At 34.2% G+C, this 1,123,165-nt stretch overlaps 3 long non-coding RNA genes across 5 annotated transcripts; 1 reads left to right on the top strand and 2 right to left on the bottom strand.

Annotated features, from left to right (window-relative positions):
• Positions 176,519-1,088,082, top strand: LOC110260236. Its single transcript, XR_002343153.1, has 6 exons — positions 176,519-177,345; positions 358,028-358,102; positions 562,491-562,533; positions 963,881-963,981; positions 1,023,377-1,023,433; positions 1,086,127-1,088,082. It is a non-coding gene; the product is annotated as an uncharacterized LOC110260236 (long non-coding RNA).
• LOC102168185 lies at positions 729,465-818,660 on the bottom strand. 2 transcript variants are annotated; one of them, XR_002343150.1, is made up of 4 exons: positions 817,384-818,660; positions 735,443-735,518; positions 731,748-732,635; positions 729,465-730,016 (listed from the first exon to the last, which is right to left on the bottom strand). It is a non-coding gene; the product is annotated as an uncharacterized LOC102168185 (long non-coding RNA). The 2 variants fall into 2 exon arrangements; XR_002343149.1 differs by having other exon boundaries at positions 729,465-732,635; positions 817,384-818,659.
• Positions 911,025-973,662, bottom strand: LOC110260235. 2 transcript variants are annotated; one of them, XR_002343152.1, is made up of 4 exons: positions 973,341-973,662; positions 961,016-961,183; positions 917,138-917,255; positions 911,025-911,883 (listed from the first exon to the last, which is right to left on the bottom strand). It is a non-coding gene; the product is annotated as an uncharacterized LOC110260235 (long non-coding RNA). The 2 variants fall into 2 exon arrangements; XR_002343151.1 differs by having other exon boundaries at positions 911,026-911,883; positions 917,142-917,255; positions 973,341-973,657.

Below are 1,123,165 nucleotides of genomic sequence, written 5' to 3'. Positions count from 1 at the left end.
ATGTATTTGTGTGTATAGATATAATAAATGAATACAAATTGAGTTGCTAGTTGGGGTCATTTATCTGATTTTTATCATCTTTGTAATTCACACTTTGTTGACAGATGGTCACTTCTCATTTCTGTCCCTTCAAGCTGTCTGTCTGTACAACTATCTGGAACAGTTTCTCACCTTCTTCTTTGTTTACTTCTTTATTATGTAGGTGCTTGGAAACCACATAACTAAATTGTGTAATATTATTTCGGTATAATAAGAAATAGGATCCCAGAGAGAAAATGAGAACCACTACTGTGAATACTGTGTGAATTTCAGTGTGTGTAATTTGGAATATTATATCATTACCAAGAACTCTTTTAGGCTCGCTTGCTGACTCCTGTGTCTGTGTTCTCTATTAATGGAATGAATTTGAAAATAGTAGGTTAGTTTACTATCTTACGTTTGTTATTTATACCAAATCTGTGAGGTGATCAAGATGGATATTATTTTCAGGGAGTTTAAATTGCTTGACAAAAGTCACAAAGTAAACTCAATAGACACCTAAAATAAATGAAATTGGAGTTCCTGTTGTTGGTCAGTGATTAATGAACCTGACTAGTATCCATGAGGACAAGGGTTTGATCCCTGGTCTCTCTCAGTGGGTTAAGGAGCCAGCGTTGCTGTGAGTTGTGGTGTAGGTTGCAGACATGGCTCAGATCCCACGTTGCTGTGGCGTGGGCTGGCATCTACAGCTCCAATTCGACCCCTAGCCTACAAACCTCCATATGCCGTGGGTGTAGCCCTAAAAAGCCAAAAAAAAAAAAAAAATGAAATTGTTGCCCTGGCCAGATCTTTTTTTTCTCACAGTCTGCGAGGTTTGCTGTTTAAGGACTATTTGCACCTGCACCCTTCTTGAAAGGACTGTCTTTGGGCATGTCTATTGGACATCTGAAGCCCTTGGGAGTCTGTTCCACCTTCTCCTGGAGGTCCCTTATTGCCAATGCTTTGCTGGTATGGGAGGATAAAATCCCAAATCCGTTGCCTCAAGATGAACAAACTTTAATTTCTCCAGCTATCTCTCAGTGTCCATGAGGTACTGGTTTTAGGACTCACCAGTGGACAACAAATTATGAGGATACTCACGTTGCTAACACGAAATGGTATAGTACAGTTGGTCCCTCTGGATCCACAGGGTTATGTTCAATGGTGGTTTTTGGAAGCCATGAATAGGGAACATTGGATACAGAGGGCTGACTGTAATTTGTATTCCAGTTTCTCTCAAGGGATTAGGCTGAGTTTGGGACTCTCAAGTTGTACCTTGCTTAGCTTTTTTTCTTTCCTTGTTGTATCATGTTGACCCAGCTGGAACTGGAGGCAAAAGGAAGAATATGTACCTATATGTATATTTACCATGATATGTCTCCCATATTTCAAACCAAGTGGAATTAGCTACTATATGTTGAATGATTAAATATAAAGTCCTGTGTTGTTGAATCTCTTTGCATGCTATTGTCAGGATGCTTACTTGGCAGGAGAGCTGGGCCCTCTAGGCTGATTGAAAATGGCTGTTACTATTGTGCAAGAGCCCAGGGTTATAAAACAGAGAGCAGCCCAGCAGCCTGTCTCTGTTTTTAAATAAACATTTTGTTCATCATGTATTTTTTTGATATTAATCTTGATTTATCTATAATATTGCATTAAAATATAATATTTTCAATTACTGAGTTTTCTAGCACCTGAGACTAGTGCCTCACTTGCCTCACCCTCATACAGAGCTTGCTTTCCTGTCCTGCTTCCTCATACCCTTTGCTGGTTTCCAGTGGGAACAGTCCCATTATAACACATTTGATTCCTGAATCTGTGTTCTCTATTTTTTTTCATGTGTGTGTGTGCTTTTTAGGGCAGCACCCATGGCACATGGAAGTTCCCAGGCTAAGGGTCCAATCAGAGCTGTAGCCGCAGGCCTACACCACAGCCACAGCAATGTCAGATCTGAACTGCATCTGTGACCTACACCACAGCTCATGGCAACACTGGATCCTTAAGCCACTGAGTGAGCCCAGGGATAGAACCTGCAACCTCCTGGTTACTAGTCAGATTCGTTTCCAATCTGACATGACGGGAAATCCTATGTTCTCTGTTAATGGACATAGGATATACTTGTCGATTAGTGGACATGGGATATACTTGTCTTGTCTCAAGGTCTATTCTGGGAGGACCTGATCTGAATAACCACAACTTGGATTAAATCAGATTGTGGACTTTTGCCCAGTATTTCTTCTATGACACTATGCCTTGTTAAATACTTCTGCTGTTAATAGTTCCTTAAAAGTATATATCTGATTAAATCTTACAAGAAATAAATTCATCTTTTTGTTCAATTTGCATTAACTGCATTTGCTTCCAGAAAATTCAGTACTTACATTTCTGTCCCCATGAACACCATGTGTTGTACACAGTTGAACGCATGATTGCTTTACATTTTATTGCTAATATTTCTAGATCAGTCATTTCACTGAAAATAAACATTTGCTATTGTATAATCCTAACCATATTAGACAGTATTAGAAACAAAACTGAGCAAATATTATGACCAGTTAAATTATGATACTTTATTTTAGTGTACAAATCAAGGTATGTTTAAAAAACAAATTCATTTATCCTAGCTAAATAAAAATGAAACCCACCATCTCAAAACAAGAGATAGTGTAGTATAGATTTTGTGCCACTTAATAGGAACAAACAAAAACACCAACTCCAGAAGAAATTTGAGATACTTTCCAAGGACTATATCTATTCCTATAATGAGTTGGAGAGAATGAAGTAAAACATGAGTAAGGTATTTTAATTTTGTGGTCATATGACATCAAATAATCAGTGTATATGAAATTTTAATATTTTGTGGGGATGAAATACTGGAGTAAGTTATACACTTTAAATTCAAAAGATCCCATGAGGTTTTCATATCATTTACTCCATACCCAAATGGGAGGACTGCAGTTTTCAGGTGTCCAGAAGGCAGCCAAAGGACCCAGCTTGCCAAGTGCAGGGTGCTTCACCAAGCCCACTAGGGGGAGTTTCAGTATTTGAATGTGGTACCACGGGGCTTGTCATATGCTGAACCGGACCAGCCAGGAAATCTTTACTGGAAATTGTCTGAATCCTCTAAGGCTTGCTCTACTACTACTACTATTATTATTATTATTATTGTACCATTAACTAAGGCTTTTAGTAATTTCTTACTCTTGGAAACTTAATTTACTAATCTCTTTCAAATTAGTTCAGTTGTCTTTTATTTATTAATCTAATACTGAGCCACAACTGATTACTCAATCTTGTTAATCATTTATTTACTCACTTATTAAAGGTTTATTGCATGACTTCTGTGGTTAGACATTGTACTATTACCTGAGAGACTAGCAAATAAATGTTTTTAAGCAAAGATTTTGCCTTCAGAGAATTTACAATTCTGTGGAAGAAAAACAGAAAGAATGAAATGAAATCCAGAAGATTTCAATGGACCATTATTATTGCTATGATAAAAGAGTATAGGGTTCAATGTGGCATATTCCAGAGCATTTTATTCATTTCTCAAAGTCAGAAAAATATCATTAATCTGATACTTAAGTGTGAATGGAATTTAACCATGTAAGTTGGGTGGGTGAATGGGGGGAAGGGTAACATTTGATGAAAGTGAAAATTCTCCATGGTTGGAGCATAGGAATATTTGGAAGGGAAAATGGAGATATCTGTGCATTTTATTTTTTGACGTACTGGTGTCACTCACAGTGTTCATTCAAGCAATCATTGAATTGTTCAGATATTATCTTCAATAATAATTAGATTGCTGAAATAACTCCCTAATCTCCTTAAATTCTGAACAAACAATGGAATTGTAGGTATTGGCAAATACAGATTTGAGATGAAAATCTACAAAATTGGATGGGAAAGGAAAGTCAAGGATAGGGAGGACAATGAAAACAGATAATGAGACAGAAAGCTTTACTATGTCACATAAAAATATGTAACATATTGGGATAAAATAATTGGAGAACTAAGATGGTTGAACTAGATGAAAGAGTTCAATGGATGACGACAACATCTAATGTGTGGCTGTGGAAGCAGTTAGTGGAAGTGGAAAGAAAATAAAGGCTTTTCCTAGTAATGAAGTGACAGAGAAACCAGTTGTTGGAAGGATTGTCCACATAGACTTGGAGTCATTCAGAAATATGGAGAACCTGGAGTAGAGAAGATGGTTTTTATTTTTAAAAAAGGAAAAGGAAGATCGGAGTTGAGAGTGGTATAACAAATGTAAAAATAGAGATGGTATTTGCCAGTGATGCACAGCATCCACAGAAGGGCAGGGCTTTTTATGGGAGCTTGGCAAGATAATGAACATTATGGAAGATATTTTGAAATTAGGAGATCTGATCATGGCTGCATTCTGAAGTACTGATTTATACTGAAGTACCATCTATGGGGAAGCTGCAGTGGAGGAAATGCTTTCAATCTGGGAAGGATTCATAAACTTATCATGACGTACTTTCATATTTTAATTATGTGATTGTATTAAGCTTTAGAAGTATGATTTGATTTTAATACATCCAATCCAAGTATTTGAGGTTTTTAAATTATTGTTTTAGTCAGCAAATACAATTTGATGTGTACCACTTGATAAGACTATTAGGAGTGACTTAATTGTTCATGTGGATTGGAAATATAAAGTTCTTACTGGCAAGTTTTTCATGATGATTAGGTTGGGTAATGAAATTTAAAAAGCATAGCATAATGGATAATTTTGGACAGTACTGATCAGAAAACATGATTTGCTTTATTGATGGAAGGGAATGTATCATGATTGTTAATAGACAACGTATTAAACCACTACATTGAGAACAAATATATAATGTGGTGAAATCATTATGGGTGCTATAGACTGAATGTTTATAACCCCCTCCCCCCCCAGTTCCTGTGTTAAAACTTACTTTCCAGTGTGATGGTATTTGGAGGTAGGTCTCTGGGAAATTGTTAAGTTATGAGGACACCCTCACAAATGAAATTAGTACCCTTATAAAAGAGACCCCAGAGAGATTCCCTCCCTCCTGCAGTGTGTGGTTACCACTAAAACATAGCAGCCTATGAAACAGAAAACAAGCTCGCATCAGATACGAAATCTGTCAGCACCTTGATCTTGGACCTCCCCGCCTCCCCAAACTGCGAGAAACACATTTCTATTGTCCATAGCCACCTAGTTCATGGTAGCTTTGTTCTAGCAACCCAAATGGACTAAGACAATGGGTAAACAGATAAGAAAAGAAGGTAAAATTGTGGTATTTTATAAATTTAAATATATACTATTTGAAATGTAAATATCAAAAGAAATAATTAGAAGGATTTTGAATTGTTGCTTCTGGAAAGGGAAATTTTAAGTGACGAGAGGGAAGCCACACCTGTTAGAATAGCTGTCATCAAAAAGATAAGAGACAGCAAGTGTTGTTGGGATTGTAGAATAAAGAGAACCTTTGTGCACTGATGTGGAAATGTAAACTGGTGCAGCCTTTATGGAAAACAATATGGAGGATCCTCAAAAAATAAAACATCAAACTATCATAAAATCCAACAATCATACTTCTGAGTATAAATCCAAAGGAAAGGGAAACAGGATGTTGAAGAGCTATTTGCACTCCCATATTCATTGCAGCATTATTCAATAGCCAAGGTATGGAAACCACGTAAGTGCTCACCAACAAATGAATGGATAAAGAAAATGTGCATATTTCATTATATATATACATATGAAATTGTATATACAATTAGATATTATTCAACCACTATACATAAGAAAATCCTAACACTTGTGACAACATGGATGGACCGTGAAGGCATTATACTAAGGGAAATAAGTCAGACAGAGAAAAAAAAATACTGTATGTATCACTTACAGGTGGAATAAAAAAAAGTCAAGTCATGGTATAGTCATAGTAAGAGAGTAGAAAACTGGTTGGAGAGAAGGGGACATAAAGGTTGGTAAAAGGGTACAAACTTTCAGCCTTAAGATAAATAAGGCCTGAGAATCTAATGTAAAACATAGTGACTAAAGATAACACTGTATTGTATAGTTGAAATTTGCTAAGAGAATAGAATTTGTGTGTGTTCTCAGATACACACACAAAAAGATAACTATGTGATGTGAAAGATGGGTTAATTAACCAGATGGGGAAAATCCTTTCACAGTACCTATCAGGTCACCATTATGTACACTTTATATATCTTACACTTTAAATATCAATTATACCCTCATAAAGCTAGAATTAAAAACAAACTTGGATATTTTGAAATACATATATTTATATGTGTGTGTATATATATAATTGATAAAAATTTAGTCAGTAACTATATAATATCTTTGTATGTTGACAGATTGTAACTAAAATTATCATGGCAATCATTTTGATATGTACAGAAATATCAAATCACTGTGTTGTGTAACAGGAACTAACAGTATTGGCAGGCCAATTATACATCAAAAACATTCATGAAAAAAATAGATCAGATTTGTGGTTACCAGAGATGGAGTGAGGGAGGAGGAACTGGATAAAGTCAGCAAAAGATGCAAACTTTCCGTTATAAGATAAATAAGTACTAGGGATGTGACACGCCGCATGATAAATAAAATTAGCATTCTCTAAGTTATATATAAAACGGTTGGACTTCCCATTGTGGCTCAGTGGAATTGAATCTGACTAGTAACCATAAGGTTGTGGGTTCAATCCCTGGCCTTGCTCAGTGGGTTAAGGATTCCACTTAATGAGGCGTTGCAGTGAGCTGTGGTGTAGGTCGCAGACAGGCTCAGATCAAGCGTTGCTGTGGCTGTGGCGTAGGCTGGCAGCTGTAGTTCCGATTAGAACCCTAGCCTGGGACCCTCCATATGCTGCAGGTGTGACCCTAAAAAAAAAGCAAAAAAAAAAATATATATATGTATTTATATAAAAGTGGTTAAGAGTAAATCCTAAGGGATCTCATCATAAGGAAAAAAACTTCTATTTCTTTAATTGTCTGTCTATATGAGATGATGAATGCCTACTAAATTTAGTGTGATTGTTATTTCATGATGTATGCAAGTCAAATAATTTGTTATACACCTTATACTTACATAGTGCCACATGTCAATCAGAGTTCAATAAAGTTGGAAGAAAAAATCCTCAATCAACAAGTAATCAGCATTAAAATTACTGTAAAAATATATCAAATAATTATGATAAAAATCAAATGAGGGAATTAGGTCATTCCCAGTATACTGGTTCACATATTTCTAGAAAAAAAATCAAAAAGTTTTTTTTGCAAGATGATAGAAAGTGTATTTAAAATAATAATTCTGTTTTAATATGATAGTTGTGTTTTAAGCATATACGCTGTTAATCTAGGAATTTCAATCATATTTTCTAGTTAAATTCCCTATCTGATGAAAGAAATAACCCCAAAATAACTATCAAATGTAGGTAAACCTCGTTCATCTATTAAGATTTGATTTTAAATTTTTCACTTATTTTGAGAAAAATAATATAGGGAAAAATAAACTTATTTTTTCTACAGTGCTGATTATACACACATGCCTGGTTAAAAAAAATGAGAAAAATGAATTTACATGTTTCTTTAAATTCAATTAGCAGAACTTAAATTCAAAAGCTGTATGTGTGATAAATTAAATATAAAATAAATGAAAAGATTGTCATAAGCTAGAAAGAATATAATGCTGTAATATATGGGAAAACTTATCTGATTCTGTGAGGAAAAGTATTCTAAACAAAAAGAATATAGGAGACATAAATATGTAGATAAATTCAACTAAATTAAAATAAGAAAATTCTCATATGTCAAAAATATCAGAAGCTAAGCTAAAAGTGACTACAAAAAATCTTTACAGCAAATTTGATAGGAAAATAATTATCATCTTTATTTATATGTAAAGTAGTCCTATAAATCAATAAAAAATGAGTAGAGAGCCAATAAAGAATGAAAAAAGTTTAATCTTTTGCACAAAAAATTGCCAACTTAAAAATAAAGGAAAATTTTGGGAAAAAAAAGCCAGATTACATAATCACTGATATATCTTTTATTTATTTATTTGTTTTACTTTTTGTTTTTCAAATTTTTTTGGAAGAATATTTTATTTTTGGACAAGACTGTCATAAAATGAAAAGTTATTTCATTCACAAAAATTGAAACATCAATTGAGATCTCTGAAGGATGATTTAGTTAGTAAATACCAAGGATCCTACATTGTTTATCTACTTTTTAATTAATGTTCAATTCCAGAATTATATCTTATTGAAACAGAAAAGCACACACTCATTTATATATCATTTATGTATCTAGATGTTTGTTGTAAACATTTTTAATTTAGATAAAAAGGGAAATTAAATATCCTTTACTAGAGGTCTATGAAATGAATTGTGGTCATTTACATAGCTCATAATACAACTATTAAAATAAATTTTAGAGAATAGTGACATGATAGAATGAATACAATTTGATAAATAAAAATATATATGATACTGAGTATATAATGATATTTCAAAATTAGATTGAAGGTTAACACATTTTTGAAATATTCACAGTGTGAATTAAAATTTAGCAATGATATTTACATTTGTGTGACTAAGCTTGAAATATCTACTTATTTCAAATTGTATACAGAACTTCAAATATAAAGATGAGAATATTGGATAAATGTTAGGTAATTTAAAAAATACTATTTGGATAATTAGCCTCTCCTATGGAATTTGTTTTTAAAGTTCCATATTTGTTAAAAGCCCAGCAATAGGGCAGTGAAAATGCTATTATGATGCCATAATAATGGATATATGTCATTATGTTTGCCCAAATCCATAGAATATACAACACCAAGAGTGAACCGTAATGTAAACTATGGATTTTTGGTGATTGTGTTGCATTAATGCTGGTTCATCAATTGCAGCAAGTGTACCACTCTGATGGGAGATGTTGATAAGGGGGCAATCTATATGTGTGTGTGTGAGTAAGAAGTAAATAGGAAATTTTGGTAGCATTCTCTTAATTTTGCTATGAATTTAAGATTGTTCTGAAAAAATAGTTATGAATTTTTTTAAAAAGTCAGCAGCAAGCTAAAGAACAATATTTTTTAACTAGAAAATATAAGCTATCCACTGAAATCCGTGTTCCTCTTCTATAGCACAGAGTTGGTTCTAGCCTGGGAGAATATTTCCTAGCCTTCTTTTCATCCTCTGTTCCCATGAGAATAGTTCTAGTGAATGAAATATTAGCGGAGGTACCTCACGTCTATTCAGGAGTTTTAAGAAGCAGGTCAGGCTCTGTTATTCTAGCTTCATCCATTTGAAGGCTGGATAAAGGGGACTTTGAAGACCCTGGGGAGGTCAGTCCCGAGGTGGAAGAGACTCTGATCAATGAAGAATCATTTATCAACATGGAACATGCATATTATATGAGTTACATAGCATGCAAGTAACAATTAAGCTGCTATGTAAGTGATAGATACATTTCTGTTTTACAAATTCCCCAGGATTTGGAGGCTTGTTTCAACAGTGTTAAGTGTACAAATATATTTCCTATGAAAACAAAAGAGGGATATTTTAATATTATCAGAAAATACATATAAAGCTATTTAAATAAACAGAATGTGAACAGACAGTTCATTAAAAACACTATAAATACCTCTTAACCACCATAGATGCACAAATTTAAAAGGGGCTTCTTTACTTTTGCCCCCAGTGTACTGGCAAAAGTTTGTTAATAATGAGCATTGGTAATAGTGTGAGGAAAGCTGGGATTCTTGTACAGCATTAGTGAAATGGTAATTGCTACACATTGTTTTGTTAGACAATTTTGTAGAATTTAGCAAGAAATATAAATACTCATAAAATTTATGTGGTAATTTCCTTTCTAGTATCTGTGCCTAGAGATTTCTCCCTCTAATATATTGCATCCAGAAAAACATATTCAGTGAAAATTTGAAATCATGAAACATTGAGAACAACCAAGAATTTATTATTATTAAATGATCAGATAAAGTATGCCAAATTTTTACAATGGCATACTATGTCATAATTAAAAAAGAATAGGTAGAAGTCTATAAATGGATATGAAGAGATTGCCAAGACACATGATTAGGTAAAATAAGAATATATAAATTATAATGCTTTTATGCAAATCAAATCTATTTCTAAATGCATAGGAAAGTGATAGAGACATATTTGTTAAACAATTACAAGTGTTTGACTCACAGTAAGTTTTCACTTTTTGAAGAATATAATTCCCTATTGTATGAAAAATTTACAACATACTCTTGTATCAGATATTCCAATGTAAGGCTCTTAGAGTCGTAAACTTAATGTTAGAACACATTTTTTAAAAACTTCCCTCTCCAACATATTAGTTCCTTTAACTGATATACTGGAAGTTCCCATTTGTGGCTCAGCAGGTTAAGAACCTGACTACTATCCACGAGGATCCCTGGCCTTGCTCGGCAGTTTAAATATCTGGTATTGCTACAAACTATATAGGTCACAGGTGGCTCAGATCCAGTGTTGCTGTGGCGTAGGCTGGCAGAGGCAGCTCCAATTTGACCCCTAGCCTGGGGATTTCCATATGCTGCAGGTGGGCCCTGAAAAGCAAAAAAAAAAAAAAAAAAAAAAAAAAAAAAAGACCAATATACCTAATTAAGTTGTGGTGAAGATGCTGTGAATAGGATAAGAAAAATCATCACTAAGATGAAATTCAGGCCTGAAAATTTATTATTTAACTTGAGCACTTGACTTGGCCTTTGGAGTGAGAACAAAGGTGTGTGTATATCTCACATGCCATGAGCAAGGCTTAGGATATTAACCTGTTAATGTCTCATCCATTTACCTGAACTCACCCAAATAAATGGAAGGTAGGTAAAAAAATTGTTTATTCTTGTTTGGGAGAATAAAATACAGTACATAAAGAACTAAGTTCTCAATTATTTTTCATATTATTCTGATTAAGCAAATCTCCTGCTTATTTCATTAAAGAAACATAAAATTACCTCGTGTTAATCTAGTTTCCTTTTTATATGCACACATTCTTACAATCTCCTAGATATTTGCAGTTCTGGTTATCACTTTTGTGGATTGCTCCTATAGTTACAGCATTCTAATTAACTGCTCTTCCCCTAGCTAAGTTCTTTTCTACTTTTTGACTATTTGAATGTTAGCAGAAATCATAAATTTAGCATGCTTGGTATGAGTTACCAGCTTGTGCTAAACACATTTTTTCCACGTGCTTCACTTTGTTCATGGTATTACCATCTTTTCAATAATTCCGACTTGACTACCAGTATGTTTGTTATTTGTACCGTCCATCTTAGGCATTCAACCAATAACACATAGTGAATGGCTTTCATGTTCCCAGCACTGCCAGATGTCATGACTTATCAACTACATTCTGTCATTTTCAGTCTATGAGGAAAGAGAGATAATTGAAGTCATAGTCCTGTAAAATAATACTATAAATATCCAAGGGCAATTTGATAGCATATTCCAGAAACTCCTAATTGATGTTGGAGGAAATGAGGAGAGGTAAGAAAAGACTGGGCAGTAATCAGAGAAGGTTTCCTGGGCCAAGTACTGGAAATCATATCTTTGGAAGATTCCTTGTCTCTGTTATGCATTTCACCATTTAAACAAAACTATTCTAATTAAGACTCTCATTACATGTAGAATATACTGTTGCAAAAGTGTTCACCAAAAGCTTCTTTCCTGGTGTCTGTTTTACTCTTGTCTACACTTTCACAAGGGAATCATTTGTTGGTCATCCTGGTGTCTTCTCTATTTTTGCCCTTGATATTCTCCTACCAGAAAACTGGAGATGTTTCCTTTTGCTCACTAGTCTATTACTTTCAATCCACAAACTGGATTCAACCTTATTTGTCACGTTTCACCCACTCTAAGGTTGCTCTGTCCAATATGATATTCACCAGATGCATGTGACTTTTGAAAATTCAAATTAATTACAGTAAAATAGATTTATAATTTTTTTTTTTTGTCTTCTGTTGTTGTTATTTCTTGGGCCTCTCCCACAGCATATGGAGGTTCCCAGGCTAGGGGTCCAATCGGAGCTGTAGCCACCAGCCTACGCCAGAGCCAGAGCAACGTGGGATCCGAGCCGCGTCTGCAACCTACACCACAGCTCACGGCAACGCCGGATCGTTAACCCACTGAGGAAGGGCAGGGACCGAACCCTCAACCTCATGGTTCCTAGTCGGATTCGTTAACCACTGTGCCACGACGGGAACTCCAGATTTATAAATTTAATTCCTTAGTCACACTAGCTACATTTCAAGTGCTCAGTAACCACATGTGGCTAGTTGCTATTTTATTGCATAGCATGTATAACAGATAGTTTCACTCCCAGAAAGTTTTATTATATGGGGCTGCTCTAATTTCTCGCAAAATTGAGATAAATGTTTTCCTCTACATAGATCAGTCCTCACCTATATGATTTTGTTCTCTATGAATTTTCTTCCTAGAAAGGCTTTTCTTCCATTTCTCTTTGCTTATATCATTTGTCTTTCAAATCCATATTGCAATCTTTCTCCTCCATAAAATTTTCCCTGATCACAGAAGCAATGTTTTAATTACTTTAATTACTTTACATAATGTATCAATCTAGCTTTAACATATACACTTTATATCTTGCATTATAATTATTTCTGTACATATCTTATTTATCCACCTAGGGTATAGGCTCTCTAGCCACCATATTTGCATTTTCTGCAATACCTATCACATCTGTCACGTATTATTGAGGGCTTATTAAATGATTTGATTTTAGTTGAGTTTAATTCTTAAAGATGTGATATTCATATACATGCATTTTTAATCTTGAGGAAAAGATTTGGAAAGAGTATACTTGTAGGCCTAATTTAAAATATCTGGAGGATTGTAATATTATTACTTTTTTGTGTTAGAAGACAAAGGGCTTAAAAATATAATTAACCCATTATCTCTCAATTAAAGAATATATAATTACCTCAGTCTATGAAAGGTTTAGGAAAAATTCCCATTTGCAGAAATTAGAAGCGTTAAAAAAAAAAAAAAAATCAGTCAAGAGGAGTTCCAAAATGGAGCTTCTACAGTGCCGTGACACAGGTTCCATTCCTACCCAGCACAATGGGTTAAAGGATCTAGTGTTGCCACGGCTGAGGCATGGGTCGCTATTGCAGCTCAGATCTGATTACTGGCCTGGGAACTCCATGTGCCACACGGTGCAAAAAAAAAAAAAAAAAAAAAAAAAAAAAAAATCAGTCAAAAATAGTTTTAGGCAATTTTTTTATTTTGACCTGATATTTATTTTCAAAGCACTGATAATCCAGGTGCTTTCAATCCTAATATCCATTTAAACCATTTCTTGCCTCACAGATGGTTTTTATCAGGTAGTTTATGTTTTCAGTATCTTTTTCTTTTTTCTTTTTTATTCATTTTTGGCTACACACGGCATATGAAAATTCATGGGCCAGGGACTGAATCTGCATCGCATTTGTGACCTATGCCACAGCTCCAGCCATGCTGGATCCTTAACCCACTGCACTGGGCTGGGAATTGAACTGGCAGGGCCTCAGAGACAAGCAGGATCCCTAACCCAATGCACGACAACGGGAACTCCTCAACTTATTTTTAAACACATTAGTGTGTGTTCCTTTTAGATAACTTCCAACAAATTCCTAAAAATAAAGATTTCAATATGCTAAATTGTTTCTTAGAACATATGAATCTCAGTCTAGAAACTCAGGTGTATAAGAAATGTAATTTTATTTTCTATAACTAAACCACATAAAGTATGAGTCCTTCATCTACCACATATATTCATAATCACAATCAGTTCAGGATTCTCTTGCTTTCCTGAGGCTTTGTGTAAGTTCTGGAGGACTTAGGAAGTCCAAAAGCATGGCTGGAGAGAGAAATGGTGGCTCTTCTTTCCTGAGCATTATGATTCTCACCTATGTTCCTACCTTCCTATTTGACATCAGAATATTTATCCATTTTAGTTGCTTCTGTGCCATTCTTGACTCTTAACCAAAAGTTTCTCCTTATTTGCTTCACTCTCTCCTTCATGTATGTCCCTCGCAGGGGCAGGGAAAACATTCTACTTTTAGGTTCACCTGTGTGGCCAGGGTTCAAAGCCCTTCACCATAATATGCCATTGTTGGTGACAGACTAAAAGTTTTAATCATCGTGATCCTGGCTGAGTCATGGGAATTCTGAGACCATGTCAGAATTTTACCTAGGGGAGAACAGTTCTTAGCACTTTCATGCTATTGATTCTGTTGTAAGCTAGTTACAAACAACCCTGAGTTCTTGCCACACTTGGGGTTTTCCTGGAAATAGGAGCATTGGTGAATCCCTGCTCCTGAAGGCTGAAAATCGGGGTGGAGCTTTACATCCTTATTGCACACAAATCTGGGACTTCAAATGGGCTTCATGTGAAAGACATGGTTAAGGACCACCTGTATTTCATTTAAGTATTTTTTCCCTTCAATTTGGAGACTAGCCTGGCCCCACAGCTATTCCACTTGTTTTTCTAAATTTTCCTCTAAGGAAAGCTTTTTTTGAACTTTTTAAAAGAGAAGGATTGATTTCTACATTTTGCTCTATGTTGGTTTGCAAACTAGCGTCCATACATAGAGGACAGAAGAGACCAAAGAGAGAAGCAGACCACTCCCAACTTCTAGCTAGCAGTTTTAATAAGAGAACATTTATTCATGGCTTGTCTTGAGTGGCAGAAAGGCAAATTGATCTCTGCACCTGCCAGAGTCTTAAAAGTTTACGTAGAGGTTTTAATTGCGTTCAATCAGACCATCCAGATGGTCTCTACAACGCATTGCTCTCTCAAGGCTGCATCACTGAAAATGACTCTCACTTTGGTTTGGTGGGAAGAGTATGCAGTCCAAGGACAGGGAAGCAGGCAAGGAGCCCCGAATTGCCCGGTCCAGCTCAGCGGTCAGTCTGTGGTCACGTCTTCTCCATGACCTCCTCCAGTACCAGATCATCTCTCTTCTAAGGTAAAGCATGTTGAAAACTCAGATGTTCATCAAATGGGAAGAAGTGAAGTAGTGTGAGGAAGAAAGGAAAATAGGGCTAATTGTAAATATCTGGCAAAGAGTCAGCATCAGCTAATCCATTAAAAGCACTATCCTATTAAATATAGAGTAAGCTAGCATTTTTATTCAAAACCAATTTTGAGCTAGGCTCTCTGCTGAGAACTTTCCAACATATATTTTAAATTTCAAAATAATATATTGACAGCAGACATCTGATGCTTCATTTGAGGCTCCTAGAGTAAACCATTTGCTCAAGATCCTGTAGCTAGTGAGTGAAAGGTAAGACTTGAATCCAGATGTCTTCTCTCCAATTCAGGAAATATAACTCATATTGACCCATTCTGGCTATACTGACTGCATTAACCATTCGCTAAATAATAGTTACATCCCTGTATTTCTTATGTATAAATGCCATCGATTAAAAAAAATTCTTAAGTATTCCCAATATAGAATGTAAATAAGAATAAAGCAAAACCTTCTGTATATTTTATTTACATAAAAAATCATGTGGTTTGATTCCTATCTAGTTTGCTGCTCAAAAGTATCCATTTGCATTTTATTACTATAATAATCTAGAAAGGAATATGTATTTTCTCTGCTTTAATTTTTCTCATGGTAATAGAATGTTACCTCCACTTTATGGTGGGTTCCAAATTTTTATGGCCATTTCTTAGTTCTTCAAAATGATGAAATGAATTCCAACAAGATACTTTGCTTTATGATATAAAGAAATCTTCTCAATTAACCCTTAAACATTAAGTCCTATCATGGATAAGTACCCCCTTAAGTAAACTTCAGTGTAATGGAAAATTTCAAGAGGGTAAAATGTACATTATAACTAACATCCTGGGAAAATAAGTCATATAAGAATTATTTTACCTCTGGTACATATAGTGAAATCAACTCATAGGAAATAACATTAAAAGCAGCATTAGAACTAATGTAAAACCATTTTAAGTTAAATGTAATTCTCTAAAAACTGACAAGTTGACAGCTTAAAGAGCCTCAAGCTCCATCCTGCCAATGTTCATTTCTCTTCCACTTTTTCACATGAAGATGCTTCTAAAAGATGGGGACCATCAAAGGTATTCCTGGAAATGCTAAGTACATCAAAAAGGTAAAGAGTTTTCCTCATTTCCAAATTTGGTCGGGTATAGAATGTTGATTTTTAAATTTATCTTTAAATATTTACAAATATTCTTCTAAATATCTATGTCACTGGAAGGCATATTCAAATTTTGTGACTATGTCACCACTTCTCAAAATGTCCTATTTAACATTATTGAACACATTTAACTATTTTGAGAGAGAAAAATCTTTCAATGAATAAAGAATAATCATAGAACCAAAAAGTACATATGTCTAGGATAAGTTAAATATATATGCAAAATAGGAAATGTGAAAATGTATGTTTATCTTATATGTGAATTTATAAGGCAGAAACCATTTTTATTAAAATTACTAGTCCCCCTGAAGTAATTATTAAATTGAATTAATATACTTAGTAAATTATACTAGCATATTATAGTTGCAATATATACTTCAACACTTTTGGATAATCTGGAGAAACCTTTCCTCCATTATACATGAATGAGCAGATGCTTTGTCCTTGACTCTAAAGAGAAATTATGACAATGACAGAAATTTAGAAAAGGTCAGTGATCTTATATCATATATTTCTAGTCTTCCCCTTGGTGGCTTGAAATGGATATTGTACAAAAGTGGAGTTCTATCTGCTTCTTCAAGTGAAATCTACCTCTAAATTGACAGTGTTGAATACTGAGCATTTTTTTTTTAATGTTACTAAAGACCTGTCTTTTAAAAAATCTCATGGTGTGGTGGCAGAAACTTAAATGTAACATATAATTATGGTCAAGTGTAATCTTTGTAATTGTGGTATGAACACAGTGCTATAAAAACACAGACCACATTGGCGGCTGTGTTGCCCAGAAGAGTCAGGTGAAGTGACATTGAAACTTCTTGTGGAATAATGAAAATTAGACATTTTTGCTATTGCAGGAGTGAGGAAGGATATCACATGCAGGAGACAGTATGTAGAAATGAAAAGTAGTGGAATGTCACTTTGGATTTTGTCTTCCTTAGAAAAGAAATATGTGTCAAAGAGGGATTGAATATTTTATTACTGGAGTTTGTTTCTTTCTTTTGATTTAAACAATTTCAAAGAAGACATGAATTTTTAAGCACATTTGTTGAACTATAACTCACATACAATAAAATATGCTCATTTAAAATGTACAACACAGTGATTTTCGCGTATTCAAAATATGTACAACCATCACCACTAGTCAATGTTAGAACATTTTCTTCACCTGAAGAACTCCTATATCCTTTAGCTGTTACCACCCTATTTCCCTGCCCTATCCTCCCAGCCGTAAGCCACCACTGATGTACTTTCCATCTATACAGATTTTCATATGAGTGGAAATCATAGGCTTTAATATGAATGGAATCACACATGCTGTGTGATCTTTTATTACTGGCTCCTTTTACTTAGCATAATGTTTTCAAGGTTCATACAGGTTGTAGCATGTGTTTGTATTTCATTCCTTTTGTGACCAAATAATATCCCATTGTATGTATAAACCAGATTTTATCGATTCATCCATTGCTGAACATTTTGGTTGTTTCTACATTTTGGCTATTATGAATAGCGATGCTATAAACATTTGTGTACCATCTTTTATATGATGTATGTTTTTATTTTTCTTGTGTATATGCCTAGGTGTGGGACTGCAGGGTCATATTATAACTCTGTTTAGTCTTTTGAAGAACTGCCAGACTATTTTCCAAAGTGGCTGACTCATTTTATCATCTCACCAGCAATGAATAAGTTTCTAGTTTCTCCACATCCTCAGCACTCATTGTATTTGATTTTTAAACTTTACCTATTCTAATGAGTGTGAAATGATATCTCATTGTGGTTTTGATTTGCATTTAACTATTTGTTATTTTAAATTCTATTTTTCTAATATTAGTATAATTACTTTAGCTTTCCTGGGGTTGCTATTTGAATGATATATTTTTTCCATTCTTTTATTTTCAACCCATTTGTGTCTGGAATCTAAACTGTTTTTCCTGTATGCAATATATAGTTCAGTTATTTTTTAATCCAATCTAACAATCTCTGCCTTTTGATTGGATTGTATATCCATTCACATTTAATGATATTGATGCAGTTAGATCTATGTTTGCAAATTTATATTTTGTTTTCTATATGTATCTTGTCTTTTTTGTTCCTCTCTTTCTCCTTTATTTCTTTCTTTCACATTAAGTAAATATCTTTAATGTAGTATTTTAATACCATAGATATTATGATGGTTAATATTATGTCACCTTCACTGGGCCACTGGGTGACCAGAGATTTAGTTAAGCATTCTTCTGAGTATATATGTGAAAGTGTTACTGGATGTGCTTAACATTTGAACTGGTAGACTGAGTAAAGCGGTTTACCTTCCCCAGTGTCAGTGGGCCTCATCCAGTTGGTTGAAGATCTCAATATAACAAACAGGTTGAGTAAGGGCAAATTTGCTATTTTTTTTTTTTTTTTTTGACTTTTCTAGGGCCACTTCTGCAGCATGTGGAGATTCCCAGGCTAGGGGTCGAATTGGAGCTGTAACCACCGGCCTGCGCCAGAGCCACATCAACACGGGATCCTAGCCGCGTGTGCAACCTACAGCACAGCTCACGGCAACGCTGGATCGTTAACCCACTGAGCAAGGGCAGGGACCGAACCCGCAACCTCACGGTTCCTAGTCGGATTCGTTAACCACTGCGCCACAACGGGAACTCCAATACTGACTCTTTATCAGTATTTTCTAGACTCTTTATCTCTAGAGAGATAGATAGGTGTAGAATATAGGATATGGATATAAACATAGATAAAACAATAGATGATAGATATATCTTTATATATATATATATATATATATATCCAACTTTATCTTTCTAGCTAGATAGCTAGCTAATAATCAAAGCCATCTTTCAGAAATGAAGGTGATATATAGGCTTTCCTAGATAAACAAAAACTGAGACTTTATTTAGCAGACCCACCTTACAAGAAATACTAAAGGAATTTCTTCAGGCTGAAAGCTGGTGACCTCAGATATATCTGAATCCATGCAAACAAGGAGCAAAAGTAATGGTAATTATGTAATTATAACAGGCACTATTAATGCACATTTTCTTCATTTCTTCTCTTATCTGACAAAGAATAATTGCAATTGGGTAAGTGGGCCTATAAAATATGGTAATTAATACAGCACAAAGGAGGTGGATGGGATAAGTGGGTGGGGTAAGGAAATTGTGACAGAAGGTTATACCATAATTATGTAAGCGTACTATTGGGTGTATAAGATTAGCAGACATACTGTATATTATATAATGACGCAAAATTTGGAAAAAATAAATAGAGCTATTTAGGAGGAACATTTCTGTATACTGCTGGAATTAAGCTAGTATGAAGCTAAAGCTGATTCTGATAAGTTAATATGAATATGGTAAACCTAAACAAATATCATATATTAGATGACAAAATTCTCCAAAGAAACAGAACCAATAAGAGGTATATAGGTATACCTAGATTTAGATCTATCTATTTACCAATTTATCATAATGAATAGGGATAGATTTATTTATCAATCATCTATTACCTATTGTATTCAGTATTACAAACATATTTATAAAATATTTAGACAGGTCTTTGTAGTATTGCTTTTTACTAACACTTTATATTTACTCCTTAAAAAAAGACAGACATTTTGGGTTTTATATTTTTTGTGTGTAACCATTTGTTTTTTGCATATCGAAAATACTATATGCAAATATCAAATGAATATTTATTTATTTATAAATGTTTTGGCTGTACTTGCAGCATGTGGTAGTTTCCAGGCCAAGGACTGAATCTGAGTCACAGTTCTGACCTAAGCCAGCCAATGTGGCAATGCCAGATCCTTAACCCCCTGTGCTAGGCTGGGGATCAAACCCTTGCCTCAGCAGCGAGTGACCTGAGCTGCTGCAGCGACAACATCAGATCCTTAACCTGCTGCACCAAAGGAAGAACTCCTCGAGTTTATTTTCTAAATTATAAATACTTAAATAATATAAATGGAAAATAAGAGATTACATCAGATGCAAGAAAATTAAGAAAAACTAAATGACTTCGTATGTGGGATGGAAAAGACTAAAGAGATATTATTTCTAGTGTTAATTAGATTAATATAGGTTATAGTATCTTTAAGCCTAATAGGAGTTACTTGTAAAATTAGAAAAAGAAACTCAACAACAAAAAAATGTATTAAGTTAACAAAAAAAAGGAAAGTAAATTTCTACAAGGAAAATGGCATAAAACATGACAAAGTTTAGATTAAAATGTTATGAAAATACATATAAATGGCTTAAATTTGCTTTTCATTTTAAAAGTTTTATTGAATTATAGTTGATTTATAAAGTCGTGAAAGTTCCTGCTGTAAAACAAACTGATTCAGGTACACACACACACACACACACACACACACACACACACACACACGTATGAATATGTGTATGTAGATATATATGCGCAATCCATTCTTTTTCAGATTCTTTTCCCATATAGATTATCCCAGAATATTGGGTAGAGTTCCCTGTGATATATAGCAGCTGATGCCCATTAGCAAGTCATTCCATATATCACAGTTTGCATTTTAAAATACATGCTCGGGAGTTCCCGTCGTGGCTCAGTGGTTAACAAACCCGGCTAGTAACCAAGAGGTTGCGGTTCGATCCCTGGCCTTGCTCAGTGTCTCAGTGGGTTAAGGATCTGGCGTTGCCGTGATCTGTGGTGTAGGTCGCAGACGTGACTCAGATCCTGCGTTGCTGTGGCTCTGGCATAGGCCAGCGGCTACAGCTCTGATTCGACCCCTAGCCTGGGAACCTCCATGTGCCATGGGTGCAGCCCTAAAAAAAAGACAAAAAAAATAAATAAATAAATATAAAAAAATACATGCTCATGATGAATAAAACACACACGCTCCCCCATACACACACACTACAATTCATTTCTTGTTCCATTAAACAGAGAATTTAAAAAAGTTATTTGGAAATATTCATGACAAAAAATGAGTAAGTAATATCAGGAAAAAATGCTGCTACCATAAGCTAAGATTTTAATGTGACTATTAAAATTCAGAATTCCCACTGTGATGCGGTGGGTTAAGGATCTGACTGCAATGTCTCAGGTCACTGTGAGGCATGGGTTCAATTTCCAACACTATGTACCGTTGCCACAGCTGTGGTATAAATTGCATCTGCAGCTTGGATTTGATCCTTGGCTGGGGACTTCCATTTGCCACAGAGGCTGCCAAGGGAGGAAAAAAAAGTTCAAGGAAAAAATCTATTTTGGACCAAGAAAATTCTTTTTTTTTTTTTTTTTTTCTTTGTAGGAGACCATTTCCAATCTAGATATAATAAACATGAACTCCTAACCTCTCTCCTCCAAATACAAATGTAAAATGAGAAATGGCTGAAGAAATGTAAAATGGCTGAAATGGCTGAAGAAATGTAAAATGAGAAAAATCTCTTCCTCAGCTAAAAACCAGGAAGTAATACCGTCAGCCACAACCTTGGAGTATATGTATGAGATATAGGCCAGAAAGACAAGATTGCTGTTGAAGGCTGATAAGGAACTCCCAATCTTATAAGAGCAAAATGATAGCAGCATAAGTAAATAAACAATAAACAAGATATAGTCAAACACTATAAACATCATTGATTCTTTTCAGTTGTGAGCTGGAGATGAGAGTGGACCAAGTTCAAATCAGTAGAGTCCCCCTAGAAAATCTTTTCATCAGTTGGAAGCAATATTCTATTCTATGGTAAAATTTATACTTGCTTGTGAGAATGGCTTTCCTAGGATTTTTCCCCTATCATGTGGGCATATAAGAGACCAATTAATCTTCATTTTGTGACCATTCGAATTTCTTTTACTATTATTATTAGTTTTATGAGTGTTCTGAGTTTTTCTTGGTGGATGACATCATCTATAACAATTTAATGTTGAATTCTTCTTACAACTATGTATTCATCATTTTTCCTTCTTGAATCATTGCATTAGCTAGAATATCCAAGTAATAGAGTCCATCTGTGTTTTGTTCACAATCTCAAGACATACACTTCTGATGTATCACCATTTACTTGAAACAAATTCATTATCAGTAAAGAAAATAACTTTTGTAAATGTGAATATTTTATCATGTCCTCAAATGATATTACAGAATTTAATAAGTTTACATTTTTTTCTTATTTCAATAAAATATTAAATCATACAAATGAAAAATTCTAATATCAAACTATACTTTTCCAATAAAAATACATTTTAGTCATGGTTTTAATGAATTTCTAGATTTCTTTAATAATATGTTAACTATTTAAATTCATGTTTACCTAAGGTTGCTATTTGGTATTTGAGAAAATGTTACCAAGCTAATCTATTTTGATACGAAGGTAAATGTGATTTGAAATATTAATTTGGGCACATTTTTATATTATACATGTATAATAACACATTTAACATGAGATTTATAAATTTTTTTTGTAATTTGAAAGCCAAATCTATTAAACCACCTTGGTCCATATTGATTTTGAAATTCCTTCCTCATACAACTTTTCTTAATTTTATCTTTCTTGATTTGGTTAGGGGATAAACTGCATTTTTGAATGAGCCAAATTTGAAATGCAGTTACTAGAAAAACAGATCTGTGGATTTTCTACAAATTCAGTGGCCTTTCATCATCTTATTATACCAATTTTTCATTACCACTTTTATTCTTATTTTTTTTTAAAAAAACTATATGCTTTATTCATTATCATTCTTTCTCTGATTATTAAAAGAAACATTTAAATGAGACCATTCTCTGACTATAACTTTGATTGTATTTAATGAGTTAATGGAATGAGCTTTTGCATTTCATCCTATTTTATATTGCAGTGTCAACTCCCACTTGAGCCAAGAATTTTTGAAAATTGTTTGCAAGTTCTAGGAATTTTAGAATTTCATTTAATAGTTTATGCTATTTTTATTTTTTCAAATAATTACTTAATTTCATTTAGTTGATTTAATTAATTCATTATACATAATGTGACCTTATGTTGGGTGGATTAGTTTGCTAGGACTGTCATTATCAAGTTCCACAGACTGTATGTCCTAAGCATAAGAAATTTGTTATCTTACAATTCTAGAGTCAAGAAGTCAAGGTTTCAGCAGGATTGGTTTCCTCTGAGGTCTCCATGGCTTAAATGTGAATGTCTTCCTATATCATCATGTGTCTTCTCTCTGTAAGAGTCTGTCCAAATTTCCTATACTTTTTCAATTTTTCTTCAAATTTTCTATTCTTATATGGACATCCATCATTTTGTATTTTAAGTGAGTTATTTTTACTGCGTGTTATTAGGTCTTAGCATTTTTGATATACTTTAGTGAGGGGGGGAATAATACCAGTAATACTGTTTTTCTGATTATGCCTTTACTTTTAAAAAATTAACATTAACATTGATACTTTACTCTTCTAATCTGAGAATGGAATCAGTGCCATTATTCTGTCAATACTGAAATGAATGAATATGTGTGTACAGTTAAAAATATTTTGTCATACATAACTCTTCTCTTTAATATGATTTGACAGTAAATAGATTGCAATAGCACTTTTTCAACATTTCCAATATTAAAAAATACACTACAATCTCAAAAAAATCTTGGTATAGATCTATTTTTGTAGACTGATATTTTTAAATGTCCATTTTCTACTTAGATTAATGCATACTTTAAAATTATATAAATAAAATATTAGATTACATATTAAATTCAAATCAACATATAAAGACATTTTTCTCTCTATAATCATTCATAATTACTATGCTCTATGGGAAAACTAGTTAATACTTGAACCTAGCTAAAATGATTTCATAAAACAAGTAAATTTTATTTGACTTTTAAAATGATCATTTTTAGCATTAGTATCTAAGTAAGTGTGCTGAAATAAAAAAAAATCTAAACTGGTATAATTCTGTTTAAAATTTTAATGCAGTTTTCTTTGGGGAATTTTTTCTCAGATTTAGCAGAAGAACCATCGAAAAGGCAATGTGATGAGACTGTTTAAATGAATTTTATAAGACCAAAAAATCTGTAGAACAGATAGACACACACCTTTGCTATACAACCAACAATTTAAAAATTGGGAGTTCCCGTCGTGGCGCAGTGGTTAACGAATCCGACTAGGAACCATGAAGTTGTGGGTTCGGTCCCTGCCCTTGCTCAGTGGGTTAAGGATCCAGCGTTGCCATGAGCTGTGGTGTAGGTTGCAGACGCGGCTCGGATCCCGCGTTGCCGTGGCTCTGGCGTAGACTGGAGGCTATGGCTCCGATTCAACCCCTAGCCGGGGAAACTCCATATGCCGCGGAAGCGGCCCAAGAAATAGCTAAATAAATAAATAAATAAATAAATAAATAAAAATTGAGCTATCATTATAGTCAATATTTATGTTTTCTAAAAAAAATTGTTCATAAGCTAGTATCTTTATGAAATGAAGGATACAAAGTGATGAGTTTTACGGAGTCTGGATTATATAAAATTAAGATCTGGGCTGGACTTTCTGAACTGTTTAGTATTCAATGGCATATGTAATAAGAAGACAGAAACTACGTTTGGTTTGTGTATTTTGCAGTTCCTAAGGGAATTTCAGGATATACAGTCTACCACACAGCTGGAAGTGGAAGTCTACTGTATTCTGAGTAAAGAAATTACATTAATCAAACAATATTTTAATTAATGCCTAGCATAGTGTTAGTAAAATGTCAGTAAAATGAAGGAAACTTATAATCATTAGGTGAGTGTATGGGGTGATCATGATGCAAACATGATTAAAGTTTACCACAAAATAAGTAACCGAGTGTCTATTTCATGCCTCCTTCCATTCCCATTCATTATGCTCCATATTCACTGTCAAATGAATAAAGCTTCTATAATATGCAGTATATCTAGAATTCCATGTAGGGCAGATTGTTATTACTTATCATGTACATTAACTGTGTCTGAAAAATGTTTCGTGGAGTAATAAAATAGCTTTTTAAAAAGCTGATCTATTCTATTTTTAAAATACATTTTTAATTTTTAGAACATTTGTTTATGGGAAAAATCACAAAGGTAGTGCACGAGAGTTTCCCCATGTTGTTCAGGATATTGGATTAATATGATACGTTTGTGCCAGTTAAGGAAGCAGTATCAATGCATCATTATTTATTAAAGTCCACATTCATTCAGATTCTTAGTTTTTGCTAAATGTATGTTCCTTTTATGTTTAGTATTTCAGCAAGGATACCAGATAACATTTAGTCATTGTGTTTCCAATGAGATCCTATGGCTATGATGGTTTCTCAGGCTGCCTCTGTTTTAATCTTGACAATATGGAGTAGTTATCAGATATCATGCAGAATATACCTCAACTGATATTTTGTCTGTTTTTCTTGTGATTAGACTGGGGACATGGCTTTGATGGAAAGGCCACAGAAATAAATTGCCATTTTCATCATATTATATCAAAGGTACTTACTGTTAGCATGACATCATTTTTATGATGACCTTGGTAATACGTTTCTATACTATAAAATTAGTGCTCTTTCCTCCTCTTTCCAAATTGTGTATTTTGGAAGGAATCACTATGTGCATTCCACACCTAAATAATGGAGAGTTAATGCTCCATCCCTTTGAGAGCAGTATCGACATAAATTATTCGATATTCTCCTGTGGGTAGATTTGTCTATTCTTCCTTATTTACTTATGTATTTTTTACTTATTCAATCATTTATTTATGTCAGTATGGGCTCATGGATATTTATTTCAGACTTTAGGTTATAAATCCAATGTTTATTTATTTATTTTGTTGCTGAAATTGTTCCAGGTTTGGCCTCTTGGAGTTCTTTAAATTGGCTCCCATGTCTCCTTGAAATACTGTCCTCATTGTACTTTTTTAAAAATATTTTTTAAGCAACTTCCTTACTTTCTGACACTACAACATGTTCTAAACTCATATATTTCTTTCCCCAGTTTTAAAATCAGCTATTTCTTCAAGAGCGCTGGCTATTTTGTATATTTGTAATAGAGTTCTATTGCTTTGTAAAATTTTGCATTCCATCCTGATTTTCCTGATTTCCTAAATGATTTTCTAAATGATTTTCTTCTTTTGTATTCATTAAGGTTCACTCTGTGCTATAAAGTTCTAAGGGTTTTGACAGATGCACAGTGTCATTACTATATTGCGCAGAAGAGTTTCACCTCCTGAAAATCCCCATGCTTCTCCTAGCCCCTGTTCCCCAGGCTCTGGAATATGCAAAACTTTTTACCACCATTATAGTCTTGCCTTTTCTAAAATGACATCTAATTGGTAATTATATAGTTTGTAGCCTTTTCAGACTGGCTTCTTTCACTTAGCTACATGTATTAAAGCTTCAATAGGAGCTCCCGCTGTGGCGCAACAGGATTAGCAGTGTCTTTGGAGCCACTGGATGAGGGTTTGATCCCCATCTGGCACAGTGGGTTAGGTATCCAGTGTTGCCATAGCTGCGGCTTAGGTCACGACTATGGCTCTGATCCCCGGCCCTGGTCCAGGAGCTCCATATGCCACAAGACTATCAAAAAAAATTTTTTTTTCACTAATTTTTAATAGTTTGATAGCTCATTTATTATTATGGTTTAATAATATTCCAATGTATACATATAAATGTTCCATGGTTTGTTTATTCATTCATCTACTGAATTATGTCTTAAGCTTTCAGATTTTATTAATTTTGAATAAAGCTGCTATGAAGATACCATTGCAGGTTTTTATGGGGACATAAGTTTTCAAATCAGTTAAGTTTATATCTAGTAGCACAATTACTGAATCATTATGGTAAGACTACGTTTAGCTTTGTAACAAGATGATCTCCCAAAATTGCTATATAATATCACTTATATGTGGAATTTAAATATGGCACAAATTAACCTATTTACAAAACAGTAACACACTCACAGACATAGAGAACATACTTGTGGTGGCCGAGGGGTCGGGGGAAAGAGGGGGATGGATGGGGAGTTTGGGGTTAGTAGCTGAAAACTATTACATTTACGATGGATACACAATGAGGTCCTACTAATAACACAGGAAGTTATATCCAGTCTCCTGGGATAGAACATGATGGAAGATAATATGAGAAAATTAATGAATGTATATATTCACTTTACTGTGTCATTTTACAGTATAGCAGAAATTGGCACATTGTAAAACAACTATATTTTAATAAAAAACTAACAAAAAACAAAAAAAAAAACCCAAATAGTTTTGCATTCCTAAAATCATGAATGAGAGTTCCATATTCTCTACCAGCAATTGGTATTGTTAGTTTTTAGAATTTTAGCCATTTATCCTAGGTGTGAAGTAGCATTTGCTGTTTTAATTTTCAGTTCCATAATGATATATAATGCTGAACATATATTTTTTTTGTTTTTGTTTTTGGTCTTTTTGTCTTTTTCTAGGGCCACACCTGTGGCATATGGAGGTTCCCAGGCTAGGGGTCCAATCAGAGCTGTAGCCGCCAGCCTCCGCCAGAGCCATAGCAACGTGGGATCCAAGCCGCATCTGCAAACTACACCACAGCTCGCAGCAACGCTGGATCTTTAACCCACTGAGTGAGGCCAGGGATGGAACCCACAACCTCATGGTTCCTAGTCAGGTTCGTTAACCACTGAGCCACGACAAGAACTCCTAAACATATTTTTATCGGCTTATTCATCATCTGTACATTTCCTAGGGCGAAGTCTTTTTGATCCTTTGTTCAGATTATTAATTGGATTGTTTCCTATTTTGAAATTTAAGTGTTTCTTTTATATTTGGATACAAATCCTTTATCATATATGTGTTTTGCAAATATTTTCTCTGAGCCTTTGACTTGTGTTTCTTTCCTTCAATAGGTTCTTTAACAGAAGTTTTAAATTTTAATATGGTAAACAACATATTTTTAATTCATGGATTGTGCTTTTGGCATTGGATCTAAAAGTCATCAAAGCCAAGGTTATTTAAATTTCCTCCTATGTTATCTTCTAGAAGTTTTATCATTTCGTGTTTACCTGTAGGTCCATGATCAATTCTGAATTAATTTTCATGAAAGGCGTATGGTTTGTGAATTGGCTTAATTTTTGGCACACGAAATCCAATTGTTCTAGTAGCATTTGTTGTAAGGACTATCTTTTTAAAATCAAGTTTCCTCTTCTACTTTGTAAAAAATCCATTTACAAAATTTGTGAGAATCTATTTCTGGGCGCTATATTCTATTGCACTCATCTATGTGTCTCTTTCCATCATATGCTCTCCTGATTACTGTTGTTTTCTAGTAAGTACTAGAATTGAGTAATGTGATTTTTCTAGCTTTGTTCTTTTTATTTATATTTTATTGGCTATTCTGGATCTTCTGCCTTTCATGTAAACTTTAGAATAATTTTGTTGATATCTTCAAAAGAGCTTGCTGGAATTTTGATTGAGATTGTGTTGAGTCTACAGATCAAGGTTGGAACAACTGACATCTTACCAATAATTGAATCTTGCAATCCAAGATATATATACCATATATATATATGTGTGTGTTTGTATATGTCTTTAAAAATATACATATATATATATATATATATAGGAACTTAAATTACAAGCACTGTTAATTCAATAAGTATTTGAACTACTCAGTTATGGTTTAAAAAAGAACAGAGTGGCACAGAGTTAAAAGTCCTAAAGTGACAGAATAGAAAAGTGACCTTTTTTAGAAGATTATGTATTCACATCAATAATTTTCAATTTAAGACTTCTAAATACATAATTTTTAGTATTTCAATTAGAATCACCTATAGTTAATAAATAACAGCCAGGAAAAGGGACAATAAACTAAATAAAAACCTTTGAAGCCAGGTCTAATCCTTTCTTTTCTTCTTTTCTTTTTTTTTTCATTTTCACTTGTGTCTTACTCAATTTTTATCACAGATAGCATTAATTATATGTGTGTGTGTGTATTTCTTGTCTTTTTCTAACTAAAAAAAATAGAATTCTAGAAAGTGCAATTAATAGCTAGGAACCTCAAAGATTTTTAAAACAATATTCCAAAATTTAAATAGAATAATGGCTTAAATCTACATTTTATAATACTATAATGTTTCATAAGATTTAATTCATAAAGGACACTAATAAGTTTGTCTCTTGTTTGTTATATTTACATATCTCTCAAAGTCTTTATATGTAACTTTATCTCTCACTTTAGATTCATATTAGAGGTTTTAATATACAAATAAAAACATTATATTCAGCAAATTATTTTTATGGAAGATCAATTGCAAATGTTCAACATTTTGCATGAACTAAGGCATACCATCTCCGCATGCTTGATTCCACATTCTGAGGGAGCCAGTTGCATGGCTTCAATAGAGAAAGAACACACAATCACTTTATCTGGGTAGATTGGTAGAGAGAAGGTAGTTAGGCTTTTGCCAAATTTCAGGAGTCATTGGTTGCCTTATTTTACTCTTGGTGTGGACAGAGTAACTGTATGGGTTTATCATGAATGTACACTGACAAAAACCTCCCATGATTTACCTACTTCACATTCATTATCTGCCTGATGGCTTATAATACCAAAGTTTTTGTTTTACTTATCAAATTAGTATCTGCAGCCTTGCAGGAAACTTACTATACCAGCATTTTTGTTGCTATGGAAGTGAAAATGGAGTCACTTGCATTAAATTGAATGAGCTTCTAGCGTAGAAGGCACCCTTGAGCTGCACTGGGAATGAAACTCACTGATGACCTCTTTCAAGGGCTCAGCATTTGTAGCAAGTCTGCATCTTCTCTCACATCACTCTTGAGTTCTCTTCACCTGAGGTCTGCAGAGAGATTTTCACTTTTGTCAGCTCCCACTTGGTTAATCTCATTTTTGATGCATTTCACCTAAATTTGAACCATCTTTTATTGAAAGAAGGTATATGTAATTACCCACACTGACCCACTATAGAAGCAGTGGTTTTAAATCACAATTTTTTAAATCTAAAGAAACAAGGGGAAAAAAAAACTTTTAAAATTAAGGCTTGTCACCTGGGAAAGGATTCGTATGCACTGTTGTTCTTCCCCTACTCCCCACTGTACCCCCTTATTTCAATTAGCTTCAGCCCAGAGAAGTCATTTTTCCCCTCACCAAAATTATGTCAGAAATACATATAAGCATGGTCACAAGACCATACTAACTCCATATATTAGGAATCTTGAATAGATAAAGATTTTTCAGTGTGTATTTATTAAATCCACATTTAGGTGGAACACCCTTAGCTTTTTTTTTTCCTTCGGTTATGTGGAAGTGCTTTTGCTCAATGACTCTAGTCTCAAAGATAATGTCCTTTTCCTTCGGCAAGCAGTAGGCAGAAACCCTAATTGTCCTCTAATGTGTGCAATGGTTCTGAAGAATAATCAAATATAGTACTTAGAAAGGCAACAATGCCAAAGTTGAAAAACACCTTATTCCTGGCCAGGTTCTATACGTATTATGCACTGTATTTTAATCAGAACTTTTTAAAAGAAATAGCTTTGCCTACTCTTACCAATTAGTTTTGTCTCAGTTAAGTACTTTTACATTTGCACATGGAAGCCACCTGTTCTAATTAGAAAATCATTTCTAATACTCAGTCTTCTGAATAACAGTATTTGTAACCCAATTAGCTTGCACAAATCGCAATGCTCCAAGGTCACTGCTCTCATTTCAGCCTGTCTGTAAAAGCAGCAAGATTAACTCGCACATCTGAAACAGAGGTACAATTAAAAGTGATTCCAAAAGTTTAACTTATTTTGTCTTCTTTCTGTGATCTGACCCCGCCATCTTTTTTTTTTTCTTCAGTTAGGACTGCCTCAATATAAGGGAAAGCACTTCTCAGCTTCTTCCTTACCCTTTCCCAATATCGAATACCTCAGCGGTTTGCAAAAGCACGCCCTGAAAGTTGCTGTCAGTCAGCCTGGGGCTTGCAAAGCCCACAGGACCTCAGCCCTTCACAGCAGCACCATTAGAGCTGTCTTCCTGCCAGCCAGGGGACCACAGTTTTAGTATCTGCTTCCTTGCCAGCCAGACACCTAATCTCGTGGTTTCTTGTTTCTTTCTCTTTTGTAAAACCTCAGGTGCTTCTTCTATTGAGCCAATAGAAGCCACAGGGAAATGATACACTTTGCTTACTTCAGATTCTAGGTTTTTTTGTGTGTTTTTTTTTTTTTTAAACCAGTTGGCCAACGTGCCAAAGAGCCTGGAGTCAAAAGGGAAGAGAATATCCTTTTGCAATTGTTCTTCCCAGCTCTCTAGCCATACAGCTTTGTAGTCTGGTACAAGGATGGTTAAAAATATGATCTTGCTTGTTTTTTTCCTGAGATCCTGTCTTTCCAGTGTTTTTTGTTGGTTTGTTTGTTTGTTTTAATATTCAGTAAACCAGAATGTGGTGTTTTATATTAAACTTATTTTAGGAATCAGCCTGAAGGACTTCTAATATGGGGATGGTGACAGTAAGATGGCCAAAGACTCAGGTATAGTCCATGGTATTTATTGTAGGATTAGATGAAACAGAATTTCTCAGGTGTACCCTCTCTTTTTTATTCAGGCTGTAGGCTTTACTGAAGTTTTTTCCTGTAGAGAATTAATTCCAATTTCTAACTACCCTTGAAAAGAAGTTTCTACAATAATTATATTCATCATATCATTGATTGCTGTTAGAAGATTATTACCAAAATAAAAATGATTACTTCTAAGTAATAGAGCACATAAACGTTATGCTGGATATTATGCTCCTTGAAATTAGATGTTCCACAGAAGCATTTGTGAGGTTTCTGATAAGTTAGAGAGAAATTGGTAGTGCATACTTTGAACAAGAGTCCGACCAAATGGGTCTGTGGGAAAAACAGCATCTACAATTCATCTATAGTTTAGGACTCCTGGGTTTCAAGTAACTATGAGTCAAGTGCCAGGCTGGATTCAAATGGCCTTCTTAAGGAAAATTCTAGCTGTACCTGCCAATATCTTTGGAGGTCTGCCTCTTCTTGAAAATTGAGGTTTTCTTTCTGGTTGAACAGAATTGGCCTTGCCTAGGTTTGTCATGCCCATGTATTTAGTTGGGGCCAGGCTGGGCTGAAAGGTCCACTGCAGCTGCTTCACTGATTACAGCTTTGGCCTCTGTCTAGCCTTCTCTCTCTTAGGGAAGTTGTATTAAAATGCCCAATTATAATTCTATAACCCCACCTCTGGATTGCATCAAATATAGAGCAAAGTCTTCCTTCCTTAGACCTGCCCCAAAGTTACCTAACATAGGACTAACGCCTATAATAAATTCTTTCTTACACCCTTTTACTGTTTTTCCCTATGATGGGTGCTTTTCCTGGCTGCCATGACTTATAAAAGCATGTTAACTTAGTTTATTATCTATCATTTATTATTAACCTTATTTCTTTATTGTCTCTCATAAAGTATCAGTGCCTCTTAGCCAAAGACCAGCAGGGACATACCTGGTGTTCAATAAGAACAGAAGATCATGAATACCTAGTATGTATCTGGGTAATGCGAGACCATCTCTAATCTCAAGAAATTTAATGTTGCTTAGGAGGGACAATAATAAAGAAAATGAGCAATTTTGCTGCAGTATGATAAAAGCCTTAATAAAAGCACTTAGGAAAAATTTCTATATTGCCTATCAAGTGATACTAAGAAAATTACAAGGCTAAACAAAAACACTGAAGTACTAAATTCAGATATTATTTTTTTAATTTTATTTATTTACTTACTTATTTGCTTATATATTTGCTTTTTTTTAGGGCTGTACCCACCATATATGGAAGTTCCCAGGCTAGGGGTCAAATTGGAGCTACAGCTGCTGACCTACACCACAGCCACAGCAACACGGGATCCAAGCCACGTCTGTGACCTACACCACAGCTCTCATCAGAGCAGGATCTCTGAGCCACTGAGCAAGGCCAGGGATTGAACCCACATCTTCATGGATACTAGTTGGATTCATTTCTGCTGTGCCACAATGGGAACTCCCTACATTTAGTTTTTAAACACGCAGTTGTTTTCCTCTTCCCATCAGTATCCTCACCAATTCAACCTTGGCATGCCAAGGGAGTAGACTGTGATTAGTGATGTGGAGACGTCTCATATTTCCCTTCATAAAGATACATCTGTTTGGTACACTGTGTCTGAGAATTTTCTCCTCTCACAATGAGGGTTTACTTTACAAAATGTTGTTTATTTTGTTCTCCTTGAGTATGTTTGACAATAGAATAATTCGTCTTAATGTTTGATGCTAGCTTATTGTTTCAATAGTTTCTTCTGAATCATTTTTATTGTTTTTGAATTAATCAAGATTTATAAAGCCTGAGTAGATTTTAGACTGTCAGTCCTAGTATTATGTTGTTGTTGATGTTGTTGTTTCCTTAGTACTGTGTCATATTTTTTTCCTTTTAAAAAAGATGATGATTTGTACTGATTGATTTTTCTTGCTGATGTTAGTTAGCATTCAATATTAAAAAAGACAAAACTCCCTTAACTAAATTTCCATTTCATTGCTCATTTCCAATTTTTTTTTTGGTCTTTTAGGGCCACACTGGCAGCAGCATATGGAGGTTCCCAGGCTAGGGGTCCAATCAGAGCTGTAGCCGCCAGCCTATGCTACAGACACAGCAACACAAGATCTCAGCCGTGTCTACAAGCTTCACCACAGCTCAGGGCAACGCCAGATCCTTAACCCACTGAGCGAGGCCAGGGATTGAAACCACGTCCTCATGGATGCTAGTCGGGTTTGTTAACCACTGAGCCATGACAGAAACTCCTCATTTCCAAATTTTTAAGGCGTGTGTGTGTGTGTGTGTGTGTGTGTGTGTGTGTGTGTGTGTGTGTGTGTGTGTGCATGTGTCCCCAGTGGTAAATGAAGTACCATTTACTTCTTTGAAACTTACACCTGGAGTAATTTAGACTTTTGAATTCTCTTAAGAAAATGGTGAGAAGAAAACTCAGTACAGTTTAAAATTCCTTATTCACATATATTGGAATTTTAAAAGTTCTGCTAATCAGAGGTAACCATTCATTGGCATGCTAATTTGCATTAACAGTGCAATTTTATATTTCCACATTTTTCTTGTTTAATCTTGATTTCTCTTAATAAGAAAACTAAATATCCTGAATAGTAGATCTACAGACAGGTGTTCATACATGCATATGTGTTTTCAGTGGAAACAATAAGAATAAATTCCCTCTTAGAACAAGATGTAAAATCTTGGAATTTTTTTTTTTTTCCTTTTTAAATAGAGATAAGAAGTTTGATCATTGGAGAGTAACTTACTAAATAAACTTATCCACTGAAAACATGTTATGGATGAGATAATAGAATTAAATTTCATGATTTCTTTATTAATTACTTTCTGTATTGATTTATTCAAATTTGTCAACAATTAATTCTGTTACCACTCATTGTTGTAAATGAATCAGGACTTCTTTCTTTCTAGGAGCTCAAAATTAAATAGAGAAGACAAAATAGAGATGAATGATCATATAATTCATAAAAGAAAAAATCATGGTGTAGAGAATTGGATGAGAAAATCAGTTTGGAAACATTGAATTTATGCTATGGAATATCTCCTAGAGAAGATCTAGTGGGGAGTTAGAAATGTTTGCCTGAACTTCAGCAAAAAGGTCTTGTGTTAGACGTATAACTTGCCAAAAGACAGAGTTGAGACAGAACCCAACTCTATGTCTCTCAACTCTCACTGTCCAATTCCTTTCCTACACTGGATTTATTGGCTCTCATTTCTGTTTTTTGCCTTCATAGAAATAGGTATTCTAGTCTTAAAGTGTCCCTTTACTTTCATTAAACTGTTACGGTTTTTCATTGTTATTTGTTTGTTTTGATCACAGAAACAGTTTAAGAGGGTTAGACAAACAGTAGACACTCAATAAATATGTGTTAAATTCCCTCTGATCTCTTCCTCTCAGTATCCATACCAGCCTCTCTTTCTTCATTTTTTACTTTCCCTTTTCTCTTTCCTTCTTTTCATCCTTGCTCTCTCCATTTTCCTGCCTTTTTTTCTTCCCTTCTCTCCCTTCTTCCCTCCTTCCCTCAGTATTACTTTTGTAGATATTTACCAATGTCTATTACATGACAGTGTTAGCTGGCTATATAGTGCTCAACATCACAGACAAAATCCTTGGGTGGGTGGGTGGGTGTGTGTGTGTGTGTGTGTGTGTGTGTGTGTGTGTGTGTGTGTGTCTTTTTAGGGCCGCACATGCAGCATACAGAAGTTCCCAGGCTAGGAGTTCCCGTCGTGGCGCAGTGGTTAAGGAATCCGACTAGGAACCATGAGGTTGCGGGTTCGGTCCCTGCCCTTGCTCAGTGGGTTAACGATCTGGCATTGCCGTGAGCTGTGGTGTAGGTTGCAGATGCGGCTCGGATCCCGCGTTGTGGCTCTGGCATAGGCTGGTGGCTACAGCTCCGATTCGACCCCTAGCCTGGGAACCTCCCTCCATATGCCGCGGGAGCAGCCCAAGAAATAGCAAAAAAAAAGACAAAAAAAAAAAAAAAAAAAAAAAGAAGAAGTTCCCAGGCTAGGGGTCAAAGCAGAGCTGTAGCCACTGACCTACACCACAGCCACAGGAATGTGGGATCTGAGCCTCCTCTGGGAATTACAACACTACACCACAGCTCACCACAATGCTGGATCCTTGACCCACTGTGGGAGGCCAAGGATTGAACCTAGGCCTTCACAGACACTAGTTGGGTTCATTACAACTGAGCCACAATGGGAAATCTAGTCCTTGATTTTTAATCTAAGTTGCTATAAATTCTGTGAAGGAAATTAAAAGGATAAAGACTTTATACACAATATTTTTGACTGTATTAATGTTTCCACTCAAGAATTTCTGGCACTTAGTAAGCATTTAATAAATAAGTATTGAAGGAATGAAAACTAAATTCATTGAGAATAATAAGCAAATAACTAGAACCTGGATCTTCTGACTCTTAGTTTAATAAGGTTCCAATTATAGATTGAATTATATAATAACAAGAAAAAAATCTTACTTTTTATACTCTGAAGTCTAGTCTAACTTGAAAAGTTATATCAGTACTAGGAATGCAATATTTCATTGAAATTGCTCTTAAAATTTCATTTCAAATTTTATTTTTTGTATAGTATATATGCCTCACATCATCTTCTGCCATGTAAGATATTTTTTAGATTGAAATCATCTAAGTAGCCTATGCAAGTAACTTCCTCTCATTTAATTTTATTTACTTTCTTCATGTAATTTCTCACTAATTGACATGTTCTTAATCATTAATTTTTTTTCTCTATTTCAATTTTATCCCAACTATAATGCAAACTTCAGAAGAATAGGACATTTATATATCTTTTAGCTCCTGGATTGCTAGCTTGTAGAATTCTAAATAAATTATAGTTGAATGAATGAATAAATGATTATGAATCATAATTTAAAATTCTCTATAAATGTTTTAGAGGTTTTTAAATTAACAACAACAACACAGAAAACCTTATCTGTGCTGTATTGTTTTACTACCAGATAATTTCTTGCAGTTTTCAAATCATGATTCCTTTCAAGGATGTAAATTTATGCCATGTTGACGGCACTCTAGTATTGTGTTAGAGTGGCAGATTCAGGGATAAAACTATAAATTCCTTTATGGATGCTTTTATTTATATATAAATATTTTATTTTTTCAAGGTCTCACTTTGGTACCTGACTGAATGGTGTAGGCACATTTTAAGTTTGAAAACTACAATTAATATTTGATGTTCCTCAGGCAGTATTTCTTTACAATAAAAATATATTCATGATCCAGCTCTTTTTTCTTTGTTTTATTTCTCTTAAAACAGAGCATCTAGGGCTGCAGTTTTATTTTCACAAGGTAATGTTTTCAAACAACATTTTTCTTTTCCCAAATTCTTTTCCTCGCAGAAAACTTTCTTCTGAAGACCCTTATTCAGAATTCTCTAGGATCTTTTTTAGTCACAAATCATGTATTTAGCTCAAATCTGAGATCCTTGATTTGTTTTAAAAATAGGCTTAAAAATCTCCTGGCCAAATACATATTTGGAATCTATAGACACTTTCTGCTTTTTAGAAGTTTTCAAATATTTTGTTAGCTCACAATAATATCTTTAACTGCTTTCCATATTGGTGTACTACCTATCTATAAGGATTACTAATTATATTCTTTTGCAAGCTTTGGATGTTAAAAATCATAGGAAGTTCTTAGTAGGATGATGAGTGTATACTTATTCTGCTTGAGTCAGCTCTGAGTGCTCGGGGCTTTTGTGTAAATTAGAAAGGCCAGCCAAGGGTCTGGAAAAATTGCAAAGTTTATTTTATCATCGTAGTTTCAATCATTTTTGAATATTATATTAAGTTTTCTTCTTTAATAATTAATTCCAAATTCTCTCCTCTCCCAATTCACTAATAAAAATTTTCCAAATTACTTTGTGCTATTCACTTTATGTCTTCTAACTAATGTAATTTCTCCGTAGAATATTTTTCAGAGAAACAATTTCTAATAGCTACTAATGGTACTAATATTCATTGGCAGCCAATTTCATGCATTAATTCTAGTAGCAAAATGAAAGCGTGAGGTCACAATTTCTTCTTTCTTTTTTAAAATACTTTTTGATATCAGACTGCTGAATGTATTAGGAAATGTCTCCCAGGCCATCTTCTGATTTTACTAGAGCAGGGTTTTTACTGAAGCTTTGTGATGATTTTAGATATTGACTATGGAAAAAATGGAAATTCATTTAATGTCCATTCATCATAATTAGATAGACAATTGTTGAAAGGGGAAAGGATTAATATAACCGGGGCCATACACACACACACACACACACACACATACACACACGTGTGTGTATATATATATATGTATATTCTATACATATATTTCTGCCTACCTTTGTGTCCCTTCCAAGCATCTTAGCGATAATAAATCGACTCCTGGAGTAAATCTTCCAGCACTTAACCAGCAAGAAAAAAATCAGGCCAAATTAAATTAATAAGGCAGAATCAACTAGTGCAAGTTTAAAAGTTATACAGCCTTCAGTGGTGGGGATGTCTGGCTCATGCAGAACTGAGTTGTTGGAAACTGAGTGACTTGTTCAAGGTGGAAAATCTGGGGAAGGGAGTGGGGATTTTATCAGCATTTTCAATTTCCTCCTGACCCACTGTTAAGAGTGATAAAATTAAGCAACCATTTTGCTAGACTTTTGAGAAATAGGATTTTTTTTTTTTTTTTTTTTTTTGTCTTTTTAGGGCCACACCCATGGCATGTGGAGGTTCCCAGGCTAGGGATCAAATCAGAAAGGTAGCTGCTGGCCTACACCACAGCCACAGCAATGCCAGATCCAAGCCATGTCTGACCTACAACACAGCTCATGGCAATGCTGGATCCTTAACCCACTGAGCAAGGCCAGGGATCGAACCTATCTCATGGATGCTAGTCAGATTCATTTCCATTGAGCCACGACAGGAACTCCTGAGGAATAGGATATTTATTGGGGATAAAGTGAAAAAAATAGCACCTTAGCAAACTAACAGCCTACACCCCAATTATTTCATCCTGATTTTCAAGGTATGGTGTTCCAATTGGATGCCAGGTTGGTAGCAAATGTAGTAGTGATGGGATGTTACTTCTTAGACTAGGACTTGTGTGCTGCCAAGTCCCACTTTATTCATTTCTTCCTGACCACTAGGGGAGTCAGATATGTTTTCACAGCATCATCTGATTAAGCAGGTTGAATATTTTGACCTGTCAATTTCAGTTTTGTTTTTTTTTTTTCTGCTTTTTTTTGTTTTTGTTTTTGTTTGTTTGCTTGCTTGCTTTTTTTGGCCGCACTGGAGGCATATGGGGATTCCCAGGCTAGGAGTCAAATCTGAGCTACAGTTGATGGCCTACACCACAGCCACAGCAACACCAGATCTGAGCTGCGTCTGCGACCTACACCACAACTCAGCAAAGTCAGATCCTTAACCCACTGAGTGAGGCCAGGGGTCAAGCCCACGACCTCATGGTTCCTAGTCGGATTCGTTTCTGCTGTACCGTGACGGGCACTCCAATTTCACTATTTTAATAGTGTTTTACCTTGACCCAGTATCAGGAGTTGAGCCTGCCTTCCAAGGGTACATCATCAGATCAAGTGCGTGTGTTCCTTGGGACCACCTGATTGCTGAGGTACCACAACAAAATGACTTCTCATTGGTTAAACTGTTTCTATTGTTTAGTACATCGTATCATGAAACATAGCTGTTATTTTTATCTATTTCTCTTCCCAGCTCCTCTATATTCCCATGATGTCCCAGCTGTGGGTAATGCTCACTGAATTTTTTAAAGATAAGCCGCTTACACAATATCCCCTGGTAGGAACAGGCAGCACATGCTGTCCCACTAAATTTTAACTACCACAATGAATTTTCAAAAGCCAAGAGAGCTGAAAGTTCAGCTACAATATCATATAGTATTTAATCTAAATCTTCTAATGAAACAAAGTTAAAATAAATAAATTTACCATAGATTCTTCAATATACTGACCTTAAAAACTTTATTTCAGTTGCCTCATTGTGTGAAATTGTTGAAGAACAGGTAGTAATTTCAAGAAAAGCACAATTAAATTATTTGCTTAGAATGTGTTTTAATGCAGACTTCCTTATTGAACAATCAGCTACTCATTTTTCATAATAGGAACTCATGCTTGGCTCATTATAGCTGTTAAATGTGTTTATTTTAATACACAAATCAGTGAAAAAACTGACTTTTGATTAAAAAACTAGAGATTATCAGAATATTATAATTTCTATTGCTATTGTGTGCACCTAAAAAATTGTAGTGCACGCATAATATAATTTTTATAATCATTTATTTGGATGGAATGCAAGAAGAGTAGATTCAGTTCTCGTTCAATAAAAAATTAAAAAATAAGATTTTAATGCTCAAAAAGCTAAGATTTACTATGTGATATATCATCTAAAAATAGGAATGGAAAGGAGGTTAAAATTTAAAGCAATCATGAACATATCAAGTATAATACACTAGAGACAAGATGATTTACACTTTAATGATGACATTAAAGGTGATAAAACTATTTTAACCCACTTAAACAGTAATTTCTTAAAAACTAAATAATTGAGATAACTCATACCTATGATAAGGCAAGAATTTTATATGTGAAATCACATACAATATGTATAAAATTATGCAAAATTCTCTCACATCAAATAAGCAAAATTATCATTAAAATGTTGCCATTTTGATGTAAACTTTATGGAAAATAAGTGATATGGTTAATCAAATCAATCCATAAATAATTAGAGAGAAAGATACTATTACTTGAAGACAATGATGATATCAAAAGGTAGAAGTAATGGTGATTTTGAATCAATTTTTAATTGTATAGTTTCCTTTATTCCCAATAAGTTTGTAAATTCCTGAAGAAAGTGATCCTATCTCTTCTATAACATAGTATCTATTTTGGAGTTTAACTGACAATCTATGTTTGAAATACTTTTTGGACATGGTGAGCATAGAGAATAGTTCAAGCAATCTCATCTCCACTCCTTACCCCCTCTTCCTCTGCTGCATTACTTTGCTTACCTAGCTAAAAGTATATTTGGACTTACTGCGATTTGATTGAACATAATCCTTCTGTTTTCTGTAAAATGCCTCTCTTAGGTCCATTTTGGTTATGAGATTGTATGTTTCCCTCATCACTCCTTCTCTTCAACTGAAATGTCCTATACTACTGCTTTAAAAATAATGGAGATCATGAATGCCCATACATTAAAAAATCTTGAGAGAACAGATATTAAGAAGGATTGGTTTTCTGAATTTGCCAACTCATGAAGCCTTTTAGGATAACTACCTTCTTCTAAAAATTCTCTCTCTCTGGAGCTGCATGGATATTTTATGGGGCTGAGCTTTTTTTTTTTTTTTTTTTTGTCTTTTTGCCATTTCTAGGGCCGCTCCCATGGCATATGGAGGTTCCCAGGCTAGGGGTCAAACTGGAGCTGTAGCCTCTGGCCTATGCCAGAGCACAGAAACTCGGGATCCGAGCCACGTCAGCGACCTACACCACAGCTCACGGCAACGCCAGATCCTTAACCCACTGAGCAAGGGCAGGGATCGAACCCGCAACCTCATGGTTCCTAGTCGGATTCGTTAACCACTGAACCACGACAGGAACTCCAGGGCTGAGCTATTTTTAAATGTGTTGTGGTAGACGGTAATGTTGAGAGTAGTTGAATTCCTTCATAATTTGGTACAGATAATAGACATTTAAAATTAAACTATAGCATAAATGTTGTTTCAACATGGTGTTATCTTACTATGCTAGGTAGTATTTTAAAATTTATACTGCCTTGTCTTAACTCTGTGTATCTTAATAAAAACATATAACCTTAATAAAACATTATTCTGTGTATGCAATATACAAAATAGGATGCCTAAATACCCACAGCTTTTGAAAGAGGTTAAATCCATCAACTACATTAGTAAAAGTTATTAAGCTGAAAAAAATCAGAATTAGAAAATCCTAGGATTTGCTTGTATTGATATACCTTGAAAGTAGAAAAGAATAGATTCAATTTTGGTTATGATCCTATGATAGAGAAACGATCAAAACTATGTTCAGTAGAAAATGATAGTTTTATCTCCAACATTTATGTTACCTCAACAACAACTGGTAATTAAAGACCATTCATCCAAAGCTCAGTTCAAATGGAATCTTGCAAGATCTCATATCAGTGAGATGAAAAAATCTCCAGGCGAACAAAGATAGAGGGCCATGAAAAAAAGGAATCTTTGTGATATGGGTGTATGAAAAGAATAAAGGATCATCTTTTAAACTGTCAAAAATTCAAAACTGGAGGCAAAAAAGGAAAATAAATTATTATATAATGGAAAAGATTCTGAGGCATATTTAATAAAATATCATGAGATTGTTGAAAGCAAAGCAGCACTCTTGACATTAGGTGAACACCTGCTCTGTGAGCATTTGGACCATCCCATTTAGGCAAATTTTCTCTCATACCTTCTCATTTTCTCTGTCTCTCGGTTTTTCTCTTTCTCTTCTATTCCTTGCTGTGTGTGCTCCTTTTAACCTACAGTGGTTGTCTGATCTTTGATAATTTCAAACTATTACCTGTAGAAAGTTCTTCTTTGTGGGAAGTATGATTCAAATAAATCAAAATAGGAGAAAGAAAAACCAGATATTTTAAGAATCTATTAACTGAATACATTCTAGGGTAGGGCATCTCTTAAGGCTGATGAAAGAAGCTCTCTGTATTTGCTTTCATTTGAGATGTTAGAGGTGAACATAGAGTAATATGAGAACAGAGAAGCGGTATGTACCTGGACATCAAGACATCAAGAAGTTCTACAGAGTTGTCACTTGAGCTGAGAATTAAAAAATGATACATGTTTAAAGTAATATAATTAAACTCTATCATCATTTATACAATATTTAAATGTCATAAATGAATTTTAAATTTAACAAGACTAAAATACACCTAAATTTCTCTCTAAGAATATGTTCATTCCCTCTACAGTTGCTTTGGCAACTCATGCAAACATAAATACTGTTTTTCTCATTCCTGACATGCTCCACCATCACATCCCAAAGAAAATCTTATCGCTTCGGTCTCCAAAATATATCTCCAATTCAACTGTTTCCATCATCTTAACAGACATATGCTCAGCATGGCATGATCCTGACCTGAGCAACCACAGTATTTCTGCTGAACGATCTGATTCTACTCTTCATCTTTTAAATTTATTCTCTACTTGCCAGCCAGCCGTAGTATTTATAAAGCAAAAATCAAAGCATACCATTTCTGTTATCACAATTAGAGAAATATTTAAACTCTTCACCTTTCCTATAAGAAGCTGGACCCACTACCTCTCTGAGCACATCTTATTCTACTTTTGTCCTTGTTCACAGGACTGTGGTCACTTTGACCTTTCTATGACTCAGGCATACTAGGGCTGACCAATTTGTCGTATTATTTTAGATCTGTAAAATTCATTCCTTCTTTATTGATTATTATTGTGAGTATATCATTCTGCATATTTGGCAAAACCTGTAACTGTACACATCAATTTTTACTGTACCTAAATTATACATGCATATATGCATACCTATCAATATATATAAAGTACTATTTAAAATCTTTGGAGTGTTTTCATTAAAGGGCTGACCTATCCTTTATTTCATGATTATTTGGAAATTAGATGGAAAATGGGGACAAGGTGGGCATGGTGGCAGAACTAAGGAGGAGGAGATCAGTTGAGAGGCTATTTAAACAGTGGAGGCAGAGAAGTTCTGGATTTGGATTGGCGTTAGTCCATGAAAAGTAGGGAAATGAACTGGTACAGGGTAGGTTTTTGAAGTTGAGTGCTAGGACATGTTGATGAATAAAACATGTGTGAGGGATTATATAAAAAAGAATCAAGTGCCCATCTTTTTTGTTCCAACTATTGCATTTTTCAATATTGCTTGTTATGTCTTTTCCCAAGAGATTACAGCTCTTGGCAAGGAGAGAAAGGAAGGGTAAGAATAGTGAGCCCTTCCATAGTGGTTGCTTTTTTTTTTACTGTATATGTCCAACCAATAGACAGACATATCTAATTTTCCTCTTCTTTTTGAGAACTCATTCCCATGTATTTCACTTTGAAGGCACTATGGCCAATTAACTGAATACTTAACAGCTTTCTTGTCTTTTATTGTCTAAAGTGAGAGTGGGTCTTATGGTTACTTATGATTAATGAATCTAAATTATTTTTAACTTTGCTCCCATGCTCATTTTATTTAAAAAATTTTTATTATAGTTGATATTAAGTTATCTTTAGTTTGAAGTTTGTATTGATTTTTTGAATTAGAAAATTCTACCAGTAGTGCTTTGCAATATTTTGAAATCATCCATATTCTCACTATGCTTTTGCTTATAGCACTTGGTTTGATAAGTGAAATAATGGCCATTGTGTAATTTATAGTGTCTACCTTCTCTTTGTTTGATTTCGCTCTAACAACATTTTTTGTGTGTGTGAATTTTAGTGCTATAACAGAGATTGCTTGTTCCAGGTAATGTTTTATACCTCCACAAGGGCATATATATATATATATATATATTTTTTTTTTGAGGCAGCATATCAAAGGCATTTGACACATTTTTTCCTATAACATTTTGAAATTTGTAAAAAAAAGAGAAGTTTAAATTATAATGACATTTAGGGATAAGAACCAGTCCATTAGATTAGCAAATGGTTTGTGCTTTTGATTGAATCTTTCTTGCTCTCTCTCTGCAATGACAGATTGCTTACTCTTCAGCCTCATAGCTCATGTCCCATGTTAGGAAATAGCAGCTGTAGGAGAGAGGAGTGCTATGCAATGGTGTTAAGGCAAAAGGAACTGAAGTCTAAAGTTTAAGGAAACCTAGATATTATTCTGCACTCTTATCCACGCCTTCCTTTCCTTGAATGCCAGCTCTTTCTTGATCTGAAACTTCAAGATGGGTGTATCCCTCTAAGTCTTCGTTTCTTCTGATATAATATGTGCAATTGCATCCCAGATCTTTCAAAAGCTGGAGACGTTCATATTTAGAGATATGTATCAATACAATACCAAAAAATTTTATAAATGTCATTTTTTATAGGTCTCATATTTTTAAAAACTAAGATATAGATTCTTTTAGACTAGTATTTATTCATAATTTTGGGCAAAAAGACAAAGAAAAAGAGGATATTATTTAACCTTATGAGACTTGGAGCTTGATGAGATTGGTAAAGATTTTCATTTTTATCCCAATTATGAAAGCAGGTCTCTTGCCTCATAACTATAATCCCCTTAAACTCCCTCTGTATGCACATAAAAAATGACCTTAAATTTTATTTGGCCTATATTAACATCAAAATAATTTCACAATATTGTACAGGAGAAATTACATCTCACATCTGGTACTTATATGGGTCGAAAATGTCTGCTGTCACTATCAATATCTCAAATTTAATTTTGCCGAATATTTTCTTGTGTCCATTTCTTATTTTACTACTGTTGATCTGGACTAATACATATTGGCTTTGTTATCTTTCTCCTGCTCCAAAATTCTAGAAGAATAAAATGCATTATGCTTATTCTTCCAAGTGAGTATATTTCTCATCATATTTGTTCAGAAAATGCTTTATCTTGTTCATACTGTTTTTTCTTTCCACCCTTCATTCTCTCTGCCTAATAACTTCACCTCTCACTTCTGTACCTTCTTAAGCCCCCATTTCTTCTAAAAATTCCTGCACAAATATGGCCTCTGAAAACACCATTATCTCTATGCCACTGGTGTGCATTTGTTTCACTTAAAACTCCCATCCCTTTACACTGAGCAATGATTTGTTTACTTATCTAAATCTCCTACTAGATGGAAGGCAGAGCTGAGATGATTTCAGCTCTCACAGAGCAGTGCCCTTAACCTCCAAAAAAAATACTTTAAAAGATTGTAAGAAAGAATAAATTGCTAAAAAAAAATAATAATTTCTTTTAAAGAATTAAGGATGAGAAACAGTCAACCACAAAAGACAACAGTTTGTTGTTCTATGGGCTGTTTAAATTAAATGCCTATACTTTTGAGGAGAAAGAAAACTACAAGGTAGTGAAACACAAACTTTAGGCTCACCAACCTGAAAGTGTGCTTTGGGTGGGCATATTCTGGGGCTCTTCTGTGATCACGTTGTCAACATGATCTTAAGGAAGGAAACCACACAGATTGGTTAAGGTTTTCTCTGACCCTTTTATATCTAGCTGAGACCACACCAATAGTTCCCAGCCTAACGAAAAAAGAAATCAAATCACCCCTAAAATTCTATCCTAATATTCAAGTTCATTAATGACAGGCAGGAATAATTGCCTACCTTTCAAAGGATTATGTGATCAATCCGAAACAGCATGCACAAGAAGAGATTCACTTACAAAGAAAATTGTCATTAGAGAGTTGTTAGAAATGGATGCTCTGGGTCATCTAAAGTACAAACTTCCATTTCTTCAAACTTTTAGCTTTCATGAAGTTTAGAAGTTTAATTAATCTTTTCTCATTAATACTTCTGATTTTTTTCCCTCCCTATTTCATTTTCAACCTATAAATCGAGGAAGAGAAGTTATACCATAGGTTAGGTAGGTAGGTTTTTTGGTTTGTTTTTATTTCCTTTGAGCTATGGAAAATTCACCTGGGGTGGTGAATCATACATGCTGGCGTATTCAACTATCTATCAATTTGTAGAGTCATCACTCTACTCAATATCACTTTCTCTCCATGAACTGAATCCTCCCACATTCCCACCAGAACTCAACAAACATCTATTGAACATATATTACATGAAAATCACTGGGCTATACCATGGATCATTGGCAATGTTTTAGGCAGAAGTTGTTGAAAACCCAAATATCTGATTTAAAGAAAAACGTGTGTTGTTAATAAGTCATTTCACCAATTCATGGGATTTAGAATACCATAGAGAACTAATCAATTAAAGTATAAGAAGATAGTTTTCATCTTAGAAACAGGAAGCCTGAAATGCAGAATAAAAATTTAAAGTGAAACCAAAGGGAAGGGGGAAGAAAAAAAAATAGTGAAATATTTTGATATTTGTTGAAGTATTTTTAAAAAATAATTAAAAATGCAAGTTCCCATTGTGGTTCAGCAATAACAAGCTCTACTAGTATCATGAGGATGCAGGTTCCATACCTGGCCTCCCTCAGTGAGTCGGGGATCCTGTGTTGCCATGAGCTGTTAGTGTAGGTCACAGACGTGGCTGGAATCCTGCGTTGCTGTGGCTATGGTGTAGGCCGGCAGCTGTATCTCCAATTCAACCCCTAGCCTGGGAATTTCCATATTCCGCAGGTGCAGCCCTAAAAAGAAAACAACAAATTAAAAATGAATTTCTACTAATGAAAACATACTATAGATCAAATGTTGAAAAACTAGAAATAGTTATGTTTCTATACATACATTGATGTTTCATATTTCTAGTCTGACCTATCTACAGAGATAGACTTTTAGGTGATAGATGATAGATAGATAGATAGATAGATAGATAGATTGTATAACTAGGCCGGTATGCATTTGGAATTATTTTGATGAACCATCAGAATTATATGAAGGTTAATTTGTTTTATCCATTACTGATTTCCATTGAACTATCTGCAATCTCCTTTCTAATGCCTCTTAGGTATCTGTGTAAAGATTTTACATGAGGGCTGATATTTAATATTAAATGATACATTATTGGATTAGAACAAATCTAATTATCTTTTGGAGTGATGTCACCCTGGACTTTGACTTCATTATCCATGTGTTCAGTCATCCAGAGCACAATTTTTGGGAAAGACACATGGATTAGTGATATTTAATTCAAAACTGAGTTTTGAAATTTACTAGCAGTCGGGAGTTCCTGTCGTGGCTCGGTGGTTAACAAATCCGACTAGGAACCATGAGGTTGCGGGTTCAATCCCTGGCTTTGCTCAGTGGGTTGAGGATCCGGTGTTGCCATGAGCTGTGGTGTAAGTCACAGACGTGGCTCAGATGTGGCGTAGGCCAGTGGCTACAGCTCCAATTTGACCTCTAGCCTGGGAACCTCCATATGCCACAGGAGTGGCCCAGGAAAATGCCAAAAAAACAAACAAGAAAAAAGAAATTTACTAGCAGTAAAACTTACAGAATAATCTGAAGATTTCTATTTCTTTATAAATAAATTAATGTGGTAAGAATGAAATATCACAAATGATATGAGAATTATATAAAATATGTTCAAGCACGTCAGACATTGTAAAGAATTATTTATATCTGTTATTAGCTATATGATTTATGCTTATAGGTTTTTCATTTTTACTCTTTCAGCAGAAATAGTTTCATGCATTGTTATGAATGTAGGTATTAGATGGATGCTTAGAAATCAAGATTTCAAATGCATTTTTAAATTCAAATATATCAAAGTTCTATGAAAATGGGATATTCAAGTATAAATATTAGTATAACATTTTAAAACTCCTAAAATTATTTATTTTTGATCAACTTTGCAAATATTTGCCTCATTCAACACAAATGATTATATATTTTTGGCCACTCACACCAACAAGTAAGCATGGATCATGGTATTTTACTGCTGTCATAACTAGAAGTTGAAGGAGACCATCAAGCCTGGGAAACATCCAATTCTTCTTAAGTCTAATAATTAACTGGAATTAAGTATCATCGATGATGTTGTTTTTCCCCTAGGCATTAAAACTAATCTTTGTACTTTCTCAGGAGAAAATAATTGTTAATGCAAAAGAGTTACATTCTTTTCTTTCACATGCAAAAGGGATGACTAGGACTCTATGCTGGGAGTTTGCCAATACTTGGAAAGACTCATGCTGGTGGGATAAGGGGGATTCAGGTTTGAAACAAAGTGGATAGTAAAAAGGTTCAAGCTTTCACACATCATCAATGAAGCAGTTATTGTGTATGTTTCCACAATTCTTTTCTCCCCAAGTCTCCAGCTATTTGGGGCTAATAACTATTCACTGAAGATCTCAGGGTTTTTGAAATTGTCTATGTACTTCTCTTCCATTTATATTTCCACCTTGTTAATTTTTGGGGTTTTTTTTTTTTTGTTCTAATTTCAATATTTTTATTTACATAATTGTAGGCATTGCATATATAAAATATTTCTTATAAAGTTTTGTCAATAAGACTCCATATGTTTTCATTCTTATCCTTCCAAATATTCTATCATGATGCTTAGCATTTAGAAGATGATACATAAAATTTTTCTAGTACAAATAAATTGTTTATTAATTAATGCTATTTAAGATACTAGATTTCCATGGGTTCCTTGTTTATGAGTAATATATAACATTTTAAATGTATCCTGTATGTAAATTCTAATTGGAGGGGTAGGTAATCTTTGTACCATTTCTGGTATTACAGTTTTGTCTCTAGGTCCACACCTGGGGCATATGGAAGTTCCCAGGCTAGGGGTCTAATCAGAGCTATAAATGCCGGCCTATGCCACAGCCACAGCAATGGAGGATGTAACCTACACCGCAGCTCACAGAAATTCTGGATCTTTAACCCACCCGTGTCCTCATGAATACTAGTCAGTTTCGTTACTGCTGAGCCACGATGGGAATTCCTACTGGTATTACAAATTTTATCCCACTTTAAAACTATCCATCAGGTTTTAACTCCTCACTTTTTAAATCATATATATATATATATGTAATAGTATATATATATATAGTCTTTTTAGGGCCACACCCATGGCATATAGAAGTTCTCAGGGTAGGGGTCGAATTAGAGCTGTAGCCACCAGCCTACACCACAGCCACAGCAATGCAGAATCCAAGCTGCATCTGTGAACTATACCACAGTGCACAGCAAGGCTGGATCCTTAACCCACTGAGGGGGCCAGGGATCTAACCTGTGTCCTCATGGACACTAGTCAGATTAGTTTTTGCTGAATCATGACAGGAACTCCTAAATAAAAATATTTTATCTAAGTAATCACGAATTTATTTTACCAAGTTTTCAGAAAGTCAGGATTGTAGAAAATAGGTAAAACTATTTACCTTAATTGTGCCTGACTGTTGGATTGTGAAATTTTCAATTCATAAAAATAATTAATGCAAATTTTACCATTCAATATGTATGAATTCTTCAGACTATGAAATTCTTATTCACAACACTCTGCTTTCGTACACCAAATATTACCAGCTTTTGCTAGAGAGTTTCACTTGTTTTCTAGGTATTAATTTTTCCCTTCACTAGCACTCACTCAATTTATGCCAAAAACGTAATACTTTAAAATCAATGTATTAAGATATGGAGGTAAAATTTAAACTTTCTCATCATTTTAATTGTCTATTTACCATTTTTGCAATAAAATAAAAAGTTTCACCTGAGAACATTTACCGGAAGTGTAAAGGGAATAAATACAATAGAAAAATGCAGAAAGAATAATAGTACATCAATAAATTGCTCACAAAGAATACTGCAAGTGGCAGTGATGGAAACAATAATAGTGCCAGTTTGCATAGTAAAAAGGAAAAGCACTGAGAAGGTCAAGAACACAGCTTGCTTTCACTCTCGGCGGGTAATTTTCCATTAGTCTCACCATTGCCTTCATCATACTTAGGAGCTGGATTATTCAAGGTATTGTAGCTGGTCACACATTCTGAATAAAACTGCTGTGCTTTGAATAAGGCAATTGATTGCCCTTTGGCTGTTAGGGCAAACTTTCTGATCATGTTCACCTATTCATTTGACACATACTTATGTGCCTACTCTTTGCTAAGGACATAACCATGAACCACATGGTTCCCATCCTCAAGGAGATTTCTGCAATGGGATGATTGCTTTTACTGTTGCTTTTTAAATCTTACTCTTAGAGCCAACGCCAGCATTAATGAGATGGCTCTCTGGCCAGATGATGGGATCCTCTGTTTCAACCAACCTGATCAGTCTAACGGGACTTAGATCTTGGAGTCCTGAAAGCTTTTCTTATTGGGAGAGGCTTTGCTTTGTTTATTTGTTTTCGTATTTGTGAAACTGCACAGGAGTACTTGTCAAACTTTAGTGGCTTGGATAATCACATAGGAAACATTAAAAATGCAAATTTCTAAGAGCCACCTTCAGTGATTTTGATTTAGTAAATCAAGACTGATGCTAGGAAACCTGGACCTTTAACTAGCATCTCAAGTATAATCCATACTTTAGAAAAAAAAAATCTTAATTTAAGATTATGGATTTGGTATAGGTTTTAAAAATATATGTGTGTTTAAGGAGTTTCCGTTTGTTTTCTCCCTTTATAGGTTTTGGGACATTTCTATCTTGTGGTAATTTCTTGCCTGGGAAGGGGATGTTTCTGTACAAATTTAATTTTCTCTCTCTCTCTTCTCACATGGATTGTTTTAAAGCTCAACAAAAATTGTCTGAAAGAGAAGTTGAACATATACTATTTTGATCATATAAAATATACTGTCGTGATAACTGAAAAAGGGTAAAAGTGAGAAAAAATTAGAGAGAAAAATCTCTGTCTTACAGTTTCAAGTAGGGCAGTGATAAAAGCCAAAAAAGTTTATTTCTTTTTTTTTTTTTTCCTAACTCGGAACCTGCAAAATCTTGTCAAGTGCAATGGATTTGGAATGTCAGCACCCTGATTAACCCAGGTTGTCTGAATTGTAATCTCTTAAGTTACTTTTCCCTTTCTGTTGAAGTTCTGCTTTGTTTTTTATGGATAAAATGTTCCAAGTTTGGTGTGACCTGGCTAATTTTTCTCTATAGTTCTACGTAGATTCAGGTCAACTACAGGTACTATGGGAATCTCTAGATTTATGCAGAGTATAACATATCATTTCTCTCAGAGACAGATCTCTGGGTCCATCTGTGGGATTTCTTCCAAAGACAAAGGTTTCTCATTGTTTCTCTAACCTTGATCAGAAGTCACACAAGTAAAACTACTGATCAAACCATGGAGTGCTAATAATGTGAGATATGTGAATATTGGCTATATTCCCCATGTTGTATATGATATCATTTTAAAAATAAAAATTCAAAATATGTAGAACTCTATACATAGACTTCTACATATTCTGGAATTTCTGGATATATGCCTGCACATTTTCCTCTTTCTGTTTTTAATGTAATGAGAGCATTTGCCTATGTTTACTTAAGGCATTGATCACATGAAACCAAGAAAAAGTAAATTTACCAATTCCACTACTTAATAATTTTACAGATTATTTCAGTGAAATATATTTGTTGTTGGTAATTCACTATATTTAACCCAATTTGAGTTACTCAAATTGCTGTGTTTTTAGAATGTTCTCTTCTAAGATACAGTAATCTGGGAAACAGTTCAATTTGTTTCCATCTCTAAATCAGCTCTATCTCAGCAGTTCTCTATTTAAACTGAGAAAAAAAACAAGAAGTAATAGACTTAACTGAAGCATGGATGATACAGGTTAGATAAGAAGAAATTCCTGACAATAGGATTTTAAAACATTGTAATGAGTTACAGAGGGAAGTTGTACAATCCCTCTTCAACTGAGTTCTTAAAATATATATAATTTATTTGTTTTAGTGATGGATCTAGGGTTTTCTTTACTGAATAGAGATGTTCTTAAATATACCCCCCCAAGAGCTATCAGACTCTAAAGTTTTTATAAAGTCATGCCTTGCATTTAAGAGAAATTGAATTTGCCCTATTAGTTTTTCTAATTCATTCTTCTCATATATGGATTGATAGGTATTACTGAGTTCACGAATTAACAGAATTTAAACTGTAAAACATTTAATGTTATTTCTGACATACTCCATTTGGGTAACAATTTTTATTTTTCAAAAAAAACCACTTAAAGGTGAGCATGACTTAAGATTTATAACTCAACGATACCATTGGTATTTTTCTTTTCTTTCTTTTCTTTCTTTCTTTCTTTCTTTCTTTCTTTCTTTCTTTCTTTCTTTCTTTCTTTCTTTCCTTCCTTCCTTCCTTCCTTCCTTCCTTCCTTCCTTCCTTCCTTCTTTCCTTCTTTCCTTCTTTCTTCTTTTTAGGCCTGCACCTGTGGCACGTGGAATTTCCCAGGCTAGGAGTCCAATCAGAGCTACAACTGCTGGCCTACGCCACAGCTCATGGCAACATGGGATCTGAGCCGCATCTGCCACCTATACCCCAGCTCACATCGATGTCAGATCCTTAACCCACTGAGTGAGGCCAGGGATCAAACCCATATCCTCATGGTTACTAGTTGGGTTTATTACTGCTGAGCCATAATAAAAACTACTGTATTTTTTTTCTTAAATTCAATTGACACAGGGAGAAATGCTCTATTTTGATTCTTCTGAACTATGCTGGGAATAAATATCTTATAGGATTCTATTTAATAATTACTTTAGTATCCTATTTAGAATTTTAAATAACCATAGTAGAAATGTGTAATCAAGACATTTCCTCTGCTAGCATATGTTTGTTTTAAAGAATTGTCAGCTTTCTGTGATTCAAAAATTTACAAAACAAGGGTGCTAGACAAGATGATCTCTAAAGCCCATTTAAGCTCTGTGCTACTGTGATTATTTAAAAGTACTGGCAGAGTCAGGAACTATGTGAAGGGAATTGAAAATGTCTTATTCCCCTCTTCATTCCCTCAATGAGTACGAGCCTTCACATTTGCATCTTAAAGACAGAAATAAGAAGGCTAACTTAAAAGTAGACATTAATTTCTTATTCTGTTCACTACAGAATACCATATCCTTGAGTTTATTGTTTGTAATTTAGAAATCATAGAACATAACATTATTTAATCAAATCATTACTTGTTAATTATTCAATGTGATACTTGTTTTTTTAAGAATATTCAGACACTTAGAATTTTCCCAAAGTGTATTACTTAATGAGCAGCTAAAATGCCCTAAATGGAATAATGAATTAAGTGATGCATCATTTAATAGAAACTGCATGCCATCTTTATATAGTTTTCCATGTGCAAGCATAAAATTTTTTAAAATGTTAATGAAATATATCCATAGACTGTCTATATTGTTATATTATCGTTATTGTTTAGTTAGTCATATGGGAGAATGGGAGGATGGATCAAACACACACACTCTCACACTCATACTACATTTAGCAGAAGAGTATAAAGTGTTGCTATCAATTGAATTCTTAGAATAATCATAAGCATCTTATTTTTCATAAACTCCAACTTTTTTTTTTTTTTGCCATTTCTTGGGCCACTCCCCACAGCATGTGGAGGTTCCCAGGCTAGGGGTCTAATCGGAGCTGTAGCCACCGGCCTATGTCAGAGCCACAGCAACGTGGGATCCGAGCTGTGTCTGCAACCTACACCACAGCTCACGGCAACGCCGGATCCTCAACCCACTGAGCAAGGGCAGGGATCGAACCCACAACCTCATGGTTCCTAGTTGGATTCGTTAATCACTGAGCCACAACGGGAACTCCCAATAAATTCCAACTTTTGAATCATTTATGTTTCAATGCTTTTTTTTATAAATGAGTTTTCATATTTTAGGAATATATTTTTTAGCAGAGTAACACTATAGTGCTAAGCTACCAGATCAACCCACAAAAACCTAATTAATTCAATTTTGGATATAATTGCATTACTGGAACAAAAAGACAAGGCTGCAGAGATTTTTAATTGAAATGTACTACTTGTGAAAAGAATGGTAAATTAAGAAAACAAAATTAATTTGGGTAATATTTAATGAGCAAGGCCTTATAGAAATGATAAAAAAAAGTGGTTAAGAAACAGGGCCCAAAAAAGAGCTGGCGGATAAACTGTCCCCTCTATCTGGATGTTCAGAGGGAGAGCATTGTAGGGTATTGGGTAAACTCTCCTGTGTAAGATAAGGTGTGATGTAAATTGTGGGATAGTGTTGGCATTATGTTTTCATCAGAAATGATGTATTTTTTCTTCCCACTATATTTAGAGTTACCTTCCCTCTGTGTTTGTGTCTGTGTATGTGTGTGTGCACGTGTGAGAGAGGGAGAGAGTTTCCTTTTCAGTAGCCTGCCTTCCTATCAGACAGATAAAAAAAATCATTGGAAGTTGAGAGAATATAAATTCATTGAGACCTGAGATGCTGAAGTATTTATGTTTTATCATCTTGCTCTTCAGGGGAACCAAGTAGAGGTTTGTTAGATTTGTTCAGAAAACTGGAATATTCTTGCATCCATAACAATTCATTTTTATTTATTTGATTTTTTTTTTTTTTTTTTTTTTTTTTTGTCTTTTTGCCATTTCTTGGGCCGCTCCCGTGGCATATGGAGGTTCCCAGGCTAGGGTCTAATCGGAGCTGTAGCCACCGGCCTACGCCAGAGCCACAGCAAGGCGGGATCCCAGCCGCGTCTGCAACCTACACCACAGCTCACGGCAACGCCGGATCCTCAACCCACTGAGCAAGGGCAGGGACCGAACCCGCAACCTCATGGTTCCTAGTCAGATTCGTTAACCACTGCACCACGACGGGAACTCCTTTTTTTTTTTTTTTTTTTTGGTCTTTTTAGGGCCGCACCCATGGTATACGGAGTTTCCCAGGCTAGAGGCTGAATTGGAGTTGTAGCTACTGGCGTACACCACAGCCACAGCAATGCCAGATCTGAGCTGTGACTTATACTACAGCTCATGGCAACGCCGGATGCTTAACCCAATGAGCAAGGCCAGGGCTTGAACCTGCAACCTCATGGTTCCTAGTTGGATTCATTTCCGCTGTGCCACGATGGGAACTCCACATCCATAACAATTCAAATGGAAGCTTGAGCAAATCACTAAACCTATTTTTGTTAGCCCGTATACCAGCCTGACACAAACTGTTGCTTTTGGTGAAACTTTGGACCACTTAAATCACTGTGGCAGCTGGAGAGCATCCTTAGATGTAGACAGCCCTTTCTTGTTTGACAGGGAGATTCCCCAGAAAGACTTTTTCTTCCCCTAAGGAAGAAAAAAGAAACAAATCAAGCAAAACATTGTTCTCTTATTTATAATGCTACTTTAAATGTCAACATTCGAGCATTTGTTTTCAACCATAGAGGTATTACACAGATGCCTCAAGGACCTGGGAGAGAAAATAAAATGCACGGGTTTCAATGTTTCCTGTGAACTCTGTAAATACTTCATCCTGTGTAATGTTTAATACATGCATATATAAATTAACTTCTTGGAGTTTTTATGTAGCCTAGGTATGAGTCCTGTGTTAGACATAAGCTGCAAATACTTTTGCCCAGTCTGTGGCTCACCTATTTATTTTCTCATTAATGTCTTTTGATATGCTGCAATTTTTAAATATGGTGAAGACAAGTTAATACATTTTTCTTTTATGGTCAGTGAAATGCAAATTAGGTCACAATGAGTTATCACTTCATACTTATTAGAATGAATATTAAGCAAGAAGAAAATATATCAAGTGTTGGTGAATATGTGGAAAATTTGAGCCCTTGTATACCATTGGTGGGAAAGTAAGATAGTACAGCCCTTTTGGAAAGCAGAATGCAGTTTCCTTAAAAAAAATAAAAATGGAACTACCATATGATCCAGCAATCCTATTTCTGTGTTTTTATCCAAAAGAATTGAAATCAGGATCCTGAAGAGATATTTGCTTCTATGTTCATGATAGCATTATTCATAATAGCGAGGATGTGGAAACAACCTAAATATTCACCTATTGATGAATGAATAAAGAGAATCTGGTATATACAAACAATGGTATAATGGAATGCTTCATGGAACAAGTCCATCACACAAAGACAAATGCTGCATGAATCTACTACTCTGAGCTATCTACAACAGTCATACTCACAGAAGCAGACAGAATGGTGGTTTCCAGAGGCTTGGGAGGAGGGAAAAATGGGTGGTTGCTACTAGACAAGTATAAAGTTTCAGTTATGGAAGTTAAATAAATTCTAGAGATATGATGTATAGTATTATGCTTATAGCTAATAATACTCTATTGTACACTTAAAATTTTAAGATAGTAAATCTTATGTTGAATGTTTCTAACAGTTTTAAAAATTATAGCATAATTTGATAAATCTTTTTTTTTTTTTTTTTTTTTTTTGGCCATAGCCATGGCATGGAAAAGTTCCTAAGCTAAACCTACACTACGGCAGTGACCTGAGCCACAGCAGTGACAATGCTGGATCCTTAACCTGCTGGGCCATCAGGAACTCCTAATAAATCTGTTATTACAAAGATAGCCATTTGATAAATTTTATAATTCAAAAGCAGAAAGAAATCTAAAAGTATGTGAATAAGAGAATAGAATAGTAATTCAGTTATATTAATATAATCAAATAATACATAGTCATTTTAAATGAACTATTTATTTGAAAAATATCCAATCTAGTTATAAAATCAAATGGAAGAAACATATGGACTATATTATGCCATTTATTTGCATAATATATATACATATATAGTTCATTTATAACTTAGTAAAAAATTATACATCCATGTATGTTTGGGTCTATTTCTAGATTCTAGCAGTATTATTGCTTAGTTTAGCTTTATCCCAAGCTACCAAGTCTTGATTATGACTGCAGTATTTCCAAAAAGAAGTTCTACTACCCGTCATAAACGTATAGACAGATGGTCAACAATTTTTGCCATCTGAAAAATGTATATGAAAATCATAATAATATATTATGATATACCCACTAGAACAGCTAAAATAAAGGGTCTAGCAATACAAAATATGGGACAGGATGAGGGGACAAGTGGAACTTGGTACATTGCTAAGGAGGAGGGTGTCTAATAGTCAAATCACTGTGCAAAACTCTTTGTCAGTTTCATGTAAAGTTAAACATACACCTGCCTTTTGAATCAGCAGTTCTGGTCATAAGTATTTGAAGAAAAGAAGTGGAAACATATGTCCACAGGATACATTTTAACAACTGTTCATTTTAGCTTCATTCAATATTAGCAAAGTATTGGAAGAAAAAAAATTTTCATCACTAGAATAGATAAACAAATTTGTCAATTTATACAATGGAATTCTACTTAGAAATTAGATGGAAAAAAACTGGTAATAACTCGTAATATATGCCAAAACAGATGAATCTCAAAAACATTACGTTCAGCAAAGAAGCCAGACCTAAAAGTACAGACAATGTTTTTCTATCTTAATGAAGTTCAAAGAACTGTGTAGAGGCCACGAGAGGAAGCTGGTTAAGGAAGACAGGAGGGGACCTTCTAGGATAATGGTTATACTCCATATTTTCACTGGGGTTTGGTTACAAGGGTGTAAACGTTTGTGCAAATACTTTGTGCTTTACCTTTAAGATATGTGCTTTTACTTTATTATATAACAATACAATATATGCATACAATAGTTTCCAGACTAAAAACTATGTTAAATACTCTTTAATATACAAATTCTCAAGGAATATATTTTTGGAGATAGATTTTATAAATTAAACCCCCTTGAATTTCCTAAAAACCTGAGTGAACTGACATGAAAATTATATAAGAACTCTAGTTTTATTGTCCAGTTCAGTCTTCGCTATACCACAGTATACCTCGGGCTAAATTCCACAATCTGGACTATTAGAGAACAGTTCTCTGGATACAGCAGAACGGAGTCAATAAGAACATAGGCTCTGAAGTCACACTGCCTTAGCTCAAACCCCAGCTACATCACTTATTAGCTGTGATCTTGGGCAAGTTATTTAGGCTTTCAAATCCTTGGTTTGTTCCCTTATAAAAAAAAGGAATAATCATAAATTTATCATTTAATTGCTGTTAGGATAAAAGAGGTTACTGGCTAAAAAAAAAATTTTGTTACCAGGATAAAAAAGGCTACTGGTAAAAATCACTAACTGCCATATAATAAGTATTTGTTAATGTTTCTGAATGCCATCATCATAATCATCATCATTTATAATAATTATTGTATCACGAAATTAATTATATATTCACATAACAATAACATCTATTATATAATTGATGTAGGCAATGGGAGACAGGGTAGCTAAATCACTTCCTAGGAAGTCCAAATGAGATGGGAACTAAATGGCATCCCTGTGCAACATTAGGATACAACTCTGGGAACAACATGAGAAAGTAGCAACTGTATAAGAGGATTTTATTTAGTGTTCATATGTTCATGTGACCATCAAAGTACAGTTCTTTCACCAGATAGGCATACTTGTCAGTATTTCTGAGGGAACACATACTATTCTGTCATTGTCACAAAAAGCAGCACTTCATTGTCCTGATGAGAGATGGCAATGGTAAGATTAGACAGTAGTAAAAGGAGCTAGATGACACCAAGGGCATTGAAACAGGGCATGGAAGTGTTTACGATGATGCAGTTCACTTTTTAGCTTTCACTTTTTAGCTTGGGTGACCTATTTTAATGAATAATGGAATTCCGCCAAGGCTGTATTACATCCAACTTTATAATTCATCATTTTCAATAATGGATTAAATAATAGATTTTATTTTTAGAACAAATTTAGATTTATAGAAAAGTTGAGCAGATAGTACAGGGTTCAAATATATTTCTTTCCAATCTCATAATGTCCCCTAGTATTTACATTTTGCATTAGTGTGGTACCTTTATTATAATTAGTGACCTGATATGGATACATTATTAGCAAAAGCCTGTAGTTTACATTAAAGCTTACTCTTGTTGTTATATAGTTCTATGAGTTTTGACAAAGGTATAATGTAATGTAGTGACCAGTCCAGTATCGTACAAAATAGTTTCACTTCTTCTCTTATTCAAAACCATCATTGCTAAATCCTGCCAAACACTTGTCTCTTTACAGTCTCTATAATTTTGCCTTTCCCAGAAAGTCATATAGTTGGAATCAAATAGAAGCTAGTCTTTCCAGGAAGGCTTCTTTCACCCAGAAGTATGCTTGTAAGTTCCCTTTATGTCTTTTCATGCCTTAATTGCTCATTTCTTTTTATTGCTGAATAATATTCCATTGTATGGACTTACCACAGTTTATATTTTCACCTATCAAAGGACACAGTGTAAGCTGCCAGTCTTGGCACTTATGAATAAAGTTGCTATAAACATTTATGTACAGGTGTTTCTGTGGCCTTAAGTTTTCAATTCAATTGGGTACATACCTAGTAGTGTAATTGGTGAATTTTATGCTAAGACTGTACCTAGTTTTATAAGAAATTGCCAGACTGTCCTCTAAAATAACTGTACAATTTTTCGTTCCCACAAACAATGAATGAGAGGTCCTATTGCCCCACATTCTTGCAACCATTTAGTACTGCCATTTTATTGAATTTTTGCAATTCTAATAGATAATCAGTGGAATTTCATTGTTTTCATTTGCAGTATCCTTATTGATATCTGTTCAGTGTATTTTCATATGTTTATTTTCTATCTATGTATCTTCTTTGGAGAGGATATGTTTAGATCTTTTGCTCATATTTAAATTGTATGGCTTCTTTTGGTTGAGTTTTAAGGTTTCTTTGTATATTTTAGATACAAGTCCTTTATCAGATATGTGATTTCCAAATATTTTCTCCCAGTCTATTATTTTTTAAAAATTCTCTTCATAGTGTCTTTTGCTTACTAATAAGCAATAAAGTCCAACTTACTAATTATTTTCTTTCCTCAATCATGTTTTTGTTCCTGTATTCAAAAACTCATTGTCAGAGTTCTTCTTGTGGCTCAGTGGTAACAAACCCGACTACTATCCATAAGGACACAGGTTTGATCCCTGGCCTCACTCAGTGGATTAAAGGATCCAGCATTGCTATAAGCTGCGTTGTAGGTTGCAGATGTGGCTCAGATCTGGCATTACTACACATCTGGCTGTGATATAGGCCAGTAGCTGCAGCTCCCATTTGACCCCTAGCCTGGGAACTTCCATATGCTGTGGGTGGGGCCCTAAAAAGACAAATAAATAGATCTTCTTCTATACTCCAAATTTTTTATAGTTTGTGTTTTACATTTATGTATGTGATTTGCTTTAGTTAATTATTTTGAAAGTAAAAGGCCTGCAGAGTATGTTCATTATTTTTTGTTGTTTTTGCATTCATTGTTCCAGTACCATGTGTTTCAGATGCACTTTCTCCATTGAATTGCTTTTGTGGCTTGGTGAAATATCAGTTGACTGTATTTTGTAGATCTATTTTTATGCTCTCTGCTCTGTTTCATTGATGTATTTGTCTCTTTTATTAATACCTTTCAGACTTGAATGCTGTATCCTTTACAGTAAGTCTCAGGATTGTGCAGTGTTAGTCTTCCAAATTTATTCTCTTTCAGTGACATGTTGGCTATAATGAATCTTTTGCTTTTGTATATCACCGTAAGAATCAGTTTGTTGATGTTAACAAAATAAGTTGCTGGGACTTTATTGGAAATATATTGAATCTATAGATCATGCAGGAAATAATTGACATCTTACCAATCTTGTCTTAATACTGATCATGGAACATGTTTATTTATTACTTTATTTATTTCTTCATAGTTGTGTAGTTTTCTTCACATAGGCCATGTACATATATTGTTAAACTTATTCTGTATTTCATTTTATGTATGAAATGAAATGTATGTATGTATGTATAATTTGATTTTATACAATATTATTATCGATTCAAATGATACCAAAAATAGGATTCAGAAGATTGAAAGATTCAGGTGAAATGTAGAGAAGTAATATCAACACATTTCTGTGGATGCTTTCTTTCTTCATTTAAATAGTGCTCTGGTCCAGAGTTTATGTTTGAGTTTCTAGCTTGTTCTTGCAGGTCATCACTTGGCCACTGGTGTCGCGAGACATGTTTCTACAGTGTTTTCTTAGCCTCTTTGCTGAAAACTCCATCTTGTCCTGCTTTACTTTACCCCATCTTCCTGCTTGAAAAACAGTTGCAGTGCTGGTACATGACTTAATCTTAAGAACAAAGACCTAAAGGCATTAAGTTATTCATAGGATCAGCTGAATGAGGACATAATGCATTGGTCTAGGCATGGCCGGATCTATGCATATAGGCACACTGTTTGCACAAGCATATGTCCTCTAAAGAATAAAAGAAAGAGGAACCTCATGGCCCCAAGTGGTTTATGAGCGGTCATTAGCAGAATATGCATTAGCAAAGAGAACCAAGGTGCAAACCTAAGCACGCCCACTGCTCCCCACATGGTTGCCTTAGATAGGCATGCCATTTGCAGAAGCACAGGGATGATTCTCTGGAATGCTCTGCATCGATAGCTAATGCTAAGCTTCCTCAAATGCTAATGATTATTAAATGCCTAAAGGTCAGAGTAAAACCTTAACCATCTACCAGCTCCATGACTTTTAAAATAATAATAAACTTATAGGAGTTCCCGTTGTGGCGCAGTGGTTAAAGAATCCGACTAGGAACCATGAGGTTGCGGGTTCGCTACCTGCCCTTGCTCAGTGGGTTAATGATCCGGCGTTGCCATGAGCTGTGGTGTAGGTTGCAGACGCGGCTCTGATCCTGTGTTGCTGTGGCTGTGGCGCAGGCCGGTGGCTACAGCTCCGATTTGACCCCTGGCCTGGGAACCTCCCTCCATATGCCGCGGGAGTGGCCCAAGAAATAGCTAAAAATAAATAAATAAAATAAATAAAAATAATAATAAACTTATAAAATAATAAAAAAACTATATTTTGCTCCTATAGCCCCCTTCTCACTTGACATAATCCTAAAAAGCACAGTAAAAGCAGTGTGGTTTCTTGAGGCAGAGTTCTTGGTCCCTGAGACCTTGAGACCCCTGGTTCCCACCTTTACCTAAGATAAATGTCTGTGTGTCTTGTTTTATGTTAACTTTTTTTCCTTAAGTTTCACAGCACCCATTCTTCAGCCCCAACCTGCTGAGCTGGTCTCAGCACTTTGGAAACTATTTAGATCATAAAAGATCAATTTTCTACTCTAATGATTATTTTGGAGTATAAGATGTTCTGAACATTTTCCAGAATTCCATGCTAACATATTCACAAATTCCAAGATTGTTTACTATAAACAACCTAGATACCAGGAAAGTCATTCTAAAAGTATTCCATGGTAAGGGCTTCTTTTTACCTTCTGTTGGTAATTTTATCAGGAGGAGATTTGACCTTGTTTTTTTTTTTAATCTTTCTTGCCTGAGGGGAGGGAGTTTGAATTTCAAACCAGTTTCTTCCTTCATTGAGTTTTGTAAATGAGAACTTTGGAGATTGGGGGAATGGAGAAGGTATCATGAGCTTCCGAGAAATTTTAAATATTTCAACAAATATGAGCATTCCTTAGTGTTAAGAATTTACATTGATCACCCACATTTTATTTGTATATTATTTTCCCAGAAGAGATACTATATTTTTCTACATTTTATAAGTTGATGTTACTGACCACTTTTTAATAATACAGCAGACCCCTTTTATTTTTCCAGGACTATTGATTGATCACTGCATAATGAATGAATTACGGGTTTTGGATTAAGAGAAGTCTGCCCCTACTGCTTTCTAAAAGCTTTGTGGATCTGGTACTTTCTGACCGTAAAAATCTAACCTAGACAATTTTTTGTTATTTCACCTACAAAGTGGACATTGTAATGCTCTCCTTGCAGGATTGTTTCAGAAATTAGAGATGTTAAAAATAGAACAAGGCTGACACATGTCAGATGTGACTATTATTATAATTATCCATCCCACCTTCTCCATTATCTGAATGGAATGCAATAAATTTGAGTTCTTCTTGTTTAAAACCGTGTAATGGTACAATCCGGCTAACTTTACTAAGTAATTCCCTAAAAGTTACCCTCCCCATAGTTATTCTGTCTTTAAAAAGAAAAAAAAATATATATATAGAAAACTAGATCAGTGTAACATTAGAACAGACAGATCAGAGGATAAAAATATTAAATTATGGACTCTGTTCAATAATTTGTAATTGTAGGGGTTATGCTCTTATTTGCAAGTTTCAATAACAGTGGCCTAATAGCTGCATAATAGCAATGGAGAATTATTTTGCTCAGATAGAAAATAAATTGGAATAAAACATTTGCCCCTCTTGAGGATCAGATTGAGTGAACTCTGAAACAAACAAAAAAAACAGTCAATATAAGATTTTGTTGTGCAATGGTATAAATAGCCACTAATTAGTGAGATCAGTATTCAGTTCTGTCAACATAGAAGTTAAAGGTTAGGATATCTGAGGCTCACATTTATTTCTATGGATTGAATCTTTTATTGATAATTATCAAGCTTTTATGGTGATGGTTCTCAGCTGTGAATATGCATTAGCATCACTTGGGGGAACTTGTAAAAATATGATTTCTAGGTCTCTAATCAAACAAATTAAAATCTTTGCAAGTAGAACTAATCTTGACAAATTTTTTTTTTTCTTTTTGGGCCATACCCATAGCATATGGAAGTTCTCAGGCTAGGGGTCTAATAGAAGCTGCAGCTATGGCCTAAGCTACAGCCACAGCAACACTGGATCTGAGCCACATCTGCAGCCTACACTGCAGCTTGCAGCAATGCCAGTTTCTTAACCCCCTGAGCAAGGCCAGGGATCAAATCACATCCTCACAGAGGCAACCTTGTGTCTTTCACCTGTTGTGCCACAATGGAAACTCTGAGAAATTTGAGCATCATTTTCTAAAACATTTTTTTCATTCCAAAACTTGTTAGGCCATGCTAGTAGAAATACGAGGATGCTTTCTAATGGAAATACTCTTAAACTTCAGTTCCATGGTCCATGGAGCTCTGACTCCATACAGTGATAGTACACATCACATTAACCAAGGCACACAATTTTGGGAAGGACAATCACAATATTTATTTTACTGGGTAAAAACAATAGACTCCAATGTGGGTTAAAATCATGATTATGATACTCTAAACAACAGAAGTAGTGAGCCAAAACTAAAAAAGGAAAAGATGACTACGAAAATGAAGAATTTTCTTCAAAAGGTTGTGTGACCTTGAAATGTACTTTTTTAAAGAAAATTGTTTTATCATTTGAATTACAAATGAAGTTTTGACAAAATTGGACTAATGAAGGTAATTATTATAATCTCAAGGTTGAAAAAAATTGCTTAATTTCATACTAAAGAGGGAAAGTACCAGCTGAAAAGTGTAATATATGGCGGAATCTTGCACCTATACCCAAATATGAATAGGTGAAAATATGAAAAACTCTGTGCCGAGATCTCCTGATTCCCATTATTTTTGTATTATTAACAGTTGTCTTCAAGGAATTTAAAATATTTGGAAAACATTTAGAAACAAGTTGATGGAAATCCAAAATGTGTTACCATATATAATGCACATAGCAATATATTAATATTCACAAGCCAATATTTATGCAACTACTGACGGAAGGAATTTAATAAATTTATATTTAGTGTATTGCAAACTGGTATCCTTTATTGTGAAGATTTGCTTCTGAAAAATAATGTTCTAATTACGTTTTAATATTTATTTTTACTTTTACCTTTTTTACAAGTCGATCCCTGAATATTACTACTGTTTTACCTAAATGTTAAAAGTTTGCTTTAAGAAAGTATGAGAATTTGACAATACGTTAACGAATTAATTTAAAAATTACCATAGGAGGTGGAGTTCCCGTCGTGGCGCAGTGGTCAACGAATCCGACTAGGAACCATGAGGTTGCGGGTTCAGTCCCTGCCCTTGCTCAGTGGGTTAACGATCCGGCGTTGCCGTGAGCTGTGGTGTAGGTTGCAGACACGGCTCGGATCCCGCGTTGCTGTGGCTCTGGCGTAGGCCGGTGGCTACAGCTCGGATTCAACCCTAGCCTGGGAACCTCCATATGCCGTGGGAGCGGCCCAAGAAATAGCAACAACAACAACAACAAAAAGACAAAAGACAAAAAAAAATAAATAAAATAAAATAAAAATTACCATAGGAGGAGCATACTTTTATAATTCCTACGAGTAAGCCACAATATTATACAAATTTGGAGGATAAAAGTAATGAAAATTAACCGTTATTCCCTTACAGAGAAGGGAATTTTGTAAAGGAAAGATATTAAATATTTGTAGAACAGGATGTAGGCTGGATATATATAGTGTGTATTTTATATATATATAAATATATATATATATATGCCAAATTTGCTACTGTGAAAGTTTTCCTTAATACCTAGCCTACCTGAGGAGGCAGAGCACCAGACTTCTTTTATGTGTGTATGCATTTATTTTAACATTTTCTTAAAAAAAAAGAAAAGCAATTTTCCTGAAGCTTTAAGTTAAGCCTAGAAGTGAAAGAGTAATTTGTATTAACATAGGTCTCACACATCATAACAATTGTGTACTAAGAACATCCATATGCTCATCATAGGTGAGCATTGCTGAAATTGAAGCCTGTATGAAATGAGGGCTGTGTTCTCACCGAGCTCCTGATCAGGTAGGATTATAAGTATCTACTGAGCTAAGAATCCAATTATCCTAGTTTCTAAACCGATGCTCTTTTTCAGTTGAAATATTGAGAGCACATTTGATTTCCAATATCCATTATAATGTGTCAAGTAGAATACTTACATTTTTTTGCAAGTCATAAATGCTGTAGACAGGCCATGTGAGGATAATAGAAAATGGAAACTTGGATCATTTTAATCTTGGAATATTTCATTTGGTTCCATATTTGCTGAGTTATCCCCATCCTATTTGTTTTGGGAAGCCCTTTCAAAAAGCTGTTATCTTAACTTCATTGGTAATTTTCAAAGCCTGGTGTTTTATTGCATGGTATATGATAAAATACATATTTTTAATGTTAGAAATAATGTCAGTTATGATTTTTATGACTAGGCATCATAATTCATTTTAATACAATATGTAATTGTATTTTTATATGTAAGACACCTTTGGTTGCTTTCTCAAAAGCCATTCTTCTTCTTTTCTTGCTAACAGAGCTCCAATAGGATTTATAGTAAAGTATGTAGCCCAGGGGTTGGATTATTTGGGGTTTAATTCTGTAATGACATTCCAATTTTCCTTTTCCAATGATTGTCCCAGAGACTGGCATATGACAAAGTTCTGGCTAATGAGACAGAGGGAATATCTGTTTAAAGCTTATGGGCATCATTTTCTTCCCTGATAAAAGAGAGGGGATTAAGAACTGCCATTTTTTGGTGTATTGTCTCCTGCAAGTTTGTAATGCTTAAGCTGCTACAATATGCTACACTAGTTTGAGGCCATGAGGAAAAGCCAAGAGATACTCATAACAGTCCCTGCTGCTAGACTTCTTAAATGTGAAGCAAATACCAGATTAAGTTGTGTCAAAAACAACTGTCACAGTCACAAACAATTCTGATGCTCAAGAATTAAAAAAAAAATGGTTTCTTTTCCATTTCAGAAGTGATAAAGTTTATCTTAAATTATATAAGGAAAAATACATTTTTTTGATTAAAATTTTAAATTATTTGTAACATCATTTTTTTTAATTTGAACTAAACAGGAGTCTTTAAATGATTGAAAAGTATCTTGGAGTTATACCAAAAATGAAACAAATGCTAAAAACTGGTACAATTTTTATTGTATTTATTGATGTAGAGGGTTCCTAGGATGCTCTTCGCAAGCATTTATTCACAAAGTACATTATTTTGGGGTTCATTTTACTTCAAATGCATTTTAAAAATCTTTTTTTTTTTTGTCTTTTGTCCTTATAGGGCCACACCCACGGCATATGGAGGTTCCCAGGCTAGAGGTCTAATCAGAGTTGTAGCCGCCAGCCTACACTAGAGACACAGCAACCTGGGATCCTAGCCGTGTGTGCAACCTACACCACAGCTCACGGCAATGCTGGATCCTTAACCCACTGAGCAAGGAAAGGGATCAAACCCACAACCTCATGATTCCTAGTCAGATTCATTAACCGCTGATCCAGGACAGGAACACCACATTTTAAAAATCTTAATGATTATCTTTACAATTTAAATTACATGTTTAGGAGTTCCTGTGTTGGCTCAGTGGGCTAAGAACACAACATAGTGTCCGTGAGAATGCAGGTTGGATCCCTGGCCTTACTCAGGAGGTTATGAATCTGGGATTGCTGCAAGCTACAGCATAGGTTGTAGATGTGGCTTGGATCTGGTGTTGCTGTGGCTGTGGAGTAGGCTGGCAGCTGCAGCTCCAATTCAACCCCTAGCCTGGGAACTTCTCCCATATGCCTCAGGTGCAGCCGTAAAAAGAAAAAAAAATTACATGTTATAATTTTCTTTTTACCATTGTTTTTGACTTACTAGAACACTGCAATACTTGATATATTTCAAAATTATAACAATTAGAGAAAGAAGCAGCGAAACTAGTCATGTACGCTAATCTTTAATGGTGTGTAAAAACTCTCAAATTGTATTTCATTTTCTTTATAAAAATAAGCAATATCAACACAAAGCATGAATATCCAACTCAACAAATGCTTTAATCTTTCCCCCCCTCCAGAAATTTGACCAAACTCTTTTGAATTCCCAAAAAATAATTTTATGGGATTTAAGAAAATATTCTTTTGAGTGACATCAGTGTCATGGAAGCATGACATTTATATTTTGTCTCCCTTCGATTTTCTTTTTTCTTTTTTTCTTTTTTTTGTGCTCTTTAGAGCCACACATGTGGCATATGGAGGTTCTCAGGCTAGGGATCTAATCAGAACTACAGCTGCTGGCCTACCCCACAGCCACAGCAACTCGGGATCTGAGCAGCGTCTGCGACCTACACCACAGCTCATGGCAACGCCAGATCCTTAACCCACTGAGCAAGGCCAGGGATCGAACTGGCAACCTCACAGTTCCTAGTCGGATTTGTTTCCACTGCGCCATGAAGGGAACTCCATCCCCTTCAATTTTCAATAGGACATCCATAAAAACACAACAACAACAAAAGCAGACAGTTCCTGCTGTGGTGCAGTGAATTAAGAATCTGACTGCAGCAACTTGGGTTGCTGCTAGGGTGAGGGTTCAATCCCTGGCCCAGGAACTTCCAGATGCCATGGGTGTAACCAAAAAAGAAAAAAAACCCTCAAACCACAAAACAACAAAACACCTCTGCACAGAAACCCAGGACACCCAAAAGATCTCATTTGTGCCTTTCAAAGTGTACCTTGGACCATGGAGAAGGCTGCTAAGCATAGGAGGTAGTGGAACTGGAAGTAAAGAGGTGGCAGTAACAGAGAAGGCAGTGGCAGGTCTAGCACTGGGACAGTGTGACAATTCTGGCAGAGGGTCTGCAGCAGGAAGGACCCACTGTTCTCTCTAAGAGACCACGGTGACTGGGAGAAGGAAAAAGAAAAAGACTTTTGTAGACCAAGAGAATGGAAATGTCTCCTGTGGTCTGCTCCAGGAGTTTGGCATGAGGACTGCCCACAGACCTCTGAGACTCCTCACTTCTAGAAGCCCCAGACAGAGCCCTGGGCATACCATTATCCCAAGTGCTAAGTATACACCTTATTCTGGAGCCGATGAACTTCATAAATAAGATGAAGAATGCATCAAATAGTGACTTGCAAAATAAGAATCTAGAAATGATTCAGGTATAGGAGAGAGTGTACTAAGATTTTTAAAAATGTGAAGAACCCTATGAGAGCTATGAGACTCCATTAGAGAAGCCAATGTTTTATGTAAACTTTGTGGTAAGCTCAAAACAAAAATCTAGAGCAGAGACAAAGCATAAAAAAAAGGGGCGGCGGGGGGCAGGGGGGACACTGAGCAACTCACCATAGCAAACCATCAACTTACAAAGGTGGACAGAATCAGAAAAAAAAAGAAATCATTAAAAGGTCAGCATTGGAAAATTTGATGCAACTATTCTAGAGAAGCCACAATATCATGTGTTTGCTGAATCCATATGCACAATTTAAATCTCTGAGCAACAAATGTTAACTCCTGTTAGGAAATATCCATGCAATCATATCATAGGTCATCATATGAAACCCAGAGTTCAGCCAATTTCAATGTTTTTAATAGTATTCACCAGAATAAATGCCTGCTTAAAAAATTAGTTTAGTAAACAGAACCCCACTCTTTTTTCAAATACGGTGTGCTAGATAATATGAAAAATAGAGTTGTAAAATAAAGAAAACTCTCTCATAGATTCATATTTCCTTAATACTCTTGTATTTTTAAGCTAGTTTCCGTGAAACTGTGCTAAGGAAATTTCCCCCTATTATTTGTTATTTTGAGTATGAGGAGAGCCTTTTATGACCATGGAACACTTTTATTTTATAAACTGCCTATTGACATCTTCTCAGAATGCAGGAACTGTGTTCTACTGAATACAGTTTGTAAAATGCTCTTGTAATTCTTATTCCCTAAAAGATACTACTAAGGAGTGATACTACTACTAGTGTATTTCAAACAATCTTATTAATCTCAGTGTTGTCCTGTGTTTGGCATAAAAATCATTCTGCTTTAGGAACTCATACTCTATAGAATATATAAATATTATCAACTTTGTACACATAGACATAAAATAGTCATGAGTATCCCACTGCCTACACCAAAACAAAGTTAAGACATGTAAAACTGAATTCTTAACAGAAAAAAAAGCTTTAGTTCACTGAGTTATTTTGAAATTTTCCTCGTTATTTGTTAACATCAATATCATTATGGCTAAAATTCATAGCTGATAGTAGGTCTCAGGCATTAGATTGGTTATTTGAAGATTATTGTGTGAAGGAGTTCCTGTGTGGCACAGTGGAAATGAATCTGACTAGGAACCATGAGGTTTCAGGTTCAATCCCTGGCCTCGCTCAGTGGGTTAAGGATCCAGCATTGCCTTAAGCTGTAGTGTAGATCACAGACACAGCTCGGATCTGGTGTTGCTTTGGCTGTGGCATAGGCCAGCAGCTGTAGCTCTGATTCGACCTCTAGCCTGGGAACTTCCATATGCTGCATGTGCAGCCCTAAAAAAGACAAAAAAAAAAAAACAAGACAAAAAAAAAAGATTATTGTGTGAAGAGGCAATAATTGATTAATAAGCAATATTTTCAACCATAAATCATATACAAAATATTGATAAAGATAGCATTGTATGAAGCTATCATCAATGAAATTAAAAACATTCTCCATTCTACTACTTATTTATATTTTTCAGCTCCTCAATATGGTTTGCACATGTAAAAATATTTCAGTTCTTTAATATATTTCAGTTCAGATATATTACTACTCAGTAAAATTAGATAGATTTTTCTGACTTTTAGAAGTATTCTGATATAATCCATAGCATACAAAATTAACCTTAAAGAAAGTTCCCTTGTGGTGTAGTAGGTTAAGGATCTGGCATTGCCTCAGCTGTGGCTCAGGCTCCAACTGTGATGCAGGTCAGTCCCTCACCTGGGAACTTCCACATGCCATGGGTGCTGCCAAAAGAAAAAAAAAAAAAAAGGAAAAAAAAAGGAATTAACCTTCAAAATCTGAGAAGTGAATGTTTTATTTTTTTTTAACTGGAAACATAAAATATTTTGAGATTTTATGGAAAAAAACACTTAAATAAAATGGAAGGATCATAGTCAAATTATATCATCTTCATAATATTTGTAACCTAAAACTGTTTCACTTCTTAACCCCAAGGTATTCTGAAAGATAGAGACTTAGAAATCTTTTGTAACTCTAGTTTCAGTCAATCCAGTAATTCTTTTGCAATGAGGCACAAATGGCCAACATTATCTCTCAATTTATTAGCTGTTGAGTGTCATACAATTTAAAAATCAGGTATTTGCTTTTGTTATTTTGAGCATTGGCTATCAACTTTACCTTTCATTGCAGAAGTGTATTTCTTTATAATGTCTTAAAAAGTACATATAAATGCAAAGTATCATTGACTTCTTTTTTTCAAAAAATCTTTAAGGTCCTATTACAAAGAATCTGTGATGCCCATTTAATATTTATAAACAAAAATATAACACTGATTACAGTGTTATAGTCTATCTATCTATCTATCTATCTATCTATCTATCTATCATCTATCAGTCATCTATCTATATACCTATTGTATCTATGATGTATATATCAATCCAACATATATTTGAGTTCTAATTATGTGCCAGGAACTGTTCTGATGATAAAATACTGGACCACACAAATCCCTAGTTTCATAAAACACAAATCCCTACTTTCATTCTAGTGTGGGAGACAGATAAGAAATAAATGACACTGGGTAATGATAATATGGGGGCCATATACAAAATTATGAAAACTAATTAAAATTGAAAGTTCAGTCCCTGCACCATACTGGTCATACTTAGAATGTTCAGTCCACGTATGTGACAATAATTGACTATTCTCTTGGATAGAATGGATATAAAATATTTTGTCATCATAAAAGCAATTGGCAAGTTCTGTAAAAATTAAAAAAAACAAGATTAAGGCATGGAGTCAGGATAGAGAGCTAAGAAAAAAATGGGATCATGTTTTGTTAGGTGTTGGTAGTGGTGAGGCAGTTCAGAGACTTCTCTCAGGAGATGACCTTTGAAAAAATAATTGATTTAATTGAGAGAGTGAGTCATGTGAGTATTTGGAGGAAGGGCTGTCCAGTCAAAAAATTCTCACTACATATTTCTTAGTAATTATGAATATTAAAATAGTTATCATCAATCATTTAAACCACTTCCTAAAAATTTCTTGGAGACATTATAATATTTTCAACTTCAAAAATGATTGAATTGCAATGTGGATATTTTCTTTTAAGTTAATATTCCAGTTTAGAAATTTTAATACTCATGAAAGATGTATCAGAACAAATCAAATTTATAAATCCTAAGTATGTAGTGAAACTAATCAGAAGTACAAGTGGTTACAAATTTCTCATATTTTTCATTGTGTGGCTTTATATTTACAGTGATGCATTTCTTTTACTCATTTTAAGAGATTAATTTATGACAAGAATTTCAGATATATTTGGGACCATCCCACCTAACTTCATAAATTATTCTAGGGGAATTTTAACAGAAACAGAGGAAAAGATGTTTAACTATCAAGGTGTGTATCAGAAGAAGAGTCAGGGATAATGACAAGTTAAATTTGTTTTTTAAATCTCTATTTTATGTATTTCCTCTCTGATCTTTAAGATTTCCTTCCTTCTGCTGACTTTATGTTTTGTCTGTTCTTTTTCTAATCCTTTTAGATGGTAGGTTAGGTTGCTGATTTGATATTTTTCTTGTTTATTGAAGAAGACCTGTATCACTATGAATTTGCCTCTAAGAACTGCTTTTGCATCATTCCATCGATCTTTTGTTGGTGTGTTTTCTTTTTTTTTTTTTTAATATTTTTTTTTTATTTTCCCACTGTACAGCAAGGGGGTAAGGTTATCCTTACATGTATACATTACAATTACATTTTTTCCCCCACCCTTTCTTCTGTTGCAACATGAGTATCTAGACATAGTTCTCAATGCTATTCAGCAGGATCTCCTTGTAAATCTATTCTAAGTTGTGTCTGATAAGCCCAAGCTCCCAATCCCTCCCACTCCCTCCCCCTCCCATCAGGCAGCCACAAGTCTCTTCTCCAAGTCCATGATTTTCTTTTCTGAGGAGATGTTCATTTGTGCTGGATATTAGATTCCAGTTATAAGTGATATCATATGGTATTTGTCTTTGTCTTTCTGGCTCATTTCACTCAGTATGAGATTCTCTAGTTCCATCCATGTTGCTGCAAATGGCATTATGTCATTCTTTTTTATGGCTGAGTAGTATTCCATTGTGTATATATTGTTGGTGTGTTTTCATTGTCATTTATCTGATCGTATTTTTTAATTTCTTCATTGACTCGTTTTTTTTTTAGTATGTTGTTTAGTCTCCATGTAGTCAATTTTTTCTAATTTTTTTTTCCTGTGGTTTCATGCCATTGTGGTCAGAGAAGATATTTGAAATCAATATATTAATAACTATAGCATGGCATTTTTGTATTAATGTAGATTCATGCTTTTAGTTCTACAGTGCAGTCTTCCACTCTGGAAGTTGGATAAAGAAAAATGACTTATTTTTTTATTTTGTTTTTTTATTGAAGTATAATTGATTTACAGTATTACATTAATTTCAGGTGTATGACATAATGATTCAATATTTTTATGTGTCATACTCCATTTAAAGTGATTACAAAATAGTGGCTGTATTTCCCTGTGCTGTACAATATAGCCTCTTGCTTATTTATTTTATACATAGTAGTAGTTTGTGTTTCTTAATCCCATAACCCTACATCCCTATATTGCCCTTTCTCTGTTCCCTCTCTGACCTGGTAACACTAGTTTTTACTCTGCATTTGTGAGCATCTTTGTTTTGTTGTATATTACTTTGTTTTTCAAGATTCTTCATATTAAGTGCTATTTATTATACAGTACTTGTCTTTGACATATTTCATTAAGCTTAATACTCACTAGGTCTAGCCATGCTTTTGTTTTTTTTTTTTTTTAAATGGCTGAGTATATTTACATATAATTCGTCCTAGAGGAGACCAGTGCTGGAGTAAGAGGGGCTTGTGTGGGTATCTTGAGAGTTGGGACATGGTTTTTAGAGATCTGGTCTGCCTCTGATTTCCACCTGTGTAATTGCCAGTAATGGCTGCCCCACTGTGTTCTGATGCTGCATAGATTGAGTTCCCACAGCCTCTCAAGGATGATTTTTCCATGGTCATGGCAGATGTCTCTCCAGTGCAAAGCTTCAATGCAAAACAAAAAGGTGCCAGAGCATTTGCTCCACTCAGGCTAGGGCTTGTATTGGGGCGTTTTGGGAAACCAGTCAGCCAGCTGGAGATTCAATTGCCATTTCTGCCCTTCTTCAAGAGCAAGCCAGTGTTTGTATACTATTCACAAGCAGAATCCAGGCTCCCCCAGGTTTCCTATTAGTCCCATCAACCCTTTGTTGGCCCGCAGGGCTGGGGCAACCAACATGTGGGTCTAATTCCTCATTCCCCAGGGAGGGTCTCTTTTAAGTAATATCACTTTTTTTTTTTTTTTCCTTTGAGTCCCCTCCCAGGTGAATAGACCTGATAATTCCACATGTATCTTTCTTACAGGCTTTGTTGTACAAAGTCTTGCCGCTAGTCTTCAGTTAGTTTACAGTACGGATTGTCCCACAAATAGATGTATTTGTGATGTGTTCATGCAAGCAGAGGAGTTCTGCTTCCTTCCTCTTTGCTGTCTTGATTCGGGTCCTCCAGATGACTTGTTTTTGGCTTTTTACTAGATTCTAAGTTTCAGTGGTTCCCTTATATAAATTTCATGATCTCTGAATGCCACAACTTATCTGGTAAGATGACAATGATGGAAAACCAGGACAGCAGTGTGAGACACTGATTACTACCTTAACCTACAGCCATAGCTTCTGACTTTTTTGGTATATACCTGGTTACATTTTTTTCTTTCTTTTTTTTTTTTTGCTATCCTACCCTTATACATGACCACAAAGAATTCCTAGTTTAATTACCTGTTCACTCTGTTACTGACAGAATTGAGTTTATTTACTGCTTTTTGTGAACTTTCTTGGGAATGGCATCTACCCTGGTACAAAAGAGAGGTTTTTTTTTTTTTTTTTAATTATTCCAGACTTAACAAAAGTAAAATTATAAAGCCATATTCATTAAAGTGGATACATTGGGTTAGGATCCAATTGGATTATCTGCATATGTTATGTTTTATAATGCTCTTTTCACTCCTTTGAGTGTCTCTTTATGTACAGTGATCCATCAGGAGTGGGCATAGCCTTGAGCCAGTCCAGTTATAAGAAACCTTATGACTATTGCTAAAGCTTCAGGAAGAGGCTCTCTCTAGTGTACCTGAAGTTTTGAAGGGATAGATTGTTTCTACTATAGGAACTGTGTCTCATAAGGAGATGATATTAGATTTTGGAATAAATTTAGAGGAAGGCAGACTCAGAATAGGGAAAGTAGAGAAGTCTGGGGGCTTGAAATTATTTGAGTCCCTGTAGAAGTTTACCTTTCAGGTCAGCCTACCAGAGCCTGTTTAGTTTGATGAATGAAAACGTCTTCTCTATTCTTAAGTCATTTTTGTTTTGTTTGTAAAAAGTTTGGAACAGATCGATAAAAATAGTAAGTCTGGAATTCTCACCTACCATAGGTTATCTGACCACTAATTCCGTGCTCAATACCTTACCCTACACTTCCAATTTCAGTATCCTTGTTGCTGATGCTCTATATCTGATGCCAAGTTGCTTTCTTCCATTTATAAACTCTGTTTCTCTTGCATACAAGAGATACATAATCCCCACCACCACCTTCCAAATGCCTTCCTATTTTTCCCATTTATGCTTTGTTGTGTGTGTATGTGTAGAAATTTTCTGCTCAATTTATGACCTAAAATTTCTTTTTTCCACATTGAAATTTGAGTATCTCAAAGCCTTTGTTTGATTATGCTCCCTGGTATGATTTGACTGCCTTTCTAGTGTCTCCCACTGCCATTCTTCAAATATTAACTCCTGTGTATTCCTATTGCCTTTGGGTTTCCAAACATTTGACTCGGTATCGGATTAAGTAAGTCATGTGATATTATACTAATACATCAGTTTGATTACCATTCCCATAAAATTCTGTTTACCCTCAGTTTCATGATACTGCTGTAGCATCAACTATAATTTCCATCATTGTGATCAAGTCAGCTCACACAGGGTCCTTTGTGTCTCTGACACTTTGTTATCTAAGTTATTGAGCTCAAATCAAACAATTCTTCTTTAAATCAACAATCCAATTGACCCTATAGTTCATCCTCCAGCTGGAGAAAAATATCATCAAGTTGTCTGTTGAGCTTCCTGGTGTCAAGGTGGTCAATTAGGACAATAAGCCAAACTGAAAGCAACAATCAAACTTTTTATACTTAGTGTGATTGTGCAGGCAAGAGGCCAAAGATAGAGGCACTATCTCCCCAGTGTTCCATTTCCCCTCATGGAATGGCACCAGGTAAGGGTCAGATGAATACAGTGTAGAAGGGAAGGACTTTGCTGCTAAAGATCCCAAACAAAAGCTCCTGATTATTATGGACTCAGGGGATAGATGAGAGGCAGGAGAAAGAGCTAGGAGTGAAACAATACAGAGAGTGGAGATAAGTGCTTCATCTGAGTCTTCCTATGGGGGATGTGCCTGGGCTGGGAATACAGACACAGATACAAATTTAGCTAGCCTGGTGGAGGCTAAATCCTTGATTGCAGCTCCATCTAGAAAACTGCAAGGCACCGACTATGCAATCTATTAATCTAGTGTGAGGAAGGGTTGTTTCCCTCACTGAGGCATGCTAGGCAAAGATATATAATTACTTGGGCTTGAGTCTCTATGATAATACATAGGATTTCAGTCTGGAACTGCACTGGAGAACTAGTATTTATGGTGGATAAATAAACTTCAAGAAAGTTTATTTGAAAATCCCTTATTTCCCAAAGAGCTCATGTGTATATTCTTTCATTAAAAAAGATGACCAAAACTGCATATTTTCTACCCCTGCTAGAATGCTTGCTTAAAAGTTATTATAAGGCACATAAACAATTTTCATTGATTAGTGCTACAACTTAGAAAAAAATTATTGTGAAATCTTCTTTGCATTTGATTCTATGGATGTTGGTGAAGATGGAGATACTATCTGCTACAATGTAAAAGCTTAAAGTAAACCTACATTAGGAAAATTCAGAAATATTAGTAACATAGTTCCTAAAGCTAAAGATGAGTGGGATTTCATTCCATGAAGTGATATTTCCATCCAAATATAGTACTTTGTATTTTCATTTAAACTTCGTGGAAGCTCGTAGTTAAATCTGAAAATTTGCTCTAATGAAAATACCATATAGTTTATATAAATACCCTTTTATCCTATTAAAGTGGCCTTCCAGTTTTGAAATTTCCCTGGTGTTTACTTGTTATTTATTTATTTGGCCTCACCCATGGCATGTGTAAGTTCCCAGGCCAGTGACTGAGTGAACCTGTGCCACAGCAGTGACCCAAAGCACAGCAGTGCTAACATCAGATCTTTAACCCTCTGCACTACCAGAGAACTCCTCCTTGATATTTATGAATCGTACTTGAGTATTTTATTGTATGTGTCTTTGATGGGTATCTCAAATATGTAGAAGGGGGTGAAATACGATACATATGTTTTAAAGTTGGAAAATAAAAAACTTGTTTAAAAATATCATATAGGAGTTGCCATCGTGGTTCAGTGGTTAACGTATCTCTTGCTGGTTCCATCCCTGGCCTTGCTCAGTGGGTTAAGGATCCGAGCATTGCTGTGAGCTGTGGTGTAGGTTGCAGACATGGCTCAGATCCCGAGTTGCTGTGGCTCTGGCGTAGGCTGGTGGCTACAGCTCCGATTATACCCCTAGCCTGGGAATCTCCATATGCCGTGGCAGCGGCCCAAGAAATGGCAAAAGACAAAAAATAAATAAATAAATAAACAAAAATAAAAACATCATATAAAGAACTTTAATAACATGACCGATATCATGGAAAGAAATTTATTCGATAGTACATAAAGCCTGACTATAGGTCAGGTATTGAATGAAAGAACATGAAATCCTTAATAGTTCTACTCATACCCAATGAGTATGTATAAAATCCCAGTCCTATATACATATATATAGTATATATGTTATATATTTGTAGAATAAGGCATTCCAAAATATGATTGCAAAGTTCATAAATATTCAATCAGTTTTTGAAATTAATTTTCTCTAATAATCCCTGAAAATATAAACCCCATAATAACTTATCTTTATGTGTCAACTCCTAGAATATTAAAAGCATAATAACATTATTATTTTTTAGAAGAGAACTAGGAAATATATCTAATGCTTGACAAGTGAGTTCATTATTTTAAAGCCATGGGACAGACAATTTTGAAAAGCTCATTATTCTAATTAGTCATCATGTATCTATGGAAACAATGATTTATTAGTACTCAAAATAAAGAATGAGGTGCACAATTATCTATTCAGAATCAGCCCAAAGGTAAGCCTAAATCTACATATACACAATGACTCATACTGTGAATACGTGGTCAGTGCTGCCTTTAAGGGAAAGAACAGAATGTGAATTTCATTTGGATACCCAAGGCTTAATTATAATTTTAGAAATGGGAAGCATTACTTTTAAGTACTCATATTTGCCATTCTCAGATTATTTGAATATTTGGAATTTATATGTGTAATGTAGGATCCTAATAAGTTTTCTTGTAAATTCTCACTTTCTATTGTAGCTGCCTATTATTTAATAGTTGATACAGGGCCATGTAAATAATAATAATTACCATGGCAAAAAATGATAATAATACTATCTGCGGTCCACTTCATGCAGATCAGCTCTCTAAGACTCAGAAAGCAAAAAGTCTGCATTATTACAGATAAATATATGAAAAGAAGTATATGAATTTCAGAATATTACAACGATGGTAATTGATACATTGGAGATCCACATTGGGTTTCTGTTACTCTAAATTATTTCTTTAGAGTTATATCAAATAAATAGTGGTGTACTGGATATGTTAGATTTTATCATTAGTCATAAAACCTGAAGATATTTGCCCAAATATGAGGAGAACATATAAAGCATAAAAATGGTAATGATATCATGAGAATATAGCTTTTAAAAATCATTATGGATGAACAAAAACCATGACAACTTTACTTAAATTTGTGTAAACAAACACCCTTAAATTTGCCTTAATAGGGGTTCCCCTATGGCTCAGCAGAAATGAATCTGAGTAGTATCCATGAGAACACAGGTTCAATCCCTGGCCTCGATCAGTGGGTTAAGGATCCGGCGTTTCTGTGAGCTGTGTTGTAGGTCACAGACATGGATGTCTTGGATCCTGCATTGCTGTGGCTGTGGCATAGGCCAGCAGCTACAGCTCCTATTTGACATATAGCCTGGGAACTTCCACATGTCTCGGGTGCAGCCCTAAAAAGACCAAAAAAATTTCCTTAATAGAAATGCTTATTTGATGAGTATAACTGCTGAGTATGACAGCAGTTATTAAAGAGAAAAAGTACACAAATATTTCAATAAACATGAAAAGAAATTTGATAAAATTTGACAAATTCACATTACAACTCTTAGTAAATTAGGAAAAGAAGAGACTGCTAAAGCCATTTAAAAGTATAAATTACAATTATTAAAGACAGACAGGATCCTAAATGGGAAATATTAGAAACACTTTTTTTTTTAAATCAGAAATAATATAAAGATCCTGCCATATCTACTTTTATTGAACATCTATTTAAGATCCTAGCCAGCACAATGTGATAAGATACTAGTGATTTAAATTGTGAAAGAGAAATATATTATTATTTTACAGACAATGTATGTTTATGTAAATACATATAAAACAAAATTATAAGAAAATTTATCAGAAAATTATTATATATGTATTAGAAAACATAGAACTTAAAATGACAACTGGATATGATTAATATACAAATACCAACAATTACAGATATGTAAAAAAGGTAATTGAAAAGAAATAATTTACAATAGAATTAAAAGTCTCGCAATCAATATAACAAAAAATAGGTAAGATCTTTACAGAAAAAAACATAAAACATTGTTAAGTAAATTAAAGAAAATTAAATAAATGGAAAAATAGAAAAGCTGAATATCATAAAGTTGTCTAATCTTTCTAAATTAATATAAAGATTCAAAAATATCTAATGAGGAGTTCCACTTGTGGCTCAGTGAGTTAAGAACCCAACTAGCATCCATAAAGATGCAGGTTTGATGCCTGGCCTCGCTCAGTGGGTTAAGTGCCCAGCGTTGCTGCAGGCTGCAGTGTAGGTTGCAGATGCCAGATATCATCTGGTGTTGCTGTGGCTGTGGCATAGACTGGCAGCTGCAGCTCTGATTCAACCCCTAGCCCAGGGACTTCCATATGCTGCAGGTGTGGCCATAAAAAGAAAAAAAAAGAACCAAATTTAATTTAAATACATCTTTATATACTTGTATTTACTTATTATAAACACACACACACATATATATATATACATACACACACACAAATTAGAGATAGAACTATCTGAAAGAAAAGTGAGACAATAACAAAAGTTTGAGGGGCATAGTTAGTTTAGATGGAGGAGGCAGAAGCATGGAATGGGGGATGATCAAATGGCTAGATGAAATTATTGTCAAAGTGTTAGCCTCTGGAGAGGGTGGTAATTTCATGGAACATATTGCTTTATTATGAAGAAGGGAGAGAACGAGGAAGGGAATATAAACAAACAATCAAATAAGTAATCAAATAAGTGTATGTCCATGTTAAAAATATATCATACTGCTAAGATCATGATTACTCTGTTTACTTGAAGGTTTTATATATATATTTTTTTCAAGGTTTTATATATATACTCGAGTGAGAAATATATATATATTCAAGTGCGTAATAAACTTTTACGAATAGTTGACATACTTGCAAAGAAATGTTGAAATATTTGAGAATTTCCAAAGGAATAGGGAGCATATTTTACTCATTCTCTGAATGAATATTTAATGAGAGTCTATGCTATAAGCCAGGCACCATGCTAAGAACTGAAGAAAGAGCCTTGAATAGTTTAATTATGATCCTTCCCTTTATAAAATGTTCTCACACTTTCTATATCTTTAAAAATATACTATGGGGAATTTAGAGATCACTTTCATTTTCCAGTTGAGACTCAAGGGGTGAGGAACTATGCGTCTCTTGGGCTTAGGTGAATTCCACAAATATACTTAGCATCATTTTAGTTTTCTTCCCCCAAACTTAAACAAATAGTTTTTCATCTCTTTCTGCAATAGAAATTGATTTAAAAAGGTAATTCACCGTCCACCAAATTAGATAGAATGATCTAATGGAATTAGAACTCTGGGACATTTTATAGTAAATTATTATTAATGAATATCTGATAAAATTCATGAATGCTATTGTTTAATGGAGTGTTACTTCTTTTCATTTTCAAGTGGTTTATAATTTATAGTAACAAGCAGTAGGATTGTATATTTGACTCTCATTTATATTTTACATGTATTGATTGCTATTTACTTTTTAATATTTGTATCTTACACACTTGGGAGACACTGTTCTGTGTGTGTGTGTGTGTATAATGTAAGTGGATCAATAAACCAAGTTCTCTCTTTTCCCAGGACTATGTTGCAAAAAATAATCAACATACCGTGGGCAATGTTACCATAGAATTTCTGAATGTCAAATAGGACTGGAATGTCGTATGTGCTTTCATTATACAAATTTTATAACTTTGCAGTATTTTCAGGTACCAAGGAAATGGTAAGTTTTTTTAGCATATACACAATTTCAATAAAATGGCATGCAATTAAAAGGTAAATGCAGTCATCACATTTCCTCAATGCTAATTATGAAAGAATCCCTTCCATAGGTCCCCGAAGGAAAACAGCCCAGAATCCCTTTCACTTTTTGCCATAGAAACAGCTGTTGGATGACTGTTCAGCTTAGTTTAGAATATTTCATGATTTTTTTTTTTTCTTCCAGAGATTAACAGAAAACAGATGCTTCATTTGACTCTTCTTTAGGGTAAACCTTTCATGAGGAAATGTCTGTGTTAATCTCAGATGCTCTCAAAAGTCTCGGCTTTTGATCTTTAGTCAGATCCCTGTGTTTGGTTACATCACATTAATTTAAAAATTAATTTAGACTGGACGTTCCCTCACGGTGCAGTGGGTTAAGTATATAACATTGTCACTGTGGCAGCTTGGGTCATTGCTGTGGGGCAGGTTTGATTTGGCTTGGCAACTTCCACATGCCACAGACATAGCCAAAAAAAAAAAAAAAAAAAAGAAAATCAATTAGACTGATTAGCATGGGACTTTTGATGTGTTATGTGGTAAACAGTTCCTTTTCTCCACTGATTTTTTTTTTCCCCTTTTTTTCCTTCATGTCTGTACCTGTGGCATATGAAAGTTCCAGGGCTAGAGGTCGAGTTGAAGCTGCAGCTGCAGTCCTATACCATAGTCACGGCAACACCTGATCCAATCTGCATCTGCAACCTAAGCCACAGCAAATCCTTAACCCCTTGGGCAAGGCCAGGGATTGAACCCACATCCTCACAGAGGAAACTTAAGATCTTTAACCCTCTGAACCACAATGGAACTCCTCCTATTTGTTTTTAATAATACTGTACTTTGGATGGTACATATTAAAGTAGTAAAAAATTGTGTATAGATGTAGATATATGTAGATATCTCATTTTTCATATGTAGCCAACAGTAAATATATTTAAAAAGAAATTGTCGTGGCAGGTTTTTACATTGCCTGGGGCTCCCAATTTATCTGTAAAAATGTTCAGTGATATTCATAGCATCCACAACTCTCTTATGGGTTATCTTCTATATAATTTATTTTAAATTTTGTTTATATTCTCTCCCTACAAACGCAGAAAATATGGAGAATCAGTTTCAATGATGGGAACAAGAGCTTTTGCCTGTCTTACCTTTTTCCAGTGATAGCTACCTGAATATACCTCACTTAAAATTTCTCAACGAGTATCTGTTAAATACATGAATAAGTGAGGTTATCAGTATGGCAAGATAACGTATCGATATATTCATTTGTATTTTTCTTACTAGTGTAGCCCTACTGATTATCTATCTATCTATCTATATATGACGTATTTGTCTATAAATAGACAATGTTATATTGATTGGGTTTTTCTCTTCTCTGTGGCAAAGACTTTTAATATTTTCTCTTTCCTTTTCTTTTTTTTTCTCTCTTTTTGTCTTTTTAGGGCCGCACCAGAGGCAAATGGACGTTTCCAGGGTAGGGGCCTTGTTGCAGCTGTGGCCGCCAGCCTTTGCCACAGATACAGCAACACCTGATCCTAGCTGCATCTGCAGCCTACACCACAGTTTGCAGCAATGCTGGATCCTTAACCCACTGAGCAAGGCCAGGGATTGAACCAGCGACCTTATGGTTCCTAGTTGGATTCATTTCTGCTGCGCCCTGACAGGAACTTCTTCTTCTTTGGTTTTTTTTTTTTGACATTTAATTTTTTTTCAACTGAGTCTGCCTTCTAAGTCTAGAAGAATGTTTTGTGTTGTTCAGGTTGTAATTTAACATGACAAAATAACAACCCAGGTATTTGTTTCGAGAATGTACTGGCAGAATAAGTGTGTTCAGTGATAAACCTGGAAGAGGTAGCTTTTGCCCTGCCCAAGAAGATTTAAGAAAGGGTTTCTTAGGATTGGGCAAGAGTGACAGATTCTGCAAGTGTAGTGAACATTGTGAACTGCACCTCTGCACGTGTACCTCTGCAGAGGTAAGACCTCTGAAGCTATATTGCAGTGGACCTGTGGAGCTTGAAGAGTCACAGCAAATGCTCTTTGACAGTGTTTAGCAGAGGGGGACTGGTGCTGTCCCACTCAGACGACCATATAGTCTTGGGATAATATTCCAGTAATGACCACTCTTGGGCTACAGACCGAAAGCATTTTTCTATCTTCCAGGCTACTCATTAAATACCATACCCTGAGAATTTTTTTTATAATTTTAGGAAGCAGGAAGGACCACCCTTACTCCACATAATACAGAAGCACTTCCCCACTATCTTTTGTGGGGTGAAGCTGTGTCACATTTATCAACTTGAGAGTCAATAGAATAAGTGAAGCTTCTTAAATCTAAATGCTATTTAGCATACTCTCACTATTGCACAAAAATCTGTCTGACATCCTGGCATTAGAAGAAAATTTGGAAGACCATATTTGAGCTGTCATCATATAGCAGCAATGATCTATATCTTAACAGCTGAATCATAGGCTTGGATTGATCATTTTCATGTGCATTCATTAGGAAGGATGGCAAAGCCTGGCTTAGCATCCATTAGTGTCTAGTTTACTTCTAAAAATCATTATTTTTTTCTAGGTGATGAATCTCAGATCAGATTCTTCCTATAATTAAGATCCAGTGTGAAGGGAAAGATACCTACATACAAAGATACATATAGTAAAATAAGGAAAACATTCCTTATGATCTTCAGAAATTATCCTTTCTTAGGACAGAAGTAGTACATGTTTAAATTTTATGTTTATTAAAGATAATATAAATAATTATATAAGACAATATATGTGGAGTTAGTTTAGGAAAAACACTTTGAAATGAAAATTTACTGAGTTTCCTACTGTATGATTTTATTCTAAGTAGGTCTCCATTCATTCATTCTTTTGTTGAGCTCTTGATAATTGGGTGTCCCTTTGATGGTACTTCCTTCCTCAATTGAATGGTTACTTGATGTCTCATAGCAGTGAAATTCAAGATTCATTTATATGATGATAGATTCATTGACATAAGATAAAAGGAAGAAAATACAGAGAATCTTTAGCCTTTGTAAGACATTTTTGAACAACTTACATTGCTATTGGCAATTTAATCTCTATCTTTATTTACTTACATTTGGATTGTGGCCACAGAATTTCTTCATGTTGAAGACTTAGCCAAATGATACGAAGGACCAGGTGAGTCTGGAACAACCTGGTCTGGTAGGTCAGAAATAAGTGTGTCTTTCTGGCTGCACAAAGGCCTTTGGGATTTGGGGAGCAGTAGAGAGATTATCATACTTTTTCTTTTAGCACCTGGCTTTGGGGTAGGGAAGTGGCAACTTGACAAAGCCTGTGAGGGCCCATGGCATAGCAGGAGGTATGTGAACACTAGCACAAAAACTGCCATGTTGACAGAGACAGCGATGGTGAAAGAAATAGTTGTTGGCAGAAGCAGAGGAGGAAACAAGGCCAGCTTTGTTCTGGTCTCTGACCTAGGAGGGCACCTGAGAGGGTCTGGCCCAGTACTTAGCTCAGGACTGGCAGAAAAATTAACCTCCCCAGAAAGTGCTAGGCAGGTGTAGCTTCAGTGACATCCTTGAGGGTGATGTCATGGCAAGACCACCTCAGGGCAGGTGGGACAACTCTAGCAGCATAAACCAGTGTAGTCAGTGCATTCAGGTGCTGAATCAGAGTTGCTACATGGAGATCACTAAAGTTGATGCTACTGACTAGGCACAGTGAAATTCTTTTCTAAATGCCTTCTGGAATATTTCTAGAGATAAACAAAACAGAGAGAACCAGATTTCAACAGACAGAAAGGTATCACTAAATAATGTTATTGCTGCTAAGAAATTACCTACAGTCCCCTTTCTTAGACTGGTGTTTAAAAAAGATCGTGTTACATGTGGAGACAACCTGGACCCCTTGCTTCGAGGCCTTAAACATTGTTCATCACTGTCAAAACCACAGTGGCTTTGGAGATGCTGCTGCAACCTTTAAAACCTCTAAGCTTTGAAAGTTGTGGCACAGTGGAAACGAATTTGACCAGTATCCATGAGGATGTGGGTTTGATCCCTGGCCTCGTTCAGTGAGTCAGGGATATGGCATTGCCATGAGCTGTGGTGTAGGTAGCAGACTCGCCTTGGATCTGGCATTGCTATGACTGTGGCATAGGCTGGATCCCTAGCCTGGGAACTTCCATATGCCGCAGGTGTGGCTCTAAAAAGCAGTTACATGTGACGTCATCCTCCCGCCTCCCCATTTGTAGGTACCAAGCTCTCTAGTCAACCTGATCCTCAAGGTGATCTTTGAGAAGGCAAAATGTCAGATTCTGCACTGTGGTATATAATGAAGGAAGGGCAGTTCCTGCTTCCAAAGCATGTCAGGCTGCATCACATTTGCCACACACACACACACACACACACACACACACACACACACACACGTTTTTCTTCTTACAACTACTGACATTCAGATCAAGTATCACCTACTCTTCAATGAAAAGTAGACGTACATATTTTCACAGAACTATCAGTAAGCAGCTGTCCCAAATACTTTTGTGAGTGTAGTGAATTGCTTTCTGACTTCCTTCTTTCCTCGTCTGTTGGATGTTTTACATTTCTCTTTGCACTTCAGCTTGAAGAAGAATCCTGACAAGTTCTCAGCAGTATGATTGTAACTTGCTCTCTTCCAGCTCCTTCTGAAAGCCCTTCTCTAACACAGTGGCTCCATTCTTCTTCCTATTTTCAGTGAAAAATCTTGGAATAACATTTGATGTCCAATATTCTTTTCTATTTCTTTCCTGTATTTCTAGACTGACGCTACATCGTAAGAACAGGTTTTTATTTTCACTTGGCTTGAAAATAACAGAATGCTTTATGATCTAGCTCAGAATTGGCTTTGGAATGTCAGTTCTTATTCCCTAAGAAAAGGAAGAGGAACAGGGCAAGCTTTGTCCTAGTGTCTCTATTATCCTTTGAGATTTCTGGTAATCCCCCTCCCACCACCGCCTTGACTTTCATTCTCCTGCACCCTGGAGGGAGGTGTAACACAACTCGCAGCTGGAGGGAGACCTTACCTATTGTAAAGGCCACTGCTTTAGTACACAGCTATATTATGAGAATCAAACAGTCCATTATGTCTAAAACATCTGTGTCCTATTTTCTATGGATGTATTTGTTCTGTCCTCTAAACAGTTCTTTGGAATATTGTCTTTACTCAGGTTGAGCACTGTTTCAGAATTTCTTGAAGATGGGTGGTTTGGGCGTCTATTTTTTAAAATCTCCTTTTCCAGCTTATCATTGCTCATTTCACTTCACCAAACAGCAGGTGTTTGGATTCTCTGCTGCCATGTAGGCTCACATGTTCTGCCCAGCTGAGTGGTTTTTCAGCAAGTGCTCCTAAGCATCAGTCAGAGCTTTCCTGGGTCAGCTATCAAATAACAAAGCCAACCACGAGCTCCCAGAGCCTTCTGTCACTGAGGTCTCAATGTGGTATCTTTGAGGATCCCTTTGTTACATGTCAGGTAGGAGAAAAGCAAAGAGATGCACATTGGGACCCCAACTCCACATTAATCTACCCTATAGATACTTGATGTTGTTCTTTGTCAGTTATTGAACAAAGTGAATTTTCATAGAAATGATGTTGAAAGTGTATTTTTTCATGTGGCTAATCAATCACATGTCAGCAGGAATTCAAAATGAATGCAGTTTCATGTTGGGGAGAAGATAAGAACGGAAGAAAAAATGATATAATATTAAGGAAGATGTTAACCTTTATCAAATGCAAATTATATCAAAATGTGATGCATTTTCAAGAGTTATTCTCCTGAGAATTCACCACAAATAGAGACATCCCTAGGCAAGATTTGCCTGCAGCAGATGTGTTTGTATTAGGAAAAAGAGAACAGTGGAAACTTAGAAGAGAAAAGGGAGGTAAAGTGGGTAGCATAAAAGAAAAAAAAAAAATTTCTTAGATTCAGTCTTAGGAGAAAGAAAACTGAGTCAAAACAAGAAAGCTGAGTCAAAATCTCCAGAGCCTCAAATGTTTTCTTATCTTTAGTGAAAGAACTAATATGAATTGTAACTTTTTTTTTTTTTTTTTTTTTGCCAATTTAGGACTTCTTCTCAGAAATATTGGTGTATCTGTTGGTTATACCTACATTTGTTTTAAGAGATTCCAGTCAAAATGTAAAGCACATTGTGGAGGGTGTTATGTTCAGTTTTCTCAGTGTAATTGCAAGGAGCAAAACACAACTCAAATTAACTATATGTTTTCCTTAAAAACATAAAATGAATAATTGTGATTCTCCTTAGCCATCTCACTTTTAGCATTTCTTCTGTTCTTCCTATTCCACCCAATGCCATGCTATGTTTTGATTTATTTAAAATAGAACTATTGCAATTAATTTATTTACTAAAAAAAAACTAACCCTGATATAAGCCCATATAGATATATAAACTAGGTAGTTATCTTTTGTTTATTCTAAAAATCAGATTCTTAAATTCTTATAATTTACCTGGGAGTTTATGGTGTAGTAGGAATAAGAACAGAGCATTTGAGCCCTTGGTTCATACTACTGTATTTGTGCATTATTGAAGTTCTTTGTTGAAGGGTCAATTTCCTCTTTATAAAATGAATTTTATAAATTCAATTTCACTCCTCCAGCTTTCCTTCCTTTGTGCGTTAACAGTCAATGTCAGTCCTAACCTATCACTCTCCAATATCTGGGAGTCAACCAGGAATGCTATTCTTTCCACCTGAGGTGTTTGGAAGAAAACATTGTATCAAGTGTAGCATATAAATAGATTTAACTGTACTTTGCTGATACACTGACTTAAAGTTTCTAGCAAAGAGACCAGACATCTTATTACATTCATTGCTATGATTCTAGACCCACTTATTTAACTAACAGTTGCAAGGAAATTTTTAGTATTTCACAGGTACATCTGCCTCAAGGGCATCTCCTGTCCAAACCTGCCAGATGGTCAAACATCAGAGGTCTCTCTGTACCTGTGAAATGACTGTACATTTATAAACACTCTATTTATTATGCAGGTAATTTTTAAACTTTTGATTTATTTATGGTAGTGTTTACTTGGTACCTGAATGCTGCGCATACATATTTTATATTGTTGATATGTCTTAACAGGTACTGTCATTCATAAAGTTTGGAAAATACAATAATCATGTCAAAAAAGCATGTTTTTTTGTCCTTGCATCAACATTTTCAAGTGAATATTTCATTTCATCACTTCTTTGGTTGAAATGATTAAAAGGCATTGGGTTTATATTATATTTAACAGGATATTATAAGTTTCACAATAAGGCGTAGAATGTACAGCCTTAGGTATGGCAAGTTTTTCTTGATTATTAAAGTCATTAGAGGTCCATGTTAGTCAATAGGGCACAGAGTGAACTTGTGTGTCCCCCAGAACAAACAATGCAAACTTGAGCTCTATCTGTTTCTAAGATCTCTAAAGTGGTCAAATCTTGGCATGAACTTTAGGGATTTGTTTTACCATTTTTTTATTAGGCTGAGGATTTGGATCAAAACCAATCCATAGATACAAAATAGACTAGCAAAAATGGAAAATACGCTTATCTTTTTTATTACAAAAAATTATCCTGGAAAAAATTACCCTAAAATATACCAAAAGAGTGGGGATTGGGAAAGGATCAAGGTAGGAAGAGAATTTTCATGTTATATAGTATGGACCCGTGTTTAATAATTTTCAAAGAGGATTTGTAGATTTGTAGGTTAAGATAATACCAATGCCAGTGGTTGGGTGGTAATTACAATCTAGAAATTCAGAAATTCTAGAAATTCAGGAATGCTTTACTTAGAAATCATTAAATTTGACCTTAGATGGAAAAAATTTTTTCCACTTAAATACTTCCATTGGTCTATAAGAGTTAGTCACTAACAGACACGTTCTCTGGGAATGTGGGCTTGGTGAGAATGTGTCACAAAATACTTTGTACATAAGCAGAAGAGAACATACCTTAGGATAAATATGATGGTTAATCGATTTAGTAAGCTTCATTTATTCCTGGAAGAATTCAATTGACTAGTTCTTTATAAATCTGGACGATGTTCAAAGAAAAAAAAAACTCTTCATAAAAAATTTCTAGGTCTCCTAAACTTAACTCTGTGAGCTATTACCAGGAACACATCATTGATCTTACCTACGCTGGAGGAGAGTACTGATTGCTCATGACTCATGCTCTTTATGTTTGAGGTTGATGCTTATTATGGTGTTGTTACTGAATGTGGATGAGCATGACTAAAAAAAGCTGATGCAATTAGCAGTCTTTACAAGAAAGCCTTCACATAATGATCTTTCTTTCTGTGGGTATTTGTAATCACTATTTACCACACTGCCCCTTACACTCACACTCATGTTTCTCAAAATGACTCATTTCATTTTAAATTTTACTTGAAAAGGTGTTTTCTGTTAGTATCTTTTCAGGGCACTAATTGAGGCTTTTTTTTTTTTTTCCCAATATGTCCATGAAACTTTTTACACTCCAGCTCTTCATTGTCCCAGGTTACCTGGTCTTTCAGTCTCCAAAGTCTCTAGCTGTTATGCATGTGTTCTGACTGTATAGCCCTGAAGATTTATGTGGAGCCATCACCACTCGAATATTTATTAGTCTGACCTATTGGGCTGCATCTTACTATTGATTCTGTGTTAACATCATTAAACTTGCTGAACAGGTTGTGAAGAAAAGTACATACATTTTCAGTTTCATGAATATCATCATTTAAACAAACTGGATAGCATTCATTCCTTCATTCAGTCATTTGGCCAATGAAATAACAGGACTTCTCTATGCCAGACATGATTCTAAGTACCCAGAGACAGATGTAAACATAATGGGCAAAGTTTCTTTTCCAATAGAACTTAGGCACCAGTAGTGGTAATCTAAAAAGAAATAAAATAAATAAATGAAATAATTTAATTAATTTATTTATCTTTTTAGGGCTGTACCCCACAGCCTATGGAAGTTCCCAGCCTACAGGTCAAATAGGAGCTACATCTGCTGGCCTCTGCTATAGCCATAGCAACACAGGGTCCAGGTTTTGTTTGCAAACTATGCCACAGCTCATGGTAACACCAGATCCTTCACCCATTGAGTGAGGCCGAGGATCGAACCCACATCCTCAAGGATTCTAGTTAGGTTCGTTACCTCTGAGCCACAGCAGGAACTCCAGTAAATGAAAGAATTTAAAATATGAACAGAAAATGTAGTTAAGTCTTTGTTGAAAGTCAGATAATTTGGATGTGAGACTTTCCTTACACTAACTTTGTAAGGGACATATTAAAACATCTGAAGGCCATAGATAATTACCAAGAGACCCAAGAGGAAGTAAATAATCAGTAGTAGAACCTTAATTTGAATCCAGGCATCAAATTATAATATGCCATAATGCATATTGTTTACCATCTCTATTGTTAGAAATTCACTTTGGTCTAAAACTGAATGCCACAAGCATCTTCCACATCATCAATCTTAATTCTCAGAAAATTGGTTTTATTACACATTATTAGGTGAGCCTTAAAAAGTAATATTTTATTTTAATATCATGGGATAAACTATAGATGTTTAAAAATTTATAATCATAACAATAGTTAGTTAATATAACTTTATTTTCTAAAATATGCCAGATCACTGTCTACTAAGTATTGCATATTCACTCTCACCTTCAATTCTCACAACAGCTCTAAATCACAAGTTATTTATTATTCTCTTTGAATAATAAATTAAGCTATGTCTGAGAGAGATTATATAAATTGTCTTCTTTCTATCCCTTGGATGATCCAAAATCTTTCCTACCTCTGAGTTTTGGAAATTGCCTGGAAATTTCCTCTTCTCTCCCCACCCTCCAACCTCTATCCTTCCCTAATCGTCAATGACTCTCTCCTTCGCATCAGTTTGAGCTCAACTCAAATATCATCAGTCTACAGAGCACCTCAAACAATGCCTAATTTTGTAGGATATGGCAAATTTTAAGATTGAAAAATATATTAACTAACCACTACTATGATTATAACTTCTCCATCACCTATAGTTTAGTGTGGCATTTAGAAAACACTCAAATAATTAGTAGAGTACAAATAGAATTGACATAAAACCTGACAAAGATAGGGTAGATATGTTCTTGTAGTTACTCTTTGATAAGAATTTCATAAATACCCTTATAAGGAAAAATCTGAAGTTAGCAATGAATCCCCACTATATCTATATGTATTATATTAGTAAAAAGTAATATGTTTGTGTGTGTGTGTATATATATATACACACACATCCTAGTAACATTGGCCTTAAATTCAACTGACCTGTGAGATATACTACAACTTTCAGCAATGCTGTCCTTTACCCACTGAGCTAGGCCAGGGATCAAACCCGTGTCCTCACAGACACTATGTCGGGTTCTTAACACACTGAGCCACAATAGGTTCTATCTGTTTTACATGAAGCACAGTAATGGTTTGTATCACTATCTGCCATGATCTCTTTCAATATCTGTGTGGGTTTGTTTCTATCAGATGTCTTCTAAGAGAAAGTGAATCTAGGACAATTGGAAAACACAATGATAGGCACATCACACTTCAGAGAATACTTTTAAAAAATTTTTTTTGTTAATTTTTATTCCCCCAATACAATTTTTTTTCTACTGTACAGCATGGTGACCCAGTTACACATACATATATACATTCTTTTTTTCTTCCATTATCATGCTTCACCGTAAGTGACTAAACATAGTTTCCAGTGCTACACAGCAGGATCTCATTGCTAATCCATTTCAAAGGCAATAATCTGCATCTGTTAACCCTAAGCTCCCAATCCATCCCACTCCCTCTCCCTTAGCAACCACAAGTCTATTCTCCAAGTCCATGATTTTCTTTTCTATGGAAAGTTTCATTTGTGCCATATATTAGATTCCAGATATAAGAGATATCATATGGTATTTGTCTTTCTCTTTCTGACTTACTTCACTCAGTATGAGAGTCTCTAGTTTCATCCATGTTGCTGCAAATGGCATTATGTCATTCTTTTTTATGGCTGAGGAGTATTCCATTGTGTATATATACCACATCTTCCTAATCCAGTCATCTGTCAATGGACATTAGGGTTGTTTCCAACTCTTGGCTATTTTGAGTAGTGCTGCAGTGAACATGCAAGTGCATGTGTCTTTTTTAAGGAAAGTTTTGTCCAGATATATCCCCAAGAGTGGGGTTGCTAGGTCGTATGGTAGTTCTATGTATAGTTTTCTAAGGTACCTCCACACTGTTCTCCATAGTGGTTGTACCAGCTTACATTCCCACCAGCAGTGCAGGAGGGTTCCCCTCCAGCAATTGTTATTTGTGGACTTGTTAATGATTCTGACTGGTGTGAGGTGGTATCTCATGGTAGTTTTGATTTGCATTTCTCTAATAATCAGGGATGTTGAGCATTTTTTCATGTGCTTGTTGGTAATCACACTTCAGAGAATTCTTAAACAAAGATGCTGAATGGTTGGCAAACCTCATAATTGAGGAAATAAAAAAGAAATAATTGGAGGATAGAGTAGCAATAGGTGGGCTAAACTCACCTCCTCGAAAAATTCTCTTTAAATTGTTTTGCCTTTCCCCTTTCTTTTATTCAATTTCTATTATTCTAATCCCATCTATTTATATACTACCAGGCATTGTCAAACTTCTGATCCACTGGTAGTCTTGTCCCTTTGTTAAAGTTTTATTATTTATTTATATGTGTTGTGACATTTTAATGGCATTTTAAAGAGAATAGGAAATAAATATGTTTACTCCATCCATCTTTTATTAGAACTATCAATCAATCTAATTTAACTTGCTGTCAAAGAATGCTTTATAAATGATGATAATAGTACAGAGACTAGTGATGGAAATACGTATTTTATTTTCATTCACTAGATCAAAATTCAGAATGCTGAGTTAGAAAATCAATCAAGCAAAAACATACAAAAATTATAATCAAAAAGTAATACATTCCCCTTAAAAAATCATTTTCTCCTTTTTTAAGAATAAGAATCAGTTTTCATTTAAAGACTGCCCCGGAGTTCCTATGTGGCTCATCTAGGTAAGAAACCAACATAGTCTTCATGAGGATGCCGGTTCCATTCCTGGCCTTGCTTAGTGGGTTAAGGATCCCAAGTTGCCTCAAGCTGTGGTGAAGTTCTCAGATGCAACTCAGATCTGGCATGGCTGTGGCTGTGACATACACTGGCAGCTGCAGCTCTGATTTGACCCCTAGCCTGGGAACTTCTATATGCCACAGGTGTGGCTATTAAATAAATTAAAAAATTGAAAAATAAGGACTTCCTGAATTTGTGTGTAAAATTGTCAGGAATTTTTAATACTAAGCTAGATGGAAGAATGTTTCTACTTAGCATGTGACATGCAGTGTAGCCAGAAAGAGAACTCCCTCATAGTTTTCCAGTATGTTTATGGAAAGAAATCATTCACACTGAGCTAGCCAGGACCAGTTTTTCTTTTAAAGTAATAGATTCATCATGCTCACCAATGCACTGACAAGCTACAAGAGGTAATGTTAAAAAGGCTTCTATCAATCTCTCTAGGTATTCCCATATTTATATAATTTCCATATGTGTATTTTTATTAAAAAAATGAGTACGAAACTGATATGAGCAAATCTATTTACGGCATTATTGTTGAATTTTTCTTTTTTACTTTTCCTTTTGTTTTACTTTATCTCTGGTATATTTTTCCTTACTACCTTTGTAAAACTTTGCTATAACTATTAGACATATCTGAGATTGTCATGAGTAAATAATTTTGCTATAAATCATATGCCAGTTTTCTTTTTTTAAAAAATCCATTTGTCAATATTTTACTTATACTTCATTTTTTCTTGAATTGTAAAAATATTGGGCTAAGTTGTATTTCTGAAGTCTCCTAATGAATGATGCCTAATGATTGACAATGAATTTTAAAATATTGAATTGAAAAAAGCAATGTTAAACTGAAACAATTAACTGGGTGTTAATATTTATACATTGTTATATGGATCGTATGAGCAAAACCACTCAATTTGATCATCATTGACATATATAAAATAATGAAAATCAGAGCAAAACCACTCAATTTGATTCATCATTGACATACATAAAATAATGAAAATCACCTTTCTTTTTAGGCTGATTTAATGTATATTATGCTTCAACAATGATATAGAATTTTCTAATTGTTCTCTTTTGGGATGACGTGATGAAAGTCAGAGTTCCTTACACTTCACTGTAGTTGAGGAATTCCAAAATTATGAATCTGGGAACTTATAAACACTAATCCTAGAGTAGTGTGAGTGAGCAATCTACTGGCTACACCCAACAATTGATTGCATGAGCCAATTCCTATATATAAAACCTACCATTGATTCACTTTTTCTGTAGTACTTCGACTAATACAGAATGCTTCCATCTAAATTATCTTGAACATTCATATAAATTGTAGACTCGAAGTTGGGTAAAGAGAAATATGGCAAGATGGGGCAGGGATAGATTGTGATAACACAGTAAGATCAAAGGGTTGCCCTCTGAGGAAGAGCTATGGTAGAATGAAAGTTTTGTCAGATTTCCAAAACATTGGCTGCTGCGTTTTAAGAGATTAAAGTAAAAGCTTTTCAGACAAAAAAGGAAATTGATTTGGATTGTGAGACATAAATTGTGATATATAACTAATATTCTGGTTGATGATTTACGAATTGGACGGCCTGGGTTTCTAGTATTGATAGAAATAAACAGGCATATGGAGAATAATGGAATTAGCCTTGACAGAATCTTAGAATAGTGTGAGTGATCAATCCAGGTTGTTTTCTGTGCATTTCACTGGAAGTTATAGAGACCCTAGGCAACTCCTGTCTCCTGTGGGATGGCTGTTCCTGTTGGAGTAATAACAACAACAATAATGATAATACCAGTAATAATAATGACAAGAAGAACAAGAGAAGGCAAAGAACAGCTAATATTCCTATAGTATGTACTATTTCTGAGGCACAGTTCAAAGCACTTGCCATGTATTACTTGTTTAACCTACTAATTGAAACTATTAATTAGTTGAAGTAATTATATGTAACTTTTTCAAGGTGACACAGATAAAATGACTTTGGACAAAAATTCCTAGTTATCTGCCTCTTTTTTATCCCTTATATTAGGGAGATAATTAAGTAGCACGATAGTCTAGATGAACTCACAGAGCTAACGACTCCTAATGTAGATTTATCACGGTAACTGACCTGACTAGAGCTCACATCCAGCATTAGAGAAATAAGAATCAGTATGGACTGAGAAGGGATGTGTGTCATATATAATATAGCTACCAAATGGGATCCTGTCTAGATTGCACAAGCTCTGCTGTGTAACATGCATATATTCCCTGCTGGCATCAGGCCTGGTCCTTGGAGGCCATAAATGATGTACATAAATGAAGTAATTGAAAATAATTAAGGAAACCACAATTATTTACAAGTTGCTGGCAGAGTTAAGAGAAACAAATGAGAGAGTGAAGCATTCTTCCAAGCAACAGCGTAGAGCTATTATCACCCCAAGGCCTGAAGAAGAAAAGTGAGGGAGCAATGGTCAGAATACAGAGTAGCTCTCAGAGGGAACCAGTCTGCAGGCCTTGGGGGGAGGGAAGCAGTGAACCTGACCATTCCCTTCTCCCACCCTGCAGTCTTCCTCCAGTTACTCCCATTGATAGAATCAAAAAGAAAGACCGAGCAAGGGAAACCTTGGATGCATCCCCCCAAAATCAGCTTTCCTGGAGCACAGAGGCTGGGAGGAAATGAGAAGGTTGGAGAAACCAACAGGGTATCTGTTGCATATAAAAACTCCACCCCAAATCCATACTGCAAATACCTGTGGACAAAGGAATTACATGTAAGACACTTTTAATTCCCCCATCACGTATAGTAGAAAAAGGTCAGAATATCTCGAAGGATAAAACATTCTCTGGCAAAGCAATAGCAAAATATGTGATCCTGCTTCTCTTTGTTAACATTATTATAACGTTTATCTTATGCCTTAAGAATTGTATCATCTATACACACTTTACACAAAAAGAATATGAAACTAAGTCTAAGAGAAGTTAGAGATTATAGTTAGTAGTTATAAAGTGACTGAGAGAGGCTGCAAGTTCTCTCTAAAGGCAAAGATATTTCCATCACCATCCAGCTTCCACCAGAATAATTGTTAGTGACCCCTGCTCCTACCTATCTTTGGCTTCTTACCGTGAGTTACTCTCACCTGAGGCACTTGCATTTTCATTTCTATAAAAATATCTTCTAATCCCCTTCTTCTCTACATCTTCTCTCTTTACTGCATATCTTATTTTTTTTAATTTATTTTTTTTTGGCTTTTTCCCCATGTTACTCTCTTGGATCTAATTGAATCTGACTTCTCTTTTATTAATGAGTTTTTTCTGCTAGTAAAAGTGCCCAAGTCCTACTCAAGTAATAACAAACATTTTTTGTCATTATTGTTTTCTTATCTGTGACCTCTTCAAGTTTCTGTGGAGCATTTCAGCGATATCATAAACATTTTGAAAAATTCACAACTAAAATTATTTCTCTCTTATTTCTACAGCCATTTTCAATCTGAATTCTGACCGAACCATTTTATTGAAACTGCTTTGCTGAAAATAACCAGAGACTTAGGAAAAATTGATCCTCCCAATTTTTTTCCCCCACAGTATTCATTTCCTGAAACCTGTCTATAGAATTTGGTTTGTTATCAAGAGAATCATTCTTGAAATCTTTCCTTCTTTGTCCATACTGTTCAAATGCCCTTAATTCTCATTTCAATTTTTCTGTCCTCTTTGATGTGTTCTATTTCTGTTTTCCTCTTAAAAAGGTAAGTTGTTCATGTCTATTGTAGACTCTGTTCAAACTGTACCTTTTCTTCACTCTTCATCACTCTTCACATTCAACTCTCATCTGTATAAATACCTTCAGGTGCTCTCTTTATCCTAATTATGATTCTCCTGTTACAACTTATGGGTAGTTCTATTCCTGTGTTTTCTAAAGTATATTCTTTTGATTACATATTACAGAAAATATGCTGGAAACTGTTTTCTTCAGCCAAACATTTATTCTCCTGTTAGATAACCACAGTGTATGTTGCAGTACTTATGGTGCAGATAAAGCCTGCAGAAGAAATGACTTCGGTCAGGTCTGATGTTCCAGTAGTTTCACCACAGTGTCCTTGTCTCTTTTCTTTCTTATAAAATACCTACTAATTGCCACCAGAAATTTGGCTTCACAGAAGACAATGCTGGATGGTGTTCCAAGCAAAGTCCCAAATTCAACAACTCCCAAACAGAATTCCTCTGGGCATACCTCCTAGTGGCCCTGTGAGGCTCCTATTAACTAAACTATTTTTTTTTTAATCATAGACTTTATTATTTTTTTCTTCTTTTTCAGATGTTTTTTATTACTCAAATGAATTTATCACATCTGTAGCTGTATAATGATCATAGCAATCTGATTTCACAGGATTTCCATCCCACAGCATAAGCACATCCCCCCACCTAAGATATTGAAGTTATCTTTTCTTCTGTTCCCGATAGTCTACATCTAACCACTCAACAAAATTGTTTAATTCTATTTTATTTTATTTATTTATTTTTTAGGGCCACACCCATGGCCTATGGAAGTTCCCAGGTGAGGGTTCCAATCAAAGCTGCAGCCCTTGGTCACAGCAACACCAGAGCTGAACCGCATCAGCAATCTACACCATAGCTCGTGGCAATACTGGATCCTTACCACTGAACAAGGCCAAGGATCAAACCTGCATCCTCATGGATGCTAGTCAGATTCCATTTCCGCTGAGCCTGGAGGGGAACTTTAAAAAGAGGGGAACTTTAAAAAGATCATAAAGTCACCCCCTTCCTTCCTATTTTCATGCATATCAACCTATATTACAGACTGTCTTTATCTCACAAACAGAATTTCAAAACAGAATTTCTATTTTGTTTTCTCACTTTCCTAAGAGTAAACTATGATGCTTTCATTTTCCCACCTAAAGTCTTCAGTGGTGAAATTATTCCAAAGAAACAATTATATCTGTCATTCTGGCATTTAAAATAAACCATCCAAGACAGGACTTTAATCACTTGTGCAGTGAAGGATTTTGTTCTTCATGGGAGTCTTATACTAGATTGCTGTTAGGATGCTTCAAACCATAAAATGTTTTTATTATATTCATTCATTAATTTGTTTATTCAATAAAACTTTGGGGTATTCAGTATATGCCTGGCTTCCTGACCAATGTAAGACAACACAGAGATAAATATATTTGTAACAGGTCATTGTGCTTGTGCACCCGTGTGTGTGTGTGTGTGTGTGTGTGTGTTCTCACCATGTCAAATGACCCTGATTACTCTGGTGGAAATTCTACTCAGTGAAAGCTACCAAAGAATGAAAAAAGGAAAAATACCATGTGACAAAACCCTTCTAGTAAATAAAGCAAATTGTATATAGAGGTCTATGATTATAAAGCTACATAAGACCTGAATTAAGATGTTTATTCAGAATGTTTATTGCTCCCAGTCTCAGAAATAATTCCCTCACTAATGTATCCATCAATTCATTGCCTGGTTAGGTCCTATTTTTTGTTCTACTATTTCATCTCCCTATGTCTGTGTTTGATGAGGTGTTATATATAAAACAGTGGCTTAGATTTCATGATCCAAAATCACACAGCATGGATTCAAGCTCTAATGTTCCCATTTATTAAACTTACTTTAAGTAAAATAAATTTGAAAACATATTTTCCACTAAAAAAAAATGATAGAAAATATTTTTATCCTAAGAGTTGTGAAAAGTAGACGAATATGATTTGGCATACAATAAGTGCTCAGTGTTATCAGTTATTAGTGTTTCATTATCTCATGCTTTTATCACACAGAGATATTGACTTTGTTAACTTAAGTATTTAATGTGTGGCTCTTTCAGCACACAAATTCCTTTAAGCACTGTATTGGTTTTCTATTGCTGCTGTAGCTCATTACTGAAAATTTCTTAGCTTAAAGCAACTTAACTTCTTTATTTGTTAAATGATATAAATTATCATTAAGTTAATAGAATGGTTTTGGAAGTTAGAAGTTCAAAGTGGCTCTGACCACACAGTGTTGTCAAGGTTGCATTCCTTCTGGGAGCTGGAGGGAAGAATCTGCCTTTTCCAGATTCTAGACTGTGATTAGCTCACGGTGACTTACTCTTTTTTTTCAGAGCCAACAGAATAATATTTTCAAATTTCTCTTTCTGACTCTGACTTCTTTCTTCCCTTTAGAAGGATCTTTGTGATTACATTTGGATCAACTATATAATCCAAGATAATCCCATTTCAAAATCCTCAATTTAATCATACCTGAAATGTCCTTTTTACTTTGTAAAATATTCCAGGTTTCAAGGATTAGGAAGAGACATCTTTGGGGGCCACTATTCTTTCTAGCACATGCAGGATCTATGGGTTTTGTTTTATTTTTTGCTTCTACAGTGTTTAGTGTATATCTTCTGCTTCTGAGCGGTACAATAAATGTCTGTTGAGCAAATGAATCAATAATGGAAGAAAGAACAGTGCTAATGGAAAATCTTAGACATACCTGGGTTTCCTACTCTACTGCCATTACTAGTTAATTATTCAAACCAGAACTTCCTGTTCTTCACTAGAGTAGCAACTGACTCATGGAAGATCTATCTTTTTCTGTTTATTAGAAAAAATAAACCTAATTATTATAAACCAGCTTGGGACACAGCTCCAACAAGAGCTGTGCTCTCAGGACAAACTTTCATCATCTCGCTAATTTGACTCTTATCCATAAATGTGCTGTGGTTACAGTGCCAAGAATGTTTTAGATCAGTGACATGTGTAACATATGTTTCTTTGAGGTGCATGCTGAAGGCTTCATCATGAATTGCAGTACTGCTTAGAACATTCTAAATTGCAATTTTACCTCGAGCACCATTTTTCACTTTGCAGAATGTCAAAAGTTTTTCTCTATCGACTAAAGAAAGGCACTTATCCCTAAATTCATGAAGGTTTAATAGAATATGTTTGATAAACTTATCAGCCTAGATGCCAGTTATTTATATAGATTGTACTGCTCATTTTATATCAAAATCCTCCTTTATGCTACAGTGAAAGAGTTTTCATCTGAATGTTTTTATTTGCAGACCGCTCAGAGCTGTTATTCAATATCCAGTTTCTAAGGTTTCACAAAACTCAGTGGAATTTTTGCTCATCCAATTTAAACTTTAATCATGGCAAAACAGTACATAGATAATGATTTATTGCTGCAAAAATAGAACAATGAAATGACATGAAATGTTCATATCTTGATTGAAATATGAACATTTACAAGGGTGTTATATTTAATTCACGTCATGTCAGCAACACCAACAGAGTTTTCAGTGCTCTGTTTCTCTATTTATTTGCATTATGCCTCTCAAACTGAAAGCTGTTGTCTCAATTAGTTGACTGCTGCAGGCAGAAAACTCTGTTTTCCTTTATAGACAAATTTCATATTAAAAAATGTTAGAATCATCTATATTTATTTGTTAAAAGAACCCTCCCTATATCAAGATATCAACTTTAATATTCTCTAAGAGGGCTGAATTAAATAAGAATTATCCTCAGTGGAAGTTTTACCAAATTCAAACCTGTTTATAGGGTGCTTTATTTGAAATGTAGACATTTTGGAAAACATCAAATTTATAATTACACACAAAAATTCTGATAGATATAATCATCCCAATAGATTTTGTTGTTTCTTTAGTTAATGCCTACTGAGAAGAGTAATAGAAGTGCCAAGAATATTTTTAAGCAGACCTGGGACTAATTCTCACTTAAATTCCAAAAACAAAAAGGAAAAAACAAAGTTTATTAGAGAATTGTGGAAAGTACCCCAAGGTGAGATATTCTGGGGACTGATACTAATACAGGATAGGAAAAAACAAACTGAAAATCTAAAAAATATGTGTATATATTTTATTCAGTCCGGAAGGAATTTAATGGAATAACCAAATATCACCGCTTTCTCCTCAAGGACTCAGTTTATACCTGTTACCTTATGTAATTATTAATAGGCCCTCCTGACACTCAAACATTTCCCTGATAGTGTGAGAAATTATATGATCACATAAAACTTAAAGGCCTAATACTTTGGATCCCAAAAGGCCTTTCACTGTTGAGAAGAAAATGGTCCCTAAACGAAGATTGTTAGAATTTGAGCAACTTTTGCTATTCTATTAGAAAAAAAGAGTCATGAAGATTGAAGACCAATCTTTGAGAACTGATCTATTTGATGTATATATTGCTTGGTCTAGTCTGTGACAGTTTCATTAAATTGGTGTAATTTTCTTTGGCAGAAAAGTGATTGTATCTAATTTCAGAGCCAAATCTCTTGAGATCTCTAAGCTAACAATTGCAATATGAGAAGCTTATCAACTATTTAAATTTTATGTTAAGGATTTGTTGCACTTAATGGATTTTTTTTTTTAAGATTTCAAAATTCTAGAGAGTGAAATAGGAAACAATTCCTTATACATTACTATTCTGAGGAAACATTACAAACTCCAACATTAAAATGGTGATATACCTATATTTGCTCACCATTAGCGTTTCTGGCTTTATATGCTTATTATCACTTAGTAATGTGTAGAATTTTTTAAATGAAATGACCTAGCTGAATTAATATTAATGATAATCAAATTAAAACACAAAAATCCACTGGTTTTGTTTGTATCTCTATTATGTTTTAATAGTGCAGTGGACTCTTAAGAAAATAGTGGTATAAGACATGGTTTTTGCCCCTACAGAAATCATTTTGGCATAAAAAACAACAGTTACCATCATCATAATTAATTATAGTACTTATTAGAGTCTTGATAGGGAACAGAAATGGTGCTCAAATTGGGTATTATGAGGAGAGTGTAATAAAGAAGATCTTTTCAAAAGTCATAGAGGAAAGTGCAGTCAGATGTAAAGAAACCATAAAGGATAATGCAACATTTGGAGGCTTGTAACAGAAGGGCTATTATGACCCATAAACCATCAAGAGAGGGAGCCCAGGGAATAATCAATCTTAACTTTTCCTTCTTTTCCCAGTTTACTTCTGGTGCTCCCTATTTGCCAAAGTCACCAGAGTGTGAGAAGTCAAGGGAGATCCTTGATGTAGTCCCTATGGACTTGAGCCTCCCAGGGCAGGGAGCAGGGTAGAAAAGGAGGCAAAACAGCTCTCTAGTAGAAACTATAGAACATCCAGCAAAACCACCATCATCCTCATCAGGACTAACTTCTTTGAACACTTACCAGCTATAGCCCAAGTAGCTTAATCTGTACAACAATGACAGAAGGGTAAAGTTTATGACCTCATGGAGGTGAGGCTAGGCTTTGAAAATGACCTGATATAAATAGCACGTGGATACAAAGGGTATTAAGCATGGCCTGCAGGCCATATTTTGATTTTCAGCAAAACTTGGAGTGTGTATGTGTGTGTGTATATGCCCTGTAGCTGGTAGAGAGGGGTTAGCTAAAACTAAGGCAAGCATTTAGGCAGGGTTTCATATTGTTACAGAGTACTGATAAAGCTCTTAATTTTTAGTGTCATGCATACACAGACAGCTTTAGATAGGTTGGCTCAAATTTAAATCTACATTCAGGGTTAGCGGTAACTACAAAGGGACTAGAAAACTTTGGATTCATGTGGTTTATCCACAGGCTCTTAGACATCACTCTCTATTCCTTGAGACCAAATTGTTTCTGGATTTTTATTTGCATAAACTCTGACCAGAGGTCTTCTATGACTCAACTTGTGGGTTCACCCATAGAAAGTGGTGGGTTCACCCATAGAAAGTGGTGGGTTATAAATAAATACTAGTAAACTGTATATGAAAATCATAAGCCATTTTTATGACTTGAAGTAGAGAAATGACTTAAAGAAATTACTACAAACTAATAAAGCAGCATTCATGTTCTGGGTCTGGCGTACCTTATATTAAGAGCTAGAATTGCTTAAAAATGGAGAAGAAACTGGATGGTTTTGAGAAGAGTGCGTCAATCTAATGGTCAGGATGGAAATAGTATAGGAGTAAAAACAAAATAAATCAGTCTGATTGAATTGGAGGGAGATACTCAAAGGAAGATGTTGAGATCTAATCTGTCTTAGAGGACAGATTAGAAATACCTAAGAGGAAAATGAGATCTTAAAGTTCAGGCTAAACTGATAAACACTGGCATGTAACTACTCTTTAAAAGGCCGTTAAAATAAAGAAGGATTTTAAATGCAATTGAGAAATAGTGACTAATGCCCAAAGAAATTTAACAGGGAATAACAAAATATTCCAGAGAAGATGGAAATGACTCCCACAAAGAGAATCAGTATTCTGGAAACTATTGAGAGATATCTTTGAAAATCAGGGTTAGAAGATCCATAATTAGAAAAACTACCCATTAAAGATTATTAAAAACATACCTAGAGCTTCAAAATTCTAGACAAGAGTTTCCTCTGTGGCTCAGCAGGTTACAGCTCAGTGTTCCCATGAGCTGTGGTGTAGGTCACAGATGTGGCTTGGATTCTGTGTTGCTGTGGCTGTGGTGTAGGCTGGCAGCTGCAGTTCTGATTAGACACCACCCCTCCGCCCCCGGCCTGGGAACTTCCATATGCTGCAGGTCTGGCCCTAAAAAATAAAATAAAATAAAATAAAATAAAATAAAATAAATTTTTGACATGTTTTGAATATTTGAATATATTAGAATATAGCCATTGAAGGTGGAGAGGAAGAGATTACTTGGGGGAACATACCCAAACTAAGGGAAGACATAGCAAAGTTTTCAGTAGAAGTAGAACTGAAGCAAAACTACTTCCCACCTAGACTTATGCCATTAAGGGAAGTAAAGGTAAACTATACTTACTACATGTATTTCGCATTGAAGAATAACTTCTGAATTCCTGAAGGACTGTACCCATTCCAGCGGGAGACCCCAGGGACAGTGACTGAACCCTTGCTCTATCCAGATGCTGAAATACCCTCTGCAACATGTGACTTAGAGAGACTTGGGGCTTATTCTCTAGGTTTTCTCTGCCTCCAATGTTTCATCCAGAAGCTCTCTCCCAAGTTGCCTACCTTACATCATGCTTAAATCAGAACTTTTCAGTGAGACTTAGCCTCACCACTCTACTTAAAATTACCAGCTACAACTCCTACCTCCAAACTCAGTATTGTCCTTGTATATATATTTTTCCTAATAGCACAGTCAAAATTTTAGACAACTTATATAATGTATTCTTTATTTAAGTATTTTTTAAATTTATTTTTTATTAAGGTATAGTTGATATACAATGTTGTGTCAATTTCTGCTGTTTAGAAAAGTGAACCAGTCATATATATATATGACTTTTCTTATATTGTCTTCCATTATGGTCTATCCCAAGACAATGTAGTCTTAATTGAGTATGTCATATTCTCTAGAATATAAGATTCTTGAGACTACAGATATTTGCTATGTTTCATTAACTAATGTATCCTAAGAATTTAAGAAAGTACCTGTCATGTCACACACGTGTCACTCAATACATATTTGTTTAATGAATAAATGTAGTATGTGTGACACTGGAAATAAACTAATACAACTTCTGAGATTCTACTGGGATCATACAATTCCAGAGAGAGAATTTCTAGCTCCTATCAGGCATCAAAACCCCTTCAACCAAAAGTTAACAGATAAAGAATGGTTTTAAGATTTAAATCAAGACTTCAGAGCTTTAATCATTAATTCACAAGGAGAAGAGGATTTTATTTTGAACTTTAATTGAAGTTCATTGCATATTTCACACCATTTCAAGGAGGTTTAATCTTTGAATTTGAATTATCTCCCTAAAAATAGTAGAGAATTTGTGTTACGTTGTGAGGCGTTTCTCTATTTTGACATAGTTTTTGTTGTTGAAATATATTTGTACATCTTTTTACTGAAGTATCTTGATGTTATTTGAGTTCATTGAGTTCATTCCAGATGATATAGAATGATGAATATTATTACTGCAGGAGCTCCTGTTGTTGCACAGCGGAGGAAACAAACCCTACTAGTTTCCATGAGGATGTGGATTCAATCCCTAGCTTCCCTCAATAGGTCAGGAATCAGGTGTCGCTGTGAGCTGGCACAGGCTGGCAGCTACAGCTCTGATTTGACACCTAGTCTGGTAACTTCCATATGCCATGGGTGCGGTTGTAAAAAGCCAAAAAAAAAAAAAAAAAAAAAAGACTGGACTTAATTAAGTATAAAAATGAACAAGTGTGATTGTTTTTTTCCTACTGATAGTATAGAGTGACCTTGGGATTAGTTTAGGGAATATACCGTTTTGATTCATTTCAGAACATTTGGTTGGCAAAATCCATACCAAAGACTGATAGTCTTAGGAAGATACACAAAGAAGCATTTGCAGAAGTTTAGACAGGTGGGCTCGGGAAATGCAAACACAGTACCACTCAGATAGACTGCTAATTACTTTTTTTTGGGGGGGGGGAAACGCCACAAAGTTCTTGAAACTTGGAGGTTCCTTGTTAAGCCCAATATGTCAAGGGGGATACAAAAGAACTAGGGAAGGAGCACTTCTTCCACATGCCTGATATTTTCTTCCTTTAAAGAGAACCCCAGACCTCTCTCCAGCTTTACTAATTCCTCCCTGGGGATGTGTTGTAAATTACCCTGTTGATAGTTTTGAGAAAAACAACTAAATATGCTTAGCTCACTTACCTTCTGTCTCTTTCAGAAGCTAACGAGCACACCAAGAGCATAATACTTCCTGTCCCTCTCAACAGAAGCCGGTCTGGATCCAGTTGACAATGACTGGTTGTATAATTTTGCAAATTTAGTTGGAATGCCCATTTTTTGCTAAACTACCCCCTCCCCTTTAGTCTTCATTAATAACAAAGATGATGTATTAGCCTCTACCTTTACTCCTTGTTATTCAGACCTAGATGGAGAAGAGCTTTGCTATTTATTGCCCTCCTCTTAATGAATTTAGAAAGCATTTTCTTGCTGGTTTCCTGCTTGAGTGAGACTTTCTCATTTTGAGATATCGTGGTGAGGAATAATTCCATCTTCTGGCATGTTATCTATCATGTTCTCCTAGAGCATCTTGGGTCTTAAACTTCTTTTGCCCTCTGGTACAGCCTTTTAACTCCCACCACTCCCAGCATGGTCGGTGCCTCTTCATGAGGGCCAGTAAGAAAGTATGAGACAGGCTGCTTCCATCCTGCCAGGATTATTTCATTGGTACTGAAAGCAGAAGTAAAAGCTTTTTATTTAATGGTTGCACAAATATAAAATGAGATTACAACCCAAGAGAGAAAAGGTTTAAAACTTTGCTTTCTAAAATAATTTCAATATACTCCTTTGTTAAGTCTTTCTTCCCAAGAATCCTCACAATCCCTTAAAAAAGGGCCCCTTTTCTGTGCATTAAAAGGAATATCAATTTCTGAAACTATTTCCTTGCCCTTATGAAATACCATTTTTCTGTATCCATTATTCTGTACTATTATTCATTTCTTGGCCTTCATATAATTCAGTTTACGAGGGGTTTGTACTTCTCTCCTAGAGGCCATTTGAAAACATGGGGGAATAATTTGGTTGTCAAAACGACTAGACAATAGTACTATTATTTTTGGTGGACTGGAGAATCTAATTATACAATAATAGGAAGGACAATCCCATTCAAATGTCAAAAGTATCCAATTAATTAAAATTGAGAAGGTGGTTTCAAGTTTTGTTTATAATGAACAGTGCTGTGATGATCATTGTTGCACATGTCTTTTCCTACCTAGCTGTACAGTAGTGAAACAGCAGGGATATAGGATGTGTCTTTGAGTTTCACTTTTTTAAAGTTTCACTGAAGTATAGTTGATCTACAATGTCGTGATAATTTCTGCCATACGACAAAGTAATTCAGTTTTACATATACACACATCCATTCTTTTTCAGATTCCTTTCCCATATGGATTATCACAGAATACTGGGAAGAGTTCCCTGTGCTATTAAGCAGGTCCCCATTGGCCAGTCATTCCACACACCACAGTGTGCCCCTCCCAACCCCAAACCACCAGTCCATCCCTCCCTCCCACCTGTCCCCTCTGGTAACCATCAGTTTGTTTTCAAAGTCTGCAAGTCTGCTTCTGTTCAGCAAATAAATTCACTGGTATCCTTCTTTTTTTTTTTTTTTTTTTTTGATTCCACATAAAAGTTTTATCATATGATATTTTGATATTTGTCCTTCTGTAACTTCACTTAGGATGATAATCTCTAGGTCCATCCATGTTACTGCCAATGGCATTATTTCATTCTTTTTTATGGTCAAATAATATTTTATTGTATCATATCTTTTATCCATTCTTCTGTCAACCTCTGAAAATGGACATTTGGGTGGCTTCTATGTCACAGTACTAATCCACTTTTTTTTTTAGGGCCACACCCACAGAATATAGACGTTCCCAGGCTAGGGGTCAAATTGGAGCTACAGCTGCCCACCCAAACCCCAGCCACAGAAATATGGGACCAAGCCATGTCTGTGACCTATACTATAGCTCATGGCAATGCCAGATCTTTAACCCACTGAGTGATGCTAGGAATTGAACCTGCATCCTCATGGATCCTAGTTGGGTTTGTTATCACTGAGCCACAATGGGAACTCCCCAATCCATTTTTCTGAGTGGTTGTATAAAACTTTTACTTCCAGGGGCCTGTATGAGTGTCCCCAAATCTTTATAACCTTGTTTCCAAGAATGGTATTACATTTTTTTTAATGTATTTGTCTTTAGGTTTAGCTGTATTATTGGGTATATAGTATTATTCTGACTTGATTTATCTGATGACTACAATGGTGGAGGAAATTTTCACATGTTTTGGGTGATTTGCCCCAAATTGTTTTGAAATTCCTGTTCAAAATTCTTCTCCCACTCACATAGTTTACTTTCTTTATATTTGTGATGAGAATGCTTGACATACTCTATAAGCAAATTTCAAGTATAAAAAATATTTTAACTGTAGTAACCATTCTATATGTTATCACCAGAATTTATTTATCTTATAACCCTTTGACTAGTATTCCCCCCACTTACCCCACACCCAACTCCTGGTGACTCTTCCTTTCTTTGGTTTTGACTTCTTTTAAATATTCCACATCTATGTGAGTTCATACATTATTTGTCTTAATCTGACTTATCATAAAGCCCTCCAGTTTCATCCATGTTGTCATGAAGAGGATGATTTCCTACCTTCTCATGACTGAATAATATTCCCTGTGTCTGTCTGTCTGTCTGCCTATCTATCATCTAGCTATCCAACTAGCTATCTATCTACCTATCATGCTATCTATCTCAAATCTCCCTTTTCCATTCATCCATTAACAAACAGATTGTTTCTATATATTGGCTACTATGACTTCTGCTGCAATAAACATGGGAGTGAAGACATATTTTCAAAATAATGATTTTATTTCATTCAGAAAAGGAATATATATGCATGAGTGGGATTGCTTGAATGTCTGATAGTTCTGTTTTCATTTTTTATTTTTGAGCAATCTCCATAATTTTTCATAGCTGTGTCAGTTTACCTCTATTAAGAGTTTACAGGGGCCCCTTTTCTCCACATTCTTCACAACATTTGCTATTATCTTTTTGATAAATGCCATCCTAACAGGGGCGATGTGAATCTAATTGTAGTTTTGATTTGCATTTCCCTGACAATTAGTGGTACTGAGCAACTTTTTATATACTTGTTTGGAAATATATACCATTTATATATTTTTTTGAAAAACGTCTTTTCAGTACTTTGTCCATTTTTAAATCATATCAATATTATGAATGCTATAGTGTTGTCTATGTTCCTTACGTATTTTGGATATTAACCTCTTATAAAATATGTGGTTTACAATGTTTTCTGCCATTATGTAAGTTGCCTTTTCATTTTGTTGATGGTTTCCTTTGTTGTGCAGAAGATTTTTGGTTGATGTAGATCCACGTATTTATTTTCGCTTTTGTTATTTGTGCGTTTAGTGTTATATAAAAAAAAATCATTGCCAAAATCAATATAAAGTAATTTTCCCCTTGCTTTCCTCTAGGACTTTTATGATTTCAGGTCTTACACTTAAGTGTTTAGTCCATCTTGAGTTAGTTTTTATAACTGATGTAAGAGAAAGGTCCACTTCATTTTTTTTTTTTTTTTTTGCATGTGGATAGCAGTTTTCTACCATTTATTTGAGACTATTCATTGCCTATTTGTATATTCATGACACCCTTGTTAAAGATTAGTTGATCCTATATATATGGATTTATTTCTGGGCTCTTTTTATTTCTGCTCCATTAGTCTAGGTGTTTGGTTTTTTGCTAGTACCGTATTGTTTGGATTGCTTTCTACTGTATTTTGAAATCAGGAAATGTGATACCTCCAGCTTTCTTGTTTCTCAAAATTATTTTTGTTATTCAGGATCTTTTGTAGCTTCATAAAAATTTTAGGCTTGTTTCCTATATCTGTGAAAGATACCATTAGAATTTCAATACAGATTGCATTGAATCAGTATATTGCTTTGGGTAGTATAGACATTTTAACAATATTGATTCTTAAAATTCATGACCATGGGATGTCTTTTATTTGTTTGTGAATCCTTCAATTTCTTTCATCAATGTCCCATGGTTAAATTTGATTAAATTTACTCCTAAATATTTTATTGTGTTAATGCAATTATAAATAATGATTTTCTTAATTTATATTTTGATAGTTTTTGTTATTGTATAGAAATGCACTGATCTTTGTATATTGAATTTTGTATCCTACAAGTTTATGGAATCTGTGTATTAGTTCTAAAATGTTTTAGTGGGATCTTTAGAGTTTTCTACGGATAAGACCATGTTATCTGCAAACAGAATTAATTTTACTTCTTCTTTCCCAATTTGGATGGCTTTCATTTTTATTTCTTGCCTAATTGCCCTGGCTAGGACTTCCAATACTACGTTAAGTAGATGGTGAGAATGGACATCCTGTCTTGTTCCTAATCTTTAAGGAAATGTTTTCAGCTTTTCCCCACTGAGTATGATGTTACCTGTTGTTTTGAGTTATAGATGACTTTTCCTGTTCTTATGTATATTCCTTCTATATCCAATTTTGTTGAGAGTTTTTATTGTGAATATAGGTTAAATTTTGTTATCCTATTGAAATGATCAAAATTCTTTTTATCCATACTATTTTGTTAATTTCTGTATGTTTACTGATTTATGTATATATATTTAAGCATCCTTGCATCCCAGGGATAAATTCCACATGACTGTGGTGGTTATGATCCTTTTTAATGCACCATTTAACACTGTTTGCTAGTATTGTGTTGAGACGTTTTGCGTCTATGTTTATCAGGGATATTGGCCTGTCATTTTTTTTTTTCTTGTATTCTCTTCTGGCTTTGGTATGAGAGTAATGCTGGCCTTGTAAAATGAGTTTAGAAGTATTTCTTTTTCTTTCTTTTTTTTTTTTTTTTTTTTTTTTTTTTGGTCTTTTTGCCATTTCTTGGGCCGCTCCCGCGGCATATGGAGGTTCCCAGGCTAGGGGTCTAATTGGAGTTGTAGCTGCCAGCCTATGCCAGAGCCACAGCAACGCAGGATCCGAGCCGCGTCTGCGACCTACACCACAGCTCACGGCAACGCCGGATCCTTAACCCACTGAGCAAGGGCAGAGATCGAACCCGCAACCTCATGGTTCCTAGTCGGATTCATTAACCACTGTGCCACGACGGGAACTCCTAGAAGTATTTCTTACTTTTCAATTTTTTGGAGGAGTTTGAGAAGGATTTTCATTAATTCTTTAAATATTTTGTAGAATTCACCATGGAAACTATGTGATTTTTAGCTTTTCTTTGTCGGGGCATTTTTTAATCACTGATTCAATAGCCTTACTAATTTTTGTGTTTTCTATTTCATTTATTTTATTCTTCAGCTGCAGAATTTCTGTGTGGTTCTTTCTTATAATCTCATCTCTGTTAAACTTATCAAATTGTTTGGGAATTATTTCCCTGATTTGGTTTCCTTGGCTTTCTGTGTTAACTCATTGTGCTTCCTTAAAACAATTATTTTAAACTTTTTTTCATTTTTTAAAAGTTTTATTTAAGTATAGTTGATGTACAATTTTGCAATAATTTCTGCTGTACATCAGAGTAATTCAGTTATACATGTATACACATTCATTCTTTTTCGGATTCTTTTCATACATAGACTATCACAGAATATTGGGTGGAGTTCCCTATGCTATACAACAGGTCCCCAGTAGCAAATCATTCCATATACCTCACTGTGCATATGCCAATCCCAATCCCTCATTCCAACCCTCCCATCACCCCACCTGTCCCCTTTGGTAACGATAAGTTTGTTTTCAAATTCTTAATCAGACAAATTATAGATCTTTATGTCTTTGTGATCAGTTTCTGGAAAATTATTGTGTCCATGTGGGCATATCAGGTTGTTCTGATTTGCTATATTTTTTGTGTTTCTCTACATCTCGTGTTCCTGTCTTTGCATTTAAAGAAGCAGTAACTTTCTCTAGTCTTTACTGAGAGAAAGAATCCTGGAGAAAAATATTCTCACTTGTCAGCCCTGCTAGGGATCCTAAGGCTATCTCTGACCTTTTCTGCAGATTTACCTCTTCTCCACTTCTTGTTCTCTCCTGTGTATAAATCTTAAACTTGTATGCCTTCTCTTAATCTTACAAACCAGGCTGAGTGTTGACAGTCTCCCATTTGCTTTCTCTAAGGTGATGCTTACTGTTCAGGTTTGTGTGCTTTCTCTCAACATGTGTAGTTGAGCTGGTGCTCTGCATGTGCTCACTAGGTGTCTTCAAAGGCTCGCACGTCCTGCTCGAGTGGCCCACCCAGGGAGCCCATTACAAGGTTGAGAATGTGTGGGTGTGGTGCATGGAATATTGTGGATGCCTGTCAGGGGGTATTTTCAGCATTCTCTGATAGGCTTCTAGATAGAGTCCATGAAGCAAGTTAGTAGGATTCACATCCTTTTGATGAGTTCTGAGCTGTGGCAGCTGGGTCTCTAGTCTCCCTGCCCCTCAGGTTTGCAGACGGCCTTGGTGCTGTGAATGGATTGAGAAAGATGTGAACTTCTTGATAGAATCCACACAGTCAAGAAAGACAGCTCACTTTCCATTGTGGGGAATATCATAAGCCAAGAGGGTTTTTCTTGGTATTGAGCTATGCTACGTGCTTTTTGGAGGGAGTGTGATACAAGTAAAGCAAAATTGTTCCTCTTACTCTCCTCAATACATCCAATCTCAGGGTCTTTGCACCAATAGTGTGCTGGACTCCCAAAATTCCACAGTTATTCTTTCTTGTCCATGGGTGATCAAAGCTGGTGTTCTTTCGTGGGTGATAATCAAAACTGGTGTTCTTTGAGGTAAAATGAGAGAAAACTCCTATTCTACCATCTTGCTGATATCAATCTCCCCTGTTTTAAAATCTTATGGTTGTGGTATCAGAATTTTTGGAATCTTTTATCTGTCCTGTTTCACTGATGTGTTTATTTATCTTTACACTAATACCACACTATCTTAATTATGGCAAACTTCCTAATAAATTTTGACATATGATAATGTAGTGCTACAAAATTTTAAAGCCAATTTAAAATTATCATGGATGTACTTTGTATTTTGAATTGTCATATAAATTTTAGAATCAGTATTTCCATTTAGGAAGGAAACGTACTGCTAATATTTTAAGTGGCATTGCACTGAAACTATTGAAATATTTAGGAGGAATTGACAGCTTTACAATGTTAAGATTCCTAATCCATGAACAGTTATACTTTCCTTAATCCTTCCCCCTGATGATTAACATAAAGACCTTCATTTTTTTTCTTCTTTAATTATTCTTCTCTGTGTTAGGCAATATAACAAATCCATAAAGATGTCCACAAGCTAATCTCTGGAACCCATAGATATGTTCTTAGGTAGCAAGAGGGAACTTTGTAGGTATTTAGATTAAGTTAAAATTTTTGAGATGGAGATTTTCCTAAATTATCTGGGTAGGTTCAATGTAATTGCAAGGATCAGTAAGAAGAAGATGGGAGGGTTTGAGTCAAAGAAAGAGATGTGACAAAGAAGCCGAGGCTGGAGCAATACAGAGCCATGAGCCTACTAGATGGGCAGCCTCTAGAAGCTGGGAAAGGCAAGAAACAGTTCTCCCCGAGGTCTTTCAGAAAGAAGGTAGCTATGCTGACCCACCTTATAACATTCATATACAGAATTATAAGAATTTGAATATGTGCTCTACTAAGTTTGTGGAAATTTTCTATACTAGTAATAGGAAACTAATATGGCCATGATATTTATTATAAAGTTCTTGATCATCTTTCAGTAGTGATTTCTGAGTGTTGATATTTGCAGTTTCTTTAGGAATTTCTATTTATACAATCATGTTATTTACAAATAGCATTTTATGTCTTCTTTCCCTATACTTCTTAATTCTTTGTGTTATGGCATAATTTAGGGTCTGAATAGGGATGAGGTATTAGTAGGAGAGAATACCTCAGGTAAATATAATGTATTACATATTTGAAAGGTATAAGATAAATAATTGTTATAAATGTTATGGAATTACATTTTTCTGAGTATAATTAACACATTAGAAAAATGCAAAGAAAGCCTAAACATGATTAGCCATCTGTCAACATAAGTGTGGAATTTGTTGATCTTCTTGGAAACATATAAAAAGATTCCTGGGAGTTCCTGTTGTGGCTCAGCAGAAATGAATCTGACTAGTATGCATGAAGATGTGGGTTCGATTCCTGGCCTCACTCAGTGGGTCGGGGATCTGGCATTGCCGTGAGCTGAGGTGTAGGTTGCAGACGTGTCTCAGATGTGTAGTTGTGGCTGTGATATAGGTTGACAGCTGTAGCTCTGATTTGACCCCTATCCTGAAAACTTCTATATGCTGCAGAGATATCTCCCCTAGATATTCCTATCTCCTATGGTCAGAGGGTAAAAAAATCTGGAGACAAGACCCAGTACAAAATTATATGAGTAGAATACTTTTCAACAAATAGAACGGGGAAATATTCAAAATAACTAACTTTAACCAATAACTTGTACTTGATTTAGGCAAGGATATCTTAACAGAATTCAAAATCATAAATCATAAATTATAAAAAAGGGTACTTTTAGTTATAGGGATAGAGAAGAATATTTTAATTGGCTCACCAGCCACCTGCCACCTTCCTTTTAACTGAGGCCTTATTAACAATCTAGCCAAGACTCCACATAGAGAATAAAACTTCAGTTGCTATTAGTACTTTTTCATTGTCATTTTTCATAATCCATTTGGTTCTGCAGGGGCCAGACTGGTAATTGTATACAGATATACAGGCACCTCCCTCCTTGTATTCTTTGTGTCTATAAGGTCACTACTAATTCTTTCCATTACTCTCTGGAAGCAATCTGTGTGTGTTGGTGGGGGTTGTTGTATTTGTATTTCTATTTTTATTTATTACCATGTCCAGATGTGGCAGATGTTCAGATTTAGAGAAATCACTCATTAATTATATTACAAACAAGGAAAGCTTAATTGAGCAATAAATTTTCATTGATAAGGCACATAAAGAAAATATTAGCCCAAAAAACATTAACAAGTGATTCATGTTATAATTTTATTGACAGAACCATAAGGAAAAAAAATTCAAACTTCTCTATTTTATCAAAGAAAATGATCATCAGAGTATAAAAGTGTAAATATTGGTATTAAAAATTGAAGTACAGTGTAGGTAAGATTGTGGGAGAAAAACTATTTAACACCTGTACCTGAGTGCTAGCTCTGTCCTTGCTCCATCAGGCTACTAATTGTATTAACATATGTTTACTGAATGCCTACTACCTCTGTAGTATTTTCATTTATTCCCCTTATACTTGTTTACAACTCTTTGAAGTATAATTCCTAGGATAATTGCAAAACTTGAAAACTGAAGTAAGATGAAAAAGCAGTAGGACCACGGGGCCAATCTGATTTCTTAGCTCTTGATTTCTACTGCTCATTGCTGAAAACTGATGAATTACAGTAAGCATGTCGTAGTGGGCCTTGGTGTAAGATGGGCTTTTTATTTATTTATTTATTATTTTTGTTTGTTTTTTTATTTTTTTATTTTTTTCAAGATGGGCTTTTTAAACTCATATTCTACGACTTAGCTATGGTATTTATCTCTCTGGAAGCTCTGGAAGATTAGAAATACTCAAAGACATAATTTTCTTAAATGTGGTTAGTGCCACAATCATGGACAAGTGAATTTCAGTCTAATGTCAAGAAAATTTTGATAAAAAATTTCAAAATGATTACTTATAAGCGTTTAGAAAGGCAGTAAATGACCCATTAAAGCCCATGAGTATTAAAAATCCTCATTTAATTAAAGTTATTTTCTGATAGGCAGGTAGAGGAGAAGGATTCATTCCTCTATTCTATATTTAGACTTTTATTCAGCAAATATTTATTGAGCATGAGGCACTCTTCAAAGAACAGAGGATAGGCTTGTGAATGAAACAAAAAAAAAAGCCCTGCCCTCTTAGTGAGAAATGAAAAAAAAAGATAAAAATATAATTGCTTAATATATATGTACATATATATCTATAAATCTATCTATCTATCTATATATATGCCTATACTTTTTATCTAACTCTATCCATCTGTGCATGATATATGTTATGTAATATGCAATATAAAGTAGTGATAAATACTAGGAAAAAACATAAAATTGTATAAGGAGATAAGAGTGATAGAAGGGGCAGTTTCTTTGAAGCAGAAAAATTAGGAAAGATATCTATTGGGCTATATTTGAGAAGAGCCTATACACTGTGAAGGAGAAAGCCAGACCATATTTAAGGAAAGAACATTTCATGTAAGAAATTTGCAAAATTTCTAAAGAAAGGAAATATTTTAGAGGAAGGGTTGGAGGTAACTAGAGGTCAGCTTGTGTGGAGATTTCTAGGAAAGACATTGATGCATTAGGATCAAGGGTGTAACTTAATCAGATTTGAAAGATTATTTTTGGATTTTGTGCAGAGAACAGTCAGAGGGGGACAGTAAAAGTAGATCAGATATGAAATTCAGAAGAAAAAGTAAAATAATTTTAGTGTGCCTATTGACAATTTTTTTTTCATTTCTGAGAACTTGATGGATAATTCTGAACTTCGAGATAATATGGTTAGCTACACTTAATAACTTCTCAATAAGAACCCCAAGAGGATGTTGATTAATGATTCAATGTCAACTTGGAATGAACTGAGGCATAGGACTTGGTTCTTAATATTATCCTGTTGAGCATCTTTATCTGTGATTTAGTCAGGTACATGGAAAACATGCTAATGAAATTCACAGATGACCTGAAGCTGGCAGTAAGCCACTGAAGCACATAGACAGGCTATAAAATTAGCACAACACAGTAGAAAATATAGTCATATTTTCCAGAGAAACTACGTTATTTCAGAGAAGCAAATCTAGGACACCAGACAAAAATTCCAAACAAAGCCAAGATCACTGACCCAACAAACCCCTAAGTCCCAGGGAAAGTTTAAGCAACATCATAGAGATCAGATCATAGCTACAACAGCAGAGATAAACAAGAGATATGCCATCAATATGTCAAAAATTTTCAGAAATTCCTGTCAGTAAAGAAGATTTTAGTTTCAGATTGTACAGAGAAACAAAACCAGGGAAACCACAGTTCAAATCAATAAAAACAAAAATACATCGTTGATGCAGTAGGAATATTTCAAGGAATATATAAACCAAACTTAATAGAAATATATTGAATCCTCTGGCATTCACCAGAGTTAAGTGGAAAGCTGTAGTACAAGTTGGTTAGCCAGTCTCTTTTAGCACTAAAGAATGAAGGAAATGCTTTAGAGAAGTTATAATGTCTACATAATCCTACTTTTTCCATACATTCAACAGAATTATATACATAGAACAATCACCTATTAAAAAGAATTAACCATTAAAAAATAGAAAAAGCAATCATAAAGAAAACAAATTTCACGAAGGAAAGACACCAAATTTAAACAACAAATATTTAACACTCAAATCTAACAGAACAAAATTTAAAAGTTTTTGGAAAAAATTAATTTGTATTTTAAACATGATTCCAATGAATATTATACCTAAGAAAGATATAAATTAGAATTCTTGGAATTAAACATTTTAATTAACAAAAAAGAACAAATTAGTGAAATGGAGCATAGAAAATATATTCAAAAGCATAGTAAAATAGATAGGGAAGTTATAATAAAAAAAGTTTAAAAACATGAGATATACATCTAGACATTCTAAATTTAATTAATAGGAGAAGAGAAACATCCTTGAGAGGATGGAGGTATACAAATAATTTAAAATATTTAAAATTAAAGAAATTATACATCTGATAAATGAGAAAAACAAATTATTATATATAGGATAGATAGTTTATGCTACAGTAAAAAGCAATTTCCAAATCTCACGTACAAAAGGACTGGGTTTACTACTTGTTCATATTGTGTATCCCTCTTGACTTGGCCTATGGCTCTCGTCAATGTTATCCTCACTCAGGGACCCAGGGCAATGTATTATCCATCATCTCAACAATTGCTCCTTGTTAGGGTTGGGTGAAACAAAGGTGAGATTTTGCTTAGGATGTCTTGAGGGATATTTTTCATGCTCAGATATAGCAAATATTACTGCTGCTCATATCCCATGGCTCAAGCAATTCATAAGGCCAAAAGCTCACTTCATAATAGAAAACAACAACAAAGGATATAAAAAAAGGAATGAGAAAAGATAATCATTGCAGAGACAAACAAGAGTCAAACTACACATAATTGGTATTCAAGAAGCAGAGAATAATGCAAATGGAAATGAGAGACTAGATATAAATATATAAGATAATAAAACAACCTTAAAATAGATTTGAATCTATAGATTGAAAGGGCATAATTCATTACAGGAAAATTTTATGCAAATAATTAACACTAACAAACATTCTGAAGCTGATGAGCATCTAGTCAGAAAAGGAATTTGTATACCATTGGAAACCATACTGGCTTCAAAATATAACAATCATATTGGCTTCAAAATAAAACAAAGTTTTGAGAAAAGGAAGTGCACTGCAATAATTTTTTGGTCAGAAAAAATTCATTCTGCCATAAGTAATGATTGTTCTTATGTCTGAAAAAAATCCTTGAGTATTTATTGAAAAAACTACTAGAAAACTTTTATATGTGGACAGAAAATAAATCTCAAAAAATAAGGAATGAAAGAATTTGGAAAGCTGTAGCTTAAATAAACAATTATTATTATTATTTTGTCTTTTTAGGGCTGCACCCACAGCTTGTGGAAGTTCCCAGGCTATGGGTGGAATCAGAGCTGTAGCCGCCAGCATATGCTACAGCCACAGCAATGCCATACATGAGCTGCCTACCACCTACACCACTGCTCAAGGCTCATAGCAATTTCAGATCCCCACCCAATGAGCAAGGTCAGGGATTGAACCTGCATCTTCATGGATACTGGTCAGGTTCATTACTCCTGAGTAACAATGGGAACTCCCAACAACTGGTATTTTTTATCTAAGTCAAATATAAAACACTGATATGACAGAAAATCATTCTGATTACCAAACCTCTTTTCTGTAATGGGATCTATATTTTTTCATTGGTAACAATTAAAACACTAAAGATTGTTAAATTAATTCAAATTTGATCTGATGTACTGCTTAAAGGAATATATGTCTATTATGTGCTCATTTCCTATTTCTCTTCTTCAAAGTTACTCTGAATCAATAGAATCATTTTCTTATGAATCATACCATGCACTTAATTTCTAGAAAGAGAATATGACTTAGCCATTTATAGGAATTCATAGGTTCAAGCATAAGAGATGTGAAATCCTTTTCAGTATTTTAGAATGTACTTAATTCATGAGCAGTGTGCTTCAATGTGAAATCAAGAATTTTTTTAAACATCAGAAATGAAATGTTATTAGAAATGTCTTCAAGGAATTCCCTCATGGTGCACCAGGTTAGGAAATCCATTGTCACTGCAGTGGCTCAGATAGCCTTGGTGCAGGTCTGATCCCTGGCCCAGGAACAGCGGCAGCAGCACCCCCCGTCTCCCAAAAGTCTTCCAGCATTTTGTCTTGTTTTCTTAAATGCTCCTACTTTCATACGTTTTGTACTTTTCTAGGATTTTTCAGTGTAATAAAGAGTTTCAAATCTTAAAAAAAATTGATAAGGAACTTTGACTATTTGATCTAGAATCAGGACAAACTAATTTTTTAAAATAACATTTTTGGTAAGAGAAAATAAATGTGATATATCTTGACTGTATAAAATGATAATTCACCCACAAAATCAAGTTACAGGAATGAAGATAAAAGGTGGGAAGTAGGATAAGCATGTTAAATTTCTTGTTTTTCAAAGTGAGAGTCAACAAATATAGTCAGTAATATATACTTTTAAAATGTAAATATATATTTTAAATTATTCTAATTATTTTCATATAATGTAATATCAAACATCATTCATAAATTAATACTTTACATGAATATGGTGTTTTTTTAGTAGAGAAAAATGTCTTCACATAAAAGCATTTGGAATATGAGAATTCATACAGGCATGTATCAGTTAAAGATACGTCTACATAAGAATATATCTCAACATATCTTACTTCTATACTCAATTTACTATTACTTGGTCAGTTATATATATTCAGCTGCACTGGAGGGAAGAATGTAGTCTTTCTTCTGGACCGCCATAAAAAAGACAATACGAAAAATATTTGACGAAAAAATAAAGGGCTTTGGCATGGAGAAAAGACATAGTGGACATGAAACTTTTGCTAATATACCCGGCATCTGCCATAATGAAGAATGATGGCCAATAATTTTTTGACTCTGGAGAGCTAAACAGAAATCTATGTTTACAAGATTTTGGGGGGATGTGGCTGAATAAGCCCTAGAGAACATAAGTCATTTGTTGCACATTTATCTGAAAATATGGCTATTCCCAGTGTCCTGTGGGAATTAGTGATGTTCAAGTAGAGATAGCGTCATGTACTGAACTAACTAAGCCCTACAATCCATTTCAGATTTGAGATTCCTATAATAAAATAGAAAATATTTTGTTAATGATATTTTAAATAGCAAAATTAAAGATTAAACATCTAGCAGTTACAAAACATCTCTCTTCTTTGTGTTATTATTCCTTGCATTTATGAGATTAAAAATACAGAAATTTTATTTCTTATGCTGATTAAACTTTTCTATTTTAATACATAAATGTGCCTGAGAACTGTTCAGTTCTAAAGAGTGAACATGGAAATATCACAGGAAGATAAAATAGGAATAGCCAAAATTAAAGAGGGAAATATATGAAGTCCTTTAGCTTAAGTTTAAATCCCATAGGTAATGGATCTTAAATCCTAAAATCCAACAGATCAATTTACAATGAATTTTTTTAGACCCCTATTTATTTTCTTAGGGTTCTTTTACAGGTCTTCTCCACCATACAAGAATGTCCCAAATTCTCTTATTAATTTACTAACTTTATCTATTCAGACTTCTAATCTGATTTAGACAGCTCACATAATTTTTATTATTAACCACTGAGGTAACATTAATAATGGTTAGAAGCACTTCATTCTTTTTTTCCATTGAGTAAACTCTTCAATTTGATTTTGTCTCTTTCAAGTGAAAGCAGAACTTCTCTCTTAAAACTACAGACAAGGAAAATTTCAGAAATTGGAGAAATCCAAGGAGAAACTCTTAATACTTAGTTCTTCAGTGAAAATTTAGAAATTTTTAGAGAGTTAGTCTATGCTTTACTGATGAAATAAGATGTTTCAAAGAGAAAAAAAAAATCTAATAGAGAGGCACACTTGATCTTAAATACTTTTTGAAACCCCCCAGCTCAATTTTCTTCTTTAAAGCCATTCCCCAGATGTTCTGCACATAGTGTTTTGCATGAGCAAAGATTTGCATGTCCTCAGAATGGCAAAAGAGAAGTTAGCTGGCATTGTTAAGAATGTAATATACCCCAGACACTGCACAGAATACAGCATAGACATTATCTCTGAAACAGCATTTCCAGTTAAACTTACACATCAAGTTCATTTAAATATTTTACTTTGTTGTAACACCTTGCAGATTGCCCCTTGAATTTTCTATTGCCTTTATTGTTAAACTTTATAGTTTTCCCCTTTTAATGTCATATTACATTGGGCTGCTAAAAGGGTACAGGACAGATGTGTGGGCATTAAATTAATTTTGATGTGAACGATTCCATATATCAATTAACGTAAGCACACAATCCTTAGGATTTTGAGAAAGTAGGACTAATTCACTGAGTTAATGACTGTTAATTATTTCCTTTTAATATTATCTTTGAACATCATCATTTTTACTAAATATTAATATAAAATCAGCAGAAATTATTAATAATTTTTCAGTACCCATTCACTCCTTCTAAAGAAATTCAGTTCTTAGTTGGTCTTATCATCACCTCTAATACCGAGATTCCACTTTCCTTTGTATTATGGAAGGGCTTTTGAGACTACAATCGGCTAATGGGATGTAAATGGAATCTGTATGTGGCAACGATGGGAATATCCCCAAAGAGATACAAAATAGCACCTTATCCTATAATTTTTGATCCTTTTTTTCACCTTATTACCTTGAGAACAAATGCTACTCTGGAACATAAGAAAAAATTCCAGAGTTTGAACAAAGAATAAACTGAGTTCCTGGAAGTATTTTTTGCCATTATGCCAGTATAATTTTTGAGGGTTTTTCTATTGCTCACAAGAAAGTCTGTATCAGGTGTTCTCTTGTGGTGCAGTAGGTTAAGGATCTGGTGTTGTCACTGCAGAGGCTGAGGTTGTTGTTATAGCATGGGTTTGATCCCTAGTCTGGGAACATTCGTGTGCCATGGGCGCAGCCAAAAATAAATAAATAAATAAAGTCTGTATTTAAATTACATGTATAGTATTCCCCTTAGACATTTTCAGATTTGAACTATTTTTTCTTAATGGAGAAGTACTAGCTTAGTGTAAAAAAGAATGAATCCTTCAAGTTGTTATTAGCCAAGTCAGTAAGAAAATTGCTATTAATATCAGGAAATGATGAGATTCATTTTACTGGGAGCCAATTCTGTCAATTTTCAAGTGTGAGGAATCTATTTTCATCACAGAGATTGGTACTGCAATCCTCCGTCTTCTCCTTCTAAATTACTTTCAAAAGTGATCTTATTCAATGTGATGTACTTTAATAATATTGATATGCTGATGAGTCTCAGAGTTATGGACTCAGCACCTTACTCCCCTGAACTCCAAACATGTATATTTATACTTTTCTACTTCATGCATCCACTTAGATTTCCAATAATTATTGCAAACATAGCATCAAAAAAGAACACTTGATTTCTATACCCACATTCAACTTTCTGCTCCTGAATGCTGTTTTCTTCATGTTTTCACCCTTTTATGTCCAAACTATTGGCATGTTTTAATGAATTTATTTACGGAGCATATCAAAATTCCACTACTACCACATTACATAAATCCATCTATCAGATCTGTTCCAGGATTAATAAAGTAGAATTTTATCCTAACGCTCTTCCTCAAAATCCATGCCTTTTAAATTTATCTTCCATACATTAATTTATTCATTTCCCTTAATTCAACCAGAATGATTTTTATACAGATGCTCAGATCCTGAAGATACCTTGTTTAAACTCTCAATGGAGTCCCATTAATTTAAGAATGTAATCTGAACTTCATATTATATTCCACAAAGTTTGACATTAAACGAAGCCCTATTGGTTGACGTCATTTCCTGAAATCCTCCAACATCCTCACTGACGTCCAATCACGCTGACCTACTTTCTATTTCTGCAAATACCAAATTTCTGCTTCCTCCTTTTGGTCTATTTATATTCCAGATTTTTCCATGCCTGGCTATTTCTTCTCATTTAAATATCATATTGAATATAACTAGAGTAATGCTTTTCCTGGAAATGTAATTGAATATAACCATCCATTTTTTTTATCTCAATTAAACTATTTTACTTTTATTATATAATTTACCACTACTGATCAATCTAATCTTATTTTCGTTATCTATCTCCCTCTAACAGAGTGCAAGATTTATGAAATAGCAATCTTGTCTTCTCATATGAAATTCTGTAGAATCTAGAATAATATTTGACATACAGTGAGTCAATGAATATTTAGAATAAATTAAGGAGTAAATTACTTGGAAACTCATTGTCCTGAAGTCTAGATTATTGAATAAGAATATTGCCTTTATTGTATTACTAATTTTTGCCTCTTTAGTTATAACATAAGCAATGAAAAGGGACATTTATATTTTGTGTTGCTCTTGATTGATGCAAATAGGTACAGAAAAATATCTTCAATTTCAGTAGACATTTTCATTGGATTGATGAATTAGGCAATGACAGGCCTACTCCCTCTTATTTGGTTACAAGACAGATCTTGCTTTGCACTGAGCTGCTATGGGTGAGGCTTAGCATAAAAATCTCAGTTTCTGGTGGTTGTAGTTCCACTTACTAAACCTGCTTTTTGCCCACTTATTTCTAATGCACACCAGACCCAGGGATTTGCTGTGTTCGTCACTTGGTAAGATAACTGGCATCTATCAATAAACTACCCCTTTTGAAGAGGTGAGCATGTTCTAGGACTCAAATCCTGGCTTTGAGTTCTCTACTGTTCCTTTTTTGAAGTTAATTCATTTCAGAATACCTAGCATCAATAGAATTTTAAGCCACCTTTAATGATATTTCTCTAGTCAATTAAAATTCATATTTTGGAGTACCTGCAATGGCTCAGTGGGTTAAGGACCTGACATCGTCTCTTTGAGGATGCAGGATTAATCCCTGGCCTCACTCAGTAGGTAAAGGATCTGGCATTGCCCTAAGCTACAGTGTAGGTTGCAGATGCAGATCAGATCCAGTGCTGCCATGGCTGTGGCATAGGCCTGCAGCTGCAGTTCTGATTCAACTCCTAGACAACTTTCATTTGCCACAAGTATGGCCATAAAAAGAAAAAAATTAATATCTATAAGTAATAAAATAATAACATAATTTTTATTGAATAAAGAATATTTAGCAATGGGCTCAATTATTATTTTCACTATAAAAGTCTATATTTTGAAGTGATTATTGTTTTTATTTTGTATATGTAAAAACTGAGACTCTAAGATTTAGGAAACTCAGACACACAAATGCATATAATTGATTTCATATATCTCACATCTACCCATTATGTTATGGAGGAGCATTCTTTTTCTCAGGAAAAAAAATTACTGTGTTGCTTTGGGTTCCATGAGACCAAAAAATTAATTTGGGCCCTTCTTTAATTTGGGCCATCAAAATCAGAGAGAATCTCACATGTTATATTGTGAAAAAAAAATGCTAACCTAGGTAAGAAGATTAAAAAAAGTTTTAAAAAAGGAGGTAATATGCTATCCCAAATCATGAAAAAGTTTAATTAGAGAAGATATCTTTTTCATTTAAAGATAAAGACACACTTCAGGCAAACTTTATCGAGCTGCTATTTGGTCTGTTTTAGAGCTGACCCACTGTACTCTAAGTGCTGAACAGCAGGATGTAATTGGCAAAGCTTAGCTGGTACTTAGCACGTAGCAAAATACAGGAAATCACAGTAAGCAGGAGTGGCCTCTTCTTTTTATAATATAATCTCTTGAAAAGGAAAGTCCAGGTTAGTTTACTGAGAGATAATCTTTATTCCAAAGATCGCTAACTTTTTTTCACCAGTGATACAGCTGTTAAAGAAATAGAATTAAGTTAATGTTACATTGTCTCATTTAAATGGTATGATTAATCACAAAATCATTCAAATTGATTGTCACCAATTTGAAAGCCAAGAAAGGCAAAGCTTCATAGGTCAAGGTCTCTATCTTCCACTTGTTTTATCCTCTATAACCCCTGGATGATTCTAATGTGTGTACAATTAAAGTGTAAACCTAAAATCTGAGCAAGAGAATTAAAAAATAAATATTTGAACATAATAAAAAGATGAAGTAGAACCAAGAAATTACAGGAAACAAAATATAGATAGGCATGAAGACCATTTTGTAATTATATATTATGTCTCTATAATCATCATTCGATTAGTGGTCCTTATTGGTAAAACTGGCCATTTGAAATATACTCAAAGTTCTATTCAGGAACCTGACAGACTCATTCCAAACACTGATTTATTTGCACAAACAAAAAGTATTATAAAACTGTTGCTTCCTTTCAGTTCACTGTATTCCAGTTACTTAGAACAAAATACTTGAATTTAATTAGCGTCTTAGAAACAAAATATTTGGTCTGACAATAAAAGCAGAAACAAAACCTTGTATTGTATCATGTTGCCTAGCCTGTGAGTATCACAGAGTGGTTTGCAGAGGTGGTTTAAGTCCATTTAGCACAGAAAGGACGTCCAAACACTGAGAAATGACTTCTAATTATCTACTGTCTCATGTACATCATGGTGTGGTTCCATTCAGAGGCTATCAGATCATAATTCAGCCTTGAAGTTAAGTATGTGCTTCATTTATGGGGAAAAATCTTGGAGAAGCTAGTTATGACTATGAAATGCAGAGAAAATCTAGCTCAGCATCAAGTATTTATTATATTCCTGTCCTTAAATAAATAACAGTCTTTATTAGGAAGAGAAAAATATTGGGCCTGAAGAACTATTTATGTTTGTACTTCTCCTAGATAATTGTATAGATTTCCTTACAAAGTTAACTATAACTTTCATCTAAATAATACCAAATTAAATTCAATAAATTTCCCATGTATTATATATTCAAGAGCCACAAGGGCAGCATTTTATTAAAAAGTTACTCATTCTTTCAAAATGGTATAAAACAACCCACAGTCTGTTAAGATACTCCACTCATAGACAGGCTGCCTGCATAGCACTATAAAACTATTTAATTGAAGAAACATTCCTTTTGTTTAATTACAGAAAAAGAGTAATAATTTAACATTGACTCTGTTCTTGCATATAACCCACAAACTATGACTGTGGCCTCTTGAGGCAGTCCTAGTCACTCTGATTTTTTGCCTAAAGCACTTTGTGTCGTATGACCTTGAAGATGATCTTTTACACATTTATAAAATGGGACAAAATTCATTGCCGATCCAACAGGCTAGTTGGGAGACTTAGTTAATAAGGAATATGGATTTCTTACTTTGGAAAATCGGGAAACAAACAGGTCTCTCTTGATTGCGTCCCTCTTTCTCTCAACTTCCCAGGTTCGATGAAGCATCATGCCATCAAGGTAATGGAGCTTCCTTCACAAGGGCAGAGGTTCTGAACATTACAGCCTGGAAGTGCAGGGGAGTTTGTTTACCATGGATGTAAACTTAACCAAAGAGAAATGTCAGACGGGAGATGGCCAGACATAAATTTCTTGCAGTTCTTTAAGAAAAGTATTCCATGCTGAGTAAACACAACTGTTGAGAAATCTGCAGAGTTTGTTCCTAGACATCAGTGAGGAAGGTGCCAGCCGGGTGAAAATCTTGTTGTTTCAAATCTTGCCTTGCCTTATTTCCCTTTTTTTTTCCTCCCTTGTTGTTATGCTAAACTTGTACCCTCCAAATATGCTTTCTAGAGGACACAAGTTAAAACATATGATATCTAGCAAGTCCATTTATGCATATACTTTAGGAATTATTGTTATTATTTGTTTTTTTGAAGTGGGAGAATGGTAGTATAAAGTTATGAATTATAGACTATTTCCCCTTATTACAAAATTAAGCATCATGAAAAAGCAACATTATTAAGGCAATGGTTTAGAAATTACTATGACTTGGAGTTCCTGCTGTGGCCCAGTGGGTCGCAAACCAAACTAGTTACCCATGAGAATGTGGGTTCAGTCCTTGACCTTGCTCAGTGGGTTAGGATGTTAGCAGGTTTTAGCGGTTTTTAGTGGGTTAAGTTTAAAGATTTTAGCAGCCCTAAAGTGCAAAAAAAAAAAAAAAAAATTGTGCAAATGATATGGGATAATTAAGCATTAATTTGAATTTGAATTTTTTGTTTGTGTTTTATTTGTGACAGAGAGGCAATTAAATTCAATGCTAGCTAACCTAAGTATTTCAAACTCAAAGGTAGCAAACAGAGTAAATCCCCTTTAAGGTGTGTGGCATGTGTGAGAGGGGCAGATACAAGGCCGGAAACCTTGAGTATAATAGGACAAATAATTGAAATAAATAAATAACAGAGAAAATTAACAAAGCCAAAAGTTGAAAAACTCTATGCCAAGAAATTCCATAACTTAAAGCAAGTGCATAAATTCTTTGGGAAAACAATTACATTTTTTGACAGAAGAAGTAAAAATTTTAGTCCAATATTTATTAGAAAATTGGACAAATTAAAGATATTGAAGAAATTGAAGATATAATTAAAAACTTGCCTAAAAAGAAACTTCAATCTAAGTTAGATTCAGCAGTGAATACTCCCAATGTGAAAACAAATTTGGAGTTGCCATCGTGGCTCAGCGGTTAATGAACCTGACTCTCATCCATAAGTTCATAGGTTTGATCCCTGGCCTTGCTCAGTGGGTTAAGCACCTGGCATTGCCGTGAGCTATAGTGTAGATCGCAGATGCGGCTCAGATCCTTTATTTCTGTGCTTGTGGTGTAAGCTGTCAGCTACAGCTCAGATTGGACCCTAGTCTGGGAAACTCCATATGCCTAAAAAGACAAGTAAAAAATAAAAAAAATAGGAGTTCCCGTCGTGGCGCAGTGGTTAACGAATCCGACTAGGAACCATGAGGTTGCGGGTTCGGTCCCTGCCCTTGCTCAGTGGGTTAATGATCCGGCGTTGCCATGAGCTGTGGTGTAGGTTGCAGACGCGGCTCGGATCCCGAGTTGCTGTGGCTCTGGCGTAGGCTGGTGGCTGCAGCTCCAATTCGACCCCTAGCCTGGGAACCTCCATATGCCGCGGGAGCGGCCCAGGAAATAGCAACAACAACAACAAAAGACAAAAATAAATAAATAAATAAAAATAAATAAAAAAAATAAAAGTAAATATTTATCTTGAACAAAGTATTCCAAGGAATATGGAGAATATTTCTCAACAATTGTTATAAGACTAACATATCCTTAATGCCAAAAGCTGGCAAGCATATTAAAATAAAATTATAAATCTCTTTAATATCCATAAATTACAGACACTTAATGTACTGGCAGGCTACATCCAGATATGTAGTGTTCTATAATCAAATGTTGACATCTGTATTATTTCTACTTCAAATTAATTTCTTGGTTGAAGGCTTTCTTTTACAATTGAAGTACTTTTTTCCCCTATATTGCCAATGAGTATATGTTGAGATATATATCTTATTAATTATACTGTTTAGTTTAGATCTTCTTTGTTTTTATGTTTTTTTCCCACTTGAAATGTTTCAGATTTAGAGTAATAAATTATATCTCTTATTTCAGGTGGTTTGTCTGCCTCTTTATCTCTTGCTTTATTTTCCCTAGTTTCGACTTTAGAAATTTTGTTGCTGTGTTATTTACAGGTTACAGCTATTATATAACTATTGTGAATTCCAACATTTAATAGTATAAATCAATCTGATATAACATTTGGAAGCTAAATTCTGCCTTATTGACAAACCTCTGTTTTCCTCTTGTTTGCATTTGGCATATGCTTTGTTGATCATTTAATTTTTGTTTCTTTAAAATCAATTTGTTCTAGGTTTATCTCTGTCATAAAGCACATAAATCTAATACAAAGTAAAAATTCAGTGTATATAAAGTTAATTAGAAAAATTAACTAACAAGAACAAAAAGACAATTAAAATCTTTTCTCAGATTACAACGCTTCCCCAAAAAAGTTCAAAATGGAGGCAATCAATATAACACTTGTGATATCAGTATAATATAAAAATATAATTAAGATATTGCTTACATGAAATAAAGGAAGAAATTCAAAACCACAATATAAATGAAGAAAAAAAAAAACAAGGAAATACTAGATTTGAGCTTCCTGAAATAAGAAAAGAAATTGAAGAAATGACAAAGCAATCTCAGAAATAAAGACTAAGTACAAAATATCTAAAAATTGGAGTTCCTGTCGTGGCACAGTGGAAATGAATCTGACATGGAACCACAAGGATTGTGTGTTCGAACCCTGGCCTCGCTCAGTGGGTTAAGGATCTGGCATTGTGTGAGCTGTGGTGTGTGTCACAGATGTGGCTTGGATCTGGCATTGCTGTAACTCTAGTATAGGCTGGCAGCCACAGCTTCAATTAGACCCCTAGCCTGGGATTCTCCATATGCCACAGGTGAGGTCCGAAAAAGACAAAAGACAAGAAAAGGAAAAAAAAGTGTTTAAAGTACATATAGCAAAAGTCATAATAAGAAATATAGAGAGATGTGAACAAAAAGAGCAAATAGAAAACAGTGATAGATGTAGGCAACCGATAAACATATTACAAAATATTAAAACTCTTCAGAAAAACAATGTAATATAATTAAACAATTGAAAATTGCCATTGAAGAAGACATCCTAATTGAACATAATGAAAAGGCACTAGTAAAGATGACTCAGGATTATCAAGCAGGTTCTAAAGAGCCAAAAAAAAAAAAAATTCTCTTTGTAAAGAAAAAAGAAAGAAATTTATCATTGGAAAAATAGTTTTACGTCTCATCTTTTTTAATAAATCTGAAAAAATAAAATATTTTGATTTTTTTCACACAAAGCTTATGTTTTATATTACATGTAAATATATATTAATGTAATATGTATGCACATATATAATATCTATCTATCTATGGCACATTATATATTTATATGTATGAATGATGACCCAGGAGCAACATGAATTTGAACTTCATGGGTCCATTTATACATTATACATGTGTTTTTCTCAATAGCAAATACTATAGTACTACATGATGCATGATTGATTGAATCTGTGGTTGCAGACCTGTGGGTATGAACCATGGATATGGATGAACTGCATATATAAAGGGCCAATTATAAGTTATATGTAGACTTTTAGGGGTGTGGAAAATCAGCATCCTTAACTTAACTCCAGTGTAGACTTTTAAGTGTGTGGAAAATCAGCATCCTTAACTTAACTCCAGTGTTTATTTATAAATATATATGAATGTATGGATGCATATGTATATTTGTACATATATATAAACTTTTTCTTTATCTCTCTTTATATCTGCATACATATATTCTAATACTCTAAAATCAATCAAGGAATTAATAAAAATAATACATGGATGATATGGGTTTGTACTTCTGTAAATCACCTAAATGACTATTTAAACTTAGAGATAGCCAAGTCACATTGTTCACTGAAAAATTTCTTTGAAATGTTACCCTTTAATGGTAGACAGTGAGTATTGTATTTTTTAGTTAAAAAATGATATATGGGGAGTTCCCATTGTGGCTCAGTGGTTAACGAACCTGACTAGTATCCATGAGGATGCAGGTTCAGTCCCTGGCCTTGATCAGTGAGTTAAGGATCTGGCATTGTGTGAGCTGTGGTGTAGGTTGCAGACACAGTTTGTATCCTATGTTGCTGTAGCTATGGCATAGGTGTGTGGCTGCAGCTCCTGTTCGACCCTTAGCCTGGGAACCTCCATATGCTGGAGGTGTGGCCCTCAAAAGACAAAAAGAGAAAAAAAAAAATGGCATATGAAATATATTCTATAGTGTAGGTATTGAGTTAACATTGGGATTAAAATGAATAAAATACCCTGAAAAACCATTAGGATCTAATTCACTTAAATGCTCCCAATTATTTCTATCATATTTATTTCCCAATGTTACTCATTAACTGTTACATAATTTAATCTATTTTAACCACAAATATTTCCTTTTGCGTTAGCAGTACGTATTTATGCAGTTGTTTTTAGGAAAAGATGAATGAGCTAAATAGTAATTCACATATTTAAAAATATTGACTGCTTATATTAAAACCAAGTTTTGAGAAAAAAACTGCCGAGTTCTATTGCTTATCTGAAATGTCAAATGTTTACAAATCTTCTTTGAACTAGGGAACACAACAAAAACACTTAGATCCTGGAGGAATGTGGGTGGTAGGGAGCAGATAATACAAATTATTTGCTTCTAAGGGCAAAAGAAATACATTGGTGACTTTAGAGAAAAACTTTCTAATTGTTTCTCAAGGAATTAGTGGCAAGTTATAGCTACCGATCAGTATTGTTTGTTCCACCTTTGTAAATCAGACCTACTTAAGCATTTGAAATATAAATAAATAAAAAGATAGAAAGAAATAACACTCAGCTTCTAGTTCACATTCTCCAGCTAGTCCCAAATACCTATTTGTGTCTGGCCTACTGGGAGTTAGAATTGGAGCAGAGGAAAGTTTGTTTGGGGAAAGTGAGAGAGAAAATGATGGAGAAAATGTCTTCATATTATTTTTTGTAAGGATATTTTAAATAACCTCCATGTATAGTTGTCTTTGTTTATCTTTAGTATTGTTATATCTTTAGCATTGCAGAGATATGGGGGCTCTTGAGGTAATCTATGAACACTTTTGTAATTTCTATCGTGATAAAACAACTACATTTTCTGAAATATTTTTATTGATGTATAAATATATAGATATATGGAATATCTATGTTGCTGAGTAACGTGAGTTTATGGATAAACTACTTATATATTGTAAATGATCACATTTAGTTAGCCATCTGTTCTTTAAATATTAGAACTTATGCATAGTTTCAACATCTGTGTGTGCACATATATTTTTGTACAGTGCTGGAAAATGCTGACAAAAGTGGAAAACAAAAAAGATAAACCAATGAAACATCAAAGGACTTTGCTTTTTTGAATTTATGTAGATTTATCTCCTGCTTCTAAAGTACGTCTGTTTTTGTCTTTATTCAAATTCCAAAAGTAATCAAAATCCTCTTGAGCACAAAAATGCATTTAAATTAAATTTTAAATGCTTTATAAATTCATAAATTTATTTGTTAACATACATGGTTCAATTAGATTTTGATTATCAGTAAGATGATGTGCCATAAACAATACAACAGCCATCCAGTTACTTAAAAAAAAATACTATTAATTAACCTTAAAAAATTTAGCTGGTCATTTACTATGACTGACTACATTTCTTCAAACCAGGAGAAAAATCTCTTGCACAGAACATCAGTCAGACGAAGGAGAAAATATAATTTCTGAGCTCAGTATTTCTGAAGAGCCTACCAAAGACCTAAATACCTCTCCACAAATAGAGAAAAAGAAAGTTAAAGAAAGGAAGGAAGAAAAATGGAAAGAAGAGAGTGGGAAGGAGAGAAGAAAAGGGAGAAAGTAAAAAGAGAGGAAGGATTATAAAGAATGTTAGAAGAGGGAGAGAAAAAAATAAGTGAAGGGACAGAAAGAAAAAGAATTCACAAGAATGAAATAATCAAATAAATAATTTATATCAGAGAAAAAGCATTCATGATTTTAAAAAATTAGCACTTTAAGTAAAAATATGTATGCCTTAAAAATCTTGGATATGGCCTTATTGCATTGTTTTCTTATATGTAGACACAGCTATTATCTTAGAGCATAGAGAAAAAAAATGTGTTTTTTGAGAGAAAGTTCACATTTAACTTTGAGCCATATGGAGAACAGAATGAATATTATTTAATCTGAGCCAGGTCAGATTATCATATGACCAAAAGAGAATAACAAAGTAGAGGCAGTGAGGATTCAATATGCTTTCAACTGAGACAAAAACAGAGAGAAAAAATATGTGTACTTGAGATTATCGGCCTCATTGTTGTCATTTGAGTTTGCAATATACAACTCCATGAGAGGAAATAAAATCTCAAGTATTTTGGGAAATGTCCTGTACACTATGTATCCCTTAACTGTTTATAATTATGGTGGCAGCTAAGAGACCCTCAAAGTGGACAGTGATATTGCATTTTATAAATAGCAGTTAAACAGCTGTCTTACTCTGAAGAATGCAAAAACCTTTTTTGGGTGTTGGAACTGTCCAGCAAGTTCTTAGTCATTCTCTGTAAGTAAATCGCCATTTCTGTCCTTTAACTAAGTTTGCTGTTAATCACTGATTTCCATATAAGTGTACAGAATTAGCCACCATTTTAACAAGGTGACTTTTTTTTTTTTTTTTTTGTCTTCTTGTGGCATATGGAGGTTCCCAGGCTAGGGATCGAATCAGAGCTGTAGCCACTGGCCTACACCAGAGCCACAGCAGCATGGGATTCGAGCCGCGTCTGCGACCTACACCACAGCTCACGGCAATGCCAGATCCTTAATCCACTGAGAAAGGCCAGGGATCGAACCTGCAACCTCATGGTTCCTAGTCGGATTCGTTAACCACTGAGCCACGATGGGGAACTTCAATGTGACATTTTTTAAGAGGGTGCAAAACTCTATTTGTTACTAGCGTTAGGGGAGGGGAAACTTCCCTCTCTACCTTTCTTGAATTCTTGTGGCTGTACTAACAATGAAATTGGCACAGGACATATTAGCAGGAAAAAAAGAAACAAATTTTAATGTGCGAGTATTGGGGTCTCATAGAAAAAAGAAGTGGCCAAAGCAAGCAGCCTTTATCTTTTTAGGGAAAGAAGTAATAAATATGTGAGAATTGCCAGGATAAAGAAACCATAGGCTTTGAGTCTTTAATTAGTGAAAAATCTAAACAGAGTTTGGATTTGGGGGTAGTAAATTAAAGAAGTAACAAGATTTGTTTATACAGCATTCTTGGCCTGAATTCCCTAGAGATAAGGGAGTTCTACCTCCAGTTTCAGGCGATACACCTTGCACATGGAAGATTTATATCCTGCTTTCAGGGATGCAGAAAGAAGGGTCAAACTGTTCCTCTTATATTGGCCATTTCTTAAGTAACTTTAATTCAAAACAATCAATATGCCATTGAGGTATATTTTGAGATGACCAGCCCTGAACCTGAACATTAGAGAAAACCATCAGGAAATTCCAGAGGCCCTGGAAAGTTGTTCTCAGGATTTAGGGAAAGTCAATTTACTTCTGGGAGAATCATAAAAATTTCTCAAATAGGAACCCTAGCATCAAGACTTGATTTTCTTTATCTGGTAACCTGATTTTAAAAACACCATCCACCAAAGGAAACAAAAACAAATAAAAAACTGAACAAATCTGCTGCAGGTTTTGGATATCCTGCAGGACTGAATAAGAGTGTGTCCACAGAGGTGGGGTCGGGGCTGGGAAGCAAGGTGTTGGATACCTTCTTTCATCCAGACAGTTTCATAAAACAGAGATTTAGGATTCCAAAAGGAAGAGCCAGATGATGTTTTTCCTGTTTCAGTGCTATCTGCTTGTTATTCTTAGAATCAAATATTAGGTTGTCTCTGAGTCTTGTTTTTTTTTTTTTTTTTTTTTTTTTTATTTTTTATTTTCCCACTGTACAGCAAGGGGGTCAGGTTATCCTTACATGTATACATTACAATTACAGTTTTTCCCCCACCCTTTCTTCTGTTGCAACATGAGTATCTAGACATAGTTCTCAATGCTATTCAGTGGGATCTTCTTGTAAATCTATTCTAGGTTGTGTCTGATAAGCCCAAGCTCCCTATCCCTCCCACTCCCTCCCCCTCCCATCAGGCAACCACAAGTCTCTTCTCCAAGTCCATGATTTTCTCTTCTGAGGAGATGTTCATTTGTGCTGGATATTAGATTCCAGTTATAAGTGATATCATATGGTATTTGTCTTTGTCTTTCTGGCTCATTTCACTCAGTATGAGATTCTCTAGTTCCATCCATGTTGCTGCAAATGGCATGATGTCATCCTTTTTTATGGCTGAGTAGTATTCCATTGTGTATATATACCACATCTTCCGAATCCAATCATCTGTCGATGGACATTTGGATTGTATCCATGTCCTGGCTGAAAGACTTAAATATACGACAGGACACCATCAAACTCCTAGAAGAAAACATAGGCAAAACACTCTCTGACATCAACATCATGAATATTTTCTCAGGTCAGTCTCCCAAAGCAATAGAAATTAGAGCAAAAATAAACCCATGGGACCTCATCAAACTGAAAAGCTTTTGCACAGCAAAGGAAACCAAAAAGAAAACAAAAAGACAACTTACAGAATGGGAGAAAATAGTTTCTGAGTCTTGTTTATTCTGATATTTTATGGTTGTGTGAGCCTTTATGTCTTTAGGAGGGCCATATGAGATGTTGCAATAAAAATTGAAAATATCCTCATATAAACCTTGAAATATCTGTGAATATCCTTTCTAATATGGGGGCGGGTTTGATGAAGGGACATGGAGATGATCTCTCTTTATTTTTAAAGTCCTCTAACACAACCTATCTATGACCTTTCCCAAAATCATGAGTGGAAAATGCTTTCTTCTTGTAAATATTTCTGATTTTTTCCTGAGCATCTCAATTTGGTTGCTGTTTGGTTTTGAGACCTAATTTTTATAGACTTAATCAATAAAAAATACAGCTTTTGCTTTCTGTTACAACGTTTTTTTCTTCTCCTGTATTTGTTAGTAACCATAGAGAACATGATTAATTAAGAAAAGTAATTTTTTTTCTTTTCAGATAAAAGCTTGACTTGGTTTTATACATTACCAGGGCTAAAAGTGTCCATTGACTTTCAACAGCATGTGGGAAATAAACTGATCATAGGTTAATATGAAATAGAACGTCTGAGATAAAACTGATGTCAACTGGCAGAATTATCTTTAATATCATTATAACATAAAGGGGCCCTGGAGCAGGCTCTCCTTTTAAACCTAAATACCACATATACTTTGTCATAACTGGTGTATTGTTTTAAAAAGACTTACATGATTATAATTTAACAATGACAAAAATATTATAAATTAAAATTCAATATATTATTACATAAGCTTTTGAGACATTTAAAATCAATTTATTTTTATATGGTGAAATTTTTAAAAAATAATTTTTCACCAACAAAGGGGATTCCCTTCTTAAAAAAAGGATATACCCAGCGTTATTCATACCCATTCAGTAATGTCTTTAAAATTGTTACAATTGATCCTTTTTAAAGTGGCTACTACATCTTTCTATGAACAAGGAGGCAATTTAATGGTACAAACAGAAAAGGAGCTCAAATATTTAATGAATTTCAGAAGTAATAACTATTTTAGAATTTATAGACATCTGACCTAATCTCAGAAGTGGGTATTGGAGGACTTAAAAGGATAGCAAGAAGTTAAGCAAATAGACAAAAATATGGAGCATATGCATGAAAGATAAATTTTTGTGTTGTGCAAATATACTGCCATATATATTTCATAATAGTGAAATGTCAGAGATTAATTCATATAAATGTGTTTAAAGAGTTTTTTAAAAAATCTGTGTGTTTTTTTATCAACTTGATAAGCATAATGATAATGATTTTTCTTCTCCTTATTTGATTTGAATGCCTTTGCCTGAGTACATTCAGTTATAGACATTCCAAACCTATAGGGACGTATAGATAAATGAAAACTAGGAGCTCATAGCAAAAGCAATATGAAAGATTGTGAATATGAATAGATAGACTAATGAGAAGGGATTAAAATGCCTCAAATTTTATGAGCTAGAGTGAACAAAATCTGCCTGAGGGCACAAAACCAAAAACCAAACCAAAACCAAAAAAACCTACCCATAAATATCAAGTACTTGTAAACATGGAATGGGACATAAATTTTAATCCAAGAGTAAAGACAGAAATACTGGATACAAAAATAAGACAAATAAAACGTACTGGGTATTTGAGAAACAACTACTTTGCTTCAGAAAGATAATATGAACATAACTTTTTGATTCTTTTGGAAATAGCTTCATAGAGAACTGGGTGGTATAGAGTCTACATAGTTTAATTCCACTGAGAAATTAGTGAAAAAATACAGGAAGAATTCAGTTGTTTTTTTTTTTATAATTTTTTTTAAATTTTCCCACTGTACAGCAAGGGGGTCAGGTTATCCTTACATGTATACATTACAATTACATTTTTTCCCCCACCCTTTCTTCTGTTGCAACATGAGTATCTAGACAAAGCTCTCAATGCTATTCAGCAGGATCTCCTTGTAAATCTATTCTAAGTTGTGAGAATTCAGTTTTTAAAAGTAGCAGTTTGTTGCACTTTGGCTGACCATAGCCCCAGTTCCTTATATATGGCACACAAGCAAACTGAGAAACATTCTCCTTTAACTCTTTCTGTGGTTATATTAACTCTGTTGTGAGTAGAGAGAGTACTCAGGTTTTGGTTTTCCATGATAGAAAAATGGAGAAATTTAAAGGAACAATTAATTGAATAAAATTAATCTGTAATGTCTACATTTAAAAAATCTAAGAATGCTTTATAAATGTACAGAGTATGCTCGCAACTCTGAGCCTGCAAAGAGGACTGAGAGTAACCATTTAAGATCGATCATTGTACTTTTCCTGATGTTTAGCATCTTGACCTAATGCCTTATCAAGCTCTGATTATCAGCTTTGAGTAATACATTCCAAGTGCCTATCTTCCTCAGTCTCACCTCTCTCAAAATCCTGATTTTGGTGGTTGGACCCTTCATTTTGCATCTTTCTCACCCCATATTGTAATGTAATCCTAACTGCCTATAATTTACACAGATTCTCTCTTTGGCATTTTTACATTTTGCATATGTAGAATTGATTGCCATTATATTCTTGAAACACTATATTAGAAAGATTTTTGATTGTTAAAAAAAAAAATAGGCACGTTTATGGAGTTCCTGTCATGACTCAGTGGTTAATGGATCTGACTAGCATCCATTAGGATGCAGGTTCGATCTCTGGCCTAGCTCAGTGGGTTAAGGATCTGGTGTTGTGGTGAGCTGCTAAACCATGGCTGGCTCTTTCATTTTTTATGAAAAAAATGAAACCACTGAACCACGACGGGAACTCCAGTTCCAGTTTTCTCATCATTTCAAGGAGAGAATTGACCTGGACTATCGATTCTCAATTTCAGATTGTATCTAAATTTAATGTGGATAATTATTTCAATAGTACACACAAGTCCACTGCCCTGGCATAGTTGGGATAGAACATATTAGTTTCATTTTTCATCTGGGTTCAAGTAGAAGGATCCAAGTAGGTTACTTCCTACTTCCTAGGAAGAAAATGGAGTTTAGCTCAGAGATGACACGAAATGGCTTGAAGTGGAACTTATAATTATGATATAGAAGAAGATTTTTGAACCCCCAAGATGGTGGAGAAATGAGGATAAAGACAGTTTGATAGTGTTGAAAAAGTACATTGTATGTGAGTGGGGAAAAAAAAGGATTCCAAAACCAGAAACACATTATACTGTCAGTTAATTTTGACAAAGTCAACAAGATGTTTCTAGGAGGAACGTCTAGAGACATTCACCTCAATTATAAATAAAAATTAACTCAAATTGGATCATAGGCTTAAGGGTAAAACCTAAAAGTCTAAACTTGGAAGAAAAGTAGAAGACCATTTTTCTTTTTTTTTTTATCTTTTTGTCATTTTCTAGGGCTGCTCCCGTGGCCTCTGGAGGTTCCCAGGCTAGGGGTCGAATCTGAACTGTAGCCATCAGCCTGCCTACACCAGAGCCACAGCAACGCGGGATCTGAGCTGCGTTTGCAACCTATACCACAGCTCGCGGCAACACCGGATCCTTAACCCACTGAGCAAGGCCAGGGATCGAACCCGCAACCTTATGGTTCCTAGTCGGATTCATTAACCACTGAGCCAGACGGGAACTCCAAGAAGACCATTTTTCTACATTGGAGTAGACACAGTTTTCCTAGCAAAACACATGAACCATGATTAAAAATTGATACATCACATTCCATGACAAATGTTCTTTTAAAGTTGGGTGTTCAGAATACATCATTTAAAAAAATGAAAGAGCCAGCCATGGTTTAGCAGAATTCATTCAGAACACATTATATTAGGCAATGGATTTGTGGTCAGAATAAGGATAACACATAACTAATAAGGTAAATGGTTCAATAAAAAATGGGCAAAAGTCAACAGATACTTTATGAGGAAAGACATGTATGGCTAGGAGACTCTCAAAATAATTAGTTGTCAAGAAAAGTAAAAATAAACCACTCTGATGGCCTAAACATACAAAAGATATGCCTAAACATACATTAAAGAGGCTAAAATAATAGTAATAGTAATAATAAACAGAAAACAAAAACAATAAACAAAAAAAACTATGTCAAGAATTGGTGAGGATGCAGAGCAATTTATACTCTTCTAGATTACTTGTGGAATTGTAAAATTGTACAAATACTGTGGAAAACAGTTCAACAGTTTCTTTTTCTTTTTTCTTTTTTTGCTTTTTAGGGCTGCACCCATGGCATATGGAAGTTCCCAGGCTAGGGGTAGAATCAGAGCTGCAGCAGCTGGCCTACACCACAGTCACAGCAATGCTAGATTCGAGATGCATCTGCAACCTACAGCACAGCTCACAGCATTGCCAGATCCTTAACCCACTGAGTGAGGCCAGGTATCAAACTGGCATCGGCATCCTCATGGATACTATTCAGATTTGTTTCCGCTGAGCCACAACAGGAACACCTACAGTTTCTTAAACATTTAAATATTCATCTATATGTGACCTAACTTTCCACTGCTAGCCACCTAAAAAAATGAAAATGAGGAGTTCCCATTGTGGCTCATTGTGTTAAGAATCTAATACCCATGAGGATGCTGGTTTGATCCCTGGCTTTTCTCAGTGGGTTAAAGGATCCAGTGTTGCCACAAGATGCAGTGGAGGTCACAGATGCGGCTTGGATCTGGTGTTACTGTAGCTGTGCATAGGCCAGCAGCTGCAACTCCAATTTAGCCTCTAGCCTGGGAATTTCCATATGCCATAGGTGTGGCCCTAAAAAAGAAAAATAAAATAAAGTAAAATAAAATAAAATAAAATAAAATAAAATAAAATAAAATAAAATAAATGAAAGTTAATATCTGTATAAAGACTAGTACATAAACATTTGTAATTTTTACTTTCTATAGCCCAAATCTGGAATCCAACCAAGTGTTTCTAGAAAGTCAATACAGGAGTTCCCTGGCAGCCTAGTGGTTAAGGATCTGGCATTGTCACCACTGTGGAGTGGTTTCCTCACCTGTAACTTCCGCATGATGTGGGAGTGGCAAAAAAAAAAAAAAATGAATGGATAAATTGTGGTTTATCCATATAATTTTATACTACTCAACAATAAAAATAATGAAGCAGCCACTGAAACATTTAAGTACATGAATGAAACAAGGCAAAAATATAGATAATTTTAAAAATCCATATGTTGAGTGAAAGCAACAAGGCAATGAAGAATGGGTACTGAATTTATATTTCTAAAATATGCAATTTAATCTGTAATAACAGACAACAGATCGATGGTTGTCTAAGGATGATGTTCTGGAGCAGAATGAGTTACAGGGTGGTACTAAGAACCTTTAGGGGTGAAGGAAATGTTCATTTTCTCGGTGTGGTGAAAGTTTCTCAAATCTATAAATTTGTCAAAATTCATAATGCACTCAAGATATGTGCAAATTTTTGCATATCCATTTTATCTTGAGAAGGTTTTTTTTTTTTTTAATTCCCTCCGAGCACTCATTAATCCCAATTTAAGTTTTCTCTGCTTAAAGGAATAGAGAAGTAATTGGCTCCATGTTAAAATCTCTTCCTTCTCATGCTGAGTTTAGTTTAAAAAAAAAAAAGCAATAACATTAAAATAGTAAAAGTTACCCACCCATCCCCTATAGGAGTTATGTTATGAGTATACCCCAAGATGACATATTATCCAGGGGGTTTTAAAAATGGGGAAAGTAGAAAAACTTCTTGCTCAAATATTTCATTATTAACCAATAGTGTTAAATCTATCAAATTAAAAAAAAGTGAGAACAAATAGAATTTATCCAATTATTCTGTTTAAAAACATCCAACAAGGAATCCCTGTTGTGACACATTGGGTTAATAATCCGGCTTGTCTCTGTGGAGGGCAGTTTGATCCCCGCCCAGCACTGGGGGTTGAAGATCCAGCATTGCAGCTGTGGTGTAGGTTAGGTCACAGCCCTGGCTTGGATTTGATCCCTGGCCTAGGAACTTCCATATGCTGTGAGTGTGGTCAAAAAAGAAAAAATATTCAGCAAAAGCAAACACTGGCTTATTTATTTACTTCCCTTTAGTCCTTAGCCTTTCAAAGAGTCATTAGAATCTAAAAGAGAAAAGGTTATCTATAGAGCATAAAAAAAATCAAAGGTTATTACCACAACTTAAATCCTTATAGTCAACATGATGTTGAGTCCAGCCTCAGGCAAAAGCGAAAAAGCAAATTATGTAAAGACTTTTAGGAAAAAGAAAACCTATGTATATGGGCAGAAAGAATATTTGTATATGAGTGAATGAGTAGCAATCATATTCGTCTATGCCAAACTGTACAATTAAAGATACTTAAGGTTTCCTTAACACATCGCTTGACAATGTATGTCTTTTAATTTTTATCCTACTTTTACATCTTTTTAAACTTCTAAATGTTGAAATCTCTAGGGATTAGTTCTCAGAATCCTTTTCCTCTTCCCCTATTTACTTTTTTTTAATAATGATTTTTATTTTTTCCATTATAGCTGATTTACAGTGTTCTGTCAATTTTATGCTGCACAGAAAGGTGACCCCATCACACATACATGTATATATTCTTTTTTCTCACATTATCATGCTCCATCACGAGTGACCATAGTCCCCAGTTCTTCCCCTAATTACTTTATATGTGTGCTTTTTCTCTTTAAATAGCACCTATGTGATAATGACTATATGACTCTTTTGAATTCCAGATGTGTGTATCCTAGTGCAGAGTCAACATCTCCACGAGCGTGTCTTAAATCTATCTTAAATTTGACATGCCTAGATCTAAATTTCTTCTCATTCTTCTGCAATCAGTTTCCTGCCCTGTACCTTGTTCTTTGGTAATTGGGCAAGAAAACAATGAGGGCATGGCTGTGATGCTCTGTGTTTGTTGTTGTTGTTTTTAATTTGACACATTTTCTTAGAGCCTTTAGGCATCTTAATTTTATAATTCCCCCTGTATAAGGATATAAATCTATGCATTGCTGGGCATCAGTATCTGTCTGAAACCCCCTCTCAATCTTTTTAACTGTGGCACAACTTTTTTAGTATTTAATATTTTTAATAGTCCAAGGACTATGGACTTTGGGCTTCCAAATCCATGCTGTTGTCATTTTCTACTGTAGTATATTACTTATATTCCTTTAAAGAAATGTATTTAAAGCTTCATATTGTACTGTCAGTAGTTTTAGTCCCTATTGAATAAAAATATTTTTACTTATCTATTATTCCTTTCATAGAGGGATCCAGCCCTAATAGCTTTTGTTCATATTATAAGATCAAGCACTGGGTTTGGTTCCTTCACATTAGAAACTCTTCTCTAGGGTGGGGGCGTACATCATCTCTGTCTACAATATAATTTCTCCTTAATTTGTTATGCTTCAGAAGAAATGCTATCTCAGTTGTGAATATTTAGAACTTTCTTTGTTTTCCTTATATATACCTGGCCTTAGTAAGAAGTCATGGCCCTAGATATAAATTAAAGAGCTTAGAAAACTATTAATATGAAAAAGATCTCCATTCACTCTTAGAAGGGCATTTTGGTTGTGATGTTTGTTTTTTGTTAACAAATCAAAATAAGCATGGCTTTTACTCATATTTCCAACATTTTTCTAAATATATGACTTTAATATGTGTATCTATTATCTGAACTCAAATGTTTTCCTCCTTTGTTCTCTTGTGTCATTATTTTATGTAATCTCAGTGTTCACATAGAGAGAATCCTATTCTCTTTATACATTGTAATTGTCCCTTTGGTAATATCTTAGACAGTCTTTAATCTTCTGCTTGTCTTTGTTATGTTGCCAAATTTTATTTAGAAAATCTTTTCATTCTTAACTTTGGAATGTTCTTTGATTTTTTTTTAAATATCTCCCCCCTCTACAATTTAAAAAATATTTCCCTGCCGTTTTAAAATTTCTTTCACCAGTAATTCTTTTTACTTTCTTATTCTCTTAGAGGTGAATTTTATTCCCCTTAGTTTTACCTTCAGGATTTAAATAATGGCACTTATTATCACTCTGTGTGGGGTTTTGTTTTATTTTTTCAAAATCTTTTGTCAAAATTATTACTTAATACATAACCAATTGAAGAAAGAGCACAAAGGTATCCACATGAATTTCATTCAGTAGCTACCTGAAAAATTACTCACTGCATCCTCTCTTCCAAGAACACCTGAATCTTTTCTGAAATTTTTTTTAAGACTCTGGGGTAAATAATGGGATGGTTACTGTTGGTGTACATGGATTCTGACTAAAGGGTGTGGTTATGCACTTTGCCTGAGAAGCAGAGTCACATTCCTTGTGTCGGCTGAACTCATAGTTATATCCTCACTCTTGGAGACAATGGTACCTGGGGATTTACCATAAAGGACATGGCAGAATACTTTCTCTCTCATCATTTTCACAGGAGAACATATGTTGTTTATGATCATTTTCCATTTTTAAAATCATTGCTCTGTTATTAAAAAAAAAAACTTTGCTATTGACAATGTATTGCTAGAATCCTTGTTTGCAAGAAGTGGAAAAGAAAGGAAGACAGAGTCAAGAAGAGAAGAACCTCTGGTTACTTTAAATAGTACAAGAGTTTAATGGAAGAATGTCAGGGAGCTTGCAGAATTGAGGTATATGAACTCAGTGATGTCAACCGTCTTGTGTATGTGGCTGAAACGTGCCCTCTATACACTGGCACCAGTTAAGACTCAGAGACATTTTGGGTGAAACAGAAAGAACAGCTTTATTGCTTTGCCAGGCAAAGGAGGCCACAGCAGGCTAATGCCTCAGAACTGTGTCCTGCCTTGAGAAAGAATAGCAAGGGATATTATAGGTTGAGTTTGAAAGACAGGGTTATTGTTTAAGGTATCGGCATTTTCTCCCTCCATAGAGCATTTCAGAGTTGTCAAGTCTGGAGTCAGTCAGTGTGGATGATGGTTTCTGGGTGTATTAGGGGTTATTGTTCCTTGACCTTTTCTATGGAAAGAAGATTGCTTATAGGAAAGGGGTGTTAGGGAGTATTTCAATTATAAAAGAAAATGCTAGGTGCACTATAACTCTAAAAAGTAAACAGCCATAAATGAAAGCAATTAAGTAAGAAAGAAACGATTTGTGAAAAGTCAGTTAGAGTAAGTTCCTGGGCCAAGACAGGACATAACATCGTGGTTTTAACTAGTTTTTAGCTGTAACAATAGTTCCTGATCACGAACTCTTGAGTCGGCCTTTTGAGACTAAGGGGAGTCCTGGGAGGATAAAGAAAACGTCTTTTCCTTGAAAACAAAAGGATTCATGGGCTTGTACGCAGTTTCATGTACCAGCTCTTGGGTCCCTTTGACAGAGTAAGCAGAACAGACAACAGTTCTACAAACTAATGCTAGACCAAGAGCTTGCCCAGCAACAGTAATAGGATATTCAGAAGCCCACTTTATTTATTTATTTATTTATTTATTTATTTATTTATTGTCTTTTCTAGTGCCGCTCCTACAGCATATGGAAGTTCCTGGGCTAGGGCTCTAATCGGAGCTGTAGCTGCCAGCCTACGCCACAGCCACAGCAATGTGGGATCCGAGCCACAGCTTCGACCTACAACACAGTTCACAGCAATGCTGGATCCTTAACCCACGGAGCGAGGCCAGGGATCAAACACACAACCTCATGGCTCCTAGTTGGATTTGTTAATCACTGAGCCGCTACAGGAACTCCCAGAAAGCCACTTTAGAATTTAGTTTATTAGTGGATTTTAAGTAATAACATTTTTCCTTTACTTTTAATCCATTTTTGTTACCCTCATTGCTCATGGGTTTTAATCACAAATGTTTGTCTAAATAAATTCTTTTATATGTGTCACTGCAATAGTTGATTTTATCTTTGAGATACAGAGTTCCTGTTGTCGCTAAGCAGGTTACGAACCCAACTAGGATCCATGAGGATGTGGGTTTGATCACTGGCCTTGCTCAGTGGGTTGAGGATCCAGCTTTGCCGTGAGCTACAGTGTAGGTCGCAGGCCTGGCTAGGATCCTGCATTACTGTGGTTATGTCGTAAGCCTGCATCTGCAGCTTCGATTTGACCCTGGCCTGGGAACTTCCATATGCCATAGTTGTGGCTCTAAAAAAATAAAATAAATAATTTAAAAAGCAAAAAATAAATTAATAAATATAATTGATATACTAAGTCTAGTTAATATCCATAACCACAGAGAGTTACAAGTTTTTTCTGGTGGTGATAAGTTTTAAGATATAATTTAACAACTTTCAAATATACAATACATTATTATAACTATAGTCACCACACTACATACTACATCTCCAGGGCATAGTTATTTTATTTATTTTATAATTAGAAGTTTGTACCTTTGGACTGTCTTCACCCATTTGACCTTTTCACCTCCAACCACTAACTTGTTTTTGTATCTATGAGTCTGGTTGGTTTTTTTTTTTTTTAGATTCTACGTGTAAGTGATATCATGTGGTATTTGTCTTTCTTAGTCTGATTTATTTCACTTAGAGCTCTTAATATCAATACATATAATCTGGCCGTGATTTCCTTTGGCTCTTCCATAATATTTCATGATATAAATATCTGAGAGTCTCCTTTGAAATTGTAATCTCAACACATGGTGCCTGTATGATCTAAACCAAATGTATTAATTCTCTTAGTTCCTTCATCTGTAAAATGTTGATAATAATTGTACTTACTTCACAGATTTATCTTCAAGGAATAAATAAATTAACAAATTTAAGTAACTTAGCATTCTCTCTGCCATTTAGCTAGGGATCAATAGTCATATACTATGGGTTCTATTTAACTATTTTTAGCTTTATACATAAATATAATTCCCACATGTAGGTTTTTTTTAGGTGCATTTTGGCATTTTCTGTGTAATTATCTACCCCAGATGATATGGAAATTACAGTAGTAAAGGTCAGTTCTTAATTCTCCACATTCCTGGCACTACTTGATATTAAAAAACTTAGAACAACCACAACAAAAAAAGCTTCAGGTGTGGCCCTGGAAAGACAAAAAAAAAAAAAAAAAAAATTTAGAACAAATCAAATAGTATTTACTAATCAAAAAGTAAAAGTTTAAATCTCATTTTGCTGTAATTTTTATATTCCTAATACTAGTTTTGCTATACATAATTTAATATATGTATCAGCAATTGCATTTCTATTTTTGTGAATTATTTCTTTATTTTCTTTTTTTTTTTTGTCTTTTTTGCTATTTCTTGGGTTGCTCCCATGGCATATGGAGGTTCCCAGGCTAGGGGTCAAATCGGAGCTCTAGCCGCCGCCCTGTGCCAGAGCCACAGCAACACAGGATCCGAGCCACGGCTGCAACCTACACCACAGCTCACGGCAACGCTGGATCGTTAACCCACTGAGCAAGGGCAGGGATCGAACCTGCAACCTCATGGTTCCTAGTCGGATTCATTAACCACTGCGCCACTCTGGGAACTCCTATTTCTTTATTTTCTTAATAAATTTTTCTGCTGCATTAATTGGCTAAAATGTAAGTCTTAGAGTGCTCAAAGAAGTGTTCCATAATTCTGTCCAATTTTTAGTTGTATTCAGTAGGGAAAGGACAGGATAGAGTGTGCTTAATCTTCTTTGGACTGGAATGGAAAAAGCTGATTTTAAAATTGTTTTTGTTTTGTTTTGTTCTTGATTTTTTCCAAGTTCAACTTATATCAAGCCCCATTATATCTCAGAGATGACAACATTTGCAGAGATATTTTTTAGAAACTGTAAGTTATTGGGAAAATATACCATCAATGCCATGGATTATATTTCATAAATTTTAAAGATTTTAATTTTATGCTCTTTTTATAAAATAATAGTTTTTTAATTTATCAGTATTTTAATAAAATATCAATTATATTCCTTACTTTTTATTTATCTTTTAATTATTATTACTTCACATTATTTTTCCTAAAATATATAATTAACTTTCCTTTAAAAATCTACATTTGATGGGAAAGCAAGAGTTTATGCTTATGTATGGCTATTATTGGTGTTTAAACCTAAGCTGTCTTGATTCTAGGGATATGTTTCTCATCCAATGTATAATACACTAATATAGAAAAAACATTGTTTAATCAAATTTGATGCATAAACCAGATTTACTTTGTTGTAACCAAGAGAGCCAAGGACCACCATTAGGTGTAACGTTAAGCAGAGACTGGCGTGCTATATGACAGGGTAAAACTGCTAGGTAAACATATGGGGCACAGGGTAAAAATTAGCCAATGGCAAAATTTATTATATGCACCCTGAAACATTTAAAGAACTTTGTTTCACAATTATAAAAGATCACATCAAGCTGACAAACTGGCTTAGTTTAGTTAATTATGCACACTTAAACATGAACAAGAACACGATATAATTATAGATGATATAAACTTTAAAGAGCACCAAAATTCCAGTATGCAGTAACATTCCATCAATACAAAAAGTGTGTTAACCATCTATTCAAAAATAACTGATTGTGGATTAAAGTAGCCCAAGATATGTCTTAACTTGGTATTGATATTAATTTTGTGGTAGGAACCAGAGAATATCTTTTTCACAATCTCGTTCCAAAGAAAGAAAAGAAATGGCTCATGACAGCACATTATTACAAACATAGGAAGTATTTCAGAACATGTTTTTCTTTTATTATTCTCTGGACCAGGCTGTGAGACACCTAGAAATTTATTCAAGTAAATAAGTGTAAAACAACATAGGCATTTTTCTGTTTTCCATTGTTGCTTATCAAGTAAAAAAAAAAATGTTTCCACACTGTACTTCTGGGAAATTTAACTTACATAATTAGTATCATAATATATAAGGTTTAACCTTTACTTTTAACCTTAAGTCACCAGTTTACGGTTAACTGGAGATTTGTAACTATTATGTAAATAACTGAGCCATTTCCAAATACAATAAGCAATGGAAAATAGACTCTACAGCCTGATGACTAGTGTTTTCAAAATCTACAGACATTTCTAAAATTGCTGTCTCCATTTATAATCATTGAAAATGTTTCAAAATCATATAATGTGTATTCACTTGAAAATGTAATCAGTATCATTTTATTTCATCACTATACCTGCACTATACACTAAAATTTGAATTGCCTTGAAATAATATCACAGCTTTTTCAGATTGGTAGATTTATTATTCAATAAGCAGCCAGGCAGAAAAAACAATGTGAAAGTTTTCCAGTGGCTAATTTGAAAATTAAATTTCTTAGTCTGATTAAAATTATTAATATTATTTTAATTGATTAATAATAGGTGTATTTAAATTTATGTATTTATAAGCCAATGACCTCTTCCTTCTTGATCTCAGGATTGTAAAACGTAAACATTAAACACAGGCCAAATAATTAACTGAATTGAAATTCCATTAGTTACATTACATATTAAGTTAAAACACTTGAGAGATCTGAATCTTGATATAATAAAGACTTACAGTTTTTCCCAACATAAATTTCAAGCTAATGCTGCTGTTGAGAAGTAAAACCCATAGCCAAGGCCTGTTTATTTGTTTGCTTGAGGAGTTCTGCCAAGCCTTTAAATTCTAAGCACTAAATCATTAGTTTAATCATTAAGATAGTATGCAATTACCACAGTTCTACAGTGATAAATAGCTTCTTTGTCCCTCTTATTGCTGGATTCTCTTAAACAAAGATTTTTTTCCTCAACATTCTTCTGTTTCTTTAACTGAAAATATAATTCTATTAAAGGAAATAATTTTATTTCAGAAAACTTTTTATTCAAATTCCAGAAATACCACAGAAACATGACTGCATAAAAATTAATAAATGTTTTTATTATTTAAAAAATAAAATTAGACACAAATAGAAATCACATTAATTTTAATATGTTAAAATTATAATTGGTATTATAATGTAATAGCACTTTGTTAATGATGTTGCTCAAATATTTCCAGCTTTGGCCATGGGCACCTCTGCCCTTTTGAAATATCTATTATTGTGGTAGAAATTTTGTTAGTGTTTTTGGAGGTTTTTCTTATTTTCTGGCACTTTAAGTTAACCCAGTCTTATCTTGTATATTTCCTACCCAGTCTTATAATCAACCATTTCTCCAAAGAACATTAATTTATTGGCAAATGGCTTTAGAAACCAAGATCTTAATGCTAAAAGTACACATTACCGCCAGGCTGTTATTACTTCTAGGCCTCAGCTGAAAAAGCGTAGAGATAGATATTCATATAGTAACCTGGGTATACACGTATATCTACAGATATTTCTATGTGTAGCAACCTGTATTTATATGAAGGTAAATATGAGTTAGTGCTAATGTTTTATCAGCACACTTATTATTCTATTTTCCTCCCTTTGCATATCTGTAACTTTCAACTCGACAGTAAGAAACCTGGTTCCCACCATCCACTACCCATTTACTTTCGTCGACTCTAGAAGACATGTATAGTAGTTTCAGAATTGTTAACCTATATGTCCATGGGAAAAAAACTTTATCCACTAAAGTACAAGTCTTATGTACAGTTTTTTTGCCTTTAGTCTTACAATTCCATGCATTTCCAAGAGTGCTTAGGTCAGCATCTCATTCCTCCAGCCCCTTCAGTGCTTAGGTCAGCATCTCATTCCTCCAGCCCCTTCAGTGAGGTACTACTACAATTGTAGTACACTTATATTATTTTGTTACATTGTATATTCCATTCTGAGGTCATCTGATCTCCTAAATGATTTTTCAAAATTTGCATGCCATAGGTTTTTTTTTTTTTTTTTTTGGTGCTATAAAGTTCTAGAGGTTTTGACAAATGTCTTCTGTCTGGTATTCACCATTGAGATATGAAGAATATCACCTTTCTCTGCACTAACAATAATTTCCAGGAAATTACCTATTCAAAATTTTTATATCAATTGTTTGTTCAGTGAATTTGCTACACACGCTTAATATAGAGAGAAGGGTTTTTTGGTCGATCCTTTGGGATTTTCTGCATAGACAATCTTGTCATTTGCAAATAGAGACAATTTTATTTCTTCATTTCTAATTCATACACCTTTGATTTCCTTTCCTTTTATATCACTGGCAAGGAAATCAGCACAATGGTGAAATGATATTGAAAGAGGACACGCTTGCCCTGATCCTTGGTTAACCCCACTTAGAGACATTTTTTCTCCTAATTTTGAGGTAAAGCATCTACTTTCTTACTATCAAGAATGATGCTACTTGAAGGTTTTGGGGTAAAGATTCCTTATCTTTGAAGAAGTTCTCCTGTATTGTGGAGTTTCTGTATTTTTGTTTTTAAATCATCGATGAATGTTAGTATTTTCCATTTCTTTTCTATGTCAATTCTGTGATCATATAGTTTTTCTCTTTAGGCTATTTATATGATAGATTACAATGATTGATTTTTGCTTGTGAATGTCGAGCCAATCTTATATGCCTGAAATAATTTTTTGAAAGTCTTGTTTAAGAGCAGTTTTAGGTTCACAGGAAAACTGAGAGGAAAGTATAGAGATTTCTCATATACTTCTTGACCCAACGCTTGCACAGCCTCCCCAATTATCAACATGTACTACCAGAGTGGTACATTTATTATAATTGTTAAATTTTATTTTTAAATATGTCCCTACTATTTGTTGTTAATATATAGAAATGTAAATTATTATGCATGCAATTCTTTTTTAATTTTCATTTTTATAGAAGTATAGTTGATTTACTATATTGTGTTTGTTTCAGGTGTATAGGAAAGCAATTCAGTTATACATACACATATATTTATTCTTTCTCAGATGCTTTTCCCTTATAGGTTATTACAGAATATTGAGTAGGGTTTTCTGTGCTATACAGTAGGTCCTTTTTGATTGTCTATTCTGTATATAGTAGTATGGTATATGTTAATCCCAAACTCCTAATTTATCTCCCCTACAACCACCTTCCCCTCTGGAAACCATACATTTGTTTTGGAAGTCTGTGAGTCTGTTTCTGTTTTGTAAATAAGTTCATTTCTATCATTTTTTGGATTTTATATGTAAGTAATATCATATTTGCCTTTGACTTACTTTGCTTAGTACAATAATCTCTAGTTGCATCCATGTTGCTGCAAATGGCATTATTCTGTTCTTTTTTATGGCTGAGTAATATTTCATTGTATATATGTACCATATCTTCTTTATCTATTTCTCTGTTGATGGGCATTTAGGTTGCTTCCATGTCTTGGCTATTGTAAGCAGTGCTGCACTTGGATTAGTGTATCTTTTTGAACTATGATTTCTCCAGTTATATATGCATGCATTTCTTAATGTGCACGGTAGTTTGGGACCATAAACATGAATATTCAAAGTGGAACATTACAAATCAATCTTAATAATCAATGGTAAAAATTAAATTTATAGTATTCTTAGAAAGAACATATCCTTCCTACACCAGAAATAGCCTTTGAAATGCAGCAGGTGGATTCATTTGGATTATCTGGGACACACATCCCTTGAGTTGAAGTTTGGCTGCCTGGAGAGGCAGAGATCATGGTCAGAAATAGGAGACCTACCCTTTGGTAGGAAATAGGAGACCTACCCTTTGGTCATAAAGACAGGTGACAGGTGGTGAGAGTGGTGATATTCCTGCCTGAAGGTCACCAGATCCACTGAAAGTCAAGAACTTACACCACAGAAGGGGCTAGTTGTCTAGTTTCTGCATTATTTGCCTGCAAGCCCCAAGCTACTGTGAATGGATGCAGTGTCCAGGAGAAGGCAGGTCTGTCAGGAATCCTTGGGAGATGCATCCAACTTGCAGTGAGAGACTGGAACAAAAACTGCTTGTAGGAGTTCCTGTTGTGGCTCAGTGGTTAACAAATCTGACTAGGAACCATGAGGTTGTGGGTTTGATCCCTGGCCTTGCTCAGTGGGTTAAAGATCCGGCATTGCCATGAGCTGTGGTGTAGGTCACAGATGCGGCTCAGATTCCAAGTTGCTGTGGCTCTGGCGTAGGCTGGCGGCTATGGCTCCAATTAGACCCCTAGCCTGGGAATCTCCATATGCCACGGGTGCGGCCCTAGAAAAGACAAAATAATAATAATAATAATAATAATAATAATAAAATAAAACAAAAAACAAAAACTGCTTGTAACCAGTAATGAGGTACATTTATTGTTTATCTGGATACAAACCTGTCTGTAAGTTAGTCCACTGGTTCCCTCTCATGTGTCTCTCATCCTTAATGAGCTTTAAGATTAAGGAAAGAGAGCAAAAGATAAAAGAGCTCACCATCCTACAATAGGGGTGCTAAAGCATCCTAAAATTATAGAGAACACCAGGATCTTTGGGGAAAATTTCAGGACAAAAAATTATGTGACAATTCCTGGGAAGATAACTAATTCTCCTCAAAAGCAAGAGCATCCAGTCCTGAAGGAATTGCTAGGTAAATGTTGATTTCCACTTGCAAATGCTGGTAGACAGTTGGATGCGGTTACGTAGGAGCCTCTCTTCTCTCTGAGGCACTGGACCCATCAGAAGGGAGAAAAGGAGAGCCACTGAACTCAGGAAGCAAAAATACTTGCTTGGATCTTGATTCCATTTGGGGGAAGCCTATTGTACTAGAAAAGTCCCCCCTCCTGAATTTTGGGGATGTCTAAGAAATGAATGTCTGCTGGCTCTGGGCCAAGCTCCTGGGAACTTTGCCAGCAACTGAAGCTCTGTGGTTTACACAAAAACCGGAGTGGCTATGAAAGAACTGACAAGGAGAAAATTGTCAGGAGTGGACAGCCTGGGATAATGACAGGAAGCCAAAACAATTCTAAGGGAAGAAACATCTGGAAGATAGAGGAGGAGGGGGAAATACTAAGAAGAAGACATTGTGTGATGAAGATCTGTGTCGGAGGACTACCATCCTTTAGATACCTGGGCTATTCATTCTCATTCTCACAGCACACAGCATTGAAGTTTTCAAACACACCATGAAGGAGGATTTCCCGTCTTGCCTTAAAATTACTTTAAACAACAACAGCCACAACAAAAAAAACCCTCTCCACTATTTTGACTGTCATCTCACTGATGCCAAAAAAATGATACCAGGATCTGGGTTCTTGTTTGCGGCTGTAGAAGAATGAACTCTGCGAACACACAGGCAGCAAGCAAGCGAGGTCTTTATTAAAGGACATAGTTTCCAGGTTTGCTGGGAGGGAGAGAAGAGCCCCCCTCTCTGTTGTCCTACAGGGATTTTTATCTCCTAAAAATGGTGGGGCACCAACGTGGGGTCCAGAAAGATGTGGTTTTCTCCTCTTGCTCTTTCTCAATTACCTATATCAGTCCTTGTCCAAGAGGTAGGGTCTTAGGGGTGGAAATGTCCCATAAATCTCATAGTTTCTTTGTCCTTTTCTTCCCATAAACTGAGTCACAGGGGATTAAGGATTAACATCCCATCTGGGCATAGGTACACTCCCTACAGTAAACAAGGCCTGTGGGGATGTTACTCCCTGGAGCCCTTAAGCTGCAAATGTTAATCAAAAGCCATATCAAAGAATGCATGGGAGCCCATGCTCCTACACTGACTACCTGAATTAATATTCTGCCTTGGGAGTTCCCGTTGTGGCGCAGTGGTTAACGAATCCGACTAGGAACCATGAGGTTGCGGGTTCGATCCTTGCCCTTGCTCAGTGGGTTAAGGATCCAGCGTTGCCGTGAGCTGTGGTGTAGGTTGCAGACGAGGCTCGGATCCAGTGTTGCTGTGGCTCTGGCGTATGCTGGCAGCTACAGCTCTGATTCGACCCCTAGCCTGGGAACTTCCGTATGCCGTGGGAGTGGCCCAAGAAATAGCAAAAAAAAAAAAAGAATATTCTGCCTCATCACCACCAGACTTCTCCAAATTGACTTAGATAAGAGGAGAACAAAGCCTGCAGGACAAGAGTGCATTTCTAGACCATTGCTGGTTGAAAAGAGAGGGTATTTTTAACATCCCTAAGTCAAATAGACACCAAAAACCCCAGAAACTGAATTTTGGCTCACTTGATAGAACTGCCATTCCCTCAACCTCAGCCAAATAAAGCCAGCACCCGTCAGCTTGTTCACAAACAGTGGCTGATGGCTTTCACAGTGATGGATGGATCAAATCAGTGTTTGTTGCAGGCTGGAAAGCTGATGGGAAAGATGTATCTACACAATAATCAGAGCTTTTAACAGGAACTCCAGACTTCCAGGAAGAGAAGAGTGTGGAAATGGAAAGTGACATTGAGCTTCTTCCCCTTTCCTACTTCAACCTCAGCAGATAAATAGACATTTACACCTGGATGAAACAATTTCTGAGACTCTGTGGGAAGACAATAGTATTGTACAGCCTATCTATCTATTTCACTCCTGAGGGAAAATGACCAACCCCAATTACAAATAACTCTACTTTTTATTCTTGTCTCAGATATATGGTATGAGCCCCTGAATCAGGGAGTTGATCCAAAATACAATGAGCAGAATTGTCTGAGGGAGATTCCGGGGGTTCAGAAAATTCAGTATGTAACTAATAGTCTAACAAAGCGTTCTAATTTTTTCTTGAAAAAAAGTGTTCAATCATGCTGTATTAGTGTATCATCCTTGGTGAACCTGATGAACAGAAAAGGTAAGTACGCTAGAAGCTTCGTAAGATGTATGCATGTCAAAGGGAGGGAGATGAAATTCAAAAAGTTTTCAGGGGCCGTCAATATTACTGAGCATTTTCAGTAACCAGTAGTACAGGCATGCTGAGACATCCTTAAAGTCAAACCAGGCTGTTGTTATTTTTCATGCCCTATTAAGAGAACAACTTTATTTTTTTCCAAAATGCAAGTTGGTGAGCTTCTGTGGATTTGGAAGGAGACTCTGTGAAGCCCCAGGATGAGAGTGGGGTAGGTAGAATTCTAAGGTAAACTCAGTGGCTCTCACCCTTGTATAAACAACTCCACTTGAATGTGGAACCTGTGAATTTGACAAACTATCTTTTCAATGATTCTTATATGTCAAAATGTATTTTACTTGAGCAATTTTGCTCCCATAGCAGTTTACCTTAAGATGAGAAAATTGTCCTTGGTGAGCCTGACCCAAACCAATGAGTCCTTAAAAGGAATGAGGTTCTTTCTGGTGAGGCATTCCTTCAAAACGTGAAAGGATTTGATACTATAGAGATTTTCTAGGGTTGGCAGAATACCAGGTAGCAAGAAATTCAGGCAAATACCAGGGGCTGAGAATAAACCTTAGCTAAGAATCATCAAGGAATGAAGACTTCGATACTACAAAAAATTAGATTCTGCCAGCAACACTGCATTCTCATATTACATCTGTGGGGTACTGGACTTAATGCAGGGCTAGGAGGGCTTGACCTGTGCAAGGAGAGGTGGTCTCCATCAGATACTTTTTACATTTCCCTTGAAAAGTTTACCATAGGTGTTTTTGGTCTAGCATTGCAGCACCTTGACACAGATATACAACACATCTCTTGCTTTCTGAATGGTATTTCTTTGCTATAGCAGCATTGGAAAACTCTTGAAGGCTAATCAGCAAGCTGATGAAGGCATACGTGCATAACTGTGGGGCAAACTGCATAAACAAATACCCTCTCTCATGTTTCAGCACTTTATAGTATTCCTCATAAGATCCCTAGTGGGACTGAGTCCCAGTGACCCATAGTGGGGACAGTCATATCATGCTTCTTAAGACAACTCTACCTCTTTCTTTGTTTCAATTTTTCTACTCCTTCCATTTTGGTGCATTAACATCACTTCTAAAAATAAATTCTATATAAACATTCTTGTTTGGGAGTTCCTGTTGTGGGTCAGCACTAACGAACCCAACTAGTACCCATGAGGATAAGGGTTTGATCCCTGGCCTTGCTCAGTGGGTTAAGGATCTGGTGTTGCCATGAGCTGTGGTGTAGGTCACGGATGCAGGTTGGATCCTGTGTTGCTGTGGTTGTGGCGGTCGCGGTGGCTGTGGCTGGCAGCTGTAGCTCCGATTTGACCCCTAGCCTGGGCACTTCTATATGCCACAAGCGTGGGCTTAAAAGCCAAAAAAATGTCCTTGTCTCAAACCCTGCTTTATTGGGAGAACCCACACAATAACAGCAGGCTTCCTGAAATATCCTGTATACGAAGTACCTAATAAATGAAATATCCCCGTTTTTACTATGGGCTTTTGCCTCAAGTTTCTGCCCTGGTTATTCATCGCAGGCAAGCACTAGTCCTGACTGACTATCAGCAGAAATCAGAAAGAAAAACAAAAAACAAAGCCTGAGGGAAATCTTTTCATACCCAAAGCTATGTTTTCCTTGAAGCCTAATAGATTTCAGGGTCAATCTAAGTCTTCAGCTAATATACAAAATCTCTTGCTTTCAGACTCAAGGAGTTTAAAGTCCTTTCTATATATAACTTTCTAGTTCAAAGTGTAATTAACAACATCACATGTGTGGAAATTTATCTGAGTTGCACATTTGACTTCCTTTCTCTGGATGCCAGTCAGAACACTAGAGTAACAGTTTTACTGACATCAGAATTCTAGATGAACTGTTTTTATTATTTTTGGAGTAAGATCTAAAGAACTGGATAGAGAAGACAGTCTAGTGTCCCAACCAATTTCTTTCCCCACTTTCTCAATTGTGTTTTTTATTCTGTATGTTCAAGGCAAAAACATGAAAAGAAGTAACACAGTGACTCCAAGAGCCACTCTATTAATAGGCTCATGCTCTTTTTGCAGGAGAAAAAATAGTAAAGAGAATATTTTAGGATGTCAGAGCCCTTGAAATTTGGGTAAACTCTGACTATAAGAGACTGTATGGGTATACACAGCTATCATAGCAACGCATCTGCCGATGGCTTTTAAGGGATGTAAATGTGGCAGAACATATGGCAACTAATAGATTTCTAGGTTTGTAAAATAAGTTTGTGATGCTGTACTGTTTTCTTTTCAGACATAATGGAAGAAAAATAATGAAGTCCTGATAAACAGGTACTTTGGAGGGAAGTAGGCATAGTCTCAATGATAGCCTCAAAGCAGCCCACAATACTTTAATATCAATATAATAATAACAATCTAGAATCATTTGAATATGAAATCCTTGAAAAGATTTTAGGTGAAGGCAGTAGCTCATGATATACAATTTTCCCCTATGGTATAGTTTTATGTAAGTTTTATATAGATGTTTATGCTGATCATTTCCTTATATAGCGATTTAACTTAATTTTCTATCTGACACTTTGGGCATTTGTTAGAATGAATAGGAGTATTTATATCACTATAATTTAATCTCACTGCCACAGAATATTTTTATTACAGGTAAATCTATACTAATATTTTGGTATAATATCCCATTAGACATTTGGATAGAAGTCACTTTAGCTGTGCTCCATGATATTCAGCAAAGCATAATTTTAATGGAAAATCCAAAATGGTATTTCATCCCCAGAAAGTTAATTAATAGCTTAGAAGCCTTGCCGCTAGTTTACATTGATCATAGAAAGGATATGGATATCACTTAAAATAAAAAAGTGAAACAATCTCATAGTTTCCTCATATTTCCATTTCATTTTACCTATCTCAGATTTTCTTTCATGATCAAATTAATTCATAATTTTGCATACTTTTATACAATTTATAAGATAAATAATGAAAAAGAATTAATTTCAATATTATATTTTGATTTTCTTTTTTCTCTAAAATAATATATTGAGTCTATTTGATCACATATTCAAACATAATAGTTATTCAAATTCTTAACTGTGGGCTTTAGAGTAATAATTGTATATATTCATATTTATGCATTGTGAAAGAGAAGTACACAATGAACTATGAATAAAGTGACTCGTTAACTCATTGATCACAGATAGGAAAGCACAGTAGCCTGGCATACTTTTTAAGAGTCATGTAAAGGACAGCCCTTTTTTGCAAAACTGTGAATAGTGGTGTTGGATGAGGTTGTGCAGAGGACATGACCCGGGGTGATGTGCGGGCTGGAACTTAACATGCCTCCGGTGTTTTTGGAATGTACATTCTGCCATCCCTTCTCTTCCGAATTGCTACTTTGAGGATATTGTCTTAAGAGAGGACTGTGTTATTGAGACCCTCTGGACTGTATATGTGACGGAACTCAAGGCCTCTGTATAAACTCTGGTGGATAAATACAGAAATCTATTCATCTTGCTGCTACAGAAGATAAGCCTTGGATTAAGATTTTTTTTGCTGGTTAACTCAGCCACCTACCACTCACTCTGGAGTGGCCTTTCCTCCATGAGTCCCACTTTGCCCTCTGCATAAAGGGGGACAGTTTCAGATTTCACCCTGGGAGCCTCTGAGGAACTGAGATTTGAACAAGCAAGTGGTGGAGCATTTTGCCTTTCACGGAAAAGAAGACCAGGGAGAATCACGTCCAAAAACGGTAGGTTTATTCTTTCTTTCAGCAGTTGCACCTTGAGGGACAGACACAAAAGTCAGGGGAATGTCTCCTTCAAAATGAAGAATCAGGTTAAATATTTTTCCTTTGTTTTCGTATGATTTTCTGGAGATCAAATTTAGCACTGGTGGAATTCTTGTCGTGGTTCAGTGGTAACGAACCCGACTAGCATCCATGAGGATGTGGGTTGGATCTCTGACCTCCCTCAGTGGGTTAAGGATCCAGCATTGCTGTGAGCAGTGATGTAGTTTGTGGACGCGGCTTGGATCTCCAGTTTCTGTGGCTGTGGTGTAGGCTGGCAGCTGCAGCTCTGATTCAACCCCTGGCCTGGGAACTTCTATATGCCTCAGGTGCAGCCCTAAAAAGACCAAAAAAAAAAAAAAAAAAAAAATTAGCACTGTTGAGATTTCGCTCAAAAATACAATATTATATAAAGCTACTTTCAGTAGAGAAAAACTGAATATAAATGTGAAGGAGATAGTATCTTTTAAATACAGTTAACCCTTGAACAACACAGGTTCAAGTGTATGGGTACACTTATAGGCAGATTTTTTTCAACAGTAAATTTTATAGAACTACACCATCTGAGGTTGAGTAGGAGGAGGCAGGAATAAGGATACAGAGAAGCCCAAGATAGGGAGGACCGGCTATAAAGTTAGTGCAGTTGCCACGGGGTTGGCACCCTTAACCCCAACATTGTTCAGGGATCAACTGTAATATGTAAAGTATATACAGTATAATACATTGAATTATTTTTCCAGTATATTTAATTTTCAATCATATTTCCCATCAAGAGAGATAAAATTAACTTTTATTTTAAAATATTATTGCTGAATTAGACACAAGGCCTCCCTCTTGGAGCCCTAGATGACCAAAGCCCCTAGACTTGGTCAGGGAGTTCTTTCTTGCTGAGATTTGTGTTGGCCATAAGGAAACCGAGTTTGGGAGTTCCCGTTGTGGCTCAGAGGGTTAAGAGCTCAACATAGTGTCTGTGAGGAGGCAGGTTTTGGCCTGGCTCAGTGGGTTAAGATCCTGGTATTGCCGCAAGCTGTGGCTGTAGGTCGCAGATGCAGTTTGGATCTGGCGTTGGTGTGGCTGTGTCGTAAGCCAGCAGCTCCAGCTCTAATTTGATTAAAAAAAGGAAAAGAAACTGAGTTTAATGCAAGCAAGATAAGCTTTTATTCAATGGCCAGAGAATGGGGAAGGGGAGCTAATGCTCTAAAAGCACCTTCTCCCGAGAGGGAGAGGAGTGATGCAGTATAAGGGTTAGGAGGCAGAGGAGTCTTTGGGGCTCCAGGAAAGGGGTGGAAATTTCCAGGGGCAGTGGGGCACAAGTAGTCTTCCACACTCCCTCACATGGGGCAGAAAATGTGCCTAGCAGAGTACAAATCCCTGCTTAGGGCAGAGATTTTACTATGGTAATGAAGTAAATGTAACCCTTAGATTCTTCCAGGTCTCATCTGAGTAGGCAAGTTTTTGTGGTTAAGTCAGAGCTGATCTGGGTGGCTGACCACTGTACATCTCTCAAAGCATATATCTCTCAAAGTACAGCTGCAAAGCATTTCTACTGTACACAGAGTACTTTTGAAACAAATGCAGAGATAAATCAGGACTAGTGTCCTTCAGTGCTCAGCAGTTGGTATGGAAATACAGAAAAATAAAGGCCAGGAAAGTGGTAACCTTTAACCTACTTTGCTGGCTATCTTGGAGTTTCTGTCTGATTTTGCCCTAGGCTGTTGTGGCATCCTGTTGATAAAACACTTCTAGCCTGTATGGTTAAAAACAGTTTTTGCACCTGGGGCCTGGGCTGCACTGCATGGGTGACAATATTATTAATTTCTTATTAATAATCATCACAGTAATTATTTTAATAAATGCTACGTGTTGTCCCACTATCACCTATTAAGACTTCTAGTCACTCCATTTAGCCAAATGGTCTGAGACACTTCTCTGAAAAGTGCAGGCTTGTCAGCTGGAAAGTGATGGTTGTAACTATACATATAGTCTCACCCAGACAAAAGCGTATGGTGGTTAAAAAGCTTGGGCTCTAATTCACACATCTACTGCTCAGTTAAGTGCAAGGTGCTCGTCTTTGAGTTCTCATCTCTTCACCAGTCAAATGAAGACAATACCAATGCCTAATTCAAAAATTGCTAGTGATATTAAATGAGATATTTTATGTGAACACTTCATATTGTGTCTGGATCATATTAAACATCAATACATATTATTTTTATTATTGTTACTTCTAAAAATTTCTTTGGTGAATGCTGGATAATGTCTGTAAAATCAGTTTTTGTATTACTAAATCTATTTAATATTAATTATCATTTTCTTAGTATCCAGACTGAAAAAAAAAAAAAACTTTAGTAGATCGGTTTGGGGTAGTTGATCTCTGTATTTTGTTATATAAAGATAATAGGGCAAGGTCACTCTGTGGTGACATTTTATAATATTTTAATAGATGGGAAACTATCAGATAACTACGTAGTGTTATATAGTTTATTTATGAATTAATGGCATTGAATATCCTGGCTATCTGCTACTTTGGCCCTAAATTTTAAGAGTGGACACACAATGGGATTTTTTTTTTTCCCTTTGTCTTTTTAAGGCTGCAGCCCCGGCATATGGAAGTTTCCAGGCTAAGGGTCAAATCAGGCCTTAGCTCTGTGCCTACACCACAGTCACAGCAACACAGGATCTGAGCCACGTCTGCGACCTATACCATAACTTAAGGCAACGCAGGATCCTTAACCCACTGAGCAAGGCCCAACATCATGTCCTTCCTGTGGCAGCCCACACAGGGCTACTGAGTCAGGTGGAGATAAAAGTCCTGTCATTTCCACAGGTCATGAGATATCCCAGCAGGTAATCCAAACTCCATAGCTCCCTACCATACTGGCTGAGGCTTTGTCAATCCTGAACTGCAGTTTGATTTTTTCCTTTAGCCCAATTCAGCCTTTTCCCTTCACAGGTGTTGATTTCCAATAAAGATCTTGCACCTTAAATTTCATTTCTGTGTCTGCATCTGGAGAGATAACTTGTGACATTAGAACAGAGTAAGCAAAGCCTTTTCTCAGCTAATGATTATGATAGCAAACCAATGTAATTTGTTTTCCTCAAGTCATTTTGAAATATGAATATATATATATATATATATAAAATGATTAAAACAATTTGTTTCCTTTGACAATTTTTGGTAATAAAACCAAAATAAATGATAGGAAATGCAAATAAAGATGAATCAATTATTTTCCTGAGAAAATTAGGAACATGGTACAGAAGCCCTAAATGTCAGTATTACAGCACATTCATTTAATAGAATATTATGCAGTCATTATTTATCATTCGATCATGTTTATTAAGTAGTGGTTTTAATGTCAAATATGTTTTCAATATTTTAGGAGATTAATGGAATTAAAAATTCAATACAATGTTATTTATGCTAAAAGATGTTATGCACAGGATAAAACACCCGATGTTATTTTATTTATGTTAAAAAGCGCAATTCATAGAGGGAGATATGCCAAAATTTAAAAATGTATACTATTATTTCTTAATGGTTGTAATTCTTATTTTCTTCATAGCATAGTTTTGTGTTTGTCTTGCCAAAAATGAACATCTAAATATTAAGGGTTTACTAGTAATTGAACATATTTCTGCTCTTGTACTGCTTATTTTCTAATCAGGGAGAAAGGGCATGTAATAAATTAATGCTACTGTCTCACAAGTTACTCTGGGTATTCTATTTCTAATAATCCATACAAGTTCAGGTCTCATTTGTTATTTTGGCTGCAACATTGTTTCACATTAATTAAATAGTCAATTTAAAGTTTAGTGTTATAAAGCCACAGTTCCTCTATAGACAGTTTATTCAATGAGGTATTTGAAACTAAGGGCAGAATGTATCAGCTATTTCTTTTAAATTTCAACTTTTCGGATTCAGTACCTGTTTCTAATCTATTAAAATGTGTTTATATTCAGATTCTATCTTCCATTCTTCAAAGGCATATGCTATCTGAAAATCAAATCACTTTCCATCAATACCTACTCTAAATTTTTGTCAAAAATGGCTTACTGATTAAGATCCAAAATTTGCCATAAATTTGCCTCAGGTTTACAGTGGCCAGTTAGTACTTTCTGAGTTAGGTTATTCAATTTAGGTATCCATCTAAGTGCAAACTTTCTAGTTTGTAGTTCTTAAACTGGTCCCATAAATATACTGAGAGACTTAATAGAACAAAGAGAGAAAAAGTTTATTGCATGATGAAACTATCTGTCAAGGGGTTAAGACAGGATGAATGGTGATATTGTACCTTGAAGTATGATATATGAGAGACTGATCAGTATTTGCAGTACCTAAATTGTCACATAAACAATGGACCATAAACGGTGGATTGATACATAAATAAACAAATGAAGGAAGGAACTTAATATTCAGGTTGACTAATTGATAAATGATAAATAAATGTAAGAGTACCAAAAATAAAGTTTTTATCTAGAGGACTTTTCCTCCATTTTTTTCAGCTTTGGATTTTGAGTCAGGTTTTTTGGGTTTTACAATCCACATTTTATGTTCATCTATGCAGATGTTTCTTATCTCCTTCTTGGTTATTTCGATTTTTGATTCCTAAATGCTTCCATGCTTTCCAGTCTACAAAATTATGATTACTAAAATCATTTAAGTATTTTCTTTCCTGAATTTAGAAACATGGCCAAATTATTGTTATTCTATGACATCTCCTAACTGTCTGATTTCATTTTAGAGGCAAACACTTTCTCATTTTCAAACTTACTCATAGATATTATGCATGGATAAGCACCAAAGCAACATTATTTTATTGCTCTTATTTGAATTCCTTTTATTTTCCCCTACCTCCTAGGGCTCCTCATGGTCTCTGCTTTTAACATAATTACGGAAGACAGTAGATCTTTTTTTATCTATTGTCTAAAATAATCTTCCCACTGTTCCATACTTATTGATTCTTGTACTTTAAAAATCTCTTAGAAATCAATGTTGTGACCTTGACATATCCTTAATTTGAATATTAAAAATACATTCCTTACTTTAGTTTCATTTTCTTTTGACTTGGTTTGCTTTATTGAACTAAAAGTCATCAAAAAAAAAAAAAAAAAAGCTTTTTCTCTGAAACATTTTTCTTGGAAAGTTTACATTATTCTACTCAAATCATGGCAAAAAAGATTCCACTACAACCTGGGCTTTAGATTACCTGTGTTGAGTTTATTTGGGGGTGGAAGGACACTAAACTCTCAAAATTGTTGTTCTATATTCTTTTTTGTCTTCCTGCCCCATCATTCCCAGTACATACATTCTTGGTCACTCATTCTTATCCCTCCTTATGCTTCCCAATCACAAGGTGGTTCTCGTTCCAACCATGACATCTTTGAACTCCCTTCTCTTCTACTTTGCCCATGCTCTTTCATTCATTGACTTTAAATAATGCTTGAAATCTTTCTTCCACTGCTGCATTTACCGTGGTTAACCATACACATCCCTTTCTAACATCTTATCTTGTATTTAAATCTAATTCCCCATAGTGTGATTTGAATACATTCATATGCATCATTTACTTTCACATTTTTTTGTGTTCTCCTCTGTTTATAATGAAAATCGCCCCTTCTCTGTTATAAAATCAAATGCTATATTTTACAAGTTTTCTTGTTTCCACGGGGCAAGACTAATTATTTGATCTTTGGTGCTACTAAATGACAATTTTATTTTTATTTATTTATTTTTTTGTCTTTTGTCTCTACATGGCCACACCCATGGCATATGGAGGTTCCCAGGCTAGGGGTCTAATCAGAGCTGTAGCTGCCAGCCTGTGCCACAGCCACAGCAATGCCAGGTTCAAGCTGCATCTGCGACCTACACCACAGCTCACGGCAATGCCAGATCCTTAACCCACTGAGCAAGGCCAGGGATCGAACCTGCAATCTCATGGTTCCTAGTCAGATTTGTTTCTGTTGTGCCACATGGGAACTCCCTAAATGACAATTTTATATATATCTTGCATAATAAGAAGCATCCTAAATGCTATTTAATAGTTTAATAGTAAATAATTGATAATTTATCAGTAAGAGATAAATATGTATCTATTAAATTAAAGCCTTTCCTTCACTATTCTTTTACTATAGACTCTAAAACAGGGAAGTGGTTGGAGTTAAGTTATTCATTTAAAATATAAGCTGTGGTCATCTTGAGACTCTTTATTATACTTCCAAAGACTAGTAAATTATCCATCAAATAGTAGTGTTCAATAAATATTTGTTGAATTAGGAGTTCCCGTAGTGGCTCAGCAGTTAACGAACCCAACTAGCATCCGAGGAGGACTCGGATTTTGATCCTTGGTCTCACTCAGTGGGTTAAGGATCCGGTGTTGCCGTGAGCTGTGGTGTAGGTTACAGATGCAGCTTGGATCCCGTGCTGCTGTGGCTGTGGTGTAGGCCGGTGGCTACAGCTCCAATTGGACGCCTAGCCTGGAAACCTCCATATCCCATGGGTGCAGCCCTTAAAAGACAAAAAAAATTTGTTGAATTAATTTTGTCAATTAAAATTTAAATGTCTTTGTTCACCAGAAAGCAGATACAGAAAAAGTGATTTTAAGAAATAGGTAAAATATATGAACATATTCTAAATGGCCAGATTCTAAGAAAATTATAAAATTGAGACGGAGAATTATAACAATTCACTTAAACCAAACATTTTAATTTGCCACAATTTTACTTTTTTTTCTGTTTTGTGTGGTGTTTGTTTCATCTTTCGTCATTTGCTGTGATCATCATTTAGTTACCATTTTGATTAATCTGTATTTTCAAATTTCATTTTCTTGTGGTAAAAGCACTTCACATGGGATCTCTCCTTTCAGAATTTTAAATACATAGTATATTATTGTTGACTATAGGTATAAGTTGGTACAGCAGATCTCTAGAGCTTACTAATCTTGTTTAATTGAAAGTTTATGCCTGTTGGCAAGTAATCCCTCATATTCATGTTCTTTCAGCCTTGGCAACCATGATTCTAAAATTTGACAATTTTAGATACCTTAAAAGGATGGTATCATGTAGTATTTGTCTTTCTGTGACTGGTTTATTTTACTTAGGTTTATTCATGTTGTCGCATATGGTAGAAGCTTTTCAAGTCTGAATAGTACACTAGTGTATGTATATGTCACATTTTCTTTATCCATTCATCTATAGATAGACATGTAAATTGTTTTCACATCTTGGCTATTGTGAATTGATCTTCAATAATATGAGAGTGCTAATATCTCTTTGAGATCCTGATTTTACTTCTTTAGGGTATATAACCAGAAGTGGCATTGTTGGGTCATATGGTCATTCCATTTTTAATTTTTTGAAGAACCTCTATACTCTTTTCCATAGCGACTGTATCATTCTACATCCCTACCCACATTGTGCAAGAAGGCTGGTTTCTCTATATCCTTGCCAACACCTGTCTTTTGTTGTTGTTGCTCTTGTTGTTAACAGCCATCCTTTGCAGTGCGAAGTGATATTCATTGTGGTTTTGATTTGCATTTCCCTCATGATTAGTGATGTTGAGCATCTTTTCGTATACCCGTTGGCCATTTGTTATGTCGTCTTTGGAGAAATGCTTACTCAGATCCTTAACCCAATTTATAGTTCACTTATTAGTTTTTTTTTCTATTAAGTTGTGTGAGTTCCTTATATATATTGGAGATTAACCCCTTATTAGATTTTGGCTAATTAATATTTCCTCCTATTCTGTAGGTTGTCTTTTTCAGTCTGTTGACTGTTTCCTTTGCTGATGAGAGCTTTTTAGTTTGACGTAGTCCCACTTGTTTATTCTTGTTTTTTGTTGCCTTCTTTATCCATATTTTTTATTAATTTTCTTTTTATAAGTTTTTAGTGGTTGCTCTAGTACTAGTAAATACTTTTTGTAAAAGATAAGGTAGTAAATAATATAAGCTCTGTGAGATATGTGGTCACTGTTGCACCTAGTCTGTTCTGCAAGTGTAGCAAAAAACAGTCATAAATGATATATAAATAAATGGCCATAGTTTTACATCAATCACACTTTATGTACAAAAACAGATGGAGGATGGGTTTTAGTCCAAGGGCAGTAGCTTGCCAACCACTGCCATTTTAGAGATCGCAATGTGTATATGTAACTTATAAAAGTCCATTTGTATCATTATTTTATTTTTATTTTTATTTTTTTGTCTTTTTGCCTTTTCTAGGGCCACACCCGTGGCATATGGAGGTTCCCAGGCTAGGGGTTGAATTGGAGCTGTAATCGCCGGCCTACGCCAGAGGTACATGTAAATGGATGAAACCTCTCCAGAAAGAAATGTGAAAATATGTATCAATAGTTTAAAAAATAAATGTTCCATGCTTAGTAATTCTAGAAATTACTAGTGTTATCCTAACATAATTGAAATTGTGGTTAAATTTTTGCATAAAAATGTTTTAAATAAAAATACTATCTGTAGCAGGAAAAAACTCTGAAAATCTATATTCTGCCAATAAACTATAAACCACCCATGTAGTTGTGAACTCTATTTCGCTATGAAAAATGGTGGTTAAGAAGATTGTTAATTTTATGAGAAAAAACACATAAGAGCAACTGGAGATTGACATATATCAAACACACACACATACACACATTCCAAGTTAAAAATAGTCATCTGTGGTCCTTAAATATAAGGAATTAAATATTATTTCCATTTTATTGGTTTCCTTCTTTTGAAAATGTTATATATTGAGCCAACATTACTTTTATAATTCCCCAGAACAATAGTAAATAAAAATTAAATATATGTATGCATGAGTCCATATTCTTTAGGGGGAAAAAAGGTGGGAATTCTAACTACAGATATGACAACTTGTGAAAGTATTGCAAGCTTCTTATTAGAGTGGTATAATGTACCACCTTCCAATGCTGAATTTCTCATTTTATTATATAGAGATGATAAAATCAATTAGAAAACTTTATATCTGATTTATATGAATAGGGTAAAGAGAGAAAGACTCAAGGCTATTAGTTTGTTCCTCTTCATGTTATCATTTATTTTATAAAATTTTAGATAATAGTTAACCAAAATATGAGCAGTCGTGATTATGGCAACTACAGGAAAATGAATAAAATGTAGAACATATGATATTCCACTATTTATAAAAATTATCATCTGAACTTAAGTGAATATATAACCTAGGGTTATTGATTTTGTCTTTGATTGCAAAGAGTATGGATTCTATAAAGCATCTTGTCTTCCTTTTCTTGTTTGGGTCTAGTTGATATGCTTTTACCTATATCTGGATGGATTCTTTTTTTAATGGATAGAATACCACAGATATCAATCTGAAGATAAGGTTTCCCTTGCAGCACTGTCAAATACAGTTTTTGCATGTCTCATGTCTTGAATGATTCATTTTATATTGTATTAATTTTAACCCTTTTTTTGCTTATTCCTGAATACATTCCAAAAAAAACAAAAAACAAAAACAAAAACAGTGTATCTCTTTGTATTTGTTTTTGTTTTATTAGTTTTTTAAATATTAAGAAATCAGGAGTTCCCATCGTGGCTTAGTGGTAACGAATGAGACTAGTATCCATGAGGATGTGAGTTTGATCCCTGGCCTTGCTAGTGGGTTAAGGATCCGGCATTGCCATGCACTGCCATGTAGGTTGCAGATGGCTCAGATCTGGTGTTGCTTTGGCTGTGGCATAGGACAGTGGCTATGGCTCCAATTCAGTCCTTAACCGGGGAGCTTCCATATGGCGTGGGTGTGGCCCTGAAAAAAAATTGAGAACTTAAATTTGGTTATTGTATAATAATTCTGAGCTTGTAGTTAACAAAATAAATTAATTTTAAAACCTATGGTGAAGAAATTAAAGCATATGGATATGAGTGTCTTTGTTTATATGTTTTTGTTTTCTCTCAGTGATTTCAGGGAAATTGAAGTGATACATTAAACTAATATGCAGAAGCATAGTTAGAAGAAGAAAACTATTCAAGTGTAGGCACAAACAGATAGATATATCTGAATTGTTGGGGGCTGGAAATTCTAACTGGAATTCAGGTACATTATTCCAAGGGAAGGAATTCGTGAAGAAGCAAGAGTCTTATATGTAAGGATGTTAATACCATGTGATAAGATATAATCTAAAAGAGATTAAACAGGAGTTCTCACTGTGGTGCAGCAGAAATGAATCCGACTAGGAACCATGAGGTTGCAAGTTCGATCCCTGGCCTCGCCCAGTGGGTTGAGGATCTGATGTTCCTGTAAGCTGTAGTGTAGGTCACAGACATGCTCGGATCTGGCATTGCTGTGGTTGTGGTGTAGGCTGGCAGCTGTAGCTCCAATTAGACCCCTAGCCTTGGAATATCTCTAAGTGTGGCCCTAAAAAGACAAAGACAAAAAATCAAACAAACAAAAGATTAAACAGTGGAAACCATCTTGTTAATTTACTGTATTTTTTATGTTATTAAAAGTCTGACTCTATTAGGGAGATGAAATAATTACCACCTTCAAAATGTAGATAACAACAATGTTAGGGTCAAATGCAGTAGTTATGAAATTCTGGACCTCATTGAATAACTGTTCTGTTCATCAGTGGAATCTGAGGTGGGTTATATGTTTTTGTTTCATGTCTTATTGACAGTTTCATTTTGGTGAAAGTCAAGGCAATCAGAGCAACCAGTTTTTACCTTGTTCTGATGAATAGATTGTGATTCATGAAGTAAAATAATGGGGAACTTAAAAGATTTGTGAAAGCAGGATAAGACTATAAGTGCAATGTGATGGGAAAAGAAGATTATGCAAAGACAAATTTTTAAATTCTCAAGAGTAAAGCGATTTTTGTTTCTCATGATGTGTATTTGAAAAAGAAACAAATGAACACGACTTCATACTTGCACAATGACTCCTGAGACCTTCGATTACATCTTAAAGAGACTCATGTGATTAAGCTGAGGTCCTCTGTCTATTACACATTTCAAAAATATATTTGCAAGTATGAATGAGCAACAGAAAAATTTTATCAGGAATAATATAATAGAGTCACAAGGATAACTAAGCATCCTTAAGAGGGTTAAAGCTAAAAGGCAGATAAAGTTTGTCATTCAAAAAAAAAAAAAAAACAAACAAAAAAAACTATACACAAGAAATTATGAATAACGTAAGATGTGTTGGAATGTGTACTGTTTATGTTTCCTCTTCTGTAAGAAGATTAAGCAAATTATGTATTCCTACTCAGTGTGATGTGAGTTACACTGCCTTCTTGTGAAAGGAATAAATTTCTCCTTCCCAGTGAGAGCAGGGCAGAGCGTGTCATTTCTTTGGCCAGTGGTAAGCAATCAGAAGTGACAGTATGGTGACTCTGAGTTGAAACTTTTAAGAGTCATTACTTTTTCTCCGTCTCTCTTTTTATTTTTCCTCTGGAATGAAAAGAATTTGTTACATGTGCAGAGTGCTCTCTTTCAGTTTGGATCCTGGAATGAGGACAATAGAAGAGAGCCAAACAGAGCTAAAGCTAACCTGCAGTATGAGGAAGATAGAATCTCTGTTTTCATAAAATGTTGGCATTATTGAGTAGCTGTTATCCAGTAATATCGTGTTCTTATATAACTATAACTATATATATATATATAAATAAAACACATATATATGCCTTTTATAATTATGTTTCAAATATATATATACAGATATACACAAATAATAGAAATGAAGAAATCTGTAAAATGCAACATTGTCTTTTATCTGTTTATTACCACAATCTTTAGATTGAGAAAAAATAGATTATATGTCAATATGAAAACAAATAGACCCTTGGAAAGGGAGGAGCTATTTAGAGAACACATAGCCATTACTATTTCCTAGTTTGGGAAGGAGACAGTCATTTTTAAGTTCTGTGGTAAAAGAGAAAAACAATAATGGAATCCAAAAAGCTAGCATTAAAAATATTTTGACTGATTTTGTTTTTTAAAGGAGGTGAGCTATCCTTTAATTAAATATGTTTTATGTAAAGCATATCATGGATGTGTGTGAATATTTAGTAAAGAAATATGTAACAAAAAAAGAGAGAAGGATAAATTCATAGAGAATTATTAAGTCAGACAGAGGACAGTTCTTTTGAGATAGAGCTACTCCATCTGTTCTATCTAAATAATAAACCTGCAATGCCTCTGAATTTCAATAAAGCACATGTTAAAAATTTTAGGTGTGTAAATATACTAAAGTAAAAATTTACTTGGACAATTTAAGTGTAAATTATTTAATGACTTCCTAACCACTGAGTCATTTTACTCTAAAGCTGAGTGGTACATTGGTATATTGTTATTCAGATTTTAGCACTGCCCTCACCATCTCAGAGAGGCCTTCCATAGTCATCCAGTCTAAAATTTCCTTCCTCATTGCTGCGTTACACTGTTTACTTATTTTCTTAGTTTTCTTTTTTAAAATCAGCTTTATTGAGTTATAATCTACATATCATACAATTTATCCATTTAAGCTCTACAACTCAGTTTTTATTAGTATATTCGCATATTTGTGCAATTCTCAACACAGCCAATTTTAGAATATTTCATTGCCTCCCAAAGAAACCCTGTTCTTTAGTTTTAAGTCCTCTTTCCTATCATCTGGGGGGATAAAGAGATAGCTTTATTACTTATTTTCCCATCTAGATGCATTCTTTTTCTTGCCAAATTTTCCTAGTTACAACTTCCATTAAATTCCAATAAATTGTTAATAATAAAAGTAGCAAGAGAAGACATCCTTATCATTACTTTAGGAAAAAGGATCTCTTTTCACTGTTAAGTAATAATGCTATTTGTGAGTTTTTCATAGATACTCTTTATCAAGTTGAGAAAGTTCCCTGCTATTCCTAGTTTTATTTAATTTTTTGGAGTGTTTTTATCAAGAAACAATTTTGTTTTTGATCAAATGCTTTTTCTTGTATCTATTGAGGTAATCATGTGAATAATATGCCATTGTATATACATATACATTTAAGCTGTTTCCATGTCTTGTCTATTGTGAATAGTACTGCAGTTATCATAACAGTGCAGATATCTCTTCAAGATCATGATTTAAATTTTTAAATACCAAGAAGTAGGATTGTTTGATCATATGATTGTTGTATTTTTAAATTTTTGTAGAATTTCCAGGCTGTTTTCTATAGGAGCTGCACCATTTTCCATTCCTACTTTCAATGTACAGATTAATCTCTCCTACACCAGATTAATCTCTCACCAACACCTTTCTTTCTTTCTTTCTTTTTTTTTTTTTCATTGTATTATAGCTATCCTGACAGGTATGAAGTTATATCTGGTCATGGCTTTAATTGCATTTCCTTGAGGATTGGTGATGTTGAACATCTTTTGCATGTGTTCCTTGGTGTGATATCTGTTCAAGTCCATAGCCCATTTTTAATTGGGTTTTGTGGTTTTTGTTTTTTATTAAGTGTTTGAGTTCCTTATATATTTTGGATAATAACCCCTTATCAAATACATGATATGTAAATATTTTCTCCCATTCCATATATTGACTTTTCATTATGTTGACTGTAGAAGCTTTTCAGTGTGATGTAATCTTACTTGACTATTTTTGCTTGTATTTCTTGGGCCTTTGGTATCATTTCCAAGGAATGACTGCCGAGAAAAATATCCTTAAATTTTCCCCCTTTGTTTTCTTCTTAGAATTTTACAGGGCTAGGTCTTATAATTAAATTTTAATCCATTTTTTTAGGGTTTGTGTGTGTTTGTGTGTGTGTGTGTGTGTGTGTGTGTGTATGTGTGGCACAAGGGTCCCATTTCAACTTTTCACATGTGGATATTCAGTTTTCCCTGCACTGTTTCTTAAGAGACTATTCCTTCTCCACTGTGTATTCTTAATACTTTTGTTGAACATCAGGTGGACTGTATATGTTTGAGTTTAATTCTGGGTTTTTGATCCTGTTACATTGGTCTATATGTCTGCCTTTATGCCAGTACTATACTGTTTTTATTGCTATGACTTTGTAATGCATTTTGAAATCAGAAAATGTGATGCTTCCTGCTTCGTTCTTCTTTCTCAAGATTGCTTTGGCTATTTGGGATCTTTTGTGATTCCGTGTAGCATTTAGGATTATTTCCTCTACTTCTGTAATGTTCATGTATTTATTCTGGCCTTTTCATTTCAGTACTTAGCTATAATACTTAGTGATCTTGATTGTCTTCTTTAGCATTTTCATCCTAGTACAGTGCTAGGAAAATAGTGGGTTTCTCAAAAGTACTTATCGAATAGAAGGAAGGGAAACAAAACAGGGAAGAAGGAAGAGAGAGACGGGATCAATATATAGAAAGTCTCTGGCTAGCCTCACTGGTGAAGATGATGAAAATAATGATGAACACAATGGTGAAAAAAGCAACCAACAGTGGTTATTAAATCAACAGTGGAAAATGTTTAGGACCCTTGAGAAGAACTAGAGATGGTTATAAATTCTAGAATGCCAAATCCTAACTTTATCAATCATTTAACAAATGGTATTCTGATTCATTCACATCATTGGTATAATTAATACTTATTGAACATAGTGTATGTGCCAGGTACAGTGATACAGAGGTAAAATTATATGTTAATTGCACTTAGGAGCTTTAGAAAATCAGCCTCTTCCATTCTGGGGGAAGAAATTGGGACGGCTAGAGCCCAGTAACTGAATAAAAATAAGTTTAAATATCGATGATGTGTTTCTAAAGAAAAAACTGAATGATGTGACAATTGTTTATTTAGACTAAGATTCAAAGCATCATCTGTTTTTCTCTAAAGCGTTTGTTAATCATTAAAATAAATTTATATTCTTTTAAACACTAAAGGTGTAGATACCCTACAACATTTTCATTTTCTTAAAAATAGCATTTAATAAGTTTGTACTAAGCTAATTAGCCCATACTCTAAATTACTCAGTGTACTGCATTTGTGGCCTGCTATGTCTAATAGCAAATATTATTTTAATCACTACTATGATAATAATGTTTTGACTGGAGTATGCTATGAAAGTTAAAAAAATATGTTTAAATTTGTTCTAAAAATCACGTTTGCTAATTTTCTTATTCAAAACATCCCATTATGCTCTAAGAATCAAATGAGTGTTCTACATGTACTATTTGGTGTTTAATGCATTTTTACTTTTACTTAATTCCAAATACATGAATACCCCCAGGTATCACTAACCTAGTGTTACAAAAATGTAGGTTTTTCTATATTTCAAATAATAAATGGTTACGTAAGGCAAAACAACTTCAGAGCTTATTGTTTGTATTTTAGAGCCAGCTCTAAATGGAATAGCGAGCACACATGCAAAAAAAAAAAAGCAAAACTCACAATGAGTATAAACATAACCTATTTAGAATAAATACTTCAATCTAAGACATAGGTGCTTTGTCAATGGCTTTAATTGGAAGAAAGGAGGTTTGCAACCACTCAAAGTAAAATATGATGGCTCGTGTCAGAGTGTTATGAAACATATTCTTCTTAAGGGCAGAGGGGGGAAAAGGAATGAAAAACATGATGGACCTTGAATAACAGCTCAACAGTAATGCTGTATAATTGCTTTTCATCCTTTCTATCAGCAGTGAAGCTTTAAAACATTGATCAAAGATGATGACTATCACAAAGTGCTTAGAGTGCAGCACATTGTTAAATTTCCTGAGCTTCTGAAATAATTATAGCATGAGCAAGCATAAAGATGATTCTCCCACCTTCACCCGCCTTCCTCAAATGATTTTCTAGCCAAAGTAGAGGGGATTAAAAGAAATCTGACATGAATGAGCTACATTAGAACATCAATGTCAAAAGATATCACGGGCACCTGCCTCAAAAGGATAAAAATACCGTGAATAATTTCACATTATTTCACACCAGAATTCGGTCACCCTCCTTGCTGACAAACAAGCTGCTCAAGTAAAGGACACAGAGCATACCCAGTGGATAAGAAAGTACAACACAGAAATTAGAAATGCTCCCTGATGATGTCAAAAAGATAGCTCTTGTCTGCTAAGACTATACAGCTAAAGAAATGATGGAGACAAAAAAAAAAAAAAAAAGCTTTTTACCCATTTATGGGAATAATAGATAAAAGACTTTTTTCCAAAAGTTTAGTAGTTTATGTTAGATTAATTCCTTGAACTCATGGTTTCATGAGAGTTTAACTGTATTAATGTATTCATTTAATATATTTAAAATGAATTCTTGAAATCCTCGTAAGAACCAGACATGGTATAGAAACTCAGGTGAGGTGCTGGTTTTTTTTAATTTATTTTTTATTACTCAAATGAATTTATCACATCTGTAGTTGTATAATGATCATAATCTAATTTCACAGGTGAGGTGCTATTGCAATGGTTGCATGTGGGCTCCACACCATACTCTTTCAACCTATCTGATTTCAGCACAAGCACCTCCTTGCCAGTTTCCTACATGAAATGCTCATGCTGGCGACTCTGTGTTATAGAATGTCACTCAATTTGAATTAGAGGAATTAGGAAGTAAGGTGAATTTAATGACTCTCAATGAGTAGTATGAGTGGATAGATGTTTTATCTCCCATGTTCTCTGGAAGGATAAATTAAGATCCATTCAGTGTGGTTTATCAAATGATTCCCTGAGAGTAGTTTAGCTCATGTTGCTCACGACAGTACCAGATGATTGGAACTTAATCACTGGCTTTCTATTTTATCATTCTTAAGAAAAAAGTTTAAAATTGAATAGGTGATTTATAATGTTGTGTTAGTTTCAACTGTACAGCAAAGTGATTCAGTTGTATATATGTATGTGTGTTTGTGTATATATATTTATATATATTTTTCAGGTTCTTTTCCCTTATATAGTACGAATGTTTCCGTGTACTATACAGTAGGCCCTTGTTGGTTATCTGCTTTATACATAGCAGTCTGTATATCTTAATCTCAAATGCCTAATTTATCTGCCCCCACTCCCCTCATGTTTTCCCTTTGGGAACCATAAGTTTGTTTTCAATGTCTGTGGGGCTATTTCTATTTTGTAAGTAAGTTCATTTCTATGTTTCCCCTGGCTTTCTTTTGTATCTCTTCAGTTTTCCCATGTCTCTATTTCATTACTCTCCCCCTCCCCTAAACCTATATGTTTCCTAGTGCTTGTTTTAGGATCCACTTTTAAGAAGGAGCCTAAGCCAAAACAGTTGCTACTGGAAATAGCAATAGAAAGTAGCCTCTTTAGATGGGATTCTGAAATTGGTTTCCTCATGGGTCAAATGGTAACAAGGACCACATTGTTGGTGATAAACGAGGTGCTGAAAACTCCTTGTTTGCTTTATCACCACAGTTTTAAAGACTCAGTAGAGGAGAGCTGAATGAAAATCAAGTGGAAGGAGGCACACAGGTTTATGTAATAGCTTGAAAGCTATTAGGGGAAACCCTTTATAAGGGTTGTGGAGGCAGCTTACCCTTTTCAACCCTTCTGGAAGTCTTGAAGTAGAAGAGTAGCAGTCTCAGTTCAGCCAGCCATCTGCTCAGGACTTGCTAGAAATTTAAGATGGCCTTCTTGCAGTGTTTATTACCTGCAACTGGACGATAGATAAAAACTGAAAAAAGCAGGTCCAGGATTTGATTATAGGGGTTGAACAAATGCAAAATACATGTAATGCTCAACTTCTGGGAGTTTTCTGACATTAGAGTTTTGGTAGTGACCCTGAGAACTTGGATGTCTGGGAAGAACTGACCTGAGAATGTTGGACCTCCAGATTTTCCTAGTATCTCTGGACTTTGAGAACAGCGTCTTTCCTTGACTGAGGATAATATGAAGAAATTGCCTGAGGTGAGTCCCTTGAAATATGTTTTTTTCCTTCCCCCTTAAGATCAGCCACATCTTAAAATTTGACTCAAATCTTAGTATGGTCCAAGGAGGGAAATGTAGTCTCTGCTACTTGTAAAATACCTCATCAGACTAGTGGCACAACTGGGCTAATATGTAAATATGCACAAGCAGAAACTCAGAAACTTATATAGGAATGGATATTGAAAATAGTTTTACTGGATAGGTACATGGTATAAAGCTGGAAAAGTAAGGCTTTGTTTACCTGGAGGCATAATTTAGTGAAATACATTCTGTGTGAACTCCTGGAGCTGGTTTAATGGGAGCTGGTTTAATGTCATACTGGGAGGGTTACTTAAACATTGAATGCAGTTTACAGTAAATGGTGTGGACATGCCAGGATCTCTTCAGCCAAGTACTGTGGAAGAGGTCAAAGTGGTGGGCTTGAGAAAGTTGGTTTATTGCTTGAGACTGGAGTTCCCTTAACCTATGTCCTTTGGAAAACCTAGAGAACAGTAAAGTGGTATGCCATGCACCAGAGAGGGTCATCAATATATTTGAGAAGGTTAATGTTGGATTTTTCTGTGGGCCAGAATTCACAGTGAGTGATGCTTCCATAGAGCTTGGTGTGATAGATTCCTGGCCTATTAGAAGATATATCAGGTGATGATACTTAGAAGAGGCAAGACACACATGATGGTAATAATGAAAATGAAGCAGAAGGGTAGGGTATCTCTACTCAAAGAATTCTAGGGCTATGTCTATTAGACCATGGTGGTTCAAGAGAGGAAAGAGATAGGCAGGAGAACAAGCCACCCATTGACTTATTTAACTGAAATAAGTTGATATCAGTTGTTTCCATTGGAAATTGTGATCTCTTGTTCAATTATCAGATTTAAACCACTTAGACCCAGAGTCCACTTATTAAAGGTAAATGTAGATACTCCTAGGAAGGGCCTCTGAAATGTTACTACATGCCTATGATGTTAATATTTCCCCAATACTTGCATTAAGGACTTGTAGCTATTTGAAAGAGTAATGACACCATGGGGAAAGGAGAATTCCTTTGAATTGTTAAATATAGGATCTGAGCAAATACTGATACCAGGGAGACCTAAATGCAATCACCACCCCTATTTAAAGGTGGGTCTGATGGAAGCCAGGTGCTCTATAGAATTCTAGTCCAAGTCCAAAAAATATACAGACCCAACCTTTTCTTGACTCTTAAGTATATATTTGTGTTGGATATATGTATCAACTGGTATAACTTTTGCATTGATTACCTGGACATAGAATAGAATCAAGATAGAAGGAGGCCTTAAATTTATCCATTCCTGGCTAAAAAAGTAAATCAGAAGCAATATTTAAAAAAAAAAAAAAAACTGAGTAGAATTGCAAATATTAATGCTCCCCTCAAAAACTGAAAGATGTAGTAAACTCTACCCCCCCATTATTTTAATCCCCTTTAAATTAGCCCTTTGGACCCCTCCAAAAATCAGATGAATTCCAGTTGATGACACTGGACCATGTAATTTTAGTGAGTGGTTGCCTCAATTACAGTCATGTTGCTTAATGTGACATCTTTATTAGAAGAAATCAGTGCTGTCCCTGGCATGTTGTATGCTTTATTGGTTTAGAAAATGTACATATAAGTGAATCAAATGTATATAGTTGTTATATGAGTAGAACAGCAGTGGCCTAGAGGGCTACCACTATAGGGGAATTGAAGTGTAGAATCATAAAGTTGATAAAACTATGAATGTCTTCTGGAAATCCACTATCTTCATTTCTATGTATAGTAACATTTTTGGGGAACCCTAGTCAGTGCATTACAGATTGGAAAGAAGTACTAAAACTTCTTTATTCACAGAAAATAAAAAATGTATACATGTAAGATTCTAAGGAATCCACAGAAACATCTCTAAGAACAAATAAGTAGATAGCTAAATCAAGTTCAAAGGACATAGGGATCATATTTAGAAATCCATTGTGTTTTTATATACTAGGCATAAAAAATTTGGGTAATGAAATGAAAAGGCAATATCAATGGCTATAACATCAAAATATTGAATTTATAAGAATACATTTAGCAAAATATGTGAAAGACCAATACAAAGACGGAGTTCCCATCATGGCACAGTGGTTCACAAATCCTACTAGGAACCATGAGGTTGTGGGTTCCATCCCTGGCCTTGCTCAGTGGGTTAAGGATCCAGCATTATCTTGAGCTGTGGCGTAGGTCTCAGACCTGGCTCGGATCCCGCGTTGCTGTGGCTGTGTGGTGTAGGCCCGTGGCTACAGCTCCGATTCAACCACGAGCCTGGGAACCTCCATATGCCCCAGGTGTGGCCCTGAAAAGACAAAAAATGTTTTGTGAAATAATGAAATTATTAAAAATTGGCAAGATATTAAATGGCTATTATTAAAGTCATTATGATACTTGAAATACACTTTTTGTATTAACTATTGTTAACTAGAAAAGTGATTTAGCATTTTCAGATTAAAATCCAAAACCACCCAATCATACTATATGTCTTTACACAAAACTATACCTTTTCTGGTGAATAATATTTTATAAAAACAGAAAAACAATGAAGTAGAAAAAAGGATACCTAAACTTTTAATTGTATTTTTTTTTAAATTGTTAGACATCTTAATGGCTTCAGTAATGACATACTATCACATAACTTCAAAATAATGAAATTGGGAGTTCCTGTTGTGGCTTAGTGGTGATGAACCCAACTAATATCCATGAGGATTTGGGTTCAATCCCTGGCCTTGCCCAGGTAGGTTAAGAATCCAGCATTGCCATGAGTTGTGGTACAGGTCACATAGTTGGCTGAGATCCTACGTTGCTATGGTTGTGGCGTAGGCCAGCAGCTCCAACTTCAATTTGACCCCTGGCCTGGGAACTTCCATGTGCTGCAGGTGTGGCCCTAAAAAGACCAAAAAAAAAAAAAAGAAAGAAAAAAGAAAATAATGAAATTAAAATAAACCTTTACTAATTTACTTTTTTCACAGTATATAAAGTTAATCATTGGTTGGTACAAACCAAAAATTGCATGTAAAATATGTGGTGTCTGAGAGTATGAGAACTTACAAAACTTTAAACCTTGCAAATTGGATGAGACACATTTATAGTGTACATATGCTTTAAAAAGATGAAACATAATACATTATACTATATCTTGTAATAAAGAAAGGTTCTTTAAGGGAGTTCCCATTGTGGCTCAGTGGTAATGAACTAGACTAGTATCCTTGAGGACCTGGGTTCAATCCCCAGCTCTGCTCTGTGGGTTGGCGATCCACCATTGCCATGAGCTGTGTGTGGGTCACTGATGTGGCTCAGATCTGGTGTTGCTGTGGCTGTGGTGCAGGCCAGCAGCTGCAGCCCTGATTCCTTCAGCCCCTATCCTGGGAACCTCCATGTGCCACAGGTGCAGCCCTAAAAAGCCAAAAAAAAAAAAAAAAAAAGTCTATTAATCATTGCAAAGTTGTCAGATTGCAATGTTAAACCCGTGTTGACAATCAGATGATTTCCTCCAGGACAACATGGAACTAGTTAGAGGTCACTTTTATCTATATCTACAGCAGTCAGGTGGACCAGACAAATCCTTTGCTGGGGTTTTTACTGCCTTTCCTTTCAGAGCTTGTTTGGATCCTGCCTGTTTACTAAATCTTAGTTCTGCCAATAAATCTTTTTTTTTTTTTTTTTTTCTTAAGCTGGTTAGATTAACTTTCTGGCAGGTGCACTCGCATATCTCTTTACTAGATAACAGCATCTTTGGGGAGAAGAAAACACAAATTTTTTCATCATCTTATTCCCAGTGATACAGTATAGGCTTAGTGACTGATGCATGACTTAAACTCAATAAATGTTTGATGGATGTACACATGAAGGATTATAAGAAAGGTATGTATAGAACATTTTTGTGAAACTGTAAACTGTGCTGTATGGTTATAGTGTGAGCACATTAAAAGGAATAATGGGATATAGAAATTTAAATTCTTAATAATCATAGTGCTGATGCATTTAAAAGCCAGATTGAAAAGTTTGTGTTTAATTTGATGACCAGGTAGTAATAATAAAATGGTTATTGTTATTTTTAAATAAATCATTATGCATATATATCAGAAAAGTATATAGGATGAACTGAGAGATAGTTTTCACAGGGAAAATAACAGTTTTGGTTACTATTTTTAAATCAGATATCTCATAACAAACTGGTGAGAATGATACATTTCTTAAAAAGAAAAAAGAGGCAAGGATCACACAGTTACTAGGGAATACAGGCTGCTGCCTAAGACTGTTTTCAAGGCATGGAGAAGTAAGGAACATAGAAAAGTAAAAATACCACAACATTTTGGCTCAGCAGGTTAAGAATGTGACTAGTCTCAGTGAAGATGCGGGTTCAATCCCTGGCTTTGCTCAGTGGGTTAAGGATCCAGAGTTGCCATGACTTGTGTCACAGGTTGCAGATGCAGAACCTAGCCTAAGAGCTTCTATATGCTGCAAGTGTTGCCATAAAAAGTTAAATAAATAAATAAATAAAATAGAGTTCCTGTTGTCAGTGGTAATGAACCTGACTAGCATCCATGAGGATATGGGTTCCATTCCAGGCCTTAAGGATCTGGCATTGTCGTGAGCTGTGGTATATGTTGCAGACATGGCTCAGATTTGACTGTGGTATAGGCTGGCAGCTACAGCTCGGATTCACCCCACAGCCTGGGAACTTCCATATGCTGTGGGTGTGGCCCTAAAAAGACAAAAAAAAAAAAAAAAAAGACTTGGTTCCTTTAAAGCACTTATTGATATGTTTGGATTGAAGTCTACAATTTCTTTAGCTATTTTCTATTTATTTGTTTTTTCTTACATATCTTCTTTTTATTCTTCTAGTCTAAGTTAGTATATATTCAGTTTTAATTTTTACGACTAATTTTCAAAAAAATCTGTTTCAGTGCTTGCTTTAAAGTTAATAGTATGCATATAAAAATAATTTCACTATACCTTCAAAAAATGCTATGTTATTTCAAGTGTAGTATAAGGACTTTCTAACAGTATTTTCCTAATTCTTTTCACTTATCCCTGCTACCACTGCTATTACACATTTCATTTTTTTGACCATGCCCACAACATGTGAAAGTTCCCTGGGCCAGGGATGGAACCCATGCTACAACAGTAACCTGAACCATTGCACTGACAATGCTGGATCCTTAACCTGCTGCAGCACAAGGGAACTCCCTCATTTTTGAATATGTAATGAAAACAGTGCATCATCAAATTACTATTTTATGATCCAGCTAATTATTTTTGGAGGGTTTAAGAAAAAAAAATATATTTTTACTATTTTCACTACATATACCTGAGTTTCAGAACTTTCATATTTTTCTTATTGATCATTTCTTGTAGAGTAAATTAACTGGAAATCAACTTTTAATTTGTCTGAGAAAGTCTTTGTTCCTTTTATTATGCATTTTTTTATTTGAGTTCTAATTGAGGTACACTAAATTACATACATTTATAGTGTGCAGTTGTATTAATTTTTTCATATGTCTGTACTTATAAAACCATCACCACACTCTTACGTCCCTTTTTAAATTTACAGCTTTTATTCCCCTCTTTTGCATTTTACCTGCAGTTTATTTATAGAAGAAATCAAGTTTTTTGCTATGTAGAGTTTCCACAGTCTGTCTTATGATAACTGCACTACTGATGTGGCATTTAACATATTCCTTTGTTTTCTGTATTTCCTTTACATTGGTAGTTGAAACTAGATATGCAATTGGATTCGGTCTTGATTGTTTGCAAGGGAGTAGGCAAGGCCACTTACTGATAGATTGCCTTCTGCAGTAGTAGCCCTTAATTTTATGTAGTGAGATTTCACCAGGAGTTGTCATTCTTCTTAGTGTTTCATTGAATGTTTATTCCAAGTATAGACTTCTGGAAGAATAGTATTTTTATTTCAGAATTTTATACTTGTCACTTTATTTTCTATCTGTTTGCTCAAGTTTTGATGAGATAGATGTCTGTCATAATTTTTGCCATTTTTTTTTCTCTATAGGGAATGTATCCATTTTCCTCTCATAGTTTTCAAGATTGTCTTTGTGCTTTTCAGTATGTTGAACATAACACATCTATGCATTCTCACTCTACCATTTTATATAGGGGACTTGAGCATCTGAGGATTTTGGTATATGGGGGAGTACTGAAACCATCCCTTGTGGATCCTGAGGAATGACTGTATACATAGATGCCTTTTTGTTTTTGTTTTGGGGTGTGTGTGTATTTTATACTACTTGGTGTTCTTTAATCGTGGCTCTGTGTTGTGTCCATCAAAAATTTTGAAAAATACTAATTTTTCTTCAAATATTTTTCTTTCTTTTTTTTTTTTTTTTGTCTTTTTAGTGTGTACCCGTGGCATATGGAGGTTCCCAGACTAGGGTTCTAGTCAGAGCTGTTGCTGCAGGCCAGCAACACCAGATCCAAGCCACATCTGCGACCTACACCACAGCTCACTGCAACGCCAGCGAGGCCAGGGAACAAACCCGCAACCTCATGGTTTCTAGTTAGATTCGTTTCCACTGAGCCACGATAGGACCTCCTCTTCAAATATTTCTTTTGCCCTGTTGTCTCTCTCTTCTGTTACATGTATGTTTGAACTTTTATTCTATTTTATTTTATTTTTTTGTCTTTTTGCCTTTTCTAGGGCTGCTTCCACGGCATGTGGAGGTTCCAAGGCTAGGGATGTAATTGGAGCTGTAGCCGCCAGCCTACACCAGAGCCACACACAGCAACATGGGATTTGAGCCTCGTTTGCAACCTACACCACAGCTCACAGCAATGCTGGATCCTTAACCCACTGAGCAAGGCCAGGAATTGAACCCGCAACCTCATGGTTCCTAGTCAGATTTGTTAACCACTGAGCCATGACGGGAACTCCTGTTTGACCTTTTACTATCCCATAGCTGTTAGATGTTCTGTAATGCTTTTATTTTTATTTTTTTTCTCCTTTCATCTCAGTTTGGATAATTTCTATTGACTTCAATTTCACTGACTTGTCTGCATCATGTACTGATTCTTCATCTAATCTTTGTTACTGTGTTTTCTTTGTTTCTAATATTTCCATTTGATTCTTTCTCATGGCTTTTCTCAACTACCTATCTGTTCAGTCATATTATCTAATTTTTTACTAGAAACTTTAATATGTCAAACATATTTAAATACTATTTCCTGTCTAATAGTGACCTCTTTACAATATTTGAAGCTAGTTCCAATGACTGCTTTGTCCCTTGAGACTGTGTTAGATCTTTCTGGGTTCCTTATTTTTGTTGAAAAAAGGGCAGGTTTTGTACGATGTCAGATATTGAGATAAGTGATTTTTGAAATTTGTCTCTTCAAGGTCTTCAATGTGTTGGTTTATATTAATGTCCTCAGATGCTGGGCTGGTGCTGTACTCTCCTTACTTCTATGGCTTTTTCAGTGCACCAGAGGCTTCAAGTAATAACTTTTCTTGCAATAACTTGTGTTTAAGGAATAGTATAAATTGCTAGAGGTTTTTCTGAGGTCTGACAATTTTTGGCTTTGAGTATATCTATCTGTTGGTTCAGGGTCTTTGTTTACTTACTCATCTTATTGGTTTATCTGACATTTGGAAACTTGTGTCTCAGGTAAGCAAATGCCTGGATATTACTGCTCTCTTCAGTCACCTGTTTTTCTTTAGTTTGTGAATTGGTTGTTGACCCAGCAATCTCAGTGTCCTCATGAAAAGTAGTTATAGTTTTCAGCTGTTGTTGTCAGTGTAGAATTGATACTCTCTACTCCCAACACTTCTGAGTAAAATCTAAAAGTCTCCTATAGAACTATTTTGAAAGAAATTTTACAGGAAGCCGTGTGCTAGAATTAAAAATGCTTGTATTCAGAATCCACATAGTTGGCTCAAGTTCCAAAGCTTCCTTTTACTTGTACATGTATCTCTACATAGATAACTTGACTTTTGATCAACACCAAGAGGAAACTGATACCAACCTTGTAGAGAGATTGTGAGACTTAAATGAGTATGTGCAATATGAAGATCCTAGGGCAAAAAAAGGGGATCCATTAAATACTTCTTTCTCTTCTCTTGCTCTGGAAAAGTTTTAACTTCTAATGGTTTGTGTTTCTGGGCCCTAATTAAATTCTGAATTTTCTGAGAGTAGGTACCTTTTCTTGTTTAGATTAGACACATCAAGTTCTTGCTTAGAGCTTGGAATATAATTTTTGCTGAAAAAATATTTTATTCAGATTTGTCTAAAGCTAAGTAGTATGTAGCACTGGGAAAAAATTTATTAAAAGTATTTTAGGTGTTAAAAGCTCCTGCAAAAGGATCATAACATAAATGGTCAGGAAATTCATGCCCAGAAGGGTGAATCATCTCTCAGAAGTCAATTTCCTATCTGGAGAACTTTAGGGAATGATAAGTAGAAAACACAGGTTTTGTTGTTAGATAACCTTGGTTTTTATCTTGATTTCTCTAAGCCTTATGAATTTAGGCATATTAGTTAACCTCCCTATGGTTTCAGTTTTTCTTGTCTATACTTCACAGAATTTTGAGAATTCGAAATAACTTATGTAAAGTTTTTGGCACACAGTAATGCTTAATTAATATGTCACTCTTAGCTTTTACATAAAATCTCATCCTGAGGGAATCATATTCTTTTAGTAGAAAGGATTTTCCATGGTTTATATTTAAAAAAAAAATTCTATGTATAAAAGGAACTTTATTTTCAGAAAGTAGGAAAAGATATCTGTCTTAACTCATAGAAAATTGGTTCTGTGGAGAATGTGAATTCTTTTAAAATCATGTTTCCTGGGCCAATAATCAGGGTGCTAAAACAATTGTGCTGAAAAATTTATAACTGCAAAGGCCAGTTTAGAAAACATAAGCAAATATGACTATTTCTATCTGTAAATTTTAAAGATAAATATTAAACTTATGCTTAATTATAGTAGTTGGAAGAATGTATCAAATGATCACTCCACACTTCCTAGCTAAAGTTCTGCTTGAAAGACATAAAAAATTTTAAACAATTCATTTTTTAAATAGGGGAGTAGGGGGAAGAAGAAATCGGATACTGTGGAATATTTATAGCTACAGACTATGAAGGAGACTCCAGAGGATATTGGGCTGGTTTGTTCTATGCTTCCAGACAGAAAAATTATTAGCATTTCTGAGACAAATGTATTTCCATTATATAGTAAAAGATATAAATTATCCCAGTACCTGTCAGTTAAGGTATTTGTTATTAAAATTTTTGTTGCTTTAATTTGACAATAAATTTCCTTTTGGATCTTTCACAGAGTATCTTATTATTAACATATTTCATTTTTTTAGACTTAGTGTATTGTATCATAAATTCCAAAAATTTCTTCTGGAGTTATATTCAAAATAATTTATTAAAAGCATTAAAAATGGACTTCACATTGTGGCGCAGTGGAAATGAATCTGACTAGGAACCATGAGGTTGCGGGTTCGATCCCTGGCCTGGCTCAGTGGGTTAAGGATCTGGTGTTGCCATGAGCCGTGGTGTAGGTTGCAGACGTGGCTAGGATCCCGCATTGCTGTGGCTCTGGCATAGGCTGACAGCCATAGCTCTAATTAGACCCCTAGCCTGGGAACCTCTATATGCCTTGGGTGTGGCCCTAAGAAAAAAGAAAAGGACAAAAGACAAAAAAAAAAAAAAAAAAAAAAAAGAGGCATTAAAAAAACTTTTAGTCGTGCTTTTTGAATTTCTAGTTTCTAATCAGTTTTTACATGTACAGTAAAACATTTGTTTACATTTGAAAATTCAATAAAAATAGATGTATCTAGACAAGAAGAAAATTAATAAATGTTAATTGCTTAAATATTTATAGATGGCAGAGTACTTTCTCTTTTATTCTAGGTGATTCTCATAGCATTTCTGGGGTTGGAAAATAACTTACACAATATCACATAAACTAAAAAATGGAAGAACCAGGACTCATCCCAAGTGTGGATTCAAATCCAAGATTTACCCACTAAATATATCTGTTGTACCTCCCATAAATGCTTCCATTTTTCCATGTTATCTTTTTTTTATATATAATGATTTTTAGTTTTTTCCATTATAGCTGGTTTACAGTGTTATGTCAATTTTTTACTGTGCGGCATGGAGACCCAGTTAGACATACATTCTTTTTTCTCACACTGTCATGCTCCATTGTAAGTGACTAGACGTATTTCCCAGTGCTACACAGCAGAATCTCATTGCTAATCCATTCCAAAGGCAATAATCTGCATATATTAACCCCAAACTCCCAGTCGATTCTACTCTCTCCCTCTCCACCTTAGCAACCACAAGTCTACTCTCCAAGTCCATGATTTTCTTTTCTGTGGAAAATTTCATTTGTGCCATATATTAGATTCCAGATATAAGTGATATCACATGGTATTTGTCTTTCTCTTTCTGTTCCATGTTATCTTAAAGTTTACAATTTAATCAGCCTTGCCTTGATGGCAAATATTTCACTTTTGGACAATAAGAGTTTTAGTTGCTATAGTTTCTCTTTGCTGCTAATATTGCTACATATTCTTCTACAGTATTATTTTTTTTCCAAATCATCAATGTAATATAAATTAAAACTCTGACCTACAAGATATTTAAACAGAATTTTGTTGACAAAGCACTTGATTTTTTATTAAGCACTGATTCATCATATAAAATATGAATCGCTGTGTTACCAGTTTTAATAGGGATACCCTGGTATGTAAAATTCTTTATCCAATTTTGTATTCTCATAATTTGCTGCCTGTAAGAATAGACATTCCCCTTCCCCTCTTCTTCCTCTCTCTTTATTCTTTTTCTATTCTGTCAAACAACATAATGTTTATGCTTTCTTGCAAAATAACTTGTTTAGAATAGGCAACTAATGAATAAATCACATGTCATATCAGTAGGGAATATGAGTTTCAATCTATGATGAGAAATAAATTTTATGAGAAGAAAATTGTAAATGGAAATTTTTGCATCTTATACAAATACTCATTTTTGAAAGTTGTTTTTACATTTGTAAATATTGCTGAAATTCAATTGATTAGTTTCTGACTTAACTGGAAAAACAATGCATAATGGCTAAATTGATTTTCTTTTGCACAACCAGAGACACTTGTTGCAGTTAAAGAAGGAAAATAGGGAATTCCCACTGTGGTTCAGTTGTTAACAAACCCGACTAGCATCCATTAGGATGTGGGTTTGATCCCTGGCCTCACTCAATGGGTTAAAGATCTGGTGTTGCTGTGAGCTGTGATGTAGGTTGCGGAGATGACTGGGATCTAGTGTTGCTGTGGCTGTGGCATAGGCTGGCAGCTACAGCTCCGATTGGACCCCTATCCTGGGAAACACCACATGTCAGGTGCAGCCCTAAAACACACACACACACACACACACACACACACACACACACACACACACACACAAGAGCATAGGAGTTCCCATTGTGGCTCAGAGGTAATGAACCCAACTAATATCCATGAGGACGCAGGTTCAATCCCTGGCCTCGTTCTGTGGGTCAAGGATCTGGTGTTGCCTCTAGGTCACAAATGCAGTTCAGATCCTGCATTGCTGTGGCTGTGATGTAGGCTGGCAGCTGCAGCTTCAATTTAACCTCCGTATGCTACAGATGTGGCCCTAAAAAACAAAACAAAACAAAACATTGAAAGAACTGTACCACAATGCCACTTATGCAACCTTAATCCCCTCTCCATTTCTTTCCTTTTGTTGAATTACAAGAAAATAGGTGATTTTATTTTAATTGATAATAATGATAACATGTAACATGCATTTTTGTTACAATTCTGTAAGATCTGTAGTTTTACTCTGTATTATTATGTGTAACTCTATTATAGGTTGATCTCAAAAAATATCTGCTATATTCTTGGGGTATTATTTGGAAATCTAATGGCCTTCTCTAATTTTACTCATGAGTGCATTGTTCTAATTCTCAGAAATGAATCTTTAAAAGAAGCATATGTTCAACATTTCTTTTAGTAAAGGATGACAGTTAAATGTCTAAAGGAGGAAAGAGTGGATCAAAGTAGAGAGGAAATAGAGATGGATGTACTTAGTTGTTGAATAAGAGGTTCAGCCATGAAATTTATCTGGATAGCTCTCAAGGATAGAACGTCTAAAGAGGAGTTAATTAAAATAAATGTAAGCATCACTGCCTAATTGTGATCATTTTCCTCCTGTACCTACTTGATCTCACTTTAATCCTCACAGTCTAAATATAAAATAATGGCAAGCTTTAGCAATTATTTTGCCAAAGCTAATCCATCAATGACATTTAGAGAAACCGAGGGATCTAGAAGGGATTTTGTTTTTGTAAAATAGAGATTGCTTATTTACTTTTTAACTTTAAGCATAAATTGGACACTGACCCAACTAATTTTCTAGTTGGGAGGTGAGTTTTCAATCCTTGCAGTGTCACCTAGGATACCAAGCCCTCGCTACATTTAGACACATGCATAATTGCTTTGTGTACATTATACCTGGTCACTTGTGTGGCAAATAAAAGAAAATCCTCTAACCCAGTAAGGTTCTGATTAAATTAAATTGTAAAATGATATTTTGAAAGCATTTATGTTTAAATGCTTTCAAATTACTCAGAAAACTGCCTTTCTTCTGTATAATTTCTGAAATCAGTTTTGCCCTAAATAGTATTTATTGCTTATTGCTTAATCTTATTATCAAAACGCTATGACTGATTTTGTGACTTTTTGCTGTTGTTGATTGTGATGTTGATACTGATGAAAAAACCTAATTTGTTCTAATTTATGTGATGAAGTCACTAGTAATTTTTTAAAAAGGCTTTGAATAAGAATTTAATAGTTATATAATTAAGCAAGTGAACTAAATCTCTAATTTTTTTCTAATTTTAAAAATATATTTTACATCAAAAATAGTCATTGTAAAGCTATTTATTTTTCTAACCTATTTGATCTCCAAGATTCATTTCAGTAAAGCATATCATGATTACATTGAATAGCATCTTCTTACCATCTTCAGGCTGGAGACTTAGGTAAATTTTCAAAGGTGTGTTCTATTTCCTCACTGATCTGGTGGTTGCTGAGTGTATGATAGGTAATGGAATAAATGGATGTCATAATCACTTGCTCATTGATGCACATCCCACTGATGCACATCTTTGGCTTGGTTCTCGTAGAGAGGGATCTTTTGTTAGTGGATCACTAGATAAACCTTAGATGGTGATGTTGGCTATAGGAAAGAAAGGCAAATCCATATCTAGAATAGGTGCCAGTACTAGTCATAATGGAAGGAGTCTACTGCTGAAAGGATTCTATGTAATCATCTTGCCACCAAGTAGCTCATTGGTATCTTTTAGGGATGATACATAGCAGATCTTATGCTTTGGATTCTGTTAGATATTTGGAGACATCAGTAGTTAGATTAACCCTGATAAGAAAGTGTAATTCTACTGCTGTCACCATGGACTCATTTTAACAGCAGTGGTGTTGTCAAAGACAGGAGGCTGATTGACTTGAACCTGTAGAATCAAAGCCTTATCAATAGGGAGATTTCACCTCACTATTGGCTTTCAGGGTCATATATGGGTGTGGCTGTAGCATGGATAGAGCGTATCTTCAGTTGGTTTCTGTACATGAGCTGACCCACTTACAAATCAAAGTCCTTGTTATTCTTTCTCTATCTGTTTTAAGTGCTTCTCCATTGCCAACACCCAGGCACCCATAGGTGTGACCGGATGAAGAGATATTGGGGCAACATTGGAGAACGTGAGGGTCTGGATCACATGTCTGTACAGCTAATTTCTGCCCTCTGGACCTGCCAATACCCTCTACTCCATATCACATTTCTGTCTTGTGATGCATTGCATTTGGGCCTCCTCAGTCTTTTGACTTGGTAACTTGGTACGTGGTCTGACAAAACCTATTCATGATGAACATTCTTTTTTTAATTGAAGAGTAATTGACTTACAACACTATAGTTTCAGGTGTACAATGTAATAATCGACATTTATGTACATTGCAAAGTGATCACCACAGTAAATCTAGTTACTATCTATCGCCATACAAAGTTACAAATTTTTTTCTTGTGATAAACGTTCTTAGAAATTTTAAAATTTGCGGTGTAATATTATCGACTACAGTCATCACACTGTACATTATATCCCCATGACTTACTTTATAACTGGAAGTTGGACCTCTTCATCCCCTTCACCCATTTTGCCCACCCACCCCTGATAGACATTCTTAATTGAAAGTCATTTGATGTCTCTTAATGAAATATTCAATCTTCACAGGTTCACTGTAGAATGCCAGGTCTTGTTTTCACGTGATGGCATGCCTTTCTTCTAGAAAATTAAAGCTTTAAAGGTTGTGCTCCCACTGGGGCCTGACATACATTCTAAAGGGTGTTATTCCTGCAGAGTCATGTGACCCGAGTGAAAGAATCATACCTCATGTCTGCTGCTGATAAGTCTTCTGGCTCTGGGTCCCACCAAAAGCTCTCAGACTTCCAAATCACCTGACAAATGAGCCACAAAACTAATACCCAGTGTGAAATATGCTGCAAGCAGAATACAAAATGTCTCAGTTTCTGTGCTTCCTTTGTAGTTGTAAGTAGGGCTAGATGTAATCTTTTATTCCTTCCTTTTGAGAAAATCATACCCTGGTCCCCTGGACAACTAGAAACTTCCCTGGTGTGATGCAATCTGTAGCTTTTCATTGTTTATCTCCCAACATCTGGGAACATGGATCTCACCAAGTTCTCAAACAAACTTGTTCCTTTTGCTCTGTTGGTTCGTTGATCATGCTATTGATATAGTGGACCAATTGGATAGTCAGCAGACATATGCTAACATTCTGGAATCCTTGAGAGTATTTTATGAGATGGGGGAGAGAGAGAAAGTAGTCCTGAAGCATCCCACATGGACTGATTCTGCTCCTTTTTCACAATAAGTCTTAAGAAGAATACATTAATCAGATCAATTACTACATACCATGTACCCAAGGCCATGTAACTGTGTTCTTGGAGAGATAGCTCTTTTTGTATAGCAATGATGTGAATACAACTTGCTTAAATTTGAGCTAATTGGCTGTCATTTTCTAGGATTCATGTTTTTGTAAGAGCTGTCATGATGAATAAATGAGGCTGTAATAGAGACCACAATCCTAGAATTCTTTAAGTAGTTAAAGGTAGTGCTGACCTCTCCAATTTCCTCTGGTATGTGATAGCATTTTCGTAAGTGCTTGGTGGGGGGTGGGGGTAGGTAGTTCTGCGGACCTTACTACAAAAAGTTATCACTAAATAAGCCAAGGAACCAATCTGGGGATTATTTGACGGAGAAAGATGTTCAGTTAAAAACTTGGGGATTGGGGAAATGAGGACTTAGGTAATAGTGAGTCTGGGAACTTAGTGGAAACTAATATAAGCCAGACCTGGGGCAGTTCTGTACTTACTGTGTAATTCCCACATTCAGCCACTCCAGCAAGAGTTATGATGCTGCAGGTACCATATATCAGTCTCAACTAGGACTTTGTCTATCATCCCTCCACATAGTTATATATTCCTAGTCCTTAGTGAATTATTTCCAGGGTCCTGGATCTTTTGAGGAAGAGGCTAGATGAATTATTATTATTTTTTTAATTTTATTTTCCCACTGTACAGCAAGGGGATCAAGTTATCCTTACATGTGTACATTACAATTACATTTTTTTTCCCCCACCCTTTGTTCTGTTGCAACATGAGTATCTAGACAAAGTTCTCAATGCTACTCAGCAGGACCTGCTTGTAAATCTATTCTAAGTTGTGTCTGATAACCCCAAGCTCCAGATCCCTCCCACTCCCTCCCCCTCCCATCAGGCAGCCACAAGTCTCTTCTCCAAGTCCATGATTTTCTTTTCTGAGGAGATGTTCATTTGTGCTGGATATTAGATTCCAGTTATAAGTGATATCATATGGCATTTGTCGTTGTCTTTCTGGCTCATTTCACTCAGGATGAGAGTCTCTAGTTCCATCCATGTTGCTGCAAATGGCATTATGTCATTCTTTTTTATGGCTGAGTAGTGTTCCATTGTGTATATATACCACATCTTCCGAATCCTTATTAATATTTACACATAATAGCGCTTTTCAGTGTCCTTCCTTCTGGGAACTTGGACCTTCCTTCAGGCAAATAGTTCTGGGCGTGAAAACTGCGTCCAGGACGAGAGAGCAGGCACAGCATCATGAGTTTGTGAGTGGCCAACCCCAGCCTCTCGATCATGCAACCTTAATTCACCTCGATTTTTCAGATTTATGATACAAATTGATCCATCTGTCTTGCCCTAAATGTCTTTCTCCCAAGGATTCCATACGGCATTAAAAATCTCTATGATTGGATTTCACCTCTACTCCCCCTTTACTATGACATTGCTGTTAATTACAATAATTGTACCCACCTTATTTTTCTTTCAGGAAACTCTCATTACCATTCCCACTGCTGTCAGGGAACCAAGTTCTGTAACAGCTTTTCCAGCTGTCAGACCTAAGCTACAGAATCTCACAGAGAAAATCCTGCTTGGTTTTTCACCAGTGCACATTTTATTGACTGGGTAAATGGAGTTCCCTAGGCCTCCTTTAAAATATAGTTCGCTAGTGGGTCCCAGCCTTACATAATAGATATCCATTTTAACATTCCATTTTGCTGAGCTTCTTAATTCCTTTTTATTCCACCTGCCATGGTAGTTATGGCTTTTATTTTTCACTCAGTGGGAGACATTGCCTTCTCTGAGTTTCTTCTGCATTTTACCAGTTAAAACTATCTCCTGTATCCTTGATAGAGTTTTAAATATAGTTTCATGGGAGATTATTCCCAATTATATAAGGTGTCCCTTATCTAACTTTATGTCATGATGCCCTTGACATCAGACTTTCTGCATTCAGTCCCCTACATTTTGGCAAGGCTGTGTAAGCACTTCAGTTATGGTCTTTTCTCTCGCTTAGGAGATCAAGTGCCATCCCAACTGAGTTATGTTGTCACTTAATACTGGTTATTGCCTCCATGGGCAAAACTGGAGAAAAGGCAGAGATTCTGTGAGGGGCACATGTTATGTCTTAAGACAACAACTGGTACATTTTCTTCAAACAAGGTGTATATAAGATTTTAGCATGGTGGTTTCCTGCAGGATTCCAGGAGTATTGATATTCAGGAGATGGAGATTTAGGAAATGCTGCAGGCTGAGAATGCTGAAGAGTACATGGAGATTTCAGATATTTACATGCATTGTCACAGATGTCTCCATCCCAAGTATAAGGGTCCCATTCCCCAATTAGGGCTCCATCAAGGTAATGGAATCATTAGATAGGTGGATTCAATCTTTTCTGGAGCTGCCTTACCATTTCATTACAACTAAGCGTAACCCTGAGCCTCAGTTTTCTACCTTCCAGTTGCAGGAGATAGAAGTTGACATTTCTGTTGTCAAGGAGGCACGATGGCTTTTAAACACATGGTCTTAGGTTGATAATGAATTAACACAGGCTTCTTATGTCTTTTCCCAATTCATTCATCACCCCTAGAACCACCTCTGGAAATTATGTTTCTCACAATTAATACTGCCCTTGAATCTCTCAGATACCTAAGATGTTGATACTGCAGAACCTTCCCTTCACTGTATCCCATTCCAAGTCATCTTTGGTGAGAGTATTAACAATTACACAGCTATCTCTTGCCAGAGGCTTATCAGTACTTCACTCTTCCAGCAATGGGATCAATAAATTGGCCACTGAATAATCTATGTTCAAAATCCTATTTTTATAAACTGTTTTCTCCTCCCAACACCATCTATTAGTCTGGTTCTGGAGAAAACTGAGTTTTAGGAATATTGGGGAATAATTTAGGGAATAATACCTTTAAGAGATTGAAAAAAACAGGATTAGGCAGATGGAAAAAAATTGACTTGCAATGCAGTAGCATCAGAATTATTAGCCAATCCCACAGGTAGCTCTGCAGAGTATTCTGCATTGAATCTGAGGAGAAGTGAGGAGGAGAGGGACTCATATCAAGGAGTCATTGTAAGGATGCCATCCCAGGGGAGGAGGAATGAACTTTGGTCAAGCAATTCTCTTTGCCTAATAATAACTTCTGCAGGAATTTGCTTGTGACGCATTAACAGGTAACACTTTAAGGCCTGGAAGGGATTATCTGAGTGGCGCACTGCAGTATTTTCAGCAGGACCCCATGCTAAAATAATTCTACTCCAAATTTGTCCCATATACACAAATCTATAGTCATTCTTTTTTTCTCTCTGTCTCCCACACGTAAGTCTCTCGCAGAATAAGAGCCTGCCCTTGGAATTTTCCACATAGAGTATTAAAACTTTTGAATTCTCAAGAAAGTTTATTCAAAAGATGAGCGGGAGCTACATTGAGATTTAATCCCCTCATTTTTGCTCCTCATTCACATAGGTCAAAGCTTTCTCATGGAGAGGGAGGAATATGGTATTACCAAGTGGTTAAACATAGTGGAAATAGACTGGAAAAAAATGAGGAAAGGAGAATAGAATTCCATTTTATAGACTGTTTTTGTTCATTTGTCTGATTGTTTGTTTTGCTCTTAACTCAGTGGTTCTCAAATGTAATATGTTAAAATCTTCTCAAGTATATATCACTTACCAGTATCTAGGTCCACCACTGACCAATTAAATTAGAGTCTCTTGAGACTGATTCTGAGACTTTTAAACCTAAATGTTTAGAAAATGATACTAAATGCAGTCAGTATTGCTTAGTGTTATCAATTAAGTTACAGTCAACCACTGTTGTTGCTGTATCCCTGAGAAGAGATCCACAGTTGTACATCCGTATTTATAATTCTACTCTGCCAGTATCAATCATTATTCCTTTTGTGTCTTTCTGGAACCACTGGAAGGTAGTTTTAAAATTTCATCCTTGGCAGGCTGTAACATGGATTAAGGATAGACTGTTCTCTAAGCAGAAGATGTACTATCTACTATCTTGAATGAGTCCCAAGCAGAGGTTATATAATGAGTCTAAATGGCATCATAAATATTCTACAAATATTTAGAGATTATCAATGTTGAAGAATAGTGAAATCATTGAGTCCTTTAAAATATAAAGATCTCTTGAAGCAATGAGGATTCAAGAAATAAAATACCATCTCAGATTCCATCCCTGGCCTGGAAACTTCCATATGCTGTAGGTGCGGCTAAAAAAAAAAAAAAAAAAAAAAAAAAAAAAAAGGAAAAATCTGTCCAAACATGTTAAACAAGGGTTTACATAAATTAAGATCTTAATTTCTTATCCTGTTCAATTTCAGTGAAAAGAATCTCACTGAGTTGCTTTTGTAGAACTGGGGTTTCTTTAGTTTGCAGCTGTAATAAATATAAGCTTTTAAGAGCTCAGAAGATATTCTTATCTCTAAATCTCTAATGTGTTCCACATTTTAAACCCTAAAGGATTTATTAGATAATTTAAAGTTTTGTAGCCTTCAAGTAGAAAGTCTTGAAAGTAGAGAGTCCCAACTCCTTAACGCGGCTAATAATCTTCCCAGGCTCTGCTTTATATTTCTGGTCAGAGACCATGGCATTGAATTAGTTGTCTCAGATGGAATGAGATAGGGAAAGAGAAACAATTCTTGATTTCTGCCTTGTCTGGATGAATACATCTATCTCCACAAGTTGCTCAGAATCCACAATTCATAAATTTAAACTAAGGGAGTTACCTATCAAGAGGTCAATTTAAATGCCATGTATGCAATCTAAAGAAGAAAAATTGCTCAGACTTCCTCACTCTCTCAGTAAATGAGACTTAAACATATTTTTTTCTTAAACAACTTAGAGAAATAGTCTCTAATGATACATAGGCTATTTGAGGTATCTTTTTTTCCCCCATATAAGACATTTACTTTTTCTTATTTAAATGTAGGTTTTGATACAGGAGGTCTGGGCTGTGGTCTGAGATTATCATAGCTAACAAGCACCTAGGTGATGCTGAAGAGGACAGTCTGAGGATCCTTTGACTAACCAGGACTTAGACAGCAGTGAACCCTGAAATACAGCCTTAAGACCAGCAGCATGAACCATGCCTGGGAGTTTGTTAGAATTCAAATTCTCAGGTCCCAGGCCAGACATTTTGTAACAGACACTTTGAGGGTTTGGGCCCCGTAATCTTTTAAGTTCTTCTGATGATTCTGTTGGATGTTAATTTGAAAAAAAATAGTTTATTTTAATTAATTAATTAATTCTTCAGTACCCAAGGCATGTAGAAGGTACCAGGCCAAGGGACTGAACCCGCACTACTGCAGTGACAATGCAATTATCCTTAATCTAGTAGTCCACCAGGGAGCTCAAAAATTACTGCTTTAGAGTAATGGTTTCCTTTTTTCATTTGAACAGCTTTATTTAGGTATAACAGATATAAGAATAAATTAGATATACTTATGAACACAATTTGATTGCTTTTAAAAGTATTAATACATCAAAATAATTAACATATCCATTACACCTCCCCAAGTTTCATACATTCCCTTGGCAATTCCTTCTTTTTCCTCTCCCCAACCTTTATTCTCTTTCCCAAAATAAAGCCTGTCTCACTTTTGGTTAGTAAAATACATATATGTTAACTTTGCACAGACAGAGTTTCATATAAATAGAACCTCAGAGAGTATGTACTTTTGCTTAGTTTTTTTGTTTCATAATTATTTTGAAATTTATTCATGTAATAATATGCATAAATAGTCTGTTTTAAAAATTGTCCTATGGAATATTTATCTATTGAACATGTAGGTTTTTCAGCTTTTGGTTACTATAAGTACAGCCATTACACCATATGTACATGTCTTCCTATGAATATAAGCTTTCTTTTCTCTAAGGTAAAACAGCCATTTACCATCATTTCATGTATGGTAAAAAACCATACATGAAATGATTTGGTCATATGGCAGTTGTATGCTTAGATTTTTAAGGAACTGACAAGGTGTTTTTCAAAATGGCCATATCATCACATTCCCATTGGCAAATCCTCACCTTCTTTACCACTAAAGGTAGTCAGTCCTTTTATTTTTCTCCAACTTTATTGAGGAATGACTGATAAATAAAAATTATGTCTATTTAAGGTATACAATGTGATGTTTTGATACATGTGTAGATATTGTGAAATGATTACCACAACCAAAACTAACATATCCATTACCTCAAGTAATTACCTTTTTTTTTTTTTTCTTCCTTGGCTTCTCTTAGCTATTCTATAATACAGTAGTATTAACTACAGTTACCACATGCACATTAGTTCTCCAGAATTTCCTTACGTAATAACGGAAAGTTTGCCTCCTTTGACTAAGAGCTCCCTTTTCTTCCATCCCCCTGGACCCTGGTAACCAGAATTCTACTCTGTTGCAGTGAATTCAGCTGGGAGTCTGCATTTAAATGAGATCATGCAGTATTTGCCTTTCTGTGTCTGGCTTATTTCCCCCAGCATAGTGTTCACTTTTCATGTTTCAGTTTGGGGATGGGGTTGGGTCTTAAGTTGCTGGAGCAAAAGCCTGAATGTTGAGCATTATATTATGGGAAATGTCTTTGTCTAGAAGATGGAGCTGTAAAAGGCTGGGTAAGAGGTCAGATAGTGAAGGAAAAGGGGGATAATGTTGGGTGAAAGCATCTTAGAATGCCCAGAAGTATAAAGAAGATTCTGTGAAACTATCGGTGAGTACTTGAACCAAAGGCAAAAGAAAAAAGGATTCTGTCTTTCCCCAGCACTAGTGTGTTTTAGTATCTATGATGTACTCCAATATGACAGAAAATGGGGTGATGGCTTTCAAGGCTGGAATGGCCTTGCCATTTACATTCCCAACAATAGGATGCCATTAAGGCATATTCTCATGATTATCACATCCTAATGTAACAATATTGGCAGAGAATTTTAATTTATATGATAATATTGCTGTAATGGCTTGTATTTACTAGCATGAGGTATATAGTTTTCATGCCTTTTATTTTAGATGTGTCTCATAAGAATATTTAAACAATTTTTGTTTTCCTCTGAGAGTCAAACTCATTCTAAATTTATTTGGATTATTGATATGCTTGGAATTACTCTTTCTGACTTTCTATTTTTATTTATTTATTTATTTTTATTATTTTTTTTTGTCTTTTCTAGCGCCGCACCTGCACACATGGAGGTTCCCAGGCTAGGGGTCTAATCAGAGCTACAGCTGTCAGCCTACATCACAGCCACAGCAATGTGGGATCCGAGCCACATCTGTGACCTACACCACATCTCAAGGCAATGCCGGATCCTTAACCCACTGAGCAAGGCCAGGGATGAAACCCGCAACCTTGTGGTTCCTAGTCAGATTCATTAACCACTGGGCCAGGACGGAACTCCCTGACTTTCTATTTTTAGTATATACAATGGTTTCTTTCTCTTCTTTTTTCCATTTAAATCACTTCAGTTTCACTTCTTTGTTTTACCCCCACGTTGATTTCAATCAATTTTCTTTTTTTCTAACTGTATTTTATTAGTTGAGCAGATATATTTACATTTATAGTTTGATCAGTAATCTTTATTATCTCCAGAGTAGACCTGAATGACAGTATTTTTAGATTTTTATATTCAGTAATTTGAATGTAACATAAATCTTAAAATTCAGGACCCTGCCATAGGAATAGAATACTTTTATAATCTATAGGTAATCTTTTGTTTTAATAAGAATAGTTTAGAATAACTCATTACACAGGTATATAATCCTATTTGTCTGAGAAACAATTATTTTACACTGTCATAACTTAAATAGATTAAGGAGATTAATTACCCTAATCTTGTCTCTAAATATATCTTCTGCCTAAAAAGGAAACTTCTCTCCAAAACTTGCATAGTTTTTAAATATTTGCAGAGTTAATGTGCATTATATAAAATTAATACTTTTAAAAATATACTTATAAACTTAAAACAATGAATATAGAGTAATCATTTACATCCAGCTAATGCATCACCCTTGGGTTCATGTTATGACAAGGTACAAAAAACATAGCTTTTTTTCTTTGTGCTAAATAACTGGAAAATAATAATGTCAAGTTACCAACCTAAAAAATTGCATCAAGGAAAACTACTACCACAACACAATCAAAAAGATTATCATGTATTCTTTCTGCGTGGGTGGTCTCTAGGCATGAAATCTGTTCTTGACATTTTGTGCCAGGTAACAGTGCTGTTTTTAAATGTCATCTCCTAGTAATTGAGATAATTGTCTGGTTATTCCCTTTTGATACCTAGTAAATTTTTTTTTGTATTTTCTATATACTTCCATTTTTCTTCTTATAAAGCGCAAGGTGTACAACTCTATTCTGTAGATTCCTCAAATTTTATATTTAAAAGATTAGAAACTAGAATTAGCAAAGAGACTCAGTATCTAAGTGGGTTTTTATGAGGCTGGATACCTTTTAATCTAACCTAACCATTATATCCTCTGAAAAGTAGTGTTATAACATCTTGAAAGCAATGCCAATACAAACAATACAATATTAGCTTTTATATTACATACGTATTTTCTATCCATGAATTCAACAGGATATATTGAGTACCTAGTACATACAATGCACTGTGTAATTGTTTGAGTTCTAAAAACGACCTGTGATTCAAACTTTGATATACAAAAGTACTTGCAAAATATTATTTTGAATATAGTTGCACAGAATCTCAAAAATTTTAAACAGAAAAAAAACAGTATACCATAAAGGGCTACATTAATAGGCAAGAAAATTTTATCAATCAGTAGAATGTATAACTATAGCCTGCATTTAATATCTAAAACTCTATATGCATCAAGCCTAGTGGCAAGATGCTTAAATTCTTGATAAACATTTGGTTGATGTCAATTGCAAAGTTCTTACTAAAAGAACATAACTTCATATATCTAATTAAAGAAATATAATTTAAGACCTGTTGATCTTAAATATTTTCTCTGTTAAAAAACACTAAATATTTATAGAAAGTAGTTTATATTGATGGTTTTCACTTCTATGATTTGTTTAAATTAGATTTTCTGTTAGCATACCAGCCCTGAGTATTAGAAGTCTATTTTTCCCACTTGTAATATTTCAAGTTGTCAATAGCAGTAAGTGTAAAGATAAAAAAGGAAACACACTGAATAGCATTGTTTTGGTTATCCTAAAAAATAATTTGAGTATGAAGTATCCTTTTTTTGATCCGTTGAATTTTTATAAAGTAGTTTTACCTATAGATATATACATAATATGTAATAAATATATTTATTCAATGGTAATTCTACACACTATATATATATATATATATACACATACATATTCAAAAAGATGTATCTTAAAATCTTTTAAAGTCCCTAACCATTTTAAGACTTGTTTTAAAAAAATAAAATTGAAGACTAATACTTACAAATGCAAGCATTAGTAGTTTGCTTATGCTATCATTTTTTGTCATACATTTTGAAAATATTAATATTAGTTTGAAAGAATGTGAGCTAGAACCTCTCTGAATCACTCTCTACTTAGTCATTCGAAGGCTTGTAATTTCACTGTAATTCTTATATTCTTAGTTCGAAATTTTGGAAGAAATTGAATCCATGTTTACCGTGGAATGGGTCAACTGCTGTTTGGTTTTTTGTTTTGCATTTTTAATTTTTTAAGTGTAGGTAACTTAATGCACCAATGAGCTTTTGTTGTTGTTGTTGCTGTTGATTTTAAATCTCTCCTAAAATTAGAAAACAAAGTACACAAACATATACATGTTAAAGAATTATTTCTGAGTCACAATTTTATAGTTTATATACTCTCCCTCAGTGACGTTTATATAAAATATTAAAATTTCCATCTGATATTTTAAAAACATCTTATTTTTATTTTATATTGGAATATAGTTGATTTATAATATTGTGTTAGTTTAAGGTATAAATCAAAGTGATTCAGTTATACACACACATATATCTATTCTGTATTAGATCCTTTACCCACATAGTTTATTACTGAATATTTTGCTATACAGTAGGTCTTTGTTACTTATATATTTTATGTACAGTAGTATATATATGTTAATCCGCAGCTCTTTAATTAGCCTTCCTCCTCACATTTCTCCCTTGATAACCATAAGTTTTGTTTTCGAAGTCTCTAAGTCTGTTTCTGTTTTGTAAATAAGTTCATTTGTATACTCTTTTAGATTCCACATGTAAGTGACAATATATATTTGTCTTTGTCTGTCTGACTTACTTCACTTAGTTTGATCTCTAGATCCACGTGTGTTGCTGCAAATAGCATTTTTCATTATTTTTTATGGCTGAATAATATTCCATTGTATATATGTACCACATCTTTATCCATTTCTCTGTCAATGAACACTCAGGTTTCTTCTGTGTCTTGGCTATTGGACATAGTGCTGCCATGAACATTAGGGTGCACATGTCTTTTTGAATTATGGTTTTATCTGGATACATGCCCAGCAGTGGCATTGCTGGATCATATGGTAGATCTATTTTCAGTTTTTCAATAACCTCCATACTGTTCTCCATAGTGGTTGCACCAATTTGCATTCCCACCAACAGTGTAGGGAGGGTTCCCTTTTCTCCACAGCATCTCCAGAATTCATTGTTTGTAGACTGGTGGTGGCTATGCTGACTGGTGTAAGGCATTACCTGATTGAAGTTTTGCTTTGCATTTCTCTAATAATTAGTGATGTTGAACATCTTTTCATGTGCTTTTTGTATATCTATATTCTTTAGTGAAATGTCTATTTATATCTGTCCATTTTTTTATTATGTGTGTGTTTGTTTTGATATTGAGTTGCATGAACTACTTGTATATTTTGGAGACTAATCCCCTGCAGGCCACTTCATTTGCAAAAGTATTCTCCTATTCTGTGGGTTTTTTGTTTGCTTTATGGTTTCCTTCACTACGCAAAAGCTTTTGAGTTTAATTAGGTCCCATTTGTTTATTTTTGTTTTTATTTGCATTGCTCTAGGAGGCAAATCCAAAATGATATTGCTGTAATTTATGTCAGACTGTTTTGCCTGTGTTTTCCTCTAAGAGTTTTACAGTATTGGTCGTACGTTTAGGTCTTTAATCCATTTTGGCTTTATTTTTGTTTATGGTGTTAGAGAATATTCTATTTAACCTGAAGTTTACTTTTCTTTTATTTGGATATATTATGATTTATATTTATAACAAGTTTTTGTTAAAATCATAAATTTGGTTTTCATAATTTTTCTTCAGTAATTTATTAATGATTAAACAAAAGAATACTAAACATGAATTTGGTTTCTTAATTTATGCTTACTTGTCTAGATAACATTGCATAAGTAATTTAAGCATAAGCATACATATATACTCATATACATATAACTCTTTCATCAGATATATTTACTAAACAACTTTACAGAATTTTGAGGCAGTATCACAGATAGGAAAAAGTTCTAGAGTCAAGGAACCTATGGTTAAGTCTTTATAATATCTTTTGAAGTTATTATTGTTAATAACATTATCGTATCTAAAAGATCCTGTTGGTCCTTGTTTTTAATGGATTAAGTTTTATTTTTATATGTCAGATAAGTTAATATACATGTAATTAGTTGGTAAATGAAACTAGTACTCATTTGTTCTCCATGTTGTTATTACTGTTACTATTATCAAAGAAATATTTCTATCAGTATCACATATTCTGCAGTTACAGAAATGAGGTCTATCTGGAAGTCCAAAGGAGTTTGAGAGTTAAATTAAAATAACTATTTCAAGCAGTTATAAGCATAAAGTATTAAGTGACAGAGGAGGCATGGCAGATGGATCATTCTAGAATTGTAACTTAAAAGGCATAAGCAGTATTTAGTAAAAGAGTAAATGGTAGAAGTAATGAAGAATAAATCTCCTTAAGACCACATGCTTGGATGGGATATCTCTATTGTAGTCAACAAAATATTATTGAAGGACAATTTCACAATGAAATGTAATAAGCATAATTCATGGTTTGATTGGATTAAATCATAGGAAATATGAGTCTTACTTGTAAATTATAAAGAGGCAGATAGATAAATGAAAAGAGGCAGCAACAGCTGAACCAGATACCTTCCATTAAGGCAAATATTAAAGCAAGATGAACCAGACTATTAGTGAGGAGCATTTCAAACAAATTAAGATCTGGCCATGTTAAACAACATTATTTACTTGATTTTTAAAATTTTAGGCTTGTTGTTGCCTTGATCTATGATTTCTTAAAATATTAGTTACGTGCCATCAACTATTTTCATAACTCATAGATCCTCTTATTCTCTAATATAGTACTCTTTTCATGTCCTTTATATTTGCATTTATCTGTTTCTTCTGGCCTATTTTTGCATTTCTAACTAGACTATACAATATAAAGGCAAGGATTATGTCTATAGTGTGAATGCCTAATGTGATGCTTGATACTTTGCAACTATTCACATACTAATTGTGTGAATGAGTTAAACTATTTACTATTGATTCTCTGAATATCACTTGGATATACTCCACCCTTTTAATATGTTACTGCATAATTTATAGGAAATATATGTTTTTACAATGATAAGTTTTGTTCTTCTCTTCTTCACACTAATAAAGAAACCTGACCCCCTTGCTGTACAGTGGGAAAATAAAAAAAAAAAAAGAAACAATGACAAAACTTTCCTTAGCTATATACCCAGAAGTCATCTGACTAAAGATTTAAAAGCTGTAGATATCACTTATATTCTATTTGGTATGCTATTTCATTTTTCCACTCTGCCAAGTATTACTACAGAGATGAATTATTGAAACTAACATCAACTGTAATACTGCAGCTATTTTGGTACATTCTATACCAAATGCCTATAGGTGGGTCCATTAGAAAGGATGGATAGACTTTCACTATAGCATCAGCTAAATGAAATGAGCATCTTTATTATCTTTAATTAGCATAATGTCTATTCATTAATTACACTACATTTAACAACCACTCTTTCTTGAGTTTTTATTCTTATTTTCAGAAAATTAAATGAAAGAAGAAGTTACTCAGTGTGTAGTACTTAAAAACAGTGTTAAACAGAAATAATTTGACTTGTATAAAATGGTGCTTTTAAAGCTAAAAATATTTTCTTAGAAGTTTGAATTTTTAAAAATTATGGTTTTGATGCAAAAACTGTCAATCTGATAATTACTTCTTTTTGTGTGTCTCTTCAGATTTTGATAAACTGATATAGAGTTATTGTTTTAACTATAAATTACCTGTTTTATGGATATGATACTTTTTGCATAGTCTAATGCTAAGCACAAATAAAGAAAATCAAACTGATTTTCACAGTCAGTATTCAGTAAGTATATCTATCAATTAAATCTACATTTTACATCTTCAGAATGAGAGACTGCTCAGATATAGCAATCAGAACTGCTTTATTCATTGCTAAAAATTTACATAAATGTCTGATTTATCTTTTTTTTTTACAATTCTATTGCCTCTAAATTTTCCTTAACATACTCTTTATAGCAGTTTCCTATACTACCCCATTTATACAGGTTGTCATTATCACCTTTTTACTGATAGGCAAGCTAAAAATCAATGTTTTATTTAAGTGATTTACTTAGACTTTGCATAGCGATTCACTAAAAGATGTGAATGGATGCTGAATATTATCCCTGAACCCTTTCCTCTAATGTTTTTCTAGTAAATTAACTTTGGAAGACCTTTAAAAAACTAATTCAACTAGATTTTGGTGGTTTTTTTAAAAATACATTATAGCTGATATGTACAATTGTAAGGCTCTCTAGTTGCCTAATTTGATTGGGAGAACGTGAATGATAAGAGTCAAAAGTGAGGAGTTCTCCTCGTGGCTCAGTGGCTAACAAATCCGACTAGGAACCATGAGGTTGTGGGTTCGATCCCTGGCCTTGCTCAGTGGGTTAAGGATCCAGCGTTGCCATGAGCTGTGGTGTAGGTTGCAGATGCGTCTCAGATTCCGTGTTGCTCTGGCTCTGGCGTAGGCCGGTGGCTACAACTCCGATTAGACACCTAGTCTGGGAAACTCCATGTGCTGTGGCAGCGGCCCTAGAAAAGGCAAAAAGACAAAAGTGAGTAGATCAACTTTGACTTGTAGCAAAAAAGGAAAAGCAAGCACATTGGTGTTTTTTTGTGACATTCTAGGGAATATAATCTTGATCCTAAGTGTCTTGCCAGATGTCTCAACTAAGGTCTAATACACTCGTTATCATTGCCAATACTATGGACAAAGCCATGTGAAAAAGGTATTATTAGAAAATAAACCAAGAGAATGTGTCCAAAACACTTGTCCCAGAACTTGAACTCATGACCACAAAATCACAGAGAACTTGAGGGGTAAACATATGTGAAATGTCTTCGAAATGAGGTAGTGGTAACTCCAAGGTTTTGAGTTGGGTTCCTTTCTTCTTGCTAATCTAGCATCCTTATACTCCAAACTGCCCTGCCTGGCATGCTCTCTTAGGATCAGATGAGACCTCATCTCTTCCAAGAAATTTTTCCTGAACTATAGCATGTTTGGTTCTCTTTTGAGCTTCCCTACCAAATGGTTTCTCTCTAGTATAGCTTACATCACATTATATAGGCCTTTTTTTCCCTTAATAGTAGTAACTGAGACCCATAACAGTTCAGTTTCTAGCTAATGGTAGGCGTTCAATACGTGTTCCCTAAGAGAATGACTAAGCAATTAAATGAATTATTCAGAAGAAAAAAATAATTTTTTAAAATGTGAGAATGAGCTACTTTACTGAATCTATGTTTGGGGAATACATACTTCAATAGGTTTGGAATTAAGAAGTGATCCACTAGCCTCAGACTCTACATGAGAAAATAACTCAGAAATGTCTGGAGACTCTCAAAGACAGAAACTTGATATGACATATTTATGGATGATTCAAATTATGGATGATTTGAATTAGAAATGAAAGAGAGCAGGTATTTAAAGGATATACATGAGGCACAGAGTAGTTAAGAATTCTTATTAAAAAAATCTTGGATGAGGAGTTCCCTGGTGGCTCAGTGGGCTAAGTATCTGATGTCACTACTGAAGCTCAGATTACTGCTATGGTACAGGTTTGAACCCTGGCCTCAAAACTTCTGCATGCTGCAGACCCAGCCCCCCCCCCCACCAAATATCCAAATATCTTTCAAAAAATAAGTGTATCGTTATTTTTTTTTTTTTTTTGGTGTTTTTAGGGCTGCACCTGCAGCATATGGAGGTTCCCAGGCTAGGGGTCAAATTGGAGCTGTATCTGCCGGCCTATGCCGCAGCCACACCAACGTATGATCTAAGCTGTGCAGAGCGAAGCCAGGGATCTAACCCACATCCTCATGAATGCTAGTCAGGTTCATTAACCACTGAGCTACAACGGGAACTCCCAAATATATTGTTATTCTTGAAGAAGAAAAATACCCATTTATGAATTTCTGATATCAAAATTAACCACAAAATTTGTTAGAGTAGGAGAGAAAATCTTTGCAAATTAGAGTACTTTCATGATCACTTCAAAGAATAAATGGAACATGAAAACTAACTAGAGAAAATCTGGAATTCAGATATAGTGATAAGTAAGGGAGACATTTGTAAAGACAATATATCAATATTTTAAATTGCTTCTTTCAGATCAGGGTCAATTTCATACTTGGACTTTCAAAGAAAATTGTTGGGAAGAGCCAAAGCTTCTGAAAATGAGATTAATTCAGAAATATACTTAAATATACACTTGAGGATATATATTTTAATTTTTGCATTATATTTATTATATACTAAATCTTGAAGTGATGTTTATTTTTGTTTTGTTTGTTTCTGTCTATTGTATCAACTTAGCATTAGAAATGCAAAGTGAAGAGTCAAAACTGGTGTGCTCTTTCCTAGAACTGGGGTTAAATATCCAAGGGTTTCTCTAAACCAAATGAAATCATCATTTACATACTACTCATAGCTGGCATGCCAAAGAAACTGCCAAGAATTACCACTGCTATCCTAAAATTTCACTGGAAAATTACTTTAATTAAAGAATGTTTATATAAATCATTACTTCAATTACAAAACAAGTCTAATTTTCAAATTTATTGCAATGTCTAATTTCATATAATTAAAGTTTATACATTTTCACTTATAGTGCATTTTGAAACCTTTTTTTTTTTTTTTTTTTTTTTTTTTTGCTTTTAAGGCAGCATTTGCAGCATATGGAAGTTCTCAGTCTAGGGGTCCAATAGGAGCTGCAGCTGAGAGCCTATAACACAGCCACAGCAATACAGGATCCAAGCCATGTCCGCAATCTACAACATAGCTCACTGCAACATAGGATCCTTAACCCACTTAATGAGGCCAAGGTTCAAACCCACATCCTCATGGATACTGGTTGGTTCTGAAACCCACTGAGCTACAGCAGGAACTCCCAAAACACTTTGGATACAATGGGCTTTGGCTATCGTGGCTTTATTTTCCTCTGAAGTGAGTACTAAACATTGAAAAAATAGCTTTGTTATCAAAAATTATATATTATTTGGTTATAAAATTTAATATTTGAACTGTATTTTCAATCTCCTCTCCAAATACATTTGTGTACGGTATGAGAGAATGTTCTAATTTTGTTCTTTTACATTTAGCTGTCCAGTTTCCTAGTACCACTTATTGAAAAGACTATCTTTGCCATTGTATATTCTTGCTTCTTTTGTCATAGATTAGTATAAGAATGTCACAATTACTTGTGATAAGCTATACATATTAAATGAAGTGGAAAAAACTAAACTAGTTTAGCTAAAGTTATGTAATAGAAGTAAGGCACCAAGCTAGAAAAAATGATACAAAATAAATAAAATGCATTTGGAAAATGGATCTTTGATCAAGTGCTAAAAGCAGTCATTTTAATTTTTCATAGCAAACAACACTGAGTTTAGATAGTTCAGAATGTATTTACCCTAAAATTTATCAGTTAAAATCTTTTGAGGGTAATTCATGGTAGATTCTGTCATCTGCAGCAAAATTACAAGTTTAAGATTTGGCTTTTTCCTGCTTAAACTCTTTCATAGCAATAACTCATTTATGTAGCACTTACTGTCATAGCCTATGGTAGCCTTGTTACACAAATAATACATAATAGGGAGTTCCCATCATGACTCAGCAGTTAATGAACCCGACTAGCATCTATGAGGACGTGGGTTTGATCCCTGGCCTCAGCCAGTGGGTTAAGGATCCATGAGCTATGGTGTAGGTCGCAGACGCAGCTTGGATTCTGCGTTGCTGTGGCTCTGGCATAGGCCAATGGCTATAGCTCTGATTGGACCCCTGGCCTGGAAACATCCATGTGCAGTGGGCGCGGCCCTAAAAAGACAAAAAAAAAAAAAAAGCATAATAGGTGGGCATTGTTATTGCAATTTCATAGGAAGAAAAAAAAAAGGTTAAGTTTCAGAAAAGTTGGGTAACTTTTCCAAGGGAGCATGTTTAATACATTGGAATGTTAAAATTTGAATGTATGAATTTTTGGCTTCAAACTTAAGGCCATTCTCTCCCTACCAAAGTCTATCTGTTCAGTGTCACATCTTACTATTTTTCATTCCCAACTCATTTTCCACTACAACATGATAAAAGTATACCAGTTTTCTGAAAATCCCATTACGTTTCATTCTTTATTCTATAGCTTTCATAGCTTACTGTTTCTCTCTCTCTGCTTTTTAAAAAAATTTATGTTTAAGTTCCTTCTACTTTTAAATACCTGGTAAACTCTATTTTTCTTAAAAAAGTATCATCAAATTACAGATTCCTCCCAAATCCCTTCCTGATCACACCACCATTCTTCTCAAACGGTAATTTGCTGTCTAACCTTTCAGCTTTCTGTGTTTTCTTCACTTAGTATGTATGCATTCATTTTTTTTTATATTTATATGTATACCTAAGTTTTATAGTTATGTGTTGTCTTCTTCAGAGATTATGACATAGTATTCTTGTATCAGAATCCCTAGTGCCTAGAACATGGTTTGGTATCTCATAAGTGCTGAATAAATGCTGAACTGAAATAAAAGGCATTAGTTATATTCACAATCCTATTTATAAAGGCAAGAGGCCAAATCTGAATGGATGATGAGAATATAAGTGTTTTTGACCTGAGATGACTGGAAATAATGAGCAGAAATTTTAAAGTTTGGCTATTTTATAAAAGGATACTAAACTTGAAATCAGAAGATCTAAATAAGTTATTGTTTTTTCATATGCAAGAAATGAGAAATTAGGCATTTCATTTCTCTCTAAGCCTTAATTATTCTCTAAAATGTAGCTTATACAACTCTTTTTATATCACATAATTATTTTGAGGAATCAAATGAAAATGGAATAATGCATATAAAAACACTTGCAAACTGCAAACCATTAAATGTGATGTTCCTTTTATTATTTCAGGGAGAGAAAATGACCTAGAGAAGATTAGCAAAGCATAGTGGAACTGCCAGTCTAGTCATTTAGCAGAGTTAGGTGCCATGGACTGTTTTAACTTAACTCTTGTGTAAGTCTTCCAAACATTCAAAGATGAAATTTGTCTATGAGCTAGGATTAACCTGAGACCTAGTTGTTAGTGGCATGCTATAGACTGAATTTAGTCTTCATCTATGTAGGAGTTACATCTGAAATTAAAATGAAATATACAAATCATGAATGTTCAAGTTGTCATCCCTCCACTTCCAAATTGTTCCACTAAAAAATAATGAATTTTTGAGAAAAGAAAAATAAATAAAATGTAGTGAGAATAATCTAGGATCACTCTATACCATATCCTCTCATGACTATTCAGAATGCATATACTCAAATTAAATATGTGTTCCTTTTTAAGTTTAGTAATTTTCAGAAATGATCAGCTTGATTTTAAGCAATTTCAAGCCAACTTACTGTTTTACAAAAAGCGTTTTGGAAAAAGAGTCTTCCCTAGATATATTTAACAAATTAATAGGGAAGTAAAGGAAGAGGGACCCAAGATTTGAAGATCAAGAGTAACTGAAAATGTGACCCCAGCTAGATATTCAAATCAGGAAGGATGAAATAGTAAGATTCCTACTTAGAATTGTTCCACTGAGGATGCTTCATTTTTTAGAGCAGTAATGAAAGTAGCAAAGTGTTCTGTCAGTCAAGTATATTCAGCAGAGTCATCTCAAGGTCTAGGCAAGCCAAAAGCCATACATTTTGTGACTACATTCTTCTCTTGTTTGCTGCTTTCCTAGTGGAAGAAAACAAGCTGTATTTTGGGATGTGATGGTATCTCAGGTGGTAAGAGAGAGCACTTTATTGCACAGCCAATATATAAGGATATGCCCTTAGGGAATACTTTCGTTACATATTAAATAAAAAGCAGGGACTTTTTTTTTTTTTTTTTTTTTTTTTTTAGGGCTTCACCCATGGCATATGGAGGTTCTCAGGCTAGGGGTTGAATCAGAGCTACAGCTGCTGGCCACAGCCACAGCAATGTGAGATCCAAGCCATGTCTGTGACCTACACCACAGGTCGAGGCAACAGCAGATCCTGGACCCACTGAGCAAGGCTATGGATCAAACCTGCATCCTCATGGATGTTAGTCGGATTCGTTTCTGCTGTGCCATGAAGGGAACACCCAAGCAAGGACTATCTTAATACCTCTTTAAAAACAGAATTAATTCATGATTAGGAAATTATGGAATTCTTATTTGTCACGTACAGGAAAACCCATAAGCAAGCAGTAGTCTTAGACTTGAAAAAAAATGCAGTTGATATTAAAACAAGACAGTTCATTAAATTTCACAAGGGAACCTGCAGTATACAAATGTAGGGCAAAACATAGGGCCTTTAGGTCAAATGTGAAATTATTCTAAAGTAACTCTTGGCACTAAACGAACATGGCTTTTGTCTAGTGATTATTTTTAACTTTCATTAGCAATGGTTCTTGAACTTCAATTTTTAAAATGTGGTACAGCAAGGTTCTTAGTATGCATTTGTAGTAAATTCAGGCTCTCTTCTGGCATTTTAAATCTCCTAACAGGCCTTTTCTGTGAACAATTTCACCAAATGAATGTTAATACTTTTCTTGATTATGGAAAGTAACATTGAAATATCTTTGCCTATTAGTGTCTTTTTAACATAAGTTTAATATTTAAGTAAAACATTCAGATTCTATGCCTTCAATAACATTAGAAGCTTGAAAACTTACTAGACAAGGTAACATGGCCTTGGATACTTTTGTAAAATCCAGTTTGAGAAATATTACACATTTCTATTTTGTGATTTATGTATAAACAGTTTTGTAAGTGAAAACATAATTTGATTTAGACTTTATATTATTCTCTAAAGGCATTAAAAACCTGTTGAAGGATAAAAGAAAATATCTGCAAAAGATGAAAGACTTGTATGTAAACTGCAAAAAATTAATTGATTCTAAGCTTTGAGGAAAGTCCTAGAAGGAATGATTAAAGAAATGCCATCTTGGAAAATAATGGTTATCATTAAACATACATAGGATTTTACCTAAAACTCATTATGGCAATATGACACAATTTCTTTTTTTAAAGTATTATGAATAACAATAATATATACCTTCACTTACAAATATTCTTCGGTGTCTATTATTCCAAGAACTTTCTTCTCTGAACACAAGTATAAAACAAAAATAAACAGATTGAAACCTTTGCCTTAATGGATTTACATTCAAAGGAGGGGGAGTAATTGAAAAATAAGCATGTAAAATGTAAAAATGAAGAAAAATAATGTAGAAGATAGTGAGTGCATTGTGTGCTGGGAGTTAGAAAATTCCCAGGGTTACCATGGAAACCCTTGTTGTAAAAAGGACATTTGAGGGGAGAATTTAAGGGAAAGGGATGAATTGATGGAGATACCTAGGAGACCATTAGAAAGGACTAATACATATATTTTACCTTGATTAGTGATGCTTGTAATAAGGTCTCATAAAGAATTTAGATATTTAATATGATTAAATGGTTAATTATAAATGAAAATTATACTTTCAAAGTGTTAATAAAAAGATGTCAGCGTATAGTAAAGTGCATATCAAAGATTCTGCCCTCTAACCTGTACTCTTCAACATTTTAGTGAATAATTGGAATCAGGATTTAGAAGGCATACTTTTCATATTTGTAGGCAATCAAAAATGTTAAGGTTAATTAATCCCGCATGAATAAATTACACTTCTAAAGAAAATTTGGCTACACTAACAGAAATGAACTTGGCAAACATGAATATTAGGTCTCATATTTAGTAAGAAAAACCAATTTTATAAGTGTAATATTACTGAGACGTGCTAAAGAAAAGCTTTATTTATTTTTTTAATTTTTTTATTTTCCCACTGTACAGCAAGGGGGTCAAGTTTTCCTTACATGTATACATTACAATTACATTTTTTTCCCCCCACCCTTTGTTCTGTTGCAACATGAGTATCTAGACAAAGTTCTCAATGCTATTCAGCAGGATCTCCTTGTATATCTATTCTAAGTTGTGTCTGGTAAATCCAAGCTCCCGATCCCTCCCACTCCCTCCCCCTCCCATCAGGCAGCCACAAGTCTTTTCTCCAAGTCCATGATTTTCTTTTCTGAGGAGATGTTCATTTGTGCTGGATATAAGATTCCAGTTATAAGTGATATCATATGGTATTTGTTTTTGTCTTTCTGGCTCATTTCACTCAGTATGAGATTCTCTAGTTCCATCCATGTTGCTGCAAATGGCATTATGTCATTCTTTTTTATGGCTGAGTAGTATTCCATTGTGTATATATACCACTTCTTCCGAATCCAATCATCTGTCGATGGACATTTGGGTTGTTTCATGTCCTGACTATTGTGAATAGTGCTGCAATGAACATGCGGGTGCATGTGTCTCTTTTAAGTAGAGTTTTGTCCGGATAGATGCCCAAGAGTGGGATTGCGGGGTCATATGGAAGTTCTATGTATAGATTTCTAAGGTATCTCCAAACTGTTCTCCATAGTGGCTGTACCAGTTTACATTCCCACCAGCAGTGCAGGAGGGTTCCCTTTTCTCCACAGCCCCTCCAGCACTTGTTATTTGTGGATTTATTAATGATGGCCATTCTGACTGGTGTGAGGTGATATCTCATGGTAGTTTTGATTTGCATTTCTCTTATAATCAGCGATGTTGAGCATTTTTTCATGTGTTTGTTGGCCATCTGTATATCTTCTTTGGAGAAATGTCTATTCAGGTCTTTTGCCCATTTTTCCATTGATTGATTGGTTTTTTTGCTGTTGGGTTGTATAAGTTGTTTATATATACTAGAGATTAAGCCCTTGTCAGTTGCATCATTTGAAACTATTTTCTCCCATTCTGTAAGTTGTCTTTTTGTTTTCTTTTGGGTTTCCTTTGCTGTGCAAAACTTTTCAGTTTGATGAGGTCCCATGGGTTTATTTTTGCTCTAATTTCTATTGCTTTGGGAGACTGACCTGAGAAAATATTCATGATGTTGATGTCAGAGAGTGTTTTGCCTATGTTTTCTTCTAGGAGTTTGATGGTGTCCTGTCGTATGTTTAAGTCTTTCATCCATTTTGAGTTTATTTTTGTGCATGGTGTGAGGGTGTGTTCTAGTTTCATTGCTTTGCATGCAGCTGTCCAGGTTTCCCAGCAATGCTTGCTGAATAGACTTTCTTTTTCCCATTTTATGTTCTTGCCTCCCTTGTCAAAGATTAATTGACCATAGGTGTCAGGGTTTATTTCCGGATTCTCTATTCTGTTCTATTGGTCTGTCTGTTTTGATACCAGTACCACACTGTTTTGATGACTGTGGCTTTGTAGTATTTCTTGAAGTCTGGGAGAGTTATGCCTCCTGCTTGGTTTTTGTTTCTCAGGATTGCTAGAAAAGATTTATTTAAAATAATTGAAATTTTTGATTGACTGCAGTCTCAATAAACTGTGGTGTTATGTTGGAGTAAACAAATATTTATGTGAAACTAGATTTTGCTATATTGAAAAAAATAATTGTTATTGTTTTATATGCAGTTAATTATGTCAGAGAAAAAATTCAAAGTTAAGATGCTATTTTAAGGAGGCACTAAAATACCAATGTTATTTATGTTATTGTGATGTGGGGGCATTAAAATACTTTCTGGAAAGGAATAGTAATCTTAGAGGAAGATTTAAAACCTTAACTATGGTCTCCCACATACATTTAATATAGTTAACAATCTTGATTTAGAGTCTCAGAAAAGTGTCCATTTCCTCAATGTTGTTAGGCTGGTCAAGAGAGGCCATTCAGCTCTGGATGTTTCTTTTAATTAATAAATTGGGATTTGCTGGACAAGCCCAGTAGGTAAAGGGTTGTGAAAGGTTTTTTCCTACAGTTGAGGCATTGTTCTGGGGAAAGATGTGAATGTAAGAAAAAGATTACTGGAGTTCCCGTCGTGGCGCAGTGGTTAACGAATCTGACTAGGAACCATGAGGTTGCGGGTTCGATCCCTGCCCTTGTTCAGTGGGTTAAGGATCTAGCATTGCTGTGAGCTGTGGTGTGGGTCGCAGATGCGGCTCTGATCCTGAGTTGCTGTGGCTCTGGTGTAGGCCGGTGGCTACAGCTCTGATTCGACCCCTAGCCTGGGAACCTCCATATGCCGCAGGAGCGGCCCAAGAAATTGGCAAAAAGACAAAAAAAAAAAAAAAAAAAAGAAAAAGATCACTAAGATTACTAAGAGAGGGTTTTGAGGTGATAATTCAAAGAAAAATAAGGATTACAAGTAAATCTGGATGGAAATTACATAAGAACATCTTGGAGACTATTAAAAAAATAAAACTAAATATTTAAACTAAATGCGTGGTAAAATAGGAAATTATTATGAAACTTTCCAGGAATGGCATGGAGTCCAGCAGTGAGTAGCAAATGGAAGAAGAAAAAAAGACTCTTGCAGATTTTGAAGAAGTATCATATTCTGAGAGGGCCCGATGGAAAGAAACTATAATCTCTAGGTGCTGAGACTGGTGCATGGCTGATGGCCATCAAGAAAACAGAGACCTCAATCTTAAAATCACAAAGACTGAGTTTGTGAACAACCTGAGGAACCTCAAAGTGAATTATTCTCTGGCCTTGCTTCTAGATTATTGTGACTTGATTTAATTAACATTCATTTGTTACAGTCCTGGGATGCTGGACAAGTGCTGGGTCCACAAAAGACCACAAGGAAACATGATTTAGAGAAGTTTGTTACTCACAGGTCTTGGAGAAGATGCACTGCCCACCTCCCGGGGCTGTGAAGGGAGGCCAAGGCAGAATGCAGGCAGAGAGAACACCTCAGGACCTGGGCACATGCCATGTTAGAGTCTATGGGGTGGAATGCTTTGGGCTTCCCAGGCTAAGGCTGGATTGGTCAATTCAAACTGAAAAGAGTGGGGTTTTGGTAAGCTTTGGTAGTGCTTTATTAAAGGAGTACACAAAGGAAAGGCCTGGAAAATGGTGTAGATTTTTAACCCCTGAGGTTGGAGGAGTCTATCAGATATTTACAATTATTTGGGACTCTGGGGCCTCTTAGCTAAGATATGTGCTCCAGGGAGGGGCTTCTGTCAGTTCAAGGTCCTGACAGGACACCCTGGCTTCAAAAATGGATGCTGAGGTAGCAATATTAGGAAGTAACAGCTAATTTAGCTAACATCTCAACACTGATGATACTGCAACCTGACTAAATCCTTGATTTCAGTCTTGGTCTGGCTTCTGGATTGTTGCAACTTAGCTGAGAAAAGGACCCAGCTAAACTATGCCTTATACTTCTGACTATGGAAACTGTGAGAGAATAATCATGGGTTGTTCTAAGCTTTTAAGTTTGTAGTAATTTGTTATTCAGAAAGGAAAAGAAGTATGAGCCATTTTAACAATTTTAATAGCAGAGTGTGGTGGTGTTTTTAACACCTTGTCCAACCATATAAAAATTCCTTAGCCAGGTAAAAATGATTTTAGAGATGGACACATGAATCATATTGAGTTGACAAAAATTCTCGGACATTTCTGCTAGAACAGAACATTTTCTGATAGCTTTTTATGCCAGTCATCATGCTACCTGGGAATCGGAAAAAAAAAAAAAAGAGAAAATATTGTTGTATTTCCTCTAGCTGTGTGTAACAGCCCCTAATCCACTACACACCTTAGAACTCCATTGTTGCATAAGAAATATGATTTGCCAGTGAAAGAGTGATGCCTAATACAAAGACTAAAGATCGGCTCTATTATCCTGTCTTAGTATAGCCTTTATAACCACTCAATTCTGGCCAAGCGTAACTATGTGCTATTTCCCAACCCATCACTTATGCTCGATTTCTGTAGCTTTGCTCACAATGTTTCTTCCACTGAAATCCATTTTTATGTGTACACTTTTCTGGACTTTTTATATCCAGTTCTTAACCATTCTTCAATGATCTGAGCTGAAGTGGCCTATTATGAGATTGTCTTTGCTTCCAAGATTTAAAATAAATTTCTAGAAAAATTTTACCATGGTCATGCAAGTTAAATCCATTTTCTTTGGAATTTAGCAAAAATGTCTCTGTGGCTTAGTACCTGATCACTTTTTAATAACTCCTTCAAGCTTCTTTGAAATGAAAATATATTCTATTTCTAGGCATTCTTTTTTTTTTCTTTAAAATCACTTTTAACTACTTAAAGAATGATTTAGAGGTTATCAGTTCTGATAAACATATCTATTGTCATTTGAATTTTAAAAATATTTGTAATGAATGTTGATACTTTTTAAGTGTTTAAGTTTGAAACTATATGATTCTATATATACAAGCAAAATGCTATCATCTTGACTTTTGAGTATGAAGAATCTACCATAGGAGTTCCTGTTGTGGCTGAGTGGGTTAAGGACCTGAGATCATCTCTGAGGATGCAAGTTTGGTCCCTGGCCTCATTCAGTAGGTTAAGTATATGGCATTGCTATAAACTGAGACAGGTTGTGGATGTGGCTCGGATCTGGTGTTGCTGTGTCTGTGATGTAGGCCTGCAGCTGCAGCTCCAATTCAATACCTAGCCTAGAAACTTCCATTTGCGTAGGCGTAGCTATTAAAAAAAAAAAAGAAAACTACCATATACTATGCAACTGGAATGGTAGGTAGATAATGTAGTGCTCTCTTCTCACTGGCTACTCATCACACCCTCTTGACTCAGCATATTCTGTGACACTGCTGTTGAACTCTACTTAATGTAATCTTAGAATTCTGAGTAAAACACGGAATTTGAGAGGTTTGATAGGTAGCTAACAATCTATACATCTCATAGTTTTCATTTGTATAAGTTTCTGCTTCCCAGTCATTCTGGGGCAAGGGTATCATCTGATATACCTTGGTATACTTGTTCTCTCGGCTGTGCGCCAGCAATAAGCACTTTGTTTTTATTCAGCACATCTTTGGTACACAAAATAAAAATACACTAAGGAAGCAGTAGTGACAGCTCAGACCTGAAGCCCAGTAAAAATGCTTCCTCTTGGCGGCAGCCTATGGTGCTTACCATGAAGTTAATAATAACAGTGAACTAATCAGCTGAGGAACAGGAGAGAAGAAAAAAATGTGATGACAGCTTTGCAATGCACATGCATACTGATAGTTTTAAATCAAACTTCAAGACCTTACTGACTGACATATTTAACTTTACTAAAAAGTGTGCTCTGTAAAGGTAAGAACTTTGTAAGACAGAGTTCACTCATTTATTCTCAGCATCTATTCTTGGCATATATTAGGCCCTTGATTAATATTGATTAAATGGCTTAATGGGTCAGTTACATCAATGAGTAGAAATATAAATTGGAAGATAATTTGCTAAAAATGTGTTCCTTGTTACATGAATTTCTCAGGTGTTATTTAAAGCAACAGAACTCAATTCGAAGAGCATTAACTTTTACTTGGAAAAAACCTCCAATTTTATATTAAAAGTTCACCCTTCACTCCTGAATTCTGACATTTTTCTATCTACCTGCCTCTTAGTCTTCAAACATAACATGTCCAATCCTAAGATATTCAACTGTTGCTCAAAATAGTTTATCCCTCTTGTCTTCCTCATTCAATTAGAGGCACTACAATTTTTCTAGCCATCAAAACCAGCAAACTTAATTTTCAAATGTCTTCTTGCTCCATCATATCCAATTAATTGTCTTAGACTTTCAGGACATCTGTTAACCACATTTATTTTGATAACAACCCAATTACACATGGTAGAACTCAGTCTACAGATGGGAAGATGGTGAGTCACTTCCCCAAGGAATGTTTAAGTAACCATTATTCAGGCCCAGATTTATTTCCAATTTCCTCCTTAGCTCTTTCTATAGCATTCACTCTCATATTTTACTTTTGTTTTCCTGATATCCAATGACACACATAATGTCTTGTATTTTAATTTTATAAATCCAGTGTTGTAGTTGAATTGTTTCACTTGTGTTTATCATGTTTCCTCAGAGGTACAGTAAGCCCTTTGATGTCTCAGACTAAGGGTTCTCTCTGCCACCACCGAAAGTGAATAACTATAGTATTTCCTTTTATTGAATTTTTTTTCAAGACTCTTCCTTTCAGCCGCCCATGATCATAGAGAGAGCCCTAGTAGGTGTTTACAAGATTCTATTGTAAGTTTTCCCATGCAGTGAATCTGTACATCAGGCATAATTCTTGCTAGACTGAGGTACATTATCATTAATCCCCATGAACTTACAATCAAAGTGAAACACATGCAAGGAAAGAGCAATTTCTAGAGAATCTGATAAATATATGTCAGGGTCCTCTGACACCTGTAAGGAATACCAAAAATGTGAAAAGGTCTTGAAAGACTTTTGGCAGAGAGAAATACTAATTTTTATTGAAATAAGTTCCTGTAACAAAAAATTCACCACCTTAACCATTTTAATTATACAATTCAGGAGTGTGTGGTAAATTCACAATGTCCTGCAAACATCACAACTTTCTAATTCCAGAACGTTTTAATCACCCCTCAAAGAACTCCATACCCAGTAGAGTCTGCTAAGTTCCTCTACCCCTATCCTCTAAGAAACCAGAATCTATTTTTTGTCTCAGTGTATTTGCCTAATACTGAACACTTAATATAAATAGAAACATGAGGTATACTGGTCTTTGTCTGGTAAGCTAATGTTTGAACTTCCTTAGGGACAGTTTTGTATTTATTTTTTCTCTCCTGTGTATGGGTCATAATTACTTGTTTATTTGTATGTATGGTATTTGTTGTTAAAACAGATTATTTTTTTCCCCTTTGATCTTTTTAGGGCTGCACACACGGCATATGGAAGTTCCCAGGCTAGGGATGGAATCAGAGCTGCAACCACCAGCCTACACCACCACAACACTGGGTCCAAGCCACATCTGCGACCTACATTGCAGACCATGGCAATTCCAGATCCTTAACCCACTGGGAAAGGCCAGGGATCAAACCTGCATCTTCATGGATACTAGTCAAGCCACAATGGGACCTCCCCAAACTTTTCATTTTTAATATGATAATGTGGCAACTATGAAAATCATATTATCCCCCTGTCACACTATATTTTTATTTTTAGGACCACATTTATACCCAGAGTTCCTTTTATCACTTATATACACATTTGGCTATAAATATATTTCTGAATAATGCATTTTATTTCATTATTATTATTATTATTTCTGTCTCTTCTAGGGCCGCTCCTGCCACCTATGGAGGTTCCCAGGCTAGGGGTCTAATCGGAGCTGTAGCCACCAGCCTATGCCAGAGCCACAGCAATGCAGGATCTGAGCCATGTCTGCAACCTACACCACAGCTCATGGCAACACCAGATCCTTAACTCACTGAACAAGGCCAGGGATCGAACCCGCAACCTCATGGTTCCTAGTCAGATTCGTTAACCACTGAGCCACGACAGGAACTCCATGAATAATAAATTTTATAACATTTCTATTCTTTCTTATCTCTGGCCACTAATGTCTCTCTTTGATTGGCTTAGTAGTGAGATAAAGTTTGGACAGAGATTTGCTTAAATACCACAAAACAAATTCCCAGTCTTTGCTGATGGCTTCTGTATGTTAGGTATGCCTTCAACACTCAGCCAGGTAGTTTACAACTCTGCCTTATTCTTTACTTCATCCCTGCATAGAGCATCAAGTTCAGTCAGAGTTGAGAGCCCTGTTCTGAGAATTCACATGCCCTTCTAGATTCTCAAGAAAAACTTGGAGCTTTTAAAAACAGCTATTACCTAAAACATCTCATTCCCCTGCCTTTTCTTGCCAGCTATTCAGTAGTCAATGATTTGCTCCAAGTGTCATTCATGTGCCAGACAGCAATGGCTATTACATCTCCCTGTAAAGTTTTTGACAAATGCCCCATCTAGCTGCCTCAGCACTGGATGAACTCCTACTGGGTCAAGAGAAAGGCAAACCTTTGGAGCTTGTTATCTAGGGAGCCACTAAACTGGTCAAAACAAACAACTACAGTTCTTTGTAAATGAGGTCTTTTTGTTCCATCTGGCACTGGTACCGCTACAAGGGTTATCTTCAGAGATATTGGATAACTGGCAAATGTGAAGTAGAAACCCAAGAGCTCTCAGTTTTTACCAAGATTCAGATGGTTTTCATTACTTAAGCATAACCTTCATTGCTGGAAGATTTGAGTGACTTTCTAGAGTTCCAAAAGGGTCAATTCTGACAGTCTTTACAAGTTTTTCATTGCCATTATGAAAGGATGAACTTTTGGATTTCTTTACTCTGCCATTTTCACTCACAAACTGGGAAAAACAAACAACAACAACAACAAAACTTAAGATGATGTTACAACTACGCTGGGTTTGAACCAGCAGGAATTAGATAGGAAAGGTAAGAGAAACAAACCCGGTAAGAGAGAGCGTTGTGTGTTAAAAGGCCCAGAAACACAAGGAGACTGTGAGGCTGAATGATAGGGTGCAGTTAAGAGCAAAAAAGATATGCATTTTAGAGGACAGAAGTTGGAGACTCAAAGCTCCTTATGCTATAATAAAATATTTGGTCTGCATTTGGGCAGTGCGGAATTATTTAATTCAGGTTTATTACATCATTTTTTGTAAACATTGCAGAGGATGGATAGTTCGAGAATAAATTGAGGCAAGGAATATAGACTAACGTAACAATTAAAACCGTAAGTGATGATGAAGGAAACTGAGAATGTGACTGTTCAGATGGAGGGAATACTTACATATTTAGCACTTAGAGACAACAATACTTAGGAGATAAAATTTATAAGCACTGATCTGCAGTTATTTCAGTGAGTGGGGAGAGACATAACAATAAAAGGGGTGGGGAAAATGTCTAGATTAATTCTGGTATTTTTGGTTTCAGAAAAGTGAAAGGACTCTGATATTGTAAACTGACATTAAGAATACTGACCATGAAGTGAATTTGGAGAAGGAAAAGAAAACCAGTTGAAATTTGGATATTATGAAATCAAACTTACAGGGTGATATTCAACAGACATTTAGAGAAACAAGTTTGGTACTCCGAGGAAATTTGGAGCAGCTATTGCAGATTTTGGATAGTGAAAGGTGTATTTAAGTGTTAAATTCTGAATGTAAATTAGGTCCCAAGAAATAAAAATATATTGAGAAAAGATGGTTAAGTCTACCCTAGGACTCTTTAATAGTTTAATAGACAATTTACTTTTAGTTTTCCTAGTCAAATTACATCATACACTAAGAACCAATGAAAAAGATTTTTCACACTAATGATTAAAGATCAAACCATTCTTTCTTAGATGTGTCCCTCAACTTTATTACTAGAGAAATTTTCTTAAGACAATCCAGAAAAATTTTCTTTTTTTTTAAGTGAAATATAGTTGATGAACAACAGTGTGCCAATTTCTTCTGTACAGCAAAATGACCCAGTCATATATATATATATATTCACTCTTTTTTCTCATATTCTCTTCCATCATGGTCTATCCTAAAAGACTGGATATAACTCTGTGTGTTATAGAGTAAGACCTCATTGCTTATCCATTCTAAATGTAATAGTTTTCAACTACTAACCCCAAACTCCCAGTCCATCCCACTCCCTCCCTTGTTGCCTATGGCAACCCCTAAGTCTGTTCTCCATGTCTGTGAGTCTGTTTCTGTTCTGTAGATAGGTTCATTTATGCCATACTTTAGATTCCACATACAAGTGATATGATATGGTATTTGTGTTTCTCTTTCTTACTTCACTTAGTATTAGGATCTCTAGTTGCATACATGTTGCTGCAAATGGGATTATTTTATTTTTTTATGCTTGAATAGTGTTATACTGCATGTATGCACCGCATCTTCCTAATCCCTTCATCTGTGGATGGACATTTAGGTTGTTTCCATGTCTCAGCTATTGTGAATAATGCTGCTATGAACCTAGGGGCTTATGTATCTTTTTAAATTGTAGTTTTGTCTGGATATATACCCAGAAGTGGGATTGCTGCATCATATGGTAATTCTATATTTAGTTTTCTGAGGAGCCTTCATACTGTCTTCCATAGTGGTTGTACCAGTTTACATTCCCAGCAAGAGTATGGCAGGGTTCCCTTTTTTCCACATCCGTTTTAGCATTTGTTATTTGTATATTTGTTAATGATGGACCTCCTGACCAGTATGATGTGATACCTCTTTGTAGTTTTTATTTACATTTCTCTGATAATTAGTGATGTTGAGTATCTTTTCAGGTACCTACTGTCCATCATATGTCTTCTTGATCCAGAAAATTTTCTAACGGAAGAGTAAGTCTGTAGGGATAGCTTTGTTTCAATAGCATAGAATTCAAGGTTATTATTTATAAATTGTAGAACAGTAGCCTATCTGGGGATAAATATTGTTTTTAATCTAGGTCATCAATAGGAATTTTTTTTTTTAACGGTGTCAGCTACAAGAAAATTAAACTCTTCTCAGAAAAAAAAAAAAAAAAAGCCAAAAGAATCCCAAAATGTAATCACAGAAAAAATAAAAGTGCTCTTGGGAAATCTGAGGTATAGAGATATCACCCACTATTAGCGTGATACCCAATCTTAATCTATTCCAGTGTTAGAGATTAAAAAACATAATTACATCCAAAGACATAGTCCATGTTTTGACAAATAAGTAATTAATGATTTCTTTCTATTTAAATACTTGTTATTAGTGGATAGAGACTACTCCTTAGATTTTTTTTTTAAATTGACATCATAGGGTAATTTTATATATATAATATAAAATACTATATATTTGAATACAGAAACATATTATTTGTATTATTTTTAAGAGATTGTAATAACCAGTCACAACCACTGTTCAAAATGGGCAGCATCTAGATTTGTAATTAACAGTTAACTAGGTTATTTAGAAAAGAACTATTTCTTTTTTTTTTTTTTTTTTTTTTTGTCTTTTTGTCTTTTGTCTTTTGTCGTTGTTGTTGTTGCTATTTCTTGGGCCGCTCCCGCGGCATATGGAGGTTCCCAGGCTAGGGGTCGAATCGGAGCTGTAGCCACCGGCCTACGCCAGAGCCACAGCAACGCGGGATCCGAGCCGCGTCTGCAACCTACACCACAAGTCACGGCAACGCCGGATCCTTAACCCACTAAGCAAGGGCAGGGACCGAACCCGCAACCTTATGGTTCCTAGTCGGATTCGTTAACCACTGCGCCACGCCGGGAACTCCGAAAAGAACTATTTCAATATGATGAGAAGTTTTTGGTAAATGTTTCATATATGGATAGATACGGGTAGTATATATTAGTGGCAACAAAGGTTTCTAGAAAGGTACAAATAGCAAATATTTTAGGCTTTTCAGTTCATTAATTTAGATTAAAAAAAATATTTTATCTCAACATGCAAAACAAACCAAAATAGACAAAAAGCCAAATCAGTCATCTGGCCTATAGTTATTCTCACCTCCTGTCAAGATCCCCAAATTGACATGATTATTTCCTCAATCTGTTCTTACATAAGCAGCATACATACAGACAGGCTAAAATCAAGTTTTCTGGACTCTGAAAACTCTAAGCCTGGAATAGTGTAGAATTTTCTCTCTCGTTTTTCTATTTCTCATATTTGACATAGAAAAATATATACTTTTTGGGTTTTATTTATTTCATATGCTCAAAAAGTTTTTTAAAATGACTTGATACACATAGTGATTGAATAAAACACTAATGCCACTTCTATTCTGGCAGGGCACTAGAAAAAAGCAAGAATCAAACGACTCAATTTTCTTTTCTCATCATTTTTATGTAGGCACATTATAAGCGGCCTTTTTTCTTCATTGATATTGACTTAACCTACAATGTGTGAGGATAACCAGTTTTTAAAATTTCATACCCATTTCAATGATCCACAAAAGAGCATTATAACAGAATTTATTAAAGAATAAGTAAAAAATATTATATGTTTACAAATCTTAGGCATTTAAAGACTTGAATGTTTTATAATTATAAAGCATAATTATTTTAAATGTCCTTTAATAGGTATATATAATAACTATATTAATGTTAATTTTTCATGCATAAGTGCTCTAAATATTTCAAAATTTGTTTTCCTTGCATTACATATTTAGTTGTGCTAACATTTCCAGCTATTTAATTCTTCAGCTGGAAACAATTTTTTTTTTTAATAAATCTTGATGTATTATCACATAATGGTTAAGGTCATGGGGTGTCTGCAATTAAACTAATTAACTACAGATTTTAGATCCACTCCTTACTAAGCTGTGACCTTGCACAGTTTACTTGTCTGTGATTTATTTCCCTCTTCTTTGCATGGAGATAAAAATTGCTAACTCGTAGTGTGTTGATATTTAAAAGAGTTACTATGTGCAAATTGCTTATAACTGTTTCTGGCACAGTTATTGACACATATTAAGAACTTAATACATGTGACCTTCTAACGCATGCTTAAATTAGACAATAAAATATTATCATAAGCACTTATTTTTAGTTATCTATTTCATTCTACCCAGAAAGTATAATATGGGAGAAAATAATCTGGAGCCATTAAAGAAGATTCCAGAAAAATTGGTTAATGCCTGAAGAAGAATTTTTTTTTATCATATCAGTGTCTTGCACTGAAAATCAGATCTGGAGGAAATTTCTACTGTTCTACCATAAGAAAGCAGCTAAAGGCACTGTAGAATTTTACCCTAAATCACCAAAAAAAAAAAAAAGATTTCTTTTCCTTTTAGAAGGACTTACTCATATTCATCCATGGGCATGCATTTGTTTGTTATCAAGTTTCTTTTACCTTCAGTAATTTTAAGTTAGAAGGAACATCCGTTTCCTTTTGATGTGAAAAAAAATACTCCCCTTTGGGTTAACACTGCCTCTTCCTTGGCTGCAGAAGCATGTTAATGAGAACATTATTTATAAAAGTATAAATTATATCAATATCACCATACTTAGAATGTGTAGTCATTTCAAAAATAGGTAGATAAGTATATTAAAATGTAAAAATGGAACTGAAGGGGAAAAACATGGACTTTTCATTAGAATTTATTATATCTTTAATTTGTTGATGAAAATTTATTGTAAAGAAATATACAATTTATTTGGAACTGTGGGAAGCCGAGAAGATACAAGAAGCCGAGGAAAGGAGCTTGCCTGAACAGTGCAATGCCCAGGGCAGGCTCCTAATCAGAAAAAGAGGCCTGCCTGAATGGTGCAGTTCCAAGGACAAGCTCCTAATCAGGAAAAGGGGCCTGTCTGAATGGTGCAATTCCGAGGGCAGGTTCCTAAACAAGGGGATGCCTGCCTGCATGGTGCAATTCTGAAGACAGGCCCCAGAAGACAATAAGGCTCGCCTGCTGACATAGGTGGAAAACTAAATTTCCCAGAAAATAATTTCCATTTTGTGTTGCTGAGTGGGGATTGTTCCATGGATAACTTAGTCTTTTCTGTTATTCACTTGCTATTCAGTTTTCCTCAGTCTTTCCTGATTATTTACATTATTATTCTTATTTCCCATTCTTATTTTCCTGTGGTGATTTGTGATTTAACAAAATTACAACAATAATATAATAAGAATTTCATCCTGAAGGACTTTCCCCTATTTTAATCCAATTTAGTTAAAACATAGTGTTTATTAACTAGTTATATAGTAAACTTTAGAGTTAGGATCTTAATGAGGTTCATAAAAGTTAAACATATATTATCCAAAAAACCTAGCTGTGAGTTTTGTCCTTGATTTTAAAAGCTTTTAAGTGATAGCTAGTTTAGTTAAGTTGGTTTATATTTACTTACACTATCTCCCTGCCACAACGCTTTGAAGGTAAGCACCAGTCTACAAACAAGGTTTGTGAATGCCAAATTCTTGTGTCTATGGCCTCTTCAAAGTACTCAGTTAAGATAGAGATCTTAAAACATGATATATAGCTGCTAGACCATGTAATAGTTAACCAATGTACTTTTAACACTGTGATGTAATCTGTAGTGAAAAACTGTCTATATAATCGACCACTGCTGCGAATAAAGTTTGAGCAGTCCAGCACCCTGAAAGAAGGGACAAAGAGGCTGTCTCTGATGCAAAAGCCGACATCCATCCATCTTCTTCGGGAAAGTGTACACTCCCTGGTCGCTGGAGCTGGCCTCCAGCATGGAACCTTCTAGAATATGCTTCTGCATAAAACACAAATAATCCCTGAATACCTTCACATAGAGCTGGATGGGTGTTGTGTTGTTGTTTGACAGTTTGTTGCTGTAGTTGTTGTTGTTTTTAAATGATTATGTTTTAATGTATACAGTGTTTGGTGGTGGCTGGTTTTCAGTGTCTAAGAGACATACTGTAACATCTCCAAAGTAAATCTCTCCTAACATCCTAAATTTGTTTCTATTTTATAATTTTGAGAATGCTGACTCATACGTTCCAAAATTAAAGAATAATTGTTCATCAAAGGCAAAGTTGAATTTTATCAATTAATTACTATTTAATCTCATCAAAAGCATTTTACAAATTATATTTTTAGTGAGAGCATATGCATCCAATTCCCAGCTGCAGAATTCACTTAAAATAGCTGGTCTATACTGAGATGCCTTATGCTTATCACTGTCTTATCACTTGCTTGCCTCTCCCCAGCACCCAAATAACCTTTATTGCTGTTACATTCTTTTCGTATTTTCATTAATTGACATATATAACTGAAATTATTTAGTGCTAGTCATTTTTTGCAACTTCAAAAACTGATACCATTATGTACTTGGTCTTATTTTTTGGTTATTTTAGGTTTAGTAAGTTTTGCTTGTTTCACTTATTTTTATTATTATTTCCAATCACATTCATATTGTTACATGAAAGAGACAAGGGAGAGAATATTATCTACTTTTTCTATTTTTCTTTTAAAAATATTCATTTATTATTTTTGGCCACTTTTGTTAGAGAGTAGAGACAACTCAGCTTGATAGGAGAACATTCAAATAAGATCATGTATGCTTTTCATTTAGAGAGGTATTTTATTTAAAATTTAATTATTAGTTATTAGTATTAGTTATTTTAATATTAATTATAATTACTTACTGTATTAATATTATAATATGGAATTTAATAAGTTTTGCACAAAAGGTTTTAAAATAACACCATTTTTCTCAATTTACTCTTGATAGCCTAGTATAAGATTACTCAGACACAGGGTTCATTTAATCAGGTAGGCTTTTGCCAACACAAGATCAATGTCAGATGTTTATAATAGAATAGTTCTCAAATTTAGGATGCATAAATAAAATCTGAGAGATTATTTTAAAAATAATTGTTCATTGACTTAATTTTCAGGCATTCATTTTCAATAGGTCTGGATTAGAGCTGAGCACTGGACTTGTGAAGGTCAGTCTAGATGCTATTAATGCAGGTTGTACACCCATCCCACTTTGAAAACATTGTGATTAGTCCCTTCTCTTAACTTGTTACAGTCATATCTTTGTTGAAGATTGAAGTATGTACTTCAATACTGCCTCTATTTTCCTTGTAATTAAAAAACATAATGTTATCAATAGTCAGATAAAGGTTTATATTTTTATTCTTCTTTGATGTTAATTAAATGTTATTTTGTAAGAAAATTTTTAAGGAATAACCTAAATGCCACCTGCATATTTCTTAGATATCAAATTAGAATTCTTCATTAATAGCTCATTTTTTCTTGAATTTATTACTTGGTTTTGTCATATATCCACTATTTTTATAAAATCATTCACATTGGTTTTTTAATTAAATAATCACTGAATTCCTACAATATACCATGTATAGCCCCAAGTTGCTGTGATTATAGAAATAAAAAAAAAAAAATCCTCTCCCTTAGCAAACTCCCTGATGATGATCTAGTAGGGAGAAAAAAGAGGATATATATATATATATATATATATATATATATATATATATATATATATATATAAAATCCTAGATACTTGCCCCAGAGGAACAAAAGCAGAAGCCAACAAAAACTTATACCTGAGTTCATAGCAGGATTATTTGTAATAGTCAGAAAAAGAAACCATCCAAATGGCCATCCACGGATGAATGATAAACAAAAGTAGTTAGGTCTATCTAAATGGCATATTATTCTGCAATAAACCATTTAAGTATGGAAACACGGTACCTGATGGCTGGACCTTCAAAACATGCTGAGTGAAAGGGGGAGTCACAGAGGACCACCGTTACAGGATCCCACTCCTACGAAGTGTTGGAAGGGACAAATCCTCAGAGGCAGGAGTTAGATTATTGATGCCAGGGGCTGGGGTGGGGAGTTGGGGGGTGACTGCTAGGGTGTGGAGTGATGAAAATATCCTAAGATTGACTCTGCCATGGTGGGTGCACATATCTGTAAATATGAAGAAACCATTGGCTGGTACATTTTAATACTAAGTGCATATTAGTATGCATTTAGTAGTAATAGGTGTTTTAGGTAAAAATAGAACAAAGTTGGATCATAAATAGTTTAAGGGATAGCTATTTTGCATACTATTATCTGGAAAAGACTCTGTGGAAGTGGTGTTTTGTCAGAGACCTGAAGGAAGTGAAGGCAACTATGGTAGGCATCCGGGGGAAACATTCGGGTCAAAGGAAAAACAATTGATAGCCTCTAAAGCAGAAATGGGCTTAACAATAAGGATAATGAGTGAATATTGTGAAAGTAGCACAGTTAAGGAGGAAAAAAGTGGTCAAAAATTAGACCACTGGCCTCGTGGGTCGTTTAAAAACTTTGGCTTAATGTGTGAGGGGAAGCTACTTGATTGAGTTTCAACAGAAATGTACTATTGCCTGACCTTGCTGGTTACTGGATGGAGAACAGACCATAGGGAACAAGGTGGGAAAAGGACAGAAGTTTGTAAGTTATTGCAATGACCTAAAGAGTTGATGGTATCTTAGACATGTGAGGTTGTGATGATGGTGATGAGAAATAGTTGCATCCTTCATTTCTTTTCTTTTCTTTTTTTTTTTTTTTTTTTTTTTTTTTGTCTTTTTGCTATTTCTTGAGCCGCTCCTGCGGCACATGGAGGTTCCCAGGCTAGGGGTCGAATCGGAGCTGTAGCCACCGGCCTACGCCAGAGCCACAGCAACGCTGGATCCGAGCCGCGTCTGTGACCTACACCACAGCTCACGGCAACGTCGGATCGTTAACCCACTGAGCAAGGGCAGGGACCGAACCCGCAACCTTATGGTACCTAGTCGGATTCGTTAACCACTGCGCCACGACGGGAACTCCCTTCATTTATTTTCAAACTAGATTTCACAGAATTTGCTGATGGAGTGGCTGGGGTATATGAAAGAGATGAGTCAAAATGGCTGAGAAGCTTGGCCTGAGAAACGGAAAGAGCAGATTTCTATTGAATGAGAAGTGTAAGATTGTGATAGAAGCATGTTGAAAGTAAACAGGGAAATCTTGTTACATAGTCAAGTGAATATGATGTGAGAATTTCCTCTGTTCTGTTCATATTATGTTTTATTTAGCACCCAGAGTTTAGTGTCCTCTACAGCTTTGAGTATTTAAATGCATAGTAGCTTTTAACAGCAGTTTGTAAAATCATTAGATACTAAGTCTTAAGCCTGGATTTTGAAGTAATCATCTTTCTGGAAGTCTTTCTTAAAGTATAGTTAATTTACAATGTTGTGCCAATTTGAGGTAAACATCTTTTTGAAGTCTGCATCCAGACAAATCTATATTAAATTCTTCTTATTGTTTCTCAATCTCTATATCAACAAAAGAGCAAAATTTCCACCACTCATTTTTGAGGTAGGAGAAGGGGGTGGGGTCCCTGGGCTGAGAACAGCTGGGACTAGTTAGGCCAAGAAAACTGGGCCTTGTTTCTCTTTGACACCTCAAGGAAAAAGTTAATTGAAGGAGCTGAATTCAACTGGGGTAGAGAGATAAGATTGTTAGCACAGTGGAGAAGAAGAAGGCAGAGGCTGGAGCAATGCAACTGCAAGCATTTTGTCGATCATCAGAGTGGTCGGGAACTCTGAGCAGGTGAGAGTACTTGTTTTTTATAAACAGGGTTTTTTTGTTTTTTTGTTTTTTTTGTTTTTTTTTAACAGGGGTCGTTTTGTGAGCCATGTAGTCTGTGGCCTTGGGGCTGTCTTTGCCTTTGGGAACTCATCCATTACATGGGCCTGTTAGATAAGAAGGAGTCTGTGTCCTTTTAGGCTTTGTTTCATTTTCCACCTAAGAAAGACGACCACTTCAATCACTCCTAGGGACAAGGAGATCTCCCCAACTACACATGTGCAGTAAGACTCGTAGGGGTCAAAAAGGGAGGGGGCACCAGGCCATAATAATTCCTGATACCATCTGGGCATCCTTTGCTTTGGAATCCATCTTTGTCAAAAAGTGTGCATGCTTGTTGGGGAGGGTCCTATGTCTAATCAGGTGTGAGAATAAAAACAAGATATTTGGTTAAAGGTAAACAAAGACCAAGAAGAACTGTCTGTATAAGTGATTTAAATGTGTCTCTGGTGCTCTCCTCATTGAGGGGAAAGCCCACAAACCCACACTCCTCTTAGGGATGTGTATTACTTCTTTACTTCTGACTTAAACTACTACTCTGTGTGCTCTCCCACGTGTTGTACTGTGACTCTAATAAACTTTATACCTGTTTTCATAGTCTTTTCTCCTTGATATAATATTGCAACAGGGGGCGAGTATCAGGGCAATTTGGCTTCTAGCCTCTGGTAAGTCTAGTGGCTAGAATTCCTGGTTTTAAACCAGGCTGTCCAGGTTCAATTCATGAGCAGAGAATTAAAATCCCCCTCCAAGCTATCACTCACTGCTGTCTCTCCAAGATCATTCTTACCCTTTTTCCAGGCCAACTTACTCAAATACACACACACATCAACATACACCCCACACACCCTTCCTCATACCTATTAAAACTGTTTCAACAACAGCATAAGTAGATAATATTTTTAAAAGACTTTTTTACTCCACTAAATATCAATTAACTAAATATATAATTATAGAAAAGAAAACTCCAAACTGTATCTGAATTTATGTATAATTGCCTTTGAAATAAAAAAAAGCAGCTATTAACCTGGAGTTTGAGTTTTTTTCCCTTTAATATAGGTTCATATTTCCCATTCTTATTTTTATAGAAGTGAAATAATTTAGTCTAATGTTTACAGATATAGCACATTTTGTTTTAGTAATAAAGATAGTTCTGTATAAGTCAATGTATTACGGCTAGAGAAGTGTTTTGTGTGCAAGCAGAGCAAAATCTTTTTCAACTAGTAATAGTTAATATTTGCTGATATCTATTACACACTAGGCATTTTGCTAAGGGCTTTATGTGAGTTATTCTATTAAATTCTCACCAAATCTGGTGAGGCTGATGCCATTATCACTCATTTTTTTTATATTATAGTGAAATAGAGGCACTGAGAAGTTAAGAAACTAGAACATGGTAACACACTGTTTATAGGGATAGCCTGAACATGATCCCACTTCTATGTCACTTTTTCTGTTTTTATAAGCATTAATCTATAAAAATTTAAGCCAAAGAAAAAATATCTCTGTGTACGGTTTTGATACAACAGCTATATTTAAGGGAGCCCAATTGACTAACTATATAGATGCTTAACAATGATGTTGGCACCTCTGGGACTATCATTTTGAGGATGGATGAACAGCTGGCATGATTTGCTTTCCAGGGTAATAATATGAGACCCAATTCAGTCCCTCTCTTATTTTACCTTTAGAACAAGGCAAGGCAACTAGCCTAGCCATTCGTTAGGATTGACTGGCAAAAGAAAATAATTTAGTTCCTATTAAAGTTAAAACAACATCCCTCCATCCTGGTTTTCACTCAAACTTACCTACCCACCCAGGTCTTTGTACATGTTCTATTTTCTGCTTGTGCTCTTTCAATTTTTTATTAGCCTTCTAAACTCATATAATCTTGTCAGAGAGGAATTTCCTGACTGCCTGATCAAGAAACTTCCCCTTACATTGTTCATTTTTTATATCATGGTCATGTGTTTATTTCCTTCACAGCACTGTGCATGCCATTTGTAAATTTATTTACTTGTGTACTTGTTGATGTCATGTTTCATTTCCTATAATGTGAGCTTACTTCACTTCTAAGTGTGTTGCCTATCACAGCATCCTGCAGATCACGAATGATCAATAACTACTTATTAAATTAATGAATCAACAGTGCCACTGCTCTTCTGCAACCTTCACAACTACTCCTGATAAGTTAGACTTTGCCTCACTTTTCAGTGCCGGGAGTTAAAGACCACTTACTTTGATTGATAGATGTGGGTCAGAATATATGAAATTAAGGAGGCTTTCTACAAATTAAGTTATCCCAGGAACCATTTGCCACCAACAGGTTTGGAGTTTGTACTGACATTATCCCAATTTGCTAGTTAAAAATCTTTAATAACAGCTTCATCATCCTCTCACACATATAATCATTAAAACAAGACCTGCCATTTGGAACCTAATAGGTTTCTCTACTCAGCAAACCTGCTCTGTCACTCATTTATTGAACTAAAAATCTCAAAACCTAAGGTTTATTTCTGAGTCCTCTTGATTTTTTTGCCCACAAATCCATGTGGTCATGGAAATATTTATCCATTCATTAATCTATAAATTTCATCCTGCAGCACTATGTATAGTGTCCTAGAATATAAGAAAAAATCAAATTTTGTCTCTGAACAATGAACAAGTTTTAACATTTCTGAATTGATATTTATCATATCTGTATAAAGGGAGTGATATTGTCTCATTCTAATAGGTATTATAAAATTCACACAATGATGCAAACTAGAGCCTTGGGAATTGAAAGTGGCCTGCTTTTTTAACTTAAATGTAAGTCTTTAAACAGTATTTCAGCCTATGAACCTGAAATAGGAATAGCATCTAGGGTGAGAGGTGCACTTTATGGCACAAAATAGGCATTAAATAAATAGTATCTACTAGAGAGTTTGGTGACTTTGAAGAGAAAGTTGGACATAAATATGAGTACAATATCAAAATTATATGTAGAATAATAAGAGCCTTGTTTTCATAGAGTGATCATAAAATAAAGGGGTAGCCATTACTTCTGAGAGAGGAATTCTTTACAATTGAACTGAATTTGTAAAGATCAGTAGTTTTTCATCTGATGTATATGACTAGAAATGTATACTATGAAGAAGAGAAAAACAATGAAAGATGGTATAATGAACTTAGACTGAATAGTGGTTTCTCAGCTTGACTTGAATATTGGATGGAAGTGGAGAGGAGGAAGAGAAGAGAAGTGAGGGGGTAAATGTGTTTTTAGACGTAGGTAGGGACCAATCATGAATGACCGTATAAGATATAAGAAATATGATTTTATTTTTACTGAGAAAAATTTGGAGGTTTTTGTCAATGGAATTAGCTAATCTCTGAAAAAAAAAACTTGTAATTTATAATAAGAAATGTTTGGTCTTTATCACCTTTTCTGGTGTATAGCTCCTAAAAACCACTGTAATTTCCTAAGCATTAAGAATGATAAAATCTGTATTACATTAATGAGGTAATTCGGATCCAATATAAGGAAGAAGCCAAGAGAACCAACCATGTAATTAGAGGGTAGGAATTTTCAGTCCTGCCCCACTGATCTCCAGGAAGAGGAGAGGGACTAAAAGTTGAATCAATAGCCAATGATCGGAGTTCCCATCGTGGCACAGTGGTTAACGAATCCGACTAGGAACTATGAGGTCACGGGTTCAATCCCTGCCCTTGCTCAGTGGGTTAACGATCCAGCGTTGCCGTGAGCTGTGGTGTAGGTTGCAGACTCGGCTCGGATCCAGCGTTGCTGTGGCTCTGGCGAAGGCTGGGGACTGCAGCTCCAATTCGACCCCTAGCCTGGGAACCTTCATATGCCGCAGGAGTGGCCCAAAGAAATAGCAAAAAAGACCAAAAAAAAAAAAAAAAAAAAAAAAAGCCAATGATCAATGATTTAACCAATCACCCTTATGAAGCGAAGCCCCTATAAAAACCCAAAGGGACTGGTTTCAAAGAGGTTGCAGGTTGGTAAACATGCAGAGTTTAGAGAGAGTGTCCTTGCTGGAGGGGACGTGAAGACTCTGTGCTGTTTCACTGTACCTTGCCCTACGCATTTCCTCCATCTGGCTGTTGCTGAGTTATATTCTTTTATAATACAAAAATGACCTTTAAAAATAATCTAGTAAGTAAAATGTTCCTCAAAGTTCTATTAGCCACTCTAGCAAATTAATGACATCTAAGGAGAGTGTCATCAGAACATCCAATCTATACCCTTATTGGTCAGAAACATAGGTAGTAACCCGGATTAAACTTTTTATCTAGATTCAGGAGAGGGAAGTCTTGTGAGACTGGCCCTTTGACCTGTGAAATCTGAGACTGTCTTCAGGGAGGTAGCTTCAGATTTGAGGTGAATTGTAGGATACCCAGCTGGTGTCTGAAGTTTGTTGTTGGTGTAGGGAAACCTCCCGTCCATGTAAAAATTGAGTGATTGGAATGTTTAACTGTAAAGCAGCCATGTGTTTTCCCAACTCGCAGTGCAGTGCTCACTACAATTACATGGATATAGGTTCATTACAATTACGTGAATGCAGCTAATGAGAAGACAGTAAACCCAAGTATACAGCAAGTAGCATGAGCTTCATGTTTGCATCACTTCCTTCCCCTTCTGAGTCCCATGTGGGTGAAGCATAGGTGGACCTGAAGGATGTTGTATATGTTGTGTCACAGCTGAGGAATGCTTAGTGTATTCCCAGTCTTACAAAGTGAGCACTAGAAAATTTGCTCATTTTCCCTCCAGAGAGATACATTATTACCATGGAATGTAAGCAAATGTTCCCAGGATAGAGAATTGAGGTCTTTATCTGTGCAATCTTGGTGTATATATTTAGGAAGGGAGACAATCTCTATCTTTACTATCCTGGAATATAAATAATCTTGAATAAATATGCTTTGCATACATAAGCATGTAGAGCTGCGAGAGAGTCACTGAAAATATTTTCTCCAAACTAAGAACTCTTGAGCAGGCACATAAATGTAAGTGAGGAAGTTAGCATCAGAAGACCTAAAAAATATTCCCCAAATTTGAGGACAATGGAGTCACCAAAAAAGGCACACTTAAAGAGCAATGTTATGTTTGACAAAAGCAGAGTATATAAAGAATATGTTGGTAGATGATTAACTCAGGGAGACAGGCTTGGGAAAACTGTATATTACCAGTTTTAATTTGGACTTCATGTTAAGATTCATGAGAAGCTCTTTAAGGGTTTAAGCAATAGAAAGGCAAGATTTAATTTAGATTTTAGCAACTTCACTCTGAATGCTCTACAGTTTTAAAATTTGAAGGAATATGTTTTAAGAAAAATAAAGGTATTATACAACTGAAATAACCATGGCATTTAATACATTGGTTAGATTTGATATGTTTTGAATTCAGAACCAATAGAAGTTGCTGGCAGATAGAGTACAAGCAAACAAAAATAGTCACATGAATAATACCTTATTTTGGACTGAGTGCTTATCTTAATTGACTTGCCATTATTAGCATGGATACAACAAAATTGGGAAGTGGAATCAAGAGGGCTGTTTGGATAGAAGTTCCATGTTATCCAAATAAAGATCCCTTTGAGACTGAATGGGAACTTAAAGTAGTTACACAAAGACAATAAAACTGTAAGTCTAAATGGAGACTGTCTTGGCTAAACTTGGACTCATGGTCATCCCACTTTTAAATGTTTGAGGTGCTTATTAGATACCCAGTTTTAGAAGTCAAGTTGGGAGTTGGATGAGCCCAGGTCTTGATGGGGAGATGAAATGGAAATATAATTTTGGAAGTAATCAGTGAAGAGATGGTATGTAAAATCACGAGAATAAATACTATCACCAAGAGAATTAAGGTAGAAAGAATAAGAAATTCAAGAAAGAGCTCAGAATAAAAATAAGTCCAACTTTGAGAGTTTAAGATGAAAAGGAAATAATATAAAGGATACCAACTGTGCTTGGCAGAGAAAATGAAAGACTGTGAGCTCCACAGAAGCAAAGAATTATGTCTTTTTGATTTATTGATATATTCTAGGCTCCTCAAATATGGTTACCACAAAATAGGCATTCAATATTTGTTGTATTAAATGTTTTATTAAAAAAAACCCTGTTGGCTTCAAATAGATTAATTTGTTGTGAAAACTTGTGAAATGGATAAAATATCAATAAATTCCCTCTTTACAACTTTCTGATAATGTATTATTATCCAAGTTACTTACAGATACATTGGGCACGTTGAAAACAAGACATTAAATCCTTAATATCATGCACCAGGTTTGTACAAGGCCAGCAAAACCAAAATAAATAAGCCCATTTAGTTGGCTGTTTCAGAACTCAGCCATAAAAATTAAATATGACAAGCAAATCTAGTATTTTTTCTTTAATATTAATGGTATAATTTACACATAATAAACAGTTCCTACTTTTTTATTTTAATGGATTGTGAAATTGTGATACCTATTTGCCACCGTTCAAAATCAGATATAAAGTAGTTCCATCAATATGAAAAGTTTCCAATTTTTTTTCTAGTCATTTCCAATTTTTCTCTGGACCCTGATGGAATCACTTTCTGATTTTTTTTACCATGGGTTAATTTGCTTATTTTAAGGATTAATATAAAGTAATTAGTTATGAGTAAAGACGGCTCAAATATGATTTTTTTTGCTTTTTTTTTGGTCTTTTTCTAGGGCTGCAACCCAGGCATATGGAAGTTCCCAGACTAGGAGTCTAATCAGAGATGTAGCCACCAGCTTATGCCAGAGTCACAACAACGCCAGATCTGAGCCGCGTCTGTGACCTACACCACAGCTCATGGCAGCGCTGGATCACTAACCCACTGAGCAAGGCCAGGGATCAAACCTGCAACCCCATGGTTCCTAGTCGGATTTGTTAACCACTGAGCCACGACAGGAACTCCTGAATATGATTTCTTTTGCTCAATCTAATCTTTTTTATATGCTGATTTTTTTTTTTTTTTTTTGTCTTTTTGCCTTTTCTTGGGCCACTCCTGTGGCATATGGAGGTTCCCAGGCTAGGGGTCGAATCAGAGCTGTAGCCACTGGCCTACGCCAGAGCCACAGCAACGCAGGATCCGAGCCGTGTCTGTGACCTACACCACAGCCCACGGCAACGCTGAATCCTTAACCCACTGAACAAGGCCAGGAATCGAACCGGCAACCTCATGGTTCCTAGTCGGATTCATTAACCACTGTGCCACAATGGGAACTCCCATATATATGCTGATATTTTTAAGATTCTCATGAGACAGAAGTATGCTCCTATTTCTAAATTGATGAGTTTTCATTACAAATGCATGATAGATATCATTAAAATTTCTTTTACATTTAATGAGATGATCATATACTTTTCTCCTTTTTATTGTTAAGAGCATAATTGATTTCAAGTGTGAAGTCAGTTTTTCATCACTGAGAATTCTCATTTGATATGTACTTCCTGTATATCATTGGATGCTCTTTGCTAATATTTTAAGGAATTTTGCATGTTTCATGATGAGAAAGTATTCTGTGATTTTATTTTTTTATAATAGTCTCATCAGATTTTCATGTCAGTTTATGTTTTTCTCATGGAATGAGTTAACAATGTTTGATCTGTTGGATTTTCTAAAAACGCTTATATATGATGTTTATTTTTATTAAATGTTTGGGAAAGTTCACCAGTAAAGCCATCTGGGCCTAGAGTTTTTTTCATAGTGTTTTTTTTTTTTTTTTTTTTTTTTTTAATTATGCTTCCAATCCTGTTGATTTATATAAAGCTATTTTTATTTCCTATTTTTTTTAAGGACCAGTTTAGGTAAATACTTTTTCTTGCAAAAACTTTTTGTTTCATTTGAATTTCCAAATTTATCACCATCACATTCATTATTATTTCCTTATTATACATTTAATTACTATAATAACTGTCCTCAATGTCTAAACCTTCATTGATGATATTTTTAAATTGTTTTCTTTCTTCTTGCTTAGTCTTGCAAGCAGTATATTTCCTATTTTTGAAGATAGTACAAACCTGTTGCAATGGTGACTCCTAGAATCATTTTTAAAAAATCAATAGTCTGTGTGTGGTGGAGATGCCTGTCATGCACATGTTAAAATGAAGGAATTCACTAAAACCCACCAGATGATCATCATGTTCCAGGGGAAGATTTAAAAGTCATTCTGTTTACTTAAGTGTAAGGGATATACAGTTGAATGGGGCAAACAACACCATCTTGGCAGTTCACTGGTGTCTTTCCTCTGAAAACTAAAGCTTACTGTGGAAGATTCTGCTACAAAACTGACTCATTGATAGCAATAGGGATTTTAAGCATGAAAAACTACGTAGACCAGGTGTTGGTGTTTACCTGTCAAAAGCTGGGTGTTCAATTATCATAATGGATGACGATGTTAAAATGACAGCCAAAGAGCATTATGGCATATTCAGTATAACACAGTATCATGAGGACAAAATATGTGGACAATCTGTAAGGGTAATTCTAACTTTGTACCATCAAAAGAAATCAGGGATGGATGATCATGAATCTGCAGGCAGTTGTTCATTATATCATCATGATACTTTTTTCAATACTAGACTTAAATTAGTTTTAAAACTCAAAGCAAATTTCCTGGAGTAAAGGGTAGGTAACCAGAAGGAAGGACTCTATATTGAAACTATACACAGTAATATTACCTCAGTTTTTCCCCAAACGACCTGAAAAATAATTACTCTCTGCATTGGTGGCAAGGAGAATAGAGAAAATACTTAAATAAATTGAGGACTGCTCACAAAGTCCAATTTTGAAATGTATATCTGGAGACCTGAAATAGCATCATGAATTTTGGTAGACAACTGTCCATAGTCCTCTCAATTTTTGCATGTCTTTAAATCTGCTTTTGTTATGGAGAATGTATGGCAAACAGCCTTGGAAGATAGTTATAGTGTTCCCTTCCAGGACAGAAGTCAGGTTTGTTTATTAACCATGATAATAAAGATAATGTCTACCTCTGGGAAGAAATTTGATCAAGTTTTCTGATAGCTTCCTTATGACAGATTTGGATTTTGTAAGCTTTTGGTCCTTCAAATGTGGTGCATATTCACTCTTTTGTGCAGTATCCACCTGTATCACTCCTCAGGCACCCCAGTGGGACTTGGAGAGCAGGTAAAACTAATGCAAAGATGAGACAAGTTTCCTCTTGTACCATGAGTGATAAAAATCATTTGCCTATGACTCAAGAGTCTCATGTCTCCTGCTCCCATCCATAAATATGTGGCAAGTTGAGTTGTTAGCTTGTAAATAGAGAAACTTCCAGTAGTTCTTGTCAATTACTCCTTATAGATTTGGTATTATATTGAGTTCAGACCCAGTGGATCCACTGCGAGTCCATGGGCTCACCTGGTGATCATCTCTCTAACCACTAAGAGTATAATCAGAATCGACCTATTTGGCATAATGTGTAAACACTTGGCCCGTGTGGTAGGATCTATTGCAGTTTATAATATATATGGCACCCCTGAAACTGCTCTTTCTCCCCACCCAGGGTTTTAATTTTAAAAAAATCACATCTTTGAGGGAATAGCAAAAATCTATTGCACCTTAAAGAACTAATAGATGTAGAAGTTGTAGTCTCACCATAAATCAATTTAATTCATAAATCCAGACCCTGTGAAAATCAGATAGAATATGGAACATAAAAATGAAGTACTATTATCTTAAGCAAGTGGTAATTTTCAGACACTCCACCAGATGTGATACCTTCAGTAGAGAAAATTAATGTAACCTCAGAAACATGGCATGAAGCCATAGATTTATCAAATTCATTTGTTTACATCTATATGAGGACAGATTGAGCTCACATTCCTTTGGAAGAGATCATGGTATATAGTTACAGTTTACCCAGCACTATGTCAATTCCCTTGCTCCCATTGATATCAACCAAAGAGCTCTAGAGTGTCTAGACATTCTCTATAACATCACTGGTACACTGAATTGGTGATGTCATACAGCCAAGACTGGATGAACAAGAACTGGATGGTGCATTGCAGTTCTTGGTAAGACAAGGACTCCAGAGGGTGGGAACTAAAGATTTTGAAACCTGCAACATTGGTAAACTCCATTCCCAGGTTGAGTGCTTTAATAGCTAATCATTTCATCAATCATGACTATTTAATGAGGCATCCATAACATACCCTGTCTGAAGTGCATCAGGAGAACTTCCAGGTTGGTGAGTGCAGGGAGATGCTGGAAAGGTGGTGTACCTAGAGAAGGCATGGGAAGTCCCTGCGTTTCCCCGTACCTTGCCCCATGCACCTCTTCCATCTGGCGGTTCCTGAGTTACATTCTTTTATAATAAGCCTGTCATACAGTGGTTAAATTATTTTTCCTGAGTTCTGTAAGCTGTTTGTAGCAAATTCTCACACCAAAGGAGAGTTGATATCTTCTTTATCATAACTACTTGGTTAGAAGCACAAGTGACCATCTGGACTCATAATTGGGGTCTGATGTGGAGTGGAGAAATCTTGTGGGGTTGAGCCCTTACCCAGTGGAGTTAGCACTAACTCTAGGGAGATACTGTCAGAATTAAGTTAAACTCTAGAACACTGAGTTGGTGTCAAGAGCCTTGGCGATTGGGATGGTGTGGGTAAAACATCTATACCACTGGTGCCACAGGTGTTGTGGTATTAATGTAGAAGAAACACTTGTGTGTTTTTTTTGTGTGTGTGTTTTTTTTCTTTTTCTTTTCTTTCAATCCCTTTCTGCTAATCTGAGTAATTACTGCTTCTTTATAAATTATGGTTTTATTCTTTCCTTAATCTACCCTCCTGGTAGATAAAATTTATTAAAAATGCAATTATATAGCTCCAAAATGGTATTCCCTTCAAGGCACTGAACATTATATATTAATAATTATTCTTACAATGGGGTTGGTTTAGGTCTTTTGAAGGGCACTATAAAGGGCAAGAACAAAACTTGTTGAGGATACGTGTGTGTATATACACATATTTTTAAAGGTTTCTGCCTTCCTTTATCACCAAGATATCACTGCGTAAAATGATAGAGGTGTTTATTCTTTCTAGATTTTGGCAGTTTTCCTTCAGGCAAATTAGTTAGGTATGTTAAAGTAACTGAAAACTCTGAAGACTTTAGTAAAAAGCATTATTTACATGTGGTCAGTATAGAAAAGTATTCAACACTTGTCCCTGTATCTCATAAAAAAGATAGGTGCTAAGGCCAAACCTATCTTCAGGGAGGTTAACATGAGTATCTTTTACTTTCAGGAGTCTGTTTTAGGCGTAGGGAAGAGAGAAAATGGGAGCAAATCTTGAGCATTTGTTACTTTAATATTTATAATACTTCTCCAGTCATAGACTGATGTTTAAATGTTATAAGAATCATCAATGAAGGCTACACTTTATAATATAATGCAGTAAATGAATTTTATTGTATTATTTTATTGCCTTTATTTTATAGGCTATATATATGCATATCTATATGGATATATGCTAAAGAGCAATAGTGATTTATGATGATGTTACATTTGGATAAATGCTGTGTATGTGTACATGGAGATGCTATAGATAGATATATAGATACAGATTTAGCCATACTTTGAAAATCTGGTAGTTGAGCTTTACATTTATGCTATTTGGGGATATTGTAATCAGTTTTTTTCAGTATGAGATACACTTGACAAAATGTGAAACAAAATTGTTGGGGCTAAAAAGATATTTTCAGTGACCTTGGTCCATAGAATCTGTGGTGTCTAATAAAGATCACAATTTACTCAAGTAAAAATGATTCAAAAATAAATGGTGGTGGGTAAAAAACAAATGACAAGTCACTTTTGTGAAGGCATATGAAGATATAATAAGGACAGGGGTACCAACTTGAATAATACTCACTAGTTGAACGGTTCCTAAAAGGTTTTGTGAAAGCTGAGTGTTAATTACAATGAATGAATAAGCATAAAATTGCTTTGGTTTTATTTATTTGCGTAAATAATATTGATATTACTTATGAATTAATTTGAATTGACATACATAATTTCATAATGAGAATATTCATTTCATATTATGATTTATTCATGTTTAAATATTCAGTGATTATTAAAAATATTAGAATGTACAGTTTTTGAATAAACTCTTGTATTTGAAACACATTTCAGACTAGTCTATACTGAGGCAGAAATCTAAATACAAAGATTCTAGTCAAGTTCTTGGTAAAGGAAATGTTGAAGAAAATGGTAAAGGCTGAACTTATATGGTCCAAATTTTCCTTCAGTCTTTCTGGATCTGTGGCAGTGGAATTGTATACTATATTTATCACAGTAAGGAATATCAGTCTTCTGGCCTTCCAAAATGTCATTTTTATTCTAACAAGTCCAAAGCAGTAAAAATCAGGATATGACTGCCAGAAAAAAAAACTAATCTATGAAACATAGGATAGGAAGTAATACAAAACAACATTAAACATAATGTTATTAACACTGAAAAAAGAGATAAGAATATGGTCTTTTTCAGAAGGGTCTTGAGAAAACTCATTTTTTATGACAGAAGGAAAACCGAAACTCAGCTTTCAAATTTAAACCTTTCAAAATGGCAAAAGTTCAGAGTTGAAGATGTTTTTTTTGCAATATTTTACATTACCTTCCATCTCAGGATAGTCTTTAAGTATTTACTGCTTATTGGCAAGCTATATAAAATATATTGATATCTGAAATTTATTGTACATTGCTTTGTGAGAAAGACTTTCTTTTCATCTGCTAAAATAATAATTTAGTGTATATTTAAAAGTTTTTAAAAACATTTTTTTCTGGGGACCTCATGTATTTTTTTTGTAAAACTTTATTTCTAAATAGAGCTGGCCTTAAATACTGAAATCATTCAGAATATCCGTTTTAGTCAGATAATTATGATTGTGGAATTACCATTTATATTGTTATACAAGTATTGTTGTCACAGAGAGAGATTATTCATTGCAATACTAGTTGGTGACCTATACACCTCACAGTTCTGCTCATTCATTGTGTACATAAAAAACACTTATATGAAAGAAGTAAAAGCAGATAAAATTCTTATGATTGTGGAAACATATAAAGTGTGAGTACTAAAATAGTTTTTATGGCATATTCAGTTTTAACATATGTTTGAAAAGTATAATAAAACTACTAGTTCTATAGCTTATCATCTACTAAAGATTTTAAAAAAGAGGCTCTGAATTTTTAAGTTGTACTGTCTGGGAATATTTAATATCTTGTCATCTGTTGTTATCGAAGTCATTAAAATGGTGTTGTCTTCCCCATATCTGTGTATCTCCCTCTTTTTTGTGTGTGTTATTCCTGAAAATACTTTTTCTGGCGGCTTAAGTAAGTCCTCCCATCTATTTCTACAGTTTGGCAGAATTTTTCAAGCTATCTGTGCGTATATTTGATTTCACTTGGCCGAAAAACCTTTCCAGGAAAAAAAAAAGTATGATTTTAATTGAACATCAAAATTGTTTCTGCTTCTATATTCACCTAATGGTATTAAAGACAATTACATTGCCAGGAAATTTTAAATGAAGATTTAAAAAGTACCATTTTCTAATTTCATGACAGATTTATACACAAAAATTTGCGTGCTAAGAAAAACCAGGGGAAGGAGGTGAGCCTTGCACAGGTGAACTTGTAATGTGGAATATTCAAAACATCTAAGATTGTTTACATAGAAAACAGTCTGTAGATGATAGGACTTGTTATTCAGCTTTTAAAAGGCTTTATTGATGTAATAATCATAGGTTTGAAGGAAACAATGCAAAAGACCAATAACCTTAAAGTTGTAGACAATTAATAGATTAACAGGATTTTCCCCTTTTTTTTTTTTTTTTTTTTTTTTTTTTTTTTTTTTTTTTTTTTAGGGCTGCACTCACGGCACATGTAGGGTCCTCATGGATACCAGTCAGATTTGTTAGTTGCTGAGCCACAATGGGAACTCCTCCCTTTTGTTTTTCTATAGCTTCACATATATTAAGTAAAATGTTTGTTGGAAAATTATAGAACATTTTACTTAATACTATGCAATAATTGATTAAACTATTCTCGCATATATTTATATAAAACAGTAATTTAGCTATGTCTATATGTTTTGAATAATACTTGAAATTCATGGGTGTTTATCGGGGAAGTTATTACTTGCTGAAAGTGTGGTATAAATAAAATAAAAATAATAAAAAATAAACTATGTTGCAATGTTAATGCTTTTACTAGTTTAAAAAAAATGACAATGCAAAGTAAGTACTTCATCCTCAGAATATCAAAAAGAATTCATAGTACGATCTTCACAAAATGAAAATACATGGATACTGCTTTTAACTGAAATAAGTAGCTACATAAGAGATAAAACATCTCTTCCACTGACCTGTATAGGGCTTGAAATTGACTTGTTCAGAATATATTTGTAAACTCTTTAACAACTATCAGGAAATCCACTAAGGTAAATGGATGAAAAGATAATCAGGAAAAAATGATCCTTATAGATTAACTCCCTTAAGTAGAGCACTCTTTGGCCCTTTCAAAGCATACTATTTATTTGGTCAGAGTGTATGTATTAGCAGCAAAGCAAGGTCATCTCTCTGTTTTTTTTCAGCAAAACATACAGCTGAGTAGAAATTTATATAAATGATGCTTAATTATTGATATAATAGTGGTTATAATAATATAAATGATATTTAAAATACAAAATATGATATGTGAAATAAAGAATTGATTTTTTTCATCTGTTACAATTTAAAAATTTGCTTATGCTCAAATGCTGCAAGACTGGGGTGTTGGAGCAACATTCTTAGCTAAATATTGACCTTGACCAACAACTTCTCTAAGGAAATTAAATATTTCAGTGTTGTAAAGGAAAAAGAAAATCAAACCTGGGATGGGTGATTGGCCTAATATTCTATTGTATCTCCTTCAGGATTAGTTTTTTTAATAGTTTTTTTTTCTTTTTTCTATACCCTATGCTTGTTTTGTACCTTTAGAAATAAATATAACCAAGTCATTAAGGTTCTTCTTTGCCATTCAGACCGGTTGTGATTCTATTAGTTGCAGGTATTCACTCAAAGTTACATAAAGCTTTGGCCATTTGATTCTGTTAACAAAAAGGGCATTTTCTATTAAATAATTAATGTTTGTTTATTTGATGGTGTGGTATAATGAAAATTTATTGGAATTTTGAGTCATAATTTTTTGTTTGTTTTTGTCTTTTTAGGGTCACACCCGCGGCATATGGAGGTTCCCAGGCTAGGGGTCTAATCAGAGCTGTAGCCACCGGCCTACACTACAGCCACAGCAACACCAGATCCAAGCCACGTCTGTGACCTACACCACAGCCATGGCAACGCCAGATCCTCAACCCACTGAACGAGGCCAGGGACCTGCGTCCTCATGGTTCCTAGTCGGATTCATTAACCACTGAGCCACAGCAGGAACTCCTTGAGTCATAATTGTATGATACATACATACACACATATCTGATACACTTAAATTTAATTTTACTGTTTTTGCTCAGTTAGCCAACTCAACCATTCCTAGCCTTCTGAGCTTTCTGAGTCTCAGTATCCTCACACGTAAAGATAAAGTAATACTACTGACATCTCAAAGTTAAGATCATCACTAGGTAGAATAGCATATGTGAAAGGGCCTAGCACATACAAGTAATAATTACAACTTTTTTCTTCTCTTATTTAATTAAACTATTATATATTCCTAATTTTGCATATGTAGAAAAATATTCTACAACATTTATCTGTGAGTTTATTAAAGAACTTATTCTTATAAATGGATTTCTAGCAAAAGAGATATAGTTTGCAACAAGACCATCTTCAAGACATTAATGGGAAAACAAATGTCTAGATGAGAACATTACAGATCTACAATACACAAAAGTTTACATGGTTGATATAGAGAAATAATTCCAAGATTTTTTCCACTCAAAGTGAACATAAAGAATAGACAAACAAAATGTGGTATATACAAGCGAAATATAATTCAGCCTTGAAAAGGAAGGAAATTCTGAAACGTTTTACAACAAAGGTGGATGTTTAAGATATTATACTGCACGAAATAAGGCAATCATAAACAAATACTATTCACATAGTATTCCACTTATGTGTATGAGGTACTTAAAATAACCAAATTTATTTATAATGGTACTGCCAGTGTCTATGGAAAAAAGGGGAATGGGGAATTGTTTAAAGGTACATTTTCTGTTTTGCAAGATAAAAATGTTCTGGAGGTGGATGGTTGTGGTGGTTGTACAACAGTGTGAGTACACAATGCCACTGAATTGTATGCTTATATATTATACCAAAGTTTTAAAAATGTTAGAAAAAAACACTGATTGGGGCCAGCGATCAAACCCAGATCATCATGGATGCTAGTCAGGTTCATTTCTACTGAGCCACAGTGGGAACTACCTGTTTATACATATTTTAATGATGGATATTCTGACTTGTGTGAGGTGATACCTCATTGTAGTTTTGACTTGCATTTCTCTAATAATAATGAGTGATGTTGAGCATCTTTTCATTTGTTGTTTTGTCCATTTCTCCATGTCTTTGGAGAAATGTCTGTTTAGATCTTCTACCATTTTTTTTATTTGTTTGTTTGTTTCTTTGATATAAAGCTCCAAGAGATATTTGTATATTTTGGAGATTAATCCCTTGTTGGTTGCTTCATTTGCAAAGACTGCTTTCTATGCATCCAATAAATTTTGGATGATTGTGTTTTCATTGTCATTTGTCTCAAGGTATTACTTTATGTCCTCTTTGATTTATTTGTTGACTCATTAATTAACATGTTTAATGCTTTTTTTAGTAGCTTAGTGTTTCCTTTCTTGTAATACTTTTCTCATTTCTCCGTAGTTGACTTCTAGTTTCAAGTAATTGTGTTCATAAAAGATGTTTGAAATAATTTATAGCCTCTTCAATTTGTTAAGGCTTGTTATGTGTCCTCGTATGTGGTTAGTTTTAGAGAATGTTCCATGTGCCCTTGAAAAGAATATATATGATGGAATGTCCTGAAAATATCAATTATGTCTAACTGTTCTATTGACTCATTTAGGATACAAATGAGATATCATTTAGGATATTTCTTGTCTTAATTTTTCAGTCTGGAAAATCTGTTCATTGATATGAGTGGGGTATTTCTGTCTCCTCCTATTATTGTATTCCTGTCAATTTCTCTTTGTCTGTTAACATATGTTTTATGTACTCTAGGTGCTCCTGTATTGGGTGCATATATGTTAATGAGAGTAAGATTCTCTTGTTGTAGTGTTATCATTATATAATGTCTTTTTTATTTTTCTTTATAGCCTTTGTTTTAAAGTTATTTTGTCGATTATCAGTATTGCTCCCCCTATTTTCTTTTCATTTCTTCTTGCAAGAAATATCTGTTTTATCCCCTCACTTTGAATTTCTGTGTTTTCTTCAACCTAAAATGAGTCTCCCACAAGCAGTACAGGATAGCCTCTTTTTTTTTTTTTTAAATCCAATCTATCACTCTGTATCTTTTGATTGGAGCACTTAGTTCATTGGTCCATTCATATTTAAGGTAACTATAGATATGTATTTGTCATTTTAAACCTCCAATTGATTTGACATTTCTTCTTTGTTATTTTTCCTTTTGCAGTTTCATGGTATTCTTTTGTATTATATTTGTGTATTTTTCTGTGTATTTTTGTGTATTTATTGCATGTTTTTGATTCATGGATATGCTTTTTCAAGTATATTAACTCATTACTATGTCTACTTACTTTACAGAGATAGTCTTTATAAGCTCAAACACATTTTAAAAAACATTCTATATTTTCTTACTCTTCTCAACATTTTTGTGATTTTTGATGTCTTCTTTTACATCTCCAAGTTTATACTTTTGCTCTTCTGTGTAATTTATCATCACTTTCACAAAATATTTTTTATTTTTTAAAAAATCTGCATATTGGCTTATTTAAGTGATTTACTTTAAAACTGAAAATTCCCATTTCCTATAGATTCTTACTTCTTTACTATTTGGAGACTACCTCTAAATATTTCTTTCAGGATAGGTTTAGTATTGCTGTAATCTTTTAGGTTTTGCTTGTCTGAGAAACTTTTTATCTTTCCTTCTGTTCAAAATACAATCTTTCTGGTTAAAGTATCCTAGGTTGCAGATTTTTCCCTTTGAGGTCTTTAAATACTTCTTAACACTTTCTTCTGGCCTGCAGTATTTCTGTAGAGAAATCAGATGATGGTCATATGGCGGTTCCCTTGTAATTAACTATTTGTTTTTCTCTTGCTCCCTTTAAAATTCTCTCTTTATCTTTGACTTTTGCCATTTTAATTATAATGTGCTTGATGTAGATCTTTTTGGGTTCATCTTGTTTGGGACCCTCTGTGCTTCTTGTACCTGGATATCTATTTCCTTATTTAGGTTTGGAAAGTTTTCAGCCTAATTTCTTCAAATAATTTTTTAACACTTTTTCTTCCCCTTCTGGGATCCCCATTGTATGTGTAGATTGGCATACATTATATTATTCCATATGTCCCTTATATTGCTTTCATTTTTTCTTGTCTTTTTTTTTTTAAGGGCCATACTCAAAGCATATGAGGGTTTCCAGGCTAGGGGTTGAATGAAAGCTGTAGCCACAGGCCTATGCCACAGCAACGCAGGGTCTGAGCCACATCTTCAACTTACACCAGAGCTCATGGCAATGCCGAATCCTTAACCCAATGAGCAACACTAGGGATCAAACCCGTGTTCTCATGGATGCTAGCCAGGTTCATTAACCACTGAGCCACGATGGGAACTCTTTCTTTTTTTTTTTTTTTTCTTTTTTTTTTTTTTAATTTGTCTTTCTGTCTGCTGTTATGACTGGGTGATTTCCATTAGTCTGTCTTCCAGATCACTTATTCATCATGAACCTATATTTTTAAATGTACTAGTCTGTACATTTAAAGTAGACCCTAAATTACTAATAATATGATAGTAGAAAATATCTTCAATAGCATTTTGATAACATTAATGTTAATAATAATATAACAAAGAAATTTACCTGACATGGTTACAATTTCAAGATCAGGGCATGCTCTAAAAACTCCAGAGATCAGTCTTGAAACATTGTCTGAATGTCCTTTTCAAAACTAAGTGTTGTCTGAAAAGCCAAGTATATTCAATAAAATGCAAATTCCTGAGGGATTGTAGGAATTCTCCAGGAAATTAGGCAGCAAGGAAAGGAAGTAGAAGTTTATACACAAACTAAATTAAAGGACATGGTGTTTTTATATTTCAACATTACTGGACAGAGAAAAAGAACCCATACCCTTATACCAATACAGAACTCCTTGTAGATTGTACTACTTCTGGGCCTGGCAATCAGAAAATCACTAAAATCACTGGATGGCATCTGCTACTAGGAATTACAGATAACTTGTACCAGAGCCTAGAAACAATGGTAATGCTTAGATTATTTAGTCAAGATTGAAATATTTACTACAATGTCAGGGACTGAGAATGATTATTTGCAAAGTTCTTGTGTTGTGAGAGGAGCTACACTGTCTGCAAATTATCAGTGTTTCGGAGTTGGAAGCAACAATTATTCATTAAACACTGTTTTATAGAATGAGGCTCTTAAGTGCATTGAAAAACATTCAGCATGTTAGGAACTTGCTCCAACTCTCAACCACAGATTCTTAAGTCAGGGCTTAAATGTTAAGTGTTTGTGTAAAGCTAGTGTTCCATGAGTTCTGTGTTCCTTCCCTGTCCTGATCCACCAGTTATAAAGTATCCTATACTCTCCCAATCTTTTAGCTCCTTTCTCTTTCTCTTTATTGCTCTACTGTCTTCATCAGTTAGACCTGCTTCATTCTTGTTCGTATTTGTAAGGCCTTGGAAAACACACACATCAAAATGACACTCACATGTGCACATGATGTCCTGAATTCACACACACAAAAAAAAAAAAATTAAAAAAGGAAACAGTTTTCTAAAACCTCATTGGAATCACAAATGTAAAACAACAAATCTCAGTTTGTATTCCCAAGTCTTTATTTGCTATATAATCTTCTGATCTTTTCAAAATATTTTATTCTATTTTCTCATAGTAATTATAATGTAACCCTTGTAATCATCCCAGGATGTCACAAGTCTTGACTGAATATAACTATAAATTCTCCCATAACGTAAAAATTATATAATTGTCATAAAAATTATATAATGTGTTTACAGCTAAAAACACCCATATTTAGCTTTTGATTGTAAGTCACTATGCCTTTGATTTCATATCAATAGTAAATGATTGATATCGTGTGTCTATTATGTTGACCCTGTCAGCCAAAACAGAATTTTTGCCAATGAATGATAAAGAAGATGTGAAGGTTATAGTTCTTTCCCAGTGAAGTTGCTCTTCAGTACGCTTAATATAGTGTTCAAATGTGCAGCAAGACTGGGATCCCTTTGTTATTTTCGGGTTCAATTCTCTTGCTGAATCAAATGCTTTCTTCCAACCTTTCAACCTCTTTCCTTTTTTGCAGTAATAATCTCTGTCCATTGGACAGTAACCTGTTGTTTACATGACAGATTTTTAAAGCTGCTGATTTATAGCAGGATGCTGCTGGGAAATTCAAGTAACAGCTTGATCAGTGAAACAGGTAGTGATGCTTCAATTGTGCCTTGCTCTCTTACTTGGTAACAGGCCAGACTTAAAAGCAAAAAGGACTGGGAAAATATAAATGATTGCCTAGGATAGGTTACATAGTACTTTAGGATACAGGAACTCCAGTAGTGTGCAATTTGAAATTCACAATAATGGACATCTCATTTTGTGAGACTGCTCTTAAGGATAGACTCTGCTATCACAGAACAGAGGAGGGAACCTAAAAATAATGCGTTGTATTGTGCTAATATCTATGTGGCAATTTTTGCTATTTAAAGCTTTTGCTGCTTTGTAAGTAGAGACCAATTAAATATAGGAAGCTTTTTGGATGGTACACACAAATTGAGCTAGCCTCAATTCTTTTTAAGAGTCATGACAAAAAGAAATGAGTGAAAGGGAATTTGGAGTTTGTGTGTGTGGGTGACAGGTAGCACAGAGGCTAAAAAGAAAGATCAAGTTCCAGAAATTATCCTTGTTGAAATGTAATGCACATAAGTGTGCTCTTAATACATTTATTTTATTTTATTTTATTTGTATCTAGGAGCATCTTTTTAAAGGAAAGGAGTCAAAGTTAACTGTATCATGTGAAAACCATCACTAAAGTTACCCCACTTTTGAAAAAAAAAAAAACAAAGGAAAATATGTATCTTCTTTACCATTCAGATACTGGAGAGGTTTCTTTCTTTCTTTTTTAGAATAATTAAATGTCGGCATTGTAAATGCAAACCCTATTTTCAAAAGGTTTATGACTTGCCTGTTAAAATCAGCACCAAGCAAGAATTTGACCTAGTGAGTACTTAGTGGAGGGCAGTGACATTTCAAATGCATTTTCTTTAATATATTATGGACTCAATTTCCAAGAGACTGGCTAATTTAATTTCAGAATAATTCAGTGCCTCCCCAGATCTCCATCCCAGCTGCCCTTCATAAGTATACTAGCTTGTGTGGAGTGTTTCACAGATTTGGGGAACTCTGAGAAATCTTAGCAGAGTTCAGAAAGGAGAAGAGTAACTTATTATGAGAAGTTGCTGGTTCACTGAACTAAATCATATTCTTGTATCAGGGAGTGTAGGATTTGGGGAAAAAATTGGAAAACTTTAGCAAGTTCCATTTTATGATGTGGACCAAATGTTGCAGTTCATAATTTTCAGGTGAACCTACCTCACGTACATTCATGCAAAATAAACAGGGAAAATAGCGTCAATGAACTGTATTCAATGTCTTGTGCTTGAGTTGAAGGACCGGAAATTAAAGGCAAAAAAGAGAAAAGAATGGCCAAAGAGGGTGAAATGCACCATGGTTTTATAACAATAGGAACACTGAATTGAAAATCAACAAATTTGAATTAGAGTTATTAATCCATAACTTATTGTGACAACAAAGTAAATTACTTCCCTTCTTTAGATCTTGGTGTCTTTAACTGTGAATTAAAGAATTTAGAATTCCCATTAAATCTCACCCAGAAATTTAATTATTCAGTCCTATGGGATATCTGTTTTTCTTTTTCCTTTAAAATTCTAAATTAAAACCAATGTATATATATGTATGACTGGGTCACTATGCTGTACAGCAGAAATTGGCACAACATTATAAGTCAACTATATTTTAATAATAAAAAAGCACTAAAATTAAGACCCTTTAGCCTAATAGCCAATTCAAATTTTGTATCTTTGAAATCAACTCTTAGAAAGTAAAAAACCTGATCTCATAAATTATCTTTAACTTTCCTGTTTTTTCAATCATATGAGTTATAATTTATGAGATTAAGATGAATGGTGAGAATTTCATAATATTGGGGGATAATAGGGAGCACAGAATTTTAAAATGGTCTTTTTCCTTAATGAAAACAAAGGTGTATAATTAAAAAAAGTTTTTCTTCTGTCATTCTGGAAGATGGATAAAAGCTTCATAAAAGCTTGTTTTCACATAAAAATGAATGTGCTTGAGTCATGGCGCACTGGAGAGTTGTAAACCCAGGCAGCTGTGCCATTCATGTCTATGATCATTTTTGGCTGCACTTTTTGAATTCATCCATAATGTTTCCCAGTTAATAATTATAGATTATGGGGCTCTGATTAAATATACCTACGATCTCATTTGATTGTCTCAATTCTCTTTGTATTAAATATACTGTGGTTTTCTAGTAAGAATTTAATACAATTTTCCATATCTGAATGTGGCATTTGGTCAATTTGTCGAGAAGACCTAGCCTCATAAATCTGTTTTCCTCACCGTCGCCTCAAAATCCCCAAATGTCTGCCTTTTGCAGATGGAATCACTGAAGCAAACAGCAAGGTGGAGTTTGGTCTTTTGATGTGTGCTTTTTTTTTTTTTTTTTTTTTTCTTTTTTCTTTTAGGACAAGCTACCTCCTATAAAGGATTTTTTTTTTCTTTTTTTACTGCTTTGCTAATGTTTATTTTCTGAGTCTCTGCTTTTTATATTCAAATAAAGGTTTTTTGTTTGTTTGTTTGTTTGTTTTTGTCTTTTTGTTTTTTCTAGTGGCCGCACTCGTGGCATATGGCGGTTCCCAGGCTAGGAGTCTAATTGGAGCTGTAGCCACCAGCCTATACCAGAGCCACAGCAACACGAGATCCAAGCCACGTCTGCAGCCTACACCATAGCTCATGGCAATGCTGGGTCCTTAATTCCCTGAGTGAGTCCGGGGATCAAACCCACAACCTAATGGCTCCTAGTCGGATTTGTTAACCACTGAGCCATGACAGGAACTCCTATTCAAATAAAGTTTGATGGGAAATAATCCTTTTAAAGGTGAAAAAATGTCTAGAAACATAATATAATGGGCATATTTTATTTTCCATGAGCACTGATTGGTTACTTAATAGGAAATCTGTTCATCTGCTGTTCCAAGTAGTTTCTGACTTTGCCAAAGTGATTAAAGTACCAGACCTAGATCAAAGGTTATATTCTCTACTTTCTGTGCTGGAAGTGGGCTTGTAGGTCAAAATGTAATAAAATCAAAATATATATATCATCATCTAAAATTAGAGCAAATGTGATGTTGCAGATGGCAGAGTTAAGGACTTACTAAGTTGATGTGCAAATTTAAAAAGAAGTAGTAGATGAATAGCTTTGGACCCCCCTCTGCCAATTTGGCACTGTCTCTTGAATTATATTAATTTTGTGGCAAGTGGTAAATATGATGATGAAGTTATAGTAAAGGAATCGCTCATGGGTATGAAGGGCAAGAGGATGTGGCAAATACGGATTTGTTGCTGAATTTTAAACCACAAATTATACCAGACACACCATTTAATAAAAGGTAAAAATAAGAAATAGTATTTATTAAATACTCATATGAAATGGTATGAATTATGAAGTACTTGTACTTTCATATCAAATATGTATAATGGGTATAGTTAAGCAACTACTATAAAAGTTGCACAGCAATCAATGTTTCTTGACTATTAGGAGTCATGGTGAGGATATTGGAGTCAACACGAATGCATGGGGGTGATAAGGAAAATAAGGTTTTAAGAGTAAGCAAAATAGAATCTGAAGAAGCAAGTGCACATATCTATATACATATAACTGAATCACTTTGGCTTTACACCTGAAATGAACAACATTGTACAAACATTGTAAATCAACTATACTTCAGTAAAAATCTTAAAAAACAGTAACCAAGTAATCACAAATTTTAGGTAACAAAGAGAATGTATGTCTTTTGCATAGCCTGAACACACTAGAAATTTTGCTAAGAACCACTTCTAGTAAAATAATTTGATGACTCAAAATCTAATGGTTTACCTTGTATGCTGGCCATTTACTCCATTTATGAATTTTTGATACTTAAATTCAGGGAGTTAAAAACACTGTATTTTCAGCAAGAAATAATCAGTGTGGCATGTACTACCTTTTACTTCTTATACTCTAAAGTGTGGTCATAGCATCCAGTGGTCAGCAATCATTTATAAAACCCTTTGTGAATTCAGAGAAATGCACAGATACACTGTCATACATATTCTCTTCTGGACTACTGACTTTGTGGCATGAGGCATGATTGTCATAGGAAAGTTGATGTATTTGCATGCAAATTGATAATTTGTGAATTATTCATTTTTATTAGTTACATTTCATTTATTCTGAGCAAAGGTATGTGGTGAAGGAGAGTCCTATTTTAAGGTGATTCTTATATAATTTTGCAGAGTAACATTCACATAATCTTACTTATTTTTTGTATTTTTTAAGGCTACACCCATGGCATATGGAAGTTCCCAGGCTGGGGAGTGAATCTGAGTTGTAGCTGCCGGCCTACACTACAGCCTTAGCAATGCAGAATCTAAGCTGGGTCTATGACCAACCCCATGATCACTGCAATGCAGAATACTTGACCCACTGAGCAAGGCTAGGGATTGAACCTGTGTCCCCATGGATACCAGTGGGGTTTTTTATCCCTGACTCATGACAGGAACTCCCCACATAATCTTAATTTTGAAATTAATGTAGTATAATCTCATGTCAAATGAGAAAAAAAAACTTTCAACACCACTGAAATACAGACAGAAGATAAATGCTTACATTCACAATACCTATTACATGTATCTACTATGGACTTAATATTTTTTGAGTTGAATGATCATACATACAAATTTAAAATGATGTGCTTACTTTCAAAGGTCTCAGATATTTACCAGTTGTTGCAGTTTTACCACTTAACACTTGCTCTAACATAGCAAATAAGTTAAAGACACATATGAAAATATGTGAATAAAATCCACTTTAAAAGCACTTTCTGGAGTTATTATTTGAGAAGATAATAAATTTTTATATGGAGATTAATGATTTCCATCATTTACACATTTGGGGAGCCAGAAACCTTTCATTTCTTATGATTTTTGTGAGAAATCTCAATGTTACACATCTTACATTCGAAGTACCTTATATTAGCTTTGAACTCTCCACTGAGCAAATAATGGCAGCCAAGCAGAAAGATGGACCAACACATTAGTGCAATATATTTTATTTTTTTTAATTTTTTTATTTTATTTTATTTTATTTTTTTTTTTTTGGTCTTTTTGCTACTTCTTTGGGCCGCTCCCGCAGCATATGGAGGTTCCCAGGCTAGGGGTCGAATCGGAGCTGTGGCCACCGGCCTACGCCAGAGCCACAGCAACGCTGGATCCAAGCCGCGTCTGCAACCTACACCACAGCTCACAGCAACGCCGGATCGTTAACCCACTGAGCAAGAGCAGGGATCGAACCCTCAACCTCATGGTTCCTAGTCGGATTCGTTAACCACTGCGCCACGACGGGAACTCCTGCAATATATTTTAGCATAACACATTTTTAAACCCACCAGTATTTTCCCTGAAAACTACATGATAGGTTCACATGGAATTATGCTCATGTAAGGAAATCTAAAAATTCATTATCAGTAGAACGTGAAGATTCTCTGAATATCAATAACTAGACATAAGTTTGAATTCCTGCATGGAGACATGACTTTGGGATGTTGAGGTTTTCTTAGAAGGTGCACCTTAACACATTTCAAACTGCTAGATATGGTAAGATTAGACTATGTTAAAGTGACTAAGTGGTTATCATTATACCAAAAAGCATTTTTTTCTCAGGTTTACTTTTCTTTTTCTTTTTCTTTTTAGGGCTGCCCTTGTAGCATATGGAAGTTCCCAGGCTATGGGTTCAAATGGAGTTGTAGCCACAGCGATGCCACATCCAAGCTGCTTCTGCAAACACACCACAGCTCTTGGCAATGCCAGATCCTTTAACCCACTGAGTGAGGCCAGGGATCAAACCCGTGTCCTCATAGATGCTGGTCGGGTTCATTATTGCTGAGCTATTATGGGAACTCTGTCTCAATTGTACTTTTAATTGAACTTAGAGTTATCTCTTATTGTTTATAACCCGTATAGCTATCATGGTATTTTCTAGTTAAAATGAACCATTTAAATCAGTTTCTCCCACTGGTCATTGTTTGCTTCCATTTCTATGGCATACATTTCAAAATAAAAAAAATCCACAATGAAATGTAAAATGGATACAATGTCTTTTTTAAAACATTTGACATATTTGACATGCTACATTTTGTAAGTTGAAGATATGTAACATGCTACTTTGATACATTTATATATTATAATATGATTGCCCTTGAAGCAATATTTATTATATTACTTCTCTATAGTAAATATTAATGTTTGTATTTATTATACTGTGCATTAGATTTCTATAGTTTATTTACTATTTCTTAAAAATAAAAGGAACACTTCATGAATTTGCTTGTCATCCTTGTTGAGGGTCCATGCATATATTCTCTGTATTCTAATTTTAGTGTTATATGCTGCCAAAGCAAGCCCTTGATATACTGTCTTGGGTTTCTGTAAATAGGATAAACTTTAATTATTACAAATGTCTGTTCTATGAGCAGCTAAAATGTTATAAGTCAAAGTAGTGGATTGTGATAACTGATAACTGGTGCAAAACTATAATTTATTCATTTTTCCTTAATTCAGAAATATATTCAAATAAGAGAAATGCAGGGAGGCTATTTTATTGAAAGAAAACTACTAATGACAGTTTTATACTGCATTTTTTTTTGTTTTTTTTTTGTTTTTTTTTTGAAAATACTCTGCCTACTACTGGGCCAAGTAATATTTGCTGTTCTTTGATTTTAGACTTGGCTGTATAATTTGTTTTGACTAATTGGATTTTGGCAGATATGACAGAAGCTGGGACTTGCTCTCTTAATTTCTTTTAAAACCATGAGAAAATCATGTCCAGGCTGACTACTGGGCCCAGGAAAAAGATATAAATTTAAGGGCAGAAATAATTGTTCCTACATTTTACTAGCTTAAATCTACTGAATAAATGAGTAAATGACACTGTCTTTAACACAATGACTTTTAAGAATTTTGCAGCCTTAATATGACAGTAGCTTACTCATTGCCCTGAATTTGACACACTGAAATACAGACTTTTATTTACACTGTCCTGACTCATTATATTTCCTCAGCCTAGCATTCTTCTGCCCTTTTTTAAAGCCTATCTTTCATGTTCATCTTTAAATACCACATTTCTCTTAAAGTAACATTTTTTTATTTTATTGTTTTTGCTTTTTAGGGCTGTACCTGTAGCATATGGAAGTTCCTAGGCCAGGGGTCCAATCAGAGCTGCAGCTGCTGGCCTAAGCCACAGCCATAGCAACACGGGCTCTAAGCTGTGTCTGTGACCTACACCACAGCTCCTGGCAACATCAGATCCTTAACCTACTGAGAAAGGCCACAGTTCAAACCTGTGTCCTCACGGATACTTGTCAGGTTTGTTACTGCTGAGCCATAATGGGAATTCCATAAGTAGCATTTATTTATCAACTTATATCTGTTTCCCACACAGTTATTTTATTATTTGGCAACACTAACAGATTATGCCTATATGTCTTCTTCATACAGCTACATCTGGAGTATGCCTGTGAAGTGTGGCTTGTGTCACATTTATCTCATTATTCATAAGATTTAGAATCTAGATATTGGTTAGTATGCATCCTTCACAAATATTTTACAATGAATAAATACAAAAAAATGTATTTGGGATTCCTAATCAAAAAATAAAAACCTATTATTGCTTGATAAGATGGACAGTATGGGGAACTATGTCAGTTATTGTAAGAGCAAGTATAAGCATAACCTAAACACAGTACAGAGCAGTCTTAGAATCTTTGGCTTATGGTCAAGGGCTACTGAGTTGGATTTGACTTTGATGTCAGCATCAGGCATTTTCCTTCCTTTACTATGATCAGAAAACCTCTGCTCTCTTCCATTGACATTGATGTCTTCTTCCATTTCTTAAAGTAGTAGAAAAGCATTACTGATGTACAGATGCTCTAACCCTAGTGAACAAAACAATATTTTTGAACTAGAGTATTAAAATGTGTTTAAGTATTTTTCCTGCTTCAACCCTGGGTTCCACAAAGCGTCTTGGTACATTCTAAATTTATCTAAAAGGAGATTGGCATTTAGAATCCACTATTTAGGCTCTGGGTATGCTCATTACTGCATGGATGCTATTGCTTCTAGGTCTTAGGGAATGTGTACAGTATCAGGGAATATTAGTATGTATAATAAGCTGCACTATTAAACATGTCCAGATTCACGTATCTAATTATTTGTGTGTGGATATAAATATGTATCTCCAGAGCTTATCTTTGAACATTGAGGTTGGAGTGCTGATCCTCATGCAGTGAAAAACCCAGGACAGCACATTGTTGGCCCTCTGCTCTTAGTTTCTCCTTATTGGCAATTCTTCGTCTGTAGATTTAAGAAATCATGGATCCTGTAGCACCATAGTATTTATTGAAATAACTCAGCATTTAAGTGGACTCACACAGTTCAAATTATGTTACTCAAGGGTCAACTGTATATACCTAATGTTTTATATGAATGATTTGTTTACTTTATATATAACAATCTAAGCAACAAAGTAAATGATAGAACTTGTTAAAACAAAAAGTAGTGGATCTATAACTATATAAGTATCACAATATATTAATCACAAAGGAAAGACAATAACTTTGCAATGGGAAAACCAAGAGGAGGTGGTAACATTAAAAATAGTGCATAACAGCATTGTGATCCTTGTGATGTGATGCTTTAACTCAACATCAGCTCTGTGATATTCTTGACAAAAATATGTAGTAATGAAGATGCCTCACACTCAACCAAATTACTAGGCATTAAACACCATAAGGCCCAGTATTCTTTGGAAGTGTCAAGGTCGTGAAAGACAAAGAAAGCCTGAGGAACTCGCAGACTAAGAGAGACTAAGGAAAAATAATAACTAAATGCAATGTGGGATCCTGAATTTGATTTCGTAGCAAAAAAAGAATATGCTAGGGGAAAAAACTGGTAAAATTTGAATAAAGTATTTAGATTAGTTCAGAGTGCTGTACCAATTCCATTTCCTGGTCTGACAATTACACAATGGTTATATAAAATGGAAATATTAGAGAAAGCTGGAGGAGGGATAATGAAAATTCCTTATAGAATTTTTAACTATTCTCTATGTCTAAAGTTAGTTCAAAAAGAGCTGTAAAAAGATCTCTAATTTTCTTGGGATTCAAATGCTTTATTAATAATTATAAAAACTGTGGGTGGCTTTAAATACCTTTCATGTCAGAGTTTGGAATGGGATTCAGCTCTTTCGATTCCAAGTTCAATAATCTCCCAATACTGTGTTCTTCCAAATCTTCTGAGGGTATTTTTACTCCAAGTACAATTGATTTGGTAATGCAGTGAACCTGAAGTCTATTGTTAGTCATTATAAAATATGAAACTAACTTTGTAAAAGCTTCATTTACCCCTATTCTTGACTCCCCTAAAAATAATCCATAACTCCTACATTTAATTTTGTGGTTACTCAATTAGTTACTCTACAAAAGGGTGAGAAATCCAAGATTTATTTTTAAGAAGGCACTAGACTGTCCTTTTTTAAAATAGAGATCTTAAAATTAGAGAGCAGAGAAAAATAATTTAGAATCTTTTATTTTCCTTTCCTATCTAAACCTTGTTCTTAAGTTGGTTGTTTCAAATTGTCTCTGCAGTTTTGTAATACCTTTTCTGCTGCTTTGTGTGATGTTAAAAAAAAAATCTGATAAGACAATATATCTTTTTAAAAATGTTATATAGAGAAAAAATAATTATTAATGTACATAATAAAGATTTTACCCCAATCTCCAAATGAGCATTTTCATTCCTTAAGACATAGTTAAATCATACTTCATGCTAAGTTTTCAAATAATACTATAAGCAATTACTTGATATTCTCATTTTGCATTTTGATTTGGCTTCATTTCCCAGTGCCAAATTTTTATCTAGGTAGTAAATTGTTACTTAAATGTCACCAGTCCCTGTTCAAACATGTAGAAAATTAAACTCACATAATCATATGTTGAATTTTACTCATGGTTCTATAGTGATATTTATTGCTATTGGTATTGACCTATTAAATTGTATAGCAGTTAATGAAAATAATATCCTATAGCTGTGATGTACAGAAAATAATCACTGGTTAAAAAAATCATCATTTGGGAATTTGTCAGGAAAATACAGATTTTTATTAAATTAAAATCTAGGTTTGGAAATATTAGGCTAAATTTTCCAAACTTTCATAACATTTCCCCAATCTTGCACTCTGGCATCTGTAATGTTGTCATTTAAGTAATTGATTTTGCATGAGCTTCATTCCCATTTTGATTAGCTAATTGAGAAGATTGTTAATTGTCATTTTAACTTAAAACTTAAAGGGAAGTTACTTCTAAGAAAGATCCTGGACAGAAACACCTAGAGACAAATCCATTTAAACAGCACATTACTTTGAGGATCCCACAGAGCTGAACTCAATAGGAGCTGTTGATAATGCAAACCCTGAGGACATCCTTATTAGTCTGCCCACCAAGTGGACTGTGTGTGTGTTGTGAACTCTGTGGGTTAGCAATAGCCAATAATTTTAAGCTGGTAGAAAAGTCACTCTAGACATTTAAAATGCAGTCAGATACCCTTTTCTGGCATTTAAAATAAAATGAGTCACTCTAAAGTTAGCGAAGTGGACTTGAGATGCTCTGGAGAGATACATGATGTTGTCATGAAGTTTTGTGATGCCAAGGTTAACCTGAATATGAACTTAGCCTTCAGGGATTTCCTCTTTTTGGCATAGTGGGGACGAGGGACATAATATATCATCAAATGCTCATTCAGAGTTTCTAATTCTTTGTCTCCAGAAAGAAGAATATTCTGTTCATACTAAAATATGTTTCAATAGAATAACTTCCAAATGGCTGATATATGTGATAATGATGATGATAGGATGAAGATGATGATGATAAACTACTTTAATTTTAAAGACAAAAAGATATTAAATAACAGATGGGACACATTTAGGAAGGGTGTGGTTTTTGAAGTTTAGAAAGTGGCCTCTGAAGATTCATCCCCTCATTGATGTCCTCAAATTTGTCTTCATTCTCATTTTCTCTGAGTTTAGGAGTGTTACGTGTTTTATTGAAACCACTTCTGTTAACTTGATATGTAGACTGAAGAGAGATGTAAATCAAGTTAAGCTTCCTTTTAATATGTTCTTAGATAGGCTAGAGAAATAGCTGAATTTCTAAAGTAGTCACATGGAATTTAAAAGTATTTCAGAGATGAATCCCAAATTCACTCATTTATTTTTATTTTCTTAGGCATTTCACTGGGAATCTTGGCAACCATAAGTAAATCTCAGTTTTTCAAGTTACTATATTACCTGGAAGCCTATACAATAAAGTTCCCCAGCTTCCACTACGGAAAGTTACTATACGTGCTTTAAATCTCTTAAGATATAAATCATATAGGACACCCTAGTGCAATTTACATAAAATCCACATGTTTCTTGATTTGTAATCAAATATATTTAAGGAAATTCTGACAAAACTGCCATTAGAAGAGGCATAGGCAGAAGTTAATTCACATTTTAGAAGGTGAAAGCACAGGAATTGCTAGGATCACATAAGCTTTTTTTTTTTTTTTTGTCATTGTTATAGTTTAATATGCTGTATGGTTGTAGAAATAAGATTAGTTACTGGCAAATAATGACACTTTTCTTTATCATCTGCCAAACATGATATGCGTGTTTCTGAGCCTCACTTTCAAGTGACTTTTAACCCTCTAGTTTTGATTTTTACTTCTTAGTCTATGCTAATCTTTCCATTCTTAAGCTGTAGTAGTTCAAAAAGTTCAACAACAAAAAAATAGCCTCATTTAAAAACTGGTTTTGTTTTAGCTTGAGAGTATTAGAAATGCAATTCAATTTATGTAGACTCTTGTGTTCTTGCTCTAGTATCCATGCATACTACTTTGGTATTATTAGCGATACTTTTGAAGACTTACTGTCCATGAAGAGTCGTGAATAGTGCTTTGCTTGTGTTGTTACATTGAGTCTTTTCAGTAGCTTATTTGATCACTTTTATATACTATGAAACACAAGATTGAAGATGTGATGCTACCTTGCCAGCAAAGGGGGGAATATTTAAGCCCACATCTGACTGGTCGGTACCCCTGTGCTTTTCAACATTTTATGGATGTATAAATTTATAAGAGATTGGATAAATGATTAGATTAGTATGTGCAGCCCTTTATTTTGGTTCACTAGACTCAAAGAAACATTTGTTGATAAAGTGAAAATTTCTTCCTTCTTAATTCTTAAGAAAACACTGAACATTTTGTTTGCAGTACTGCCTGCTGGAGGCTTTATTTGTAGCCTTGTGTTGACCATCAGGTAGACAAATAATGTATTATTTTTCCACAAGTATTGTTGTTTCTGGACTAGAATTTATATTGTTCTATAGAAGGCCCAAAGCAGTGATCACAATTTATATTGCCTGACAAACTTTTGAGGAATTTCTCTCTAGCTAAAAGAAAAATATTTGCCTAACTTCTACTTGGGCATGAGATAAAACCGTTAAGGATATTGGATTTCGGATGACCATGGGATTTAAATTACTAGCCCATAAAATGCATCTCTTAATTTTATCTCAATTTGTAGAAAAGGAGCTCTGTTGAGAAATTGGCTCCATGTCTATAATTTTATTATGATACAATACTATTATCTCCCCTACCTATAAATAACTATGTATAATTTAAAAGGTAACATCACACCCTACTTTGTCAAAGTCTGCCTTTTTTGTTGACTTCTAAAATGCCAGTTAAGGGGCTTAGTGGTTTGAGCTGTTTCTGGCAAATAGTTCTCCAAAGGTTAAAACATAATAGCATACCCAGTAAGGCTAACCTGTTTATATTAAAAAAAATTGAGGCAATATCATAATTCTGTTTACCCTTATGTGTAATGTGCAGTTTCAAAGAATGTCTCCTAAAACAGTAAATTATCTAGCAGTCACCTTTTAAGTCTGAAGAAGTGTCTCATACTTGACTAAAGTCATGGAAGAGAATTGCCAGTTTGGATGGAAATATACTGAGGGAGGAGATCCTTGGAAACTCAGATCATGATTTAGATAATACATGAATTCTGATTTTCTCTTTGAAAATTAATGCATTGATATTCAGATATTTTGGGATTGGCTTAGTTGACAGTCGGAAGTGATAACACTTCAGTATCTAGAGTTCAATCGTTATTAGAAAGAGGATGCCTTGGAGAGATTCCACATATCAATTTAATCCAGAAATAAGTTTGGACAGGTGGTTGATCACAGATAATCTTCCCAAATGACTGAGGAGACTCAGAGGGGATGATTCAGTTTGTGAATGTTAGGCATTGTACTATTTAGCAAGATGTCTCATGTGGAGGAGTTTTGCTGCAACGCCTTTTTGAACTGAGTACCCTACTTGTCTCTCATCAAACCAGTATTCTCTGCTGAATTTCCATCATTGTTCCTAGTTTTCCAATCAGTAACAGAAATTTCTGTTTTCTTTGGGGGAATTATCCAATCCCTGTGGAAATTTTTGTTTTGTCAGTCCTGATGTCCCTCTGAAAAACATCTTAAATGCAAGACCCAATTTCAAAGACGAGAGAAGGACACACAGAATTAGGTTTGAAGTTGATTTCACTTTGGTTTACTAGCAAAAATGCAGTGCAACCTCTATCTAAATAAAACATCAAAGAGATACTTTCAGTTTTTACTGCTTCTTCAGGTTTATCACAGTTTTGATCCACCTTCTTTAAGTGAAGGATGAATATTTGGTCCAAGTTAGACCAATGTGATTTTCTCCTTAAGTAATTTAAATATGAATTAACAGGAGGTGATTCATCCTGGAGCTAGTACTCTGGTGACCTATAGATACTCCCTTTACGTCCCTGTAACTTAAGCTTTCTTTCCTAGGGATTATTATTCTTTGTATTTTTTACTGGGTGATATTTTTGAGATTGTTTTTGTTGATTAAACCCCCAAACCATAATTTCTTTAATTTCATACACTTGACTACCATAAATTTTGTATTTTCACCCCCAGACTGTAACATAATGACATATTTAAATGTAAAATAGATCTAGGAAAACATACTGCCTTGGGATTTGTCAGTTGTCTGTTGCTTATGTTATATTAGTTTCTCTGAGTCAGTGTCCTTTTGAACATGATAATTTCTTATTCACAAAGTGAATTTTGGTATTAACTTGTATTTTAATGTACATTTCAATCTAAATAAAATTATGTCATGTTTCCGAAACTCAGCTGATTTTATATATTTACAATCCTTGGGTTGGACCCTTCGCTATAAGGGACAGACAGAATTTTTGTGTATAACAATGGGCTATGGTCACTAACAATATTTGACCTTAAAGAAGTTCACTTTATTTTACTTTTATTTTAATTTTTTGCTTTTTAGGTCTGCTCCTGTGACATTTGGAAGTTCCCAGGCTAGAGGTCGAATCAGAGGTGTAGATGCCAACCTATACCACAGCCACAGCAATGCAGGATCCTTGTGACCTGTAGCACAGATCATGGCAACACCAGATCCTTAACCTACTGAGTGAGGCCAGAGATCAAACCCGCATCCTCGTGATTACAAACTAGTCTGGTTTGTAATCCACTGAGCCACAATGGGAACTCCCTATAAACTTTAATTTATCGCATTTTTTATAGGCAATTCTGCTGATGTATTGTTTCTTTAATTCTTTAAAAAATGTGTACTTTTTAAAAGCTATTTTTCATTTGCAGTTATTATAAAACGTGTTGTATTCCCTGTGTTGTGCAGTACACCCTTGAGTCTATTTTACACCCAACAGTTTGTGCTTCCCACTCCCCCATCCCTATGCTGCCCCTCCCCCTTCTACTCATTGTTAACTGCTAGTTCTGTGAATTTGCTTCATTTGTTATATTCACTAGTTTGGTGTATTTTTTTCAGATTCTACATATAAGTGGTAACTTCCCTGAGCATAATACTCTCCAAGTCTATCCACGCTGCTGCAAATGGCAAAATACCATTCTTTTTATTGCTGAGTAGTATTCCATGGTAACTATATATACCACATCTTCTTTATCCAGCTATCTGTTGATGGACACTTAGGTGGCTGCCATATTTGTCAGTTGTAAATATGCTGCTATGAACATTGAGGTTCATGTATCTTTTCAAATTTGTGCTTGTGTTTCAGATATATACCCTGGAGTGTAATTGCTGGGTCATATAATAGTTCTATTTTCAGGGTTTTTTTGAGACACCTCCATACTGTTTTCCACAGTGGCTACACCAATTTACCATCCCATCAATAGTATTCAAGGGTTCCCTTTTCATTATATACTTGATGACATTTGTTATTTGTATTCTTTTTGATAGCCATTCTGACAGGTGTGAAGGAATATCTCATTGTGGTTTTGATTTGTTTTACCTTGATAATTAGTGATGATGAGCGTGGTTAGATAAGCCACTTGGCCATCTGCATTTCCCCTTTGGAATGTCTATTCAGTTCTTCTGCCCATATCTTTAATTGGGTTGTTTGATTTTTGTAAATTTTGTTTTATTTTTGTATTAGTAGTTCATTCTTTTCATGCTGTAGTTTTGACATGTTTATTAGAAAATTGATTTTTACTTGATTAGGAATAATGGCAAGTATGGACTAATTGTATTTCCAATTACTCTGCAAAAATTATACTCATTTAAAATAATTTGCAATTGACTAGCACATAGAAAAATGCTTAGCACCACACAGTATACAGTTCCTGCTGTGGCACAGTGGGTTAAGAATCTGACTGCAGAGCCTCCGGTTGCTGTGGAGGTGTGGGTTGGACCTCTGCCTGGGCTCAGTGATTTATAAAGGATCCAGCGTTGCTGTAGCTATGGCATAGATTGAAGCTATGGCTTAGATTCAATCTCTGGCCAGGAACTTCATGTGCCATGGGTACAGCCATTAAAATATTAAGAAAAGAGGGGAAAAAAGTGTGTGAATGAATAAAACAATGAATTTTTCTTTATATTAAGGTAAATAAAAATAATTGATAAGTGAAGCATGATATTAAAAAACACAATTCAAGTATAGGCATTGTGGACATGTCATTGGAATATTTAAATATTTCCACATATGTATTTTTTCAGTGAAAACTATGGCATAATTTTGAGGTTAAATTTCTAATAAATATGGCTTTAGTTTCATGAAGTATACCTGTCTGTAGATATAATTACAATGAAAAAAATCTTCCATTTCTGTGCTTCTGTAGGCTTTTTATCATACTGTTTTTTTTTTTTGTTTGTTTGTTATTTTTTTCTGCTTTTTAGGGCTGTACCTGCAGCATGTGGAAGTTCCCACGCTAGGGGTTGAATCGGAGCTACAAATGCCAGCCTACACCACAGTCAGAGCAATGTGGGAAATGAGCTGAGTCTGTGATCTACATCTACACCACAGCTCACAGCAATGCTGGATGCTTGACCCACTGAGAAAGGCCAGGGATCGAACCCGTGTCCTTAGGGATAATGGGTTAGTTTCTGCTGTGCTACAACAGGAACTCCCTATCATACATTTTTATGTTTACATTCTTTAGTGTTGCTAACACCAGATTCCAAGGCCTGGAAATAGACATTATAATTTTTAAGTTTAAATCCTTAGTTTTCAAAATGTTTTAAAGGAAGAAATGGACTCTCAATATATATTTAGAAATTAAATTAGTTAAAAAAAAGAATTACAAGTGCTGCTTCATAGTTACTTCACATTTCAAGTCTGCACTGGTATAATCTTATTAAAATATTTTGTCTATTATGTGAACTGTAATAGTAATTATATTAAGTTTAAAGTATTTTAACAATTATTATTTCTTTAACACATTTCATTTATGGACTTTTCTTTCAGCTTTCTCCCCATTCATTAAAAGAGCACACTAAATATCCTTCTTCCTGTTATTTGTTTCCGAATCCTATTTAAAGAGAAATATCTCACTTTACCCTGAAAAGCTCTCTTATTTACACTTTCACACCTTTTTAAGTTAATTACTTGACTTCAGGTAAATTTTTTAATCTATATAATTTTTTTCCAATCCCAGAGATATACTTTATAATCTAGGTTGTCTGTTGTTCATGTACTTTGCTTTAAAATGTAGGTTTTATTAATATTCATGTACAGCAAGGCTGATCCATTAGGAGACTACCATTGACAAGAGAGTTGCTATACTCATAGATTCCAAAGGAAATGGGCCCCTGACACCCTGTGAGTCAGTCAGGAAGCAAAGAAGTCCAGGGGAAAAATTGGGCAATGATCTTTGTTGTGGTTTCCATAGAAAGAAATGGGTAGAATTAAGATCAACTCATTTGAGTAGTAATTTGAGAGGATTCTAATATATACAGGGCTGTTCCCAGTTGTCTGGTACCTGGCCCTGGGGTGAATCGAGCCAAAGAGTAGTGGCCCTAAGTGTGAGTCCTGTAGAGTCAGTGGTTGGGGTGGGGATTCTGGAATGCCTGGTGTGCATATGAAAGTCACAATCAATAGGCTAGTCTTTTGATCTAAGAATTAACCCTGTGAGAGGCAATCCCTCCAGTGTCAGTAAGGCCCCAGATGGCAAAGCAGGAACATTATAGAAAATAAAAACATATGATAGCCCTTTCAAAATTCTTTAAAAAAAATCTACAAATTTTTACTCATTACTTCGATCTGTCATATCATATACAAATACCTGAGTGATGTTAGGTAAGCTTATCTTTTCAGAAATCTTCCTATGAGATTATACTTGTTTAAAGATTTGGTGAATCTGCCTTTTATTGATTCCATCTGGAGGCCAAGCCTAGGCTCTCACATCTGTTTATATCTCCCTGGGTAATTTTGAGACCCCACATGGTGATAAGAATAGCACAGTGGAAAAATCATCTAATTACAAGTTAGGAATAGCAAATTGTATATTTTGAATAATAAAATGTTTTCACTTTTTGGCTGGCTTTACATATAGTAGACATCAGCTTATTTTAATGTTTTTTTTTTTTTTAATTCAGTTGGGGATTTTTGATGCTTGGTTAGTTTTCATCTCTTAAATTATGTTTGAGTTTTATAATATTTTCAAACAAACGTTTAAAAATGTTGACTTTCAAGTTTTTGTTCCATTTTACATCTGTTTAAAAAGTGAAATCCATTGTTATTTAAGGAAATGTGTAGCTCATTTAATAGATGTTTTACAGACATTTTCCCTAGTTTATTAGGTTTTTCTCTTTAATGCTATTTTCATAAAATAATTTTATCAAATAATTTTTAAAAAATCATATAGGATCTAATTTGTCAGCTTTTTACTTTATGATCATCTTGTTTTAGGTCAAGCTTAAAAAAGGCCTTCTATACTTCAAATTTATAAAATTATTTAATCAGTCTTCTAATAGCTTATACTTCCCTGTCATATTTTCACTATTGATTTTTTAACAACCTGGAGTTTATGCTGGGGTAAAATGTCCTCTTAATCATGTAGTATAACCTGATATATATTTGGGATTGTTTTCAGATCCCATTTTTTTTGTGTGTGTAGTGACAAACTCTTTTTTGTCAATAATAATACATATTTTGGTACTGGCAGATCTTTTATTCCTCTATTTTCCTCTATTATGTCCCTTTATCCTGACTTTGTCTTGATTCTTTATGTATGTTTAATTTTTAGACATCTTTAGTGTAGTTTTGTCAATTTCTAAGAAAAAATATTTTAATTGGGATTAAGACTAAAATATTTGTAACTTGGGGAGAATTGATACTCTTAAATGTTTAGTATTTTAGCCTGTCAGCATTGCTTAAACATTATTTTTTCAACTCTGATGGGATGCAATACAATGTCGCCTCAGCCACAATGATCTCCATCTTCTAGTATTTATATCATTTTTGTAATTCACTCTCCTTTAGAGTGAGTGGGAACTGCAGCTTCTTATAACCAAAAGAATATTTCACAGATGATGGGAGAGACTTTCCATGACTATCCTTCCTAAGACTGTAATTTTATTTTATTTATTTTTTCTGCTGTACAGCATGGGGACCAAGTTACACTTACATGTATACATTTTTTTTCTTCCCTTTGTTCTGTTGCGATATAAGTATCTAGACATAGTTTTCAATGCTACACAGCAGGATCTCATTGTAAATCCATTCCAAGAGCAATAGTTTGCATCTGATAACCCCATGCTCCCAATCCATACCACTCTCTCCCCTTCCCCTTGGCAACCATAAGTCTATTCTCCAAGTCTATGATTTTCTTTTCTGCAGAAATACTCATTTGTGCTGTATATTAGATTCCAGTTATAAGTGATATCATATGGTATTTGTCTTTTTCTGACTTATTTCACTAATATGAGAGTCTCTTGTTCCATCCATGTTGCTGCAAATGGCATTATGTCATTTTTTTATGGCTGAGTAGTATTCCATTGTGTATATATACCACATCTTCCTAATCCAATAATCTTTCAATGGACATTTGGGTTATTTCCATGTCTTGGCTATTGTGAATAGTGCTTCAGTGAAAATGCGGATGCAAGTGTCTTTTTTAAGGAAATTTTGTCTGGATCTAAGACTGTAATTTTAACATTCTTTTTTAAGGAAACTTTTGTCCGGATCTAAGACTGTAATTTTCCCTTGTCTGCTTTGATCAAAAAATTGTTATGTGCAACATTCTATATAGAGGCCCATACAGCATGGAACTGAGTGTGACCTCAGGCTGACAACTAGGGAAAAACTAAGACCACTAGTCCAGCAGTCCAAAGGAAATGAATTCTGCCAATACCAAGTGATTGTCAAAAAAGTCCTTCCCCAGTTAAGCCTTGAGATGAGCCTGCAACCCAGAGAGAAACTTCATTTACATGCAATAACAAATATGTGTCCACTGAAAAATTTAATAAGCCAGTACTTAAGTTTTTTTGCATGGGCATTTTTCAGTTAAATTAATCAGCAATTTTCACTCTTCATTCAGTCATTCACAAATTTGGTACTAATATTAGATCAGCTAATTTACAAAGGAAATGGCAAAATTTTCTTTAATCTTAAAAAATTACATTGTATATTATTTCCTTCATTGCCACTTGAAAAAGTCATGCTGCTTCCTCATAGAAATTGTACTAGAAGCAAATGTGATAAGTTGTGTAAACCTATTTAGTCAGAGCTTGAAATGTTTGACATTCAGTAAATGTTAATTAGTTTTATTAATGACATACTCTGACAGTTTTACCAGATTCTTCCAAGGTATTTTATTGTTTAGGTTTTCCATCACATAATGACATTTTAAAAATTTGTACTTCATATTTTATCTAATACTTCTAATTACTTGCATGAGTTTTACAAAGCACTTATTGGCTCTATCAATTAACTCTGCATATGCTGTAAATTCTTTTCATTTTTATTTCAGTGTATCATGTGGCTGCCCCATGTATTTTTTTTTTAATATAACTTTAGATAGGATTATTTCTTGTATATTTTTATTATTTTACTCATTCTCCACTTCTTAATCCATTTTTTGCTTTAATTTCATGACTAAATTCTTAAGTAGATGATTAATTCAATTTTATTCTCTCACATAGCCCTGAAATAGGTTAAAATAGATTTTTTTAAGAATAAACTTAAGGAGTTCCCGTCATGGTTCAGTGGTTAATGAATCTGACTAGGAACCATGAGGTTGTGGGTTCAATCCCTGGCCTCCATCAGTGGGTTAAGGATCTGGCATTGCCATGAGCTGTGGTGTAGGTCACAGACGCAGCTCGGATCCCGCATTGCTGTAGCTCTGGCATAGGCTGGCGGCTACAGCTCAGATTAGACCCCTAGCCTGGGAACCCCCAAATGCCTCAGGAGTGGCCCTAGAAAAGGCAAAAAGACAAAAAAAAAAAAAGAATAAACTTAAATATCCATACATTTAGATATACAATCATTATATTAAAACATTTTTCTAGATATTTAGCAATTTTGGTTGTAAGTTCAATTTTTGCCACCATTATTTTCTTTATTTTTCGTATTTTTGTTTTGTTTTTCTAATTTCATATTTTTACTACATTATTTGATTTGTATTGGTTAAAATACATTGCCTATATTACTTGATAATTTTTAAAAGTGAGATTTCCTTTGTAGAATAATATACAACCAACATTTAAAAATGTTTCATAAGGATTTTATAGGGAGTTTTTTTGTTCATTTTGTTTTCTTTTGTTTTTTGTTTTGTTTTTTGCAGTGCATAGAATTTAATATATTTATAAACCTCCATTGTTGATTAAATATCATTCATTTGATTTTCAATATCCTTTCTTACATTAAGGAATATTCTCTAATATAAACTAATGGAGGCAAATTTGTTTTTTAGTCTGTTGTAAATTCTGCAGAATTTGTTTTTGTGTTTCCAATATTTCATAACAGCCATTTATTTTTAAGGGTTCATGGCATTTCAGTCCTCAATGTGGATTTTATTATTTGTAATTTTATAGCTTACTTTTTTGGCTTCACTTAATCAATTGTCTTATATTTGAACTTACTTCATGTTAATATCCTAAGCTTTTTTTTTTTTTTTTGGCTAATGCTTGTCCAGCAATTTTTAAGCAGCTTATATTGGCTTTGGTACAATTTCAGTCCTGAGTGAAAATATAGAGTGAAAGTTTATCAAAGTAACTAACTACACAGACCCTTTAACCATTGAGGCCAGCATGTTCTGAAACTATTCTCTCAATGTTCCCAAGCAAGGCAGTTCTTACAGTAATTACATTAAGGAGACAAACCATTATGAGTCTCTCCATGGTATAATTCTTTCAGGGCAAGAACTTATGGGAATGGGAAGCACATTGTAGTGGTGAGATCAGCATTATTTTAAACGCTAAAATACAGCTTATTGAGGCTGAATAACCCAAGTAATGGCATTCACAGAACATCCTTGGGTTTGAGGTTAGCAAATGTTATCAGTGTCTTTGGCTATAGAACTTATTCTGTAGAATCATAAACAGACATGTATTACCAGAAAGAAAGTCTTAGAAGATAGAAGTTAAATAATTCAATTTTAAACACTGTAGACCTTGCATAATATTTTATTAGACTTCTTTTTGATGTAGTATAATCAAATATAAGAGTGCCTAATCAAAATAGTTGTTTCCTAAAATATTAAAGACTGTAAGTGGACTTTGCTTTTCCGTTCTACCCTTTATTCAAACTTTGCAGAAGTGTAATGTTGATTAGGTTATAGATAAACTGAACCTGAGGTGGAAACTACTTTTCCCATCAAGAGCTTGTGGTGATTTACTCTTTGCTATACAGGTCCATCAATGTAGTAACCAAGTTTCCAGTAATTCTCTTTCCTGTATTCTCACTAATACTATACTTTGCACATAATGTTAGCTGCTATTGCTCAATAAGCACTTTTCCCTTTGACTGAATAAATATGAGTGTTTGAGGTTGACTACTAAAGTTTATTAAACTTATCAAAGCCATATTAAAACATGTATTTTTAATTTTTCCTAATTATCCTAGAGACAAGGGGGTAAGTCCAAAAATGTTTTTATTTACTTATTTACCTAGAAGTTGAAAGTTTAAAGTTAAAAATATGTGCAAGTTAACAATAGCTATTTCAAAGAAATATTTGATCAGCTTTTAGCTACACATTGGGAAACAGTAGTCAATTATAAAGTCTTGGTGGGGATTATATTTGTTGAAAGTAGAGCCAGTCAGATAAGTTTAAGGAGTTAAGAAGATCTAACTCTTCCATGAATAAGATATTGAGGTTAAACAACTAGAGACAAGAGGGCAGAAAAGAACCTTTGTTGAAAATGTGATGTGAATGCATAACAGGGAAACAATGATGTAATCACTATCCCTAGATTTTAAGATCACATTTTTCACTTACCCAGTTTAAACAGGTAAGTAAATAAATGTGTTTCTGAAGATAAAGTAAAGGTACGTACTAGTACTAGATGATACAACTCAGCTGTCACTGGTGTTGTCCTTGTTTATACTTTTGCCTCAATTCTTTAGTTAAACCTGAAATGGATTAACTCTCTTAGAATAACAGCCTTAACTTTGATAAGTATTAGAAATATTGACTATTTTAATTTCAGTAACAGTAATAGCACAATTGGCTATTTCACCACGTACCCAATACATGCCCTAGTTGTTTCTAAATATCATAATATTTTGATTTAATAGATGCAGCCCGTTTTTTATTTTTATTACTATAAGATATATTGGGTTCTTTTTATACATTTGTGATTATGTCCCTGAGATAAATTACTAAATTTGAAATACATATTCATAATGAAAAGAAAGCAAATAAATTACAAACATATATATATATGAAATGTTCTCCATAAATTTGTAAAGGTAAAATCAATAAATAACTTAATGCTTCTCCATTACAAACAGTGTTTTAAAGTAAATTATAACTTTGAATAATACTGCAGGTAAAAATTTTAATGACCTATGTTAAGTTAAAGGAACCTATACAACTGTAGTTAGTGAGTTGATGTTTTGTTAGAGTCCTCCTTCAAAAATCAGCAAAAACTTGAGAGAAAAAAAATGTGAAAAGCACTGAAATATAAGAGTAGTGATAAATTACTGAATCCTAGTAGATGACAGGAATACAGATAGTGAACCTGGGATCAGAGGTTTTTTTTTGCCCTGTTGGTCTTTGTATGTCGATCAAATAGAGCCCTGAAATGTCCAAAGGTGAAATGTAGTGTAAAAATTATTTCAGAGGTAAACCCAGCTGGTCTGGGGATTTATTGCTTGTGTAATATATGAAAATAATAGAGTAAGTGCCTGCTTTCATGAAGTACACAGTCTGAAATAAGAAATGCAGTATAACTATTTGAAATAATACAAGATAGGAAATGCTATGATATAAACATCAAATTAGTGTTCTGGAGGAAATAATGTAGATGCAGATAAATATGATTTCCCTTTTTATATAAGCCACGTGGAAAGTGGTCAGACATCCAGAGATCCTTGAATGTGAATTGCATCAATAGTAGTATAATGAATGGTCTTCCAAAATGTTTTGTATTAAAATTGTGTGGCCCTTTATCAGTACAGGCATAAGAATCTCATTAGAGGGTTATTATTTATTATTATTTTTATTGTCATTATTATTATCGAATCCCATCATTAGGATGTATTGTTCAGGAATAAAACAATGAAAATTTGATAGTTTAGACAAATAAGTTTGTATATTCATTTGGTGAAACTGAACATTTTAATATCACAGCCAATGGGCTAGTAAGTTGTTATCTTGTATTTTGATCCTAGATTTTTTTTTCATTTTCACTCCTTTGAGGAAACTAAATCACCAATAATTAAAAAAATAGGAGTTCCAATTGTAGTTCAGTGGAAATGAAATTGACTAGTATCCATGAAGACATGGGTTTGATCCCCGGCCTCACTCAGTGGGTTAAGGATCCGGTATTGCTGTGAGCTGTGGTATAGGTTGCAGACATGGCTTGGATATAGCCTGGCTCTGGCTGTGGCCGGCAGGTGCAACTCTAATGTGATGCCTACCTTGGGAACTTTCATATGCCACACAAGTGGCCCTAAAAGAAAAGAAAAATATGTGTATTATAAACTAAAGCTAATGTATTTTTCTTTGAACAGATGGAATGCCTTATTACTGCTAAGATATTCGTTTGCTTTATGTTACATTTGGAATTGAGTGATTCACAGTGTCCGCCACTTTAGACTCTTTCATCAAACCAGGATTATAAAATAAATGAATTGAGATTGGTTCTTTTTATTAGCAGGAAGTTAAAAAAAATTAACTGCCAATGAAACTCTGAGTCCTGAGGTCCTAATAGAAAACATCTTACTTGTTTTTTAAGTTAATAGAATTACTTGAATGATGTGGAAAATAGTAGGCAATCAAATTCACTCATGGATCTAAATCAGTGATACTGTGAACAAGGTATTATTGAGCAACTATCAATGCATTTATTGCTAAATGCTACGTGGATGTATTTATGGCTTGGAAATTCTTCTAATCCATCCTAATAGATTTATCTGTTTGTCTATCTCCTCCACTATCCAAAGATCAAATTGAATGTAAAGCCTAGGTCATTCATCTCAGTAATACTAACAGCAATAAACATAATAGCAATGCTTATAACAATATGCTATGTTGCACGAATATCTTTAAGTGCTTTACAAACAAAGACTCACTTAGTATTCATAACAACTGCCTGAAGTAAGATCTCTTATGAAACCTGGCTCCAATTCCAGTATCTGGATTTAAAGTCCATGCTGCCAACCACAATATTATGCTATAACCCGTATGCTGTAACATTATTGCCTATTAACAGCTGTCTACTTTAAATAACTTATGAAAAAAACTTTGTTTAATAATCAGTGACTGAATTAATACCCATAGAAATATAAAATATTCATATAAAACGTTAATATCTATAGAAATATAAAAAATATATTCTTCCTCTTCTTCGGGGTTTCAAAATGTAGGTTTAAGTATCTATATACATACACATTTGAATATGTTCATATCTTTTTTGTGTTGTGTTTTTTCACCTTTTCTGTTTTCTGACCTAAATTTTGTATTGATTTTTTTTTCTATGTGAAATAGATAGTCTTAGAACTATGCTCACTAATTATAAGGGTCATCTGAGGTTTTCCCCCTACAGAGTGAAATTTCTTTTATTCAAAGAGACCCCAGTGGGGCTATAAGTCTATGGTAATACTATTTAAGCATACAATTCTTCTTCAATTAAAAAAAGTACACTGTAGTAGTACTTCCTTTTAGATAATGAAAGTGAGAAAATTTAACACTTCCTCTATGAAAATATAGGTACAGTATTAAAATGTAATTCAATTTTTGAACTCATTAAATTGCTATGAAATACAGCATTTCATCCTTTACTGGGAAGTTTTCATTTTCTTTCAGATTGTACAACACAATAATACACATTTTAAATCTACATAAATAGATACCATACCAGTCAGATTGTGATCTTCTAAACATAATCATTATTTTGTGTGTACTTTCAGTTTTCACTTGTATAATCTTTTGTCTTATTTATCCCTCTCTTGAAGGATTTTCAGTTTTGCACACATAATGACTTTTGTTATCCTGTGCTTTAAGACATATGTCCTGTGCTTCTAATTGAAAGTCTTACATGATATGGGGACTACATAATTTTATCCAAACTGAGCTACTCTTGAGAATCATCAGGGTGCTTTTAATAATTAAGGACAGATAACAAGTATCTACAAGGGCTGTCCTGATAAACTGGGATATATATTTGTCTTACATATAAATTTTCCAATACTTATGTAAGGTAACCTTTGATAGAGAAAAGAAGAAGCATTCACAGGTGTCTCACTAATGCAGGGACTAATGATATTTAATATCCATCTTTTCTGGATATCCAGTGAGGACAACTCATAAAAACTCAAGTTTAGCACCACATGCTGACCTAACTGGATGTTTACTGACCTGATATTCATAAATTCAAGTATTCAAAAAATATTTACTAAATACATGCCAAGCACTGTGCTATTATTTGGGAATTCACCACTGAATGAAATCTGAATCATGGCGCTCTTAGTCTAATAGAGAAGGAAAAGCAAATGGACAGATGCAGGATACTATGATAGGCAACATGACAAAATATTTAACAAAGTTTAAGAGACCAAAATTAAGGTAAAACTAATTCAGTTTTCGTGAGTGAGAGAAATCTCTAGAGCATCAGCTGAATTAAAAATGTATGGGAGTTCCCATCATGGCTCAGTGGTTAACGAATCCGACTAGGAACCATGAGGTTGCCGGTTTTATTCCTGGCCTCGCTCAGTGGGTTAATGATCTGGCATTGCGGTGAGCTGTGGTGTAGGTTGCAGACAAGGCTCGAATCTCAAGTTGCTGTGGCTGTGGCATAGGCCAGTGGCTACAGCTCAGATTAGATCCCTAGCCTGGGAACCTGCATATGCCGCCCTAGAAAAGGCAAAAAAATGTGTGGATTACTTTTAATTGACCAGGTAAAAATGAAGATGCTTTCATTCAGAAAGAATGCCATTATGTAGACGCCTAGAGGCTATAAAAGAGTCATACAATATTTGGAAGAAGAATATGAAGTGAGATAAGGTGGGAACTAAAATATGGGAGAAATGATGAAAAACTTGATGAATGAGAATACAGGAACTGATTTCTAAAGAGACTTGTAAGTCATTCTAAAGAGCTTGATTTTCATCCTGAACCTAATGACATTTAAATGTTTGAAATGGGAGTGTCATGCAATTTGATTTGTGGAGTGACTCTGAAAATGTGCCATTGAGATTTCTTATTGTAAGGTGCATGATTCACAGAGGTGCTGCAACTTTGGATCCCCATTCTTTTTGGTGAGGATATATTTCCTACTGGCAGCTCTCTCAGGCAATGATTGAGCAAGGTGGGGAGGCCAGTGCTTATCCATTTCTGCAAGACACAGGATTCCTTCATGTGGCTCCAGGGCTCCCCGCCAGCGAGGCTGATCTTTCTTAGAACTACATTGCAGTGTGAAGTTCTTCATATCCAATTGGCCCTTCTTCCTCCAGTAAATCTCTTGCTCATCGAATCATATCTTTTCACCCAGACATAATATGATCTCTGAATATTGGGCTTGCATACTGAGGTTCTGTGTGAGTGTCAGCCTTGACTGAGTCTTGGACTTTGTTTTGTATAACATGATTATCCACTCTACAGATGCCTACTTAACATTGTATGCCTCAGAGAGAATAATATTAAGTAAAACTCTGGATGAGCATGTCTTACTAGAGATGTTCATACATATGCATTATCTAATTTAATCAGCAATGTCTGTTTGTCACATTACTTTTATAGCCCTTTCAAGACAGGGATTTTTCCCGTCTTGGTCATTAATATATATCCTATCTAGCAGAGTGCTTAAAATATGATAAATGAATATGTATGATGTGTAACATTAAGGAAATGTATTTGGCAATTAAATGATGATTTAATGTCTATTTATCTTTTTTGGGTTCATTTTTAAATACTTGTTATATTAATAAAAACATTTTATAGTAAATTTTGCTTGGCATACATACAAAGGAAAACACAAAGAAAATAAGTTGATTTTGTCCTAAAATCATTTTTATCTTTAGAATATGACTCTTCTGATCACTTTATAAGTCAGTTATTGATACTTGTGCTTTCCTTCCCAAGTAATACAATTCTGTGTCCGTCAAGAATGTCAGTCATGGGACTTCCCATCATGGCTCAGCGGTTAACGAACTCAACTAGTATATATGAGGATGCAGGTTTGATCCCTGGCCTCACTCGTTGGGTTAAGGACATGGCATTGATATGAGCTGTGGTGCAGGTTGCAGATAGGACTCAGATCCCATGTGGCTGTGGCTGTGGTATAGGCTGGCAGCTGTAGCTCCAATTCGACCCCTAGCCTGGGAACTTCCATATGCCTTGGGTATGGCCCTAAAAGACAAAAAAAAAAAAAAAAAAAAAAAAAGAATGTTAGTCATAAAACTTAGTGTAAATATAAAACATAAACAGAAAAACTTTACAAACAAAATCAGTGGAGTTGGGTTCTTAGTTTCCTAGGATAACTTTGCAACTAAGTAAAGCTAGTTACATTTTTCAACTATTTTTCATTGATATGTCACATATGAAGTTCAAAACACATAAAGGTAAACGTGAATGCACTTTTTAACTGCATCACATATGATATGGAGTGTTCCTTCTCAGTCACTGCTTCCCCTAAGTGACAAATAGTCTGACTTCTCTTGCCTATTTATGCATCTATAAATATACATGGAATTATCCAGCATCTGGTATCATCTCTTCTTTTGTCTTTTACTTTGGTTAATATATTTTTCTGGGCCCTACCCATGGCACACAGAAGTTCCCAGGCCAGAGACAGAACCTGCGCCACAGCAGGGACCTGAGTCACTGCAGTCACAATGCCGGATCCTTAACAAATTGTGAAACAGAAGAACTCCTTGTTTAATATTTCTGTTTGCAGGATTCATCTATTTGTGTGCAAATAGCCAAAGGTGTTTTTTTTTTTTTTCCCCGTTGCTGCCTGGTGTTGTTTATGTGGCTATATCATTTATTTGGGTATTCTAGTGATGAATATATGGATGGTTTCAGATGTGTGGCTGTTTCTGAACTTTTTGTAAATTCTTTTGAGCATAGCTTTATATTGACACAAAAGTATATAAATTACAGTTTCTAAACATTCTAATAAATAATGATTATTATTAATTTTTAATTGAAGGTATTCTCTTAGAAAACGGAACTGACAGATAGTTATTAGGAAACTTGAAGCAAGACAATGAAACTTAGTTAAAGTTAGAAAATAAGTCCCAGATCTCTGTCCTTGAGTATGGGTTCTGATCATACCTTTTATTTAAAAGTTTGAGATAGATAATTATTTGGGGGGCTGGGTGGGATATTATTGAATGTATAGCAGTGTCCTTGACCTCTATCAAAGATGCTAATAGTACTTGCCTTTTCTTCACCCCCAAGCTTGAAAACCCCAAATCTCTAGATACTGCTATATATTCCTTGGGAGGCAAAATTACCCCAGTTAAAAAACACTGGTATAAAGGAAAGATTCAATCAATTTTATGTTCAACATCATGAAAAACAAATGCTTTAAAGTTTCATCTAGACACAGTATCACGCCTCAGGCACATTATAAAAGGGGAAGTGTGGAATACTCACTAGAGTTTTATATCTAATTTATCAAGAGAAGGGACTATGTCTTAAAGATTTTAACCCTGACAGATACCTGAGTTTAACCGATTTCATCAGTGAGAATGTCTCTCATATCTATTTTGTGAATTAACAAGCCACTAAATTTCACCAATGTGAGAATTTCTACTTTAAATACAACTGTTATAATTCTTAAAACTTAAGGACACTGAATCAGATTGTAGTAAGCCCTTGTAGCGTATCGCTTTTTCTTTTTTTTTTTTTTTTTTTTTTTTTGTCTTTTTGCTATTTCTTTGGGCCACTCCCATGGCATATGGAGGTTCCCAGGCTAGGGGTCGAATCGGAGCTGTAGCTGTCAAGCCTGCGCTGGGCCACAGCAACGCCGGATCCGAGCCGCGTCTGCAACCTACACCACAGCTCACGGCAACGCTGGATCGTCAACCCACTGAGCAAGGGCAGGGACCGAACTCGCAACCTCATGGTTCCTAGTCGGATTCGTTAACCACTGCGACACGACGGGAACTCCCGCTTTTCTTATTTAATGCTAAATGACCATTCTTGCAATACGCTTTGACTACTAATATGGGTTAATTATTAATTTTAGGATATACAACTGTCCTATAAAGTAAGTTAAACTAAGGCATATGTAATAATTTAAAGGTAAATCACATATATAGGCTAATTGATAATAATTATACCTCTAATGATTGGATTTATGTCAATCAAACTTCATCAAGAGGAGCAGACTCACTTGAAGATATGTACAAATACATATGCATTGATTTCTCACAGGGTTTGGTGGGATGAAATTGTGATGATTAAGGAATCTCAGTAAGACTGTTGTTTCATGTCTGATGTTGGAGACTGAAGCCCACAGGGTAGGAAGTGGGGATGAACATATGGATGAAAGTGGGAAAGGTGGAGAGCAAACTGAAGCCCATGAGAACAAACAGCAACTTTTATGTTAATTCTTAATGCCGCTGACTTGGTGGTGTGGGTATCCTTGCAGCTTAAGCCAACCGATCACAGAGCTAAACATGGACTCCTAACCCATGAGTCAAAGATGCTGAAGGAGGACCCAGGGGCAAGGAAAGCAGTTACAGGCCAGCTGTTGCCTCATATCAGTGAGGTGAGGCTGCAGATCTACAATATGTGTCTGAGCTACGGAATAGCTGCTGGTTCTCATCTTCTATCCAGTTGTATTCCCAATAACTTTCTTTTGGCCCACCTTAAACAGAAATGTAGGAGAAAGAAATTTCTGGAAAATGTACTTCCATACAAATTTAACCTTACAAAATCACAACTATTTATAAATATTAACACAATATTTATTGAATTCAAATATTATCTATTCGTTTGTCTACTTATTGATCAATAGCTAAATTATAATGCCCTCTTTTCCTTCTCCTCTTTTAATTGTTTTTCTTAGTTGGTTATCTTTGAAACTTTAAATGCTATGCTTAAAAGCTAGTTCACATTTTATGAATTATAGCAACTGTACCTTGAATCCCCATATTTCTGTTCATAAATTCTCCTTTACCTTCTTTTCAATCGACCTCCTTCTTTTTTCTTCCATCATCTGTTATCTACAACTTGTCAAAGTGCAAGATACATCATGTTGATCTTGATTTTCAGTTTGACTTGCTTTTCCTATGTGTAATAACTGAATTTATGTTGTAATGAATATCTAAATATTAGTTGCTAAATAGCCAAAAATATGCTGTGGTTATATTTTCTTTCTTGAGCATTATTCTGTAAATTTGTATAGGGTGTTCATTACTTTTACTGTGTTCTTGATTTCTCTGTTTGTGATGTCTGAACATTCACCTGATATCTGGCTTCTTTAACCAGCTCTTATCCTTGTGTCTTGCTTCCTAGAGCAACCTGGGTCAGTTGCTGTCTAGGCTGGTTACAGCTCCTGGATTGGGTCAACGGTATTCCATGTCTTCTGTCTTCTACCTCCTCCTTTGTGCTTTGTGTATCCCTCAGCAGTGGAGAAAACATACTCTCAAATAATGTCCTAAGAAGGGAGTTGTGGAGTGTTAAACTTCTGAGACTTAAATTGCACAAATATACACATACATGCCAGTGTACATTTTCCTTGAATTTCACTAATAACTTGTATAGAATTCTAGGTTCAATATTGCTTGTAAGAACTTTTTAAGTCTTTGGCCCATTGTGTTCAGCACCTGATATTTTTTAAAAACTCGAGGCCATTGTGATTCTTGTGACCTGTAATATGTCATTTCTTTTTTTCTCTTTAAAACCTTATAAACTTTTCCTTATTTTGATTGTTTCAAATTTTCACAGGATTGTATCTAGTTTTAAGTTTTTGTTTTTTATTTCATCCTTCAAGTGCCTTGATGAACACTTAAAACCTGAAGAGTTGGGAAATGCTCTTCTAGTATTCTTTTACCTTAATTTCCTTTAAATTTTTTTTTTATTTTTCATTCTGAAACTCTTATTATTAGTACAATGATTAAGCATTGAATTCTTTATATATATCTTATGTTTTCCCTCATTTTTTTTAATCTGAGAAGACCATAATTTGTGTTTTTAATAGTGCTATTCTTCTCAGATAAAATTTCTTTTCTTCTCTTAGCATTTTGTTGCTGTTGTTGTTGTTTATTGGTTGTTGTAATTTGTTATGTTGCTGACATTCTTCACATGCATATGAATTCCTATTTATCCATTTCAAATGTATAGGAAAGCTGCCAGAATCTCTTTGAATATGTCTGTGTTCATCAATGTCAGGCCTATTATTAGATGAGTAAGCAAAGCACTGGCAATTAATTGAGAGACCTTCAAATTCTTAAAGGCAAAGAGTCTCTTTAGAAGATAAACATTTCCACTTTTACATGCTATATAATTTGTTCAAATCTTATGAGTAAAGAAAAAAATCTTATTACATATTTTAGTTTTGTTTTCTTTTTTTCTCTAGAGAGTAAGCACCTATTAACTGATCATTTTATAAGTTAGCTTTTGAGAAGAGAGGGAGAAATATACCTGTTGCCTCATGCACATAATTTATATGAGCTTTTCTGATTTTAACCTATTGGTCACTCTTTTAGATACAAATTTTGAGTTTCTTCAGTGTTTCTTCATGAATTGTTAGGCTTCTTCTGAGGAACAGATTGCTGGATCCTTCAGTTTGATTCATACTGTACTAACATATTTATTGCAATTGTTTTTATTATATGCGATACTTAATTTTATGTGTCAACATGAAAGGCATTTTTGAATGGGATAAGCATTTAAATTCATGAACATTACCTTGAGTAAGCAGATTGCTCTCCATATTATGGCTGGTCCTTATCCAGTCAGCTGAAGGCCTGACAAGAACAAAACGTCCAGTTTCTGCAGGCAAGAAGGACTTCTCTGACTGAACTTCCGTTGGACTTGATCTGAACCATCAGCTTGCCTGGGTCTCCAGGTTGCCGTTCTTCAGACTGGAACTGTAATACTGGCTCTCTTGTATGTCATGCTTGCCAGCCCATATTACAAATTTTAGACTCTCAAGCCTCCATAATTGTGTGAGCCAATTCCTTACATTAAATCTCACTCTCTATTTTTATACATACTGTTGGCTCTTTTTCTCTGCAGAACCAACTAATTTATTACGTTTTTAATTTTTTTTAAAGTTTAAAAAAATCACATCTCCTGAATATATTTCTTCTTTTTAAATGTGAGTTAAAGAAATATTTTATCATTATTTTAACACGGTTTTAGTAAAAATTAAATATAAGCATGTGTGTGACCAGTCCATTTTCTTGAACTACAATCAAAGTTCAGCTTTCAAAAGGAATTTGAAGTCAGCAAGTGGAAAGTGGTTGGAGGGAGGCAGACTAGAAGGAAAATCCATGTGAATTACTATTTCATTAAATCAGGTAAGATAGTATCATTAAATCAGGTAAGATAGTTATGACCAGTACAAATGAAATTTCAGTAGATATCAAGAAGTTATGTCAGATATAGAGCATATTTTACATCATATGTGATGGTCTTTTTGTGGTGGCTTCAGCTTGATGGCTCCTCTAGGTCTGTTGGGATTTTAGGTCCCTTAATATCTCCTACTTTATTCTCAGGCCTTTTAAGCTTTCCTACCAAGCCCTAGACTGCATTTATTTTTTTCAATTTGATAACAGTTCCAAATTGGTAACAAGCCCTGCCACATACCATCCTTCTCCAGCTTTTTAATACTATAATGATCTGATCTTTTGTAATGTTTATCATTAATCAAGTCTCCTCTCCAGTGCTTCTTGCTTGCTTCCTGCCCTCCTTTAATTTGAAGGACATTGGCTCTTTTCCTTTTTTCCCAGGAAACTTAGTTATTTTTGCTTATTAGTAAAAGCTAATAAAAATCCCATCTCATTGCAAATTACTTTCAAAGAGAAGGAATTTACTCTTTCTATTCATTCCAATTTTCCCTGCTAGGAAAGACTAAATGTGGGTCTTCCTTTAGTTTGTTCCTAGATATCATTTCATTCAGCTCTAGATTTTTGCTTTTTCCTGAATCTTAGATCTGCCTTTCATATGTGTTGGTACTTTTGTCTTTTGGAAATTGTACTTATACTTCATTTATTTGGCTTGAACCTTGGCTCCCTAGAGAGACTTTGTGTCAACTGTCCCATCTACCTCCTACCACTTAAGCTTTATCTTAACTTTATTCAATTTGGCCAACATGGAGACCCTCCCTTACAGGCTATGTTCTTGGCCTGGCCTCTCCTCACTCAATATGAGAAGCAAATTCAGAAACTGAAACTCATGATGAACAGGATTCCAAATATATCTTTTCGTGGGTTCTGTATGTAGGAGTTTATAGTCACCTATATGTCTCTGTCTTACACTCCACAATCCTCATTTTACTCAGTTACTTCATTCAAAGTCTATCATCCAATTTCCTAGGCAACTGAACCTGAATAAAGCTGAAATATATGAGGCTGTTGCATCTATCTTGTACTAATGATAGTAAAAGTTAATGGGATGCTTATAATGTCAAGCACTATATCAAGAGTTTTACATGACATACTTGGATACTCAAAATACTGTGATTTGAATAATAATTTTAACATCATTTTATGTACAGAAAAACAGCCAGGATGCTACATCAAAGCTATTAGTAACAATAGGGTCATTCTTCCATTACTAATTTTTATACGGGATAGTACAGATTAAGCTTATACCGAGGTAACAACCAGCCCCCAAACTATTAATATCTTAAAACAACAAACATTTTCTTCTTAATGCATGGCTTCAAGATTCACCCCTGTAAGATATGAGGGAGCACAGGTAGTTAATATTTGCAGTGCTATATCTTATTCCATAAGTGAGATTTGACATTTTCCCCACAGCCCATATGCCAGAATTAATCAAATAGCTCCAACTAGGAGCTCTGGAAAGTGTAGACATTTGCATGCATGGAAGAAAGGACAACTAGATATCAGTGACCATTAGTAACATTCCTGTAAAACATTTCTAAAGACCACAGGTGTCCGACTCTTAAGACCATGATTCTAAACACTGGGTGATCTTCCTCCTCTCAATTCTAGTAAATACACTTAATAAAAGTACAAACTAACTTATAATTGTTTAAAATACAGAAGAATCTAGAGGAAGGAAAATAAATCACTGATGACTGCTGGTGTTATATGAATATGTTTTTCACATAAATTCCAATAATCTTAATAGAGAAAATTATCAGTATTGCATCCTGTAATTTTCACCTATTATTTAGTATTTTTACAAATTCAAATTCAGTGAGAAGATCCTATATGTGTAAATTATAAACTATGCTAGAAATATTTTACTTAACAATTTGGCTGAGTTGGATAGTAAAGTCATTGAAATGTTTTAGTATTATTTAAGAGTACACCATTAAATATCTTGGTACTTCAACCTTACCTCTAATGTAAATTTACAAATATAGCAATACTCTATTTTGTGATCTATTATGTTTTATATCTTGACATAATTGTTTTACATTTCCTTTCCTAGTTTTCACTCTCTTTATGACTTCATTCTTTTAGGCCTGACTAAATGAATGAGAGATTTGTTTAAATTTTAAAAGGAACAACATCCTTCTAAAAGGAGATTTTTCAGTATCAAAATGTAATTGCCTAAAAATTAGATTTTAGGTAATAGCATTCTTATTAAAAAAAAAAATCTCCAGGGAATATTCGTCTTTCCCCAATTCAAAGCAAATTGTTTTCCACAAATTATCTTCTTTAATGACTTCTCCTATTAGTAGAATCATGTATGGTGGTCTTTTTGAGTTCTCCCTCCTCTGAATGTTTCCTGCTGGTTTTATAATGAGAGAAATATTTTTTCCCTCAATGATTTGAGAGAATGGCTTTTGCTAAAAAACTGGTCTTTTATCTGATAGAATCATAGAAACCATAAAAATTTCTAGGAACAAGGTAAATGAGCTCCTCTACCTTAGCAGTTTGAGTTTCAACAACACTATGCAATCTCCTCTTAACAATTCTATAAATGTAACTCTTCAGAGGTGGCTCCTCACATAGTAGGGACCTGTTCTGATAACTAGTGGATTTCATAAGCTATTTTTTAGTGACAATCTCATAAACCTATACCAAATATATTATCAACAGTATTAGTGCTGAAAGGATGACAATCATTTAAAGAATACTGTTTTTTATATATTGGATTTGCAATATTATGCTTATGGCTGTTTAAGAACTACAACTGCATTTTTGCATAAGTACCCAAGTATATTACCACTATAAAATTTTCAAGCTGATATATTTTTGCTATTACAATTCCTTTACTATATTTAGCATATATATAATATATGTTTGTTTTCTCCTTCCAGTATTATTCTTGACATTTTTAAGTAAATGATGTTCTTTTGTATCTGTGATGTTTCATTTAGAAGACTATAATTACATAAACCTAATAGCCAAAGGGTGCTTTATTTAGGAGATAATAATTGATTTCTCTTTAATATACCATGGAGGCACAGTGGAGGGATAGAAGGATAATATTGCTATAGAAAAGAAAATGTGAAACATTCCTCCAGATTAGAAGGTTATGATAACTTCATTTTCAGCATAAAGATATTTTATACCTAAAAGTTGAGATAAATATGTTTTGAAGACACAAAATCCTATCTAATACATTTCATAAAAAAGATTGACATTTTTGTGAAACTAAAATCTCAGCTTGCAAAAACACTTGTAAAATTGATTCTTAAGCAGGGTCTCTGCTACCATCAAACCAAGTATTTAAAAGGATTTTGCTAACTTTTTCTTTTGGTTTATACTGTAATCAGCTCAACTGAACCACTGTCTCTTTGTGCCATAGAAAAATGAGATTCTGGTGCATATCCGAATTGACATAAATAATTAAAGTCATAGCCTCCTAATTCTATTTTAAAATTTTTGCTTTTTAAAGTTTATTCAAAGATGCCTTTATACTCCATGATATCCATAAGTATCGGGTAACAATAGCTAACTGAGCTGATGCAGCAAAATATCTCATTTAGTCTTTCCAGCTACCTGACCAAGTGCTTCCAACTGCCCATTAATTACCTACTGCCTGGCTTTGAGCAATCAGTACTCAGGCTTCCCATCACCCCACAGAGCCTTAACCTCCGGCTGGCCTCTATGCTTCATAAAGCACTAAGGCGTGTAGCACGGCCCTCTTAACAACTCATTTCAAGAACCAGCTGATCAAAAAGAGAAACATCTAATAAGATACCCAGTCTTACTTTCTGCTCACCTCTGCTCACTCCTTCCCTAACAAAGTTTCTGCTAGTCCTACCTACATCTCCCAATAAGTAATATATAAATATGTTTTTTTTTTCTGTTTAATTTTGAAGTGCTTACAAATGTTGTGGTCTGAGCTCTCTCCTTATTATATATATATATTTTTTTTTCAAAAAAAGTATCTCCTTACCTAAGCCCCAGTTTGTTTTTATTTGGTATACCCTATGTTTTTATTGGCATTATCCTCCTTTATAGCTATTGGGAAACCATATATAAAAGAAATCATTATTTAGCAAAGAGTGCATCCATGATAATGTTGATTCGTATGTCTCATTTATTGCATAGTTTTATTTTATATGGCCTCATAGGTGATAATATTTATTAGAAAAATTTGTACATTTTAAAATAGGCTGAGTTTTTGTTTTAAGTTTCTAATATGTTCACACATCCTGCATTGTGATGCTGGATCTTTCCAAGACATTGCTAAGTAAATTATTAAGCACATACACTTTTTTGGCCCTTGGCCACATGTTTTCTCCTTGTGAACAAGCAATAGAAACCACATACCCCCAGCATGTAGTGCAGTGAGGCTGATTCCTGGCTGCCTGGCAGACCTCCTCTGTGGTATCTTGTCCTCAGCAGGTGGAATGGTTTGGATCTAGCCTTTCACCTAGACACTCCTGCCATCTCATCCCTCAGAGTGCTGAAGTGTGAGCTAACAGTCACATTGTAGGAATGGATTAAGATAAAACAAGAGAAAATAAATATAATTCTTAAACCCAAACAAGTGATAGTATGAATTCCATCCTAACTGGATGAAATTTCAGGAATTGAAACAAGTGAGATTTCTTAGAAATGGAGACTGTCAATTTATTATATTTAAATCATAACACAGAGGAGTTCCCTGGTGGCTCAGAGGGTTAAGGATACTGCCTTGCTCTGGCTCTGGTTACTGCTGTGGCACAAATTTAATCCCTGGCCCAGGAACTTCTGCATACCATGAGTGTGGCCAAAAACAAAAACAAAACAAATCATACCATAGAGAAGAAGAAATCAAATTATCTTAGTCTTTGTTGAGGCAGGTATCCCCCAATCTTGTCACTTTGCACATTCATTGTAGGGTAGATAAATTGGTGCTGCTTCATTTTGTACCTGTATAGAGAAACAAAGGTGAGCTTCTTTACTTTCCACTTCCTTGTGTGATTTTAGGACAGTGTATCATCACCATTCCAGTTACTGATTGTTATTTAATGTATTAATGTAAAAATGGACTTAGAACAAGTCATAAAAAATTATAGAACAGAACAGGTGATGAAAATTTTTATCAGGCTCATAGCAAATGGTTCTCTATAGTGTTGTTTCCATGATGTAACTCATATAATTTGTAGGGCTAGCTTCTTTTAGAATAAATAGGGGGCCTTGGCACAAAAGTAGGGCGGTATATTCTGACAATGAAATAAAAAAATAATTCTTCGATTTTAAGTTTAAGATGTTAACGCTGATTGTTGTGCCTTGCACAAATAATAAGGGAAGTTCACATCTATGTTTACTCTGAGAAGAAGCAACCATTGATGCATGGCTATGTACAAAGATCAGCAATGAGAAATAACTTTTTCAACTTAGTGCAGAAAAAAAAGTTGAGTATAAGTTTGTATTCAAGCTGAAATCTAAAAGCTAAATCATGTGCTCAGGTGCATGCCATTGTGCTGTGCTTTTCTCTTTTGAAATATTTTATGGTATCCTCTAGAAGTTGTACATGGCCAATAATCTGTGGATTTATAAAGTATCTTCAGCAGAAGGGATAGCAAACTGAATATAAAAAATTGAAGTGCAAAAAAAAAACAACAACAAAAAAAAACAAAAAAAAAACAAAAAACAAGTTAAATGAAGAGAAACTGGGGGATAAAAGAGGAAAATTAAGAATTTTTGGGAGGATTCTACCAAGTAATAACTTTTTAGATTTATTTCATTACCTATTTAAACAGATAATTTAACGATGCTGATTTAGAGGTAAATTTAGGATTTAAATTCTATGTCGAAAATTGAAAAAAATATGTAATACATAAAAACAACTTATTGTGCCTCAAGTAAAAATGCACACCCATTGCAAATATATAAATATTTGTATTTGTATATCTTCCTATATTTTGATATATGTTAAAAGTAATATATACTTGTTGAGACTCCAGCCTTGATCATATTATTGTCGAAGATAACTTTTAATTTATAAAAGTTGTGACTTTATGTTGAATGTTGAAAAAATAATGTGCAATAGTCCTTTGGTATCCAGAGTGGATTGATTCTAAGAACCACTATGGATACCAAAATCCGTGGACGCTCAAGTTTCATAGTCAGCCCTACATATTTAAGGTTCTGAATCTGTGGATTTAAACAACCATGATCAATAGTACTATATTTATTGAAATAAAAAGAAAGCTGAATGAAACTGGACCCAAGTGGTTCAGACATGTATTGTTTAAGGGTCAACTGAACATATTTTGGAATTTTATTTTTAATTTTCCTTGCTATATTCAATAACTCCATCGTTCATAATTTCTACTTCTTCCCCATTCAGTTTGGAAGCTATAATTTGGAATTCAGGAGTTAGAACTTAGTTATAAAAACATCAAATTCTTCTCTCTAAGCAGAATTAAACTAAGAATGGTTTTAGAGTAATCATATGCATAATCTATCCTTCAGGGTTCTATGAAACTTCTACTTTGAGTAAGTGATAGTCATTTTAAACATTTTGGAATTAATGCAAGAGGCAATGTGTGGTGTCTTAGTTGTCCAAGGTCAAATATTTCATGATATTTATAAGATCAGAAAAATTAGAACACTCAATTTATGGAAAGAGAGGCTTTGTGTTGATTTAAATTATCTTTTCAATTTACTGTCGATTACTTTGTGCTTCCATCCCACCCCCCAAATTCTGAGGCCATACCCTCACGTGAGAAGTGCAGATAGAGGTCAAGTGTTGGAGTTATATACACTTACTTTTATTGTGACAGATTAACTTGTAGTTTATGGAAAACATAAAGGTAGATCTGTCCAGGCAGCAATTAAAAACATTGGCTATCAGTTTAGGAAAGAATTTTCTCTCATAGATGTTAAATTTGGGAATTATATATTTTGCTATAAGGCTTTATAAAATGTTTACTTCCATTCTATGGTCTAGGACCAAAGCTGCAAAGAATCGCCTCTGATTCTGGTAAATTGAAACTGATATAGAAATGAAACATAAATGCATGAGAAATTTTGAAGTAATTAAGATTCTAAAAAGTATATAATTTGTTAAAATAGTAATTGGATAGGGAGGGGATTTATTTACAATAAATAGTCGAGAAACTCTAAGTAACACTTAAACAGATATTCCAGCCTGTGAAGAACGAGTGGTGGGGAGACTTGAATAAGATAAAAGAGGAGTCCCTGTTGTGTCTCAGTGGGTTAAGAATCCAACTAGTATCCATGGGCATGTGGGTTCGATCTCTGGCCTCGCTCAGTGGGTTAAGGATCTGGTGTTGCCACAAGATGCAGCTAGGTTGCAGTGGCGATTCAGATCCAGTGTTGCTGAGGCTATGGCATAGGCCAGCATCTGCAGCTCCAATTCAACCCCTAGCCTGGGAACTTTAATATGCCGAGGGTGAGGCCCTAAAAAGAGAACAAACAATAAAGAGATTAAAGAAATAGTATGATAAAGATAATTATCCAGGTGAAACTCCTCTAATTAACATTTTCCATTTGAGTCCTTTTACATTTGGGTCCAGATGTCAGAAATAAAAGAAGGCAGAGATTGAAGCAGGTGAAGAATTTGATGCACCATTGTTGTCTTTGAAGACGTAGGCGGTCAAATGGAAAGAATTGAGAATAGCCTCATATACCTTCAACAAAGATCTTTGTTGTGACAGAAAGGTACTAGAAAGACCCTGTGTTAGAACCTGATCCTAAGACAGTCCAGCAATGGAAAGAGGGTCAGTATGCTTGCAGCATAGTGTGGATAAGAGTAATAGGAGGAGAAGTTGGAGTTACAAACACAAAGATGCTATATAAATACCAAATAATGGACGAGATTTTCCTGGGCATTCTGTAGAGTGAGCAAAGTAGAAGAAAAGAAAAAGAAATGGTAAAGAGTAGCATCCTGTCAGGAAAAGGTGGATGAGGAATAACCAGTGAAGGAGCCTATGGGCATTAGCTAAAAAGATCTGAAAGGACGACTTGTAAAAGATCTCAAAGCCTAGGAATTTAAGGGAGGGTGATTTTAAGATGTAAAATGGTCAGTGATGTTGAACAGATCACAGGCAACAAATTTGGCAATACTAGATTTAATCATTTGATGACAATTAATTATTAGTTTCATGTGAATTCCTCTGCTTATCTATTCATCTTTTTTTTTTTTTTTCCCCCAAGCAAGGAAAAAGCAAGCAATGCAGTTCTTCACAAGTTTGGAAGACATGTTTAGAGTAGCCCAACTTAAAATGAATGAAATATGCCATCTTCAAGTTTTATTTTTAGAGGCGTGTGAATAGTGAATGTGTTTCTCTGTGTGTATAGAAATATTTCAAAGAGGTAGAAAGAGACCTACAACTTGAGTAAAAACCAGAGGCCTGGAAAGAATCCATAAGGAAAAATTTAAAACCAGCAAACTCTGACTTTATACATGGAACCCAAGTTGAACTTTAGTAAGGCAGATGTTCTACATTTAGCAGCTTACTGGGCAATTATGTCACCTGCTTCAGGTTGGGTTGCAGCAGATTTATTCACTGTAATTAGTGATATGTCTGAAATGAGTGAAGAGTCAGCAAATGGTAAATAATCTCGCTAGAGGGTGATAGGGCATTAGTGGAGATACTGAAGTGACTAAGGACTTTATGTCTACAATGCAGAACGCAACTACTGGGGAAAAGGTGTTGCCTGAATAGCACCCCTCTTTTTTTTTTAGTCTAGAACAAATATCACAGTTGATTTTATGTTTGTTTTTTTTTTTGTTGTTGTTGTTGTTTTTTGTCTTTTTGCTATTTCTTGAGCCGCTCCCACGGCATATGGAGATTCGCAGGCTAGGGGTCGAATCGGAGCTGTAGCCACTGGCCTACACCAGAGCCACAGCAACAAGGGATCCGAGCCGCGTCTGCAACCTACACCACAGCTCACGGCAACGCCGGATCATTAACCCACTGAGCAAGGGCAGGGACCGAACCCGCAACCTCATGGTTCCTAGTCGGATTCGTTAACCACTGCGCCACGACGGGAACTCCTGATTTTATATTTGTTATGGACTGAATGTATGTGTCCCTCCAAATTCATATGTTGACATCCAACCCTCAATTTGAAGGTATTAGAAGGTGGGGCCTTTGGGAAGTGATTAGGTCATGAGGAAGGCACCCTCATGAATGGATTATGCCCTTATAAAGATACTCCAGAGAGCCCTCTAGTCCTATTTCTGCCAGGTGAGGATAGGAGGAGAGGATGGCCACCTGCAAGCCAGCAGAGGGCCTTCACCAGAACCCAGCCACACTGGCACCCTCATCTCAGACTTCCAGTCTGCAGAACTGTGAGAAATACTTTTCTGTTGTTTGCAAGCTATTCAGTCTATAAAAGAGTGTTGCAGCAGCCTCACATTAAGGCTGCATATTTATAAGTAAATAGTTTATTAAATATATCACTCTAAACATACCATTCTATACCCCTTAGTAGATTTATTACCTTGGCCATGTTATTGACTCTTTGTACATCTCAGCGTCCTGATTTGTTAATTGGGCATACTAATGTTAATATCTGCTTGGAAGATTTAAACATACAATGTATAGAAAAACACTTAACCTAATACACAGTATTCAATACATCTTAGTCATTAAAAATTGTATAGACTAACTTCCAAAATTCTTGAAACTTGCCAATTATATCTTTAGATGATGTGGTTAAATGTGTGATAAACTCAAATTTATTCTTGTCGAATAGGGGTGCATTCAGGTGGGAGCCTCACACTATATCAGCCTCTTAATTCTTCCTTAAGTGGCTGGACAGTCAAGCGTCAAGGGGCAGAGACAGAAAGCCATTGCTCCGAGAAAGCAGACAATTAGGAAGTTTTCTTTTTTTTTTTTTTTTCTTTTTCTATCTATTTTAAAGAAAGACAGTAGAGATGTAAAGCACCAAGCCCAATTATTGTTTCAAATTTGTAACTCTAATGTGGATAATTATTGCCATGGTTTTCCTCTGTGGTCTGAAGATTGGCACTGCATTTCTTCAAACAGCTCTAGGATTTAAACAAACCAATCAAAATGACTTCTGGCTTTTAAAGGAACAAGTTATTATCTCTTTCCAGTCAGATCCATGGCATAATTTTAGGTTAGCTCCATGTTTGCTAAAAGGCCTCTGAAACTGCCTCAGCTGTTTCCTTTGGGCGTTAAAACTTGACATAGATGTATACACGGATGAGATAACCGAGAGATTTCACAGACAGAGCTTTCTCTTCTATTAAGTGCCAGATGGAGGATGATAGAGTGTTTTAGGTGAATTCCTGTTAGGCTTTTGCTTTGGTTGTCTTTTCTTCTAAGGAGAAAAGAAAGAAAAAAAGATTGCAGAAAGCTGTTTCTGCATGAGCTTTGTCCCATCCCATGGTATTTCTGGTCCAGTAAAAGATGAGTTAACTTACTGCAGTGATTAAGCTCCTAATTTGGCAAATCGTATTCTTTTTTTTTTTTTTCCTGTTTTTTTTTTTTTTTTTTTTTACTCTGCTACATTCCCTAGGCCTTTCCTAGGAATGACTTCATTAACATTGAATTGGCTTTCTTTATGGAAGTCGGAACTCCCAGCAGCTTTTAGAAAATATTTTCTAAGCTGTGCAACCCTCTGCTAATTGATGCTTTGCACTTTCTCTAAAAAACCCCTTAAAAATGTGAATCGAGCAAAAGCTAAAATATTTTGAATCTAATATTGAATAATTATACAAGAGCACTGTTTTTATATGTTTTTTAAAATAAAGCTACTACATATAATATTCAAATTTCAACATGAAAATTATAGTTTATAGGATGCAAAATGTGAGTAATTATTTTAAAACACATTTGGAGCAAGCTATTAGTTCTTCAAGTGCTTTAATTAATTGATCAATTAATATCTATTGAACAGTTTTAAATGAATATTGAGATTTGCTGGATGCCTGTGGGATATACTAGGTTCTGTGTAAGAATGAAGCCAAGAATGCTTCCTTTCAGAAACTGAAATTTCCACCATAGACACTAGACTACAATAATTATTAAATTATAGTTGAACCAATTCATAATTACCTGATTAATTTTAAGTTATTAAATATGTTTCAAAAACCATATGCAAATGACTACTACTTGTTAACAGTCTGATAGATCTGGGTATTTAAGTATCACTTGAAAGTTTTTGAATTTCTATTTTTTTAATTTTTTTATTGTTATTTCCCCAATAAATTTTTTTTTCTGCTGTACAGCATGGTGACCCAGTTACACACACAGGTATACATTCTTTTTTCTCCCATTATCATATTCCATCATAAGTGACTAGACATAGTTCTCAGTGCTACACAGCAGGTTCTCATTGCTAATCCATTCCAAAAGCAATAGTCTGCATCTATTAACCCCAAGCTCCCAATCCATCCCACTCCCTCCCCCTCCCCCTTGGCAACTACAAGTCTATTATCCAAGTCCATGATTTTTTGTTTTTATAGTTATCGTTGGTACTTAAGCACATGATTTTGTTTGGCTTAACTATATTTTATTTGTTAAATAAGTAGAATGAAAGTTATGTGAGGAATTCAGAATCCTGAAAAGAGAGAAAATATCAATAATCAGTGGAAATGACTTGCCTTATTGACTTTCTATCTCAGATTCCTAAAAAGAAAAAAAACCCATGCACTATTACTTTGTGTACATGAACTTTCATACATATACATATATATTTATATATGCATAAACATCTACCTTTACATGTTATGATCACATATTAATATAGCATAAAAGAGTCATTAGGAGAAAGAATATTGAAATGAATATGAAAAAAGAAAGACTGAACATGAAAAGTGACCCTATTTGGAAATGTGTTTATTGCAAATGCAATTAGTTGAGGTCGTAGTACAGTAGAGTAGACCCTTTCTCTAACAGGACTTGTGTCTTTATAAGAAGAGAAGTTTGGACACAGGCTTTCATGTGTACACACACAAAATGCCATGTGAATATTGGAGTTTTGCTGACATAAGCCAAAGAACTACGAGAAGCAGAAGCTCAGAGATGGGTCTGAACATATTCTTCCCTAGTATGTTTAGAGGGAAAGTGGCCCTGCTGATACCTTGCCATGATTTATTAGCCTCTAGAACTGCTATATGATAAATCTATTGTTTAAGCCCATTCAGCTTATGGTACTTTGTTAGGTTAGCCCTGTCAAATTAATATGAGTCTCAAGCAAATATTCTCAGTAGACATGTATTTACATATGAAATACAACCATAAACAAATATCCCAAGACTGTCCTTCAAAATGTTAACTATTTAGATTGACTAATATAGTTTTTTTTCTTATTTCTGTATGTTTTAATTTCTATGCTTCTAAAGTGAGTATTTACTACCTTTTTGTTTAGGAAAAATGCTGTTTTTAATTGTTATCCATATATGAGGAAGTATTACTTGACCATTTCAGAATTATCAGAATAAATAGGCAATGTGACATTTACTTAGGGGCAGTAAGGAAAATAGTAAAGCCAGGGATTTAGGTAGCCTGAATAGAACCTTAGCTCATCATTTGTTTACTAAGTGATCTTGTTAAAATTTGTTAAGTAGGCCTTAGCTTTTTTTTAATTTGTAAATATAAATAAGACTGGCTAGCTCATATACTTGTTATTAATTAATACTGAATTTAAAAATCTATGCAAAACACAGGTCATATTGTGATAAGTAAGTATGAAACATTCAATAAAAGTCAGATATGTTTTGTAGTAGTATTATCATTACTAAACAACCCTCATTTAATACTGTACTAATTTGCTTTCTTTTGGTCTAAATATATTGGTTCATATTATGGCAAACCTATGAAAACATTTTAGTAGTGGCTATATGATGACACACATTAGAAGACAAAATTTGTAATCCCTAGATCATTTATTTTTTATATATTTTTATTAAAGTATATTTGATTTACAGTGTTGTGCCAATTTCTGCTTTACAGCATAGTGATCCAGTCAAACGTATATGTATACGTTCTTTTTCTCATACTATCTTCCGTCATGTTCTACCCCAAGAGACTGGATATAGCTTCCCGTGCTGTACATTAGGACCTCCTTGCTTTTTGATTCTAAATGTAATAGTTTGCATCTACTCATCTCAGACTCACCATCCATTCCACTCCCCTACACCTCCCCTTTGGCAGCCAAAAATCTGTTCTATATGTCTGTGAGTCTGTTTCTGTTCTGTAGACAGGTTCGTCTGTGCCATATTTTAGATTCCACATGTAAGTGATATCATATGGTGTTTGTCTTTCTTTTTCTGACTTAGTATGAGACTCTCTAGTTGCATCCATGTTGCATCAATTTTGGAATGTTACTGAATGTTAACTCTGATACATAGACTCCTAAAAAAAAAAAAAAAGGCATTATTTTGTTAGTTTTATGGCTGAGTATTCCCTTGTATATATGTACCACATTTCTTAATCCATTCATCTGTCAATGGCATTTAGGTTGTTTCTATGTCTTGGATATTTTAAATAGTGCTGCGGTGAACATAGGGGTAGATACATCTTTTTGAATTACTGTTTGTCCAGATACATGCCCAGGAGTGCCCTAGATCATTTAAAGCATATTCATTACATAATTTTTAAAAATATGCATTTAAAAATGTTTTATTGGTACTCAAGATATTACTAACAGATATATTTATCATTTTAAATAATTAGTGATTATTTAAGTGGGTGTCCATTCATGTCAGCCCAAAGTGACAGCGTTTGAAGATTCATTAAATTTGGATTGAGGATTATTTGTTTAGAATATAATAAAGTAATATTTACCAAATATATATATTTCATGATTAAGTAAAATGAATCAATTATAAATATTGTATAGACTAATACAGCTATTAAAATATTTCTAAATATAAATTATTTCTTACAGTGAGTGGTAGATATCAGACATCTATTCTATCTATACAGCTTCACTTTAATTAAAAGTTATTTTAAATACACAAATCTTAGAGCCTTAATGTTTAGCACTAAAATCAAAGTAGAGAAATGTTCAACATAAGCAGCGAATATTGTTATTTCAGTGAATTTGCAAACTATGTACAGAGAATACATTTTGGAATGTTACTGAATGTTAGCTCTGATACATAGACTCCTAAAAAAAAAAAAAAGCAAGTGGACAAAGAACTCCACTGATTTAAGCTAATAGTTATGTCTTATGACAAAATAAATATATTTTATTTATAAAATTACTTTCTCATAGAATCTTTTAAAATGTGAAATGTAATAATAACATATAGGTTTTTTTTTAAATTATTAGTCTTAATCTAATGAAGAGAAGGGATGTTCAATTTATGTTGTTCTACCGTCAGGAACCTGTACTAACTACTTAAAATAAAATTCAAAGCATTGGGCTTTGCATTTAGATCCCCAGGGTTTTAGCCCTTAGTCTCTATATGTCACAAAAATATAGATCAAACATCCAAAATAGAATAGGAATCATGGATTCTGTAAAACCTCACAGAATTGCCACTTCACATTGTTCTAATTTCACCCTTTGAGATACTTTGTCCAAATAAATGTGTACACATTTTAATAACTGAGAATGAAGAATTGTGTTAACATTTAGAATTTACACTCTCTGACGTATTAACTAGTGCAGGCAGAACTCATAAAAAAATGAACAAGGAAGAATCCTTAAAATCTCTTGGTTTATATTCTCCACTGATTAGTACATGACACAAAGACAACTGATTGAAAGGGAGAAACATTTCTTTCAAAAGGACAGATAAAACATTTGGCTGATTCTGATAGCTACTGCTCAGTTATTTGACTAATTCACTATTAGACGTTTTTATATGAATCTTATTATGTAGGTTCTGTACAGAAGAGACAGAATAGATAGAGAAGAGTCACATCACAGCCCTTCCTGTGGCTGGGTTCCCAGCCCAATGGTAAATGATGCATTTAAAGAAGGTTTTTAGTTATGTCTAAATCCACGACTGTATTTGGAACATCAAAGAGTAGATTATATTCAGATAAGTTTTGATTTTAAACATATTTAATTGTGCTTGCTGCTCTTATTTGGAAAATAAGTTTAAAAAATAATACCGTGAAAATGCAATGAAAGGAGAGTAACACTGGATATCAATTACTTATATCAAGGGAAACTGTGTTTATTCTTTAAATGCCTTTTCACTAGGTTCCATGAATTAATATTGCTCTTAAAATTTTGATTATTTGGCATTTCTTTAATTTCCTTTATTCTTTTGAATTAATATTCCTTACTCATAATAGTTTCAACCTACAAATTCTGCTTGTTCCTGAAACAAATGGAAACAAGTTCCTGTGTTATTTGTTCTTTCTAAATTATTCTGATCCCATTTATAGAGAAACATTTAAGTTTTGTTAAAAACCAAAAATTAAATGTATAGAACTTATTTGGGTTGAAAGGAGCATCCTTGTTAAATAGCTCTCACCTTTTTTTTTTAGCATAGTTCTTGTTCTACATTGAACACTGAACAAGAAATATAATGGTGATCTATGGTCTAGGTTGAACACTGAACAAGAAATATAATGGTGATCTATAGACTTTAGCTCATACCTGCAAAGATACCTCTCTATAACCTCCTGATACAACAATGCATAATTTATTGTATAGAGACAAAAACTTCAGTTCAATGAAGAAAACATTCAGTAGAACTTATTACTGATAGATTATCAATGTGGCTGAATAGCAAGATGAATCAATTCAACACACATACTTCTTTTTTAAATTTTTTTCTTTCTCTTTTTTTGGGCTGTGGGGGGCTGCACCCACAACATATGGAAGTTCCCAGTCTAGGAGTCTAAGGTAGTTGCTGGCCTACACCATGGCCACCGCAACGCAGGATCCAAGCTGTGTCTGCAATCTACACCACAGCTCACGGCAATGCTGGTTCCTTCACCAACTCAGTGAGGCCAGGGATTGAATCCGTGTCCTCATGGATACTAGTTGGGTTCTTTACCACTGCGCCAGGACAGGAACGCTAATATACATACTTCTTTAACCTAGGGGGTCATTCTCTTAATTCTTCTATTTTAGCATTCACCTAACTGCTTTTCTTTCCACCGCATTTCCTAGTATTATTAAGAGTATGTTCAGTATCCCCAGAGATAACCCACCTGGTAAAACCACTCATTTCTCTAAGCTTTTCCACCCAATTCAATCCACCTATCTTTGGCCATGCTCGAGAATTGCCATTACCTATTAAAAAATCTATTATCATCTGAACACCACTTCCTAAAATCTAGCAAATTTTCTCTTAGTACTTTTCCTGAAAAGACTTCAAATAAGTAAAGAGTAACCAATCACTGACAGACTTCAAAAGAACTGATAGAAGTGGTCACTCCACATGAAGCACATTGTTGCATTCTTAGTGATTTGGGAACAGAAGAGCTAGCAGCAAAGTTTGTGTTTATGTAGTCACTCACAGCTAATACAGTTCAGAAACTGTAATTTTAAATAGTATTGTTGGAGGACTGATGTTATTTAACAAAACTATGACATGCACAAATCCAAGACTGCCTTATTCAGTTGTGTTCTTTAATATTTTACAGGATATGTTAATAAAGGGAAAATATTGAAAGTATTGCAAATACTTTATTTTGTAATTAAACTGAGGTAAATTTACGCTTCTAACATTTTAACTTGTAACAAGGTATAATGTTGGTTTATGGCAAAGACATATTAATTTCTATTCTGGATTGTAAGAGCATACTCTCCTACCATGGCATATGTCTCTCTTTCTGACTCTTCAGCATAAAATCAATGGAATTGTATGACATATTATTTACTCTCCATGTTTCTATGCAACCCAATAACCCACTGCTCTTCATAAAGGAAAAAAAAAAAAAAGGACACTAAAGCTAGTTGAAATTTAGGAATAGGAGATTATTCTAAAAACTTAGTTTAAGCCCAGGGTCCACAATGACAGACACAGTAAGAATTCTATAGTTCCTTTATAAATGCTGGGTTAATCTAAATAGACATTTACTAGATAATCATAACTTTTTTCATAGCATACAGACTTTGCCCTGTGCTTTTTATTGAAATGACCTAATGGGAGTTCCCGTTGTGCTTCAGTGGTTAACAAATCCAACTAGGAACCATGAGGTTGCAGGTTCGATCCTGGCCTTGCTCTGTGGGCTAAGGATCCGGCGTTGCCATGATCTGTGGTGTAGGTCGCAGATGGGGCTCGGATCCTGCGTTGCTGTGGCTGTGGTATGGGCCAGCAGCTACAGCTCTGATTAGACCCTTGACCTGGGAACTTCCGTATGCTGTGGGAATGGCCAGAGAAAAAGCCAAAAAAAAAAAAAAAAAGCCAAAAAAAAAAAAAAATGAAATGACCTAATGATCATACTTACAAGTTTAAAAACATACAGAAAGTAATCAGAATATATAATTTAGTTATAAAATATAAATATTTAAAATGTTTCCACATTGTCCCATAAATTTGTTTATTTTTGAAAATACTGACTTTGAGTAGTTTGTTTTCCCTCTAAGAATACAACTCACATTATTTTGAAAGAAATACGCTTGCTCGAATCCCCAGTGTGCTATTTTTAATTTCTCATTTTAGACTTTATACAGTCTAAATTTTCTCAGGTAGTAGGGAGAATAAGAGTATCTTTACTCTTTGCCATTACATTGCTCTGGATGCTCTGACATTAACAAACACTATACTATCTAAATTTAATGAGTTATATGCTTACTGTGAGCTATTGATTTGGAAGAGTATAGGTATCCATTGAAGCAAAGGAGAAACAGAAAAGTCATAGAAGAAAAGAGGTAGGGATTGTTGTATGGTCAATGTCAGATTGCCTGGATTTTTTTAGGAATAGGAAAACTGAATTAAATCTGCCTATTTGAGACACTGAGGCCCCTTTCCCTCTTTATCCACTACATTCTGGACTGGAAGTTATGACTACAATAATGTAAACTGTAAGGTATTTGTAAAGGGATAGACACATAGACAATGGAACATAATGAAAACTCAGAAAACAAAATGAAAGGTCTATATTAAAGAATTAAAAGGTTTTTATCAAGATGCTATTGATTAAGGAATTGTCAAGCAACAGACTGAGACAAGATATTTCTAACACATCCCAATGCATCCTGACTTTTATCCAGAACATGAAAATAACGTCTATATATCAATAAAAAAGACAAATTTTTAAAATGAGGAAGAGGCTTGAACAGAACATGCTTCACAGAAGACCAGTATATACATTAAATATTGGTCAATCTCATTGGTCACTAAGGAAATGCAAATTAAATCCTCAAGGAGATGCCACTGCATACCCACCAGAATAAACCGAAAAACAAGAATTACAGTTCCTGGGCTATTGTGGAGCAATTGCTTCTATTATAAAAATAAATGCTGAATAAATTGGAAAGTAAACATAGGAAAAGATGTCCAACACAGTCACCAGAGATATGCCAATGAAAACCATAACAAAAGACAAGTGGTATGGCGCTCGCATAAAAACAGGCGCCTAAGCCCATGGAACAGAATAGAGAATCCAGGAATAGATCTATACATATAGACTCAATAAACCTTTGACAGTAGTTTCTTCAATAAATGGTGTTAAGAAAACTGGATATCCTCATGCAAAAGAATGTACATGCTAAATGGACCTCTGTCTTAGACCATGCAGAATGTCCTCAGTCTTACACTATGAACAATTAACTTGAAATAGGTTAAAAACATAAGACCTGAAACCATAAAATTACTAGAAAAGCCATAGGGGAAAAGCTTTGATAATTGGTCTTGATAATGATTTTTTGGTTAAGACACCAAAAGCACAGGCAACAAAAACTAAAATAAATAAGTGATACTACACTGAACTAAAAATCTTCTGCACAGCAAAGGAAACAATAAATTGAAAAGGCAATCTATGGAATGGGAGAAACTATTTTCAAACCATAAATCTAATAATGATTAATAAAAATATATGTATATATACCCATATATGTGTGTGTATACATGAATGTATACATATATATGTATATATGTATGTGTATGTGTGTGTGTGTGTATATATATATATATATATGTCTAAATAGCAAAAATAAAATCCAATTAAAATGTGGCAAAATACCTGAATACACATTTTCCCAGAGAAAATATCCACATGGCCAATAGGAACAGAATAATATGCCAAACATTGCTAATCATCAAGAAAATGCAAATCAAAACCACAATGAAATGTCACCTCACACCTGTTAGAATTGCTGTAATCAAAATCATGAGGTAACAAATGTGAGTATATCGAGGAATTATATATCCCTTGTATGCTGGGAATACAAATTGCTACAACCACTATGGAAAACTGCATGGAGGTTTCCTTTGAGAATTGAGAATGTCATTACCATATGATATAGCAACCCAAATCTTGGATATATATCTTCAAAAAATGAAATCAGTGTCTCAAAGAGATATCTGGATTCTCAGATTCTTTGCTGCATTTTTTGCAATAGTTAATATATGGATAACAACTAAGTGTCCTTAGGTAGGTGAATGGATACAGAAAATGTGACAAACACAATACACATATCAATGGAGTAATACTCATCCATAAAAAAGGGAGATCATGCCATTTGCGATAACATGGATGAATCTGAAGGACATTACACTAAGTGAAATAAAGCAGAGTAAGACAAACACTGCATGGTATCACTTATATGTAAAATTTTCAGGAACTGTATTACTTAGAGAGTGAAATAATGGTTGCCAGGAGCACTGGGAAGAGAGAAGAGGGGAAATGCAAATCAAAAGCTACAAATTTTCAGTTTCAAGAAGGATGCACTCTGAGGCTCTAATATACAGCATACTCTGTAATAATACAATACCTTATACTTAAAATCTTCTAAGAGTAGGTCTTAAATGTTTTGATGAAAAATTTTTTTAAGGACAAATACATAGGTAATAGATGTGTTCATTATCTTGATCTTGTTAATTATTTTATTATATATGTATATCAAATCAGGTACAATCTGTGTACAATTTTTCTTCTCAGTTATTCCATTAAACATGGGGAAAATTAAAAATAAAAGGCAAAAAAAAGGTTTCAGTTATGCAAGTATAACTAGGTCTAGAGTTCTGTCATATAACATGTTGCTTTTAGTCAACAAGACCTTGTTCACTTATAATTGTCTTAAGGGAATAAATATCATATTAAGTGTTCTCACCCCCCAAAAACAAAACAAAGAAACACAAGGGATCTTTTGGAGATGATAGATACATATCACCTGATTATGGTGATATTTTTATGGGTGTGTGTCTATGTCTAAATTTTTCAAATTGAATACATTAAATGTGTGCAGTCTTCAGAATGTCAATTAAACAGTAAAGCTGTTTAAAAATGGCAAAAAAAGAAAGTTTGACAATATAAACTGTTGGTGAGGGGATGAAAGAAGTGGAATTCTCATGTATTGCTGGTGGGAAGGCAAAAATGATAGTTACACACTCAAAAACTCTGTATCAGAAAAAAAAAACAACCTCTGTTATCAGTATCTTCTAAAATTAAACATAGACTGATCATACAACCCAACAAATTTATTCCTAGGTATTTATTTAAGAGAAATGAATGCAAACATACCATATAGACTTTTTAAATTTTAAAATTTTTATTTTGTGTTGAAGTATAGTTCATTTACAATGTTATGTTATTGTGTTAGTTTCAGGTATATAGAAAAGTGATTGTTATATTTATATTACATTCTTTTTCAGATTATATTATATATATATTATATATATATACATATACACACACACACACACACACATTCTTTTTCAGACTCTTTTTCTAGGTAGGTAATAACAGAATGTTGAGTAGAATTCTCTGTGCTATAGAGTAGGTCCTTATTGGTTATTTTACATACAGTAGTGTGTGTATATGTTAATCCCCAAATCCTAATCTATCCCTCCTCCCTTCCCCTTTGGTAACCATAAATTTGTTTTCCAAGTCTGTGGGTATGTTTCTGTTTCATAAATAAGTTCATTTGTATCATTTTTTAGATTCCACTTATAAGTGATACCATGTGATATTTATCTTTTCTCTGTTTTACTTACTTCACCAAGTATGATAATCTTGGTGTCCATCCATATTGCTGCAAATGGCATTATTTAATTCTTTTTAATGGCTAAATAATATCAAAATGTTTCCAACCAATAAATGCTAGGAGAGGGTACAGAGAAAAGGGAAACTCCTATATTGTTGGTGAAAATGAATATAAATTAGTACAACCACTATGGAGAACAATATGGAGGTTCCTTAAAAAACTAAATATAGAACTACCATATGGTGCAGCAATCCCACTCTTGGATATATATCTGGAGAAAACCATAAGTCAAAAAATACATGCATCCCAACTGCTAGTTCACTGCAGCACTATTTACAATAGCCAAAACATAGAAACAAACTAAATGTGCAACAGATAAATGGATAAAGAAAATATGGTACATATATGCAAAGGAATATTACTCAGCTGTAAAAAGAATGAAATATTGCCATGTAGTTTTTGAGTTAACATTTATAGCAGCTTTATTTACAGTAGACCCAAACCAGAAAGAACCCAAAAACGTATCAACTGTAAGTTACAAATACATAATGTAGGTCCATATAGTGCAATACTACTTACCAGCAGAAATTGATACTTGCAATAATGTAGATCAATTTAACAAGCATATTAAATGAAAGAATTGTAGTGTTATTACCTACTATATTTCCATTTTTGTAACATTCTATAAAGAGCAAAATATCATGAATAATAAAATATATGATCAGCTTTTCTGTGGAGGAACAATATTGAAAACAGACTTCTGAGACCTAAAAACTTTGCCTTTCACATAATATCAAGATAACTCCAGAGAATTTAGTTAAATCAATTGTATCATTTATTCTCTTAGCATCTAATTGCAGAAGCTGTTAAATATTTGAAAGTAAGAAATAAATAGTTTTGACTTTACATAGAGATTAGAGAAAAACCTGCATTCAGATTTTGCCATTTACACGCTTAAACAAACCTTAGGGGTTATATCATGGTTTACAATAATCACACAATAACTTGATATTCATTGTTTTTGCTTGGAAAAGTACATTGAAAAAATACTAATTCAGTTTCAACTCAGTGTTAATTAGTAAATTTCTTTCTTATATTTTGGAGATTCCACAAAGAGGCACAAAATAACAGAATTTGTTGATTAAAAAAAAGTATCATAGGAAAAGAAGTATATCTTGTGAAAAATAAAAGCCACTTAAAATCTTGGTAACTAGATTCATTTTTTTTTTTTTTATCGCTATAATCTGAGAATCTCTAGAACAGTAGGTAATGATTTGAGGGAGATCTTTTCTGTTTTTCAAGGACATTATGATGTTAGAACTTCAATTATTCAGTTCAAAAGATTTTTTTGACTTTCCAGGAAGCTTGTGAATGGTAGGCTGCTAAGGATTAGGAGACAGAGTTAAATAGCTGAAGTCAATGACTTTGATATTTCTCTGTGCCTCTCCTATTAAAGCAAGAAGAGAGCTCCTCATAGAGGGAGAATGAGGTCAACAGACAGGAGGTGTTTGGAGGCCTTATTATAACTTGTATGTAAATAATTTAAAACATTCCTTTTATAATACTTGGGTTAATTACTCTAACTTTCAAGAAAACTAGCTTAGGTTTGTATGCAGCATTATGGAAACAAAAAGAGCAGCCAGCACTCAGCAAGGAGTGTGATGTTGAATAACTAAGGAAAGGGAATTATTCTCCAGCCCTATGGATTTATGGTCTGTGAGGAAATGACTTTCAATGTGGAAATTTTCAAAGTTAAAGTATTGCCACTGCAAGGAATAGTGAAATTGGAAGGAAAAATCCCTCTGAGAGTATTATTTTTGAGGACAGAAAAATATATTTTGTAATTTTAGATGATTTTGTTTTCATACAGAGGACAATTTTGAACAGTCTCAATGAATTTAAAGACTATTTCCAGGAAAGTAAATTATTGGCTCTTTATTTTAGGAAAGAGAGTAAGTCAGTCACTAACCCAAGAAGCCAGATGCTTTAGGAGTCAGTAATATGTAAAATGAATGCAAAGACTGTGGTCCTAAAAACAACTTAGAAATCAAAAATAGCTTTGCCACTGGTAAAGAATTTTGGGGCAAGTTACTTAACGTTTCCAAATCTCAGGTTCCTTATTTTTATAGTGGTTTAGTGATATTTAGTTCAGTGGATTGCTGTCATGATTTATGAACATAATGTTTATAAGTGTCCTGGTACTGTAGACATTGAATAACTATCTGTTTTCTTTTATAAGTAGTAGCTCAGTATGTTGAATTGTATGTATAATTTAATATAAATTTTTGTTGGCTAGTGCCATTTTAACTGTGCTTTCTCCATCTAAAACATAGATAACATGATTTGTCAATCAGGCATTTTTACTACAATTTATAATGGTTAAATAAGACAGTGAATTTTGAAATTTTTCAAAACTTGTAAATGATAAAAGCAATACATATTATTTTATTAAAAATAATATGGGTGACCAGCAGGCACATGATGCTTAACATCACACTTTTTAAAGAAATGCAAATCAAAATCACGATGAGGTATCACCTCACATGGGCAAAATGATGATCATCAAAAAGTCTACAAATAATTAATGCTAGAGGGGATGTGAAGAAAAGGGAACCCTTGTACTGTGTTGGTGAGTATGTAAATTGGTGCAGCTGCAATGGAAAACGGTATGAAGGTAACTTAAAAAACTAAAAATAGAGCTGTCATATGAGCTAGCCATCCCTTTTCTGGGTATATATCCAGAAAACAAACAAATCCCTCAAAAACCTCAAATTTGAAAAGATACATGCATCCTAATGTTTAGAGCAACATTATTTACATGGAAACCTCCCAGGTGCCCATCAACAGAGAGTTGGCTTAAGAAGATAGGCTATATATGTGTTATACAATGGAATCTTGATAAAACATAAAAATAATGTAATCTTGCTATTGCAGCAACATAGATGGACATAGCGATTATTTACTTGATGAAGTCAGTCAGAGAAAGACATATACTAAATAATATCACTTTTATGTGGAATTTAAAAACAATAAAATGTATCCACATACAAAATAGAAAGATTCCCAGACATAGAAAACAAATTTATGGTCAAAAGGGAGAGGGTGGAAGACAGGAAGGGACAAATTAGTAATATGGTATTAATAGATACAAACTAATCTACATAAAAGAGATAAGTAGTAAGGATTTACTTATAGCATGGAGAATTGTATTCAATAGCCTCTAATAACCTATAATGGAATATAATCAGAAAAAAACCTGAATTACTAGCCGTACAACTAAAACTAACAAAACGTTATGAAAGTTATAGTTCAATTAAAAATATTAAATGAGACAAAGAAATTGGAGTTAGATCAAGAAGTTTTTTACCACAATTCCCATAAAACATAATACTCCAGTATTAGTACATAATAACTTCTTGTTTTAAGTATAAATTCCTATCCATATGTAAGATATTCTGATTTAGGGGTCTGGAATAGGCCATACAAATTTGTTATTAACAACCACGTAGAATGGTGGTTTCTAAAGACCATGCTGCCCTAAATAATTCTTGATTTAAAGAACATTCAAGTGTAAATTATATTTTATCAATTTACATTTTCCCAATCTAATAATTACTTGGGCATTTCAGCTCTTCTTCTTTAGAAAATTGTTTCAATCCACCCACTATATGTTTCCATACCTGTATTTATTATAATTTAAAAAACTGGGATATGGGACTTGAATTTTTTCTCCTTAAAAATGGTATTATATTTGGAAAGCTGCATTGAGGAGTTAAGGATAAAATAGAAAAAAATCACATTTGAGTCTTATAACTCGTCTTTCTAAAAGAAGTGTCTACTATAAGTTCAATGTCTTATCTCATGTATTTTTATGTGATTATTTTCAAGTTTAGGTAATGCAAATATCTATTGCATATTAGACAATGAATTTAGGAGGAAACAAATTAGGATTTGAGTTTTTTCTAATAAAATTATTAAGGTAAGGGTCTAGTTTGTCTAGTTTGTAAGCATGCTTGGTATTGGATTATTATGAATATAAACTCTAGAAGTCTGTGTGTTGGAAAAAAAGGAGTCTGTGGATACATTTAGATATATACATATAGCAGAATATAAAGTTACTTGGCCTTCTCAGTGTGTTGGCTCTTGAATCATGAGTGCAAGAACTAGCAGTATGCACATAAAATGCATATGGCCAAGTTATAACCATAGTTATATTTATTGTGTTTTTATTCTATGCTATGATTTTGATTCACCATTTTTTTTTAATTCTCAAAAATCCTCTAAGAATGTTATTCCTATTTTATAGTGCAGGCAACATGGGTTCAGGAAAATTTTGTAATTTTTCTAAGATCACAAAGCTTGTGTGAATTACCATTTAATCATTGATGAGTCTGAGTACAGAATTTGTCTTCTTAATGTCTATGTTATATTGCTTCATGGATTAGGAGAACAGAATGACTAATCTTATGAAAGAAAAATACAGTTTATTCCAAGTTGTCATGTCATGTTCATAATAACTATATGTTCATAGGGACAGTGTGTTAGCATAATTTACTGAGATACTTAAACTGGGAAGGAATAATAAACTCCTATACTCCAAATTCCAAACCCAAGAGTGCAAGATAAGTTATGCTACAACATAGAATTATATAAATATGTTTAGTGAAAAGATATTCACTAACTCTTAATGTGACTTTCTATTTCAGTTGAAAATTTTTCCTTATATTTTCAAAATATATTAGTTTATAATACTCATCTTGTGATGGATTAGGGATTTAGGATTGGCAGGTGCACACTATTGTATATGGAATGATTGGTCAACAGAGACCTGCTGATTAGCACAGGGAACGCTATTCTGTGAGTAGAGAAGATTCTGTGATAATTATATGGGAAAAGAATCTGAAAGAGAATGGAAGTGCATATATGTATAACTGAATCACTTTGTTGTAGAGCAGAAATTATCACAACATTGTAAATCAACTATACTTTAATAAAATTTTAAGAAATATAAACTATGACAAAAAAGACTATTATGCAGCATTGTAGTTAAGAATATCCCTTCTTTTTCTGTTATACATCGTCAATAATTGAATACAAGTTCCATTCTTCTTTCTAGTCGACACTATTTACCCTTTCCTTTTACATTAGATCTGACTTCTGGTCACCGCACTATTCTCATCTGGTAATCCTTGGCACAAAATTCTAGTCCACATCTCTCTAATAGTAAGCTATCCAGACATAAATTCAATAATCCAAAAATGCTGTGGCTAGGGTTGCAATTATACAGAGGTTTAGATTTTCTTGTAGGATAAAGTGAAGCACAAAAAAAAAAATGCCTGTATTACTACATGCAAAAGTGTATACCTTTTGGTGCAAAAGTGTCTTAATGTGTTTGGATGTCACTTTTGTTTTGATTGTTGAGAGTCAAAGAGAAGACTGGACCAAGGGATAAGTAAGAAGAGAATTGACTTTATTCTGTCCTCCATACTTTAAACATTAGACTTTTATTTTAGAGGAAAAGGGATATTTTATTGTACTTCATCACTTGTCCTGCTAATTAACTAGAAGGCCGATGAAACGAAATCAAACTGTCTTTTGGTAAATATGATGTAGTTAGTTATCGGAAATTTTGTGTGTGCTTTATCAAAAAAATAACCATAACAATAAGTCCCTAAACTCTAACTGCATCTTTAAAATAGAAGCATGTGTTATGATCAGAATCTTACTAGCATTTATAATCAAGGGTGAACTCCTCACACCTATTTCTAGGTTGATTGAGTGAAAACAGAAAATCTCCTGTCACACTTTCCTTCATTCCCTGTGTCTTACACACACACATACACAATCTAGAGATGAAGTGATTTTCAATACTGTTGCATCATTTTGTTAGAAAACATGGGATAGAAAAGATTACTCTCAAACCATTTTCATCGCCCTGTCAGTGGTGTAGAATTATTTATTTGGCATAAGGCTTGAAGAGTAGGGTTATGTTTCAGCCAGTAATTCCTAAAACAATAAGATTCTATCCACAGTCTCTCACTGATGCAATATTAATAGAGTAGAGGATCTTAGGATAAAATTGCTAATTTTGGCACACATGCATGAACTAAATTTTTTTTCTGTTTTTCTTTCTTACCCTTCCAATTTTCCTGGTGAAACAAGCCTTTCTTTCACACTTTGTTCATTGGCATCTTTGGATTATTTTTTAAACATTTTAATATGTTTTTACCTAAATAAGATTTTCTCATTCTCACTTAGCTTGGAAGACAGTAGAACTGAGTGTTAAGTGACTTTACAGTTGAATTGTGTGGGTTTGAATCTGAGATCTACCAGTGATCTGCTATTTAATTTTGGATACATTATATAATATTGCTAAGTATCAATTTATTCATATGTAAAAGAGATAAAGTACATTTACTAGATTTGCTTCTTAATGATGAAATAGGATATTTTATATGTATAGTATAATCACAGTACCTGTCCCATAGAAATTCCTCAGTTTATACAGAGATGGAATTTTTGTTTTTTAGTTTGGCTGTTTGTCATTTATTTATTTTAGTGAAGGGAAAATTGAGTCCTTTTTTAGCATGATAAATTTTAAGTTATAAATGCACAATGCCTGCTATCTGTTTGACTAATAGGGCCTAATAAATCTTAACATTAAAAATATATGTAATTTTAAGTAATAGCATAAATCAGTTGAGAACAAAACTATATTAGCAGTAAATCACTGGATGAAAAGTGCTTCCTATAATAATGTTAATCTCATTACACACTGAGGTTTATTATTTTGTGAAAGTAGTATGTGGTACTCTGAGGCCACAAAAACATTGCACTGTGATCACTTTTAATAATATTTTCTGTGTATTCAATCTTACAGTAAAGAGAAAAAATTCAGTTTGTATTTCTTGAAGGATAATCTCTTAAATTCAATTCTCTAAGAAGGACTGTAGTCTTCAAATTCCTTTTTATTTGGGAGTTACAGCTGGAAATTCTATGGTAATTATTAAAGCCAGAATTAGTTTGTTTACTTTTTTTTTCCTTTTCTTTTTCATCTCTTATAACTTGAAAATGCTTGAATACAGAGCATTTAAAACTCAGCAGTACTTTGGAAAGTTAGAAATTAATTGAGTTAACAGTCTTCCTCCTGCTTTTTTTGGTAGGGAGTCAGCAAACTTTTTCCTCTGAAAGGCAAGATAGTAAAACATTTCAATATTGTGGGCCACAATGTCTCAAGAAACACTAAATTCTGCCTTTGTATTATGAAGGCAGCCACAAACAATGTGTGAATGAATATGCCTGTGTTCTAATAAAACTATTTACAGAAAGAGGTAACCTGCTGGATTTAACCTTTAAAATATAGTTTACAAAAACTGCTCTAAAGCAAATCTAAACTGAAGATCACAGAAGTCTCAGATTTCTTCTATGAAACAATTTCTACTTATATAAGCCTAATTATTAGGGGCAAGCCTATCTAACTTCTACATACATTTATGTAATATTCTCTAAAACTGGAGGCTAAAGGACAAAAAGCCTAATACAAGACACATCATACATTGTACCACTCATCACACTCTCATTTTCTCCATCAGGACATAGATTTGTTCAGAGTTTCAGAGCCGTATATAGAGTAATCATTTCCAATTTACCAGATTTCAAGGTATCAAACCCAAATACATTTTTATATTAGAAGATTTCAGAGGCTACATATTTTCTTTAGTTTCCCTTTATATCAAAACAGTTCATACTTGTTTACTTTCTCATGAAAAAATTACACACACATACATACACACACACACACACACACACACACCCAGGCCATAATTATCCCAAGGGTTACCAAGTTCTCAAGAACCTTAAATTTCCTCAAATGAACTTTTACCCAATATGCAGATGATCTTGTGTTGTTTCCTAAAATGAAAGGGCATCTAAGAGGTTTTTTTTAAATGGATGATGTATTTTTATTTTATTTTATTATTTTAAAAAATTTCATTGAGAAAGAGTGTTGAGTTACAATGTTATATTAGTTTCGGGTTTATAGCAAAGTGAATCAGTTATATATGTACATGTATTTGTTCTCTTTTTCCCATATAGGTTATTATAGAACATTACGTAGACTCCCTGTACTATACAATACTGCAATAGGTCCTTGTTAGTTACTTATTTTTTATATATAGTAGTGTATAACTGTAAATCCCATCATCCCAAGTTATCACCGCTGCCCCACGATTTCCCCTTTCAGGAAAGTTTGATTTTGAAATCGGTGTTTGTTTCTGTTTTTTTTTTTTTAAATGATTTTAATTTTTTCCATTATACTTGGTTTACAGTGTTCTATCAATTTTATACTGTACAGCAAAGTGACCCAGCACACATGTATATATTATTTTTCTCACATTATCCCCCATCATCCTTCATCATAAGTGGCTAGATATAATTCCAGTGCTATGCAGAAGGATCCCATTTCTTATCCATTCCAGAGGTGGTAGTTTGCATCTATTAATCCCAGATTCCTAGTCCACCCCTCTCCCTCCTTTTCTAAGTAAGTTATTTTGCACCATTCTTTTAGATTTCACTTATAAGTGATATATATTTGTCTGACTTATTTCACTTAATATGTGTATCTCTAGGTCCATCCATGCTGCTGCAAATGGCATTATTTGTTTTTTTATGGCTGAGTAATATTCCATCGTATATATGTATCACATCTTTATACATTCATCTGTCAGTGGACATATAAGTTGTTTCCTTGTCTTGGCTATTGTAAATAGTGCTGCTATGAACATCAGAGTGCATGTTTCTTTTAAAATTATGGTGTCCTCTGAGTATATGCTTGGAATATGATTGCTGGATCATATGGTAGTTCTATATTTAGTTTTCTGAAGAACCTCCATACTGCTTTCCACAGTGATTGTACCATTCATATTCCTACCAACAGTGTAGGAGTGTTCTCTTTTCTCTACACCCTCTCTGGCATTTGCTATTTGGAGACTCATTAATGATGGCCATTCTCACCACTGTGAGGTGATACTTAATTGTAGTTTTGATTTGCATTTCTCTAATAATTAGTGGTGTTGAGCATATTTATATGTGCCTACTTGCCATCTGTATGTCTTCTTTGCAGAAGTATCTATTTAGGTCTTCTGCTCATTTTTCAATTCAGTTGTTTGCTTTTTTGTTGTTGAATTGTATCAGCTCTTTGTATATTTTGGAGGTTAGGTGCTTGTATCTAGCATTGTTTGCAAATATTTTCTTCCATTGTGTGCGTTGTCTTTTTGTTTTGTTTATGGTTTCCTTTGCTGTGCATAAGCTTTTAAGTATAATTAGGTCTCATTTAAAAATAATTGTTTTTATTTTCATTATTCTAGGCCATGGATCAAAAAAGATACTGAAATTTATGTCAGGGACTATTTGTCTATGTTTTGCTCTAGGATTTTTATAGTATCCAACCTTATGTTTAGGTCTTTAATCTATTTTGAGCATTTTTTGTGTATGGTGTTAGAGAATGTTCCAATTTCATTTTTTTAATTTATACCTGTCAATTTTTCCTAGCACCATTTACTGGAGAAACTTTTTTCCATTGTATATCCTTGCCTCCTTTGTCCTAGATTAGTTGACCATAGGTGCATGAGTTTATCTCTAGACTTTCTGTTCTGTTCCACTGGTCATTTCTTTTTTTGTGCCAGTACCATATGGCTTTGATTACTCTAGCTGTGTAATATGGTTTGAAGTCTGGGAACCTGATTCCTCTGATGTGTTTTCTTTTTCAAGATTGCTTTGCCTCTTTGAGGTCTTTTGTGTACCCATACAAATTAAAAAAAATTATTCTAGTTCTGTGAAAAATGCCATTTTTAATTTGATAGAGATTGCATTGAATCTGTGAAAAATAATTGCCTGATTAAAGATTATACTAGATACCCCTTACTTAATGCCCTATCACTTATGAAACTCAAAGAGACCAAATCTCGAGTTCCTGCTGTAGCATAGTGAGTTAAGAATCCTACTGCACTGGCTGAAGTTACTATGGAAGGTGGGTTTAATCCCCAGCCAAGAACAGTGTGTTAAAGGATCTGATGTTGCCACAGATGTAGCACAGCTGCATCTCACATTCAGTCTCTAGCTCAGGAACTTCCATATGCCATGGGTGCAGCCATTAAAAAAAAAAAAGAGAGAGAGAGGCCAAATCTTTGAAGAGTTTCAATGAGGCTATTATGTAATTCTAGTGATTGAGTCAAATTAAAATTTGGGGGGGAAATCTGGGACAAATTTTATATAAATAGACTCGTGTTCTGCTAATATTAGCAGAGGAACTCATGACATATTGCAATAATTTTACAATAAATTTATCACTCAAGGAAGGCCAAGTACAGGAGTAAAATTGACGAGGCTGCTGATTGTATAATGGTAACAATTTCTCCTGGTTTCTGTTTGTCTAAAAAAATTAATTTTTCATTAATTTGTAAAGTTTTTTGTTTTTTTTTTTTGCTGGCGATTATTTAAATTCAGAACCTGAAAGATACCATCATGTTGTCGGTCTTTCTGTTGTTCCTTTAAAGTAATGTGCCTATTTTTCTCTTCTTTCAAAATCATAAACAAAATTGATTTTCAACAATCACAATTTCTGTAAGTAGTTTTTAATATTTTCTTTTAGATTTTATAGAATTTCTTTAATATTTAACATGAATACATATCAATTTTTGTAGGTTTTCAAATATTTCTCTCCCCTCCACCATCTGTACCATTATTCTCTCTTTCCTTCATTTCTGAGACTTTAATTCACATCTAGTTTCATATTTTTCTTAGGTCTCATTAATTTCCCTTCTTTTTCCTCCACTATTTGGTATTTTTTTTTCTAATAAAATGTTTCCCAGTTTACAAAGCCTCTTCTCTACAATGTCCATTCTGCTTTCAGAATTTTAGAGTCATTTTCAATTATTGTGTTTTGTGGTTTAAGAAATTTCACTTGATTCTTTTTCATGGATTATAGTTATATGATAAAATTTGGCATCTTTGTTTTGTTTTCCTCAGTAGATTATTCATAATTAAACTCATTTTCTGTCAATTCTAAAGATAAAGTCAGCTATGGTCCTATTTATATTATCTATTTCTTTCCTGTCCCCATTTCTTGGGTAGCCTCATTTTTGACATACATGAAAAATCTTACTTAGAGTATCAGGTGTTTTCATTAATTTCCTCTAGTAAGATTTCAGCCTATACTTTCATAGGTGGTAAAAGGACAAGTTTCCTTTAATCAGGTGAAGATTTGAACATAGTCAAATCTGGTTTCCATTTTGTTAATGCTCTATATACCTTTCTTTCACATGCTATGCTAGGATATGGCTCTCCAGGCATCACACATGAGTGTTTTATAATTAATAGAACCCCCCCCTTTTATTAAGGGCTGCACCTGTAGCATATGGAGGTTCCCAGGCTAGTGGTCTAATCAGAACTACAGCTGTCGGCCTATGCCACAGCCACAGTAATGTGGGATTTGAGCCACGTCTATGACCTACACCAGGGCTCACAGGAATGCCAGATCCTTAACCCACTGAGTGAGGACAGGGATTGAACCTGCAACCTCATGGTTCCTAGTCGGATTCATTTCTGCTGTGCCATGATGGAACTCCAAACCACTTTTTTTTTTTTTTTAATCATAGAATTCCTTTTACAGCAAATGTTTATTTAAAAGAATTTTAATGAAATATTCAGGTATTAGGAAATTCTCATATATAGCATATGCATTTGTGTATATTTTAGATTAAGACAGAGATTGATAGGAATATGTTATATTACCCATGTGACTATATATTTAATTATCAGCAACAGATTTTTTTAACCTTTGATGTTCTGACATTATTATTTCAACTCTAGTCTCCTATATCAGGGTGACAAGAGTGAGATGTCTGTCCTTCATGAGGACTACCTTTTTTTTTTTTTTCTTCTACCTTTTGTCTTTTTAGGGCTGCACCTGTGGCATACGGAGGTTCCCAGGCTAGGGGTCTAATCATAGCGGTTGCTGCCAGCCTACGCCAGAGCCACAGCAATACTAGATCCGAGCCACATCTGCCACCTACACCACAGCTCACAGTGATGCCTGATCCTTAACCTACTGAGCAAGGGGTCCAACCCACAACCTCATGGTTCCTAGTCAGATTCTTTCCACTTTGCCAAGACGGGAACTCTAGGACTACCTTTTAAGTACCAAACTCCACTGTGTTTTTAAGAAATTTTTGTTTAGCTTTATTTTTTTTTTAATTTTTTGTTATTTTCAATTAAGAATCAAAAAATACCGTAAGCGGAAATCAAAACGTAAGAATTACTTCTTTGTGTGTCTCTTCTCTCCTGATTTGGGAGTCCAAATACCATTTTTTCTTGTTAATTCCATGAGTCTATCAAAAGTAATTCCCTGTGTTTAGCCAAAATAATTTTTCTTGTTGATTTCTAGTTTCTTGCCCTCTGTCAAAAAGTCAGTAAAACCTCTGGAGGGAAATGTCATTTGAATGAAAACTTATTTCTTCTCTCAGATATGGTGCATGAAATCTTGGTTTTTGTTGCCACTCTCTTATATTCAAGCCAGATTCTAAAATTGGCCCCAGCTACCCCACTTTAGCTAAAAGAAGTTGATGTTTATACTAAATCTATCCTTATCTCACAATAAAGAATAGGTCTTCCTTAAAAATATATCTTTTTTTCAGCTCAGAGGTCTGACAATTAATGGCAAGACATAACAAGCCACTATTTTTTCGTTTTGTTTTGTTCTTTTTACAGCAATATGTAATGAACAACATGACAAGTAAGATTGAACTACAGAAAGAGACTTTGTGTTATTAAACCAAGGGCTGTGCATATAATTTTGAATAGTAATTTGCATACATTTTTATGCTAATCATGTTAATTCTATTTAAAGAAGTCACTCCATATAAATTCAGCTTTATAAGCCACTGATTCTCCTATAAATGTCTTTTTAGTTTCTGTTATGGTTTTTCCAATAAAATTTCTTTTCAACTGTAAGAAAAATTTCACATAGTTATGCAATTTAGGTAAAAATAGGTTTATGAATTCTGTAATTTTGAATTGTGCTTGTTGCCTTATCAAATCAGTTATAGTCTTAAAACAAACCTAATTCTTCCTTCTAAGAGTTTTTTGGTGAGGCCAAAATAATTATAATAAGAAAAAAATCATGGTTACTTTGGCTGGAAAAAAAAAAAAAGGAAGAATAGTTGAATCTCATGGCAATTTGGCAATCCCTAACTTGTGCAAAAGAAATGATGGAACTGGAGTTCCCGTTGTGGTGCAGCAGAAGTGAATTCAAGTAGGAACCATGAGGTTGTTGGTTTGATCCCTGGCCTCACTCAGTGGGTTAAGGATCTGGCATTGCCATGAGCTGTGGTGTAGGTTGCAGACATAGTTCGGATCTGGTGTTGCTGTGGCTCTGGCGTAGGCTGGCGGCTGTAGCTGCCATTGGACCCCTAGCACCTGGTAACCTCCATGTGCCACAGGTAAGGCCTTTAAAAGTCAAAAAAAAAAAAAAAGCGATGTTATAGGCACTAACACTTAAGTACTAACTGCATTCTTTTGAGACAAGAAAGCTAGTCATCTTTGGTATCAACTGAAGTTTCTCTAATAATGCATTCAAACTATAGCAGAACAAGAAAGAAACAATTTTCTTCTAGCATAAAGCAGGTACTTAGCTGATATGATCAAGACCTATTACAGGTCATTGAGGCAAAAGTTGGTTTAAAGACATAAATTTTAAAACAGACATGTTTTAAATTTAAAGTTGAAATCATATTCATTTATGAATTTGTTGCTGAAGACTCAAGTAGCTTCTTTTTAATGCAAAGCTGTGTTGTCTTTCTAGAAGAAACCCCATCCATAATTCATTGCCTTTAACTTTTCAATTTCTTTAAAATGGAGAAAGTATATAGGGACATTTCCAAAAAAAAAAAAAAAAAAAAAGCCTATGCAGAATCCTTGTAAATGTACACATTTTTCTCAGATTAAGATCAATTTTTAAATCTAACTTGATGACACACATCTTTTAGTAATATGAATATATCATATACATTTTTTTTTTTTTTTTTTTTTTTTTTTTTGCTTTTTAGGGCCACACCTGTAGCATATGGAAATTCCCAGGCTAGAGTCCAATCAGAACTGCAGCTCCTGGTCTATACCTCAGTGATAGCAACTCCAGATCCAAGCTGCGTCTGTGACCTACACCACAGCTCACAGCAACGCTGGATCCTTAGCCCACTGAGCAAGGCAGGGATTGAACCCTCATCCTCATGGATAGTAGTTGGGTTTGTTACTGCTGAGCCACAATGGGGACTCCTATATCATACTTTAAAAAAAAAATTAGTTTTTGTTTAAAACTGGCAAGTTTTTATATACCAAGTTCTGTTTGTTTATGTAATATTTTATTAAAATGTTTCTTGGTCCATTTGAACTGCTACAAAAATATCATAGACTGAGTGGCTTATAAATGACAGACGTTTATTTCTCATGGATCTGGAGGCCAGGAAATTTAAAATCAAGGTCTTGGCAAACCTGCCCCTTTCATGAGGGTACTGCCCTCATCATCTAATTACCTCTCAGTAGTACCACCTCTGTATACCCACACTTCGGGGATTTGATTTCAACATACAAATTTGGGGGAATACCATTTTCAGTTTAGAGGAAAATGCATAATTCTAAAATAAAACACAATATACAAAAGTTAACTTCAGAAAAAATTAAAAAATAACTTTGGAAAGTATTCACTTGACTAGTAGAACTCTTATTTCATGCTCACATGCTTCACCTCATATGAGCTATAAATGAATGTGTTTTTCTGTTCAAATCCTATAGTGTTTCTTGATGTAATGAAGTAAAGAATGAGCCACTGTGTCGAAATGTGCAATTTTTTAAGGAGGGGGTGTGGTCAGTCACTGGACTGAGAGGCTCGCAAGGGGCAGAGACAGGTTAAGGAAATAGGGAGCATTAGCTGACCCAGACTCAATTTTTTTGCACATGGAATTATTAAATATAGTCCCACTAAATTGATTTTTAGCAGATTGGAGGCTGTTGGCTAAGCTTATTTTTCCCAAAATGTATCCAAAATCTATTAGCGAAAAAAAAGAGTAGACCATTGGTAATGACCCTAAATTTGTATTATCCTTTGGAGCTCTTTAAATCTGAGACTCTTCATACTTCTACTGGGTGACATCTTTGAGGTACTAAAGTCCCTTCTCTGATTTCCCCTCTCTTGTGGGAGTCTGTTTGCCCACTTCCTTGCTGAGTAATAGCCATAATCTGATGGGTTATTTCCTCTGGAGCACTGCATGCCTTATAGAGATTTCCCAAATGTTAATCTGTCAGAGGACTACCCAAATAAAGCCCTTTGTGTGCTTATTGCCACCTTATGGTCAAGACTTTTTCCTGATGAGTCCCTAATTCTCTTTAAAGGCATGACATTCTATTATGGAAATACCATTCCAAAGTTTAAATACCATTTCATACTTGCTGATGAAGAGTTATTAAAGAATGAAGCCAAAATATGATTCTAAGAGTAACTTCCTGTATTTCCTATGCCGTGAGAGTCATCCTGGATCTTCTAAGAAAACTACAGCACAGAATCACCACTGGTTATTAGCAGTAATGAAGAGTGTTAGAATACTATGAACACAAAGGGGTCAAAAATAACCGTTTTCATTATTACATGTAAAGGAGCACTCCCTGAAATTTGTAGGGACTGGACCCATTGACTTCTTCACAAAACAATTAGTAAATGAGTTCTGATTCCAGCATTGACGAAATAGCTTATATCAAACTAATTCTCACATAGGAAACAATTATAACCTTGAAGCCAAATAAAACTACCAACCAATAGCAAACAAGACAACTGTGTTTTAAGCAAGGAAATACAAGTGGTTTGACCCTTGAAATAGAGTATCACTGAGTGAGGCCCACATTCATAGTCTTCTTTCCTGATGTCATGTTCCATGTCATAGCAAAGAGGAATTTGGAACACATAGAGGAAGTTCCAGTCTGATCTGTTAGTGGAAAATCAGACAAGATTAGGAATGCCAGAACATCTGGAGTGTGAAGGATGTAAAACTTTTGGAAAAATAAAGCCACAGAGAAGAGGTACCAAAATATGAATGTAACACCCTTCAAATTCCATATACTGAATACTCCAAATTAACAAAATCTTCAAAGCAACTAACTAAAGGAAAAAAAAAACTTTTTTACATAGGAGGGAATAATAATAGGAATGACAACAGGCTTAAAAGAAATAACAGAAGTGAGAATATAGTGAAATAGATTCATCAGATAGACAAAATTAAAAAGGAAAGACATTGCCAACTTAGAATTCTATGTCTAGTGAAAATATCTGTCAAAAATGAAAATATAATCAAACATTTCAGATTAAGTAAAGTAAGAGAATTTGTCTCCAATCAACCTGCACCTAAAGAAATATCTCTGGAATGGAAAGAAATGAGAACACATGAAATTTCAGATCTCCAAAGAGGAAGAGGAAATTCAAAGAGTGAACATAAAACATTTTGTTCAGTTTTTCTTAAATTTTTAAAAAATCAGTTGCTAAAGGTGAAATAATGTAATTTGGAGTGTATAGGATATGTGGAAAACATATCCAAAAGATTACAAGGATGTTTTGGAATAATACTCTTTGATATATATTTCAATTGTTATTATATATAAAATAGTATAAAACTAATTCAAGGTTAATAGTGATAAATAGCCATTTTTTATCTCTAGTGCAAACAATAGAAATATGGAGTTAGAGCAGAAAATCTAAAGGAAGATAGATCAAGGTATACTTAAAATATATGCATTTAATCTGAAATAAAATGCAAAAAAGAAAGATCTGAATGGGAAAATCAAAAACTTAATGGCAAGATAGTAGATATAAAAACCATCCTCCTGCTAATTACATTAAATGAGGATGGATTAGGTTTCAAAATTTTATACAACAATAAAAAATCAAGACTGAACCATATGCTGTTTAAAAGGGATGCTAAATCTATGTTAAGAGATAAACCATGCAAATAATTATACGAAAGATGCAAGCTGCAAATGGAGAAATAATACTAGAGATACAGAGGGGTGAGCCACATGTCTAAGTGTCAGTTAGTATATTAACAACCTTAACAATGTAGAAAGCAGAGTTCCCTTGTAGTGCAGTAGTTTGGGGATCCCCCAAATTTTCACTGCAGATGCTCAGGTCACTGCTGTGGCACGGGTTCTATCTCTGACCAGGTACTTTGGTGGGCTATGGGCACAGCTAAAAAAAAAAAGAAAATAGAAAGCAAAACTCGATAGAAGTGAAGGGAGAGTTAGGCAATTCTACAGTTCTGTGAAAAATTTTCAATTCTTTCTTCCTAACCATAAATCAGAAAAATTACTTCACCTCTCAAATTCCTCCAATTCTTTATATCTCACTCATAATTAAAACTAAAATCTTGTGTCCCTCAGAATTTATAGAGCACTCCCTTCTCTACTATACCTCCTTTTACTTCCCCTCTCCCACAAAAGTCTCCAAGTATTCTGTCCGCATTGCTGTATCACAATGTGGTACCCAATGTGCTGGATCTGGTTCCATTTCAATTTCAGTATTTTGCATTTTCTCTTGTTGGAACAACCTTCCTCCAGGAATGTGCATGGCTTCCTCAGGTTCTTGTTTGAATGTCATGTTCTTACTGTACCTTCCTCTGCTCATCAAATTTAAAATGTTAACCACTTCTCTCCTCAGCTCTCTCCATCCTCATTTCATCTTGATTTTTACTTAGTTGTACTTATCATCATCTGACATCCTCCCTAATACTTGTTGGTCAGTTTATTACGTTTCTACGCACTGGGGCATAAATTGCATGGAGGATGCTCATATGTTTAGTTCCATCCACATCACCAGTGTTTAGAGCAGTGCTTGTCCACGTTGTTGAATTAACAGTGAATATATAATTACACAATATTTTCAAATCCAAGGGCAGATCTAACATCTATGTACCTTGGAATCCAATGAAATGCAGATTAAAGGCATTTATAAAGTCAACTGCAAAGAACTAAAGGTTTGGAAGGGAACACTTTGGTTTTGCACCATCCTTTCATTTTACCTTTGGAAAATAGACCTAGAGAACTTTGCCCAGTGTACAAAAAAATGCAAGCAGCAGAATACACCAATCTACATATTTTCTACTTTAGTGCAGTGACCATCCTAGAATTTGAGCTCATTGACATTTTCTCTTTGGTTCACATTGAATTTTTTTTAAATGACTTCATTGCCAGTGTTTAACATTAGCATATTTCTCATAAGAGTCTAAACACCAGCTTCTCTTGAAAAATTGGAACATTTGCAACATGTGATCCGTGTTTGCATTTGGCAATAATTTCCACTGCTTAGATGGGACATGTGTTCTCAAATATGCTTCCCTCTTTTTTTTTTTTTTTTTTAAACTATCTTCCTGGCTTTCTTGGATATCTGATTTTGTAACTTGGACTTCATCTTTCATTTTGATATTTTTTAAATGTATTTATCCATCAGTCCATAAAATTGTTGATTCTGGTATTTAAACATAATAATGGACTGAGGAAAAAATAAACTAGCATTATGAAAAGGAAATTTAAATAACACTACGATTCAAAATAACTGTCCCATGCATTTTACTAATTAAATATTCATACACTTCTCCTTATGTCTACTTTTCAGGACTATCTCCAAATGAATTTCTCCTACCTCAAAAAGTCACTTAGGGAAATAATCCGTTTGTCATTCACTATTATAAATTACCTTAGTCATATTTTTTATTATCTGTAAGAGACAGGCTGAATTAAATAGAAATCTTGATTATTATTATCATAATAATGTTATTTTAATTTGATGTGTTATGAAGGAAGCTGAAGCTAGGTTAACTGTGTGGGAGTATTTGGTAGTGAACAAGGAGTCCGTGTTTGTATATAGAGGTTCAGTATAGTTAAAAGAGGGGTTTTAGGAAGTGGGGAGATACTTATGTTAAATTTCACCTAACTGTGTAGTTTTGCTGCTTGTCTTTTGTGTATTTTGCTGATGTTAAACTAAATTAATCTTGCCTGACATAAGATTGCCTGTCTGTTACAAGCGCCATAGGCAGGATTCTAAGAAAAACAAGTCTCATATTTTCATAAGTATTCAAATTTATTATATAATCTTATCCACTATTTACTTACTGATGATATCCACAAGATGCACAGGCTATTTAGCTCTTGGTTCTCAAGTAGACCATTGTATGCATTTTTAGGGAAAATGTGAATTGAAGAAAATCCAAATCTTTAGCTTATTTTCCTCTGCTTTAATGATATTGTAAATAATTTTTTCTGGTGGTTTTATTTTTCTTTATTGCCCACACAGCCTCCTACATGGCCAAATTTATTTCTTGATTGCATGTTGGTGACTAAACACGTAGGTGCTTACTAAAATAAATGTGCTGATAGGACATATGGGCACAGTTTTTTTTCCAGCTAATTTAATATTTTTCTTTTAATGTCTGCATAATATTTTGATTTTCTAAATAGTGTAACTGGCATTGATAATTACTAATTTTGCAGGATTATGTTCCCAATTCTAATGTTCATGTTCTGTCTTGTAGAATGATTTCTTTCCCCTTTGTGCTATGAAGATATAGCCTGACATTCTTATTCAGGCCATTGATGCTCAAAGTCTATTTTTCATATTCTTCTTTCTGTACCTTTCTTTTTCTCTGAGAGGAAATCATCTACCTAGGGCATAACAGACTTTTATTCAAGCAGAAACATTTCTTTCAGCTGTAGGTGGCAGACATAGACATCATGATGGCCTAATACATTTCAACTGAAGAGAGAGAGCATTTCCCAGTTTTTCTAAAAATTAATAGCATCAACACATTATCATTGTAATACTACATTATATTGTTGCTTATTTTGTTTATGAAATTATTGTGCCTATATTTTGTAAAAGGTCAGTAAGTTTCAGTCCTATAGATTTTTTCTTTGTTTCCGTATCACATCTTAAGTGTAAAAATGTGGTTGCTTACTCTAAGCTTGCTCTAACACTGGAGAAAATGGACTGTGCTTCATCCAGGGAAAGAATGCATTTATGTACAATGGCTGAAATGATAATTCTTTCAGGTTATTGCACATTATATTTTGATTGTTTCTCTGTTTTGTCCATTTTTAAGTTTTCTTTTTAAATTTGATGTTAGAAATTTGCATCTAAACATAATAACTTAGACTGGAAATACTAGGAACAGATTCTTTCACTGTGTATCCCTATTGTGGAGCCCAACTATATGATTATTTGAAATGCAGAATATGCTGCCAAGAGGGAGAAAAAGCCTATGCTACATAAGGCTCTTGTTTCCTTACTATTTTCACAGAATTCTCATTTGTGCTCTTAGTTGCTAGTTGCACAAAAGTACTGGTACTTTGGTTATATATTTCTGATTTGATTACTGTGAAACTATTAAAGACATGGAGTCACATAGCAAAGAACAAATTTGGACTCATTGAAAAACCCTGGTTGGGACTAAAAAGAAAAAAAAAAACCTGAAGCATTTGTATAAAACTTCTGTTCTTATTCATTCATTTGCTTATTTTTCTATTACACAAATATATTTTGAATGTTAAAGAGGCTGTAGAACCAGAATGCTGAGGTTCAAATCCCATGTTTGCCACTTTTTAGCCAATTAAACTTGGGCAAGTTAAATTCTTTGTAGTGGGTGTGATTTCTGAATCATAAGTCCTCTTAAGAACTTTCAAAAAGAGCATAAGAATATATTTGCAATATAAATAAATAATTACTACTCACTAAATATTAGCTACCATTCAGAGTTTTATTGCATGCCTGGCACTATGGATATAAAAGTGGAAATAACAAAATATTTGGTGTCAAGTAGAACCCCACAGAGATCAAATTATAGAGTTAGAAATCAAATTATAGAAGTGGAATCTATTTTAATATATTGTGATATATGTAAATAGGGGTGGGTGATAAAGATATCAAAGATATGCTTAACATGATATGAATGTCAATGACCATGTATATATCATATATTAAAGAAGTTGGGAAAAAATTAAATTTATTGTAAAGATCTGGTGAGATTTCAAATGAAACTTGGGCACATATAAGTCCCTGCTGAAAAAGATGTGATGGGTATTCAAGGTAGAAGGAGCAGCATATTTAAAGTCTCCTGAGGTAGCAAAGTGGAATCAAGGGCAGCTAGAGTATAGGTCTGACTGGAAACAAAGTGGGTAAGATTGGGTTGGAGAGGACTGAAGATCAGGAAGACATAAAGGTTTCTGCAGGTGGGTAAGGGATGGTTAACTGAGTCCTTAAAGATTTTAAGCAGGACAATGATATAATTTAGTTTGCTTCTTAGGGAGTAGTGGTGATACCACTAGTGGACGTGGATGTGAAAAGACAAGTGATCAGTAGATGACTAGGATGGGTTTTGCAATGACCTGGGTCAGTTATGTTGCTGCAGTTATGTTACAAAAGAAGCATTGAGGAGTAAGAATACATATATTCATTTTTTTTTTTTTTCTGAAGTAGAATCTAATTGAAATACCACAGTGAGATGAAAGTGAACTGAGTTGGGAATGATGCACAGAGGTGTGACCTGACACTCCCAGGAAAGCTTTTTTTTTTTTTTTTTTTTTTTTTTTGTCTTTTTAGGGCCGTACCTGTGACATAAGGAGGTTCCCAGGCTAGGGGTTGAATCGGAGCTGTAGCCACTGGCCTACACACAGCCACAGCAACTCAGGATCCGAGCCATGTCTGTGACATACACCACAGCTCATGGCAACGCCAGATCCCTAACCCACTGAGTTAGGGATCTGATGCCAGGGATTGAACCCACATCCTCATGGATACTAGTAGGGGTCATTTTACCACTGAGTCACAACAGGAACTCCAAGGAAAGCACTTTTATGAATAAAGTGATAAACATTTTTTTTTTTTTTTAGATTGAGTCTCAGCTGTTTGGCCTTTTATACAATTAGATACACACACACACACACACACACACACACCCCTTCATCAAAGAAGGCTGAATCAGAGAATAATTCTGGGTATAATCATTTTAAAATGGTCACTGTAATTCTGGATGTGAGTGCAATTATTTAGGCATGCAGGAAGGGCACAGAACGGCCAGGGAGGTATATAGAAACCAGAGGAAAGAGATGGTACAACAGCAAAGAGACAGATCAGGAAAGGGAGTGATAATAAGACTAGCCACTGATTGAAATTCCAAAAAGTGACACTTCTTCTAGCAAATTAAAAAAGCAGTGGTGATAGTGCAAGAATGGTCTCATTGCCATGTTGATGATGAACCCAGATTATGGTTTATGTAGTAGAAATTGTCTATTTTTGCATATATTTAATATTGCATATTAACTGTTTCAAACAGTGTGACAGTTTGGTCCTTTTTCTAATATTGATTTATCTATGCATGTAGGTAGAAATAGATGATTTTTATATTTGAATATTAAGAATTGCTATTCTTGGTGGTGGTATACATATTTGTCTTTTCATTCTTGAGCTTTCCTGAGATTTTTTTTTTAAACAGAGCACATGCTTTTAAAAATATATTAGGAAATATTATTTAAAGATTAACTACTAAAAAGAGAGAAAAAAAATAGAAGGGATATCCAAGGCTTAGGAAGTTTTATAAGATGGTGGAGAAAAGATTATGTTTACATTCTCAAAACAAGGAGTCAGTGGGGAGAGGAAAAATTCAACACCCATTTCTACTAAAAACTCTCCGGAGAGTAGGGATATAGGGAACCTACGTCAAAATAATAAGAAACACATATGAAAAATCCACAGCAAACATCATTCTCAATGGTTCCTAAGATCAGGAACAAGACAAGGATGCCCACTTTTGCCACTATTATTCAACATAGTTGAGGAAGTTCTAGAAACAAATAAACCAATGAGACATAATCAAACTTAAAAGCTATACCACAGCAAAGGAAGCCATTAAAAAAAATCCAAAAGCCTGATTTTTTCCCATTTTATATTCTTGCTTCCTTTGTTGAAGATTAATAGACCAGAGGTGTAATGGGTTTATTTCTGGGTTCTCTATTCTGTTCCATTGGTCTGTGTGTATGTTTTGGTACCATTACCACACTGTCTTGATTACTGTGGCTTTGTACTATATCTTGAAGTCTAGGAGAGTTATGTCTCCACCTTATACCTGTCAGAATGGACAACATTAACAAGAAAACAGAAAACAAATGCTGGAGAGGGTGTGGAGAAAAGGATACCCTCCTACACTGTTGGTGGGAATGTAAATTGGTACAACCACTATGGAAAACAGTATCAAGGTACCTCAGAAAATTAAATGTAGTACTACCATATGACCCAGCAATCCTACTTTTAGATATATATCCAGAAAAAATTTTCCTTGTGAAAGTTACCTGAAAGATATGTTCATTTCATATCTTTCTTCATATCTTACCTCAAAGATATGTACCTGAAAGATATGTTCATTTCAGCACTATTCGCAATAGCCAAGACAAGAAAACAACCTAAATGTCCATCGACAGACAGAATGGATTAAGAAGATGTGGTATATGTACACAATGGAATACTAATCAGCCATAAAAAGACAAAATAATGCCATTTTTAGCAACATGGTTGGAACTAGAGACTCTCATACTAAGTGGCATAAGTTAGAAAGAGAAAGACAAATACCATATGATATCACTTATATCTGGAATCTAATATATGGCACAAATGAAACTTTCCACAGAAAAGAAAATCATGGACTTGGAGAACAGACTTGTGGTTGCCAAGGGGGAGGGGTAACGAGTGGGATGGATTGGGAGCTTGGGGTTAATAGATGTTAACACTTGCATTTGGAATGGATAAGCAATGAGATCCTGCTGTATAGCACAGTGAACTATATCTAGATGGAGGATAATGTGAGAAAAAGAATATATATTATATATATATATGTATATATATTACTGAGACAACTTGCTGTACAGTAAAAATTTCAGAACACTGTAAACCAAGTATAATGGAAAAAAATAAAAATGTTTTAAAAAATGAAAGGATAACCCACAGATTGGGAGAAAATCTTTGCCAATGATGCGATAGAAAAGGGCCTAATATCCAAATTATGCAAACAACTCATGCAACTCAACAACAACAAATCAAACACCTCAAATGAAAAATGGGCAGAGGAACTAAATAGACATTTCTTCAAAGAAGATAGATGGATTGCCAACAAGCATATGAAAAAATGCTCAATATTACTAATTATTAGAGAACTGCAAATCAAAACTACAATGAGGTACCACCTCACACCAGTCAGAATGCCCATTCTTAACAAGTTAACAAATAACAAATGCTGAAGAGGGTGCAGAGAAAAATATACCCGCCTCCACTGTTGGTGGGAATGTAAATTGATACTACTATGGAACACAGAACGGAGGTACCTCAGGAAGCTAAGTATAGAGCTACCATATGATCCAGCAATTCCACTGCTGGGCATATATCCAGACAAAACTTTCACTGAAAACAATACATGTACTCCTATGTTCATAGCAGCACTATTCACAATAGCCAAGACATGGAAACAACCTAAAGGTCCATTGACAGATGAATGGATTCAGATGTGGTACATATATAGAATGGAATATGACTCAACCAAAGAAAATACAAACTAATGCCATTTGCAGCAACATGGGTGGATCTAGAGACTCTCATACTAAATGAAGTAAGTAAGGAAAAAAAAAAGACCCCTGCCATATGATATTACTTATTTGTAGAATTTAAATATGGAACAGATGATCCTTTCTAAAAATAACAGACAAAAAACAAAAACAAATCATGGCCAAAAAGAGCAGACTTGGGGTTCCTGGGGCAGGGAAGGGGAGGGAGTGGGATGGATGGGCCTTTTGGGGGTTTGGGCGGTACAAACTGTTATATTTGGAATGGGTGGTCAGTGGGTTCCTACTGAACAGGTCAGGGAAATGTGTGTGACTGGGGCACTTTGTTGTATAATGGAACTTGACATAACATTGTAAATCAACTACTTTAATAATAATAAAATTAAATTAAAAAAAAAAGTTCCACCTTGGAGAGGAAGACATTTTTTTCCCTTATAAGTAATAGAAAGCACTTCAGGATCGATGTGGGTTGAAGAAGCTGATGTTTATGGAGATAGAGCCTATCTACCACAGTGAAAACTGATTTAAAAAATTAATAGTCACCTAAAATAAATAGTGAAAGAAAATGCTAATGCATGAATGTTAATCTGTTTTAAGTGTTGGTAAAGTTTATTTTAAATTGATTTGGTTCATTTCGGTAAGGGCTAGGTATATAGATAATATTTGACTCAGGCTGAGTGTGAAACAGTAGGGAATATAGAGATCATTATTAGTATTAAATCCACTGTATATATAGCCAGGAAAAATTAAATTCATGCAAATATGGGATTGTGGCTGATCAGTATCTACATTCCAATATACTAAAAAAAAGGTTAATGAGTATATTCAAATAAAAGTTTTTAGTGTTACTTATATACACAGACAACATTAGTAGAAATATGACTACCCCAGGACTTTATATCCATGTAGATCAAGTCCCCTAATAGAAAAAAAGTTGTCTTCTATTACCTAAATAGTTTCACTTTGATAGTTTTCTGAATAAAAATTCATGACTATAAATATAATCCTCTCCAATTATACATAAATTCTTTGCCTAGTGAATCTTTTTTTTTTTTTCCCTATGCTGGCTTTTAGCTAAATAAGATTTCTTAGAGCAAGAGTGAGAAACCACCACAAATTACAACAGAATTCATTTTGAACCAAATGAAGTGGAATGTAAAATATAAAACTAATAACTAAAAATGGGATTTTTGGAAATTCATGAGGATTTAATATTGTTCCTTTTACATTTTTGTAATAGTGGAATAACTTATTCTCTCTCTTTATGTTTTGAGAACAAATTGGGAGTTTTAATGTTTTACAGGGAGTATGATGTAACCTTGCAGATTTCAGAACATTGAAAGGAAGCAATTTTTGCCAACTCTATTTATGTTATTACCTTCTGGAGGGAAAGAATTGGCCAAGTGTTTTCTCAATTCTCCATCATATTAAGAAATTATAAACTTTTAAATTTGCTATCCAGTTCCAGGGCACAGTATATAATTACCTACAAACATTCTTATCTGAGGGGTGTATGGGAAGCAAGATGAACCCATCAGAAGGGTTAGATTATTTTTAAACAGTTTTCAGATTTCTGCCCTGAAAATTAAGGAATCTACTTGAAAATAGTGTTTTGAATATCTTATAAGAGACCACGAATAATGTTTATATATTTCTCTTTCACAAATGAATTTTTAATTAGCTCTTATTTCAGTACTTTACCTGAAAAGAGCATTTTTCCCCCTGACATTTGTTCTCTGAGGCGAGGCAGTCACAGCTTTCCAGTTTGTGGTAAAACTTGGCCACTTACGCTCCTATATATTACAACTAAACTCTGGAAATAGCAAATATTTTGTATGAAATAATTTTTCTCACACATTTCTTAATGAAATTGTATGCTGTTAACAAGACAGTACTTTTATACTCTCCAAGAACAAAAAAGATCCTCAAAGTACCAAATAATAGCTTTGATCCAATTTTTAAGCAATTTTGTATAATATCTGTAAAGCAGACGCTTAGAATAGTAGTAATTGACAGAACAAGATGTTTATTTTGTATTTATGAATTCTGTTATTATTAGTCCACATTAATTTGGTTAGCTAAGGAAATGAATATTAGTATCACAGAAATCTATTATTATAGGGATAATAGTAAAAAAGTAATTAGCTAAATAAATAAATAGCAGTACGTTTTGATAAATAATGTCTTTGTTTTGACTGAATCATTTAGTAGGGCAGGTGAGCACTGCCTAGGAGGCATTTTTAGTAAAGGCAATTAAGTGACCTTTGACAGATAGCCTAGTAAAGAAGCAGCACATTGTGAATATTTATGTGTATTTGTGAATCAGAAGCATGTCACAGTGAGAATCAATGAGGTTTTGTCACTTGCAATCAGATAATCAGTAAAATAAACCTATTTGGACTTGTTTTGAATTCATCATTTTAATAAAATAACATTTAGTTTTAATTTTAACTTGGCAGAGGTGTTACATTAAAATGTTGGTTACATGGGGGTTCTTGTTTATTTATATATTGATATTAAGTTCATAACATATATCTAGATTAAAATAATTTAAAATATGTTCTTATATTATTTAATCCAAAAAACAAAAAAGATAATGGCTAAAGCAATAAAATTCCCTTTCTTTTAAAAATACTTGACAAAAGTCGTATTTTTATTTCTGGAGGCCCCTAGGAGAAAACAAAGTAATAGACATTAGCTGAGACTTCGTATGTGTCCATTTATGGATATATATTCTCAGACATACTAAAAATATTTCTTATACAAAGTTACATTTTCAAAAATTCACCAAACTCCTTAATTATACAAATATCTAATTTAGAATGATTAATACAGAAAATGGCTTTATTGCTCCTGTGGCAAATCTCAATTCTAAAATGAAAGAAACTGCATCCCCAAAATGTGAAGTAACTTGCTCTGAATTCTATTTAATGGTTCTTCTCACAACATTCTTATCTATCTTACAGAAGACTCTTGAATACCTTTAATGATGGCCTTGCGAGGCCACCTCTCTCCCCCATCCAAATATTTTAACCGCCTTGGTTAAGAAGTACACATATTTGGGGGTGATAATTCAATGGCCATTGTTATTGAGAGAATAAGCTTAGATATTTCCTACTGGAAAGAAGCAAATAATAGAAATCAGCTAGGCTACTACTTGAACTTTCTCATCTGGTCTGAGATAGTCGATATAATAGGTTCTGTTTCTTTCTTTTTCTGAGCTGCCTTTTTAAAATTTTTTAAAAAAAATTTTATGAACTGCCCTTTTCCACCACAGGAGTGGATCTGTGGGATCTTTTAGGAAATTGGAATTAACACTGGGATAGATAAAACTTATCTTTTCAGTGGGATTCCAATCTGTAAAGGATGCTTAGACCTGACTCTCCCTGAGGGTAGTTTGATGCATGTGGAGAGAGATAAACACAGATAAGAACAAGAATAGACAATAAAACACAGAGTTTTTGACAGTTTTGAAACTCTTGATCCAGAATACCCGCTGCCAGTTTTGCTCTTTGAATTATATGGTGGGTCAATGAATAAGAGATCTAACGTTTGTGAGTAATTATCATGTGACAGGCATAATCAAAACACTGGAGGTACGACAATGAACCAAAAAATGTCTTATGAACTCACACCCTAAGTGGGAAAGGCCACAAGCACTTCTAGGGAAGATTACAATAGCACCATGTTGAAAAAATAGGGTAGGTGAATTGGAAATGCTGATAGTGGGACCAGGTGGAATTTTGAGTAGAGTCAGCAGGGAAGGCTGAATTGAACAGGGTTTTATTTGAAGAAGGAGTCAAAGGTTTTGATGAGACCTGACATGGAGTGGAGAAGGAATCTCAGTCAGTGTGCCAAAAGCACCTAGGTGGGTAGGAAGTTTATCAATTTTGTTGTCACTCATAATTACATAAACTCCGTGAAGCCATGTTTTATTTCTTTGGTTTACTCCTATGGCCCCATCATTAGACTAATGCTTAGCCCACGGTTGACACTCAATAAATACTTGTTGAGTGTGTTAACCTAAAACAATAAAAAAGCCAGTTATTTTACCAACAAAACTGGTTTACTCAGGAGCAGCAAATTGCAATCTGGAATATGCAACTATGGCTGACCACAGTCTGGTAAAGCAAAAGAGAAAGATTTTCATAGAAGAGAAGGGAAAGTTGGGCAGGGCTGCTGTAAACAAAACATCCACTGGAGGAAACAGTGTTTGAAGTGTGGCAGTTTTCATTCACTGAGTTATGGCAGTCTCTCATTGGCTGTGCTATTGTGAGGCAAGGAGAAAATATTTTTTGCTTCTGCTGGATATGGTATAAAGAAATGTCACTACTGTGAGAGATGCAGTCTCCTTCTGTTGGGATCTGTCTATGTTAAGTGATACCTGAATGAGGGCACCTCCTTTTGGCCTCTTGACTCTATTACAGACAGATTTTCTTCTATGAATTTTCACAAGTGATGATGAATGATCATTATGTTGAAATAGTCTGTTGCCATATTGTTGTCACACACAACACACACGGAGTGTGGTCTTATCTGACATTGAAAACTAGTAGAGGCAGGGAGAACTAACTGAGAAATTGGAAAGTATTTCTAGATCTAGGAATTTCTTAGGATAACTTAATCTCTTGGACCTTCTTGTTATAAATCCATGAATTATTTTTAGTGTGCTTTCTTCTTTAACCAGTTCAGGTTAGGTTTCTGTAGCATGATACCAAATGAATCCTGACTAAAGTGGGATATATTTACTTTTAAAAATGTCACTTTCCTTTCAGTTGGGCAATAGCAGTTTATGGGGAATTTTAGAAACCTAAGTCTTAAAACTTAAAAGTTCCCAATTGTATTTTTACAGAGAAAGACTTCTTACATAATAATATACATGAGCTAGAGCTTGTTTGTCTTAACTAGTAGAAACCACTGTTTCAATAAATTTAAAAAAATATATCTTTTTGATTTCTAGAATTACCATAAACATTTTTGTTAGAAGGCAGAGTTACAGATTTTTCTTATTCTTTTTGTTTTTGGAACTCACAGGTGTGACATAAATATAGGACTCCAATGACAGAGGTTCTGCAATTTATTAATAACCATAATAGTTTTGAATGGGGCCATTAGAAATTTTAAATCATTGGTAGTAAAAGAGAAAAAAAAAACTTAGCAGAAAAAAGACTTCCATTTCTCTCAGTTATACCAAATGCTTACATCAAGCTCTATCAGGCATGCAAAATGGATTATTTTTAAAGCAGTGGAACATACCTAAATTTCTAAAATGTAAATTAGCCAATGCATCTTTTTATTTGGGGGATAAAGTTAAAATTCCTGATAACTCAGAATGCCCTGTATTTTCTTAGAAATATATATTGAATGTTTCAACTGATAAAATCTTATGAAATAATTTTCATTAGTATATTTTTCAGATTTTGATGGCCTTATATAATTTAGAAAAAAAGACATATTACCTACTATAGACCTACCATTTTTTGCATCCCCATAATACAGCAGCTCTTTAAGACAGAAAAGTTATTACAAATATGTATGTCACCATTAATAAGAGAATGGTGTAACTAAATATTGAATCAAATATAAAGATAGTGACTCAAACATGATAGATGAGGTAGAATTGGAGTAAAACATTTAGAGAGTCTATGGGCATAATATAGTACTAACCGAAGAAGGTTGTAAAATAGAACAACAACATAAGGCAATAAAAACTAAGTCTAAGAATTATAAATGTGAAAGGCCAGCAAACTGTGGTCTTAGAAAAAAGACAGCTTATCATCTCACTAAGTACAATGACTTATAATTTGTACTCTCTAGTAAAATACAGCCCTGCTGCAAGATAACCTCACAATTGCAGAATGCAGCTGTCCTCCTTCCCCAAGGATAAGTTTTTTTCCCCCAGAGATAGTATAGTTATGGGTGTTTAAAGATGAGGTTCCTGTTTCAAAATCTAGAGGCTCTAATTATCTCAGACATGGGGAAAAATCCTCCATTGTCCACTTCTCTTATGTTCTGGGAAATTGTGACTCATTACAAATATGTTGTTTCTCCTTTTATTTACCTTGTAATTTTGTGCCTTGCTGAAATATCTGCTGTGTGATATACACTATGCTTTTCTGCTCTATGATGTATTTTATTAATTTCCCCAGACAGCCATATATTGACAACAGGGAGTGTGACCTCCTCATTCTAGTGGCTTACTTTGTAACAAGACCACATACACAAGAGAGAGGAGAATGTTGCCCAGGCTTTTATTTAAATTCATCTGGAGAATAAAGATATTTGGCCTAGGGTCTGTCCACCACATAAATACACTCTCAGACCTCCATTCAAGGAAGCTTCCTGCAGTGAGTGGATGACTACAGCAGCTTTTAGCCACTATGCTTTCAGATCCACAACGCTATTTCCTCTAAACCCGTACTTTCTTCAGGATCATCCCTTCTGCCTGTTTGGGACCTTTACTAATGGGAAAACTTTGCTCAGAGACTGCTTATCAATCTGGTCAAGACTTTCTAAGAAATCTGGTAAAATTCATCTCAACTGATTCTTCTTTATTTCTCTCCTTTAACAAACGTAAAACTTCCATTATGGTCTGTGACCTCTATTCACCTAAAATTTGCTCCCTCACCCCTTACACTTTGTAGCCATCACTTTTCAAAGAATCTCTTAAAAGTCTGTTTCCTCTTGGCATCTGCTTCTCCTGGACCCAAACTGACACAGGAGAAAAAGCTCAGTTCTCATCAGAAAGAATAAAAGATAATTCCATGATGTCTGTAAAATGCTAAAATCTAACCAATCAATTAATTCAGAATAAAATATTCAATGAAATATTATTTAACAATTCAAATGAATGGGTTTTTACAGATTAAAAACAAAACACAGTATGAAAGTAAAGAGATCAGCAGAATTATTCATGAAGAAATCCTAAAACAACATCTTTTAGAATGAAGTGAAATGATACTAAAGGAAAGCTCAAATGTATAGGGACTGAAAAGCATCACAAGCTATAAATATGGAACTAAATACTAAAAATACTTAAAATATTTTTTATCTTAATTTCTTTAAAATAGAGTAAAAATATAAAAAACAGAGATCAATGAAAGAGAAAACACACTAGAAATGAAAAATGTTAAAAATGCAAGTTATTTCCTTAAAAAATTAATAGTTATTTTTTAACCCCTAGCAAATCTAATCAAGAGAAAGCACATATCAAATATCAGTAATGACAAAAGGGGAGTAATATAAATTATACAACATTAAAATTATATGGACATATCATTATGTATATTGATGTACTGAAGTATAGTTGATTTACAATGTGTATTAGGTTTTGGTGTAAAGCAAAGTGATTCAGTTATAGAAATACACATATTATTTATCATATTATCTTCCTATTATAGTTTATTATAAGATACTGAATATTGTTCCCTGTGCAGTACAATGAGACCTTGTTTTTATTTTATATGTAGTAGTTTGTATCTGCTAATTCCAAACTCTGGTTTATCCATCTCCCCAACTTTCCCCTTTAGTAACCATAAGTTTGTTTTCAATGTCTGTGCCTTTTTTTTTTTCATAGATATAATGATTTATGCCATGTTTAGATTTCATATATAAGTGATATATGGTATTTGTCTAATTTACTTCACTTAGTAAGATAATCTCTAGGCTCATCCTTGTTGCTGCACCTGACATTATTTCATTCTTTTTTATGATTGAGTAATATTCCATTATATACATACCATGCCTTTATCCATTTACCTGTTAATGGGCACTTAGGTTTCTTCCAAGTCTTGACTATTGTGAATAGTGCTCTCATGAGCATTGGAGTATGAGTAACTTTTTGAATTATAGTTTTCATCTCTTTCAGACATAGGTCCAGGAGTGGGATTTCTGGATCATTTTGAGTTTTATTAAGGAATCTCCATAATGTTCTCCATGGTGGCTGCACTAATTTACATTCTCAACAATAGCATTGATTATTTGCAAACTTTTTGATGATGGTCATTCTGATTGGTGTGCAGAGATACCTCATTATTTTTTTCATTTACATTTCTCTAATACTTAGTGATGTTGAGCATCTCTTCATGCATTATTGGTCATTTGTATGTTGTCTTTGGAGAAATGTTTATTTAAGTCTTCTGCCTACTTTTTGATTGGGTTGCTTTTGTTGAATTGTATGGGCTGTTTGCATAGTTTGGAAATTATGTCCTTATCAACTGCATGGCTTGCAAACATTTTCTACCAGCTCATAGGTTGTATTTTCACTTTGTTTATGGTTTCTTTTGCTGTGTAAAAGCTTATAGGTTTGGTTAGATCCATTTGTTTATTTTTACTTTTATTTCTATTGCCTTGGTAGACTGACCTAATAAAATACCTGTACAGTTTGTGTCAGAGAATATTTTGCCGATGTTTTATGGTGTCATGTCTGATATTGTCTTTAAGCCATTTTGAGGTTATTTTTATGCATGGTGTGAGGGTATGTTCTAACTTCATTGGTTTATTTGTAGCTGTCAAGTTTTCCCAACCCCTCTTTCTGAGGAAACTATCTTTTCTCCATTGTATATTCTTGCCTCCTTTTCCATGATTAATTGATTAATTGACTGTAGTTATGTGGTTTTATTTCTTTTTTCTTTTCTTCTTGTTTTAGGACCACACCCACAGCATATGGAGGTTCCCAGGCTAGGGGTCGAATCAGAGCTATAGCTGCTGGCCTATGCCACAGCCACCCGAGCCAGGTCTGTGACCTACACCACAGCTCACGGCAACTCCAGATCCTAAACTCACTGAGTGAGGCCAGGGATTGAACCCACAACCTCATGGTTCCTAGCCAGATTCCTTTATGCTGTGCCACCATGGGAACTCTCATGGGTTTATTTCTAATCTCTTTAGAATGAGCTAATATCTATAGAACAAATTGGGCCTATAATCAAAACTTCCTCAGAGAACTCATGCCCAAATTGTTTAATGGATAATTTCTATCAAGCAGTATTCATAAACATAGACATAAAAATCTGTAAATCAATATTAGCCTATTGAAGCTAATATTATGTAAAACAGAAACTACATATTAACCAAGGCTTATTCAAGTACTGTAATGTTGATTGAAATTGAAAATATGTGTTATTGTTATACAATAAAGGGTATTATTTCAAGAAATGCAGAAAAAATTGATAAAATCTAATTCTTTTTCTTTGTTAATTATAGTTGATTTACAATGTTGTGCCAATTTCTGCTGTATAGCAAAGCGACCCAGTCATATATAAATATACATTTCCTTTCTGATATTATCTTCCATCATGGTCTGTCCCAAGAGGCTGGATATCATTCACTGTGAGTAGCACCTCATTGGTTATCCATTCTAAATGTAATAGTTTGATAGTTTTCATCTACTACCCTGAAACCCCAGTCCATCCCATTTGCTCTCCCATCCCCCTGGACAATCATAAGTCTGTTCTCGATGTCTGTGATTCAATTTCTATATAGGTTCATTTGTGCCATATTTTAGTTTCCAAATATAAGTGATATCATATGGTATATTTTTCTCTTTCTGACTTACTTTACTTAGTTTGAGGATCTCTAGCTGCATCTGTGTTGCTGCAGATGACATTATTTTGTTCTTTTTATGGCTGAGTAGTATTCCATTGTAAATATGTACCACATCTTCTTCTTCTTTTTTTTTTAATTTTTAGGGTTGTACCTGTGGTGTATGGAAGTTCCCAGGCTAGGGGTCGCATCAGACCTGCAGCTGCCAGCCTATGCCACAGCCACAGCAACATCAGACCCGAGTTGCATATGGGACCTATGCTGAAGCTTACAGCAAAGCCAGATCCTTAACTTACCGAGCGAGGCCAGGGATCAAACCCACATCCTCATGGATACTAGTTGGGTTCTTAATCCACTGAACCACAACAGGAACTCTCTATACCTCATCTTCATAATTCATTTTTCTGTGGATGGACATTTAGGTTGTTCCATGTCTTGGTTATTGTGAATAATGCTGCTTTGAACATAGGATGCTTGTATCTTTTTGAATTATAGTATGTCTGGGTATATGCCCAGGAGTGCGATTGCTGAATCATGAGGTAGTTCTATATTTCATTTTCTGAGGAAAGTCTGTACTGCTTTCCACAATGGTTGTAACAATTTACATTCCCACCAACAGTGAAGGAGGATTCCCTTTTCTCCACACCCTCTCTAGCATTTGTTAGTTGTATACTTATTAATGATGGCCATTCTGACCAGTGGGAGGTGGTACCTCATGGTAGATAAACTCTATTCTTAATGGAGAAAACTTTGAGCAAACTAGGAATTGAAGGGAACTTAATGTGGTAAAAAAAAATATGATAAATCTTTTTTTAACTACCATCATATATTTTCATACCATATATGTAGTGGTGACATCATTAATTTATTTCTCCTAAGATTGAGGCCAAACCAAGACGTCCACTCTTCATTTTATTCAACTTCGTTCTCAAAGTCCTGGTGCACAAAAGGCAATCAATCATTCAATCAATCAATGCAAGTCATAAAGCTGTAAATGAAGAATAAAACATATTTATTTATAGGGCACATAGTTGCTTAATATTTAACTATTTAAATTTTTAACTAAATATTTAAAATCTATTAAAACTAATGCATACATTTAGTGGCATTATAGTATCCAGGGTCCTTATTTGGAAATAAATTTCTTTTTACTCCATTGACAGCATAAACAGTAAAAAATTATATTTAAATGCCATTCATAGTTGCATAAAAACATTAAATTAGAAATAAAACTAATTAAATTGTAGTAAAAGTTTTGCTATTTGCTGAAAATTATAAGAGATTGCAGAAAGAATATAAAGGAAACATTTAATAAACAGGAAGCTATACCATAATCATATGTTGTAAGGTACAATTTTGGCAAAATATGAGTTCTTCCCATATTTTTCTGTAATTTTAATGAATACCAATAAAACTTGTAAGTCATTTTTGTTTCACAGAAGTTGAAAAGTAGATCCTAAAGTTCATTTACTTATGGAAATACATGGGGTCTATGATAGAAAATGTACTCTTGAAAATGAAAAACAAAATTGGAGTACAGACATTACCTGATCTCATGGTTATTCAAAATCACAGCAATCAACAGTATATGGGATTGAATTAGAATAGACAAGTCATTAAATTAGAATTTGGTCCACAAAATAAAATGATCTTTCTTCCCAATGAAGAAGAAAAGAATCTCTTCATCAAGTAAAATGAGAAAGTTGAATAAAAATACAGAAAAACATGACCTTCAACTCCCATCCTTTACTATATAATACAGCAGAATTATTGTGAGATGGGTCATAGATATGAATATAAAAGATAAAGTTGTAACGTTCTGAAGGAAAATACACAAGAAAAATGTGTGCATCAATGGTTTGCACAGAGATTTCTTCAAAAGCACTTTCTGTGAAAGAAAAACTAGAAAATTTTGATATCCATCAAAGTTAAATGTCTACTTATTAAAGATACTCATAAGTAAATGAGAAGATAAGGAGTTCTTGTCGTGCAGCGGAAACAAATCCGACTAGGAACAATGAGGTTGTGGGTGCGATCCCTGGCCTCACTCAGTGGGTTAGGGATCCGGCGTTGCCACGAGCTGTGGTGTAGGTCGCAGATGCGGCTCAGATCTGGCATTGCTGTGGCTGTTGCTTAGGCCGGTGGCTACAGCTCTGATTAGACCCCTAGCCTGGGAACCCCCATATGCCGTGGGTGCAGCCCTCAAAAAGACAAAAAAAAAAAGAAAAGAAAAGAAAATATAAGTCACAAATGAGTGAAAATGTTTCCAATGCATGTATCTAACAAAGAATTTATATTTCAAATGTAACTCATGCAATCAGATATAATACTGAAAGTCAATAGAATTTTGCAAAAGACTTTAATAGTTTTCTTTTGCAATAAAAAGAGCATAGCAATGACTAATAAGTATAGAGAAAACTTCTCAACACCAGTAGTCAATAGGGAAGTACAAATTGAAATCACAGCAAGATAAACCCTAAATGCACACAAATGGCCAGATTAGAAGACCAAATGTTGTTAGCAGAGGTATAAAGCGGCACAATTTGGAAATATGTATGTATGGCAGTTTCTCAGAGTTAAACATGCAACTACCCTATGACACAGGATTTCCATTCCTAGCTATCAATCCAAGAGAAATAATAATTTACAGCTATGAAAAGACTTGTACAAGGATGTTTCTTTCATCTATATTTATAATACCCTCAAACTAGAAATAATCAATGTCCCAACCAAAGAATTATTTGTATATATACATATAATGAAATAATAGTGATTAAGAATAAAATAATAAACTGCTGATAATATCCAAGAACATGGAATGATCTCCAAAACATTATGTAGAATAAAATAAGCCATGCACAAAAAATACATAGCGAATAATTTTACTTTTATGAGTCTCTAGAGAAATCATCAATGTATGACAGTAGAAAGGAGGTAGAAGAAGTAGTTTTCTCCTAGTGGGAGGAATTTATTGGGAAGGAGCAAGAGGTAAATTTCTGGGGTGATGAAATGAATTTCTAAATCTTGAATTACATGTTCCAGATAAGATTGCACACTTGAGATCTGTGCCTTTCACTGTATATACATTTACTTGGGATAAAAAAAAAATACATTGGAGAAAACTGACATGGTTGGAGGGTCCTAAACCAAACATTTCAACACAAATATTTTTCTTAAAATGGCCATACCTCCATCATATAAACATGTAATATATTATATAGAACACATCTTGATGTTTTTATATAGGCAGTAATTTTCTAGGATCCATAACCTGCATTTTTTTCTGTCTTTGTCCAAATATACTTATGTTTCTTCAGCTATAGGTCACCATGAGGTTGTCTCTGTGCAGATTAAGGTTAAGGGTAAACAGGTAACATTGATACTGTAGCACTAAGCTCACCCAGGCTAGGTGTACTCTGAGATATATGCTTCACTGTGTTTATTGTAATAGATACCAAGGTCCACTTTTCAATGAAAAACTGAAGATTTCATGACAGCAGATTAAATTATGATACCAAGTACTTGCTATCAATCAGGACCATTGCTAGATGCTTCACAGACCTCAATTTCTTCCCTCTTCACAGCAGCTCAATAATTTAAATAGTAAAATTATCCTTATTTTAGGTAAATTAGAACTGAATTTAGAACCTCATTTTGCATTCTCAATCCATAAAGTGTCTGCCTTTGCTAGTGTTTCCAATCAGTTTAGTAAATAACTTGAGCTCTTAAAACTGACAAGTATCTTAAACAATATTCAACATTTTCAATAGTAAAGACCCTGAAGTTTGTCTTCACCGACGGGGAGAGAATCATTATTATTCACTGATGTCAGAATACAAATACCCAAAAAATAACATTGAAACCTGGTTTGAATTTGTAGTGACAATAAATTTCTCTTGCATATAGCTAGCTAGACAGTTCCTAATAACAAATCATATTTTTGTCTGGGAGTTAAAATATATCAACAGCAGATTTAAGTACATGTGTAATGATTTTCCATGGTATATTCTTCTAATACATAAGGGTGGGTGGACACTGCAATCTCAGTCTCACAATAAATTACTAAGTGTGGTGAGCTAGGGAAAAAAAAAAACTTACCATAATTTGCAATGTATCCAGTTTAGGAAGTTGAGATTATTTGCAGTTGAAAAATAGCCGGAAAATGATTGTTGGCAAATCTTATCCAGATTTTTCTGAATTTATTGTTGCTAAACACAAGAACTGAAAAATGAAAAATATTCCTTTTGTACAAAAGCATTTTCTTTCTTGTAGATCAGACAAGAGCAAAGGAAATCACATGAAGAATTATGGTTCATTTATGGGTCTAATGAATAAAAATAACTGATGTGAAACTCCATTCTCTTTCATGATTTTACAAGCCATATGTAATTGTCTGACTTATTTTTTGTAAACTATGTAGTAAGGTGGGACTACACATTAGGTCTAGGTTTACACATTAGGTCCAGGTTTATTTATCCATGGTTCCCATCTCTGTTTGGAATATAAGATTTATGAAAGCTGATGACAGAATATGCCCCAGGGCTTTAATAAGAGATACTTTTAGGTCAAAATGCCCCCGTCTGAATCACACTACCTAGTTTTGAAAAATTCATACTCGTGTGATTCTTGGAAAGGGAAAAAGATTTTCTTCAGAAAGCAGTCACGAGAAACATATTCTATGCATGTCTTTTGGCAGCAGGGTGAAAGCATATTATCTAGGTTTGGTTAATCCACCAAGGATTTTGAATCTTCAACACATGATTCAAGATCAAGGGAAAGTGACATTAGAATCTGGATGGTGAGGGTGTGGGGAGGACCATGCTTGTGTTTGTCCTGTTAAAAATGGGTATTGTTAGAAACATCACTATCTGCATTGCTAAGTTTAGCTCTCCAATTATCTTATGAAATCTATAAATTAAGTTTATTTTCCTGCTATGTTTAGAGTCTGTGTCTAATGAGTGCTTTCAAGACTCTGGCTGAATGACTAGAACACCACTTGTGTAACAGCTCTTAACACAATTTTAAGATATTGGAACAGTTGTGTAAAACCCTAAGTGGTCATGACCGTGCCCTTGAAGTGTGGAAAAAATAAGGCCTGGTCCCTTTGGTGAACCAAACATAGTATGTGGTGGACTGATAGAACACTAAGAGAAAACTGACAATATGCCAACGAAAGATAGATACAATTAGAAAATGGATCTAAACCTGATGCTGACGATAGGTCCCTAGTCCATGCATTGTCTAATGATGTTTTTGTCTGCCTGTTAATGAAGAAAAAAAATGAATAAATAGTCATTCCTGAAAAAGGTGATGGAGGAATCAGATTCTCATGGCTTTTATTTTTTTAGTTTATTTACTTTTTTCTTTTCACAGCCACACCTGTTTCTTACAGAAGTTATCGGATTAGGGGTCCAATTGGAGCTGCAGCTGCAGGCCTATGCCACAGCAACACGAGATCTGAGCCACATCTTTGACCTATAGAGCACCTTGTAGCAACGCCAGATCCTTAATCCACTGAGTGAGGCCAGGGATAGAGCCCACATCCTCATGGATACTAGTTGGGTTCTTAACCCACTGAACTGCAACGGGAACTCCCATGGCTTTTAAATATAATGAGAAAAGAGCAAGGGGTTAGCATTGAAATGATGACTTCATGGAGTTCCCGCTGTGGCTCAGTGGTTAAGGAATCCAACTAGGAATCATGAGGTTGAGGGTTTGATCCCTGGCCTTGCTCAGTGGATTAAGGATCTGGTGTTGCCGTGAGCTGTGGTGTAGGTTGCAGGCCCGGCTTGGATCCCGTGTTGCTGTGGCTGTGGCATAGGCCAGCTGCTACAGCTCTGATTAGACCCCTAGCCTGGGAACCTCCATATACCGTGGGTGCAGCCCTGAAAAAAAAAAAAAAAAAAGATGACTTCAAGTGCAAATTAGTCCTGGAATATAGAAGTTAGATCAATTATCATGACATATCTAAGAACTGAGCATATCTCATCTTCTAAATGCATTAAGGTTTGAATTATCAACCAACTTTAAATTTCAGAAATTCTTGACATATCTGAGTATGGGCCCGGAGGAAGCGGGACTTATATATGAAGCCCCTATCCCACTGTTTGACACATCAATAAAAGTTTATTAATTTTAATGAAAAGAATGTATATTATTTCAAAGTATCTTTGTTTAGAAATGTGGATATATGAAGACAGTATTGGGAAACAAGAATGTGCTGTGTAAGAACTGAATTTTTGAGAGAAATAAATTACAATAATGTTTTGAAGAAACCCACAGTGAACAATGAAGCTTATATTTTGAAAAAAACATAATTAGATTTGAAAGTATTTGTGAAACACATATAAACCAAATCTGGTAAATATACTGAAGCAATGGAGAAAGTCACATCGAATTTCATCTAATTGAGTGAAAAAGAGTTTAGCATGTAAATCTTTGAGAAACTCTCAAGACATTTTAGTAATTTTGACAGCATAATCCCCTAAAATATCAATCATTTAAACACTGAAATAAGATGTCTCTTATCATTTATGTTAATAATTCAGTTGGATTTACCAAATACTATTTTATTGGAAGTGACACCAGTAAATCTCAGGACCAATATCTAAAGACGTCAGTAGATAATGGAAACTGCCAAATATGTCTCTTACCCTTTTTTTTTTTTCTTTTTATGGCCATACCTGTGGCATATGGATGTTCCCTGTTCCTAGGCTAGGGGTCAGATTGGAACTGCAGCTGCCAGCCTACGCCACAGCCACAGCAATCCCAGATCCGAGCTGTGTCTGTGACCAACAACGCTTGTTCCTTAACCCACTGAATGAGGCCGGGATTGAAACTGTGTCCTTACAGATCCTACTCAGATTAATTTCTACTGCCCCACAAAGGGAACTCCCTCAGTGCAATTCTTAAGCTTTTTTGTATTATGAAGTTCCCTAGATAGCTGTGCAACCCCTGTATGTTAATGCATGACACACTACTAAAGAGGACAGATATTCCCCCACCAGTACCACTAAATTATGTCTCTTGCCTTTATCTGAATTCTGCAAAAACATTTATAATAATTTTATGATATTGACATTTTATATCAGCATTACAAAACTAAAGTATTAACCATTTGCTAACAGATTCTGTACTTGAAATTACAATATTTCTACCAGAACAGAGCTATGGCACATAATGTAAATGGCAATATTAGACTTACTGATTTTACTGCATTTTGAAAAAGGAAAACAATTTCGCACTGTTCCTAAATTTTGAAGTTTATAACACACTAGTAAGTACTATTTATATATAAAATTATTTTAATGAACAAAACAAAAATCAGTTAATAAACATTCACACAGTTGAATCACTACTACTGGTTCTCTTTTCTTTTGTTCAGTGGAACATGATTTTAGCTATTTATGTAATTGCATCAGTTGGATTTGCTTGGAGAAAATTAGTATCTACACATATTTTCACTCTTCATTTTTCTGATATTCTTTTGAAAGTAACAGGATATTTAAAAATGAAAATCTATATCTATTTTAAAATCTTTCTGTTATCCTTTTAAGAATCCAAATAATTAAATTCCATATTTAATGATTTTAATATATTCAGAAATGAAAATCACTAAAGTATTAATCTTTGCTCAGTTATTTAAAAATCTTGATTTATAAATTATTTTCAAACCTCACCGGTTAAGTATAAGATTCTATCTTCACAAAGTAGCAAATAGTCCATTCAGGAAATTCATTCTCTCTTTATTAGAGTTAATCCATTCTTACTGAAGAAAAAATCAGGAACAAAACCAAAAAATATCAGAAGACTGATTTCCTTCTCTTCTGCAGAGGGGACCCAGGAAGATGGAAGTTTATACACATTTTTCACCAGAAAGACACTAGATTCTTCCTTAAAATACCATTCTTGCTTCTTCATCACACTTCTGTGTCTCTAGTGTGCGTCACTTGGATGTAAAGTTGAATAGGGATATTCTATACTCTTAATGGGTTTATTATCCTGTTGAGGAAATAGATGTGTAATACAAGAAAAAAATGGAATGAGTCAAATGACTAGAGTTCTATGTAAAACAAGTTGGATTAAAAGGTAAAAGTTATTAGTTATGCTCCAGGGATTGAGATAAGCTTCAGAGAAGTGCTTTTGAACAAGATCTTGAAGGGTGAGTAGGATTTAATGAGACATAAAATGGGCAAGTCTCTCAGATGGGAGGAATTCACACTGCAAAAGTTTATACATGGGAAACAGTAAGACTCACTGTCGTGAGTGAGCACAGGTCCAGACAATACATGCTACTGGATTTTGTTTATTTCAGGATTCTATTTTTGACCATTTCTAAAATCTCCTTAACTTAGACAATTAACTCTAATAAAAGATGTATACTCTCTTAGGACATGTCTGAGAGAATGCAATTTATTAACATGTATATTAAATGTAGAAAACAACTGTCAGAAAATTTAAATTGTTTGGTAAAACATTAAAACTATATTAAATTTGATATGATATCTCCCAGGCAAAATTCTTGAACAGCTTACTAAATAAAAGTTGGGAGGCCTAAGAAAAGGAAGCATCCACTATCAAGAAGCTGCCTAATAAATTTTGCTAGGAACTGCTTCCCCACCCCTCTTTTCTTTCTTTTTTTAAAAATACTGAAGTTCCTGTCATGGCACAGCAGAAACAAATCCGACTAGGAACCATGAGGTTGCGGGTTCGATCCCTGACCTTGCTCAGTGGGTTAAGGATCCAGTGTCGCCGTGAGTTGTGGTGGAGGCCTCAGATGCAGCTCGGTTCTGACATTGCTGTGGCTTTGGTATAGGCCAGCACCTACAGCTCTGATTTGACACCTAGCCAGGAAACCTCCATATGCACAGGTACAGCCCTAAAAAGAAAAAAAAAAAATTAACATTGACATTGAAATGGTTGCATGAAGTGGGGAGCAGTAGTTCTTTGGTATAGAATTTGACAGCCTCTGATTAATAAATTTTAGGACTAGTTTTCCAGATAGAAGGAAAAGAAAGAAAGAAACTAAGTTTTGTAAAGAGGCAAATTAGGGGTTGATAGAACACATAGGTTTCTAACAATTTAAGTCATATTAAATGTTGTCAATCATAAAAACTGTGTGACTGAGTTGAAGCTGTTGAATGAGAAACATACATTTCTGGAGAATAGACCTCTTCCCACATTCTATTTTTTCTAAGGTTGTCTTATTCCAAAAGACATTTCAAAACTGAAACAGCTATATGGTGCACATGGTTGTACAAGCTGTAGTTGATTATGATTCCCAGAAATGTTTGCGAAAGAGTGGGAAAAAGGGAAAAGTGGTCAGGGTGTTTGTTTTCACCCTTAAACACTGCATTCTTTGGAAATCTTAATTCTATTCCTCTTATGTATGCTTGTGACCCAGACCGAGTGCTTCTCGCCCTCTGGGCTCTTGTTAATAGTAACTGGAGAAAGAATTGTACTGTGTGTTGAATAGCAAGTGTTGTAAACGTCAGCCCTCACTGAGCACTTTCTTAAGCCTCAAATTTCTCATCTCTAAAAATGTCAACAGCTTTTACTTGATAGGACTGAGGATTAAATATGGTAATGCAAGTTAAGTTATATGTAGGAAGAACTCAATAACATTAGCCCTACTTATTGTTTTATTTTTATCTTTACACATCATCCTTTAATATGCTTAGATTGTAATTTCTATATATAACATGTATATGTAAAGCATATATATATTTTTAAATGTACCTTCTGACTGTACTAGAACATGCACTAAAGACTACTGAAGAAATAAAGAATTGGAAGTGAGTAAGTGTGCAAAGTCACCCCTAACTTGCGTCTGTTTCCCATGATGGCATTAGAGAAAAGAAATGATCATGAAAAGTCAATTGAGTAGAAAAATATATTTAAGCTACATCAAACAGATGTACAGAAGTGAAATACCATTGAACCCGGTAACAATTATGTGCAATTGTAGTGCTGTAATGAGAAATTTAATTCATATTTGTACTTACTCAAAACAGTAATATTTATGTTTTGTATTATATCTCATAGCCAACCTCAAATTTCATTCTCTATTCATTCTAGTCATTCCAGCTTCAAAATATTTATTCCTTTATGATACTGGCTGCCAGTTCATCATCATTATTACAGGTTTCCAAAGCATTTTTCAGGGAATTAAGTTTCTCAAAGTCTGTGAGAAAAGGGGAGTGGAATCATTTTGCAGGTAAATGAAATTAAGACATTGGAGCATTAAATAACAATGAGGTTTCACAGCTGTGACTTTTGATAAATTGTGTAGATTCTAGGTGACTTTTTAAAACCCATGTTGATATTACTGTCTTGATTATTTTTGCTGCAGTGTGTCTCCAGAGCACTAGGATGAACTTTTATTTCCTTTCTTTAACCACTTGTGAAAGACTTGGCTCATTCCACAATGCTTGTAGATTACTTTCAACACACACGCAGGGACATATCATTAACTCTTGTTTTTTTGGCTATATTAAAGCCAACACCTGCACCTTATTTAGCAAATCACCTGCAACAGAGTATAAATTATAGTAATTAAAAGATGTGTAAGTTTCACTCTATATTGTCTTTGCATTTTCATCTTCCTAATTTTTCAAATTTTTTCTTAGCATCATTGATACTTGAGAGTGTTGCCTGCAAGAAACCTTACTGTTTTGATGACAAGTGCTTCTTTTCAATTCAACAGTATGTATGTAGTGTTGCAGGCTTTCTGTTGCAAATCTTGGGAGATAATGGGATTCTATTTTATGGATGAATAAAGTGAAGTTGATGGGCATAGAATGCTTTGAGGCCATGCAGGCGCAAAGTCATGATGTTCAGTTCTGTTTGAATTCCAATCTCATGTTCTTTCCATTAGAACTAAATTTAATGATCAGGGTAGCATGCTATGTTTCCATTTGCAGTGTGTTTGAAGAGATTGCTCATCACAAATTCATTAATATATTTGTTGCTTGAAATTATTTTTATTTTTTGTCTTAAAGAAGGAAATTGAAATATGACTGAAGAGATTTGAGTTGGCTCTCTATCAAGTAACCTGAGCAAGTTATTTTGATTTACTTGTATTCAGTTATCAGTAAATAAGAAATTGATTATAATCAGATCACAATTTTGATGACTGAGTATATATATATAAAAGCATAACATACAGTGAAAGGTAAAATAATCTGTAATTTTAAAGTATTTAAGTGATATTCAGCAAAATCTGTTGTTTTTAAAATCAGACTTTCAAAAAAAAGACAGTAAAAATAAACACCCAATTTTGTTGTGTTCTTCTTATCAGCTTACTCTAGACTAGCAGTGCTATTTTTCTCGCCTCTATCCAGTTAAAGGAGCATAGTTGTAAAAGATATGAATAGTGATAAAATTTTTGATATATAAATTTTTATTAAACTGCCGCAAATTCATTAGGCTGTGTTCTCTTCACTGCTTGCACTCCTCTTATTGGCATTCACTTCCTAAACATATCAATCCAACAACTCTACCACCTGGTTCCACTGAGACCTCAATCACTAACTTTACTGATGTTTGCTATTTACTGACTTCTTTTCATTTTAGATTGGTGTCATTGCCATCACCTTGGTCTTTGGAAACTCTCTCCTCATTGATGTTCCTGTTGCTCTTTCTTGATTATATCTTTTTGGTCATTCTTTCTCCATTTTCATTTCTCCGTGTACTTGCTGTTACCCCTTAAATGCAGAGGTCTGCATGTGCTCATCCTGAGGGCTCTTAACAGTTTTCTCAGCTCCTACTCCTTAGGTATCTCAACTTTGTAATGTGCTTTTCCCTCCCCTACAGCCATCAATAAGAGCAGTGTCCTTGTGTAACTTTCTTTAGCCATATCTAATTATACCGAAAGTGTATACCAGGTTAGAATCAATTCCTCTCTACTTCTCTCTTTATCTTACTCAACAGAATTGAGACTAAGATATGAGAGACAAGCATCTAATTTTGTTTTGAACGAGAATAGTAACTGGCAATTTTTTTTTTTTTTTTGTCTTTTTGCCTTTTCTAGAGCCACTCCCGCGGCATATGGAGGTTCCCAGGCTAGGGGTTGAATCAGAGCTGTAGCCGCCAGCCTACGCCAGAGCCACAGCAACGTGGGATCCGAGCCACGGCTGCGACCTACACCACAGCTCACGGCAACGCCAGATCCTTAACCCACTGAGCAAGGGCAAGGACCGAACCCTCACCCTCATAGTCAGATTCCTAGTCAGATTCATTAACCACTGTGCCATGACGGGAACTCCAACTGGCAAATTTTGACAATGAAGATTACCAAATCCTGAGAAGAATGTGGGGAGGCAGAAGAAGCTCATGAACAGAGATAGGAGCAATTTAGCAGATACCAAGAAATAAATCAAGATGAAAAACTGAAAAAATAGACAGTATTTCTTAGGTTTCTGATGTTTCTTCAAATCTTGATTTTTGTAATAAATACACTTTTTCTTATAAAGCATTCACTTTATTTTCTTACACAGCAGAATGTTTCTATGAACTGCAACTTGTCAACCTTAACTAATATTCTAATGTGTTCAACTCCAATCAGTGTGCTTTTGGATCAGAAATGTACACTCCAACCTGGACTGTAGGTTATTTCAAGGATAAATAGAAAAATCTTAACCTGAATATTGAAATTAATTTTCTCTCATCTTTATTTTTTTCCTCATTTGTTTTTTGTAACCACAATACTCTCAAAACTAAAACTTCTGCCAAATATTCTATATTTTGCACTTTAAAAAATTATAAAATGCAGATTGAGTGTTATGGACAAAGACACCTTCATAGAATAAACACTTGATAAAAGTTAGCTATTATTTTTATAATCGTGCTGATCTACATATTATCACACGTAAGGTTACAGAACTGAAAACCTAGGGAAGTTGCCATAAGATGAAATGCTAGTAAGTTTTCATCTGAGTAAAACAACACAGCCATTTTTCTTCTAACCAATTGAAAAAATTACAATTTTCATATTAAGATAGTGGTTAGATTGCTTTCAGAGAAGGTCAGAGAGAGATGGCAAAGCTGAAGAGCTGTGTCAGAAGAAAGAGAATCCATTACTGGGATTAATAGCTGCTTGATGCATGAATCTTGCAAATGATATTCATGGAGACATATTGTCTCAAATTTAAAATTTATAAAGACTGTACTTAAAGTGAACCTGCAGCAAGTTCAAACAAGAACAGCAGAATTTAATATTTTCTACAATTTATAGAAGAAAAACATCATCTATCCCTCCTCTGTCCTTCTGTAACCACATCACATAAAATGGATGGATGAGATATTTAGGATGGATTAGTTGTATCTCTATCTATATAGCCACACATCATCTATTTTCTTAGTCCTTCCTCATTGCAAAAGTACTTTAAGTCACCTCTGACTATACTAAAGACAATTTTCAAGTTCCACAAATGTAATGAGAAACCCGTTATGCATTATGCAGTGTTCACTATATGCATTATATCTGTGAGTATGCCTATGCTGCCTACCTGTATGTTATTTTATCCTATTTTTATATAAGATGCATTTCTCAATTGTTGATGGACATCTATATTATGGTGCCCTCCGGGTATTGAAACTTAGAACCAAAACCAAACAGGGTGGAACATGTGGCGATAGCCATAATATAGAATAATGCTCTCTTCTAGGTGTTGAATTTAGGTTTCTTGTGTTTGTTCATATTACTCATCCTGAGTTATGATAATTTCTTTCTGGGATGAGAGCTCACAGAACTTTTGAATTTTAGATATTAGTCAAAAATATTGGAAGGCAGAGTTTGAAGCTGGTTTAGAAAACAGTTATTTTAGAAGATTGGTTTAAACATTTTGAAGTGTTTTCAGCTAAAAGCTTCTAAAACTTTGCTTTCCAATTAATATTTATTAAATACCTGTATTACATTGACTTTTAAAAGCTTTTGTGTTGTTGTTGTTGTAATTAACAATAATTCCCTAGAAAGCTCTCTATTAGGAAGCTAGGTAGCTGCTTAGGAATTCAATGTTGTAAGAGGTCATTGAGAGGATGTGACCACTGGTTGACCCTAGAGCTGGACGAGGGCATTTGGAGTCTCCCCACTTCCATCCCCTGTCCTTGGAATGTACATTTCACCTTCTAGTCCCACACTAGCAGCTGTTTTGAGAACAGAGTCTTGAGGGAATAATGTGTTGTTGAGACCCTCTGGATTGTATACCTGCCTGAACCTTGTTAAGGCCTCTATATGAGATTTTAAGATTCGGGAAGACTGGTACAGAGATCTGCTCATCTTGTGGTCATGCAAGACAAGCCTTCTATGTAAGTTCCCTTGCTTACACTGCCACCTACTAATCTGGAGTGGTCTGACTCTTTCTTAGGTCTCTCTTTGCCCTTCTTGTATGGGGGCCAGTTTGGGATTTCACTCCAGGGAAATCTTGTGCTTGCGAATGAACAAATAAATACCACTGAGGATTAAGAAGAACGATACTTAATTCCATGTTTCTAACTTTTTATTATATTTTAAATATCTTTCTGTTTATCATTTCTTTCTTTATCTAAAATGTTAGTAACCCAGGGGTTATGAGATATATGCTATACATTTATATGGAATCTTATATTGGGAATATACTGTTTTGAATGAATAATAGCCTTGACTTATATCAGTAGTAAGAAAAATGTTTGCTTATGTTCATACATGTGTTCATTATTACATAAGCATAAGCAATATTTTAAGAAATATATGATTACTACATTTTCTAAATTTTATTGGACTTTCCTATCTCCTTTGTGTTATAGATAAGGCTTTAAGTTATGTCACATCATTTTAACCACACCGTGCAGGTATCAGGAATGTAGATGAAATGAGTTAATTTTCTCATCAAGATTTTTAAGCAATAATAATGCCCTAGCAGAAAAAATAATGCTTTCTTAAAGTATTACCTTTGTTATTTACCTTTCTACTTAAGGATGGGTGTGAAATACATTGTTTTAACTTCTAGTATACCCATCTAGAGTCTTCTTCAACTGGTAAAGTTCAGTAAGAGCCCTGACCTCCATCACAGTCAAAATTTGTTCCATCCTTGTTTGAGAGCTTTTTCTATAGAAAACGCTAATTGTGTAATAAGACACTGTGATGTTAAAACTAGTTGGAGCAAAATTGCAAAGGACTTAGAACATCAATGTCAGAAGTACAGTTTAGTTTTTTGAGTTTTCTTGCAGATTCCAAGATTCCCACATCTACCTTAACTGTTTACTTTGGGTCTCTAGTGAGATGTAATCAGCTCATAAATCCATTTATTTTAAATTATTTTATTCAATCCATATTTATTAAATATCTACATTGTACCAGGCATTATATTAAGTATTGGGAACTGAGATAACTTTTATTGAAAGACATAATATTAGGGAATATTATAATTTCTAATCATATTAGTCATATATTTGAAAGACCTAATCCTCCTAACTTAGAGCAGTGAAGAGAAAATCATCTATCCTTAGATAAATAAGCATATAGTACATATAATATGAACCCCAAATTTGACTTAATCACATTTTCTGGTCTAAAAAAATAGCAAATAAAATTTTCTTAATATTCCATGCAATACCTAATGCCCTTTTATAATGTCCCAAAGTGTTTAGTGTAATGTACTTGAGATTTTCTTAAACAAATTTCTAACAGTCAGGCAGCTATCCCAAAAAAAGAAATTGGGATTAATATATAAAAATGATATTCATCCTCTTTATGATTTTCTAGATGGGGTTTGCATATAATTCTTATTAAAATTTGGCACCTATTCACTTCAAAGCCAATATTCTAAAAGGTTCTACTATGTATTAGAAATAATAAAGATGGCATATTATAGCGTCATAATGATGGAGGTAGAAAATGACTTATTTATTATGGTAATAAGTCAAGTAATAAAGTATAACCTATGTTGGAGCTAGAGGATTAAAATATATTTTAAATCAATTTAAAACAGTAAAACTCAGACATTTATAGTTTATGTTAAACTGGATAGAGAAAAAACCTGACTGAAATAAAATGGTCTGTCAGGAGCTCAGTTTATCTGAGAGAGAGCAGCCTGCCAGGTTGAAAGTAGCCAATTAAAACAAGCCAAATAAAGTAATAGTTGAGCCTTTAATCACTTACTGTGATACTATAAGCAAGAGGCTAAACACCTCTATTCTATTTCTTCCCATGGAACAGCATTCATAGCAATCCATCGGGGGGGGGGGATGGAACAGGGGAAGAATTTAGGTCCAGGGTCAGATAAATCAGTCAAAAAGTACTGAGTATATTGACGACTCAGAAGAAAAGTGTCTTCCAGGTTTCCCTGTCCTCCCAATAACAGTCTCCATGGAGGCTCCTGAGGAAGGCTTTGGCCAAAGGATCTAATAAAAAAGTCTCTTAATGAAGGTGGTTGGACTAAGGCTGTAGATATTTATAAGAGCATGGCTGGCCAAGAGGGCCTGGGGCTGTAATTGCAACTCCCTTTAGAGACTACAACACGCTGGCTATGCTTTAAATCCTGAGTCAGGGTGGGGCAACTTTCCTCTTATGGCCAGGTAAAGGCCTTATAATGGCTTATGTTTGGGCCTTAAAAATTTCAGATAGGTTTTTTTGACCAGGAGACAAACTCTTTCATTTTGTTTTAATTGCTGGAGTCCTCGAGATACATACATGTTATTTAAACGCTTTACTCACATATGCATATGTGTGTGTATATATATGCCTAATTACAGCATCACTTTCTTGCTTCCAGAATACACATGTTGTCCAAATGGGATGTATCTGCATGAGATTTACTGAGACCTTGGCTGCATATTTCTGAGAAAAGGTCAGTTCTATGAGACAAAAGTCATCTTCTCACATTGGTGCTTTCCTTCTCGTTTTTATTGCATTGATTGTTTACAATTTATTTCCTCTTTTTCCAACTTAACAAGCAGCAATTCATTGAAAAAGGTGGAAAATCCTTAGTGAGGTACTGCAAAGCTAAGTTTGGCATATTCAGATTGTGGTGTTATCATTGACAAAAGTATAAGTTATGCAAAATTTAGTTTAACCCTCTCTATTGAATAGTTTCACATTTGAAAAAGTGTTCTTAAACAGGCCTTAAAATCTTAAGGCTCATTTCAGTGACATTCCATTGTATGTAAGTAAAATCTTATGAATAAGTTCTAAGACTTAATGTATTTATTGTATACATATATTTCTAATATATTCCTTACAAAAAAGAAAGATATGACAATTAGCTGGATTTTGATAATTACTACACAATGTACTAATATATCAAAATATCATATTGTATACCTTGAACATATACAATTTTAAATTGTCAGTCCTACCTCAAAACTGTGGTTAAAAAATGTGATTGGTTTAAAAGAAGAGAGAAGAAATTTTAAAAAGAAATCCCCAATATTTTTTGGCCTTTTTAGGACTGCACCTAGGGCATATGAAGGTTCCCAGGCTAGTGGTTGAATCGGAGCTGTAGCCGCTGGCCTACGTACGACTCAGCCACAGCAACGCAAGATTGGTACCGTAGCTGCGAACTACACCAGAGCTCATGGCAACACTAGATCCTTAACCCACTGAATGAGGCCAGGGGTTGAACCTGCATCCTCATGGGTACTGGTCAGGTTCATTTCCACTGAGCCATAATGGGAACTTCCCAAAATCTTTAATATATATTATAACAGAAGATACAATCAAATTCCTATCAACCATCTAGTTTAGCCACTAATATGGCCTCCTATTTCTAGAATTTATTTCAATAATGCTATATAAATAGGACTATACAATATGTAATCTTTCAAAATTTTCTTTTTTCAATCATCATGATTCTATGTGTGCATCAGTAGTTTGTTTCTTTTTATGGCTGGGTGTTTTTCCATGGTATGGATGTGCTAGGTTTTTTGTTTTTTTGTTTTTGTTTTTGAACTATCTACTACTGAATAACATCTAGGTTTTTTTCTGGGTTTTGGCTATCAGGAATAAAGCTGCTGTAAACACTTACAAACAGGTTTTTGTATGTATGAAACTTTTCATTCCCTTGGGACAAATGCATAGGTGTGCAATTGCTGTATCAAATGGTATGTGAATGTTTAATTTTTTGTTGTCTTCTTGTTAGGTTGGTTTGGTTATTTTTTGCTTTGTTTTGTTTTTAAGAAACTTCCAAACTCTTTTTTTCCATAGTGGCTATAACATTTTACCTTCCTATTGGCAATGGATGATCCAGTTTCTTTATGCCTTATCCAACATGTAATATTGTCAGTATTTTTTGTTTTTAGTAATTCTGATAATTATATACTAATATCTCATGTGTGGCTCTATTTGCATTTCACTCATGGCTACTGAAGTTGAATATCTTTTCATGTGCTCACTTGCCATCATCTATACATATTCTTTGTTAAACTTTTCATGTCTTTTATTCATATTTAAATTGGTTTGTTTACTCTTACAGTTTAGAGAGTTCTTTATGTATCCTAAGTTCTAGTGTTTTGTTGGGCATGCGAGTGACTGTGTTACTGCATTTTTAATTTTGGTTTTCATGAACTCATTGCTAATATATAAAAATGAAATTCATGGGAATTTAAGACCTAAATAAGAGTAGAAACCGATTTTGAATTCAGGTGTTGCAGTTTGGAAAAAAAAATTTTCTCCACTATGCCATACAGCTCATATTAACAAACTCTTTAAGTCTTTACTTAGAAAAAAAAATGTTATATTGTTTGTATATACTTATCTTGTATCCTTTGACTTTGCTGAGCTCATTTATGCATCTGCCTTTCCTCTCCTTTCCCCCTCCTTCTCTCCCTTCCTTTCCTTGTTTTTTCCCTTCATTTTCTCTCCTCTATAGATTCCTATGTTACTTGCAAATTGGAATATAATTTCTTTTCTTCCTTCTCATCAGTGTTCCTTTTATTTTCTTGTCTTATTGAACCAGCTAGAAATTCTAACATGGTATTTCACTGAATGGTGATAGTAGACATATTGTGTTGCTCTAAAAGTATAAACATGTAGTTTTATCACTAAATAAAATATCAGTTGTGGTGCTTTGTAGGTGTTTTTTACGAAGTTCAGAATGTTTCCTCTATTCCTGGTTTGCTAAGATTTAAAAAAAATAATAAATGTATTAAATTTTGATAAATGCTTTTTCAGTATCAATTAACATGATCATGTGTTTTTCCTTTTTAAACATGTTAATATGATGGCTATGGATTGGTTGATTTTTGAACATTGACCCAATCTTATATTATTCTTGAGGGATAAATCTCATGTGGGTAGTAAATGACTTTTTATATATTGATGAATTCTATTTGCTGATATTTTGTTAAGGATTTCTGCATCTATGTTCGTGAGGAATATTGGTTTTATTGGTCTACAGTTTTTGACTTTTTTTTTTTTTTTTTTTTTTACTATCTAGGTCTTTTTTAAGTATCAGGATAATACTAGCATAATAAAATGATTAGGATGGTTTCCCTTTTTTTCTGCAAGAGATAATATAGAATTGATGTTAATTCTTTTTAAAGGATTTTCCAGTAACCATATGGACATGGATATTTATTTTCTTTGCTCTAGGGCCCTACAAATCATCTATTTAATATTGGGTCAAAATTGTGGTACTCTGTGTTTTTCAATGAAATAGCCTATTAAGCTGTCAAATTTATGTGTGTAGACTTTTTTTGCTTTATTCCTTTATTAACCTTTTGATATCCATAGGATCTTTAGTAATTTTCCCCTTTAAAAAAATTCTACTGTTGATAATTTGTTTTTTCTCTCTTTTTTTAAAATCAGTCTTTCTTAAAGTTGGTCAATTTTATTGATCTTTTCAATAGACTTTATCTTTGTTTCACTCTATTTTTTTCTGTTTTCAATTTCATTGATCTCTTGCTTTTGTCTTTATCATCATGATTTCTTTTCTTCTTTTTGATTTGGAATTAATTTGCCCCCCTATTTTAGTTAATTGACCAAAAGTTGTCCATTTTACTAGATTGCCCCTTTCCTGGTCCCTTTTACCGGTTTTTCTCAGGGCTTTGTTTTTCTGTTGCTGCTTCCCGGTTTTCAGTTTTATTAGTTCCTAGTCTGGATTCTAGAACCCATTGAACACGTGAACAAGTTATTTGGTTCCAAGTTCCTTGACTGAATTATCTTCTCTCCACCATTCAGTGTTTTCCCACGTTTGCTGTATATATAGCAAAAAATCTATGTCTAGGTTTTTTATTTGTACTTGCAGGAGGAATAAGGAAAAGTATGCCTCTCTCAGCATATCTTTACCAAAGCAGAAGTCTTCTTTTGTTTTAGTTATGGGAAATTATGACCTTTGATACATTTTTTTTTCTAGAGAAAAAATAACTGATTTAATTTACTATGAAGATAAAAAGTGAATAGGATTTTATCATTTATTAGTCACAAAGTCTGACTGAATTCAGCTTTCACCAGTAACTGTTCTTTATATATTTAAAGAAAAAGTTAACCAGGATTGACTAGAGAAAAAAGAAACTTATTTCCCAGGGAAGCAAAATTCCAATTAAGCCCACTAAAGCATTTCAAGAGAAACAAAATGGAAAATTGCACTGAAATTGACAGTGTAGTAGTTGGATTGATATACTTTTTTTGTGGAAAATATGGGTGGTTATAAAACTATAATTAAAATTTTGTTTTGTTATATACATCAGTTTTTTTGACAATTAAGAAAGTACTTAACTATTTTATTAAAGTATAGTTAATTCACAATGTTGTGCCAATTTCTGCTGTACAGCAAAATGACTCAGGTGTGTGTGTGTGTGTGTGTGTGTGTGTGTGGTGTGTGTGGTATGTGTGTATACACACATACCACACACACATATACATATATCCTTTTTAATATTCTTTTCTATTAAGGTCTATCCCAGGAAATTGGATATAGTTTTCTGTGCTATACAATAGAACTTTGTTGTTATTCGCTTAAATTTCCATTTCATCTAGGTGGTTATGCTTCAGTTTTGAAAGGAATAAGAATATATTAGTATCTGTTGGTTTCCTTCCAAAATATCTTTATTTTGCATATATTCACATTTCTTTTTCTATCTCTGTCTTTCCACCAAGGAATTTAATTTATACATTTCTGGTGGTAGTGTTAGTAATAGTAAAATGCCCATAAAATATTTGTTTTTAAAAAAGTACTTGCATTTGTGCTCATATTATTCTTATTAATTTTTATAAAAAAAGATGTAGCAGGCACATATTTGTAATATTTGCTGAGAAGCAGCATAAAATACATAGTGTGTACATACGTAAAGCAGATATACCAACCATATATATATATATGTATATATATATATATGATTATATGTATGCATAGATTTAAATCTTTTATTTAAATCAGAGTGAGTTTTGTAGCTGATCTAGCTCAAAATTCTCTGAAGAGACTCTTAACTATTTTTGGCTTCATCTCAGAAAAAATACATCTCAGGAATGGTATTAAAATGGCCAAAAGCCAGACCCTTCCCTACTACCTCCCCCCTCAAAATAAATCAGCAATGTTGTGGGATTAGAGATTAAAAATGCAGTATTAATTTTAAAAATAATCCTTTGCTTAATAAAAACATTGCATGAATTTAAATTAAGTTTTTTATTCAGTTAAAATTCATATTGGAAATAATTTTTGCAAGGTCCCATAATCGGAATTTCTCTCATTACTTCTCTCCTTGTTATCTCCCAGTTAGAAATATAATACTTGTTTTTCTATCTGGGGAAGACAATAGACCAGGTAAATTTAAAAGTGCAAAAAACTGTCTACATATAGATGATTTCAACTGGCACTAGAATAACTGCATTCCTGAGTTCCTGTTGAAGCGCAGCGGAAAAGAATCCGACTAGTGTCCATGAGAATGTGGGTTTGCCTTGAGCAATGGGTCAGGTATCTGGCATTGCCATGACCTGTGGTGTAGATCACAGATGTGGCTCAGATCTCGCGTTGCTGTGGCTGTGGCATAGGCTGGCCGCTGTAGTTCTGATTCAACCCCTTGCCTGGGAGCTTCCATATCACACAGGTATGAACCTAAAAAGCAAAAAAACAAGCAAAAGAATGTATAACTGCATTCCTAAGGCTGCAAGAAGTAGCCTGACAATGAATGGCTAGGCAGACCTAGAAGAAAAGTAGTACTGCACTATAATTCACATATCTGCCTAGGGTTGTCCTTATTTATTTACTCGCTCCCTCAACACACATCAAACATTTGTGCACACAGCTACCATTTTAGATACTTTAGATATAAAGAAAAACAGATTTATTTGTTTGTTTGTTTGTCTTCAGATATCTTAGGAACTTGGGGGCTTTGATTCTATGCCATTTATAGACACTTACGGAAAGACTAAGAGAAATATTGGAATGATACGGACAAATAAAATTGTGAAAGGGAATCCCACTCTTGGGCACCTATCCAGAGAAAACCATGACTCAAAAAAATACATGTACTCCAGTATTCATTACAGCATTATATACAATAGCCAAGACATGGAAACAACCTAAATGTCCATCAGCAGAGGTGTATATAAAGAGGATGTGATACATATACACAATGGAATATTACTCAGCCATTAAAAGGAGAGAAATAATGGCATTTGCAGTAACATGGATGGACCTAGAAATTATCATGCTAAGTGAAGCGAGACAGACAGTGAGACACCAACGTCATATGCTATCACTTACATGTGGAATCTAAAAAAAAGAACACAGTGAACTTCTTTGCAGAACAGATACTGACTCACAGTATCTTTTTAAAAACACAGTTTTCAGAGGAGACAGGTTGGGGGGTGGGGAGGCTGGGGGTTTGGGAGAGAAATACTATAAAATTGGGTTGTGATGGTCATTGTAAACTATGAATGTAATAAAATTCATTGAGTTAAAAAAATTCTGGAAGGGAAACAAGAGCGTTTTGGAATGAGTTGTTTTAGGACAAATAGCAAAAGACAGTGCAATAAATCAGATGTATTGAAAGGCACAGGAAAGTAGTCCAGATCATGGGGTTTTGCTCCCCCAGCATGACTGATACTGTGGGCCAATTAATTATTTTTGTATAGGCATTGTCATATGTCTCCAGATATTGACAAATGTCACCTCGGGGTAGGACTGCCACATTTAATAAATAAAGATAAACACTAGGGCACATAAAAATGTAGGATACTAGTTAAATTAGAATTTCGGACAAAAACATATTTTTGCTTTAGTTATATCCTATATTATTTATTGTTTATCTAAAATTCAAACTAATTTGGCATCTTGTATTTTTCTTTTGTCAGAATAATTTTTATTTTATTTATTTTTTTAATTACTCAAATGAATTTATCATATCCGTATTTGTATAATGATCATAACAATCTGATTTCACAGGATTTTCATCCCACAGCCCAAGCACATCCCCCAAGCCCCCCAAACTGTCTCCTCCGGAGACCATAAGTTTTTCAATGTCTGTGAGTCGGCATCTGTTCTGCGAAGAAGTTCAGTCTGTCTTTTTTCAGATTCTACATGTCAGTGAAAGCATTTGATGTTGGTGTCTCATTGTATGTCTGACTTCACTTAGCATGATAGTTTCTAGGTCCATCCATGTTGCAAAAAATGCTGGTATTTCATTCTTTTTAATGGCTGAGTAATACTCCATTGTGTATATATACCACATCTTCTTGATCCACTCCTCTGTCGATGGACATTTAGGTTGTTTCCATGTTTTGGCTATTGTAAATAGTGCTGCAATGAACATTGGAGTACGTGTCTTTGCGAGTCGTGGAATTCTCTGGGTAGATGGGCATCTTGTATTTTATCTGGCAACCCTAACTGGGTTAGGGTTTCAGTGATTGAAAACCTCTGAGTTAGAGGAGATATGTGACCAAATTTCTTTTTTTAAAACTTATTAAGTTTTTAAAGTATAGTTAGTTGATTTACAGTGGTGTGCCAATTTCTGCTGCACAGCATAGTGAACCAATCATACATATATGTACATTTTTCTTATATTATCTTGCTTTAAGTTTTATCCCAAAAGATTGGACATAGTTCCCTGTGCTATACAGTAGTACCTCATTGCTTATCCATTCTAAATGTAATAGTTTGCATCTGCTAACCCCAAACTCCCAGTCCATCCCACTTCCTCCCCCTCCACCTTGGCAACCACAAGTCTGTACTCAATGTCTGTGAGTCTGTTTCTGTTTTTTAGACAGGTTCATTTGTGCCATATTTTAATTTCCACATATAAGTGATATCATATGGTATTTGTCTTTCTGATTTCTGAGGGGCAGTGAGATAGAGAGGCTTCAATGTAACTTTAAATATGCCCCTTGTCTTGGACTGTTCTAGGTAGAGGATATTGAGTAGGGGATAGAAAAGCAAAGTTCCCTACATCATGGAGTTTTGTTCATGTAGAGACAAATAGTAAATATATAGCTAAGTAAATTATAAGATCTGTAAGTGAGAAGAGAACAAGTTTTGCTGCAGTGGTATCAAACAACCAAAGACATCTCTATAGCTAAGAACTATAAAAGGATTTTTTTTTTCTTTGTTACATATCCATCATGTTGCATCCACTTGTGCTTTTCATGGGCCTCACTCTAGACACCAGACCAACGGAGCAGCCTCTTTCTGCAACATTTCTGCTTGTCTTGAGTGATGACAACGAGAGTGTGATGAAACATATGTCGAGTCTTGAAGCTTTCATTCACATTTCTTTGGCCAAAGCAATCACTTAGAATCACTGCTCTAAATTAGGTAAAGTGGGAAGGCATAAAACTCTCTGTGATCGGTCATAAAGTGCCACGGGGAACCCACTACTGAGTCTGCAAACTCCAGTGAGTGAGGCTCAGTGGCATACTCTTCTATGAAATATTTACCTTTTAGCTGTAAAAGAACGCTGATATTTTTAACACCAATTGGGGAAATGCTCAAAACTTTTCTTCAAGATGAACTGATAGAGTCAGTCATTTACTCCACTATGCCCTATTACCTTTTTTAACTCCAAACTGAGAATTCCAGATTATACTGGAACCATTTGAAACCATAGGTCTATGTATATGAAACCTATAACATTAATAAGTGAATGTACTACTTCTGTTTTTCTTGAGCCTCGCCTGGCTGGAAATGTATCACCTAGCAAAAAACTGAGAGCCATACGTTTATAAAACATCGGCATTCTAACACCATGCTTACCAGTTTCCACTTTGGGACAATTCATATTTGCCATTCCTGTGCCTGCTGGGTGAAACACTGCACTTACCAGAAAGCAAAAGATTTATTCCCAGACACCTATTCTTCCTCCAAGTTGTGTGTAGATTCAAGATCCCTGAAAGTGTGTTTGCCTTAATACTAAAAAAAGAGTTTCTTACATGATGCCTTCTGAATTCTTTGCTAAAAAACCAAAACCAAAAAAGGACAATTATGATTTCACTGGAACTAACAAGCCAATTAACATTGTGCCTCAGTTTCCTTTTGTAAATTGGGACAAAAATAGACCTATCTATAAGGTCATTCTAGGCATTAAATAAATGTCTGTGATGTTCTTTAACAAAGAATTAAAGAAGTTAATATAAAATTCAGGATCATGTTATTTTAGATTGCTTTCTCACAAAAGCAAAACCTGAGATAAAGATCTGGTTTCAAGTAGTTTATATAGGATGTCATTCTAGAAAGCCAGAATAGTGAGGAGAATGAGTCAGGGAAGGAGGAAAAGCTAATATGAAAGGGCCCTATAGAGGTGGCTGCTTCAGTCAAGGGGGATTTGCATTGCCTCTGCTGGTACCTCCTGAGAGGCATCCACATTATTTGCTGCAATCATCTACTTGAAGTAACAGGATGCTAGAGCTTTTATCCACTGGCTTTTACAGTGGGTGACACCAGATATAGGAGAATACTAATATACTCAACCAAATATGTGATGTCAGTCATTATAAGTGCTAAAGAGAAAAAGGCAAAAAGAAAAACAAGCATGGAAGGAAATAGGTAACAAAGGGAGGGAAGAGTTGATTTTTTTAAATGATTCATAGGATGGTTAGGAAAGGTGATATATGTGCAAAGTTCTGAAGGCATTGTAGAGATACTTATGGATATCTAGGGAAAAGGCCTTCAAGGCAGAGGACTAGCAAGTACACAGGACCCATCACAGCATACCTGGCACATTCACGGAGCTGGATCTGTAATGCTGCCAGTGAAGATGGTTGTAAAATATAAGGTCAGAAATATAATAGAGATCATGAGATCATGTAAACCCATGTAGGATGTTGTAAAGATTTAGGATTTACTCCAAGTGAGATTTGGAGCTATTGGAGAATGTAAAGTAGTAAAATAACATGGCCTGACTCAGTATTTAAAGATGCTTTTCATTGCTGTGTTGAAACAGACTGTAAGAAGGTGAGATCAAAATCAAAGACCAGTTCAAGGCTATTACAGTAGCAGAAGTGAGAAAATGCAAACATCTCAACAAGGTAGTAGCAGTACACGTGTTTGAAATCTGGAGATATTACAAGGGTATAACATTTGGTTCTGGTGACAGATCAATATGTGGTGTGCGGAAGAAAATACTCAAACATCCCACAAAGCGAAGTTACCCCTAACTGTGAGATGGCAGAGGAAGTTTCAGGGTTTGAGAAGAGAGATGTTTACATTGGTCATGCTGAGTCTCAGATGTTTACCAGGGATCTAATGGAGATGTTCAGTAAGCAGTTGCAAATGAAGAGACATTTAGGCAGGGAATACAAAATGAGAATTATTAGTGTATAAATGAGGTTTTAAATCATGAGTTTCAATGAAATGGTAAAGATATTAGATAAACAAGGCTTAAATTATTATTTCTCCTTTGATTCCTCTGGAGAATCAAACATAAAAGTCTGGAGTGAGGATGAACAGCTTAAGAGTCTCTTTATCTTGAGTACAATATGTGTCCAAAAAGGGCTAAAATGACTGTATAAATCAAAAAAATTAGGTCTATATCTATAACTAGCATAATTCTTTTTTTTTCTTTTTTAGGGCCACTCATGTGGCATATGGAAGTTCCCAGGCTAGGAGTCAGATTGGAGCTTCAGGGATCCAGCTTGGACCACAGCAATGACAAACACCAGATCCTTAACCAATGCATCAGAGAACTCCTTTATTTGCTTGATTTTAAAAACATATAATAAATTTGATTAGATTGGCTCTTCATGCTATATTATCCTCTTTTTTTTCTTTTTAGGGCCAAACCTGCAGCATATGGAGGTTCCCAGGCAAGGGGTAGAATTGGAGCTGTAGCCACCAGCCTACACCACAGCCACAGCAATGTGGGTTCTGAGCCACATCTGTGACCTTCACCACAGCTCATGGCAACACCAGATCTTTAACCCAATGAGCGAGATCAGGGATCGAACCAGCATCCTCATGGATACTAGTAGAATTTGTTTCCACTGAGCCACAAGGGGAACTCTGCATAATTCTTTATCATCATATACACCTCAGAGGAGGATAAAAAATACTAACCTGTGTGAATTGTGCCAGAGATGAAAAGTTTGTTCACCAAAATCACATGATTGACATAAAAAAGTATTTATTTCACTCAAATCCAGAATCCTCACTTATACTGTAGGGAGACAATTCTCAATAGAGCTCTTGACTTTTCAACCATCTTTTGAACAGACTACCTTTGTTCTGGATGATATTTTTTGAATTTGTCTTTTAGCAAACAATCCTGGCATTTAGGCATAGTACCTTAGAGAAAAGGGTAGGCATGCTTACTGCCTATTACAAAATTTTAAAGTTTGCTATACTCTGACTTCATCTCCCATAGTGTAACTTATTCTGGGGGACAGGTTATACCTAACTCCTTTTGTACTACCTTGCATAATTTAGGGCTTAGGAAATTGGTTCAAGAAAATGCTGCTCCAATGGGCTATTGCTATTGCTTAGTAAGGATGTCCTTTGTGTGAACAAGGTTATTCCTGTCTTTTTCTGGCATTCATGAAACCACAGCAGGCTACCTTGGTAGATGGCACTCTTAGTGTATATCTGGGACATTCACAGTCCTTGACAATTACCCACCTTGCTGCTCAGCTCTCTGATGAATTTATGAAGCTGCACCTAAAAGTTTTATCTTAGGTACCCACTTTAAGGGATTGAGATGTTTTAGAAAGAACTTCTGCCAAGAATATATACCTTTCTCTTATTACATGATGTGAGTCTTTGTGCCAGCACTATTTATCCAGTCGACAAAGGGGCCCATCCTCATTGGACAACAAAGGATATCAAGATAGAGGACATTTCATCATCATCACTTTCCTTGTCTGCCTGATACTCTTTTACATTTAAGACCTGGTCCAAGATATCTATAGTGACCACTGGGATCCCAAAGCAGAGGCTCTCAATAAACATGAGGACTTTTTAGATCTCCCAAATCACAGCACTACATCTTTCAGGTCTTTTAACCATGAACTCTACCATTATACAACAATATTATTCTGCAGTCCATCATTGTATCCCCTGGCCCTCCCCTGTGGAGTACTTCTTACTTGCAACCCCAGCAGCCAAGCAGATGGAGGGTGTCCAGAGGAACATCCACAATTCAATGTTCTGAGAATTTTCTGTAATAGAGTCTACCTTTAGTAGTCACCCCATTCCCATCAATAGCCAGATCAAGCTACAAACTTCCTAAGGTAGTTGAAATGCTCCTTCCATCTGACACATCTTGAGCAGTCTAATCTTTAACTTATTTACGTTCCTTCCTGCTCAGGAGCTAGTTGCCTCCTCAAAGATTGAGCAGAAGATACAGCGAATATTTCCAAGAAAGGCTGCTTGGAAGATCCCTACAGTGGAGCTTTGTCTTTTGTGGAATGTGCTATTCTGATGGGATAGTGACTGACCTTACTCCTACAGCACATCAGCCAATGACCATCCCCATGATACTGGGCGGATGCAGCTTTTGGGGATTGGACAGGAAGGTGCCTGGGACTTTTTCCATTGTTCCTGGGTCCTGAAGGCTCTCATAGGCATTTGTTCCACATAAATGCACATAGGAGAACACATACACTCACAACAGCCTAATCAATTGTTTTTACAAATAACGTGTACATGTACATGTGTTCTTATTTGTAGGTATGCATTGATTTTCTAAGATCAATATTTTTTTCTTATTTGGCAATTAATTAACTTTTGTATTAAAATATAGTTGATTTATAGTGTGCAAATTTCTGTTGTATGTATAGCACAATGATTCAGTCATATATATATATATGGGCATTCTTTTAAAAATTTTTGTATTAAAGTATAGTTTATTTACAGTGTTGCACCAATTTCTGCCATACAGCAAAGTGTCTCAGTCATATACATATGTATGTATACAGCTGAGTCATATGTATATATATGTATTTTTTTACATTATTTTCCATCATAGTCTATCCTAGGAGATTGGATAGCATTCCTTGTGCAATACAGTAGGACCTTATTGTTTATCCATTCTAAATATAATATTTTACATCTGCTAATCCCAAACCCCCAGTCCATCCCACTCCCTCTCCCCTCCCTTTTGGCAGTCACATCTGCTATCTCTCTGTGAATCTGTTTCTGTTTCGTAGATAGGTTCATTTATACTATATTTTAGATTCCACATATAAGTGATATCATTTGGTATTTTTCTTTCTCTCTCTGACTTAGTATCAGAATCTCTAGTTGCATTCATGTTGTGCAAATGGCATGATTTTGTTCTTTTTATGGCTGAGTAGATTTCCATTGTATATATGTACCCCATCTTACTAATCTAGTCATCTGCCAATGAACATTAGGTTGTTTCCATGTCTTGGTTATTGTGAACAGTGCCGCATTGAACATAAGGGTACATGCATCTTTTTGAATGAAAGTTTTGTCCAGATATATGCCCAGGAGTGGGATTGCTGGATCGTATGATAGTTCTATATTAATTTTCTGAGGTACTTCAAAACTGTTTTTCGTAGTGATTACATTTACATCCCCACCGATAATGTAGGAGAGGACCGAATTCTCCATACCCTCTCCAGCATTTGTTATGTGTAGACTTGTTGATGGCTACTCTGACCAGTGTGAAGTGGTGCTTCATTGTAGTTTGGATTTGCATTTACCTAATAATTAGTGATGTCAAACATCTTTTAATGAAGCTTCTGGTCATCTATATGTCTTCTTTGAATAAATGCTAAGACAGTGATTTTGAGATTTAGCTTTTGAATATTCTAGACATTTTTTGAAAGCTACAGTCTTTTTTTTTTTTTTTTTTTTTTTTGTCTTTTTTTGCCATTTCTTGGGCCGCTTCCATGGCATATGGAGGTTCCCAGGCTAGGGGTCCACTCAGAGCTATAGCTGCCGGCCTACACCAGAGCCACAGCAACACAGGATCTGAGCCACATCTGCAACCTGCACCACAGCTCACGGCAATGCCGGATCCTTAACCCACTGAGCGAGGCCAGGGATTGAACCTGCAAACTCATGGTTCTTAGTCGGATTCGTTAACCACTGAGCCACAACGGGAACTCCAAAAGCTACAGTCTTAATCACTAGTACTGGTATCACATCAATAGTCAGGGAATTGATATAATTGTAACTATTTTACCAAACAGTTCACCAAAACTGTTTTTTTTTGTAAGTAGTATTTATTTTGTTAGACATAGAAAATGGTGTCATTTATTATTATAAGTATCTTAAAAGCAATAAACTGTATCTAGTTTATATATATGTTTCAGAGCATCTTGAAATATGAATGGAATATAGTAGCTTGTTAATGTCTACCAAATTAATAGAAAGTAGTTTTACCAAAAAGCAAAATAAATTAATAAATTTGTGTTTAAGAATATAAAGTAAAACAAAGCAATAACAATCAAAATAAGAGTATTCTTTCAGTTCTTTCATATATTAACCATAAAATTAGTAGGGTATAGTTATTATAGCTTAGAATATTGAGTTGAGTTAATTACCTTTTTAAGGATCATTAATAACTAGGTAGTTTCTTCAAAGAGGAGACATAAAGGATCTAAGGATCTAAAATTCATTTCTACTGCAATGAATATGTCCTCTCCTAAATTCATGTCCACCAAGAACCTCAGAATATGGTCTTTGGAAATAGGATCTTTGCAGATGTAATTAGCTAATATTAGACCATACTGTATTTGAATGTGAATGAAACCCAAATGACTGGTGTTTATATAAGAAAACTCTATAAAGATAAAGATCTAGACACAGGGGAATAGCCATGTGTTGCTGGAGAGAGAAATTGTAGTTGTGAGCCCAGAATTCAAGGAAAGCCAAGATTGTTGGCAACCATCAGAAGCTAAAAGTGAAACATGAAACAAATTCTCCCTAGAGTCTACAGAAAGAATCAACCCTGGTAATGTCTAGATTTTAAGAGTTTTGGCCTCCTGAACCGTGAGAGAATAAATTTATTTTAAGCCATCCAGTTTGTACTTTGTTTACAACTCTAGAAAAGTATTATACAAACTAAGGAAATTAGAAGTGGCAGTTTGGAAAAAAAAATTATCATTGTAACTGACAAATTAACATGAACTGAGAAATTTACACATAGAATCTGGGTTTTCAAATCTAGACAGAACTATATAATGCTAAGTTTTCTATTAGTTATAAAGCTGGTCATTGAGGAAAGAGTCAGTTCTCCCTCCCGTTTCAGTTTTCCATTTATTTATTTTTGTTGCTATCATCATTATCATTGTTATCACTATATCCATTATCATTATCTTCAACAACACTATAAACAAATATCAAACTATTTATGCACTTCATTTAGCTTAGCATCATTTTAGATGTATGAGCCCTGTCATAAAGTATGTAAAGAGCAACCAAATATTGAATAAGCACATAAATAATTAAGAGTGCATGTCTCTCTCTTAAACGCATTTGTAGCAAACATCATTATGAAGAAATGTTCTTTTTAACCATGTTATTTCTACCATGGGCAGATGGCCAATCCCGAGTAAACTCCAATAATGTGATTGAATGGAACCCTCTAGGATGAATCAAATTACATCATGGATGATTCCTACGGTCCTAACACAGCAACAGCCATTTCCGAAACCAAACATAAGGGTGGTAACCCTTACCAGGGTTAAGTCAAGTGGGTCCAAAGTCAGAAAATTTGAGACAAAAGAAGTCAAAGCCCATATTTCACTAATAATTTCTTAATGCTCCATTATCCAAATTCAACTTTTACACCTTTGAAACTTAGACACTTACATTTCATCACCCAAAGGCCTCCTGTAAATATAAACCACTCATGAAAACTACATTCTTAGGATCTTCCCAAAAGTGAGAGGAAGAGAAAAGCTTAGGAAGAGAGAGGGGGGAATAGGAAAAGCTGTTCGGAGTATGAGAAGGAAACACTGGCAAGAAGAGCTTTCTCTCTCCGCTTCACCAAACACGATGGCTGTTAAGTTCTCCTTTTTTCTTCCGCTGAGTTCAAAGCTTCTTCTTCTTCTTTTTTTTCCCCCCTCAATTCTAATGAATTAGAGAGACTGGGCATCAATTCAAATTTTACTCTAATTCTGCTGACTGGAAATTTGATATCAAATAAAACATTCATTATAAGATAAGCTTATAACAACAAAACCGTGTGGAAGTACTGCCTTTCATCATAATGGAATTTTACCCCATAAGCTTCCTCAATATATTAATGAGTTGCAAAATAAAAGGGCAAGTATTTGAAATTCAGAGAAAATTTTTGTTTAAAAATGACGTGATGATTACAGATTTGGACTAGACAGTGGGTGCCAATTTTACTCATTATGTAAGTAAACTACATTACCATAATATATAATGCAGTTACCACGAATTACGTTATAATGTGAAACATACATTCTCCAGTCTCATGGAAGATCATTAATGTAAGAAACAGTGGGCATAAATTTAGTTTTTTCCAAGATAAGAAATGATAAGTTTTCAGAATGCATACTGATCTTTAACATTGAAAGGGCAGTTTTATTGTCTTCTTGTGTTTTACACATAATAATGTTACACAAAATTGACATTTTATCAGAGTTTTTCAAAATTCTTCTTACAAGATATTTATTTTTTCTCCCCGGATGTCTGAGAGGTCAAACACAGGTTTTGCTCTGTTTTTGGTGGCAGACCCAGAGTCTCCCTTGGTACCACTTGGAGAAGGAGATGGTATTCTGGATTTTCTATAAGCGCTGATAGGATAGAGATGATTAGAAATAAAGTCAATGATAATTCCATCTCATGTGATGTCAGTTTGTTATGTGTGGTCTCCACTGCTTTTGTCAAAACAAAGATCTTTCCCGAGAACTTTAAATATTTTAATTGGCTAGTATCTTACAAAAATGTGCAGTTCACTTTTCTGAAATAGATGCAAAAGGATCTTAATGTGACTTGCTAAAAATAATTGTCAAAAGTCATGGTTTCTTATTTCTTTGTTAATCAGAAAAGAAGGAAGGAGACATTAAGTGCAAAGCAAAAGGAAGCTACAGGACTAACAAGGAGAATTCGAACCAGTGTCTCCTATACTATTTGGAAACCTGTTTCATGTTTTTGACCTAAGATGACACCTTATTAATTATAACACCACATATAATTATATAACCTTACAGTTCACAATGACTTTTCAAACCTGTTATTTGATTGTACCATTATAGCACAGCTCTCGAAGTAGGCATTGTAGTCTACTTTGTACTTGCTGGAAAACTGACTCTAGTTCTCCATGTAAGTAAATAAGACTCATCACTTAGATTTAGAAATTCTCAGCCCGTAAAGTAAAACATAATAAATTTCATAGCATTTTTTTTTTGTCTTTTCTGGGGCTGCGCCTGTGGCATATGGAGGTTCCCAGGCTAGGGGTCTAATCAGAGATGTAGCCACCTGCCTACACCACAGCCACAACAATGTGGGATCCAAGCTGTGTCTGCGACCTACACTGCAGCTCACAGCAACACCGGATCCTTAACCCACCAAGCAAGGCCAGGGATCGAACCCACAACCTCATGGTTCCTGGTCAGATTCGTTAACCACTGAGCCACCGTGGGAACTCCAAGTTCACAGTATTAATGTGAACCATCTGTCCTACTGCAGACTGTGGGAGGACCACTGAACATTAAAACATGACCTGCCATTGCAGAGGGATTTCAGAGAAAAATCCTTTTATTGTTTGCTCTCCTTCCCCATAATGGTGGGGGGGGGAAGATTCTCAACCACTGATTTTACAATTGCTGAGATTTAAAAGCGGTGTCGTTCTTGTGAAACCTTGCATTTATATAAAGCTTCTTAGACAAAGCTTCCTTAAAATCCTATTTCCTCTCCTTTCATTCCCTGGTGTTACTTGTATACACACTCCCTCTTCCAATCAGATAAGCTCTGATTGCAAAGCCCATTTAATTATTCCTGTACACTTACATTAATGTCTAGTCTGATATAAATTTTTAGGAGGTCTTCTGAGAAAAGTATGGGCACTTTCTCTAAGGGATTGTTCCCTCTTATTCATAGTCAGCTCAGGATGCTAAAACAAAGCACTGTAGATGAGTGACTTTAACACCTAAGATCAGGGTACCGGCTGATTTGATTTTTGATGGCTATACACTTCCTGGCTTGCAGAGGTTTTGCCTTTTGGTTGTGTCCTCACATTGCAGATTTATAGAGAAAGAACTCTGGTCTCTCTTTTCTTTTTATAAAGGCAATAATACCCTCATGGGGGCCCCACCTCCTGACCTCATCTAAACCTAATTACCTCTTAAAGACCCCACCTTGAATACTATCATCTTGGGAATTAAAACTTCAACATATGAATTTTGGAGGGACACATTGTCCATAACATTCTTCAACCTAAATCTTCACGTTTTGAGAAATAAAATGCATAGCTTTTTTTCTGCATGTGTTGGTACCTGATCCTTGGACAATGATCAGGTATTTCTAAAAGGAGATCTCTGTCTGGTGGGCATAGAGGTAGAAAGGTTTACTGACAATGAGGAAAGATAATTCCTGTTTACTGGGCACTTCCAGGAGGCAGAAATATGATAAGGGTATTCCATTCTGTATGTGGTTTAATCCTTATAGCAATCCTGGAAAGTGTAATTTCTAACCTCATTTTTGTATATGAAGATATCACCATTCACTCTTCCAAATTATTCACCTTTTAAGTAGCACAGGCTAGATTAGAAACAAATAAGTATATGTGCATTTTACTTTAAGTATCTGCCTTGCATCATTTGTTGTATAATATATAAAGCGAGCCTCGGTTTAGGAGGTTTTGGCTTCTGTGAGTGTAGTTTATAGTTTTCAGGTAGCATCAGTCTCTTTAAAGCAGGCATGCCTTTGTAGCAATAGGAATTCATAGAATGGGATAGAAGTGACAGAGAGATGACTTATCTGAGTAAACTTTTTGGAGGAGGCTAACTCTGAAAGGAGATTTAAGCAAACAGTGGAAGGACTCTAAATCTAGGTGCAAGCACAGCTGTGTGCAAAGGCACAGAATTTTCAAGCTTATGGTCTAATAAAACGAAGCAAGCAAATTTCTTTTACTGGTGAGGGTAGTGCTAAGAAAGAAAAAATTCAGAAAATTATTGAGTTGTCGTGGTTAAACTTCTATTGCAAAAAGGGGAATGTATATCTGTGAGAAAAACAAAAATCAGAAAAAGAGATAAAACAAAGCCTGGAGCTGCTGCCATGGCATTTGTGTCAGGTCAATATCTTAGCAGTGGTATTACAGTAAGGAGTGTTAATCACCCACACCAGGTTTCATATATTTTAAATAAAATAATGTCAATAAAATGTTAATATTAAAAATGATTAAGTACAAAGTATTGATAGGTATTTTAGGTATTTCCTCAGAACTTTGTAAATATAAATACATGGTACAAGTTTAACAACCATGAAGAAATAAATTCTGCTTTTGTAATTTTAATGTTTAGGAAATAGAGGTTTAAAATGCATAAAGATATAGAAACTAATTTACACAACAGTTCATCATCTAGAATGGCCAAATATTCATTTGGTCATTTTACTTTAGACTTCTCTTTTGAATAAAGAAATAATGTTACAAACAAACTCATTATTCCTTTATCTGCTCTTCCACACTCTTTCTCCTTGGTCCTTAGGGGCCGTTCTCAAACTTATACATATATGGGTTTTTTCAGCCTTTGCTTCTAAATTTTATAATCTTACTCTATATAGGTATTAATAACAACATTTGATAAAATATTCCTTAAAATGTACATAGGTGTTAAACACAGGATATTTACTTCTCTACCTTCCATCTCTTTTCTTTTCTCCCAAAAGTCCTAAGGCCAAAACCTCTCCTTTGACTCATTTTGGAATTAAAAAGAGAAAAGACAAGGATATTTTAGGCAGCAAAGAGACCTATTCTAATAAAGGAATAGGAGCAAAATACTTAAAAAAACAATGTGGAAGGAAAACATATCACATTTACAGTGGCCTAGTCAGAAACATTCAGATGACTGAACATATATAGGTAAGATAGTAAAGACCAAATTATGTGACAGTCGAGATGAGCCAGGATGACTAGATGGAGCCCAGAATGAGATAACTCTTCTTGAATTCTAATCAGAAAATCAGTTTTTTCAAATGTATCAAAAGGCACTTTATAAACACCCAATTCTTTTGAATTTAGAAAAGGCACATTTTTCAGGGAAGTGTCTGGGCCCTCTGGGCATATGCTGCAATTAATGAGAGGCTACAAAATTGAGAAATATTTTTATAACCTAGCTATGACCTCTTCAAATCAATATTCCCTGGTTGAATACATGGGATTTAATATCTTCATCGTTCCATAAAAAGAGTTCTATATTATTTAAATTTCACAGGAAATACCTTTAAGGAGAATAAAGATAGTACATAAAATTCCTGAACTCTAGATCTGGGCTAGAACTTGGAGATGCAATCAGTAAAAATTGTGTGGATACCCATTTCTTCTGACATATTTAAATAGCACTTTAAACTAATTAAGAAATTATTAACAAACATTAGTGTAGCTTATGATTTGCTTTTTTGGGGCTGATTCCTTTAGAATTAATTTACTTCACAAATACTTATTGAGGGCTCTCTAAATACAAGGTGCCATTTAAATGTTGATCATACTGCAGAAAATAATAATAACACAGTAATGATGATACATATATTTGATCCCTGTGGAAGTCTAGTACTGCATAATAGGTTTCCAAATTGAGATACTTCCATACTTCCATAAAGATTAGTGCATTTTTACAAATTCTACCTAGCTAAAACATAATGTTGAATGATTGAAAGGGCATATATTCAATATAAAAGTTGTGATATGACTATAGGAACAAATAATTCATTGTTATTTGGACATTATTAAAATAAATCATATTTTATTGCAATATTTCCCAGTATGTTTTTTTTAAAACACTATTTTAAATGCTCCAAATTTTTTTTCTCAAGAATATGCTGCCATTATATCACTTTCTAGGAAGATTATAATGCACAATAGCAGATTAAATCTTTAAAGGAAACATGTAGAAAATATGTACATTTTTTTCCTTTAAACTAGTATTCCCCAAATATCTTACCATGGATCTTTTGCCCATGTATCAGCAATTAATTTCCCAGGAAATCTCTACCCTGCAAAACATTTTGAGGACTATTTCTCTAAACTAAACCAAAGATTAGAATCATTGCATCTTTAGTAACAAATGTCATTTTCATAGACATGCTAACATCCACATATCCATTCTTGCATTAAAGAAAAAAAATATTCCTTGAGTTTTGCCTAGAAGCTTGAAAGCTCAGCCAGGAAGCACATTTCTCAGCATTCCTTGCAGTGTTTTATGGGTATATAACTAAATTTGAGCCATGTGACTAAAGTTGGGCCAATAGGACTTATTAAAAAAAAAAGTAATGGGTATAAGGTTTATGCCATATGTTTAAAGATAATCTACTTATCTCAGCCTTTCTCTTCTGCTTCCTGCTGGTTGTAAAGTGGTTGCAAGTATAGCCACTTCAGGTCCCCAGAGGATGATAGGGTTGTCTAAATAGACTGAATCCACTGATGAGCTTCTGGAAGGGCTTGTTCTTCATGGAGAAAGAAGTAAACTAACATCTCTGTTATATGAGCCATTATATTCTTGTGTATCATTGTTTTAGCAATTGTGTATTTAACCTTAATATCACAGTGATTAAATTGATTCTTAATTTTCAACTTTATTTTTTCACTTTTCCCATATGGGTTAGCTTGTTTGAAAAAATTGGCTACAGTTTTTTCCTCTCCCTGTATTTATACCCCTTTGCAATGTGACTTTGTAGTTATTTTCCTTAATATTTGAATGCAGCTATCTTTTGTTAACTGATTTTGATATTACCTTTTTAAAATAAATGTGTATGAGGACCAGTAAAACATTATCTTTATCCTCGATAATGTCATAAAACTTTAAAAGAAGGAGTAAAATTGGGACGTAAATAATTCTAGTCTTTTGCATCATGTGACTTTTGTGTTCAATAATCCTAAATTGAACACTGGTCTCATCTTCCTTTTAAATACAGCTTTTCATCAACTTCAAATATTTCAAATTCCAGTATAACAATCTGTGACGACAAGCCTGGCTATCACTCGTGTACTGGATTCTCTAACATCTCCTAACTGGTTACGAATGCTGAGTGTGCATCCTAATCCTTTGGGTAGTTTTTAAAAGAGAGGCAGGAAGCACTATAAATAGCAACACATCTTTAAAGTATTCAGAGGCATCCCTCCTGTTAATCACTTTTCATCACCAGCTCCTCTTTGTAGTTTTCTCTTCCTCCTAGCATAAATGTTGTATCATTTCAGAGAAAGTAACTAACTTCTCAAAGATCAGCTAGAGCTTTTCTATTGCACTGAGATTGTGCCTTCAGTAGGGAGTGGGCTATTCTGCAAAAAGGTGTAAACTTGCTTTGATGATTAAATGATATAATCACATGAAGTACTTACCGAATGCTAACTGAATACTTCTTGTAAGTATTAGTGAACACTGTCATCATCCTTAAGGTCCTCATTGGCATAGGTGTCATTATCACCATCATTGTCACCTATAACTGACTTCTGAGCTCATGGTCTTTTTTTACTTTTAGCCCAGCCCAAGCTCCCTGTCACATATTTTTATGTTCTTCCACAACTTTGCTCTTCCTGTAAAATCCTGCAACATTTTTCAAGCACAAAACAAATCTTATCTTCTCCACAATCTCTGTGCCAGTGAGTTTCTCCCTTCCCTTTTTTGTTTCATAGAGCTAATTTAGCATCTTAGTATCTTAATTTAGTCACATCTCTTTAATTAAACAGTTGGTTTTATGTTTTGGGGGTAATTGCACACAAAAATAAATGACATTTACTCATCTCAAGTGTACAGCTAAATGAAAATTTCCTAGCCAACTTGTATGAAACTACCACTCGTATCAAGATGTAAATCACTTTCAGCAGCTCATGGGATTCTGTTTTACACTTTCCCAGTCTGTATCATTCTCACCTCTCCTCTCTCACAGGAATATCCATTTTTGTGACTTATATAAAAATAGATTAGTTTTCCCTCCTCTTGAACTAATACATGGAGTTTATTAGTCTACTATTTTTTTAAGTTTTATTTTGAAATAATTATAGATTCAGAGGACATTGCAAAGAAATTGTACAGTACGCATCCTCATTTGGAAACTAGCTTTTTTTCAATGCAGTGTTACTCTTTTGATGTTTATCCATGTTGTATATCATTAGTTTGTTCTTTTTTTATTGTTGAGTGGTATTTCATGGTCCAGTTTTGGCTTTTACAAATAAAGTTTCCATGAACATTAGTTTGCAAGTATATGCAAACATAAGTTTTCATTTTTCTGGGATAAATATCTGGGAGTTCAATTATTAGTTCATATAATCTTAAAGTAGATTTTTTTTTTTAAGAAACCACCAATCTCTTGTTTTAACTGTAATATTTTACATTCTCAACAGTATGAGTATTCAAGAGGTAATTGTAATACTCTACATTTGCAACAGTATGAATACTCAAATTTCTTTGCACCCTTGCCATCATTGGAGTTACTGCCATTTAAAAATGAATTAGTCGGAGTTCCCGTCGTGGCGCAGTGGTTAACGAATCCGACTAGGAACCATGAGGTTGCGGGTTCGGTCCCTGCCCTTGCTCAGTGGGTTAACGATCCGGCGTTGCTGTGAGCTGTGGTGTAGGTTGCAGACGCGGCTCGGATCCCGCATTGCTGTGGTTCTGGCCGTAGGCCGGTGGCTACAGCTCCGATTCAACCCCTAGCCTGGGAACCTCCATATGCCACGGGAGCGGCCCAAGAAATAGCAACAACAACAACAAAGACAAAAAAATAAAAAAATAAATAAAAATGAATTAGTCATTCTGATTTATCTGTTTTAATTTGCATTACATTGAAGTTTTAATTCACATTTTAATAATGTCTAATAGTGCTGAACACCTTTACAAATGATTGTCATCTGTGTGGTCTCTTCCACGGAGTATATGTATTTTATATTTTTTTTTTCATTTTTAATTGAATAGTTACTTTATTAAATTTTGGGTTTGGGGAGTTTATTAAATATTCTAGACACAAATCAAGATAGTGTGGTAGTTACAGAGTGATAGATATATAGATCAATGGAACAGAATAGAGAACTTAGAAATATGGCCATTCAGTATGTCCAACTGACAAAAGTGCAAAAGCAATTCAATGGAAAAGGGATGGGACTTCAACATATTGTGCGGGAGTAATTGGGCATCTACATAAAAAATGAACCTTGACCTAAATCTTAAACTTATGCCAAAATTAATTCAAAATGATTTCTGAAGTTAAACATAACTCTAAATCTAATACGTAGAAAGAAAAACAGGAAAAAATCTTTAGTATCTAGGGTAGACAAAAAGTCTTCTTAGACTTGATGTTAAAAGTATGATTCATGAATGTAAAAGTTCATAAATCCAACCTCATGAAAATTATAAACTTTTTCTCCATGAAAAACTTCGTTAAGAGGATGACAAATATTAGAGAGTCTGGGAGAAAATAATCACAAATGATTCTAACATTTTTGAGGACAGGAATTATATTTATGTCTCTCCTCATACTTCTGCAAGCAATGCCTAAATTATAAATCGTACACAGTCAATCTGAGAATACCAGCTGAGATAAAACTTGAAAGTTGACTGACAGAGATATTCTACTTTGGTATCAAAGAGGGTACATGGAAAAGTCTGATTTGGTATTACATAATTCATGAAAGAACATGAAAAACTTTTTAAAAGATCGTTTTTGTGGACCCTATTTAGCACAATATTTCTGTGAAAATAATATTCATTGTTTACCATGCGCAGGTCATACTCTAATGTCCTTGTTGACGAGTATAATTGATTGCAATGGAACTACTCTTGACAGGGCTTGGTCTGCTCACTTTGCAGAATTTGAGTGTCTGTCCTACAACAGTGTTGCTTCAAGTCAATAGGGAAAACGTACCAATCGCCTAAAAAGTCCTTTTAGGTATATCTTGGATATCAAATGTCAATACAGCTGACAAAGTGGGCAGCAAACTGCAAGCATTAGATATCACAGGGTAATTATAAAAATTTACAGCTGTCAGCTAAAATGAGAATGTCTCCCATGGGTGTGAAAGTAAAATGTGAAGATAAGCTGATGAAGCACTCTGCTCTGGCTTTTTATTTCATGAACTAAGACCACAGTGATAGGAGAATGTCATCCACAAGGTTCAACAAAATGTTCACCAAGATTTAGAACATAATACTGGATTTTTTGCAAACATCTCTCTTATGTAAGACAAGACTTTAAACTACTTTGAGAGAGGGTGAAGTTGTTAATTGGCAAGATAAACTCAGAAAAGACTAAAATGAACCTAAATTAGCATCATGTATTTTAATCAATAAACTGAATTCCAAAGTAATCATTAATTGTGGCAAATGTATTGCTGTCCTGTTAAAGGTAGTGCTATTTTGAAGATAAGAGTAGAGTCATCAGTTTTTCAGTCATGTCTGGAGAGATCAAGGATTTTGATGAGAAAAGTAAGGCTCTGGCTAAATTTTGATTTGATATTTGGACACATCTAAAAGGAAATGTTCTTATAAATCAATATAGTCATATATTTTGGAATATGCCTTTATCAGAAAATATGGATGAATTTGATACTTATTAGAATATTCCCTGAATATCAATGGAGTCATTAAAAGAGGGAAGTGACTAATTTAGTATGGTGTGTGGATCAGCAGAAAATATAGAAACGTCCTAGAGGTGAAACAGACATAGATCAAGAATGAATAAGAGACACATAAAGCCAGTTTTATAAATCACTCTCTCAAGCCACTCTATTGCTACCTTTATGAGATCAATGTACTTTCTTTGCACACAACTTTCTAATCCAAGAACTACTTATTCAACACTTTGTTTCCTCTCTTGGATGTGGGCTTTCTCGATTTCTCAATCCTTTATTTCTTTCCATCACATCTACATTACCAGGTTAACTTTTCTAAAGTAAATTCTTATTACAATATTTTAAACTCACAAGTTTGATTATCAAGTAAAGCTATACCAATTCAGCATGACATTCAAAGTCATTGGCTCTTTGTCCTCAATTTATCAGAACAGGAATATTTTCCATTCATTCTCATCAGTTATCCAAATAAATTAAATATGCCATGCATAGTACCCACTCTTATTATAGTCACTTTTCACTAGAATTTTCCTGCTAGCATGTATGGTTTTATTTCCAGCATATTACACTTGGAATGAGTATGAAACATCAAAGTAATCACTTCTGACAATATATCAGAAAATATGCAATATACAGGGATATATGTAATGATTTGTTGAGGAAAGAGGATTCTGGTAAAAAAGTAAGTTTTCTTTTTCACAAATTTGAATGGGAAAACATCAAATTAGATGAGTCAATTAGTATGGATATTGATGCTAAATATGCATACATAGGCGGTATCAAGCTGATCTGAGTCCATGAGTGGTAAAGGTCAGCTAAAGTTATAAAGAGAGATGATATATAAGTAATTGGAGGCAAACTATTACATAAATGTATGGATAAGCAATGAGGCCCTGCTTTATAGTGAAGGGAACCATATCCAACTCTCTTGATAGACCATGATGCAAGATAATATAAGAAAAAGAATGTGTGTGAATGATTGCGTCACTTTGCCTTACAGCAGAAATTGACACAACATTGTAAATCAACAATAATTAAACAACTTAAAAATAATTGTAAGCAATGAGAGTGCATCAATTTACAAGCCATAAGGAAAGGATTTATAAGAAGGATTATAGGGGACATGGTAAGAGGATACTAATTCCTGTACTGGAGGTATACTGGATAAGAATTCAGTGATATGAAGGTGGCTCTACATTATAGGAATTCTGACAGTACTATCAGTCAGAGGAAATCTCTCTTTACTCCAGTCTCTGTAATATCCATCCTGCTATTAATGATGCCACCTAATTCAGTTGACAATCTCAATTTTGTTAGATTTATTGAGAAATTACCTTTTCTCTTTGCAAAAAATGTCTAATCCATCCTCACCCTTCAAAATAGTTCTGGTGATTCAGGCTACATTCCTGCTTCCCATGACATACACATAAATGTTGACAACCCCAGAGCACGCCATGTTCTTCCTTAGAGACTTGTCTATTCTCAAGGTCACTAGCAATCACAGAAGTTAGGCCTTTCTAAATTGGTTCCTATTGCTACCACCCCAATGTAAATTTCAGCTCTATTCACAATACCTAATACATGAAAATAACCTAAATGTCCATCAAAAGATGAATAGATTAAGAAGATATGGTATATATATATATATATATATATATAATATATATATATATATTAAGAAGATATGGTATATATATATATGGTGTATATATCAAGATATATATATAAGAAGATATGGTGTATATATATGTATATATATCGATATATATATAAGAAGACATGGTATATATATAGTATATATATCTATATCTATATCTATATCTATATATATAAAATGGAATACTACTCAGCCATAAAAAATAATGAATAATGCCATTTACAACATGGATGCAACTAGAGATTATCATACTAAGTGGAGTAAGTCGGAAAGAAAAAATACCATATGATGTCACTTATACCTGGCATTTAAATATGGCACAGTTGAACCTATCTACAAAACAGAAACAGACTCAAAGACATAAAAAATAGACTTGTGGTTGCCAAGGCGGAGGGGGAGGAAGTGGCATGGATGGGGAGTTTGGGTTAGTAGATATAAACTATTAGATTTAGAATGCATAAGCATTGAGGTCCCACTATACAACACAGGGAACTATATCCAATTTCTTGGGATAGCACATGATGGAAGATAGTATGAGAAAAGAGTGTGTGTGTATATATATATATATATATATATATATATATATATGACTAGGTCACTAGGCTGTGCAGCAGAAACTGACACAACACTGTAAATCAACTATACTATAAAATATACACAACACTTTAAATCTACTATACTTTGTAAATAAAATTTAAAATATAAAAAATAAAGTGAGATGGGGCATGTACAATAAATTAGGATCTTGAAAAAAAGTGATTCTGAAAATACATCTTAATATTATTGCAGTGTCTGTTCAACAGGTTTAGAGCAGGATTCATTTAGTAGGTTTAGGCTTTTAGTTTGTTCTTTAAAACCTAACTATAGTGGAGTTCCTCTCGTGGCTTAGTGGTTAACGAATCTGACTAGGAACCATGAGGTTGTGGGTTTGATCCCTGTCCTTGCTCAGTGGGTTAAGGATCTGGCGTTGCCGTGAGCTGTGGTGTAGGTTGCAGACGCGGCTCGGATCCTGCATTGCTGTGGCTCTGGCATAGGCCGGGGGCTGCAGCTCTGATTCGACCCCTAGCCTGGGAACCTCCATATGCCATGGGAATCAGCCCTAGAAAAGGCAAAAAGCCAAAAAAACGAAAACAAACAAACAAAAAAAACTGTAGTAATTCAGGGACTACTGCTACAATTACCTCTTAAATTGCTCAGTTGATAAAATGTAGTATATTAAGTAAACTAAACTCTGTATATAATATTTTCCTTTTTAATCCTTGGTTCAAGAACCTTGGAATGTCTCCAGAATGTACAGAGGGCAATGATGCTCCTCAGCATCATATCAGCATCAATTATCTGCCTAGAAAAACCAAAATTCTCAGTAAAGGAATGATACAGACCAGCAAGTATACAATTAATAGAAAATAGCAATGGAAAAGGAAAAGACATGGTAAATATAAACATTTGATGTTTGGCTAAATTCTCCTATTATTAAAGTATATTTATCTTTTTATTTTTAAACACTGGCAACAAGGTTTTTCTTTACAGTTTTGAAAAGCCTCTGGATAAATGCAATATTAATATCTCAGTATTACACCTGTCCAGATTTCTAAAAGTTAATTGAGAAGACAGAAATGTATAAAAAATAATGTTAAAAATCATCATAGATTTTTAAGACAACCCATAAATTTCAAGTGGATTATTTTCTGTCTAAATTTTAAAAATATTTTCTGGGATTCTTTAAGCCCAAAGTCCAAGTTTCAAGTTGTATTACGACAAGTTCTAGGTGCTCATTTTATTCCATTTACATTTAGAGAGTACCCTCATACTTTAAAAATTAATGTCTAAATATATCCATTTTCATAAATTTTGTTTTGATACAAAACAAATAATTAAGCTGGATTGCTAGAAAATGTTACAGAGTAAAAAACTCTTGGGTTCAATTAAAGGCAAGCTGCAAATTCTTTGACTTTCCAAAGAATTGAAATTTGAAATTCAGAGGTCAGGGAGAAAAATTCCCCTCTATACCCGCTGCCTTTCATATCTCAGAAACCATAGATATAAATCAATATGCATTTATTTCTTAAGGCCTACGTCTGTTATGTTGGAGCAGTTAAACTGGACAAATATTTTAAAAATTTCTATTAAAACACTTCATTTGGCTTTAGCTCAGGGAGGAAAAAAAATAATCTCCAGTTATAAGGATAATAGTTTGGTACAAAGAGCTCAACAGTTAGAGTCAAAGGGTACATGTTCCTTTACTATAAGCAAATAAGAAAAATTACTTAATTGTATGAAAATGGTTCTTTATATTATCACCTCCAGCTATGGAGGTATGATTACCATCAGAAACTTCAAGAAACTTCCTTTGCAATGTTTACTCTCTTGCTTCTATCAGACTGTTCAGAAGGCTAGAACAGATTATTGGCTCTGGAATATAGGTATGATTTCTGTATTACCTTGCTGTTGTTGGAATGCCTTTGTCTGGATTTGAATAAATATGTTGGTACTCAAGGATAAATTCCAATAAAATTTTTGGACATCTGTGTAAACATAGCTTAATCCATTTATTTATTTTTTATTTTATTTTATTTTATTTTATTTTATTTTTTATTTTATTTTATTTTATTTTATTTTATTTTATTTTATTTTATTTTATTTTATTTTATTTTATTTTATTTTATTTTATTTTATTTTATTTTATTTTTTTGGTAATGGCTGTACCCACAGCATATGGAATTTCCCTGGGGGCCAGGGATCGACTCTGAGCCACAGCTGCCACCTACACCACAGCTGCAGCAATGCTGGATCCTTTAACCCACTGTGCTGGGCAGGGGATCAAACCCTCGCCTATGTAGCGACCTCAGCTGCTGCAGTCTTAACCCATTATGCCACAGCAGGAACTCCTTCATTGCTTTTTTAAAGTAAAATTATGAAAAACTATAAAACAGGGAAAAGCTTACCTTGGTATTGGACTTGCACTGTAAAATATTGCTACCTGACTGTCTGAAATAGTAAAAAATTGTCTTGATAAAATGCAGAAAGACTCCAATAGCAAGGGATGCTTAAAGCTGTCACCATATTATTATTATATGTCACCATATTATTCCTTCCACTAAAATATGAGTGTACCTCAGAAATAAATAGATGACACATTTGCAACACATCACTGTACCTCTAACACCAAGAAGCTGGAATGTCAGGGTACTTGTTCCAGGAAAAGCTTGTGAAAAACAAGTTGACTTTTCTTGAAGCGACAGTCTCAATAATTGGACAAAATTGTCTTGGCATAGAGTACCTTACATTAAGCTTCAAAGGTTAAAAAAAAACAAAAACAAAAAAAAAAACAAAAAACAAACAAAAAAAAACCTCTCATATCTCTCATCTGAACCATTGTGTCTGGCATGACATAGATGCTTAAAAAATATCTACTGATTATATTTAATGAATAAAATCTGTTTAAAACTGAATGCCAAAATAGTTTTAAATACCATATTATGGAATGGTTTTTTTTTATATTATAATAGAGGAGTATAACCTAAGCTATCAAAATTTTAAAAGAAAATAGTTTAGTTTGGAAAAATTCCACAGTGTAAAATGAAAAAGAGCATTTTTGTTTTGAACTCTGAAATAAAGGAGTTCCACAGACCAAAACCAAAAAATTGATAGGAAATATCTCTAAAAATCTCATGGTAAACTTGAAAGTACTTCAGCCATCCACCATCTGGTGATTAGTTGTTCAGGGATCTAGGCATTTCTATTGGGACTGAATGAGTTAGTTAGAAGGAACAAGAAGGCACAAAATATTTTCTACAAGTATTTTAATAAGACAGTGCTCCAGCACCACGCAAAAAAGGTTACTGGCATGTGGATAAAATAATACTATTCAACTTTACTTCAGCTTTGTAATTTGTATGGTTGTTAAATCATTCATATTTCAGACCCAGTGTCTGTACAGAAATTTGTGTGTATGAGAGAGTTGAAATGGATAGGATATTCTGGGAAACATTTAAGGACTGTGAAATTCCACTTTGAAAAATACTGGTCAAGATTAAGTAATAATCATGCCCTAAAATTAAACAAATGTGTTTTGGCAAAATGATAGAGATGGCTTTTCAATGCTGAAAAGTTTCAATGTTGATAGATTAATTTATAGAAATTTACATTTTGTTCATTTTTCCTTTTCTGTTCTAGAAAACAATTCTCCATTTTCTGTAATTAAATCTTAACAAAATAGCAGTACGTTTGATTGCTTCTCTGAATAACTTGAGCCTTTTTAATTTTGTTTTTCAATTAATGCTAGAATCAGAAATTATGTTTACCTAGAGGATAACTGGGAAAATTAACACTGCTCTCTTTCACTACCATTGTGAGTTTATCAGTGATTATAGAATGAAAAAAAATATATAACATTTCTGGCCAATATCTCCTTATATACACACACACACACACACACATATATCTATACACACATATAATAACTGATGCAAGATAATAATATTGTTTTCTCTCCAATTTTTTAGTCAAATCATGCCAACTTCAATATCCTTTATTAACTTTTCTGAGTAAACACAGTCTAAGAAAGTGGTTATATCTAAGGTAAAAATTATTCCATTTTAAAATTCTCTGACTCCTAGAAACTTAGCTATTACTATTATAGAAAATTTATAGGAAAATGTGGAAACATGCATAAAGGTCACAGAGGAAAATGACTTAAAAATTGTAGGTAAAGGAGTTCCTATTGTGGCTCAGCAGTAACGAATCCAGCTAGTATCCATGAAGACACGTGTTCCATCCCTGGTCTTGCTCAGTGGGTTAAGGAGCCGGGTGCTGCCAAGAGCTATGGTGTAGCTCACAGATGTGGCTCAGATCCCATGTTGCTGTGGCTGTGGCGTCGGCATGTGGCTATAGCTCCATTTAGACCCCTAGCCTGGGATTGCTGTGGGTGCAACTGGAAGTTAAAAAGCCAAAAAAAAAAAAAAAAAAAATAGTAGATAGGATTTCCCACTGTGGCTCAGTGGGTTAAGTACCTGACTAGTATGAGAATGCAGGTTTGATATCTGGCCTTGCTTGGCAGGTTAAGGATCCAGATCTGGCCTTGCTGTGTTGGTGGTGTAGGCTGGCAGCTGCAGCTCCAATTCAACCCCTAGTCTGGGAAATTCCACATGCTGTAAGAGCAGCCCTAAAAAGAAAAAAAAAAATAGTGTGTATAGTGGAATCAAAATTTGTGTACAGAAGGAATAGATCTATCATGACTTAATTGGCAATGTGAAAATATCACTTCGTGTATGCTACATCATGATTATTAATTAAATCTTAATGTATAGCATATGGGTATTCTCTTCCCCTCAGGAGTTTCCTCTGTTTGAATGCATATGAGTTAAAGTGGAACTGCATTAGTATCACTGAGACGAAATATTATATTGTGGGTGTGAAATGAAGTTCTGCATTGGGACCAAGAGAATGAAAATGCTAGGGTTAATTGTCTGACTTTGGAAGATAGTATTAACTAAGTTTTATCACCCTAGATGTTGCACAGTTTAAATAAATATATTTAGTAGAGACCGTTCCTCTGTATTATTTTATAAGCATTATTTTACAAGTCATTGTTACTTCCTAAGTCTATATTTAAAGGTGTTGATAATGATATCATAAATATTTAATTATAACAACTTTAATTGTTTTCTATTTAAACAGGGAGTAAAGCAATGTCGATTTGTTCTTTTTTGGAGAAACATTGGGAATAATCACATTTTATTTCAGGTAAATTGTATGCCTCACTGAGCATCAGTGTTTCCAGTAAGCCACACATGTGTGAGACAAACAAACCTATGTGTACAGTTACACTTGTCTGATTTTAGAACTAAAGATAAAATCAGCCTGAGGCAAATTTGTGATGAAAGAGATGAAATTGTACATCAACTGATCCATTTCCTTCTGTTTGCTTCCAGAATGAAACATCTCTGTTTCTAAACTTTGACAACCCTCTCTCGCTTTTCTGTGCTCCCCATCCTGAGACGGATGGACATATTTGTTATAAATCTCATAGTTTAATATTTGAAATGAAATAACATAAGTAGGAGTTCCCGTCGTGGCGCAGTGGTTAACGAATCCGACTAGGAACCATGAGGTTGCGGGTTCAGTCCCTGCCCTTGCTCAGTGGGTTAACTATCCGGCGTTGCCGTGAGCTGTGGTGTAGGTTGCAGACGCGGCTCGGATCCCGCATTGCTGTGGTTCTGGCCGTAGGCCGGTGGCTACAGCTCCGATTCAACCCCTAGCCTGGGAACCTCCATATGCCACGGGAGCGGCCCAAGAAATAGCAACAACAACAAAAGACAAAAAAGACCAAAAAAAAAAAAAAAAAGAAAGAAATAACATAAGTAGAATAATTAATAGAGAACCCCTCTTGCTTTGTTCTGTAGCTAAAGCTTAAAACTAATAGGTATTATGTCAAAAATCTCTCTTGGAAGCTAGAGGTCATGAGAGTGGTCTCAGCGAGTCTGAGGGTTTTGTGAAGTTTGTAAGTGTGTGTGGGAAATGGTTATAAAGACTTCATAGCCCTGAACTCTTCCTTCTCCTAGCCTCTTACAATTGTCTGACGTTATGAAGGACAGTAACTTTATGACTGTTGGTACACAAACTAAGTACATATCGTAACGTCTTTATTTACTGAAGTGTTTCTTGAAGTGGGATCTGCCTATGACGGATGATCCTGGAGACCTCTGTCAAGATGTCCACAAGCTCAAAGCTATTTTTATAATATTACTAAGGGGTTATTTGTCTTTTCTACTGTGTTAACATCTCCACTGATGGTGCAAAAACAATGGTACATAAAAGTGCTGATGGCTTAGTGCAAATCAAGATTGTGGCTCCAAACTATAATGTAATGTGTTTTTTGTTGTCAGGAATTTGTAAAAAGTGGTTCCTTTTAAGATTATCCTTGTTGAAAAAGAAAAATTACTTATTGTACGTACCTTCAAACTTTGAGTAAATGTTTTCCTCAATATTCTGCATGACAAAAGGCTACGTAGACCTAAAGCATTTCTGATTCATATATAAGGATAAAGGTTGTTATGAAGAAAAGTGCTTTGTGTTGCGGTCAGGCTTATGAGCTGAATTAGCCTTTTCTTTTTTTAATGAAATAACTGTTATTTGAGAAAACAATGGGCAGACAAACTGATTATTCAGATTTGGGTGTTTGACTGACATTTTATGAAAAATAATGAAAGGAATTAATTTGTCGATTGTGAAAAACAAATTATGATATTTATTGCCAACAATAAGATTCAAGATTTCAAGAGAAATTCGATTTGGGGGAAATTTGTATCAATGAGAGATAGAGAGTTTTCTAATACTTAGATAACTTTTAATTAAGCAATGCAATATCTTAAAGACAAATGAAATGGCAATACAAAATGTTACAAAATTTTAGTGAGCAAAAGTCAAAGTGTAAGAATAATGTAAAATAATACAGAAGTCCCCATGATATTTATGTATTTATTGATTTATTTATTTTTGCTTTTTAGGGCCACGCCCACACCATATGGAGGTTCCCAGGCTAGGGGTCAAATCGGAGCTGCATCTACTGGCCTACACCACAGCCACAGTAATGGGGGACCCAAGCTGCATCTGTGACCTACAACAGCTCAGCAATGCCAGATCCTTAACCCACTGAGCGAGGCCAGGGATAGAACCCTCATCCTTATGAAGCCTAGTCAGGTTCGTTAACTGCTGAGCCAGGAAAGGATCTCTCCCCATGGTTTTATGATTTAGATTCCACATTGCAACAAACCATTAAGGTATTCCTACTTGCTAAGCATTGGTATAGTATTAAAGGGAACTTTTAAAAATTACTTTTAAAAGATATTAAAATACACCTCCCTTTTTCTATTAAATGTCTGTGTGGAGCCATATTTTATATGTATATATAAAACAACTAGAGAACATATTGGCATTGGCACATTTTGAGATTTGGGGGCAGGTATAAGATACCAGCTACCTTCTATCAAGCCAGGCATTTTATTTTTTTATTTCATTTTATTTATTTTTTTTTCTTTTTAGGGCCACACCTGTGGCAAAAACATTCCCAGACTAGGGGTACAATCAGAACCACAGCCACAGCAACGCCAGGTCCGAGCCGCGTCTGCGTCCTACGTCACAGCTCAGGGCAACAATGGATCCTTAACCCATTGAGCAAGGCCAGGGATTGAACCTGCCACCTTATGGTTCCTAGTTGGATTCATTTCTGCTGCGTCACCATGGGAACTCCAAGCCAGGCATTTTAAAAGTTGCAAAAATTATATGTGTGCATTTGTGTGAGAGAGAGAGATTGGGTCACTTTGCTGTACAGTAGAAAACTGAGAGAACACTAAAGCCAACTCTAGTGGAAAAAATAAAAATTACTTAAGAAAGTGTGAAAATTTTAATGTTTTTTTACTCACTGGTCTCCTTTGTTTTAGAAAATATAGTTCTCTTTCCATAAAATTGGATATTTATATTAAAATATAATAGGTTTATTGTATTTAATAAATTAAAAAAACAAAAATAATTATTTTTTTAGTTTCTAATACAGTAAATACTAATGGACATAACCCACCGACACAAAGGCTCTTTGAGTTCTTTTATATTTCAAGAGCATAAAGGGTTCTCAAGAATAAAAATTGTGAGAACCACTGTTTTATTACATCTTCACCTTCATAGAACCTGTAAATGTCTCCATACCTGTATTTGTTACTTTGGACAAAAATTATCCAATACACATGATTTTGATTATCATTGTTCATAATTTTATACTACTATATAAGGAATTTTAGAAGGAGAATAAATGTTATATGGTAATCATATGATTTCAGTAGATACTAAAATGTAATGTTAGATATCTATGAGTCGATCAAGTTTTGTTAAGAATTTTTTATTTTTAAACTTTCAGTAAATCATTTAAGCTTTTCACATACCAATTTCCCATTATAAAAAAATGGACTTCCCTATTATTATTAAATCATAATACATCAGGAAAATTTATTAACAAATAATTTTTCATCTGGGGTTTCACAGGAATCTTAAAGGATAATAAAAATTCGGTGCTACTGACACGTGAAAAATGGGTAATTAAAATATTAAATAGGTATGAAAAAAGTTAAGAAGGTATTAAAATTTAAAGTGTTCACTATTGTTTAGCTTAAGGATAAGAGAAAAAAAATACATAGAGTAATATAAATTGATTATATAAAAGAGATTGTGCTAGAGAGATACGACTTTTGGAATACAATTAGATCATAAAAAAAATGTAAAATTTTCCAGTTTGTAAGACCCATGATGCATAGATTACTTTTCAAGAAAAAGTAGCTGAAAGTCCCATCCATAAAAATGCCATGAACATTTAGCAAGAGACTTCCCAAAAGTATATTACATACTTTCTAACATTTCTATGTCTAAAATCCATGTTTTAATTAAATATAACAGTGTATCTTGAGAGTTCTAATTTAATACAATAGTCTATCTTATCTTTGTTGAGTTTTTTTATTTTTAAATTTGTTGTACATTTATAGTCATTTTAAGAATTAGGTATGATCTCAGTACTATTTCAAGGACTTCTTAAGGCATAGTACAATATAAGTGCAATCACATATGTTTTGTGCACTTGCCTAAGCTATTCAATTTACTCTTGGGAGTAAAAATGATGGTGGTGGGGCCACCTGATGTGTCTTGAGGGTCTAGTATACAGAGGCATGATGCCAAGAATCATCTATTATCTCTAAACTTATAACTCCTCTGTGCTGTAGATAACTAACTGGGCCATGTTCCCCTCTGCAACTGTTGACCCTGGGATAAAAAAATGTGAGGACACAATAGGAAGAATCTCCACAATTGGAAGATTATTCATCACATGGTGTTCAAGTCAATAATGTAAAAGGCCACCTAAGTCCCATACCCAGACCAGACTGATTTAAATAAACTGTAAAAATTTGTATAATCTATAAATTTATCATAATTCAACCAGTTGTCTCTCAACCATTTTATCCCTTTTGTAAAAATGCTTCTTAACTACCCAGTGGCAGATAAAATGACTGTGAAGAAAATACTTAGTGGGCCACTAAGCTGGCTACTGCATTTTCAAATCAAATTTGGGCTGATCTCATCTTCTAATATCTGAAATATGGCATAACTTTCTTCCTCCTATCCAAAGTAAAAAAAAAAAAATTCTAATTTCTAAATGTTGCTTAACAACTAAGGGAAAATACATGTTCTTAAATATTCCCAACTTTACCTTTATTTACCTGAGTTCATTTCCAAAGGCAAGTCTATATTGAGAAGGCTAAGTAACCCAATTAAGTTGGAAAAATGAAACTGTAAAGATGTTCTATGCAGATGATGATAATTTCAAACAACATCTTTAAGATCCTAGAAAAAATGAGGGAGTGAATTCTATGTTATTTTCAATCTGAGTTCATTTCCAATTAACTTCTAAATTTAGGCTTCTATTACATGCCAGAAAAATGTTTTCAACAATCCATATTTGGAAGGGGCTCTGTGGTTACACCACATAGCCTCATCTGAATTGTTCTTTTGTTTTGTTTGGCTATTAAGTTTTTCTCAACAACAAAGTCAATAAAAATAAAATCATTTCTTCATCTTCTTTACCCTGTGCAACCTAACAGATATGATGTAGAAAAACTAGCATAGATTGATATGGAATAACTACCATAGATTGATATTGAATGTGGTTTTCAAGTAATATGTAGAATTTCTGATACTCCTTTATTTACTAATAAAACAACAGCAGGAAAACAAATCCTAAACCTTCATGTATATGAATCACTATTCTATAATGAATTCAAAGAAGAATCAATTTTTGAATTTTCAAGGTTTATGGTTAACATGCAATGGGAAAACCATCTTTTTATTCTCATTTTTCAGTTAATTAGTAAAGACTTTAAAATTTATTTTTACATTTATTAACTTCTCCTGTGTATTGGGCTACATATTGAGAAAGCAAGGATAAAAACACTTATGGCATAGAGGGAAGAAAGTTATGCCAATAAGTAAATTTAAGCTAACTGCACTTATTTGGGGTAGTGTCCCACAGGAAAAGAAGTAATTGTACCTTTTTTAGCAGTGAGGTTACAAACGTATTGTATATATATTCGTGTGTTTGCATATGTGTATATATCTATACTTGTCAGTCTGCAGCTAATTCAAAGACTTGCTAGGCATAATACACACTCTGTAATCTAGCTGAAGTATTCTTAACTAAAACAAAACAGAGTTGTCTTTGTTGGTTGTTTTTTAATATTTTATTGTCCAAAATTATGTAACTGGACTTTTGATACTTTTTAGGATTTAAGTCTAAATGACATTTTGGACAATAGTGAATATTGAGGAAAATGGAAGTTTCTTTTTGTTCCAATACTGTATTTTGCAAATTTAGTCATTTCCTTTCTCATATTTTAAACCTACACTGTGCAGAGAATTTTTGTGATGGTAGAAATTTTCATCTGTGCTTTCCACTAGGTTTGTGCTAGACACATGGATTTTGAGCACTGACATTTGTCTAGTTCAACTGGGTAATAAATTTTTAATTTTATTTGCTTCTAATTTTAATTTTGATTTAAGTAAACCACATGTAGCTTGTGGCTACCTTATTGGACAGTGCAACTCTACAAATCTTTGTTCCTGCGAATAACATTCTCCTGCTCTACCTTACCTCTTTACTGTCCCTTCATAAACTAATAAATACACTACAGTATCACAAATATATACATATATATATATATATATGTATGTATTTTAAAAGTCATTCCTCAACCTCAAAGCCATTTGAACTCAGCCTTAATTTTACATGGTAAATTTTTTTTAAAGAATACTCTAACTTAGATGTAGTCACATTTGTTTGTTTTTATTTTTATTGCTTGTGCTTTTGGTTTCATATCCATGAAATTATTGCCAAGGCCAATGTCATGATACTGTCTTTTTTCCCTGTATTTTCTTTTAGAATTTTACAGTTTTAGGTCTTATGATTAAATCTTTAAATATTGAGTTGATTTTTATATTTGAGAAAGATAAGGCTCCAAGTTTATTATTTTGCATTGGATATCCAATTTTCCCAGCATCATTGGTTGAAGAAACTCTCCTTACTACAGTATGTATACTTGGCACCCATCAAACTAAAAGGCTTCTGAACAACAAAGAAAATAATCAACAAAATGAAAAGGTAATCTTCAGAATGGGAGAAAATAATCGGAAATCATATATCTGATGAAGGGTTAATGTCCAAAATATGCAAAGAGCTCCTATAACTCAACATCAGAAAAATTGATTAAAAAATGGGCAGAGGAAATGAATAGACATTTTTCCAAAGAAGACATAAAGATGGGTAACAGACACATTAAAAAGGTGCTCAACATCACTAATCATCAGGAAAATGTAAATCTGAACCACACCTATCACCTCACACGTCAGTATGATTACTATGAAAAAAAAAAGACTAAATTTTGTCGAGGATGAAGAAAAATTGAAACCCTTGTACACTGTTGGTAGAAATCTCAAATGGCACAGCCATTCTGGAAACAGTATGGAGGTTTTTTAAAAAGTTAGAAGAATAGAGCTACTCTATGGTAGAGCAAGCCCACTTCTGGGTGATTATCCAGTAGAATTAAAATCAGTATCTCAAAGAGACGTTAGTACCCCTGTGTTAATTGCAGCATGATTGGCAATAGTCAATAGTCAGTGAACAACCTGATCAACCATCGATAGATGAAGAAATTAAGAAAAGATGGTAAAAACATATAGTAGAATACTATTCAGCCCTAAAAAGAAGGAAATTCTGTACTATGTGACAACATGGATGAACCTTGAGAACATTGTGCTAACTGAAATAATCTAGTCACGGAAAGTCAAATACTTCTTGATTCCATTTATATGAAAATCTAAAAGTCATATTTATAAAATCAGACAGTGGCATTTTGGTTGCCAGGGGCTGAGAGTGGCATTTTGGTTGCCAGGGACTACAGAACATATGGCATTTCTAATTGCTGAGAATAAAGTTTCAGTGAAACAAGATGAATAAACTGCAGAGATGTACTGAATCTATAGTCAACAATAATGTATTATAAACTTAAAAATGTGTTATATGGGTAGATTTCATGTTCAATGTTCTTAACACAATAAAATAAAATTTAAAAGAAAAAAAAAGAATCCTCCATAGTCACTTTTTCAGCCTACTCTTATCTTTTCTTCAACTGACTTATTCATCTTCCAGACTCCACAAAATTGTCTCTTTAATAAGGTCAGCATGACTGCTAGTTTTGAAATTCCGAAGTCCAGAGGTATTTTTTTTTAAATCAACACCTCTACAGCATTCAAAACAATCAAACTACTTCCTCTTGAATTTCTTTCTACTTAATCATATCCTCTTTTTTATTCTCTATATTTTATTCCTCTTCCTCTTTCAGCATCTGGTGTTCAGCAGTCTCCAAATTTTAGTCATCTTCAAATCTTATCTATGTAGCCTTTCTTTCACGCTCTCTCATTTGTTACCATACGTTTACAAACCAAGCACTATAGATATCCAGTTAACTGCAAAATTTATCATATACAATTTATCATATATGTATACTATGCATGTATATATGTATTATATATGCACGTATATATGATAAACATTTAAAAATAAATTTTATAATTGCAATTACTAAAATCATTCAATACTTAATAAATTTTATAAATGCAATTACTAAAATACAATTCATTACAATTCAATTCAATAGTAATCATGCAATTACTAAAATCATTCACTGCTAGTAGAACCAGAAAAACCAAACACCCTCTATTTCCTGTCACTGTCTACATAGATTTGAGTCCATCATTCACATTTCTTTCCAGGTACAGGCACAAACATCTTCATTCCCTTTCTTGCAATGTAGGAAGGACTTTCCTACCAGAGAGAGTTTGAAGTTGAAGAGTCACTTTTCCCACACATTACAAAGTACAGCTGACTTCATAATTTACGCATGTCTTATTCCAACAGTCACCTCAGCAGGAAGCATTTCCTGGGTCAGCCAGTGTAGAAGATCCCTCACTCCAACCCCTATTTTGTCTTCCTCATAGTTCTTACCATCTGCAATTATCATATATGCTTATTTCTTTATTTTCTTAGCATATATAACTGCAAATGAAGATGAAAACAATATCAACCCCGTAGGGTTGTTGTGAAGAATGAATGAGTTAATATATATTACATGCTTAGAACAGCAATAGCATATAGTAAATATATCTTATTTTGGTTCAGTGATTTATTCTACAAATTCACAAAATCTAACTCATGATAATCACTAAAACGTTTGCTGGAATGAATTAATATAATTGCAAGTGAAAAGAAAGACTTACTATTTTTTAATCTAAAGACCATTCACAGAAATGATTCAGAGGTCTGGGAAATAAGATCTCTTAGAGAAATAAAAAGTTAATGGAATTTTAATTACTCAACCTGGAATAAAGAAGGCCAAGGGTTGCTACACATAGTTAAGTAACTATATAAAAGCAATCATGTCATTGAATTCACCCATGTAACTTCTTTTCATTTAAGTTGTGAAAGAAGACAAACTGGTAATTAAGCATCAAGACAAAGATAATAGTTATTGTTTTTACTCTTTAGCAGCTTGAGTTGATATGGATAAAATTGAGCTGATGGAAGTGACCAGCTGTTTTTCATTTCTAGGTAGGATCAAAAACTAAAAACAAGCTCAAAGTCAGAAGGATAAAATGTAGCTAGAAGGAAGACATCCCTCACTGTGAAAGTTATTGTAACTCTTTGCAATGAGTTATAAAGAGGATCATAAGACCTTTTCCTAAAAACACTTTGTAGTTTCATCTCTGCGAAAATACAGCCATACACTTTATTTAAATAGAACCATCAAGCAGAAGCACTGTACAACCTTTCATATTACTTTTTGAGTCCATGTCAGAACTTTAGAAACGTAATGTAAGATTTACAAATATATTGGTAATTCAAATAAAGATGTAACAAAATATTTCTATGCAGTCTGAAGTGCTTTGTAGAGAAAGAGCACATGATTTTTCTGCAGAAAATAACATGTGATTACTCCTAGAACAATTTTTATTTTTCAGAGCAATAGATCAAATAATACAAGGATTCTTAAATGTTCAGTGCAGTTTTCTCCTGAGTAGACTATATTAAGTAATATGTTAATTTTTTATAATGAAGAAGGTTTTATTGAGATTCATTCGTATTTGCTGATCTTAAAATTCACCAAATATCGCTCTTAATATTTTACTTGACCAGTTAACTTGTAAAAACTAGCCATTTTAATTTTTATGTTTAGCTAAAAGAAGAAGCCATTCAGAATATTTTAATATCTGAGAAACCTATCAAACTAAATTTAAAGATTTTATAATGGCATTAAATATAAACTTAAAATCTCATAAGAATATTTCCATGTTCTTTCTTAAGTAAGAAAATTGATTATTAATCAAAGTGTTTTTTATAGTACAAAAACAGCTAATATTTTACAGATTATTCAGCATTGCAAAGTGCTTGGAAGACAATTTAAGGGAAGGCAATAAGATGTTTCATCAAGTGTTTTTGAAAAAAAGATATTTTTCTAAGCATGTTTTGTCTGAGTATGTATTGAGTTACAGCTGATCACTGAACAATGTGGGTTTTAACTGTGTAGTTCCGTTTTTAAGCAGCTCTTTTTCAATAGTAAATACTACAATCCTATACAGCCACAGATCTGAAGCGTCCAGATATGGAGAGCCAATTAAGTTACACATGGCTTAAACTTCAAGTTGTACAAGGGAAAACTATATATGTTGTCAGTACGCTTTGTATTTATCAATCTGAGTGTTTTTAACTGTCTAAATAATTCACGTTATTTTTAAAATAACTAAGTAGTACTGTTAAAGTAATAAGAAATTGTAATAACCCCTTGGTTCTTCAAGAAAAGGTAAAATAAATAACTTAATGCTACACAAAAAAAATGGATAATATATACACCAAAATGTTCAGTGCATTCCCATTATGTAATGAGACGAAGAGCTGTTGTCCTAAATATAAATTTTCCCATTGCTCCAGGCTGCTCCTCCAGAAAAATTACAAAAGACCATTTTAGCTAAAATTGAAATAAAGCAAAAAAGATTTAATTTAGTCATTTTTCTCATGTATCTCTGATTCTTTCTTCTTGAACAGGGCACAAAATAAGCTTTGTATGGGCCCACATTATTATAAAGATGTAAAAAGTGCTGGTAACAGATAGGTTATTTTATGCGGAATTAAGCCTGCTTCTGCTGTGTAGGTACATGCTTACTAGGTCAGTCAGTTTTGTAGCAAACTAGTAAGGTACAACCTATTCAGGCTCCTCACAGGAATGCTGCATTAGTCCCTCTAGTTATATAATAGCAGAGAACCTAGTACCCCCTTTTAAATCTGGAGTGCAATTATTTGTCTTTCTAATGCAATATTTCTCAACTGTGGAGATTTTGCCTAAATACTGCCTGTAGACATTATTGGATGTCTCAACCATCAGCATGTAACAGATGCTATCAGCATCTAAAGGATCAATGCCAAAATGCTGCCAAATATCCTGTAGCGCACAGGGCAGCCAGAGGGACCAGGGGACCACAGAGAAATACATGACCCATAATCTTAATGGTGCTGATGATTGAGAATTTCTGCCCTACTAGGCTGAGTTGTCTGCAGGAAGTTGAAATGTTTTCTGTTGCATCTAAAGAAACTAGTACAATATCTGTCATGTCAAATGCATCTAAAAACATCTGTTTGTTATTGATGTTTCTCTGCAGACAGTTTAGAGAGAGGCCTTTTATATATGGAGCTAAAGGGAATATTCCCATTATACACTAAAAGATCTTCTTTAAGTAGAGTGCTTTATTCAAAATCCCAATCCCTATCTAGCCGTGATTAAATTCACTCAGTAGTTTCCTTGAGCCTCAGGATAAAGAATATTCCAATCTATACTCCCTCTCTCACTTCATTTTTACTACTCTCTCATTCTGACTATACTTCAAGTACACTAGCCTTCTTTTAATTTCTTGAGTTCTCAAACTGAATTTAGAAGGACTAGTATAAGTAGTCCACACACAATTAACAATGTACAATTTTTCATTAATCCCGTGTGTTAGGCAGCACTTTATTCAGACTCACACATTTATATAAAATAATATTTAATAATTGCAACAATCTGATATGATGGTACATTATTGCCTCCATGCCCCAAATGAGTAAACAGGAGCATAGAAAATTTGAAAGTGGCTTGCCTGGGGATACCCAGAGAATGTAAATAAAGAAGCTCTTATAGCACACGGAGGAGATGAGTGAATTCCAAATCGAAGGAAGACTCAAGGAAATACCAAATGACGCAGGTAGCATAGTCATTTTGTGAAACTGCATGTGATTACTGTGGTTGAAGTAAAACAAGACCCACTAAGCTTATCTCACAAATAATTGTAGAAAGATACAGATGCTTCCTTCACAGTAGGTTGTCTTTTCTAATACCTACTCTCTTTTCTTCCAAGACCCAAATAATAAAGGCAAGAGATATTATATATTATGCAATATAATGTGATATATAAAGGCTTTAATATAGAGACTTTTCTTCATTTGGAATTACATGTCCTAAAATGTTGAACGATTATAGAAAAAGTATTACTAGAAATTTGCTCAAATGCAATCAATGTGGAAATAACTAGAATTTTCAAGTATCACTATTATCCGTCTGTTTAAACTCTGAATAGTCATGCCAGTTTTTTACTCTTGGGTAAAAAATTGTTTTATGAATGAAGTGATATGAATAAATAAAACATCACCAATAGCCATTTTAGGCCTTTTGAGGAATGAGGTAATTTATACATAAATGAATTCATTAATAAATGAAATCCAAGAAGTAAACAATTTTATAATTTAGTCATGATAACACATTCTAAGAACTGACAAAAATATTTAGGCTAGAAAAATGGATTGTTTATGGATGAGAAATTTTATTAAGTTCCTAATGTAATGAAATTTATAATGACTTTTAGTGTATGACTATAATGATGCACTGAAAATTGAGTAAATGAAATGAAGAGTGATTTTCATGTAATTTATTAAATTAGAAATATATAAATACATACAAGCTTAGAATAGTGATATAAATTTGTTTCAGCTTATTTTTCTGATTTTCACTGAATGAATGTTCAGCTTGAGTATGATGGCTTCCCAATACATAGTAAATAAGATACCAAAGAAATGAAAACTCAATGAGATTAAGTTTTATAGCTCTTTTCCTTTGAACTGTACTTCTTCCTCACATACAGTAAGCTTGCACTTAATGTGATTAATTGATTAAACTACTTTGGAAACTTCACAATTGCAGCAACTTAAAAATGAGTAATTTGGGGGAGAGGAAAACTAAAATATACTATTCAGAAGATAGGCTACTCTTTGCAACTAATATATTTTCTCAGATTTGTCTGTCTCATCCGATGTGTGGTAAAAATTTGTGGAGTACCTATTTAGCATCTATTTCTTCTTTCATATATACCTGAAAGTATCCCGATATATCCCTTGTGTTTCTGGTTCTCCCAACCATGTCCTTCAGCTGGCTGACCCCATTTCTGGGGATGAGCCCTGATTAGTTTAAGTCAATTGGCAATTGAGCCTTATGTGTTTTACTCAATATGATTTCAAGGCACTTGCTTGGATATTTCTTCTTAGGTGTTTTGTATTTGTTGACATGATTCCTGAATGAAACCATTTTGCCAACATGAAGGAAAGGTAGCTTAAGACAAACTAACACTGAGGAGGGCAGACATATGGATGAAAAAAATTGGGTCCTTGGTGACACAGTGGGCTGCTGAAAGAAACTAATTTTCAGACTTTTCTGTTCTGTTAGCCCATATCAGACCCCCTCCTTTCACCCTGTTTTCTATTTCTTAAAATAGAGCTTCCTGACTGACTCACAATAATAAAATGATGCTTGTAGTGTTAGGATTTCAGAAATGAATCTGTGCATATATAATGGAATAGAAGTGAGCAGTGAGAACAATCAATTGCACAATCAAGAAATAGAAGATGTAAGTTTCCCAAAGACAGATATTGGTTCTCAAAAAATCTAGAAAGACAGCCCATTTGCATAACATAATTTTACCCATCAGGTGGTTGCAAGTTATTCAAGGATCAAGATATGATGACAGTATTAGGGAATCCAAGTCCAAAGAGATAAATTCAACTTGCCCACCAAGAGATGCTAATATGTAATGTAAAAATAGAATAAAACAATAAAATATTATAAAATTCTTCCTGTTATCATAGAATAGTGATTAAGGGATTCATGCATGGTGTTATAGACACACAGAAAAAGTAATGTTACCTGCATAGGGAAATTACCAAATATATCTTGTGTGCTTTGTATTACCAAATATATCTTGTGTGCTTTGTATTAATTCTATTTTCAATTAATCTGAGAAACTCAGGTAACCATCCAGTATTTGTTTTATAACTTAAAGAGATGAGCATTTAGAGTACGTGTTTACTAAAACCTTTGCTTTTATTATATTTTATAATGTTCACAATTGATTACATGAGTACTCTGATTTTTCACTAGGTAGAATGTGTAGAGAGCATGATGGTGCATTATTTTCCCATTATAGTCATTGCCATATTACATATGTTTTCTCATTAAATGGCTCTAAACAGATTGGGAGTAGTTTGTTACTGGGGACCATAATGCTAGAATTCAAACTGTCCTTAGGAAGTTGGAAATCTAATGCAATTAGATTAAACTAGAGAGAGGTAAAACATGAGATTATTCCCTTAAGTATGAAACGCATTATCTCAAATAAATCAGATATTATCTACTCCAGGACTTAGTCTTGTAATTTTCTTATTTCAAGTCTCCAGAGTTTATACTACCGTGAGTTGAAGAAAAGCCAGTCCAGCTTTGCTTTTGTGGGTTTTCTTTTTTTCCTGAATAGAGAGTAAATTCATTAAAGTGTTTTCTTCTTTTATTTATTTATTTATTTATTTTTTGGTTGGCAAATACAGGAGCAGAGAAGAATTCACATGGCTCAATATCTTTAGAAAAATGAGCTATAAATGGATATTTCAATGGGTATTTGGTGTTTGTATAAAAGAATCATAAATTCCATTATTTAAAAATTTTGCAGCAAATAGACCCAGAGAAATTATAGGAATTCTTGTCATTGCACATTTCTGCATGGGACATTGATGTACAGAAAGGTTTTGAAACAATGGGGAGAGAGAGACAGATTTACGTCCATATGCATGAAATATATCAGTATCTATATCTATCTACATATCTATATCTTTCTATATCTGTTACATTTAAAGACTTATTCTATTGAAAGACCTGTAGCAAGACTGTGATTCTGTTTACTAATAGAATGATTTTATCGTCATTTAATCTCCTTTGAACAAGAATCCATGGGATAGTAAATGCAAGTTTTACTTTTTCTTGACTTTTACCACAAATGATAGGTTTCAGAATTTCTCATATTGATTTATGCAAATGGGCTTGAACCTATCATACGACTCCTAGTTCATCACCCATTTCTAGACTTTATAACTCAAGGCAATTGATCAACACATACTAGTGGGATTTCTTACAGAGAGGAATCACTCTTTCCCCCTTTTTCCTATGTCTCCATTCTTTGGACAGCACAGAGAATGGGGGTAAATGGTAAAGCTAAAAAAAAAAAAAAAAAAAAAAAAAAGAGAGAGAGAGAGAGAGCATGAAAAGAAAACAGAGCATGCACATTTTCTATCCATTCCCTATAGACTTTGAAGCCTCAGTTAAGCCTGAACTTGATGACAGAAAAGGAGCCTGAGTTAAGCCTGAACTTGAAGGGAGAAAATACTTAAAATACGTAAGATATAGCTCTTAGATTGTACTAAGCTTCTAAAACCAGGAAAAAAAAGACAATTACAAAAAAAAAGAATAAATACAAATTGCTATATTGATGAATTTATTGGAAAATCTTCCTTAGATATAACTATTAGCAGTGATGAAGACTAATGTGGCTTTCTATATTATATGAAATAAAATAGTACTCTGATGTTTTGAAATTTAGTCAGTTGGTTATTATAATAATAAAACAGACTTGTAGTAATTGCTTCTGTTTATTAATATAAATGCTTTATTATATGCATATTGATCTTTCAATAATCATAAAAGGTGGGTATTATTAATATCTCACTTGACAGAAGTACAGACTGGGACTGAGAATGATGAAGTAATACTTAGGAAGGCACACAGCCAGTAATAGAGAATGCATGCCTTTTATCCAAGGTCCACTGACTCCAAAGTATTGATGGCTATACCCTATTAGGTCATTTCTCAGTCTTATTTAATATACTCTCTCAAAATACACTCTTAGCCAAACTTTACAATTGGAATAATTTATACTATTCTGACCTGACTCTGGGGTAAAATTTTAAATGGAGCAAAATCTTATTTTCATTACTTTTATTGTTCCCATTTTTTTAAATAACTCAAATGAATTTATCACATCTGTAGTTGTATAATGATCATAACAATCTGATTTCACAGGATTTCCATCCCACAGCCCAGGCACATCCCCCCACCCTCCAAACTGCCTCCTCCGGAGACCCTAAGTTTTTCAATGTCTGTGAGTCAGCATCTCTTCTGCGAAGAAGTTCAGTCTGTCCTTTTTCAGATTCCACATGTCAGTGAAAGCATTTGATGTTGGTGTCTCATTGTATGTCTGACTTCACTTAGCATGATAGTTTCTAGGTCCATCGATGTTGCAAAAAATGCTGGTACTTTTATGCATTCCTTTCTCCAGGGTTGACTTCTAAACTCACTAGATGGAAGAGTTACAGGGTGGGACATGATAAATATCAGCTGAACATATAAGTGCAACAAAAAGTTCTACTGGGGAACTTGTTTCAGAAGAAGAGCCAAGAGGACAACTATGTAAATATTTGTGCTTGTTTATCATGTTTTTTTTCCCTAAATCAAGGTTAGGGGAAAAAAATGAACCCACTGGTGCTGGTTTGGAAAATTTTATTGGTCTTTTTTTTCTATTCGATCCAATTTTACTCTAAACAAAATCTCAGACTTCATCACTGAAATTTAGTAAATGATAATTAGGTTTTGAAGCAATTTTTTCAGTTTAATCTTCTACACATCACTGACATAAAACTAACATGTTGCAGTATTTCACCTTTCTGGTGTACTTTTGCCAAAGATGACTGCAAATAGAACTAAGTTGTCATTTCAATATTAGAGGGGATATTTTAATTGAAGTAATCAGGCAGTCTTTTCCAAACTGTTATAGCAGGTATCCAACAGAGTACTGTGCAATCAAGACATATTGTTACAACATAAATTGCCAAAACAATAACACTAAAAGTCTAATTTACAAACCTGTATGATACTTTATTTTTTCTTTTTAAGGATTTCAGGTGTGCAGAATTGGCTTAATTAAAATCCTTTCTTCCTCAAAGATATCCTTATTTTCCATGAATAGTGTTATTTTATGTATTTCATTGTGTTTTATTTTATTTTCAATAATGGAATGAAAACCTGTGTACCCCAAACCAGAGCATAACTACAATTTATCTATACTGGTGTGCTCACTTTTACCATCTCCTTGCACCTCTCCTATAGTAACCAATATTCTAAAATTTGCCTTAATAATTTCTTTGCTTTTTTCCTTTTTCAGATTTATCTCACATATGCATATGTTTACATGACATATCCATTTTCAGTCTATGGCCACACCACCCTGAGTTTGCCCAGTCTTATCTGATACATATATTTATTGCTTTTTATTGTTTTGGATTATATATAAAATCTCTAAAACTGAATCCTGTACACTGGGACTCCATCCCACTAAATATTGTGCTATAAAATTGATCAGTGCAATTGTGTGACATTTAAAATATTTCATTTTCATTGCTGTATAGTAGTCCATTACGTAAATATCATGATTCAGTAATTAAATTTTATGATTTTTTTACTATCATAAAAATAATTATAAGATTGTTATTATATATGTCCCCTGATATATATGCACAAGGGGATATGTACCTAAAAGTGGAATTGCTGAGATGAATGTTAGGCAACATTTAATATTACTCAAATTGTTTTTCCAAAGGTATACAGTTTTTAGTCCATAGTAGCATTCGTTAAGAGATCCAGTAACCTCTGAAATATTTTTTATCTTTTTTTATTGAGATATAATTGATCTATGAAATTATGTTTGTTTCAAGTATACAGCATATTTCAATATTTGTTTATATTGCAAAATGATCACCACAGTTAATCTAGATAACATCTATCACCATACATCATTAAAAACTTTTTTCTTATGATGAGAGTTTTAAAAATTTACTCAGCAATTTTCAAATATACAATGCAATATTATTAACTATAGTAACCATGTTGTATATTTCATCTACAGAATTTATCTTATAACTGAAATTTTATACCTTTTAAAAATTTAATTTTTTGAAATATTTGGTATAGTAAGATTTCTGAATTCTTTCCAACTGACTAGATGTAGACTATTACCTCATTGTAATCTTGATTTGCATTTCCCTAATTGCCATGAAACTTAGTGTCTCTTTGTAAATTGATTTGCCCTGTGCTATATTTTTGGCAGTTTTTGTTGACTTCATTTAAAAAATTCTAATAATTATGCAGAATTGTTCAAAACATGTCAGAATCTGGTTATTCTCCAAACACATATTAAATGTTTGGAATGAGTGCTTTTGAAAACAGCTAAATATGAAGTAGTCTTCAGATAAAATAAAGGACTATAACTTTACATTTTGGCTACACACTCGGCAAACAAAATACCTCCATTATTTTCTCTAAATGCATTTGTTATTCTAGGGACTATGTACCATCATTATAGAAGCATTTTACAATAATCCAAATATAGATATATGAATCAATAGACTAGAATAGAAATTGCATAATAATGTTGAGTTTTGGATGAAGAAAGCATTGCAAACACATGCTTAAATGAAGACGTAGTAGTGAGGGTACTGAGAGGTCTTGCTTGAAATCTGAAAAACTAAATTACGTGAACCATATTTCAGACCTAGTGCTAACATAAATTTAAAGATATAAATTACCTATTTGAAAGCTAACAGAGCTATTAGAAAAAGAAAGAAATAATTTAATAATCTTAGATATGAGTGTGATTATTTTAAAGCATGAATTTATGGAGAATTACATTAAAATTGTTAGTATAAATTATTAACAGCTATCATCTGCATTTAATAAAAATTTATAAATTTTTAAAGAATATAAGTGTCTAGTAGATAAGCAGGCAAAAGAGATAAATAGGCAACTTTCGAAGAGAAAAATAAAACAAACAAAAAGAGGTGAGTGATTAATGCTTAGAGTCAAATAAAATACAAACTAATTACAGAGTCTAATTTTATTCTTATTTAGAAAAATGGATCCTAAGACTCAGTAGTTAGATATTAGTCAAGCAGGTATCTTGTCTATTGCCATTGCTGGCTTCTAGGAGCATAACATTAGAGGGAAAGCAGATTATGGATGTGAATTAGGAACCATAAATATTTCATAACCTTAATACAAGAACTGGCTTTCTGGAGACTAAAGAAAATAATTCAGAGAAAGAGAAAAAATTGTTTGTAGGATAAAACTTATCATGGTTTTAATTTAATTATGAACAGCTACAAATACCTTAGATATCAAAAATACATGCAAAATTAAGTTAAATTATCCCTTTAGGCAGAATGTTCTTCCCTTCATTCTCTTAATATGTAATTTCAGTTATCTCTAGCATCATTAACTCAGGAATGGTTTTCTGACATCCTTAGTCCATTCCAATCCTTTGTCTCAAACTTGATTTATCTTTCTTTTCTATATGGCTCCATAGTATCCTGTGAATGACTCAACTTTATTGGAGCCATCATGAAATTTTCTTCAATTTAATGTAGATGGCAGATGGGGCCTTCTTGTCCTTTTAGATCTGGTAGAATTATCATTGCTTCAGTTTCTCTAATGGAAGTGTAAAACAATTCTCAACATTTATGGAGAAACTTCCATCCTCATGGTTAGCTCTAGGCTGCTGTCCCATGTAAGCTGTCTCTGGCCAGAAACTAAGGTAAATCTTTGATTCCATAAATTTCCACTAACCATCTAGTATATTTTCAGCAGTTGTGAATTTATATTTCATGGAAGAAAGTATTTCAACTTGTTGACAAGAAATTCCTCCTCTGCCTTTCTGTTGTTCTGTCAAAGAATTTCCGCAGCCCCTACCCTCACTCAGTCTAGTCATCTGATTTTAAATATACATAGCCCTCTCTTAACTTATTCATCTCTGCTATTTTCTTCTCAGGGTCAAAAACACATTTCTCTCATAGTTCCATTTTTCCTGGCCAACTAATTCTGCCATCTCCTTTTTTATCTTAAATCCTCATACATCCATATCCTGTGGGTCTTTCATTTTGCCGCAGTTAGCTTATAAAGTTATTTTTCTAAGCAGACAACTATTAAAAAGTAACATTTTTAAACTCAATGCTTATAAATACATATTTATTTTTCATCTTTTTTTATCCATTATGAATTTCATGAAGTCACATAGCATTGTACTTCTGATACTCATGACATCTGGAAAGATAATTTTTATATAATATACACTCAATAAGTATTCATAGATAAACAAATGAGCAATTTGGGGGTGTTTTTTCCGTTTTTATTTATTTTTGTTTTTTTATTTCATGTTCATTTTATTGCTCTCCAGGTCGATTCCATGTGTGCTTTGTTATATAAAATTAATTAATTATTCACATGTAATAATTAAGGAGTTTCAACTGTAGTGCAACAAGACCCATGGCAGCTTGGGAGTGCTGGGATACAGGTTAGATCCCCAGCCCCACATAGTGGGTTAAGAAGCCAGTGTTGTCAAAGCTGCAGCTCAGATCTGAGGCCTGGCCCAGGGAACTCCAAATATCTTGGGGCAGCCAAAAAAAATAAATAAATAAAACCCAGAAAGCAAGCAAACAAAAAATTCATGTAATGGTTAAAACTGCATGTCATAGTAAATGCTATGGAGAATTCACAGAGAAGCAAGTTTCAAAGAAAATTGCCATATTCTGGTAGACGACATATATAGCATTATATAATGATTCACTACTCTTTAAAAAACAGTAATCTTGTAAACATTTAATAGTAAGTGTAGTATAATTGACATATATACCTACTAAGTTCACGAAAAACTACCTAAATTTTGAACTTATCTGAAACCCATTTTTACTGAGATTTAGTGTGATAGAAAAGAACATTAAGTTACAACTGAGAAAACCTGGATTTTAGGTCCGATTAAAAGACGTTATAAATTACTATAGGTTAGTACTTTCTACTTTGGCCTAAAATTCTATGTTAAAACAGCACAGGGTTGGAATTATAAGAGATTGAATCAAAACTATGGTTTGAGAAGGTGTTATAGAGAATGTGTGTGCAACATGTAAATAAAGTAGTGCACAGAAGGCTTCAATTTCTTCTAAAGAGATACATTGTTATAAGAATTAAAGTGGGAGGAGTTTATGTAAACCATGGTCCAAGATTATAAAAACTCACAGGCATAAAGAAAGAGGCATTCTAGAGATTAAGCCCTTGTTGGTTGCATCATTTGAAACTATTTTCTCCCATTCTGTAAGTTGTCTTTTTGTTTTCTTTTTGGTTTCCTTTGCTGTGCAAAAGCTTTTCAGTTTGATGAGGTCCCGTGGGTTTATTTTTGCTCTAATTTCTATTGCTTTGGGAGACTGACCTGAGAAAATATTCATGATGTTGATGTCAGAGAGTGTTTTGCCTATGTTTTCTTCTAGGAGTTTGATGGTGTCCTGTCGTATATTTAAGTCTTTCAGCCATTTGGAGTTTATTTTTGTGCATGGTGTGAGGGTGTGTTCTAGTTTCATTGCTTTGCATACAGCTGTCCAGGTTTCCCAGCAATGCTTGCTGAATAGACTTTCCTTTTCCCATTTGATGTTCCTGCCTCCCTTGTCAAAGATTAATTGACCATAGGTGTCAGGGTTAATTTCCGGATTCTCTATTCTGTTCCATTGGTCTGTCTGTCTGTTTTGATACCAGAATATACAAGCAACTTATACAACTCAACAGCAAAAAAGCCAATCAATCAATGGAAAAATGGGCAAAAGACCTGAATAGACATTTCTCCAAAGAAGATATACAGATGGCCAACAAACACATGAAAAAATGCTCAACATCGCTGATTATAAGAGAAATGCAAATCAAAACTACCATGAGATACCACCTCACCCCAGTCAGAATGGCCATCATTAATAAATCCACAAATAACAAGTGCTGGAGGGGTTGTGGAGAAAAGGGAACCCTCCTGCACTGCTGGTGGGAATGTAAACTGGTACAGCCACTATGGAGAACAGTTTGGAGATACCTTAGAAATCTATACATAGAACTTCCATATGACCCTGCAATCCCACTCTTGGGCATCTATCCGGACAAAGCTCTACTTAAAAGAGACACATGCACCCGCATGTTCATTGCAGCCCTATTCACAATAGCCAGGACATGGAAACAATCCAAATGTCCATCGACAGATGATTGGATTCAGAAGAAGTGGTATATATACACAATGGAATACTACTCAGCCATAAAAAAGGATGACATAATGCCATTTGCAGCAACATGGATGGAACTAGATAATCTCATACTGAGTGAAATGAGCCAGAAAGACAAAGACAAATACCATATGATATCACTTATAACTGGAATCTAATATCCAGCACAAATGAACATCTCCTCAGAAAAGAAAATCATGGACTTGGAGAAGAGACTTGTGGTTGCCTGATGGGAGGGGGAGGGAGTGGGAGGGATCGGGAGCTTGGGCTTATCAGACACAACTTAGAATAGATTTACAAGGAGATCCTGCTGAATAGCATTGAGAACTTTGTCTAGATACTCATGTTGCAACAGAACAAAGGGTGGGGGAAAAAACTGTAACTGCAATGTATACATCTAAGGATGACCTGACCCCCTTGCTGTACAGTGGGAAAATAATAAAAAAAAAAAAAAAAAAAAGATTCAAACCCAGAAAAAAAAAAGAAAGAGGCATTCCAAAGAGCATGTAAGTAAGGACAAAGGAGGTGGTGTCATGGTCCAAGCATGGGTTGGAAAAAGAATTTCCAGACTCGTAGCAATGTGACGAGAAAGAAGAGTTTATTGAGATAAGAAATACAATGGGCCAACTTCATAAAGATTAGTGAGAGCTGACCCCCATGGGTGCTTGTTTTTATAGCCAGGTAAGGGAAAGAGTGATAGGCTTTGCTGGGAGTCTAAAACTCTCCCCATCCCTGATAATAGCCTGCTTGGGTAAGCCATCTATCAAGAGAAAGAGAGCTCTCTGGGGCAGACTACTTCCTTATCAGAAGAGAGCCAGGCCTGCCATGAGCACCAGCTTCAGGTTTTGTGTTTGACCTAATGTGTTGTGGCTTGAGTTCCTCAGGTGGGAGAAATAGAAATGATATCATGGCAGGAGAGTAACACAGAGGTCCTGGCCGCTTAGATAAAGAGGCTCATATACACTTAGCCTAATGTCCTCCAAATTCATCCATGTTGCTGTAAATAGGCAATATTTTCTTCTTGTTATGGCTGAATAATATTCCATTACACAGAAAGCCAAATGTTTATGATCATGCTTATGTATGGGAACTAAAAATGTCAGACTCATAGAACCAAAGAGTAGAATAGGTTGCCCAGGGTTTAGAAAGTGTTAAAAATGGGGATATTGATGAAAGAGTGCAAACCTCCACTTATAAGGTGAATAAGTTCAGGGATCTGATATATAGAATAGTGATTATAGTTAACATGACTGTATTATATACTTGAAATTTGGTAAGGGAATGGATCGATCATAAATGTTCTCTCCACACATATGCAAGTGTAAATGTAAATATGTGAGGTGATGGATGTAATTAACTTATGTGGTAGTCATTTCATGATGTGTGTGTGTGTATATGTGTGTGTGTGTTTGTATGTGTGTGTGTGTATATATATATATATATATATATATATATATATATATAATCGTCACATTGTAAACCTTAAAAAATCATGTTGTTCCACGTAGATATATACAACTTTTTAAATTTGTGAATGATTCCTCAATAAAACTGAGAGCGAAAATAGAAATAGCCTGATTGTTTCCAAATCAGAATATTCAACTACCAAGAACAAAGGAAATAATTGTGGGGTTTCAATTTGCTGTATATCACTCTTATGATTTATTTTACTAAAAGCAGGGAATTTAGAAAACTTATGAATGACCATTTTTAGATTTTCATGTAACATAAAACAACAAATCATTCTAACAAAGAAGGAAACTTCAGTGAGATGGAAGAATACTAGGGAATTTTATTTCCACACTAGATTTTAGCACTAAATATTTGACCTTGACCAAGGACATAAAACTTTTGGGCCTATGTCTCTTCATCTTAAAATGAAATGTTAGATTTAATTATTTTAATGCGCTTTTTAGCTCCTTCATAATTCTTAGGTAATTATGCTTAATATACATATTTTTTATTTATTTATTTATTTATTTATTTGTCTTTTTGCTATTTATTGGGCCGCTCCCATGGCATATGGAGGTTTCCAGGCTAGGGGTCGAATCAAAGCTGTAGCTGCCAGCCTATGCCAGAGCCACAGCAACGCAGGATCCTAGCTGCGTCTGCGACCTACACCACAGCTCACAGCAACGCTGGAACCTTGACCCACTGAGCAAGGGCAGGGATAGAACCCGCAACCTCATGGTTCCTAGTTGGATTCGTTAACCACTGCGCCACTACGGGAACTCCATATTTTTATTTTTTAATCTACATCTTGACTTTTCTTTTTTTCTTAAAACTTTGAAAAATGGTGATGTTTGGCAATTATTTTCCTGATGAATAAAATTTGGTCTAATTAGGAATAAAAAATAACTATCTTAGCACTTTATAAGTATAGGAATATCTATATGTAAAGAGTATTTTCAATTGGGGACTTTACCTTGAATTGAATCATGGTTTAATATAAATTTTTGTATTTAATTTGATCTAATTCCTTTATTTGCATGTCATTCACAAGTGTTTTAGATACCTATGAATTCTATTTTAAAGAAACATTATAGCACATAATCTAGATAAAGGTTTCTTTTAGCATTCTATTTTTTTCATATCCAAACATATAAAGATATTACTCATATAAAATTTATATAGAGGACCTTGAATGACATAATGGACAATGTCCTAAGCCATAGTTGTAGAATAGATGCTGAAATAGTTTCCATAGGGAAGTTTCTTGTAAAACTCTTAGTAAAAGCAGAATGTATAATTTATTATTACTCAATAAAGGTGATTATGATGTGTAAGAAAATTGTGTTTATTGAATGGCCATTAAGTGCTTGGCATTCTGCAGTCATTACTTCAATTATTTCAACATCATTGAGAAGTTGGTGGAATACCTCAAGAGAGAAGTGGAGAAAATGCTAAGCATTAACAGTTCTGATTTTGGCTGTGATGAATCTTTGATCTAGATCTATCTAAGTCCAAAGTTCCCAATTTTTCCATCCAGTACCATCCATCAAAGTACATCTACTCCCCAGCCTAAATCAGTATTCTCATTCTGACATCCTCATTAGGTAAAGACTGTAGGTATGATTTTTGGAGGGGTGGATGGTTTTTTCTATTGATATTGAATTTTAGATTCCATCAGGGCTTGTGGAACACAGGATCATTGGCCTTCATTTCCAGAGGTTCTGAGTCAGTAAGTGTGTGGTGGGGTCCTTGAATTTTCGTTTTTAACATGTTCCTAAAGATAGGTGCTGCTGCTGTTATGGGAACTGTCGACTGAAAAATACACAACATGAAATTTGAAAGTTAAGTTTTATTTGGGGAAAAATTGGGAATTAAGCCCAGGAGATAGCATTTCAGGTAGAAACTGCTCTGAGGCAGTGGGGAGGAGCTAGGTTATATTGGAGTTTTCCTAACAAAGGGCAGAGAGCAGGAACAAAAGAGGCCTGGGCTCACTGAAATCTTACTTTGATATGCACCTCTGCTATCAGGGCCAATATCCTGAGTTTTTACTGCCTGCAGCCTCACTGGCTCTCACCCTTGGAGACATTCTTTATCCTTAACTACAGATCAGGCTGAAATACCATCCAAGGGAGAAAGGGAGATATCAGGATGTGACAAATGAGAGAGGGTGGTTCATGCAGCAAAGACATGTTACAAAAGTTTGTTGCTGATCTTCTGAAGGTTACTACCGGTCACAAGGAGCAGGTATTACCGTGAAGGATTTTAGTGTTTTTCTAGAAATGAGGAGATGCAAGAACTGGGCACATAAAAATCTTCTTCTAAAAATATCTGACTATCTGAAGCCCTGTTCTTCCAGTTTTTCCCAGTTTTTGCCTTACTCTTGGTCTCCACCCTGAGCTCCACTCTGGGGGTGCTGCAGGTTTGTAGCTGCAAGGGCTCATGTTTTACTCCATGTAAAGGTTGATGGCAAATGCCAAACTTCAGTTCACAGAACTATGCTTTCACAACCATGGTCTAAATTAATAACAGGTGACTCCAGAGACAGAAACTTGGAATTTTTAAAGGAATTGATAATATTTTATGGAAGGAGATAACTCAAATCAATAAAATAACAATAGTAGCAATAAAACAGAAAGGAGATTATCATTTACTTTATTGTAATACACAGAGTGAGGATGAGTTTCTCTTGAGCACCTAGCAGGTAAAGGGTATTAAACTAAATGTTTTATATGGAAGATGAATTCCTCAAAATATATACAAAGTAAAAAGTGTAGAGAGGATGGCACTTACAGCATGAGTGTAATCTTTACAAACTGTGGAGTCTGTTAGTTATTGGTCCACTTGCGCCAAGGAACTAAGCATTGCTCTGTGCAAGAACCGGAAACACAGCATTATCCATGGCCTCACTAGCTAGATGAGGTGGCTTATTTTCATAGACCCTTGACTGCAAGTGTGCCTTCTGGTCCAACATTAATTCTGATGTGCCTCCTGGTCCCACATTAATTCTGTTTCTTTCTTTTCCTTTTTTCTTCTCTTCCTTAGAAAAGGGAATAAAAAAATTTTAAACAGCTGTACTCCCTAAACTGTATGTCCTTATTTTTCTCTTATACTTCTGTAATACTGTTCTCTGTCTTCTTACTCTCAGAACTTTATCATTTCTCTTGTCTTCCTAAACCTTAAGTTTGTCATGTTTGCCAGAGTTTTATGTTCCATCCTTTTCTATTCTTTCTATAAACCTCTCACAATTCTAACAGTTCTCAAATATAACCTTTTCATGATCATTCATGTATTTATGCTTTTGAACTTTCTGATTAATATACCTAGGATGAATTTTATATTTCTTTTTGTCTTTTTACAGCTGAACCTGCAACATATGGAGGTTCCCAGGTTAGGGGTCTAATCAGAGCTACAGCTGCATACCAGCCTATGCGATAGCCACATTAATGGTGGATCTGAGCCATGTCTGTGACCTACACCACAGCTCACAGCAACACCAGATCCTTAACCCACTGAGCGAGGCCAAGGATTGAACCCACAACCTCATTGTTCCTAGCTAGATTTTTTTCTGCTATGCCATGATGGGAACTCCGAATTTTATATTTCTGTCCATCCAACATATTACTCTATAGCTCAGTTCTCAGTCCAACAATGGCACTCTAAATGCCTTCAAAAATTTCCCCTGTGATTCTAAGTACATTTGCGTATATATAGAATGTTACTACATTGATTTATTTTATGCTTCTTTATTTATGTTTCTGTCTTTTCCAAATGACCCTGAAGAACTGTTCTCATGCCTTCTTAGTCTTTGTGCCTTTCCCTTCATGTCCTATGAGAATATTTGCTCCATTCAAGCAATGTGGTGAATAAATGATTTATATAATCAGAAAATTACAAATAATATATAAATGCACTCTCACTACTACATGAGTAAAGCCCTTAAATAGTAATAACCAGCATATTGAAGGTGGTCACTTATTTTATCATTCGTAATATTTTGGTGCTAGACTGCTCTCTGGAATCCTCTTCTACATGGCTCTAAATCTCTTTATATTGTATTTGTTTTTTTATTTCACTGTCAGATTTATTCTGTGATCCAAAAGCCCTGGGAAAAAGCCCTATTTGTGAAGATTGGATGTATTTCTAAATCTCAATGTCCATTTTTTAAAGGATTACACTCATGAGTAGATAAAGTCACAACTGAGGTGAGGAGATGTAGATATATAGGGCAACTATTAATGAGAACAAAACGACTCTACTGTGGGTCCAAGTTCATGAGTGTGCATGAAGCCTATACTCATACAAAGATGAAGCAGAAGGTATAGAGGTGGTAGCAGAGTCACAAAAGTGGTAGCAAGGATCTGGAACTAGGTATCCTAGACCAAAGTTAAGAGTAGAGACTTTAGTAGAGCAACAGAAACAGTGTGATCAAATGAAACTGGTCATGTTTTGTGGCTCACAGGTAAGTGAATCTCTCCCATTTCATGTTAGCATGTGTCCTAGATTTGTGTACAGAAATTGAGTGAGATGAAACTTAATGAACAATGGCCAGAGGAGAGAAATGACAAACAACCCCAGACATATCTTGGCATCTTTCCTTTAACTGTTATGTGTATACACAGGGGTTTGAGCTAGAAGGATCTATATCCTGTTTTCATTTTCTTTTTTTTTTTTTATGGTTTAGTGTATAGCCTATGGAAGATGCCCCAAGAAATTTCATAGGAAAAAAGTAAATAACTAAATGTATAAAAATGCTTGGCTTCTCATTCCAATGCATTCACCTCAGTTTTCTTATACAAATGTTCTGCAAACCCTTCAACCCAGCATTTTGTTTGTTTTTAATTTTCACTCTCATTCTGATGGCAGTGCCTTAGGAAACTATTGCACTTTTCTGGTGAATTACAGGGCTTGAGATGACTTTGAGAGTTCTTTGGATCCATTATTGTGCCTCGAGGCAGCAGTAAGACTAGACTAAGAGAAAGCATGGAACATTCTCAGTTTTGTATAAAAACTTGGTTGTTTTACCCAGCAAAATTGTGTACTTCACATTTTTTTTTCTTTTTGATTGGTGTTGAAGTCATTTTTAAAGTTAACAATCAATTAAATATGTTCAGTGGCCCAAACTGTATTAACTATAAAATGAATGCCATTTTTTTTTCATCTGACTTTAGACATTGTTTTATAATGGCTAAATTTTAAGTAATATTCTTGCAGAGATACAATTTGAACCCATATCAACATTTAATTTGATCTGTGTTTCTCTTGAAAACAGCACAATATCATTGTTCCAAAGTGTTAAGTCATTGGAAAATAATTGTTTCTAAATGATACTGATCACTTTAAAAAACTGGTTCTTCTTTACAATGATCCGAAATCACTACACACTCAGTTGCATAGGAACTAGATAAAACTGCAAAAATTATTTTGGCAATAATTTTGGAAGTAATTAGGAATTATAGAAAGAAATATATCTCCTGTTTAATGATTATTTCAAGTAAAATAGTATATTATGGAGGTACATATGTATAATAGCATATAAATTTTATACCCAAATAACTTATTTGTGATATGTGTTAATTATACATACATAAAAAATATTAGTTGTAGCTATCATCAACTAAAATGTTTAAGCATTTTGAAAGACTATTTTTTTTTTGTAGTTACTAAATTTTTTACTCACTTCTAAATTCTGTACTTGACACCAGTGATTCAAATTCAGGTAAGACCAAATTCCTTCTCTCAGTGATCATAAATTTTATTGTGGAAATATATACATAGGTAATTTTAATATAATATTGTAATTTCAAATATGTGTATGTGTTCCTAAGCCATCAAGGAGTTCTTAAATTTCCTGTGTTGGGTGGATAGGTAGAGAAAGAGTGAGTAGATTTCAAGGAGGGTGATGGTCCAGAAGGGAATGTTAATTAGCATTAAGAATTAGCCAAAAATGAACAAACTCATCTATTTACTTTTTCATATTTCCATGTTTACTGCCACTATCTTAGCCCACATCCTCATATACCTATTTTATTTAAAAAGCTTTTTAATCTCTTGCTTACCTATGTCATTATATCTATGGTTGCCAAAAAAAAAAAAATGGTGTTGTTAAAATGGAAATAAGACAATGCTTCTGCCCTATGTTTTCCAATAGCTTCCTGGAATTTAACATAAGAGCCAAATGCTATGTGAACTACTTAGTGATTTAAAATATTCTAAAAAATATATGGCCTCTGCCTACTAGTTATTTCTCACTATACTTAAGCAGCATATCCTTCTCAAAAGGTAAAACATGTTTCTTACTTAGAGACTTTAGACATATTTCTTCCTTTGCATTAATTAATAAGTTCCTCATGGCTGACTTTTGGAGGTTTTAAAACATGGTCCTACTTTTTTTAGCGTTCTTTCTATTCTGTGCCTTGGCCACCCAAATCAAAGGGCTGGTTTGACCAATAGTATGCCAGAAGTGATGCTGTGTAGCACTCATATTTGAGTCTTAAGTTGTCATGTAAAGTGTCCAACAATTATGAAGCTGCCTAGCTGTGAGGAAGCCAAGACACAGAGAGTCCATTCTTATATATATATATATTGTAATTAACAGTGGAGATCTTCGAGTCATACCAGCCCAGGTATCATTCAATGTGAGTGACTGAGACTTTAAACCACTGCAGCACTTGGCCATCCAACCACAGCCAACTTTTGAGTCTGTAAGTTGAAGTCTCAGATACCACGAAGCAGAGGAAAAATTATTCTGCTGTGCCATGTCTGCATTGTCCATGAAATTCATTTGCATAAAAAATGGTTGTTTAATCAATTACATTTTGAGATAACTTGTTATGCAACAACAGTAACTAGATATATATGATACAAATTGTATTGCAATAGTACCTTCTCAGAAGGACTTTCTAGGGAGTTCCTTCTGTGGTGCACTGGGGTAAGGATCTGGCATTGCTTCAGCTGTGCTGTAGGTCACAGTTCTGGCTCAGATTTAGTCCCTGGCCTGGCATCTGCCATATGCTGCAGAGGTAACTGAAAAAGGAAAATAATTTTTTAAATTAGAAAAAAAAATAAACTTTCTGACCAGTTGATTTAAAATTGGATCCCATCACTGAATCATGTTAAACATAATATTCATAACCTACTATTTATAGCTCAAATCTGAAAATAACCTAAATGTTTTTCTGTAGTTGAAATAAATGTTGATATATTTACACAGTGGGAGATTATATAGTACTTAGAATGGAGGGTCTATATTTACATGCAAAATCATCAATGAATCCTCCAAATAGAATTTTGAGTAAAAATAATCAGATGGAAAAGATTATTTTTGGATGAATTATTTTATATAAGCTAAAAAACAGGTAAATCACCCCTTTATTTTAAAATGACAAAAGAGGGAGTTCCTCTCCTGGCTCAATGGAAACGAATCTGACTAGCATCCATGAGGACAAAGGTTCAATTCCTGGCATCACTCAGTGTGTTAGGTTCCCATGTGCTGTGGTGTAGGTTGCAGAATTAGCTTGGATCCCGTGTTGCTGTGGTTGTGTTTTAGGCCAGCAGGTGTGGCCCTAAAAAGACAAAAAATAAAAATAAAAATAAAAAATAAAATGACAAAAGATCAGCTTCTGGGATGCTGATAATATTATGATCTGAGTTGGGGCTGCAATTTGTACACTGTATGCATAGAACACAAGTTGAAGTATTGGCCTTCGGTTATTTGCCACTTTCATAATGGATTTAAAATTTTTTCCTTATAATTTAAATTTTTGAGAATTATCTGGTGTTATCAATTTAACTATTTATAACTCTGTTGTTACTCTATTAGAAGGCATTGAGAACAGAACTTAGTCTGTCCTATTTACTTTTATTATGTCTTAGGCCAGATGAATTGAATTAGTATCAAACTGTAGAATATTAATGTTATATGTCTTTATAAATTATGTTTTCTTATATTATCTAATATTAATTTAGAAACATTTACAGGAAAGAGATTTTTTTGGAGTGAGTCATGGAAGATTCTGTATTGAATATAAGAGTATTTACCTTTTAAAAATCATAATACCATATAGTTGGAAACTACTGTGTCATATCCTAATTAAACAAAGTTAAAGCATTCTTTTATGCTGAAATTTCAAGTTTTAAGAGAAATATAACAATCTGGGATATCTTCAGGGAAAAATAACTGGAGGATTAAAACCACTCCAAAATATTTACTATACAAAGAGAGTGAAGGCTGCCAGGTCTCACTTGAATATCTGTGCCCTATTTTGTGCCTTTGTGGATCCTACTTCCTTTAAAAAGCATAGCAGAGTTTTTGGTTGCTTCTTATAAACAGAAAACCCCATGAGAGTTATTAATTCAATCATTCGTTAAAAATAAAGCCTTCCCTGGACATTCAGCACATGAAATTTGATCTCTAGCTCCTCATCTCAGCTAGAGAGAGATTGCTGGACTCTGCTTGGTTTCCCTCTCTCTCCTCTATATTCTCAAAACTATCCCCTAGGCTAAAAGCTGGGGTGGAGTTGGGCTCATTTTCTTTATTTCCCAACTCTCAGGGACCAAAATCCTGTGGTGCCTTTCCAATATGTGAAAAACAGTTTTCTAGTTGTTGATAGTGGGAGGACAAGTCTAGTACCCATTATTATATCACAGTGGGATGCAGAATCATGACCAAAGTATTCAATTAAAGATGTATTTTGGATTTACTTAATATCTGCTTCCATCTTTAGATTGCAATCTCCAGGAGACTACATTTCCTACCCATCTTTAAAAATCAAAACAAACAAAGCAACAAACAAAATACTTCTTAGCTTGTGCCTAGCATACTGCCTAATGTGTAGCTGGTGCAAAGTACATACATGCTGAAATAATGACTTAGTGGCTAAAATATATGTAAGAACACAAAGACACCCTTTTATCCCATTCTTCTTTCGGTTATCACTTTATAGAGGATAGATGCTATATCTAAAATATTTTATGTACTTATTATTTACCAACATTTGCCTTCCTACGAAGCAAAAGAAATGAATATATTTCCAGCCACATTACAGTTTAGTTCCATCATAACCCTATGTAGAATTACTATAGCCATAAGACAAGTAATAGAGAATTTAAGTAGTATGTCAAAATTTCTATACTTAATGTCAAAACTTTAATATGAACTTATTTCTTTTTGTTTCACTACACTACTAAACATCTCTTACTGCAGCAACATGATTTCAGGTATCAACTATATCATTCATCACTTTTTATATTTAAAATTTTCATATATTAATTATTTCTCAAAAGTGGTATAGTGTATGAGTGTGAACATATTCATTGGATAAATGTGTAATTATTTTTGCAACCATATTGTAACTCTTGCAATGGCAAGGATAATTTCTTAATAACTATATACTATATAATATGTGTATGATATATTAGCAGTTAATGCATATTTATTGTTTAACTGATCATGAAACATTAGATTAGGAGTTTTACATTACTCCTTCATTGATGCTACATATGTTTATTCAATAACCTTTATGTCTTCGGCACTCACATCTACTCACAATTGATAAAATTCCATTCACCTCACCCTCAAAGAAAGAAATTGAGGTGTAGATGTCTGATACGCTTAAACTGGGAAGACTGGAGGTATAGCATGTGTGCATATAATACCTACATTTTCAGCTTTGATGTAGCATCTGCCTTTTTTTCTCTCCTGATCTAGACTTCTTTCATAATATGTCTATCAAGAGCTCTTCTACAACAGGAGCTCTTTTACCCCAGTGACAATTTTCATTGCACACCACAAGGTTGCTAATGTTTAAGAGATCCTATCTCCTAAGGCTCAAATGCTACCTTTGGCTTTCTGCTTTAGCACTGATTATTATTGATGCAAAATGCATGCCGAAGTAATAATCAGACATTTAGGAGCAAACTGTCATATGGGTAGAGGAAATATCTCCTAAATGTGTGTTCAAGTCCTTATTCATTTACACACTGACCTTCTCAGTATTGAATCAAATAAATGAGAATTACAACACTATACAGTTTATATTTAAATGGGGACTCTAAGTGCCTTTCATATAAATAAATGATAGCTGCCAGTATTCATTTTCTATTATGCTTTTGTGTAGATTCATTTTCTGGTGCTAGTTTTTATAACTGACATTGTTAAAATAGAGCGGTGGGATAAAGATAATTAAAAAAAGACAAAGATAGCAGAGTGGGGTTCAGTGTGGCTCTTTTGTCTTATTCAAATATTGCCTTTTCTACAAAGCAAAATTCAAAATATCATCCATCAGATTATCTCAAACTTGCCATATGATTTAATTAGTTAGTTAATATGGACTTCTAAATGGGCATACTTCTATTTTTACAGGAAGGGTTTTTATAAAAGACACTCTCTGTTTAAATTAGCTAAAGTCTTTCATCAATCTCTGCCCAAATGTGCACAGAAGAACACTAAAACAAATAGCCTCTATGTGATAGTTCCATGAATTCTGGAGAGAATCAATAAATATTCATTGCAATATTAATTAAGTCATTTGAAGTGAACACACATAGGGCACTTCCTGGGTGTCACTTGCTTAAACTATTCATTTATTGTCAACTTAGGATTTTAAAAAATAGGCTTAACAAGACAACTGCAAAACAGAAACACAGTACATGATAAATATTTGGAAGCTCTTCTAAGCAAAATAAAAGTAGATTCTTGTGGATGCCTAGGCATATGTAGACTTTCTTCAAGAAATTTGTGAACTCTCTAAAAATGTCTGCAAATTTTTAGATATAAGTAAGTATTTATATTTTTAGATATAAGTAAGTATTTTCTTAAGAGAGCTTCCATTGCTTTGAATGCATGCTCAAAAAGGGTCATGATTTATTATTCTTTGATTCTAGTATAATCCCATCTAGAAGTATTTTAACAATTCGTTCATGTGTGCCCTCTATCTAAAAATCAGTCAAAAAGATTTTATGTTTATTACCTTAATTGTAGTGATGCTTTCATGGATACATGCATAAATCCAAACTCATCAAATTGCACACATTAAATAAGCACTCTTTTTCTTTTATTTGTATACTGCATATACCTCATTAAAGCTTAAATCATTAAAAAATAGGATGCTTGCATTTTTGCAGAAGTAGGATGATGAAGAAAATCCTATGCCCATGCAATTTTTTGTTTCCCAATTTGTGTTTCTAATTATTGGAAAGGTCTCAAGTAGAAGCGGTTGATTTACCATGTCTAATAGGATAGGCTATATCTATATCTATCTATCTATCTATATATATACACACACACACATACACACACACATATATACATATATATTTTAATGCAACAAGCAATAGTTTATTTATAAAAAAATGAAAGGAACAAAGAAGAAAGAGAAGCAAACTTTTTTACTACATCTTAATAAGTAAAAATCCCTGTATTAATATATGTGTATATGCATACTTCATATGTATGTGTATATATTTTTAATATGCAGATCCTCAGAAATACTAGGGAGAGTAGAAGAAGAAGAATAAAAAGAAAACCAAAGCAACTTTTGAAGTAAATATATAAATATAGATAAAGGAAATCCTTAGAGACATTATGGATAGGCTTAAGGAGTAATATAAAACAAATAGATGAAATTGTTTTTTGGCAAAATGATAGTTACCTAAAACAGAATCTCATGAAAAGGGAATCTTCTGTAACAGTAATTGGTAATAATAAAAAGTTGAAGAAATGGAACTGAAAACTATATAACTACATAATAATAAACTGCATAAATTCTCAAGTTACTAATATGTGGAAGGAATTCAAGAGCACTGCTGAACAGAAGCCTTCTTTGAGAATGCTGCAGTGTTAGAACTTTGAAAGAGGGTTCTACCTTGGTTTAGAAAGAGGGATTTTTTAGAACAATCAGAAGTTTAGCTAGTGTGAGGAAGAGTTGTTCTGGTGATTTAGCAGCCACTTCTTGCTCAATTTGATTTGGTTGAGCAATTTGAGGCAGAAGTTTCGAGAATTATAGTCATGTGCAAGAGGCTGGGGAGGAGCAGCTGCAGAGGCTAAGGGAATGTGAAGGCCGCTATGTGTATCTCTTTTGGATAACAAGTAGACATGTCTCATCATTTCCCTGCATTTTGGTTTGTTCAGAACCTCAGATCTGCCACTGATCGCAGTCTGACATTCACTGGAGACCACTACTATCATGGGTTCCCAGGACTTTTGTCTTTGCAATTGCATTTCAATCACCTATCAGTGTGTGGCTAGAAAAATCTTAAGACTCTGGAGAAAACGCAACAACAGGAGTTCCCGCCTTGGCTCAGTGGGACCTCGTCTAGTATCCATGAGGATGCGGGTTTGATCCCTGGCCTTGCTCAATGGGTTAAGGATCCAGCATTGCCCTGAGCTGTGGTGTAGGTTGCAGATGTGGCTGGGATCCTGCATTGCTGTGGCTGTGGTGTAGGCAGGCAGCTACAGCTCTGATTTGACCCCTAGCCTGGGAGCCTCCATGTGCCATGGGTGCAGCCTTAAAAAGACAAAAGACAAAAAAATACCAGATGGTAGAGAAATAAGTATTAACTGAAGCACTACCAAAAATCTTGAACAATACCTCTTAAGCAAAACCCTGCTATTGGTGGTATTATGTAGGGATATACAGTTCTTTCACCACCCTGAGTCAAAAGAGGAAGGGACTTTGATAGCTAGAGATTTGCAAAAAGGTTGCTTATTCTCTTACCTTAGAGAATTAAGAGTAGAGGAAAAAGCCTTTAAAAATCACATTTCAGCATAAAAAAGTTAAGCCAACTAAGAAAAGAATAGCCTCAAAAAAAGCAAAGAAAAATGACAAAAGGATATTGAATCAGTGATTTCTGTCATGTGTGGGTCTTATTCCAATGTCTTGGGCAGTCCCAATATCAACAAATCCATTGCTTGATCTGAGGTTTTGGGAAAGCTTTCTCCTTCATGATGGTGACTTCTCCTGGAGAACCTTGAGACAGTCTCTGTTTTATGTCTCCTATTGACAGAACTCCAGGAGCTGAGTGTCTGATATGTTTATAATTAGAAAACATGAATACAAAGGTTGATTTTCTGGAGTTTCACAGAATTGTTTGTGGTTAGGAATACATGGTAATGCATCTTCCAGTGGGGTTTTTGAACCTCAAGCTATTCGGAGTTTATGTGGAGATCTTAAGATTTAAACTGGCAGAAGTCTCAGTTAGCTTGGAGTTTGCTGAAATTGTCCAAAAACAGGAGTGTTGATGTTTGCTGTCAATTCTGTAAACAATGACCTCTGACATTTATTGTCCTATTGAGATAGCACCCCAAGTATTATCATGACCTTTTATGTACAAGTAGAAAGAAAGGTTCATGGCAATGGGTAAGTTCCAAATAAGGAGATTTTTCAAGGGAGACTTTCATGTTATAGATATAGTTTTAGTGAAGTCTTTCCAGGACAAGAACTTAGGTGTTACTCTTTTGTCAAATCATATGTAGAGCTAGTCAGTTCAGAAAAGTTAATAATTCAATGTCAACAGTATCATATGAAATGAAAGAATCCTCTAAGGTATCTTCTGGTAATGAGCCGGGAAGAGTCAAGAATAACTGCTAATCTTTGAGCAAAAAGAAACACTACTATGTGTGGGAGGGGTAGACAGTTCAATGGGCTTCAGTCCTTCAGTGGTCTTGTTTTAAATCAGTACTGGCCAGTTTCAGTAATGAAATATCCAGCTTGGTAGAGATCTTTAAGGGTTTACTTTCTCTTATATGCCCCATCCCTTCTTTCTTCAGCTCCAGTGCTACTGCAGTCAGATTTAAAGTTTGAAACATTGGTAGGGGATGTATAAGATAGTAAAAATCAGACTGTGCAATTATTACATTATAGTCTGGGGATTCTTTTCCTGGACATTCCAGAAAGAAGCTTCCTGGTCTTTACTTAATAGTAGTACATGTATGCAAAATAGGTCTATCCTTAAAAATTTCAGCAGATAGTAGAGCATATTGAATAGTAAGGAAGTCCAGGGAGGCAGGAAGTGGCTGAGACAAATGCAGTTTGAGGGTCATTTGAGATTCCTACCTCTAAAACCCGCTTATTACTCTAAGGACAAATGATGGAAAAGTTATAAAGTTTATGGTAGAAATGCTGGACATAGTAGCAAGTAGCAACAGAACATTTTGTATTTCCAGTTATACAGAAATGTCTCCCTTTTTTATTAAGGAAAACTGTGGGCTGACCAGAGCAGCTAATTCCTCAGGGGGGTGTCATTCTGTTAGGCAAAGTTTGTTCTTTTTGTACTTAGATTCTGTCTTTCAAGTGAAGGCAGGATAATTGTTCTTTCAGAGAATGTTGTCTTTACAGGCATGTATGTCTATAATAGTTTAGACATGTACTTGTACATGAGTTTATTTAGATGTTTAGTCAGAAGAACTATTAAGTAGACTTTAGTAATTGTTTCCAAATCAAAGTATCTTCAAAGTGCTCATCAATCTCTTGTCATTTTGGGATTAAGACCATCAACAAAGTAAGTAGATAGGCCGGTTGTAATATTTTCTCCCTGAATCAGAGTGGAATATACTCTGAAGGTAGAAATGAGATGGCCTCTAAAATCTAGGAGCTACTTTTTTCCTTTTTACAACATTGGGTATTGATCAGTTAATATTGACAGTAAAGATCTGTGTCAGATACTGGGAGATCTTCTGCTTTTATATTTTCTTTTATCCACCTAACATCAAATTTTGATGCAAATATTTAATGTCATTTTGTATATCAATTCATCTTGCCTTCTCTAAACTGTTATTTTCCTTTCTATAATATATTTTGTGCCTTTAAGATGATGAATTCAGTTCAAAACTATGTATGAAATGCTAGGACAATCCTGTATTTATCTATGAAATTTATCCTTCCTTGAGAGTTTGGAAAGTTCTTAACTAAGTTATAGAAATACAACCTAACCAAGATTTAAGAGGATAAGACAAGCCAGGTAGGTTGACATCTCTGACTACATTTTAAAATGTTGCAAGGGAATATTGCCCAAAGAGAGGGTGGGGTAGAGGAATGGGGAAAGGGTCAGGTGAAAATGCTGAAGGAGAACAAGTTACAAAGTAATGTGTGTGGGAAGTTGTATTCTAGACGGCTCATATGACCTCTTGTTACTTCTGTGATTACATTATTTTACATGACAAGAAAAATTTTGAAAATGTAATTAAGGTTGCTAATCCCTTGATTTTAGAATAGAGAGTGTATTAAGGTAGACTTAATCTAATTACATGAGCCCTTGAAAAATACTTTGCTTTGGCTAGTGGCTGGAGAGAGAGTCAGAGACACTTGATAATGGATGTGCCATTGCTTGCTTGGAGATGAAAGGCACCTTGAGAAAGGAGCATAGGTGGTTACTAGAAGCTGACATCAGCTGGGAAGGAAATGGGGACTCATTCTTGCAACTGTAAAGAACTGAATTCTGCCATAGCCTCAATAAGTTTGTGGATGTGTCCTTCTCCAGTACTTCCATATACAAGTGCAGCCTGGCAGACAGCTTGACTTTGGCCTTGTGAGATTATAGACAGAGGATTTAGTGGAGCCTACCTGGATCTTAACAGATCAGTGAAATAACAAATGGATTTTTTTAAGCTCATAAATTTGTGGTAATTTATTATGTAAGTGGTAGAAAATTAATACAAATGAGGCAGAGGAAGTCAAATTATAAAGGTAGGTGGTGAGTCTGGGGTTGACGCAAGAGAGGGAAAGGAGAATTTGATTTGATTTTAGATTCTCTGTTTTTTATTAGCCATTCATAAGAAGTCCTTCAGGGAAGCAATTTTGGAGTTTTCCTGCCTTTTAGAGGCTTTTTTTTAATTAAAAAATATGCTATTCACAGAATATTTAGAGTTTTTGTGTTACCAAACAAAACTTGGATCCACTCACTCCCATCCAATATAGTCAATCTACTGACTCTGAGTGGTGGTGAAGTGCAGTGTTTACTACAGGCACCAAAGAAGGAGCAGGAGAGGCTAATGCTTGTAAGACTCAAAACCCCTGATTGCTTTCAGGGAAAGGTTTGGGGTTTTTTGGTTTTTATTTTTATTTTTTGCTTTTTAAAAAAAATTACTGGAGTATAGTTGACCTAAATGTTGTGTTAATTACAGGTATACATCAAAGCGAATCAGAGGTTATTACAGAATATTGGGTAGGTTCCCCTATGCTATATAGTAAGTCCTTGTTAGTTATCTATCTTACATGCAGCAGTGTTGAATAAGTTATTCCCAAACTCCTAATTTATTCCCCCCCAATGTTTCTCTTTTGGTAAACGTAATTTTGGCTTTCAAAATCTGTGAGTCTCTGTTTCTGTTTTGTAATTTCTTTTGTATCATTGTGTTTTGTAAATTCTTTTGTGTCATTTTATAGATTCCATATATAAGTGATATCATATAATATTTGACTTTGACTCAATTCATTTAGTATGATAGTCTCTAGTTCCAAGTATTTCGCTGAAAATGGCATTATTTTTATGGCTGAGTAATATGCCGGTGCATATATGTACCAAATCTTTTTTTTTTAACACAATTAAATTTTTTTATTAGAGTATAGTTGACTTAGTGTTGTGTCAATTTCTGCTGTACAGCAAAGTGACCCAGTCATATATATGTATATATACACACACACATACATACATACACACACACATATATACATATATATATATGTATATATGTGTGTGGAGTGTGTGTGTGTATCATGGAAGATAATATGAGAAAAAATATATATATATATATTTATATACATAGAGTCTTTGTGTTACCAAACCAAACTTGGATCTACTCACTCACACATAATACACACACGCACACATACATTTTTTTCTCATTTTATCTTCCATCACGTTCTATCCCAAGAGATTGGACATAGTTCCCTGCGTTGTACAGTAGGACCCCATTGCTTAGTCATTCCAAATGTGATAGTTTGCATCTACCAAACCCAAGATTCCATCCATCTTATTTCCTCCCCCTTCCTCCCCAGCAATCAGAAGTCTGCTCTCCCTGTCCAAGATCCGTTTTTGTTTTGCAGATGGGATCATTTGTGCCATATTTTAGATTCCACATATAAGTGATATCATATGGCATTTGTCTTTCTCTAACTTACTTCTCTTGGTATGAGATTCTCTAATGGCACCCATGTTGCTGCAAATGTGTACCACATCTTTATCCATTCTTCTATTGATGGACATATAGATTGCTTCCGTGTCTTGGCTAATGTAAATAGTGCTGCAGTGAACATAGGGATGCATGTGTCTTTTCAAAGTGTGGTTTTCTCCAGATAGATGCTCAGAAATGGGATTCCTGGATCACATGGGAGTTTTACATTTAGTTTTTGAAGGAATGTCTATACTGTTTCCCATGTAAGTTGTACCACCTTACATTCCCACCAACAGTGTAGGAGGGTTCCCTTTCTCCACACCCTCTAGAATTTATTATTTGCAGACTTTTCGATGATGGTCATTATGACTGGTGTGAGGTGATACTTCCTTGTAGTTTTGGTTTGCATTTCTCTAAAATTAGCAATGTTGAATATCTTTTCATGTGTTTTTTGGCCATCTATATGTCTCCTTTGGAGAAATGTCTGTTTAGATCTTTGGCTCATTTTTTGATTGAGTTTTCTTTTTGATATAGAGATGCATGAGATGTTGATATATATTGTCAAGATTAATCTCTTGTCGGTCACTTTGTCTGCAAATATTTTCTCCCTTTCTGTGGGTTGTCTTTTTCTATGGTTTCCTTTGCTATGCAAAAGCTTTTACGTTAAATCCTTTTGTTTATTTTTTTTTTTTAATTTTCATTACTCTAGGCGGTGTACCAAAAAGTCATTGTTGTGATTTATTTCAAAGAGTGTTCTACCTATATTTTCCTCTAAGAGTTTTAGTATTCAGCTTTATGGGCAACCCTACCACCCTGATAGTGTCTGATTTCATCAGGGAAAAGTTTTTAAAACAAGATGAGGGTGATGGTCTGGGGTTGCGTGATCAACTTGTGGCCCTTCTCTGATTTGTTAGCAGTAAAATGATCAGGAGTCAACATCTTTAATCTTCTTGAGATCAGACATTAACAAACTTCTTCCACCTGGTGGGGATTTTAGTACCTGCAAAATAGCTCAAAGGCTATGACTCAAAATATTATCTATAGCCCTTGAGGAGGAACTAAAAGTCTCTGACTTTGTTTAACGACTAAAATATTATTTTCTCTTCCATGACTGTTTTCCTTTGTTGCTGCATTTGTTTTACTCTCTGTTTTAATCTGTACTTTGAAACTTGGGAAAGGCCTAGATGGCTAAAGTTTTGCTACTAACAAGAGGAAAGCAGAAGACGTAGGTGGTGGTGGGTTCAGTCCCAGGAAGGCTGCATAAGATCCTAATGAGTTACATTTGAACCCTTAAAATTTGTGACATAGGTGAATTACTTTATTTGTATCTGAAGTTCCGCAAAGCAGCTACTGTAATTCTAGATCACAGAAACATCCTGTAAGAGCCTCATTATTTAGTGCTGTAGCGACATAATGTTTGCCATGTAAGCTTCTGGACAATGCGTGAGAGTTTCATTGAATGACTATTGATCACCCATAATTAAATAAAGAGGAAAAAGGGATAGATGAGAAGATCCCATTAATCTCAGTTTACCCTTTTACTTCATCCATGGGAGCCCTGAGTAGTGAAAATTATTTAAATCAAGAGTCCTATACCACAAACTTAAAAGAGGAGGAGCAGGGGTTTAGGTAATGAGCAGAAGACCTGAGAAGGGAAGGTGATGAGGGTTACTGAAGAAGTGACTTTGGCTTAGAAACAGAGGATCTAGTGCCTTCCCCTCACACAAAAGCTATAGAAGCAAATTAACTAGAGTAGATGCCTTTAGGCATAAACTTTGCTCAGAATGCCCTGACATGCTGAAAACACAGAGACTGGTCTACCCTAGGGAACAAAGGTAGACTTTAGCCAGAGGGATGAGCTGAATTTCAGCCAGTTTCTGTAATTGTTCAAAAACAGTTCTCAGTTCTCAGAAAGCGGATCAATTGTTCCTGAAATTTAGCTGCTGTTGTTTGGACAATTTGGGTTTAAAAAGAAAGGAGGAAGGTAGGGAGAAATAGTTGTGGGGCCTAAGGTTACCCAAGGGTCCTGATGGAAAATTTTCAGTCTGTCAGGATCTTTTGCAAATAAAAAGTCTACAAGATATTCCCAAGGAGAAAATTACATAAATAATTTAAAACGAATGTGTATTATAAGAACATTGATGAATACCCAAACTATCTTTTTCTCTCTTTCTTCATATGTGAACAAACTGATACCTGGAATAAAGTTCACTAAATATTGAGGTTAGTTATTTTGGCTTAGTTTGTCAAGAGACCAATTTGTCATTTTTACTTAGTGTCTATGTGATATGGAGGATCTGTTTTTATTACCAAGTATGCATTACTATTGAAACAATAATATTTTAATAAAATTATGTTGGTGGATATAGTATTTTATTAAAATGAAGATCTAGCCAATAAATGATGCTTAGTTACATTTTTATTTTAATTTTTCTTAATTCTGTCACTTGGATGCATTAAATTTTTTTTCTGTTTAAAATTTGGACCTTTCTACATTCTTTTAATAAAATACTTTTACATCTATGCTGTTTACAACAAAGGAAGATTAGAATTTTAGTTATCCATAAAAAGGGATTACATGGAAACATGCAGAGCGTCTAAAACTGGTGTACATATGTTTTACATATAGTATAATAGCACACATAACAATATAATTCTATAATCCTTTTCTGGGAGGAAAATAGTAATATTCATAGGCTTCCCTGTGATAACAATGGGAATTCTTCTCTGATGTCCACAGGGTGGGGAATGAAAAATGCCTAAAAAGAAACATCATTTTTTCCCTTAAAGTTATATTTCCTCTAGTGAATCCTGATCCTGAATATATATATATACCCTTTCATATCTATCTATCTATCTCTATAGCTATCTATCTATCTATCTATATACACATTTTCACCCTCTCATATATATGTTTAATATATTTATTAAACAGACTATATAAATAAAAATATAGTCTTTAATGATAATGAATGGCAAATGGGTGTTTAGCTGTTATTTATAGATAAATCAGTCTATGTCAACATTATCAGTAGTTGCTTCTGGAAGAGGTGAATTATTGATTTTCAAAAATCATTTAATTGAATTTTATGATTTTACATAAGAGGTGTTATTTTTGCAAAGTAATACAATAAGCAAATAATAAATGTGAGAAGGATTTGCTTTTTAAGTTTTTTTTTTTATTCTGAATATATAAAAAGGCAAAGAGGCCTTATTACCATTTTTGTTAGAAATTAGTTTACTCCAAATAATTTTATTTGAACACTCAGAGGATACAGATTTTTTAAATTACTCAGGGTTTTCAGAATATTTAGGATAATAAAGAATGTTGAAAATAAATTATTTGGTTGAAAATAAATTAAAACCATAGGAAATAAAAGTAGTGAAAATTTCCAATTTTTTTAAAGTTTCATTTAAATATAGTTGATTTACAATGATGTGATAATTTCTTCTGTACAATACAGTGATTCAATTGCACACATACACATATCCATGCTTTTTCACATTCCGTTCCCATGTAGGTTATCACAGAATATTGAGTAGAGTTTGTAGTACTATACACCAGGCCCCCACTGACCATCTGTTTCATATAAAATAGTGGAAACCCAATCCCAAACCCCCAATCTATCCCTCACCTCCAACTTTCCTCTTTTCAAAGTCTGAGTTTATTTCTGTTTGTAAATAAGTTCATTTGTATCATTTTTTTAGATTTAACATGTAAGTGATATCACATGATGTTTGTCTCTCTATCTGATTTACTTCACTTAGTGTGATAATCTCTGTGTCCATCCATGTTGATGAAAAATTAAAGAATATTTCATTTTTATGGCTAAGTAATATTCCACTGTATATATGTACTACGTCTTCTTTGTCCATTCCTCTGTTAATGGGCATTTAGTTTGCTTCCATATCTTGGCTCTTGTAAATAGTGCTTTAGGAAACACTGGGGTACATGTATGTTTCTGATTTATGGTTTCCTCTGAATATATGCCTGGGAGGGGGTTTGTTGGAAATGAACACAGTAATTACAGATGAATGAAGAATATGAAACTGCTCCATGTTACAGACACACACACACATAAACATATTTAAAAAAAATCATAATTTTTACCAAATTGCCCTATTTACCAGTTTGGTACTTTTATTACATTTTTAAAATTTAAGGAGAAAATGTTAAGCACATTTTTAAAAAGCAACCTGCAGCTTAAATGAACTTTTAAAATGTAAATTATTTCTGGTAGTATTAATTTCCTTCCAAGCACTTAATATTTGATTAAGACAAAGTAGCAGCCATCTTAGTGTCTATATGAATACACCATTAACTGAATGTCATAATGCTCAAAACTAACTAAATAATATGTTAGCAATATTTTCATGTTATCACTTTTACACTAACATACTACAGATAAAATTAAGGTAACAAACATACTGAGAAAGGAAATTCATAAAAGAAGGACTTGTATTTTGCTTTAATTTTTATTGTCCTTTCATTTTCAGTAAATCACCCAAACTGCTTGTCCCTACACAGTGTGAAATCTTTATTAGATTCTCCATTTGTGAATTCTCTGCTTATACAATAGTACCTGTTCTGATTCTCTGTTAATATCAATGATATTATTAAATGTGTATTGGAAGTTACCTTTCCTAGGTTTCTTTCTTTTTTTTTTTTAACTTAAAAGTTTCATGTTAGAGAGCTCTATTCTTAAACTGATTAATGTCAAACTAAGAAATGTTTTAATGAATAGTATGTAGCATTTTGGAAAACAAGAAGCAGTAAGATACTGGGTCATTTTTTTCTATATTATGAAAAAGCACTTATTGTCTCTGAGAAGTGGGACAGAGACGAGCTCAGATAATCAAAAACTTAAGAAATGACTAGGCTGCTTGTTTTCTTGAGAGCTGAAGGTACATGATGACAACTGGCATCAGAGATACTTCACAGAATATTGCAGTTTAAGGGGCAACTGACATGTTATCAAAATGAAAGGAAGAATATAAAAATTGAGATATGTCATAAATAACTTGTTTGAACCAACTTTTAGAAATGTGAACAATCTAAAAGCTTGTTCAGACAAATTATTTCTAGCATATTTCCATCACTAATAGCCTTTTAGATAGTCCTTAATGGAACAGCACCTATTTTCAAATACATTATTATCATCACAACCATGTACTTCCAGTAAAACAATAAGTACCCTCAACTTAAGTACCCAGGCCTGGACCACAAGAGACAAATTGATGGCTGCAAAGGACTCCACCCACCCATCCACACAAATGAACAAAAAGCTTGATTTGAAGTGGGCTTTTTGCTTCTAGATCTAATAATCTTGACCTGACCTTATATACCACTCAGTATCCCCTTAATTGTTTGAAAATGACCCAAATCGCTTCATTTCTTTGAATCTGGCCCTGAGTTGTCCTGTGGCTGGCATCACTGTCAGTAAGAAATTGCAGAATCCTTTCTCTTTTTCTTATTTTTCTCCTTTTTTCCTTTTGAAAGCACTGCTGGTTAACGATTTATTCCTACTGAAGGAACTCTATTACATGTATTTATATTAAACAACTTATGAAAGTACACGCAAACATGCCATTCAAAAGCATTCTCATGAGCAAATTAATAGAACATTCACACCAGCTTCTGTGTTATCTTTTGAATAACTCAGATCTTTGGAGGCATATTTATGTTTGTCGTAATGGTTCTGTCTAGGCAGTAAAAATATAAACTATGGATGGTGCACTTGAAGCAAAAAAATACCCATCCCCCACCCACCAGTCCCTGCCAACCTCCAGAAAAAAAAGTTTAATCACTTACTGGCCAGGCCAAGTTTCCCATGGAGAAATGCTCTTAAAATGGTCTTTGGTTCTCTACAGCTGTGCAGAAGTACCATGGGGATTTCTTTGGAGTGGGGCACTGGGCAAAGTTCTAGAGAGCTTTTTACTTCAACAGAGCATCTTCATTTTGATCTATTTAAATCATGAGTTCTGAATGTATTCTGTTTGGAGGAGAGGAAGAATTCAACTGCTAAAATAATGTTTGGAAATAATACCTTACACCGTACACAGAACATAAAGCAAGATGATGAATCAAACTTTATATTGATTTCCTAAAACATGTGGATGGCATTTCTCCTTTTTGCATTTTTCATTGGACTTCATCAGTTTATTTATATAATCAATATGGGGCCAACGTAAAAATATATCACGTTAAGTGGTTTTTTTAAAGAAATACTTTACAAACATAAAATTTTAATTTTAATTTTGAGTCCAAAACACTCAAATATTCTTCATTATATTTCCTTACTTTTCAGGAAAAGAGTATATATTTTTATGATAAGTCATCCTGTACCTCACTGTCCATCTGAATCATATCTTGAAGTAATAATTTGATCATTGTAAATAAAGGAGGTCCCATGGGAATGTATATGTCACTTTATGCTTCCGAGTCAAGTGGTCCTCTGAGAACACTGCCATCTTGTGGTTAGTTTCTTCAAAGTATTCCTGCATAGCTGCATTGGCTACAAAACTACCAGTAACTAAAAGACCAACCTCTGTTTAAATGGCCAAGTGTGTTAGAATTTTCAAGTGAATTAGTTCATTACTCATTAGGAATTTAAACAATGACAACGCTAAAGAGAGTAACAGAGGTTGACAAAATACATTTTTTTTTCAAGACAAGGCTAGTTACTTACATACATTGTAAAAATGTAAATGAGTAGAATACAGCCAGTATCTGTATCTAAATATGAAGACACTAGTAGATTTGTACCGTCTGTATAACAAAAATAGCTAATGTTTATTTAGTGCTTACTGTTTATGATGCTCTTTTCTAAGTTCTTTATAGCCATTAACTCATGTAATCCTCAAATCCCCACCTAAGGTTTCTCTCTTCCTCTCTCTCTCTCACACACGCACACACAATATTCTTTATATTAATAAAGCATTATATAGTCTATGTATAGCATTTTATGTATACCTTATCTATAAAGGATGTTATTAGAGTCTTTCTTCTAATACACACACAAGTATAAAAATTCAGATATATCTGTATTTACCTGGCAGCAAATTTAATTAATACAAAAAATGGATAATGTTTTTCCCAGTCTTGTTCTTCAGTTTTCCTTCTAATAAATACTACCCTTACAATTTCTCACTGTATTTATTAAAGACACATGTATTCATTTTCATGTGCATAATATCTGGGAAAACACACATATATTTACTTTTTTAATATACTAACCATCATTTTCTAACTGTGGGCTGGATACCTAATATTTCTATGCCTTATCTTCATTTCTGGAAGAGACTAAAAATGTTACCATGTTACCTTCTTCATGGTATTATTGAAGTAAGTAAATAATAACATTCCTATAAAGGTAAGCTCTCAGCATATTTCCTGGCATTTGAGTGAGTTCTTAAATTAACAGATAAATTTTGATGCTGCTGTTATTATTTTTTGACTATTATTTTGATAGAAGAACTTTAAAGTAACTTTCTCACATCAATTTGACTGTATGAAATACATCACAGAACTATCTATTTTATAAAAAGGACTTTTCTATGTAGATGCACAGGACAGACCACCATTCCATGTGTGATTTTCTTACTGTCCAGGGATGTTGTTAGCATATTAACTGTAGAAATCAGGACATACCAATGTTTCAAACCCTTATAAATATTTTCTTTAGCTGTATAGAGTTAAAAGCACTCATGTGGGTGATATAGAAAGGATTATTTTTCAAAGTTATATATATCATATTATAATACTGATTTTAAATTATTACTATTTTAATCATATTTATTTCTGATTATGATTGTCACTTTTTAAAATTCATTTTTAACAAAAATAGGGAACATTTTGAAGTTACTATAGTGTTAATCTCTTTATAAATATATAATACGTTGAAGATAAATTACTGATTACATGAAATCATGAAATAATTTTCTGACAGTCTCCTGAACCATGGTTTTAACTCTCTCTAATTTTTATGAAGTGTTTTTATTTCTGATGTCAGCAAATGTATCATTGCACCTTCCCTAAAGTCTCACCAGGGATGCTGGAGCCTGCCAAGAGGACACATTAATTTCTGGGAATCAAATCAAGGTCTTTCTAAGGTTATCAGGAATTGCTAACAACCAGAAAGTGGTGCAAAATGTATGTCTATACTTTTTATTTTAAATCAGTCTTATTAAATCTCATCTGTCAATCTTACTTAAGCACTATGATAACCCTTGTGTAACTGACCTACCACAAACATGCTTCCAGTTCCATAAACAAGCAATTTTTTTCACTACATAAGTTTCTAATATGTGCATTATTTTGTCTTTTTGGCATAAAACTGGGACATTCAAAGTGTGAAATTTTAACACAAATTTCAATAGTTATTAAATATTTAATAATACCAATGGGGATATAAAAAGTAAAAATAAAATGAAAAAGGATGTATTCTTTTCACAAAATTGAAGAATGATCATAGAATTAATTCGTTTCCCTGAAGTCTAGTTTTCCTCTCTGTGCCCTGTGAAGCTATGTTACTTGAGCACAAGTATCAAAGCATTTCTGAGAAATCAAATACAGGCAAAGTTCTCCTTTCGAATATAGATTATGGTATATTCTTTTTATTATTCAAAAAGGCAAGGACCTCCATGGGCACACATATTTCTAAAAAAAATGTTTGTGGGCAATTAATGCTTAATCAGCTTTTGATTACAATTATGAAAATCATTAAAATACTATGGAAATTTATCTCATTGGCCTATTTCCCCATCCTACCCATTTGTGGATAATTTCAATCCAGTTAATATAAATTGTATTGTTCTCTAAGTTGGACTGACATATATTCAAGTTTATTATTATGTGTTATTTCAACAGACCATATTAAACTACAAATGGACTGTTCCTCAAGGTATTTACAAAGATGAATGACCATGTACCAATGACCATGTATTGTTTAAAGTTGAGATAAACATCACTCCTAGTTCACAGAGATCTTGTTGAAATCAATCAGCAGCTGTGTTAGAAAAGTGTCTTTCAAATGATCCTGGCTGATTATCTTTAGCTGAACACTCTGCGGATTTATACAGTATTCCATTTCCTCTGAAGGAATTCAAATGAAAAGCAAAAAGTAGCAAATGTCTGTTCATCCAGTTATGGGCTTCTGATATATCATAAGATTACAAGTCAAACCAACATATTAGAAAAATGAGTTAAATTATAGCAGAGATATTTATGTGGCTGTATACATATTTTTCTCCTTTTATTCCCAATTACAATACTTATGGTCACTAAATTATTACATCTCAAGTGATTGAGTCATAACTACTGAAACTAAAATAACTTTTCTCAAACTCTTAGACCACTTTAGAAATAACTTGAGAGTGCTTTTCCAGGAGAATGTTTTGGAACACTAAAGTTATTTGTAAAGAGATGCGTAAAAAGGTGACATACTTAGTGATACATATTTGGCATATTAATTCTATTGGAGATATGAATTACTCATTCAACAATCCTTAACCGAGATAATTTTTTCTTCAGGGAATTTGATGGTACAAATTAATGGCATAAAGTTCAAATTATCAGAAAGAAGCTTCTTTTTTATCACTCATCTGTAAATGCAGATTTTGTAACAACCACTTGAATGACAGCATCTGTGTTCCACATGTATTTAAAAGGGTTTGCCCTTTAATAACATTAGCAAAGCAGTTTTTGAACAGAAAAAAGGAAATTTAATGAGGAGGAAAAGTTTTAGAGTAAATTTTTTTTTTTTTTTTTTTTTTTTTTGTCTTTTGTCTTTTTAGGCCACAAACGCAGCACACAGAGGTTCCCAGGCTAGGGGTCTAATGAGAGCTGTAGCTGCCGGCCTATACCACAGCCACAGCAATGACAGATCCGAGCCGCATCCGTGACCTACACCACAGCTCACAGCAACACTGGATTCTTAACCCATTGAGCAAGGCCAGGGATCGAACCCGCAACCTCATGATTCCTAGTTAGATTCGTTTCTGCTGTACCATGATGGAAACTCCTAGAGCAAATATCTTAAAGTGAAGGTCCAAATAACCTATTCAAAACTGTGCCACTTGTTATACTGTCATGTGCTGTTGGTTAGGAATATATTAGGAAGTCCTAGTCACAGCAATCAGACAAAAAAATGAATAAAAATAAAAGGTATCCAAATTGGAAAAGAAGAGGTAAAATTGTTACTATATGCAGATGACACCATACTAAATATAGAAAACTCTAAGGACTCCACACAAAAACTACTTGAACTGATCAATGAATTCAGCAAAGTAGCAGGATACAAGATTAACATTAATTTCTGTATACTAACAATGAAATATTTAGAAAAGGAATACAAAAATACAATACCTTTTAAAATCACACCCCCCAAAATTAAATACTTAGGAATAAATCTGACCAAGGAGGTGAAAGACTTATATGCTGAGAACTATAAAATATTAATCAAGGAAATTAAAGAAGATGCAAAGAAATGGAAAGATATTCCATGCTCCTGGGTGGGAAAAATTAATATCATAAAAGTGGACATAGTCCCCAAGGCAATCTACAGATTCAGTGCAATCCCTATCAAATTACCCATGACATTTTTCACAGAACTAGAATAAAAAAATCCAAAAATTTATATGGGGCCATAAAAGACACAGAATTGACAAAGCAATCCCGAGGAGCAGAAACCAAGCAGGAGGCATAACTCTCTCAGACCCCAGGCAATATTACAAAGCCACAGTGATCAAGACAGTGTGGTACTGGTACCAAAACAGATATGCGGACCAATGGAACAGAATAGAGAACCCAGAAATAAACCCAGATACCTATGGTCAATTAATCTTCAACAAAGGAGGCAAAAATATAAAATGGGAAAAGACAGTCTTTTTAGCATGTGGTGCTGGTAAAACTGGACAGCTACATATAAAATCAATGAAAGTGGAACACACCCTAACACCATTCACAAAGATAAAAAGGCATAATTAAAAACTTAAACATAAGACAAGACACCATCAAATTCTTAGAACAAAAGCAAAACATTGTCTGACATCAACCTTACAAATGTTTTCACAGGTCAGTCTCCCAAGGCAACAGAAATAAAAGCAAAAATAAGCCAATGGACCTAATCAAACTAACAAGCTTTTGCACAGCAAAGGAAAACCAACCGAAAAAAAACCCCAAAGAGACAACCTATGGAATGGGAGAAAATAGTTTCAAATGATGCAACTGACAAAGGATTAATATCTAAAATATGCAAACATCTTATACAACTCAACAGCAAAAAAACCAGCAACGCAATTGAAAATGGGCAAAAGACCTGAACAGACATTTCTCCAAAGATGATATACAGATGGCCAACAAGCACATGAAAAAATGTTCAACATCATTGATTATTAGAGAAATGCAAATCAAAACTACTGTGAGGTACCACCTCACACCAGTCAGAATAGCTATCATTAATAAGTCCACAAATAACAAATGCAGGAGAGGGTATGGAGAAAAGGGAACCCTCCTACACTGTTGGTGGGAATGTACATTGATATAACAAGGAGTTCCCCTCATGGCACAGTGGAAACAAATCTGATTAGGAACCTTGAGGTTGTGGGTTCGATCCCTGCCCTCGCTCAGTGGGCTAAGGATCCGGCATTGCTGTGAGCTATGGTGTAGGTCATAGATGTGGCTCAGATCTGGTGTTGCTGTGGTTCTGGCATAGGCCAGCAGCTGTAGCTCTGATTATAGACCCCTAGCCTGGGAAGCTCCATATGCCATGGGTCTGGCCCTAAAAAGACAAAAGACCAAAAAAAAAAAAAAAAGAAATTGGTACAATCTCACTATGGAGAACAGTACAGAGGGACCTCAGAAAACTAAATATAGAACTATCATATGATCCAGCAATTCCACTCTTGGGCGTTTATCTGAACAAAACTTTCATGCAAAAAGATACTTCACTTGCATGTTCATTGCAGCGCTATTCACAATAACCAAGACATGGAAACAACCTACATGTCCAATGACAGATTAATGGATTAAGAAGATGTCATATATATACACAATGGAATACTATTCGGCCATAAAAAAGAACAAAGTGATGCCATTTGCAGCAACAAACGGAATGATAGACTCTCATACTAAGTTAAATAAGTCAGAAAGAGAAAGCCAAATACCATATGATATCACTCATATCCAGACTCATACAGCACAAATGAACCTTTCCACAGAAAAGAAATTCATGGACTTGGAGAACAAACTTGTGGTTGCCAAGGGGGCAGAGGAGGGAGTGAGATGTACTGGGAATCTGGAGTTAATAGGCACAAACTGTTGCCTTTGGAGTGGATAAACAATGAGAACCTGCTGGGACCTATATCTGGTCACTTGTGATGGAGGATGATGGAGGATAATGTGAGAAAAAGAATGTGTATATGTATGTGTGACTGGGTCATTTCGCTTTACAGTAGAAAACTGACAGAACACTGTAAGCCACCTATAATGGAGAAAATAAAAATCATTAAAAGAAGAGCATATTAGGCTTAACCTTGACTTTCCAATCAAAATGAGAATACCACATTTCTTGGGATAAATTTTTACATACTCCTATGAAATAATAATCCTATTTTCACTTCAGTGAAAAAAAAGTCTGAAATATATGTCAATGAGAGTATATTGTTTTAATTTAAAGATAAGCAAGATTACATTTCAAATCCAATTTTTTTAAGAGTTGTTGAAAATTCTAAGGCCCTTCTGTCTTAATTAATTGTATCTTTTTCTTTCTCCTGAACCCCTGTATCTCCTGTCTGCCCACCCAAAACGATGTCACTCATAGGCTTGTCATAACACAAGGGAATAACCATTCTTAAAATTTAAATGATGCTTTGATTATTAGAAAAGAATTAATTGGTCAAGACTATGAAGTTGATGCACTTTTAACTTTTATTTATTTACTAGCTTACAAAATAGGATACCAGCTTCCTCATATCATATCTGTAGCTAGCATGACCCTAAAATGCAGTGCTAGTTGAGCGGTGTTGTTACATCATTTTGAACAGTTTTCTGGCAGCTCGACTGCTTTTAAGCATGAGAGGAAGAGAACCCTGTTTATTCACTGCAAAACAAAAATAAGTTATATAAACACCAGTGTCAGACTGAATTATAGGTTTCACACTAAGATGCTCAAATATATATAATTTAAAATAACGAAATATTTAGTCAAAAAACCTCTCCCTTTGTGAATAGTATTTTTTTTTTTGGTTAATTCATGTACTCTTTTATATATATAGAATCCTATGCTTTTCAGGAGGGATTTTATCAAATAACATCAAATATTAATTTTTGAATTTTATATTTAAGAATGTTTCTCTTGTTGCTGTTAACTAACCTTTTGGTAAAAAGACAATAATAGTAATTACTTCTGTCCGTGAAATTATCTATAATTCTCTCTATGTCCATAATTCCAGCTACTTACAGCTGGCAATTTAGGGGTTTAAACATTATATGTGTTCTACATCTCATTTCTTTGCTGTGATAACCAGATTTGTGATTATCATGCCCTTCAATTTATAAATATCTGGTCATGCAAAAACTAAGAGGTATAAATGTCTCATGCTTGGCAAAACTATATTTGGAAGCAAAATCAAACTGCTGGAGTATCTAAACAATTGGATTAATACAGAAATAAATTATTTCAGGTAACAAGTAAATTTTTATACCTATGTTGTCACCAGATACTTCTAGTAAATAAATAACTCTTTGAGAAGCACCAGGAAAGAAAGTGATTTGGTTTTTCTCTTTCCAGATTTGGTTCACTATATATTATGGGGCAGGGAATGTTTATCTAAGGAAAATTAATGGCTTAAAAATCTCTTGTAGGAAACACATATCTGGCAGTTTTATTTAATATATTAATTTAAGATTAGAAAATGAATACAGTATTTTCAAATTTTAGCAACTAATATAAAATGTTTAACCTTCCTTTGTAAAAATGTAAATATATTAACAGGGAAACAACTTTGTTTAATTAAATAATAACCTCAAAATTTCATGCTGTACTGTATGAATAGCATTTGAAATACCCCATATTTCACTCCTTTATTGTTATCTTGCTAGATTTTAGTTAGCTCTAGAAATGATTAAGTTATGGTATATACATGCCTCTATATAAGGTAAACTAATAGGCAAAAAATAGTAAAATATATTTTACACAATATACAAATACACATGTTAACATTTTGTTTATCTGATTTAAAATCTTCTAGAAGTTACACAAGAAAAGTTTTAAATTAAGAATGGGAGAATTTATAGATGGAGACATTCATTTACATGCAGTTTATCAATATGGAAGGGTATTGCAGTAAAATCATGAGCAAATATCTCTGCAGAACTTACTGTACATCAGGCCTGCTCTTCAGTCCTCTGGATCTTTTAGTCCATTCATTCTTCACAGCAAAACTATGAGTTAGGTATATTTTACCAGTGAAAGAAATGCAGTTAATTAAGTAACTTGCCCATTTGGCTAGGAAGTGGAAGAATGTGTGTTTACTACACTATTTCATCACCCTTATAGGACTTTTGGTCCTGTCCAAAACATTCGTAAGACATCTGGTCCACACCAGAAGATCTTGAAATCTGATTCTATCCAAAATGCCCATGAGCATGTTTAGTCCAGGCCACATGGTTTTGGATAAGATCAAATATCAAGGACCTTTCGGCATAACACCAAGTGTTTTCTGGCGGTTTTGAAAAAAATCAAACATCTGATAACATTTCATCACTAGTTAAAAACAACTTCAAACAAATAAAAATTTCCCTTCATTTATACAAATTTATGAACAACAGCCATAACAAAAAGGAGCGTAGTGAAGTATGATTATGTGGGTATTAAAACAAACAGAATTCACACAAGAAAAAAAAATCTCCAAACTGAAAATAAGAAGTGAAAAGTGGAAACCACATGAAAAGAGGCAGAGTTGAAATTATAATTTTGTCAGTGTAAATGAATTTCATTTCATGTTTTGCTATTTGATTTAAAGTCACATCATTACATCACATTATTGTAGCAGTATCTCTCAGTTGCAGCAGATTTTGTAAAATGATTCAAATCACTACAAATTCAACAGTATGTCTGACTAATTAAATGCCATAGGATTTTAAAGGATTAATGATATAGAACACAATCTGTTTCCTACACGAATCACATTAACAAAATACTGTTGAAAAAAATAATCATTGTGGGTTTGTTTTTTTTCCTAGTCTAGAGGCAAAAATGCAGAAGACAGTTAAATTGCATGGGCTGTATTACTAAATGAATCGTCTATCTTGATTGTATTTACTATCAAACCCCTGGTTTATTTTATAATGTGAAGGAAGCATATACTTTCTAGGTCCAATTGAAAGTCATTTGTCTGTTTTTATCTTATCTCAAGCAGAAGTGATCATCTGAATCTGAACTTTGTTCAGAAGCACACCTACCCTTTGTCTTCTAGTAGTAATATATGTACTATTATATGCTCAGTAATCTTCTTAAGCCTAAGGAGAATACAGTGATAAATGAAATAAATTCTACATGTTTAAAAAGCTTATACTCCTCTGGAAGAGAATAGCCATGTACAATGTAAAACAATATAGTCTCTATTAAAGTTGTGGGAGGAGTTTATAGCAGCAAAGGAAGAGGAGGAATAGGTTGAATCCTCTCGATAGGAATGTGGAAAAGTTAGAGCAGTGTCTTCACTTGACTGTAAAGTATAAACATAAAAGGTACTTCACAGTCAAGGGGATGGATGGGATATTTAAAAGAAAATGGAAGTAAAAGGGTGATAGAGGTTTTGGGAAGAGAAGGATGTTTTGTGTGACAGAGATGCAATGAGTTTTCTGACTCATTTCAGATTGTTATATCCTCTAGCTTTGATTTTCTCAATTATATAAATTAGAATAATTCCTGAATGCCTCTTATTTTTGATGAGTGTAAATGAAGTATATAGCCTATAGCATATGACTTGGCCCAATAAATGCCAGCTTTCTTGATAACCATTATATAAGCACAGACTAATAATTTTCTCTGAAGAGGAAAATGCAAAAGGAGATTAACATCCTTACACTTAACAAAATTAAAAATTCCCTCCTAGTTGTCTTGATTGTGTTTACACTTACGTAGATTGAAATAGAAGTTGTGATATAACTTCAGCAGACCAAGGCAACCTCAATTATTCTTTCACCCTGACTAAACTTCAGACAGGCTTCCTCCTGACTCTAGGCCATGACCTACTGTATGTAGAACAGTTCTGAAAACTCTTAAGTGTGAATTCTTTTTCTGCATTTTTGAGCTTCAAAGTTTCTTGCCTGTTTCACAGCCCAGGAATGTCTTTGCCAGGGACTTGGGAGCCATCTCTCTGAAACGTCACTGTCAGTGGAGGTAGGCCCCCTGGCGTAGTCTTCCTGGGAGGGTAGGAGCCTATCTTCTCTGGGTGCTTTGTTCCCAGGTGTCAAACTATTCTTGACATGAAGACAGGAGATGCTTACTTTTCTATGGATAAATGCAGTTAGTAAACACAGATGGCCTAGAACCCTCTACTCCAGCTCTTAAAAATTCTCCAGCTCATTCTTCCAGAGAAGGTGAGTTCAGAATGTGTACTGGTCTCTCTGCCCTGTGGTAGTAGCCTTGAATAATCATCTTTACCTGTTTAACTTCATCTGGTACAGTTTTGGCTTTGACAAAGTGAATAGAGCATCATCATTTATAGTCAAAATCAACAGATGATATTTTTTTAATCAGAAAAAAAGAAACAGATGAAGATGTGTATTATTAATTGTATAGAAGTAAATGCAGGGAGAAGCAGCTAGAAGTTGTAAAACTAATTGTCTTTAGGGAAGAGAATAAAAAAGTGGACAAATTTGGAGCAGGAGACTGGCATTTTTTATTATAAGCCTTGCTAGAACTATTTTTATTTATAAATTATGAACATATATTACATGTTGAAATTTTTAAATTAAATTTTAAAGACACTAAAGCAATAAATTCTGTTAATTAAACACTTGGGAAATTAGATTAAAATAACCTCATTAAATTTAACATATATTAAATCATAGTTAAATTTGCATGATATTTTTCTTGCTTACTAATGCTTCCTATATATACTTTCTAATTTATGCTTCTTCTTAAAAACATTCCCAATAATAGCAATGCCATCAATTATAGTGGTGAGCATTTTCTAATGTTTTTCATTTTTCAGTGTGATTTCATATAAATTTTCATTATAATCGTATTGGGTATCTCCTTTACCAAGCTAACAAAACAAATATTTTTAAGAGAGAGAGAAGCAGATATATAATCACCATATACTGAGAAATCCACCTTTTTTTTCAGTGCACTGCAGGGTAAGTGCTGTAATAACTCAAATGTGTGAGTCTGTTTAAAAGTTTGTTTTGTCCTGTTTCACTGGTGTATCTTGGCACTGATAGTACATCACCTTAATGAAGGTAACTTTATAATAATGCTTATCTTTTTTTTTTGATCTTTTTGCCATTTCTTGGGCTGCTCCCACGGCACATGGAGGTTCCCAGGCTAGGGATTGAATTGGAGCTGTAGCTGCCAGCCTACGCTAGAGCCACAGAAACACCAGATCTGAGCCGCGTCAGCAACCTACACCACAGCTCATGGCAATGCCGGATCCTTAACCCACTGAGCAAGGCCAGGGATCGAACCCACAACCTCATGGTTCCTAGTCGGATTTGTTAACCACTGAGCCACGATGGGAACTCCAAATAATGCTTGTCATCTTGAGTCTTCCATTATATTTTCTAAGATTGTCTACATTATTCTGATTACTTTTATTACAATATATAATTTATATTAAATTTGTCAATTTCAGAGAAATCTTCTGAGACTTTGCCTGGGTTTGTATTTGATCTATAATCAATTTCAGATAATTAACTGCTTTCAAATATTGAGTCGATCAATTCATGATTGTTACATTCTTCTCGTTGCTTATGATATCTTATTTGTTTCAGGGTTTGGAAGTTTATTTTAACTATAAATAAAATGTTTTAAATTTTGAACATTTACAGGTTTTGTAAATGTTCTAAATTTTTGAAGAAAATCTGCTTCAATATTATGCAAAAACTTCTAAGATTTTTAGCAACTATCTGCTTAGCACGCCCACATCTTTCCTCTGTGGCTTGGTTTTTCAGTATGCTTAGAATCATTTCGGTAGTGTCTGCACAGTCTGAAAGTCGTTGCCTTTTCTTCTACCATAAAATCACAATTCAGCTATGAAGAATTCTCATGAGTGATCATCATTGCTTGCCTAACATCTATCATCCAACATCTAACACCCAACAGAAGAAATAAAGAGCAAGTAAATGAGTTGCCTTTCAGAATGAAGACAAAGTAAATTATCGTGCATGTGGAAATTATATAGTCATTAGAGAAGTTAACTTAGAATTTACTACTTCTTTTACAAATAGAAAACTGTAAAGATAAAAAAAGAAAAACCTGTATGTTTTATATAGCAAATTCACATGATTGAATTGTGTGTGTGTTCTGTATGGACTTGACTATGGTGTTATATATCCCCATACCTCAGTTTTATATATCTAAAGCCAACACAAGGAAAGCAATTTATAAGACTTTCAGATAAGTGCCTCTATCACATATTGGGTTTTCTCAACTCTAAGTATACTATACTTTAAAGAAAATCTTCTATTTCCTTACATTTCTCATTTGAAATATGGTAAAAAAAATATGTATCTTACAGGGGCTTTTTTGAAATTTGGATTAAATTATGTTTTAAACACACACTTACAACCTACCAACTATAGAAATTTTATTATGCTACTGGGCAAGATATTTCAGTGCAATTTGTGTTGTGGAACTCAATTTATTGCTATCTAGAAACTAGTATTATGGAAAATAATGAGGGTAAAAATAACAAAATAGCTTTCAGAAGGAAAAGTCAATTTATTTCCTTTGTCTTCGAAGCCAAAAATTAACATATTCATTAATTAACTCAAAAGGAATAAAAGGGGATCTCCACAGTTTAAACACTTGTCATGGACTCATCCTCTTCTACACTTTTTTTTTTTTGTCTTTTTGTCTTTATAGGGCTGCACCCATGGCATATGGAGGTTCCCAGGCTAGGGGTTGAATCGGAGCTATAGCCACTGGCCTCGGTCAGAGCCACAGCAATGACAGATCTGAGCAGCATCTGCGACCTACACCACGACCTACACCATGACCTACACCCCAGCTCCCAGCAAGGCCAGATCCTTAACCCACTGAACTAGGTTAGGGATGGAACCTGAAATCTCATGGTTCCTAGTCGGATTCTCTTCTGCTTCACCAGGACAGGAACTCCCTCTTCTAAACTTCTTAATTGCCAATTCTGATCCCATTCTTATTCAGTTCTGAATCCCTTTATGTGCAAATTCCTTACACCTGCCTGAGACCAAAGCCTTGACTTTTGAATTTAGTACCACTAAACTTGCCTTAATAGATTTATAATTCATTACATGGTCCTGGGCTCTTGGCCAATTAAGCGCAAAAAAAAAAAAAAAAAAGAAATTATTTTAAAGCTAACTCTAATGAGAGAAAAAATACCATATCTATATATTTATCATATCTATCTTGATATCTACCTATCTAGATAATCTAGACATATAGGGTGTATATATTTTTACATATGATATATACATTATTTTCTCTTAGAATTTTTATCTGTATGTGCATGTGTTTGTATGTATGTCTGTATACAGCAATTGAAATCAGAAGGCATTATATATAATTAGAAACTAAAGTATATATTAGAAGTATTATATATATATACATATATATACATGTTCATGTGTACACACACATGTTGTGTACACACATTGCTTTGTGTACAACTAAAGACTGAAGACAAAAATTGCTTCTAAGCCTTATGGTCAGGAGCTTTCTGTTTCTTGAGTAATTCCCCATATTTGATATTTATTTTTCATTGTACCCCACCAACACTTATGATAATTACTTCCCTGAAAAACAATCCCTTTATTGAGAGTCACCCAGGAAGGTTTTTGATTTTCTTCAGATATGTATCTTTATGCTATATAAATTCTGTGAAGCCTTTCTATATTTTCATTATGTGGACTCCTACATGGATTGCTGCACATAAATAGAGTTCCTAATTTTTTCTAAAGCTCAACAAAATCTTAGAATTGATTAGAAACTGTGAAATTTTAAATAGCCTTTCACTAATACTTATTGATAAGTTTCCAAATTTTATTAGTCATAAGCAGAACCTTTATTTTTATCATAAAAATTATATTTAGTGTGAAGTTCCCATTAACATATACTCTATGAAATTTAATATTTTATGTTATTATTATAAAGGCAAAATGAATTTCAAAAGTGGCTGTATATGCAAATATATAAAAATAACTAAAATTTCCATTGTCAGTTATAGGAAAACACACACACATATAATATATATTATGTATAATATATGTAATTAAAATTGGTAAATTATATTTGCATACATTTTCCAGGAAAAGGCAATATAACGTATTTTTATTTAGTCAATGTGTGTTGTAGTAATGTTCTTAGATTACCAATCAGTATAAAAAGAACTATACACTTAGATTTCCTATTATGTGGATCCCTACATAGATTACCTAAACATAGAGATCCTAACTTTCTCTAAAGCTCAACAGAAGATTAACCTAATTGGAAACTACATTCAGTGTATAATTCAACATTCAAAATAAAAAAGGAAAATGTGTACTGTAGTTTTGAATATTTGCTTGATATTTTCATAAAATAATCTAAAGTAAAATATATAGTACTTTTTAATGTTATAACCAGGAGAGAAAAAAATAATCTGGTCTGTTCTCTTTGAGTATATAATTTTTATCACAATCTTACTTTAGTATTTTAGAAGGGGTTCTATGTAGAAACAGTGTGATTTACAAATAAAAATGAATCTCAGAGATGCACAGTAATATGTCCAAGGTCAAATAGTTAATTAGTAAACAAAGCTAAAATTGGAATAGGTTTTTCCTGACATATTCTGTTCTCTTTTTTGAGACTGGTGGAATATTATAGTGAAGTCTTAGTAACATAAGTAGTACAATAATTGTTCTTGAATGAATGAGCCCCAGGATTTAGAAAGCTCATAGATCAAATACAGGATTAGACACTTAGCTTGAAGTCCAGTCATAATAAATTTTATGAAAGTTTGTGATAGACAGAGTACTTATAGCTGTCATGCATCTAGCAAGTAGTTACTAGGACTAGAGGCTGTGTCGCTATGTATAATGCATGAATTCTCAGGCTGTCGAACTCATGTATGTCAGAAATGCAGTCATACAAAGTTTTATGCTTTCAGAATATACTGCATAACTCACCTTCACCTTCAGGCATCTTTTAGATGGATTCACAAAGCTGAAAGGAGATTTTGTTCATTCTAATAGTCAGCCATCCCACAAGTAATGTGCATCAGGAGATGGAGTTATGTAGAAAGAGCTTACTCTCCTCTAGGCATGTAACGAAATTGCTTTCTCTTTTTTTTAACCACTGTTAAAGACATTTAGTGATGATGACATATGCTATGTTGTAAACAGTCATAAAGAATACAAGAAGCATGCCATTTTGTCATGACATAAAGAACAAATAAAAGTTTCCCAGCAAGGTAATCAGTGGTCACTGCCTAATGACAACATAGATTTTAAGAAGTTACCGAAGTACTTGATATTTGGTTGAATCCGTTTCAGTTCTGGCCTTGATGCTACAGCTTCAAATTTTACAGCTTTGGGAAACTTCTTTAAAACTACTCTATCATTTAGTTTTCTCGTCAGGAAAATTGGCTGATAGTATGTACCTCACAAGAATGTTTTTAAGTATTGAGTTGTTACCTTTGCAATACTTAGAACATGACAGACATAATATTCCTATTCAGAAAAATTTAGTTTTTCTTATGAATATTTAGTGAGTCTCTAACTCAAAAATCTAAAGGTAATGTCAACTAAGTCATAGCATAAATGTTCAAGACAAAGCTGTCATTACCCACTTGATTACATTTTCTGCTAAAAACCAAAACTTCAAAAAAAGTAAAAACATAGAAAATCAAAAGGACATTTATAGGCTCAAAAGAAAAATGAGCATCTCCATGAAATAACATAGAAACTGTAGGAAGTGAGTAGGTCTGAAACCACTGCAGGATTCTAAGCTAAAGACCTGCTATGAGGACCAGGAGATCATGCAGACTAAACTGTATGTCAGGCCTGGGATACTGGAGCCAAATTCACTGCTTTAGGGAAATGTGTATAGAAGGCCTCATGGACGATGGTGAAAATAACATGACCACAGTCTTGGCCTTTGATTTCATCAGAAACTGTTGATACTAGGTAGGCTAGGGCCAGCAGGGAAAAGCAAAACACACCCTCAAAAGACAAATTTAACCTACTACTAGGTTCATGATGATTTGTAGTTAACTACAAATGTTTAAGACTCCCAGCAGGGAAAAGCAAAACACACCCTCGAAAGACAAATTTAACCTACTACTAGGTTCATGATGATTTGTAGTAACTACAAATGTTTAAGACTCCATTCTAGATTGTAGACCTGTCAAATAGAAGAATACAAAATTGCTATCAAGGAGAGAAAATAAATAATAATGATAATAATAATGAAAGTAATACAAAATAAAAACACAAATGTTTAAGACTCCATTCTAGATTGTAGACCTGTCAAATAGAAGAATACAAAATTGCTATCAAGGAGAGAAAATAAATAATAATGATAATAATAATGAAAGTAATACAAAATAAAAACACTTCCTGTTGAAAATGTATCTCCAAACCAAAATTAAAAAACACGTGAAGGGAGTTCCTGTTGTGGCTCAGTGGTTAACAAAACCAACTAAGAACCATGAGGTTGAAGGTTCGATCCCTGGCCTCGCTTAGTGGGTTAAGGAGCTGGCATTGCCGTGAGCTGTGGTATAGGTCACAGACGTGGCTCGGATCCCGAGTTGCTGTGGCTGTGGCGTAGGCCGGCAGCTGCAGCTCTGATTAGACTCCTAGCCTGGGAACCTCCATATGCTGTGGGTGAGGCCCTAGAAAGACAAAAATAAATAAATAAATAAATAAATAAATAACCACACACATGAAAGAACAAAGTGTTAAAAACATATTATAACATGTTTATAACACTTGTTTGCATAAAAAAAATCAGCACTTGATACATGAGTTTATTTGAGATGAATTTAACGTATAGGAAGCAATCTGAGAAGGATTTAAAATACGCATAATAGAGAGCTCAAACTGACAAAGAAAACAAACAAATAAATGATGAAACTGGTACAGTTAGATGTAAAAGAAGGACAGATAAGAATAAATAATATTAGCAACAAAATCAATAGTTAATAGAGAAGGTAATTTTTATTGGTAGAAGGTAATTTTCATTTTGCCCATGAAGAAATAATTAGTGAATTGAAATATATTTAGTAGTTAACTCAGAATTCGTTACAGAGACCTAAAAATACATTAACGAAAAGGTAAGAGGAACAGAGGAGAGATTGAGCTGTGCTTGCATTCTTAAATGAGTTCCAGAGAATGTAGGAAATGTCCGAGTTCCAGTGTTTAAATAGATAACCATCAAGAGTTTAGCAGAATTAAAAAAATAGAGAGAAAATGGATTTCAAGTGCAGGATAAATATAAGTATAAATTCCTATCAACACATTATAGAAACACTGAGGAAAGTACATATAAAAGAACAAAATCTTTGCAAAACTACTTGAGAGAGAACTGATTATTTACGAATGAATTGCAAGTAAACTACAACATATAGATGAACAGCAGTTGGTTTCATTTATCTATTTAAATACTTATCATGTTCTTATTGTTGGCCTGACATTGGTATTCATGCTCTAGAGAGAGCTATGACCAAGAGACAGAAATTCCTGCCCTCATTGAACATAGCACATTCTAGTTTGAGAACAAAAAAAATATGGAATATATAAATATATTTTTTCTAGGACAAATAATTGTGAATCTAATACATAAAAAATAAACCATTTTAAAATTGTAGGTAAAATAAAGGTACTTTCAGCTATAAGAAAATGAAGAGAGTTTATGTTTTTTAAATCGCAAAATAAGGAACAACCATATAAAAGGAATGATTGAGCATTTATAAAATCTATTGATTTTATAATATCAAAAGATGAAAAATATTTGGTCACTTCAACAAACACGGGAAAAAATCTTTAAAATGCAATTATTTTTAGTCATCTAAAAATTTTCTAATCTATGTGTTTATGGAAGACTGTAAAAGGATGAAATCATAGCTTATGGAACCAATCTAGAACATTACAGTGTTGTAATACATACAATATCTCAAACTGATGTTAAGGTAATAAATTTTATGAGCCACAAATAAATTATGTTTCTATTTGATAAAATGCTTTCAATCTTTTAATGTAATTATTAACTAAAGAAAACGTGCAATGCATTAAGGAGAAAAATGTGTGCTGCAACTTTTTCTCAGTTTTTCTCTTCCTCATTTTTATTTTTGTATTATTTATTTTTTATTGAGATATAATTTTCAATGTTAGTTTCAAGTGTACAATGTTTTTTTAAAAAATGTAATTACAGAAGTTCCTATTAAGAACCAAACATAGTGTCCATGAGGATGCGAGTTCGATCCTTGGCCTTGCTCAGTAGGGGTTAAGGATGATATTGCCCCAAGCTGTGATGTAAGTTGCAGAGGTGGCTTGGATCTGGCGTGGCTGTGGCTGTGGTGTGGGCCAACAGCTGCAGCTCTGATTCAGCCCCTAGCCTGGGAACTTCTATATGCTGCAGGTGTGGCTGTGAAAAAATAAAATAAAATAAAAAACAAAAAAGGTAATTACATAGAATTGTTACAAATAATGGAAGAGACTGTAAGCTAACCGGAGACAGTGGAGCAATCTTAAAAATAAAAATAATTTATAAAGTAATAATAAAAACTAGGAAGCCATGACTGTCTCTAAACCTGGAAGTCAAATGTATGAGACTGAGTTAAATGAGCAGAGGGATTGGTATAAATTTGCAGAGGTTAAATATTCTGGCCCTGTCTGGCAAGAACAGGTCCTATAAAGAGATGCAGCTTCTGCCAAGTACATCTCCCAAGTAGAAGAGGGGGAATTATCAGTCCCCTCATTTTCAATTCCCTCTTCATGTTTCCACTCAGCCAGAAGTAGGCTGTAGCTGGGACCCACAGGAATCAGTCCCCATTACACAAAGAAACAAGATATATTTCTTAAACAGAAGAGTTAAGATCTGTGTCTCAGAGCAAACAGTGCCAAAAGAGAAAAGAAAAAAAAAAATCCTTAATTATATTACATGCTCAAAGCCAAGTTCACATTACCGAAAACTTATATGTGAATAGTAAAACTTCAGAAGTATCAGATAAAAGAATATCATTATAATCTTTTCTGGGAAAGTTTTATTAAATAAAACAAAAGCATACAAATTATAAGTAAAATATTGACGTATCTTGCCACATTACAATTAAAATTTACTTTTCAACATGATAAAATGTAAAATAAATTTATATATATTTAAATTAGAAGAAATATTTTCAATGCATTTAACTCCTAATGAATTACTCTCCAGAATATAGAAAAATCCTAAAAATTGAGAAAATATGAAGTCTAACATATAAGTGGCCAAAAGATGAAAGGAAATCCAGTGCCAATAAAATATAAAAACACTGGTTATATACAATATACGATCACCCCCTAATCACCAGACAACATCAATTTAAAAACTAGAACACATGAATAATGTGCAAATTCAGAGAAAAGAAAATGCTCATAAATTGTTGGTAGGAATGTCAGAACAACTATTATGAAAAAATTGGTGATAGGGAAGTGAAAATATATTGAATTGAGGCATATAATTTGCCTAGAGGTCACAGTCAGTAAGTGGGGAACATGGATTTCAATTCCGGTAGCTATACTCTATAGAACTGAGATCATAAATAAGAATATGTATTATAAAGTGCAATAATTCCAAAATTATTAATGTTTGAATAACTTAATAATGTTTGCTAACCAAGGTAAGAGAAGGTATGGTTGGAAATAAGGTAAGGCAACCCTCTTAACCAAAAAATATTCTGGCTGATACAGCCCAGAATTTCTATTGTTTTTCATACAATTTTAAAAGGTTACTTTCTATTTAGAGTTATTGCAAAATATTGGCTATATTTCCCGTGTGGTACAGTATGTCCTTGATCCTATCTTATACCAAATAGTTTGTACCTCCCACTCCTCCACCCCTATATTACACCTCCTTCCTCCTCGCTGATAACCACATATTTTTTCTCTGTATCAAAGAGCTTCTTTTTTGTTTTGCTCACTAGTTTGTTGTATTTTTTATTTTATTTTATTTTTTTAATTTTTAGGGCCACACCCACCACATATGGAAATTCCCACCACATCTGGATTAGAGCTACAGTGGCCACCATAGCCATAGTAATGCCAGATCCAAGCCACATCTGTGACCTACACCATAGCCCACCACAATGCCAGGTCCCCAACCCAGTGAGTAGGGTCAGGGATCAAACCCAGGTCCTCATGGTTACTAGTTGAATTTGTTACTGCTGAGCCACAATGGGAATTCTCTGTTGTATTTTTTAGGTTGCACATATATGTGATATCATACAGTACTTGTCTTTCTATGTCTTATTTCATTTAGCATAATGCCCTCTAAGTCCATCTATGTTGCTGTTCATTTTTATGACTGAGTAGTATTCCATTGTGTATGTGTGTGTGTGTGTTAGTGTGTATGGGTCTGTATACGTAACAGCTCCTTTACTCATCCATCTCTTGATGGACACTTAGGTTTTTCTGTAGCATATTTTTGAATTAGTGTGTTTGCTTTTTTAGATAAATACCTAAGAGTGGAATTGCTGGGTAATATGGTAGTTCTACTTTTCATTTTTTGAGAAAAAAGATTTGCCACATTGCCTACACCAATATACATTCTCATAAACTGTATATACAGGTTGACTTTGCTCCACATCTCTGCCAATATCTGTTATTTGTGGTTTTTTTTTTTGTTTGTTTTTTTTTTGTTGTTGTTTTTTTTTGCTTTTTTAGAGCCGCACACAGCATATGGAAGTTCCCAGGTTAGGAGTCGAATCAGAGCTACAGCTGCCGGCTTAAACCACAGTCACAGCAACACAGGATCCTTAACTCACTGAGCAAGGCTAGAGATTGAACCCGCATCCTCATGGATCCTAGTCAGGTGTGTTAACTACTGAGCAATGAAGGGAACTCCCTGTGTTCTTTTAGATGATAGCCATTCTGACAGATGTGAGGTGACATCTCATTGTGGTTTTATTTGCATTTCCCCTATGATTAAAGATGTTGAGCATCTTTTCATATGCTTGTTGGCTAGCCATATGTACTCTTTGTAAAAATGTCTGTTCAGGTCTTCCCACTTTTTCATAGTTTGTTTTTTGATGTTGGGTTGAATGTACACTATTTATATATAATTGAATATTAATACCTTATCAGTCTTATCATTTGCAAATATCTTTTCTCATTCAGTAGATTGTCTTTTTTTGTTGTTTATTTGTTTGTGTGTTTGTTTTTGATGGTTTCCTTTGCTGTGCCAAAGCTTTTAATTTTAATTGGGTCCTGATGGTTAATGTTTACTTTTTTGCCTTTACTTTAGGAGACAGATCCAAAAAAGATTGCTTCAATTTATGACAAAGAGTATTCTGCCTATCCTTTCCTCAGGGATTTTATAGTATCTGGTCTCATATTTGGGTCTTTAATACACTATGTGTTTAATTTTGTGTACAGTTTTAGAAAATTTTCTAATTTCATTCTTTTCCATGTGCTGTTGAGTTTTCCTAGCACTATTTATTGAAGAGACTGTCATTTCTCCATTGTATGTTCTTGCCTTTTTGTCATAGAATAATTGACCATAGGTGTATTAGTTTATTTCTGGGCAATCTGTACTCTCTCATTGATCTATGTATCTGTTTTTGTGCCAGTACCATACTGCTTTGATGACTATAGCTTTGTAGTATAGTTTGAGAGCAGGGAGTGTGATTCCTCTTGCACCATTTTTTTTTCTCAACATTGTTTTTCTTCTTTGGGGTTTTTTGTGCTTCAATACAGTTTTTAGAATAATTTGTTCTAGTTCTGTGAAAAATGCAGTTGATGTTTGATAGGGATTGAATTGAATCTGTAGATTGCCTTGGGTAGAATGACCATTTTAGTAATATTAGTTCTTCCAATCAAAGAGCACAGTATATTTTTCTATATCATATAGTTTCATCATCAGTGTTTTATAGTTTTCAGAATACAGGTCTTTTGCCTCCTTAGGTAAGTTTATTCCCAAATCCTCAACAAATTACCAGCAAACTGAATCCAGTGATATATGAAAAGAATCACACACAAGGGTTAAGTGGGATTTATCACAGAGATGCAATGAATTTTTTTAATATCTGAAATCAATCAATGTGATACAACATGATAACAAATTGAAGGATAAAAAACATATGGTCATCTCAATAGATGCATAAAAAGCTTTTGATAAAATTTAACATCTGTTTATGACAAAAACTCTCCAGAAAGTGGGCATAGAGGGAACATACCTCAGCTTAATAAAGGCCATCTATGACAGACCCCCAGCTAACATCATACTCACTGCTGCAAAGCTGTGAGCATTTCTTCTAAGATAAGGAACAAGACAAGGACTCACACTTTCACCACAGTTATTAAACATAATTTTGGAAGTCCTAGCCACAGCAAGCAGAGAAGAAAAAGAAAAAAGCAATCCAAAATGGAAAAAAAGAAGTGAAATTGTTACTGTTTGAAGATGACATAATACTATACATAGAAAATCCTAAAGATGCTACCAGAACACTACTAGACCTCATCAGTGAATTCAGTAAAATTAAAGGATACAAAATTAACATACAAAAATCTACTTCCTTTTTATGCACTGATAATCAAGAAAGAGAAATTAAGAAACAACACCATTTACCATCATATAAAAAATAATAAAACACATAGGAATAAACCTACCTAAGGAAAGATCTTTCATTCCTAATAAAATTCTCTTTAATAGTGCTCCTTAGAAATCTTAACATTTCTCCTAATGCATTTTCTGAGTATATATTTTACATTATACACGTCACACATTCTCTAATCGGATGTTATGGTTGCCTCACTTCTTTACTCATCTTTGTCCTGTCTGAGACTGGTTTCTTAGAAGTTGTACACTTCTAACGGCTGTCAGTTTTTTTTTTTTTTTTTTCTTTTCTCTAATTTTAAATCTCCCTTACATTATCTTCTATATTTCCAATCATATAAATATTTTATCCTTCACAAAATCCTTGTTTCTAGTAGAAATAATTCTTTCCCAGCTAAAATACTGGTGTGTTCTAATAGGCTAAGAAAATATATACCATTTCATGCACAGTTAGTTTCTAAAGACAATTTAGGGTGTATGAGATTATTTTTTCACTGCATCATTTCTGCCTTCTATCAAGTTCTATTCCATGAAAATTGTCTTAAAATTAAATATAGCAGAAATAACTTACACAGGAAACTCTAACAAGCCTATTTTCTATCAAAAAACTGAAAAAAATCTGTCATGATGTACTTTCCCTATAATTAATTCACATGGACCATATTTCTGTAACCATATCTAGATCTCCTAAACCCTATGGATTATAATAAAATGTGTGTATAATAAAATTGACTAAATGGAGTTCCCATCATGGCTCAGAGGTTTAAAAACTCAACTAGTATCCATGAGGGTGTGGGTTCAATCCCTGGCCTTGCCAAGTGGGTTAAGGATCCAGCATTGCTATGGCTGTGGTGTAGGCTGGCAGCTACAGCTCTAATTCGACCCCTAGCCTGGGAAATTCGATCTGCTACAGGTGTGGCCCTAAAAAAACAAACAAACAAAAATGACGAAACATATTTATTAAAGGTTTTTTTCAACTCTGAGATCTGTCATGGTATATATCACTTAACTAAACTCCTTGGTTGCTACCAATTGTATTAAGCAGTGTTTTAGAAAAATATTAAGGACACTAACAATAGATTACACTCACTGCTCTGCTACAGTACAAGTTTTCAGTTTACCCACATGTATGGCATTAACTCTCTTGTTCAGGACATTTTATAGCTTAATTTCTATGGCTACCAAAAAAAAAATCTTAAAACTTATTAATGTTTAATATTAAATTGCTAAATATCTTCATGAATTATAACATTAGTTGTAGAAACACTTGCAAAAACAGAATATTTCTATTCGTATTTACACGTGTTGTTGATAAAGTGGAGAAATGTACAGAATTACTAATTATGATCTCTTGATTTGCAATTAAGTCATTCAAGCATGTGTATCTATCTTAGAAAATGACCTAGAAGACATGTCATTTTTAATTCAAATGCCTTGCCAAAAAAGTACAAATAAGGTAATTTGTAACTAGATATTCCTTCATGGAAAAGCAAAGTATCCCTTTAATGTTAAATTCCTCATTATAAAAATAATTTGCTTTCAGGTTAAGGATTGCCATAGTATTTGTTTATTTAACCTTAAATTGGAATACTCTGATAAATGTTGTATCATCTTATCTTCATTTCATGAATCTGAAGGTAAGCTGACCTCCTTTGTATTGAGATTACTTCAGAGCCAGCAGGAATGCGTTCCCTGCGGTGAGCATTTGGCTCATGACAGACTTGTTTTCTGTATATTCTGTGGATTCTTAGCAGGGTAGGAAGAAATTGGAACAGACAGAACCATCCTAGTTGAAAGAAACTCACTTTATATAATTTGATGTTCAGTAGAAAGATGAACCTAAGTCATTTTTCCCTAATAAAAGATAATTACATCACATAAACTAGTCATCTCACTGATGTTTAGGAATATGGCTTTTGAAGTTGGTAACAAGCAGGAAGAAAACAAAAATTATTAACATATTTCGTCACTTTTTAAAATAAAAATTTCTGATTTAAATAGGCACCTCCGTCATGAAGTTTCAATACTCTTTCAAAATGATGTCTATTTTATTGGAAAACTCCTGACTATCTGCCAAATTCTACTTACGATACTGCTTGTGGTGTTTTTGAGAGTACTGTTCATTAATTTGAAGAGGGATAAAAGCCCAAGCTTTGGAATCCAAATGGAATTAAGTTTAAATTTAGCTCTGTCATATAACTTCTGTCAACCAGACATTTCTTCATCTGAAAAACATCAACATTGTTAATATTGCCACCTTATAGTGTTGAGATTTAAATTGAGGGGATACAGATTCAGCACTTAGCCCAGTGAAAGGTATCCAATAAGCACAAGCTATTAGTGGTGGTATTATATTTCCTCTTAAATAATAACAGATTTAAAGAAAAATGTACACATATTTGTAATGGACCTTGAACTTCTGGCTGACATTCAAACCATATTTTAAATACAGATGAATGTACATATGATTTTATATATATGGGTTCATTTATATAAATACGTATATGTGTGCGTGTGTGTATATATATAATTTAACTTTAATAGAGGTAGTGAGGATGATACAAACTAATTTACTCAATAAAAATGTGAAGCAAAACTGCATATATATCTAAAAATGTAATTGTAGAGCTCCAGGTTTATGAACAAATATTTTATTCAAAATTAGGCCATTTGACCTTTATAGCACATTAGAATACCAATACGTATGTTGTACTGAGGAATTATTTAATTTAATCTTCTTTGTTCTGGCCTCGTAAGGAGTTGTATTTTTTTTTTTAAGTTTACTTGTAGTTTAATATTTAAAAATATAGCCATTCTTGAAATTTTAAGTGTATTTTCTTCTCTAAAGTAATTTTGTAGAATTCAGAATATTTTCCTGTAGAAATAACATTGTAAACATACCTTGCTCTTTTCCAGAACTAACCCCAAAAAGCCAATTCATTCAATGATATCACTGAAGTATGGTCATAACAGTATTCATCTCAGTCCTGGTTTCTATACAAATGTGATTTAAAAGAGAGGGGGTGATGGAAGGCTCCTGCTTTCTTCTCACCCTCTCTCATAGAGCAGCGTGAACTGGAGAAATCTTCTCTTTCTCCTTTCTCTCCTGCCCTTCCTCCTCATCCTCCTCCTTTTTCTTCATTTCACTGCTGTAGTTCTTGTTATTATTTTAATATGACTCTAGTCTTTGACTCATATTCCCCCTCCCAACATAAACTCCTCCCATCTCTTGTATCTTCTGCCAATTTGCCAAGGGATCCATGCCTTGCCAGTGCCCTTTCCCACAATATCAATTCTGTGTACCCCCAAAGCACCCCAGTCTCCGGAATTATGTTTCTCATCTCCCTCACAGATCAAAAGTCTCATTTCCACTACGCAGATTTGGACTTAGGAAATGATCTGCCTGAAATTAATTCATGATGAAAGGCAGAGGGATTTTGGTCCTTTAAACTTTCTTGGGGTACTTTTCCATTTAAAAAGGAACTCTTATCCAGTACATTGATTCTCTGACTTTTCATATTTTAGATATTCCAATATAAATGATGTGACTGCGGCCAAGGAGTCTTGGAAGAGTAATTTATTGGCATCAAGAGCATCAGAAGTCAGCCCAGGCTCTTGAACATGACTGTTCCTAGGGGGAGGAGAGGGCTCCCTAAGCCCTTCCTGGTTTTCACAGATTTCTCTACTGTGCTTGGCACAGGGAGCAAAAGATGGGGGATTCTTGGGGGGGCAAACAGATATTTAGGGCAGTCAATCAGGGAAAATAACTGCAGGGACCCAAAAGCAAGAGGTCATAAGAGAACAAGAGGCAGATGGTATTAATTTGCATCCTGACTGGTGATTTGAAAAAACACCATTTACATATATGAATAGAAGTTTCTTCAGGGAATTGAGTTTCTTTCACAGTTATTAAATGTTATTTCACTCATTCATTCACTAACTCATTCAACAATTATTTCTCAAGCTCTTCTTGTGTGCTGTGCACTGAGAGTGCAGAGGTGATTAAAACAAACCACAGTCTGACTTTCAGAGATCAGAGCCCAACAGGGAATATATAACTAAACAGTTTTTTTTTTTTTTAATGAATGTCTTTATTTTTAATAGTTTTAGATTTACAGGGGGGAAAAGGCAACCCCAGTGCAGAGTTTTCCTATGAACTCCACACCCCATTTCTCCTATTATTATTTGTCTTTTTAGGGCTGCACCCATGGCATATGGAGGTTCCCAGGCTAGGGGTCCAGTTATGCTTACAGTTGCTGGCCTATGACTCAGCCACAATAATGCCAGATCTGAGCCGCATATGCACCTACACAAGAGCTCACGGCAATGCCTGATTCTTAACCCAATGAACGAGGCCATGGATCGAACCTGTGTCCTCATGGATACTAGTCTGATTCATTTCCTTGAGATATGACAGGAACCCCCTTTTTTTTTTCCTTCTCCTATTATTCATATCTTACATTAGTGTGTTGCATTGTCACAATTAATGAACCAATACTGATATATTGTTACTAACTAAGGTCCATAGTTTATTCATATTTTTTTAGATTTACCTAAGGTCTTATTTCTGGTCCAGAATCCCATGCAGACTACCACATGCATTTACTGTCATATTTTCTTGGGCTACTCTTGGCCAGGAGAAATCTCAGACCTTTTATTTTTGATGACCTTGATTGTTTTGAGGAAGAACAGTCAGATATTTTGTAGGTTTTCTTTTATTGAAATGTGTCTTCTATTCTTTCCATAAGTATCCAGGGGTTATGGGTTTTGAAAACAAAACCACAGAGGTAAAGTACCATTTTTATCACATTATATGAAGAGAACATTCTCTCAGTGTGACTTACTACTATTGCTGTTAACCATAACCACTTGCTGAAGTACCATTTGTCAGATTTCTTCACTATGAAGTGAAGCGTTTTGTTGCCTTTCCATACTGTACTCTTTTTTGGTTTGTTTTTGTTTTTGGCCCTTTTTAGGGCCACCACTGCAGCATATGGAGGTCCCCAGGCCAGAGGTCCAATCGGAGCTGTTGGTACCGGCCTACGCCACAGCCACTGCAATGCCAGATACAAGCTGCATCTGCAACCTACACCACAGCTCATGGCAACACCGGATCCTTAAACCACTGAGTGAGGCCAAAGGTGGAACTCGCATCCTCACGGTTCCTAGTCAGATTCGTTTCTGCTGTACCACGATGGGAACTCCCATACTGTGCTCTTTAAAGGAAATAAAAATTGACTGGTTTTTAACTATGAAGTGGGAAGACTGATAAGATGGGAAGGTACAGGGAGTTTTGAATATGTGCAAAAGAATGAAATAACATAACCAATGGCAACATGGAACTTCCTCCTTAACAAATCATGCTTAAATCATAGTTGAAGATGGAAATACTAGCCAAAAGTATGAGGTAGAGGAGGCAGGAGAGATGTGCAGTACTATTGAGTATTTGTTTGTTTGTTTGTTTACTATTTCTTGTCCCCTTGTATAGGCTAATGATCTCCTTGGTTTATAAAATTTTCTTATTGTGGGAAACTTAAGCCCAAAATCTGAATAGTTTTATATTGCAAATAAGTTGTATGTTGAGTTTTCTACATAGAATATTATACCAAATGGATGAAAATCAACTTACAAAATGTATGCAGGTTTGGCTAAAACATTGTATCTTCAGAGAAAAATATATTTTTATAAGTATTATTATTACAGTCTTTGGGAACTCCTTAAAGTTAATGTAAACTCTTGACAAGTGTTTCTACTCAATTATATATAGTCTCTGTAATTTTTCAGAAGCTGGTGCTAACCCTGGTATTTTGAAAGAAAGGCTGATAATTCCTAGGAAGGGAAAATGATTGATCTTGGACAAATTGGGTGGGCGCTGAAGGCAGGGGTGGCCTAAATCCATTGTTCTAGTTTATTTGTATTTAACTCCAGAAATCAGACAGAGATGAATACCATGGACTAACACAAACAGGAGAAATATGTAATTGTCAAAATGTGCAGTTGTGCAGTTATTATCCAGAGCCTACTATAGAGAAGCAGTTTTATTTGTTGGAGTTCATGTAATGAGCATAATCAGTTCAAGTACTTTAATATTCTAAATACGAATATATCTTAAGGACTTGGTTTTCATATTCTGATATTTGGCCATCTATCCAGACCTAAGTCAATTAGCCTAAAGAGGATCACTTCTCACAAACCTTAAACAGCTACATTCTTTGAGAACCTGAGGACGGATTTGTGTAGAACAGAAATTGTAATGGCATGTAACAAGTTTTCATAAAACATCATCCTCTAAAATCTGCTTCAGAATTAACTGGCCTGGCATGGGTTGTGGAAGATAAAAGGAGAAAAAGAACCCGTAATATACAGAAAGCATTGTAAATTTCTGAGGGACGTGACTGAGAAAATGGATTTCTGATTAAGTTGATCACAGAAGCACTAAATCTTGAGACCCCACTCTGGATCCCCAAATATAGGAATAGTGAGAAAGAAGAAAGAAACCAGAGGAGATTGGAAAAATATAGCAAAGGAGAAAAATATCTTATGCACTACGAATAGGCACACTCAGAGCTCCCAAACATTTAGGAAATAGCCAGAAAAGTACTTTTTTTATATAATAGTAAATGTGTTTATGTCTCCTAAGGTGTTATATGTACATATGGGCTCATGGCTTTTTTTAATCATCAGAAGAATGGATATACATACATTCTGTAGGCAAGGGTACAGGTGTGCTCTAGGAAATGGTGAGCATACAATTAGCATATACTGAAATGTTAATAATCATAGCACCTTTATTTTCTGAAATTCTAGTGGAAAGGTAAGTCTGTACAATTCAGAGAAACTTCCACATATAATCACAATTTATTTCTTCTTGAGTTCTCCACTTCCTGTGAAGTCTTTCTCTTCAAACTCATGACATCTGTTTTAAAATTCAGACTTAGGAAGAAACTGGTTAAGCCCTTTTAAAACTCCACATGCCTATTTATTCCCATAGGTTATCCTTTTGTTGGACTCTCCTTCAGCTCTTCCCCTTTTACCTTACAGCTTCCTTTCAGGGATCAGATTCTTGAAACCCTTTTTGTCTTCCAAATGAGAGTTCTTGCCCTTTGCCTGGAGGCTGAGCCTCAGCTGTTCTTTCAGCCCATCCTTGACTTCTGTCAGAATCATTTATGGGGTTCGGGTGGTAAATCAATTCTATTCTGATGAATAGATGTCTGATGTTTTCACTCTTTGAAAAAGCAACACTGAATGTTAACTGTGGCAGATTCCAAGCTCAGTACTAGAAATGAAGGCATCTATTACCGATGGTACCTGGAAGAATCATTTAACATTGATAAACATCATATTCCTCCTCAGGAAAACAGAGATGATAATGCTACATTGTGGGATTCAGTGAGAATTAAATAAAATAATAAATATAATAGGAGTAGCTCAGTGTATGGCACTAACAGGAGATCAAGAAGAGTGAAGACTGTTATTAGGAGCACAAAATAAAAATATTAGAGACTTGCAGTTCTAGTCAATGTCTTTCTGAGTTATCACATCTCTGAATTAATTGGTACTGTTGTTCCTTTATATCTGTCTTTAAAACTCATTCAGAACCAGTGTCTCTCTGGAACTTGAGCCTAGCTTTACTGTTTTATCTCATCAGGGACTCCATTCCATATTATATTTTTATGACTAGAACTCTGATAACTTTAATCGGTATACTTTGCAAAGACACATGGTCCAAAGACCATCTCTATTAGAATTATTGGAGGATGGAGTTATATGCAAAAAATAACTCAGCCCTGTACCACATCTAGATACACTGAGTCAAAGTCTTTCAAAGCCGAACATGAAATTGTGAATTTTTGTAAGTTAATTAGCTGAATGTTGATTCACTGTTATATATTGAGTTTTGTATGCCTGACTCTGTATCCATCTATCACCTACAGCAAGGTTGGACATTAGAACTGGCAAATAATTGGCAGATAAAAACTAGAATCTAGGTTTCTAAATTCCAAAGTAGTGCTATTTTCCATACTTCATGCTACTTTTCAAAAGACAAATCATTCCTGATAAGGAATTTTGCAAAGATTGTAACGTTATAACTTTTTAGGGATACGATCACCGAAAATTTTGTTCTATGAATTTCATCATTTTAGACAGGTCCAAGAATAGAATGAAGGGAGTAAGTCACTTCATATGCAAAATTTAAAGGGATGCTAAAAAACCTCAGAAATTCAGATAAACAGCATTTTGATGAACTATTTCTAACAGTCAAATTTAATGGGGAAAAAACCATGATTAACAAAATATCAAAACTTTGAAGATGTGATCAGCATTACTGATTATTCCTTTTGACTTAGGTTTTAATATTTTTTTGATGTTAAACTGATTCTGGAAACACATGATTAAAATCATTCCATTATTGGAGTACCGTCGTGGCTCGGTGGTTAACAAATCCGACTAGGAACATGAGGTTGCGGGTTCAACCCCTATCCTTGCTCAGTGGGTAAGGATCCAGCAATGCTGTGAGCTGTGGTGTAGGTTGCAGACGTGGCTCAGATCCCCCGTTGCTGTGGCTGTGGTGTAGGCCAGTGGCTACAGCTCCTATTCGACTCCTAGCTTGGGAACCTCCATATGCCATGGGAGCAGCCCAAGAAATGGCAACAAGACAAAAAAAAAAAAAAATAGAAGAAAAGAAATAAAATTGTTCCATTATTTTGGGGATATATATATATCCATTCTAGATGTATATAAAATGACATAGCCTATGAGCAGTTTAAGAATTTGTTGAGAAATGATAATTCAACACAACACAACTGAAAAGATCTTTATTATTTCTTAAGTACTCAAGAGTGCATGTCAAGGACTGAATTTTGTTTCCCTCAAAATTCTTTTTGCTTTTTTTTTCTTTTGTCTTTTTCCAGGGCCTCACCAGCGGCATATGGAGATTCCCAGCTAGGGGTATAATCAGAGCTGTAGCCAGAGCCACAGCAAAGTGGGAATGAGCCGAGTCTGCAACCTATACCACAGCTCATGGAAATGCCGGATCTTTAACCCACTGAGCGAGACCAGGGATCAAACCTGCAACCCCATGGTTTCTAGTCGGATTTGTTAACCACTGAGCCATGATGGGAACTCCATCCCTCAAAATTCTTATACTGAAGCTCTAACCCTTGTATCTTTACAATATATTTGGAAAGAGCATCTTTAAAGAGGTGATTGAATGTATTTGGAAAGAGCATCTTTAAAGAGGTGATTAAGTTAAAATAAAACCCATAGGATGGGCCGTAAGCCAGTGTGACTGGTATCCTCATAAAGAGTAGAAATTAAGTCACTCAGACAGAGTCACCAGGAATGTGTGCACACAAAGGAAAGGCCATATGAGGATGCAGCATAAAGGCAGCTATCTGTAAACCAAGGAGAGATGTCTCAGGTGAAACCTATTCTGCCAGTACATTGTTCTTGGACCTTCAGCCTCCAGAACAGTGAGAGATTAAATTTCTGTTGTTTCAGCCTCCTGGTCTGCATTATTTTACTACGACGGCTCAAGAGATTAGTAATGTACTTACATGTGTGGTCATGGCAGTGGTGGTAGATCTTTCAGGAAGTGGTGCATTAGAACTTCTTTTGAAAAGGTAGTAATGGTTAGGGGGAAGGTACAGGAAAGAGAACTTGCCAAGTGGACAAATATTTGAATGTTTGAATGAAATCAATACATTAATCAATACATTAATAAAAATAAACACACTCCTGGCAAAGGAAATCATAGACATATATATTTATATTCTGTGACCCCGATATGTCGTTAAGAACACTGCCTATCATAAATGAATTTATGATGATAATTTCAAATATGACACATATAAAATTAAATGTAATTCTGTCTCAAAATAATTTTTCATTCAAAGTGGGATTTTTTTGGTCCCCGAGCCTATGAGTTTTTGCAATATGAGGATACCCCATGAATGAATAGTATGAAAATTGATATATTTTATTCATGTTCATTCATTAGGCCCACCCTGAAAGAAAAGCAACTGGGACTCTTTCACAATTTGCACTTCTCTTAGTTTTCTTCATCTATATCTAGTTGGAGTATAAGAACGATCTATTTCAAGTATAAATCAAACTTCCTAGAACTACTGAAGATGGATATGTAGTTCATTAGTTTTTATTAATCTTAAAAAAAATACATGGGAGATTTATCTATCTCCTCCCAATGGAAAAATACATTTAAAGAATAAATTCCAATATTTAGCAAAAATGTCCATGGAATGAAGGCTAGAATAAATGTTGTACTACAAAGCATTTTTGCTTTAAGATGGGGAAAGATAAAAGATGCTGCTAAGATAAATATAACAAGTTATAAGAAAGGACAAAACAAATAATTATGTACAGATGATGTTATGGTCTAAATATAAAAATTATAAAAATATCCACAAATGAATTAAAAATTTTTATTATAATTGATTTACACTGTTCTGTCAATTTCTGCTATATAGCAAAGTGACTCAGTCATTTATCTATACACACTCTCTTTCTCATATCATCTTTCATCACGTTCCATCACAAGTGATTGGACATAGATCCCAGTGCTATACAGCAGAACCTCATTGTCTATCCATTAGAAATGTAACGGTTTGCATCTATTAACTCCAAACTCCCAGCCTATCCGACTCCCTCCCTCTTCCCCTTGGCAACCACAAATCTCCTCTCATGTCTGAGTCTTTTTCTTCATGTAGATAGGTGCATCTGTGCCACATTTTAGATTCCACATATAAGTAATATCATACGGTACCTGTCTTTCTCTTTCTGACTTACTTCACTTAGTATGATAACCCTAACCCTAACTCTTTACTATTTTTATGGCCAAGTAATATTCTATCGTGTATTAAGACTATTATTACCTTGTAGATGATATTTATCCATAAATTAACCTTTAGATTAAATGCAATGCCAAATAATGCTAACAGGTACTGTTCTGTATGTGTGTGTTTGTGTCTGCATGTGCAAAAGCAGGAGGGAGGTGGGTAGAGGAACATATAAGGAGAGATTTCTCAGGCTCATTCTAAAATGTAATGGAAGTACAAAGTCCAAGAAAAGCCAAGATAATCTTGAATGAGTAGAATACTGAAAAGCATTGCCCTGACAATGATCAAAACACAAAATGTAATTGTTTCTGCAATAGTGTAGTGGTTTAAGAAACTGACTACAGTGGCTTGGGTCACTGCAGAGGCAGGGGTTTCATCACTATCCTGGTGCAGTGAATTAAAATATCTGTGTTGCCACAGCTGTGGTTCAGGTTGCAGCTGTGTCTCATATTCAGTTCCTGGCCCAGGGACTTCCATATGCTTCAGAAACAGCTATTAAGTTATATATATTTAATTATATGTATAATTATTTATATAATAATTGCCAGAATGCTATCATCATAGAGATAGAAAAATAGACCAAAAGATAGGTAGCATTGGAACAATGTATTGTATACAGGTAGAACTTGCTTTATTACAGAATGGATCTTGAAAATCAGAGCAAAAATTGTGGTAATCAGCATATTTTGTAGCAAATATTGACTACTCAAATACTCCTTATGCTATACCATAAACAAAAATAAACCTGAAACAGAATAAGAATTCAGCTGGAAGGTGGGAGTTCCCTTTGTGGCTCAGTGAAAACAAACCCTACTAATGTCTATGAGGATGCATGTTCAATCCCTGGCCTTGCTCGGCGGGTTAAGGATCCAGTGTTACTGTGAGCTGTGGTGTAGGCTGAGAGGCTGAGAGGTGCTTCTCCAATTTGATCCTTAGCCTGGAAATTTCCATATGCTGCATATGCAGCCCTAAAAAGCAAAAAAAAAAAGTGCAAGAGATTTTTTTTTTTACAGAAACAGTACTTAAACTGTATAGAAATAAACTTATAAACCACACAGAACCAAATATATAAATTCAATAAAATTAAAATTAGGAACTTTTTTTATTATTGAAGTATAGTTGGCGTACAATATTATGTTAGTTTCAGCTGCACTACACAGTGACTTGACATTTGCATACATGATGAAACGATCACTAAAATAAATCTAGTAACAAGCTATTCACATACAAAGTTATTGCAGTATTATTGACCATATTCCTTATGTTGTATATTACATTCCTGTGGCTTACTTATTTTATAACTGTAGGTTTGCACCTCTTAATCCCCTTCCCCTATATCACCCATATGCCCCATTTCCCACCCCTCTGGAAACTACCCAATTGTTTTTATTATCTATGAGTCTGTTTTTGTCTTGTTTGTTTATTTTCTTTTTAGATTTCATGTACATCCATGCATAAGTGAAACAATACACTATTTGTCTTTCCCTGACTTATGTCACTTAGCAAATACCCTTTAGATTCATCCATACTGTTGTAAATGGCAAGGTTTCCATATTTTATGGCTGAGTAAATTCCATTGTATGTGTGTGTGTTTTTTGTGTGTGTACATATATATATGTGTGTGTATATATATATATATATATGTATGTATGTATATATGTATATAGTACCACATCTTCCTTATCCATTAATCAATCAATGGACAGTTAGGTTGCATCCATATCTTGGCTATTGTAAATCATGCTTCAATGAACATTTGGGGTGCATATATATTTTTGAATTACTTTTTTTGTTTTCTTTGAGATACTACCTAGAAGAAAAATTTCTGGATCACATGGGAAGAATTTCATTTTTAGAATAATCATATAGAGGCAGTGAAAAGAAAAGCCACAGGGAAAGGTATTTGCAATAAATACAAACAACAAAGTACAGTTGATTCTCATTATTTGCAGCAGTGGGTTCTATGAAGTTACCCCAACACAGATTTAGCCAATACTGAAACTTGTTCCTTGGGAAAATACCTTCCTGTGAGCCTTTGGTCACAATGTTTTCATCAGCCCATCCATAGAGACCCTTTTTTATTTGTATTTCTGTTTAGCAACACCTTGTCTAATATATAAGCATTGATTAATTTACATTGGCTCATAGTCATCAGCACTGTAATTCTTTCCTGATCCAAGCTTATCTATTACACTGCTTTGTAAATCACATCACAGCTTTCTTGCAATTAGGAACACGGGACTGTACTTCAGCACTGTTTGGGAGCTATTTGAAACAGTGAGATAAACAAAAACACAAAAATGAGTAAAAAGTGGCGCTAAATAGACTGCAGAAATGATGGAGCTGAAATAAGAAGTTCAAGTCCCTATGGGGACTCTGCGTGTGAATCAAGCAACTCAATTCTTTTGCTCCTCTGTGTATGTCTCTGAATGACCATGAAAGCACCACTACTGTTGATTTTAGGATTATGGATTAATTTTAGCAATAGGAAAAGTCAAAAATAGTAAAAATCTATGAGATTAGTATTCAGAATATATAAATTATTCCCTACAAATTAATACAAAAAAGTAAAACAGCCCTGTGGAAAATGGGCAAAAACATGTACAAACATTTGGCAGAAGGGGAAAAACAAACAAACATGAAATATGGCCAACATCATTAATGATCAGGGAAATGCTAATTAAAAGCATGAAGGCATTATTAGATACCCTTCAATCTGATTAGCCTAATAAAAATAATTCTTGGTGAAAACGTAGTACAATGGGAACTCAGTAATATTCCTATTGGTAGCATATATTGAAATAATCACTTTCAAAACAATTTAATATTTTACGTAGTAACATTGAGTATTCATTTTCTATACTGATCAACTCCAAACCAAGGCAAATGGCAGAGAGATAGATTTTGAACAAGTACGACAAAGGTCGGATATAACAACATTCAGACCAGTATTTGCATAATACCAAAACTCTGGAAGCATCCCAGTTGTCCATCAGCCATAGAACATATAAATAAATGATGGCATCTTCATATGAGGGAATACAAGAGAATTTACAGCAGTAATAATGAATGAACTGACTCATCAACATGAGGGCATCAACTTGAAAAGATTTCAAAAATATAACACAGAAAGAAGGAAGCAAAGAACTGAAGAAATTATGTATGATTTAACCCAGGTATGCAAATTTATAAAATAGATAAATTTAAACAAATATTTGGAAATTACTAACATAAAACTCAGATGCGAATGAGGGAGTAAAAAGTGAACAGTGCAAGCTCGTTAAGGCAGGTTTTCATATGCCCATGACATCCTATTTTTTAACTTGGACAGTGATTTAACAGATGTCAAGGTATTCATTTTACTATGATTCTAAACTACAGCATAAGCTTCATACTTCCATGTGTTTGTAGTATATAGATCACAATAAAAACAATAAGATTAAATTACCTGAGAAACAAAGATGTAGTTCAGTTCCTAAATTATTGGAAATCTCAAAGACTTGTGAATTATTTTACCTACTGAAAAAAGTATGAATGCAATTAAAACATAAATAAAAGAAAAAAGTGGATCTGATTTAAGTAAACTTCGTATAGAAACACAATAGTTCCCTATGAGAAATGAAATTCTGTGTTTTATTCCTGATACAGTAACATTCTCAGTCACATCCCCCCAAAAGTTAAAATATAAAAAATGCTGCCATATTTTTGTTATCTGTAAAATAAAATGTGATCTCATGGATAATAAGATAAAGTTTAGCTGCATTTTTGACTAACTCCTATTTCCTTTCTTCCGTACTTTGCTACCAGTTTATGCTGAATACCTTTTAAGTCCCATTGTCTTTACAAAATTTATTCCTGTTTAGTATTAAGTTGAAATCCTTGCAATCAGAGCATAAAAGAAAGGAGAGGAAGTATGTAAATTCAGAAGAATCAATTTAATTGCCTCTTGGCTAAATACATTTTAATTGGGTTGTGCCTAATTGGGTTAATGTAATAATTAAATATATGTTCATAGGTAGAACACAATACAAAAGCAATCAAATTATGAGTGTTCAATAAGTGGTAGGTGTTATCTCTAATAGTAGTAGTAGCAGCAAAGCGCCAAAAATCAAGGATGCTTCTCCAACTTTTGGTGATGATAAAAAGGTAAATAAATGCTAGACAGTTTGGTATTATTAAGTCTATAACAGTTCTTTAGAGGAAAATTATGTACACTTGCTGATATTACTACCTCTTTTGTGTAGACAGCTTCTTTTCTCAAGGGCAGTCACCATAACTTCTGTTTTTCAACCTTCCCCCCAAGCTCTTAGAATACTAGTGACTAGATGAAAAGGATTAAACAAATGGAATAACTTATAACAAAACATATTTAATCCAGTTAGAAAGAAAGACTATGTTGGTATCAGGTATATTTCTAAACAGCTATTTTACTAAGAAAACAGAGAAATATGAATGACTTTTAGAAGTTTGTAAAGTTTATATTTACAGATGGAAATTGTCTTAAAACATGTATAAGTTTATAAAAACCAATTAATCTTGGACCTTACTTTGTTACATTACATGAGGAATGGTATGAACAGACATTGATTTTGGCTCCAAAGAGCAGTATAAACAATTTTAAAATTTAAAATTTAGTCATGCACATGTAGTTCAACGAGGAACAGTTCATTGCACAATGTCTAAATTTTTATTTGATGAGTAATAGTGTGGAATGATTCAAAGGGCAACCTTAGATTATGTAGAGAGCAAAAAGTGTCCTTTATCATTGGAATAAGTGTGATTCTTTGACTTATGAATGTTCACTAATATTGTATTCCATTTACTTAAGCCCTTAAATTGTAGTGCTGCAGTATAAGAAATAACATTGTCAACTTTACTCAGAGTGCCATCTAATGGCACTGATGTCTCAAATTATACCAATCTAAATATGCTGCTTTGCATAATTAATTTCAGCTTAAAAGAAGTATATCAAGCACTAGATATTATTTTGATTTCCTAGAATTTGTTTTCCAGGTTTTCTTTAGAGAAAGATGAAGTAGAGTAACTACATAAGGGTAAATAAAAAGAAAATTATAAAACAAAAGCAAAGCACAAAAAATATATAGCAAAAGTGGCAAAGTTCCAGATTTCTGTGACAATGCAGAAGTAAGCTTATCTGTGTGCAGAAATCATGAATAAAAATTGAAAGTTGAGAAGCACAGAAGCATAATTAGTGATAGACAAGTATTTGGGGAAGAGTAATTTAGGAGGAAATATGAAAAAGAAAACAAATACTTCACTAAACTCTGTCTTTATCATTAATTATCTATAAGACCTTTGGGAAATACTCAACCTGGGTTTCTGTGTCTTGATAGGTAGAATTATGATAGTGATATTTTTCCCTAACCTGTTTTTTCTACTATTACAATGAGTGAATAAAAGGGAAGTTCCTGTTGTGGCTCAGAGGGCTAGGAACCTGACATGCTGTCTGTGAGGATGCAGGTTTGATCCCTAGCCTCACTCAGTGGATTAAGGATCTGGCATTGTTACAAGCTGAGATGTATGTCACAGATGAGGATCTGAAAATCCAGCATGGCTGTGGCTGTGGTATAGGCTGCCAGCTGCAGCTCAGATTCAGTCCCTGGCCCAGGAACTTCTATATGCTGTAGGTGAGGCTGTAAAAAGGAAAAAAAAAAAAAAAAAATTAAAGGGAAAACACTTTGTAAAACTTAAGTTGTTATATAAAATAAAACATTATTTTCTGATCAAAAGAAAATAAATAAGGAAGGAATGTATAAAGTTCAGTGATGGGCCAATTATACAGATTATACAATAGCGTGTAAGCAATCTTTATATATGGGAAATTACAACAAATTATCATCAAATAACAGGCATGTCTCTGGCTGCAGATACCTATTTGGCATTTTTTGTATATTTATTTGTTTATCCAGCCTTATTATTCTTATGAAGTAATTTCACAAGTACAAAATCAATGATTTGTAGACCTTGTTTAACGTAGTTTGATGTCATGATTTTAAAAAAGCTATTGTGTATGTGCAAAATTTTGGTAATTTTTTTTCTTTATGCTTAATTTATTCATTTAAATTAGGGTTGGGAACACTTCTCAGGCATTCATCACTTAAAACCAATAAATCTAATCAGGAAATATCTTCATTTTCCACCCTCTTAAATTATGATGTAAAACTCAAGAGCTACCCTCAGTTTTCTAAAATTTTATACTTGATTTCTCAGAGTATTGATTCTCTCTTATCTCCTTGAGTCTACAAGATCTCAGTTTAACTGGCCTGAAGGAATAGAGAAGAATCTTTTCTTTACTGATACTTAATTCAACTTTGATTATAGTTTCAACAAATTTTAAATAAACTCTTAGGCATTTTAACCTGTTAATTATTTGAATTTTTTGTTTTAGACTTTTTCTCTTTGATAAGATAAAGAGGTGAAAATACAGAATTATCCTCTGAGCATAATAAAGTATTGCCACAATCTATATAAATGCTATTTCAATTGAAAATTGAAAAAGCTTATTTACATTTATATGTATAATTTTGGGAACCAATTTTTTAAGCACATTTTCTGAGACAGGATTTGTTTATGATGAGGAAAAATAAAACATTAAGGACAATTCAATAATCCTATCCTGATTTTCCAGGACAGATTATCACAATAAATATTTTAATGATCCTAAAGATGATAAAGTGTAGGGTAGGTTTTTTAAAGATTTTTATAAAAGATAACATTTGAAAGAAATAATATCTTCTCTTAACCAATTACATACCAGTTGCTATTATAGATAATATGATATTAATTTAAAATAACCCCTAAGATATCTGATAGCAAAAGTATTTATTTATGCAGCTTGACTAATAATAAAATATCTACTTACATATTTAAGGGTAAGGTAATATAAAATTTTAAAGTAAACTTATTTTGCGTTATGCAAAAGCTATTCTCAGTAATATAGGAACACTTTTCTGAGATTGAAACATGAATAACAGATGGTAGTCAGCGTGTAGCAATATGTCACCATTTTGAAAAGTATATCTGTGAGAAAGGAAATTATCTGAATAACAGGAATTCCTATGGCTATATATGTGTGGGGAAAATTTACAAGAACTAGCTAAACAAAAAAGAATCCAATATATGGGCGAAGATATCCATGAAAGTGAGGCAAACATCATTAAAATACAGGTAATGAGTGGATGGATTGCAGATCAGGCCTCATTTCATAAGGCAGCTAAGTCACAATGTTCAGCATATATAAATTTGGGGAACTCTACTTTTATGATGCTAGATAATGAAAAGGCCACTGTTTTATGATGATTCATAGAGCCTTTTACAATGATAAAGTAGAAGAGTGTTTGAGCAATCCACAATCTTTTCACAAAGGAATCAAAAAAGGAGAAATGGCACTGAGAGGTCATCTGTTCCCTCTCTCTCACCTCCTGGCAGGACCCACACGTAGACTATTCCAGACAGGATTATTTGATTCTGAAAATGGAAGTAAAAAGTATGTGGTTTGATGAATATGGGGCAATTTCATTTGACTTTTGGAAAGGAAACTTTATTTTTTTTTCCCTTTTGCCCTTCTTCAAGTTTTAAAAGCAGAACAAATAATTACCATTATAACCTGAACTGGAGTGGGATGTAGGTACTTTGAAATTCGAAAATGAGGAAAGATTAAAAAAAACCCTCCACCTAATTTATATCAATATTTTCTTTAAATAAATGAATGCTATCAGTATCTATAGGGTGCAGTGAACAAGGTATTATTTGAAAAAAGATCAGAGCACCAGAGAATAATTATTACATAACACTTTCCAATTGCTTCTTAAAATAAAAACCTGTATTAGGAGACTAAGAAATAAGCCAGATAGGAGTTCCCGTCGTGACGCAGTGGTTAATGAATCCGACTAGGAACCATGAGGTTGCGGGTGTGGTCCCCGCCCTTGCTCAGTGGGTTAAGGATCCGGCGTTGCCGTGAGCGTTGCCGTGAGCTGTGGTGTAGGTTGCAGACGCGGCTCGGATCCCGCGTTGCTGTGGCTCTGGCGTAGGCCGGTGGCTACAGCTCCGACTGGACCCCTAGCCTGGGAACCTCCATATGCCGCGGGAGCGGCCCAAAGAAATAGCAAAAAGACAAAAAAAAAAAAAGAAATAAGCCAGATAAATAAATAATTCAATTTTAATTCAAATTAAAATTACTGTACAATTATTCAAAAACAACAGTATAGTTGACAATTACTTGTCTCTGGGTCAAGAGGTCTAAAATAATTTAGTGGCTCTTCTAATTAGAAAATTGACATTGTATATATCAATCCCTTTGGACTAGCCCTTTTAATAAATAAGTGGAATAGACTAGATGTTCTTTAATGTCAAATTTTAATACAATTTGTAGATATATCAAGGATTTGCAGATATAAACTAGAATGGTAAAAATTCTACTGAAATAGGAAAGCATTCACAGGGTCAATCCAAGTTTTTTGGTGTTTTGTTTTTGTTTTTGTTTTTACTTATTGAAGTCTTTCAGGTGGCCTAATAAGTATTATGAATTTTCTTAATTCAAGTTTCTGATCAGAATGTATCAGTAGGTAGATAATATAAATATAATATTTCACATTTATAAGTCTAGGTTGAAGGAGGTATCTTGGTGAGAACAAAACTGTGTTTGTTTACCCCATTTGAAATGCCCTACTTGAAGTGAAATTGAGAATGGATAACAAACCCATTGGCACAAGAAGCAGGTTGCCATTGGTCATGGTGAAGAGGGAGGGAAAAAAAATAGCAAATCCTCTGCACTAAGTTCCTTTAACAAATGACTTACTCAACTGAGAAACCAGAATGTTGACCAATCAGATAAGTAGCTCTCTCGTGGCAGGTGTGATGGACAAAGAGACCAAGGGTGTATCCTCAAACTCATATAAACATAGATATGGGATGAGATAATCCTTCCAACTTAACCTGAAGACCATACTCAACTGTCCTCCTTTATCAAATGTAATGAGTACAGTATGAAAAACATATAAAACACCACTATAAAAATATATATTTAAAATATTAAATAATTTTGATTTTTTTTTTTGAAATCAGAGAACAATAGCAGGTAATTGAACAATTAGAACATAAAAACTAAGGGAAAATTTAAGTATTTTGGATAAAACATATTGAATACCAGAGGGTGAATATGATGGGTGTGGAAGATTGGTAATAAGGAATATAACTTATTTTATGGCTTTAGATCCTATTTAGAATCAGTGATAATATTCAGACTATAAAAAATTATGGAAATTCAATGAAATGCTTTTCTTCTTCTGATTAAGATAAAGTAATAGAGATATGATTTATATTTCTGCCTGAAACAACTAAGTGTTTGAAAATATACATAACTATATATATATACACATATGCATAATTATATATGTATATATAAATATAATATATAATATATTTTTTCAAAATAAATGAGAAGAATGCAAACAACCCATAAATTAAATTTGCAAAATACTTGGATAGAAACTGAATTAAAGAAACTACACATATAGAACATAAGCATATGAATATCAACATCTCTGTTCTTTATGTACATGCAAATTAAAACTATGAGATGGCACTCAATAACTATAAAGATAGCTAAAATCAAAAAGCCATTTTGTATCAAATATAAGTGAATATATAAAATGGTACAATTTTGGAAATTTCTTAAAAAAGTAAGCATACAAAAATATCTGTTAACAAGCATTTTTTAGAAAGTTAAAGGCAATGTACAAACAGAATCCAGTCTTTCTACTCCTAAGCATTTACTTAAGACAAATTATATGTCCATACTAGGATATACACACAAATGTTCATTGCAGCTTTACTGGGAATAGACCCAAACTGAAAATGACCCAAATATCCATCAACAGGTGAATGGATCAAAAATTGTGGTATATCCATAAATGGATTAGTACCCTACATTAAACAAAATAAATGTTTCTGCATTAAAAATGTCTAGGTGTCCAAATAATTATGTTTAGTGAAAGAGGCCAAGCAAAAACTATGTATGCTAACAATTTCATTTATATAAAATCCCAGAAAATGCAATCTAATCTTTAGTGATGGAAAGCAAATCAGTGGTTTCGTGAGGACTTGGAGGGTCCAGTAGGAGGAGAAAAAGGGAAAGATTACATAGGAGATTTAGGGGGTATTTGATATGGTTATTATATTTATTACAATTATGGTTTAAGAGGTATATCAATATGTAAAAACATCAAATTGTACACTTTTATATGCAGTTGTATTTCTATTATACCTCAATAAATCTATTACACATGAAATGGCATTGTACTATTACACTTGGTTTTATGGTAAACAATTGACTAGCTGTACATATTTTTAAGTTCTATGCATTAACTTTCATCACCATAAACTATTTACATTTATAATACCCTTTGTAGTCTATTATATTAGTTAATCCCTGTATAATGATCTCATTAATGCCAACAACATTCTTATGCATTTGATATTGTCTTGATTTTGTAGATGAGAAAATAGGCTTAAAGAGTTTTAATTACTTATTTGAGATTGTAGCATTTTAAGTTTGGCAGTACGTTCCCATTTGTCAGATAAAACCTTCTTCGTTATATCATACTTGTCTACACTTTAATATAATGACATATGAAATCCACTATCAGAACATTCCCTTTGTGTGTTTATGGCACCCTCTATGATAGCTGGTTTAAACTGTCAACTATGTCATATTTTATTTTTGTACATTCACAACACTGGACACAATGCATTATACAAAGGAAATGCTTAATGAATGCTTTGATCAAATTAAACTTATTACATTGATTTTTTAAATCTCCTGCATCTTGGTAAATAACTGTGTGTCACAAGGCCTTCTCTTAAGAAATAAGCATGAAAATCCAAATCCTGATCCATTAAAACCTAATGGTCTTAAATATCAAGGGGTTCAAAATGAACAAATAAACAAGTGATTAGTTTCCCCTATTCTCTTCCCTTCAAATACAGATGATGAGTTTAGAAAGTATATAATTACTGGTAATTAGTACATATCTGCGTATACCCACTTCAAAACATCTTCATCTATTTGTTGATAATCTATTAATATGAAGCTCTTCCATATTTATTTGGTCAGAAATGGTGGCTCCATAAATGGTGATTAAAATGATTATTCAATCATGTCAATGTGCTTATGAACAGTGTGATGATTTGTAAATGTTAGGTATATAAGGTATCCAGTGTGAGTGTTAGGAATTCATCACAGGAAGTAAAAAATTCATCCAGTGCTACCAATTAGGGACTTGGCGATTTTGTGGACATACTATCACATTTATAAACATGTAGAAAGAGTTACTTCATGGAGTTCTTCACAGTTTACCGTTAGGAAGTAAGATAGCAATAATGTTAATGTATTTATTATGGGATATAACATTCTTTTTTCCTTCTTCATTGAGAATAATTACAAATATAATTAATTATATATTTTTAAAATGTGCATTATGACTTAACATACATATACATTGTGGAAGTGATTACAAAAAGATCAAGATTTTTAAACATCCATAACTCCACATTTTTCTTTTTGTGGTCTCAGAAACTTTCAACTATACCATACTGTATTGTTAACTATCACCACCATGCTGCACCTTTGAGCCTCATGATTTATTCTTAAAACTGAAAGTTTGTACACTTTTACCTATATCTTTGCATTACTGTCTCCCCAGACCCTGGAAAACACCATTCTCTCATCTGGTTCTAAGAAATTGGCTTTTTTTTAATTGTTGTTTTTAAGATTCCACATATAAGTGATACTGTACAGTGCTTGTCATTCTCTATCTGGCTTAGAGTAGCATAATCTCCCCCTGCTTTATTCACTTTGTCCCAAATGACAGGATTCCCTTCTTTTTATTGCTCAGTAATATTCCTTTTTTTTTTTTTGCATGTGTACGTACGTGTGTGTGTGTATGTGTGTGTATAAAGTTGACATTTTCATTGTCCATTCATCTTCTGAAGGACATCTAGGTTGTTTCTATATACTGGCATTTTTTTTTTTTGTAAAATATGCTGCAGCAAACATGGGAGTACAGATATCTGTACAAATAGGAAATAAACTATCTTTATTTCCTGTATGTCCATATTCCAGTGTGAGATTATTGAATCAAATTGTTGCTCCATTTTTAAGTTTTGAAGGAACTGTCTCCATACAATAAGAATATTGTGTATAAGAATAATGGCTGTACTGATTTACATTCCTGCCAACAGTTTTCATTTTCTCCATATCCTCACTATCTATTTATCTCATGCCTTTTATAATTATCCTAACAGGTATGAGGTCATATCTCCTTGTGGTTTTTATTTGCATTCCCCCAATGATTGGTGGTGTTGAGCACTTTTCCATGTACTTCTTGGCACTTTGTCTTCTTTAGAAAAATGTTTATTCAGGTCCTTTGACATTTTTTAAATTGGTTTTTTAGTGTGTTATATGAGGTCTTTATATATTTTAGAAATCAGCCTCACATCAGATAAACGGCTTGCAAATACTTTCTCTTATTCTGTACATTGCCTTTTAAATTTATTGAGTTTTCCTTTGTTGTGTAGAACATCTTTAGTTTGATGTAGCCCCATTTGTTTATTTTAGCTTTTGTAGCCTGTGCTTTTGATATCTTAACCAAGAAATCATTATGAAGACCAATGTCCAGGAACTTAGCCCTATTTTCTTCTAGGAATTTTTTTTTACTTCAGCTCTTATATTGAAGTCTTTAATCCATTTTAAATTAATCCTTGTGAATGTTTTTAAGATAGGGGTCCAGTTTCATTCATTTGCATGTAGCTATCCACCTTTCCCAGCAACACTTATTGAAGAGGCTATCATTTCCCCCATTGTGTGTTCTTGGTGGCTTTCTTGTTAAAAATTATTTGACCATAAATGCATAGGGTTATTTCTGAGCTCTCTATTCTGTTCCACTGGCCTATGTGCCTGTTTTATGCATGTTCAGTAGTGTTTTGATTATTATGTCTTTGTAATCTAGTTTGAAATCAGGAAGTGTGATGCCTCCAGCTTTGTTCTTTCTCAAGATTGCTCTGGCTATTAGTGTTTTTTGGGGGGGTTCCATGAGATTTTAGGATAACTTTTTCTATTTCTGTGAAAAATGATATTGGGGTTTGATAAAGATTGCATTGACTCTATTGATAGTATGGACGATATTAGAAGGTATAGACCTTTTTACAATTTTAATTCTTCCTCAAAAAAACAATCAAATACTTAGGAATAAATTTAAACACAGGAGTGAAAAACCTATATACTGGAAACTATAATTCATTGATGAAAGAATTGGAGAATATATAAATAAATGAAAAGATATCTCATGTTCTTGGAGAACGTTCTTAGTGAGTGGAGATCTGAAGCACACAAACCCACATATCAATTTTTTAGACATTTAGTGGACCTAATATTTTTGAACTTTCTAGAGTTGGAAGTAAAAATGGTACAGTTCCTGGATGAATTACCAAATCAAATAGTAGAAAAAAGTCAGAGTTAATAATACTCATATTTTTATCAGCTTCAGTAACTTAAATTTCAGAATCATGTAAAATGTGAAAGCATGCTCCAACCTACATAGGAAGAGAAAAAATTTTATGATAATTACAGTAGCTGACTGCTCTTTGAATCAACACATAAATATATAAATAAATACATATACACATTTATTACCTATATTCAATATATAGGTCTGAAAAATAATAATTTACATTATACATGAGTTATAATTTTATGAAGAAATAATAGATTCAGTATTTATTACATCTCATAAATAGGTAGCACTAAGATAAGGACTTGAATTATAAACGAAAGGAAAATAAAGGAAAGGGTACTGAAGATTATGCTACCATACATATGTCAGTGGAGCAACAGGGTGCCTATAACCCATAGATAAAGAGTGAAAACAAACCTACTCTGTAATGTTTTACAGCAATAAAGTTGATGCACTGCAGGCCCAGTGAAAGTTTTATGTTTTACTTCCTCAATTAAAAGCATATTTGAGCACACAACACTATTTGCCATATGGATGAATCTGAATTCTGTGAACAGAGACAGATTTTCTAGATGATATATCTCTAGATTTCTTTCAAACTTGACATTCTTTTGTGAAGCTTTCTTTAAAGTAGGGCGTTTTGGAGAATAAGTTAGAATGATATTTCTAATAAAGGGCTACAGAATACAGGACTTAAAATTCTGATGGGCTGTAATTTGTTAGCATTTTTATAATTAAATTCAATGATATATGAAATAGCTCTCTTGGCATTCAAGGTTTAAATAGTATGAAAATATGTAATTTACAGATCTATGGCTGCTAGTGGGTTGACTTCATTTGCATTAAACTTTGTGAAAAATAAAGACTTCATATTTATTCTCCCTCATAAACAGTATCCCAGGTGATGTCAATTGGTGTTTCATTTGAAATAATGGTGGCAGTTATTACATTTATCTTCATTGCTAATTATGGTCCTTTTGAAACAAAATTTACAAGCATAAAAAGGAGCATAAAAGTATAATCCAGGAATGAGAGATAAGCAATAACATATAACTAAAGAAGATATTTTGATTCCAAACCTAGTATAAAGGTTATGGTGGCCTCTAGAGATAAAAACAGAAATAATCATTGTCTAAAACTTGCCAGACATTTTGTATGATGGACAATGGAATTTGAAAGCCTTGCTCTGAAAAACATGTCTAAAAATAGAAGGGATACTGTGGTCCCAGGGTTAAGGTTTTCATGATCTGCTTGCACTAATAGTATCCGAAATGTTTCATATAACCGTTTAGTACAGTTTGATTCAATCATAGGCTAATTTGATTTCAAAAATATGATTTCATTGGAAAGACTTTCAAACTGTAGCCTTTCTGTACAAGGCAATGATGTTAGCAGGGTTTGTAAAATGTACCTGGATTATGCCCAGATTTGACTGAGTCACAATAAAGTTAATTTCATCTTCCATTAATATGGAACTGATGTTACTTGCTTTATTTTCAACACCTGAATTTTAAAGCATCTTTTCTTAAGAGGTGGGAGGGTGTGAGGTCATTACAAAAACTGGAAGCCTAGCTGGCAAAACTAAACCTTCAAAAGCACGTATGAAGCTGTTTCAGGCTACTGATGGCTGTCATCATTTAGAAGTAATCGCAGGATAAAAATAATTATAATGTCACAGCTGAATTGTAAATTTTCTCCATGTTAAAGGTCAGGAAGAAAAAGAAAGGTAGTGCAGTTATAAATATGGCACCTCTTCAGATGTGTGTGAAGCCAAATTAAGATTCAGTTTTTATAGGATATAGAATCTGATGTTCTATATTTACAGTAAGGCTGGTGTACTATTTATTTTCTAATTTTTGCCTTCTGCTTCCTCTCATAATTGCTGCTTAAATAAAGAAAAGAATTGGGATGGGCAGGGAGTCATCAATAATTTGACAGTTTGCACTGGCATGTATCTAGGCTCTCAACATAATGCAAGAAGGGCACTCTAAATAATAATAGCAATAATTTGTGATGATTTGATGCAAGTAAAACAACAGTATATCTTCAAATTAGATAAAGAGCATTTTAACTCCCAGTCTGTCAACAGCCCTAGTTCTGTCTGTGGGCTATATGTGAGGCTAAATTTAGATATCCTCATATGGTTTTGATCAAAATTACTTTACTCCTGGATGCAAATGGAAAGTCAAGGTGGAAAAAGTTTTGTCAAAATTTTCAAGAAATTGTTAGATATAGGCTCCTTTGATGTGGTGATAGCCCTCTACTACGCTTCTTCAAGACATTCAATTCTGGGAGTTACCTTGTAGTTTAGCAGGTTAAGGATCTGGCCTTGTCACTGCAGTGGCTCCAGTCGCTACTGTAGTTCATGTTTGATCCCTAGTCTGAGAACTTCCGCATCCCTCAGGCTGCCCCCCCCCCCGCAAAAAAAAGGAGAGAGGGATCACTATTCCAATCAAGTCTGGGGGATTAGTGATATCTTAATAAGTTAGCATATGCTATGCTTTTTAATAGATGAAATATGTATACAGCATTCAATTCTGATGATCCTTTTAATTTTTCAAAATAACACATAACTAAAAATGTAAGGATGAGACATTAATAGCAAAAAATTAATTTTGTTTCTGGCTAATAAAATGGAATTTTTTTAAAACCATGAAAACTACTAATTGAAAAGTTTTCAGTTATATATACTTACTACCTTTGGCTTAGCCACAACTGGTCCTTTTCTGTAACTTAATTATTTTTAAATATCATGGAACTTAATTCAGTCAAACTTTGTACATTTCATTCTCGTCTGAGAGAGCTCAGTCCTGAGAGGAAATAAAAACACGTAAAAGGAATATCTTAATCAAACCTTTTCCATCATATTGAAACTTGAAAATAATAAAAGTTAATGCTCTAGTTTTTAATACCATACTTCCCCATAAGTCTTAGCAATCACAATGTTTTATCTTGAAATATATTTTGATTAAGAGCATTATAATAGTCAGAGTAAAAGATAATTCCCTTTCCTTAGAAGTGAAATGTAGAAAATATATATAATTTCTCTGAGACTGAGAATAGACTGATTTTGTATATATAAAGTTTTATATAATATAAAGCTTATATAACTTTATTATAAAAAGTTTTTCAGTCAGTGAGTAAAAACTCAATGACTAATTTTCTGACCTGAGAAATTTTTTTTTTTTTTAATTTAGTCTTTTTGCCTTTTCTAGGGCCACTCCAGCAGTATATGGAGGTTCCCAGGCGAGGGGTCTAATCAGAGCTGTAGCCACCGGCCTACGCCAGAGCCACAGCAATACGGGATCCAAGCGGCGTTTGCGACCTACACCACAGCTCAGGGCAACGCCAGATCCTTAACCCACTGAGCAAGGCCAGGGACCGAACCCGCAACCTCATGGTTCCTAGTCGGATTCATTAACCACTGTGCCACGATGGGAACTCCTGACCTGAGAAATCTTAATACAACTTTCTCTCTCTTTTTTCAAATTATGCCTTTAAGAAAAAGTTCCTTTTTTACATTCTAAGATTATCTCCAAAGAGAGAGAATTTTTAAATAAAATTTTTAAATGATTTTTTAATTTTTAATTTTAAAAAATTTTAAATTTTTAAATTTTAAAAAATGAGAACATTACCGAATAGTTATATAGGTCTATGAATGGTCACTGTCTTTTCTTTCCTTTGCTACCTGTAAATATTCTCTTCTAGCATTTTTCTGAAGGTGCATACCCAGCAATTAATGGAATTCAAGAGCTGATTCTCTACATTTCTAACTTTTGGGGTTTTTAAGTCATAGGGAGCCTAAAATGAAATACTACCCCAATTTAAAAGAATATTAAATATCTAGAGTAGAGGTCTATTATAAAATTTTAATTTTCACCTTAATCAAATGTAAATGTTTAATAGAAAATCAGAATGAATGAAAAGATTTTCACTTTTTAAAAAAGAAATCCACTTTTTTACCTCTAGTTCTTTCCTTCTGGAGAGGATATATTTTCCAATTTGGGTACATTTCAAAATATAATTTTTATTCATCTTTTTTGGGGGAAGCTGAATAAAAAACTCAAAGTGCCAATATTTTTTAAATGGGATAAGTCAGACTTCAAAAGATGTGTTTTATGAAATGCTTAATGCATCTTTTATTATTGAAAATATAATTATTTTAAAACATTTAAAATGCCTAGGGTAAGCTTCAGAATCCATTATCTAATTATGACTGCTAATGCACATTTTTCAAAAAATGTTTGTGAATTTGTGTGTGTGTGTGTGCATATATACATAAATGTATGTATCTATGGATGTATTATATTTAAAACATTTAATTAAATACAATAATAGTTAATATTATGCAAATATACGCATGCCAAAAATTCTAAAAATTATCAAAGAAATTTGCTGAACAATAAAATTTAATTTATTTTTTAAAAATAAAACTTCCTTGCTTTTATATATTATCCTTTTTATATAGATATTCAGAATTTTTTTTTAAAGTATGCTGTATTTTAGAACCTGGGCAGGGAATATATGAGCTGAATTTAGATTATCTTAGTAGTGTCAGAATATAAAGTGCTAAAAAAATAAATAACTCAAAGAGACACAGAAGCCAGGGGCCAAAGGTATAAAAGTTGAGCAAGAAAATAAAGTAGCATTAGAGGATAATCCAAAGTCCAAAATAAATATCCACAGGTCCTCACTAATATAAATAAAACAGATGGAGGAGAACAGGCATATCTCCCACGTAGAAAAACTTATGTACGCACTTTGTCCTCAAGAACTTAGACTAGAACTTAACTCCTCACACCTTAAGTATAGGCTTTGCATAGTCATTTAATTCCAAAAAGTACAATGTAGAAAGAGGAAAAAAAAAGAGTAATTTGATAGTGGAAAAAAAATTGACCAATGCTGTCTCAGGTAGGAGCTCAAGGTCAACATCAACAATGGTGAAGTCATGTGGATAGTATGTATTCTTGATATGATGTGATGAGAATGACACTTGACCACTGTGGTCATCTTTTCCAAAGCACGTAAAGTCGGTATAATCTTATTTTTTAAATTACTCAATAAATTTTATTACATTTACAGTTGTACAGCGATTATCACCACTCAATTTTATAGCATTAATCTTGATAAAAATGCCAGACAAATCCCAGTTGTCTGTCATTCCATCATTACTGGCCAATAGCCTTCAAAATTTTCAAGGTCATCAAAAACATGGAAAGTACAAGCAAATGTCATGGCCAAGAGGAGTCTAATGGCACATGCAGAACAGGTACAATGCATCCTGAGCAATATCCTGGAACAAATGAAAAGACATTAGGTAAAAATGAACAGAATCTGAATAAGATATGGGATTTAGTTAATAATATTATATCAACACTGGTTCATTAACTGTGAAAAATGCAGCATAGTAATATATAAGATATTAATAATAGGGGACCCTAGGGGTACATGATATTCTCTGTATCATCTTCATAATTTTATTCAGTTTTTTAAAATATTATAGCTAAATAATATGCCAAGTACTAGAATTAGAGAAAAAATATCAGTCACACAATATTATTGTTACTGATAAGCAAAGTTAACAAATAATTTAAAGTTTATATTCTGCTCAATGAGTTTAAAACTCGTGTTATGAGAATATTGTTTTCCCATCTAATTCCAGGAAAAAATATTTGTTTTAATTAGATATTTTTGACTAGGGTAGGGGAAGACATTTTGCCATAAAATAGATGTAGGATGTTATATGGTTAAATAATACAGAGACACTTAAAACCAAAAAAAAAAAAAAAAAAAAAAAAGTTTTGTTCTATTTTGTCTTCGATCTATATTCTACTTTAAGGGAAATAAATGAGGCACTTCATTCGTATGGATATTATTAAAGATAGGACAGTCTTTACTTCTAATCTGGTAAAATCTTATAGGATATGAATGATCTCAAACGATAAAGACTAAAGAATTTATTTTTTAAAAAAAGGATATTCTCAAGATTTTTTGCTTTGCTGAGTAGCCTAAGATGAAACAAAATGCTTCAAAAATGGACCCATTTCAAATGTAACATTCTAAACTTTTTAAGATCTAAAGTATAAATATAGTAGAATACGTATCTATTACTTTAATCCAACTCTGTTAAACCAGAGTCCATCCCTGTATTTCCACAGCAGTAGTACCAGAATTCTGCACATTTTTTATTTTATGAACTTATTTCTAGCCTATGTCACTTTTCCACCCCACACTGACTACACATTCTTTTTGTATTGCTTTTACTGTCTCTAAAACATGTTCCTTTTTTCTTTGAGTATTTTATTTTTGTGTTTGTTTGAAGTACTCTTCTTAAATAACAGATATTCACATGTGTTTTTTGCAATGCAGTTTTCAGAAAATACTCACTGGGAAATTTAAGAAGTGCTTACTCCTACTCACTGTGCAGCTTTGTGCTGCAGGCCAAACATAATTAAAATTATTGCAGTCCTCAGAATCCTAGACTCTTTTCTAACAAATTAGCATTAAAATGCCTAAAAAAAAAAAAAAAATGAGCCAAGCTGACACTGCTAGATAAAAACCATTGGTAAGCTTTCTTTATTTCTGCCTTAGCAAGACCCTTTAAATTCTGAACTAACAGTTCATCAAGGTCTTTATAGAAACATTGACAAGTTAGATTGGACTACAAAATTTGGATGTTTTTCTTCTAGCTAATTTATGTACTTGTAATAATGGACTAGGACTTCATTATCTTCTTATCCTATTGAAATCACAGGTGATTTCTTATTTTGCTATCTCATACTCTTTGTAATTTTATAGATTCTTAATTTTGTTGTGGCATTTTACTAGGACAGTACTTTGGCTTATTTAATCATTTGGTATGTTTTTATTAAGTTCAGAGTGTATGTCTTGTACTATGAAGTGCCAAGAATATTAAAAAAAAAAAACAAAGAAAACACAATTCTGTAATACACTTGCAATTCTTTTCATCTTTTCCCTGTCTGCTGACTGTAATTTTGACATCTCAAAACTTTCTCTCATCCTAGGATTATAAACATCATTTGGCTCAAAGAAAAATCAGCAGTAACAATTAGAACAGACAGATTAATAGAGATTTTCATGACATGAGGAGTGAAATCTAGTAGGCTCTTGATCAATCTTAATTTCAAAAATCGGGGCTGTCATTATTGTTTACCTAGATCTTCAGTAAGTGTTTTAGGAACAGTGCTTCTGCCTCAGAGTAACTGTTCTCAAGGGATATTTTTAGCCCTGTTCATTCACGGCTGAACCCCATTCTAAATGTACTTTCTTGGCCATCCTACCAGTAATAATAGGTTGCATTGAAAAACACATCAGCTTTGGAGTCAGATGAACCTGGGTTTTACTCCCAGCTTCATAATATTGTTTATTAAGACCTTAGTTGAGGAGAATTGTTAAAATTTCCTGGGTGTCTGTGTGATTTCTTAATTTAGAACAGTGGTTCTCAACCAGGTGTCGTTTTACATCCCAAAGATATTGGGTAATATCTAGAGACAATGTATTTTTATTTTTATTTATTTATTTATTTATTTGCTTTTCAGGGCCACTCCTGCAGCATATGGAAGTTCTCAAGCTAGGGGTCGAATTGGAGCTGCAACTGCTGGCCCACACCACAGCCACAACAATGTGGTATCTGAGCTGTGTCTGTGGCCTACACCATAGCTCAAGGCAACACCGGATCCTTAACCCAATGAGCAAAGCCAGGAATCAAACCTGTACCCACCCTCATGGACACTAGTCGATTTCGTAGCCCTCTGAATCACAATGGGAACTCCCTAGAGACATTTTTGATTGTCACAACGGAAGGGTTATTACTGATATCTGGTACATAGAGACCAGATATGCTGCTAAGCATTCTGCAATGAACAGGATAGCCCCCATCAACAAAGAATTATCTGGCCCCAAATGTCAACAGGGCCCATAACGAACATGTTATATCAGTTTATCGTGTAGCCATAACAAAATAGCACTGAGTAGCTTACACAGCAGAAATTTATTTTATTTTCTCACAATTCTTCAGGCTGGAAGGCCAAGATCATGGTGCAGCACGTTTGGGTTCTTCCGAGGCCTTGGCTTGCAGATGGTCACCCTGTTGATATATCTCACATGGTCCTTCCCTGGGTGAATGCATCTCTCGTGTCTCTTCCCTTTCTTACAAGAATACCAGCCATATTGGATTAGGCCCCCAAGGTAATGGCCTTATTTTAACATAATCACCTCTTTCAAGGCCTTTTTCTCAATACAGTTATATTCTGAGCTACTGAGGGTCGGAACTTCAATACATGGATTTTGAGGACATGGTGTAAATGTAGTAGAACATGTATCTAGAATAGCCTATAATACTTTGCTTAAAACAGTGACTGGTCCATATTTAACTGTCAGTTACTATCTCAGTAAACTGCAACTCCTTCCTTTCAATTATTGAAGGCTTATGTCTTGGAGTTGTCCTTTTCATCTATGCTTCACGTATTTTATTTTTCTCGTTAAGTTTTGGAAGTATACCCAACATCTGACTACATCTCAGTTAGCTACTGTTGATAAGCCACCAACCACACAATTTCAGTATCATGCAACAACAAACATTCACTCTTGTACATTTGCTGGTTGGTTAAGTTTGATTCTACTCCAGACTGTGATGGCTGGATATTGATCATCAAGTAGGGATCAGCTCAGTGACCAACAATGTGTGTCCTTCATCTTCCTCTTTTTTTTTTTTTTTTTTTTTTTTTTTTTTTTTTTTTTTGCTATTTCTTTTGGGCCGTTCCCGCGGCATATGGAGGTTCCCAGGCTAGGGGTCGAATCGGAGCTGCAGCCCCTGGCCTACGCCAGAGCCACAGCAACGCAGGATCCAAGCCACGTCTGCAACCTACACCACAGCTCACGGCAACACCAGATCGTTAACCCACTGAGCAAGGGCAGGGATCAAACCCACGACCTCATGGTTCCTAGTCGGATTCGTTAACCACTGCGCCACGATGGGAACTCCCCTTCATCTTCCTCTTGAGAGCTAGGCACTAACTGAGGTACATGTTTTAATGGAGATGGCAGACACATGAAAGAATAAAGGGGAATATGCAAGATCCCTCAAGGTTTAGGATTAGGATTTACTAAGACCTACTTTAAGAGGTGGTACAATACTCTCCAGTCATGAAGGTATGGTAACAGCAAGAGTTTGATGTGGGGAGGAATGAAATATTTTGGTCAAACATTCAATCTCTCATGGTAGTGGGAGGAGAGTCATACTTCTGGTATCACTGACCAAAATATCTACAGAAAAATTTATAGCTGGCCAGTTTGGGGTCAATTGTCCAACTCAGAAAAAATCAAGATTACTAGTAGGTGGGTGTAAATCTCTCTGGTCAGCTTTTGGCTACAGACCCTTCCCAGTAGCTAAGAAAGATCAGGCTCAACTAAAACCCTCCAAAATGAAATATGCTACATAGAGGAAGTCAGATTTCTTGTACTATGAACGGAAAGAAACCTAGTTTTCTTAGGAATATACAAAACGATGAGATGAGTATAATTCAAGTTCAAAAAATCACTGATAACGATATTAAGCATTTATTGTGTTCTCCCAATAAATCTGTGGGAAAGTAAGGCTTATGTATAATTATCATATTATATATATATATATATATATATATATGTATGTATGTTTATATTTCGGTCGTACATATATCATTTCTCTAATCTCCTTCATTTATTTTATTCATTAGACAAGACCATTATCTGCTATAAATGAAAGATTTTGATTTTCCATAGGTTTAAAAAATATCTTATTGTTTTTTATATTGTTAAACATGTTTACTGCCTAGTATTTTTATCTTTATCCCTTTGACACTTATTCCAGGCACTTATTTTAAACCTCAAATTTAAAAAGCTTATGCTTCTGTTGGTTCACACTCATTCTAGGAATATTTTCTAGAGATTTAAATAGCAACTCCCTCCTGAAAGAAGTAAAGCGTTGTTTATTATTGTTTTGATTCAAACGGCATGTATACCATTTTGGAGAACATACTGCTGACATTGTTCATTTTCAACTCATTATCAGTTTTATGCAGCCCAGCATGTCAGAGCCGAGTGACTGTTTTATAAAGATGTGCCTCTTTTCTTAAGAAGAAATGATAATTATAAACTCTGACAATGTAAAAGGCCCCATAATCACTTTATCCCTGGTGTAACATTAATAGAGTTTGTTTAATAAATCAGGTTTATTGCTTATTATAAACCTATGATGCTGGATTGCATTATACTTGCAGTCATATCTACGTGGCACAGTTTTACTCCTTGATGGCTGCTAGTTGTAAAAACATTAATAAAGATTAGGTAGCAACAAAACCTGGAATGTATGCCAGTTGCTTTAAAATTGTCGTTTTATTACCATTAAATCAGCAAATTTTTGATATGTTGTTTGTGGCAAGGAATATCCGAGGGCTTCCAAAATATAAACTGTATATATTATAACCTATGATTATAGGTTGTTTCAGAGAGGGTTTACATTAAAAAGGTACAGTACTACTCAGTTATGGTCATTATGAAAATGATTTGAACATAAACATTGTCGTGATGGAGGCATGGCTCCAGAAGTCTCCAAGATGTATCTGATCTTCTCTAAACTCTCAGTGAGATATCCTAGAGAGGGTTTCAATAGAGATAGTTTGAATCCATCTTATGTCAGATTCAGGTTAGAATAGCTTATTAGGCATTTATCTGTTATGTCTGCTCTAGAGGAAATATCAACTCCTATTGTAATCCTTTTCTTCTCCCTCCGGCTTAGAGATCTCTGGGATGTGTACTTACTCCAGCTTCCTCAACATTCCAGTAATAAACTTGGGTTTTGTTTCAGGGGAATTTTCAAAATGTATTCACTTCACTTCACTGAAATGGCTGAGAAGTTGGAAAATGAACAGACACCCTCCTTGGTTCCAGCCTGAACTACACAAAGTGACAGATACAGACTCAAACACACACATGCACACGCACACACACACACTCTCACACAAACACACAGATCAAGGGAGAAAAAGATTCTTCTTTTAAGTCTGCTGAATTCTCATAAAAGTGGTGCCATCCAGCAAAAACTTTTGACACAGATGAATGTTGCAAATACACTTGGTTTCATACCCTCAACCCTTTATTCCATGACTCATATAATATTTATTTGGCACCCATTTGGAGTCAGGCACACGAATATGGATGAGTACCTGTAATTCTAAAAGTCGGTTCATTTTAGATACTTGTCACAGAAACAGCAGGTGATTCTGACATTTAAAGTTCCAGTCTCATGATATCGCAGTGCACAGATAGCAATGACAGTGAAATGGAAGGGGACAGTGTTTATGCCTCTGGAGGAATTATCAGATCATTCAGCATGAAACTTGGGGCACTGCAATACACTCTCCAAACACTCTCTTCTCAAGGACTGATTTAGACTACCTATAGTGAAATATTGGCATTTGTTTATATGTGCTTTCTGATTTATCTCTGTTTTCTGATACAGAAAATAGGCTCAGGATTACTTGGCTAAGAGAGCCTGTCAAGAGAAGCTTCCTGATAAATGAGTCATATAGTTGGAATGATCTGATGAGAGGAAAGGGGGAGGGAGAAGATTGCAAGAACAACAGTGATGATTCAACATCATCTACGTGTTGGGCACTTAGCTAGTTTACTACATGTACATCTCAAATCTATGAAAAAAGTTGAATTAGAGTTAATAGATATTTTATATCTAGATATAAGGAATAGATAGGTAGATAAACTAGAGCAGTTAACTTATTTTAAGTCACATGTCTTTTAAAAATTAAATCTAATTCTAATCAATTTAGTTAGCTTGTAAAAACACTCCTAGGAAAAGCAAATGTACAAAATTTAGGTGTTTTTATAGTTAGGGGAAACTTCCATGAAAGACATATACAAGAAAGGAAGGAAAGAAGAAAGGAAAGGAGGGAGGGAGAGAGAAAGAGAGAGAGAAGAAGGAAGGGAAATTGAAAAAAGAAAAGCAAGCAAGCAAGCAAACAAGCAAGCTTTACATTCTGGTCCTAGACTGAAGTTCCTTAGGCAGTTTCAACAGCACTTATACAGCTGATGGAATTCAGAAGTGGGGTAAGAAGTAAAAATTGGTTTGGGAGAAGATCAATAGCTTCAACATATTTTAAGTTTTTTTTTTTTTTTCAATTTGTTACATTAAATTGATTAGCAAGTGTAAAAAAGTTATAAACAAAAACTTCAGTTAAGTAGAGTGTGAAGATCAGAATGGGACATTTTCACACCCTCTGATGATAAAAGAGCCCAACAAAAAGAAAAAGGACTTCTCTTTTTTCCTGGCAAAGACTCAGCCAATATCTAATACCTCCCTCCTATAAGTGCTCTTGGGACAACATTGGATCTACCTGGATAATTCAGGATAATCTCCCCCTCTCAAGATCTTTAATTTATTCGTGTCTCAGAACTTCTGTCATTCAAAGTTAACATATTCACAGGTTCTAAAGATGAAGACAAAAAGAACCTTTGGGGACCATTATTTGGCTTAAATGCTATATACGTGAGGAAAGAAAAATCAGATAATTCAAAGCATTTTTCACTCCTATAACTTCACGTGTTCCCCAATTTTTCAGTTTGAAATGTTTCATCCTTCTAATCTTAAAAGCCATTTTAAGTGCCCTGTCCCTAGCTTTCCACATTTTAGCCAAGTTTGTTTCAGTTCTTCAAATAGACTGTGTTCTTCCTATGCAAAGATTTTGAAATTACATTTCCTGGGGCCTAACATATTATTAAACTCCCAATAGTTCAGTTATATAAAAGTTTTCCAAATTTTAATTAAAATTTTATTCATGTGTTAGTTTGACTTTCACATATGCAACTGAAACATAAACTCAGTGAATGCAGGGATCATGTCTTGTGTTAGAGGATAAATAGGAGTAGGTTTGCTCAATGAATGAATGAATAAAATAGACAAAACTTTCTCTCACTTGGTTTTGTGAACTATAAGACAGCAGGGATATACTCAAATCTTAGGAGATTCCTTCAAAAGTATTCCTTTTTTCTATCATTAAAAGGAAGTTCTTTTTTTTTTTTTCCTAAATGAGAGAGACTCTAGAAATTAAAATAAGAAAATGTTGTAGAACGCTCAGCAAAAGTCCATGCTCTGTGTGTCCCCAAGGCAAAAACCTTAAGATTGTCTCCTAGAAGCCCTGGGAGTGGCCTTCATTACTTTGGTAGATTTGCCAGAGTCCTGGATCTTGCCCTCTGGCTTAGAAAGTGATTTTGTCAGCACACAGAGAGCAAATTCATCTCCTATGAATGGATTTACATTAAATAAGCATACAAGCCTGATGCCAGTGTATTAATTTACAATGAGATATATGTATCGCAGGTGCTAGAATATTTAAGACTGTAGAAGTAGTCAATTTACTCTCTCCAAGTGGTCCAGTATGGAAGGGAGAAAATAAAATTGCTTGGTTAGAATAGACTCAAGATGAAAACAGTTAATTACAGTTAATGACATTATTATATATTCTTTAGAGGTGTTTAGGACCCTACCTGGCTGCAGATGTACTAAAATCAATACACATTCCTGTCAGATTCTAACCAGACGGATGGGCATTTCTAATGTTGGTTTTATGAATTTCCTTTCTTGTGCTTATTTGACTAGGTGATATTTTTCCAGTATGTATACTCTTTGTATAAATTTACGTATTCTCTAATAACATCTAAGTCCTTTTAGGCGTGCTAGCTATTGTGTCTCTTTAAGATATTTTACATAGCCTTCACTTAATGATTAGATTTTTATGTTGTTTTTTTCTCTTTAATCTTTATCTTATTTACATCATTCCTAATTCCTTCAGGAAAGACTGAAAATTTCACACTTTTGCTAAAAACATGAATTCTTATATAACCCTTATGATTATTAAATATTTGTCAATACATTAAAAAGCAGCTTGTAGAATACTAGAGGGAAACATTCTAAGATAAATTATTAAGATTCACCAAAATTATTTTTCCAGTTTTCTTAAAATCTGTGAAATACCCAACTTGATATATATTTTATAATAACATTATCATTTGCTAATAATCTGTGGCCTGCACATAAAAATTATCTTCTACTTTTGCAGACTCTGTTTACACATTGGAAAACAGCTAAGTAAGGTCTTTTTTCATGAAGTGTACATTCTATTGGGCAAAGCAAAAATAAACATAAATAAATAGGATAAAAATATCACGAAGAAGTAATTTGATTGAGAATTACCATATGAAAGCTATTTTGGATGCTCACTTAAAGATTTCTTTTCAGAGATAATGCTTCAAATGAAATAGTAATGAGAGTGCAACAGCCATTTGGCCATTAAGGCTCAGAAAAAAAGAAAAACAAAAGTCCCAAATGTAACAAACCTGGCAAGTTTTAGAAACCCAGGAAGATTAGTGAGCAAGAGAAATAATTTTAAGAGAGAAGCCAAGAACGGTAGGCAGGAAACAAATCCTGGCAGGCCTTGCAGGTCACGGTCAAGACTTCGGTTTTTCATCTCAGTGTCATAGAAAGTCACTGGAAGTCTTCAAAATGAAGAAAGAAATTATCTGATTTGCATTTTTAAAAGATGGCTTTGCCTGCTGTCTGGAGAATAGATTATAGAAAGGCAAGGGCTAAACTAATGAGTCCTGTTGGGAAGTTACTGACTCCATTATGATGAAGGCTAGAATTATGGATGCAATGGTAGAAGTTGTGGGGAGTGGTCAGGTTTGAAAATATTTTGAAGCTAGAATGGAGAGGACCATCGGTTAGGTTGTTGTGGAGCCTGGGAGCAAGTAGAGGGATAGGAAACATTTGCAGATGGCGTTGTACCAGCATTACCGTCCTTTATGTCCCCAAGATTTGAGTGCAGAAACTGACATGTGAGGGACTTGAACAATCTAAGTTTCTAACAATCTAGCATTACCTCTGTTAACATGCCTCAAGTCGAGATAATCATTGCTCTCTACAAATACTTTGCACTTTGGCATTTCTATTTCTCTCTAATGCACTTCACTCTGCCCAGAAGGATCTTGCTATTCATCTCTGCCATTCAAAACACTTTTCATTCTTTAAAAATTCAAACAAATGCTAACTCCGATCAAAACTTTTCTGAACCCTATAATTGGTATCTTTCTCTTTAGAATACCCGAGAACTTGATTTATAACAACGCTTAAATTATTAATAGTACAACGCATTGCACTTATTTGAGCAATCATCTCTTCTATTATCTACTCAAGAGCGTGAGTACTGCTTTGCATTTTTATACTTTATATTTTTATACATTTTAATAACCATTCTTTATATACAATAGATATTCAGAAAAAAGTAAAAGTGAAGTAAAAATCCACAAGCATTTCAAACCTAGTCCCACTATTTTATCAAAAAGTAAAATTTTAAACTTTCTTAATAGTATATGTAATTCATAATTTTATAATGAGACCAAATACAATGGAGTTTTTTGTTAAATTCAGTTATAACTAAGAGACCTGTCAGAGGAATTCACCCCTCCTCTCTTCAGAGGCAGCCCACCCCCAATTAAACTTAAACAGTCAGGCCACAGTAGGCTAAGAAAGCCTGGCCCTCATACCTGAATTAGAGCCAGCTCAGAAAGCTCTTTCTAGCTCCAGAGCTTTCTGTCGGATTGGTGTTTTGCAGTTTAACCACTGTTCAATTTCTGAGTCATCCTGTTCTCATAGTCTTTTGCAGGTATTGTTACTAAGTATTTTTCTAATAAATCCTTTTCATATGAGTCTTTGCCTCAGAGTCTCTTCTATAGGGAACATGACCGCAGATACAAATAAATCTAAGTAAAATGAAAGAAACAAACTCCTTTAGGCAAAATGGTTATCACATTATTAAAATGTGCAGTTGCATAAACTTTATGTATATGAACATTTTTTTAAAAAAGTCTACTCAGACCAAATGAATTTAGAGAACTGTTTTGGTCAACTTTTTGTGTTTAGCTTTTCAAAAACTGCATGGACAATGATTTGTCCTTTATCCTGTTGAATTACAAAATTCTAACTCTTATTTATGTGACATTTTAGACAGTAGCAAGCAAGCATATGAAGGTATTGATATTTTGGTAAAATATAACAGAAGATTTTTTAAGTAAAAAGTAACAAACAATCAAATCCAGAAAAGTAGATGCTTCAGATTTTAGTACCAAAAAACATTACTGATTTAAACTTTGGTTTCATTAGCGTGTTTCTTCTTAAGTTTGTCCAATCGCATTTCAGCAGTTTCTCTCTGCGGTGAATGAAGAAAACTTTCAAATGTTGGAAAATTGTCAAGCTCTTGAGGCATCTCATAAAATACCTTGATTTTATGCTTAAAATTAAATGTGCTTTCAGCCAGGAAGTGAAATATTAAAATGATTCAAGATCCTGAGTCTTTTGTTAAGATACAACACTTGAGCAAGACACTTTAAAATGTAGAAATAGTCTTGACTCTCACTTGTATCACAAAGAATTTTTTTTCATCTCATCCCTCTTATCAAAATTGTGTGAGAGTACATTTCTACTCAACAGAGGACACACTGAATATTGATAAAGCAGCCTTTAATTCCCTGACCATTTTTTCTTTTTTTTTTTTTTCTCATGAGCCAGAGAAGATGGGCCTTAGTCTCAGGCTTTAATCATATTCACAGTTTTCACTAACTCCTTCAAAGTTGTCGATCACCTTCTATTCTCTCTGAATAAAGTGGTCTCTGCATTAGCTTTCAGGAAAATTCCATTTCATCTCTAGTAAGTCTTTATAGTGAGGGATATGCAGTGGTACTGCAACCTCTTTAGTGAATTAGACTGAAGTGAACAACAAACTCCCCTGGTGCAGGTGCAAGTTTTAAGACTGACGGTCATTATTTAGAGTGACTTCTAAAACTATACATTATTAAAGTGACTTCGCCTTCTTGTATTTATGTATACCAATATACTTATATATTTATATGTAATTATATAAATATATTATGTGCATTTATAATGTATATTTATATATTATGTAAATATATTTCAATATTTTCTCATTTAATTTATTATATAGAGTGAGTTCTGAATCTATATACTATTAGGGAAAATGTAAAACCTTAGGGTCTTTTGGAAAATAAACTTGAAAGTAATATTTTAAACTCTAAAAATATTAATTCTAGTTGAGCAACAATTTTGCTTAAGAATTTAATCAGAGGAGGAGTTCCCATCATGACTAAGTGGTTAATGAATCCGATTAGGAACCATGAGCTTTCGGGTTCGATCCCTGGCCTCGCTCAGTGGGTTAATGATCCAGTGTTGCCATGAGTTGTGGTGTAGGTCGCAGACTTGGCTCATTTCTGACATTGCTGTGGCTGTGATGTAGGCCAGCAGTTATAGCTCCAATTAGACGATTAGACCCCTAGCCTGGGAACCTCCATATGCTGTGGGTGCGGCCCTAGAAAAGATAAAAAAAAAAAAATTAATCAAAGGAGATTTAAGACATGGAAAAATGATTTATGAGCAAGCATCGATTTAATAATGCTAGAATGGGGCTAAATAAAATATGCCAATGTGATAAAATATTCAACCATCAGCTATTTCACAGGAGTAAGTTATAATAATGTTAGATAAAGATTCATAAAACAAGAAAATGAAGATACAAAATTATGCATACTTTTATGCAATCTAATTGAAATGGATATATGCATGTTTGTGTACATGTGTTTATTTGGGTGTGTGTATGTCTGGATATGTGTTTAGTTGCTGTTTTTTTTCCCCACCATTATATAACATTTCACAGTGAATATGGTTTACATTTATTATGTAAAACAGTAAGACTACAGGTTCTACTATATCAAGAGAAAGTCTTACTGGTTTCAGGGCACACTGAAGATTAGGGGATTTTTGAAAGCTAGGGAATGCATGTATGAGATAGAATAGAAGTAGGAGAGAGAAACACTCCCCAAAAGAGAGGCATTAAGAGCAGTGATACTGACAGTTAGACTAAGAGGGTTATTGTTTTCTGCTGTTTTCTAAAGGTATATATAACAAATAGATTCAAAGGTATTGTGATTTAGATGTTGCTTATTTTAAATTTAAGCTCAAATTACCCAAATTATCTTCAGAGTTAGAGAAATCATTTAAATGATAAAACGTAAGTGTAAATAAGTAGAGAAAAAAGTGTGTATGTATATATATATGTGTGTGTGTATATACATATATAAACTGGTAAGTACATATGTATATATATATAAATTGACAAGTATATATGTATATATAACTTTAAGTTTATTTTATATTTATCTATTATATATATATGTATATAATTTGTTTCAAGGAATTGCCTTAAGGGAACATGGAAGCTATCTAGGTAAACTAGAAACTCTCAGGTAGGAGCTGAAGCTTTAGCTCACAAGCAGAATGTCTTCTTAATCCAGAAAACCTCAATTCTGTTTTTAAAGCTTTTAATGGCCATGATTAGGCCCCCCTAGATTATGGAGGACTCAAAGTCAACTGATTGTATGTTAATCAGTTATGCAGAATACCTTCAGAGCAACCCCTAGATTAGTATTTGACTAAATAACTGGGGACTAAAATCAAGCCAAGTTGACACCTAAATTTGACCATCACAAGTAGTGTGAAATATGAAATAGTAAACTTGAAAGGCAAGCATAGTAGGAAATGCCAATAGTGACCTCCCTTGCTTGGTGAGGTGGAAACTCACATTTCAAGTCTATAATTAGAACTTTCATAGCAAAAAAATTGGCACACTTGTCTTTTCCTAAACTGTAACTTCAAAATAGCACATTTATTTTTATTTTTTAATATATATAATGGTTTTCACTTTTTTTTCATTATAGCTGGTTTACAGTGTTCTGTCATTTTTCTACTGTACAGCAGGGTGACCCAGTTATACATACATGTATAGATTCTTTTTTCTCACATTATCATGCTCCATCATAAGTGACTCCATCATAGTTTCCAGGGCTACACAGCAAGATCTCATTGCTTATCCATTCCAAAGGCAATAGTCTGCATCTATTAACCCTAAGCACCCCATCCATCCCATCCCCTCCCTCTCCTCCCCTTTGGCAACCGCAAGTCTATTCTCCAAGTCCATGATTTTCTTTTCTGTGGAAAGGTTCATTTGTGCATATATTAGATTCCAGATATGTGATAGTATATGGTATTTGTCTTTCTCTTTCTGACTTACTTCACTCAGGATGAGTCTCTAGTTCCATCCATGTTGCTGCAAATGGCATTATTTTGTTCTTTTTATGGCTGAGTAGTATTCCATTGTGTATACATACCACATCTTCCGAATCTAATCATCTGTCGATGGACATTTAGGTTGTTTTTTAAATGATCATATTTAGTTTCTAGGTTGAAAAGTCATTGTGCTTGGAGAAAAATATAAAAAAGTTGGAGCCAACTGAAAAGTATAACTTTTTAAGCTCTGTTACTAAAAGAAAGAAGTCATGAATTCAACTGTGGTTAGATGAAATAAATCTATAGTATATTTATTTTTAAATTTGAAGAAAACATGTGAGATGCTTTATGGTATTAATCAAAGCAAAAAATCCTAAAAGACCAACCAATTTATTTATTGTTCCAAATCACAGCATGCAACAGTAAATTTCTGGTTCAGCTGAATATATCTCTAAATAGTAGTGTTCTGTGGGTTTTTTTTTTTTTTAATTTTATGGCCACACTGGTGGCATATGGACATTTCTGGGCCAGGGATTGAATCCAAGCTGCAGCTGAAACCTGTGCTGCTGCTGCAGCAACACCATATCCTTTAACCCACCCATCAGGACAGGGATCAAACCTGCACCTCCATAACAACTCAGGCTGCTGCAGTCAGATTCATAACTCACTTTGCCACAATGGAAAATCCTGTATTCTATTCTTAGTAACTATTAATTTGCACTCAGCTGACATTGATTTGGGAAGTAGTAAGTCTTTTGTGGTTTTCTTTGAATTTGTCACCAGAGTCCTTTTGAGCATATTTTGTGCATGCAAAGTTATTGCATTTAAAACTACTACCAATTCATCTCAAGAAATTATGTAATAAAATATATAATAAGTGGTTGTTTTAACATGGTCATTGTTGCTAGGGAAGGTCTTCCACTGGGATCTTTATGATTAGTAGACATGTCTCATTTTGTTAAAACCCACAGAAGTGACAGCACAGTGAAGCACTGGTATGAATGTTCATTGATTGTAACTATTTTTGGTAGCAGTATCTTGAAAACATACACAATGCAGCTTTTTTGTGTGCGTGGGTTTAAAAGTGAACTAAACCTTAGATAAATATCTGTATATAGGCATAAACAAGTGCTCATTTATGGCCCAAGATTACAAATTTAAACTCTAAAAACATTAACCAGCAATTTCTGAAGTACACTAAAAAGGCTGCAGGGGCAACTAGACGCAAACACAGGCATAAGTGTGTTTATACAACAGTTTAATCCTTGGGTGAGACTGAGGATCAACTTTTACATTAATCAAAATAATTGTCTTAAAGTGTAATCAGATTTGTAATTTTATTCTTTCTTAGACTTTATAAGATATCAGGTCAAATAAATAGGAAAAATAATGAGTAGGTTCTGTTAACTAAAATTCTGCAAAGGAGACAGCAGCTAAGAAGTGGAACATAGATGCAGCAGAGTAGCTAATTAGACAGCCATCTGGCACCATTTAGATCAGGGCAAGAAGGCCTCCACCTCTTATTAGTTCTTTAAGGCATCATTCTCTTACTGCAGTGTGCTAATTGATAGTCATGTGAAGGCCCTGATTTAGAAGAGAAATGTTAAATTATGCTCTGCATACCCTGATTAAAATGATTAGCAAAATGCATTATATGGAGATGTCAAACAAAATCATTAATGTTTCAGAAATGTCAATAATTGCAACAGTGAGACAACACAAAAATGCTTTTTAAAAGATTATTTTCATCAGAAATATGACCACCCTCTCCTGCTTTTCCATCCCACTTCTTTATTTGTCTTGAAAAGTTCAAGAACTTAAGAAATGTCATGCCCTATCAAACTATATTATTGGGGAGAACTGTGGAAAGCACAAGATTTTTCTCTCTTAATGCCTAGCATTGTGGATGAGCCACCAAGTAAAAGAAAAGTGACAACATGACTAAAATCGCCCTTCATGTCTTGAACTAACTCTGGAATTTTGGCACAGCCCGCCAAGATTCATGCATTATACCTGCTGTGTGAGTTCTACCTTCCTTCTCAAACACATGATTGCCAGCACATCCCAGTTATCTCATGGATTTTGCTGTTTTCTTCTACATTCATCTGTCAATCACTGTTTCATTACTGATTTTACCAGCTTCTCTGCCTTCTGCTGTAATTGATTCTATAAGCAGGAAAGACAGTTTACTTTTTTCTTTTAAAGTTTGTCCTTAGAATAGTGTGAGAAAATGTTAGAGGAGTATCAGGAAGTAAAATATGTATTTTTAAAACACAAGAAAATTGTTTAGGCAATTATAGATCCAGTCGATAAATAGAAAACTCCAAAATGTCTAAAATGGCCAGTTATTGTGAGGCAAAATGTGCTTCCTTCTGTAAGACATAGACTGACTTTCCGGTACCTCAAAGTCCTTTGGGGGCTATTTATCTGTGGCACTTGTCTGGCAGGCGTTTCTTTTGCTGGGCTGTGTTACTAACTTCCACATTCTCCTCTGAGGATTACACAGACAGGACATTGCTATCAGATAGGTTTTCAATGGATTTAGTCACTTTAAAATGACTTGTGACCAGCAAAGTGTAAAGGTGGACACTCCACAGGCTCTAAATCTGTGGAAGATTATTTTTAAGGCAAATCCTTTCAATTGCTATAGAATGAACTCCTTTATTTAGAATGATTGGAGAGAATAGCAGAGAAAACCAGTTAGGATCAACTTTCTGATTAATGGGATATGATTTATTGTCAAGCTGTGGATAATGCAACCATTTCTATTAAGGAAAAAGCTTTTATACCAGAAATACCGCACTAAGTATGTTCATTCAGTACATCTGAAAAACACAAGAATCCAATCTCTAAAATATGTGTTAGATATAAGGTAGGAATTACTAGGTTTTCACATGATACTCCCTTATTTCTTAAAATATGTCTTTAGGTTCATGCACCTCTGGTATTTTCTTTGAAAGTAGAGAAAATTAAGTTAAATTTTTATCTATATGTATCTAAATTCAATATTTTAGTTCAAATTATGTTGATCTCACAAAGACAGTACACCTTTTATAACTACTAATGTAGGCCATATTGTCTATATCTTAATTCTGTTTCTCCTATTTCTGGAGAAATTTTAAGTCTCTCCAGTTTATAAATTAGCCTATTTTAAAATTCTAATACAATGTAATTTTCCTATTTTCTTTTTTCTAATACTAAAAATGTTGCCACTTATACACTAACATAGACTAGTGTTTTTAACCCAGGTACACATTTATGAAATGATTAATAAGAAAACAAAAGTAATTACATTATGTGGCAAGTGGAGACCATTTAAACACTAGAATCATTAACCTATGTTCCTAAAGAGTAGCTCTTCAGAGCAATGAGGCCATGAGAAATACATCTTGACTTTGTATTTCATCATGAAGCTAGGCAGAATCACTTTAAAACCCAGCCATGGTAAACTAAATTGTTTCAACATTTGTCTTAAATCAGGATTTTTGTGTTGCACTTGAAAAAACAAAAAACAGTTCAAACTTAACTGAGTAGATGCAATGGGTTCATTATAAGGCTTAATGTGAGTTTCAAAGACGACAGTAGCAGGACCATGTCCAGCCTCCATAGAAGTTCATCAGCCAGAATTTAGACAACTGATTAGATTTGCTCTCTCTCCATCCATTGTTCTCTAATTTATGCTTCATTCTTCCCTTTATATAGACCAGGTTTCTGAGCTCTCTGTTCCACCTAATAAATAAATTTACCTACTACCTGAGTAGGAATATCTTAACCTCAATTCTCAATGGCTTACAAAATAAGCTTTTCTTAGGCCGTGTTGAGCCAATAGTCACATCTGGAACAACAGAGTAGCTCAGAAGTAAGATGAAAATTTCACAAATATAGGTGTAGAACACTCACCTTTATGTGCATGTGGACTTGTAGAAGTGCAAGCAGGGGCGGGGCAGGACAGTTTCTACCACAGAAGTGATGGAGAGAGAAAGCAACTTCATAGGTGTCCAATAAAACATTTCTCATGTGTATCAAAACCAAATTGATTACTCCTTGGAAATGTTGAATTATACTTTTGAGACTGAAAATGTTCTGCCTCAAGTTATTGGCTTCTGCTTTTATGAGTATATGCTTTATTTCTTTATCAGTGTGGAGCACCCTTGTGTTAAACACTGCGTTAATTATGGTAACTCCTTCACTCCACTTTCTTGGGCTTAATAATTCACCTGCACAATCTTACTGAATATTTCCTTTTCTACACACACCCACACAGACACATTAAGTATCCGATTCTTACCATTTATTTCTCTTTACATTAGAGTAGTCATGTTATAATATTTCTAATTCTTCCACATATATTGATTTTTTTTTTTTGCTTTCATAATGCATTCTTATTGTCTCTCCTACATGTTGATTCAATTTTAGTGGCTCTTGTGCCTCTTAAACCTCATCAAGAGCGATGAGCATATCTGTTGAACTCTTGTTGGTATCTTAATTTTCCTAAATGGCAATTACTATTGGAATTTATAAACTTTGTCAATGAGTAAAAGAACAAAATATATAAATATTCGATTCTCTTAGTAGGAAATTTATTTTGCCAAAATTAATGAGAATTACTTAAATCCTGTGCTCTAGAAACTGATTTAGCTTCAGAAGCCTATGAAAATTGCTCACACACATGGATAGGAAAAAATAGATATATTTAATGGATTCTTTCATTACTAAGGACATGGATAGTAATTAATCATATGTTAATGCATATGTTTTTCTAAGTTCAACATGTGAAAGTGATAAAGAATTAAAAAGATAAATTGAAAAATTAAACAATGACAAAGAAAGTCCACAGAAGTATTTTCAAACTAACAAATTTTTGAAATTATAATTATATTTTTATAAAATTGTCCTAATCTTAAAATTGCAGAATGTTAAATATTTCACTTTTATTTTTATTTAATGATATATTCAAATATAATTTCTATATTTAAAAGTAAATTTCATTCCCATTTTCCTTCCATGATTTTGCCAGAGAAAAACATAATCATAGATATTTTGAATTAATTTTAAAGCAAAGCATACTCTAGTTTGCTTTACAATCTCCCTTAATTAGAATCTAATAAAATAAAACTAATATTTTCTCTCTAACGCTTCCAAACATATGTTCTTTTGCACTTTATATTAGAGCTTTTAAATGAATTGACTGCTTTCCTTTAAGTTTTAACTAAAAAGTTAAACTCAAGTTTGAAGTAATTCCAGAATTATGAGATTTAAAGATAATAATTGTATTGAATCTAGAAGAGTTTGAGGTGTAATGAATAAAATTATAAATGAAAGAGTAGTAGATTTTGATATGAACAAGGAAAATGAATTGTTCATTAGAGGCTGGAAGGAACTAATGCTCTTTCCTAAGTGGCTGAAGTACTATGAGTATGAGAATAGACTTGAGGTTGAGTTGAAGTTAGTCACTTGGCAAAAAATAAAATAACATATTAGCATCCAAAGACTGGATGAGCTTTACAGATGTGTTACAATTCTAGAAGAGATTGTTCACGTCATAAGAGTGACTGTTCTTAATTTTTTTTTTTTCTTTTTTTGGTCCCTGCTGAAACAACAGTTTTGATAGTAAAATATGGGCTCAAGGTCAAATAATTCAGTACAATGCATCCTTCTACTAAAATTGCTAAATTCTTATGCTTTAACGTTTATCATATTTATCAAATGCCACACCTGATTTCTAACATGCAAATCTTTCTTTGTTAATGTCTAAAATCTATTTATTTGAAATGCAAAGGATCACTTTGCAACATAAGCACTTTTATAAATTCTGCTTGGGGGAAATTTGAGAAAGAGCACATTTACATAGGCAAAGAGGGAGTGCGTGTCTATATGAAGGTCACACATCTCATCACTATCTAGTTCAAAGGGAATTTTCCAGAAGCTTAAGTATATGCATAATACTAGTGAAGACAGGCAGAAAAACTGAAGTATAAATGATCAGATAAGTGGAAAAGCAAATTTGTCTGTTCCTAAAAGCAAGTGAGCTCCTTTGCTTCCAGTTTCTAAACCTTGCTTGAATTTCCATCTGTTGGGTTTTGTGAATAGAATACCTTGCTGAATGGGTAGTCCTGTTATGAGTGGAAAAAAGCCCCACCTTTTCTAAAAAAAAATTTAACAGACTTTATTTCTTAGAACAAGCTCAGGTTTATAGAAACACTGAACAGGAAATACAGAGAGTTCTCATGTACAGTCTCTCCCACCTTCTTCACAGTTTCCCATTATTGATGACTTGCACTGGTACAGTATTTTTCTTACAAATGATGAAACAATATTAGTATATAATTCTTAGCTGAAGTCCAGAGTTAGAGTTCATTTGCTATGCTGTGGAGTTCTGTGGGTTTTATCATGCATCTACCATTATAGTAACATAGAAATAGTTTCTCTGCCATAAAAATCCCCTGGGTTCCACCCATCCAACTCTCTACTCTTCTGTCCCTTTCCCAATCGCTTGTAATAACTAATCTTCTCAATCTTTCTAAAATTTTGCCAAAAATATCTCTTTTATGATTCAGTGCAATATTTCTTTCAAGTTTAGATAGTATTAATATAAACCATACTTAATAAGTTTAAGCAGAAAAGCAAGCATACTTGGAAGTGACACCTATACATTTTCCAAATAAGACTCTACGCCCATAAGAAAATTTTAGAAACGGATTCAGGTTTATAATATATGGGATAGGCATTGTGAAATAAAAATTTCCATGCCTGGAAAAGTTAGAGATATCAAGAATTGCAGATAAAGAGAGATTTCCTATAATCCCATTAAATTCATATAACATGCAGCAGGTATCTACACAAATAAAAAAATAAACCTTGCTAAAATAACTTCCTGAATTACAGAGGAAATTCACTAGTGCTTACGATTTTTATACCATAGACACCATAATCTTGATCAACATTTGTTTTAATTTTTCAAGGTATTATTTGAATCAAAATATTATATAGACAAAGAAATGTCTCATTGAAAATGACTAAACCTATAATACTAAATAGAAACTATACATTTACCTATCTTGTCATTTTAAACATAATTATGTACAATGAATTATATTTTGTAAATAATGGATTTCAGCCATATATTTGCACTTCTCTCTTCACTAGAATAATATTGAAACAATTTTAATAAAACAGATAATGACTAAGAGAAGTATTACCATATTGATTAGGGCTAGATTCCACTGCTTAGATTTTCCACACTCAGATTCTTTTCTGTATTTGCTCTTCAGGTCTTTCATCCTTCTTAGTCAGAGATGAAATGTTTCTTCCTAGTAGCAGAAATCTGAATTACAAGAATATACAACATTTAGTGCAGTGGATGTGTTTTTTGACTATGTGGATCAATAGCGTGATCCCCTTGAAGAAGATTTAGATTTTTCCCACCTCCTCAGTATTTCTAAAGCCATACTGAGCTTCTGGCAATTGTTCATTCCACTTTCTCATTATATACATTTTAGACATCTCAGGTACTTCAGCATTTCCTAGGACCTTCGAATTGCCAAAGGGGTTCCATTAATTTATCCTCAATCTCCAGGCAATATTTATCTTCTGATTACTACACCTGTTCCACTATAGATGTCTTGACCAGCCAGAACCTTAGCACTTTCCCTTGTTGTTGATGCTTTCCCTTGTTTGTGTGTCCAGTGGTATCACATTGGCCCATACAAAGAAGCTGTAGTGAAACTAACAATACATGATCAACTCAGGATAGTGGGTTGGCTGAGAGCATTTGCACATGGGACATTCCTGCTTCTGAGCTGGCCAAGTCAGCCTCTATACATTCTGGCATACCACGTCTCATTGCCTCTAAAGATACAATTATATAGAGAATGTGAACAAAATTCAGAGACTAATACACTATAGTTATTTTTTTAATATTTTTGGGAAAATAGCTGAAAAATGCTTCTGTGCTCTGTTGGGTGGACTTACGGGATGTATATGTAAGTCTGATTTTGCTCTTGCTCAAAAAAATCTGAAGTATAGAAATTTCATAAGTCATAGCACTAAATTTGCTTTCCTCTGTAATATCCAGCAAAAGGTCTGCCACTTACTTCATGGCAATGAGCTTCTTTCTTTATGGATAGTGTTATAAATCATTGCTAATCCCTTTTGCTGTAGCATTCAGGAAATTATAGTTAAGCTGCAGTACATATAAATGAATATAAATAACAAATTGTTGGACAATTCTTTTTTTGTTTTTTGCTTTTTTGGAGCCACACTTGCAGCAAATGGAGGTTCCCAGGCTAGGGATTGAATTGGAGCTGCAGCTGCTGGCCTGCACCACAGCCACAGCAAGGCAGGATCTGAGCCACAACTGCGACCTATACCACAGCTCACAGCAATGCTGGACGTTTACCCCACTGATTAATGCCAGGGGTGAAACTTCATCCTCATGGATAATACTTGGGTTGTTACCACTTAGACACAATGGGAACTCCAGGAATTCTTGTTTTCATTTCATCCCTTATTAGGAGAATAGAAATTCTTCTCATGAAGATTGGGGGGGATGGGTCTTTAAAATTATTTGGTTCATTTGAATGATGAGGAAAAAAATGAATCAATTGAGATCAGCATTCTTCTAAAAAAAAAGCAATGGTGATGATAATAACCACAAAAATAAAAATAATAACACTTACACTTAAATAATACATCAGCTTTAACCGAGTGTCAGGCTTTTCCTTCTAATTTCACTTTGTTCTCATAGTAGTCCTTTGAAGTATGACATATTTATCCCCCTTATAAAGCAGAAGATGCTGAGAACTGGAAATGTTAAATCATTTGTCCAAGAATAGTGGGGTACAAATTGATGGTGCCAAACAAAAGCCTAAGTCCATACACTTTAATCTTTATTAAACTAGATATAATGATATTATTTTAAAAAGCCAAATTTATGGAAGAAATTTACATAGATGACTTGGCATAGTTATTTAGCAATAAAATATGCTTTATGTGTTTCCATGTACTTTTAAAGATATGAAATATACATGGAATACATATATTGTTAATTTATACTATAGAACTATTAACCCAAATATTTTAATATTTCTATTATGGCTATTCTACAATGAGTATTAAAGAAAACAGTGCCTTCTCCATTCTTTATTATAACATCATACATAGTCATTTCATAGATGTCTGTACTAAGAAGAAAATTTTAATCATTTAATCATTCTACCTAGTAATTTCCAGGAATATTTTACTGAATTTCACTCTAAGTTTGTACTCATACACAGATATACACTTGCACACAAGTATACAATGAATAAGGCTATAAAATATATAATCATTCCATGATATTTTAAAAGTACTTAACCTTACTACTAATAATGAAAAATAAATTTAATAAATATAATTTTACCCACTGATTAAGAAACATTAAACTGATTGATAACATCAAATGTTGGTGAGAGTATGCAATTATACCCTCACATTTTTTGGATGTATATGTTTGTGAAACCTTTTAGGAAGGCACACTAAATATGAACATTATATTTGTCCACCCTTTGACTAGTCATTTCTATGTCTATGATTCTATTTTGCAAAAATATGTGCATATGAGCATTAAAATACATGGATACAATAGAGAGTTGCTTCATTCTTTTAAAAATCAAGTAATTAAATATCCATTAGTAGGGGGAAGATTATGCAAATTTGGCATAACCATAATAGATAGTACTATGCAGCTGTTAAAAAAATAATGTGAAATCAAGGCAAATGTATTAACATGGAAAATCTTGAAGAAGTGCTATTTAATACTAATAGTAATTGCAGTCTAATACATAATGTGGTGACATTCATTTTAAAATATGTATATCTATCTGTTCTTAAATATATAGGACAGAGGAATGTATGGAGAAACTATATAGTGTGTACTGGTTGGCTGACTGTCTAACACTCTTCCATATTTCCCAGTCACATGTTTTGGTCTGGGTTTTGGTTTTGTTCCAAGGGTAAATCATTTATGATCTAAGTCAAATGCACATGAATTCATGATCTGACTTTGAACCTGTTTCATGGTGAGTGGGAGCCCTGTTAATAATCATGCATATTAAAAGGCATAAGCCATCACTCTGCCAGCCAACCTCACTGCTGTCTCAGCAAATAGTGACATATGTTCTCTGTATTTTATACCAATCAGTGAATTCTATTTCTATTTCCTCTTCTCTATTATGCACCTAATCTAAAGAGTACTTTGGGGAAAAAAAAAAATTCTGCAGATACTAAAAACAAAACCAACCAAAAATGTCCACTCTAGGAGTTCTCCTTGTGGCTCAGCTGTAATGAACCCAACTAGTATTCATGAGTATGTGGATTCGATCCCTGGCCCTGTTCAGTAGGTTAAGTATCTGGTGTTGCCTTGAGCTGTGGTATAGTTAGCAGATGCGTCTCAGATCTGGCGTGGCTGTGGTGTAGGCTGGCTGCTGCAGCTCCAGTTTGACTCATAGCCTGGGAACTTCCATGTGCTGTGGGTGCAGCCCTACAGAGACCAAAAAAAAAAAAAAAAAAAAAAGGCTACTTTCTTCACTTTCCTTTATGCATGAATACAGGGAATTTGGATGTGAGGTCTGCAGTTGCAACGATTATTTTGAGAGGTCTAAGGAAAAGCCTAAAGCCGTTCATAGATCCTGAGCATTCCCGGAATTGTGTTTGATGCTGTGGAAGAACTTAGAGACAGAGAGTAATTAAATTAGAATCACTTAATCAAACCTCACTTGAAGTTGCAGAATATCATCTGGATTTTTTACTTCCATTAGTCAGAAAGTTCTTTTGTTTGTTTGTTTGTTTGTTTATTTAGATCTATTAGAGTAAGGTTTTGACCTTCCCTAGCACCTAGTACTAAAGACTATATGCTCAGAATCATCCTTAGTGATGGTTGACTTTCATGCAGATTCTGGGCTTGCGGGGATACATGGAGCCAAGGTTGGATAGTCTCATATTTTGTTTGTGTCCTTTCTATATTTTTTACATTTTGACATTACCATTTATGAAATAAATTTCCAAGTAAAAACTCTTAAAAGCTTTTTATATGGTATTTATTTTTATTTTATTTTATATATTGACTTATTTTATTTTTTTATTGTTATTTCCCCCAATGCACTTTTTATATGGCATTTAGATTGAAGGATAAAATTATAAATTTCATTTCTGTCCTCTGCAAGTTAGGAGAAAATATACACTATGATTTCCCCTGTAGAATCCCCTATTTTGAAATATCTTTAGTAGAATCTACTGCTTTTCTTTCCTTGACTTATAGTTAGTGAGTTGTTTTAGGTTGTAAGATTATTTTAATAAACAATTTACATATCTATTGTAGCTATTCTTTTGAGTTACATATCTATTGTATCTGTTGTATTGTGTTAGTGCTTAATGTGTTAATGCTAATGATATATTAATGTTCATCATTTTTAAGCTTCTATTGCACAGTATGATTCATTGCTCATTGGCTGCAGTACATCTTCAAATACTTTTTTCAGAAGTGGCTGAAGCATAGTCTCTTGAAGCATACCCTATTTAAACCTCTCAACTTTACACCAAGGAGTAAACTTAACTTACTATAGTTTTTCCAATTATAATTTTTATTAGATCTTATGCCGTTTCTTGTTAAATAAAAAATAGCAGCCTAGTTTTCTACATGTTTATTTGAAGCTTAAACTGTTTTTCCATCTGTATGTTTGCATTTTTTTCATTTTCATTTATAATCTAAAAGCCAGGGTAATTGAAGGTAGCATTTATTGTATACTATATCCTGGAAAATGACTATGTAAGTGAAAGTCATTAGCGTATAAATTCTTCTGGGCATTTTCTGAATTAAGTATTATTATGAATGAATAGATTTTATTTATCTCGCTAAATTTTAAGTACTCATACTTTACATTCAGACAATGTTTCGACCACTGTTATGAATATTGTTAATATAGTTTTTAAAATGCATTTCTTGGAGTTCCCATCGTGGCTCAGTGGTTAACGAATCCGACTAGGAACCATGAGGTTGCGGGTTCAATCCCTGGCCTTGCTCAGTGGGTTAAGGATCCAGCATTGCCATGAGCTGTGGTGTAGGTTGCAGATGCAGCTCAGATCCCGCGTTGCTGTGGCTCTGGTGTAGGCTGGTGGCTACAGCTCCGATTCAACCCCTAGCCTGGGAATCTCCATATGCCGTGGGAGCGGCCCTAGAAAAGGCAAAAAGACAAAAAAAAAAAAAAAAGAAAAAGCATTTCTCTAGAACAACTTAATTTTGACAGGTTGAATATCCATTCTCTGTCCTTCACATATCTTTGATCTTTTCCACATCTTTTTGGCTCATCTGTTCTACCCTACATGTTAGAACACATTATTACATTTGTTCTACACATCATTGATTGGGTTTTTTTTCCGAAATTCTCTTTTTCAGTTTCTTCATTCAGTTTCTGTGGCATTGCTAACTAACATAGTTTTTATGTTATTTATTTCTCATTATACTTTATCTGGTGGTATTTTTATTTCATTTTCTCCCTTTTATCTTCACCGTTCCATTCTGCTACAGTTTCATGAAACAAAACAAACAAATAATGTCTTCCTATTAGCATAATAATTTATTCAACTGTCTACTACCTAATGTGAGAAAAAAAATTTAAGGTTTGCTTCTCTAATTTTGAGGTTTTAGTATGTTTCCTTCCTTGCATCTAATTAGATTTGTCTCCCTTTGTTTCTGTTATGTCATCATAAAATGTCATCATAAAATGAGTAGGATGCTAGTGTGTTTTAATGACTGCTCATGGACAGTTGGTCAGTTTCCTTTGGCCTGCTCTGTCTACTCTTTGCAGCTTGAACCCTTCCCTTTTTTCCTGAATAGTGTTGTCTGTAGTTATCACCCCGATATTTGATGTTTGAATTTACTTAGTTTGAGTCTGCTAATTTTAGATGAGGACATCTCTCTGTAACTCTGTTGGTTGATTTTGGTATTTAAAGAAAATCAAGAATGCAAACCATTTCAATCCGTACTTTCTCTCTTAAACTCTTTTTCCAAATTTGTGCTTTAAGTACGGGAATTTTACTCCCTGCGTTAAATATTTTATTATTCTTTCTCTGCCTTCACTTTTATACCTCATCACAGATCAAGTTTATCAATTTTATACTAGACATTTTTCAGATATTCTGTCCTCCAGCCTGTTACCTCCTGATAGCAAGGAGGATGAAGATAGCTATGGCTACTTAAAAATCAGCACCAATCCTGGAGGATGACTCCAAGACTTTTCCATAGGGCTACAGACAGTGAAGATTGAGGAATGATTCTCCTAATCTACTTTCATAGGATGTTTGCTTGATGCCATGCCATATGGCACTATCAGTGATCAACTGCTTCTCTCAGTCAAGTTCCACAGTCTTTTTTAATAAATATATTTCTTCCCTCCAGATGGCTGAAAAGATATGATATATCTCAATCAAGGATTGTATTATGTGCTCTTTTTCTTTTTCTCTGACTTCATACATTCTGTTGGAAGTTAGGGCTATATCAGATCCTTTATTTAAAACAAATTATTACTTTCTAAGCATAATTTTAACATTATTGGAAAAGGCCTGCTCTTTAAGAAAAGATCTAAGAGAAATATATGTTGTCAATCTATTTCTAAATTGTGGGATTGTGATAGACATACATTTAAAATGTCATTCTTTTTTGGATTTAAAAATAAAGGTGAATTGCAGTCTTTCTGTTTTTTTATGATTTTTGTGTCTTTTAAAGAAAAGCGTGACATAAATACGAATGTGAATTCAGTTTTGCTAATGACATCTATGAAAGCTGAAATAAACACTATGATATGCCTTGTGTTTATTTTGCTTACATGACAGTCATTGACAGAGGAGGAAGTTCTACATTCATAGAACTCAGAATGATTCTACCATGGTGATTCCAAATGCATAATCTTGGTCTTCACTTCCGCCCTGATGCTCAGGATTACAACTTCTGACAAGGAAGATGATGCTTCTCATTGCTGTTGCTGCGGGGTAATAGACGGGGGATTTAAAAGTGCTCAAAGACAGGGAGAAATAGAGGCATTCTGTAATGATCTCAAGAGGGCAGCTAAGTGGATTTGCAGTGTCAATTAAATTTAAACTGGTTTATGAATGCAACAATGTGAACTCAGGAAAAGATCAAATTGGCTTCTCTTTTTTAAGTATTTTAGGAATATAAGATTGTTTACCAATTGAACCATAATCTGTAGTATTAGTAGACAAGATTTCATTTATACTCAGTTTCAACCAGGTTTAGTCAGAACTTAACATCCTAATTTATGTCACATAGAAATGCTCCAGACAACATTTGTAGTTAGACTACCTGCAGACAGTCTGAGGCAATCCTCACACAATATGAGGTTATTGAAAACTGCTTATATAATAGGAGGGGAAGAGAGTTCTGTTGTGGCTCAGCAGTCATGAACCTGACTAGTATCCATGAGGATGTGGGTTCAATCCCTGGCCTCGCTCAGTGGGTTAAAGATCTGGAGATGTCGCGAGCTGTGGTGTGGGTGGTAGATGCAGCTTGGATCTGGCATTGCTGTGGCTGTGGCGTAGGTTGGCAGCTGCAGCTCAGATTCAGCCTCTAGCCTGGGGACCTCTATATTCTGTGGGTGTCACCCTAAAAAGGCCAAAAAAGCAGGGGGGGGAGGCCTTACGGTTTACATCTTATGTCTAAGCATGTAACGCAATATCAATTATCATCATTTGTGAGAATATTGTCACTTCGCTCACCATATTTAAAATGGAAAGGTTCATTTGTGCCATATATTAGATACCTGATAGAAGTGATATCATATAGTATTTGTCTTTCTCTTTCTGACTTACTTCACTCAGGATGAGAGTCTCCAGTTCCATCCATGTTGCTACAAATGGCATTATTTTGTTCTTTTTATGGCTGAGTGGTATTCCATTGTGTTTACATAGCACATCTTCTTATTCCACTCATCTGTTGATGGACATTTATGTTGTTTCCATGTCTTGGCTATTGTGACTACTGCTGCAATGAACATGTGGGTGCATGTGAATAGTGCTGTAATGAACATATGGGTGCGTGTATCTTTTTTAATGAAAGTTTTGTCTGGATGTATGCCCAAGAGTTGGGTTGCTGGTTCATATCTTAGTTCTATATTTAGTTTTCTGAGGCACCTGCATAAGGGAGTGGGATGGACTGGGAGTTTGGGGTTAATGGATGCAAACTATTGCATTTGGAGTAGGTACATAATGAGGTCCTGCTGTATAGCTTTTTCTCCTCTGGTGGCAGTTACAGTATCTATAATAGCAACTTAGAAATATGCATCAGATACTGAGTTTGTGACTCTATTGTCCTAATCATTAATTGCTCAATTTTGTACTTAGAGGGAGGACTCTTCAGGGTTCTGATTGGTTCCAAAAGGATTACTTGTAACCACAATTATGATTGTAGTTTTTGGAATGATAATAATGATGGATGTAAAAGGATATGAATAAAGAAGAGTAGGACATTCGTAATACAAAAACTAGAATTTATTTTCATTGATAAGTAGCCCATGATTAGTTCTTTCTCAGAAGCTCTGCAAGAAAGCATAAGACTTCTGTAATTTTATGTAAGAAAATCTCTTCCTTTACATAACTAGTTGAAAATAAATACAAGTTAACTGCAACCCTCCCCAACTCAGGCCTCAGCAAAAGTCAAGAGGCTAAACTCCCACAGTTTTGTACTGAATAAATAGAATTTTAAGCAAGTTGAACAAATGTAAAAATTGGAGTAAAAATTGTCTTACTAAATGTGCCACCACTAATTGAAACATTTTTACCAGTAATAACCCATATTCTATATTCCTTAGTTGAAATATAATTTTTCTTTTATAAAGGAAAAAAATCATTAAGGATTGAGAAGCTAGACCTTGCAAAAGCATGTACATTTCATGGAAAGCCTTCATTGTTCTTTTTTGTAAATTTTATAACAACTGATTACATGTTCCAAACTTTCAGAGTCTCAGGAATAGGAGATGGCTTCCCTCAGCCACACAGCTTATTCGCAATTTTTATTATGAAAAATGGAGTTCCCATTATGGCTCAGTGGGAACGAATCTGACTAGGATTCCTAAGGACATGGGTTCGATCCCTGGCCTTGCTCAGTGGGTTAAGGATCTGGCATTGCCATGAGCTGTGGTGTAGGTCACAGATGATGTGGCTCAGATCTGATGTTGCTGTGGCTGTGGCATAGGCCAGCGGTTACAGCTCTGATTGGACTCCTAGCCTGGAAACCTCCATATGCCATGGGTGTGGCTCTAAAAGAAAAAAAAAAAAAGACAAATTTATTATGAAAATTAATTCCAATCGATTACTTTTCATACTTAATACCTAAGAATCAATAAGAAGCACATTAGTAGTATTTCCAAATATTAGGACAAATTAGCTATAATTTCTGTTACTTTGACTTTTCTTGAAGTATATCTATAAAATTCAATGGCCATTGGTTTTTATTTTCCAAATGTTAACAGAGACAATCACCTGTGAAGGAAACACACACACACACACATTACTAGACAGATAAAAAATATGCCAACATTTTAAGCTTAATTGCCTGATGTAATACATGTATATCATTTCTACCCATTTTCTTTTAATTATTTTACTATTTCAAAAGGGAAGATGCATGGATATTTTATTCTTAATTGTATTTTATTCAACCTAATACAAAAAAAGACTTATTTTGATGACTTAAAAAACTCTTGAACTCTTAATAATTCCTCTACTACAACAGAGTACTTACATAAGAATAAGTCATGAGCAAACTATATACAGAAAAATAATGCAAAAAGTACATTATTATTCCATGTTTCAGCAAAGGTTAATATAAGCAATATAAAGAATAATATTAATTTAATATTTTAGTTCTACATAAAAATAAATGATTTCATTTAAACGATCAAAATGCTTAGGTCTTTTAAAGAAAAAAATTCAGCAGATTGTCACAAAAGTTATTGAAATGCATTTATTTACTGCATCCTTGCAGTAAGATGAATGGCTAATAAAAATCAACACTTGTAAGTTTGTTTAATATTGTTGGGAGGCAATCTGGAGCAGTATAAAGACATAAATAATCTGATCTTCTACTTTATTTATATTGATCCTGTGTAAGCCAACTTGTGACATCAGATAAAATAGTTTAAATACTTTGCTTTAATATCCTTATCTTTAAAATAAAGACAAAACTCCTCCAATTTTTTACAAGTAAAAAAGATATAATCAATTCAAAGCTAGTCACTTATGATGGAGCATGATAATATGAGAAAAAAGAATGTATACATGTATGTGTAACTGGGTCACCATGCTGTGCAGTAGAAAAAAAAAATTGTATTAGGGAAATAACAATAAAAAGATAAAAAATAAAATAAAATGTAAATTCTTACTATAATGAATGTTCTATGTTATGTGGCATACGTGTATTTATTTATTACTTCTGTATATATTTATATTTGTTACCATTTTTAACATCTTAAATCTTTCCATCTTACACACTATTAAAAGTGACAGCTTCTAATGACAGCTTCTAATGGCTGACAACATTTTGAAGAAAAATATTATATTTCCACTTGCCTAAATAACAGTATTTAATGAGTGAGTCAGACTTTACCACTTTATTAATAAAATTAATCTACTTTAAGCAAACCATTATAATTGCTGATTTTATTGTTTTCATGTATTAGAGTGATGATCTCCCCCATAAAACTGTCATTTTAAATTATTATTTATAAACCCTGGAGGAACTATGTACCTAAAAATCACTTGTGTCAATTACTTTGCTGTATCATTTAAAATAATTGTTAAGAATATATAAAATTAGAAAAGCACAAAAAATTACAATTTTAGCTTAGAAGCAAATTCTTGAAAATGAAAAACCACAAATACTGTCAAGTATTAAATCCTGGACTTTAAAGATAAGAGAAAAATATTCTGGTATTTAAAATTCAGTGTTAGAGACATATGATTGATTTTTTTTCCCCATTGGACTATAACCTTGAAGAAATAAGATGAGATTCATATACATTTGACATTATGGAGGAAAAAAAACATTAAAAACACATTGCAGCCATTAAATTGTAACATCATTTTTCTTGCCAAGTAAAATATGAATAATTAGATTCCACATACCACTATTCCACATAGAATTCTGTCTGGAAAACCCATCTCCATCAAAACCTATTTGTTATATTTTTCTTTCATCAGTTGCTGTGAATTGAGTTAAAGGTGTTACCAATGGGAGTGAAAACATGATTTGGATAATTATGTTAAAAAGTTTTAAAAGTTGCATCACTAACTCCAATCTAATTTAAATCGTAGTAACATTTTTTGAGCCTTCTCTGTGCCTCTTGCAAATTTCTTCTCATATTAAAACAGACATCCTTGATATTTTCATATCTACTGTGCAGTGGGCTTAAGTTTGATGTGTCCTTGCCAAAATTTTCCATGTCAAAACTAAATTTGGATTTGAATAAGAGCCACATTTCTACAGGATTAACTTTGCTCTTTGAAAAGAGCACTACATTTATTAGGCCAGTTAAGAAAGGTTGAATAACACCACTTATAAAGTACTGTGTATTGCTATTAAGGCATTTATTTAGAGCAATAACCTACAAAATAGGATTTTAGTAATATAACATAGCTAATGTTGTTTCCAAGTTGCTTGCCTAATCACTTCCACTTAGACCTAAATCAGAAATACAGAAGATGCAGTTTCGAAAAATCCTTAAAGGTATTTCATATAGGAGTGTTATCTCAGAAGATGACATTCATAATGACCTTGACATAATAGGAAAATCGATTCATATTCTAAAAGTGTAGTATTCCCATGATGCTTTATCATCTCTCCCCATGAGGAGGCTATATAGCCCAACCAACTTTGGAAACTGTGAAAATACTTTGTGGCTAGTCTAGTGGCTTCCATAAATATCCTCAGAGACCCCAATATATACTGCATTACTGCTTACTAAGGGAAAGTCAGAGCTGGGGTTTCAAATGTACCAAACTTGTAAATTTTCTCGAAAATTCTATGGTTTGTACAGTCTTAATCCTACAGAAATCAATTGTTATCATGCTTTTAATCATGGCATTCTTCAAATACTAGAGAATTTGATGGATTTTTAATAGTAAAATTTTTTCAGATCTTCAAAGAATCATATATCATGAAACAACATCCACACAGATAATTATAGTTCTTCGTGACTAGGAGAGCATCAGGAAATCCATAAGGCATGAATCCAGCTGGCAAAATAGAACTTGAATTTGAGCTTTAAGTTCAAGATCAAAGTGATGTGGCATGACACCCACGAAAACTGGCGAGTTTTTTAAAAAGGAAAACAAACAAAAACAATCATTTAAAGTCTCTGGAAGTGGTGCTAATTGCAGGTGGCCGATGAATAAACATTTATTCAATGAAACCTACTGAAACTTGCTAAGAACTATGAGAGTCTGGAGAATTTGCATGAATATATTTATCCTTCATTCCCCAGTGAGATGGAAATTCCACTCCAGAGAGACACAGCTAAGAACACGGGCCTCCCTAGCTCTGACTCACTTTTCAGCTGGAGGCTATCTGGGTGCAGCATCACTGAGAATACCAGGGGCCCATTGCTTGTTCATTGGCTTGTGGATTGGGGTTTTCACACCAAGACAGGCATGCAGGGGAGACCTAAGGCTATTGCACTGAGCAGTCAGCTCCCAAAGCAGGGGTTTCACTGAAATAGAAACAAATCATTGTCCCTATCACCACACCAGACCTATGTATCAGAGATTTTTTTACCCCCCAGGGGAACAGCAGCTTGAGTAAGAAGGGAAGCCATTCTCTCCCCTAAAGAATAGACTTCATCTGCAGCAGAATGGAAAAGTTCAGCCTAAGGGTGCTCTCAAATATGCTAAAAGTTGAGGTGAGAGGTAATTAGGAAATGACTGGTACATTCATTCATTTTAAAGGCTAAATGGTAGGCTTTTCATCAACTTAAAATTATATGAATCCAGCTTCCTATATGACATCCCTCTTTTTCAAAGGGCCAGCTATATATACAATAATATCACAAACCTTGCCGTACATACAAAAGATATTCAACCCACTCTGATTCCTGTAGCAATGTAATTTTCAAAACATACGAGATAATTTCCAATGATATATTTCTATGGCTAAAAATCAACCAACACAAAACAAAGCTCTAATAATAGTAAATATTCAGTGCTTAAAGTATCTTAGAAGACATGATGGGAGAGTGTATGTACCTACAATCTATGTGTATATAAAATATGTACGTGTGGTAATCCATTCCATAAGACGCTTAGGAGACAAGTACTATTATTATAGATGAGAAAACCGATGCATGTAGAGGTTAGCTAAAGTGGTATAAACTTTAATTTCAAGCAGTCTAACTACAGTAAACTTCTTTAGTAAAATGGAAAAACATGTAAAACTATATAGCACTGTGGTTAACAGATATTATCTAAAAGGAGAAATTCAGCAGAGAACAATTCTGGATGTACTCACATATGGATATAAACACAAATGTAAGACTAGATAGAGAAATCCACAGGTATTCATCTTTAATCTATAGCTGCAACTCCAACTGAATATTTCCCTTTGTCTCAAATGTAAATTTTACTAAACTGAGCAAATAATTTTACATCTAAGCATGTATGCCCCTCATGTTACATTCTTTTCTCTCTGTGACCAGCACCATCATCTACTTGACTGCCCAAGTCAAAATCTTTAGTATTTTTCTTATTATGCTTTTCTTCTTATTAGGTTGGAATTCTACTTATATGATATTCATTTTTTTATCCTTTCTTAAAATTTTCCTAGAAAATCAAAAATATATACTTTGGACAACTCATGAATTTCCTATTTCCATGACTGGTGGGATTTTAAAGATTATCAACTGAAATGAAGTTTCTTTTTTTTTTTTTTTTTTTACATGTATACATTACAATTACATTTTTTCCCCCACCCTTTCTTCTGTTGCAACATGAGTATCTAGACAAAGTTCTCAATGCTATTCAGCAGGATCTCCTTGTAAATCTATTCTAAATTGTGTCTGATAAGCCGAATCTCCCGATCCCTCCCACTCCCTCCCCCTCCCATCAGGCATCCACAAGTCTCTTCTCCAAGTCTATAATTTTCTTTTCTGAGGAGATGTTCATTTGTGCTGGATATTAGATTCCAGTTATAAGTGATATCATATGGTATTTGTCTGTCTTTCTGGCTCATTTCACTCAGTATGAGAGTCTCTAGTTCCATTCATGTTGCTGCAAATGGCATTATGTCATTCTTTTTTATGGCTGAGTAGTATTCCATTGTGTATATATACCACTTCTTCCGAATCCAATCATCTGTCGATGGACATTTGGGTTGTTTCCATGTCCTGGCTATTGTGAATAGTGCTGCAATGAACATGCGGGTGCAAGTGTCTCTTTTAAGTAGAGCTTTGTCCGGATTGCAGGGTCATATGGAAGTTCTATGTATAGATTTCTAAGGTATCTCCAAACTGTTCTCCATAGTGGCTGTACCAGTTTACATTCCCACCAGCAGTGCAGGAGGGTTCCCTTTTCTCCACAGCCCCTCCAGCACTTGTTATTTGTGGATTTATTAATGATGGCCATTCTGACTCGTGTGAGGTGGTATCTCAAGGTAGTTTTGATTTACATTTCTCTTATAATCAGTGATGTTGAGCATTTTTTCATGTGTTTGTTGGCCATCTGTATATCTTCTTTGGAGAAATGTCTATTCAGGTCTTTTGCCCATTTTTCCATTGATTGATTGGTTTTTTTGCTGTTGGGTTGTATAAATTGTTTATATATTCTAGAGATTAAGCCCTTGTCAGTTGCATCATTTGAAACCGTTTTCTCCCATTCTGAAAGTTGTCTTTTTGTTTTCTTTTTGGTTTCCTTTGCTGTGCAAAAGCTTTTCAGTTTGATGAGGTCCCATGGGTTTATTTTTGCTCTAATTTCTATTGCTTTGGGAGACTGACCTGAGAAAATATTCATGATGTTGATGTCAGAGAGTGTTTTGCCTATGTTTTTTTCTAGGAGTTTGATGGTGTCCTGTCGTATGTTTAAGTCTTTCAGCCATTTTGACTTTATTTTTGTGCATGGCGTGAGAGTGTGTCCTAGTTTCATTGCTTTGCATGCAGCTGTCCAGGTTTCCCAGCAATGCTTGCTGAATAGACTTTATTTTTCCCATTTTATGTTCTTGCCTCCCTTGTCAAAGATTAATTGATCATAGGTGTCAGGGTTTATTTCCGGGTTCTCTATTCTGCTCCATTGGTCTGTCTGTCTGTTTTGATACCAGTACCACACTGTTTTGATGACTGTGGCTTTGTAGTATTTCTTGAAGTCTGGGAGAATTATGCCTCCTGCTTGGTTTTTGTTTCTCAGGATTGCTTTGGCGATTCTGGACCTTTTGTTGTTCCATATAAATGTTCGGATTGTTTGTTCTAGTTCTGTGAAAAATGTCCTGGGTAATTTGATAGGGATTGCATTGAATCTGTAGACGGCTTTGGGTAGGATGGCCATTTTCACAATATTGATTTTTCCAATCCAGGAACATGGAATATCTTTCCATTTCTTTACATCTTCTTTGATTTCTTTGATTAAGGTTTTATAGTTCTCGGCATATAGGTCCTTTACCTCTTTGGTCAGGTGTATTCCGAGGTATTTGATTTTGTGAGGTACGATTTTAAAAGGTATCATATTTTTGTATTCCTTTTCTAATGTTTCATTGCTGGTATACAGAAATGCAACTGACTTCTGAATGTTAATCTTATATCCTGCCACTTTGCTGAATTTATTAATCAGTTCAAGGAGTTTTTGGGTTGAGTCCTTCGGGTTTTCTATATATAGTATCATGTCATGTGCATACAGTGACAGTTTTATCTCTTCTCTTCCCATATGGATGCCTTTTATTTCTTTTGTTTGTCTAATTGCTGTGGCTAGGACTTCCAAAACTATGTTGAAGAGCAGTGGTGAGAGTGGGCATCCCTGTCTTGTTCCAGATTGGAGTGAGAAGGCTTTCAGTTTTTCCCCATTGAGGATTATATTTGCTGTGGGTTTATCATAAATGGCTTTGATTATATTCAGGAATGTTCCCTCTATACTCATTTTGGCGAGGGTCTTGATCATGAATGGATGTTGAACTTTGTCAAATGCTTTTTCTGCGTCTATTGAGATGATCATATGATTTTTGACTTTTTTTTTTGTTAATGTGGTGTATGATGCTGATTGATTTGCGTATGTTGAACCATCCTTGTGAACCTGGGATAAACCCTACCTGGTCATGGTGTATAATTTTTTTGATATGTTGTTGGATTCGGTTGGCTACGATTTTGTTGAGAATTTTTGCATCTATATTCATCAATGATATTGGGCGATAGTTTTCTTTTTTGGTGGTATCTCTGTCTGGTTTTGCAATTAGGGTGATGGTGGCATCATAGAATGTCTTTGGGAGTATTCCTTCTTCTTCAACCTTTTGAAAGCGTTTAAGGAGGATGGGCACCAATTCCTCTTTATATGTTTGATAGCATTCACCTGTGAAGCCATCTGGTCCTGGACTTTTATTTGTAGGGAGTGATTTTATGACCTCTTCAATTTCATTTCTAGTGATTGGTCTGTTCAGTTGGTCTGTTTCTACTTGATTCAGTTTTGGCAGGCTGTAAGATTCTAGAAAATTGTCCATTTCTTCCAGATTGTCAATCTTGTTGCCATATAGTTATTCATAGTATTCTCTTATGGTTTTTTGCATTTCTTCTGTATCCGTTGTGATTTCTCCTTTTTCATTTATAATTTTGGTTATTTGGGTTCTTTCTCTCCTCTTTTTAGTGAGTCTGGCCAGGGGGTTGTCAATTTTGTTCACCTTTTCAAAGAACCAGCTCTTGGTTTTATTAATTTTCTCTATTGTTTTTTGAATTTCTATTTTATTGATTTCTTCTTTGATCTTTATAATTTCCTTCCTTCTGCTGACTTTAGGTCTTTTTTGCTCTTCTTTTTCTAATTCATTTAGGTGGAAGGTTAAGTTGTCAATTTGGGATCTTTCTTCTTTTTTGAGAAAGGCCTGTATTGCTATAAATTTCCCTCTGAGCACTGCTTTCGCAGCATCCCGTAGATTTTGAGAGGTTGTGTCTTCATTATCATTTGTTTCAAGGTATTTTTTAATTTCCTTCTTGATTTCCTCATTGACCCATTGGTTTTTGAGTAGCATATTGTTTAGTCTCCGTGTAGTAGGTTTTTTCTCTTTCCTTTTCCCATGGTTGGTTTCTAATTTCATAGCATTGTGGTCAGAGAAGATACTTGAGATAATTTCTGTGCTCCTAAATTTATTGAGGTTAGCTTTGTGTCCCAATATGTGGTTGATTCTTGAGAATGTTCCATGAGCATTTGAGAAGAATGTGTATTCTGATTTTTTTTGGATGTAGTGTCCTGAAGATATCAATGAAGTCTAACTTTTCTATTGTTTCCTTTAGGATCTCTGTTGCTTTATTGGTTTTCTGTCTAGAGGATCTGTCCATTGATGTGAGGGGGGTATTACGGTCTCCTACTATGATTGTATTCTCATCAATATCTCCCTTTATGTCTGTTAATATTTGTTGTATGTATCTGGGTGCTTCTATATTTGGGGCATATATGTTGATGATAGTAACATCCTCTCCTTGGGTGGATCCCTTAATCATTAAGTAGTGTCCTTCTTTGTCTTTCTTTATGTCTTTTGTTTTAAAGTCTATTTTGTCTGATATGAATGTTGCAACTCCTGCTTTTCTGTCATGTCTATTGGCGTGAAATATTTTTCCCTGCACTTTCACTTTCAATCTATATGTATCCTTTGTCCTAAGGTGAGTTTCTTATAGGCAGCATATTGAAGGTTTTTGCCTTTTTAGCCACTCAGCCACTTTGTGTCTTTTGATTGGGGCACTCAGTCCATTGACATTTGAGGTGATAATTGATAGATGATTATTTATTGCCATTTTGAACCTCGTGTTCCAGTGATTCTATATTTCTCCATTCTTTTTTCTTTTTTTTTTTTTGTTGGATGGTCTCCAGTTATTATCTGCTTGTTTTATTTATTTTTTTTTTTTCATTTTTTGCGAATGCAATATTTGGTTTTGGCTTGTGGTTGCCCTGTTTTTTAAGTATGTTAACACCTTCCTATGATTGTGTGTTTTAGCCTGATGGTCCTGTAGTTTCAAACACTTGATTACTATATTAAAATTAAGAAGAGAAACATACAAACAAACAAACAAAAAGGGTCTATTTATTTCCTAACATCCCTTGCCCACATGTTATGATTTGATGACACTTTTTTATTTTTAATTTTATTTTGTTTGAAGCATGTTCATGATTAAATCTGTATGCTGGCTTATTTGAGTGACTGCTCTCTGACTGCAGTTTCCTCAGTCCTAGTTCTTCCTCTTCTTTTTTTTTTTTTTTTTCTTTTTTCTTCCCTTTCCTTCCTTTCTTTTTGGTTTAGAGAAGCCCTTTCAGTATTTCTTTTAGCCTGGGCTTTGTGTTGCTGTATTCCTTAAGATTTTGTTTGTTGGAAAAAAAAATTATTTCCCCTTCTATTTTAAATGATATTCTTGCTGGATAGAGTATTCTAGGTTGCATATTTTTTCCTTTTAGCACTTTAAATATCTCTTGCCATTCCCTGCTGGCCTGTAGAGTTTCTGTAGAGAAATAAGCTGATAACCTTATGGGGGTTCCCTTGTAGGTAACAAGCTGCTTTTCTCTTGCTGCCTTTAGGATCCTCTCTTTATCACTAACTTTTGCCATTATATTATTATGTGTCTTGGTATGGGTCTATCTGGGTTCAATTTGTTTGGGGCCCTCTGTGCTTCCTGTATCTTGAACTCAGTATCCTTTAGATTTGGGAAGTTTCCATTGATAATTTCTTCAAATATATTTTCCATCCCCTTATCTTTTTCTACTCCTTCTGGAATTCCTATTATGCCTAGATTGGCCCACTTTCTATTATCCCATAGGTCTCTTATATTGCTTTCCTGGTTTTTGATTTGGTTTTATGTCTGCTGACCTGATTGGGTGATTTCCATTATTCTATCTTCCATATCACTGATTCATTCTTCTGCATTATTCATTCTGGTTTTTACTGCCCTTAGTTCAGTTTGTATCTCTGCAACTGAATGTTCTAATTTTTCTTGGCTCCCCCTTATATTTTCTAGTTCCTTTCTGAGGGTATCTGCATTACTGTTCATATCTTCTCTTAGTTCCTTCAGTATTTTCACTATTTCTCTTTTGAACTCCAGGTCTGTCTGACTGCAGAGATCTGTTTCATTGTTGGCGGTTTTAGGTGAGTTCTCCTGTTGGTTTGACTGGGGGTGGTTTCTCAGCTTCTTCATCTTGCTTGTTGTTTCCTTTCTCCTGAGGGAGTTGTACTCTCCGTTATCGGGCCGTGTTTGCCTTGTCACTGCCGTGGAATATTTCTGAGGGCTGGCGTTGTTGGTCAATCTTTTTTGAGGCACTGTGGCTTTTCTGGAGTGTTGATGGGGCTAACAGTGTTTCTTTGAAGCAAAGGAGGGCTTCCTGAGGGCAGACAGGACTGGGAGGTCCACACCACAATGGTAGCAGATTTCACTTGGTCATGCAGAGCTTGCTCTGGTGTTTTTAGGCTGTGGGGTTCTTGCAGGGGGTTGGAGGTGTTGGGCAGCTGTTCCTCAGGAGTGAAGCACCCCCTGGGGGCTTTTGAAGCTATCTGGGTCACTGAGAACCCAAGAGGCTCTTCCCTAGGGCAGCCCAACTCAGAAGGACAGCCTGAGAGTGTAGGCGGATCTTTTCAAAGTCTGGCCGAGCTTGTTGCAGCTTTTCTGGGCTGCAGGGGCTCTTCCAGGGGACTGGTGGTGCTGAGCAGCTATTCCGTGGGAGTGGGGCACCCCCTGGGGGCTTGGGCAGGTAGCAGGGCCTCTGGAAACCCAAGAGGCTCCTCCCCAGGGCAGCCCAACTCAGAAAAACCGTCTGAGATCTTTTCCTGGCTCGGCCAAGCTTGTTGCAGCTTTTCTGGGCTGCAGGGGGTCCTGCCTGGAGCTGGCAGTCCTATGCAGCTGATCCACTAGGGCACGCCCTGGGGGCTTGGGCAGGTAGCAGGGCCTCTGGAAACCCAAGAGGCTCCTCCCCGGGGCAGCCTGACTCAGAAAAACCGTCTGAGATCTTTTCCTGACTCGGCCAGGCTTGTTGCAGCTTTTCTGGGCTGCAGGGGGTCTTGCCTGGAGCTGGCAGTCCTATGCAGCTGACCCACTAGGGCACCCCCCGGGGGCTTGGGCGGGTAGCAGGGCCATTGGAAACCCAAGAGGCTCCTCCCCGGGGCAGCCCGACTCAGAAAAACCGTCCGAGAATTAGGCAGATCTATTCACAGCCTGGCTAAGCTTGTTCTAGCTTTTCTGGGCTGCAGGCCTTTTCTCGGGGGCTGGTGGTGTTTGGTGCTGCTCTGTGGAAGTGTAGCCCCACCAAAGGGCAAGCAGGCCTGTGCAGGGACAGCCCCTGCGGTGGTAGGCTTCAGGCAATTGTTGAGGCCAGCCCTCCTGGATGGCAGGCAACCCCAGGTTCGGCGAGAGCGTAGGGGGTGGCGGGGGTTGGGGGAGGGGATGCACTGGGAAGCACAGCTTTCAGGTAGCTAGTGGGCCTATAAGCTTGCTGTGGCGTGGGGGGTATTCTATGGGGACCCACCCCTTCTTCTCTCCCCTCCCCAGCACTGGCGCAGACCAGGCTCTTCTCCCAGGTTCCCTTTGTTGCGGCTTTCCACTTCCCCGCCCCTATTGTTCCCTTCCTCTGCGACAGCTTTGTTTTCTAGTCTCCCAGGCAGTCTCTGCCCTGTCAAATGGTTTCTAGACCTCCCAAGCAGTTTCCGCTCCACCTCGCCCCCCATAGCCCGTTCTCAGGGTCTAACCTCTGGAGCCGAGGTCTTGGTGCCCAGCCCCCACCCAGGTTTCCCCCGTCCCTTTCCCGGGGACTAACTTCTGGAGCTGAGGATTCGGTGCCCAGCCCCCCCCCCCCCCCGCAGGTGTCCCCCGGCCCTTTCTCAGGGATTAACCTTCAGAGGCGAGGTCTCGGTGTTCAGCCCCGACCCAGGCGTCCCCCGGCCCTTTCCCGGGGACTAACCTTCTGAGGCGAGGTCTCAGTGCCCAGCCCCCACCCAGGCGTCTCAGTTTTTGGTGACTGTTCCCGTAGTTCAGATGGTCCCTTTGGTTCTTGATCAGCTTTTCTGTACTCCAACTTACTGCTACACTCTTCTCTGCATCTGGAGATTCCTCCGGTTCGTTTGATCTTTCCCCTGTGTAGGTGACTTTCCAGGGTGCGGGATCCCTTTCTCCTCCGCAGTTCCCTTTCAGGAGTGCCCGTCCCGCTCGGATTCACCTTCTCTCACTCTCCTCTTTTCTCTGGTTCTGCCCAGTAATGTCACAAACTTCTTGCCGTTATTGGAGTTTAGGTTCCTCTGCCAGCGATTGGTTGCTGTTCTGTGCGAGTCATTTATTCTGTAGATGTGCTTTTTTTGTTGTGTTTGTGGGAGAGGGCGAGCGTGTCCCCCTACTCCTCCGCCATCTTGTCCTCTCTCCTCTGAAATGAAATTTCTATCAATACTAACAATATAAGTATTTCCTCTAATCTGGGCCAGAAGGCAGCACCTACAGCTTTTCAAAATTCTATGGAAGGTGTCTCCCAGCTGATGTTTAAGTACCTTTTTCTCCTATACTCATTATTATAAATTAATTTACCTTGGCATTGATGGCCTCTAAGGTCTTTCTGTAGAAAAAAGAAATGACTTTGTCACTATTGTCCAAAGTAATTTTGTTTCTTATGTCATTAAAAAAAATGATTATTCTTCTTTATAAGACTGACAGAAAAAACTTACATCAGATGAAAACTAGCCAAGAATCTTAGCATGTAGCTAATAATATTTTCTTGAACAAAATTCATATATGACAGAGAAACCCTACCAGTGATTGCACTGGCAATGCCTCTCTTCTTTCTTTTGTTTTTTATTTCTTGCTCTCTCTCTTCACTTTTCTATATTAATTTCTGAAGATGGGATCATATGAGGATGATCTTCCAGTTCATGGAAGAGTTTAGCATTTAGTAGAGATTAAAAGGTTATGTTTCTAATATTGTCATTAAGTTAAATATTTTATATGAATCAATTTATCAAAATAACGTGTACTTTTTTTTTGCCACACATGAGGCATGTGGAAGTTCCCAAGCCAGGGACTGAACCTGCACCGCAGTTGCAGCCTGCACCACAGATGTGGCAACACTGGAACTTAAACAAGCAGTGCCACAAGAGAACTTTCAATAATGTGTAGCTTATATAAAACACAAGCAAGTGTTAAATCTATAGATTTTTTCACATGCTTAACTTATTATGCATGAGTAATTTGTATATATCTACAAAATTAAGAACATGCATCATAAATACTGCACTTGAGATGAATTTAAGGATAGAAGTCTATTGATCTTTGCATTTATTTTGGAATTATTTTACTTTTAATGTTTTCCTCAATAAGGATTATTTTAGAATAATGTTATTGCTCTTTTATTCCTAAGAATTTTCATAATGTTTTATTTAAAAATCATTTGAGATTGACTGATCGTTTATTACATTGAAACAATAGATTATGGCAGGTTAAAGAATGAAAATAAATATGTTAAACAGAAAATTTTATGCCATAATTTTAATTTTAATTTTTAACTTAGAGTTTTTAGAGAATTAACTGTAGATTTATTTTTATTGCTATATAAAAACCATTAGGTAATGGGCAAACTAATAAGTAATTTATTAAATAAAATTATTTTTGTTGCCATTTTATGTGATAATAAATATTTTATAGCAATGCTTTTATTATATACCATGAACAATCATTAGGCTGTGAATATTCAGTTTTCTAAATTGTTATTTCATCCTTCCATTCATTCACTCTTCATCCTGCACTTTCTTTATCACAGTGATGGTATAAAAGCACAGCAAATATAAATAAATAGCAACTCAAATAACTATAATCAAATTCTCTTTAGAACCGACAGTCTCCAAATAACCTTTTGCCATGTTAAAATTTGGCTTAAAATGCTCATTCTTAATAAAATCCAACTCAATTGTTTGAATATCCATTGCTTTTAATCAGGAATCAGAGGCAATCATTCTTGGCATGGTATTAAAAATATTTATACTTGGTCTCAGAAAATCTGTAAATAGAAGGGAGGGAAATCTTGATGAGTGTGCAGTATGAGAAGAGAAATTATACTCAGTCAGGATTGAACAAAAAGGACTGCTTGCCCTGTAGCAATATAGCATCACAAAGCAAAATGAGAAGTAAAGCAGCAAGTACAAGAGAGCAACAAGGGAGGATGATTCGGGAGAGTGATTTTGTTTCTTTATGTAGAGGCTATTCTTACTCATCATAGATGGAAGAAAGACACCAAATATTTGTGGGTATAAATCAGTACTGGTATCCCAATAGTGCCATTTGGAGTATTTTACTAACACTTTCACAACATTTATCCTAATGCATCTTCCTGAAGTATATAAACGAAAGGGTCTTAAATATTGAGAGTTTCCCTGCCCAGGAGGAATGCATGATGTTACTGAGAAGACTGTGTTTCAATGCAGAAATGCTGAAATATTCAAGAGAGAATATGATCAAATTCTAAATTGCATAGCTCTTGTTGTAGATGCAGTTTGACTTTAGAGAAGGATCATTTCAACACTGGAATGTAAGAGAGAGTCGACAAGTTCTACAATTTGGATGTAGGAAAAGCAGAAGGATGCTGTAGATGGAATGAATAATTTGATGGAGTGTCTTTGTTTTCTGTATTGAGTGACTAACTATATCTTTTTATTAGTTCTTCATCACTTCCATGAAAAATTAGTGCCAGTTTTTCAGTTTAAGACAACATAAGTTATTCCACTGCTCACCCATAAATTCAGGTGGGCACAACTGATTTCTCTGCTTCCTATCTCCCAAAGCCAAAATCAATGAATTGACCAGGTCATGGTCTTATCTGGAAGCTCCAGAAGATAATCTACTTCTTAGATATTTGAGGTTGTTAACAGAATCCAGTTCCTATGTTTGAAGGACAGAAGTCCGAGTTTCTTGCTGACATTGTCCAAGAGCTTCTCTCAACTCCTTAATATTTCCTGCATTCCTTGACTAATAGCTCCATTTATCTTCAAAACCAGCAATGGTGAATTGAGTTCTCATATTTGAATCTCTCTGACTTCCCATCCTGATCCCAGCCTAAGAATATTCGCTGCTTTTAAAGGGTTTGTATTATTATATTGGACCCAACTAGATAATTCAAGATAATCTATTTTAATCTCCACAAAATTAATTAACATCTGCAAATTTCCTTTTGCCTTATAACCTCTTCACAGGCTGCAAGAATAAGAGCATGAACATATTTGGGGGACTTTTATTATCATTTGAGAGCATGCTGATGAGACTGTCAATCACTTCACCTACAGGCTCACCTTGTTTTGTTATGCTTCACTTTATCATGCTTTGCAGATGCTGCATTTCTTAAAAGTTTTTTGAAGATTTGTGGCAACCCTCCATGGAGCAAACCTATTGGCATTTTTCAAACAGCATTTGCTCACTTTCTGTCTCTGTGTCACATTTTGGTAAAAAAATTAATGCAATATTTCAATATTTCAAATATTATGCAATATTTCAAACCCTCCACCGGCAAAAGGGTTACAACTTCCTGAAGAATCAGGTGATGGTCAGCATTTTTTTTTAGGTAATTCAGTATGTTTTAATTCAAATACGTACATTGTTTCCATTAGAAACAGCTTTGTTGCACATTGAATAGACTACAGTCTATTGTAAACATAAGTTTTATATGCTCTGGGGAAACAAAAAATCATGTGACTCACTTTATTGAAATATTCATTTTATTGTTCTGGAACCAAGACCAAGTATCTCTGAGGATCCTTTTCTACTAGAGGACATTGTCTACCCTCCAGAATTTGGCCTTCCATAAACTCGTGTGCAATGTGGGCAAGAAGTGTGAGGGAGTTAACACTCCAGAGCAGTCTTCGACTAATGACTAGAAGAATTAGTATATTTAAAAAAAGGCTCTTTCTTGCCTCAGATGAGGTACTGGAAACACGTGTGTTCTGCATCATTTTCCCAGAATCACTCAACAAGTTTAAGGTCTGCTGTCAACAGTAACCACTTGTTCAAAAGTGCACCCTCTCTTGCCTTCTTTTTGTCTCACTTCCATAATCTCCACATTTCCCAGGATGTGCTTCTCAAGTTCTTATACTAAGGTAAAATAATCATTTCTTGGAGTCCCTTTGTAGCTCAATGGGTTAAGAAAAAGATATTTTCACTGTGAGGATGTGGGTTTGATCCCTGGCCTCACTCAGTGGGTTATGGATCCAGCATTGCCACCAGTTGTTGTGTAGGTCACAGACATGGCTCAGATCTGGCATTGCTGTGGCTGTGGTGTAGACAGAGAGCTGCAGCTCTGATTTGATCCCTAGCCTGGGAACTTCCATATGCTACAGGAATGACCTTAAAAAGAAAAGAGTAAAAATCATTTCATACTTTTGCTTAGTGTTTTATTATTCAGAATGTTTTTAACATACAAAACGGTAACTTACAATAGAAATACACTTTAATAATTTAGAAAGAACTAATGACGCCTATTGTTTTAGTTAATCTTTAACAATTCTGAGATGAGAATTTCTCCATAGACCATTTTAATGATAAAGAAATTAAAGTTACAGTGGTTGGATAACTGAGAAGAGTCATAGTTAAAAATGACATGAATGATGTATCAGAATCCTAATTCAGGTCCAGGGACACTAAACCCTGTGTGTTTACTCTTCTACCATATACATTGGGATAAACAAGGTAAATAGTCCCAATTTTACCAGATAGCATACACGAATATTTATCTATTTATAGGGGTTTATGTAATTTGGCTTAGGTCATAAAACTAGAGAGGAATATAGTCACGGCTAGAATCAGGATCTGTGTGTTCTTACTCCTAGATTGTGTTCTTTTCACTATATTGCAAGGTGATGTTGAAGCAGGCTGAAATAAACTCATTGAATTTTAGTCTAGAATTAACTGAAAGGTTTGGAAATAACCCTTAGGGAAATTAAATTCTGTGAGAGGTTTTGGAAGAGAAAAATAATGATAATGTTATTTTATATAAGAACTTATTTTATTACTTTTGGCCCAAAGTCTGGGAAATCGTGTTTTAAGAAAATTAATCTGCCAAAAGTATGCAGGATGATTTGGAAGAGTACAAGATTGAGGTCAGAAAATTTAAAGAAGAAGTCATAGAAATCCAGGCACCAGGGGGTAAAGACTTGAAGCAGCACAGTGGCAAGGAGACTAGAAATGGACAAATATCAAAGATGATTATGGAAGAACTAATATAAGGGAGAGATTGATTGTGAAAATTGTGATACTATGTTATTCTGACAATATAAATGTATTTCTCCTCTTTAATACAGGGAAAACTATTTGTCTTCCTATGATGATATACATGAATATATAGGGTGTTGAGGTTTGTTTTGGGTTTGTTTGTTTTGTTTGTTTTTTGTCTTTTTAGGGCTGCACCTGCAGTAAATGGAAATTCCCAGGCTAGGGGCTGTCAGCCTACACCACAGCCACAGCAATGCCAGATCTGAGCCACATCTGCAACCTACAGCACAGCTCATGGTAATGCTGGATCCTTAACCCACTGAGCAAGGCCAGGGATCAAACCAGCTCCTCATGGATAGAAGTCAGGTTCATTACCACTGAGCCACAAAGGGCAACTCTGTGTATTTCTAATCTATGTTACATACATGCATAAGTAAATGTATATGCATTTGTGTATGTATTTGTAATCTAGGAATAGAATGTTACAGTGAGGCTTTAATTAAATTGTTTGAGTATATATAAATCAACCACTTCTCCATCATCCCACATCCTCCTTTCACACATGTAGAGACTTAGATATTCATTTTCCAAAAGGAAATAGGATTACACGTTATGTTTTTAAAATATGTATTTGGCTATTAACATTATTAAAGCATTTATTAGGGCTAGTTACTTACCTGAATTGAAAAAAGAAAATTCCAAGTAATATAGTATTATCTAATTTCCTAATAAGGCCAGATGACAAGACCCATACAGTGCCAGATTCTGGAGTCTACAGGAAAGAAGCTAAGTTGATCGTCCTTGTTTTATATACAGTTTATAACTATATACTTTTGTATAGTATATAACTGTATATAATATACAAAGTAATAACTTTGTATATAATATTTGTATTATATAAATCTTAATAGATAATAAATTTAATACACTATACATTATCATAAATATTACATAATGAAAGGAAATAACCTGATGCATTTACCTGCAATATATAGCTGCATCTCTTCTAGATGATGTTAACAGAATTCCAGAGTATTCCAGCTTCCATTTTTGCCTGTTTTTCTCCATTTTATAATCTATTCTCAATTTGTAGCAGCTAAAGAGAACATAAAAGAAAGATAAACCTAAGTTATTTCATATTACTTCTCTACTTAAAACACTTCAGTGGCTTCCTTATGTAATCAAAATAAAATCTAAATTCAGGAGTTCCCACTGTGGTGCAGGGGAAATGAATACAACTAGAATCCACAAAGGTATGGGTTTGACCCCTGGCCTCTCTCAGTGAATTCGGCTTCTGGCCTTGCTGTGAGCTGTGGTGTTGGTCACAGGTATGGCTCAGATTCTATGCTGTGACTGTGGCATAGGCCGGCATTGGTAGCTCTGATTCGACCGCTAGCCTGAGAACTTCCATATGACACAGCCTTAAAACAAACAAAAAAACAAACAAACAAACAAACAAAACAAACAAAAAACTAAACTCTTTACCGTAGTGGATAAAGTCCCTTCCCACTTTGAGACATACCTATGTATCTGACTTCACCTACTTCTTTCTCTCCCTTTCATCAGTTTTTAGTCCCAGGCCAGGAATCGAACTTGTGCTGCAGTTGTGCCACAGGTGCAGCGATGCTGGATCCTTACCCTGCTGTGTCAAATTTCTTTTTTTTTTTAATTGCAATTATTATTAACCCCTGAGCAAAATATTCTTCCTTTTGGACTTCACATAACTGCTTCTTCTAATAATTCAGATCGAATACCCAATATTACCACCTCTAAGAGTCCATCCTTGACCACTTGATCTAGAATAGACCCTGAATTAAAGTTATATCAATGAAAATTCATTTTTTTTGATATATTTCTGTTGTTTGCTTCTCACTACTAGAAAGTAGCTCGACATGCAGTGGTCATAATATTGCCAAGCACATTGGGAGCACTCACTGAATAACTGTTCATTAAGAGATTGAATAATAGCAAGCATCAAACAATAAGTGATTATGTGATTATTCTGATTTTTGCAATAATCAGCTAGGTAGGTATTTTACTATCTGTGGATCTTAGGAATAGATTGTATCTCAGTTTTATTAGATCATTGATAGAAGCTGATATTCTGAAAACTGTGGAATAGTTATCTCCATATCAAATTCTTTATTTTATAGTCATGATACCAGGGGCTTTGTGTCATATTATGTGCTTTTCTAATTGTTTATATATTTAAATAGATATATATAAAGGGGACTTATAACTATGATAAAATGGAATACATTTTTAAACATGCTAATACCTATATGGTATATTTCTCAAATTAAATTTTGATAATAGAGAAATAATGAAATGAAATAGAAAATGTAGAGGGAGAAAGAGGAGGGAGAATGAAAACAACTGGTACAAAACAAATCAACTGCTATCCTAGCCTTATCACTTTTAAATAAATGTGCATTACATTAAAGACACCATTAATCGGGTAAGTTTAATTGATTTCAGATAAATTTATACTGATACAGCACAGTTAAGATCAGATCAAACTATTAGCAAGATGAATGTGAAATAATAAAGAGGGTCTTGCTTTATTGTAACTGAGTGACTGAAATCAATAGTAGTATCATTCACTTAGGTTATAGCGGCACATAATTCAACCCTGAAAAGGTCAGTTCAATTGTCTACCTAGGGAGCAACATGACTTGCCAGGTTTTCTAGATCTGGTTTTGCCCCTAGTGTATGACATAGCTAATTTTTTCTAACTTTACTGAGCTACAGTTGACTAAATTTTTATATATTTACATTATACAACTTGATGGTTTGATAAATGTTTACATTGTGAAATATTAAGTCTCTTCATCTTTATCTGCACACTGCATACACACACTACACTTTGGCAGACACACATTTCACATAACCTTACGAACTTTTTCTACATTTGTTTCTAGGTATTCTAGAATATATATTAATTCATATGGGTGCATGTATACATTACATGCCAAAGAAAAACTTGGATAAACTTGCAGAAGTGCAGAGTTGCGTGATGAATTTGACAGTGACTTATCTTTTGAGGTAATATTCCAGAATATTTTGAGGTATAATTACTTATTAGCAGATGCTACAATCTGATTGTAGCCAATATGAAGATTCATATTGTTTATCCTGACACTTCATTTCCTCATCAAATTAAAGGATAAGCTTTCGTAAATGAGTATTATGAGTACACTGTTTCTATGTGCATTGAAATTTCATCTTTCTGAACATTGTTTTTAGAAGATGATTATGGTTTATGTTTCCCTGTGGTTTCAATACTATTTTTCAAAATATTAGTTGAAAGTGTGTGGTCATTAAAAGCATTCATGTATTTCATATTTTATTAATATTTATAAAATATCTTGTTTCTGAAACGTGTAATATGATTACCAAGCAGGCAGGTTCCAAGTTCATCTATTAGTTAGTTAATACGTTGCTTAGGACATGAGTCTGTGGAGTACATTTTATGAGGCACAGGTGATAACAGGGTGAACAATATAGTTTTAAATTTTGCCATCATGCTGCTTTCACTCTATCGGGACAAAAAATACAAGCACTCACTAAAACAAACATAATAGGTACTACAGAGATCGTGCAATGCAAACATATATTCACTTCTTTGAATTGCATATGAAAAATTAAGTTTTTGTCCGGGTCGAGTTCTTAGAAATCCTAAAGTTAAAGTGAAAATGTCAGTTATAGAGAGAACCAGAGGGAACAGTCTGTGCGAAGGCCTAAAATGCAAGAAATAGCACAGTAGGGTTTAGAAAAAGAATAGTTCAGAAAGGCTGCAGAATAAATTTCCAGTGGTGGGCAGGAAAGGGGAAACACAAAGCGAGAGGAAAAGGTCAAGGGGCAACTGAAATAAAGTTTTGTTTTTTTGTCACCTATGTTAAGTAGTCTGGACTTTGATTTTAAGTTCTATGGCAGAGTCATTGCAAAGTTTATGCAAAGAGTTACGAGAACAAAATTTCATGTAAATTTTAGCTTTAGAAGAAGAGTTGGGAGTGGAGGAAACTAGAAGCACTGAGACCTTTAGCAATAGCTGCAGGGATCTAGTTGGGAGACCACGGTGGCATATAGTGGAGATGATGTAACTGAAGACAGCAATCATTCTTTTGACACAAAATAATAAACCACAAGTCTTACTAGGACTCTTTGATTCCTAGTAAGATTCCTAGTTTAATGTAACATGAAATCAGGTTATTTTTTTCTTGAATTAGAGATAGAAATATTAGAATATCAAAAATAAGGTATAAAAATGTGAGCTATTTCAATTATTTGTTCTGATATTGCACTATTCATACAGTAGTAATAACATAGGATTTTTGAGGCTAGTGGTTTGTTTTTTTGGGGGGAAGTTTTTTTTGTTTTTTTTGTTTTTTTTTGTTTGTTTGTTTTTTGCCTTTCTAGGGCCACTCCCGCAGCATTTGGAGGTTCCCAGGCTAGGTGTCTAATCAGAACTGCAGCCACCGGCCTACACCAGAGCCACAGCAACTCGGGACCCGAGCCACCTCTGTGACCTACACCACAGCTCACGGCAATGCCAGATCCTTAACCCACTGAGCAAGGCCAGGGATCGAACCCGCAACCTCATGGTTCCTAGTTGGATTTGTTAACCACTGAGCCATGACGGGAACTCCCGCCAGTGGTTTTTAAAGAGCAGACCTTTAACAGCATCAGCATCACCTGAGAACATGATAGAAAATCAGTTCAGGCCCATCCTATTGAATCAGACACTCTGAGATTAAGGACAAGCCATCTGGAATTACACACCCTTAGGGTAATTCTACTACCTGCTAAAAGTTGAAACCTCTGCTCCAGTAAAGTCTGCATTTCATGTCTTGTCTGCTTGTTCATTTTTTAATAGTCACTCATTTGCCTGCTATATACATTTTGAAACAACATATCAAAATATCCCTATGCAAAATGAGGGATTTTCAAAATTATAAAGGAATAAGGACATTAAACAAATAATCCAAAGTACAAATAATCAGAAGCACAAAGACTTGCTACTGTAATTCTGTGTAAATTAACCCAAATATCTTGTAATGAGCCTAAGGGCTTGACTAGGATCAGTAATGTGAAAATCTGACAATTTTTATGTTTTGCAGGTTCACTTTTGTGTTGGTCATAGGGGCAGTATCCTCAGGCAAACTGTCTATTGACATTAGTATTGGTTTCCTAGGGCTTCCATTATAAAGTTCCAACAAACAGCTGTCTTAAAATAAAAGAAGTATATACTCTCATATTCTTGACACTACAAGGCAACAAAGTTGGTTCCTTCCATGGGTTCTAAGGTGAAAACTCTTTCTTGGTTGTAGGCAGTCCTTCTTACCATCTAACTTAAATAATGTTCTGTAAAGTTAGCTATTATTAATACAACTTAGATGATAAGAGAGTAACAAAGGGAAGAAAAGATAGATTTTATAAATTTATTCAAAACAAATATGCATACATAGTCACAACAAATAAGAAAGAACTGCTTATAGCAGTTAGAGTCTATGCTGCAACTAGTCACTGGTCATAACTAACATTTATAATTACTTTCTTCCACTACTCACTTATGATTCCCTGTGCTCTCAGCAAGCACCTCGGCTGGTCATGGTTCTTCGTGTGGTAAATTGATCCACACCTTCATTCCTGAAAAGTCTGCACCATTAGTAGGTCTTGCATGGATTGGGTATTTAAAATTTTCCTTTGACTTTACTTTTAATCTCTGCAGTATATGAAGAGGAATATCATTCAATGCAGGAGTTAAGCTTGTTCTCTGTAGTAGCGAGACTGCTCAATATCCAATTAATCTCTAAACAATATGTGTTGACTATAGCATTGACTTATCCATGTGACTTTCTCCCACACCTACTTTTAAATATTTACTAAAATCTACTTTCTATTTAGGCAAGGCTTGCCACTGTATGTAATATCACTTCTCCCATAATTTTCTCATCACGTTTCCTTCTCATCCCACATCTCTTCATTTTTCTCCATAATACCTACCATGTTCTAACATATTCCATATCTTACCTACTTTTTAACAGAACCATAACATGTCAATAGGATTAGAGGTTATCTGGCCAGGCAGCAGGTAGCTAGTTTCTACCGTAGTTTTGACCCTCAAACAAGTAACTGATCATCAAAGAATGCTTTCTGTGTTCTAACAGATGCTAAACCCCAGTGAACACATTACTGCAAGACTGGGGATTTCTTTGTGGGAGATTGAAGTTTATGCATTCCTCTTTATTCACCGGATACACTCAGTCTGAGAAATCTTTTATTCCCATTTCGTAGCCATATTTGAGCATGGTTTCAAAACATGTACAATGATATGCCATTATTTCCTTTACTAAAAATAAATAAATATCAGTGTCAAGTAACATTACATTTTCATCATTAAGCTGTTTGCTATTATCTTCACAGATTATTTTAAATTAAACAGTCATAAAGTCAGAGGTTCGGTTTATTCATCATTCTAATAATGCCATTTAGATATACTGCTTGAAAAGTATACTTATTAAATAAAACGTCTTTTTTGGCATTATCTGCATCTTAAATGTACACTTAATTTCTCATTTAAGCAACTCATGTGAACACTGTTCTACTTAACAATTAAGATGTTTATTCAACATATATATATTGTTAAAGGGGGACTTTTTCAATTATTATTTCTTTGGAAAATACATTAAAAACTCAGTGATTGTGAAGTGTTCATATTATTTAATTCCATTATATTTTTCAAATTGAATAAATAACGATAGAGCTTTATTACCAGCAGACAGTTTTTCTGTCAGTAAAGCAAATATATATTAGAATTTTAGGACAAGTTGCTTTACATAGAGTTTTTACTAATAAAAACTATGAAGACATTTTATAGTCTAAATCATGGTTTACAAAATAACCATTAAATACATTTTAAAAAAAAACCTCTTTTATGACTAACATTGAATGTGGGGGAAAGAAAAAAAATCTAAGCACATTTCCTTTTTATATGAACTATTCATATGGCAAAGGCTAATTTATAGTCTCTAAGTCAATGTTTTTTGTCCAAATGCAAATGAAAGACTCTCCTAGCATGCATATGTAATATAATTGCTTTTCCACATTAAAGGCATTAATATTATATGAAGCCTAGCTGTCATTTGATAGAGGAATCTTGCCAATAGCTTATTCTGCTTTCTCCGTAATAATAATATTTTCATTAATATTATATCTGATGTTATTAACTCCTCAAAAGAAGTTTAACTCAGACATGTTTTTCTGTAAGTGAGAAGATTCTGAGTGATGTTTCTTTTCTGGGGTGTGCTCTTGCTTTTAGCAACAAAATTAATAAATTTTACATGCATGAACATTACTTTGGTTTTCTTCTAGAAAAAACATTATTTGGTTTGTGGAGGACTTGCTTTACTGTATTTAAAAAAAAAGACAGTTTTGATGCTTGATGATGCTATTTGAAGATTCATAAAAGATAACCTCCTGGCCAGTATTTTAATTAAATCCAATCAATATCATATTTCAGATATCACACTTCCAATTCTCATTTTTAAGTTTTTATTTTGTTTGAGTTGCTGTTCAAAACCATCATATTTACTGATTCACTTATATCACCACTCAAGATAAAATTTTTTATATTAAAGTTCAGTTTTACCCTTAATTTAATAATATCATATTGAATGGCATTTATTTTCTTCATTATTTTACTTTTTCATAAATTATGAAATGTTGGCCTAATTTTATTATAGCTCAAGAGTATGAAAACTAAAAATATAACAACTTGGGCATAGCAAAAGTAGAATAAATATGTGATGGGCAGTAACATTTTTAAATTAGGTTAACAGAGATAGTCTAACAATCATTGTGCATATCATGTATTGATCAGTTGTACCTACATGTTTCGTAAAGGAATCATATTTCATTAAAAGTCATAATCCATTATATACTAAAGTTTTTAAAATGATGAAATTGTTAGGTTGCTATTCTGTTTTAAAATCACCAAATAACCCAAGAACCATACAATGTACAGAATAATAACAAATGGTCCTCAGACTAAATTTCTTAATGCCTGTCCCAGTCAAAATGATTGTGATTTTTTAAATTAAATCTATAATAATTTTATCAACTGAATATTTATTGAGCTACATTTGCACTAGGTGTTGACAAGGCATGAGTCAGATATAACTATTATTCAAAATTACAGCTTTATTAAGCTGCTGCTTTCTTCAGTAATTCAGCTTCTTCATTACCACTACATGTGAATTACACTAACACTTGGGATTACAGAAAATAATTATTAAATAAGTAACATAATATACATATTAATATTCATTAGTAAATGCAAATTAAATGATTAAAAGTTTCTCAGCGATGTTTCATAGATGATGTCCCCAATGTCTATTAATTATACTTGGATTTAATTATAAAGTCAGCTGTGAGGCAACTAAACATCAGGAGAGCAGTTGTTTTGTATATTGCGTTTTTGATACTGGGCTTTGTGATCAGTTATATACTTAACTATGAAATATGAAATTCTAACCCCACATTTAAATTGTGTTGTGCTATCATATATGAGTGAGATCAACTGAAAATATGATTGAATTTAAAAATAGATTATGGCAGATATATGCTATTTATTGTAATATTTCCTAATTGTAGGTTTATAACCTTACTGTACTTCAGTATAATGTCATATATGTGTGTGTGTGTGTATATATAATTTTTTTTTCTTTTTAGGGCCATTCCTGTGGCATATGGAAGTTCCTAGGCTAGGGGTCAAATTGGAGCTCCAGCTACAGGCCTATACCACAGCCACAGCAACACCAGATTCAAGCTACATCTGTGACCTATGCCTCAGTTTGCAGCAACATCAGATCCTTCACCCTCTGAATGAAGCCAGAGATTGAACCCACATCCTCATGGATACTACTCTGGTTCTTAACCAAGTCACTATGGGAACTCCATGTTCATGTTTTTTTAGATTTAATAAAAATTGTTGTCTATGAAAATTTTAGTATAAATAATACAGATTTCTAAGTTTGGATAATTCCATTATTTGTTACATTTGTACTTCCCCTAATCTAAGTCTTTTTACTGTACCAAGACTGAAATCCCTCTTTCAGGAAAAAGCTGATTTTTTAAAACATGGCTTGGGAGTTCCCTTTGTGGCTCAGTGGTTCACAAACCCAACTAAGAACCATGAGGATGCAGGTTTGATCCCTGGCCTCTCTCAGTGGGTTAAGGATCTGGTGTTGCTGTGAGCTGTGGTGTAGTTTGCAGACGCGGCTCGGATTTGGTGTGGTTGTGGCTATGGTATAGGCTGGCAGTAACCCCTAGCCTGGGAATCTCCATATGCTGCAAGTGTGGACCTGAAAAGAAAAAAAAAAAAAAAAAAAAAAAAAAAAAAAAAAAGGAAAAGAAAAGAAAAACATGGTTGCCATATTTTTTATGTGGAAGTACAGTAAGATTGGAAACATGCAATTAGGGAGTATTAGAATAAGCAGGATGTAACTTTCACAGTCTGATGTATAAAGTCCAATTACCTTTTGGAAAGCTTTGAATGGATATCATATAGAAGGATAAATTGTGTATAAAATGGAAATGTTTATCACCCTCTCTCCCAGTTGGCTCTCCTCCTCTATTCTATACCTTGCTAAGACAAACATAGGTTGATTCACTCTGACCAAAGTTTGGTTTTCAACTGTCACTTCACCCTCCACATAAACATCAGATTCCAAGGGAAAGAGGCAATACCAAGACTATCTCAAATCTTCTCATTTCTGCATCTCCCATCCATGGCTTTCGTGCAACCTCATAACTTTTTTAACCTGCTATTATGCTACCTGTCTATCTGCTGTTGGTTTGGCTTCCCACAGCTTTAAAAAAAAAATTAATGTTTTAATTCTAATTTTAAAATAGTTTTCAATTTGTACAACAGTTGCAAAGATAGTTCAGAGAGTGCTCTTATACATTCACTTAATTTCCCCAAAGGGTAACATCTTACATAATCATGCCACATGATTTCCGAGCTAAAACTAAGAAATTAACTTTGGCAAATTACTATTAATTGCAGCCTTTCTTAGGATTTCATAAAGGTTTCCATGGATGCCATCTTTCTCTTCTCAGAGCCTATTCGGGGCACCACACTGCATTTACCCTCAAGTTTCTTACTCTTCACTTATTTGTGACAATATCTCAGACTTCCCTTGCTTATCATGAATACTAGCAAGGTATTAATGCTGTCTCATGACTAGATTTGGGTAGTTTTTGAGGAACACAACACTGAAGTGAAGTGACCTTTTCACTATCACATGCCAGAAGGCAAAATATATTAACATAATTATAAGTAATGTTATTAACAGTGGTCACTGGCTTAAAGTTATATCTGCTTATTTTTTCTACTGTCAATTCACTATTTTTTTTTTCCTTTTCTACCTTCTTTAAGTCAGTCACTAAATCCAGCTTACTCTCAAGAGGAGAGGAATTAAGCTCTATGTCTGAAAATGAGAATATCTACATGTGTTATTTGGAATTCTGTAAGGAAATGTTTCCTTCCTAACTCTCTTATTTTAATGAAATGTCGTTCATGTACTGTTGTAGTCTGAAGTGCAAGTATCTTAGAAAGTTATATCGAAGTCTTCTTTCATCAGATACTTCCTCTACTGGCTAATTTCATTTATGGATGACTCCCTCTAATAATTTGTGAGGACCAGTTATAGTTTGATGTGATTATACCACGATTTTCCAAACCACTCTTTTTTGCTTATATACATTTTGGAATGACCTGCCCATTCACATATAACCTTTCCTATTATGTTTTCTCAAGATTCTCGGAGAAAACTGACCAGTTATTTCCTTGTGCTACTGTGCTAGGACCATACCCTAGAATCGCATTTACCATAGTGAGCCCATAACAATTTTCTTAAAATGATTTACTCATTCAACACAACATTATAGCCTGGACACCAAAGATACTTCTATTCATACTTTCATTGCCAGATCCCAGATACCCTTCCATGATTACACTCTAAGTGTTTGTTTAATGAGCAAGAAAATTGATGTTAAAATCTTCTAGGTTCTCAAACGTGATTTAACCATATTGCCTGCTCATGGGCAAAGTCGAGTAGTAATTATTACATGATGAAGATTAGGAAGTAGGAGGATTAGGAAGTGGGAGAAAGAAAACATGAAAGGGAAGGAGAGGCTGGTGGGAGGGAGGAAGGAAGGAAGGGAATACAGATAAAGGGAGGGAGAGACAGGTAGAAAGTTGAATACAGAGGAAAAACAAATTCAAATTCTGTCTTCCTGGGAGATACAACTCTAAAATCCTCAGACAACTTTTATTTCTTTCCTTTTGGGTTTCTGTGTTATTTTCTATCTACTGCTCTACTCAAAAAATAGAATTCCATGTAGGAAAATTACTTTTGCCAAAATACCATTTACAATTGACTAAATCAGGTGTAGGAGGTTTGTGCCAAAAGCATTTTTCATTAGTATTTATGTTTGAGGATATTTGTCACTTTCACTTTCAAAGCATTTCTGAACCAAGCATGGTCTGTGTCAGTATTTTCCCTGTTTGATTGTTTGCTTTTTCATAGTATACATGTTGCTCATTATTAATCTGAAAGAAACATTTGACTGAAGTTTCCTGGTGTTAAAATAATTCACTTTAAAAAAAATACTATAAGAAAGGACACTGTCATTAACTCTTTATTTACATTTCTTAGATTGCATATAAATATATCTCACTTATTGACATCTCACTTATTTTATTTTTTCTTAGATTGCATATAAATATGCTTTTCTCAATAATGTTTTAGGAATATTTTTAAAACTCTTGAGACAATACATTTACTTTTGAAAATATCTTTCATGTTTATCTCCAAAAAGTCTTTTCTGTAGTTTTAACATTTACTTGAAGGGTTATTAGAGATAAACCGTTCATAATACATTGCTCTGGCTAACTACATATCATATTAATTGATCATTTTGTTTCAATGCTTTTTACCCTTTTGAAAACCTATTGCTACTTGGGTAGGTACATTTTATTTATTCAGTTAAAAACTGATACAGAAGAATATTCATTTTATAAAATTGGTTATAAAAGCAAAATATATATAAGATTTGTTTTTAAGGAAAATGTTCATAGGAAATATGATTCCAAATATTCAGACGTACTATTTGCAATATTATAATCTCTCATTATAATCATTAATTTTCCTAAAATTTATTTAAAGCTATAGCTTCTTTGTAAATTTCTGTAAGTAAATAGATGTCTTGAAATTACTCTACTGTTATGCATTATGATTAAAATTGCAATCTCATTGTTTTATATATTAGAAAATTTTTTCCAGTGATTATCTTCAATTTCCATTCACTAGAAACAGAAAGTAGTATAAAAATTTAACATTATAATGGAGTGAGAAATCTGTGTGAAATTAACAGATGTGATGTCAATTTCAGTGATTACAAAGAGTAGTTGAGACTTTAGACAATGGTAAGCAAGTAACTTTGATGAATAAACATGTAAATAGAAAGCTATGGAATTTTGCGTAAGTTAGATCTACCTGGTAAAATGCTATTTATGAACTTTTGGATGTGTCATTTCTTTCTTTTTCTCTGTTAAAGAGCAAATAGCCAGAACTGAGCTGTTTCAAAAGGTTATTTTACTTTCTTTTTTTAATTGAAGTGTAATTGATGTACAATATTATATGTTTCAGGTGTACTACATAGTGATGCACAATTTTTTAAGGTTACACTACATATATAGTTATTATAAAGTATTGGCTACATTCCCTATGTTGTACAATATATCCTTGCGGCTTATTTATTTTCTACTTAATACTTTGTATCTCTTAGTACCTTTAGTACCTCTTAGTCTGCTTCCCCTATCTTGCCCCACTTCCTGCCCTCTCCCCAATGGCAACCTGTTCTCTATACTTGTTTCTTTTTTTGTTTTTGTTACACTTACTAGTTTGTTTTAGTGTTTAGGTTTCACATATAAATTTAAAAGGCTGTTTTACTTCCAATGGCTACCAGGAAATTGTGCATTTATTTAAAGTTCAAGTCATATGTTAGTGGCCCCATGAGTGGTTTAGTTTAATAGCATATATTTGGCTTAATTTTTAAAGTTGATACTTCCTAATAACTGTAAGTCACCAGTGATGAGTCTTAAAGAGAAATATGAGTTTTTTTTCTCTCAATATTGTAGTGTGAGATATCCATATTGTTACATGTGGTTTCTCATCTCTCTGTGGCATTTCCTTATGTTTGATGTGAGTATACATAAGTAACTTAGTCCTACTATTGATAGAATTTTAGTTTATTTCAAGTTCAAGACGATTATGAATGGTTCTTCTCAATATTTTTATCTAGGTCTTTGATTTTTGTGTGTGTGCATTTGTTGGATGTATATGTATATGTGTTGATTACTTAATTGTCGTGTATGCATACTGTTCAGATTTAGTAGAAACTGTCCAAAAGTTTTTAAAACATAACATTGACAGAAAAAAAAAGCCTGTAGAAAAGAATATATACAGTGTGGTTTAATAGCAAAATCGTAAAACCAATCGAAGTGTTAGAAGTCAGAATATTATTTATCCTAGAGTAGGGAGGGTAGTTATTAGAAGTAAGTATAAAGTGGTCCCAAGGGATTCTGCTAATTTTCTATCTCTCAATTTGAGTTTGATTCATGGACTATTCACTTGTTAAATTTTATCAGTTTTGGGAAACAAAATATATTCATGATGTTTGCATGTTTCTATATGTATAGCATAATTCAGTAACATTTCACATTAACTACAAATATGGAAAGTTATTCAGTGTATCACAAGAATGGCTCCTTAGACAACCCTAAATTTCTAGATGTTTTATATTCTGAAATTCTTCCTAGCATTTCTATAATACTAAATAATATATATATTTATATGTAAACTCATTGTGCATGGTATTTAATGCATAAGTTTATATATATTCAAAAACATTTATTGAGACATAACCATGTGCTAAATTGTACCTTTAACTCTGCCCTTATATGCAATATGGAAATATTTTTTTCAATTGCGTTTATTAGATTTGCGTGAGAAAATAGTGACTTCTAGAGCAGATGAAGATATACTGTGAAAGTAGCACAGGAGTAGTAAGAGCAGAACCTCTGACTTCAAATTTACATACCATTTCTGCCAAACTGGGTGACCTTGGACAAGTTATCTTAATCTCTTTATTTCGAAGTTTATTATTTTTAACCTGGAATCCTAATAGTAATAATTCATAAGGAGAGTAAAATGATCAGATCCCTGTAAACATTTAGAACACAGAGGCAGGAATATAATAAAAGCTTGCTGTCCAAAAATTTGAAAACTTACAGAGAAGAAGAGAGAAAATAGATGCTAAATATTCAACCAAGTTATATTTCACCCTGCATCTCATGATAATTAGTTAAATAATTACTTGGTATTAAATAAGCTGAATTCCAAAATTTTATAAACCCCACTTTGAATTCCTTGCCTGTCAATGAAAAGAGCTTGTGATTGCAAATTCTAAAATCCCAAATTGATCAAATATCTATCAGTATTTAGTTCTTCAGCGATTTTTAAATATTTGGATTCTATGCATCCTTCAAAACAGTAAAGTGCAGGCGTAGGCATATTTCATTCACTCACATGTATAGATCAGTACCATATCACTCAGAGAAAATTGACCTCGTTGGGGAAGAGTATCTTGCTTTAGAATTACTATCTATGCTGTCTGTATAGATGATCTATGCAGCTGCAAGTCTAGTGGCGTATAGGGATGGAATGTAATGATTAGTGCTACTATCTATATTTTCAGGAAGATTAGTATTTTAATGGGAGTTAGGTTCACGGTAGTTTATGCTGTCAAAGAATGAGAAATAAACTTTTACTTCACTGTTGATTAGAGGGTGCTATGAATCAGATTTGATTCTTAACATGGTCCTTCATTACATATTTTTAGTGAGTTTTTTCCTCATAAATGTAGTCCAAATGGTATTCATTAATTTTTATTTGTTTTTAAAAATCATTTTCACTTACCAAGTCACCTCTTGAAAAATAAAGTGAATATTATGGGGCACAGTATTTGAGTTTTCTTCTCATAGAACAAAGAAGACTTAATTTTCCTAAGTTTCTGTATCAATAGACTTTTTCTGGCAGGTCTGAGGAAATTAAATGTAATCAAACCTTTCTTCTTTGGGGGAACATTAATCTGGAACTTATCATCACGTATATAGGAATGAGTTAAAACTTATTTTTTTTAGTTCTAGTATTGAAAGGATATATATGTATCTACATCTCTAAACTTTGCTTAATATAGGAAAACAAACATTTTCCTAAGAAAATTAAGGTTGCAAAGTATTGGCAAATATATTTTAACTATATAAGAATTTTTAAATACTTTATTTTCTAGATATTTAAAATAAAAATTAGAAATATTTTATAATTCCACAGTGATAATGCTTTACATTTATTGAGCAGATATGTTAGATTTTGTACTTAGTGCTTTATGTGATCACATTATTGAATCCCCTCCCCCGCCTCCGATATCTGATCTACTTGATGGCAAGCTGCATGTAGGACAGGACTGTAGTTTTACTCATCACTGTAGGCCCCTGCAAGCTAGCCATTTAAATTTTTATTAAATTAACATTTGTCCTAATATCTCTATTCAGAAAGTAATTGAGACTGAAAAATAAGAAAAAGATCATGGTTATGATAAAAGTTATAATCTAGATTTGCCAAAGGCAGTGTAACCAGAGAGCCTAATTCTTAAGTACTTAGAGGTCTGAGAAAACGTTGGCACCTCTAAGTGCTGCTAGGTTATTTCCCTGGTACAATTTCTACTTGTTTTAATATGAAAATATCCTTTAACGAAACTTTTAGAGAGAGAAGGTGAGCTAGCAATGATGGAATTATTATTTTTGCTCTTCTTAGTCTACCTGGGGTGAGACTAGAAGGCATTAAATATAGAATGCAAAGAGATACGTTACAGAATGTTCAGATTACAATCATGCAAAATAGGGATGCATCAAGACATTGTCTGCAAGCTACACTACATGTCCTGAAAGATAATTTTCCGATATTTTAACATTTTCCCTCAGTCATGTCTGGATAATCTACTGTATATAGTTTATCCATCATAAAGAATATTTCCCCTTTTGCCTGTGGTACCTAGGCATGCTCTAAGTTTTAGAAAGATATGTCTGTCAAGAAAAAAATTATTTAAAATGTGGAAATCAACAAAGAATACAGCATATCATTTCAATGTCACCTAAGAAAATAAGTTAGCAAGCTCATCCAAGAATTACTTCATATTCTAGAAAATGTTAAGTGCAATTGATTATGAGATAGAATATGAAAATAAACTGTTAATTTACATAACCTGTAGATTTCTGTTCAGTAAATAAGATACCACTAAAGCTGGTTTTCCTTTCCTTCCTCTCCCCTTTTATTTTCACTCTCTGTAGGACTAGATTTGTTTCTAACTCTTAGTCTAACAATCAATTTTTTTTTTCTCAAAATGAGTATAAAGAGCCAGTTCCTCAAAAAAAAAAAATTTTTTTTTTTTGGTCTTTTTTGTCTAGCCAGGAGGTTCCCAGGCTAGGGGTTGAATTAGAGCTCTAGCCACCAGCCTATACCATAGCCACAGTAATGTGGGATTCGAGCCATATCTGTGACCTACACCACAGCTCACAGCAGCACCGGATCCTTAATCCACTGAGCGAGGCCAGGGATCGAACCCATATCCTCATGGATGCTAGTCATATTTGCTAACCACTGAGCCATGACGGGAATTCCCCAAATTTTTTTTTTTAAGCAGCTTTATTGTCTACAGTTCTCATATTAATTAGTGGATTGAGTAAAGTATTTGAAATTTGTTTATCTGTATTAGTATGAGTAATGTTTTTAACCCTGGCTATTATACCTTGAATGGCACATGCAAAGCGTCAGTGCCCTTTAGCCCAAGATTACCAGGGATACCACTGTAGCTGAACAAACTGGACTCATGATTTGATACAACAGAGGAGAATGCACAACCAGAGTGCTTGTGGGGTGTTTCAGTGACAGGGCGGGAGAAAGGAATTATTATATAATTTGGGATTTTGTTAGGTGACATCGGAAGTGCTTAAGGGAGCAGGGCTTTACCTTGAATTAGATGCTGCCAGGAAGCAGATGTTATTTTATAATTGGGTGTCTAAATGGATCTCCTCTAGAAAAAGAGCACAACAGAATGAGGCTAAAATTACACTTGAAAAAGAAGCAACAGTTATTTATATCTCTTGCTCAAGGGAAAACAATAGCAACAATAACTTATAATAATAAATTCAAAAATAACAGTAACAATCCACCCCTTTTCTAATTCAGAGGATTGTGGGAAAGAGAAGAAAGACCTGACAAGAGAGTGAAGACATATTTCCCAATGTCTTACTAAGGGATTGGTTTATTCAGAACAGGGGCCAGGCAGTTCTTACCCTGTTATGCTCCTTGGTACTGCTGATATCTGGCTAAACAGTTTACCAGACTGGAGTGACCTTTATTCCAGTGGCAGGAAGGGGTATCTCTGCCCTGAGCCCTGGGGAACCAACATCCCATGAGCCACAGCCATCATCTTAGTAGCTCCTCCATCTCCACTGAATCATTCCTTTGCTGTGAAGCCTTCTGCTTCAGTCCACAGCTAGGACTTTTCCTGTCACAATTTATTAGGAAGATGAAACATACGCTATGTACAGAACACATCTGAAGCAGTCTGTCACTCAACACAAAGTAAATACTAAAAGTGGGATTAGTATTTTTCATTCTCCCCTCCATGAATGTCCATCAAATAGAGTAGATCTAACTGTAGTGGAAAATTTCAAATGAAAATAAAACTAGTGGCAATGCTGTAGCCAAAGAGGAAAATGTTTAAAACACCTGTTAGCAGATTTTTACCTAACTACCCATAATTTCTTACATTTAAAATAATGAAAATTGTGATGTTAAATTCAGTTTCATTTGTTTTTCCAAAGTGTTTTTTAAAAGTATCTTATCAAAAATTCTTTACACCAAAGAAAGCAAGATAAATTATTACTGGTTATGAATGAAAGCAAAATATGATAACTAATTTTGCTTAGGAAGGATAATTAGAAAGATTGTCTTTTTACATTATTCATTTACATTTCCTTTGATGCAAGGTTTTGAAAATGGAAGTCTGAAAATGACATTGAGTTCTCCGATGTTTGGATTTTAAAAAGTTTCGGGTTTGTTTGTTTGTTTTTTCTTCTCACACTGTCACTCCCCCATTATAAAAAAGCTCAAGCCACATTTCATGTTCTCAAACTGTTTTCCATTCCTCAGGTATGACAATATTCTAGCATAGGGCCTTCACAATTATTATACAGTGCTCTCACATAACCAATTCTTTTTATATAGACATGTCAAAAACTATTGTAATGCAATGATATCTTATTTCTTAGACTTTTTATTTTATATCCTTTGAAAGAGATTCCTTAGAATTTGGTTATAGGTTTTTCACATATGATACTTCTTTTCCCATTCTTAGTATTGAATGAAATATGCATGTACTTATCTGAAACCTGTACTGGGACTCTTTCCTGACTATACAGTTTCTCACATGCAGATTAGAACCAGTCATTGAATATTGGACTATAATGAGTATAAAATGAAATTTAAGACTCACTATCATAACTTAGTAAATTTAAGTTTCAAATACCTAAATGACTTGTATCCACATCTTTTTCCCCAAGCATTATAGAGAACATTGACAAATAAGTATCATGCATTTAAGGTGTATGTACAACACGATGTTTTGACCTAAGGATACATTGCAAATTGGTTACTTCCATCGAGGTAATTAACATATCCATCACCTCATAGGCTGCTTTTGTGTCCATGTGGACTGAACACTTGAAATCTACTCTCCCAACAAATTTCAAGTATACAGTGTATTACTATTAAGTACAGTTACTATAGTTAAATAAGCATGTATATAATACATTTTTGAATGTTTTCAAGGTCTGGGTCCTAGGAAAAAATATTAAAATATTCTTGTGACTCTTACCAGGTTTCACACAACTAATTAAAAATAAAATTTTATTATTTTTTAATTTAAAATTATGTAATGGAGGACATTACAAAAGACATTTAAATATATTGACAAATAATATTTTTCCATTTTATTGAACTTTTTTTTAAAAAAAGCAAGAGAAGCAAAACATTTATATTACAGCAGATGTACATTTGAGCTTTGGATTAGAATGTTTATATTGCTATTCTGACTCCATAATTTCTAGTAGACCCCACCTGTGTTACTTGAGGATATTAGCACTTATCTCATATTATTTTGACGAATAGTGAAGGAACACATTCAGTGAATTTCACACAGTGGAAAACTAAGCACTCCAAAATAGGATAGGTTACTATATATTCCAGTTTCATATTTTCAATAATTTTATATAAGTATATAAAATAGTGATTTTTTATTTTTGCATATAGAGTATATTATGTTTTACAACATAGATTTTAATGCTAAAGGAGTTTGTGAACTTTTAATGTATCTGAAAATTATTCATTGATGGTAATGACAAGATTACCACCTAGTGGCAGCGATCGTGAATTGCAGACACATGGGCCTTATGAAACTGGAAAGGCTCAAAGAAATATCAAGTTCAGTCACTATATACACAAGGACTAGATTGGATATATGTATTTTATTCATTTTTTTCTTTTTTGGCTGCTCAGCGGCATATGGAGTTCCCGGGCCAGGGATCAGATCCCAGTCGTATGTGAGACCTAAGCCACAGCTGCAGCAGGCAAGATCCTTAACCCACTGGGCCAGGCAGGGTTGGAACCTGTGTCCCAGGGCTCCTAGGACTCCACCGAGATCCTATCTATGGTGCCACAGTGGTTACCCCAATATACATATTTTAAATCTGAAAACTGAAGACGTATTTAAAGTGGACCCAACAGTCATCACGCCTTACTAACTCAGTGTAACACAGCCTTTCCATTAACAAAGGGGGCAGTTTAAATAAATTTGTTAAAATTACTTTTAAAAGATAAAGCCTTGGATTCCCATTGCGGTACAGCAGAAAGGAATCTAACTAGGTACGATGAGGTTTTGGGTTTGATCCCTGGCCTTGCTCAGTGGGATCCAGCATTGCCGTGAGCTGTGGAGTAGGTCGCAGACGCAGCTTGGATCTGGGGTTGCTGTGGCTGTGGTGTAGGCCGGAAGATGTAGCTCAGATTCGACCCCTAGCCTGGGAAACTCCAAATGCCACGGGTGTGGCCCTAAAAAATAAATAAATAAAATAAAAAAATAAAAGATAAGGACATACATACTTTAGGAAGGTAATAGATAACCTTGATCAGAAAAGTTGGATTAATGTGGAGTGTATATGTTAAGTGATCATATATTTTAGAGAGAGTGTCAGAGGACTCTGACTTTAGCCACATTCTTTATTATTTTATTTTATTTTATTTTTTAATTTTATTTTCCCACTGTACAGCAAGGAGATCAATTTATCCTTACATGCATACATTACAATTACATTTTTTCCCCCACCCTTTGTTCCGTTGCAACATGAGTATCTAGACAAAGTTCTCAATGCTATTCAGCAGGATCTCCTTGTAAATCTATTCTAAGTTGTGTCTGATAAGCCCAAGCTCCCGATCCCTCCCACTCCCATCAGGCAGCCACAAGTCTTTTCTCCAAGTCTATGATTTTCTTTTCTGAGGAGATGTTCATTTGTGCTGGGTATTAGATTTCTGTTATAAATGATATCATATGGTATTTGTCTTTGTCTTTCTGGCTTATTTCACTCAGGATGAGATTATCTAGTTCCATCCATGTTGATGCAAATGGCATTATGTCATTCTTTTTAATGGCTGAGTAGTATTCCATTGTGTATATATACCACTTCTTCCAAATCCAATCCTCTGTTGATGGACATTTGGGTTGTTTCCATGTCCTGACTATTGTGAATAGGGCTGCAGTGAACATGCGGGTGCATGTGTCTCTTTTAAGTAGAGTTTTGTCGGGATATATGCCCAAGAGTGGGATTGTGGGGTCATATGTAAGTTCTATGTACAGATTTCTAACACATTCTTTATAAATGTCAACTTTATCACTAATTTGGGAACCTAGGCAAGTTATTTAATTGCAGGTTATTAAACTTAATTATCAGTTTCATGTATTTGTAAATTATAGTAATATTATCAGGATAATATGATATAATGCATGTACTATTTTAGCAGGACAGAAAAAACAATCAATAATGTTATTTCTCTATTATTATCTCAATACTATTACTGATTCTACAAATATTCAATCACAATAATCACTCTAATATTCATTACTGTAATGATAATGAATATATCTGATTTTTTTTTTTTTTTTTTTTTTGGCTATTTCTTGGGCTGCTCCCGCGGCATATGTAGGCTCCCAGGCTAGGGGTCCAATCGGAGCTGTAGCCACTGGCCTATGCCAGAGCCACAGCAACGCGGGATCCGAGCCGCGTCTGCAACCTACACCACAGCTCACGGCAATGCCGGATAGTTAACCCACTGAGCAAGGGGAGGGACTGAACCCGCAACCTCATGGTTCCTAGTCGGATTCGTTAACCGCTGCGCCACAACGGGAACTCCTATCTGATCTTTTTTATATCACTTCTTAATATCGTGGTCTAAAGAATGTGATCGTTCGAAATCAGTATGTTATTATTTAGAATTTATGATTTACTTATATTAAAATAAAAATTTGTATAATAAATTACTTAATGTTTACTGTCAAATATACTTAAGGATAATTATAGCAACATAATTATAGCAATCATTTGGAAGTTCCCACTGTGGTTTAGTGGGAGCCTGACTGGTATCCATGGGGATGTGTGTTGGATCCCTGGCCCTGCTCAGTGGGTTAAGGATCTGGCATTGCACTGAGCTGTGGTGTAGGTCACAGAGACGGCTCAGATCCTACATTGCTGTGGTTGTGGAGTAGGCCAGCAGCTAGAGCTCCAATTTGACCCCTAGCCTGGGAACCACCACATGTCACAGGTGCAGCACTTAAAAGACAAAAAAAAAGAAAGAAGAAAAGTACAATCATTTGTACATAGGAATCAAATGTATATTTTAATTCATTAAGATATTATGCTATACTTTACGTATAGCAAGCAGGTATATATCACCAAAGCTTATATTTTTATTTAAAATTCTGGTTTATTCATAACGGGCTTATTCTTTTTAAAAAGTAATTTTTTATTTCCTCTTTTAAAAGTTGTTTTATCTTTATATTGTGAAGCCGGCACTCAGCTGATGTATCTCAAAAAGCACTAAGATATTTGAGGCAAACTTTGAAGCTAATTTTTGCAAATATAAAACTCAAGTAACAACGTCTTGTGAATCTATTATAATTGGCTAATGCACATTACTGGGGACATGTGATAGGAATGAGTTTGGCATATGAAGATGGAACTAGCATATCTTCCTGAGCATAGCTCAGCATTTTTGTTTAATTGTACAGATCTGATTGAAATTATGATGCTTTTTTCAACACTAGACACTTTTTCCCTAAATTATGTTCATTATGAACTAGTCCAAGTAAACTGTAAGTGTGGTATTATGTATCTTATGTTCTCCCTAGATTGCTGCATTAAAATGTACTTCAGGTGGTGGAAACAATAAACTTCTTTGATTTGAGAGAGACAGAGAGGGAGAGAGAAAGAACTATTGAGTACAATTATAGGGAAAGAAACTCAAACTTTGAAATCAGAATATGTACACAGGATTAAAGTTATCAGAAGAGTTAAGAAAATCAGTAAGTTTGAAAGCAATGATTTCTCATGTTTTGTTTGTCTGTTTTTTAAAGCTGTATATATTGAATGTATGTAACTCACTGAGTTTGAGGATAAGTATACACCCATAAAACCATCACCACCCATCACCCACCACCACCAAGGCTAGAAACATACCTACCATCTCTCAAAGTTTCTTCCTGCTCCTTCTTCTTCTTCTTATTGTTACTATTATTTTATAGTAAATTTTATGTACACAATACAGTGTTATAAGCTATAGGTACTATGCCTTTTAGTAAATCTCCAAAATTCTTGCAAAACTGAGACTTTGCACACTTTACCCATCACCTCCCCATTTCCTCTTCTGTCCTGCTCATGGTGACCACTGTTCTATTTTCTGCCTCTGTGAGAGGACATATTTTGACTATATACAATTCCACATATAAATGAGATCCTATAGTATTTGACTTTCAGTTTCTGCCTTACATGGGCTGTACTTAACATAAAGCCCTCCAGGCCCATCCATGTTGTCACAAAAATAGAAAAACATTCTTTGTTAATAGATTGGAAGAATTAATATTAATAAAATATCCATACTACCCAAAGTAATCTACAGAGTTACTGAAAGTTCTATCAAAATCCCAAAGGCACTTTTCGCAGATATAGAAAAAACAATCCTAAAATCATATGGAATCAAGAAAGACCCCAAAGGGTCAATGCAATCTTGAAAAAGAATAACAATACTTGAGACATCTCACTTTTCTGATTGTGAATTATATTACAAAGTTATAGCAATTAAAACACTGTGGTAATAACATAAACTTATAAACCAACAGAACAAAGTAGAGAGTTTGAAAATAAGTTCATGTATCTATGGTCAATTGATATTCAAAAAGTTTTCTATAAATTTGAGCTAATTTGAACTTTTAAAGTGTGTCCCAAGGTAGGGCACACTCAAATTAACCTAATAATATAAATTTCAATATAGTAGCTTATGAGTAAGTATCTTATTACATTACAATTTCATATATGGCCATTTAGTTAGGAACAGTTCCATTTATAAAAAGGAAGAAAAGAAGAAAGAACAAATGGAATATTTTGGTTTTTTTTGTCACAGCAAAGAATTTCTTTTACTTTAGAAACATAAAATAAAATCTGTCTCTCTATAGATCTTGGTCTTTGTAACACTCTGACTTCATTGCGATATTTATTCTTACTTCGAAATTTTGTAGTTATATGTTTAAGAGATTCTTACTTCCACAATATTATGAAGTCTTTTGAAAGAAAAATCTTTATCCTCAAGAACCAAACCAATATCTGGGGCACAACTCATATTAAATGTAAATTACTTGATTAAATATGTTGGATCATTTATTAATACTATAGTATTAAATGGCAATAATTGCAACTGTCTTACACAGAACAGATACATTAAGAATGCTATAAATTTATATCACTAAGGTAATCCTTCTTGTTGTTATCTAAAATAAGGTATTTTAATTAATAAAATGAGAAATTACTTTGAACAATGAATATAAATTTCAATATAATTCTTGGTTACCTATAGAATGAAGTAAATAAAATGATATGATATTGGGTGTTAAACAATATTGACTAATTTCAAGAGCCTGTTAGAAAAAGTGTTAATTGCAACCTGTTTACTAAAATAAAAAAGTGTTGGGCAAAGGCTTGAATAATGTATATCTATTTTCAAAGTTGGTTTAGAAAATTTGCAATAATATCCTACTTTTGATAAAAGTTTGAAAGTAGTCAAAAAGTCAAAATGTACACACACACACACACACACAAAACTCACCAAGATTTGTTTCAAGCAGAGGCATTGTGAATAATTTACTTCTAAAAATAAGCATTGTTGCATCTAAATTACTAAGGATTTGGGGTTAGGAGGGGAAACAGGGCAGTGTTATACAGAAACTGTTCTTTTAGTTTATTTTCTTCTTTCTCATCCTTGACATGATAACAATAAAGAAAAACGTAAAAAGAAAGATTTGACAAATTGAAGCTCAAGATATGTGGAATGAAGAAAAGTGGGACAACAAAATATTTTCCTTGATAGAATTGAATTATTTTTCCCTATGTCCCATCAGTACTAGTAAGTTCTTCAAAACTTAATCATAGAACAATTTACTCCAGCTCTTCCCACTATCTGAATGATTTGCAAGGTCCAGTAACACCAGACATTCTGTTCCTGAAACTATTGAAGTGTAGATATTATTGAAATAAGTAAGTTATAGGTTTGATTTTTAGTGACACTTTTAGTATGCTAAATTTAGTATTGTGGAAAGTTTCTCTAATGAGAAAATAAGTTTAGCTTCTATAAAAGGAAAAAAATATAGAAATATTATACATTTTAGTTTGAATCTCAAGATTTTTTTGTGTTTTATCTCATTAATTTCTTATAAAAATCAATTGTCTCTCTCATTTTATAGCCCTGTTGCATCAGAAAATCTTCGTGATACTCCACTGGACAAGGTAGAGAAAAAGTTTTTTTAATTTTTTTATTCATGAATTTAAATATATATGTATCTATATCTATCTCTCACTACATATATATAAACACAAAAATATTTTAAAGCTTTTTGGGTACTGTCTGCAAGCCTTTAATTTTGCTCTTGCCTCAGGTCCTCACAAATCTTATACATTTGCACCAGGTAACCTCCTTCCTGTACTTTTTAGTGTATGCACTGTGTAAAGCCTCAGAGGGCTTGTGGCGGGGGTGGGGGGCAGAGGATGGGTGTGTGCTGATTTCTTGTCTGGGCTTAATTTACCAAAAACTGTGATACATTTTAGCCTGAAGAAATGTATGGGGTTTGTATTGTGTGTCTTTTTGCAATTTCCACAAAAGCGTTGTGGTATATTGGCAATACAATTTGGTTGAATCTGACAGCAGTGGTGAGTTCTATCTGGGTGAATATCGAATTGTTGTTAATCCTTAAAGACCTAAGTTCTATCAAGAGGCCGGGGCCCCAATACCTATATGCCTAAGCCTTTTAAATATTTACTTGATTTTGTACTTTAAAGATAGTAAGTTCCACTAATTTTCAAATAAAAGCAGCAATCTGTAGGTGGAAAAAAAAATTCCAAAAGGCCAGAATGTATTTAATGGCTTTATTTTTAACATGTCTTGTATGTAAGAGATAACCATGACAAAATAAAATTCTCGGGTGAAGGTTGAGACAGCTTAGTGGTTACAACTACAAAGCAATCTGTTAGAAAGGATCACAATAAAAATGGTTCCATTGACATTAGAAACTATCTTGAAAATAGGATAGAATCAATCCTATTGAAAGCCCTAAGACATCTGTCTTCCACCCGACAAAGTGGTAACACCTGGACATCTTGTGTTGGGTCAGTGGCAGCCTGCTGATTTGTGATCATCCCTGAGTAAAAGACAACATGGCTGAGTTTATCCAGTGATTCTGATTTAGAGCTACCAGATGTCGTTGGCACCTTTTACCACGAGATCTGGTTCATTTAGTCAAAACGATTAGTAGAAAAGCACATGCTAGAGTGAATACGATCCTGTAAGCAAAGCTGAAGCAGTGATGGAGCAAAATAGCTTATCCACAGCAAGTCAGCGGGAAGTTTTATTCTGTCACCTCTCTTCATTAATCTGTAGACATGACTGCTTGGAGAGACAGTGAGTTGATTAGGTCCGCAGCACCATCAGCATGCAGACACTCATCACCACTCTCATTTTCATATGACCCAGATGGTGTAGCTGCTTGACTGCAATTTTCCTGTATATGTGTTTTTAATAGGTTTCTTTTTAAGTTATTGACTTTGTACCCTCTTACGGATATTTAAAGCCAAGCTGAATTAAATTCTCTTTTAGTTCCAACTTAAAGTCACCACATATTGGAGAAAAAAAAAAGACTCTTGCATATAATAATAAAAAGTGATTGTTTTCTAATTATTTTTGTGCCTAAGGAAACCTCATGTGTCCAAATTATTACCTAACTGGTTTTTGTGATGTCATAAGGAAATACAATTTACATGCATTCTCAGGATATAGTTGAAGAAGTGGAGGTCAGAATTCACTTCAAAGAAATGAAATTTAAACCTTAGATAGGACCTAATGATCCAATTAGTCATTTTTATAAGTGAGAAAAAGTAAGGAGAATTTAAAATGTTATTTGATTGAGGTTACACAAGGAGTGAGTAAATTCCTAGAGTTATATTTCTCCCTTACCTTCTGGCTCAAAACGTAAGATCATCTATCCTAGATATCACTCAGGGAACCCTGTGCCTCAAAACAGTATCTTGAACCCATTTTGTTTGGGAAATTCATTGCCTTCTTCATAAAGTTGGCACATTCCCAAAGGAATGTGTGTATCTAGTGTGTGTGCATCTCCAGGCAAAAGCTCTTTTGTATGACCTCTGTTCATACAAGCAGCTTGATTTAAACTGGATTACAAAATTCATGGGTCTATCAGAAGTATGGTCATTTATTGAGAAATGTTTGGAATAATTGAGAAGATAAACTTGCATGGTAGTTTATTGTCTAATCACTGCACATGAAGAATTTTTATAGTGTTCAGGCACCATTTACTATTTATGTAAATGCTAGGAAACCTGCTTTTTTACCCTTTCTAGTTAATTTATTCCACTGTAAAAGAGAGCAATGATCTTACTACTCACAATACCAGGATTCTTTAGAATCTATTGGTTGTGAAACAAGGTAGATAGTTTTGCTCCTGCAGTTTCCTAATACCATTTATTTCAAGGCAGCTACACCATTACTTATAATGCTGCATCAAGCAGCATGCTGCCTGTACATGCTGATTTCTCCTGAGTGACTCTCTCAAAGGTTGTTATTGTGCTTGATTGAAGATGACCATAAATGCAAGAAAATGTGAATATTAATTGTTTCTGGTCATGTTCAAATACTCTCCTAACTTTTGTAGCATAAATGTAGAGTGACACATCATCCAACCATGACATCTCTTAAAATCTTTAGGCTATAATTGTTGTTTCTAGAATTTAATCTCTTTTAATGTTGATGGCATAATATCCTTCCATATGCCACCACCAGCAGAAAGGATAGGCAATAAACCAATGGGAAAAACAAGAAGAAGAGTTGTATTCTGTCTATATCTCATCTGGTATTGCATAAGGCCAACCTGGAAGAACACAGAATAACAATATCAATTGTAGGAAAGGGTGAGCATTGGTTGGAATAGCCCACTGATATTGCAGTGCTCTTGCAGGAAATAGGTATGGTCACCAATGGACAACCTCCTGAGATACGGTATGAAGTATAGAAAAAGGTGTGGTGCCCATCCTGGGTACTGGCTGTGGGAGTTCAAGCTAATGGACTCCACTCTTTCCCCTTTGGAGTACTGTAGCCTGGAGTGGCCACCATAATCCAAATGCTGATGGTGGGCAACTCCAACTCAAGGGAGCCATTGGTAGTTTCCACCTAGAATTGTTTCTATTGTTCCACCAGAAGCACCATTCTGGTGGCTCAGTTATACATGGTCTCATGAAAGAGGTATGACACTGGCCAATAGGAAATCTCTATGCACTAGACTATTCTCCAGAACGGGTTCCATACTCCTAAAATGGAGAGTTAGGACTCAGAAGAATGCAGGGTTTTGTAAGTGTTGACAAAGATATGGCAAAGCATACTAGGGCCCTCTGAGAGTCCAAGATACAGGTTCTACTTGCTAATGTCTAAGGACAATATTACTGAAGGGCTTACATTCTTTCTAGCTACCTTTGTTTTTGGCTGAAAACTTCTACTGTTGCTGAGTGTTTGATCCCCACTGCTATTTTCTTTCTGGCTGTTGTTTCCTTGATTGAATTCCACTTTAGCATTGGCCCAAGTACAAGACATTACTTCATTTGTTTAATATTTATTGCACATCTTGTTACTAATAATTATAGACCTTGGAGAAAGAGCACATATCAAAAGAAACAAAACTCCCTCACCTTATAAAGCTTACATCCCCTTAGGAAAGATATTTAACAATATAAGCAGATAAAATGCATAGTATATGAGATGTAAATGAGGTTTTTTAATAAGAGAAAAGCAAAAAATCATAGAACGAGATGCCCTGGGGGTGAGGGAAGTGCATTTGAAGGAAGACAATCAGGAAGGATCTGGCTGAGAAAGTCATCCTACAGTAAAGACTAAAGGAGAAAGAGAGAAAACCATGCAGATGTCTGGAGTAAAAGCAAGTGCACAGGCCCTCAGGCAAAGATATGTTTGCCATGTTCAGGGAACAGTGAGGAAGTCAAGCTGTGGGACCAGTGTGAGAGGCGAGGAGTCACAGAGGACGGAGCTTGAGCTGTCTGTTTCAAGGGGGTGCAACCTGTGTGGTCACATAAGACCCCAGGCTCATAAGAGCCTTAGACTTGGTTTAATGTTCTGCTGTTGTCCCTCTTGAAATTTTTCTCATAATTGGGAGCTAGGTTCTTGCACTTTCAGATTTTGGCTTTTCAGTGCAGCATACTCTCAGGTTACAATATTGAGCCTTCTTATTACTCGTGATGTTTACCTTGATCATTTGGTTGTTGTCTGCCAAATTCCTCCACTGTAAATACACACTCTTTCTCTTTGTAACAGATACTTAATATCTTGTGGGAGGTACGTTTGTTACCCAACCAAACTTGGGTCCCTCACCAGCACACAGCATAGCCAATATAGTGACAACTACGTTGTGGTGAAGGAAAGTACAGCATTTATTGTAGGGCACCAAGCAAGGAGTCCAGGGTAGATAGTGCTCAGAAAGCTTGAACTCATCTGGCTTTGCTTCGAGCTGTGATGTAGGTCATAGACGTGGCTCAGATCCCACAGTGTTACTGTGGCTGCGGTATAGATTGGCAGCTGTAGCTCCGATTCAATTCGACCCGTAGCCTGGGAACCTTCATATGCCATGGGTGAGGCCTTAAAAAGAAAAAAAAAAGAAAAAAAAAAAGTTCAAACTCACTGATGGGTCTCTGCAAAGCATTTTAAAAGGCAAATGGGAGAGAAGAAATCTCAGGGTATATGATCAACTTGTGCACAATTCTCAGCATGTGCACAATCAGTTGATGTGAATGAGGGAACAGCAATATTGCAGGGGTTAGCATTATCAATCCTTAGGCACCAGAAGGTCTTGATGCTAATGATGGTAATGAAGATCAAGAAGTTAATTTCTTCCATTAGGTGGTTTCAGCATCTATAAAACAACTCAGGAAATGTATACTGGATTCTATTATCTATGTACTTCAGAGAGGAGCTAAAGCAAAGGATGTGGGGGGAGGGGAATCTGTCCCAGGAAGACATCATAGGTCCTGCTCAGTTACCATCTGAGACAATACAACTCCTCTCTCTCCTCATTCTTCTAAGCCACTAATTTTAGCATCCGGTGGTGGATCTTGTCAACCATATTTATTACTGTGAAGCTTGCTTAATTGTGATAATTTTCTGTTCTTGATAATTACTTCATTGTTACGTAAGATGTTGCCATTATGAAAGTGGGTTTGGAAGTATAAGAAAACTCTTAATACTATTTTTGTAACTTTTCTGTAAGCCTAAAAATAGTCAAAAGATAAAACAGGGAGCTCCTGTCGTGGCTCAGTAGTTAATGAATCCAACTAGGAACTATGAGGTTGTAGGTTTGATCCCTGGCCTCTCTCAGTGGGTTAAGGATCTGGTATCGCCATGAGCTGTGGAGTAGGTCGCAGACATGGCTCAGATCCTGCGTTGCTGTGGCTCTGGTGTAGGCCAGTGGCTACAGCTCCAATTAGACCCCTAGCCTGAGAACCTCCATATGCTGTGGGTGCGGTGCTAGAAAAAGGCCAAAAGAAAAAAAAAAAAGATAAAACGAAATATAAAAGAAACTAAGATTTCATTTGTGTTTATATTGAAGTCATAGGTTAATCATTAGTTAATTTGAGGAAAATTCACATCTTATTAATTTAGCTCTCAACTAAAACCTTACACATTTGGTTGTCCCATCCAATGTCATAATACTACCTCTTTTATGAGTCAACAGCTTCATGGACAAGAAAATGTTTAACTTTGTCAAATGTTATTTCTGTGTCAAAGCAGGTGAAAATTTAGGTTTGATCATTTAATTTAGCAATGTGAAAGTTACCGGTATCCTTCCTAAAGAAGGTTTCAGTGGAAGCCTAATCAGGTTAAAACCTAATAAGAACATGTTCAATAGAGGATAGTGGGAAAGGAATTGAAAAAAAACACACACAATTACTTCAAAAAAATTTTATGTAAAGAGAAAGAGAGTTTAGATCAGTAGATGAAAGATAAATGGAATTAAGACGTTTCTTTATCTTTCACTTTTATTAACTTTATCTTTTTTTAAGTCACAAAGGAAATATACCATGGTCCTATACAGTTGGTGATCATCCAGGAGAAAGGGAAAAATTGATATGGATATAAAGGAAAGACTTAGCTGGAGCAATTCCTTGAATCATATCCAGTACGAAAGTGGGAGTCTGGCTGACTAAAGGAGAGAGAGACATGTCAGTATTGATGAGGGTTTTATTTAAGCCATGTTCTGTTATCCTAGTGTAGCCAAGACTAAACAGAAAGCTGAATTTGGCAAGAGTTTTGGATTTGCTTGTTTGTTTAAAGCTTACCATAAAATATGAGAGGATTCAAAATCTTGAGGGTAAATACCAATAAATAATTATAATGGTTTATATAAAATGTAAGCTTGGAAGAGGAGATATGAGAAGATAAGAAGTTTTGGGGACAGTGAAAAAGTCATGATTTCAAAGTTTTATGAATTTAGTTAAATCAGTGGTTTATGATGATTGGAGTATTAGAAGGAAGGAGGTTTTCATGCCTTTGAGTTTTATTTATAGTTTATTTATTTATTTATTTATAGGATTTTATTCCTCCAATTATATGAACTAAGGCTCTGCCCAGAAATGTAGAATCAATTGTAATTACTTCTAGTTTAAGATAACAATTATTTGCAAGGTAAAACATTCATTATTTCTTCTCCAAAGTCAGGCTTTGTAGAAGCCATGAGATAGGTGATTGATAGACAGGTAGAGAGATGCATATAGGTACATAGGTAGAATTTATAGATATTATGTATCACACAGGAGATCATCTATCCCTGAAATACTGTAGGAAAAGGCTTTCTTATGACTTTCAACATGCCTATCTATTTTTTATGGTTTTCTATTATGAGAGTTATATATATATGAGATTATATGTCATCACAGACAATAATGATTAACTGACCAAGTACTTTTGTATCGTGTATTCTTTAATATTTGATGAACATACACATACACCTTGGAAGATATAATTGTTCAGGTGTAATTGTATCTGGAAATCATTCTAAAATGTCTGTTTTTACCGTTTGCTCATATAATATTTTCACATCTCCAGGGTTGATACTACTGCTTTGCATTCCAGTTACATACTTAATTGTGTCTCCGTGCCCCTCTCATTCTCATAGCATGACATGGACAATATCTTAATATTTGTGGCTCCAGCATTAGACTAGTGCTGGACACACAGGGAGGTACTTAATGTTTATTTTCTGGATAAATAAATACATGCATAACATGAATCAATAACAAGAGTGAACACAAAGAAACTTCTAAAGAAATACCATAAAAATAATGTAAAATAGCTTAGGGTAAGAAAGCACTAAGGTATGATGAACCAATGAGTATTTTTTTCTTACTGAATTAATTAGGTTTATTAAAGGTACAGGTGATAGAGTTTTACGATAGACTTCATGAACTCTGCAAAGTTTTTCATTATTTGAGGAAGTATCAAATTAGCCATGAGAGATCTCTACTAATAACTTGAATAAGAACAAATGGATTTGCTCTACAAAGTTTGTAACAATGACCCGTGTTGTTTAAACAGTATATCAAATCCTGCTGTGACAGTGGAGTCATATTTGGTCTCTATTAATCCATGCCCTACTTAAATTCTTAATTCTATTCTAAGATAGTTTGTTTTGAAGTTAACCTGGTTACTCTGAAATTAGAGGATCCTGTCTCATCATGCTAAAGATTTGTTTTTCCAAAAATGTGACAGGAAATCATCCAAAAATGTGTACCAAGATAAAAGATATGTGTCTATATTCACCTAAGGACGATATAGTCATAGAGCTGGCCGAATTTCCTTATTTTTTAAGTTAAACTATACATATAACATATGTACAGTTTAGGGATAATTTTCTCAAAAACATATTCTGCTTTTGGTTTGTAATAATATTTAGTTATCTTTATCATTGTTATTACAGCCTGGCATTTTAACCCTTCATTGGTATTTCTCCCCATGTTCTTCCCACCCTTACTAATGGCATGGACTGTATCTTGTTATTAGTAACCACAGCATTTAGACCTGTATAGGATATATGGCAGGCATTGAATATGTATTTTATGGATGAATACATTAATGGATAACATGCATGCATAGAAGAGTGTATATTTCCCAAGGAATAGTGTGGCAAAAATTCTAAAAATAATATAAAGTGTCATATTTGTAAAATAGTTTTTAGTATTTTAGGTATGATGAAAAGGCATGATGAAATGTTGAACTGATGACTTGTCTTTTGCCTATAATTTAATTTTTTTAGTGAAATGAAAACAATCAGCTGTATGGTTTATTTTATATAGATCTATAGCATGGGAATTAAAGGGATAACAAGCTGACTTTATGGAAAGAGGAGAAAGAATGCAAAGCAGAACACTGAGGAGGGATTTTTTTTTTTAAATCTTTCTTTAATATTATCTTGAAGTGTGGAAAAACCAAATTCCATGACAAGGGTTGGAATGTGACATACAACATTTTCCTTTTCTTTCTTATGATCAAGTATTTCTATGCCATTAAACATAACAATTAAAGGGCTTGATGGATAGAGCAACCAACCAAAATAATTTCTGTGAACAAAAGATCATTTAGGAATATGAAATTTGAAAAAGAGGCAAGGGAGGAAGAATTAAGAAAGCTGGGGGAAGGAAAAAGAAAGCTTTAAAAAAATAACCAGAGCAGCTTCTGTTTAAAGTGACTGTCAAGGGAACCTTCTTCTTCTAACAGCTCCTATGGAGCCACCTGCCACATAACCCACTATGGAGCAACTGTCCTCATGGGAAAGGACAACTTGATTAAGCACAGGTTTTTGTTATGTTAATTAAATCAATTACCTGGTTCCCAGCTCTCTCGTGATATTCACTCCTGGAAGTATAATAGAGGTGGATATTAAATGTAAGATACAGTTTTTACTAGACTTTGTGAAAATAATACTACATATCATTAAGAATTTCCATGTTGCATGCTGTCAAAATGAGACATGATTCTGAGAAGTGATGAATTATTCAAATTATTTTAAAATGTATTTTTTTTAAACAGTGATTATGGTGGGGGTAGAAAAGGGCTCTGATAGAGTTGTAGTCAATAAAGTTTATGATAGAAGTCTCATCAATGGCAAAGGAAGAAAGCTACATCAGAAAGGGAGAATTGTTGTAGGAATGATAGTTCAAGTTATTAAAACTAAAACAACAACACTAAATACTGCTCTAATACAAGTGACATAGGTACTTTCATAGAGAACAGAATCTCAGCACAAAATTATTCTTTTACTAGTTATTTGGTCTTAAAAAACAAATAACTTATATTCTGCCTCAGGTCCTTTGTGTTTAATGCTCCTTATTTCTGGAATGTTCTTCTTCCTTTAGATTTAGTATAGATGAATCATTACACCATTCAGATTTCTGCTAAACCCTCACTTGTCAGAAGATCTTACTATCCACTCAAACACTTTGCAAACTGCATTATAAATTATAGATTTCAAGTGAATGTTTAAATATCAATGGCAATAGCCACAATTTCTATTGATTTGTTTTTACAAATCATATTGTAATAGACTATTCTGACCTCAAATCCCTTCTTTAGTTTTAGATACATAACAGAAGATACGTTTTTCTTTTTGAATTCTTAAAAATTTTTCACACAGAAACTAAGCATATTACTATTTAGTTTGTATATTATTTGACCAACTATGGTAAACTATATAATTTTCAATTTTCTTACATGCTGAGAAGGTTCCTTTCCATATACTTTTTGGCTGCCCCATTTAGAATCACCAGCAGTAGCCATTTTGGATGTCACTGCTATTTTTTATTCTTGATCTAGGCATTGTTTAAAATCATTTTGTTTGACTTTGATATAAAGAATGGACTCAGATAATTAAAATCATGATTATGGTTTTGTGATATTGAAATGTGTGTGTATATATACATACATATATATATATATATATATATATATATATATATATATAATATGTTGATGCAAATAGTCAATAAAAAATCTATAATAGGAATAGAAGTGTCGTTTGAGCCAAACTGTGTACTATAGACCAGGAGTTCTATCTTCACAAAGGAAAGAAGTATTCTGAGGAAGCACAGTTTTCAGCAGTTTTATATCTTGTCAGAAAAAAGACTACAAACGTCGATCATGACAGGGGTATACTCCTTCAAGGTTTCAGAAGATACAGATTATCCTGAACAAAGTGAATCAGCCTGACCTTTGTGTGTGGGAAAGGAACATTATCTCCAAAGGAGTTCTAGCGTGGGCATCACAGGAAGAGGTGAGGGGCCTTTATCCCTACCTTGAAAGTGCACATATTTTACTTGTGGATAATACATGATTTTCTTAATGGTTAAAGCAGATGTACAATGCATGATAAAAAGACTTATGACCGGCTGTTCTAGTTAACCTAAAGTTCAGGTCAAATCATGTATAAACAAGAATGACTTCCCCATACCTCAATGTATGAAAATATCTTCCATCTTGTATATATATTATTTCAGGCATTGAGTATAGCAAATTATCTATCTATCTATCTATCTATCTATCTATCTATCCACCCATCTATCTTTATAGCTCTTGAATAGTTCTAGTAGAGTCTTTTGCCATCATGATATTATTACCTTTATTTATGTCAATTATAAATTGTTTTATCCTTACTTGACAATGCTTCATGAACATCATCAGGGATTCTACCACTGACAGCAAGAACTCTTACCTTACTTTCAAATCAATTGCTTCACCAATGATTCCACAGCATAAATAAATAAAATGTTTACTAAATATTTATAGGATGCATGTGAAAATATATATAATTTTCACTACCAAAAAGGTTATACTCTCTTCTTTTAAGTTTGCCTGCAGAATATTTTATCTGCTTATTGCAGTATATGTATAAATCAGATTACTTCTCAATCTACATTTTCATTATTATGTCTGATTATGGTTTACTTAGTTTAGATAGCCTGCATATTTATTATTTTATTATTTTGTTATTTCTATCTCCTTACCATGTCCCAGTGTTTATGTTCTACTTTACATTTTTAATACTCTTATTTTTTTCAATGCATATGAACTGTGTAGGATCTATTTTCATATCTATTTCATACCTCAAAGAGTAAACTGTCAAGTTACTCTTAACAACTCATTATCTCAACTAAATAAAACATATGGAAAAAATGCCATTTTCTTTTATTTACATTTTAGTCCTGTATTCATGTCCTATAATGATGATTTATATTAGCTATTCAGAAGATACAAATATTACCCCACAAAAGGCTATAAAAGTGAGTAAAAAGGAAACAGACATATTAATCTGTTAAAGAAAGTGTAAAATTTTGAAACATGTGCTAAACTTTGGAAGAGAATCATAGAATCACACATGTTTAGAATTATTAATAATGAAAATCTACTCTTGAAAATTAAAATGCTGTATTAGTTTATATATTATAATTTCATGTCTGATAAAAAGCTAAACAATATATAACCAGTTATTTCTCATTAATTATTTCCATAAACTTCTAGATTTACCCCTCAAAAGAAATACACTATTTAGTATAAATTATTAACATAAAACTACTTAGTCATATTTAATTCCACCTTTGCTATAAAGATGATCAATAATAAATCACAGGATACAACATGAAAGTCTTGCAACATAAAGCTTCATGATAATATTTCTCTTTTTTAATAGTCATACAATGATCATCCCAACCCAATTTTACAGCAACTGGTTTGAAAATGCTATGATAATATTTCTAAAAATATTTCAGCCTAATTATCCATCTATGCCAAAATATCCACAAATTGTAATAGCTTAGGGGATGGTCTTAATAAATCAAAACACAGGAGATTACACCGTGGCTCAGTGGTAACGCACCTGACTAGTATCCATGAGGATGCTGGTTTGATACCTGGCCTCACTCAGTGGGTTAAGATCTGCTGTTGCCATGAGCTGCGGTATAGGTTGCAGATGTGGCTTGGATCTGGCATTGCTATGGCTGTGGCATAGGCTGGCAGCTGCAGCTCTAATTTGACACCTAGCTTAGAAACGATATGTTGCAGGCACAGTCCTCAGGAGACAAAAAAACAAAAACAAAAAAACAGAAAAACACATGTTGCTACTTGGAAATCACTCTATAATTCCACAGACCTAATAATAAGTGTCTTCCATTACCAAGATTCTAATCATGCAGCTACACTGTGACAAAACCCAACATCACATTTCCTTTATCAAATTTGAAGAATTTGCTAAAATACGGAAGAAGCAATCCAATCTTATTTGAGTTTACATTATCTGAAGGACTTGTAAGTCATAATATAAAAATCATTAAAGTTGGGTAAATTTTACTACTTGGCTTTCACTAGATTTTGCTAATCGAAGTAAGCAAACCCCTAAGCTTGGTGAATTATACACGCAAAGTGTATTTCTCATCAATGTTACATACTGCCTACAAGGCTGCCTTTTTATGTGTCTTCTCATATCTGAAAAGAGGTAAAAATTCTCTTAATATGGGGAAGGAAAATTGTATAAATATGTAGGTGCTCTTTTTTTTTGCATAAACATGTAAGTGTTTTTAAACTGCTGCTCAGGAGTGGAACATGTTGTCCCAGTGTATATTTTATTGGACAAAGCTAGTCACATAGGAATCATTAATCTTAATGAGGCACCAAAAAATAGCAATTTTACAGGCATGGGCTTTCAATATATAGAAACAATAAAACTCATGAAAAATTATATTAATTTTTGAAAATTAAATATGAATAATTACCTTTTCTTAGATAAAAAATTAACCCTAGAATCTCACTCCTATATACTAAACCAAAATATTTTTAAAATAATCCATACTGTCTTTTTAGTTATTATAATAAAATGTAAAAGAGTGAAAAGATTGTATTTTAAGAATCTCATAAATTATAAAATGATCTCAGTAACAAAGATGCATTTGAAAAGAAAACTGTTAGAAATATACATAAAATTATATGTACCTAAATAGCAGTTATGGCTTTAGAAGTGGTTCTTCATCATTTTGATATTTAATTTGGTAGTTCTAATTTGTTATATTTTATTGTTGAAATAGTCGACATATAACATTGTGTAATTTTAAGATGTATAGCATTTTGATTTGATACATATGTGTCCTGTCATATGATTGCCATATATCTCTTTGATAGCCTGTTTTCTTTTGGGGCGTGGTATATACTCAGAAATAGGATTTCTGAATGAAATAGTAGTTCTGTTTTTAATTTTTTGAAGATTGCCATATTGTTTTCCACAGTGATTCGATCAATTTGCCTTATAACCAATAGTGTGCAAGAGTTCCTTTTTCTCTATATCCTCACCAATACTTGTTATCGTTTGTCTTTATTTTAGCCCTTTTTGTAGGTATGAGTTGATATCTCACTGTGGTTTTGGTTTGTATTTCTCTGATAACTAGTGATGTTGAACATCTTTTCATATACCCCTTGGATATTTGGATGTCTTGTTTGAATCCGTGTCTACTTCATTCCTTGCCTCATTTTTTGATTCAATTGTTTGTTTTTATTAATTCATATGAATTTTTCATATGTTTTGGATATTATCCCCTTATCTCATATATGGTTTGCAAATATTTTCTCCCATTATGTAGTTTATGTTTCTTCTTCTTTTTAACATTCCTCCAATTGTTTTCTCTATGTATATATGTATGTAGGTATGTATGTTATGTTTTTATTTCTTATTTATTTTTCCAAAATACTTGGATGGTGGGCATTCCATTAGGTATTTAATTCTCTGTTTAAACACGTAAAGTTTAATTAGAGCAGCTGTAAATTTTTCTAAGAGAGGAAAATTTTTATTTTAAAAATCAAATCCATTATTACCAAAAGGGCCTTATGTTAAGAATTTTCTATTTGGACCTTCAGATCTATTCCTCCTAACCCTGTACTGGCCCGGAAGAACTATAGCAAGTGGTTCTGTTGCCATCCAATTTCCAATTTGGTTCACCCAGCAAGAAATAAGTGATTAGAGATGGACTGGGATTTTGGGTTTGGTAGATGAAGACTATTGCATTTGGAGGGAATAAGCAATGAGATCCTGCTGTGTAGCACAGGGAAACTATATCAAGTCACTTGTGATGGAACATCATGGAGGATAATGTGAGAAACAGAATACACACACACAAACACACACACACACAACTGGGCCACTGTGCTATGCAGCAGAAATTGACAGAACATTGTAAACCAACTATAATAGAAAAAATAAAAATCTTAAAAAATCTGTACCAAGAAAAGGAAAGAAGTGGTTAGAAAGGAGTAAAGTTGGCTGCTTTTTTCCTGCTGAGGTCCTTCCCTACTGTGTCCCTCTTGGGTGGCTGTCTTACTGGGTTAATTTCTCCAAATAACTCTTTGCAGCTTCTAGTAACCATGGTAATCTTCCATGTTCTGGCACAGTAGTGTTAATGCCTCCCAGTTATGACTGGCAGTGTGTATTGATCTCTGGTTAGTAGTGTTCAAACATTTGCAAAACTATACGTAGTACTTTTTTTTCAATCACCATGTTTGATGTTGACTTCTTCTTCCTGCCAGGATCCTCAATGATATACCAATTCGCAATTAACTAATACATCACTTTTTAAAACAGCAATAGGAGTTCCCGTCGTGGCGCAGCGGTTAACGAATCCGACTAGGAACCATGAGGTTGCGGGTTCAGTCCCTGCCCTTGCTCAGTGGGTTAACGATCCGGCATTGCCGTGAGCTGTGGTGTAGGTTGCAGACGCGGCTCGGATCCCGCGTTGCTGTGACTCTGGCGTAGGCCGGTGGCTACAGCTCCGATTCAACCCCTAGCCTGGGAACCTCCATATGCTGCGGGAGCGGCCCAAGAAATAGCAACAACAACAAAGACAAAAAGACCAAAAAAAAAAAAAATGCAGGTAATTAAAAATGAAATATACAATTAAAAAAAAAATAAAACAGCAATAAGTGACAATAAAAAGAAAAGCAGAACCCATTATGGAAAATCTACTATGCATCTTCTTTATTTTTTTTTGTATTTTATTTTATTTTTATTAGAGTATAGTCGATTTCCACTGTTGTGTCAATTTTGCTGTACAGCATAGTGACCCAGTCATATATATATGTGTGTGTGTGTATGTATACATACATACGTACATATATATAGTCTTTTTTTCATACTATCTTCCATAATATCTTTTTTATTTCTAAACTTTGTCATTTCTAGCAATGTTCACTAACAGGTTCCACAAAGACTGTAGGAACATCTAATTCTCAGTAGCCAGAGTCTACATGAATTTTATATTACTCATTCTTTTTTTTAATTTTTGGAATAGTTGATTTATAATGTTCTGTCAATGTCTGCTGTAGAGCAAAGTGGCCCAGCTATACATTTATATACATTTTTTTTCACATTATTCATCATGTTCTATCATAAGTGATTAGATATTATTCCTGTGCTATACAGCAGGATTTCATTGCTTCTCCACTCCAAATGAAATAGTTTGCATCTATTAACCCCAAATTCCCAGTCCACCCCACTCCCTCTCCTCCCTCCCCCTTGGCAACCACCAGTTTAACTTCCATATCCATGAGTTTTTTTCTTTTCTACAGATAGGTTCATTTGTGCCATATATTAGATTCCAGATGTAAGTGATACCATATGGTATTTGGTTGTCTCTTTCTGACTTACTTAGTGTAAGAGTTCCTAGTTCCATCCATGTTGCTGCAAATGGCATTATTTTGTTCATTTTTATGGCTGAGTAGTATTTCGTCGTGTATATGTACCACATATTCTTAACCCATTCATCTGTCTTTGGGCATTTAGGTTGTTTCCATGTCTTGGTTATTGTGAATAGTACTGCAGTGAACATAGGAGTCCATCTTTTTCAATGAAAGTTTTGTCTGGATATATGCCCAGGACTGCGATTGCTGGGTCACATGGTAGTTCTATATTTAGTTTTCTGAGGTACCTCCATACTGATTTCCATAGCAGTTGTACCAATTTACATTCCCATCAACAGTGGAGGAGGGTCCCCTTTTCTCCACACCCTCTCCATCATTTATTATTTATAGACTTACTAATGATGGCCATCCTGTCTGTTGTGGGGTGGTACCCTCATTGTAGTTTTGATTTGCATCTCTCTGATAATTAGTGATGTTGAGCATCTTTTCATGTGCTTATTGGCTATCCATATATCTTCTTTGGAGAAATGTCTATTCAGGTCTTCTGCCCATGTTTCAATTGGGTTGTTTGGTTTTTGTTGTTATTGTTGTTGTTGCTGAGTTGTATGAATTGTTTGTATATTTTGGAGACTAAGCCCTTGTTGGTTATATCCATCGAAATTATTTTCTCCCACTACATAGGTTGTCTTTTTTGTTTTTTAATGTTTTCCTTTGCTATACAAAGGCTTTTAAGTTTGATTAGGTCCCACTAGTTGATTATTGCTTTTATTTTTGTTGCTTTGGGAGATTGACCTAAGGAAACATTTGTACGGTAGATGTCAGAGAATCTTTTGCCTCTGTTCTCCTCTAGGAGTTTTGTGGTGTCTTGTCTTATGTTTGAGTCTTTAAGCCATTTTGAGTTTATTTTTGTGCTTGGTGTGTGATGGTGTGTTCCAGGTTGATTGATTTACATGCAGCTGTCCAGTTTTGCCAGCACTGCTTGCTGAAGAGACTTTTTCCCATATTATATTCTTGCCTCCTTTGTCAAAGATTAATTGACCATAGGTGTCTGGATTATTTATTTCTGGATTCTCTATTCTGTTCCATTGGTGTTTATGTCTGTTTTTGCACTAGTACCACACTGTCTTATACTCATTCTTTGGATAACAAGAGCATATATATGCTTCTTTCTCAGAGATATGCTATAAAATAATCCACTTTGATTTCTTAGCTCAGTATTGGAGGGGAAACAAGGAGAAACTACTGAGAAGGAAAATATGTTTATGAAGTATCTAAAATATATCAGGCATTATGCTCAACACTTTTCAAATGCCATTTTGTAAGCCTTCACTTTGAATGAGGAAATCTTTATTCAGCAAATGCAACTTACTTCTGAAAGTGAGTGAAGATGCAAAGAAAAAGGATTAATTCATTTATTGATTTCACTTAGAGTGATGTAAAGACCTTCAAACTTTATGGGATATTCTTGTTGAAGCTACTCTAGAAATGGACCATCAGACACAATTACTGTTCTTATACCTATTGACATGCACCATCAAGAAGAGTAATTTGGGACACCCTCAAGGTCACTCAGAAACATAATGATTTCATTAAAGCTATCTAACTTATCTTAACCATTGTGTTTCTCATTACACTCTAACATACTCTTCTTTAACTGAAATATAACTAAAATTTGCATTAACTCGATATGTGCTTCCCAGCAGATAATTCTTAGGAAATAAAACCAATACAAAATACTTTTTCCAAATGCACAGTGTCATGTTAAGAGGAAGTACTATTATGAAAATGAATAATATTAAAGCAAGCTGGACCGCATGCTCTGTATAATATTTATCATTTTGTGCCAAATATTTGAAATAATTAACCTGTATGTTATACGTTCTTACTATATTCTTTTAAATAATACTAAACAAGGTGTTAGAATATCCAATATGAACTTACCAATTAAACTTAAAGTGAATCTGGTTGAAACTTAAAAGACATGTAAAATACATAGGAAAGAATTATTTAATGCATTTATATCTTTCATTGAGATAAATGCATTAAATAATGTGCTTTATTTTGCAGATTTGGATTCTCTTCTATGTTTACTTCGTTTCTTTAAAAAATATAAAATAATTCCAAAATATAAAGGAAAATTCCATATTTCTGCCTTTAATCAGGAAATTTCTGGAGGGTGCCTGGCTATTTGGCTGATATGATTTCCTAGAAAAACAGTTTTATTTATTTATTTGTTTATTTTGTATTTTCTAGGGCCACACTCACGGCATATGGAGGTTCCCAGGCTAGGGGTCGAATTGGAGCTGTAGCTGCCAGCCTACGCCAGAGCCACAGCAACACAGGATCTGAGCCACGTCTGCGACCTACACCACAGCTCACAGAACGCCGGATCCTCAACCCACTGAGCAAGGCCAGGGATCGAACCCGCAACCTCATGGTTCCTAGTCGGATTCTTAACCACTGAGCCATGACGGCAACTCCAATTTCCTAGAAAAACAGTTTTAAAACAAGAAATAATCCCTTCATGATCTATCTCCAGAGTTTTTGTTTAACAAATTAGAAGTTGAAAACCACAGAAGTAGAATGAAGACCAAAAACGAAGTCACCACCAGGCCGCAGGCTCACAGTAGCCATATGGCATTTTTGGCTTATGCTTCAGTCCTTCTGAACAAATGCACTTGTTTCCATAAGGTGTTGGTGTTTAAGGACAGAAGCAGTAGTTGCTCAGCTGCCATGCTAATACTGCACTTGATGATGGCTTAGCACATGGATGGGCTTATGTTTTTAAAGATACTTCATATTAGACAAGATCCTTGATGGAGCAATGAAAATCTTAATTTCTAAATTCCTTAGTTCCATTATGTTGCTATGACTGTCATATTTAACATATAAAACCACAGAAAGTAGCATTTTTATGGTGTATTTAAAAATAATTCTGCCTAAAAATTCTAGTTTGATTATATTCAAGTTTATTATTAAATTTATTTTTTCAGAAAACCCTTGATTTGAAGATTACCAAATATTAAAATAAATAAATAATAAAGATGCTTTCATAACATCTTTGAAAGACAATAACAAAAATGCATTGGTGGAGTTCCTGTTGTAGCGCAGCAAAAACAAATCTGACTAGTAACCATGAGGTTATGGGTTCAATCTCTGGCCTCCCTCAGTGCGTTAAGGATCCTGCATTGCCAAGAGCTGTGGTGTAGGTCACAGATGCAGCTTGGATCCCAGTTTGTTGTAGCTGTGGCATAGGCTGGCAACTGTAGCTCTGATTTGACCCCTAGCCTGGGAACCTCCATATGCCATGGGTGCAGCCCTAATAAAGCAAAAAAAAAAAAAAAAAAAAAAAAAAAAGTGCATTGGCCATTTAAGGAAGAAATTATACCAATACTCTACAGTAGCTTTCAGAGGATAGAAGTTCAGGTCAGACCACCTAACTCATTCTATGAGGCCAGCATTACCCTAATACTAAAACCAGGCAAAGACATTATAGAAACAGAAAACTACAGACCAATATTCATCATGAAAATACATGCAAAAATTCTCAACAAAATAATAATAATTTGAATTCAAAAAAGTATAAAGGAAATTATACACCAATACTAAATGCTGTTTATCTCAGGTATGCAATAGAGAAAAATTCACAGACTAATATAATAGATGCAGGAAAACTATTTGAAAAAAATCCAACACAAATTCATGATAGAAACTCTGAGTAAAGTAGAAAAACAGTAAAACTCCTTGAACTTCATAAAGACTATCTTAAAAAAAATACCCTACAGCTAATAACATACTTAATGATGAGAAGCTCAAAAGCTTTCCTATTAAGAACAGGTACAAGGCAAGAACTTCTCTCAACATTCCTTGTTAACCTCATAATGTAAGTCCTTACTAATGCAATAAAGAAAGAAAAGTTAAACTGACGGGGAAGGATAACATGAAACACTGTTCACAGATGACATGTCTTCTCTGTAAACAATTAAAAAAAGAATCAACAAAAAACTACTGGTACAAATAAGCTATTATAGCAAGATTTCAGGATACAGAGTTACAATTTAAAAATCAATTGCTTTCCTATATACTCAAAATGAACAAGTAGAATTGGAAATTAAAAATGCAATACAATTTACATTAGCAGCAACAGAAATGAAATTCTTGGGTATAAATCTAACAAAATATATACAACCTCTGTATGTGGAAAACTACAGAACTCTGATGAACAAAATTAAGAAAGCAATACATGGAGAGATATTCCATATTTATGAATAAAGAGACTAAAAATTGCCAAGATCCTATTTCTTCCCAACTTAACTTGTAGATTCAATACCATTAGATCAAAATCCCAGCTAGTTATCTTGTGGATATGATCAAACCAATTCTAAAGTTTGTATGGAAAGGCAAAAGAACCAGAATAGACAATATAAAATTGAAGGAGAAGAAAAAAGTTGGAAGACATGCTTCCTGACTTGAAGAGTTACTATAAATCTACAGTTAATAAGACAGTGTGGTAGGGGCAAACGAATGGAAAATTAGGGTAACTAAACCAAATAGCAAGCCCAGAAATAACCCCTCAAAATATAGGTAACTCATCTTTGACAATGGAGCAAAGGCAATACAATGGAACAAAGACAATCTCTTTCGCAAATGGTGCTAAAACAATTGGACATCCCCATGCAAAAATTAAATCCAGACAGACCTTAAACCCTTCACAAAAGTGCACTCTAATCATAGACCTAGATGTAAAATGTAAAACTATAAAACTATTAGAAGATAATAGAGGAAAACCTAGATGTCTTTGGGTCTAGTGACATCTTTTTTAGCTACAATTCCAAAAACATGATGCATAAAAAGAGTTATTGGTCACCTAGAACTCACTAAAATTAAAAAATTCTGCTCTATGGATAGATTATATCAAGAGAATGAGAAGAGAAGCTAGAAACAGGGAGAAAATATTTACAAAAGACACATCTGATAAGGCATTGTTATTTAAAATATACAAATAACTCTTAAAACTCAATAATTAGAAAACAACCTGATTAATAAATGAGCCAAACATCTTAAGAGACACTGCACCGCTCCCCCCAAAAAAAAACATGAATCACAAATACAATATGAAAAGATGCTATACAATATTGGCTTTTCAATATATGTCTTTCATAATCATAATTTAGTGTGGCATAATATTCAGGAATGTTCATCTTCCATATTCAGTAAGATCATCATGTCATCTTTTAGTGCTCTTCTAGATCAATTCTGCATTTAATAATAGCCATGGAAATTTGAAATCTGCTATTGCTTTTTCACTATCTTCAAAACTGTCATTTAATATTTTTTATCAATGCTAAATCTGCATTGATACCTCATAGTCACCTAATATCTATAGTTTACGTTAGGGTATAATGACATATATCCATCACTATAGTATCATTCAGGGAAATGCAAACAAAAAGATGTGATACCATTGCACACATATTAAAATGGCCCAAAACTGAAACACTGATACTACTAAATGGTGGCAAGGAGCAGGATGGCTGGAATATATAATTATATGCTTAGTATTTTAGAATTGCCAAACTGTTTTTCAAAGTGTCTCTGCCATTTTGCATTTCCACCAGCAATGTATGAGAGTTCTTGTAACTCCACAACCTTGTCAGCATTTACTTCTCAGTGACTTTTTATGAACATTTACAAAAAGGACATAATAACTAAAGTTGCAATGCACACTAACTTATATTTGTCTTGAGTATAAATCCATTTCCCTTGTCAAAGTAATTCAGTTGAAAAATCCTAATCATAACCAGACAAGAGGTAACTACTTTTACAAATATCATTCATGATTATGTATTATTTCCTGAAATAAGAGATATACATTTTTTCATCAACTGATGGGCTGAATTTCAACATAATCAATAAGGTAATTTTTATTCCAAGTTATATCTATAAATTTTTTCTTAGAATTGAAACTGAATACATATATTGACAATGATGTGAATAGCATGTCTTGTTCTTTTTACAGATATTACCAACACAGCAAATTAGATATAACTATTTAAAGAATCATATGATCATTGACGATCTCTTAATTGCTTTCTGCCAGGAATAAGGTTGACATGAGCATCCTTCTTTTGGATCTTACAAAGGTCAATGGTAAAGCCAACACCAAATAACAGGTCCAAGTATAAAACAAAGGTAAAAAATGAATGTACCAATTCTATTTTCTGCACCATTACTTCACTTTGGTCAGAGTTTATATTCTACTAGAACTTGCCTATTTACATCATTCTTCTATCTACTAATTCTCTAAACAACTCTCCTTTCATTTATTTATTATTTTACCTCTATTTTTCAAGTTCATATGTTAAATTTTAATGAGACTATGAAATGTTTGAAGTAAATTATTTTTGTAATTTTTAACTGCGTTCTAGTTGCTGTCTTACGCAATTATTTAAATACATGTTATTTTTTCTTATTTACTTATTCCAGAAAGATACCAAATCTTTCTGATATTAATGTGGATATGTATTTAATATAATGAATATCACTGAGAAGCGTTCCTGAGAGGAATGGAGAAATCTGGAACTATGCACATTCCCATTGTCAGAGCTTCATTTCTTTTATCTCTGAAAATTATGCCCCATTTCTTCATCAGATGTGGGCTCTTTTACAGCAGGTGCCAATTTTCCACATCATGGAAAAACCTCACTTCCTTGCACTTTTCAGTTGGGGATAGCCACTGGAATTTCTCATCCTAGGTACTTTCATGATTTAATCTGTAGCAATGAAACTTCGATTGTTCTCTATCCGTCTTCCCACTTTTTAGTCTCCAGTCCTGCATCATCTAGTCAGGGGAATGTGTGAGCACTTTTTAGATCTTTTCTACTTCCAGAAATTAGACAGAATATTGCTGTCCCTGGTGAGATCATCAACTTGATCTTAATACATTTCTCCATATGGTTCTTCTTATAGTTGATAAAAAAATAAATTGCTTAGGTCTCTGGCATATGGATAACATTCTTTGTTAATTTTACACGGTTATATGCTCCTTTCTTCATTTATTAGATTATTCTAATGGTAATGTGGAAAAATGACTAACCCACCTTTCCTAGAAGACAGGCAGGTGGTATATTGATAGAAACCCCCACTCTACAAAAGAAAAAGATATCATATTGAAATATTTTTTAACATGATAGGGAAAGATGACCTAGAAAAAAATTACATCGATTACACAAAAACCCAAGACAATAAGATAAATGATTTTTTTTGTGTTAACCTAATTATAACAATCCATTTGTAAATCTTAGTGTCCTATATTTTATAGCTTCAATTTATTTTTTTAAAAACTTGTATCTGGCCTGTGTGCCATAGTTTTCTGACTCCAGATTTAAGAGCATAGAGTTAATTGACTTATTATGAGACTAGTATACAGAATTTTGCAGTTATGTGTGACTAAGAGGCACAGTGCATATCCTGGAAGTGCTCTGTCCATACCCTCTGAAGGCTTAGGATTTGAATACATGCTGCTGGATTTCTTACTGCCACCTGCAACCCTCTTTACCTGAGGATTTTCCCCAGCTGCGAGGGCCAGCTTTGCCCCTGCACAGCAGGACTAGAAATGAGCATTCCCATCCCCCAGAGCTGTCCTCACTCAGTGAAGCAGAGGGTGACATAAATATTTTAGCTCCCTTGCCTCTGAGGTATGTGTTCTGTACCATTCCCTATCACCCCCCAACTGGGATAAGGTCCCAGGTCTCAGAATGGAAACTTGTTTTGAAACAATCCCTCATTGGCATCCTTATATTTCTCGTTTTACCTTCCCACTCTCCATGAGTATTTTTGGAAAATACCTCTGCATTTGCACTTTAACTCTGCCTCAATTACCTGCTTTTGTTGGAACCCAAACATATAAATTCCATGAAATAGTACTTATGTATACAGAATTAAACAGCAAAAAAGCCAAACAAAACAGAAACTCTCCAACATGATCAATAGATAAATACAAATCGGGTTTGTATTAAATACTGTGAATACTGATATTCAATATCTTAATCCAGAGCTTCCTAACAGGTGTCTGGATGTTAACAGATATATCTCAATTGTGTTAGAGTGTGCCAAGGTATTAACTATCTTATCCCTGGCAGGCCAGAAACCCTGGTCAGTTTGTCTCTACTTAAAGGTAATCTCAGTTTGTCCTATTCTACTATATAAATATTACTAGATTTATCCTATATATGCCAACATTTTAAAAATCTTGGAAGAACTGCCTTGGACTGTCATCAGATTTCTCTGCAAGCTATATAATACACAAGTTTCTATGAATATAAATTAGCTGAAGTTTGAATCAATGTCATGTAAAACAAGACTCACATGAATCATTAGTTATATGAACATTTAATGCTTGACCACTTTCCAAGGATTAAAGAAAACATAGGTATATTCAAATATGTAATTCAGGCTTATATAAATCTTTACCAAAGTAAAGTAACTCTCAGGATTTTGATTATTATATTTGAAGAGGTAAGAATTCTTTTTTTTTTTTGTCTTTTTGCCATTTCTTGGGCCGCTCCTGCGGCATCTGGAGGTTCCCAGACTAGGGGGTTGAATCGGAGCTATAGCCACCGGCCTACAACAGAGCCACAGCCACTCGGGATCTGAGCCGCATCTGTCACCTACACCACAGCTCACAGAAACACCAGATCCTTAACCCACTGAGCAAGGGCAGGGATCAAACCCGCAACCTCATGGTTCCTAGTCGGATTCAGTAACCACTGAGCCACGACAGAAACTCCTAAAGAGGTAAGAATTCTCAATGAGACAGTTAGCCTAGTCAAAATATTGATAATCAATGATATGATTGTCTCTATTGATAAATTGGAGAATGAAAGCTGGTGGAGGCCCCAGAGTCTTCAGATTTACCTAATCTCAAACACTGTGGATTAATGACTAGATTAGAGAGGGCTCTGAAGTGTAGCAGTAGGGATGTCCATATTCACTACTGCTGCTTCTTGGAAATAAAGAAATGAATAAGAATGCTACACTCATACAGAAAAAAATATATAAGTAAAAATTTTTAGTCATCGGGTCACTCAGATAAAGTAAAAAAAATATCTTTTACAGTCAAATAAAATTTATTCTTGGCGTTGCCATCATGGCTCAGTGGTTAACAAATCCAACTAGGAACCATGGGGTTGCGGGTTCAATCCCTGGCCTTGCTCAGTGGATTAAGGATTTGGCGGCATTGCCCTGAGGTGTGCTGTAGATCTCAGACACAGCTGGGATCTGGCATTGCTGTGGCTGTGCTGTAGGCCGGCAGCTACAGCTCCCATTAGACCCCTAGCCTGAGCACCTCCATATGGCGTGGGTGCGGCCCTAGAAAAGACAAAAGATAAATAAATAAATTAAATAAAATTTATTCTCCCGCAAGAAGACCTTCTATGGCATATAATCTCTAGAGAGTTTAAATATTCCAGAAAAGTTAAAAATTAAACCTAACCTGCTTCAAGAATTATCTTATTGTTCAGAACTAATTAATTACCATAGTTTATGGGTGACACTGAAGTATTATTATAATTGTATTACAATTATTCAAACTAATATTTATTTGTTATTATGAAATTTTTAACAAGTTATACCCTTGAATTACAAAGAAACTTGGGAAGGTTTAATAATCTAAAATTAAATGATTAAAGTTTAAAAAATGGCGGAACCACTGTAATAGAAATTGAGAAATTTAGCATCATTAAGCATTTTAGATGGGTTATTTAGCCATTTTAAAACCTAAATTCAACTCCATTTTTTTCTTGATTGTTATTCAGAATTCATTATATAACATGTAGGATCCAAAAAAATGCATTTTTTTTCTGTGAAGAATTAATTTTAAAGGATGTTATTATATTATGCTTGTTTAAAATACAGTGGTATAGCATAGAAGATAATTAATACAAGAACATGTTACAAAAGTCATAAAAACTCCCCCTATGACTCTTATGAACAGAAAGGTAATTTATCATTTTCAGGCAAAGCCTGACAAAATAAAAGTACTGGGGATTTATATATGAAAATACTAAGAGCACAATGTTTTAGTGAAATTTAATATGAGTTTGCAAAAAAAAAGGCAGTAATACACAGTCACAAAATGCTAGCATAATGTGAAAGTCTTTTGCAATATGCCTTTTTTTTTTTTTTTTTTTTTTTGCTTCACCTGTGGCATATAGAAGTTCCCAGAGCCAGGGATTGAACCTGCAGCCACAGTTGAAACCTCATATGTGGCAGTAATGGATCCTTGACCTGCTGTGCCACAGGGAATCTTTTGCAATATAGTTTTAAAATTCCTATTCTATTTTAAAAATTGCTTTGCAAGACATTTGGTTGTGTCCAAAATATTCTAAATGAAAGCAAATAATATGCTAGGTAGGAAAGGAATGTATAAAGTCTATTTTTGATCCATTTTCATGTTGGGTTGATTATTTTCCACTAATTTCCCTTAACTGAAGTCTTCCATACACATTTTGTAAATGTGCCTTTTCCACAGAATTTTATTATTATTTAGTTCTATGACTCACAATCCCAGTTCAATTTCTATTTGCCTGGATCAGTAAGCACTATTATAAATACTTGAAAATAAACTGTTGAGGCCTGTTCGTCAGCCCAGGACCTGAAGTCAGCGGGGCTGCAGAAATAAGAAGAAAGAAACACAGAAATAGAGTGGGGATCAGGGGGCTACAGCCTTCGAGAGGCAATAGCAACCCTCTGAGCCAATCACGGTTCTTACTTACTATTTTCTACTTCCTTGTACGTGCAGGGGATACATCGGTATTTTACTTCAAACTTATTGGAAGCAAGATATGCTAGGACAGTCATTCCTAAGCACATAAAGTAATCATAAATGTTTTAGCCCTCCCAGGCCGTAATTTGCTGTTTGCTTCAAGCCTTCTACGGCCTCCCCCATAAAACCCCCAAGGCTCCAGTCCTGAGAATGTCAGAGCTGATGGTTTTCCATCAGCAGCATCAATGCTTCAGCAATCTTGTTTTCAAGATGCCATTCTTTGATGTTGTTCTCATGCGTTTTACCTCAAGTGTCATGAGACAGTCACAAGACTTTGTAAATTATAGACTGACCTTCTACGGTCACTCCATGGTGCCAGTCTTTTCTTTCCATTTTTGTCACGTTGCATATTCATGCCTCCAACAATAAACCAATTTAATGTAGTAATAATCCTGAAGTTTTATCATACTGAGGATAATATATTACAAAATAAATATTTTTGGTATTTCCATTGAGGCTCAGCAGACTAAGGACCCAACATTCTCTCTGTGAGGATGTGGGTTCAACCCCTGCCCTTGCTCAGTGGGTTAAAGATCTGGCTTTACCACAAGCTGAGGCTTAGGTCTCAGATGCAGCTCAGATCTGGCTTTGCTGTGGCTGTGGTGTAGGCTGGCAGCTGCAGCTCCAATTCAGCCCATAGCCTGGGAACTTCCATATGCCACAGGTTCAGACCTAAAAAGAAAAAATAGTAAAAGTTATTAATCCAAATGAAAGAGCATATGAAACTGTGTAATGTCAAACTGAGAATCTACATTGGATTCTGAAAAATAGTACACAAATATGTGATTGTGCTGGCCTTTGTTGTAATCAACTATTTATCGTGTAAAAATAAAAAAATAAAATAATGCCTATGAAATTGCCTAGAATAGTCATTTACTCATAGAAGGTATATAATAAGCTTCAGTTGGATTTGTAGAAAACTTTATCTAGAATTCATGGATAGAAAGTAAAGAGCATTTTTTTTTTCCCTTTCTATCAAGGAGAAAACAATAGAACAAAAGATAGGCGTACATTTAAAATAATTGCTTATATAAGCTACTCTTTGCTATTATAGTTATGTGATTCAGCTATTATAAATTTAGTTATAGAGTTGTTATAAATTCTATCTTTGAATTATTACAGCACTTTTTTGTACCCTGTTTACATTTTTGTATGTTGTCTTATATCTGAAACACAAACTTGTATGTGTATATATATATACTAGTATATTCTATTTTAGGACATCTTCTCCAATACTTGGCATAATTTAATATTCTATTTATTTGGCATAATATTTTTACAACTGTTCATTGGCAATGACAGCGATAGAATAAATCTGGGAAGAAAGTCCTACAAGCTTCATGTAGCTAGGCCATGGAGACTGGGTGCCACTGGAAAAAAAAATTCAGGAAAGAAGTATAAAAGTGTTCCAAAGAGTGAAACTGCATGCCAAAATAAAGGAAGCAAGTGTGCATGTGGCATGCTTGGGAAACAGCGATTACACGTATTTGGATGGAAATAAGACGACTAAGAGATAAACTGGGAGAAATACTTTTGTTTATAACACTACAGTACAAAAAGATGTTCAAATAATCATGTGACAGATAAAATATATAGAAGTCTTATTTTTCTGGTGAACAGATAAGGAGGGCACAGCCTAGACTTGGCAGAGATGCTCACAATCAAAGAGGCTAAACAATTAGATTCACTCATTAATTCTCAACTATTCTTTTCTGGCATGCATTAGAGAATGCAATGTTATATAACTCCATAATGTTAAAAATCTGACAGCTCTCCTAAAAGTCTTTCTGATACTGTATTTGTAAATGGTTCTGGTTCACTAGCTGGCAAAGGATTCAGAAATCTCTCTAAAATATAACCATTCTCATCTTTTCAAGTCATTAGTTTTTTGGTGAAAGTCATAGCAAGCCCAGATCTCATGCTGAGGACATCTGCATCTGAACATCATAAACTGGCCTTGAACTGCAAACTTTAGTTCAGAATTGGCGACTGCATTGATTTGAATGAGTACACTGAACTGGTTTTCCTTTTTTTTTAATCTTCAAAGAATTTGATCTGAGGGCCATTCCAAACTATATTGCAAAGTCAGTAAAACATAATGACTCAGCGAAATGTAAAAACTAAATTTAGAAATAAAATAATCTCCCCATGTTCTTTCAGTTCATCTATTCTACAGAAGCAAATTTTATAAAAAATTCAGATAGCATATGGAGGAATAAAGGGAAGGAAGATATAGCAAAAACTTAAAATTACAATTTAACATCGTAACTTGAGTCATAAGTTGTATACCAGAATGCCATGCCCTTAGATATCCTTCTCTAGAGACCACAAGAGTTAAACAGAGTCATAAAAGTTGATTTAACCACACAACTTAATTTTAGTGGCTATTTTCTTCTGAAACATTTCTGCTCTGGATAACATGTATTTTATCCTGACTATCTGTTTCTTCTATGTCTTTATTCTTGGCATTTATTCTGCTTCTGATCTTCCAAATGAGACATTTCTGGACATACCTGGGATTACATTTGCTGTCTCTGTGTAGTTTTATCTATCTCTTGTTCTGCTCCTTTAAAAATATTTTTAATTTCTTTTCATCTGTCTCTACTGCTTCAACTGTCAATTCTGAGACAGAAGGTTTTTGTTTTTTTTTTTTAAATCTAAATCTCTAATCTCATTTTAAAGCTTCAATCCTGAGTTTCAAAATTGTCAGGAGACATTTCTACCTCCCTGAAATGTTATTATGTTAAAATCAAATGGTAAAATAATCAGAGATAATTAGAGAGAATATGTAGGACATAAAAAGAAAAAGGTCTGAAGCTAAAATTCTGGAGATTATCAACATTTCCATGTAGGGAAAGTAAAGATCATAAAGGATTTTAAAATGAACTAATAGAGAATAATGTGGAAAACTTGAAGTGGTGTGTCAGGGAAAGTACCAAAGAAGAAGGTTACCAGAAAAAAGCAAATCTATCTGTCTATTTAGATAGCTATTTAGTTATTTTTTTTTCCAGGAGAGTTGCCCATTAGGTATTAACTCTAATAAGTGAGGTCTTATGTATGAGCTTAAGGAGAGCACCTAAAGAGAATTGCTAAGTGTAGAATCAGCACACTGATCTGTGTGAGAATGGATGGAAAGTTATGGAAGTAATGGATTTACTTTTCCTAGAGGAAGCTTGGTCTTTGCTAGCCTTGGGCTTTGTTCTTGCTAAAGAGGGCCACATGAGCTAGGTCTTAAAGGATGTGTTATGTTTTCAGGATGACAAGAGTAATCAGAGTGGCATTCTAGAGCAAACAAAAATATAAGGTGTCATTGAGAAGTTATAGTAGAGCAGAGCAGGATCACTGCAAGGCAGGAGCAGACAATGACGAGGCTCAAGAGAAAATAAAAGATCATATTTTTGTAAAAGATACTATGTGCCTTGCTGAGAAAAATTAAATTTAATAATAAAATACCAATATCGCCATATAGTTATTCTCCGTCAGATGCCATTTTAAGTTTTTTATCCATATTATTTATTAATTTCTTCAAAAATATTGTAAGATGTTTAGATTGAAAATAGACTTCCTGGACAATTTACTTAACCTCATTGTGCCTGGATTGCCTCATCAACAAAAAATAGAATTTAGTTGATACAATGCATGGATTAGAGTATGTGTAGTCCCAAAGACTGTATTCTTAATATATGAAATTCTTCTTAAAATAAGGCATATAAGAAGAAGCAGGTTTTCAAGGAAGTTTTGGACATAGTAATTTTGTGATGCATCTGTGATTACAAAATATATCCTGTTAGACACCTAAATGTACACATTTGTCATTGGAGAGAGTGAACTGGGATATTAATTGAGATTTTGGACTTGTCAACATTTTAGTTGGCATTTTTATTATACTCTATACTATACTATAAGTTTGATCACAGACTTCATGTAGCATCCATGAAAAGTGAAACAGAAGTGCATGGGGCCCCAATATTGTAAAAGAAATGAAAAGACATCAATAAAGCATCCAGGAAGAGGCAGCCGAAACCTTAGAAATAGTTTGGTCAAAGAGACTAATCTGAGTTTAACTGTGTCTCTAGCTTCAACCACAAATTTATAGGAAATACAGATAATAAAGAATGCTGTCAGCATTATTCAGACTGTGAGAATCTTTAAAGGCAAATTCTCCAATGACTTTTCCAAAATAATTGGCAGAATCGAAATGGTGAAAGAGGGATGTGAAGCAGAAAATCTAGAGATTAAAATAACCACAAAAACACAGTAATGTGTCACAAACTGGGAACCTTATCACCTTCAAGCAAATTTTTGTAATTATTTAAATGACATTTGTAAGATAATTGGAAATTTATTCAAATTTCCACTGACCTTTGGATGTGACAGGAAATAATACCATTAAATAACTATTGTTAAATTTATAGATGTCTGAATGGTTCTGTCATTACATTTTACTTTTAAAGATAAAGGACATTATATCTTTTAGAGAAATACGTTGAAATAATATCTGATACATGCCATATTGTGATTTTTTTTTAAATAATAAGGCAAGGAATGTTGGGCATATAAGGAAATAGCATTGGCTGTGAGTGGATGACTGTGGAAAGAGCGTATTTGATACGTTGGCATCAATTATACCACTGTCAGTTGTTACCTGTGTTTACATTTGCTTAATGTAGTAGTGGTTGTTATGTGTGTTTAATGACATATCATTAAAGTAAAATGTAAACAAAAATAAAATAAGAACTCTTTTGCAGAAGTAAACATATTTCTTCTTTTTTAAAAAATCTTTTTAGGGCTGCACCCATGGCATATGGAGGTTCCCAGGCTAGGAGTTCAATCGGAGCTGTAGCTGCTGGCCTACACCACAGCCATAGCAATGCAGGATCTGAGCACATCTGTGACCTACACCATATCTCGTGGTCTCATGACAACGCAGGATCCTTAACCCATTGAGCGAGGCCAGGGATCAAACCTCATGGATGCTAGTCAGATTCCTTTCCACTGAGCCAGAATGGGAACTCCGTGAACATATTTCAAAATATAAGCCTAGGGAGGAAAATTTTCACAAAGGTGAATAGGGCTGTGTAAAGGTCAAGTTAAATGGGGCAAGCTGGGATCCTGTGAATTTAACAACATAGAAATGATTGATGGTTTCTCTGTTTTTATTATTGTTAGCACAATTCTGCCAGTCACACACTCATAAGCCTTTAATTCCAATTCTCCCTCAAATGCTACACACATTACCCCTTTCCTCAAGTCCAGCATGATGTGAGAGGATATCTTTTCTTTCATACATCTCACACATTCCAGGACGTTGTTTTCTTCCATGCATTTTCTTTTCTTCCTGGAACAGTTGTCAGTATAGCTTTCTTTCACTGTTATAAAGGCTTGACAATTCATCTTTTCTTAAGCTTTTCCCTCTACCGTGTGCTGCAGCCTCTTTCTCTACTACACACATTATTTAACACTATTTAACTCCTGGGATCCACACCCCTTAATTTTTCATTGCTAGTGTTTCCACTAAGAAAAAGATTTAAGCCTTTCATTCCACATCCTTCTCTGATGTTCAGGTATATTTCTAGACTGAACCTCAAATGTAAATAAAATAATTTGTTAATTACAATTCTACTTTTTGTAGGGAATGAACACATTAGTTTATGAAAGTCATCAATCTATACACTAATATATTTTTAAGTTGTAGAGAAATTTCTATTCCCATCCCAGAAAAAATTAAACCCTCCCTAATATCAATTAGCTTAATGCTAACACATATTAAAAAAATTCTTCACTATATAAGAAAGGTAAGTCAATGACGTTAAGCATTATTTCTTTTAAGTTCAAAGGCGGTATAAATTTTGAAAAGCTACAAAGGATAGCACTTTACTAGATATTTCAATAAATTTAAGACAATTTACTATTTATTTATTTTTGCTGCACCCACGGCTTATGAAAATTCTTGGGCCCAAACTTCCCACACCACAGATCAAGCCCACACCACAGCTGTGATCCCAGCCGTTGCAGAGACAATGCCAGATACTTACCCTGCTGAGCCACAAGAGAACTCCAATTAAGATGTCTTGGGAGTTCCCTTGGTGGATCAGTGGTTAACCAACCCAACTATGAAACATGAGAATGCTGGTTGGATCTCTGGCCTCGCTCAGTTGGTTAAGGATCTGGCATTGCTGTGAGCTATGGTGTAGGTTTCAGATGTGGCTTGGATCCGCTGTGGCTGTGGCTGTGGCCAACAGCTGTAGCTCTGATTCGACCCCTAGCCTGGGAACTTCCACATGCCACTAGTGTGGCCCTAAAAAAAAAAAAAAGCAAAAAAAAAAAAAAAGACGTCCTGATCTTTACATTTTTAAACTGTGTATTTATACTTTGACAATTTAATGTGTATCATGAGTAGATAAATTGACGGCAGAATATTGTAAACAGGTTTTTCACCAACCATGAGCCATGGATTTTAACTGTTCAGGTAGTCCATATTTATTGTTGTAGCAATAACTAAAGTTTTCTTTAAAAATTGATAACTGCTCTTCTTTAACTAAATAACTTAATCACATCGCAAATTTTTCTTCTGATAGTCCCATATCTTTCTGCTGATATTTCTAAGTTTCACCACCTACTCTCTGTCTCTTGAATATATATTTAATTTCTTGAAACTGTTCCATCTTCTATAAAATGAAATCAATTTTGGTGCCCTCATCTATAAACAGATATTAACATAACTGTCTTGCACATAGTATATACTCAATAATTGTGGCCACTATTATTGCTCGTTAGTATTTGCCCTTAATATACCTGCAAATTTTCAACAGTCTCATATTACATTTGTTACAGAGACTGGTTTTGTTTGTTCTCCATTGCTGTGATAATAAATGGCCACAAATTTAGTGGCTTAAAGGAACATAAATTTGTTATGTCACTGTTCTGGAGGTAAGGTGACCAACACTGGATTTATTCAGGTAACATCAGTGTTTTATCAGGGTTGCATTCCTTTCTGGAGGTTCCACAGGGAGAAATGTAAGTCCTTAAGTTGTCTGGCTTCTAGAGACCATTATATTCCATAACTCGTGGATCCGGTTCTCCATTTTCAATCCTGCAGGGCGGCATCTTCAAATTTCTCTCTGACTCTGATTTTTTAACTCCCCTTTTCAGTTAAAAAGGCCCTTAGGATTATATTGGGCCCACCTGGATTATCTCATCTCAGACTTCTTAATTTAATCACATTTGCAAAATGTCTTTTGCCCTGCAAGTAAAAGAATCATAGATGCCAGGGGTTAGAATGTGAACATCTTTGGGAAGGCATTATTTTGCATTCCACACTAGTTTTCTTATAATAATTGAAAAAAAAAAATCTTTTGACTACCTATATACCTCATTAATAAAATGTTAGATTACTGCTTCTTAAACCTCTCCCTACCTGCATATTCTAGTTAATTTGTGCTTTCTCAGCACACTGCAATCTCTATCATCGTAATGCCTTTCTCAAATAGAGGTAATCTTGCACCATTGTTACTTCTACTCGGTCATTTAATAGCTACTTGATATAATGCAAATGTCACCTTTTCTAAAGCTCATTTTACTCATATGAAAAATGGAAAAAATATTAGTGAGATAATACACATAAAATGATCATATTGCTTAGCATGGAAAGTGCTTAGTGAAAGTTAACTGTTAATATTATTATTGTTATTATTAGAATCTGGTAGGCAAATAGATTCCTCAATAGTTCAATTCCATTCCACTTACTGTGACAGAAAATTAAACACTCCCTTGGTATTATTGATTTTCTACTTTATGCCCATTTTATTTGAACCACAATCTTCTATGCCTTAAAATAAAAGAACATTTTATTTTTCCTGGAAGATAAAGGATTTGAATCAGTCTGTAAGTAGGTTACGGTCAGAAATGAGGTAGATGCTTTTTTAAGCTCTATCCAGAGTTACAGCTAAAACATACAGATACAGATTCTTTAACCTCCCCTCCCCAGTGGCAGAAGGTTTTATTATCATTGTCATCAACTTCTTCATCCTCTACAACTGCATTTGTGTGAGGTATCATCAGTATAACAATGGAACATCTGTATGTTCATAAATTAATATCCTCCAGAATAGCAAAGTGACAATATGGGCCACAACATAACATTATTCCATTCTATTTATTACTCCACTTTAGTGCCTATATTATCTGACATAGTAACTTCTTAAATGAATGTGTGGAATTTCTTGTGGACAGCTGAAAATATGAAGTTAATGAATGCTTGCTGGGTGAGGGAAGAAATATTTAAGAAAAACTGGTCTAGGGTCAGTGAGAAAAACACTAACTTTACTGGGCACCAAATACACGCCATGTGCTGCTAGGTCCCTTATAAAATAAGATAAATGTTCGTATGGTTTTAATCCTCATTCTCTCACCATTGCCCTGTTCCTTCCTTCTGTCTCTGAAAGTGAAATTTTATTACCAACTTTAGCTGTGTGACCTTGGTTAACTTTGGACTTATTAGGCCTTAGTATAATACAGAAATTAGAAAAGGGTTCATCTCAGAAGGTTTCTTCTAGAAACTATGATTCATTAAATACACAGTTTCCATCACGATGTCTGTCATTCATTATCCATCACTTCTCTCTTTGCATTTGATAAATTTAATTTTGCAATGCTGACTGGAAGTGGTGTGCGTTTTAAGAAAGGTTATGCTGCTATGTAAAAAGAACATAACAACCAATATGTATTAAACCTTGAGGCAATGCCAAGTAGTTCTCTTAAGTGTTTTACCTGCTCTCATTCAATTCTAATGACAAATCCATCAGGATAGAGAGAGGTGAAATAAGGTGTCTGTGAGGACGCAGCTATTAAATACAGAGATGGATTCTGATCTCCCATGTTTTGATCAGAACTTTTAACCACCAGGTGCTCTGACAGCACGGAAATATATGTGTTTTGTTTTGTTTTCAAACTCTTACCAGGTATTGTATGTTGAGGTCGATTTCAGGAATGCACTGTTAGTATTTATGCTAATATTTTTCATTCTTAATGTTTATATGATTTAATTTTTAGAAAAGCAAAATAAAATATCTATAAAATCTTAGGGATATTACTCTACCTATGACATTTCCAAGCTATATTTAATGTTTGGACTAAAGGGACATAGTTGAATTCCTTAAAAATATAAAAGTTAATTTGAATAAATACAGGGAAATTTAATATGACTCAACCACAATTAAATTTCTTAATTCATGCCTGAGGAGGTATATTTTGGCTGGATATCCTTAAAGAAGTTTATCACATTACAGTATAACCAAAGCAACCCATGTTCACTCATAAATTAATTTTGTGCTGGTTGAATATTCTATGTAGACAATGTTCATTTTAATCAAAAACATTTCCCCTTTTTTATTGTCCTATAAACATAAAATATTTTTACATTTAAGAACTTTATATTTCCAATGTGATTTATTACACATTTCCAACTATTGCAATGTAATTGTTTTTCACTTTTCATACAAATATCTCCACATCATTAATACACCTGCACATTTGCTTTATCTAAAATAAATGAGATGGGTACATAGGGTAGATTCAGTTATGTGCTTGAGCAATTTTCAGAGGGTAAGTAGTAAGTCTCCTTTAGACAATAAACATGCACATTTTTTCATGGACAAATGGCTAGATGATTTGATACTCCTCTCTGTCTCTTTTTATAGATCAAATTTAGAAAATATCTAGACTTCAGGTATTTACTTACACAGACTCTCTGAAATAACGAGTGCAGAAGATCTTAATCAGCATTCAGGCCCACTTTTTACAATATCTACCACTGCAAAATCTTATAAAATTCTATTTCAAGGCTATTGAATTTAATCAACTCATCATTTTTGAGCTAAAACCTTGTACTCTTTACATCTTAAGTGTGTCACAATAATAGACTACAGACTCTGGCTATTTTCTTTTTTTTCCTTTTTTTTTTAAATCTTACTCTGATCATATGAATAAGTAAAGCAAAAGATTTCCTTGAGCCATTTTGGTTTTCTCTCTTGTCATTAAAATCTACTAATTTCTGACACCTGACTGTTCTCATACAATTCTGAAATATATGCGCATTAACATTCATTTAGTAAGAGAATAAATGACATCATTTGATTTATTCGCTGAGGGATGCAAAACACAACATGTTTTACAGAAGCTAATAGTTGCATGTAGTTTGCCTTCAAAATGATATAACTGATATTTCAAGCAGTTGTTTGCAGCTGGCTAACTGATTAGTTTTTGCTTATTATTTATATTTTCTCTCTCTTTCATCTCTGCTACTTTTTTTCTGTCTCTCTCTCTCTGTCTCTCACATATACACACACAGTGTAAATAATACTAGAGTAAGGTAAAAATCAGTTTAGATGCCAGTTCTGCCATACAGTCTCTTTGAGTCTGTCGATAAATTATTTAATAAATTTGAGGCTCATTTCCTCATCTCTGAACAAGGGATAAAAATTCATGTTATATAGTTGCTCTGAGCAGCTAATGAGGGAGTACCTGTAAGTGGACTGTACTTAGGTTCAATACCATATGATATAAAATTGCCTAAATTATAAGGTATGTAAGAAGTATTACATATAATCAAAGTTTCCATCCTTTTTGGATGTTACTTATTTCAATATTGCAAAAATATTCGGTTCAGTATCTATAATTTAGAAACACATATTTAAACTTCCACAAAAATATTAAATTCAGCCAAAAATATTGCACTATAAACTCAGAGGAAGGAAGTGTTAACAACTCTCTGACTGACGGCTCTGCTCTGTTTGGGGGATGGCTGAGTACATGACCTTAGCTAGACCTCCATGAAACTATGCACCTGTATTCATACAAACCTCTTTGTAAACAGGTTAACAGCTTTTATTATGGAAAAAAGGTTCCTATCTCTAAAATAATTTAACCAGGTCTTCCTGCTCATATTAAAGTTATTATTGTAAATGAACTAGAATTTATGTGTTTGAGAGGCATGGTTGGTTCAAGAAAGGAAAGTAGCCACATAAACATGTTCCACTTGGTAATTAACAGTGTAGAAAATGAAACAGTCATCAAACCAAAATTGTTCCACTTACTAAACTTGGTTTTGTTGGCAGACAACCTGATTCCAGATCCTCTATCACTGTTTTCTAGGTGGCCTTGGGCATATTAATAAACTAGTCTGAGTCTTTTCATATTTGTTCTGAGTATTCAAACTTCTTATATGAAACACCTGTTAGATACTAGAAAACTTAAAATTGCATATGGGTCTTATAGTTGTAGTACATGTTGTATTTCTTTCTCAGCACTGCCATGGATATTTTGCAAATAACACTTTGAATTAGGCATGAAGATTGTGCTTTCTACCTGTATCATAGAGCTTGGTCATTAGGCACTCAGGATCCTGCTTGTATTCTTTTTGAATTGCTACATAACAAAATATGACAAACTTAGTGACCTAAACCAATACCCATTTCATCTCACATTCCTGCATATCGCAAGTTCAAGTTTGGTTCAACTCGATTCTGTGCTAAAAATCTCACACTCAAGATAGCACCTGGGTGGAGCACTTATCTGGAAACTAGAGAAGAACCCACTTCAAGCTCATTCAGATTGTTGGCAGAATCCCTCTGCTGAGGGTCTCTCTCTCCTAGAAGCTACCTGTTGTTCCCTGCCCCTACTTCTTCAAAGCCAGGGAGGGAAGTCAAATACATCATGTGTTTTGAATAATCTTTTCTTCCTCTATCTCTGACCTCTACTTGAGATTAAGGAGCTCACGAAACAGGCCAGGTCCACCTATATAAATCTCCATTTCAATTAGCTCAAGCGAATTTATTATTAATTAAAATTACACTTGCAATATTCGTTCTGTCATTTAACATCTTCTTAAGATTGATTTTAGATATCTTTCTATGTTAAAGGGGGAGAGAATTATATAGGAATGAGTGTCCTTGGTGGTGGTGGCTGGGAGGGAGTGAATTCATGTTAGAATCCTGCCTGCCTCATAGCTCAAGTTGAGATTATGCAGGATATCTAAACTAATCCTGTGCATGCATATGAGTAGGTTTTTCTAGTCTATGTTATATACTTTCTGTTCTTAAAATGAAAAAGAAAGTCTTGATGTCCCCATTCCATTTAACTCACTTCATCTGTCCTGACAATAGCCACACATCATTGTTATCCTTGTACCATTTTTGCAGATGAGAAACTAATGATGAGTAAAATTAACTACAATTCCAAGGTACGCCATTATCAACTGATCACATGGAAAATGGCAGTTGAGAGAAGAATGTGACAATTCTCATGTTGAAAAGCGCCATATACGAGGGTTGTGAAGGAGAAAGGAAATAGCTTTTGAAAATATTTTTAAACATTCCCAGAAAAAGGCAGGATCAGAACGTACTCCGACATCATTCTTCTTTTATTATAGCGAGGCATGTGCAGTCATATATCCATCCACATCTGCTTGTTAATTAGGTTGCACAATTTAAAAAAAGGAGCTAGAGAAAACTAAAAAGGAATTAGGTCAAATCATCCTAGAACTTTGTTTAAAATAAGATTTGTGTGTAGCAGATATCATTTTCTTTCCCTCACTGTTATCTTGTTTAACACATTGAAAGAAACTAAAATTTACTTTTACTAAAAATCTCATATAGTATAGCCTTGACGTTCACTCTTGTAGTATTTGTTCTGCAGACAACGGATTACACTGTTTATTTTTGTTGTTACTTCTGCCTACAATCCTTGGCTGTCAGAATTTTGCGTGTCTAGACCCTTCTCAGTCAGATAAAAGTGAACAGCTCATTTTCATTCCTCAACTTTCACAATTTTAAAACCAAAAGTTCTGTCCCCCAGGAAGCCCCCAGTCCTGGGAAAACTGAGACAGTCAGCTTCACTAAGTCTCCTATCAAATGTCACCTTCATTGATTTCTTCCCCATCCAACCAAATTACTTACCACCACCTCCCTTCCTCAGTCAGTCTCTATTCATAACTTTTCTTCACTTTATTCATAAAATACACTATTGTAGTATATTAACCTACTCATGTAGCTGTACATTGCATACCTCTCTTTAATTATTAAAACTTCAGGGTATGAGGGCAAAGACAAATTTTTTGTTCATCCCTAAAACCCCAGGACATTTTTTATTACCTATTAGGTTCTTGGCAAATATATGTAGATTGAATTAAGTAGAAATTATCTATTTTTAATTACAAATCTATCACTGTGTTATATGGTGGGGTAATTTGGAATCTAAATGATACACTTTGTGTTTCAAGCACTCATTTACTTCTGGGGATTTCTTTGGAACAATAAAGAATGTCAGAAAATATTGAAAGCTACTAAATATTGCTCCAGTAAATAAGATTTCCTTAGGATCTAAATTTCTAAAATTGGAGCAAAATGTCCATTTGTAGTTGTAATCTACAAGTTCCTTATGATGGAAAACCCATGTTACAGAATAGGAATTTTTGTGAGGTAACTAAGCCTGATTTTTGCTGTTGTTGTTTTTTATTCCACCTCTATTACCAATCATTAACATCATATACCATCATATATGCACTTGGGTACTGATCAAAGAGGAATGAATCTGTAACCTTTTATTTTGAAACATTTTATATTGTGAATTAATTTGATTTGCCTAAATTTGGATTTCCTGTCTGTTAGTACTATACCATACATCCAGTAAACATAAGAGCTTTCTAACAAATAGATCTGGTATTTCTCTTAGGCGCATGGTAGAATTGTACTTCTCTATCTCCTGTGATTTGCTTTGGCAAAAATAAATAAATTAAATATTTTTGGTCAAAAATGACTTTTTTTGCCCCAGTCCTGGTAGAAGTCATAAGGACTAGCACCCACTTTACTATAACATTTTCTTCTTACCATTGTCATTGTGGAAACACAAACTGAGATGAAACCTCCAGTGGCCTGCCTCTGAGTGGCAGAGTGTACAAGTTTTGTCTTTCTCATCACTGGCCCCAGGACCTGTTCTAAGAAACAACTGTTGAAAATGTGGACGGTTTTGTTACCATAGTGTAGGATATCCTGTCCTGATGGATACATTTGAATAAAAATGCTACTATGTTTCCAAATAAAGTTTTCAAAGTTGTAGGGTAACACATGTGTATTACATAAATTATTTCCTGTTAGAGGACAGAAATGTGCAATAAAAATAAGCATAATAGAAAAGTAAACAATGAAAAATCCACTCAAAATTAGAGATAGATATTCTGTAGGCATATGGGTTAAAGAAAAGAGAATTTCACAGAAATTCTACTGCTTTGTCTCTTTCCAGTTGTACCCTTTGGTAAACTGCTTATTTTCACTGAGACAGTTTTCTCTTTCTTTTCATATTTCTCTTTCAGTTCAAATATGCTAACATTTGGCCTTTCCAAATTATGATGTATATAGTTTTAGAATTATTTCATAAAGTATATGTGTATGTAATATATACACACATATATACAGTACTTATACAAATGTAACTGACTGCTATCATTTAGAACATACCTTAATATGTACCTTTCAGATGCTTGGCCACTAAATTTTCCCAGGTCTTTTTGTTCCTTAGGTAATTACTATAATTTTGGCAGAAGTTCCAAAATAACATTTCTGTGCTCATGGAACTCCTAAAGAAAGAGAGAAAACAAAAACGGAATGCAAATGTATTTTTACGGGAAATAATCCAAATGAATCGTGTTGGAAAGTCAATTGTTCCTTCAAACATTATATCTTAAATTTCCTCCTCTATGGAACACATAAACAGATGGTATTATCTGCATCTCTAAAGAAACTCAGTTTATTCTTCAACTTTCTTCATAATTGACAGTTGAACTTTACATATTTGACTCATCTGTAATGTTATAAACCCTTTCTTACACATGGGTTAGCAGATCAATACAGCTTGTTCTGCCTTCTGGAGCAGTGTTGTACTTAAATTACCTCAGAAAGAGAAATCTGGAATCAAAATTCTGCTTGCTTAGATGTACATTCCAAGCAGGTCATTTTTCATTATTATTTTTTAATCTGAAAGCTGTTTATCATGGAAGTATTTTAAAGGGATATGAAAATGAATATTGCTTATTAAGGCATTCAGTTTTATGGAGAATATATGCATGAATATGACCTCTATTATTTTTCCTTTTCCAAACAATTTCAACAGATATTAATCAAGCCCTGAGGATATGTTTGGCACTGTCTAGGTGTTAGAAATAATATAAGAATTAAAACAGTTAAATGTCCTGTCTTGTTTTCATGGACTTACATTCTAGTTAAACAACTAAACACATAATTTTAAAAAACAGTAATAAATGATATGGAAAAAGGAAAAGAGGGTGAACTGGATAGTGAATAAGGAGCTGCTATTTTAATGAGGTCTGGGAGTAATCTCTCCATAAGGTGACATTTGAGTAGAGACCTAAAGAGAGTGAGGAAGTGATCCATGTAGGTACATGGAGAAATAATGTAATAAGCAAGTGAGCAAAGGCCAAAAGGAAGGTTTGTGCATGGCCTAGATTTTGAATAAACTGCAAGGAGCCCATCATAGCTAGAAATAGAGGAGCATTCATCATAGAAAGGGAAGATGAATTTAGAGAGCTAGAACAATTGCTGTGATGCAAAGTCATTGGATATAGTGACTTGAGAAATTTGTCATTATATCTCCTGGGTAGCTTACATTTTATTCATTGTTTTATTCCAAAGCACTTGTGTAGTATATCAAATAGAAAAATAAGATACAGAAAGGCTGAGATACAAAAAAATATATATATACTGACCTATAAAAGGTACTGAGCTGTACGCCTAGTGATAAATACTGTATATATGGCATGTATTTCCTTCTTGTGATTTGTATTTTTATTGCTATACTCATCTATGTTTATGAGTTTGTAAAACACACAACAAATTAGAAGTGTATTCCTTCCATAATTTTCATCCATTTTTTGCACTAAAATTCAATCTAGTCAATCTTCTGTTAAAATCAATTAATTTTGACAACACATATTTTAATGTTCTGTGGTATCAACAACCCTTTATGATATGCATTCATTCAACATGTATATTATTCCATGTAATAAACAATGTGAGTGTAGGCACAAACTTGTATATATGCACATATTAGAGGAAACCAAGTTTTGCCTTACATAGTAAAACAATGTTGATGCTTCATATTCTCCAGTTAGTTTGTACCACATGCATGGCTACCAGAATTGGTGGGTCTCCAGTTACTTTATAAACATCAGCAGGATATCAAATCTTTCATACGCTTCCAGTCTCTGATTTCCCTAATCCTGAAGTCCATATTCAGGCTTCTATTTGAGGCTCAGGCGCATCCGAATAATCTTAAGGCAACCTGAATCAGAACCTTAATTACATCTCTAAGTCACTTCCACTAGCACCTGTTTTAGTGATTGATAGAGTAACTGGGAGAAGGTACACTGAGGGCTGGGAATACTGGAGCTTTCATAAATAAAGTTGTTTGGGGAGCAAGTATCTGTACTTTCATTTCTTTTGTATAAATACCTAAAATTTGACTGAATGGGTCGTATGATAAATACATGTTTCACTTTTAAAGAAATGGTGATGCTGATTTGCCAAGTATGTGTACCATCTTACACTGCTATCTAAGAGTTTCATTGATCTAACTTTGGACAGTCTACTAGATGTGTAGTGGTAGCTCAATGGAGATTCATTTCTAATTATTTAGTGACTACTAATGTTGAGTGAGTTTATACGTGCCAGTATACCATTTGTGCATTTCAGTTTCTAAAATGACTTTTCAAATTTGTCATCATGTTTTAAAAATTTTGTTATTTCTTCAAATTGGCTTGTGAGAACTCTCTATACATTATAGATACTAATAACAGATATATAATTTTAAAATATATTTTCCTGATCAATATATTCTATTTTTAGTTTCTGAAAAAATCTTGAGTCAAAAGAGTTTTTAACTTAGATCAACTCATGCTTTTGATGTCACATATTAACAAATTTTGTTTAAAATAACTTCATAATGATTTTATCCTCTGTTCTCTTTCACTAGTTTTAGGGTTTAAACTTTTATATTTAAGGACTGTGACCATTTTGAATCAACCTTGAATATAACATCAGATATTGATTGAATTTCATTTTTTTTTAGCATTTGGATCATGATTGGACTATCCTTTTTCCATTGAAATCCTTTGCATCTTTGTGGAAAACCAGTTGAATATATATGTCTCTATTTTGTTCCATTATATAGTCTCTTATATTTATGACAATGCTATTCTTTCTAGTTTTTTTTTTTTTTTTTTTTTTTTTTTGGTCTTTTGTCCTTTTAAGGCCACACCTGCGGCATGTGGAGTTTCCCAGGCTAGGGGTCTAATAGGAGCTGTAGCCACTGGCCCACACCAGAGACACAGCAATGTGGGATCCGAGCTGTGTCTGTGACCTCCGCCACAGCTCACGGCAACACCGGATCCTCAACCCACTGAGCAAGGCCAGGGATTGAACCTGCAACCTCATTGTTCCTAGTTGGATTCGTTAACCACTGAGCCACGACGGGAACTCCGCTTTCTAGACTATTGTTACTTTCATCTTAACTCTTAAAATCAGATACAGGAACTCTTTTACATTTGTTTTTCCATTTTAAAGTTATTTTGGCTTTTTTTTTTTCAATTTAAACTAAAGCCAAAGAAACAAAAATCTGTTTACCAGTTTCTCTTCTATCCCATCCCTCTGCCTCTGACAAGCACCAATCTGTCCTCTGTATTTCAGCTTGGTTTGTTTATAGATATCATGTATGTAAGAGATCATACAGTAATTGTCTTTGTCTGTCTGGCTTGTTTCACTTAGCATAATGCCCTCAAGTTCATCCATGTTGTCACAAAAATGGCAAGATTTATGCCTTTTTATGGATAAATCATATTTCATTGTGGATAAATGGATGGATGGATGGATGGATGGATGAATTAGAAAGAGAGACATGCCACAATGTCTTTATTCATCCATTGATGGACATTTAGGTTTTTTCATATCACAGTTACTGTAAATAATGCTCCAATGGATGTGAGAGTGCATATATCTTTTGAGTTAGTGTTTTTCTTTTCTTTGGAGAGATACCAAGAAATGGAATTGCTGGATCATATAGTAGTTCTGTTTTTAGTTTTTAAGCAATCTTCATACCATTTTCCACAGTGGCTGTATTAATTTACATTCCCATACACAGTGCACAGAATATTCCCTTTTTTCACGTTCTCATTAATAATTGTTATTTCTAGTCTTTTTTACAATAGCCATTCTAACAGATATGAGGTGATATCATTTTGTGATTTTGGTTTATATTTCCCAGATGCTTAATGATGTAGAGAATATTTTCTTGTATCTGTTGGGTATCTGTATTTCTTCTTTAGAAAAAGTATTTATTAATATCTTCTGCCTATTTTTAATTGAATTGTTTGTGGTTGTTTTGCTTTTGAGTTGTGTTCTTTTGATATTTTAGGTATTAGCCCTTTATCAGACATGTGATTTTGAAATATTTTCTCCCATTTAGTAGTTTGCCTTTTCACTTTGTTGAGTGTTCCCTTTGTTTTGCAGAAGCTTTTTAGTTTGATGTAGTCCTACTGGTATCAGATTCAAAAAAATAATTTCCAAGACCTATATCAAGGAGTTTACTGCCTGTGTTTTCTTCTAGGAGTTCTATAGTTTCAGATTTTAGGTTAAATTCTCTAGTCCATTTCAAATTAATTTTTGTGTATGATGTAAGATAGTGGTCCAGTTTCACTTGTTGTCATGTTGCTGTCCAATTTCCCAAAAACTCCCATTTATAGAAGAGACTATCCTTTTCCATTTTATATTCTTGCCTTCTTTGTCATAAATTAGTTGGCCAAATATGTGTAAGTTTATTTCTGGGCTCTCTATTCTATTCTATTTAGGTATATGTCTTTATTTATGCTAATACTAAACTGTTTTAACTACTATAGCTTTGTAATATAGTTTGATATCAGGAAGCCATTTGGGTTTTTTGTGCTTCTATACATATTTTAGGATTATTTGTTCTAGATCTATGGAAAATGCTATCAGTATTTTGAAAGGGGTGGATCAAATCTATAGATTGCATTCTTCCCATCTCTGAGCAATCTGTATTTTTCCATTTGGTGATGTCATCTTCAATTTCTGTCATAAATGTCTTAGGTTCTCCAAGTATGGGTCTTCCACCTTCTTAGTTAGATTTATTCCTAGGTAGTTCACTCTGATATGATTATAAATGGGGTTATTTTTCTTAATCTCTCTTTCTCATCATTTGTAATTAGTATGTAGAAACAAATTGTAAATCAACTATAATAAAAATTGAAAAAGAAAGAAATGTGGATCATTTTTGACTCTAAATTTTGTATTGTTTAAATCTACGTAATTCATCGATGAATGCTAACAGAATTTTGAGGGGATTTCTTTTTCTTTTTTTTTTTTTTTCCTGTGACTTATGGAAGTTCCCAGGCTATGGGTTGAGTTAGAGTTATAGTTGCTGGACTACGCCACAGCCACAGCCACAGCAACACCAGATCTGAGCTGCCTCTTCAACCTACACCCAGCTCATGGCAATGCTGGATCCTTAACCCACTGAGCAAGGCCAGGGATCGAACCTGCGTCCTCATGGATACTAGTTGGGCTCATTTCTGCTGTTTTTTTGGTAATGTCTTTAGAATGTTCCATATATGGTATCACATGATCTGCAAACAGTGACAGTTTTACTTCTTCCTTCCCAATTCGGATTTCTTTCATTTTTTGTCTGATTTTTGAAGCTAGGACTTTGCACATTATGTTGAATAAAAGTTTCAGGGTATGCTTGTATTGCTCATGATATTAGGGGAAATGCTTTAAACCTTTCACTGTTGAGTATGATGTTGGCTATAAGTTTGTCATATATGGCCTTTGTTATGTTGAGCTATGTTCCAAGTATACACACTTGGTTGAAAGTTTTTGTCGTAAATGGATGTTAAGTTTTGTCAACAAATTTTTCTGCATCTATTCCAATTACTGTATGATTTTTATTTCTTCAACTTTTTAATGTGATGTATCATATTGATAGAGTTTCTTTCTTTCTTTTTTTCTCTTTTATCATTTTTACCACTGCACCTGCAGCATATGGAAGTTCCCAAGCTAGGGTCAAATTGAAACTACAGCTGCTGGCCTATACCACAGCCACAGCAATGTGGGATCTGAGCCATGTCTGCAACCTATACCACAGCTCACAGCAATGCCAGCGCCTTATATCATTTAGCAAGGTCAGGGATGGAACTCGCGTCCTCATAGATTCTAGTTGGGTCTATTACCGCTGATGAATCATGATGGGAACTCCCTGTTTCATTTATATCTGCTCTGATCTTTCTATTCTTTCTTGTACTTTGTGCTTCGTTTGTTCTTCTTTTTCTAGTCCCTTGTAGTATAAGTTTAGAGAGTTTTTATGAGATTTTTCTTTTTTTACTGAGATAGACATATATTGCTATGAACTTTTAGGACTTTTTGCTACATCTCATAGATTTTGGATTATTGTGTTTCCATCTTTATTTGTCTCCAGGCATTTTTTATTTCTGTTTTGATTTTTTCTTTGGCCTATTGGTTTTTCAGTAGCATGTCATTTAATTTCCATATATTTGTCAATTTTCTAGTTTTCTTAGTGTAATTAATTTTTTAATTTATATTATTTTGGTAGGAAAAGATACTTGGTATAATTTCAGTCCTCTTAAATTTATTGACTTCTTTTTTATTTTATTTTATTTTTTTACTTTCTAGAGCTGTACTCATGGCATGTAGAGGTTCCCAGCCTAGGGATCAAATTGGATCTTTAGCTTCTGGCCTACACCACAGCCACAGAAACACGGGTTCTGAGCTGTGTCTATGACCTATACCACAGCTCACAGCAATATTGGATCCTTAACCCACTGACCAAGGCCAGCGATTGAATTCACATCTTCATGGATGCTAGTTGCATTCATTCCCACTAAGCCATGATGGGAACGCCTATTAAGACTTGTTTTGAGGTTTAACTTATGATATATCTTGGAAAATGGTCCATGTGCACTTGAGAAGTATATGTGCTCTGGTTTTTTTTTGGATGGTTTTTTTTGGATTGTTCTATAAATATGTTAAGTCTAGTCCAACCTGTCATTTAAGGCTGATGTTTCTGTGTAGATGATCTATCCATTAATGTAAGTGGTGCATTAAAGTCCCCTTCTGTTAATATATTGCTGTTTATTTCTCCCTTTATGTTTGTTACTGTTACATTCATGTATTTTCATGTTCCTATGTTAGGTCCATAATTATTTATAAATATTATATCTTCTTGTTGGAGTAACCTTTCTATCATTATATATCATCTTTTTTGTCTCATTACAGTATTTTTTTGAAGTCTTTTTTATTCTGATATAATTATAGATGCTCTAACTTACTTTTGATTTCCACTTACATAGAATACCTTTTTCTTTTCGCTCCTTTCACTTTCAGTCTGTGTGTGTTCTCAAATGGAAAGTAAGTCTCTTGTAGGCAGCATATTTTGTTTTGATTTTTATCCATTTAACCATTTTCTGTCTTTTGTTTGAATAATTTAGTCCATTTTCTTTTAAAGTAATTATTGATAAGTATGTATTTATTGTCATTTTGTTAATTGTTTTCTGGCAGTTTTTATAGTTTCTCTCTTTTCCTTCTTTCCTCTCTTGCTCTCTTTTCTTTCTTTAGCAATATGCTTGTATTTCTTCCTCTTCATCTTTTTATGTATTTACTCTAGATTTTTGCTTTGTAGTTACCATGAGGCTTACCTATAACAGCTTATATCTTTAATAGTGTATTTTAAAATGATAATAACTTATATTTGACTACATTCTAAAGCTTAACATAGTTCCTTTTCCACTCAATTTTTATGTTTTTGTTGTTATATTTTACATTGCTTTATCTTGTGTATCAGTTCAACTTTTAAAAATGTAACTATATATTCTTTTAGACTCATGGTTTATTGAAAAGTGTATTATGTAATTTCACAATATTTATGTTTTGTGTAAATATCTATTATTAATTTAATTTTAATCTAATTTAATTCTATTTTGGTCTTTTAAAAAAAGTGACTCTCTTTAAATTTATTAGAGCTGAGTTTAAAGCCTGAATATTATCTTTCTTGCAATGTAGTCTCTGTGTACTTAAGGGAACAAATATATTCTGCTGGTGTTAAGTGGAGTGTTCTAAGATGTCAGTTGAATAGAAGCCGTTGATGATGTGGTTCAAGTGATTTTTTTTTTTTTTTTTTTTTTTTGGTTGCAACAATGGTATGTGGAAGTTCCCAGTCCAGGGATTGAACCCATGCTGCAGCAGTGACCTGAGCCTCTTCAGTGACAGCACTGGATCACTAACCCACTCTACCACAAGAGCACTCTCAAGTCAAGTGATGTTTGACACAGTCGTGCTTAAATATAATGTCCTATGTTGATGATACTTTGTTTTCTATTTGTCTAATCTTTACTTTTTCCATTTTTTGTGGTCAATTTTATTTTACTCTTTTACAGATTTATTGAGAAATGATTGATATATAACATCATGTAAATTTAAAATACATAACATGTTGATGTTATACACTTATAATATTGCAGAATGATTAACACCATCATCATCTTACATAATTACATGTTTTGTTTTATGACAAGAACATTTCAGATCTACTCTCTTAGCAACTTTTAAGATATAAAGATAAAAGAGTATCATTAACTACAGTCACTATGCTATATATTAGATCCCCAGAACTTATTCATCTTATAACCGAAACTTTGTACACTTTCACTCTTATTTTCCCCCACTATGTCCCCCAGCCCCTAGCAGCCACCATTCTATTCTGTGTTCCATTCTTCCATTATTTTCTTTTTGTTCTTATTTTAGATTACATTGATCAGTTTAATGACCCTATTGTCATATTAGCAGTAGCTATAATTTCTGTTGTGTATTTACTTTATGGTTCAGTAAGTGCATTTTAACTTATGTAACATTTTACCACTTCGTGGTAAAATAAGAATCTCCCAACTGATTTCTCCAAAATTACCTACCAGCTTTTGTGCACTTTTTATCATACATTTTACTTCTAAATATACTAAATTGCATAATACATTACAATTATTTATGCATCAATTATTTTTAAACACTTTTAGGGTATAATATACTTTATAAGTGAATACATATTTACTTTTTTATTGATATTCATTTATTTGAATAGATAGAGGTATCGATATTGTATCAAGTGTTTTTTTCTAAAGGATTTTATACAATCCTTGTCCACAATTTATTATTTCTTTCAACATTTTCAGCATTTGTATACCTGAAAAAATTCTTATAATTTTAAAAGATATATTTGCTTGTTATAGCAACCTAGTTTACCAGCTTTATTCTTTATTCCTTAGAAATTGAAATGTGTGAACTCACTGCCTTCTGTCTTGTATTCTTACTTTTTTTTCTGGACACATTTGCAGCATATGGAAGTTTCTAGGCCAGGGACCAAATCTGAGCTGCAGCTGCAACCTATGCCACAGCTGTAGCGACAGCAGATCCTTAACCCACCATGCCACAGTGGGAAATCCATGTCTTGTATTCATTCTAAAAGAAGTCTGCTATAATTCTTTTGTTTATCTTCACAATATTTCTTCTTCTTGCTTTGAACATTCTCTGTTTAGCACTGGCTTTAAGGAATTTAACTCATGTGACATGGTGTAGTTTTCTTCGTATTTCTTATACTTGCGTTTTGCTGAATTCAGCTCTGTTGGTTTCTGGTTTTAATACAATAAGGAAAGATATCTACAGTTAATTATTCAAAAATTTTTAACTTTTTTCTTTTAAAATTAAAATTATTCAAATAGTTGATCGTTTAAATCTGTTCATAGCTCACTGTTAGTCTGCTTATTAATTTTCATCCTTTTTCTCTATATATTTCATTTCAGATCATACTTGTTGCTTTGACCTCATTGCACTGATATTACTGTGTTTTTTGTTTCCTTTAGTTTCTAATCTGTGTATTTTCTATGTATAATCTATCTTTCATAAGCATATGTCTCTCAGACCTTGCATTTTTCGTCTCTGGAAATTTAATTTTATTGACTTTTTATATTATTTAAATGTATTAAAATAATCTTGTATCTATTGTGTGGAACACATATATTTTAATTATAATAAACATTTGAATGCCTTTGCTTACTAAGTCTATCACACACTTTATAGGTTTGAGTCTACTGATTTATCTCCTCATTAGGGTTTATAACTCTCTGCTTTTTGAATACCTAGTTAATTGTAATAAGGGGTCAGACATTGTGGATTTTTAAAATTTTACCCCATTGGCTGCTAGATGTTTGTGTATTCCCAAAGCATTATTGAACTTGATTCTCAGACACATTAAATTTCTTGGAGACAGTTTGTTTCTTTCAGAGCTTGTTTTTAAGCTTTGCTTTTATAGGACCCAAGCTATCAGTCTGGTGCTCATTTTAGCTACTACTGAGTCAATATCCTTCTGAGTACTCTATCTGATGCCCTGTGATTTATGGTTTTATACCCCAAGTGATAGAAAAAGGAAATCTTCTCCATTTTTTGTAAGCACCTAGGATTGTTTCCTCTTGATTCTTTGGAGTGGTTATTTTTCTGGCTTTGTATAGTTTTTTGGTTCACTTTCAGGTGCTGATCGCGCCTTAGCTAAGTTTTGAAAGGACTTCTCTCTTTGCTTTTCAGTAACTTTCTCTCTTCTAATATGCTTTCCTGCAAACTCTATGTGAGTTGCATTTTCCAGGCTCAGCATTATCTCTTGAACTACTAAGTTTCTGTGTCCATTTTGATTAGGACTAACCGTCTTTGCTTCCTCTATTCCGGAATCAGTCTCCTGCATTGTCTACAATTTAGTGTATATGAAAATTAACTGAATGTCTATTATTTTGCCTGTGTATTTAGTTGTTTCAAGTAGGAAGGATATTTCCAATCCCTTTTTTTGCTATATTGGCCTGAAGTAGAAGTCCTCTTTTATTTATAATCTTAAGAACTAAATTTAGAGGCACCAAATTATTTTATATTCTTTGTCTTTATGAAAGATATAATAGAGTAAAACTGTTGATAATGTCCCATGCTTATGATATCCATATTTTAATAGTATTCCGCACACAGTGTTATAATTAATATTGTACATATTACTGTTTTAATCCATGTCACTGAATTTTACAGAGATATGTATATGTAAATTGTAAAAAGCAAATAAAAATCTTATGATTTAAAAAAATATCACAAGGGAGTTCCCATCGTGGCTCAGTGGTTGGCAAGCCCAAAGTAGCATTCATGAGGACATGGGTTCGATCCTTGGCCTTTCTCAGTGGGTTAAGGATCCAGTGTTGCCATGAGCTGTGGTGTAGGTCTCAGATGTGGCTCAGATCCTGCGTTGCTATGGCTCTGGCATGGGCTAGTGGCTATAGCTCCAGCTGGACCTCTCGCCTGGGAACTTCCATATGCTTCAGGCAAGGCCCTAAAAAGACAAAAAAATAAAATAAAATAAAAATAAAAAAACAATGGTAAAGACTAATATAAAACCAGTTGAAACTACTAAGCAATGTATTTGAAAATCTAAAACAAAAAGGAATTCCCTTTGTGGCTCAGTGGTTAACGAATCTGGCTAGGAACCACAAGGTTGCAGGTTTGATCCCTGGCCTCGCTCAGTGGGTTCAGGATCCCGGGTTGCCCTGAGCTGTGGTGTGGGTCACACACGTGGCTTGATCCTGCCTTGCTGTGGCTGTGGGGTAGGCCCACGGCTACAGCTCCGATTAGACCCCAAGCCTGGGAACCTCCATACACCAAAGGTGTGGCCCTAGAAAAGACAGAAAAAAAAAAAAAAAGCTAAAACAAAGAGGTAGATGCTGTAATTGGAAACAACTTTGCTAAAACTCATGAAAAGAAAATGTAAGGAAGAGAAGAAGAAAAGTTCACTTTAATTCCACTGGGTAACATAAAAATACATTTTCACTGTCAGATTATTTGCAAGTTATATTTAAAGATACCATCTCTGTGAATATTTATGTACTGTGAACATGACTCCCCTTCTACGAGTCAGAAATTTGTGTTCAGCTGTCACTCAGAGCAGCTACTTCAAGATATGCTGCTTTGAAAAAAGTCATTGAAAGTTTTAACATCTTTCTTCAAGTACAACCTTTACAGGATGCCAAAGGGCACCCTGGACAAACACAAAATGCATCTTTATTTCCCTCTTTTGAAGATAGTGAACTAATAGTTATCTAAATAAGTTTCCATTACTCTTTGCATGTTAGATTTTTTTTTTGAGGGTAGCGGGGGCTTGAGTCTAGATAATATTTCCGAATATGTAGTATTTTTTTCAAATTAAGACCCTTCCATCATATTGATGTTTAACCCAAAATAAAAAAATTAGAATCGCAAAAATTTAAATGAAATTTCTAGTGGTATATTTTACTCTTGAGTTAAGAAGAGTCAGTAAATATATCTTAAATTTAGGTTTCCTGTTAACCCACCACACAGGTGTTTTTCTGACAATTTTTTAAACACTTGCTATTTTATTTTAGAATGGTTTTACTTTTGCAGAAAAGTTGCAGAGAGAGAATTTCCATACACTCCACACCCTTATTTCTCTGTTATTAGCATCTTAGTATGGTATATAGTAATTAAAGAACTAATAGAGGTGCATTTATATCTAAAGTACATACTCATATTTCCTTGGTTTTTAATCTCATCTTATTTTAAATTCCTATCCTTTATCCTTCCAACCTAGGATACTATATATTTATGGTTGTCATGGCACCTTGGGCTTCTCTTGGCTGTGACACTTCTTTGAGCATTTATTGTTTTTGATGACCTTGATGATATGGGGGAATACTGGTCATATATTTAAGGATACCCCTCTCTGAGATTTTTTTCTAAGGTTTAATGAAGATTAAACTGATTTTATGGTTTTATCAGAGGAAGACTATAGAGGCAAAATCATTCCCATTGCATCATACCTGATATATTCTATCAATATGACTTATAGCACCTGATCTTGACCTTCATCAACTTGCTGAAATAGTGCTTCTTAAGGTACTCCACTGGGAAGTTCTTATTTTCCCATCTTATCGTACTGGACTCTATAGAAGGAAGCTGCTATGTGATGCCCAACTTAAGGAGTGGAACTTGGGACCTAATGAACTCATTATGCTTGTGATGGGAGCATTTGCATAAATAGTTTGAGATTGTTGTGCATGAGAGATTTGACTTTTCTCCAAGTAAATTTATTCAACTATTTTTATTATCATGGACCCTTTATTTATTTTATAATTTGGATTATAATACATTTTTAAAGTATTTATTCAAGTTGTTATAGCTTTGGTCATTGGGAGAGTTTTCATTTGCCTTCTTCATACTTTGCATACACCCCTGTCATTGTGTGTATGTTTGTTTTGTTAAGCACTTTTTAGCTGTTGGAACTACTAGTTTCTCTGGGGTTCACTTATATATATATTTTGCCCCAGTCCTTTAATCACACATTGCTCCTTGTAGTTTATCTTGCTAATTCATGGGCATCAGTTAATGCTGATGCCTCCAACTCTATTACTACATGGCTCATCCTAGTGGTGTCATTCTGTAAATCCTTCATTCTAACATTGAGAATCCTGATTCCCACCATCCATCCATATCCTTGCTTGTTTAATCCAAATGTATATGCATAGTGGTTCCAGAATTGTTAAGCCATACCCTTTGATGATAACTTTATTAACTTACATACAGCTTATGTTACTTTTAGTCTTACAGATACTACTCATTTCAAAAGTTATTTAGATCAGCATTATTTTCTCCACTCTTTGCAGGTAAGTTGTACCATGCAGTACATAGAGTCAAATTCTCTAGTCACACTGAATCCATCCTGGAACCTCCTGACCTCCTTTTGTTAAATTTTGCATGCATCAGCTTTTACATTTTACGATGTAAACTGCACTGTTTTTTGACAAATACTTACTGTCATATATCCTCCATTACTGAATCATACAGAATAGTTTCAGTACTCTAAAATCAGTTAAAAAAATTCTCCATGCTTCATGTATTCAACTTCCTCCCAAACCCCTGACAGACACTGCTCTATTTATAATCTTGATAATTTCATCTTTTTTCAGAATGGTCTATAATTGGAATCATGCAGTATATAGTCTTTATGAAAGAGCTTCTTTCATTTAACACTATGCATTTAAGATTTATACATGACTTTGGATGGCTTCATAGTTTGTTTTTATTCCTGAAACAAAATTTATTGATCTGTTTTCCTATTGAAAGATATCTTGGTTGTTGCCAGCTTTTTGTCATATGGAATAAAATTGCTGCAAACGTCTGCATGGTAATGTTTGTGTAGAGATAATTTTTCAAATCACTGTGTAAATAAATAAGACAACAATGGCTGGATTGTATAGTAAGACTAGATACAGCTTTGAAAAAACTCAAACTATTTTTCAAAGTTAACATACCAGTTTGTTTAACCAGCAGCAATGAATGAGGATTCTAGTTGTTCTGCATCCTTGCAACAATTGGTATTGTCATTTTTTTTTTAACTTTTAGCCACTCTAATAGGTGCAAAGAGATATAGTGTTTTTAATTTGCATTTTCTAATGACAAGTAATGTTGACCATATTTTTATATTCTTATCTTTCACTTATGTGTCTTCTTCCAGTGCCATGTCTGTTCAGATATTTTGTCTAGTTTTTAAATTGGGTGGTTAGGTTTTTTAATATTGAGTTTTAGGCATTCTATGTATATTTTTGATACAAGTCATTTTGCAATTATATTTTTCCTGTCTATATCTAGTTGAAGAGTACAGCTCCTGTTTAGTTCCTCTGTGTGATTTTTTTTTTTTTTTTTTTAGGCCTGATCACGGGCTATTGCAAAGGCTTTACTGGCAGACTTCATGGGGAAAGGCTGCCCTCCGCATATCAGACTCAGCACATAGCCAGTGCAACAGTCTCTGAATGGATTATAGTCAAGGCCTCAGACACCTCTGGCCTGTCATGTTCTGTACACATTTATATCCCTAACCCTTGTGCCTGTATTCCTAGACCTCTTTATCCGAGACCTTGGACTGAGCTCTTAGGCAGCTTTGCAGAGACTTCCCTAGATGGGAAGAAGGAGGAAACTTAGAAGATACATTTTCCAAGTCTGACTCAATACCCAGTAATTTTTTACTCTTAAACCTCCCAATTTATGATACTCTCTCATCCCAGAACCCATAAAACTACTGTAGCCTCTTGTTTAAGGCTCCCCCAAGAGTAAGATGACCCTGTATCTGCACTCATTCACCAGACCCATTTCTGGTGTGCAGTTCAATAGGCACAATGGGAACTGGAGAATGAGTTTGTTCTTCCTCTGTTTTTAGATTATTGCTTATACCATCAGAGCAAATGATTAAAGGCTTAACTCTTCTATTTTGACTTTCTGCTTTAATTGGCTACTTCATTCTCTTTGCAATATCTGTCAGAAGAAGAAGCTTTTTAATTTTAATAAAATCAGATTATTCTTGGGGTGTTGTATCTAAAAACACATCACCAAAACCAAGGCAATAAAATTTTTCTCCTAGAAGTTTATTATCTCATATTTTACATATAGGTTCATGATTCATTTAGAGACAATTATTACATGTTAGTGCTGAATCCAGGCTAATTTCTTTGCATATAGACCTTCCATTGTTCTTTTATCTTTTAGTATAAAGTCTGTTCTTTCTCTATTGAATTGTGTTTTTACGTCACGTAAAAAATCAGTTAGTTATATTTGTATTTATGGGAGATCTTTTTCAATTCATCTATGAGTCAGTTCTTTGGCCAATAATATTCTGTCTCAATTGTTATGAAGATATAAGAAACTTGAAATGAGATAGTGTGAGTTGTTTGACTTTTATCTTCTTCATCTATCTTGTGTTAGCTATTCTAATTCTTTCATATTTCCATAAATATTTTAGAAATGATTTATTGACATCAATATGATATGTTGCTGAGATTGTGACTGAAGGTTTCAAGGAATGCAAATATTTAATTGGAAAGTGTTGCCATCTTAAGCTATTTAGCCTTTAAATTCATGAATGTGGAGTACTCTCCATTTGTTTAGATATCCTTTGACTTTTTTCATCAATGTTTAGTAGTTTTTATGCATACAGATCTTGGACACATTCTGTTAGTTTGATGGAGTAAGTTAAAACTCATTCCCTAAGTTCTATTTTCTGGAAAGATACTGCAGATGCATTATTACTTCTTCAATAAATGCTTGTTAGAATTATCCAGTGAAACCAAATATCTCCAGACCTTTGTTTTTTTAGAAAATATGGAATTATTTCTTCAATGTTTTTAATAGATACTAGACCCCTCAGGTTACCTATTTATTCCTGCATCAGTTTTGGTAGTATATGTGTTGCAAGTATTTGTTCCATATTACCTAAAAGAGCACACTTATGGATTAGAGTTGTTTATACTATCTTTGTTATAGTTTTAACATCCATCGGATTGGTAGTAATGGCCCCACTTCAACTCCTAATGCTGGTAATTTCCCTAGTCTCCTAATCTTTCCCTGGCGTTAGTGTCCTTGAAGCACTGTTCCCTCCTGACTGTGTGTGTGTGTGTGTATGTGTGTTCATTCCTCTTTTTAGGTGAAACAGGGAGACTAGGAGGTGCGGGGGGAAAATGGGAGAAACTGTCTTTCTCTAGTTGTGATAAGGCTCTGGCAAAGTCTTTTCCACTGGAGAGGAGACTTTGTTAGAAGAAGTTTTGGGATGTGTTCCACAATGAATGTTCTCTGCTTTGCCACAGACAAGAGTTTGTTTCTGGTGTGTTTTTTTGTTTGTTTTGTTTTGTTTTGTTTTGTTTTGTTTTGTTTTGTTTTTACCTAGCAGTAATCCTGGATGTAAAGTCTATAAAAGTGTGGGTTCCCTAAAACTGTTGGGTACCCAGGACTTCCTCACTTTAAAATATGTACATACTCAGGTTGCAGCACTTCATCAAAATTACCATGTTATGTCTTGCTCCAGTTTATGGCTGCAATGGCATCAGCTCAAAGTAAGCAGATCTCAGCTGTGACTCTGGATTCATTGTATCTCTAAATTTGGGGCTGGCAGTTTGGCCAGCAAACTCATGTCTCTGGTCAAAGGCAATTTATTGATCTTAAGATTTTCTAGCTTTCTCTTGTTTTAAAAACAGAACTTATGACCCTCACCCCACCCGCCTAAACCAGAAGGACATTATTGTACACTGACAGAACATGAAATATATCCATCATTACCATTACAAAATATATAACATATAAATGTCATTTTTACTCCTTTTGATCAAACTAAATTTGTGCACACACACTAAGTCCCAAATACTGAGCAGGGTATCTAAGCTACAAAAAGATCACAATTCGACCTTGTCTTATCGGACATGCTAGTGTTTTTATTCACTTTTCAAGCAATACCTTAAGTTTTCCCAGCTGCATAGAATTCAGCCCTCATCATCCTTCCACTTATGGTTATTATACTCAAACTGTATTTGCAATCGGTAAGCAAGTTAATCATTTTATTCAGCTGTAGATGACCGTTACCATAGCTACCAGATACCAGTAGAAATGCTATCTAGTAGCAGCACAGATCAGAGAACACTTCAATAAACAAGGATTAGGACACAAATAATCAAACCAGAGGCTTCACAATTTCTTTTGATGCTTTTAGTGTTAACATAAGAGGTTTCCTTTCTTATTTACCTAAGCCCATTGTCTGAACCAAATATCAAAAAATGTAGCAATAGCTGTTTCCTGTACATCTGTAACTGGTTGTACTAAATATGAGAATCATCATTGTGTACCATTGTCCTTCTAATTTTTATAAAGCTTATAGACATTTAAGAGGGGCTCTTCAAAGATCCATTATAACACGTTCTGTGTAGAATTATCCTAAGTACTACATTTTGTGTAGTTGGTAAAATTTTGTTTTCATAATTAACAGTTATTTCTCATTTAATACTAAAGAGAAAAAGACATTTAATGGTAAGAATATATAGGGAGAAAGATAAGAATCATTTCTTCACTATGCTAACTTAAAGTATTCAGATGAGGGGAGAAAAAAACCCACAACAACAAAACTTCAGAATAATTTGGGAATTACACGGTCTGCAAGGCAGTTCATCCCACTGGCAAGTGCACTCAGTTTTTTTCCCCATGATTTAATTACAAGTTAAATAGCCCACATACCTATCATTTCTCAAACTCTCTGAAATTGCCTCATTTTCTAAATCTATGCTTGTAATTAAAAAAAAATTTGATCTGAGGCATAAAATGAGACTCAGCTTCAAGTCTAATTTCTTCTCTTATTTCTAAGATCCAGACAAATCTTCAGTTAAACCTTATTGTCAAACTCTCTTTACACAACAAACATAAGCTCCAAAGGTGCTTTCTAATCCCTGCAGTTTATTTTGTGAAACCCTTGTAGCATCATTAGTCATAATTTCATTTTATTTTATTTTTAAAATAATACCTATCTTGGATTTGTGTCACATTTACCTTTGTATATTTGGGAAGTTTTCAAGGGAAAATGTATATTTTTAGATTAATTTTGTTGAACTATGGTCATTAAAGAGAAATTTAACCTCAGTTTGGGAATACATCCACCCTTGGCTTTTCCATTTCACACAATGGAGACGGTGCTTCTGCCTCTGGTGTGAGCTGCTTTCCCTATCCGTGCTCTGAAAACAAACTCTCCCTCCTTCTCTCTCTTTCTTTCTCCCTCCCCCCCCCACCTTCTCCCCTTGCTCCATTTATTTCTTTACCTTCCTTTCACTCTTCAATCAACTGTTACCTACTTTGGATCCCAAAACATAAATTAATGTTTGCATTCCATGATTTATGTTGCCTCTTCAATCTTTACCTAATTTGAAATCTCTTCAGTTTTAGACACCAAGTGCCATGTGTTTCATTGTAATTCATTTTACAAGCACAAACTTATCTAACTTCCCCTTTAAGGATTATTCTTTTTGTATCTTACCTTTAAATACTTTGAGATACACTTTACTAGTTTTTTTTTTTTTTCCTCCTTTTCTAACAGCCTACTCTCCCTGGGTGACATTCCTCATATCTTTAGCTTCAAGGATTCCCAAGTCTATAACTCTATAGCTTTATCTCTCAAATTGGAAAGCTATTTGTCCACCTGATCCCTGTGTTTCTCTATGCCTGAATACTTAACAGTAACATCATGCTCTGATTTTCCAAAGCTGAACTCATCATTTCTTTCCATGAATCCACTTTTCCTTATACTTTATGTTCACACATTCAGTGATAACACCCAAATCAGCAAATGAGAAGTCACCTTTCATCCTTTCATCCCTATCCTCATTCAGATTATATGTGTGTGTGTGTGTGTGTGTGTGTGGTGTGTGTGTGTGTGTGTATACATTATGGGCCTCTTAAATATATATCAATCCTACTCATTTTTATCTCTGTCACCATTGATTATCCCTTAGCTCTAAGCTTAATTGTATTGCAACATCATATATTCTTTTCTTGTTTTTAGCCTTTCTTTTTTTCTGAATTATTTTACACTTGGAAATCCAGGTATATTTTTAACTGCAAATTTGATCCCTTCACTGCCCTACTTAAAAACCTTTAATAACCTTCCATTTCTCTACTGATAAAGTCTAAATTTCTTACAATAGAAATTGTAGGAAAATTCTTAAGAGATCTCTCTTTTCCTAACACTTTTAACTTTATTTCTTTACATGTCTTTAGCCCCTTATAATGCATAATCTACCCATACTGAACTACTTACACTTCCCCAAATGAGTTGTTATCACGTACCCCTGCTTCTTTTTGTTGCCATATGGCAATACAGTTTTAGTTGAGACATTTGCTGTCCACTACTTTTCTTGGTCATTTGAATGCTTCATGTCCAGACCTCTTTTATGATGCAGTATGACAATTGCTTCCTTTACTAAACTATATTTCAATCATAGGACTGTATTGTGTCCTTATGTGATTCCACAGAACTCCATGCTTCCTTCTGTCATACACTTACAAAATTCTTTTCTACTTAGGTGCTTATAACTCCTATTAGAGTATAGGGAATTTGGAATTCCATGGTGGATCAGTAGGGTTAAGGATCTGCCATTGTCACTTCTGTGGCTCAGATCACTGCTCTGGTGTGGGTTTGATCCCTAGCCCAGGAACTTCTGCATGCCTTGGGTGCAGCGAAGAAAAAAAAAAAAGACTATAGGGAGATAAATGGCTAAGGTACTATATTTTCATCAAGGTGCTCTGCTTGATCTGTAAGATGTGTATAGGTGTCGAAAGAATGGCTAAATTGACATCCTTATGAAGCCTCACTTAAAAAGTACTAATAATGCAGTTAATGATTTGTTTTTTCTTAAATAATTTTATCATTGGCTAGTAATAACTATCATCCATCCACCTACTAACTCACAGTCTAGATGTGCAATGAACCTAATACTTCCAACAGTTCCTAGAACATGTGTGTTATCCCATACATATTTGTTGATATGAGCTATTGAAAATAAAATCATCCTAGATTACTCTTTGTTCTCAGTATTCAATCTGACATCTTTTTTTTAATTCCTATCTCTTGAATCTTTACATTATACTGCCATAATAAAGCCTCATCAAGTCTTGCCTTGACTATTAAAATGTAATCCTGTTTTTATTTTTGCACCCCACTAGACAGTTCATCCTTTATTTTCTGTTAGAGCACTGAATTTCAACTGAGAACGAATTTGAATCCACCTGCCCAGTATATCCGTCATTTTTTTTTTCCACACCCGATGTAGGGGGTGCTACTGGCATCTAGTAGGCAGAGGTCTAGGATGCTGCTGACCAGCCTGCAATGCACAGGACCGCTCCCAACAACAAAGAATTATCTAGCTCAAATATCAAAGAATTATCTACTCTGCCAGTAGTGCTTAGGTTGAGAAACTTTTTACTAGAGTGATTATTCTGAAATATAATTTGTTTATCTTTGTTATATGTCTACACTTGTATCATCTGGAGCTCCTAGGGTTCTGTAGAGCTGCATCAAACATTTAACCAGGACACCTCTTCTGTCTGCTGTTTGATACACTGGGAATATTAGTGAGATACTATAACAAAGATTTTTTAATTGTTCCCCAATATATATTTCTTCCTTTGTGTTTCTACTAGCTGGACTGTCCCACTTAACTTTGAGGAGGACACAATGGCAACATTGGAGACTACGTTTCCTATCTGTCCATGTGTACTCATTCACAAGTGATTCAGTTTGGTTGGTGGATTGTGTGCAGAGGTGATTTGTACAAAGCCACTTTCCCAGGACTGTTTTTTCTCACCTCCCAGTTGAATGGGAATGACCTTTGAAGTCATATTTGAGGGTGGTGGAACCAACCTACAATTATGACTGCTTGACTTATGACCATTAATTTTAAAAAAGGAACTTTATTTTGGGTCATCAGCAGCTGAAATTGAACTCTTACAAATATAGATGAAACGTATTTTTCTTGATAAGCAAAAAATCTCCTAAAATCACTTTTGCAAAAAAGATGAAGCTCGGCAACATAATCTGATACACAAAACACTCTGAGATATAGACCTTGCTTGCAAGTCTTGCCCAGTCTCATTACACATTAGCACTCTATAGGACTTTATATGACAGAGCCTCAGTTCTGTCCATTTCCATCCTTTTCTTAAAGTGTCCTATCATTTCATCCTCATAATCTCATTACCTAAAATTACTTTAAAATAGAATACACATTCAACATGTTTTTCTAAATAATTACCCATGCAAGATTTCAAAATTATATGGTTAATGTCACAACCATTATAATATTCAACAGTTTTGATATTGGAAAAACATGGGTGGTTGATTTTATAATCTTATGATTATGATCATAATTATATAATCTTACCTTCTAAAGTATCAATGAAAAATGGCTGGTTACTTAGGTTAACTATGGCATTAGTTAATAACCATTTACAAACAAAATTGAATTTTCATTAAAATATGAACCTGGATTTTGACTCTATCTCATATTCAGATTCAACTTTTTAAGTTTACTACTTATGAAAAAAAAAGGTTTACTACATATGGTGATTCATTTACTTCTGGTTTGATGTAATGATCAACTATGCAGACTTCCTTAGATCAAAAAGTTATTTTCCTTCTCAGTAGGTTAGTTTGGGTCACACATGATATCAGAATTAGAGTGGTATTGGAGACCTCATGTATTCAATTTACTCTGAATGTTTAGTCAAATAATTATTTTAGCAATTATGGAATATATTTGCTTATGACCCTGACTATAACACATCCCATGTATTATTCAGCAAATATGAATCACCTTAGTGAAATTTTATAGTAAGAAAAAATAAAAGAAAGAGATTCATGATGCCTGTATACTAGGTTAAATTTATGGATGAGAAGAAAGTTGACTGGTTAAAATTACTAGAAAATAGAACTCCTTTAATGACAAAGGAAGACAAGAGGTGAGTTATTAAGATACTAATATATATGTTGAGCTTGCTAATCAATCTATATACATAGCTTCTAAATAAATATGTAAAGTGGGTATCTTATGTATTCATCATGAGAATTATCTCAAGTCTTATAATTCTTCAGGGTTATTTATATAATTATTCCCATATACCTTTAAGGAAGTGTCATGTTAGGTTGAAACAACAAGTAAACAAAGCAACACAAAAACCAAACCAAAACAAGAAACAACACCATCGATTTTGGTGTTAGTGATACCTGTTGAATCCTGGTTTTATTATTTATTATTACATAATATTGGCTAGGATATTCATCATTTCTTAGCTTAATTTTTTCCATTAATAAAATAGTAAAAGTAATATTACAGGGCTAAAATAACTAAAGGACTAGGAGCACAGTGATTTTCAGTAATTAAAAATGTCCTGCTTTTCTAATTGATAAAGACATGATGATGTTTTCTTAACCAAAACTTAGGTGATATGTTCTGATAGCTTTCACTCTGAGCTATGATTGTACTGACATGAAAATTCTAAAAGAAAGTTGAAATGTTAATTTGTTAGGAATTGTTTTAAAGTGGCTATTCTTAATCAATTGTATATTAAATTTTGTAAGATATTGTTAAATGTTAATTATTAGAGGTACGTGAGTGTTCGTCCCTCCTGGCTAACCTCATTACCAGTCAAATAGGAAAGAAATCACAAACTCTATCCTGCCATATTACAGTCATACATAAATTGTAGGCAGTGATTTTCTTATTTCCCCTTCCATCATTTGGAATAAAATCTCACCTGTTTTTTCATTGTGGTGCACCAAAGGCACCATTCTTGAAAATTCAGCTGAGTTCTCTGATAAAAGACTCAATGGTAAGATTAGTCTAGTCAACTCTGCAGACTTAGATGATCTGTCTGTACAAGTAGCTGAGTTCAGAGGCGTTTAGGGGTCAAGTCCAGGGACAATCCCTAGTACTATTAAAGGAAAAAAAAGGAATTATTCTGAGCCTTGTTAAAATGGTAAAGAAGACCTTATACAGCATTATCACGATAGGTGTCAAGACCATCACAATGGGGAATCAAGATATTGGCTCAACTTCTAATACAAAACCAAGTGGGATTTTATAGCCAAGAAGCAGATTGGGGTGGGAGGGGCCTGGGTCAGTGGATGGAAAATCACTTAGAGGAGGCATATGAGGAACAGGGATTCTTGCTAAATAGACTTAACAGGGTTCTTGATGAATGAAGGCCTGGGTGACCACATGTTATCTGGCGAGTAGTAGGGGGTGAGGAATTTGATCTGATACTGAGGGGGGTCAGATATTAAGAGTGGGGAATTCTTGCTCAACTGACCTAGCAGGATTCTTGCTACAGCTGGACTATGCAGGCCCAGAAAGAATAGGGGACAAGGTTGAGGTGTAATGGGCAATAGGACTTGAAGGAGCCTGAGTAAAGTTTGATCAAGGAGAGGGTTTTCATCAGTTAGAAGAGTGAGGGCTTGCTTGATTGGTATACCCTGAATCTGCAGGAGTGTAAAGATTTTATAAATTCTTGGATCAACTTAAAAAAAAAAGTATGACCTAAAAGGTGAGTGTTAAGTTTTATTTGGGGCTAAATGAGGACTATAGCCCAGGAGACAGCATTTCAAATAGCTCTGAAAAACCACTCCAACAACATAGAAGGGAAGGTCAATATATTTGTGATTGTGGTGAAGGGGGAGGTACCTGCAGCCAGGTACACATTTTACAGAAGGTTGCTGGTAGCCTTGTGAAGGTTACTGCTGGTCATGAGAATCAGAAGTCACCATGCAGGATTTTAGTGTTTTTCTACATAGCAGGAGATGAAAGAATTGGGCTCATAAAATCTTCTCCTGAAAATATCTAACTCTCTGAAGTCCTGTTCTGCCAGTTTCCTCAGAGCACAGAGTACCTCATGCTTGATCTCCAACCTGAAGTCTTGCAGGGGGTGTTGATGGTTGGCAGCTGCAGTGGCTCATGATTCAATCCAGGTAGAGGCAGATGGCAAGTGCCCATCTCCAGTTCATAATTGTAAACAAAACACATAATAGTTTTACCAATACCAGTCCACTTTTAATTAGTAAGTTTCCTGATGTTGAGTCAAGGTATAGATTGTAGAAATACTTGAAATAGTCATCTCTGGAGTATGTACTTTTTGAATAAATCCTAGTTTACTATACCTGTACTGGGAGAATAAATTAATGATTAGATTAGCCAAATGTCCCAAGGCTATAGATTAGCACAAATGCATATACATTTATTATTTACATGGTTAATTCTGAAATCCTTTACTGTAGATATAGATAGTACACAATTATATCTTTGCTTTTTTTTTTCTTTAAATAGTGAAATTCGAATATCCCAACTAGCTAAGGGAATTCATATTCTATGTCTGTTGTATGTAAGTCCATATAAACCATTTTATATAAGTAGTTTTGGAGAAGATTGCTTTTTTTTTTTTTTTTTTTTTTTGTCTTTTTGCCTTTTCTAGGGCTGCTTCCAGTGGCATATGAAGGTTCCCAGGCTAGGGATCTAAGAGCTACAGCCGCCGGCCTATGCCACCGCCACAGCAACACGGGATCCGAGCCGCGTCTGCAACCTACACCGCAGCTCAAGGCAATGCCAGATCCTTAACCCACCGAGCAAGGCCAGAGATTGAACCCGCAACCTCATCATTACTAGTCGGATTCATTAACCACTGTGCCACAACGGGAACTCCAGTTTTGGAGGAAATTTCTATAGGAGTTGACTTACCAGTTATGTTTTTAAAAATAGCTGTTTTATATAAAACAAAAGTAACTAATATTATTGAAGTCTTACTTACATTAGAACACTGTTCTCTGGTCTTTTACATGCATTAATTAATTAATTTTAAACAAACATGTTCTCACACATATGCAAAAATTAGATGCTATTATCAATGATTGTGCAGAAAGAAATCATGAGGCAGAGAGTTATTAAGTAACTTGTCCAAGGTCAAACAGCTATAAAATGATTAACATAGAATGAAAACCTAGGCATGGGGCCCCTTAGGCCCTTCTCTCAACCATGACAATATATTGGCTCCATCATATTGTGAGGCCCAGACCAGCAGTATGGACCTATGATTTATTCAGTTACACAGGGCACCATGCTTAGAAGGGCACTGCTCTTGGTTTAATACTCTGTCCTTGTCATTTCGAAATTAGTAAAAAATTATGAACAAGAAACACCAAATTTTCATTTAGATCCCACAGTTTATGTTGCCAACCCTATGTGTGACCCTTTGGAGCACTGAGAGCTTACAACTGCTGATTGAAATGTAGATATAATCTAAGGAAGATCCACTCAGTTATCAGAATGTGTAATTCAAACTGTTGGGAAATGAAGCGATCAGTAAAGAAGAGAGCAGTAATTCTAGATGTGTTACGGCTGCATTGTTTTCTTGGCTCTTGCCTGCACACACTAAAAGCATAAATAAGCTGTTTTAGGCAAAGGTGTCATAGCTAGAGCGTATTACAGCTCTGTTGGGCACTTTTAAAAAAAGGTAGCAAGTTCACCAAGATGAAACTGTTGCAGCAACTTTATTAGAGTGAAAGTACAGTCCGAGAAGGAGAGCAGCCACCCTGCCACTAGGGACTGCCCCCACTTTACAGTTGGGTTTCCATGCTTCGGACCTGAGTGGGGACCTGATTATTTCCCCAACAGGTCCAGTGTGTGTGTGTGTGTGTGTGTGTGTGTGTGTGTGTGTGTGTGTGTGTGTGTGTGTGTCTGAGTGTTGGTTGGTCACTGTATGGACACATTTGAATGTTTGATCTTCTGATTGGTCAGGCAGGATACCTCATTTGCATGGGCTACAGGAGACTGGGAAGTTCCCAGGAGAGTCCCTTAGTGTTGTGCCTGTGCCTGTTCTCATTGTTTAATCACAGGCATCCTGTTTTTGGCCTGTTCTGACCCACCTGGGTCCCATTCCCTTTCCTTTCCTACCTAACAGATGCGTAGCAAAGAACAAGCTGTTATTAAAAACAAATAAACGTAAAGGAAACTAGCTTATGCCTTTCATATGATTATAAGCATAAGAATATATCAGTCGTGGAGTTGCCACTGTGGGACAGTGGGTTAAGAATCTGACTGCATTGGCTTCAGACATTGCAGAGGTGCAGGCTTGGGTTCTGGCCCAGTGCAGTGGGTTAAAGATCTGGTATCCAACTCAACTGCTTGCCTGGGAACTTCCATATGCTGTGAGTGTGGCCATAAAATTAAGAAATAAAAAGACTGTGTTATTCTTCATGCTTACCATGAAAGGGAAGATTCAGAATTCATATATATCTGGACTTTCAAACAGACCTCTGCAGCCAAAAATGTTACTAAAGGAGTTTAGTCCCTCATCAAAAATTAAAAAAATAAAAACATGGTGCTTGATAATAAAATTGCAAATGAAATCTAATTAGTAAGTATGCTAATTTTCTCCTCCCACATTAATAGGAAATGATGCTAATATTTTCTGTAGCTGAAAAGGGATACAATTAACTTTACCTTATCATATCAAGAGAATTGCAGTAACATTATAGAACCTAGCTTTTCATATATGCCTGAAGAAAATGTGATCTTCCCTGATTAGTGGCTTTAAAATTTAGGAATCAAGAACTATTTGAAATTAGAAGTAGTTATTGCAAATTCACAAATGTTTCTTCTTTGCTGAGTGAAAAATGAGCAAAACAATTCTAAGTAAAGTAGTGATAGATTTCAGAGCACATTGTGGAGAGAGGAAAGAGAATAACACAGACATGAATATAACTTTCACACCCTCCATCGAGCTTTGCACACAGCATTTTTAGTACAATTTCTGTATTTCATTTCCCTCATTTAACTCAGCTTAGAAGTGTCATTTTGAATAAATATATTTCCTTTACAACAACTTCATGCAGCCTTTATGCATAATTTATTTACATAAATTTCCTTGACACCACCTTTTATTTGAGTTTCATTTAACTTATATGCTACATTTACATGTGATCAATTGAATTTTTATCTTTTAATGTAAGTCCCCTTATGTTATGCAGGCATACCTAATTTTATTGAGCTTTGCTTTAGCTTTATTGCACTTCATAGGTATTGTGCTTTTTACAAATTAAAGACTTGTGGCAACCCTGAGTTGAACAAGTCCATTGGCTCCATTTTCTAACAGCATTTGTTCACTTTGTGTCTCTTCACATTTTGGTAATTCTCATAGTACTTCAAATAACGTCATTATTATGCTTGTTGTGGTGATCTGTGATCAGTGATTTTTGGTGTTACCATTGTAATTGTTCTGGGGTGCTATGGACTAACACCTATACAAGACAGCAAACTTACTACATAAACGTTGTGTGTGTTCTGATTACCCCACCAACCAACCATTCTCCAGATCCTTATCTTTTCCTCAAATCTCCCTATTCCTTATGACACACCAATATTCATGTGTGTGTTAATGACCCTACAATGGTCTCTAAATGGTCTTCTCCAAGGAAGGGTCTGGGAGTTCCTGTAATGGCTCAGTGGAAATGAATTCAACTAGTATCCCATGAGAATGCAGGTTCGATCTGTGGCCTCACTCAGTGGTTCAGGGATCCAGCATTGCTGTGAGCTGTAGTGTAGGTCACAGCTGTGGCTGTGGCATAGCAGTTGTAGCTCTGATTAAGTAACTAGCCTGGGGACTTCCATAGCTGCAAGTGCAGTCCTAAAAAGAATAAAAAAAAAAAAAAAAAAAAAAAAAGGAAGAGTCCTATGTCTCTCACTATAAATCAAATCTGGAAATGATTAAGCTTAGTGAAGAAGGCATGTCAAAAGCCAAAATAGGCTAAAAGATGTAGCTTTTGCACCAAACAATTAGTCAAGTTGTGAGTCCAAAGGAAAAGTTCCTGGAGGGAATTATGAGTGTTACTCCAGTGAACACAGAATGATAAAAAAGGGAAATAGCTTTGTTGATGATATGGAGAAAGTTTTCGTGTTATGGATATAACCAACCACAACATTCCCTTAAGCCAAAATATAATCTAGAACAAGGCCCTAACTCTCTTCAATTCTCTGAAGATGAGAGAGTTCAGGGAGCTAAAGAGGAAAAGTTTGAAGGTAGCTTGCTTCATGATGTTTAAGGAAAGAAGTCATCTCTGTAACATAAAAGTGCAAGATGAAGCAGCAAGTGTGGTGTAGAAGCTGCACAGACTCTCCAGAAAAAAAAATAGTGAAATAATTGCTGAAGGTAGCTACTCTAAACAGCAGGTTTTCAATGTAGATCAACACCCTTACATTGGAGGAAGATGCTGAGTAGGACTTTTAGTTAGCATTAGCATTAGCTAGAAAGAAGTCAATACTTTTTTTCCAAGCTTCACAGGGAAGGCTGACTCTCGTGCCGTAGATGGAGACTTTAAATTGCAGCCAATGCTAATTTTCCATTCCAAATATTCAGGGCCCTTGTGATTTATGCTAAATATATTTTGCTGTGCTCTATAAACAAAACAACAAAGCCTGGATGACAGTATATCTGTTTACAATGTCATTTATGGAATCTTAAGCCTATGAGAACTACTGCTCAGACTAAAAGATTCCTCTCAAAATATTACTGCTCAGTGGCAATGCACCTGGTCACCCAAGAGCTCTGATGGAGATGTATAAGGAAATAAATGTTCTCATATCTGCTAACGTAACATCCACTCTGCAGCCCGTGAATCAAAAAGATATTTTGACCTTCAAGTCTTATTTTTGGGAAATACATTTCATAAAGCTATAGATGCCATGGATAATGATTCCTTTTATGGATCTGGTCAAAACAAATTAAAAACCTTCTGGAAAGAATCCATCATTCTAGATATTGTTAAGACCATTCTCCATTCATGAGAAGAGGTCAAAATATCAACCTTAACAGGAATTTGGAAGAAGTTGATTTGTTGTAATCTCATGATAAAACTTTTTTAATTTTTTTTCTTTTTAGGGCTACACCCATGGCATATGGAAGTTCCCAGGCTAGGGGTCCAATTGGAGCTACAGTTGCAGGCCTACGCCACAGCCACAGCAACGTGGAATAGGAGCCACCTCTGTGACCTACACCACAGCTGATGAAACACAGGATCCTTAACCCACTGAGCAAGGCCAGGGATCAAACCTGCATCCTCATGGATCCTAATGGGGTTCATTAACTGCTGAGCCACGAAGGGAACTCCCTCATAATAAAACTTTAATGGATGGAAGTCACTTCTTAGGGATGTGAGAAGAAAGTGGTTTTCTGATATGGAATCTGCTCATGGTGAAGATGCTATGAAGACTGTCAAAATGAAAACAAAAGATTTGTATATGACATCAACATATTTGATAAAGCAGCAGCAGAGTTTGAGAGGATTGATTCCATTTGAAAGAAGTTCTATACAACACTATCAAAAAGCATTGTTCTGTAGAGAAGTCATTCATGAAGGAGTCACTCGGTGCTGCAAATTAATGGTCATCTTATTTTAAGTAATTGCAACAGTTACCCCAACCTTCAGCAGCCACCGCCCTGATCAGCCAGCAGCCATCAACATCAAGGCAAGACCCTCCACCAGCAAAAAGAATAGGACTTGCTGAAGGCTCAGATGATGGTCAGTGTTTCTTAGCAATATTTTTAATTAACACAGGTACATTTTTAAAACATAATGCTATTGCACACTTAATGGACTATATAACATAAAAATAACTTTTATAAGCAATAAGAAACAAAAAAATGACATGTTTTATTGTGATACTTGGTAAAGGTCTAAAACAACAGTCAATATAATGGAAGTATGCCCATATTAAGTTATAATTTATAAAAATAAAAAGTAACTTTCAATGATCACATCCCTGGAATATTGAAAAATCTATTTCGTATATACTCTGAGTCATACCAGACAGCCTTTTATACTTGAATCCAAAATTCTTGTGCAAAATTTTATGGAGTAGACCAAAATCCCCATAAATATTTAACATCATTTTCATTTTGTGAAGTGCTAACCACTGTCACTAATTGTCATCTGCTGATGTGGAAAAGGACAAAAGGATCAAATAATATTCTTTTTAGGATACTCAGTTCAGTCAAGCTATTTTCATTCATCAACAGCATGAAATATTAATAGATGTAAATCACTGAAATAAATCTTATTAATGTCTAAGAACTTTTCTCTAATGATACATTGTAATTTTCATACATATCTCAAAAATATTAAATAGTTGGTGTATAATGGCAAATTCTTTAGATCTATTCAAGTCACATTAATTTGGGCAGATTACTATAATTGTTTTAAGACTGTGTTTGATGCTTTAGTATGAATTACACTGAATGTAAATAATACTCTGCTAGAGAAAATACGTTATTATGTAAGGAAAATTGAGATTAATACAAAATTAATTTCTATTGCTGGATAACGAACAGTGTAACAATGTTTATATTAAGCACCCATCATATGCAGCGTACTGTGGTAAACTTTAAAAGTGTGGAAAGTGGAGTTCCTGTTGTGGCTCAGAGGGTTGGGAATCTGATTAACATGAGGATGCATGTTCGAGCCATGGCCTCACTCGGTGCTTAAGGATCCAGGCATTGCCGTGAGCTATGGCATAGGTCTCAGAGGCTCAGATCCTGGGTTTTGTGGCTGTGGCGTAGGCCAGCAGCTGCAGCTTGGATTCAGCTCCTAGGCTGAGAACTTTCATATGCCATGGCTGCAGCCTTAAAGAGAAAAAAAAATTGGAAAGAAAAAATAAAGACCCTGTATTGCTGTAGCGATAATACTAAACTTCATTAATACATTAGAGAATGAGGCAAAAACTTATGATAAACATTGAATAAAATATAGGCTTTTAACAAAAATGGAGGAAAGCAGTGAATAATGTGTTGTCATGGAAACCCAGAAAAACCTTCAAATACTGGCTTTCCAACTTTGCCCATCTTTAAACTCTTTGTTCATTATGTATGACTGAGTTTTCCTTTTTCTCACAAACTAGTTGTCCTACTTGTACTCTTGCCCTAACTGTATCATGCACCCACTATAATGTGACTTCATTCCTGTTTAAACCCCACTCTACTATGCTCAATGATCATCTTTCATTATTTTATTTTTGTCATAATTTATAATTGCCATAAATTGCTCATGTGTTTTCATGTACATCTTTGAGCCACTATTTCTAATATACATTTATGAGTATTTGAAAATATAAATATATGTATATTCTTTAATCTGTTATCCTTATGGTATAATTACTATACTATAAATCCTCTTCTCATTAATTGTCAACATTCCTATAGAAAAATTGACTATACTCCACTAATCTTGTTTCTACCAGCTCATTAAGAGTTCAAATATGATTGTCATCTTTTTTTTTTTTATGATTGTCATCTTATCTCAAGATTTGGTACCACAATGCAGTTATTAGAGATTGTGATGTTAGAAATTATGAACTATTCACCATCAGATAGATATGGAAAAAAATTTAAAAATTAATTGTACACATCAAGTCATTTTAATATTTAAAGAGAGTTTTCAGATTTCCTTTATTAAAGACAAATAATTATATAATGTAAATCTAAGAATATGAGCTTTATGAGTAGGTTCTATGAGTTATGGAGTTCCTGTTATAGTGAATATAAATAAAGATAAGAATGGATCCCTAATAATGGCCAAAAATGTATGTTCATTCTGGATGAGAGTGTGGGGTAGAGAGATGGTGGATTTCTCATATTACAATGAAACTTCTTCAACTATTTGTAAAATTATTGGTCAGATGTTTCTTTGGGAAGGTAACTTTAAAATGGGCACGTTTTCCTGAACCTAATTAAATTTACAATTAAATGTAGGCAGTGAACTATTTCAAAACAAAATATTAAGAAATTATCTCTGGACATTTACTATTTTTATGTATTTCTAATTTTGAAGGGAATTCATCTATTGGATAACATACTTGTTATTCCAAGTAAAATTTTAAACAAATTAAAAAGAGCTGTACATTTAAATTTCACCAATTTATAGATGTTATTGCAATACTTTAGAATATCAAAGACTTTTGTATTTATAAATCTATTACTTGAGTAGTTGGGAAGACATCAGTAGTCCGAAAATTGAAGCATAAACACATTTTAAAATATTGTATTTATAAATTCAATTTAAAGTGAATAGTGAAGGTGTTCCTGTCATGGCTCAGTGGCAACAAACCTGGCTAGTATCCACAAGGATGTGTACTCAATCCTTGACCTTGCTCAGTGGGTTAAGGATCTGGTGTTTCTGTGATCTCTGGTGTAGGTCACAGACGTGGCTCAGATCCCACAGCATTGCTGTGGCTGTGGTATAGGCTGGAAGCTGCAGCTCTGATTGGACCCCTAGCCTGGGAACTTCCATATGCCATGGGTTTGACTCTAACAAGCCAAAAAAAAAAAGTTTAATTGTGAAAATTGTATTAATAGGTTGTAAATATTCCTTAAGAGTCTTAAATAAAAAATGGCTGAAAAATTAATATGCTTTATAGATTAATACTAAAGGTTAGGGAAAAACTTACTTAATTTGTAACTTTGAAAAAGACATTTTAAAGAAATTTCTAAATAATATATAACATCCAAAGAAACCCTGCTCTTAAGAACACCTGTAAGTTCACATTTATATACCATACTGCTCAGCATGTGCAAAGGATGACATTCACTTGATCTCTCTTTCCACTTGTGCTTTTTCTGCTCCCCTTGTTTAGAATCCCTCACCAATACTCTCTTTCTGCCTATTGAAATATTAACCAAACTTCAAGGGCCAAGCTCAACACCATTATCTACATTAACTATTTTTCAGATTCCTCCTTTAAAAATAAGTATCTTCTTTCTCTATGTTTTTCTGTTTTTACTTAATGATGCTATTGACTTTATAATATTTGTGTTTATATATGTAGAAGTATGATATATGTTATATACCATATCATCCTTATCCATTCATGCATTGATGGATGCTTGCTTTGCTAGGTGGCTATTGTGAATAATAATACTTCAGTGGATATGGGGATGCAGTTATCTCTTTGATATCCTGTGGGTTTTTTTTTTTTTCTTTGTGCGTGTGTGTCCCTTGTCAATATCCTGTATTTATTTCCTTTGGATACATGCCTAGAATGTATGGGGTTGCTGGATCAAATGTTAGTATGAATTTAGTTTTTGAGTTACCTCCATATGAATTTTTATAGGGGATACATGAATTTACACTCTCACCTACAGTGCACAAATATTCCCTTTTCTCCACATTCTCACCAACACTTTTGATGACAGCCATTGTAGCAGGTATAAGATGATAACTCTTTGTAATTTTAATTTGCTTTTCCATCATGATTAATGATATCGAGCATCTTTTTCGTGTACCTGTTGGCCATTTGGATATCTTCTTTAAAAAATAAGTCAATTTAATTCCTCTGCTCATTTTTTAATTGGATAGTTTTATTGTTCTGCTTGTTGTTACTGAGTTAAATGAATTATTTTATTTATAAGCCTTTTATATTAACCCCTTATAAGAATTAAATATATTAATTTTACATTAACCCCTTATCTGATGTATGATTTGAAAATATTTTCCACCATTCCATAGGTTATCTTTTCATTTTGCCGAAAATACAATACAACAGCTAACATCACAGTCATCATTCAAAAGTTTAAGGCTTTTATTCTAAAATCAGGAACAAGAAGTGATTGTCCACTGTCACAGCTCTTATAAACATAGTACTGAATGTACTAGCAATCAGGCAAGAAAGAGAATTAAAAGGCATCATATTAGAAGGGAAGAAGTGATATTGTCTTTATTTGCAAATACTATAATCTTATATAGATAAGATCCTTAAAGACTGAACTAAAAAACTGTTGGAACTAATCAACAAATTCAGTAAAGTTGTAAAATATGAAATCAAAAGAGAGGCATCAGTTGCATTTCGATATACTAACAATGAATCGATTCACTTTGGATTGCTCCCTTTTTACCTGTACAACTTTACAACACAGTCACCTTTATTTTTAATTAGAATTTACAAAAATAACATGTTAATGTAAAAGGTTTCAGGATGTTTCTGGATTTCTTGTTTCAGCTTTTGTTCCAGATATATTTTCAAGAATACTTGTATACCAAATATTGTTGAAAAATAAAGGTAGTATTTACTTTCAGGACACAGGGTAGATTTGTTTCCTGATGAGGAGAAGAAGGTAATCTCTCCTTTTGAGATGAAGGTTGCACAGGTTTTCTAGTATCTCCCTTAGCATAATGAGAATTTCCTAAGCTCAATGTTTTTAAGTGTGTTGGTACATTACGCATGCACTGTCCTCCTGGGCTGCTCCTAATGGCTCCCAATGAATTTGAGAAGGTCAAGGAAGCAACAGAAACACAATGCTTATGTTACCTGTAGTGCCCTAAATAACAGAGTTCTCTGTTTTTGGTCTAGGGGTCTCATGTTTCTGTTAGCATTCATAGAACTATAGCAGGGTATATTATAAACGTGCAAGCAGAGTAAAGTTTTAGAGCTTTCCCACTTCTTGACAGAAAACACTCAAATGGTCAATATACAGTAAATTTTAAAGATTATTATTCAGACAGAGAGTGAAGAACATATTTAATTGGCTTGCCAAGATAACTTGAAAATAGCCTTTTGATATTTGTTACTACCACATAATTTTTGGTACAATCAAATTCTCCTGTCTTCAGTGAATATTCTCCTTTCTCCTCTATTCTCAAAACTACGTTAGTGTGTCTCCCTTTCTTATTCTCGATGACTTTACTTTTGACTTTTTTGAAAAATAGAAATCATTCCTCACTCCTTCTACCCCTAGTAATATGTCCAGATCTCTGTTTATATACAGTGCTTTCACTTTTATTTTACATTTGATAAGGTCTCATAGCACCTATTGTAAGACCAGTACTCTCATTTGTGTACGAAATCCTGTTTTCTCATTTAGTGAAGTATATGGTCCAACTAAAATTGTCTTTCTTTCTTATGCCTTTAATTAATGTTTTCCCACTGAACAGTTCTTACTAATGAAGCTGTATGCATGATATCCACCATCTTAAAAAATAACACATTTTATGCTTGTTCTTTTGCCATTCCATTATGCTCCCCATTTCAGTAAAACTTGTAGAAAAGTAACTTCAATACTGTTGGCCCTTGAACATGAGTTTGAACTGCAGAGGTCCATTTATAAACAGTTGTTTTTCAATTGTAATTAAAACAGCACTCCGCCGCCCTTGGTTGTTTGAATCCTCAGGTACAGAGGAATTGCTGATACAGAGGGCAACTACAAGTTATACTCACATTAATTCCTTCATAGAGTAAGGGTCAACTGTATTTTATTTGTTACCTAACCAACTTTATCATCACTAGGCTGTTAGAATATAACTTGTTAAGTTCATCAATAAATTCACATTGCTAGAACCAATTATAAAGTCAGAATCTTCCTGTTTCCTGCTCTTGTGGTATGAAATAACATGGTTTATCCTTCTTTTTGAAAACACTTCTCTTGATAGTCAGGACACTGGGTTCAATATTTGTTTCCCTTGTTACTTACTTAATCAGTCCTTCTTAGTCCCCTTTGCTGCTTTTCATCATTTCCCAAAGCTCAATACTTGGACCTCTTCTATACAAAACTCCTTAGGATTTCATCTGATCTCATAAATTTAAATACCCTCCATGTGAAGATAACCTGCAAATTTTTATCTCCATCACCAATTTCTCCCTCTAATACCTGCCCTGTAAAATCAAATGCTAACATTAAGTGTGGCAGCTTCAGCATGTGAAATTTGGGAGAATTCAAATATTCAGTCTACAGTAGTTTCCCTTTTTTCATTGTTTTTCAGATTTTGATCCTTCTGAAGTTTTAGGAAGAGTTAAGGACTTTTCCTAAACTCTGACATGCAATTATCTCTTTCTGCTTTGCTAATCTTTTTATCTTGTTCTACTACAAGAATGCATCAATGCATACTATTTTATTTACATTCTTATGTTAATGTCTGTATTTTTCTTTCACTGCTTCTTAAATTTATGTCATGGTTAATATTTCCCCCATTCTCAGATCATAATAAAACAATTCTTTAAATATTTAGAAAGTATTCTTTACTAAATGAACTGGTGTATCCCTCTAGCCATTGATTAATAGTGGGAATATTAAGAATACAATTTTGTTGCTGACATTAACAATAATTCCTGGATGTCTCTCCATTTGAAGAGATTTTGGTTTTAGAATGATATAGTATATAGCACACACATACACTCATTCAAATTCATGTACTTAGTGTGTATGTATGCATGTGTTTGTTGTAGTGATCTACAGAAACTAGATTTGCTGACCCCCCCACATGTGATTTAGAAGTCCAGATTTATATGACACCACATGCACACTAAGATGGTATGAAAATGTGATTGTTCCAGGTTCATTACCAACATAATGAGACTTTCTAGAGAGAGCAGAGTCACTCACATGCAAGTGTGAACATTATTTCAGAAAGAAAAGAGCAAAGAGACTAGCTTTTTTTTTTTTTTTTTTTTTTTTAAATTGTAGTTAGGGTGTGTGGACAGGTGAAGTTTCTCTTGCACGCAGAAGGGGCCATGTGGTTTGAACCACCTGCCATGCCAGAGGGAACCCCAAGCTTTCTTATCAGCACATCCAGAGGTGAAAGTGATGGGAAAAGTGGGAGGGGCTGTGAGGCCTAAAACTGACAGCAGTCAAACACACAAAAAATGGAATCGGACAATAATTACTAAATGCAAATATGCTGTTTTAGCTTTTCTGTTCTGGCTAGAATTTGTATCTTCTGAGAAATCCTTTTATCTGAACTTTATATTTACTTCTTTAGATATTTCAAATTACTAATACATTTCCCTAGTCATTTTTAATTCTCTCATATGATCTTTTAATTCCCTTTGTTTCTATGAGCATTTTGCATTAAGAATCTTCTACTTTGTGAATGTATAAATTTGTCCTCCTAACTTCATAGATTTATTGCACACATTTTAAAAAGAATTTTTGTTTGTTAAATTATCCTTTCGTTATCATTCATTATTTTGTTCTTTCACTAGCATATTGAATTGTGTATTTAATACACTTTCTAATTGTCTTTATTAGTATTAGTATTTAAAGTTATAGATTTGCCTTGGAGCATAACTAAGTAAAATTAGATGACAATTTACAATTATCAATTACCAATATGATTTTTAGTATGTTAATGATACTCTCTTATGTTTCTGACCTCAAAATAATATGTCTAAATTAGGAAGAGGCAAGCTTACTATTTTAAATATCACTAAAGGAAGCAAAATTTTTCACAATATAGGAAGCTACAGAGGATTGTAGAACACATATCAATTTTAATTTCTTGAAACAGAATTAACAACATAAAGTATGAAGTAATATATAAAAATCTAGTGAGTATTTGAAATAAAGTGAATACTAACTATACCAAAACATATATGCACATGGAAATTGGTCGTGCATAAAGAAGAAATGGGCTTAATTTGAATATCTGATTAAATCAAGTAACAAAATGTAGATTTCTAATTGTGAATAACACTACTTCCAACACTTGTCTTTTGCTGAAATTAGTACAAGTTCTTTTGAGCTTAATACATACATATGCAAAATTATGTGAAGCTGATTTGTGTTTATGACAAACCATTTAAAGATATGTCATAGAATTTTATTAAAATTAATACTTACAATACTTTGTCTCGTGTTCACACAATAACAGTACTGATAAAACACTGCTTAGGGTTTATACTCATTTTATTTTTACTTTTACATAAAAAATGTTTTAACAGAAGATGTACTTTGAAAGAAGAAATATTGTACAGTGGCTTGAGAATTTGCCTGTGTCTCAGAAAAATGTTCATTTGCCTGTCTGTCCAATAGAAGTTGTGTAAATGTTACCCATGTGTGATCAGGCATATCTTTTCATTTTCAAGTGAACTGAAGAGTGGCATAAATTTAGTATTATTTTACTTAAATCGTATACTTTACTTTTATTCTATTAAATAACATTTTACTTTTACTGTTTAATATCATTTTACTCCCTCTCCATCTCTTTTCCTCAGGCTCAAATTTAGTTCATTCACTAGCATTGCCTGGCACGATTGACAAATAATGCCTTTCTGAATTTAGCCTTTATATTCATCAGTGCTATCCCTCTCACCTTACTCTCTTGTATCTCCTCGTGCAGGCTGTGCATTTTTTGGTCACCTCCCTTATTATCCCTAAGATTTATAAATTTTGCTGCTTCTTTCTCATTGCAGTGCCTGATAGTTTATTTTCCTCCAGACTCCCAATGTTTCTCAGATGCATACTTCTGCATCTGCATTCTAATTAAAGTTATGTATTGATGCACTCTTGGTTTCATTAGGTAGTATATCACTAAAGTGGAGAGTTGGATAGTAAATGTTCCCAAAGCATTTTACAAAATGTGTTGCTCCTTGAAATAACTTCATTTACAGCAATTTTGTTTGTGCCATTATTCTGTAATATAAACTGTAGAATGCCCAGGCTTATGAAACAGAAATAATAGTAGCAGATAAATGAATAAAAATAAATCACAGTTATATTTTCCTATATACAATCATGCATAACATTTTCCTGGTATATATCTATTTGTTTTTTACAAAATTTCCCCTCGAATGAAGTTTGTCTTAAATCATTTTTTTCCTTAATATTGATTAGTCTATGCATTGATAAAAGCCGGGGTTATAAATTTTTATGCATTAGATGTCTTGAATTATTTTCTGTTATTATTACTCTATGATATTTATTTCCAAATAGAAGATGCTGAAGGTCACCATTAAACCAAACAAAATACTTTTAGAATGGCTTAGCTTCCCCTTGAAAGACATAAGCAATGCCAGGGCTCTCCGGTGTGTTTGTGTGTGTGTGTGTGAGATGTGGAGAGGCTGAGTGTGGTGGTGTGATCTAGAATATAAGGTAATAAGACTTTTTTCCAGAGTTGCAAACAAAATTCAACTGGATTTTATACTCAAACTCTAAGATTAGCACAATGATTCTGAAATCAAAAAATGGGTATTGCTTTACTTTATGTTAGTTATAGTTTCACTATAAATGCATAAGATAGAGCAGAATTGTATGTTAGAGACCCAAGTACCAGATGTCAAGATGCAGATAGACATTAATCAAATTAACAAAAAATTTCAGTAACTGCTAAATGGATTGTGAGTATGTGTGTGTGTGGGTGTGAATGAAGTGAACTGTCAGTTTGTTACTAAGCTAAATGAAAATGAGAACAAACAAGTAAATTAAATATGAAAAAGAAGTGACTTTGGCAGCATAAAAAGAAAAAAGGATTTGATGATTTGTCGTTTGGAGAGAGGCCCAAATTTGGGGGTTTGAAGGCAAGAGTGGAATATTTAAAAGAATGAAATGATGAGCAATAAAGATAAGTTGAAGTTGAAGAGATAAGTTTTATTGTAGAAAGAGTTTGAAAATGGGGTGATATTAAAGGCAAAAAACCAAAGAGATAATGTTGTCGTTGACATTAAAGTATAAAGTCTAGAATATGTTTCAAAGAATTCCAGGAGTTCCCGTCGTGGCGCAGTGGTTAACGAATCCGACTAGGAACCATGAGGTTGCGGGTTCGGTCCCTGCCCTTGCTCAGTGGGTTAACGATCCGGCGTTGCTGTGAGCTGTGGTGTAGGTTGCAGACGCGGCTCGGATCCCGTGTTGCTGTGGCTCTGGCGTAGGCTGGTGGCTACAGCTCTGATTGGACCCCTAGCCTGGGAACCTCCATATGCCGCGGGAGCGGCCCAAAGAAATAGCAAAAAGACCAAAAAAAAAAAAAAAAAGAGAATTCCAAATAAAGCTTGAAACTACCCCTCTTTCACCTACTCTCTCATCCCACAAACCACACTTTTCCTTCATTCAAATCAGTGATGTTTTTTCAAAATACACCTCATTCACTCTCAACTCTGAAAAAAGTCCAATACATCCCCCCACCCATCTCTTTTCCTCATATGCAAATTCTATACATACATCAATTCAAATTCTTCCATCAGCCTTCCTGAACTAATCTTATCTACTAGATTGTGGGTAGAGTCCTCTTCTAATTTGCTAGAATCTATCCACTCTAACTTTGCTGCATAATCAACAAGATAGTATGATTTTCGAAGGAAAATTATTGGCACTCCCTTCAATATTCTATAATATTTAAAATAACAGAGTAAGTATTTAAGTAATGTTATGTTATTTGACTAGAGAGAAATGACAATATTTAAGAGTAACAGACCATGAATTCCTATTGTGGCTCAGTGGGGTTAAGGACCCAACATTGTCTCTATGAGGATGTTGTTTGATCCCTGGCCTCCTTCAGTGTGTTCAGGATCCAGTGTTGTCAAAAGCTGTGGTGTAGGCAGAGCTGCAGCTTCAATTCGACCCCTGGACTGGGAACTGCCATATGCCATAGGTGCAATCATAAAAAGAATTTTTTAAAAAGGACTAATAGATTAATTTTGTTTGGTTTTATTTTCTATTCTTTATTGGTTGCTGGATGTTTCAGGAAGGAAATTATTCTGGCTATACATTTTTTCATATGCAAATGCAGTATAAGCAATAATCTAGGTAAATCCTTAATATCACACAGTAACATCTTCTGTGAGTCATATATTGTTTTCATCCATCTGTTTCTGTTTAAGAATATCCCCAACAATATTTCATGTACCATCAAATGCTTCTTTACTCATTCTGCTCAATATATTGAACTTATTTGAAAATAACACCATTATTATCTCCTCTATGTGTATAATTAACAATGCTGATTATACATTACTTTGACCACAATGATCTTTTCAATAGAAATTGACAAGTAATTCTGTAATTTTTTTTTCTGAGAAAATTTGAGTTTCACTCAAATATATATTGGTAGAAATGTGTAGTGTTTTTTACTAAGCAAAAAATATGATTTTCTGTAATATGGTTCAGACTCCAAATGCCTCCCTGGACCTTAGCTCTGTCCCCTTGAATAAATTTGAGGTTGCTGCTGCAATCTTTGTCTTTTCACCCTTTTCTTTGACTTCAGCTTTCTTTTTTCTCATTTCTGCTTTAAAAACCTTCTTCTGATCTAGTCATAAGGCAAAAAGCCTTTTATCCTGTTTAAACAGTTTTCTTCAAAGCCCTATTTTCTGAAATTTCTCCTCTATCATCACCTCTTTTTATCAAAAAACAAAACAAAACAAAAACTGTATTCATCTCCATGACCCCCATTCCAATTCCCTTTTCCTGAAATAGATCCTTACCATAACTTAGAGTTTTCCTATCATGTTTTATATTTATTTTGATTATACCAGTAAACTTTTTTTCTGTTTAAATCAATACAGGACCTATACAAACCCTCTAAAATATCTAAAAACATGTAGCACAATATAAAGAAAAGAATGTTTCATTCTGGAAATAATATTAAATACAACATATCTTATTTTCTATTGGTTTTGTGTTTCCCTGCTTATTGATATCATATTCTATAAAGTTTGTCCACATTTTCACATGTACTAAAAATTATACATAAATAAGACTTTTAAAGAAATTACAGTTTCTATATGTGAGGTGAATTTAATAAAAATAGATGAACTTCACTGTCCCACAGTACTAAATTGTGGAACAGAAAATGAGACCTTCTCTCAATGTCAAGAGTTCATTCTTCTCCACTAGATCATTCTCTTTAACAGAAACTGTGCTATTATTTCACCCACCTAAAAAAAAGTCACATTATTTATTTAGTCCTCAAATTTACTCCTCCAATTTGTTATCTCAAAGGTAGCTGCAAATCTCCTTTACCTTTCACAGCGAATTTTTTAAAAAAGAATTATCTAAATCCCTTGTCTAATTCGTCTCTCCCATTTCTTCTTGAATTATTCTAGTCAGATTTACAAACTCTTTACTCCATTGATATTGCTCTTGCAAGATCATCAGTGACTTTCATCTTTCTAAATTTATTCAATTCTCCCTAATTATCTTACTTTCCCATTAGCCATATTTGACACAGTTAATCCCTCCACCATCATTAAAACAGTTCTTTTTGTTTTCAAGCTTCTCTGTGCTCCTTGCTTTTCTCTACTCAATTGATTTCCCTTTTGAGTCTTCCCATGGCCTCATCATAACCCCAAAGATCATGTCTCTTATTGTTGGAGAGACATATATCTTTGTCTTTGATCTTTCCTTGTCTCTACAGACTTGTATTTCCTTGATGATCTCATGTCATTGTGGTGTTCAAAGCAGCATGTATATTCTGACAACTTCCAAATTTATGAAATTTATATTCTGTGTTCAAATGGGTACTCAACAGCACTATTTATATAACTAAAGCAACTCTCAAATTTTTCATTTCTAAGACCCCTTACTAATATCCTCCCAACATAATAATCCTACAAATGTTCCCTGTCACAAGAATAGAAAGGTCCCTGACTTTCCAGAGAAGATAACTGTTAACAAATGTCCATTTTGAGTCAATTACAATGCCAATTTTTGTAAGTTGAAGAGAGATAATATAGTTCCCTTTACATAAGAGACACTCAGTGAAGATTGAGTGGTTTATTATAACTCTGATGAGTAAACTCTCCATTGCTGAAAATAAGCTCCATAAAGAAAGTTTACATCTGTTTTGTTCACTGCACTGCTATCCCTAGTTAGAAGCCAGGTGCTCTTCAAATGTTGTATGAGTGAGTCATGATGATGATGATGGTGATGAAGCTGGTTTTGGGCTATAACATTGAGCTGGTTCAAATGTTATATTTTGTATCTTGCTTTCTGGTTAATACAGCCTCCCTTTTTAATTTTTTTTAAAAAACACTTCATAATATTCAAGTTTACATGTATAATTGTTCTTTTTTGGTTGTCATAATTTTGTAATCTGCATAGACCTGTTTATGTTAATGATGTTTTCTTTTATTTTTCTTCAGTGTTTAGTGTTGCCTTGCTATGAACCCAATTTTGTTGGCTCTATTGCATTCACAAATGAAGAGATTTATTATCAGCAACAGTATAAGATGTTATGGGATTGGAGTACTATTTCTAAACTCGTGAGATCTTCTCAACTTTTATTTAGCATATTTACTACACAGTTGAGATTTCTTTCTGTGTATGTGACCTTTAAAACAATATTGTGAACAGAATTTAATAATTATTTTGAATTTACTAACTGGTACAATGCTAATCTGGACTAGATATAGTAAGGAAAAAATATTTGGGTCTAAATTTCAGAAAACTAAAAGTCCCTTATTAATCCAAGAAATGTCATTACAGTGGCTATAAGAAAAATGAGCCATTCTTACGTAGCTGTTAATATAATTTTTATCTTTTACTAATATTGTTTGGACAATAGAAGTAAATAATAATCCCTAGCTTTTATGAAAAGGAAATAGATGATATAACAAAAAGGAATGAACTTCACTTCTTAATGGACATTTTTAAGAAAAATTCACTTACATGGAATTTGTTTCCTAGCAACACAATCCTCTTCTTTGTGACAACCAAGTGTAGACAGTTGCCTTCTCAACATTTCTAATCTTCAGATATTTGCATATAATTGTATTTTCCCCCCATAGGTTCCTCTTCTGCAATCAAAACTTTGTCATTGCCTTTAACTATTCTTCTATGATGTTCTTAATTTTTAATATACAGTGATGCATACGTATGTGCATAAATTAAACCATGGGTATGCTTATGTTTTCATATGCAGTTTAGAAAATAGAAAACATTGGGAGGGAAAAGTATTTTTTATAAATGAAAGAAATGCCATTTGTAACATCTTTGGAAGAGGCTGTGGGATTTTCCCTTCCTCTTAATAAAAAGAACACCAATGAACTGAACTTTATGTTGTAGGGGAGCAGAACTTTCCACCCCACAATATCTTTTTGGCATATAGATTATTACAAACTGAAAACAATTAAGACCCAAACTTCCTAAAAGAATGTAGATAGAGAGCTTGTTCCAGAAAGGGGGCTCTTAACACAGGAAACCTAATAATTAGGTGTGGCAGAAAAGGAGGAATAAGAATAGCTGTTAAAATTCCTCTCTGTGACCCATTGCCTCTGGAAGGTCCAGCAAACATTTGTTTACCAAACTTTTGCTTTTCTCTCTATGTGAATTGCCTTCCTCCCCTCTCAAATCCCAAACTACTCTCCCCAACAGCCTCTTTTTCCTTCAGGTATTAAGGGGGAATTTTTCAGACATTTTGTCAAGTTACTCAGTTTTCTTGGGTGTCTCACATGTACACACGTTATGAAAATTTTAGTTTCTCCTCTTAATGTGTCTCATGTCAATTTAATTCTTAGATCAGCCAGAAGAAACTAGAGGAGTGGAGAGTGCTCTCTTCCATCTTGACAGTGTCTTTTGAAATCTTCTGAGAAGAAATAAAATTATGGAAAATCTTTCCTCATATTCTTATTTTTTTTTCATGAAGAAGGGAAGATAAATACTATAAAATGCATATTAGGAGTTCCCGTTGTGGCTCAGTGGATCTTAAGCTACGGTATAGGTCACAGATGCTGCTTGAATCCAGTGTTGCTATGGCTGTGGCGAAGGCTGCAGTTGCAGCTCCAATTTGACACTGGGCCTTGGAACTTCCATATGCCACAGGTTCAGCCCTAAAAATAAAATTTAAAAAAAAACCAATATATAAATAAAATAAAATGCATATTAAATATTTAAAAATTTTATTTTATGGCCACACCATCAGCATAACGAAGTTCTAGGGCCAGGGAATCTGATCAACAGCTGTGACCTATGCCACAGATGCAGTGACACCAGATCCTTTAACCCACTGAGCTGGGCTATGGATTGAACCCACACCTCTGCAGTGACTGAGCTACTGCAGTTGGATTCTTAACAAATGGTACCACAGAAGGAACTCCCATATTAATAATTTTCGTGCTGGATTAATGGGCCTTTAAAGTTCTCAGTGCAATGCTTTCAACTAACATTTTTTGTCATTATAATTGGAATTGTTTCGGCTTTACATTTATGTGGATTATTTATGACTTGCAGTCAAATTTTCAATATATAGGGTTTCTAATTTCTTGGTGTGTGTACTAAAGGCCCCAAAATCTCAGGTGACCATTAACCCACACTTTCTAACGTCAACATTATGATTATATTTTAATGTTATATCTTTGCTTTAGCTTGAAATAAATGGTGTAGTATATTGGGGATCAAATTTAGCTTTGTTCCTTGTAGTAGTCATTGTTTCCAACTACAGATTTTTTTTTTTTTTTGACTTTTTTATGGTCACACCCATGGCATATGGAAGTTTTCATGGTAAGAGTCAAATCAGAGCTATAAGGGCCAGCCTACACCACAGCCACAGTAAAGCCAGATCTGAGCCATGTCTGTAAACTACACCACAGCTCATGGCAACACTGGATCCTTAACCCACTGAGCAAGGCCAGGGGTTGAACCCATGTCCTCAAGGATACTAGTAGGGTTCATTACTGCTGAGCCACAATAGGAACTCTGTCCAACTACAGATCTTAAAGAAAACCTTCCCTTTTTTACTGATTAATCACCATCTTTACTGTGAATAAAATTGCCACATATAACAGGACTATTTTTATCAGTATCCTATTTATTTTCAAACTGTTTATATCTGTATTAGTTCCACACGATAGTTTTTTGATAGTCTTTGAATTGAATTTGTAAATTTAGTTAAGACAAACTGACTCTTTATGTCTTTTTAATCTCCTATTTAAAAAACCCATCATCGCAGATGCTGTTATAGCTCCACCCGAATAATCTCCAAATCTTTTGCCAAGATCCTTTCACTTATTTGAGTCAGTTCCTGTTTCTCTGTGTTGAAGGGCTGTCCTCAGTCTGCCAGCATTCATTGTGCTTGTGTGTTTTGTACACATGAGTAGGAATTTAGGTCACAAGTGGCAGCTTATAACTGAAGCTTGAGAGGGGAAGGAATATTAATACTTCAAGTCCTTGACTGCCAATTGGGACCATCCCAGAGTGAGACTTCCACTGTTTTCAAGGTATCCGTGCATTACTGAATCAAGGGTGCTCTCTCAGGGACTCTAGATATTATCTCCTTGCTTGGTTGCTTCTCATTCCATTCTATTTTCTTTCTCCTCTACTAAAGTTTCCTGAGAACTAATAAATTACTTCCACACAAAGCTTCCTCTCTGGGTTGGCTTCCAGGAAACCTAACTTAAGACATATTATTAAGAAATCAAGTTGTGGTAATACTGATAATGGACATGATATTAATCCTTCAAGGAAAATTTTATATTATTATATGTTACAATCAACCAATGTGTAACTTATCAACCATAGTTTTTGTCAGGCTACTAGATTTTTATCATGTTCTATAAAACTTGGGATATAAGAGTGAAGACAATAGGTGAAGTTTCTGTTTTCATAAATTTTCCATTCCATTTGGGAGAGGCATAAAAATGAATAAGTGCATGTATACTTGCACACACTTCTATAACTCAGTACACAAAAGACATAGAAAAGTACTCTAGTGATGGGTGCAATGTATAAAATTAAATTAGAATGTTATAGAAAAGAAATGGGATGATGCTTCTGATTCAGTAGTCAGAGAAGGACTCTTGAAGGGGGCTTGGTTGTATTGAAGTTGAGTTCTGAAATGACAGGATGAATCTAAACATCGGAAGATCAAGGATAAACATATTTCAGCCAGAGGGGACAGCTGGTGCAATGGCCCCAACACAAAACAGAATCTTGTCAGGAAAAAAAAAAATTGAAAGTGTCCAGAATGTTTTGAACAGGCTGAGTAAAAAAGGAAATTTAAAAAATGAGAGTGAGTGATCATCTGAGTCATTATTGATCATGATCTACAAAGGGCTACCAAATACCTTTTTGTGAGTATAGGAGAAAATCATTGGGTACTTGAGCAGAGAAGTGACTTGATCTGCTCTGAATGGAAAGATATTATAAACATTCTGTGGCTAAATGGTTCTAAAATTATGTATTAGATTTGGTTCTTTAGAAACAAAAATAAGGGAAGCAGGATTGGGCTGAGGGAGAATTTACACTGTGATGCAGTTGCAGCAAAGGCTTCGGACAGTCCTACATGGAGCGTGGCAGCTGGTCCTCTCAGTTGTCCCAGAGTAAAGGCATGGTTTGCACCTTTGCACTCTCAAATAAGACAACTGCAAATGCAAGGCACCTACCCTTGGCTAAAGACAGTGCTAAGAGGAACACAGTTTATAAGCCTGCAATAATTAAAGTTCCCAGCAGCTAGGGAAAAAATAAGCGTTAAAAGGGCAATCTAGGCAGCACACCAGAGCATGTGCTATACTTGAAAAAAATGGATATAGGAGATTATAGTAGCCTAGGTAGTGGGTGTTAGTTAACTGGCCAAGTGCAGTATCAGGGTTAGTATGGCCAGCTGTTACATTTGAGATATATTTCGAACCAAACTCTAATTTGCTGATACAACTGGCAGAGTGGGTAGAGAAAAGAAAAGAGACAAGCATGACTTAGTTCTCTCTCTCTCTTTTTATTCCTAAGGAATTGAATAAGTGATGATGTAGTGACATGGGTAAAAACTGGCGGAAAACAAAAATTGATGTAGGAAATCAGAAGTTTACTCTAGGATATGCTGTCGTTTCAAAGCCTATTGTATGTCCAATGTCAAGTATTGAATGTACCACATAAATCTTGAATTTAGGGAAGCAGTTAGAGAGATAAATGTGGGAATCACTACATACAAATTGTGAAATCATGGGACTGGAAAAAATGACCTAAAGTAATGCCTGTTAAGCTTTTTAAATCTATAATAAAAAGCATTTTACAGCTTAGCCCATATTCATGTATGAAAGCTGAAATAAAATTTTCACAAAATTGCTTGTACTGATTATACAAAATCGAATATTTGAAAGGACTCACATGGCTTCGCAGGTTGAATACTTATTAAAGTTTTAATAAATGTAAAAAATGCACTGCAACTTGAGAAAGAATACCCAGGAAATTACTGGTGACCTAAGAGATTTCTAGCCCTAGCTCCCCAGGGACCTTTCTAAGTTACACAAGAGGCATTTCATCTTTAGGTTATGAACTACCAAGACATGCACATGGAACCTGTCTTAGGGAAACCTGGGAAATAGTTTCCATTCCCAAGCATCTCATACACCTCACTGGACATTTTCCCAAAGCAAACTGTAAGCAGTGAAGCCAAGTGTAAGCTATCAGTTTATATATTGGTAGGCAATGTAAATAAGCCTGTCCTGGGTGCTTTTGGTCCCAAACCAAATTTGAGTCCCCTTATTTGAACATATCTATCGATACCAGTGTGTGCTCAAGGAAAGTGCAGTGTTTATTGCAGGGAGCCACTCAAGGAATCCAGGGTAGCTAGTGCTCAAAACACCTGAACTCTCAGATGGGTTTCAGGAAAGCATTTTCAAAGGTCAGGAGAAGAAGGGGAGTCACAGAGTGTGTGACTAGCTAGAGTATAATTCTCTGATTGGCTGATGGAAAGGTAAAAGGGCAGTGTCACAGGGTTAACAGTATCAATTCTCAGACTCCAGTACCTCTGGGGGCTACATGTTCATGGTCATCAGGTAGTTAATTTCTTCCATTTGGAGGGAGTTTTATCATCTGCAAAACAGCTTAGGAAATGTGCATCAGATACTATCATCTAGGTACTTTGGAGAGGAGCAAAAGCTGATATGAGGGAAAGGTCTGTGCCAAGAGGGCCCAATAAGGTCCTGCTTGGTTACCCTTTTGGAGAATTTTTCATTCTTAAATAGCACAGTACATAATACTAGTTATTAAAATTCATTCTAGTCTTAATGAAGAGTTACTATAAGATGTTGGGAAACCTCAGAGATAAGCATAGAGCTGTCCCAGGCCAGGTGGAAAATAACTTTTTCTCATGCACTTACTATGTGTGAGGTTCACTGACAATTTCAAGGCAATTCTTATTTCATTTCATTAAAAACACTTCTGGCCATGATCCATTAAATTGATGTCATGATTCTTTGGTTTTAGCTCTTAATTTGAACAAAAAACAAAGAACTGACCTAGGAAGAATGTAGAGGGAGATGGAAAGAGAACAAAGCATCGGGGTCCTTGGAAGTACCAACACATAAAGGTTTGGAGGAAAAAGAGGAAATAGGGAACACTTTTGAGAGAAAGCTAAGATAGGAAGTAATACAAAAAGATTGTGGTTTCCTGCACACCAAGAAAAGAAAAAAAAATCTGGACAGAAAAATGACCAACTAGTTGAATGTTACTGAGAGATATCAGAATTCATAGACTGAAAAAGAAGCATTAGCATAGATTAGGAAAATGTCATCAGTGATCTTGACAGTAGCTGTGGGAATGGATTCCTGTCTGGAGTGAATTGATGAGAGAATGGTAGGCAAGAAATCAAACACCAGAGTGATGGACACCTTTTAAAGCGGATTTGCCCTAACGCAGAGCAAGAAACAGCACAACGATTGGATTGGGTCGTGGGGATGAAGAGAGAGTGTATTTTAATGGCCTAAATAGCGGCATACCTATATGACAAGAATAACAATCCAATTAAGGGAAAAACTCAGTGATTTAAGAAATAAAAGGGAATATGGCAGAAAAGAACTAGAAAAGGCAAAAGACAGTCTTGCCCAAAGAACAACATGAGAGTATTTACTCTGGGTGAGAGCAAGAGCAATTTATCCATTTCATAAGGAAGCAGGCAGGGTATATGACAACACACGTAAACCAGTACAAAGGGTGGTGTGAAGGTGAGAAAATTCCCTGTGACTTCTGATTTCACAGATGTGTTCATTCCATAAGACAAACATATTAGGTCTGAAGAGAAAGGTGAGATGCAAAATAGCTACCTGAGAAAGCAGGAGAATAAATTCATAAAGATATATAAGTTTCTAAGCATTGCTGAGGGCTCACTTGAGATTTCTTACAGACAGACCAGATGACCGTGTGTTTTTCTGCAGCCATTTTCAACTTTTGGGGCAAAGCTAGAGAATTAGTCAAGGGCTGGATGTAACTAGGTTTGACCGTCAGCTGAGGTGAGGAAGTATGGTAGAAGGAGAGAAAAAGAATTGAAGGCGTAGATATAAATAAGAATAGAACTTTCCAATCTAGTTTGAGTAAGGAGGCAAATTAAGATGTAAGGGTAGTGTAGAAAGGAAAAATAATGTGGGGTGCAAATGCAATGGGATTATGTATAGAGTGGGGACTTAAGAGCAGGTAAATTCTGAAAAGAAGACATAGGCAGAGAGTAGAACTCTTGAAATAGAGATGGTGGGAGATGGTACAGTTTTTGATGGTGACAGCAAATAGCATTACTATTGTGTAAGATTGGGTGAGGTAAAAGATAGTTGGAACCGAGATAATCAAAATATGAAAACTCAGAGAGCTAGGAAGTTTACCTACATGGGTTTTGACAGCTCCAAGAATGAAGACTGAGGTTAGAAGTCAGAGGACAAGCAAAATGACTCTACTTTTTTAGCAAGGGTGCCCACTGACTTTTGTGGCTCTGATGTGAGATTTTCCTGGCCTCCAGCATAGAAGCCTCCAGATGGCTGCCTAAAGATCTTCTGCTTTTATGATGCTGACAGCCAAGATACTCGCTAGATGTTTTCTTCAGTCATTTCACTTCCTGATTCCTGATTGATAACAAGATTTTCCAGGTCCTTGGTATTCTCACTTCCGGTATCACCATTGTGCCTCCTTAGTATTTAGATAGTACTTTGCTTCTTTGTTCCTTCCATATATAAATGGGTGCTATTTTTCAAGTCCTCATTTAATGGAAGGAGCAGCATTTTATGGCTGCTCTTTATGCAGATTTTCAGTCCTGTTCCCGGAATTCCCAGCACAAAGAGTTTCCTGTTAGGAAATGATCAGAGTACTTCTTGGCTTTCCAAATTTCATGGAACCCTTTTGACTACATCATAAAACTGAAGCTCTTTGAAAGGACATACAAGTTTCCTGATTATAAATTTCCAGCTCGTTTTTTCACCTATAAGTCTCTGATACTCCCTCTACTTTATTCTTCTGATTCCCAGTGTGGGTGAGAATCTTCATTGATTTCTCTAACACACGATCTTGACCTGTGGCTCCTTCTTCTTAGATTTTTCCCTCCCCAAGTATCCCATCACTTTGTTACATGACCACTTTCTATCATTCTTTAAACCCTGTTTAAGTGTTATCACTTCAATCAAGTTCACTCCAATTTCTCTATTCTAATTTCTCTGTTTATAGCTAAACATGTATTATTATCCCTGCCTTTGAAATAACTGACTTTTATCATGCTGTATTGACTTACATAGCGATCTTGTTCTCCAGCTTGCAGTTTTATCCATGAGAGACTTTTTTGTCTTTTTGTTTATATGTCTTTATGTTGCTTAATAAAGTTCTTTGAATGTAGGAGGTCTTTAGTAAAATGATTGCTGAATGTGTGAAGGAGCTAAAGGATCATTTAGCTTTATGGCAAATGTCTTACATGATGAGCAGAATATGATGCTATGTATAAACTTGAAAGACTAAAGTAACACATGGAAATTTGAAGTCTTCTTAGAAACATATGTTTTGTTTATATTTTCAACAAGTGATATCAAATTCAATAAACAAGTATATCATCTTTCAAATACAGTATTTCTGGGGACATAAGCAATTCAACAGCCATCCCTTTTCCTGGGTAGAATCATGTTAAATTGCCATTTTTGTGATCACAAGTCATTGAACATTAGCAATTTCATATTTCCAACTAAATATCATTCAGTACTGAACAAAATCTGCATGTGCATTTACTCTTTCCCAAGCCTATAAAATTCTATTTAAATTCTTAGCAAACTTTAAGTCTGCACTTTTGATTTATGTCAAATATCCTTTTGACAGGGCTGATATAAATATCCTGTTGCCTTTTTGATCAAATTTTGCATAGTAAGGACCTTGCATTTGAACAATGCTGAAACAGCATAATATCAGTGTAATTGCATTGACATCATAACAGTTCCTTGGCAGCAATTGTGCTCTCAATAATGCAAATATAGTGCATAATTAAGGTGGAGGATACCACCATGATCAGCAGAACGCCTCCTCTGGAGCCTATACAATGTCCCTGTATTATTGCTATGAGAGCAATGATTGCATCCTGTGCCTTCTGAGGACAGCATATAATGGGCAATATGTGAGTATCATAAATGATGGAAACTGACATGTGCACCAGCTGTGCATCTTGATTTCTTCAGATGTTTATTCATAAAATACATATTGCTCTTGTCAGTGTGCCCATATACCATGAATACACAGTACAGAAAAATAGATTAGAAAAACAAAAAGCCAATTAAATAATTTGCTGTGTTTGAAACTGTTTTAAAGCATGAGCCATTCTTAGTAGCATGAATTATTTGTGAATTTGTAGCACATAAAATGGCAAAATATTTTATTGTTCTAAATGCCTTCTTTAATACTTTAATGCCATAAAGCAAATTCTACCTCATGTTCATTTATTGATAATCTCCTTTCTAAGAGACATAATTTAACTTAGTTAATTTTTTATGTTTCTATTTTCTCATCTATAAACTGAGAGAGAGGTGCTATATAAGTAATATGGGGTTTTTTTAGATTTAAATAAGATAATGTGGTGCAATGTTTATTTAGTTTAGTGCCTATCATGATGCATATACTCAATAAATTTTATTTATTATTACTATCACTGTTATTATTAGTCAATTCTGACTTCCTCTCTTATAAACATTTACAATTAAATATTATCATTTAATTTAACATAGATATCAGTATTCCAGTACAGGATGTCTATGAAAGGCAGGGCCTTTTTCTATCTGTTCATGCCTAAACCTCCAGTATCTAAAAGAGTTCCTATCTTGCAAACAGAACTTATTTGATATCTGTCAAACAGATTAATAAATTATCTGAAGCATGTGTAATTTTAAACAAAATCTGAAATGATCAATTTCAGCTTCTAATTATTCTTAGATTCTCATTTCTCATACATATGACTCATAGGTACAAAGAACTCTAAGAGGTAATGGACTATATATTTGCAAGAGAGAGAGAGAGCTAACCAAAAGATCAATTTGTTAATTTTTATGGTCACCTGTTAACCCATTACATTAATTTTATTAAACTTTATAGATATTAAGTATACTTAAAAATAATAAAATTAAGTAAAAAACAAAAGGTTCTGTATAATATAGCCTAATAGATTATATAGCCTATAAGATCGATCTGACAATCTTGTCAGATACAAGATTTCTGATAAATACTCTTTTCCTTACAAGAATTATTATTATTATGGGTCATTTCTATAAACATTAGAAAATTAAATGGGTTTAGTTAGAGCATATATTTGAATTATGATTGTTTTTAGAGGCCTATTGACTCTTTTTCAAGCCTGAAATTCTAAGTTGTTTTTTTTTTCCTGGTCTGATATTTTAATGGTTCTTTGAAATATTAATTTCAAGGATTTTATTCACCTTTTAAATCTTATTCATTTTAATTTTATTAAAGCAGTGATATCTTGATGATGTTTTCTTTCACGTTTATAAAATTCCTTGTCTTGCAGACAACAGGAGCCAACATCTAGTGAACCAAGAAACCTAAAATCGCTTTAGGTTTAAAGTCTAGCAAATTTAATAGGTTTCTATTATGACCAGATGCTTTGTATAATATTCCTTGTTAACCTTAAAAGCAATCATTCTCCAAAGATAAATAGCAGATTGTGACATATGAAATTCTTCATCTTTGATTTTTACTATATACATAAATAAGGATTTAGTAAGACACAACTGCCTACATATTAATATTTAAAAGTAAGAAATTAGGCTCAGGAGACTTAAGAATTTTCTGTTACCATTTATATTTATGATGGAGTAGTTTGTTTGTTTATTTATTTCTTTTTGGAGTAGTTATTTAAAGCTAGTTCTATCTGGTTAATTTCTGATGTTATTTCATAGTTTATCAAACCTGACATTTTTTTAATCCCATGTTTTATGTATACAATCAAAGATCTATTCCTTTGAATTGAGGGTTTCTTTTTTTTTTAGGACACATTTTTTTAAGCAACAATTACAAAAATGGTAATTTAGGAACCCAGTATTAATAGGTATATAACTATCTTTGAGATTTGTTTATTAAAATAATTTCCAAGTGGCTAAATAAGTTTTAAAGAAGAGAATAACAGAATAAAAATATATATGCAGAAAAGATTTTTAAGAACTGTTCTTCTTAAGGCAAGGAAAAATTGCTTATAAAGTGGTATTATCCACAGCCATTAAGTGGAATCTTCAGGAAGGTGTGAATTACTTCTTAAATATAACCCATGTTCTTTTCTTGTGGCTTTTAGCTTACTGGCATTTACAACTCTGCTATTTTTCCATGTCTCTACTGAAAATCACTTAGTATTGAAAACATTTTCCTGCACTGCCAACTCTCAAATAATAATGATAATGCATTTGCATTCCCAATCACTGATGTAAATAATTAGGAAGAACAGTAATAATGAAGTAGATGATGGCTTAACCAGTTACTCCAGGTTTGAAGGAGAAAAACCATCACATTTCATAGAGGACAAATCAGTGATAGCAGATTTTCACTCAATAGTATTCTTTCCTCCCTTTATTGGAAAGATTGAAAAGTTTTATACCCACAAGTCAGAACTAATGACTCTCCTTTTTTGCTTTTATATTACAGCTGTCCTAAAATTCTAAATACAAGAACAGATCATACTCAAAAGGCATCTTTATGCTCCCCCAAAGGCCGGTAATCATAGAAATTGTGAAAGTATTACAGAAGCACAGGGAGCATTTTTCAGTTTGTTTTTGATTTTCTTTCAAGGAAAGTAGATACTGGCTTGTTAAGTATCAGAAAGCAAGAATATGACACACTGCCATCTTTGAAAAAGATCCATTCCCTTAGGTTAACCCAACTGATCTATATTTCTATGGAAACAGGGTCAAAAAGTCAGACAACAACTGAATAGCACGGATTTCAAATGTTGATCATCCACGGAACAATTCAAGTTTTAATATATAGAAAAATATAAAATGTTTATACACATCTCAAAAGTGAGAGTGCTTTTATATTCAATTTATAGATAAAAGATTGAAAAGGACATACTTGAATTTATACCTTATTGAATTTCTAAGTTTAGGTGGCTTTTAACAAAATGTTTTGTAATTATGGTTTTTATATATAGCTGAATCTAAAATAGGTGTATATTATGTATTTATGTAAATATTGTAACTATATGCATTTGTATAGTTATACTTTTAATAATTTGATATTATTTTATTTCTCTCATAAATCAGACATTTATTAGATCCTTATACATGCTATATATGTTGATATCCTTTTGGTATAGAACATAGGTGATTTTAAAGTTTCTTCTTTTGTTCTTACATTGCATAAGTCTTTGTAACTTTTAAATGATCGTACATTGGAAAAATACATAACAAATAAAAAAAGCAACCCCTGACAGCAGTTAGTGGAGCTGTCCTGACTTGAATAGCTAGATGATAGTGTTCTCCCATTGACCATAAACAATTTCACAGAAAACCAAAAGCATACAAGGTCATTCTGTGGTCATGAGAGAGTGAAAACACACACAAAAAAGGCCAATCTATAACAGTGACTGAGCCCAAAGAAAAACAGAAACACTGAACCAATTGTACAAATTATCTAATATCCACTCCACTCATATTTTTATATTTAAATGTGAATCTCATCTCTCCAGATTATAGCTTCTCTGGAATTACATACATAGGCTGATAATCTTACATCTCTTCTCAACGCAGAACTCAAAGTTAACATTTATTACAGAATTTATATATTCTTCTCTTCTCTTTCTGCTCTTCCTCTCTTCCTCCTCCTCCCCATCTTCTCCTTCTTTTCCACTTCTTCCTACACTTCTCATTGCTCCAAACGCCATGATTTCGTATTTGAAGATAACAAAAAATGATTCAGAAATTTAAGAGACATGCCTTATTGTAAAACTGGTAAAATAAATTAAACAGTAAAGAGTCTTAACATATCTTTTGATCTAACATTTCATGTCTTGTCTGTATAATGCTCCTCTTTTAACTCTATTAGCAATTATAGCCTATTTTGACAAAGAATATACTTCTGATGCTCTAGAAGAATTTAATAAAAAACAAAATTCACAAGACTGAGAAAGCTTAAAACCTAGAACCATTAAATATTTTTATTCATAATATTTACCCATTGTTATTAAAAAGATGCAAGCATTAATTATTGTCGATCTTTGTCAAAATGCATTTATGTTCGCAATAAAATGCTTTGTGACTCATGGGAGATAGTAATCCACCTTGTAAATTTAGAGAGACCCACCTCAAAGAAAGATACATAATATTATTACATGCCAACTAGACCTAAATTTAGCAAACACTTATCAATCTAACAAATGTAGATCTCTTTTATTAAGTGAAATTAACCTAAAATAGCAAAATGCATTCTAACAATATGGTTGTTTAAATCATGAGCATCATTAAGCAAAGAAAGCCCCTAAAATAGTTTGAAAAAGTTTGAAGGCATAAATCCCAATTGTGTGCCAATATATAGAGACATTTACCTAGGTAGATAATCTAAATGATGAAAAGACCATATAGGCATATAAAACTAATACTGTAGGAAATCAGTTTTACATAATACAAAAAGGTTATTTCATCAAAATATCTTATTTAAATAAGCACATAAATAAGATTAACCAACTATGAATTACTTAAAAACACTATAAATATTTATACATCTAGATACATTATATATTTAGACACATTATGATACAATATGATGTTATGCCACAAAAGTTAGGGTTAGAAGACTCTTCTAGAGCTCCAAGAAAAGGGAAACACATTTGCCTCATAGAAATCAATGCAAGTGAAAGTGAAGCTTTGTTTTGAAAACAATGAGGAAATGAAAGAATTATAAAATATAACCGTTGAAATTAACATCATTAAGTCATTAGGACATGGCTGATAACATGTTGGAGATGGATGCACAACTGCAGTGTGTTCAGATGGGAATGTTTGTGTGAAGGATGGTACATAAAGGATAATTTGAGACATTAAGGAATTGGTTTTGAATACTCAGTTTTGTTTAAAAAGTGGATTGCCTGGAGTATGTTCAAATATTGATGAGAACGATTCAGTAGCATGTTTAATTTTAATAGTCAAGAAAAACAAGGAATAAATATCTTGGAAAGGACACAAAATGTAAGCGAGAGAACTGTCCTGTATAAGCGTTACCAAACCAAAACCTTGGTCTATTCACCTGCACACAGTCAAGCAAATCTATTGACACCAGCTTGTGCTGAAGAAAAGTACAGTGTTTATTGCAGGATGCCAAGCAAGGAGTCCAGGGCAGCTAGTGATCAAAACACCCAGACTCCCAGGTGGGTTTCAGGAAGTTATTTTTAAAAGTCAAGGTTAGGTAGGGGAGTTGCAGAGTATATATGTGATCGGCTTACGTGCCATTCTCTGATTGGTTGATGTGAAATAAAAGGGCAGTGTCATAGGGGTTAGCATCAATCATTAGGCTCCAGCAGGTCTGGAGCTATGTGTTCATGGCAACCAAGTAGTTAACATCTTCCATTTGGTGGTGGTTTTAGAATCTATAAAACAACTCAGGATTATGCATGAGATACCATTGCCTAGGTCCTTCAGAGAGGGATTAAAGCAGAGGCCTTGGTTAGGGTGGGAGTTGTTCCTGGAAGGCCCCATAGGGCCTGCTCAATTACAACTGGAGAAAAAATGCATTCTCTGTTTAACAGATGAGAAGAATGAAGTAAAGGAAAATGCAGATGTTATTTATGTTTGTCACTATGGTGTTAGAAATTTGATAAAATTACCATTTGTTGGCTAACTAGTCCTTGTGAAGTGAGGTCGGGTCATCAGCTGATGCGAAGAATGAAAGAAGAGTGTTCAGAGTATAAAAGCAGAAGGGGAAAAGCAACAATTATTTTAGAAAGTGAGCCATTATTATAAATGTTAGAAAAACAGGGAGTAATAAAGACTCAGTTTGATGTGTGTTATGCTTTTACAAAGAATATAATTTGTGTAATTAATACATACAAATCCAAAAGGAAAAAAAAAAGATATTATCCAAATATTTAAAAATCTGGATAATGGCCGTGCTCTGACAATTTACAAGCACAAACAATGTTCAATTGTAATAATTAATAAAAGGCAGATTAAAGTAATAATGAAATATTTTAGTCACAATATCCTAAATGTCTATGCATCTCTCTCTCCCCATCTCTCTCCCTCTCTTCCTTTTTCTCTCCCTCCATTTCTATGTATTCACATCCATGAACTTCAATGAGACAGAATTTTGCATAAGTTATTGTAGAAGTGTAAATTGATGTACTAACTTTCAGAAGCATTTGATTACTTCTTAGAGGCTGATTAAAGTGTGTAACAAATTCAAATGTGATATTTTAAAAAGATGTTCATTTTAAAAATATTTATGAAAGAAAACCATTGGAAATTCTTCAGCACAGCCATAAGGAAGTTAGTAAATGCATAATGAAGTATTTATATAGTGTTAACAAATATAGTCATTAATTGCATCCATTAAAAAAAGTCATTAAATTCTTTGAGGAACTGGTGGTGATCACATAAACTCAATAAAAAATAATTAAAAGCCAGAGGAAAAAAAAAAAAAGCAAGCTACAAATAATCCGAGAAAGAAACAATACCATACCAGAAACTTTAAATGAAGGTATCAAGGGAAATAGCAAAATTTTATAGTTGAGTGTCTTACCACACATCTCCCCAACAATTCATAAAATCAGTATTGGTATAGAAAAAATATATTGTGTTTTCTCATTAACAGCCATATTTCAGGGGCAAGTGAGCTAAAGGAAACAGCCTCATGGTTTCCTTAAAATCTTAACTAGTCTTGTAAGAGATTCAAACACTACAAAGTGAATACTCCTAACTTCCCTTCCCACTTTCACTCCAAAATGTAATCACCTCATCACTATTATCAATGTGTCTTTGCCAACATTGTTCTGTGCATTCATTGAATGTATTTTTCAATGGTTTCTTTGAACATGGCTTTGAGAATATTTCAGCTCTGACTCTTTACATTGTGTAATGTTGTAAAGATGTATTTTAATTCCACTATACATCTTTTAACTTTCCAATTATAATTTGAAATACCTAATTTTATATGATCCCAGTCTTAGAGTCATGGTACTTGAACCGCTTACAAATTACCGAATTCAGTTTCCATGAATTAAAAAAACATAGAACATAAATCTGTCTTCCTAATTTAAAAACTTTGAATTGCTTTCCATTGCCCTTGGAATAACTTTCAAATATTTTCCTGTGGCCCATGGTATCCTACATGAGCTGCTCTGGTTATTTTAACAACTTCTGCCCTTGTTGTTGTTGTAATTGTTATTGTTGTTGTTTTGCTTTTTTAGGGCCACCCCTATGGTATGTGGAATTTCACAGGCTAGGGGTCAAATCTGAGCTGCAGCTTCTGGCCTATGCCATAACCAGAGGAACTAGCATCCTCATGGGTACTAGTTGGTTTTGTAACCTGCTGAGCCACAACTAAAACTCCCTTCTTCTGCCATTTTTATTCTCATTCAGGATAATCCAACTAAAGTGACATCCTTGACTTTATTCAATTTTCCAAACTTCTTTCTGGCACAGAGTGTATGAACTCTCTCCTGCCTAGAAACATTTTCCTCTTTTATCGTTTAACATTTGTTTATTCCTTCGTATCTCAGCAACAATAGCAATTCCTTAACAGAAATTTTCCGTATCGTACACCTTTCTCTCTATTTCTGTCATAGACTTTCATGTTTTCCCCTTTATGCTATGGATCACCCTGAAATTATAATTGCATATTACTTGTCTCCTCCAGTACATGTAAGCTCTAAGAAGCCAGGGGTACTGATTCAACTGTATAAGTCTCTATCTGTATTACATTGCAAAGATCCTGCCATATGGTCTAAATCTGATAAATATTTTAACTGATTAAGGGTATAATTAAGGCTATAGTTTTAAAATGGAAATTAAATAAGAATATCAAACAAATAAAAATGGAGACAAAGCTTAAGGATTTAACTAGAAATGTCATTAAAATAATGACTTCGAGTAAAAACAAAGGGTAGCATTTCAAGATGCATTAATAGTATTTTCTAAGGTTGTCCTACAATACCTACATTTTTTTTTACTGTCCCTGGAGAATGGGGGATATTTCTGCTTTTATGATTTGACCAGTTAAAGAATAGCTATAGTTCTCATCATCATTTTTAAATTTACAAATATAACGTTAATGTTTTATGTATCAATGTTGAACTAGGAATTGGCCTCTAGTAACCTCTCTTTTATAATTTTATGAACCTGTATAAAAGTTTGAATACCCTGAATAGCAGTTTTATTATGCATAAATTTTATGCCCCTGTATATAAGGAGAAGTACTTTCTTAAAAGCAGTTTCCATAAGTGATTCTCTCTTAGTAAAAATCTTTTTGTGAAATTCAAAGTTGTGTAATAATAGTTGTCTCCCTAAATATCAATCTTATCATATTAGCTGCATAAGAACAATGATTGGTTTTATAATGTAAACTATATGTATGTTTATATTTAAGTATTTGCAGAGGTATATTTCAATGGGACTATGGCCTTTATCATAAAGATAAAATTTATTTTACCCGTCTCTCATCAAAATAATTTAAATACCCAATAGGCATACTTTATTTTGAAATTTTAATTTTGTGGGAGTCTTTTCATGCTTTCTAAATACCTCTTCCATCTTTCTGAAAATAAAATTAATAATTTTCAAAGGAATCCAGGAAACTTTCTAGTAATTACCTTAAATTGATAAATCATAACATTGTCCAATGTAATTATAAAGTTCTAACAGAGTGTCTTTACCATCCACTTGTCTAACCATCACTTCTGCTGCAGGAAATTAAAATTCCTTGGACTTGATCCTAACAGATTAAGCTAACACTCTCAGCTTTAACTTTTCCTGTCACACATCTTCACCTTCTGCTGTGGCAAAGCTTGTGATTTGAATAAAGTATCCATTAAATATTTTAATCATCTTATAAAATTGAACCATATCTGTGGCTTTTCTAACATTCACATAGAAACACACATGGAAGCAAAGGCACAAATACATACTCTTCTGTCCACCATGCCCCTTTCATTAGACAATTTTGACTCTAATTGGTTGTGTATGGACCTTATTATCTAATTATAATCTGATTTACAAAATAAAAACCGTTACATAGGGTATCTCCAGTCATAATCATGGACATTAATGTACTGTTCTTTGAAATTCAATCTGACAGCCTCTTCAAATTCAGAAATTGCCTTGCTAGAGACCTCCAAGGTCATGATCCTTCAAAGCACTGTTTGTCAAATTGCCCTGACACACCTCCTGCTGGAAAAACTACTCTTTGATTATTAACATGCAGTGGAAAAGTGACATAGCCTTGCATACTGATCTTATAGATCAAGAAAAAAAATTGACAAAGTGAGCATACAAAACTGCCTTGAGTTAAACCTCATATATGTGATGAATACAAAAAAGAGTATGATTTGACATGTGAATATAAGTGAAGAAAGAATTCTGAGTTTTAAAAAAGCATCACAAATATGCTAGAACTTAATATGTAATATTCATATCCTCAATACGAAACACGCTAAATATCTGTATACAGATTCTTGCCTTCACAACTGAAAACAGTCATCAGTTACATTGATTTACAACAAATTAAATTGTAAAAACTGCTGTTCAGTTTATAAGGAAATAATTCTATTCCCCTCTGCTACATTATATCTGAAATCAAAAATGCATTCATTTAGTATTTATTATATATCAGTAATTATTTTCAATACTGTAGAGAATGTGAAACAGAAACTCATAGATGTACTATATAAACATTATATAAACATATATCGATACAATTAAAGGACATTATTTTATAAAATATATTTTTATAAATTATTCTTTGAAAATTTTTCATGAAATTAAAAACTATGTAATGTAACTATCCCCCAATTTCCCATATATGTGTTTATGCATGTATGTATAAAAATGCTACTAATAAACTCAACTAATTTGAAAAAACAGAACAATGTCATAAGTAGATTGTAACTGTATATCAGAATTTCTGAGGATAAAGAGATAATTCCAAAAATTCTAGAAAAGTAATGAAAAATTTGTGGCTCCTGATTTCCCAGTAAAACTATACCAGAGGACATTAGAAAATGGTTTCTGAGTTGTGAAGGGAGATAATTTTAATTCATCAATTTTTTACATTTAAAATCTATCTTTCCAAGAGCCAGGTAAAATAAAATACATTTTCCTATGTGTAAGAATTCAAACGAGGTTTTTCTCCCATGCGTTATTTCTTAGGAAATTACCTTTAGCAAAGGATGGTGAACATCAAATAAGAGGACACTGAATATAAGATATTTCATAAGGTAAATGTTGTAACTCAGAATATCCATTCAAGTGAATTAATCAATTAATCATAATATTTCTATATCAGGCCCGTAAATCAATCAGCCTAAACTTGAGTAGGAAGAGAGTAGCCTCCAGAGGAATATCTTTAAAAGAGAGTGCCATATTTTAAGAAATAGGTGAGATAAAAAAAGAGATGGGATGTGGATGGTTTAATGATGAAATGAGTAATGGATAAATATTAGTGGATAATCTGCATTTTAAATGGGGAATAGAGTTGAATAAAGCTTACCTGGGTCTTTTTATCCTGCATCTATGCCTCTGCCTATAACATTACTTCCTGGCTTTGGGGTTTTATTTTTTCATGAATGGCTGTCTTTTCTGAGCTGTCTCTTTCCAAATTATGACAATTTGACTGTACAGAAAACATAAGAAATGTGATTCTCTGTCCTTTTCATGTAACATCGATAGATATTTTTATATACATGAATCAATCAGTACTCAATATGTGTTTGCTATGTTAATATATTAATCAGACCATGGGCATCTGCAATAATGTTGTACTACTGAAAATTCATATCTGATATTGTGAGAAAAATAATGTATATATATATATGAATGGATCACTTTGCTGTACAGTAGAAATTGATAGAACACTGTAAATCAACTATAATGGAAAAAATAAAAATCTTTAAAAAAAAGCAAACCTAAGGGAAGAATGAGCAAGAATTTTTTTTTTAAATTAACTTGATACAGGGAGTATTGTGAAGAGAAATAAAGAGACAAAGGTAACTGTTTTATACCAAGATTTTATAGAATTTGATATTGATGGAAGTGGAGTTCTAGAGTTGGAAGAGATGATTTTGATATTTGGAGATAAAAGACTTTGAGTTCGTTGTAAAACATATTTTAATAGAGAGACCAACACTATATTCAGAGAGAGATATTAATGTCATTTCATTACCATAATTGTTTTGTCTAACTTTTAGAATATTGGAGATGTTTGTAGCCTTTTGATGTGTTTTCATAACACCATGAGATTGAGGTATTACTGCCTAGGCATTTAAAACAAAGTATTCATTTTGTTCTACTAAATTCTAAATTTCTTGATAGCAAGAGACTATTCTTATTCTTTTATTTATAAAAACCTAATATATTTTCAGATGCAAAAAAAGCACAAAAATAAATAACTAGATTTTAAAACTGATAATTCTTTTAAAAACAAAGTTTAAATCAAATAATAGGTATCAAAAGGTCCTCGATTGTCGGCAAAGCTGAGATAAACAAAATGTAAGAAAGTATTCACAATGTAGAATGTTTAATAATAAATTAGGCTATGAAAAGTAATGCATCTTAAATAAAACAGGCAGCAAAATCGTTTATGGAATAGTTACTCTAAAGGTTTAATGTGGCTATTTCCCACAAAATAACACTAGAAAATATAGAAAATTAGTTTATAATTTTGTCCTTAATAGAATATCACTAAAACTTCTTTATGTTTCAGAAATTATAACCAGAAAATGATAATCATAGTTGATGTTTCCTTGAATTGTTTTTTTGAAAAATAATATGAGAGCAAAATAAAAACTTGTTTCATCTTATATTGGCAAAGTAAATATGAAAATCATTATGCAATATTATTCTGGAGTTTCTTTTTCTTCCAAGGATCCCTTTAATTTCTTGATATTCAGAATAAATCCTATTAAAATACCAACTCAGTGAGAACCTCTTGTATCTGGCTCTCTGCAAGATTGGAAAATTTCTCTTAGGTTATTTTCATAAACTTAATTATATCAAGCATTATTTTTATTTTTATTTTTAAATTTATTTTTATGTATTTTCCTGTGGGAATTTCCAAATGTTGGACTTCAGAATAGAAATCCAACCTCCAAAGAATTGGCAGGTTGAAGGGGTAGATTGATTCTCATTACAAAGGAGAATGATATTGGATTGGGATTAATTACCCAAGTAGATAGTTCTTTCATGAATACTATGCCATTTACATGATAGTTATTTCCACAAAAAAGTGATTAATAAATATGCAGATCTAAACAAAGAAATTTCTGGAAATATACCAATACATTGCCTCCTCCTTGGTAGCCATTGTAATTACTCAGAATGTATAGAGTACAATCTATTTTGCATCATAATGCCAATGCCTGTGACATATACTTAATGTATGCAAATGTAGATGATTCAGGTTCTATGTTCAAAGAGTTTACAACCATCTTTTCTCTCCACTCTGTGTCACCTCTCTACATTCTCTCCCATAGTCCCCACAGTTGAGCAGGACTGCTAGCATTCATGAAAGACTAATTCCTTACATTACTTTATAAAAAATATATAAAACTCTACTTATTTCATGAACTTTTATTCAGAAACATAAAAGTTAATTCGCTCTTAATTGCTGATGTAGTATTTATACAGTAAGTGTTTATTTTGTATTATTGCTAGCAATAGGAATAAACACAAATGCATGCAGGGGAAAATGAGAAAAGTATAGACTAAATATATTTATTGGCAACGTGGAAGAACATGTTTTTTTTGTTTTTTTTTTATTTTTGTTTGTTTGTTTGTTTATTTATTTATTTATTTTGTCCTTTTGCCATTTCTAGGGCCGCTCCCGCGGCATAGGGAGGTTCCCAGGCTAGGGGTATAATTGGAGCTGTAGCTGCTGGCCTACACCACAGCCACAGCAACACAGGATGCAAGCTGTATCTGCAACCCACACCACAGCTCACATCAACGCCAGATCCTTAACCCACTCAGCAAGGCTAGGGATCAAACCCCGCAACCTCATCGTTCCTAGTCAGATTCGTTAACCACTGAGCCACGACGGGAATTCCTTTTTGTTTTTTTTAATTGTTATTTCCCCAACACAATTTTTTTCCACTGTACAGCATGGGGACCCAGTTATACATACATGTATACATAATTTTTTCTCCCATTATCATGCTCCCTCATAAGTAACTAGACATAGTTCTCAGTGCTACACAGCAGGACCTCATTGTTAGTCCATTCAAAAAGCAATAGTTTGCATCTGTAAATCCCAAGCTCCCAATCCAGCCCACTCTCTCCCCCTGCCCCTGGGCAAGCACAAGTCTATTCTCTAAATCCATGATTTTCTTTTCTGTGGAAAGGTTCTTTTGTGCTGTATATTAGATACCAGATATGAGTGATATCATATGGTATTTGTCTTTCTCTTTCTGATTTACTTCACTCAGTATAAGAGTCTCTAGTTCCATCCATGTTGCTGTAAATGGCATGATTTTGTTCTTTTTTATGGCTGAGAAGTATTCCATTGTGTATATACAGCATGTCTTCCTAATTCAGTCGTCTGTCAATGGACATTTGGGTTGTTTCCATGTCTTGGCTATTGTGAATAGAGCTGCAATGAACATGCGGGTGCATATGTCTTTTTTAAGAAAAGTTTTTTTCTGGATACATGCCCAAGAGTGGGGTTGCTGGGTCATATGGTAGATCTATGTATAGCTTTCTAAGGTACCTCCATACTGTTCTCCACAGTGGTTGTACCAGCTTACATTCCCACCAGCAGTGCAGGAGGGTTCCCTTTTCTCCACAGCCCCTCCAGCACTTGTTATTTGTGGACTTGATGGCCCTTCTGACTGGTGTGAGGTGGTATCTCATGGTAGTTTTGATTTGCATTTCTCTAATAATCTGTGATGCTGAGCATTTTTTCATGTGCTTGTTGGCCGTCTGTACATCTTCCTTGGAGAAATGTCTATTCAGGTCTTTTGCCCATTTTTTCCATTGGGTGTTGGGTTTTTTTGGTGTTGAGTTGTAGAAGTTGTTTGTATATTTTAGAGAATAATCCCTTGTCCATTGCATCATTTGAAACTATTTTCTCCCATTCTGTAAGTTGTCTTTTTTTTTTTTTTCTGTTTGGTTTCCTTTCCTGTGCAAAAGCTTGTCAGTTTGATTAGGTCCCATTGGTTTATTTTTGCACTTATTTTTGTTGCTTTGGGAGACTGACCTGAGAAAACATTTGTAAGGTTGATGTCAGACAATGTTTTGCCCATGTTCTCTTTCAGGATTTTGATGGTGTCTTGTCTTATATTTAGGTCTTTCAGCCATTTTGAGTATTTTTGTGCATCGTGTGAGGGTGTGTTCTAATTTCATTGATTTGCATGTAGCTGTCCAGGTTTCCCAGCAATTCTTGCTGAAAAGACTGTCTTTTTCCCATTTTATGTTCTTGCCTCCTTTGTCAAATATTAATTGACCATAGGTGTCTGGGTTTATTTCTGCGTTCTCTATTCTTTTCCATTGTTTTGTGTCTGTTTTGATACCAGCACCACACTGTCTTGATGACTGTGGCTTTGTAATATTGTTTTAGGTCTGGGAGAGTTATGCCTCCTTCTTGGTCATCATATCCAAATCAACCAACGTCATATACCACATTAACAAAAGAAAAGTCAAAAACCATATGATCATCTCCATAGATGCAGAAAAAGCATTTGACAAAGTTCAACATCCATTTATGATAAAAACTCTCACCAAAGTGGGTATAGTGGGAACATTTCCTTAACATAATCAAAGTCATTTGTGACAAACCCACAGCAAATATAACACTCAATGGAGAAAAGCTCAAAGCCTTCCTGCTAAAATCTGGAACAAGACAAGGATGTCCACTCTCACCACTGTTATTCAACATAGTATTGGAAGTCCTAGCCACTGCAACCAGACAAACAAAAGAAATAAAAGGCATCCAAATAGGAAGAGAAGAGATAAAACTGTCATTGTATGCAGATGACATGATACTATATATTGAAATCCCTAAAGACTCAACCCAAAAACTATTTGAACTGATCAACAAATTCAACAGTCACAGCATATAAGATTAACATTCAGAAATCATTCACATTTCTGTATACTAACAATGAAACTTTAGAAAAGGAATACAAAAATACAATACCTTTTAAAATTGAACCTCAAAAAATCAAGTATCTGGGGATACACCTGACCAAGGAGGCAAAGGACCTATATGCCGAGAACTATAAAACATTATTCAAGGAAATTAAAGAAGATGTAAAGAAATTGAAAGATATTCCATGCTCCTGGATTGGAAAAATTAATGTGGTAAAAATGGCCATATTACCCAAAGCAGTCTACAAATTCAATGCAATCCCTATCAAATTACCCAGGACATTTTTCACAGAACTAGAACAAATAATCCAAAAATTTATATGGAACCACATAAGACCCAGAATTGCCAAAGCAATCCTGAGAAACAAAAACGAAGCAGGTTAACATTTTAATATATTCAAAAGTTAAATGATTCATAGTATTTTTTTAGTTCAACCAATTTTAAAAAATGATTTTAAGAATCTATGGGTAAATCTGAAGTTTTGCCATGGTCTGCATAGCATTATGTAATACTTATGTGGTTTTTATGACAGTATATTTTGAACTGTTTGTAATAAGTGCAAAGGTTCATTGTAACATTTATTATAAACCACTGCTTAAAATAGTATCTTATTGATCAAGGGCTTTGGAATGAAGGCTTAATAGCTTAGGCTGTCACTAAAAGAGGAGAGAAAATATAGAAGCTAAATCAAAGTCCTAAAGTGAATATTTTATGAAAGAGAACAGAAGCTTACAAAGTGAATCATCAACTAAAATACAAATGATTGCTTTTGGGTATGTTTCATTGTTCAGCTGTAATCAATATGACAATCCAAGTCAGAAACTTTAATAGCAATAACTTTTAAAATTCTTTGAACATTTATTGCTCATCTCTCTTGCATGTCATTTGATTCAGGGTTCTTCAAATTTGAAACAATCTGAGTAGAATGCAGTCATTGTGTTTGAAATTATTAGCAGAGGCAACTGAAAAATCATTCAGTTTTTTACTTGATGTAACTATGGTATTTTATATCTTATAATAAGACCAGAGGTAAATACACTTAGTAAAGGAAACTCCACTAACTATATACATGTTTTACTCTAAAATATGGTTATTTTCTTTTAGTAAAATATACTTTTGTAGGAAAATATATACATATACACACATCCTACTTTACAGTTCCATAGATAAAAGAGAACATGGTCCCTAATCTCCCAGAATAATAAAGAATAAGTGTCATTGGAATCAAAACTAAAAATTTTGTTTTTTTATTTTAACATTTTGCCAAAATTACAAATAATATATTATACATCTCAATTTTCAAATATGTTTATTGAGATTAATTATATGACTCTATTTCCAAGATCTTCCAGTTGTTAATTCTATCATCTGGGAAATGCACTACTTTTCTTATAAAAGACAGTAATAGCTTAGGGATGAGTGTCAAAATCAGACTAGAGGATATCAGAGTTTTATAAAGGACTTGTAATAAGTCCTGAAGACTTATAAATATCCCGTATGATATCAGGAAACCAAAGAAAAAATCATTTTATATCCTAATCAACCAGAAGAATTAAGTTGATATTTACCAAATTGGAAAAGAATGGGTAAAGAATGTGTTATGAGGAAGAACAGGTTTGTATGAGCTCAGTTTAGTGATTGGACATCCAAAGATGTGATTCCAATCCGGGGGCACTTGATATTGAGCAGAATTAAGAAAGAATGATGTCTTAGGAGCCAGGTAGGAACATATTTCAAGAAGCCTAAATTGTCTTCTCTGCAAATCCTGTTCAACAGAATAAGATGAGGGAAAATAACTGACCTTTGGATTTGGCAATATGAAATCATTGATATTTCTGAAAAGTTGAGGTTCAGTAGAATGTTTGGTATCAAAAAATGTGTGTTCATGAGAAAAGGGAAAAAGGGAAATAGAATGAGTATTGACGATTCTCTAGAAAAAAAAGAAATGAAATTGTAGTTTGGCTGTAATGTCAAAGACAAAAATCTAAGACATATTTATAAATAGTCAAGTATTATGCTATTTTTAGAGTGTGCTATATATAATAATAGAGAACCACGGGCACAGCTTTATGGATGCACACATTCATTAATGAAACAACTAATTGAAAAGTTGGCTTTTCAATAATCCTGACCAGTTTGTGCCTGGTACTTGACCTGATGTTTTGAAAAATGAAAATTAAACCTTCGAATATTTTCCCTAATTTTTTTACTCAAAATTGTCTTTTTAATGAGCTGGATACTATCTTTGATTCTCTTCATAAGCTGAGTGAAGACTTCTATGAGATCTTTTCATTAAATCCATATGCTTCAGGGAATTTTGACAGCAATATTACTTGTTTTAGAATTCTCCAAAAGTAGTCCCTGAAAAAATGCATTGAGGCAGGTTTACCTTTTTGGCAAAATAATTAATTTAATTCTCAGCTTCAATTTGTAGTTCAATACAGAAGCCATTTTAAATTTTTTTTTATTTCCCCAATAAATTACTTTTTCCCCCCTACTGTACAGCATGGTGACCCAGTTATACATACATGTATACATTATTTTTTCTCACATTATCATGCTCCATCATAAGTAACTAGACATAGTTTCCAGTGCTACACAGCAGGATCTCATTGCTAATCCATTCCAAAGGCAATAGTCTGCATTTACTAACCTCAAACTCCCAATCCATTCCACTCCCTCTCCCTCGCCCTTGGCAACCACAAGAATATATGGCACGAATGAACCTTTCCACAGAAAAAAATCATGGACTTGCAGAAGCCATTTTAAAAGGCAATTCATCTTAACTCTCAAAGCCAGAGCATTGGAAATGGACTTGTTGAGACAAAGGAAAATTCAAAGCAAATAGAAACTAGCATTTGGAAAGCAAAATTCTTTATTGGCTTTTATATAAAATGAACTCTTCACTGCTTGTCCAAATGACTATGATTGATTAAAAGATAAGAAGGCATTCATATATGCCTAACTTTCTAGCCTTCCATAAAGCTTTTATATGTGACCCAATGAATTTTATTTGCTGATAAAATATTTTAACTTAGAATCCTTATAAGGGCTCTTTTATGTTCTATATTTGGCTTATGTAATTACCAATTACTAATTGGTAATATAGTCCATTTATATTGAAAATCATAATTTTTTTTAGAGGAGAGTCAGTTAAAATCAGTATTTGTGGTGATAAAGGAATGAAGTTTCAACTTACTTCAGTATTTTTTTTTTCATTGTTACTTCTTATACTTTGTTCTTTTATACTGGGCCTTTTTTAAAAATTTTTTCAAGTAGTAAACAATAGAAGTCTACTTGTCAATATATGAGTGATTTGTAAGATTTGTCATAAAAATATATGATCCTTTAAAAACAATGATAAAATAAAATGATACAAAATATTATCCTTGGGGACTAGATATAATAGAGTATTGGTGTAATGCCCAAGGCATTCCAAAACCTCTCCCAGTAGCTCTCTTCTCTTTCTTCTCAGGAGTAATAACCACAACCCCTATTTTATATTAATTATATCCTTTCTTTTCTACATAATTATAAAATTACCTATATGTGTGTGTGTGTGTGTGTGTGTGTGTGTGTGTGTGTGTGTGTGTGTATGTTGTATAAGTAAAGTTTCAAACAGGGAAGGAAAACCACTGTGAATATTACAGACTATGAATTTTATTATAAGAACTGTGCCTTACTCGATTATGAAAGGAAGTTAGGAAGAAGTTCAAAAAAGTTCAAGAAAAAATCACTAACCAGGCTTGGTATTACTAACGTGTCAGTTTGCATGTTCAGCTGCTAGAACTGAAGTACAAAGAGGTCCCATATAATAGTCAAAGAAGTCTGTTGGCTCTTCAGGCTTCACCTCTTTGAGTTTGCAGCCTAGTGTCTGGGGTAGACCTGAGCTTGCTATTGTTCAGTAGGACTGATTGTCCATAAAGAGAGCCCTGTCAGCACCTCTGTTTGATCTCTCATAGCCATAACCCAGGGTGTCCTTCACAATTAATGACTCCTGCTATAATTTTAAATCTCATGAAAAGTTCCATTGTAGCTCACCTTAGCCAGGAACTGCATAAAAGAACCATATCTAGCAAATAGGATTTCATCTTAAACTTGGCCTGTTTTTAACCTTTAAATAAGTGGAGTCATGCCAAATTAAGTCTGTGAATCTATTCTTTTCTTAACATTATACTGGAGATTCATTCATATTTTCCCTGAGTATGCCATTGATTGGATATACCAAAAAAGTCATTTTTTAGGTAATTCTGAGCAATGATACCATAAATATTTACAAACATTTCTTCTGGTGCACATGTGCAAGAAATCATAGAGGAGTTGATATAAGGTAGGCATGTGGTGAGCTTCACCAGGAAACCTCAGAGAGTCTGCCAAAATAATCGTATTATTAATCTAAATATCACTTATAGTGGATAATAATTCTACTTGCTCCGAGTTTACCCTTGATATTGACCTGCTTTTAATTATTGCCATTTAGTAATTCAATGTTATCTCAGTGTGATAATTGTTGCCCTTTTCCAATGAATCCTCAAAGTCAAAAAACTTCACATATATTTAAAGATCATTAGTGCTTCCTCTTCCCTTAAATTCCTACTTATATACTTGCCTAATTTTTATATTAATTGCATTTGCCTGCTTATTACTTTAAATGTTCATATTTTACTTATTAACTTCTAGAACTTCTTTATATATTTTAAATGAAACTGTCGTCCTCCTTTGTATTTTCACTTTTATTGTGTTCTTAAGTTTAATGTAGTAAAATACATGTTATGTAAATTTTGTGTCTAGTATAAGAATAAATTCCTGATCTCAAGTTATAAACTTAACTTTCTAAATTGCTGTCTGGAGTTTTTGTTTTGGTTTGGTTTAGTTTTGCTTTCATTTGTATTTCTTCTCATGTCAGTTTCTAAGAATATGGGCATCCAATCTAAAAATTAAATTTTATTGCCATTAACATTTATTATATTATTTCTTAGCAGTAGTTATGTACATTTTTATTACTACCATTGATTGCTTTTTCTATCTTTTTCTTGAAAAATTTTATCACAAGTCACTTGTTTCAATTTTTTTAACAAAACAATTATTGGTATTGCTAAGTCTATTGCTTTTGTGCCTGGTTCATACATTTCTGACTTTTCTTTTACTTTTGGGGTTATTTTTCTGTTTCTTCTATAATGTCCTGAGTTAGATGTTTGATCATTAATATATAGCTACTTAGGCTTCCTAATATTCACATTAAAATATGCATAAATATACTTATGCACATATGTATGTTTATATGCATATGTCCCTAGATTCCTGTAAATACAAGTCACACTACATTTCTTAAATTTTTATATGCCACATTTTAAAAATTCCTAATCTCAAAACATTTCTAGTTTCTCTTGTAGAAACATTCCTGAAACAATTTTTGTATAGAATTTCAATTCTTGTTATTCAAACATGTAGAGATGACTTTTGTTTTGATAATAATTTGGATATTTGTTAATATATTGTTGGAAAGTATACACTTAGAAAATTATTTCAATTGTCAATTATTTATAAAATATGGTTTATTGCCCAGTATGAGTCAACTTTTATATATACTGCACACTAGCTTTCTTTCAAAAATAAAGTCTTTATTTGTTGTGTTCACAATTCTTTATGCCATTTAGATCATTTTGTTAATACTATTTTTCACATTTTCCATAGCTTTACTAATTTTTAGTCTATTTGTTCTATCTATTAATAAAGACTTATGTGCTGATAAGACTTAACTGTTAAAATCTCCCACTGTTATTCTTGACTTGTCTCTTTGCCTTATAGTTCAGCTTAATTTCTGGCTCACCTTTACTTTAAAAGAAGAGCAACTCTAGCCCCAGTTCATTTTGATGATGATTTCCTATTAGATATTAACACCTGTGTGGATTTGGGCTTTTATATATATATATATTTATCTTGACCAAGTGAGAAATGAAACGTGCAGTTCACATTTGTAGGGTCTGATAACTATCTGCAAGAAAATAGTAACTTTGGTGACACCTTTATCTCATTATTCAAATTTTCTCTTCCATTAGAAATTCATGCTAAATTTTCACCAATTTTTAAAAATTGTTTTATTATAGGTAATTTACAATGTTCTGTCAATTTCTCCTATATAGCAAAGTAACCCAGTTATACATGTTTATACATTCTTTTTTTCACGTTATCCTCCATCATGTTCCATCACAAGTGATAGTTTGGTTTATCGTTTTCATATATTGACATTAACATTTCTGAACTGTAAGCTTTAAAATATTCTTGTTTTCACAATTTAAATAATTATCAATTTTTTTTTTTTGTCTTTTTGGCATTTATTGGGCTGCTTCCCGCGGCATATGGAGGTTCCCAGGCTAGGGGTTTAATCGGAGTTGTAGCTGCCAGCCTACACCAGAGCCACAGCAACGCAGGATCAGAGCCGCGTCTGCAACCCATACCACCACTCATGGCAACGCCGGATCCTTAACACACTGAGCAAGGGCAGGAATGGAACCTGCAACCTCATGGTTCCTAGTCGGATTCGTTAACCACTGTGCCACGACGGGAACTCCTATCAATTGTTTTTTTGAATTAATTTATAGTTGTAATGAAATTTTATTCAAATTACAAAAGTGGTAATTGGAAAGGTGGGAGAGAACAGGTGATATGAGCTTTGGAAATTTAAAAAAGTAGTTTAAAATTCCATCAAGACCTAGAAGAATAAATAGATAAAATGAACAGAAATTATATAAAAATAAAAATGTAGGATCACTTGTTATGCAAGATATTTGTCAATATTAAACAAAATATGAGTAAAAGAGTTATGTCACTTCATCAAGTAATGATAAACATAGCAAGACATAATTATGTATATCTCTGGAATAAGATGATTGCAAGTGACACTACAACACAATGAGTTAAAGATTATTCAATAAGCGATGCTGAAATAATTATGTCAGAAATTAGGTTACCTACTTCAAACTAAATTCTAGATTGAATATTCTAGAAATGGTTGTAGTGATCCCTGTGTCTCTTTAGGGACGTAAAAATGGTTAAGTATTAAAGAAAAGACGAAATAAAAGTATACCTTTATATAAGATCTTAGTTGGTGGACGTTGTTTTATTTGGGTGTACATGTTTGTTTTAACCCCTGAGCTTTGAAACTTTTGCACCAGGTTACTTCATGGTATGGATAAAAGAAATCTGGATCTTTGTTAGCTCTTTAAATTAATTTTATTCCCCATTATAGCTTTGAGTCAAATTCAATAGACTAAACTTGCATAGCCCAACATAAATATAATACAAAACAAATATATAACAATACTTAACCATAAATTTCTCAATTAGTCAATGTTTTTAAAAAGAAGGATATGAGATTAATTTTAATATAACACTTTTGTCACAATAAATCCAATATATTATTTTGCATAAAATCTGTATAAATATTAATGAGATAGTTAAAATTATTTTCTTTATACCATCTTTATAATCCACTCTGTAGGTCACACTTAAAGTACATCTCAATTCAGACTCACCCCATTTTAAATGCTTAATAGCAATACGATATTAATGGCTACTGTGTTGGACACATAAGACTACGTCTTACTATTTAAAATATTATCTGAAACAGCAGCAAGGATACCTTGCTGGGGATCTTATTTAAAACACAGAATCTTAGGCCATAGTTTAGACCTGCTGAGTCAGTGTTTATAGTGAAACATGATCCTCAATGATTCATATGTTCAGGAATGTTCCAGAAATGCTCTGGATTAGAATAACTACACATTAAAGGCTTCTGACCTTTGAAAACATTATATAAACAAGAAAAACTGGAAATCAACCTTTCTACAAATCTAACTGGGAAAAAATTAAGTTTATCTGTAAATTATTCATTCCCAAAAGGTGAGATGAAATCATAGATGTTAACAGAAATACTGTTAGGATGAATTTATGGGAATATATTTAATTTTAATAATCATAGATTACTTTATTAATTATGTGTTGTTTTCAGTATGTGTTAGAAGATATAACCAGCCCTTCAGACCTGTACTGTTATGACTGTTACAGTTTCGGATGAGATAAATGTGGATAGAAATCGACTTCTCTACTTTAAGCAGAGCCATGGGTTTCAGATGTAGTTTTCAAACATGTCCTTGAATGCTGCTTTTATTAAAGCAACATTTCTTATCACTGTATGAATAATGCAATTGATGAGCATCAATTTTGGATGTACTTTATATTAAGCTTCTACAGGTACAGCTGTGGTCTCTTCTGGAAATTGATAATCTTTTCGATTACAAGATATATGATGTATAAATATACCCAATTATCAATTTGAAGTTGACTTTTCTATCTTTCTTATTCAATAAATGTTTTAATCTAAAAATAACCACTATAGTGGAAGCTATGAGATTTAGTATCAACTCTGATATAATCAGCCTTAGAAATTTAATTATGAGGAACACATTAACAATTTACCTGTTCATTGACTAAAAAGCATCAACTGCAAAAGAAAACAAAATATCTGGCAAAGAGAAAAAATAAAAATTGGGTTCATGTGGGAGTTCTTTTTGTGACTCAGAGGTAACAAACCCCACTAGTATCCATGAAGATGTGGGTTCGATCCCTGGACTCACTCAGTGGGTTAAAGACCTGACATTGCGAGGATCTGTGGTGTAGGTCACAGACCAGAGGCAACTCCGATCTGGTGTTGCTGTGGCTGTAGTGCAGGCCAGCTTCTGCATCTCCAATTGGACTCCTAAGCAGGAACTTCCATATGCTACAGGTGTGGCCCTAAAAAGGCCAAAAAAAAAATTGGGTTCATGTGGACTGGTAATCAGAATAATCCACTATATTTCTGTGTCACCTGTTTGAACACACAAAAATTGAAAAAAAAGCCATTTAATCTCAGGTGTCAGATATTACATAAAGAAGAATATAAGGAACTTAATACATTTTCATTTTGTTTGGGAGAAAACAGGCATTTTCATGTATTACTAATGAGAGCCTAAATTGGTGAAACAGAATTGTGGGATAGTTTTGCAATATATATGAAAACACAAATGTACACAGTCTTTGATCAGCCCCCAAACCATCACAGCATTGAACCAATGCAGGCACTCATATATAGATTTCTCATTTGAGAGAAAGTCCTGCTTGTTTAATCTCTTATATTCTGAAACACATATAAAATTATAGTCATGTGTTCTATTATTTGCAACTCTTCCAAAAAATAGGTAAAAGAAGACATTCTTACCTTACACTAACTTTAACATGAATATTTTTAGTATTTCTCTATTAAGCATGATATTAGTTTGGGGCTAAAATTAACTCTTCATGTTTTTCTTTTATTCATATGAACTATAATTAACATACAATATTATATTAATTACATGGGTAAAACATAATGATTCAACATTGATATACACTAAAAATTGATCACAATAGGTCTAGTAACTGTAATCATACCAAGTTATTAAAATATTAGTAACTACATTCAATATGTTTTGCAATACATCCCATGACTTATTAAAACTGAAAGTTCATACCCTTAATCACCCATACATTTCACCCATCCCCCACTCTCCACCCCTGTGGCAAACATTTCTTTGTTTTCTGTCTATAGGTTTCTTTTTGTTTTGTTTGTCCCCTTTGTTTTGTTTTTAACTCTCACATATAAATTAAATAGAATAATATTTGACTTTCTCTGTCTGACTTATTTTACTTAGCATAATACCTCTAGGTCCATCCATATTGTTTAAATGGCAAGATTCCATACTTTTTTTATGGCTGAATAATATTCCACTATATACATATAAGCTATTATGTCTTTATCCATTCATCAATCAGTAGATACTTGTTACTTCCCTATTTATCTATTGTAAATAATGCTGCAGTGAATATAAGGATATATATATATATATCCTATACATATGTTTATGTATGTGTATGTATGTGTGTGTGTGTGTGTGTATGTATATATATACATACTCTTTTTGAATTAATTTTTTCACTTTCTTCAAATAAATACCCAGAAGTGGAATGGCTGGATCATATGGGAGTTCTATTTTTAATCTTTCAAGGAACCTCCTTACTCTTTTCACAGTAGCTGTGCCAATTTACTTTCCCACGAACACTGCACAGTTGTTCACTTTTCTCCACAACCTTGCAAATACTTATTAATTGTTTTTTGATGATAGCTATTCTGAGATATAACTAAGATCTTCCTTTTAAAGAAAACAGTTTTTCAAAAGATAATTGTTAGAGGAATTTTATTTACAATAAAATATAGATGAAGACACAGAAATTTCTCATATAGCCCCTGCTTTTACACATATATAACATACATTATTAACATAACTCACTGCAATGTTTTTTGTTGTTTTTACAAAGAGTGAATGTACATTGATACCTTATATAATCACCCAAACCTTATAGTTTACCTAAGGATACACTCTTGGTATTGTACCATCTATGAGTTTGAATAAATATCAAATGATATGCATCCATCATTACAGTATCATAAGAAATATTTGCACTACCCTAATATCCCCATGCTCTGGCTATTAATACCTCATACCCTGTTACCCCAAAAACTAATAATATTTTTTTACCATCTCCATAGTTTTGCATTTTCCAGAATATCATATAGTTGGAGTCATACAAAACATATCCTTTCAGATTTTTTTCACTTAATAATAGTTGTGTAAGTTTCTCCATATCATGTCATGGCCTAACTCACTCTTTTTAGTGCTGAATAACATCATTGCCTATATGGACCATAGTTTATTTTCACTCATCTATTGGAGGACATCTTGGTTACCTACAATTTGGTGCAATTATGAAGCTGCTATAAACATCTGATAAAGGTTTTTATGTAGATTTAAGTTTTCAACTCTTTTGGGTAAATACTAAGATGTGTAATTCCTGGATTATATCTAATGATATGTTGTGTTTTGTAAGAAACTGCCAAACTGTCTTCCAAAGTGGCAGTACCATTTTGCATTTGCATCAGCAATATATTAGAGTCCTGTAGAGCGATATTCCTTTTTTTTTTTTTTTTTTTTTTGGTCTTTTTGCCTTTTTCTAGGGCCGCCTCCCCTGGCATATGGAGGTTCCCAAGCTAGGGGTCCAATCGGAACTGTACCCGCTGGCCTATGCCAGAGCTGCAGCAATGTGGGATCCGAGCTGTGCCCACGACCCACACCACAGCTCATGGCAATGCTGGATCCTCAGCCCACTGAGCAAGGCCATGGATCAAACCCACAAACCTCATGGTCCCTAGTCGGATTCATTAATCACTGCACCATGACGGTAATTCCCACGGAACCATATTCTTACCAGCATTCAGCGTTATCAGTTTTTAAGATACTGGTCATTTTTTTAATTTACTTATAATTTATTTGTTCATTCATTCATCCATTTATTTATTTATTTTGGCCTCATTATGCAATGGCTTGATGTAGAATCTTAACACTAGACCAGGGATAGAACCCAGCCCACAGCAGTGAAATTGATGAATACAAACCATTAGACCACGAGGGAATTTCAGGATTTGGTCATTTTAATAGATGAATACTGGTATTTCAGGGTTGTTTTAGTTGCATTTTCCTGATGATATGTTATGTGGAACATCTTTTCATAGGTATATTTATGATCTGTGCTATCTATTTTGCTAAAAAGTTTGTTAAAGTCTTTGACCCATTTTTTTGAATAGATTATTTGTTTATTGTTGCATTTTAAAAGTTCTTTGTATATTTGGAATAAGTCCTTTATCAGTCATTTTTGCAAATATTTCCTCCCAGTCTATGGCTTATCTTCTCATTCCCTTGTATTATCTATCACAGAGCAGAATTTTTTTTTTAATTTTAATGGGGTCCATTTTATTAAAATTTCCTTTAATGGGTTGTGTCATAAGGGTTGTATCTAAAAAGATATCATCCTACTCAAATGTCATATAGGTTTGCTCCTATGGTATTGTAGGAGGTTTATAGTTTTACATTTTACATTTAGGACTATAATAAGAGTTCATATTTCTGAAGACAGTAAGGTTAGTTTCTAGATTCATTTTTTTGTATATAGATATCCAATTGGTCTAGCAACAATTGTTGAGGAGATTATATATTCTCCTTTGCATTGATTGCATTGATTTTGCTACTTTGTCAAAGACTAGTTGACTGTATTTATGGTGGTCATTTTGGGGCTCTTTATTCTATTCAGTTGACCTCTTTATTCTTTCATCAATACTATACTCTCTTGATTACAGTAACTTTACAATAACTTTTGAAGTGGGCTAGCATCAGTTTTCCACTTCAGTTCTTCTTTGATATTGTTTTGTGTGTTCTCAGTCTTTTGCTTCTCTGTACAAACTCTAAAGTCAGTTTGTCCACATTCATAACATAACTTGCTGAGAACTTAATTAGGATTTTTATTTAATATATAGATCAAATTTTGAAAAATTACATATTGGCAGTTTTGAGTCCTCTATTCATATATATGGTATATATTCTCATTTGTTTAATTGGTCTATAATTTCATCCATCAGAGTTTTGAATTTTCTTCAGCTAGATCTGGAATATCTTTGTTAGATTTATACGTATTTTATTTTTTGTGGCATTAATGTAAATATTATTGTGTGTTTAAATTCAAATTACACTGTTTAGTGTTGGTAGATAGGAAAACAACTGACTTTTGTGTATTTACCTTGTATCCTGAAACTTTGCTATAATTGCTTATTAGTCCTAGGGATTTTTGGTTGTTTATTCTTTTTTATTTCCTCAGAGAAAATTATGTCATCTTCAAACAAAAAAATAATAATCTTCCTTAATAATCAGTATTTTTTTTCTTTTCTCTCCTTATTTATTAGTAAAGAGTTCCAGTACGATGTTGAAAAGGAGCGATGAGAGAGATCATATTTGCCTTGTACCTGCTCATATTGGGAAACTTTGAATTTTTTACCATTAAGTATGGTATCAGCTATGGATATTTTGGTAGATAGTCTTTATCAAGTTAAATAAATTCCGCTCTGATCCTGGCTTACTGAGAGTTTTATCATAAATATCTCTTGGATTTTTTCAAATGCTTTTTCTGTATCTATTGATAAGATTCTATGATTTTTCTTTTTTCAGTCTGTAGATATGATAAATTATAGATATTGATTTTTGAATGTTAAACCAGCCTTGCATACCTGGGATAAATCCTAGTTAGTCGTGGTGTATAATTCTTTTTATAATCTTAATCTTTTGGATTTGATCTACTAATATTTTGTTGAAAAATTTTATACTAAGTCATGAAAAAGACTGGTGTGTAGTTCTCTTTTCCTATAATATCTTTGTTGGTTTTGAAGGTAGGGTAACACTGACATCATAAATTGAGTTTTGAAGTATGCCCTCAGCTTTTATCTTCCAAGTGATTATAGCGAATTGGTTTAACTGGATCCCTTCAAGTTTTTAACTGGAGAATTGCCTGCACTGAATCTCCAGCAATTTGTCAATTGAAGTTTAGATTTTCCTACATAATACTGGTTCATGTGATGGTCGACCTTCTGAGTCTTTGCTCCAATAAACTCCCTATATTTGCCTGTCTGTTTCTCCAGTTTGGGAGGCAGCAATGGCCTTGTGTCCTCTCCTCTTATAGATGAAAGGAAAGTTGATTTGTCCATCTGTTCAGATTTTTACTTGTTTTTGGGATGGAAGGCAACTTTCAAACTCCTTACATATAGAATCAGAAACCAAAAGCCCAATACAATTTAAACATCAAAAATGTTGAAATGAGGGGCAAAATATTTACCAAGACTGATTCCAAATAAGGGGTTAAATAATAACTGAAAGATGAAGGGACAAAATGAATAATAAGGGATCTCTCTTACATAATACAGATTATCATAGCATAAACATTTGCTGAAAGCATAGCAAAAAATATTGACCAGAGTATGGCAAAATCAATGACTTTAAGCCAAACTGATGTATTTACAAACACTGCCAACTTTGACAAACTTTTGCTTTTGTCCAAGAAAACATTTTATTCAGTTCACTTTTCTAGGTCATTCATTTTAGATCAAATATTTTTGAGAATCCAAATATAATATCATCTGGAATCAATAATTACAGAAATACTGGTTCAGTGAGAGTCCTTCCAATAAAATCAATCACCAGCACCAAACGCTACAAACTGTTGTAAATCACAATACAATTTTCTATCATAAATATGCATAAAAATTTGAGAAATATATAATGTGTTAAAATTGTTACTAGTTTAAAATGACCACTGAATTTTGAACACCTTTCTTATGAAGGCATTGACTACAATTAACATTTTTTTTTCTTAATCAAGAATGTCTTAGGTTTTCAGTTAATTCATTCTTTTAATTGGATTGTGAGCTGAACTTTAGAAATTTCTGGAAGGACACTTCACCTACTTAGACCATAAGCATGACTGAGGCTGGCTTTGTAGATAAGCATATCTTGTATCTCCAGCAAAAATATTATTTGTGCTTTTTAAAAGTGTTTTAGGTAAATAATAGATTTATAAATATACCAGTATGCTTTTTAGAAGTATTTTAAGTAAATAATAAAAGAGATTTATAAATGTTTTCCAAACCACATGATAATGGATAATAAATAAAATTATTTTTATATGTTTTTCACATTGGAGATATCAAATAAGCTGATACAGAGGAGTCCCTTCTAGAGGTTTCTTGAATAAAAGTCACTGAAATAAAAGTCACAGTCAAATGTAATCAAAGTTTTAAAATATGTTTTGCATTTTATAAATATGTTCCTTAAATACTGGAATAATTAATGTTTTACAACATCATGTCTAAGAAATGAAGTTATATTCTTAACACCAACTTTTTCTTCATTTCACATTATCAATATCAAATGAAAAACCTTCATATTACTGGCTATAATAAAAATACTCCATTATTTCCATTGAATTATCTGTCCTCAATTCTAAATTCTGAAACCTTTTAAATATTACTTCACAGTATTTGGTATTATTAATTTCTGAATATCAAACTTTATCATTTGTTCATTTAAATTTATAAATGATATATGATGCTGGTTTATCTTTAAAATTGATAATAAAAAATGCATCATATTACATTTAAATAAAAATTTGCATTAAGTATCAAAATAATTTTCTAGATAATAATATAGTTAAGGTGAAGATATGCCCAAAGGACAAAAAACAGTTATGTAGGAAGCTACATTTCCAGTGGAAGAATAAGTAAGGTTTGGGAAATGTGACTCAGAACATTCAGGAAACAACTGTATTTTTAAAAAGATAGGTTTGTCTATTGTCAATACTTATCTTTCTTCTATATATTAAATTTTTTAAATAACACTTCTTGTTCAGCTCTAAAGCTCAGTATCCCCTTATCTTATTGCCACGTGATTGAAATTGATTTAAATTAACTATTAATTATGCATTTTACAGTGCTTTTCTTCTCTATTTCTTAAAGCATTCCAAGATTTTTCATTAAGTGACAATTCATATAATAGGGTGTTTTAAGCTTCTTCGTAATATAAAGAAGACTTTGGAACATTATTCTTATCACCATGTATTTTGGTAAGATCTCAAATTTGAAAATGAAATTGCCACCTGCCGATTTAAATGTAAAAAATGCATTGATTGCACACTTATGTTTTGTCAGAATGTTTTTACAAAATAACTACCTTCTATAAAAATTGAACATTTTCCTGCTATTCTTTTTCTCTTAATTTCTAAGGCAAACAAATGAAAGGCTCTTTTTGGAAATGCAGAATGTTATTAAAATGGAGCAGGGATGGTAACAGGGTATGTTGTTTAAGCACAAATGAATACTTTAGATCTCTAATATTTAAAAATTCTAGAATAATTATTTTTGATAACCCATTCTCTGTAGCCCTTAAGCAAATATTCATAGACAAGGACAAGTGGTCCAATTTCAGGGCACATTGATAGAGAAAAGAAATGGGCCTTAAAATGAATGAGCTCTCCTGCGGCCGATAAAAACCAAACTGTATTCTGAGAAATGTGGACTCTGGTACCTTAGTAAATTGATCAAGTTAGCTGGAATCTACTAATGGATCGATCCAGACCTTTATCTGGAGATATTTACCTCTAGCTGAAAGAAAAACACTAATAATAATGAATATATATTTACTCATTTATATGCATATATATTTATATATGCATTTAATCATCACAAAAGGCTAAAATCATATTAAATGTCACTTCTTCATTTTATAAATAAGCATAATGAATTATCAAAATGTAAATTAAACACTTATAAGGGATGGACTCATATTTGAACTCAAAAAGTCTGAGCTAGTGTTTTTACTCATAACTATTAAGTTATAATATAGCAAACTAAGGATGCCTGGAGAGTGCTCATATGAGTGTTACAGAAATTCCATCTCTATCAGTCATTCTGTCATCCCAATCCCCACCTTTTAATTTATGAATTGCCATCCTACTTACATTAAAAAAATTACATTAAAATAAACTCTCTAGTTTGAAGAGAATGAAATGGATGAAACTTGCCAAAAGACAAAAATCACACCATTGGTCTTACCATTCTGGCAAGGGCTTGTCTCACTTCAGCCACTTAGAATACTTAAATATGTGTTTCATTAATAAAGAATATGGGTAACCAAATCACCAAAAGTGCTGTGGAGACCAGTAGCAGAATTAAAGGGAAAACCAACATTGTAACCAAAATGAGGCTGTAAAAAAAAAGACCACAAATGTAAACAGATTAGCTGTGGAAAGGAAACAGGGCTAAGCAAAGGAGTACAAACTTTTGGACAGAAATCAAAACTCTAATTAAAATTCTTAGAGAAATTCCAAGATAATATTTTATCAATTAAGAGAAGAACAGAGTGATGAAGATCAGAGAAAATATATGTGGTGCTGGATGTAATTACAGATAGATACAGGATGAATGATTGATAGTTTGCTCTCACCATACAGGTTGAAAAATAAGGTGAAGATTTTTCCACTCTTTATTTCTACAAAGAAAAAGACAAAGATATGAGGAGAAAACCGTAAGAAAAATAGTCATTAATGTCAAATGTCTGATAAGTAACAGTTATTGACAGTGAGTTGAGAAAATAGAAGATAAAATTACCTGAGATATATAAACATTGTATTACAGTTGATATTATGTATCAATAGTTTTATGTTAAATATAATTAAATATATATTTAAGGTATTTTTAAGGAGAAACCATTAGTAAAGAAAGTAGGAAGTGGAAAAAAAATGAAATAAAAATGAGAAGAAGGTGATGTCATGGATTCAGAGTAAAGTGAGTATTTCTCACAAGAGGGAGAGGACTAGATCAAATAACAAGAAGAGTTTAAGTTAGGTGAGTACAGAAAAGCCCCCACTGTATTTAGCATTCATAAATCATTTGCATTCCGATAACGTAAGTATAAGCATGATTCAGGGTATAAAAATTACACTGTAACTGGACTAAGAAATGAGATGGAAATTTAAAAATTGTAAATTCAATACAGCAATAACTTTTTTTTTTTATTTTCCCACTGTACAGCAAGGGGGTCAGGTTATCCTTACATGTATACATTGCAATTAACAGCAATAACTTTTTAAAGGTACTTGGCTTCGATCTGAGATACAGACAGGTAAGGGAGATAAAATAATTTATATTTTATTAGACATTTGCAAGTTTGTATTTTGATGTGATCAACTAAAAGAGGTGATATTGAAGAAAACAAAGAATGGGAAAAATATGTTAATAATAATTCAAATAAATTAAACTAAGTAAATTTTTTCTATATGAAATGATTTAATAAATACATAGTCCCAAACAATTCAGGGTTTATATGATACTGATGCTTAGATTCTTCTTATTGGGAACAGGAAAATGAAATCACCTCAGCTTTCATACATACTGACCAAAGTATTTCATTTATTGCATGACTCCTCCATATAACCTTACACAGTTTGGCTAGTGTTTTGCCCATAATGACTCATCAATATATTTTTAGAAATATTTCAAAAATTATTACCTGTTTTTTAAGAAATGATAGTGGCAATTGTTAAAATCATGAAATGGTTAATTATAGATTTATACTTAAATATAAATTAATAAAAGACTATTCTATTTGCTATTTTATCTCCAGTGCCTAGAAGGGTTCTGCAAACCAGTAGGAAAGAAACAAACAAATAAATAATATTAATAAAAGAACATACAAGTTTCCTGAAAAGGAAAACAAGCAGCCATAACATTATATTTTTCTAAACTTATCTGTATATAATATTACAATACAAGTAAAAATTCAATAGATAAATTTAGAAATAATACTTCTGAATTTTACATGGAACATATAATTATTGAATACATACACAGGAAAATATTAAAACATATTTTAAATTCTAGCAGTTTAAACTGGATAGGGGCACAGTGGCAGCTTAGGGGAAAAGGATAGTACTATATTCCTAGATTTGTATGTATGCACATGCATTACGTACAGGTAATGTCATACCTATGATAAGCAAGTACATATATAATTATTTTCATTAAAGTATAGTTGATTTACAATGTTTCTTCAGTTTCTGTTGTACAACAAAGTGACCCAATCACATACATGTCCCTATGCTGCACAGTAGGGCCCCATTACCCATCCAGTCCAAATGTAACAGTTTGCATCCAAAAACCCCAATTGGCCTGTCCATCCTACTCCCTCCTCCCTCCCCACCCACCCACCCCTGGAGTCACAAGTCTTCTCTCCTTGGCCATGATCCATTTCTGTTTTGTAGATAGGGTCATTTGTGCCATATTTTAGATTCCACAAAATAAGTGATATCATATGGTAGTTATCTTTTTCATTTTGACATACTTCACCTAGTATGAGAATCTTTAGTTCCATCCATTTGCAGTAAATGGCATTAGTTTGTCTTTTTTATGGCTGAGTAGTATTCCATTGTGCATATGTACCACATCTTCTTAATCCATTCATCTGTCGATGCTCATTTAGGTGTTTCCATGTCTTGGCTATTGTGAATAGTGCTGTGATGAACTTAGGGTGCATGTATCTTTTTCAATGAAAGTTTTGTCTGGATATATGCAAAGAGTGGGATCGATGGATATGGAGGTTCTATATTTAGGTTTCTGAAGTACCTCTGCACTGTTCCATAGTGGTTGTACCAATTTACATTCCCATCAACAGTGGAGGAGGGTACCCTTTCCTCCTGGTGTGAGGTGGTACCTCATAATAGTTTTGATTTGCATTTCTCTAATAATTAGTGATGTTGAGCTTTTTTTCATGTGACTGTTGGCCATCAATATGTCTTCTTTGTGGAACTGACTATTTAGGTCTTCTGCCCATTTTTCACTTGGGTTGTTTGTTTTTTTTGTTATTGAGTTGTGTATTTGGAGATTAGTCCCTTCTCTGTTGCATCATTTGCAAATATTTTCACCCATTCTGTCAGTTTTCTTTTTGTATTTTTAATGGTTCCTTTGCTGTGCAAAAGCTTTTGAATTTAACTAGGTCCACTTGGTTTATTTGTGTCTTTATTGTCATTATTCTAGGAGATGGATCAAACAAGATGTTGCTGTGATTTATGTCAAAGAGCGTTCTGCCTATGTTTTACTCTAGGAGTTTTATAGTGTCTGGCCTTATATTTATGTCTTCAATCCATTTTGAGTTTATTTTCGTGTATGGTATTATACAGTATTCTATTTTCATTCTTTTACATAGAGCTTTCCAGTTTTCCCAGCATCATTTATTGAAGAGACAAATTTAAAATAAGGCACACATAGTTTTCAAACCATGGGGGAAAGAAAGAATTTGTGATATATTGCATAGGAAAAAAGAAATTGCACTTATACCTCATCTCGTCATACAAGTTAAAATATAGTTCAATTATTTAAGTGTAAATTTAAAAAAAGACGAGAAGAATTTGAAGAAAACATTGACGTATGTTTGTCTATGTATAGAGTATTCAATACCTTTCTATGCAAATTAAAATGTGAAATACATTAAAAATTTTAAATCAAATTTTAAATAATAAAATGTAACTAAATTTGATTTGATACCTGCATTTAATATAATTTTAATACTATTTGAACAGTTTATGTACACAGAGCACACACATATATACACTTAAGGGGAAAAAAACTAAAAAGAAAGTGGTCTAATAATACAAACATAAAATACAGCAAATGAATCCATATGACCAACACACAACAAAACATATTCCTCATTCATAAAAAATAACAACTGCAAACAAAATATTTTTATATTACAAGAGTAAAATTATGTATTTATTTAATTGAAATACAGTTGATTTACAATATTATATTAGTTTCATGTATACAACATAGTGATTCAATATTTTTATAAGTTATACTCCACTTAAATTATAACACAATAATAGCTAGGCCTCCCTGTGATGTATGATATATCCTGGATGCTTATCTCTTTTATACATAGTAGCATAGATATACATACACATATATGTAGTTACACATACATACATTTTATACATTGTATCTCCAATCCCATCCCCTACTTTGCCACTGCCTCCTCCCCTCTCTCTAGAGGTAAAATGTAGGTTGTTTTCTATATCTCTGAGTTTATTTGTTTCATTATTTGCATTCCTCTGTTTCATTTTTATTTTTTAGATTCCACACATAAGTGATAACAGGGCATTTCAAACTAATACCTTGACAGATAAAATTTCCTTGAAAATGCTTTTTTGTGGAGCTAAAGATATCAAACAAAATTTGTTACATACCTTCTTTTAAAGATGATTGCATGGAGGGGCACTGAAAATATAATACTTTATCTTTTGGACATTTCTGTGTTACTTACTGAGAAATCTGTTCAGTAAAGGTTGTTCTGGATTCAGTATCTTATTTATATTCCCAAAACATAAAAAAGGAAATTGAAGGAAATCCATGCAACATCACCCATATCCTTTCCTTATTACAAGTCTTCTAATGCTTGGGATGAATGAGATAGAAGGAGTTCACTGTCATATTTTTCTACAGTCATTATTATAATTATATAACTTCATATTTACTAGTCAATATATTTCAATTTAAGATCTTTCTAAAACCAGTGGAATTGTTCTTACTCAAATAATGATTTTATAATGCAAAATCTAATAAACATTTTAGTACTTATTTTATCCATTCCTTTTGAAATTATTTTTTCTCTTCGTGACTCTTTCTTAAATTTCTTTGGCTCTTACAACACTTATATCTCCCTAATGATGATCTTCCTGTAACTTCATGAGGCCCTCTTCCTTCATGATTTCTTTCTCTTCAGAAAGAATGATCTTAGTAAGGAAGAGAAAGTTAAATGTGTCAGTTAATGCTGACAGATTTAAGAAGAAAAAGTTTTTCGCTGTACCTCATTTTATTGTACTTTGTTTTATTCAGATTTGCCAATAATGTGTTTTTTTACAAATTGAAGGTTTGTGGCAACCCTGAGCTGAACAAATCTAGTGGCATCATTTTCCCACAGCATTTGCTCATTTTGTGTCTCTGTGTCATGTTCTGTTAATTCTCACAAAATTTAAAATTTTCTCATTATTATTATATTTGTTATGATGAGCTTTGTTGTAACTTTTGTTTTGGGATGCCTCAAACTATATACCCATGTAAGATCAACTTAAATTGATAAATGTTGTGTGTGTTCTGACTGTTCCACCCACCAGCCATTCCCTTTATTCTCTCTCTCTACAGGCCTCCCTATTCTCTTAAATATAACAATGTTTAAATTAGGCCATGGATAACCCTACAATGGTCTCTAAGTGTTCAAGTGAAAGAAAAAAGTCACAATCTCTCACTTTAATGATTAAGTTTAGGAAGGCAGGTCAAAAGCCAAGAGAGGTTGAAAGCTTCACCTTTTATGCCAAATAGTTAGCCAAGTTGTAAATGCAAAGGAAATACTCTTGAAGAAATTTTAAAACGCAACTCCAGTGAATAAGCAAATGATGAGAAAGCAAAACAGCCTTATTGCTGATATGGAGAAGGTTTTAGGAATCTGGATGAAGATCAAACCAGCCACAACATTCCCTTAAACCAAAGCCTAATTCAGAGTAAGGCCCTAGTTCTCTTCAATTCTTTGAAGACAGAGAAATGAGGAAACGGCAGAAAAAAGGTTTGAAGCCGGTCAAGGTTGGTTCGTGAGGTTTAAGGAAAGAGGCCATCTCTATGACATAGAAGTACAAGGTGAAGCAGCAAGTGCTGATGTAGAAGTTGCAGCAAGTTATCCAGAAGATCTAGTGAAGATGGTTAATGAAAGTGGCTACACTAAATAACAATTATTTGATGTGGATGAAACAGCCTTATATTGGAAGAAGATGCCATCTAGGACTTTCATAGCTGGAAAAGAGAAGTCAACACCTGGCCTCAAAGCTTCAAAGGATAGGCTGACTCTCCTGTTAGTGGTGAATGCAGCTGGTGACTAAACTGAAGCCAGTGCTCATTCACTGTTTTAAATGTGCAAGGGCCCTTAAGAATTATGCTCAATATAGTTTGCCTGTGCTTTTTAAATGCCTTATTGAGATATTCATTTTATTTTAGTGGTCTGGAACAAAAACCACAATACCTTTGAGGAATGCTTGTATGTGATAAGATGGAAACATATGCACACAGGTAACAGAAGTTTCTATGATATCTTGGAGGTAGAAACAATCATTCGGTGGAAATGCTCTTGACTCTTCCAATACCATTTACTCTTACATCCAAGCATTCAGCAATTCCTACTAGATTAATCCCCTACATATTCACTTAATCTATTCTTTCCTTCCCATCCTGCTACCAGTGCCTTATTCAGCTTCTCACAAATAGCATCAAGATTATTCCAGCACTTTTTCAGTCGATAACCCATGTTCCCTTATTGTCTTTATCTAACACTCTCCAGATAATTACTACTGATATTTTTAATACTAATACAGAGATATAATCCAGTAGAATAAAAGATATGCTCCCTAATGACAAATTGCTACTATCCATGGCCTGGTCTCTCAAACTCTCCATTATCCTAAATATGTGTGCCATTTATGCCTTAAATCTTACCTTCAAGTCCACCATTGTATTTTTTTTTTTTAATGACCACCCCTGTAGCATATGGAAGTTCCAAGGGGTTGAGTTAGAGCTGGAGGTGAGGCTTACACCACAGCCCTGGCAACACTAGATCTGAGCCACATCTGTGACCTATGCTGTAGCTGGCAGCAATGACAGATCCTTAACCCACTGAGCCAGGCCAGGGATTGAAACTGCATCCTCACAGGGACAACATCAGGTCCTTAACCTGCTGAGCTACAGACAGGAAGTCTGCATTTTTTTTTCAGACCATATTTTTTATCCTTGATATATCTTTGCTCATGAGGGTCCTTTACATATACTATTTTCTCTCTTTCCTTTACTCACCATTTGTCTTTAAAAATTGAACCAATGTTTAAAGAGTTAGCTGTAACCCTTAAAAGTCAATCTTTCCTGAAATCCCCACCTACTGGATTGTTCTTTGATAACATTTTGTGTCAATCTTGCTGAAATTAACAAATGATATAATTGTTTGGTTTTTAGTCCATGTGATGATTTTTTTTTCCTTTTTTATGGCTACTTTTAAGTGTCAACTTGACCAAGTCAAAGTATCTCCAGATAGCTGATTAAACATTATTTCTGGGAGTGTTTGTGAGGATGTTTCAGGAAGGGATAAGCATTTGTGGACTGGGTAAAGCATTTGTGGACTGGGTAAAGCAGGTGGCTCTCCCCAAAGTTGGTATTATGCAATCCTTTGAAGTCTTGAAAGGAAAAAAAAAAAAAAAAGGCAGAGCAAGGTTGGATTTAAATTTTCCCTCTTCCTGGCTGTTGACAAGAGTGGTTATCTTCTGCTATCCTCAGGGTTCCCGGTTCTTATGCCTTTAGACTTGGAGTAGAATCAGCACCAATGGCTCGCTAGTTCTCAAGCCTTTCAACTATACCACTGGCTTTCCTAGTTCTCCACCTCACGCACAGCAGGTGGTAGAACTTCTTAGCCTCCCTAATCACGAGTCATTAAATTATAACAAATAATTTTAAAAAGTATGTATTCTACTGGTTCTTTTTCTCTGCATAACCCTAATACAGTCTGTCTCTCTTACTCCCTGAATACATGAGCTAGTCAGTTGTATATCCTTTATCACTGGTATAGTGCCAAACATATTAGATTCAGAACACTTATTAAATAACAAGTAGATGATTATTTGCCCCATTATTGGGTCATGTATAATAAAATCCTGAAGAGAGTATTTAGGATGGAATGCCATATACCAGCGCTTGAGGAAAAAGGAAAACGAAACAAAACCAAGACCTTAATGTGTTCCTAATAAAAATCTATGAGGTTTTTATATTAGTGTTAATATAATTTCATTTTGATGCTCACTTTTCTTAGTTTCCCAAATTTCCTATCCTTTTAGGTGTTTTGCAAATGCCTAATCCTGAGCCAAATCCCCATAGACTTAAATATTTTTTTAAAAAAGAAGAATTAGGAGTTCCCATCAGGGCTCAGTGGTTAATGAATCCAACTAGAAACCATGAGGTTGCGGGTTCGATCTCTGGCCTCGCTCAGTGTGTTAAGGATCTGGCGTTGCTGTGAGCTGTGGTGTAGGTCGCAGACATGGCTCGGATCCTGCGTTGTTGTGGCTCTGGTGTAGGCCGGTGGCTACAAATCCAGTTAGACCCCTCGCTTGGGAACCTCCATATGCCAAGGGAGTGGCCCTAGAAAAGGCAAAAAGACAAAAAAATAAAAATAAATAAATAAAAAGAATTAAAATTTCTGAATATCTGCTATTTCAGACAAACATAAAAATGAATGTATTTCTTTCCTTTTATATATAAAATATTATTACCTAACTTATCTGTATTCCACTTAGTAAATTCAATCCTTGATAATAGAGAATACAAATATGTTTTCAGTTGGATTAATTTTAGATCTGAGCTATAATAGAATAAATAAAAACTGTATTTTTTGTTGCCTACTTTGTGCTTTTCTATCATGAAATAGTTCCACGTACCCAGACATTCAATTAAAGTTAATTACTTCTTTGATTATAGCAACCATTTGATGTAGTTTCTCAGTTTCAACAAAAGTGAAAAAACAGTTTTGTCAAGCATGAATCTACCATATTATAAAGACAATTTCTATAATGTCATTATTTTAAATAGAATACAAATTGCCCAGTTTATTCATGATATGTGTTTTCATTACAATGTAAACCAATCTTATCTCAAACATTTGGAGGTTAATGGTCCTGGGAATACACAGGGGAAGCAATATTCTGACAGTTTCAGATGGCATGGAGCTATCACTCCTTAGAACAAGATAAATAATAATAATAATGAAAATCAGTGTTGTAATTTAATCTTCACAGTTTTCAATATAAAAATCAATGTTATTTTATCAAAATCACAGTATATCTAAATGGTTATTGCCTTCTTCATCTGACTGCTCCTAAGAATTTTAGCTAACTTCTTAAACATGTTTGTTATCAAGAATTGTTTGCCAGCCGTATTCTAATCTATAAATATGTAAAGTATATAGAATCTTTCTTTTAAGTACATGAAGATGATTCAGTTTAATATGTTAGGTTTCATCTACATTCAAAATATTTAGATACACCAGAATTCCCCTAAGTGAAAGATAGTTTTAAAATTTATAGCCCATGTATTTTCCAGTTAAGCAATATATGTTTTAATATATATATATGTATATATATTCTAAGATAATGTTCAAAATCATACAGAAAGGATGGGAAGTTCACTTGTATCATTTCTTACTGCATGCTTTAGTTTCTTTAAATGTGAAAATTCACATAAAATTGTTTTTTAAGTGGCTGCAAGATGCTACATTCCTATCATCAGTACATGAACATTTCAGTTGCTTCACATCAACAACATGTGGTATTACCTCATTTTTAAAAAATTAAGATATTTTAGAAGGTTGGCAATGGTATTTCTTTGTAAATTTGTTTCATTTATCTAATAATAATGCAAATGATATGGGTCACCTTTGTGTGCATAATGTCCATATGTCCTTCAGGAAAGTGTGTGTACGAATCATTGGTTCATTATTATTGTTTCTCAGCTGATTACTGAGTTGAAAAAGTTCTTTTTAAAATCTGGATGTAATAATTTAATCAGATATTATGTTTTCAAATATGTTCTGGTCAACAAAATGTTTTTTTCATTTTCTCAAGGAGGTATGTTAAAGAGGAAACATTTTCAGTTTTAAAAGACCAATTTATTGACGTGTCTTACACTTTTGGTTTGCATTTTCTGTGATCTATTCAAGGACTCTTTTATAAGCCTAAGTCATATATAGGTTCTATGTTTAATTCTAGAAACTTTATAGTTTTAGGTTTTGCATTTAATTCTATGATTCATTTTGAGCTAATTTTTTATAAATGTTTTGAAGTATAGACCAAGGTTCATTTATTGCATAAGGATATCCAATTTTTCCCAGCATAATTTGTTGAAAAGCTTCCATTCAGGGTTGTGAAGGTATGAAAAGAATAACTTCAAACTTTACCCTCTGAGTTCCTGTTGTAGCTCAGCAAGTTAAGAACCTGACATAGTGTCCGTGAGAATGCAGGATTGATCCCTGGCCTCAGTGGGTTAAAAATTTGGCATTGCTGCCAGCTGAAGTGAAGGTAAAAGATATGGCTCAGATCCTGTGGGGCTGTGGTGCAAGCCCCAGCTGCAGCTCCGATTCAAATCCCAGCCTAGGAACTTCTGTAAGTTGCAGGTGTAGCCATGAAAAACAAAAACAACCTTGCCCCCAGATAGTAAGTTCAGATTTTCTTGGAATCTTTGCAGATCAGAGGTCATTGGACAACCCACTGGATTCATATGTAAACGGAGGCAGATTCTAGAAAGGAGGCGATAGGAGTTATTAGCATGAGTTTACTTGGGAAAGATGCAGCAAGAATGAAACAGAGGCATTGAGCAAATGTGTGGAGGCCAAACAAGTCTGGAAAGTTACAAATATAGGGGAAATCCTCTCCCTCACTTTCTTGCAGGCTTTTTCTCCAGGAACACTACTGAATGCTAAAGAACTTTTGGGAGAATACTGAGAAGTCCTCCACTCCTGGGCAGTAGGAAAGTATAGCAGCTGAAATAGAGGCACAGAATTCCATCTAGATTTTTCCCCTTATTTTTCCATGGAAGAATAATTAAAATATTTAATCTTGGAAAGGAAAAGTCACAAGCACTGTTGCCCATAAGGTTGGAGACAATGCAGCTGGCAGAAGAGATGAAAACAAAAGAACTCTCTTTCCAGGGAAGAAGTGGAGAAACATGCTGTACTCAGAAATATTCCAGGAGGTAGAGTAAGAATAAAGCAAAGGACAGACTTGTGAGTCTCAGGGAAGTAAAGCATGTCTGAAACTGAGGCTAATCAGTAAAGTAGATATGTCAGCAACCCTTACCACCACCAGGCTACCAGTCAGCAAGTAAACTATAACTGGTAACAAGCAGGTCCTCTCCAATGTGAAACATAAAAAGTATGCTTAATAATGATTAATCTGACTTTGAAAAAAAATAAACAGCAAAAAAAACCTTTGGTAAGTCATTGCCAATATTTGCACAAAGTATTTCAGGAAGAACCTAAAGCCTGTGTTGTACAAAGGGTAACAGCAGCAATGAGTATCACACCCAGGCCACCTCCTAGTTAAGTCAGTTTTGTTCCACAGTCAAAAAGGAGCAGAAGGAAAGATGTTTCCAAGCCAAGCACAAAAAAGTTACATCAGTTTCAATTGTTCTAATTAAGATGCCTGGTTCCCAATAAAAACAACAAAAACAGCATTATAAGGCATCCAAAGGGGTAAGAAACAACATATTCCCAAGTGAAAAGCAACCAGCAGAACCAGATTCAGATATAACATAAATAATGGAACAATTTCACCTGAATCTTAAAATAATTATGATTAAAATACTAAAGTGCTAATGGAAAACGTAGACAGTAGTCAACATCAGGTAGGTTTAAAATGCTTCTTCAAGGTAATTTCAGCAAAGAAATAAAAATCATGAGAAAAATCTAAAGGAAATTCTAGAAATAAAAAATAATGTAAGTATTCCATGAAAAATTTTTACTAGAAAAACAAAAATTACTTACAATGAGGAAGGAAAAATAAAGATTTTCACAAACAGAAACTTTGGTACTTAATCATCCTTTTGTCTACTCGACAGGAAATGCGAAGGAATTAATGAGGCCAAACAAATATGATAGATTAAAAAATGGATGCACACGAAGAAATTAGAAGCATTGTAATAAGCATAGCTGAAGATAAAATAGAATTTATGTTTTTCCTATTATAAATAATTGACTGCATAAAGCAAAAGTAGTAATACTGTATTATCTTTTTATGATATACGCAAAAGTAAATTTTATGGCAATAGTATGAGTGATGGGAGAGAGAAATTGAGTATTTAATATAGGAAAGTCATTGCATTATACATGAGGTAGTATACCTTCATCTGAAGGTAGAATTTGATTATGTATAGACATTATAGACATATATTTTAAACTCAACAACGGAAGCTTTTGGGGAGAGGTGGTTATAAATAGTAAGTCAAAAGGACAAGATAAAATTGAGTCTTTAAAAAAATGCTCACTTGGAATTCCCATTGTGGCTCAGTGGTAAAGGACCTGGCTAATATCCATGAGGATATAGATTCAATCCCTGGCCTTGCTCAGTGGCTTAAGGATCCAGCCTTGCCATGAGCTGTTGTGTAGGTCACAGATGTGGCTCAGATCATGCATTGCTGTGGCTGTGGTATAGTCCAGGAACTTCCATATGTTGCACATGAGGCCCTGAAAAAAGAAAAAAAAATCTAATTTTACCTAAGAGAATTTTAACTGGATATTCAACAGAAATATACCTAAATATATAATAAAAAAATGAGACATGAAGGAAAATATTCATATGAACTTTATGAATAGTAAACCCCCAAACTGAAATAATTCAAATGTCTATTAATAGTAAATGCTTGAATAAATTGAGGTTAATTCACATAAAATGGCAATTATACAACAATGAAAATGAACTATCCTGAAAAGTGTTTGCCCGTAGTTGCCAATAACATAAGGATACCTATTACATTGGCTTCAACATATTTTGTTAAAAGTAGGCACATCTAATATGTCAGTCCATAGTACTTTACAAAACCTTTGACAAAGAATTTTTCACTTTTGTCCTTATGTATCTGTGAGTAACGTCATTTTCCAGTTTTTTTTTTTTTTAAGTTAACGTTGCAATTATATCATGAAAGGAAGGTGAGGTTAGTTATGAAAATAGACATGGAGTGAAGGGTTGCTTGGTTTTGATAATATCCACTTTATGACATAGATAAAAGAGTATAAAGTGTCCATTTGCAGCAATATGTCAAGTACAATGTTCTGCATACATGTTATGTGCATTTAAAACATTGCAAAATGATGGAAAGGCATTTTCACAAATAGAGTTATTTTACGCATATACAGCTATGCATACTCTGTTTCTTGCATGAAAATATACTCTGCGTCATGTATAGTATCTTTTTTATTTTATAGACAATATCTTTAAAAATCCTTCATATTAGTTTATAATTATGTACCAAGTTCATCCCATTTTTTAAAAAACTTTTATATTTCTTTAAGAGAAAGCAAGTGTCTTGAATTAGAATGTGTGATTTGTTAGATATGTATTTATTGTGCATGAAAATGCATTACACATTGTGTTCACAGGTTGATATCTAATTAGAAATTCATTCCTTTATGAATGTCCCATAATTTAGTTTCCCAGTTCTCTAATGAAGCATCTTGGGATTTTTCAGATTTTTGTCAATACAAATAGTCTTGTGGATATTGATGTGAATGATAAATGTCCAGAAATGAAATTGCTCATTAAAAAAAAAGCATTACAGTAGTCCTCTGGCTTGGCTGCAGATAAATTCCAAGACCTCCAATGAATGCCTGAAACCATGGATGTACCACACCCAGGACATAAGTGTTTTTCCTATATGTACATACCTATTATAAAGTTTACATTATAAATTAGGCACAGTAAGAGATCAACAAATATCAGTAAAATAGAACAATTATAGAAATATATTGTAATAAAAGTGATGGGAATGTCACCTCTTTCTCTCTCTCTCTCAAAATTTCTTATTGTACAAATTTGGTACTCTTCCATCTTAAACATTTACAAGGTACTGTGGCCTTAACCTTTGTGGTGTGAGGTGTAACAGCAAAACTAACCCAAGTTTCTTTTTCCTTCTTCATAATTTCACAGATAGAAGATTAATTCTCCTTATATAAATCTTAGCAACCTCAACATAGGGGGTTTTTTGGTCTTGATTGAGAACAATCACCTTTTCATTTAAAGGATGCACTTTATGGCTTCTCCCTGGCATATCCAAAATCGCCGGCATCACTATCCTTGTCCATCAGGGCCACTGTTAAGCAAAATAAGAGTGACTTGAAAACAAGCACTATAATACCATGACTGTCGATCCGATGGTGGGAGACAGCTGCTCTCCAGGGGAAAACACTGGACAAAGGGATGATTCTCATCCCTGGTAAAACTAATTGTGAGGGTGTAAGATTTCATCATATTACTCAGAACAGTGGTCTACCATACAAAACATATGGGTTGTTTATTTCTGATATTTTCCACTTAAAATATCTGGATCATGATTGAGCACGGGTGACTGAAACACCCGAAAGCAAAACAGTGGATAGGGGAGGACAACAGTACAAATTTTGATAATACAAAATTCTTCTTAATTGATTAATCATCCCTTCCCATCAGTCTTACAAATGGTAACCACTTTCAAATAGTCTCTCAAAGCTAGATAATTAGCAGTGAGGATTTTTAAATCTAATAGGTAAAAGTTGGTATAACAGAATTTAAAGGTACAGTCACTGTATTAAGGTAGAGATTAGGCATACATTAACATTTATAAATAACATGTTTTGGCATAGATAGTTTTACCTCTTTTCACATTTGATAACTTTTCTACATGGATTTTTAACTTTTTCTTATTTGTTTTCTATGCAATATTGAAAACATAAGAAGTCACTATGAGAGATGCTGTCCTTTTGTATTTTTAACATTAATATGTAATATATTGGAGCGACATAAGCTTACTATTGCTGCCAGATGTATATCAGGACCTTAATACTAGTTATTTTACAATGTCTCTCTCTATTCATTCTCCAGTGTGTGAAGAAACTATGCTGCACATGCATGCAGAACAAAAAAAAAAACCAAAATTTGAGCAATATAAAGGAATTCTTAATTCTAGACACACAGTTACTTGAGATGTTTTGTTATTGTACATCTTTGATTAAAACCTAACTGAATTGCTTGATATTTACTAGGCTTGGATGTACAATTATTCTTAACATTCTTGAAACTCTTAACAAATAATAGCTTTACAATTGTAAATACTAATACCAATAATAATAAAAATAATAGCAAATACAACATCAGGTATCTTACAGGGATTTCAAGTCAGGTCTAAATGACTTTATTAAGAAATGAATTTAGGGAGTTCCCGTCGTGGCGCAGTGGTTAATGAATCAGACTAGGAACCATGAGGTTTCAGGTTCAATCCCTGGCCTTGCTCAGTGGGTTAAGGATCCGGCGTTGCTGTGAGCTGTGGTGTGGGTCACAGATGTGGCTCGGATCCCACATTGCTGTGGCTCTAGCGTAGGCCAGCAGCAACAGCTCCAATTAGACCCCTAGCCTGGGAACCTCTGGCCTTGCTCAGTGGGTTAAAAATCTGGCATTGCCATGATCTGTGGTGTAGGTCACGGAAGCAGCTCAATCTTGCATTTTTGTGGCTGTGGCGTAGGGTGGTGGCTAGAGCTCCAACTGGACCCTTAGCCTGGGAACCTCCATATGCTGTAGTTGTGACCCTTAAAAAAAAAAAAAAAGACAAATAAATAAATAAATAAAATTCACTATTATAAAAAAATTTTTAAGAATTGAATTTAATGGAATATGCCATGGTTGAATTTCATAGAAGTGTTAACAGACTTATATGCTAAAAATAAAGATTAATAATAATATTTTATGGACAAACATTGACATAATTTTAATATAGTTTAAATGGAAGTCCAAATAATATCCTTTTTGTTTTCATATACCAAAACATTTTTTTTAGGACTTCCCCTGTGGCTCAAAACATATACCAAAGCATTTTTGACCTTACTTGTTATTAGGGTTATGCTTTGTAATATTAAATACTGACTAGAATGCAATAAACTTTTACCAAGAAAAATTCATACTGCTTATTATCATACAATTAAATAATTTGTTTAAATCTTCATGCAGAAGTAAAGCTATAAAAATCATAAAACAGCAGGGATCAGAGCATCATGTACTTCAGTTTTCATGTAGCAGCACTAGTTGAGAAAAATTTCTGTTAGTAATATCCAGCCTCTTGTGTAAACCAGGGTATTTACTACACTGTATCTCAGATTCAAATACAATGACACCTAAATGTAGAAAATTGAATTTAATTATAATAATAAAATGTTATAAACATAGAACTATGTTCATTGGAAAGTGTCATCTCCATTCTGTCTTTTCTTGCAAATGTATAATCATCCATCTTTACATTTTTTAAATTTTTTGATTTTATATTGGAGTAAAGCTGATTTACAGTTCTGTTTCAGATGTAAAGTGATTCAGTATATATACATATGTATTTGCACACACACACACACACATATCCATTCTTAGTCAGACTCTTTTCTTAAAGGTTATTAGAGGATATTGAGTTCCCTATGTTATACAGTAGATCCTTGTTGATTTCCTATTTTATATGTAGTAGTGTGTATATGTTAATCCCAAACTCCCAGTACATCCCTACCCCTCTCTACCTTTCCTCTTTGGTAACCATAAATCCATTTTCTAAGTCTGGGAGTCTGTTTCTACTTTGTAAATAAGTTCATTTGTATTATTTCTTAGATTATACATATGCCATATTATATGATATTTGTCTTTGTCTGATTTCTTTCACTTAGTATGATAACCTCTAGGTCTATTCATGTAGCTGCAAATGGCATAAGTTCCTTCTTTTTATGGCTGAGTAATATTCCATTGTATATATGTACCGTATCTTTATTCATTCCTCTCTCACTGGGCATTTAGGTTGTTTCCATGTCTTGACTATTGTAAATAGGGCTGCAGTGAACAGTGAGGTGCATGTATCTTTTCAAATTATGGTTTTCTCTGGATAAATGTCCAGGAGTGGGACTGCTGGAACGTATGGTAGTTCTAAGTTTTTAAGGAACCTCCATATTGTTCTCCTTAGTGGCTATAAAAACACATTCCACCCACAGAGTAAGAAGAGTTCCTTTTTCTCCACACTCTCTCCAGTATTTATTGTTTGTTGAATTTTTGATGATGGGTGCTGAGTCACTTGATCACACTGCTGTCATGGCAACTACTGCACTGTGTAATGATTTACGTCTGTCCTCTTTTCTGTTAATCATGGACATCCTTGAGCACATATGTCCATTTTTGCCTCACCTATTTTGATGCTATTTTAGGTACATTTGTGTTAATGATTTTTAGGAATTCTTGAATACTTGACCACTTATTATTTAATACCTTTTTTCATATTTGATGACTTTTCCTTGTTCTAAAGATTCCTTTCTCTGTAATTAAGATATTCTAGTTTACTTTTATTAATATTACCACATTTTTCTTTACATATTTACTTTTAACATATCAGAATTTTTAACGTGAGTTTCTTATAGATAATATATAATTGTGTCTTATTTGTTGACCAAGTTTGACAATGTCTATCTTGATATATTTAGATCACTCACATATAAAGTAATTACAAATTTGTTGGATTAATATCTACTATATTTGACTGTTTTCTATTCACTAGACTTGTTTTCTTCTTTCCATTTTGTTTGGCTTGTTTAGTTTTTAATAGAGCATTTTATATGATTATATTTTATCTCCCCTGTGAGTATGTTGAAATGTTACTCTACAGTTTTCCACATACATCTACAACTAATCCTAATTTCACCATAAAATAATATGATATCACTTTAGGGGTATTTCAAGTCCATTACAGAAAAGTATTCCCAATTTCTCCCTTCAATCTCTTATGTCATTGCTGTCATTCATTTCACTTATCCACAGGCCCTAATCATCCAATACATTGATACTATTATTAATTTAAACAGTTATATTTTAAGTCAATGTTAATAATAAAAGATTTAATTTTATCTCCTTTTATTCCTTTTTCTGTACTCATTTTTATGTAGATGCTAGTTTTTGGCTTGTACTGTTTTACTTTGGGAAAAACTACGTATCTCTTAATCCTTTGACGGACAGTTGAACTTTTGCCAGCTTTTGGTTATCTGATGTAGTGTATAATAGTTTTTAAAGATAGCAAAATTAAGTAACATGCTAAAAAAATCCATGACACTTTTCTAAACTATTGTTAACACTCTTTTGTTCTCAGAATAAACTCCACTTTATTTATGATGTTTCACAACGTTTGGCTCAGGTTCATTGTCCTAGCCTGAAACCTTTTCCCTTCCTTCACCATCACCAGATAATTTTGCCTTTTTTTTTCGTAATACACACTCGCAACCCTCATATGTTACCCTCATGTATACTATTATCACCATCTACCTGGAAAGCACTCACTTATTGACATTTTTACTAATTATTCTTTTTCTTAAACTTTTATATTTCTTAAAAAGATAACCTGCTTTGACCACTCTAGACTAGGTCAAACATCTTGTCTAAACTTATGTAACAACCAAACTTCTTTTCTTAAGTACATATTAGTAGTATCATTACTTAATTTGTTCTCTAAGTATGGTCTATTGTTGCTGTGCATTCTGAGTCCATGGTTCTATTCCATTATTTTATCTCTAGCATTTATTTCAGTATCCTAATATCCATGGGTTATAGTGTATCCATTATATTCTTTGAGTAAATTCATTAATATTTGGTGAGAGAGCCATGGTTATTTTGACCTAGTGGTTTGTGTCATTGATAAAGCAACATTAATAATTCATTTTTATTTCTATTATTTTTATAGAGATATTGTCCTACTTTTCCAAAGAAACAGACAGTATTTTTATTTTAATTTTCTTTGGTAGATATGTCTAGCTCCTTCCTTCCTATCCTTTTAAGCTTATTCTCACAATTATTATAATATCTTTTGTTACTTTTGACAAGTACTTTTAGATGTACATGTGACCATAAAGGTGACTAAATTTAGATAGTTTTGGACCTTTCTGTGACTGTATTAAAATGTCACATTACATTTGTATCGATTCCCTGACCAAGTGAATACCTGCTGTTAACCTTGGAATTTTACACACATGCATTTATATACAAAGTGATTATTTGAATTCGATTATATTACATTATTTGCACCAAAGTCTCAGCTCTCTGGAAAACTGCCAGATATTATTTTCAGAAGTAAACCTCTGAGAAAGTGTTTTACAAATATACCATTGTTATAAGAGGAGAAGGCACACAAAAGAGAGATGTGCAACAGCAAGGCGTGACACCAGATAGCATGCTATGGCGTGGGGAGCAGGGAGAGGAAACAGTCCGGGTGAGGCAAAGATATGCCTGGTTAACAGCTGATATGTTTATACCATCTGCTCACTCAGGCTTCCATTGTCTTTGAAGCACAAGAAAGTAACACAAAGTCACACAAGGTCACTTGGTTCTTTGGCAAAGTCATTTAAGGAATGCAGTTATTTTCATTTAATAGTACAGAAGTGTTTAATGTTACAAAACTTCCAGATATATTGTTTTAATATTATATAAGTTACACATTCTCCTAAAGAACTCCAGACATGTAAAATATTGAATTCTTTTCATATACAGGGGAATTTTAATCATTCACATTGTGCAAGTTCATCTTCTTGCCATTTCATTATTTATGAGAACTGCTGATCATTTCTTGGCCAAAGTATTCTTATTATTATTACCTCTGTGTGTCATCTTTCTCATAGGTAATAGTCAAGGCCTATAACGGATGCTTCAAAGTACATAAACCTTTGTTATTCATCTTATACTCCCATTCTGTTATGGACTATATGTTTGTGTTCCCTAGAATTTCTATTTGGAAACCCCAACCCCCACTTCTCTTCCCATAATATTAGGGTTTTTTAAAATTATTTCCCCAATACAATTTTTTTTCTACTGTACAGCATGGTGACCCAGTTATACATACATGTATACATTAGGTTTTAACATTTCTTTTAATGGCAGTACTACTCCTGCATCACATGGGGATTTATTCCTCCTGGTTAGAGTCAATCAAAATAATTCTTATTTCAATCATTTTCCAAATTCTAATTGTTGATAAGAGAAATGTGGAAAATTTAGTCTCATAATTAATATTTCTTTATAATGCATGTATTCTCATCTTCATTGCATAAAATCTTTTTGATAGAGACAATCACTGCTTCTTTCTAATCATCATTTGTTCCATGATAATTTGTTAAATGTCCCAAACAAATGTATTCAGTAATATCTAAACATGTATAACATTTATTATGTTCCAGGGACCGTTTAAACATATCACAACCAGTAAATCCAGTACTATGATTATCTTCATCTGTACATGGGGGAATTAAGACATGGAAAGGGGAAACTTGGGAAATTTCACATGTTAACTGAAAGATTTTTGGCTTCATAGCTCTGCTCTCAACTGTTACTTTCTGTTGACTTTCTATATCCAATGTACTTGATTATAACTTCTGAGGAAAAAAGAAGTGAAGAAAAAATATTCTTGAGGACATTTGTTGCCTTACATTCTTCATAAGTGGAGGTTTATTTTCTCATAACCTACACATGACAGGTTGGAGATTAGGTCATTGTGTTTTTTGTCTGATCTTTCTGCCGCATACAGATCATGATTTGTTCACCTTCTTCTGAAACCTTTGCTAAGATGAGGGTGATGTCATCTGGCAGCGATGCTGTCTTACACTTTTGATTATCTTTACTTCATGTATGGCAGATATCATACCTGGTCCATCCTAGGTGATTTTAACAACAAAATATTCAGTTGAACGAAATCCCTGGCTTCTCATGTCTCTCAGATTCCCAAACACTCTTTCACCCAAATATTTCAAAACAGTATTTTGTACATTTTATCTCCACACTGATTTATCATTTATTCCAAAGTACTTTGCTACTCTCTGAAGATTCCTTTTTACTAGTTTCAAAATCATATTTTAACTCTCAAGTTCTTTGTGTCCAATAGCATTTAAAACATTCAATTGGAATTTCCTCTTCAGCTGGAAGATTTTCTATGGATATCTAGGAAACATACACAAATTTAAAATGCATTTGAAGGCATTAAAAAAAAAAAAGAGCTGGAAGGAATTCCCATCGTGGTGCAGTGGTTAATGAATCCAACTAGGAAACATGAGGTTGTGGGTTCAATCCCTGCCCTTGCTCAGTGGGTTAACGAACCGGCGTTGCCATGAGCTGTGGTGTAGGTCTCAGATGCAGCTCAGATCCTGCGTTGCTGTGGCTCTGGCATAGGCCAGTGGCTGCGGCTCCGATTACACCCCTACCCTGGGAACCTCCATATGCCCCGGGAGTGACCCAAGAAACAGCAAAAAGACAAAAAACAAAACAAAACAAAAAAAAAAAAGAGCTGGCATTCTTCAGGAACGTTTTGCTGCAAAGGACTTGACAATTCTTTTTTTTATTTTATTTTATTTTCCCACTGTACAGCAAAGGGATCAAGTTATCCTTATATGTATACATTACAATTACATTTTTCCCCCACCCTTTGTTCTGTTGCAACATTGAGTATCTAGACAAAGTTCTCAATGCTATTCAGCAGGATCTCCTTGTAAATCTATTCTAAATTGTGTCTGATAAGCCCAACCTCCGATCCCTCCCACTTCCTCCCCCTCCCATCAGGCAGCTACAAGTCTTTTCTCCAAGTCCATGATTTTCTTTTCTGAGGAGATGTTCATTTGTGCTGGATGTTAGATTCCAGTTATAAGTGATATCATATGGTATTTGTCTTTGTCTTTCTGAGTCATTTCACTCAGTATGAGATTCTCTAGTTCCACCCATGTTGCTGCAAATGGCATTATGTCATTCTTTTTATGGCTGAGTAGTATTCCATTGTGTACATATACCATCTCTTCCGAATCCAATCATCTGTCGATGGACATTTGGGTTGTTTCCATGTCCTGGCTATTGTGAATAGTGCTGCAATGAACATGAGGGTGCATGTGCCTCTTTTAAGTAGAGTTTTGTCTGGATATATGCCCAAGAGTGGGATTGCGGGGTCATATGGAAGTTCTATGTATAGATTTCTAAGGTATGTCCAAACTGTTCTCCATAGTGGTTGTACCAGTTTACATTCCCACCAACAGTGCAGGAGGGTTCCCTTTTCTCCACAGCCCCTCCAGCACTTGTTATTTGTGGATTTATTAATGATGGCCATTCTGACTCGTGTGAGGTGGTATCTCATGGTAGTTTTGATTTGCATTTCTCTTATAATCAACGATGCTGAGCATTTTTTCATGTGTTTGCTGGCCATCTGTATATCTTCTTTGGAGAAATGTCTCTTCAGGTCTTTTGCCCATTTTTCCATTGATTGATTGGCTTTTTTGCTGTTGGGTTGTATAAGTTGTTCATATATTCTAGAGATTAAGCCCTTGTCGGTTGCATCATTTGAAACTATTTTCTCCCATTCTGAAAGTAGTCTTTTTGTTTTCTTTTGGGTTTCCTTTGCTGTGCAAAAGCTTTTCAGTTTGATGAGGTCCCATGGGTTTATTTTTGCTCTAATTTCTATTGCTTTGGGAGACTGACCTGAGAAAATATTCATGTTGATGTCAGAGAGTGTTTTGCCTATGTTTTCTTCTAGGAGTTTGATGGTGTCCTGTCATATGTTTAAGTCTTTCAGCCATTTTGAGTTTATTTTTGTGCGTGGTCTGAGGGTGTGTTCTAGTTTCATTGCTTTGCATGCAGCTGTCCAGGTTTCCCAGCAATGCTTGCTGAATAGACTTTATTCTTCCCATTTTATGTTTTTGCCTCCCTTGTCAAAGATTAATTGATCATAGGTGTCAGGGTTTATTTCTGGGTTCTTTATTCTGTTCCATTGGTCTGTCTGTCTGTTTTGATACCAGCACCACACTGTTTTGATGACTGTGGCTTTGTAGTATTTTCTTGAAGTCTGGGAGAGTTATGCCTCCTGCTTGGTTTTTGTTTCTCAAGATTGCTTTGGCGATTCTGGGTCTTTTGTGGTTCCATATAAATGTTTGGATTGTTTGTTCTAGTTCTTTGAAAAATGTCCTGGGTAATTTGATAGGGATTGCATTGAATCTGTAGATTGCTTTGGGTAATATGGCCATTTTTACAATATTGATTTTTCCAATCCAGGAACATGGAATATCTTTCCATTTCTTTACATCTTGATTTCTTTGATTAAAGTTTTATAGTTCTCGGCATATAGGTCCTTTACCTCTTTGGTCAGGTGTATTCCGAGGTATTTGATTTTTTGAGGTGCAATTTTAAAAGGTATCGTATTTTTGTATTCCTTTTCTAATATTTCATTGCTGGTATACAGAAATGCGACTGAGTTCTGAATGTTAATCTTATATCCCGCTACATTGCTGAATTTATTAATCAGTTCAAGTAGTTTTGGGGTTGAGTCCTTAGGGTTTTCCATGTATAGTATCATGTCATCTGCATACAGTGACAGTTTGATCTCTTCTCTTCCTATATGGATGCCTTTTATTTCTTTTGTTTGTCTAATTGCTGTGGCCAGGACTTCCAAAATTATGTTGAAGAGCAGTGGTGAGAGTGGGCATCCCTGTCTTGTTCCAGATTTGAGAAGGCTTTCAGTTTTTCCCCATTGAGTATTATATTTTCTGTGGGTTTATTATAAATGGCTTTGATTATATTCAGGAATGTTCCTTCTATACCCACTTTGGCGAGGGTCTTGATCATGAATGGATGTTGGACTTTGTCACATGCTTTTTCTGCATCTATTGAGATGATCATATGATTTTTGACTTTTTTTGTTAATGTGGTTTATGATGTTGATTGATTTGCGTATGTTGAACCATCCTTGTGAACCTGGGATGAACCCAACCTGGCCATGGTGTATGATTTTTTTGATATGTTGTTGGATTCAGTTGGCTAAGATTTTGTTGAGAATTTTTGCATCTATATTCATCAATGATATTGGGTGATAGTTTTCTTTTTTGGTGGTATCTCTGCCTGGTTTTGGAATGAGGGTGATGGTGGCATCATAGAATGTCTTTGGGAGTATTCCTTCTTCTTCAACCTTTTGAAAGAGTTTAAGGAGGATGGGCACCAATTCCTCTTTATATGTTTGATAGCATTCGCCTGTGAAGCCATCTGGTCCTGGACTTTTATTTGTAGGGAGTGATTTTATGACCTCTTCAATTTCATTTCTAGTGATCGGTCTGTTCAGTTGGTCTGTTTCTGCTTGATTCAGTTTTGGCAGGCTATAAGATTCTAGAAAATTGTCCATTTCTTCCAGATTGTCGAACTTGTTGCCATATAGTTGTTCATAGTATTCTCTTATGGTTTTTTGCATTTCTGCTGTATCCATTGTGATTTCTCCTTTTTCATTTATAATTTTCGTTATTTGGATTCTTTATCTCCTCTTTTTAGTGAGTCTGGCCAGGGGGTTGTCAATTTTGTTTACCTTTTCAAAGAACCAGCTCTTGGTTTTATTAATTTTCTCTATTTTTTTTTTGTATCTCTATTTTATTGATTTCTTCTTTGATCTTTATAATTTCCTTCTTTCTGCTGACTTTAGGTCTTTTTTGCTCTTCTTTTTCTAATTCGTTTAGGTGGAGGGTTATTTTGTCAATTTGGGATCTTTCTTCTTTTTTGAGAAAGGCCTGTATTGCTATAAATTTCCCTCTGAGCACTGCTTTCACAGCATCCGGTAGATTTTGAGAGGTTGTGTCTCCATTATCATTTGTTTCAAGGTATTTTTTAATTTCCTTCTTGATTTCCTCATTGACCCATTGGTTTTTTAGTAGCATATTGTTTAGTCTCCGTGTAGTAGGTTTTTTCTCTTTCCTTTTCCCATGGTTGGTTTCTAATTTCATAGCATTGTGGTCAGAGAAGATACTTGAGATAATTTCTATGCTCCTAAATTTATTGAGATTCGCTTTGTGTCCCAATATGTGGTCAATTCTTGAGAATGTTCCATGAGCATTTGAGAAGAATGTGTATTCTGATTTTTTTTGGATGTAGTGTCCTGAAGATATCAATGAAGTGTAACTTTTCTATTGTTTCCTTTAGGATCGCTGTTGCTTTATTGGTTTTCTGTCTAGAGGATCTGTCCATGATGTGAGGGGGGTATTAAGGTCTCCTACTATGATTGTATTCTCATCAATATCTCCCTTTATGTCTGTTAATATTTGTTGTATGTATCTGGGTGCTTCTATATTTGGGGCATATATGTTGACGATAGTAACATCCTCTCCTTGGGTGGATCCCTTAATCATTAAGTAGTGTCCTTCTTTGTCTTTCTTTATGTCTTTTGTTTTAAAGTCTATTTTGTCTGATATGAATGTTGCAACTCCTGCTTTTCTGTCATGTCTATTGGCGTGAAATATTTTTCCCTACCCTTTCACTTTCAATCTATATGTGTCCTTTGTCCTAAGGTGAGTTTCTTATAGGCAGCATATTGAAGGTTTTTGCCTTTTTAGCCACTCAACCACTTTGTGTCTTTTGATTGGGGCACTCAGTCCATTGACATTTGAGGTGATAATTGATAGATGATTATTTATTGCCATTTTGAACCTCGTGTTCCAGTGATTCTATATTTCTCCATTCTTTTTTTTTTTTTTTTTGTTGGACTGTCTCCAGTTATTATCTGCTTGTTTTATTTTTTTGTTTTTTTTTTTGTTTTTTTTTTTTTCATTTTTTGTGAATGCAATATTTGGTTTTGGCTTGTGGTTGCCCTGTTTTTTAAGTATGTTAACACCTTCCTATGATTGTGTGTTTTAGCCTGATGGTCCTGTAGGTTCAAACACTTGATTACTATATTAAAATTAAGAAGAGAAACATACAAACAAACAAACAAAAAGGGTCTATTTATTTCCTAACATCCCTTGCCCACATGTTATGATTTGATGACACTTTTTTATTTTTAATTTTATTTTGTTTGAAGCATGTTCATGATTAAATCTGTATGCTGGCTTATTTGAGTGACTGCTCTCTGACTGCAGTTTCCTCAGTCCTAGTTCTTCCTCTTCTTTTTTTTTTTCTTTTTTCTTCCCTTTCCTTCCTTTCTTTTTGGTTTAGAGAAGTCCTTTCAGTATTTCTTTTAGCCTGGGCTTTGTGTTGCTGTACTCTTTAAGATTTTGTTTGTTGGAAAAAAATTTTATTTCCCCCTCTATTTTAAATGATATTCTTGCTGGATAGAGTATTCTAGGTTGCATATTTTTTCCTTTTAGCACTTTAAATATCTCTTGCCATTCCCTGCTGGCCTGTAGAGTTTCTGTAGAGAAATAAGCAGATAACCTTATGGGGGTTCCCTTGTAGGTAACATGCTGCTTTTCTCTTGCTGCCTTTAGGATCCTCTCTTTATCACTGACTTTTGCCATTATTATTATTATGTGTCTTGGTGTGGGTCTATTTGGGTTCAATTTGTTTGGGGCCCTCTGTGCTTCCTGTATCTTGAACTCAGTATCCTTTAGATTTGGGAAGTTTCCAGTGATAATTTCTTCAAATATATTTTCCATTCCCTTATCTTTTTCTACTCCTTCTGGAATTCCTATTATGCCTAGATTGGCCCACTTTCTATTATCCCATAGGTCTCTTATATTGCTTTCCTGGTTTTTGATTTGGTTTTATGTCTGCTGACCTGATTGGGTGATTTCCATTATTCTATCTTCCATATCACTGATTCGTTCTTCTGCATTATTCATTCTGGTTTTTACTGCCCTTAGTTCAGTTTGTATCTCTGCAACTGAATGTTCTAATTTTTCTTGGCTCCTCCTTATATTTTCTAGTTCCTTTCTGAGGGTATCTGCATTACCGTTCATATCTTCTCTTAATTCCTTCAGTATTTTCACTATTTCTCTTTTGAACTCCAGGTCTGTCTGACTGCAGAGATCTGTTTCATTGTTGACGGTTTTAGGTGAGTTCTCCTGTTGGTTTGACTGGGGGTGGTTTCTCAGCTTCTTCATCTTGCTTGTTGTTTTCTTTCTCCTGGGGGAGTTATACTCTCTGTGACTGGGCAGTGTTTGCCTTGTCACTGCCGTGGAATGTTTCCTGAGGGCTGGTGTTGTTGGTCAGTCTTTTTTGAGGCAGTGTGGCTTTTCTGGAGTGTTGATCGTGCTAATAGGGTCTCTTTGAAGCAAAGGAGGACTTCCTGAGGGCAGACAGGACTGGGAGACCCACACCACGATGGTAGCAGATTTCACTCAGTCAGGCAGAGCTTGCTCTGGTGTTTTTAGGCTGTGGGGTTCTTGCAGGGGGTTGGCAGTGTTGGGCAGCTGTTCCTCAGGAGTTCAGCACCCCCCGAGGGCTGGAGCAGCTATCTGGGTCACAGACAACCCAAGAGGCTCTTCCCTAGGGCAGCACAACTTGGAAGGACTATCTGAGAATGTAGGCAGATCTTTTCACGGCCCAGCAAGGCTTGTTGTAGCTTTTCTGGGCTACAGGGGATCCTGCAGAGAGCTGGCAATCCTTTGCAGCTGTTCCACAAGAGTGTGGCTCCCCCCGAGGGTATAGAAGCTAGCTGGGCCACTGAAAACCCAAGAGGCTCTTCTCCAGGGCAGCCTGACTCAGAAAGACTGTCCGAGAATTAGGTCGATCTTTTCATAGCCCGGCCAGGCTTGTTGTAGCTTTTCTTGGGTGTGGGGGGCCCTGCCTGGAGCTGGCAGTCCTATGCAGCTGTTCTGTGAGAGTTTGGCTCCCCCCGAGAGCTGGGGCAGCTAGCTGGGCCGCTGTAAACCAACGAGGCTCCTCCCCAGGGCAGCCCGACTTGGAAAGACTGTCCCAGAATTAGGCAGATCTTTTCACAGCCCAGCCAGGCTTGTTGTAGCTTTTCTGGGGTGTGGGGGGTCCTGCCAGGAGCTGGCAGTCCTGTGCCTTTGTTCCACGGGAGTGTGGCTCCTCCCGAGAGCTGGAGCGGCTAGCTGTGCCACTGCAAACCCACGAGGCTCTTCTTCAGGGCAGGCCGACTCGGAAAGACTGTCCGAGAATTAGGCAGATCTTTTCAAGGCCTGGCCAGGCTTGTTCTAGCTTTTCTGGGCTGCAGGCCTTTTCTCGGGGGTTGGTGGTGTTTGGTGCTGCTCCACGGAGGTGTATCCCCTGCAAAGGGCAAGCAGGCCTGTGCAGGGACAGCCCCTACAGTGGTAGGCTTCAGGCAATTGTTGAGGCCAGCCCTCCTGGATGGCAGGCAGCCCCAGGTCCGGTGAGTGCGTGGGGGGTGGTGGGGGTGGGGGGAAGGGATGCACTGGGAAGCACAGCTTTCTGATAGCTAGCGGGCCGGTAAGCTTGCTGTGGCGTGGGGAGTATTCTATGGGGACCCACCCCTTCTTTCTCCCCTCCCCAGCACGGGTGCAGACCAGGCTCTTCTCCCAGGTTCCCTCTGATGTGGCTTTCCACTTCCCTGCCCCTAGAATATTGCTCCCTTCCTCTGCAACAGCTTTGCTTTCTAGTCTCCCAGTTAGTCTCTGCCCCGTCAAACTTGACAGACCGGTTTCTAGACCTCCCAAGCAGTCTCCGCTCCACCCCTCCCCCCCAGCCCTTTCCCGGGGACTAACCTCCGGAGCCGAGGTCTCGGTGCCCAGCCCCCACCCAGGCATCTCAATTTTTGGTGACTGTGCCTGTAGTTCAGATGGTCCATTTGGTTCTCGATCCGCTTTTCAGAACTCCAACTTACTGCTACACTCTTCTCTGCATCTTGAGATTCCTCCAGTTCGTTTGATCTTTCCCCGAGTAGGTGACTTTCCCGGGTGCAGAATCCCTTTCTCCTCCTCAGTTCCCTTTCGGGAGCGCCCTTCCAGCTCGGATTCACCTTCTCTCACTCTCCTCTTTTCTCCTGTTCTGCCCAGTAATGTCACGAACTTCTTGCCTTTATTGGAGTTTCGGTTCTTTTGCCAGCGATTGGTTGCTGTTCTGTGTGAGTCATTTATCCTGTAGATGTGTTTTTTTTTGTTGTATTTGTGGGAGAGGGCAAGTGTGTCCCCCTACTCTTCTGCCATCTTGTCCCCTCAACTTGCCAATTCTTAATGCAAACAGGCATAGGTAGAGAAACCCTTCTAAGGTCATGTTTTATGAATTTAAAAAATGTAAAAAAAAAAAATTGAAGATAAAGTTGAGAATGCAAGAGCAGTCATAAATTTGGAAATACAAGTTTGTCATGAATAGATTCCAGCAACTCAACTCATACCTATGGTGGTTTTCTCCTAGAAAACAAATTTACTGATATAAACTAGGTAGAAGGATGAGAAGCAAGGCAATAGGATGTATAAAGACAGTGTTTTCTGTTTTTTGTTTCTAAAGTCTTCTGTTGATGAGAAGATAAAATGTACGCTTTAGGACATGCCAAGAGGTGCGGGTACTCTGATCAGTCCCCTTGGGACTCAGATGGGACCTTATAAAGATATACACAAAAGCAAGGTGCACCCAAGGTAGATTGTGCATTGGCAAGAGCATTCACTCCATCTCAGGCCAGCTTAGTTTCTTAATCTGCCATTAATCTGCCATTATTCTGACTACAAGTGAATAAAATGCTTTCTCTAAAGGGACATTGTATTATTTAAAGCCTACATTATATTTTTCTTACAAAATGCCCAGCATTCAATTAAAAATTGTCATTTACTAACCTATCAAAAATAAAAGAGAAACAAAAAAAAGTAAATAAACCCCAAACAGCCCACTTATTGCAGTTATAAGAAACTATACATAGCTGATCAATATTTTCAAGAAAAAAGAGGATAAGGTAGAGAATTTACTAGGGAACTGGGATCAATAAGGTCATATGAAATAAAAAATATATAATTTGAAAATGTAATAAATGAACCTAAAATCTCAGTATGTGAGATTAATACCAAATTGAACATAAGAAAGTGGAACTAATGGGCTGGAAGTAGGGCCAAGAGAGGTCAAGAGAAATATTTAAGCTAAAAATAAAAACAAAACAAAAAACTCCCCCCCAAAAAAAAACCCCAAATAGAATGTAAAGAAAGAAGAGAGAAAGAAAAATAATAGAAGAAATTTAAGAAACATTTCAAGATGCATGAATAGTACTAAGACATATTCACAGATAAAAACTGTTAAACAGCCTCTGCTATACGTAAAAGAGACATGTGATAATGATGGAGACTATGACAGACTGTAAATCAAAGAATGGACAAAGGCATACCATACACACCCTACAATATGGATAACGGTGTAGTTTTATCAGCATGAGACAAAGGAGACACATGGGGACATATTACAATAAAGAAAAACATTACAAAATGATTCTATAATTATTCCACTAAATAATATAACAATTCTAAGTTTGTATGTAGCTACTATCACAGCTTCAAAATGTAGAATACATGTTGGTAGAATGAAAAATTAAAGCCGATAAATCCTAAATCATAGCAGAAGACTTCGACATACTTTCCTCACTAGCTGATAATATAAGCGGAAAAAAATATCAGACACAGAACACAACCTTACTATTTCTAAAGGGGATAAGGGAAGAGATAAATTTGGCTTTGGGGGTTAACATATGCATACTACACATAAAATAGATAACCATCATGGACCTACTGAATAGCAGAGGCAAGTATACTCAATATTTTGCAACAACCCCTAAGGGAAAAGAATCTGAAAAAGAACATATATGTACAACAGAAACAAACACAACCTTGTAACTCAACTATACGCCAATAAAAAGAATGGAAACAATAATATGTAAGCTTTTACAAATGAAGAAAGAGTGGAATTTGAACTGCATTACTAGCTGACTGGTATTAATTAATTAACTAAATTGTAATACCTGAAAGCCACTTATACCAGAGGAGATGGTTTTTAGTACATCATGTGGGAAGTTACTGGATGTTTGGCATATAAATTATGTTAAAATAGGAGACATTATGCCAAATTAACAATAATTAAAAATATCATTTATTTTGTTTTAATTAGGAGTATATGTCATAATAACCTTTCTGTATTTTTTTTTTCTTTTTGCCATTTCTTGGGCCGCTCCCATGGCATATGAGAGGTTCCCAGGCTAGGGGTCTAATCAGAGCTGGAGCTGCCAGCCTACTTCAGAGCCACAGCATCGCGGGATCTGAGCCGCGTCTGCGACCTACACCACAGCTCAAGGCAACACCGAATCCTTAGCCCACTGAGCAAGGCCAGGGATTGAACCCGCAACCTCATGGTTCCTAGTCGGATTCATTAACCACTGTGCCACGATGGGAGCTCCCACCTTTCTGTATTTTTAATATCAACACACACATTTCTATTTTACCGCCTAAGGTGTAAGGATGATAAAGAAGGAAAATAGTTGTAGGATAAGAATAAGGATTTTGTGTTTTAAGAGTATACTATTAAACAAAATGTTACACAATTCAGCAAAACTGAAAACTCTATTTTCAAGATGCACAGAGGCATATGCTTTGTGAGTCTCATCCTGAAACAAAAGTATTCATTTTGATGACTCAGTGTGTTCAGCATGATCAGAAAAGAGAGTGTTTATCAATTCATAGTGTGTTTAAACAGAAAACTTATTGAGGTTGAAATAAGCAGACAGCAGCAAGAAAGGCAAAGGTTTTCTCATTAGACTATGAAATGAAATAAATTCAACATGAATAACTAAAGACTTCAAACTATAAGAAATGATTATTTGATAGATTGTTCTTAAGTTTTTTCATGAGCATATTATTTCAGTTTACTGGGCATTTTCCTTTTTATTTCATTGTATATAAATATTCACTTTTATATACTCTCAGTGTAAATTTGTCTTGCTTAAATAGAATTTTCAAATAAAAACCTGTGACTCCATCATTACTCATCGTTCAGTAATGATTAGTATAAGAACATAAAATTTTCAGTATGTAATCTAATATTTATTTGTGATTTAACTAAATATTATTTATGATACTTTATAAGGGCATTAATTGGATGATAATGTTTTTAAATAATGCAGTTTAAAAATATATCTTGAAATTAAAGTTAACTTACTCTCTGCCATTCTAATTGGTGTCTTCAAAACTGATTATGCTAATAGCTGGTGATGCTCTAATAAATGCTTAGAATGCTACCCCACTGTAAACTACTTCTACATATAAACCATTTCTATTTGCTGCAGATATATGCCAGCCATAGGGGAGAATTCTTATAATATATTAAGGGATATTGTTTACTTTCATGGAACTCACAGTCAGTAACTGGCTACAATGTCCTCAAATAACTATAATATGACTGAGACATAGCACATATAACAATGTACAGGAACTTAAATGACAAGGATTTCAGAGATTTTACTAAGATTAATTCAACAAATTTTCAGAATCTACTGCAAGTAATGTAATCACTAGATACTAAAGATATGAAACCATGAAAGAACAAAACATCAGCACCAAAACAATGAAAATCCTTTCTGTCCTTAAGTCTTTTATAATAGGAAATTATACAAAGGTACAAATGGTTAAAACAAAAGATAGAATGTTGTATGTGATATAGGAAGAATTCATACTTGAAGGATTTTTCATTTACTTAAGGTAAACAGTCTTGAGATTTCAGATTGATCATTTGGATGTCTTAAGAAGTGGGAAAAGAAGTATACATAAAGGCACAAGAAAAATTATAGGTTTTGGCCTTTTGCAGCTTTGACATTGAATCTTAGATCTTAAAATGTATCTACCTGATATATATTATGATTTATAAATTATTATAAAGCCGGTATTAGTACAAGGTTGTAAAATAATGTTTTTCCATATTGCACATGTATGTCAAGGGTTCCCTTAGTGCTACAAATTATAATTGCTTAGAGGTATTATAAATTTCATATTTAAAATGATACACCACAGGAACTAAATTAGAATTTTTAGAGATGGTACACAAGCATTAGGTTTTTTTTTTTAAAGTTCTGTAGGTGACTCCAATTCATATCATAGTTTCATCTACTGCTTAGTATTTTAATTACGGATATATGACTTTATAGATGTCAGCGAAGATGAATAAGTTGACAGGTGGTGATGATCAGCTGCAACTTTCAGATTATTTTTATGCTTGTCCTATTTTTCCTTTTAAGCTGTCAATATACTCTGAATCTACTCTAAGTTTTAAGTTCATCTTGCTTTCACCATACTTTCTATTCAGTTACCACAATGCCTTGCATAAGGGATATTTATTCTTCCTGATTAACAAAGGGAATAAGAAAATGATGATCTTAAAAATTTACTCCCATTTGTCATACAAAGGATTTCTCATTTCTCAAGACAATTTAACAGAAAGTCAAGTGATTTCCAGTAATTTTGCTCAGTTTATACTCCTGGACTTGGTTTAGACACACATGTTACTTCAATTGGGGGGAGATAAGTTTAGAAATAAAATGATATATTAATCTACACATCTAGTGTATAATATCTAGCACATAGCATGCATCTGTATCCTTGAATATCCATACCTCAGCAAGAGTCTGAAACACTTGGCCTTTTTCCATATAATTTTATTTTTTTGTCTTTCGTCTTTTTAGGGCCACACCTGCAGCATGTGGAGGTTCCCAGGCAAGGGGTCTAATCGGAGCTATAGCCACCAGCCTAGTCCAGAGCTACAGAAATGTCAGATCAAAGCCGTGTCTGCGACCTACACCACAGATCATGGCAATGCCAGATCCTTAACCCACTGAGGGAGGCCAGGGATCGAACCTGCAACCTCACGGTTCCTAGTCGGATTCATTAACCACTGAGCCATGACGGGAACTCCTCCGTATGATATATATATATATATATATATTTTTAATGTAGCAGAAAAAAATGGACTTAATTGTCACTCACAGAACATAATAACTTGAAGTTGATTATTCCCTACCTGAGATCATTTGTCTCAGTTGTTATAAATTAGATGAGATGAATGCATATGTTTTTTATACTTTATATATAGTTCTATCATTACAAACATTCTATCATGTACCACAAATATTTCATTCTTGCCACTTAGTATTTAGAAACTAAAACTCATTTTTCAGTCTGCATGAAAAAATGTAATGATTTGAAGTCAACAGTGACAATCATTTTGAGTGTAAAAGAGGGTAGAAAGGAAAGTCACATCTTCTATAGCAAGTGGTAGGCACAGCACATCTTAAGAGCTTGTTTAAGGTGACAATGCTTTTTTTTTAGTGAATTCAAGAATACCTTTATTAGAAGAAAGTCAAGAAACCAAACGAATTGCTATGTGAGCCCTATTTTAGTTTCACCAGTATTAGAAAAATTTGAGCTTTGTTAGAAAACTTTTATTTTAAAAAATAGATTTGCCTCTGACAATTTTGAACATCTCAGGTATTACTTACAAATATGTTCCATTATTTATTAGGGCCCAACAAAGAGAATGAAATCGCTTTGACTTTTAGCCAAGCATATAATATTATTTTTTCATATTTTGAATTTTTATAGTTAGTAATCATTGCATACAAAGTTGTTTCAGTTTTCAATTTTCACATTTATTTTCCTAAATTTTAGAAATAATATATTTAAAAAGAAAACAGCAGGGATATTAAGCTAATTAGCAAGGGCAGAAGATTTCATATCCAAGGGAAATTATTATCATTGTTTTTTAATTTATTCTTATTACTCAATGATATCTCATAATTATCTAAAGCCTGAAAGTATATCAAATGTTTTACGTAGTCTAATTTCAAACCCTGCAAATAAACCAGATTAAGAAAATAGTCTCTGTGTCAGAGATGAAAAGAATGAGCCTTCAGATGCAAATCACTTAGTTGATCTCCTCCCATCTCCAGAAAGGACTCAGCAGATACGCTGTCAGTCAGGACCTGGAACACAATCTTTGGATATGGAAACAAATTGTAAATGATTATGCAATACCCTTTGGGTTTCTGAGAGGTTCACACACTGATGTTATATATATAATCTGTGAACATCACTTTAAGCAAATGGGTCGCCTAGGTTCAAATTCTGGCTCCCACTTGCTGAGGCTCTTTAAACATCCGCTTAATTAACCTCTCAGTGCTTAGGGTTCTTATGTACAAGGTGGTTATAATTGTGTTTTTCTTCTACCATGACGGGGAGGACAAAAAGATCATTCATATAAAGCACTGAAAAGACTGCAAAACACAGTGTGTGCCCACTAGTTGTGTTTGATTATGACTCCTAGGAAACTTTTTTGGTAAACAGAGATTCTAGATAAGAAACATTGTGGAATCCCCCCAAATAATAATAATAAAAGGAAATTATAATAAATTCAAGGATTAATTTTAGTATTAATAGTATATATAAATAAGATATTAATAGTAAGATATGTTACTGTTATACAACTACTATATGTAGAATTATCTGTATACAATATAATTAATGGGTGAAAGATTCTTGCCAATTTCCCAATATTCAGTAAAAAAAAGATAAAACCCTTCCTGGACTAATTGGATATTCTACAAATATATTTGTATACTTATATGTGTAGTGAATGTGCGTGTGTACCCATATATATATTTATATATATATGCATATGAAACTATACATAAATGAATCTAATAAAATTACATATAATTTATAGGGTCACATGTTTCATATTTTAGGAAATGCTTCATAAAATGGCAGAGGGATTTTTAATACATGTGTTTCCCTCAAAAACATCTAAAATAGCTTTCATGTAAATATAATCTTGAATAACAGAGTTATATGTTTTTGGCTAACACCATACATTTTAAAAAAGCAGAACATCATAGGAAAGATATGTTTTTAAACTAAAGAGCTGGAAACTCACTTTTAAGTTGACAAACTGAAAAATACATTGAAGACAACATATATGACGTTTAACTAATGCTATATTTTAATATCATGATAGTAATTAAGCTTATATTATTTTTTATGTTCCCTGTTTTTATAGTTTGAAATGCAGTTCAGACCCTGAATATTCAAAAGTACTTGTATCAGCAGTGTTCTCATTTCCTAGTTTTCAATACAAATCATGTGTCAAATAGCATACACAATTTCCTTTCTTTTTTTATAGCTAAGGCAGATTCAAGGATTATTATATTTTTATTCTAAAATACATTCTTTACTTTTGTTATATTTGTTCCACCTGTCATATTCCCCTAAGTGATTAAATTTCTAAAACAAAATGTCACTGGACATAAAAGAAAGACTAGCTGGAGATGCTGGGCTTCATCTATTTTCTAAGAAAAACTGAATTATAAGTCTTTAGGACATTAGAAAATATATTTTTTTAATTTTATACAATTTTAAAGGTTACTTTCCATTTACAGTTATTACAAAATATTAGTTATAATCCTATTGTGCAGTACATCCTTGAACCTATCTTACATCCAGTAGTTTGAACCTCACACTCCTCCAACTTCATTGCCCCTCCCACCCACTGGTAACCACTAATTTGTACTCTGTATCTGTGAGTCTGCTTCTTTTATGTAATATTCCCTAGTTTGTTGTATGTTTTGTTTTTTATATTTTGCATATAAGCAATGCCATACATTTATCTTTTATGATTTATTTCATTTAGCATAATGACCTCCAAGTCCATCCATGTTGCTGCAAATGGAAATTTTTCATTCTTTTTTTATGGCTGAGTAGTATTTCATCTTTATCCACTCATCTGTTGATGGACACTTAAGTTGTTTTGATGTCTTGGCAATTGTAAATAATGCTGCTATGAACATTGGGGTGCATTTATCTTTTCAAATTAGTGTTTTCATTTTTTTTCATATGTGTGTGTGTGTATGTGTGTGTGTGTGTGTGTGTATCTAAGAATAAAATTGCAGGGTCATATGGTAGTTCTAGTTTCAGTTTTTTTAAGAAAACCCCATAGTCTTTTCCACAGTGGCTGCACCAATTTACTTTTGCATGAACAGTATAAAAGGTTTCCCTTTTCTCCATGTCCTGGCCAACATTTGTTATTTGTATTCTTTTTGATGATAGCCATTCTGACAGGTATGTGGTAACATCTCGTAGTTTTGATTTGCATTTCCTTGATAATTAGTGATGTTGAGCATCTTTTCATATGCCTATTTACCATCTGCATTTCCTCCTTGGAAACATGTCTATTTAGTTCTTCTGCCTATTTTTAAATCAGTTTCATTATATTGGATTGTGAGAGTTGTTCATATATGTTGGATATTAATCCATTATTGGTCATATCATTTGCAAATATTTTCTCTCATTCAGTAAGTTGTCTTTTTGTCTTGTTGATGGTTTGCTTTGCTGTGAGCTGGGATGTATTTTTAACTTCCTTGAACTGAATTTCAAATAGGCACGCAAGATATTGGGATCACTTTTTTTTTTTTCTTAATACTTTCTTTACTACTGAATGGACCATAGGGACACAGAGTATTTGTTGACTGCTTTGTACATGAAGGCATGTTGAGTGTGAGGGGTTCCTGGGATGACATTTACATCCTCAATTAAGTTCTCACTTCTAGGAGTTCCTGTTTTGGCTCAACGGATTATGGACCTGATACTGTCTCTGTGAGGGTACAGGTTCAATTCCTGCTGTTGCTCAGTAGGTTAAGGATCCCATATAGCCACAAGGTGTGATGTAGATCACAGATGCATCTCAGATCAGGTGTTGCTGTGGCATAGACCTCAGCTGCAGTTCTGATTCAACTCCTGGCCCAGGAAATTCCATAGGCCATAGGTGTGGCCCAAAAAAGGAAAAAAAAAAAAAAAGTTCTCACTTCTAAATTATCTTAAATACTTCACTTGTGGTTAGAATAGTATAGAATGAAGAATAGAAATGAAACCTCAGTAATTTTTGGTCCTGGCAGAAATATCCATGCAGTTTAAGTCAGATTTAGCCTAAACTGTATTTTGAGCTATTTTGAGAAAGTGATATAATTCAGCTTAGATTAGAAATTATTTCTTGAATTTTTGTGCTATGAAATTGTGTAGTTATCCTCTTTGCCTGCAAATATAAATATATTTTCTGTATTTTATATCTATATGACCATCATCAAATGGCCGGAAAATATGGATAAGACAACCTTTGCCCTATAAGTCTTCACTGTGTAGAAGAATAAACAGTCAGGTAAATTATCACAGTAATTATAATTATCACAATTATAAATAATTATAACAAATGAGTTCACTATTACAGTGGCTATATGGACATAAAACCAAAACTTACATCTTTGTCCAGCACATATATGAAATAATACTAGAGCAATGTATATTATCATATTAAACACTATTGTAACAGAGCAAACTATTCTGAAGCTATGTTCAACAATACGAGGAACAGGCATTAAAAAATAAAGTAATAAATTAGCTGCAAATTAGCTCCAGGAAATGCTTGCTTTTGGAAGATAGGATCATAAACAAAATAAAACACTTTCCCTATCAAGACTCATTTTAAGTCTCTCTTTCTAGCTATGGCAAGAAATAAAAAGTGGTTTTCATAAAATTTGCCCATTCCCAACTAATTCTCTGCTTTGCAAGATAAGTTAAAAATAACCCAAAGACATAAAATCATATAAACATTCTCATCTAATGTTTGTACCTTGAGATATGAAAAGAGAATAGTTTGATTCAAAGATTAATAATTTCATTCAGCTCAGGTACAACAGGAAGCAACTATAAAGATCCAATCGCTCCTGAGTCAAACAGTACTGGAGTTATACAGAGTGAGGGAACAGAAGAAGTACTTTTTTTTGTGGTTTGGTTGAGGTAGAACTTTCCCTCATCTTTTAACTGCTATAAAAACTATGGTTGGAAAAAAAGGAAAATTTTGTTCCTTGCCTATTGCTGAGGATTGAGGGTTTAGTACCATTCAGGCAATTGTCATTATGATTCTTTTGGAAACTGTTTTTTTGCCAGCCTTCCAGTTTTTCAAATTTCAGAGGAAAGGTTGATATTCAGAAGAAAGACAAGAAGGGGAAAAGAGATACATACAAACACAATAAGTCATAGCTTGAAGCCAGAGAAATTTGAAACAGTTTTTATTTTTTTTCAGAGACACCAGTAATACTGTCAAGGTGGTATTCTTCCTTACTACAACAAATCTAATAATTTAGCTTAGTCTGAACAATGGATTTTCCTGATATTTCTCAGTGAGTTAAAAATTGACAATAAGAAATATTGGAAGACTACAGAATGGAAGAAGAAATCTGACAAATAGAAAAGGAGGTCATAGAAAAAGTGGCATTTAATTGCATATTTAAGGTGTTTGTGGGGTTAAGAAAATTGAGAAACTTGACGATAGCATTTCACAGATATGGAAAATGTGGTTTCCCATAGGGGAAAACATGGCACAGACTCATGTAATGAAAAATAAAAAGGTATATCCACTGAAAGGATAAGAAGATAACACTATGACCTTTATACTCATACATTCAAAAGCTTAGAAAATATGAACCAATTCCTTAAAAGCCTTAACGGACCATACCCAATCAAGATGAAATAGACTTAATAGTCCTATAAGCACAAGAGGAATTAAATTTGTAAATTAAATCCACAGGGACAAAGAAATCCCCAGGGTTAAATCACTTCATAGGAGAGTTTCACCAAAAATTTCAAGAAGAATTAACAGATATTAAGCAGCCTTTTACAGAAAATAGGAGAGGGGGGAATATTTTGCAATCAATTTTATGAGAACAGTATTACTGTGATGCCAATAGCAGACAAAAAATGCCCATACACACCCGAGGGACATACACACCTACCTCTTTTGTAAACTTACATCCAAACATTATCAACAAAACATCGACAAATTGAATCCAATAATGTATGAATGAATTATATAGCATGAACATGTGAAATTTTTCTAGGTATGCAGAGAATAGGAGAGAATATTTGCAAATCACGTGAAACCATGACCATATTGAAAATATATAAAGACTCAAAACTCAACAGTGAAAAACAAACACTTCAATTAGAAAATTGGCAAACGAGAGGAATATACATTTTACAGATTACATATAGAGATGGCAAATAAGCATAAGCACAGGAAAATTAAAAGTGTGAGACATCATTACACATCTATCCAAATGGCTAAAGTTAAAGAAAAAAAAGTAACAAAGGCAAATGTCAAATGCTTGCAAGGATATGGTCAAACTGGATCATTCTGCAAAAGGCAATACTACGGAAACAGTAAATATACCAGAAATTGCCAAGAAGAGGGATGAATAGGCAGAGCATGGAGCATTTTTAGGGGAGTGAAACTACTCTCTATGACGCTATGATAGATATGTGTCATTATACATGCGTCCAAACCCATAGGATGTATACCGAGAGTATTCTAAGGTAAACTATGGGCTTTGGGTGATTATGATGTGTAATTGCACATTCATCTTTGGTGTAAAAAAAAAAAATGTATGTTTAGGGAGTTCCCATCATGGTGCTGTGGAAATTAATCCAACCAGGAACCATGAGGTTGTGTGTTGGATCCCTGGCCTTGCTCATTGGGTTGGGATCCAGTGTTGCCATGAGCTGTGATGTAGGTTGCAGATGCGGCTTGGATCTGGCATTGCTGTGGCTGTGGTGTAGGCCAGTGGCCACAGCTCCAATTATACCCCTAGCCTGGGAATCTCCATATGCCGCAGGTACAGCCCTCAAAAAGACAAAAGACCAAAAAAATGTACAATTATGTTGAATGATGTTGAAAATGAGAAAGGTTAAGCATGTGTGAGAGGAGAGGGTAATTGGGAAAATCTATGTACCTTCCTCTCAGTTTCTGCTGTGGACATAAATCTACTCTAAAAAACTTAAAATATACTTTTAAAAAGTGGCAGTATAAAGGGAAATGATCCAATGAGTCTAATTGTACTCACTAGTACAATGCTTACATAATTAAGAATAATGGTTGCAGATTAGTTTAGAGTGCTAGAGTTAATTTATTGATTCAGAAGCTGTGAAAGGTCTGAGTGTTCACCTTTCTTGCAAGAAATTAGACTTCTAGAGACAGTTTCTTACTTAGACAAAGGCATAGCCAGAATAAATTCCTAACCTCTGATCCTCGTGATTCAGTCTTCTTGGCTGTTACAAGCAAGGCCAAGTGTTACCTGAATATTATGCAGGTACAGATACAAAAGAGGAATTCCAAAATTAGGATCTGATTTTGATCTTATTCCAAAGACTGTGGGCAACCTATTCATTCTTCCCTCTGGAGAAAGAGAAAAACCTTACCCTTACTGATGAGTGTCAGCAAATAAACTTCATACAAATTATCTTCGCTTTTTTACTCCAAATGACTTTGGAAAGGGACAAATTCTATTAGGGTGATCAGAAATGTCTTCCCACTGAACTAAAGGGAGGTAGGTAGTAGTTCTAGCTTCTATGAACATTTACCACGCAAACTTCCTTGAAAAGAGGATCGACGCCCTTTGCTTGGAAAACCCATGAAACTACCTGAAAAATTCATGGAGAACTGCTGCTTAACATGAATCAGATTAAGAAACATAAATTATCCGTAGGAGAATTTATATTTCAGTTTCTTATTCGTCCATCCCCACCCTCATCCATCCCACTGCAGTAATCATTATTGGGAACTGCAGATTTATAGACTGCAGATATTTTAGACATTTCAGATACAATAAAAATGTTCATGGCTTGAAGAAACTAAGATCACAGTTGACAGTAGAGATAGCTCACAAATAATTACACTATATGAATAAGGGTTATTATAGATATATACAGAATACTAAAAGCAATAACCAAAAGGATATTTACTTTTTTATAAGGGAAGAACTCAGATGGAAGGGATCGAAGGCAAGAACATCAATTATGAGACAGTTACATCAATCTAGTCCAGGCCTGAAAAGTACCTGAAAAATAGCGTTCATAGAAAAAAGAGGATGTGCTAAAGGATTTTTTTTTAAAAGGAATATTTGGAAAATCTTCTGTTTGGCCTCTGCTGACTGACAGCTTTGGTTGCCTGGAAACTGAGAACATTTAATGAGTATCCATTGTTTGGTAATCAGACCTGATTGTATCCCAGACAGACTAGAGACAGTGTTGAGCACTCAGGAATGGAAACACAAAGTAGAGTTACCAGGTACCCACACTTCATATTTCCTTCCTATAGGTTTGGAAAGTCTCTAAAAGAAAATTAGAACCATACCGGAGTGATGAGTGATGAGCAATTTTAGCCACTGAGAAGTATTAGCTTTACCATTCTTATCAAAATCATTTCTGATAAAATACTACATTAGAAAAAGATGATTTGAAGAAGCTTAAGTATTAAAATTTATATCTGCTTTCTCCAGGTGAACATATATAATGAAGTAAGCATGCAAATAAATTGTTAGCTGGTACTTTGCAAATATAATAGGTAGAAAGGTGAAGAATTTGATGTATATGTATTCTGAACATATGTGTTTATTTACTAATATAAATAATAACATTTTTATATTATATATTTCTTTACTAGATGGAGAACTACTCATTCCTTTGTTTTTATCATTTCAGTATGTAAGAAATAGAATTACTCATAATCATATAGCATACAGTATATTATGTAAAAATAAATCTTATTAGTAAGAGTTAATAACAACAGAAGTAGCAGTTTTAGGCAAAAGAGATAGCAAATATAATTAAGAACTAATTTTTCCCTGAGCTTCGTAAAGTCTGAGGCAAAAATATAAGGGCAGGCTGGGTTCAGATTGTTAAGACCATAAATATCTTGTCAAAAAGGTAAAACTTTATTCCATAGGCCATATGTCCATTTCCCATTTATGACACTGTAGTCACATGAGGAGAATAGTTTCAGAATCTGGATATCCTGTAGATACCATTCACCATAGATATTTTCATAAAAGATATTGAGTAACAGAGTAAAATCTTTCTTCTCTCTCCAAACTACACCCCATCCCAGTCTTCCCCTGGCATGTTTATAAAAGCATTCTCTGCTCACAACTTTTTCAATACATGTTTGATTAGTACTGATTTTAGGCAGTTCATGGCAAAAGTCTTCTAGAATAATGAAGGATGGTTTATATTTTCTAAAGTTCAGATATGTATCCTCAGAGAGAAGATACAATGTTATAAAATCTAAGAGTGTTACCTCTTTGTCCAGTTAGACATTGTAACAAGCCAGTTATGCTTAATAATGTCATGGGATTGCTTCTAGGATTTTTCTCAAAATACAGCTTTAAATCTACTCTAAGAATTTAATTATAATATAGTAGAAAATCCAGAGGCATCTGTACCAGGAGACATGGGAGAGTCCTGTCCTGGAAACAGAAACATAGGGAAATGTATTTAAACTGTATGGCATCTATATGGTTTATTTTCAAAATTATGGATTTTTCTTATTGAGAAAGATTTTAATGATCATGGAAGATAAGGAAATAAAAATAAAAGAAATAAAAAAGTAGTGGAGAGACCACTACTCGAACTTCGGTTCTGATTCTGTACTGTTTGTCACTGAGTAATCTTTTATGTGGTTATATTCAATAATCAAGTATCAATAATAGCTCTATAGTGTAGAGTATCCTGACGTCTTGGAAAATTTCCAAGTTTTGAGTACTTAAAATATTTCTAAATTTTCACCTTCTAAATAATGTTAAAATGTTTTATATTAGTGCATAATGATGTTAGAAATTATAGTTTATTTCACAAAAAGAGAGTTAATGTAAAGTTATGTACACATGTTTGGAGGTAATAATTTGAAAATAATTGTTTTTTTTTTTTGCTTTATTCTTTGCTTATTTACCATACTGGTAATTTAGTGATTCTCTTCTCATTCAACATATTACAGAAATGCAACCTCATATTGTCTAGGTTAGAAAAAAATGGTGATATTTAAAAAGTGATTTTCTTAATTTCATAATCCATATATTCTCATATCACCCTTGTAAGATGGGGCTTGGTCTATACTTTCTCCCCTATTACTGGCAGTAGTGTTAGAAAATGAATCAATTTCTATTTTCTCATTGTTTTCTGGTGTGACATTTCTTTAACAGCTGTAATATATATTAGTTCTGAGATATTAGGTGACTTGCTAAACATTTTTATGTCAGTTTCCTCACTTGTAAAATGAAGTGAGATATCTGACCAAGTTATTGAGATTAATAAATTAAATAATGCACATCAAGGCATGTAACACTGACACATTACACACTGAATAAATATTTCCTTCTTCAAGAGACTACACTTTAAATACACAACCACTGATTTTTCTGCCTTTGATCTTGGCTTTTTCACACACCTGAGCCCATAAAATGTAAAGAGGTATGTGAATGCCCCTTATTTTTATCTCTGATTTTCTAATCATTAATTTGGGACTATCTTGCTCTTGTCTTTCTCCTTGATGATGATGAATGTTGAAATGGAATCTCTGGAGAGTTTGCTAAACTAAAAAACTGCCCAAGCAAGACGTAGCCCTAGCCTTCAAAAATTTTACATTTAATAGTGGTTGATGACAAGCATGGTAACAAATACAAATAATATAATGCTGAGCTGAGAGCTATAATAGGAATATAAGTGCAGAATAATAAAATGAAGATTGTTCTCTTATAACCTTTGAGATGAAAACAAACTTTGGCTCAGGGAAAAATTTCTGCTGCATTATATAACTTAAAAATAATGAGCTTAAGCAAAACAAATTTAATTTAATTTATTTATTTATTTGTCTCTGGTATCTGAGTTTCCCATAGTAGGGAAGCAGGTCTCAGCATCAAAGACAACTAGTCCCAGAGTATATTTCTTCTCAGAAAGTGTCTGACTCTCTTCTGTCCTCTAGTGGTAATCTGTAGAAGTACTTCAACCTTTTTTCAAGACTGAACCTCTATGTTCAAAACAATTGTCCCAAATCCTGTATCCTGTAAGCCATGATTAGGAATATAGAAAACATTTTGCAGACAAAAAAAAAAAAAAAAAAAAAAAAAACCTAAAACAAAACAAACAAAAAATAAATGGAGAAAATAATTTGTTTTCTGAAAATACAATTAAAAGTTACTTACTTTAACCACAGAGAGAGATTCTTCTAAATTTATCTTGGGGTGAATTTTGGTTTGACCAGTTACTTGCCATGTTAAACTGGAGGGAAATAATAACATAATTTAAATAAAACATATTAAAAGAGAGAAGCAAATTTTAATGAGCATTTACTGCTAATCAAAGTCTGTGCTAAATGTTCCACACAGGTTCTCCCATTTAATCCTCTCAAGAAACCGTGAAGTAGACAGGACATACACATGACAGATAAAAAACCTGGTGTTTAGTATAGTTAAATGTCTTGTTCAAGATCTGGTCTAGCTGTCTAACTTCAAAAGCCCTTACCTTTTAAAACGATGCATTTTTCTCTGACAAATGTGTAATGAATAGAAATTATCAGGTAGCAAAAGCCCAAACGTTATCGTTCTTTTGCCCCATATTTTCCTTTAATTCCCACTGCATTTCTTTATTATACATTACCAAGATTTTAAAGAAAGTATCTAAAGAGACAGTGCCACTTCTTCACTTTCCACTCATAATTCAGTCTATCCCACACTGGTTCCAAACTGGTCTACGTCTACTGAAAATGTTCTTCTCCAGGTCACCAATGATTTATGTCAGGTACCGTGAAACACAGATCCATGTAAATTTCCCGTGATCCTTACTAAAACTGTTGAGAGTATTAACCCCAGAAGAGATCATTTCCTCCTTTGCAAAATGTTCTTCTTTTAACTTCTGTTACTTCAAATTTCTTTCTCCTCCTTCTTCTTCCTTTTCCTCCTTTTCTTTTTGGTCTTCATCTTTATCTCAGGAAAGATATTTGGTTTCTTTTGTAGATTCAAATCCTCTGCTTGAATTAAGGATTAATTAAGGAGGAATTTTTCAGACTCATTTTTGGCTCTCGTTTCTGTTTCCTAGATTGAAAAGTAAAACAATATTTATTCATGTTACAATCAAATTTGTGTCCAAATGGGATTTCTAATCTTGTATCCGTCTACGTAATTGGCATCTCCATTTTAAAGTCTCAAATCCATCTACAACTAAATATTTATCTTGGCTTTCCACAGCAAAGTACGATTTCTTCATCCCTACCTTGTACCCCACATGCTATCTATCTCAAAAACTGCCAGATTTATCTACCAGCTTTTCAAACTGGAAAACTTGGAGCTATGTTTTACTTCCACTTTCTTTCATCTGCAGCATCCCATTCATCAGGGATTTTGTCTCCTCTCTTAACTTTCAACTCCCCTCCAGCAGCATAGCCCAATTCCCCTACAGACATCTGTTTCCATCACTCCTACAATAGGCCCTAAATTCTCTCAGTGATTTGACTTTAGCCTAACTCTACACCAGCCATTTAAAAAGATCTCCCCAATATTCAAATACTATTAATTTATCTACCTACTCAAATTTTTTCTAACCTTCTGATTTTACAGAGAACAAAATTCAAACTTTGTATGGCCCAACACAATTTGGCTTCTACCCATATGTCCATGTACTCTTCACCTTGAATAAAAACATTAAATACATACATACATACAAACCTCCAGCCACTGTGGTCTATTTTCATTTCCTTACACTTATCACACTCCTATTTCCAACCTTGGTTGGAATCTTGGTTCCTGAATCCTTATACCCTGGCTATGAGAAACAACAACAAACAGCATTTTCTATTGGTTGCTATTTAAGAGGTTGTACACCTTGTGTAATTTCCCTGTGCCCTTCAAAATGTCGCCACCCAACTACTCATATCCAGCCCTTCCTCTTCTTGCTCTGCTATATAATTTTATCAACATCACCTTCCAATATAATATATCATTTTCTTGGTAGTTATGCTGCTTTGGGGGGAGTCATTTTTCTCTACTCGAATGTAAACTTCATAAAGGCAGGGATCTTCACCCCTTCTATCCCTTTGTGTGACCACCCATAACAGGGCCTTGCACATAGTAGAAACTGCATACTTGATGAATGCACGACAAAAAAAAAAAAAATTGTCATTTTGGGAAACCTATAAAACGCCAAGAAAACTAGAGCACAGACTTTTGGCATACCCATTCAAAAGCTGTCTACTTTTCAAATTTTTTTTTGTTTAAAAATGAATTTAAATTATCTGGCATGAGTAATAACATGCCTTGTTTTATTTGGCAGGACACCTGTGACAGTTATGTTTATTATTCAATTTTATCATGCTTTCTAGACATGTATTGAAAATAGAAGTTAAAGAGAAAACTCAAACCTAACTCAAGTTTAGGGAGCTAATGTGGACTGTCAACATACATTTGTTTTTACTCCTTTACGCACTATTACGTAAGCAAATTCTAAAGAGGGTAGTGTAAAGCATACTCTTGTAAAATAATATTAGCTGGAGCATACATTTCTGCTTACTATTGTAATTCGGTCCTCAAATATGCAGGCATTAAACTCATTAAACTCATTTTACTCCTTTGGAAATATAAAAAAATTAAAACAAAGATTTTATCAAAATGTTTCTTAAAACCTACCCAGCTGCAGGAATTGGCTGACGATTAAGATGTCTTAGAACCTGTATTTTACTTGATAGCTCAAATATACTTAAATGGAGCTCAATAAAGTCATTTTATTTTAGCAACTGGGGAATACAAAGAGGCAATAAAATGACTTTCTATTTTAAGAAAAATAAAATATATGCACAACGTTAGAAGTGAGGCATCTTTAACCTCATTCAAATAGTCTAATATTACTGGGGTATTATATGTACTCTAAAGTCAATATAAAATATACAGTATTGTTATGTTTTATTTACCTTCCTGTTCTGGGTAGTTGATTAAAGCTTCTTAATGAGAAATTGGAGAATAGAAAGGTGAATGTATATATAAGAAAATATCCCTGAACTCATTTTAATTCTGATATCAATTCTTCTATACATAAGTATATCACAGTATGCGAACATCAACATGTGTATAGAGCAAAGTAAACATGAATTTCTAAGATACCTCTAACTCTGTTCTAGCCCTGGAGGGTTCATTTACCTCCCCCAACCCTTGTTTACTCATTACTCTATGTGAAACGTGATGCATTGTCCATCATGAATTTACTAATTTATCCAACATTGATTTGTCAAGTAATTTCAGAACTGTTAAGCTGAGCCCTTTCTGGAGTTGGTTAGTTTTTTTTAAGAGTCCTCAGTCCTCTGCTAGGTTGAAGTGTGTTTTATTGCTTTGTAGACTGACCCATTTTGGCTTTTGGAGTGAGAGGAAAGTGAAGATCTCCTGCTACATTTCTACATGAGAAATTCTATTTTCTATGTGGGTGATTAACTCACATTTTTCAGCCACTTTCCTCCTATATTTAAGGCTACTCTCAATTATCCCTGTCATTACCCCAGTCTTAATGCGAAGGGGTTTTGTAATTACTAAGATAAAATGCTATTTATGATTTCTCCTTTGACCATAGGCTATTTATTAAACCTACAAGTTTAAGACAAACTTTAAGTGCATTTGCTAGTTATCTTTTTGCTATTTTAGCATATTTGTACTGTAATCAGAAATTGTATTCTACGGTTACGTCTTCATCCTGTATTCTGGCACAAAGTACTTAAAACCCTTGAAATGTCTTGTAATACTGGTGATCAAGATTTTTTTTTTTTTTGTTATGAGATTACTTTTGGATCCTAACTAAGGATGGAGACTGGTTGCCAAGAGAACTAACCAAGTGATTAGAGGGTTGGAGTTTTCAGTCCTACCTCCATCAAGGGAAAAAAAGGGTTGAATGTTGGTTTCCAAAGGTTTAATCCATCTTGACCGTGTAATGAAGCCTCCCTGAAAACAGAAAAAAAAAGGACAGGCTTCAGAGAGCGTCTGTATTGGTGAACACGTGGAGGTTCTGGGAGTGTCGTGACTGTAGAGGTCATGGAAGCTCCCATGCCCTTGTCCTATACTTTTTTCTTATCTGGCTTTTCTTAGTATTGCCAAAACTCAGCTTCTGTCTAGCTGTGCTGACCAGAAAGGTGGAGAGAGTGTTTTGGGTGAAGGAGAAAAAGATAGCTTTTATTGCTTGGCCAGGCAAAGGAGGCCACAGCCAGCTAATTCCTTAAGGATTGTTCCCCCCTTTTGGAAGGAATAGGAGATGGTCTTATAGTTTGGGAGTGGAAAATAGGGCTGTAAATAAAGATCAGGGTAGGGGCAAGCTTGCATTCTTCAAAGCTGGTGTTTAGCGGCCCCAAAACTGGTTCTGGTGGTCCTCCTTTCTAGAATGAAGAATGCTTCAAGCAGTTAATGTCTCTCCTTTGGTGGGGATTTTAGTTCTGCAGAAGAGCTCAAAGATATTATATCTATCCCTCAAGGGGGAACCAAGACCCTGCCCCAAAACTGCCACTATTGTTTTTAACTGAGCCTCCCTTGTCTCAGCATCCACTCCCTTCCCTGATCAGCAACTGTCTGAATCTGCCCTTTGGAACTCAGGGAAGGTCATGGAGGCAGAAGCTCATATCCTAAAAACAAAAAATGGGGGGCATGAAGGCTTTTGCGCCTAGGAATGACAGAGGGCACTGTTCGGTTTCATTAGTTACAACCTTACATAATAAACTGGTGATTTAGCAAGTAAAATATTTCTCTGAATTCTGTGAGCTACTCAGGGAAATTAATTAAATCTAAGGATAGCGTTCTGGGAATCTGATTTATGGCCTGTCAGTCAGAAACACACGTAATGACCTAGGCTTGTGACTGGTTTCTAAAATGTGTGTGGGGGGTGTGGGGGTGGATCATTAACCTGTGAATTCTGATACTGTCTCAGGTAGCGTCAGAATTGAACTGAACTGTCAGACTCCCGCCTGTTCTCAGGAGAATTGCTTGTTTAGGGGTTACAACAAAGGTATGCATGGGGAATTTTATTAATAATGTCAATTTTTTTATATTTTTACTTATATTTTGTCCTCACATTCTGTGATTTCTGATAGAATCGTGTTTATATCTCTCTATATGGGGGTTTCCTTTACCTTCTTTTCTCTATTTTTTTTTCTTTATATATCTTGAAAGCATGCTATCAAATGGCAGATGTTTAGATGAATTGAATCTTTCAACATTATAAACTATCTTCTATAGAATAAATTTTGATATATGCTGTGTTATAGACATATTAGCTATCTTTTGAGTGGTGTATTCACAAATACCAATTTCAATTATTTTATATTCAAACATTCTGCCTAATGTCATGGTCTGTGCACATGGGTTGGAAAGAAGAATTTTCCAGACTCAAAGCAAAATTAAGAAGAAAAAAGTTTTTGAGGCAAGAGACACAGACAACACAGCTGGCCGACTTCCTGATAATCAGGGAGAGCTGGTTGTGTCTGTTTTTATAGCCCAGGGAGAGGTGAGGTCTCAGGATACACTTGCTGACTTCTGACTGGTTGGGGGAATGAGTCTTCTGATACATATGCTGGACTCTTGGCAGCCTATAAGGGACCTATAAGGGACAGAGTGAGGAGTGGGCCACTTACCTTTCCTAGCAGGGAGTAGGAAGGAGTAGGCCAGTTTGCTGGAGGTGGGAGAAGGAGCATTACAATGAGACAGGTGGGGCCTTGATAAGGGTCTGGTAATTCCTGTCTTGGCCAGAGGTTTTCAGTTCAATATCCTTGAAGAGGCCTTAAACTGCAACACCTAACAAACCTTTCAATATGATTATTACACACAGCATACATTTATTTAGTAATCTATTTATAACATTTAGCCCATTTACACTTAATATGATTTCTCATTTACAACATGATTTAATTTTTTCCAATTGCTTTAAGGACCCACTTTCTCATGATTTGAACTTTTTTTTCATTTTACCAGGTATGACAGGTACATTTGATATGTGATTTTACAAGATCACATAAACAAACATGAACATAAAATTTAATGTGAAAAACCTAAGGTCTTAAATTATTATTCTTTTATTAGGTTTTAAAAATTGAGGTATAACTACAATATTATATATGTCTCAGGTGCACAACATATTGATTTTTTTAGGTTATGTTCCATTTGTTATTATAAAACATTGATTCTACTTGTGTTGTATAATATATCCTTATAGTTTAATTATTTCATTCATAGTAGCTTCTCTACCCCTCTCTTGCCCTTTTCTCCTATCACTGGTAACCAATAATTTGTTCTCTGTATCTGTGAATCTATTTTTTATATTAGTTTTATTTTTTAGATTCCACATATAAGTGATATCATATAGTATTTGTCTTTATCTTATTTCACTTACATAATGCCCTCCCAAACCATCCATGTTGTTGGAAATGGCAAATTTTCATTCTTTTTATGGCTGAATAGTATTCCACACACACCATATCTTCTTTATCTATTCATCTGTTGATAGACACTTAAGTTGCTCACATATTTTGGGCAATTGTAAATAATGCTGCTATGAACATTCAGGTGCACGCATCTTTTCAAATTAGTAGTTTTTGTTTTTGTTTTTCAAATATATAGTCAGGAGTGGAATTACTGTGCTGGGTCATATGGTAGTTGTACTTTTAGGTTTTTGAGAAATCTCCATACTGTTTTTCACAATGGCTGCATCAATTTACATTCCCACTATCAGAAGGGTTCCCTTTTCTCCACATCCTTACCAACTTGTTATTTCTGTTCTTTTTAATGATAGATTCTAGGAATCTTACAGTTTCTGGTCTCACATTTTAGTCCTTAATTCATTTTGAGGACCTAGATATTGTATATGGTGTTACAGAATGTTCAGATGTTATTATTTTATATGTAGTGCTCCAATTTTACTAACATCACCTATTGAAGAGACTGTCTTTTATTCACTGGATATCCTCACTTCCTTTGTCATATATTAATTGACCATGAGTGAGTGAGTTTATTTCTGGGCTCTCTCTCTTCTGGTCCATTGATCAATGTGTCTGTTTTTGTACTATTTGATTACTGTAGTTTTGTAGTACTGTCCGAAGTCATAGAGCATGATGCCTTCGGTTCTACTCTACTTTCTTAAGATTTTTTTGGCTGTTTCTGGGTCTTTTGTGTTTCCATATGAGTGTTAAAATCATTTTTTCTAGTTCTGTGAAAAAATGTCCTTGGTATTTTGATGGGGATGCAATGAATCTGTAGATTGCCTTGTGCAGTAAGATCACATTAACAATATTAATTCTTCCAACTTGTGAACATGCTATATTCTTTCCTTCTGTCTGTAATATCTTTTATCGTGTCTTACTGTTTTCTGAGTATACGTCTTTTACTTCCTTAGGTAAGGGTATTTCATTCTTTTTGATATGATTGTAAATGGGATTATTTCCTTAATTTCCCTTTGTGATATAGTTCATTGTTAGTGTCTAAAAATGCGACAGATTTTGGTACATTAATTTATATTCTGTAACTTTACCAAATTCATTTATGAGCTCTAATAGTTTTCTGGTAGCATCTTTAGGATTTTCTATGTATAGTATCACGTTGTCTGCAAACTATTACATATCAAACTTATTGACTGATTATTTTTAGCTTTCCACTTTCCCTGTTGTATGTTTAGTAATTCTCTAGAAATTAAAACTTTCATCCTTGACTTAGTAAAGAATAATATTAATTCACAATTTCATACTTTTGTTATTACAGAATAGAGGAAATTTAAGACACCTTAACTCAATTTACCTCTCATTTGATTCTACCACTTTCCAATGTTTGATTCCCCAATCCTTAGCACACATTATCTGATTGCTTGAGAATGGTATGCTCTTTAAGGCGAATATTACTATCTTTACTATATAAACATATCTGTGCAATCTTCTCTAACCTGATTAATGCATTTTCCTCTGAAAATGTAAGACTTTAATAGTTATATTTTTATCAAAATTGTAAAAAAGAAAATATAAATCTTTCATGGGTAAATCTAATTTTCAAATATTGATACTGTATATTAATATATTGAGTGATATGAGACTTCATTTTATAACACCACATTCTACCGTAATTCTTTGAAGGAACATTCAGCTCCTTTTTTTCTTCAGTTTTAAAATATGTTAGTAATATTCCTTCCAATTCTCCCAGCATTCATAGTTGATACATCTAATTCTCAACAACCCACATCCAAGTCATTGATAAATTTCTACCAAATTTACTCCTACTTTTATTATTACTATTATTAAAGTATAGTTGATTTACATTGTTGTTATAACTTCTGCTTTTCAGCAAAATGGCTCAGCCATGATTATATATCCAAGGAGATTGGATATAATTCCCTGTGCTATACAGTAGGACCTTGTTGTTTTTTCATTCTAAATGTCATCGTTTGCATTTACTAACCCCAAACTTCCAGTCCATCCCACCGCCCCCCCACTCTTACCAAGGATAAGTCTGTTCTCTATGTCTGTGCGTCTATTTTGTAGATAGGTTCATCTGTGTCATATTTTAAATTCCACATATAAGTCATATCATATGGTATTTTTCTTTATCTTTCTGACTCACTTCACTTAGTATGATAATCTCTAGGCCAATCCATGTTGCTCAAAATGACATTTCATTCTTTTCAGTGGCTGAGTAGTATTCCATTGTATATACGTACCATATCTTTCTTAATTCACTTATCTGTCAATGGGCATTTAGGTTGTTTCCATGTCTTGGCTATTGAGAATAGCGCTGCTATGAACACAGGAGTGCATGTATCTTTTTGAATTATAGTTTTGTCCAGATATATGCCCAGAAGTGGGATTGCTGGATATGACAATTCTAATTTTAGTTTTCTGAGGAACCTCCAAACTGTTTTCCATAGTGGTTGTACCAATTTACAATTTACATTCCTACCAGCAGGGTAGGAGGGTTTCCTTTTCTCCACACCTCTCCAGCATTTGTCATTTATAGACTTATTGATGATGGCCATTCTCTCCGGTGTGAGGTGGTACCTCATCCCATTTACTTTTCAAACTTATTTTCTTCTTTGACTTCATTCTGAATCTTCTGCTATTTGAAAGTGTAATTGGTTTTCTCATGGTATACTGCAAAATATCTTGTTATTCTTTTTATTCTTCCTTTTTAATTAAGTATACCTATCAAAATGCTGACAAAAGGTACCTTCACATGGGTTAAACTGCAAATAAAATACTCTTCATCACTGTAAAATAAAACACAGCCACCACATAGCATTCAGTATTTTCTATAACCTGGCTCTTATCCACATTTCTAGCCTTATATTTGCCTCTCTCTTTTTCATTTTATTTTACAGTAATGCTATACCTAATTTCAGGCTTCATCCAATCACTTAAGAGTAAGGAAATAAGAGAAGAAGGAAGGAAAGGGAAACAAATTGCTTCTTAAATTATGCTTAGTATGGTATGTTGAAGCAGGTGTTTTGAGAAAATAAATATATCATTAGAGTTTTGAAATTAAACATCTAGGAAAATACTCAATTCCATGTTCACATGGAAGATAAATACAAAAATACATTCCAATCTCTAAAAGTAGTCTGTGAATTTTAGTAATCAACTAAGATCATTAAATAATCAGTTATTTTGACTGAACAGTCGTACTGTTTTCTGTTAAAGAGGAGGCAGACCTATGTAAAAATTCATTTAAATACCTAACGTTCTCTTATCTGAATCTGATATCTGATTATTACTTGAGACACTGGTTGACTTATCTTTGTAAATAAAGAGTATTTTTTCACCTGTGAGAGAGGAAACTTCCCCCGAAACATATTACTTTTGCTGTGGTATAAGATGTAGATTCAGTGGCACTCTACTGTAGCAAAATGAGATGGCATTTATTTGACCCATTTTTATAGAGATCAGAAGAATTTTATTTAGCAACCATTATATTGTATTATAACCCAAGACATTAATCTTAGTTTCTTTCACAGATGTACTTGAAAAAAAAAAAAAAACTACAGGTGTTTTGTTTAAAATTGAAATGACTTTATATTTTATAGTGTTATTTGTTTATTTAAACCATTCAAATACCACAGAAAGTTTTAAGAAAAAAATTGCCTATGTGTCTATTTCTGGAAATATATTCTTATTTTCTTATACATACATATAACTATGTGTGCATGTAGTTTTATAATTATAGGGCATATTTCCACAGGGTTAGGAGGCTGCTTTAAGATTTTTTTTTTTTTTTTCTGTTCCTTCAGGTGGGTATCTGCTTCCTTTTCATGAACATAAGCAGTGTTTGGGTTTGTAGAAGTTGGAAAAGAAGTTGACCATTTTGTTGGTACAGATTATACAACTGAATTGCCTTACCCTTGGTGCCAGAAAGAGTAGTTATGAAACTTTGATTTCATGGCTTCTTGAATTTTTATCATAGCTACATCTCAGAACTCTGGTCCACAGAGAGAAGCAAAGAATGATAAATTCAAGAAAGAGCCTGAAGAAAATAATCCCAGTAGAAAGATAGATCGAATCAATGAAAGAAAGTTAGACACACCCACAAAGGTAAATTTAGGAAACTTTTAAAGAAAGATAAGGCAATAAATATAGAAAAACAAAAACTGTCTAAAGTATTTATGGATTTTTAAAACCGAAAAATCAAAACTGCTTTGAGAAAGGACAGAAGGTCACATGCTCCACTCCAACATTAAGAATGTAGTTTTTGACCTCTGTCAACTAAAAAAATTGCACAACCTGAAAGTTGAGAGTTAATTTATATTTGGGGTGAAACTGGGACTGAAGCCCAGGAGAAAGCATCTCAGGGAGCCCTGAGAAACCCATCTGAGGAGGAGGCGAGAGGGGAAGCTAGCATATAGGACTTTTGGCAACAAAGGGAAGGTAGTAGGAACAAAAGGTTTATAGATAACCATATTTACAGAAAAAGATTTACAGAAAACCAGTTTTTATGGGAAGGTGTAAAGTTCTGGGCTTTCTGGAATCACTCCTTTGATATGCACCTCAGTTGTAGGCCAGTCTTTGTTTTCTTTTCTCAGAGCTCACTGGCCCACCCTTGGGAGTGGCAATTCTCCCAGATGACCAGGACATCTTTTGTCCACTTAACTACAGCCAAAGGGGGGGCGGTATTTCAGAGCTAGCTGAATATACAAGAATCTGAAATACTGCTCCAAAGAGGAAAGGGGGAAGATATCGATATGTCATAAAAGTGAAGGGGGAGGTGCATGCAGCCACACACACATTTTACAGACGTTTGCTGCTGGTGTCCTGCTGAAGGATACTGCTAGTCACAATGGCCATGATTGAAGGATTTTAGTGTTTTTCTAGGTATGAGGAGATGCAAAAATTTGTCTCATGAAATCTTCTCCTTAAAAAAGAAAATCTAACTGTCCGAAGACCTGCTCTTCCAGTTTTCTCCAGAACACAAAGTGCCTCACTCTTGGTCTCCACCCTCAGGGGGTGCAGTGAGTCAGCAGCTGCCGTGGCTCATGTTTTACTCCATGTAGAGGCTGATGGCAAGTGCCAAAGCTCAGTTCACACCTCAAAGCTTCAAGCATTATCAATGAGAATCAGAGGGAAGTGAAAATGGATGCCAAGGAGGTGGCAAAAAAAAAACCAAACAAACAAACAAAAAAAAACTAGTAAAGTTTCTCCATCTTTGTAAAAATACTCAAATATTAAATCTAATAAAGCCCATTATAATTATTGAAACATCTTTCTATATTATGTTCAATTGCTTTTGCAGCAGAAAGTGGCTAAACTTTTCCTGATGCTGAATATAAATTTCATGCAACTATAAGTTCAAATGCCTGACTGAAATTTATCTTAGATATTACATAAACAATGAAGCAATAGATGTATTCTATCCCTTTATTCATTTATTCAGTCTTTCATTCATTCAGAATTGTTTATTAAGTACCAGATAAGGTAGGGATGTATAGGTCATTAAAAGGATTTTACCTTTACCACTGAATATGAATTTTGCCTGCCAAAGAGTCTGTGGGTTTAACTTTGTCCTCCTTTGGGAAACTATGGAAATAATTTACCCCACTTAGTGATATAGTTACAGTAATCGGTTCAATAGTTGGTTACAGGAATATAGTTAGTGAAGTAGATGGTGATAAAGATTCTCTTCTTGACCAAACTCTACTTAGACAACTCGGGTCTCTCTTTTGACTAGACTTCAAATGTTGGACTTGTGTGTGTTCCTCTCTGCTTTGTCCAATTTTAGCAAGAATCCTGTTAAATCATTATAGCTAGAATTCCCAGTCCTTTATATTTTATTTTATGCAATGCCTAATCTGGTTCCTCATGCTCTGTCTTCCCCCAGGTGATGTCTGGCCTAAATTCAGCAAAAGTTCTATTAGGTCAGTTTAGCCAGAATCCCCCATTACCTCTGAAATTTTCTCTTAGTAATTTTGCATCCACTGATCCTTATTCTACTCCTTGGCTTTTCAGTAAGGCATCACAGTTAAAACCAATTCTAGAGACAAACTGTTTGGTTTAAAATTTAGTTCTCTCACTTAGTAGCTATGGGATCTTGGCAATCACTTAACTTCTATAAGCCCCAATTTTCTGATCTCCAAAACTGAGGTAGGAACAATATTTACTTCCCTGAGCTGTTATGAAATTTAAATGGATTATTATTTATAAAAGATCTTAAGCCATTTGTTCAACATATGAAGCAGTGTTGTCTCAAATACACTTTATTTCTAAAGAGAAAATAATTTGTAAAGGTAATCATCTGAATGCTGGTGTCTGCTTCAAAATTCATATGTTGAAAGACCAATGGTATTAGTGGGTGGGACGTTGGGAGATGACTAAGCCATGAAGGTAGAGCCCTCGTGGATGAGATTAGTGCCTTATAAAAGAGGCTTCAGAAAGAGCTCTAGTCCCTCCCATCATGCAAGGACACAGTGGGAAGGCACCAGCTATAAAGAAGGCAGGGTCTTCATGATATTGGCACCTTCATCCTTGACTCCCCAGACTCCAGGACTGTAAGAAATAGATTTCTCTTTTTCAGAAGCCACCTGGTCTATGATACTTTGCTATAATAGCCTGAAGGACTAAGAGAGAATGTATTATATGAGAGTGAAACTGCTTGTACAGCTTGAGAGTTTTGTTTTGCTTTTTTTTGAAGATGATTCCTTTATATTCTGAAGATTTTACTTTGTTCATGATTTGTTGTGTTAGAATGATAAAGAAGAACTGGGATTTGTCAGCTGCCTTCCTGTGGGAGAAATAGCTTTCATAAACATAATTACAAAAAATTCTTGTTTGATCAATATTATCCATTTACATAGCACAATTTCATTTAAATATTTCAAATATGTTATATAGATGGAACAATACTAGTCCATGTGTTTTGAGCATAGAAAAACAGTAATTGTTTTAAGAAGTCTTCGAATGTAAAAATGATCATTCTGAGATATATAAAAATTACTAAAATATACTGTGTAAAATACACAATTGTTACACAGGCAATATAAAATAAACTCAAAATACTGCAAAAACACTTTCTTTTCCCTTTCAAAAATTGTATGGTATTAAAAGATGACTGAGTTACTTCTTCTCAAGGAGTTAAACTAGAAGCAGGAATATTATATTTTATGCTGCATTTTGGTAAAGACTATCTTTTGATCAAGAGCTTTTTATTCCCTTTTATATATCAGAATATTCTCAATATAATTCATAATATTTATGAATTATATTAGCCATTTTACAAGTCATATTCTTGATTATCTTTATAATCCAATGCAAGTTTGGTTAAAAATATATTCCAGTATATTCTCTTTTTTCATAACTTTTGAAGTTATCCACAAATAATCTGAGAGGGATTGTGATTCTTTTTTATTTTTTGGCTTTTTGCCTTTTCTAGGGCCGCTCCTGTGGCATATGGAGGTTCCCAGGCTAGGGGTCCAATCGGAGCTGTAGCCACTGGCCTACGCCAGAGCCACAGCAACGCGGGATCTGAACCACGTCTGCAACCTAAACCACAGCTCACGGTAACGCCGGATCCTTAACCCACTGAGCAAGGCCAGAGATCGAACTCACAACCTCATGGTTCCTAGTCGGATTCGTTAACCACTGTGCCACCAAAAGAACTCCAGTGATTCTTTTTTAAAGGAATCATAAATATATGAACAATCCTAATAAAGTTAAGTATTTTATATAGTATATCTGGAATCTGTATTTCCATATATTAGAATATTCCTTTAATTCTAATTGTAAATGTAATTGCAAATGTAATTCTTTACATTAATCTGATAATGTAAAGTCATTTATTCCTTTAACAAAACTTTATGCGTATAGTTGGATTTTCTCTCTGAACACTTATTTTCATTATATGGTTGCAGATATATTGATATTCCTTATCCCCAATGACACTCTCATTTATAGTTCTTTACCTATCAAGAAATTTAGCCAAAACTTATCTCAGAGAGCAGTGACATTCATAAGCTTCTCTGGACTACCTTGAAGTACTACCAGATTATCAACTAATTCAGCTAATGGGGTCCCTGAGATCTAAAATGATATGGTTAATGTGCTCAATAATGAAATTTATATGAAAATCAATCTCTAGCAAATGGAATAATTTAACCTTTCAAGATCATTCTAGGGTATACAGTCCTAGAAATAAATTTCATTAGATAAGATACTATTAAATAGCTTCCAAATATTTCAAGTACATATAGTGTTTTTATGATGGCTAAATAACTCCTAACAGACCTAGCCCAAAAGCAAATGTTCACTATAAATTCTGGATAATTTTTTTTAAAAAGTAACAATTTGAAGGCTGTATGCTGTAAACAAGAAGAAGCACATTTTGGAGGTGGTATCAAGACTTTGAAGAGAAAAATTCATATGAGAAACATATTTCATTGTATAAATGCTTTAGACAGACCATAGTCAATGCACAGGGAAAAACAATGAAAATTTTAAGATGTGTGTTAGATAAATTAAATATTAGATTATATACCATGAAAGAGATGATTTGTAAACTGTAGGATAGCTCTGAAATAATTTCAACTCAGTGGAGAAAAAACAATGTGAAGGAGAAAAAGAGGTTGAGAATAAAGAGGAGTAAACTTCTGTTTGAGGTTAAATTGCAGGGATGTGTTGCTTCCACACATAATAATAATAATAATAATAATATGAATATGAATAAATAAAAATGTAAGAGGAAAAATAAAGTTTCTTTGGTGGATCCAGTTCTAGAACCTGCAGCCTCTTGGAAGATACCATTAGGAGTTTCTATGTTTCTTTTATATACCAAATATCAAGTACACAGGGGGAAAAAAAACTAGTAAAATAAAATGAAATAAATGGAAAAATGGAAAAACAATTGTGAGTTGTTGAAGCAGCATATATTTCAGAATATAGAGGGAGAGAGAACTTATTTAATGAGGCCAGTGTAACTAAAGAGAATATATAGCAATGAATATGAATAAAATATAATAGTCTTCGTAAGCACAGACAGAAAAATTATTAAATATTAATATAGTCAATATAGTAAAAGTAGGATACATTTTAAAACATTTTGAAAACACCTGAAAAATCCTACAACTATCATTACACTTAATTGTCACGTTTATCTGAGACAGGAATGTGGCAAGGATGACAACTCTGAGCATTGTACTGGATAGCTAGAAAAAATAGGTATGTATAGAAACATAAAAATATTATGTAAAATAAATAGCTATAGATATATAGATATATAAATAGCTATATATATAGATAGATAGCTAGATATATAAATAGCTATATATATATATATATATATATATAGATATATATGCCATGAGTTCAGACTAATGTCTGCAACTCTAATCTAGTATCATATGATTTTTTTCTAACTCCCCTCTTATTTGTGTATAAACTTCCAGTCCAATAGTGAGAAACACCATTCCATGCTGCCATTGTTATTTGTTCAGTGTTAATATAATAAACTCATTATGGTTTCAGAATGTTGTCCGTAGCCCATTGAAAACAACTTTAACAACTAAATTATAGTACTTATACACAGATACTTTGTCTTTAATTTTACCTTCTCCACTTGCCAAGCTGATTTAAAAATGTATATTTTGAAATAAAAATGGGCCCAGAAGAGCCAATGTGATGGTTAAAAAAAAAGAATAACAACAGTAGAGTATTTACTACTTGATTTTGAAACTTACTATAAAACTATAGCAATAAAGCCCGTGTGGAATTATGGAATGATAGACAAATGGAATACAATATAATACCCATAATAGACCTCAGAGATTTCTTTGAAGGTGCCAATGCAATTAAAGGAGAAAAGAAAAAAGAAAATAATTGCCATAAGTGGTTGGAATAACTGAACATCGATATGTTAAAAGAAAAAGCAAAAGCAGAAACTCTTACCTCAGATCTTACAAAAAATTAAACCAGATAATTCATAAAATATAAAAGTGAAAATGTGGAAGAAAATCTTTATACCTTAAGAGAGTCTTTTTTGATAGACTGTCAAACACTCAAATTTTTTAAAAAACTGATATATTAGAATTCAACAAGTGTATAAACTTTGTTATGAAAGATGTTATTAAGAAAAGTTTGAGAAACAAATAGTCTGACAAAACAAAAAACAATTGAACAGACATTTCAAAAAAGATAACAAATGATAAGTATATTATGTTATTTTACTTAGAACCATATCTAGAACTAAACCAGATAATTTTGTACATTGTTTATGGTGGCATAAAGCTTAAATGTATTTTAGAAAAAAATGGACAGCATATACTAATAATAAGTATAATTATGTACTTTCCCCATGAATCAGCATATCAGTTCAAAAGTATGATATGAAAAGAAATGAATACAGTTGTTCACCAAAAAGTATAACAGCTTTTAGAGAGTATCCAAATACTGGAAAAAACCCATATGTATGTCAACAACTGAGTGAACATATTGTGGTTTATTTATACAATGGGATGTTACACAACAATGACAATAAATCAACTACTGCACCGTGGGAAAATATGGTTAAATCACATGGAAATAATGATGAGAAAAATCAACCACAAAGGCACATGTACTTGTTACTGAATTTATATGAAGTTCGAGGATGGGTAAAATTGATTCATGTTTCTAAGCTCTCGAAGCAATTCTCTCTTGGAGTGGAGCATTGCTCTGGTTTGAATGTTTGTGTCTTCTCAGAATTCATATGTTGAAATCTTAACTCCCCAAAATGATCATATTAGTAGAAGAGGTCTTTGGAAATTGGTTTGGTGGAGCCCTCATAAATGGAATTTGTACTCTTAAAGGGTTCTCACAGAGCTTCCTAGCTCCCTTCCACCAGGTGAGGACACAAGGAAGAGTCTTTGACCCAGAAGAGGGTCTTCATGAAAATCATGCTGGCATGCTGCTCTCAGACTTTCAGGTCCCAGAACTGTAAGGAATATATTTTTGCTGTTTATAAGCCACCCAGCCTGTGCTATTTGTTCTACCAACCCCAAAGAATGAAGATAATCATTGTCTGGATAGCAACAGAAGAAATACCTCTGAGATCCTGACAATTACAGAAGCATTTCCATATAGAATATCCATTGAGCTGCACATTTCAGATTTATTTACCTTAATCTTTGCAGACTATACTTTAGTCTTTGATTTTGCCTTTTTTTTTTTTTTTTAAAAAAAGTGAGAATTACTTTTATCTGTTCAGAATCCCAGAATGAGATATTGGAGCAATGAAGGTGACAAATATTATTTCTTAATGCTAATAATATTAAGAAAGATACTGGCTGAGAATGCTTCTTAATCAGAAAATTTAAACATATTTTGCAGGAAACAAAAAAAAAAATCCCAAGCAAAATGAATAAAAACAAATTTAGATATACCATAGGCCATCTGCAGAACATAGATGACGTACGTAAAAGAAACCACATGTTTAAAATAAGATTACTTATGCAACGATTATATATTCTTTTGCCTTCTCAATGATAACAATGGAATAAAAATGGCATATGAATCAAAATTTTACCATTCTGAGAGAAAATAATTATGCATAATTTTATATCTAGTGAAGCTCTTAATTAAAATCAAGGGTAAAAATCTATAAATTGATGAATTAGGGACAGATAATCACTGAGAACCTGTTCCCCAAAAAAAGGAGTTCATTTAAAGCATATATAAATGGATTGAGGAGAGAAAAAAAAAATCCCTCAAAGGGAAATCTGAACAGTAAGAAAGAATGGTAAACAAAGGAAATGATACATCCGTTGCTAGATTGAGCGTGTAGAAGTAGGATGGGACATCACTGAAAATTTGGTATAGATGTTAAGATTGATAACTCTATGTCTCTGTCTATCTCTGTGTCTCTGTCTCTCTCTTCCTCTCCCTCTCCCCAAGATGGTATGAAAATATATAGAATAAGCTTTCCAAGCTGGTCCAAAAGTTACTTGAGAGAGAATCTCCAAAGAATGGAGATTGATTTGGGTTTTTATTATGTGTAGGGTGAGGGATGCCAGTAAGAGGTCCTGCTTGCAAGCAGCCATTTGCTTGACTTCCATCTCTTGTTCAGCACCAGAGGAGAGGATGGCTAAGTACTCTTATAATCATACTTAGATGTGTGTATAGAGGAAAAGAGCAGGTGAGGCTTAAAAGCTGTTAGCACTCAAATATTACTGTATGGATTCAGACTCATATTGGAGAAGTGAAGAAAACATTATACAGCTGAAATATAAAATATCAATATCAAAATATGTTAAATTTAAGAATGAAATAATCAAACTCAAATATGAACATTAACCTCAAATAAATTTGGAGTCTATCCAATAGGATAAAAGCATGCCAAAGTCTCTGTACCTTTAAAAGGAGTCTTTGTGAAATGCTTATAAAGGATGCCTAGTGTAACTTTCTTGGAAATATAATGGATAACTTCAAAAATAGTTAAATAGGAAAAAGGGAGGATAGACGAAAGCAAACAAATTATCTATCAATTTAAAAGAATCTATAAATGTATTAAGGGATAAAATATATCAGAATGGGAAAATAAAAAGTGCAAAAAAAGTGTTTCCAATAAAATTAAACACATGAAAATTCAAACATATGTAAATAAACTAAAATATACAGAAAGAGGTATTCAAATGAGTTAAGCAGAAAATTGAATATATGTCTACAAGAGACAAATATGAATAAATAATGAATGTTCATATGAATGAATAAATGATTAAGAAATGTGAAAAAAGTGGAATGAGAAAAGGTAATAGTCAAGCAGAAACACAAAAATATAGAGCTAAGGTGAAAAAAAAATTGATGCAGGTGCAGGAGCTTCATCATAATGAGAAAATTTTTAAAGTAGGAAATAATAATTATGTATAGGTAATAACATAGCTTCAAAACACATAAAGCAAATATTGTTAATGCTGAAAAAAAATTAAATGGGAATTTAAAAATCCCAGTATCCAAATTTGATAGCTGAGATGAGAGATGTTCAGTGAGCAAATATAAAAATTTAGACAATAAATATTGAATAAACAGTGCCACCAAAATTTGGAGAATTCACATTGATTTCTATCATACACAGGATGACTACAAAATTGACTATATATAAGACATTAAGTTACATTCAGCAAATCTTCTGTCATCATTATCCTAGCAGCATGTTATCAATCATAGTTAAATTACATAATAAGTAACAAAAAGTTAACAAAAATGTTATAAAATTTTTAAATTAATATTTTGCTTCTAAATAACACTGGATCAAAGGAATTGGGATAAAAATTACAAAATATTTAGAATTATATAAGAATAAAAACTATAACTCAATATGGGTGAAAGAGTAAAATAATGCTTGTTGCAAAATTTATTACCCTAAACACAATGTTAGAGAAGAAAAATGGCTGGAAAATGAGCTAAACATCCAATGGAAGGAGCCACTCAAAGAATAACAGAATGAATGCATAGAAAAGAAGTATCTCAAGTATTAAAAATAAGAATACCCATTAATTAAATGATAAAGAAGAAAAGTAGAATCACCTAAATCAAACATTGCTAGTTCTGAAAAGAACAAAATAGTTTTTTAAACTAATACCGGAAAAAATAATCAATTAAAAGAGAAATGAGTTCCCATTGTGGCTCAGTGGCTAACGAATCTGACTAGGAACCATGAGGTTGCAGGTTCCATTCCTGGCCTTGGTTAGTGGGTTAAGGATCTGGCGTTGCCCTGAGCTGTGGTGTAGGTCGCAGACATGGCTCGGATCCCACGTTGCTGTGGCTCTGACATAGGCCAGCAGCTATAGCTCCTACTAGACCCCTAGCCTGGGAACCTCCATATGGCCCTAGAAAAGGCAAAAATACCAAAAAAAAAAAAAAAAAAAAAAAAAAAGAGAGAGAAATGAAAACAGGAGGAGTTATATATGCTGCAAAAGTCAAAAAATGCAAGTACAACAATAAGAATGTTAATTCTTATCCTTTATCATTAATTATAACACAGGGACTTGAAAGTAAAAATAATTGCTAATGGCAAAACTTTTGAATCTGACACTATTCCCCATTCACTTTAAAGTCTTCTAGAGAAGGATGTGTCTTAATGACCAGGAATTTTCAGCAGCTGTCCTTTATATTTTCTGTTTCTTGATTAAGAACTCTACAAATGCCATCCACTGACCGGAACTGGATTTTAATGATGGGAATGCTCTTCTTCAAGGAGCAGTGTTGAATCTCTAGAGGGACTAATAAATCTCAGAATCTCAGAATTATAAATTGAAAAGCCATCTTCCTAAAAGTTTGTTACTGGAATGACAAAATGGCACAACGGGAATACTTGAAAGGGAGACCAAACAAATGGGGGCTGCACGCTCATAAGCCTATTCACCCATCCACCTCCCAACAGCCCAACCTTACAATACCTTCAGATTAGGGGGTTTAAAGATATGAAAATTGTAGAGACATAAATATTCAGTCCAAAATAGAGTCTTAGAGCAAAACTGACTCTACTATCCCCTAACCTCTTTGTGGACTTGGTGAGAAGAAGCATTCCCTGAGACTGATAAACCAAAAATTCTAAAAAGTGAGGATGGCTTAATATACAAAGATATAGTTATTACATGTACATAGATTTTTATTATCTATAATACATTTAGCATTCTATACAGAAAAGTGTAACATTTTTAACAACCCAGTTTAGGTTTTATGATGACTATTATTTTTTCTTACCAAAAGTTTTATTCTTTTCTAATCATAAGAGCAACTTATGTAAGCTATGAAAAAATAGGAGATAAAAAATCTCAAAGAGGGAGTTTCCTTCATGGTGCAGGGGAAACAAATCTGACTAGAATCCATGAAGATGTGGGTTCGATCCCTGGCCTCGCTCAGTGAGTTAGAGATCCGGCATTGCCATGGGCTGTGGTATAGTCTGCAGATGTGGCTTGGATCCTGCAGTTGCTATGTCTGTGGTGTAGGCTGGCAGCTGCAGCTCTGATTCAAGCCCTAGCCTGGGAATATCCTTGTGCTGCGGGTGTGGCCCCTCCCCCAAAAAAGCACAAAGAAAAAGTCATGTATGTATAATCCAAATAGTGAATAATTTCCATTAACACTTTGATGTATTATCATTCTCTTTTCTTCCTGTGGGTATGTGTGCATATGTGTATGTACAAGTAAACAAAAATACATTTGTGGGCACTTCAGTTGTAGAAAGTGATTAGCAAAGAACAAAATCTGTTTCCTCTGAAGATTTGGATAGGTTAAACTGAGCTTATATGAAATCATAATATGATAATATAGGACATGATTAACTTTTATGATAGAAATTCCTAAAAGGCACAGATAATCCAGCCATTCTACCATTCAAACTGTTAACTGCTCATGCAGTTTTACCCCTGCTTTTGTCTTCAAATCATTTCTCACCTTGAAAAAGCAGTAACACTCATACATGAATTATGTATGTATCTACAGACCTGTAGGCAATGTTTTTTTTTAAATATGTATCTTCAGTTAAGTCTCATAACATTTTGCTTAAACTGTTGAAGTCTCTAGGCTGTAATTATCTTATAACATGAGTCATCCTTCTGTCTTCATTGATTAATTCTTAAGTGGCAAAAAGGCCTTATGAACACTATTAAGCTAAATTTATGATTTCCTTTTCTTTAAAAAGCAGAGTGTAGTTGTCCCTTCTTTATGCTTCCATAGTACCTTATACAATCCTTCATTCTAGCACTTATCTCACTGTGTTATAATTATTTGTTTTCATTTGTCTCTCCCATTAAATAATGATCCTATTAAAGCAGTGCTTATTTCTTATTTAACCCTAAATTCCTGGCATTGAGCAAAATTCTTGTCATACAGTAGACCTTAGGAAATAATGGTTAAATGAATGGAACTTTCAAACCTCCTATATCACTGTCACCATCTTTAATTGCACAATTTGTACAGCAATGTTGACAGAATGGCCAGCTTTCATTAAGTTATCTTTAGAGATTTCACAGCTACTATACACACAGTGAGTCATCCTTAGGTTTAGTAATCTCCATATAAATTTACAAATCGTTAGAGAATTTAACATGGTATTTGGGAGCTTCCCAGGTAAATAATAAATTTGTAATTACTAATTGATTTCTGGTTTAGTCCTTATCAACATCAAAAGAAATAGGACCAACTGTATAGCACAGAAAACTACATCCAATTTCCTGGGATAGACCATGATAGAAAATACTATAAAAATACTATAAAATATATACACACACGTATATGTATATAATGACCGAGTCACTTTGCTATACCGCAGAACTGGCACAACACTGTAAATCAACTGCACTTTAATAAAAGAAATTTAAAAAGAAATACGACCAGTAATCATTTAGCTATGTGTGTGCATGTATCAACACATCAGATGTGCACCTTAAGCTGACACAATGTTGTATGTCAATTATGCTTCAATAAAGCTGGGGAAAAAAAGACATTAAAAAAGAAAAGTATGCCTAGAAAATTTCTCTAGTGTACTCAGAAAGTCATATTAGGCATTTTATATTGAGATTCAGGACATCTTTAAAGAACAGTACTGAAATAGAATGACCACTGTTATTGAGAGAATCTCTGTTCTGTAGAAAAGACAAAACTTTTTTCATTTTAAAGAATATTAATTTAATTAACTGTTTTAAAGAGCATAGCCTACACGAGTCATGCAGAAGAATTAGAATTGTGGCATACACAGATTTCTATTAGTATATGTAAGTATTTTACCTAATTGTTGGTCACAATTGATGCTGTATTTTTAAGCTTTCTATCGGATTTACTGTATAAGACCATTAATCATATTTTATTGGTTACCTATCCTGGAAACTTATTTCTTATCAGTGGCTCAAAATTATACCATTTTATACTTTTCATCTTAAGGAACCCAGCTAAACTGAACAATAGTCTAAAAATAGCCTGCATCATTTTAGGACTATGTATGGTAAAAATGTGTGTGATTTTTTTAAAATCTAGGAAGAGTTTTCCTAGAAAATCTAGGAGGTATTTTATAATGATATTGTGTGACAGGGTGGCTAGAGGTAATTGATGTACTTTAAGTTAGTGACATGGTTTAGCTCCAGAGCTAATGCTAGAAAATGTAGCTGAGTTAAATGTATAGAATAAAAGTCTGAATCAAATTCAGTTTTAATTTAGAGTGACTAACATCAAGTAAGACCTTGTTGATTTTAAGTAATCAAAACTGAGAGACAAGATAATACATAATGTTTGAATTTATATGGGTTTAGAAGTTTGACCATTAAAACTCTAGGAGATAATTTAGTTTAATACTACATAGTACCTCGGTATCTTGGGATATATGAAAGAAGAAACGTAGCCTGACAGAATGTTATGGAAAGAGCCTGCCAAAATGAATTCTTCTATGAAGAGTGCAAAGCACTTGAACCAAGGTAGAGACAGCCCCTCCCCGCAATTCCTGAGAGTCAAACTCACAAATTCAGTTACCAGATTGACCTTCAAGATCCATGTAAACATTTTGAATTTCATGTTTGCCTTCAAAACCCTCTGTTTTCTCTATCCTGCTTAAAAGTACCAAAACCCACTCTGCTTCTTGAGCCAGAGATTTAGAAATCATCCTTGATTCCTCCATCCTCTTTGCTTCTACCTCCAATTCTGTCACAGTGTCCAAGACACATCACAAGCACGTCATCTTCTCTTTATTTCATATGCCTCCAGTCTAGACACCTGTATCATCTCACCTATACAACTCATAGACTAATGGTCTTTCTCCTTCCAAGTTGCTTCGCTCCCATGTTTTCTCCAAAGGGAAGCCAGAATAATTTGAACAAGCATAAATCCATTCATCTTTCTCCTCTGCTTACATCAGCTGGATATCCTCCAAATGAAATATGAATAATACCCGGACCCCTTAATAGAGTTTATTACACCCTGTGTGGCCTGACTCTTGATTATCTCTTTAAAAAAAAGTGTTCTGGGACATTTTTTCCCTGTCAACAAATCTCCATTTATACTGGTCTATTTTGAAAATTCTTGGACATAATAATATCTCCCACAGTCTCCCCCCCCCCATATATATGCACACACACACATATATATAACCACATATAAAATTCACTACTTTAAAATGTGTAATTCAGTAATTTTAACACATTCACAAAGTTATGCAACCATTATCTTATTCCTAGCTAATTGCAGAATATTTTTATCTCCCAGTGACAAATTCTATACATATTAGCAATCACTTTTTTCATTAGTCCCAGCCCCTAGCAGCCACTGGCCTATAGATTTTTTGTCTTTATAGATTTGCCTACGCTGGACATTTCATATAAATGAAATCATACATCATGTGACTTATAGTGTTCAGCTTCTTTTACTTAACCTACGGTTTTCAGTGTTCAGACATGTTAAATGCATCTGTATTTCTTTTTTTTCCAGCTGAAAAACATTATTTTGTATGGATATACCACACTTTGTTTATTCACTCATTAGTTGATGGAAATTTGGGTTTCCACACTGGGGCTGTTATGAATAATGCTGCCATAAATATTCATGTACATATTTTTGAGGACATATGTTTTTGTTTCTCTTGGGAAGAGGTTGTATCCACTTTTAGGCTATTATGAATAATGCTGCTATGAACATTCATGTACATGTTTTTGTGTAGACATATGTCTTTAATTCTCTAGGGTATATACTAAGGCTTGAAATTGCTGTTTCACATGGGGAATCTGTGTTTAGACTTATGAGTTTCACCTTACATATTTCCACAGTAGTGACATCATTTTATAGTTCACTATTATGAATGAAGTTTCCAATTTATCCATGTTCTCATGAGCCCTTGTTATTTTCCATTATCATCATCATCACAATTATCATTCTGGTTGATATGAAGTGATATCACATGAGTTTAACTTGTATTTCAATAAACACTGAGAAGATTAAATAGCTTTTATACTTTACTCATATATCCTCTTTGATATTCAAATTATTTACCTATTTTTAATAATAAATCAGTAATAGTAAGTAAAGCATTTGCCTGAGTTTTGTGAACCACAAATAATCAAAACCTTTGATTTGCGGCTAAGTTGGACAGCAGTGAGAGTAGACTGGAGAACCACCACCTGTGACTGGTGTCAGAAATATTCAGTAGATAGAGTAACAGAGTCTTCTTTCACACATACATACACATCACTCTCTACAATCTGACAATAAACCAGACCAGAAAGAAAATTTTAAATAGGAGTTAAAGAGCTTTGAGCAGTGGCAAGATCCTTGGTCTTTCTATATCATATGGACAATTTGATCATCTGAATGTTCCAATAGTCAGTTGAATGGAGTAGTAAAATCATTCATGGTTCTTATAATAACTCCAACTTCTACTGCTATACATAAGGATAAAGAAAAAAAAAGTTTCCCCTTGATTTATAAATAAGTTATAAAATTAAAGCACTGTCAAGGAATCAATTCAAAGAAACTAACAATATGTATTTGTTGTTATTGTTAGTTTTCCATTTAGTAAGGAATCTAATAAGGTTCATTTTTATTGTTTTATTTACTACACTGTGTATTGCATTGAAATTTCAGAAAATACATAGATTTGTCGTAGCAGACCAAAAAAGAGGTTTCCAATAAATACTCCAAATCAGAGATTTAAATGTAAGCTAGTGGGGAGAGTATATGTCAGAAAGTCTTATGAAATATCTCTATCACTTTATTCCAGACAATCAAGTTGCCATTTGATATATTTTACTGCCTTTATAAGGCAATTCTATGTTTAAGATTTCCCTCAGTGAATAGTGGATTTAATAGGAATTTTCCTCCTCCCTATGCTCAACTTTACAGAACAGGAAGTGAAACTTCTTCCAGAAGGAGGCAATCTCGTGTTCAAAGATGAGGATTTGAGGCAAGCAGATAAAATATGAATCCAGTGTCTATAAACAATAAAAATTACTACAGTACAATTGAGAATATTCCCAGTGTGTCTTGAAAATATTTCCTAGGAGAATTGTCTCATTAGGAGGTAGATGAATGGTTTGGCTGTCTAAACTCTGGCTTAAAAAAGAAAAAAATATATATATTCTTTTTTCCCAGAGTGTCTGCTTTCTCCAAAGACCAGTCACCACATGGACACATTACTGCCAAGCTGATGAATTATAGGAGTTTCTTTTCCTACACATTGGCTGACACAAGGTGAACAGTGATATACTAATATAAGGGGACAAGTTGCAAATGAACCTACCAAGGTTTAGCATTTTAGTAGGATAGACAGATAAGCAAACAAATAATTTTAATATAGTAATATAGGAAGTATCCCTTAATAAAGCATTTATCATGTGAGCAAAGTGATAAGCAAACAAATAATTTTAATATAGTAATATAGGAAGTATCCCTTAATAAAGCATTTATCATGTGAGCAAAGTTGAAATCTGCGTAACTATGCCAAAAAATCTAATTTATTGTTTTCTATTCAGCAGTTCATTCAATCACATGATTCAAGTTTGTAGAAAAAAAATCTTATTTTTTTTGAAACTTAGTATATATAATTGCCCTCTGTTTTTCAGTTATGTTTTACTGTATACAATGGGCTATCACTAAGTAAATTTACAGAAGATATGTCACACTGCTTTTCCTCACTGAGAAGAAGATGAACTATATAGGTTGATAAGTTCTTAATTATATTAAAGAATAAAATAAGTTTTAAAACTAATTTAGTTTTTATGTTATAGAGAGAAATTCTAACTTTTGTTACATTTATTCTAATGCCCAGGGTACTTGGCATAGTTAAAAGTAAAGAATGGAGCACTGCTGATCAGACTGATAAACACATTCTTACCTTTCAACTAATTATTAGAGAATGTTAATTAAATAACTTGTTGCAAAAATAATGAAGTGGAAATATGAAGTGGAAATCCTAAGTATCTTTTTGTGCCTTAATACAGACTTAACTAGTGTCCCCAGGGTAATTATATTCTAAAGTACTAAACTAAGAATATTGGAAAGAGATACACCTTATGTTGTAACTAGTAAGAAATTACATACAATCATTTTTAAATGTATGTAATAAATTAAGAATATTGCAATATTGGCAAACTATGCAAGCAGACTTGAACTATATTAGTTCTAAATGCAATTTCTTCTGACTGTGGAAATTATGTAATTAATAAAATTATTTAAGTGTACTAATCTTGTAGGAAAAAAATGTTAATTTATTTGATGGGGAGTGATCAAGATGTAGGAAGACCCTGGACTCACCTTCTTCTACAAACAAACACAACAAAATTACAACTATTTATAGAGCAACTGTCAGTGAGAACAATCTGAAGACTCGCAGGAAAGATCTACAACAAAAGATGTAAAGGAGGAACTACAATATGATGGGTTGGAGGGATGGAAACATAGTATAGTCAAGACCCACATCCCCAAGCAGGTGGCTAATAGAGAGGATAATCACAATTGCAGAGATTCTCCTCTAGGAGCTAGGGGTCTAGCCCCACATCAGGTTCCCCAGTCTAGGCATCCTGCCCTAGGTAGTTGAGTCCCCAGAACATCTGGTTATGAAGGCCAGCCGGGCTTGAATTTGGGAAGTCCAGATGGCTGTAAGGAACAAATACTCTACTCTTAAAAGGCACACACAAAATCATGCATGCTCTGAGACCCAGAGAAGAAGCAGTGATTTGAAAGCATGCTATGTGAGAACCACTTGCTGATCTTCGAGGGCAGGAATCCACTGGGATTCATCTTGGGGACATAACCACAGGGGGCAGCATTTTGAGGAGCTCCTTCTACTATGTGGACACTGGCACTAAGTGCCATAAAGGGTCATTCCTCTAGCTTATTAGCCTCAGAACCAGACTCTAGCTACCAGCCAGTCAGAATCAGTTCCAGGATCCCGCAGGCCAAGCAGCCAGCCATACAAAGACATAGTCCCACCTAGCAGCAGGCCACAGCAGCTGTGAGCTTCCCTCAGGCCTCCAGCTATCCTCAGACATGGCTCCATACAACCTAGGACCCAGAACTCAGCCCCACACAGCAGAAATAACCCATAGGCCCAGAAACCAACCACACTAGGACCTGGCTCTACCCACTAATGGACTGACAATAGCCCTAGGACCTGGCCTTGCCAATCAGAAGGCTAATAGCAGCTCTGGGATCCACCAGCTTCTGAAGCCAGTTACCTTAGGATCTGGCTCTACCCAGCAGTGAGTTGATACCAGCCCTAAGGTTCAGTGGCCCCTGAAGCTGACCACACTAATTCCTAGCCCCTGTACTAGTAGGCATGAACTAGAACCAGGACCCCACCCCTAGCATGCAGCCAATCATACGGTGAACTAGCCCCACCAATCAGAAGCCTATAGCTTACTAGGCAGGGCCTGGCAACCATCCAGGCAAGGCCCATACACATCTAACACTGCAGCCACAGTATTTGTCCCCATCATAACAGAAAGGCCCACAAAACCCACACAATCAGGGCATGCCTAGATCATATAGCTCTAATGAAGAGAGAAGAGTGTACTGCTGGGTCCCACAGCATGCCTTATACATAATGCCACTTCTCTGAGATAGGGAACTAAAACCAACCTACTTAATACAAAGAAATAAAAAACAGAGAATCATGCAAAATGAGGCAAGAGAACAATGGTTTCTAAACAGAAAAGATAAAATTGGATAGGAAGAGCTGAGCAAAATGGAAAAAAGCCATTTAACCTATGAAGAGCTCAAGGTAATAACACTAAGATGCTCAGTGAACTCAGGAGAAGAATGGATGGACATCCTGAGAGTTTAGAAAGAGAAACTATAAGGTACCAAAAAGACTTGAAAAATATAATAACTGAAATACAAAGTACACCAAAGGGAATTAATGGTAGATTACAAAGATACAAAGAAACAATGAACTAGATGACAGAGTAGCAGAAATCATTGGAGCTGAACAGAAAAAAAAAAAAAAAAAGAATTAAAAAAAATGAGAGCATTTTAAGGGACTTTTGGGACAGCATCCTATATTCACATTAAAGGAGTCCCAGAAGGAAAAGAGAGAGAAAGAAGGGAGCAAAAAACATATTTGAAGACATAATAGCTTAAAAATCACCTAATTTGGGAAAGGAAATAGACATTCAGGTTCAGGAAGCATAGAACGTCCCAAACAATATCAAACCGAAGAGGTCCATACCAAGATATTATAATTAAAATGGCAAAAATTAAAGATGGAGAGTGAATATCAAAAGCAGCAAGGGAAAATAAACTAGTTACATACAAGGGAACTCCCATGAAATCCATCAATCAGTTGACTATTCATCAGAAATTCTGTAGGCCTGATCGAATGGCACAATATATTTAAAATGGTTGAAAGAAAAGAAAAAAAAAAAGGCTTGCAACTAAGAATATTCTACCCAGCAAGGCTATTATTCAATTTGAAGGAGAAAGAATTTTATAGAAAAGTAAAAGCTAAAAGAATTCAGCACCACAAAACCAGATTGAATCATATCAAGCATCTTTTGGGACCATAGTAGCATAAGACTGCAAATCAACTGCAAGAAAAAAAATGAATTAAAGACTGTAAATGTAACATCTGAAACTGTAAAACACCTAGAAGAAAAGCATAGACAGTATGTTTTTTGACATAGTTCCTAGCAATATTTTTTTGAATATGTCTCCTTAGGGAAGGAAAATAAAAGCAAAAATAAATAAATAGGACTAATTATACTAAAATGGTTTTGCACAGAGAAGTAAACCATAAAAGTGAAAAGGCTGTCTCATGATTGGGAGAAGATATTTACAAACAACATATCTGATACCAGGTTATATCCAAAATACACAAAAACTATACAACATAACACCAGAAAAACAAATAGCCAGATTAAAATATAGGCAGAGGGCTTGAATTTTTTTTTTCCCAAAGAAGACGTGTGAAAGGAAGGCACATGAAAAGATGCTTAACATCATTAGCGATTAGGGAAATACAAGTCAAAATTGCAATGAGGTATCACACCTATTAGAATGTCTATTAGAAAAAGTCAACAAATAACAAATATTGGTAAGGATGAGGAGGAAATGGAACCCTCTTGGACTGTTGATGGGTATGTAAATTGATGCAGCCACTATAGAAAATAGTTTGGAGTTTCCTCAAAAGGTTAAAAATAGAACTATTATGTGATCCAGCCATTCTACTTCTGGGTACTTATTTGAAGAAAATGAACATACTAATTTGTAAAGACACATGCACTATGTTCATTTTAGCATTATTCACAATAACCAATACATGAAAGAAAACTAAGTGTCTATGGATAGATGAGTTGATAAGGAAGACAGGGTATATATACATACAATGGAATACTACTCAGCCATAAAAACAATCAAATCTTATTTTTTGAGGTGATTTGGATGGAAATAGAATTATGCTAAATGAAATAAGACAAAGACCAATACCATATGATTTCACATATATACTGAATCTGAAAAACAAAATGAATGAACAAAACAGAAACACAATCATAGATACTGAGAAGAAACAAGTGGTTGTCAGAGAGGATGGAGGTAGAGGGATGAGAAAAATAGGTGAAGAGAGGTGAAGTGTTAAAACTTCTGGGTATTAATGAGTCACAGGTATGAAACTTACAGTGCGGTAACACACTTAATAATAATGTAATACCTTCTTAAGGTAAGAGATAATATCTATACTTATTATGGTAATCATTTTGTAATGTATAGGAATATTGAATCTCTATGCTCTGCACCAAGAACTGGCATGGATTGTAGGTAAAATACACTTATAAAAACAAACCTAAAAAAATAACATTTTTGTGATTACCAGATTTTGGTGGGGGGGGGTAAATTGGATGAAGAGGGTCAAAAGGTGCAAACTTCCAATTATAAGATAAATAAGCATTATGGATGTGAAATACATCAGTATTAATACAGACCCAGCTGTATGTTATCTATGAAAATTAAGAGTGTAAATCCTAAGAGTTCTCATCATGAAGAAAAAGTATTTTTTATTTCATATCAATATGAGATAATGGATCTTCATTAAACTTGTGGTAATCATTTTATGTCTGTAAGTCAAATCATTTTGCTGTGTGTGTGTGTGTGTGTGTGTATATATATTTGTTTGTTTGTGTGTGTGTGCATCTCCCATCTCAAAATTTTGGTAAAAATAATTGTAAAGTTTAAGAACCTGTTTCCTAGATTGTGTTACTTACCAGAGGGAAAGGATCTTAATTTATAATTGTTAGCTTTAAATATTGCATGTCTATGTACATGCATAAGTGAAATTTACATTTTAAAAATAATATTAAGATGAATACCATGAGCTCAACATCTGGCTGAATAAATGAGCTGTAATTGTGGGTTTTTTCCTGCATATTTTCTTTTGGAACTTCATTTAGGTAAATATTAGACCCTTTCTCTATTTCTATCTCATGCCTTTTATATTTTCTCTCTCATTTTTTCCCTATGCTGTGTTCTACATTTTTTTCACATATATCACTATTTCTAACTTCACCCAATATGCCATAAAAAGGTAGCAGTGTGATCCTAATTTGAGGTTTATACTGCCATCAGACTCAGCAGACACAATAATGTTTTGATCTAATCCTACATTTACATAGGTCTATGGATGGACACAAGACAGGATTTATAGCAGATACAGAATTTTCACCCAATTAGGAAAACCTAAACCTAAAGACTACACAGCTCTTTTACCTCCTCATCTACACAGGCAGTGTATACAAAAATGAAGCAGGCATAATATCAAGATGATGTTCTGTTTGCCCCAAAAGAATTCACTTTTGCATATTTCTGTCATCTAGGCAATCCTAAATCAATCCCAGATCACCTTAGTCCAATGAGAAGCTGAAAAGATTTGAACCAGGTATTTAAGTTCCAAGAATATTGGTCTATTTAGGGCTATTATTGTTATGATTTATTTCTCAGAATCCTGCTGTCCTTAAGTGAGCCCTGCACCTCTTGATCATTGTATTAATGGATCTCAATGGGCCTCATGTTGTTCCTGATGCTCTTACTAGGTACATTTTTATTTATTTGAATGTTATTTGTGGAAATTCCTTTGAGTCCTTAATTCAAGCTGTTTTGCCCACAAAACATTTATATCAAACTTTTTTTCATATTGTCTGTGAGCACCAAAACTTAATATCACTCAAGAAGATTTTTCAGAGCATAGATATATCCCAAACTGGGTAGTATTTTTATGTGGAATAGGCTTTTGACACTGAATTCCCAGTGCAAATTTTTTGTTTTGATGCTCTCTTCAGCATCAAACATCTATAGGCTGACTAGTAGTTTATGAGTTCTAATGAATTTTCCCAGGAAATGTAATGCTTAAACAAATAAGATGCTTGAACACAGGAATTTTAATAGAAGAGTCAATTTAGTAGATGAACAGAATCATAAAGTCATATGGAGGGAAGTGGACCCAGAGAGAATTACCCGGGTGCCCTAACTAATGGAGTGGTAAAGTAGAAATTAATTGGTTTCTGCTCCTTAGAGGAGAATAAAATAGGAAAGGTGCCTGAGTGAAGTTTAAGTTTCTCATTGGTTTTCTTGTCTTGTTCTAGCATTCAGTGAAAAGAAGTTCAGTTTGGCTTGGCTGCTATTGTTCCTTCTGCATTCAAGTGACAGCAAATAATTGTATTACACTTTTTTTTAATATGTGAAAAAGATAAAATATAATCTATTTGAAAATGTAGAAATATAAAATTTAAGGAATAGTTGTTGTAAGTCAACTTGGGCAACTATCATTACAGTTATAATACTAGTTCTTTCTGATTCAAGTGTTTATTTCCACATATATAAGACAAATAACTAGGATAATCAAAATTCCTAAAAGTATAAGCGACAGTTGGGAGTTCCCGTTGTGGCTCAGTGGTTAACGAATCCAACTAGGAACCATGAGGTTGTGGGTTCGATCCCTGGCCTTGCACAGTGGGTTAAGGATCCGGTGTTGCCGTGAGCTGTGGTGTGGGTCACAGATGCAGCTCAGATCCTGCGTTGCTGTGGCTCTGGTGTAGGCCAGTGGCTACAGCTCCGATTGGACCCCTAGCCTGGGAATCTCCATATACCGTGGGAGTGGCTCAAGAAAAGGCAAAAAGACAAAAAAAAAAAAAAAAAGTATAAGCAACAGCTGTAAATACTATATGCTGCCATTCAGTGATTGGTTCTTTTCATCGCACTAAAAATACAATTTCCTCATAGAGTCTTTTCTTGTCTATCACTGCAAAATGTAAAACTTATTATATACTATTTTTAAATAATATATATCTTCATGTATTTACATACTAGGAACATAAAATAATCTGAGAGGTCTATCAATTACATAAATGTTAAACCTAAAAGGTATTATGTTTTTCCTTTCATGGTTGTCACAGTATTTTCTTTATCTACTAATTCACCTCATTTCCCAGAGTAGATGCTTCATATTTTTTCTGCTGTTATTTGTAGCCTCAGGCAAATTTCTTCTATCTTGTTAAACTATTAATTAACCAGAAAGATTATATGGACCATTATCTAGTTTTTATTATTGTTCATTTTTGTATTTATACTATAGTAAGTTTGTCAACAAAGTTATACTACTATTCTTTCCCCAAAAGGACTCCAGAAAAACTTGTTGAACAAAGATGAGTTTATTAAACTTATGAGTGTAATAAAGATTACCACACTGGGGATGTTTAAAACTGCATAATTTTTATGGTGAAATTTGCAAGAAAGAGAACTTGAGATTAGGCATAGTCTAAGGCATAATAATTTTGGATTCGTGTGCACAGTGAGGTATGGGTCTTGGAGAAGTCTTGATGAACAATCTGCTAATTTTGAAAAATAAGTTAGTTTAATTGGTTTGTTGTCTTATAGGACATACAAGAATCTAAGCCATATTTGCCTGTTCTTAGTACTGTTTTCGCCTGGGATGAGAAAATAACATCTAGTGTGTTTCTAGCATGGCTTAATGTGAGGAAAATAAGTTGTATTTGGTGTTAGTATTGCTTATTATTGCAATAGTAGTTTCAGCACTAAGGAAGGACCTCAGCCTCTTTGCCCTTGCTTCAAGGAACTGATAGAAATAACCCACTTTGTTTTTTAACCCTCTGATTTTTCTCATCCATTATACTATACAATTGTTCTAGAAATCCATTCATCCTTAGAATTCTCACTAATTAACTCAACTAAAATCATATTCTCCTACTGAGTTTCCCCTTAGCATTAACTAATGTAGCTCACAGTGCATTATTTTGTTCATGTTTAGCTCTGCACGTGTAATTTATGTGAAGTTGCTGACACTAGCCAGATCTCTCACTGCGGCATGATTTCATTCAGCACCACAGTCCCAGTAGTCTCTCATCATGCCCTCATTCAGTATCCCTGCAGGAATTATTTTCATCATTTTTATTACATTTCTGTTGTAATTTTACATATGTTTACCTCCCCTCAGAGAAAAAGAAATAATGAATTTACACATGAATGCCAGAATTATCCATGTTATATCCTTCTAGACTGAAACAAAGATTCTATTCATACCTGCAGTTATAGAAACTTTCTAAGAATTAGGTTATAATACCAAAAAGGAACATAAGGGCTATTCCATTAAACTACCTTTTTTCTAAAAATGTGGATACTTTCTGAAATTAAGTATATTTTTAAAAATTTTATAATTGATTTAAAACAAAATTTTTAAAATGATTATGATTTCAAAACTTATGAGAAACTTTTTCATGGCCACATCTGTGGCATGTGGAAGTTCCAGGCCAGGAATCAAACCAATTCCATAGCAACAACCTGAGCCACTGCAGTAACAACACTTGATCCTAAACCCACTGCTCCACAAATGAACTCCAAGAGAAACTTTTTAAATTGTAAAAATAAAGCACAAATTTAAAGAGAATATAAAATGAATCCTATTTTTTATATTTAGAATTTTAGAAAACAGGTATAGTATCTGTCCTACATTTTCCTTTTTTCTTCCCCCTCTACACTTTTATAACTGTAGAAATCTGATAGTTTTTGAGGTTTTTTTCATTTTTATTGAGTAGATCCTCATGCACTTGGATATTTTAAAAGTAGATGCATTATATGTTTGTTTCTCTTTATTAAAACTATAAACTAAATTCATCTGGACTCCTTGGACTTCAGTTGTTTTTTATTTTTCTTGTGAAATAGTGACCACCAATAGAAAAAGAAAATCTGTTATTATACGTTATGGCTTATTATAAATGGATCAAAATTAATTGATTTTAGTAGGTTTGTTATTTGGTTAAATTTTAATTTGTAATTAAAAATAATAGTATATACTTGGTCAAGACAGCATAAATATAAGTACTTATAAATGTTCACTAAACAAAGAATATAAAACTGTGCTGTATCTTCAAGATAGATGGTGATTTTTAAAAACTCAATTTAAAAATCTATTGATGAATATAAGTTAAAGGTAGAAGTGCATAATATTTCATTAATTTATATAACGTAATATATTATTTTTATAAATGTAATTTTTGAGAAAAAATTGTTTAGATAAATAATAGGTATAGGTAGAATTTTGTTTTGTAATATGGTTTTAATGTATTTTTAAATAAAATTTTGATAGTGCAGATCTAGCTCCTTCAACCTGTGGGGAACATTCTTCCTCATCATCAAATAAATCACCAAAATCAAGCCCAAGAAATGTTCTTGCCTTAATTTTCATTTAAGTAGACATGTTAAGGTTGATTCCTGTGATAAACATCACAATTCTGAATTAAGATTTTAAGATGTTTAGATAGAACTAGATTCTCCTAAAGCACTTATGAGACAAAAAATGTAGAGTTAGATATTAATTTAGAGATTAATACCATCTGGATGAAATATCTGTACAAGAAATAAATTTCTCTGACTTTTAAGATCCTCTCTATGAGGGGAAAAATGTACTATTCTTGCATTGAAAAGCTACTTCTGATCACTTTCCTAAGGCATTATTTTTAGACACTGGGGTTAGAGAAATAAGGAAGACAAATGAGTTTCCTACACACATGAAACTTAGACTGAGGTAAGAAGAATACAAAATGTGGGACAAAATGTAAAAGGACTATAGTTTTAATACATACTCAGGAAAGTACTGCCTGAGGAAAAAAAAAGAGAAAAATATATATAAGATTGACAAAGCAAATAAACAATTATGCATATTTCAGAAATGTGGAAATGTAGAGATTATCATTATGCAAGTTTGTATATTTTTAATGATAGGTATAGAAGATCTAAACTTTCTGTGTTCACGTCTAGTTTTTTTGCTTTTTTTTTTCCTCTATTATTGGTCAGGGAAGACAGTATTTTAAAATATTAACTATATCTCTCTTTCAAACTCATATTTCTTTGTACAACTAGTATTCCCACTATTTAATGAACAAAGCTTTCTTTGCTTGTGGCTCAGGAAAGTGATGATAAAGTAGAAAACAGAGAATATTTATGAGTCTAAAATATTATGGCATTATGAAGATTCAGTATATAAACAATCTTGGTGACTAACAGCAAATTTCTTTTACTGAGACTAGTAAATTTGCCAATTGTGAAAAGGTGGAAGTGTGGAAAGGCTGATCCTTGAGCAAAGAAGGGGAAGGCAAAAATATAATAAACAGAAAGAACTTTCAGACCTCATCAGATAAATTTGGAGGAACAAAGAACATAAGAAACATGTGCCACCCATCCATGAAAAAAATAAAAATATTGTTTTTTTTTAAAAAAGGTAAGAGATTGCTGCATAGCATGTCTGAATAGAAGTTTCTGAAATAATCTTATAAAATTCTGTTAAACTATAGGAGATTAAAGAGCAGTAATTTCCATTCACCTAAGAGTAGTGAAAGGCCTTACAGAGTAACATGGGCTTGCATCATAGAATTGCTGTTGGTTTTCAAGTTGCTAAGGTTGATTGAGTTTAGGAACAAAAAGGAATAATTAGAGTAGATAAACACAAGAGACAAAATTCATGACACCAGAGGAATCAGGTGAAGATGGCAGAGAAGTGAGACTCAGGATGAGATCAGAACCCCTGGGAGGGAGCTGCAAAAGAAGAAAAGTTTCTGCACACTGGGAGGCCTCCTGACTTACAGAGATTTCAGCCTGTTAGAGGAGAAGATTCAGAGCCTCAGAGATATGCTCAGCAGCCAGTCTGAGGGCAAAGCAGAGAGGGAGCTGTGAAGATGGTTAGTACTGCCACCTGGCACACCCCAGGATGAGGTGCTCCTCCACTGGTGTTGGTGAGTTCTGGGTGCCATGGTTCAGGTTTTGGAGGTCAGTCCCAGGGAGAGGATGAGGGTTGGCTGCTTGGAAATAGCCTCAGGGGATAGGGAGTGGTACACCAAAGCCAAGGAAGTACCAGAGGAGGCTTAGACTACCAGAGAGGCAAGGCACCATTGTTGGGGAGTGCTAGAGGAAGAGGGGGTGAGACCTCCATAGGAACTGCTTTCTCTGCATGCCTGGGTTCTCAGGCAGTAGGGCATTGCTTGCATGGGCTATGGGACAAGCTCCTACAGCTATCTCAAACTACAGAGGTGAGCCTCTGAAGGTCCTACCATTGGGCACAGCCCCCTACCCACACTTCCCCAGTAAGGTATACACCCCACCATTGCACTGAATAACAGAATGAATAATGCAGAGGAAGGAATAAGTGACTTGGAATACAGAATAATGGAAAACACTCAATCAGGACAGCAGACAGAAAGCCAGATGAAAAAATAAAAGCAGTATAAGAGATCTATGGATAATATAAAGTGGGCCAATCTATGCATAATAGGGATTCTAGAAGAAGAAAAAGGAAAGGGGTCTGAAAGTGTATTTGAAGAAATTATGGTTGAAAACTTCCTAAATATAAAGAATGAAACAGATATCCAGATGCAGGAAGCAGAGAGGGTTCCAAACAAGAAGAACCCAAAAAGACTTACATCAAGACATATTATAATACAAACAGCAAAAGTTAAAAAGATAATTCTAAAGGCAGCAAGGGAAAAAACAAAGAGGTAATTACAAAGAAATCTCCATGAGGCTATCAGCTCATTTCACTACAGAAACACTGCAGGCCAGAGGGAGTGGCAAGATATATTCAAAGTCCTTAAATGGAAAAATATGCAACATAGAGTACTCTAGCCAGCAAGACTATCATTTAGAAGAGGAGGAGAAATAATTTCTCATCCAAGCAAAAACTAAAAGAATATAGCAATACTAAACCCATCCTAAAAGAAATTTTGAAAGGTCTCCTCTAAATAGGAAAGAATTAAGAAGATAAGGATGGAGGGAATTACAATTGGAAAGTAATCACTTAAATAAGCCAGCATTACAATTGGAAAGTAATCACTTAAATAAGCCAGTATCTAGGTCAAAAAGAAAAAAAAAAACTATTTGTGAAAGTGATGATAAATACAAAGAATAGCGAAAGGATAAACATGAAGATGTAAAAAAAGGATATCAAAAGCTTAAAATGTGGGCAAAGAGAGTAAGAAAATGTAGACTTTTTTTTTAGTATATGTTTGAGCCTGTATGACTATCAATCTAAAGCTAGCAGATACAGGAAGCAGTTAATACACTTGAAAAAAAGGGCAATCACAAGTAAAAAACAAACAATATATCCACAAAAACAAAAAAAAAAGAGAATACAAGCATAAAATGAAATGGGCAAATCACAAAATTAAAAAAAGGTACAAAGAAACTTAGAATCAATCGGAAAACAAGGTTTAAAATGGCAATAAATATATATTTATAAGTAATTACCTTAAATTTAAATGGACTGAATGTGTGAATCAATGGACATATAGTGACAGACTGGATTAAAAAAACAAGAATCTTCAATATACTGCCTACAAGAGACCCACTTTAGGGCAAAGGACACACATAGATTGAAAGTAAGAGAATTGAAAAGGATATTTAACACAAACAGAAATGATAAGAAAGCCAGAGTCACAAGAGTCATATCAGACAAAATAGACTTTAAAACAAACCCATAAAGACAGACAAAGAAGGACACTATATGATGATAAAAGGATCAATACAAGGAGATGATTTTATACTTGTCAGCATATATGTACCTAATATAGGAGCACCCAAATACATAAAATATTGACAGATATAAAGAGAGAAATTGATCTGAATATAATAGTAGGAGATTTTAATACCTCACTCACATCAATGGACAGATCATCAGAGAGAAAATCAAAAAGGCAACAGAGATTCTAGATGACACAAGAGAACGGTTAGACTTAACATCCTAAAAATATCAATTATATCAAAAAAACCCAGAATATACATTCTTTTCAAGTGTACATGGAACATTCTCTAGGATTGACCACAAACTAGGGCGGAAAACATACCTCAGCAAATTTAGGAGGATAGAAATTATTTCAAGCATCTTCTCTGACCATCATGGCATGAAATTAGAAATCAACAATAGGAAAAGAAATGAGAAAAAAACTGACTACATGTAGACTAAACAGCATATTACTAAAAAATCAATGGGTCAATGAGAAAATCAAAAAGGAAATTAAAATATATCTGGATACAAATGACAATGAAAATACAACCATACAAAAATGTATGGGATGCCTCAAAACAGTTCCTAGAGGGAAATTCATAGCAATAAAGGCTTTCTTCAAAAAATAAGAAAAATCTCATACAACAACCCCTACCACCTAAAAGAATTAGAAAAAGAAGAACGAACAAGACCTAAGGTCAGCCGAAGGAAGGAAAGAGATCATAAAGATAGGAGAAGAGGATTTCTTGATGTGGTGCAATGGGGTTGGTTGCATTTCAGCAGTGCCAGGATGCAGGTTCAATCCCCAACCTGGAACAGTGTGTTAAAGAATCCAGCAATGCTGCTACTGTGTCATAGGTCACAACTGTGGATCAGATCTGATCCTTGTCCTGGGATCTCCATATGCTGTGGGGCAGCCCCCTCCCTGAAAAAAAGGAGAGAGAGAGGAAATAGAGATTAAAATAACAACAGAAAAAAATCAATTAAAACAGGAGCTGGTTCTTTGAAAGGGTAAACACATCTGACAGCTAGGCTCACAAGAAGAAAAGAAAGAGAGCCCAAATAAACAAAATTAGAAATGAGAAGGGAGAAATCTCAACTGATATTGCAGAAATATGAGAAACCATAAGGGCAAACTATGAACAATTATATGCCAACAAATTTGACAACCTAGAGGAAATGGATGACTATCCAGAAAACAGAGCCCAACGAAACTGAATCAAGAAGAAAATTTGAACAGACTTATCACTAGAAACAAAATAGGTTACATAATAATAATAATTTTAAAAACTCAATACAAACAAAATTCAGGATCAGATGACTTCACATGGAAATTCTAACAAACATACAAAGAACTTACATCTATAATTATCAAACTCTTCCAAAAGATTGAAGAGGAGGAAATGCTCCCAAAAATATTTGATGAACCCCCAGCACACTAATACCAAAACCAGACAAAGGAACAACCAAAAAATAAAATTATAAGACAGTATAAATTTTTGCTCTAGCAATTTCCTCATCTGTAGAATAGAAACAATAATTGTACATAATTTAAGAGTCTAGTTGTACTTTTTAACTTACAAAGTTTATTAAAATTTTGACACTGAGTTTTCTCTCTACAAATATTAAGTAACATTATTCCAGATTAAGAGATAAATATCTATTTCAGTGCTTTTGGAAACAAAATCACATTTCCTTTCCCTACATCTTGGCTTACATAAATTGCATACATTCTGAAATAACATTCTGTAGTATTAGTAGAAGAGACTGATTTCCAAGTATAAGTAAAAAAAGTGAATGAACAGATACTTCTTAGGTAAAAGCTTAAAAAAAAAAAACTCTTAACAGCAAGAATAGCTTATATATAAAAAGATAGTAGCATGTATTTTTTTCATTTAATTTTATACACTCCCTTGTTAAGCGGATTGATGTTTCCTTCTTCTCTTACTTTAAAAAATAATACATATAAAGGAAAATTTTTCATATCATATAATCGGCATTCAATATCTTGTTCTGTATAGCATTTATTTGTATTTGATAACAACTTCTTTTTATGAATTTCATTCTTATCAATGGCAGTAAAACATGCTTTTAAAAAATAACTCATCCAGTCACTTAAAGTTTTAGAATAGTTCTTTTTTTACCTCAAGTAGATGTTAACGTTTTCATATCCAAAATTCTCAATAAACATTAGCCAACTGAATCCAACAACACACAAAAAAGATCATACACCACGACCAAGTGGGATTTATCCCAAGTTCATAAGGAGGGTTCAACATATGCAAATAAATCAAGGTTATACACCACATTAACAAAAGAAAAGTGAAAAAAACCCACATGATCATCTCAGTATGTGTAGAAAAAGCATTTGACAAATTCAATATCCATTCATTATAGAAATTCTAACCAAAGTGGGTATAGAGGGAACATATCTCAACATAATAAAAGCCAATTATGACAAACTCATAGCTAGTAAAATATTCAACAAGAGAAAAGCTAAAAGTTTTGCTACTAAAATCTGGAACAAGACAAGTATGCCCACTCTCACCACTTCTATTCAACATATTTGAAGTCTTAACAATGGCAGTCAGACAAAAATTATCTAAATTGGAAGGGAAGAGGTAAAATTATTACTATATGCAGATGATGCTATATTACACACACACACACACACATATATATATATATATAACCCTAAGGACTCAATACTAAAAGTACTTGAGCCTATAACAAATTTCAGCAGTGTAGTAGGATACAAGTTTAATATTCAAAAATTGGTTGCATTTCTGTATACTATGAAATATGAAGAAATGGATGTTATAAAACAATACCTTTTAAAATCTAATTAAAAAAATACCTGGAAGTAAACCTGACCAAGGAAGTGAAAGACTTATGTTGAGAACTATAAAACATTAATAAATGAAATTACAGAGGATTTTAAGAAATGGAAAGATATCCCATGCTTATTGGAAAAATTATTGTTAAAATGGCCATACTACCCAAAGCAATATACAGATTTAATGTGATCCCTATGAAAGTACCCATGACATTTTTCACAGAACTGGAACAAATAATCCAAAAATTTATATGGAACCATAAAAGACCCAGAATTGCCTGAGTAATTCTGAGTGGGAAAAAAAATCAGGAGGCATAACTCTCCCAGACTTAAGAAAATATTACAAAGCTACAGTAATTAAAACATTGTGGCTTTGGCACAAAAATAGACATACAGAACAATGGAATAGAATAGAAATCCAAGAAATAAACCCACACACCTATGGTCAATTAACTTTTCAACAAAGGAGGCAAGAATATAAAATGCAGAAAAGTCTCTTCAGCAGGTGGTACTGTGGAAACTGGATAGCTGCATGCAAATCAATGAAAGTAGAACACACTCTCTCACCATACACAAAAATAAACTCAAAATGGCTTAAAGACTTAGATGTAAGACATGACATTATAAAACTCCTAGAAGAGAACACAGGCAAAACATTCCCTGACATAAACTGAACAAATGTTCTATTAGGTTAGTTTCCCAATGTGATAGAAAAAAAAAAATGGGACCTAAACAAACTTAAAAACTTTTTCACAGCAAAGAAAACCATTTAAAAAAAAAAAAAAGACAAGCTATGGAATGGGAAAAAATAGTTTCAAACAATGCAACTGACAAGGGCTTAATCTCTAAAATATACAAACATCTTATACAACACCCAACAACAAAAACAACACAATTGAAAAATGAGCAGAAGACCTAAATAGACATTTCTTAAAAGAAGATACACAGATGGCCAGTAGGCACATGAAAAGATACTCAACATCACTAATTATTAGAGATGCAAATCAAAAGTACAATACGATGCCACCTCACACAGGTCAGAATGGTCATAATTTATAAATCTACAAATAAAAAATGGGGGAGAGGGTGCAGATAAAAGGGACCTCTCCTAAACTGTCAGTGGGAATGTAAGTTTATGTAATCAGTATGGAAAACAGTATGGAGTTTCCTGGAAACCATTATTGCAAATAATATAAAAAGGCGTGTATATATATAACTGAGTTACTTTGCTGTACAGAAGATATTGACACAGCATTGTAAATCAACTATACTTAAATTTTTAAAAACTAAAAAAAATCTCATGACACCAGACATAACAACATAACATTTCAATAAATACCAGTGTGTCTCAGTGATGGCGGCAGCATATGAAACCCTCTCCCACTTGACTCAACACTAATCTTTTATAATTTTGATACAATCAAGGTATACTTTCTGATACACATGTAAAGTGGGTTTTATAAGAGAAATTAGGATTTTGTAAATGGAAAACAAAATATTCATTTTTCACATCTGACTTCACTGAATAAAATTGGAAACTATGGCAAGAGCAACTCTGGACTATTTAAATGTTGGGATTACATATATACACTTTTCTTGTGTGCATTCATCCATATTAAAGTGATGCATGATATTTTAAACTATGTTGTTTTATTTTAGAAAAGCATAAACCATTAATTATTCTAATCTAAGCATGTCATGAAGAAAGTGTTTGCGTATTTTGTTATACAGACCTGAATATGAATACAGTCTTTGCCTTGTACTCAGACTAAGCCTTATTTTTATTTCTATGAGAAAGAGAACAATATCTATCTTTCAGGTGTGCTTTCTGATACAGAAATTATGTAGTTAAATATATTAAATAACAAATACTTAATTTAAAAAGCTGCTTAATTTTCTTTCTAATGTTGATAGGTGAGTCTACAATCTTTTAGGAACTTCATAAATCCATTGTTCAGTGGAGACATAATTTTGTTTTTCAAAATAATTTTTTTCTTTCTATAGCTAATTTCTATAGGTACTAAGCAGCCACTTGGGGAAACAAACATCACTGTCTTGAAAATGACAGTTTGGAGACCCAGAGAACATGCAGTTGCTTTTGTTAAATCAAGTCACATGGTTAAAGTGGGAGGAATTCTACAGTCCTGGAATAAGCATTCATTATATGAAAGACAGAGCTTATAGTTTTCAAAATGAAAAGAAAAAAATATTAGAATCATAGAAAATAACTTTCATAACTGGAATGAGAATAAGGGCCAATGTTATTTATCAGTGCATTCCATTTTTTTCGTTTCCCTTAATCATTAATGACATTCAGGTGGTTTAATTCTATCCAGTATTAGAAATAAGTAGACCAGTGACCCACTTTTGACATTCACACAGAAGAACATATGGAAGTTGTTTAATAGAGAAAGAAAATCATTTAGAATATCTTTTTCCCTACTCCAACTATTTTGTCATCATTTGACTACTATGAGCACCTTTTCATATGTACACAGACTGCAATTTTAAAGTAATAATAGCTAAAGAGTCTAGCTAAGAACAAGTGGGAAGTCAAATTAAATACAAAACTGGAGTTCCCATCATGGCACAGTGGATAACGAATCCGACTAGGAACCATGAGGTTGTGGGTTTGATCCCTGGCCTCGCTCAGTGGGTTAAGGATCAAGGATCCAGCATTGCCATGAGCTGCGGTGTAGGCCAGCAGCTGCAGCTCTGATTGGACTCCTAGCCTAGAAACCTCCATATACCATGGGTGCAGCCCTAGAAAAGACCAAAAAGACAAAAAAAAAAAAAAATAATAATAATACAAAACTGAATAATTAGAGTGGGTAGAAATGATTTAATGTTAACGACAATGTTAACCTGGCACCCACAAAGTAAAGGAAACTGTATTACTAGTAAAATATATTAAATTTAAAATAAAAATTATATATTTGATATTAAAATTATGCCAAATATATAATATAGTTTATATTATAAAATAAATGACATATAAATGATTTTGTGCTATGGAGAATAAAAAGTAGGAAATTATAAAGAAATAAATAGCAGAAAGAATCTTTAAAATGTAAGAAATGATTACCATGGAGAATAAAGGCATAGATAAACTACCTTTAACCATATTTTAATTTGGAGATTTGAAGACTGTGGAAGTATTTCAAGTTAAAATATAACAATTATGTCACAAAAGAGATGTACAGGTCAAACAGATGGAAGTTTATGGGATAAATTAGTATAAAAATATGCAAGGAACCATCATATAAGGAAGGATTCAGTCTCCTAATAGGTTGAATCAAGCAGTTCTGCTGCTAAGATCAGTCATGTCACCATGGAAAAGAGCTAACACATTTTCGAACATCCCTAAATAAACCAGGCTTCTTAACAAACAATAAGACAAGCCTATAACACACAAAATATTTCTGGCTTGTCAATAATACAGAATTTAAATCTTTCCCAATTTAAGTCTCAGGACATCCTTTCACACAGAACCAGATAACATGCGGCTACAAAGGCACTCATGTTTGGTAGGAGACTGAAAAAAAAAAGCAGGATGTTATCAAGTAACTATAATTAATTTTTTCTAAAAAAATAATGCTGGTAATGCCTGTAAAATATGCTCAAAATATCGACCATGAACATGCCCCTGTCAGAGCATAGCTGCAATCCCGGGTCCTGGGGGCTAGACCCCTAGCTCCTAGAGGAGAATCTCTGCAATTGTAATTATCCTCTCTATTAGTCACCTGCTTGGGGATGTGGGTCTTGACTATATTATGTTTCCATCCCTCCAACCCATCTCTTTTTTTATATCTTTCCCAACTTAAGACTCAGAACATCCTTTCAAACAGAACCAGATAACATGCAAGTACAAAGTTGCTCATGTTTGGTAGGTGACTGAAAAAAAATCAGGATGTGTCAAGTAACAAATTTATTGCTAAATATTTAATTTTTCTCAAATATAATGCTGGTAATGCTTCTAAAATCCTGTAAAATATGCTCAACTTATCTACCATAATCATGCCCCTGTCAGAGCATAGCTTCGATCCTAGGTCCTGTTTGATTGGAAAAGAGAGAAATGAGGGAGTAGGTGATAGAAGGCAAGAAAATCCATTGACAAGGCCACAAGTAGACCTACGCCTTGGTCTTAGTAAATTTTGAATTACATCATCCCCATAGATATTATGTTATAAATGGTAGCTATGTATTTTTCACTAATGTCAACACTAAAATGCTGAGGGAAGGGACCAGGAACAGAACCTGCCAGAGAATAGGGAACCCAAATATATATTATTTCACAAATTAAAAATATAAATTATGGCTAAAAATAATTTTGAAAAACACTAGCATGGTTGAGTTAAATTAACAGTACATGTTTTCCATTCCAGTCTATATTTTTATGGATCAGCCTTAATACCAAATCACTAGTTATTATTTGCATTTTAAGCACTGCCTAAAGAACAATACTTGGAATATCATCTGACTATAAATAGAAGACCGTCCAGTCTCTACATCTTTTCCTTCACTGGACATCCAAGCTTTCCTGCTCTAAATTCTGAAATTCATCCCCAAAATTGTAATCTAATTCAGTTAACAATACTCTTCACATTTTTCTCTTCCTCACTTCTTGGGGACTTAATGAAACACAGAGGAACACTAGCTTAGCTGATTACAAGCTGTATGGTCAGACAGGACATTTAAACTCTGGGAGCCTCAGTTCCTTCATGTGTTAGTCATTCCTGTCTCACGAGAGCAGTTTGAGGATTAAATGTAAATGTCATATAGATTCCCTTGATCCTCTCTTTAAAGGTAATCATAATTAACATCACCTTTATTCCTGATATTGCTGTTGCTGTTAATTATTAGAATGGGTTCTGAATTTGCTCCAGCTTGTTTCTGTAAAACTCCCTTTTATGTCTTGAAGAGGCTGCAGGTCAGGTCTCTGTTCTTTCTGCTGGAATTCCATGAATACTTTCTGCCTAGCTGGTTTATGATGTTTTGCCGTTATTCCTCTGGACTTTTGTTTCCTTCCTCCTCATTGCATAGAGCTGTAGGTACCAATTGAGCCCTGCACCCTCCCCGAATCACCTTCTTATCACATTGACTTTTTTCTAGTGCTCCATTCTACAAGCAGTGAAGTTGGGTTTCGAGATCCTACTGATCATTTACATGAACAACCCAGGCATTGACTAAGATATGCTCCCACATAAAATTAAGACTACAAATAAATAAATAAATAGTATATATGTTATATACATATATGTAACAATTTATTTTAAAATAAATTGGACGTTTAAACACTACCAACACCCTCCTATTGTATGTGTGTGGTAGTAGCAACATCACTTTGAAAAAAAAAAAAAAGAGAGGGAAAAAGTGAAGTCCTTAAAAATATTTTTTGTTCTAGCATGTTCCAGTGAATTTGTTTTTATTGGGCAACAATCCTAAGGAAACTGACTCTGATTACAATTTTGAATCATTATGGCCCTTTGAAATACTGGAATCCAGAAAGGTAATATTTCATAATGCAGCATTTAGAACCACATTAAAATATTGCTTAGGTTGCCAATATTTCTCTTGCTTTTTAGTGCTTGGGGAAAAATAAAAGTAGCATTATGAAGATTTTTCTTCCTGTTTTTAAGTTGTTCTATATTTATTTTGTAGAAAACCTCACCAAAGCAAACCATTTCTTTCATCCATATTCAAACCGTCCTCCAACTTTTTCATCAGATGGAAGTCTTGAATAGCATCTCACACAGGCTCTCTTTTTTGCTAAAGTGGTTCCACGTGGCAGCAGAAAATACAGAGTTTAATTTAAAAGGAGGCAATAGAATACTGGCATCAGCCAATTGTTGACGTCAAGAGGGAAAATGCAATAAAGATTTGCCTATTACTGAAGGAACCTAAAGGTGATTTGTGAATTCCATCTGCTGTCCAAAAAAGGAAACATATAAATCCTGACACCATTGTCAACAACAGTAATCAAGTTTCAAAGATTAGGCAAAGTCAGCACTTGGGCCCTCAAGCCTTGAAAAGACTTCTAGGATGGACTGAAAATAAGGTCAGAAAACCCGCTGTAAAAAGCAGAACAAGACCATTTATGTTAACCTTAAAATGAGGTTAAAAATACTAAATGCATCATCAAATATAATTTTGTTCACTAAGATAATTCAGAATCCATTTGGAAATATTTTATGAGAAAATGATTACTATTATGTAAAAGAGTAAAGAAATTGAGTATATATTAAGTTGATAATTCAGTAATATAAACAAAATATGCAAGGTAATAGCCTGGTACCTATCTTCTATGATGCTTTTTGGGGATAAGTCCTGTTAAAAAGCTCCTTATGAGGTGGTGTTCTACCCAGGTTGATAAAACCATAAAAGCATCATGACCACTAGAGAGTGGACCTAGTACTGGCTGTTGTCCTAATGCAGCCATCTTTAACCTGGTCAATAGCATTTGACCAGCATAGTTCTACATAATATGACCACCATGTAAGAAATGGTGATATTTGTAAAGGAGGGATTAAATCCTTTAAAAAATCCAGATGATTTAAATGAACATTCATTTTAAGAATCACTGAAATATCACTAATTTATCAAAAAGCATTTAAGAGCTAAAATACTACATTTTCATTTTAGACTTCTATGATGACTCTTCTGGAGTTTTTGTTGTTGTTGTTTGGCAGATTGGAATAAATAAAAGAAAACTAATATAAAAGCACTATCCTCAAGGAACTTCCATTCTGGGAGAGAAGACAAGTTGGGCAAAAAAAAATTTGTATTAAAAAGTGATCACTCGAAAGGAGTACAATTTTGTGGGAAAATCAGAGGATGGAATAAATTCCTTTGGCTTGTTAAATGAAGGAAGGTTTATAGAGACATTACATTTGAAAAAAATTGAGAGATAAATATGTTTTTACCAGATTGAGAAAAGATAAAATGAGCATACCAACAAGTTCATCTAAATGCAATTTCTTAAATAGATTTAAAACATGTCTCTCTGTTTGATTCAGAAGTTTTGAGTGACTAAAGGGAAGGGAAGAGAAGTGAGGGGAAAGACAAAGTTAGCAAATTCTGTATATCTTTAACGCTGAATTAAAATTAACTTTCCATTTTCTCAATTATGAAATATTTCTCATTTATGAAATAGAGATTACAATCCTTGCAGGAAAAAAAAAAATTGTAGAACTCAGCTCCAAGCATAGAACGTCTCATAAAAGTAATTACCAAATGAGGCCTGTTGTCTCATTTCCCTTTCTCCTCAGAAAAAGATATGAGGATATAGGAAAAAATACAATATGAGGTTATACTTAATTATTAAAGAGAGTTTAGAGGAGTTAAGACATGATTGAATAGAATGTTTTGATATATATAGTGCTACAAATATACTGTCATTACTTTATTACAAAGATAGTGCCTGGTATTAATGTGTAAGTCTTAAAAAAATTCTAAAATGTCAGAATTAGCTGTCTTATAAAATAGGTAGTTTTTTAAAAATATTTTCTAAAAGATAGTTTTCTATTAAGTTAACTTTCTATTGACTTTTAACTTTGAGTATAAAATCAGAGATATGCTCTCATAAGTCAAACCCTCTTTATATATAACATAAATACATTTTAAAAGGCAACAAATCTTCCAGAATCATTAATTTTGAAGGAGATGGTAATTTTCTTCTATATTTACATTAATTTGTACCTTTGGTCATTTAGAAGATATTAATTCAACTAAATTCAGTGTATGTTTATTGACTTCCTATCATGTGTTGGGCACTTTAATAGTCACTATACTTAATATCCAGATATAGTTATGATTAAGAAATAGATACAATTTTAAGAAGCTCATAAGTATTAAGAGAAGATCCCATGAATTACATTAGTCAAAAGACATAAATGCAATAAACCTTCTATATACCATTATATGATGTTGCATAATTGAATCCAAAAAGAAACTGAACAAGTTATGAAAATTATGAGATTAAACAAGATTAATTTTAATCGATTTACAATTGTTTGGGACTAACAGCTTGAAACACATTTTCCCATTTGGTATGGTAATAATTAAGTAAAACATGAGGAAGCTTCTGGAATATTTTTAAGGTAAAGATAAATTTTACATAATTTAATAATGTGCATTAAAGTCTAGATTTTTAGTTCAACATGTTAAAACATTAAAGTCAAAGAGAAAATCAGAGGATGGAATAAATTACTTTGGCTTGTTAAATGATATATAAAAATATTCTGGAACCATAAAAGCTAAGCATGTTTTCTTTTGATATCTTGGATAGTAATAGAATGAGTTGAAGAGGAAATGGCATTTGAACTGAATTTCAAATGATGAAGGAGAAAAGAAGGGAGAATACATTTTAATTAGGGAAAGTAAGTGCATTGAAGTAGAGGCATGGGCTTTTGTAACATCATCAAAGAAGGGTGAAAAATCACTATTAGAACAAGGTAGAGAAGTGGCAGAATATAAAGATTAAAGTATGGTTAGGCTAAATACTATGAAGGTTTAAATACCAGATCAAGAAGTTTAGACATTATTCTCTAATAGGGATTATGCAGAAATGTCACATTTGAATTCTATATGAGTTATATAATGATGATGACTTAGAAGCATGGATTCAGCATGGACAGAAACAGTTAAAATACTTAGGAGTTCCTTGGTGACTTGGCAGCTTAAAGATGTGGCATTTTCACTGCTATGGCTTGGGTCACTTCTGTGACTCAGGTTCAATCCCTGATCCAGGAATTTCTGTATGATGTGGGTGTGGCCAAAAATAAATGCCTATAGTAATATTCCAGGTAAGAAACTAGGAGGGATTAATTTACAGTGTGGCAGTAGCAAATGGAAAAAGTTAATTACTAAAGATTGAGTGAGAAGGCCCTCCTGAAAAAGTTATCTAACAATGCTTAAAATAACCTAATTCATAGTGATTGCTATATTTCATGGTTTCTTAGCATATTAATTTAGGAAGGAATTAAAATGTATGTTGCTCAACCATATATCCCACACAGAATCTTCTCTAAAACAGCAAGAGAACCACACTTTAAAAAATTCTTATCCACCTATACCTCTCTATTATCTGAGACATTCAGCAACAATTTCTCTCATTTATCTTCTATGATGTGCAACATACTATTTTCCACATGTTTTTTGTTTCTTTAATTTTCATGCACTATATCCTACATTTGTGCAATGTCTATCTCTTGACTCTCTACAAGTTCTAGTGTACTAATTACAGTGGGCACTGAAATAAATATAATTTAGTGTTTTTTTAATTAAATTCAAGTAAAGAAATTTAGGAAAGTAAAGAAAAAAAGGAATAGCAGATTTAACATTCTAGTACACTTAGCCAATAGAGGTAATAATTACATGAATATTAAGAGTAATCAAAATATAAAGTTGTTTTTAAGGAAGGAATAACCATATAATGGGTTTTACTCTTATGCACTCTTATTACTTCAGGATGGATAATTTTCTGAACTGAATTGGTTTAATGGAGATGGACAAGGTAAATTTCAACTCTGAACTTATAGTCAGATTTTCTCTGAGAGGAAAGTATAAACTTAGTAATTGCATTATGAATAAGATGTTAAAATTATCCACAGATTCTCTAGCCATGATTCATTAAGATAATTTTATAATTAACTGAATTTTTATTATGACGAGCCTATAATAAGCCATGTAAACAGCAAGAATGAAGATGTGCTATAATTTATTCTACAAATAATATCATAAATGCAAACCAAAAAGTAAATCTTTAATTTTTAATGACTTGCGCTTTTTCCCACACTTTGTTTTTGCAATGGTTCTTAGGCACTGTATCCTGTTACCATCAGCTGCAGGCATTTACCTGTATTTAGAATGGGGGACGAGCTTAAGGTGAACGCCATTTGTTCATTTTATTAACTTTTTGACAGCAGTTATTACAGAGATGATTTTTGGCAGCTTAAGCCAAAAAATGTATAAAGAAATATATATTACTTTTTTGTTGTTGTTGATCCTCTACATAATGGGACGAGAGGAGATGGTTTTAAACATTGGCAAAATCATATTTGCAATTTTGAAAAATCACACTGGTGACAAATATAATTGATCAGAGTAAAAATATAGGGATAATTTGAGAGGATATTTCAGTGACAGATGCATAAAAAGACAAAGGATTGAACAATGTAGCATTAATGGGATTAAGAAAACAGAAAATACTTAAAATTATTTGAAAGATATTATCAATGTAACTTGATTACAAGTGCTACTTGAGTCAAAGGCTAACTTCCATTAAAATACCATTAACAAGGTTTAGAGGAGATGGTGAAGCTTGGTGAAAACATAATTAGTCACTTATCTTAAAAAATTCTACAATGGGAGTTCCTGTCATGGCTCAGCAGTTAATGAACCCGACTAGCATCCAGGAGACATGGGTTAAACCCCTTGCCTCACTCAGTGGGTAAAGGATCTGGTGTTGCTGTGAGCTGTGATGTAGATCACAGATGCAGCTCAGACACTGCATTGCTGTGGCTGTGGCATAGGCCAGCAGCTGCACCTCTGATTCACCTCCTAGCCTGGGAACCTCCATATGTCATGGGGGCAGCCCTAAAAAGACAAAAAAAAAAAATTCCACAAAAAATTATAAAAATAAAAAAAAGAGATAATATTGAACTTCACTCCTGAAAGTATGATCTGTGGAACACCAGCACTGGCATCACCTGGGAGTTCAAAAATGTGAAAGACAATGAGGATAGAACAAAAAAATATAAAATTTATCCAATAGGAAACTCACAGAAGAGAAAGAGAATGAATGTCATACACTAGTCAAAGATAGAATGAGAACAAAGATATGGTATGAATAGGTATGAATAGGAAGGTATGAATAGGTAGCATAATAGTAATATGAATATGAATATATTCACATGACACATATTTTGGCAATACTTCTAAACAACAAACACAAAAAAAATTAACTTAAAAAAGACTTCCAACCAGATGTAAACGTTTAAAGTGATAAGAAGCTTCTCAGAGAAGATATATTATATATATATATATTCCATATATATTCCATATATATATATATATTCCAATAGAATTGTGTTAAAAGAACTACTATGGAATAGTCTAAAGAAGGAAAATCAAAAATATGTTCTTTTAAAAAATGGAAATAAATCTTTAATATACACATGTGTGGATACCAACATACTTCTGTAACCAAAAAGATGAAGAAAAAGTAAACAATAAATATTTTCCAATCTATTTTCCATTATTACATTCTTATTAAACATTCTCCAATTAACATGTATTAACTGTATAATAAAAATGATTATTCAAACACAAATATCACTTACTCACATTTACTTGAACACTTTTTAAAACTAATGAGTTTTAAGAGAAGGATTAAGATGGTGGAGGAGTAAGATGTGGTGCTCGCCTCCCACAAACACATCACACACACCCACACACAAAATCTACATGTAGAAGGATTCACACAGAACATCTACTGAAACCTGGCAGAAGACCTTAAAGCTCTCAAAACGGCAAGAAACCTTCCACATAACTGGGTAGAACAAAAGAAAAAAGAGATAGAGAGAAAAGGGATAGGACAGGACTAGCACTCCTGAGAGGGAGCTGTTAAAGAGGAAAGAAACCCACACCTTGGGAAGCCACCTAACTGACTGACAGGGAGATTAGCCAGGACAGAGGGACCTCAAATCTGCAGAGAGAAGCACAGCAGCTGGACTGAGGAGGGCAAAGCAGGGTGAGAGCAGCACACCCCTGGATACCACAGTCTGAGATGCTGTGGGGGAGAGGAAGGGCTGGACATGGAGACTCAGGCTCCAGAGGTAAGTTCCAGGGAGAGAACTAGGGTTTGGCTGTGTGGAGACAGCCTGAGGGGCTAGGGATTGGTGTGCCATGGGGCTGGAGAGCCAAACACTACCAGCTGGGGAGTGGAATGAATACCACAGCCAAGGGAACCCAGGAGGAGGTCTGGGCCCACAGAAGAATCAAGGGTATGGCTAGAGGTGAAGGGGTATGCTGCCATACAAATATCTTTCCTGTGCACATGACTCTCAGAGAGTGGGGTGCCTATGGCACAGGCAATGGGTGATGAGAAGCCACTTGCTTAGGCTACCACAACTGGGTGCCTCTTGTGAAGGCTACAGATGGCTGGACACCTCTTGTGTGGGCTGAGAGCAGTGGGGGGGATAAGTGTGATGCAGCACTTCTTGTGTGATCTACAGGCAGTGAAGTCAAACCACAGAAATCATCTCAGACACCAGAGTTGAATGTGGCACACCACCACTAGGAGTCTGTGACCAGGCACCACCTGTGGCCCCAGTTATCCTAGAGGTCAGTGAAAAAGAGGGGAATTGCAACTGTGCACCACCCATTGCTGCTGTCATTCCCATAGGAACATACCTGCCCTGCTGCTGCCACTGACAAATGCTCCAGGTGCAGCCTCTGGGTGCAGATCACTGTCACTTCCCAGGGCCCTGCAATGAGGAGCAGCCTGTGCAGCCTTCCCACTGGTCCATGCCACTGTCAAGGGTCTGGTAACCAGGCAGTGGCTACTAGCCCTGCCCATTGCCTTTATATCCCTGGAAGCATGCTCAGTACCCTAAAAATAAAATAAATCCTAACAAAATACCTACACACATAAATAGCCCTCTAAGACTACAGTAGTTCGTTTCCCTAAACCCACAGAATAAGAAAAATATAAGCGAAATTAAGAAGTTCAGGAACCATTCCCAGTTAAAAGAACAGGAGAATTCTTTTGAAGGAGCAAATAATGAAACAGACTTCTGAGTCTAACAGACATCAAGTTTAAAAAGGAGATAGTGAAAATACTGCAGGAATTAAGAGCAGATATGAACAGTAAGGCAGATTACCTTAGAAAGGAACTAGAAAATGTATGGAAGAGCCAAGAAAAATTAGAAAATTCATTTGCAGAGTTAAAGGCATTAAAGAGCAGAACGAAAAATGCAGAGGAACGAATTAGTGAGTTACAAGATAGAAAAATGGAAATCACACAATGAGGACAACAGATGGAAAACCAAATGAAAAAACTTTAAAGGAATATAAGAGGGATAATATAAAGCGGGCCAATATATGCATAATAGGGATTCCAGAAAGAGAAGAAAAAGGGAATTGAATATATATGTGAGGAAATTATGTCTGAAAACGTTCCAAATCTAAAGAAAAACAAATATCAAGATACAGGAAACACAGAGGGCCCCAAACAAGTTGAACCAAAACTGTATCATGCCAAGACATATTATAATAAAAATGGCAAAAGTTAAAGAGAGGATTATAAAGGCAGCAAGAGAAAAACAAATAGTTAATTATATGGGAACCTCCATAAGGCTATAAGCTAATTTCTCTACCAAAACATAACAGGGCAGAAGCGAGTGGCAAGATATATTCAAAGTTATAAAAGGGGAAAAAACTTGCAGCCTAGAATACTCTACCCAGCAAGAATATCATTTAAAATAGAAGGAAAAATAAAGAATTTCTCCAACAAACAATAACTAACAGAGTACAGCAATACTAAACATATTCTAAAAGCAATGCTGAAAGGCATTCTCTCAACAAAAAAGAAGGAGAAATAGGATAGAGGAAATCACAATTGGAAAGCAATCACTTAAATAAGCCAGTATACAGATCTTAAAGGAGAAAAAAAATCTATTGTAAAATTGCTGAGGAGTTCCCATGATGGCACAGTGGAAATGAATCTGACTAGGAAACTTGAGGTTGTGTGTTCAATTCCTGGCCTTGCTCAGTAGGCTAAGGATATGGTGTTGCTGTGAGCTATGGTGTAGGTCACAAATGCAGCGTGGGTCCTTCATTGCTGTGGCTCTGGCATAGGCCAGCAGCTGTAGCTCCAATTAGACCCCTGGCCTGGGAACCTCCATATGCCATGGGTGTGGCCCCCAAAACAAAAACAAAAAATTGATGATAAAAAGGAACAGCAAAACAACAAATGTGAAGATGTTAAAAAAGGACTTCAAAATCATAAAATGTTAGGAAGGAAAGTAAGAAAATCTAGACTTTTTTAGAATGTGTTTGAGCTTATATAACTATCAGGTCAAAGCAACCAGATATAGGAAGTGGTTAACATACATGAAAAACAAGGCAACCAGAAATAAAAACCAAACATTACATTCACAAAAAATAAAAGGAAAAGACACAAGCATAAGATAAAGGGAAATGATCCAAAAAAATAAATAAATAAAGGAACAAAGGAGAAAGATAGAATCAACTGGAAAACAAGGTTTAAAATGGCAATACATACTTATCAATAATTACCTTAAATGTCAATGGAGTGAATGCTCCATTCAAAAGACATAGAATGGCAGATTTAAAGAAAAAAAAAAAGAGCCTACAAAATGCTGTCTACAAGAGACTCACCTTATGGAAAAATACACAGATACATTGAAAATGAGGGGATGGAAAATATTTCATGCCAATGGAAAAGATAGGAAAGCAGGAGTTGCCATACTCACACCAGACAAAACAGACTTTAAAACAAAGGCCAAAGAGAAAGACAAAGAAGGGACACTATTTAATGATAAAAGGATCCATTCAAGAAGAATACATTATAATTGTCAAAATATATGCCCATATTATAGGAGCACCCGGATGCATACAACAAATACTAACAGACAGAAAGGGAGAATTTGATGAGACTACAATAATAGTAGGAGAATTTAACATCCTACTCACATCAATGGACAGATCCTCTAGACAGAAAATCAGTAAGACAACTGAGATCCTAAATGACACAATAGAAAAGTTAAGACTTCATTGACATTTTCAGGACATTACATCCTCCCCCCAAAAATGAGAATATACATTATTTTGAAGTACACATGGAACATTCTCAAGTATTTACCACATAGTGGAGGACAAAGCTAACCTCAACAAATTTAAGAGTATAGAAATTTTTTCAACTATTTCTACCACAATGGCATGAAAGTAGAAATCAAGCACAGGAAAAGACATGAGAAAAAACTGACTACATGGAGACTAAACAACATGCTACTAAAATACCAATAAGTCAATATGGAAATCAAAAGGGAAATTAAAAAATACCTTGAGGCAAATGATAATGAAAACACAACCATACAAAAATCTATGGGATTCCACAAAAGCAGTGCTTAGAGGGAAGTTCATAGCAGTATATGCCTTCTTTAAAAAAGAAGAAAAATCTCAGACCACTTAACCCACCACCTAAAAGAATTAGAAAAAGTAGAACAAAAAAAACCTAAAGCCAGCAGAAGGAAGGAAATCATAAAGATCAGAGAGGAAATAAATAAAATAAAGGTTCAAAAAAATGGAAAAAAATCAATAAAACCAAGAGCTGATTCTTTGAAAGGGTAAACAAAATTGACAAAACTCTGGCCAGACTCACCAAGAAGAGGAGAGAAAGAACTCAAGTAAACAAGTAAGAAATGAAAAAGGAGAAATTCTAATATATAACAAAGAAATACAGAAAAACATAAGAGAATACTATTAACAAATATGTGCCAATGAATTTGACAAACTAGAAGAAATGGACCAATTTCTAGAGACTTAGAACCTGCCAAAACTGAATCAAGAAGAAATAGACCAACTGAACAGACCAATCACTACAAATGAAATTGAATACATAATAAAAACACTCCCTACAAACAAAAGCCCAGGACCAGACGGCTTCACAGGAAAATTATACCAAACATACAAAGAAGAACTTATATCAATCCTCCTTAAACTTTTCCAAAAGGTTAAAGAAGAACCATTCTCAAAGACATTATATGAAGCCACCATTGCCCTAATACCAAAACCAGACAAAGATACTTCCAAAAAAGATCATAGGTCAATATCTTTGATGAATATAGATGCAAAAATTTTCAACAAAGTTTTAGTCAGCCAAATACAACAACATATAAAAAGATCATACACCACAAATAAGTGGGATTCATCCCAGGTGCACAAGGATGGTTCAATACACAAATCAATCAATGTCATACACCACATTAACAAAAGAAAACTCAAAACCCACAAGATCATCTCAATAGATGCAGAAAAAGCATTTGACAAAGTCCAACATCCATTCATGATAAAAATTCTTATCAAAGTGGATATAGAGGGAACATACCTTAACGTTTTATGACATTATAGCCACTTACGACAAACCCACAGCCAACATAATGCTCAATGGAGAAAAGCTGAAAGCCTTCCCAATAAAATCTGGAACAAGACAAGGATACCCATTCTCACCACTTTTATTCAACATAGTATTGGAGGTCCTAGCCATAGCAATCTGACCAACAGAAGAAATGAAAGGTATGCAAACTGGAAGTGAAGAGGTAATATTGTCATTCCACACAAAAACTACTCAAACTGATCAACAAATTCAGCAAAGTAGCAAGATACAAAATTAACATTCGGAAATTGGTTGCATTTCTGTAAATTAACAATGAAGTATTAGAAAAGGGATATAAAAATACAATACCTTTTAAAACCTTGCCCCCCAAAATTAAATACCTAGGAATAAACCTGCCCAAGGAGGTGAAAGACTTATATGCTTAGAACTATAAAACATTAATCAAGGAAATTAAAAAGGATTCAAAGAAATGGAAAGATATCCCATGCTCCTGGATTGAAAGAATCAATACTATTAAAATGGCCATACTACCCAAAGCAATCTACAGATTCAATGCAATCCCTATCAAATTACTCATGACATTTTTCACAGAACTGGAACAAACAATCCATAAATTTATATGGAACCATAAAATACCTAAAATTGCCGAATCAACCTGGAGGAACAAAGTCCAAGTAGGAGGCATAACTCTCCCAGATTTTAGACAATATATAAAGCTATATATAAAGACAGTGTGGCAGTGTGGCACTGGTACCAAAACAGACATACAGACCAGTTGAACAGAACAGAGAACCCAGAAATAAATCCAGACATCTACGGTCAATTAATCTTTGACAAAGGAGGCAAGAATATAAAATGGGAAAAAGTCTCTTCAGCAAGCGGTGCTTGGAAAACTGGACAGCCACCCTGCACAAAAATAAAATGGGAGGCATAGCAAGATGGCAGAGGAGTAAGACGTCATAGCACACCTTCTCCCACAAACACATCAAAAAAACATATCTACAAAACTACTCGCACAGAACATCAACTGAATGCTGGCAGAAGAACTTAAATCTCCAAAAAGGGCAAGAAACTCATGACATAACTGGGTATAACAAAAGAAAAAAAGAGAGAGAGAAGGAATCAGGACAGGACTAGCATTCCCTAGAGGGAGCCAAGAAGGAGAAAAGGAACCACCTCCTGGGAAGCCACCTAACTGACAAAAGATCAGTTGAGTCAGCAGGACCTCAAATTCTCTGATAAAAGTGCAGCAGCTGGACTGAGAACAGAAAAAAGAGTGAGAGCCACAGGACCTCAAAATCACTAAGAAAAATGCAGCAGCTTGACTGAGAACAGCAAAGCAGAATGAGAGCCGCACAGATCATCGGAACCATCAGCCTGGACACCACAGACTGAGATGCTAGGCCAGGGATGGGCACTGGAGAGTCAGGCTCTGGAGGTCAGTCCTGGAGAGAGAACTGGGAATGGCATGAGGGGCTAAGGAGCAGTGAACCACAGGCTAAGGAGGGGAATACCACAGGAGAGGGAACCCAGGAGAAGGTCTGGATCCAAAAGAGAGGCAAGTCCCCATTGTTGGGGAAGGGAGAGGAGGAGGGGCAGGACACCATAGGAAACTCCTGTGGTGTGCACATGCCTACAGGCTTAGAGGGTGGGGTGGCTCTGTGGAGGCTACAGGCAGCGAGAAGCCTCTTGCTCATTTACGGGAGATTAGGCGCTTCTTGTGCAGGCCATCCGTGGCCAGGCACCTCTTTTCTGGGCCCTGGACATAAGGGGATAAGTGCAACGTGGTGCCTCTTGCATGATCCACAGGTGGAAGGGACAGACTGCAGCAGTCATCTCAGAGGCCAGAGGGAGGCATGGTTTGCCACCACTGGGAGCCTGTGAGTGGGCTTCATCAGCAACCCCAGTCACCTCAGGGGTTTCCAAAAAAGAAAAAAAAGAGGGCATTGCAACCAAGCACCATACGCTGTTGCTCTCACTCCCCTGGGAACACACCCACCCTGCAGCTGCCACTGCCAAACCCTCTGGGTGACCCACAGACACTTGGTCACTGTCCCTTCCCAAGACCTTACAACTAGGAACAACTGGTACAGCACCTCCTGCATGGGCTAAGTGGGATAGAGCGCTTCTTGCATGGTCTGCAGGTGGCAGATTGGATGAAAAAGCAAAAATCTTCAATCTGTTGCCTATAAGGAACTTACCTTAGAGCAAAGGACACACATAGATTGAAAGTGAGGGGACAGAAAAAGATATTTCATTCCAATGGACAAGACAGGACAGCAGGAATTTTTGATACTTATTTTAGACAAAATAGACTTTAAAACGAAGGCCATAAGAAAGACAAAGAAGGACACTATTTAATGGTTAAAGGATCCATTCAAGAAGAGGATATTACAATCATCAATATATATGCCCCTAATGTAGGAGCACCCAGATACCCTCAACAAATACTAACAGACATAAAAGGAGAAATTGATGGGAATACAATCATAGTAGGAAACTTTAACACCCTGCTCACATCAATGGACAGATCTTCTAGACAGAAATCAGTAAGGCAACAGAGATCCTAAAGGATATAATAGAAAAGTTAGACTTACTCAACATTTTCAGAACATCACATCCAAAAATTCAGAATATACATTATTCTCAAGTGCACATGGAACATTCTCAAGAATTGATCACATACTGGGGCACAAAGCTAACCTCAATGAATTTAAGAGTATAGAAATTATTTCAAGTATCTTCTATGACCACAAGGGTATGAAACTAGAAATTAACCACAGGAAAAGAAATGAGAAAAAACTTACTACAATAAGACTAAACAACATACTACTGAAAAACAATGGGTCAATGAGTAAATCAAGAAGGAAATTAAAAAATACCTTGAGACAAATGATAATGAAAACACATCTAGTCAAAATCTATGGGATGCTGCAAAAGCAGTGTTCAGAGGGAATTTCATAGCAATACAGGCCTTCCTCAAAAGAGAAGAAAAACCTCAAATTGACAACTTAACCCACACTTAAATGAATTAGAAAAAGAACAAACAAAATCTAAAGTCAGCAGAAGGAAGGAAATCATAAAGATCAAAGAGGAAATCAGTAAAATAGACATTCAAAAAACAGTAGAAGAAATGAATAAAACCAAGAGCTGGTTCTTTGAAAAGGTAAACAAAACTGACAAATCTCTGGCTAGACTCACCAAGAAGAGGAGAGAAAAAATCCAAATAAACAAAAGAAGAAATGAAAAAGGAGAAGTCACAACAGATACTACAGAAATACAAAAAACCATGAGAGAATACTATGGACAATTTTATGCCAACAAATGTGACAACCTGGAATAAATGGACAATTTTCTAGAGACTTACAACCTGCCAAAACTGAATCAAGAAGAAATAGATCAACTGAACAGACTGATCACGAGAAATGAGATTGAATATGTCATAAAAACACTCCCTACAATTAAAAGTCCAGGACTAAATGGCTTCACAGGTGAATTCTACCAAACATACAAAGAGGAACTTATACCCATCCTTCTTGAACTTTTTCAAAAGGTTGAAGAAGAAAGAACACTCCCAAAGAGATTCTATGATGCCACCATTATCACCCTAATTTCAAAACCAGACAAAGATACCACCAAAAAATACAGGCCAATATCTTTGATGATTATGGACACAAAAATTGTCAATAACATTTTAGCCATCCAAATCCAACAACAAATCAAAAAGATCATACACCACGACCAGGAGGGATTCATCCCAGGTGCACAAGGATGGTTCAACATATGTAAATCAATCAACATCATACAGCACATTAACAAATGAAAAGTCAAAAACCATATGATCATCTCAGTATATGCAGAAAAAGCATTTGACCAAGGCCAACATCCATTCATGATCAAAACTCTCACCAAAGTGGTTACAGAGGGGGCATAACTTAACATAATCAAAGCCATCTATGACAAACCCACAGCAAATATAATACTCAATGGAGAAAAGCTGAAAGGCTTTCCACTAAAATCTTGAATAAGACAAGGATGTCCACTCTCACCACTGTTATTCAACATAGTACTATAAGTCCTAGCCACAGCAATCAGACAAACAAAAGAAATAAAAAGCATCCAAATAGGAAGAGAAGAGGTAAAACTCACTGTATGCAGATGACATGATACTATATATAGAAAACCCTAAGGACTCAACCCAAAAACTACTTGAATTGATCAACAAATTCAGTAAAGTAGCAGGATATAAGATTAACATTCAGAAATCAGTCACATTTAGTACAATGAAATATTAGAAAAGGAATATGGAAATATAATGCCTTTTAAAATTGCACCCCAAAAAATCAAATACCTGACCAAGGAGGTGAAGGATTTATACGTTGAGAACTATAAAATATTAATCAAGGAAATTAAAGAATATGTAAAAATGGAAAGATATTCCATGCTCCTGGGTTGGAAAAATTAATATTCTAATTATATACTACCCAAAGCAATCTACAGATTCAATGCAATCCCTATTAAATTACACATGACATTTTTCACAGAACTAGAACAAGCAATCCAAAAATTTATATGGAACCACAAAAGACCCAGAATTTCCAAAGAAATTCTGAAGAACAAAAGCCAAGCAGGAGGCATCTCTCTCTCAGACTTCAGGCAATACTACAAAGCAACAGTCATCAAGATAGTGTGGTACTGGTACCAAAACAGACAGACCGACCAATGGAACAGAATAGACAACCCAGAAATAAACCAAGACACCTATGGTCAATTAATCTTTGATAAAGGAGGCAAGAACATAAAATGGGAAAAAGAAAGTCTTTTCCGCAAGTATTGCTGGGAAACCTGGACAGCTGCATGCATATCAATGAAACTAGAACATACCCTCACAGCATACATGAAAATAAACTCAAAATGACTTAAAGACTTAAAATTTAAGACAAGACACCATCAAACTCCTGGAAAAGAACATAGGCAAAACATTCCCTGACATCAACCTCATGAATATTTTCTCAGGTCAGTCTCCCAAAGCAATAGAAATAAGTGCAAAAATGAACCAATGGGACCTAATCAAACTGACAAGATTTGCACAGCAAAGGAAACCAAAAAGAAAACAAAAAGACAACTTACAGAATGGGATAAAATAGTTTCAAATGATGCAAATGAAAAGGGCTTAATCTCTAGAATATACAAGCAACTTATAAAGCTCAACAGCAAAAAAGCCAACAACCCGATTGAAAATGGGTGAAAGACATGAATAGATATTTCTCCAAGGAAGATGTACATATGGCCAATAAGCACATGAAAAAATGCTCAACATTCCTGATTATTAGAGAAATGCAAATCAAAACTACCATGAGATACTGCTTCAAACCAGTCAGAATGGCCATCATTAATAAGTCTACAAAAAATAATGCTGGAGGGGGTATGGAAAAAAGGGAACCCTCCTGCACTGCTGATGGGAATGTAAACTGACACAACCACTATAGAGATCAGTATGGAGATACCTTATAAATCTATACATAGAACTACCATATGACCCAGCAATCCCACTCCTGGGCATATATCCGGAGGAAACTTTCCTTAAAAAAGACACATGCACCTGCACATTCATGGCCGCACTATTCACAATAGCAAGGACATGGAAACAACCCAAATGTCCATCAACAGATGATTGGATTAGGTAGATGTGATATCTATACAAAATTGAATACTACTCAGTTATAAAAAAGAACAAAATAATGCCATTTGCAGCAACATCGATGGAACTAGATACTCTCATACTGAGTGAAGTAAGTCAGAAAGCAAAAGACAGATACCATACAATATCACTTATATCTGGAATCTAATATATAGCACAAAAGAACCTTTCCACAGAAAGGAAAATCATGGACTTGCAGAATAGACTTGTGGTTGCCAATGGGGAGGGGGAGGGAGTGGGTTGGTTGGGGAGCTTATGGTTAATAGATACAAACTATTGCCTTTGGAATGGATTAGCAATGATATCCTGCTGTGTAGCACTGGGAACTATGTCTAGTCACTTATGATGGAGCATGATAATGTGCAAAAATAGAATGTGTACATGTATGTGTAACTGGGTCACCAGGCTGTACAGTGAAAAAAAAATTGTATTGGGGAAATAACTATTAAAAAATAATAACGAAAAATAAAAAAATAAAAACAAAATCAAAATGTCTTAAAGACTTAAACATAGGCAAGAAACCATAAAACTCCTAGAAGAGAACATAGGCAAAACATTCTCAGACATCAATCATACAAATGTTTTCTTAGGTCAGTCTCCCAAGGCAACAGAAATAAAAGCAAAAATAAACCAATGGGACCTATCAAACTTAAAAACTTTTGTGCAGCAAAGGGAACCATAAAAAAAAAGACAACCTACAGAATGGGAGAAAATAATTTCAAATGATACAACTGACAAGGGCTTAATCTCTAAAATATACCAATAACTTATACAACTCAACAACAACAAATGCCAAATGCTGGAGCGGGTGTGGAGAAAAGGGAACCCTCCTACACTGTTGGTGGAAATGTCAAATGGTACAACCACTATGGAAAACAGTATGGCGGCTCCTCAGAAAATTAAATATAGAACTACCATGTGACCCAGCAGTCCCACACCTGGGCATATATCTGGACAAAGCTGTCATTGAAAAAGACACATGCATCCCCATGTTCATTGCAGCACTATTCACAATAGCCAAGACATGGATACATCCTAAATACCTATAAACAGATGAATAGATTAAGAAGATGTTGTATATATACACAATGAAATACTACTCAGGCATAAAAAAGAACAGAATAATGGCATTATTAATAATGGTAAATGGCATTAGCCCCAACATGGATGGAACTGGAGACACTCATACTAAGTAAGACAGAAAGAAAAAGACAAATACCCTATGTTATCACATATCTGGAATCTAATATACAGCACAAATGAACCTTTCTACAGAAAATAAACAAACTCATGTCCTTGGAGAACAGACTCTTGCAGAACAGACTTGTGGGAGGGGGAGGGAGTGCGATGGTCTGGTAGTTTGAGGTTAGTAGTTGCAAAATATTGCATTTGAATGGGATAAGCAATGAGATCCTGCTGTATACCACAGGGAACCTTATATAGTCACTTGTGATGGAACGTGATGGAGGATGGTGTGAGAAAAAGAATGTATATTTATATATATGTTTGGGTCATTTTGCTGTACAGCAGACATTGACAGAACAATGTAAATCAACTATAATAGGAAAAAACCTAAAAAAAAATAAAACTGATAACTTCCAATTAATTTTCATGATGGTTGTATAAGGGAAAAAAATGTATCAACATTTTCCATACTTCTCTTTCACTTTCATGAGGATGATCAATATTTCCCACAAATATACAAAATATGAGTTGTAACCTAAAGTGTTAGACATGCTATAGCTATCAATTTATTAGCCGAAATTAATTTTTCTGTATATCTGCAAACATGTACGGTATTTATAATTTCTATATTTTATTAATGAAACACGTGCATGTTTTGACTGTTTATATTATGAAATATAATACACATGCACCTTGTAAGTAAGATCATTTCTACAAGCAAAAATATCTCTATGCTTAATGCAAGTTAGTATGCATCTATGCTTGATTATAGGGGACAATGATTTTTTTATTAATATACTATTTTTAAAATAAGTTTTGCTCAGGAAAGCACAATGATTTTTACTGAAAAAAATACATCATTTCATTTATATGCCATTCATATGTTCTTTTTTTCCCTCTGAAATTCATAACAAGAAAAATTTCCCAGTCAGGATAAAATAGAAATGTCAGGACTGCTGATGTGACTCAATGTAATAATATGCTAAACTCGTTTTGTGTATTCTGTGTATAGGGTGTGAAAAAGATAATTAAGAATTACTGAATGTTTCAAAAGCCAGATTCTTCCATATGTAATTTAGTTACTAATAACTCTAATCTTTTGCAAAACTATAAACACTGCAAATTATTGTTAAAAAAACTTGTCACTTTGAAATAACCTTAAAAATTGTGAAGATGGCACAGAAAGTTCTTGTATACCCTTCCCCTAGCTTCACCTAATGTTGTTTTTCATAACCATGATGCATTTTTCAGAACTAGCAAAGAGTGTCATAATAGTATTATTAGTTTTAACAGTTTTTTTGGTGGTGTCTTTAGTGTTTTCTATATATAATACCATGTCATCTGCAAATAGTTACAGTTTTACTTCTTCCTTTCTGATTTGGATAGCTTTATTTTTTTTTTCCTTGCCTGACTGCTTTAGCTAGGGTCTTCCAATACTAGTTTTAACACAAACAAGCATTTCCAACCTTGTCTTGTCCCTCATCTTAGAGAACAACTTTTAACTTTTGACTGTTGAGTGTGAAGTTAGTTGTGGGCTTGTCATATATGGCCTTTACTATGTTGAGGCACATTTCTCTTTACCTATTTTGTTGAGAGTTTTCCTCATAAATTGACATTAAATTTTGTCAGGAGTCTTTCGGCATCTATTGTGGCGATATGATTTTTATCCTTTTTTTGTTAAGTTGGTTTATCACTTGATTGATTTGTAGATATTGAACCATCCCTGCATCCCTGAAATAAATTCCATTTGATCATAGTGTATGACCTTCTATTTTTTAAAAAATTCCTATGAATATTTGTCCTATGCTATTCACGTGGGTTTTCAATAATCAATATAAAATAATTATCCAAATATATTGATTATTTCTTACACACAAGTCAATGACTACATTGTATCAGACATGGTAGTCACTCTAAAAGCCATTAACTGTTTTTAGTGTATGTGTACATTCTCCACCTACTGCCCCATAGGAATATAGCTCAAGGAACAATATAAAATATGTTAGACAAAGGGATAAATGGAATCTTAATAAACTCCCAAGTATTAGAAAATAATGATACATAACTGTTGTTGAATATTTCCTATGTGTCACTGAGTTATATATTCAATATGACTTACATAATAAAGTCATTAATCCCACAAAGAAGATATCATGATCTCTATTTCATGTGTGAGGAAATGATGTCATCGAGGGTCAGATTTTCTCAAAGGGATACATAAGTAGTACGTCCAGAGATGAATACATTACTGGGTAAACTTAATTAAATCTATATATCTGGCCTGTTCACCATTATCCTCAGTATACTTAGCACTTTGATAACCCTGCATCCATTCATACTTTATTGATAAATAAATTAATGAATACCACATATGTAATTCCCTCAATTATTATCTAGTGCATTTTGTGACAGATATTCTTATTAATTATAGCTTTCCATGGAGGTCATTATGGTCCCACAGTAGAAGGAATAAGCATGTAAGCTGCTACCTGCTCAATGACATTACTCTAATAGCCTTTCTTTGTTGTGAAACTGCAAATCATTTCCTCTAGATGATCTGTTGTTTAAAAAAAAAAAATTGGAAGTTGAGGAAAGGCATAGAAAGACTCCTCAACACTTATTATTTTGGAAAAAAGAAACTAAACTCCCAAGAATGCTGATTCCGTTATGAATCCAGAATTTTAAGTGTGGCAGAATCCTGGGATAGCAAAAGTAGAGCATGGGATGTGCTCCTGGGTGAGAAATCCCAAATAGGGTACTAGAGATGTAGAAATACATACCTGGGGTAATGGAGATATAAGTGAGAGGGGTAGAATTAATTGCTAAATAAAAGTAAATAATAACAACTATAATAATAAATGTTTTCTACCTTAAAATTTGACCAAAGCTGACTTTACCAAAGCTGAAATAAAGTTGATTAATGACAGGAAGTTCTCTTATTATTTCTGTTCATTTATTCAATACCTTAATCTATCCTACAAATCACTAGAAAAAAAGAGTTAAGGTAGATTATTATCATATATTATGTCCAACACTGTGGTTATTCACTTATATTGATTTCTGGATCTTCCTTTTACTCTTAGTTGCTTCAAGAGTTCTCTTTCCCATTTACTCTTTTTTTTTTTTTTTTTTTTTTTTTTTTGCCATTTCTTGGGCCGTTCCCACGGCATATGGAGGTTCCCAGGCTAGGGGTCAAATCGGAGCTGTAGCCACCAGCCTACACCAGAGCCATGCAACGCGGGATCCGAGCCACGTCTGCAACCTACACCACAGCTCACGGCAACGCCAAATCCCCAACCTGCTGAGCAAGGCCAGGGACTGAACCTGCAACCTCATGGTTCCTAGTCGGATTCATTAACCACTGAGCTACGACGGGAACTCCTCCCGTTTACTCTTATAATGAGAAAACCCTGTAACAATGGAAGATGAAAGCAGTTCATAAATGAGGAAAAAGCGCTTATCTTGCCGTTTTTACTTATCCATATTGTGTCCTTGAGAAATCAATTAATACATATATAAATCTTAGTTATGATATTATAAATAGAATGCCCTATAAAACAATTTTGATTGAGGATTTATACTTTGTAAAACATCACACACATACACACACATGTAAATACACACACACAAACTGATAGTTTACCATTGATAACTATATTTGAATGATTTTGAATCTTACACTTGACTAAATATTTGTGTCAGTTTAACAAACTTCACAACAGATTTCAATATTTTGAGCCTTTCAATATTTATACTTCTGTCATTCCTAAATTATTTATTAAAGTATAGTTGATTTGCAATGTTTCTTCAGGTTCTGTACAGCACAGTGACCCAATCATACACATTTTTCTGTGCTGTATGGTAGGGCCCCACTGCCTATCCATTCTACATGTAACAGTGTGCTTCCAAAAAAACATTTTAGGCTATTTTTTTTAATGTGATTCATAAATTTAACAAGCAAAATTTGCCCCACTTGGTTAGACACTTTTTGTTCAAGCCTATTTCAGGAATGTACTCACTAGATTAGATCAAAATCAGAAACATTGACTTTGGAAACTTACTATACATACAACACTGTATTTAAACCAAAAATAAAAACAAGTAAACCATCATGCTACTAAAAGCACATGCTGCTCCAAAATGGTAAAAACAGACACTATTATTTCTTAAAAATGATCAGTTGCTACAAGTTTATCTATGTACAAAGAAAGTCTAAGAAAAACTAATCTGGGTAAATACCACTATAAAGTATCTAGCTGAAGCAGTAGAATTTAGGGAGTAAAAATCCCAGACATAAAAAAATATTCTGTATACCAGCATTTGTTGAATGATGCGTCTGCATTCCTGATGTTAGCTCTATTAAAGGCAATGCCCTGGGGACCTCTACTTGTTAAAACAAACAAACAAATCAGATATCTCCAAAGCCTCTGTACTTTTTCCAACCCCTACTGTGCTCTAGCTAATGTAAAATATGTTTTGGTGTAATTTTATGAAATAGTTTCTCAGTGAAAATGCATAGATGCATCTTAATGAGATCTTTGAAACAGATGGGGATATTTTAGCTGCCCTCACCCCTTTTGCTTGAACGATATTCTTTGAAATTGGTGGTGTAGTAAAACATTCTTTTTTAAAGGATAGGAACTGAATACATTTTCAGGCTACTTTGGGAAAACCCATGAAACACAAGAGATACATGAAGCAAGATTTTTCAATTTTTTCTTTTTGTATTTTTCTTTTAACACAGTTGATTTGCCCTGGACATTCTAAAAAGCCACAAGTAATTTCCTACACATCATCCTGTTACTTGCCTCTGTGTAACATTATTTAAGGGGATATTTTAGTAAAGAATTTGATAATTGCAAATTAAATGGAGAAGCTATTCTTCCCTAATTTTCTTATATATCTGCCTCTGATTTTCTTTCATCACTGGTACAGCTACTATGGAGAACAGTTTGGAGATACCTTAGAAATCTATACATAGAACTTCCATATGACCCCACAATCCCCCTCTTGGGCATATATCCGGATAAGAGTTTCCTTGAAGAAGACACATGCACCTGCATGCTCATTGCAGCACTATTCACAATAGCCAAGACATGAAGACAACCTAAATGTCTATCGACAGATGATTGGATTAGGAAGATGTGGTATATATACACAATGGAATACTACTCAGCCATAAAAAAGAATGACATAATACCATTTATAGGAACATGGATGGAACTAGAGACTTGCATCCTGAGTGAAATAAGTCAGAAAGAGAAAAACAAATACCATGTGATAGCACTTATAAATGGAATCTAATATACAGCACAAATGAACATTTCCACAGAAAAGAAAATCATGGTCTTGGAGAACAGACTTGTGGCTTCCCAGGAGGAGAGGGAGTGAGTGGGAAGGATTGGGAGCTTGGGGTTATCAGACACAACTTGAAATGGATTTACAATGAGATCCTGCTGAGTAGCATTGAGAACTATGTCTAGATACTTATGTTGTAACAGAACAAAGGGTGGAAGAAAAATGTATGCATGTAAGTGTATCTTGGCCCCCATGCTGTACAGTGGAAAAACAAATGAATAAAATAAATAAATAAAAAGTTCTTTTTGGTCCTTTTTTTTGTCCTTATGTACTTTGTTAATGTTCAGTGTTTTTTCTCTTCTATTTATCTTTCCCAACTTTTATTTTATAGCCAAAATGCATGGTAATATAATACTTATAGTGAAATCCCTTTCTCTGCTTAGATGTACAGATAATAACAAACTATAAGTATCTGCAAAAGGTAGTAGCCAAATGTAAGAAGGTAAATTTTTCAACATTCTATATTCCACATAACTGTCAAAAATGGAGTCTTCTTGACAAAAGTCTCAATATTTGAATATATTCTAATAAAACTGACATCATAATTTTATTCTATAAGAAAATGTTTTCCTTTAGTTATTAGGGAATATATATTTATAGGAATTTACCATTTTTAGACTTTCTATAACAATCAAAATTTGACTGAAAATAAAAACTGCTTTGTTTTTATTTTGTATATTGCATTTGATTATTGACAATATTCCTAGGTTTCACTGAATTAGGTCTACAATTTGTTTCACCTTTTTTTTTTTTCAGACATATTGTCTTGAGTAGTTCCCCAAGTTTATTTAACTAGTCCTAAAACAAATGAAGCCATTATTATTCTGTTTGTTTCCCTATGATCTCTGACTCTAGCACTTCAACCTTTAGTCACATTTTGAGCTCCCTAAATGCACTCTTTGCTCAGATCTCCTTGCTCTTGCACAAGCTCCTTTTCTAGTTCGAGAACCTGTATTCATGTACTATGACTCCACTTAAAACTTTCCTTTTTACAAGATTTCTCCACCCCTCCCAGCGCCAGCCCTGCCAAATGCCTATGTTTGGACATCGGGAATGTTAAGGACTTTGTTTTCTTTAGGAGTTTTCCCACATCTTTGTTGTTTGTTCATTTTGCTTTATCAAAGTGAGGCTAGAGCATGCCTAAGATCAGTCTAGAAAATGTCTCAAAGACCCAACAGGATAGAGTGGATGGGAAAGCTCTTCCTTGCCAAGGGTAGCATAAAAAAATCTGAAACTGGGTCAACAGTACAAGCCAGAAACAAAGTGGTTGAGAAATTCTGAATAGTGTTTCAACAACCACTATTTCAAAAGTAATGAGGATGAGATAATCAATGTGTTTATTATTTAAACTTTTCCTCCACTGGCTGTGAGTTTCTTGAAATAATGGTTCCATAATATCTCTAGTTATCCTCAGAAAACAGTGCTTGGGATATAGAGGATGTTCAGTAACTATTTGTTGAATAATTTAATTTAAAAAATAGAGAGGTAGTCACTCAATGAATTATAGTTAAGTGACAAAGATTCTTCAAAGAATCCCAATTTTTAAATATCTGCATGTATTTAAATTAGATATTCTTCATTGAACTTTTCTTCTCAACAGATGAGAAATTTCCAACACAGTTCTCTATAGTGTATCACAGTGCTAGGGATTATGCGATGCTTTCATTGTGGAAATAAGAGGGTTCAGTGATTGTAATAATATCCCAAATTAATTTTTTGCAACCATATAAACAATATATTTCTCCACTTCATAAAAAGTTTAATTGATATTTACTCCCTTTAAAATTTTATTCAGTCAATTTAACTACTCCTGACCACTTCCACAAAGGGAATGTTTCCTTTCTCTTCCAAGCAAGATTTTTAAGGGTTTTCACCTGAAATGTTTTATAGGTCCTACAAATGCATAACTCTGAAAGAAATATTTTCTGCAGTTTTCTTCAAAGCAAGTTAACATATAAATCTGCTAATATATTTTGTTACAAGGGTGCTTGGAAATTCTCCTAATGATAGCTGTCATATTAGTGGGCTGAGAATTTTTGGATGAATAGACCAGATTTCATGAGTTAAACTTAAAAAAAAAATCCCTAAGTTTTTGGATACTAAAACATTGACCTCTGCTTGAAGTAAAAACAAGAATTATCCTAAAATTTAAGCGACTAAATGAGTTATTTTTTAAAAGCACATTTTATTGCCATTGATAAGAATGAAATTCATGAAAAGAAAGTAATCAAATACAAATGCTATGCAGAAGTTTTTTGAATGCCAATTATTTTATGTTATTAAAATACTTCCCTTATATTTATTATACTTTAAAGTTTGTATAATGGAAGAGAAAAAGGAAACATCCACCTGCTTAACAAAGGAAAATATAAAGTTAAATGGAAAAAATACACACTCTACTATCTTTTTATACATGAGCTATTACTGCCATTGGAGTTGGGTGTTTTTCCTTTTAAGCTTTTACCTAAAAAGTATACGTTATTTTACACTTTAACTTGGAAATCAGTCTCTTTCTTCTGCTAATACTGCAGAATATTATTTAAGAATGTATGCAATTTATGTAAGCCAAAATTCAGGGAAAGGAAATGTGACTGTATTTCCAAAAGCACTGAAATAGATATTTATCTGTTTACCTGGAATAATGGTACTTCATATTTGTAGAGAGCAAACTCAAACTTCAATAAACTTTGTAAGTTAAACATTACACTAGACTCTAAGTTATGTATGATTATTGTTTCTATTCTACAGATGAGGAAATTGCTAGAGCAAAGATTTAAGTAGAGCTCATGGTCACATGAGTTACAGAAAGGGGAAGCTCTGATTTGAACAAAATATTTAGAACTTGTCTACTCTCTCCCACTCTCTTTCTTTATTTGAAATCTGTTTCAAAGGATCCAGCAGGAAAAAGTGAAACCTCATTATCAAACTTTCAAGTACTCAGAAAAATATTACACATTCACTTTACTTTGGCTAATCAGAATTTGTCTATATGTAATCATTTACTCTGAATGGAGTAATTTTTCATTTTAGAGTCATTTTCACTAAATTAAAACCACAATGTGTTACACTGGCAAACATATAGACACTTCAAAGCCTTACTAAGCACTTATGATCTATGAGAGTTGGTAAGTCATTTAAAATAGTCAAGTTACCATTTTATTACCTGTGACTAACAATCCCAATCACGCCTACCTACACAGGGTGCTAATGTGATATCAGGACTATAACCTATGCAAGCTTCCTAGTGTGGCACTTGGTACACGGTAAATGCACAATAATTTATAGTTTTAGCTCCTTTACATTCCTGAATCCCAACTTAATTTTCTTCATGCTTGACATCTGCTATTATCAAATACCATATTTTGAAACTCCTGAATACTGACTATTTTTCAATGTTTACTTTTCTCACAGGCAGTATGTGAGACATTATTCCTATTAATATTGCCCACTTGTAACCTCATATATTTCTTGTATTTTTCTACTGCCATGTTGTGGTCTGGGACCACCTAATACCACAGCCACCACTTCCCTGGGATCCTGTTTCTAGACTTTATCCTCACCAATCATTTACACTGCCATTGGAGGTACTCCACATATATATTATAGAATTCCTTTGCTTTAACTCCTATAGCAATCTGCATGTCTTTGAAATAAAGTCAAATTTCCTTAACATGGCTTATTAGAACATTCATGAAATAGTCCTCATCTCATTGCAGCCCTCCAAATTTTCTTAGCAACTTTCTTTTCTCCCAGTCTTATTTTTCTGTCTTTTGCCAAAATCAAAATTTTCCATTCCTTTTCAAAATTCAAATTAATGCCTCTTATTGGTCTTTTCTGAATTCTATAGAGAATGGATTACTACTTCATTTTTATGCTAATTATAACCATTATAAATTTCCACCAGACTATTTTGGTTATTAAGATCTCTCAACTCATTTAGACATGCACACAAATGGCTTATTTTTCCAAATAACTGCACCCTCAGTTATACTGTATGGAAATTTACTTCTAGATAATGCCTCTCTTAAAAGTATTTTAGCCTTGGAGTTCCCCTCATGTTGCAGCAGAGACTAATCCAACTAGGAACCATGAGGTTGTGGGTTCGATCCCTGGCCTCACTCAGTGGGTTAAGGATCCAGCGTTGCCGTAAGCTGTGGTGTAGACTGCAGATGTGGGTCAGATCTGGCATTACTGGGGCTGTGGAGTAGGCTGGCAGTTGTAGCTCCGATTAGACCCCTATCTGTAGCTCCGATTAGACCCCTAGCTGCCCCATATGCCGCAGATGCAGCCCTGAAAAGACAAATGACAAAAAAAAAATGTATTTTAGCCTTATACCATGATGTGGTTATTATTAGATTAAAGGAAGAATTCCATTATGTTCTTCAATCTCAGAGAAGTTTATGTTAAAACTTTATGGGATTTTTAAAGATATTTTTAATTGAAATATATTTGATGTAGAATATTATATGTCACAGGTGTACAAGACAGAGATTCACAATTTTTAAAGGTTATACTCGACTTATAATTAATATAAATTATTGGCTATATTCCCCCTGTTGTAAAATACATTCTCATAGTTTTTTTTTTTACCTAATAATTTGTGCCTTTTAATCCTTTACCCCTGTATTGGCCTTCCCAAATGCCCTCTCTCTACTGGTGACTGCTAATTTATACTCTGAGTCTGCTTTTTTGGATTATATTCACGTATATGTTTTATTTTTTAAATTCCACATATAAGTGATACCATAAACAATTTTATCTTACTCTAACTTATTTCACTTAGCATAATGCCCTCCAGGTCCATCTGTGTTGCTGCAAATGGAAAAAATTTTGTTCATTTTTATGGCTGAGTAGTATTCCATTGTGTGTGTATTTGGATGTGTATGTATAATACATACAAGTTGGTAAATACTGCTACTAACATTAGGGTTCAGGTATCTTTTCGAATTAGAATTTTTGTCTTTTCTGTGCATATGCCCAGAAGTGGAAATGCTGGATTATATGGTAGTTCCATTTTTAGTTTTTTGATAAATATCCATACTGTTTTCCACAATGGCTTTATCAATTTACTTTGCCATCAACAGTGCACAAGGGTTTCCTTTTCTCCACATCCTTGCCAACATATGTGATTTGTATTCTTTTGGATGATATCCATTGTGAAGTGATAGCTCATTGTGGTTTTGATTTGTGATGTTGAGCATGTTTTCAGGTACTTGTTGGCCATTTGCATTTCCACTATGGAAAAATGTCTATTCAGTTCTTCCGCACACATTTTAATCCATTGACTATATATCTGTTTTTGTGCCAATATCATATTATTTTGATTACTGTAAAATTAGAATACAGTCTGAAGTCAGGGAGTGTGATACGTCCACCTATGTTCATCTTTATCAAGATTGTTTTTGCTATTTGGGAAATTTGTTTCCATACAAATTTTTAAACTGTTATAGTTCTGTGAAAAAGACCCTGGTATTTTAATAGGGATTGCATGGAATCGGTCAATTGCCTTGAGTAGTATGGTCATTTTAATAATATTCTTTCAATCCAAGAATATAGTCTATCTTCCCAGCTATTTGTGTCTTCAATTTCTTCATCATCTTATACTTTTCCACGTATAGGTTTTTTACTTCTATAGGTGGGCTTATTCTTAGGTATTTTATTCTTTTTGATATGAAGGTAAATGATATTACTTCCTAAATTTATCTTTCTGATAGTTGTTAGTGTATAGAAATGTAACAGATTTCTGTATATTGTTTTTGTATCCCGAAAATTTGCTAAATTCATTGATGAACTCTAATAGTTTTCTGATGGCATCTTCAGGATTTTCTATGTACAGTGTCATTTCTTCTCAGGCAGTGAGTTTTACTTCTTCCTTTCCAATTAGGATTCCTTTTATTTATTTTTCTTATCTGATTGCTGTGTTAGAATTTCTAATACTATATTGAATCACGGTGGCAAGAGTGGATATTCTTGTCATTCTTAATCTTAGAATAATTGTTTTTAGTTTTTCACCATTGAGTATGATATGGTATGATTGAGTAGCTGTGGCTTTGTCATATATGGCCTTTAATATGTTGAGGTATGTTTCCTCTTATACCTATTTTCTGGAGAGTTTTATCATAAATGGCTGTTGAAGTTTGTCAAAAGATTTTGTGCATCTATAATTTATGTTTTAAATTTATTTTAAAAATTATATTAAAATATATATGATAGCTAGCATTGTATAAGTTTAAGGTTCATGCCTATTGATTTGATAATTGTATTTGTAATATTATTACCCTTGTAATGATAATTAGCATGTCTATCATATCACATAATTATTTCTTTTTAGTTTTTGGAATAATTGACTGCTTAGCAAGTTTGATTATTATAACATAATATTGTCTATATTTACTGTGCATTATATCTCTAGAACTTATTTACTACTAATTTCACACTTGTACCCTTAAATGAATTTTGTCCTATCCCCTTACTGTTCTCTGCTGTTAACCACCATTTTACTCTGTTTCGTAAGTTTGACTTTTCCAAATTTTACTTATAACGGGTATCATGCAGCATTTGCCTTTCTATGTTTGGCTTATTTCACTTGACAGAAGGTCCTCCAGGTACATCCATGTTATCTCAAATGGTAGGATGTCCCCTTTCATGGCTGAATTATGCGTATTTACCTGTTCAACTCTTGATGGACACTTCAGTTGTTTCCTATGTTGGCTATTGTGCATAATGCTGCAATGAACATGGAAGTGCAGATACCTATTTGCCAGCCCGTTTTCATTTCCTTTGGGTATATACCCAGAAGTGGAAATGCTAGATCATACAATAGGTGTGTATATATATATATATATAATTTTTTGAACAACCTCCAACCTGTCTTCCATGGTTTCTACACCAATCTGCATTTCCAATAGCAATGTACAAATGTAATTTTTTTCTCCCCATCCTCACCAATATTTTTTATCTTTGATCTTTTGATGAAACCTATTATATAACAAGTGGGAAGTAATACCTCATTGTGATTTTGATTTGCATTTCCCTGATGAATAGTCATGTTAAGCACCTTTTCATGTAGCTATTGGCCTTTTGGATGTCTTCCTTGGACATCCAAAGTTTATCTACCCATTTTAACTGGATTTGTTATTTTATTATTAAATTAGATGAGTCTGTAAATTCTAAATATTAACCTCACATCAGGTATATGGTTTATAAAATTTTTCCTTTCTGTAGGCTGAATTTTCATTGTTTATTGTTTCTTTGGGTATGCAAAATCTTTTAAGTTTGATGTAATCATATTTGTTTTCTTCCTTTGTTGTGTTTTTGGTGTCATATACAGAAAAATCTTTGCCAAATCAATGTTGAGGAGATTCTTCCCTATCTTTCCTTCTAGGCATATTCTGGCACGAAATTTTATGTTTAAGCCTTTAATGCATTTCAAGTTAATATTTGTGAGCAGTATAAGTTGAGGGTATAATTTCATTTCCTATATGTGTTTATCCAGTTTTCCTAGCATCATTTATTGAAAGGGCTACACTTTCCTCATGGATGTTCTTATCTCCTTTGTCAAATAGTACGTGACCATATCTGTAGGGAATAAATTCTGGGCTCTCTATTTTATTTCACTGGGAAATGTATCTATTTTTATGCTGGTACCATAGCGTTTTAGTGACTATAGATTACCATAGGAAAACGTTATTCCTATGAAATAGGGAAATGTTATTCCTCTAGCTTTGCTTTCCTTTCTCAGGATTGCTTTGGCTATTCAAAATTTTCATGATTCCATACAAATTTTAGGATTGCTTTTTCTATCTCTGTGAAGAATGCCATTGGAATTTTGAGGCCTAAATTCTATAGATGGCTTTGGATAGTAGGCATTTTTTAAAAAATTTCTCCAGTGCTTTGCAATTGAAGCATGGGTTGCTTAAAGAGAAGCAGATGGTTTGTGGCTCTTTCACATAAATTTTTTCACTGTCTCTTGATCTTTATACATTTCTTCAATATTGGTCAAAATAAGGATAAAAAAAATAAGAAAATGGCTTCATGCATTGGAATCTAGAGGTGTTGCTCTCCCACCTCCTTGGGAATACTTTGCCATATCATATCTCTAAAATGCCCTTCTTCCTTGCTCCAGTAATACAGGGTCAGCTCCACAGGCTAATGAATAAGCAGATGACTAAATTTGGAAGAAAAATTAAAAACAAAAACAATTATTAAAAATTAAAAACACAAACAAAAATTAAAAACAATTAATGTTTAGAAATATTCCTCAAATTTATGAGTACTTCTCTTGTGGCTTTCTTTTCATCCAATAAAAAAAGGAGAAACAACACACTCTCTCTCCTACAGGTAGGAAAGAAAACAGATCTCCTTTGGTCAATCAACACTAGTTATCTAGGGCCCATGAAAAACATCCTTTAATACAGTTGAAGGGCTCTTCCATCAAAATATTAATTTTTTCATTATGTAATTACCATAACTAGAGAATTCAGACAGTGTTGCTTGAGCAATGGTAGACTTCTGGCAAATTTTACAGATTGGAAGTATAGCAGTTGTCAAATACCATGTCTTATTTGATGTGACCTTCTTTTTCATATGGCTTATTTAAATCAATTAATATGTGGACATTCATGTCTCCTCTACTCTCCATATTTCTGAAATTCCAGAGCTGAAATGAGTTTAGGTCAATCTATTAACATAGCATTTACATTCTTTTGAATAGATCTTTTCATATATTCTTCCTTCTGGTATGTAATTTCTTAGGCATGTAAAACATGCCTTATATGCAGGAGAATGTATCAGCTGGAGAATATTCTTCAGCACATTTCTGAAATGAAGCTGTTATTAATTCTTTTATAGTGGCGTCCTTAGTGTACCATGATGACCAGTTTTGTTATGTGCTTTCAAAGACTGTATAATTTAGGTCTCTAATTCCATATCTATTAGGTCTCTAATTCCACATCTATGGACACAGGTCCAAATCCATTCAACTGAACAACCAAAGCCAAATTGGCCATATGGGGAGAGGATGGAGGTCTCTTGTGACTATGGATAAACTACTTAAATATAAGGATAGCCCCTCAAATTGCTCTTCTTTGGTCACAAATAAAAAATGGCATTTCATTGAGCTTCTCTAGCACTATTTACTACCTAAAATTCAGAACCTCACAAACCAGTGCTCTAGGATAGACAAATCATTCACTCTACCTACCTGTATTTGGGCTTAGAAGCACAGCACAATTAACACAGCACATAATTGTCGTATTTCTTGATGTCTAAAGATTCCAAATGTGGAGTCTCTTTATTTTCCCATAATATTCTGTTTCCTCAGACTTTCCTTCCTGTTAAAAAATCTGAGCACTTACATGTATAGTACCAACATATGTGTACACACACACACACATATATATATATTTTAATAACTACTTAAGCAGTTCAAAGTCAAGTTGCAGCAAGTCACAAACCAACACTTTTGATGAAATTTATGTTTCCATTAAACCTAATGTCTTATAAAAATAGTCAATGACCTTATTAAAAAAATAACCTCTCACTCCATGGACAAGGTTTCATTTGTTAGAGTTACCCATCGAGTCTGAACAACAGCTCAGTTCTAAAAATGGGCAGTACAGCACAGGACTGGCCACACAAACCACCAAAGTGAGAAATTTACAGTCTCTATTTCACTAAACCATCATGAAAACTTAAGCTTGCTGGATCAAGACCCCACCAGAAGTTTCCATTCTTACTCTCCTATCAAATGCCTTTCCTAGGAGATTTTTCAAAGTCTTAAGCTCAATGCACCAGATGCTAACATTTCCCCTGAATTAAACGTATTCCCTTCTGCCCAAACTATAGACTTCACAGAGAAATTGGGAACTCAGGTTTTTTGCAAGGAGGAGTGTAGTAGGTCCCAATGACAAAGAAGCAAGTAAGTTCCTCCTTCTGCTGCAGCGGAATATAAAAGGAGTTGTGAGGGTGTGTTTTCAACCTAAAATCAATTACTTATTTAAGAAGGTTGTCATTAATATCACTTATAACAGGTGTCATAGGTGTTTGGATCATGGTAGTTACCCAATAAATAGAAGCTTATATTATTAATATTACTGTTAGCCTTTTGACTTATTCCTGGGCATAGATTAGATCTATGTATGTTTCATTTTTCCCTCTAATCCTCTGCGGTTCTTCCAGAGTCTGCCACACTAAGATAAAGGGGAGAACTTCTTTTAAACTGACTTCATGCAGAAAAACAGCATAAGCCAATCTAAAGAAGAATCTAGAACAATTTACCACTTTGTTCCTTAATGTTAAAGTTTACCCTAATACAATGAGCAATATATTCTTTTACACTTAGGAAAGCATATGTTAACATAAACAATACAATCTAATGTCCTTAATAAGCTAGCAATATGACAGAGACAGCATGCACACTAATAATTATAATAAATGGAGTAAATGTAATATAGTATATTATTGAAGTACACAGGTGTGGTACTTAATAGAGAGAAGCAGGTGAGGGTGGTTATGGAAAGATGCTTGGAGGAAGGAGCTTAGAACATTTGGTTCACACGTAATGTTACCTCATATCCTGCATTTCTCTGAACCAAATGTGATTTTTAAGTAACACAGTTATCAGAGAAATATTGATTTTTTTGGTTTCTTTCATATATCTTTTGTTTTAGTCACAGAAAGGAAAGAACAACATATGTTGGACAAAGTAAAATCAATAACTCTAAAAATTAACTTACTTTTCCCAATAACAGAATTAGGCATACACATAAATAATGTATTTTGGAGTATGAAAGAGAGAAATGTATGTTGTAGGAAAAAAACAATTTACAGAAGGCAGCCAAGATTGCTGTGAAAAATGCCCAGTGGCTTTGAGAATAAAGTATAGTGGATTTGCCAGGATCCATACTTCATTTTGATACAGAAAGTGTGTAAATAAGAGGCCTACTTCAGGGATGATGTGCATCATTTTCTTTGCTGTTTAGTAAAGTCTGGATAATTTGCATCCATCTTATAAATATAACTCTTGTTCACAGATAAGGAGTATTCGAACTGATCATATTTTATTTCTTTCGATCAAAGAAATTTAGGAAGAATTTACAAAAATGGTATTACTCCTAATTCAGAACTTAAGAAATGTTGGGGGAAATGTGTATTTCTAACTTAAGTAGAAATTCCCTTAACTGTAAAATTTGAGTGAAACTACTCTTATACCTCATTAGAGAGAGATTTAAATCCCAAGTAAACTGTCACCCAAGCAAATTGTCAGTTTGGATATTTTTAACTGATTACAGACAGAATCATGTTTCATTGCACTCTCCTTCTGGCCAAGGAATATTTGCAAGGTTTGAGTAAAATGTGAGTATACTTAACAACCTAATCCATAACACTGAGTAAATGTAGACATTACTCTGCTTGAGTGAAAACATCACAAACTGAACACGGCCCAACAATTTGTTTTAAAAGTGTCTCTTTTGTGTTCAATAAATGGGAATACATTCACTATCTTTCTCATTCTATATAATTACAGCAGATGGTAACGTTTTTCCTTAGACTGAGAACTTGGCATATAACATGTTTAATTTGGCTCACGATAGAACATTTATAGAACAGCATTCCAAGCAGTGATTTTCTAAAAGATTCCCTATTGAATATGAATGTAATTATGCTAAATATTCCACCCAGAAATTATAACCCTAACCCTAAAGGTTCTTCCTTGGGCATAAAACACAAACATAGGGCTTTTTTTTTTTTTTTTTTTTGCTATATTTTCTAGGCCACCGAGAAGTCTATAAATTGCTACTGCAGGGTAATAACTGACTTAATATTTGAATTTATAAATATGATTAGCTTTAATACCCCAGGTGATCTATTAACCTTATTAATTATGGTTTTGCCCATTGCATATTGATGAAAGTCAAGGCTATTTCTGTATGACTGGAGGCTAAAGGCCTTCAGTAGATGCAGGAAAAAATTTGGAATATCTTGGTCAAGGATTTCTCTCTTTTGTTCTTTTTCAATTGTTCTATTTAATGGAGACTAGGGCATTATCACTACTAGCACAAATCATGAAATGACTGCTGAGTTTTAGAAGAATCACCAGTGCTTATATAGCAAGAGGAAGCCAGGCCAGCTTAAATGGCCCCTTCTCCCTCAGGTAACCAGGAAATCTATAATAAGTGAAAAGCTTGTGGAAAGCTTGGAGTCAATACTTAACCTATAAGAATTACAAACCTTGGAGCTCCTGTTGTGGCTCAGTGGTTAATGAATCCGACTAGGAACCATGAGGTTGTGGGTCTGATCCCTGGCCTCACTCAGTGGGTTAAGGAACCGGCGTTGCCATAAGCTGTGGTGTAGGTCACAGACACGGCTGCGATCCTGCCTTGCTGTATCTGTGGCGAAGGCCGGCAGCTGTAGCTCCAATTAGACCCCTAGCCTGGGAACCTCCATATGCCACAGATGCGGTCCTAGAAAAGACAAAAAAAAAAAAAAAAAAAAAAAAAGGAATTTACAAAGCTTGCTTAATATGACTTGTTATGCAGGAGAGGCCATCAGGAGAACTAGGCCTACTGAGTTTGGCTAATATTTATCACTCTTTGTGAGGAACATGGAGTGACTGTAGGAGAAAGAAAAAAAGAGACAAATGCAATTTCAAGAAAAAATAAATAAAAAATGCAGGGTGTGGGATCAAGGTGTTCAATATGAAGTTAAAATACACAACACTTTGTTTAGTGAAAGCAGTATTCCGCCTAAGATTCAAAAAAAGTGAAAGGGATAAAAGAAAGCTTTTATTAAGACTCATTAACTGTGTATTGCATGAAGATCTTAAAAAGGATGAATATAACCTACATAAAAATTAAGTATATGAAGAAAAGCAAGGGTCATTAGTGAGACAAAGATTTAGGTGAGGATAAAAACACAGCAAGAGGAGAAAAAGCAGAATCTCTTTGTTTCTAAGCTACACAATTTATGGAGTGTTTTTCTATACAGGATGGTTGAAAAAAATTATTAGAGTCAACACTTTCACTTAGAAGCCCATCGCTATAATATAGCTCCTATATCAACATGACCACTTGCACCTAAGCACAATTTGAAAACCTCCTATTAGAAGGTGAGCATAGCTCTCTCTCTCATCTTATTAACAACAGTAGGAAAAGTCAATATTAAGTATGGAGGATAGATAGCCCTATGAAAATGGCAAAAACACGACTGAACAACAACAAAAAAGCCTTGGCAATATTAAATTCTGGCAAGTTGCAAAAGGAGATGTCTTTCCCCTCTGGTAGGAATGTAAAATGGTGAAATTACTTTGGAAGATAGTTTGGCAGTACCTTAAAAAACTAAACATAGTCTCACCACACCATCAAGCAGTTGTGCTCCTAGGTATTGACCCAGCTGCCTTGAAAATATATGTTTTTGCAAAAACCTGTGTACTATGTTTATTTCAGCTTTATTCATAATCACTGAAAACTGGAAACCAGCAAAAGGTTCTTCAATAAATAAATGTGTACAAAACAGTGGTGCATCCATACACTGGAATATTATTCAGAGACAAAATGAAATGATCTTTCAAGTCACACCAAGACATGGATCAGTTATTAAATGCATACTATGAAGTGAAAGAAGTCATTCTGAAAGTGCTTTCTAGTGTACAGTTACATGTGTAGGACATTCAAGTAAAGGTAAAACTGCGTAGACAGTAAATGTATCTCTCATTTTCTATGAGGTACTAGTTACTTAAAAATAACACAAGCAACAAAAGAAAAAAAATTATAGACAAATTGGACAACACCAATATTAAAACTTTTGCTCTTCAAACAACAGCATCAAAGATATCAAAGACAGCCCACAGAATGGCAGAAAATATTTGCAAATTATGTAGCTAATAAGTATTGGGAAATGCAGTCTTAATGTGTACAGTTTTCAGATCACAACTGAACACCTAAGAATGGGCCTTGGGGTTGGAATACTTCCTTACCAAAAGAGAAAGAGCACACAGCCTGTGCCGGGCTTCTCATCTTGTATCGGAATATATTCCCCTATTTCATGATCAATGACTTTTGTAGCTGCTCAAAATATGTGCACCAGGGGGCAATGGCCAATTCTGCTGTTGTATAATGTCCTCCACCTACAGTGTATGGGTGTATAAGCAGGCCCTTTCTTAGCTGCAAGGAGAGACCAGCTGGCCATAGGGACCCAAAGCACTCTACTGAAACTGTGATCTTGCTCGGTTTATTCTCTAGATAAGTAAAGCAATTTTTCCTCCAGTGCTTAACTGTGTTGTGTTTTCCTTGGAAATCTGACACCAAGATGCTGCGGGCAGAAGCATTTAAACTATTCCCCTGGGATTGGTCACCAGTGCACAGTACTCTGCTTGACATAAGAAACGTGTGTACAGATATATTATGAATTCTTACAAATTAATAATAAAAGGAGAAATAACCATGTTTTTAAAAAGCCAAAGAATATGGACAAACATTCCTCCAAAAAAGATATATATGGATATTAAGCACACGTAGAGGTGTTTCACATCATTAGCCAGCAGAAAACGCAAAGCAACACCCCAATGATACACATCTTTACACATACTGTGGTGCTTGTCATCCAGAAAAATTTTAAGGGAAAATAGCAAGTGTTAGCAATGATGTGAGGAAACTGAAGCATTTATGACCTGTTAGTGGAAACGTTAAATGGTGCAGCCACTTCGGAAATACTTCCTCAAAAACGTAGTTACCATATTACTAAGCCTGCACACTCTTAAAGAAATGAACATATACCACACACACACACACACACACACACACACACACAATATACACACATTTTCCTAGAACCACTATGCATAATAGCCAAAATGTGAAAAATTATCCAAACATTCATTAGAAGATTAATAGTAAAATAAAATGTGATATATTCACACAGTGGAATACTACTTGACAATAGAAAGGAATGAAGTTAAAAACTGAATTGCAGTTTTCATTCCGGCATATAAGAAACTTGGAAGTTTCCACTTCATTCTAACAATAAATAAAAAGCTGAACAAACAGAAAAATCAACAACTCTTCTTAAGTCAATAAGTGATACGAGGTCACAGGGCAAACTGCAGCCCAGAAATTGGAGAGACCTTTAAGGAATATAGAGAACCACAACTTACCAGAGCAGAAACCAATAAGCAGAAACATTCATGGGAATCAGTGCCAGGGCAGAGAAACCTGATCTGGAATTGATAAAATGCTGGAGACTCAACATAGAGAATATGAGAAATTAAAAACTCCAGGGCACCCAGTTATTGAGGGCCCTCCCACCCTTTTGTGAATTATACCTCCCGAAATTCTACAAGAGTCTCCCAGTGAATGTCACAGAAAAATCTCCTCCAGCTTCCAGCTGGGGGACAGGAAAAAGGAACCATTATGAAACCTACCAGGGCACTCTATTCTTAGTAAGGTCTGTCCTCAGCGGAAACTATTTAACCAGAGTCTGGGGTTTTATTGTAGCTTAACTGATCTAGAAAAAAGGAAATGCCTACTTCCATCCCACCCTAGCCGTCCTGTCCCACCTCAGTGGGGGTAAAATTAACAAATGAGAAGCACTTGTGAAAGTTCAAAATGCAGAGACCAATGGTTACTAAAAGATTGAGACTTAATCATAGGACTCCAGAATGTTTTACTCTTTCTACACACACACCACCAAATTACTAAACACCTATTTACAACAGTCCTTTTATCAAGTATATCCAGCTATAAGTGAAAAAATCACAAGGCATATAAAAAGCAAAGAGCAATTTAAAGAGGCTCACCAGCATCCACACCAGAATTCAAAATGCCAGGGATGGTGGAGTGATCAGACCAAGAACTTAAAACAACCATGACTCATATGTCAAGGTCTCTTACATATAAATAGTATTCAAAAACATTTGAGCAATATAAGCACAGCTATGAAAGTTTTAAGAGACAAAAAGAATTACAAGTAATTTAAAAATTACATTATAATAGAAATGAAGAATATCTTTGATGGGCTTATTAGTAGATTGGACATAAATAAGGAAAGAATATTTGAGCTTGAGCATATATTAATTAAAAACCTCCAAAACTGAAAGGAAAAAGCAAAATAAGACAGAAAAGAACACAGATATCAAAGAACGTTGGTAAAAGCACAAAATGTGCAAAATATACATAATGGAAATACCAAAAAAAAAAAAAAAGAAGAGAAAAGGGATGAAAAGAAATACTTGAAGCAATAATGATTGTGAAATTCCCTCAAACTAATATCAGACATCAATCCACAAATTCAGGAATCTTACAAAATACCAAACAATATAAATGACCAAAACACACACACACACTACACCCAGGCATATCATTTCATTTTTAAGTGACAGAAATAAATATAAAGAAAAAAATCTTGAAAAAGCCAGTAGAAAAACTATTTTACTAATCAAAGATAAGAATTGTCTTATCAGATAACATGCAAGCAAGAAGCCAAGTGGAGTAAAATATTTAAAGTGTTGAGAGAATAAAACTACACACCTAAAATTCTGTACTCTGTGAAATTATTTTTTAAAAGAGAAAAGGGAGTTCCCTTTGTGATGCAGAGGAAACGAATCTGACTAGGAACCATGAGGTTGTGGGTTCGATCCCTGGCCTCACTCAGTGGGTTAAAGATCTGGTGTTGCCATGAGCTGTGGAGACGCGGCTCAGATCTGTCATTGCTGTGGCTGTGGTGTAGTTTGGCAGCTGTAGCTCTGATAAGACCCCTAGCCTGGGAATCTCCATATGCTGCTGGTGCAGCCCTAAAAAGAAAAAGACAAAAACCAAAAAAAGATTAAAAATAAAAGAGGAGAGGAAGTTCCTGCTATGGCATGGTGCTTTAAGGATCTAGCTTTGCCACAGCCATGGCATAGGTTGCAGCTGTGGCTTGGATTCAGTCCCTGGCACAGAAACTCCCATATGTCACAAGTGTGGCCAAAAACAGAAAAAATAAATCAATAAATAAAAATAAAGGAAAAATAGTCTTTCTCAGACAAAAATTTTCTTTAGAAAATTTGTTGCCAGTAAAATTGCCTTGCAGAAATTTTTACAAGGAATTATTTAGAGAGAAGAAAAATGATAAGCATTCCCGTCATGGCTCAGTGGTTAACAAATCCAACTAGGAACCATGACGTGTGGGTTCGATCCCTGGCCTCACTCAGTGGGTTACGGATTCAGCGTTGCCATGAGCTGTGGTATGCTCGGCTCGGATCCTGCATGGCTGTGGCTGTGGCTGTGGTGTAGGCCGGCGGCTATAGCTCTGATTAGACCCCTGGCCTGGGAACCTCCATATGCCGCGGCAGTGGCCCTAGAAAAGGCAAAAAGACAAAAAATTTTAAAAAAAGAAGAAAAATGATAGATGCCAGAAAATCAGACGTATATCAAGAAAGGAAAAGCATTGCTAAAGCATTTTCAGTGAAGGTAAAACATAAAATTTTCCTTATTTATAATTGTTTTAACAGATAACATTTGAAAATAATAGCAACAATATATCCAATTATATGTAAAAGTGGACTAAGATCAGCTATAAATTTATACTGCAAACTCTAGGGCAACCACTAAAAAGAATTTTAAAGTACATCAAATATACAAAGAAAGGAGATAAAATGGCATAACATAAAGCTAAATTAAAACCACAAAAAGCATAAAAAGAGCAGAATTCAAAGATATCAACAAAGAACAAAGGCAACAAATTGAAAATAGTAACAATATGGTAGGTATTAATCCAACTACATCAATAATTACTTTTCACATCAGTTGTCTAAATGCAGCAATTAACAGACAGATTATTAGAGTGTATCATAAGAAAGACTCAACTATATGTGGTCTACGTGAAGCCTGTTTTAAATATAAAGGCACATATAGACTTAAAGTAAATGGATGGAGAAAGTACATTATATTGACAGCGATTAAAAGATTAAAGAGTTCGCATATTAATATCAGACAAAAGGTCTTAAAGCAAGAAAAATTGGAATATACAAAGAGGATCATTCCATAATGATAAAGGAGTCATTTCTCAAAAAAATAAAATTCCTTAGTGCATGTGTGAATAACAAGAGAATAACAAACTGCATAAGGCAAAAACTGATAGACCTGCAAGTGGAAAAAGACACATTGTTACAGTTGGAGATTTCAGAAAGTCTATCAGAGATTGACAGATGAATTGACTAATAATTGAAATATATGGACTACTTCATCCAACAACAGAATACGCATTTTTCTCAAGCTGTTATGGAACCTTCAGCAAGGTACACTGCATTCTGGACCATTAGATATACCTTCTCAAAAGAATAGAAATCATGCAATGTCTGTTCTTAGAGTGTAATGGAATTAAACTGAAATTAACTACAGAAAGATAGCTAGAAAATCCCAAAATAATTGGAGTAAACAATACAGATCTAAATAACATGAGTCAAAAAAAAAAAATAAAGATCTCAAGACACACTAAAAAAAATTGTGTATTAAGGGAAAATGAAACTATAAATTCTCAAACCTTGAGGAAAGGTGAAAGCAGCACTTAGGGGAAAATTTATAACATTGAATGCATATATTAGAAAAGAAAAAATATATAAAATAAAAATATATATGAGGAAAACTGCAAATTATATTAAATGAAATCAACAAACTGAATAATTGGAGAGGTATTCTGTGTTCATGGATAGAAAGACTCAAAACTGTTAAGATGTAAGTTCTTCCTAACTTAATCTATAAATTTGATGAAATCGCAGTCAAAATTCCAGAAAGTAACTTTGTAGATATTGACAAATTAATTCTGAAGTTTATTTGGAGAACCAAAGGACCCAGAATAGCTAACACAATATGGAAGGAGAATTATGAAGTTGGAGAACTGGCACTACCAACTTCAAGATTTAACATAAAGCTACACTAATCAAGACAGTATAGATTAGCAAAAAGACAACCAAATGAATTAATGGAACAGAACAGAGATTGCAGAAATAGACCCCTATAAATAGATTCAGTATCACACTTGTTCTGAATCACATTACCTGATGACGTGAAGATTCACAGGAAATTTGCCATGAAAACTTCTAAGTGGCTAATAAATATTGGTCATGAGCAATGTCTTAACAAAAAGGATAGTTCCCTCCTCAATTCAGCTAAAAATAAAGATTGAACACTATACCAATAGGATGGTAAGAAGTGGATAATGAAAAAACAAGGGAATATTTTCAGCTTTGTGATCTGTCATAAAAGGAAAACAGATCCCTTAAAAAAACCTGCATCAACACAACACTGCCTACTAATGGCATATTCAACTCAACTAGAAAACAAAAGTTGTAAACTACTTAGAACCGATTAGTATAAAGAAACTTGCCACCATTTTTTCAATAAATATAAAGAATAGTATATGTAAATAGCTGCATATATTTATTTACATCTATTTGTGTATATATATATACCCACATATATATTATGAAATAAATTCATTAGTTATAATTTAAATTCTAATAGGTATCCTGAAGATAGGGAGAGAGTTTTAAAAATATTTTCTCTAATGTCGGAATTTTCTAAAAATAAACATATATTGCTTTATTTAAAAAATATCCACCTGATAATCTGGAAATCCTAGAATTTAACTAGAATCAAGGTGTTCATGATATATTGGTACGAAAGTTGAAATAATGTTATTTCAAAGAGCAAATAATATTTCTATTTCATGAATTCTATAATTTTAGGATGATGAAGAATTTAATGATGAGCCATTTTAGGTGTTTAAGGACATGTCCAGAACATGTTATTAATCAAATAATCAATTACAACAAAAACATGGGAAGCCATTAAATGTTACAAAATATTTTCATGATTTTTATGTTGTTACATATGATTCCTCCTGTTTGGTTACTTTTTAAAATAAATATTTGGGGAGTTCATGTCATGTCATGCCTCAGTGGAAACGAATCTTACTAGTATCAAATAGGATGCAGGCTCGATCCCTGGACTTATTCAGTGGCTTAAGGATCTGGTGTGTCTGTGAGCTGTGATGTAGGTCACAAATACGGCTTGGATCCTACATTGCTGTGGCTGTGATGTAGGCCAGTGGCTACAGTTCTGATTTGACCCCTAGCCTGGGAACCTCCATATGCCATGAGTGTGGCCCTAAAAAGACAAAAAAAAAAGGAGCTTAGTCTATACTTAAACACAATAAAATTAAATGCAATAGTCAATTAAATAAATAATAAATAATTGGGTCAGTTTTAACTCAAAGAAACAGAACTGGAAAAGCATCTTTCCCACCTCTAGAACAAGACAACAGCTGGACAAAGGAAGGATTAATGACTTTTTGTAAATCCATCATCAGCACACTGAGGTCACAGGACAAACCACTGGGGAGAAGAAAGAATATGTGCCACACCAGCCACTATAACTAGAAGATGGTCAGGAGCTCTTGGGATGATCGCAGGACTGAGAACTACACTCATAGTGCCATTACAAATCAGGTTTAATCTCAATATCAGAAAACATCCTTCACTTGCAGTCCCAGATCTCATCACCAAGCTTACAGTATCAAGTGAAAATAAGAGTGAGATGCAGCCTTGAGAGTTGCAAGAGACAGATCTTATTGGTGAAAGATTGGAAAGGGCAACCAAGTAGATTGCAGAAATTAGAAAAACCCTCTAGCCAACTTGCCCATGCTTATAGTGTGAAGGTTTACATTCTTCTATTGAAGAGCCTAGCTGGGTTTAAACAGTGTGGTTACTATGGTTACTTTCCATGCACCACAGGCTCCAGGGCTTCTTGAAGAAAAGGCTGTTTCGAGGGGCAGGTGCAATGTAAGATAAGCCTGGAGCATTATTTAGGGCCAGAGAGTGAGGAAATGCTACAAAGCAAAACAGTTGGTAACTGAGGGACACAGGAGACAACTTAGAAAAGCAGCCAATGCTGAAATGATCTGGCCAATAAAATAAATGATGGTAGTATTGGATTACAAGCAAAAATTAGAATAAATTAATAATTTTAACATAGTAGAAAGAATAATGAAATAAGTTGGAATGAATAATTGAATTAATTAAAAAAGAAAAATTTTTTTCCTCAGAAATAATTTTAATTAACAAAATTAGAAGAAAGGAAGGAAATAGAAATTACCATTAAAACAGCATAATAATAATCTCTGCAGGCACCAATACTTTGAGGAATGCTAAAAGTAATGGAGGAACTAAAAGAAGGATGATATCTGCATGTCCAAAGTGTATGTGTCACAAAATATTCAATAATTACTGTAGTGATTTTAACAAATGTCCACAAATATTTGATAATCCTCCTCCAAGGTGGTGATTAACACTCCTCCTTAAGTATAGGCTGAATTAGTGATTTACTTCACATTGTAACATTACAATGAAGAAGCCTTATAGACACAAGGTTAATCAGTGAGTAACATTAAACTCATCAGTGATATCTCATATTGATATCATGTACTCCTCCAACATGTTATTAAAAAATACATTACCTCTATAGTACTCTTCCCACCAAATTCATAACTCCAGTTCACTTATGAGAAAACATCGGAAAATACAAAATTGACTGATATTCTATAAAATATCTGAGTGCTACTCTTCAGAAGTGTCAAGGTTATGAAAGGCCAGGCATGATCTGAAATTGTCACATACTATGGAGTATTAGGAGGAAAAGACATTTCATGAAAATGACAAAAAAGCAGGGGTTGAATACTCATATCCGACAAAATAGACTTTAAAACAAAGGCCATAAAGAAAGATAAAGGACATTTAATGATAAAAGGATCAATAGAAGGAGAGGATATTATACTCAACAATACATATGCATCTAATATAGGAGTCTCATATATGTAAAATACTAACAGACACAAAAGGAGAAAATAATGGGAATATAATAATAGTAGGAGATTTTAACATCCCACTCACATCAGTGAAGAGATCCTAGAGACAGAAAATCAACAAGGCAACAGAGATTCTAAGTGACAAAATAGAAGAGACTTAATTGATATTTCCAAAACATTTTATCCAATAAAAACAGAATATACATTCTTTCCCAGTGCACATGGAACATTATCTAGAACTGACCACATACTGGGGCATAAAACTAACTTCAACAAATTTAAGAGGATAGAAATTATTTCAAGCATCTTCTCTGACCACAATGGCATGAAACTAAAAATCAACCAAAGAAAAAGAAATGAGGGAAAAAAAAAACACATAAAGAGTAAACAACATGTTACTAAAAAACCAATGGATCAAGGAGGAAATCAAAAAATGAATTAAAAAATACCTTAATACAAATTACAATGAAAACACAACCATACAAAATCTATGGGATGCCTCAAAAGCAGTTCTTTACAGGGAAGTTCATAGCAATACAGACCTTCTTCAAAAAACAAGAAAAATCTCAAATCAACAACTTAACCTACCACCTAAAAGAAATTAGAAAAAGAACAAAACCTAAAAATCAAGAGAAATAAGGAAATAATAAGGAGGAAATAAAGAAAATAGAGCTTAAAAATAATAGAAAAAAATAAATAAAACCAATAGCTGGTTCTTTGAAATGGTAAACCAAAGTGACAAACCTCTGGCCAGGCTCACCAAGAAGGAAAGAGAGAGAACCCAAATAAACAAAATAAGAAATGGAAAAGGAGAATTCTCAACTGATACTGCACAGATACAAAAAATCCTAAGAGAATACTACAAATGATTATATGCCAACAAATCTGACAACATAAAAGAAATGGGCAACTTTCTAGAATCATACAGCCCACCAAAACTGAATCAAGAAGAAATAGGTACTCTTAATAGACTGATCACTAGAAGTGAAACAGAAAATTAATAATAATAATAATAATAATAATTATCTCCCTGAAAATAAAAGTCCAGGACCAAATGGCCTCACAGGTGAATTTTACCAAACATACAAAGATAAACTTATACTTATCCCTCTCAAACTCTTTCAAAAGACTGAAGAAGAAGGACCACTATCAAAGACATTCTATGTAGCAATCATCATCCTAATACCAAAACCAGACAAAGAATTACAAGGAAAGAAAATTATAGGCCAGTATCTTTGCTGAATATAGACGCAAAAATTCTCAATAAAACTTTAGCAAACTAAATCCAACAGCACATAAAAAAGCTCATATGCCATGACCAAATGAGATTCATCTGAATTTCACAAGGATGGTTCAACCTACACAAATCAATGTTATATACCTCATTAACACAAGTCAAAAACAACACTATCATCTCAATAGATGTGGAAAAAACATTTGCCAAATTCAACAGCCCAACATTCATGATAAAAACTTTTACCAAAGTAGGTATGGAGAAAATAAATCTCAGCATAATAAAATCCATTTATGTAGTTTCTGCTGTGGTGCAGTGGATTAAAAATCTAGTGTTGTCACAGCTGTGGCATAGGTTGCAGCTGCCGCTCAAGTGTGACCTCTGGCCTGGCAGCTTCCATATGCCGTGAGAGTGGCCAAATCAATAAATAAATTAAATAAAAAGCTATTTATAACAAACCCACAGCCAATACTCAACAAAGAAAAGCTGAAATCCTTCCTGCTAAAACTTAGAACAAGGCAAGGATACTCACTCTCACCACTTTTATTCAACATTGTATTGGAAGCCCTAGTCACAGCAATCAGATAAATAAATAATAAATAAAATAAAAATTGGAAGAGAAGAGGTAAAACTGCCACTATATGAAGATGACATTATTTATATATAGAAAACCCTGTATACTCCAAACAAAAACAATTCAATCTGATAAATAAATTCAGCAAAGTAGCAGGAAAAATATTAATATTAAGAAATTGGGTGCATTTCTGTATACTAAAAATGAAATATTAGAAAAGGAATATTAAAACACCTTTTAAAATCTCAGAGAAAAATTAAATAAAATGCCCAGGAAATAACTTGACCAAGGAGGTGAAAGACTTACACAAGAGAACTATAAAGCATTAAATAAAGGAAATTAAAGAGGATTCAAAGAAATGGAAAGACAGCACATGTTCCTAGTGGAAGAATTAATATTGTTAAAGTGGTCATGGTCATACCAACCAAAGCAATCTACAGATTTAATAGGATCCCTATCAAATTACCCATGAAATTTTTCACAGAACCAGAACCAATAATCCAAAAAATGTATATGGAACAATAAAAGACCCAGAATTGCCAAAGCAGTCCTGAGGGAATAAAAACAAAAAACAAAACAAAAGGCATAACTCCCTCAGACTTCAGACAATATTGCAAAGCTATAGTAATCAAAATAGTGTGGTATTGATACAAAAAAAGAAATACAGAAAAATGGAATAGAATAGAGAGCCCAGAAATAAATTCAGACACCTACGATCAATTAATTCTTGACAAAGGAGGCAAGAATGTAAAATGGGAAATAATCTCTTCAGCAAGTGGTGCTGGCACAACTAGACAGCTGCATGTAAATCAATGATACTAGAACTCACCCTCACACCATGCACAAAAATGAACTCAAATGGCTTTAAAGACTTAAACATAAGATATGACATTATAAAATTCCTAGAAGAGAGCACAGACAAAACATTCTGGGACATAAATTGAACAAATGTTTTATTAGCACAGTCTCCCAAGACAATAGAAATAAAAACAAAAAATAAACAAATGGGACCTAATCAAACTCACAAGCTTTTATACATCAAAGAAACCATAAACAAAACAAAAAGACAACCTATGGAATGGGAGAAAATATGCAATATGCAACTGACAAGGGCCTAATCTCCAAAATATACAAACAGCTCATACAACTCAACAAAACAAACAACCTAATAAAAAAATAAATGGTCAGAAGACCTAAATAGACATTTCTCCAAAGAAGAAAACATATGGATGGCCAGTAAGCACATGAAAAGATGCTCAACATAGCTAATTATTAGAGAACTATAAAACTATGGTGAGGTACCACCTCACATTGGTTAGAATGTTACTAATAAAATTACAAATAACAAATGCTGGAGAAGGTGTGGAGAAAAGGGAACCCTTTTACACTGTTGGAGGGAATGTAAATTGGTACAACCACTATGGAAAACAGTATATAAATTTCTCAGAAAAATAAAGGTAAAATTACCATGTGATCCAGCAATCCCACCCCTGGGTATGTACCTGGACAAAACTTTCATTAAAAAAGATAGATGCACCCTGATGTTCATTGCAGCACTATTGTCAATAGCCAATACATGGAAACAACTTAAATGTTCACTGATAGATAAATGGATTAACAGGATGTGGTACATATATACAGTGATATACTATTCAGCCATTAAAAATGAAATAATGCCATTTGCAGCAAAATGAATACAACTAGAGATTATCATAATAAGTAAGTCAGAAAGACAAATATCATGTGATAACATTGATACAGGGAATCTAAACTATGGCACAAATGAACCTATCTACAAAACAGAAATAAACTCGCAGATGAGAGAATGGGCTTGTGGTTGCCAAAGTAAAGGCAGGAAGAAGTGGGATAAACTGAGGGTTTGTTGGTAGATGCAAACTATTACATTTAGAATGGATAAACATAGAGTTTCCATTGTGGCGCGATGGTTAACGAATCCAACTAGGAACCATGAGGTTGCGGGTTCCCTGGCCTCGCTCAGTGGGTTAAATGATCCGGCATTGCCATGAGCTGTGGTGTAGGTCGCAGACGTGGCTCGGAGCTGGCGTTGCTGTGTCCGTTGCGTAGGCCAGTGGCTACAGGTCCGATTAGACCCCTAGCCTGGGAACCTCCATATGCCGCGGGAGCGACCCTAGAAAAGGCAAAAAAAAAAAAAGACCAAAAAAAAATGGATAAACAATAAGGTCCTACTGCATAGCACAGGGAAATATCTCCAATCTCTTGGGATAGATTATAATGGAAGATAATAAAAAAACAAATTTTTATGATGGAAAATAATATACGACTGAGTCACTTTGTTGTACAGCAAAAACTGGCACAATAGTAATTCAACTATAATTTTTAAAAAGGTATTATGGAATGTGAAACATGGTGTTTTCGCGAGGGTCATGAAAGAGAAGAAGCTCTTTAGTGGGAACATGGGGAAATCCAATACCAAGTTTAGGTCATGAAATTATATCAATTTTAATTCATCAGCTTTGATTTATTAGCTTAGATGTATAAGATGTTGATCAGAGTTGACTGGATAAAAGGTATATAGGTAATCTGTACTATCAATGCAATTCTTTTATACATCTAAAATTATTTCTATTTTTTTTTTTTTTTGGTCTTTTTGTTGTTGTTGTTGTTGCTATTTCTTGGGTCGTTCCCGCGGCATATGGAGGTTCCCAGGCTAGGGGGCCAATCGGAGCTGTAGCCACCGGCCTACACCAGAGCCACAGCAACGCGGGATCCGAGCCGCGTCTGCAACCTACACCACAGCTCACGGCAACGCTGGATCGTTAACCCACTGAGCAAGGGCAGGGACCGAACCCGCAACCTCATGGTTCCTAGTCGGATTCGTTAACCTACTGCGCCATGACGGGAACTCCCTAAAATTATTTCTAAATAAATTCCATGTAAGCTCATTAATAATGATTCGTTTGATAATGTGGCTGCCTTAAAAATTATTAGCAGTTATTACTCATAAATATAAAGAGAAATCTTAATTCACAGCAGCAGATTCTTGTGCTCAATGAGCTAGAGCCTTAGGAAGGGTGAAAGCCTGAAAAGTGCAGGAAAAATATTATTGGGGATTGACATCATAAGCTCACAGTAATCAATGCATCACTTTCATACTAATCATTAAACAGTAGGATGCATTACCTATTTGAAAATGATCAATATTTTTATACATTTTTTCCATGCAAAAGTAGTCTCTCAAACCAGTTATCTTTCAAATTTGTTAAAACCTGTAAGACACTTGTTTAAATATTACACAAAAAGAAAATTAATATATAAATTTACATATAATTTAATTTCTATGTTAAAAAATACCTAAATTGTGCCTTACCACTATCAGCAGAACTCTAAAATCTGCCGTAAGATTCCCTAAACTCTGCTATAATACACCTTTTCCTAGTTATTCAATGAAACATTAATCTGAGACTGTGTGAGGGGATTTTGTAGATATAATTAATGTCCCAAATTATTTGTCTTTAAATTAGGGAGATTATCTTCACTGGGTCTTACTTAATTCAGTGATCCTTTAAAAGAGATTGAGCTATCCCTGGAGGAGGCTGTACCACTTGTACCGCGTGGCGATTCAGAACATGAAAGGGATTTGACACAAGGAAGATTATTTAATGCTGGCTTTGAAGATAGAGGGGGCAAAGAATGCTGAGAGCCCACAATGAAACAGGAATATTAGATCTACAACTACAGGGAACAAGAATGACTTTGGAAGAAGGTTTTCCCCAGAGAGTCTGCATGGGAACTCAGCCTCTAATAGTAATTCCAGCCTTCAGCAGAGAAACCAGGCTTTCCACACTGTTACTGACCTCTCGAACTGTAAGCAAATAAGTGTTACATTAAACCTCAAAGTTTGTGGCACTTTTTTTTTTTTTAACACACAAAAGGAAACAAAAACAATAAATCCATGAAAATGTAATCTATTTGCATAGGAGCAAACATCTGATATACAGGCTTCTTAACAAAATTTCTAACCTTTTATCAGCTTCAACATCACTTTGTATTTTGGTTTGGCTGCATCATTTTGAAATAAATTCTAATTCACAGACGTAAGTTAATGTTGCAAAGGTTTACTGTTTTTTAAAAAGTTCACATTATGATTTCATGATCCTCTTCAATTACTTTTATCTGGAAGCTTACTAAAAATAATCTAACTGCTCATATTAATTTAAGTAGATACATTTTATAGATATCTGCTGATATGTATCATTCACAACTTAAAATAAGCAGTTAAACTGTACAGAATAATATCACCTTCAATTACGCTGAAACTTATTTTGCAAAGCTCACTTTACAGGCATTATGAATTGAAATGTTATATATAAATCCGAAAAAAAGGAAATGTTATATATAAATCTGGCATCACTCAAAACATTAAAAAAATCAAATGATGTGAATAATTTGGAGTCAATATGAAGAAATGTAGATTATGACAGTATGTATCATATTGCAGTTCATACACTTGTACATGGAAAGTTTTGCATGTCTGAATTTTTAAAAAGTTAATATAGGACTACCAGTTCCACTGTCAATTACTTATTTTTGAAACTGAAAGGCTTAAATATATGCATGGTGTTGGCAGAGGAATATTTAATTCCAATGTGAGCATGCAAATATACTGAACTAATTGCATAAGTGAAAAAAATATTGTTAATCACTCATGTCCTAAAACTTGGTGTCTATAGCACAATTAAGTATACTTGTTTTTAATTATTGTTGTAATAAGTAAATTATTTAAATGAAATTTGAATCAAGTATTGTCGATCCCCTGACTTTCTTCGATGTAAATGCATTTTTAAAAATCACTGACGTAAGCCATGTAAAATACAAATCCAAACACCTTAATTTAGGAGCGCTGGAATTACTGAATAAGCATGGATCACTGAACCAGAGCCAAAAAACCTCAAGGGGCTAACAAAAACCCTTGTAGGTAGAAGATGAGTATCTAAATTACAAAACAGATGATTCCTCTCTTTCTAATGAGTTCTAGGGACGACGCCTTATAATCTTCGTATTCTCTGAGACTCACAAAGTCTGCATGTATTTGAATTTAATCTCTATTTAATGTGTACCATTTCATGACATTCAGTCACAATTTTTTTGAAAATGCCTTTGCAAGTGTCCTCCAAAAAAATTATTTTTGAATTCGTGTTTTAATATTCTTCTGGCAAATACCCAGAAGTGGGACAGTTGTAGCCAAAATACAGAAACAACCTATATGCCTATTAATTGATGAATGGATAAAGAATATGTGGTGTTTGTGTGTGTGTGTGTGTGTGTGTGTGTGTGTGTGTGTATAGTCATTCATAAAAAAAGATGAAATCTAGACATTTGTGATGACATGGATAAATAGGAAGGTAAACTTTCCAGAGAAATAGATCCCAAATTTGACTAATTTCACACCCCCATTGCTATTACTCTGGTTCAAGCCATCATCATCTCATACCTGGAGCTTGATGATTCTCTTTTAAATTTTCTCCTTGCATTTATATAACATAGAGGGTTTTCCACACAGAAGGCAGTGTAAACTTTTCAAAAGTAAATTACATCATCATTTTGATCAAAATTCAACATTCCTCTACTTCGTATTTAGTGTAAAAGCTGAAATCTTTCCAATGGCCACAAAAACCCTAGATGACCTGCTCCGCTTCCCATTAACTCTCAGATAATCCCTCTTTGCTCTCTCCCCTCTCCTTAGGTCCACTTTATTCCTAGTTCTCAAAACACATCAGAAATACTTCTGCCTTAGTTCCTTTGTACCATCTCTTCTTAGAACACATTTTCTCTAAGTTTCAGCATTTTTAACTTCCTCATTTTTTTCAGTTCAACTCTAACATTCTCGATGAGCCTTCTAATTTCCCTATTTAAAATTGCAAAATATTTATCACATACTCATCTAAGACATCTCAAATCCCTTTTCCTTTCCTTTTTTATTTTCCCTTCTTTCCTTTTCTTCCTTCCTTACTCCTTCCCTCTTTCCTTCTCCTCACCTTTCCTTTCTCTTCCTCCCTCTCTCTCCTTTTAAAATATAACTTTTTGTATTCTAACATACTGTATAGTAAATCATTATATTTCTTGTTCATTGTTTAATTCCCTTTACCAGAATTTAATTTCTACAAGGATATAAATAAAGTTAAGTATTTACCAAAATAGTCCCTGGAAAATAGTAGGTAGTTGCTCAATAACAACTTTAAGTGAGGAGTTCTTATCATGACTTACTGGAAAATGAATTTGACTAGCATCCATGAGGACACAGGTTCAATCCTTGGCCTTGCCCAGTGGCATTGCCATGAGCTGTGGTGTAGGTCCCAGACACGGCTCATATTCCATATGGCCGGCAGCTACAGCTCTGATTTGATTCCTATCTGGGAACCTCTATATGACATGGGTGTGGCCCTAAAAAAGGCAAAAGACAAAAAAAAATAATAATTTGTAAATGAGTGAATAAATCTTGGGGAGAATTTGAGAAAAAGTCTACCTTTTCCTTTTCTGGGATAAGAAGACAATCACTGTTTGGGATAAGCAGCTCTAAAAGCTACTGGAAATGTTATGGAGTCAATAGGAAAAAAAAAATAGTCTCCTTAGATGAAATTTCCAAGCTTCAGTGTAAAAGCTGCACAATGAGGCCAACAGATTGAATGAGAACAGAGAATTCCTGCAGTGGTGCAGCAGGTTAAGAATCCAACTGCAGTGGATTGTGTTGCTGCAGAGGTGCAGGTTTAATCTGGCCTGGCACAATAGGTTAAAGAATGCAGTGTCTGATTCAATCCCTGGCCCAGGAACTTCCATATGCCATGAATGTGGCCATAAAATTTATAAAAGAAAGAACAATAGATTCCATGACCAGCACCGAACACTGTCATAACCAAAATACATGAGAATAGCTAGGCAATACCACACAGACCCATGAGGTGGGTAATGTGCTATTTTGGACAGCCATGAGACACCATGCTTTCCATTTGAGCCAGACCTTTCTTAGAGGCAGAAAGAAGGCATTTTTTTTTTTAAAGAAACACAAAAGACCAAGAAATCCTACCACGTTCTTTCTTACTCCTGTGAGCTCATCACTTATTCTGAAAATGATGACCCAAAAAGAAAAGGAAGGACAGATCAACCCATAATCCCTTTTTCTTTCAGTTATTCCTTACTCACTGGCAAGCCAAAAGAAGAGAGGGTTGGTATACAGTGTACTTAAGAAGAAATAAGTTAGCAGTTGGGTTTGTTTCCATCTACTCTACTCTACAGATAGGCATAGATTACATAATCAGGTACACAGTAAGAAATACAAAGTATATAACTTGGGTGATTCTGCATATGATTTAAATGCTCTTATACCTGCATTTAAAAATGGCATTGCACAATATAAAGATGAAATATAGAATTCATGCTAATCATTTAAAATCGTATTTTTTAACTTGGAACTAATGTAACAAATAAAAAGCACAATTAAAAGTCAAGAAAGATTGCGGAAGAGGGAAAAATGTTTCATATTTTAATAAGATTAATGGCATTTTTACCCTGCTTTTGGGAACATGGGGCTTCATATTTTATTTGCCGCTGGGCTCTATCAGCTACGTAGTTAGTCCTGGTTGTAGAGGAAAGGCATTATGTGAAGACATGATAGAGGTCACCAGAAAAAGCACATTAAGTAATGCATTTGCTGTAAGGCGGCATTTGATTGTAATCCTACTAAGAGAACCACGGAAAATGTCTTTAACATATGTATAAATGTTCTCCTCTCTTTTCCTGTACATGAATGTCATCAAAATCCATCATTTTGGTTCATCCTCAAGTTACAGTCTCTCAAAACGACTACCCCAACTGTTATAGCTAGAAATCTTCTGGTTACGATTAAAAAAAAAAAAATAACTAGCTTAAGAAAAAAGATCAATAAATACTTTTAAACTTATTTTTCACATATCTGGACAATCTAGATTCGAATATTATTTTCAAAAGTCAAACAGATTTTTCTCAACTCTTGGCTGGATTTTCTATTTGACATCTTTATCAGGATGCCTGTGGAAAAATGTAGCTATAGAAATTCTTATCTCACATACTTTTAGTTTCAAAAAAAAGATAATGCATGTTTTTCAATACTTTTTCAAAAAGTTGTGAGAGTCATTAAAATTAAACTCTCTTAGTTTGTACGCTCATCTCAGCCAGTCATTATGGACAGAATAGTGAAATGCACAGAAAGGCTTAAATAGGAGTAATGGTTTTCTATCCTGGGGGAGTGATGGGCTCCATGTGGAGTACATGTACTGTGCCTAATGCCCACATACTCTCAAAAACTGTAGGGTATGCCAATTTTAACCCATTGTTTCTCAAGTCCATTCCTGCTCTTCAATGCTCTGCTCTGACTGCAAGGGCTTGGATCATAAAAACTATAATTCTAAGGCTTAGTTGCCAACTGGCTTCCAGTTAAGGTGATTAATGGATGCATCAATAAAGTATTGGTAGTCAGGAGATGAGATCCAAACAATGCTTTTTATCTCTTTACCACTAAAGACTCTGGCGATTCTTTCCAAGATAGCAAATAATGCCTGATAGGAGATGTAGGCCTCCAAAATATCACCATTTCAAGTATGGATTAAACAGTAGCGACAGACTCCAGTAATATATGCAATAAGTGCAATTACATGCTATGAAAACATGACTTTGTTTTTTGTTTTTTTTTTTTTTTAGCAAAGTTGAATATGACTTCCTGCAGCTTCTAATATTTGAGTTATCATCTCTCTATTTGCACTCCCTCAGACTTCAAACACTCCTGTACCCAGCTCCTCTTTCTAAAATGCATAGCATGTTTTCTTTCTTCACACCTGTTTGGTCTAGTGGATGTTCCTAGTTATCGGCATAATGAATGTCAAGAGACCAACAATCAAAGTCCTTCATTTTGCTTTAAAGAGGAATTGATATTGCGAGCTTTTCACTAGGCTTCTCAGATTTTACAAATAAGAGCATGTGAAGGTTGCTTCTAAGAGCTATTGGCATGTATAATTATCATCTATATAATTCAGGGCATGATTGGACAGATCTGGTACTATCTTACTGCATGACCTGTTTAATTGCAGGCTTTTAAATACTACATTAGTGAGAGTGCCAGAATATAATTTTATATCAAAAACAACTACATTTTATGTTGATGGAATATCAGAAAGATATACATAGGAAGATAACAACAATATTTCTATCTATATGTAACTTAGATTTTTTTGGTATAAAAGATACTCCATCCCAGTTTTTCCTTATTTTTTTTTATTTGATTATGGGATGAGTAGCACCAGTTGTATCTTGCTGGGATAAATTCTTTTTCTTGCTTTCAAGGGGGCACTATTAGGTTTTTGAAAAAGCCGTTAGGCTGTGGGATAGTCAGAGCTTACTGCTAGGCTTCTCTTATGCTCAATTCCTACAACAACTCTGACTCTAGCCTCAAAGAAGAGTTGTGCTAATTTCTGGTTATCTGGATTTTTAAAACTAAAGAACAATCATGGGTCGAGATAAGACCTATGTATTTATAGGTTTCAAAGAGATTTGGTATTAAGCGGACATGAATATATTCTCTTAATTTAATTACCATACAATGAAATGTAACAGGAAACTTGTGAAGGAATGAGTAATACCCTTCTGTGTCACAGAAACACACACATGCACACACATACACAAATATGCCCCCACCTGTGTCTAACATATACAAAATCCCCTCAGATCCCATCTGCTTCCAGAAAGTAAATGTGGACTATCCTCTTACTGAATTTCTATGAATCAGGTACTTGAGAGGGAAGTAGACAGTGTGAACTTTTTTTTTGCTTTGATTCAGGCCACTATATCCACTTAGTTTTGCAAACTCATTCAAGGTCACCTCCCTTGAATGTGCTACTTAGATAAAGTGGAAGACCCAAGTGATCTTACTGTGTTAGTCTACTCCTTAAAAAAAAAAAAATAATGTACATAATATCAAGGAAAGAATGATGAGTCAATTGTGTCATTATTTATAGAAATATTTATTTTTAGTGACATTTCATTTTGACACCACCTACAACAACTATTTCCAAAATGTAGTATTATACTGACCATCTTATCTGGTGTATAGAAACACACACATAACTAGGGGGAAAAAATGTCCACTGTAGAGCTTTCAGGTTTTCTGATCTGAGAAAGCTCTTTATCTTTAGCTATCAATATACAGGCAGCTTCATAACAAGGTTTGCAAGAATGATAAAAATATATATTTGAGAGTTCGGAGAAAATGTTTTGAAATTTGAAAATTCTACATTTGAACTTGTGGGAGAAGTTTCAAGTAGAATGATGCTCTTTGGTTATGGAAAGATTCAGTTGATGGTATATATTCTTCAGAATAGGAGTTTTATTCTGGAAATGGATAGAGGAATTCATAAATTCTCAAAATCTGGGATTAATTACACTATATGTGTGCAGGACACTCAACATGGAGAGTACATGGTTCAGCCATGTTCTTCACTACTGTTGTTTCATGAGTTGTTACAATGGCTGGGATTACTTTCTTTTTCTGGCATGCTCGTTGTGGCTAGGACTTCCAATAGAAAGGGTAACTGGGCAACCTTGACTTGTTCCTGATTTTATAGGGAAAGCTTTCAGTTTCTCACAATCAAGTATTAATAAGAGCTATGGGTTTGTCATAAATGGCCTTTGCGAGAGTTTTTATCATGAATCAACGCTGAATTTTTTTCAAATGCTTTTTTGCAGCTATTGAGATAATCATGCAATTTTTATTCTTTTTTTTAATGAGGTTACTTCACATGGATGGATTTGCCATCATGGAAACATTGTATTCCTGGAATAAATCCCACATGATCATTGTGTATGATCCTTTTTATATATTGTTGAATTCAGTGTGCTAATAGTTTTCAGCCATAATTTCATCAAATACATTCTTACTCCTCTCTTTCTTTCTCCTCCTTTTGAGATTCCTAGAATGTGAATGATCTCCCTTGACTTGTTCCAGAGGTTCCTTAAACCATTTTCACTTTTTTAAAATGTGGGTTTTTTTCTTTTTGCTGTTTCAATTGAGTTATTTTCTTTATTCTATCTTCCAAATCTCACCTAATTTGCTGGTAATTCCCTCCTGCATATTTTTTTTTATTTCAATTATTGTATCTTTTATAATACAATAAACCGGTTCTTTTCTACATTTCCTAATTCTTTGATAACATTTTCACCGTGTTTATCTATTCTTTTCCCTAGTTTCATTAGCATTCCTATTATTGCTTTGACCTCTTTATCAGGTAAATTAGTATTTATTTTATGACTATACCTGTAGCATATGGAAGTTCCCAGGCTAGGGATCAAATCAGAGCTGCTGCTGAGGCCTACACCACAGACATGACAACAGTGGATACAAGCTGCATCTGTACCAATGCTGCAGCTTGTGGCAACACCGGATTCTTAACCCACTGAATGAAACCAGGGATCAAACTCACAACCTCTCGGAGACAAGTCACATCCTTAATCTGCTGAACCACAACAGGAACTCCTATCAGATAAATTAATTGTTTCATTCAGATTTTCTTTCAGGTTATTTTTTTTCTTTATTCTTTCATTTGAAACCTATTCCTCTGTCATTTTGTTTAACTTTCTCTGTCTCTCAAAAAGGTGAAATGATTACCTACTCTGGTCTTGAAGATGTCTTACTCTGTGAGAGCATCCATATGCAGTCAGCCTGTGCCAAATGGCTTTGAAGGGAGAGATAAATCTGAAGTGAGCATGGACTTTGCTTTCCTCAAGAGGGTGTTGGCAGTCACCCCTTTGGTGGGAAGTAAGGTTTGGAAGGGCAAGACCTGGTTGTAATTTGGTGCTTATTCCATGCTTAATGATTATAAAGGCCCTATCAGCAACAAGGACAGGGGCCAAGGGGCTGTTACAGAAATACTGAGAGATTTACATTTCTCTGGGTTGTAATGGTTTAAGGTAATGGTTTGCCTTGGTTTAAGGTGTCCAGGGATAAAGGCTGGGCCTGCCCTTCTGTGCTGCTTTGACATTTTCCCAGTATCTGTGCCATGGCTAGAGGTTAAATTGAGGCCAGAAGGGTTGATGCCCCACCACTGAGCTGGCTGTGCTCCCCATCAAGTGTGCACAGTATACATGCTCTGGCAATGGTTGTCTCTGCCCTGGAGTAAGCCTCTCTCCTTCCTGAATGTGTACAGGACATATGCCCTGACAGTGGAGGTCTCAGCCCTAGACCAGTTTTTCTCCCTCCTGAATGTATGCCCTGATGTATGCTCTGCTAATGGCTGTCTCAGCCCTGGTCAGAGGCAAGGTCTGGGTCCTAGCCAGCTCCATATCATACAAGTGTGTGCACTCTCCTTGGCAATGGCAGCCTCTTCTTTAGTGTATGTGGAACAGAACTGAGCAAGAGGGTTTGGAGCTGGAGTCTGACGCTGCCTAGGAGCATACTGGAGTTGGGGGGGGGTGCTCCTAGCAAGCTGTCTAGAACCCCTGGTAGTTTTAAGTCTGCTGCCTCAGCACTGTGACTGAGAGTAATCAAGTCTGGTATGTAATCTTCAAGAGGAGTCTTGGTTTCTCACAGCCCTTGGATAAACCTCACTGGTTTTCAAATCAGGTAAGGGGGCTCATCTTCCCAGGGTCAGACCTCAGGGCGAGGGTGTCTGATATGCGACTCAAACCTCTTACTCCTGAGGGTGGATCCTCAAGCCTATGATATCTCCCTTCTCTTCTCTGCCCCGTGAAGGGTGTAGATCCTGACCAGATCGCTTCTCATTTCCAATCTCTTTTTGGATCTTTCTTTACAGCCTTGGTTATAGAAGTGTCGATTTCAGTGAGAATCACTCTCCATGTAGCTGTTGTTTTGATGTAAGCTAAGCCCCGAGTCCTCCTACTGCACCATGTTGATCTCTTCTCCCCCTCTTAATTTTCTAAGTACATACAATATAGTGTTAACTATAAACACTTTGTTGTACAGGAAAAATCTATAACTTACTCATTTAATAGAATTGGAACTTTATACCCATTGAACTCCCTGTTTTCCCATTCCCTCCTCCTTTGGCAATTACCATTTTAGATTCTGCTTCTGTGAGTTTGACCATTTTAGATATCTATGAGTGAAATTATGAAGTATTTCTTCTTCTGTGAATGGCTTATTTCACTTAGCTTAATGTCTTTCAGGTCTATCCATTGTTGCAAATGGTACAATTTCCTTTTTTGAGGCTGAGTAATATTCCACTATGTATATATCAGTTTCTTCATCCATTAATCCATCAATGAACAATTTGTTTATTCCATATCTTGACTATTGTGAGTAATGCTAAAGTGATCATGAGAGTACCAATCTTTTTGAGATTTTAATTTCAATTATTTTGGATAGATTTCAGGAGTAGGATTGCTGAATTATAGTTCTATTTTTAATTTTTCAAAAAACATCCATGTTGTTTTCTATAGGAGCTACATCATTTTGCATTCCTACCAACAGGGTTACAATTTTTCCACATGCTTGCCAACACTTGTTGTCTTGGTGTGTGTGTGCACATGTATATGCGCAAGTGCCATGCTAACAAGTGTGAGATGCTATCTCAATGTAGTTTTGATTTCATCTTCCTGATGATTGGGGATGATGACCATTTTTTCACATATCTTTTGTTCATTTATATGTTTTCTTTAAATTAACTTATATTTAAGTTCTTTTTAAATTTTAAAATCAGATGATTTGTTTTTGTTTTGTTTTATTTTGCTATTGAGTTGAAGGACTTCCATACACATTCTGGAAATTAACCCATTATGAATTATATGGTTTGCAAATATTTTCTCCCATAACATAGGTTGCCTTTTCATTCTTTGATTACTTGCTATGAGGAGATTTTTAGTTTGATGTAGTTCCTACTTGTCTAGTTTAGCTTTTGTTGTATATGCTTTTGATATTATATCTATGACTTTGTTGCCAAGAAAAATATTGTGGAGGTCTTCCCCTATGCTTTCCATTAGGGTTTTCAAAGTTTCAGGCCTTCTATTTAAGTCTTTTATCCTATTTCAAGTTTAGTTTTGTGTGTGGTAGAATATAGGTATACAATTAACCAAATAAGACACATTCTTAAGATTCAAGAATTGTTAAACACACACAAATCAATAAACATTACACACTGTATTAACAGAATGAAAGATAAAAATCATATCAGATGCCAAAAAATCTTGACAAAACTCAATATCCTTTGTGTGATTAAAACACTCTAATTTTTAGAAGGAATACACCTCAACATAATAAGGGCCATCTATGATAAAACTATAGCTAAAAAACTGTAAGCTTTTCTTCTATGATCAAGAACAAAACAGAGATGTTCATACTTGATATTTTTCCTTGTAATAGTATTGGAAGTTCGAGCCAAAGCAATTATGTAAGGGGGGGGGGGGCATCCAAATCAAAAAGGGAAAAGTGAAAACGTCCCTGTTTGCTGATGACATGATTTTGTATATAGAAAGTCCTAAAAACTGCTGAGAAGCAATAAATAAATTCAGTAAAATTATGGAATACAAAATTGACGAAAAGTCAGTTGCATTTCTATACTCTAACAGTGAACTACCTAAACAGGAATTTCTTTAAACCCCATTTATACTGACATTGAAAAGAATACAATCCTTAGGAGTAACCTTAACCAAGGATCAGAAAGATTTGAACATTGAAAATTATAATAAATACATGAAAGAACTTAAAGGCACAAATAAATGGAAGCACATACCACGCTCATGGATTAGAAGGCTTAATACTCTTTTTTTTGTTGTTGTCTTTTTGCCATTTCTAGGGCCACTCCTGTGGCATATGGAGGTTCCCAGGCTAGGGGTCTAATTGGAGCTGTAGCCACGGGCCTACACCAGAGCCACAGCAGCTCGGGATCCGAGCCTCATCTGTGACCTACACCATAGCTCACGGAAATGCCAGATCCTTAACCCACTGAGCAAGGCCAGGGATCAAACCCGCAACTTCATGGTTCCTAGTCGGATTTGTTAACCACTGTGCCATGACGGGAACTCCAAGAAGGCTTAATACACTTGAAATGTCCATACTACACAAAGTGATCTACAGATTCAATGTTTTTTCCCAAAAAATTCCAATGGCATTTTTTCCCACAGAAGTAGAACAATCCTAGAATTTGTGTGGAATAAGAAAAAATTAAAACTAGCCAAAACAATCTTGGGGAAGTAGAACAAAGCTGGAGACATTATTTCTTCATTCCAAAATATGTTACAAAGCTATAGTAATGTAAACAGTGTGTTACTGGCAGAAAGACAGATATATAGCCTAACTGAACAAAATAGAGCAAGAAATAAATCCAGACATATATGAGCAACTGATCTTTGACAAGAGATACAAAAACATACAATGGGGAAATGATAGTCTCTTCAACAAATGATATTAGGAATAATGGATATCCATACTTTTTAAAAAATTTGTGCATTCAACATTGAAAAGTTGAACTCTATTTTTAAACTCAGTTTATTATTTGGCCTTTAGTAAAGACAATTAACATTTTGATGTGAGATTTCGTCTAGCTGAGTTTTAGTTTCCAAAGAGATAAAATCCAAATAATGAATATTAATTAAGACTCAGGAAATTATAAACAAAATCTTTTTAAAATTTCTGTCATCTACCTCCTCATCTACCTAACTTCCCTAGATAATACTAATATTCTGTTATAGCTTATAGCTAGTAACGCTTATGTGTTCTGATTTACTCATAATTATAGATTAATTAACAAAGATTTAATGAGTATTCACTACCTCCCAAGCACTGTACTCTACATGGGATGTGTGATGGTGGAAAAAAGTCTTCCTCCTTTTTGAAATTTATGATTTAAAGAAGAAAGATAATAAAAAGAGAATAGTAAAATTATGAATTGTGACACAATAAAATACAAAGTAGAGTATACTAGACTGAGGATTCATATAATCAAAAATTTAATATTTATAAGATAGAGAAGTGCAATCAACAAGGATTAGATACAGATAAGGCAGAAACATGTTGTCATGGATACCAAAATAAAATAGTGTATTTTAAAGGAGATGATGCATATTTTTTTCATTGATGTAGAAATAGCTTTTAAGATGAAAGATAAACATTACCAACAAATTGAGCAACTTGAATTATCATTTACTTTAAAATAAATATACTCATTTTTTATGACAAAATATGTATAAGAAGGTACTGAAGAAAGAATAGACAGCAACAAATTAAAAAAAAATTGTAGACATCTTTGTCAAGAAACTTCTCTTTGTGAAGGGATGCAGAGATTTAAGGCAACAGTTGCAGAAAGATTCAGGGCTCATGAAAATTCTTTTTTAAAAGAAAACTACATTTTCACATTTTCAAATGTAAGTTAGAATGCCCCAGCAGAGGTGGAGATGTAGTGCAATAATCATATAAAGAAGATCTGAAAAAAATCAAGAAGGTTGGGAATCAAGAGCACACTTGAAATGAGAGACATTAAATAAAAGGAAGGAGATTTATAATAAGATGAAAAAGACAATGGCACAGATATTTTACAGATACGGAATTGGCAAAATTAAGGAGTTATTTTTAATAAGTTCTATTTTCTCAATAAATATGAAGCCATGTTTAAATAAACCTAAGTTTCAATTTTTTCAGATAAATACATTGAAGTAGAAGATAAGAAAGGGGAGTCTTTTTGTGAGGGCTTGTTTACAGTGATAGATCAGAAATTTAAACTTCGTAAACAAGAAGCCTTCCAATTGAAGGTGGAAAACTGAAGAAAACAACTACTCAAGGTCACACAAACCCAGCTTGGATACTAGAACCCATGTTCTTTCTATGGCACTGCTTATGAATAAGGGCTTGTTTACCTAGGTCACCAGGTTACTGGGGCAGTTCCTCCTTTAGGGGCTGTCTTGACCAAGGCTCTGACACTCTGTACACGTCTTTTTAACCGCCACCCCCATCCTGCAATATTTTGGACCCAATTTGTGGACTCAGTCAATGGCTAGAGCCTGCTCCTCAGGGATGGGTTTCTGGCCACAAAACCATTCCCTGGTCACTGTCCAGACCAATACTGCTGGCCCCACCCACCGCAGGAGCTCTGGGGTGGAGTTAGTTCACCCAGCCTGATCTAATTTCCACTCCTCTGTAATAAATGCTAATGACAGATGTATGGATGGTCACCTACTGTGGGCCAGCATTACTTAAGAACCTAAAATTTATTGTTGAATTGAATGGTACTCATCCACCCTGGACCCTCAGCCTACCCACATCAGATAGTGGCCAAAAGCATGAAGAAATATTTATTTCATATGTTGACATAGTCGAAAAGGCCTTGTGCAAGAGATACCCAAGACACAAGAAATGTGAGGTGTACATAAGGGGACTGTGGATTCCTGCAGAATCATGGGTTGTTGGTCATAGTTCACATTGTCAGCAGGAAACTCACCCAACACAGGTTTGTAAGCTTATATCAGTGGAGATAAGGAAGTTTGAAAAAGTAGTGATTAGTAAGGTTGAGCATCATAATTAGTCTCAGGTGGGAGCAGTTCGTCCTATAGGAGATATACCATATATCAGTTCTTTATAGTGATCATGAAAATCACCAGGTGCTCTTGTTAACAACATGGATTCTAACTCAGCGCATCTGAGGTGAAGCCTGAAGCTCTGCATTTCTAATAAGTTCAGATCCTCAGACTCCACTCTGCACAGCCAGCCCATAGACCCTCCTTGAAATAGGTTTAAAAAGGAAAACATATAGTTTTGACTTACTTGAATCTAAGTCACGCATGCAGGTGGCATTGCAACAGCGCTGCCAAGTTGCATGATCTTACCAGAAAAGTAATCATACATAGAGGAAAAAGACCAAGCCAGTACCGAATCTTAGATCATGAGGGAAATGGAACCTGGGGTTGAGGCATCTGGAAACACATATAGAAACCAAGAGAGGAAAAGAATAAGTAGCAGTCATAGAAATAGCAATAATGCTGTTCAGCTGAATAAATAATCCATATTTGAACAGAAGAGAAGGTAGCCTAGGGTGTTTGAAGTTAGGCTCAGAAATGTCAGATCCAGGATGCTAGACTCACAGGCACAGAAAAGACACACTTCAAAATCTTAAGCAATGGAAAGAAATCAGCACAGGCAAACCAAAAACGCCAGAGTGAGCACAGCATCAAAAATGTCTAAAGGCAACCAGGTAGATTCCCAGAAATGGGAAGTGAACTTACCTGCTCACCTTCAACTTCCAAAAGGAAGTGAGCAAGGGAAATCAAGGCGTCCTAGTCCCAGAAGAAGCAGCATGTCCAGCAAGAATTCCAGGAAGGGATGAAGTGTGAAGGTGAAAAGCACAGCAAGGGCCCCGCTCCATTACGCTCATCAAACCTAACGTAAAGTTACGTCGCACTGAACCAATCAAAAGCCTGTGTTCCTTCCTTCCTTGGTGGAGCAGAATCAACACGTAGAAGTTAAATGGGTCTAGCTGTGAAAATTGGCAAACAATATGAGGCAGGAGGCTTGCTGGTGGAGCCCCAAGGCTCAAGGTGAGGTCCCAGGTCTGTAGTATCAGCATCACAGGGGAACCTGTGATGGAAATGTAAATTCTCGGTCCCCACAAATCTACTGATCAGAAACTGATCAGAATCTACTGTAGGGGGGAGCAACCTGTAGCCTGAGGTCCTGCTAGCAGTCCAGGTGATTCTAATTCACATACACTGCAACAGGCTATTGAAAGCATGGTGGAAAGACAAAGCCAGGTGTGGCAAAGGATAGTCATTATAAGTGAGCTTGATAATGGCGCTTTTAAAGAGCTAGTACAGACTAAAGCCTGTTTACAGTAGACATAATGTAAAATTATAGTTAATAAAATATGCTCAGTGATCAAAAAAAATGCGCAGTGATATTCCATGGTAGAGGTTTATCAATGTCGAGGAATCTTCCAGCCATTATAGGACAATAACGTTTTGATGATGATAATGAGAGTCCCCACAAGTGCCGAGGGGTCAACTCACAATATGTGTTTAAAGATTCTCTCATGTATTTTGAAGAGACTCGCCAAAAAGAGGTGCTATTTGATGCCCGTGCTTGTGCAAAGATTTTCTCAGAGGGGAAAAACAAACTTGAGAAAACAAACATGGTAGTCTATTGGGATCTGTTTGAGAAAAACATTAAGAAAGAATTTTGTTTTGAATATGAACACAAGTGTAAGACACAAACAACCCCCGCCCAATGTAGGTGCTTCAATTACAGGCACACATTACTTTATTGTTCTTTGCTTTATAGCACTTCACAGGTACTGCATTTTTTACAAATTGAACATGTGTGGTAACCCTGCATCAAGCAAGTCTGTTGATGCTGTTTTCCACCAGCCCTTGCTAACTTCACATCTCTGTTTCACATTTTGGTAATTCCCACCATATTTCAATATTTTTTCATTATGATAATATTTGTTACAGTGATTAGTGGTCTTTGATGTTACTGCTGCTAAAAGACTGCACCTTGTCAAAGGTTCAGATGTTGGTGAGTATTTTTCAGCAATAAAGTAATCATACAGGTTCTATGTTCTTCAAAGTATATGTATTAGTATGCATAACTATTTTGCTCAGAAATATTTGGTCAGGGAGTTCCTGCTGTAATGCAATGGGTTAAGACTCTGACTGCAATGGCTCCGGTCATTATGGAGGTAGAGATTCAATCCCAGCCCAGTGCAGTGGGTTAAAGGATTTGGCATTGCTGAAACTGCAGCTTGGATTCAATTCCTAGCCCTAGAACTTCCACATACTGTGGAAAGGGCCATAAAAAAATTTAAGGACGGAAATATTTGAATTGATAAATGGCAAAATAACTACATGTTTAATAGTCACTGTTTATTCTGTTAGCTCCTAACCACAATGACCATGTTAATTTAATTTACATTTAAAAAATTCAGTTACTAAGTCATACTGATATTTTAAGTGTTCAATAGTTACATGAGGTAGTGGCTGCGTATTAGACAGCAAAGATAGAATAGTTCTACCAGTGCATTGGACAACACAGCTGTATATTAATTACCTACATACATTTCAATAAAAACCAGGTATTATTCTTAAATTATTTGCTCCTTTCCTATAATGTTTCTGTTAGGTTTCGTAAAAATTAATTTTATTCTTTTTGACATGAATACAAAATTTGGACTTGTAAATTATATATCTTTTTATTTTCCTGATAACTTCTCTTTTTTTTTTTTTGTATTTTAAAACAGTATCAGTTTACAATGAACTGCAAATTAAAAGGGAAGGGAGGAGTTCCCGTCGTGGCGCAGTGGTTAACGAATCCGACTAGGAACCGTGAGGTTGTGGGTTCGATCCCTGGCCTTGCTCAGTGGGTTAAGGATCCGGCGTTGCTGTGAGCTGTGGTGTAGGTCGCAGATGCGGCTCGGATCCCTCGTTGCTGTGGCTCTGGCGTAGGCTGGCAGCTGCAGCTCTGATTGGACCCCTAGCCTGGGAACCTCCATATGCCATGGGAGCGGCCCAAGAAATGGCACAAAGACAAAAAATAATAATAATAATAATAATAAAATAAAAAAATAAAAGGGAAGGGAGGAAATCCAAACCTAGTTTTTATCCACAGACTGTAAGAAAATAGAAGCACTAGTCTAGAATATTCTGGGCTCCAAATGAAAGATCATGCATAGAGATCCATTAATAAATCTATACCATGAAAGAAATATTATGAGCTCCTAAAGGATAGAAACTAGGTGTTGGCATTCACTTATAGTTGAAAATGAATACTTGATTGTATTAAATTGTATTCCCAGTTTTTCTTTCTACACTTTTAGGTCCCTTTGTGGTCATCAAATTGCTATTAATAAGTATCACTATAATTGCTTTTTATTAATCAATAAACTATTTTGTATTACACACAGAAAAACTCAATCAAATTATGGTCAATTATATTTTCCAGATCATAAAACAGATACATACACTCCTACTTATAATGAAACTATTAATATACCAGCATCAAGCTGACATTTTGTAGGAGTTTACTATATGTGTCTCCTTGGAGTGAAGATATTCATTGATGTTTCATACACATTTATTGCTCTATCTAGAAGAACACCAAAACTCTTTTTTGGGACCTGAGAATTATTCAGACACAGGGAAAGGTAGAGCTTTTTCTTACTAGCCAAATGATGAGAAGCCAGTGCTTGCTGCTGTATTTGTGCAGGGCACCAGTCCAAGGGGAATATGGTATGTTATTGTGGTTTCACTTTGCAGTTCCCTAAAACATGAAGTTGTGTCTTTTTTCATGTAATTATATGCCTTTCATGATCTTGCTCTGTGAAATGCTTTCATGTATTTCGCTCATTTTTATATTCTGATTATTCTGATATTTTAAAATTTGCATTTCTGTCATTGTTCTGCTATACAATCATTCCTCAGTTACAGGTATTTAAATATATTCTTTCAATTTTTTCACTCTGTTTTGTGTCTTAAAACATATGGTAGTTGAATTCATTTATATTTTCACTACATTTGTAATTTTGTGTTTTATTTCATAAATTTCTCTAAACTCATAAGAATTCTTATGTAATTATCATAAAAGGGTTTTTCCTAATGAGATTTATGAATAAATTATTTTGTTGTTATTTACCACTTTGCATTCAAATTCTTTCATCTTTCCCACCTCCTGTCTGCAACCACTAATCTGTTCTCTATATTAGTGAGATTGTTTTTATTTTTGTATTATATTCATGCATAAAAGAGATTACATGATGTTTGTTTTTCTTTCTCTGATTTAACTTACCACAATACCACTGAGGTTCATTCATGTCCATTCATGTTGGCAAGATTTATTATTGTTCATGGCTGAATAATATTTCATGGTATATTTACAAATTTTTCTTTCATTCATCCATTAATGGAATCTTAAGTTGTTTCCATACCTTGCTATTATAAATAATTCTGCAATGAACATGGGGATGGGTATATATTTTTGAGTTAATGTTTTTATTTTCTTTAGATAAATACCCAGACCTGGAATTGGTGACGTACATGGTAGTTATATTTTTAATTTTTTGTCTTTTTTTTTGCCTTTTCTAGGACCACTCCCATGGCATATGGAGGTTCCCAGGCTAGGATAGTGCCTATCCCAATGTACATTCTCCCCCAAAGTGTCAAAGAGTTCCCTTTTCCCTACACTCTCATGAATAATTGCTATTTCTTATCTTTCTGACGATAGCTATCTTAATATTACCTCTTATGAAGTAATATTTCATAGTGGTTGATTTTAATTTTTTAGAATCTTTTATTGAAGTACAGTTAACTGTATAACATTATATAATTATAGGTATGCAATATAGCGATTCACAATTTTTAAAGTTATACTCCATTTATAGTTCTTTTTTTTCTTTTTTTATGGCTGCACCTGCAGCATATGAAAGTTCCTGGGCTAGGGGTTAAATTGCAGCTGCAGCTGCAGCCCTACTCCACAACACCAGATCCAAGCCACATCTGCAGCCCTTGCCACAGCTTGTGGCAACTTCAGATCTTTAACTCACTGAGTGTTACCAAGAATGATATTTGCATCCTCACAGACAATATGTCGAGTTTTTAACTAGCTGAGCCATAAGGAGAACTCCTACTTATAATTCTTATAGATTACTGCTTATGTGCCCCATGTTGTACAATATATCCTTGTAGCTTAAATTTTACCTAATAGTTTTTAACCTCTTAATCTTCTACCCCCATACTGCTTCTCCACCCCATTCTCTCTTCCCACTGCTAACCACTTATTTGGTCTCTATATCTGTATGTCTACTTTGTTTTTGTTATATTGACTAATTTGTTGTAATTTTTAGATTCTACATATATGTGATATTATATAATATTTGTCTTTGACTTATTTCACTTAGCATAATGCCCTCCAAGTTCATCCATGTTGTTGCAAGTGACAAATTTTCATTCTTTGTATGGATGAGTAGTATTCCATAGTATATATATACAACTTCTTTATCCATCCATTTATGGACACTTGGGTAGCTTCCCTATGTTGGCAATTGTAAATAATACTGCTGTGAACATTGGAGTACACATGTCTTTTTGAATTAGTGTTTTTGTTTTTTTGTTTTTCAGATGTATACCCAGAAGAATTGCTGAGTCATATAATAGTTCTATTTTTAGTTTTTTGAAAAATCTCCATACTGTTTTCCACAATGGTTGCATCAGTTTACATTTTCATCCATGGCATACAAAGATTCCCTTTTTTCCACATCTTGCCAACATTTGTTATTTGTGTCCTTTTTGATGGTAGTCATTTTGACAGGTGTGAAGTGCTATCTCATTGTGGTTTTGATTTGCATTCTCCTGATAATTAGCAATATTGAGCATCTTTAAATGTGCCTTTGGCCACCTGCATTTCCTCTTTGGAAAAATGTCTATTCAAGTCTTCTGACCATTTTTTTTTAATCAGAGTGTTTGTTTTTTAATGTTGAGTTGTTTAATCCTTTATTGGTCATATCTTTTGCAAATATTTTCTTCCATTCAGCAGGTCATCTATTGTTTATGGTTTCCTTTGCTGTGCAAATGCTTTTAAGTTTAATTAAATCCCATTTGTATATTTTTTTTTTCTTTTACTTGCTTTGCTTTAAGAGATGGATCCAAAAATAAATATATCACTGCAATTTATGTCAAAGAATATTCTGCCTATGTTTTTCTCTAGGATTTTAATGGTATTCAGTCTTACATTTAGGCCTTCAATTCAATTTGTGTTTCTTTTTGAATATGATGTCAAAGATTGTTTTAATTTCATTCTTTCACTTGGAGCTGTTCAGTTTTCCCAGCACCACTTATTGAAAAGACTGTCTTTTCACCATTGTATAATCTTGCTTTCTTTATTAAAGATTAATTTACTATAAGTTAGTGGGTTTATTTATGGGCTCTTTATTCTGTTCATAGATTGATATGTTCTTTCAAAAAAAAAAAAAAGTACCATACAATTTTGATTACTGTAGCTTTGTAGTATTTCCTGAAGTTAGGGAGTGTGATTCCTTCAGCTCTATTCTTTCCCAAGATTTTTTTTGGCCCTTCAGCATCTTTTGTGTTTCCATACAAATTTTACATTTATTTATTCTATTTCTGTGAAAAAATTCCATTGGTATTTTGATAGGGGTTTCATTGAATCTGTAGATGCCTTGGGCATTATGGTCATTTTAACAATTAATTCTTCTGATCCAAGAATACAGTATATATTTCCATCTCTTTCTATCATCTTCAATTTCTTTCATTGATGTCTTCTAATTTTCTGCATATGGATTTTTTATCTTCTTGGTCAGATATATTCCTAGGTATTTTCAAAATTGATGTGATGGCAAATGGGATTGTTACCTTAATTTCTCTCTCTGATAATTGTTAGTGTACAAAAATGGAACAGATTTATGTATATTAATTCTTTATCCTACAACTTCACCAAATTTTTTGATAAACTGTAGTAATTTTCAGGTGGCATCTTTATGATTTTCTATGTATAGTGTCATGTTACTTGAAAACAGTGACAAATGTTACTACCTCCTTTCCAATTTGGATTCCTTTTATTTTTCTTTTTTTTTTTTCTTTTTGTTTTTTGTCCTTTTTTAGGGTTGCACCAGCGGCATATGGAGGTTTCCAGGCTAGGGATCTAATCGGAGCTATTGCTGCTGGCCTACGCCAGAACCACAGCAATGCCAGATCTGAGCCACATCTGTAACCTATACCACAGCTCATGGCAACGCCGATCCTTAACCCACTGAGCGAGGCCAGGGATCCAACCCACAACCTCATGGTTCCTAGTTGGATTCGTTTCTGCTGTGCCATGATAGGAACTCCTCCTTTTCTTTTTCTTCTCTGATTGCTGTTGTTAGGACTTCCAAAAATATTTTGAATAAAAGTGGTGAAAGTGGGCATCCTTGTCTTGCTTCTGATCTTAGGAAAACACTTCTAGCTTTTCACTGCTGAGTATGATGTTACCTGTAGATTTGTAACATATGTAACCTTTATTATGTTTAGGTATGTTCTGTCTGTTCTCACTTTCTGGAGAGTTTTTAATCATGAATGGATGTTCAGTTTTGTCAAAAGATTTTTCTGCATCTATTGCTCTGATCATGTGGTTTTTATTCTTCAGTTTGTTAATATGGTGTACCCCAATTATTGATTTGCAAGGGTTGAAAAATCCTTGCATCCCTGGAATAAATCCCACATGATCATGGTGTATAATCTTTTTAATGTAATTGTTGAATTTGGCTTACTAATATTTTGTTCATCAGGGATATTGGTGTAATTTTCTCGTGGCATCCTTGTTTGGTTTTGTTATCAGGTAATGCTAACCTCACAGAATTAGTTTGGAGAGTTTCCTCTTCTATTTTTTGGGAAGAGTTTGAGAAGGACTAGGATTTATTACTTTTAGTTTGATAGAATTTCCAAGTAAGGCCTTCTGGCTCTGGACCTTTTTTTGTTGGGAGGTTTTTGATTATCAGTTCAATCTCCTTATCTTTAATCAGTCTATTCAGATTTTCTATTTCATCGCGGTTCAACCTTAGAAAAAGCTTTTTTAAGATATGTTCCTTATTCACATACCATAAATGAAATAGAAAACTCAAAGTTCTCTTTACTCTTCTGAATTTTTCTTCATACAATTTGGGTCTCATACATTAGCCTGGTACATTTTGTGTTTTGCTTTCTTTGTGCTTTAATTAATATATCCTTTTTCTCCACATATAATGCTTTACTCACTTTGAATAAGTACAGAGCTATTCCTTAAATTTATGCCCAAAACTCAATTTTATACATCTCAGTATTCATTTCAGTGGCATCCAATCCATATACTAGGTCGGGAAAAAAACATCCACTTGTCCTAATGTATTGAAAGCCTATCCTATGTTTCCTTATTAGAGGCTTCTGTTGGTTTCTCTTTTCATATTCAGGTTTGTGTGGAACTCACATATTAAGAAGCTATTTAATAAAGGTTAATATTTCTAAAAATACAAAATGTATGCCATTTAAAATATAAAGAAATAGCATTGATATACCTATATCTCATTTAGTAAATACAAAGGCTTTTTAGAAATGCAGCTTGGTAAGGTGGTAAAGCCTACCCTTCCTCACATAATTACTCCTCTAAATGGCCAAGTGTAAACCACACCATCACTTCAAAAGCTATGCAAGGCTGCCCCCTCCTGTCTGGAAGATTGCAGTATATCCTGGCAATATACCCTGAATCTGCATGTAGATGTTTCAAGTGTAATTGGCCAGACAATGGACTCTGTAGCAATTCAGAGGAGCAAATTACATTAGCCTAAATGAACAATTGACAGGGAGTGATTAACTGCTAGCTAAAAATATATACATGTATATATTCTTTTTCCATGTACCAGCTGGGATTTTCTAGAACTCTCTCTAAAACTCTTTCCTCCACACTTGATTTCTTACCTACCTCTCTTGTTCTTTTTTAGTACATGTTATTATTTACATATTCAGAGGAGTACAAGTGAAATCACTTGATAGACACATATATGCAGAGTACATAGAGATATCATCCATGTATACTACATAATGTTTCTCTTTGAATTTGCTTTTTTATATAACATGACAAAAATCTGTATATTTATCCTTGTGGTAGAACATCTTTGTTTTAACTATTGGAGGCTTATATTACATTTTTATGTCTATTATATATTGAAAAATTCTTCATATATTTAAAACAGAATTTATTTTCCTTAAGACTAATTTGACTTTGGGAAATATCTTCTCACATATTGTCTTGAAATACACCTTGTGTTCTATCAGACTATGCAGTATAATTAAAACGTTCTTTTAATCTCTGAATACTTATATCATTAAGCAGGAATAAAAACATTAATGAAGCATATGAAATCTACTGAAATTATTATAAATCTATGTACATATTTTATCAGTTAGTGTTCAATGAGAGAAGTAGAACCACATGAATGATATAAAATAAAGATCTCTTTATAGGCATTAGATATGCAATGCAACTATGCTGGCTGTTTAATATCTTTGTATGAGTATCTTGACTATCTCTAGGATTGAGCTTGCAGGTGAGAGTTAAAAAAAATTGTGAAGGCAAATCATCATAACATGAAAGTGACCAGGAGCAAACTGGAAATTCATGAAAGCAAATTGTGTCTCCATTTCCTTCAACATCTCTAGTCTTGATGATGTAGCAGACTTATAGTTTAAATATACCTTGTTCATCACAGATCTGCAGGGGCACGAGGTCCAGGATTTGGAGAATTTAAAAGAGGAGATCTGGAAAAGCCTCTGCTCCAAGCAGAAGGTGAGGTAGCTAATCAGCATTTCACTAACCTGCTGTGCCACAACAGTAGGTGCACTTACACTGACACTCAGAGGAAAAACAAAAACAAAAAACAAACAAAACTAAAACAGGTAGTTGTTCGCTCTAGCCTATCAAATCCCATACAAATTTTCCCTTCAGTCAACTCTGATTTAGAGATGTACAGGGCAGAAAGCTCTGGGAGATGCAATAATATCTAGCTAAATTACCACAGTTCAAAACTACCCTGATTCACCCCTTAACAACTTGGCAGCCATACACATCTCTTATAACTGTAATTATTTTTAAAGACAGTAGCAAAAAAATTCTTCTTCCTAAAATGATGTGCTTGGTCTATGTATAGCCAAAAGCACTCTAAACCTATTCCTGAAAGAGAATACAGGATATCCCTTTCCCTTCTAGCTAAATTATGTACCTTTGTCGATGTCTTAAAACTTAAATTCTGAGAGTAGGAGAGATAGCGAAGCAAATAAATAAATGTTTCAGTATTTAATTATTAATTTACTACTTGATTTTGTATGATTACACCAAAGAAAAATACTCATAACTATTTAGTCATTTTTACAGCTGGCCACCTTGTTGTGTGTATAGTGTGTTCCAAGTGTGTATGGCTTCCACAGTATAGTCCCCAGTTTCTCTTTCCTGTACCCTCCGCAAACATCCCAGCAATCTGTAGTTTTTTCATGGTGGGATGACAAAAACATCTACTCTTAAAACAGGAAATAAAAAGCATTAAGTAAATCACCGTTAGAAAAAAAATAGCTAGTGATTAAGATATTGATATATTTTGAGCCTGATAAAAAATCAAAATACATAATTTCCAAATAATTTGTTAAAAAAAGTTTTATATGTGTCTTGCTTGGGGATTTTCTGAAAGTTTTCTCTGCAAGAATTATTCTTATTGTTATTTATAGTTCCATAAGACTCGTGGTAGGTAAAATTTTTAAAAAGAAACCATAATAAATACAGGTTTTCAAAATTATTTAAATGGTAGTTCTATTATTTATTAAATATATGATGTTGGCTAGGATACCAAATATCTTTCAATAGCATTTTTCCTCATTAGTAAAGAAAGAAAATAACATTTATAGAGCTAATATGAAAAAAAATGAGATTATATAATTAAGGGACCTGGAGTATAGTCAATCTACTAATTTTATTCCCTTAAGTAGGTAGTCACTGTAAACATGGCAATGGTATTTTCTTAATCAAAACTTAGGATGTGTTCTGACAAATTTTTCTCTGAATTATGAGTATATTAATATGAAAACCCTAGAAGTAAGTCTGTTCATTTAGTAATTAATACAAAGTAACCTATTTCAAGTTAATCATACACAACTCAGACTTTTTTAAGATATTTGTAGCTGCCTATTACTGGAAGTAGATAAGCATTAGCTATTCTCACTAAGTTCATTATCAGTCCAAAGGAAAGAAACTTCAGATCCTATTCTGTTTCATTACAGACATTCATAAATATATAGGTAGAAACATATCTGCTTCTATAATTTTTTCTAATTTGTTAATGATTTTTTTTCCATTATAGCTGGTTTACAATGTTCTGTTAATTTTCTACTATATATCAAGGTGACCCAGTCACACATACACATATACTTTCTTTTTCTCACATTATCATGCTCCATCATAAGTGACTAGATATGGTTCCCAGTGCTATAGAGCAGGATCTCATGGCATATCCATTCCAAAGGCAATAGTTTGCATCTATTAACCCCAAATTCCCAGTCCATCCTACTCCCTCTCCCTTGGCCACCACAAGCCTGTTCTCCAAGTCCATGAGTTTCTATTTCTGTGGAAAGGTTCATTTGTGCCATATATTAGATTCCAGATATTAGTGATATCATATGGTATTTGTCTTTCTCTTTCTGACTTACTTAGTATGAGAGTCTCTAGTTGATATCTGCTTCTATAATTTAGTGTGAAATCTCAGTTCTTATTCTTTGTGGTATTCCAAGAGCACCCTACTAAATAATCACTTGATTATATTATAAAAGGCTATGTATGTAAGATTAGGCTAGATGACCAAGAAGACTCAGGTGATCAAAAATTGCCTGAGTCATTAACTGAGCTCAGAACCTTTTAGGGATTAAGTCCAGGATACTCTCTTTTAGCATAAGGGTTAGAGTTCACTTGGCTTTTATGCCCTGACCATGTAAGAGTGTGGAGTTACCAGGAATTATTAAAAAATAAAAACACATAATTGGAAAAATAATAGTTTTACTAATGGGATTCCATTTCTCCTATCCATTATGCTGATTTTCAAATCTCCTACTGTTGATTCAAGATACAGATAGTGGAAATTCTTGTGGTAACTATCTATGGATCTTGGCCTTTTTGATTAAATACTATTGGCCTTCCCAGAAGAATCAATTCCAAATTGAGTCAAATGAATGCCCTTAGGCTACAAGCAAAGGCACACATTTATTTCTAAAATATTGAAATGTAAATTAGAGATATCGAAAATTATGTTCTTATAGTCGTTTTTGGTAAAATAATCAATTTAGATAATCAGACTGCTTTAGGAAATATAAATTGACTATCCATTGGATATACAGAATTTGGAAATTGCAAATTGACTGATCTTAATTTTTTCACCTAAATTAAATGCCAGACTGGTATAAATTTGGATTACTGAAAACATGCCAACCAACCAGTTGCCTGCTCTGATTTTCCCTCAGGTCAGTATTTCTCAAAGATAAAATAACAATGGTTAGTGCCAAATAAAAGATGCTATTTTAAGGAAATGCTGTGATAAGCTATTATTTATAGTAGTTGAATCACCAACTGTGTGTTTCAAAAATAATTGCTTCATATTAAAATAATAGTAGTTTTTTGAAAACATTTATGTCAGACATCATTCTAAGAGCTTTTACATGTTATTTATCTTCAACATAACTCCACAAATTAGATAATATTATTACTTTTTTGTGCATATGAAAGCATTGAGAAAGAGCAATTAAGTAATTTTTCTGAGGTCAAGCAGCTAGAAAATTACCATAAAATGGAAACAAAGCTTAGGCACATGGCTCCTCTGGCCATACTCTCAACTAGTGCAATATATTGTCATAGAATGTGGTCAGGGCTGGCTTCAGGATGTGTCACCTGTGCAGTTGCACAGGGTCCCACTTGTACTTGGTTCAAAGCTCACATTGCTTAGTTCATACACGTCATCCCTGCCACCATGGATGTGTTGTTCTTGAGTCCATTGTGCAAGAACATTGGGAGACTATCAAAGGAAATTGGCTGACAGCAACAGAATAGTGAATTTTGTCCATCTGCTTCATGTGGCCCTCCTCCGAAACCAAATCTTTGCCAATATACTAATGCTACATAAGAACCTATCCCAAAACTGGGTGGCAAAAAAACAAAAAACAAAAACACGTTCACTAATTCTTTGGCTTGTCTCATCTCCCTGATGTCTGAGACTCAGCTCCTTAGACTTGATCCATGTAGATTACTTTATAAACAGAGGCTAATATAATCTGGAGGTCTCTTGACTCAAATAGCTGATACTAGAGGTTGTCTGGAATCTCAGCTGAGGTTTTTGAAAAGAACATGTACACAAGGTTTCTCCCTGTGTCCTGGGATTTCCCACAGCATACTGACTTCAGAGTATTCAGACTTCTAACATCAAAGATATCTTACATAAGCAAGTGCCCCAAGACAACCACATAAACTGCTGGCCTTTTCTTACCTAGCCTCAAAAATTACCTAGCATCACTTCTATTATACTCAACTGGTTAAAGCAGTGGCAGATTCAAGGGAAGGGTACATACATAGTCACAATCTCTTAGTAGGAAGAGCATTAAAAAATTACACCACAATGAACATCTTAAAAAAAAATACTTATAAACTCACAAAAGCAGGATTATCTATGCACAAGACATTTGGAAAAACCTCTTATATATTCACTATGGATCTGTTTGTTATAAATGGATCTATACAAAGACTGTGATGTAAAACCCTAACTGTACATAGTCTCACAGCTGACATTCCAAACTTAGTATAGGGCTTGACATATAATTGGTGCTAAATAAATATTTACTATTGTTGAACTAGCATCTTCATTGTCATTATTGTACTGAACAGTCATAAAGGAATAATATGTGAAGAGTTATTCCTTGCATACAGGTTACAAAGTTAACTAGGGGATCAGAAAATATAAGGTTGATTAGCAGAGGTTATTCCAGGAACAATAGATTTTAATAAAATCACAGGAAATAGATGGTAATAGAGGAAATTGGTCTCTGAAAATATTATAGTGGAAATTGAAGTCAGGTGATGAGAAAATTATGGATTTATTAGACAATTATTTGACTTCGTTACAAAAGGCAAAGTGAATTGAGTTTTATTGGATGCAATTTAAGTTAATTCCATTTTTAAATATGGGCAGATACAAACTGTTTATAAAATCTGAAGATACCATAGTATGTAAAATGTTTAGAATGGGCATTAGAAAATTTGGATTTTCCCATCTGTTGTTTTAAATATAATAGATTAACTTAAGACTTTCACAAAACTTAATTTAAAACTCAGTCTTATCACAAAATGTCATTCATTCCTATGCATAATCTGTAAAATATTTCAAATTTTTTGTTTATTTATGTCAAGTTGGCAAACTCAATATATTTACAAGCCATGTTTATGGAAGTGAAGGGAAAAATTGAGATGTTTCTCAATTATACTTGGAATCCAATTGACCCTACAGTGGTATTCATCCCAGGGGCTACCATTGAGACAAAGTATTATAGGAATATTTCTAGATGTTTTTATAGTATGTAAAATAAGTAACAAATAGTCTCTTTATTACCCAATTCTTATTTTTACTTCTTATGACATTTTTTTCTTATTCTAAGGAATGAAGGGCAGCTCAATTTTCTGTTTCCAAAAATATGCAAAAAATTCAAAGATGAAAATTCAGATGTTCTTCAAGTATAACTATTTTATCAGAAGTTAGATGCAGAAATTTATTAGTATATAGCAATCAAATCAGAGATCACAAAAAACACTGACTTCTTTCTTAGAGATTAAGTTCTTAGGGATTGTTTTTCATATATACTGAACAAAAGCTAGGTATTGTGGACACCACCATATATAAGAACCAACTCAGATATGCAATTTTCTGGAGAAGTAGGAAAACAACAACAAAGCAACAACCTGAATATAATGAGAAGTGGATGATACAGTTTGGTAAAACTCTAGAACGCATAGGAAGAGCATTAGAATCAAACAGAGGAATTCAAAGAAAGCTGCCCAGAGGAAGGCAACTTTGAGCTGAGACATGAAGAGTGTACAAAGGGACTTTCATACTAAAAGACTCTATGTTTTTTGAGTAAGAATACTTTTTGATGATTCATAAATGACTATAGAGCTTTTCCCTATGGAAAAGGTACAGATAGTGTATATAGCCACTGATGTAAGAAATTGAAAAACAAGTACATAATGCACAACAACATACAGCTTCTGCTTCCTCTATTTAAGTCAGAACTTTTAAAAAATGCCTTCAACTGAATAGTTCATTTGATCCCCAGATCTTTGCTTCTCTTCATTCTATGTGTCAAAAAGCTCATAGAATATTGGATCAAAAGGATTGCATAAGTTTTTGACACATAAAAATTTTGTTCTCATTTTAATAGTGATGTGTATTCATTACACAAACTTAGGAGTATGCTAATACAACAGAAACAGCAAAGAGAAAAATTTAGCTACTTAGACTTTTCCTATCTATAGAAGTAATTGATGATTAACACATTGCATTTGCTTCAACATAAAGGCAATGTAATCAGGGGAAAAGAAAATTTCAAATTCTTATACTCCTAATATATAACAGTCTAATTGTACTGCACCAACAAGCGAAGAATAAGATCTAAATATATCTAGAATGCCCTGAGGCATTATCAGCCTGTGAGCACAAATAATGTCCCTTTCACATTAATACTCAAATTTTCTGCCAGGTTAGTCCTTCCATGGTAACACATGGTAGCAGGGAATCCTTAGAGTATCTCCAAGCTCTCTTGGCTCTAGCTGCTCAGAGTGGCACACACATACATAGCACACACTGTCTTATATAAACACATCCTGCACACTTGATACCTCAGTCTCTGTGGTAGGTGCCTCTGTAGACATTGCCTTTCTGTCATGGTGTCAGTTTTTGCTTTCCTTCTAGTTTACACATTCTAGCATGAGTTGCCATTGTGTTGTATAGACACATGAAGTTACTGATTTGCAGTCAGTGCTGAATCTTGGCATCTTGACCTTGATACAACAGAGTACATATAATAATCTTCAGTAAATAAGGACCCTTTGCTTCTGGATGTATGTCTTATTTCCAGGACTAACCTGGCACAGCCTTTACATTGAACCAAATGCAATGTGTTAATCATTATTTCTATAGATAGGAAAAGTCTAAGTAGCAATAGGGATTGTAGTATCAACTCATTTTCTTCTATGTTATGCTATACATATATTTGTACATACTAACTACTTTTTGCAATTTAGTCCATGGATTACAGAATATTAAGGCAGAATTAAGAGAGAATTCTAGGGAGAAGTGCTGTCAAACAGAGATTGTAGATTTGGAGCTCAGAAGAGATTTCATGAAACTGTGGTTCTCATTTCGGGACAGAACTAGGATGATTTTAATTACAGAGGAGATTTTTTTTATATGATGTTAGGCACCACTGTCACAATTATGGTTTTTGTGGCTTGAATATTTGGGTTCAGAATAAAGGTGTATATTGATGTTAAGTTGTCAAAATGGTGGATCATAGCATATATTTTTCATAGTTTTGGGGTGTCTAGAATCTTAAAACACTCTTTGCAAGTGTAAGAAATGTATAGCTCTTATTATTGTATCTCCCCTTTAGTTTGAAGTCAGAAGTGTACTTTCCCTGCCTTTCTTGAAGGCACTTGATATGAACTCCATCAACCTAAACTGTGTATATTAACTTCCAAGGAGATACAAGTCAAAGTAGGCTAATAACTGAGTCTCCTCTGAAGACTGTAATGTCAGATCCAGCTGTTCATTCTAAAAATGTCAGAGGTGAGGATAATGTGATCAAAAGAATATATATATGTATAACTGGGCCACATTGCTATACAGCAGAAATTGACAACATTATAAATCAACTATAATCAAAAAAATTTTTTTAAATGCCAGAGGTTTTAGAAAGAGTGTCTAGGAGAAATACTTGACAGTATTACCTGTGGTATCTGTGCCCAGTGCCCCAGTGATGATAACCCAAGTGTGTTCGCTGGAGAAGTCATGTGCTCTGGACTAGACAGTTCTCCTAGCTGTATTACTTCCAACTTTGTCATTGAGTTACTGAAAGATTCTAAGAGTTATCAAATAGTCTTTCATTTTTTTTTTGATAAAACTAGTTATAATGGGTCTCTCCTGTTTTCAATTATGAGCTCTCTGCAAATGCCCCCAAAGGGACAAATTGACTAAGCACAATGATATATTTCATTTCTTGCATGAGAAAGGGATAAAAACTATGAACAAAACAAAACAACACACATAAAAGATTTCATTATCTCTTACTCTTCTATAGCAGTGAACACAAAACATGTGTAATATTTCAAAAAAAAAGCATAACCGTGCCCGTGAATGTAAGTTTTCATGTAGTCAGACAGGAGGTCTCATTTAAACCTAATCCCCAGTCCTCCCCCTACTTTATTTTTGAGACAAATGTGTAAATGTCAACATTTTCAAAAAAAGAAAGAAGCTGGAAACACATGAAAGAAAAATAGTGCATAAAAGCAGTCTTTTCAAGACAAGAAGTGATTTTAGATTTGAATGGCTGTTGTTGCAAGACAAAAGCAGCTAAGAAAACAACTTAACGGCAAAATTCCCTTCTCCTTAAAAAAAAAATACCTGTGGCAGTTCAATATAATTAGATCTAAGGAAGAACAAAGTTTAAATCTGAAAAAAAAAAAAAAAAAAGAACAAGATGCTGACAAGGAATAAAGAAAAAGATGGAGTGGACTTCAGTAGTTTGGGAGCTGGGACTCAATGTGCCAATTTGTGCAGTTTCCTCTCTGGGAAATTGTTATGGCAAAACATGTCTGCAACTAACTGTAGAGGAATATTTAGGTAAGGATACCGCCACTGTTTTTCTGCTCTCCAAGGGGCACAGCATGGACATTCTTCCAGTTACTGGGTAACTGGCAGAGAAAAAGAGTTCCCAGAAATTAGGATGTAGGTACTGAACAATTTTGATTTATAGAAATTTCCTACAGGATTCAGAAACTGAGATATTCACAGATCCTGAGATTTAGAGATAACTGAGGAGAATTAACAAACAGGACTGTGAGCTACATTTGCCTTGCATATTTGATTTAGGTCAGATTGTAGGGTCGTGCTGGGAGGTAAGATTTCTTTGAGAAGATTCTTCCCCAGGTTCCTAAGGGACCAGCCAAAGACATCTCCCTAACAAGAATCAAACTATCTTATGTAGTTGTTTCCTTAAAGAACATTAGGCCTAAAATTTTATATTTAACAATTTTTTTTTTTGAAATCTCACCACACCAGTTCCAACAGTGGAGGGAAAGATACAGAAGATGAGGTGTTCAACTTTTAAAGTATAAATCACCACTCTCATCTAGTAAAAATAATAAATAAGAATGATTTTTAAAAAGAAAATTATATTCTTCATGATTTTGTGTGATATTTCAGAAAGCCTTTAATTTTCTTTTAAGGCAGCATTTAAATATTTGACTCCTTAAAACCTCTCCAAAGCTGCGAAATCATACATTAGCATAGAGAAACATTTAAAGCAGTTTCATTCCAGATTTATATTCATATATGCAAGAATGTCTTAAAGTAAATCTTTCTGCAGGATTTTGAGCTATTCTAGCAGAGTGGAGAAAAATCACTTTCTAGGTGAGTGAAGTTTCTTATTTCTCAGAAAGTAGAAAATTATTTTGGTATTGTGAATTAGTTAAGAGCTCATACCTCTCCAAAATTATTCACTTTAAGTGAAATCTAGAATTACCTGCTTTCCAGATAGACTCAGTAATCTTGGTGTTAGCAATGGACAATTTCAAAATAATCTTGAGACTTTATATAAAATGTACATCTGATGCATTTTACAATGGAAAATAACTCATTTAAAAATCTTTTTCAATAATTTACTAGTTATTAAGAATACATTAAATAAACTCTTGATGTATGTAAGGCTCCATTCTAGCTACCAAAGAAGACAGAAAATGTTCTTAGTTCAGTAGTTCCCCTCTCCCAGAGAAGTACAAAATAAAATATATGCACAGATAATAATGCATGCTTTAGTGCATGGTAGAAGAGTTAAACATGTAGTGCTATAGGACTCAAGAGAGAGAGAATTTCTGCCTAAGATAGGGGAGACTTTGTGGAAAAATTAGCATTTGACATGGAAGAAGATGGGTGGTAAAAATGATAGGTACATACATACATACATACACACACACAAACAGGTATAGAGAGATGACAAAGAGAGAGAAAGACAGAGGCTACTGAACATTTTGAAAATGATGAAAAAGGAAAATTCACCCCAAATACTTCATATAATCTACATCTTCTCTTACCTTCCATCAGAATTGAAAGCTATTGTTTAATCTAAGCCATGTTGTTTGCTAGTTTTAGATGTTCTTGTTCTTACAGTTTCTTTTTCAGCTTTTATAATTTCAGCCACTATTTATTTTCAGCCAGTATTTTTATAAGAAGATTTTTTTTCATTCTATTTCCCACCCCCATATTTCTCCAAAGTTCAATCTGATATTTTACTACTGCTTTTTGGACATTACCCATCAAATGTACTGAAGGGATCTGAATTTCATCACTTACAAAGCATACTTGTTATCATTTCATAGAACAATTCCACTATCTTGTTTTACTGAATCAAACAAAATGTTGCAAAGTCCTTCCTCTCCTCCATCCTCTACATTTGAGTTCATGGAAACAACCTAAATATCCATTGATAAATAGATGGATTAAGATGTAATACATATATTCAATGGAATACTACTCAGACATAAAAAAGAATAAATAATGCCATTCATAGCAGCATGGATGCAACTAGAAATTATCATACAAGTGAAGTAAGTCAGAAAGATAAAGACAAATACCATATAATATCATTTATATGTGTAATCTAAAATATGGCACAAATGAACCTATCTATAAAACAGAAACAGACTCACAGACATAGAGAACAGATTTGTGGTTGCAAAGGGGAGGGCAGAGAGAAAAGGAGTTTGGGGTTAGTAGATGCAAACTGTTATATTTAGAATGGATAAGCAACAGTGTCCTACTGTACAGCATAGGGAGATATAGCTAGTCTCCTTGGATAGACCCTGATAGGAAATAATATAAAAAAGAATGAAAAAAATAAATTAAAAAATTTTTAAAAAAGAGTTCAAGTCCAGTTGACCAATTCCAATCAGTCCTTTCCTCTCAGTTCCCAATCTCACTGCATTAACTGGCAACATTATCAGTTTTTACCTGAGTATTATAATAAAACTCTTATGTGATTTTGGATATTCCTTTCCTTTCAATTCATCTTGCCAAGAATTGCTTGTCAGTATATATATATATTTTTTCCTAAACACAAATCTGATATCGTTCTTGCTTAAAAATACCCTAACCCTTTAATATTCCAAAATTCTTTCCTCACCTTCTGGCACTACTCTTTAGTTTCATATCCTGTTTCTTTTATACTTCCATTTCCCAACAGACACTATTCAACTTGGAATATTGAATTTCTTATCAACCCTACATTATTATGCTTATTTATGCCTGTGAGTTTTAACATGCTATAATCTCTGCAAATATGTCTTTAGGTTGCTTCTTGTATGCATTGTGTCTTTATGATACAATAATTATGTTATTATTTTGAGTATTAAATATTTTAATACTACAGATTACAGAACTTGATATATTGATTTTGCTCAAATTTAACAAAAATATATTTTCTGTATATATTTTATTTAAAACATTATGGATATAAAGCCATTTTAGCCTACCTCAATCATATCTCCCCCTTTCCCTCTTCCCTTTTTTCATAAATAACTACTATTCTCAATAGCTGTATGATTAGCCTTAGGAACCTAAACACATTTTTACTTACAATATTTTTTTTTTCTTTTTAATGCTACACGTGCAGCGTATGGAATTTTTTTAGGCTAGGGGTTGAGTCAGAGCTCTAGCTCCTGGCCTATGCTATAGCCACAACAACGCTGGATCTGAGCTACATCTGTGACCTACACCACAGCTCAGCACAATGCCAGATTCTTAACCCATTGAGCAAGGCCAGGGATTAAACCCACATCCTCATGGATACTAGTCGGGTTCTTAACTTGCTGTGCCACAATGGGAACTCCCTACTTACAATATTAATCATGCCTTATATGATGGTGTTTTGAAGGTTTTAAATAATTCTATAAACATATTTTTTTCCATATAGTTTTTTAAAATTTATTATGTCTATATAATTCTGATCTAATTAATTCAATTTAAATGCTATGTAGAGAAGCACAGTGAATATAACACATGTTATTACTTTACCAATGGCTGATTCTGGTATTTTGTTATTATAAGCAGGAGAGCATTGAACATTTCTAGTACATCTCAATATGTCTGTGTGAGTAGAATTGAGAGGGAGGGTGGCTATGATAGAGTATCGTCAAATTTTTCTTCAATAGTAACTCAGTATCATTAATGAATACTGAACATACATTAGTTTGTATTTGTGGTGGATGTACCTTTTGTGGTTAACTATTTATCTCTAATTTGCTTTAAGTTCTTTCCAGTTAATATTAAAATATCTACATGAGCTTTCATCTAAATGCAGTTTTTTATTATTTTTGAAATTCATTTGAAAATATTTTTCTTTACCTGAAGACTTTAGTCTCTTTATATTTACTGTGGTTATTGATACATTTAGAGTCATTATACTTTAATTTTGTCATCTTTTACCATTATTTAATTTGCTTTTAAAATTCCTTTTCTAACTTTCTGTTTGATTATGTTCACGCTAAGCCTTAGATTTGTTCTTATTTTTATAAATTCAATTTATATTTTTCTACCTCTTAATTTTTACTATGTATGGTTAATATTTTAACCTTCTCCAGATTCCTCACTTATAAGACAGTCCTCACTTATTTAATTACAATCAAAATTATTTATTGCTTATAATTATCCCCACTTATTTTCCATGTTATAATTGCCTAGTAGATTAATACCACCTTGTTTCAAAACTATCTCAAATTAGTCATTTTATAATTGTTGTTAAATTATACATATACTTTTAGAAATTCTTTCTCAGCATTGTGTCTTATACCTTCACCTGGGAAACTAAATTCAATTTCATCTCTGAAGAACATTCTTCATTATTTCCTGCAGTGACAAATTATAAGTTATAAATGCCATCAGGTTTCTCTGAAAAATTTCTTATTCTATTCTCATTCATTCACATTAGTTTAGCTAAGCACAGTCTTGGCTAAAAATTATTGATTATGTCATTCTATTTCCTTTGAATATTCTTTCATAAGAAGTATATTTTAAGTCTAGTTAACATTCCGTTACTATTTGTCATTTTTATTTATGTATTTAATGTTTCTATTTATCTTTCATGTATCAATTTTATTAATATATATTGTTGTATAAATATATATAATATTTATATCTATTGTATTTTACTAATACATATAATATAAATATATAATTATAATAAATACAAATATGTACATTTCTATTTTTTTTAATTTTATTTTATTTTTTTTTTTATTATTTTCCCACTGTACAGCAAGGGGGTCAGGTCATCCTTAGATGTATACATTGCAGTTACAGTTTTTTCCCCCACCCTTTCTTCTGTTGCGACATGAGTATCTAGACATAGTTCTCAATGCTATTCAGCAGGAAAATATGTACATTTCTTAGCAATTATCTCTTATCACCTTCTTCACTATTTTTACTCTTTCTTTGTGGAATTCTTATTTGATGTATGTGACATTTTCAGTATATGTCAAGCTTCTTTTTTTTTATATTTACGTATATTTTATCTGACTATGTTGCATTTTGATGTCTTTCCATTCATAAATTCTTTTTCAGCTGTGTTTAATCAGCTATTTAATCAACCATTTTAAAATTTTACTAACATTTTGATTGTCTTGATTTAAATTCCATCCACTATTATATGATTTCCTTTCACCATTATATCCATTCCTCACTAAATTCTTAATCATTTTAAATATTACTATTTTAAGATTTTATCTCAAAATATTTTATTTTTCTTAGTTCTTAACCTACTAGTTTTATTGTTTCTCACATGTTTTGATCAGATCTCAATATCTCATACTAATTCATGGGTCATATGAATTTCTGACTGCCAAGGGCTAGAGATATTATATTCCTGGGTATGGAGATTGCATAATCTCTTTTCCTTCTACCCAACAGCATGGATTGTGATGAAAATAATAAAATTTCTCCTCTAGAAAATATGATTTCTGTTAAGAACAAAAGGGGAATAGAGTTCAGATGGGTAATAATAAAAAAAAGGTCAACTTAAAGGGAATTTTGTCTCCTTTCTATAATCAATTCTGTCTAACAATCTTAATTTTCATATGAGGAAACATTGTAATCCTTTAGTAGGCTTGATACTGATACAGAACACATCCTCTAGCTTATGGCAACCAATCATTCCGTTCTCCAGTCTACATTGTTTGGTTCAAGGTTAGCTTGTGACATGTTCTTAGAAAATTTGCTCTTTTCCTATGGATTCAAATTTCAGAGGACTGGTCTATGAGCTGGAAAAAAATGTAATTGCCAAAAAGCGTTGTGAGAAATACACGGAGAGGAAGTAGTTTGGGCGGATGTGAATTAAATCCTGCATCAAGCCATACGTAAAACCGAACTTGCTCCTGTTCAGATTTATGAACCAATAAAATCTCCTTACTGCTTTAGCTAATTTTAGTTGAGATTTTATTAATTGCAAAGAAAAGTAGAGGAGGAAGTTTCCTAAATGCTACAATCTATAACATTTTGAAATATAAAGCCATTTTTATTACGTAAAGAACAGTCATTTTTATTACCTAGAGTCTTGTATTTGGGTGATATTTCCTGACATTGTGGTTTGGGGCACATTACTTACTCCCTTCAATCTCAATTTCTTTGTTTTAAATTTAAATGAAACGGTGCCTTACCCATAGAGTTATTTTAAATATGGGATGACATAGTATATGGCCAATGTCTATTATATATAAAAAGAATATTTAAAAAGCTGTCAGTATTACTTAAGCATTACAGATTACTAAATTGAAAGACAATCAGATTTTAGCTAAGTCATGTCCACATTTTGCAAAAAAAGATTATCTGGGTCAAATAATTTGCATGATATTATTTCCCATGCAGACTTTTATGGTTGGTAGTATAGGTTGAATTTGAATACAGGTCTCTTGGGTACAAATTCGGTAGCATCTCATTATTCAGACGCTGTTTGCTCTTTATTTACTTGTTGTTTAATAGCCACAGTTTTCTATTTTCAGTTATCTATATGAATACGTTTTCATAAACTGAGATTGCCTTGGAAATTGCTAAATAAAGATCACTTGGAATTTCTCAAGGTGATTTTTATTACCATTCAGATATGCTTCTTTAACATGAAAAAAATCCATTTTCTTCTCCCTATGTTCCCTGAACCTTATGAAATAGAAGGGGAGAAAAGCATAAGGAAGAGAAGTGCAAAGATAAGAAAAATATTTTTTCTATCACTTGTATGCAATCAATATTAGCATACATAATTCGAATAAAAGTAATCTTGAAAAACATAAGGCAATTAATTTTATAACCAAGAAGGCAAATTTGCAGTGTAAGTCATTTGTCAACATTCGCAAAGTAGAGGGGAAAAAATGAGTATGCTCTCTTAATTGAGACAGAGGAGAATGACAATGTTATGGCCTGCAGCCCTTTGTTTGTGCATGCTTCCTTTGGTGATTTATGTTTTTCACAGCAAAAGTTGGGAGTTACTGCTAATATATGAATATATTATAGGTGTCAGAAGTGAAATACTTTCCTGCTGAAGAATAAAATAGAAAGCCATTAATAAGGAAGGGTAAAGAGTGTTCAAAGCAGGCTGTTCATGTCTCACTCATAAAATCATCTCAAACAGAATGTGATGACTTGTAAACTTTTAAAAATACCTGCAAGCTATTGTGCAGGTAATTTAGCAGGTTCAGAACCCTCAACTGTTCATTTCCCCTCTTAAAATTTAAACACAAGGGAATCAGATATATTTAGGTTATATATTTATCCAATATCATATATACACACATACATGTAGCAAAAAAGTTTAAAATTGTTTTTTAAACAGCAAGCAATTAACTTTATACAAAAATTTTATATAAGCTTTTGTCTCAACTAAAGGAGGAGGAAATCATACAAGAGGCTATTCATCAAAGTCAGGAGGTAATAGGTAAAGGAAAAAAACTGTGAGATAGAGAAAAAGGACAGATATAAAATGCAATCAAGGAATTCACTTATACAGTGTTATGTTGCCAGATAGGTATATGTCAGAGGAATGAAGCAACACTGAAGTTTACTAACATGAAATAGAATGTGGATGATAATTCAGCTGAAAAACTAGTGAAGAGGTCCACTAAGGAAGTGAAGATGTAGATGGTAGGAGTCATCAGCGTTTATGCAATATTTAAAATCAAAAGCATAAATGAGATCGACTTAGCTGAAATTATCTTCTTAAAAGAAAAGAAGGTGGATTTCTCGGGAAGCTATAGGCCAATATTCTGAATTTTTACTTTGACATGTTTAGCTCCTATCACGTTGTCTCACACAAATTTGGGAACCATATACCTAACAAATGTTCATAAAACGGATGATTACCAAATTTAGAAAAGATGGGCAGAAATAAAGGGGCCAATTTAATACTGAAAGAGAATGGAGTGGGAGATAGAAAAAAATATGGTTTCTTGGTAATCAACTTGATTTGAGAGTTTCAATAGGGATAGAGTTTAAAACTTCAGAAAATTCACCAGGGAAATATGATAAAATGAGGAATAAAAATAAATTCTTTGGGGAGAAAATGTTTGCAAAAGACATATCTGATAGCATATTATCCAGAATATACAAAGAATCCTTAAAGCTCAACAGTAAGAAAACAACCTCATTAAAAATGGGCCTAAGACCTGGACAGACACCTTGTCAAAGAAGTTAATCAAATGGAAAGTAAGCATATAAAAAAATATTAAACTCCTATGTCATTAGGAAATTGCAAATTAAAACAATGAGATACTTACTACTACATACCTATTAAAATGACCAAAATCCAGAACACTGACAAGATCGAATACTTGCAAAGATATGGAACAATAGAACTCTTATCCGTGGCTAGTGGGAATGCGAAATGGCACAGACACATTGAAATATAGTTTAACAGTTTCTGACAAATCATGCTCTTACATATGACAAAACAACTGCACTTCTTGGGAACTGAAAACTTATGTCCATACAAAAACCTGAACACAAATACCCACAGCAGCTTTATTCACGACTGTCAAAACTTGGAAGTTTCCCTCTAGTTGATGACTAAACCCTGCTGATCAAATATTGTTCATCAATAAAAATAAATAAACAAATAAATAAATGAGCTATAAAGCCATGAAAAGATAGGGAGGAAATTTAAATGTATATTGCTAAGTGAACGAAGCCAATTAAAAAAAAATGATATACACTGTAATTCTAACTATACACATTCTGGAAAGGGCAAAACTATGGAGACAGCAAAAAGATCAGTGGTTGCCAGGGGCTGGAAGGCAGGAATGGATACACAGATCACAGAATGTTTTGAGGACATTGAAACTACTTTGTATCGCACAGTAATGATGAATATACGTGATACATTTGTCCAAACCCATAGATTGCACAACACTAAGAATGAACCATAATGTAAACTATAGACTTTAGGTGATGAAGTATCCTACTACAGGGTTATCAATTGTAACAAATATTGCGAAGGATGTATATAGTGGGGGAAGTTGTACATATGTAGGATGTTGTACATATGTTGTTCATATGGCAACTCTCTATATTTCCTGCTCAGTTTATTGCTGTGAATCTAAAACTCTTAAAAATAAATTTAGTTACAGAAAATAAACCCCATATTTTGGTGACTGGGACCTTTTTATGGAACTCAGTGATACACAGAAAAGGTGTAGGGAACAGAATAAATAAATGGAAGATTAAATGTAAAATATTTGTGACTTTTTTGTATGCAAGCCTGTTGCTTTTTCAACTCAGTATTTTGCTGTCAGGATGGTAGAGTGGTCTAAGGCGTCAGACTCAACTCAGTATTTTATTAACATTCACAGCTTGCCTTTGAACATTCCCTCAGGTTTGTTGTTATGATGGTTTTCCTTAAAGTTTTATCTCTTTTTTTTTTTTTCGGGTTTTTTTTTTTTTTTTTTTTTTTGCCTTTTCTAGGGCCGCTTCCCATGGCATATGGAGGTTCCCAGGCTAGGGGTCTAATCAGAGCTACAGCCGCCAGCCTACGCCACAGCCACAGCAACTCAGGATCCTTAACCCATTGAGCAAGGCCAGGGAACAAACCCGCAACCTCATAGTTCCTAGTCGGATCCGTTAAGATCCTTAAAGTTTTATCTTGAACACCTCCTTAAAGTTTTATCTTGAACACCAAATTCTGGCAAGAATGTTAAGCAATTGAATCACTCACATATTGCTTGTGGGATTATTAATGATTCAACCATTCAATAAAAGAGTATGTCAATTTCTTATCAAAACAAGGCATCTACTTACATATCACCTTGGAAATACTTGGACATTTAACACAGAGAAATAAAAACTCATGTTCACACAAAACATAAGCAACTTTATATTCATAGAAACAATATTCATGCAAATGAGTGCATGAAAAGAGGTGAAATCTGCACAAGATCGATGGAATTCATCAATGTAAATTAACTAATTGTAATATTACACTACAAATACATAAGATGAGGTCACTGGGGGAAATTGGATGTAGGAAATATAGAATCCCTCTGAATTAACTTTTGCAACTGTTTATGAACCTCCATGTATCTCAAAATAAAAGTTACATTTTCATTTCTATAGATGTTTAACAAATTTATATATTTGTCATAAGAGAATCATATGTTGGTTGTCATATTTGGAATATTTCAGTTGCATTTATTTTCTACTCTGCACACATCCTTGTTGGCTCTTCACTTTTCAAAAAGATTTGAGATCAGAAAATGTTTTCTCCAGAGGCAAATCAGTCTTTAATTTTAAATACAATAAGCATTTCAATAATTTTTCTTCATCTCTTCCTTGATGTCTTACCTTCTATCTTGTATTACTTTCCTCTTTACAAAGAATGATTTTTAGAATTTCCCTTTGTAGCGGTCTGCTAGTGGTGAATTATCTCAGTTTTAAATTTCTTCTTCTTCTTTTTTTTTTTTTTTTTTTGTCTTTTTTAGGGCCACACTCATGGCATATGGAGATTCCCAGTCTAATGGTCTGATTGGAGCTGTAGCTTCCAGCCATGCCACAGCAACACCAGATCCGAGCCACGTCTATGACCTACACCACAGCTCATGACAATGCCAGATCCTTAACCCACTGAGCAAGGCCAGGGATCACACGCACATCCTCATGGATACTAGTCGGGTTTGTTAACCACTGAGCCAGATTGAATTTATTCTTAAATGATAATTTTAATGGATGTGAATTCTACTCTGGGAGATGCTTTTTTCAACATTTCTAGGATATCATTTCATTTTTATCTACCTTCCAATTTTCTGTTGACAAGTCAGCTGTCAGTCTCAGCTCACTTTTTGTTCTTTTAGGTTAATCTTTTTGTCCCCACTGTGGTTACTATGTAGATTTGTTCTTTGTGTGTGTGTGTTTTAATCAGATTTACTATAATGTGCTGAGGAGTCTTAATTTATACTTATTTGACTATCAGAATAGAATTAAAATATTGATGCCTTTCATCAATTTTGGAAGGTTCTGAGCTTTTTTAATCTTAAAAATATTGTTTTTTCTATATTATTTTTGCTTGTTTTTCAGCCTCTTGAAATCAACCTTGCAGACCTTGTTTATGCCAGCTTTTGTTAGGCTATAGAGTAGTAATAAACACCCCCAAACCTCAGTGGTTTAAACAAAAAAATATGTTTTTGTGTTAATGCTGTAGCTATAGCTATGGCTCTACTCCATATATCTTCTTCATTCAGAGATCCAGACTCATGGAACAGACCCTATCACTAAAGAATGCTTTTATAATGTCAGAGGGAAAAATTGTACGACTATGTCCTATTTCTTAGAACTTCTGCCAGACGTGAAAAATGTTAATTCTGATCCCCTCTTATTATCCAAAGCCAGTTTCTTAACCAAGTTTACATCAACAGAATAATAATCTAATCAAAAGGAACCCTGTAAATGAACTATAAAAAATAATATGATCTACTGTATACTTTCTCACAATATCCTCCATGTCTTTTGCCATCTGTTATCCATTTTAATAATTTTATTTTATTGCATTATTTTATTTTTCCATGCTTTTTTAATGAATATTTTGATTTAATTATTTTATTAATTTTCCCTTTAGTGGCGTCTGGTTTGCTGTTAACACATATTTTGAAATAATATGATTATCACATTTTGTAGTTTCTATTTAATCGATTTTCTCGTCACTCAGTCCTTTCTGTTCTCAGCCAAAATTTTCAAGCTTGATTTTATTTCTTTGAATAAGTTAAGCATAGTTTTCATCATCTGTCTTCTATAATTCTACTATTTGTGGTACTTTGCATCCGTTTCTGTTGTTTCTGAATGTTTTCAAGTCATTGTTTTATCTCCTTATGGGACTGATTATCTTTAATTATGTGAAGGACTTTGGATTTCAAAGCTATTTATAGGAATAATTTCAAACCAAGAATCATGCTGTTTTTCTCAAGATGTTTGCTTCTGCCAGATGCATCACGTAAATCCAATTTCATAGTATGAAGATATTTTTTTTGGGGGGGTGCGGGCACCGAAATGGCTTGAAGCTAGATACCAGAGCACATCGGGTTGGTGGACTTCTTGACTGTCTTACTCTGAAGGTAAATCCCAGTAGCCTTCCCTCTTAGTGCAACCTGGATTCCAGTTGTTTTCTCTCTTGTCCTACAAGTCTCTCAAAATTAGTGCTTGTACTCCCTGGTCCTTATTCAAAATTGGCAAAGTCCCAAAATATAAGGGATTTACAAGGCCCAACCTTTACTTACGCATTTTAGTTTTATCTCTGACCTAGTGAGTCATATCTTTATTTTTAGCTTTCAAATGTTCTAAAAAGTTTTTTTCCTAAATATGTTCTTGTGTTTTTAGGGGTCTCCAATTAGAGAACAGATCTGAATTACATAGTCTGACATTCTAGATTATTAGTTTTGATCTACTGAGTTCACTGACATGAAACATTTCTTTGAAAAACTTTGTTGGTAAAATAGTTTATCTAAATGAGTTGCCAAATATTATACAAAATATTATTCAAAAATCAGCATCTTCTTTGTTTTAATAAACTCTATTCTTCCAATTCACAGCCTCTTAGTCTAGGGAAAATCCAGTCTCAGTGCTCACATCAGGGTCCATTGCTATCCTTTGAGTTCCTTCTTCTGCACCTGGACTCCAGACATTGCTTCCAGGCTAAATACAACATGATTATAGGCTTCATTTTGTTCTCATTTTTTCAGGGCTCATAGCTTGTGCTACCTTTTATTCAATGTCTGAAAACAGAGCTTTCATGTATTTAGTTCAATATTCTAGTTATTTCCGGCTTAACGTTAAATTTAATTCTATTTACTCCATTGTGACTTTTTTTATAAAAATTGGTTTTTTTAAAATAATTGACTTGTAGGAGATTTTTATCTATTTTGGGATATAAGTTGTTTGTCATAAATAGGCTCAAAAAAGACTCCAGCCAATTTAAAGCTTACCATTAATTTTCTAATGTAGATTTTTATGACATTAAAACAATGATAAATTATTTATCACTAAACTTGTAGTTTTATAATATGTTACACATTTCCTTCTGCCCTCAGATTACTAAAGCCATTGAAGTTAATTTACTGTTTTGCATAATAGGAGAATGGATATAGAGGAAAGAATAACAACAACAAAAACAAACAAAAATAACTCATGTGATTATACTAATTATACCAGCTGCTGACACCCATTGCTAAATAAACATATACTATTCCATTTCTGGAAGAAAGCGTTTAATGAACCATCCACCCCAATACCAGATCAAACTTGAATTTAAGTATATTTTTTTATATATAAAAATATATAAAATATAAGTACTAACATAATTTTATATTGCTAGCTTTATGACTGGGCAAGATTACTTCCTGGTTTTCATTTTCGTTCAGTTGTAAAGTGATAATAGTACTGCTTATCTTTCAGATTTTTTCAAACTATACATTTCAAATGTGTAGTATGTAGTGGTTAACAATGTTGGATTTTAAACTGTTTCCTAGGTGTCAAAGGTGGTGCTAGCTTTTTCTACTTCACTCACTCAACTTTTAGCTGAATTGATGGATGTCATAAAACAGAACACACAAATACAAAAACTAAATGAATCCACACCAAAAAGAACAAGACAGAGCTTAAATTCTTAATGTGATAATCTACAGTTTCCAGTTCTAGAATTTTGCTAAAAGGTGCTTGAAGCTTACCCCTCCAACTATACTGAAGCTTACCCGTTTCACTATACTGATAAAATCAATACATTTTATATTCTAATGTGAGTGGTCTCAATGCTTGAAACACAAAATTCTCTGAATTTTCCTATGGATCCTTCTACCTAGATTTGCCTGAGATCCTGTCACTTAATTCTTACTCAGAAATTTAGACCCACATTCAGTTTATACTGGAATGCACAAATGCTTTTCTCTCTGTCTTTCTACCTCTAATTTCCATAGTATTATAAGCCTGGGTGGGGAGGGGAGGTGAAAGACTGTCTATACTTTGGGCAATTTCCTGATTATTTTTATACATTATTGCTTAAAAATCTTTTTTTATTGTGGAATTTTTGGGTATACATGTATGGAAAACAAAAAAAAAAAATTAATAAGGGAGTTCCTATCGTGGCTCAATGATTAACAAACACAACTAGCAGCCACGAGGAAGCGGGTTTGATCCCAGGCCTGGCTCAGTGGGTTAAGGATCCAGCGTTGCCGTGAGCTCTGGTGTAGGTCACAGACATGGCTCAGATTTGGTGTTGCTGTAGCTGTGGCATAAGCCGGCAGCTACAGCTCCGTTTTGACCCCTAGCCTGGTAACCTCCATGTGCTATGGTGTGGCTCTAAAAAGTCAAAAGACAAATTAATTAATTAAACATAAATTCTGCCAAACTATCTTCCAAAAAGTTGCATCTATTTTCATAACCACTTGTAGTATATACAATTACAATGAATATATCATTAAAGTATACTTAATTTGAAATATTTCTTTATTTTTATAATTAAAGTGATAATGAAAGTGCTCTTGTGAATTTTGAGTATAAAATTATATGAAATAAAATATGAAATAAGTGATTTCACCATTTTGATTGCTAAAACTGCTAATTTTTTCATGTGTTTCTTTTCAGTTTGTATTATGTGTGAGTATGCTTGTGTGTAGGTGTATGAAATATATCTAAATATATTTACATGACCTACTTCCTACTTTGTTTTAAAAATTAATATTCTACTATACATGCATATTTCTATTGTGCTTTTAAAATAAAGTATCCTGGAGTTTGCACTGTGGCACAATGGGTTAAGGACCTGTCATTGCCACAGGTGTGGCATGGGTTGCAGCTGTGGCTTGGATTCATTCTCCAACCTGGGCACTTCCATATGCCCTAGGAGCTGCCAAAAAATAAATAAATAAAAAGGATCCTTAAATCAGCATAATTTAGCAAGAAGATTTGTAGAGCTACTAAAATTCTTCTATCTCAAAGATAGTATTAATTTCATTAAACAGCCACTTAATAAATTCAACTTCTTTGGTTTTTAAGCATAAACTATTATAATTATAAACCCCACTGATGCACTGATATAATCATTAAAATGTATTGATTTTCAATTAAAATGCTTTAGCTAAACATAGCAAGAAAAAAAGTCTATTTATGAGTGCCTCATAAGGGATCTATAGATTAATCTTAGGCCTTTTAATAGTTCATAAATAAAGATGCTTTACATATTTGCAGTATACTTTAAAAAAATCAAAATGTCTAAACTGTAACAGAAAAGAGATGCCAATAGGGAGGTAAACTTCTCCAGATAAAATAGTTTTACCTTTGAAATTTTGAAGCAAACTCAAAGAAAATATTTTTATGATTAATAAAGTTTGATTTTAAATTAAAACTGATGTTCTTGGTAAAAGCATAAAGCTAGATTTCAGGAGCTCTGGATTCTTCGCTTAGATCTGCTACTTGTTTTTTTCCAGGTTTGGAGGAGATTTTTTATTTCAAAAGCTTTCAGGGTAGCATCTCCGTTTCTACTACTTTCAAAGCTCTAAAATAAACACAATGGAACAATAATATTCAGACTAAATTGTCTACAATTTAAAAAGGAGTTTGTGTTTCATGCGTGGCCAGTAGAAGTCCAGAAAATAGCATTTTTTATTTAAGAAAACTTACTTTATCTGACTTTCATCCAGAGGTAGTTACTATATTTCCTGTGTCTTAGTTTTGAGAACCTTAGTTTATCCCCTGTTACAGATGCTATGAAGTTCCTGGTCCTAATCCCTCAGCACTCAGCAAACCAGACATTTTACTGTAAATGTAAATCTGTAAAGCTTGTTGCTGTACGCAACCCAAGCAAGTTTCAGCTCCCCAAGATCACTTTAGTCCATGGTAAGCTGAGACTTGATGAACCAGTACCCTAGCTTTCTATCCTCATGGCTGAGAAAACTCATTGATGTGGTTTTCATTATTTCCTAAAGGTTTGCAAAGGTGACTTGTTGATAGTGCAAGCTGCCTTGACTTCTCTGTCTCACTCCTTCAGCTCTCTTCCCAGAACTTCTAGGATCACTTTCCCCTGAAAATTACATTCATTTGAATACTTTTTCCAAAGTTGGTTTCTGAAGAAACCCAACCTAAGTTATTCCTAATGTAGTTTCAAAAACATTTAAACATCCTTTTTACCATGCATATTTTGAACACCCACATTTGACTCAATAAAATGATTTATTTTAATCAATAAAAAATTTAATCAATGTTCTTAGAATTTCATCAGATGAGAGTATCTCAACATCTCAAAATTTTTTCAGACTTGTAGTTTTCACATGGTATCAATTTGTAATTATTTTGGCCACTCCCATGGTATGTGGAAGTTCCTGGGCCAGGGATTGAACTCATGCCACAATTGTGACTAGAGCCACAGCAGTGACAACACCAGCTCTTTAACCTGCTGAGCCACGAGGAAACTATGATAATTTTTAAAATATTAGAAAATCATATATTATTTTTAAATTTTCAGATGTAACCCTCTATTTTTGGATTAAGTTCCAAAGCAGCATCAGTTTGGATGATGACACTTTCTTAAAAATTCTGTCATCAGAATATGTATATCACTCTATTGTTGCCATACTACCATTTACCTGAGAGATTAAATAAAGAGAGTAAGTTTGAAATACTGGAACACTTCTACTGTGTAATTTTTGCCTCTGCCCAAAACACTGCTAGGGAATCAATAAAAGTCATGCAGTTTTTTCCGTTGTTCATTGGTCATTTTAATGTGAATATTGAACAAAGCAGATAATCCAAACAACTTTGCTCTGAACCCCACTCTCATGATATTTGATTATCATATTTTTTGAGTTGATTTCATGATATTAATATTATCTAATTGCTCTTAAATTGTTCTTATGGGCTGTTTTAATTTATTTGTAATGCTTTGATAACAGAAACAAATTCCTTGGTAACATATTTCCTTCTGCGTTTGTATTAGTTGTAGCTTAAACATTTCCAAAGGCTCAACTAGGTTGCTAATAAGAAAACCTCCAAAAGATCTACGTTGAGTGCATTAATTTCATGGCATTTCATTCTGGTCTATATTGAAAAAGTCCATGGAACCATCTAAGAAACCACAGGGGGTTTAACTTAATATTGTTATTACAACCAACTTGATGATGCCACAGGTGGGAGTAGGTCTTTAGATTCTTCAGTGACAGAGTTAGAATAAAGCTCCATGAAAGGAAAGACGTTGTATCTCTCAACACTCTCTCCTATCAGTTGAATGAGTGAATGAACATATAAATGAAAGAATGGATAGCTCAGTTATGTGGATCATGTGACCATGAAATCATTTTGATTTTATTTCTATAAGTTGATTTATATAATTCTATTTGTTACATGTTCCTGTTCTTGTGGATATAACTAGTGAACTGCTATCATCTTTCCAGCTATATATGGCCACATGACAAAAAGTTCTCTCCAATGGAATATCAGAAAGGATATACATGGCCACTTCCACATCTGGCCTATGGAATCCTTCCACATGACCTTCTTCAAGATAGGTTCAGAAGAGCTGCCCCATCTGAACAGGAATCCTGAGAAGAAAAATTTTTGTTCCATAAGCCATTGATTTTTAGGGTATATATCTTAATTCAGCTTAGCCTACTTTAATGGCTATATTAGATAAGTGTAAAATAAATGTAAATACAATCCCATTGAGTTAAAAGCATGGGCTATATAAATCAATCTCACACATATACATATATATGTGTATGTACATATGCATATGACAAACATATTATATATATATATATGTGTTGAAAATGTATGTCTATTTCTGTTGAAAGATATTTTCAAGGCTAAAGTTTTATTTTAGACTGATTTGTTATTTGTGGCTTATATCTGATTCAGCTTCATTTCTATTCTTTTTATTTTATCAGTTTTATAGGGGTTTTAACTTCAAACTTTCTTCCTGCTGTGCTGTGAACTTCCTTTAAGTCTGATACATGCTGTGAATAAGTGGGTTTCTTTATTTGTAAAAATCATGTTAATATCTTTCTTCTTTTCACCGCTTATCTACATTGCTCTTTAGTAGACTGCACAAAGCACAAGGGTGACAATTTGAAATTATCCCACAGATAATTTTTGGATAAAAATCTCTAAATTACTTATGAATTATGACATGAAGAATAATGGTAAACCTAAAAAATAGAGAAAGCTTAGCCTGGAGGAAGTTGTTGCTCTATCTCATTATTAGCTCCAAAATATTTTACTCTTCTCTTTAAATCTTTCAGGGATTTATAAAATACTTCTGTTTTGTTGAAAAGATTTTTTTTTTTAAGAACTTGTAGTCTGATGCATTTTAGTCATTTCAGGTAGCCATATTGCATTTACAGAGACATTGATTGACTAACTTCCAGATATAGTAAATTTCATCAAACTATGTGCATGGTATATGTGATTTTAAAATAATACCTATTTGTCCCATTGAAGAATTGCTTGTGAATTTCATTTTGATTAATGTCTTCAAATGCAACATGACACTTCAATTGAAATTTTCAATTTCTGAGACTCATCCTGTGTCTTCTAGATGACAAACAAACAAACAAACAAAAAACACTGTGAATGAATAACTTTGTATCTCTAACATGCTTAGGCAATAGTACCTCTCTGCTGCTCTGATAGTCTTAAAGGTCTCAGTTGTTGCAATGTGTTCAGGGATAGCAGGTGTTTTGTCAGAATAGACGGGTTTAAACAAACTAAATCAAGGCTCTTGCAATTAATTGAAGGTTTGGGTAAGCATCATCTGGCTGGTGGTTCTCAAGCGTAATAGATCATAGAGAAGTCAGTCTCTGGGACCTCAGTTTCTCTGAAAAGCTAACCATATGCCACCTTGGGAAATGTAATCATCAAAACCTCATCTCCATACTCCTCATCATGAAAGTCCTTAAGGGAGAAAATTTCGACTGACTTTTCAGGTTATAAGAAAAAAGATAAAGTGGAGACATTTTTGGGGTAAAGTTGGATGAACTTATTTTGACAATAATAAAATTGAATAAAAATTCCTGTAATCTAAACTTTCTCACTCCATTTGATTTTGCATCTATGGAGCCTTTTAGAGATAAGAAGAAGAGTTTTACAAAAATATAGCACTGAATATAGAAAATACATTCTAAATAAAGTTACAAACCAATCCTTATACAAAGTATATAGATTGCTAAAGATAAATCAGAATTTATTTTATTCAGTGCTTAAGCAAAATCATAATCTCAGGAAAAAAATTACTGATTTAGTTTACTTAATTTGCCCCAGGAAAAATATTATAAAACAATAAAATTCTGAAAAAATCCCAATAATCTACTTAAACAACATGAAATAGTCTTTGGCAGATGAAATGGATTCTAGTTTCAGTACTGCAATTTCTTTGGGTACTGTGTTCAGGCATTATTATAATTGATATTATTAATGCTAAGAGTTACTAAGACAATGGACCTCCACTCATAATAAATATGGATAGCTAATCTTAATAAGTATGCTCCAAAATGAGCCATTTGACTTCAGGCATAATTTTTTAATCTGTATTTTTAAAAGTAAGTCATTTTTTATCAAGATTTTCCAATTTGTGAGATATATTCATATGAAAAATGTTTTAAGGAGTCTGTGAAACCATATAAACACTAATAATTAGTATCTATAAAGTACCCATATGTGTACTTTTACCATTTATTGTTATTAATAAAAAGTACATTTATCAAAATATTCAAATTTAGACTAAGTTTTATCACTTTGAATTTCTTTCAATTACCAGAAACTAAAAATAGAGCTAATGTCATCTGTCAAAAGAATTCAGAGGTCTTTATTTAAATTATTTTAGTTGAAAAATAACCTTTATTTCATAAAAGACCAAGAATTTTAATTGCTTATTATAATTTCATAATATCAAAAAAGAATTTCACAAATCAAATATACAATGTGTCTAGAGTCAGGACTACTGAAAAATTTGGATGGAAAACTGAGGTTTAAAAATCTTTTAATTTATATAATTTATGAAAAATATTAACAAAACTGTCCACCTAGCTACCAAATAAGGATTTTTTATAGACTATTCCCCTTAATTTTTTCGTTGCAGCTTTCTCCTGAAAAACAAATAACTATGCTGATTTCAAGGGGCTTTTTGAGGGGAAAGTGGTAGAATCAATGACTTTTTAAGAAGCTATATCATATTTACAAGGGAAAATAAAAGTGTTGTGTACTTGACCACCTATTAGAAGTTGAAACACATACAGACACAGATGCAGAGAGACAGATGATAAATAAATAGATGAGAGAGAGGAAGAGAATTGCTAATCTTATAGGAAATATGCAAATTGAAAGAACCAACGAAATATCATGTTAGGATACTGGGGCTCAAAGAAGTAATTTATTCTCAGACCCAGATAAAGAAAAAACAAAAAACAAAACCAAAACAACCATGCCTGCAATCCAAAAACTAACTTAAAAGTTTATTTCATTTCATCAAATCTCCTTTCAGCAGCAGGGAAGTGAAAGCCACATGTTCCTCAAACCTATTTGCATTTTATATATGAGTGTGTATATGTGTATGCATGAATTACCAACACCAAATTTTTCTAGACAAGAAGCTGCTTATTAATCATAGCTTACCAATTTTCGAAAGTTAAATGTTTGCCTTTTGATTTATATAAACTCAAAGGTATCTAAGGTAGGTAGAATTATCACCCCCAGAAAGATTCTATACCTTAATCCCCAGAAATATGAAAAGGATGATATAGCATGCCTTGGAATAGGTTAATTCACATAGCTAAAGATACATGCAAATGCATGCAGATATAATTGTTTATTAGTCAGTTGTCCTCATGATAGATTATTTTTGATTATCTGGGTGGGCCCAATGTAATCGCATAAGCCCTGAAAAGTAGAAAAGAAAATCAGAGGGTGAAGTGGAAAAGAAATAGCAGAAAAGAAGTCAGAGAGATTCAGATTATAACCACCATTGAAGACGTTTTTTTGTTTTGTTGTCTTTTTAGGGCTGCACCCATGGCATATGAAAGCTCGTAGGCTGGTGGTTGAATCAGATCAGTAGCCGCTAGCCTGTGCCACAGCTGAGCCACATCTGTGACCTACACTATAGATTATGGTAACTCTGAATCCTTAACCCAGTGAGTGAGGCCTGGGCTTTTCATGGATACTAGTTGGATTCTTAACCCACTAAATCACAATGGGAACTCCAGCTGATTCAAACTTGAAGATGGGGGGCACCATATGGAAAATAAAAGAAGGAATGCAGGTCACCATTAGGAGCGAAAAACTGGCTTACCTATAGCTACCAAAGAAACATTCTACACCGCATGGAAATAAATTGCCAGCAACTAGATGAACTTAGTAGCAAAACCTTTCCTAGTCTTCAGCAAATAGTTTGGCTCAGGCAAAAAAAAAAACATTGATTTTGGTTTTATAATTAGTAATTTTGGTCTTACAATTAATAATTTTCACAATTATATGGATGGAAATTACTCTATGGAACGAATTTTTTTCTTGATAATGAGAGGGGATAAAATGTCTCAATATTTGGCTATATTTAGATACTTCACACCTTTTTAAATATCCTAGATAAAAACTGTTTAATTAAAGACTGGGGAATACCTGGTTCAGGGGTAATGAATCCAACTAGTATCCATGAGGATGTAGGTTTCATCCATGGCCTTACTCAGTGGGTTAAAGATCTGGCACTGCTGTGGTTTAGGCCAGAAGCTTCAGCTCTGATTCATTCCCTAGTCAGGGAAATTCCATATGCTGCAAGTATGGTCTTAAAAAGCAAAAACGAAACAAAACAAACAAAAACTGGATTGTATTAAAATGGTCTACCATGTGCCTATTTCATTGGTAATTGATAAACATTCTTTTATTTCAAGGTGAAAGAATGCATTACATTAATAATATGACATCTGCTTATAAAAAATTTAGTAGTTCAGAAAATCAGGAAATGATTTTTTTTTTAAGTTTAGATGGGACTATGTTATCTGCTTCTACCTCATTGTCCCTATACAAATAATAATGGTAAAAATATGTCCAGGATATAAAGTAAGGAACAATTACTCTAGTTACTACGGACAAGGTAACCGGATTATAACTGACCATATGCCAATAGTTTTTAATGCTCTTCAAAAAAAAAAAAAAAAAAAAGAGAGAGAGAGCGAGAGCAGAAGGAAGAGAAGAAAGAAAAAAAAATGTAGTCTTTTTATTCTAATTTTAATTTTAGATTTTTTTGATATAATTCAACTTTTCTGAGTTAGGCTCAATTCAAAGATTGCTTTTGTCTTTACTCCGTTATTAAATTATCTCCAACAAAGTTTCATACACATGTTCTAATACCAGCTTGCAGGCTATCTGTTCCATAGTGTAAGATTATAACTATGTAAGATTGATAGGATAGGAAAGGAATGACACAGTTCTGGAAGAAGCAAATACAACAATCAGACTCTTACGACGTTAAAGTGTTATCTCATTTAACACACATCAGATAATATATTCTTAACCACAACTCTTTTCAAGACATCTAAATATAGAAGTTGTCCCCTAAGTGTTTTGTGATTATTTTTTATAATCAAAGAATATAAACAATCAATAAAGAGAATAGATTCAGGAGCATTTGGCTGTTTTGTAAAAGAGAGAAGAAAGGCTTAAAGCATTCCATTAATCTCAATATTAAGTTCAACTTTTTGTAGAATTGATTCCTTAATCGCTTTAGCCAACATTTACAGTTCTTTGATAGTGACACACCGTGGTAGGCCACAGGTTAGCCTCCTAAAGTCTTAATGACACCATAAAAAAATGTTTTCCCAGGAGTTTCCAGTTAGTTATATGTGTTGCCACTGCTATGGGCCAAGTTTGATCCCTGGCCTGGAAACTTCCACATGCAGTGGGGGCAGCCAAACACAAACAAAAAGAAAGACATGGCCAGGTGGAGTAAATGATCTTGGAATAAAGGAAGAAGGGGTGGTGCTGGTAGAAGAGGGGGGATAAAAGAAAAAAAAATTATTCTCTTGACTATGAAGGTAGCTCCTATTCATTCCAGTGGTTATATTAAAGGCAGCTGATATGCAGGTACTCAATTCTTCTGATAAAGGCTGCATGTGATAGTTAACTTCAGATGCACTCATATAAGGAGGTAGGGTGACAGCAAAGAACCACTTATGCACCTATATACTTAATTGTATAGTTATTCCTTCGACAGTTAACCCTAATGAGTTTGGTACTAAGTCAAAGTGAAAAATAATATATGTCAGGATCCAACTATTTTTCTCAATAAACTCTTTGAATCTGGATCCTTTTATTTTTGGTCTAGTTCATATTCACAGAAATACTTAATACTTAAACTTTAAGATATGATGTGCTAAATTTCAAATGCCTTTTGGCGTTTGTGGCAATACTGGGATAATAGAAAAAGGTAAAAAAAAAATTCTATTGTCTAAAGGCCACAAGTTTGAGATATAATTAGGTAACTGAATTTCGATCTCAGCAATGCATTAGATGAAAAAGCTTTTTAAAAATATGGGGCTTAGGAGAGTTGGGCTCTGTTTAATGAACCCAATTAATATTCATGAGGATACAGGTTCAATCCCTGGCCTTGCTCAGTGGGTTAAGCATCCAGCATTGCTGTGAGCTGTGACATAGGTCACAGATATGGCTTGGACCCCATATTGCTGTGGCTGTGGCATAGGCTGGCATCTATAGCTCAGATTCAACCCCTAGCCTGTGAACTTCATATGCCACAGGTGCAGCCCTAAAAAAAAAATGTGGGGCTTAGGATCAACTCTAGGCATCTAGGCAGATAGAATCAGAATTGGGGGGGAAGGATGATACTTAAAATCAATATTTGTTTTAAAGTTGTAATGATAAATTCTAATGAGCAGCTATCAATAATGCAGAGTGATACATTCTGTTCTATGATAGTAATGTGTTACCATAAAACTACTACATGAGAGAACTAGAGCCTTTTATTTATGAGCAGTTAAAATGGTGTTGTTTTATTGATTAGGTAAAGATGCATAATAGCAAATAGTAAGATACTCTTTTGCAAACCCAGCCAGGCAAGCTGAGTTTTCACTGAGAGTCAGTCAGTCCTTTTGGTTAAGGCAGTATGAATTCATGGTTCCCAGCTAAAGGCATATATCCCTTAGGAAATATAATATTTTTTAACATGAACATTCATTTATTCACACATATATTCAACATACTTCACCATATATCCAGTACGAATACATATATTCATGTATTCAAAGGTCCTACTATATGTCAAACATGGTACTAAGCAGGGGGTGTTTGATGGTGCATAAAAAGTAGATATTGCCTTCAATAATGATCAGGTATATTAAAAACTAATTATAAGCAAAACATTATACATTCTTAAAAGACAGATGCGAGTGACCTATTCTCATTAAAAAATAATTTTAACTAGACATTTGTCCTTGAATAGGATATATTCAGTGTGTTTCCAGGAAAAAAAGATGAAATGCTGTCTGCCAAAGCATAAAGACCTAAGGATAAATTTTCTATTTGAGGAAACAAATCTAGTTAAAATGTAAGATCATCCTAAGAGAAGGGGTACAGATATATTTGTATAAACATATATAACATATATATATGTTTAATTTTTATTCACTTTTTCTTCACAACTTTGAAGTTGTTTTTATTCTGTAGATAATAGGGTAGGCCCTGCAAATGTTTACAAGTAAGAAAACTGTAGTGTAGGGAGTTCCCATTGTGGCTCAGTGGTTAACGAATCCAACTAGGAACCATGAGGTTGCGGGTTTGATCCCTGGCCTTGATCAGTGGGTTAAGGATCCGGCGTTTCCATGAGCTGTGGTGTAGGTCGCGGACGCAGCTTGGATCCCGTATTGCTGTGGCTCTGGCGTAGGCCGGTGGCTACAGCTCTGATTAGACCCCTAGCCTGGGAACCTCCACATACCACAGAAACGGCCCTAGAAAAGGCAAAAAGACCAAAAAAAAAAAAAAAAAAAAAAGAAAAAAAGGAAACTATAGTGTTTAGTGGCATCACTGTGGCTTAAGAAAATTCTACCAGTAAGATGGAATATGAACATTATAGGGGAGAAAAAATATAGAATATGTATAATCTAATAAGTTTTTGCAGGAATCTGAGTAAGAGGTAATACAAATCTTAAAAAGGAGAGGGATTGTACAGATGGTGAGGTGGAGTGAAATCTGGAGTTCTTTGGAAGATATACTGTATAGGAGATGAATATAAAGATGTGTGAAGGAAGGGGTTAGAAATGCATCCCATTATTCCAAGTGGATGAGTAGTAAAATGGGGCTAATGTAAATGAGGAGTTCCCTTGTGGTACAGTGGGTTAAGGATTTGGCATTGTTGGCCTATGGCTCAGGACATAGGCATGGCCAAAAAAATAAATAAATAAAATAGATTTGAAGGAAGGTGATGAGTTGGAGTATGCGAAATTAGATACAAATTTTATGGCATATAGGTAAACAGTAAATGGTGATCAATTTAAAAATGTTGTGAAACAGAGGTAGTAGCATTAGCTCTAAGAGAAAATTTAAAGATGTACCTTTTCTCAGTAATGGAGTGAGAAATTGTTGTTGACAGTGGAGTCAGGTGAGACAAAATCTATCCTAGCTATTTTCAGAGTGATTAAGAGTTTAATTATGATTTAGTGATGAGGGTTATAGTCTAGAAGAAAAACTATACTAAACTAAATCTCAGGTAAATTTACTCAGACTGCCTATTCAAACTCAATATATTTCAAACTGAATTCTTATTTTTTATTCCAAACCTCCTTTACACTCTTAGTATTCCAATTTCAGTGAAAGGTGTCTCCTTTCTTCTTATTTCTCTGACCTAAATCTTGGATTCATTTAAAATTGCTTTTTCATTTTTCAAAGTTTCATTGAAGTATAGTTGATTTACAAGGTTGTGATAATTTCTGCTGTACAAAATACATCCATTCTCTTTCAGATTCTTTTCCCTCATAGATTATCAGAAAATATTGGGTTGGAATCATATTTGCCTCTCATTTTCCTCCCTCAATCAATATCCACTCCATTTGGAAATCCACTTGGCTCTATAGTCAGCATATCCACAGTGAGACTGCTTCTCAGACACTCACCATTAATTAGCACATTCTGTTGAGGCACTATCCTCTTGTCTGGACTATTGGAATCACCTCTGATTTCCCAGCTTCTCAAAGGGATCCCATTAAGATCTAAGTTATCCCACTGATAAGTTCAAAACCTTTCAGTGAATTACAGCGATGATAAGTGCCCAAATCCTTACAATGGTCCCTGAAGCCTGCTAATATGACCCCTTCTTCTGTCGCATCACTTCTTTCCCTCTGCTTTCGCCACACTTGTTTCCTTGCTCTCATTTGCCATTCAAGGCACGCTCGCCTTGCAGGATATTTGTACTGGCTCTTTTTCTTGTCTGGAACACTTTTCCCCAAATATCCACATGGTTAACTCATTTCCTTATGCTTTGATCACAGGTCACTTTTCCATGGAGACTACCTCGTACACCAGTTAGTACTACAAAGTGACTTTACCCTGCTCTCTCCACTTGCAATCCTGCTCACTCTGTTTTATTTTCTCCATAATATTCCATCTATATCACATTATTTATGTTGTTTATCATTATTGCCTGTCACTCTTATCAGAAAGTAAATAGGTTCGCAATAATTATTTGTTAATAAATGCCTACTTCCAACTTCTCTGATAATTATAATTAGAGTAATAATTATAATGCCCATGTTCTCCTTTATTACTATACCTAACAGTGATATAGCAATGGGTGAGATCTATATTATATGGTTATTAAAGTATTTTCCTACTTGTAATTTCACACTTATTCTACTTCAAGGACTGTATTCATATAGCCTAGGGTGGACCAGCATCTATTTTCCCTAAGCCTTGAAATTCTGGAATTATTTTCTCTTAGACAAGTTTTATCTTTTATGGAAGTATTTTCCATTTCAGCAAATAATTCCTGGCTCCTTTCAATTCTTGATTCATGTTAAAATTTCACTCCCTTTCTCCATTGACCATGTGACTCGCCCTGGTCAGTGAAGTGTGAAAGAGTATTACATGTCACTTATGAGTGGAAACTATAAGCAGGGATTGATTTGCCATACTATCTAATTTCATTTGCCACAGTGACAAGAAATATCCTAGACAGTGGCTGCTCTGTCAGTTTGGGTCTAAACAAGTGAAACTGAATCATAGCCAATTCACCATCAAAATGTAGTATGAGTGGGAGAAAATATTAATATTTTAATTTCTATGATTTTGCAATTAATTACTATTTCAGTGTAAGTTATCATTGTAATTCATATATGCTCTCAGTCACAAATTAGGTCATTCCCACTTAACTTCCTATTCAGCCTTTTGGCCATATACATTTCTCAATGGAGTCTGGAACCTGCAACTGATGATTTAAACTATATTTTAAGTGATAATTTATTTACCCAACATTTATTAACTTGGTGTGGAAAGAACAGGCGAAATATGTCATGTGACAGTCAAGCAAGGATGCAAGTAAAACATAAATGTAACTCTTTTCTATTTAGTGAAGAATAAGTATGGAACATATAAGAACCATAATAGAGGGAATTGCCTCTGTCAAGGAGATCAGAATTTTCCTGGAAAATTCAAGGTGGATTTGAGAAATGAATGAATGATAAGCATGAACAAAGAAAGAGGGGAGAAGGAACATAGAAGAAAGTTAACTGTGAGTGTGAGAAACTCAAAGGCCAGTATAACTACAGGACAAGAAAAACAGATGAGTATGGTACAAAATGAGGTTGAGAGAAATCCAGTTTATAGATCCTGAGAGTCCCTGATAAGGAGTTTAATTTTCAAAGGATGAAAGATTGTATACTGGGAAGAAAAACAAACAGATCTGAAATTAAAGTATCACTCTGGTTGCATCAAGGAAATGAGATTACAATTCAGTGAGTAAGTGCAGGTAGTCCTGCAAAGGAACTACTAGATTAACCCAGGTGAGATATAAGAAAGGCTTGCAGCAGATATGTAGTGTAGACTTAAAGAGGAGAAAATAGATTCGGGTAGTGTTAGGAAGGTAGAATTCACTAAATTTAGTGATGAACCATCCATGGCAGTAAAGGAGAGAAAATACTTTTGGTTAATATCCAGGCTTCTAATTTGTATAAGTGATGAAACTGTATGGCACTCCACTGAGTGAAATGAAAGGATCACCTTAGAAAGAAAGATAGTGAGATGATTAAAATCTCACACACATAAATTTGTATAATTATTTTTAATTATATTTGATATTCTCCAGTTAGATTGTGAGATCATTATGGTTGGAGCTATAGAACTTACCTAATTTTTACCCTAAAATTGATAGTAGTTCAATATATTCCTTGGTAGTTTGCTATAATGTGAAAGGGGGGGAAAAAGAGTGTAAGGGAATAAATGTTGCAAAACTTTTAAATAAAATGAGTGGCAAGTACTTTAAAACTTGCATTATGGAGGAGAGCAAGTCAGCTGCACTTGACCTGGATGTGAAGTCACTAGTGTTTAGCATTGGAAAAAAATTAAAAATGTCACAAGTGGAAGAAAAATCTCAAAAATCTCTTTCCATGATCTCTGCATGCTCTTTCTGCTAAACTGAGCAGTTTGTCATTCACATTAATAAAGTTCCTAATTATTATAACCAGGTCTTGTTAAACTTGTTCTGATGATCAGGGGAGAAAAATGACTGTTTAGCAACCTGAGTCATGCTGTGCCCTGGCTCTTGAGCTGAAAGTTGACATTCAACCAAGACTTGCTGGTGGGTTGTTTGAGGGGTTTAAAAAAAATCACTATTCATCATGTGATGTCTGCCTTAAAACACTCATTTCGGTTGGTATTTTTCTAACAATTTGATAAAATAGAATGTATTTTATTGAAACATATGGCGATAGAATCCTTGAGTCTAAACATGGGCATCTGACAGATACTGTTTCTTGCTGAGAAAGAATTACTTCAATATAGTTTGACAATATGGCTTTTTCCTCAGATATTCTGTGCTTCATTTTTCCCCTATAGTAAGCATACTGTTAAGAAAATTTATTCATACAGGATCCTTTACTCAACCTACAGCCATAACAATAAACTTTCTTTCTCCTAAATCCCTCCCAGATTTCCCTCTAGTGACAATAAGCATACACTGCATTTACAGAATCAATATGCTTGTTTTACATGTTAAATGTTTAAATTCATTCCTTTTGTGTTGCTGCTACCACCTAAGAGGAGAATGAATCAAGCTTCTATTTCAGCTAGCACACAGGCATCTTTCCATAATAATAACATCTACAGTGAATCTCATCCATTTTTTATGTGTCAGTATTTTTTGACTATAGAGTGATTTTGATATATATATATATATATATATATTATTAGCTTTCCTTGGACTTTCTATCAAATGACATACCCCATGTTTCCTAAAAATGGGTTTAATGATATTTTCATTGTACTGCTATTCAATCAAAAAAACTATATCTAAAATTTTAATTCCGCTTTAATTTTGCAATTGATTGGAAAAAAAGCTTTATTAAGATATATCCCTTGTTTTCATAATATAAATGAAATAGAAAACTCAAAAGTTTTCTTTATTCTCCTGAATGTTTCCTCCTAAAACTCTGGGTCTCATGTATTAACCTGATACATTTTGTGTTGTGCTTTCTTTGTGCTTTAATTAACGTATACTTTTTCTCAATATAAAATGCTTTACTCACTTTGTATAAGTACAGTTATTCCTTAAGAATATGCCCAAACCTCAAATTAACACATCTCAGTATTCACTTTGATGACATCTAATCCATATAATAGGTCTGGTAGAAAAAAGTCACTTGTCTTAATAGATTGAAAGCCTATCCTATCCTGCTTCCTTATTAGAGTGCCTAATAACGTTTGCCTTCCTTGTTAATGTTTACTCCACCACTGCAAAGGTCTTAAGTAGAACCATGAATCTAGTAGTTGTTCAATGAACAACTATGAAACAGAACTGACTTACAAAGGAGGTGTCTGTAGGTTCCTTATGATGATGTCAATGTGCCAAAATTAAATTAAGTTAGAGATTTATGTATTTTTAATGTAAATGGAAAGCAGGTTATGGTAGTAAAGAAGCAGAAGCCAAGTTTATTATCACCATCCTTCATCATTTAATATTTCCAATTTGACTGCTCAAAATATTTAATGTTATAAAAGAATTCAGAGCTATTTCTCATAAAAGGTCAAATGGTAAAAATTCATTCTTTTGGGGCATTTTGGATAAATATGTCTTTTTACTTTTAATGAAGACTTTATGGATATTTTTGTTATGGTTAATGTGATTTTTGCTCTGTTTAAGAAATTTTTGCTTATGTCAAAATCATAAAGAATTTCCTCTGTTTTCTTCTAAAACATTTATCTTTACAATCAGCTCTGTAATATATCCCAAATTAAGTTTTCTGTTATTTGAGAAATCATATAAAGATAGACTTTGTTTTTCTTATAAACATTTAATTGACCCAGCATCATTCAATGAAAATATCACCCATCTCCACCATACTGCAAGGTTACCCTTGTAATAACTGCTAAACAAATAGGTACTAGTTATTATACAAACATGGAAATGCTGATTGCATTGCTGATTGGATTCTATTAATTGAAGAAAAATTATGAAGATTTTTTTTTCGTCTTTTGTCCTTTTTAGGGCCACACTCATGGCATATGGAGGTTCCTAGGCTAGGGGTCTAATCAGAGCTGTAGCTGCTGGCCTACCCCAGAGCCACAGCAACATCAGATCCAAGCCGTGTCTGCAACCTACACCACAGCTCATGGATCCTTAACCCACTGAGCAAGGCCAGGGATCGAACCTGCAACCTCATGGCTCCTAGTCGGATTTGTTTCCTCTGTGCCACAACGGGAACTCCAAAAAATTATAAAATCTTACAGAAGCAACTAGATCTTAAGAGCAGGACCAGTAAAAGATGAATTCAAATAGATAAGATTGAGAAACATGACACATCTATTTTCCTTCTCTAGAAATTGCTTCTGCTAATGTCTTACTGGCTTCAGAATCCCTCTACTCTCTCTCTCTTCATGGTCTCCTTAAGAAAAGTACTTCTAAAGGAACTCCAAAATTAATAAGATGTTTGAAAATGCATGCCTCTCTTAACCCATAAGTACACTGTACAGAAAATTTAATGGAGTCCAAAGATAGAAGGGAAACGTCTATTCCTGGTAATATAAAAGATTAGATCACATGAAAAACCACACATTTTAAAAAAATCCAAAAATGCTAAACAAGCTAAGACAAAATTCATTCTGCTAAAAAATTATTTTCAAAAGTCAAAAATAGAACTCTCATAAATATATAAAATGAATAAGCATCAACAATTTATTAACAGATTGAAAGATGTAATAAAAGTCTAATGGTTCAAAGAACATTTGCGGAAGAAAGATTTATATATCCTAACAGAAAAAAATTTTAACACTGCAACAGCATTACTAGCATTACATACAAAATTAGTCAAAGTACTATATGGCAATAAATTATAGCCTTTAGGTTTATCCATTATACTGAACAGAATTTTTTATTGCTATCTGATAGGAATTCTTGTCATTGTTTTTGATTTTCTATGTTAATTTATATTCTCATAGAGTTAGAAAATATTTTAATCAATAACGAATAGAATGCCAAACATATACATCCCATAGAAAGTCAAATAATTCTTATTAGACCATGCCTAGCACTATAACAAAAAAATACCCACAAGCCCATTTTGTTATTTCCACATTTTCCATAGTTTTCTTAACAGTGTTCACACTTGTAATCAAATAATTCTCAACAATTATTATTCAACATAATAAAAAATAAAAGGAATATTCTCATTACATGGTGGCCTGATTCATTTGTTTACACTCAGAAAGGGTTAATGAACATGCATAAATCTCATTATGGTCAGCAAATGTAGAACCATTTGGTGTTAAGCAACTATTAGAGCAGAAAATTAGTGTCTGTCTGGAGTTTTCATAGGGAACTAAGATGGTATTTTTTTTATTTATTTAGGCCATGCCTGGGGCATGTGGAAGTTCCTAGGCCGGGGACTGAACTGACAGCACAGCAGGGACCTGAGCCACAGCAGTGACAATGCTGAATCCTTAACCTGCTGAGCTTAAGATGGTATGTTCAGTAGGATTTATTATTTAGTCTTCTATATGAGGCTAGACAGCCAAGCCGAAGAAAAACACCTTCACTTCCTGGCAAGATCTTCCAAATTTCCCAAGGTTCCTAGCCTGCAAGGAATTTAACTTTCTTACTATGAGACTTGGTTGCATAAGTCATAGAACAGGTTACATGTTAACTTCCTTCAAAGGCTTTATTGGCACTTGTTCCACATATAAAATACAGCACTTAATCCTTAATAGTGGGCTTACCTAACCATGTAAGTGGCTTTCTCAAATATGACACTCATGGCTTGGTTACATAATTTATTGTCCAATTATACCCTATTAAAAAGGAGGACATAGTGTACTTAACCAAACTGAATAATTATAGTGCCATGAAAATGAGGAAACTCAGTAAAAATATTTATTTTTGAATTCTGAGTGGTCAATGATAGTCATACAGCATTTTTGAATATTTTATTTCAGTTTGTAGAAGCTTGGTCTAATAATTTGTGGGTTAAAGATAAGGAAGAAAGCTAAATTACTTCCTCATTTACTCATCAGAAAACAGACTATTAAAAATAATAACAATTTTGCAAAACATTTAACTACAATACAGTTTTCTAATCAGTTTTTACAGTGCTACTTAAATAATTCTTGTTTTGTTGGGTCTTAACATCAGCAGTCAACATATGAAATTGTCTATGTCTGGACAAAAAAGAAATGAAGAAATTATGACTCAGTTTCTTAGTACAATCTGATAATTTTCTAAGAGAAATTACACACAGGCCTATACTCAAAACCATTATTCAAAGCATCATTTATTAATATTCCTTTCACTATTTTTTTTTCCAGAAGACCTAATTTCTAGTTTGTAGTAAATGACAAGAGTTTTTAGGCAATAATCAGAGGAAAGGAAGAACCACCAGTTTGATAATGTTCCAGTTCCACAGATCTTTTCTTGTTAGTGGTCTTGATATATTTTCTTAATTGTTTTGAGCTAACAAACAGATAAACAAGTAATATATGAAGTAAACCACAACAAAGGAAGATATTTTTAAAACCCTATTTCCTTTCTTTTCTCACTCAACAGAGAATAGAATCCCATTTCTGCTAAAAGAGATCACCAAATTGTCAGATCAAAAAATTAAATTTCTAATCTTTGCTGCTGCTAATGGAGAAAAGATCAAAAACAAACCAAAACCATAATAAAATGTAACCAATAATCACAAGAAAACAAAGCCATAAAATCAGAAATTATCAATCTTTCAGAAATCACTCAGGAGCCCAGAATTCCAGGTGTTCTTATTCTTTTTTGAACACCATGCTAAGTTCCCCTGGCTACTTAGGCATCATGAGCATCTTGATCGAAAAGCCCCTCAAAGGGGACCTGCTATATAGCACAGACAACTCTATGCATATTTTGTGACAATCTATATGGGGAAAGAATCTGAAAGAGAATGGATGTGTGTACATATACAATTGAATCACTTTTTTGTACAGCAAAAATTATCACAACATTGTAAATAAACTATTCTTCAATAAAACTTTAAAAAATGGGAAGTTCCCGTCGTTGCGCAGTGGTTAACGAATCCGACTAGGAACAATGAGGTTGTGGGTTCGATCCCTGCCCTTGCTCAGTGGGTTAACGATCCGGTGTTGCCGTGAGCTATGGTGTAGATCGCAGATGCGGCTCGGATCCCTCGTTGCTGTGGCTCTGGCGTAGGCCGGCGGCTACAGCTCTGATTAGAACCCTAGCCTGGGAACCTCCATATGCTGCAGGAGCGGCCCAAGAAATGGCAAAAAGACAAAAAAAAATAAAAAAATAAAAAAAATAAAAAAATAAAAAAGGGAAAAAATCCAAAAACACAATACTCTAACATGTAAAATTAATGCATGCCAAATACTTATTCAAGAACTCACAGATGAGGGAACTAGTGAAATGGCAAAGCTGGTTCAATGGCTTTTTTGAGCAAAGTTTCAGTAGAATGTTTTTTAATAAATGGTAGATTAAGTTTGCCAAAGGAGAAACAAAATGGTAGGTGTTTTTGAGAAGCATTAAGGATAAACTTTGAGAATATCTTTTAAATGGGACAATATTTATATTGGTCTCAGACAAGAGTAATTTGCATTGTTTTAAGTCTTCCATAAGTTAACTTCTACCCTTATAGTTGTAAACTATCTTAATCAATTGTAAATAAAAAGTCAAAGGAACTCCATGGCCCTAGAAAATCAGAAATCCTCAGTATCAAACTTATTAGGCATTCAGTAAAACTTTTTGACTATTTCCAAGTTTTTGATAATTTTTCTCAATACTTCCAATATAAATTTGAATTTACATAGGCTTAGTGAAAAAAAAAAAGCCCAGTGTGTCCAGCTTCTCCTTCAAAAAAAAAAAAGATGGTGAATTAGTTTGCTGGAGCTGCAATAACAACAAATGCCAGAGACTATGTGGCTTAAACAACAGAGTTTTTTTTCTCACATTTCTAGAGGGTGGAAGTCCCAGTTCAAGGTGCTAGCGAGTTTGATTTTTCCTAAAGCTTCTCTCCTTGGCTTCCTGATTGCTGTCTTCTCCAGTGTTCTCCTGTGGTCTTTTCTTTTTGTGCACAAAAGCCTGGTGTCTCTTCCTTGTCTCATAATAAGGACATCAAGCCACCTAGATTAGGACCCCACCCTTGTGACCTTATTTAACCATAATTATTTCCTTAAAGGCTCTATGTCTAAATATAGTCACTTTGGGGGTTAGGGCTTTAACATATGAATATCCAGGGGACATGATTCAGTCATTTACAGATGGAGTTAAAAGCAATTAAGATAAAACTGAAGCTTTATATGATTAGTCATTTTTTTACTATCACATTCTCAAAGAGGTTTGCATTTTAATTTCACTGAGAAAGGATTCAGGCCATGAGTCCAAACAAGAAGTAAAGTTGTGACAGAATGCTACAGATGACTGATTCTCTCAATATTTTTACTGTAAGAAAAAAAAAAACCTGCTGGTGATAGAAAGAGGCAAGAAAATATGTTTGAGAATAATCTATGTTGTTTTAAAAAATCCACTAAAAAACTTACACTTTCAAGTATTTGGTGTTTACATATTCTACTCCCAGTGTATCTCAGAAAAGCTAAACTAATAAACTGATGTGAAAATGATCCCAGTTCCAGTTTAGGAGCATCATTGAGTAAAGGTCAAAACAAATACAAATCCTCACTAGATTTGTATTTTAAACTAGATACATCAACTAATCACATAAACTCACATCCTTTAACTAAAAAACACACTAGCAAACAATCAATAACAAAACAAACAGTAAAAAACAAAAGAATTATGGAGGATTTCCAGATAATATAATTATCAGATATAGAATATAATGAAGAATGTTTAATATATTTAAGAAGTAGAGGAAGTACTTTAAAAAATTAAAAGGAGAAACCATCCCATTTACCATAGCATCAAAAAGAATGAAACACCTAGAAAAAATCTACCCAAAGAGACAAAAGACCTGTACTCTTAAAACTGTAAGTCACTGATGGAAAGGAAAAAAAAAAAAAAAAAAAAAAAAAAGACAACAACCAAATAGAAAGATATATCATGCTCTTGGATTGGAAGAATCAATATTGTCAAAATAACTATATTACCCAAAGCAATCTACAGATTCAATGCAATCCCTATCAAGTTACCATATAACCATATAATCATATAATCAGAACAGAATATTTTAAAATTTTTATGGAAACACAAAAGATGTCAAATAGCCAATGCAATATTGAAAAAGAAAAATGGAAATGGAGGAATCAGACTCCCTGACATCAGACAAATTACAAAGCTACAGTTATCAAAATAATATAGTATTGGCACAAAAATAGAAATGTAGATCAAAGGAACAGGATGGAAAGCCCATAAATAAACCCAAGCATCTATGGTCAAGTAATCTAGACAAAGGAGGCAACAACATACAGTGGAAGAAAGATAGTCTCTTCAATAAATGGTGCTGGGAAAGCTGGAAAGCTACATGTAAAAGAATGAAATTATAACACTTTAACACCATATATGAAAATAAACTCAAAATGGATTAAAGACCTAACTATAAGGTCAGATACTAGAAAATTCCTAGAGGAAAACATAGGCAGAATGCTCTTCAACAAAAATCACAGCAAATCTTGTTTGATCCACCTCTTGAATAAGGTCAATAAAAGCAAAAATAAACCAATGGGAGCTAAGTAAACTCAAAAGATTTTGCACAGCAAAGGAAACCATTTAAAAAAATTGAAAAAACAACATACAGAAAGGGATAAAATAATATCTTTGCAAATGATGCAACCAATAAAGGCCTAATCTCCAAAATACAAAAATAATTCATACAACAAAACCATAAAAACAAACAACCCAATCTAAAAATTGGCAGAGGACGAACATTTCTCCAAAGAAGACATGTGTGGCCACAGGGCAGATGAAAAAAAAAATGCTCAACATCACTAAATATTAGAGAAATGCAAATTAAAACAAAAATGAGATACCACCTCACACAGGTCAGAATGGGTCATCATTAACAAGTCAGCAAATAAACGCTGGAGAGGGTGTGGAGAAAAGGGTAACCTCCTTCACTGCTGCTGGGAACATAATTTGGTAAAATCATAATGGAAAACGGTATGGAGGTACCCCAGAAACCTAAATGTAGAACTATCACATGATGTAGCAGTTCCACTTCTGGGCATATATCCAGACAAAACTCTCATTGGAAAAGATAAATGTACCCTATGTTAATTGCAGCAGTATTCACAATAGCCAAGACATGGAAACAACCTAAATGTCCATTGACAGATGAATGGATTAAGAAGAGTGGTACATATATACAATGGAATACTACTCAGCCATAAAAAGGACAAAATAATGCTATTTGCACAAACATAGATGGAACTAGAAAGTCTCATACTAAGTAAAGTAAATCAGAAAGAGAAAGACAAATACCATATAATATTACTTATATGTGGAATGGAAAATATGGCACAGATGATCCTACATATACAAAACAGATACAGATTATGGACATGGAGAGTAGGTCTGTGGTTATCAGAGAGCAGAGAGTGGGATTGTGGGGAAGTTTGTGGTTAGTGAATGCAAACTGTAGCATTTGGAATGGATGGACAATGGAGTCCTACTCTACGGCACAGGGAATTTTGTGTGATTAGGTTGCTTTGCTATACAACAGAAATTGAAGAAACATTGTTAATCAACTATACCTTATTTTTAAAAAAATTTAAAAAGAGATAAGATGATATTTATTTTAAAAAAGCTTTGGGAGTTCCCTCATGGTGCAGCAGAAATGAATCCGACTAGGAACCATTAGGTTGCAGATTTGATCCCTGGCCTCGCTCAGTGGGTTAAGGATCCAGGGTTGCCCTGAGCTGTGGTATAGGTTGCAGATGCGGCTCGGATCTGGTGCTGCTCTGGCTGTGGTGTAGGCCTGCAGCTATAGCTCAGATTAGACCCCTAGCCTGGGAACCTCCATATGCCATGGGTGTGGCCTTGAAAAAAAAAAAAAAGACAAAAAGACAAAATAAATAAATAAATAAATAAAGCCTCAAGATATATATATTTATAAATGAATGAACTCCTAGCAGAAAAGTATAATACTGAAGTTAGAAATCCAATGGATGGTTAAGCAGTATTATAGCCAGGGCTTATGGGGAATAAATAATTGTAAGAGGGTTCTGAATATACTAATTCTATGAAGCCTAGAGAATAAAAACAATGAGATATAGATTATTGAAGAGAGGTTAAGGAAACTGGAGGATAGAATACAACTTAATTATCCCACTAGAGTTCTGAAGAAATGGAATAAGCACTAATATTTGAAAATATAGTGACTAAGAATTTTCTAGAATTATTAAAAGGGTATACTTATATTCAAATTTGATAAGCAAAATGTATGTTAAAACACAAAGAATACAGGCCTCGACATGTGATTCTAAAGCTGGAGAACACCAAAGACAACTAAATGCAAGCAGCTGGGGAGAGAAAAGAAATTACTTATGAGGCAATTATAACTGGAATGTCAGCAGGCTTCATATTTTAAGAATAGATGCCAGAAAACCAAGATATACTTGTCATCAAAGATGGGAGGCCATAGCTGTCAACCTCAATTTCTGTATCCTAGAAAAACTCTTATTAAAGGGTGGGCAACTCTAAGGCTTTTCTGCTAATGGGCCTCAAGGACACAATACTAAGAAACCTCATTCTTTGAAATGAAACAGGACATTTATAAATACAAAGCAACATAACTGAGAAAACTTGATCTGCGATACCCTAAGATGAAGAAAACTTTGCTCTTTGAAAATAAACCAGGGACTTGAAGACCAGAAGCAACCAGCTTTGAGTGGGAAAAAGAATTAAATATTGCAATGATTAAATATTAAATATTGTCTGTTAGGACGTGGGTTGAATACCCAGCCTCACTCAGTGCATTAAGGATCCAGGATTGCCATAAGCTGCACCATAGTTTGCATATACAGCTTGGATGGGCATTTGCTATGGCTGTGGTATAGGCTGGCAGCTGCTGCTCCCATTTGACTCCTAGCCTAGGAACTTCCATATGCTGCGGGTGTAGCCATAAAAAGAAAAAAAAAAGTTATATATATATCTGAATAAACAAAGCCAAGCCTTGGTAATACTAACAAATATGCACTACAGACCAGGGCTATTCCATAGAATTTTCTGTGTGATGAAAATATTCTACATCTGCACAGTTCAATGCAAAACCTGCTTGCCACATGTCTCTGTATTGCATGTTGTAACTCCCTAAAGTGATGGAGTAGAACTTTAAATTGTCTTTAATTTTAATTATTTTTAATTTTAGTATCAACATATCAAGTAGCTATAGATTATTAGAAGCTTTGTTTAAGTAAAGGTGATTTAAAATATTTGTTAGTTTCAGGTATACAGCAAGTTGATTCAGATTTATTTTTTCTAGATTATTTTCCATTATAGGTTATTACAAGATATATAGTTCCCTGTGTTGTACAGTAAATACTTGTTGCTTATTTATTTTATACATAGTATTTTGCATATGTTAATCCCATAATCCTAATTTATCCCTTCCCATCTCCCTCTCTCCTTTGGTAACCATAGGTTGTTTTTTTTTTTTTTCCCTATGTCTGTGAGTCTGTTTTCTGTTATATGTAGATTAATTTGTATTATTTTTTAGATTATGCATATAAGTGATACCAGTCTTTTTTTTCTAAATTACTTCATTTAGTATTATATTCTCTACTCTTTCCATGTTGCTGCCAATGACAATAATTCATTCTTTTTTATGACTAATATTCCATTATACATATAACAGATGGTTGGTAAGATATACATACACACACACATGCGCGCACACACACACACACACACCACATCTTCTTAAACTAACCATCTGTTGGTGGGCACTTGGGTTGTTTCCATTTCTTGGCTATTGTGTCACTATGAACACTGGGGTGCATGTGCCTTTTCAAATTAGAGTTGTCATCTTTTCCTGATATGCACAGGAGTAGGGTGGCTGGATCATATGGTAGCTCTATTTTAGTTTTTTAAGGAATATCCATACTGTTCTCCATAGTGGCTGCACCAATTTGCATTCCTACCAAGAGAGTAGGAAGATTCCTTTTTCCCCACACCCACTCCGGCATGTATGATTTGTAGATTTTTGATGATAGCTATTCTGACCAGTGTGAGGTGATTACTTTATTGTGGTTTTAATTTGCATTTCTCTAATAGTTAGTAATGATGAGCATCTTTTAATGTGCCTATTGGAGAAATGTCTGTTTAGGTATGCTGCCCATGTTTTGATTGGGTTACTTCTTTTTTCTGATGTTGAGTCATATGAGCTGTCTGTATATTTTGGAAATTAAGCCCTTGTCAGTAGCATTGGTTGCAAATTTTTTCTCTCATTCAATAGGTTGCATTTTCATTTTATTTATAGTTTCCTTTGCTGTGCAAAAGTTTATAAGTTTCACTAGGTCCCATTTGTTTATTTTTGCTTTTATTTATTTTGCCTTGGGAGACTGATCTAAGAAAAAATTACTATGATTTATATCTGAGAATGCATAACCTATGATCTCTTCTAGAAATTTTATGGTGTTATGTCTGATATTTAGGTCTTTAAACCATTTTGAGCTTATTTTTTATGTGGTATAAGGGAATACTCTAATTTATTTGATTTACATGAGGCTGGCCATCTTTCCCAATACCACTTGCTAAAGAGACTGACTTTTTTTTCTTTGTATTGTTATGTCTCCTTTGTCATATATTAACTGACCAAAGGCGTGTGGATTTATTTCTGGGTTCTTTATTCTGTCTCATTTATCTGTAAGTCTGCTTTTGTGCCAATATCATGATGTTTGGATTATTATAGCTTTTCAGTATTGTTTGAAGTCTGAAAGTGTTAAGACTCCAGCTTTGTTCTTTTTCTTCAGGACTCCTTTGGCAATTATGTGTCTTTTATAGTTCTACATAAATTTTAGTATTATTTCTTCTAGTTTTGTATAAGAGCAGTCCTTTTTTAAAAAGAAAAGTAAACCTAGGATGAAAACATGAGATAAACAAGGCATATGTAAAAATTTTCATAAATACCTGAACTAAATCATTGGTTGCATATGTTCATAAGATTAATAATAGGAACTATAAAAGGTTGAATTAAAATATCAGAAAACAATAACTACAAAAATTGAGTTAAAACAATACTAGAATAATATATTGTTCTGAAGTAGAAATTTTGTTTAAATTTATCCTATATGCATTCACACATACATACACAAATATTTCCAAGAAATAGAGGGGAAAATAGAATACTATAAACATTAACCAAATCAAACATGGAAAGAATGACTGAAAAAGAAAATTATACTCCAAATTACATTCTTACTTAGTTTGCAAAGGAACATGGATCATTTAGAAAAAATGAAAATTATCTCCTTTGGACCTCTCTAAATAAAACTTGAATCCAACTTCTTTTTTATCCTACTTTTCCTCTTTCCTCTGATAATATACGCAAGCGATCCTCTCTTTTCCTTATTTCCCTTTTTCTTTAATTCTGATAAGCCTGAATCCCTGAAAAGTCAATTGCCACTTTAAATTAAATTCATTCAAAATAGATAAAGACACTTGATTTTAAATCTACTCCTAATTCTAAACTGAGAGTCATTGTTATTTATTCTCTGTGCCCAGATAGGAAAAACAATAATCAACAGAATAATTTAAAATAGTCTTAAAGGAGTTCTGTCGTGGCGCAGTGGTTAACAAATCCGACTAGGAACCATGAGGTTGCGGGTTTGATTGCTGGCCTTGCTCAGTGGGTTAAGGATCTGGTGTTGCCATGAGCTGTGGTGTAAGTCACAGATGCTGCTCGGATCTGGCGTTGCTGTGGCTGTGGCGTAGGCCGGCGGCTACAGCTCCGATTGGACCCCTAGCCTGGGTACCTCCATATGCCTCGGGAGCGGCCCTAGAAAAGGCAAACAAACAAACAAACAAAATAAATAAAATAGTCTTAAAGACATATAATTCAAGACTGTAAAATGTATATCAATCACTTCACGTTATTAAAAATTTTGGGTTAAAATTAAACAACTACAAAAAAGATGGAAAATGTGGGTGGGAAAGACACCAAGGGTAACCTATAGTCTCAAACTGAATATTCTATAGGCCATCAGAAGTGCTAAGAAAAGCTATGGTGTTTTGACAAAATCTTATTGAGATATTTCCTTGAAATTAGGCCAGGCCCTAATTCAGTTCCATAAGCAAAGAAAAGATAAATTTATTGTAGATTTCAGAGTGAAATCTTCATCTTCAACACCTTTACCCATGATTCAAAAATAGTTCCTGACTGATGTGACCTTAACTCTCTTCTCACTCTGTGTGAAAGACCTTAACCAGACAGTTAGGGGATTTGATATATCAGTAAGGACTGCAATGGGAATACTTTGCTAAAGATTTTGAATGAGTATTAAAACAAGCAGAATATGACCCAGAATAAACAAATGGCTTTACAGGTTAAACAATGATATGCTCCCATCCAGGTGAAAACTGTAATGGAGAAATTTTCTTAACAAAGACTCCTGTAGACATTGTGAGGGGAAAAGAAATTGAAAAAATAACACACTGCATTAGCTAAAAAGGGGGGGGGTACAATAAACAATGAAAGTCTCCAGCGAAAAAAAAACCAAGTGCTTAATTTTTCCATTTAACTCAAACTCACAAGAAGCAATACCACTGTTGAGCTGTACCATACAGGCCTGGTGGGCCTTTGCTTGCCCAGCTTCAAGACTAAAGAAAGAGCCAGGGTGAGCAACAGAGACCTCAATGGTTTAATAGCTGGGGGAACTTACGTGTCAGAAGCATGGTCCTAAAATTACACCACCACACTGTGTGCAGCAGACAGCAGGGAAGACGTGGGGGCAGGCCTCACTCCCTGGAGGAAAGGGCAATTGCAGTGTGTAGGTGGAACTAGGTTAGATTGGCTGATTAGTTACCAGGGAAACCAACAGAGGTGCCCACCCCTCATCCTCCCTTTGATAAGAGCAATCTTGAGCTGGGGCATGGGGCACACGTGGGGGAAGGTCAGCCAGGTGAGTGGGATATTGGCTAAGCAGGCACTAGTTGAGCAGAGGTTATACAGTCATCTCGAATGGCCTGACCTTACAATGGCAATATGTTAAAGGGTAACTTTGAAAACATCTAACTAAAATTTTATTTAAAATATTTACTTTAAGCCCTTGAACCATCTCATAACTTTCCCCAAACTTCCCATGTAGCAGAGAACTATGATAATCTTGGGTTTCATACTATAACTTTCACCCTTAATTTTTTTTAAAAAAGGATTGTTCCTTCCTCCTTTGTGACATCAACTAACTTAGATGATGGTGACTCGAATGAACTTGCACTGTGTTAGGGAAGCTGATGAAGGTCATGTATCCCCCAGTCTGCATCCAGTGACATCATGTTGCTAAAATGAAACTGAGTAGCATTACTGTACTGAAATCAGAACATTATTTTTTTAAAATGGAAACATAGTTGTTATGTAAGTCACCATGCAAATAAAATGCTAGGTTATGTAGTTTCCTGAAGGCGTCTTCCTGTTAATTTTCTATTTTTTTTTTCTCAAGATATAAACCATCAACAAACCATAAAAAATCTGGGATTTCCACAGAGGTCTTTAAGGTCTGATTGTGTCATGAGCAATTCTTGAATGGAGACTACGTAGTAATGAGTTTTTCACTCTTCTAGTAATGAAAAGATAGCAGGTTTTATTAAGTTTTATAACATCATATAAAAATGCATTTGGGATAAAGTAATTGAATTTCATTTTTTTACTTACCTAGTAAACTTTTTGTATATTCAATGAGCAATGAAGTCTGCATGGTTTAAGGGATCTTCAAAGTTAAAAACCACATTTGTATTTGTCTCCACTAGTTAAAATGCAGCTCTTATTGCCCATTTATTCATAATTTAGTAATAATTTGGACATTGATGTACCAGTATATTTGTGTTCAAATCTAACCTAATTTGAAGATCTCCAAAAGGTACCAGACCATTACTAATTTCTACTTATACATGTAGAATTTGTGGGATTCTTATCAAAATTATCAGTGAGGTTCTGAGTAACACATTCAAAACTAGACTCAAATATGTATTACTCTCTGAATCTAAAACTAAAGGCCATACTTAAAATCCTTACAGAAAAAGCACTAATGATACTTTGTCCTGGTCCTTGTAATAAGTTAATCCTTCTAGAAAACAAATAGGTAAGAATGTAGATTCATTCATAACTTCAGAATCACACATACAAATGATTCCCTTCTTTCCATAATTCTAAACACAAGTACTATTTTATTTTCAGTGCCATTTGTGGCTGTATCTTTTATAGTCACAATTTGGTGGCTCTAACTCTTCTGCTTTCCTTAGTGCCCTTCTAGATGAGGACGTCATTACCCAGTTACCTTTCCCAGAAAAATCAACAGGGTGCCTAGGCAGTGGCAACAATTTACATGAGAATTTTACTGAGGCACCCTCCTAAACATGGGAAGTCCTTAAATAGGACCTTAGGAGCCTCAAGTCTCCTTATAATGCTTCTATTTTCCAATATGTTGAATCCAATTATTTTTGCAATGTTATAAAAGTTACCAAGGTCATGTATCCCCCAGTCTGCATCCAGTGACATCATGTTGCTAAATGAAACTGAGTAGCATTACTGTACTGAAATCAGAACAGCTCTAAAACATATTCCATCTGTTTGCTGATTTGGACTAGTTTAAAAAAATCCAAAGAAAAATTAATTTACCATAACAAATACCTAAGATTTTATTTTTCCCAATGAGAACAAATACTCACTTCAAACTCTAAGCTCTTCAAAAATTTCCAGATCAGTCACTAAGAAAAAATTGTTTTCCCCTATATCCCTGGCTACAACTAAATGGATATCCAAATTTTCAGAAATTATCACACTGGTATATGATTTAACTAAGTCCCTGGTAAGTAAATCACCTCCTTTGAACCAAAATTCAAGCAGTCACTATGTTTTAAAATTATCTGTTGAGGCCACTCACACTTATTTTCATAGAGCTTGTTACCTATTTACACATGAGAAATAGGGACCATTGATATTTTGACTAAATGTGATGGGTATAATCAGAGATTAAGGGTTAATTACAGTCTTTCTTTTCACCTAAGGCCAATTTTCTCCACTTTATATCAGAGCAATAACAGCTGTGTTTTAACTAGTGGAAACAATACAAACTTTTAGCTTCATGACCTCAAACTGTGCAAACTTAGCTGCACATTGAACATACAGAAGTTTGCAAGGCAAGTAGGCATACCATGGCTATTACTTTGTCCCAAACATTTTCATATAACATTAAAAAGGACACTTAAAAATCTGAGGTTGTCCTTTCATTACTAGAAGAGTGAGAAACTCATGACTGCCTAGCCTCTTTTCTAGAATTGTCCATAACACAGTCAGACTTTTATAGACCCTTGTGGAAATCCCACATTTATTATTGTTTGTTGATATTTTATATCTTAAGACAAAAATATAGAGTTAATAAGCTTAACTTCCTCGGTGGAATAATACCCTTGCTAGAGGAAAAGTCAACCTGGCTGATAACACTCAATGCACTTACCAGAGCTTGCAATTAGCAAGAGATAAATGAGTTACTATGTATAATGATAACATGTCCATGATTGTGGGATACTTCAAAAAAAATTGAGTGTTCTTGACCTCAACAGGCACTCTAATTTAAAAAGTTAAAGAGATTAAAGAACTCTTACTGTTCTGAGAATTTGACTGTAATAGTGCAAGCAATACGAACAGAGATATAAAAAGAGACTAAAAAGTACCCTAAATGATAATTATGACATACAGGTAGTTTTAAGCAAGATCTTTGAATCTGTACTAGCCCTTAAAGGCTAAATCTTTGGAAAACTAAGAAACTATTATGGAGTAACAGTAAGTGGTTCTAGAAAGAGGAAAAATAAGATTTTGGAAAAAAATTGATGGGAAATCATGTAAGATGATGATGTCAAATAGAAATTTATAAATATAAAGTTGTATGAAATGATTCGTTACAGCAAGGAAAAACTGATGTGTGCTTAGCATGTGATAGGAAAACTAAAAACATTGCTTCAGGAGTTTCCAGTGTGTGTTTCACTTGTCACTAGTATAATCCTGGTAAAAAGGATGCACATGTTCTTGCACATGGACAAGGTCTCAAGCTTTGATCATCTTCAAACAGATTTAGTACTCTCCTTCCATCTCCATAATGGAGTTTCCAAGTGAGAATATTCTAAAGCTCTGAAGCCAGAGTTCCAACTCTGAGGTTAAGCAGGAAGAGAAATATTTGATGTAATGTTCCCAATTTTGAGAATCTCAACCCACTCAGTGGTGAGGAAGTATATTTTGTTGATACTCTGATTAAACACCTTTAAAAAGCTTGGTGCTTACTCAGAAATTTTAATGTCATACCACCTCTAATCTTTGGGAAAGATGCCAAAAACAAACAGACCACTAGAACTAAAATTAGTAAAATTCTCTAAGACAGTTGAGCTTCCATCACCTATTAGGATATGCTACTAGCCTTAAGGATGGGATTGACCCCTGTTTATGTTCATCAACTCTCTCCTTGTTGTGATAGTTACAGTCAAAACCATGTAACTACTAATTTCACTTCCTTCTTAGATACTGCCTGTTGCAAATAGATGTGAAATATGTTGCAAGGGGATTATCTAATAACCTAGTTTTATCATCCAAAATACAAACTATGAACAAACAGCCTTTCCTCAATATCTTCAAAACCACACTTTTCCTAGAAGAGTTACAAGAAAAAGATATCCATCAAACTTTAATAAAAAAATTTAAGTTTCTATTCACAGACAATACATCAATAAAATCTAAAATGGATAAAGCTTGGATCCACATCTTTTTAAGAGACACAATTAGTACGCTGTTTACTAAAACCTTGTTACTGTTATTGGTTAGGGATCTCCAGAGAAACAGAATCAATAGGCTATACATAGATATACACAGAGAGGATTTATTACAGGAATTGGCTCACATAGTTATAAAAGCCAAGTCCTGTGATCTGCCATCTGCAAGCTTGAAAACTAGGGTAGCAACTGGTATAATTTAGTTTGATTCTGATGGCCTGAGAAGAAGAAGACTGATTGTATCATCTCAGTCAGAGTCTGAATCCCCAAAAGCCAAGAGCACTGATATCCAAAAGCAGGAGCAGATGATGTCTCAATTCAAGTAGAGAAAGTGATTTCACCCTTTTTGTTTTATTTAGGCACTCAAGGGATTGGATGGCACTCACCCACAATGGCAAGGGCAATCTTATTTACTCAGTCTGCTGATGCAAGTGCTAATCTCTTCCAGAGACACCTCACAGACATGCCCATAAATAATGTGTTACCAGCTATCTGGGCATCTTTTACTTCAGTCAAGTTGACATATAAAATTAACCATCACACACTCTGAAAGCTAAAACTGAGGATTTTTAGGAACCCTCCCTGAAATAGATGGGCCTCGGAGAAGGAGGTAGCTTCTATCCAGAACATAAGATCAGACAAGTCCATGACATAGACAAATTCCAAAACCACCAAACAAGATCCAAATGACTGGAACCAAGAGCTATTATGCTTATTTTTTTCTTGTTTTACGCTCTCCTACCTGCTTTATTTCAAATTTGATGGCTTATTGTACTAGATTGCCCACAGACACATGTTTCTTAACTCAGAAAACCAATAGCCTTAATATTAGACACTCAGACACAATACTTAGACAATTCAGTAACTGTCTGCAATTCCTTTGTGACTTAAACTATGAAAAACATAGCCAATTCAGCTGATGAGTTTTTGCTTTACTTTGGGTGCCATTTAGCTTTCATCAGTACAGTAATTAGTTGATATCTTAAATAATTGCAATCAACTATTTAGTAAATTTTTAGATGACAAACACCCCAACAGATCAGGCAGTCAAAAGGTTAAAATTCCCTATTATCTCACAACTAGTGAATTATCTATTGCTACATAGCAAATTAAATTTTTTGGCTTTAAAAATGCATATTTATTATCTTACATTTATGGAGGTCAGTAATTCAGTGGTGCCTTAGCTTGGTAGTCCCAGTTCAGAATCTCTTCTAAGATTACTATTAAGATGTCAGGTAGGACTATAATCATCTGAAGGCTTGACTAGAGTTAGAGATTTACTATTAAGAAAGCTGATTCATATGGTTGCTGGGTGGAAGACTTAGTTCTGTGTCAAATGTTGTCAGAATGCCTCAGTTATGTACCACATGGTTCTTTACAGAGGTTTATAAACATGGCAGCAGCCTTCTCCTAAATCAAGTTACTGAAGTGAGAGAGAAGGCAGACAGCTACAGTGCCTTTTGTTAACGTGTATGTGAAGCACACAATGTCATTTCCACCTTCTTCTATTCATTGGAAATGAATCTTTTTGCTCAGGCCTCAAAAGGAGAGGGATTCACCTCTATATCTTGAATAGAGAAATGTCAAGGAATTTGTGGACATAATTTTAAACCCACCATATTTAAGGTGGGAAATTTATGTCTCTATGGGAAGTAACTCCTATCTTGTATAGGAGTTAACCTTTGCAGCAAACTTTTAATTTTTTTAAAAAAAGAAAAATATATAAAGAGACAATGGAACAGAAAGCTCACTTTTACATGTTGCAATGAAGATATCTTACTTCACCCCAACTACATTATGGCTTTAGATCTAGATTGCGAGCTTTCCATTATAAACCATACTGCTTGGTATCGGGTCAGATCACTTTTTTTTTTCAGAGGCACATAATTATGTAATACTGTTTGAAAATGCCGTAGAGATATTTTCGCTGATTATATATTATTGCATGGTACTCAAAAGGTAAACTTGGATTCGTGGCACAAATGTTTCATAGTGTCTACTTAGAAACTTTTAAATTTAATAATCTGATGCCTGTTTTAAGAATTTTTTTTTCCTAGTATTACCTAGGGTTCTTTTTTGAATGCTCAACTCCCCTCCAGAAAAATACAGCTTTAAGTTAACTAATTCAAAATAAATAAAAATGGACTTTTAAAAGCTAGATGTTATATTTTAAGGGAAATTGTGAGCTGCTTTCCTCTGACCTCAAGGATCTTCATTTCATGCTTTTCAATGGGCCTGGAAAATTAAGAAGTTTTCGTATACTATGATTCAGAATTTGACAAAGGAATCAGGCAATGCCACAGAGTCCATAAAATTCTTCAAAAGCGAAGGTCATAAAATGGAGTTCCCACTGTAGTTCAATGGGTTAATGATCTGATTTCAGTGGCTTGGGTCACTGCAGAGGTACAGCTTTGAACCCCAGTCCCAACTGTGAGTTAAAGGATCTGGCATGACTACAGCTGCAGCTCGGAATCAATTCCTAGCCCGGGAACTTCCAGGTGCCTCAGGTGCAGCCATATAAGAAAAAAAAGGAGGTCATCAGGTTAGACAGAAACTGAATCACAACAGATGAACTACAGACATAATATTGGCTTCTCAAGGTGGAACATGTCTTATATTCATATTCCTATCGAATCTTTTGTCCAAAGAACAGTCTTCTATTCATATTCCTATAGACTTCTCTGAGATCTTTGATATTATTGAAAAATAAGCCTGGGAGCAGATTGCCTGATAGAGAAGTCTTGCTTTGGACAGAAATGGCTAGGCCCTCGGCCACCATCTTAGTTGCTTGGGGCCACAATGAGAAAAACATTCCCTGGGCTACCTTGATTCTGGTCAGTTATTGTCTAGGGGCTGCCTTGTGAATAATATGGCCTGAGATGTCAGCTAGACATACTACTTATTCTTGACCAGCAAGGCCTTTCTTGAGGAGTGGTTATGTCTTTCATACTATTGTACAAATGTAGAAAATCCAATAACTGTTCTTCTGACTATGACTAAACTTATATTCCATGCAGATTAAATATTTAAACATAAAAATAAATTTTCAAACTTTTAGAAGAAAAAAAATCAGAATATATCTTTATGCTATTTAATAGGGAAGGATTTCTTAAACAATGAAATAGAAACTTTGGTGCAAACTGCACACAAACTTGAAAAAGGTAGTACCTGTTTGTCTAAAGACACCATATATGAAGTGAAAAGAGACAAAATTGTATATCATACATAATAAAGTTTTAGGCATCACACTATATTTTAAAATTTTTATTTTCTTTTTTGGCTACCCCATGACATATGGAGTTCCCAGGCCAGGGATCAAATTTGGGGATTGAACCTGCATCCCACTTCTCCCAAGACGCTCCCAATCCCATGGCACTACAACAGGAACTCTGCAGACTATATTTTTTCAAATTACAAATCAATATGAAAAACATAAACAGTGCCATTATAAAACTGATAAAATACATGAGCTTAGAAGATGAAATTTATGAATATGTGCTCAAAACCAGGCAGTAACAAAATATGTAACTATATAGTTAGAAAACTCAAAATTTCTTCAGGATAACAGAAACACATCTAATATTTTCCTTGTGAAAGTATAAATTTTTACAACCATTTTGGGGGACAAGTTACAAAATTAAAGATATACATGATTTACAATTTAGCAATTTCACTCTTATTAATATATCCCATAACTATGATTATCAATCCAGGCTATACATTAAACTTATCTGAGGTTATTACTAGAAAACAACTAATTAATAATAAATGATCAGGGCCCCAAACCAAACCACTCAAGTTATTATATCTAGGCATGGAAATCTGCTTTTTGTATACCTCGATATCTCCCCAGATCATTGTGATGTACGTAAAAGTTTAAGAACCAATGGTGCAGAAATAGTTTAAGAGCAGTACTATACGTAATAAGTGCCTCTTATGCAAGATCCATGAATAAATTTCTGGAAGTAAAAACGGTGTTAGTTTGGTGTCATGAATTGAATCCTGCTTGGTTAATGCATGTGTTTTAGCACCTGAAAAATAGAAAATATAATATTTAAAATAAATAAACAAAAGAAAAAATAGAAGGAATGGGTTACATTAATATTATGAGGATATTTTAATTTCTTGTGCTATAATAAAGAACACATTTAATGCCATTATCACAAATCCACCATCTAATTAAGAATTAAACCAACTTAAGTTTACAACTCCAAAACTCTAAGCATCACATTTGCTCAAAGGCAGAGGAAAAACCATAGAATTGGGAAAATGTTTGGGGTTATAAGAATGTAAACAATATTACTGGTTTGGCTTTAGATGCAGCATATCAAAAACTGTGATTTTTTTTTTTTATGTGCTGTTCTTGGTTAGGGCAAAACTGTAAGAAAGAAAAATCAGAGGAAGACACGCAAAGCTAGTGAACAGGCAATCCATATACACAACAGAGAAGAATAAGAATACACTTAATAAAGGGTATGATGTTAAAAATTGGGCCATCCCTTCATTAAAGTTACAGAAAACTTCTAGAGATATATAAACACAGAGTATGAGGGAGATGTGCAAATCACAGAACAGTGACATGGGACAGCAGAACAAGTACCAACAGAAATAGCTTCTGTGTAAAAGGAGGCAATCAAAAAGGTTTTAGTTTTGTTGTCACTGTGGTCAAGTTTGCTCAATCTTCAGAACAATTCCAAATCTAGCAAAGGAAAAGTATTCATGAGGGATCACTAAGTACTGTATATATGTATGTATGTGTGTATATATATATATATATATATATATCCGTTTTATTGGGGACCCTGCAACAGTAGCTTCACTAACATAAATAGTAACAGCTAAGATTCAGAAGTAACAAAAAATTCTTCACCTGGTAATTATGAGATGCATTAGGAAAATATGCCTGGGTATCAGGGATTAGGGAAGAATTTCTAAAAAATAGATGGAGAGAGAAGAAATGATAACAAGAAAGACACATCAGATGAAGAAGACTTGGGGATCCTTTTAGGGCTAAAATTATATATGAAGAAGAATTCCCGTCATGGCTCAGTAGTTAATGAACCCAACTAACATCTATGAGGACGCGGGTTCAATCCCCTGGCCTTGCTCAGTGGGTTAAGGATCCAGTGTTGTCATGAACTGAGGTGTAGGTTGCAGACATGGCTCGGATCCCATGTTCCTGTGGCTGTGGTGTAGGACAGCGGCTACAACTCCAATTGGACCCCAAGCCTGGGAACATCTGTATGCTGAGGGTGCAGCCCTAAAAAGACAAAAAAAAAAAAAAAAAAAAAAAAAAAAAAAAAGGAGAAAAAACAGGAGGGACATTAAAAAATGCAAATCATATAGTGTATGAATATATATATTCTATTACATATATACATGTACTGTTTTATATGTATGATATGTATATATATTTAAATATATTTTCCATTATAAGAGAAAATATAGACTGAGCTTATAAGCACATTTAGAATTCAGCCCTGCAACTGGGATGCCAGAGCACATGGTAAATAATTAATACACAGTAAATATACTGAAGAGATATATTTATATAGATACAGATATGTTTATAGATATATCTATATATATTTGGTAGATATAGTAGGCCTCCAGAGAAGTCCAAAGCTTGGTGATCCCACCTTTTTAAAAATTGAGGTATAATTGTTAAAATCAAATATAAAATTGTAACTTGTTTGGAAAACTCCCTGAGCAGACAAAACCAATTAAGCCACAAGTGAAACTTAATTTAGATTATTTGGCGAAACAAATGAACCTTAAGTTGGACTGCTTCTTGTAAATACTTCTGAAAATAATGAGCAAAACATAAACTCTTCCCAAAAACTGATATGAGGTAACTTTTAACCAATCCTCTATCACTAGGGAAAGTGCAGACGTCACAAGCAATCCTCTTAAATTATAAACAGCCTCTGCATGCTCACTGTATAAGCGGTTTTATAAACAATACACCTCTGAACATCATTCCAGTCAGTTTGAGAGCTCCCAGTTTGTAAATTATTTTTGCACAATAAATTTTTACTATTACTGTCTTAGTAATCCAATGGTTTTGCTTCTGCTATTTATTAATTTTTTACTTTATTGACATATATCATTTTCTAAGTTTAAATTGAACGATGTGTCTATTTGATATATTTATATATTGCACATGATTACCATTAGAATTTTAGCTAACGCTAATTACATAATTATTATTTCTGTTTTCTTGAGAACAGTTAAGATACAGTCTCTTAGCAGTTTATATACAAGCATACCGGAGATATATTCTAGGTTTGGTTCCAAACCATTGTACTAAAGCAAATATCTCAATAAAGTGAGTCACACAAATGTTTTGATTTTTCAATGCATGTGAAAGTTATGTTGGGGATGATATCAACAACATGGTAGAGTGAAAAGCTACCTTTGTCTCTCCCCTTTAATCTACAACCAGCAAAACACCCACAACTCAACTAAAGAGCTTCTGTCCAATAGAACAGGAGGCCAGAACATTCCACACATCTGCACATCTCAATGTGAGTGGACTAGAACACACAGAGGAGGCAGAACCAGGGATCAGTATAGATGGTGCCTGCAGTCCTGGCCCTCTGACAGTGGCAGTTAAACCTGCAGCTTCAGAGAACCCAGTAGCAGCAGGAAAGCCAGTACACACAAATCATCTTCCCAACCACAGGCACACTTGTGACCACAGGTAATTAGGCAGCAGTGGCAGTGGGGACTGGGATCCCCTGCACCAGCCTTTGAAGTACCCACAACCCCAGCTCCAGTTCCTCCACCTGCAGTGGTAGAGCATGTGAACCTCACAACACCAGATATAGCAGAGGCATCCGCACAATCCCTTGGTTCCACACATGCTACCACACTCCTCCCCTTGAAGTGGTGGATTCTATCTATGACTTGGGGATTCCAGACACAAATGAAGAGCCCACAGCCGCAGTGTGGAAACATCAGGTCTGGTATAAGCAAGGTTGCAATGACCCCAGAGGCACAAAAAGTGACAGGGAAGGCACATAGCTTCACTTCTTATAGAGACATGGAGGCTGGAATGTGCCAACTCCCAAATACTAGGAGAGGCAGCTCAAGAAAAAGAAACCAAAAACGTTTGCTATAGTGCCACCTACTAGAGAACAAAAGAAAGGACTCTGACTTATCACACATCATTAACTTCCTTCAAAATTGCCAGGAATAATTGATCAAGCATCATGAAAAACCACAGTAACACTATACCATTTTTTTAATGACAGTTCTCTAGAACCCAAACTTAGAGTCATGGAATATTGTGGTCTAACAGATAAAGAATTCAAAATATCTGTCATTAAAAGCTCAATGAGATACAGAAAACTCAGAAAGGGCAGTTTCTCAGGAATGAAATTAATGAATAGAAGGAATACTTTACTAAAGGGACCAAAACTCTGTGAAAGAACTCAACTGAAATTCTGAAGCTGAAGAACTCAGCAAACCAGATGAAGAATGCACTAGAACACATTGGAAATAGAGCAGACCTTATGGAAGAAAGAATTAGCAAGCTCAATTGAGAAATGAACTAAGTGGAAGAGGAAAGAGACCTAAGATATTTTTAAAGCAAGGAAATTCTAGTGAGATATCTGACTCTTTCAAGAGGGGCATCGGTAGAGTAAGGGGAATCTCAGGAAGAGAAGAGAGAGAGAAGGGAGCAGAGTGATTAAAGAAATAATAGCTAAGAAATTTCCAGACCTGGGAAGAAATTGTGTATAGAAGTCCATGAGGCTAAGAGAATATCTGATTACCTCAACAAAAAAAAACTTTCTCCAAGACACATAATATTAAAATTTCCAAAAATCAATGACAAAGAATTTTAAAGTGCCCAGGGAGGAGTTCCTGCTGTGGCTCAGCTGATTAAGGATCTGGTATTGTCCCTGTGGTGGCAGCTCAGGTTACAGCTGAGGTGGCTCAGCTGGATCTCTGGACCAGCAAGGGTGTCAAAGTTGTGGCAAAAAAAAAAAAAAAAAGTCCTCTAGGAAAAAAAGATAATAAACTACAATGGAACCCCCATTAAGATATCAGCAGATTTCTTAACAGATACCCTATGAGCCAGGAGAGAGTGGAATGGCATTCTCAAAACATAGAAAGATAAAAACTGCCACAAAGAATACTTTATCCAGCAAAGTCGTCATTTGGATATGAAGGAGAAATAAAGACCTCAGGCAAATAAAACCTGTAGGGAGTTCATCACCACTGGAATTGCCTTGAGAGATATTCTTCCACTAGAGACACAACAGCCAAAATACACAAAACTTTAAGGTAATGGATAGAAACAAATTTTAACTCCTTATCAGAAATTGGTTTTAAAACATTTTTATTAAAGCATAATGATTAAAGAGAAAAAAGAAGGAAACAACTATACCTATTTCAGGTTGGTAATGAGCTTATACATAAAACAGGAATAATTTGAGACAGCAAAAATAGAAAAGGGGGAAAGGAAAAAGATGGGACACATAAAGGTAAGTTAAGATGCCATCAGCATAAAAGGGGTATTTTATCTTTGGGACTTTTAATACAAATCTCAGAGTAACATCAAAACATAGACATAGAGCAAAACATGAAAATAAACAGATGAAATTGATAAAAATATCATAGATAATCATTGAACTAAAATGGTAGACCAAAAACACAAGTTAAAGCAAACAATGTATATAGAGCAACAAGAAAGCAAAAGATAAAATTGGCAGTACTAAGACTTCATCTTTCAATAATCACCCTAAATATAAATGGATTGAATTCACCAATTCAAAGATACAGAGTGGCTGAATGGATTAAAAAACAAGACTCAATTTAATGCTAATTTCAAGAGAGACAGCTTAGCTCTAAATATGTAAGCTAAAATGAAAAATGCAAGATGATGCTCCAATTTCCAAAAGGAAGGTGTGGCAATTTCTTAAAATAAGACAACAATGCCTTTGCCACATTGATTGACTCTTCCTTTCAAGAAAGATTTCTCTGTAGCATGCAGTGCTGTTTGATTAGCATTTTACCCATAGGAGAACTTCTTTACAAAATGAGTCAATCCTCTCAAACCCTGCCACTGCTTTATCAACTAAGATGATGACATATTCTAAATCCTTTATTGTCATTTCAACAATCTTCACAGCATGATTACCAGTAGATTTTATTTCAAGAAAAGACTTTCTTTGCTTATCCATAAAAACAACTCTGCATCCATTAAAGTTTTAATCAAGAAATTGCACTTCTAATTCTAGTTCTCTTGCTATTTCCACCACATCTGCAGTTACTTACTCACATCTTAACTCCCTCGAAGTCATATCTATGAGGATTCGGGTCAACTTCTTCCAAACCATTGTCAATGTTGATATTCTGACCTCTTTCGGTGAATCACAAAGGTTCCTAATGGCATCTAGAGTGATGAATCATTTTCAGAAAGTTTTCATTACTTTGTCCGCATCCAACAGCAGAATCACCATCTATGACCTTACAAAAATGTTTTTCTTAAGTGATAAATAATAAGGCTTGAAAGTTCAAAATGACTCTTGGATCTACAGAATGGCTTAAGAATAGATGTTATGTTAGCAAGCATTAAAACAACATTCAACTCACTTTACAACTCCATCAGACATATTGGGTGACCAGGGGCATTGTCAGTGAGCAGTAATATTTGAAAAGTACATATATATATATATATTTTTTTTTCTGAACAGTAGTTCTCAACAATGGGTTTTAAATATTCAGGAAACCATGTTGTAAACAAATGTGCTGTCCTCTAGGCTTTGTTGTTTTCTATATAAAGCAAAGGCAGAATAGATGCAGCATAATTCTTAAGGGTTCTAGGCTTTTGGGAAGGATAAATGAGCGTTAGCTTCAATCAGCATTGGTGTCACCAGCTAATTTGCCCATAACAAGAGTGTCAGTCTGTCCTTTGAAGCCAGATATTCTAGCCACAAAAAGTCCTAGATGGCAATTTTTTCCCAGTGTTAAGCTATGTCATATACATTGAAAATATGTTGTCTGGTGTTATTTAGTGTCATTAATCACTTTAGCTATATCTTCAGGATAACTTGCTACATCAGCACTTGCTGCTCTACCTTGCAACTTTTATGTTATAGAAACAGCTTCTTTCCTTAAACCTCATTAACCAACCCCCTGCTAACTTCTAACTTTTCTTCTGCAGCTTCTTTGCCTCTCTCAGCCTTCTCAGAATTGAAGAAAGTTAGGGTCTTTTGCTAAGCAACCCACTAAGAGTAAGGGTTTTGGCTTAAGGGAATGTGACTAATTTAATCTTCTATCCAGACCACTAAAACTTTCTCTGTAACAGCAATAAGGTTGTTTCACTTTCTTATCATTTGTGTGTTGATGAAAGAAAGTTCCACTTTGAATTTTCTTCAACTTTTCCTTTGCATTCTCAACTTGACTAACTGGTACAGGAAACTTAGTTTTCAGCCTTTCTCAGCTTTCAACATGCCTTTCTCACTAAGCTTAATAATTTCTAGCTTTTGATTTAAAGTGAGGGACATGGTATTTTTCCTTTCACTCAAACACTTAGAGGCCATTATAAGGTTTTTTAATTGGCCTAATTTCAATATTGTTATGTTTCAGGCAATAAGGATTCCTGAGGAGAAGGAGAAAGACAGGGCAACTGGGGGTTCATGGAGCAGTCAGAACACAAACAACACTTTTCATTGTCTAATATGAGTGTGGTTTGTGGTGCAAAACAATTACAATAGTAACATTAAAGATCACTGATCATCGATCACTATAACAAATATAATAATAATGAAAATGTTTGAAATATTAGAACACCTGCAAAAATATGACACAGAGACACAAAGTGAGCAAATACTGCCGCAAAAATGGTGTCTATTGACTTATTCTAGGCAGGGTTACCACAAAGCTGGACTTTGTAAAAAACACAGTATCTGCAAAGCACAGTAAAAACAAAGTATTCCTGTAATAAAGTACTGTTGATTATAATTATAATGCTGTGCATTAGATCTCCAGAACTTATTTATCCACTAGTTGTAAGTTTATAATTAGAAAAATTATTATAAGGTAAGATTGTTTCATATTTGCCACTAAGGAGAAGAGTTAAATTGGGTGTGGGTTTTTGGTTGTCCAAAGTATGGCAATTTTAGTGAGATAATTACCCTCTTGACCGAATTTCTCCCTAACGAGCTTTAAATATATGCAGAGTAGACTCAGGCTGGAACATTTCATTTTCATTCTTCTCTCTCTCTCCCCCTTTCCCTCTCTCTTTCCTGCTCCATCTTTATCTCTTTTTCTTTTGTTGTAGTTCTTATAGATTTTATTCTCTTTTCTCCAATTCTCTCTATAGATGTTTACTCTCTTTTTAACAATTTAGACTAGAATATTATACATTTAATTTTGATAACACCTTTTCTTTTTAGTTAAAATATTGTTATGAAAGACAATTGAAGAAATGTTCATGTAGTTCCTATGTTTGGTTTGAGAACCTGACGTGTTTTCTGAATTTGGTGAAAATATTTATTATTTTCTGTGCTCTTTGTCTTCTGAAAAATTATATATAAAGGTACATAATCTAGAGACACCCCACTTAGAAATTGCTTAAATTTTGATTCTGGGAACAATATTGCAGACTATCTCTGATGATGAAAAAAATCTGTTCTGAAAAAACACTGAAAATCTATTCTGAAAAGCCTCCTTTGACTGGAATAGAGAAGCAAAAGAAAGTAGGAAAATATAGTTGTTTTATTTTTGAATATTAAATTCTTTGTGGGATGATAGGAGGGGTTAATTTTATCAGTTGGGGATACAGTATTTGGTAATGGAGGCTATTTGCAGTGATCAAATTTTTCCTATTCTACAAGATTTGAGAATTTTATATTACTGACATCTTATTATTTAGATTATATTGATATTAATTATATAATTTATCATATAAATTTTCTAGTGAATTTGATATAACCCCTCATCTGAACAATATACAAGATGGAAAATAGACTACAGTGATTTTTAGCCATGTTTTTATCCTTAGATAAGAGACATTCACAGATGAAACTGAGGGGTTGATTTGAGACTGAGAGGGTAGAAATTTATGAAGAGTAGCAAATAAAAATTATGGATGAATTGACTATGCTACTTATCCACACAGGTGTCCCTTTAGTCCATGCCAGGATGAACACAGTGTTGAGCACCTATTAAATGTGTCCAGAGGTTTCAGTGAATATAAAGGATTATAAGCCATTTATACTTTACTGCATATGTGAGAAAATAGGTGATGGAAGAAGCTTTTAGCATTAGATATTTTTATTTCCTATAGTCCAGGCCACATTCTCTGTAGTCCATGAAAATTTTTTCTTAACAATTCTTTCCATTCATCTTTATAAGCTTCAACTTATTTTTCAGAAAAGGAACTGTTCCTCTTTAGCTACTGTATCCATATTTACATACCTTTTTTTTTTTTTTTCACCAAGAGCCATTTTCTTACTATTGTCTAACCTCCCAGGTGGAAGATTTTATTAAAAAATCAAATCTTTCACAAGAATTACAAAAAGCAGACTCTAGGAGTTCCTGCCATGGCACAGTGGGATAAGAATCTGACTGTAGCATCTCAGGAAACTGCAGAGGTGTGGGTTTCATTGATCCCCAGCCTGGCATAGTGGGTTAAAGAATCCAGGATCGCCACAGCTGTGGTGTATGTCACAGCTGTGGCTTGGATTCAGTCTGGCCTGGGAACTTCCATATTCAGTAGGTGCAGATGTTTAAAAAAAAAAAAAAAAAAAAAGCAGATCTGTAATTATTGCATTAATTTGGATTTTCTTTGCTTATTCTTCTCCATAAGTAAAACAGCTTAGTTTCTTTATTGAAAAAACAAAAAAACAAAAAACCAGCGAAGTCCCTCTGAGTGCCTAATTGTCCTTTTTTTCTTTTAACCCAGAAATGGAATGACTCAAATCTAATCTCTTTTTTTGTGTGTGTGTGAATATGGATACTTTCTTTTTTTTCTTTTTTTCTTTTCTATTTTATTATTATTTTTTAATAGTTATTTCCTCAATACAATTTTGTTTTTCCTACTGTACAGCATGGTGGCATAACTCTCCTACACTTCAGGCAATATTACAAAGCTACAGTCATCAAGACAGTGTGGTACTGGTACCAAAACAGACATATAGACCAATGGAACAGAATAGAGAACTCGGAAATAAACCCAGACCCCTATGGCCAATTAATCTCCGACAAAGGAGCCAAGAACATAAAATGGGAAAAAGACAGTCTTTTCAGCAAGCATTGCTGGGAAACCTGGACAGCTGCATGCAAATCAATGAAACTAGAACACACCCTCACATCATGCATGAAAATAAACTCAAAATGGCTGAAAGTCTTAAATATAAGACAAAACATCATCAAATTCCTGGAAGAGAACACAGGCAAAACATTTTCTGACATCAACCTAATTGTTTTTTAAATGACTTTATTAAAGCTAGAAGAACAAAGGGTAAGCTCATGTTGGCTTTCTTTTCACTGTCCAGCTCCCACTCTGATTGGGATAGAAATCAAATCGATTTTTATTATGCTCAAGTGACAAAAAATGGGCAACAAACTTTTTCCATAGATTATGGTACGTTTTAAGCAGGACTTCTGTCGATGTATGTTTTTTCAAACACCACAGCTCACACACAGTGATGTACAGACTTTTTAAATGGATGGCTGTGTTTATGGTGCCAGCTGCCAGAGGTGGGCATATTCACAAAGCGGGGATTCTTGGCCCCAGCACCCCTCACCCAGCTGTGACACAGACACTCCAGCCATACGTGAGAGAGAAATTAGAAGGGACTCAGGAGCAGCAAAAGAGTGGTATAAGCTTGGGGCAGGGTTAAATCACTCTACTCAACAGAACCTAAGGAAAATCATGAGTGAAGAAAGAAGATAATTGTTAGCTGTAGGGAAGGGAGGGGGAACTGGAGAAAACAGATATACTAAATGAAGACTTAAGAAGTTGTGTGTTCTGCTATCTATGACATAAACCTCCATACGTATTTCCTTCTAAAATTTTTAGTAGAACTTAAAAGAAAAAGTCACAAAGAACTGTATGTTGTTAGAATGTGATTAGAAATTCTGAAGAAAAAAAAAACACATAAGAATCAGGGTCTGTGTATTCTTTATCACTCACATGAAACAGAATTGGGTCATTAAACTCAGGTTTCAGCAGACCTCTGGGTTAAATACCACATGAAAATTCCAGTAGAGTGTTGGTAGAATGAATTATTTTAATGGCAAATGTTGATTTCCAAGAATTGAACCAGAAGCAAGTTTTATTGTCTTAACTGTTGAGCTTTGCACAGTGAACCCAGTGTCACATAAATAAGTAAAATACAGGAAAGCTTTAATGTTTTATGCTTCCCTTCCTTGACCTTGTGAAGAGAGAAAAAAATGATAATACTTCAGCCCAAATGGCACAATAAATTTTAACATCTCACCTCCATAAGCAAGGGTGGGCCACATGTTGAGGATAGGAAAGAGAGTTAGGCTTAATATTAAAAGGACTTAAATCTAGAACTGTCCTGCCTCTTCGAAGGAAGAACAATAATTCTACCATAAAAAATTGTATTATAACAAAAAAGATCCAGGTGATGGTGCAAACTAGATGATTTTTCTGCTGCCTAAAGCAATTTTTAAAGGATGATCAATGGATGTAACTTTCAATAGTTTGGACTGAGCAGATATGATTCAGAAACCAAGATGCAGAGTTCCCATTGTGGCTCAGCGGAAACAAAGCCAACTAATATCTATGAAGATGCAGGTTCTATCCCTGGCCCTGCTCAGCAGGTTAAGGATCCTGTGTTGCTGTTAGCTGCAGTGTATGTCATAGATGCTGTTCAAATTGGATCTGACTGTGGCATAGCTGCCAGCTGTGGCTGTAGCTCCAGCTCCAATTTTACTCATAGCCTAGGAACTTCCACACGCTGTACCTGCAGCCCTAAAAAAAAAAAAAAAAAAAAAAAAAAAAAAAAAAAAAAAGAAAGAAAAGAAAAGAAAAAAAGAAACCAAGATGCTTCCTTGTAAAATTCATCTTTCTATTTAAAATATACTGCTAATAGCCAATAGGATTATCATATTTCAAATATGGCAATTGTACATATTTCAAGCTACTACAGTATATGCAATTTGCATATACTTTTTCATCCTCAAGTCCTAAAGGCTTAAGCCAACAAAGTAGAAAGTCCAGCGACTTAACATTAAATGCCCCATTAATTAGCAGTACATGAAAGAAGATCCTGGATTATCAAGGAGTTTGTCCAAGAAAAATCCAACCCATTAAGAATCTGGGATTTTTCACCCAATTAAATATTTATAATAAGCACTTGAGAATTGAAATTGCCCCTATGCAATTTATTTTATATTTTATTCTTTGGATATTTTTTATTTTTTATTATGATTTTTATTCTATTATAGTTGATTTACAATGTTCTGTCAGTTTCTCTACTGTATACAGTAGAGAAACTGACAGAACACTGTAAATATATATATATATACACATATATATATATATTCTTCTCAAATTATCCTTCATCATGTTCTATCACAAGTGACTAGTTTCCTGTGCTATAGAGCAGGATCTTATTGCTTATCCACTCCAAATGTCATCGTTTGCATCTATAAACCCCAGATTCCCAATCCATCACACTCTCTCCCCCTCCTCCTTGGCAACCACAAGTCTATTCTCCAAGTCCATGAGTTTCTTTTCTGTGGAAAGTTTCATTTTTGCCATTTATTAGATTCCATATATGTGATATCACATGGTATTTGTCTCTTTCTGACTTACTTCAGTTAATATGAGAGTCTCTAGTTTCATCCATGTTGCTGAAAATTGCATTATTCTTCTTTTTTATGGCTTAGTAGTATTCCATTGTGTATATATACCACATCTTCTTAATCCATTCATCTGTAGATGGAAATTTAGGTTGTTTCCATGTCTTGGCTATTGTGAATAGTGCTGCAATAAATATATGGGTTCACGTATCTTTTTCAATGAAAGCTTTGTCTGGATATATGCTGAGGAGTAGGATTGCCTGGTCATATGGTAGTTCTATATTTAGTTTTCTGAGGTACCTCTATGCTGTTTCAAATAGTAAATGTGAACATGTAGGAGGGTACCCTTTTCTCCACACCCTCTCCAAAATTTGTTATTTGTTGACTTGTTAATGGCCATTCTAACTGGTGTGAGGTGGTACCTCATAGTAGTTTTGATTTGCATTTCTCTAATAATTAGTGATGTTGAGCATTTTTTCATGTGCTTGTTGGCCATCTGTATATCTTCTTTGGAGAAATATCTATTCAGATCTTTTGCCTATTTTTTCAATCCGGTTTTTTTTGTTTTTTGTTTTTTGGTCTTTTTTTTTTGCTGTTGAGTTATATAAGTTGTTTGTATATTTTAGAGATTAAGCACTTATCAGTTGCATTATATGAAACTATTTTCTCCCACTCCGTAGTTTGTCTCTCTCTCTTTCTCCCTCCCTCTTTTTTTTTTTTTTAATGGTTTCCTTGCTGTGCAAAAGCTTGCCACTTTGATTAGTTCCCATTGGTTTATTTTTGCTTTTATTTCTTATCATGGGAGACTGACCTAAGAAAACATTTGTATGGTTGATGTCAGAGGGTGTTTTGCCTATGTTCTCCTCTTCTAGGAGTTTTATGGTGTCTTGTCTTACATTTTCGTCTTTAAGCCATTTTGAGTTCATTTTTGTGCGTGGCATGAGGGTGTGTTCCAGTTTCATTGATTTACATGTGGCTATTCAGTTTTCCCAGCACCATTTGCTGAAAAGACTGTTGTTTCCCATTTTATATTCTTGCTTCCTTTGTCAAAGATTAATTGACCATAGGTGTCTGGTTTATTTCTGCATTCTCTACTCTGTTCCATTGGTCTGTATGTCTTTTTGGTAAAGTACTACATTGTCTTGATTCCTGTAGCTTTGTAATATTGTTTGAAGCCTGGGAGAGCAATGCCTCCTGCTTGGTTTTTGTTCCTGAGGAGTGCTTTGGCAATTCTGGATATTTTATAGTTCCATATAAATTTTTGGATTGTTTGTAGTGGTTCTTTGAAAAATGCCGTGGGTAATTTGATAGGGATTGCATTGAACCTGTAGATTGTTCTGGGTAGTGTGGCCATTTTTATGACATTAATTCTTCCAACCTAGGAACATAGAAAATCTTTCCATTTCTTTGAATCTTCTTTAATTTCCTTGATAAATATTTTATAATTCTTGGCATATAAGTCTTTCACCTCCTTGGTCAGGTTTATTCCTAGGTATTTAATTTTTTTGGATGTGGGCCCTTATGCATTTTAACTATGAAAACTAATATTTGAGACCAGTTGCCAAAGTTTCTTAAACATTTGCTATAAAATATTCTTGCCCAAGGTGGTAAGCCTGGAAATAAACGACTCAAGTATTTACTTCAAGTATCTCTATTAAATAACTTTTAGGGCAAACAGTTTATTTTCATGGCAAAAAAAATGGTAACTTGAGCAAAAAAGCTTGTTTTTTGTCCTTTTTAAAATGTCTTTATTATAATATAGTTGATTTACAATGCTGTGCCAATTTCTGCTATATAGCAAATTGACCCTCTCATTCATACATACATATAAATACACACACACACACACACTCTTAGCAAGTTTTCCTTAGAGTATGATAAAAAGCTTTCTTTCAAAAATATTGTTTTACTCAAAATTTGCTTCAAGATTCTCAATACTAAAGTCTTATGTTATGAACTTTACCCAATTCTAATAAGCTTTTACCCAATTCTTTACCCAATTCTAATAAACATTTAATGACATGTCTTAAACCATTTACTGTCATATTCCAAACCCAATAAATATCCTAGTAATCTCTCTTTTATTTAATATACTACTGAGATTCTATCAAGATGGTGTTCTTCCTTGCTGTGCAGTAGGTTTAAAAAAAGCTTTAAACAACAGGTAAATTTCTGGTGGATTTATTTTTAGGAAGATGGTTGACACACAAACTATAATCATATTATATCTAATTTATTTGAGAAATAACTAGTGATACCAATAATGTATGCAGAGGTAAATGAAAATAATGAATACATTTTTCATTGACTAATAATGCCCTTTTTATTTTTTTCTGATGTATTATAAGTATTCCCCCTAGAGTTTCATAGTAACCAATAAACCTTAATTTTATTTGTTCTTAATTTGACTCTTCTGTAATTCTAAAAAACTAATGCCCATCTTTCTGCATTTAACCTATTTTTAGTATCTTAAAATAAAAATCATATTAATATGTATACTATATTAATAATAATAAAAGGTCAATTTTAAACCTTTAAGTTCAATCACTTTAAGGCAGATCAAAAAAAAAAAAAAACAAAAAAAACAAAAAAACAAAAAAAAAACGCCCAATGGGTTTTAGTTGTAAAAGGAAGTATTTAGGTTGGAAGAAAGTCAACAATTTTCTGACTCAGAGACGCAAAATATAGAGAGTTGTAGAGAATCTCCCTTTCTAGAAATGCCAATTATCCTGAATGTTATGAATGTACTAACAAGCTTTTCTGAGGGATAAGAAATACTCTCTAAGGTTTTTCACATTTTGCATTTGTATTGTTTGACATAAAGCTTAATTTTGATATAAGGAATTCTTCAATCCCCTGGACAAAACATTAATATTTAGGAAACATACCTACACATTTTGTAATGTTGAAATGCTTATATTTCTTGTTGAGATAATCTTCCCCGAATGAACTAGATTTTTGTATTTCTTTTATTAAAGTAAAATTATTTTTTTTTCATTAATTTAAAATAAAACAAGGAAGAAGGTGTCTTAGCTCAGGTTGCTATAACAGAATATCATAAACTGGGTACTTAACAACAAACATTTATTTTTTGCAATTCTAGGGGGTGGGAAGTTCAAGATCAAGTTGCTGGCAAATTTCAGTTTCTGTTGAGAGACCTCTGCCTGGCTTGAGGACAGCTCCTTCTTGCTATGTCCTTAAGTGGGAGAGGGGGTGAGAGAGAGAGAGAAAGTACAAGCTCACACAGGGTCTGGTCTCTCTTCCTCTTTTTACAATGACACTAATTCCATCTTGGGAGCCAAATCCTCGTGACCTCATCTAAACCTAATTACTTCCCAAGGTCTCTACCTCCAAAACCATAACATTGGGGATTAGGACATCAACATATGACTGGCGGCAGGGTTAAAGGGGAGGCACAAATATTCAGTCTGTAATGGATGAGTTACATGGTTATCATTTCAAAAACGTACAGAAATTGTTGCTTTCAAAATTGTAACCACATGTCACATCTCCTCAGGAACCTTGGTTCACAGATCACAGCCTCATCATTATCTTCATTTTTACATCTTCAGTATTTCCTCCTTTGAGATTCTTTTGCCTTAGTATGAGATAATATTTATTACTTTATCATCTTAAAAAAAAAGGTATGTTCTTTTCTAACTGCTGTCCAAATGATATTCTCTTTTTAGACCAAATTTCAAAATGTTAAGTTCACTCCAAAACTACATTATATTTGTTCCTAACATAAAGACCTCTCTCTCTCTCTTTCTCCCTCCCTCCCTCTCTCTCTTTCTCTCTCTCTCTCTCTCTCTCTCTATATATATATACATATATATATATATATGTATATATATATATATATATAAAACTTGGTATTTCCAGTACCTAACAAAATACAAAGACTTTAGAAAATATTGAATATACATAGCAAATATTGAATATATAACATAAATATACAAGGAATAAGTGAGTGAATGAATGGGTATATATCTTGTTTTTTTTTAACTTCTTAATTCAGGTTTCATCTACTACATTAGCTATCCACTGAATGTGACTTTATCTAGTTTACACATTATTTCCAGGAAAAAAAAAGTTTAAGCAGTTAGGTTTTAAAATGACCCAAACAATGAGTCACTGAAGAAGTCAAAGAGTTAATTAAAAAAAAAATCTAGGAGTTCCCGTCGTGGCGCAGTGGTTAACGAATCCGACTAGGAACCATGAGGTTGCGGGTTCCATCCCTGCCCTTGCTCAGTGGGTTAATGATCCGGCGTTGCTGTGAGCTGTGGTGTAGGTTGCAGACGCGGCTTGGATCCCACGTTGCTGTGGCTCTGGCATAGGCTGGTGGCTGCGGCTCCGATTGGACCCCTAGCCTGGGAATCTCCACATGCTGCAGGAGCGGCCCAAGAAATAGCAAAAAGACAAAAAAAAAAAAAAAAAATCTAGAGACAAATGGAAATGGAAACAATTCAAAATATATGGGATGCAGCAAAAGCAGTTCCAAGAGCAGTTCTAAGCAGTTATAGTGATACAAGCCTACCCTGGGAATCTAGAAAAATTTCAAATAAACCACCTATATTTATACCTAAAGGAACTAGAAAAAGAAACAAAACCCAAAGTTAGTAAAAGGAAAGAAACAATAAAGATCAAAGCAAAAATACTGAAAATAGAGACTAAAAAATAAAGGGAAAAAAAAAACAGTAAACATCAATGAAACTAAGAACTGATTTTTTTTTTGAAAGGATAAACAAACTTGATAAAACTTTAGCCAGAATCATCAAGAAAAAAAAGGAGAGGTCCCAAAAGAGTAAAATCAGAAATGAAAAACAAGGAGTGCCTGCCATGGTGCAATGGGTTAAGAATCTGACTACAGAGGCTCAGCTCACTACAGAGGTGTGGGTTTGATCCCCCAGCCTGGTGCAGTGGATCAGATTTGATCACGGATGCAGGAATTTCCATATGCTGTGTGTGCTGCCATTAAAAAAAAAAAAAAAAAAAAAAGTTACACCACAGAAATACAAAGGATCATAGGAGATTACTCTGAAAAATCAAACAATTATTTGCCAATAAATTGAACAAACTATAAGAAATGGACAACTGCCTTGAAATGTACAATCTCTCAAGATTGAATCAGGAAAAAAGGAAAAATAAGAACAGATCTGTAATGAAATTAAATCGGTAATAAGAAAAACTCCTGGAAAGGAGATCGAAATGGCAGAAAAAGAGGATACTGAGTTCACCACCCCCAATGAGCACACCAAAAATACATCTTAATGTGGACCAATTCTGACTGAAAATAGCAAATAGAAAGCTGGCAGACTCTTCTTCATCCAAGACTGTAAAGAAATGTCTACCCAGAGTCAGTTAGAAAGGGAAGAGAGTGATCAGATTGGGATCTACACATCTAGGAGAGGACACAGACGAGGATGGGAATTTCATAGGTTCTGAGATCACCCCTGGGGAGTTAGTAATTTGAGCAACATATTAGATTCCCCAGCCCTGGGGTCTGGCACTAGCAATATGAGTCTCCTTAGTTGGTTTGAAAACCAGTGGGTCTTACAGGAGAGCTGTAGGAAACCCAGTCTGTGCTCATGAAGATCATACACACATTTGCTTACAGGAATGAGGCAGAGGAAGGAGCCTGAAACTGCTCAGGGGCTCTGCCTGATTTCCCATGAGTGCCCCAGTGTGTGACCCAGCCTGCATTGAATACCTACTCTGGATTCTCTGACACAACACAGCTCCCCAGAAAGGGTGAAGGGAGCTGTTACCAAGGAGAAAATGCTTTTTGGTTGGGAGTGGGGTAGAGCTGGTTCAGACCCTGTGCTGCATCTGAACAGAACAAGGTTGGCCACAGCTTGAGAGCTATTTCGAGCTCTGACTAGCAAGCCTGGACCATCCCAGTGTGTCCCTTGGCCCATGCATGCCAAGTACCTACTCTGGGCCCGCTAGATCCAGCACAGCTCCCCAGTAGGCAGAAAGCTGCCATTGCTGAGGAGAGTGCAAAGTTGGGGAGATGGAGTTGGACTGAACTGAGTACTGCATCTAAATGGGGCAAGGGTGGCCACTGCTTTTGCTTATAGAAGTAGTGGATCTGGAGCTATGCTGGCAAAAAAAGAAGGCAGCCTACTGAATGGGAAAATATATTTGCAAATGATATATCTGAGAGGGGTTGATTACTAAAATATGAAAAGAAATTACACAATTCAACACCAATATAAAAATATAATTAAAAAATGGGCAGAGGACCTGAATAGACATTTTCTTAATGAAGACATACAGATGGGCAACAAGCACATGAAAAGATGCTCACCATCATTAATCATCATGGAAATGCAATGCAATATCACAATGAGATACTGCCTCACACCTGTCCAAATGGCTATCATCAAAAAGGCAAGAAATAATAAGTGTTGGCATGGATGTGGAGAATAGGGAAGCAGGACCACTACTGGTGGGAATGTAAATTGGTACAACCACTATAGAAATCAGTTAGGAGTTACTCAAAAATTAAAAATTGCTGCCATACAATTCAGCAATTCCACTTCTAGGCATATATCCAAAGAAAGTGAAAACACTAATTTGAAAAGATATATGTAACTTTATGTTTTTTGTAGCATTATTTACAAGATACAGAAGCAACCTAAGGGCCCATCTACACATGAATAGATTATATATAATATGTACATATGAATATTACTCAGTCATAAAAAAGGAATAGAATCTTTGTATTTGCAACAATATGAGTGAAACTAAAGGGTATTATGCTAAGTGAAATAAGTCAGATAAAGACAACACATGATTTCACTTGTATGTGGAAATGAAAAAACAAAACAAATAAATAAGCATAACAAAACAGAAACTGAGTCATAGATACAAAGAATAAACAGGTGGTTGTCAGGGGGATGGCTGGAAAAACAGAGAAACAGGTGAGGGAGATTAAGAGGTATAAACTTCCAGCAACAAAATAAATGAATCACAAGTATGCAATGTACAGTGTGGAGAATATAGTCAAATAATATAATAACCTTTAGTGACAGATGGTAACTATACTTCACAGGGAAAATAAAGAAAAAACAAAAATAGGTTCTGGAGTTAACCCATCTAGATTAGGTGTCCTATCACCTAAGAGCCTCCTGACTTTGGGCAATTTTCATAAATTTTCCAATACTCAGTTTCTTGACATGTGGAGATAGTTGGGAAATTTAAAAGATGAAATGCAAATAATAATAGTACTAATAAATAAAATATATTTGCAAAGTAAAAACGGTAGTTGCTTCATAGAAAATTCTATAGTGTCTTACTTTTTTTTCCAATAATGGATAATTTGAGTTCTCTGTCATTGAGTCTTTGTAGAATTTTATTATTGATGACTTCTAATTTCTGAAACCCTTTCTCCATTGTCTTTAGTAACAATCTTTAATTCAGAGGTAACACCTAGGTTTCCTTTGAAGCCTTCTAATACTTTCTGCTGAAATGCCAGAAAGATAATTTTATATCCTTAGAGTTCATCCTTTCCCTGTCTTCTACCTATCTATCTATATTTACTGTTTTTCTATTTTCTTCTTTGATTTCTGATTTTTTCTCTGTTATTTCCTTTGTTCTGCTTACATTATATATGTTATTTCCTTTGTTCTGCTTACTTGGTATGTGTACATTTCTTTTTTAATTTTTTAAGGTAGAAACTTAAATTAATGATGCAACACGTCTTCTTTTCTATTTAAGGAATTCCTATGCTGTAAATTTCCCTTTTAGCACTACTAAATGACACATGTTTGCTATGTCATGTTTCCTACCAATCTTCCCTTTTGATTTCTTCTTTTCTCTGCATTTTTGAGATAAGTATAACCTAGTTTTGAAAACACTGAAGGTAATGCAGATATTTTTCTGTTACTAATATTCATTTAAATCCATTATGGCCAGAAGAAAATTCTTAATTTTACCTAATGCAAATTTATTGAGACTTTTAAATTGCTCAAACATGGTCTATCTTTAGAAATGCTCTCTGTGCACTTAAAAATAATGTAGATTCTGCTGTTCTTGCTTTGAGTATTCTGTAAATATCAGTTAAGTGAAGTTGTCTGACAATCTTGCTCATGTTTAATAAGTCCTTCATAATTTTCTGCCTATCTTTTTTTATTGAGTGATGTTACAATTTATAGCAACAATTATACTTTTTTAATTTATTCTTTCAGCATTATAAACTAATGTTTTTTATATCATTATTCTGTTGGTAGACACATATATGTTTAATATTTGTATATACTCTTAGTGAATTGACTCCACTGACATTAATAGCCTTCTTTATTTCTAATAAAATAATGTTTTTTATTAATATGGTAACTCAAGTTTGTGTGTAAGGTTGACATGATATATCTTTTTCTTGTCCACTTATTTTAAACTTATATTTCTTTATTTTGAAAGTCTTTTTTTAACAACAGCACATAGTTGTACCATGCTTTTAAATTCACTCTAATAATCAATAACTTTTGATTTATATAAATGACTTTCTACATTTAATGTAATCAGTGACATATTTGATTTAAATCTACCATCTTGCTATTTGTTTTATAAATGTCCTATTTGTTCTTTAGTCACCTTTATTTGCATTTTAATGAATTGACTGAGTATATTTTATGACTCTATTTTATAACTTTTATGGCTTATTAGCCATACCTCTTTATTATACTAATTTTTATTGGTTGCATTTATGTTTATATTAAGCATTTTTCCTCTCTGTCCTTCGTGGTATTGGTGACATATATTTTTATTTTGCATATATTATTAACCACATAATTCATTGCTATTATTGTGCTTTCAAAGATCAATTTGGGGGAGACTTCCAAAATTCTGAAAATATAGACTATATATGGTTTTTCCATTATTTTCTTGTGAAATATAGCTAAAACCCCTGGCTATGTATATGTGTTATATACAAATATTTCTCAAAATAGATCATAGAATTAAATGCAGAACATGAAATTATAAAACTTTTGGAAACACAGAAAACATAGGGGAAAAATCTGGGATCTAAATCTTTGTGAAGAGTTCTTAGACCTGACATAACACAAATATGATCCACAGAAAAAAAAATTAAAGAGTTGGACTCATTAATTAAATATATTTATCTGGAGAAAAGCCTGTTAAGAGGATGAAGAGACCAGCTACAGAGTAGAAAAGGATATTTTAAACAAAATACCTGACAAAATGCTTTTATTTATATTACTTAAAAAACTCTAAAATTTCAAGAGTTAAAAAAGCACAACCCTATTAGAAAATGGGTTAGATATATGGAACAGACATTAGATTATACAGATGAAAATAAACATATTAAAAGAGGTTCAATATCACTAGCCATCAAGAAAATTTAAATTAAGATCACCACAGCGACCCAAGATCTGTTGGATACAGCAAAAGTAGTTCTAAGGAGGGAAGTTTATAGCAATAAAATTTTACCTCAGGAAACAGAAAAATCTTAAACAACCTAACGTTAAACCTAAAGCAACTAGAGAAAGAAGAACAAAACCCAAAGTTAGTAGAAAGAAATCATAAAGATCAGGACAGAAATAAATGAAATAGAGATTAAGAAAACCATAGAAAAGATTAATGAAACTAAAAACCGATACTTTGAAAAGATCAACAAAACTGATAAACTCTTACCCAGACTCATCAAGAAAAAAAGGAGACGGCTCAAATCAATAAAATAAGAAATGGAAAAGAAGAGGTTACAATGGATATCACAGAAATACAAAGGATTGTAAAAAATAACACTACAAGCAACAATATGCCAGTAAAATAGACAACCCAAAATAAATGGACACATTCTCTGAAAATTACAATTTTCCAAGACTGAACCAAGAAGAAACAGAAAATATGAATGGAGCAATCATAAGTACTGAAATTAGAAATATGATTTAAAAACTTCCAACAAACCAAAGTCCAGGACTGGATGACTTCATGCAAACTCTTTCAAACATTTAGAAAATAATTAACACCTATCCTTCTGAAACTAAAAAAAAAAAAAAAAAAAAAACAAAACTTCAGAGGAATGAGCACTGCTAAACTCACTCTACAAGGCCACTATCACCCTGATTCCAAAACCAGAAAAAGATGCCACAAAAATAGAATATTACAGGTCAATATCACTGATGGATATAGATGTGAAACTTCTCAACATAATACTAGCAACCTGAATTTAACAATGCATTAAAAGGATCATACATCATGATCAAGCATTATTTATGCCAGTGATGCAAAGATTCTTCGATATTCACAAATCAATCAGTGTGATACACCACATCAACAAATCGAAAAATAAAACCATATGCTTAAGTCAATACATGCAGAAAAAGCTTTTGACAAAATCCAACATCCATTTATGATTAAAAATAAATAAATAAAGTGGGCATACAGGGAACCTAACTTAACATAATAGGCCATATATGATAAATCCACAGCTAATGTCATTCTCAATGGTGAAAAGCTAAAAGAATTTCCACTAAGATGGGAAATAAGACAAGGATGTCCACTCTTGCCACTTTTAGTCAACATCATTTTGGAAGTCCTAGCTACAGTAATCAGAGAAGAAAAAGAAATAAAAGTAATCCAAATTAGAAAAGAAGTATAACTCTTGCTCTTTGCAGCTGTCATGATGCTATATGTAGAAAATCCTAAAGATGATACCAGAAAACTGCTATAGCTCATCAATGAATTTGTTAGAGTTGCAGGATATGAAATTAATACACAGCAATTGATTACATTTCTGTACACTAACAATGAAAGTTATAAAGAGAAATTAAAGAAACAATCTCATTTACAATTGCATCAAAAAGAATACAATACAGAGAAATAAACCTATCTGAGGCAAAAGACTTGTGCTCTGAAAACTATAAGACACTGTTGAAAGACATCAAAGATGACACAAACAGATGGAAAGACATACCATGTTATTGAATAGGAAGAATCAATATTGTCAAAATGATTATACTACACAAGGCAATATACAGATTCAATGCAATCCCTATCAAATTACTAATGGTATTTACACAGGAAAGAAAAATGGAACTGGAAGACTCAGGTTCCCGGACTTCAGATTATCTTAAAAATCTACACCCATCAAAACAGTATGGTACTGGCACAAAAACAGAAATATAGATCAATGCAACAGTATAGAAAGCCCAGAAATAAGCCTATGGTCAACTAAATTGTGACAAAGGAGGCAAAAGTATACAATGGAGAAAAGAAAGTCCCTTCAGTAAGTAGTGCTGGGGAGTTTCTGTTGTGGCTTAGTGGGTTAAGACCCCAACTAGTATCCATGAGGATGCAGGTTAAATCCCTGGCCTCGATCAGTGGGTTAAGAATCTGGTGTTGCAAAAAGCTTCAGTATAGGTTGCAGATGGGGCTCAGGTTCCTGCATTGCTGTGACTATGGCATAGGCCAGCAGCTGCAGCACCAATTTAACCCCTAGCCTGGGAACTTTCATATGCTGCAGGTGCAGTCCTAAAAAGATTAAAAAAAAAATGTTGTGCTAGAAAAACTAAACAGCCACACATAAAAGAATGAAATTAGAACTCTCTAACACCATACATAAAAGTAAACTCAGAATGTATTAAAGACCTAAATGTAAGTCTAGATACTATAAAACTCTTAGAGGAAAACATAGGCAGAACTCATTCTGACATAAACGGCAACAATAACTTTTCAGATCCACTGTCTAGAGTAACAAAAATAAGAACAAAACTAAACAAATGAGGCCTAATTAATCTTTAAGGCTTTTGCATAGCAAAGGAGACCATAAATAAAATGAAAAAGCCCACAGAATGGGAGAAAAATCTTTGCAAATGAAGTGACTGACAAAGGATTAATGTCCAAAATATACAACCAACTCATGCAGGACAATATAAAAAAAAAAAACAACTCAATTAAAAATTGGGCAGAAGATCTAAATAGACTTTTCTCCAAAGAAGACATAACAGATGGCCGAAAAAATACAAGAAAATATGCTCAAATGTCACTAATTATTAGAGAAATGCAAATCAAAATTACTATGGGGTACCACTTACAACAGCCAGAAGGGCCATCATCAAAAAGTCTGCAAACAATAAATACTGGAAAGGATGAGGATAAAAGGGAACCCTCTTACAATGTTGGGAATGTAAATTTGTACAACCACTGTGGAAAGCAGTATGGAGCTTTCTCAGAAAACTAAAAACAGAACTACCATATGATCAAATAATCCTACTCTTGGGCATCTGTGGTGTAGGCTGGCAGCTGTAGCTCCAATTCAGCCCCTAGCCTGGGAACTTCCATATGCCATGGGTATGCCCCCCCAAAAAAATTACATAAAATATGTGAATTTTACTATACATATTAATTTACAATAAAGTTATACATTTGTCTTAAAAATAATAATGTACTCAAAGTAGGTTAAGCATATTATTTGAGATTTGTACCACTATCACATCTATACAAAAGTTTAGAAATTTTAATAGTTCTCTGAGGTTACAGGATTGCCATATGAAGGGCCTGGAATCTGAAGGGTCTGACTCTCATTTCTATCTTTTCTATTTTTTTTTAAACAAATTAAGCTGTCTTCCTTCATCACTTCTTACCTGCCTTACAGTAAAATTCTTCTCTCTTTATTTCATTTTGTGGTCCATTCAAATCAATTCTGAGTTACCACTGGGTTCTCTAAAGCATAAATCTCATTTATTTCTTACTTTCTTTCCCTTCCCTCCCCTCCTTCCTCCCTCTTTCCCTCCGATCTTGCCTGCCTGCCTGCCTTCCTTCTTTCTTTCTAACCAATCTCTTTGATAACTTCCATAACATTCCAGTTAAAAATCCTTGGACCCATATAATCATTAAAAAATTCTCTCATGCCTTTCTACCTTGACACGTGTGCACAAACACACACACACTCAGATACATGTATCTAAGAATAATGTGTTTTATAAAATATATTTGTATCATAATACATACAACATATATATAACATGTACTTTATATCCTTATATCTAATGTGACTATAACATTTATAAATATATTAACATACACAATTTACTTTCTTATAGTTCTGAGCAACAAAAAAATCTTAGTATTGTTTTTCCCCTATGAAAAGACTTGCTCAATTCTGTTCATCTCTTGGTTGACTCTTCCTGCTTTTCCATCTCATGCATTGTGTCTCTTTATGCAGCAACCCTCCCTTGTGCTTGTAAAGCATTCTTTATCACCATATTCACAAAAAGGTTTATACACGTTCAGCTTATTTTTCTGTCTTTCCATAGCCTCGCTTTTTAAAAATTGTATTGAAGTAGTTGATTTATGATGTGTTAATTTCTTCCATACAGCAAAGTGACTCAGTCTTTTATATATATATGTAATTATATATATTCCTTTTCATATTCTTTTCCATTACGGCGTGTCACAGGAGATTAAATATAGTTCCCTATGCCGTATAATAGGACTTTGTTGTTTATCCATCCTATATATAATAGTTTTCATCTGCTAATCCCGAACTTCTCCATAGCCTCTTAATTACAACTATTGTGTATTTTTTCTCTGCCCCTCTCTCTAGCCATCCAGAATGCCTGAAGGTATTCATTTAATTTGTTTACTGAATTTTTTCCTTTTTTTTTTTTTTTTTTTTTTTTTGGCTTACCTGCTTTTATTCTACTTATAAAGAAAAAAACAAAACAAAGTTCTGTTATTTCTATTGGCATTTCCTTACCTATTTCAAAAAAAAAAGTGTATAAAATATACATAAACAGGAACCAGGTTGGCCTTAAGGGATAGAGGTAATTGATCACACACAGCACTTGGGGTTCCACCTTCTAGGTTTCAACACCTCTCTTGAGGTAGAGAACACAACTGCTCAGCATGACCTGGGGTAAAAAGATCTTTTGTCAGTTGCATCATTTGAAATTATTTTCTCCCATTCTGTAAGTTGTCTTTTTGTTTACTTTTTGGTTTCCTTGGCTGTGCAAAAGCTTTTCAGTTTGATGAGGTCCCATGGGTTTATTTTTGCTCTAATTTCTATTGCTTTGGGAGACTGACCTGAGAAAATATTCATAATGTTGATGTCAGAAAATCATGGACTTGGAGAAGAGACTTGTGGTTGCCTGATGGGAGGGGGAGGGAGTGGGAGGGATCGGGAGCTTGGGCTTATCAGACACAACTTAGAATAGATTTACAAGGAAATCCTGCTGAATAGCATTGAGAACTATGTCTAGATACTCATGTTGCAACAGAAGAAAGGGTGGGGGAAAAACTGTAATTGTAATGTATACATGTAACGATAACCTGACCCCCTTGCTATACAGTGGGAAAATAAAATAAAAAAAAAAAGATCTTTTGTACTTGACTTCATTGATTACAGTCATTGTGCTCCTTGGAAACACAGCTTTAGACCAATGATTTTGTTTCATTTAGTCAGTGAATTATTTCATTCTTTCCTTGAGTTTTTGGTGTTTTCTTTTGATCTTTGCTATGTACATAGCTCCTTGAAAACTCCAGGGATCTCCAAATGGTGATTATGCTAAAGGCCCAAAATACTTCAGAATGATTAAGGGAAATCAATTAGACTTTTCGCTCTCTTTTTTTCCCCCTTAAAATTAAATTTCAAGGTTCCTTTTGATCATTCATTGTTACACGGTATGGCTTAATCTTTTTCTTATGAGAACAGTTTCTTCATAGACAGTATATCTTTCTTTAACCAGGCTTTATTTTTCCAAATCAACATTCTGCAAAATAATGTTTTTAATCAGATATGCTATTAAAGACAGGACCAACATTAATTTTTAAAAGATTTCTTAAAGATTTTTCAAGTTATAGAAAAATGTTTCATGTGGGTTAAAATTGCGCTTTAAATAAAATGAATTCCAGAAATGGTGAATCACTTTGTACATTTAGAAATTAAACTGAAATGCAGATTAAAGCAATCCTAAGCAAATATACAAGTAAAATAAAAGTTTTATTTTCTCTTTTCAGGTTATTGCTCTGTGAGACCAAACAAAATACTTGAAAGAGTAATTAGGACACATTGTCATAAGATTCATATTATATGAACAAATTTCATATTATAAGAATTCATTGTTTAGTTAAGATTGAGATATTTGCTATATACAATGGAGTAAGGTGGTTTACAATTAATGTTCTCCAGGATCTGTTAATTTTTTTTCTAGTTTTATAGTTCAGTCTTTTGATCATTATATAGAGAAACAACTCATTAGAAAATAGCTGCACAAAAGGGTTTGTCATGAAATAATACAGTCCATTTTAGTAAGGACTTATCACACTATTAACTTACTGAATTTTTTATAAATTTGAGTAGAATGTGAAGAATGTCGGAAACTGTATATAAAATTAATTTGTTACGCTAAAGATATGCTCTATGTGTTGTCACATTGAAATTAGAATTCTGAATTTGCTTTATTTCACTCTGTAGGGTCTTATTTGGAGTCTTTCCAAAGTATGAAATGGGGATCACTTCATATATTTCAATTTTGGTTTTTGTATTGTTTTGTTTTCAATCTTATTTTATATTGCTTTTATTTTTTTATACTTTCCTAAGACTCTCTTTTGCTTATTTTTAATATGTACACTATTAATATTGCATTCATGACTTTTAAAATATTTAAAGTAAGATAATATGCATATGAAAAGTTTTATGCTAGTTTTGTAATAAATGTAAGTTGCAGATAACCATGTTTATCATACAATATTTACACACCTAAACAAGTTTTTTGTTGTCAATGTAAACATTTCAAATATGTAAAACATTCCAAGTATCTCTTTTCAAATCCATGTTTATTACTATACGATCTACTGTGGATGTTGAGAGTGTGATACCCAGATTTGAATGGACTTGTGTTCAAATTCATTTATTTAAGAAACATTTCAATGTTTACTATGTCCCAGGCACTAGAGATCTAGGTACAAACTAAAGTCCTTGCTCTATAGGGAGTTTATATTCTAGTCTATTCTGAAAGCAAAATGTAGAGTTAATATTTGAGATTATTCTTTGTTCTCATTCTTTTTGCATATGAGATCTTAAGTCATTTAACTTTTCTGAACTTGTCTCCATTACCCAAAAATTTTGGAAATAATAGTAGTAATTCCTAGAATTATTGTGAGTACTCAAGACAATGCACGAAAGATACAAAATTCAAAACATCTGGGAAAAACAGGTAAACTATCAGGTAATATTATGATAATTATTAACAAAATTTAAGCTATTTTCCATGCTGTACATCAGGTAGTGCCTAATAGTTTTATTAGAAGAAAAAGCACTTTCTTTTTTTGACTGCCCCACAGCATATGGAGTTCACAGGCCAGGGATCAGATTAGAGCTACAGTTGTAACCTATGCCACAGCTGTGGCAACACTGGGTCCTTAACCCACTGTGCCAGGCTGGGAGCCAAACCTGTATCCCAGTGCTCTATAGACACCATTGTGCCATAGTGGGAACTCCAGTTTTTTCCCTGATTTTGGTATTATGAACTGGAAATTGGCACTTGCCATCCACCTCTACATGGGTTAAATCATGAACCACTGCAGTTGCCAACCCACAGTGCCCTTTAAGTGAAGTCAGTGTGGAGATCAGGAATGAGACACTGTGCTCTGGGAAAACTAGCAAACAGATCTTCAGATCATTAGATATTTTTGGGATATCTTCTGAGCCCAATTCTTACACCTTCATGTCTAGAAAAACACTAAAATCCTTCATTGTGATGTCTGCTCCTCTTGACTTGTAGTAACCTTCAGGAGACCAGCAAAAAACTTTTGTAAAATGTGTGCATGGCTACATGGCACCTCCCCTTCATCTTTATCACATATACACTAATACTATTTCCCCCTACCTCTTTGGAGCAGTATTTCAGAGCCATCTGAAAAACCACCACCAGGGCTATTTTTTAAAACAAAGGATGTCACAGTCATCAGCAAGTGCAGCCACCTACAATGATGAGCCAGTGAGCCCTGAGGGAACTCAGGAAGGAAACAAAAAATATCTGCCATCTAACAGCCATTGGACTGCAGCCACTCCCAACATCCAGTGCTGAGGAAACTCAGGCTGTGAAAACACAGGATATTGGCCCAGATAACTGAGGTGCATATCACAGGAACGTAGTCAGTGAATCCAAATCTTCGCATCTTCCCATAGAAAAGGGCTAAATTCCTTAACTTGAGATATCTGGTTTTCTGTTATTAGCAGTAATCTTCTGTTCCTACTACCTCCCCTTTGTTGTAAAAACTCCTATATATTCTAACTTCCCCCTTACCTCCTTGGAGTTTTTGCAGGGTTACCTGAAATGCCACCTCTTGGGCTTAAGTCCTAATTTTGCCCCAAATATAAAACTTAACTCTCAACTTTTAGGTTGTTTTTTTAAGTTGACAGCATATTTCATAAGGTACAATTGTTAGTAATGTTTTTAGTGCAGAAATGAAATCCTTAGGAAATTCTTTTGTGCTCTAAAACTATATTGAAAGTAGCAATGATCTATTTTACCTTCTATGGCTCATTTTCCTGGATATTAGTGAATTGGTGATTGGTGGATCTTTCCTTCAGAAGCATTTATGCTCCAGGCATTGTCAGTTAGGATGGGATTAAAATGCAGTTATGGTTCCTGACTATTAAACCTATTATCATATCTGTGTTTTTGTAAGATACAAAATTCCTTAAGGAAAATGTTCCATCTCTGACTCCTTAACCTCAATTCTCTACCTCTGCTACTTCAGACAGAGTAATGCTGGCTTCTTGCTTCTGCTTTGTTTCCAGTTGTCTCAACATTCCTTTCATTTTTGCTATAAACTGCTGGTCTCTTTAACTGTCTTCATTAAATTCTCTTCAGTTAGTTTTTTTGACAAGAAGCCTATTTCTTGCTGGGCTTTTTATTTATAAGCACTTTAAGGTGACATTGGTATTGGTACTTTGGAAAGTAGCAGAGCATTGAGTTAAGGGCAGAGTCTAGACCCAGACTGCCTGGATTTGAATCCCAGCTTGATCATGGGCAAATTGCTTAACCTCACTGCAACTCAGTTCCCCTTACCTATAAAATGGACGCAATAATTCTGAACCTGTTTCAGAGAAGTGCTGTGCAATTATTAAAAGTGTCATTTTACATAAATCAGTTTAATCCATGAATTATAGAGAATATACACTGTTACCTATTATTATTTTATTTGTAATAAAAATATTTAATGAGGTAAAAGAACAATGAATGAATTCTTGACATGGTTGATATAAAAAGATTTCTAGGCAGGTGAAGTAATCCTTCTAATATGTTAGTACAAATAATTACTTTTTCTATGAGGTGGTTCACATACTCAGATTAGATTACAGTGTGTTAACCAGAAGATTTTGTAGTATATGTTAATGCCGTATTAAACATATTTTTTCTACCTCTGATGATTTTTTCCTTCACATAGAAGGATTCTGTTCAGCAATACTTCATTTTATTGTGCTTTGTTTAATTACACTCCAGAGATTGCATTGTTTTTACAAACTGAAATTTATGGCAGTCCTGCATTAAGCAAGTCTTTCAGGGACATTTTCCAATAGCATTTGCTTGCTTCATGTCTCTGGGTCACATTTTGGTAAATCTCTCAATAATTCATTTTTTTCATTATTATTATCTCTGTTATGGTGATTTGTGATCAGTGGTCTTTGATGTTACTATTATAATTGTTTTGTAGCACCACAAACTGCACCTAGGTAAGATTGAACTTAATAGATAAATGTTGTGTGTGTTCTGACTGCTCCATTGACTATTTCCCCACATTCTTCCCTTTCCTTGAGCTTCCCTCTTCTCTGTGATACAATAATATTAAAATTAGTCTGATAACTTTACAATGGCCTCTGTGCAAAGGAAAGGAAGTGTCATGTCTCTCACTTTAAATCAAAAACTAGAGATGATTAGGCTTAGTAAGGAAGACATGCTGAAACCTGCAATAGGCTGAAAGCTAAGCCTCTTGCACCAAACAGCCTAGTTGTGAATGCAAATAAAAAAACCTTGAAGGAAATTAAAAGTGCTGGGCCAATTTATTTGAATGTTTAGTTATTGAAACAAACTGCATTTTTCTCTTAATAGCAATAAAACTGTCTCTGGCCATGTCAAATTTGTGCAAATAGTTACCAATATTTTTGCAAATGTTGTCTGTCTACATTTTAAAAAAATGAGATTAAAGTCTCTGAGTCCCTGACTACAGGCAATATAGATATTCTTACCCTGTAAATTGTTGTTACAAAGGTCAAATATTTATCCAATGAGTTAATTTTCCCAAAGTGGGACATTATTTATGTTTTCCAAAAAAATAATTTAGCCATTTAATTTTATCAATATTTCCTTTTTTTTTTTTAACTTGGACTGGTTCCAGTGAGATAAACTTGATTCTCAACTCTACCATAACTTTGCCTAGCAGAAGAAAAATCTTTGCAAATATAAACATCAACAAAATGGAAAATATTTCACTGTCACAGGAAATATTTAACTATTAATCAATTGTTTATTAAAAACAATTCACAACGGGTAAAAGTTGGCAAAAGTTTCTACATGAGATAAATTAACTGACATTATCTAATATCATCTGCTTTTAAAAAAGGCCATCATGACTATGTAGCTAAAAGCTTATTTATAGAAACTTAAGTTAACCTTTGGGCAATAAAAAAAACAAATGTAATTCTAAGTCATTAAGAATTGTGATGCAAAACAAACAAATAAACAAACAAAAAAGAATTGTGGTAAAGTATGCATCTATTAACCAGACTATTGCCTTTGGAATGGATAAGCAATGAGATCCTGCTGTGTAGCACTAGGAACTACATCTAATCACTTATGATGGAGCATGATAATGTGAGAAAAAGGAATGTACACATATATGTGTGACTGGTACACCTTGCTGTGCAGCAGAAAATTGACAGAACACTGTAAACCAGCTATAATGGAAAACATAAAAATCATTAAAAAATAAAGATAATGTGAAGCTAAAAAAAAAGAATTGTGGTGAAGTAGAAAGTTTCCTTAGCCAAGGCTCTGATATGTTGGTATGACTAATAGGGCTACTTATGAAGCAGAATAGTGTTCTTCTATGATGAATCAACTCACAACTCCTGTACATACTGCCAGATCATAGTAAATGTATAATGAGCATGGAAGCTTAATATTGTACACAGTAATAAAATCTATTTAATTCACTTACAGTATTCATTGAAATTCTTGCCATAGGTGAAACTGCAAGTTTAGGAAAATGATAAATAGATGATTCAGAATGCTTAGCCTTGTCTTCGTAGATTAAACAATATCCTTTGTATACTTCTAAGCTTTAATTACTTTTCAGGAGTACATCAGTTCATCAATAATTTTGAATAAATCTCAGTTATGCACTGAGAAAGAAAAATTAATGTTTACAAACAGTGGTAATTTGAGTTGAATTCACATGGGATCTTAGAGTTTAAAAAATTGTATTTTGAGGGTATAAAAACTTATTTAAAAATGTGTTTTCATCTCTTGTCAGAAGAGAGAAAACCAAAAAAAAGCTTTTATTTTTATTTAATTTGCATCATTAGCAGACATAAAAATGTGTCACATACCAACAGAAAAATAGAAAACATTTTAAGATAAGTGTGCTAACATTTATTAAATCATTTGGTGACAGAGAAAATAGGCAGAAAAACATTCCCAAAGTGTAAGGTGCTTTCATTGACTAGATAAAGATATCACTCATGTCATTTATTATAATGACATTTTAATAATGAAATTAATTATTTCATTGTAAGAAAAAAAGAAAATATTGAGTCCATATCACATAAAAATATTTTCTTTAAAGATTTCCAGAAAAGAGCAGATTTGATTTTTACTTTATTTCCCATATACCTTCTTTTCCCTTTATTGATTTGTCTGTAGTAAAAATCCCAAGACATATTTAGGATAAAATTCTAGTTGAATAATTTACTCGTTATGAATGAGAATAAAATATGAGGCAAGAATATGTTCCAGAAGCACACATATGTTTTTCACTCTCCATTATAAAGATCTCTTCTGAAGTATATGGAATTAAATATATTAAGTAAGATTATTCTAGTTGAGTTAGCATCTACTGTAGACGTCATGTATATGAGTGTAAGAAACAGTAAAATGAATGAGAAAATATGGACCTAAAGATTTCAGATTGATAATAATATAGAAAAATGGTAGAATAGATATATATTTCAGATCTACTATTGCAAAAAATTTTATTTGACAAATTTATGAAATAAACCCATTACCTATGCAGACCATATGTGGGCTACCTGAGAGATGTCATATAAGAAGGAACTGTCCAAAGCCTACGTTAGCCAGAGTCAGGTGTAGTCCACATAGCTCTTGAGGACAAAGGATAAGTGAAACTCCTTGTTGAATTGTGTTATGTGGGAGCACAGACAAATCAGAGCTAAGAATTTGTCTAGAAAGGAAATCTGTAACTGGAGAAGAGGAGGTTTCTCTATAAACCACTGGAGAGTAGAGAGTGAACTGTTTCCCCCAGAGGGAAAAATAACAATTATTGTCAGATTTTCCTATGACTGAAGAATCTAAGTAGCTGTGTGGATCATTCTGCCCCCAAATTAAAACTCCCTGATTAAATATACAATCTTTAAAAATATATATTTATTATGATTAGAGAGCACTGAATCCTAACCACTAGATCACCAGGGATATCAATGGTTAAAAGTGTAAGAAAATATCAGGAAAGAAAATGGGTGATAGTAGGGACATATAGATACAATGAGAGCACTATGACCAGCTTTCTCCACTAAGAACATTTACAAATATGGTGAACATGAACTTAGTTTTCACATAGTCCCTAGGGGTAGGGAAGAGAAGACTAGTGTAGTCATTCAAGATTTTCTATTTATCTTTGCCATTCATAGTTTTATTATATGTCTATAAGAAGATATCTTATGTTTATCCTACTTGGAATTTGTTAGTTTTCTTGGATATATAGATTAATGCTTTTTATCAAATTTGAAAGATTTTGGCAATTTATTATTTCAAGAATATTTTTACTTTTTTTTTTTTTTTTTTGATCTTTGTCTTTTATAGGGCCACAACTGCAGCATATGGAGGTTCCCAGGCTAGGGGTCTAATCGGAGCTGTAGCTGCCAGTCTATGCCAGAGCCACAGCAATGGGGGATCCCAGCAACATCTACGACCTACACTACAGCTCATGGCAATGCTGGATCCTTAACCCAATGGGGGAGGCCAGGGATCAAACCCGCAACCCCATGGTTTCTAGTCAGATTTGTTAACAATGAGACATGATGGGAACTTCAATTTCAAGAATATTTTCATTTTATTTTTCTTTCCTTTTCTTTTGATACTCTCACTATGTGTATGTTGATATGCTTATGGTTTACTTACAGGTATCTCAGGCTCTGTTATCTACTTCTTTATTCTATTTTTTCTTTCATAGTTTTTCAAGCTACATAGTCTATATTAATTGATTTCAAGTTCATGGATTCTTTTTTTCTGCCAGTTCAAATTTGATATTGAATCTAATAGATTTGTCCTTTTTTAATGTCAGTGTCTTTTTATTTATTTTTAAGTTTTAATTACAGCAGATTTACAATGTTCTGTCAATTTCTGCTGTACAGCAAAGTGACCCAGTTTTGGATAGATAGATAGATATAGATACAGTCTTTATTTCAGTCACTTTGCTTTTAAACGCCAGAATTTCTATTTGAAGATTCTCATTTTTATAATTCAATTTTATTTGAATTCCTCTTTGGGCCATTTCAATTATTTTTTATTCACATAATCTCCCCAGTACACTTATTTTTTTAATTATGGATATTGTTTATGAAAAAGCATGGACAATATTTGCAGATCTAAGTCATAGCATTTATCAGAGTTCATAAAATTCATGTGGAGAGTTAAACTAAAATAACTGGAATCAGACTATAATAATATAATCCATAATTTAATTGTTTCGTAGTTTAGCTTAGTATATGTGGATGTATTCCTTTTCTTTTTTTTTTTTTTTTTGTCTTTTTGCTATTTCTTGGGCCGCTCCTGCGGCACATGGAGGTTCCCAGGCTAGGGGTCTAATCAGAGCTGTGGCCGCCAGCCTACGCCAGAGCCACAGCAACGCAGGATCCGAGCCGCGTCTGCAACCTACACCACAGCTCACGGCAATGCCGGATCCTTAACCCACTGAGCAAGGGCAGAGTCCGAACCCGCAACCTCATGGTTCCTAGTCGGGTTCGTTAACCACTGCGCCACGACGGGAACTCCTGTATTCCTATTTCCAGTTCAGCCTTACTCTCAAGGTGTAGTGCTTACTGAATCGCAAGTGAAAATTCTGGACTAGGTTGTACACTGTTGATCCAGTCTCCATACGTGTTCATCTCAAACAAGTTAAATTTGATAATCGGCTCTTTAATTATAACCTATGAAATCTTGTTTAAATTTGCTGGGTTTTTTTAAGTTAAAATATTATAATAACAACATTTTCAAATCGTTAAATAGATAAAAGGAGGAAACATACATATAGAATTATGATAGGGACAGTCATGTGTTAAATTTAAATAGGGATAGAGAAAACATGAATAAATATAAATTATTTAAGTATCATGTTTTGTTGACCACTTGAAGCCAGTGGCTGTTATCTATCTTCCTATCTTATTTAATAACTCCCTTTCATCAAAACTTTATAACATTGTTTGGAAAAAGAGGTGTAAAACTTCTCACAACAAGAAGTAGAAATACTTCTAAGTAGGAGCAACCAAACTCACAAAAATGTTTATATGATTTGGACTATTGGGTTTTAGTCAAAACATAAGGTTTCAATTGAAGGTGAATTGTGTCAAATAAATCAGAATCTGAGAAAAAACATTGCCTGGTATCTAATAGACAAATTCATTCAAAGCTTTGCCTTACTAAGAGTTACCTTAAAGTTTTCAGGTCATATAGCATATAATTCCAACTCTGATTCAAACTTATACCAAGTGCACTAATACTATTATATTTTAATAGGAGCAATTTATTTTCAATAACAGTTATTTGAAATATGTCACCATTATATTAGTTATATGTACAAACATTGCATAAATATTATAGAAATAATTATAGCTTATATAAAGTATATCTAATTATATGTTTCTTAATTTTCTTAGTACTTTATTACTACTTTTTATGTAGTTCTGAGTAGCTATTTTTTAAGATGGAAGTCAAAATTAAATGGGAAATAATCTTGTCTAGAGATTCACGTAGCAACACAATCACAGAAGTGTCTAGAATATAACTCCAGGGTATTTGTACTTCCCCATAAATTATTTTTAGATTTCTTACATACAGTCAAATTTTTATATATTATATTCTATGTTGAGTTTAAGAGTATATAGGCTTAGGGGACACTGCTTTTTGCTCAAGCTACTAACAGTGAAAGCTAGAATAATATATTCATATATATTCATATACTAAAACAAAGATATTGTTTCAAATTAATCAACACAAATCTTCAGTCACCTTTGATTCTCAAACATTGTGTTGAATGCAGTAGATCAGGGATTCTCTGCCTTGACACTATCGACATTGTGCAGTGAATCATTAATGTCTTGGAGAAAGGTTTTGTGTATTTTAGGATGTTTAGCAGCATCTCTGGCCTCTACCAACTAGATATGGGTAATACCCTTTTCCTAGTTTTGATAACCAAATGACCTCAAGATGTTGCCAGATGTCTCCTGGGGGATAAAATCATACCCTGTTGAGAATTATTGCTGTTGATGAACTCATGGATAAGACTAATCAGGTTCCTGAGCTATATCTAGTAGGAGACATAAATAACAAACAAGTCGAAATGAATAAACTGGGTCAATACTGATTGTCCTAAGTGATTTAAATGTGCTATATATGATGATGGGGTAGGTAATGGGGGGATACCAAATACAGATAATATGTTTAGGGAGTACTTCTTGAGAAGGTGCTCTTGAGCTGAGATTTGAAGAATGAAAAGGAGCTCTCTATATGAGAGGACTAACAAAATGTCAATATCTTTTAGCCTAGAGGATGCCTACATCTGCCTGGGAAATCCAGACAAAGTTTTCCTTAGAAGACTTTAAAGTAGAGGTGTAATGAATTTGTCAGAGAATTAAAAGAAATTTTCTTTCCTTTCCTCTAATGTAATGGAAATAAAATATTCTAAGAAATCAAGGTAATAGAAGGTGGTGTCAAAAACTGTCAAGAGTCTGAGGTTTTACCCTACTACAAGCTAACAAGTTAGCCTACCACAGTTTTATGGATGCTGGCAGAAATCATGGGACTCCTGAGTCTGGGACAAAGGGTACATTGTTATTTAAAACAATAATAAAAATAAAATTGTTATCATTTTCTCCTTCTAGTTCCCAGAAGCTTGGTTCTTATAGGGTGATACAACAAGGACAAATACCAGGGATCAAAGTGGGTTACATAACAGGGGAAGGACCACAATTTAGGAAACCCAAATCTTTTATCACGGCAGTAAATGCGTCTGCCCTAGATTTGTCCAAGTGGGAAACATTGCTTTTCTAATACTAGACTATAAACATTTTTTCCCTGAGTAAGGCTTTTGGCTTCACAAATATCAGTTAAAAAGATAGTGTCTCTGCTTGCATGTTGTGCAGAAAAGAGAGACTTATGGGGAATGGTGTGTCTTATAATATATGGGAAGAGTGTTATGGACTGAATTGTGTCCTCCAAAAATTCACATTCAAATCCTAACTCTCAGTTTGACTGCATTTGAAGTTGAAGTATTTAAGTAAGTAATTAAGATTGAATTAAGTCATATAGATAGACCCTAGCTGATTATGGCTGGTGTCCTTATAAGGAAAGGAAGAGACATCAAGGATATACCTGCACAGAGAAAAGGCCATATGGGAACACAGAGAGAAGGTGGCCAGCTGTAAGCCAAATAGAGAAACCTTGGGAGCCACCCTGCTTGCCAAAGCCCTGGTCTTGGACTTTCAGACTCCAGAAATGTGAAAAAAATTTGAAGCCACTCAGTTTGTGGTATTTTTTATGGTAGTCCTAACAGTAAGTATATTTGGAATTTGAGTAATATATAATTTATTATATAAAGAATGAGTTTTCACATATAGATCAATGGAATACAATAGCCCAAAAATCAACCAACATAATTATCTTCAATAAAAGATGCAAGCATATACAATGGGAAAAAGTCTCTTCAGCAGTGGTATTGGGAAAGTTGCATGTAAATCAATGAAGTTAGAACATACATACCTTCTCATCATGTACAAAAAATAAACTCAAAGTAGCTTAAAGATTTAAATAAAACTCCTAGAAGAGTTTGTAGGCAACACCTTCTCTGAAATAAATCATACAAATGTTTTCTTAGGTCAGTCTCCCAAGGCAATAGAATCAAAAACAAAAATAAACAAATGGGACCTAATAAAACTTATAAGTTTTGTACAGGAAAGGAAACCATGAACAAAACAAAAAGACAACCTACAAGTGGGAGAAAATATTTGAGAATGAAGTAACTGACAAGGGTTTAATTTCCAAAATACGCAAAAAGCTCATACAACTCAACAGCAAAAAGCAAACAACCCAACTGAAAAAAAAAATGGCAAAGAATTAAATACACATTTCTCTAAAGAAGACAAAAGGATCACCAATAGGCACATGAAAAAATGTTCAGTACCACTAAATATTAGACAACACAAATCAAAACTACCATAATGTACCACTTCACATCAGTCAGAATTGCCATCATTAAAAGGTCTACAATGACAAATGTTAGATATAGACAAAAGGGAATCCTTCTACACTACTGGTAGGAATGTAAGTTGGTATATCTATTATGGAAAACAGTATGAAGGTTTCTCAGAAAACTAAGGATAGAGTTACCATATGATCCATCAATCCTACTCCTGGGCATATATCCAGACAAAACTGTAACTTAAAAGATACACACACCCCTATGTTCATTGCAGCACTGTTCACAATATCTAAGATGTGGAAACAACTTAAACGTCCATTGGCAAATGAATTGATACAGAAAATGTGTTATAAATATACAGTGGGATACTACTCAGCCATAAAAAATGATGAAATAATAATGACATCTGCAGCAATATAGATGGAACTAAAAGTTATTATACTAAGTGAAGTCAGAAAAAGAAAGGCAAATACCATGTGATATCACTTATATGAAGAATTTAAAATATGACACAGATGAACCTATCTATAAAACAGATACAGACTCATAGACAAGAACAGACTTATGGTTGCCAAGGGGGAGGAGGTTGGGAGAGGGATGGAATGGGAAGTTGCGGTTAGCAGATGTAAGCTATTATACACAGAGGTAATAAACAACAAAGTCCTACTGCATAGCACAGAGCGTTATATTTAATGTTCTGTGATAAACAATAGTGGAAAAGAATATATTAAATTATGTGTGTGTGCGTGTGTGTATATACATATGTATATATAACCTGTATACATGTTTATAACTAAATCACTTTATGTACAGCAGAAATTAACACACCATTGTAAATCAACTGTATTCCAATAAAAAAAGAATGAGTCGTTAGAGAGAAATAAAGAGAAAAGCATCATCTTCATCAGTACATGCGGCATTTAGGTGTCAACATTTTTGAAGAGTCAGATTTTGCCTACTGAGAAGCTAACAAGTTAGCAGGTCACAGTTTAGTAGATGATGGTAGAGTATATGAAGTTCTGACTGGGTCAGAGAAGAATTGCTTATTATTCACAGCAATAGCAATATCTAGAGTAACAGCATTTTTGTCCTTGTTCCCTGAGCCCAATTTCCTGAAGGGACAGATGACCCATGAATATGCAGTGGTTGACATTACAAGAAAGGAAATCTGAACTTGGGGAATCTGAACTTTTTTTTTTAAATGGCCAGAAGTATTGGTGACCCTTTGCCATTAAAGGAAGAATGGGTCTTCAAAAGATGTAAGCTCACCTGGCCTTTGCACCAGATGAGAAATTATCTCTGTCTTCCCAAGCTGTTTGCAATATAAACATCCTTTAATACAAAGGGCATCGGCACCTCCTTTGCAAGATGTATAAAAACAGAAGAGAAAAATGGGGAATATTTTCAAAAATTAAAAAGGAAGAAGAGAAGGAAAAAATATTTTTATGTGAGAAATAAATCTTGCATATTTTTTGTTGTTGCTGATAGGTATCTTTGAAAAAGGCAGAATGTGTGGTTTTCCTTAAAGTGCAATTTAAGGAGAAACAAGATGATGGGTCCAACTACAAAATATTTCTCCCGCTATGCATGGCTGATTGCTGAAATGCTACCATTTCATTTTAGCCTTTGTGAAAAATACTACACCACCCCTAAAATTTTCTTTTCCTTTTTTTTTTTTAACAAATAGTCCTGAGAACAACGAAATCTTGTAACTAACCTTTTGGTATGAAGTAAATTTGTATACATGTATGTGTAACTGGTTCACCATGCTGTACAGTATAAAATATATATATATTTGGTTATATATATATATATAAATGGTTAAAAAGAAAAGTAAGGGACAGGTGGAAAAGCAAGGAGAGGAGTCATGGCTGACTTTACAGGTAAGCAAGTGAGGAGTCAAATATAGGTCTAAGCCTTAAATCCTAATAGAAGTGTGATGGCAACACAGAACTCAATTGTGGGAGTCAGTTTGTTGTAAAGAAAATGTTTGAGTTCGAAAAAAAAAGATTTGAGATGACAAATGTGTATATTGAGGGAGAATGACTGGAAGAATATATATAAAATAGATACGTTAACAAGGTTCTACTATATAGCACAGGGAATTATATTCAATATTGTGTAATAACCTATAATGAAAAGAATATGCAAAAGAATGTATGTATGTGTGTAACTGAATCACTTTGGTGTACACAAGAAACTAATAAAACATTATAAATCAATTATACTTAAATTTTAAAAAAGGACAAAGGAATTATTTTGTGGTACAGCAGGATAGGGATCCAGGATTGTTACTGAAGATGCTCCAGGTGCTGCTATGGCATGGGTTCAATCCCTGGCCCAGGAATTTCCACATGCCGGGGGTGCAGCCAAAAAATTTGAATTCAAAAAAGGTAAAATTTGCAAGTAGTCCACATGGAATAGTAGATACTTGGATTATCTATTAAATGTCATTTTTTTCTTTAATATCTCAGCAGTTTTTCTATCTGGACTTATGAGTTAGTTCATGGTTGAATTGCATTACCCATTGGAACTGGAATTCTTTTGTAAAAGTCATATGTTGAATATTTTTAAGATACTAGATTTTTAAAATTACGATAGTAATTTTAATAGTAAAATCGGTATAATTAAAATGGGTTTCATCTATCCTAAATATTTTGCTCTATCTACATACTCAGAAACATGATACAAAGATACTACTTTTCCCTTCAAAGAATAATACCTATCTAAACACAATTGACCCTTGAATAACATAGATTTGAATGGTGTGAGTCCACTTTACATGGGTTTTTGAAAAAATAATATACAGTCAGCCCTTTGTATTTGTGGATTCCACATGACAGACCCAACCAATGAATGAGGTGAATGGGGATTCACCATTGGTTGAATCCAGGGATGTAGAACTCACAGATACAAAAGGTCGATAAGGGATTTGAGCATCCATGGACTTTGGTATCCATGGCAGGTCTGGGAACCAATTCCCCTAGGATACTAAGGGAGGATTGTAGTAATGCATTAGGCATAGAAGCAGTAAAAATAATTACCAATGTTAACAGAGTGCTTACCATATATCAGGCACTGTTTTAACACTTTATGAGTGTCATTTCATTAATTCTCCGAACATCGTAATAGATACAATTAATCTTATTTTTACAGATGAGAAATATAAGGCCTGTAGAATTTACTTATCTTAAACAAAATCCATTTTGTGCCGTGGGAGACTAGACCCAAGGCTTATACCCTTAACCACAATGCATAGACAATTAAGTAGAAGTTATACATTGATTTGAATATTTTTGTAGCCTATAGTATTAAAGAATCCTACAGTTTACATGCATCATAACCAGACAGGAACTATTGCTATATTGCATTTACATAAGTACTAGTAAAATTAGCAATTGAGGATGGACAGGGCATATTCTTTATATCTAACAAAACCTGGAAGATTTCTGTAATTCAGAATATAATGACCCCAAAAAAATTTAAATTGAGGGAATTCATATTCATGAAACATTTCTGAAAGCTTTGAGATTGGGAAAATATGGGCTTGGTATAAAATAGGTAAAGTGTTGATGCTGCCTTTAAAACACATTTTTATAATTCTCCCATTAAATGAGTCAAAAGAAATATTAATATATTAAAACTGGATGAATTTAATTTCCAAATACATCCTCAAAAATGATAAAAAGTGTAGGAGTTCCCGTCGTGGCGTGGTGGTTAACTAATCCGACTGGGAACCATGAGGTTGCAGGTTTGATCCCTGCCCTTGCTCAGTGGGTTGACGATCCGGTGTTGCCATGGGCTGTGGTGCAGGTTGCAGATGCGGCGCAGATCCCACGTTGCTGTGGCTCTGGCGTAGGCCGGCGGCTACAGCTCTGATTTGACTCCTAGCCTGGGAACCTATATATGCCGTGGGAGCGGCCCAGGAAATAGCAAAAAAGACAAAAAAAAATGATAAAGTGTTAAGGTAATAGCCATTGAGAATGAGCTAGCCAATAAGGGATAAGGCCCTGGTTCTGGTGAAACATCATATCAATATTGATATTTTGAGGTTTAGGCTTATGACTCTGAGTCTACACATAAACAAAGTATGGGACAAAGGACTGGAATTGGTGGGTCATGCCATTTTTAGATTTTTGAAAAACTCCTACAATATTTTCCTTAGTGGAGCGCTGATTTACATTCCTACCAACAGTGTACAAGAGTTCCCTTTTCTCCGCATCTCAACATTTGCTAGTGGGTTTTCATTGGATTGTGTGTGTGTGTGTGTGTGTGTGTGTGTGTGATACCATTCTGACAGGTATGAAATGATACCTCATTGTGATTTTGACTTATATTTCCCTGATGATTATCAACGTTAATCTTTTCATATGCCTCTTGGCCATCTGTGTGTCCACTTTGGAAAAAAATGTCTTTTCAGGTCTTCTGCCCATTTTTTAATTAGGTTGTTTTTCTGATGTTAAATTATATGTTTATATATTTTTGTTATTAATCCCTATCAGTCATGCCACTTGCAAATATTTTCTCCTATTCTGTAGGTTGTCTTTTCATTTCATTGTTTTTTGTTTGTTTTTGCTGTGCATAAGCTTTTACATTAAATTAGACTCCATTTGTTTGTTTTTGCTCTATTTCCTTTGCTTTAGGAGACAGATCCAAAAAATATTGCTATGATGTATGTCAAAAAATGTTCTGCCTATGCTTTTCTCTAGGATTTTTATTGTTTCCAGTTTTAGGACTTTAATCAATTTTGAGTTTATTTTTCTATATGGTATTAGAGAATGTTCTCAATCTATTATTTACCAGCACCATTTATTGAAGAGACTGTCTTTTCTCCATTGTATAATCTTTCATCTTTTTTGTAGATTAATTGACCATAAATGTATGAGTTTATTTCTGGGCTCTCCATTCTGTTTCATTGATCAGTATGTCTGGTTTTGTACCAGTACATACTGTTTTGATTACTGTAGCTTTGTAGTATAGTCTTAAGTGAGACAGCATGATACCTCCAGCTCTGTTCTTTTTATTCATGATTGTTTTGGCTATTTGCAGTCTTCTGTGTTTCCATAGAGATTTTAAACTTATTTGTTCTGGTTATGCGAAAAATACTATTGGTATTTTGATGGAGATTGCATTGAATCTGTAGATTGCTTTTGGTAGTATGCTCATTATAATAATATTAATTCTTATAATCCAAGAACACAGTAAATTACTCCATCCTTCTGCATTGTCTTCAAGTTCTCTCATTAGTGTCTTACAATTTTCTAAGTATAGATTACAAAAACACACAAATTCAGAAAGATTATATGCATCCTACTCTTCATAGAAGCATTATTTACAATTGTCAAGATATGGAAGAAACCTAACTGTCTATCAGCAGGTGAATGGCTAAAGAAGATGTGGGGTATGAGTGTGTTTTACATACACACACAGCAGAATATTACTCAGCTATAAAAAAGAGCAAAATAGGAGTTCGCGTCATGGCGCAGTGGTTAACGAATCCGACTTAGAACCATGAGGTTGTGGGTTCGGTCCCTGGCCTTGCTCAGTGGGTTAAAGGATCTGGCGTTGCCATGAGCTGTGGTGTAGGTTGCAGATGCGGCTCGGATCCCGCATTGCTGTGGCTCTGGTAGGCCGGAGGCTACAGCTCCGATTGGACCCCTAGCCTGGGAACCTCCATATGCCACGGGAGCGGCCCAAGAAATGGCAAAAAGACAAAAAAAAAAAAAAAAAAAAAAAAAAAAAAAGAGCAAACTTTGCCATCTGCAACATGAATGGACTTGAAGGTCATTATGTTAAGTGACATCAGTCAGGCAGAGAAAAACAAATATTGTATAATATCACTTATATGTGGAACCTAAAAAAATACAACAACCTAGTGGAACATAACAAAAAAGAAAGACTCATAGGTATAGACAACAAACTAGTGGTTACCCGTGGGGAGAGGGAAGGGAAGAGGGTAAACACAGGGGTGGGGGATAAAGAGGTACAAACTACCATGTATAAAATAAGCTACAAGGATATACTGTGCAATACAGAGTATATAGCCAATATTTTACAATAACAATAAATGGACTATAACCTTTAAAAATTGTGAAATACTATATTGTACCTATAGCTTATCTACTAGTGTGCATCAGCGGTACCTCAATAAAGAAGAAAATATGAGATATTCAGAGTTGAGACATTAATATCCCACTTCTCCTTTATATATAGCAAAATACCATCCTCTCTGAAGCCTCAATGCAAAATGACTCATTCTCAAATACTTGCACTTGAATCTGAAGTAATTATATCATAACAACTCTTCAATAAAAAATGATAACCTCTTGACAAGCAATTCCTATACATGCTACAAATGTAATTATATATACACATAAACCTTTCATATAGATATAATTCTTTTATATAAATTAGTATATATAATATATAAAAATATATATTTAAATTGTTTCTTTCTTACAAAGGAGGAAGTTCACAACCAGAGCTGTTAAGTGACTTTCTCAAAGGATAAGCATGGTAGATATAGAGCTGGTATACAAAGCCAGGACATCAGACTAAGAATTTGTTATTTTCTTTGCAAATTCTAAATATTTTAAATATAAACTAATATTACATTACTTTAGGAATTCCTGTTGTGGCTCAGCAGAAATGAATCTGACTAGTATCCATGAGGATACAGGTTCGATCCCTGGCCTTGCTCAGTGGGTTAAGGATCTGGTGTTGCCGTGAGCTGTGATGTAGATCACAGATGCAGCTTGGATACCGTGTTGCTGCGGCTGTGGTGTAGGCCAGCAGCTATAGCTCCGACTGAGCCCTAGCCTGAGAACCTCTACATGCCATGGGTGTGACCCTAAAAGACAAAAAAAAAATAAATAAATACATTATTTTATATTCATGATATTAAGAAATCTCTTTGAGGTATTTATGAAGTAGTAGAGTACCTGCTGGCAGGCCTAATTTTTAAGTAAGGAGGCATTTCTGCTAACCAAGAGCTAAGGTGAATTGCTACAAGGTGAGATATTGATTGTGCATAAGCAAAATATTGATTAAGCGTACTTCTCTACATACATAGAGTATGAAATATCGGGTAGCTAAATTTTAGCAAGGTTGATTATTATTTCAAAAGGGGACTCTATTTAAGAAAAACTGAGAGAATAGACTTTGAGAAATGAGCATTATGTTTTCAGGTAACTACTAACTGGAAGATATATGTTTATCACTTAAATTCAAGTAAGTTGCATTAATCAGTATTGAATTACAAACTACGGAAACCTAAGGTAAAGTAGTTCAGGCATGAGGGAAATAAACTGGTAGTATTAGGGAACTTCACACAACTGCTACGCTGGTTGGGTATCATGGCTAACTGGAACTTCTAAAATTTTGCACTTTCCATCTTTCATCTCTTCTTTCTGCCTTATTTTTCTCAGATCATCTTCCTCTGCATGATTGGAAATGTGACGGTCTATACCTTTATATCTCTTGGCTTGGCTATTAGAAGGACAGACAGTCTGATATTTAAGGCCTAATATTCTGATTTTTTTAAGGGATAACCACCTTTAAGTCAAGCAGATATTGAAGAGAGGCAGGGGTCCCAGCTCTGCACATCAGAAAAACACATTAATAATAGAATAGTAAGTACAGCCACACAGGCAAATTACTCGTCCCTCTTTTGAGAATGGATGAAATGGTGATGGCAGTAGGAAATTTTAAAAATATAATACAGAAAAGTCAGTTTAGGAACAGTTTATGAATTACAATTATGTGAATGTATTCAGAACCATCTTGGTTTGGAGTTTGGTCATGGAGAGGATATTTGTGTGTAGAGTTGTGCAAGAAATGTAATATTCCCTGAAGTCATTAAACAAGCTGATCATTTTTTAGAATTTCCTCATACTGTGTTGGTCAGACCCCCAACTCAGGCCATGCAACTCCATCAGATTGACAGCACTCTCAGTAGCAAAGGTTATTACGATTGCAATTGAATTGGAGCTCTGTGATTAAATTTGCCTAAAATTTTGAGGAGAAATCAACCTGAATCATAATAACATCTATATGAAACATAAACTCTGCAAGGCAATTCATCCAGAAGCTACAAATTCTCAGCAAAAGATGGAGTTCATTAACTCAGTCCTATATTCAACAAAGAGACTAATGTGAATAATTCAGTCTCTTGAAAGAATATCAATTTCTTGAGCTAGAAAATTCACCAGCTTTCCCATGCACATTGTAGTTATGCCAGAACCTAAGAGTATGTCTCCCTCCTTAGTCTTCCTTCTCCTTTGCCTTTACTCAGTCTTCTATTTGCCTGCCAACATTTCCAACTCATGTTTATAACTGCCTTAAGTCTCCATAAACTAAAAATGTAATAAGATACTGCAAAATATAGTTCTTCCTTTAGTGATGCATTGGGTGGAGCAGGGTTGATATTCTCAGTCAGCCGTTTAGAGCCAAAATTATGAAAACCCCTTTTGGCACTAGATTGAAGACATGATGAATGGGGGCAATGGACAAGCAAAATAAAAGAGCAATTTCTCCCATATGAAGACTTTGCTGTTTTAGTCATAAATAGCCTAAATAAAATTATATCACATACTAGGGAAATGAGTGAATAAGTGAAAAAGTTTGGTTTCAATATTTCATTTTTCCACCATTATTATCATTTATTTATTTGTGAAGTGATGACAGGTACTTGGCTTTATCCAAGCTATTAGAGAAGACAGAGTTCCTGCCCTAACAGTTTCCTATTCAAAGTACACAAATTCAGGAAGCAAGACATGGTTTGATTCATATATGGATGAGGTCTTTTTTTTTTCTCCCCAAAGTGTAACATTTTTTCTGCTAATTTTTTCTCTACTTAAGGGAGGGAATGATGAATGAACAAAAACAAAACAAAATTAAAAAAAAAAAAAGAATTCTGAGGTAAGTGGGTAATCCTTAGCAGAAATCAAGTATTGTAAAGGAAGGACATTTATTGTAAAATTATACAAAGCATCATAATATATGATATGCTGAATGATTTTTGAAATAAAATTTATATTTAAGGCGAGATAAATTTTTTTTTCTTTGCCCATTTGGGCCTTCTCCCTCCCCTCTAGCGTGCACTGAATATCTGCATTATACATTAACCAAAATTCCCCAATGGCAGAAATACCTGCTCAACCATAAAGATAATTTTTCTTCTTCTGAACCAGCCATACAACTCCTCAGACAATAACATCATTTACTTTTGATCTTACTAATGCTACCAGCTATATTGCTTGCATTCTGCTTATTTTACAAGATTACTCTTTCTTGCATTACCAAATGTGTGACTGAGCCTTCAGTAAAAACGATGACTAGGTGACTTGGAATGACCGACCAAATATATAGTTCTATAAGATTAATGACTATAATAGTGTAATATACACAATGGAAAATCAACAAGAGGAACTATTTCCAAGACCATAAGAGGCAGTCCAGAGCCTTTTGGCTATTGTTCACAGCGCCTAATCCAGCGCATTGAGGGCCCTATCACTGAAATCCTGGCCTGATCTGGGAATGAGCATTCCCAGCAGGATGAACAGGTCATAAAATACCTCCCAACCCTGGGTTGAAATTAAGATCAAAACAGGGTGGGGATTGTAAAGAATATTGTTCACCATCTAGTTCTTCTAGAATCAAATCATCAGCCACTATAATTGCTGACCTATCATATACCCTGAAAGAAATTCAAGGTAAATATCAAGATGAGGCATTCTGTGCTTTGGTGAAACTGGCACAACTTGCCCTTAGATAGACATTTTCAGGAGAAAATTGTATGACCCCACTTTCTTGTATTTCCCCATACTTAGAAAAGCACTAAAAGCATTAACTTAGATATCTGTTCCCCACAAATAGCAGTAACCTTCTACCAAAATGGGTGCCAAAATCAGATATATACTGGCCTCTTTCTCCTGCCTCTCTGAAACAGTCTTCAGAAATGTCTGAAAGACTATCTCCCAGATTATAATCTTCAGGTTGGCTCAAATAAAATTTTCCATTTCTTTCTTAGATTGACTATTGATTCATTTTTTGGTTGACATTCATAAACATCCTTTTTGTGTTACCAGGCAACAATATCAACGAAAGTCTTCTGAACAAGAATATCAAGTCACTTGGACAGAGATCTTATAATGGAGAAAAAGAAGGGAAAGGAAATTTTAAAAATAAACATAAATTTTTTTCACATAAATAAAAATATAAAAGCCTCAATTCACAGTCAGAAAGTCTGTTCCTGAATTATGTTCTTTTAAAGACCAAAAGAAACTACTGACTTACCAACAATTTTTCACTATGTCATTTATAGAGGAAAAAGGAACAAAGCTTTTTCCTGGACTTGCCCATCTGAAGTCAACACTAAAATCTTCTGATAATATTGTTATTATTCCCACAGAAAATGTAATGAACACCCTGAAATCATGCTTTTGAATTTGCTTCCAATTAGCAGTGATTGATAGTAGGCATATTTGATAAATCCTCTTTGGAGCAGAGACAAAATAAACATTGATGTTTCCAAAACAATGCACAGATGGGAAATAAAGCTAGAAAAGGCAGCTTCCAAACCTTCCCTATAGCACTTGAATTACATTTTAAAAGATTTTATCATCCTGCTTTCAAGGTTTTGTAGGAGAGGGTTGCATGTTGCTTTTCATATATTATACATGAAGTTACCTGTCTTTTCAATATAGAGCCGATGAAAATGCCAGAAAATCCTTGTGCAAAGATATTCCATTTTGGTCAACTGCATTTTTCTTTGGCAAACTTTTGCAACTCGTCAGCATTACAAAGTATGGCACTCTCCAGAGTACAGGCTGCCAGCAAGACAACAGGAAATACCCACTACAATAAAAGAGTTTTATAGTATTTAGAAACTTATTTTCCAGGAGCAAAAAAACTGATCTCCTCAGCAGGCAAATGTAAAACACTTTACAATTAGAAAAACTATTCTTCACTGTTTTGCATAATTGTTTCAAACAGCTCTAGTTGAAAGATATTCCATGTGCTCAAGGAAAATCAGCAGTTATGGTAAACCACATGGCTTTGTTTCTTGAGGATGAAAGCATTTCAGAGTTAAAGACCAGGAACACTGATGACTAAAAACAAATTTACATACATATTTCTTTGATAAAATAGAGCTTTTGTAGTTATAAATTACTCCTGTGTGCGGTCTCACTGTTAAAATATCATTATTTTTTATTCTTCTTCTCTCCAGGGTATATTTAAGATAACTCACTTGCAGGTGTACATTTAAAAACTCCATTTTTGTATTGCCTTTAATTTTCAAATTTATAGACATCTACAAGATGAATTCGAACAGCCAGAATAAATAGAAGTATTCTTTTAAGTGAGTTCAATAGTTACATCCAATAGAAAGAAGGATCTGCCAGGAAGAGAAGCCCTTAATCTGTTTCCCAGCCAAAGGAAAACATCACCAGTTAAAAACTATTCCCAGACCAGAGAGAACAAAGTTCCTCATTCACAAAGTGAAAAATGCCAAGAACAATAGGAATGTTTACTAAAATCCAAGGAATGGCTTTGATTACAAAGTGTTCAATCTTTTTAAGTAGAACTAAAATTTACTTTATAGATAGTTGCAACTTATTGAAATCAGGAAGAGATGCACACACTCATTCATTATCCTCTCACGAAAAGTCTTTGTCTTAGTGTACTTCATATTTACTTAATTTTAAAATACATCCTTGTCTCTATATCAAACTCCTGTTCTTACGTTGCTATTTCTATTCGTAAAAACAGACTCTATACAAACCTTCAGAAATGAATCCCATGAAAACTTTGTGTTCTAACCGAGTATTTTTTTTCTTTTCTTGTTTCCAAAACCAGGTCATGGATATTAAGACATATATTTTTCTTTCCTTTTTTTTTATTAAACTATAGTTGATTTATAATGTTGTGACAATTTTTGCTATACAACAACGTGAACCAGTTATACATATATATATACATTCTCTTTCTTATAATATCTTCCAACACAGTCTACCTCAAGAGACTGTATATAGTTCCCTGTGCTGCAGAGTAGGAACTTGTTGCTTATCCATTCCAAATGCAATAGTTTGCATCTACCAACCCCAAACTCCCAGTCCATCCCCTTCCCTAACCCCTCCTCTTTGGCAACCAAAAGTTCTTTCTCTAAGGACATATGTTTTCTCACTAAAAAATGCCAGCCCATTTGGCATAGAGTGTTCAGGGAGAGGTCATTAACCCAAGCAACTGTATCAGTTAAATGTGAGGTGCAAGTTGGAAAAGATAATCAGAATCTGTTGAGAACTTTAAAATACCTTTTCAAGAAACTTGTATTTTCCCATAGGCAATGCAATAGCATTTCTGTTTTTTAGATTGTATTGTGAGGGGAGATGGGGGGTTGGGGGTGGAACAAGGTCTGGGTGGGAGAGAGCATGATCAGATCTAAACTTTAGTAAGAATATATGCTAACAATGTGCTAAATGGGCAGGAGAGAAGAAAGTCTAGGGCCTTAGATAATAGTTACTACATTAATTTTACTTAAATAGGCAAGTTAATAAATGATGAAATACTGAAATCCAAAGGATAGAGGGAGGAAAAGGAACTGAATAGCATTTTGAACATGAGATTGATGAGGTACTGTGATTTCTTAGAGGTAGAGGTTAAGGCAATGAATATGACAAGGATTTTAAAGTGGGGAGTTGGAAGAACTGTTACCCTAATAATTGATAAAAGAAGTATTTATAGAAAAACAGGCTTATATTGAGAAAATAAATGAATTCTGAGAAGTAAATTTCAGTCAATATTATTAGCAGTAGTTGTTTATTGGAAGATAAACGTCAAGAAACTTGCAAGTTGTTATCACCTTATTGTTACCTCTTTCCTACAATAAGAGACTAACCACTGCCCTGGGAATAAAATAGCAAAGCTATGACATCTCAGAGATTTTCAGTCACAGAAACTTGAAAAATGAGTTAAACAAAAAGTCTAATGAAACCTTGTCTACCCAGTTTGAGAATCATTCTATAGGATTAAATTCAAGAATTCTCATCCTTTCTCTTCAAAGGAACAAGTATAAACCATCTCTTTAGATTTAGCAAAAATAAAATGAGAGTGTCACATCAGAATAGCAAGAGGCAGGGAGTATTCAGAATAGGACAGAAAGTTCCAAGGGTAAAACAATAAATCATCACTATTAATGAGTAACAGTTGAGAGTTCCCCTGGTGGCACAGTGGAAATGAATCAGACTAGTATCCATGAGGATGTGGGTTCAATCCCTGGTCTTGCTCAGTGGGCCGGGTATCTGGCATTGCTGTGAGCTGTGCTGTGGGTCTCAGACACAGCTGGCATCCTGTGTTGCTGTGGCTGCGGTGAAGGCCAGCAGCTGCAGCTCTGATTCAAACCCTAGTCTGGGAACTTCCATATACTGTGGGTGTGGCCCTAAAAAGCAAAAAAAAAAAAGTAACTGTTGATAGACCAGAGTATGTTATTCATATTTTATTGAATGAAACGACCGACTAAATTATGCTTTATATTCTCATTTTATTGTGTTGCAGGGTGGCTTCCTAGCCAGTCTTAAAAGTCTTCAGAGATCCTACTGAACAATCAGACTAGACGAAACCTATATCAGTGCCTCTGCATGTGAGATGGTGGGAAGGTAAGTCAGAGTCAGCCTTTGATATACACGGACATGCTTAATACTGTCACCAATTAGTTACTTATTAACTATGGTGAGTATAACCAAGATCAAAAACTTCAAATCCGTTATTGCCACAGATTTTCCATTCTAAACATTCAAGAAAGATATATGCAGATGAGATAACAGCAAAAACTACATTAGAGCTCTTGGGTATAGGCCTTTCTGATCACCTGTGTGAAGTGCAATGGTTCCTTTTTGCATAAACTGTGAGCCTAAATCTCTGGCATCATTTTCCCCTTCACTGCCCTCCAGCTTTTAGTTGGCCTCTCAAGTTTGAAGTGTATCTGCTTTTAAAAAATTGATTTAAGAGGAGTCCAAAGGACTGACTTCAAAAAATAAGCTTCTTGTTGAAGCAATCCCAAGACTTTAGCAGATGGATACAGAAATCGTTAACTTCACTTACATGGCTGAAAACTAACTCTCAACCAACTCACCACCCGGCCAGGTTGTTCCTTAACACATCCCAGTATCATGATATAATATCCTTAGCTTTGACTTTGAATATTTGTACTTTCTTTTTCATTTTTTTTCCAAATCAAGCTAGGATCTGAGGAGGAGGGTGCCAGGCATCCTATTTTAATTGTAGTATGCCACGGTTCACCGTCATAACATTTGATTCGGAAATCAAACCTTTTAACAGACTGATGGGCATCCTGACAAAGTAGCTTTCTTATGAATTTCAACATCATTTCTAGAACTCAGGAGACTGCCTTAAACATGTATGTCCTTGTGAAGGACCCTGATGTAGGACTCAAGAGACCTGGGCTGTGTGTCTTTCTTTCAAGCAACATGATGTTTTTCCTAGCAGTGTCTGAAGCTATACGTATATGTGTACAACCCATATTTCTTTGCATTTTATCTCTGCTTTGCTATTACCGGACCCCAACCCCTGGAAATTTCTCAATTTGGAGACTCTTCTAAGGAATTCTCACCTGATCTTATGAAAAAGTCTGATTATGTATTAGTTTGGTCCCCAGCCCCACTTCTGGGTTCCTAATTGTTCTATCACTTAGATACACTTCACACACTGAGAAATATATTATTTTGAGGTCACTGACAATGTATTTCTAAAAACTGTCTCTGTCTTTTAGCTTTACCTGTCACCTCTTGTGATTTTTGAACAGGAACTATCCTTATCCAGATATTCTTGCTTTCTAGCAAGTAGTGCCATTTCCTGGTGGGTACCACTGCTAATCCTACTGTGAATGTGATAAGCCCTTCTGATAGGGTGATCTGGGGCAAAGGGGACAATTACTCTCCCCATTTGTTCTTTAGATGCTCTTTCAAAGAGGTTCTAACGCAGTGTATCTTGTTTTTGAATAACTAGAGTCGATGAAACTATTATTTCAACTCCACGCCAAAATTTTATGATTCTTTCTTTCCTTTCATCATCATTCTCTTAAGATTAAGGTATAAGCTCATGCGACACTGCAAAGAAATTTGAGTAAAATCCATCTAGCTTAGTGTCATGGATCCATTGTAATAGTTAATGCGTTGTGACTAGGTCAGCTTTATTTACCTAACATTGTTACAAGTATCCTCTTAGCTTCTGAAGTCAACAGACTTCTGATGAGAAATGGGTTTTATATGAATCACAGTATTAGGTGAGGTTCAGGCTCAAGATTTGTTTTATGGAAAGCAAGGGAACTGTCATGACAATCCCTAGAGGTTTCATGTAAACTTGGTAGTTTTATGCTATTACACTCTCTTCTGTATTGGGTAATGCTTTTATGTCGCTTATGTTTGGCTTAGTCTTATTTCCTTAAAAATACGACATGTTTGAATTTTCCTAAACTATTGTCATATTTTATGACAAACTTAGTTGAAGCATTTCGTATTTGGAAGGTCTCAGAAGGACCTATGCAGCAAGATTATATTCTTCACTTGTGTGCATGTATATGTTGGAAGAAGTACTCTTTTCAAATATGAGGTAATGTTAATTACCACATACATTTGGTAAATTCACCTTTAAGTAGAAATAACACTCTGGAAATACATCTACCATAAGAACACACTTACCTCCAGAAACTCCCTCCAATTAGTATGCTTTTCTTTCATTTCAGAATACAATTTTTAATTAAGAATCTATAAATCATATTTCATCAAACACAAAATGTATAGTTACATTCAACTGATACAAATTAAAATAGGTGAAAACAGAAGTTTATTCTCAGCTATTATTGGTGATTCCTTAATCAGGTGCATGTATTACAATCAATTCTGCTTGCTTTTGATAGCATCAAAAAAGGAGAAAGGCATGTGGAAGAGTATCACATTGTTGAATATGATATGACAGGCATGTAATTGATAATTTAATTTTTGTTCTATAATTTTGTTGATATAAATGTTGTCTTTTCACATTTTCTGATAATGTTTTGATTTTAATTAATATGTACGCATGTGCTAAAATATATCTGTACAGATATGGTTGAGGTAGAGGTAAAATAAATGAGATGCAGCAGACTCAAGAGTGTGAACTGTGCAGGAATTAGGAATGAAATCTATCTAATGCATTCAGACAGTGTCTCTAGATCAATGGTCCTAAAAGCTTTTGATTCATAATGGTTCTGAAGCTGTGGATCTTCTCCATAGAAACATACACACACACATACATACATACATACATACATATAGAATATGTGCTTTCAAAATTGTCATAAACTTTCTGTCCATGAAACAAGAAATCCAGTTTGAAATTTAAGAATAAACTTAGAGCATGCCAACTTTGATGGGACAACCAGAGCTTCAAGTGCTGTGAGGATAACCAGGTTGACAAAATTGCATTTCAATGGAATAAAATAATAAGTGACTAAGGATTTTCTACTTAAATAGGCATCATCTTGGAAACTATTCAAAAAAATAATAATTATTATCATTTGTTAACTATGTGCCAGGTGCCATCCGAAGTGTTTCATATATGTTAAAAAATGATAATCTTCACAATTCCTCTAAAGATGGTGATGTACAAACAAGGAACTTAAGGTTAAAAAGGAATAACTCATCAAATAATCCAATGTTTAAACTGTAGAGCCTTGATTTAAACCCAGTCAGTCCTGTTCCAACTTAAAGCTTTTATTTTTTATTTTAAGGGCTACATCTATGGCATATGGAAGTTCCAGGCTAAGGGTTCAATCAAAGCTGCAGCTGCCAGCCTACACCACAGCCACAGCAACAAGATCTGAGCCACATCTGCGACCTACGCCACAGCTCACAGCTCACTGGGTTAAGGATCCGGCATTGCGGTGAGCTGTGGTGTAGGTTGCAGACATGGCTCAGATCTGGCATTGCAGTTGCTGTGATGTAGGCCAGCAGCTACAGCTCCAGTTCCACCCCTAGCCTGGGAACCACCAAATGGCCACAGGTGCAGCCCTAATAAATAATTAAATAAAATAATAAAATAAATAAAAACCCGGCAGAGTAAATTTTTTAAATATATTATTACTTCCTAGAAGCCCATAATTTTCATCTACCTAAAATTAGCCTTCGACTAGTCAAAACTTCCAATTGTTAAGATCAGAGAGATGTATAAACTGAAAACTAGTTATGCATTTTTAAAAAGAAGTCTTGGCATTCCTGTTGTGGCTCAGTGTTACCGAACCTGACTAGTATCCTTGAGGACACGGGTTTGATCCCTGGGATGTGTGTTAAAGAATCCGGACATTGTTGTGGCTGTGGTGTAGACCAGCAGCTGCAGCTCTGATTTGACCCCTATCCTGAGAATCTATATGCTGTGGGTGCAACCCTAAAAAAGGCAAAAAAATCAAAGAAAAATAGAAGGAAATCTTGGTCAATAAAATATTAATATGTGGATATAGTTGATTAAGGTATTTTTCCTGACTCTTATTCATAAGAGTCTGTTGCATTCAAATAATTGCTGAAGAGAAGCAACTGAAAGAGTGGCTGATAGATCTAATAAACTAGAGACTGTTGTATCTTATTTGTCATCTTTGAGAAACAAAATCACTGTTATCTATACATATTCACTTTCTAAAGAATGAGTTTTAGTGTCCAGAATCTGTTGAATATTATAGCTGAATATTTTCTCAATGCCTATTGAGAATATAGAAGAGACATAGGTATTTACATACAGTTATTATTTTGGAAGTCAAAGCTCATGTTCAATATATTACTGCCCCAAGTCATACATGACATGTGAATATAATACAAGACTTCATAGGATCCAGAGAATGTACAATAATGCACAAATAAAATCAATTTTAGTGGAGGGGGGAGGAAGTGAGATGGACCGGGAGTTCAGGGTTAACAGATGCAAACTGTTACATTTAGAATGAATGGACAACAAGTTCCTGCTGTATAGCACAGGGAACTATGTGCAATCACTTATGATGGAACATGAGGAAAATAATATGAGAAAAAGAATGTGTATGACCAGGTCATAGATGTATGACTAGGTCACTTTGCTGTATAGCAGAAATTGACAAAACAATGTAAATCAACTATAATAAAAAATTAAAAATAAATCATTGTTAACTATATAAAAGTTTATTTTTATGACAAGAAAGATAAAAATATTTTAATGATTATTTAATGGAAAGAAAAAGAATAGGAAGAAATAGAGAAAAAGAAGTTCTCATGTTGGCAGCCAATACAACTTGAAAATTCATTCCAATTATTTATAACTTGAGACAGATTTAATTAAAACACTATTCTGAGGGGAAATATAAATATGTCTACAGGAAAGAATAAGTGAGAAAAATACTATAGTCAGGTGCAAATACATTTACAACGCTTTCATAGTGAACAAAACTAGGGTTTATTAAATATCTATGTTAAAGCAGAAAACAAAAAGAGATAAATTTTCTTTAGTAAAGAAAAAGGCAAAGTTATTTTCCTATAATTCAATTCAAACAGATAAAACCAGTTAAATTTAAAGCTGAAATAATACAAGATTTAATAATAACCCTAATCTGAAATACATAATTTCCAAGTTATCTTTTCATATCAACATAATTTGGTTTTTTTTTATGCTTGGAGCTGAACATTTCTGGAACTCTGTTTTTTTAATTTTACTGATGTTGATTTATTCAATGAAATTATTTATTATGTAAATACTATGTAGTGAGACATGTTAAAGGTACTATAATAGGCACTAGAAATATAATACTAGACAAGGTCCCATCCCATCTGCAAGTAGATTATGATCTAATAAGGCATTTCTTGACCTGTGTGCTACATAAAACTAATTATAAGAAAAACTAGTGACAAATATTTTGTGAACATAGTGTTTCATCATCAAATAAATTTGGAAAAATTGCTTTTACTCACTCTTCTGAAGTATGTTTTGTCGTCTGTGGCTAAGCATCTTCTTTAGGATTTAGATTTCAAAGGGCAAACATAAGAATACTCAAAATGACCCTTAAAAGTCTAACTCTTCTACAGGATACACTATACATGACAAACTTTATAGCTCATGGTGGAGGATAATATGTAGTCTAACTCCTTTTTTCGCTTTCTTGGTAAAGGATTACAAGGAATGTTTGGCTTGAAATTAAACCTAATTGTGTTGAAAATGTGTCTTTAAGCATCAGTTTCATGTGTAACATGGCCAGATGCTCCCTTGTTGAAGAATGCATGGCCATTTAGACCAGTTCAGCCAAGAGTGAATTCCTATCTCCTTCAGTTTTATTCTGGAGCAAATGGAGAGGATCGGTAGGAGGAATATTTATACTATTAATGTCTTTTTTCTCATATTTATTTATATGGTTATTTTACTTTCTTGTTTACCTACTTTAACTGGTTGATATCTTGCTGGTTTCTTGTTTAATGAGATTTCCCTATGAGAGTATTTCTGCTTGCTTAACATGTTTTATTATTTTACTTGACCATGGAATTTGTGTGTATGTGTGTGGGCAGTACTTATTGTTCTTTGAAAAAGTGTCTTATAGAACTTAGTTACTTTAATGAGCAAAACCAATGTCTTTAATGAATGACATGAATTTGGTGAGGAGTAGTAAGGAGAAAAAAAAAGCCAGAGATGTTAGATTTTATAGTTATTCACAGTTATAAATAATTTAAATACTTTCTGATATGTTAAATGCTTTTGGAAGTTGTCTTAGAATTAAAATATACCAATAATTATTGAACTATAACAATTTCAGCAAAAAAATCACTACACTTAATTTTATAATTATACCTATACCTTTCCAATTTAGTAAATATTAAGAGAAAAAACTTGAAAATTGAAAAACATACTCCCCAATCTGTAAAGAAACACTTGAGATGCAACTAAAAATAACAAAATATTATTCAGGCATCCATCAACTATGTTTCTAGAAAATGTGGTTAGATTAAGAAAGTGATGTATCTATCTTATACACTTAGGTCTATATAAGCAAGATACTTCTACATATAAAATTATACTTTTATATATGGCCATATGTTTATTCTCCTTAAGACTGCCTTCCTCATGTTTCACTCAATGCCTTTATTAACATTCATTATCAGAAAAAATCCTCTATGTGTCTTTGATGAAAACTAAAAATAAAAACATATATTCAATTGTCCTATCAAGCTTTGTCATGATCTGCATTATCAGAGGAACGAAATAATTTCACTTATAAATATATTTTGTGTATTCACATTTTTCCAAATATTGTCATTTATAGGATACTAAATGTAAAATAAATTATTTACTTTTTTTTTTTTTTTTTTTTTTTTTTTTGTCTTTTGTTGTTGTTGTTGCTATTTCTTGGGCCGCTCCCGCGGCATTATTGTTGTTGTTGTTGCTATTTCTTGGGCCGCTCCCGCGGCATATGGAGGTTCCCAGGCTAGGGGTTGAATCGGAGCCATAGCCACTGGCCTACACCAGAGCCATAGCAACGCGGGATCCGAGCCGCGTCTGCAACCTACACCACAGCTCACGGCAACGCCGGATCGTTAACCCACTGAGCAAGGGCAGGGACCGAACCCGCAACCTCATGGTTTCTAGTCGGATTCGTTAACCACTGCGCCACGACGGGAACTCCCTAAAATAAATTATTTGATTCATCATTTACTATCTAGACGCTTAATGAGTATCACCTAAATAGATAATGTGACACTAATAAACAAAATTGATCATAGATAGCAACTAAATAATAAAAATGAGACTAAAAAGGCAGATTCTTTCTGCAGAGTGAGGGGACTTTCTCAAGGGAAGAGCAATTACCAATAAATGCATACTAATTATTCCTTCGAAGACCCATGAATTCGGTAGAGAAAATATGAGCAACTGACAACTTAGCACAAAATAATTTATCAGACTAATTTGCCCCACACACATCAAGGCCGTAAGGGAATTGACAACGCATAGGCTAATTTTAAGTGGTAGAAAGAGCTTAAGGAATGTGATCAAATGGAAGGGAAGGATAGGAAGAACAAGAGTTGAGACTGCACGCATCCGTTGAGAACTTGGTATAGAATTAAGGAATAAAATGAAGGAGAAAATAATAGAAATAACGAGGTGGGGAATTAAAATCCATGTTCTTTGCAATCTTGGTCAGCTTACAGCCTGAAATAGGAAGTACATGCTCTACCCAAAAGTCGTTGTTTACAAAAATAACACGTAAAATTTATATTGTAATAAATATTAAAAGGAACATTTCATAAGCGTTGGGTCATAATTCCATGCCATTCTACCTCTGTTGAACTAAACACAACAAATTCATGATCATGAATTATTTGTTACCATAGCCATTTGCTCAAAACTGCAACCATGTGTCATAGCTTTCAGATAAAAACATAGTGGCACTTACCCTGTCCTGATGGAATATGTATACCTTTTGAGCCTTCTATGTTGATTGATTACTCTATGTATTGCCAAAGTAAACTAATTTATCTAGGGCCTGATATAGTTATATGTGGTCTCTAACTCTTCCATATGACTGAAAATCTGTCTAAAATATCAATAAGCTTAAATTGTCTAAAGGGAAAATAAAAACAAAATATTTGCCACTTTAAGAGCTGTGTGGTCTGGCTAAGTTAAGAAATAGATAATTGACAATAATGAAATAAAATAAGCAAATTATGAACAGATCTTTAGAAAAACTTTAAAAAGTATTCAGTTCTGTATTTTTAATACTCATTTGAAATGACTATGGGATGTAGTGGCAACTGCCTTAAAAAGTGAAAAAGCATAATATCTCACCAAATATTTGCAAAATAATTAGAAAAATAAACAAATTTCCTGTTTATACCTCTATATTTTCAAACAGAATATAAAAAGAAGACTAATTTGAAAACAATATGTAATAGAATATATCTCAATCAAATATAAAGAAATTTCCATTATATTAATGAACAATACAAAGAAAATAAAACAAAAATCAGGTGGTGGTCAACTTAGCTAGGCTATACTTTTCAGCTATTAAGTCAAACATTAATTCAGTTGTTGCTGTGAAGTGTTTTGTAGATGTGATTAAAGTCCATAATCATTTGACTTTACGTTAAGGGAGACTATCTAGATAAATGGATGAATCTAATTCAATTAAAGTCCTTAGCCTTTTAAAGTCCTCAGTCTTTCCTAATGATGAAGAAATTCTGCCTGTTGCTAGAAGTTTTAGCTCATGCTGCAGAGCCCTAACCCCCCATTCCTGATGATGTACCCTAAAGATTTTAACTCAATGAATTTTATTACATTTATAGTTGTGCAATGACCATCACAACTCAATTTTATAGCATTTCCATCCCAATCCCCCAGCCCATCCCCCGCACCCCCCAACCTGTCTCCTTTGGAAACCATAAGTGTTTCAAAGTCTGTGAGTCAGTATCTATTCTGCAAAGAAATTCATTGTATTATTTTTTTTAGATTCCACATATAAGTGATAGCATATGATGTTGGTGTCTCACTGTCTGACTAACTTCACTTAGCATGATAACTTCTAGGTCCACCTATGTTCCTGTAAATGCCTTTATTTCTTTCCTTTTTTATGGCCAAGTATGCCCTAAGGATTTTGGACTTGTCTTGTCAATCTCCATTTTCATATAAGCCAGTTCCTTACAAGAAATATTTTAACATATATCTGCCCTATTGTTCTTATTCTCTAGTCGAACTCTAATTCAAAAGATAAAATATATCTTAAAAATGTATATAATTTTAGAACATTAGTTTAACCCAAAATAATCTATGAACTTACTGCAATAGCAATAATAATTATAATTGGAATTTTATAAACAATATAGCAATTTCTGATTTAATAGTGAAGATATAGCCACAATCACTACTTCCATTAAAACTGGGGGAAAGGCTGGAAAAACTTCAAATTAATCATTTTTCTTAAAACCATCTGACAACCACAGTGAGAGGGCAAAGAACTCACCCAAAATCTCAATAGAGAGAGATGACTGGAAGAAACTGCAGAGCTAGGGCCGTGGCGTTTGCCAACTTGAATCAGACTTGAATCAGACTTGAGACTTGCTATGTAAGCTGGTAATAATGTTACCAAACCATGTGGGTCCACTTTCCCGCACAGTAAAGCCAATCTACTTACACTGGGTTGGGGTGAAGGAAAGTGCAGCATTTATTTCACAGGGCCAAGCAAGGCGTCCCATGGTAACTAGTGCTTAAAAGACCCAAACTCCCTGCAGGCTTGCAGGGAACGGTTTTTAAAGATAGGGAGGATGGTTATGGGATATGTGATCAGCTCACATTTATCTGATTGCCTGGTGGTGAGGTAATATGGAATCAACATCAGCAACCTTCTGGTTCCAATAGGTCTGGGGTCAAGCGGCATACAGTTAACTTCTCCCACCTGTTGGGGGTTTCAGTATCTGCAAAACAGCTCAAAGGATATGGTTCACAATACTATCTACAGCCCTTGAAGTGGAACTAAATGTCCTAGATTTGTTTAATGGCTAAACTGTTATTTTTTTTGTCTTGTTTAACTGTTTTCCTTTCTACAATTCTCACTTCTCTGGTTTACTTGTTGGAACGTAGGGAAGGCTTAGGAGACTAAGTTTTTCTACAAACATGAGTCAGGTGTAGGCTATGGGGTGGGGGAAGGGGAACCTGTTCCAGGAAGACCCCGTCAGTCCTGCTCAGTTACAGTAACATTCAACTAGGAATATTTATCAAATGACTAAAGCCTGGGTGTGGGCTGGCATGAGAGTGTGAGAATCCTGGGACACAAGCGGGGGATGGGATGCATACATTATTACAGCCCTGTCCTGAGAGAATCCAATCAAATACAGAGAAAATTGAGGTGAATGTTGAGAAAGTTTGTGTCTGAAGGAATGAAACTTAAGCTACTGCAAAAATCCCCCAAGACCATCTCCTGGAAGGTCTTAGTCTATAGAGAGAAAGACAACAAAACTATGTACGAAGGCCGAGGACACTGATGGAAACCCCTACAACTTGATGAGGTGAACAAGAAAAAAAGCAGCTCAACACCAGAGTATAGTTATGGAATGATTAACAGGAACACCTGTGAAAAACTCACTCTCAACACCAGGTTCACAATGCCTACCGAAGACTGAAGTTTAATCAGGATATCCCTTAAACCCTCCTAACCGACTACCAGTCTAGCAAGCGTTGAGTGAAAATAATATTGGAGTACAGATTCACACCAGGGAGCAGTACAAACAGAAGACACAAAGCCAAGTGTGGAAACACACAAGCCAGGTAATGCTTGTTAAATTCTGTTGAATTAAAACATTTGTTTTTCAAAGGATACTGCTAAGAAAGTGAAAAAAAGTACATAGACTGGGAGAAAATATCTGCAACTCATATTTCTATAAAATAATTTTATGCGGAATATAAAAATAACATCTAGAACTCAACAGCATGTAAACAAACAAGGCAATTTAAAGACAAATTACCAAAATCCTATAGACTCTTTTTCAAAAAATATAGAGAAATGGTAAATATAGTAAATAAGCTTATGAAAAAATGTCCAATATTAGGTAAATATCATTAGGTAAATCTTAGTTAAGGCCACAGAGACATAAAAATGTAACTTATTAAAATGATTTAAATTTTTTTTAAATGGCAGTAAGTCATACTGATGAGGATGCAGAGCAATAGAAATCCTCACCCGCCAATGGCAGAAATGCAAAATGATAAAGCTCTTTTAGAAATGGTAAGGCAGTTTATTCCAAAATTAAACATGCAGTTTTTTAATTGCCTAATCACTTCCTTCTTTTCATTTACTCTAATGAATTTAAGTTTTATGCTCACATAAAAGCCTGTATGAACACTATCATAAGTGCTTTATTCATAATTGTCAAAACTGCTAACAATCAAGAGTCTTAAAAAAGAGAATAGATAAACAAACTGTGGTACATGTACACAATGGAAGAATAGTCAGGAATAAAAAATAAATAGCTATTTATTCATACAACAACATGAATGAATTTTGAATGTACTTTACTAAAAACAGAATACCAGATCCTCGGTTAATTAATTATATGGTTACAAAAAAATGAAAGCCAGGCTCCTATGCCATGAGCTAGACAACCATTGAAGTATAATTTTCACTCTAGAGCTCCCCAGTGGAACTAGTCTGAGGCTATACCTTCGCCTGATATCTTGCTCTTGAGATTTCCCCCCTTCCTTTTCCTGCATCCTCTGTTCACACAGAGTCCTTCTTTAATAAAACACATGCATGAAAATCTTGTTCGAGTTCTGCTTCTGAGAAACCCAAACTAAGACTGAATTTAGAAGCTCTCTCTAAAATCTCCTTACTGTTTTACTTAATGAAATTTCTTTAGGTTTATAAAGCATTTTTGTTTTGATCTTATAACTGTGATGTAACAATTAAGTAGATGCTTTATATAATACACTTAGCCAATTCCATGGAGAAAAAAAAAAAAAAAAAACCTCTGTAACTTAAAAACCGTGAGTTATTTTAAAACTCTGAGCAAATATAGACAAAAAGTAAATTATAAATAAATAAAGCTAACTCTGTTCCTGAGTATAATTATACTAAGTACACAACTAATGACCCTTAAACTTTTAGGTAGGAAAAAAATTATAAAGAAGTTTTTGCAATTCTTCAATATAAATTCCTAGATTCTAAAGCAGCAGATAGCCTTTCTAACTTGTGTGCAGTGTAATAACGTTATGAATGACAATGAAAAATACGTGAAATTTAGTCAAGAAGTAGTGAAAAAAGGAGTAGTCACAAGCTGCACATTTAGTTTTCTTTATGGTTGTAAATAATCACCTATAATTGATATTAATTTATTTTAATAATAATTATTAATATTTATTTAAATTATAAAATAATTAGTATAGATGAATTGATTCAGTAAATATCTAGTCTGTTTTAATGTGAGGCATAATGCAATAAAAAATATTTTAGATGCGACAGAAACTACAGCATTTAGTTTATATCAATAAGCAATAACCATAATTGCATGGCATAGATTAAGTTATATTTATGAACCTGAGGAGATAATTATTGATGTCAAATTTAGGCACATTGTTTCTCAACAAAGCTTTCATATCAAATGGCACCACTGATTTTAGTCTACTGAGTCTACTGATGAGACTCTAAATATACCTGTGCTGCCAATGCAATGTCATACCCAGGCAGAGAACACTTATAGTATGAGTCGAGAAAGATTTGTTTCTTAATAATTCTGAAGGTATGAAATTATGACACTATTTTTAAGCTAAAAATTCAGACTCCCAAGTCACTGCAAATTTTGAATATACTCTCTCTCACCTTTTGTTTTGCATCAGTTCTCTGGCTAGACTGCTATTGGTTTAAATTATGGTACCTTAAATTCTTGAGGCACAATTATCATTTTTAGAACATAACTTAGCAATTATTGCATTAAAATTCAGTATCTGTACAAGTACAATCAATTTAGTGTACATGATTTAATACCTTAGAATGAAGAATTTCATGCAAGTTGCTTTATCTAGACATTCTTTTTTCCCAACAATATATTATGTTTAAAGTACTGATTTGTGACTTCTGACTTGGTTTATTCAAATTAATGTGAAATTGGTTATAGGTCATTAATGGTTCTTTCTGTTACTGGGTAACCTAAAAAATAATGTTTTAATATTGCAAATCATAAATCACTCACTTTCTAGTGATAAAAACAAAACCGTAAATGCTTCGTGGCTCCAAATTTAGCAGTTTGAGTGTCAGTCGAGAGGGCTGAGCACAAAATGCAAAGCCAAGGCTAGCAAGGCAAACAAGCATAAGATTTCCAGGCAGATTCTTAAGGAATAAAAGTATGTCAGCCGGAAATGGGACACTTCTGAGATTAAGAATAAAAGGAAACTAAGTAGAGAACTTCTGCATAGGCAAAAATGGATAAATGGATCCTTATTAGCAGACAACATAAAGTTCCTTGCTGTTCTATTTTGCTTGGCTCCTCACTCTCTCTCCATCAAGGAATCTCTCACTGGGATGCCCTAGCTCTATTTATTAAAATAAAACATTTGTTTGATGAAATTATTCTGATACCCCAAGGGGTTCATTTTAACAGTATCTGACCAGTACAAAGTACTGTGAGGACATAAATTTAAGATTTAATCTTGAGGATAATCTCCATAGACCAATGTGAGAGAATTTTTCCCGTTCAAATCATCTTTCTCAAAATAAAGCCAAAAAATCCGTAACTCAGCGTGTATTCTACTGTATCCCCCCTTTGGGTGCAACTTATCTCAAAGTCTAGTTTTAGCCCTTGTCCTGGATTAAAAAAATGAAGCTGAAATGTATGTATAACAATCAAGAAACATCACTGAAGAGATCCTCCTGTCTAGCATGGTTCCTGTTGATGGTGTGATGGTTAGTTTTATGTAGCAACTTGACTGCTGGATAGAACCCAGTTACGTAATGAAGCACTAATCTAGGTGTTGCTATGGAAGTATTCTGTAGATGTGGTTAACTTCTACAATCAATTTACTTTAAGAGATTGCCTTTGATTATGAATGTGGGCCTCATCCAATCAGCTGAAAGCATTAGGAGCAAAACACTGAGTTTTCCCAGAGAAGAAATTATGTTTCAATGCTGCAGCATCAAAAACCATTTCCAGTCTGCTGGCCTGCCCTACAAACTTCCCAAGTTTCCAACCCCCAGCCTCATGCCAGCCAAGTATTTAAAATTTCTCTCTCCCTCTGTGTGTGTGTGTTCACATGCAATACACACACATTTATGAAATCTGCTATTGGTTATGTTTCTAAGAAAAGCCATGACTAATGCAGATAATTACTTAAAGTGTCAAATAAGTATATATGTTCACCATAAAAAATCAGGTTGTAAAAAAATCACAAAATATTCTTTTTTTACCTCTATAAGTAAGCTTTGACATCAAAACACAAATAATGTGGGCAGAAAAATTTTGCACTAGTCTCAATAAGCAAGCACATATGTTTATGTGTAGGATAAGCACTTATACACACTGAAGGTACTATACACACTGAAGGTATTTTTTTTTTTTTTTGCCACACAGTGCACAACTGCAGAACTGCAGCAATACTGGATCCACTTGTCCCAGGCCAGGGAACTCTCCCCAAGGTTCTATTTATATCTAAAATCTGATTAATGTCGTTGGACTCTGTGAGCTCCCTGAACACATTTTAATACATCTGAGTATTTTGGTCAATATAAGGAATTGGGTTGAGAATGGATCAACAACTGACATTTTTTTGAAGAACTCAGGAATAATAATGTCTGAGAGGTGATGAGGCAGCTATGCCTAAGATGTCCAAATAGCTTTTCCCTATAAATATGACTGTAATGAATGGTACATAATACCAGTTCTAGATGAAGGAATGCTCAGTGCATTCAAAAGAACTGAGAAGTCAGAAAAGCCTGGAAATATTTGGCATTACTACATGTCATAAAAGTGTGATGATAGAATAAAGAGATAAAGAGCATATCATCATTACCTATTTTAGTTTCATTTTCTTTAAACAACAGTCATTGTCTTGAAAATCACTTAGCAAGGTCCTATTTCCTACTTTACCTTAAGTTGTCATCTAGATGTAATCTCAACTTTATTTTGTATATAAAGAGCAAAAGACATTCACATGTTTCTTTGGTTCCTTCTGTTTGTGTTTAATATTTGAATCTTGTCTAGATTATATTTCACTGTTTTTCATAATATGGTCAATGGACTCCTGCATGTCTCAGCTGTTTTCAGGATTCCGTAAAGTCAGGACTATTTTTGTCACAATACTAGGATGTCTTTGCTTTTTTTGTGCTGGGTGTACTGATGTTGGAAAAAGATTGGTAAAGGAAAATGGCATGAATTGTAACTGCAACACCAAACTATAGTAGGAGACATTTCATTTTTCACCTTCCCGTATTCACATGAAAATCAAAGTTACCTAGGAATGTCCTGATGAAGCAGTAAAACATCAATTATACTAAATCTCTCTTCCTACCTAGAGATTTAGTATTGAAATATATGTATATATATATATATATATATATATATGTGTGTGTAGCTGCAGTATTAAAATGCACATATATTTATTTGTAGGAATAGAGATCTAGTATAATTGATGTCATACTATATACAATTAATTGATTATATTACCTTCTTTATAGTGAAAAGTTTGCATAAAATGCTTCTGCCAGGTACAGAAATATGAGCACTGTCTTCACATACAAAAATATGAGCATTTTCCAGAGGAAAAGCAAATATGGAATTGAGTTACTACCCGAACTAGTTGATTCTTTTGCAATGGGAAGCATTCTTACTTAAAAGAATCCCTGGCAAACAATGGTTATGCAGATTTTGGCATTTGGCAGATATTTTCTCACAAAAGGACAAAGTAAACCTGTCACTTCAGGGAAAGTCACTGGCTTAAACAGAATTATTGTGAATTTCAAAATTTTATCTTTTAAGTGAAAGAATTTTGAAAAACATGTTTACATCACTCTGAGACTTGCCAACACAAAGAATTTTCTGATCAAATTGGTAGTGAGAGCAACAAAAGTAATTATTCCACATTTTGTATTAAAATGTGACAACATTTGGAAGATAGTCATGACAGTGAAGCATTGTTTTCTAAATGATAAGTGATGATCATTTCATATAAGTAATCATGTAGCCTGAAAATTAATTTACATGCAATAATGTAAATAATTCAATGAGGTGAAAGAAAAACCAATGCAATTTAATATTATACTTTCTCGATATGGTTTAAGGTTCTACTAAAATTGCTTATATGATATCAAATAAGAACTATTCACTTTCCTGAAAAGGCTATTAAAATCTCTCTCACTCTTTTAGCTGCATTCAAATACTCTCTAGGTTTTTTGTTTTTGTTTTGTTTTGTTTTGTTTTTGGCAATTCAAACCTTTTTCAACCACATATTTTTTCATAAACTTCAACCAACAGAAAATTCTCTTTGTTCTTATTCTTGTTCTTCGAATTCTTGTCCTTGGGCTCTTTATTTTTAGCATATATGTTTTTCCTTGTTGACTTCAACTGCACCTATGATTTTAATTTCTATTCATTCCCTGGTAACTACTAAATCAATATTTCCAAGGGACTTCTCTTTCTGAGACCGAGATTCATTTAATCAAGTGCTTGTTGAACATTCATTCATTTCATTGATTGCTTCCATTTGAAAATCAAGACTTCCACACGCTCAAAATTGTCTTTGCCACTTTCTTCTCAAGACCAACTCACTTTTTTCTTTCTCCAGTGAGTGACTTCTCCACCTGCCTATTTACTCAAGAGGAAAGCTATTAAAACCCTCCTTCATATTAACAATCCATCCCTGCAAAACTCCACCTACTTTAGTTTCTTCTCCACTTACTATTTCATAAAAATATTTTGAATAATATCCTCTCCAGTTCCACAGATTTGTATTATTTCTCACCTGTGCAATCAAATAGAGACTGAATATGTTCCCTGACTATAATCCCATGCTCCTCTGTTTTTCATATTGCTGCCACAGTGATTCTCAAAATGCACATCTGATAATGTCCCCTCCTGGATTATATATTTCCAGTGGCCTAGCATCACCACCATAGACAGGCATTTCAATCTGATGTGGAAGTCTTTTTGTCCACTGAAGTGATCATGAGAAAGTAAAAATAAAACAAAACAAAACAAAAAACAAACAAGCAAACAAACAAAAAAAATGGTTTGGAAAGAACCAGCAAAGCACTGATAAAAGAGATTTTTACACACACACCCACACACACCCACCATAGTATGTATATATTCAAGTGCACATGTACATATGTTGGTAGCTACACAATGTTATAACTACCAGAAAACATCTGCTGAATAGGTAACACCCTTCTGAAGTTGTGAGACTTTTTGCTTGCTCTGGAATCAGAACACTGACGACTGACAAACAGACCAGCAAACATTGATGTGATCTGCTTTTGCTGTCAGCCAAATCACAGACCTTATAACTAATTTATGTTACAGATACTGCTGGCTCTATATTGCTCCTATAATCAGCCTCAGGTTTAGGAAAACAAAAAAACAAGACAAAGCAAAACACCAATGCCATTCTTCAGATTTGTAAAGAAACTTTCAAACTCATCTCTATATAAAAGGTACATCCACCCACCGAGCTAGAATGAACACTCCATGAGAGAAGGGAGTATCATTTGACCTATACCCAACAGGTACCCCAGTATCTGCCATAGTTCAGGAATTCCATAGATCTTGAGGGATAAAAAAAATTAATTAAACAATACGTTCCTGAAGGACTTGAAGTATCTCTAAAGTACATTTTATAGCAACTACACTCTTATTCCTTTATTTTCCATAAATAAAAAATACACTGATAAAAGTGTCTGCAACAACAAATTACCTGTACTCAATTTTTTGTTTTTTGGATTTTTTCCCACTTAAATAACAGTAGGTACAGGGTCTGAGAAGATATGATATTAAATTTCTAGTATTGTGAAAACAAATTCATCAGATGCACAGCAAGACATTTCAAGAATCTATGGCAATCTAACTACATACAGATATAAAACTTAGAGGACATGAAGAAATAAAAAATTACAGAAGAAATTAGCTTCAGAACAGTAGTCCTTAGAGGTTTTTTGTTATTTATTTGTTTGTTTGCTAGTTGTTTGGTTTTAAATCACAGACTTAAAATCAGACTTTCACCCAAAGAAATTCTGAATCATTAGGCCTGTGGTGGAAACTTAGAATAGTAATTAAAAAAAAATTATAAATGTGAAGTGCAACCAAATTTGGGGAATATTACTTTCTGAGGATATTTTTTACTTAAGAAATATTTCAAGTTTATCTCATATTATAAATATTTGCATCCCTAAAATGTTATCAATGTTCAAATACTACAGTATCACCTATAACACACCAATAGAAAATGAATGGTTATTACTTTAATCATAGAAATATTTGTTAGGCTTTATGGTAATAATGTTAGATATCATTTTCTCCAGCTTTGTCGACTAGCTTGCTCTTCTGTTGCTGGCATATTTTTCTGCAGGACAACTGTTTGGTCCAAGGAGCTATTGTTTCTCCGTTCTAATTTCACGGCCACTCTGGCTCTTTCTAAGGAAGTTCTGTGTGCTTTTCTGTGTTTATTTTTCCCATTCAGATGGTCTGGGTTTAGCATTCCATGCTATATAATGTTATAACTAACTTAGAATTAACTGAATTACTTTTCTGCTTGCCTAGTTTACCTATGTTTTAAAGGAAAAAACTTTCTGGAAAAAGATTTTCTAATTTTTTAAATTATTTCCCCAATACAATTCTTTTTTCTACTGTACAGCATGGTGACCCAGTTACACATACATGTATACATTTTATTTTCTCACATTATCATGCTCCATCATAAGTGACTAGTCATAGTTCCCAATGCAGAATGGAAAAAGATTTTTTAAACATGACTAGAAGATTCCAAAGTGTCTCAGTGATAGAATCATCAATTTTTCTTATTGATAAGGTCTGTCTTTCAGTTCTCCAGGAGGGTCCAGAACTCAGTTTTAAATCTCTCTCTCTCTCTCTCTTTTTTTTTTTTTTTTTTTTACCTTTTTGCCTTTTCTAGGGCCGCTCCCGCAGCATATGGAGGTTCCCAGGCTAGGGGTCTAATCAGAGCTGTAGCACCGGCCCATTCCAGAGCCACAGCAACGCGGGATCCGAGCCGTGTCTGAGACCCACACCACAGCTCACAGCAACGCTGGATCCTTAACCCACTGAGCAAGGCCAGGGACCGAACCCGCAACCTCGTGGTTCCTAGTCAGATTCCTTAACCACTGCGCCATGATGGGAACTCCCTCAGTTTTAAATCTTGAAAACAAAACTTTAAATATTTTTAAGAGAAATTTTAATGGGAAGTATTCTTATATATTTTAAAAAGAATTTACAATTCTCACCTCAATGATACTGTCTGCTTATCTTCAAATTGATTGTTTTCCCTGAAGAAGATAAATATTTTTTGCTATTTTCAATTTCTATTGACTTTTAAATTTTGAATTAATTAGTGCAGCTGGCCTTGATCAGTCTGATATCTGGCCTTGTTATTCTTCCTCTGTTAGGTAAACTTTGCCTTGGCTTTTGGAACAATGCCATACCTATGTATGATAACTGTCAGGAGCTTCATGACTTAGCATTATTTCAACCTTATTATTAGAGATATTCCCTACATGTGTCATGTAAAAAATCCTTTCTTTTAAGGATATTGTTTAGTATCAGGACTATTAATAGATCTTGTTCAGGCATCTACTGCCCTTATTGCTTAATAAGAAAAATGCAGTCATACTGGAAAAAAAAAAGAAAGAAAAACAAACAAACCAAAATCAAATCGCTTCATGTATTTGTAAGTCTTCAGCCATATTTCCAATGCAGAAACCCCTAGAACTGTTGAAGGAATTTACTCAACCTTTTAGCTAGGAAAGATCCCTTCATTCTTCTAGCATAAAGCTGAGTTTAAAAGCAGGTTCTCTGGTGGCCTATAGTCAGGATTCAGTGCTTTCACTGCTCTCGCCTGGGTTTGATCCCTGGTCTGGGAGTTTCCACATCAAGCCAATACAAGCCATGGCCAAAACAAATTTTAAAGAGTAGGCTTTCTTTCTTCTGGCTTCTCATGCCCACACCTCATTTTTGGTGATCAAAAGAGGTAAGCAAGGGGTTTCCATCATGGCTCAGCGGTTAATGAACCCCACTAGTATTCATGAGGATGCAGGGTTGATCCCTGGCCTTGCTCAGTGGGTCTTACTATAGCTGTGGCGTAGGTCAACAGCTATAGCTCCGATTCAACCCCTAGCCTGGGAACCTCCAAATGCTGTGGGTATGGCCCTAAAAAGCCAAAAAAAAAAAAAAAAGTAAGCAAAGATTCACTAACATAAAAGTTTCTTCTTAAAATCTAGATGGGTGGCCTGTATCATTTACTATGGTTTTTTTTCCTTACAAAATACTGAATATATATTTAAAATATTTTCTATATGAATACATCTAACTCCATTGCTGCCAGGTTAGAACGTACTCACACAACACTGCAGTCCTTGATTCATCCTCGAGTTCTCAGTTCTCCAGAAAATGATCAAGTAGAAGGAGCACAAAAATGAAATCTTAAACTTTCAATTAATGATTTTATAAAAAGTTTATACTCTCTATTTCATAAGTTGTAGGAAAACGCAATTAGCCAAATCCTAACCTCTAACTTAGGAATTAAGGGATCAGGCTGACTGCCATATCTGTCATTTCATATCCTCCTTTCCTTGATGGATTTTATTTCCTGACAACCTTTAATAAAATAACACACCAAAATGAAAATAATTTCAACATGTGAATTGCCATGATTGCAAAACATAGCAGTTCTAGAGCCTGCACTGAGACATTTGGGTTATCTAGATGACATTAGTGAGTGTCCAATAATTTATATATTTGAGCCATGAAACCAAGACTATATATAAAAGAGTTAGTTTGGCCCCTTAAATATTTCCTTCTAATACTTTTACCATTTGTAAAGTCATTTTCTTCATTTCCTTAAGCTGCCCTGGATGACACACTTCCTGTAGTGTCAGTTTTCCTTCAATTTGTTAGGGAACTCATTCTTTATATAAATCATCCCTGGCTCCTAATTACATGATGCCAACATATGAACCACTTCTGTTCTCCCAGCAATAACAAATATTTTATTCAATATTACCTGCATTTAAGTCCCATTCTAGTATAATTTTCTCTGGTAATCTATCACAGTGACTCACAACCAGCACTCATTTTCAAAATTCATTTTGAAAAGAAATCCCAATCTAGATTAAAATTTGAAGAAATCATGCCTTCACATGAGCTATTACCATTCTTTTTTTTTTTTTTTTTTGTAGTTGTTTAATATAGATTTCCTTGATTTTTATTTTTTTGGCCAGTGTAGCAGCTTGATGTCAGATCTCAGCTCCCAGACCAGGGGTCAAACCTGGGCCACAGTGGTGAAAGCACTAAATCCTAACCACTAGGCCACAAGGGAACTCCCTATTGTCATTCTTTCTATTAACATTTTATATAGAGAGAAATTGATTTTGGACCAATTACTTAGCATTCAAGACAATGAATCGCTTATAATATGTCTGTGTAGTTGTGTTCCAACCAAATAGTCTTTACATGTAAATGGCTCTGAGACATGACTTCCCAAGTGGAATGACCAGTTAAGCAAGGATCAACAAGCATTTTTCTTATTCCCCATAAGCACCACTTAGTTTTTTCTTTTTCTTTTTCTTTTTCTTTTTTTTTTTTTTTTTTTTTTTTTGCTAATACAGATACCATTGCTTGAAAAACAGTGTTGAAAAATGACCCAAAGTTGTATTGTCAGATGTAGAGTGGCGATGCTTGAACGAAGGAGATGAGGAACTAGAAAATCCTTATAGTCACTCACTGTCATTCTCCCACATGCTGCTCCCTCCATGTAAATGTCCAAGTCTCATTGACTCCATCTACTATTCCAGTTCCAGCCACTAACTCCACTCAACAAAACATCCCTGGTCAAACATATAAGAAAGGTAAAAGGAAAGCAGGTTAGCCAATCTTTTGGGCTCTCAAGATTAAGGATTTAAATATATTATATGTGGCAAATGGAAGTTACTGGGTTCCTGGGCCAGGGATCAAATCTGAACCACAGTCGCAAACTACACCACAGCTGCAGCAACCCCAGATCCTTAACTCACTTCTCCAGGCCAGGGATCAAACCCATACCTCGGCAGTGACCTGAGCCACTGCAGAGACAAAGCTAGATCCTTAATGCACTGCACCACAGTGGAAATTCCAAAAAGAAAGATGTTAAAAAGTGAACAATGGATAGAGATTTGTCCTTGATCATTTTCTATACCAGCTACTTGAGTAAGTAATAACAATTTTTCTGCCCTTAAAATTAGTTTTCCTACTTTGCTGGGAAATTTGCCATGGTTCAAAATACTCCATTATCCTAAAGTAAAAACTTATAGAACTTTTAAAGCAAAGACTTTGCAGCTGAAGTATTGACTGCATTTCCTTTATTTTTTTGCAATTCAAGACATTTTAATCTGTATCTAACACTGAGGTAGGAATGTACAATTTTCCTAAGATCATTATCATGAAAAAACCTATTCCATTGTTCAGAGTTTGTCACCCTCTTGGCTTTCCTTTCCTACCCTTCACATCCGTACTAATCTATAAGACATTATTCACCATTACCTGATGGAAGAAAATTTGCTTTTTTTGTTTGTTTGTTTTTTGGTTTTTTTTCTGGCATACTCCAGCCAGAAAACTCCAAAGAAAAGACAAAATTTTTCACAAAGAACAAATCATCAGTTGTATTTATAAATCCAGAGTTGAAGAAACAAACAGCTGTACTCACCTATTATCTATTAGGGAAGAAACTGTTTAGTAAAAATCACATACCATTCAATCCTCTTGAGATATTCTGCATCTCGAAATAGATTCAAGATAAAAATGCAGTGTGACCTTTTCTAGAACTCCCACATGGTAGGATGATTTCTCCATTCTTGATTCCTTTTCTTCAGGTCAATCTTTCTAGAAGTTGCTAGATTGCAATAGTCCCTTTGTTTGACATCATTTTTCCAAGCAGTAATTTCTTATCTCATATTCTCCACTTATGTTTGACTAAATCTTAAATTTATCAGATACTCAGCAATTCCTGAGGGATAGCATGCATGCTGCCTATACACCATTCATTAAGGTACAGCAATTAAGCAGTTTCATCAAAGACTGGGCACATTGCCAAACTATGATCACTTTCAAAAAACTCAAGAGTTGAATTATGTTTCATTAAATATAGTGATTGTGAGAAGAATATATATATATAAGAAATGCTAGATATTTTATATGAATAATCAAGAACTCCTTGGGTTTCAATTAATTCTTTTCCCCCCAAAAAAAAGTCTCCTAGAAAACTTTTAAGAGAGTTTTAGGTCCCAGCTTCACAGTTAAATAGATTGTATTACCTGTATTCTAAGTGTTGGAATCTTAAGGGTATGGAAATGTAGAAGAGCCGTTTTTCCACTTTTACCACACATAAATGGTGGCCCTGGTCCACCTTGATCATCCCTTTTCTGCTTTTTATTCTAAAGATGAATAGTCATACTACATCCCATACAATCTCTGGAGTAATCTAGCAAAGCAGTTACTTACAAAATCACTGATTTCCTAAGACAATGAATCACATGATATCCTTGCCTTGAAGAATTATGGAATGTTGTTTGAGCCCTGTATCCATGTACATAATGTCAGTAAAAAATGTGCCTGAGAATGTAAAGAGATAAAATACTTTGTGGGCAAGACTTGCTTTGCTAATATCTGAAGTATTTAACATAGGCTATCTATCACCATTTTATATCTTAACAAATGAAATTGTCAAACTATCTGTGCAGTTTAAGAGTTAGGGAGTTCATGATGTGGCTCGGTAGGTTAAGAACCCGACATGGTGTCCATGAAGATTCAGGTTCGATCCCTAGGTTAAGAATCTAGAATTGACACAAGCTGCAGTGTAGGTTGCAGATGTGGCTCAGGTCCAGTGTTGCCATGGTTACGGTGTAGCCTGGCACCTGCAGCTCTGATTTGACCCCTCTCCTGGGAACTTCCATATGCCACCAGTGTTGCCATGAAAAGAAAGAAAGAAAGAAAAAAAGAGTTACAACAATGAGATTATTCTGTGCCTAATTTTCATTTCCACATTTGCTCTTGGTCCTTCCTTTACCCCAGCATCATTCCAACCTCTCTGCGTTAGAAAAATTTGTAGCAGTGAAATGATCTTGAAAGACTTTCTTCATATATTTTTCAATCCCTTCAAGCTAAAGTTGTTTGCTTAAAGGAAAAACTTGTATTTTTTTTTCTTAAATGACTAGAAAAAACAAGACCAAAATTTATCCCTGTGCCAACTGTATCTGAGTTTCATACTATTGATGATAATATAAAAATGAAATCTGTCCATTGTTCTAGTTTTTCTTATTTGCCTCATACTTGCAGCCCATTGTATCCACTGTTGGAACATCTCGGTAAATGTACAAGTTGTAAAGGTTTTACTGTTTCTCATGCCTCTGGAATGTAAGAGTTACATTTTAAATATTCAGTGCTTGAAATGCCAAAATGTGTTGCTGGGAGAGGTTATATAATCTTTTTTGCTGGAGACCTTTTAGAACAGAATAGACACCTCTCCCCCTGTGTTAGTTTAAATGTAGCTGTGCCTAGAGGCAAGGAAGACAGTAACTGACCTCCAGTAACTGAGACACTTTTAAGCTCTATGATTTATGAAATGGGTATGCAGGATTTCACAGTAGTGGGTAGACACCATCTAGTGGAACTTTACACAGAATTTTTAAAAATTTGCCTAACCTATACAGTGTATTTAAGGAGCATGTTTTAATGAACTGTAAAATGGTTAGTCTCAATTTGTTAAACTAATAGTCAAGTAATAATTACTGAATATCATGATTATGTGTGGTAGGATGAAAAATATTCTTGCAAAAGATATGCAAATCAAATCCCTGGAACCTGTGGTTGTTAATCTTACTTGGAAAAAGGGTCTTTGCAGATGTGATTAAATTAAGCATTTTGAAATGAAGATGTAATCTTGGATTATTAAGGTGAGCTCAAAATTCAATCACAAATGTAATAGAAACACAGAGGGGATTAGCAGTAGAAAAGAAGGCATATAGACAAGGGAGAAGGCAGTTTGAAGACAAAAGCAGAGACCAGAGAGATGTAGGCACATGCCAAGGAAAGCCTAGTTTCTGCAACCAGAAACTTGAAGAAGCCAAGAACAGATTCTCTGCTGGACTCCCAGTGAAAGAGATGCCCTGCCAGATTTAGGGCTTCCAGCTTGTAGAATTGGGAGAACAAATTTCCGTTTGTTTAAGCCATTGAAGTGGTGGTAATGTGTTAACAAAAGCTGTGGGAAACTAATAGCATGCTTTTGTAAAACAACTCTGAATCTAAAACAATGTGATATAATTGAATCATTTGACTTTATATAAATTTTTTATGTGTATGTATATTTAAAGGATTGACAATATTTGATTAGGTTATAGTAACATTGGGAAAGTTTTTATGGAAGGTTATTTTTAATTTGTTTAGTCAACTACTTAGTTTAAGTAGGAGGGAACTGAGTTGAAGGTAAGGATATAGCATAATGGGAGAATTAAAAAAAAAAATTTTAAGTGAAGGGGATATATGATGGAAAGACTAGGTAGGATGGAATTTACTGGAGTAGAACTATTAGTTGTGGACATAAGATAAAAACCTGCCCTGTGTTACAGAGAGTTAGGGTTGCTAGTATTGCAAATAACAGAAAAATGAGTTTTTCATTACAAAATTATTATATGTGGTTTTTGGATTATTATATTATGTGCACTTTTGTATCTAATACCATTTCCACCATGCCTTTGTAATCCCTTCAGTAGTAAAATCACATGTGGTAATCTGATCAAAAATGGTAAATCAAGGGCTAAAACAGTTGTGTTGCTAAATCTCTAGATTTAGTTGTCATGAGCACTTACAGCTCTAAAAATTTTAGCAAATAAGTGATAATAAATAAAAAGACCTCATCTGAAGCAAGAAGTATGACTAAACTATCATTGATAAAGAACTGTATTTTGTGTTTCTCAAGTTCCATAACCTGAGTGATATTTTTAAATTGCTTTGAGTATGTGCTGTATCTATCATATAAATACACAGAATATGGAATAAGGTGATGTAAGATTATCATACTTATCAACTTTTATCTCTGAGTTGAATTTTATTTTTTACAAACATTTCTCTACCATAATGCTTTTCCATATTAACAACACTATGAAAATTAGCATGTTCCTCTTGTCATTGTTTGAAAGGTTATTTTGTAGAGCACCTGTTACCGTTATAGTCTGCTCCATTATCCTAAGTCATCATTCAAAGTATTTCTTGGTTATTCTTAAGAGCCAACTCTATTCTCATTGATAACTGACAGTGCAATACTTCTCATTAAATATGGTGTATTGAATTTCACCTTATCTTTGCTTAATAGTTGACTTATCAGAACCCAAAAGAGAATTTCTCAAAATGAGCTAGTATTAGCCTCCCTTGCTTAGTCTTCCAAAGTGCCTCTGAAAATGTAGCAAACTTGGCATTCATTTGAAACTTGCTATTACCATGGGTAGCATTAGCCATAAGCCATAAAATATGAATTCCTTTAGTAGGAAAATGTAAAATACCTTTGCTATTACAATTCCCTCAGAGGAGTATGATAATAATTCCACACTTTTCTGGCAATAAGCTATTTTTAATACTAGAATATAACTATATGATTTCTTTGAACTATATTAATTACACTAATGTTTACCTTAGACATTTTGGGGAAGATATCAAATAAACTCATTTTGTTATTTTTATCCTCTAATGCCTTTATATAATAATTTAACCTTAAACTCTTACTCTTTTTCCTTATTTACATATTTGTATGAAGCAAGTAGTTCTACACATAATTATTTAGAAATTAATTACCTGTCATTAATTTGTTGTCACTAAGCATGTTACTAGAGCTTCATAACTTAGAAATACTATTTTGAAAATAGGTGAAGAAATTAATATTTTAAAATACTTTGTTAAAAATATTTGAAAAAAATGGTAAAAATCTTTAGAATAACATAAATAATTGCAAATAAATGTATTAAAGGTACAATAATCTGCAGTCAATCAAAACTGGAATACATGTGCCTGTTGGCCATACATATATCTTCTTTGGGGAGATATCTATTTAGGTCTTCTGCCCATTTTTCAATTGGATTGTTTGGTTTTTTGTTGTTGAGTTGTATGAGTTATTTGTATATTTTGAAGATTAAGCCTTTGACGCTTGCATCATTTACAACTATTTTCACCCATCCCGTAGGTCCATAGGTTGTCTTTTTTTTTTCTTTATGGTTTCTATTGCTGTGCAAAAGTTTGTAAGTTTGATTATGTCACACTGGTTTATTTTTGTTTTTATTTCTGTTGTCTTGGGAGACTGACCTAAGAAAACATTTGTATGCTTGATCTCAAAGAATGTTTTGCCTTTGTTCTCTTCTAGGAGTTTGATGGTGACTTGTCTTACTTTTAAGTCTTTAAGCCATTCTGAGTTTATTTTTGTGCATGATGTGAGGATGTGTTCCAATTTCATTGATTTACATGCAGCCGTCCAGTTTTCCTAGCACCATTTGCTGAAGAGATTGTCTTTTTTCCCATTTTATATTATTGTCTTCTTTACCAAAGATTAATTGACCATAGGTGTCTGGGTTTTTTTCTGGTTTGTCTGTTCTGTTCCATTGGTCTGTATGTCTGTTTTTGAACCAGCAGCACACCGTCTTGATTACCGTAGCTTTGCAATATTGTCTGAAGTCTGGGAGAGTTATGCCTCCTTCTTTTTTGTCTTTTTTTTTTTTTTTTTTTTTTTGCCATTTCTTGGGCCGCTCCTGCGGCATATGGAGGTTCCCGGGCTAGGGGTCAAATCGGAGCTGTAGCCGCCAGCCTACGCCAGAGCCACAGCAACGCAGGATCTGAGCCGCGTCTGCGACCTACACCACAGCTCACGGCAACGCCAGAACCTTGACCCACCGAGCAAGGGCAGGGATCGAACCCGCAACCTCATGGTTCCCAGTCGGATTTGTTAACCACTGCGCCACGACGGGAACTCCCATGCCTCCTTCTTGGTTTTTTGTTCCTCGGGATTGCTTTGGCAATTCTGGGTCTTTCATTGTTCCACTTAAGTTTTTGGATTGTTTGCTCTCATTCTGTGAAAAATATCATGGATAATTTGATAGGGATTGCATTAAATCTGCAGATTGCTTTGGTTAGTATAACCATTTTAATGATATTAAATCTTCCAACCCAGGAGCATGGAATATCTTTCCATTTCTTTGAATACTCTTTAATTTTCTTGATTAATGTTTTATAATTCTCAGCATATAAGACTTTCACCTCCTTGGTCAGGTTTATTCTGACATATTTTATTATTTGGGGTGAGATTTTAAAAGGTATTTTTTATATTCCTTTTCTAATATTTCATTGTTAGTATCCAGAAATGTGACTGATTTCTGAATGTTAATCTTGTATACTGCTAATTTGCTGAATTCATTGATCAGTTTCAGCAGTTTTTGTGTGGAGTCTTTAGGGTTTTTTTACATATATTATTATGTCACCTGCATATAGTGACAACTTTATCTCTTCTCTTCCAAACTGGATACATTTTATTTCTTTTGTTTGTCTGATTGCTGTGGCTAGGATGACCAAAAGACACATGAAAAAATGCTCAACATCGCTAATCATTAGAGAAATGCAAATCAAAACTGCAATGAGTTGCTACCTCACACCAGTCAGAATGACTATCAAAAATAGGTCTACAAATAATAAATGCTGGAGAGGGTGTGGAGAAAGGGAACCTTCCTACACTGTGAGTGGGAATATAAATTGATACAACTACTATGGAAAAGGGTATGTAGGTATCTCAGAAAACTAAATATAGAACTATCTTATGATCCAGCAATCCTACTCCTGAGCATATATCAAGACCAAACTTTCATTCAAAAAATACATGCACCCCTATGTTCATTGCAGAACTATTCACAATAGCCAAGACATGGGAATGATCTAAATGTTCATCAACAGCTGAATGGATTAAGAAGATGTGGTACACAATGGAATGCTACCCAGCCATAAAAAGGAACAAAATAATGGCCTTTGCAGTGACATGGATGCAACTAGAGATTCTCATAAAGAGAAAGACAAATACCATATGATATCATTAGATGTGGAATCTAAAATATGGCATAAGGAGTTCCCATTGTGACTCAGAGGTAATGAAACTGACTAGTATCCATGTGGATTCAATTTGATCCCTTGCCGTGCTAAGTGGGTTAAGTATCTGGCATTGCCGTGAGCTGTGATGTAGGTCACAGATATGTCTCAGATCCTATGTGGCTATGACTGTGGTGTAGGCTGGCAGCTACAGCTCTGATTCAACTCCTAGCCTGGGAACGTCCATATGCCATAGGTGCAGCCCTTAAAAAGTCAAAATAAAATAAAATAAGGCACAAATGAACCTATCCACACAGAACAGAAGAAGACTCATGGACATAGAGAAAAGACTTGTAGTTGCCCAAGGGGACAGGGAAGGAGTGGGATGGACAGGACATTTGGGATAAATAGATGAAAACTATTGCATTTGGGGTGGATAAGCAATGAGGTCCTGCTCTAGGGAACTGTATCCAGTCACTTGTGATGGAGCATGATGGAAGATGATGTGAGCAAGAGAATGTGTGTATATATATAAACGCATAATACATATAATAAATATATATATACACACATATATAAATATAAAAAAACATATGTATAACTGGGTCATTTTTTTGTACAGCAGAAATTGGCAGAACATTGTAAATCAACTATAATAAAAATTTTAAAAAAGGAAATGAATAAGATATAGGGATATAATATATAGCACTGGAAATATAGCCAAGATTTTATTTATTTATTCCATTTAGAATATAATCTATAAAAAATATTAAATCATTACATTGTACACCTGAAACTAATACTGTTGTTAATAAGCTAAACTACAATAAAACAAAACAAAGAAAAACAAAAATTGAATTACGCTTTGTCTACCCATCATTCTTGAAACAAACATTATTCTTCATTTTCTCTACAAATTTTAGGCATGATATCCTTGATTAAAAGCGAAATTAGGAAACATAAATTTGTGTGTGTGTGTGTGTGTGTGTGTGTGTGTATTTGTCTTTTGTGTCTTTTCTAGCACCGCACCTGCGGCAATTTATTATTTTTATAATGATTTTTATTTTTTTCATTATAGCTGGTTTACAGTGTTCTGTCAATTTTCTACCGTACAGCAAGGTGACCCAGTTACACAAACATGTGTACATTCTTTTTTCTCACATGATCATGCTACGTCATAAGTGACTAGATATAGTTCCCAGTGCTATACAGCAGGATCTCATTGCTCCAAAATGATTAATTTAGAAGTATATCTTAGGAGTTCCCATCATGGCTCAGCAGTAACAAACCCAACCTGTATCCATGAAGATATGGGTTCCATCCCTGGCCTCACTCAGTGGGTTAAGGATCCAGTGTTGCCCTGAGCTGTGGTGTAGGTTGCAGACGCAGATCAGATCTGGCATTGCTGTGGCTATGGTGTAGGCTGGTGGATACAGCTCCAATTTATTCCCTAGCCTGGGAACCTCCATATGCTCTAGGTGCAGCCCTAAAAAGACAAAAATAAAAAGAAGTAAATCTTAAAATATATGATTTACTAAGTGTTTAATATGAATATATATATTTCTATTTGTATAATCTACTGCATGTGTATTTATATATATATATAGTTATGTATCTATGAATTGTCTGTTGTGGCAGTCAGCTTCTAAGAAAGCTCCCAATGACCTTCTAGTTTTCTGGTTTTATACATAATCCATGCTCCTAAGTATGGGCTGGACCTAGGTATTTACTTGTAATGAATAGACCTTGGGGGAAATCTGAAAGCTTAAGTGTTAAAAAGACTTTGATTTCTTACTTGCTCATGTTCTCTTGCTCTCACTTACATGCTTGATGGAAGCCAGCTTCCATATTGTGAACTGCCTTGTTGAGAGGCCCCGGTGTCAAGGAACTGAGAGAACTTTCTGGCCAACCGCCAATGGGAAACTGAGTCCCTCAGTTCAACTACCTCTGAGGAAATGAATCCTGATAATAACAATGACTAACTGGACATGATCCCTCCCTGCTTCCAAGTCCTCCAAGTCAGTTGAGCCTTCAATAGAGATCACAGCATTGGTCATTACCTTGATTGCAGTCTTTTAAGAGACCCTGACTGAGAGAACCTAGCCAAGATGAGGCTGAATTTCTGAGCAACAGAGATTTGTGAGATAATAGGTAGTTAATCTGAGCCACTCTGTTTTGGGTAATTTGTTATACAGCAAAAGCTATGTGGTACATCTACACATTTAGCTAAAACTTCACATAAAATGGTATAAATATTATTTACTGGGGTATTTACTATTAATCCTCCCACTTAAAAAGATAGTATTAATAATCTAAGCCAAGTATCATGAGAGGTACTCTGGTTATTTCTGTTCCTATTAATTATTGCTCAGATAAATTTCAATACTAGAAAGCAGGAAATGTATGTTTTTCAAATGCGACCTATGGAAAAACATTGTCATGAAAGCCTGCAGGCACTATTTGGTGATTCCTCTTCTCTGCTGGTTCAGTGGTACCATAATTTTTTTTAAACTGCTCTGACATTACAAGCTGAATGCTATTTCAACATGTCTTTATTTTTTTTCTTAAAAAGATTTTTTAAGTTGCTTCCTCCTGCTTCCCATTATGAAATGACATCCCTACATCTTTTTCTTTTTTTTTTTCTCATACTCTGCTTCTGATGTTTGACATGGTGATTTTCTTTTTAATTATATCATGTGTTCTTATTTGTATCTATGCTGACTTTAGAAAATTAATTCCTGCAGTTCATAGCTATATGTTTCAAAGATAGCCTTCTTTGAATGAAATTAAAAGGAAAAATGCTAAAATTCATTTCCCAACTCACATGTGATTCATTTTAAAGAAACTCACTTTATGAACGCATATAAATTGAAATATTTTGATTTAATTTTTTGTTAATAATAATACTAATAATAAAAATATTTATTAGCTTCTAATAAAGCTTTCAGATATATTTTCTTATTTTCTCCTAATACAAAATTATATAGGAGAATAATTTCACAAAGCAAGTAAATAAATGTTAGAAAATGAATTGATACAGCTTGAATTCAATATTCTCCTATTTATAGCAAGTATGAGTATCTAACTTAAACAACTGATATTCATAACAAAGTTACTAAGCAGTTCAAAATTCCATAATTATGTTTCCTTTTCTACACCTTGACTTTCCTATCCATAGAATAATAAATAATTTCTAGTCACTCCAAAATCTCTAAAGTACCATGATTCTACTCAGGTCACTATTCACACTTGACAAAACCTATAACATGTATTGAAAAAAACAACATAAAAACCTTTACTTTAGGAAATAGACTGTGTTGAAAAGTGAGATAACAGTTTCCAAATTGAACCTACTGATGTTTAAATATAATACATTAAATAGCTTACATTTCATATTTTGGCAGGAAATCTACTCATCTCCTTTTTTTCTAAATGAGGCATAAGTTATGAAACAAAATAATCTATGTCTAACAAAATATTGAATTTCAGGAAACACAGTTATTGAGATATTCTGGAGGAAAATCATACATTGAAAAAATAAGAAATATTAAAGGAGACTTGAGGTGGATTTTCTGGTTATTTTTATGTTATTTACTTCTTCCTATACTTCTACTTTCCTATATCTTTTTCTCTCTTCAGCTACAAATTGTAACTTTAAATCATGTCATTGAGGTATTTTTAAAATGTCAGTTGTCTTGGTCTTCACACAAACATTCAAACATCCTGATTATTCCTTAAAACAAAGTAGTCATCTTTAAATTTATTTTCTTTCTCCTGTGATTCCAATATATGACCCTTTCAAAAATACGACTTTGTTGTCCTTTATTGACATTCAACCATGGCAATTTGTTTATTGGGAGTTTTAATATTTTTTTTTCAGGTGACAATTTTCCATAGAATTTTTTTTTCCATGGAAATTTTGAGACCTGGAAGATAAATAAATCCTTCAGAGGAAATTTTGCTTTTGTTTTAGTGAAGTGCCTGACTTTACTACCAGACAGGGACACATTAAACAAAACAAAACAAAACAAAAAATTTAAGCAATACAGGTACTATAAGTTTTGTTGGCAAATTTTTTTGATAACTTTTAAAATTCACAGGGGAGATTTTATTTTGTCCTTGTGCTTAACAACAGTGAAGGGGAGATGGAGTAGCAGAGAGTTTAGGAATGGTGATAGGTGCAGGATTTTATTACTAGCTCATTTTAATTTTTCAGCATGATATTACTGAGTCTAGTCTTATACAAGTTTACTCATTAGCTTTCCTGCCTTCCTTGAGCTTTATTTTCCCAAACTCCACATGGCCATGAACAGTAGTACTTAAATTCACCAAATTTGATAAATGCCTTCAAAGCATCTGGCCTCCTTGTTGACTCCAGTTATTTGTATCTTTTTCTTCATATACACCCCTAGCATTGAATCTCATGTGATCAAATTATGTCACTTAAAAAAAAAAAAAACTTCATATTTTTGGTCATTCAATGTTCCCTACTTGAACATATGGAAGTTCCAGGATTGAATCAGAGATGCAGCTGCTGGCCTGCACCACAGCCACAGCAACACGGGATCTGAGCCACGTCTATGAATACACCACAGCTCACTGCAATGCTGGATCCTTAACCCATTGAGTGAAACCAGCTATCAGACCTGCATCCTCATGGATACTACTCAGGTTTGTAACCAACTGAGCCACAACAGGAACTCACCCAAACTAGTGTCACCCCTTACTTTTTGTAATTTTCTCCAACACTACTTTTTTCTCCATTATCAGTTACTTCAGAAAAGGCGTGATGATTCTCCTAAAATCCTAGCCTCTCAATTCCTTCACTTCTTTCTTGTGAATTAATCTCAACCATTCACTGCCAGTGTCACACTCTCCTAGACTTGTCATTAAGAACGATGAAATTCATCCATTATTTTCTCTCTAATTTTCTTATGTTTATTTTATTTATGTATTTGTTTGATTGTTTGTTTATCTGGCTTACTTCCTCTAGTTGTCAACCCAACTCTGATAACCTTAATATCCTTAGGATATTACCCCATTATACTTTCACTTTTCATTGCTGCATGCCCCTTTGATTTCTTTCTTCCTTCCTTAGCTAATTCAACAGTTAACTATAATATTTTCCTTAAATGAACAATTAACTCTCTTGCTCCTTCTGTGCTTTCTATACTATCATGAAAAAAGAAAAAAGAGATTTCCAGTTAATTGCCTAGTCATTACCTTCACCTATCTAGCAGGATAACCTGCATTTATACCTTTAAAATATATTTAGAAGCTATTATTCTTCACCATCTCCACCACCAACAGCCTGATAAAAGCCAAAGTCTTTTCTCACCTAAATTAGTGGCGTCGACTTCTAAGTCGTTTCCTTGTTTTCACCTTTGATTTTCATCCATCTGGCTCAATGCAGCAACAATGATCATCCCTTTCCAAATTAATTCAGATCATGTCATTCATCTTAAAAAAAAAAAAAACCTTTCCAGTTCACACAAAGTAATATGAAATTCATAAAAATTACATACAATTAAGATGAAGATGTTTCCCACATTTCCCCTGGAATATTGCAGATTATGTCTATTTCCCTTGCATAATTATTATTAGTGCACATATTATCTGTCCGCCTGATGACTTACCTTTGATTGTCCTTTTAACTATTGCTTATATCATAGTTACCCCAATAAACAATGTAACATGGTTTCATGTAGAGTCCTGTGGTGGCTGTTCCTTCTTCCTGGAAATCTCTTCACTCAGATAATCAAATAACTTTCTCACTCTCCCCTTTCATATCTTTTTTTCAAATTTCTCTTTCCCAGGATAACCCATCCCAACACTCTATTGAAAATTGCAATCTGCTTCTGTGACCCAAGACTGTCCAAACTCTTTTACCCTGTTCCATTTTTTTCCTTTGTCATTGATCACCATCTAATATTCTTTGAAGTATACTTAAAAAAAAATCTGTCTACCTTCATTAAAATATAAGCTACATGAAGGAATTTTCCCTTTTTATTCTCTCACATGTTCAAAGTATTTCAAAATACTCTGTAAGAAAGTAGTTCATTAAAATATTTAATGAAATAAATAATACAAAAAAGTTACCATGACCAAAAATCATTTTCTAGACTGAAAGAATCTACCCATCATTAACCAGCCCAATACTTTAAAAAAATACTTATACTAAGACACAAAATATTTCAAATATTATGAAGAGTCTTAAAACTTACAAGAAGGGAAGGAAAGGAAAGGGAGAAAATAATAATCAAAGTTCATACATAATAATGATATAAGAATCTTCTATAGTCACATCTAAACTAGAACTTGAGAAAAACCTTAAACTTTTATAGAGAGATACTCAATCTTACATTCCATCCTAAGACAAACAATCACACTGGATAAGGATATTACTGAGTAAGGTCTCAAAAATTCTCTTTTTATTCACCTTTTATTCCTTTTCTAGGGAGCTAGTGCAGAATGTGCACCACTAAAATAAGAGTAAATAAAGAAAGAAGAGCCAAGCAATTGAGGATCCACAGGAAATAAGGAAATAGTTGTCTCAAAATAATAAAGAATGAAAATCCCCAAAATAACAAATTTGAAACAGAATGGCAGTGCAACCAGCCCATGTTGGAGCATGGAGGTTTGGGGGTTTCATGGTCATTCATGGAGACTTGAGGCTGTAGGCTACATAGTACTAGGAGCTGGAACTAATCTTCCTGAGAAAAACAGAGTCTTGACAGGTTGTGCCTTCATGAAATGTGAGCTAGAAAAATTCCATCCGTCAGCCTGAATGAGAGAGTGGGAGATTGACAGCATTTCAAAAAATGACTTGAAAATAAATAATTCACCCATGAGAAACTGAAACCACAGGCCTCAGACAGTGGCAATGGGGTGTTAATTCACACAACTGGCATTGCATGTGAATCTTCAAAATGAGGAATTACTATCAAACTGTTCCATAGCCTTGAGGCTCTTATATCTAAAGACCATGAAAAAAAAATAGAAATGAGTCTAAAAATGGAATAGACTGTAACAAAGTATAACAACCAGAAGAGAATGGTAAGGGAGTTTTAAGACTATAGAAGAGACTTCAGCTGATATAAAGACATAGAAATTGTGTTATAAATAAGATACAGCTAATTATACAGATGAGCTGGGATTCAATAATGTGGTGATTGTCCACTTCAAGTGGAAGGAAAGAGAACTAGGAAACATAAAAGCAATTATTTCTTTGTGGCAGAGGGAAAGAAGAATGCAGATAGTTATCAATAATATATTTGTGCTATTGAAGTATATTGGAAAACAGTCACTCAGACATTATTATAAAAAGTAATTATTAGAAGAGTAATGTGCTGGCAAATTTATTTCATAAAAATGACTTAACAGTTTTAAAAAAATAAACAGATTGAATTTGGTCTTCTAAAATTAAAATCAGTTGTAAACCAAAAAGAAACTATTGCATGCAAGATTGATTTATTAAGCATTTTTGAAAGACCCTACAGTATGCCAGATACTCAATAGAATTGTGTGTGTGTGTGTGTGTGTGTGTGTGTGTGTGTGTGTGTGTGTGTGTGTGTGTGTGTGTCTTTCTGTCTTTTCTAGGGCCGCTCCGGCGGCATATGGAGATTTCCAGGCAAGGGGTCTAATCAGAGCTACAGCTGCTGGCCTACACCAGAGCCACAGCAATGTGGGATCCGAGTTGTGTCTGCGACCTACACCACAGCTTACAGCAATGCCAGATCCTTAACCCACTAAGCAAGACCAAGGATCAAACCCGAAACCTCATGGTTCCTAGTCGGATTGGTTAACCACTGAGCCATGACGGGAACTCCGCAATACAATATTTTAATTGAAGGTTAAAATGGTTGATAATTTAGTTCCTTTAAAAAAAAAAAAAAAAAAAAACCTCTAGTCTCAGTATTTCTTGAATAACATTTAATTCCCTGATTGGATTGTGTAGGAACTTTAAAGGGAAAACACATTTACTTTGAGGATAAGATCGAGACACTTTTTGAGGAGAAAAGATCTATATTAATGGAAAATAGTAGTCCCCACTTTGTACAAATATCATGTTAAGTTACATAACCTGAAATTATTGTAATTACATTCAAATATGTTGACATTTATTTTTAAAGTAAGGTGAGAATCAGTTCTATTTTCATTTCATGTTGTTTTCTTATCACCGTAATCAGCCGTCATATAAACACTTGCTAAGATGTTGTCTGATACATTATATAATTATGTTGTCACCAATCTTCTTTTAGCAATTATTCTCCCCCCCAAAAAAACATGTTTCATAAGAGAAGTTCTACTTATGTAGCTTTGCAAAAGGATAGCAGTACACAATATTATTAAAAGAAAATACATGACCCACACCTTTCCTTTAAATAGTCTTACAAAAAGATACCTCACCGAAATTATAGTTTACATTTTTAACACAAAGATTATTTCAACAGCTCATGTTTCAGATATAATGTGCATAAAAATTATATTTAAGATATAATTTTAATTCCAAGCCCTTACTGTCATTGAGATCATTATTAAATAGAATCAAGATTGAAAAAAAAAATCCCCTCTGAATTATTCCACCAAAAAAGAACAAATAATCAAATGAATTCTTCAATGTGCTGCATCTTGAGGATTGATAAATAGATATGAATATATACATATGATATATATATAACATATATTTCAATGTTGCATTTAAAAGGTATTCTTTATATTAAAACAAAAACCATGCACTTCCTGTTGAACCACTAAGGACTTTGAAGAATCAAATAATTATTCAAAGCCTAATTGAAATTTTGTCTGTCTATTTATTTGCAAAATGTTTATTAGCATTTTGTATCATATATGAGGCACTGTGGTAGGTATTCAGGAATAAAGTTATATATAAAGTATTATCACTTTCCTCAAAACACAAACATTCCAGGAAGATTAAAATACAGATGACTACTGAATATGTACTATATATATATAGAAAATACTAGATATTATAAGAAATGTGTAAAGTCTTCTATGGAAGAGGGTAGGATTTTTTTTTTTTTTGAGAATACTTTTGTCAAGATGAATAGAATTTGATAATTTGCCCAGTGTATTAGTTTTCTATGGCTGCACAAACTTCCACAATGCTGGTTGGTCGCTTAAAATATCAGAAATGTATTCCCTTATGGTTTTGCAGGACAGAAGCCCAAAGTCAAGGTATTGGTTGGGTCATACTTCTGAAGGCTCTAGCAAAGAATTCTTTTTTGCCTCCTCCAACTTATGGTCATTCCAGATCTTATTTGACATGTAGCTGCAGAAACCCAATCTCTGCCAGTGTCTTCATCTGGCCTTCTGCTCTTTCTCTATCTTCTCTTCTTTTCTCTTTTATAAGGGTAATTTCCCTGATTATAGGGTCTACCCAGGATAATCTAATCTCAAGATTTCTTAAATTAATTACATCTGCAAGGACCCTTTTTTTCCCAAATAAAATTACATTTACAAGTTCTATGGTTTGGAATATGGACGTATTTTTTTGGCCACTATTCAACTGACGAGTTGGAGATCAGTGTGAGAGATTCCTCGGGAGCAGGGGGATATAATGTGAACTGACTTACAGAAAAATACAAAAATAGTATACATTAAAGTGAATAACTGAAAAATATAGGAAATAATATAATGTGTGACTATTTGGAAAGTCAGCTGGGACCAGCTTAAAAAAGACCAATGATTTTGGAACTTATCTGATAGGCAAATGAAAAAGTATTGAGAGATATTGAGCCATTTCATATTAAAGAAAAAAAAATAGGTGTGAGAAGGAAAGGTAACTGAGAGGAAAAAAAATGAAGACTGAGTTCTCTAGCCAGATTTTATGAGAATTATATATATAATTCAACTTTGAAAAATAAGGAAATCCTGCTGTTTGTGAGTACATAGGTGGACCTTGAGGGCATTATGCTAAGTGAGATATATCAGACAGAGAAGATAAATACTGTGTGGTATTACCTATATGTGGACTCTGCAAAAGTTAAACTCACAGAAATGGAATAGAATGGTGGATACCAGAATTTAAGGGGTGGAGGAACTGGAAAGATGTTGGTCAAAGGCTCCCAACTTGCAGTTGAAAGATGAATAAATTCTAGATATCTAATGCACAGCATAGGGATTATGGTCAACGATACTGTGTTATATATTCCAAAATTGCTGCAAGACTGGAAATTAAATGCTCCCATCACACACACACAAAATGATAACTATGTGACATGATAGAGGCGTTAGCTAAGGCTAGGTGGTAATCATAATGCAATTGCAAAACATAATTTTATCAAATCGACATGTTATACACCTTAAAACTCACACAATGTTATACGTCAGTTATATCTCACGAAGAAATTTAAAGTAGTAGGAGGGATAAGAGAGCAGACCTTTTTCTGGTCAAGATATTTTAATCTGTGTGTGACTTTCATCAGTGATAGCTGAGAGGGAGGAAGGACAGTCTTGTTTCTGCTTTTCTTTTTCTGTTGTAGGCATGTCGGTGTGCTGAAGGGTTTGCAACAATTTCATTTTCATGGGTTCTTATTTTCAGCATCATGGCAGATCCCACAAGTACCTCTACTCTCTATAAAACCACTACAGAATAGAAATACCACAAGGACAAAATACAGCATTTTAAACTTTGTGAAAGCCACATAATAAAAGTAAAATGAGACATTTAAGTTTAGTAATATTTTAATCCAAGTATCAAAAACAGCATTTCAACATGTATTCAAGATAAAGAATTATGAGTGGGATCTTGCTACAGATCGAATGTCTGCATTCCCCTCAAAATTCATATGTTTAAACCTATATAACGGTATTTTGGAGGTGGGAATTCTTTAGGAGATGATTAGGTAATGAGGATTCAGTCCTTGTGATTGGGATTAGTGCCTTTATAAAAGATATCTCAAAGAGCAATCCTACCCATTCTATGTGAGGACACAGGAAAAAAACAAGCAAACAATCTTTTCTATGAACCAGGAATTAGGCTTTATCTACTCAGGCCTGATCCTGCTTCCAGAATTGTGAGAAACACATTTATCTTGTTTATAAGCAACCCAGTCTATTGTATTCTTCTATATCAGTCTAATGGACTAAGATCTTTTACTTTCTTTTAAATTCTTCAAATTTGGTGTGTATTTCATATCTACACCACTTCTCAATTCAGATTAGCCACATTTCAAGTGCAGAGTAGACATATAAGGTTAGTGCCTATCCTATTGATCATCAGAAATCTGGAGTTCCCGTCATGGTGCAGTGGTTAACGAATCCGACTAGGAACCATGAGGTTGTGGGTTCGATCCCTGCCCTTGCTCAGTGGGTTAAGGATCCAGCGTTGCCATGAGCTGTGGTGTAGGTTGCAGACTCGGCTCCCGATCCTGCGTTGCTGTGGCTCTGGCATAGATAGGCCGGTGGCTACAGCTCCGATTAGACCCCTAGCCTGGGGAACCTCCATATGCCGCAGGAGCGGCCCTAGAAACAGCAAAAAGACAAAAAAAAAAAAAGAAAAAGAAATCTGTAACAAGACCTTTTCTATACAGTTGTCTCAGTAAGAGAATTTGACATCTGGCTGTCACATCTCATAGACTAAAAAGAGGGTATAGAGAAGAAATAACAATTTACTTCTATGCACACTATTATTTTTTTTTTGTACACATTACCATGCCTACTCCCTTTCCTTTCTTTTTCAAGCAGACAGTAATATTTATCCATCTCAGGAACTGCTCTTCCCTATTTATGCATTTCCTCCCCACCATAGGATACTCCTCATGTTTTCCCATGCCATTTCCCCCACCCCACTAATGACAATTTGTTGAAACATACCTATTTAAAATGGCATTACAACAATAATTACGACTTATTTTGTCCACATTGTGATCCCCAAATACTGAAGAGCTGCCATTAACATGCCTTCCCTTGATAGTCCCAAAGGCAACTGTACTTTGCAATTTGATGTGAAGTGCAGGTGTTAGAAATAAAAGTGTTCCTGAAAGAGGAGCTGTTGGGCATCATTGTTATTTTGTATTCTTCCTCTGGCTTGAAATTCAATGCTTTGATGGAACTATTTTATGTGCTAGCCTGACAAATCTCCCTATAGGCACATTTAATAGATGAAAAGCTAAGGCAAAGAGGAAAGATTAATTAGCTTGTCTAAGGTCACTTAACTCCACAATGGCAGAGACAATGGCAGAGATATAAACCAAGAAGCATGCATTTGTAAGAATTTACAAAGTACTTGGCAATTTCATTTTCCTTGATGAGGACTGTAACTACAATATAAAGAACAGTAATTTCTGGTGCCACCCCTTTAAATGAATATCAACTGTTTGGTCATACCAGCATTATGTAAATGCCTTGCTATTATTTTTGTATTTTTTGCCAATCCTTTTCTCATGAAAACTGATTTGTATATTTGCACCACTGCAGTGGTGAAATCTAAGGGCTGTTATTTGTTATGCAGTCTAATAAAAACATGTGTTTGTTACTAGTTCCACAAAAGGGCTTTACATTTCTGCTTTACATGAAAGATTTGTCTGTATTTTTATTAAAAGTTATGTCAAAGAGTTTATACAAATCTACCCATTTGATCATTTACATAGAAATCTTTAAATTTTAAATTGTGCATTTGAAGACAGACAGACTGCAGTTTTATAATGTAAACATGATGACAGACCAAGGAAGATATTATAAATGAGTATTACATGAGAGGCAATACCATGTAAACTTAGTTCCCATTTAGAATACTAAAATTCACAAAGTTAGAAGGATTAGGGATAGAAGAAAGCATGTAGGCTAATGATGATGTGGTGGCACCATATATGAAAATATAAATTATAATAGCACAATCTTGGTTTCTTTGTTTCACTTGTTTGTTTATATTCCAAGATGACCTTAATGTTCTCCAAAGCTTGAATACATTTTAGATGGATTTATTCCTGAATAGAACCCTGACTTCTCTTTTCTTGGAGCATTTGCTTTAGAAAACTGGCAGTGATAAATTTTTCTCTGCCCCTTTGAGATGCACATCTTCTTATAACTTCTTGCAAGTGTGGAAGCCCAGATATCCCTCTCTTAAGGACATGGAAGCCATCCCTTTGAAATGGAATCATCAAGAAAGATATCATCCCTACCTCCCCGTCTTTGTAGGGGTGCAGGAACCTATCTTTGATAAGGGCCAATTTACAAACAGATGGCCTTATCATACTGACCAATTTCCCTTTAAGGTCCTACAGGATTTTTCTACCAGCTCATATAGTGCTTCAAAAACCTCCCACTTTTGTTTCAAGAGAGTTGAGTTCAATCTCTCTTACTCACTGAAATAGTCTTGACCCCTTTTGCACTACTGTTGAATAGTCTTAATTGCCTATTTGGTATGAGATATTATACTACGTATGTATACTATGTATAGTATCTATGTAGCATATAGTATAGACTATATATCTTCTACCAAATGTGCAATACAATTATGACTAAAAAACAATGTTTATATCTTAATTTAAAAATGTTTTAATGATAAACAATGCTAAAGATTTTCTGAGTCCTAATCTTCTTGCTAGTATAGGGTCTTGCCTTGATATGGAAGGCTGCTGGCTGATCAGGGTGGCAGTTACTGAAGGCTGGGGTGGCTGTACCAATTTCTTAAATGCAATAACAAAGTTTGCTGCAATGATTGACTTTTCCTTTCATGATTGATTTCTCTGTAGCACACAATGCTGTTTGATGGCAATTTATCCACAGTAGAACTTCTTTCAAAATTGAAGTCAATCCTCTCCAACCTGTGCTTTATCAACTACATTGATGTCATATTGTAAATCTTTTGTTGTACTCAAAGCAATTTTCAGAGCATTGTAGATTCCATCTCAAGAAACCTTTCTCTCTCTCTCTCTCTTTTTTTTTTCATCCATAAGAAGAAACTCCTTACCTGGTAAAGTTGTATCATGAAATTCAGCAACTCAGTGCCATCTTCAGGCTCCTCTTCTAGTTCTAGGTCTCATGCTATTCCCACATCTTCAGTCACTTCTTCCACTCAAGTCTTGAACCCTTCAAAGTCATCCCTGAGGATTCAGTTGGACTTTTTTCAAGCTCTTCTTAATTTTGATATATTGATCTCTTCCCATGAATCATGAAGATTCTTAATCTAGAATGGTGAATTCTTTTGAGAAATTTTCATGTATCTTGCTCTGATTCATTAGAGGATTCACTGTCTATAGCAGCTGAAGCTACTAAGGGAAGATTGTGGCTCATTTGATATTCTAACTACACCACTAATATCTTCTGCATATCAGCAGTAAATCTATTCCCCTTTCTTACTATTCATGTGTTTCCTGGAGTATCACTTTTAATTTTCTTCAAGAACTTGCCTTTTTTATTCACAAATTGGCTGTTTGGTGCAAGAGACCTACCTATCAACCTTTCTCAGCTTTTGACATGCCTTTTCCATTAAGCTTTATTATTTCCAGCTTTTGATTTAAAGTGAGAGATATGTGATTCTTCATTTGAACATTTAGTGTCCATTTTAGGGTTAAAATAGACCTAATTTCAAATATTTTTGTGTTTCAGGAAATAGGGAGACCCAAGGAGACGGAGAGAGAATGGCTAGTCAGTAGAGCTGTCAGAACACACAAAACATGTATCAATTAAATTCATAGCCTTATTGGGCATATTTCATAGTCCCCCAAAGCTATTACTATAGTAAATAAGATTGCTGATCACAGATCCCCATAACAAATACAACAATAATGGAAAAATTATAGATATTGCAAGAATTATGAAAATGTGTTACTGAGACACAAGTGAACAAATGCTATTGGACAAATCATGCCAATAGACTTGCTTGATGTAGGCTTGCCACAAACTTTCAGTTTGTTGTTTATTTAGGCCATACTCAAGTCATGTAGAAGTTCCTGGGCTAGGGATCCAACCTACACCACTGCAGTGACAACGCCGTATCCTTAACCTTCTGCACCACAAGGGAACTCCAATTTATATTTAAAGAAATGCAATATCTGGGAAGCACAATTAAACTCAATAAAATCAGCTTATATATATATATGTATATATATATATGAATATAGATATAATATACATATAGTTGGCTCTTGAACAACACAGGTTGGAATTGCATGAACCCACATATACCCTGATTGATTTTTTTCAATAAATATACAGTTGGCCCTCTACATTCTTGAATTTCACATTTAGGAATTTATTCAGCTGTAGATGGAAATTTCCATGCAGTTTTTGAATTATTGGGTATAAAACTTGTGTATATGAGGGAGTGACTGCATTCATTGTACTATGACATCTGAGAGAATTGAGCACCCACAGATTTTGATATATGCAGGGGCTCCTGGAACCAATCAGCCACCTTATTGAGGGGCAACTGTATATAATCTTCTATAGTTTATTACATATATAACAGATATATAGGTAACACATTGTATAACATTATATATATATATATATGTTGTTTTAGATAATTTAGTCTTAGGCATATATGTAGTTTTAAGGTGTGGGTGTGTGTGTGTATATATGTATGTATACATCTATATATAGTTTGAGTTTTATGTGTTTTAATAATATATTCAAAAACAGTAATCACAGATCTATGAGTAAGGATGTTCAAAGCACAGTACTATTTAGAAAAATAAAATATTAAAACAAACATTTCAATAATAAATGATCATAATATGGACTATTATATAATAAACCTTAAAGTGATAATTTGAGACAATTGCTTTTAACATGCAAATGGTAAGGTTTTGTTTGTAGTTTAAAGAGTTACAAAATAGTACATATATCATATATATCATTATCCCACTTTTACTTTGAGTTAATTCATTCATGCAGAATTGAATGGGAATACAATTTTGAGTAAATTTACAAAGAACAAAATCCAAACTTAGTAACTGCTGGGTTTGTCAGTATTGGGCAACTTTAATTTTCTTCTATAAAAAATGCTATATGCTATATTATTTAACTTCTCTGCAATTAATAAATGTAGTATAAGCAAGAAATTACAATGATATCTTCCTTAAATTAAAAAAAAAAAAATCAGAGTTCCCATTGTGTCTCTGCTTGTTAAGGCCCCTATACAGTCTCCAAGAGGATGGATGCCTGGTTGATACCTGGCCTTGCTCTGTGGGCTAAGGGTCCAGTATTGCTGTAAGCTGCAGCATGGGTCACGTATGTGGTCACATCTGGTGTTTCTGTGGCTGTGGTTGTGGCCACAGTTGCAGCTCTGATTCAATCCCCGGCCTAGGAACTTTCATATGGTGCAGGTGCAGCCATTAAAAATAAAGAAGAAAAGAAAAAGAAAATAAAACTTTCTTGTGCAAATTTATGATTTTTTTTTAATATACGAAGGTCAAATTCCCTGAATCTGTGGTGGTAGAGAAAATTGACTTGTGCATGTTTCATTATTCACACAGCTGTCTTAATTACTAGTAAATTTGAAACAGTGAAGACGCTGTTTTTCTTTTTTTCTGTCATAAACCCTTCAGCTATTTTTTTAACTTCTTCATGTTGTATGCCTTCTGATCAACTGAAATTAAAAGAGAGTAGATTTAATTTAATACAAATTTAATTGTTCAGCACATTCTGCTGGTTAATCTGGTTTTATGTCTGCCAGTGCTTTGCCTGAAGCAATACAATTGCAGTTATTCAAAGTACATACCATTTGGAAGAAGTAGGTATTTTAAGACTCTCTTTACACAGGCTGGCCACAGAGTTACCTTCTGTTGCCAGTGTGTAATGGTCTCTTCATTGACTAAGTATTATTTTTAGCAGAGTTAGTCTTCTGTAGACTGCAAAAAAAAAAGAAAGACTAAAATACTAGCCTTCTTTTTTGTAAGCACACTACTATAAGGCACTAACTGTATAGACTGTACCACTTACAGAAAAGAAGAAATGGAGAAAGAAGGTGAAAGATTTTTCTTGTGTATGTCGTAGGCATCTAATTTATTAAGTAAGAGGCATGGAGGAAGAAGATACCCCCTCAATAGTATTGTATCCAGTATGCAGAACAATTGCCAGGTCATCCTTCCTTCTGGAATTGAGTTTCAAAGTTTAGAGAACAAAAGCAGTAAAAAGAAATCATTTTGAGCCATTTTTCTTCTCATTTATCCAGGCTAAACTAATTGTCTCTCACAGAATCAAATTAGTTCTAATTAATATTTCTGATTTTTATATTCTTTAGACTTAATTTCTTTGGTGTGCATTACTAACTCTGGATATTTTTTTTTGGTCTTTTTGTCTATTTTATTTTATTTTATTTTATTTTATTTATTTTATTTTATTTATTTTATTTTATGTTTTAGGGCTGCATCCGTGTCATACAGAGGTTCCCAGGCTAGGGGTCCAATCAGATCTTTAGCCACCGGCCTACACCAGAACCACAGCCATGCAGGATCCAAGCCTCATCTGCGACTAACACGTCAGCTCATGGCAATGCTGGATCCTTAACCCATTGAGCAAGGCCAGGGATCTAATCGCTCCTCAGGTTCACTAACCACTGAGCCATAACGTGAAAACCTACTAACTCTGAATTTTTTTTCCAAAAATTTTGAATGCAAATTTTATCTTTAGCAGAGAATATGTCCATGCTAGTTACTAATATTTTCTTGTATACCTTATTTCCTAAAAGGTTTTCTAACAATATCCCTTATTCTTCAACCAATCATTATTAAAGATGTTAAAAATAAATTGGCAGAAATAATTAATGTGCTTTTCTTTTTAGAAAAAGAAGAAAATAAATTACATTGAACTTAATAAATATGAGCAGAATAGGAGTTCCCATTGTGGCGCAGAGGAAATGAATCCGACTGTTAACCATGAGGTTGCGGGTACGATCCCTGGCCTCCCTCAGCAGGTTAAGTATCTGGCATTGCCATGAGCTGTGGGTTAGGTTGCAGACGCAGCTCGGACCCCACACTGTGGCATAGGCCGGCAGCTTCAGCTTTGATTTGACCCCTAGCCTGGGAACCTCCATATGCTTTGGGTACAGTCCTAAAAAGCAAAAAGTAAATAAATAAATATGAGCAGAATATAATAATTTAGGCTGCTTAAGTGCATTTTATGGAGATATATTTATTCAATTTTTTAAGAATAATAAAATAAAAAAAATTGGTAGTAAATACTGTTTTTGATGACAGGAACTTAATAATTTGCGCTTATTAGTAACTTCAATTATTTTCCCATTTTTTTTCCTTGAACAATTAGTGCTCTTGGGTTCTCCCATATGGGTGAGCAGCAAACAAGATTTAATGACTTTTTCTAAACTTCCTTTGAACTAAATAGTCTACTTAGTCAAACATATTGAATAAAATAACACCATGGTTCAGAATTGGAAGGTCAGAAAAATTCCCAAGAAATATTTCTTTCACATATGCTTCTCAAACAGAATGTCTGCTTCTGCTGTGGTGTAGAACAGGCACTATGCTCAACTCAGTTCCTAACTCCCTTTAAGATCTGCTGCAAGGTACAACTCTATTTTGGAAACCAAAAATGTAAGTGTGATAAAGCAGGTTATATCCAGGAATCAGCTTTGCTAAGACCCGATCTCAAAATTTCCTCTGAGCTATTAGGAATTAATTCCATATGGATTTTGGTCCAACATAAGTGAAGAGAAAAATATGTGATCGCCTTTGTCTGACATACAATCCTTTCTCCAAGAGGGTTTAGATAATCAAATTAAATTTAAGATTATAAAAGTTCATCATTTTACCAAATGTCTTTCGAGATTCTGCTGTGAATACTCCAGGCACTGCTCTAAGTGATGAGAATGTAATGTGAACAGGTCCATATGGTTGATAAATTCGCAAAGCTTATGGCCTGTTGAGGATTATAGGCAAACATCAGGGTAGCCTGTTCGTGTAGGAAAAATTCTTAATCTAAATTTTGAGCTCTCAGGGAGCAGCATGTATGAAGTGTGCAGGCTGGGTGACCTTAATGATGCCTGGCTGAGAAACAGTCAGATGAGTGATACAAAGAGCAGCATGTCAGTGCTCCAAGATAAGAGAGGACGTAAACCGAAGTAACTTAGTCCAGTTACTGCTGGTGAGGTCTGGAGGGGCGAGACTGGAGAGACAAGCTGGTTATGATCATGAAGCTCCTATTTACCGTGTGGAGAAAGAGTCTGAGCATTGCTTGAAAAAAAAAAAAAAAGCAGCTAATGATAAGCATGGGAATGAATGGACAAGATTTACATTTTAGAAAGATGATTATAATGAAAATAGGGCCAACCTGAGAGATGAAGAGAAGACTATTGAAGGAAAATAGGTAAGGAATGAAAGTGGTCACATTTAGGGACATGGCAGTGCAGATGAGAGTAGTGGACAGCAGATTTGAGAAATATTTAGGGGGCAGAATTACTACAATTTGGTGTTTGATTAGACTGGAATAAGAGGGAAGAAAAACTAATGTTCAGGTTTCTTATGTAATTGGGTGACACATTTCTGAAGAGAGAGTGATCATGGAAATGGCTATTTGAGGAGCAAGAATGAATCAGAAACATGGTAAATTTAAGTTTGCAAGTTTCATTTTCAGTAGCTTTGAAATATCAATATGAAGATGTCTATTTGAAAACTAGGTAAATGGGTCTCAATTTAGAACTAAGAAAGAACCTAGAAATTATAGTCCATAACATTGATTTTTATCCAACACACCTCATCTTTTCCTTTATTATTATTATTATTATTATTATTATATGTTTCAGTATTCTTGATTCGAGGTGACACTCATATTTCCCATCTCCTAACTCGTATTGCTTTTCTTAATTACGGAAAAAAATCCTCAGTCTTATACTTAAAGAAAATATTGATGATGAGATATATTGGGACTGCAAAGATTAATAGAGGTTCTTTTAAAAATATTAATTGTGGGAGTTCCCGTCGTGGCGCAGTGGTTAACGAATCCGACTAGGAACCATGAGGTTGCGGGTTCGGTCCCTGCCCTGGCTCAGTGGGTTAACGATCCGGCGTTGCCATGAGCTGTGGTGTAGGTTGCAGACGCGGCTCGGATCCCGCGTTGCTGTGGCTCTGGCTTAGGCTGGTGGCTACAGCTCCGATTGGACCTCCATATGCCACGGGAGCGGCCCAAGAAATAGCAACAACAACAACAACAACAAAAAGACAAAAAAAAAAATTAATTGTGGTTTTTCAAATTAAGTTAAATAATACTGTCTGTTATTTATTTTTTAGATGAAAATTTTATGTGCACATGGTTTCTTAAAGACCTGTTCTCAGGCATTAAAAGTTTTATTTTCCTTATCTTGGGTTAGAGTATATCCCCTTACTATGAGAAATTAGTAGGTGCAACAGGAACACAGTAGGAAATATTTACCAAAAAAAATACTATCTCAATTTAAATTAACATGTACCACTATAAGATAGAAAACTCCAGTTACTTTCCTACTAATTAGGATGCTCTTCCATCATAGATGTACTTAGTTCCTGGTAGTAATATTTTATGTGCTGCCTTTGCAATTCAAAAGTCCTCCTAAAACATATGTAATATAATTTATTCTGAACATCTCTGAGTTAGGTTTTATTACCCTATTTTATAGGTAAGATAAATGAAGCTCCATAAGGTTGCACAGTTTGGCTAGCATAACACAAGTCATGTGTGAACTGAGCAAGGGCTAAACCAAATATTTTACTCAAGCCCCTTGATCCCTTGATTTTTTTTCTTTTTCATAAAGTTTTACTTTTAACCAATGAACTCTATTTGCAAGATGGCTAGCTTACTTTAGGAATGTCACATGTAGAAATAAAGCCACAGATCTCCAGATGTGTTGAGCTCAAAAGTTTGGCAAGTTAGTTATTATATCAAATTAAATTTATCCAATGAAAGGTTTATTTATTAATTTATTTCACATAATACATACTGTCATTTAGTAAATATGTAGGCACACACATATCTTTATATCAGGACTTACTGTTGGTTAACATTAGTATATAAATAGTATAAGATGTGTGTGTGTGTGTGTGTGTGTATCATTATTCAATACTGGTTAATAATGATATCTCTCATTTGTTTAGAACCTAGATGGGATTTGCGGAGATTTAATTGCTTGTTTAAGACTACCAATGGTTAGGAGTTCCCACTGTGGCACAGGGGAAACAAATCTGACTAGTATCCATGAGGATGTGGGTTTGTTTGATCCCTGGCCTCGCTCATGGGTTAAGGATCTTGTGTTGCTCTGAGCTCAGGTGTAGTTTGCAGATGCAGCTCAGATCCTATGTATTGCTGTGGCTGTGGTACAGGCCCACAGCTGTAGCTCTAATTCAAACCCTAGCTTGGGAATTTCCATATGCCGAGGGTGCAGCCCTAAACTGTCCCCCCCCAAAAAAAAATTACCAGTGGTTAAATGGCAAAGTCATAATCCAACCCTATTCTTCTAAATCTGAATAAATTACTTTACTGCACCATATGTAATGGCATTATAATATTGGAAGAGAAAAGTAAACACAAAATCTTTTTTTCTTCCTTTTTACCATGCACATGTGGCATATGCAAGTTCCTGGGGAGAGGTCCAGTTGAAGCTGAGATGCAGCCTAAGCCACAGCCAGGGCGACATCAGATCTGAGCCACATCTGTGACCTATGTGTCAGCTTATGGTAATTCCAGACCCTTAACACATTGAGCCAGGCCAGGGATCAAACCTGTATCCTCGCAGAGACATCATGTCCTTAACCAGCAGAGCCACAACAGGAACTACAGGAAACTTACTCAGCTATTACTCAGCAAAATTTTGGGTGTTTAATATTGATCATTAGGCATAAAATGCTCTAATTGAAGAGTCTTCTATCTTCACATTGTACCAAGAGATTTCTATTAGTTTTTCCTCTAAAAACTAAGCATTTCCTTTGCTGTTGTTTATAGGTTATAAAATCAGAAAAAAACAAAAAAAGTCTTGCTTTATAAATACTAGAATTTCAAAATATATACAATAATTTATATGCAACTCAATGTTATCAACTAACATATGGTCATTGTGTTCTTTTGAATATTGCATCAGAAGATTGATCACCAGATGTCACCTACGTGAACTGATTTGATGATCAAGATGGTCATATATGAGTTTGTGCTTTCAGCGGTTAGAAAACTAAAGTATTCTAGCAACCAATAAATCAGACATACTTTTCATAGATCACACAGATAAGTATTCATTTCAGTAAGCTATCTCATTTTATTTTAAAGACAAATACATCTTATTTCTTTATCCTGTATCATGATGCTCATGCTCTATCTATCATCTCCTATACATCTATCTATTTACTTCTTTATCTATCATCTATCTATATTAGTTAGAACATTTAGAATATTAGTCAGAGAAAAGAAAAAAAATGAACTAACATTTAAATACTAAATATTGGCTCCCTTTCTGAAAAGTCTAGAGCTAGAGAACACTTTGTCTGAGCCACAGGTTAATGGCAACTTTAAGGCTGCATGCCCATTTGTTTGTGATTCTTTCAACTCTGTCTTCCTCACCATGTTTACTTCATCTTTATTCTATTTTTCCTCATGCTGAACATACAGCTCTCCATTTGGACTACATGTATTTTTTTTTTAACCTAAGAGAAGAACATTGTATCAAGTTTGTAATTATTTAAGAGATGTTTTGGCTTCCCTCCAGTTGGACTAACTTAGGTCTGGTGAACCAGTCACTGGGGCTAAGGGAACACCATCTGTTAGCTTCTCTTAGTTTTAAATCATCGCCAACCCTGGAATAATCACAGCAACTAACATCAAGAACAGCAGCAATAGGATTGCTATGATAAGCTTAAGCCAGTCAGGGCCTTTCCCTGGAGCTTGGAATAGAATCAAAACACAATAGCTCTCTGAAACAAACAAATAAATGAACAAACACCTCAATAGCTGTCTTAAAAACATGAAAATAACCTCAATAACTGCCTGAAACAGGGGGTGTGACTTGTTTCCTAAAGTAAAATCTAAGCACTTTTATAAAGAAAAGAAACAGGATATGGGGATGCATCAAGGAGTACACACAATTTTGTGTAAATCTATCCATTTATTCATTCATTAACCTTTCCAGTTCTATCCATTTATCAATAATCTCTATCCGTCTATCTCTTCCTCTGCCTTTTTACATACACAGCATATTTTGTGTGTAAGGGGTATACACATAGAAAAAGGACAATTTAGAAGATACCAAGCAAAATTCAAGGCTCAAAACTATTCAACATATTGAGCACTGTATTAGTATTATATCCTAGTTCTAATAAATAAAAAGACATTTGAAATGAGCAGTACTTAAATATACTTACTTTTATTTATTCATATATTTACTACCTTATTTTTGTTTAATATATGAGAGATATAAATAGGATCATCCCATTATGAGTTACTCCTGGAGTACTGGAATGAAGGATGCTATTTTATTTTATTTATTTATTTTTATTTATTTTTGGCCATGCCCATGAGATGCAGAAGCTCCTGGTCCAGGGATCATGAAGGACATTATTTAAATTTTAAGTTCTATTAAATTTTATCATTGCATGAAGTAGCATAGATGTAACGGAATAATATTTGGGCATATATTGAGGTAAAAGTTACTAGTAGGTATTCTTATTGGAGAATAAAATCTTCAAATAGGGTCACTTCCGAAATGTAAGTGAAATACCAAGTCAGTTTTCCAATCCTTATATGTTTTAAAGATTCTCCAAAATAAAAAATAATAATAATTTGTTAACTGTTTACATTGTATGAAGTTTTATATGTGGAGGATAAGAAGACATTAACAACATAGCCTAGAATTTTAAGGAGGTTAAAAATGGAAATAAAAGCCATTCAATGATTATTAAGCTTGTTGATTTGGTTAGTGTCTTGGAGAAGTAGAAGAAAAATATACTTAGTTGGTAAGAGAAGAAGCATATACATGGATATTTTGAACATGAAGGAGATTGGCATACATTTTGTTTTCATGTTAGATAAAAGAAAAGTTTTGTTTCACTGGAAGCCAAATTCCAGGGAGAATGGTTTATTACTTACTTAAATGTAGAAGTGTCTCTGTGTATTTGCAGATCACAAAATAGAAAGCATAGAATTAAAGACAGAAAATAGAGACAGTAAGTAGTGAAGGGAAAAACTTTTTCAATTGACCTGATGAAGGAGTGAGCTTTCCAAAGCTGAGATGTGTCTTTGAAACAGAGAGGATGAAAGAAGAAGTTCGGACATAGTAAGCAATTTCTAGTGCAGAGAAGAGGAAAAAAAATAAGGAAATCCAATCAAATAGCCACAGAAATGCAGAAAGTGGGATGCAGAATTTTTGACTGTTTTCTTTAATATTAAAGAGAGTAACAGTTACATATGTGGAGAGTGGAGAAGTATTGGGAAGGCTATTTTGAGTAATATAAAGGATCAATTTAATGATAAAACTGACAACCACCTCTAAGTTAAATGGAGAGGCAGGAGATTGCTGATAAATTGAGGGAATTGATAAGAGTTAACTAGCCAATGGAGATATTCACAGATATGTGTAGACTATTTGACTCCCAAGGTAATACCTCTAAATATATTATATTGCCCACGGAGAGAGAACAGGAGAGAGAGAAGGAGGGAGAGAATGAGAGAGAAAGAGAAAGAAAAATACTCTATTAGTCATCGATGGGAGTTGAGCCTTTTATAAACTATGTAAAAAATAAATAAATAAATCTACTGTTTAAATCACATATATATTTTCAGATGTTTATATGTTCTGACCCCCCAAACAATCAATAAATAAGCTATTGACTTGTACAACCTTGACTTTTCCCTTAAATGGCTTAAATGCTGCAAGTATAAAATAGCTATTTCTACTCCTAACTTATCATTCTTCCTCCCTTCTTCTCTCCTTTCATTCACAAATATCTCAAGTGCCAAATATATGCCAATTATCAAAGTATACAGACAGATTTATAATCATCTCCAATATAGTAGGAAAGAGATAGACACAAATATTTCCATTAAATTTATGAAGAGTAATAGAGGCAAGAAGATGTTCATGGCAGAACATTAAATCTTGAAGGACGCTAAGATGGATTGCAATATTGTTTACAAAGTGCTGTTGTCTCCTCTGCTGGACCTTTCTTGAGACCCCTTATTAACCCAATAACCTTGGCTATGTGACTCATTTTTGCAATCAAATGTGGATAAAAGTGACAGGCAAAGTTTTATAAACCACTATGTAATTCCACTTTTTTTTTTTGCTCCACCTGTTGTGGGACCTAAAATATACTAGGGAAAAAAAAATTGTTTATTAAGCCTAGATCCCAGAATGTAGAGAATATGGAGCTAAATCACAGTCTACTCACCACGGACGTGAACATGAGTGAAAAATAAGCATTGGTAAGCCACTAAGACCCAGTCCTTAAGACATGGATTATTTTGGAGCTAAAAATTTCAAGAGAAAGATGCCTATAGAGAGAGAAGGGGAAGGAGAGGTGACAATGGGTGTGTGGAAGAGGGTGAGGGATATGGTGGGGAGATTGGCAGGAATGCAATTAAGGGACTTACAGCTCAAGTCTTCTTTAATTCTAAAAGCTATAGTCATTGAAAGAAGAAAGAATGTTGTGATCAGTTTAGATTCTTAAAAGTGAAACTCTACTGGTGCTGTTTTGGTAAAGAGATCGAAGGGGAAATAGTACTGGAAACTGAGAAGCTAATTAAGGTCTTTCCAGGTACAGTCTCTCTGATCACCGCTCTTTACACACACCCGCCACCTTGCTTTTGACATTTCTTTGTTTAGCTGCTGACCAATAATATGTTGCAGTTTCTTAAGATGGCTAGGGTAACTCAGTTTCAAATCATGAATTTTGAGTTATATCTGACTCCTTAAATATTTTCTTCAGTGAATAGTAGAATGACTGCTCCACCGAAGACAATGGATGAGTGGGCTTTCCTTATGGTTTTGCCAGGTCAGTTTCCTAAAGGAATGTCTACACGATAAAGTCCAGAGAAACACAAGGAACATTGTTTTAGCATCAACACAGATTGGGGGGAAAAAAGGCAAAAAAAAAAAAAAAAAAAAAGCGCAACCATTAAAGAACGAAATTTTAGAGAACTGTCTTCGCTTCTGCAGCTTCGTTGGTGTCTACTCCATGTCATTTTTGCATTTCACTTTAAACATAAACTCTGCAGTCCTGGAAGGGGTAGCTATAGGCAACTATCAGCCCTAAGGAAATTCAGTTTGTATTATTGCCTGAGGGTGATCCAGGGACTTGGAATTTGGAACTGTTCTTCATCCTGCCTGAGTCCCTAGGCTTCTGGTTTCCTTGTGGTTGTAATCTGTTGAAGGCAGACAACATGTGACTCTGTTACCTCTCTGAGGAAACTGGCATATTAAAGTATTTTCTTATAAAAATAAGCAGAGAGAAGGAAATTGAAATTTTGTCTACATTGGCTCAAATTTCAAGGATTTTCTAGAACAGTGTTTCTGAAGCTTTTGTGGTAAAAGTTTATTTCTGCCATTAATCATGGAGCAATACCTTTGTAAAATACAACAAAATTAATAGTTAGAGAAATAATAGTAATAGACATAGCAAATACAAGTCCAGATCTTTTAGATTAAAGTCATAAAATTACTCTGTGGAATTTCTATAATGTCTGCATATTTAATTTCAATTTTTGTATTAATATTGTTATAGACTGGAAAAATGTTTGTAGACAAGGTTCAGAACCACCTTTTCTAGAGAATAATAAAAAAATAATAGAATATCTTTAACATATTTTATAATATATGTAAAAATATCAAATATAGTGACAATTGTAAAACCAGCCATTGGAAGACAGCAACAACATTATTAATTTTCTCTTATTAAAGATAAACTCTCCATCCTTAAGTCCCTACTGCCATGGGAACATACAATTTAAAATGAGTCCTTGGTCATATTTTATCAAAATAATGTGTTAAAAACAATATCTCAATTTACTTTTCTTTAATTCCTGAAAATTGTACCCAGATTTGTATATATTTTGCTCATAATAAGTAAATATTAAAAATAAAGAAAAGCTGAAATGGTTAAAGTGAAAATTTTCAGTCTATGAAATATGTTCAGCAAAGCAAACCCTTTTTTAAATTTTCTGAAAGCACTTAAGTTTCTAAAAACAAGTTGAATAACAAATTGAGCTTGAGTATATAAATAAGTTAAGAGTGATAATACTTGAGCTCTTAACAGAATTCTAATAGTTCATCTATTTGGATTAACTATTATGCTTGCAGTGTAATCTTAAATTATGAAAACTATTGTATCACATTTTGCTTCTATTTACCTCTAAAGAGAATCCATAAGCCAAAATTTAGCAATGCTTCGATTAATAGCATATAAAAATGCATTGTGACCTTTACCAATATTAAAATATAATGATAGTATTGAAATGTTATGCTTATTTTTCCTCCAGGATGCTGGCAACAACACCAGCAGCTGCAGTTAAAGCATTGGAGGAAATATAATTGAATTTCTCCATTGAGAAATCTTAAATGAATCCCAAGCCTTCCACAGGAATGGCAATAATGTATTTCAACGTGTTATTCATTCCACGTAATAATTTCTCATGAAGTTTAGCAATGGCTGTGTTTATAAATAACATCTGGTAAATATGCTTCTAAGATACAAATAGTTATGAGACTGAACTACTTGTAAAAAGCCTGGCAGTTGTTAATATACTCTTCAATATTTCTGTTTAGAAAGGATGCACTTTGTATGGTCATAGAATAAGAATAAAGATGGGATAAGGATAAGTAGTCGTCCTCTGTGTTGTACCTAGAAGATAATCTACAAACTCCTGTCTAGTAATAAACAATATCATAGTGGGGAGCATTTGATGTGTAAGGCAGCAGAAAGCTTTTCACTTCACTACAGGAGCTTCTACTGAGCAAGAGGATACTCAATCCTCTAAATTTTATCATAGGAAAATAAATTAAAAATAGATAAGGAAATAACAGCAACATGTACCAGAGGATACCTGTGGAGTGAAAATGTGTTAACTCCCCTGGAGGAATTCAATAATGGACAAGTTAGTCTTTTTGTAAAAAGGCTGCTTCCCACTGGGCCTCCAGGGGCCTTTTGTTCATATGCCAGGGCACTTGCTATTAATTTCTTACATCCCATTTCAGGAGGAACAATTCTTCTTTATTTCTTCCTTACCTCTTACATCATGTGCTTATAAGAACCTCTAAAAATAAAGTGAGACAGATAGCTATGATACAGAGTTTTTGGAATAAAAATTCTATATTACTAACTGTCTTTTTTTTTTTAATCTGAAAGCTTCCAAATTAACTTCAGGAAAAATTATTCATTTGATCAAGGCATAACACTCGTAGGTGGTTGGGTCAGAACACAAATTTCAATCAGTCTGATTTCAAAGCTCATCCACATAGCCAACTTTCCATAACCAAATAGAAAATTGGCTTAAAAAGCATCTTTCCTCATGCTTCTTTAATTAAGTTATTTACTAATAGCTGGTGACAACAGTAAACATAATTTTGTTTAGCTTTTCATTTTATAGGCTAAAGATGTCATTTCTTTTAGCCTTCTTTTGAAGAATAGTTACCTTAGAAAATGAGTTTGGCACCTTCAATCTCACAACATACCTTACTTTCAACTCTGGATGACATTTTCTTCATTCAAAAACATCTCTGGGAAATAGTTTCTCAAAATATTCATGTCTAATTCTGTTCATTAGAGGGAAGATTTTTTAACAAGTGCATTTGTTGCTGAATGGAAATATATCAGAATCAATAGTGGGGAAGCAGATGGCTAGAGGAGTTAGTCATGCCATAATCTCCCATTTTTCCAGGACACACACATAGTGGTGAATACATAAGAGATGAGAGCCAATATTACAGCATTCTGAACCAAAAGCCAGAGCCACAGGTTAGGGAAAGGATTTTTATGCTATCTGTAAGGCATTTTCTCTCCAGGGGCTGATTTTACCCCTGAAGCAATACTTCTTATCATTACTTGCATCATTTGCAACTAAATCTATTGTCCAAGTTGGACAAAGATTTAAAAAAAAAATGTGGAAGAGAACATTTTCAATCAAATACATTAGGAAAAGTCCCTTAATCATCAGAATGTTGGTATGGATAATTACTCTACTATAAAATGTTTTCCTATCTTGTGGCTCTTGACCTAAAACAAATAGATGGCCAGATATTTCTCTAGTGAAGATGGATTTATTTGGGACCAACAGAGAATTGCAATTTGAGGTCTGTAAGTATAGTGAGCCCTATGCAAGTGCTCACATGACAATGGAAAGAGAATGCTTTAATAGAGAGGAAAAGGAAGTTGGGAGAGTTACAGTAAATCTAGAGTTTACGGCTTTCGTTGGCTGAGCCCTTGCCAGGAAAGGAGTCTTTCATTTGGGCTCTGCTGTCATCACAGGGTGTGAGAGCTCTCTCTTCTGGTCTCCTGCCTCCCCTAACTAAATTTAATTGAAGTTTCTCTTTATTAATTTTTTAATATCCTCCCCTTTTGACCTTTCCTCTTTAAGATCTTTCTCTTGAAGCATCACTGACCAAGAGTCACATTTCTAGTTTTAGTGGCTTTTGGTTCCTCAATACCAAGGAAGATATTTCCTGGAGACACTGTCTCATGCTGAAGGGAAATTTGCACAGATCAGAAATCTCTTGAGGTCATATTCAAGTAACATAGAAAGTAGGAGGAAGAATTCTCAGGAACTTTTTAACCTAAAGTTCATATGTTATCAAGATAATAGACATTGAAGAATATTTGAAAGCTTATATATCATCATGAAAGATTTGATGACAAATTTCCATCAGACCAGGTTTGGATACCCTGAGAAAGCTATCTCATCAGATGTCATCTGCTTCACTTAAATTTATGTTAACCTGCATCAAACAAGTCTATTGGTATCATTTTTTCAATAACATTTGCCCATTATTTTTCTCTGTGTAACATTTTGGTAATTCTCACAATATCTTGAACTTTTTATTATTATTATATTTGTTATGATGATCTATTATCAGTGGTCTTTGATGCTACTATTGTAATTGAACCCTTTTTTAGCAATAAAATTGAACCCTTTTTTAGCAATAAATTAAGGTAAATACATTTTATAGATATAATGCTATTGCATTCTTAATAGACTAAAGTATAGTGTGAACATAACTTTTATAGGTACTAGGGAACCAAAAAAATGTGTGACTTACTTTATTGTAATATTTACTTTATTGCAGTGGCCTCGTACCAAGCCTACTGTTTCTCCAAGTTTCTCCTGTACAACATGGAAAAAGGTAGGTTGATATTTGGGATACCTGAAAACAGGTGAGTTCATCAACTCTAATATCTTAAAAGTTATGTGGTCTGTTTTTTTTGTTTTTGTTTTTTTTTTTGCCAAAAAAAAAAAAAAGTCACGTTGTTATTGTTGAGCCAAATACAGAGGTTTGGCCATAAGAGAAAATTCTGGAATCTAATTTTGGCAACTAGCCCAAGAACACCTCACAGTCTGTACTTAGTTTTGCATTTGAGGAAACTTAGTACACCATGAAGCCTATCTGAATCCAGGTGTAGCCCTTGTTCTGATAGCAGATGCCCTAAATCTCAACCCTGAGTTTGGGCAAACTACAATTTTTCTTTGGCCATATTATGCCCCTTTAAGGCTAAAGGCTTTAACAAATGGATGCTGTCTTCCTGTGAACAGGTTTGAGAAGGAGAGCAAGGAAGCAAACCATCCACATATTGTAACAGAGCAGGACTTCTAGGAACTTTATATCATCTAGATCAGCCTTCAAGATTTGTGAGAAGTAAGAAAGACCCTTGGAGAACCCTGAGGCATTATTGTCCGAGTTAATTATTTTTCTTCCTAAGTGAAGGCAGAAAGGTATTGGCTGGCCTCATCAACTGGAGAACCAAAGAATGCCATGCATAAATCAATTGCTGTAAATAATCTGCTTCCAGTGGGGATGATATTAGTAATATGAGGGCTAAGAACATTGGGTATAGGAAATAGCAATGTTGTTTACTGCTCAGAGGTCCTGGGCAAATCTCCACCCTTGGCCTTTATGTTTTCTCATTGGTCAAATGGGAATGATACAGGGGCTAATACAAGAGATAATGAGGCCTTGAGCCTTGGAATCTGCTTTATTCCTTGAAGGGCTTCCTTACTTATAGGGCATTGATTAATTTTAGTGGGAGGCTTTGAAGAGATTTATTCAAATCTTGATGGAAAATGCACTGTCAATTTTGCCAGCCTCAGTTGTAGATTTTGCCCATAAGAAGTATAGTAGCTGATTCAAAAGGGGCAAAGAATGCTTCCAGAGTCAACACTAGTACCATCACAGATGACAAAGATGAAAAAGGGTAATTTAATTTACCTAGCTTGTTACCTTCATGAGTACTGTCAAATTCTATAATCATTTCCCTCTTTTGAAAAAAAAAAAATCCAGCATATTATTCTAAGAAGTCTTGGCCTAGTAAATGGATGGAGCAGAGAGACTATGGTGAAAAGGGTATGCATTTTTCAAAGAACCTAAATGAAAGGAAACAGGTTCAAAGACAGGAACTTCCTCAAGGTTCATTAGAGATTCCCACTCTCTGAATGGCTTCATTACTCTGAGGTGGGGGCTATGTTATAGTAGAGGAATTGAGTACCAAGACTGTCACTTTAGTGTCATTTAGGACTGGGAGAGATCAATGCCCCAACTGGAGAAATGTTTCTCTAAATCAAATGTTTCTCTGATTTAGATGAAGAAATGAGAAGAGCCTCTGTAGTTCTTCAGAGCCCTGTCATTGAGAATTGGGAGGATGTTGGAAAGTCTGGTTAGAAGCCTAAAGCACTTAATTTAGTAACAGTCTCTTCCAATGTCCTGTTCCAATGTCCAGTCTTCTGCAATAATAGCAAAAACAAGGATGATTTGCTTTCATTGTAGAGCCTTTATTTGCTAGAGTTGAAGATTACGAAAATTGGTGATCTTGCCTTTAGGTGATTTAACTAGAGTGTGATGTGGTTTGCCAGGTTAACTAAAACTGGAGTGGACATAGTTTCTTTCCCCTTCCATCCTTGTTCTTTTTACTAGAAGGAACTGTCTCAGTTCAGCCTATTAATAAACAAAGAGTTAAAAGCTACCTGGATGGAATCAAAATCTGAAGAGAGACCAGAATTTTCTTTTAAAATAATTTGAAATCAGTTGTAATAGTCATAAACCAATTCATTAGATTTGTGTGAGCAAGCTTGAATTTTGTTCCAATTAACGGGCTTTGAGAAAGCCTTAGGAATTGCTTGATGAAGTCACCAAGCAATTGCTCATCTGATCATATAATAAATTATCAGACTGATCTCCTGATTCTAGTTCTAGACACCAGGATTTTCCCAGTCAGCAGTTTTCATCCAATCCTGGACCTAGCCTTTACCAACAAGAACTAGCTGATGTAAGTCAGAGAAAGCAGTTGATATATTTCAATGACTATTATTACATTCCTCAATAAATCTGTGAGTATTTTCAATTACTTGAAAAACATCTTTGAATGTGGCTCACAGTTCAGCATTAGTCAAAGTAATATAGGAAATTAAGGGTTTACCCTCCAGATCCTCAGAAGACTTAATATTAAAAGGACAGATTCCTATGAGTTCAGAGGAAAGGGGAAAAGGAAGTGTTTCAGAAAAAAAGAGGAAGTCTGGTAAGATAATTAGTATGAGGGAAATGAAGTTATAAAAGAGGCATAGTCAGTGTAAAAAGAGGAAAATGGTGCCAGAGGCAGAGTCTGGCTATGAGGAACTGAGGAGGAGGTCTAGTGGCACTGGAGACAGAGCCTGAGACAATTAAACCAAAGAAGAAGAGTCTGGAGCTTCAGGAGCCATTTTACCTTTCTTTAATCATTTGTTTGCTTCAATTAATCTTAAAATTGTATCTTGCAGAGAGGCAATTTTTGACTCCTGAGAATACTGGGGAGGTTCAAAATACCAACAGAAATAGGCATACACTCAGTTCGTGATTAAAATAGTCCAATTTGATTTTAATAAAATTAGGTTTGGGGGTTTCAATAGTTTCCCATAATGGTCATTGATATTCTGAATTGCCTTTGGTCCCATCAATCCATTTAGTTAGAAATGCACATAAGAAAGAGTGTCAGTTTTTAAACTTAAAATCTGGGGGTAGGGAAGGGGGTGTCAGGGAGTGAAGGTGGAAGTGGGAGGGACAGAGAACACCATCAAAATATTTGGATAACTGCAATCCCATTCTCAGGTTTTTCTTTGTAGTAAAATCATTTTCAAATAGCTTACAGTTCAAAGAGCTCAAACAGCTTGCTGGCTAATACCAGTCAGTTCTAAGAAAAAAACATGGTCCTAGAGGAATCAGGCTTAAAGCTTTCCCAGCTAGTTTCTAGAAAACAGCCCCTATTCCAAAGAAATGGGCTAAATTGGCACAGTTTCAGTGAAGCAGCCCCTGTTCTCGAAGAAATGGATTAATAGCTTTTCAGTCAGCCTTGGACGAAAGTCTGATCTACTCACATACAGAACAAGACCTTAAAAATATTAAAATAAATCATGAATAAAGCCTAGCAAGCTTCAAATGCAAAGAGAATGTGGGCTCAGATCCAGGAGTAAGATATACCTTTAACTCCCAGGGTTAGCAAGAAAAACAATGAGTGACAATGGGCTTAATTGTGCATACCACACCTATTTGCTCACCAGCGGCAGAGCCATCAGGCATCTTCTCTGGTCCCAGTATAGGCTAACAAAATATTGACCTAAAACAAATAGACTGCCAGCTATTTCTCCAGCAAAACTGGGATCAGCAGAAAGTTGCAGTTCAGAGTACACAAACATGATGAGCCTGGTGCAAGTCCCCACACAAGATTGAGGAGGGCACTATTTGATAGAGAGTTTATAGAAGTTGTTGGGAGGGCTGCAGTAAAAAACGAATCCATGGCTTTTAATTGGCTAAGTCCTTGCCAAGAAAGGAATGTTTCTTTTTCCTGTTGGGCTCTGCTGTCACTGCAGGTGGTAAGAGCTCCCTCTTCTGGTCCCTCAAATCCATTTAATTGAGGTTTCTGTTTATTAATTTTTTTTTGCACATCTAAAGTTAAATATTTATAAAATTGTCTTTGCTTTTTTGTGCATTGAAGGTTAAATATTTATAAAATTTTCTTTGCTGTATTGCTTTAGAAAAAGTAGTTTCATGACAGTATGTATAACTTTTGTTGTACATTTTGCCCACTCAAGATTAGAGTCCTAACACGTCTGCTTTTAAAAATTAAGAATGTTTTTTTATTTTGAAAAAGTTATGATTTTGAATTATCTTAGCTGAAAAATTGCAATTGTCAAATTTACTATAATTTCTTCCTTTTAGAAAAATCCTAACAGAAATATATACTGTAGGTATTTAATGCCCTCAAAATGTGTAGCAACTTCATCTTCAATTCCTACTAATTCAAGGTTAAATAAATACCTTTAACAAATCTATGTGGACTGAGAATTTAGACAGAAGATCATATAGGTGTTGCAGAGGAGCAAGACCAAAATATCACATTGTGTGATGTGGTTTTCTAATATGTCCTGTAAGTTCCCTTCCCCTAGAAAAAGGTTGCAGTGGTGGTTGTGATGGTGCTTGAGAAAGAAGAGAGTGTTGTAGTCAAGAGAGTAATAAAAGAATTTGAAATTTACCCCCTTATTCATGGCTTTGTCATAGACATGTCACTTGAAGGAAAATAATTTAATCTACCATTAATTTCTCTCATGATAATATATTAAAATGCTTATCTGAATGCATAGAGCCTATACCCTCATTTTACTTATTTTCCTACTTTCTTCAGTATCCTATATGTTTATCTATAATTACATAGAATTATTTGGTTTCATTAGCCTAACTTAAAAGACATAAAATTCTTCTTATGGTCATAAAATTAATCTTGTGTCTTCATCCAGATCACAAATGGAGTCTTCATTTTATAAGATGAGGACAATAAAAAGTACTTAAATATGTAGCTAGCACCCATAACAGTTATAGAGTACTTTTTAACATCTTTCTATGAAAGTCACCAATAAATCATATATAAGTGCTTTATAAAACATAGATCATCTGGGAGTAAATACTCTCTCATCTGATTTAGATAAATGACAATTTTCTATGTCAATAAAAAATGGAGGCCTGTCATATGTGTGGAGAAACTAGATATTATTTCAAGTCAAATATCCTCAAATTGTATACTCAATTTCCTTTTCATTATAAAATATAATAATCATGCTAGGATATTATAAAATAATAAATAATCCAAATTTTCGTATTGAGATTTGGGAAAATTCAGCTGATTATTTCAAAGATGTATTCTCCAGAGTGACCCAACGATTATGAGGAAAACTTACAAAATGCCTCTGACTCTCCTCTGGCTTCCTCTTTCTCAGACACAGTCACCCCACAATGTTCTTTGTTGGGTGAGTAAAGATTCACAAGAGGTACTAGGTAGGAGGTAACAGGTTTTCTCCATCCTTGCCTCTTCTGCTCCATGTTCATTAGATGTATCTGTTAGGTCTGAAGCAGCCTTGTAATTGTGTCTTAAATAACTTAGTGTCCATGGCCTCTTGCCTAGGACTCTGTCCTTTCCCTACTTTCTTTCATCCACACATGCAGAAGTCCTCCTCCTCTATTGTTTCAGAGAGTAAGGGCCCTTTTTGCACTTATTTCCCTTGAACTTGTTTCTCTAGAGGAAATGTTTGTTTTGTGGAGTTTCTAGTTCCTCTGCTCACCCACCACTCCCCTCCCAGCACTCTGGAGGCAGACTAGCCAAGGGTGAGAGCTGTGACTCACAAACCAATTTTTTTTTGTTGTTTAAATAATCATAATAACACGGAAAATTGATTTAACATCTACCTCACTTTTAAGTACATACTCATCTTCTGAAAAGCAGGGGGGATATTTCTTCTAAACTTCTTTTTTGCTGAAGGAGTTACTATCTATGAATTTCAAAGTATAGAGTGCCTGGGTTTAAATGTTGTTGTTATACTTCACTCTTCAGGATGGAATCAATCTAGGAGTATTCCTGAGTAAGAATGAGTAATTGGAGGGCCACAAATAGATTAATGAGACAAAACAGTGAATAACTCTCAGTATTTTGTTAAAATATAAAAGTATACTATTTACCTGCATTTAGATTTATTGGGAAATCCATATTGATATACATAACATTTAATAAAAGCAATGGAATTTTGCTACAACTCTACAAAGATCTCGACTTTGAACAAAAAATCTTGGATTATATCTCAATTCTGATGTCAGCTTGTTGTATGACCTTAGTAGGGTAGCTTAATCTTCCTGAGAATAGATTCTTTATAAAGTGAGTGAGGTTTCAGATTCCCATGAGTTTCAAATTTCCATGAAGTACAAGGAACAAAGTGCTGTGCTGTGATGGTTCCCTCTGTCTTCAGTGCCTTTTACCATGAGGCCCAACTGAAAAACTCCTCCTCATCCTTGAAGGTTGATTATAAATCCAGTATTGTTAAATACTGAGAAAAATCTAGATAATTTGGAATATTACTATAAAATATTATGGAATTGTAGAGAAATAGAGTGAGGAATACACACACACACACACACACACATACACACACACACACCTACATTTTTGTTAGAATGCTTAAGAAAGCACTATCAGTACTTGGATCTTGGGTAGGATGGAGATATTTATTTTATATTCTCCTTTACTTGAATATTTTACTATATTTGTATATTACTTTTCATCTGCTAATGGTTTATAAAATATCTTTCACAAAATTTTATCTGGCCACTTAAAAATTAATTTTTAAGCAAAATTAATTTTGACTTGCTTGTATCCTAAATTATTGGTTTTCAAATCCTTTACGTTCAGTATACTGAGAATTTCAACAAACCTTATACCGCTTGATTCATTTTTATATGAACATCTAAAATAAAATATTTTTAATATATAGTCAAAAATGATCTAAATAAAATTAATGAAATATTAAGTCTCACAACAATATTGCATCTACCTTTATCCTTGTGAAATCTAAATAAGGTTACCTTGATTTATATACTGCTTTAATATTTGAGCTTTTATTTATAATTCCATAAAGAAAAGATATTTCACAATTAATGTTCTTCTTTGGTTCTCTACATTCTTCTTTGCAAAGAAAATAAATATAAAACTAATTTTTAATTGGTTTTAAATTTTTTGTAACAACTAAAGATTTAGTGTCAAAATGTTCTTATGCATTGAATTATTATTATAGCTAATAAGTAAATTAATCAAAATATTAATGACTAGAATCTTGATAAATATTTATTAAACAAAAAAAGATGTTTTTTTTTTCCAAATAATTCATGTACTCATGAATTAATTATTGCTTCAAGGAGATAAAATTTATCAGTTCTTTTTTTAATTTGATAGATGCAAGGGCTAAGGAAACTGATTTGCAAAAATAGCAAGGAATATAAAGAGTTGTAATGTGGCATTGTTGTTTAATTCTTTGAATTCTTTGCAAGATTGTGACAAAGAAGATAATTACTTTGATTAGATATTCCCACAATCATTTTTTAAAGAAAAAGAATTGGAACTTACCTAATTTTAAAGAATTTTTTCCCAGTTATTAATTATTCATTGTGTTCAGCTTCTTCAAAGGATACCAAAATTCAATATCAATACTTAGTAATGATCAACTATAAATACTGACTATATAAATAATCAAAAAAGCCCATTTTCATTGAAAAACCAATAGGCCAAACTAGACACACTTTCTGTCAAGATGAAAAAACAAGACTCTCATACTCAAAGTAGTGATTACTCTGCATTCCTATAACAATCACAGCATTACTGAACACAATGTGAGACTTAGATAATTCCATTTCTTCATGGAATATGTTGAAGAGATGCAACATTATTTCCTTAGGTATAGGATATTTATCATTTTATGGCAAATTTCAATGCTCTGTGCAAATCAGAACTCAACTTTTTTGGCAACTTTAGCTAGTTCATTAATAAATAGAATTTCCTATTACCATGGGTGTAAGAAAGTCAATCTATTGTACAGTCAGCCACATTTGTAGAGATGTTTTATGCCATTTACAAGGTAAGCACAAGTTCAATTGAATTATAAAGCATTCAGAGATGCAATTTCCGGGGTAATGGAGTAAAGGTCTCTGAAAATATGCTTCTCTGTAGAAATTATGAGAACAAGCATACATACTGTCAAACCCAACTTTTTCTGAAATCTGAAAATTAACTAAAAGCCTGACAAAATCCAAGAATTATTCAAAGCAACAGCAAAATCTCTGTAAGAACAGCTACTCCTGCTTTATTTTAACTTGTCCTGATCTTATCCTTCCCATTTCACCTTGAGAGTAATCTTGACCGCCATAACTACAGAAGCTAAGAAAATGAGGAGCCTACGAGCCCTTTGGGGAAGTGGGACAGATGGATTTCAAGTTGACCAAAAGCACCATCCCCAGAGAATTGTCGCTATTTGGTTTGTTTGGAAATTCCCTAGGGAAGTTACATTTTTAGACTGACTCAGAAATCACTCTGTGTGAACATCTCCGCTCAGAAGATGGTTTGTCAAAAATAGCCAGCAACAATTGTTTAAGATCACAGTTGCCTGAGGTGCATTACTAGTTGAAGCTAACACAAACTGAAAAAAAAAAAAAAAATCTTATGAGGAAAAAAAATAAGAAATGTGACTGTCACAGGAGTCTTTGTAAAGCTCTTAGATATATCTGGAAAGCTAAAAGGGCTTATGCATATCCAGGAAAGACCTGAGAAAGTCCAGAGCTCTCATTTCTGGCTGCAATTTAGATTCTGAGAAAGCAGAAAATGATGCCTAAGGCAAAGAGTAGACTACCTAGCAGGATATTAAAGGTGTAAACCAAGACACAGTCAGAACCCCTAAGCAAAGGCTGGGAGATTTATGTGTTCAAAGAATTAAGGAAAATCTCAGTGAAATTATTAGATGACCACTAAGCTAATCAAGCAGATAATTTAGTGTCTGCATATGGCAGAGAATTCATACTTTACAGAGATAGTCCAGGAAAGTCACTAAACAAATAAACAGTAGCACCACCAATGGCACAATGAACAACAGTAGCAAACCCTGGTGGGTGGGAAAGAATTCTGATTTTCAGAGTTTTGAATTTATATTATTTAAAATATGCCATTTTTGACAAAACATTAAGATATATGTACAAAACTGACAATAATACCCATACACAGGCAATAGACTGTTAATGAGAAAAACCTACATGTTGGTATTACTGGAAAGTCTTTAAATTATCCATTATAAGTAAGTACAAGGCTAAAGGAAACAATGTTTAGGTAATTGGAAAAAATTATGAAAATGATGTTCCTCTAAAGAGAGAATATCAATAAAGAGATAGGAATCATAAAGAAAAAAAGAACCAAATGAAAATTATGGAGATAAAATACATAAAAACTGGAGTTCTCTTGTGGTGCAGTGGGTTAAGGATTCAGGGTTGTCACTGCTGTGGTTCAGGTCACTGCTGTGGTAGGTGTGAGCCCTGGTCTGGGAACTTCTACATGCAGCAGGTGTGACCAAAAAAATGTATAAAATCTAAAATCAAAAGTTCAGGAATCTAATATACGGCACAAATGAACCTTTCCACAGAAAAGAAAATCATGGACTTGGAGAATAGACTTATAATTGCCAAGGGGGAGGGGAAGGGAGTGGGATGGATTGGGTGCTTGCGGTTAATAGATGCAGACTATTGCCTTTGGAATGGATTAGCAATGAGATCCTGCTAGGTAACACTGGGAACTATGTCTGGTCACTTATGATGGAACATGATAATGTGAGAAAAAAGAAAGTATACATGTATGTGTAACTGGGTCACCATGCTGTACAGTAGAAAATCAACAGAACACTGTAAACCAGCTAGAAGAGAAAAAAATAAAAATCATTATATATATATTTTAAAAAATTCATTAGCGTGTACGAATGGCAAATTTGAAATGGCAAAATAAAGAATCAACAAGCTCAAACACCTGTCAATTGAGATGATTCAGTCTGGCAATCAGAGGAGAAAAATAAACAATAAAAACAGAACCTTAAAAACCTGTGGGACATCATCAAGCATAAAAATGTACACATAAATTGGGACTTTTAGAAGAATAAGAGGGGAGGGAGAGAGGAAGAAACAGGAGTAATATTTGAAGAAATAGTGGTCATAATCTTCATACCCAGAAAGCTCAACGAACTCCAAGGAGGAAAACTCAAAGAGATCCACATCTAGACACACTATAGTCAAACTCTCTAAAGCCAAACACACACATTTGCAAATGTGTATGTATGTATATATGCTTATACATGCATATACTTTCTCTATACATGGTATATATGATAATTTAAAAGTTTAATATTCACTTAATACCCCATATCACTCAGTTATATGGCATATGGCCATATATTATTGATTCTTATTTGGCATTTAATGTGCATTAACATTTTATAAATAGTAATGTCTCATTACAATTTCTAGTAGGTTGTCATTTATCCATTAATTTGAACCACTGAAAAAAGAGAATTTATGTGTCAAGGTTATACGATGCTAAGAGACAGTATTTAATTATCCTGTAGTTGAATATGGAAGTTGAGAAAGAGCATGATATAGGACTAATGAACCAGCAAAAATGCAAAGCACCATTCAGCACTAAAGTAATTGGGCAGAACAGTGGAAAAGACTACGATAAATGATTACTTCATTAATTTCAAAATTAAAGGGCAAGATAAGGTGGTCACTATCATAGGTTATTAAGGTAAAACAAGCTAATCAGCACATTCCAAAGGTAAAGTTGTCAGCTAATCATCCAATGATTCCCAATTTCTGAAGAGTACAAGAGAAAGCAATTTATTCTCACTTTATCAATCAAACCAAGCAATCAAATATTTTACTGATGAGAAAGAAAAACCTTCTTAATTTATTTTTATCTTTTCCTAATATAATTTAACTAGCATGCATTAGCAGGCAAACAATATGAAGACAGTAATTTTTATTTACTCTGCACAGCATCAGAAAAATGACTTCCTTATCAAAATAATGTTAAATGTCAAAGTCTTTCAAGCTTGACCACACTAACAGAGTGATTGCTAATATGAACCACCGACTCAATTATGTCTTCAATTCTCTCTTACAGAAAAGTTTTACTAGTTGAAATCTTACAAACAAATTATAACATAAACACCTTATTTACAGAAAGTCTACATGTAGAGTGCTAACTCTGGAAATGAGTAGAAACCATAATAGAGAGAAACTGTGTTTTGGCTTTTTTGTTTTGTTTTGTTTTTAATCAAAAAATACAGAGCTGGAAGAGTTTTTGAAAATAAATACTTTAAATGAAGAGCAAATAGAGAAATAAAGCCTAGGTAAGGTAAAAGTCTCAGAATTGCATTATAAAAATCTATATTTGTTCAGTTTACATAACAGAGGAGGAAAAAAGAACAAACATTTAATGAACACTGATGAGTATGTAAGTGAAATGTTTGGGTATAAAATTAATAACTATCATATAGATAGATGTATAGACGATAGATGCAATTTTTCTTCTGGATGTGGTGGGGTACCAGGAAGTAGTTTCCCTTTAGACATTAGAAACAGGAAATAAGGAGTTCCCATCATGGCGCAGCAGAAATGAATCCGACTAGGAACCACGAGGTTTTGGGTTTGATCCCTGACCTCGCTCAATGGGCTAAAGATCCAGCATTGCCATGAGCTGTGGTGTAGGTCACGGAGGTGGCTCAGATCTCGTGTTGCTGTGGCTGTGGCATAGGACGGCAGCTGTAGCTTCGATTAGACCCTCTAACCTGGGAACCTCCATATGCCGCATGTGAGGCCCTAAAAAGACAAAAGACAACAACAACAGCAAAAGAAACAGGACACAAGGTAGATATATGAAACTTCAATTTTCAAACTTTGAACAAGAGACATTACAGCACTGTGATTCTTAAGTAAATGGAAACAAATAAGATTAGGCATGCAATTTCTCTAGCTTTCTCTGTGGATCCATTTCCATGATGTAGAAGCAGGGAGGAGAAAACCAAACAAGGCATAGCAGTATTCATGAATCAAGTAGGTTGAGGCAGATGGAAATTGATGGGGTAGTAGAGAGGAGTGTCTATGCTGTAGAGGAACTCCAGGGAGTTTCCTTTTCCCTCCTTTGCTGAATACAAAGAAGTATATGTGTAGGATTAAATGCCACAAATCTGAGCAGGAGTTATCAGAGTACCAGGAGCTAAATGCTTCCCAGGGCTGGGAACTGTTTGAACATCAATCAGTCAGAGTGAACAGTCCTCGGTGATCACGGGGGCATTCAGTAGAAATCTCAGAAAGGCAATACCTTAGTGTTTAGGCTGACTACCACTACAGTAAAAGCTACTCTGCTCATACCATTATATTGCTTAAAAATCAGCCTCCAAAGGATAGAATGGAACCAAAGTAACGTAGTAACTGCCTGTCCCAATTAATTCCAATTCACTTTCAGGGAAGATAACAAACTCCAGACAGACAAAAACATAAAATTCAAAATACCCATTTTGAAGAAGCAAGAGAATATAAGGAGTATCGGGAGAAAAATCAGTCAATAGAAAGAAACCCAGACATAACAGCTAGAGATATTTTAAAGCTCTTACAATAACATGCCTCTATTTAAATAAAAACATCAGAGAATTGAAAATATAAAATGGAACTTAAAAGAACTTCTAGAGATGAAAAAAATATATATAGGAGTTCCTGTAGTGGCTCAGTGGTTAACCTATCCAACTAGGAACCATGAGGTTGCAGGTTCGATCCCTGGCCTTGCTCAGTGGGTTAAGGATCCGGCATTACCATGAGCTGTGGTGTAGGTCGTAGACACGGCTCGGATCCCGTGTTGCTGTGGCTCTGGCGTAGGCCGGCGGCTACAGCTCCATTTAGACCCCTAGCCTGGGAACTTCCATATGCCACAGGAGCGGACCAAGAAAATGGCAAAAAGACAAGGAAAAAAAAAATACAGTATCTAAAAGGTTAAATTACCTGATGGGATTATAGGAGTTTTATTATTGTAGGATAATAGATTAATGAGCACATTGGTAGAACCTAAGTGCAACACAGAGAGAAAAGTACAAAAAAAAAGTTTCAGTGATTTATAAACCGTATCTAGTGGTCTAATATACATATATCTGGAGTCCAGAAATTAGCAGGGGAAGAGAGAAAATAAGACAAAAGAATTGAAAAAAAAAAAAGTGGTAGCTAAACAAAAAACATATGCAGCTTCTTCAAGAAATTAAAAAGAGAACTGAGTTATAATCCAGCAATCCCACCTACAAATATATATGCAAAGAAAAATCTTGAAGATACACATGCACTACTGTGTTTGTGTCATCATTATGCACAATGGCCAAAATATGGAAACAATCTAAATGTTCATTGATAAATGAATGGATAAAGTGTAAAATAGTATTTTGGTATCTAGCTGTACCACAGTATATTTATCCATTCACTGACTGAAGGAAATCTTGGTTGCTTCTAAGTTTTGGCAATTAAAAATAAACTGCTATAAACATCCATGTGCCAATTTCTCTGTGGTCATAAGTTTTCAACTCCTTTGGGTAAAAACCAAGGAGCTTGACTGTTGGACCAAATGGTAAGAGTGTGTTGAATTTTGTAAGAAACCACCAAACTGTCTTTCAAAGTGGCGGTACCATTTTGCAGTCTCATCAGCAAAGAATGAGTTTTTCTTCTTCCACATATTTGCTAGTGTTTGAGGTTGTCAGGGTTCCAGATTTTGAACATTCTAATAGGTTTGTAGAGGCATCTCAATGTTTCAATTTGCATTTCTCTAATGACATATAATGTGGTGTATCTTTTCATATATTATTTGTCATTTGTGTTTCTTCTTTGATAAGATTTCCATTAAGGTCTTTGGCCCATTTGTACGTAGGCTTTTTGTTTTGTTATTTTTGAGATTTGAGAGATTTTTTGTATTTTGGAAAACAGTCTTGTATCATAGGTTTTTTTTTTTTTGCAAATATTACCTTTCAGGGGACTGTCTTGCCAGTCTCTTAACATTATCTTTCATAGGGAACAATTTTTGTGAGTTCTTTTCTTTATGTATCATGCCTTTGGTGTTATATTTAAAAAGTTATCACCATACCTAAGGTCATCTAGATTTTCTCCTGTGTTTTCTAGTTTTATTGTTTTGTGTTTAACATTTAGATCTGTGATCCTTCTCATGTTAATTTTTGAGAAAGGTGTAATTTCTGTATCAAGATGCATACTTTGCATGTGAATGTCCAGTTGTTCCAGCACCATTTGTTACAAAGACAATCTTTATTGTATTACTTTTGCTCTTTTGTCAAAGTTCAATTTGCTATATTTTTGTGGACCTATTTCTGGGCTTGCCACTCTGTTCTATCAATCTCTTGGACTATTCTTTCACTACTGTCTCAATTACTGTCTTCTTATCTTCATTTATTGTTTGTTTGTTTGTTTGTTTTTGAAAGGTTTTTTATTCAGATCTTGTTGTAGAGGGAATCAGCTATTGCCTTGTCAGAGTCTACAGATTAGGTGGAGGAGTGGCAGAAAAAAGAAAGGGCTTCAGGTATGCTCTGATGGAAGCCTGTTGGAGTGGGAAAGATGTAGAGGGTTAACTAGAAGAAAGGCATCCTATGTGACTGATTAAGTGTGTATATTGGGCTTTCTCTAGTTGGTCCTAAGTTGGAAAGGGGGACAAAAATTAAGGCAGCTGTCAGTTATTTGTCTCCTCCAGTTACTAGTTTCCTCTGATTTCCTCTATGTGATTGAATCTAATTGCACTTCTTCCTGATTTTTGGTCCCTTTACATCATGACCTTGAATTCCTAATCCTCTTTCCAAAATACCTCCAAATATTCATTTGAAGATGTTTGATTCAGTTTTGAGTGTTGTGTAACATTCAGTGTTCTTTTGACACTTGATTGATTTTTTTGTGTGTGTGAATGTGGGAAGCTTTCATCGACTAAAATGTTTTCATTTGAATTTTTTTTAACAGTGCATTTGTATGATTTGAATTGACTTTTTTCTATTTCTAAAAGTTTGACACTGGTTCTAGTTCAAGCATACCGTCTTATGTCAGTGTAGTGAAGTGTAATAATTTTATTGACTAGTGAGTGGTGAAGTTGTTTCTTTCATTCCTATAAGAATTTTTAAATTTTCCTTTCTTACTTTGTTCTTCCCTCTCACTGCCACTTAGACATGGGGAGCTACCACTCTCCCATGTGTCCGATTTCTCCAGTGGCAATGCTTCTCCGAGGCTCTCAGTTTTATCCGTGGGGACCTTCAAGGCCCCTGCCTTGTAGTGAGTATTGTGAAGTAACAATTCCTAAACCTACGTTTGGTTAAATACTAAATGTTGTACTTTGTCTTCCTAGTAGGAATTTCACCTGTTTCATCTATATCCTCCCCCTTCTTCTCCTCTCTCCTGACATGCTGGAATTTGGGTAAGAGCTCTGTTGGAGTTTGGTATTCATAGTGAACTCTGCCTCCAGCTCTTTTTCAAACATAGGTCATGCATATCTGCCTCTTGGTCCAGTCCCTCTCTCTCTCCCTCTCCCTCTCTTTCCTATCTCTCTTTCTCTCTGAAGATGTAAGGTTAGAGATTCTGGTTACTTTCCTGATCCTGCAGACTCCAAAACTAGGAAGGTATTCTTTGCAGAAATCCAAATAGGTATAAAGCCTATGATTCTATTCCTCACATATGGTTATTAATAACTTAAAAGAGCTAGAGGAATCAGTACATACTTTAAACAACATTTATGATTGTACAGAGTTACATTTTTTCAAAATGTCTTCTCATAATTGATTAAATTTTCACAAAACTATAGCTAGTCAGTCACTTGGCTGAGGCCCAGCAATAGCAGAGACAGACTTGAACGGAGCCTTTTGAACATAAATCTATTTCTGTTTCCAGTACGCTATGGATCTCTGGGTGCAGACATGTAACTGAGCAAATGACTCTCTTGAGTGAATGCTAACCTTTAAGATGACAAATCCCGACCTCCTTCATGGAGGCACTCACCCTAGTTCACCTTGGTTATGAGTCTGTTTTTTACTTCACCAGATGGCTGAGCATCACTCTTAAAAGCTTTATGTGTGTAAACATAAATAACAGAAATTTCTTTTTATTAAGGTTTATTGAAAAAACGCAAGTGGCTTCAAGGTCCTCTGCAAATAAAATTTTATTGGATTTTAGTCAGTAACTGTGATATTATGAAACATAAAATACCTACCATAACTTTGCAAACCAAAGGTTATAATGATTTGTTTACTTGAAAAAAAAACATTTAATTTGTCTCAAGTTCAAACTAACATGCCTGGCTGACTGTAATTTTTATTTATTCATTCCAAATATAACACTGAAAAGTATCATCTCTTGTCGTTGCTAGACTTTGGGTCTCTGCTTTTATGTTTAATTTATTATCGACTTGTGACATTTTTTTTCCTTTTATAGCTGAGAAATGAATTGAAATAAAATAATGATTTGCTTTTACTGCCAGACAAGATGCTAGATGTCCTGTTTGCCAAGTTTATAGTTTATACATAGCCACGTTGCCTTTAATAAAAAGTTTAATAAAAATACAAAATAAAAACTAAAATGTCAAAATGCTTACCTTATATGATGAGATCATTAGTTCTTATCAAGTCAAATCAGAGAACACGTCATTGCAAACAAATATTTTGACATGCAGTAAGCCCATGTAGGAAACACTGAATATTTCAAAAACAAAGATTTCAGTAGCATAGAGGAAAAGTTTCTTGTCAAAATGGTTTTCATCAGCAACTGTCCAAGGCAATCTGATAGCTAGTGCTCAATGTTTTAACTGCACTGCATACAATAAAAACAATAAAGACTGATAACTTGGCATCCCTATATTATTAAAATTTTCTTCATTTACATACGAAATTTTTACATTCTGGTTAGGCATAATCTTGATGAAAAGAAAGGGAAAATTACTAAAACTAAATTAACTAACTGAAAACTATATCAATAAACTGTCTGAAATCAGAAATTAAAACAGGTCAAGGTAGTATTTAAATTTTTTTTTTTAGATGTTGAAATAGTGATAAGAAGAATTCTTCTGGGAATTAGCCAAAACCGGTTCTTAAATTTTCTCAAAGACTTAAAATTTTCATAGCCTTTTGTAATTTGTCAGATGATTTCTCATTCAATATCTCATTTACATTTTATGAGCATTCTGGTATAGAAGGTGTCCTGAGTGCCTATAAAAAATCAGGCTCTGTAATAGGATCTGAGGATCCTCAAGCATTCCGTCTATAGGTGAAAAAGCTGAGTTTCAGAAGTGAAATGAATCTTCATTTATCACACAACCAGATCTTCTTAGTCTAAATTCAATACTTCTTTGAAAAATAATTCCCTTATGATATAAGGTAAGTGGATAAATGATACGGTGAGCATGGGAGCAGATCTGAAGTCTGAGAAACACCATGTGTGTGGATTTGAAAGCAGAGCCTCATCCAGGTGAACTCTGCGAGTATTGCAGTTCTGGCTGACTCCTGGATTGCCACCTCATGGCATAGCCTGAGCCAGAACCACACACCAAAGCCACTACCAGATTCCTGAGCCACAGAAACAGAAAGACAACAAAGGTTCGTATTTTCCAGTCACAAGTTTAACAGTAATTTGTTACACAGCAAGTAGTAGCTGCTATACCTGCCTTTAACCCTAGTTTATCCTGTTATAGGCTGGATGTTCTTAGACATGTCACGTAACTTTCACCCTCAGTTTCTTCATCTGTAAAATTTGTGTGAAATAGATCAAGCATATAATATGCATAAATATGCATAAATGGGATTATTTTAGAATTTTATAAAATGATACATAGAAAGCATTTACCTTAGGGATATGCCATTTTATAAAGATGCAATTAAATATTTCATCCAGGAGTTCCCGTCGTGGCGCAGTGGTTAATGAATCCGACTAGGAACCATGAGGTTGCGGGTTCGGTCCCTGCCCTTGCTCAGTGGGTTAACGATCCGGCGTTGCCATGAGCTGTGGTGTAGGTTGCAGACGCAGCTCGGATCCCGCGTTGCTGTGGCTCTGGCGTAGGCCGGTGGCCACAGCTCCGATTCAACCCCTAGCCTGGGAACCTCCATATGCCGCGGGAGCAGCCCAAGAAATAGCAAAAAAAAAAAAAAAAAAAAAAAAAAAAAAAAGTAAATAAATAAATATTTTATCCATTAAGCTGTAGAATATTTACTGATATTTAAACTATTCAGAATAGATTGAATAAAAAAAGTAGAGTTAAAATAATATGTATGCAAAGCAAATGTCACAAAGTGTTGATAATTAACTTGGGTCAAGGGTTTTAATTGTCCTCTAGAGCACATTTATTCTTAACATTTTTGGGTACACTTGAAATAATTTCAAATATAGTGTTTTTAAAGTACATACAGTATAATCAGTCCTTTAAAACAACATATTTTTACAGAAAACTACGTAAAAGCTGTATGCATAAATATTAACAATGCTCATCTACGAGTACCGTGATTACGAGACATAATTTTTTTGTTTTCAAAATTTTGTATGTTAATCAAGTATGAATTAATATGAAAATTTCATTTTAAATATATCTAAAACAATTTGTAGGCTACATTAGTTAATAATGGAATAAAAATTTAGAAATAAAAACTAGAAAATGACATAGATATGTAACACCTGAGTAGAAAATACAATATGAGACTTCAACTAGGATGACGAATTTGTAAGACAATTTATTTAAAAAGAAAAGAAAGCTCCACTGTAAGTAGGCATTTTAAATATTTTTGAAGCATTATCTTTTGATAACTTTTAAAAGTAATTTATGGTTCACTGCTGTTATAAATTGATTTGTCTTTTTTTTAAAAAAAAGTTCTATTTAGAAAAAAAAATAGAACAGAAAACTATCTTAATCTCAACATTGCTTCCATATGCAGATAATGTGCATGGAATAACACAGATTATGGTTTCCTTTTCAGTGAGGTGTTATATGCTTTCACTGTCACAAAGGCACAGGGAGTAGGACGCCTTTTGGTTCCTGAACTCGAAAACCAGTTTGGTTTTATCACTTCAGTTTGAACTGCAAATTTCTGTCGGAGACACATATGTTTATTTCTGCTATGCATCTGTTAGGTCATTTATCACCCTCAGTTTATGCCTACAGATCTCATTTGTTCTCTATATTCAGGTCAGAAAAGGCATTTAGTAACATAATTGGGAAAAACAACTATTTTGTGCCTTTTATTCTAATTTTGAAAATGTCCTCTAAAACCTTATGTCTGTTAAAACTTAATACTAAATGTTATAGGCAAGTGAAAAAATATTTCAGTTCTGTAAATATGACATAACTTTAGTTTGTCTTTTATGAAAATTGTTTGAACATGGTGCATTTCCGAAGTATACTAGAAAGCACTGTGACAGAAAAATCTAGGAGAGTGTCTCATTGGATTACTTGTGAGGTTATTAGAATTATTGTGTATATGAGTCTGTTTGTCTTAGTGAACCAATTTTCCTATAATTTCACTGGAAGAACATCTTGCCCTGTATGTTAGTATTTCTATAAAATATTTCCAAAAAATGTAACTCAGAAAATCATGTATAGCCTTACTAGATTATTCAATACATATTTGCCCCTCATCATCCTCACCCCTTCATGATGAGCATAATCTTATTGTTATTTTAGGCTCCAAGCTCTAGCTCTCAAAGAACCTATGATTCCCTGCCTATCTCTTGATCTTTCTTCAGTCTCAAAGACTTAGCCCTAGAGGGACAGCATGGCATATTAATTAGGAGGCCAGAATTGAAAGCTGATGTCCTAGGTTCAGATCTCATCTAAGTTTCTCATTCTTTCCTTTCTCAATTAAGAGGATAAAAAATAGGAGTTCCCGTCGTGGCTCAGTGGTTAAGAATCCGACTAGGAACCATGAGGTTGTGGGTTCGGTCCCTGGCCTTGCTCAGTGGGTTAATGATCCAGCGTTGCCGTGAGCTGTGGTGTAGGTTGCAGACACAGCTCGGATCCCTCGTTGCTGTGGCTCTGGTGTAGGCCGGAGGCTACAGCTCCGATTGGACCCCTAGCCTGGGAACCTCCATATGCCGCGGGAGCGGCCCAAGAAATAGCAAAAAGACAAAAACAAAAACAAAAACAAACAAAAAAGAGGATAAAAAATAGTACTATCTCATAACACTATTAGATGTAAATGACAACATGTGTAACGTGGTTAGAAGAGTGCCTGGTATATGTTAAGTATAAAATATTAGCAATAATTATTATGGTGTTATGAATTGTAGAAATCAACCTCTTTTACATGATTTTGCCCTTTTTATTTCTAAGAGATTTCTATTTGGTTTTTTATCTATTGCTACAAAACAAAGTAGAGGACTAGCTACCGCATTCTTATGTAATCAGTTTCTTCTTACCTCTTTTTCTTGACAGGTTACTTATACATGCTCACATTTCTACAATCTGTCTTTTAAAAAAAATGGGGGAGGGAGTTCCCTGGTGGCTTAGTTTAGGATCTGGTACTGTCACTGCTATGGCAAGGGTTCATTCCCTGACCTGGGAACTTTCACTTTGGCTACAGCTATGGCCAGAAAAAAAAAAGAAAAAGAAATAAACACCAATAAACACCCACATTCCCTCCTGCTATCACCCTATCACCAGTCTCTTTCTCTTTCCTTCACAACCAAACCTCTTTAAAAAACGGTTGAAGAAAAAAAAAAAAAAGAACTCCTGTTGTGATGCAGCAGAAATCAATCTGACTAGGAACCATGGGGTTGCAGGTTTGATCCCTGGCCATGCTCAGTGGGTTAAAGATCCAATGTTGCTGTGTCTGTGGTGTAGGCCAGCAGCTGCAGCTCCAATCTGATTCCTGTCCTGGGAACCTCCACAGGCTTTGGGTGCGGTCTTAAAAAGCAAAAAAAAAAAAAAAAAAAAAAATGTTTGAAGAGTGTCTGTCATTCTTCAACAATATCCTATAACACTTCCAAGTCACAAGGAGGTATTATATTAAAGTTGCTTTATTTTACCATAAAAACTTAGGTATTTTATTCTCCCCATGGACAAGCTGAACTCTAAAGATCTTATCTCCTCAATGAAAATCAGTATGTCAGCGACTTCAAACCAAGAACTCCATCTCAGTTGTATCTCTGGGTTTCAGATCTCCACACATAATTCACTACCTCCTCTACATAACTGATGATTCAACGTAATACATCTATAAATTATTTCAGCTATTCAAGCACCCCATCGCCAAATATAATTATTTTACTCTATGATTTATCTCATTTCTTGGTAACATGATGAACACATTTTTCCTTCCTTTCTACTTATTATGTAATTATGTAATATTAGATATAGTTTTTATTTTTAATTGTTTTCATAGGGCTGCACCTGCAGCATATAGACGTTCCCAGGCTGGGGGTCGAAACGGAGCTACAGCTGCCAGCCTATGCCACAGCAATGCAAGATCTGAGCTGCATCTGCAGCCTACACCACAGCTCATGGCAACACCAGATCCTTAACCCACTGAGCAAGGCCAGAGATCGAACACACATCCTATGGATCCTAGTCATGTTCGTTAACCTCTGAACCATGAGGGGAACTCCCTAGATATATATCAAAAAACCCCCACAAATAATAATATGAAATATATCTTATACTCACACCTAACTTAAGAAATAAATACTATAAAATAACTAAAGTCTTCTGTAGACCCCGTCCTGCATTGTATTACCCTTTCTGATTCCAGAAGTAACCCTTATACTGAAATTAAAGTTTACTATTTCTTAATGATAAAGAATGATAAGTAGTAGGGTTAATAAACTCAGTGCTTCCTGATGTGCTGTTTATATAAATGAAGCTGTTATTTAGTAGTTTTATAATGGGGTTTAAAATATGCCTAGGATACTGCCCTTTATGTGGACAATTCATCTCAGGATACAGAGAAAAAAATACCTGAAGAATAACATAATCTTTATAAGGACAGTAGCAATTAAAAATAATGGTAAAAAGGATATCGATATGTCAGAATTGAGCAATAATCTGATAGCACACAAAAAACGGCAACAAAAAAAGGCCTTTCTTGTTAGCACAAGTTCTTTTCCTGGGAATGCACTGTATTTCCTATGTCCTTGTTCACATTACTAACTCATAAAAGCTTCATAGCAAGGAGAGTAATACTTTATGTAAACTGGATAAAATGCTGTATAAAATTGGAATAACAATACTGGCCACCTACCGACTTTACAGGAATATCCTAAGGAATTAATAAAATCATGTTTGCAAGGTTTTATGAGATCCCTGGATGAAAGCAGTTCAAAAGATACAAAGTCCTGGAAGAAATTCTGCTGTGTTCTGAGTGCTAGGTGTAATATCTATGCAAGAAGAATATAGTTTTGTGTGCTCTCTGAAGTCAAGAGAAGTCAGATGGGTAAAGTAAAAGAATACCAAGGAAAGGAAGACAACTGGAGGGGAGAGGAGGATCTGCCCAAAGATCCAAAACAGATATTATTAAATATACCTTTGTTTTCTTGCTTTCAATTAAATCCTGATTTAAGTGAGATGCTTTACAATGGCTTTGGATTAGTGTGCATCAACAGGGAAAGTTAGTGTCATACTTTTCTGAATCCTTTAGAAGCACCCTGGCCAAAGAGCTATTTCTAGTGAAGAAAAGCTATTTTTATTACACTATGATGGAAGACTATAAATAAAATTCCAAAGCCTGTGCTCTTCATTCCAGTTTCCCTTTTAATTGAGTACATCCTTCCAAGTATATATGACAAAAAAACATTTCATGAAGTAAATCAGAATTTTTCAAACTCTGTCTGTGAAACATCATTACATTGAGTTGCCCCCTTGAAAAATAGTAAGACCCTAAGACCTAAATAAATAAGTTTAGGCGTTCCCATCATGGTGCAGCGGAAACGAATCCGCTGGGAACCATGAGGTTGCGTGTTCGATCCCTGGCCTTGCTCAGTGGGTTAAGGATCCAGCATTGCCATGAGCTGTTGCATAAGTTGCAGATGAGGCTCGGATCTGGCGTTGCTGTGGCTGTGGTGTAGGCCAGCAGCTGAAGCTTTGATTTGACCGTTAGCCTGGGAACCTCTGTGTGCCATGGGTGCGGCCCTAAAAAACAAAATAATAATAATAAAATAAGTTTCATGTTATTATTTCCATTATTCACCAAATACATTTTCTTAAAAAATACTTAGTTAATAGTTTACACATTAGAGTCTAAGAATTTGTGTTCTTTTAGAACACACATTCAAATCTAATGCAGAATTTCTTAGAGGTATAGCAGTAATTCTAGGTGTATTAAGGGGCAAATCTTTAAATGCCATAAAAATTTAGAAAACCAGGCAAAATAACTCAAGAATACAAAAAAACTAAGAGGGCAAAATAGATTCAGAACAAAGTTAGATGCAAAAAAAAAAAAAACAAACAAAAAAAAAACAAGAGTTCCTGTTGTGGCTCAGTGGAAATGAACCCAACTAGTAACCATTAGGAAGTGGGTTCAATCCCTGGCCTCACTGGGTTAAGGATCCAACATTGCCATTAGCTGTGTTGTGGTTTAGGTTACAGATGAGCCTCAGATCCTGTGTTGCTTAGGCTGTGGTGTAGGCTGGAAGAGGCTGTGTGTGAGGCCCTAAAAAGCAAAAAAAAAAAAAAAAAAAAACTTAACATTCTGTGTGTTCAGAAGGGTGAACATGTACATTTTTGGTAAATAATCAGTTTGATCTATACCCTAGTTGGTGTGGGAGATTTTAGATAATCTTATTGAGTTTGAGTTTGACTATAGGAAGAGTAACCTGTTGTTGGGTCTAAAAATGATATAAAAATAGCTGTCTAATCTTGAATAACTCAAAACTTAACATAAAAAACAATAAATTTATTCTGTGCACACACACAGAAACACCCACACATAGAGGTATGGACAAATGGACTTGATACATAGAAAATAATTTTGTTTTCTAACTAAACAATGTTTAATATGCACATAGGTCAACTATGCAAAGACTCTCAGTAATATAAAATTATTAGAGGCCTTTAATTTTGCTTGAGGCATTTTTTTTTCTGTTAAAAACATAGCATTAAAAGACAAGTATTCAAAATTCAGCAAATAGAAAACAAGTATGAAAGTATTTCATAAATTACCTCTCAATTTTTTTTAATTTTTTAAATTTTATTATTTATTTATTTTTGCTTTTTAGGGCCATCGGGGTGGCAAATAGAAGTTACCAGGCTAGGGATCAAGTTGGAGCTACAGCTGCTGGCCTATGCCACAGCTACACCAGATCCAAGCTGCATCTGCATCTACACCACATCTCAGGGCAATGCTAGATCTTTAACCCACTGAGCAAGGCCAGGGATCAAACCTATGTCCTCATGGATACCGGTCAGATTCATTCCCACTAAGCCACGATGGGAATGCCTTCTTCTCAAATTTTAAAAGCCAGATAAAATGAAATTCAACAGTACTGAAGGGAAAATGTATTTATTTTCAAGTCAAAAGCATAATAATTTGAAACTATCATCTACAATTCTGATGCTCATATCATAATATTAAAAGCAAAGTATCTAAGATAGGACATTAATAAATAAATTACCATATGTATTACAACATCAAATGATATTAATTAATTTGGCTTCCAGAATGCTAAAAAGGAGACAGTATTGGTCCAGTAATGAAAGTTCTGTGTTCAAACGCTGAGATCACCTAATTTGAACCACATCCTTGTTAGATACTAATACTGCCTTTTCTATCCTATAAGCCTATTGTGAGATTTAAAAGATCAAAAGCCCAGTCTTAGTGGTGGAAGATCCAGGTGCTAGTTATAACTCTAGAAACTCAAAGCTTCATTTTATTTTTCTATAATGTGGAGATAAAAACGCCTCTTCAAACAGTTATAGGAACTAAAAAGGAAACATGGGGACTGAATACTGTTAACTGCAAAGATCAAATCCAAATGTATATTACACTTCTATCACTAATCCCCATTTTATACAAAATCTTACATGAAATCTCAAGATTAAAAACAGATCAAATAAAGCTAGTTATAGCCGAGCCGTATTCCTGCTTGACATCCCACGAGTCCCTAGATTCCTTCACCAGGAAGTTGTATAAAACACTGAGATTTCCAAGAAAAAAAAGTGTGGAAGCAAGCTTTCTACAGCTGATTTTTTTTTTTAAAAGCCTATTATGTTACATACATTTGTTCATGAAGTCTGTATGAAAAAGTGTCTATATACTACTGTTCATTTTTACAGTAGGAAACTGAGACTCAAAAAATTTAATAAATCTCCCTAAGATCATATAACCAATGTGTGGTAGAGCCAAGGATCAAATCTAGGCATATACCAACATATCATCTTGCTAATATCAGTTATAACTGAGTTGTGAGGGGGTTCTACTTAAGTAGTAAATAATTAAGAACCAGAAGATAACATAAAAACTAAAATACTAGATCATTTGATAGTGATTTGAATAGGCACAGAAAGCTTAATATATATATTTTTTAATTCCATTCCTTTAAATGTAGTTTTCCTTCTTATCACTTAAGAATTGAGTTAAATATCATTCCTGTACTTTAGCATTACCTTTCATCTAGTTTCTGTTCATCAACCTTCCCACTGATGCATAGAGAGAAACATTACTTCAGCTGGCAACAATTCTTTGATTCAAAGAACATTACATTGAAACAATGATTATTTTGATCTCTACTCTTCAATTTATGGCCACTGTTTTTGGAGGCATGTTTAGGACTGCAGACTCCAATCCATCAGCAATCTTTGACACTCACACTTTCTTAAATCAACGCTTCATGATGAGACTGATAAAGTATTCAAGCTCCTTCATTAATTAGACTTGTACCCTTCCTATTCCTGTCCTTTTGATATTATATTTCTGCAGGCAATTGCCAGTCTCTTACATCACTTATTCATATACTAAAAGATAAAATCTTCCGTGTTAGTTACCATCAAAGACCTTGAAAGATAGGGTTGATCATTGGGTTTATGATCTTAATATGGCTTACAATAAAAACAAAATCCATCTCTTCTACCCTAATTTATATTTCTAATTTTCACTTCTATTTTTGTTCTCTACACCTCATTTTGTCTAGATCTTCTTCCAAGAGCAGTCACTCTGATACTCAGATGACTTTCCAGAAGCACGAACTTCAAGACCAATGGGTTCTCTGGTGAATTCCACAAACATCTAAAAAATTTTAGCAGCAATCCTTCTCAAACTTTTCCAAAAATAGTAGGAGAGGAGGAAACACATCTTAACTCATTCTATGCAGCCAGAGTGACTCTGATACCAAAGACAGACGAGGTTAACACAGACATACACACACAAAGCAACGTATCATATTCCCTATGAATATAGATGCAGACCATCTCAACAATGTACTATCAAGCTGAATCTAAGAGCATATTAAAAGACCAAGATTCAACATACATAATGTACGTAAATGATTATTAGTCATCTAGCAGAGTAACAGCATTTAATCATCACCAGCAACTATTGTCATCAATGTTTCTATTGATACCATTGTTATTATTCTTTGTATTCATAGCACTTATTGCACAGCCCAAAGCATATAATGATTTTCTGTTTATTTGGTATTACTTATTAAAAGAAAATTTTGTCTATCTTTATGTGTGCCCAATAATGAAACAGGATCTACAAAATGATATTTTTTTATTAGACCATATACTCCTATAATGGAAGAATCCTTGTTATGCTTTTTTAAATTCATTCATACTAAAAATATATTTGTGCATAATTATTCCTAAAGTGTGGTTGATGATGCATAATAAATTGTTATTTGAATAAATTAATAGATGCATAGACCAAAAACATCTGCTTATACTAGAACATAGACTTTTTAAGAACTTTAAGCTCAAAATAAATGACTTAGGCTTTGGGAAATAAAGATTTTTCTTCAAACTATCAATAGTTTGTTTAATAGCATGTTGGAACACTAGAAAATCTCTTGGATGTGAATTTACAAAGATCGTTGGCCATGTCTTTTTTTAAAATTACATTTTCACATATTTCCGATTATAGCCTGATAAACACAGTTGATCAATAAGCGGGAATACATGAGTGGCAGTAGTTCAGTAAGTCACTGATACTACACACTATGCAGGAAGAGCAAATTTTTGAATGCATTTTTCTCAGTTCTGTTTTTAAGCCCAAAGGAAGTGTTACTCTATTACAGTAATAACCAGTGAATAAAATATATAAATTTACAATAATGCATCAATAATTAAGCATCTTATATTATGAAACTTTAAGCAAACAGAAAATGTTCAGTTAATACAGTACCAAAGTTACCTGAATGTTTCTAACTTGCCTGTAGAAGATCATACTGGAATTCTTTTTTTAAAAAAAAGCTTTTATTTTAATTACTTTAAAAAGGTTACCAACTTTAAAAATATTATTTCTTTGGGTACAGAGCATATTTTAAGGCTTCAAAATAAATATTTTTATTATTTAGATTCTTTTTTCCTTAGCACATTGGCTAAAGGCTTTTAATTACTTTATACATTATTTGTATATCTAGGGAAGCAAAACTTTGCCCCTCTGAAATGAATCTCTTTTAGCATGGGGATTAATCTTGGCTGATTTTAAGAAGACTCAGGAAGTCTTTCTTTTTACCTCTCCCTTAGCTGCCTAAAGAACAGATAAAGACCCTCTTCCTGGAACACAGCTGTCACCACAGATATGTAAAAACATATGGGGGAGTTCCTGAAATGAATCCAACTAGTATCCAGGAAGATGTGGGTTTGATCCCTGGACACATTGCCTTGAGCTCTGGTGTAGGTCGCAGATGCAGCTCAGATCCTGTGTTTCTGTGGCTTATAGTGTAGGATGGCAGCTGTAGCTCCAATTCACCCCCTAGCCTGGGAACTTTCATATCTTTCATATGCTGTGGTTGTGGCTCTAAAAAACAAAAACAAAAACAAAACCCCAAAAACAAAAAACCAAAAAAGCCCCCACACACATGGGCTCCTTGTGGTAGGGCCTAGAGACTGTGGCCCACTCCATATTCTATGGCCCTTGTACAGCGAGGCAAACATTTGTTTACCAAACATTTGCTTTTCCATATCAATGTCAATTGCTTTCCTCTCCTTTGAAGTCCCAAACCACTACCATGATAGCCTCTTGCCTTTTTCTGAAGATGGTATTTAAGGTGAGAACTTAGACCATTTTGGTGAGTTACTCAGTTTTCCGAGGTCTCTCCCATGCATAAATGTTATTAAAGTTTTGTTTGATTTTCTCCTGCTAAACCTGGCTCATGTCAAATTCATTTTTAGGCCAGCCATAAGAACCAAGAAAGGTAGAGGGAAATTTCTTCCTCTCCAACAATACAAAGAGGAAAGTAATGAATATCATTTTTTTAACTATTCTTTTGGTAGAAGGCATTAATAAAGTACAGCTAAAATTTATGTGAGCGTCTTCTTCGTGCATAAAATGCGAATAAATGTACTACCTTGTTTTTACCAATGCCAAGACCTCTTTGTAGTAGCGTAGCTTTTCAGGGAAACTGTGACAAATTAAAGGAAGTTAGATCAACTTTTCTTTCTCAATTATGGGAAATTTTATGAATACTATCCTGTCTTGAAGAATAACATGATAATTAATTCATGAATGTCTCCAACCGAGCTCTATAATGAACAGTCAGAAAATGGTTATAAGAAAACTAAGCCATCTTCATTCATTGCTTGATCTTTTTCTTAATTCCTATATATTTCTTATGAGAGGATCCTTTCAAATGTCTTTATAGAGTGTTATGGATCTATCCATTGGATGTTGTAGGCAATCTCCTTTCAAATGTCTTTATAGAGTGTTATGGATCTATCCATTGGATGTTGTAGGCAATCTCTACTTCATATTTCTACAAATTATCTTTATCACAAATTATCTATATCACTTTATCTATTGTATAGACACAGAGCAGATACTGATATCTCTCTCCAGCCTTTCTTTGCTGAAATAGTATTCTAGTTACATTGCTCTAAAATTTAAGGAATTTATGTAATAAGTGAATTTTCGTGTACAAATTCAACTTCCTATTTATTTTCAAAGAGATTATTAATCCCATAAATTTCTGAGATGCATAGGTAACTTCCTTTGTAGCATATCCTCGTAACTCTTATTTATGTTTTTTCAGTTTTAGTGAGATATAATTGACATACAGCACTGCATAAGTACTTGGGGATTCTCTAGGGAAAAGTTGGAAATTGGGATTTCCCTCTGGATTGCATGTCCCTGGCTGGGGGTAAGGTTTTGGGCAAGAGTGTATCTTATTTTTTCATACTAATTTTGATGTTGGTATTTTCTCATCCCACCAAAGGTTGCATAGCTAATACTGGCTTAACTTGGAGATATTGTGGGTCTGATTCCAGACCACCACAATAAAGCCAATATTACAATAGTTTTTCTCCCAAGAAAGATTCCATCACTTTCTTTGCTCATTCATAAGAAACAGCTTCTCATCCATTCAAGGGTTATCATGAGATAGCAGCAATTCAGCTCCACCTTTAGGTTCCACTTCTAATTCTAATTCTCTTCCTGTTTCTACCACCTGGAATAACTCCCTCCCCTGCAATCTTGAATTGCTCAATGTCATCCATGAGGGTTGGAATCAACTTCTTCCAAGTTTATGTGAATGTCGATATTGGGGCATCTTCCCATGAACTACAAATGTTCTTAATGGCATTTAGAATGGTAAATTATTTCCAAAAGTTTTTCTATTTCTTTTGCTCAGACTCACCAGAGGAATCAGTATCTATGGCAGCTGTAATCTTACAAAAGACACTTCTTAAAAATATTAGACTCAAAAATCAAAATGACTCCTTGATCTGGGGGCTGGAGAATGGATGTTGTGATAAAGTCATGTAAACCACATTCATCTGTACATCTCTCTCAGAGCTCTTCAGTGACCAGATGTATTAATACATTAATTAATACATTAATACAATAATTAATACATTAATTTTAATTAAATACAGTAATATTTTGAAAGAATCTTTTATTTTCCCCCAGCAGTATGTCTCAATAGTGGGCTTTCTGTGTTGCAAATAGATGTGCTGTCATCCAGGCTTTGTTGTTCTATTTATAGAGCACAGGCAGAGATGATCTGGAGAATAGGGACCTGGATTTTCTGTAATGATAAATGAGCATTGGCTTCAACTTAAAGTCACCTGCTGCACTGGCCCCTAACAAGAGAGTCAGGCTGTCCTTTGATGTTTTGAAGCCAGGCATTGACTTCTCCTCTCTGGCTATAAAATTTATCCTCTTCCAGTATAAAGCTGTTTTGTTTACATTAAAAAAAGATCTGTTATTTTGAATCCAACTAGGAACCATGGGGTTGCGGGTTCGATCCCTGGCCTTGCTCAGTGGGTTGAGGATCCTGTGTTGCCGTGAGCTGTGGTGTAGGTTGCAGACGCGGCTCCAATCCCGCATTGCTGTTGCTCTGGCTATGGTGTAGGCTGGCGACTACAGCTCTGACTGGACCCCTAGCCTGGGAACCTCCATATGCCCCAGGAAGTTGCCCTAGAAAAGGCAAAAAGACAAAAAAAAAAAAAATCTGTTGTTTCGTGTAGCCACCTTCATTATTTATCTCGTCTCGATCTTCTGGATATCTTGCTGCAGCTCATACATTACCATTTGTTCCCTCACCTTGCACATTTGTGCTATGAAGATGGCTTCTTTCCTTATGTCTCATGAACCAACATCTGCTAATTTCAAACTTCTTCTTCTTCAGCAGCTTTCTCACCTCTTTTAGCCTTTATGGAACCGAAGAGAGTTGGGGTCTTGCTCTGGATTAGGTTTTAGCTTAAGGAAATGTGGCTGGTTTGATTTTCTATTCAGACTGCTAAAAATTCCTCCATATCAGCAATGAGTCTGTTTTACATTCTTCTTATTTCACTGGAGTAGCACTTTTCATTTCCCTTTGGAACTTTTCCTTTGCAGTCACAACATGGGTAATGGGTGCAAAAGACCCAGCTTTTTTGGCCTAGCTCAGCATTCACATGCCTTCCTCATGAAGCTTCATCATCTGTATGTAGCTTCTGTTTGAAAGTGAGAGATAGGGGACTATTCATTTCATGTGAACACTTAGAGACCATTATAGGATTATTAATTTTTGTCTAAGTTTAGTATTATGAAAGGGAATATAGTGTCTCAGGGAAGAGGGAAGCCCAGGGAGAGGGAGAGAGACTGCAAATGGTGGAGAAGTCAGAACACAACATTTATCAGTTAAGTTAGCCGTCTGATGTGGGTATAGATTGAGGTGCACAATTACAATGGTACCATCAAGAATCACTGATCACTGATCATCACAACAAATATAATAATAGTGAAAAAGTTTGAAATATTGTGAGAATTACCAAAATGTGAGAGAGACACAAAGTGACTAAATGCAGTTGGAAAAAAATGGTGCTGATAGACTTGCAATGCCACAAACCTTCAATTTGAAAAAAGCAATATCTGTGAGTCATAATAAAGTGAACAAAACAAGGTATGCTTGTAAACGATAAAGCAGGAATTCAAGCCCCAATAATCTAGGAAATTAAATTTAATGGTCAAAATTTTAAGTAATATCTCAATGATAAAGTTGTTGCATATTTTGAAAAAATAACTTTTCTATAGAAGTGTTCTCTCATATGCTATCTATATGGTGAATAACTAAATTGAAAAATGAGTATATTTAGATAATGGAGAACCTTGAACACAAAGCTAAGAATATAGGATTTGGGACTATTTTTCCAGGAGCAGAGAAACTAAAGACATTTTTAACACAGGAATGATTCTGTACGTTAGTATGTTTCATCTGGGATTGATGTTAATGATGGGTGGGAAATTTTTGGAAAATGAAATACAGGAGAGCAATTTAGGACAGTATCAAAATAGGTTTATAAGACTTGATGTGTTCAGCTTCTGGTATAGCTGAGTGAGTTCCTACTGGGCACAAACCTCTCAGATAATTATAATAAATTCTAAGGAAACAAATGAAGCCTAAAGGAATTGGTACATGATCAAAAGCAGACAGATTCTAAAGGAGAGTCTAAAATTGGAAAAAGAGAATGACACTGAATGAGTAACCATTTTTTATAACTGTTAGTCTGAGGGCAAGCCAAGTCAGTTTCAGTTGGGGAAACTAAAATAAAACTAAAGATTTTTGTGAACTTAAAAACCAGAAGAGAGACTTCAGAGCAACCTTAGCCACTGGAAACTAACTGAAAGACAGATGAAACCAAATGGGAAAAACTTGCTGGGCAGCTGAAATCTCATATATAGTTTATAGGAATGTTAATTGCATAAACACTTTGGAAAAAAATATAGTAGTTTTTATATTCCTAAACATGTATCTACCCTGTAAGCTATCAGTTCCATTCCTAAGTATGTAGGTAGTAAAAATGGAAACATATGGCCCCAAAAAGATTTTGTAAGAATTGTCATAGGACCTCATTCATAATAGTCCCAAACTGTAAACATCTTAAGTGTCCACCAATAAGGGTATGGATAAATATAATGCCATTTTTCATAGAATGACTCACAGATACAAGCAATAATATGGATAAATTTGGATATTCCTTTTGCTGAGTTGTCTGACACAGAGTAGATAGTTAATAATCCCAAAGGTAAAACTAATGTCATGGGAAAAAATTAGAACAGCAGTTGCCTCTGAAAGATGAGAATGGGGATTGACTGGCAAGAAGTGTGAGGGAACTTTCTATAATGATGCTAATGTTCCATATCCTGATAGGAGTTGGATTATACAGAGTTTTTATTTTATTTATTCTTAGTAGTTCTGTATCTCTCTCTCTTTCTCTGTGTATATATTTTAAAATATCAAAGCAAAAAAAAAAGGCAAAAAAATAAGGGAGTTCCCATTATGGCTCAGTGGTTAACAAATCTGACTAGCATCCATGAGGACACAGGTTCAATCCCTGGCCTTGCTCAGTGGGTTAAGGATCTGGCATTGCTGTGAACTGTGGTGTAGGTCACAGATGTGGCTTGGATCCTATGTGGCTGTGGTGTAGGTCAGCAGCTATAGCTCCTATTTGACCCCTAGCCTGGGAACCTCCATATGCTACGGGTGCGGCCCTAAAAGGAAAAAAAAAAAAAAAAAGACAAACAACAACAACAAAAAAACATATAAAACTCTAGATATGCATGCTTGAGTATAAAGAATAGTGTACTGATATTTGCAGTTTCACTTGAGGTGGATGGACGAATGGATTAAAGGATGGATAAGAAGATATGCCACAAACAACTATAGTAAAACATTCATGGCAGAAAATAGGTGTCAGGCAGGTTGGTTTTCACTGTGAAATTTGTTTCTATTGTTATTTTTTTTTTTCTTTTTTTAGGGCCACACCCATAGCATATGGAAGTTCCCAAACTAGGGATCAAATCGGAGCTGAGCTCCTGACCTACACCACAGTCACAGCAACACCAGATCCAAGCCACATCTGTGATCTACACCATAGCTCACGACAACACCAGCTCCTTAACTCACTGAGTGGGGCCAGGGATCAAACCTAAAACCTCATGGATACTAGCAGGGTGTGTTACCTCTAAGCCACAATGAGAACTCCCAGACTGAAAGTTTTTAACCATCATGATGTATCACCCTCTGTCCAACACATCACCACAAAAGCAGATAACAGTGGCTAATGTGGGGGAATAATTAAGTACCAACAGTAGGTGATTCAGCCTTCAAGTAAAAGACCCATGGCCCTGAATAAGAGGTTTTATTTCAGTCTCGAATGAGGGATAATTGTCACCTGTAGAAGACAGGGTACACCTACCTGTCTGGTTACCTGTTTGGCTATTACACAGGCTAAGATTCTAATTGGAGCTACAGCCTCCAGCCTATGCCACAGCCACAACAATGCAGGATCCGAGCTATGTCTGCAACCTACACCACAGCTCACAGCAACATCAGATCCTCAACCCACTGAGCAACCCAGGGATAGAACCTGCATCCTCATAAACCCTAGTTGGTTTCCTAACTGCTGAGCCACAACAGGAACTCCTCTTGTTATATTTTAAAAGTTTTTTAAATTAAAAGATTCAGAATAAGGAATTTAGGAGTTGGTAAACAAAGATAACGTTGAGAATGAATAAGATTAACTGTAATTTACTTTGTTGCTACTTAAGTGCTATTAACAATCCTCTCCCTTACTCTCTCTCCCTCCTTCCACATCTCATTTAATCATTACAAGAAGAAGCAGTAATTATTTCAATATCTATATTATAGACAAGAAAACTGAAACTTAAATCTGGTCACATAACTAGTAAAAGGATTTCCTTGGATGGGAAACCACATCTGTCTCACCACAGAGCCAGTACCTTTAAATAAAACCATACACTACACCGAACAGCGAAAAAATTATGAATTTTGAAAGACAGTGAAATGTATGTATATTAGATAATATTATGTCTGTCATATACTTTTTTTTTAATGTCTTTTTTTGTCTTTTCTAGAGCTGCACCTGCAGCATATGGATGTTCCCAGGCTAGGGGTCCAATCAGAGCTGTAGCCGCCGGCCTACGCCACAGCCATAGCAACACAGGATCCAACCCGCATCTGGGACCTACACCACAGCTCACGGCAATGCCGGATCCTTCACCCTCTGAGCGAGGCCAGGGATCGAACCCGCAACCTTGTGGTTCCTAGTTGGATTCGTTAACCACTGAGCCACAACGGGAACTCCTGTAATATACTTTATAGTTCATGAACTTATTATATTTTTCAAACTTATTGAATAATAATGCCGAACAAAAATAAATACGTAGATGGTAAAATCTTTTTTGGGGTGGATATGAACAGAAGGATAAACTTACAAATTCAGTTAAAAACGTATTGAGTAATTGACAAACTGTTGATAGCCAAGCACAGATGTTGCTCCATAATCAAAAACTTTCAACATTAAACTAAGAAATTCACTGAGAGTTAAAAATCTGTATTATTTATAAATCACTTATATAGAAGTAGCTGGTGAATATTTCAAGCCAGTGAGATTATCAGGGGAAATTATTGCAGTGTGGGGAAAAAAAAAAAGAAGGAAAGAGAAGCATGTGTAAGGTAGCGAAAGACCTGAAAAAGAAGAAAGAAAACAGAAAAAAAGATCGGAAGAAGAGGAAGGGAAGCCATGAATGGGGGAGTCTGTAGTCCCTTTACAAGAAACGGAACTCCATGGTTAGTAGTTACACAACGAAGTAATGATCTTATATTATGCAGTCATAACACTTCCAAAGTGATCCAAGGTTTTTGCACCAGGGACTATAATCCGAGAAACAATAGCAAGTGATTATTTTAGATCAAACATCTTGAAAGTAAAGTGTGGCTATTTTATAAGGTACTGTCTGAGGAACCAAGCTTATAATAAGGATGATTCCAATGAATTCTTGAACTAGAATATTTTCTACCTGAGTGAGAATGAGAAATATATAGACTTAAATATCCACAATATGTTGGCTCCTGTCCCAAGAGAAAGCTGTGGGAGGTAGTAAGCGTATTCCTTTCTTGAAAGCAAAACTCGCATCTATTACTTTATAATCTCTAGTGGTTGCTCAATATATAGCTGTTGAATTTTATCAGATTAATGTTATTTAAAGCTTCGAAGTATCAATAAAATAATTTTGAGATTCAAAATCAACTTTTCTAAGTCTGACTAAACTCCATAAAGGTAAAATTTGTGTTATTGTGGCTATTTGGTTCATTCTGAAACTTGAGACCCTATTGTTGACACAATATCTACCTCTTAGCAATAAAATGCTGGATAAGCCCTTTTTCATCTTTTGCTCCCTGTATACCATTTGGCAGAATGCAGTCCCAGGAACAGTGTTCTATAATCGCTTTTTTCAATTCAATTCTACCTTATCAATGAAATTTTTTTTGAGTCTCAAGGAAGAGCTTTGTACTGTACAGTCTAACAAATGACCTCAATTTTCTTCAAGTTTATTGCCAACTTGTAACCACTGACTCAGCATAACATTCATCATCTTTTCTTACGATGAGTGAGTTTTCTGAATGCAGTTATCAGCATATGGCAGAATCTATATGACTGCTTCAAGGACTTTTGTAGAAGCTTGCATATGATTGAGAATTCATGAGCTGCTCCACACTTGTCTCTTCTCTGGATGCACACATTTAGCAAATGATGCAGTGAGCATTCAAGGGCTGGGCGGAAATTACTTATTGCTCCACAGTTTTCTTTTTACCAGAAGCTTAAATGTCAAAAGAAATGTTCTCCACTATATAATTAAATGGCATCCAGGTGAAACACTTTTTTTTGATAATGACTATATTTAAGTGTCCTAGGGAAAGGCAGATTCTTTCCTATTGAAACTAATTGGAAAACTTACATTTGTTATTGTTTTAGCTACCATAAGCTTCACAGTTTATGTCTTTTTAGGGATGTTAATCTCTTGGATTATAAATTTATAGTCAGTTTCCAAGATTCTATTTTTTTTTTCAAATTTCAACTTCCTAAGGGCACAGGAGATAGTTAAATATTTTTATATTACTATAAGCAACTTAAAAGAATGCCAATCTTTGTAGAGAAGTGCTATATTACTAATATCAAATGAGAGTTATTTAACACCTTTTAGAATACCTTGCACATACAGTTAAAAAGTTGTAATATAACTTCAGAATGATAATTATTATTGCTTTGCCACATTTTGTGTCTTCTGTAAACTCTGATTCTTCCCTCACACTAAAAGCCACTTCTCATCATATATGCAGAAATAGTACATATACACACATTTGAGAGAGACAACATATTATTAGTATCATATATCTATATTTTATAGTCAAATATTATTACCAAGAATAAATTTCTACTCTGTACCCTTTTTCAGTATAGAAAGAATATAAGATTTAATTTGGAAATAAATTTCTAGTCATAGGTTAGAGATATTTAATTTTCATTTTCTAGTGAACCTCAATAACAACAAGAAAAAACTTTTATATTTGTGGGAGCTCTTTGCAATCCACAAGAGTTAGAGCTGTGCTTCTTAGGGCTTAAAAGGAAGCTGGTCCCAAATATATTGCTAAAGTTTCAGGAATTTTGTTGCAACCAGGGCATTAATGTTTCAAATAATAGTAGCGTTTATAACCTTTAGTATGAACGTTTAAAAGGTCTGTTAATGAACTTCTACTTGGGTGACCAGAAAACAGGAAGTGTTTTGTGATATTCAGTATGTCATGACCGACTTTGCAATTAGATACTAAACCAGGTAACCAACACCTGGTGGTTCACAATATCTTTTCCTATAGTTGGAAAGTATAGTTTAAAACTTTATAATACAAACTTCATTATATCTCATTTAATAGACTTATTTTGATGAATAAAATGTCAAATAATCAATCATTTATTTAGAAAGTTATACCCATACTCAAATACATAGGTATACAAACATGAGGGTATGTTCATGAAATATCTTTAAAAAGCTATATTATTTCTTCTTTCAGAGGAAGAAAACTTGATAACTTGGAGAAATGTTTAGGAAGATTTAAAATATTACTGTCTACCCTAATCTAACATGCAAATTCTGTATACTGTGCATTTATCAAATAAAGAGATAAAGTATTACTATAAATTTAGTCTACCCCTTTCCCCTTGTCTGACCTGGCACACACTTTCTCCTAAAAAGAACAAAGGAATTTGAAGTAAATTTTCCTATTTAAATTTCATCATAATCATTTGTTGAAGTTTAATTCTTTTGACACTTTAATTGTATAAACTAAACATAATGTTTTAGTTTAGTGGAATGCTTTACACCCTAAAAGCTCAAATAAATTTCATGCCTATAGTCCCATATTCCTTATTAGCCCATTTAGGGAATGAACCGTGCCATTTCCTATAAAAGAGTGTAAAAATCTGAAAATAATGATAATTACAAGCAGGTTTTAATTGTTTAATTGACTATGAAAGAGCAGATCACATATATGTATGTTTTTCTAATGGTAATACTTACAAAGGATGAAGCAAAGTGAAAATTTAACCAGTTAGAAAATTTTGGTTAGTCAAGATGTAGATATAACAAATATAAATATGCCCGAAATGAATCCTATGCTACCTATGACTGCACTGTTTTCTTCAAGCAAAAGTAGTTGCAGAGGTAATAGGAGACTTGAGAATTACAGGGAGGAATAGAGTTGTGAGGTTATGGATAGTTAAAGTACAAACCAAGCTAATCATGCCCCTGATTTTGTGTGATACTTCCATCCTCTGTCCATAAAGCTGGAGATGTTTGGCTCTTATTTATTTAGTTTTGTTTTTATTTGTCATTTTATCCACGTCCCTCTAATGTCTTTGAAATGTCTTTCTAATGTCTTTGTATGCTTTCTTTAATACGTATATTGCTTTTTGACTGGTAAATATGCTTACCATAAATATGCATCCTCATTTTACACACATTTTATTAAATTGTGTGTGTGTGTGTGTGTGTGTGTGTGTATAGCTGTATACTAATTAGTTCTTTGTTTCTGTTATTCCACAGTGTGTCACCACATTTTATTTGCCCATTCCTCTAATGATGCACACACAGGTTGCTTTCAGTTCCTTGTTGGCATATAGTGTAAGGAATGTTCCCATTCAAACACTGGGGCTTAGGTGAGTTTGCATACATACTTAAGAGTAGAATATAGATTACAGTATGCATAAATATTGAGATTAATTATATATTGTAAATTATTATATTCTATGACTTTCTAATTGTTATCTATCTGATGGCTTTAAAAAAGTGTCTTAGATTTTAAATTTGCAATTATCTGGTACTAACAAGTAGACATAGCCCTCTGTACTATAATAGCCAATTAAGCTTTTATTTCTATGAATTACTTATCCAAATCCTTTCCCTATTCTCCAATTAGATATCAATATATTTCTTATTGATTTACAGAAATTCTTGTTTATTCTAGATATTATATATGACCAAGATAAGATGTACCTTATTTGCACATTAAAATGTTTCTGAAATTAAGATGCCTTTAATATGTATGAAGTTGGCCATAGTTCATCAGTATCCTTTTGCAAACTCTAGATCCCAGACATATTCTCCTCCTGCACTTTCTTCTATTAGTCTGATAATTTTGCCTACTTAATTTAGACACTTAAGCTAATCTATCCAATTAGATTATATATTGCTCTTGGAGAAGGAAAAATTTTCCTCAACCCTCTAGGGTCCCTCATTGGATCTTCAAACTAAACTGACAAAACCAGATTAACAGGAGGAAAGCAGACAAATTTTATTTAAGTTTTACATGACACAGAGGATGTAATAAGGAAGCAAAGATAGGTAAACTCATGTACTTTTATGCTTAGTTTGAGTGGACAGCCATAGAGTGGACAGCCATGGAGGAATATAATAGATTTACAAGTATGAGGTAAGTGCAGTAAACTGGGGGAAAGTTAGCAAGACTTATTTGTTCAGATCCTTCTAGGTGTTCCTTTGTCTTTAGAGAAGGATGCTTCTTTCCTCCAAAAATAGGAAGGGTACCTCTCACATGAGGATCTTATGATCTGTTTCAGGGGAGAAAGTTTGGGGGAAGGTTAGAGTGACTTTCTCACATCTACTGTTTTCTCATACTTCTTTGGTTTAAAGTATTCAACATGCCAAAGTGCCAGGTTTTGGAGTTGTATGTCCTGAACCACATCAGTGCAAATTAGAACTATACCTTTACACTTGTTAATGAGCTGTTCACATGGGCATATAAAGGAATGAGCCAATATTAACTTCACCATGTATTGAAAAATCTTTCTCATTGAATTATTGTGCCACATTTATTATTTATAATAAAATGTGTTATTAACCTCAACATTCTGTTTTATTGATCTGCTTTTCATTTCCTGCAAATCTATTTTAGTGCTTAAAAAAACTATTATACATTAGTATCTGATAGGGTAATTCCTCCACTTTAGCTCCTGTTTTGTAGAACTGGACTTAGTTATTAGCAGATGGTCTATTTCCACACACACAAAAGAAAACTTAATAATGTTTATTTAGTTTCACAAAATATCTTGAAGGAAATTAGACTGGATTGCACTAAAATTGCATTAAAATTCTGTTGCTCCATCTATGACAATTCTTTATTACCTATTCTGTCACATCTCCTTTAAAATTATTTCCAAAAAAGCTCTGGGAAAAGTTGATATTCGACTGCCTTTATATAAAATATAAAATAAATGATGCTTTATTTTATATTTTAGTTTCTAGATAAGCATTGATGGTACAAAAATTTCACTACATTTTATAAGTTGATATTTTCAGCAAAAATGCCGAATTCACTATTGTTTGAACTAGTTTAAATGGATTATGTGTTGAATCTGTTCAGTATTCTATATTATTAATTATATCATCTCCACTTAAAGAGAAGTGTATTACTTCCTTTCTAATCTTAGGCCTCTTTTTTATATTATTTTGACCATAATATAAACAATCACGTTATATAGTAGCAGTAAAAATGCCATGCTTTATTGCTTTTATCCTCAAATTAAAGAGAACAGAGTTAACTTTCTTTTTTAAATATGATGCTTAATGTAAATTATTGGTAGCTAGTTTACCATGTTGAGTTATTTGCTTGCTATTCCTAGTTCTCAACTTTCTTATTGCAAATACATAATGAACGTTTTCAGATTCTTTTTCTTCTTCTTGTGCAACATAATCAAATTCCTTACTTGATATATTAGTATGATGAATTACATTGTTATACTTTTTAATGTTATTCTTGGGCAATATACAGACAAATGAATGTATATACCATGTATTTAAAGTTTAAAAATAATAAAACAAAGTTCCTGGTCCAGTAATAGCAAAGTAACTTCTATTCAACAAACCCTCTTGCAGATAAAAATTATAAACTCTGGATTAAATATACAACAACTGTCATTGAAAAGTAAACAAAAGAGAACAGAAACTGAAAGGTATTTGACCCTTGAAATAATAAAAGAGTATGGGATATATATGTTGATATGTCCTTTCAATGAGGGAAATCTCCAGTCCATTCAATGCAAGGCAGCTAGAACATAAACAGAAATTGCAGTCTATTTGGCTTAAAGAGTTAGAATAGGAAGTTTGGGAGTATAGGACTGAGAGGATCACCCATAAACAAAGGAATTATAAGCTCTAAAATCTGCATGTAAACATTATCAAAGTGTACATTTGTCTTTATCCTTGTTTGTCTCCCGACTTTGCCTTTGTAAGGGATATTTCCAGGAACCCACTGAAATTTCAAGTAACCCACTAATATGCAACAGCCAGAAGGCAGAAGGTATTCAACAGAGATCTCAGCTACTACCAACCAACCAGATTTCCCAATCTAAAGAACAGAGGAAAAATAACACTAGTGATTTGTGAGACGATATAAAGTAGTCTAACATTCATGTAATTGGAGTCCCAGAAGAAGAGAGAAACTATAATGGGACACAATATTTTAGTAAGTAATGACAAAAATTTCTGATATTTGATAAAAACTATAAAATTTCAGATCCAAGAATAGAAAGTAAACAAACACATAAACACAACTATTCTGCTGATTACCAAAGATAAATTGCAACCCTTGAAAGCTGCTAGAGAAAATTACATATTGGGCAACAATAATACACATGAAGTTAACTTCTTAAAAATAATGGAGGCCAAATACAATGGAATAATATAAAGTTGTGAAATGAAAAAATCAAAAATCCTGTCAATGTCAAATTCTACATAACTGAAAATATACTTCAAAAATAAAAGCAAAAATATTTAAGAGCAATAAAAAAATGTATTATCAGTTAACGAACTTCAAAAAGCATTAAAGTTATTCTGGATAAAAGAAAATGGCATCAGGAGGAAATGCAGATATACAGAAAAGAAGGAAGACCATCAAAAAATAAAAATATATAAATAAATTTGCAAAATCATAGATATGAATTGAATGTCATTCATTACTAATTAATAATTTAATTAATGCTAAGTTAAATAAGTCAGTGACAGAAGGAAAAAACAATGCAAGATTCCAATTATAGTAGGTACTTAGAATGGTCACTCATAAAAGCAAAGAGTAGAGTGGTGGTTACTACGGGATCAGTGGAGGGGAAAATGGAAATTGCTGTTCAGTGAGCATAAATTTAGTTATACATTATGAATAAGTTCCAGAGATCTTCTGTATAAAACAGGACTTACAGTTAACCACCTGATGTTATGCATTTAAGAGGGTAGAGTTCACATTAAATGTTATGCCCACATCAAAAAGAAAATGAACACACATAATTTAGAGTTGATGGGTATATATATTTCCTTAATTGTGGTGATGGTAACATGAATAGATGCTTATGTCCAACTAATATTAAATACATACACTATTTGATATATTAAGTAAAACTTAATAAAACTGAAAAAAGTGGGATAGTTCTATTGCAAAGTTGTAATGTCTTACATGAAGCCATCCAATTTAACTATGAATTACTGTGAAACCTAAATTGTGATTGTTACCATAATAACACACTGAATACAAAATGCAAAACACAGAGCCTGTCAGATTGAATAGGAATGTTAGACCCAATGCTTTCTCAAAGAGACAAACTTTATAAAAACATAGATCTGTTGAAAGCAAAAGCATGGAAAAAATATACACCACGAAAGCAGTAAGTATAAGAACACTGAAGCAGCTTTATCCTTTTTATTCTTTCATTTGTGTGTGTGCCCTCTTTACTTACTTTTTGCTTTTCTCCCTTCCTGACCTCCATCCTTCTTGCCATTTTTTTCTTTCACAAATATTTCAGAGAAAAGTTATTAGGTAAAACTATGTATTGTATGAAGCCTGTGTTGAGGATGGGGAGTAGGAGAGGCCAGTAACCCTGTATGGAACATCAAGGCTCTGCAGGGCAATGCCTCCCACTGTACAGCAATGGAAAACTGACCACATGCGGGCTAAGTAGGACGTCTGTGTAGAGTGGTGGCCAAAGTTCCATAGCTGGTTTCTGTTTCCATACAAATTTAAAAATATTTTGTTCCAGTTCTGTGAAAATGCCATTGATTATTTGATAGGGATTGTGTTAAATGCGTAGATCGCTTTGGGTAGTATTGTCATTTTAACAATTCTGATTCTTCCAATCAAGAACATGGTATATCTTTCTATCTGTTTGTTTTGTCTTCAGTTTCATTTATCAGTGTCATTTAGTTTTCAGAATGAAGGTTTTTTGCCTCCCTAGGTAGGTTTATTCCTAGGTATTTTATTCTTTTTGATATGAAGGTAAATGGGATTTATTCCCTTAATTTATCTTTCTGATATTTTGTTCTTAGTGTCTAGAAATGCAACAGATTTCAGTACGTTAATTTTGGATTCAGAAACTTTACCAAATTCATTGATGGGTTCTAGTAGTTTTCTGGTAGCATCTTTAGGATTTTCTATGTATAGTATCATACCAGCTGTAGACAGTGACAGTTTACTTCTTTTCCAACTTGGATTCCTTTTACTTCTTTTTCTTCTCTAATTGCTGTGATCCGTAGCAGATTTCTGATTCCAAGCAAAGTGTGGATGTTTTCCAAATATTGTTAATGGATCACAGCAATAACTTGACTAACTTTCCTCCACTGTTATCTAAAAGCAAGTAAATTTTTATATGAATGGGACACAGAAAAGAGGAGACTGTAACTCTTACATTTGGTGAGATACCAAAGAGACAATTTTTTCCGAAGCTGGTGAACTACAGGGACATGGCAAAGGATAAAATAACAGTGCCAAGATGGAGGGTTCTGGTGACAATTTTCCTAAATTTACAGTTTTTCAAGAGCCTGGGAATCTCTCCAATAATAAAATTTTTACAATGTGTAAGATTTTTTAACTTTGTAAAGAATGATTATTTTCTCTTTATTCATGTCCAGTATTTCATGTATTTAAGATATATTATTTGACTTGTTCTTAGGAACATTTCTAAGTCTTATGTGGCAGCTGGGAAATTACCTTCATCTAACAATATGCATAAGACTCACCTTTTTATTCATCTGCACATGCATCCATCATCCACACAAAGAGCCAATATACATTTATGAAGGACTCACTTTATTAAGTCACCATGATAGGCAACAGAGAGAATACAAATATGACAATTATTTTCCCTTGACAGAACATCCTTGAAAACATCCAGGTTATCAATACAATTTTGTCTGGCTCTGAATCTCCATTCACTGCTGTCTGATGATACAAGAATCTATAAAACAAAATTGAAATTCAATTTGGTCACTATCATGTGGTTATCTATTGCTTTTTTGTTGTTACCAACCTCTGTTGCTTTATAACAAATAATTGCCTATACTTAGCTTCACCAGTTTTTTCACTGCTCCCATTCTTCCACTCAAATCAGGCAATCAGTTCTATCAATCTATTGAAAGAACTTTCTCAAGTTGTCAATAGACTACCATGTTTTTATATCCTTGGCCAATGTTTGACTCCCATCTTGTTTAACCAGTTAGTGACATTTGACACTGCCCTTATGTGATTCTAGGACACTATCTCTCTTGATTATTCTTCTACCTCTTTTTCAATGTTTTTTGTCTTATTTGGTTTTGCTAGATCTTTCTTATTCTCATATCCTCTATTATGTAGGACACAAATTTCAGATGTCTTTTCTTCCTAGATGATTTCATTCAGTCTCATGACATTAAATGATATATAAATTATGATTTACAGATTTACATTTCTAACCTAGATATCTCACATGAACCCCTAAATTTTATAATCCAGTTGCCTATTCAATATAATTATTTGGATATCTATCAAGCCTTTCAAATGTAGTATGTCCCAAATTCCAAGTCACCCCAGCCTCCCATCAAAAGCACCAAATACTCCTCCATATTGGAGGAAATATTAACAACATCCTTCAACTTGTTTGAGCCAACAATCTCAGATGTATTCTTAATTCCTCTTCTCTCAAACCCACATTCAATATCAGAACACCCTGTAAGTTCTAACTTCAAATATATCCTAAAATTATGCAATTTGGTGAGCAGTAACTTGATATTACTAAATTTGGGCATGAGTTAAAGTCCTTACTGTGGAACTATGCAACTTGCATGTTTCTTCAAAAAGTAATTGAAAAAAATAAATAAATAAATGAAGTTCCCATCATGGCTCAGTGGTTAACAAACCCAACTATCATCCATGAACACAAGTTTGATCCCTGGCCTTGCTCAGTGGGTTAAGGATCTGGCATTGCCGTGACCTGTGGTGTGGGTCACAGAAGCAGCTCAGATCCTGTGTTGCTGTGGTTCTGACATAGCCCAGTGGCTACAGCCCTGATTCAACCCCTAGCCTGAGAACCTCTATATGCCACTGGTGTGGCCCTAAAAGACAAAAAGACAAAAAAAAAGTAATTGAAATGGAATAATAGAGCAAGATATGTGATAGTAGATCATAGTAATATGCTATCAAAGTTCAGAGGAGCTAGAGGTTAATTCTGGGTGGGAATCTGGCAAGTTTTTATTGTGGTAGTGACTTATGAACTTAACCTTGAAAGAAGGTTAAGTGTTTTCTCTCAATAGGGGAGAAATATTTCTAGCCAGTGGAAATAACATGAGTAAAGGCAAAGAATTTGGCATTTGGTATGTTAGAGAAGTGTTGAATGATTCAATGTGACTAAACCATAAGGTACATAAAACAAGTTGAAGCTGGTAAGGTAGCTTGGAGGTTAAATTAAGAGTCTATTGTGAAATACTGGCCACCAAGATATAGAGAAAACTTTGTTCTTCAGATAGATGGGAACAAGTAAGTAGATCATCCTTTTCTGGAAAATAATGCTACCTGTTTGCTGTTTATAAATTCTGAAACCCTCAGATGATATGTGTTTCAATCTAGGTTGTTTGTTTTGCTTTAGAATGCAAAATCATATTTTGCATTTGCTTGCTACTTCTTTACTCCTGATTACTCCATCTCTATCTTGCCTCTTAGTTTCATATTTTTATGCAACTAGTTTCCACTTTGGACTGATAATTGTTTTTCATCTCCCTTTCTACTACCACCTCCTAAATTCAACAAGATCTATTTCAAACACGATGCAGATAACAAAGAAACCAAGGGATTTGTTTATTGAATCTGAAAACAGAATGCATTTTATAAAATACATGAAGACATTGTTTAGCCTTTCCACAGGGGAGATATTAGTTTCTTAAATCTAACATGTGAATATCACTCCCCTTCATACCTGTCAACTCTTGAGAGCTATAATACAAACAGTACACTACTATTAATATCCTTTTAAAATAACCACCTCAACCAACCATATATTTGAAAAGTTTGGAGAGACTTCAAGTTTCTGGGTGAATGGTAAAAATATTCTAAATAAACCTGGTCTTTCATTCGATCAGATCTTCACCTTCCCAGTGTGTGTTGGCTGCTTCATCCCATACAGTTCAAATGCAATGATTCTTCCAGAAACAGAAAGTTTTAATGGTAACATATTAAGGAGACATAGATATTTCTAAAAATGAAAGATTTTATTTGTCAAACTTGTTTTTATATAAATCATTCTAGATTACTTGTTTAATAAAATATGTATGTCTATTTTATTGACACCACATCCAAAAGAAAAGTATATCATCCTATATACTAAAGTGTTGGCTTTATTTAAGGAAATGCTTAAACAATGAAGCTATAGTCTGAAGTAATCAATGGAGGAACTCACACACTAAAAGGAAAGGCATATATGCAAACAAGAAGAATGGGAACCAAAGTAACCAAGATATCAGTATAAAATGACTGAGAAAATACTGAAAGGGCATTGACCAATTTAACCAGGAGGGACTGGAGAAGATTTACCAGAGTGTTAATATTTAAACTGGGTCTGGAAGCATTTGTGCATGTGCAGGAGTGAAGGGAATAAATTAGGCAAAACATAAATGGTTGAAAAAAATAAGGCAGTGTAAGGAAAAATAAGTAGTTAAGCATTTATAACACAAGTTATCTTAGAGACAGCCTATGGTGATGAGCTGGGTATGGATCAGCAAGTATGAGCAGTAATGACTTAGGGAGGAATTTTAAGCAATTAAATAAATAATTAAAACATTAAAACAACAAGGAAGTATAACTAGATTTGTAATATAGTGTATTCCCTCCTACAGCAGAGAAGAAGGTATACTAGTAAAAGCGGAAAAATCAGTGATGAAGATAAGGCAGGTAGAGCATCAACCTAATAGTTCAAGGGTAGTATTATGATAATGTATAATGACTCAATAGCTGGAGATAAGTCAAATTTGATATACTCTAAAAGAGAGATTCAAATGGCATATAGTGTCAAAAAAAAAACTAGAAGATATGCAATCTTTGAGTATTTGGGGAGTTCCCGTTCGTGGCGCAGTGGTTAACGAATCCGAGTAGGAACCATGAGGTTCCGTCCCTGCCCTTGCTCAGTGGGTTAACGATCCGGCGTTGCCATGAGCTGTGGTGTAGGTTGCAGACACGGCTCAGATCCAGCGTTGCTATGGCTCTGGCGTAGGCCGGTGGCCACAGCTCCGATTCAACCCCTAGCCTTGGAACCTCCATATGCTGCGGGAGCGGCCCAAAGAAATAGCAAAAAGACAAAAAAAAAAAAAAAAAAAAAATTTGAGTATTTGCTGAATATATCAATCGACTAAATGGTAAAATGGACATGGATATATGGAAGACACCGACTATAAGCAAATTTGGTACATGATTGGTCATTGATGATATAAGATCAAGTAGAAGGGTCTGTGTTAATGCATATGGCAAAAAAAAAAAATTAGGAGAAAACGGGAGGGAGAATGGGGAAACACTGAGTTGGGATTTTTTGGAGCTATTTTTAGCTGCTTCATAATCATGAGAACTAATTTGTAAATAGCAAGTTAAATTTTGATTAACATCAGTAAAATCCGTCAGTACTTTTTTAGGCATGGCCTACTTTAAGCACATACTTGTAGAAACTATGAAGCAAATAAATACTCAAGGAAATAATATGTTTATGTCAATTTTGAATTTTATTTCCACCACATATAATCTGATATTGGTCAAATTATTTGTTTGTGTTCATTTTTGTCATTTTTTAAAGTAGGTAAAATAATACTTAGCATAAGGTCATTGAAAAGAATAGAGAACATCACATGTAAAACCCGTGGACACTATATATAATATAAAATAAGTACTTATTAGATAGTATTTACTATTCATGCTAGAAAAGACCTTGAAGAATTTCTCGGTCAATTCTTACTCCCATTTCCTGGAACTAAATATTTCATAGTAGGAGGGTAAAATTTTCTCTGTTGGAGGAATAAAAAAAAAGAATATTTCACAAGTGTTTCAATGACCCTCCTTATATTTCAAATTATAACCTTCCCTATCACCAAACCAAGCTATTTCAGTGAACACTCAATTAATCACAACTCAATTTCTTAAAAATGTGAATTCCAACTTTAGTCTTTTTCAGTCTCAATCTCTTGCATAGTATTATTTTACACACACACATACATACCTCATTATTTCTACTGTTCCTCAGAGATTCATTTCCCAGGATCATGGTCTTTTGTTTTCCTGCCTTCTCCTCTTTTAACAAGAGTCTGTAAACCTTTATAGCTGTAGCTTATCCACACTTCCTTTCATACAATTCTTGCCAATTGGCTCCAAAAGTGTTTTTATATGACACATTCAGAGAACATGTTTTCCTGTGTTTCAAAACTTGAAAATCTCTCTGTGAAACATATCATAAATTTTAGGTAGTCAAGAATATATTTTCATATTTAAATGGAAATTCCTAAAACATAAACTCAGCTATTACAAGAAAAAGAAAGATGGTTATATCAAGTTCTTCTGTTTCTTCGAAATTATTATTATTATTATTATTAAATGATCTCTTTCCTTTGCTGAAGGTGACCACATAGAATGTCTAGGTCAGTGTCCTCCAATTTACCTGACTCAGTGGCTCCAACGGAAAAAAAATATACCATAATTCTAACTCTACCGTTATCAAATTAAATTAAAAGAATATAGATGGAGACTAAAAGAAACAATTTATAACTAAATTATATGAACTTTAGTATATAAATACTCAGCAGCATAATGGAAAACAAAATATCACGTATTTGTACATACCTATGCTTTATGAAACGTAATGTTGGAAGCAATTCAATCCAAAAAGCTAGAAGTTAGTATAAGAACTGTTGTTTCATAAGTTAATAATGAACAGACTTTCTTATTTGTCTCTGTGTTTGGTAAGAAAATGAGGAAAAACTGTTTCAATTTAAGTAGAAATAAATGTTATAGACAAGTTAGGGACTTTCAAAGTAGAGATAGCAAGAAATATCATGTGTCCTAAATGACCTTATTGATAAAGGTAGCATATACATAATTATGTTATGGTATAGCATGCATGTAGTACAGAAAATAAATCTATCTTGAATCCTCACCACATGCCAAGATATATATTAGACCCTAGAACTTGAAAAAAACAAACAAACAAAAAAAAAAACCCAAGGAGTTCCCATCGTGGCTCAGTGGAAACAAATCTAACTAGTATCCATGAGGATGCGGGTTTGATCCCTGACCTCGCTCAGTGGGTTAAGAATCCAGCTAGCCGTGAGCTGTGGTGTGGGTCACAGACACGGCTCGGATCTGGCGTTGCTGTGGCTGTGGTGTAGGCCAGCAGCTATACTTCTGATTTGACCCCTAAACTGGGAACCTCCATATGCCACGGGTGTGTCCCTAAAAAGACAAAAGACAAAAAAAAAAAAAAAAATCCAAAAGAAAATATGTCTTAGTTGGTAAAGAGTAATTAAAGACAATTTGGAAAGAAAAAGTAGCAAAAGGGAGCTATAGAAAATCAAGTCTTCTGGAGACACTACCAGAAAGCTAAAATAAATAGGCAACCCCCAATAAAAAAATATGTCAGTATGTAATGGTCACAACATATGTTTTAGTAATTATTATTATGTTTAAATATATATAGCATTAATTTTATCAACTGTTTTTTAAATTTCTATGTCTCAATATTTTGTTCAAAATTATTAAAACTGCAGTTTATATTTCTGTGGGATTCAATGGGTAACTATGTGAATGATTGATAAGACATTCAAAGATCATATTAAGATTGAGGGAATTTTATTATTTCATGAGACCATTCCACTAATCCCAAAGGTGCTCCTACAACAACTGTAGCAACAACAATGCTCTTGCAGTTTTTTTGAAATGCTCTGTAGGGAGGGCTATCATCCATGCTGTGGTTACAGCTGTAAGATGTCTTTAGCTCCTTCCTGAAGGTTGTGCCAATGTAACATGGAATTTTTTCTTAGCATAAGAGATGATTTGGGTGAGGCTATTATGAAGAGGCATCAAAGCTCACAGTTTTCTTAAATCAGATGAGTAAAGTTCAAACCCCCAAATTCCACGGCAATGTCTATAATATTGAAAAGTTTTAGTCTCACTGATAGTCTGTTCTTAGATCACCAAATCATCCTGGTTTGCTTGAGATTTTCCCCTGCTTTAGCACTTCAGTTACAGGAGGCCCTTCAATCCCAGGCAAACTAGGATGGAAATTTGGATTATCCCAATATTCCCTTTGGCGAAATAGAATATCATCACAAAAATTCTACAAAGTTGAATCATAACTGAGAAAACATTTGAACATCACAACATACGGTTTGGCAAATACATGAGTAAAGCTCACTAAACTGCAGATGTTATTATTATTATTATTATTATTATTATTATTATTATTATTACTATTATTACTATTATTACTGTTATTTGATCCTAAATAGGCAATAGTATAAAATGACCTGAAAGGTGAATATACACTTTAATTTTAATTTCCACTTTCTGCCTATTGAGGACCTCAACAGCTAGCCTACCAAAGTCAACACAAGAATGACAATATTAAGTGATAATCAGTATTCTTCTATGTAATAGAAACTCTGTTACAGGTTTGTATATTTCATTTTACTTTCATAATTTTCTTATTTTTTCCTATTATAAAACAGACTTGAAATTGTCAATAGTTGTCAGAGTTCACAGTTACAAAATGGAGATATAAGACACAAATGTCAAATTGATCTGACTCCCATTTCCCTGCTTCCAAGCAACATGCTCAATGACCTTTTTAAACTAAGAGATACTGAAATGAAGACCAAAGTTCTTAGATTAGTGCTAAAATGTGCAATTCCCACATTATGCTAAATTATATGTTTCTGTTATTTGTCATATGTACCTTGCCTGATGAGCTTGAAAGAGGAGAAAATAAGATGTTGGTATGTAGGATATCCTAGGATATGAGAAATTTCAATGTTTCTTAGGTTATATTACATATCAAATAAATCCATGTGTCTTAATTTATATTCCACCACTACCACAGTCAATGACTGTGTTTAGTTTATTTAGGTATAATCTTAAGCAAGACCAACATGGAAGAAGGAAAGCAAGACTGGGAAGAGAAGGCAGCCAATAAAGAATGCATTATCAAATCCATTATCAGGAGGCAGCTAGAAACTTACGATGTTGTGGAACTCAAGGAATCAGTGTAGAATATGTGCCTTAGAGTTGTCCAACCAAAGGTGAGGGTGCTAGAGTTAATAATACGACTACTGTCAGTTACTAGCGGAAGGTAGCTCTTAGTAGGCATTTACTCTCTGGTATTTTACTTCCAGAGGAAGCTTTCAGCCACCAGAGAGAGCCCTTAGCCAGCTGAAAATAGGTCAAGATACACTAAAATACTCAAACCAAGGAGATGCAGCCAGGCACCATGGTTGTCTACTTAAATTTTCTTAATGCTACTCATTTTTGGATATATTTAAATTAATTATGTGATCTAATTTGCGAGATATAAAGGATTTTAATTTATCATGCTCTCATTGAAATTGTTTAGTCTTTATTGAATCCCTTCATTTCACCCTCTAATGGAGAACTCATAATCTAAAAAGCCTGTCAAGTACAATCTTTTCTATCCTACTCTCTGGATTCTCTGAGAAAAATTATTTACTTCCTCACTTAAATTTCCTTTGTACATTATTCATAAGTGTTTTCCTTTTACCAAAAATTAATAGTATTGATCTATGTTTTAAAAGCACCCAGAAGTTACCTGGTAATTTTGATCTCTATAAGAAGTTTCATAGTGCTATTCCTACACATTTTGGATTTATGTTTACCTATTATATTACCAAGTATATTTGCAGTGCTCAATAAAAGTAAACTTGGAAAATACATAATCATCTTTACCTTTGAAATCACAAATGTTGGCCAAGTACTTTGAACACTAATATAATTTTCTGTTCAACAAATAGTTAATATAACATTTTCCTAGTTATAAATATATTTATGTGAGATTAATCACAGATCAGCTTATCCTGACTCCTCACCATATACAGAAAGTCATTCACAGAATATATCTGGAAATTAATCCTCAGGTTAATTTTTGGGTGTATATTTACCTTTGCCTCAGTTAATTTACAAATAATCCCATCTAGGCAAGAGTTTTAGAATTTATCTTTGAAATGCTTTAGAATAAATATGTTCCAGAGCCTAAGGGAAACCCAGGAAAATACATTTAGTGTTCTAAGATTATTTTTCCATAATTTTCAACAAATTTTTGCCCAGCATATCAAGTTTCATTATGTAAGTGATTCTTTATTCACCAGAGACTTTCTTCCAATCTCAAATTTTGATCAAAGGTAAAGTACATCACAATGATATTCTCCTTCATTAAGCCAATAATTTTCTGCAAATAAATGACTAGGTTATTTTAAGAGCTACTATTAAATTATCTTAATAGCTGGTAAACTATCTTTCAGACTGAAACTTCTTGGTATTTAGAGTTTATGTCTAGAGGTATAATTGCTAGTGATAGGGTTATGTTTCTCTAAATATACCCATGAGAAATAGAATCTAAGATAAAAGAAGACAGAAAGTATTATGTTTTGGTGTAATATAATCATCACATAAATGGGTCTGATTTAATATGAAAGAGGATAGAATGTATGGCCAGAAGGACTTTAATTTACCCCTAAGAAGAGTAATTCTCCTAATATTCAAAAGCTAGAAGGAAAGAAATTCAGATCTTTCTGGTTTTCTAACCATATATATTTCATGAGAGGGCAACAGAAAACCTCCCTCCATTCTTCTGTTAAATTCAACCAGTTTCTTAATCAGGCACAAGCAGTGACAAATGGCAGTCAAAATATAGTACAATGAATGTAAACTTCTGAAGCAGTAACCCACTCTTGCATGGGGAAGTGCGAACAATGGGTAGGAACTGTTTCTAGAATGATAGCTCTAGTCCAGCCATGCTCAAATATTTCACTTTAGAACTCCTTTATTCTCTTAAAATTATCAGATACCCCAAAGAGCATTCACCTAAGGAAATTAGAACTTTGATGACATATTGGACATTTAAATAGAGAAAGAGTTTAAATAATTATTAGTTAATTATATAAAATAATAAGCCCATTACATGATAAAATAAAGAACATGTATTTTTATGAAAAATATCTATATTTTACACAACAAAAAATTGTTGAGTGGCATTGTTTTCTATTTCTGCAAATCTCTTTAATGCTTTGTATAATAGAAAACATCTAGATCCTTATACCTACTTCTGCATTCAGTCTGTTTCAATACCACATGTCATGTAGTCTCTAGAAGTATCTAATGTATATTCATAAAAGAATAGGAGTGAAAAATGGCAAATAACAACTTAATATTGTGAAAAGAGTCTGTGTCTAAGGAATCCAGTGAAAGGGTCTCAGAAATCTTCCATCATCTTTGAACTGCACTTCGAGAGCTGAGGGATCCACGCAAGTCTTGACACATAGAACCCGGAAGCTAGAGGAATGCTAATGTCCATAAACATGTACAAGGATACTATTAAAAAAAAAAAAAAGCTTGAGCTCTAGAATGAAAGGAATAAGATATGTATTCTGAATAATTCTTTTTAAGTCCCATAAACTTTCTGAAGTTAAGCTTCCTCCAAATGGTGATAAAAATCAGGATACCAGAGGCTTATTTTGGAGATCAAATAACAGAAGTCGAAACTCTTTATAAACTATAAATTTCCTATAAACATTTTTTTTGTAATCAATGACTTTTTTAACCTATCATGAAACTTGTAGCTTCACTACAACAAATTCTTTATATGTTTATCTTTGGAAATCTAGTTTCTGTTATTTCCAGACATATGTGATGCACTTAGAAATTGTTTTCACTTCTATATTATCTGTGATAAGAAATGACTATAATAACTGAAATACTAATTTAACAAGAGAAGTCCACTTTCCCTTTCTTGTACTAGGTAATTGTTTCTTTCCATGTCCATGGTATATTTTTAATATATAATATGTACTAACTAGACAATTATATTTAAAAAAACAACATTGTTATTTACTTTAAACTAAGATTGTTAACCTCAGTTTCTTTTTTCTTAAAAGATCCAAGAATATTTCAGAAATAGGAAAAAAGCCCCAGCAAGCCCTCTTTCTTTGAAAGCCAAAGTATTGGAAGTAAGACTAAGTCTGGCCATAAATAATACAACTAATTTCTACCTACTTTATTAATCACAAGAGAAATTTTCCAAGGCATAGAATGGTCCCTAAATCAAAATATCATCCAGAGATCAAATAACCTGGGAACTTAAAATGAAACAATGAATTGATGATTGAAAAACAAGCCAATAATGACAGTCATTTAAGCAATTTGAAGACAGGCAAGAAACAGATACAAATACACAAAAATTGAAGTGTGAAAGGAAAGAGCCATGATAAAACTGCTGAATGCAAATTACTATTCCAGAAAATATGGCATTGTGATAACAGGTTCAGAGCCGTAGGTTTTCTCTGGAAAAATTTGAATATGTTCATGAGATAAGCTAAGGTAAATCATGAAGGAAAAGAGTACAGTAGTACTTAATGTGTATAGATTGTAAAGGATCCAAAGCACAAACAAGTTAGACTTGAAAAGGCATTATTTTGCCACATAATACTATAAGAAAGAAAAATATAATTCATTCCTTTAATCAAAATGAATTTAGTGCCTGCACAGACATATCTAGACTCTTGGAGAAAAGCAGTGATCACCACAGCCAAGACTCCTTGATCCCAGGGCTTACATTCTAGTTGGAAAAATAATTATCAATTATTCAAAGTAATCATTCAATCAAATGGATGAGAGGTGAGGTAGGAAGGAAGAAAAACAGCAGACAGAGAAAGAGAGAAAGGGAGAGAGGAAGAAGTGGTAAAAGTTATGGAAACTATTATAGGGAATGAGAGTCTAAGTTTAAATTTTAAAAAGGCTTACTAACAAGAAATATGAAAAAGTCCTGAATGAAGACAAGGGTTACTATGTAAAAAACTGGGGGAAAAGAATTTCAGGTAGAGGAAATAACCAGCGCCAATACCCTAGGTAGGGTCGTAGGTAATGTGTTAGCGCAAAAGCAAGGTCAACAGTGAGACAGCATAGAATGAGCAAGGGACTGAGTAGTAGAGTGGATAATGAGGGTCTAGTTCATGGAGAATGTGACTGACCATTTTAAGCCCTTTGGTTTTCATCCTAGAGTGAAATGATAACTGTTGGAGAGTTTTTAACAGATAAGTTGCATGAAAAGTGTCACTTTATCTTCATGTGTGGAAGAGATTTTTAAGAGGTAAAGGACAGATGCAGGGAGACCAGTTATTTTCATTCTAAAGCTCCCAGGATTTGCTGAAAGTTTTGATGTGAGGTGTTAAAGAAATAGAGGAGTCAAGAATGAATCATGAGCCTGAGAAAACTTGTAAAGAGAGGGAAGGAAAAATGGAATCAGTTCAAGCGGGGAGATGAACTTACACTTAATAGTAAAATATCTTTGAGGTCAGATTCCAAGACAAAGAGTATCAGGCAATTTTAAGACAATAAAATATTTGAAACAGCTACCATACAAAACTTGATATGGAAATGGAATAAAAATTTCCCCCCTCTTTTCTGAACTCTTTCAACCGCCACACCAGTTTAGGAGGCACAAGGACATTGATGAGTCCCTTGACTGAAATCTCAGAATTACTACTCACACCCCAATTCTGAGTTAACTGCATCCAAAACATACAGTCCTTCAACAGTTCCTGCCACTCACTACCTCATGAAACTCTTTTGAGGCTACATCTCTTCACTGACATAAATTAAACTGTATCCCTGGATTTCTGGCTTCTGCCTTCTGCACCAAAAGTAGAAACCACTTTCTTATGCAGTATAATTGCTTTTAAATTGACATGAATCCAGTTCCGGAAATTCCTTAAGAAATCTAGGGACTGAAACGTTTGAGAAAACACACAGACTCAGACAAAATCGTTAAAATGGTCAATAATTGTTGATTAAATACATTATAAGTATTAACTTATATCCATGTTATTTGACATGAATTCATGATTGGACTATGTTGTATGACATATTTTAGCCTCTTAATGTATGAGATATGAATATACAGTCATTATATGGGACTTTATGAAGAATTTGGCTATAGTTATTACTATTAATTTAGCTAAGTCATTTTATTCTATCATGGGACATATACATGCCAAATTGTGTGAAAGAAACAAAAGAGACACATTAAGGGAAAAAAAAGTTTTTCTCTTTGAGAGCCATGGAGAGTTTCACTCATGACTCAGCATGTGTGACACTTCTAATTTTTCAATTTGTTGACTTAGGGAAGAAGGCCAGAAAGAAGAACATTCTATTTAATCTTCAATTAAAATACATCCAATGTATTTTAATTGAAATTTAATGTGAAGGGACAAATAATATTGGCTCTTCCAGTTTCTAGACTAATTTCCAAACATATGAACCTTCAGTATCTAATTACTGGCTTCAGAATTAAAAAAAATATTCAGTAATACTTTTAAGACTTGTACATATTCATTGGTTATTCAGAAATTAATATGTGGATATCCAAAATTATAAATTTTCATCCCAAAAGGATCTGTAGAGATCAGTTCTTGAGTTTTTTTATGTCATTTGTCTGGTCGTCTGTTTATTTAATAACAAAAATGTGAGTATCTATTAATATGCCATTCACTGTGTGAGGTACCTGGAATAAATGTGAATATGACAGATGCAAGCTCTTCCCTAAGAAAGTTTTAGGACTGATAGGAGAAGCAATCAATTGGAACCATAACATCATGTGCTGGGTCAATTGAGTAACCATATGGAAAAGAAAAGTAATTACCCCTATTTTATGCCATTCACAGAAAATCAATTCCAGATCATTTGTACATATAAATATAATATCTAAAACAGTAAAGCTTTTAGTAAATACCTAGGAGAATATCTTCATGACTTTGGAATACACAAAATTTCTCAACTAGTACTCAAAGTACACTAATCATAATGAAAATAATTGATCAATTTGACTGTCATAGGACCCCAATTCTATGTCCCTTTTGCTATAAACAGTGTCTCTTCATCTGAAGAAATACTACGTGGAATCCCATATATGTGGATTGACTGCTTGAAAAGCCCTTGAATAGTAATGCTGGTTAAGGGCGTGAGGACAAAGAAAATTTACACTCAAAATACATGTTTATTTCCACAACAATGAACTGTTGACACTTCCAAGATGGAAGGACCCAAATAGTTGACTTGCAATCATCTAGTCAATTTGCTCCCCCAAGGCATAGTGACAATTTGTAACTCAGTGGTGTTCTCTCTTCCTGGAAGGTTGGATATTGGATAGCAGTGATAACTAGCCTTGGAAAGTGGGAGCCTTTGTCATGGAACCCATGCATACCCTCCTCTCTGCCATCATGGCTCCTTCCACTGTGTACCCCTTTTTCCAATACTGGGGTGGTCAATGGCAACGCTGGCTAGTCAACTGGCTTTTCTTTGTCTACATGTTTAGTGCTTTGTGCATTCTGGTAGGCATTTATACGCTATACAAATTCTTTACTCTTTATTACCATTTTCCTATGTCCATTATATGTCTTTACCTCATACTTCCTAATTCTTCATTTTTAAAATTATTTTATTTTATTTAATCTTAAGTTACTGACTAGCCCTCAGTCTCATTTGTCACTGCCCATGAGTGTATATATATATATTTTTTTTTTTTTTCCTAACTTTGGGACATTTCTTATTTCACACAAATTGGATGGCAAGATGAACAATCTGAAATTCTGCCCATTGGGAGGATTATTCCTCACTAACATTTTCAAAGCCACTCCTAATTTAGGCTATTTAGTGCACTTACCATCCAATTTCAAATCAATCATCTTTCAACCAGAATTGTCCATTTTTTCCCCCCTTTTTAAAACTAGCTGCAAGAGATGGCCCATATGGCTACAATGGAAGTGGGAGGAGGGGCACTGGAGCAGCCTTGAACTGTGCCTTGGAAGTCTTGGTAGTCTGCTTGTGCAGCTTGCTTGGGCCCTCTGGTCTTGCTTGTGCTTGATCCCAGATAAGCCACTTTCATTTCACAATAACTTACTTCTGTGCCCCTCGACCTTATGAAATGTTGGGTCTAACAGGACTCCCTTCAGGATCACCATGAAGTGGTGGCAGGGGGTGGAAGGCAGGGGCAAACTTAGCCCTAGTGAGGACCCACTCTTCTAGAGTAGCAATAACAATCAGCAATAGCTAACTGTTGAGACCATTCATTCTTTTCTTGAATCATCTGCAATATCTAATGCTTTTCCTTCCATTAGTGATGTTCTCCCAATACACTACTGGTGAACATTTCAATAATCAGATTATGACATGGTACCTGAGATTGTGCTCTGCCTAGCATCAGTAAGAAAGTCTTCATTGTCAGTCAGGCAGTAGTGATCCAGCATTGAAATCCTATCTTCTCCCCTGCATTCTTGGTTCCAAATGTCACAGGTTGGGATTTTTGGAAACAGATCCTGAAAAAAAAAAAAAAAGATGTTTGTTATGGACAAATAAGTGTTAAAGGAAGGGGAAAGAAGCATGATTGGGAAGAAGAATTAAACTGTGGTCCAGGTTTGATATAACCTCAGCCAACCCTGGGGAGGGGGATATCTGGAGTGACTATTGACCTTGAAAGTGACCACTACTGGGACCAAATTTCCAGGACCTTATATTGCTGACACTATCCATCAGCAAACGCAAGCTTCCTTGGAACCAAAGAAGACCCTGCATATGCTGAGAGCTGGAGGGTCTATGCTGATCATACTTCCTGCAGCCCAACAGCAAGCCGTTCCTTCAAGGGAGCTCCAGGTGACACATCTCCACAATAATGATATTTTTCACACAACAGAAAGCTATACAAGAATTAGAATGAACAAACAATTGCTATATGAAATAACATGAATCTTGTAACCATAACATTGAATGAAAGAAGCTAGATGCCCCCCCACACACAAAAAAAAGAAGACTCTAAATAGAATTATTTCCAATATATGCATTTAAAAGCCAGGCAAAACCAGGCAGTCAACATTGTTGGAAGTCAATACAGTATTTATCTTCAGGTGGTTAAAGCCTAGGATTTATATGAGGAGGTCTCTTGGTGTGTTGTTCTGGTTCTATTTCTTTATCTGAGTGCAGGTTACACAGCTAAATTGCCTTAATGATTGTACATTTTTCTAGGTGTATGTAACACTTTAAAAATTTTAAGAAAGCGTTAAAATATGACTATGAAATTGATGGGAGAAACAGGATAGCAATAAGTCATTTTACTTAAAAGGTATATTATCCTACATTTAGTTGTAAAATTTCATAGTGAGAATCATGATGTAGCATTTAAGATTCAGTCATAAATTACAAAGGCCGCTGATGGTGGTTTAACTTTACTTCTAGCTCATGCAAGAATATAGAGGTAAAAAAATTCATGGGGGGCATGTTAGCTATGCTCCCAAAAGTTTTCAGGGAGTCAGCTCATTCCAGGTGAGTACTTCATACTCCTATGAACTTTGTCCTCATTGAATATGATAAAAACTAAAACTGTAATAACAATACCCTATTTTAGCAGCAGAACTGAGACAGGAATGAAGAGAAAGGAGAAAATGTGTGAGGCATGAAATTGTCATTTAAGGAAAGTTTCAAGAAAATTCCGTAAGACTTTCTATTCATGCCATTGGCTCAAAATTAGTTACATGTCAATCACTTCAAACGAAAAAAAAAAATATATGTATATATATCAAAATTAGTTACATGTCAATCACTTCGAACAAATATATATATTTTGTCTTTTTGCCATTTCTTGGGCCGCTCCCATGGCATATGGAAGTTCCCAGGCTAGGGGTCTAATCGGAGCTGTAGCCACTGGCCTATGCCAGAGCCACAGCACCACCAGATCCGAGCCGCGTCTGTGACCTACACCACAGCTCACGGCAACACCAGATCCTTAACCCACTGAGCAAGGCCAGGGATCAAACCTGCAACCTCATGATTCCTAGTCGGATTTGTTAACCACTGAGCCATGACGGGAACTCCGTGGAACAAATAATTTTAGGAAATAAAATTTTTTCTTTGAACTGTCATTTGTCCATCTAAAAAACTGAGAGTTTTATTTTGAGAGAGGAGAAAACAGTGATTTGGTTTAGCCATCAACCCCATCACAGAGGGGAAACTAACATTTTTTATGTGCCTGCTTTAAAAATAACAATAGTGAGCTTTAAAATGTCACATTCACCATAAGGAACCTAAGGGAAGAGTTAGTATGAATTATTCTAACATCATTTACAAAAAAAAATCATCGCAGAAGAGAATATGCAATAATATAACATATGACTAAAACAAAGGAATGTGTCACTAATGGACCGTAATTAATTTTTTTTTAAGTATTCTGTCTCTAGCTGATAGCAAACACTTTTAAGGAGTGCCAAAGTTTCAGGAAACACAAAGTAATTGGTAGAGGAAAATAGATGTCCTCGCAGATACTACATTTCATTATCTTAATCATATTGGATGGGACCCAAGGAAGTATATTTCCTTTATAATTTGTTAAGGTGAAAAAGTCATGTTCACAGAAAATTGCTCTTGATTTAACTCATGCTGAGATGAATATTCTGAAGAGCAGGGAAATATTTTACATTTCTCAGAGTTAAATTATAGCCATATGCATTGCACCCACACAGGAAATGTAAATATGGCATAATGAAATGTATTTTGAAATATGTTAAGAAATTACTTTCCATTTTTATAACATTATACTTAAGTATACTCTGCAATTCTCTGTCCTCTTCTACCTAAAATTTTATCCCCATTTCTTTAAAACTCTATTTCTTAAAAAAGGTGGCTTTCATCACTATTTTTAGGTCGTTATCTATATTTTTTAAACTGATTTTGCAATCCGGTACCTTACCTACTGCTGCACGGCATCAGCTCTCACAAATTCACTGTTAATAATGTCTCTCTGATATTTTTCAACCTTTATTTTATATAATAACTGCACCACATTTGATAGTACTGACACCTGCTTCTACTCATTTATTCTTGAAATCCTGACCTTCCCCCTAATGTTCAACATACATGGTACATTATTAATATATATACAGTGCTATACAAAACTCTGCAACAAATATCCCCTATTCCCTTTGCCTCTCTAACCTCACCCATAGACAACCTTAGTGGACCAATGAGCCTACCTGCTACCATAAAAACATTGTTTTAGATGAGGTATATTAGAAAACTTATTTTGATTGCCTAGGGAGAAGGGAAACTTTCTGGTTAGCCAAATCATAGACAATGCTAGAATGCAGGTTGTCTTGGTATCAATGAGAATAAATTGTCATTGCTCCCTTGCACACTTTCAACATTCTTTATTTTTCCATGTTGGCTTCATTTTCTCAGACTGCCTTTCTCCACCAGGTAGGATGTGTAACTTCCTTGTAGACTCCAACCTTCCTAAGTTGAGCTTCCTAAGTTGAGCTCTAATGCGAAAAATTGAAGGTGTTCCCATTGTGGCGCAGTGGAAATGAATCCGACTGGGAACCATGAGGTCGTGGGTTCAATTCCTGGCCTCGCTCAGTGGGTTAAGGATCTGGCATTGCTGTGGCTGTGGTGTAGGCTGGCAGCTACAGCTCCAATTAGACCTCCATATGCTGCAGGTGTGGCCCTAAAAAGACAAAAAAAAAAAAAAAAAATTGAAGAGAGGCCTTTGACTAGTGTTACGGATTTCATTTGTATCCTCCCTAAGTTCATACTTGAAACCACTTTCCCCATTGTGATGGAATTTGGAGACCACAACTTCAGGAGTTAATTAGGTCATTAGGGTAAAGACTGCAAGATAGGATTAGTGCCCTTTTATGAAGAGACCAGAGAGAGCTTGCTTCTCTCTCTGCTCTCCATAGTCTAAGGAGACAAAGAGAAGACAGACACTTGCAAACCAGGAAGAGAACTCTCACCAAGAACTAAATCTGCTGGCATCTTGATTTTGGACTTCACAGGCTCCAGAACTGGAAGAGATAATTTTCTTGTTTAAGCACCCAGTCTGTGTAATTTGTTACAGGAGCCCAAGCAGACAAAGCTTGGCTTAAAGCAAAAGACTGCATTTAGGAACCCGATTAATTTGTTCAAATCCCATCTCTGATACTTATTAACCATGTGATCTTGAAAAGTTACTTAATTTTTCTAGGTCTTATTATTCCCAGCAGTAAAATGTAGAGAGCAATAATGTTTATCTGATACAAATGTCATGAGATGAATGAGTTAATATATGCAAATTCCCAGAAATGCTATCAATCAGCTGTGCTCAGAATAAGGTTTTCTACCCCTGTTAAACCTATACATTTGGAGTTAAAAAAAACAGGGGGGGGGCATTTCCCCAAATTAAGAGGGGGTTTCATGCTCCAAAATTACAAAAACTATAAGTTAGAAAATATATTGATAACTATTATAAGAAAAAGTTTGAATATGCTGTATTTATAATATATCAGCATTGATGTGCTTAGGTCTCATTTAACCATGATCTAACACAAATAACACAATTTTTTGAGTTTTTAAAGCTTAAAGAGCAGACAGAACTGTCTTATTTGTTGTAGGACTATTTGTGGAAAATCTTGACTTAATGAGCATCTTTATATGAGAAACATCTGAAAACATTGAAGTCTAAACAAATCATTCAAAAGAAGACATTACTCAAGTGAGCATGTAAAGGTAAGTCAGTACAGTGTCTTCAGAAACCTGAATCCATAGAGCTCGATGACTCAGAAATAGCTGCTCTAATATTTACATATCTCAGCATAGCACAAAGGAAGAAATGGATTGGTGATGATTTCATTGTCAGAATTTATAGTTAGTTGATCAGAATGATTCAGGAATTCTTGTTTTGCGTACAAGTACATTATTACTAGGCTAAAATAAGGTGTGATACGGAGAATGTTTGGGTTCATAAAGCTTTCCATTTGCAAAAATACATCATTCTGGTTTTAGAATTCAAATGTTTATTGTTCTTATATAGTGTCTATTATGTAATAGTGTGCTTAAATATAAGAGAGGTTGTGTTTGTTTCTCTTCATAGTTTCACTGTAAAAGGCTTATCACCAAGAGGTTCTACATGGTTAGAATCAGAAGTAGCCAGATACCACCAAGAGATTTAATCCAAATATTGTGCGCAGAATTGTGGTTTCAGAGCCCACACCAAGACATGTGATTCGATATTATGTTTGAAAAGAACATACATATTTCAGATTGTTATGGCATTTACAAAGGAGTTTATGTTACAAAGTTCATAAAGTTTATTATGACTTTCCTAGACTCCCTTAAATTGAATACAGAAAATATACACACAAAAAGTGAGTTGATTGAAAATATGCACTAGAACAGCTAAATAATTTGACATGACAAAAGGAGTTATGCATATTTTAGAAACATTATTTTGCATTTGTGTGTGTTAGTATACATGTATGAATGTGTTTTCACACTGTGTGAATATATATTTAAATTATTAAAGGTGCTGATTGCTTCCACTGAGTTAAGCGGTCAAAGTCAGGTTGTCAAGTTCTATGACTCCTTGTGACTATACACATTTTCAATATGGTTGCAATAAGATATCCACTCTATTCAGTATAATAGATTCTAATATGGAAGTTAACAACTTAATAATAACAATAACCTTATATTAAATATTTTTCTGGGTATTTTTCATGTCTGATTCAAACCATGACATACTAACTAGGTGATTATTATTATTTATTTCTGCAGTATCTTGACATATCTATTTGCCCTACTGAAATGTAAACACCACAAGATTCAAGGGTCAGTACTGATTTTGTTGCCTATTTTATCCTAGATCTTAGAGCATAGCCTCTGACTCAATATATACCTGGTGATGAATGACTCTCCTGATAGTTAATTAATTTATGATTCAAAAATATCATTAGATTTCTCATGTACCTAGAGTTAGTAAGAGATGGATCTGGGTTAGAATTAATATAGAATTGAATTTAGAGTTAATGCTTTTTCTTCCCCTACATAAACTTATGAAGATTTATTAAGGTAAAACACATTAAAAATTAATAATTTTAACATTTTAAGTGTACTATTCTTGTCACTTAATACATTCACAGTGGTGTGAAAGTGTCACCACTATCTAGTTCCAGAGTATTTTCATCACAGTCGCTCTCAATTCTTACCCTCCCCAAGCCTCTTACCCAAATCTATCTTTATCTCTATGAATTTGTCATTTCTAGTCCATTATGAGAAGTGGCAACTCATTATAGATTTGGTTTGCATTTCCCTAGTGACCAAACACTGGCATCTTTTTATGTGTTCATTGGATATTTATACTCTACAGTCATACCATCCTAAATGCTCCCAATCTTGTCTGAATATTTACCTAACTTCTTTGGAGAAATGTCTATACAAGTCCTTTGCCCATTTTTGAGGTGGTTTTTCTTTTTGTTTTCGAAGTGTAAGTGTTCTTTGTATATTCTGGATGCAAGTCCATTATAAGATATCTGATTTGTGGAGTTCTCATTGTGGCATAGTGGAAATGAATGAACCCCACTAGTATCCATGAGGATACAGGTTCAATTCCTGGCCTCACTCAATGGGTTGGGGATTCAGTATTTCTGTGAGTTACGCTGTAGGTTGCAGATGTGGCTTGGATCCTGCATTGCTGTGGTTGTGGTGTAGGAGGGCAGCTGGAGCTCCAGTTTAACCCTTAGCCTGGGAACTTCCATGTGCAGCAGGTGCAGCCGTAAGAGAAAGAAAAAAAAAGATATCTGATTTGCAAATATATTTTCCTACTCTGTGTGTTGTCTTTACACTCTCTTGATAGTGTCCTTTGATGCAGAAAAGTTAATTTTAATTCAGCCATACAAAAGAAGAAAATCCTGAAATTTGCAACATAGGTGAAACTTGAGGAAATAAGCCGGACACAAAAAGCCTGAATAATCTCACTTACTTATAAAACTTTAAAAAGTCAAACTCACAGAAGCAGGGGATAGAATGATTGTTAAAAGGATTTGCGGGGGCGGGGGGTAGGGGAAAATGGAGAAATGTTGGTCAAAGGGTATAAATTTTCAGTTATAAGCTAAATAAGTTCTAAGGATCTAATGAACAGCATGGTGCCTTAGCTAATAATCCTGTATTATATTCTTGAAATTTGCTAGAAAAGTAGATCTTCAGTATTCTCACTATATATACACAAAAATTATAATAGTGATAGATGTGTTAATTAGCTTAATTACAATAGTCACTTCACAACATATACATATCAAATCAGCATGCTCTATACCGTAAATATATACGATTTATTTAATAATTACACTTCAACACAACTGAAAAATAAACGCCTTGAATAACTTAGAAAAGAACATTATTACTATAGCTTTGTAGTATTGAAGTCTGTGAGGGTTATGCCTCCAGCTTTGTTCTTTTTCCTAAGGATTGCTTTGGCAATTCTCTGTCTTTTATGATTCCATATAAATTTTAGAATTATTTGTTCTAGTTCTGTGAAAAATGTCATGGGTAATTTGATAGGAATCTCATTACATCTGTAGATTGTTTTGGATAGTATGGACATTTAAACAATATTAATTCTTACAATCCAAAAAATAGGCTATATTTCCATTCCTTTTAATTATCTTAAATTTCCTTTATCAGTGTCTTATAGTTCTCAGCATATGTCTTTAACCACCTTGGCCAGCTTTATTCCTAAGTACTTTATTTTTTTGACGGAATTTTTAAAGGTATTGATTTTTTACTTTCTGTTTCTGATATTTCATTGTAGTGTAAGGAAACACAACAGATTTCTGTGTGTTAATCTTCTATCCTGCTGAATTTGTTTAGAAGATCTAGTAGTGTTTAAGTGGAGTCTTTAGTGTTTTCTATATGTATATATATATATGTATATATATATATATACATATATAGTCATCATCATATAATGACAGTTTTACCTCTTCTCTTTCAATTTGAATACCTTTCATTTCTTTTTCTTATCTGATTGCTGTAGCTAGGATTTCCAATACCACATTGAACAGAAGTGGTGAGAATGTGCATCCTTGTCTTGTTTCAGATTTTGGCAAGAAGGCTTTCAGCTTTTCTCCATTGAGTATTATGTTGGCTGTGGGTTTGTCATAAACAGCTTTTATTATGTTGAGCTATAACTCTCTATACTCACTTTCATAAGAGTTTTTATGATGAATGGATGTTGAATTTTAACAAATGCTTTTTCTGCATCTATTTAGATAATCATGCTGTTTTTTTTCTCAGAAAATAATATTAAAATGAACCAAATTAGAAGGTTAGGAAAAGTGTATATAAGGAAGTGAGGTTTGAGCTAAAATAGGTGAATTAGAGCAGTTGAGAGAAGAATTTTCTGGGCAGAGTCTACAACTTTGCAAAATACCTGGGCAGGAATCTGAGGAAAAAAAGGATGTCAGTACATCTCTATTTCAGATAAAAGGTTGGAGGTTAGTAAGAGAAGAGGATGAAAATATACCGAGGGTCCAGGCAATTCATGGAGAACATGCTTGAGGCACAAGTTTCTTTAAGGTAGTTATTTTTATCCAAGGAACAATGAAAATCTCTAAAAGATATGTAATAGAGAGTAAAAATCAATTTTAAGTGTTTTAGAGTTTATTCTGGTGATAAATGGCAAAATAGAATATAAGAAGGTAAAAAAGGCAACAAAATCCAAATAGTAGATTGTGTTTGTCTGTACTTGTGCCTTTTTAGTAGTGGTGAGGGAAATCATATTTGACATACATTTAAGAAAAAAATAAAATATTCACTACTCATCAATGACTTGTAAATAAAGAATAAAAGAAAAGTAAGGGAAGCACCCAAATAAAGATTCAGAACTCAGAAATTGTTCTATTAGAGTTCAGAGAAGAGGCTTGAACTGGATGTAAAATTTAAAATTTAAGTCTTTCAAATATAGATGGTGATTGAAACCATGGGTTTGACTAAGTTTGACTAGAGAGAGAATGTGGACTAGGAAGAGCCTCTAAAGACTTTTTTTAAAAAACTAAATTATCAGTTAGAAGAAAACGAACTGCCCAGAGTGATTGACAAAGAATTGCTGGACATGTAAAAATAAAACTACCAGAAATGTGTAGTATGATGGGAGTTCATGGAAGATTGGAATACTGAATACCATTGAGAGTTAAGTGAGACCAATTATGAAAACTGTTTTTGGATTTAGCAACATAGAGAGGATTTCTAACTTTAGGGAAAACTACTTCTGTGATGGTGAAAGAAGAATCAGTCTTCAATAGATTGAGAAGCAAGTGAAATGAGAACAAAAATTGAAAAGAGGTTTTTTTTTTTTTAAGTTTTGCTGTTAAGGGGAAATGAAGTATAAAGTATAAAGTTTGAAAAGGAAGAAAAGTATATGGAATCAAAGAGGTTTTGGGAGAGTTTGAAAAAATGAGTATATTTATGTACTTGTGAAAAGGATTCAACTGAGAGAACACTGGTATTTGACAGGGATCTGGAAGAGATATGTCTAAAGTACAGTAGGAAATTATCTTTATACAGGAGAAAAAATTAATGTAAATATAAAAGTAAAAAGAGTGATAACAGATTAGATTCTACTACCTTTATAGTTTTTTTTTAATAGTAGGTCGGATTCTAGTCGCTTTATAGTTTTGCAGAAAGTAGAGAATGATCACTTCAGTTTTCTCTGGGAAGCAGAATAAAAGATTATTTGAAGGGTATTGGGATTGTTCTTTGCAAAGAGAGATCCCAAGGTGTATCCCCATCTCTAGGCAATCTCTGGAAGTGAAGCAAAATTGAGTCTATATAATCTGACACAATAGAATCACACTTATATGGGATTTCCTATTTGGAAACTGCTTTCACAGATATTATCTACTTTATATATATATAAATATATTTTTATATATAAGTATGAAATATATATAATACATTTCTTCACATTGACCTAGATCAAATAAATTTCTCAAATTTTTGGCCACTTAACGATAGAGCTAAACATTTTCTTTAGAAGTAAACTAGTATAAGATTTTACTGTGTTAAAGTCTAAGTAGGAGAAGTTTTTAATGCTTTTAGAGGACCTAAACTTTGAGGTATATTGAAATCGCAAATGTAGAAAACCATATTTAGTCTTTATAAATTAAAAATATTAATTAAAAAACTTAAAGAAATTGTATCTATATGAGATAAAGGATGTTAACTAAACTTGTGCTATATACTTCATGATGTATATAAGTCAAACCATTATGCTGTACATCTTAAAATGTCTGTTAGTTATATCTTGATAAAATTGGAAGGAAAAAGGAAAATATAGAGCTAAAATAGTTACTTTCTCTAAGGAATATACTTTCTTTATTAACAATATGCCAATGTTGCTGTATTTTCCTCAAAGTACTTTGATTAAAGATTTCTGAAGCCAATAAAATAAAAACTACAGTGAATCCCAATTTTAAACAGCAGATGTGCCTATGAGAAGACCATCCAAATAAGTAGAAACAACTTTTATGAATTACCCATTTTATCGTCACCTTTTAAAGTACATGCTTCATTCGTTAAGTCAAAGTTTAATGTTTATCTTTTGGAGGGAGAATGGAGGAATCTTTTTCATAAGTGTGTAAAGTATTATCAGCATCTATTAATAGATGCTTTAAAGCACTTAAAAGATGTTTTTATAAGTACTAAACTATAACTGGCAAAGATTCTTCAATATTAGAGTAATATTGTGGCAATACGTTATCTGCTACCTATTTATAATGTGTTTTTCTTTCTCCAAATTATCTAAAATGAGGTACGAATACATTTCAATTTGAAAGTATGATAAGAATATAATTCCTGTGTGTAAAATTAAGACTGGGGTCAGTGAACTAATAATTTACATCTATGATGATGAAAAAATTCTCTAATCAGTGATCACACTCCACAGCCCACAATTGGGTATAACAATATCCTGTCAGGTCTTCCTTTCTCATTTGAAATGGATCTACTTCATTAGTCATCCAATTAATTTAACACACATGGTCTTCACTATATACTACACACTTTGTTGAATGAATTTAGACCTAGTTCCTGTCCTCAGACTCTCACAGCCTAACACATTGAAGCTATTTCTGTGGATCTGTTGTCCTCTGTGTCATATACTGAAAATGCGCTCCAAGCTCAGTTACATTTCCTTGCTAACCACTGTATTGTTTTAAAGGTACTTAGTGGTTATATTCTTCATTGAAATCATTATGTCAAGAATGACTATTCCCCATTATAAATAAGAACTTTGAGCTCCAAGAGATTAAGAAAATCATGAAAGGTAAAAGTGCCATCAATGAAAGATCCAGGATTAGAAAGGTCTTTATGATCCCATTATCTATGGAAAAGAATAGCATAATCAAATGTCAGCAAAAATCAGGGTCACATGTAACAAAACCATCTCCTCTGCATTCTTTCTAAACTAATCCTATTCCTTATCAGGGCAGCTAGCCTAACCCTGCTACAGATTCCAAACCCCAGCCAGGCCTGGTGCCGCACACATACTTGATCTGGGGATGGAGGAAAATCAGCCGCACATGAGGCTGACAATTTACACAATTTAGTAAAGCATTTCAGGAACCTAAAGACCTGAGGGCCTACCCAGGTCTAGGCGGCTGTTCTCATAACCATAGCAAAGTATCTGTGGTCATAAAAGACTAGTAAATCTTATAAAGCATTTTAAAAAATATATGACTCCTTCCCCAGTAGACACAACCCTAAAACACCCTGTCTCCACTTGTTGTCGTGGAGATTACCAACCACAGAGATGGGGTTGAATTTGACTTGGACAGTCTGTTTACACGGGACAAATGTATTCAAGACCTGGAACTTTTCTTGGCACTGACTGAGGTTCAGAAATATTTCCCCCTGTGCTCTGACTTTATATGACATTTCACACACAGATGACCGCCCAATCCTATGATGAGCCAGATTGCTCAGAAAGCCTTGGAATCCCTAAAACTCTATGCATGTATACATGATAAATCCAGAGAGCTGGAATAGAGAAGTTCCCTTAGTTCAGAGCAGTAAATCTGCACAGGGCTGAGTGAAATGTTTTATCAGCTGGGATTTTCCAATGCAATTTTCCCACCCTTTTTATAGCAACACAGAAAACTAAGGCATGTTAATATCTGGGCAAAACATTTCCATTGTAGGTTTAAAATTAATGTGGTGAGGGAAGGCAAAAGAAAAGAGAGAATGGGGAATATGTGGTAAGCCTAAGCATCGTTTGCTTTCCCAAAACATGTTTTCAATAATATGACAATTCCTTATGCAAGCTTGAAAAATAATTCTGTAGGCTTTTTAATATCCATAAGATAAAATTTCTAATTGAGATAAAGCATAATGATATCTAGCAAAAATACCATAGCGATATTGTTTTGACAGTGTGTTGCTTAAACATTCTTTATGCCTGAACATCTTAGGGATTTGATGTTCTTTTAGGTTTTCTGAAAGCTAGACTAATTAAAAGCATATATTAATTCAAGCCAGAGTACATATAAAATGTTCTAAATATGTCTCTCACCCCTGAAGGAGCACGATAAATTTAATCCTGTCTGTATCTGAGGGTGTGTTGCTCTGCAGTTATTCTGTAAATCTAAGAGGCAGTCTGCTGCTCATCTGTTATAGTGAATACCTCATTCACAGGGTTTTGCATTATGCATACTTTGTCCCCTGAAGGCATTGCACACAACAGGAGCTGTCTCTGAGGAAAATACTTTATCCTTTAAAGTACAACAGTTCATAATAATATGGGGGAATTTTAACTATATAAGCTATAAAAATCTTAACAAATTGCCAGCAGTTACACCCTCACTGAAGCACTCATTTCTTTACTTTCCAGGGTCACCTGGGTTAACACAACCGTTTAGGTCAAAACATTGTACAGTAGCTGATGGATAACACTTTTCATTAAAGATGCTAGAGGACATAAGAAGTAATTGGGTGCTACTCTATTCGCTATAGTAGCTGGTATGAAATATTAGTACAAGGCCAAGAACTGTTCACCTAGGAAGTTACCTAATTATAAAGGATAACTTTATTTTGTGCATGAAATTTGGTTCCTCAAGTTCATGGGTGTACATCATAATGTCAAAGAATGCTCAAACTGGAGTTCCCATTGTGGCTCAGTAGTAACAAACCTTGAGTATCCTTGAGCATGCAGGTTCGATCCCTGGCGTTGCTCAGTGAGTCAAATGATCTGGCATTGCCCTGAGCTGTGATGCTGGTCACAGACGTGGCTTGGAGGCTCAGATCCCATGCTACAGTGGCTGTGGTGTACGCTAAAAAGCAAAAAAAAAAAAAAAAAGGAAGGTTCAAACTGACCAAATATAGATGAAGTTAGAAAAAAATGCAACATTTTTAGTAGTTTAGATTGAATAGCATGCATTGCTAGATATCAGGAATACATACAATCAGTGATCATATGATGAGTTCATGGATCTTTCTTTTGCCAAAGGAATACCACATGCAACTTAGTCTTCTCCTGAATTTCAAATATGCTTTTGTGTCTGAGAACACTGGTAGCAAGTCTTGATATTGCAACCTGTGGTATAAATTCTGCTCCTGGAATTTTGTTCAAGCTACCTGAAATTTGATCTAATTCTTTTCCTTGGTCAGCTTTCAGCATGTTCTCCATTTGAGTTTTAACCTGGTTAATGATCTAGTTTCATTTCTCCAGATTCTGCTCAAGCTTTCTTCTTTGTCATCTCTAGTGTAGCTAGACCAGTTATTCTCAATCAGAGGCAATTTTACTCTTCAAGGGACCCTTGACAAAGTCTGGAGATATTTTTGATTACCATAGCTAGGAGGCTGCTACAGGTATCTTGTGAATGGAGGCCAGGAATGCTGTTGCAATATCTTACAATAAACAGGACAGCTCCCCACAATGAAAAAACTATTCAGGAAAAAATAGTCAACAGCATGAGGTTTAGAAACCCTGACCTAAATTTCCCTATTCTCCTGCCAAAATGGTTTGCAATTAACAGCATGTTTATAATAAAAAGATAAAGAATAAGGGAGAGAGGCACATCCTATTCATTTTTTAGACCTAGTGTACTGTGGAAAGTTAATTACAAGTAGGCATATATTTTACTAATCAAATTTTATTGAGATGAACATATATAGGAAAAAGTACACAAACCATGAATGTGCAGCTTCTAAATACTTCAAATTAAACACAGCTAGGTAACCAGAACTCAAAAACAAAATGTTATCAGGATCCTAGCAATGTCCTCCTGACTCTGCATATTCATCCTTAGACTCATTTTTGAGTTCTAAAAATATATATATTCAACTGCCTCTTGACATAGTGCTTTTTTTTTCTTTTACCAATTTTAAGGGAAAGTTGGAGAGAAAATACATAGTTTTTAGCACCATCTTGAGTCAGAAAAGGAAGGCAAACCTCAAGTTAAAATACCTATTTTTAAACATAATCACTGATATGTAGTCTATTTATAGTTCATGTATCGCCATAAATTTTATTATATAATACATATTATATATAATATTATATATAATAGAAAATGGGTCAAACCATTTGCACACTTATGATTTAATTAGGTATCAGCAGATCTCTCTTCAAAAAAAGTAGCAAAAAAAACTTTTTCTACAATGTAGTCAGTATACTTTTCCCCTATAGCCTCACCAGCCATATGTATCATTATGATACTTCACCATACTACTGAATGCAAATCATACCCAGTTATGTATAATGAATTCAATAATATGCTGCTAAGTAGGAAATACTCAGATCATATATAGCATACAATCCATTTAATTAAGGTAAATACAAGCACATATAGGTAGTGGTAGATATATGGTTGCCTAAGTCTAGACAAAGTTATAGGAGACTATTCACCAACTTACGGAAATCAGTTCACAAAGTAAGGAGGGAAGAAAAGAAAAGTAGGCAGGTGGTCTTAGCACTTTTAGAAAAAACTCAACAAATGCAAGTAAAATACTAAAAATATTCAGCAAAAAGTTGATAAGGACAAAGAAATAACTCTCCCAGCCCAAACTAAGTGAAACACTAAGAAGAAGATCTGAAGTTGTACTGGGACTCTCTCCTCAGAACTGCTGGTCAAAGGTTGTTACAAGTTCCTTGGTGAAGAGCTGGAGGAGTCTATATCAGAAGCCACTTTCTGCCCTACATATTTAACTTTCTATTAGTATCTATATTATGCTATAGGGTGTTCGTATTAAAATATGCTCCATAAAAAAGTATCCAGCAGCAACTTTGTGGTTTTCACCCACAGAGATCACAGAAATGGTGGTGCAGCTCTTTTAATCCATTATTCTTTGTAGGATTCATGTAGGCAAACAAATATAGGAGAGATCATGGGTAGGTCAGCATTCTCTACATGATGCTTGTACCAGACACCAGCTGGAAGCTGGAAGAAAGGGTTCTCTGGTCAGATGTGTTTGGGAACACTGGATTAAGCAAAATTAAACAGATTGCTTTACTTTAGAGCTTTAGTGGGCAAAGTGTAAGAAAAGGCTTCAGGGGAATCTAAGACTGCGGGCCCTATTTTAAGGAAGTAGGTAAGTAGAGATGCTGCCCTGGACTGATGCAGATATAGAACTATGCTGTTAGAGCCTTGAGATGTGGCTTTGCTGAGGAGAAGTATCAGTGCCTTATAGGATGACACAAGTTGCTCTGGGTACTGATAGGGATAAAACAGTAGTGAATTTGCTCTTCTGACTCCTCTGGCCTGGCAAGCATTTCAGTCCACATGTGCAACTGATACCGCTGACCTGGATGTGCCAACTGGAAGAGTTAAATGAGGCCCCAGATTATCTACTCCATCTCTGCAACTCTTCCTTATATTTACCTTTTTATTCTTTATGTATCATTTCTGGAGTAAACCAAAAGAAAGACAGTGGATTTGAAGGCCCAACAGGGGCTTCTCAGAGATGTGAATATGCTGTTTTAGATCACAAATGTCTAAGACAAAGAGAGTATATGCAGTATTTTACACAATTTTAAACTATTGAATTTGCCGGATCAGCTGTGCATTTCAGAAGCAGGCAATCACAGAGTACACTTTGTGAAATAATCCCAAATATAGTCAAAGAATGTACAAAAGTGTTACAGCAGCACAGGAAACTAATAAAGAAGCAGTGTTAATATAGTTGGAAAAATATTTGAAAGATTTGCCTTTGTTTTGTATAAAGCACTTACCAAAATTTGTCATTTCAATAGATTTAGATGTTAGTAAATTCTACTTATAAGTGGGAGGATGGAGGTTTGATGAGATACAGCGCTTGTCACAAGTTAGGGTTAAGTGCCACCATGGTGTTTTCTAGAAATTACTGATTTTATACAAAAGATCTGAATGCTTTTTAAAATCTGCAAAGAACAAGTAAAATTTTTTACAGCTGTACATTTTTGACCATGAAATTTTACCATAATATAAATTTTTTTACTTTGACCATGACATTCAAAAAATGGTGTTTATATCTGCATAGTGCTAGTCATTCTAAATGTGGATATAGCAAGGCTGTTGTTTTTGACAACAGCTCAGGCTTCTACTCTCTGGAATGGGAACCCATATACAATGAAGCTTGAGGGCCACAGCTAGCTAACAGAAATGTCTTAAAAAACCAATACATGGGAGTTCCCGTCGTGGCGCAGTGGTTAACGAATCCGACTAGGAACCATGAGGTTGCGGGTTCGGTCCCTGCCCTTGCTCAGTGGGTTAAAAGATCCAGCGTTGCCTTGAGCTGTGGTGTAGGTTGCAGACGCGGCTCGGATCCCGCGTTGCTGTGGCTCTGGCGTAGGCCGGTGGCTACAGCTCCGATTCAACCCCTAGCCTGGGAACCTCCATATGCCGTGGGAGCAGCCCAAGAAACAGCAACAACAAAAAAAGACAAAAAAAAAAAAAAAAAAAAAAAAAAAAAAAAAAAAAAAAAACCAATACAATTGGTCTCTCCTACAATGTCCTAGCTTAAAATAGAAACAGGATCCCTTGAAGAATTGTTTTGACTGTTGTAATGTCTAATCATATCAGAAACCAAGGGGTAAGTCATTCTTACTGAGGTTTTCTTGATGCCTAGGCACACATAACCAATCACTGTCTGAGTGCCTTGATGGGTTTTGCTTGCTAAAGAATACTGTGTACTTTAAGTCGACTCAAAATCCTTTGAGAGCTGTGTGTGTGTGCGTATGTACATTTTTAAGATCAAATTCAAATCCCTATCAACATGGATATTTTTCAACATTTGTATCAGTTTCATGTTACCATTCCATGAATTTAATTTGTTTATATAAGAAACATTTACTGCATGCTGATTATTTGCCTGGTTTTTTAAGGGGTATACAATAGTAAGCCTTTGACTTCCTAGAATTCACCTTATGGAGCCTAGTTGATTAGACAAATATTGTAAACTTTGAAAATGACCAAAACAATATATAGGGAATACAAGCAGAATAAACAGAGGAATAAATGAGTGAGGAACTCTTTTATCTGGTGTGATTTACGGAATGCTTCTCAGAAGTGGTGATATTTAAACTGATATAAACCATGAAGCAAGAGTAGACACTTCAGAGGGATAAATATATTCCAGAGCTTTTAATTGGGAAAGACTGCTTATTTGTAGCATTCAAAGCAAGTGTGGTTGGATTATGATGAGGTAGGATAAGCAGGGCATGAGATGTTGAAAAAGAATACAAGAGTTAAATCATGAAGGCCACATACATAATTTTGCATTTTATTATTAGTGAAAGGGGAACACCGTGAGTGGGTTTTAAGAATGATAGTGACATTATCCAGCCACTTCTAAATCAACCATTCTGAGTGTTTCAGAGATGTTGAAGATGGATGAGTCAAAACAAAAGTCCAGAAAAACAAATACCTCAATATAAAAGGGCAACAAAAAAAGGAAAATTACAGCCTATATTAAAAGCAATAATGATGACGTTTTAAATATAGACATTGTTTTAGCAAACTAAAACCAGACTTGAAAAGATCTCCAGGTATAAAGAGAAAGAGAATTTAAAATGCATATTTTTAAACAATGAAAGAAATGATAGACTTTGAGGAAAATAGCAAAGTCAAGCCAAATAAAAGGCTATCTAATAAGGAATCAGATTAGTTTTTAAAAACGCTATGGAAAAAAAGGTCATTAACATTCTTCAGGTTCTTGACTAAACTATGTATGAGAAGCTTGTAGCAATTTATATTCATGTCAATAACACAACACTTTTTGGTTTTTTTTTTTTGCTAAACCTTAACTACTTTGAGAAGAAAAATGGAATATCATATGTAGGTATTTGATATTGTGGTATTTAAAAATACTATAAACTTATATATTATGGTATTTGAAAATGCTATAAATTTTTGTAATTATAGGATTAAAATTTATAGTATTTTACTGTAATAATAGAAATTGGGATAATATCAATATTAGCTGAATGTTTAACATATGCCAAGCACTCCTTTATTTGATCTTTTTTATAAAGCTAAGAAGATGCTATGATTATACATATATTATACATGAGCTATTAATATTTCAGAGATTAAGTAACTTTTCAGCGGTTAAATGGCAAACACGGAGTAAGGCTGAAATTCAAACTCACTCTTAAATCAGAGCTCTGAAATTGTACTCTATACTGTTTCTTGTATAAACTCTTTAAATATTAAGGACTCATCATTTTTCAGTCATGCCTATTAAGAGCTAATATTCAGATTGCGGTCTAGAATTTTTGTTTGTTTTTAACTATATCAATTATTTTTTCCTTGACTATCTACCTAGTATTTATGACTAGAATACCCCTTGCCATCTGATTATGGTAACATCTATGTCATGTTTTAAAAAATGTTTTAATATATTGAGCTCTAAGCTTATCTATGAAAAATCTGACATTTATTTCAATATATGCTTTCAAGTTGAGATATAAATTATTAATAATGCATTAATTTTTCAGTGCTATTTATATTATCATATACCCATTCTCTATTCATTAGTAATTCTTGCACATAATTTATTAAAGTATTTTTAAAACACTATAATTTTATCTGGGAAACTATATGTCATTGATCAAAACACCTATTTATGTACTCTGATAACTGTGTAATATATCTTTTAAATATATTTGAATATCTGGAAGAGCAGGTAGAAATTTATACTTTTTGAAATATTATAAGCTTACTGGCATGGTTTGTTTTTCCAAGATAAATCTGTATTAAATCCCAAAATAGACCCAAACTACAGAACAAGTACTCGTAAGCACTTTATTATATTGCCATTTTTATGAGATAGATAGATGGATAGATACATAAAGATATATGGATGTAGATAATGTACAAATTTCTGTTGATATACCATGTGTATACAGAAAAAATTACAAGCTAAACATATAGCTAAGTGAATTGTTGATCCTTTCCATGAAGCAAATATGAGAATGTATATTATGTATCCAACTCCAATCTTTAATAAATATGGTCTTGTATGTGTCAGACTCATCAAGTGAACTATTTAACCAGCAGATAGAGTTTGAAATATTGACTTTTTTTCCTATATGTGTGTCCAGAAAATAAAGACTAGAAGATTCTCTCCTTGACATTGTAATGTAATTTTTATTACTGTACACGTGTCTTTGAGAGTAGAAATTTGCATTATTTGTATTGATGCTAAGCCCTAAACAAAGAGGTGAAAATATAGTTTAAATAACATACCTTTATTTAATTTATTTTAATAACAAGTGAAAACCCCATTAAAAATCAATTCCTTTGTTGTTTTTTTGGTTTTAGTTACTTCCTACAGTCAGCATATCTGTCTGGATGAAATTTTTGGAATACTAAAAAGTAATTTTTAATCTCCATAGTTATAGTTGTTCCTGCTAAGGCTAACATCCCCAATTCATTTAATCACATGTATCCATTTCTCCAAGAAGTTAGATACGGACTGGAACAATGATACCTGTTGAGCTGTTGAGTGGATTTTCACCTCACATCAGACACCACAGATGGAAGCAAAGAGCTTTTGATTTGCAAGAACTAGGCATTGAGAAGAATAAAAGTTTGCTTTGAGTTTTAAAAAGGACTTAGCTTGACTTGGCTTGATTCAAGGCAGCTCATCAGATAGAATCTGAATTTCTGGGCAGTGGGGTTAGTAGCAAACAGAAAAGAACACAAGATAGGGCATGGGATCAGCTTCCCAGCTCCTAAAAGAAAAAAAATATATCTGCCCCAAAAGCTGGTTGAATGTATAAAATTTGAAAAGGGAAAAAAGAAAACAATATTGTCTTGAGATAGTCTAATATTTGGCTCTCATTCAGTATTTAATTTTTTAGTATGAGGTCCTGGAATATAGAAACTAATCTGAGAGGTTTAGGGATTTTCAGGGAAAAGGAAATGGGCCCCACTTTGCGTGGAATCCTGGAAGTATGAAGACTCTCCAGGGGCACTTGGCCATGTTGATATGGGCAAAATGGAGAAGGAAGGTAGGTCAAGAGAGAGAGTCTGGCATTAGCATTAACACTCATACATACCTTCCACTTTGTTCTTCTGTTTCCCCTGGGTTTTTTTTTATGATTTTTTTTCCATTATAGTTGGTTTACAGTCTTCTGTCAATTTCTACCATACAGCAAATTGACCCAGTCACACATTTATATATACATCCTTTTTCTCACATTATCCTCCATCATGTTCCATCATAAGTGACTAGATATAGTTCCCTGTGCTATACAGCAGGGTCTAATTTCTTATCAACTCCAAATGCAATAGTTTACATTTATTAACCCCAGATTCCTAGTCCATCCCCCTTCCTCCCCCTCCCCCTTGGCAACCACAAATCCGTTCTCCAAGTCCATGAGTTTCTTTTCTGTGGAAAGTTTCATTTATGCCATATATTAGATTCCAGATATAAGTGATATCATATGGTATTTGTTTATCTCTTTCTGACTTACTTCACTCCATGTAGATTCTCTAGTTCCTTCCATGTTGCTGCAAATGGCATTATTTTGTTCTTTTTATGGCTGAGTAGTATTCCACTGTGTGTGTGTATACCATATCTTCTTAATCCATAAATCTGTTGATAGCTATTTAGGCTGTTCCCATGTCTTCTGGGTTCTATATTGTGTGAAGGACATTCAAGAGTCCCCACAGGGGGCTCAGAAGATAGCTGACAGTGCTGGTATCAAGCTTCTCTGAGTGGGTGGATGAAAGGGGAGGGAACATACCATTTAGATGATTGAAGACCTTAGGTGGCAGAGCTAGAGATAGGGTGGGAGTGGAGTCACATTTCAAGGGTGTTGTGCCACTGCTGTATATCAGGGCAGAGTCCTAATCAGGGGAGAGAGATGCAGGCAGAAAAGGCAAGGTCCCAGGGCCAAGCACCAACTGCCTTTGCTGGGCCGTGTAACAATCAGTTACAGTGGTAGTGGATATAGTAGGAACAGGGATGAAATGAGCCAGAAAGTGTCTCCACAACACTGACCGTAAAATGACCAAAGAACATGTGGAACCAGATGGCATTGCCCAGCTGCCAGGATGTTATATAAGCTTCTGCTGAACACAGATTTCACAGAGAGCAAGGAAAAGGAAAAATTAGGGAAATAAATAAAAAAATGTTATATACACCAAAGAGAATGTGTTAACCTGGAAAGAACCAAGCCATTTTTAATTTCATTCATTAATTTGATTTTGCCGTGGGGCAGAAATTGGGACTCAAGAGCTAACTGAATAATACAGAGAAATGAATGCAGTAACATCTTTGCAGAGCCAAGTGTTGAAACTATGAATTGTAAATCTGCCCTAAACCTAAAAAGAAGAACCAGAAACAACTCATTCTTTTCTGCTCTAAGCATAATATATATGAAAATATCCTTCAGCTTCTACACTGATACCTATTGTAAAACATGACTATTTCTCTTCAAACTGACTTTCAAATCAAAATATCCTCACCTAACCTCGGTGAGACAAAGTTTTTTAGAAGTAATTTGTTTTGTTCTTTTTTCTCCAATATTGCAGAATACAATACAGAGCTGTCTGAAAATTATAGTCAGAATTTAACCTACCTTTTGTACCCTGTACTTCAATTGTATTTAAATTTTGGTTTTATATTCCTTGATTTAAAAAATCTATTAAACATGCTTATTAGATTTATTTAATTTGACTAAAAATCTTAAAAACTAAACATACACAGCCAATATACCAAACAATACAAATTTCTTTTCTGTTTTTAGAACTAAACACTGAATCAGCAGTATGCCATGGTCTCTTGGATCATTCTTCATCGTTGATTATATGTCATATTCTCTTTTCTGATTGCTGCAACTAAGATTTTACCATTTGCCTGTCTACTTCCCTCATTCATCATTATGATTTTTATTTTTTTATTCTTTCTAGTTTTGATTCAATTTTGTCCCATGCTAAATGGCATTTAACGCTTGAAACAGAAATTGATCCTACAAAACATGTTTCATTTAATTTACTTTCAAATATCCCCAAACTAATGGCTCAAAACAAATTTACAATAAAAGTCACATGTGAAGACTAAGTGTCAAAATACACTCCTTCCTAAACAAATTTAGTTTTTTTAATAAAGTATAAATTTAAAAAATTTAAATTTTTGGAGTTCCCATCGTGGCTCAGTGGTTAACGAATACGACTAGGAACCTTGAGGTTGCAGGCTCGATCCCTGGCCTTGCTCAGTGCCGGGTTGAGGATCGGGCATTGCAGTGAGCTGTGAGCTGTGGTGTAGGTTGCAGACAAGGCTCGGATTCCAAGTTGCTGTGGCTCTGGCGTAGGCCAGCAGCTATAGCTCCGATTCAACCCCTAGCCTGGAAACCTTCATATGCCACGGGAGCAGCTCAAGAAATGGCAAAAAGACCAAAAAAATAATAATAATAATTAAATAATTAAATTTTCCACACTGTCACTGGCTGGAGAAAATCATTAGCATTCTCTTCTATTTCATTCATTTCCTTTTCTGTATACTGTTCTAATGAATGCTTTCCACAATGTTTTCTCTTAGTTTATCATTTTTATTTGTGTTTTATAAATTCAAGAAGATTTTTAATGCAGCTGTTTCTTATATAGGTTCAAATAATAAAAATTCCATAGGAGCTAAGCTAATATCAAGTTATGAAATATTTTGCTAATCAGAAGTGTGATTAGCATATTGGTTTGCATATATGGAGTTGATAACACCCTTCCATTGGACTGTCTTTCTTAAACACAACTTCAGCCAGTTGTGATTCCTTTTTCTTTTCTTTCTACTCTCATCCCTGTCTTTGAAATTAATAACAGCTACCTTGAAGCTGTCTGGAATAATATTTGGGAAGACCCTTAATTTGATCTTTCTGCTGAGTCATTTTCTTGCTTTATGCAGCCACTTGGTTTGCCTAGTTTTTGTTTCACAAAACCTTTTAAAACAACATTTCTGTATAATTAGGGTCTGGCAGATGTTGATTTTTCCAACTCTATGATGCTCAAAGTGGCTGTACTCTCTGTGTGTCTTTTGATATCCATTTGTAGACTGGCTAATCCTTTCCCAAGCTCAACTCTTGCCTTTATTAACTTGCCAAATGTAGCCAATAATCATCAACACACACTATTCTGTTTCTTTCTTACCAAGATCAGTACCCTTATAATCTGCCTCCCAAATTACCACAGGCAATAATTTTGCCAATATTTTTTACTGTTTTCTACAATAATAACTGAATACAAATAAAATACAAATTTAAAAAACTAATCTTCTATAGTATTGTTTTTGACTGTTAAATGTATTGCCACTATTCTAGAATTATGATAAAGTTCTCAATGTTGTAGGATTATACTACTTCGAAGTGACAACTTTTTTGTCACCAAAATGAATGCCTCCTAAAAATCTCAGTGACTTGCCATAAATAAAAGTGTCTGTGCATACACACACCTGTATGTAGGTATGCATGGACACACTATACACAATTTTTCTTAACCAAGTCCAACTCCAATGTGATATTTCTGATTGGATAGCTATCTTTCAAAATGTAATTTCAGAGGTCTATGCCATTTCGTCTTTTCCTGCCACCATCCATTAAGTAATCACACTCCTGAGCAGGATCCTTTGCATCTGGCCAGACCATGGACAGAGAAAAAGAAACACACAGAGAATTGTGCAGAGGTCTTAGAGACAGAAGAAATAGTAATATACATCACTAATAATCACATTGTATTGACTAAAAATATTTTTGACTAGAAATTTTCACCTGATTCACCTGGTAAAATGCAGGAAATATGGTCTCTATTTGGCTTCAGGAGAAAAATAAAAGAATGCATTAAATACAAAGCATTGCATCTGATATATACATTTATATTTATGCAAGTACATTTGATAAATCATTTAAACATCCCCTAGTTCTTGCCTCAATACTGTTTTATCTATTTCTGGCTAATTCTACTCCAAAGCTAATCTCTAATTACTACTTTGAATTAGTGTGAATTGCCTTCTGTGTGGGAAAATTAAAAGGAAAAGAGAACATAATCATGATTTCATTGATTTATATAAATTTTACTAGATATTTCAAAGAGCAATTAAAATGTGAAACAAGCAAAACATAAGATGAAATGATAGTTGGAAAATTAAAGTACACCATTTCAAGGACTTGTCCACTTTGAATTTACTCTTTTCTTCACATTTTGCTCTATCTTGATATTGAATCAACCAATTTGTCTCATCTCCTTTTACAGTTCAGTTCCTCCTGTTGATGTTGGTTTCATGAAAACTAATTAGTCTATCTCCATATCAACAGCAACTAATTACTGAAACCTTTGATACAAATAGCTTTCCATCTGTCCTGGGAATGACATAATGTTTTTACTCACATACATATTAGAGATAAGAGAGAGGCTTCAAGAATCCTGGATCATTTTGTTGGTTATATGGAATGAATGAAGCTGATTATTCTATCTGAATACCTTTGGTTCATAGGAAGGAAGGGGATTGTCAGGGAAGGAGCAGGCCATATTAGTTTCTAAAGACTTTATATATTTTTTTTAAATTTTTTTTAATTTACTTTTATTGTTATTTCCCCCAACACACTTTTTTTTTTTTCCCACTGTACAGCATAGGGACCCAGTTGCACATACACGTATACATAATTTTTTCTCCCATTGTCGTGCTGCATTGTAAGTATCTAGACATAGTTCTCAGTGATACACAGCAGGATCTCATTGTTAATCCATTCCAAAAGTAATAGTTTGCATCCGTAAACCCCAGGCTCCCAATCCCTCCCACTCCTTCCCCCTCCCCCCGGGCAACCACAAGTCTATTCTCTAAGTCCATGATGTTCTTTTCTTTGGAAAGGTTCATTTGTGCTATATATTAGATATCAGATACGAGTGATATCACATGGTATTTGTCTTTCTCTTTCTGATTTACTTCACTCAGTATGAGAGTCTAGTTCCATCCATGTTGCTGCAAATGGCGTTATTTCATTCTTTTTATGGCTTTGTATTAAACACCTTTGCATGTACTTGCAAATACACTAAAATGTACTAGCAAGCTTCAAAGAGTGTAGAATCAACATGAAATGATATTAAATCAGAACATATGTAATTTTCTAACATTTTGATCTCTTCCATTCTGTCATGGAATAATAGATTCTTTCATGTTTGTATCTCTTATTTCAAGAAATACCGAAGCCTTTTTAACAGGCTGCAGTGATTTGGTCAGGCTTACCCTTTTGATTAATTCAAAGCCACCTGATTTGGGACCTTAGGAGGGTTTAGATTAGATTAACAGAGTTAGGACCAGATAGAGAATGAAGTAAAAGCAGAAGAGGAAAAATAGATATGGAAAAAAATGAGACTATCGAAGGATTATAATTACAGTAGATCAGAGGCAGTATAAAAAATGATGTCCTTTTGAGATCATTAATTTTTTAGTTAGGAGAGAAGGAGGAAGTGGTCTGAAAAATTTATTCAACAATGCATTTATAATATAAATATTTGTTAAATATGACTATGCGACTGACAGTTATTGACACTGGGGAAATAGCAATGAATCGAATAGACCAAACTCCATAGCTATGGAGTTTACATTACAAATATAAGTAAAATATGGGATGCCAGAAGGTAACAATAATAAAGGGCAGAGGTAGAACAAGCTGGGATTTCCTGGTTATATTAAGTTTTCGGTGGGGAGAGGGATATTATGATCTTAAATAGAGTCATCAGGGCAAGTCTCTTTGAAAATATAATATTAGGAGTTCCTGTCGTGGCGCAGTGGTTGACGGGTCCAACTAGGAACCATGAAGTTGAGGGTTCGGTCCCTGGCCTCGCTCAGTGGGTTAAGGATCCGGCATTGCCTTGAGCTGTGGTGTAGGTTGCAGACGTGGCTCGGATGCCACGTTGCTGTGGCTCTGGCGTAGGCCAGCGGCTACAGCTCCGTTTAGACCCCTAGCCTGGGAACCTCCATATGCCGCGGGAGTGGCCCAAAGAAATAGCAAAAAGACAAAAAAAAAAAAAAAAAAAAAAAAGAAAGAAAATATAATATTAGATGAATGACTTGAAGAAGATGAAGTAACAAACCATGAGGACAAAATTGGTAAATTTACTCTCAAGATTTAAGCCATTCTAAATAAAATGGAAACCCATTGATGGGTTCTGAGCAAAGAAGTAAGGTGGTTTCAATTTATTGTGAAAGGATCAATCAGGCTTCTTATGGAGAATGAGTTCTAAGGGTATTAAAGATGTCCTGCGTTAAACCAGTGGGAATCTTTCTCATAATTCAGGCAAGACACAGTGGTTTGAATGAAGAATAATGAGGAAGATGAGCGGTGGTCAAATTTTGGGTGTAACTCGATGCATCCAACAGAATGCGTTACTCTTTTGCTCAAAGTCATCCAGGGACAGGCAGCTGTAAAAATTGTTCCAAGGTCTCTGGTTACACAATCAGAAAGATAGATATGTATTTACAAAGATGGGGAACCTGTAGGAGGAGCACATATGGAGAGCTGGGGTGCCACAAAAGGAAGAACTCATATTCGGACATGTTGACTTTAGATTTTTGGTAGACATCCATGTGAAAACATCATGTAGGAGTCCAGGAAGGGGGTTTAAGCTAAAGAAAAACATTTAGAGTCTTCAGCATATAGATGGTAATTGAAGGTAAAGAGGATGATGAAATCATCTAGTTAGAGGACATAGATAAGATAAAAGAGATCTAAGGTCTGGGCTCGGGGCATTTTACTGTTTAGAGATAGGGGATCAGGAGGTGAGGAAGCAGTATAGCAGTATTCTTGAGACTTCCTATAAAGGAGAACAGAAAAATGAACACCAGAAATGGCTGGAAGGTGAGGTTGTGTCAACTGAAGTGTTTCCTTTATTTAATTAGGAAAAATAGCATGTGTATGCTGATAGGAATGAACTAATAATGAGAGAAAATGGACAAGGAAGAAGATAGAGGAAGTGAAGTGATATTTTTAGTAGGCAAGATAAGATTTAGAAGACAAATTAAGTGTTTGGCCTTAAATAATTTAGAAACATGAATATTTCAACATAATAATAGCAGGAGCATATGGAAATAATAATTAATAATATTGGTTGAGCATAGGGGCATCATTTCACCCAAGTGGATAAATCTGGTATAGAGGCTTGTAGAAGTGCCCTTCAGGAAGGTCATTTTTTAGACAAGATTTTCCTGAGGTGGCAAGTATCTAATTAAGGAAGTGCTTCCAGAAGAGGGCTGCTGGGAGTTGGGAAAGGAGGACATAGAAGAAGCAGCCAAACAAATGTGCAACATTAGCTGTGTTCCCAAGAGTAGCTTCAGGATGATTCCACAGGGAAATGCTGGAGGGTAAACTTTATTTCAGGATTCCTGATGGTGAAAGCCAAATGTATCTGCTATTTATACTGCTTTTTTGTTTCTGCTCTTTTCATTTTTCTTGGCAAGCAGTCACATGGACTTTTTAATTTTTTAGAGGTATTAGCAAAATCCGAGAGTTCAGTACTTAACAGCTCTATGGATGTCCAGAGTCAGAGTACAAGGCATCCTGGTGATTGGTGTGGAATACCAACTGTTACAGGAGCAATGCAGCACTGATCTGGTAGAAGCAATGGCAGCTTCCTGATCACAAAGAAGCAATGGCTCTCATTGCTTCCTCCCTCCCACTTTGGAGCTTTGAGTACCAGTACCAATCCTGAAAGCTCAATCTAGACACTGCTTATCCAGGCCACCTAATGATTCGATAAGATTTTCAATCACTTATTGGGAAAGCTCTGTTGTCTTGAGTAAATTGGATTCAATACTCTAGCAGATACAGATATTTGTATATTAGGATCTGCTCTGGTAATTATTAGTGGTATTTTTTTCATTCAAAAATATTTTAGTTTGGAGTGGAAATTATATCATTGGCAAAACCCATATTCCTCAGATTCTTCAGTCTATACTTAATTGATAGATTTTAAAAATATATTTTAATTAAATGAAAGCTTCTTTAAATTCTACAGTGCAATTTTAGATAAATTTTATAGTATAATTTTCAAAAGTCTCTTACATAGAACTTCATATAACTCCATAATAACACTTTTTTGTCCTTTCCTCATATATTGTTCCTCCCCACCCTCTTTTCCCCACTGATAACCATTAGTTTGTTTTATCTGTGAGTCTGTTTCTTTTTTTTTTTATATTCACTAGTTTGTTGTATTTTTTTTGGATTCCACATATAACTGATGTCACACAGTAATTGTCTTTCTCTGTCTGACTTACTTCACCTAGCATAATGCCCTCCAATCCTATTCATGTTGCTGCAAATGGCAAAATTTCATTCTTTTTATGACTGAGTAGTATTCCATTGTATAGACAGATACCACATCTTCTTTATCCATTCATCTGTTGATGGGCACTTAGGTTGCTTCTGTACCTTGGCAATTATAAATAATGCTGCTATGAACATTGGGGTACATGTATCTTTTCAAAGTAGTGTTTTGAGGTTTTTTGATTCATAGTCAAGAGTGGAATTGCTGGGTCATGTGATAGTTCTGTTTTTAATTTTTTTGAGAACTCTCCATTCTGTTTTCCACAGTGGCTACACCTATTTACATTCCCATCAAGAGTATACAAGGGTTCTCGGAGTTCCCATCGTGGTGCAGTGGTTAACGAATCTGACCAGGAACCATGAGGTTGCGGGTTCAAACCCTGCCCTTGCTCAATGGGTTAGGGATCTGGCGTTGTCATGAACTGTGGTGTAGGTCACAGACACAGCTCGGATCCCACGTTGCTGTGGCTCTGGGGTAGGCCAGTGTCTATAGCTCCGATTTGACCCCTAGCCTGGGAACCTCCATATGCAGCGGGAGTAGCCCAAGAAATGGCAAAAAGACAAAAAAAAGAGTGTGCAAGCGTTCTCTTTTCTCCACATCCTTGCCAACATTTGTTATTTGTGTTGTGTTTGATGATAGCCATCCTAACAGGTGTGAGTTGTCATCTCATTGTGGTTTTGATTTGCATTTCCCTGATTATTAGCGATATTGAGCATCTTTTCATGTGCCTGTTGTCAATTCAGTACTTCCACCCATTTTTAAATCAAGGTTGTGTGTGGGGGGGGATGATATTGAGTTGTATGAGCTATTTAAGTATGTTGGATATTAACTCTTTATCAATCATATCATTTGCAAATATCTTCTCCCATTCGAAGTTTGTCTTTTCATTTTGTTGTGCAAAAGTTTTCCTTTGTTGTGCAAAAGTTTTTAAGGTTAATTAGGCCCTATTTGTTTTTGGTTTGTTTCCTTAGTTTTAGGTGACAGATCCAAAAAATACACTGTTGAAATTTATGTCAAAGAGTAACCGGTCCATGTTGTACTCTAGGAGTTTTATAGTATTTTGATCTTACATTTAGGTCTTTAATCCATTTTGATTTTATTTTTGTACATAGTATTAAAGGATGTTCTAATTTCATTCTTTTGCATGTAGATGCCTGGTTTTCCCAGCATTACTCATTGCAGAGACTGTCTTTTCTTCATTGTATATTACTGTCTCCTTTATCATAGATTAATTGTCCATGACTGTGTAGGTTTATTTCTAGTCTCTATATTCTGTTCCATTGCTGTATGCATCTGTTATTGTGCTGGTACCATACATTTTGATTACTGTAACTTTGCATTATTGTCTGAAATCAAGGCATGTGATTCTTCCAGCTCTATTCTTTCTCAAGATTGTTCTGGCTGTTTGGATTAACTGAGGATATTTATCTTTACTAAACAAATTTTGAGGATTATAACAGAGTAAGACTGGGATTTAGAGCATACTAGAACCTCACAATTTGGAATTGGAAGAGCTATTAGATGGATGCTGGGACTTTAATATTAAACTGATAAAAAATCAAGATTAAATTTGAGGAAATGGCTACCCTATTAGAGCAAAATAAGAAGATCGGGGGCAGAGGTGGACACCTCCTCAACTAAATTTAACCTCACCTAAAAAAGGAACAAAATTATAGCACAGGTAACTGAGATGATAGACCAAGAAACCACATCATGAATGCAGCATTCTTGCCAAAATGTTTAACTTGAGTCTAATAATGAGGAAACAATCAGATATTTAAATGGAAAGAAGTTTAGAGAAAAGAAAAGAAAAATCTGTCTTGGACCCTAGGAAAATGTCCATTTCATGAAATGTTTAGAACAAGAAAAGCCTGGTGAAATCTAGATCAAAAAAACCAATGAAACACGGCAACCAAAAGAAGATATGGTGCTTATTAGATTCTTTATCATTAAAGACAGTAAAAATAATGCAGTTATAAAAGATACTATTAAGACAAATGCATAAATTTGAGTATGGACCCCTTATTATATAAAATATTGCATCAGTGTTAAATTTATTGAATATAAAGAATGTATTGCAAGATATTTCCTTTTTAGGCAATATATGCCACAGTATTTAAGAGTCAAAAATCTTGATGTATGAAACTAACTCTCAAGTACATACACATACATACATACAGACGCAGATGTACACCTACCCTACACACACACACAGAGGAAGTGAGAATGCAAATAAGAGGAAAATTATTAAAAACTGATGGATATAAGAGAAGAGTATATGTCATTTATTATATAATCTATTACAAACTTCCTGAAGTATAAAATTTTTCAAAATAAACTGAAGGGAGTTCCCATTGTGGCTCAGTGGTTAATGAATCTGACTAGGAACAATGAGGTTTCAGGTTCAATCCCTGGCCTCACTCAGTGGGTTAAGGATCTGTTGTTTGCTGTGAGCTGTGGTGTAGTTTGCAGTCGTGGCTCAGATCCAGGGTTGCTGTGGCTGTGGCGTAGGCCAGCAGCTGCAGCTCAAATTAGAGCCCTAGCCTGGGAACCTCCATATGCCACTAGTACAGCCCTAGAAAAAGGCAAAAATATAAAATAAAATATAAAAATAAATAAATTAATTGAAGAGCAAAGATAATGTAAAAAGACAGCAACTCTGAAAAAACTAATGTAACTCTAATTGTATTGACATTGGTAAATTAATGATTGGATTAGGAAGATGTGCTATATATACACAATGGAATACTACTCAGCCATAAAAAAGAGTGATATAATGCCATTTGCAGCAATATGGATGGAACTAGAGACTCTCATACTGAGTGAAATGTCAGAAAGACAAAGACAAATACCATATGATATCACTTATAACCAGAATCTAATATACAGCATAAATAAACATTTCCACAGAAAATAAAATCATGGTCTTGGAGAACAGACTTGTAGCCTCCTGGGCAGAGAGAGAGGGAGTGGGAGGGATTGGGAGCTTAGGGTTATTGGATACAACTTGGAATGGATTTATAATGAGATCCTGCTGAGTAGCATTGAGAACTCTGTCTAGATACTTATATTGCAACAGAACAAAGGGTGGAAAAAAAATGTATTCATGTAAGTGTACCTTGGCCCCCATGCTGTACAGTGGAAAATAAATAAATAAAAAAATACATATATATAGAAAAGTCACAAATAATTAGACTATATGTCCACCAGGAAATAGTCTATCACCTCGTGTTTTATGCAAAGTAACACCTAGAGACCACTGGATCTTTAGTTTTCAATTTTCAACCCAACTGATCAAAGTTATTGTAAGCAAAAGTGGTAATTTCAAAAGAAATTGCTTATCTCAATGTTATACCAATGCGAGCTAGATAATAAAACCAAAACAACAAAAAAATTCCCCTGGCATAAATTTACTAAGTGGGTACTATTTCTGTTGATGTATGTAAGCAATGAGAATTCTCTTGTGCTTTGAAAGTTAATATTTTTCAGAAATTTTATTTAAAATCTCTGTGCTTATAACTTGGGTTTTGAGCACACAACTTTTAATATTAATTTTATTCTTAATATACTATGTAAAGCCAAATATATTTTAAATAATGATAAACTATTAGTCTTAATACATTTATATTAATATATAAATAATTAAATATATATTATTGTAATACCATTATGTGAATCATCTATCTTAAATTAGTATTATTTTCATTTTTGTCTTAGATTGTAGACAAGGTATGAAAAAATTCAACTTGTTCTTATTCTAGTTTCTCTGAAATTATGTCCTAAATTTCACTATATTTGAAGTTCTTTATTTTTAACAATTACATGCACTTGAAAATCAATTTAAATTGAAGGTTAGACTTTATGAAAAGTTATATGATAGGAGGCACACTGTGCTTATATGTGATATTTTCATTAATTTGTTTAAAAGCTAAAAATGGTACTGGATCATTGCATGTAAAGGTCACTTGTATTTTTTCTTAAACTAAGAGCACAATAGGTTTAAAGTCCTTAAGAAAATCATAAGTCTATGAAGAAACTAGGGATATTTCTATGGAAACAAGCATTAGCTTCAGGGAAAGCTGTAAATCAGTTTCTTGTGTAGAAAGATAGATTTGGATTTTTACAACACACAGCTGTCAGGTTACCTAAGTTGCTGATTTTCTGAAATTTACCATTTGACGGTGTCAATTATTTTACACTTTCTACTTCTCTCAAACTTTTAACATTTTTATCCTTTTTAAAATCATTGTTTTTGTTTTTAACAGTGAACAATTCGATAACTTTAAAAAGAACTGGCATCAATTGTGTAAAATTAACATTTTTCCTTCAATTTGCCACTGTCATTTATTCTGAATTGTTTCAAGAAAGAACAGTAGGACTTCCCCCTCATTTGAAATGGGTAAATTTTTCATAAGCTTCAGAATATTGGATGTTATAGCTGTTCAAAGAGAAGCAGGAAAAAAGTATTCTCAAAGCTACTTTATTAGTTTGCTTTGTGAAAGAAATGCACTAGTCTATATCAGGTTCACACTTTTGTTTTCAATTGAGCTTTCTATGGAAATGACATTGGTTTGGGGTTTTTGTTTTTGCTGTTTTTTAACTACATTGGATTTTGAAGTAATAATACAGAACCCTCATATATGATTCACTGAATTACATTCTGCTTAAGATGGGACTGATATTCTTCTGAATCGACCAAGGACTAAAAAAGATTTACACAAACCTAAAATCTGTTTAAAAGGTTTCAGAGAAGGTATAGGAAAGCTACAGTAAAACAAATACTAGGATCTATATTTTATAGTAATGGGGAGACTACCATGGGTTATAACATAAAATCAGTCACTAGTTAAAACATTTAAAATGCTACATTATCCATATATCCATGCTCAATGATGATTTATATATCAAAAATGACCAAGTAATTATTAAATTTAGAGAATCTGTTTTCCTTATCTCTGAAAATCTTTCCCATCAACTGATCTGCAGACCACCAAAGCTTTCTCAATTTTTTTTTATTGTTGTCAACAGAGTAAAAAGAATAAAACAAATATGAAATATCATTAAGGAAAAAACTAGGACATAGAAACAAATTAAAACAATGAAAAAGTTAGATAAGAGTAAGTATGAAATAAATGTTTGAGAAAGTTCCTGTTGTGGCTCAGTGGTAAGGAGTCCAACTAGTATCCATGAGAATGTGAGTTCAAACCCTGGTCTCATTCAATGGGTTAAGGATCTGGCATTGCCATGAGCTGTGGTGTAGGTCACAGACGAGGCTCAGATCTCATGTTGCTGTGGCTGTGGTGTAGGCTGGTAGCTATAGCTCCAATTTGACCCCTAAGCAGGGAACTTCCATATGCCGCGGGTGTGGCCTTAAAAAGCAATAGATAAATAAATTAAATAGATAAAAAATTAAAAAGATAAAATAAATGTTTGATTCAAAAATGAGCATTCAGCAGATAGTGATATGGAGGCTAGTGACAGGAAAAGCCAATTTAGGAAAGTATATTTAAATAAAACAACAACAGCAAAACTGAAAGAGCAAGATGGTTAAGGCAGAACAGAGCAAATCAAGACAAAAAGTAAAAGAATCTTTTGGTCATTTTGCCCCAGTATGCTTGGAATAAATATACTCCCCATGACCCCTTTCCAATAATACTTACCTGTAAAGCAACTCTTAAAACTACTACTCTTTTTCTTGTATTGTATAGTACATACACAGGGACATGCCTTTCTTGATTTTTCTCTTCTCCATTGCTCTTAGAAAAGGACACAAATTATTAGGAAGACCACTATGACTATATGTCACCTAGACTTTACCTGGTCTCGTCTCTCTAGTCTCATCTTCACCCAGGTCCCCCTGTTTCCTGTGCTCTAATAATAATTTAACCTCACCTCCCAGAGCATATCACGTTCTTGTTGATGTATAGATGCTGGCTCTGCTTGGCATTCCTTCTGTTCATTCCCTTATGTTCTCTAGTTAAAACCAAATTATGCCTTCATATCCGCTTAAGAATATTTATTCTTAAAGTACTAGTTTTTGGTCAAACCCATTCCATTAAACATTCTCAAAGCAAACTAAATTCCCCTCATACGTTATTAATTGCAATTTTACACTTCATTACATGATTTTCTATGATTAAAAATCCTCTAAGTTTGAATACACATGTGTGTGTATATATTTTATTTTATATACATATATATTCTTTTCTAAACGGAAGCATGACAACAATAAGGATCATGTCTGATTCTCCTCACCACCACTGTTTTCTTAAAGTCCAGTCCGGTGAGTGTCCACCTCTTGAATCTGATGAATGAGTGTCTCCTCCACCAGCATCTCAGATTTTACTAAATAAAATTTGGTCCCTATGTTTAGATCGCTTTCAAATATACCTTCATTGTCTTTATATGAAATGTGCATATGAACTCTTTATTGAAATATAGTTGAGGTACAATATTATGTTACAGGTGTATGATATAATGATTTATATTTTTAAAGGTTATATTACATTTATAGTTATTATAAAATATTGGCTGTATTTCCCTTGTTACACAATATATCCTTGTAGCTTATTTTATACATAGTAATTTTACCTAGTAATTCCCTACCCCTATAGTGCCCCTCCCCACCCCCATCTCTCCATTGATAACCATTAGTTTGTTTTGTGAGTCTGCTTCTTTTTGTCATGTTCATTGGTTTCCTGTATTTTTTAGATTCCACACATAAGTGATACCAGGTAGTATTCATCTTTATCTGAGTTATTTCACTTAGCATAGTGCCCTCCAATTTCATTTATGTTGCTGTAAATGCCAAAATTTCATTTTTTAATGACTGAGTAGAGTTTTATTGTATATATCAACACCACATCTTCTTTATCCATTCATCTGTTGATGAACACTTAGGTTGCTCCCATATCACGGTGACTGTAAATAATGCTGCTATGAACATTGAGGTTCATGTATCTTTTGAAATTAGTGTGGGTGTTTTTTGTTTGTGGTTTTGTGTTTTTTTTTTTTTTTTTTTTTGGATATATGCTCAACAGTAGAATTGCTGGGTAATATGGTAATCTATTTTTAATTTTTTGAGAAACCTCTATACTGCTTTCCACAGTGGCTGGACCAATTTACATTCTCACCAACAGTTTGTTATTTGTGTTCTTTTTGATGATAGCCATTCTAAGAGGTGTAAGGTGATATCTCATTATTGTTTTGATTTGCATTTCCCTGATAATTAACTATGTTGAGTACTTTGCATGTACCCTTTGGCCATCAGCAGCATCAGCATTGACAGCATGTTCCTTGGGGAAATGCCTATTCAGTTCCCTGCCCATTTTTTTAATTGGGTTGTTTGTGTGGGTTTTTTTGTTTGTTTGTTTGTTTTTTGTTGTTGAGTTGTATACTATGATATAGACATAATAATGTAAACGGATCCTGTCCCAACAGGGTTCAGGATTCTGGGTAACAGAAAACACTAGCCATTTTAAATCTAATCAATTTAGTTTAGGAATCTGGGGTATAAAAATGGCTGGTAGGGATGGAGCAGCAGGTTCCAGGTTTAACTTCCAGATCTTATTCCAGAAGAGGCTCAGATAGGGAACTGCTATCTCTACCAGAGTGAGAAAGGTGCTGACTCTATTTTTAATTCCAGGTTATAATAAATTACCTGATGATCAGATGTTAACCCAGCAACCTTGACTTGCAGTCACTTTGCAACTGCAAGATGGGCTAGATCTGCACCTCTATTCTCATTGAACTCAGATCCTGATTCAGATTTTGTGCAAGGCCTTGGAAGCCTATGACAAGGGATTCTGGGAAATACAGATGTAGCTGAGAATCTCCCAGCCTCTGCTGTACAGTAAAGGCAGCAGAAAATGAGATTTTTAGCAGATGCTGAGTGATCCAAGACATACCTGGCTTTGAGCTTTCTCGGACAGTAAAATAAAGAATTGTCAAATATAGCATTTCTTTTAAAAATAAAAATACACATTTTAAAATCAGGCAAATTGTTTTATACATTCCAAGAAAATATGTATGTATATTTATCAGTTAATACAGATATACACTTACATTTTCTACTTCAATCACAAATTTGGGCTTATCAAACACAGGAAAGATTACCCTTTTCCTCTGTCACTCACATGCATATGTCTTATCTCAATTATGTGATTGTTGAAAGGGAAGAAATTTTGAACTGAATTACACCAATTCAAATCCACTTTCATTAATATGACATATAATTGTTAGAATAAAATGAATTGTTAGAATTGTTAAATTCTAGAATAGAATTTCCTTCTTCCTTTCTTCTTTCCTCCTTTCTTTCATTCTTTATTTCTTTTTTTTCCTTTGACAAATATTATCTGAATTCTATAAGCCAGCATTCTTGCTAAGGACTGGAAACATAAAAAGGAACTAGACCAACACGATTCTATTTTTCTGCAATTTAGTCTAGCTGGGAGAACAGATTAAATAATTATGTAAAAGTGAGACTGGTATTATAGCTAAGAAAAGTGCAATATAAATATCAGTCAGATTTTGGCTAGGAAAACAAATCCTTTGTATACCAATTCAAGAGTGGGTCTTCAAAATGGGGAATTAACACAAAGATATTACAAAGGCTAGAAGACAAAATGGGACTGTGAATCAAAGATAAGTACAGCAGGAAGCTCCTATCACCCTAGAGTTGGAAGGACCAATGGAGCAAGAGCCCACAATTGGGGCCACCTGGTGAGAATTGTGATCTTATAGGAGGCATGCTCACTGGAAGAAACATTTCCCAGAGCAGAGAGAAAGAAGGGGAGAAATACCTCGTCTCCTGCTCCAAGATTCCATTAGCAATTCTATCGGAGAAACCCAACTGGGAGATTTTTAAAAAAGGAAAGCCAGGAAGTAGATCTGAGAAGAAAGATACAACCTAATAAACACAGGAGATTATAAAAGCACAGAGTAGGGACTGACATTAAATTAAGACTTACATTTTGTAATTTAAGTGTATCTAGGGAAGACTTGCGGAAGAAGTATCTTTGGCAGAGAGAACAGTGTCTCCAGAAACTCAAGAGTAGAGAACTTGTTTTCTTTCTAATTTTAAATCATATTTCAGAGAATCAAAATATACCTTGTATTAGAAAGCATAAAACAGGAGTTCCCGTCGTGGCGCAGTGGTTAACGAATCCGACTAGGAACCATGAGGTTGCAGGTTCCATCCCTGGCCTTGCTCAGTGGGTTAAGGATCTGGCGTTGCCGTGAGCTGTGGTGTAGGTTGCAGACGTGGCTCGGATCCCACGTTGCTGTGGCTCTGGTGTAGGCCAGCAGCTACAGCTCTGTTTAGACCCCTAGCCTGGGAACCTCCATATGCCGCAGAAGTGGCCCAAGAAATGGCAAAAAGACAAAAAAAAAAAAAAAAGCATAAAACAAAACCAGTTAACTTTCTTGCCCATGCATATTTATATCATTTTTATTATTAATGACAAGTAATATTGAGATTATTTTTTAGCCTCTAGTCATTAAAGAAGAGAAGTAAAAAGAGGAGGAAAAAAGAGGATAGAAAAATAAATGGAAAGTGAACCTCTTTTCAGATTTTTTTAGATATATATTTAGCATATATTGGGATATAGAACATACGGATTTCTTTGACCTCTTTTGTGGTTTACTGATTCATGATAATCATTTCCAAGTAGTTTGTAATGTTTTCTATATGGCATCAAATTACTCTGAATTTTCATCATTTTTTTTTATCATTTCTCTCAGGAAATAGAGAAAGACTAATTAAAATGTGATAACTTATTCTATTATTTTTACTACATTTCCTCTTCACATGCCAGGACTGAGGCAGTGATAAATATAGGAAAGTGGCTTCCGTAATAAATAGTAAATCCCATCAGAGTAGACAATTTAGAACAGCACCCATGCTCTACTGAAGAACTATAAATCCGTCCCTATAGTTCTCACGTTGACCGATATTTTAAATACTTGGCCTTATCATTATTCCCAAAGTTTTTCCAACTGTCATTCATGAATTTTATGTTTGCAAGTCCATAGCATAGTACTAAAAATAGGAAATATGCATTAATACACCATCAGAGAATAAGAATATCTGCTTTATTTCAACATGAGTGTTTATTTTATATAAGCAGCACAAAATGGTTTCTAAACTGGATTCCCTTTAATTAGTCTTAATGTCAAACTTTGACTTCTTCAAAACTGGAACAAGAGATTCAGTAGCATCCACATGCATTTGGCTATGTAGGCAAAAATTGCTCTTTTCATGAACGATATTCTTGTTTGATGCTCAAAGAACAAGGCAATCAGTACATATTCCAAGAACTCTATCGAAGTCAGTTAATCACCCTTTCTCCTCAAAAGAGAAAGGTGCAAAAAGTCATTTAGCCTCTCTCCCACCATAAAAAAAAATGAGAACTTATCTAGATGTCACTTTTATCAGATTTAAAATATGTATCAGAATATAGGTGAATTGAACATCGTTCAATACCACTGAAGACGTATTGCATCGTTCCCAATACCACTGAAGACGTATTTCTTGTTAGAAATATCCTCGTGACTGGAAAAAACCTATGTGCTAATAAACAGAAATCTTAAACTCCAACTGGAGTACACTAGCTAGAAAAATAGGCTATATGACCTTTACATTAGGGGAAAACAATAGTATCTGTTGAAACGGATATATAAAAACTAGTATCTAGGCATCACTGCTGTCAATTTAAATTAGAAGAAAATTTGTTCTTCTAGTTCAGTAAAAAAGCAAACAAACCAAACAAAAATTGTGGAGGGAACTATAAACATAATTAGTTATAGCCCTTTTCTAAGGAAATTATGAAATATCAAAACAAAATTCACAAAAAATAGCTGGTGTGTTTTTACTTATGTTGTTTTCCTGAAGTATAACAGGTCTACATAAAAATGCATAATCACCATTGTTTTCTTTTTATAATTTCTCTTTCTTTGTTGAGACTTTCAATTTTTTCATTTAATTTCAGAGCATTTTTTAATTTTTATTGAAATATTTTTTTGATAATGGCTGCTTTTAAACTCTTGTCAGGTAATTCCAGGATCTGATTCTTCTGGTTTTGATGTCTTTTGATTGTCTTTTCTTACTGATATGTTCCTGGTTCTTCTCATGATGGGTGATTTTTGGTGGTTTTAATCATATCTTTAACATTCTATCTATTATGTGAAGAGACTTTGGGTCCTAGTCAAATCTTTTATTTTAGCAAGCTCATACTGGTTTAAATTTACTGTATGTGTCCTGGCCAAATGTTTAAGACTAATTGTTCCAATGTCTGTTTAATTCTCAGAGTCTTTGCAGTGTTGTTTTGGTGTTCGGGTTATCTGATGCCGTTGGGGCTTCCACTTATCCCTTCTGGTGTTGCCAGTTGATCAGTTAATAATTATTGAGCAATGGTCCTGGTACAAGTTTATGTTCTAGGCAATAGACATACTGAAGAAAATAAGGCAGCAAGATTCTCCCCCTTTAGATACTTATGTTGAGGTGGAAAAGACAGAATACATATATAAATGAATGAATAAATGAGGCAGTAGTTGAGAGAGGAGGAGCCCATGTTAGAGGATGTGGAATGAATTGATGAAAGCAAATTTGAACTAAAATCTGAGTGAGAAGAAGCCAAATATCCGACAAATTTGGGAAAGAGCATTCTAGGCAGAGACAATAATGATGTGCAAATGCTTTGAGAATAGACAGAGCTTGAATGATTATTATCAGGTTATGGCTATGAACAGATGGGTCTTAATCCTACTGGAGAGCCTCTGAGAAAACATATGAAACTCAAAATTGTCCTTTTAGAGGATAAGGGAGAAGAAACATATGTTGACAAATTACAAATCCCATTGCCTAAGGGTAAGCCCCATTGCATGAACTGCTTGCCGATCTTTATGTAACTATGGTCAGCTGAGCAAGAATCTATGTTACATAATCAGAAATACAACAAGGGAGGAGAAGGATTTTTCTAACTTTAAAACATTCTTTAATAGTATAAAGTAGAAACATATCATTAAAGAATATTCAGGGACATCTATAGATTCATCCATTTAGAATGGTTCTACTGGTTGAAATATTAAAGTTTCCTACTTTATTGCAAAAGACTTCCCAAAATATACAGAACACATACATTTTATTTCCTATTCATCAGCTAAGTATATAACTCTCAGTAGAGACAGATTTTTATTAAATTATTTTAATCATCTTTACATCAAACACATCTAAATTTTACATAGCATAATTCCAAAACTATTTTAATTATGACTTAGCATTCAAATGAAATATGTATATAGCATGATAAATTCTCCTGGGTGCTTGTGGATTCAGTTTTCGTAACATTTTCATCTCTTTACAACAGAATTTGTGAAAATATAAATATTTTATTGTTTATTTTTCTTTTTTAATGAAAATGAAAAACAAAGGAAGTACCAAGATAAGTGTACATTTCATAAAATTAATGTAACACTGGCATATTATGCCCAAAGTAGCACATCTCTTCAAACTATGTATTTGTATTTTTTAAAAAAATGCAAATACATAGAAGAGGTAGAGAATAGTGGTTATTGTACATTTCTGGAATTAGAATTTAGGAATTTCAATTCTGAGTGATTCACCAGCTGAGTAAACTTGAGCAAGGTATTTATTTATTTTTTAAATCCAAGTTATACCTCTTATAATAAGAGGACTAATTATATCTAATCATCCCAGTTATTTTAAGGATTAATATAATCCAATTTAAATTACAATGGCTGGTACCATGTAAGTATTAAAAGAATGTTAGCTTATTATTGTTACTAATTTGGGCATATCATACTTCTTATGTTTCCTAAGTGTGGTTATATACACAGTGTTTGAACA

This window comes from Sus scrofa, chromosome 4, assembly GCF_000003025.6.
Source record: "Sus scrofa isolate TJ Tabasco breed Duroc chromosome 4, Sscrofa11.1, whole genome shotgun sequence".
Lineage (NCBI taxonomy): Eukaryota > Metazoa > Chordata > Mammalia > Artiodactyla > Suidae > Sus > Sus scrofa.
Note: the sequence above shows the minus strand (reverse complement) of the source record. Positions and strands in the feature narration are given on the sequence as shown.